This window comes from Orcinus orca, chromosome 17 (assembly GCF_937001465.1).
Source record: "Orcinus orca chromosome 17, mOrcOrc1.1, whole genome shotgun sequence".
NCBI classification, from domain to species: Eukaryota; Metazoa; Chordata; class Mammalia; order Artiodactyla; family Delphinidae; genus Orcinus; species Orcinus orca.
In genome coordinates, this window is record NC_064575.1 from 66960224 (window position 1) to 67989771 (window position 1029548).

The following is a 1029548-nucleotide window of genomic DNA, read 5'->3' on the forward strand; positions in this document are numbered from 1 at the left end:
TTTCAATAAATACTTAAGAGATAGTCATATCCACTTAGCAGAAAATGTCACATGTATGAGAGTGGGCTAAGGCTGGGTCAAATTGGGTAAGAGAGAGATTTAGGGAGCTCTTCTGAGTCACCGGCCTGCAGAGAAAAGCCCGTCTTTCATTGAAGTTCATTGCCTGTGCACCACTCACAACACAGAATCAGGACATGTGGGCTCTGGTCCTTGCTGTCACTAGGTAGCATATTGAGTCACCTCTCCAGTGCTCAAAGCTCCCTCCCTCCTTGCATGCTCTTTGAAAGTTCCTTTCTCACTTCCAGATGTCTATAAAACAAGGATGAGTTAAAGTCTCCTGGATTTACGGTTTCCACTGACCTAAGCCAGGCACTTGAACATAATTCTGTGATGAGACTTTCTTCTAACCCAAGGCTAGAAACACATTTATGAGATGCATGAGAGTTTAGGGGCAAAAAGAAAAAAAAAATTAAAGTGCTTCTTGTTTATTCCGCATAAGAGGACCCAATAATGTCTTTCTCTTCTTTATTCTCTCTTGCCTCTCCCAAGTAGAAGCAAGTGTCTAATCTCAGAAGTCTCCATCTTTTATAATGGAGTTAAGGGATATATATCTTTTTTCAGTTTGTAATTGCAATTTTATAATGATCAGAAGCTCAAAGCAGCATTTCCAGGGATAGAAATGTTCTTTTTAACAAGAAGCATGACTAAACTACAGATTCTACAGATATAAAAATTAAAATGAAAGAAAACAGTATTCACATTTGTTTCTGATTATTTTGTTTGCCAGATTCTCGTTCAAAACACTGTTTGGCTAAAAGTGGTATCAGGGTCCCAACGGTGAGATACACCCTCCGTTTACTTCTCAGCAATCCTCAAGTTCAATGGTGGGAATGTCAACATTATTACTTCTTCTTCAATAGAGAAGCTTCTGAAACGAGGTTTTCACAACCATGAAAAGAGCTTGTCTTGTGACTCCTGCCGAGCCAACGATATACTCATTCTTCCTTTGCCTTGAAACCAAAGCCTTTCCCCAGCCCTAAGCAGACGTGTGTCAGTGGTTGAATGTGTCATCTAACCCACCCCCGTGAAAAGCACTAGGTTACTATTGTGGGTCAATACTTCCATCTCACTAATATGCTGGTGGATTGCTTGCATGGTTCCTTGTGTAAACTGAACACTTCTTAAGTACACTAGCGTTTTCTTGGTACTAACTTCCCGCAAGCCCGCAATGAAAAAGATGATCATCTTTATCTCAAACATAAAGTTTTCAGTTAGAACTGTCTACCTGTAGGTCATTATACTTCTTCTCATGCAGCAACATTTTAGAGATAAAAGTTCAAGTGGATCTGCCAATTCAAAATGGAAAACAATTTGCTCTGGCAAAGCGGAGTCATGAACTTGTCTTAGTTATGCTTGGCTATTTCTTGACATGGGGTAGAGTGACTTATGGTTTTTTCCATGAAGTCCGAGCTTTTCGAAACTGCAGGGCACCCCGCGTGAGCGACGGCAATGCTGTCTGTGAAAGAGGAGCAGCAGCTTTGAAATATCCACAACCAACACAATTTTGATTAAAGAAAGAACTCTGGTTTTTAATAGTTTTGATCATTAAAAAAGTTTAAACCTGCATAGCAATCATTTCAAAAATAATTATTTAATGTTCCATAATTAAACTGTACACAACCTAGTCTTGGGACATAGAAGCCAGTGAGGTGAGTCTGGGGCAGTCCTGTGCAGTCCCACGAGTCAGGAGTAGAGTTTCCATTGGCCTTTTTATTTTCCTTTATATTCTTTTTTTGTCACTTTGATCATCTTAGTTTATTTGGATACTTGGCACAATCTAGCTCCGCTGCTGAGCGGATGTGCACGGGGAAGAGAGAGCCACTGACCCCATCCTCTGGCCCTTCTTGCTCCCCTCCCCCGACTCGGCCAGGTTCCTCAAAGTCGCTCGATGTCTCGGTATTTCTTCCGCAGAATAGAGACCTGGTCTTTAAAGAGGACGGGGTCGAGCCTCATCTGAGAGTGGATCAGCGGCATGTAGCCAAACCAGCTGGCAAACGTATTCATGCAGCTCTGTCGCTGGGCAAAGTGGTCAGGGTCAGCCCAGCGGGAAGCCCGAGAGGTCTGGGGAAAGGGAGAGAAAGAAGGAAGACGATGAGACAGGTGCCAGGTGAGATGGACACACGGCCGAAAACGAAGTCAGGCTTAACGGGCACGCAGTAGGGCTCAGGGTCTGGCCTGGCCACCACGCAGCCCCATCCACGTGCCTGGTGAAGACGCAAGCAAGGATCCGGATTTTCAGCCTCGCCAGAAGATTTTCCCGAGACCTGCCACGTTTCCCAACGCCCCAAACATACAAAGATCCATAGGGACTGACACATTCTCTGGTCCATGAAACTGCTGTGGTCACTGAACATAAAACTTTTCTTCGCACTTGGGAGCAAATGCGATGACTAATAATGTATTTATGGTTTCACAGATAATTTTCTGAAACCCCCCTGTTAATTTGGTTGATTCTGGGTAAGTAGAAAGATGGCTGCCGTCTCTTCAGCTCTCCATGTTGACCCTAAGGTTGGTTAAATATTTTTAGAACATTTAAATGACTGACATTGATTTAAAAGAATGCCTTAAGTGACTTGATTGCTGAAATTTAAATAGATCAACTAAGCATAATGTCTTTAAAATCGTGTTTTTATGAAACAAGGAAAAGGTGGGCTGCCCAATTATGTCGAAAAAAACCCACAAACTCATTTATGTCAATAGGCCACTGTTGAATGGTGTATATATATGTATGTGTGTGTGTAATGTGTTTGCATCCTCATGCATAGTTAGCAAATACTTTCATAGGAAGGTACATTTTGCTGTGAGAATCACTGAGTCACTTTAAAACCACAAGTGTCAACATGCTTGAAAGAAAGCATTGAAGGTAAATACAAATGTCAAGTTATCTCGGAGCAGCAGAACAACAAACAATACACTCTTTGTAAAGTGCTTTCATGAGCTCATTTGAGCTTCGCAGCAACCTGGTCGAGTTATCTACCCAGGTAATAACATCTCCGTCGTACAGATGAGGAAGCAGGTTCAAGGAAGTTAAAATTGTTTGTTCAGGGCTAGAGAGGGGCAGAACTCAGGTTTCATTCTTTACCTTTTGTACCAGAGGAACTCTGCTTGGTAAATCAGAGAGAGCATCAAATTAAGCTGACCAGTTGAGTCCATATCAGAGCCGGAAGTCCCAAAGGTACCTCCATTTTTCTCCTAATTTGGGATGAGCTTGCAGGCCATTTCTGATTGGTCCACTTATTCCCAAAGGGCTAGACCCACTACATCCCGGTGAGTGCTCACATCCTCAAAGGGCAACACTGTCAAGAGCCTAAGCTCATTCTTATTCTCTTACAAATGAAAAAAAAAAAAAAGAGTCCAAGTGAATCATTCAAGTCTCTTTTTTGCCTCTTGATTTTAACATTTATTTTGGGTCAACCAACATATTACAGAAGATATCTTTCCTGTGTTATAAAGGCATAATTTGAGAGCACGATATCCATTTACTTCACCAGTCACACAAACATTCAATAAACTAGTGTATAGGATGGGAAGAAGGGGGCAAATATAGCACATATCTAGCTAGATATGTCTAGTTAGACCTAAGCCTAAATTTAGAGTTGTTCCAAAAGATGTGTAAAGTCACTAGAAATATTGGTTTGGTAGAATTAGGCAAATCTATGAAAAGAGTAAAAAACCAACCCCTAAGAAACCATACGTTATGAGTTCCACCCCTAATTTGTGTATAACCTCAGGGGAGTCCAGAGGACTCTGAGTTAACAACATTAAAGGAATGGTGTATCTTTAAATGAGATAATAAATATGAATATGCATGGGTACTCAATACATTTTGCTTGAATTTGAAGTCTTTCAGTCTTAAAAATGACAAATTCTTGTAAATCCTCTCGCCTGTCCTTTTAGTAGTTAGAGGGAAATAGAATTTTCTACTAGATTCTTTGCTTTGTCCAGTACCTAGACCAATGCCTGATAACCTGTACATATTTGGTAAATATTAAATTATTAAATTTTATAAACTTAAAATCCTGTAAATTTTTTGCTTTTACTAAATTCAGTGAATGAAAAACCATCAATTGTGTTAACATGAGGCCTGGTTACATTTTCCTCTGCAAAAGCTGGATTTATATGTGATTTTCAATAACTGTTAGAACAAGGTACATGGAAAACCCCCCAAATTGAACTGATATAACTACATAAGTATGTCCTTTTAGGTTGACTCAAATCCTGCTGGATTCCCCATGATTTAACTTGGGTAGATCTAAATGGTCTAATGGTTTTTGATTTCGTACATAGAGTACTGGGCTCTGTCCAAGATGAATAAAAGGACCCTGAGGTGTAGAAGAATAAATAGTGGAAGAAACAGAGGCCGGGATTCAATTCCAAGTTGTCTCTAATCCTGGGTGACTTCTGGCAATATGCTTAAATTCTCTGGGTCCTAGTTTTCTTACTTGTAAAAAGAGAAAGATTATATTTTGCTGAAAGTATCTTTAGTAGTAATCATTTGTGACCCAACACTGTATTTTACTTTGGCAAATGCTTTCATACGTCTGACCTCAACACTGTGAGGCAGATTTCACCATTTCCATTTTAAAGACGAGACAATTGAGTTTTGGAAGGTAACTGACTTGCCTACAGCAATGACGTGCTGGCTCTAGAACTGAAAACCAAGTACTATGACTCCTCATCTGCCTCCACAATGTGCATCCGACTCAAGAGCAGCCATTAGGAGGCTGTGTTGAGAGCATTACTAGCCACTCAATAAAACACCTAAAATAAACTTGCATAAATTCTCTTTAGGTCTTTAACTCTGGAGAAGAGACGTCTTTCTTATGCCACCTGGTAGGTCACATGAGCACTTTTATTTCTTTATTCAACTTTTTTGAAGTAAAAATGTTGTGTTAGTTTCAGGTGTACAGCAAAGTGATTCAGTTATACAGATATATATTCTTTTTTAGATTCTTTTCCATTATAGGTTATTACAAGATACTGAGTATTGTTCACTGTGCTAGACAGCAGGTCCTTGTTATTTACCTATTTTATATATAGTAGTATGTATCTGTTAATCCTAAACTCCTAATTTATCTCTCCCCACACCCACTATCCCCTTTGGTAACCACAGTTTGTTTTCTATGTCTGTGAGTCTACTTCTGTTTTGTAAATAAGTTCATTTGTATCATTTTTTAAGATTCCACATATAAGCAATATTATATGATATTTGTCTTTCTCTGTCTGACTTACTTCACTTAGTATGATAATCCCTAGGTCCATCCATGTTGCTGCAAATGGCATTATTTCATTCATTTTCATGGCTAATATTCCATTGCATATATATATATATATATATATATATATATAAAATGTCACATCTTCTTTATCCATTCATCTGTCGATGGACACTTAGGTTGCTTGCATGTCTTGGCTTTTGTAAACAGTGCTGCTATGAACATTGGGGTACATGGGTATTTTCGATTTAGAGTTTTCTCTGGATGTATGCCCAGGAATGAGACTGCTGGATCATATGGTAACTCTATTTTTAGTTTTTTAAGGAACCTCCATACTTTTCTCCATAGTGGCTGCACCAATTTAGACAGCTTTTATACTCTTGACATAAAGATACTCTTGACTTACATCTTCCCAATTACCCACGCCCAAACATACACTCCCTCAGAGCTTTTGCATGTGGTTTGTTTCCTGATATCTTCTCATTATGCTTCCTAGAGGAACAGTGAGTCCTCATTACCTCAGACTGAGTCACCAGTGAGCAAAGCAAGGGGGGAGAGTTCTCCTTCTCTTACCTGTCCCATCATTGTCTCCTTATACTGTTTCTTCTGGGTCACTTTGATTGGAGGCAATTTTGTCACAGCAGACACCAGGAAATTCATGAGTATGTCCTCACAGTTGGCCAGCTGGTCCACCATGTTCTTCAGGCTGGCTGGCAGGTAATGGGTGTAAAGGTAGTGATAATATCTGTACAAACCAAAGACAGGTTTCAGCAGGGGCCATCATTATAAAATAACAGGTGGTCTTCTTTGTCAGAAACCACATACTCATTCTTTGAATCCCTAAACATATCATGGTTGATGATGATGATGACAATTGTCATTTATATGGTATATACTATATACCAGGTAATGTTCTAAAGTACTTTCCAAGAAATGCCTCATCTAATCCTTAGAAGAAACCTATGATGTAGGTACTACAGATAAGTAAACAAGGTACAGAGAAACACACAGAAGGAGCTATTGCTTGCCCAGGCTAACTCTAATATCAGGCTGGTTGGTTAGAAACCGAATACTTAGATGTCAGGAGAAGTTACTTACATGTGATCCACATATCATTACAAGTTGCTTTACAATTTTAATTATTGGTTTAATCAGAACTGTATTCAATACTATCCCATAACTCTGAGTTCAACAGTATAACCATTCCATTTTTTCTGGCCTGTAAGCCATGTGTTTCAACACTGTTAGAGCAAAACCCCAATCAATCTGGTGGTCAATCATTATGGAGAACCCACAATTTATTTGAATTATTTCTCACCCTAGTATTTTTTTTGGAGGAATATATAGCATATGTTTATTGGAAAAATCATTTGAATGAATTTGATTCACTGAATGGTGGTGGCGGGAAGAAAGAGGTGGAGTCTTGAGATCAAAATTCAGTCACCCTAAATGCTTATACCTTGTGCATTTCCAACTCCATCCTTGAGATGACAGGATTCTCTATTTTTTTACTAAAAAAGACCAGGTTAAGATTGGTGTGTTCACCTTACTAAGGAGGGGATTTCAATAATGATTGAGTCAGGACCATCAGCCTTCTACACTCATGAATTTGGCCATCTTACCTGAGTCTCCTAGCTTTAAAGACCAAATCTATGCAAACAGCTCCCAAATTTATATCTCCATCCCTGACTTTTTCAACACACTCTTTTAAATGTCCCTACATGCCCAAGACTGAACTCCTATATTTTCCCTAATACCTATTCCATCTACGCCTTTCCCCAACTCTGTTGATGGCTTACTAATCTATACTTCTAGCTCTTCAGGTCAAAAACCCTAAGAGTCATCAAACTCTGTACCCAATCTGTCAGGACATCATGCTGGAGCATCTTCAAAATATGCCCACAATCTGATCACTACCTTCCCACGTCTGTTGCTCACTTCCTGACCCAGGCTCCATCATCTCTTGCCTAGATAATGTCAGTCACCTCCTAATAAGTCTCCCTGCTTCTCCGCTGGCCCCCTTATAGTCTATCTTCACCACAGCCTTCACAGTAGATGCCTAAAACATAAGAAGGATTGCTCTGCTCACACCCCTGCACCGGCTCCCCACGTAACTTAGAAGACTGTCAAGTCCTCATGATGGAAAGTAGGGTCCTGCATCTGGGATCCCATGACCTCTCTCACCTGCTTGCCCCTCACTCCACTCTGGTCACATCGGTCTTCTGGATATTCCTCCAGCATCCTGTCTCAGGGCATCCTTTCACACTGTTCCCCACGCCAGAGCACTCCTCCTACAGGTGTTCTCCTGGCTGACTTCCTTTCTCCTTTCAAGTCTCCACTCAAATCTCATCCGTTCAGTGAGGATCACCCCCAACCTGCCCCTTCTCCACCTTTGCCCTGCTCTGCTTTGTCTTATCTCCTAAGAGATATATATTTTAATTTATTTATTTTTATTTTATTTATTTTTGGCTGTGTTGGGTCTTCGTTGCTGCACGCGGGCTTTCTCTAGTTGCAGCGAGCGGGGGCTACTCTTCATTGAGCAGCACGGGCTCTAGGCACGCACGCTTCAGTAGTTGTGGCACATGGGCTTCGGTAGTTGTGGTTCGTGGGCTCTAGAGCGCAGGCTCAGTAGTTGCAGCACACGGGCTTAGTTGCTCCACTCCATGTGGGATCTTCCCGGACCAGGGCTCAAACCTGTGTCCCCTGCATGGGCAGGCGGATTTTTTTTTTTTTTTCGGTACGCGGGCCTCTCACTGTTGTGGCCTCTCCCGTTGTGGAGCACAGGCTCCAGATGCGCAGGCTCAGCGGCCGTGGCTCACGGGCCCAGCCGCTCCGCGGCATGTGGGATCTTCCCGGACCGGGGCACGAACCTGCGTCCTCTGCGTCAGCAGGCGGACTCTCAACCACTGTGCCACCAGGGAAGCCCGGCAGGCGGATTCTTAACCACTGCGCCACCAGGGAAGCCTCTCTCTTAATATATTATAGAATTATTATGTATATTGCCTGTCCCCTTGTTAGAATACAAAACCTGTATGGGCAGAAAATTTTTTTCCTATTTTACTCAGCGGTAAATCCTAAGCACCTAGAACAGTGCTGGAGGTGCTCAGTTAAGCATTTACTTTGTTGTTCTTCTACACAGTCAGTTACTCAATACACCCTGAGCACGTCTCCACACCTCAGAGTCGCCGAAGATGCTGCTCTACCATAGTTTCTAAAGATGCCATAAGCCAAGAGGTTTTACTGATTTCAAAGATACACGTTGGCCACATCAACAGAATTGAAATGGGGATTTTCCAAACTAATTTCCATTAAGGTTGTTAACAAGATTTGGCCCAACTTCCCATCTCTGCAGCAGCCAGAAACTCATATAAAAAGCAATATAAGTCGTCCAAACTCCTCACTTGTGGTAAAGAGCAGCTCCCGTCAACACCATGGAGTAGTCGTTCGTCCACTTGGACGTGTAGCCCCACCGCTCTTTCGAGTTGTCCCAGAAATGGCTGCGTGCAGGGTACCCTACGATCCTCTCGGGGAAGCTCTGCCACACGGTGAACGCAAAATCCACCTGCAGGCAGAACACAAGCCAAACAAGCAATCAACGGTGTTAACAAATGTCAACAAAACATCCCCTTCCCCCTGCTAATTCGTAATGTGAAATCCCGGGACTGTTGCGAAACATTAATTCCATGTCTTCATCAGCAAATTAAACTGACTGCTTGACATTTGGCCCTGTAATTATGCACATTTTAATGTTTTCTGTTAAAGAAACTTCAGATTAGTGTGGAAATGGAAGAAGGAAAAAAAATACATTGGTGGATATGTCCTTTAGAAACCCAGTCTACTCAAGCTAAAAAGTCAAAAAATCAGTTGCTTCCCCCCCCAACCTCCAAAAGATAAGTGACCACTGATTGATGGCAGGCATAAATGCATCTGTTTTATAAACAGCAGATTTTCTATATACATCTACAGTATGAATATAGAGCATACATCATCACCAGCACACAGCAAAGCCAGAGTGACTAAAATCAAAGCATCCACTTAAAAGCCAGAGAAAAGATGTTTAAAAAGCACACGGGTTCTAACAGGAATACAAAGCAGATATCATCAAGAACAGTCATTCAGGCCTCTCAGGTGTGAAGATGCTCAGTGCGAGGAAATTTAGAAAACACATCCACATTGAAGAATCACTAGGAATAAGTGGGGACAGGCCAAGATTATTTTTAAAGGAAATGCAGTGAAATGACCTCCTAGTGCTCAAAATAACCCAAAGCAAGTACTTCTGAACCTGCTACAAACTAACATGTGTAATTAACAAATAGTCTGTTTTCAAATGTATAAACTCACTTTTGACTTTCTATGATTCTTTGATGAATGACACATAAAACAACATACAGAAAGTAAAAACAAAACAACCCCCCCCCAAAAAAAACCCAGTAACAGCAAACCATCATATAATGGTCATAATTGTGTAATGCTTATAATACAACAGGCATGGTTGTTAAGAACTTACATATTTTAACTCATTTCATCCTCACAGTAGCCCTGTGAAGTAGGTAATTTTAGAGTGTCCAGTTTACAGAGAGGGAAGCTAAGGCTATGGAGGTTCAAATAACTTTTCTGAGTTAGTAAGTGGCAGAGCTGAGATTTGAACCCAAGCCATCTGGTTTCAGATTTGGTGTGTACTGTTATCATCGCTTCCCTTCTAGCTCTGTGGCTACAGTGTTGAAAACAATTTATCTTATACAGGTTACACATGCACCCAACAACCTTTGCCCTATCTCTTCTTGATAAGCAATGCATACGGAATTTTCATTTATTCCACAGATATTTCAAGCCTTGGCACTGTGATGGTGGCTGGGTGGCTGAGTGATGTTGGCAAGTCCAGTTCCTGACCTCCCAGGGGTTCAAAAGCAGAGCAAATAACTGTGCACAATAGCCCAAAGGTGGAAACAACCCAAACGCCATCAACTCATCAATAAATAAACCAAACATGGTATATCCATTCAATGGAATATTATTCAGCTACAGAAAGGAATGAAACACTGACGCGTATGCATGCCGCGACATGGAGACCTTGAAAACATTATGCTGAGTGAAAGAAGCCACACACAAAAGGCCCCATATTGTATGATTCCACTTACAAGAAGTGTCCAGAATACACAAATCCACAGACGTGGAAAACAGAGTGGTGGTTCCAAAGGACAGGGACTGACTGATGAATGGATACAGGGTTTCCTTTTAGGGTAATGAAAATGTTTCAGAATGAAGTAGAGGCAATAAGCATACAACACTGCGAAGGTATTAAACGCCACTGAATCCTACATTTGAAGATGGTTCATTTTATGCTATGTGAATTTTACCTCAATTACAAGACAAAGCAAATAAGCCTAGATCAGTGTTTCCCAAGCTTTCACCATATGCATAACCATCATCGCTCCTTCTCCCACATTCCCACCACATATTCGATAACTTAGTTAATATTTTTCTTTAAACGGCATACTCTTTTTTTTTTTTTAAGCCTCATCCTAGGTAAACATGTCAGTGAAATCCCAGGTTTGGGAAACACTGGCCTGGGTGACCTGTAAGGGTCCTTTTATCTCTGAATTCTTGGGGCTTAGTTAGAAGACATGATTTTTGTAAATAGCCATGAATTTAAATTTTTATGGAGATTTAGTTTGGTGCCCTGACTCAAGATAAGAAAGCCTTAACAATATAGGTTTTTCCCCAAAGCTACAATACCTGGAGGGAAAAAAAGTAGGGTGTTGGGACACACATTAAGGAAGCGTGGTGGGGTAAGGGGCATCTCAAAGTTAAAAGATAGCAGGGGAGTGGACAGTATTTGCCAAAAAACTGAAAGCAGGTCATGATAACCTGCACATCATCACTGGCATTCAATACTAATGGTGCCAACTGATGGGACAGTACATTATGCAGCCCGGCGTCAAAGAATCAGCCTGGCTGTCAGCACTCTTTGGCGTTTTCCATTATCCTCTGAAAAGGAGACGCATACACCGATGGGGCGTTTTCATCACATGAATTCCTTACTATCTCAAAGCCATTTCAAGTCATTTCAAAGCAACTCAAAAGTAAATTCCAATAAAACTATGATTCTTGTGATAGTTCTGCTTTCACACAGCTCATTAACACATCAAAGGAGGCAAAGGTCAGCTTATGGCCTCTTAAAAACTAACATCGGTTTTCTTTTGAGAATTTGAAGCAACCCAGATAAATGTAAGTAACTATAAACCAACTCTATCTAATACCCTTTATAGGACACTTTAAAAATCTATCCTTAATACTACAGAGAGGCATTTAAACAAGCCAAGAATCCTTAGAGAGGAAATAAAATGAACCAACATCTATTCACCTAAAAAAAAGAGAAACCCTCGTCCTCCACGATGTCAGGCAACACGACTGCTCCACTGTTCAGCCGGAAAAGTAAACAAACCAGACGGCCAGCCTCTTAAATTTCCATCTCATGCTCAACCCATGCTGACTTCTAATTGCTCCACATACAGCACAAGTTCTTCCCAGCATGCACTGAGAGGCTGGAATTGCTATTCTTTGAAAAGAAATTCACCAGCACGTGGCTACATCACAGCAGCTGAAAGTTATTTCACCGTGGGACAGAGAGAAACAAATCCGAGTGTGAGATCAATTGCTCTGTGCCCAGCGGAAGATGAGAGAGCAGTCAATACTTCAGGTCATAGGGTAACGATTCAGGTATATGCTGCAGTCTTGACTATATGTTTCACGTGGCAACGTGCTGCCTTTCCTCTGTTTGCTCTCCGAGATCCACTCTCCGCTCTTCTTGCCATGCCCTACGCCTGAGACAATGGAACTCTGTGGACTGCATAACCTGGTCCTCCTTGCCAGCTGGTGGCTGATTGGGTTAGGTCAATGCGCGTTGCTGGCAGGAAAATGGAGGTGGGACAGAGAGAGGACAGTATTTCTCCCCTGCTTCCCACCCCAGCTTCAGCCCCAGAGTTCCGGTAGGCGCCACACCCCTCCACGGTCATAGCTCTTGTAGGGCAGCCTCTTCTCCCTAGTTCCCCCTCTCAAGGACACCAGAAACACTGTTTCCTTCCTTCACTTCTTTAGGCCTAGAAGTAGGAGCTGCTTCCAGCTCGTGCCACTCCCCAGGTGCCTCTCCCTCTCCTGTGTCGTCCTTTAACCCCACTCACCTCCCTAAGTCGTACTAAATCCCTTCATTTGAGTCACCTGATTTGAATTGTTTGCTGCCAGGACTCTGGCGGCTACAGGCAGGAACTGTGCAATCAAAGTACCTGGCAGAGACCAGAACAAAGACATCCCTCAATAAATACCTGTTGAATGAATTTGTTCCAGGGATGCCAGCCTCCCTTGCAGGAAGCAGGAGAAAAAACGCAGGCTGGAGCGACCCGTTCCTTGTATTCCATTGCAGTCATTCTCTTTGAACATTAAGCATCTCTCCCCTTCCCCCCACCGCTGCTTTCTCCTGCCGACTCACACATGACAAAACTGGCTGTGTGCTCACACTTTAATCTGCACAGCACGCATCCCTCCAACATCACTCATTCACCAAGTATTTATAGAGCTTTGGCTGCATAGAAAGCCTTTGACCAAGGTGAGGTGCAGGACATGTTGTCCTGGGGTGATTTTGGTTGCCCTTACACAGAACGTCTGCTGAACTCCATCTGATGGAGACTTGAAGCATCCATGGAATTTGAAGAGACACAGAGACTGCTAGCCCAAGTCACCATGAGTCCTGGCTATGTGGGCAGCGGGCCGTTAGAATCAGACTGCCAACCAGGAAAAACGCCTGCTGGTAAGTGTCGACATTTAAATTGAAAAGAAAATGATTACGAATAAAAAGGAATAAAAGAAGGGGAACAGGATAAGTAGCTAAGTCTCCAAGCTTTTTAGCAGCTACCATGAATAATGTATTTGCGATCTACTACATTTTTGTGTAACTGTCTTTGGTCCCCTCTACGGTTTGAAGTGCGGTTTCAGAGATCAATACTCATTCGAGTTGTAAAAATTGGTTTTCCAGCATAGCTATCTTTCCTCTTCTCTCCCTCTCCCTCACACATTGCTCTGTGCAATCTTATTTTGGGGCACAAATACCTGAACATCTGAAATAGCAGGGATCTCCATCTCAGCCTTCAAGTGAAACCGTTTGCTCTCGTGTGGGTTGAAGAAAATGCACACTTCCAACCCAGATGGAAAAGCTGCCTTTAGAACCCAGAATAGTGTGTTCCCCAACAGAGTCAACACACGCCTACACAGGCGTTAGAAGAATCAGGAAAGATGGGCTCCCGGAGCTGGTTTCAAGAAAATGCTAAACAGGTGCCCCTGCCCCCCTCCCCTGGGTCCCTCTGCACACCTGCCTGCACCTGCACTGTTTAAAAACAAACAAACAAACAAACAAAAGGAGGGAGGGGGTGAGGTGAGGTGCAGCCTCGCAAATGAGGAACCGATTAGCAGAGGAAACAAAGGGGAAAATGCCCTCATCAGGGTGCCAGGTGGCGGCAAGGTGCTCACAGGAACCGGGTGGATTCAAACCAACTCTGCAGGAAGTTTTGAAAAACGTTTTGGGCTTGGCCAAGGCAAGGGCAAAAGAGGCGCCGGCACCTTGGGGTTTGAGGCGACTGCCCGTAAGGCACTCCGCCCCTCCTTGGTGAGGCTGCTTACCTCCGTGGTTGAAAGCACAGTGTCCTCGTCAAGGCTGAGCACGGCGTCTGTGATGATGTTGTCATAGGGCAGAAAACGGCTGCTCATAACCTGGGAGGCGGGGGAAAGCAGGCAGGAGGGAAGGAATTGGGGAAAAGAGAGGTGAATGGACAGTCTTGTTTTCAGGAAAATTTCCCCCATCGTCAACTTCACAAAGGACGCTCCACCACCGTGTCACCTCTCAACATAGAAGCCTTCCACTTCCCATCTGTGGAGATTCATTTGGTTCCACCATTACTGGGCACCTACTGTGTACAGACACCTTGCTAGTCAAAGGGAGTACAGAGGTGAGTAAGATACATTCTCTGTCTTGGAGGAGTTCATAGTCTGCAGGGAGACCAAGATGACCAAGAGAACAAGACATGAATGATGGGTCCTCGCCTGATACAAGAGATGCCGGCAGACCAGAGGATGCAGCAACCAGCTGCTTGGAAGAGCAACGAAAGCCTCAGAGTCACACTGAATCAGGACCTTGATGGCCAGGAATCCACTGGGGATAAACAGAAATGAGGCCTAACAGAAAGAGGGCTCAGTAGATGCAAAGGCACAGAGGGGAGAGCCAGCACTCTGAGGCCAGGGAAGAGTGGATGGACGGAGCAGTGATTCCAAGTGTGGGACACACACCACTGGAAGGCCAGGTCCTTTTAGGAGGTGCAGAGGCAAACATTTAAAAATTCTACTCTTTATTAATTTTAGCTCAGAGAAGCAAAAATATGTACACATATATATTAGTAGCTATAGCAATAAAAGGTCCTAGTAGAATTATTCAAAAATAGTTTCATTAAAGTGAAAAGTAAGCTGATTTAAAGAAAAATACTAAACAATAGAACACGTGGTCCATGGATTTAGGAACATTGTGAAGGTAGTATGAAGTTTGGGCAACACCAGGATAAGGCATGGTGAGGTGAGTGTACGTGTGTGTGTGTGTGTGTGTGTGTGTGTGTGCGCGCGTGTGCGTGTGTGTGTGTGTGTGTGTGTGGTGAGGGTTTGGGGGGGTGAGGGGATCAGTTGAAAAACTGAGACCGAAGAGACTACCCTATGACAGTCCCAGCATGAACTTCTGTGTTGAAGTTTCTGTAGAATACCTAATAAGAATGATGATATAAGAATAACTAACATTTTTTAAAACATTTACTCTGTGTCAGGGAATGTTCCAAGTTCTTGTTTATTTATTTAGGCTGTGCCGGGTCTTAGTTGCAGCACGCAGGATCTTCATTTTGCGACATGCGGGATCTAGTTCCCCGACCAGGGATCGCACCTGGGCCCCCTGTATTGGGAGCGCGGAGTCCTACCCACTGGACCACCAGGGGAGTCCCGGACATGTTCCAAGTTCTTTATGTACATCATCTCATTTCATCTGTATAACAAACCCGTTTCATAGGTGAGAAAACTAAGGTACAGAAAGGTTGTGTCTTGCTTAGGATAGACCCACCATCGTACCATCCCAGATGGTGTGATTCTATAGAGCACCTCAGCCCTATGCTGTACCTGTCTCGGGGTTGAAAGGACCTCAAAAGTGAATGTGGGCACCCATGGCAATCTCACATTCACCACTTCCTCTGGAAGGTATGTTAACTGTTGTGCCTTCCTCTCTCAATTCCTAGGCGGAGACTGAGAGAGGAGACACTTGCCGTCAACTTTCAAGGCACAAAGGCCAGGGAATGAAGCAGTTGGATGCTAGAGACAAAGGGAAGAGGGAGGCACTTAGCCCGGCTGCCACGGCTCACAAATCTAAGGACCCCTCCCCACACCCCCCCAAAGAAGCCCAAGCTGTATTTCCATCGGGGAGCCAGCGCCTCTGCGAGCCTCAGCTCAGATTTGTTTTACATGCCGCAGAAGCTACTGGAGGGCTCACGTCATTAAAGGATGGAAAATGCCCACTAGAACCCATCTGTGGGAGCTCAAGGGATACACCTACACTCCAGGCTCTGCTCCTACACATCTGCCACCTGGGTCAAGTGTTTCTGTCTCTTTCTCAGTCTTCCAAAATAAAATGCAAAAGCGATCAGCAACCCCGCATACCCAGGGCTCAGAAATCTCAGCCTGAAGCAATTCTCCTGACACTGTTTACATGTCCACTAACTAAGGCAGAAGTTATTAGTTGCCAGCTTAGGGATGCCCTGACCTTTCCCTTGTTAAGCCTACAGGGGAGAGCTGCAGTGACAAGGCCTATAAATTCAAAATAGAATTTTCCAACCAAAGCAGCAAACACATCAATTTTAAACTCAAGGCTAGACATGGAAATTTAAAATGCGGGAGGAGGAGGATATATGACTTCTTTCGCCGTTATGGGCCCAACCACTGGGTTTAAAAGGATCCATTTCCTTTTTCTGAACTTGCTCCATCAATAAGAGTTAAGAGCCCATAAGTCAGCCACTTCTAAATCTAGTGTAGAAACCAGAGGCTCTCTTTCAAATACCCTGCCTCAGCTACGTTCCAAAAGTTCAGTGGATTAGCATGAAAGGAGCCAACGTCCTTACAAAGTCAATCCTGAGGGAGCTGGGTTTTCCTTGTTAGCTCATTTAAGAGCTACTTAGCTACCATGTAACAGCCCAAACCCTTCTAGAATGAACAAACACAACTAGGAAATGACCTAGGCTCAAGAAGTTCCCTGTCTAGTAGGGAAGATAAGAAAGGTTCATAAGTAATAATACAAAGCACCATGAGAGGTGACGTTTTTCAAGCACCTGCCACGTGCATCCACACTCCTAAGCAGCAATACATTTACATGGACAGGAGCAAACCCTTTGATCCTTTTAGCTGACCTGTTAGGTGTTATGATTTCTTCCGCTTACTGAAGGAGGGACTGAGGCACACAGAATTAAACAACTTGTCTTAGGTCACATAGAGGAAGTCTGACCCCAAAGCCCGTAATACAAACCATCACTTTACAATGCCCCCCGCCCAGAAGAGGAGCTGACATTTACGGAATCCTGAGTGTAGAACAGGTACAGTGCTGAGCACCTGTAATGCAGTATCTCATTCCATCATCAAAATGGGCCCAAGTCTTAGCCCAGGTGCCCTAGAATACAGTCTAAAGCAAGACTTAAGTGCAAATGCTTTACCAGGTGGCGCGGTCCCGACGAGGGAGAAGGAACCAAGTGACTGACTGGATTCAGTGGCCAAGGTGAAGTCTAGGACTCAACAAATGGCCCGAAGCCCAGACATACATACGGCTGCGAGAATGGGAGGTATCTTATAAGACACATCTGATAAAGCCTACAAGAAAGGTACTATGATTATCATCTTCATCTTAGAAATAAAGAAACTGGGACTACTAGCTGGGAGTGAGAGTATAAAATCACTCAATGAGTCTGTGCATAAAAATGCAATACTAACCATAGGAGTCAGAATGGCTCCCAGTCTGTCAGTCAGAATGGATCCTATTTCAATATCCTGACATATTCACAGAGAGACTTATCTACCAGAAGGAGATCTAGTCACCCATGGAAGCATAAAAAAACAAAGAATTTCCAAGTGCAAAGTGAAGAGAACCCATCTGAGGACTGTTCGGGGCTTCAGGCATTGGAACTGGGGAGACAGATATATGGGGTTATAGGCAGGAGATTTTTCTGTGCCAGTCCCTTTTGTGAAACCATACCTATTGGTGAGATGAATTCATAAGGGTAAGTAAGACCGATGCCAAGAGACATGTGATTATTCTCATTAAGTGCTTACCAATCAGCTCTCTGATAACCACACTGCTTGACTCCAGTCCTATGAAGGCTGTGACTGTATCTGTCACACTCACCACTGTGTTTCCTCATGTTGCCCAGCACACAGTAGGCAGCCTACACCGGAACTCAATAGATAACGCACGGATCACCTTGTCCACGCACGTGACAGTTACAATTCTCAGTGCATCCTGCTGAACTATATGAAATGGCCACTTGTAGCCACCCAAATGATGATTTCAAATCGTGCAACCTAATACCTTGGTCGTTCTTATTCCGGCTCAAAGAGGGTTTACTTAGTGTGAGACAATCTCTCATGATCTAACTCTCTGGGGACTGACGGAGGAAGTCTCTTAGATGACAATTGCAGTGTCATTTAATAGAGACTAATTTCCTCACAATGGATAAGATCTACAAGAAAGCCACAAGCAGAAGCTTGAGAAAAAAGAATTCACCTCTGGCAGCAAAGAGTGGAAGATACTTCAAAGAGGAGGGAGCATGTGAACCAGGGCTTAAAGAATATATGGGAATTTCAATAACAGAAATGAACAGCTGAGGAAGGATGGTCAAGACTTACAGCAAATGGGAAAGACAACACTTAGGGGTAGGAAGGGACACAGTGCTGTTAACTGTGACTGATGAAATCTGTAGAGGAAAAGCAATGAGAGAGAAGATTGGGAAGGCCAGCTGAGGCCAGATTATACACGGCCTCTGATGTTAATTGAAAGCATTAGCAAAAAGACTCCCTTAAGGGCCATGAGATGATTAAGAAGATCATTCCGTTCTAGGCAAAATGAACTGGAGAAGGGAAGCAGGGGCCAGCTAGGCAGCCAGCACCCCTGAGAGTCTCTGATGGACACCTCGAAACAAAAGTAAGGTGGAAATGTCCTTTTTAAGATAAATGTTACGAAGAACCACTACTCTCAAAGACACAACTAACTCAGATTAATCAGCTAAGCAAACCTCATGCACCACCACCACCATCAGCAACCTCATCTTCATCTTCATCACGTCCAGAAAGATCACCATTGCCAGGCCCTGAACTTATTTACTCCTCAGAGTACCCCATGTGGTATGTGTTATTATTCCCATTTTGTAGATGAGGAAACTGAGGCTCAGAGAAGGAAGGTATAGTCAGGGTCACACATCTCCTGAAGAGTTAGTATTAGGACCCAATTCAAAAGCCTACGGCTGTCACTATGGAAAACGGTATGGAGGTTCCTTAAAAAACTAAAAATACAGCTGCCACATGATCCAGCAATCCCACTCCTGGGCATATATCCAGACAAAGCTATAATTCAAAAAGATACATGCATCTCTACGTTCATAGCAGCACTATTCACAATAGCCAGGACATGGAAACAACCTAAATGTCCATCAACAGATGAATGGATAAAGATGTGATTCATGTGTGCACACGTGTGCGCGCACGCGCACACACACACACACACACACAATGGGATACTACTCAGCCATTAAAAAGAATGAAATAATGCCATTTGCAGCAATATGGATGGACCTAGAGATTATCATACTAAGTGAAGTCAGTTAGAAAGAGGAAAACAAATACCATATGATAACACTTACAAGTGGGATCTAAAATATGACACAGGGACTTCCCTGGTGGCGCAGTGTTAAGAATCCGCCTGCCAATGCAGGGGACACGGGTTTGATCCCTGGTCCCGGAAGATCCCACATGCCACAGAGCAACTAAGCCCGTGCGCCACAACTACTGAGCCTGCGCTCTAGAGCCCACGAGCCACAACTACGGAGCCTGTGTGCCACAACTACTGAAGCCTGAGCTCTAGAGCCCATGCTCCACAACAAGAGAGAAGCCACCGCAGTGAGAAGCCCGCACATTGCAACGAAGTGTAGCCCCCGCTCGCCGCAACTAGAGAAAGCCCACGCGCAGCAATGAAGACCCAACACAACCAAAAATAAATAAATAAATATCTTTTAAAAAGTTAAAAAAAAATGACACAAATGAACTTATCTACAAAACAGAAATAGACTCAGACATAGAGAACAGACTTGTAGTTGCCAAGAGGGAGGGGCGTAGAGGAGGGAAGGAATGGGAGTTTGGGATTAGCAGATGCAAACTACTATTTATAGGATGGATAAACAACAAGGTCCTACTGTATAGCACAGGGAACTATATTCAATATCCTGTGATAAACCATAATGGAAAAGAATATGAAAAAGAATATATTTATGTATAGTTGAGTCATGTTGCTGTACAGTAGTAATTAAAACAACATTGTAAATCAACTATACTTCAATAAAATTTAAAAAAAAAAGCCTATGGCTGTCAAAGCAGAGGACATTCAGAGACAGGTATGGTTTTGGAAAAACAGTCCAGGCCAGCACTTCCCAGGAGGAAGACGGCTAAGACCAACACCCATGGTGCCCCACTGAAGACACGAAGATTCCACACTGATTCCACAGTGAAGTCCCGTCTGGTCCTACCTTGCTTTCTCCTTCAATCACGATGACAGGCACGGCAGTGGCAGGCCAGCGGTGTTTGGCTGGGAGAGGCTTGTCACAATTCCATAGAACTATGATCTGAAAGGGACAGGGGGTCGTGAGATGGCTTGGTAGGGCTAGATTCACATAGGCCTCCAACCCAAAGTTTCTTCTTACAGACAGAGAGAGAGGAGATGGGGATATAAGCAAGGCAGGATGTCAGACCTCAAAACTGAATTTAAAGTGAGTCCACTCCCCTCTGTACACCCGAAACTAACACAACATTGTAAATCAACTATCCTCCAATAAAAATTAAAAAAATAAAAGTGAGTCCACTCCTACACAACCCTCAGAACCCGATCACTCTAACAACCAAAGAGAGGGGACAAAAAGAGTAACCTAGGGAAAACTGTGTCAAGGGGGTAGGACAAAGCTGGGGAGGAAAGAAGTCATTTCAGGGTTGCTGGTTTTTAACAAAGTGTTTTTCTGAATTCTGATGTCTTATGATGACGAGTAAGATAACGACGCCGATCCAATTGAATAAAAACGCACACTGAACGTCTGCGATGCATTCACGTTACACAAGGCAACATGGGAGAAAGAAGAGAATTCAAGATAGGACTGGCGTGAGCGCATGTTCTGGATTCTCCAGGATGGTTGCTGATTTCCTGTGATCCTGTTATTTCCAATAAAAACGTTTAGCTCCAAAATGCATACTTCCACGTGATTCCATTCTTTTGTCATGTGTAAACCTTCTTGTGTAATTTACAATTCAGAAAAACCACCGTTAAGAGTACGAGAGCGATACTAATTTGGAAAACATGATTACCATAGGTATCATCTTCCTTTCCCCATTTTATAATTAGTCACGGTGGCCGTGAAAGAAAAGTTGACGCCTCCTGACACCAACGAATTGGTTTCTGCTGTGGAATCTGAGTTTTCTGGGTCCTCTCAGTGGCCTTTCTGATGTTCCTTTATCACTCTGACACGTAAGAATGAAAGAATGTGCCTATGTATCCTTTAAAGAGTGTATTGGTATATATCAGGCTGGACAAAAAGTTCGCTCAGGTCTTTCCAAAAGATGTTAGAAGAACCCGAATGAACTTTTGGGCCAACCCAATATTTAACTTTACCCCAGGGCCAAGATCTCTTTGTAACCCACCCCTTACCTGTACCAGATTTCACTTCCAAGAACCTCTAAGCTGATGAAAAGGGCGTAACGAGGCGTGACAAAGGAAAGGGGAGTAACGGGGCCCGACGTGGGGAGCACAGTGTGTAGCCGGGAAGGCACAGGGAGGGCTGGGGGGCTCTGGTCCACTGAGAAGGAGGGCGCAGGCGCCGTGGTCAACACTGCCACTCACCTGAGCACAGTACTGGGATTTGGCGGCAGCCACGAGGAGTTTCAACACTGGCTGGGACTGAGAGACCAGGGGGGTCACCGCGTGGATGACTGCAGTGAATTTGGAGGGGGGCTTTAAACCTGAAACAGAAAGGGCAGAGAGGCCTAATGAAGCACTGAAAAACAAGACTTAGAAAATTCGTCCTCTCTGCTCTGCCTCGCCCTGGAGCTAATGTCCCTTCCAGTGTATTTTTCCTCTGCCTCTTGTGTCCTGACAGAACAAAAACAAGGTGAAAAGCTGCTAGTTAACTGCCGCCTGAGTCTAGGGACCTGGATGATTTACAGTTCAATGCCCATTTCCAGATTCTTCCTTTGATAGTCATTTCCTCCCTCCCTTGGGGAGGCATCTTTGATCTCCCTTCTGTTTTTTAGGCACCCAAAGCCTAATTATGCACACACACCACTACTCACCACTCTCTACCCAAGAAAGGATCTAACTCCAGTCACTTACGTCTTAGGATGGATTTTTGTAAACAGTGCTCTCTCTTCCAGGCTATGTGCATCTGTCTTACTCTTAATTATGTAGTTAAGGGGTTTTTGCCTGTTTGATACTATTTCAGATAATAACTAGCAAGTGGTAAAGGTTAAAAGAACAACGTCCAGAGCATGAGTGTCTATGTCTGAAGCTCAGTTCCACCACTGAGTGGTGGTGGGATCTTGGAAAAATTACTTAACCCTCTGTGCTTCCACAGCTGTGAAATGGGGCTGATAGCCACGGTATCAAAGTTACGGAGTTGTTATGAGAATTAAATTAAATGAGTTAATGCATACAGAGCACTTAGAACAGGACCTGCAGACAGCAAGTGCTCAGCATGAGCTTACCGCTACCATAATCACCATCATCACTATTTCAGAGTAGAAGCTGCTCTACTCCCAAGAATCTCTTCTTTGTGTACCAGTGACACAGCTGAGAGGAAAAGTATGTGGTCCAGACCTCTGCCAACTGTGCACTCTAAGGCCCGAGGTGGAAAGGTACTATAAATGTACAAAATAACAACTTCCACCAAAGAGAAAGCAGTGAGATGGCTTCTCCCGCAAAATGAGTTTTTCCATGAGAATCCACTAAGAAATTGGAGACAGGTTAAAAAGCCTCCTTAAGGGCTTCCCTGGTGGCACAGTGGTTGGGAGTCCGCCTGCCGATGCAGGGGACGCAGGTTCGTGCCCCGGTCCGGGAAGATCCCACATGCCGCGGAGCGGCTGGGCCCGTGAGCCATGGCCGCTGAGCCTGCGTGTCCGGAGCCTGTGCTCCGCAACGGAAGAGGCCACAACAGTGAGAGGCCCGCGTACCGCAAAAAAAAAAAAAAAAAAAAAAAAAAAAAAAAGGCTCCTAAAACTTCATTAGTTTAGAGCCACTAATTTCACATTTTAGTAGTTTAAATATGAACAAGACAGTGCAGGGACATTCAAGTTAAGCTTTGGTAGTGACTGGACAAAGGCAAGAATCAGACTATATATATCTCAAAGGATTATACGAACATTTTGCAGGGCAAATTATACCATCCGACTAGTACTTTAATTGCATGTTAGAAAGAAGCTAGCTTTCCCACTATCTAGATACACATTCAAGGCTTTGCCAAGTAAGAAGAATAAATATGATAGAGGGGGTTCCCTTTTTTAGCAGTGAGGACAAGTCAGTGCTTTAAGACTCTCCTCTAACAGTTTAAGAAGCATCAATTACACACTTCTAATGTGCTAACTCTGCTAACTCCACACAAAAATCTGGAGTCTTTTTGCCATATCGACTTGAAAGATGCTTTATTATCCCAGGGTTTCTCAAATTTGGAACTATGAATGAGGAGAAGTGTCCAAGATGTTACTAACACTAGAGCGAACGGGGCTCCAAAGACGTATATGTCTATGGCGGTAACGGCCTTTTGTAAAGCTTCGTCCCTCTGCCGGTTCCCTTTTCCCCGTTATGACTAGACTAAAAGCTGCTTGAGAACAGAGCTTGTATCTCCTTTGACTTTTTATTTCTACCACCTAGCACTGCATTAACATGGCAAAGAAGATGAGCACAATAAATGTTGAATGTGAATAAGTTTCTCCCCTATCATATATTCTTAAATCTATTTCCTTTCCGTTTATCAGTTTGGTTTTTCTTTGGTCTGAGATAGAGAAGTTGGGATTGTGGAGAAAAACAAAAAGTAGGGAGAGCTCTCCTAACTCCATTTTATATAAGATGAGACTTAAAATTATAGTGAACCCATTGTCATGTTCAAAATGATCTGTAATTTGGGAAGCCTATTTCTCAAAAAGAAATGACTCTGCTGAATGTAAAGTACAGCGGCTCAGGTAAGAAAGGAGTTTCTCACTTTGCAATGCTCTGCTGGATTTATAATTCTCGACCTTGATACACCGTTTAGGACAGGGCTCTAGAAAGCAGTCTCCAACACAGGATGTTGCAAAGACACCGCGGTGGAACCGAAAAATCAAGGGACTTTAGTTCTGAGTGACACCTGGCAGGTAAACCAGAATAACTCCCTGGAAGGCACTCACTTACCTAAATTAGCATAGTAGTAAGGGAAATCTCCCAGATAAGATGAATACTGTGGTAGGACGAACAATCCTCCAGGATGTTTGTTCCATATTAAACTGTTACGGGATATGTGCTTGAATATTCTGTCCTGAATAATCTAGAAAATGAAAACATGGCACATGGTGAGAGGAGACTGACGGTATCAGACGAGGAACACAGTCAATCCAAATTTGAGGGCTGATGGCACTCAAAGTAGTGAGTCTCCTCCCCCACCCCCAACCTGATTCTTCACTGATTCTCTGACACAGAGTGACAGAGCAATGGAAAAGAGTGAGAGAGAGAGAGAGAGAGAGAAGGAGATGAATAATGGCTAATCCAATTTCCTAATTAAACTGCAGTTTCACCATAAATTCTATCTTGTCTTTCTATAATAATAAGTCCACGCTCATGTCAAATTAGAGTGTGTAGAAGAGTTTCCCTGATGGCTGAGATCTAGCAGTGCTTCCAGATCCACATCAGGAAGATCTGTTCTCAGGGCACAGAGATGTCCATATAGAGACTGAGCTGGGAGCATATGGAATCCCGAAGCAGCTGAGGTTTTGATCTGTTCCTTTAATTCAGGAGGCAGATTTATTTGCTTGACATATCTCATTGTCCTTTCAAATTCAAGTATAGGACTTTGGGGTACTAGTTAGCTGAAGTTTTTCTACTTTTCATCTCAAAAAGTAGTGACTTAACAATTGCTCAAAACATCCTACATAACAGGACAAGAACCATGGCATACGGAGAATAATGATAGCCAAGCTAGTTCATTAGTTTCTTTAGACTTGAAGACCTTGCAGATCATTAAATTCTACATTTAGAGTCAAACATTCTCCCATCCCGAATCATTTGTCAGATGAATGTGATTAGTCCACTTTACAGTGGACTTTCAAACTCTTGTAATTATACCATCCACCCATTAAGATATGATTTGGCAAATAATTAACTTGATACAGAATTTCATGTTTTCAGCAATTTTTTTGTACTTAAAAAAAAAAAAAAAAAAGCCTGGCATATATCTTTAGAGATTTAAGACCTAAATCATCATTTTCCAGGTCCCCATTTAATGCAATGTGATTTTAAGTACAGACCATTTTAAACGGAGTTGTATTATTTGCTAAAGTTATTACCACCCTCATCTCATCCCACATGGTGACTACACAAGTAATAAAATCAGCTGCATTTATCTTTGCAAACCTGATTGTGTTTATATTTCTTAATGAGAGAGAAGGAAGCAAGGAGGAAATTTAGAAGAACTCAAATATCTTAGTTCAATGATTTCTGCATTTTCTCTTTTCCCCAGATCAAAACTGCTCATTTTATATGGATTGGCAGAGGTTTCTAATTTGGGGAAGATTTTAGGAACCTTGCTCAAGCGTTAATGTTTGCTCTTTGTGGTTCAACAGAGATGTGTTAAAATGCTATTGTCTACGCATTAATTGTAAGAAAATTGTCATGGTTGTGCAGGGTTTTTACATGGCTAGCAATTTCTTTGTACACCATTTATTCCAGTTTTTAATTATTTGTACCTTCCAATTCTACTGTCTACTTATTTTCCTTTATAGGTTTCCATTTAGATCCTCCCTTTTTTTGCTTTCCAAATTCATGTCCCTTCTAGCATGCGGCTGCTTAAATAAGTTTCGATATCAAGACACAGAAAACATTGACAATGGGTGGTGTCATAAATCCAACTTACATACAAGTGACATGGAAGTCAGAGATGTCACAAATTGGGTCCCTATTCACTTTGGGTCTCTGGGTGGTGTGATTCTCAATGTCATTGACTCTTTTTGATTCAGTATCACAACATTGTCATCTTTTTGAAGACAAGGATATAAATTATAGTATTCCTCGGAAGTTTCAAAAAGCATTTTATATTCTCTTCAAACAGGGTGATATCAGCAAAGGTATAAGAGCAATAGCAAATGTGGAAGTTAACTCAGGTTAAGCAATTTGCCACCTTTATGACTAACTAGCCTCATATGTAATAAGCAGTAATATATCACATTAATTATAACAATGTTTCAGAATCTATTAGGAAAAGTTGCCTAAATCTTCATACTTAAGACTTGAGTTTTTAAAAAAATCTCATTCCTGTGTTCATTTTCTAGGCATGGATTTTTCCATTTCTATTTTTACACAGCTATACTATCACAGATATTATACATTATAGATCTTTCCATATTATTCATAGCATTCATGGTTTACTTATCCTAAATGTCCAACAATAGTGCAATTATTTCCACGCAAAGCAATGAACATATTTATGAGTTAAAACTTTCCACATTTAGGACTGATGCTTTAGGATTTTGTCAAAGGGTATGAACACTTTAAAGGCTGTTCATACGTATTACCAAATGTCTTTCTGAAATGTTGATATCAACTTGCCTTACCAAAAGACTGACAGAGTATGGATCTCATTTCACCAAATAGAAAGGTCATTTTGTCCCTCTCCTAATGTCCAATTCTCCCTATTGCTACACTGGACAGCTCCCAGGAGCCTTTCAGGGCCCTTAGTACTCACTCTCAAACGCTGTGAATGAAGACATCATATTGAAACGTTGGACACTATAAAGAAAATCAACACATACATACACGCAAACACAGGCACAAAAAGTTTACACAGAATTTTTTTCCTTACAGCCCCAAATGGCACCCTCAATAAGGATGATATTTCTTATTAACATGAATTCAAAGGGAAGAATGACAGGCTCCTTATTTTTCATTTTTATGTGCCATCTATTTTTAAAATAATGGACAATTGATTATAGGTTCCAGTCATTCTAGGTGGCCTTGACTCTGTCTCTCTTTTTTTTTTTTTTTTGCAGTACGCAGGCCTCTCACTGTTGTGGCCTCTCCCTTTGCGGAACACAGGCTCCGGACACGCAGGCTCAGCGGCCATGGCTCACGGGCCCAGCCGCTCCGCGGCATGTGGGATCTTCCCGGACCGGGGCACGAACCCGTGTCCCCTGCATCGGCAGGCGGACTCTCAACCACTGCGCCACCAGGGAAGCCCTGACTCTGTCTTTTGACCAATACAATGTTGCCTAATACACGCAGTGCCACCATATGCCACCTCATTCCAAACCAAAGCAAAATCTCCTATTTCTATTCTCTCACTGATTTTAAACTTTCCTTATACAACGGCATCAATAATACTATGGTCTGAATGTGCATATGGTTAGATAAGTGAAGAGAGAAACAGACAACCCTTCATAAAACAGCACTTAAAATTGTGTTTCCAAGCTACTGTGAGCTGTTTTCATATGTCATTACCATTGCATGCCATTTTCTTTTGCTCACCCTGATTCTGACTGAGCTCCTAAGGTTCAATCCTTAGTGCCAGGTTACTGTTGTGCAGTATTCTGACAAATAATGGAATCCAAGAACACTGTCTTTGCAGTATTTGATCATTGTCTCTATCATTACTTCACAATTTGCACCAAAAAATGAGCTCCGAAGAGCCTAGCTCTTATTAAATAGCTCCTTAATTCCAAGGTGCAGAATTAGGAAGTTTCAAGCAGACTAGAAATACTAGGCAAATCCCAAGCAGGAGAGAGTGCAGCACAGCTGAACGTACTAACAACTTGACCCTGGCATTGGAAAGAAAGATGAGGTGTCCTGTTTCCAACGGTATCTAAGCACTACCTACAGCTCTAAGGCTCATAATCACCAAAGAGCAAGTAATTCCCTTCCCGCGACTCAGAATACAGCACATAAGGAAGAAAGAGTCTCCGGGTAGAGCATCCCCAAAGCAAGGGATCTTCAAATGTACGTTGTCCAAGGGTAATGCTGCATTACCCTGACCATAGGCACTCCAGCAGGAACTGAAGGACATATTATCTCAAGTAGGAATTTTTGATTTGTGATAGTTAAATCGTTCTTATGAACATATTGGTTGTTTATCTGGGTATGTGGATGGCATTTTCTGGTATTTTTCTCTGCTTTTCTGTTTACATTGGATCCTGGGGTAATCTAAGCTCTGGATTAAAAAGGGAAACTGGATGGTATCTCTCATGCAATTCAGCTGAGAGGTCAAATTGTTAAAATCCAATTTTGGAACTATATGAGGAGTTTTTGTCAGTTGCAATAAATTTGAATGAAGTATATGGTTAGAGTGTTCTAAAAACAACTGTGCTCCAGGCCGCATGGGTCCTTGGGGGCATAGGAGGGCGTTTGCCCCGCCCACTCAAGCCCAGGAAGCCTGCTGGGCTCCCAGGTGAGGTCCCCTGTCCTCTGAGACCAGGGTGGGGGGCACAGCTGGGTCCCTTCTGTTCCTTCAGCCTAAGCCCAACTTCCCACAGGCCCCAGGGCCTGTGGGTCCTGAGCATTGGCCCCGCCCACCACCCAAACCTCACCCTTGCTTAGGCCCCACCCTGCACAGCCACGGCCTCCCCCGACTTTTTTCCCCCTCCTCCGCTTTTTCACTATTATGGTACTGCTGTACCTTCCGGTTGTTGCTTCACCTATATTTTTATTTTCATATTCTTTCTAACATATCTGTTAGTTTCCTAGTCTAATTTTATTTTTTACTTTGTTATGTTCTCTCTCTCTCTTTTTTTTTTTTTTGCCACCCCACATGGCTTGCGGGATCTTGGTTCACAAGAAGGGGATTGGGCCGAAACTCCTGCAGTGGGAGCTCTGAGTCCGAACCACTGGACTAACAGAGAACCTCAGACCCCAGGGAGTATTCATCGGACTGAGGTCTCACAGAGGTCCTCATCTCAGCATCAAGACCCAGCTCTACCCAATAGCCTACAAACTCCAGTGTTGGAATCCACAGGCCAAACAACCAATAAGACAGGAACACAATCGCACTCAAAAAATAAAGAGAGAGAGAGAGAGGGCAAAAAATTATGTCACAGATGAAGGAGCAAGGTAAAAACCTACAAGACCAAATAAATGAAGAGGAAATAGGCAATCTACCTGAAAAAGACTCCAGAGTAATGATAGTAAAGATGATAAGGATCTCAGAAATAGAATGGAGGCATGGATTGAGAAAATACAAGAAATGTTTAACAAAGATATAGAAGAACTAAAGAACAAACAAACAGAGATGAACAACACCATAACTGAAATGAAAAATACACTAGAAGGAAACAATAACAGAATAACTGAGGCAGAACAAATAAGCGAGCTGGAAGACAAAATGGTGGAAATAACTGCCAAGGAGCAGAATAAAGAAAAAAGAATGAAAAGAATTGAAGAAAATCTCAGAGACATCTGGGACAATGCTAAAAGCACCAACATTCAAATTATAGGGGCCCCAGAAGAAGAAGAGAAAAAGAAAGGGTTTGAGAAAATATTTGAAGAGATTATAGTCAAAAACTTCCCTAACATGGGAAAGGCAATAGTCACCCAAGTCCAGGAAGCACAGAGAGTCCCATACAGGATAACCCTAGGAAAAATACACCAAGACACATATTAATCAAACTAACAAAAATTAAATTTAAAGAAAAAATATTAAAAGCAGCAAGGGAAAAACAAACAATGACATACAAAGGAATCCCCATAAGGTTATCAGCTGATTTTTCAGCAGAAACTCGGCAGGCCAGAAGGGAGTGGCAGGATATACTTAAAGTGATGAAAGGGAAGAAACTACAACCAAGATTACTCTACCCAGCAAGGATCTCATTCAGACTTGACAGAGAACTGAAAAGCTTTCCAGACAAGCAAAAGCTAAGAGAATTCAGCACCACTAAACCAGCTTTACAACAAATGCTAAAGACACTTCTCTAGGTGGGAAACACAAGAGAAGAAGACCCACAAAAACAAACCCAAAACAATTAAGAAAATGGTAATAGGAACATACATATCGATAATAACCTTAAATGTAAATAGATTAAATGCCCTAACCAAAAGACACAGACTGACTGAATGGATACAAAAACAAGACCCATATACATGCTGTCTACAAGAGACCCACTTCAGACCTAGGGACACACACAGACTGAAAGTGAGGGGATGGAAAAAGATAGTCCATGTAAATGAAAACCAAAAGAAAGCTGGAGTAGCAATTCTCGTATCAGATAAAATAGACTTTAAAATAAAGATTGTTACAAGAGATAAGGAGGAACACTACACAGCGATCAAGGGATCAATCCAAGAAGAAGATATAACAATTATAAATGTTTATGCACCCAACATAGGAGCACCTCAATACATAAGGCAAATGCTAACAACCATGAAAGGAGAAATCAACAGTAACACAGTAATAGTAGGGGACTTTAACACCCCACTTACACCAATAGACAGATCATCCAAACAGAAAATAAATACGGAAACACATACTTTAAATGACATAATAGAACAGATAAATTTAACTGATATTTACAGAATTTCCACCCAAAAGTGGCAGAATACACTTTCTTCTCAAATGCACACAGAACATTCTCCAGGATACATCACATCTTGGGTCACACATCAAGCCTCGGAAAATTTAAGAAAATTGAAATCATATCAAGCATCTTCTCTGACCACAACACTATGAGACTGGAAATCAATTACAGGAAAAAAAACTGTAAAAAACACAAATACATGGAGGCCAAACAGTGCACTACTAAATAATCAAGAGATCACTGAAGAAATCAAAGAAGAAATTTAAAAATACCTAGAAACAAATGAAAATACGATGACCCAAACCTATGGGACGCAGCAAAAGCAGTTCTAAGAGGGAAGTTTATAGCAATTCAATCTCACCTCAAGAAACAAAAAAAATCTCAAATAAACAATCTAATCCTACACTTAAAGCAACTAGAGAAAGAAGAACAAAGAAAACCCAAAGTCAGTATAAAGAAAGAAATTATAAAGCTCAGAGCAGAAATAAATGAAATAGAAATGAAGAAAACAATAGCAAAGATCAATAAAACTAAAAGCTGGTTCTCTGAGAAGATAAAAAAAATTGATAAACCCTTAGCCAGACTCATCAAGAAAAAAAGAGAGAGGATGCAAATCAATAAAGTTAGATATGAAAAAGGAGAAATTGCAACTGACACCACATAAATACAAAGGATTATAAGAGACTACAAACAACTATATGCCAATAAAATGGACAACCACGAAGAAACGGACAAATTCTTAGAAACGTACAATTTTCCAAGACTGAACCAGGAAGAATCAGAAAATATAAACAAAACTATCACAAGTAATGAAATTGAAACCGTAATTTAAAATCTTCCAACAAACAAAAGTCCAGGACCAGATGGCTTCACAGGAAAATTCTATCAAACATTTAGAGAAGAGCTAACACCGATCCTTCTCAAACTCTTCCAAAAAATTGCAGAGGGAGAAACACTCCCAAATTCATTCTATGAAGCCACCATCATCCTGATACCAAAACCAGAAAAAGATATAACAAAAAAAGAAAATTACAGACCAATATCACTGATTAACATAGATGCAAAAATCCTGAACAAAATACCAGCAAACAGAATCCAACAACACAGTAAAAGGATCATACAGCATGATCAAGTGGGATTTATCCCAAGGATTCTTCAATATACACAAATCAATCAATGTGATACACCACATTAATAAATTAAGGTATAAAAACCATATGATCATCTCAATAGATGCAGAGAAAGCTTCTGACAAAATTCACCACCCATTTATGATAAAAACTCTCCAGAAAACGGGCATATAGGGAACCTACCTCAACATAATAAAGGCCATATATGACAAACCCACAGCAAGCATCATACCCAATGGTGAAAAACTGAAAACATTTCTGCTAAGATCAGGAACAAGACAAGGATGACCACTCTCGCCACTATTATTCAACATAGTTTTGGAAGTCCTAGCCATGGCAATTAGAGAAGAAAAAGAAATAAAAGGAATACAAATTAGAAAAGAAGAAGTAAAACTGTCACTGTTTGCAGATGACATGATACTATACACAGAGAATCCTAAAGATGCCACCAGAAAAATACTAGAGCTAATCAATGAATTTGGTAAAGTTGCAGGATGTAAAATTAATGCACAGGAATCTCTTGCATTCCTATACACTAATGATGAAAAATCTGAAAAAGAAATTAAGGAAACACTCCCATTTACCATTGCAACAAAAAGAATAAAATACCTAGGAATAAACCTACCTAGGGAGACAAAAGACCTGTATGCAGAAAACTATAAGACACTGATGAAAGAAATTAAAGATGATACAAACAGATGGAGAGATATACCATGTTCTTGGATTGGAAGAATCAATATTGTGAAAATGATGATACTACCCAAAGCAATCGACAGATTCAATGCAATCCCTATCAAATTACCAATGGAATTTTTTACAGAACTAGAACAAAAAATCTTAAAATTTGTATGGAGACAAAAAAGACCCCGCATAGCCAAAGCAGTGTTGAGGAAAAAAAACGGAGCTGGAGGAATCAGACTCCCTGAGTTCAGACTATACTACAAAGCTACAGTAATCAAGACAATATGGTACTGGAACAAAAACAGAAATATAGATCAATGGAACAGGATAGAAAGCCCAGAGATAAACCCACACACCTATGGGCAACTAATCTATGACAAAGGAGGAAAGGATATACAATGGAAAAAAGACAGCCTCTTCAATAAATGCTGCTGGGAAAACTGGACAGCTACATGTAAAAGAATGAAATTAAAACACTCCCTAACACCATATACAAAAATAAACTCAAAATGGATTAGAGACGTAATGTAAGACTGGACACTATAAAACTCTTAGAGGAAAATATAGGAAGAACACTCTTTGACATAAATCACAGCAAGATCTTTTTTGATCCACCTCCTAGAGTAATGGAAATAAAAACAAAAATAAATAAATGGGACCTAATGAAACTTAAAAGCTTTTCCAAAGCAAAGGAAACTACAAACAAGACAAAAATACAACCCTCAGAATGGGAGAAAATATTTGCAAACGAATCAACGGACAAAGGATTAATCTGTAAAATATATAAGCAGCTCATGCAGCTCAATATTAAAAAAAAACAAACAACCCAATCATAAATGGGCTGAAGACCTAAATAGACATTTCTCCAAAGAAGACATGCAGATGGCCAAGAAGCACATGAAAGGCTGCTCAACATCACTCATTATCAGAGAAATGCAAATCAAAACTACAATGAGGTATCACCTCACACCAGTTAGAATGGGCATCATCAGAAAATCTAGAAACAACAAATGCTGGAGAGGGTGTGCAGAAAAGGGAACCCTCCTGCAGTGTTGGTGGGAATGTAAATTGATACACCCACTATGGAGAACAGTATGGAGGTTCCTTAAAAAACTAAAAATAGAATTACCATATGACCCAGCAATCCCACTCCTGGACATATACCCAGAGAAAACCATAATTCAAAAAGACACATGCACCCCAATGTTCATTGCAGCCCTATTCACAATAGCCAGGTCATGGAAGCAACTTAAATGTCCACTGACAGACGAGTGGATAAAGAAGATGTGGTACATATATACAATGGAATATTACTCGGCCATGAAAAGGAACGAAATTGGGTCATCTGTAGAGACGTGGATGGATCTAGAGACTGTCATACAGAGTGAAGTAAGTCAGAAAGAGAAAAACAAATATCGTATATTAACACATATATGTGGAACCTAGAAAAGTGGTACAGATGAACCAGTTTGCAGGGCAGAAATAGAGACACAGATGTAGAGAACAAACGTACGGACACCAAGGTGGGAAAGTGGCGGAGGGGTGTGGTGGGATAAATTGTGAGAGTGGGATTGACATATATACACTAATATGTATACAGTGGTTAACTAATAAGAACCTGTTGTATAAAAAAAATAAATAAAAATAAAATTCAAATATTAAAAAAAAAAAGAGAGAGAGACATGTACCACAATGTTCACTGCAGCACTATTTACAATAGCCAGGACATGGATGCAACCTAAGTGTCCGTTGACAGATGAATGGATAAAGAAGATGTGGCAGATGTATACAATGGAATATTACTCAGCCATAAAAAGAAACGAAATTGAGTTATTTGTAGTGAGGTGGATGGACCTAGAGTCTGTCATACAGAGTGAAGTAAGTCAGAAGGAGAAAAACAAATACTGTATGCTAACACGTATATATGGAATCTGAAAAAAAAAAAAAAGGTTATGAAGAATCTAGGGGCAGGAGAGGAATAAAGCCACAGATGTAGAGAATGGACTTGAGGACACAGGGAGGGGGAAGGGTAAGCTGGGACGAAGTGAGAGAGTGGCATGGACACATATACACTACCAAACGTAAAATAGCTAGCTAGTGGGAAGCAGCCGCATAGCACGGGGAGATCAGCTTGGTGCTTTGCAATGACCTAGAGGGGTGAGATAGGGAGGGTGGGAGGGAGGCTCAAGAGGGAGGGGATATGGGGACATACGTATGCATATGGCTGATTCACTTTGTTGTACAACAGAAACTAACACAGTATTGTGAAGCAATTATACTCCAATAAAGATCTATTAAGAAAAAAAACAAAAAACAAAAAAACTGTGTCTCTAAAGAACTGCATGGCTCAAATCGAAGGGGAAAACGGCTTTCCAGTCACAGAGATGAAAACAGCTTGACTTAAGATCCTATGCTGGTGAATATAACACATCCAACTGTTATTATAAGATAATTGAGTACTGCTAACTTAATAGGCAAGAGACCAGAGCTATGCAATAAATCATACTCAAAAGAAATGTAATTAATGAGATACCATCTTTCATCTGGCGAATTAACAAAGCTGTGTGTGTGTTTTAATTATGATTCTGAAGGCTGACAAGGATATAGTAAGAGAGGGTGTCCCCCAGATGGCCTGTGAGAATCTAGATTGCCTCAACGTCTTTGAAGAGTAATTTGGCAATACCTATCATGAGTCTTAGTCATGCCTGGACTCTTGGGTTGAGTAATCTCATTTCAAGGACTCCATCTAAAGAAATAAAGACATAGTCTAAGATACATGTAGAAGGGCATTGGTTGGATAAAGATATCTCTATCTCTAAAAAAGAAATAATTAGAAATAACATTAATAGTCAACAATAGCGAATTGGTTAAATAAATAGAGGTTCACTAAGGGATGGAATATAGGGTGAAAAAATGAAAACATGTGGTCTGGATGTATAGCCAAAGATGCATAAAAGTGGCATGTGAAAACATTGAGGAAAGAATAACTTAAGAAATATATCAGGGGAATTCCCTGGCAGTCCAGTGGTTAGGACTCTGTGCTCTCACTGCCGAGGGCCTGGATTCAATCCCTGGTCTGGGAACTAAGATCCCATAAGCTGTGTGGTATGGCAAAAAAAAAAAAAAAAAAAGGAAATGTATTGGAGCAACTGCAGAAAAATTTGTCAAAAAAAAAAAGTTTAGCTTTTTCAACACAGACCATATATAAAAGTAAATTGAATTAAATAGTTAAATGTAAAAAATTAACCATGAAAGTACTAGAAAATACTAATGTGTACGTGTGTTGCACATAAATAAAATTATGGGTCAAAAAGTCCTTTCTAAACAGTAGCAAATGGAAAAGCTGGAGATGAAAAGATTGCCCCATGATAAACAAAACAGAAAGCATACCACAAATTGGGGGGAAATATTTGCTACAAAAGAATCAGAGGTTAATCTTTTTAAACCTAATAAGCTCTTAAAAATTAATGAGAAAAGCGGGACAACATTGTGGCCATTTCTATTTCTTTCTCTGTGAGCTGCCTGAGCAAGAAACATACAAGAAATATTCATTCTTACTAAGATCTTAAGAAAATAATGACTTATCATTTTTAAGGATATAATGTCCAATATGGTGAAAGTGAAAAAAATAAATATAATTAAAATAGGTTCTCTCATATAAGCTGGAGGGAATATAAATTAGTTGAATTCTATTGCAGGAAAATTGACAGTTCATATTCGAAATCTTAGCATTTGGCATACTGTTTGAGCCAGGACTTTGAATTCAAGGAATTTATCCTAAGGAAGTCATCTTGAATCTGCACAACAACTTGGCACTGAGGCTATTAGCTTCAATGATGTATATAATAATTGAAAACCAGAAACAATTTTAATAGCCTCAAACTGGGGATTAATTAATGGAATTAAGTGACATCATGAATGGAATATTATATAGCCATTAAAATAATTGTAGTAAAATCTAATGAGATACTAGGAATAATTATTAAGCAGAAAAAACAGGTTATAAACTAAGTATAGAAAAACTCCTCTTCAAATTAAAAATGACAACATATTTATGCATTTGCATAGAAAAAAATGAATATGTTTATATGTGTGTATATATGTCAATAGTGATTTGTATGGATAGATTATTTTATTTTTGTGCTATAAGTATTTTCTATTATTTTCTAAAAGGAATATGCACTTCTTTGATAAAAAGCACTCATTCCAAAAAGCAAACAAACAAACAAAAAAAACCCAAAACAAGTGACATTCAACTTTCCTTAAGAAGGGCCTAGGAAGGGTCTTAGACGGAAGACAGGATCAAAGAAAAGATTCAAATTTATTAATATTCAAATCTGCTATGTACAGAAGTAAAAACCCAATCAATTTTCATTGAGGAGAGTGCTTTTGGAGGAATAAGAGAAATTTGCTTGTAATAAGGAAGCCCTTGGAAGGCATTCTACCCTATCCCCTTTCAGGGGGAAACCTGGGTCCTAAATAGCCCTTTTCACTTAGTTCCAGGATGAAAACGACACAACCCATTTACAAGAGGACACTGGGATAGAGCCTGGCCACGCAAAAGCAGGAGGCCCAGGCTAGGCTCAGGGTAGGTAAGCCCCACAGTGTGCCTGGGGTATGACCAGAGTTGGCTCTGGTACCCAGGACGGCAAGACAACAGCAATGGCACAAAACAGGATGACTTCAGTTTTCTTGGTGTTTTTCAGACTTAGCATAGTGTATACTCCCAATTACATTAGCTTTTGGAGCAGTAATAACTTTTCCAAAGAAAATATTTCAAAAGTGAGGCCACAAATGCCCCTACTTCTCGTGGTGGACACCTCAGAATCACCTTGATGCTGTGCTTCACCTGAGGACCTCTGCTCTCCTTCCTGTAATTCATGAGTGTGCAGATCCAGAAATCTTTTCTCAGCTCTTTGTGCTGCTTTGGTGTAGCCTCAGGCCATCGCTATCTGCTCTACTTCCAAAGGTTTTAATCATCTCCATGCTTCCCTTTCCTTTTTTCCTCCTGCCTTAAAAAAGGCAACTCGAAGATGGGCACCCATCTGTCTAGAATAGTTTCTGATCTCATAAAGTTTAACACTTTCTGTACCAGATGGGTGTAATCCTGATTTTCTTCTTAACACATCCTTGCAGCAATGATGCTAGCTGGGCTGCATATGTCTTGAGAATAAATTTGGCTGTATCCTAATGCCATTGGACTACAGTACCCAGTTAACTATTCATATTTTTAGAATGGGAGAAGATGTTCCCCTACTTGGTCACTATCTGTTTCCTAAGTGGGCTCCAGAAATATGCTTTCAAAGGATGCCATTGAGTGTGAATGACAGGAGGACAGTCATTAGCTACCTGTCTCTGAAATGATGTAAGACAGAGCCCATCTCTGTGTCAAGGAGTGTAATTTCTCCTATGTCAGCTTTCCTCATTGGAGTCTGTCAAGAATGGAGGTCTTTGCTTGGGCACGGCAGAGCAGGTAAAAAGGGGTTAACTGACACATTCAAGTACAGAAGGTTCGGTTTCGCCCCATTTGACCAATTACACATCACTAATAGCAAAAGAGAAGGCTGAGAGAAACATATAAAGGACCATTATTCAAGACCAAGAACCAAGTGGTCTCACTTACCTCTAGTGTAGTTAATACAATCTTCTCAACTGAAGAAAAATAAGCCTCCCACAAGAATTGTGTCTGCTGTCTAAGTGCTAGGATTTTATCCTGATGAATAGACCTGATTGTAGAAGGAATCTGTAACACAAAGTGAACACATAATAATTATAACCGGATAACAATAAGATGCCATTTGATCAAAATAACCCACTTGGGTTAGGCTTTTATTCTTCATAGCCTTCAGCTTCTAGCATACAGATCTACTAAAAATCACCAACCCCTAAATTGAAAGGCCCTTCAGAGGTGTCAGCTACAAACAGCACTTACTGGGAATCAGCTTTAAGGACCTTAAATGCACGAGAGTCAGAGCTCGCTTTTAAGATTTGGTAGCAGCTTATCAGTTGCTTAGGGTGTTCCTACAGTAGTCTTTGCTGTTTTCTCTTCTCAGATTCCCACACATCCTTGATCCTGCCCATGGACAACCAAGTACTACAGAGAAGGAGCTACAGCCTTGCAGCAAGGCTCAGAGACATCATCCCGCAAGCACTTCTAAGGCACACCACGCCAGGGACTACAAATGATCTACGGAAAGGCTTTTTAGGGAATGTCTCTGAGTCTCGCCATTTAATATGCAGCTGGGGTAGTCATTTCTATGTGCATGTATCTCCTGCCTCTCCCTGAGAGCTTTCTGCTCCCCAGGCTTCTCTTTGTGGCTGCAGCACTTACACCAAACTAACACAATCTGTCATACATGTTTAACCATCACTGCTCTCTACCAGGCTGCACAATTTTTAAGGGGGGATCTATGCCCTGTCCATCCTGCTACACATTTTATAGCTAGGAGAGTGGCTTTTATGTGTAGGTACACCTCAGAGACACTGTGTGTTCAGCTCTAGACCAACACAATAAAACAAATATCGCAATAAAGCGAGTCACACAAAACTTGTGTGGTTTCCCAGTGCATATAAAAGTTACGTTACACTACAGTCTATTAAGTGTGCAATAGCATAATGTCTAAAAACACAAGGTAACTACCTTAATTAAAAATACTTATTACTAGGGGCTTCCCTGGTGGCGCAGTGTTTGAGGGTCTGCCTGCCGATGCAGGGGACGCAGGTTCATGCCCTGGTCCGGGAAGATCCCACGTGCCGCGGAGCGGCTGGGCCCATGAGCAATGGCCGCTGAGCCTGCGCGTCTGGAGCCTGTTGCTCCATGACGGGTGAGGCTGCAGCGGTGAGAGGCCCGCGTACCGCAAAAAAAAAAACAAACTTATTACTAAAACGTCCCCACTAACCATCATCTGACAACATAGGGTTGACACAAACCTTCAATTTGTTGAAAAAAAAAAAAAAAAAGCATCTACGAAGCATAAAATAAGCGAGGTATGCCTGTTGTAGTTATTCAATAAACAGAAGTGGAATTGAACGTGGCCATCTGAAGCCACCAAAGGGATATCATTTTCGCTAGCAGTATAACTCAGTGGTTAAGCACAGGAACATGGGAGTTAGACCACAGTGGGAGTCTTGGCTCTGCCATTTACTAGCCCTGCTTCCCTGGACAAGTTACACGATCTCTCAAAGATTTCATTTCTTCACTTATAAAATGATATAGTACTAACGTCATAAGGATATAGTACTAACATCATAAGGTTGTTATGAAGATCACATAAGTGCTTTGCACAATGCCTAGCACATGGGAAGCTTTATTAACAAAGTAATTATTACCACTACTATTACTATTGACTTAAGGGTGATGATATTCAAAGACAGACCAATTGCTTAATGTCTGCATGTGAACTTGCTTGGGTCTGGAGCTCTGAAATGTACTTCCTGGGTGTCTGGTGAGTCTCCTTGGTTTGCTCCCTATCTTCACCTATAGCCCAAAGGCTATTTCATTTACGGAGTCTATACTTAGGGGAGATTCCTTGTGATTAGCAACTGTCCTTTTGTGCTCACCTCTTTCTGCATGCTTGCCTCCCTAATGTGTAATTAATCAGACAGGCATGGGAGCCTGGACTGAAGCAGGAATGCTCCGCTAGCTGCTTTAATAAGAAAGTTACCCATGGCATTGCGACTAAGACTACATCTGAATTTCCAGTGGTGGCGAAGGAAGTAGGAGCAGTTTTAAAAATTTTTTTTTTGCGGTACACGGGCCTCTCACTGCTGTGGCCTCTCCCGTTGCGGAGCACAGGCTCTGGACGCACAGGCTTAGCGGCCATGGCTCACGGGCCCAGCCGCTCCGCGGCATGTGGGATCTTCCTGGACCGGGACACGAACCCGTGTCCCCTGCATTGGCAGGCGGACTCCCAACCACTGCGCCACCAGGGAAGCCCTGGAGCATATTTTTTGATTCAAGACCACACTTACGGGAAGCCATAGAACTGCTTCACAGTATCTACATAAGGACAAGTTCACTTCCTTTGGCAATGTCCAGAAGCAGATACTAAATGTGCAGCCCCAAAGTGGGTATCTGGATTCCCAACACTGAAGCAGCATGGAGGCAACAGGTAAAGGAGAAACATTAGCCTGAAACCACAGCTTAAGGTCAAGTGGAAATAAAATATCCTTGAAGAAGGTAGAGAAACCATTCAGATCATAGATGCTTCATAAGCCAAAGAACATTTATTTTTATTTACTGAGAAAATTACTCAGATTGCCCAAGAAAGACTAGAAAAAAATTACCCTCCTCAATTTCCATAATCATGCCCTCTTCTGAATGTCAGTGGTATTTTCTAAGAGTCATACAGGTAGACTGTTTCATTATGATCATGAGGAACCAGTCCATTAGAAAAATGTCAAAAGCTATCATCACGATGTGCTCTCCAGAAAACTGAGTAGGCTGTGGTTATGAAGGCAGAAAGGGACAGCACAGATGAGCCTACCAATACAGCCCCTCTCTTCTATTAGCCACATCTTGATGTTACTACATCAAGTGAAATATATCCTACCCATTTGTGCATATGATACAAGTATCTGACAGCACTCTTCAAAGTGCTCTGGAAGATAATTCCAATTGATTAAAAAGACAGAGTTCCAAATTTTAATGGCATTTGGCTACTGGTTCTTAATCTGCTTGTCCCGAGAGACAGGTATGGGAAAGTGATAAATTAATTCCAATTTGGCCGGATTGTTCAAAGTTGCAGAACTCAGTGAAGTCTTAATAAAAGGTCATGCATGGTAACGGAACTAATGGAATCTACCAAGATAGATATAGGAGAGCAACAGTAAGCTCTCTTGGTGATATGACAACAAGAATATATGCAAATAAAAACACCTGAGCTGTTCTAAAACAGGAAATGAAAAATGGTAACATAACAAAAACATTTCCCAGGGCAGACATTTGGGCTGGGTGCCAGTTCTTTAAAACCATTGTCAATGACAGTGCAGTCATCATTCAATATGGAGGCAGCTGTGCAAAGACAGACGGCATATGAGAGAGGAAAATGCCAGCAAGTTTGAGTAGGTGCAGAATGAAAAACAAAATCCCCAGCATCAAGACAAAATGTTGCCTCAGAAGGTGAAATGCTTCTGGGGAATCAACTCTGCTGAAATGGTAGAGACCAGACAACCACAATTCAGTATCCTGGAACACGCTCCGCTCTCAAAGACAAACTCCCAACTCAGTCACATCAAATTCACGGGAGCACTGGTACATAAATGGAGAAATTATGGCTAGTATTTTTTATTCCCTTTCTTTCCTAAATTTCCTTTAATGAGCATGCATTATTTTTTAAAAATCATAAGAGAGGGCTTCCCTGGTGGCGCAGTGGTTGAGAGTCCGCCTGCCGATGCAGGGGACACGGGTTCGTGCCCCGGTCCGGGAAGATCCCACATGCCACGGAGCGGCGAGGCCCGTGAGCCATGGCCACTGAGCCTGCATGTCCGGAGCCTGTGCTCCGCAACGGGAGAGGCCACAACAGTGAGAGGCCCGCGTACCGCAAAAAGAAAAAAAAAAAAAACATAAGAGGAAGGAAAAAGGCAACATGGAAAAGAACCACATCTATCACTGTCATGAGTGAATGTTTTAGGCACACACCATCTCTGTGTGGGGAGAACTATACTAGATCACGTGTCCTCCTCTTGCTTCTGAGGTCCCAGGGGCCTTGGAAATCACAGATCTGAGTACCAGACACAAGGCATGTTTTAGGAGCTGCGTTCAGCTTGGCTTGCCTAATTCATGGCCCTCTTGGTTACAGATATTCCACTGTTACTTTAGGGAGAGTACTGAGTTATTTCACCAGCCAGTTAGCAGACTGGCCAGCAGCACAGAAGTAGAATTAATGAGAGTTAGAAACTGAATTTCCTGAATATTGAAAAAAGGACATTAAAAAATATCATTTTACAAATATTTGTGGTAGTTCAAGATAAAGTACAATGCCATGAAATAACAGCATTAAAATATCCCATCATATTAGAGAAAGGAGTATGGCAATTTATGTTGAAGCTAAAACATTATTGCACAAAGGGTCTTTAGAAATCCTCAGTGACTGAGTATTCCTGCCCCAGGATTTTTCTGTGAGTATCATATCCCCCTTCCCAGGCAGCTCTTGAGAAGTTTAAACTTTTATTAGGCAGCCTTGTGGAAGATTGGTTGATGTATATGTGTGGATTTATTTCTTAGCTCTGTATTCTGGTCCATTAGTCTATATATCTGTCTTTATGCCAGCACCATACTGTTTTGATGACTGGAGCTTTATAATATATTTTGAAATTAGGGACTATAATTCCTTGGTTTTGTTCTTTTTCCTCAAGATTGAATGGCTATTTGGGGTCTTTTCTGGCTCCATATGGATTTTAGAGCTGTTTTTCTATTTCTGTAAAAAACAAATGCCATTAGGATTTTGGCAGAAATTGCCTTGAATCTGTGGATCACGTTGGGTAATATGGACATTTTAATAATTAGTAAGTCTTAATTCTGCAATAGAAGACAACATGGATGAACCTTGAGGACATTATACTAAGTGAAATAAACCAGTCACAGAAAGACAAATAATTCATGAGTCCACTTATAAGAGATATCTAAAATAATCAAATTCATAGAATTAAAGAGTAGAATGGTGGTGACCAGGGGTTGGGGGATGGGAAGTGAGGAATTACTAGTAAGTGGGCATAAAGCTTCAGTTAAGCAAGCTGAATAAGCTTTAGAGACCTGCTGTAGCACACTGTACCTACACTCAACCATAATGAGTACACGTCAAAATTTGTTAAACGAGTAGATTTCATATTACATGTTCTTACAACAATAAAATTAAATGGAAAAAAATCTAAATGGCCAAAAATACATTTTAAAAAAAACATACATTTTCATTTGAGGCTGCTCTTTTAAATATACATCTTAAAGATAACACTCACTCATGTACTCAGACTAGATCATTTGAGCAATGATAACACTAAGTATAAGAATCAGCCCTAGAGACCTCTCTCTTTCTGAAAATTAATCTGAAGGCAGATACGGAATTGGGAAAGGAGTACAAAGTGGCAACAGGATGGTACAAAAACTCTCCGGTATAATTTCTAAACATTCTGAATATTAAGGGGGGTAGATACACACCTCTTCTCAGTATCAGAGTTCAGTGTGGTCTACCTGCAACTTCTCCTTCTCTGAATATATTCCCTGGACCTGAGCAGATTGTGTGTTGGGAAGTGAACGATGTCATGTTAAATGACTTCATATTCACCATGACACAGGCAATTTTCTCCTGATAAAATTTCTTTTACAGAGCTGATCTTTTGGATTCATCTTCTTTGAAAGTCTGGACGGGGGCAACAATAATCCACTGATCTGTTGAAGGCCACCACCACCCCTTCCTTACCTGTAGTAACAATCTCTCATCACCTATGACGGCAGCTTGGTTCCAATTAATCACTTCAGAGAATGGCAACTCCCATCCATTGCTGAGCATCACAGGGACACAGGCGGCCTGTGCAAAGAAGGGGACTTCGTGAGTGTGAGGAATATGGCAGCAGGAACCCTTCCAATCAGAGGTGAAATGGGTACAAATTCTGCATGAATCCTGGACTGCTGAGGTCAGAAGAAAAGTGGGCTTTTATGAATTATCAAGTCACATGAAGTCTGTCTGTATCCAGCTGAGATTTTGCTATTTGCAAGTCTTGACCTAGAATGCGAAAACCCCATTTCTATTCTTGTACATGGTTTGGCTGACCTTACCTCTATGCAGGCAACTGGCCTCCGTTGAAGAAGGTTTATTGACGTAACAAAATCGTTCACCAGTAAAATCCTAGCGTAAAAGCCACCTTGAACATGAACAGCCTTGTCAGTGTAACTGCCATAGCCCACTTGCAAAGTGGTTCACCCCAATGTCCTGAGCAACAAAGAACAGTTCGGCCTTCCTGATAAAGCATTTTGTGGACTAAACTGTTACAGGGTGCTCACCTTTCCCTAGCCATGTAAACATCTGAACTTTGTTCCCTTCAGTGTGGAGGGATCCCAACCACTGTCGTACCAATTTACTACCCACACAGCGACCTAAGAGCCAAGAAACACCACGCTAATGACAAAATTCTGGTTACAAATAACTCAGAATCCAAAGCAGAGAACAATTTGCTCCATGCAACATCCCAAGAGGCTAGGGGAATGTCAGGAATGGTATGGTTCATAGAACGTGCCAGAAAAGACTTTCAAGAGAAGGAAGCTCTCCTGTCAGAGGACACGACAGAATGATGGCAATTAAGAAGCACTGCGACAAAAGCACAGATTCAGCCGGGGCAGAGCACAGAGGAAGAAAGGACACAGTAGCAAGGCGTCCAGGAGCTGAGAGAGGTGGAGAGCGTGCTTTCTAGCCAACAAGCAAGGCTGGTTGCAACTTCCAGGTGGGAAGTGTGGAGAACTGTCTCAGCAGGTGAAGGCATTTCTGCAAAGTGAAGATTAATAGCAGAGACCCAGCAGCTCCAGGACCTCTGAACTTCAGAGCCTGGGAGGAGCTGGGCTGAGTGCGTGCCTCTACCTTGCAGGGTATCACGCTCAGCATTTAGAGGAACTGAGTGACGACTGAGATGGGGACAGAACCGACAATTTTGCTTTTGGGAAATACCACCCATCAGCCATTTTCATTGCTCTTGAGACTGGCTTCCAGGAGGAGGGCTGAGTCTCTGTGGAGCCCAGGTCGGCTGCCTGGTGGGCAAGCAGATCTGCCCTCTGTTTGTAAACACGTCTCTGAAGAACCCACCCTCCCTTGAGAGTCCCATCGGATCTCCTCATGTCCAAAGGCAGGGAGTAAATCCTCCCTCCGCCCGCCCCCCTCAACTCATAAAAATGTTGCAGATTTTCTTGGGAAAACAGATTTCAGGTGTTTAAGGCAAACCACACGTTCGGCTTAGACCCCAGGAGAAGTGCTACGGTTAAACTCCGCCCCAGTCTGACGTTGAGTCCTCAGCCCTATTCTGGGGAGGATCAGGGTCTCTTACCTGCAGAGCCTCCAGGAACCTGAAAGACCCAAGCCTGCGACCACGAGGAACCAGACAGAAAGTGGCATTGTGCAGCATTTCCCGATAATCATACCTAGAAAAAGAGGAAGAGCCATGAGCAAGTAAAGGCGCGTTAGGAATGGGGCAGGGGAGAGGGTCGGGGGAGGGGTGAGTCAGCACACCTGGGGTGGGTGCACACCTACCAGAGATTACCCAGAGCAACTCGGGCGATACACAGGCAAGCCTCACTTTTCCAGGGCGGGAGGTGGGCAGGGTTGTTGCATTAAGGAGAAGAAATGTGAACCATCACACTGGACAAAGCAATTAGGGCCTTTTGCAAACAGTACATAAAAGACAAGTCTGATGGTCCCAGCAAAATTTTGGCTTGCCCAGCCTTTGCTTCCCAAATCAGATTTTTGTCTCGGATGAAAATAGGTTGCCCCCATAAGCTTAAAAAATACTCACCGCTAGTTGTTCTTTTTTAATGCCATGTCATTCAATAAAACGAAGGCTGTTCTTGTTTCCTACCCCACAAACCCATGCTACTAAAACCTACTCAGGAAACCTCCATTCTAAGCACAAAACATTTAGTTTCTTCTTCAAGCTGGAGTTTCTACTTTTAACCAAGAACATTTTGTTACCCCAGACAAACACTCCTGTATAAGAATGGTTGGCATGGAGGTGAGAGAGAAGGAGCCAGCCCAAGAAATGGGGAAAGAGGAATAACAGGAAAAAAAAAACAAAAAACGGTGGGGCCTGTGGGAACCTGGGCAGCAGAAGAGATGATTTCTTCCTCAAACACCATTTAGTTTTATCACACTGTTTCTACACTTGAAAAAATGCAAAATGTAATATGAATGTCACCTGTCTCTTTATACCGGTGAAGTGCAGGAAAGGTCACAAGCCTCTCATTTTATTCAGGGCTAGCACTTTAAAAATGATTTCCAGGGACTTCCCTGGCAGTCCAGTGCTTAAGACTCTGCACTCCCAATGTAGGGTACACGAGTTCAATCCCTGGTCAGGGAACTAAGATCCCGCAGGCCACACAGCATGGCCAAATTAATTAATTAATTAAACTAGAAATCTTTTAAAAATAAATAAATAAAAATAAAAATGATTTCCACAAATACGTTCCTAAACACACAGCTGAAATTTCATTTGGAGCTTAAGAAAACTTGGAAAACTGGAGATGGCTCAGGTCCTGTGAAGGCCCAGTTTCTCAGAGCCAGGATGAAATCACTCTCCTTTTTCAAGAGCCTCCCAGGCTCAGCAGACAGGTGACTTTGACAGTAGCATATGTCACCAGCACTTTCTGACTCTAATAGTCTAATTTAATCATAGCCTGAAGGCATTGGATTCTTCCCTCCTCTTTTGGGGATACTGATATATACATTTATATTTTTCAAGTCCACATCTATTTTTATATTCTCACACAAACTAGGCATATGGGAATAAGCCAATTTTCGATTATAAGCCCATCATTAAGAAGAGACGTCATGCAAAGGACCATTTACTTAAACAAGCGTGTACAATTAATTTGCACAAGGAAAGGTCACTGTGAATGGATTATCTCCATTGAGAGTAAAATTTAAAAAAAAAAAAAGAAAAAGAAAAAAAAGAAAACCCTTGCTACATTAATTAAACTGCAAAATAGACCTCCAAGTAGAAAAGATTTTTAAGAGGGTTCAAATCTAGCTAGATGAAAATAATAATAAATTATGATAGCAATGGCTTCTCTTCCTTACCAAACATAGGGAAATAATTGACAAGTATCTTCAAGTTCAACTGTTGATAATGTCTGAATATCTACCTCATCAGTGGAGAAGAGTGAACTATGTACATACACACAATATATATGTATAAAGTTTAAACTGAAACTTTTTTTTAATATAAAAAGGTCAAATATACTTGAGGCTACAGCAAAGTTTAATAAATGCCCAGAATCGAAACCCCTGAGGGGCCAGAACAGAAGGCCCCACCTCCTTATCATCAGGCTGCTAAAATGTAAAACCCTATTAATGTGCTGGATTGTAACAAGTTTCAAAGTTGCCAGTTGCAAAATTTACCTCAGGGAAGGAGTGGGCAAGAGGAAAGGCAGAAAACTTGTAGGAAAAATTCAAATGACAGCTATTCAAGCTATTGATTTTTAAGGGGTTGTATAGGAAGATTTGCTGATGTAGTGAATAAAGCTTCATGATTGAAACTTGTGTTCATTCACGTAATAGGTAACAGAAGATGAGGGACAATCATTCCTGCTGGAATCAGGAACCCACTAGGTAAACTGTGAGATTAAGAACAAAACGATGGGCTCTCTGGGCCTCAGTTTCCTCATCTGCAAAATGAGTCAGTTGGGCAAGATGACTAAAGATGGTTTTGAACATTCCATTATTCTTTATGTTATCATTTTTAGGTAAGAAAGAAGAATGTCCCTTTGAGAGTATCCCACTGCTCCAAAAGTTTCCATAACCACTGTATGTATGTGTGTATATGTGTCTACAGAAATCTGCTCGTGTACACAATGTGTAATGTGTGTATTTATATTGACACACAAAGACATACAGAAACATAATCACTCATAACCTGAAACAATGATTTTTGGATTTCTAATCATGCTCAACCCATGGACCAGCCTCATTCTTGGGCTCTAGTGACAGTGAGCCTATGAATTACTGTGTACTACAATTGAAGAAGTAATGATGCCTGCAAAGGGGACAATCTTTCTAATTGGGCCACGTATGTATTTGGTACCCTCCCACTCAGCTCTCTGATGTTCTCCCATGCCCCATGTCTACCTCCTTCTAGGTGCTTAAACTTGTTCATTTATTCAATCATTCTTTTAAGAAATACTATGTTCCAGGCACTGTTCTAGTCTTGCAGATGTTGTGTAGAGAAAATGCTTCTTCAGCTGCTAGATCTCCCAAAGACTCATTGGATAACTAGAAAAGACTGATGAGGACTTCAGGTGTAACATCTCCTGAGGGCATTTGTATTAAGTACACTGTGGAAGCCTGGCCTTCCAGAATGACACACTAGGGAATTCTGAGGACACTCTTCCCACCAAAACAACAATTTAACTGGTACAAATTATAAGAGCATCATTGAAAGTTTCTGGAAATTGTCCTAAGGTCATGATGACAAATGGAAAAACATTCGTTCAAGAAAATCTACCAAATCTCAGCAAGAACTGAGAACGTCTGGAGCATCTGAGCCGAGATCTGCTCCATCACCAACCCCCAACAGCTCTACCTAATAGAAGTTCTAACGTAGGCGAGTACAGCTGAGAAGACCGGTCTCCCTCTACCCCCAGCTCCCATCGAGAAAGTGAAAATACAACCTATAGAAGAGAGAAAATATTTGCAAATCATAAATCTGACAAGGGACTTTTATCCAGAAAAGGTAAAGAACTCTTACAACCCAACAATCAAAAGACAAATAATCCAACTTAAAAACAGGCAAACGGGGGCTTCCCTGGTGGCACAGTGGTTAAGAATCCGCCTGCCAATGCAGGGAACACGGGTTCGAGCCCTGGTCCAGGAAGATCCCACATGCCGCGGAACAACTAAGCCCGTGCGCCACAATTACTGAACCTGTGCTCTAGAGCCCGCGAGCCACAACTACTGAGACCACGTGCCTAGAGCCCATGCTCCACAACAAGAGAAGCCACCACAATGAGAAGCCCGTGCACTGCAACCAAGAGTAGCCCCCGCTCACCGCGACTAGAGAAAAGTCTGCACACGGCAACAAAGACCCAATGCAGTCAAAATAAATAAATAAATAAATTTATAAAAACAGGCAAAGGATGTGAATAGACATTGTTCCGAAGAAAATATACAAAGTGCCAATAAGCACATGAAAAGATACTTAGGGAAATGCAAATCAAAACAAGGAAATATCACTTTACAGCGAGTAGGACGGCTATAATCAAGAGGACACATGACAACAGGTGCAGATGTGGCTGCAGAGACACTGGAACACTCGTGTACTGCTGGTGGGATGGTAAACTGGGGCGGCCGCGTTGGAAAATGCTTTGGCAGTTTCTTTTAGAACTAAAAATGGGCTTAGCACCCAGCAATTGCACTCTCGGGCATCTATCCCAGAGAAATGAAAACTTGTTTTCACGCAGAAACTTGTCCACGAATGTTCACAGCAGCTTTCTCCTTAATAGCCCCAAACTGGAAACCATCCAAATATCCTTCAGTGGGTGAATCATTCAGCCAACTGTGGTGCATGTATAGCTTAAAATACTTCTTAGCAATAAAAGGAAATGAACTACTGATACACACAACAACCTCAAGAAAATTATCCTAAGTGAAAAAGCCAATCCCAAAAGGACATATTCTGAATTAGTCCATTTATATAGTGTTCATGAAATGACATAATTACAGAGATGGAGAACAGGTTGGTGGCAACCAGTGGATAGGGACTGGGGAACAAGATGTGGAGACGACAGGTCAAGTGAGGGGGACAGTCTTTTTAGAGACTAATTCTTCCCTATGACTTAAGCTTAGAAATATAGATCACATCAAAATCATAAACTTCTTAAAAACAAGAAATAACGAACATATGAGATCTAAGCAAGAAGGTAAGTAGACGAGGGAGGCAACTAATCTCAGAGAACTTTCAGCTTTATTAATAACGGTTTTGGTACCCTTTTCAGATGGCCCTTAAGTCCCCTGCTGTATAGGTGATGACACAGAAGACAGAACAGTTTCCATAAACTGCTTCAATGAAAAATGCAATAAAAATAACATGACCCTGTATTTAACCTAGAAACCAAACCCGTTCTACGGCCGAAATAATTCACTACAACAACCTTAAAGTTGCAGTGAATAATGTATGGGATACACCCCATTTAAAATGGGCCATACAATAATGCATAATTGAAGCCCTTCCCCTTCATATGAAACTTTTTTTTTTGGGGGGCTGGGAGCAATTCAGTGCAACCAGCATATGGGTGGAGGGCGATGTGGCATTAGTGCTGGGGTCCTCAAAGTACACTCTTCCAACTAGTAGCATCATCTGGGAAATTGGTAGAAATGTACATTCTCAGCCTCACCCAGGCCTGCTGAATCAGAAACCCTGCGGGAAGGGCCCAGGATTCTGTTTTAACAAGCCCTCCAGATAATTAAGATGCGCCCTAAATTTTGAGAACCACTGGCACGGTGGTTAAGAGCCTAACGATTAAAAGCTTAGCTGTTAAGCAGCTTTAGACCCAGCCAAACCTGGGTTCCAATTTCACCTTGGCTATTCACAAGCTGAATGTTCTTGGGAAAGTTTTTTTTTTTTTTTTTTTTTTGCAGTACGCGGGCCTCTCACCACTGTGGTCTCTCCCGCTGCGGAGCACAGGCTCCGGACGCGCAGGCTCAGCGGCCATGGCTCACGGGCCCGGCCGCTCCACGGCATGTGGGATCTTCCCGGACCGGGGCACGAACCCGTGTCCCCTGCATCGGCAGGCGGACTCTCAACCACTGCGCCACCAGGGAAGCCCTTGGGAAAGTTTTTAATTTGTCTAGATCTTAGTTTCCTGGTTGGCAAAATGGGGATAATACTTCTACTGTGAGGATGAAATGATACATTTTAACTAAGCCTGGGCACATTATAAGCAATCCATAAATGGTAGCTATGATTGGAAGGGAGGTGACCGAATATAACGGAAAATACAGCCGGTTTACGTAGGAAAACCTGGGATGAAGAACTTGGCTTCTGGATCTACCACTTTCTGTGTGCCCCTGTGCAGACTGTTTAGCTTCTCTGGGCCTCAAAGATGTGAAGATTAAATGAGATCGCGTGCGTACAGCAGAAACTGCAAGGCACTGCGTGATCCTAAATTTTTGTATAAACTACAGCGGTTCAAGAGGAATACAAACATTTCAAAAACGTAACAAACAAACGGAAGAGGAACGGATTCCCGAGACAGAGCCAGGGAGCCGTGTAGAGCAGACCCTTGAAAATAAAATGAAAACAGAAGCTGTGAACCACAACAGCAGTTTCTAATTGAAAGGATTTTGCCTTATTATCAAACGCTCCATAGCCACGAATGATGCTGGTGCAGTGTGCCCACAGGTCCAGCTGTGCTTCCCACAATTCCCTGGTAGGCTCAGTTCCACGTGAGCCTGCTTTCTGCTAATCAAAGCGGATAGAGAAGACGTGAGCCAGGCCCTCCTCCCTGTAGCCACACAATTCTAGTGTCCCCCTGATGCCGCTACAGTGTGTCTCACGTATTGATTTATAAAGTGAACATCTACAGCTGATATGCTCCCTCTCAGCTCCCATCCTCATAAGTACTCAATCTTCTTTGCTTACCCCCAGGTTAGAATCACATCCCTGAAAAAAAAAAACAAAGAACGCAAAAACAACTTCTGACCATTGTAGCTGCACAAAGTGCTCTGGGATAAGGGAAATAAAATAGCTTCCTTGGCACCTCCTCTGTGCTTTCTTTCATTCATTCAACAAACATTAGTTGAATGCCTAATGCCTAGTAATGCCTAGTACCACGTGTCAAATACTGTTCAAGGAACTGATGGTCCAGGGAGAAGGCAGATGTGTTATCAAAGGATCGTCATTCGTTGAGGGAAATGGGAGGATGGAGGCAAGGGCTGGGAGTTATGTAGAGAAGAGAAAAAAGCAGGCACAGCTTGGCTTCGGTGGGGAACGTGAGAAGCAGGGATGCCTTTTGGAGGACGGGAGATTCTGAGCTAATATTAAAGGAAGAGCAAGAATCAGTCCGGCAAAGAGCTGAGAGGAGGCGACAGGCGTCTCTGGGGGTAGAGGTAGCAGAGCAGGAACAGAGACACCAAGGTGAGACACACTGCCCAGAGTCTGGGGTGCACCAGACGGGGAGGAGAGATGAGGCTGCTCGTACAGGCAGGGTCCCCCCTGGGAGGATCTCCTGGACCTCAGACATGACCCTGTGCGTGTGGTCGTGAGTCCCTGAAGGGCTCAAGCAGAAGAGTGACATGTCACCAAAGGAACGCTGAGGACTTGATATAAGCCAACTTCACAGGCAGATATGAAGTTTGCACAGCCCGATAGCCTTGCCAACGTAGGTCACAGCTGTGGAGCCACCGGGGCTCCAGCTCCAGGCTTTCTGGTTCTAAAGGGCCTTTGCTCTGTCCTACACGATACCGTCTCCTCGGCAGCTCACACGAATGGAGTGTCTGAAAGTTATGTTTCTTACACGGTGAAGTCCTAAACCTTTCACTTACTTTCAAGCATTGACAACAAAAGGCTACCATTTAAAAGGACTCTTTCTCCCCTACTCAAAACTCCACCCTGTGTCACACCAGGAGCTCAGTCCAAGATGGTGCTCTGTTATTTAATATCTATGTTGCCTTAGGCCCTTTCTTGGACTATCACAGATTAGATGCTTAAAAGTTCAATTATTTTTGAGAAAACCCCAAAATCCATAGCATGTAATAAAATGAAATTGGCCCAAGGCACAGATTTGAACTGAGAAAACCATGAGTGGGAGCCAATCTTTTAGCTGGAAAATGGGTCCATTGGCCACCATTCTATTTGTTGTCTACACAGAAAAGTACAGGCCCCAGTGGTCTCTGTGAATTCACGGGATTCACTGAGCCTCAGTTTCTTCACGCCACCTGCTCATACAGCGTCTGTGCCCATGAATGAGCTACTCTATGTTCCGGAGTCAGGGAAATGCAGATGGATTATCTAGTGTGTGGTGCTGGTGACCAGAGTGACTGCAGCCTCAGGGACTCAGTAGCTCCCAGCGGGAAGGCCCTCGCTATTTGGAGATGGTGAGATGCCTAACACAGGCCACTCTGCCCTGAGCACTGCCGGCTGCTCGAACCTCTGGAGCCGGTCAGGCCAAGGATTAGGAAATGATTTCTTTGTGGTACTCCTCTGAATGACCCTGCCGATCCCAAGCTGTCCACCCTTTCACACTTCCTGGCTTTCCACTTAAGACCATCTTCTTTTTATGCCCATTTAAAATCCATTTCAACATCGGGAAGGGAGGGAGGAAGAGTGTGTGGGCTCTGGCTGGGGCGGGAGGCCCCAGGGGAGGTACTGACTCTTTCGCACACATTATCTCATTTAAGCCTCACAGCCACCCCAGGAGGTGGATATGGTTATACCTGCTTTTCACAGGGAAGAAGAAAGAGTCGGCTGAATCCTTGGAATCAAACCCTGCATCTGAACACACTGGATCATAATCCCATATCAAGTCTAAACTCCCTCACCCCATCTCTACCCTAAACATCCACTGACAGCTAAGAACTGTAAACCTGGACCAGGTGGTAACCCTCCCCTGCACATATTAATGAACTGAACATGTACCAGGTACACCATAGAGAAGACCATGTCGGTTCCCGCCCATTACATAGCAACTCAATGGCTAATATGTAAAAGCAAGTGACAAAAATAGGACAGCCATTGATGATAACAATTATAATAATCATCCCCCCACTGATTACATGTTTCCCATGGGTGGGGCAACAATCCGTGTTCACTCCTGCCCTTTCTCTCTACAACCACACATGAAATGGCCCCATTTTACAGGTGATGAAGTCGAGTAGCAGAGTTGTACTTCGTGGGGCTTGTACAAGAAGGGCTCTGTTGTCTCCCAGAGCTGCCTCGAAGGAAGGAGTAACTTCCCCACAAAAGGGGAAAATGAAAGATTTTGAATATATTGTGCCAGGGGCCATGAACCTCAGGAAGCTATCGGAAGGAGGCGAGATTTTGGAGCACCGGCTTTTCTGCTCGGCAATACCAAATTTCAAAATGCTCTGAGATAAATGCAATTCCAGGACGTGTGGGTCTAAATTCTCTGGTTGGAAATAAAGCATTTCTGAAAGTGCTAAATAAGGGGCTCTCTGGGTACGGGGGGGAAAGGGAAGGGAGTGACAATTAAGGAGCCAGCAGCAGCTGTGACCTCAGATGGATAAATGGGTCCACAAGAGGCACACCAAGGTCCTGACTGCGGGAGCTAAATGTCTGGGACAGACCCAAGGGCAACTGGGAAGCTCAAGGTCATTATCTTACCATTAACCTTTCACCAGGCTCTGCGCCACAAAGACAAGCCAGCCAAGCGCAGCGGGGCCAGGAAGTGTGGACTGAGGCTGCGGGGCCAGAAGCGTGGGGTGTCAAGCCTCAATGGTGACTCCTCGGGGACAGGCCGAGTCCCAGGGAGCAGCCTGTGGACAGGGTACTTCCCCACACACCCTTCTTCCCTTCCACCCCGGAGGAAACCTTCCCCGATCCCTAAGTCTCACCCAGAGGCCCTCTTGCTGCTCACATGGCACCCAGGATTCCCTGTCTACTTCTCCCTCTGCATCCAGTTGCCCATTTTCTTGTTTCCCTTCCACTGGGCTCCAGGAGGGAGGACCACGGTCCTACTTTCTGTTGAACCAACACCTACCCCCAGGGCCTGGCCTGCAGGAGCCACTCAAAACATAGGTATGAAATAGATGAAAAGTACTCAGTATCCACTGGTTTGCAGGGGGGCGGGAGGGGCTGTAGAAACAACAGAGACACAAAGAAGAGACATGAGCCCTTCGTTACAACCACCTCTGCTTAGCTCATAACAATACGTCTGACTCTTGATTATGCCAGTCCTTCCTAGTATGATGTTCACTCCTGTGTTTAGGCTGAGCGCAACTGACTTAGAGAATGGAAAAGAGTGTCTTTTATATATAGTGTCTTCCTTTTGTACATTTTGTATCCCTTCTCTGTCTTTATTTCCAAAGGCCTGGCATCTTGTTAAAAGTTCTGTCCTCTCTGCACACTGATGAAGGGTGGGGGGGCGGGGAATGTGTGTTTCACCAGCCCTGCTAAACAGCATTATTTGCAAATCAAGTTAAATGTATGCACAGCGCTATTCAAACTGAACTGTCTCCTGGCTTTCCTCCACATCTGAGCCAAAGAAAATAAAACTGGAGAACCTCTTCCCGGCTTCTGCCATGATAAACACTGCATCGGTGCAAAGGCGAAGACTCCTCATTCCCCAAAGAAAACTGGGCTCACCCCAATGTTCTGACCCCTTCCCTTCTTGAGCCAAGACGTTCTTCCCTGCACAGCCAGCCTCCGTCAGCACTGGGATTAGGAGGATGTCTGGAATTCCTGCTGGGCTGTTCTCGTCACCAGAGTAGACACTGCGTAGGGGCCGTCCAGTGGCGAACCTCACATACCCTGCATTCTCGGTCAGTGCTGGAGCCCTTCATCTGCTCCTTGCACTTAAGTGATTATAAAATACCTTGAGAATCCAATTACACACAGCTAAGGAAATGATGCTGGTTTCAGCTACCCTCATTTCCCGTCTCCTTTCCCACCTTTACCATTCCTGGGCTCCACCTTCTGACTTGGACAGTCAGGGCCAGCTCACCGCTGGGGCTTCTGCACTGAACAAGCAAATGAGACCTCAGAAATTTGCATGGGCAGCGATGGCCCATCCTCAAAATTTACAGGACGCCAACATAATATGCAAGCTGCATGAAGCTAGTTGTCTACGGAAAGTTTCATCTCTCTCACCTGGGTATGTGGGAATATAATTGTACAGGTGCATATGTGCCTCCATGAGACATCAAAATCTGTTATGATGAGCAATCTGATGCCACACATGGCTTACTGACCACATCAGCCTCCATGAGGGGTCTGGGCACTGGAGGTTGGGAAAGCCCGTAAGTCTAGATTCTGCCATTTCCTTTGCAGAAGCACAACAGTGCCCTGGGAGAAAGAGTCTGTGACACTGAGTCACCTCTGCCTCTCCTCCAGCCAGCTCTGCTCAGCACTGTTCCCCTTGAGAAGCAGCTGCTGTGTTCCCAGCACTCACTGTCCCAATTCCCCATTTTGTCTCTGTCCTAGGATTTACCACTGTCTGAATTCATGCACATATTTGTCTTTCTGGCCAACTGTTCCTATTCACTGCTGTGACCCCAGCTGCTAGACTTGTGCTTGGACCATAGTCATTTTTTAAGAAATAGTTGTTGAATGAATGCCAGATCTCCTTATTCCTCAGCGAATAATGCCTGTGAGGTCATAAAGTGTCCAAAAACGCCGGCCACATTCACAAGGGTAAATCTGTAGGACAAGTTTCTAAAAGGATATAAGACAAGTTCTCTCTCATCTTTGCTTTATGCAATATCAGCCTGATGTCTCTGGTTAACATTAAGATTCATCAACTTCTCCAAATGCCATCTGCTATGAAAGCAAGATCCCATTAAAAATGTCTTTAGAAATTTTTTTTTTTTAAAAAGGAATGTCTTTAAGAGATGTTTATGTAGAGTGATAGGATGAAGCCTACATAAAGTAACACCTAGAAAATATAGGTTCTGGTCTTAACTTTGTCACTGTTTGATTTTAAGCAAGTTATACTCTGGTTCTGAATCCATGCTTATATATAAAATGGGACAAACATACTAGTCTTGCCTACCTAATAATGAAGTCTACTGAGGATGTAATGAAACAGTATAGATGAGAGTATTACACAAATTAAAGCACATATGAGTATCAATAAGGATTAAGCAAGCATATTTTTGGAATGGCCTTTGTACATACGAGGCATAATGTAGAGGATGTCAAAGGCCTGTTTCTTTTTCTTCTTTTTGAGTCTCAAATTGTTATGTCCTCTCTCCCAAATCCATTCAATTCTTCAGATGTGCAGATCATTTTCCAAAAGAAGCATCTGGAATAGCTAATTTGTTACCAAAGCCAGCGATGAAACACACATGATCCTGTGGGGCTGAAAGACCTGCCATGATTCCCAGTTTTCCACTGTGTTAGTTTTCAGCTATTAACCACTCTGTTTTCAGGTGATGAATTTGGAATGAAGATGGCTCAGAACTCTTGGCTACAGGGCCCTTAAAGAGAGAGCAATTCTGTCACATGGAACGTCTTGTTGCTTGGTTTCCATTAAGGAATCTTGGCTTTTAAATAAACTGTCAAGTAAAACTTGGCATCAAAACACAAAGTGGTAACCTCCTTTGCAGAGGAGCTGACAGCTCAGCTGTGTGTCAGATAGATAGCTGCTAAGAGTCAGCTCCAAAGGTGACTGCATCCGCTCTGGAAGGGAGAGGGTACCACAAACTGCCTTCCTCAGGATTAAGTCAAAGCAAAATTTAGGGATGATCTTAATGGAAAGTGGACTCAGTAACGCCGATTGACCATACCCCTCTCCACGAGTGCTGGTTTTGGAATTATAAAAGTTTTTGAGGTGCGAAAACATAATTGCAAAACTTTTTTTCCCTGCTTAAAGGGCTAATTGATTTCACAGGTGTTTAATTATCATTTGCTGTGAGATAATACCTTGTAGTGCCATAAAAAATGGATTTAATTTTCGAGTGCTTGCAAAACCATTGCCAAAGCCAAGTTAGACCTAAAGCTAGATAATTATTCTATAAATCAAACACAGTGCCTCCTTTCTTTGAAATTTTTAATACTTGGGGATAATGATATCTGACAACCTTGAAACTAACACGAAAAGGATTTTCCTGCCAAGTGCCAAAAGGCAACCACTGGAGCATGGCAGGCAGTTTGGTTCATTAATGGTGACTCAGGCAACCTCAGGACCCTGCCTGTGGGCTTCCGAAACATGCCAAGGGTTAAGGCATTGGTGTGTGTCAAGACACAGTATTCTCTACCAAGATCAAATGGCCAGACGTCCAAATAAGGTCTACAGAAAAACAGAAAAGAAATCCAAAACCACCCTTCTCACAAAAACTGCCTAAAAGCCACTGTAACTCTCTGAGCCCAAACTCAGAGCCCTGGAATGTGGAAAGTAGAGGATTTTCACCTTGATCAATAAATACTTTCCTATCTTAGGCTTAAGGCACAACACTTGTGCTTTCTGTAATAATAAGGGAGAGAAATCATGAAATCAAAAGAATGTTAACAGCTGGAAGGTACCACAAAGATCGGCCAGCACAAACACCCAAATGAAGAAAGCAAAGCCAGGAGAAGTCAAGTAACTCTCCCAACATGACACCACCAGGGTCAGAAGCAAGATAAGAAGGACTGTTCTGAGCAAGCAGAACAAGGAAGAAATAGCCTAAAAATTGATGTGGAGTCCCATTCTCATCCAAAATCTAAAAATAAGAGAAGGAAATTTTTTAAAAAGAAAAAAAAAAAAACAGTGAGGTTTCATTCTGTAAGAGGAGTGGCTATTTCTCCAACAGAGCCCAGTTTCCGTGGAAGTGCTTCAGCTGCCTTAAATAACTGTATGGGGATTTTAGTTGGTGCCACGTTTCAGATTTTTCTTTCCTCCAACTTTTATTCAGAAGCTGTTGAAGTCATAACACGTTCCATTAGATTAAGTGTGCCGGAATGATTTAAGAAAGCTGGGCAAGCTGGCTGGGTGCACACACACAGTCAGCATTATTTACTTTATTTAATGCCTGTGTATGGAGTGTGTGCACCGCCCAGATCACTCACTGCACAGCGTGGATTTTCAGGCAATTTGAGTTGGCCTTTACAGGTTAAGGTAATATAAGGCAAGATGCAGTATAACTGGTTCCATTCCTGGACACTGTACTTCGGTCCTCCTAGTAAAAACCTAAGCCAAAGGCGTGCTGGCAGAAAAGGCAGGGGAAAATGTGGGTCTCAGAATAGTGTGAAAGGGATAGGATGGAAAAGCCTTCATAGGGACTGGCTTGGGACTGCAATGGAAACTCCTGCAACCAAGAAAAATGGGGATAATAATTACAGCTAACATTTATTGGGCTTTATTGCACGCCCGACATTCTGCAAAGCACTTTACGTCTGTTTGGCCATTTGCTCTTCCAACAACCCTGTGAAGTAGGTAACATTATGTCTCCTACTTTATAGAAGAGGAAATTGAAGATTATACCTAATTTATCTAAACTTACTTAATTAGTGGGCAGGTGGGATTTGAACTCAGGCATTCTGACTGCAGGGCCCAAGTTATTATATATTATAGTATGCACACTGCCTCCTTTCTATAATGCTTCATGGAGATGCCCCAGGGACTAGCCAGTGAGCTCCGTCTTGAGGGGCACCATGAGAACCACTATGGAATCTACTGGACTGATTTATCATCTTCTAACCAGAGATATGCCTGGTATATCTCTGAGCCGGATCTTTTATCCAGCTGAGAATCAGAAAGGATAACCTTCCAGTGGTCAGCCCACATTCAAAGTATTACTCCCAGGTCCTAGGCAGTAGGTAGAACAGGTGAGAAACAAATCGCTGTTCATAAAATATTTGCAAATACCCTGAAAAATGCAAGAACATACAATGCTACACATATCTGGTCTGCAAGAAGGTACTTACTTATTTACTTACTTAGGGAACTAGATTGAAAGATGAAATTAGTAGCCCTCCATGCCATAAAAAAAAAAAAATTGCTGTTCATTTGCTATATTTTATCCCAGACAAGACCACTTTTGAACACAGAAACCTTAAGCCCTCTTTCTAAGAATTTATATAATTTTCACTTTCCCAGTCCATTGTGGGGCTTTGGCACCAAGAACTATATCATGCCTTTTAGTTATCTTAGAAGCTTGAGTGGAGCCTGTACTACATGTGTGGGTCCCTGAGGCCACATGAATAGGACAGGGAAGAGAGAAGTCCTGTCAGAGACACCGGCGTTTCATTCATTCACTGTGTACTCATCCAGCCAGCCATCCACCCATCTAACAATAATACTTATTGTGAACCTATCAGTACCAGGCATGCTACTGTCAGGAGTGGGGAATTCATTGGTGAGCAAAGATAAGAATAATAACTTTAATAAAGATGATGATGATGTTTCTTTACCTTATGGAATTGACAGTCTTTTTTGGGAGACTGATATTAAATAATTAACCATAATAAAATCAACAGCTGTGGTGAGTGTTCCAGGGAGAGACTAATTGTCCTATGGGAGCACATGAAAGAGGAATCTGACCTAGTCAGGAGAAGGGGACTAAGCTGAGGCCTAAAGGATAAGTATGCATCAAGCAGGACCGGGGTGGAGATGAATTACTGCAAGCGGTGTTGATGACAAACTGTCAAAGACCATCAAGAAACGGAAAATACCTTTGAGCCAGCAAAGTACACACAGCACAACTAATTGTTCCAACAGGTGCAACACAGACGAAATCCATTGGATGGTGCGTAAAACACAGGTTGGGGCTGCTGGCTGGCTGGAAAAAATGAGTATTCAAGCCTGGATGTCTGGACAGATACTCACTTCCTGTTGAGCACGTTGATCGTATTGTTAGCATCCCAGATTCCACATACCTGCCGAGCAGTAGCTGACTGCAGCAGACCTTAACCCACGTGCCAGGTAGGAAAGCTGCGGCAGAAGGGGCTTGACACCTTGCTTAGAGCTAAGCAAAGATACTCAGGATCATGCCAGTTCATTTTACCTGCTCTGCCCTCCACCCCCAGGACCTGCCAACTCACCTGTTTTAGACTTATTTATGAGCCCTTTTTCCTGTTGTCTCAACATCCTACAGGCTCAGTAGAGATGGTGCTGAATCCCTAAATGATCATATTTTCACAGTAATTAAAAGCCAAATTCCCCAACTCCCTAAATGCAGTGAGCAGCTTGAATGCCTGTGTTTTGCCCTAACACTGAACATCTCTAAGGTGAAGGAAAAGCCTGAGAGAGAGGAATGAAATGACTTAATTGCAGAAAGAGGCAGCCTTAGGATGCGGTAGAAGTGGCCCAAGAGGAAAGGAAGCTGGAGCTTCTGTCGAGACGACCTGCTCAGGAGCACCCAGGAGCTCTGGCTCCCGCCCGTCCTCAGGTGCCGACCACTGTGCTGGCCCGGGACCCACTGGCCCGGAGAGACCCTGACAGGGCATCTCTCTGCCACAATGATGAGTCCTTCCTGCTGAATTTAATAGTTTTTAAGGTGAGAGGGGCGAACGAGGCAATTTCAGTTATTAAGGCATTAGTTTGGATTGGAGCCCGGAACAAAAGAAAAGCCACAACTGGGTTCACCCAACAAAGACGCTGTTTCCATCCATCTGCCTCTTAGGCTAATTTAGGGATTACAGCGCTTGCCCACAACCTCCGACAAAGCAAACTGAAGATCGTATATTGAGGCCAGACCAGAGCAAACCACTGCCACCTGTATCTTGAAGGCTGCTAATTCCTCAGAAAATAAATTAGAAGAAAAAGTTGGAGGAAAAATATATATGTATATATATTTAAACATCACAAAACACATTTCCATTCTTTAAATCATAGTCTCTCCTAGAATAAGAAAGCTGACGTGAGAGTCCAAGGAAAGGCTCTTAGTAAAAAACATAAAATATATTTATAAAATAGTACCTTCACATGTAGAAATAATAATGATAACAACTGCCACAGTTTTTAGCACACTCATATGCTAAGCCCTGTGCTAAGCACTTCACATACAGTCTCACCATCTCAGGGTCACAATCTGAGGTTAATACTATCATCCCCATTTCACAACTGAGCACGGAAGCTGAAAGAGTTCCAATGATTTGCCCAGAGCCACAGAGCCAGCAGAGAAGGACGATTAAAATCCAAACATGGTCTGTCTGCACCTGAGGTATGAGAAGCTGCCGGGCTTCACTGGCATTGTGTAGTGGCAGCTCTTGATGTCTTAAGAAGAGGCATAGATGAGATCTTTCAAAGTACTGAGCACTGAAGACCTTTCGGTGCTCACTCCAATGGGTAATTCAAATAAAGTACCACTAGACCTTAACATACGGAACTGACATGTATGCAGACATTTAAATGGCTGACTTCTAGACTTTCCGGATTGTTATATTCCAGATAAGTTAATGCATTCATAGTCTGCCTTTCACTTCTGTTCTGAGAGGGTGCTAGGTACATGTGCTCAGTTGTCTGAAATCATCCTGAATGGAGAAAAGCCAAATTAAGCTGCAGGTCCATCCAGTTTACTTGTCACTGGGAAATCCTCTAGTTGTAAATAACTCAGTGATCAAACATACAGGCACAAAACCCAGCTACCTGTTCAAGGCCTTCCCCTTGGGAGGCTGAGTGGAAACTCTGTGGAATAATAAATTAGCAGCTACTTCATTTTTTCTAAAGAAAAAAACCCTGTTATTGAGAGTGATTGACCTTAAAATTTAAATCGAATTAAGATGGTTTCATCTTCTTCTCGCTACTTCTGATGTTGAAATCTGGAGGGGGTGGTGAGGGGAGATTCTTTTGGATGGAGATGTTAGATGAATCCTTGTAAAGCAGCACCTTACAGCTATACCCACCTGAATTTATGTTCAGACATCTGCATCCCCAACACAATAGCAGCGGAAAAGCAGCAGAATGAAAGAAGTGCTACCCACTTAGCGCTCAGCCCAGGGACCTGCTGGGCACCCTTTGCTAAATCTACTTACAAGTGAATTTATAATTCACACAAGGTATCCAGGCATGGAAGCTAAGACATAAATCGTTTATTGACAAAGGGACCATTTGTCATTTAAAAATAATTATGTTTCTTTAAGCAGAGTGACAAATTCCATCTTCCCCAATTTACTTATTGAGCCTTACAGGCAATGTAAGTCCCAAGTTGTGTGTGTGTGTGTGTGTGTGTGTGTGTGAGAGAGAGAGAGAGAGAGAGAGAGAGAGAGAGAGAGAGAGAGAGAGAGAGAGGACCACAAGGAGATTCTATTTTCTCCCTGAAACTTTTATCTTAAGAACCCACGATCCCTAAGGGCAGACTGAAAAATGGGTGCGGTGCCCACACCTCCTCCAGTTGTCTCGCAGAGAAGGTATTCTCTACATGCTGCAAATCTGGTCAATATAATATTCACAAGGAACAACTAAACAGTGAACACTGATGTTAAACTACAGATTTTAACCTTTGGACACAAGTGTGAAACCCTTCCCTTCAAACTTGCAAAACCCACACAACAGAATGTGTGTGATTCTGATGCAAATGTAGACACTAGAGATGCAAAATGTGTGCTCCACAAGCAAACAATGCTTTACCGTTAATGCCCTTGCCAGCAGGATAATAACGTGTGGTGGAAACCCCAGTCTCAGCTGCTTTTAAAGAGACTGGAGGCAAGTGTGCACTGCACAGGGCATCACCACCCATTAAGGATGTAGCCACCCGATTCAACCAGTAGATGGGGCACGTCCACATGCCAAGTGTCCCCACTCAACTCCCCTGATCAGGAAGAATAGGTCCCGGTTCCTCCTCCTTAGCTCCCAACCAGATGGTCAAAATGATACCAAAGAGGGAAAAGGAGGCCCTATCTCATCTCTAAAAGAGCCCTTTGATTATTTGCCTGACTCCTCTTTCACTTTTATTACAATATAAACAAAAGGGGTAGTGACTAGTGAGATGGGGCGCGGAGGGGAAGGGAGTTGGAGTTGGCCAGCTCAGAAGAAATGCACTGCCCACAGCACCTTGGATATAATCTGAAGAAGCTCATCAGTCGGCCAGTCACTTATTCTGGAGCAATATTTACTGAGTGCCTATCATGTGCTGGCCCTGCACTGGGTAGGCTGCTGGGTCTACAATGGTGACTCACTCAGAAATGAGATGTGCTCCGTGGAGTTCATCATCTACAGCGGGATACAGACCCTGAAGAAATGCAAATGGTCATGCTATAAACCCTGACGGGGGCTAAAGAACAGGGAGCATTAGAGTGACTACAGGTAGGAGGTCAAAACTGAGTCAAGGTTGGGTGGTCAGGGAAGCCCTCTCTGAAGAAGCAATATGGACATGGCCTGAGGGCTGAAGACAAGGCAGCTTCCTAAAGGGGGTGTGGGAAGAACAGTTCTGGAAGGGGGATGCATTTGTGCAGAGCTCCAATGTGGAACATTCCTGACACACTCAAGGAACAAGGGAAACCAAGCCAGTCTGGGTGGGGTGGAGTGGGGTGGAGGGGCAAGTGGTGGTAGAGGAAGGAAGGTAAATGACACAACCAAAGGCATTTTTCTGACAGGGCAGCGGGTGGTCCCGGTTGTGATCATACTCATATACTACACACACACACACACACACACACACACACACACACACACACACACAATTATATAGTGCTTCATTTTCCAGGTGCTATTTTAAATCCCTTACATATATAAACTCCATCTACTTCTCAAAATAACCCTAAAAAGTAAGCACTATTACTAACATCCCCTCTTTAGAGATGAGGAAACAGAAGCACAGAGAGGTTAAGTGACTTGCCCACAGTCACACAGCTACTTCTGTGCCAGAGCCTAGATTGGAACCCAAGTCACCTGACTCCAAAGTGCATACTCTTAGCTTCTATACTCTAATGATTCTCAGAAGCATCATTTTATTGTGATATTTCTGTATGACTACATATATTTTGCTATGAGTATGATAAGACTGGGCTTTTTTTTTCCTTTTGTATTTTTGGGATTTTTTGGTTTTGGTGGCAGGGAGGACTGACATGGCCCCAATAAGAAATCTACAATTTGGCAATGAATATAAGGCCAGACAGACTTATCATATCCTGATAATCCAGCACAATTGTGTACCCCGACTCCTGCCAGATGCCAGCTTCCTCTCGAGTCTGGGTTCTGTATACAGGCTCCCCAAAGGGCTGTAAATCAGCGGCGCTAGATATCTCCACAAAGTTTCAAACAGATGTTCACCCAGTGCTTACTCGCCCAGGCTCCAGATGGCTCCGGATTCTGGCTTCTTCCTCCCGCAGACCCTCAAATCACACTTCAGACATGTCAGTAAGGCAGGCTGAAGAAGGATGAAAGAAGTGGATCTAGCGGAGTTCTTTAAGAAGCCCCGTAGAACCCGGCGGTATTTCATGCATGCAGAGAAGGAGTCGTAACCTGAGGCAGCATAAATCACTGCCAGCCTTTACTACCTGGGTACGATCTTCCGAATGAAGTTGTCATAGGTGTTGCGGAAAAAGTTTCTGCGGCCAGTCAGCCTGGGTCTGTAACAATTTATTCCAACCTCTTCCATAGGCAACCAGTTGCAGAGAATTTTACTACACTGGCCTCATAGCAAGATGATTCCATACCTACCCATCCTCTCAAAAGGGAGAGGAGTAATGCTGAAAAATGTGTTCCACCAAAATGTTTAAAAAAACCCCAAAAATCCTTAAGAACATGTTTCAGCCCTACCGCAAAAACCAGGAAAAAATTTTTTTTAATTCCATTCTTTCTCAGTCCAAGGAACAGGTTACATGCTTTGCTTTCTCCCCAAATTAAAAGTATCCCTGACGTTATCTAGTAATTGATGCACATGGGTGATGAGAAAGCCCAGAGGACGGTGCTGGGTTGCCAAGCCTTGCAGGTCTTCTTAGGGCCGTCTGTAGAGATTCCCTACTTTCCTCTCACTTCTCCAGAGACAAGGACTTTTCAGAAGACTAGAAGCTGGGGCTTCTTTTACAGATTTCATGCCTCTAGCATTAATTATTCATCTGCATAGAAGCTGGATTACCATGATGGAAGCCCAAACGAACATCTGAGAGCCAGCATGAGTGCCTGAGATGGGCTGGTCCACCCCATGCAAACCTTTGTGGAGTCTGTGGGAATCCCTTGTAAATTTCACTTCCTATTTATGTGACTTTTCATGGAGGCCAAGAGGCTCAAATCAAATCTCCCTCTATCCTCAAGCAGTGGTAAACACAAGCCTATCAGATCATTTTCCTTGCAGTGGTGTCTAGGCTTTGTGATTACGAGCAAGAAAAACATCTAATGGGCTTACTCAGAAATGACTTCCTTCTGTCTTGTACTTTACGAAAACTTTTTTCATCCCTCTTGCCCCCTAGGAGGATGAGTATTTCATACCCATTGCTCCCTATCTACCACATTCTACAGACAGAGATAATTAAAGGTACGATTATTTACTTCCGACTGTCAAAACTCACAGCAAGGCTTACGAGGAACACATATTCGAAATTCATCCTATCTAGAAATGACGCACTAATGGTATAAATCATGTAAATAACCAGGTGTCTGCACACACTGAATGTCTATAAATGCATTTGGGCTGACAAATGTTTACACTGGGTTATACGCTTTAATTTACCTTCTGTTGCGGGGGATGAGGGGGTGGGCAATGTCACATTAATAAAGGAAGGGGTATTACGGGATTTCATTACATGGAAGTTTCCCTTCCTTATGTAAAATCCAAATGCACCAAAAGTTAAGTAATTTAAAACTGAAAGCTAAAAACATGTTATTTAAATATAAAATATACTTTTCATTTAAGCAGAGAGCCTAGGGTAAGGATGGTTGATTAAAAAACTGAGGCCCAGGAACGTTAAGTGATTACTCAAGGTCACACAGCTGGTGAGGTTCACATAACTGCTACCAGGTGCCCCTGCTTGCCCAGCTAGCCGACAGAACAAAACACTGACCAAATGGAGGGACTGCTATCAATCTTACTGCCCCTTAGAAATGCCCAGAAAATCAACTGAGCCCAGAGGTGGTCAGTGCTTGCTTGGTAAAGCCAACTTTCAGGTGTAAAGGGTAATTATTTATTCAAAACCCAGCTATCAATCGAAGTTGCATACACCCGTATTTTTATCCTTTTTGGGGGTTATTTCTCAATAGTACATGATTAGCCATTCTTGGAAATGATTCTGTGGGCTGGTAGAAGTTTTTGTGGGTCGGTAGATCTTTCTGAAACTATTTCTAGGCTGTATGAATCTTTGTCTGGGAATTTGTTTCCCTGGCCTTCCAAAACATGAATTGCATTTTTGTTTTGTCCACAGATAACTTTTTTTCTTACTACCCTTGGCAATGAAGCCTACTCTGAAAATACAAATGACGCTGAAAATGTCCCAAGGGCATTCAGTTTACTTTCCTTACCTCAAATCCACTCCTTCTTTAAAAAGAAAGCTTGGGGAAATTTAGAGCCCAGAAAAATGGGTAGACAAAATGATGTTATTTAAAAGCAAAATCATTCCAGTGCCGTGTGTGTGTGTGTGTGTGTGTGTGTGTGTGTGTGTGTGTGTGTGTGTGTGTGTGTGTGTGTGTGGTGGTGGTGGTGGTAGGAGAGAGGAGGGAGAGTTGAAATGGGGGGGGTGCTGGGTTGAGGGAAATGTCCATCTCCATGGGCAATTCAACTTGGGGCTCCATGAAGACAAACCAATTAGTATGGATTGTCAAGGTGTTTTGTATGAATTGGCTACCTGCCCATTATGAATTGGAATGGGATTAACTAGCTCATTCCAAACACTCCACCAAACAGCAAATGGTCATATGATAATGATTTCTAGTCACTAACACCCTGGCTGGATTGGAGACTTGGAGTTTTACCTGTAACAATCTTCAGAGAGACTCATTCCTTCAAACCTACCCACTTTCCCTAAACACATGTTTTTCTTTTTTTTTCCCTCTCCTAGCTTTTATTTTTTAAAAAGCCCTCTTGCTAATTGGGAGGCTGTATGTTCTTCTGCACATAAACATACCTATTAACCAACCAACCCAGTAATAAGCAATTTGCATGCTCTACTATATAAATTTGTCAGTCCCCTCTACTCGTGGTCTTCAAAGCCCCATGGTGAGACACATGACCACCCACTTTGCAAGTTTAATTCCACCTGAGGTTCTAGAACCAGTCTACCTCTTAGAGAGAAGGCCTGAGAAGCTTGGATTCAAGATTCAGGGATTCAGCACACGACCGATACCATTCGCCCTTTTAATTATTTGTCTCAACTGCTTATAACTGGACTTTTCCCTTGTTCCAGACACCAAGTCCATACTTTATCTTCCCGGCGGAGGTACCTGGCTCCAAGGACTATCACTAGCCAATAGCATCTCTGCCCACACTCTTCTCCAGGCAAATGGGGCCCTAGACTACAGTGAACAGCCTCATGGAAAAGAGCCCAAGGTGGATTTCAGCCCCAACATACGTGGCATCTCTGGGTTCCAACGCTGGGTAATTGTTGCATCCATTTCCCCTCTGGGGAGCTACCCACTCCCTTTGGCGTGGATGGGACTGATCCCCACTTGCAGCCTCAAGGCAGCATGTGATGTAAGTGTAAGCCACCAGCGGAAGCAGAGGAGCCCAGCGGGAATCACGGTAGTTCCCATGGTAGCGGGAACCAGTACAGCGGCAGCAGCTGGACTGACCATTGCTGCTGCAGGATTTGCAGGTCATTACGCTTTGCAAGCCATGAAGCATTATGAAGCCTCAAGTAAAACAAGTTTTTCGAAGTCTACCAAAATCTGCCTTCAGTGGTGGCTATTACAGAGGTGGGTTTGAACCCAAAATGACAAAACGGGAAGCAGCATTAATACTAGGTGTAAGCCCTACTGCCAATAAGGGAAAAATAAGAGATGCTCATCGACGAATTATGCTTTTAAATCACCCAGACAAGAGAGGATCTCCTTATATAGCAGCCAAAATCAATGAAGATAAAGATTTACTAGAAGGTCAAGCTAAAAAATGAAGTAAATATATGATGAATTTTAAGTTCTTACTCATTGATGTATATGAGTACCAGCTTTTTATAATAAAATGCCTCAAAGCTGCACATTTTAAAAATTAGCATAAGCTAAATCAAAGCCTAGGTATAAATTTGAGGATTTAAAATCGGATTATAGAATATTTGTAGGTTAATACTCAATAATTATGGATAAATGCGTGCCATTTGAAGTGTTGTTTATTACTCATTTGTCAAATAATTTGGTACCTATTTCAAGACAAAGTGAACAAGATAGTCTCTTCCTGAAGGAATCCCTAATCTGATGGGAGACTGATTAACTGACAGTTAAAATACAGTGTGATAAATATGATGGAATTAGCACAGGCTGTTATAGTAGGGGCTCATCTCATTAGGACAGAAGGCTGTTCAAGGTACAGAGGATGCCCCCAGCTACTTAGAACCTTGAACTTAAAAGTGAATTTAGCCACAACTTACCTAAGAAATTGATCTAGGTATGTATTTATCACTTTGTCAGTGATAAATCTGAACTGTTTCAGATTCCATACATTAAAAACTATAGCAGTATGATAAAAAAAAAAAGTGTAACACATCAGCACATTCCCCAGGCCACAGTTTTTTTACCTAAGGCCTGGGAACCACTTAAGCCAATATGGCTGCTTCCTCTGGCCACGTTCTTTTGATCAATGTGATAGTCTATGCGACGTAGGCAGTTAAAAACTATCTATCAAAAAAAAAAAAAACAACAAAAAAACTATCTATCGCCTTCCACACATCCTCACTACCAAGTGGTACGTTACAATAAAAACATGTTTCAGGGCAAATTCTAGAGTCCTGCCAAAATCCTAGCCCAAGAAGCAGGGCCTGATACCGGGGTCAGACGGCATTAAAGCTCTGCCGACAGGTGTGCTCCACGCACCTGCACCTGCCCCGGGGCCCTCAAGACCTCCCCAGGGCCAAGTACCTGCCAAAAAAGCTCACTTTTGCACAAGTCTGTGTTCCCTGCTGCGTGAGTTCTGCCTGGAGGGCTGGACTTCTTGCCAGCACTCGCAGGCTCCCGCCCAGCGTCTACCCCACTCCAGTGGGTAAGGCTTCCCTCCAGGCCCAGCTCCTTCCGTCTGCTCCGTGAACCCTGGTTAACCCATCTGTGCCTGCTTCCACACCCAGAATGGGGAAGAACTTGAGGAAAGGAACGCGGTCTGCCAATCCACAGTGTTTGTATAGAAATGCGAATAGGTGAAGAAGCTGGGTCTTGCCCATAAACAGCAGTTTGTCTCTTCAACTCAAAGGATTGGAAGGATGAGCTATAAGCTCACCTCCAAGTCAGGGCTGGCTGAAGGGCGGTTCAGGTCCTGGAGTAGAGGATGTATATGGGGATATTCTGGTCTCAAATGTTTGATGGAGTCAATTCCCAGAAACTTTTGAAATCCTTCAAAACATATACCTCCCACTCGTAAACCATGCCTGGAAACTAAAATAAAACAAACTTAGTAGATTTCTTTTTTTTTTTAATGGAAATATTGGCTCTTACTGAAGGGCAGCTTAGCAAGAACAAAGTCCATTTTCAAAATAACATTTCATTTTCTGGTATCTCTACCTCAGTGTTGAACATTAATACCCGTATATAGGTTTCTGATTTAAAAATAATCCTATTTGATTAAACTACATTTTAACGAATTCTGTTTGGAAAAGGAAGGTAGAGTTTAAATTATTTTGCCATAAAGATTCATTTTCCCTCACACTAAAAATACATGTATATATATATATTTCTTTTTTTTTCTCCTTGAAATAAGGTTATGGTAGGTGAATAGTGCTATTTTTTGTTTGTTTTTTTTGCGGTACGCGGGCCTCTCACTGTTGTGGCCTCTCCCATTGCAGAGCACAGGCTCCGGACGCGCAGGCTTAGCGGCCATGGCTCACGGGCCCAGCCGCTACGCGGCATGTGGGATCTTCTCGGACCGGGGCACGAACCCGCGTCCCCTGCATCGGCAGGCGGACTCTCAACCACTGCGCCACCAGGGAAGCCCAAATAGTGCTTTTAATAATGTTGTTCTGAGAAAATCAAATCAAATATAATAATCCTTTAGATTATGAACTAATTTCTTAAGATTTAGGAAAAACCCATTTACCATGGGATATAAAGCAAGGAAATGCTATCAAGTGATACTGCTGCCCCTATTACAAGAAGCAATGGACCCCAAGCTTGAGACAGTACTAATTTCGAATGAGAATATCATTTCTTATCATTTCTGTACTTTTAAGACTTTGTCTTTTAAAAAAAACACAACAGGTTTAGGACATGAAAAAACTTGGTTTAAAGATGACCCAACTATTCATAAGTTATTTCTGTGATGGTTCACTTTTCTTAACATGTAAGCAAAACTAAAAGGGAAGCAATTTGTTGTGATAATGCAACATATCTGTCAGATTCCAGGGTAAAATGGCACGAACAGTCTTATTAAACATCCATCTTGGGGGCTTCCCTGGTGGCGCAGTGGCTGAGAGTCCGCCTGCCGATGCAGGGGACGCGGGTTCGTGCCCCGGTCCAGGAAGATCCCACATGCCACGGAGCGGCTGGGCCCGTGAGCCATGGCCGCTGAGCCTGCGCGTCCAGAGCCCGTGCTCTGCAACGGGAGAGACCACGACAGTGAGAGGCCCGCATACCGAAAAAAAAATCCATCTTGGGGAATTCCCTGGCAGTTCAGTGGTTAACACTTGGTGCTTTCACTGCCATGGGTCTGGGTTCGATCCCTGGTTGGGGAACTAAGATCCCACAAGCAGCTTGGCATGGCCAAAAAAAAAAAAATCCATCTTGGACCCCTAATCTTCCGCTCTGATTTTCCAGGTGTCGCTCTTTTATTTGAACATCTGAGAACTGCTCCATTGGCGCATCTGCTCACATTCAACATTTGCTGTCAGTCTGTTCTTTGCAAGGGACTCTTCTAAGTATAGGAGACACAAAGGTGTCCTCTGGGAGCTGACAATCGATGCTAACAAGCGGGCATCAAACAGAAAGAGGGAGGAGAGACCTAATACTGGTATTTCCATCCTGAATACACCATTTGTTTCCAAATTCTAACACCTTGCCCAATGGTCGACACCGGCTCCCAGAGAGTGGCTCCTGCCGACAATGAGTTCATGTAACTATGAACACATGGCTCACCCATAACCAACCTTTAACGACATTTATTCTCCTGTCCTGCAAGTTGCTCCAGGGTGGGCTGCCTCTTCCCACTGCAAGTGCTAGGAAATACACAAGCCAAATTCACCGTTCCACAAAGCAGCAAGAGATCACTGAAAGCAGGGACAGTGTCATTCTCTTTTGTGAAGAGAAAAAGCATCCATCTTAGGACCCAGTGGGTCCCATAAAAGCTTCATTAAAAAAATGAACAGAGGAACAAAATGGAATCTACTCCAATGGTCCAATTAGAAACGTCACGTTAGTATTACGTGCAGTATTAACGGGAATGCCCACTGAGTTTCCATTCTACAAAAGGGTAAAGCAACGGAGGGAAAAAAAGGGAAGAGGACAAATATCGGCTGCTTTTGAATTCCAAGGCTTGAGCTCAAGCTCTGGCTTTTTTATGGTGTTTTCACAGGCACTGCCCGTGTCTTACAGAAGTATTTAGAAGTATTCCCTAATTTGTCCTCCTTTAGTTGTAACTGGATCCCCATATGGTTTCCTGACATAATCAAGAAAGCATCAATGCCAATAGTGCTTTATTTTATAGTACAGTTATTTGAACAGACGACCACTTCTGAGTACGCCCCTATCACAATTAACTCCAAGGCAGGAATGTAGTACTACTGCTTTCTGTGTAAATGCATATGTTGGAATACTCTGGATAGGACAGGATCAAGTGACAGGACTTTCCTTCAGAAAGCTCAGGAAGAAGCCCTCATCCTCAGGTCTGTGTGGGGCTTTTGCACAAACCTGTTTTGGATCAGTCCCTCAGAGATGTCTAAAATCTAATTAACCAATTAATTTGCAAATATATTCTAATTTATTCAAGGGAGATTTTCTTGGGTGTTAAATTATCTGACAGTGAACCATATGCAGTACACAAGAGCAGGACCTCCCTGAAATACCACAGGTTACCCCAATGCAAGAATGACTATGCATACTCTGTCTGGTCCACACAAATTTCTATCCCCTAATGAGAAAATGAGTTGGCATTTCCTCCATCCTGATTAGTTTGTGGACACTTTGGTGAAGCATTGCTAAATGTAATTGTGAGGCCAGAGGGGTGTCCTTCCACAGTCTCCACTGGGGTAAGGCTAGGGTGGGCATGGTTGCCTGGGGCTGAGAAATTGGAGAAAGAGGATAATATGGATAACGTGTTTATCTTAATCTGTTTTCCTGGGGTGGGTGAAGGGACGTTTAAGTTATAAGAAAAATACCCTCTGTCATACTGGGAATTACTAACTGTTGGTAATTTGCATGCAGAACTCTATTCTCTAGCAAAGCAGCCACAGCAGGTAACATGGTTTACTCAGACAATCAACTTGTAATTTACTGAACTTGTGGATTAAAAAAAAAAAAAAAAAAGATGTTCTTAATTGCTACCTTGTGACATTTTATTCAGCTCAATGACTGTATAGCTACAGATAAGAATTGAGAATAACACTATCAAATGTTACCAGGATTACCTAATTTACAAAATGAAGAGTATCTCGATGCACATATTGTTACCCAAAAATATGGAGTGTGGATTTTAATATGTTTACCATGAGATGTTTGGATAGCTGCTAATTGCGCAGCATTAAAAGAAAAGCTGGGTGGGTTTGTTGTTGTTGTTATTGGGATTTGATTCAAAAGATAATTATTTTTAATACTAGCAGTAAGGAAATGAAAGAAGTGGCAATATCATGCGACGCAGTCTGGTATCTAATTTATATACTAGAAATTCTTCTATGCACGCAATTTCTAAGATCTCTAAAAACCTGCAAATCAAATAATGGGCAAAGAGAGAAAAACTAAAAGGAAATGTATGTCCAGTTTAGGGATCAGGAAGCCAAGATAGAATTTTATATAATAGATTCTGAATATTCTACAAGAATTAGGGAGAAGTTAGAGGGAGGGCTTCAGAGTTCTTAGAAGAGACACTTCAGTTGGTGAGTTCAAAACAGTTCCCTACAAGAGTGATCTGTGAATGCAAAACTCTTTTTGAAGGGAAAACTATAATTTCCACTAAAATTGGGAGTTCAGGAACTGGAAAAAATAGCAAGCACAGTTAGGACCAATACTGATCTCTCTTCTCTCTCTCTCACTTGTAAGGAGAAAACTAACGGTATATTTACAGATGTGCCAATAGGATCAGAGTGATTCTTGACACTCATACAGAGAACAGCTCATCAATATTCAAAAGAGATTCATTTGGTATTTCTGGTTTGCATATCTGGTTTGTTTCTTTGTTTAGCATGCCACCAAAACTTAACACACCTAGACTATCTTCCTTCACCCTGAAAGACAGGTAGCACGGCACAGAGAAGGTTACAAGTGGCCTGGGAGAATTTCTCAGGTGTCTCCTCTGCTTGAGACACCTTAATCCTCTTCACCCTTGCCAACCTCAACCTCAGCATTAATTTAAGTGTAAGTCAGTAGGTGAGTAAATTTGGATATAAGGAGTCAGTCCAGCTTGTGAGAAATTCCTAAATTTTAAATAATTACTTCTTTTAAATAAGAAATGAGCAGAGAGGTACAAAATGGTTTTGATAGATTATTGAATAAGCATGATGTGAATGGATATATACTGTCGAGTTTGTTTGACAATTTCATTTTTCAATGCTGTTTCCACTACAGCCTTAAAAGGAGAACCCTATCCTTATTCCCCAATTATCCTGGGCAGTTAGCTAAATGAGCTCTCATATAGTCCCACCAACTGATCTGCTAACTTTCTTACTCATGTGTCCATAAAAATGTAAGCAGTTCTTCACTGACAACATGAACTTCAAAAAAGTCTCTCATCCCAAAAAGGGGACCCTCCTACACTGTTGGTGGAAATGTAAATTGGTGGAGCCACTATGGAGAACAGTATGAAGGTTCCTCAAAAAACTAAAAATAGAGCTACCATATGATCCAGCAATCCCACTCCTGGGCATATATCCGGAGAAAACTACAATTTGAAAAGATACATGGACCTCAATGTTCACAGCAGCACTATTTACAATAGGCAGGACATGAAAACAACCTAAATGTCCATTGACAGAAGAATGGATAAAGAAGATGTGGCACACATATAAAATGGAATATGACTCAGCCATAAAAAAGAATGAAATAATGCCATTTGCAACAACATGGATGGACCTAGAGATTGTCATACTGAGTGAAGTAAGTCAGACAGACTTACTAATAATACAAATACAAATATCACATGATACCGCTTTTATGTAGAATCTAAAATATGACTTAAAGAACTTATCTAAAAAGAACTTATCTATCAAGGATGTGGAGAAAAGGGAAAATTTGTGCACTCTTCGTGGGAATGTTTATTGGTGCAGCCAGTATGGAGAACAGTATGGGGGTTCCTCAAAAAAAAAAAAAAAAAAAGAACCTATCTATGAAACAGAAACAGACTCACAGACATAGAAAACAGGCTTGTGGTTGCCAAAGAGGAGGGCTGGACTGGGAGTTTGGGATTAGTAGATGCAAACTACTATATATAGAATGGGCAAACAACAAGGTCCTATTGTATAGCAGAGGGACCTATATGCAATATCCTGAAATAAACAATAATGGAACAGAAAAAAAAAAGGTCTCTCATCCAAATGGGTTCCAATACTGACGATCACAGAAACTAATAAATATCAATACATTCCTTCTCCATCGGTCCTGAGTGTCACATCACAGATTCAGGTGACTGCATATTAAAATTTACTTTACCCAGTTTTCAACATTGCTTTATTTCCTGAATTCCTTCTTTCCAATGGTCCAGTACAGATCTGACAGCAAGGTCAGCCAGCTGTTCTCTTTCCTACATATAGAAGCTACTAGAGGGAAAGATTTTTAAGCTGCAGCTTCGTGGAAAAAAGACTGTTAAGATGTTGGTCAGGTTTCTTAGGCATGAGACATCTGAAGACACTGTCAATAGGAATAGCTGTACTCTTCCCTATGCTTTGCTATTAAGGCTGGGAAGAATCAGCTGCCTTGGATGTTTAGCTAGGGTTAGGGAACAGAGGAGGAAGAAGCCTCAGTATCTGGCCCCTCCAGCCTCTCGCTTCTCAAGCAACAGCTGTGATTTCAGAGCCCTGATGGCTAATTCCACATGCATAACTGTTTTAGGCAATGCTCCAACTGTGTTCTAGTAACTTGCCAGGGTCATCCTTTTATTTGCTACATTTCCATGATGCTTAAGTGAGCAAAACAGTCAGTTGCCAAGTCCTGCCTTTAGGGGAGAGGAGTTGAAGGGAGCAGAAAAAAGGACAGGGAAGAATGTAATAGGACATTGAGAAAACACGGGATTCCAGAACCCGGGATTCCAGGATTCCTGCTCAACAAATGCCCTCTGGCCTTTCTTCCCACACAGAAGTGGGCAGTGGGCATGGGCTCTGCTACAGCAGGTTGAACCAGCCTTAAAGTCAAACCTCCCAGGCAGTGAGAAGGGCAACTGGCTTGTGTAAAAGATGTCAAAGACTGTAAGCACCTACCTGAAGCTTTCTTTAGAACAAAAACAATTAAATTCATGCAGTGAATATTCTGAGCACCTACTGGTGCCAGGCACTGTGCCGTCTCGGCCCACCAACAGAGAGGAATGATATTCCTGCCTTGTCCTAGAGGAGTTAAGAGTCCGACCATCTACCTGTTAATCAGATGGTAACAATAAAGGGTGATTAAGCACTATATGCCGGAAATGTGCTCAGGGCCCATCAGGTGCTTTGAAGGAGAAGCATCTAATTCATGGCAGTGGCGGGGGTGGGGGGCCGAGGGGGAATGTCCGTATCTGGCGGAAGTGACACTTGAACTTTAAAAAATGATAGGATTATTGGGACAGAGGCAGGAAGAATATGCACATGCAGGGAGACATGTGGAAGGAGAGTGCAAAAAGAGCACAAGAAAAGTGAGAACTTTGCAGCAGAAACAGGTAGAAGCAATGAGCAGTTTACCTCAGAAACATTCAAATTCATTTTAAGAGATTCTAGACCCTAGACCCCTAGGCTAGGGATGGATTCTTTAAAAATGCCCTACACAGATGGCACAATGGGAATTTTGAGAAATGCATTCCATTCCTTGTCTTGTTGCTAGAATTTAGATTGTTTGCCATTTTGTAACCGAGCAGGACCCTATGGGGCCTTCCCAGGACAGACCCTTCCCCCATATCCTCTGCTTTAGCTCCTCTCTGAAGGACCTAGATAATAGTATCAGATGTACATTTACTGAGTTTTTTTACAGATGCTAAACTCACCACCCAATGGAAGGAGTTAACTACTTGATGACCACCAGGTAGCCCCCAGACCTACTGGAGCCTAAGGATTGATCATGTTAACCCCTGTGACACCTCCCTGTTACCTCACCATCAACCAATCAGAGAACTGTGCACGAGCTGATCACACACCCTTCGACCCCACCCCCCCTCACCTGGCCTTTAAAAATGCCTCCCTGAAATCCATCAAGGAGTTCAGGTGTTTTGAGCACCAGCTGCCCTGGACTCCTCGCTCGGTGCCCTGGAATGAAGGCTGCATTTTCCTTCACCACGACCCGGTGTCAGTAGATTGGCTGTACTGTGCACAGGCGAGCAGACTCAAGTTTGGTCCAGTAACAATTTCTTAAAGAGAATTTTCTATCTGCTAGTAGAAGTAAGGGCATGGGTTAAATAATAATAATGAAAATAATAATGATGAACGTGGGTCATGTTCAATTGCAAAAAGATTTTAACATTTGGAACTTTCTCTCTGGGTCTTTTTCCCTGATATAGAACCCAATAGGCAGTAAAATACTAAACTCTGCCACAAAATTAAACAATTACTGGTCACCAGGTATACTGGAGATGCTCTTATCAGTCTGTCATTCATTCTTCATTCAACAACTATTTATTGAGCATGTATTAAGTCCCAGGCACTGTTCTAAGGTATCAGATCTATAGCAGTAAAGAATAGCAACAAAAACTGTAAAGGAATGTCACAAGCAAACATTCACAGAGAAGGGAGCTCCTAGGCTGTGGGAAAGAGGATAACATTGAAATAAGAAAACTATACGGCCAGTCAGTAGTCTACTTTGCTATATATAGACGCTCTGCGTGTGCCACAAACTAACCAAGGCCCTGGGCACGTCACAGAGGCTGGGTTTAACCAGCCCTAATGACCCAGTGAATAGAAGACCCTGGATCTTAATTACAGAGCCTCTCTTGTGGTTTGTTCTCCTTTTAGTCACTTCCCCTTTGCTCAGAGCAGACTTCACTGTTTGCAATCACCAGAGGCCAGTGTAGCTCAACCAGCTAGACCTTCCTGGCCTCCTAGGGGAAGGTCAGTGAATTAATGAGGAACTAGATGTAGAGGGGCGAAGTTGGACCCACTGTCCCAAACAAAGCCCCATGGGGGGGATGGGAGGGGAGGGGAGGAGAAGCAGGCCGTGGCCAAGTCGACACAGAACGTCTGCAGGATGTGGAGGGCTCACTGGCCACATTCTATAAAACCAAGGCTTGTTCTCACTATAGCGCAACTACGGCTAAGCTGAGGTGAGAAAAAATAATTAGGTCCCCAATCTGCATTAAAACATTTTTGCAGGATTCTGTTCTTGAAGTGGAAAACTGTTCCCACAAGGTCTATTTTTAACCGTTTTATTTTAAAGAGATCAGAAAACCTTTTCGTGTTGAAATTTCTCAGTGGGCAATTCTACAGTAATGCTACCTAAATCCGGCCTGACAACGACAGAGCAGAGGAAATGAGTGAATGTGCTAAGTGTGCGGAAACACCCTCACCCCGAAATGGGGACGGGCTCAGAGAGGCCATGAATACAACATGGTGATGTGTTTCGTTTCTGGTCCAGTTCAGTTATCGGAATACTGAAGTCAAGCAGAATCTCCTATTTTGGGAAGCTACTAGTTCATAACCAACTTTTTCATTTAAACTACAAGTTAACTTTTCCGCCCAAAGGAGGCAAAGGTAGTATTTCAAGTAATTGATGACACCTTGGTTACGATAAAGTGGGGTCATGACCCCTGGTGATTTAATCTTGTGGTATCAGTTAATTTACTAAGAGAAATATTCAACCTATTAACCAGAACCTGATTTTCTATGAGAGGCACAGAAACATAGTTCAGGAATGTGATTATCCTGACTACGTGCTTCACTAAAAAAATCAAAAGAGAAACCCACTGGAAAGAAATCATTATTGTTCATTCATTCACCAAATATTCGGTAAGCATCTACTGTGTGCCAGGCACTTGAGATACACCATTGAAAACAAACTCTGGCCCGCAAGGAGGCTTTATTCTAATTAATGATGGACAAGCTGCTTGTGATTCAGTTTAAAGACTCTCAAAGGGCAAATTTGAGGAGAATCAGGGAAGGGGAAAGAGGATTTTGAAAACAATGATAACTGTAGACAAAAAAATCCATCGTTCTGAAGGTAATTGGTCCAGAGCTCTCTGTTCCTCTCACAGTCACACAAGTGAAGGTTTACAATCTTTCAGTGAATCCATTTTAGAACCAGAGAAGTATGAACCGGCACTAGAGTATGGTAAGTGTGGGATACTAGTCAGCTTGGCTAAGCTATGCTGCAGTAACAAACGACCCCAGCACCTAGATCAATGGCTTTCAACAACATGGCCATGGGCCGTCAGCTCTTCACTAGGCGACCCAGGCAGCTTGCCTCTAGGATGCCGTTACTGCCTTCAGGTCAGAAGGAACAATGACAACGGTGGAATCATTCAATGGCTCTTAAAGCTTTTCCTCATAAGTGGCACAGGTGACTTGAGCTCACATTTCATTGGCCAAAACAGGTAATACAGCTAGAGGTCAACAGGGCAAGAATATTATCGCACAGGCAGGAGTGGCTAACAAAACAATCAGTGATGGGTTGGTTGTAGCATTCATTAGTGTCGCTGATGACTCAGAAAGACGTAGAAAATATTTGCAGCCCTTCAATTTTCCCAAACTTGTGATTACTACTAAATGGTGACCAAATCTTCTAAAGGGAAATAACTCCCTTGCACATCATAATTCCTCACCAGACCAGAGGCACACAGATTGTAGAATGAAACAAAAACAGACCCTGGAGAAGTTAGAGGAGACTAATTTTTCCTTCTTTGGTTAGATGTCAAACAATTTCTTTTCCCCCTCAATCATTCCTTTCCACATGAAGGAAAAGGAACTCGAGAAATTACAGCGTGGAAGACGGCATTTTACTCTGCAGCTAGTAAATTCTTCCTGAGACCCACGTGATACTTTACACTGACATGTGGAAGGAGACAGGGCTGGGGTAACACAGACCTCTTGAATTTTCATTCTGCAGCAATTAAATGGAATTCTAACACTAGAAAGACATACCTTAGCAATTCAAAAGGGCATCCTAGGCCCTCCAGTTTCTTAGCAACACAAGAAATAAACTTCAGTATTCGGTATTCAGCCACATTGGTTCATACTCAGCATTAAAATTTTTGATGCTGATTTCAATTCCTGTAAGGCTTGGCAATGGTGATTCTATGACACTAAAGAAATCTAAGGTTGTATTTAAAAAAAAAAAAAAACTCTTTGAAAGTGAGAACAAGCAAGTTCAAGAGCATGTACAACCTAGAGCTACAGGATATTTCATGGTTTTTCCTAAGAAACACAAAACAGAACTAGAAATGGTTCATTTCAGTCTCTGGTCACTCCTGAAAAGACGTGGTCCTAAATAAGATTTGAGCTGATATCCTTTTACTTACTTTGTAAACAGAGAGCCTATCACTTATTAAAAATTCATAAGCCATATAGGTGTTCATTGGACAATTCTTCCAACTTTTCTATGTGTTTGAAACTTTATAAATGTCAATTTATAAATAAAAGGTTAGGGGGAAACTTGTAAGTAGGCCTAGAACTGAATCAGCTTTTGAACTCCAAAAGCAACATTCTCTATATAGAATCATGAATGAAATCCCCTTGCTATGCAGGAATCTGAGAAGTTCTCTAACTTAAACAATTAAGACTATTCTACGAGCAAGTCTGACCATGCATGTATTCATAATGCATGCAGCCATCCATCCAAAGAGCATTTTGAGTCACAGCTTGTACCTAGAACCATGCTCACCTGTTCTAGGTTCCTTTGCCAAAAGTCAACATGCCTAGCTACCAAGTCAGTGAAGGGCCAATTCACCAAAGATAGCATACTCAGTGAACAACTTTCTGCATTCACCAGATTTCTAAACGACTTGTTTCTTTAAGCTATTTATGGAGCCTGCAGTAGTTCTGACGTGATGGAATGGGGTGATCTCCCAAACTTTAGATTTCTGAAGTTGGTGACAAATTTCCATCTTGTCTTCATAGCATTAAAGGAATGGTCAATTCATCAAAAGCTACAGATGATTTAGTTTTCTTGTGGATGTTTAATATCTAGGAATTATATTCCATAGTTACTAACCATTATTAATAATGAACTAGTAAAAAAAATGTGTTTTTTAAAATATTTTTAAAAAATATTTTAAAATAAGACATGATGAGTCTTTTTGTTTGCTGGTTGTATTGACATCTTAACCTTTTTAGGAGTCTTTTACCTAATGAACCTAAGCTTTCAAGTTTTGAATTTTTTGTTTTGAATTAGGTGAGGCCTTTAGGAACACATCTTCCGCATAAAATATAACTACCTAGTAGAAATTAAATGCAGATTATTAGAACGTACCCCCAACAAGGGCAAGAATATTATGGTCTAGTTTAGGGGTGGTGAACTATGGGTCACATGTTACCTGTTTTTATAAATCAAGTTTCATTAGAACGTAGCTAATAGTCATTTATATGCTGCTATGGCTACTACTGTGCAAAAATAAATAAATTTTTTTAAAAGGCATAGTTGAAGAGCTGTAATAGGAATAGTAAGGCAAAGCCTAAAATATTTGCTATCTGCACTTCAAAGAAAAAGTTTGCAACCGCGGGTCTAGTTCATTACTGTATCCATAGCTTCTGGAGCAATGCCTGGCTAATCTGGGGAATTCCATAAATACTAGTTGAATGAATGAATGAATGACTTGGGTTTTAATGCAGGCTGGCCAGTCTTTACCACTCATTTCAACGTTCACTGTCTCATAGCCTCATGGGCTGGTAAGAGAGGCTGGTTCTTCATGGTGATACGGAAGTTGAGCAGGATGAGTCAACCGGTAGAGCAAACCACTTCTGTGGTTCCAGGACAGAGGCCAACCCTAATGCAGAGGATTGGTTTGTAGCAACGTAGAAACCAACCCACATTTCTGCAAAGACTATATTGGGGAACTCCAAACACAACTCAGCTGTCTGGTCTCTAAAAACCCAAGTCACTGATTGTCATTAAAAAAAGAAAAGAAAATGTAGGTTGGCCAATATTTCTTTCCCCTTCTGAAGGTTGGCAGTGATTTTGTGGTTGAAGTGATGAGGAGCCCTAAAAAGAGGGAAACCACAAAACCCTGCCCAGTGCTTCTCCCAAACTGTAGCTGCTGCTGCAGGCAAAAAATACAGGTCTTCTTCCAGAGATTCCCTGGTATTGTCCTGGCATAAAGCAGCCTCCCCAAACATTATTCCGATGAGATATACTATTAAGAAATCAAACAGTGATAAATCTAATGGGAATTTTTTGCCAGGTAACACTTACCTCAAGACCTAAGCCTATAAAGGAAACTGTAACGAGACAAAACCAAGTGAGTTGGATTTACATTGTTGTTATTTAGCTTATTTTAAGTGGCTAGTGGCAGGTTTGTTTGTCTGTTTGTTTGTGGGGGCAGGGGGGAAGGCAATATCTAGCAGGCTGCTTTAATTTCCTATTGTCTTAATGTCACTGCTATTAAGACCTTCCACCCTAATCAATACCCAGTTCCACCAACTCCCAATTAGCCTCAGTAAAATCCCCAGAGTAGAAAAAAGGACATGGATCATTACTCTGCAGCTTCAGAGGTTCTGTAAGTCAACTCATTTCCTCTAAAGCAGGGTTACTCAATCAGTCCTTTGTGCCTATCAGTGTGCTAGGTGCTCTGGGTATAAAAATATGATATGGCATGACACATTATAATTTTTAAAGAGGTTTTGCCATCTGGGAAATATCAAGAAATAAAGCAATAAAGATAAAAACACTCAATATTCAGTGAAGGGTTCTAACCCAGTTAACCCACTCCAAACGCATGCATGTTGTCTTCAATCACTATATATATATATTTTAAGGGGTGTTTACTGATGTGATTTTGAATTTTCCTTTTAAGTACTAGAAACATTTAAAAGTGGTCCTGGGTACCCAGCATTTGGAAAAAAAAAAAAAAATCAACTCAAGGTTTCATTTGTTTGGCATCAGCTCATAGTCAACTTCTACTTCCTTTATAAACTTCTATGTGGCCTTTGTGCCACAACTCCTGAGATTACAACTCACTTACAGATAATCACAGGAATTGCTCTTCACCAGACAAGTGCTTATCCTCATTGCCCCTGGATGGTGCTGCCGGTGAAAGCAACAATAAAAGCTCATCAAAATCATCACAGCCGTGAAAGACCCATTGGCAATTCTGAATGGCTGGAGCTGATGCTTGAGTCAATTCAGTCCCTCTTCTTGTGATGACCTAAAGGGGTAGGATAGGGAGCGGGGGGAGGGAGGCTCAAGAGGGAGGGGATATGGGGAGATATGTATACATATGGCTGATTCACTTTGTTGTACAGCAGAAACTAACACCGTATTGTAAAGCAATTATACTCCAATAAAGATCTATTAAAAAAAATAATAAAGGCATTTCTATTGATACCACTTCTCTTTCTAGCTTTCTGAGATCCCTTGTTACCTTGACAGTACACAACTAGACAAACCCAAACTAGAGCTATCCTCAGGAAAGTCCCCTACCTAAGCAATGGTTTCAATGGAGCACACCCTGGAGAGGTCTTTTGAAGGGCAGGGAGCTATGTGAAGGGCTTTATGTGGTTGTCTTTTCAGAGACCACAGACCAGCTGGAGTCTGGGCCAGATGCTACTTTCACAGCATTAGCAGGTAAACTGCAGTCAGACTAGAATGTTAAAATTTTGAATTACACAGGGTAGTTTCTCTGTAAGATGACATCAAAGTTTTCATGCCATAAAGGTGCATATCTGCTTCTGTCTTCACAACTGTGAGCTTTACAGCCTCTCAGCCAGCTTAGGAGTAGCATTGGGGATTTTGAGAGGGTTGGAGGGAGGAAGGAAATCTTTGCTCTGTGTCTTCAGAGAGACTCAGGAGCTTCTGCTCATGGAAGTAGAGGTTAATAAGTGACTCTAATTGAAAAATGGCCATATACTTGAAACAAGATTCTGCTCTGAAAATTCCTTAAATCTGTTTAAGCATGAAATGAACAAAACTAAATATTAGCATATACCTCCCTCCCTCTTCTCCACCCCATTCCTCGGCATCACTCCTTGTTCCATAGCAGGTAACAGGAAGACAAAGAGGAGTCTCATATCCCCAAGAGCCCCCCGAGAAAAATGATGGGGGGAAGGGATCAGCAGTGCCTCTTTGGTGTCGTTGCTTGGTAAAGAATGAAATCAGCTGCAAGTCAAGTCTACCCCCAGCTTGCACAGTTGCTGGCATTTGTACCTACGTGGAGGCGGCAGAGGTAGATGAGTGTTTTTCTTAGATGCAGTCATCAACGCCAGATGTATTGATACAAGGCGCAGTCAGCTTCATACCACCTGTATTAAGCACATCTTTATGCTGGTACTTTTGGCATCTGGGACCTGGCGGACACTGGAGGGATTGCCCCTCCCAGGGCTAGCTAATTCCTAGAGACAGTAAAACAATCGGCCCAGAACCCACACCTCCAACGCCCTCCTCTATTAGGCTCTTATACCCTATGCCACTATTCCCGGGCCCTAATCACTCCAGGGCCAGGTACCAGACAACTAGAGATAGCCCATATGCTCTGGAGTTGGCTGAAATTATTCAAACTAGCCAATCCTAAGCCTGTTTACTCTGACTCACCCTTTCCTTCCCACCAAAACCACAACAAAAACCTCTTGTCCGGTTTCCCCCTTGTGCCCTCTCCCTCCTAACCAACCCGGGTGCTTCCCCACATGGCCCTGAGTGGCAAGGCATGGCCCCACCCCTTGGGAACTGTCAATAACAAATTATCTTTTCAACAGCAATCATCTCCTGACCTCTGGGCCTCACCGTACCTGAATCATAATAAAACCTACATCTGAAAACACCACCCAAAGATGAACAGCCGCTAATTACAGTAAACACACACAGCCAATTCACACCATGCTTCAAAATTACGATGTGTCATTAATGTACACCAGCCCGCGCACTTTCCTTTAATAGCACGCTGGACATGGCCCCGCCCCCAAATTCTCCTCTGTTCTCTCTACTGCACTGAACTGAAACGACCTGAATTCCACTAACACCTAAATATTCACCTGCCGGGTTGCTTTATTAAATAAGCACTCAGGAGCGGCGTTTGTTGGGGAAGGGGGTAGGTGTGGCACCAAGCTATACGCTGTATGATTAATAAAAAAGAAACTTGCCCTTACATCCATTCTTCTCTCCAGCTTTCCACAGTAACAACATGGCTCAATTTCCCTTGATTAGCACAAGGATTTAGATTCACTTTTCAAAAAGTGCTAATCAGGGGCTTCCCTGGTAGCACACTGGTTGAGAATCCACCTGCTAATGCAGGGGACACGGGTTTGGGCCCTGGTCTGGGAAGATCCCACATGCCGCGGAGCGACTAGGCCCGTGAGCCACAACTACTGAGCCTGCGCGTCTGGAGCCTGTGCTCCGCAACGAGAGAGGCCGCGATAGTGAGAGGTCCGCACACCGCAATGAGGAGTGGCCCCCGCTCGCCACAACTAGAGAAAGTCCCCGCACAGAAACGAAGACCCAACACAGCCCTAAATAAATAAATAAATAAATAAATAAATAAATAAATAAATTTAAGAATAAAAAAAAAAGTGCGAATCAGCTTCAGCTTAAACAGATCGAAATGCAACACAGAAGGGGCTTCCCAGTTAATGTGGGGTCTGCTGAGGGTTTTTTTTCCCTTGAGTGCTACATTAGAGATGAATCTAAAAACACAGCTACAAATAGGGGATTTTGAAAGCTACCCGAAGTTCAGAAAATGGTGTCAAGGAATAGACTACGCATCAACGTACTTTTCAGACTGAAGAGTTAGCTGATGTAATGACCCCCTTGGTCCTTAATCCAGTGCCGGGAATGGTAGAATGAACTTAAAATTTTGAGTCCATTGGACCTGGTTTCAAATACCAGTTGAAAGTTGTGTGACTACGTACACATTCAACTGTGTGACCTCTCTGAGTCTCAGTTTTTATGTTACATGATGGATCTAATATACACCTCATGAGGTTGTTATGAGAGGATTATATTTGTTAAATACTAGGCATTTAATAGAGATTTTTTTCTAAATGGCAACATTATATGTAAAATTATAACTTTCAAGTGAGCTGGCTTCAGAATAAACTTACTTTGATGTGTCAGCAGTTAAACCCTTTTGGCTATAGTACCAAATGGACCACCTTATACTGCACTGAATTCAGTTCGCTGGTGAATGCCAGTCACTCGAGTTTCAGTGTTAGTTTCTTTCCACCTCAGCGTGAGCTCTAGTAGAAATACCACCCAAGTGACTTGTCAGTCAATTTGATTCCACAAATATTTGGTGGCTACCAATCGTGTCCTCCATATAAGAATGAGTGGAAGCATTCCTACCCTCAAAGACAAAGCAGTTAGGCTGCTGACTTAGCACATTTACTAAGCCAGCGCCATGCCAACAGATGTGACGGATTCACCTGCAAACTGGCTGAGCACAAAAAAAAAGTCAAGGGCTTCCCTGGTGGCGCAGTGGTTGAGAGTCTGCCTGCCGATGCAGGGGACACGGGTTCGTGCCCCGGTCCGGGAGGATCCCACATGCCGCGGAGCGGCTGGGCCCGTGAGCCATGGCCGCTGGGCCTGCGCGTCCGGAGCCTGTGCTCTGCAGTGGGAGAGGCCGCAGCAGTGAGAGGCCCGCGTACCGCAAAAAAATAAAAAAAAATAAATAATAAAAAAAAAAAAAGTCAAATTCCGAAGGAAAGTTATCCCTTAGAGACAGAAACTAGATATTTATCCAGTCACTGGGCAAGACCCTGTAGATACACCTAGGTAACTGCCTTTTGCTGTGTCTTCTCATTCTGTGTTCAAGCTGACCAAGCCAATTATGTTCATCTCACTTCCCAGTTTCAGAAGGTGGGCTTCTTACATGCTCACCTGGATTAAATGGGCAAATTAACTCAAGGGTTTCAATATTTCTAGTTAGAAACACCATATGATATAGGATAGAGGTTAAAACTCTGACGGTTAAAAAAAAAAGCTTAGGATCTGAAGTTGCTTCACCAGAGTTTGAATCCCAGTTTTGCAACTTACTAGTTTGTGACTTTGAGTATGTTCATTAATCTCTGTGCCTCCACTACACACTTATAAAATAGGAATGAAATAAATCACTGGAAGCATGCTACTGAGAACACAAAAAATATAATCTTTGCTTAACTGTTCAACCAAGAAAGCTTCCTTTTCACGAAAAGTGATCAGCTTTGCCTTACCTTTGTAATGTATAAGAAATACTGATACGTTTATTTTCCAGGGCATACCTTAATTTTCTAAGACACCTATTGGCTAATAATTCTTTAGATAGAGCTACAGGCTCATTCAGAATGATATTTATACGACTCAGAGACGTTTCTTTATCTTGCCTCTACTAAGAAAGACCATGTTACATTCAATCTTCCAGAAATATTGTAAGGACTTACCACCAAGCAAAACATGTTTTCAGGGACATCTCCAATCCCTTTCTTATTCATTTCATTCAATAATTTCTTTCTCATTGCTCAACTGACTTCTCTTTTTGATTAGATATCCACAATTTGAAGGATAGTGTCAAAAAATTGATAACAATAAGACTATTCTACACAAATATAATGCCACTTCTCAGAATACTTATTTTTAAGAGTACTAAAAGCAAAAATTCTGCAGACTTGTGATACCTAAATAAACATATTAAGTTAGTAGAAATACATGTCATTTTCATGGAGGTTATCATTTTATGCTGTAATGAACTATCTCAAGATTACAGTGATAATAAAAATAGATGATATAATAATAGATTAAATAATACAATTACATTCATATAGATTCATGATCCTTGTAGATGGAGAGAGCATGAGTCTCAGAGTTTTTCGTTGCTTTAACAGCTTAGGAAACAGTTTGAATAAGGTTATATTGGGTTGGCCAAAAAGTTCGTTTGGGTTTTTCTGTAACATCTTCCGGAAAAACCCGAACGAACGTTTTGGCCAGCCCAATATAATATTTCTCATTCTGCAAAATCCTAAAGGCCATCACCACATATAGTCACACCACCATATTTATATATTCTAAAGGGCAATATGGGTTAGTTAAGGGTGCTGTAAATGGTCTAGAGAAAACTGAATGCTTGCTGGAACCCAAGGTACCCAGCCCTTCTTTGTTCTCAGGTCTTAGCTAAATGCCCTTGAACTATGGCTTCTAACGAAGACGGAAGCTGATGTCTCTCTTTACAGTGGACTCTGTTTGGTTTCCCTATTTCTCTGCTTATCCAAGCTCTGTCTTTCTATCAGGGCCTGCTCAAGTCCCAACTCTTCCTCTTTGCCTTCCTTGACTGCCTTGGACCCTGATATCATGCTTTGCTTAAATTCTGGTACCATCTGTTGTCACTTAGCACTTGCTTACCTTCTGTTCCCTAAACTACTAAGTAATGCAGGCTGCCTAAGCCCATTCTCTTTCCACTAGTAATGACCCAATCCATCTCCAGAAAAATGTATGCAAAGAATACTTTGCATTCAATGGTCCTGTATTATAGAAGGAATGCAATGTGCCAAAAATATGAAATCATCTTTAGGTCTAACTGCCTAAGAAAGTTCAAGCAACGTCACCGTGCTGCTTGAGAACATACAATGCCCAGACTCTTCAATTACTCTGCCAACTCGGAAAAAACCTACAGCTAGACTCTGTCACATAACGTACAATTTTTATGTAACAAAATAGCGATTTCTCTTCGAAGACTGTTTGAAATAACTTTCAAAGAATATATGATTTAAAATATGAATGAAAAACACTGTCTCACAAAATTTACTATGAAATTTGGGATGCATCTTTTACACTAACAGGTACTATATGCTGTTCACTAAAAGTATCTTATTTCAGTCTCTTCCGTGCTGACCTACACAGAGTAGAGACTCATAACATAGTTGTTAAGTATACACCAAAAGCCTGAGTTATTTGCCAGTGATAACGTAAAGTGTGAATCATCAAGAGTAGCTGATTTCGCCTTCCACAGGACCTTTGGTACCATCTAAACACATTTTTGGTTGTCACAACTGGGTGATGGGAGGGTGTTATTGGCATCCATGGGATAGAGGCCAGGGATGCTGCCAAACATCCTACAATGCACAGAGCAGCCCCCATAACAACAAATTATCCAACCCAATATGTCAATAGTGTCAAGGCTGAGAAACCCTGTCCTTACCTTTGCCTGAGGTTATGGATATTAAACTCTTGAGCTTAAGCTCATAGGAGGCCAGGTATTGTTGACTTTACAATTGACACGGTATCCTGAGAGCTCCATAATAATGAAGGGAGTGTGTAACTATCAGTGAGGACCAGAGAGTATAGTGAAGTTTAGAATAAGCTGGGTATACCCAAGGTTTAGGTCTTTCCATTATTCAGTTAATTACAACAGCCCCTCACGTCCACCAATGAAGCTGAAGGTGTGAACAAGTTCAAGGTAACAGGTCCTCCACTACCTTATCCTGTCCCATAAGATCCAAAGATTCTATCTAAGCATTAAACTTCTTTTTCTTTTTATACAGATTTTCCTTTTGTTTCACTGCAGGCACTACTACAGAAAAACGATCGCCCTTAGCTTGAAAGAGAACCAGACATCACAGAGGGCAGTTATTTTTTCCTCCTTACCCACAGCTCTCCTTCCTCCAAGCTCCTCCCAGCGCCATGCTGCACACACATCCTGACCTCACGCCCACAACCTCTTCTATTCCCAGACTCCATCAAGTTTCTCAGGAAGATTTAGCTACTTGGTGCTTATTTGCACACCAACCGAAGTAAAGAAATGTCCATCCTCACCATCTTTCTTGAGCTCTGTACACACCAAAAAGCCCTGCTTTCTTTTGAAAAGAGGTTGCTTCTCCTAATTAGAGTCAGCTTTGCTAATAAAAATGACGATAAGGCATTACCAGCAATGCTGAAAGAGGAGGCACTTAAGCAGGTCAGTAGAGGTTTTCCTAAACATTTTGATTACAACTTTAACTGCTCTAAGACACATGTAAAAGTCTTATCATTAAATTTAAATAGCCTGATGATATGCTGAACAAGATGATGAGAATGGCAAATAAATTGCTGTAATCTGCCACCCTGTCACTTACCCCGCTCTTCAGCAGCTGTAATTGACTAATAGGATAATAAGGTGGCAGTTTACAAATCTGAAAGCTATACTCCTTTGCTGGAAATGCCCTTGAGGGAAAAAAAAAATCCAAGTCAGGAAGACAGAGTGGGTGTGATCAACATCATGGCCCTGGATTCAATATTTAAAGATGCTTCTCATAGGAAGTCAAAAGAAGTCGCTGAGCACTCTTGTATGTAGCAGAAGCACCAAATGCCACAGTGTCTATTTTGCTTTCCACTAATCCAGAGATAGAAAAATATGCAGAAGGGCTTTCCCCTATCCTGGGGACCCTGGCTGAAGGCACTGTCCTGAGCAGGAGTGAGGGGCAGGGGAGGGCTTCTTGGCACGAGGTCACTGATGGCAGAGGCTGACCCCTGACAGTGCCTTCTGTTTCCAGTTTAATCATCTCCTGAGCTTTGGACACTCAGTGGAAGATCCCAGTAACCTCAAAACTGCACAGCCCACTACTAAGTGAGGCTCCAGGACATGTCAACAAGGTCTCAAATGCACCCACCTAGGAAAATGCCCAAAGTAAGTGATTTTTTTTTTTTTTTTTTTGTGGAGCAGAGAAAGTTTTATTGCAGGGCCAAGCAAGGAGTATGGGTAGCTCGTGGTCAAAAAACCATGAACCCAAAGTAAGTGATCTTATAAGGATACTTTTGATGGGAGGATCCTGGCCAGCAAAAGCCAGCTTAAGTCTGGTAAGAAAATTACTTCTACTACTACTCCCACTTCTACTACTGCTACTGCTGTTCGGAGAATACGTGTCAACTGGGAGATAAGTGAGGAAAAGAAGTGTTAGGAGATGACATCAGACATCATCTTGTAGGCCAGGGAGAGGATGTGGACACTACTGTGAGTGAGATGGGAAGCCATTAAGGATTGTGAGCAAAGGATGGGAAAGAGCAAACTTATCTTTTAAAAGGTTTCCTCTGGTGGCTGCTGGGTGGAGGAGAACTGGTAGTGGGCCAAAGGTGGTGGAAGGAGCAGGGAGGATAATCAGGCAGCTGCTGTGGTCTGAATGTCCGTGTCCCCCCAGAATTTTTGTTGAAATCCTAATGCTCAATGTGATGGTATTTGGAGGTGGGGTTTTTGAAAGTTGAATAAGGTCGAGAGGGCAGAGCCCTCATGAATGAGATGAATGCCTTTGTAAAGAGGCCCAAGAGCTCCCTTGCCCCTTCTGCCACGTGAGGACACAGCAAGGAGCCTGTGAGTCAGAAGAGGGCCCTCACCCAACCATGCTGGCACCCTGACCTCCAACTTTCAGCCCCTGGAACTGTGAGAAATAAATGTTTGTTGTTAAGAAGCCACCAAGTATGTGGTATTTTGCTCTGGCAGCCCAAACGCACTAAGAGGCCACTGCAAGGGTCATGTGGGAGGTGACCATAGCTGAGACGCAGAAGGAAGCCGTGGAGATAAGAAGTGGATGGATTCTGGATGTCTCCCAAAGCTACAACAAACAGGATGTTCTGGTGAGTTGGATGTGGTTTATGAGAGAAAGAAAGGAGTCAAGAACAAGATCAAGGTTTTTGGCCTGAGCAAATTAAAAGAGAGTTGACTTGCTTTTTTTACTGATGGGAAGACAGCAGAAGTAGCACATTTGGGAGGGTGAACAGGGGCTTGGCTGGAGCCGTGTTATTCCAAAATATAATCTTCTATGTTTATTAGTTAGTTATTTATTTGGCTACTATTCTTTTTCAAACTCTTTTCCCATTTATGTTATTACAGAGTATAGAGCAGAGTTCCCTGTGCTATACAGCAGGTCCTTGTTGGTTATCTATTTTAAATATAGCAGTACATGTACATGTCAATCCCAATCTATCCCTACCCCCGACCCTTCCTTACTGGTAAGCATAAGTTCGTTCTCTAAGTCTGTGAGTCTGTTTCTGTTGTTGTTGTTGTTTTTATTTGCTGTGCCACACAACTTGTGGGATCTTAGTTCCCCGACTAGGGATCAAACCCGGGCCCATGGCAGTGAAAGCGCCAAGTCTTAACCACTGGGCCACCAGGGAAGTCTCATAATCTTCTATGTTTGAAACTGTGTTCCCTGCTTCATTTCTGGACATTCCTGGAATAGTATCTGACACATTATTGCCACATTTATACACACACACATATGCATATATACATATGTGTAGATATTTATATGTATGTATATGTATTTGTCTGTCTATATTAAAAATGAGCATGGATTGATGGATGGTTGACATACTCTTCTTTCCTCTTTCGTTGAGGGGGTCATTTCTTTCAGAACAAAAATGTCTATGATATACCATCTTTCTTATCTATGTGAACTTTCTGCTAAATAAGTAAGAGCAGAAGTATGATGAAGTAAAAGGAAAAACATTAGCGTTTTCTAATCTTTCGAGAGAGGCCGCACAGAAAAGCCATTTGGACAGAAGCAAAGGTCTCTGAGAACGACCAAAGCCATGTTGTTAATACCACGGGGTTAGATCCACCTGTTCCATGCCAGGGCCATATGGGACGTTTACCGGGAGAACGGCACGAAGAAACAAAAGGTCTCTGGGATCCTCTGAGGGTTGCTGGGTGCAAATGGAATTTGGGCAGTGAGGCAAGAAGCTTCCAGGCTGACCTCCCTGGGGTACAGCAACATCAGTTCAAGAGACTGGCACTCATGTGGGCCGATCAATCCCTACGGTGCTGCCTAACATCTGAGCCTGTCCCTAATCCCTGGTGCCTTCTGCTCTCACCTCAGCATGGAACTAACCACACTTTGAAGCCGTAAAACTCTCGCCACGTTGCTGTACTTCTGGTTCACGTTTGCTGAGAGCAGACAGTGAGCAGTAAACGCCTCTCGGACTCCCTCCCTCCATGCGGGCGGGCTGGAGTTCTGGATGAGGCTGGCAGGAAGGAGAGCAAAGCAATCCATTGCAGCACAAGGTTACCAATTCTATCTCTTTTTCACAATGCTGTTAAAATTAACAGCCTCCAGCCAGAGGGACAAACACAAAGACGACAGCCCTATCTGTACTTACATTCCTAATACTGCCTGCTGCCTTCATTCCCGCCTCCAAGTCCTTTGTAAGTAATACAGGAGAAATATGTTCCTGTCTGGAATGAACGTAAAGTGACTCTGAATTAGTTATCCTTCCCACCATGACCAGGGCCCTGTTTCAAAGCACAGACCGGACACTGTATGTGTCTCCTCCCCAAGGCTGCCACTTCTGTCCCCGGTCGTTAAAGAGACCTCGGCTGATCCTGACTGGGGCACATTAAATGCATTATAAGAAAAACGCTCAAGTGATGCTGCCTCTTTTATCATGGCGTCCAGTTTAATCCCCGCACTGCGTCTGCGGAGGGGAGAGGGACGCCAAGGGAAACGACAGGAAGCGATGGAGAAGGGAGCTAAAAATAAACATGGAAGTGTGTAAATATGAAGGTTTAACCGAATCTAAACAGGAAGACTGGACCAAGCATCAACCAGTGAACGCAACGTCTAGAAGCTTTGAGGGCTTGCTGTATCAAACTGGCAAAACCTCTGGTGGGTGAACTAATCCTCTGTTGACGGGCAATCTGAGATGACATGATCAAAATGGTCGTAAACCAAGGAAGGCTGTGAAGTTACAGGGAGCGATTTGTTGGTGGTGGTGGTGTTGTTTTGGCCGCGCAACATGGCACGTGGGATCTTAGTTCCCCAACCAGGGATGGAACTCGTGCCCCCTGCAGTGGAAGCGTGGAGTCTTAACCACTGGACCACCAGGGAAGTCCCACAGGGAGCGATTTGATAACATCCTGGCTGGCGTGGCTCGGCTCTCATAGAGACCTATGTGGAGGTTTATCTGTGATTTGGGAAAAGCACCCCACAATCTCCCTAAATATCAGATGTTGCCTATGGACATAAACCAGTCATGACAACAAGAGTTACACAAAGGCTCCCATGTTTTGGTTAACGCACATTGTAATCACCGCTATCATTACTGAGTGCCTGCCCCCGGCCAGGCATTAGTCTAGGGCGGAAAGAATCAAGCCAATCTGACCGGCATGGCCAATGCAATCAGATTACAAAACGTAGTGGGCCCAGCAGAGTCCACTCACAGCCAGAGCGAACCAGAAGTGGTTTCCAGCACTCAACGATCAACCAGTAAACAACTTCACGCAAGACTGGAGGGATGTCCCTAAGACCCATTCAGGCCTGAGTGTTATACGAAAATGTCAGTGTCGTTAACTACCTTCCAATAATAACGCAAATTACAGCAAATAATGAGAATGTTTACCCACCACACTAATAGGGACTGGTATTCCAGAGTCCCCCGGAATAACCGAGGCAACAAGAAATCTCCCGCGTCTGGCTGCTTTGCCTTTCCTTCTTTTCCTGCTGACCCACTTCAAAGGTTTCATGCTGGAAACACTAATCAAGTTCTTGTTTGCTCGAGTCAGTCACGCTCCTTTTGCTTCCTGTCTGGCGCCTCCACTCGCACCCGAAGTAATGCTCATTGCCTCTACACTTACACCTGTAGGGGTTCACACGGACATGCCGAGACACGGCTGTTTACGCTACCCTGGGCTGCCTGTCTTACAGATCCCATGGGTTTCAGCCAGACATTAGATGGGCACTTGGGTAAAGCAGTAAGATTTTAAGGTATGAGGAGGGTCCTGCATTTATATTGTGTCTGGAACATCCACAAGAATTGGTAACATTTGTTGGGCTTTATTCTTACTTCCATAAGAAAATGCATATTCCAAGGGTTTAAATGGAAAGTCACATTCACACACATATATGCAGGAATGTACGTGCGTGTGAGCGTGCACAGAGAGCCACGCCAGTAACAGTCCACATTTTTAAAAATTTGCACTCCCCCAAAAAATCCCAGATCACTTTGTAATGCAAATAACCATCTCATATTATATGACAGTCTTCTCGTTAGGATATTAACATCTAAGCATCTTTGATGCGTATGATCACATGCCTACAACTCTCTCTTTGACACATATTTGATGGTAAAATTCAGATTCAGAGAAGGGGTTAAAAAATGGCGAAAAGAAAAAACAAACAAACAAAAACACCTCGGGATATGGGAGAGAGTATACTGGAGCAAAAGGAGAAAGCCATCTGGTTAGCTGGCCTTTTAAAAGGTATCAGGGAATTAGGCTCAAGGCCATCAATCCTACAGTTTTCACTCCTATGCCAACTCTCACCGCTTACATTACCAAGCCGTCATCCAGATTAAAAAAAGGTTTTCCACAAGGATTTCTGCTGCTCCAGGAACCCTCCTCTCTACCCTCCCCGCCTGCTGCTCCTTACACAGCAGCAGAGTGGAATCCAAAAGAAAAGTTTTTATGCCAAGGGAAAAGGATGAACTCTGTGCACTACTTCTTCCCTCCTCTGGTCTCAGCCCACTAGTTCCTGCCCCCGTCACCTTCGAGGACGATGTTCTGTCTCCTCCCTGCTCCAGGAGTGCCCTCACTTGCCAGCTGGGCTACCACATTATACTTTTTCGACGGGGAAGAGACTGTGTTTCTACGGCACCAAAGCAGCAGCCAGTTAAAAAAAGTTCAGCCGGGACTAGTTGTTCTCTCCACAGTAGACAAACCTAGCTGCAAGTGGCTTTTTCGCCTGTCACCCACAGCCTGTCAAAATCCCCCAACAGAGAAACGAGAAGATTAAACCGTATCCAGCAGGGCACAGGGCACACGCATCACCCACCTGAGGGCAGCTGATTTCAAAAGTAGCTGGCCACCAGGTAACAGGGTGTGGTGATCTTACGTGCTACACCCATCACATTCCAAGAGTGGCATCTTGGCCAGTCGCCTGGTATTCTTAAGCCTCAAGTTCGCTACTCTTTGAATGTAAGAAGCTACCTCCTAGGGTGGTTGTAAGAATAATATTGAGCGTGGGGCTTGGCACAAAGGAAATGGTCTCTGAGTGGCTACTGCTGTTGATATACCCATTTTATAGGTGAAAAGTAAAGTCATTTTACCCAGGAAGCTAAACCACGAATGGGCTCCCGAATTTGTCTCGACTCCAAAGCACAACACCCTATTGTCTCCCCACGAAGCCATATCGTGAGGAGAAAGACCAAGAGTGGAGGTATCTAGGTTTTACAACCAAAGTTTCAGATGAGCCAAGTACACGCAAGCGTACTTCCGTGATTCCATTCTGGCGTCTCTCCTCTGATTTCCTTCTCAGAAGCAATGTGTGGGGAGCCAGTTCTTGGGAGGAAGTGCCTCCCTAGGGGATGCCAGGCACACTGTCCCAGACAAAGCCATCTTGAGGATGTTCTCAACATCTGCTCTATTTTCTAGTTGCAGTCTTGCAAATGTGTTGGACAGAAGGGGTTAGGGACTTTAAAGCCACGGAAATACCGAATTCCATAGAGGTGGCCCGGAAGTGCAGTCTGTTTAGCAGAATCTTAGTGGCCTCACACTCGGAGGTGCGATTTTAATCACATCTTTTTTGATTCTGCCATTGTTAAATTATGCCTCTATGTCAAGTTGAATTCGAATTCCCTCCCTCTCTGCCAGCTTTGTGGGTTTCGTAAAACGTGTGAACGGCTGAAGGCCGCATGAAACTTTTTAAGTTAGAACATGCAACATCCTGAAAAACATGTTACAGGCCTTTCCAGACAGAGCTGGATTGAAGGGAGGAAAAAGAAAAAAAAAAAAAAAAAAACCCAGGCACATGTAAGCACGGATTCCAATTCTGTTTGTTATCTTGCAGCAATTTATTTATGGTAGATGGTTTCCACATTACCTACTACACTCAGTCTGTAGAAGTAAAATAAAAATGAATGAATACTGCTCTCCCAAGCTCAGAAAATGATACCAATCAGGTCGGTACATAGTCAGGAAACTACAGTGTCGCCAATTCCTGATTTGTTTTGATTCAAGAAACTGGCCCCCAAATGCTTTCTTTTCCTACCCTCCAGATCTGTAGGTGGAGAAAAATGAAGTGACTGATAAATAAAGCTTTTACTATTATTTAAAAAAAACCACACAATTTGAATAAAAGGCCATTTACTCTCCTATTTTTTTGGACTACATTTACTCCATACTGATAAGCACACGTTTACACTGGAGAGAAGATGGTCTTCAGAACAAGCACTTACTGGGATGAAAATTACATTCTCTGTCTAAACACACAACACACCCCCCATACACACACTTATTTTAAACTGACAGTGAGATATGTTGTGCTCACATTTGCAAACACGAAAAAGCGAGTTTTTGAAAGAACAGTTTTGCATCTGTAGAAGCTGGCAGAAATAGAATTTTCTAATGCCTGCTTTAAGATTTGGGGAAACATAATAGAAAATTGACCTATTTTAATAATAAAGCATTCATGGCATATCTTCCTGTATTTAAGAGTCAGCTCAGTCTCAGCCTATCACTGGAAAGGAGTGCGATCTGGGTGCATAAATAATTAGGCAATCTCAAAATGAGTCTGCAGCTGCTCTAAGACGAGCTTGCTGACGTGTTCACAGGGCATCAGTTTCTCTTAAAAGTTGCTTTCGAAAGGATCAGCTGGGGTTCCTACTGGGTTAAAACACAAGTGTTCTGAGGCAGCCTGTGTTCAATAGCTACATAAATCAATTAATCCAATCTAGACGGATGGGGGAGACCAAAGATGATGTCTCAGAGGTAACACAGGCCCGTGTTTTGAAGAAGCAGCGAGATACATGCAACCAACATAAAATCAAAGCTTATCAGCTGTTGGGATTTTGTGGTTGATGCCTCCTTTTGGGGTTAGAGAATCAGAAAAGCGTATGTCTGAGGAGAGTGGTCCCCTCTACGTGGCAATTTGAGCATAGAACACTCTATGTCAAAATATCTTACCTTGTACTCTGGGTGCACTCCCTAAGACACAGTCTAAATTCAAACTGGAGCTACAAGAAGAAGAAAGCCCTTAAATGCACTGGTGAAGTTCAGGTCAATCACAGCAAAATGGACCAAGTTTCCCGCTCCATGACAGGTGTTGGCATAGGAGACGGATGCACCGTGATGACTCCAGGAAGGTCCTCGCCTTCATGGGGCTCAAGTCTTATCAGGATAAGCCAACACAAAACCCATTCATTTCTACACAATGTGGCGGGCGCTTTGAGAGACGTGTTCTATAGGAGCATGAGGGGGAGGAAGTCCCACCTGGAGACGAAGAAAGATGGCCAGAGATGACACCTGAGTTAGGCGCTGGTTTTGAAGCACGCAGCTAGGCAGAACGATGTTTGCTAAGGCAACATCAGCACTGTCATTCTCCAAAGGCACAGGATTCGATAAATGGTGTATACTTCTCACACATAAAAAGCATATGAGGAAGCTCTTTGTTTTTAAAAGCAAGTTCAAAACACTTGCATTGTATTGTTATTGTCTGGCAGACAATACCTGGGCATGGCTGTTTACTGAGTTCATTCCAATTCAAGACACAGAATGGCTGGGATACAGGGCTGAGCGTTGTGGCTGATGCCATGAAATTCATTGCTGTAGGCTGGTCTTCCCCGCAAGTCTAATTCTGGGGTAGGAATCCATGCTACCCTGCAATCACTCCCATTGCTGACAAACAGGGAAAACCACCATATACTGCTGACTTGCAGCGGCCAAGGTGAATGACCTCAACAGCAGACGCCTAGGTTAGCTGGAGCGCCAACCTCCATGACACGGTCTGCTGTTTCCAAGCCCCCTGCTCTCACCATCCCTGTGTGATTCCTTTCCGCAACAGATTTGATGGCTCCTAGAGCGAGGGGTTAGGAAAAGCAGGAGAAAAGTAAACGTTTATATTAGTATGAACTAGTAGCTATTATTTATTGGTAGTTACTTTTCCTCAAGTCGTTGTTGCTTTAGGAAGTAGGTAATACCTTCCCCAGATTTACTGATGAGGTCCAGAGGTTAAGGAGCACATTCAGGACATATAGCCAATGAGCAGAATATCTACGGTTCCAGCACCAGTCCGTCTGACCCCAAAGCCTCCTATGCCATTGGCAGCATCCTCTGATTCCTACCGAGGCAGACGCTGTGTAAACTCTGCAACGACTCAGTCCTGTGTGGAAGCCCAGAGGGCCCAGTAAGAAGTCTCAGTGAAGCCAGAATTCTGATCTGCAATAAATGAGATCTAGCAGGGCTGGGTCCAGCATTCTCCAGGGCACTGCTTAGCAAGAGCAGAGCGTTGATTTTGAGTACCTGGCCATGTGCTGTTGTGATAACTTAGCTCCCCAGCAAAGGAAATGGCAAAACATATCGAGAAAACACTACAATAGCCTGCTACAGCCTCCAGTCAGCCTACGCAAAGAGGGTAGGGGGAGACCCCATGGGTGAAACAATGCATTTTGCATCTTCTCCCACTCATGTTTTCCTTTCTCCTCTATTACGGTCAAGAAGCCTCTCAGCTTCTTGATGTAGCACACAAATCTTTAAATAGAGTCCTTGTTATTGCCAGACAGGGAGAGGGACCTTACAGATACACTCCACAATCTGGGTGCAAGGGATCTCTTTCTTTAACCCCTTAGGTGTTCCTTGATTTTCCCATCAAATCACTAAACGTATAAAGGAAAGTCCATTTTTTAACTCTACAAACAAGACAGATGGATCCAGGATCAGTGTACATCACTACTGAGATACACAATCTTCACTGTCACAAATCATTCATTCATTCCATCCATATTTATTTAAGCTCTTAATATGAACATGACACTGTGTTTGTCTAGAAACCATGCCCTGCACAAAGAAAGCATCAAACCATGTATCTTTCCTTCCGATATTCACCTATTTGGGGAGTGTTTTATTACGTTCAGGTATATTTGAAGGCTCAAACTAAAGAGAAGAAGCAGCAGGAAGTTGTCAAGGCAAAAACTCCAGTATTCCTGAAGAGATTAAGGAATGGACCAGGGGAAGAGAGACGGTGTTAATTTAGCTCCAAGGATTCCCCAGATACCAACAGAACACACTCCCTTGATGAGCCCAAACTCCCCGATGAGTGATGGGACGAAAGCAAATACTCTCATTTTTCACTTTAAAAACTATGTTTATTATGAATATATTAGAGCATTTTAGAAATTTCCCAGATCACCCCCGAGTTAGAACTGACCCTCAGAAAACATGGAAACAAAGATTTATCACGGATTCAACTAAACATGAATCAATATGGCATTCTTGAAAGGAGTCATATAGTGCAAAAAATTATTTTCAATCTCCAACGACCTGTACTGAAACTCTCTTCTCCTCCCTGTTGGACACTTGCTTGCACAGAGAAGTCAGTCTTAACACACTTGACATAAGACACTCTTTGTCGAAATACCAAATTAAATGGCGCCTCTAATCAGTAATCTAAAGACAGGCTCAATCCCAACATGTAAGTATTCCTGGGTTTGGAAAGGCATGAGAAGGAACTAAAAATAATAAAGGAGACTCTCACCTCAAAAAAAGTCAAACTGTAAGAGTTGTTCTAATCACAGAAGTTGTAAACAAATTCTTAAATAATGCCCTTCTCTTGAACTGCATTTGTGTCATTCAAAGGGCATTTAAAATACTTCCTAGGGACATGGGTTACTCGAGGGACAGTAATTGACCTGAGGTTCTTAGAATTTGTTTTTTTGAACTAACTGATTTATCTTGTTCATATCTCTTCAGGAACTTCTGGTTCTAAGAAAACCAGGTGCATCAGCTTTAAGCCAACAGTATAACTAAACAAGCCTGCAGAGACAGGCTCTTACAGAGATCTGGAAACGTGAGAACAGCTTCTCAAAATATGAGACTGTCCTATTTCCAGGACTGCAATTATCTGGAATCAGAGTTCTTATTCTAAAAAAGAAAGGGAGGCAAAAAAGCAGTTTCTGTAACAAACCTGGTGTGTCTAGGCCCTTTTTCGCTAATTTAGTTTTATTTTTAGTCATGCGCACTTAGTTTAGCAAAGAGTGAAGGTAAAAGCAGGCAGCTATGAAGCATTTTAAAGAAAAATGGATGAGTGTAAAGAAATCTACCATTTACTAGGTTGTATGTAACTTTGCAGAAGTCACTTAACCTCTCTGAATTTTAGTGTCTTTGTATGCAAAATGGGTATATCTGTGAAGATTGGCATGGATATATTCTTTAAAATATCTCAGCACCTGGTACATTCTAGGTATATGAGAAAGTGGCTTGAACAGAATTAACTCAGCACTCGACACTGCTGCCACTTCTCATGGTCCTTCTCTATAGCTGATGTGATTCCCAAAAGACGGGCATCATCCCCTCCAACCCACCAGGTGGTTTCAAGGATGTCCTTTGGGACAAAGTTCTGTGATCAAGAAGTTCAAGGGAGCACTTCAGCCTGGAGGAAATGGGGGGGGAAAAGAGGCAGAGGAGAGGGGCCTAGGAGAAATGGGGAATAGAAGAGGAAGAAGGAGGGAGGGAGGGAGAAAGAGGAAACGTGCAAAAATGAATGATCTCATGGTCAATTTCCACTCACTTTAAATAAGTGAAACGCACTCAGTTCCTCTAGGTAGTGGTTATAAGGGGTTCACTCTGTGAAAACTAGTCAGGTTGAAGATTTATGATTTGTGGACTTTTTTGGTATGCATATTATGCTTCATTAAAAATGCTTACTTTAAATGTCTTTCAAAAAGAACTATAAGAACATGCTATCTCCTAGCTCTGGGCAAAGGAGAAATTAAATAAAAAGGCCCATAAATATAGCACTTGATCAAAGTGCACTTGTAAGAACTCTGGGGAACAGAAGCCAGAATTCACGTGCAAAAAAGACCGAGATGCTAATCCAGATCTGCTGGGTGACCTGAGGCAAATTAGCATTTCTGAGCCTCTGTCTTCTCTTCTGTACAATGGAGCGAACGATGAGTTCCTTAAAAAGGCCTGCAGGTATGAATTGGTAGACATTTCCTTCCCTATTCCTACTCCACTCCGAAAAATCCTCCAGGCCAGAGTCCAAACCAAGTCTTGTCATCTTAAGATGGTGCCTGACATATGGTGGACCGCTTAATAAATCACTGATGAAAAGGTGACTGATAACCAGTTGCTTATCTTCTAGGGACCTGTAGTCTAGAACAAAGTAGCAAGAAGAACAAAACCATGAAAACAATCCACTTCTAAGGCCCTCTACCAGCTGGTGGCTCCCATTTTCTCCAAATCACAATCTTTCCAAATAGGCTGGAGTCCTCACATTGCTCTGAAGAGGCTACACTCCGTGCTCGCTACCTTTGCTTTTATAAAACCACCTCTCCCTGCAGGGATGGCTTCCCCTTTGCCATTCTTTATTATCTCTGATGCTCCTGACTCTCTTCCTAATTCTTGCAGCGGTTATTATTATCTGACCCTTCCCCGCCATTCAGTGTCTTACCTTTCAATTTAACTTTGCGTATTTGTTTTCTTCACAGCATGTAGCACGTGGTAAGAGCTCAACAATGATTCAATTCTGATTGACTTAATTCTTGGACTTGATTTAATTTTGAAACGTTGGTTCAGAACCCATCTAAATAGTGGTTTATACTAAATCCCTGCTCAGTCTCATGTCAGAGGAGTATATAAACCAGGAATGGCAAAACAAATGACAAGACTGATGCCTGTGATGGACATAAGAAACAGACTTCTTTCCCACTGAATTCAAAAGTCCTCAGAATCCTTCTCAACACAGCGTTCAGTAAGCCACTACCAATTAACATGAGTTGCCATCCGTTGAAATCCATTAGTCATCCCCAGGGATAAATATCCTCCCAAACGACAGCTCTCCAAGATCTTATAACCTCAAAGCACATTTCCAAAATCTGTTCTATCACATGCACTATTTCCTATGTAATTCTTTAGAGCCCAGAACATTCATATTTTATGTGTTAAGCGTTATACATTTTATACATACAACTGGTATACCTCAAAACCAAAAAAAAAAGAAAAGGCAAAAAAACACATGAGCATCTGAAAAATTAATGAATGGCAAATATTTTACTGGGAAAACACTTGTCTCCTTGGGAAGGAACAGTGTACGTATGTTTTATATCTATTTTAAGGAGAATGATGGTGATGTTAGGTGTCAGATCTATTAGATCAGAAGGCAAAGGTCATGTCACACAGGTGTTACCCGAAGCCACAAACCCATCCCATATTATCTGGCTAATACAGAACTATTATTATCCAAAATTTGGAGAGTTCCACGTGCAGGAAACAGAGAAAGAAAGAGAGACTGCTTGTGTTAGCACATCTCCTTCATACCTCAGTCTGATGACAACCCAGACCATGCCTGACCCTGCACACTCCCCCATAACAGCCCTGAATTCTCTGTTAAAGGACATAGCATTCCTCACGGAATTCTTTCTTGACATCCTCCACCCCGCACACTCACTCTCAAACAATTCTCAGATCAAACAAGGCGGGCTTAGTGAAGCAAATGCTTTCCCATAGGCAAGTCTACCAACATCCAGATTCTTGCCCCAACACAAGCAGGTAACAGTGAACCGTTGGCATTTTAACAGCTAAAACAATCAGTCCATGTAAGGGTTTAGCAATTTTCACCGTCAACAAGTTTTTCAAGCTTTTGAACACCATAAAATGCTTGCTCTAGGTACCTGCATTAGAGTCGTGTGCAAATAGTTGGGGAACAATCCACAAAGCCTCTGTCTGTTTCAGGATGGTGCCCATATCTGATAATAAGAGTGTTTCCTGCCCATCCTCTGACTTTTGTTGTTACTGGGAACACCATTACCTTAAAATAACATTCTGTAATCGCCTACTGCTGAGCACACTGGCACTGTCAGTAGTGACACTTAAAAATGAAAAGCTCTATTAATTATTAATAATGGAAAATGAGATACTCTGAATGAGAAATATTCTCTCGCTTTGCTGTTTTCAGTAGCCACTCATTCTGCCATATTACATATGAATTAATAAAATGTGCTGTGAAGTTTACTGTCATACCACACTTCATTTGGTAAAAATCCATCCTAGGTCTTCTTGATGAAATTCACATTTTAAAAACACATGAACTGGGAAGTATTTCTCCACTATTAGGAAGCTCTCACTTTTTAAAGCAAACTGTAAAGCTTGCCGATCAACCTGTTAGTAAGTTCTGGTATTTATAAGCCTAGAAAATACACCAGTTGCCTATGGGTTCTTTACATTTGAACAGTAAGATAGCATTAGCTAGAAAACATTTTGGAAGAAGGTATATACCTACTTCCTCATCATCTGTAACATCAAGGGACAATCTTACCAACATGGATTACATTTCTTTTCCTGAAATATGGTCTAAACTTTAAAGAAATTACTTTTTGGTTAATATTAGCCAAACAATGTTTCCACTGATTTAGGCAGCATTTATATGGTATCCACTAAACACTGTGCACCGAAAAGTCTCTTTAAGCAAATAAATGTTATCAATAATAATGGCATTAAGGGGAATGATATTTGTTCTTTTAAGAGAACTGCTTTCCAAAACTAAAAAAAAAAAAAAAAAGATATTTAAAGCCACTGTACGTCTCTTACAAATCAGTTTCTTAAAAAATTCATTATATAGGGCTTCCCTGGTGGCGCAGTGGTTGAGTCCGCCTGCCGATGCAAGGGACGCGGGTTCGTGCCCCGGTCCGGGAAGATCCCACATGCCGTGAAGCGGCTGGGCCCGTGAGCCATGGCCGCTGAGCCTGCGCGTCCGGAGCCTGTGCTCCGCACAGAGACCACAACAGTGAGAGGCCCGCGTACCGCAAAAAAAAAAAAAAAAATTCATTATATAATAGGGTCAGACAAGAATAATAACTTTGAATTAGTTAGGCAAAGGAAACTGTGGCCTAAAGACCTATTTACTGCCCAAATTCACAAATAGCTTAGTTGGTGACAGCAAGGGGCGCAGGCAATGCCCAGGCTTCCTGGGTCCATATCTGGCCCTGCTTTTCAAGGAACTCTTGCTCAGCCTAAATTTGGTTGTTTGGTGAACTTGAAATAAATATAAAACCAAGTGGGAACAAAAGCCAAAAAGCCTTTTTTAGAACCTATTCATCACTCATCCAGTTCACTAAATGAAACTAGTACAGTGCCTGCTGCTCCACAAGCAGGATCAAATACCTTTACGTTTATAATTTCTTAAAGACGCCGGTTCACCTTTTATTGCCTACTACCTGATCTCCTTAAATTCCAGCGTTCTCATCAGTAAATGGATTGATACCATTGTGAGGATACTCTGCTAGAAGCCGTCGTTGCTGTTGCTTTTTGTTTTGTATTTCTAATGGCATCTGAATGGCCTGACTTGGCATTTCTTAATGTCCTACTCGGTGTAGGATAGGTCACGCTAACACGTTTTGTTCATTCCTAGTCACGACAGCAGGTTTATCTACAGCAGCCTCTGTAATTCGTACCAAATGAGTTGGGTAAGGAAACTTCATAAAAGCCAGAACACATTTTTAATAAAAGCCTGCCTGGCTCTCAAATCAAACAGGTCTCCATCTAGATCTAACAACATAAAGCGTAGCCACGGGTGCGGCACAGGTCTTAGAAAGGAAGCCGCCATCCTTTTGTTTCAGGCTGGTGAACCCAGAGGTACCAGTCAGCACTTCCGTTCTTTTGATCTGCTGGTAAAGGCCCTTTCACAGCCCCTCAGGGGCCCCTCCAAAGACAATAGAGTAATAACCGAGTTGTGAAAAGTAATAGAAATGTATTTAAACCTTGGTATTTTATTATCCTTTAAAGACTCTATAGTTCTACTCCAAATGTTTGGGAAAGAGGTATCTTATAACACCTTTATGGGAAGGGGTGGATTTCTCATTGAACGGGACCCACCAAAGGCCAAGTGGCAGAGCTGACTTTGATTTAAAGGTCTTTGAAATGCTCATCTTTTTTGCTCTCTGTCCCTTACACTATTCAAGTTAAACAGGGGGGAAAAAAAAAAAAGGAGGGGCAGATTTAACAAAGCCCTATTGTGCCGGCCAGGGAGAGCTCCAATAAATTCCTGTTGACCAGGTGACCCAGGAAAGATGCTTCTCACAGGCTCCAGAAGAAAGGGAAGAACAGATTTCTTCTTCCTGTAACCATAGCTCTCAGAAAATGTACTCACTCGGTCCACAGATACTTACTGAGCTATTTCTCAGATGCCAGGCACAGTTCTGGACCTAAGGGACACAGCTGTATCCTTACAGGATGAGGTCCAAGAAGCTCACATTCTACTGGGGACAGCAATTCAGGGAAGACTTACTAAAGCAAACTGAACATATCAAGGTCAGTTTATGATTAGGAGAGACAGCAATGCTTATTGTCTAGCTAATATTTTATCATTAAAATCACAGATTATCATGAGAAGCTTTTAGGAAAAATCAAAATGGAATCGATAATTTTCAAGAGCGGGCCCCTGACGTGGGAGGGAAGAAGGAGCTTGGAGTGTTTCAGGAAGAGGGACCCGTGTGGCTAGAAAATCATGAAGGTGGTGCAGGAAGAGTGGAGATGAGATGGGGAAGGCAGGCTGAGGTCAGGTCTCTGAGGGCCTTGTCGACACAGTAATGTGCCTAGATTTAATTCCAACTGCAAAGGGAAAACTTTGGAGATTTTAAGCAAGGTAACCACATGACAAGGTAAGACTGGGGTTCTCCCCTAACCATCTGTGTGTCCCTAGCACATCCCCTTACTCCTCTGCCCTCCGTTTCTTTATGGTCAAGACAAGAGTAGTTAGAGAAAACTATCAGAAGTCCCTTTGCTTGTTCATTCTGTGACCATTAAGCTTTTAAGAACTGAATCACTAGCCAAATCCTGAAGTTTACTGCAGAGAGAAATTCCAACCACTTAATATGCCATACATTGAAAATGTCTCATATCGGGATGCTAAATGCAAAATTTAACTACATTGGATAATGTTGACTATAAAACAAGTTAGTGATAATGACTGAAAAGCAGCATTAAAATGAATAACCACTGTCAATGTCACGAGCGATAAGGAAAGACTGAGGACAGTCACTGATTGGCGGAGACTAAAAATACATTAAGACTAAAGACAGTGTGGGATCTGGGATTGGATCCAGGAACAAAGAGAGAAGGAGGGGGAGGAGGCTGGAGCTGATGGAAGGACTTCCCTGGTGGTCCAGTGGTAAAGAATCCACCTTCCAGTGCAGGGGATGCAGGTTCGACCCCTGGTCGGGGAATTAAGATCCCACATGCCCCAGGGCAGCTAAGCCTGTGTGGTCACAACTACTGAGCTCACACGCCTCAACGACAGAGCCCGCGTGACGCAAACTGCAGAGCCCACACGCTCTGGAGCCCGGGCACCACAACTAGAGAGAAGCCCAAGTGCTGCAAGGAGGAGCCCGCATGCCTCAAGGAAGATCCTGCACGCCGCAGCTAAGACCCGATGCAGCCAAAAAAAGGAAAACAAAACAAAACAACAACAACAACAACAACAAAACTGATGGAATCCAAATAGTCTGTAGCTCAATTAATAGTATTGTACCAATGCTAATTTCTTTGAATAATTACACTACGGTTATATAATACGTTAACTTTAGGGAATGCTGGGTGAAGGATACACTATTTTTGGAACTGTTCTCTAAGTATAAAATTATTTCAAAATAAAAAGTTAAAAAAGGAAAGGCTGATCTGCAGTCCTATACTTGATGGTGACTTACGTCTCAAAAACTTATTTTTATTTCTTATGTTTATAACTTGAGTCTGTTAATCATTTAGAAAGAAAAAAAAATATCACAGTTGTATGCTCCATTCATTTGCCATCATTCGTACATTGTCACCATTTCTGAGATCATTTCCCTTTCCTGGAAAGTCCTCCTAGAGAAAGTGAAAAAATGGATTTATTTACGACCTAATATGGGTTTCCCATGATAAGCATAATGTGCATGCCATTTCCTCCAAGGAGGGTGTCTCCACAGTGGATTAAATGCCTTGCCAGACTCATGTCATTTTCACAAGCCCCAGAAAGACCTCACAAGTCAAGTCTTGGGAGGTCAAGATGAACTGCTGATGAAGATAAAATCACTCCCAGGAGAAAGAAATATCAGAACGAGAGTGTATTCCACTAGTTGGCCACCTCCTCCTGTGACCCATTTGTCTACTAACAGGCTCTCTTTCCTCTCCAGAACTCCAGGGAAGACGGTCCACCTGGTGTGGGATCTGACCACAGCTTCCAAAGACAACACACTCACTCTGAGAGCCTGAGATGGCGATAAACACATCCACTTCTGCTTTCTTGCTACTTGGAACTACAGCCCGGCAATAGATACGTTGAATGATTGTGCCAGCAAGGGAGAAAAATCAGGAAATACAGAGAGGGAGGAAGAGGAACTGGTGGAGGTCAAGAAAAGGAAATAAAATGAACGGAGAACCAACTACGTGAGAGCCCAGCCAGTCTCTGCTTCACGTCTGTTACACAGTTCCACTACCACAACCTTATCAAATGCCATTGTCCTCATTTTATTGATGAGATGTCTGGGGCTTAGAAAAGTCTAGCTACATGACCAAGTGTTTTGACTCTCCGTTGAGAACTCTTTCTGCAGGATCGTGGCAAGATTCACAAGACCCTGGACTAGTGAAACAATACAGTCCACGAGTGCTCTGGTGTGTGTTTGAGAAATAGCTTTGCTGTCAGGTGCACGTAATGCAACGACAACAGCCTCGTGAGGCTTACCTAAATCTGTGACAAGTCAGGCTACAGGGATGGAAGGTACTGGAAGGGACCGGGGAAGAGCTTGGACTCTGGAGTTCAACTGCCCAAGGCTGATTTCTGACTCCAAGACTCACTGGCTGAGTGACTGCGGCAGTCACTTGTCCTCTCTAAACTTCACCTTCCTTATCTCTACAATGGGCGTCATAGTAGTGCTTGTCTCTGGTTGCAAGAGGGTGCTCAGGCCACTGTGTAGCACACGGTAAGTTCTTTATAATTATTTAGTCCTTTCATGATTAAATTTCCCCCGTTGTGTAATCAAACCAACAGCAGGAAAAGATCAGAGAATAGATAAGCCTTAAATAAGCCTTAGACGCGGGCCAAGCCTTCGTATTCCCTGATATATGGTGGGGCAGTCAGGAAGCATGTTCCACTGACCATCAAAGAAAGCAGAGACTCTGACCCATGATCATCCACCCACAATAACATGAGAGATGAAACTTGCTCAGTCTGGGTGGCCTGTTCAGACTCCCCATTCAAGGAGTAATTGAGTCTAACGACCACAAATGAAGCACTTATGAGGACAAGTCTACAACTCTAAGAGGGAAGAGCTAAATCGGACTCCATGTTCGATCTGTTTCTTTGACTTTAATCTTTACTTTTCCGTTGCTTCTGTTATTATAATCATTCATAATGGCCTGCCTCAGGGTACCCTGCCCCTTGGCCTGAATGTTAAACTAAATGTCTCTGTTCAGCTCACAGGGAGACAATCTGACCCCACCCACCTGTGGAAGGCTGCAAGAAAGAAATTAACACATCCCCTCCCGGAAGCTGGCCATTCCAGGGGATATTTGCAAAACTTACAGCCTTTTTACTTTACTACCTCATCTCCTCCCCCTAGAACTAGTCTGCCATCTTCCCTGTCTGCTGGCTTTCCGAATAAAGTCGTATTCCTTGCCTCAACACCTCGTCTCCAATTCATTGGCCTGTCCTGCGGCGAGCAGAGTGAGCCTGGACTTGGTAACACAACTACCATCAACAGAAAGCAGTAAACACTCAACAGCCCGAAGCCAATCAAGAGACAAGAGCAAATAAAGAAGCTTCTTAGAAAACTGGCCTTGGGGAGAAGGCAAATGGTGGGTCCAAATTTTACATTTCTCATATACTTTTGGGGGGAGCTTGTACACAGCACCCTCTTTAACATCTCTTTCTTCTTCAGAACTCAGTAAAGAGTACCAGGATCTAGTCAGGTTCCAGGATACCCAGCATCCCTCAGATTGAATCCAAGTAGGACCCTGCAGAGCCTTCCTGGGTACAAGCCCCACTGTGTCCCCTGCTTCTGGTTTGGCCTTCCCTGGAATTCCAAAGAACAGACTAAAGCAGTTATTGATTAGAACAGTAGAGTCACAGGCCTCCTGGTTCTTCCTGAAGGGATATAGATACCAATCATGCATATCTTTGAGTTGTTCTATAGAAACTAAGACCCCCAGCCGGTGGAGGATAGTGACCACATACTGACCACAAGCAGGGAGACCCCAGCCCAGCTGGAATCAGAAGGTTGATGACTGAAATTCTGGAAACATCACCCTGTTACCTCACTACCCACCAATCAGAAAAATCCAGGGGCTGATGCTGCACCCTGTGACCCTCACCCCTAATGTACAACACGGCCACCAGAAAGTATATAAATATAGTGTCCCAAGTCAAGTCCCATCTTAAGAAAAATTCCTTCCCAGAATTTATATAAAGACCAAAGCTGGTATTTCTATTGCTAATAACCTAGTGAAAACTATGAGATAAGTTCCAGATAATTACAGCCACAGCAAAAGAACTAAGACAGATAAGAATAAGTGTGGGTGGTAGAGTCCAAGCTGGTAAACTCAGCATTTGTTAGAAGATGTCAGGTCATCCAAGGGACCGCCTGCCCACATAAGGGTCCTGGCCTCCCTTGCCTGCTTGTCCCCTCACCAGGAGTTAACACCAAACAGAGGGAATACCTCGGTAACTACAGCTTGGCCTCACTTCCAGTCCCAGGGGCCTCAGCACATGGTGGACATTCAGGATCTCTCTCTCAGATGTTTCTACCATGCAGGGACTCTGGGCAAAATCTCCGCTTCTTAAACCACATGGAGGATCCTTTTGGCTGTTGCCATGAGTTGAGTATAAAATCCATACTGGAGACCCTTTACCCAACACAGCCCCTTTTCTGAAGGACACCAAAGAAATCCCTACATAATCTGGCCCTAAACTGGTTCCCAGCCAATTGATATATCAAAGCCAACAGTATAGCAAATCACTATTTGAGATAAGGCCTGAAATATTCCGTTTTGGCTGAATGGAAAACCTAAAGCAGAGATGCTGTGGGCTGTTTCAAAGCCAGTTTTATAGCCAGAAACCACTGTCTTCCGTGGATTTCTTTGATAGAAACGGCTTTTTTTGGCATTTTACTTTTGTCATGGAAAAGATGTTATTCTGGACGGACTGAATGATACTACATCTTGACACAGGAAAGTTATTTATACATAAATTACAGTAACTTTACCCATGTTAACGAGGCTGTCATCCTCTTGTGTGATTTATGGCAATCTTGTAATAGAAAAGCTTCATTTCCTTGACACTTGGGTGGTAATGGGACCGATAATTCCATGCTGCAAATGTTTTCTCCTCTCTTCAACTGGAGATGTGTTAAAATCTAGAGTGCAGTTTTAGGTCAGAGTAATTCTGATACCAGTCTCCAGGGCCTGGAGCGTCAGCACACGTGCGCGTACACATACATACACACACACACACACACACACACACACACACACACACACAAAGACACAGAGGTACATCCATTACCCAGGAAACCCAGCTAGGCCTCTTCTTTCTTTTTCTTTAAGAGATTTATAATTCTCAGGATAGAAGCCTGCAACTTAGCTTTTGGAATGACGATATATACATAGTTAAAATGGCATGACAAGGTAGAGAGAAGTCTAAAATGACAGAACGGAAACTGGAAACGGCACTTTTAACAAAACTTCAGATTTCTGTCTTATTAACAATATTGTTTAAGAGAAAACTATTTCAGAGCATAATGGCTAAGAGGGAGTACAAATAATTCAAGAACATGTATTCAAGAACTTGTATTCAAATAATACAAGAACATCTATCAAAATCAAATCCTTTCTCTCTGGACATCACCAAAATAGTAATATTAGTAATTGTACTGATGGCAAGGAACTAAAAGGAGAAAAAGAGGATTTTCATAAGCTACCACGCTGTAAAGACATCTTTTCATAAGTAGCTTCCTACTGCTACCATCATTTTTTATCTTTATCCTAATACTCCTAGGAAAATCTAAAAGCCTACCTATGCTTCTTTAATATTTTCATTGTTAAGATGCTTTCGTAAAATTCTCACCCCAAATTTTGGAGGTGGATGGTCTAATACTCATTTAACAGAGCTAATGGGACAGCCTCAGAGACTCAAAGCTCTCCTTGGACCTGGCATGATTAACATATTTGCACATTCTCATGAGCATATAATACCAATGTCGCTTCTGTCTGTCCAGCAGAATGGGCTCTAGTAGGCAGAAAAGAGAGAACAGGCGATGAGGGTATGCCTGGACAAGCAATCATGCATTCCATCCCAGAGGTATTCTCTCGCGGGCACTGTAGGTGTACAGCACCTAAATTCCCTCATTTCTTTTCCTCACTCACTGTCACTCACTAACTTGGCAGGCAATGAGTGCCTAACGTGCTCTGAGCCCTTGCAGACATGCACAGACGACCACAGCTTGGTCAGCACAGTGTGAGGGTCCGGCAGCAAGGATCCTGCCCTAGTGAACGTTAGTGTGGGAGTCCTGAGCCCTTTCCAGGATGCTCCTTAAGCCACCAGTGAACACTGCTATCTGCCAAACGACTTCCTTTCTGAGCACCAGAACCTCCTGTAACATGGCTTTTAAACAGCCTGAGATGGTGGAACACAAGAGACTTCCCTATGCTAAATGTGAAGTTGGTATTTCCTATTTGCCAGCAAGGTTACTTCTTAGGATGTATATTATACTCAACTTTCTAAAATTTCACAGTGTGTTCTTTCATTCAACGATAGTGAGCGTCTGCCCTGCATCACACACAGTTCCAGGTCCTACAAGTAACATTAGGAACACTATCGGTTTCTGCCCCAAAATAGCTCCATCTATCTTCACCTAGAAATATGGTCCAGTGTATACAGTAATGACCATGCTGCACAGGTATAAGGAATGTGCTAGTCTCCAATGATGGCCTCCATCAATGCCTCCCTTCCCTGAATGCATATGCTGACTTTCCCTTCTGAAATAAAGTCTATTTCCCCTCCTGTTGAATCTGGGTGGCCTTGTGACTTGCTCTAACCAGCAGAACTGCTGCAAATATGACACCGTCTGTTTTGAGTGTAGCCCGTAGGGGGCCTGGCACTTCTGCTTTTGCTCTCTGGGAATCTGCCTCAGGGGATTCAGCTGCCATGTTGTAAGGGAGTCCAAGTTCTCCTGCGGGAGAGAAAGGCTGCGTGGAGGTGAACCAAGGTGCCCCAGCTGAGCTACCAGTTAAACACAGATGAGTGACCCCAGCTGACACCCCTTGAAGTAGGTAACAATCCAGTCCAATGCAGAGGATTCTGGGAAGTTATAAATTGTTGTTTCAAGCTACTACCTTTAGGAGCATCTTACTACTCATGTGAATAATCACCGACATAATACATTAGGTACACTGTGGAAGCAGAATATGAGAGTAACATCCATCCTTAAGTGAACCATCTAAAAATCTTGAGGGAAAAAAATCTGCAGGTTTGCTAAATTCAGTGCAGCTACTTCTATTGTGGAGAAGACCCTTGTTTTTGCCCTGCGTATGCTTGGAGAACCAAGAATTCAACTTCATAGAAAAATAATAAAATACGAGAACTTCTCTTGACTTTCATGCTCATTAAAGTGAAAATTAAGATGACACCTGACCTTTAGAGGAATAACCACTTAATATATATTTCAAATCCGAATTCCGAATCATGTTAAAATGACTCGCTCTATGTTATTTAGAAGGTCAGCTAATATGATCGTTTATAAACCATGAATGTAGGTTTTGCATATTTACTACGTGTCAAGAAGTGTTTTTAAATTCTGGTTTATTTCTCTCAGATTAATATGAGGCAAGATCACTCCACCTAATGCTGACAGTTAACATGGTGGGGGTGATGAGGGAGGAGAAGACACTGGGGCCCTGAGGTGAATGGGTGAAGGGGAGAGGGAGAGAAAACAGAAGAGGGAAAAATCTAATTTCTATTTTTTAACAGCATCAGTGAGATTTTAACAGCAGAATTAATCACCAATTACTAACACACTCCTAGATCCTAGAGTGTTCTTTCCCTGCATCATCTCCCAAGCACGGGCCAGCTTTTCACTTAACAAAGAAAACACTACGGAAAATCATCATCATACAAAATCTCCTGGGAGTAAGAGGGACTGCTGCTTTCTTGTTCCTTATTGCAGTTCGTGTTTCCAGCATGATTTCATATACTCCAAACGCCTTTACTTTACATTAGTCACTCTTTCCAAATGCCTGAGGAAGTAGGGTCAGCATTATTATCTTAGGGATTACTTGCCGGAGGAGGAAACAGACCTATGGCTGTTAAGACGACTTGCCCACGGCTGTCCTGGGGTACCAGAAGTGGCTGGTTCAGAATAGAGTCCACTTTGCCCCTCCACAAGATTAAGCAACCCCCCACCTCTAGCATGGCTCTATAGGGCCCCCCCTCCCACCATCCCTAAATCATATAAGATGTAACGTTTGGAACAAACATGTATCTTCTAATTTGTGGGACTCAGGATCACAGTAACAGTAAAGGTCATCCTTTAAAGTGTTACATCACAAAGGTGATTTCTATTTTCCTTTCTCTGTTCAAAAAATGCACTTACACCTAATGAAGTAACATCCTGGTTGAGGTACATTTCCTGATGGTAATGACCACTAAAGACAAAGCCCAGGAAGCAGCAACCCCCCTGGCCAGTGTCATTAACTACACAGGAGCAGCGACTCAAAAAGCCTTGCTCTTTCATAGTAAATACTAAGAGCTGTTCCTCTTATCCGAGGATTCTGGGGCACCTAACAGACACGACTCATTAAGTCTCACGAGGCTGCTCTATGAGACGCACAAAGGAGCATCCCATTCACAAAGAGAGAGAACAGCCACTCGTTGTTATATACTTGACAGAGTAACAACAATTTCACTGGAGGATGTCATTACGAACATTACCTAGAAATCTCGCATCTGGATGCCTTTGTCCGAGCATCACTCCCCTCATTGGTAAAATGAGAATAATAACGCCCATTTGGCCAACTTCATGGGCTCAGAGTGAAGATCAAATGAAAGGACAGACGTAAAGGTGCCGAGTGAACTCTGATGTTTGGACAAATCAAAGCATTATTTCTATCAGCTAAACCAAACCTAGATTTCAGGCAGAAAATGCCATCTCCAAACACCGTGCCCTAGACAGGAAGCCTTTCCTCCAAACAGCTTGGGCATTATTTATACCAATGCAAATCCTATTTCTAAGTCTGTGATCACATTCCTATAGGGTACAGCAGAAGATGAAGAAGAGAAAGCAAAATGAGAGTCAGAGCACACAGACACAACAATTAGCCTTGATTGGAATGTTTGCATATACTCAACATTCCAAAAAGTTTGTTCATCTGCCTGGAAAACATTCATGTTCAAAGAAACCGAACTATATGCTCAAACTCCGTATAGGATTATCTCCCTTTATTCAGATCTGTTTTCTTTTTTCTTTTCTTTTTTTTTTTAACCCCAGTTACAAAAATTGCAGCTTCAAGAGTTTCACTTAAATCCCTGTAAGAACTTCAAATGTTCAACTGTCAATTGGATTTGCTGCTGGAGGAGATAATCCATTTGGTTCAAAGGCAACAACTCCTGGAAAGGAGACATGCCTTCAGGAAGCTCACAGGTGACCTAAACCAGACAGCCCTTAGCACTTCCACGCCCAGCACCCCTACCTGCAATTCCCAAGGTCTCCCTTCCTAAAGAAAGGAGATGCCTTTCTAACATCAATTAATAGCAATTAAAAGAACAGAGGGCCATGATGCTGTTACTAGAGTTGGTAGGTCGCCAAGTTTCAGTTTCATTTGGAAACTTTTGCTAAGTAACTTTCCATGAGCATGAAAGTTATGGTGGACAGCTATCTCTTTGGCTGCTCCAATAACTGGATCCCCTTGTCTATGATCAAGGAATTCTCCACTGTGAGAATCTCTGGGATGGGGGCAAGGTTTGCATTTCATTATGGAAGCAGGAGAGGGCCAGCTTCTCTCTCCCCTTGCCTTCCTTGGCCAGGTAGGGCTAGAAACAGAACCTAAGGTGGCCAATCAGATGAAGCTTTCAGGATCCAGGGATGGCACTGCCTAGCACCCAGTGTGTCTCGGCTGTCTCTGAGAAGGACGCAGTCAAGGTTCCAACCAGTATTCCCAGCCGAGTCCTCACCACCCTGTCGATGTTGTGAACAGTCCAGTATTCCTCAATAATGTCTTTTTCTGGTGAATTCAGCCCCAGTCAGTTTCTATGGTTTGCTGCAAAGAATCTTCACTGGACTTATATCAGAGGATGGGCCTTTGGACGATCGATATGTTTAGCTGACTTAGAGAAGCAACAGGGAGTGTAAGGATGACCCCTTCTCTGCTCCCTCCCCCAAGTATGATCTGAAATAAAATTTGACTCAATTGGTAGTTCGGGCATGAAGCACCCCATTAGAAAGATTCTGATGTTGCATCTTGGGGGTTCAGAGGGAATGAGTTCGACAGTCAATCAGTTGTAGGGGCCACGTAAGAGGAAGAAGGAAAATTTGGGAGTTGCATTCGCCATCAGTGATGTCCCGGAAAGTACTCCCAGAGTGGGAGTTAAAACAGCTAGATTCTGGTCCCAGCACTGCCTAACTTGTACTCAAAGGAGGCTCTGGGATCAGAGGAACTGACATCCCATGGGAGCATGTTAGAAATGCAGAATTTTAGACTCTACCTTAAATCTACTGAACCACAACGTGCATTTTAAAAAAATAACGAGGCAATTCACATACAGACTGCTTTGGCCACAATTCTTTTCTCTATTTCTACTGTATTAGTGACATACTTATTGAATGCCCCCTCCGTGCATGGCACTGGGCTACAGCTACTTCAGGAAACTGACCGATCCGATCTATAGCTCACAGATAATTAAGAGATTTACTTTATATGTCATCAGCTACCCTCCAGTATGTTATACTGGGGCGGAGGGGTGGGAGGTATTTTTGGCTGCTATAAAAACCAACGGGAGGGCTTCCCTGGTGGCGCAGTGGTTGGGAGTCCCCCTGCCGATGCAGAGGACGCGGGTTCGTGCCCCGGTCTGGGAAGATCCCACATGCCGCGGAGCGGCTGGGCCCGTGAGCCGTGGCCACTGAGCCTATGCGTCCGGAGCCTGTGCTCCGCAACGGGAGAGGCCACAACAGTGAGAGAGGCCCGCGTACCGCAAAAAAACAAAAAAAACCAATGGGAGCAATGCTAAATGAGTGGAATCCCTTTAGGTTGTATTATTAACAGAAGCTAAAAGGAAATTATCTGCTTACACCTTTATGCAACATCTTTCCAAATCTTCTGAGCACATAGACAATCAGCAGCTGTCAGTAATTATGGTGCCACGTGGGTACTACTGACCTCACGTTGGCCTCCATGGTCACATCATGTGCTTCAGAGAAAAATCATTATCACTACAGGCCAAAACAGTAGAGTAAGTAGGAAATCCAGAGAAATACACTGTCTTCTACACAACAGACTTAGAGGGAAGAGAAACGGGGAGAAGGAAAAGTCTGGTCCCGTATGGTTCAGAAGGACACAAAACCTAACCCAAGTTTGATAAAGATTAGGCAAAAGTAACATCCCTTTATTCTGCATGTTGGAGTCTGCCAGTTCAAAGGGGATTTTAATATCAGAGATAGGAGTTATTAATAAAGTATATAAGTAAATGGCTCTTGAAATGTAACCAATTTTTGATATGTAATGGGCTCATTAAAGGATGCCTAAATCTCAGCAACCTATTTCCTTAATAAACTCACAAGTAGGTGTTCTGTTAGTTTTTGACTCTTAAATGATTTTCATTATAAATATAGAGACATGTTCCCATGGAAGAAAATATCCCAGAAGATAGATTTGAAATCCTTTAGGTAAGAAGGGACTATGTTAATGCCATCCCAATGCCATAGTGGATAGCTTTAGACTAGAAATGAGAATGCTTTTGAAATGTTTTACGATGTCCCCCCCTCCCCCCAAGCTATATTCTACAGATTTCCCCACATGACAGGAGAAGGCTCTAAGAGCTCCGAGGCCAGGAGCTATATCTGTCTTATTCGTCACTCTTTCCACGGCATTTAATATAATGCTTGGCACGTAAGTGTTGAAAGAATGAATGGATCAATGAACAAAACAAAACATAACAAACCCACAACTTATTATCGCAAGGGGAGACTTGATGGTGTATTTCAAAGCTGGAGCAGAAGTTTGCAGAGAAGGGTATCATTTCTCCAAAAGACAAATGGTACCATAACCTTGCAGCCTTTTCCAGTTACAGAAGGCACATGCCTCCAGGTCTATGAGAATACATCTGAGGTAGTTTTGTAGCTTAAAAACAAGACACTGCTTTCAGCCCTAGTATCCTGCAATAGCCACGTCACACGTTGTTTCTTTGAGCTTCTTCATTTCAAAGTTAAGGAACCTGAGACCCAGAAGGTTAAGTGATCTGCCTCAGGTCTTGGTCAAGTTCACAGAGGAGCCTGGACTAGACCCCATCCTGGCTGCTGCTGGTTCCGTCTTCTCTTCACTCCAGCATGTTGATGCCCTCACTCTAAGAGGCAACTGTGAGCCTCTTCATAGGAACAGAGTTTATAATCTTGATACAATCCCAATGCAACTGTCAGGGCAAACTTCGATCTCTTTCTTTAGATCACTTGCGTGGTAGAACTTCTCTTTCTCTATTTAAAGTATTTTAGGGACATTTTTTGGTCCCCAAATGGATCTAAACTGACCACTGCTTTATGGTTTGTGATCCTAGGGATGAGAAGTCAGGTGAGTTCTTCTGAAGATGGACCAGGTAAAACCCCAGACAGGGCCTCCACTTCAATGCCCACCTAACTGACTGCTCTTCAGACAAGTTTCCCCTACTTTCTTGTAGATGCCATTTCATCATTCAAGCTTCATCACTAATGCAGAGAGTCACGGCTAGGTGCAGGGATGGGGTGGTGGTGCCTGAGCATGGACTCCATAGAAAGTCATTAATTGCCAAACTTACCGAGTAAATTCAAACACCTAAATACGTCAGCTCACACATACAGCTGGCTAAATACGTCAGCTCATACATACAACTGGCCTCTACAAAAACTGGGGTGGGGGCAGGGGAGAGAATGGGGGGCCACTGAAGCCAAGGGGACCATATAGAAGGTCAAACAGAATGAGGAAAAGCAAGGGGGTGGACAGTCCAACTCCACGGATTTAGAAGATCTACACCCAACAAAAATACTTAGACTAGGCTTTGCCCATAAACATCTTTATTTACCTTCCATTTGGATGCATTTCTAAATTTTCCCAGAGTCCAGGTTATTGAAAACAACTGCACTGCTGATGTCTCTTGGTTAAAGACCTGCCAAAAATTCTAGAAGAACACAAGCAACTAAAGCCCTGAATGTCATAACGTATTTCATCAATCTCACCTCAGAGGCTCTACCAACACGCAAAATTCCAGCTGTTTACATGTGTAATTTATAACTCCTTCAATGAGCCCTCCTTTGGATTCTCTGCCATGTGGGAGATGTAATAAAGATATGATAGCCACCATCCCCTTCATAAGAACACATTTATAAAATCACACAGAAGAAGTGCAGAGTTACAAACACTGCAGGCCTGTGAATTTCACTCCCAGGTTTTCTCAGCTCTACCTCACCTGGCTGTTATCTTCCATGAAGTCCCAACTAGCGACAAAAGCACTGATGTGTGCTGCGTCCAAAAGGTTTCAAACAAAGCCAGAACAAATCCATCTCATTGTTTTAGGGGTCTTCTCTCTTCTACTGCTCGGTTTTCCTTCTGAGCAGCTCAGGGAAAGGTTCATCTTAATTCCCACGTTCACCATATTAAATGTGACTCTGAATTCTTTAAGCTGGATATTTAAAACCCATTTCTCTGGAAAAAGTGCTCTCTGAAAACACAAATCACCATTTCTTCTTACAAGTAAACATGGTATTCACTGCATTCAACAAACATATCATGCCAGGTATCCACCTGGGAGAAATCATACATTAAGTAAACTGTAATCCCTGTCTCAGGGAGTTAGTTTATCCTCTCACAAGGGAAGATGGGCCGAGGGAACAGTGTCATTTAAAATAATGATTATAGTCATAATAACAAAAAGAAGTTATACATTGTGAAACAGTGGAGTATCCTCTTCATCTGCTTACGGAAGGGGAAGATAATTCTGTCTGTCATCGGATTCATCTGCAGGGAGAGCTCGCTTCACGAGCATGTGGCCCGGGAGGTGACACGGGAAGCCCTGTGCTCTCAGAAGGGTCCCGGGCTTGGTTTAATGCTCTGCTGTGCCTTAAAACTCGTAAGAATTTTTGAACAAGGAGCCTGCATTTTCATTTTGTGCTAGACCCTGTACATTAGGTAGTTGGTCCCGCTTGCAGGCTGAGACCTGCAAACATTTGTCTCTCTCTCTTACGAACAGCTCCCTTTCACACGAGCTGCCGCGGTCAAATGACAGAAGGCGTGTCTGGGGCAGAAGAGGAAATGTTATTTGTACCGTGGAGCCTCCAGTGGAGAAGCCAACTTCCTCCTTATGGAACAGGCTTGATATGCATGATGCTGCTGGTCTGAACTGAGTGGGCCTAGCCCTTATCATAAATATCGTAGACCTCTGGAGTTGATAGAGAACCTCTAGGACAGCGGCCTCATTTTGGAGGTGAAGAGCCAGACGTTGGGGTGACTCACCAAAGAATGAACAGCTAGTTCCAGGAAGACAGGATAAAACCAAGACCGCTGGATGAGAACTGTTGAACTGCCTGGCACACTGTTGGCAAGTAGTAAATATCTGGTTGAACACATGTGTGTACGTATGCATGCATGAATGAAGGAGCAAACAAAAAAGACAAGAAAATCAATTATTTCTCAGGAGGCACAGAATCTAAAAATTCTGATGTTTCCTTTACTCAAACTTTCTTGAAAATCTTGTGTTGTTGTCTTTTTTTTTTTTTTTTTAATCTTTCAAGGAAGGAATGCCTCTCTGGAAGAATACCAAACAGGGACTGTAAAATAATAATGATGATCATAAGAGTAATAACATTTATTTAGAACATGACAATTGAGGGAGGCAGAGAGATCTCGCTGATAACTGGCTCTGATCTCACATCCAACAGAATTTAGTAGTAAGTCTCCTTGCCTGGTAACCCTCAAATACGTGAAACCTCAGGCCAGGGCCTGAGTGTCTGCCAGACGTGACAAGAGAAGCGTGTGTTGTTGACACATTGATTGATATTTCAAAAATAAAAAGATTAAACCAATGCATTACAGAGGAGGAATTTTTTTTTTAAGAGAAAAGTACAAGTGATACTATTTCTTTATGGAGCAAGTGCTTGTGACGTTGACTAAAATGAGCGTGAAAAGGCCAAGGACTTTGAGTTACGCTCCCATTAAAACAACCCAAAAAGCCCAAGGCCAATTCAAAAATTGAAATAGCTGAGCCCCAGGTCGATTAAAGAAGCTTCCTTCGTGGTGGGTCACTTGAGCAAAGTCTGAATCTTTCCTGTTCCTTGGCTTCATCAGTTGGGGTCCTCGTGGACACCTATACCTTGTACATCACCGGGAGGAGGAAATGAGCTCATACATATGCAGTGCATGGAAGAGCGCTGGGTATACAGTAAGTGCTCAATACATGTTGTTTGTTTATGGGGTAAGCCCGGCCAAGTAGTGTTCTGTATTGTAGTGCCTCTGATGCTGAGCTCAAGAGAGAGTTGCTTCAAAGAAGGTGGAGAAACACACACATAGTGGAGACATCAGACACAGGCTCAAAAAAGATGATCTACAGGCAGGTGACCTAAACCTAAGAAGCGTCCCTTTCTCTGAGCATCTCCCCCGATCACTCCACGCACAAAATAGGAATATGAGCATCGACTGCATGCTATGCAATGTGGGAGATGCCAGGGGGCACAGCAATAAACCATACACATTGTCCTCCCACTGTCATGCTCACCGACTAGCCAGTAAAGAAGTCAGTAGACATGGAGCGGGAGTATTTGCTTAGTATTTGCTGAATGAATGAACTGACGGAAAACAATGACCAAAACTAAAAGAAAAGACCAAAGAATTATAAGTAGGCTTAATGGATTTTTCTGGTAAGATTCATGCCAGATTCCTCAGAACTGCTCCTATCAGGGTCAGAGGGGGCGAGGTTGAAGCAAGTGCACCAGAGATGAAGATCTGCCCAGCAATTCCTAACTGCAAAGCTTGGACAGCTGTATGCTTCTTTTAAGATGGGGCTCTATCTGTAGCTACATGTTTGACAGGAGTGTGGAAAGCTGGCCAAATGGGGGATCTTATCCTTAATCCGGAAGTGCAAGACTGTCTGTCACTCATTGTCACCCCCACCAGTGGGCCAGTCAACATTTTTCTTGAGATGCTCACACACCCGGAGGAAGAGACGGAGCATCAAATGAAAGGTGGGGGGTAGGAGGGAACCAGGAGTGACAACCATCATTTCTCCCCAGGCTACGAAGACAGATTTGGGCAACTGAATGCAAATTAATTCTTTTACCCATATGTTCAAAAGAGTAGAACATTTATCCACACAATCAAGGTGTCAAAGACCACACAGACATCTTCATTTGGAAAATGGGTAGACTTATCTCTGAAGAGACACACCTGGTCCACCCCTCAACCAAAAATCACTTCCAAAAGTGGATTAGGGCTAGAAGATACGGGAGAAGAGAAGAGACGAGAATATGATGGCAAAAAGTCTATCAAGTTTTAAAGATATATTTCTATAAGCAAATGACAAGCTGACAAAGTGTTCTCCAACAATCAAGCAGACTGATATATGGATGCATTTCCTGGACACACAGCAGAGGAGACATGATTAGGAACTGGGTAGACTGAGATATTAGGAATTGATAAATCTTTAAAGCTACATTGAAATACATGGGTGGGGGGTGGCTGTTGTGTGCGTTGTGTAAGGGAGGGAAAGAGCCGGGGAGGGTGGGAAGGAGAGAGAGAAAAATCAAACGCCCAGGAGTGGTTATTAGCTACATATTACGATGAATTTTTACCAAGTTTACTGGTCTTTCAGAAACAAACAAACAAAGGTATGGAGAGGCTGAAGACATCTATTTTCAAAAATACGCTTCTAAAGGGGCCTGACCCCGGATATACCAGTGAAGAACGGCTACCTGCTGCAAAATCCCATCCCTTTGTCACACCTCTTCCTTTATTGGGACATCACAGCAATAATGAATAATAGTATTCATCCCTCAAGGTTTCCTTGGGGGTTGAAGTCAGGATCCCCAAGCTCTACATCACCCCATCTGGGCCCTAGATTTTTGACCACTTGAAATGCTCTGTAGCTAGTTTGTAAACCGGAGCATTGAATCTCAAACTTAAGTAATATGGACCACATTTGAAGAAGGCAATGCCCCCGTGGAAAATGCATTAAGTAAACGCGTTCCCTTAAATCCTTTTAATTGAAATGTTACTCCTTATGCACAAATACAAGATATTAAAAACCAAAGAAATTTTAATTATTTTCATTTGAAATCATGTTTTGCTAAAACGTGATTGGTCTATGGTGAGTTTTACAGTAGAAAGACAGCGCTCTGGTTGGGTTCTGTATTTAAGGCTTTTGGGGTGCTTTAACTTCCTTTTACATAAGCAGGTTGAACAAAACGTTTTTGTTGAAGACAAAACTTCAAAAGAACAAAAGGAACTTCAAAGTTTTGTTGGCAGGCTCAAGATAATCAGACGTCCACTTCCTCAAATGTAGACCAGAAATCATGCTGATTTTTCTGAGCAGTCACTTGGGTAAATCTGAAGAGGTGTTTTGTTCAGCTGAAGATAAGGCTAGTTTCGAGGCATTGGAAGATGCATTAAATGGTAGCTAATCCAATTACTGAGTCTGGGAGCAGAGGGAAAAAAGCTAGAGCAGACACCAGCTAAGACTGCTTCTAAGAAATGAGGCAAACTGCTACGTAAAAATGGGAATCCCACTCGTAACGCATACATGGTACTGACTGCCTGGATTCAACTGTACAAAACAAACATAGATAGTTATGAAATCCACAGCTTTGCTCAGTCCTAGGAGCATCATGATGACCCAGAAAATGCTTTTATGACCGTTCTCAGATTATGATCAAAATGAAAAAATGAAATAAAGGAACTTGGGATCACATATGTGGACACCCAAAATCCAGTATGTGAGACTGAGAGCTGGGGCAATAGCACAGAGAGGCTGAGGAGTTTGTTCAAGGACACTTTGCAGGGATACAAAACTAATACTCCTAACACTCTTCCCCTCCCCTTGCTCACTCAACCCCAACCACACTGGCCTTCCCGCTGTTCCCTGACTATACTACTCTCTTGTCTGCCTCAGGGCATTTGCACTGGCTGTCCTCCCTCAGTTGGTATGTTCTTCCTCAAACTTCACAAGAGTGGCACCATTCTACACTCATGTTCCACATCAAAAGCCCCCCTCAGAGAGGCCTCCTGGCCTTAGTAGATCTAATCACTTTCTAGCACATCATAAACCTATTTTAATTTTCTGTATAGCCTTCATTACTCAGGTATTTTTTTGAATTCTGGAATTTTATTTATTTATTTTATACAGCAGGTCATTACTCAGGTATATTTTAATCTAAGCATTGGCTAGTTTATTTATTCTCTGTCTACAGAATATAAGCCCCATGAGAGCTGGGCCCTTCTTGGTCTTATTTACAGCTGTGCCCCATGTGCCTAGACCAGGTGTGACCCATTGTAAGTAATCAATGAACACTTGTTAAATGAACAAATGAAGGAAGGACTGCATGGCACACGGCATAGAAAGATGATACACCTACATACACCTTCTATTCAACTCCGCCCACATCCCCATGCTAAACGTGTCACATCACACTTCTCATTTTGTTTTCAAATGACCAACTCCAGACTCCCGCTCAGAGGCTCGGTGGGGAGGGGTGTCCCCACCACCTGGCCTTGGCTGCCCCTGGAGCTGCCCTCTTCCCAGTGCCATGGACCCTCCCTTCCTGGCTCCAGCTCTGAGAACCTCTGCCACAATCCTGCCAGCAAATCTGCCTCCCCCAACTGGAATTCTGGACAAAGGTTATCTTTTCCATCCAGAACAGTCCGTGCTTTCTCCAACATGCATTGCTTCAGCACAGCATCTTGCAACCCCTTCAGTCTGGGACACACCTGTGCCCTTTCAGAGCCCTCTGCCCGCCCCCCGACACAGGAAGAGCAGGATCGTGGGGGCCTTGTTTTGTTTTCCTCCATCTGTTTGCCCAAAGCGCATAACATCTTTTAAAAAAAAAAAAAAAAGCTCTTCTACTTGCCTTCAGGGAAGAAGGGGTCCAGAGAAGCAGAGGGATAGGGTGGAACAATGCAGGGGATGCGGGCTCGTGCCCCGGTCCGGGAAGATCCCACATGCTGCGGAGCGGCTGGGCCCGTGAGTCATGGCCGCTGAGCCTGCGCGTCCGGAGCCTGAGCGGCTGGGCCCGTGAGTCATGGCCGCTGAGCCTGCGCGTCCGGAGCCTGAGCGGCTGGGCCCGTGAGCCATGGCCGCTGAGCCTGCGCCTCTGGAGCCTGTGCTCCGCAACGGGAGAGGCCACAACAGTGAGAGGCCCACGTACTGCAAAAAAAAAAAAAAAAGCTGGCTTTCTAAGAGAAGAAGGAGGCAGGCAAGCCCCAGCCGCTAATAAGGAGACATGGAAGAGCCTGGGGAGCTGCTCAGGTGCAGGAAGAGGTTCCCAGGGCTTCAGTGGAGACCAGGAAGCGATTGCCCCATAAGCTTCAGTGGGGAAGCTCTGGAAGCAGTGCTCACTTGGGAAATTCCCTCCAAGGAATGTCACACTCCACTTCCCTTCCGTCTCATCTTGATGACCCTCTTTGCTTTCGTCTATCTCTTCAAAGGGCTCATGCCTTTCAGCTTCTGGCTACAGAATGAAAGCTGGGAGGCAGTCAATTCCCAGCGAGTAAGCCAGCTGGGCGCTTAGAAAACCCAGAGCTCCAAAGGGGCAAGGCAGGTGTGGGGGGAGATAAACAACGAATTTGGGATTAACATATACACACTATTACATATAAAATAGATAAACAACAAGGACCTACTGTATAGCACAGGGAACTATATTCAATATCTTGTAATAACCTATAATGGAAAAGAATCTGAAAGAATATATATATGTATAACTGAATCACTTTGCTGTACACCTGAAACTAGCACAACATTGTAAATCAACTGTACTTGAAAGAAAGAAAAATAAAGAAAGAGACAGAAAGGCAGAAAAAGAGAGAGAAAGAAAGAAAAAGAGAGAAAGAAAGAAAGAAAGGAAGGAAGGAAGGAAGGAAGAAAACCCAGAGGTCTTCCCCACTACAGCTCCCTCTGCAAGTAAAAGGGTACTCGAATCAAGCACTGAGGGACGAGACAGTGGTCTGCATGCTTTTACTTATTTTGTTATTAATTTTTAAAACACATAACCTTTTCCTCCACAAAAATGTTAAAACTCAAGATATAAAACCGACTAAGAGCAGAGGCTGGGAGCTGCAAAGCCACTCCGGTCCTTTCCTCCTGACTTGATCCTACACATGCATCTAACCTGGAGATTCCTGAGGATTCAGCAGAACACAGCCTGCAGAGCATCGTTAGGGTGAAAGCCTAGGAGCTTTGTTATCAAAACAGATCTGGGCTTGAAAATCCACTTTGTTGCTTACTAACCTCTGGCTGCCTCAGTTTCTTCATCTCTAAAATGAAGACCTGCGAACCTCCTAGGATTGCGGTGAGAATTAGATGGTCCTGGGCGTTAGGGAGACCCACCCCCCAGGGCAGCTCTCAGGAAACAAGGCAGCAGTTGTAAGGGCAGGGGGCCAACACGTCACTGCCACCATTAGGCCCCCCCTTGGGTTTGTGAAAAAACACAAACCCAAGTGTTTTTTCTGCACAAAATCCTGTTTAGTCATCTATCACTCCTACAACCCCAGGGCACCCAAACTCTGTTTTCTTGAATATCTCAATGCAAATATGTATTTTGGTAACTCATAGCTTTATATTTTTTAATGTTTAGACCTCTGCAACAGTCTCTTAACACAGGAAATCACAGGTACAGAGAGAACCTGGGTTGTCAAAATACGAGGTTGTAAACTTTTAGGGCAGGTATTTAAATATTTAATGAAAACCAACCTCTACGTTTCAATGCTATGTTCAAAGCCCCATTTCCGGTTTACAGAACACCAGGCGGAGGGGAATGAATGAACCGCTGTTATCAACTCTTGCCTCAGACAACAGAAGGGCTAAGGAAAGAGAGGGCTAGTTCCTTCTTCAGTTCAGCCCATCACCCCACAAAAACCGTGTATTTGGAAAACTGTGCACCATATTTGTTCAAGTAGAATGGTAGTCTGACTCGGCAACATAATTCCACTGAGACTTGTGCGAAGGAAACGAAATGGATGGTTGGTTGATGCGGGGAGGGGATTACCTTCAGGACTGGAACTTCCCTGATTGCCTTCTGCTTGGAGTATCCTCTCAACTAATGCCTCCAGTGGAGATCCGGAATCTCCAAATCCCACTGCCATAGATGCCACACGGATTTACTTGGGATTCCTCACATCCCAGCCGCCTCGTTAGCCTAATAAACCTCCACTGATGAAGAAGAAACTCCAATGGAGAAACAAACCTCCATTTGGTCCACAATGACCAAATCTAGAGAAAACCAAGCTCATCCCCAAAAAGGCAACCCAGAGCCCTGACATCACGGTGATTTGCAAACAAGACACAACAACAAGAAACGCCACTTCGGAACTGTCTACCTTCTCAATTCTTTTTCTGTGAGATAGTCAATTTTCTTTATTGTTTAAACTGCTTGGAGTCGGACACTCTCTTGTGTGTGGCCCAAAGCGTTCCAATACACTCACTTGAGCCAGCGTCTGCCACATAGATCAATAAACAGCACCTTGACTGTAGTTATGACTACTATCTTCCTCCATCTCTTTCTGTGTCTCCTTCCCCCACCGCAGCTCCCTCACCCGACATCCCACCAGAAACACCCCGTTTAGCTAATTCAAAACCCTTTTTTAAAATTTATGCTTGTTTGGCGGTTTTTTTTCTAGAGCAGCTGCGTGTATTTAATATGATTAACAGCTTTTAGTCATTAAACAGCACTCTCTTTAAGAGGATTGCACGAGATTACCCTTAGGGTCTTGGGCTGCACAGACTCATACACAGCCAGGGTAATGGAAGTCCATCATAATGTAACAACTCCACTCAGTACTTAATACAGTCGACGACACAATCCATAAAAATATTCTTCCTAAACTAATCAAATCATTAAAATGTCAACTTCCACGGCAGACACTCCGTGGCGTGCAGGTCCCTGGCCCAGAGTCAATGCAAATGCAATCTTGCTGAATCGTCCTGATTTATGAAGCCTGTGTTTCTTCACGCTGCCCCCTCGCCGTGGCTCAAGTCTGCCTGCCTGAGTGTAGCCGTCCCAGCAAGCAAATCAATGGGCTGGAGGCCAGAAGCCCCCACCCTAAGCCAGCTCTTGTCATGCGGCTTCCTCACTAGCTGTTCCCGCACAAGAAAGGCTATAAGGTTTCCCCCCATACTCAACGGGCTTCAGAGCATTCTGCCATTTGTTTAAAATCTGAGGCTGCGACGAAAAATAACTCTCATGCACTCTGTGCCAGACTGAGCACTGCAGAGAGAGACAGAGAGAGACAGAGACAGAGACAGAGAGAGAAACACACATGGCTTGTGGTCTAGTTTATTAACAGAGCCTGATTAGGACAATTGCTTCCCAGGGGCTCGGTAATCAGCCTCGTATTTTCAAGGCTCTCTATTGCAGCACTGCTTACTCTAGTCAGAGACTGCCTATTTCAGAGACTGACTCTCTGAAACAGTACTGATCAAAAGAAACAGCTGGTTTAGTGGCCCTTCTCTTCTGGAATGACAGTACCAGAAACCTCCACAGGAAACATCTCCCTTGCTCCATGCCAATCCAAACCCAATGCTTGACATTTGCACGCTGCCTCTGTGGATATCCAAAATAATTTCTGGACTGTGGTGCCGCGCAGTCTGGTTGCCCTCGGCCACCTGGGGCTCCTTAAATTAAATTAATTAAAATTAAAGAAAATTAAAAACTCAGTTTCTTCATCAAACCAGCCATATATCAAGTGCTGGGTAGCCACATGTGACTTACAGCTGGTGCGCTGGAGATATTGGGAGCAGGCCAGTCTCTGGAAATCCTCTATCTGTTCAAGGAGGTATACTCAGAATTATTTTTATTTGTTTCTTTGTTGTTGTTTTTTTTGCGGTATGCGGGCCTCTCACTGTTGTGGCCTCTCCCATTGCGGAGCGCAGGCTCCGGACGTGCAGGCCCAGCAGCCATGGCTCACGGGCCCAGCCGCTCCGCGGCATGTGGGATCTTCCCGGACCGGGGCACGAACCCGTGTCCCCTGCATCAGCAGGCAGACTCTCAGCCACTGCGCCACCAGGGAAGCCCAGAATTATGTTTATTTCACAGTAAAATAAATTTGGACCCATTGTCCACTGGCATCCTTTAACCTAAATGAATGTTAACGCATGAGCACAAAAGAGTAATTCAAGATCTACAGATCAAAGAAATTTGGGAAATATTTATTGAGGTCTCATCATCTGCAAAGTCCTGGACTCTGCCAATCTTACAGCTTCAGCTCCCAGAGAAACCCATCAGGTATTCATCAGTACTACCCAAGTCCAAACTACTTGCTAATTCCCCAAAAAACTATCCCCTCATTTTTTTTTTCAGGCTGTTTCTTCCCATTGGAAGCCTCTCTTGCCTGTGAAAAGTCTAGGCCTCACTAAAACAAAACCTATTCTATGGACCGCTCCACAGGAATTAGCCCATCAATAATAATAGCCATAATAATATTGATAATATTTATCAATTCTGCCAGGCTATATACTTTACACGGATAATCTTATTTAATCCATACAAACTACCCTGTGAGGCGGGTACTATCGTTATTTCCATTTGACAGATGGAAAAAAGTGAAGCCAAGAAAATTAAACTACTTGCCCAAAGTCCCAACGCTAATAATAACGGAGCTGGGATATGACCTCCGGGCACTTGAACTTCAGAGACTAAATTCTTCACCAATACCCTAAACGCTTCCTTCCTTGTGGTACCTATCTCAAAATTCCTCTTATTATTGCAAGCTGTGTACATACCCGTCTCAGTCCCATCTCCTTCCCTGAATTATAAATTCCTCAAATGCAAAAACCACATCTTACTCATTGTTCCCCTACCCAGCGCACAAGAAACAGAACACAAGGAAGAAAAGATTGTGCAGTAAGTGAATGAAGGGAGGAACGTTTCCGTTTGACTACTGGATTGTGAATGCAACTTTCAGAATCTAGTTCTAAACTACGAAGTGGTATCCCTTTTCGATCGCCAGAAATGATTCTCGGGTCGGCCAAAGATGTCTCAGCTGTCCTCTGAACAATTTTCACGGTTGCACCAATGAGCCATGACGTTCAATGAATGACACGAGCCAGGATTTACCAACTGCCAGATTCTGGGTGCGAGCCCAAGACATGATGCTTGTTTCAACTTCATCTCCCTGGGGGCCCGGCCCAGGCAGGGAGCAGATGACAGCAGGCGACCTGCCTGGGCTGACTAGGGAGATGAAGTCGGGTGACATTCGGGGGGGCAGGAGGAAGAAAACACGAGCCCAGAAAGAAAACTTAGATCGGGTTGTAAAACCTCAATGGCTGTGGAATTTTGGGGAGAAAAGAACAGCAAGGGGCTTCCCTGGTGGTGCAGTGGTTGAGAGTCCGCCTGCCGATGCAGGGGACACGGGTTTGTGCCCCGGTCCGGGAAGATCCCATATGCCGCGGAGCGGCTGGGCCCGTGAGCCATGGCCGCTAAGCCTGCGCGTCCAGAGCCTGTGCTCCGCAACCACAACAGTGAGAGGCCCGCGTACCGCAAAAAAAAAAAAAAAAAAGAAAGAAAAGAACAGCAAGCCGAGCTAGCATTCCTGGAATGGAGAACTGGAGAAATAGTCCCTTGGGGTCAAAGCACAAGGCAGCCTGGAAGAATGTTCCAGGTCATTTCAATTCAGATGACCTTTACTAAACAGCTACGGAGGGACAGTCCCGGGGTCTGGGGAGCAGCCCTTTAAAGGTGAATTAAAACATACTGTGTCTTCAAGAAGAAACCCATTAGTCTAGCAGGGAGCCCCACAGTGATACAAGGTGGATCTTGATGAGGCTTCTAATAAGGCATAAAGAAAAAGCAGAGATGGTAGATAACATCATTAGTTCAGAATGAGGACTTCTGGGCTGGGGAACACTTCACGCAGGTAGCATCTGTCTGGGTCTTATCATCCTAGCTCCAGATGGGACAACTGAGGCTCACAGAAAGTAAATCGACTGTTCAGCGGGTCAGCACACAAACACAGGGCAAACTGCTCCACAGCCCATCAACTTTCCACCTCCTCACTGCTATGCCAACTTACTAATTTTAACATGGAGGACACATTGATCCCTTAAACCCCAAGGGCTCATCTCTTTAAAACTCAGCTCAAGGTTCACTCCTTCTATTAAGTCTTTAGCCCAAGTGAATCACACCTTTCTCTTCATCCTCCCTGTGCACTTGTGTCCAGACCATAATCGTACTACCTGTATACTTGAGGCATTTATTCATTTACTATAACTCTCCTGAGTCTCTTCCCTATGAGACTGTAATGGCACGGGTCAGACCCAGCCACGTCTTTTATATCCCCAGAGCCTAGCACAGTGGCTGATATGAGTAAATGATAAGAAGACTTCTACACTTAAAAATCCACCAAGTTCTGCTGATGTAACAAAATTTACATTTGCTAAAATGTCAGATGGCTTGGGGTCTACTCCTAGCCCTGGGCATATAGCAGTCAAGTGATCCTGGGAAAATATGCAACATCCCCAGATCCGCGGATCATTAGAAAATGAGTTTACTGGGTTAGAAACTCTCTGGTAGTTACAAAGATCCTTTCCAATCTATAGTCGATATACACATCTATGTTAAAACAAAACAGTCCATATGTAATTCTCTAGCAGCTCTCTTAAATGTGTGAAATATTCATGGAGTAAGGAAGCATTTATCCAGGCAATTTTAAAAAATGGTCTTGCTTAAACCTTTAATGCAAACATAATATTCTGCCCTGAACCATCCACATTTAAACTACGAATACCCCGACATGCCACTGTAACTGCTTTGCAGATATAGCTCTCTTACTCCATCTTTATTCAAAGGTAGAGGTAGAAAATTCTCCGTTGCTCTTAATGTTCTAATACTAAAGTAGAAACTGTCTTCTCTCAAGTTACATTGGTTGAATACAGGTAACGACAACATTGAAATATTCACTAGAAACGTACCTTCTTTATGGCAACCAATCCCTAAACAGCCCCCAAAGTAAGGCTTCCTATTTCTGAAGAACCAAGGGATCTGCTGTACTTGGGTTTTCTTTTTCTCCTGTTTCCAGAGTATCATCCTATGCCCAGAATATTCTCTTTCCTGGAAGATCACCTCCTTGTCATCCGAAAATTCTGCCAAGATTTATGACCAACAGGGAAAATAGACTGAATGTGTAGAAGAGTTCTTATAAAATAAGAAAGATAGAGCCACAATAATAGAAAATTAGGCAAAGGACATCAGGAGGTCCTTCGCAAAAGAAAAAAAATGCATATGGTCAATAAATATAGGAAAAGATTTGCAATTTCACTAGTAATCACAGACGTACAAATTAAAGCAAGGGAACTTTTTCAGTCTAACCAACAGGCAAGAAATTTTTTTGCTTAAGCTAAACTACCTGATACCAGCAAGGGTCGGGGTAAACAGAAATTTATAAACTGCTGGAAAGAAAGTGAATCGGGAGGTCATTTGTGGAGAAATAGCCAAGGAGGTGCATAAAAAAATGGCTCTGTTTATTATAATCCCAGCATCGATTACAGCAATGCACATCTCAAATAACCAAATGACCGACAATAAGTACTTTGATAAATTCTAGTTCATCTATGCCAAGGAATACTACATAGCCACATACCAAAAAACAGTTTATAGATGTATATTTAATAGAATGGAAAACTATCTATGGTAGACTGTTGGGTCAAAGAAGCTAGGAAGCAGTGACGAGATTCTTGCAAAAGAAAGTACTCGTGTGCACGAGCCCACGTACGGCGTATGTAACCGCATATGGGCACACGGATCACAATCAACAGGAATATCTGAGTGATAAAATGATGTGATTTTTATTTTTACCGTTGATATTTACTACATGTGTAATAACATATTTGGTTTCTAATTTGCCTTGTGAAATAACCTCTCATGGGCCAGTAACTGGATAGCTAGGGTGTGATATCCCCATCTCCTTGGACAGTCAGCTGGTTCTTCAGCCCTCATTTTCCCAGTGTCATTCCTGCTCTGGTTGCAGGGAAACCAATGCTGAAGCTCCAGCAGCTCCAGCCAGCAAACCTCACCAAGCTACATGGCCTCACCTCCACTGTCTGTTGCCTAGCTGATTGTCTCATTAAACTGGCTTTTTAGTTCCAATTGCACTTCTCAGAAACTGTCTTCATTTTTGTATAAGGGAGATGTAATAGATCTAAGAGAGATGGGGAGGGGGGGTTGTTTTTATTAGTTGATCTTCCCCCAATTCTACCTTTAACTATAGGAAATGAAATGGGTACAGGGAATAGAACGCCCCCAAGGCCATATGTGGTCCTGGCACTGAGTTACTTTTAACTGTTCTCTTTCTACTCTTCAGAGGTATTGATTTGGTATTTCTTCCCCACCTGATAAAGGTGAAGAAGTGAAAATTCAATAGATGACAGCTTTGCCTTGCTACAGCTACTGTGCACCTAAGACTCTACTTAGAAACGACACACAGGATAGGTTTTAAGACAGAACCGATCCACGACTTTTCAGTTGGAAAAATTGAGATCATGGTTGGAATGCCTCCCAAGGAAGAACGCACATATGAAAAGAACCGGCAATTTTTATTACTGATACTGTTTTTGTTTTTAAACCTGCTCTCCCAAATTCAAAGTACAACAATTATTATTGATTTTTTTAATGACAAAGATAACAAAACCAGCAATGATATCACCATTCTCTGGGCCAGGCCTATGGGCAGGGCTCTAAAACAGATTATCTCGTTTATTGTCCCCACTTGATTGATAAGGAAACCGAGGCGTGGAGAGGTCACGATGAGGCATGTTGGCAACGTGAGACATGGATGCCAGCAGTCCCAATCCCTGTATTTCACCTTTCCTCAATCAAATCATCACCCTCCCTCTGGGAGCCCCGATAGCCCTTAGAGACCCTGGAGATTTTCCCAAGCTGGACTCCATGGCTTCCCCTCAGAGGCCATTTGGACAGAGGGGGCCACGTTTAATGGATCTGGGGGACCCCATCCTCCTCTCTTAGATGTTGGACTTTCCCAGAGGATTCCAGCATCACAGAATATTTGGCAAGTGTCAGTCGATGTATAAGATTCCCATGTCATGTCTGATGAAACTGTAATCAAATATTAAAAAGTGTGACTGGGGTTTAGAGGGAGCCCAGTTTAATCTGGACCTGTTTGCGAGGCACATGTTTTTTGTGTGTTTTTTTTTTTTGTGGTACATGGGCCTCTCACTGCCGTGGCCTTTCCCGCCGCGGAGCACAGGCTCCGGACGCGCAGGCCCAGCAGCCATGGCTCACGGGCCCAACCGCTCCGCGGCATGTGGGATCTTCCCGGACCGGGGCACGAACCCACGTCCCCTGCATCGGCAGGCGGACTCTCAACCACTGCGCCACCAGGGAAGCCAGCGAGGCACATTTGAGTCGCCTCTCTCTGTTTCCCCTTTGGCATTAAAGTGCAAGTAATGATTTTTTTACTTGACATCAGTGCTCTGAGCAAGAACCAGTAAAAGGGAATGCAAAACACAAGAACACAGGAATGCCTTACAGAAGTGCTGTGCGGTGCTCAATCCCAGCACCCTCAGTGCCCCCTGGGGCCTGTGCCTGAAGCCGGTCACACAGGAGGTTGGTATAGACAGGCCAGGGCCTGCAGAGACACAACCAGGAACCCGAAGAACCCACAGGAGCCGGCATGTAACTTGGAATCATAAGGGAAGCAGACGAAAAGCTTCGTCAACAAAAACAGCCGAGCCCTGGCACGAGGACCAGAAGCAGGCCTGCAGCTTGTCTCAGCAAACAGGCATCGATCCAGGGGAGGATGGGAGGCCTAGGGCTTTTTAATTATTAATGTCTTGTGTTCCCATGTGGACTCCGCCATTGGCCCTTAGGCCACCTGGCATGGTCCTGAGGGAGTTTCCCGCCTCCTCTTTGGGGAAAGTGAAACTTATATTGGGGAATAAAAAAGAATTGACTCCTGGTCCCTCCTTGAGAATGCTTCCTTCTTCCACATTGCTTTTCACGGAGGACACAGTGGATGCCTCTGAAGCCAATTTCAGGACGTTTATGGGACGTATTTTTCAGAAGTACACACAAGCCAAGCACTGTTATAAAGGAACCTCCTAAGCTTTAAGCCGAGATCTGTTCTGTCTTGTTTAAAAGGACCATAATAAGTGATTAATTCCCCTTAGGATGTGCAGGAGAGGAAAAGGCAGACATGATTATACACACAATGCACATAAACTAGGAAATAAGCCACTGATAATGGGTAAATACACTTGCATGCCAGCGATAGAGGGGTAAAATGTTCTGCATTCAGTGGCCTAAAGATCTCGCAGTTAGTTCAGGGTTTAAACAGATAAATTATACTTGACGTTTTTCCAGAGTCACCCTTTTCTCTCATTCGATTTCTTGTGAGATAATGTTATAGGAAAAATACACAACTGCACCTTATAATTTTCAACAATCAGCTACTACGAGTTAAACTCCATCACCTCTATTTAGAAGGGAACGCTTCTCCCTTCAGTGCTGGCACAGTCAATTGTCTTAGGAAAGCACAAATCATTACTAAGTTCTGAAACTTTCTGGAAGGTGATGACACGTTTACCACAAACCTCCACATGATGTTTTCAGGATCCTCCATGAAGCAGTGTTAAGGTTCCCAGGTAGGTGTGTCCTGATCATTAACTTCAATTGCATGTTGCCTTCTATGTGAGAAGTACTGCCCAAAGATCATGATCAACAGAAAAGGAGTGAGCGTCCCCATTCTTAAGGAGCACAAAGTCCACTGGGAGAGACAAGATGAACCAGCAAGAACACAACCCCTACTGGAACCATAAAAGCAAGTAATTACGTCTGAGTAATTAGCCTAAGTTGTGCTAGGAAGGCAGAAATTATCTTAGTTTCACTTCGGAGGGTAACCAGAGTCCCCATTCCTCCCTTCCTGGGCCTCTCATTTGAAGAGGACTTTTCCCAGCTGCCCTCAATAGAACAAACAATTGGAGGCTGTTTCTCTGTCCCCCGTGATGTTTGAGGGAACACCTACACCCTCTGCTTCCCTGTAATCAATCAGCCAGCACTCTAAGATCCTGGGGAACCGTGTGTTTTATCAGATCCGACCTGCTGCCAAAAAGGATTTAAGGTAGCTTACGACAAAAACTCAGATGCCCAGGGCATTTTTTAAAAAAGAAAAGAATAAAAAGAGATATCTAAGTATGTATATGGTAAGAGGAGGAAGAAGAGAAAGATGCCCTGAACTAGTGACAAACGCGTTGGTCTTTCTGGGAAGCACCAAATTTGGTTGAAAGCATTCTGGCAGCCACAGTGGGGTGGGGAAAAAAAATCATTCCACTCTTCCTTGCCTAAAAAACAGAAGCTATAACAGTTTATGAGAGGCAACTTTGGTTAACCTTAAATGACAGAGAACAAAGTCAACAAATGTCCACGTCGCTCAAGCAGCAGCTTTGAATTCCTACCTTTTCAGATCGTGGACTCCAGTGAGAATCTAAGGAAAGTTCTAGACTCCTTCCCCACAGAAGCTCATAATCATATGATTTTTCATATACTCTCAGGGTTCCAGGGACATAGACTGAACACTTGCTATGGGAGTTCTCTAACACTTAAATTCACGTAAGAAATGCTCAATATTTATTCTTCACTGAATGCATAAAAGGGCCCTTGAAGCCAGACATGTTGAAGCAACCCAGTGATAAATGTTTTCTTCCACCTGCCATGTCTAGCCAACAATAGTTTATAACGATAAATCAGAATCGTTCTGCTTGAAAGGAGCCTTAGTAAAACCCGAATAATTGGTCTTGATCTTGTTTTTCCCCCTTCTTTATCTTGGGACCTGCTTGCACTCATATGCTGAGATGTTTTTCCTGTTTAATCTACTTATGTTTTTGAGTTGCTGGTTTTGAATTCTTGGCTCCCACATATTCTGCATCTTAAATTCTCCTAATTTACTGTGTAATTAAAACACCCATGCACATTTGTTCTCAATTAATAGAGACAAATTATTCCCCAGTGGAAGACAACACCACTACAACTTGGAACTGGAAGAGCAGATATGCCTGAATTTTAAACACTGTCTAACGACACTAATATACTTTGTTGAGTGTTTAAGAGATAGGTTAGTGTATCCTTGGGAGATAAAGATCCCAAACTCTCATTCTCACCCAGAACGAGATGATTCTGCAAATTCCCAATCAATTTCCCAATTCATATTATCTCAAATGTCAGCAATTTATATATAAGACCATCCTCAGAAGAAAGAGAAAATTAATCTGGATGAAAGAGAAGTTAGTCGGGCCTGGTTGAACAATATTTAGGTTGAATAACAAATATCCATTTGAAGTCAGCAGATCCATCATAAGTCTACATACTTATAGCTTTAGAAATATTTGAGAGCACCTGAAAAATCACAGTGACCCAAAGAGACAGCTGACATATTTATAACTTGAGGGTAAATCTAATGTCAGTACCTGTTTTTTTTAAAATTGTATATGTATTTTATACATATATATATACACATACATATATATACTTGGTATATATGCACTATATATATATATATATATATATATATATATGAATGACAGAATTATCAAGGTAGAAAAACCTGAATATTTGGAAATTATTCTCTTGGGCTTGCTTATGAGTCATTTGTGAAAAAAATTACAAAATAAATGGATTGAGATTAAACTATTTTATACATAAGTAATAACACCACAGAAAGTGCCCAATAATATAAAATTCATGCTAGGTTATATGGTAAAGATTTCAACCTGGTAAGAAAGAATTCTTTACTAATTAAGACTTTGGGGGGATTTTAGAAAAGAGAAGAAGTAGTAGTAACAGTCACTTATTCTTGAGGATCTGCTGATCTGAGAAACTGTGTTAAGTACTGTACTTAAAATACGTCTTTAAGTCCAACCAACATCACAGTCCCAATGGGAAATAAAATTATGTCCATTTTGTAGACAAGGTAACTGGGGTTCAGGGAAGGGAGACCAGATGGCACCTAAGTATCTTTCTAAAATTACTACCAAGGAAATCTCTAATAGGCTCGCCATACACTCTACATGTCCTTGGAGAGGCCACAGACCTTCCAACCAGCAGGTCATTCACATCCCTGATTCTAAGCCCACTGGTTGTAAAAGGCCAAATGGGGATTTACACCAAGCACTTTGTTCAGGGTTCAATACACTTTAATTACATCAGATAATGCCTGCTGTTCCCATTTTTCCCAGAAATGGGGGTATGAGTCCAATTCCTGTTTATTTAAGCTCCTGTCTCAATGAGCCTTCACTGTGTCAAAACATCACAACACAACAGCTAAACGCAAGTGGCCACAATAGGAACAAAACTGGCTGGTGCCAGCAGCACGTCTCAAGCCTGAATTGTCCCTTTGAAGCTTACATCAGCTTAACCTGATAGAACCAGGGATGAGCACACTGGAGTTAAGAAATGGTTTGAAAAGACAGACACGGAAAAAGGCAACAACAACAACAACAACAACAAATCAGTATATTGGAACATTAAATGGATGGCCTATGAATTGTGCTCAAAGATAACATACAAATTCACCTTGACTGTTTTAGTAGAAACCATCCCAGAGCTTTTAACGAGACAGGAGCACAGCCTTTCTCATATGTTTAATAGGAGAGTTTTACTGGCTCTTTCCACTGTATCCATGGAGAAACAAAAATGGAAGATGAAAAGATGTGGGTTTTTTTTAACTTTTAAACAAAGGGGGCAATTGTATTTTGGGGGACAAATCGAACTTTAGACCTTAATTAAGGGTCAATTAAATCAACATCAGAAATAATAGTATCAGTACACATAAAAAGATGACTCCTAGTTTAAAAAATCTAATCTTATTTGAAATTATTTCCCTATGGAAACCCTTCCTGAGGGTTAAGCAGTCCCTCTGTAAAGGCAAAAGGCAGAAGAGGTAACATTTTATAGTATCATTAATGACCGATCATTTTAAGGGAAGAACCGCAATGCCTTGGCAACCACGAGTCCACAGGAATGGAAATCTTTCTGAAATGATTTGCATGTTTCCCTCCTTACACAGCCCTCCCTCACAGTCACTCTTCCATATGTTACACAAAGCCAATTTAAAATGTTTGGTGTCTGTAGGCAAACTGATAACAGTGCCGTGGGCCTCTGGTTTCTGTGTTTTTCTCAAAAGAAATTTCATCCTTTGTGATTCAGTAACCTAGCACCTACTGTGACATGTACGTTGGATTGATTCTTTTATTCTTTTGTTCATTCATTCATAGGCACTAGACCCTTGGAATACAGAGAAGAATGGGCCAGGGCTCTGCCCTCACGGGGGATACCTACTGCCTATGGAAAAAAGACATGCAGCAAAAACCCGTGGAATGATGACTGTAAGAGACATGTGCAAATGGCAACCCGCAAGCCATTCTTCTGCCTACTCCTGATTTCTTTCAATTATGCTCTTTATATAGACCACTTCCTCTGCTGACAGTGCACTTAGTAGATGACTAGGGTCTACATCAGAGATCTCGCAATTACAGCCCAGGGCCTGTCTTGGAACAGCCTGCAAGCTAAGAATGATTTTCACGTTTTTTAAATGCTTGGGGGAAACAAAAATCAAAAGAAGGAGAATATACAAAATTCAGATTTCAGTGTTCAGAAATAGTTTTATTGGAACACAGCCATGCTCCTTCGTTTAAGTATTATCGGTGGCTATTTTCATGCAGCAAGGGCAGAATTGAAACAGTTATGACAGAAAACATTTGGCCCACAAGACCAAACATATTTACTACGTGGCTTATTAAAGAAAAAAGTTTGCTGACCCTGATTTGGATGGTTTGGACCTTATCTAAGATAAGAGTAAATCAATGTCAGAAATTATTAGTTTAATTATTAGAACTCATAAAAGTGGGACTCGTAGTGGCTTCCGATGGAGTGTATTTGGTAACCATCCTAGAACAAATATCCCCCATAAGTCAATCTTAAATAATGCTTTGAAAAAAAAATACCCATCACCACATTTTGTCTTGGTGAAGTAGCACGAGCATTAGTTGTATAGATTATAAAATATGAGATACTAAAATGTTATTTGAATACAAAATTAGTGTCATATTACCTTTACAATATAGTTGGTTCACACCTGCAGCACCTAATCAGCAAACATTTACAGAATAAGTACTTCATTCCAGATACTCCGCTAAAGAGTAAGGACAGAAGATGAGGTTGACACAGTTCCTTAAAGGAATTTATAGTTTATCAGGAAAACAAAGCCAATGCAAAAAAAATGTGGGTGAGAAGATGCTGTACAATAAAGCCTCAGGATCCTTTTCTCTCATTTCAATTCTGCATTGGCTGAGATCTTCCTTGGTGGTCCAGCGGTAAAGAGTCCGCCTTACGACGCAGGGGACGCGGGTTCGATCCCTGGTCAGGGAACTAAGGTCCCACCTGCTGCGGGTAACTAAGCCTGCACGCCACAACTACTAAGTTTGTGCGCCTCAACTAGAGCCCACGTGCCGCAAACGATGGAGCCCACATGCTCTAGGAACCCGCGGGCCACAACTACAGAGCCCATGTGCCTGGAGCCTGCACGCCACAACGAAAGACCCCACGTGCTCCAACTAAGACCCAACGCAGCCAAAAATAAAGAAAATAAATCAATCTTTAAAAAAAATTCTGCATTGGCTGAAATGAGGTAAGCCACCAAAGACAGGTCTGTCTGCACCAAAGAGGTTTATCAATTTTACAGTAATATAAAGGTTATCCCTCAGCTGACATATCACAAGCCATATTTAGTAAATGACTGAATAACACAGTTAGAAAACCAAGGATGTAATCGCTTTTAATTCTGGCAAGGATGTGTGTATTTTAATTAATTTGCCTTTCTTCCTGTCACTCACTTTTCCCACTGTGTCCCAAGTAACAATTCCTTCTTGTTTCCCAGGACATCCAAGGATTTGTAGACTATGATCTTATACTGAGTTGTAACCCAGCTGGCCCTACAGCCGTCACTTAGCCCAGCTCTACAAATATATGTACTGCTGCTTTACTCCACCATCATCAAACCATCCAACTAGCAAAACTGGGCCCGGGTCCCCAGATTATGGGGAGAAATGGTCATTCTGCTCCCATGATTCTGTGAAAGGTGTTTTCCAGTGCTGTGAACCCCCAAAAAACTTACAACCTAATCACTGCCCTGGGTTCCCAGCTGCCTGCTCTCTCTAGCTCCTCCTGGCTGAAATCCATCCGGTGGCCCATACATCTGGTGACAATGGATCCTGAAAGCCCCGAATGCTCACGGCTCAATGTGACAAATGACCAGCCCCAAACGATGCAGATGAAGGATGTCTTTGCTTCCAGTTCAGACTGTAGCTCGTTATGCAGCCACGTAGTGGGTCATTCCCTGCACTGGTTTATCACCATTTTTTAATTCAATATGTATCACAACACTGATGGACTGTAATGCTTTCATTATTGTAATAATAACAGCTACCACTCATTGTATGTTTATTTTGTGACTGGACCTCTCTTAGGTGCTTTATAGTATTAACTCATTTGAGTCTCATAATCATCCCATTAAGAACCACTGTTGTCCTCATTTTACAACTGAGGAAACTGAGGCTGAGGTTGGCATCTTCATTATCACCCCAACATCCATTTCGGGCCTCCATCCTCCTTTCTAGAAGAATTCCCACTGTGTGTCTACTCTTATCCCCAGGCCATTTGCTTTGGGGGAGACTAATCAGCTCCAGCTCTGATTCCCCTCAGAGTATGGCTCGCGGCTGGGTTAGCCTGTCACGACACTGCTCTTCTGCTCTCCAGTGACGGGAAGTCTTTTAAGGGGCTCCAGGAATGGTCTCCTTGCTCCTAAGAGGAGAACCAAGGAGGAAACTTCCAGAAGTTGCCACGTCCTGATGAGAATCAGCTTGTGACCAAAACAGGTGTGCTGAGATGGCAACATGGAAAAATGTAAAGTACCTAGAATCCTAGAACATGCCTGAGCCACAGAATGAACTGCACTTCCTGTTAGGGAGATTGATATCCATCCTCGCCAAATGATACAGACAATGACTAGACCAGAGGGTCAAACGCAGGACTGAATCTGGAGCCTTACTTTAAACCCCACCACAGTGCTCATCGGGGTTATAATTCAAAGCTCCATCACCATTCTGCACACTCCCTGCATCTGGGAACTACTGAAAACAAATGTGCTACCAATAGCATACCGCTGCTAATTCAGAAGCACATCATGATAATGTTAGAATATCTGCTGTTTACAGATATTCTGAACCCCCCTGCATCTCTTTTAAGTGTGGTTATTAATAGATAATGATGCTACAGAAAAAGGTCCCAAAATGACAAGCATGGATTTTTTTTAAATAGCAAAACAGAGAGTAAAAATAGTATTTCCTTACTACTGCTGAAAGACCCCAACTACCATCCCGTGAGCGGGCACAAGGGATTGCAAGGAAGTATTTTAAGACAGAGAAAAGGGTTACCTTTGCTTTCTCACCTTCAGATTCTAAAGTGGGAGGCAACTGCATTCCAAGCTAGGGTTCCTTACCAATGGGCATCAATATACACGTATACAGAGAAAGAGAAGAGAGAAAGAAGACGGTCAGGGGGCAGAAATACACTGAAGAGCTGGCTCACAATACCTGCCTCCCTGGGGTGGGCACCATTGGCTGAGAATCGGAAACTGTTGGCCAAATTTAACCCTACAACCAACACAATTTCCACCCCGGCGAATGAAGTGGCAAGTTTGAAGCACGCTGTTTCCCTTTTCCCAGGCTGTAACAACACAGTCATAATTTGCATTTTAACTTTCAACCACCTGACAGTTCTGGAAAAGCAGTTCTCCCTGCTTTGTGTCTCGGCGACAACACTGTGTTAACAGTCACAAAGACTTATACCCAGAGTACAGAGTACGAAAAGCAGAAGATCCCAGGCGTGCATGTCTTAAGAGTATTCTGCATCACCTCATTACTGCTAAGATGCCAGGATGAAAGCAGAGGAACTGGTTAAGTCCATTACTTCTGAAAAAATTACAAACTCTTCAACCAACAACATAGTGGCACTAAATTAAATCGACGCCAGGGCCTCCTGATAAAAAGCCAGTAACTCCTTCAATGACAATGAGTTCGCGCTGCCCCCTGCCCCCTGCCCAGAAGAGAAAGGCTGCTCTTCCTCAGCTGCAGGCCTTTCCCTGCAGGGGCCTCACACGGTAGACAGACCTTGAACCTTGAAATGGGAAACGAAGTACCCTTGGCACAAGCTTGGCCCTGCCCTGCGGAAGTCACTTCCACTCACTTGGCTTTAGTTTCCTCCCCCAGGAGATGAGGGATCCGGTTCACTCTTACCAATCTGTGACTCTGGTATGGACCATTACCAAAGTTGTGGAATGAAAAACCCAGACTTTTATTGAAAGGGTAAAGGGGACAATTCTTAACAGCCGCCACGCAATGTCTTAATCAGGACTGTGTCTTACTGTAAAATTGTGCCTGCAGGGTCCTACTCTTATCTGCAAAGGATGGGGGACTTGACCTAGACAGGTATGTGCATGTGTGTTTAGGAATGAGGGGTGAGGGTGTTACAGAAATGCAGATTCCTCAAGGTCCTCCCAGGTAAGTCTTTAAGACAGCAAAGCCCTGTTTTGCTTATATACTCACAGACATTTTAATGGCGCACTACAGAATTTCAGCAAATGTGAGAATATCTGTACTTCTTTTTAAAATTTTTAATGGAGGTTATGGGGTGGAGGGAGTGAAAAAAGTTCATTCTTTTCCTTCTCCTTTGCCCAGTCTTTAAAGAAGATAAAAATACTCATTTCCAGCTCAACATCAAAAGCATAACTGTGCAGTTCAAGATACTTAACTGTGTTTCTGTTGAAATGGGCTTCCTTAGAATAACACCTTTAGATACTGAAATGATCTTATCTTAACCGACTATTACAGTCAGCTCATTCTAAAAATAAGAACTAGTAAATGTGGAGCTCAGTGGTGATTTTGGAGAGCAGGCGAAGGAATTTTGTTAATTCCTTTAACAAAACCGACCACTACCTCAAGAGTTCCTGGTAACAAGTTTCTTAATAGATGCATTTCATATTCAAAAGTTTAGAGACATTAAAATGGGGACTAAGTTAAAGCAGAGGGGAGGCATCCCTCAAGCCTTTTCTCAAGTGAAAAGTTTTTTGTGAGCAATAGCCCAGGCTCATAGGAACACATCCAGATTTTCAAGTACGCAGGAGAAGGAGTGGAGGAAAGTGAGAAGCAGTACTGGGGTGTGTGGATAGGGCTCAGGAAATGAAATACAGAGAGATGTCTTCACAGTTCTCTACATGACCCTAAACCTCCTACAAAGAACCTGACTTCCAAAAGGAACCAAACCTGTGTCAAGTGTGTGTCTCACACTTGAATTAAACACAGATCACTGGGCTTCCCTGGTGGTGCAGTGGTTGGGAGTCCGCCTGCCGATGCAGGGGACACGGGGTCGTGCCCCGGTCCGGGAGGATCCCACATGCCGCGGAGCGGCTGGGCCCGTGAGCCATGGCCGCTGAGCCTGCGCGTCCGGAGCCTGTGCTCCGCAACGAGAGAGGCCACAACAGTGAGAGGCCCGCGTACAGCAAAAAAATTTAAAAAACAAACAAAAAACACAGATCACTGCCCATCATCCCCAAGAGTTAGATAGTGGAGAAACATCGATACCGAATCCACATAAGCCAAAACAAAACTCGGTCATCAAAATAGTTTCTGAATCAAATCTGGACTAACACTCATATTTCCTTGTATTTAAATCAGTAATTCTAATATAATTATCAGACTGCTTACCTGCTTTCCAAATTAAAACAATAAAAATAAACTCTAAAAATAATATATCAGAGCAACACAATAATCTTCGAGTTCCTTGGTCAGCAAATATTCACTGAGCATTTAACTATGTACCTACAGGCTCCAGCTTTAGTCCCTGCAAGTAGAACTGAACCCCTTTTTTAAATTTGACCAGTCAAAAATAAGTAATTTACTGGAGTTTAAATTATTCAGTTAAAAATAGATCCAAAGATCCACTTTTTTTCCTAAATACACCATTCATTTCCCTCCACAAGTCTTGCACTTACTATCTCTGGCTTCTCTATTAAACATCCTCATTTTAGTCCACGTGGAAGTCTCTTCTCTGAAGCCACCAAGAACCAGAAACAGGATGAGTTCATCTGAAGTCTTTTGTTCCCCCACTACTGCCTTTTATCCAAGGGTCTAGTTCTAACTATACTATCAGCTGGGGCCTATCAGCCACAAGGCCCCAGATGAATGCTGAGGACATCTAATGTTTGACACCTCCTCCAACTAGCACCTCTTTGCACCCGGGAAACAGATTGTGCCTGGAGTGAGGGCATGATGGCTGAAGAGGGGCTCATGCCTGGGAAAGTTGCTCTCACTGGGGAAAGCCATCAGGGGGCAGGCCATTTTCCTGGAGGAGATACAGAACTCTGGTGCCTGTACACAAGCCTGCCTGCTCCTGCCTCCTTCCCTGGCCTCATCTCTACCCATCACGGCGTTGGGCATGGAGCATCCATCACTCCGCTCTGCTTGAGGCTCCCACCAATAAAGATGTTGCATCCTCTGTGCTTTTGGGAGGCAGTTACCTACACCGTCCTCACATCTTCACTGCTGTCATCACCATCACCTGTGGATGCGATGCTGATTAAACACCTTCCATTATCTTCCTTAAACTCCCAACCACCCTCGTGGCAAAGATTCTTCATCTCCATTTCACAGGTGAGATGCTAGAGGTCATAGAGAGCAAGGGAAAGAATGAGGTTGAACTCCTATGCGTCTGATTCCAGAGCCCAAGCTCATAATGGATGAATCACAATGTTTCTTCATAATACAGTTGTCCAGACCACCCTGCATCAGGCCCCGGAGGCTGGTGTTAGAGGTTAGGAACCACACTGAGAAGGCTGAATGTCTAAGTTCCTCTCCCACCTCTGCCCCAGAAGCCCAGTTTCGCTACTTACTTTCTCTATAACCATGGTTAGGTTACTTAACCTCTCAAAGCTTCCACCTGACCTCACAGGGTTGTTAGGACCAGTCCGTTCGATAGAAGACTACATTTAGCACAATGAGTACACATAATAAATACCTGATAAAATACAAAACGTAACTTATGGATTAATTTGCAAATTGAATAAAACTGGCATTTTTCATGGTAAAACTTAAAGCTATTTTGTACAAGTAATCTAAACGCACCCACAAACATTTTACCCTCACTACGCCTTTACTTTCTTCAAAAACTTACAAAAAGCTCCAAACCTAATGGACTCTTCCGGCTTTTACTCACCTAGACCCAACACAAATTACTGACCACCATCACCATCTCATCTTAGAGGTACTCAGCTGACGTGAGATAGAAAAGGAAACGAGATGAAAGAGTGAACCTTAGGAAACGGTTCTGTGTCTTTCGTACACCATCATGAGTATGTGCATCTGTGCGGTGAGGAGTTTTCACCATGCATAATAACTGGAGAAAAATGAGAAGGCGGGTGTGTAAAACTAAAATCGTTTAATTACAATTTGATTTCGACTGAATGGACTGCCCGAGGCGGCCATCTTGGAGAAGCGATAATGGGCATCCCAGATGCCGCGCCTACAAAGGATGTCGAAGCAGTGAAATTAGACATTTAATTTTAGATACTGCTGCTTATGAGAGGCCTGGGGCAAACTATGCAAGTGTTAGTGCACCAAAGGGCTGCAACGAATTCTTTGCTTTTTCAAATAATAATGAAGAAGAATTCCACAGTGGTGAAATCTGCCTGGGATGTTCTACGCTCCGCCCTGGCCCTGGTGATTCTAGCAGTGAGAAAAACCAAAAAAAGGTGCAAGACTCTGCCTGACACTCACAAACTTTTTTTTTTAATGCGGAAGTAGTCTTTTCTGTGGTACTGAAGACGCTCTAATTCTGACCAAATTTCAGGGCGTTTACTTGTCCAAAGCATTTCTTGATTTTGAAGCAGATGTCAAGGAAGGAGCATATGGAGTTGAGGGGGAAAAAAAAAAAATCCTAGCATACAGGCCTGAGGATAAATAGTTATCTTTGATATTAATCACTGACTTCAATGTGCTTCGCAATTAAGATTTATAGTGAATTTAAGCAAACCCAGCACAGAGAAATCTGGATGTACCAAAAGAATCATTATGAGATGAGTTGACATGTTACGAGTCTACACCTGTGAATTCCTAAAAGCTTTTAAAATGAGTTTTTCAAACTGGATGCTACTTGCAAACATGCAACCTACATGCACTTATTGCAAAATATCCCATATAAAGAGATTCTTCAGCAATCTTCTGTTGGGAACAAATACTGTTGCAGAAAATAAGCGTCAGTCTTGCACCCGAAGGATGGCTAGAACTTTCTCAGGAGTGTATCCAAGAGAAGCTGCAGGTTCCCTACAGCAAGATGTACCTGGACTAGTACCTTGACGTGGTAGGCTGAGCTGCTACCTCAGCCTTAAAGGGGTCTTAGCGATCAATCTCCTAACTCTTTGTGTGAACTATGAATTTCCCACTATCATCCAGAAGTTAGGAAAATCTGTCTTGGCAAGATCTCAGGTATTCATTAGGAATGATCAGCGCAGAGGGGAAAAAAGCTAGCAAGGTAATCATTTCCTTCTTTCCGTTGCCTCGAAGTCTGTCCATTTATATAGTGTCACGTCAAAGTCCTTATTTGTCAGTTTTGGTCACTTCTTTCTCCCTCAATCAATTACCAGGTAATCTTGGTCAGAGGATCAGCTTCCTGAATTGAAAGAACTACCACCTCCTGGTAGAAGAAGGTACTGCAGGCCACACAGTGGCTATACTAAGCCATTATCCACTTGGAATACGCTTCTTTCTAGTAATCTATGCTATGAAAAGCAGAAACTGCTTGTGTTGCTTCTGTGAATGTGGCGAATCAAATTTAGCCACTGCTAACTACTTTATTCCCAAGAGTACGAGGTGTGTGGCTGTTTACCCCCAAATATAAATTCATTTTATTATATGCAACCCATCTCCCCTCCCCACCCCTGCGAAGTCAGGTTCATTCGATGAAAGTCTCAATAATTTTGACGAAATGGTTATGCTGATTAAAGCTGGTGAAAGCTATTAAACATGGAATATTAATTTTAAGTACAAACCACTGTTCATGCTCAAAGAACCTGCTGTGGGGAATTCAAGTGCTCTTTACCATTTGTTTACTTATATACTTTAAATATTTCCCCTCTATCCTTTTAATGTACATTATCTTTGAAGATAGCAATGTAAAGCAAAGATAAGCTTCCATCTAGACAACCCTCCCAGTTGATCAGGAATCCAGAATTAGTAGAATTCCAATGAAGTGCTTATAATTCTTGTCTGCTAAGTTTTTATAAGGATCCCCTAAGGACAGCTATCACACTGGCTTCTAAAGTACTGTACGTGAAAAAGAAAGAAAAAAATAACGACCGTAATCATACATTCTTGGAGAAGGTAGAACATTTGGTGCCAAGAAAGTTGAAGAACTGTCCAGTGGGGCAACAAGGAGATAGTCAAAGCTGATTCTATAAAATGCCAATTACTAAGACTGGGAGACTGAGTTATACAGACCTTTAGTATGATCATAACAAACACTGCCCTGTACAACAAATTCTATCTTGCTTTCCTTTCCTCCTCCCAGAAAGGTGTGTATGTGTGGTAGTTTGGGGGGCAGGGGGTAGAGGGTAAGGGAATAGATGTTAGTTCACCAAAACAGGATTTGTACTTTGCCTTCTGATTTAATTCTTCTTTCCAAATGTAATGAAAGGAGGCAAAGGACTCCTTAAAGAATCCCAAACCCCTCCATTCAGGCAGGGTGTGAATTTCACACAAATAGAAATCTTGGTTTTACTCACTGGTACATTCCAGGTGCCTAGGAGAATGTCTCCTGGCACATAGTGGACATTTAATAAGTATTTGTTGGATAAACAAATGAAGCAAAAGGAAGAACCAAAAATAAATGATTTCACGCTAACTAACTCTCAGTACCCTTCACGTCGGGCTTGAGATATGGGGTGTTTGACAGTTAACTAGACCACGGAGAGATCAACAGGCACATCCTCTGGACCTTGAGGATAAAGAAAAAACACGGTCCAAGTGATGTGTTGCTTTCTTCAGTCTTGAGTACAGAATGATTTCGTAGTGCATTACCTAATGTCTGATGTCCTAGGCATCAGTCAGCAGTGTCAGAACATTAAAGATCATGCAGGCTGATTGCTACTGTTCAATTAACAACCTGGAACCAAATGGTGAGGCCAATTTGAGGACTCCCTCGGCAGAAGAGCACTAAATATCTCCATTCAGTTCTTCAATGGATACATGAAAAACAAGGGGACATTCGCTCTACAGACCACCAAAAATGATGCTGGCATTTTGGGGTCAGAAGCCTCTGGTTACATAAATAGTCTCAAGGTCTTGCAGATTGATAATCATGCAATTCAGAAGCCCACATACAACCTTTGGAACTTAAAGGATAGTTTTCTAATACATACGGAGCAAGAATCTTTTTCTTCCTCTTCCCTTCCAGTTATTCTTAAGTTTGATAGAAACTGTGAAAGCGCTACCACATTGCCAGCTATGTAACTGGATCAATAAATATGAATCAGGGCTTCCCTGGTGGCGCAGTGGTTGAGAGTCCGCCTGCCGATGCAGGGGACACGGGTTCGTGCGCCGGTACGGGAAGATCCCACATGCCGCGGAGTGGCTGGGCCCGTGAGCCATGGCCGCTGAGCCTGCGCGTCCGGAGCCTGTGCTCCGCAACGGGAGAGGCCACAACAGTGAGAGGCCCGCGTACCGCAAAAAAAACACAACCAAAAAAAAAAAAAAAACCACAATAAATATTAGTGAATCTCTTGAACATTTTCTCTAATACCCCAAAAGAAGTTACTTTATTAGAATTAAAAAAAAAAAAAGGATTTTCTGTAACTAGTTAATTTTTAATCCTCAGTATGTGTTAACTGTTCACACAGATAGTTCAGATATACGGAGTAACTAGAAACTTCTTCAACCATGAACAAAAAGGGCAATGTCCAAATTTCCTACTGGAGGAATAACCAAGAAAATTATTTCTTTTTCCCCAAGGACAGGTCTGTGGCAGGAAAATCTTCACAGAAATCACCTATTTTGCTAGCCAAATCGTCATGAACAGGTCTATTTCATATTAATTCTCTCCAAAAGGTAAAAAGTAATGATCCAGTGGGTGACGCTGAGAATTCTCCACATCAGCACATTTGTCAACTTCATATCATCCTCACCATCATAGTTCCACAAAGCAGCATCCAATTCCAACATGGAATGAGATTTCTACCTTATATATACTACATGTGTTCAGAATTCCAAAGTTCAAAAATTTTCCCCTTGCTATTCAGACTATTTTCAATCAGTCATAGCCCCAACTGACATGATAATGACATCTAATGTTGATTTACCACTATTATACAATAAACATGTCTCGCTAAGGGCTTTACTTACATTATCTCATTTAATCTTTACCACAAGGTGTATTATATTAACAGCCTCATTTTGCCGATAAAGAAACTGAGGGTCAGAGAAGTGAAGTAACATGGCAGAAGCCATGCAGCTAGTAAGTATGCGGACTGTATTTCAACTTTGGCATCTGTCTGATTTCTGAAGTCAGGCTTTTGACTACTCTCATATACTAAGGCTAACATATGCCTTTCCCTTCTTACATAAGACATTTATTCTTTTCTGTATTTAATCAAATCTGAAATATACCAACTCCATTGCTATTTAAACACAAACAAATCATCCTCTATTTGGATCAAGGGAAAGACTAAAACAGTAACTTTTCTTTAAGACTGAGGATAATATCCACTGATGATTTTAATGATAAAATCTATTTTTCTTTTCCGTAACTCTTTTTCATTTTTGAACCTAATACAGTTCACTTTGTCCCCTTAAATAAGGTGTTCTACTGCTATTGGGAAACCAATTTTCTCTCAAGACTTTATTGCAATATTATCAGGAAACTGGCTACTTAAACAGCAGGTAATCTTTTATTTCATGCATAATTACCGTGCACTACATTTTGATTTCATCCTAATGGCCCTAAGTACATTTTAAACAAACCCTCAACCTGCCCAGATGAAAAACATTTTGCTTCCTCTGTTGCACTTGTGTGGCGATGATAATTAACACATCTTGGGAAATTCGAGCTACATCTGATTAAATCATAACACACCATAAAGGTCTTTACAAATAATCCTTTGAAGAAACCAGCTGAGAAAAATCATGAAAAGAAGAATTATGAGAAAGGAAGCTCATTACAGTTTTGTGCTTGGCACTTAAAGGTGACCCTGCCAAGGTGAGTGTTTTGAATTCAGTTAACTTTCCCAGAATGCACCTGAATGTCTGAGGGAGGAGGGCTGTCTGAGTGACCAACTCTTCACTCACAAACTCCACATTTCTGTTCAGGGACCAGCTCCTATTGTTACGTCTTTGGGCCAACAGCCAAGGAAATGCTGCCCTTTCCTCAGACCAAAAACTTAAGAAACATCAGTTATTAAATTAAAAACAAACAAACAAAAAAGGACCCTTTCAGAAAAGGAGACCTCTTCAGGCTTCCATGCTTAAAATTTCAACGTGGTTAACTTGGGGTAATATGATCAAAATGGAAACATCATAAAATACAGATAGGAACTGAAGAAACCTAATTTGGGGCGGCGGGGTGGGGAGCCTAACCCAGAAATTATGCCTAGATGTTCCTGCCAAAGTTCAAAAGTCAAGTAGGATGAACACTTAGATAATTCAATAACGGACTGACTACTATTGTTATGGTTCTTGCTAATTATAATAACAACAACAGCCATTGCACTTGTCAGTTACTGAGCGCCTACTCATGCAGTCTGCTATTTAATCTTCAAAACATCACTGAGAGTTACTATTAACTCAGAAGAGTGAACTAAGGCAGAGTGGTGGTAAGCAACCTCCCCAAGATGATACAAGGAGCAACAAGCATCAATGCTGGGGTTCAAATGCAACCTGCCTCATCCCAAAGCACATGCTCTTAATTAAACACTACCCGTTCTGCTTTATGTAAAGCAATAAATATTTGACTATACACTACCTACCGTATACAGCTGTGTTCAGTAATCTGGATGGAGCGTCATTATAATATTGAGCACAGAAGGTGCTCAATAATATTATGTGGAAAGAATAAGTATGTACTCCTTCTCGTGCCCAAAACTATTAAGCAAAAATAGGTTCTATGCCATGATGGTGTATAAAGAAAGAAGCAAAATGCAAAAAGCAGACCTGGTACAAAAATGTTTACCATCTTTCTCCGGCAGATACGACTCTTACAAATGAAACAATTAGGAAACAAAACAAAGCAGCCACATTTACTACGGAAGGCCTTGGAGCAGGGTCCAAGCCTTCTAGGAGAAGCCCCACGATTTGGGCTCCAAAGTAAAATGCAAACAAGCAGGATTTTGTTGCCAACAAGCAGGATTTTGTCTCCTCCCCACGGACCCCCAACCAAGAAGTATCTTTCGCACTATTCTATGAGAACTCATAAATAATAAACAAGTAAATTTTACTCAGGGATGTTTCTTAACTGAATTGAACAGTTTTCCAAAGCAATCTCTTCCACCTTTTGTTCGTCCAGAATTGTCTGGCAATCGGTATGTTCAGTCCTACAAACTCAAAATGTCAGCCATCGTGTGAGACCTTCCTCATGACATAAAGTGAAATGCGGGCTTCCCTGGTGGCGCAGTGGTTGAGAGTCCGCCTGCCGATGCAGGGGACACGGGTTCGTGTCCCAGTCCGGGAGGATCCCACATGCCGCGGAGCGGCTGGGCCCGTGAGCCATGGCCGCTGAGCCTGCGCTCCGCAACGGCAGAGGCCACAATAGCGAGAGGCCTGCGTACCGCAAAAAAAAAAAAAGTGAAATGCCTCATGTTAAAATATGCACATGAATCCCAGAAACACCAATTCTCTTCCTTTTGAGCCCACGGTGAAATTCCAGCTTAATCTTTATGGAAGTGTTTTAATATATAGTTTAAGAAATCACCTGCAAATACTGAAAAATCCATGAAAATCTTGCCTAAATTATGCATGCTTGCCAGTTCCCACCCTTCATATGTTGTGACAGACCCAGGCTGTATGGGGCGCTGTGTGTGTGTGTGTGTGTGTGTGTGTGTGTGTGTGTGTGTGTGTGTGTGATGGAAACCTTTTTAGCTAGCTTATTGAATCTTTCCACCTCCTACAGAGAACTCTGAAGAAATGCACAGTTTTTTTCAACATTCAAATGAGTGTGAATCAGAACGGTTGTTCTCCCAGGACTCATCTTTTATGTGGAGTGTAGGGTCACTGACAGGATTGAAATGGATCCAAGTTTCCTTGATTAGCTGATTTTTAAAAGGCTGGAAGCAGCGAGCTACAATGTGGAGAAAGAAGAACTGGTCCTAGTCTCTGCTTTACTGCAAACAAGCCAGGAGAATTTTAACCATTACTTAAACCCCCCAAACCACAATTTCCTTTTGTGTCAAATGAGGAGATAGAGCCAGATGTTCTTCAGGCAGAATTCACATACGAGTTGCCTGCAGACATAGTGGTTTAGCCATCCCTATCCCTAAGACCTTTTTATACTGCAGCGCTATAAAGAGGTCGTATCCCAGAGCTCTCAAATTTTGGGCACAACAGAAATTCCCAGAGTGCTTATACCTGGGCTCCACCCTCAGAACTTGGGATCCACTTGGTTGGAGGCAGGGCCCAGGAATCAGCATTTCAGCAAAGGCCCCACATGATTTCAAGGTGTGTGGTCCACGGACCACACTTTGGGGAAGAGTGGGTTAAAAGAGACGAAATTGAGTTATTTGTAGTGAGGTGGATGGACCTAGAGACGGTCATACACAGTGAAGTAAGTCAGAAAGAGAAAAACAAATACCATATGCTAACATATATTTATGGAATCTAAAAACAAACAAAAAAAATAGTTCTGAAGAACCTAGGGGCAGGACAGGAATAAAGACGCAGACGTAGAGAATGGACTTGAGGACACGGGAGGGGGAAGGGTAAGCTGGGACGAAGTGAGAGAGTAGCATTGACATATATACACTACCAAATGTAAAATAGATAGGTAGTGGGAAGCAGCCACATAGCACAGGGAGATCAGCTCGGTGCTCTGTGACCACCTAGAGGGGTGGGATACGGAGGGTGGGAGGGAGATGCAAGAAGGAGGAGACATGGGGATATATGTATATGTATAGCTGATTCACTTTGTTATAAAGCAGAAACTAACACACCATTGTAAAGCAATTATACTCCAATAGAGATGTTAAAAAAAAAAAAGGACTGGTTTAGTTCAAATTCTTCATGATCTGGGTGCATACATCATGATTTAGCAATTACAGACCTGGCTGAGATTGATCAAAAATTCCTTGCAAGTCAGATTTAAATGAAGTGAGAACACATACAAGAGAGGGTACACGCCGAGGATTATACTTGGAGAACAAGGGCTCCAATTCTGCCACTTTCTGTAACTTATAGGCAGTGTAATCCTGGGTTATCTCAGTTTTTCCAACTAAACAAAATAAAGGTGGTAAGGCTTCTCTCATAGGATTCTAGGAAGGAAGGATGAGGAAACTTGAGGGATTACCTAGTGTGGTTCTGGGTTAAGAGAAGCTCCTCAAATGCTGTTACGTCCTCTCCTGCCCCAACTCCCTCCAGAGGCACTGTGCTGCAGGGACCTGGCCTGTCTCAGCCCCCCAAGTGTTCGCCCAGCTTGCCCTCAGCTCCCAGAAACAGCAGAAGGATCTTAATTCATCTTGTTTCCAAAGTGAGTAGCCTGCAACTTACCTGCGCTTGTTTCAAACCAGACGACTTCACTCACTATAGAAATTCAAAGGGAAATGCATCTCTTCCACCCCTCCCACAAACACTACTCCAACTCCTCTGGCCCCAGAGCCTGAGTAACTGGGGCACATTCCTGGAGTGGAAATTACGTGATAAACTTTGGCCAACCCGTAAAACATAGCAGGGGTCCAAAGTCACAAAATAGTTCCTGAGGCATGTTTCCTGATCCAAATCATACCAGGGCTCCTCACCCTTCTCGGAGTTAAGGGAATCACAGAAACCTAAAGGGAGAAAGGCAGTTCTGAGGATACATTAGAGAAAAGGTCTACTTATATTCAAAGGATATCACTCTTTGAGTTTTATGTATCGATGAAGATTAAATCCAGAGTTTATAAGCTTTTCATGATTATTAATGGTTTAACTGCAAGGAAGTGAAGAAGCCATTCGATTACTATCAGTGATGAAGAGCTAAAGAAGGTGCAGCATCCTTCCTCCCCCTGCCCTCCACTCCAGAGAAGCCCACTGAATGAATGGCGGTCCTGTAGATTATAGATGCCTAATAATCACCTGGGTTTGACTCGTTTTGCAAATGCTACTCCCTTTCTTGATTTTTTTTTCCCCCAATAAGACATTCTTGAGGTCTGTGCCAACGTGTTCAGAATCACCAAGAGAACCATTCATAACTTATGACAACTTGAACAACAGAAAAATGAAATCAAGTTTGGCACTGGTAGAGGCTCCTGGATTTCCAGAGAGCAGCTGAAGAATCCACTGTGCCAGACGCACATTTTATAACCTCTGCCCGTTTATTTTGCAGAGCAATAAACATTTTAGAGGAATATTTACTGTTTGTTTTTTTTTTTAACACTTGAAAAGCAAATTTGTGGCAAGGGTGCCGGACACAAAATTAGTAAGTAATAGGTAGACACAGGAAAGGTCAATTGCTGGAAGAGAATATATGAAACCGCTCTCGCTCAGATGGTAGGAGGAGGTGAAGGCATGCCAGGAGAGCAAGCTCATTACAGTCTAAGTGCCTCTTTTCCATTCTGGGCTGGGAAGCACACTCCCACACAACACACACGTGTACACATATTATAGTGGCAAATGTACAATCAAATGCCGATAACTTTTCTTCAATAGTTTTCGTATGTTTCACCGGAAGCCAAAGAAAGATTCTGAAAACCAAGAACAGACCTTTTCCAATAACAGTTTTTTTTTTTTTTTTTTGCTGTACGCGGGCCTCTCACTGTTGTGGCCTCTCCCGCTGCGGAGCACAGGTTCCGGACGCGTGGCTCACGGGCTCAGCCGCTCCGCGGCCTGTGGGATCTTCCCGTACCGGGTCACGAACCTGTGTCCGCTGCATCGGCAGGCGGACTCTCAACCACTGCGCCACCAGGGAAGCCCTGAACAGTATTTTCAGACACAAACTATGTGGCAGCGTTTGGGGAACTCGTAGGGACACCGTAAAATATTTTCTTTCCATGAGAAATTAAGTGCTGGTGCTTCTGTACTGAAGTGTGAAATCTCTCTGGACACTTCTCCATGAGTCAGTGTGGACATCCTCAGGAAACCGATGCCCACGCAGGATACAAGATAAAACGACAGGGGAGTGAAAATCGCCAGTAAGCCCCTCCCTTTCCACTGCAACTGCCATATTGGAAACCCTCTTGGCCCGGAGGGCACTGGTTGATCCTAACGTGGTTCTAAGCCAAACTGTATGAGAATATGTAATGTGTGTGGATAAATAGGTGAAAACTATGGCATCTTTCAGGATTTCCATCCCCAAATGCGTTTATGGCTATCTGCAAATCAGTGGTGGTTATGCTAGTTTAATATGGGGCCTTTACACCCTGTCTACAAATACATCTGGAAAAAAAGATACAAGCAAAAACTCATTTTGGAACCTAATTACCCATAGGCACGTGGTATATGTGGTTTTATTTAAGCCACATTAAAGATAACTCACATGAACTACTGGAACAGTGGAAACAAATAAGTCACCCGACAGGACCCTAAGTAAGCTTTTAGACCAGTGTAGACCAGCTCCAGTTGTTTACTTCCTCATTAAATAAAGTCTTTACCTAAAGATAAAAAGCTGATCATTCTTCCTTTCCCCTCCCAACTCATTGGGCCACAAAACTATTCCCACCTTCAAAAACAACTGGCATTGATTAACTAAATACATGAGAGATAACAGATCAGATCTACATTGACACTAGGAAGGCTTTTGGTTTATTTTTGCTCACATGTCACAGGAGTCAATGAACTCAAAATATACAGCTGGAGGCAAGACATTTAACTGATGGTTGCCTGAGCTGGGCCAGCTACTTTGACTCTCTGGATGCCACCTCCTGCCTTCCCGAACCCTCTTCTCTGTCCTGCTATCCTCCCCCACCTTTCCCCATCTGCTCCATGGCTTCATGGATCTGCCTTTCTGTTACTCCAATTTGGCTGACATCACAGACAAACATCACCATGATGTGGCTTTCACTTCTCGATGCTATCTCCCAGATGACCCTTGATTCCATGGTCTACAAGCCAGTTTCACCAAATCCAGGGCTAGTTATAATGTTACAAGAATAGATTTCTTCTTCCAAAAGCACTTGGGCTTGTTATAAGGCACATCCACTAACTCTCATCATACAAAATGATCCAATTTTGACATAAAATCTCTAAAATAGAAACTTGGTTAAAAGCTGAAAGTGAACCTCAACCGTAGGAGGTTATAGATGTATCCCAATGATAAGTGCTTTTTACACACAACTGGCCTCTTGGTATTGATTTCTGAGTTCTGAGGCACACCCAGTGTTTGAATGTTCTCAATAGTGGTAAGTCTTAAACCTTCTGAAGACAGACTGTTTTGCTTTGGAATGAGCCAAAAGCATTCAGGAGACAAATCTGGTGAGTATCCAGCTGGGGAATACCATGTGGGTCAAAGCTATAAAAGTATCAAGAGTGATTTTCTGGTATGGTTTGAAAATTAGCTCTGAAAGTCATTCCAAAAGAGGCATTCCAGAAATGTATATTGCAATAGCATCATCAATGGAATAGAACATGTTTTATCCCCTAAATTGGCTACTAGATGGATAATACTATTTCATGCCTCCATTCCTTTAAACATGCTATTTGGTCCTTTTGCCTGGAATACAAGCCCTTGACTCCACCCTATTTCCCCAAAATATCTAAATTTTTCTCTTCCTTCAAAATCTACTCTAGGACGCCCTCTCCGAGTCTCAGTCCGACTCAGATGCCCTACATCCGTGCTCCCATGTTGCCACCCTCTCTGCCTCCATCCCCTCCCACCCTCCCATCCTCCCCTGTAACATGCAAAGCAATATTTAAAGGACATTAAAAGCACTGGTTTCCTTTTCTGCCCCCCACTACCTAACTGTCAGCTCCTTGCAAATAATGGCTATATTTTTGGGTACCTGACAGTGTGAGGGCTTCACATGGTGCTCCATAAATGCCTGCTGCCCAAATACATCCATTTGAAGACTTAACCTCCTCACTTTAGTTTTAGTTTCACCTCATGTAATTTGGGAAACTTGTCATCTGTAGTTCAATGTCAAGCCAGGAGTAATTTTACAAGAAAGACTCTGACAGTGTTGCCCCTGAACCCATATGTTACTATTTTTTCAAAAATAATCTGTATGCTAGAAAAGAGAAAATGGCTAATAAAGAAAATAATAACATGAGCTTAAAGCAGTGGGCTCGGGGTTAAACACACACACACACACACACACACACACACACACACACACACACACACACACACACACACCAAACCCGAATTCATTTTCAAAATGGCATTGGTAACTTGGAGAAATAGTTTCTGTAAGAGTATCAAGCAAAAAAATATTCAGACCTCTATCAGAGCTATTTTTCAACTCATGGAAAAAGATACCCCATAAGGCTTACTATGAAGCATAATTCTCAGTATCAAATTCAATCTCTCCCATTAAGAATCTCACGCGAATCACCTACTACTATTCCTCGTGTGGCCGTACAGCCAACAGAAATAACTGTTTGCGTCAAAAGATATGTGTAAGGATGCTTATACGAACTTTATTCATAAACAGCCTCAAACTGGAAACCACCAGAATGTTCATCCACAGTAGTCGTGGGCAGACACACTGTGGGACGTTCACACAGTGGAATACTGCTCGACAAGTACAAAGAATGAACCACAGTAAACACAACTTCATGGACGAATCCCCACAGACACAATGCTGAGTTACTGAAGTCAGACCGAAAAGGTATGAAGATACATACAGTAAGATTCCATCTGTGTGAAATGTAAAAAGTTAGGATTTGGCACTTGATGTAAGTTTATACTTCAGTGAAGGTTTACATAAGTATAAGTTTGTTTAACAAACTCAAATGGGAGACTTTACCCTAAAATAACGCAGTAGGAGAAGGGCTGGCAGGAAGAGGGAGTTGATAAGAGCTCCTGGTGGAGGTAAGGAGAGAAGGATAGCGAGCCTCTTGGATGAGCTGAGGATTGCCATCCGAAAAGGCGATGTCAGGGCATTGGTATCTCAGGCCTGATCTCTGAAGGAAGAGTGGCCCCAGATATTGAGGTTCTAGTGTCTGCATCCGTCGGCAGAATCTTTTGGAACTGGTCACTCATGGAACTCACCGTTACATGGTACATTAAGGTTTCAGAGGACCCTTCATCCTGAGATTTTTCATACAGATGATCATATATCCAAGTGCCCCTTCAGTATGGCAAAGAAGTAAAAGAAAGTGCTAGTGGGAAAAGAAATTACTTGACGCTGAGATGAAGTTCGAATGAGTTAGTTAATTTGAGAGGTAAAGATGATGTGGGGCTCACAGTAGACCACAAGCCATTTTAAGTCTGGAAACCTGATACAAAGAACACATAAAAAAGGGGCAAGGAATTGATGGTAGAAGGGACAGAATAGTCCTTGCCTGAAATGAAACACTCAGTTGGGTTTTGGGTCCTTTCAATCATTGACTGGCCTTGGTCATATGGAGGACCAAGTGAGAGGTCTGAGATCTATGTAAACACCTCTGTACTCAACATTCAAGACCAAAGGCCTGGTAGGTACATAACAAAGAAGACAAATTTAAGGACCCAAACAGTGAAGCTAGTCCCTAGGTTTTCTTTCTTCAGCAAACTTAGCTCCCCTTAAGCTATATATAACCCAGGCATTTAACTGAAGAGTTAATGAGGACATAGGCAGAGCTGATAGGGTTTCATTTCAAGGAAAAGAATTCCTGACATAATAATTAGTAATTAATAGTGAAGTTGCCTAAACTCAGTATCTAGGATCTTTAAAGGAGTATCTGTTTGGATGAAGCAGGCAGAACACATACCCAACATCCACTCTGTCCCATGATGTTAGGAGCCTCTCTGCCGATGAAGGGTGTAGGTACGTTGTACCTTACTTCACGGGGAATGTTGCCAGGTTTGATAACAATACAGGACGCCCAGTGAAGTGTGAATGTCTGGCAACCCCTTGCTTACCTATTTCTGAACGACCACATCTGGCTCCAACTAAAACCACATCATTATGCTGGCATTTTACATGTATACTTATTCTAAGTCGTTACAAAATAAAAACTGAGTAATGAGTTAATGACTTTTTCCCATCCCCTATCTATCAGCTTCCTTCAGCCAGTACCTCACCCCTTTGGAATTTTAATGCAAATGCTAGGACACAAGAAAGAATCTAGAGGTCACATTCCACTATGTAAAAGTACTTCTTATCTGGAAGTTTCTTCCTTAAAAAAAAGAGTCACAATTTATCTAAACGAATGAGGGAAGTAAACCAGACTGGGTTTCTGTATGAGGACGTGGTAGGCGGAGTGGGGAGAGATTTCCTCCTCTGGATGACATATACAGGAAGGATCAACTAAACATTCCCAGGACATCCCAGAAAGGTTCATCTGTCTTCAAATGTGTTGTAGCTGCATGGTTCACACTTTCAGTTTTGACCCACTGGTCCTTGTTTGAAAGCAGTGATTACCCCCTAGAAAAGAGAGATTCTGGAAAGGCTCGGTTTCGTTTGGGGTCTACCTAACAGAACCACGACTGGTCTAAAACTAACACTAACATCCACAGATGGTGACACCGTGCTGTGCAATCAACCAAGCCACTTCGGGTCTGATTATCCCCCTCCTTTGATTTTCACACCAATCTGTGATGGAGGCAGGATCAGTGTTGTTATTACCATTTTCCACACAAAGAAACAGAAGACCAGAGCTGACAGTTCTGCTGCGGGTAACCAGCAGACCTCGGCATGAACCCTGTGTTAATTACTCCAAGAGACATGACGCCCCCCCCCCCCCCCCCCCCCCCCCCCCCCGTCTCATGCAACCGTCCCCCAGGCCCTTAGGCCCAAGAGAAAGACATTATACTATGCTGGGTTAAAAACCAAATGGGATCATTTAGTCTCCAAGAGTCCCATCCACTATTTATTTGTCTTCATTATTGATAACAATGGCATATTATTATGATAACTGGGGGAGGGGGGTGGGGAACAGTCATGGTAAGGCAGGTAGCAAAAGTTCTAGAACTGAGTCTGCTTCTTGAAGAATATTTTAAAAAGCACAGGGACTTCCCGGGTGGCGCAGTGGTTAAGAATCCGCCAGCCAATGCAGGGAGCAGGGGTTCGAGCCCTGGTCCAGGAAGATCCCACATGCCCCGGAACAACTAAGCCTGTGCGCCACAACTACTGAGCCTGCCCTCTACAGCCACAACTACTGAGCCCACGCACTGCAACTACTGAAGCCCGTGCACCTAGAGCCCGTGCTCCGCAACAAGAGAAGCCACCGCAATGAGAAGCCTGCGCACCGCAACGAAGAGTAGCCCCCGGCTCGCCCCAACTAGAGAAAGCCCGCGCGCAGCAACGAAGACCCAACGCGGCCAAAAAAAAAAAAAAAGAAAGAAAAACGTACTCTAGCCAGTGGAAGCCCCCAGAGTATCCTGGTAGAAAGATACTGAAAAAAGGAATAACAAAAACATGACAAAGACAGCTCCCCTCCACAGTTTAATAACTAGACCAGGCAATGCACAGTGAACACTAAATGCATAATCTTCACCACAAAATGTTCCAGATTTGGATCCTAATCTCTATCTTTGAATGGATAAAGGGACTCTTTTCACCTTTCCAAAGCTCTGTAATAGAACAGTGCCATGGGGAAACATACATACAAAACAACATTTATTTGGACCATTGTACCTTTCTTTAGTGAGTGACATACAAAAGCTAGAAAATAAATTCCCATGTAACTAAATTGTTTCATTCTACATATGTCTATGTCCCAATATTCTCCCCACCCCTCCCCAAAGCCCCATGGGTTAATGCACGTGTTTTCAGTGGTGCATTGGGACAAAAGTCTTTAAGATACCAGGGACAAGGTAGCAAAGCTGTAAGGAAGAGACCCCCATGGTGTAAATGACTGGCTTCCCATCTAAGATAGCTTGGGTATGTTATTAATTCATGGCGAGCCACCACTCCGTACCAATGTCCAGAGGGCTCAAGATACTCCTCACAGAATTCCAGATTGCTAGATTCTGCCTTGACTGATGAAAGCAACTGTCTCACAAGCCTACTCTCATTTTTCCTGCGACGGTAAAAGAGGAAAAGGGCAGGGCAAAGGAGAAAAGGTGGAGGAGGGAAATGACCTGGGGTTCATCCTGGTCCTTCCCCCTTACCTCTCCCCATTCCCCACTCTCAGGATGCAATCCACTTACAACTCCTGCTGAGTCTTCCTCCAAAGTGCTACTCCAATCCATCCCCATCTGCCAGTGCTGTCACTTCCCACTTCCTGTCACCGTCATTGCTCTCCTGTCCTGCAGAAAGAGCCGTCAAACTGGCCTTCCCACCTGCTCCTTCCCTTCTACCGACCACTCTCCAAAAAAGCAAGCAGAGAGGGTTTTGTTTGATTGAATTAAATATTGAGGTTGTTTTGAATGTTTTTATTTTATTTTATTTATTTTTTATACAGCAGGTTCTTCTTAGTTATCTATTTTATACATATTAGTGTATACATGTCAATCCCCATCTCCCAGTTCATCCCACCACCACCACTCCCGCCACCTTCCCCCCTTGGCATCCATACGTTTGTTCGCAGAGAGATTTTTTTTTTTAGTATAAATTTATTTATTTATTTTTGCTGTGTTGGGTCTTCGTTTCTGTGCAAGGGCTTTCTCTAGTTGTGGCAAGGGGGGGCCACTCTTCATCGCGGTGCGCGGGCCTCTCACTGTCACGGCCTCTCCCGTTGCGGAGCACAGGCTCCAGACGCGCAGGCTCAGTAGTTGCGGTGCATGGGCCTAGTTGCTCTGCGGCATGTGGGATCTTCCTTGACCAGGGCTCAAACCCGTGTCCCCTGCATTGGCAGGCAGATTCTCAACCACTGCATCACCAGGGAAGCCCCTGAGAGATTTTTTTTAATGGACAACAGAGCATGGATACATCCCCTGTTGTATAACCTTCAATGGCTCCCATGCACCCTGACACTAAAGTAAAACTCCCTTGAAGATCCCATGCAAGAAAGCCCAGCTAACCTCCCCATCCCCGTCTGGTGACACCCTCTAATGATCACCATCCCAGCCACTCCACTGGAGGTCTCTGACTACCCCAAGCTCCTTCCTAACCCAGGCTTTGCACATGTTTTCCCCCACTGGGAATATTCTTCCCCTAACTCTTCATAGGTCGACTCATCCTGAATTCACAACTCTGCTTAAATACCACTCCTCTAAGAGGCACATTTTAGTGTCACTGTTCTTCCCCCACAGTGTCCGTTGCTAGCGCTTTTCGTATCACTACACCGGTGAGTTTCTTGGGTATCACAGCTGAATTTCTAATGAGAAGGTTAGAGTGTCCGATTACTACGTTTAAATTCCAATTTAAAATGATTGGTATTTTCTAGCTCCCCCAGGACAGCACGAGCTCCATGGAAGCTGAGACAGTGGCATTTTCCACCAGTGTTTCACTGCGAACCTAGCCTGGTTCCTGGGACATGGTGAAGCCCTTCCCAAATTTTAGGCCATACAAAGCCAGATACTGAGCGCCTATTTCACTTTGGGGAACACCTTCAGAGATGGGGGTTCTTTAACCAACACGCACATTGATCCCACCGCTGACATCTTCACTACAAACTGAACACACTGCTTTCCTGTTTCCTCTGTTTTCCACCATTGGGCCCTCTACCAACTTAATACATGGAAATCCCACTCGGAAACTTTGCTAAACAACAACTCTTCTCATTATGTTTTTCCTGTCATCTGGGTTCTGGCCCACTGGTCTGTGTTTTAACCCAGATGGTCTTTCATTAAGGAAGGTTGGTTTTTTCCAGGGTGAGTTCTTGAGTGGAAACTTCGCTCTGGTTTTCCAACACTGTTTTCACAGCAGTTGGAGGACAAAGGCTGCTCTCCTCTCTCTTGTAAACAAAAAGGCCAAACCGCAGTCCCCAGCCAGCAGGACAAACACACACTCCTGCCGGGAGGGCAGCCCCATGCGGCGTGTGCACCAGTGGCAGTAGTGGCCGAGGGAGCAGGCGGCCACTTTCCTATGACTGCGCTGTCATTCATGCAAAAGCCAAACAGCCCGCGAATGCCTTCAGGGCTTCCTTTCAAAAGGGTCACTCGTGTGAGTGTATTGACTGCACTAATACAGCTTCTCGCGTAAAGATGCTTCACTCACGTCTCAGGAAGGAGACCTCATTTATGCAAACCCACTTTAAAATCTGCCTTTATAGAAAAACATCTGTGGACATCACAGTCTTCAACCAAGGCTCTCTCTTTATATGAAACCAGCAGCACTGGGAATTTTAAGCACTTTATTTTTTTTAAGACTATGAATTCCAACTCTACTAATTCAGAAACTACAGTCTTCTGACAGGAGGAGGGCTGGAACTAATCTCTGTACTGTCTAGGAAGAAAGGATAATGCATGAATAAGGTTGTTCCAAGAATAAATAAAACACTTGGCAGAAACTATTTTAGGCCTCCTCTTGTACTTTGGAGCTACCCATTAATTTATAAACACTTGATTACTAATTACCAAAACTTTCAATCTATTCATTTAGCCAGGACCCAACAGAGCAAGGCAATCAACTCAGAGCTTGATCCCATCAGCTGTGCATGTTGGTGACTTGGACCTAAAAGAAGTACTTTCCTTCAGAAGGCAAACTGCATTTCATTTTTAAAAGTTTCGTTTCGTTTTTTTTTTTTTCAGACTTAATCTGAATGAGAGTTCCCTCTGCATTAGTTTTCTATTGCCACTGTAATAAATTACCATAAATGTGGTGGCTTAAAAGAACCAATCTATCAGCATGTAGTTCCGTAGGTCAGAAGTTCGGCCCTGGCCTGTGTTTTCTCTGCTGAGGGTCTCACCAGATGTCAGTTGGGCTACATTCTCATCTGGAGCCTGGGGTCTGCTTCCAAGCACAAATGGCTGTGGCAGAATTCACTTCCTTGGGGTTATAGGACTGAGGTCCCCCTTTCCTTGCTGGCCATCAGTCAGGGGACATTTTCAGCCACTAGCCACCAGGCCATCTGCATTTCTTGCCACACTGAGAGGGGCATTTCTTGTCCCCTACACCACCTACTCCCTATCTTCAAAGCCAGCAAAGAAGGAGCTCCCTCAGGTCGAATCCCTGTCATGGCATCAATCCTATCTTGAAGAAATGTCCAGTCCCTGTTTAAGAGCTCATCTGATTAGGTCAGATTCACTCCCGATAATTTCCCTGTCTTAAGGTCAACTCTTTAGGACCTTAATTGCGTCTGCACTTATCTTTTCAGAGCAGCACCTCCATTAATGTTTGATTAGATAACTAGGATGAGATATGTGTATACCAGGGTGTGGAAATCTTGGGGGCCATTTTAGAGTTCTGCCTAACCCCACTTATTCAAAAGTAATGATGCTTTTCACAAGATGAAAAACAAACTTAAATTTGCTCCCCAGTCAGCACCATTCTCCTGCTCTTGACTTAAATGTTCTTGACACTTCAACAAGGCCAATAAAATAGTTTTAAGACACCACTCCCACCCATCAACCCACCACAAACAAGATTTGTAGTCTCTTTGAAGGCAGCTGACAAAGCCTGTCTTTCTTTTCTCTTCTCCACATAAGTAACACCAGTCAGGATGGGGAAGAAGGAGTAATGACTATCAGCCTAAACTATCACAATAAAAAATACCAGAAAACTCCAAATGTCAACATGCAAACTCGGTAATAGCAGACCCCATGGTACATGCATGTTCTAAACATCTCCCAGCAGTTATAACAGCCTCCCTTCCCCTCAAAAAAACCAGAGACAGTCCTACTACAAAACAAGCTCAACATTATAGCCGTTAAAAAAAATCAACACCATTTTAATAAGACCTTTTAGAGGAATCTAATGATTTAATGTATGTGTTTACTGCAAAAGGCTACACAAATAGATATGTTATTTTTTTCAGAGCTAATAATATTTAAGCAGAGGTATTCTGAGTCATGATGATACATCCTGCCTCGTTCTCCATACTCTGAATTTATCTATCTTTATTCCATATATGGTGTCTGTCTGTCTTCTCTGGCTCCCCTCCTACCGTTATTTTCAGAGAGAATGTTATTGAGAAATGGAAAACTCACAAACCCACTAGTCACCATGCAATGACTGAGCCCCTATTATGTGCCAGGCCCTGGTCTCGGTGGTAGAGACAGATTAATTCACATAAGAGAGAACTACCCTACTTTTATGGAGCCCATGTTCTAAAGGGAAAGAAAAACAATAAGCAAGTAGTAATTAGGAAAAAGGCAGGGGTGGTGGCAGCAGGGGCTGGAGATGTTATTTTAGATGTGCTCTCCCCACGCTTCCCTTTTCCTGTGCACACAGGTGCCCTTTCTGTCTGCCTGCCCCATGGTACCAGGGAGAAGGCCTCTAGCAGGCACTGATCTTGCCTGTGAATGCCCTGTAATTCAGTGCCTCAATTAGGGAGACTTCCCCACATAGAGCACAGGCACAGGACAATATTCACAGATTTCTCTATTGGTGGAGATCTCTAGAAATAAGACCCCAGGAATAGAAAGTGTTTCTGGTGTGGCAAAATTGTCCAAAGAGAAAACACATTACAAGTTCATCTACGCATTCAGAATACTCCAAGGATACAGGGATCCTAGGCCTTCAGGGAAATGGGCGAATGGGGAAAAAACTGAGATCGTTTGAAGGAAAATATGAGAAGAACTTTAGCTGAAAAAATAAACAAACTCTGTTCACGAGCTACTTTTCCTAACTTTATAAACTACGTAAAGATGAAGCGATGGGGTGGTAGCCACATTGATTACATTTGTTTTTTGTAAGTCAAAATTTATGTCACATGAGATGACATCAGTTGTTGGTGCCTTGGCTAATTTGTCATTTTTATGATTGAAACAAATCTCTAATGTTCGAGTCGACTCACAAATCACTTTTCTATGATGTTGGAATAAGTTCTATTGGAATCAGCCTACTCTTCCTCAGCTTGAACAACAGAATTTGATGTCATGTCCTAATTTCAGTGATTCCGGACTGGGGATTTCTTTTCCAGAAACTACTGTAGGCTTGTCTTGTTGAAAAAGGATAGTGGTGGCTCCTGAGTTTAGGCTACTCCTTTCATGGTGGTACTAAACCCTTTAGGACTCTTCGTAACCCTAAGTATTCTAAGTGAAAATGAAAAAGGAACCAATCCATAGTTGAGTCAATATCCCACACCAGCTGCAGGAATAACAGGGTAGCAAGAACTTTCCGTGATGCGTAAAACGAACCCTACAAGTAGGTATGTACACGTGTACACACACACACACACACACACACACACACACACACACACACTTTTCTCAAAGCCTCTTCTTTCTGCCCTTTATACAAGGCCTAGAAATGGGTCTTTCTCTGTGCCCTGCGTGCCACTTTTCTACAAAGTGCAAACTTCCTGGTGTCCCTGGCTCACCTCAAAAATGTCTGTCTTTACCTCTTCTTTTATGGAGAATAACTTTAGGACTAAAAGCCAAAGTCCATGAATACAGGCCACACTGGAAGTATAGTCTCTACGTGGCCATGTCTCTCCGGTATTGTGCGATCGATACCCAATACTTCAGCGGAGAGGAAACTCTCATGAAAGATGAGACACTAGTTTCAGAGAAAGTTGTACATTGATCATAGGCTCGTCTTCTGAAAAACTGGACACAAATTTTTATTATCAACAGCTGGTAAAATGCATCCCAACAACATGGAAACATTTGGCAAACGGTTAATGGGACAATTAGTCATAAATCTTGAAATTGCCACAAACAAACCAAACTTGCAAATGTTTAGGATGCAAGACCACTATATTTTTAAAGTACTTTTTCATAAAGATTAGGCTTTGGATTTTCAATGTGATCACAACTCAAGTAAAGCTAAAACCAACAAAACTGCTTTCAGAAATGCAATTTTGAGCGGGTTTGGGGCACAAGGAACACTTTCTTTTTTTAAGGTTTCAGAACCTGAGATGCAAGGATAAAATGTTAGTCACAACCTCTCCCCACCTATCCTATTCTAAATAATAGTCTCTAATAAACTTAAAGTCTATACATATTGAAAATCTCTTTCCACCTTAAGTGATGTATGAGGTTGTTTTTTTAGCAAATTCCTCCCTGGAGTTGGAAGCAATAGGAATCTGAAGTAAGAAAGAACTATGAATGGAATGATTGATTTTTTTGTTTTTTTGTGGGGTTTTTTTGCGGTACGCGGGCCTCTCACTGTTGTGGTCTCTCCCGTTGCAGAGTACAGGCTCCGGATGCGCAGGCTCAGCGGCCATGGCTCATGGACCTAGCCGCTCCGTGGCATGTGGGATCTTCCCGGACCGGGGCACAAACCCGTGTCCCCTGCATCGGCAGGCGGACGGACTCTCAACCACTGCGCCACCAGGGAAGCCCCTGGAATGATTGATTTTTATCTTCAAGCCTCCTTGGGCTGGTCCTATTTTGATAGCCGACTTTTCTCAGACACTAACCTGAAACTACTAAGAGTTAAAAAGAAAAAAAATACTTTCAGTGACCTCCAGATGTGGGGAAAACCCCAACTTCTCCATCTCCTTACACAGCCTCCCAAGAAGCAGATCGGTGGTCAGGGGGGTGAGGGAGAACAGTGGTGTCAATCTGCACAGGTGCTAGCCCTTTAGCAGAAACTGTTCCAGGTGCTGGCTCAGGACAGCACAAGCATCTCGGGCACACGAAGAAGCACAGCAGGTAAAGTTTTACAAGGCAAGCAGGGCCACACCACAGGGTCTGATTTACCAAAGTGAACAAAAGGGAACCTTCCTTAAAATAAGTTCCTCAAGGGACTTCCTGGGTGGTCCAGTGGTTAATACTTCACATTCCAATGCAGGGGGTGAGGGTTCGATCCCTGGTCAGGGAGCTAAGATCCCATATGCCTCGTGGCCAAAAAACCAAAAACATAAAACAGAAGCAATATTGTAACAAACTCAATAAAGACTTTAAAAATGGTCCATATCAAAAAAAAAATGCCATTGAGGCATATTTGAAAATAATAACTTCCTCAGGGCAGACACTTAAGTCAAAATCTGAGCCAAATTCCAGGCTTTAATGTAAGTTAAAGCTCAATTTTAAAATATTTCATGTTTAACTTGTTACTTTTTATATAACAGGAGGTCACCTAGGACTTTTTTTTTTTTTTGCGGTACGCGGGCCTCTCACTGTCGTGGCCTCTCCCGTTGCAGAGCACAGGCTCCGGACGCGCAGGCTCAGCGGCCATGGCTCACGGGCCCAGCCGCTCCGCAGCATGTGGGATCTTCCCGGACCGGGGTACGAACCTGTGTCCCCTGCATCGGCAGGCGGACTCTCAACCACTGCGCCACCAGGGAAGCCCCAGGACTCATTTTAAATTGAGAAGTTTCATTGATGGAATAGCACTTACTTAAGGGAGACTGAAAAGAGCGGAAGGACAAGAGCTGGGGATCTGGGTTCAGATACTGGCTCTTTCATCAGTATCTGAGCAAACTGCTTAAATCCTCTACGCCTCAGTTTATTCACCAATAAGACAAGTATATAACTAGGATCTATCCGACATGGTTATTGCATGTAAAACACTGAGCAGCATCACATAATAAACCTACAACAAATAGTAGCTCCCACGATGACTCCAAAACCAAAATCAAATTTTCTGAATGAGAGATTCTCAAAGTTTAGAGTATACAAGGCAGGCGCGGAGGGGCCATCAGTAAGTGTGGATTCCTGGGCCCAGCCCCGGTGTGCTGACTCAGGAGATCGGGGCGGAGGAACAGGAGTCTGCAGGTCTAACAAGGATCCCAGGTGGTTCTGTCGCCAAAGATACTCAGACCACACAGAGACCGGCTGCTCTCCAGGGAGATGGCGGCAGCTGCCAGGAACTGGGAAAAGGCAGGACGACCAGACAGAGGGACACCAGTGCAGGCCTGAGGCTGCCCTCCTCCCCACTCCCCGTTGCTCACTTCCAGCCCCACCACAGAATCAGGAGCAGTCCTTCCAGAGGTGGCAGCAGGGACAAGCGGCCATCCGAGGGGCTCCCCCCTGAAAACCAACGTGAGGTGCTTGCTCGCATATAACTCCCTCAGTAACAATGAAAAAAAGACATGCATTTTTTTTAACATCCTTATTGGAGTATAATTGCTTTACAACGGTGTGTTAGTTTCTGCTGTATAACAAAGTGAATCAGCTATACATATACATATAATCCTATATCTCCTCCCTCTTGCGTCTCCCTCCCACCCTCCCTACCCCACCCCTCTAGGTGGTCACAGAGCACCGAGCTGATCTCCCTGTGCTATGTGGCTGCTTCCCACTAGCTATCTATTTTACATTTGGTAGTGTATATAAGACATGCATTTTTAACCACTACAACTCTGTGAAGTAAGTTTACCATGATCTCCCTTTTACAGAGGAGAAAAATGAAGGTTTTAAAGAGAAGTTAAATAACAAACCACAGCAAAGGCAAGACCTGGCAGGTTCCATTGGATCCACCACCCAACTATAGACAAAGAGCCCATCTCCCCTGCTCCCACCTAGCTCTAAGCAGCATTACTATGGTCCGGAGAACATCAAAAGCCTCCTAAGGGGTCCCCCCGCTTCCGCTCCCCTCTCCCGGTCTTATTTATTTATGTTGGTTCATTTTGGCTTCCATGTTTGTTGTCTATCTGCCCCCACTAGACTATACAATCCCAGAGAACAAAGAGCCGGCTCTATCCAGTTCATCCCTGTGGCCCCAGACCTCAGAACAGAGCCTGACACATCATTCAATAGTGCTTTTGAACTGGCCAACTCCAAAGCCCATTCTGTTTGGTGACCATTCCTCTTGTGTGGAAGAACCACTTAAAGAAGCCCTGTTGAGCATTACTTACAAACCGCCAAGTCACCCACTCAACCACTCGAAAGAGAAAAGCCCAAACAGGAAGTCAGCTACCAGCATCGAGTCATCAATCTGGGTGAGAGTTGCCCACTCACATTTGCAGTGCCCAAAACAAGAGACGCCAGGCCCTGCCAGAAGACGAACGATGTTTTCCCACCTCCACAGCTCACGTGACACCAATGATGTTACAAATCAAACACGTATGCACAAGGGAAAAATGGGCAAAAAAATCAAAGGGCCCCTTGGAAACCAGGTGGGGTCTCCCTCTCTTTCTGTAGAGGAAGTAATATTTTCCTGCCCTTGAAGACGGTAACAATTAAGAAGAGGAGAGCGCTTCTGTTTCAAGACAACAGATAAGAAACAACTGGCTTTATTTTAAACAAATTCCAGAGAACTGAGACCACCTGACAGCTGGACACAGCATCCGTCGAACCGGATTTAACCATAAAGGCTGGAGAAGGAAAGGAGACTCCTCAGCAGAGGAGACATCTTGACACATTCCAGCCTCCTAGAAAGTGAGTGTTTATACATATTCACCTAAATATATGCTTCCCCTGACAGCAAAATGCTCAGTAGCTGTTGTACCCATTCCAGCAGCTAGTTCTGCAATACTGAGATGGGGGAACTTGAGTTAGATCTACAGATCCAGCCCTGGAGGATGGAGGATCCATTTGTGTCTCTGCTGCCCACAGCCTGATTGCCTAGAGGTCTGGGGCACATTCACATGCTGCATCACCTCCCCTGCACCAGGCAGAACCTCCCCTTTTCTCATCTCTCATTTGCTGCATCACCTCCCCTGCACCAGGCAGAACCTCCCCTTTTCTCATCTCTCATTTTATGGGATAACGTGACTCCTGAGTGACTACCCAATTTGACTTGTTCGGACGCAATGAACTGCATGGAGAAAAAATTCTGGAAATCACTTCAGAGGCCATTTTTATCCAACCTGCAACGTGAAGGTGGCCCTCGGGTGTTGAAAGGCTCTAGAGGTGATGTCAGATTAATAACCACCACTCCAACACAAGGGTCCATCCTGGTCAGGAGCTAGACTCGCACTTTCTCTAAATGTCACTCCAAATATGTGTGAGTGATGTTTATTATGCCTCTTTTACAGATGGGAAAACCGAGGCACCAAGAAGTTAAATGATTGACCCAAGGTCCAAACACAGGATGGATGAAGGTTTCAAATTCAGTTCTTCCAGACCTCAGTGTCTTCAACGTACAGACAAGTGCTTCAAGCCTTCTCTTAGTAAGACTCACTAAATCTTGAGTCTAATAAAGACATGGTTTGGCCCATCACAGAGGAGGGACTGAGCCAGAAGACCACTATCAGGGTCAACAGCCCAGTCTGCCCCCCACCCACCCAACGTGACACTTAAGTCCCACTACGAGGAAGCAGTTGTAAGCTCTGACTTGCCTGTTATTCCTACTCAGAAAGAAAGGATGGTGGCTGGCACAAAACTTTTGGCAAAGACAAGGGTCTTACCTATAATACATGTTGGCAGCTGCCCAGAGCAACGCCTCCCTTCTCTAGAGTTTCATCTCCTCACTTCGCTCCAACAACAGCATCTAAGGTAAACCTGGCTGAGGTCTCTCAAGAAGGAAAGTCTTATAGAAGTGCAAAGAATTATTGCCCCAGCTTCAGAAGCCTCCCAAACACATTATAGACTTCTCCTTATGCTATTGTGGATATGAAGGTGTGCATTAAACATTCAGGAGAGCCGCTCTGGGTACATAATTAGGGAGAGCAAATATTTGTTCAAGTCAGCCTCAATGGGACCTTCTCTTTTTGAATAACTACAAAAAATTTGTTTTAAGTAGATAGATCTAGGATACAAAGGCTTGGCCCCAAATCTTCCCCTAGCCCTGATGACTCCACTCCTCAGAGACCCAGGAATCTTTTCAACAAAGAGGAGGCTTCCAGGACTCAGGCACTAGCCCTGCATTTTTTCCCCAGAACTTTGGATCATCCCGCTTCCTGCAGAGCCACTGTTGACACTCTTCACCGTCACCTACGCTGCAGACCCTTTGTCTCCTGACAAGATAATCGGTACTAGCCAGATAACCACTAATGCAGAGGAACTGGAGATGACGCTCATTCCAAGGTAGTGGGGCTGCCATGACAATGAGCCTGGATGGACGTGGGGACAGACAACTGTAGACCCAGTGCCTGCAAGTCTCTTCTTCCCGGAATTCTTTCTTATCGCACAATGGTGACATTGTCAAGCAGAAAAACACTTTTTGCTACTTGACTGTCATATCATAAAGCTCAATATTTCAACTTCACAACAGACAGCATCTTGCTGATTTCACTTCAGACGAGTGGTGAAAATTCTTCCCTCCAACCAGAGGGGGACATGCCAAGATCAGAAACCGAATTACTTGTATTCTTGGGGAGACAGATGTTTTCTACAGATAACTCGCTGGACAATTTTTAAAGAGAGAGGGAGGAAAAAGAGGAAGAGGAGGAAATATTTCTCTTTCATTTTCGTATTTCTTGCTTTTCCCTTCCTTTAGTAACTCACTTGATTAAATGAACAGGGTGCTGTGACCTGCTCGATTTGTCTCCTGCTGGCTGATTATTTAAAAAAAAAAAAAAAAAAAAAAAACTTGGAGAAAGAAGTATGCATGCACTCACATGCAAGTCTATACAAGGAGAGAGAAAAGAGAGAATAATCACTGATACAGGAAACACCAACATTTCTCCAACTACAAGAACTAATCCTGACCACTCAGAAAGTCAGTAGCAAAGGCACGGTACTGTGGAGGTATAAAGTCTCACCCTTTCCTAGGAGAGGAAAGAAAAAGCTACATTGAGGCCTTTGGTGCAGGTACCTGCTAGCTGTTACAGCCCTGGGCTCAAGCAGCTAAAACTGTCCAAAGCAGACACCTGTGCCTCTGGCCTGTAGGGCGTACCATCTAGCCAGGCCAGCCCAGGTATTTCTGGACTTGAAGAGTTAACGAACAATGCACACACAGAGAAGGAAAGACTGGACGATCAGACTCACAGCACAAAAGCAGATTTTCAACTCTGCAGAACTCCAGAAGATGGATAGCTTCACTGCCTATAATAGACCTTAAATTTATCAGCTATTGTGGCAGAAAGTGTCATGGCTTAAAGCAGTATTTCCCAAAGCATTTCACAGAATACATTAGAAAGAGAAACAGGGACCAAATATATTTGGCCCTGAAGCCTTATCTGGAGATTCAAAATCCATAATAGCATATTTAAGGCTGAGAAAACTTCAGAAAGAACCTGTGTAATTGCAATTAACCTGGCTTTCCCCAAACTTCTCTGGCTACTGAATCTACTACCAATACCCTGGTTATCTTGCAGAGAAGCTATAGGGAAAATGAGTGTCGTGACTGGCCTGGTGGCCCTATCCCTCCATTCCCATCCCAAGCCTTCAGTCTGCTAAAGGCACCCCATTAGCATTGCTTCTTTCCATGGATTGCTGCTAGAGGAAAGACCTGACTCCTAAGGTAAGATACTGTTCAAAAACTAGAAAGTTAGAAAGCTTTCTTGCTCACCTCATCAAATACCATTTTTAAAACAGATCCTATGACTGTGTTGCCCGTTGGGGTAGCCACTAGCCCTATGTGGCTATGTACATTAAATTAAATGAAAGTTAAAAATTGAGCTCCTCGGTTGCCCTAGCCACATTTCAAGTATTCCACATCCACCTGCAGCTAATGGTTACCATGCACATTTAGAACATTTTCATTGCAGAAAGTTCTATCAGAGAATGCTACTCGAGAAGGACAAGCGAATCACAGGTTTCAAAGTAACAGAGCAGGTTTCAAAAATCTTCAATTAAAAGACTCTAGATCAGACTTTATTTAAAAGAAATGATTGAACACAACCCAGCCTTATCCCTGGAGCAATAAGCTATTTTAGTCAATCTAGATCCACAGAGCTAGCTAGTCTAACTTGCTAAAGATAAACACTCCCTTTCCAGTATTTCATACATCTGGTAGTGACGGAGATATTTCTAACCCAGTCGACAGTCAGATGCAATCAGTTACAGCCAGAGCATTTTTCTACCAGTTTAAAAAGAATACCCAGCAAATGGTCTGAATCCTAAATCTGAACACTACTGAACATCAACTGTTTGGACATTCATATTCAATTAAGTGAATTTTGCACACAGCGTTAAGAAATAGTCACAGGTCCAGAAAAGCGCTATGCAGAACAGGAGATAGAGAAGGACAGTCTAAGACCTGTGGCCAAAGTAACAGAGGCCAGCTCGGAGAAAGTGCCGTAGCCCAGGCTTGGGTTCTAACCAGCCCTTTTGCCCTTCCACCCGCTTAAATATTTCACCCTCATTTTTGAGATCTTAAAAATAGATGGAGCTTTTATTCTGGTCAATCAGCACAGTTAATGGTTTTCCATACCCCAGCACTTTTTGACATCAGACTCTAACCCACTCTAGCTCGGCTCCCCAGCAGGGGCCAATCAATATTTCCTTTCAATGCTGACCATGTGTTCAGGCATCTTTGTTCCTCTCTCAGAGCCAGACCTTCTTTAGAAAAGCCTGCATGGTATGAGGATTCTCTAATCCAATCCATGTTTCCTGCTGACAGGCAACTTGTTGGTAATTCATCAATGATACCCCCTTGGGCTTATGGATTTTTCTGGACTGGTGACCTGCTGGGTGTGTGGCTGGTTCTCAATATGCAGGGTGTGGGTGGGGACACACACAAGGGAAATGAACGACGTGGCTGGCAGGGCGACTGTACAGTCTTCTTTCTTGATCAAGTACTGTAGAGTTGAGGCATCCCCAGGAAAAGCTTAGCTTTTCACCTTTCAGATTTTCAATATGCTTGTCCTTTTGCCTAAATGACTGGTCTCTCTCTGGGAAACTCCTTAGTCAGTCTAGCATGACTTTAAGACCCAGTTTCCATGTTGCTTCTTCAAGGAGACTCCTGTGTCTCAGCGAATCTTCTCTACTTCCTACATGTTATCATGGCACATTTCACACTGCCTTGGAAACATCTGTGAGTGCCTTCCCCACTCACCCCTTCTACTTTGTTATAAGCTTCATTACTTTCAACTGCCATCTCCCCTAAGAAACATAACGCAGGTACAGAGTAGGTACTCAATGTCTGCTGTATGAATAAATGAGTGAATGTACTGGGTACCTGGAACACCAGTGGCAGATTACATTTACGAGAAGTAACTATAGCAGTATTTCCAGTCCTAATGCTCTTCCAGAACCTTGCCACTTGTCATCAATAAATGAAGTCTACTGCCCCTCCTCTTGAACCTGGATGGGACTTTGTAAGCACCTTGATGACTACAGCATGGTGGAAGCAACACTGTCTACTCCACTGGTAGGTTCCTTGGCTCCTCTTACGAAGCTCAGCCTTGGAAACCAGCCACTGTGTGATGAGGAAGAGGAGAATACACGGAGAAATCATACAGAGCTATTCCAATGGAGACAACCCCACCCAACGAAATTCTCAACTACTGGCTAGTGGCTGCCATATTGGATAGTACATATCTATACCTAGCTACGTAAACAAGCCTTCAGATTTGTACTGTCCAATATGGTAGCCACAAGCCACCAGTGGCTATTTACATCTAAATTAACTAAATTAAAATTTTAGTTCCATAGTGCACTAGCCATATTTCAAGTGATCAATAGTCATGTGTGGCTAGTGGCTGCCACATTGGACAGGGCAGATATAGAATCTTTCTATCACTGCAGAGAGTTCTATGAGACAGCACTGTTTGAGATGATTCCAGCCCCAGCATTTAAGCTCTTCAGCTGAGGCCCCATATATCAAGGAACAGAGATAAGTCATCCCTGCTCTGCCTCGTCTTACTGTTTGACCCACAGAATCCGTCAACATAATAAACGGCTGTTTATGCCAGTACATTTTGGAGTAATTTGTGTTGCAGTCATAGTTACTGGAAAAACAGTCTTTCTTATTAGAACTTCTGAAACCCTTGGCAAAACTCCATTACTCCTGCATTTCTTAATGCAGGACTGAAAAGGGGAAAGAGAAAAGTAACAGGTAAGGAGCCAAGAGTCATTGTTGAAATGACTTATTGTAACATAACTGAACACTGAGTCTCTGTCACCGACCCTCAGCCTGTTCTGAGAAGAGCAGTTAACATTTTATACGAGAAGCAGCTAAAATTTCCAGCAACCTCTGCAACCTCTTCTGGCTGCAGACCTGCAGAACACCACTTGCACTCTGGCACACTTCTCTGTGGTCATATCCTGCTCTTGCACACGCCCAGAGATTAGGATGCTGACATGCCTTCAGTTGGCTCTCCACAGCCTGGATTTAGGCACTGGTCCTTCCCGGTGTGTATGGTGGTCATTTGCGGCTTTTTGGGTTTTTTTTTCAAATCAGCATAGCCCCATGGGATGGGATAATCCCCTTCCCAACATGACCAACTAGGATACACCGATAGATTATATGTAGATATCTACGCCCACCTTTGTTCAAGAAGGATTTGCAGTTTACCATAAATGCACAGATACAATAAAGCCATATTCATTAATATAGATCAAGGTCGATACACTTTTCCTGTTAAGGGCCTGAGCCATAGTCTGCCAACCCCTTATACCGACGAAAAGACAAAGGGTTAACGCCATTCCCTCAAACAGAAATTGCTTTGGGAAAGCGATCAAGAAAAATTAAAACAAACAAACTGGCTGAACTGACATACATGTTTTCCATCATTCAGTAGAGGCAGAGAATAGTAAACAGCCTATTCTGGCCTTTGAAAGCATTGGCTCAGATTAGATGGTTCTGATTATCATTTGTAAGTTAACAAGCACAATTCCTGTTCCATTAATATCCCAATGCAGATGAAGCCACAAAATTACAAAGCCCTTTCCCCTCAGGTTGTCAAGTCTATAAAAAGAAAAACTGTTTGGATGGTTACTAGGTTAATCAAATGTCCAGACTGTTTTTACCAGAGAAAGGGAAACCTTAGGGTCAGGTGAGAACTTTGACAAGTGATCTGGGGCCAACCCAATGTCCTCACTTTGAGCTCGTGGTCTTCTCCCAAAGGTACACACTGGCCAATCTGTGAATACAGCCATCCCAGCCTGATGCTGTTTCCGGGACATCCTAGTGGCCTGTGTGATCACACAGGATCCAAAGTCACAAAACAAAATGCACAGGAAGCACCGTTTAGCTCATAGTTCTGTACTCGTCCAGCTCTTTCCCACGGTAAAGCTTATGCCCTCCACCGATGGCTGTTCTCAAGACCCAAACTTAAAATTTTAAAAATTCAGTTACAGTGATTCTCCTCCTTCCATGCAAGGAACTCCCCAGAATGGAGACTCGCATCAGTGAGTCTTCCCAGGTTGCACAGAATCTCACCTCCCGCCTCGGTTTCCCTCACCAAGCCTTTCCCGGGCCATTTGGCACACTGTCAAGGTGGAATTATTCCAGAGGGCTGTTCAAATGACACACGCACACTGCCATCCTGAAATGCCCTGCTTGGTAAAGCCCACTCTTCATTACTGCTGAGTTTGGAGTCCACAAATAGCTCTTAAAAAGAGATAATAAGCTATTCCCTTAACAAGCTAATAAGCAACTGTCAGCCAGGATGGGTGTTTGTCACTCCCCATCTCCCACCCCCTTGCCCTGAACCCCCTGTGGTTTAATACAAAGCTCTGTTTCCCCAGGGCACACCTCTACTCCCCAAGGAGCTCCCAGGACCCCCCCATCCCCACTGATATCATCCTGCCTGTGCAGCCCTTCCCTGTAGCATCCTCTGTGATGGGCAGTCTTGTGTTTTTGCAAAGCACCTTCTTTGAGAGCGGAAACCCACTGCCATTCATGCAGATGGTAAATTCTGCATTTTTAGGAGGGAGTTTGTTCCCGTTGGTAGAATCATGCTGATCTCGCAAATAAGAACCATAAACACGAAAGCTGTGCCCTTCACACAGATACAAGACAGCTGAACATGGGTGAAGGCTCCTGGGCCTTTGTTACCAAAGGCTAACTGGTGAAACCCCAAATCAGTGCGAACGAGCCCATTTTCATGAAACCGAAGCAGAAAGATTACAGGCAGAGAAGTCAGCACTGCATTCCGATCCCAGCTCCACTCCTGCCTAACAGGGTGGCCTTGCCCATTATCAGCTAAACCTCTCTCTTCACTTGTTAAAAGGAAGGTAATATGACTAACACCCCAAGGGTTCTGAGAAAGCAGGGTACATCTGTCTTGCACAAAACAATGCCCGAGGGCTTCCCTGGTGGCGCAGTGGTTGAGAGTCCGCCTGCGGAGGCAGAGGACACGGGTTCGTGCCCCGGTCCGGGAGGATCCCACATGCCGCGGAGCGGCTGGGCCCGTGAGCCATGGCCGCTGAGCCTGCGCGTCCGGAGCCTGTGCTCCGCAACGGGAGAGGCCGCGGCAGTGAGAGGCCCGCGTACCGCAAAAAATATATAAAATAAAATAAAACAATGCCCGAGACATAGCACGTCCTAGGGAAATATTCATTCGCTTCCGCCTCATCCTTTCAGAAATTCCAGAAGGAGAGGCTGCCACACAGATTTTGAAGGAGAATGTGAAAAACCGACAGTAACCGAACAGTATCATCATTTATAAAGTTGGTTGTTCTACTTCAGCGTTTCACAGAATTATTCATAAATAACAGAGCGCCTAACTCTAGCGCTGAAAATAACCAGATTCTGCACAAAACGGTCCCCATAACCTGAAAGGATGAAAACGTAATCAAATTAGGCCCAACCAACAAACAAGTCAATATTTGATTCCCACTTTAAAGAGGGATGATGCTGGGTAAACTGATATGAGATGTCCCACAATTTAACCCCTACACGTGGACTGTGCAGGGACAGGAGCTGCAGACGGTACAGGTGGTCACAGAGCTGGGTAACCCCACCCTGGCACGCCTTCTTAACCCAGACTTACACTATTTATCGCTTTTGCACATTCATTAAACGTGATTAAACAGTAGAATCCAAAATATATCTGTGCTTTCGTTTTAGACCCTCTTTTGAACGCCTAACGCCATTCGGATCAACCCTCCCACACACAAAACATATCCTTCACTTGCTAAAAATTTCCACTCTAAGGCGAGTGGTTAGAAAAACACATGCATCTCAAACGTTGTGAGGCTCACACCAGCCTAATCCTCAATGCTATTTCAATTCAAAGAACCAAAGTGAAAGGATTATTTCATGGGGCGGTAGGCGGGGGCGGGGGGGGGGGGGGCGCCACTAGGTTTTACGCTTTCGGGCCTTTTCATCTGCATTCCTATTGTTTTCCTTGCTCCAGCCTTCCTGCCTCAGTCAATAGTTCACCCAAATAGTACTTCTGACATCTAGGAAGAAAAAGGAAAAGAAATGTTCTTTAAAAACTTCATAAAATTTTTTTATTTTTCACAGCCAGAACATAAACCTCAGAGCTGAGCTTCACAATACAACGTAAAGCTAAAAGGAGATTTTCACTACATATTTCTTTTATATATATATATATATATATATATATATACGTATATATACACATATATATACACACACATATATATACATATATATACGTATATATACATATATATACGTATATATATACATATATTTTTTTTTAACAGAGTTTTATTTTTTTCCTGAATAATGCACCTCTGCGGTTCTATACTCATCCAAGCACATGCAAACTGTGTTTGTATCTCATCAAATGTTATCTGAATCTCTCCTGTCCTTCCCTCATTCAATGCCAAATGATATTTTCAAAAGAGAGAAAATTATAAATAGGTTTGTGTGTGTAAAGATAGATGATAGAGAGAGAGATATTACAGAAGTGACAGAGAGAGATGTAGATAGATAGGTGATATATAGATGACTGATAGATAGGTGATAGATAGATGGATAGATGGATAGATAGATAGACAGACAGACAGAAAGAATAGGTAGATCAGCCTTGGAAACGTGAACCGTTACATCCCACCCAGCAAAACCTTGCTTGCAGTGAATTTGGATGTACCAACAGAGGCTTCAAAGTGAACAATTCCTGTCCGCCTTGAGGATGGCTGAGTCAAAAAACGCTCATCATCATGGACGTGTCCTTTCTCCCAGGACCAAACAAGCCGAAATTCTGGCAGACACACGGATGCCTAGAGCTGCTAGCATCGCGTCCGTCTGCACATCTGTCTGTGTAAACAGAAGTGGCCCGAGGTGATCTCTTGTCTTCCTGGCTCAGAGGCAATGTCTTAGCCGGTGTAGCCAGGCGCTGTTTAACTTCTGATTGGTCAATAACATGCCCCAGCAAGCAATAAATACGCCCTGACCCTGCAGCTGCCTTTCGCACGACATGCATCATTGGTCTTCCGGGGCCTTGGAAAACAGCCAATCTGAATAAAAGCTAGGCAGAGGCCAAGTGCCATTTTCCAACGCCTCCTTACAATTCCTTAGTAACTGTAACTAGAAATAGAGCACTTGGCAAGTCATCGTACCATGGATGTTTGAGTTAGGTTATTATCTTCAAGGAGGGGAAGGTTGGGGAGAGGAGAGAAGGAGACACTGACTGAGATTCTATACACACAAAGAAGGCGATCTGACCCACACACAGCAAAATCCCCCAGTCTACGGGCTAAAAACTGGGAGTTCAGCATATCCTAGAGAAGGGGATCAGAAAGGACGGGTTAAGGAAGAAGAAATAGAACACACAACCCCCCAGATAGCAGAGGCAAAAACAAAACAAAATGTGGAGAAACACACAACAGTCCCAAGAAGAACAAACTATATCTTTTACTAAACACTTTTAAAAAAAATGTTGTCTTCCTCAGCTAAAATGTAAACCCCACAAAGGGAGGGATTTGCGAGCACGTGTGTACATATGTGTGTGTGTGTGTACGCACACGCATGTATGTGTGCGCGTGTGTGTTTTACTGTTGCATCTCCAGGACCTGGTGCACAGTAGAAGTGAAATAACTATTTATTGAATGAATTGGCAAATACAGGCAAGAAAAGACAGGGTGGGAAGAATTAAAGCAAAAAATGAAACTGTTTTTGGCTGGGGGAAGAAGGAGCGCTGACCTCCAAATTTTTCAGCCATTAAAGGAAGGAAACTGAATGTGAAGCACAGTGTAGACAGCCAGCTAAACTCGGCCCATTGCTCAATCCCTCCACCACTTTTGCAATCACCATTCTTGGTCCTTGCATCTGGGGCTCCTTGTTCCTGGCTATTCTAACCACCACCATGGCTGTGAACTTCCCTTACATCACAAACCCAGGAAATTCCTTTTGATTTAATCTCAAGCAAGTCACCCCCTTGCCTGGATGCAATTAGTTCACCCACATTCTCCAAGTAATATGCAATCTACAGTATTTATTGCTCCAGAGATGCTGATGATTGTAGGCAACAATCTCGCCTAAGGAGTTAGGGTATTTTGATTTATGGGATCTGAGATCAGAATTTTTCATTCATCACAATACTGAGAGCTGCTGCCACTTCCTGAGCGCCTCCTAGGCCACCACACTCTGCAGGACCTTTACCAAACACTATCTATTTACTCCCCACACAGACCCTGAAAGACGATATTATTATCCCACTTTTAAACAGAGTGGAGGAGACAAAGCCCTAAAACAAATGTGATTTGCATAAGATCCTAGAGCTGGAGTGGTGGAGTCAAAGCTTAAGGTCAAAGCCTAAGGTCCCCCCCAAGGTCGGGGGGATGGCTGTCTTTTGAAAGCCAGGGGTTTGTGTACAAGTGGCTGTCCCAGCCTCACAGACCATCAAGCACTGAATAATACTTCTCGTGATGGAAGGGTATCCTGAAGACTCTTGGAGATTAGTCTAACGCCCTCACATGAAGGCTCAGGAAAGGGAGCCCCAGAGGGTGCTCATTCCCAGCATCTGTGCCCACCAGTTTTTTGGCTCTAGATCCCAAGCTCTTTCTGCTACAACAGAGCAACGCAGGAAAAAGCATCTCAAGAATGATAAAAGCAGCAGCCGCCAACACCTATGCTCTAATAAGCATGGGCCAGACTTGGTCCTAAGTATTTTTCACACATAAGCCTGACTTCACAGTAATTCCATGGCATATGAATTTTTTATTCTCTAGGTTTTACAGAGGAGAAAACCAAAGCAATAAGTGGCCAAATAAATGAATGATCTAAGGTCACACAAACTGGTAAATGATAGAACCAGGATATTTTTTGAGTGAAATTTTCTTGATTTTAACATATTTTATTTTTGTTTTTTTACAAACTCAGTCATTCTAAACAAAGCAAATAAAATTCACTGTCCAAGTTTTATCCTTTAGTATTTCATGTTCTGAGACAAACTAATACTTTAGGTCAGCCGTTCTCCCTCAGGGGATTTGTGAAGTCAAAGCTATTTTCACAATATTCCAGACCTTATTTTTGTTAAAATGTACTGTGTTCATCGTTGCTATCTAGAGGAATGGACAAATATGTACTTAATGACTTTTAAGATTCACATTTTCAACATGGTAAACACTGATGGTTATAACCCACATAAACAAAAGCTCTGCAGAGACTCCAGTAAGCCCAAAAGTATAAAGAAGGCTGGAGACCAAAGAAGGCTGAGATTCAATGGTGTAAAACAAACTGCTCTTATTTCCTTGTAAAAGAAAAGCATCTGCATAATCGTCTTCCTCTGTCACTACTGCTCCTAGTATAGATCCAACTACTCATATTAATTAACTTTAGCCAGGTTAACTAACTTCTATTTCACAGAGAAAACTGAGGAGTAGGGATGACAAACTGAGAACTGTCTGGTATACTCAAGCATTTGGCAGACGATTAAAGCTGTGAGCAAACGTAACCATCTCTACAGCTACACATCCCTTTTTCATCTTCTTAAAGTGACAGAGCCAGGATTTAAATCCAGCAGTCTGGTCCTGAGCCCAGGGTCTTCACCACTAGACCTACTGTCTTTGAAGATATTGGTCCTCTCTGCACCTTTTCTTCTATATTACGTGTAGGTGAAGATCGTAGGCTGAGTGCAAACTCGTCAATGGGTAAAGAAACATCCAGAAAAACAGCACACCCTACGTTTCTTTGTTCATGGCAGAGAACCTCCACCTTACAGATTTCGTGGCTAATACACAGCACAAATGAATATTCTCCAAATGATATCACCATACAATGGCCTACAACAGATCTCCCTCAAGCAGCCATCCCTAACTGACAGCATACAACATCACGTCCCTTTTACGTTGTAGGTAAGAGCACAGTTAAAATAATGTTAACAGGTACTTATTGAGGTGTAGCCTTTGTACAGGTGCTTTAAATCCTTTCAGGTGTGTACAGAGAGGTTCCCCATTAAAGATAGTAGGACTCTGGAAAGCAATTTGTTATCCCCCTTAACACCTCTCCTACTTTTTAGCCATGTGCTACAACTCCCAGACCAGTTTGTGTCTTGCAAGGAATGAGCCTTTTACAAGTTGTGGTCTGATTAACCCCAGGAACTTTCCACCAGTTCTGAAACAATGTCAACAATGGAGGGGGGGTCCCTCCACCTTTCCTGCTTCTGTTTGGAATCAAATATGTTAGAATCATTACCATCTCATCTCGGCTGCAGAGAACCTCAGAATTCATATAGACCTCTGTAGTCTGCAAGTACCTACAACTAAAACAACTAAAAGGGTGTAGTGTCTGGATTCAGAAAACCTGGGACCAGATGCCAGCTCTGCCCTTGTGGGATGTCACCTTCCTTTGTCAGAGCTGTGCCACGTTTTGGTAAAATGGATACGATACCTATTGCCAGAAGTGCTAGGGGGTCTCAAAAAATAATAATAATAATAATGGGAGACAATTGCGGTTCAATGGAAGAAGATACTAGAAAAGGGTCAAATGATCTGAGTTCAAATCTCATGTTCTCCTAACCCACATCAATGTGCAACATGCGGTGAGGCCATTTAACCTGAGTCTCAGTTTCATCCTCTGCAAAAAATGATGCACATTGTTTTAAGAGTTGCTTTGGGAAGAAGGAGACTAAAACCCACTTCTCTTCAGGTCAAGTCAATGCCATTTAGACTACAGCTGGCCTTGAAGTTTGCGGTCTGAGGCAAACTAGAGAGCACACGCCCCATTAAAGGAGCCCCACACAAACGAACTTATCTACAAAACAGAAACAGACTTACAGATGTAGAGAACAGACTTGTGGTTACCAAGGGCGGGCTGGGGAGGGGAGGGATGGATTGGGAGTTTGGGGGTTAGTAGATGCAAACTATTACATACAGAATGGATAAAAACAAGGTCCCACTGTATAGCACAGGGAATTATATCCAATATCCTGGGATAAACCATATGGAAAAGAATATGAAAAAGAATGTATATATGTGTATAACTGAGTCACTTTGCTAGACAGCAGAAATTAACAGAGCACTGTAAATCAACTATACTTCAATAAAAAATAAATTAAAAAAAATAGTAAAGGTGCCCCAGAAGACTACTGCCACAGCGAACTGCAAGCCCAGTGCTGGTAAGCCTTCCAATTTTTCTACCTAAGCACTGAATCCAGATTTTTATGTGAAATCTCCCAATTATTAGAGTTTGCAATTAATTCAATTTTTTAAAGTATTGAACAGACATAGAAAACTTGTCTGCAGGTTACAGAAGAATCACAGCACCCTCTGAGGATAACAGCCCCAAACAACCTCAGGAGAGCCTGAGCATCTTTGATAACTTAGATTAAAACTGCCCCCCCGACTCAAGGAAAACACCCCCCATGCAAATCAATACTCAGAAAAGTTTGCCCCCGGTTCCCTGGAGCTGCGTAAACCCCCCAAAGCCCATCCACATCCCCCCAGGTTAGGACAGCATTTTTCCAGTGTTCTGACTCTTGCCCAAACAATCTGGAGCAGAAAAGCCACACTAAAGGACTCCCTAGTCTTACTCTTAAAAATAAAGCCTCAAAGGACTAAAGACTAATTCCAGAGAAGCATTCATTTTAGAAAACACTAGCAAGAGAATCTCATAATTTAAGATTAAACACTTTAAAGCATCACTAACTCATCACTGAGCCCTCACATTAACCTGGTAAAGTGTATTTCTATAATTTGCTCCAATGAATTGAACTTCATTTGCCCAGGTTCCTTTTCTAATAATAGATGCAAAGGGTCCACAGAGACAGAATGAAAAAACCTTCAGTGGGCTTTAGAATCAACCAATCCGCATGTCAGAGCCGGGCCTTCAGGCAACAACTGTTTCTCATGAGCCTCAGTTTCTCACCCGTGAACGGTGCTAATAATAACTACCATGCAAGAGTTGGTAGAATTAAATCATGTATGGCAAGTAATTGGGTCAGAAAACATTTGTGGGGCTTCCCTGGTGGCGCAGTGGTTGAGAGTCCGCCTGCCGATGCAGGGGACACGGGTTCGTGCCCCGGTCCGGGAAGATCCCACGTGCCGCGGAGCGGCTGGGCCCGTGAGCCATGGCCACTGAGCCTGCGCGTCCCGAGCCTGTGCTCCGCAACGGGAGAGGCCACGGCAGAGAGAGGCCTGCGTACAAAAAATACAAAAACAAAAACGTTTGTGATGGTTGTCACTTTGCTGTTGTTTTAACTACAGACTGAGCTGGTTCATTTATGTTTCGCCCATAATAGTGCTGTTGAAATTCTTATTATTATTTTTACATTTATTTAGGTAATCATGAATAGAAAATATATTCACATGGTTCAAAACTATCCTAGTGGGAAAATAATTCCTTTCCAATTGTGTCTCTCATCTGCCAGTCTGGCCCTTCCCACCATGGAGAATCACCACCATTCGTCTCTTGGATATTAGAAAAAATATGTCATTTTCCCTCCAACCAATCCCATGACAATTATAGCATATTACACTCTAGATACAGACTTACTTGTTTTCACTTACTGTATCATGGAGATTTCTACAAATGAATACATGATGATATTCAATACCATTTTTCCATGACTACACAGTATTCCACAGTATAAATGAAGCACTTATATACTTACTGAGACACACATTGAATAGGTTGTTTCCAATCTTCTGTTGTTAAAAACAAAAGTATAGTAAAAGAAAAGTTGTTTTAGTCAAGTTACTTAATTTCTTCCTGCCTCCACTGTCTTGTTTAGAAACGGAAACACTATTAATCCCACCTCACAGAGTTGTTTTAAGAATGAAATGAGTTGAAAATATACAAAATCCTTCGTTCCTGAAATCAGGTAAGGGCTCAGCAAGTGTGGCTTTTCTTAATTACATAGGTCATCTCATACCTATGTAAGTATATCTGTAGGATAAATTCCAGTAGTGGAGCTACCAGGACATTTAAAAGGAAATGGGGAATGGATGTTAATGGTGAAAATCCCAGAAGATTGGGGAAATCAACATGAGAAATGAGGTGTCCGCTGACTTCGCTGGAGGAGAAAAAGGCCAGAGGTTACAACAGGGACTTCAGAAGTCTACAAGTCCTTTCTGGAGAAAGTGGCTCTTGAACTGCTTTGGGAAAATAACCTCACCTCTCAGATTCTAAACTCTTCTCCTTTCTTTGCATAAACCACCAAAGTGTCCTGGAAATGCCCGATTCTTGGCAGCCAAGCTACATTCCCCAGATTACCTCTCAATCCTAGAGGAAACATCAAAAACTTGGCCAAGATCACATGTCCCTATTTTCAGTACTGGAAAATGAGGCTGCAGGAGTTTGGTGGCTCTGGGCCACAGAGTTCGAGAAAAGGACATGGAGAAAGAGAGTCAAAGCAAGTAATGGCCAGACGCCGGCCAACATTTGCAAGCTCAGCAACTGCAAGGCATACTGTCTATGCCAACACTGGGTCCACAGCTGCCTACACCAAAAGCACATTTAGTCCAAAACAAAGGGAGGGACAGGCTGATGAGAATATCAAGTTCTAGAAGTTGCAAACAGGCTTCAGAACTACTGAAGGCAAACCCCTGAGCAAGAGAAGCTATACGAGAGTTAAGTTAGAACAATCTCTGCTCCATTGTGTTTTCATCTGCCTATCAAAAGATGGATGTCAGAGGCTTCCCTGGTGGCTCAGTGGTTGAGAGTCCGCCTGCCGATGCAGGGGACACGGGTTCGTGCCCTGGTCCGGGAGGATCCCACATGCTGCGGAGCGGCTGGGCCCGTGAGCCATGGCCACTGAGCCTGTGCGTCCGGAACCTGTGCTCTGCAACGGGAGAGGCCACAACAGTGAGAGGCCCGCTTACCGCAACAACAACAAAAAAGATGGCTGTCAGGGCTTCCAGTGGGCAGGATCCGTGTACATTTGCAGACTTGGCTTCCTTTACTCCACCTCCTGCCCGCCCTGCTCCTAACCTCTACTTCACCTCCCCCCAGATCTCAGCAAAATAACAAGGGAAAAACAGCACTTGGACCACCAGCTGGGAAGAATTCCAACTTCGGCTGCTGACAAAGAAAACCAACATAAATTCGCTTTAAATGTGTTACACAGACATCCTGAAATCCATCTCACCTAGTTAAAAGGAGGAGCTTTAGAGCAGTTACTCCTGACGTAGCACTGAGGACCTTCAGGAGGGTATTTGCAGAGCCCGTCAGCTTGCAAGGAGCCTTCCACTGCCTTGGGCTGAAGGCATCAATCCTCACGAACAACGGAGGGGCCTCCAAGTGTTCTCGCAGGCTCTATGGAACCTCATGAAAGCTTTAAGAACTCTCTCAGCTCACATCTCACTTTTTCTCACCCTGTCGCATCTCAGGCTTCAGTTCCTCTTGTTTCCAGAAGTTACTTCCACAGCCAACTCTCACGGTGCCAAGGCTTACAGTAACACCCCGATGGAAGAGCCACGTCGATGAAAGCTTTCTGTGGGGTAATTCAATTCTGCCCAGTAATATGATGCTGGGAGGACAAGGTAGAAGAAGGGAGAGAGGAGGGGTAAGGAAAAGAGAGAGCCATAAAGATGCACGAAAGAAAGTGTATGCACCGTGGGGGAGAGACTTACCCACCCAGTCATGGCTATGTGTCATTTCAGCATGGCAGCCACTCACCACAAGACAGTGTTATGATGCTCAAGTATCACCTCCTCAGAGAGGCCCTCACTGGCCACCACAGCCAAATACCCTCGGATTCCCTTCCCCGCCTGCTTTGTGTTCAACGTGCTACCTGACATTAAAAGTACACTCCACCTGACTTGCCTGTTCACCGTGGCCCTGCCTAGTGTGGAAGCTGCAAAGGGGCATGAATCGCGCCTGTCCCATTCATACTCTATCCCCAGCGGCTTGAAGAGTGCCAGGAACAGAGGAGGTGCCCAGAAACATTCATGAATGAACAGCTGAAATTAGACGACAGCTATTTTATTCATTTAAAAAACTGCCTATACAAGGAAACAGATTCTCCCCTGAAGCCTCCAGAAGGAAACAACCTTGCTGACACTTTGCATTTAGATTTCTGACCCCCAGAACTGTAAGAGAATATATTTGTATTGTTTTTTTTTGTTGCTGTTGTTGTTGTTGTTTTTGCGGTATGCGGGCCTCTCACTGCTGTGGCCTCTCCCGTTGCGGAGCACAGGCTCCGGACACGCTGGCTCAGCGGCCATGGCTCACGGGCCCAGCCGCTCCGCGGCATGTGGGATCTTCCCGGACCGGGGCATGAACCCACGTCCCCTGCATCGGCAGGCGGACTCTCAACCACTGCACCACCAGGGAAGCCCTATTTGTATTGTTTTTTAAAAAATTAAAAATTAAAATTATAAAGCTGCCTATAAAGTGAAATTTCTATAAATCAAAACCCATTTTCCCACTGCCATATTATGATGTGGAGAGGGGGAAAAAAAGCACTGAGCCAATACTGGGTCCAAGTCAGCCTGGCCTTTCATGTGAAATACTTCACGTAATTCCCAGGACTCTCTGAGATAAGCATTATTAACACTGTTGCAGATCAGGAAAACTGAGGTTCTGAGAAGCTAAGACAACTTATTACAAATGTGGAAGGTGACATTTCTTGTGTGATTCCAAAATTCCCTGTACCTCTTACCTCCCACTTCCCCCCTTTTCTGGCTCAGAAGGCTTTCGTTTGCATTTCAAAGGATCTGGTTTCCCTCTGCCATACTCCGGAGGCACACAATTAATATTCACTTAAGGATAAATTCCAAACTGCATCTATGATCTCACTATTTCAAGGAACCCTTTTAATCACTTCAGAAAATGGGAAGAGTCTGTTTTTATAAATGATTCTGGAAGGGAGGACACGTGTCGTCCTCAGAGTACCAGACAGGACAAGAGAACATCAGCCGCTGGTAGCCCTGGTGCAAAGGGAGATGCTCACGGACGCAGAAGCAGGAGCACAGGGGACCGCTTCAAAGACCCGCTCTCCGTCTCCACATTTCTCCTTCATACAACTGCCCCCACAAACATTATTTCTTGTCTTCAAAGCGCTTCGTTATCATTTACCAATAAAGGAAAACTCATAGATGTAAGTTTTCAACAACTCTGGCCTAAAAGCAGGGAACCATTATTGAAGTGCACGCCAGATGCTGGTTTTAATTCCAAAGCAACCCTGCAATCACCAAGCGTTATTAAGAAGGCTTGCTGGAAGCTTCTGCTGCACACAGAAGACATATGACAGTGTTTCTCCTGGGCTAAGGTCTAATTCCTGAAGAAGTCGTGACCTCCCAGTGTGCCACAGGTATCAAAAGGCACTTCGGGAGTGACCCTGCTCCTGGGGAGCTACTATGTCTAAAGCTAGAGGGAGTAAGCTGCCGGTGCCTGCATGTTCAGTCCTGAGTCCTCTGCTAGCACATCGGGCGGGGCCCACAGCATCCTTCAGGGCTGTGGGCTTCCCGAGCCCAGAGAACAGGTTCCTGCAAGGCCACTTGACAAGGCAGTCTGCAGTGGAAGAACTGTGCCCAGCTGGAAACTCTAGCATCAGTGGCAGCACAGGGCAATGAAGAACAGGGCCTGTAGGGTAGAGACAGCTGGCTGAAATCCCAGCTCTGTATGTCACCACTGTTACACCTGGGGCTTCGTACATCACTTCTCTATTGGCCTCCTCATCTGTAAAATGGGAAGATAACAATTACTACCTCACAGGGAAGCCTGTAAAAATGATGTATATAAACTGCCTGCCAAATAACAAGCACTCAATCTAACATTAACCAAAAAAATAATTATTTTTCTCACAAAAATTTTATCCCAGGAGCTATTTTTTTTTTAACTTACCCTTATTGCTCTGACTTCAATTATACCCCAAATAAAAGCCTTTTCCTAAATCTGATGTAGCAGGCTGGTGGCCTGATTCTTTCTATCATTGCTAAGAAGGCACCTGACCCTGGTTCTTACTCTTGTCTCTAAAATTAAGCAAATGAAGCTATCCATGCTGTGGGTGAAGAAAGTATAAGCCATCTCTTTGTGTTCACTGGTTTGAGACAGACCCTATTCTCACCTGAGCTAGGCCTTACTGACCTAGGAAGAGAGAACTAGGGTAGATAAGCCATTCGCTAGACCCAAAGAGAAAAGCAGAGAACATCTGATAGTAGGATAGGATATGGCACTTAGAAAGGAGGGAATGGACTTGGAGTCAGAAGTCAGGAGAGTGTGATCCTACAACCTAAAACCCACGAACCACATACAGGGTTGCCAGTTTAGCAAATAAAAATACCGGATGCCTAGTTAAATGTGAATCTCAGATAAACAACGTGTTTTTTAGTATAACAATACCCACTAATTCTTTTTTTTTTTTTTTTTTTTTTTTTTGCCGTACGTGGGCCTCTCACTGTTGTGGCCTCTCCTGTTGCGGAGCACAGGCTCCGGACGCACAGGCTTAGCGGCCATGGCTCATGGGCCCAGCCGCTCCGCGGCACGTGGGATCCTCCTGGACCGGGGCACGAACCCGCGTCCCCTGCATCAGCAGGTGGACTCTCAACCACTGCGCCACCAGGGAAGCGCCCCACTAATTTTTAAAGTATAAGTATATCCCATTAAATTTTTAGTATATCTCAAGGACTTTATGGGCCATACTAAAAATATTCATTGTTTATCTGAAATTCAGATTTAACTGGCCATCCTGTATTTTATCTAGCAATTCTAGCCACATGAAGATCTTGAATCTACCTGATGTAGTGAAAAGGTCATGGATTTTGGAGTTAAACAGAGCTGTGTGTGAATCCCAGCTCGACCACAAACTAAATGTGCAATTCCGGCAAGTTATTTGAACTACCCTACTCTCACATTCCATATCTGTAAATGGCAATGCTAACACCTCACAGGGCTGTTCTATAATGTACATGAAATAAAGATAATGATAATAACTACTAATATGGCTGCTGCTTCACTGATTAAGTGCTCAACCAATGTCAGTTTTCTTTGCTCTTTGAGCCTCAAGTCTTTCCCTCCATAAAATGGGCTTAAGGGTATTGATAATAGAATTCATATATATTTTCTGGTAAGAATGATCCTTTGCCTTCCTCCCACAGATCTCCAGAAATCTTAATAACTAATTTGGGGGCGCTTGACAAAATATCCCCTTTCCCACTCAAAAAAAGTAACTTTTGGTCCGCCTGGTTGTGATAAATGTTTGATGGGAAATTGTCTTGAGTTTCTTGTCAGAAGTTCCCGTATTCTCCCCCTCACATCCCCTAAACCAGTATTTCTTTAAAATGTGGTGTGAGAACGTCAGTAGAAGAACCACCAGTGGTTACGAAGGACTTTCCTGGGTCCCAACCACAGTCCTAACAAATCAGAGTTTCTGGGGTGGACCCAAAAAGCATCCTTCCTAACAGCCCTCTTGGGTGATTGTTAAACACACTGAAGTTTGGGCACCATCACCCCAAAACCTCAACCCTGAGCCTAGGAGCTCTACCAGCAGATTCATCTTTCCCAAAGTTTACATGCTCAAGGAAAATTAACAGGCCCTGAACATTCCATGAAGGAGGGCAATGGAACATTCTAGAATGACACAGGAATGGAAGTTTCAAAGCTTTTTTATGAGGAGCAGATCAGCTCATCCAAAACTCTGTTTTGGAGTATTTATGTCAAATTGACATTCCAATTTCAAAACCATACATAAAACTCTATTCAATTATTTAGCACTGTACGGATTTTACATAACTCCTGAAGTTACTGACTCCATTCATTTTCCTTCGGTCTACGAGACAGATGAATCTAAAATGAATTAAGACAGGCAACCAGAAGTAATGTTACCATGGCCAGTAAAGCGTCTTTAAACTGTTGGATCAGTAAGCTGCTTAGGGTCCTGGAGAGAATCAGAAGCCACATCTGCTCAGCAGTCGTAGGCTTTCAAGAAAAGGATTTAGAAACCGCGTTCGTCCACAATGACAAAAACTCAAGAGAAGGGGTGATGCTTAACCCAAGCTTTTGCTTTTAGCGCTTCCTCCCCCCAAAAGAGAGACGATGAGGACGACTAAGGTACCAATATTTCAAGTTATCTCAAAATGAATAAATGCTTCCACATTACTGTAATGTAACACTTCCAATAATGCAAAAACAAATAGTTCTAAAATACCCTAAATTATCCCCGACATCAGGTTGCTTAGGGTAGAGCAGAGGATGAAAATAAAGAAACAATTATAAGATATGCTAAGAAGTATTAAAACGAGGGAGCTGTGGTATCAAAAGGGACAGCAAAGCCGGACGCTGGAGAAAAGGAGCCTCACAGAAAATTTCCTGGGGGAGGTGATGTCTAAACCAAGAGGGAGGGAAAAGCAGGTGTTATGGGCTGAAGTGAGTCCCCCAGAAAGACGCTGAAGTCCTAACTCCAATACTTCAGAAGGTGATCTGTTCAGAAACAAGGCTGTTAGAGATATAATTCGTTAAAGTGAGATCATACTAGGGTAGGTTGGGCCCTTAATCCAATATGACTGGAGTCCTTTCAAGAAGAGGAAAAAGACAGAGAGAGGAGAATGCCATGTGAAGGCAAAGAGACACAAGACACGGTGGGAAGATATCCACGTGAAAATCATACAAACCAAGGACACCTGGAGATACCAGAAAGACACAAGAAAAGAAGCCTAGAGGCTTCAGAAGGAACATGGCCCTGCCAACACCGTAACTCTGGACTTCCAGCCTCCAGACCTATAGGAGAACAAATGTCTGTTGCTTAAAGTGTGTGATACTTTATTATGACAACCCTAGGAAACTAATAGAATAGGAGTGAGCCAAAGGGGATGGACGGGCTCCTGGCAGGGACAACAACAAAGGTAAGACATGGAGGTAAAGGAGAAGCTGGCCTTGGTTCCGAGGAACCACAGGAATTCAGCTTGGTGGGGGGAAGCAAAGGCAGGCAGTGGCTGGAGGACACTGCCTGGGGCAGTAAAGTCCGTCTTCTGCTCTGTGTCACACCCATCAGAAGGCTCCACTCTAAGGATTAAACCCAACCTCCAGGAGGGTGTACAAGAAGCATGAAAATGCTGCCAGTAAAGATTAACTGACAACTATAAAACAACACCAAGATGGAAGTGTGCTCTCAAAAATCATCAGTACTGGGGCTTCCCTGGTGGTGCAGTGGTTAAGAATCTGCCTGCCAGTGCAGGGGACACGGGTTCGAGCCCTGGTCCGGGAAGATCCCACATGCCGCAGAGCAACTAAGCCCACGTGCCACAACTACTGAGCCTGCACTCTAGAGCCCATGAGCCACAACTACTGAGCCCGTGTGCCACAACTACTGAAGCCCACACGCCTAGAGCCCATGCTCCACAACAAGAGAAGCCACCGCAATGAAAAGCCTGTGCACCTCAACAAAGAGTAGCCCCCGCTCGCCGCAACTAGAGGAAGCCCACGCGCAGCAATGAAGACCCAACGCAGCCAAAAATAAATAAATTTTTTTAATTAAAAAAAAATCATCAGTATTTACTGCTGGTAAAAACAAGTTTTCAACACAATCACAGAACCTGGAGTGAGTGACTGGAAGAGACACAGCAGCCTTTCCAGGGTTCTGTCTCTATCTGCGTGCTGGTTCCACAGATGAGTTCACTCCGTGAAAAATCATCAAGCTGAGTCCCTGTGACTTGTGAACTTCTCTGTATGCACAGTATGTTTATAAAATTTCCAATGAAAGAGGGAAAATGCAATACGTAGCACCCTGTTCCCCCAGATGGACTGGTATGATCCTATTTATAAGGACAAGATGTCCACCATCTTGAACTTAAGTTACTTCTATCCATTTGTCTCCTTGAATCCAAATCTCATCACCTTAGGATAAATTTTAAACCTCCAAGACATTACTAAGTAAAATGGCCTCCACTCTCCTTACACATTCTCCTCTCTTTTGTAGGCTAATTAAAGAGCATGTCTTGGCTGGCCTGGGTAAATAATAGAATATGACTTCATATTTAAACAACAGATCTCACTTTTGAAAGGTTTTGTCTCTTGCAAAACCTCAGGTTTTGGATGCAGTGGAAGAGTTATTTGATACTTGTTTTTACCTGGGTTGCTAAAGTAAACAGTAATAAAGCCAAAATTGGGTCCTCAAGAAAGCTGAGGTCAGGGCCAAAGATTCAGGATTCTGCCTCTATCCCCGCTCACCTGGATGGCAAGCAAACACCCTCACCATTGCTTTAGAAAGTAGATGAAAAATACTTGAACTGAGCCTGCAGTTTAACGAACAAAACAGGTAACAGCTAGAAAACCTCCTAATTGGAAGATTACATTTCTAGTTATAACCCCAAAACGTCTTTTGCAAATTACCAAAGCAACTCAAATCTGCACAATCTTAATTTAAAGCAACATAATTTGAGACCGCGAGGAACCTAATTGCCAGCTAAGCGACTGTTTCCAACCATAATTGGCTTCACACAACCCTGCACACAATAGTGTACACACATGCCTAAACCACCGGAGGTGGAGGCCTCTGGACTAAGCACAGGACTGCCAAAAGAATCTTTGGAAGAATGCAGCAGAAGGAATGATCACTCGCACGTGATTTTCCATGCATTGGCTTAGAGCAATTTCACCTTCCAGAACACTTCCCTGAAATGTCAAGAAGGAAATTAGTGCAGTTCATTGCACAAGGAATTTTTTTCTTCTTGCAACTCATGCCCACGCTTCCTGGAAATTCTCAACAACTTATAGCAGAACATTATGATATACACATATACCAATGAAGACAAATCAGTTGAATAATGTCCCCCGAAACACATACGCTTCAACCCCAGTACCTTAGAATGGGATCTTATTTGGAAATAGGGTCGTTGTAGATGTAATTAGTTAGGTTGGGATGAGGTCATACTGGAGCAGAGTGAGCCCTTAATTCGGTGTGACTACTGTCCTTATAAAGAAGAGGAAATTTGGACACGGACACACACACACACACACACACACACACACACACACAGAGAACACCATGTTAAGATTAAGGCAAAGATTGGGGCAAGGCTTCAATAAGCCAAGAAACACCAAAGATTGCCAGCAAACCACCAGAAGCTAAGTGAGACACATGAAACTGATTCTCTCTAACAGCCCGCAGAAGGAACCCTGCTAACACCTTGATCTTGGACATCTGGCCTCCAGAACGGTGAGGTCTATGTTGTTCACACCATCAAGTTTATGGATCCTGCTATGGCAGCCCTAACAAACTAATACAATGTACGTCTACCAAATTTTTAACTAAAAATCTTCGTGTGCCCCTGTGTCCCATTTGTCTGTGCACGTATATAGTTACTCACCAGTGAATAACCTTAAGATTACTAACCCCTTGGTTGTCTGATCTGCAATAGTTGTGGGTATATGAGGTTAATCACAGGACTGGGGAAGTTCTGACTCACAATTTCCAAAGGCTGAAGTTCCAAATTTTGTCATGCAGCCCTGAATTCACTTCAGCTCTGGGAAACCTCAAATCCCAAAGACAAACATGATCTGGTATTCTCTCACTTCTTTCCAATACAGGTGCAGGTATAATTTAATAACAGTGCCCTGCTTCCCAAGTGCAATTAAAAATGGCCTTCATTACTCCTCTGAATGTGTTTTATAATACTGCAATCTATGGTTCAATAAAAAAGCAAGTACTGCACCTATCATGGCAACGCTGTAAAAAGTGATCAATGTGCTTTTGGTAGCTCCAGAGGCCGAGGGGAAAAAAAAAGACTTAAAGAAATATACACAAAATAATCTAGTCCAATGTGAGTGGCTTTAGAAATCCATGTTTCTTCATTTCTGAAACCTATGATTTCCCTAACTTTAATTAATTCCTTTCTCTTTCACCTAGGAAGGAGTAAGGTCAGGCAGTAACGAAAAAGGGAGATGGAAATGGGAGAAATAGATTCAAATGTCTATACAGAGGGGGCCCCAAGTCTTGAGTACATGTAACTCCAAGGAGTTCTCTGAACTGCTATGCTCAAAAAAAAACAAGTGTGTGTGCATGTGCGTGTGTGTGTGTGTGTGTGTGTGTGTGTGTGTGTGTAGAAAGAGAGAGAGAGAGAGGAAGAAAAAGAATGTGAATCAGAGACATGCTGGTCAGAAGAGGAAAAATGATTAATACGAGTAACCCAGCATTAAATTGTTAGCAGAACCGCAAGTAAATGGTGGGTTCTACTGCAGGAAAGATTCATTTCCGTAATTATTCATCCTGCATCCCCTCGACCCAGAAAAGGACTCCCTACATCTTCATAGGGATGGAATGGTCATCTCCCAGGCCTTACGGTCCCCAGAGTCTTTATCTTTCTTTCCCCCATCCCCAACCATTCTTAACAAGGTGATCTGAACAGGCTGAAGGTTTCTGTGTGTCAGGCACTATTTTAAGTACTGGATATGAAATATTGTTAACATCCTCTTTTTAGATTTGCAAAGGTTAAACGACTGCCCCAAATTACTTACCCTGGTTAGTAAGCGGCACAGCCAGGACTGGAACCCAGGCATCCAGGTTCCAGGTTCTGGTCTCTTCACCACCACCAACACTGCTTTCTAGTAAACAGTGCTTAAATAACCAAAAGCCATACATCCAATGCTTGAGGAATGCTTTTTATAGTCTCGTGTTTCAGACCTCTGACTAGTCCAACATGGAAAAGATACTGCCGCAACGCCAGCTAGTCAACCCAGTTCATCAATTTGGGGGGTTATTCACAGTCTCCGATTCTCTTCCACCTCTATTGGCACTTATTATTTTAGTGTTCTCCCAACAGCTTCAGGAAAAAAAAAAAAAAAATTTTGTTTTTATAAAGGAAGAAAACCTAAAATCTCTATTTGGGGCTTTATTTGTCATCCTTATAAAACCGCTTGTCTGGAGAGAATCTTAACAAAATTTTATATGGAGATATTCAACAGATGCAATCATCTGGTCTCAGTTCCTACAGCCACAGAACATGGAAACATTTCGCTCTAACTTTTGAGTTTACTCTGACACTATTAGAGATTCTATTTACAAATCTTCCCCCTTGCTAGATTTAGAAAGAGACAGCTCGAGGTCTTTTCTCTATACACCTTTGCTTTTAACTTTTGCGCTACATTTTGATCCAGACCTAGTTATTGATGGAGGTGTCCAAGGTAGAGGTGGTTTTAAAAGCATCGACTGAAATCAGAGCTGTTTTAATTGTGTTATCTAAAACACACTGCAGATGCTATGATAATCCTCTATAAAACAATGCTTGGCATATTATCTGATCAAAGATACAAATATAGAGCATCTTCCAATTTTCAGCTACCCAGCATCATACAAAGGAACGAGGGCAAGCTAAGCCTGGCTCTCACAGTCTTCTTTGATTAAAACACAGCGTATGTCCTTCAGCATTAAGCACTGTCTGAGGTTATTTCGGGAGCATGCCTGATCGAATAGTATTATATTATGAGTTAGCATGGCTGAGGGGAAAGAGACCTGGATTCGTGAGTCACAGAATCTGTGTGTTCTTAGGTCCTCACTCTGCTGTCTCGGTGACCTTCCAAGCCACTTAGCCTCTCTGCACCATAGCTCCCTTGCCTATAAAACAGGGATGGTAATACCTACCCTCCTTCTGACTTGAGGGGGTAGTTCCACAGCTCAAATAAGGCGATATATGTAAAAAGTACTTTGCAAAATGTTCAGCCTCAAAGTTATTACTGAGCCATGTGGGGAAGAAAGAGTTAAATCAAATCTATACCCTTGAATGTAGCCTAACTTTTCAGTGATAAACATTTTACAGCTTCCAGGATATTTCTGTATGTTAGAACACTATTTATGAGTTCACTTCAAAGCTTCTAATTTCAGTTAGACTCGGCGGAAAGCTTACACATTAAAATTTCTCTATAAATCATTTATTGTGAAAATATGAACTTTTATTAAAACATTTTTTAAAAGAGGGAGGCTTTAATTGGTAAGGACTGCCTAACTATACACTTTGGGTTGCTTCTACGAACACATTTTTCATATGGCGGGCAGTTAATAATGTATCACAAAGGTTTTGTTCTGGCCACTAAAATATGAGATCTTTAGGTATCTCTCCCCGAAGTCTTATGAAAGTACTTCCAACCAGAAAATCCTCACTTGGGTTAAAGTCATTTGGTAGCTAAGGTATAAGATATATATATATAATCTCTCTTTTGGACTAAACATTTAGCTAATAATTGTCAGGAAGTTTTCGACATGAAAAATTTATGACTCAAAATTTCTCTGTTAGAAGTTCAGGTACTGAGATATGAGCACAGTCAAATGGACACTTCTGGAAGATGGCCAATTTTAAGAACATAAAAATTGTCACCCTGGGTCAGACCAAAAGTCTCGTTTCTATCAGGCTGTATGGCATCCAATGGCAGACAATGGCATCAAAACCTACTTGTACAACAGAATTGTTTGCCCGTGTGATGATGGACTCAGAGGCCGGGGTGCTGTCTGGATGTTGAGAAGCCATCAATGGGCTTTGCCTAAAGCATCCCTGAACACACGCCCTGGCATTGCAGACAGCACAGGCACTTGGGAGTAATGAGCTCGATATGCCTGCTACCCGGTGGGCAAAGCCATTCCATTTCCCTTTATTTGAACTAAAACGACCTCCTTCCAGCTTAAAGAGATGCCCTTTTGTTCCAGCATCCTGGGACTTGGTAAGAAAGTCCACATTCCACCTGTCCATACCCTACACATCTCCCTTTATCCTACCACTCTCCTCCTACCGCTCTCAAGTCCTCATCTTTTTGCTCTTTACTTTATCTGGAAACCACACCATCCTCTTGATCACTTTAGTTGCCCTGATCGACCCATTTTAATGAATGTAGAGAGAGATCTGGGTTTTCCACCTGAAATCAAATAGACACTTGGCTGAAAACCAAGAATTTCCATAAGCCTCCCAACTCATAAAATTCCAGGTAAACTGACCATCAGTGAAACCTCAGTCACGGCTTTCATATTAGGTACAGATTGTGTTACCTAAGGGCAATAACTTGTTTGGTATCTGTGAAGCTGATATATACGAATATATTGATACAATGGGGGAAACAGAAAGAAAGAAGAATGGGGGGAGGAATATAGAAAAAAGGATACATGCTTAATTTCCCTTAAGATTAGCTCCCAAGGTTAAGCCAATAGTGTCTGTAATTGTTGCTCATTATTTCAATAATTTCAGAGATTTATTACTTTCCGGAATGCAGCTGGGTAGATTAAAAGAAACAACTAATTACTTTTCATGGCTGAAAGAGTGTCCTATCATTTACGGAGGTAAACGCATGTGGGAAACAGTGAGGGTCAAATACTTTGAACCCTGGATCTTTCATAGCATGAGGCTGGGCACCCAGGCATATCTTGATATGTGAGAACTGTATCTAAAGTCAAAAGTCAAATGAATGAAGGGAAGGAAAGGAGGAACAGATGGGTAGGGGATTCAAGCCTGTCGCTTCCATCTGGTGTCATAAACCAAGTCATAAGCCACACGAAATTTCAGGGTAAGGTCCCATTATTTCCTGGAAAGTAACTGAATGTGACATAAGTGTTCGACATGTTTCATAAAAGAGCAAAATAGTTTTCGCTACTTAGGATGAGTTAAGGTTAGGTTGGCATTTGTGATTAGCTAAGGAAAAAGGAAGTTTGTGGGCAATAGGGTAAATAAGGAGAAATTTACTTAAGAGAGATTTTCAAGCACTTCAAATACGATAACAAACAAGCAATGGGCTAAATTATAAATAACTCAAGAACTCTTATTAAGAAGGAATGTTCCTGACCATTGGCGATTAAGTACGGTGCTGCCACAATCCACACAATGGGAGATAGCAACAAATAAGCCTTCTCTGGCTCTGGCGTAGAAGAAAGTTCAGTCAGCAGAAGGGGAGCTTCAGATAGGAATACCTTGACTCCCTTGGCCATCTGAGATGCAAGAAGTGGACTGATGTAAATGTAAACTGAATCCCAGCCTACGAGGAAAATAGGATGGTCAACCTTCAGAAATGAATGAGCACCAAATCCAGATGCAGAGCTGTACTTAAAAATTCATCACTCCATCTCTGCCCCAAACACTCCCTATATTTTCAGTCATTTTCAAGACAAAAGATTTAAAACTCAAGAGTTAGAGGAAAACACTAAAAAGGAAAAAAGTGATGGTAAATTTGAAAGAAAAAGTGGCTGTAGCATAAGTAATATAGATCTCCAGTAGCTTATTAGACTCAAGACTTTAGCAAAGAAACAGAGCGGCTCATTCATGATAATGTCAGCTCTGGAGTTCGCAGTGCCATTTCTTCCTTTCTGCCTGCATGTTTGTTCATCGTCCCACTGCGGCTCCATTTCAGGTACTAAGCACTTAACTTGTGCCAGATGTTAGGAACACAGGTATCTGACATGAGTCTCACCTTCAGTGGACCAGAGGTCCAGCATGGAAGTCACTCCTTTCCCTCCTCGTCTCTCTAATCTACCCTTATTTTCTAGATGCCTCATTAAGAAATGACCACGTAGGGGCTTCCCTGGTGGCGCAGTGGTTGAGAGTCCACCTGCCGATGCAGGGCACACGGGTTCGTGCCCCGGTCCGGGAAGATCCCACATACCGCGCAGCGGCTGGACCCGTGAGCCATGGCCGCTGAGCCTGCGCGTCCGGAGCCTGGTGCCCCGCAACGGGAGAGGCCACAGCAGTGAGAGGCCCGCGTACCGCAAAAAAAAAAAAAAATGACCACGTGGAAGAATTTTCCAAATAAAAACAGGGGTGTAGATACCCTATTTAACCACCATGGTTTTTCTTGACTGCTTTATGTCAACCTTTCTAGGATGGCTGACTTCTTAGGAATTGGTTAGAAACCAAAAAAAAAAAAAGAAAGTGCCCAGCGTCTACAGATAAAAAATGTGTTTGATAGTAAAGTGCAACTGTTTTCCGGAAGGCAGCATTTCCTTCCTACCCAAAGGAAGCTTCCACCTCACACATTCGTCCATCCAGTCAGCCATTTGTTTGTCATTCATTATGGATTCATGCAACCGTGATCTATGGTGATTCTATCACATATGTTTCAGGCAAAGCACAGGCTCTAGGGATAAAAGGACTTGAAAAAAAGGAAGGGAGGGAGGGAGGAAGGAAGGAGAGCAAAGCAAAGCTTCCCGTCTTCATGGAACTTGGAGTTTAGCAGAAGAGGAAAGATGTTATTCAAATAGTCATACAAATATAGAATTTTAAAATTCTGATGCATGCTATAAATGAACAGGCCAGGAAACTATGCAGCACAGAGCAGGGTAACTGGGCTAATGTGAGGGAGCAGGGAAGGCTTCTGTTTGAGGGACTAACAGAAGAACGGGGGTGTGTGTCTGGAGAACCGAGAAAGAGGAAGACTGGTGCTAATGAGCTGGAGAGTCAGAGGGGAACCAGGTCACACGGGGCATGTCCTTGCAGGACATGAGGAGGCTGTCTTTCATCTAAATAGCAGGAGGGAGACGACAGATATTAATGTGTTTTAAACAGTACCATGAGAGGTCCAGATTTATGAGTTCAAACTTTATCTTGACGTTTGTATATGTATGTGCGTTTCTATGTATGTGTATTAATGAATCCTTGTATGTCCGTGCAATATCTCTAAAAGGATACAAAAGAAACTGGCATTAGTGATTGCTTCTGGGGAAGGAAACAGAAACTATACGCTAGGGTAAAAGAAAGGCTTCTTTGTCATTGTACCCTGGGGACAGAGTGGGAAGGAAAAGAAGTCAGTTGCTATAAATATTTTTCACTGAATTAGAGGCACAGGACTGAGGTGGGCAAAAATAAAACAAAATAAAATGAAATAAAACAGAAAAGAAAAGAAAAGAAAAAATAACCAACAAAATCAACTCTATATACGAAGGGACCGGATCCATCACTGACCGGATCCATCAACGGCAAAGTGCAGAAGCAGATTTCTAGGCTGTGAAAGCAGCCAAGGACCTGAAGAGCTGACATTCCAGCCAAAGCATGTTGTGGAATAAAAACAAAAACAAAATAAACCAACACCAGGTTTAAGATAACGGAAAGAGCTTGATACTATCTATGCAAGCCTCACTCAGATGTGCCTTGAAAGACATCTGACGGAAAAGCTTAGAAACTTTCTCTGAGGTGTTACTTTCAACAGCTTTTACCCTCTGGACCAGAAAAGGCCCAAATAAGCAAAATACGAGGCACGGTAAATGCAGGCAGAAGACTGTAAAAGGAGAGCGAGGAGATGGGTTTGTAAGGTCAGCAAGTCACTGAGTGGCTAAATGATGGCGCCGTGAACCTCCAGCAGAGCAGTTTGGGGCTCAGAAAAAAAAACTGTGATAAAGGAGCCCTGCTTTTTTCTTTCTCCCATTGTTGCTGTTTTCCCAGAAACATGACTTCAATCAAAGTTTTGACAATTATGAAACATGTCAGCTGATAGTGAGAATTCATCAAATGTGCCATAAAGGACAAGAAATGAGAAGCCGAATCCTGAAATTGGACGGGCTTCAAAAGTCCCTGACAATCACTGCCATAAATCATCCAGGCACATCAATCTTTGGCTGCAGGAAGTTTTCAGAGAACAAAAAATGCAAGACAAAAGCACATGCCAAAAAGAGGTGCCACACTCTGGACGGGAAAGGATGACACGTTATGGTCAGGATCGTCTCGTGAATTGCAGAGGCTACAGTCATGCAGAGGCTAAGAGCTACCACTTGTCCCCATCACCGTAATGAAAATACACGCAGGTCTCCACCTGTGTGCAATAGGCACAGGGACCCCTCGTAGCCAAGCCCTACAATCTTCTCAGGATCCACGCTGGCTCTGCTAAGAGAATTCAGCCTCCAGCTCAGAGAGGATGCCCACTCCCCTGTCCAGGACACCCTCAGTGCTCAGTTGAAATGAGGGCTGGAGGAGAAAACAATACAGCCACAGTATTTATTTCATTAGCACCCCAAGATGAAAAGCTTGGGCTATCACCTTTTATTTACTCAGTCTATAGTATAATCTTGATAAAGACTTTCAAAGGTAACAATCTCTTCTAGACTCTTTCAACTCTGCTACTTTTATTTCTTTGAATGCAATTAAATATAACAAACCTGCCTCCTACTTATAGGTTTTTAAAGTATGCATTTAAACTGTCAAATTTTCAAAAGGGTAAAATAAACTTCTGAGATCTCTCCTTGAAGGACACGATACATTCATCTTACTCCTGATCTTGAGGGGTCTAACCCGTGTTAAGCCACTAGGGAAGAACGCCTCGAAGAGTAGCAGCATCTTGACTTTCATTTGATTTCCAGCTCTGCCATAAATGCCCTTACAGTCAACTTAATTGTTGGGGGGGGGGAGGGTCTTTTATCTTTGGGGGGAAAATGGTGAGAGCTACTAAAGACAACAGTTAGCCGTTGATTCATCGGATTCTTGGGCTACGTCTAACACCTTCAACAGCCCATTAGTCACACATTCTAGACAGTGCCTTTTCTAAGCCCAAGAGGGTTTATCTGGAACACAGAGAACGAGATCTTCTCAGGCATCAGATTGCCCAAAGTAATGACCCAACGCAAGCCACAGGAATCTGGGTTACCAAAAAAAGGCACTTCCAGCCCCAGACAGTAGGTCATAAACTGACTTTTTAATAATTTTTTTTAAAGAGAGAAACTACAAGCACTACTCAGGGGTGGTATTTTGAAAGAACCTCGAGTATAAAGAATAGATTTACAGTGATGCATCCCCTGGGTCCATTTGTCTCATCAGAAAATTAAGAAAGGGCAGGTATCTAGTTTCCTCACACTTAAAGAGTTTACAAAGTGGTGTTTCATATCCTACATTATCTCATGGAATGCTCATAACAGCCCTAACAAAGGAGCTACATTCTACAAATGTCAAAGAACTGAAGTTCAGTGAATTGAATGGCTCTGGTTCAGGGCATTCAGCTAAGGGACAGAGCCAGCCTCAAGCCCAAGTCTTCTGATTTATTCACATCCTCTTCTCCTTCTACAAGCGTTCGCTTTGAGTATCGGCTTACGTGAAATGTGGATCCAAAAGGCAAGCATACAAGGTTTGACCGTACAAGGTTTCTGCTGGGCTGCAACCTTCTGAGAAGCACTTGCCACGGCATTCTGAGCCCTTAGCAATTATCTGAAAAAAACATCTGCCCCATCGGCAGTCACCCTGTCCCCATACTGACACAGTCTCCAATCTCCAATCACCCTTACTTAGTCCAAAAAAACTTCCCAATGCATTATCAGCTCTCACATCAGTTCTCGCTCACTTAAACGTGGCCAAACGTGGCAAAACTTCAAGAGCCGAATCTGCAGTCATCCTCAGCTCCCTTCCTGGCTGTCTTGGGAATTATTACCTTTTATTAGTGCCATCTCAGAGTTTACAGTTACCAACAATATGCAATTAACAACACACATTAGCCAGGCTGTTGGATGCTGGAGCCTACTCTTCCATTAATAGAAACACTGCAGTTTCTAAATGAATTATAGTGGGAATTCGTGGTTGCCAAAGTGAGTTTCCACCTACAAGTGAAAGCTTTACAACTAATTATACAGCTGTAACAGGAGAATGAGAGGGAGAGTTGTGGCCCCAATCCTCAAAGGCCCTTGTGGCGAGGACAACATCTAAAGCACGAAAAGTCTACAAAAATGGACAGATGGTGGCTGCCCCAATGCTGGGGCCCTGAAGCAGCCGCTCTCTTCCCAGAGCTACCAATACTCCACTCATGGCCCAGAGCCGCTCAGACAAAGGGCAAGGTCGCATCTGGCCTCGAGGTAAAAGAAATCCTTAATAAAAGCACACTTCCAGGTTAACTGGGAGAGTACCAGGAAGTCACCAGAAAACTGATGCATGAGAGAAGTCTCAATGGAAAATCTAACATGCTCCATTCACCAGATGCTGTGCTTTTTACAGAACATAGGAATCTGCCTACTTTATTTAGGTGGGAGTCTGAAAACCTAGGGTCTTCCAATTTTCCTAAATGAGAGAAGAGCTTAAAATATTTATTTCCCTATATATATGGCTGGTTGGTGGATAAATCGACTACAAGAAGGAAAAAAGAAAAAGAAAGTGAAGGCGTAAAGCTATGTGTTATAAAGTAAGATGAACTCACCATAATATATACATCAATATTCATTAAAAATCAAAATACGTTCAGGCCATGTCAGATAGACTGTGTGTGCTAAGCAATATCTAAAAAGCTTTATGAAGCCAGTTTAAAATAGTAAACTTTTATAGAGATGCATTTGTAGATTCAACACGCATGAGTATAAAAAATACAACCTACAAGGAATCCTCTTCCAAGGGCAATGACGTATACAGATAATTTGTGATGGCAAAGGTGGACTCAGGTAAAGCTGCATTCAAGGCCTGGCACCCCTTCACACATGAGTTGCGAGACCACCACAGAGTAACTGATTCCTCTAAGGGTCAGTTTTTCCATCTCACAAGTGAGACTCTTGACGGTGCTAAATTCCTGTATTATACCATGTGGCACAAAGTAAACGCTGAATAAATCCCACTGATTATTCATCTGTGGATAAACTTGACTTGAACATCCTAAGACAAGGAGCCAGTAGCAGTGATCCTTAGCAAGTCAACATGCCCAACATCTCTCCCTGCTCTTGACAAATGCCACCCGGTACTACCTTTAGCTGAAAAGTAGAGCTCTCAGAGTGCAGGGCAACCTACTGCCTGTTCGTTATTGATTTTGAGCACAAATATTTTCCCACCAGTATTTGTTTACTCCCCCCTCCCAGGTTAAATTACAAGTTCAACCAAACTCTTGAAACATATCATTTAAATTTCACTGAACAATTTTGGACTCCGCACAATGTGGGTGGCCTAAATTCTGCACACTGTCAAAACTTAAGAATGATGTTTATCCAGAAAATTCCCAGGGATATTTCCTCACGAAAGTTGCCAAAGTATTTAGCTCTCAATCTGATAATGATCAGATATAAATCCGGGCTTTTCTGTCTGAGACCCTTAGAACATCTTCCTCACGCTATTACCCTCAAATAAAATAACTACAGTGTGGTTCAGGCAAGTCAAAGATTTTGTGAGAAGGATTTTCTTCTGCTCTGTGTTTTCCCATACTCACAGAAGCTAAGGATGGAAAAACCAACCTGGGCAGGGCAGATTCAAGATGCTGAGAGAAAATGGGAAAAGAAACACTGAAGTGACCAATAATTAGCAGGATTCAAAAAAGTGTTTATACCATATAAACAATAATTAAACCACGGAGGAGCAAGTATTCTCTTATCAGGAATATCGTCATCTAGATCCCAGGTCTATAGTTTAGAAAGAGAGATTAGAGGGTTCTCTGGGTCTTAGATTCTGTTTCTAGAAAGTATAACTCCGCTTTCCTCCTCTCCCGCTCCCCAACTAAAGGGACAGCGGGGGGATGAAAACACAGAAGAAGGAGCAAAAACGAGATACCTGACCACTTTCACTTTTCAATTTGTAAAGGTCCTTCAAGGTGACCAAACGCTCCCCTTCTGCCCACTGGCATTTGTACCCATGAAGGAGGATGTATATTCTCCTGGGTTTGCGTCTTCAATTTGTAAAGGTCCTTCAAGGTGACCAAACGCTCCCCTTCTCCCCACTGGCATTTGTACCCATGAAGGAGGATGTATATTCTCCTGGGTTTGCATCTTCAAGTGGTGCAGAGGGCATAACTAGCCAGCACTAGTCAGTATGAATGTCGATGGATGAGGAAGGTCCAAGGGTAGCATAGCTGAGAGCCTAGGGAAAGGATGGACTGGAAAGGTCCTGCCCAGTCTACATGGGGAACAGGCAGAGGAGGAAGCAGCAGCTAAGCAGCTCCAGCTAATGGCTGATGAGTAAGAATCTGGACCTGGAGTTGCCACAATTGCTAACTTTTCGTCCAATAAAAGATAGAAATTTAGATTTTTTTATATGCAAAATCTCAGTAAGTCAGCAAATAATTCAAAATTAAAAGGCTCTAGAGCCAATAAAACTCCTCTATGGACAGCCCGTCTATGACTTTTGAACTATAGTGCCTACCCCCCCCCCCGCCAACTAGAATCATCTTCATCGGACCACCCAGGGTGTAAATAAGAATTTATTTTTTATACCTCTCCATACCTGACCCTCAAAGAGATGTGAAAAGTCTGTCTCACGTAAGGTTAAATTAATTTTCTTCCTCCCTTCCTTCCTTTTCCTTTTTTCACGTATGAACCCTTTTTTGCTGGGGGCGGTAAGAAGAATTGGGATCTACTGTCTTCACAACTCTCAAGTATATGATACACTACTATTAACTATGGTCACCATGCTGCACATGAGATCCCCAGAACTTACTCATCTTATAACTGAAAGCTTCTACCTGTCGACCTGTATCTCTTCATTTCCCCCCAGCCAGCCCCTGATAACCTCAATTCTATGTACTGCTTCTGCGAGTATGACTTAGTTAGAGTCCGTGTATAATGATACCATACAGTATTTGTCTTTCTCCATCTAAATTATTTCACTTACCATAATACCCTCGAGGTTTATCTATGTTCTTGCAAATTACAGGATTTCTTTCCTTTTCATGGCTGAATGATATTCCATTGTAGATACATAGCACATTTTTACCATTCATCCGCTAATGGACACTAAGGTTGTCTCCATACCATGGCTATTATGAAAAATGCTGCCACGAACGTACGAGTGTAGACATCTCTTTCAGGAACTGATTTCATTTCCTTTGGGTATATACCCAGAACTGGGATTGCTGAGTCATAGGATAGTTCTAGTTTTCATTTTTGAGAAGCCTCCATACTGGCTGTTTTCCATTATGGCAGTACGAACTTATATCCCACCAATAGCGCACAAGGGTTCCCTTTCCTTAAGGTTAAATTTCAACGTGACCTTTGACACTTCCTTATGATTCAGGGCTGTGCTGAAGATGATTGTTAAATTTTCAGAAATTTTACACAAGATGATTGTTGTGATATTGGTAGCTTTAAACTGACCAAGATGGGAGTATTTGCACCACTCAAACTGGCAACAGTACAAATTAGGGCTGCTCCTCAACCTTAAAGCCAATTTTTCAACAAAGACCAGCCACCACTGCTTACGATGTTCTACCTAAGGGGCCACAGTCTTCAAGTGACTGGCTGAGCAAGTAGGTTGAGGATAAAATAAAAGTACCAAGTTAAATGGAATACTGATATTAAATAAAGTAAACCGTTGGGTTTCCTTTAATTCAGTGGTCCTCAAAGCACAGCTTCTGGGGCAGCATCAGCAACATCTCCTGCAAACTTGTTAGAAATGCAAAATCTCAGGCTCCACCCGATACCCAGTGAATCACAAATTTCAGAAATTTCAGGGCGAGGCCCAGCACCCTGTTGCAAGAAGCCCTCCAGGTGATTCTGGGGCCTGCTGCAGTTTGAGAACCACTGCTTTCGGACAATACAGATTTGTTTCAGGGTCTGTGCTCACTTTCGTGACTCTAAGAATATAAGTATCTTTAAAATCCCATCAAAGTTTCATAGTGTCTTTCATAGACAATGAGAATTGAACTTTTAAACTAAGATGAAATTGCATTCCCAGGTATATAATTTAATTAATAACGAGGCATCAGGCGTAAAAGTTGCTCTCAAGTGAAAGTTCTATGTACACTTCTTTCCACTTCAATGTCTTTAATTACTAAACATATCACTTCAGAAAAATACAGCACAAATTCAGTTTTCAGCTTATGATAAGAAAGTTTAAGGCAGGGGCTGCTACCCATCTGGCTGTCAAGAGTCCTTCCAGAGGTTAAGTAACTTTAGGTATTTGTACCCACTGCAATTTACCAAATACCTGCCCACTTCTTGTTCTTTTATAACAGACCAGTCTACGTATTTGTAAAGACTGCCTGGTTGCTATAACATGTGAGGTTGAGACTTTTGCATTCAGGACTATCCCAATCCTTCTGCTGTTTGTAAATTCAGTATTTTTTCCTGTTGTCCAGTACTCAGAAATCTTTTGTACCAAAAAGCAATGTTAAAATGGTATTGGTGATCATACTACATGATCTGTACCAATAATGCTCAGGTCTTTGTGTCAAGAACATTACCAAAATGTGTATATTCAGATTCAGGGCGTGGTTTCTGCCTCTAAGTAACTCTTCCTTGATTCAGTTTCTCATTTGTTGAAAGAAAAGTTTGTATCTGATTATCTTCTAAATCAACTCCAGTTTCCACTATTCTACACAAGATGCATGTATTAGCAAACTCCGTATGCAAGCTGGGTAGGTGCTGAACTGAACCAACACTCTATAATTTTAATCACTGACAGTTACAAAAGAGGTGGAGAGAATCTAAAGATTAATTGGGAATAAGAGGCAAACTAAGAAGAAGAATACAAATAATAAGGCATGAGCAGAGGAAAGTTTACTCCAGTAAGATTTATGCAATATCTGCTATAATGGATGTAAGACTCAGATTATTCCGATGCTAGAATATTACACCCACAATGTATTGGGTTGTTCTTCTAAACAGCGCATTTTTAAAGCAGCAGTTCTTCATGTACTTTGTTAATTCTTGATACAGTTTCTGGAAGTGACCTAGTTTAATTTCAAATCCCTTTGGAATCTTGCTGTGGGTGATTCTGAGACAATCCCCCAAAGGTACTATCGTTTTTTTTAAAGGAAGCTTTGCAACAGGGACATGTTTCCTTGGTTACCAGCATCACAAGCATATGTGCCATTTCAAACACTTCCTTCCAGCTATCTTAAGACAACATTTCTGGAACCTGAGCAGAGTCTATCTTCTCCTCAAAGAGAAGAGTTATAAAGGTCGACAGCATCCCTCAGAGTTCTAGATGGTGGGCTGTTTGGGGCTACGTTTTTAGGCACAGAACAAGAGCAGCCCTGACAATGATGGAAAAGCAAAAGGGCATTTAGATCACACAGATATGAATGTGAGAGTGCCTCGGCTTCACATACACTCCCAAAGTCACTGCAGTCCTGATGACATGCAGATTCACGGAGCAGAGTGGCACTGGACAGAATTCTCGCTGGGTTCCTGATGGGGTCTACGTTTCCAGGCTGCTGTGACATTCAGGATAACTACCAATTTGCATAGCGGACTGTGCCAGGGACCCCTGTGATTCTATCCTTGCCACGGGCCCCAGAGGCGGGAGAAATAATTGCACCAACGGCCAAAGCATGACACTCATCATGCTGTTTGAACACAGGGAACTCACTGCTGAGAGAGCAGAGATCCAGCTGCCACCAGAAAAGGAGAGATAGAAACCAGCCCCCGCCCCCCAGCCATAATCCTTAGCAGCAAAAAGTGAGTTTATAAAGCTAAAAAGCTTTCAAGTTTTAATGAAAAAGCTAAGTTAGAAATTATAAACTACACCATATGCTTTGGGAAACATGGTTTCTGGCAATATATTTAGTATCATGTTAAAATAGTGTTACAAAAGGAACTTAACTGAAACAGAGAATGAATTTTTTGGGGGGAAGGAGAGAATAGAAAGGGAAGGGACATTTTTTGAATACCAACGCTGGGCAGGTTAGAACTGGGCTTGGGTGTTCATGCAGAGTGTAACTTAATCCTCAAACCATTCCATGCAATGTGTGTTGCTATCCTCACTTGCAAACAGGAGGCTAGAGCCCAGAGGCCCTAAGTCACCTCCAAGAGTCTGTAAGTGGCAGCACTTGGAAGCAAACTGTGTCTGAAGCCATGAAAAGTCAGTGTATTTTCCAAAACCACACTATTGAGAATCTGCCACAAATCCACTGACAATACAGCTATTGTAAATTTTAAAAATAAATTTGCGTTTTTTTTAAGCTCCAACTTTGCAAACGATGATACAGTGCTTGTCATTTCTTCCTACTCTAGAATATTTAGAGGAATAAAGAGAAAAAAAATTTATTTCCAAATGGAAATGCCCTCCAGGAGACAAATGAATGATTTCGGATATAACTTCTATGAACTCAATTCAAACACACACACACACACACACACACACACACACACACACACACACACACACATACCCAGCAGCAAATCCAAAACTCATAATAGTCACAGTTTTTCAGTGCAACATTTAAAAATGTATCCTCATCAGAAACATGATTTCTTTCACCACATAGCTATGGGAATGACCATAGCTGGAATCTAAACTGAACATTTCTCTAAATTCGTAAATATTCTGTATTTAGATTTCGTTCAAGTTTAAAAACAAAAACAAGAAAGTTGACATGATAGCTCCTTTAGGAATTTTCTACTTTTTCAGCATGAGAAGTTAAATTTGATGAATTCATGAGAACAGATCCTATAACCTCTTTGTGACCTAGGGAGATAACTTATCCACCCCTCTCCACCACCGCAATCTGAGTGTGGCCCTTATCTCATAAAGCCTTACAAACAAAAGCACTTAAGCAGTTATGACCCATTTTACTATTGTTTCTCTTGCCTCCCTCACTCTGTATCTCTTTTTTTTTTTTTCATGTCTCGGTGGCTTCCAAATCCATATTCTTAAATCCCAACTCACTCCTAAATTCCACTTTCACAATTCCAGAAGGCTAATGGACATTTTCATCCCCACATCCCCCCTGGGCACTTTGAAGTTGACATGTCTCCAACCATATGATCCGCCACCAAATTCCTAAGTGTCCTTAATGACACCACGGCCCAGCCAGTTAACCCAGCCAGAAACCGCAGAGGCCCCTCTGATTCCCTCCACCTTTTTCACTCCTCCACGGCCTTTCCATTCCACTGTCTACATATCTCTTGGTGGCCTCCCCTTTTCTGCATCCTCCCATGCCTTAGTTTAGAGCCTCACTCATCTCCTGCCTGGGGTACTGAAATGGTATCACATCTTATCTCTAAGTTGGAGGCTTTCCCCACTGCATTCCATCCTATCTACCACCAGAGATATAACTCTAAATCACTCATCTGATTCACCAGACACTTTACAACAGTAATCATTGGAGTTGGACAGGGTAGAATTATGGGAACATTTCCTTTGAGGATCAATTTATTATATAATGTTTCCATTTTTAATGGACAAATATTACTTTTGTGATCATCAATAAGGACAAAAAATGTACACATTGAATAAGGGAGTGGGTCCACAATGAAGTTAAAACTCTTGAGCCTTACCACCCCACACCAGTCAGAATGGCCATCATCAAAAAATCTACAAACAATAAATGCTGGAGAGAGTGTGGAGAAAAGGGAACCCTCTTGCTCTGTTGGTGGGAATGTAAATTGATACAGCCACTATGGAGAACAGTATGGAGGTTCCTCAAAAAACTAAAAATAGAACTACCATATGACCCAGCAATCCCACTACTGGGCATATACCCTGAGAAAACCATAATTCAAAAAGAGTCATGTACCACAATGTTCACTGCAGCTCTATTTACAGTAGCCAGGACATGGAAGCAACCTAAGTGTCCATCGACAGATGAATGGATAAAGAAGATGTGACACATGTATACAATGGAATATTACTCAGCCATAAAAAGAAACAAAATTGAGTTATTTGTAGTGAGGTGGATGGACCTAGAGACTGTCATACAGAGTGAAGTAAGTCAGAAAGAGAAAAGCAAATAACATATGCTAACACATATACATGGAATCTAAAATAAATAAATTTTTAAAAATGGTCATGAAGAACATAGGGGTAGGACAGGAATAAAGCCGCAGACATTAGAGAATGGACTTGAGGACATGGGGAGGGGAAAGGGTAAGCTGGGACAAAGTGAGAGAGTGGCATGGACATATATACACTACCAAACGTAAGGTAGATAGCTAGTGGGAAGCAGCCACATAGCACAGGGAGATCAGCTCGGTGCTTTGTGACCACCTAGAGGGGTGGGATAGGGAGGGTGGGAGGGAAGAAGATGCAAGAGGGAAGAGATATGGGGACATATGTATATGTATAACTGATTCACTCTGTTATAAAGCAGAAACTAACACACCATTGTAAAGCAATCATACTCCAATAAAGATGTTAAAAAAAAACAACTCTTGAGCCTTGAACACAAGGCCCTTAACGATGTGTCTGTCAATTACCTACTGGGGTTCATCTTCCCCACCCCACCACCCACACCCCTGAGGCACACACCCGCTTCTCCAGGGCTCTTTTGAACCTGCAAGACTTTACCGACTCTGCTCCCTATTCCTGCAATACCTTTCAAGTGAACTTTTATGTTATTCCCCTCTTCCTAACTTCCTGTGTGTCCCAAATCTGCTTTATCATAGCCAGACCAAGTCAATCAGAATCTCTGGGGGAAAAACCTCGCAATCCAAATTTTGCTCCCCACGTGATGCTTATATTCAAGCAAGAGTAGGAAAAAATGGCCTCGAAAACTGCTCTCGAGAAATTGGGAAAGGGAATTTAAATTCCTTTCTCAGCATCACTTTACAGGTCAAATTTCCTAACTTTATGATCAGTGCAGATGGCTCTCTTCAGAATTTTCTCCAGAATTACCTGAGTTAAATGCCTGTGAGGAACAACCCCCGCGGACCTCAGGATGTACACGTGTGTGTTAGGTAAATGCATGAGAGGCGGCCATGAGCTTGCACAGGCACACACGTGAACACACACGTGCACACACATCTCAAGACCCAAAGGTCTGCCCTCAAGCACCTTACGATTTTCAGATGAAAAGGTGCTTACAAGCGTCCCCTCTTCCAACAAACCAGAAAAAGGAAATGTGTGTTTATTTTCTCTTACACACGCATACTTTAATGATATGACTGCTCCTAGGCAGCCTGCGCACGTTATTGAGTGTGCTCTACCCAATTTTACACATTAGTTAAAATCAAACATGAGTTCTCCACCGAAAACTGGAAGGTCCAAAATCTATTTTCTTCTCTGTAACCAACTGGCTAAATACCCTTGGATGAGTTCGTTTTTATTTAGTCTTTCAATTTTACTCCTTTGAAAGAATTCCAGATCTCTCATTACACTGAGAAGAGATTTTAAAGGAAGTAAAAAAAAAAAAAATAAGCTGAAAAGGAGAATTTGAGTTCTGGGTCCCAAAATCATTTTGTTTTAATGAAGAAGAAGGATAGATAAATCCTAACAGTATTTAAAACATATAATATGTAAAAAAAAGAAACAAACAGAAAAAAACCTTGCTGAATAACGACAAATTACAAAAAGAACAACTTACATTGGAGGCTTATTTGTTCCCTTAATGGATTAAATATGAATTCAGTTTAAACATATAACTAAATTCAGTTTAAAATAACAGATGTGGGAAACAAACTGATGGTTACCAAGGGTGGGAGTATAAATTGGGAGATAGAGACTGACATATTCACACTACTATGTATAAAAATAGATAACTAATAAGAACCTACTGTATAGCACAGGGAACTCTACTCAATACTCTGTAATGTCCTACATGGGAAAAGAATCTAAAAAAGAGTGGATATATGTATATGTATAACTGATTCACTTTGCTGTACAGCAGAAACACAACATGCAAATCAACTATAATCCAATAAAAATTAATTTTAAAAATTCAGTTTAATAAAAAGTCAACAGCTATCTGCATATTTGTGGAGTGCTTCGTCTGTGCCAGGGCCTGTGCATGATGCCCTAGAAGGGGCTGGACCAGCACGTCAGGCTGGGGGAGGGGCGGAACTCAGAGGTCACCACATCCAGCTGCCCTCTCTGTGTTTGACTCTCTTATTTCAACACAGCCTCCAGGACTTCCCCCTGCTCGCAGCTGAATTAAACCCGGTAGTTTGAGTTTTCATTTATGCTCAGCCACATCCCCTTCTTCCCAAGTTGTATTCATCGAGGACTTACCTATACGTAGGACACCTAACACTCATAAGAGCACTGACCTTTTACTGAGCATGGGCTGCACCCAGGGCCCTGTGCTTGTCTTTACTCCTTTTAACAACTCTGCAGGGCAGAGATTACTTCTCCTTACTGCTGAGAGGACATCTAAGAAGTAAAGCTGAGATTTGAAGTTAGCGTTGTCTCATTTTAAGCCATTACACTTTGTTTTGTCCACTTGGGCTGCTATATCAGAATGCCATAGAGTGGGTGGCTTATAACAGTGGACAGTTACCTCTCACAGTTCTGGAGAATGGGAAGTCCAAAATCGAAGTTCTAGCAGGGTTCAGTGTCTGGTGAGAACCCACTTTATAGTTCATATACAGCTGTGTTCTTGCTATGTCCTCACATGAGCAAAGAGGCAAGGGATCTCTCTGGGGTCTCTTTTATAAGTACACTAATCCCATTAACAAGTGATCCACCCTCGTGACCTAATCACCTTGCAAAGCCACACCTCCAAGTACTATCCCACTGGGAATTAGGTTTCAACATGAAATTTGGGGGGACACACGTTTATAGTACTCTTCTTTGAACTATACCAAAAAGATCCTAGCACATCTGCCCACTCACTGTCCCCATCCACTTCAGAAAAGGACCCTTTGAACACTGACCATGACCTGAACATGCAGTTCCCCCATCTTAGCCTCCTTCCTTTGAAAGGGACCATTTGTTCCTTGCATAGAACTTGCTATAGTCTGAAATGATCTTGCTAATTTATTAAATTATCTATCTTCTCTACACACACACACACACACAGCAAGAAGAATGCAGGCCCCTTTAGGGCAGTGATTTTGAATGCCTAGTTCACTCTCCTATATCTCACTATCTGGAACGCTGGGTTCAATAAATATTTGTAGAGATGAATAAATAACTCATCAGGCTTTGTGGCATTATCTCATTCCAAACGGTGGAAGTGTGTTTATACATATATTTTGTTTTTTAATGTACGTTGGGCTAGATATGCTCAGATAGTTTATGTGCTAATTCTTTCTTTCACTCTAAGGTTAAGCCTATATTCTGTTTTAACATTAAGGAAGTACAAAGAAAAGGCCACCAACTGGTAATATCAAGTCAAAATGCCAGAAAAAATGAGAATTTTTTAAAGAAAATGATGATGAACTGTTTTCACTGAACACCCAAGCAGGCGCCAGTAATTCACATGAATTCTGAGTGAAGGTGAAAGAGTTTGAAAGTTCCTTCAGTTGGGCTGGTGAGATGGGGCACTGACTAAGCAGGCTTGACGGTCTTTTTCCAAAAATAAATGAACACACCAAAACCACAAAACCCCTCAAGTAGAAAGGCAGATAATAGCACTTCTGCTACTGGTGTTTACTGTTAGCATTTTCATTTTGCATTTTCATCCTGAAGTGCGGTTACATTTCAAAAATCCTGCGAAAGCACAACAGCCCCCAAAACGCATAGTCTACTAACATTGAAACTGCTATTTGATGAAGAAGCTTTCTGGCTCATGAAAATCTCAAATGAGAAGTAGAAGGAGCCAATGTTTGACCTCTGAAACGTTCCTTCTCGTTATGGTGAGAAACCAGATTTTGGTTTGTGTGTGTGTGTGTGTGTTTTTATCATTATTTTTAACAAATTGCTCTATAGTCAAAAAAAACCTGCCGGCCTCATCACCAGTCCTCAAACCACAGATTCACACAAACCCTTATAGCAACTGTCTCTTCCTACAAATGTCTTCGTTGCCCAGAGATGGGAACCCCAAGTGTTATTAAAGTGATGGAGGGCTGTGGCAAACTATCTTTATGTATCTTTATGAAACTACCTGTTGGTTACCTACATCTTCCCTTCATCACCTCCTTCCCTTTGTCTATGTTTTGCTTTGTTTCCATAAATTGGATCACAAGCCTACTGGACCAGGGCCACGTTCAACTCTTATCAATGGAAGCTTCCTTTTGGGTTTCCCTCGAGATCACCCATATTATGTTGTTCTTTCAGATCCAGGGCCACAGAAGAGCCTGTGAGGCAGCCATCCAGAGTCCACCCCTTCTCTCCTCCAAGCTCTTGTAGCTTCAGTTAAAGTTCTTCCCACATTCTGCCCCATTTCCATGAGTTTCACCTCCTCCAGCAGACAAGAAGCTCCCTGGGGCAAAGAACTTTCTCATTTCTCACAGTCCACAGGACAAGGCCTGAGAAAACGTCTGTGGATGGAATGGCCTGTCCTTGCTCAATAAGGAGCAACAGCCAATGTTGACATGAGTTCTGGCGGCTGATCTCCTAAACTTCCAACTGTAGGGCCTGTCCAGACTCAGGCCTGACCCAGACTCCAGGACAGGTTCAGGCTCCAAGCCACAAGTTTCCCAATCTGTCAGCTTTGGAGTCAGGTTATTACAGGGAACCCCGTTCTTGTGCAGAAGCAAGCATTGTCAGTAGATGGAAACTAGGAAAAGTGCACACACACATGGTTGCAAATGTATAAAAAACAAAGCCATTTCTAAACAGTACCTGATTTATTCTAACTTCTTTATCCACATCAAATTAAAGAACGACCAAAAGTATCTGTGTGAGGCATTCCACAGCCAGAACATTAAAAAGGAGACCTCAAGTCTGAAAAACATTGCATTTCCTCCTTTAGGCAGAAGGGAGGTAGTATTGTGCAGGGTGAAGAATCCAGACTCTGAAGTAATTCAGTAACGGTCTTTAATTCCTACACAGAACCAGTATGACTTGGTCAAATTATGTCTGCCCTCAATTAATCTTTTCAAAATCCAGCATCTACTGTGTGCCAGGCACCTTTCTAGGCATGGGAGATACAGCAAGGAACAAAACAGATAAAGTTCCCGCCTCAAAACAATAGGGTAGGGATTAAAATAGCACCTATCTCATTGGACTATTATAAGAATTCCATACCAAGTGCTACAGGTGAAGCCCTTAGAACGGGGTCTGGCACATGAATCACCTCCCTCAGTGAATAGTAGCTGTTATTTCAAGCAGGAAATGTCAATTTCTACAAGCTGTAGGAAGTATGCTGGATGTATTAAAAAAAAAAAAAAAAAAAAAAAAGGATACATTGGCCAAATGTCACGTCTGGCACCACTGAACCAGGGTTGGGTGAGGAGATCTGGCCGGCTGCATGGATGAGGCCTGTCCACTCTCTTTCCCCAGTGTTTGCCCTGTTAAAAAACTCACTTTCCCCATTAAGGGTGGGGACACCCCCTACGGTCTTTGATACGTAGGGCACATGAAGGAATTCTGAGAAATTGTGGTCCCTGCATCAACCAACATTCAAAAGTCATCTGCAAAGGTGCTCCGGGTATGTGTATCAATGACCCTTCTCTTGAGCCTTTCACTCCAATCCCAGAGGGCTTGTAAGTGTCCTCCAAATCTGCCGTGTTCTTTAAAGCCACCATGGCTTTGCCCAGCTCTTCCTGTTATGAGGTATGTACTTCCCTGTTCTCCATGCCTTGATATACCTGGTTTAATTCCACCCATCCTTGAAGACCAAGTTCATACAAGCACATCTGAAGACTTCCTGAACCACAAGACGGACAGTTGGTTCTCTCACCTCTTCCCATCTGATAACTTAACACAGCCCCACCTACTGCATTATTCTCACTTGGTTCATGTCCATTCTGTCATTAGACTACTCTGCTCAAATGCCCAATATCAAATTTAGGGCAAAGGGCCCACCTCAAATATTTCTTTTGCTCACTTATTCAGAAAATATTTATTGAGCTCTGACTCTGTGGCACACTCGGTTCCAGTATGCCGGGTATATGGTAATATCCCCAAATGCCTGCCTGGCCTATGGAACTGCCATCCTAGTGGAGAAACTGTTCCTCACCCCTCTTTGCCATCACCCTTCTCACCAGATCACCCTGGCCACCCACAACAAGAATTCCAGGCATGAGTACCAGTTGTGTGTGGCATGTTTTCATGAATAAATAAATCACCCTCACTTTTAGGTTCTTTGAAGTGTGAAGCAAACCCAATGCCTAGGGCCATGACTGTTCCCCTGGGCTGTCACCATAAAGTCCCACCCTCTACATCACTGCCTTGGTGATTTGGTACCATTTTTCAAACGAGGGGACACTTTATCCAACAAAAATCAAACTCAATGCCTGTAGGGAACAGGGCAGAATTATTTCCTAGCAAAGAGATCTTCCCAGATGAGATGAGCTACACTCACAAGGGCCCCATCCAGATTTTTCTTCTCGAAGCTTCCACTGGTTAACACCATCGGATAGGACTTTGTTTCTCACACTGAATTCCCTTGGGACCTTTACGGGGGGGGGGGCTGCATCCCACAAGCCTTCACTTACTTATTTACTTATTTCACTTATTTACATACTGCCTCAGCATTGCGCCCGGCTCTTTCAAACATGGCTGTATGTCTCTTGCAACTCCACTGGGAGCTCCACGATTACAGAAACGCCCTCTGCAGTCACGACACCTCCCACAATGTGAACATACAGCAGGTGCTCAATAAGTGCTTGTCACATTTCATATTGAGAAATTATTCCTTACACCTCAGCTATCATGGGGGAGGGGAAGCCCAACTCTACACCCCCCAAAATAGGTAAAAGTCTCTAACTCACTTCCAAAAAGGGAATGACAAAATTTCCAAGAAGAAAAACCATCCAAAGAATAAACAACGTCGGCCACGTGGAGCTTTCCACGATCTCATCAACTTTTTCTAGTCTGTTAAAAGCCAACATATCACTAGTTTACATCTGTTCCTCGTGGAGTTGTGATCTCACATGGCCCTTCATTGTGCTTCGCTGGTCTCTCCTTCTTACCTTAAAATAATTGCAATCAAACCTCAGGATTACTGTATAATGCGGACTGAAATGGACTGTTTTTATTTCTCCCCCCCGCCTTTAGCTAACATTTTCTATGTCCTTACTATGTCTGGCAACTCTGCAAAACTACTTGTGTGATCTCATTTAACGTCAAAATAACCCCCATGAAGCGGTTTCTTCTACCGATCCCATTTTACAGTTGACAATATGGAGACGCAGAGAGGTTAAGTCACACAGCTGAGAACTGGCCAATCAAACCAAGAACTGCTGGCCCTACAGCTCACATACTATGCCAGGCATCAGAAAACTCTGGCCTGAGGACCACATCCAGCCTACCACATGTACTTGTAAACAAAGTTTTATTGGAACATGGCAAAGCTCATTTGTTTATATACTGTCTATGGCTGCTTTCATATACCAACAGCAGAGCTGAGCACTTACGACAGAGGCTCGATGGCCCACAAAGCCTAAAATATTTACTATCTGGCACTCTGCAGAACAAGTTTGCCAACCCCTGGTCCAGGCTACATTGGCAAAGATAAAATGTTTAAGTCATAGCAATCTCCTAAAAGTCTCAACACATAGTTCACAAAGTACAGAGCTTGCAATAAAAACGGAAGCTTTCCAATGACCTTAAAAATCTCGAGTGGGAACAGTCTTTGCAAGTCATCTGCCTTCTGTTTCTGAATGATAAGTTGAGCCTGGCATTAGTAAATGCCTTACGACTCCAACTCCCACTTAGAAATAAATATACTCGGAATATCAGAAGTATTTATTGCTTGCAGAACTGTCTGGTAACAAGGAAATTGCCCCGTCGGTCAAATAGCAACAGAAGATTTATCCATTCCCTATGCAAAGTAGTATACTTAGACCTACACAAACCACGATAAGAAAGCACAAGTTCAACATAAAGGACAGATGCGGTGCTAGTAGTGGGATGAACCTGTCTTCATGCAAGATCTTAAACCAGCAGAAGTTAGACAGAGAGAGAGTCTACATTATCCCCAAACATGCAATCACAGCACGAACAAAATAACGTGGAACGTGGCACTGCTTTGCTTGTGATGAAGGCTGTAATGTAACTCTGCCAGGAACCTCATTCACCATCCTCTTCCCCTTAACAATCAGCCTCTCATCCTGTGCTGTCCGTCTGTGAATGTCACCGTTGGGACTGGAAGCTCAGTCCCTCTCTCCCCATCCACCACATGTAATGCATATCTGAGTCCTTGTACCAAAAGCCACCCCTTCTTTCTATTTCTGCTGCCTTCTGGCTTGAATATCCTTTTATTTTTTATTTTTTAGCCAAGCCAGGTAAGACAGAGCTGGTAGCTCACACTGACCGAGCTTTCACCCTGGGCCGGTCAGCTGTGTGCACTCCACAGGCAGAAACTAACTCTTGCCTCCCATCAAAGGACTGGAATATCCACTGTGTCAACGAGGGCAGGGGGACTGAGGGTTCAGCAGGTAAGTGATGGGGCAGGAATTCAAACCAAGGCGACAGAGGGACTTCCCTGGCAGTCCAGTGGTTAGAACTCCACACTTCCAATGCAGGTGCACCAGTTCGAGCCCTGGTCAGGGAACTAAGATCACATGCTGCATGGCACGGCCAAAAAAAAAAAAAAACCCAAGGCAGCACACTACAAAGGTCACCCCTCACTCCACTGCCCCCTGCCTCTGCCACCTCTAAATTCCTTAATACTTTGTCCTCCTCCAAAGTGACTTTTAGAAAAATTAAACCTAGAATTACATTTATATACTTCCCTTCCAAAACTGAAAACTCCTGGAGGGTAGTGGTCTAGTTTTATTAATCTGTGGACCTCCTCACATACCCAGCCTGGTACCCAGCTGGAGCTAAATGCGGAACAAAGGGATATTCCCTCCTCTAGGAAGTCTAATGGGTGCATGAAAAAGAAAAGATCACTTAGAAAATCCATCAACAGAATACCCTCAAGAGGTCTTTGTGGTTTGTTTATAACCCCAACATATATTCACCAGGACTTCCTGAAAATAATTTTGAGGAAACAAAAAACCATGAAAAATTAGCTGCCAGATTTGGAATGGTGAGTTTCTGTGGAGGAGGAAAAACTAAAGGAACAGGCACACAGAGCGACTAGATGTCCTAAGGAGAGTAATTCATTTCACTCCAAAATGGGCTAAAGCCACTGCTCTCAACCCTGGTTGCACACTAGAATCGCCTGGGGAAGTTTTGAAAGTTCTGAGAGCTGGGCCAGTCTCAGACCATGCAAATCCAACTCTCTGGGGGTAGGCCCCGGTTATCTGTGGTTTTTAAAGCTCTCCAGGGAGGTCCAATGTGCAGCTGAAGTAAAAACTGCTGGAGTGAAGGGAGTTTCACGGGAATCCTGGCTCCATAATTACAAATTATGTGACCTGGAACAAAACATTCCCCACCCATCCTTCTTCTTCAACCCCAAACAATCCCTTAACTAGCTATAGGACCTCAGCTCAGATTCCCCCCTTGTAAAATGAGGGTTGGTACTTAACCCTCGTACGGTTATTGTCGGCACTGAATGAGGATACATCAAACTTCTCAGAACAGTGCCCAGAACATGGAAGGCATTTAATAAGTGTTAGCTATTTTAATCAGCAATGGTATAAAGGGTTTACAATACAGTCGGCCCTCCATAACCTCGGGTTCTGCATCCGTGGATTCAACCGAGGATCGAAAATATCTGAAAATTTAAAAATTCCAGAAAGTTCCAAAATGCAAACCTTGAATTTGCCATGCACCGGGCAACTATTTTCATAGCATTTACCTTGTATTTATAACTACTTACATAGTATTTATATTGTGTTCAGTATTTTAAGTAATCTAGAGATGATTTAAAGTATACAGGAAGACGTGCATAGGTTATATGCAAACACGACACCACTTTATATAAAGGACTCAAGCATCCGCAGATTTTGATATGCAAAGGAGTCCCACAGATACTGAGGGATGACTGTACCTATCTCACAAGCTGAGGACTAACTACAAAGGATTTGATATTTAAAAAATGCTTAATAAATGGCATTCTCTTTTCCCATTCTTAATTCCACTCACAATTATCTCTGAATACCTGATCTAACTCGGGGGCCCTCAGTATAGAGAAACCTAGCTCCCCAGCACTCACCTAGGGTTGCCAGATAAAAGACAGGGGCATATTCAATATGATCAAATATAATAAATACAGTATAATTTAAAAATCATTCGCTGTTTATCTGAAATTCAAATTTACCTAGCTACACTCTATTTTCATTCATTAAATACTACATTCACCTGTTATTGAAATTCAGGCTAAAAATGAGGTGCGGAAGCAGAGTCTAGTCCATGGGGACACACACACACACATGCAAAAAAAATCAGTACCTTGAACCTTTACTGCTTCGCTCCCTAGTAGCCAAAAGACACGTTACTACAATTTATGAGCAACAAGCTAGCTCCCCTACATCAGGCAAGTTAATGCATTGTTCAGATGAACAAAATGCAGGAGGAAACCATTCAAAGGCAAAGGACAGCCACAAGGGAGAAAGCTTTCCCAAACTGACCCCTCTGTTGTTTTTTCTTAATAATTTTTTATTTTTATTTTTATTTATTTTTGGCTGCATTGGGTCTTCGTTGCTGCGCGCAGGCTTTCTCTAGTTGCAGCAAGCAGGGGCTACTCTTCATTGTGGTGCGCGGGCTCCTCATTGCGGTGGCTTCTCGTTGCGGAGCACAGGCTCTAGGAGCGCAGGCTTCAGTAGTTGTGGCACACAGCCTCAGTAGTTGTGGCACACAGGCTCAGTAGTTGTGGCACGCAGGCTCTAGAGCGCAGACTCAGTAGTTGTGGTGCACGGGCTTACTTGCTCTGCGGCATGTGGGAGCTTCCCGGACCAGGGCTCGAACCCGTGTCCCCTGCATTGGCCTGCAGATTCTTAACCACTGAGCCACCAGGGAAGCCTTGACCCCCTCTATTTTGCAGTCACTTATCTTATCCATCAATCAAGTGAACTGCAGATTTGAAGAGAAACCCTAGCCTCCTGGTGGAACGCGCTGCAACCATCCCACAGGGCAAAAGCTTAATTATAAATTATTTAGCCTGTAAATGATGCAATATCAAAACCCAAAGCCACGTTATAGACTTTGAGAGTTCTGTGGAATACAGACCTCTAATGTGTTACATGTTTTGTTTCATGTTTTATTTGTTTTAACCCTCCCTTTTAAAAAAGCTAAGTTTATTTTACTTTTTCAAAGCACGTTTCTTCTATGAGAAAAAAAAAAACAGAAAAAACAGACCCATCAGAAAACAACGTTCTTGAAACCCATTTCACAGGTATTTATTTTGAATTCCCAGAGCAAAGTCTCTGCGGAAATGTTAAGTTCTGAACTGTGTCCACTATAATACTGGTGGATGTGGAAGAAACTATAAAGATTAAAATACTACAGAAGAAGCTAAGAAGCGTTAAGCGCCAATGAGTCAGCTAGTTCTGTAAGAAATGAATTAAATCAGCCACTAGATTGCTCATTGATGATCACAAATAGCGAAAGCTCTCCTGCAAAGGCATGGTTTCCAGTTCACTTGGCTAATCCCTTCTGAACAAGGATTCAAGGAATGAATATTATTTATCCAATGGCAAGCTGCACAAATTAATCACACCCAAGCACCACGCTGGCAGCCAAACACAATAACTTCAGACCATCATCATAAGCCAATAACAAGAACAAAAGCTCTGTTATCCACACCCCCCCAAAAATGGCAAGTATCAAAAGGTCTGAAATTATACCCCCTTAACCTCTTTACAGCCAACTAATTAGGATGGTAGGTCACATGAAAATAACTTTCAAAGAAGAGAAAGATAGAAGTTATTTTTTTTTTTAACAGTAAGAAAAGTAAAAGGTCAAATGGGCACATCAGTCACCAGTCCGGACAAAATTCACATGAAAAGCCAAACTGTAATGAGCACACAGCATCAGCTTCACACCCAGTTTACTTAGGTGAGTTACCACCTATCCTAATCACCTAAATGAGTTTGATACAATCTGATTCAATTTTTTTTTCCTACAAACAGTAGTAAAACTAACTTTTCCCTGGACAACCAGCAAGATTCAGACAGCGACCCACGGGATCCAGAAGCCAGTGGTTGGCAACGTTCTGACTTCACAAGGCGGCTGATAATAGATTGTACAGAGACAGCACAGAGGGCAAGAAGGCCAGGAGGACAAGAAATGCCCCATTAATGATGCCCTGCATCCCTGGCACAGCCGACTTGAATGCTGCTCTTATGAGGCTGCCAACTTTGAGAGTAAAAGAAAAGGGGGAGAAAATACGTGTAACTTAAGCCAGAAAGAAGGGAGTTCTCTGTTTGCTGTGCTCGCTAAGGGACAGAGGAAGACACTGCCAGAGAACCTTCATCTTCACATGGGGTTGCTCTGTATTTCCTTTTGGCCTATGGAGATACAGTTTATAAGGCAGCCACGTCGGCTTACCATGAAGTGTGTTAACTGGAAAAAAACAGAGCTGGTAGGTGGAGGAGGCCACGTGAGCGCGAAGGGGGCTCCCTGGCGTCCATAGGGGAGACACTGGGCTCCGGGCTCAGCATGTCACTGTCACATGCGAAACTCCCCTCTGGAAATCAATGCTCTAAGTTCCCCTATAACAGCGCTTCCCCTCAAGTTCCACCGACTGGAGGATGCCTGGCGTGCGTTCCTTTCATTCCAGGTCAAGACCAATTCTGTATACCTATTCACTTCAAGGTAAAATGCATTTCGCTGCCCTCAAGGGCTGAACGCCACCAGTTTTGTGGAGGAAAGAAAGACGCTGCGGAATAAAAGAAGGAGGAGGGTGAGAGTGAGAAATGCTGTTTCTAACTCTCCAGCTGCTGTCAGGCTCGGAAAAGGGTATTTTCGGCTACCGTTCTGTTAACAGGTGACTTGGGGTAAGAAAATGAGCTTGAGAAATTGGTAACACTGAAAGGGAAAGGCACAGGCACCAGACTGAGTATCTGCGAGGCATACATATATACACACAAAAATACTATATATATTATTATATGTAATATAGCTATATGTAGTTTATATATATTATACATAATATTATATCTATTATACTAATAGATGTAGATAAATAATATTACAGATTATTCCACTTCACCTATACATATATAGTATATTTACATAAAGTATTATATATGATATAGTTATATATATCACGTATGTATTATTTTATATCATATATATCATATATAATATATATTATTTTATATACACACACACACACTTTACACTCATTATCTCATTTCATCTTCACCAAAACCCTCTGAAGTAGAACAATCTGTAGTTTTATTGGGTTGGCCAAAAAGTTGGTTCGGGTTTTTCCATAAGATGTTACGGAAAACGCGAACGAACTTTTTGGCCAACCCAGTACCTTTGAGGAAAGCAAGGCATGGACTTCATCCTGCCTGCCGCTAAAGCTTGTGCTCTTTCTCTTACTGACGGTTCTCAATTTTCAATCTGCCTCCACACCAGGGGCAGGCACTCTTCCATGAAGAGACAGAGAGTAAACATTCTAGGCTGTGCTGACTGTGAAGTCTCTGTTGCAAGGACTCCTCTCTACCACTGTCAGGGGAGATCAGCCAGAGAAAACAAGTAAAGGAATGTGCACGCCTGGGTTCCAGTAAACCTTTATGTATGGACACCGCTATTGGAATTGCAGGTAACTTTCACATGTCACAAAACGTTTTTCTTCTCTTGATTATTTTAACCATTTAATAATGTGAAAGTCATTCTCAGGCCACAGGCCAGAGTTTGCCAGCTGTGCTCTACAGCATTCATAGATAACATCTGGATTCATTTCAGAGAAGGTAAAGAGAAAGTGAGATTATACTGCCCTAAGAATTAGATGAGAGAATCGGGGGAAGACGTCCTGTGTTGTTTAATACTGTTGAAAACCTCATTCCCACTTCAAGACATGTCAAGTGTCTTCTCCACCACACCACACAGAGAGAATGTAAAAAAACCCCAGCCGTTGACACTGGCAGAGAAAGGATAATCTATACATGCAGATTTGGTGATGTTTAATTAAAATGAACTCAGTTCATACACTAGCGTACAATTTCGAAATTCATCCTTTTTTTTTTTAATCTCTGAAGCATCCTATACATTCAGTTTGCTTCCTGGGCACAACTGCCTCTCCATCGTTATTCTGGTGGGAAAAGAAGACTGAATAAAACCAGCTGAAAATCACAAAAGTAAGAGATGATTTGGTTGAGCAGGGAAAACAAAGTAGAGAGAAGCTCATGTGACTGGGCAGGAAACCAAAGGCGACCCTGGCCAGAGATTAGCAAGCTCTATTACACTATGTCTAACAACTTTGCAAGTTAGCAAGGGCAGGCTGATTTCCTAATTTTAGAGTGTGGAGTTAACTTACCAACTAATCAATGTATTGTCTCCCATGATTTTTCGCAAAAACAGAGTTCTGCTGGCTAGTTGCTGCAGATAAGCCTAGTCAGCTATAAACACTACCCTAGCAGTATCCGTAAGATCAATCATGCGCTAAATTGCTCCTGAAAATATACTGTCTCCTCCGGCTTTATTTCTCCACGTGGCTGGCCTGCTGTTTTCTGCTATGCATTCCCAACATAAAGTGTAACCACGATTTGAAGTCAGACACGGCCCTGCCATTGGCCTTTGGAAAGGCGGTTACCATACCGCATGCTTCCTGAAACGTAAATGCATGCTAGCGGGTGGGAGCATTTCAAAGTGTCAGAAACAATTGTGAGGAGAATAGAGGAAATGAGACTTTGAAGCGAGGAGTCTTTGCACTCTCAGTGTCTTTCTAGAACAAGGTCATATGTGAATCATGTCCACTAACCCTTAGCATCGTCCAACCTTTAACAATGGGAACAATGGGAAAAGAGGGAAAAGAATCTAAAAAAGAGCAGATATACGGACATGTATAACTGATTCACTTTGCTGTACAGCAGAATCTAACACAACACTGTAAATCAACTAGACTTCAATAAAAAAATTTTTTAATAAAAAATAAAGAAACAAGGAGAAAAGGATTTGCAAGTGAACATGATTAAGGCTACTCCCCAGAACCCAGAGACTAAGGTACCACAAAATGTTAGCCAGTAGGGAATATGGTCAATTTTTATTCTTTGTCTATCAGATTGAAATGACTGGGAAAGACTGTCCAAGAAAAATCCTCAGGACATTCCCTCCTGATACTCGGATTCTGATTTTTTTAATTTTTGTACTTTTTACTTTTAATCAATAGGTCTGAACAACAAGACAGGGACAAAGATTTAGCTTTTATTTCAGTATCTGCTATTCAGATTTTTTCTTTTGGGGTTGCTTGTACTTCTACAGTTTTTCTCCTTCGATTCAGCCCTAACCCCAATAAACTCAACAAGCACGTCAAATGAACCTGAATTCTTGGGAGGATTTTGCATACTTTTAAGACAACTGGGCTCACGTAAGCATTGTACTCACAGAATGCTGTGTGTTAGGCCCCAGAACAAGCTTCAACTCTTTGAGTTTAAAAGAAAAAAATCTTTAAACCCCGTTTAACATTCACCTCTCCAAAGGAAGTACTGAGCCAAAAGATTCTCACTTTGTTTTGGAACGTTTTAAATGATGTCCCAAAGCAGTTTAGATTCATGAGATTAGGTGAGTAAAGAAAGTTAATAAGAAGCAGCAAATGTGATTAAATAGTCTCTATTTAGGACAGAGGAGGCCCGTCTGTCTGTAGTGAAGGCTACACAAGAGCTTAAAAATAATCTGCCTTCCCCCGGGGGGGACATTAGTCCAGGGCTAGGGTACCTCCTTTGTGTTTGGAATCTGAGGAATTTGGGAGAGAACCCTGGACTGCCGCAGTAGTGGGGGAGCCTTCTTTGAATGTGGGCTACAATGGGGCCAGCTGCCACTCATGACCTTGATAAGCCACTGCATCCGTCATCCTGCCAGGCTCTACGCTTCTCTCGCGTCGCTGGGATGGCGGGGAGGAAGTTCTCATTTGTTGAAGCCTGACACATCCCTAATAGCATTTCCTAAGCAGCCTCTAACACAAGAGTTATAAAAGCAGCAGAAAGCTCTGGCTGGGAAATGGTCCCAGGAGGCAATCTGGCCATCACACAGGGTCTCCACTGTCACTGAAAAGTTGGAATGGAGGCCCTTTCCGAGCCCTTTCATGATCTGCTTTTGTATCTGCAAAGGTCTTCCTTCAGTTCCGAGAAGGAGATTTCCCTGAGGCCAAGGCCACGCCCAGAAGTTCCTTTCCAGGGCACAGCCACTCACCTCAAGGACAACCATCATGCCCTAGACATCATTTTCTGCTCTGCGGAAGGACACCTGGCTCTTACAAAATAACACAAGGATCTCTCCATGGGTTCGGGGAGGAAGAATCAGCGTGGAGACAAAGTACCGTTTTCCACATTTATCTTGCAATGCCTTCTTTTCAGACTAATTTCTTAACTGGTCTTTTCAAGAGACGGACACTTTAAAAATCAGCTCAAGACGGCTAGAGACAGGAAGACGTCATTATCTTCCCATAGGTGGCTTTCACACTCTTTTGAAAAACAGAAGAAGTGCTAAGCTGTTTTCTTCAAGCAAATAATTCATGGTTTCAGTTACAATTTATTTATTCTCACAACCATCCGACTGGAAGGTACTATAATTGCCCCCATTTTACAGATAAGGGAACTGAGGCACAAATAGGTTCTTTGCCAAAGGCCGTGCAGCTTGTAAGTGATGGAGCCAGGATGTGAATCTGTTCTGACTCCTGATCAATGCTCTGAACCACTCTACTTCTGCTAAACCAGCTACAACGGTTTATTCTATTATTGTACAAGTTCCAATCCTTCCTCCCTTCCAACGTGAAAAAGAAAATATCATCTTCAATGAAGCCTGGTCTAACCACGAGCACAGTGGTCCTCAGTGGCCCCTGGGGATACCTGACAGCCTGGAGGTATTTGTGACTGTCATGACTGGGTAGGGGCCAGAGTGCTACTGGCAGCTAGTGGGTAGGGACGGCGGGTGGTGCTGCTAAACAGCCTACAGTGTGTAAGGCAGCTCCTACAACAACGAACTGCCCAGACCAAAATGCCAATAATTGCAACAGTCAGATTAGAACCCTTGTGACACACATCTTTCTTCCCCCCATTCTTTTCCTTCACCATAGCCTTTAAGTCTGTGTGCTATTTGCGCCCAAAACTATCTAGGAAAACATCTCTCTTAGCAAGCAGGCTTTCGTGCTCTTCCCACCCCAGCCCCCCAAAACTGATTCATCTAGGGCCATCTCTGCATTTTTTCTCCACTCATTCCACTGGTCTAACTCCTGTACAGGCTTCAAAAGCTACTTCTTTTCCATCCAGCTTGTGGGATCTTAGTTCCCTGACCAGGGATCAAACTCGGGGCCCCCTGCAGTGTATGCACGGAGTCCTAACCACTGGACCACCAGGGAATTTCCATCAAAAGCTATTTCAGGGCTTCCCTGGTGGCGCAGTGGTTGAGAGTCCGCCTGCCGATGCAGGGGACGCAGGTTCGTGCCCCGGTCCGGGAGGATCCCATGTGCCGTGGAGCAGCTGGGCCCGTGAGCCATGGCCGCTGAGCCTGCGCGTCCAGAGCCTGTGCCCCACGACAGGAGAGGCCACAACAGTGAGAGGCCTGCGTACCTCAAAAAAAAAAAAAAAAAAAAAGCTATTTCAAGTGAAGTTTTGCCTGAGAAGACAAGCCCACAGCAACTCTTTCCTTCCCCTAGATTTTGCACCTCCGGTTTCCAAGTTACAATGCACCACCAGCTCATAGGGTTGATAATAATGATCGTTGCCATTACACTCCTACCATGTGCCCCAGACTTTGAACAAACATTTGATATATATTTAGATACATATAAGATAACCCTGAGATAAAGATACTGTTATCTCCGTTTTCTCCACAACTGAAACTGAAGCTAAGAGAAGTTAAGGGAGTTCAAAGGCTTCATCCTAAAGAAGTAGAATGGGCTCTTCTACTGGAAGCGCAAGCAGGCTTTCGTGCTCTTTTGTGCTCTTTCGTGCTCTTTCGAGCTCTTTCGAGCTCCTTTGGGCTCTTCTTTCTTCTACTTCGCCGTTCTCTTTACTTTCCCCTATTGCATGTATTTTTAACAGCTTTATGGAGGTGTGATTGACATACCATAAACTGCACATATTTAAATTGTACACTTTGGAAAGTTTGACATATCTATCTGCTCAGGAAATCAACTCCAAAATCAAGTTAATGATCTATCCATCACCTCGAAAGTTTCTTCCCAATCCTCCCTTTACCATCACCCCCAGCCACTCCCAGGCAACTGCTGATCTACTTTTTGTCATTGTAACTTAATTTGCATTTCCCAGCATTTTATATAAATGGCATCACATGGCACACTCTTTTTTTTCCTCTGGCTTCTTTTATTCAGCATAATATTTTGAGACGCATCCATGTTAGTGGGTATCAATAATTCATTCTCTCCTGTTGCTGGACAGTATTCCCTTGTGTGGATTTGCCACAGTCTCCCCATCCAAATGTTGAGGGGCACTGTGCTGTGACTAGTTTAGGTCTACAACAAATAAAGTTGCCACAAACATCTGTGTACAAGTTGCCATTCTCTTTTAAATTCATCTGCATCCAGAGAAAAACTTGGCCAGATCATAAAATCGTATTAAATTTTGAACCCTTTTTCTAGCATAAAGAAATGGAGATGAGAAACAAAACTGTGCTCTCTTACTGAGTGCATGTTGCAGAAATAGCTAGGAACTTGTTCTTACAGGTAGATGGCCTTTCTTGTCATTTGGACCCATCGCTTAGTAATAATTTAACCTTATTTCTCTTTCCTGATGTATAAAATTGATATAAAAGGATTTCCTTCACAGGGCTGTTGTAAAGATTAAATGATGATGATAATTACATATAATCGTAATCCTGCACCCAATGTATGGTAAGTATTCGATAAATATGGGATAAGATTACTGTTAATATGAGTATCTATCGCAAAAAATGACTAAGCCTTATCACACCTTCAAACAGGAATTCCTATTATTTCTGCCAAATTTCTCTAGACTGGTTTTACCTTAAGTGATCACTCTACCACTTCCAAGGCAGACAGAAAATAAAAGATGATCTAACACAGTGCTTCGCAAACCTTTTATAAACCATGTCTCCTTTGGGGGAAAATATACATATTTAACAAAAATCTCAGAAGAATTGACACTTTGTGCCTAAAAACACATCCAATGGAAGCCTTTTTCCAAGGTCTAGTAGGACAGAACGAGTGAGAACATGTCGCAACCTTCAAACTAGTAGCTCTCTGTGAGTCACCTGATATTCACTCATCAGCGAGAAGGAAATGAATGCATTTAGCGAAACCCACCTAGCCCCTAGGAAGACTGTGATAAATGCTCCTTGCTACTTATTTACTTAGCCTGCCCCCCCTCCCCCGATCTACCCAGCCCCTACCATCCACCCCCCGTACCAGTACGTGTGCAGGCAAGTCTAAAAAAGGAGTGCTCAGAAGAGAGGCAGTTGGCCCCAGGTGAAGAAGAAACACGTTCTGTGATTTGAGCCTGGGTGTGTATCTGCCAGGAAGCCAGGAAGGGATCCTGTTCTGGGCGGTCTGGCCCAGACAGACAGTAAGCTTCCCACAAAGAGAGGACAGGCACCTAATTCAACATCGATGTCATCCGGAAAAATATGGTAGGATAGGGCAGATTGTCAAGGAGCTCTATTAGAGAAGAGGGCCTGGACGGGAACGTTGTGTGAGTTTCCAACCTCAGCTGGGAACGTAGCACCTGGTGGGCTTGGCAGGTGTAGCTGGAGAGCTCAGGAGGCCAACTCGGTCAGCCCGGAGGAGAACAGCTCCTTAGACCAAAAGTCAATTATGCCCTGTTACCAAACAGCCCTGGAGGTGCGACTTAAGTTTCCCCCAAACCAGCCCTGGGATTTGGAGTTAGAACATCTCCAAGGACACTCTTCTTTCTTTCTTTTTTTTTTTTTTTTGTCTTTTTTTTTTAAATTTTTATTGGAGTATAGATGATTTACAATGTTGTGTTAATTTCAGGTGTACAGCAAAGTGAATCAGTTATACGTATACATATATCCACTCTTTTTTAGATTCTTTTCCCATATAGGCCATTACAGCGTATTGAGTAGAGTTCCCTGTGCTCTACAATAGGTCCTTATTAGTTATCCATTTTATATATAGTAGTGTGTGTATGTCAATCCTAAGCTTTCAATTTATCCGTTCCCCCACCTTACCCCCTGGTAACCATAAGTTTGTTTTCTACATCTGTAACTCTATTTCTGTTTTGTAGGGTGCTCTTCTTTCTGATTACAGCGTGTAGAGGGCTACGGGAACCGCTTAATGCATATGCGGCAGACAGACTAGCCTCTTCTCCCAGTATATCTCCACCCCAAAGCCCTGCCTTCTCTAAACAACCTCTCCCCCGACACCATGCCTACGTTCCCAGTTCATGCTCCCATCGCAACATCTAAGGCCCCTCAGAGCATTTATCATAGCAATAAGTGTATATATTTATTTGTATAATATTTATTCGTATAATCATGTGATTACTGGCTGTTCCCCAGCTGCACTGTAAGCTTTGCTCACCACTAAACCTTTAGGACTCAGCTCAGTTCCTAAGGCATATAATAGATGCTCAATAAAAATGTGGTAAATTAATGAATGTAATGGGCTGAATTCACAACTTCCATTCTTTTTTTTTTCTGCGGTACGCGGGCCTCTCACTGTTGTGGCCTCTCCCGTTGCGGAGCACAGGCTCCGGACGCTCAGGCTCAGCGGCCATGGCCCACGGGCCCAGCCGCTCCGCGGCATGTTGGATCTTCCCGGACCAGGGCACGAACCCGCGTCCCCTGCATCGGCAGGCGGACTCTCAACCACTGTGCCACCAGGGAAGCCCCCACAACTTCCATTCTTTTGTTTTGCACCTGAGCCATGACAATTAGGCACTCTTCCCACTGAGTACCCAGGACGGCCAAGCACCCAGGTCAGTGCCCAGGACATGGAGGAGTTCACTACATCTCTGCTCTCTTGAAATAATCTAAAATGATCTGCCCCTGAGCAAACCACTACCTCTGCCCAGAATGTTCAGTGGCTTTGGGAGAATATTCCTTGAAGATAATCTCTCTCTCTACACTTCTACATCATATAACCCCCCCCCCCCACACACACACACACACACATACAGACATCAACACGCTCCAGAAACATCCAACAACAGGAGGAAAGATGGAGTTTGGTCATTTTTGCCGCAAGCAAAACTGACAAAAAAGCATCTACCAAATTGGAAGTAGGTGATAAAGGAAGAGTCGAGCTGCAGTTATAGGAAATAAGGAGGGAAAACTTGTTGCTGTGCACTAGGTAACTTCCAAATTAATGTTCGAAGGTTTGAAAGCAATTCATCTTATCTTGCTCAGCAGTCATCCTAACTACCAGTCGAGAAGTAGCCAACTTTGCAATAAGAAGCTGAAGTATCACCTAAGAGCAGCCCACACTTCGGCAAAAATCGCCAGCTTCAGCCATAAACTTACACACATGCTTCCCTTGACTGCAAAGATGTGAGTCTCTAACAACAACTCTGTAGTCAAACTGTGGACAAATCAGGTAGCAGGAGTTCTCATTTCTCCTCGCATCTCCTCATATGGAGAGAAACCAATTACCTCACTGAATGGTTGAAAAGAGGCTGCCATCTATGACTTTTGAGTTTATTTTGTGTGAGAATTTCTAGAACTAAAATTTCTCCCTAAAGAGGATTATTATAGCTACCGATACAGAATACTTTTAACAGAAGATGGTCAAAGACCCATAACAGTTTCCACTGAAAAGCTTTTGATATATGTGTTTATAGCAGGATATAGATTAGATAAATATACTGCATATACGTTCAGATAGATAAATATATAGATAAGTATATGGATATGGGCCAATATGAATAGATATTGATGGATGGATGAATGGATTGACTAACTGACTGACAGGCAGGTAGACAAAACTAAGAGGTAGGAAATTTATGTGTATTGGCCCAAGGCAAAAGTGAATTCAGCCTGCCTCAACCTAACCTCCAAAGTTTCTGTCTTTCTCCCCTCTGCTTCTCTGCATCATGGCCCCAAATACCCCTCTTTCCTCCAACCCACCAGACTAACATTTTCCAGGAAGAAAGATCAGATAAAACAACCTTCGTGTACACATAAGTGGCTCATAAAATGCTGGAAGGATCCTAAACAGAAACATACCTCCTTTGGCCTGGCCAAAGCGGGAATCCCTAAACCTGGTATTTCTGTCCCATGTTTCAGAGCCACAAGTCTTTTAAGGGCAGAGGAGAGAATTCAGCAGTTCTCAATAGCACAGTTCTAAGGATGTAGTCATTCTTAGTCATAGAGGATGATGATAGTACTGCGGTCAACTTGGTTGACTGGGAGCTCCAATTTGATAGAATACCCTTCCCCCTATGGTCCAGTTACAGCTGGCCGTATGAGGAGCTTGTGTGAGATTTGAAAAGTAGAAATGAAGTCCAGTCTATGACTCTCAGGAAGTCGATGGACAGATGGAAGGTGCCTGGTGGGGCCCGGCTTGTCCTTGCTTCTGCTCTCACACCCTTGTCTTCCCAGTTAATGGCCCTGCTGAGCAACAGTGGCCCCAGCCCACCACTAGGCACCTGACTGCAGACCACTGAGATGGCAACTACACGGACACAGAGGCAATGGCTTTTAGAGAACGCTCTTGGGCTTCCCTCTTTTGATCCCTTTTTGAGACCAGGTAGAACTTTCTCTAAACCCTCTGACTACCCACCACAAGGCCTTCACTGCCCCCCAGTTCCTCTCGTATTTGAGAAAGGGCCAGTTTCTATTAAAAAATTCCTTAATCCCCTAACACTTACCATGGTTCTGCTTCTTTGTCTGAAACTTGTTTGATAAATAGGATAATACAAAGAAGAGACCTCAGCCCACAGCCCCTGTGCCGACTACTGATCCACTTATGAAATCACATGCAATCTCATGCACCTGGGACACAGGGACCAAAAAACTATTCATTAAAAAACATGTTTCTACAGCCCCACACATATGACCCATCCAAACACTAGAACCACACTGAACCCCTGCAGATCTTCACAAAATAACATCATCATCCCCAATGGCTCTCTACCAGGCACCAAGTGCCCCAAGACCGCTAAGTTTCTAATATTTTGCACCTCAACAACTCTTGAGTAATAATGCATAAGTGACCTCCTTCTTATGAGTTATGTTCCTACCCAAAAGATAAATCTTTCTCACGTGCCATTTAGTCAAGTACCAATAAGTCCATTTATCAACATGCCTTAAACCAGTGGTCACAAAGTGGGTTCCTGCAAGCTGATTCTGGCCCACAGGCGCGTTTGGTTGGGCCCTCTGACTTTTTCAAATGGTTGAATTAGTTCCCATTTTTGGAACTTGGGAGATTCCCCCTAAAATTCCACATTTCCAACCTCTCCTTGAAAGACCTGATGATCCTGTCCCCCTCCTGCCCCAGCCCCACTTTCCTTCAGGGCTGCCATCTCACCTCCCACCCTGCACTCCACTCACAGCACCTGCTAGGGCCTTGAGAACATTCCAGATTGCAGCCACCGACCTGTATTCTTAAGAAGCCAGCACTCATGGGCCGCGGAGCTCAAAGAGGTACGATGTTTGAGTTTTCTCAGTTGTTTCACCCTAGGGTGTTTCTCAGTTGGTGACTTACGGTTTTGAGTAGTCGCTGCAGAAAGGGCCATGTACCTTTTGGGTTGCTGGAAAGGCCTACAGTTTCCAGGCCCTAGTATGGCATAGCCCTCATGTCAAAGGAGAGGTGATTAAGAGGTACATACCTTGAGCAATTAAGGGGCTGTATCAACACATCCAAGAACAAGATGTACCACCACCCAGCTCAGCTGTTCCAGGTGAAAATCACACTGTCAGAGCCTGTGAAGCATGTCTGCTATTCTTCACGGAGGAGAGCCACTTGAGGAAGATATATGTGTATCTGCTTGTTATTATTAAAAATACTGCCTAGTATCATTTTCTCTTTCTTTACGTCATGAGAGGGTGAAAGGAAAAGCAGAAATGGCTACACAACAGATGTTCTCAAGTGAAAGTGATTTGCAGGCAAGATGCCTGAGCCTGAAAGGAGAAAGCAGTGGTCCTGTAGACACACACAGAAACTCCACAAAAAGTCCGTTTCTGCAAACTGTGGCCGGCGAACTGGGAGTAATCTACCTCCCTCCTCGCTGCCCTGGCTGCCTCAGCTAAAATCAGTCATTATAAGAGCACTGTAGTGAGAATGAATTAAACCCTGCCGGCAAAGCACCTGTCAGAGGAGCTGGCACACACATTCAATAGAGGCTCAGATTACTGTTATTGTTTTATTATTATCAACAAAGACAACTCATGCCAAAATCAAAAGCACATTCAACCAAAGCAGGGGATTCCTTGGCAGCCACTCCAGTGAAACAGAGACATTTATAAATCAAGAATCTTTAAGCTGGGGGCTGTACGCGATGCAATTCGGAAATTGTTTGTGTTTGCTTTGGTTCATGAGTAACCAGCAGATACATCTCCTAGAAAATGTGCTAATAAAACTATCCATCTGTGTAGAATCATGGCGTGGCTCATTACACACCTAAACCCATTTCATAACCCACGAGGTTCAACACCCCAAGCTTTCTACCCAAATGTTCAAACGTAAAATAAGGTAAATTCTCCAGGACTGCCTCAACTCATTGTGGGGTGAGGGGTAGGATTGGCTAGGTCTCTGGGGTAGTGTGAAAAGCTAAGAGGGAGCAAGCTAAGTAAAATACTGATATGTTTATAGTTGATCAGCCGAATAACATTCCAAGGTTTTAAAAGCACAGGCTGGTTTCCAGCAAAAAGTCCAATAAACTGAGTTGTTCATCTACACAGACGATTTGGAGATCAAATAATATTTCCATTCTGTCTCCCTCAAGATAAATTAGTAATAGCAAGGACATTATCCCCATTTTACAGGACAAACATCTGATAAAATGCTGCGACTGGATTTTAAGATTTCAAAACTCCCAAGTGTTATTACCTTGATAATGAAAGAAAAAAAATTCCACAGGAAACAGAGAAGAAAAAAATAACTTGTAATGGTAGAGCTTTATTAAAAAAAAAAAAATTTTTTTTCATGTAAAAAACAACAACAACACAAAACAATTCTCAGGTAGCATTCATTCATTCTTAGAGGTTAACTGAAGAGACGTCTACACACATTCACTGAATTTTTTCTAGCTTCCTGGTCATGATGGTCTCTACATCCCCACAATCCTTCCGTGGTTGACACAGAGTAAACTTGGAGTTGCTAAACTACTCCACTGAAGGTCATTCACTGACATGCTCAGTATTTAGGCAGAGGTCTAATGTGGGTCAAGCCGTGGCAGGCCTACAGTTCCAACATTAGCTGTATTTGCAGGAGGGAGGCCAACTTGTAGACATAAACTTCCAACACAGAGCAAGTCACGCTTTACAAAACGCTCCCTCAAGAGCTCAGGAAGCAGAGGAGGAACTGACCAGGTCAGCCTTACCTGGGGCATGATCTCAACCAAAGTGAGGGCATTTGACCTAAGTCTACACGAATCATCAGAATGTTACCAGCTGGTAGAAGGAGGCGACTTTTCAGGGCATTCAAAGCAGAAAGAATAGCATGTTACCAGCCCAGGGATGTAGACATTCATGAGTAAGAGAAGTAAAGGTGACCTCGGGGACTTCCCTGGTGGCGCAGTGGTTGAGAGTCCGCCTGCCGATGCAGGGGACAGGGGTTCGTGCCCCAGTCTGGGAAGATCCCACATGCCATGGAGTGGCTGGGCCCGTGAGCCATGGCCGCTGAGCCTGCGCGTCCGGAGCCTGTGTTCCGCAACGGGAGAGGCCACGACAGTGAGAGGCTCGCGTATCGCAAAAAAAAAAAAAAAGATGACCTGGGAAGAATGGGGCCAATTTAGAAAGAACCATTCCTCAAAGTTTGATTTTTTTTTCCTACAGGAAAGGGCCAGGCACAGAAAGCTTTTAAATAAGAAGCTAGCCTAACTGGACCAGTGTTTTCAGGAAGGAAGTTACTATATGTGTATTGAAGAAAGCAGGGAAACTGTATGCTAGACTGTTAAAAATAAGAATGTACAATTTATGCTGCTTACCATTTTTCTGTTACTTACCCATCCCCTCCAGGCCTAACCACCCCATAGCTATTACTAGGTTATTATAAATTCATAAACTCAAAATAATACGGATGCCTAGCTTTCTGGAACATCAAGCGTGCACACAAATCTAGAAAACAGAAGCAGAAAATGTTTCATCTCTATCTTAAAGGAAAATTTTTCTTTTGCTTTTTTTTAATTTGAGTTACTTTTAAAACTTGCCATCACTGACAAGCACAGATTAGGTAGATTTTTTTTTTTCTCTGAAACAGACTAAAGATGGTAGAGATTAAGCAACTGGCAGTTATAGTAAAAAAAAAAAAAAATCAAGTTCCCTTTTAAAACAAAGAAGTGCTTATCTGCTTAGTAACTATAGTGCTAATGAAGGCAATCACACATCATTCAAAATGATCACAAACCGGTATTTTCCACTGCAGTTCATGGAGGGGTTTTGTATGGAAGGTATACACCTCAACAAGGCCTGCAATGTTCAATGAAAGCAGCTACTTAGTTATTTTTCTACCTCTCACAAAAGTGGATGAGGCATTTTCCTAAGCTGAAGTGCTAATCACCCCATCACAGTTTGGACAGATTTGAAACATGGCAACTGCTATGACCACCAAGTTCACTACATTTGCTGATGTTCCCACCACAGGCAGATAGATGTTTTGCTCTTCTGGGTCTTGAAAACAAATTGCTTGACTTCTCTGTGGGAATATGGAGGCGGCTGTTAACCAAGACAGACTAAAAACCCTCTTACAGATAACCCTGCAGTATTTGCTACAAATTCTGGCCTTCAGTTTCCAACTGGCCTCCCCTGTGAGACCACAAGCCCGATTCAGGAGACCGTTTTGCTGCAGGTTTTACTTGAAGGATTTACTTCTCAGTTCTTACGTTACTATTATTACATGGAGACAAACAGCATACCCTTAAAAAGACCGAGCTACACGCTTTTAAATATGATTTAAAATATGCCTGCAGACGGAGTCTTTGAAAAGACTCTCAATTCCCCAGGATTCCAGAGACTCTGTAAAGTGGACACAAGGAGCTAAATGGTAGCAACAAACAGACCAGAAAGACCAGGACCACCATGATTTCACAAAGTTGTGTCCATTCTCTATTTCTTCTCCAGCTTCAAGTCAGAATATTTTTAAGAGTCTGAATTCCCAGTCTTCACCAAATGAATCTGAGAATCTGGTACGTGTTATAAAACTGCATACTAAACGTAAGGTAGATAGCTAGTGGGAAGCAGCCGCATAGCACAGGGAGATCAGCTCGGTGCTTTGTGACCGCCTGGAGGGGTGGGATAGGGAGGGTGGGAGGGAGGGAGACGCAAGAGGGAAGAGACATGGGAACATATGTATATGTATAACTGATTCACTTTGTTATAAAGCAGAAACTAATACACCATTGTAAAGCAATTATACGCCAATAAAGATGTAAAAAATATATATATTAATTAAAAAAACAAAAAAACTTCACACTGTGTTAAGGCATTCAGTGGGGGAAAAAAAAAGAACCTTGACATTTGAACTTACTCCTTGGGGATTTGCTTAAAATAAAAAGGGTAGTTTTAAACACACATTTTGCAAACCAAGCACAGCCGAAGATAAGTTTTTAAGAATTCGAGCATATTGGTGTATAGAGAAAATTAGGAAGATAAAATTTGGTGGGTGGGCCTTTTTTTAATACTTCTCTTGTCCCAATTCTTCCAACTGGACGGTGGAGCTGCAGAAAGGGGCTGAAGCCCTTGCTCTGTCACTAAACATCCACCTGAACTTGGACATGGGACTGAAATCTCTCTAGGTCCCACCTGTCACACTGGGAGAGAAGGAAAGCTCATGAGAAGGAGGTGAGAAGAAACTGGACTGAAAGATTCTAAAGACCACACTAGGTCTACATCTAGTTCTAATAAGGTTACTGTCCTGAACTGTCTTGAAAGTTTTTCTCCACCACACCCGTTTGAAAATTAGATAATTTTATGGATGTGCTAATCACTTACTTGCAGATGGAGCTGAACTTTCTGAAAAAGTTTTAAAACTAAAACCTAATACCGTAGATGCTCTGCCATCTAATATTTGTTGGACAGTTGTCTGCTCATAAATGATGAAGCCACGTGGGGAAATAGTAACTACCACCTCTAAGTCTCTGGTAGCTTGTTTTGCGACACAGTCATGAGAATTCTCTCCCTCCGCGCGTGACCTTGAGAAATCTCCTCCTTCACTGACTCTGGGTTTAGCCAGGTGACTTGCTTGGACCCAAAGAATGTAGTGGAAATGACATCGTAAGACTCTCAAGCGTAAGCTGTGAGAAGCTTGCAGTTTCCACTCGTTGCGTTCCTGGGACATTCCTGCCACGTGGACCAGTCTGAGGCTTTCCTCCTGGAGTCTGTATACTCCTACCAGCATAATGTCTGGCTCACAGCAAGTGTTCATGAAATGGCAGTTCTGACTTAAGATGTAGCTTAGACTAGATGGAAGAAGCAAGGAACAAAAAGAGAATGAAACAGGCCACACAAGCAGGATGGAAGGAAGCTCTGTGGTCCTTACTGGCTGTTCCCTGTCCAGTGAACTGGCCAGTGTGGACCCAGCGCATCACTGAGCCTAGTTTTAAACTAAACTATGCCCATCGCAGCTAAGGAAATCGGACCGAGACAAAGGGGTTTCATCTCAGACTAAAGCAGCAATCCGATCAATACTAATTGGAAATTATGGGCATTATCCTCCCCCAATTACTAAAATTGCAAAGCAACTATCCAGAGATCTTATCTCAGCAGGGATAAGGCCAGTTACATGCTGGCTGGTTTTCAGAAATTGCACGTTAAATCAGAGACCTTATCCTGCCATGGGCTACTTCTGCTAAACTCTCTTTACCTTGCTAACATTTGTGTTGATCACAGTGTTATCATGAGCCCCATGCTGTAAGCATTGCAGGGCCGGATCAACCAAGTGACAACTAGGAAACGGAAGTAAATCATGTCTTTCCTCAGTGTGGAAGGTGAGCGTAAATCACCAGCTACAAGAAGTAGCCACCAGAGCGCTTTCCGTAACCATAACAATGGCGACTACAACTTTCTGACTACCTGAGATGCCCCCCCATGTATTCCCATCTGTAGAAACACACTCTTATTTCATCTTTATAGGGACTTTCATGGAGCTATCGATTTCATTTTGTAGCTAAGCAAATAGGTTCAGCAAAGTTGCACGGGGCTGGACCCCAGGTCTGGCTGACTCCAAAGTCTGGGTTCTTAAACAACGCGGTCAGCCTCTTCCTGGCATCTTGAAAGAAAGCTCAAAAAGGTAGATGTGCTTCTGAAATCGTACCTGTCTTAGAGAAAGATCATACTGGTTTTTATCCACATGTTATATAGTTTGGATAATGCAGTAACATTCAAGATAAACAGAAACTAGAAGTGATAAACTTGCATAACACCTGTATCTGAAAAAAATAGTGCCTCTTTTATAGGTGGCAGAATGTGTTCCAAAAACATGTTAATCCTAGTGCATTTGCCTGAAAACCAACAGACACTGCTTATAAAATGATTTTTTAAATAATCTTGAATGGTAAATATTTTTGATATTCCATGGACAAGAAAGAGATTTGTCTCAAATTTCCTAGAAGAGTTGTTTGCATTATTACTATTATTGTTTTGCTGTTGTTATTTGTTCAGTCCAAACCAAAACTACAAGAAGGCTTGCAGCTTCCACTCCTGCCCTCTTGGGACACTGCCACCATGTAAACAAGGCCAAATAGCCTGCTGGGAAGGACTGCCCCACGGATGCCCTCCGCCAGCACTGTATTTGGCTCCTAGCAAGTATCCACTAAATGGCAGCTCTTACTCAGAGAAACACAGGTTGGAGTAGCTGGAAGAAGCAAACAGTGTGATGAAACAAGAGAGAATGAGAAAGGACACACGAGTGGGATGGAAGTAAGCCACGGAGATCTCCCCATGGGAGAGCTTGCCCATGACTTGCCTTGGTCAGGATTTTGTAGCTGGGGTGAACTTCCCACGTGTAACACTTTACACAAAGTGAGGCAGCAACCCATCATCACTTTCAGCTTAAGGTTTCTTCAAACAGAACCAAAGGGCGGTCTCACACCTGTGACCACAGCATCAGTGCCTAACAGCTGCCTGCTAAAGTGATTTTCAGCCCAGTTCCCAGTCTGTTCCTGTTTTGTTATTCTGATTCCATTTCCTCCTCTCTGGACTGGCTATCTCAGAACTCCTGCTGGAGGCCAATCTCGCAAATCTAGCACCCTTTCCCACTTGCAAATCAAAATTTTCCTGTGTAGCTGAAAAGGGAGTGAAAATTACACTTCGGCAAAGTCCAGGTGGTAGAGTGAGAATTTGGAAGGACTACAGATTGGGAGTTAGTGGAGACAGACAGGAAAAGAGGTATGGCAGAAATCAAATGGACACCAAGAAAGGACAACCTATGGCCAAGTTCACTGTCAGGAAAAAACTTCACAGAAGGGTTGAAAGATTCTTCGTAGCGATGTCACAGGCATTTCTGAAAGGGTTATTTTAATCTACCTCTCTGTACCATGCACAGGACTTGGAAATGATTCATGATTAAGACCCAGGATGAAAGTCTACCTCTGGTGATAATGTAATAATTCAATGATCTTTCCCTACAGGTTAGCTATGATCCAGGCCCACTACAAAGGTTTGTACTATATTAGCTAATTTAATTCTCACAAGAACCTTATGAACTAGATGATAGCCTTACATATCTGTTATACCCATGAGAATGAGGCTTTAAAGGAAAAAATGATCATGTACATATTGTCACTTTTGTCAAAAGTAGATGTATCTGATTGCTCCTCAAGTTTCAAGTAATCATAAAAGCTTTGGATTGTTTTCAAATTTCAGTAAATTTGATTTATACAGAAACGTAACATTGAAGGTGCACTTTTACTCCAGGAATATTCTGAAATTTTTTATTTTATTTACTTGACTTTTTTCTGATAGTCCCAAGATTCGTAAAACACATCATAAATTTCTATATGTGTGTTTGTGTGTGCCATAAATGAACACATGTATATGTACACATACACACACACCTAGAGTAAGCATTACGGTTATTTCAAAAAATATCTACTAAGATATTGGAAGTTCTCTCTCTCCTTCTTAGGATTTTTGTTTATGTAATCAATCCCCTCAAATCAATCAGTGCATGGCATAAGGATATTTTACAGCAAATGTAACTTTAAAATTACTTTTCTTTTAGAAATCTTAGAAAGTGAGATTAACTGGGGATTACCCAAGAGTTTGAAAAATCAAAACTGAAAATAACTGATTTAAGAAAAATTGAAACTGATCTCTGAAGAAAGCCATACTTTCGGGGAAAGATTCCATTTTTGGATTCCAGTATCAATACAGATATAAATAATCTCTTAAACTTCAGGACTTAAGTCCAGACGAACTCTTTTATGGCTGCTAAGTGCAAACTCATTGGAATCGTATTTTATCATGTACAAATAATATACTGGAAGCATAAGAATGGTACCTATCAATGCAGTTAAGTGGAGAAAAAGACACAAAGGCTGGAACTTTCTGGTAATCTCCCTTGACGTAAATTAAACTGAAATTACTTACTGCAAATGGAGGCTAAGTGTAACTGTTCTCTCCAAACCAGCTAGAAAAGGGATCTCAAGAGGTCCAAGTGCTAAAAAGGGAAAAAAGACTTTACGTAAAATATCCAATCTAAATATAAAACCATATAAAATATTAAGCATGTGATTTGAATGTTCCTGAGGCTGTTTGAAAACCTCCATTTGCAATCTGACCCTTTCAGACTAAATGCTAATTTATTTGTTTTGAAGTAGCTTTTATAAACAAAACTGCCTCTCACGTCAGTCATCTAAGTGGGTGTTGCAAACATACTTAAGGTGCGAAATTCAAATACATAAAAGTAGTGTCAATTAAAAGCTACTTCAGTCTGCCAAAGATCCCGTCACTCAATTCCTATAAATTAGTAGGTAGTGCATTTTGCAGTATCCGTCAGCATTTCCATCTTTAGGATGGAATAAATAATTGAAGAATAAGTAACTGTGCCAGCGCTTGGTCTCAGGGGCCATGTTTATAGATTGCCATCTGATGATAGTACCTTCCTTGAGACAATGTATTAATATGGGGTAAAATTATATAGGTCTTTGTGTGCGTTGACACACTGTGATGGTACAACGTCCTTTACTATCATCTGGATTACAAGGCAGGAATTAATGATAAGGTGAGTTTTTACTGTTAAAATCTCCAAGACAAATCTCAAAGAGACAGCTTTGTTTGCTTGTGTTTTCCCAAGAAAAATAAGTCAGGTGGTGACGATTACCATCACAAATGGTGGAAGGTAAGGCTAAGAAAAGGACTGTTTTGATGAACAAATGATGAGAAAGACTAAGAATAACTCCATTGGAAAATGACACGGCCTCTGCCTGCTACAGGAACGCTTCTGATCCCTGTCCTATTCTGTCCTTCCATCCATCCATTCCACAAATATTCCACAAAGGACTAACATTGTACTTGGTACTGGGGATTAAAAACTTAGCAAGACAGACATGTTCCTTTTCTCTACAATTCTAACAGGTCTCTTTGGGTGGAGCGTGTGATAATGATATTCTTATCATTGCTCTTAATAAACAACAGTTCCCATTCCTTGAGCATCTATTGAATAGAAGGTATTTAAATCCGGAAAACAATCCTGCCCCATTTTACAACTAAGAAGCTCTGACAGGTGAAGCAACTTGCCCAAGGTCCTACCTACACAGTTAAGTAGGTAACTAATTAAAAATTCAGAGTCTCGGGCTTCCCTGGTGGCACAGTGGTTAAGAATCCGCCTGCCAATGCAGGGGACACGGGTGCGAGCCCTGGTCCGGGAAGATCCCACATGCCGCGGAGCAACTAAGCCCGTGCACCACAACTACTAAGCCTGCGCTCTACAGCCCATGAGCCACAACTACTGAGCCCAAGTGCTGCAACTACTGAAGCCTGCAAGCCTAGAGCCCGTGCTCCACAACGAGAAGCCACCGCAATGAGAAGCCCGCGCACCGCAATGAAGAGTAGCCCCCGCTCGCCGCAACTAGAGAAAACCTGCACAGCAACGAAGACCCAACGCTGCCAAAAATAAATAAATAAATAAATACTTTAAAATATATATATATATATATATATAAATTAAGACCCGCGCCCAGAATGCAACCCCACCTGTCACCACCTACCCTCCTAACAAAAAGGAGGAAGGAATTAATCAGAGCTCACTTTGGGCAGGTATGAGCCTCCCCGCCTTGGTTTCCTCAGCCATAAAATGAAGTCAAGAAGCATATCCACCTCAAAGGTGTGTGGAGAGGATCAAATTAGTTGAGATCCGTTAAGTTCTTAGACCAATCTCCTGACATAACAGTAAGTACTTAGAACACGTTAACCGTTATCATTGCTTTGAGAAAGCAGAAAAGTTTCAATGGCAGTGAACAGCCTCAGAATAGAGGACAGACCCTTGCATGAAACAGTTCTAAAATTCGTTCAAGACATCAGAAATTACATCCTATAATTTTTTTCCCATTCCATAATGCCTATAATCTGCTCTTCATAATTTAGCATTTATTCTATATTGCTTTATATTGTTACCTAATTGTCTGATCCAGCAAGACTCTCACTTACACCAAGGAAGAGACCCCTTTTGTTTCTCTCCCTCCTCCCTGGTCCCCGGTGACCAGACCCTCAGCACTTCTTGACATCACATTAATTATTATTTGCAGTGAAGAATCTTAATTACAGAAAACAGAACGGGAAGAGATCAAAACCATTGTGGAAATTGGTTTATTCTAGAGACGGATCTGGCTATACATGTTTTCTGTTCATCCAGCCTAATCATACCAACATCTGTTCACAAGTGTGTCAAGATTTCAGCAAGGCATTTGAAAAGATCTTTCCAGTCAGCCTCATAGCATGATAAAGGAACGGAGAGGAAAACACTTAATGGAACACTAACCCAAAGGGACCTACTAATGGGCCTATGTCAACTCAAGGCAAGAAGGGCTACAGAGATGAACTGAAGGGCTCTTACCTACCATTGCTCTGTCAACATCGCCATCAAAGACCTGAGTGGTATGTTGACTAAATTGGAGGGAAGTCTGATGCTGAGAAAGAGGAAACTGATAGATTTCAGGGGCAGAATCCAAAATTATCTCATCAGATGGAATTTGGGGGCTTATCTATTTAGAAGGAATTTAATCTAGAAATGTATGTAGTTAAGTCCACCAAACAGGAAAGAAGAGGATAATTAGTAGTCCTTGTAGAAATCTTTCAGAGATTTTAGTTGATTACAACTACACTATGAATTAGTGAGCTAAGGTTACCTGCAAGCTAACTGATTCAAATTTTAGGTTACCCGAAGAGAAAAGAAGCAATACTCCCATCAATTAAGCACAAGGTGGTAGGCGTTCATCAGAGATAGATAAGCACTTAAGATCCAAGATCTAGTAAAAATAATTCATTCAAGAGAGAGGGAGCCACTCATATCCAAGGCCTGTCATGTTTTTCTAGCTTTTGTAGATGAATAAGCTTCCAGAAGATTAATCTTACTAGAGTTCCCATTCAGTTCCTCCATGTGCATTCGTATGGTTTATGCACTGAACTCATCAGGTAACAATTACCACGAGTCTCCTCCCTGGAAGGCAAACAGAATGATTCTATAAGAGCCTAAGGGCAGCCTAGCACAGACTCCTAAAGCATTTGCTTGGTAACCTTCTCTAAACTGCAACAAATTTTTCTCACTCTGTAAGAAACAACCCCTGGATATCCTAAAATAAATTTGACTTACACACAGGCCTGGTTCCACTATGAGATTTACAAAAAGTTTCACTGGGGAAACTAAAAGATAAATTAGCTATCACTCGGAACTCTGTATTTGCTGTGATGTTACATCTTTTAATAGCGTCTGCAATTAAAATTACGAGGAGGCACAGTGAGTTTTTACTGTTAGACACAGAGGAAGTGGGAGAGGTATGATGACCAGCGAAGTACTCTGCCCTCTGGGCCAGGAAGAAAGATTACTTTTGTGGTTTTATAAAATGTGCTTAGTGTGTAAAATCACATCAAAAAGAACCAAGATTAAAGTCTGATCCAGCAGGTAGAAGGAAGGAGAGGAGAGGCCCAGGATACATGGAAAAAGTGCAAAAGAAAAAGTGAAAGTCTGAAGCCAATAAAGAAAACTCTACGTTCATACTCGTTAGCTTTTTAACCAATGCAAAAAAAAAAAAAAAAGCTATATTTGTACATGTAAAGGATAAATAGAATCTAGCTCAGTCCCTCTAACATTATTCCATTCTACTAAAATGAATTAAATGGTAAAGATTTAGAACCCATATAAATTTTTGAGACCACAAGGAGGAATTTCAGAAAAATGAGTATAATGACATTAATTATAACATATAGCTGATTTTTATTGAGCAACTACTATAGTCAAATACTACATTAAACATTTTGTATGGATTTCCTGGTCCAATCTTTCAAGCAACCCTTTAGGGCAGGTACCTGGAGATGGGGCATTCAGACAGGCCTGACTTCACTGGGAGGGAGAAGGGGCTCCAGTGCCCTTAACCTTCCCCTGCAGAGAAGGATTTAATTCTTCAGTTCCCTCCGACAGATCCTTGCCTTTATGAGCCTCTCATTCCCCGGGCCCAGGAGGAGATAAAGCATAAAGGAAAAAAGGGAAGGGAAGGAGGGTGGGATGGGGTGAGAACCAAATGGGGAAATTCCCTAAGTAAACGCTGGGATCAGGGGAGGAAGGGAAGGAGGGTAGAAGGATGAGAAATGATCTAAGCCACCAGTAGGAAAAGTGCATTTTTCTGAGATAACAACCACAAAGTTCAGAGGTTGCTCTAGACACGGTAAATCTTTTAGCGTCTTCAAAAGTCATTTTCTGTCCCAGACATTCATCCTTTTTGCTGTTGCAAAGAGAAAAAGACCAGCGACCCGTGCAAGTGTCAGGAATGCATCCAAGGGAGCCCCAGCGAAGTTGCAGGGCAGCTATTGTGCTTCAGTGAAGTTCAAAGGAAAAGACCGGCCGGGGGTACTAGGGGGCGGCTGGTCTGCAGCGGGAGAGGAGGACGCTGGAGGCCTGGCGGAAGCAGAGCCCTACGCACGCCGGTCCCCCGCGCCACCCAAGCCACCGAGAAACGGACAGCAATTCCAGCGGGGAGAGAGGAGAGGAGACCGAAAGAGAACAAGGAAGGGAGAACCGGTGCAGAAAAGGAAAAAGAGAAAAGCCAGTCATTGCCTTACGGAGTCAAGGCTTTGAATTGAGAGAGCCCAGTGCCACTTTGGGATCGGGCCAGGGGTGCGAGGCTGAGATATTTACATTGCTCCTGGCTGGCGAAAGAGACGGGCAAGTCGGGGCGGGGGGCTGGGAAAGAAAGAAAAAAAAACAAACAAACTGTACTCTCTATTAAATATTCATGACAGCAGCTTTGCTAAGACTAATGGAAAGCATATAAATCCCTTTACAACTTTGTTAAATGCAAAAAAGATGGATGAGGGCCACAGCATGCTCTGGGGCAAATTGGGAGGAATATGAAAATCTGGACCACAGGAGGTTGGGCTTCTCGGGGAGAGGAGAACTGGCTAGGCGTTTTATTTCGATCCATTCCAGTAGGTGTGTATACCAGTCCCATTCATTTCCAATGACTACAATAAAACACGACTGGGATGGTGCGGTTTCAATTTCCCCACACTCTTAAAGGGCATTTTTTTTTTCTCCTGAAAGTTTTTTTTTTTCCTCTCAAATATAATGGCATGGTTAACATTTGACAAATGTTACTATTTTAACCTTGACCAAGAAAATGGAGCTCCAATCATCTTTTATCTGCAACGTCTTTCCAGGGGCATCTGAAAAAGAATCTTTCACAAAGCACCCAAAGTCTTAGGCTCTGAGACACCAGGCTGTGCAGTGTTTGCATCTGACAAAGGAAAGAGCCAGGGAATTCTAACTTGAATCAAGACTTGGCTGGACCCAAGCGTCTGTACTTTTAGGAACCTCAGTTGTGTTGTGTCTCTACTCTCAGGTTTCCGCCATACGAAAGGAAAAGAAGCCAATCCATACATCTTAAGGAAGCCTCAGGAGTACATGGGAGGCATGGAAATGTTTATAATGAGGGGATGCTGTATACTAAGTAACGGTACTAAGGACCCCAGTTTCTCGTTATTTAAACAAAGTTCCTTTGAAGAAGGAGTTGGTATTTGTACTGTATGCGGCAGTTATTCTGTATTCTTTTATATTTTATACACTGAAAAGAGAAAATAAATACAACTAGCATTATGCTTTAGGTTGGGGGTAGATTTATATATCCCCACTATCATAATTCAGGGTCAAGGGAAGCATATTTCTGAAACAAAACATAAAATCATTCCAAAAGATTCTCGTAGAAAAGTCACCAGTTGATAATACAAGAATTGTAAGATCCCTAAATCCACGAAACACAAACTTGGTCGCTTTTAAATGTAAATGTTAGGTATCCTGCTTTCAAGAACAAATTTCACTTTCTCCTTTACATTCCCCTTCTAGAAGGGAAAGGAAATGGTGTCAATGGTGGAGTTTTGAACCTCATCCACTGTAATCACTTTGGACTTTCATGCCAGAGAAGGTAGAGATGATTGGCTGCTTTGGATGAATTTTAACAACAAATGTAAACATTAAAGAGTTCTCAGCGTGTCCCTCTCTTTCTCTGTTACTTTCAAAGGCTTTGTATGCACTTCCGTTATCACTCAGTAATTATTCCTCCTGTGAATGTGTCTGTCTCGACCCCTCTCCCCACAGCATACTCTCCATCTTTGAGCATTTGGAGGCCGAAAGCTGTGTTATTCACCCTCATGCCCAAGAGCAGTTTGAATGCCTTGTAGATCCTGCAGGAGGCCCAATCCCTGGCACAGAGTAAGTGCTCAAAAAACATGAGCTACTATTATTATAAAGAAGTGTCTTGATGAATGAAGGTCCGATAGAATTTTTAGGAGCTAGAGACACCTCTCTTTTAGAAAAATTAATTATTTCCTGAAATTATTTTTATCTTGCAATTAGATTACAAAAGTGTGCAACCAAAGGGAAATTATACTGTAGTTTTTTACTTCCTATAGGCAGGAAGTCAAAATTATTAATAGGATAATAAAAATAGAATAATAAAAATAATTAAAGACTTCATATAGATTTCACTCTGGGGACTGTTTCTATTAAAATGTTTGGAGAGCAATGTTCCAATTTTCCCCCTTTTAAAACTAGAGAGAAGGGAAGGGAGACGAAAAATCCGTTTCCAGACAGAATTTTCAATTAAAGAAACAACACCTAGAAAAGTCCAAGCCATCGCAGTTAAATAAACAGGTTCAGTTTTCTTCCAAAAACTGCATTTTCGATTGTATTTTGAAAAATAATATAAACAAGGGATTCCGATGATGTCCGGAATTCCTAAGAGGCAATAAACTGTCTTTCAAGGTCGTATGTTAGGAATGCCAAGGGTTGTGCCACACAAGAAAAAGGTCACCCGTGAGCAGTAAGCTTCCAGCTTCAGGCTTTCACAAGTCGTCCACAACTGCCACCAGGCTCTGCACAGTCCCCTAGGGCCCAGCTCAGAGGTTTCCCTGTTGAAGATTCAGCTGAGCCCACGCTGGGCAAAATCCCACCAAATGGGGACGAAATGCGTAAAGCCATAGACCCCAGTAATGCCGTTGTAGATGGAGCGCTATAAACTTTTAGAGCAAAAATAATGAATCCTTACTCATTGTTTTTACTTACTATTCCAGACTCTGTCCTGGGAGATCCTTAGAAGCAGGGCTACCTTGTTGTATTTAACCACTGTAGCCCTAGTGCAAGGCATGGCACTGTGAAGATGCTCAATAACACACAACTAATGACCAAAGCAAAAGAAATCACAAAATCAAGCAGGATTCAGCAGAAGACTTAGGTCTTAGTTATGCTGAAAAGCAATAAAATCAGAATTAACAGAGACTCTAGTAATAAATAGCAAACAAAGCGATAGTAAATTTACTTCACAATTTAAAAAAATAATAGGGTCACTTTTCTAGCTAGTATCTCTGTTAGGTCCATACCTCAGAAAATATGCCATATATTTTTGTTAAGAACTCAGCACTGTCACATTAGCAACAATTAAAATCTGTACCTATAGCCTATAATCTGATTTCACTTGTGTTTTCTTTAAAAATTAGAATACGAATGAATACCAAAATGTTTCTGTCATAACATGAGTGTTCATTCTATGCACTACTGGCAACATATTTATAGATTACTTTTAAGTCATCATATTTTGCATTTCTTTATAGTTTTATCACCCAAGGATGCTTCCCAAATCACCCAAGACATGAAGATTTTGTCTTGCCCATTTTTAAAAACAAAATTTGTCAATCTTTTAAGTCCTTTTGACTCTACAAGTTTCCCTTCAAACCCTTTCTGATCTTACTATTTATCTGTTGAAGGATGAGGGGCATTTGATTAAATTTTTAAATTTTCATAATAAGCCTTCCTAGGTCAAGACCATTTTAGAAAAAAAAAATCTCAGTCCCAAAGGTCATTATGGAAGGCATTTTACATAATAAATAAGTCATTTTTCTAAAAATGGAGGGTAAAGAAGAATGTAAAGTGAACAAATAGTGACCTCTGGTTACAATACACATCACATCAAACCATGCTGGAAAAATTTAAATCACTCTTTCTCATAAATAGGAAATGCTGAGTGATGGATGTGTTTAGCTTTTTTAAAAATTAAGAATAGGAAAGCCAAGCATGATACATTTCCCAATGCATAGAAAAAAACAACTCAGGAGTGAAGTGAAGGACACACTGAAACATGGCTTAGACGCTGAGAACATAAAGAATAGTCCAAATGTATTCAATTCAATGTTAAGAACCTACTATGTGCAAAAATTTGCTGCCAAAACGAGAGTTAAGATTTTAAATTCCATGACGAAAAGTTTTAGTTATGCTAAAAGCACACACACTTACTGATTCCTATTTTTGCTATAAAAGTTGTCATATGCTATAAAAATGCTACTAAAAACTTGTCCCTCGGAGTCAAGATTTTTCGTGAGTAGAATGAACACCATTAGATGTATTGAAGAATCAGGGGACTCAAGTCATTCCAAAAAAAAACCACTTTCATCAAATCCAATTTTACACAGGAAAAATAATTTTATGGGTATTAAAAGCAACATACTGAAAACCTAGGGAAATCTGACCTCTCCATCTTAAAAAACAAAAAACTATAATCCAAAGAAATTGAGCAAATGAAAGATACTAATTTTTCCATCATGTCCACAAGTCTGATGCTAATTTCCCTCTGTGCCTTAAGAGTATTAATTCCTTGAATAAAACTTTTTTTTGGTAAAGCGCAGAATTCCTTTTGATGTCAAAAAAGCAGAAAGTTCAAAGGTTACCCTGCCACTCAACATTATGACTCATCAAAACTCTGAACAGGAAACCCATTTCTGAACTTAGCCATACAAGGGATTGCAATCCCAAAGGGAGAGCCGCTGGTCATTGTTTGGCCCGCTGGTGTTTTTGTACTTTACTTAAGGATTTATTCAGAAGGGTGACAATCACCAAGGAGAAACATTCTTTCGGATACAAAGAATCGTAGCCATTTCTTCTAACACTTCCCCCCCCCACACACTCACTAATTACTTTCTCAACATTCTGGAAGGCTAAAAGGGTCTAGTCGAGTTGAATAGCCCTGGGATTTAGCCCACATTATATTCTCTCTTGTACTTTACACCCTTTCAAAAATTAAAAAGGTAAAATAAAGCACGAGCCACATTGGGTATGGGGTTGGGGGGCAGTCAGAGGGGAGTGGGCACAACAAGATTTACGTGGAAATAAAAAATTACTTCAGCAGACAGGAAGAAGAGAAATGGCTAATTATATAAAAATAGTTCCATTTACAAAAGGTTACTAGGGCCCATAAACTCAGTGAAGCCAGGTTTTGGCAGAAAGTGATTCATTCGTTTATTCAATGAACATTCACTACTGCCATCAGGCACCCCACAAGGCACTACGTAAAAAGGTAAAAGGGGTCTCTGTCCCCAAAGAGCTGGAGGATTAATAGGAAAAAGAGACGACTAAACAGATGATTTTAGTGTAATTATAATACTGCACGGTAAGGGCTAGAGAAGCAGCAAGAGTAAGGTGCTATGGAACCCCAAAGACAGGGGTCTCGAACCCAGTATGGATGGACAGAGGAAGGCAAGAAGCGCTTTCTCAGGGGTGCTGCTATAGCTGAGTCTTGAAAGAGATAAAGGTGAGAAAAAATTAGGTTGGGGTGAGGCGGGCGGCAGAGGCTACAGCAGGCCGTGGAAGGAAATAGCAAATGCTATGATCTGAATTGGAAACATGAATATCAGTGTCTATTCGGCAGAGACCTCAGATAGTCACCAAAGCAATGCAGAAAACTGTATGGAGGATGTCACCACTGGTTCAAATCATCTGTGCTTCCTCAGTTATTCAGCTGATGAATGTCACTCACCTGTCAATGCCATTTATCAATGAGAACTTCACGCCATTCTGAAACCTGATGAAATAGCTATTTCCCTGAAGTACTGGGTTGGCCAAAAAGTTTGTTCAGGTTATCCCGTAAGATGGTATGGCAAAACCATTTAAGCACTGGGACATCTATTATCTAACATCACTTTTTAGATACAATATATCAAGTCTGTAAGTTAACAGATGAATTTTTTAAATAATTGCCTTTTCTTTTACCTCCCCATAAACTGGATCTGGCCATCAGCGAAACACACTGAAGTTCCCTCGAGGAAGGCCTGATGGAGACTGAAACGTTAGTCTTTAAGGGGAGATTGGTTTTAATCAAATACTTGCCCTTTTTTTTTTTTTATCACTTGTTTAAATGGTGTTCTGCAGGCCTCGGGCATAATCAAAAAGGATGAATTTTTCTCTGAAGGTACTTCTTTTAAAACTCAATGATAATACCTTCAAAAGAGCAGGGATTTCTGCCCCCAAAAGAACCTGAGCAATGGAAAACTTAAAACTATATTCTTAAATATATAAAAATCATACCTCATATGTAATAATAGGGGCTGGAAAAGGGGTTGAGGCCAAATGGAGAAGTTCATACAATCCCTATGAGCTGTGTAATAGCCAGGAAAATAAGGCAGAATTCAATAGGGCACATACATCCTCCTTTACAAAATACAGAACAGCCTCATACTATGGGAGACGCTACTATAGTCCAATGGGAAGCCATAGATTTGGATTCATTTTTCTTTTTAATTTATTTATTTTTGGCTACATTGGGTCTTCGTTGCTGCATGCGGGCTTTCTCCAGTTGCCATGAGCACGGGCAACTCTTCTTTGTGGTGCACGGGCTTCTCATTGTGGTGGCTTTTCTTACTGAGAAGCCTGGGCTCTAAGTGCACGGACTTCAGTAGTTGTGGCACACGGGGTCAGTAGTTGTGGCACACAGGCTTAGTTGCTCCGCGGCATGTGGGATCTTTCCAGACCAGGGATCAAACCCATGTCCCCTGCATTGGCAGGCGGATTCTTAACCACTGCGCCACCAGGGAAGTCCATAGATTTGGATTCTAATTCTGGCTCTTCTACTAACTAATACATCATCTCTAGGTCTCAGCTTCCTCACAGTCTTACCCTTCAATAGGTAGATGAGACCACTTGTCTTTTTTTCGGGGGTGTGGGGTCCTAAAATTAAATTGATAATAATAGTAGTTGAGTTGGAGCAAGAGCCCATGACAGTGAGTGCATGGGAGGAGAGGAGCCTCAAGATGGCGGAAGAGTAAGACGTGATCACCTTCCTCCCCACAGATACATCAGAAATATATCTACACGTGGAACAACTCCTACAGAACACCTACTGAACGCTGGCAGAAGACCTCAGACTTCCCAAAAGGCCAGAAACTCCCCACTTACCCAGGTAGGGAAAAAGAAAAAACAGAGACAAAAGGATAGGGATGGGACCTGCACCAGTGGGAGGGAGCTGTGAAGGAGGAAAGGTTTCCACACACTAGAAGCCCCTTTGCGGGCGGAGACTGCAAGTGGCGCAGGAGGAAAGCTTCGGAGCCATGAAGGAGAGCGCAGCCACAGGGGTGCAGAGGACAAAGCAGAGAGATTCCCGCACAGAGGATCAGGGCCGACCGGCACTCACCAGCCTGAGAGGCTTGTCTGCTCACCCGCCGGGGCGGGTGGGGCGGGGAGTTGAGGCTCGGGCTTCGGTCGGAGCGCAGGGAGAGGACTGGGGTTGGCGGCGTGAACACAGCCTGAAAGGGGCTAGTGTGCCACGGCTAGCCGGGAAGGAGTCTGGGAAAAGGTCTGGAACTGCCGAAGAGGCAAGAGACGTTTTCTTCTCTCTTTGTTTCCTGGTGCGTGAGGAGAGGGATTAAGAGCGCTGCTTAAAGGAGCTCCAGAGACGGGCGCGAGCCGCGGCTATCAGCTCGGACACCAGAGACGGGCATGAGACACTAAAGCTGCCACTGCCGCCACCAAGAAGCCTGTGTGCGAGCACAGGTCACTGTCCACACCTCCCCTCCTGGGAGCCTGTGCAGCCCTCCACGGCCAGGGTCGCGGGATCCAGGGACAACTTCCTCGGGAGAACACACAGTGCGCCTCAGGCTGCTGCAACATCACGCTGACTTCTGCCCCCGCAGGCTCTCCCCGCACTCCGTACCCCTCCCTCCACCCGACCTGAGTGAGCCAGAGCCCCCAGATCAGCTGCTCCTTTAACCCCGTCCTGTCTGAGCAAAGAACAGGTGCCCTCAGGCGACCTACACGCAGAGGCGGGGCCAAATCCAAAGCTGAACCCCAGGAGATGTGCAAACAAAGAAGAGAAAGGGAAATCTCCCCCAGCAGGCTCAGGAGCAGTGGATTAAATCTCCACAATCAACTTGATGTACCCTGCATCTGTGGAATACCTGAATAGACAACGAATCATCCCAAATTGAGGAGGTGGACTTTGGGAGCAACGATGTATATATATTTTTCCTTTTTCTCTTTTTTGTGAGTGTGAACGTGTATGCTTCTGTGTGTGATTTTGTCTGTATAGCTTTGCTTTTACCATTTGTCCTACGGTTCTCTCTGTCCGGTTTTTTGTTTGTTTGTTTTACTATAGTTTTTAGCGCTTGTTATCGTTGGTGGATTTGTTTCTTGGTTTGGTTGCTCTCTTTTTTTTTATTACTTAAAAATTTTTTAAATTATTTTTTCTTTTAATAACTTTATTTTATTTTTTCTTCTTCTTTCTTTCTTTCTTTTTTTCTCCTTTTTATTCTGAGCCGTGTGGATGATACGCTGTTGGTACTCCAGCCAGCTGTCAGGGCTGTGCCTCTGAGGTGGGACAGCCAAGTTCAGGACATTGGTCCACAAGAGACCTCCCAGCTCCATGTAATATCAAACAGCAAAAATCTCCTAGAGATCTCCATCTCAACGCCAAGACCCAGCTCCACTCAATGACCAGCAAGGTGCTGGACACCCCATGCCAAACAATGAGCAAGACAGGAACACAACTCCATCCATTAGCAGAGGGGCTGCCTAAAATCATAATAAGTCCACAAACACCCCAAAACACACCACCAGACGTGGACCTGCCCACCAGAAAGACAAGATCCAGCCACATCCACCAGAACACAGGCGCTAGACCCCTCCACCAGGAAGCCTACACAACCCACTGAACCAACCTTAGCCACTGGGGACAGACAACAAAAAACAATGCGAACTACAAACCTGCAGCCTGCGAAAAGGAGACCCCAAACACAGTACGTTAAGCAAAATGAGAAGACAGAGAAACACTCAGCAGATGAAGGAGCAAGGTGAAAACCTATCAGACCAAACGAAGAGGAAATAGGTAGCCTACCTGAAAAAGAATTCAGAGTAATGATACTGAAGATGATCCAAAATCTTGGAAAGAGAATGGACAAAATGCAAGAAACATTTAACAAGGACCTAGAAGAACTAAAGATGAAACAAACAACGATGAACAACTCAATAAATGAAATTAAAAATACTCTAGAAGGGATCAATAGCAGAATAACTGAGGCAGAAGAACGGTAACTGACCTGTAAGATAAAATAGTGGAAATAATTACCACAGAGCAGAATAAAGAAAAAAAAAAATGAAAAGAATTGAGGACAGTCTCAGCGACATCTGGGACAACATTAAATGCACCAACATTCGAATTATAGGGGTCCCAGAAGAAAAAGAGAAAAAGAAAGGGACTGAGAAAATATTTGAACAGCTTATAGGTGAAAACTTCCCTAATATGGGAAAGGAAATAGTTAATCAAATCCGGGAAGCACAGAGAGCCCCATACAAGATAAATCCAAGGAGAAATACGCCAAGACACATATTAATCAAACTATCAAAAATTAAATACAAAGAAAAAATATTAAAAACAGCAAGGGAAAAACAACAAATAACATACAAGGGAATCCCCATAAGGTTAACAGCTGATCTTTTAGCAGAAACTCTGCAAGCCAGAAGGGACTGACAGGACAAACTTAAAGTGATGAAAGGGAAAACACCTACAACCAAGATTACCCTACCCAGCAAGGATCTCATTCAGATTTGACAGAGAAATTAAAACCTTTACAGACAAGCAAAAGCTAAGAGAATTCAGCACCACCAACCCAGCTTTACAAGAAATGATAAAGGAACTTCTCTAGGCAGGAAACACAAGAGAAGGAAAAGACCTACAATAACAAACCCAAAACAATTAAGAAAATGGTGAAAGGAACATACATATAGATAACTACCTTAAATTTAAATGGATAAATGATCCAACCAAAAGACACAGACTGGCTGAATGGATACAAAAACAAGACCCATATATAAGCTGTCTACAAGAGACCCACTTCAAACCTAGGGACACATACAGACTGAAAGTAAGGGGATGGAAAAAGATATTCCATGCAAATGGAAATCAAAAGAAAGCTAGAGTAGCAATTCTCATATCAGACAAAATGCACTTTAAAACAAAGACTATTACAAGAGACAAAGAAGGACACTACATAATGATGAAGGGATCAATCCCAAAAAAAAGATATAACAGTAGAAAACATTTATGCACCCAACATAAGAGCACCTCAATACATAAGGCAAATACTAACAGCCATAAAAGGGGAAATCGACAGTAACACAATCATAGTAGGGGACTTTAACACGCCACTTTCACCAATGGAGAGATCATCTAAAATGAAAATAAATAAGGAAACACAAGCTTTAAATGATACATTAAACAAGATGGACTTAATTAATATTTATAGGACATTCCATCCAAAAACAACAGAATACACTTTCTTCTCAAGTGCTCACGGAACATTCTCTAGGATAGATCATACCTTGGGTCACAAATCAAGCCTTGGTAAATTTAAGAAAATTAAATCGTATCAAGTATCTTTTCTGACAACAATGTTATGAGACTAGATATCAATTACAGGAAAAACTCTGTAAAAAATACAAACACATGGAGGCTAAACAATACACTACTTAATAACCAAGAGATCACTGAAGAAATCAAAGAGGAAATAAAAAAATACCTAAAAACAAATGACAATGGAAACACTATGGCCCAAAACCTATGGGATGCAGCAAAAGCAGTTCTAAGAGGGAAGTTTATAGCTATACAATCCTGCCTTGAGAAACAAGAAACATCTCAAATAAACAACCTAACCTTACACCTAAAGCAATTAGAGAAAGAAAAACAAAAATATCCCAAAGTTAGCAGAAGGAAAGAAATCATAAAGATCAGATCAGAAATAGATGAAAAAGAAATGAAGGAAACTACACCAAAGATCAATAAAACTAAAAGCTGGTTCTTTGAGAGAGAAACAAAATTGATAAACCATTAGCCAGACTCAAGAAAAAAAGGGAGAAGACTCAAATCCACAGAATTAAAAATGAAAAAGGAAAAGTAACAACTGACACTGCAGAAATACAAAGGATCATGAGAGATTACTACAAGCAACGATATGCCAAAGCAATGAATAACCTGGAAGAAATGGACAAATTCTTAGAAATGCACAACCTTCTGAGACTAAACCAGGAAGAAACAGAAAATATAAGCAGACCAATCACAAGCACTGAAATTGAAACTGTGATTAAAAATCTTCCAACAAACAAAAGCCCAGGACCAGATGGCTTCACAGGCGAATTCTATCAAACATTTAGAGAAGAGCTATCACCTATCCTTCTCAAACTCTTCCAAAATATAGCAGAGGGAGGAACACTGCCAAACTCATTCTACGAGGCCACCATCACCCTGATACCAAAACCAAAAATGTCACAAAGAAAGAAAACTACAGGCCAATATCACTGATGAACATAGATGCAAAAATCCTCAACAAAATACTAGCAAACACAATCCGACAGCACATTAAAAGGATCATACACCATGGTCAAGTGGGGTTTATCCCAGGAATGCAAGGATTCTTCAATATAGGCAAATCAATCAATGTGATACACCACATTAACAAACTGAAAGAGAAAAACCATATGATCATCTCAATAGATGCAGAGAAAGCTATCGACAAAATGCAACACCCATTTATGATAAAAACCCTCCAGAAAGTAGGCATAGAGGGAACTTTCCTCAACATAATAAAGGCCATATATGACAAACCCACAGCCAACATCATTCTCAACAGTGAAAAACTGAAACCATTTCCTCTAAGATCAGGAACAAGACAAGGTTGTCCACTCTAACCACTATTATTCAACATAGTTTTGGAATTTTTAGCCACAGCAATCAATCAGAGAAGAAAAAGTAATAAAAGGAATCCAAATCGGAAAAGAAGAAGTAAAGCTGTCACTGTTTGCAGATCACATGATACTATACATAGGGAATCCTAAAGATGCTACCAGAAAACTACTAGAGCTAATCAATGAATATGGTAAAGTAGCAGGAAACAAAATTAATGCACAGAAATCGCTTGCATTCCTGTACATTAATGATGAAAAATCTGAAAGTGAAATTAAGAAAATACTCCCATTTACCATCGCAACAAAAAGAATAAAATATCTAGGAATAAACCTACCTAAGGAGACAAAAGACCTGTATGCAGAAAATTATAAGACACTGATGAAAGAAATTAAAGATGATACAGATAGATGGAGAGATATACCATGTTCTTAGATTGGAAGAATCAACATTGTGAAAATGACTATACTACCCAAAGCAATCTACAGATTCAATGCAATCCCTATCAAACTACCAATGGCATTTTTCACGGAGCTAGAACAAAAAATTTCACAATTTGTATGGAAACACAAAAGAGCCTGAAAAGCCAAAGCAATCTTGAGAAACAAAAACAGAGCTGGAGGAATCAGGCTCCCTGACTTCAGACTATACTACAAAGCTACAGTAATCAAGACAGTATGGTACTGGCACAAAAACAGAAATATAGATCAATGGAACAGGATAGAAAGCCCAGAGATAAATATGGTCACCTTATCTTTGATAAAGGAGGCAAGAATATACAATGGAGAAAAGACAGCCTCCTCAATAAGTGGTGCTGGGAAAACTGGACAGCTACATTTAAAAGAATGAAATTAGAACACTTCCTAACACCATACACAAAAATCAACTCAAAATAGATTAAAGACCTAAATATAAGGCCAGATAGTATAAAACTCTTCGAGGATAACATAGGCAGAATACTCTATGATATAAATCACAGCCAGATCCCTTTTGACCCACCTCCTAGAGAAATGGAAATAAAAAACAAAAATAAACAAATGGGACCTAATGAAACTTAAAAGCTTTTGCACAACAAAGAAAACAATAAACAAGACGAAAAGACAACCCTCAGAATGTGAGAAAATATTTGCCAATGCAGCAACTGACAAAGGATTAATCTCCAAAATTTACATGCAGTTCATGCAGCTCAATATCAAAAAAACAAACAACCCAATCCAAAAATGGGCAGAAGACCTAAATAGACATTTTTCCAAAGAAGATATACAGATTGCCAACAAACACATGAAAGGATGTTCAACATCATTAATCATTAGAGAAATGCAAGTCAAAACTACAATGAGATATCATCTCACACTGGTCAGAATGGCCATCATCAAAAAAACTACAAACAATATATGCAGAGAGGGTGTGGAGAAAAGGGAACCCTCTTGCATTGTTGGTGGGAATGTAAATTGATACAGCCACTATAAAGAACAGTATGGACATTCCTTAAAAAACTAAAAATAGGGCTTCCCTGGTGGCGCAGTGGTTGAGAGTCCGCCTGCCGATGCAGGGGACACGGGTTCGTGCCCCGGTCCGGGAAGATCCCACATGCCACGGAGCTGCTAGGCCCGTGAGCCATGGCCGCTGAGCCTGTGTGTCCGGAGCTTGTGCTCCGCAGCAGGAGAGGCCACAACAGTGAGAGGCCCACGTACAGCAAAAGAAAAAAAAAACACTAAAAATAGAACTAGCATATGACCCAGCAATCCCACTACTGGGCATATACCCTGAGAAAACCATAATTCAAAAAAGTCATGTACCACAATGTTCGTTGCAGCTCTACTTACAATAGCCAGGACATGGAAGCAAACTAAGTGTCCATTGACAGATGAATGGATAAAGAAGATATGGCACATACATACAATGGAATATTACTCAGCCATAAAAAGAAACGAAACTGAGTTATTTGTATTGAGGTGGATGGACTTAGAGTCTGTCATACAGAGTGAAGTAAGTCAGAAAGAGAAAAACTAATACGTATGCTAACACATATATATGGAATCTAAAAAAAAAAAAAAATGGTCATGAAGAACCCAGGGGCAAGATGGGAATAAAGACGCAAACCTACTAGAGAATGGACTTGAGGATATGGGGACGGGGAAAGGTAAGCTGGGACAAAGTGAGAGAGTGGCATGGACGTATATACACTACCAATTGTAAAACAGATAGCTAGTGGGAAGCAGCCGCATAGCACAGGGAGATCAGCTCGGTGCTTTGTGAGCACCTAGAGGGGTGGGATAGGGAGGGAGGGAGATACAAGAGGGAAGAGATATGGGGATATATGTATATGTATAACTGATTCACTTTGTTATAAAGCAGAAACTAACACACCATTGTAAAGCAATTATACTCCAATAAAGATGTTTAAAAAAAAAAGTAGTTAATATTTAGGGGGCACTTATCCTGTGCCAGGCACTGTGCTAAACGCTTTCCATTCTGTATCTCATTTAATCTCACAAAGCAATGATAATAAGACATATACTATTATAGAATCCCATTTTACCCATAAGGAAACGGGGCGGGGGGTGGCGGTGGGAGGTGGGATATTCTTAGATAGTTAAGTGACATGAAAAAAAGATGCCAGGTCAGAATCTTTACTACGCCGTTTGATATCCAACACGCTTAACCACTAAACTCAAGCCTTAAAGTTCTAAGTGATACAGGTAATCAGATTCCAACTGATTTTTAAAACACATCATTTTCCTAAGAAAGAAACATTTTTGAAATTTTTTACGTAAGATTGACAAATACAAAATTCAGTGTTCTTTTGGAGTAAAAAGGTTCTAACCCAAAATTTCCCACAAAACTCACTTGGTTTTATCGCCAAGCAGATTTCTTCTACACAGGTATCTGCTTATAAAGCCTAGTGCACTTTGGAGCACACCAACAGATGGTCCCCTAGGATGCCCTACCTTCATCCCCATTGTCTACAGATGAAAATAGGTATGGGGGGGGGGGGGCTTTACCCTCATGAAGTGTTTTCATCAATCAGCCAAGGTAGGGAGTGAGGGAGCGAGCATCTGAGTGACTGTGGCTCTTCCCTGACAGTCTTTGCACTCCTGAGTCCCAGGAGGAGAAAAACGGAAAGGAGCTTACAAAGAAATCACAACTGTCATGTAATGAATTGACGCAGACGTGCTTTTAATAGCCCCCATTTAATTGTACAGTGGTATCTTCTGCACAAGCCCTCCCACCACTAATGTATTAACAAGCTCTTACTCTGTCCCTGGGGGATTCCAACTGCTCCATTTTCTCCTCTTTCAGCCCAACCTCTACACTACTTGCCTTCCTCTTAACACTGTCACAAAAGCTGAGAACAAAACAAAACATTACAGGATTCCAGCCAGGTATTACTTAGGTGTATTAAGTGATGTCATTAACTTCCAGGGGAGGGGGGTAGTTCTTGAAAAGAGGAGTGTGATTAGTAGCATAAAAATGATAGAGGGCTGCCATCATAATCCTGGGGACAAGAAATGTTAATTTTTAGTTATTTTAAAACCATAACATCATCAAGTCCGTTATAGAGAAATGAGGGCTATATCTGACCTCAGACTAAGGCAAGTGGGTGGCTTTTCTCATGCGAAAAGAACATGACAGGCCCAAAATAGCAAAATGCATTAAAAATAGTGAATGTCTTAACGGAATCCTGTTGTGTCCAGGGGTGTGTTTATTTCTAAACCTTCACATCATGCACCATAATACAAGGCAAAAAAGGACAATCTCATGTGGTACGTCTCACCACTGTCCTAAGAAGCATTGTTCTTCACACCTGGCAGAAAAATATCTGTTTCTAAAACTAGACACCATGAGAAGACGTCTTAAGATTACAACTAGAAATCTTCTGACTTTATTATTTGAAACATTCTCCATTTTTTCCCAATAAGACCTATCTGCTGTTTCTCAATTATACCAATGTGGATAAAACTCTCCAGAAAGAAAACCATTATAAAGTCATAGTAAGACTGAGTATGCTAAAACAGGGAGCTTTTGTCAGATGGCTTCTTTTAGCAAGAAAAAGATGGGCTAATTTTTTAAAATGTGGGTGTCAATATTCTCTTCAACCAAAAAGTTCCAAACTTACAGAAAATGCAGTGCAAGACCCCATTTGCAGCTAAATGTAATTACAATACTGCATAATGAGCTGACCACATTTTTAAAAATCCAGCTTCAAATAACTTTCTCACAAGTTGTCCCTATATCCACACCACCAGTGACATGTTTGCTGGTTCTCCCAACTTCATTTTAATTTCTCTCACACATTCCAAAGTTCTTCTGAAATTGAAAGCAGAGAACAAAGAATTAAGTTGGTGGTGAGGGAAGGAAACCTGAAATCTCAGAAGAGTGAGGGTAGCACTAATGATTAAACTTCTCTTCCAATCAGTGTTTTAACCTGTGTTACCAGGATATGCAATGGAGTACAGTACTTATGGCTCAAGAAATTTTTGTACCTCCTAGAGCTGATTGGCAAGACCAATCAGTAGTAGAACTGGTGGAATTCGGCAGATGGAGAGAAAGACTTCCCCCCTTACAGTAAGTATATCATTTGATAAAATTCCTTGTGGTATAAAACAATGCCTTTAGCTAAACTCTGAACTTGAGGCATCTAAGAACCAAGTTTGAAATTTAAAGACTTCTGAACGAGCCTGGCACATTGCAGGCTCCAAGCACCTTGCATCCATCTCCCTGACCTGACTATAGGCTCCAAGATCGTGGGGATCAGATCTTTGTTCAGCAGTTCAACAACCAAGCAAGAAACTAAACTGGGCATGTTAAACAGAATTCAGCCATTGTCAAGGCTGCCTGACAGAGCATCAGGGTCACTGGTGAAACCTTCAAGACACAGACGCCCAGAGTCCAGCTCCTTGAGATGCTGAATCCTTGCATATCAGTATTTTGCAAAGTCCCTGGATGACTCTGAAAGCACAGCCCAGGCTGAGACCTGGGGTGTGGTGTTAGTTACACGTCCAGGGTCCAGAGCCCAATCTGAGCTGGGGTCAAATGCTGACCCTGCCTTATTCTTTGAGTGACTCTGGGCAAATCATTTAACAAGTCTAAGCCTCACTGTCCTGTAAAATAGAGACTGGCCTAATATATACCACGCGGAGCCTTTGCAAGGATTAGATGAGACGGTGTGTGTTAAGCATAGTTCCCTCCCGATGATACACACTTAGTGTTTAATCCATGTCAGGTATTTAGGCTGGGGGCCCAAAGGAGGGCCTTCTACAATCCACACTGCACCACAATCGACATTAATTGAAAGGAACGGAGATGAGATTCTATCGCTAACAGTGTGGGTGTTTCAACCACTAGGCATTATGCATCACCCGCTAGCACTCCTCACGCAAAGATCTTGGAACAAACTGGTGAAGGGTTAGGAGAAAATGTTTTTTGAAAGAGGTGAGTATATCCAACTTACATCTTCAAGTTAACAAAACAACACTTGGAGGTCAAGTTTATACAGTACAGAGACACGGATGCTGAGGCTGTTAAAATAACCTATTAGCTTAAATCCTTGGTGATGGTTCTCTCTCCCAAGGGAACAATAGGAGGAAGGGTGAAGAAAAAGGGCAACACCTTCAGAATTGGGTTACTACTGTGTGTCACCATTTTATTATTAAAGTCATACACCATAGCTTAACTATGACACTATGACAGTCTATACTTTGAGCATCAGTCAGAAGCTTCATCGGAAAGTTCATGTTTCCTTTATATTTATGGTATTGAAAGGGTTTTTCTCTCTTCTCCCCTCCCCCCACCCCCCGCCTTTCTTTCTTTCTTCTTGGTATTCTTACCTGAGAACACATTACATTCACAGCTGAGTGGAAGACAACACCATTTCTACAACAGAAGTTACAGGGAAAAAGGATTTGCTTAATAGACATTCACTTTCCTGCAAACTTTAATGAAAGGCATCTATTATATAATTGGCAAATAAAAGACACATGCTCACACTTAGCTATACTGTGTTACTCAGGTGTGTATGTGACTTCACTAAGGCAAAAAGCAGTGTTTTTACTTAAATAAAATGAATCTTTTCCGTTGCAAAGCATTTAAAACGAAAAGGCTTATCTGTCCTGCATTTTCACCGCCAACAAATTTTGTGTCACTCTATATCTTCCCTGATGATCTATTTTAAAGGAACAGTTCAATCACCAGAGAAATAAAAGAATAATATCCCTTAGGTGAATCTGACTTGTAAATAAGGAAAGCTATTAAATGCTTAGTGTGTGTTTGGAGTCTATCATACACACTATAAATAATCTCAGCATGTACAGCTCATCTGGCTCTACCCAGTGAGACTGAATTATTTTGTAAGGAACAATACCATATCTGGCGAATTCTCTGGCACCTAACCCTTATCTCTTTAAAAATAAAATAAAAGGTGGGAGGAGTGAGGTTGTCAATCAGATAAAGCATCTAGGAACTTAAGCAACTCTTGTATAATGGTTGTATATTGTTCATTACATGGCTAGTTATGGCTATCAATTACCTAAAATTTTGTGAAAGCACAGAACCAAATTTTTTTTCACACCATCAGTAGTTTTACAGAGTTGGAAGCCTCTTTAGGTAAACCATTTGAAGAGCCAGAGTACAGAAATAATCCATCCTGAAAATGCCTTCTATTCTAAGCTCCTGGCATAAAGCTACTGTGTCCAGTGATTTCATATTATGGCCTTCCACACATAAAGGAAATGCTCTGAATCCTAAGGACTAATTGCACACCCGCAGACTTCCTCTTTCCACAGAGCTTTCTAATTGGGTACTTTAAGTTGCCAAGTATGTTCAAAAATGGTATTTCAAATAAGCACACAAAGTAACTGCCGATCTAGAATTGGAATATTCAGCCTCCCTCTGGATGAGGAACTGATGCTCTTATTTTAAGCTATTCATTCTCCAGTAGATGACAACAGAGAAACCAAGTATTAAGTCTTTTTAATTCACCTGCACTCACAATAATATGAATGTTTCAGTATAATTTCAGTGCCAAAAGGTAAGGTAAAAAAGGGTTAGAAGTCTAGAATTAGAAATCATTACTCAAGCTGGATATAAGTGTATGTACTATATAATAGATATATGTACTTTACTACTTCCTGTAAGCAATTAGTTTAATAATAGACAGAATGGGATAACTATTTAGGGGCTTAATTGTGTGGTAGACTCAGTTATTTCTGAAGCCTCCCTTCTCCAATAAAACCCTGGGCTTTGACTCAAAAGAAAAGGGTCGATATCACATACAATACTCTGCAGCATCACACAACCACATAAAACTGTCACTGTGAAATACTGCGCTGCATGATTTTGTTACTGCTTCTTTTTTTCTTGCAGCAATGGACACACAACCTCAGAGGATGAATTCACCACTTCAAGGCTCATGCCCAGCAGTGGATAGGAACAATAAAAACAGTCTTGGGAACAGGAGCCCCCAGGGATATACGCACTACCATCCAATGTGACAGCAAATCCACCTCTGAATTAATAATTTTTATACTTCCCAAAATCTGAGGGTTTTTTTTCTCAGACAGGAGTACTCCTCCATTCCTAGAAAGAAGCCCAACCCTGAAATTAAATCCAATGCTGCAAAACCATTGAGCAAATTCCCTTCATCAGATATTCATATACTGAAGGTAACACTTTAGCTTCAGATACTTTTTTTCTTGATGTGCACCATTTTTAAAGTCTTTATTTAATTTGTTACAATATTGCTTCTGTTTTATGTTTGGGTTTGTTTTTTTTTTGGCCACCAGGTATGTGGGATCTTAGCTCCCGACCAGGGACCGAACCTGCACCCCCTGCATTGGAAGGCAAAGTCTTAAAACACTGGACCACCAAGGGAAGTCCCTTAGCTTCAGATTATAACTACAGTTTTCAAAATAATTATCAGGCATTGGCAGGGGTCTTTACCCAAAGATCAGAAAATATGCAAACCCTATCAAAATGTATGCAAAAGTTTGACGTGCACTTATTTGAAAGGAAGGTTTTAGAATCTACAGAGTGGTCTGTGACCTGAAAAAAAAAATCAAAAACAAAACAAAACAAAAAAAAAACAAACCAATAAAACCCAGTTAACCAGAACACACACACACAAAAAATCAACACCTGATATAACATTGTTTCTTTAATGATGGGGAAAAAATAATAAATACAGCTATACCAATTGAACAGACTATCAAACAGGAAGTGAATATTTCCTAATATTCAGACCAACGTGTTTACCTACAGAGAAAACTAGGTAAACTAGGCAAACACATGACAAACTTTTGTCATCCACACTATAACAGAAAAAAAAAAATGTGTTTAATAAAAGATAAGTTGGATTCATGTGTTTAATTGGGAAGCTTTTATTGTTATTGTTGTTATGTATTAATGTACAAAGGGATTCTTTATTGTATGAGTAGAATTTAAAAAGCTGGTAGAAACAAGCCCATTCTCAGGCTTACAAAACAAGCCTTTACAGATCATTATGTTTCATTACTCTTCATTTTATGGGGATTGTATTATACAAAACAAATACCAGATGCCTATTTGTTTTATTCATTTCAGGGGAAAAAAAATCATACAAGTACCTCTGCGAATAGAACTGCTTTTAATTAAACACAATGCACAAGGAGCACATAAAAATTAATACTGTTTGAAGCCAGCAGGTAGAAAGTAAATGCATCGAAAAGCAACTGCAGAAGAGCCCCCTTCCCCTCTTTGCTGAGCTGAGAAAGAAAACATTCCCTGGCTTCTTACTTGGGAGTTGAAATCAGCAACAGACACTACAGCAAGGTCATTCATAGGCTTGTTTGGGGTAAATTAAAGCCAATGTTCACGGAAACATAAACCCTGGAGGTGAAGGGGGAAAAATGGCACCTGTATTAAACCAGACCCCACATTAGCCCTCCTTTTTGAAATCAGGCAGGTCTACTCTAAACCATTTGGGTAAAGCTGTTGAGATGGAATGAACCAGGTTCATTTCTGCTTCACCGGAAAAATGCCAAGTGATTTTTGGCACGGTTCTGACTTAATCTACAAACACCACAGAAGGACATGTCAAACAGTGGCTTCTATCTGATTAATACAGCCAAGCTTAAGGAAAAAAAAAAAAAAAAAAAGTGGGGAAGACAGAGAAAACGACAGTCAAACTAAAATTTGACAGTTTCTTCCTGACCCCTAAGACGTAAATCATATCTGTTTAACTGTCAGTTCTAATCAGAAAGTGAAAATTCAGCATGTAGCATTTTAGTCCCACAATGAGAAAATTTTAACTTTTTTTTCCATTTGCTTTTGCTTTGTTTGCTTTTGATCAAATCAGAGTAAGACCCACTCTCTACCCTGGTCCCAGACTTTGACATCATCTAACCAGTTATGATTTGTACTCACTTGTGCCAAGAGAGAAAATAAACAGACATTTTGAAAGCACTATGTGAAGCAGTGCTAGAAACCTTTTCCAAATCACACTTATTTAAGGGGTCACACCCCAAATTTCACTGTCTGCAATTCTGAATCACAGAGTGGTCCTCATTCTGCGAAAGCTTTCCTTTATTCCTTTACATGAGACTTACGTCTTTTCGGTTAATGGACTTTGGTCCTTTAGTTAAATTGACAAACTAAACTGTATATTATTTTTATATTTAAAAAAGCAATTAAAATCCTAAGGCTTTTTAACCTTTAAAATAGATTTTTAAACAGGTATGGACAACTGAGAAAACAGAACATTTAAACTAGTTATCCCCCCCAAAAAAACTCACTATGCTAAAAGTATACTTAGTATATTCCTTTTTCTCAGACCAAGAATGGAGGGTAAATATACAGAAAGACAGACTGTGATCAGGAGTCAAATGCCACATTTTATACTCTACTGTAACCTAATCAAAGAATTATTTTCACAACGGAATACCTTATAGCTGTTAAAATGAGGGAGATATTTATATGTACTGACATGGCACAATGCTGGATATATAATTCAGTGATTAAAAAAAGAAATTACAGGGCTTCCCTGGTGGCGCAGTGGTTGAGAGTCCGCCTGCCGATGCAGGGGACATGGGTTCGTGCCCCGGTCCGGGAAGATCCCACATGCAGCAGAGCGGCTGGGCACGTGAGCCATGGCCGCGGAGCCTGCGCATCCGGAGCCTGTGCTCTGCAACGGGAGAGGCCACGGCAGTGAGAGGCCCGCGTACCGCAAAAAAAAAAAAAAAAAAAAAAAAAAAGAAATTACAAAGGAGGAGATATGTGTGTGTGTATAAAATAATCCTATTTTCAAGAAAATAAATAATATGTCACCTGCCTAGAAAAAAAGAAATATACACTCAACCGTTCAAGATGATATATGAGTGTGTTACAGGTAAGTTTCACTTTCTATAACGTTTGCACTTTGAACAACGCTCAAATATTACTTCTGCAATCTGCAATCACAAAAAGAAAATTTCCCAAACGTTCACTGGAGTATGGTTTACGCTGTACCCTTGGGTGGCTCTCCCTTAAAAGTTAAATGTAAACTCGAGCTTCTGAGATAAGAACCCTTAAGAGCTAGAACAGCTTGATGTGAATGGCAGTAGGAGGGGTGACGTAGGGTTAGGGAATCAGGGAACAGGAAGAGAGAGTGTGTGCACGCGTGTGCACACATGTGAACACAGCCTTCACAGGAGGGAGGGAGGGTTACTGAAAAAAGACTGACTAAAAGGAAGCAGCAGAGAGTAGGGCGGGGTGTCTGAGACTGCAGGGAGGGCTTTTGTGGACAGCCACAAAGAAAGGCCTCTGATGGTCCCTTGTTAACAGCTAGAGAGTACCCAGGAAAAAGAGGTATGTAAAATCCATCCTCGTCAAGTGGGAGTGCGAGGTGCCAGGAGCTGCTCTGCAGAGACGTAAGTGGCAACAGAAGGCCTGTGAAAAAGAACGAAGTAGCCTAGGGATGAACCCTGGAAGCTGCAGCCCACCTGTGGGAAGCTGCAGCCCACCTGTGGGAAGCTGCAGCCCACCTGTGGGAAGCCGCCTCTGGTGGATGAGGCCGCAGAACTGTACCCCTGGGCCTCCTCTGTATGGTCCCTGCGATGGGATTAGATTCCAGGAAAGCTGATGGCACCATGAGCAGCTGGCTGAGCACAGCATGCAGTGTCCCATTCATCAACAGACAATGGGGACTGAGGTTCTGGTCCTGGTCCCAGGGACCAGGACAGTTGGTCCCTTTCTTGGAGGGGGCAGTCGAAACACCAAAGGAGTGATCAGAGGGTTCTTCTCTTGTGGAGTTGCCTGGAGGGTCCACCACAAGTCTCTACAAGGACTTCACTCTCTTGGCCTGCACTCCAGGAGGAAGTGAGCTTTGAAGCAATAGAAACTATACCTGGCCAAGAACTGAGGCCTTAGACAATAGAGTGCAGTTCAAGGTCCATAAAGCAGGCTTTTTGGGATATTACAGATTTATGACCGGGAACCTACTCATAGCTAAAGTGACAGTCAAAGGCACAAGTTATTTCAAAGCTGCAAATCGTCACCTGATTTTGGTGAATCTCTAACTTCATTCCTATTATATTGAACCTCAAGTGGTTGGCGGGGGAAGGAAATTCTTGTAAACTTATTTTTTCTATTCAACATCCCCTGTGGGTTGCTTATTCCAAACAAAAGGAAAGAAGTCTATTAAGTTCCAAAAGTCTTCCTTTCTGCACTTACAGGCCACGTGACCAAAAGACACTCATTCAACAAATATTTCTAGAGGGGCTACTGAATGCTCAGTGTTGTGCTAATACCAGGGAAACAGATTAAAAAACAAATACACAAGTCTTGAGATAAGACTTACGGATTTAAGTCCAAGTAGAACATAAAGTATGAAACATCCAAATAACTCTGTGATCAAAAGATGTTTGGAGTTGGGCTTCCCTGGTGGCGCAGTGGTTGAGAGTCCGCCTGCCGATGCAGGGGACACGGGTTCGTGCCCCGGTCCGGGAGGATCCCACATGCCGTGGAGTGGCTGGGCCCGTGAGCCATGGCCGCTGAGCCTGCGCGTCCGGAGCCTGTGCTCCACAACAGGAGAGGCCACAGCAGTGAGAGGCCCACGTACCGCAAAAAAAAAAAAAAAAAAAAAAAAAAACGGTTTTTGGAGTCAAATGGCAGAGAAAGCCTATCAGGTATTTTTCCACCATGAAACGAGGTGTTATGTACTTTGATCCCAGTAAATTTTTTGGTCTGGCCCCTTGATCTATATTTGAAAAAGACAGATACTAAAGGAAACTAAAACTAAAACACTAAAAACTAAAAAATTTTTTAAAAGATGAAAAATTCCAGAATATGCCATAGTCTTACCTCCATCTGTTTGGGTTCTGGAATTTCTAAACCAAAGAAAGAACTACAATGGGCTAACCAAATGCAGTAAGATTTAACTAAACACCTATCAATCCAACTACTGCAGTGGCGGGTGAGCTCTGGGGTACAGAGGAGAATGAACCAGCTATACCCAGGAATACACCTAGAGAGACAAAAACTAAATAATTATAATGCAAGATCTTAGAATGATCTACGATTTAAAACTGCCCCGATCTAAATTCCAGAATTTCCCCAGGCCCTGAATGACAGGACATAAGGAGGCCCCTCAAAGCTTGCAGACACCTAAAATTATACAGGGTGAGAGAATAGAGGGGGGGAAAGAAACTTCAGAGAGTCCATCCACACGTGATGGAAACAAGCCCTTAGATTACCATCTCATCTGCTGTGTGTGGACAGAGCAATGCTTAATCCAGTCTTCTGCTGGTGAGCCTGGTGATAACCAGGGAATGCCCTGGGCCTGCTGATTTATGCTCCACTATCTGAAAAATCACTAGGCCACTTTTATACCCCCAAGGGGAATTCAAATGACAGGCTTCAAATGACACGTCTTACACCAGTCCTGAATCAAGGAGCAAACTGAGAAAAGCTCCCAAGTCACAGTACCTGGGAATTCCAAGAGCAAATATTTTAGACTTTAATAAGAGACATGTCAAAAAATCCAATTAATTCACCTCATCTAATTAAATGAGTTAATTGGAAATACGATACGGTACTTCTATCTCAACTGCTACCTGAATCTGCAAGTCAGCTTACGGGGAGAAAGAAGGGCAATTTTTATTTTGTGAGGAAGAAATGAGACAACAAGGAGACGGGGACCAAAAAAAAGCATCTGATTCTTGGTAGAAAATATCCAACACTGACACAGTAATGTTCCCAGAAAAAAAAAAAATGGATTTTGAATATTTCCTCCACCTACAAATAAATACAGGCCTAGTGTCGCTATTGTACGTAAAATACACAACTGCTTGCTGTCTGCAGTCATGTTTGAAATTATGGTAGAAGGTCTCACTTGACTTATACTTAATGAACTGTTCCCTAGAGTCTCTTCTGCAAAAGCTGTTAGGGAACACTCTATATGATTCTGTGATTTACGACAAGGATATAATCCTGTTCTAACAGGCTTTTGGGTCGGGGGAATGTGGTAACGTGCCAAGGGACAGGATGCGACCTGCAGTGCATCTCCATCACAGCAAGGCTTGCTCCAGTGTGGAATCCAGTAGGAATCAGATCACATCTGGATGTGGTGGCAGAAACGGTTATTACAGAACAGCCCTTACAAGGTGTTTGTTCCTAACTGCAGCTGTGTCTCCCAAGAGCAAGAATGAAAATATAAACTACAGTGTGTCTGAAACCTCCCAGATCTTCAGAACACAGGCTAAAATCTCCTCCCTAACGTTAACCCAGACTGCTGTTAGAAGTTTATCCTCAAGGGTAGGTAACACACTGCTTCAACTTAGCATGCAGAAAGGGTCCAGAGGTCTGGGTCCCGCTGCAGCTGATAACGCCCGTCCTAAAACAAGCCATCAATCGTTAACAGCCACGCAAATTGCCGAAAGTAGAAAGTTATTCACTGTTATCGCTTCCCGATTTGCTAAGTACCCCATCATGATGGGATCGCTCTTTCGCCTCCTTGCATTGCGAGAGAAGAAAAAAATCGTATTATCTTCTCTGTCTCATGCAGGTTTAGCTCAGAAAGTCATTTCAGGTGATGCCACTGGCACATCTGCCACTGTTTTAATGTTTTTTCAAGAGGCAGGAACAAGAAGACCCACGTGACTGCTTCTCGGAACAGGTGGGAAACTTGATATGTGCTTTGGTAAAAAAAAATGTTTTAAAGACATAAAGTCATATTAATAATTTGCACCCTCGGTGGAACAACTTCTGGGAAATGAAAATCTATCGTATTTTGGCAACAGTTACAACAGGTGGTTGGAATTCTGGGCACTTGCCAAACCACCTTGAACTTTTATGTGACTAGCAAGCTAATGTATCACATTGCACACTATAGTTATAATGAGCTGTAAACAGATAGGTCCAATGGAAGAAATGAAATGAAAACAATGATAAACAGACACAAATGGTAAATCTGAAATTGGACAAGACTAACGTGGTTTAATGGAACAGGAAGGTTAATGACAGTAACAATGGTTATTGACTGAGTACTTACTATGGACCAAGCACCGTTCTAAGCATCTTACACGTAATATCATTCACTTAATCTTCACAGTAACAACCCTACGAAATAGGAGTTATTATTATCCCCATTTTATAAGTGAAGAAATGGAAGCAAAGAAGTAAGGTGCCCAGCTAGTGGCAGAGCCACCATCCACGTTCAAGCCCCTAGTTTCCAGAGCCTGGGTGCATGACCTCCATGCCATACCTGGCTGGAAGTCAAGAGATATGTGCTCCATTCCCTGTTCTGTCGCAACCAGCTACATGACCTTGGGCAAACTGCCCAACTTCCCTGGATCTCTACTTCCTTATCTATATAATACAAGAGTTACACTAGACCTTTAAGGTCACTTCCATGATCTTATTTCTCCTCCCTCCAGATAAAACTGACACCATGATAGCATGATTGAACACCAGGCTCCTTCTCAGACAAACAAAGGACAGATGCATAGACATACACATGTGTGCACAGACCTGACAGCCCCAAGTGGTGATGAACTCACAGGACTCTGTGCAGGAAAACCAGTTAAGAGAAACTGAGGCCCAGGGAGGCTCAAAGAGTCACCAACACCCCCTAGAATAGCTACTTCATACTTGGGATTTAAGGGTGCTCAATCTCTGAGCTTATTTTTATAGAAACTTAAGATTTATTCTGACAGCGTTATTTACAGTAGCCAAGACATGGCAACAACCTGAATATCCATCAATGGATGAACAGATAAAGGAACTGTGGGATATACGCAATGGAGTATTATTCGGCCTTAAGAAAGAAGGAAATCTTGCCATTTGGGACAACACAGATCTTAAGGGTATTATGCTAAGTGAAATAAGTCAGACAGAGAAAGACAAACACCATCTGAACACTGCTTACGAATCCAAAAAAGAACCCCCAAAGACACAGAGAAGAGACTGGTGGTTGCCAGAAGTGGGCTGGGGCTGTGTGTGTCGGGGGAGTCAACAGGTGAAGGTGGTCAAAAGGTACAAACTTCCAGTTATGAGATTAATAGTCCTAGAGATGTAATGGTGTCTATAATTAACAAGAGAGTAAGTTTTCAAAATTCTCATCACAAGAAAATAATTTGTAAAATTGTGTGGACATTAACTAAACTTATTGTGGTAATCATTTCACAACATATACATATTGCTAATATATATTTACATATCACTTGCAATATGTATATATATGTTACAATATATCTATATATAACATATTTGGCAATATATATGAGATATATATATATAAAATCATTATGATGTACACCTAAAACTAATACAATGTTATATATCAATTATATCTCAATTAAAAAAAAATTATTTTGATACTGAATCCTTTTTGCCCTCATTTATCCTACTTGGGTTACTCCTTAGACATAGCTAAGTCTAAAATAAGTGCAGGGGCTTCCCTGGTGGCGCAGTGGTTAAGAATCCGCCTGCCAATGCAGGGGACATGGGTTCGAGCCCTGGTCCAGGAAGATCCCACGTGCCGCGGAGCAACTAAGCCCGGGCACCACAACTACTGAGCCTGTGCTGCAGAGCCCGCGAGCCACACTACTTTAGCCTGCAGGCCTAGAGCCCGTGCTCTGCAACAAGAGAAGCCACCGCAATGAGAAGCCTACGCACCACAACGAAGAATAGCCTGGCTCCCCGCAACTAGAGAAAGCCCACGGGCAGCAACGAAGACCCAACGCAGCCAAAAATAAATAAATAAATAAATTTATAGAAAAATAAAATAAGTGCAGGAAAATACTACTCTTTCTTTGAACTGCAGTAAACATTGAGGTACTTAAATTTTATCTTCATATAAAATACTGTTCAATTATTTAAAAACATGTAATATAACTCTACAATCTAAATACAGAAAATATTATACATTTCCAGTCTCTGAATCAGTAAAAGACTGACTGCCCTCCATTTACAGGTTTGCAACATTACACTTGCATACTTAAAAATGCAGTTATTATAAAAGGTGTTGCTTAAAGACAGCTTTTTTAATGCAGTGTGAATTTCAAAGGAGCACATAGCATATAAGAAATGGTGTTTACAAGAAAAATTTATTCTCTGCCTCTCAGTAAAGCTAAAGTATTTCGGTATTAGATTCCCTCTGATTAGATTTTCAGATTGGTTCAGATATACAGACCTAGAAATCATTTTGGAAAATGACCTTACCAAGCTTTGTAAAAACATAAAACATAATTGATAGTTAATCAAGCGTCATACGATTGCCACCAAATCTGAATCCATGTTTAAGACCTACTAGGAAGTCACGTAATTGGGATCCAGTGCATTCTCCTTTTTAATCTATACACCTTGAATACGTTTATGTAATATCCATACAATTCCACAAGCTAAAGAGAGATTTTAAATGCAGAAAATGGGGGCCAATGGGAGAAACAACTGAACACCTTCCCTTTGCTTTTTTTTCCCTTTGCTTTTTAATTAAATGATAAATCTCAATATGAATTCATTAGAAGCCTGATAGCTCAATTAAGCTATGTTACTCTGTTACTATATATAATTAATATCAGTTAACAGAGTTGGGATGTAACCTGAGCAGGAAATGTAAGCCAGAAGTTATATTTGACCTACCATTTGGGAGAAAAATTGCAATTAAGGGGGCACAAAAAGTCCCAATATCTACAGACTGTTAAAATTAGATGACAAAAAGACCGTAATGGTTTCTCCTGTAGCAATAAATTCTTTAGATTCACACTATGCAGTAAAGCCCGTCAGTTCATTTTAATTAGGTTTTACCGATATCATATCCAACAGAACAGGGAAAAAAGAAAAAGAAAGAAAAGAAACTACCTTGGAAGAAAAGAAAAGAAAAAAAGGTTATTGGAAGAAACATCCCCTTTGAAAATGAAAAGAAACTCTGGGTAAATCATCAAAAGATGAACTTGGAGGAAACACAGGAAGGCCTGGGCTGTAAACCAAAGACAGTGACATCTGCAGAACCCATACTTTGTATGGTCAACAGTATTTCGATTGGTTAAATAAATGTAATTTTTTTTTCATTTATCCAGCAAATACTGAGTGCCCAGTATGGGTGGGTCAGGCATGGTGCTAGGCTGTGAAGACACAGCAGTGAGTGAGTTCAATGTCACTTTCCCCATAGAGCTTTCCTTCCTGCCATATTTAAACTGTAACCACCCCCCCCATTCCCATTCTCACATCACCTGGTGAGCTGTTTAAAAACCTGAACTTCATCCCCTGAGAGTCTGACTGGCCAGGAGTAGAGCCCATGCCCCATTTCCAGAAGCTCCCCGGGTTGAAACCCACTGCCTTCACCCCTTTCCATATACTGCTTTTCTTCCCAGCATCAAGCACCTTCTAACACAGGCCATAACTGACATGGTAAAAGCCTCCAGTCATTACACTGGGACCATCCTGGGGCAGGGATGTGTGTCTGTTTGGTTCACTGCTGAATCCCCAGTGCCTGGAAAGAGTAGGTGCTTCATAAGTATCTGTTGAGTAAATTTCATGAAAAACAACATGAATTCTCCCCTCAGGGCCCGTAAAATTACTGGGGAGAGAGAAAAACAGAGAGTTATATAAATGGAAAAAAATCACAGCCATGGGCTTCCCTGGTGGCGCAGTGGTTGAGAGTCCACCTGCCGATGAAGGGGACGCGGGTTCGTGCCCTGGTCCGGGAAGATCCCACATGCCGCGGAGCGGCTGGGCCCGTGAGCCATGGCCGCTGAGCCTGCGCGTCCGGAAAAACAAACAAAAAAATAAACAACCACAGCCGTGGCAAGTATTAACTGTTCTATAAGAGCCCATTAACAGGAGAATGTGACCAAGTCTGGGGCATCAAGGAAGTGACACTGGAAGAAATGAAATGAAGCTGGGGGACAGTTTTCTGAGAGAGAGAGAAGAGGGCATGTGGGGAAACGGAGGAGGAGGAGGAATGAGGCTTCGCCAAGGGGCTGGGGATGCAAAGGCAGGTAGAGCTGGACCAGCCCCACCTTCATAGCGTACGAATGAATTAGGAGAAGCCTCCAGGGTGAGTTCAACTAGGTTAGTGGCATGGTCCTATTTTTATCAGTGGTGCTGTGGGTGACTTCCACCAATCTGTCAGGGTGCTGGAATACATATAGGACATGCGAAATCCATTCCAGATCTCTACCCATCAGTTCCCATCCGGGGCATCCCTAGAAATGCAGAAAAAGCAGGACATGCGCCCCAACACACCTACCAGGGCAGCCTCCAAGCAACAGACTAGAGGCTCCTCCTCCCCTTAGGGACGCCTCCCCTGCTCTAATTCCCAGCCTCCATATTCCACACCTGCCGCCACTCTTTCCCGGAGCCCAGGGCCCAAGTCATTTGGAACACTAGTCGGTCAAGAATAACTAGCATCACAGGCCCACATGACAATACCAGAAAACTTTATATTTCTCATTAAAGTATTGATATGTATTATAAAACCCCAGAAGTCTGAGTTAGCAACAAATACCAGAACTCTGATGCAGACTCCAAGGATGCAACTACCCCTTGTATCCGGAGCCCTCGGGGAACTTGCTAAGCTTGGCAGATAAGCTTTCAAACGGACAGCTTATCTTAGGGGGCACCAAAATATTTTTATTTTAACCATAGGGTTCAAAAAAGTTATAAAGTTCATTATTTGTTCCTCTACTTTCTTAAACAAAGGCCAGCGTACACAAGAGATGGCTCACGGTCAGCGCTGTACCGTGGTACAGTTTATCAAATATTTACAGAAGCTCTGGTTGGTGACAGGCATGGTGTTAGGTGGCGGGACTCAAAGGCACGCTTCTGGGGAGTCCGTAGGACACACTTGGGCTCTGGGCCAGCTGCTCTTAAATTGCAGGGCTTCTTTACTTCTGGGTGTTACATTTTATCACTTTCTGGCCTGCTTCCTTCCCTTTGGGTTGCCAACTGTCCCTTCTTCCCAGCTCTGCCTGCAAGAATCCCTCTCTCTTTAAATTCACTGCTTTGAATCTACTGTGGGCTGAGAAACCAGATTACCACGCTGGTTAGAACTGTCTCTTCTCCAGTAAGATTAAATAAATTCTAGGTGAGAAACACAAGTGATCCCCTATAAATCAATCACACTGTTGTTTATGTGTGTGTGGCCTTCATGACATCAGTTCCAGCTGTGCAGAAGCAGTACGATGCCATGGTGAAGAACACAGGTCCAGAAGTCAGACGGCCCTCGGTTTGTGTCCCAGCTGTGTGCTCTTAGGCAAGTCACTTTTAAAGATTCTCTAAACTTCGTTCTGCATCTCAAATGAGTATCTTCCTGCTAGGGTGGACATACAGATTAAAGAAGATACTGCCCGTTACCCAGCACACAGTACACTCTCAAGAAATATTAGTTGCTATCACCATCATCATCAACCGGGCTCCAATATGTCAGTGCCAACAGGATATGGCTTCAACAGTGCCTGCCACAGACAACTTCCCCTAACCACAGTGCCGTTTCAGGAAGCAACTTTAGGCTGTTCCTTGCAAAAGGATGGCCACCAATTCAATCAAGAATGACAATGTGACAGGGCAGTCTTTCAACTGATGAGGTCACCACCAGACCCAGAGACGTGGCCTGATAGGAATGGCTGTCACCCGAAGGAGTAAGTATCCCCAGTAAAGCCAGTCAGGCTGGTTTCCTCCAGGGCCTGCAGGAGAGAATTCAGGAAAGACTGGCCAGTAGTTGGCAGACACTCCCCGCGACAGAAGTGCCAGTCTGGGGAGAGGTGAAGGTCCAGAGCGGGAAGAAAGGAGCAGACCCAAGTGACTGTGCTGGGTCCTGAGAACTTACTGGAGCAGTTCCAGTGCAGTTTTTGTTCCATGTCCCTTCACAATAAATCCTGTGACTTAAGGTGGCCTGAGTGATACTCTGCTCTTTGCAACCTAAGGGCCTGTCAAACCAGCCCATTCATACGAGGTAGCCTTCCAAAGATCACCCTCAAGCGATGCAGCACAGAAGTCACTTGCAGAAGCAATAACCTGCATTCCTAGAGCAGTCATCCAGGGAACCTGGGGGATGCAGAGTCAACGCAGTGCCTGAGCCCACCCTCCACCTGCTCCCACCTTTGCCCCAGGCCACCTGCAAGCTCCAAGGCCCCATCTAGGTCTCTCCACAGCCCACGGAAAAAATGGCTAGCCTTCCAGGGCAGCTACCACAATTTTCTGGGGATTAAGTATCAAGAAAGAGGTGAGCACTTATTTCTGTGGCTTAGTAAAGAGCCAAGTTATGAAACTAAGGAAACCTCTGTGGTTGATTAGAAAATGGCAGGGAGATGATTTTTAATAAACACCACCACCTGGTAGAGCACATGAGCGTTTACAAGGTTTTGCATTACAAGCAGTTACCCACTCTACCTCCTTTCAATCTTTCAACAACCCCGTGAGGTGTTATGATCCCCACTTACAGATGTGGACAATGAGGCTGAAAGGTTCAGCACCTAGTGCAGGAATGTGTGTGGGTCAGTGACTTCCCTAGTCCAGGGTCATCGCCCTCTCCTTTATAAAGGGCTTCACAGAAGACAAGAGGGTACACAAAACAAGGAAGTATTTCTCCACAAATCTCACTGCTGCTCAAAGCAATTACAATGGCAAAGCAAGTCTAACTAGGCGTAAACAGTTGGCTCACTCTGTTTTCTGTCTTGGTTTTTTGTTTATTTGGTTTTTTTTTCTTTTTTTTTTTTTTTTTTGGCCACTCAGCAAGGCTTGCAGGACTTTAGTTCCCAGACCAGGGATTGAACCCGGGCCCTTGGCAGTGAAGGCGCCAGGGAATTCCCTCTGTCTTGGTTTTTAAATCACTTAGAATAGTGCCTTATTTGCACTTAGAATCCCAGACCTGACCTGGATGGCCCAGAGGTAAAGCCACGTGTCTCAATTCACCTCCAAAGGACCGCAGACTCAACAGCCAAAAAGAGACCAGGGCTTTGAGCAGCTGACACAATTAACTTACAAAACTGACACCCACCCAGGTCAGGCCCACAGATTCTGAGATCCCAGGAGAGGCTGTAGAAGGCACGGAGGAAGCGTCTGCTCAGTAAGAGACACACGAAGGTTTCTGGCTCCAGCAAAAATGAAACTTCAAAGGGAACGGAGCTGTGGGAGCTTCAAAGACCCCCTCCCCCGCCCAGCCCCAGCCGCAGGACCAATTAACACCTACAGATGTTTATCTAAGCAGTCATTTCATGCCGGCTACTTTGCTAAATGGGTGCTCAGACTCACCTCAAAAATTGCTATTCCTCCAAAAGGGACTGGGGGGGTGGGTCAAGAGGGAGGAAGTGCTGTGTTTTCTGAGAGAGAGACCTTAGTCAAGAAGAAAACAAATCCTCAATACAGTGAAATTCATCACAGACTTATGTATAATAAAAGAAAAGATGGGAAACAAATCTCTAAGAAAATGCAAATCAACTATGGAACAGCCATGAGTTACTAAAAAGAACCGTGCAGCCATTAAAAATCCTACTTTAGGGTTTCCCTGGGGGCGCAGTGGTTGAGAGTCCGCCTGCCGACGCAGGAGACACGGGTTCGTGCCCCGGTCCGGGAAGATCCCACGTGCCGCAGAGCGGCTGGGCCCGTGAGCCATGGCCGCTGAGCCTGTGCGTCCAGAGCCTGTGCTCCGCAATGGGAGAGGCCACGGCAGTGAGAGGCCCACGTACCACAAAAAAAAAAAAAATCTTACTTTAGTATTTTAATAGGATTTTCCTTTTTTGTAGGAGAGGAAGAAGCTCTGAGATAATGTTAAGAAAAAAGCAACATGCAAAAATACATTTAAAGTCGGACTTTAACTTTATAAAACCAACAGACTAGAATGGCCAGGAGTTTGTTTTGTTCACTCCCGGCGGCCCCAGCCCCAACACCTGTGTGTCTGGCAGAAACAAGACACTTAAGGAAAATGTGTCAAATTCATTACTTACTATTAATTAAATAATAATTAACATATCTATACAAGGTACTTGGATATGCAGACACAGAATGACATAATCAATCGCAGAGGTGTATATGTGGGTTATAACAGGCCAACTACTGAAGTTTAGCTCTCATTGTCGGGACTAGAGAAGAAATTTCTTTTCATATTCATCTCTTTTGCATTTTCTGCAGAGGCTCTGTACAATTTTTATAATTTTTTAACCACTGTTTTTCTACAGGGAGCCTCAGGGCCTAGGAGCAGTGGTATGCTACACTCCAGAAACCTGGCCCGTTCTGTCAGAAATGGAATCTTCCAGTGCGTCTCCCATTTCTACCAGGTCACACCTTATACCTGGGGCAACGGTCATTCCTGCACCACCTCATGGGTTCACTGACATCTAGTACAGGGCAAACCCTGCAAGGTGCTATCAGGAGGGCAAAGGTCACACATGATTCACTTCCTCACTTTTCTGAGAAGAGCTCTAGGGGAAAATGAAAGGCAGAATCTACATGGTCAAAGTTATAAAGTTCCCTGAACGGACGAGATGAAGGAGTTCGATGTTTAAGTGTCAACTCAGGGCCGTCTTTATCACATCTCTTAGCCAAATTTTTTCCTTGGGAAGCATGTTTATAAAGGAAAGCAGTAGGGGGAAAAAAAAAAGATATGACTTACAAACACCCAAATCACACTAAACTCACTGATACAGAACTGTGAACAGGTAGAAATTCTGTTTGATTCTTTAAGGTGGTAACGTTTTTTAGAGGAAAGAGCATTGTCTTCGACATCCAAGATGCCTGGTTTGAACACCACCATTTCCTCACCAGATGTGACCGTGGCTCCTAACTTAACCCTCTCGGGGCCTGCACTCCTATCTGTAAAGTGGGGACTTTACACACTGCTGTCGAAAGGCTTAAATGAGCTAATTAAAGGCGACTTCAGATCAGACACTGGACAAATATCTTGCAGTTTTGAGGGAGTCCCTGTGCATTAAAGGAACTTGGGCACAGACGGAAGAGCTCTGAAGGAAAACCAGTCAGTCATTAAGCTCATGGTGTTCACATCCAAACACGAACACTCTCAGGAGACTGCAGTGTCTAGTGACCGCTGAGCCTGACGGGTTCCCTCCGAAGAGGCTGTGTGGAAACGTGACGGTCATGAGGGAGCAGCGGGCCTCAGAGAAAGGAGAGGAATGGGAACCAGAAAACCTGGACTGTAGCCTCCGTTCAGCTACTTACAAGCTGTGCAGCCTTGCCAATCCACCTCACCCGAGCTGGCCTCAGCTTACAAACCTCTAAAATGGCCTGACGAGACACCTGGGAAGGTGGCTGTGAGCAGAGCAGCCGGGTCCTATCAAGCACAACCTTTGGTGTGACCTTAGTGTGCTCAAGGTCATTGTCAGCAGGTGTTTCTAACAGCGGGTTCTGGGGAGGCACATCCACAGGCCTTTGGACAAAGAGAACAAGCACCACCTGAGGGCGTGACAGCTCCCCTTTTGGCCAAGTCGGTGCCACCCAAAGCTGCTGTCACAGTCAGGGGGACCAGTGGTGGCTTCCCACTGGTGGGGCCTGCCCAAGCCTTCATAGCAAGCCATCCTCTGAAGGACAAAATCCTACAGGCTCCCAGCTCAGGTCACAGATCCCACTTTCAACCGTCATTTTTTGAACTAGACTCAATCAACGTGCAAATGTCCCTAGAAGTAGTCCACGAAACCTCAACCTTTAGGGATTCCTTGTAAATGAGGCTCTCAGGAGCCCTCCAGAAAGCAAGATCAGAGAAGGTGAGAAACTTGGGGATGGGAGGGGCACAGAAAGAATTAGAACCTCAGTGCAAGAAGACACGATGCTAACTTCAAAATTCGTCTAGGTCTGGGCCTAGCTTTATTTTAAAACTGCGCTTGGGCTTCCCTGTTGGTGCAGTGGTTAAGAATCCGCCTGCCAGTGCAGGGGACATGGGTTCGAGCCCTGGTCCGGGAAGATCCCACATGCCGCGGAGCAACTAAGCCCGTGCTGCACAACTATTGAGCCTGCGCTCTAGAGCCTGCGAGCCACAACTACTGAAGCCTGCGTGCCACAACTACTGAAGCCCACGCGCCACAACTACTGAAGCCCGCGTGCCTAGAGTCTGTGCTGCACAACGAGAAGCCACCGCAATGAGAAGCCCGCGCACCGCAACGAAGAGTAGCCCCCGCTCGCCACAACTAGAGAAAGCCCATGCACAGCCACGAAGACCCAACGCAGCCAAAAATAAATAAATGAAAAAAAAAAAGCACACGTGTGTTAAAAAAAAAACTGTGCTTATGTGGCTTATTTTAGAAATGCTTTTGTGCTATCATACACCTGTGGGGGAAAAGGTGCTAATGTTTTACATTTAAAACCTGAGAAGCACAATTTCCAACTTTCATTCCTCCAAGGCTCCCTGTTGGATCACGAACTCGCTCAACGTGTCTGGGAATATAGTTCAGAAAAATGGGGAATCAATACATCATCATTTACTTGTGCACATTTTCTTTTTGCTATAAATACATTTGAATTCAGCTTATCATTCAGTGAATTCACAGCCTATTCCCAAAATTCACTGGAGCCAAACTGAAAAGTCCCCAAAACTCCTACTTAGACTAAACAGCACCGGGGACCTCCACCTTAGTTGGCAATGAACAGAAATGCAAGCCCTAGAGCAAAAGTTCTTAAGTCTGACGATGCCCTTAGTAGCGGCTGTGTGTCAACCCCTAAAACTAGATGACAGATTATGCATGTATGTGCTCTTTTTTCACAAAGTTGGTCCAAAGTCTTTATCAGCTTCCCAAATGATTCCAAGAGAAATCCCATAAGAAACACCATCAGGACCTTCCAGTGGCCGGAGAGCTTTCAGGTGTGTCTCTAATTAAAGATGGAATACCGTAGGTCAAGAAGAAAAAGTCAGAGGCCTGCTTTCTAGGGCTACCCCTGCTACTAAACAGTTTTCTGACCTTAAGCAAATCCCTGTAACAGTCTATCCCTCACTTTCCACATCTATAAAATGAGGATGTTTGGAAGTTGTAATGATCACTTACCTTCAAGACCCTTAAAAACACACAAGGATTGTGAGGTACAGCTTCAACAAACACAGGAGAAGGTGTCCAAAAGGCCTGCACAGAATCCTGCCTGTTCCCAGAAGAGCTGCTTAAAATATTCTCCACCGCTTTCCTCAAAGGCGTCCAAGTTAGAAGCCACCTCTCATTTCCCTCTTTTTCGTCTATTTCAGAAAGCCAAATTTGAAGTTTCACAATAATGCCCTTTGAAGGGATCTGCACTATGAAGTTCATGCAAAAATACAGTAATTCTGTAAGGGTGCGTAAGAAGCTCAAGAGATGTAAGACAGAATGTCTCTAAAGCCTCATTACACATCATGTAATCACTGCAGCAACTTAGTTTAGCCAGCGTCATCTACATCTGTTAATATATGTAACTGATGAAAATTAATTATGGGTGTCATAAAAATGGATGTTTTAATATAATCCTGGAAGTCTGGGTTGAAAATATTGCTCTTTACAAGAGAAAAGTCTGTTCCTTCATTCCATGCAGTTCTTCTGCACCTTTAGTAGTAAATGTCTGATTTTCACAAAAGTGAAGTGGAAACAGAAGTCCTCAACTAAAAACATTTATTGTCACATAAGGCTAAATTTCGCTAAAAGCAACTTTTTTTTTAGTTGATACCCTTGTACATATTCTATAGTATCCTAACTCGGCCATGATACCATAAATTTTCAATCTAATTGTCAGACCCCCTAAGTCCAAATCATAGGCACTTGCTAATAAAGAAAAGAAGTAGATGAAAACTGATCCTGTTTTTATAAGCCATTATCAAATGAACGCTTAGAGAACCCTAAAGCAGTCGAAAACCCATTCCACCAAAGGATAAACTAAGGTTCAAGGTGATGAATCAAAAGTCACACCATGAGACAGTATGAGAAGTCAGACTTAGATGACTTCTATAGACCTAACTGCAATATCCTCCTCTAAAACCCTGGGAAGAGATTAGCATTTGATTGGAGGAGTTCTGCGTCTGACACACGCACAGCTGACTTACAGGAAACATCAGTATAAGTAGCAAAGTACAACAGTTGTGCTTACTTCAGAGCACAAGACAGGTTGCCTGCTATGTGAGCATTCTCACCACATTTCAAAGCTCATTCATTCTTCATATCTTCCAAAGTCAACGGCAAAGGCAAACATGTTTGCAAGCACCATTTCTCAGAGATAAAGGGTTCAGATAACCCAGTGAGAGGAAGAAGTTAAAACTCCAGGTCAAGCAGGCCGATGAATATAAACGTTCTGCAACACCATCCCGTCCCACGAAACAAGGTTAGAGCTGGAAAGTATGCAAAAGAGGAATGAAGAAAATCCAGAAGTGTCTCTGAAAGAAATCCCTGCTCAGAAGAAAGAGGCAACTTGCTTTCCTCACTAAATGCCACTCTTCAGATGAGACTCAGTCCTGAGGGCCTGACCCCTTGTGGTCTTTAAACATAAACCAAAACAAGGGCGTGGGTGTCTGATTTCCTGATGCAACGACAAAGAGGTCAAAAATTAGTGAAATTTAATTAGCAAAAATTAAAGTTTCTTGGAAACCAACCCCTCCTTCCCTTATTGCCAAAAATCTCTAGAAAAACCTTCTGCAGAGAATGTAGACGATTTATTTTGGGACTAGGAGAGTAAAGCAGATATGACTGTTGTATCGGATTGAGGGTGTTTCCCAAATAAACGTATAATTCAAATTTCTTAAGATCTCCCCTCCAGCTCCTTTAGAGGAATGAAGACCGTCATGATCCTTCTACAGAATTCGGTGAGACTGCTTTAGAAGACACTGAAAGGTCAGACTTCATCTCGAGTTACTCCACCATAAACCAGACAAAGAAATTCCTCAAAGGCTAGGAGCATTTTTTTCTTACAAGCACCCACAGGAATAGGTCAATGTAAATGTCGTGTAAACAAAGCGCTCATTACTAACCACAGTTTGTTTCTTTTGTGAGAAAATTTTAATCCATGGCAACTGCACCCAACATTCACACATAACTGCCCCCAAAGCAGAGGAAAATTTAGATTCATAATTGACCCTACAGCCTCGGGCTCTGCTTGTACTCGAAAAGCAAGAGGTGTTGGGGTTTGGGGAATCCCAGTGTTTGATACTTTCTCCTTCACTGTCTACGATCAAGTACAGGAGGACTTGAATTTCCCTTCCAATCACTCCTACAGAGGCCCGAGTGTCTGAGGAAATCCACAGACAACAATCAAACCTTTCATTTCAGGGTCCTTTCCCCACCATGCCCCTTCCTGTTCCAATCAGTTCTGCAAAGCGTTTCCCCTATTCTGCATTTCATGAATCAATTGCAAACTCCGCCAACCTCTGCCAGTTCCTCTTGTACTCAGCTGAGAGGTTCCCCTTCCTGCCTGGGTAGCACAAGGCTGCTCTGGTTTTTAACTGGTGTAACGTGGAAATGCACTGTAGGAGCTCACTAACTCTTTCACAGCCAGACAGAAGTGAGAGAGTCTGGGGCTCCCGCCCCATCGACGAGGAAACGGACCCTCCAAGCTCAGGTTAAAGCCGATTCCTAGAAACCAGTTTTGACCCCAAGCCCAGAGTGTCAGTTACTGTCACTGGGAAGGAAAAGGAAGAGTGAGAAGGTCTACAAAGTCTCCAACTCAGTTACTTAGCAACTGGACAAAACTTGCTTCACTCCAGAGGGTAAAGAGGCATCTCACAGCGCATTCAGAGAGTAACAGTCTCCGATTTACATGCAAATTGATAAAGACAAAAGGGAAAGGGAAATCTAAATTAGCAACTGGAGTTTACAGCAGAGGGGCTAAGGCCCAGATTTTTTAAAATCAGCTTCTCCTAGGGAGGCAGGATATATACATGCCAACAAACACACATGAATGAATGCATGCAAGCAAGATCACAGGCCCTAACCGGTTTACAGTCTCCCTTCATAAAAGTCAATGCCATCTGGGAGCAGGGAAGAGGCAGGCACAGAAAGTTTAGTAGCTGAAACTAAAGGACTTCCACTGCTAACACAAATTTAAGGTTTGCGGAAAGATGACAATTGAAGGGTGGGAAAATTCCGGGGAGAGCTGCTCCCCCTGCTCGTGAGAAAAGCAAATAAAGCATCAACCTTGGGGTAAGGTCCCCGGACTGTGGGCGGATTCAGAGCCTCTCGAGTCCCTAGACCCTCACAAACACCCTCCTGGATCCACTGGTGAAGTGCAGTTTCCAAACTCGGATCAAACCCACACCCTTCATAGAACACACATCACCCTGAAGGTTTTCCAAGCAAGAGGGGAACATGGTCACCTGCTTGGCCCAGGAAAGTGCTCCAGCATTTTCCGTTAGCCCGAGGAGCTCAAACTCTGGGTCCTCAGCTCCAAGCTACACACCAGAAGCAGGCTGCTCAGTCCCAGGCTCAGAGCAAACGGAAGAGGACTCGAGGGGGTCCCCTGCCCCACCCCCATCTCCCAACTTCACACCTGGACCAGGTGGGCAGGGCCCAGGGCTGACCCGCTGAGGCCCATCGGCTAAGCCACTTACTTCTCATACTCAGTGTTGTCTCTGTCACAGCGAGAATCCTTGTGCTTTTGCCAGTCTTTGCCATGCTTGCAGGTGGTGAGAAGCACGACGTCTTCCCCGTTATGGACGTGATATAAGGCATTCCTGGTGTCTGACCCTATCCCTGTCAGGTACCTCTTCCCCTTGAAGACTAGCATGTACTTCCTGAGAGGAGGGATAGTGTTAAACTTCAAAAACCCCCTCTCCCCTCCTGTCCTGGGATGATCCTTAGAAAAGAGGGGAATAGAAACATCAAAGTTGGGTCGGAAGTTTTCAGTACTGATGCTGGCTTTGGCCAGCATCGCCTGGCCGATGTCAAACCCCACATCCTCGGTGTAGTCAGGCCAAGTGCCAGAATATAAATTAAAAATTAAATGATTCCTACCGCTGTTCCACAAGTGGAGACTCTGCACTTTGGATCTCAAGTTGTGCACATACTGAGGTGACAACTGGTCTCTGTCTAAAGTATCCAGACTCAGGACAAAGAGGCACGCCTGGCTGGGGTCCGAGGTGTAGAACCTGGAGCCCTCGATGGCCGCTAGAATGTTTTGGTAACTTTCGGCGATTTTCTCCCCTTTTTGCTGCGGGTATACGTAGACTTTGAAGCCGTTTTTCTTGCAAAGGGTGAAATCGAAGCAGGACTCCATGCGGCACTTCTTGCCTTTGTAGATGCTCGAGTTGGCGTCTCGCTTCTGCCGTGGGGAAATGTGCACACTGGAATCCTCATTTTCCAATTGATCCCAAGGAACGAAGGGGCGCAGAGCGTCCGGGAAGCGGGGCCAGAAATGATCCGGACTCGGGTGGTGCAAGCCATTCCGACGGCTGTGCTCTTCTCTCCGGCTGTGGCTTCTCGATGCCCTAAACTGCAAGCCTCCGAAATAAAACAAAAGGGCGAGACAAGAGCCAGCTGAGAGCAGGATGAAATAGCGTTTTTTGGCCTGCATGTGTCCTGCCTGGGTCAAGAGGATTGTAAATAAACACAAGAATCACCCAAGTTTCCCAATCAACACTTTCAGCTCCAGTCCGCCATCTTCCCGCCTGTAAAGACTTCAAACTCTCCGCTCCCACCTTCTCTGGATGCCTTTCCCCAAGCCGTGGACTGATCCAGCGCATGTGGGCGATTTCTTTAACTTTCTCCCCTTCGGTCTTTCATCTTTGGGTTGCACAATAGACGGGAGAGAGCGGGGCTGAATATTTCGCACCCAGGGCGGGCGAGCAGCGGACTGTAATTCTCTTGCATGCAACAAGACGGAGGAAAAGAAAGAGAGGGGGGAAAAAAAGCTCCCGATGCCCAATCAATGACAAGACGAAGTGATTTCCTTGCCTCTCGGATTCCTCTCGGCGCCGTGGAAAACGAGCCCCGGGAAAGCAACTTCAACTCATCCACACTCCGGGGCAGGCACTCCGGTTCCAACAAGTCAGCCGATCTCCGGGTTCAGCCGGCTAGTGCATCTTGCAGCTGGGGCGCCGTAACCTCACAAATCCCTGCATCTCTCTTTATTCCCTTCTGCAGCGGCTCCGAGACTCCGGCGGTGTTTACTCCTGCGCTCGCGGGGCCGGCCCCCAGGACGCGCGGCGGCCCGGCAGAAGGCGGCGGCGCTGGGTGACTGCGGCGGCGCGTCCTCCCCGCGGGCAGTGCCGGCCCCGAGCGGCGCTTCCCAGGCCCCCGCGCGGTTGCTGCCGACCGCCGCGTTCGGTCGCCGAATGTTACCCGGTTCTGAATGTTACACTTACACATTCCATTCCCGACACGACAGCGCTGACCTCATCCATCCACGCAGCCCGCGCTGCCATTGGCCGAGCGTCACGTCCGGGGGGGGCGGTGCTTCCGCTGCGCCCATTCATAACCCCCGGCCACCGGCAGAGGCGCCGGCGCGGCGCTGGGGGTGCGGGCGGCGCGCGGGGCCTGGGGCGCCTCTGCCGGGGCCCGGCGGGCGGAGCGGGAGGGGGCCCAGTGCGAGCCCCGTGGCCCCTCGGCTAGTCCCGGCCGGGACCCCGGCCTGCGCCGCACCGCCTCCTGCTGCTGCGCCGGAAACCAGCGCCTCCCAGAGACGCCCGCTGGCGCGCGGCGCCTGGGGAACCGGGGAACCGGGAAACTGGGGACTGGCTGGCGCTTCCAGGGCCCCGCTGCCCCGGGCGCCCTCGAGAATCCCGTCTCCTCGCCTGCCTGTCGGCAACGCCTCCCCGAGCGGGCGGCTGGGAGTGTTCGGGTTCCTGGAGAAGGATGCTAGAAAATTGGAGCAGTGGGGGGAGCCCAAGGGATGCGGGAGGAAAGAAATACTTCATAGAAAGCGACCGCGGACCTTACGGATGCCTCTCCCCGCCCTCCTTCGACTCTCTGAGGCCCCCAATTTTTCCTTTTTACAAAGCATCAAAACAGGTCCCCTATTCCCTACATAGCCCGTCCTTTTTTTCTCTCTCTCTTTCCCCAAGGAGACACCTAAAGCCCCAAGAATAAAGAGGAAATATCACAATCAAGAGGGATCATTACAATCCTTCATGGCTGTCGGTGCCCTAAGAGAAGACACGTATCCCAAATCCTCAATAACTTTCCGCGCATCCTGCCCTCGCTTCCCGAAGCCCCTTGTCTGTTCTGTAGAAAGCTTCCAAGAGATCAGTCACAGCGGAAGAAAAGAGATTTTCTAATAGCTGAGGAGAACCCTGTTAATTTAAGCTTTTCCCAGCACCTAGTGATGTTATTCTCTTTGGGGCGTGGTGGGGTGGTGGTTTTTAAGGAGCTGTCTCTTAGGGATGGATGACTAGTAGAACTGCCAGCTGTCCCAGCTGTAGATGAGAAACTTGAGGCAGGAAATGACCTTCTTTACATTACTACAAGATGGTTGGTCCGCCCTTCAACTGCCCTACCACACCCCAGCCCCAAGCTCCCCCCAGGGAGCCTCACTGGACAAGTCAGATAAGAGCTGGAGTCCCTCTAAAGGTCTTCCAAGACCACAAAGATGTGCTCACTCCCAAACAGTATTTCTGGTCCAAACCAAGCTCTCTGGCCTCAGAGCCTGAATTCTGCTCTACAGAGAACACCTCCCACCCTCTTCCCCAGCCTAAGTCACAGGGGCCTGGCCAAGTTGGACAAACAGTTGCCTAGGGCAGCAAGCTGTTTAGTGATTGTTTATTATGGGAGTGACTGAGAGCTAGGGACAGACACTTCCCAGCTCTCCCCAGGCTGCAAAAACCTCCAGTGGTGTGGACAAAGGGCATGGTTATAACAAGGCAGGGTGAAATGATCAAGCGGAAAATTTTAGGCATTTGTTGTGTCAGATTTGTTTTTAATAAAGGGGAGAAGGGGCCTGGGTGGGACATCACTGTACATTCCTGAAGTCTCTCCCTATCTCTGGCCTGCCAAAGATGAGGTAGCTTTTCCAGATTTGACTTGTACCCCCTGCACAATTTGGACAGGCCTGGGACAGAAATGAGATTTCAGTCATCTTCCAAATGCAATGACAGTGATGCAGATAAATGCAGTGATTGAAACCACATGTGACCCAGGGCTCCCCCACAGCCTGGGGTGCTGGGAGCAGCCATGCAAGGCAGGGATCCTTCCTTTGAGATCAGGGCACAGATTTTCTCTGCCCTATGGAATGGGGCTGTAGGGATTGCAGCCCCTCTACATCCTGACAGTTGTCCTGTGTGATCTTAGTGGGAGCCAGCTACTGCCCTTGGTCTTTTGCATCTCTTTCTGCTTTGACACATTTTTTCTTGTCTTGCCTAACCATTACTGATTCCCTCATCCCACGCCCCAGGGATACCCAGCCCTACTGTCACATTCCATAGTGGTATATACTGTGAGAAAAACTTTGATACTGAAAATGAGAGAAAATCTGGATTCAGACCCCAGATCTGTCATTTACTAGTGCCTTGGGCATGGGGTTTAATCTCACTGAATTTCAGTTTGTCGTTTAAAAGGTCATAATAATAATATTTTTCTGAATCTGGAAACTGTAAACTGCTCTACATGTGTAACCTTTTTTGCCTAAGTTCCACATTTCAAAAGCCAACTGGAATCTTAAGTAGCCCCTTACAGAAAAGAATCTTAAAAAAAAAAAAGTGGGTATACGTATATGGATAACTAATTAACTTTGCTGTACATCTGAAACTAACACAACATTGTAAATCAACTATACTCCAATAAAAATGTTTTTTAAAAATCATCTTATCCACAAATCCCCAACATGCCTCAACAAAATGAATGCCCCTTTTCTCTGTTACCCTGCCCATTTATTCATTCTTCTATTACTGCCCTTATTGCATTAGAATTATTATTTATATGTCTATCCCGCATCTAGACTAGGAACTCAACAGAAGTATGATCTGTATGTCTTATTCAGATTTTTGTCCCGAGCACCTAACCTGATGCCTGGAACAAAGTAGATGCTTCAATAAATGTGATTGCAAACGTTGGGGCGGGGGTGGGGGAAGTAGCCCCCTATGATGGCATCATATTGCATCTCCCTCAGTTTTATTTTCTCCCAAGCCCTTCTCATTAGCTGAAATCCTTTGTTTGTTTGTTTGCTGTCTATATTTCTTCACTGTAAAAGGAGCTCCCTGAGAACAGGAACCCTATCTGTCTTTCTCACTCCTGAATCCCCAAAGCCTACGGTAGTTCTGACACTTAGGTGGCGCTCAGTCACTGATTTGAATGATGAATGAATTACTAAAATTCTGCTTCACCTCAGCACCTGAACATGCTTGAAGAGAAAGGCCTCCATCGTAGTCTCTCAAAGCAGGACTGAGTCTCCTGTTCAAGGTAGAACTATTACAAACCAGGAATATCTTAACATAAGGCAAATCAGTCCATCGTAAATCCTTTAACAACGTATGTCAGATCATGTAATTCCTCTAGTCAAAGGCCTCAAGGGGTCCCTATCTCAGAATATGAGCCAAAGCCCTCACGAGGCCCTGTGAGGTCCTACAGGATCTTCCCTAACTGCCTCCACCTCTATTCACCAGACCCCTTTCACCTCATTTCCTGCCAATAACGCTCTCCCTCCATCCCAATCTACTCACTCTTCTCCAACTAGGCTGGTTTCCTTGCTGTTTCTTATACATGCCAAACATGCCCCTGCCTCAGGGCCTTTGCACATGCTCATCTCGGCTAGTATGCACTCCGGTATCCACACTACATACTCTCTTCCTTTTTTTAAGTCTCTTCTCAATACCACCTTACAGCTGAGGCCACCTTTGACCTTCCTAAATAAAGTAGCAAGTCCTCCCCAGTTTTCCTATCCCCTCAATTGCTTTATTTTTTATCCTTAACACTAATTGACACCTGTATACTATATATTGACTTGTCAATTTATCATTTACCTGTTGCATCTAGAATGTGAGCTCCATGAGGCAAGGACATGGATTTTTAGTTCACTGCTATATCCCCAGCACCTATGACAGGGCCCATCACTAAATAAGTATTTGTTGAGCTAATTAATTACTTGATCCCAATGTCTGTAGGGCAAATGGGGAATATTCAAGGCTAGAGTTCTAGTATCACAGACACACACACAGAGCTAAAGCTATCCCAGTGATTCAAGCCTTGCTTAATTTCCTCTTTCAGGAATAATTTTTCCCCAGGGCTGACTAAAGACCTGAAAGCAGCATGGCACACATGAAACCCAGAAGATGTGGATTCTCATCTTGGCTCTGCCACTTACGTTATAACCTTGAATGAGACACTTCTCCCTAAGTTTTGGATTCTTATTGGTAAAATCAATAGTAACTGTAATATAATGTATGTTGTGCTCAGTTCACTGGGTTACTGTGAGAATTAAATGAGTACAAACGGATAATGGATGAGAAAGCCCTTTGCAGTCCACAATGTATATGGCAAACGTAAGATTTGACTGTCACACTCTTGGACAATTATGGACACTGGTGCATGAGATCATGTTTGCAAGTCAACAGCATTACATACATGAAATATCACCTACCAAACACTCAGCAGTTTCCAGATGCTTTATAGACTCTGGAATGGTCATTGACTATTATAAGCAAACAGGAAAAGGGAAGAAAGGGAAACACTAATGGACAAAAAGTAAAGAAGACTTTTTTTGTAATGTATGAGGTACAAATGCTTTTCAAGGGTCTATAATTATATCTGCTGTAGGAAAAAACAATTGACTCCAAAATGTAAAAACAAACTAAAATATTGAAATTAAAAAATGCTTAAATTCTCTAAAATGTAACTTCAGGTTGACTGTCAAGGCAACCTAATTGTCATAAAGTTATACATAATTTTTATTTGACGTGGGCACATTTTAATGTTTTGGTGATGTGTGCTGGGTGGGGTCTCTAACAGTAAACATTCCAGGTTCCCAGAAAGGTTGGGAAGCTCTGCTGGGTATGTGCTGATTGGTTACAGGAGGTGGGAAAAGACAAGCAAGCCAAGGAAAATTAAGGCATCGTGGAGGAGTGGAGAGATTCCCAGCCAGGACGGGAGGCCGGGTTCCAGTTCCTTCTCTGCCTGGAACTCAAGGAAACCCAGAGCAGGTGGTTTCTGAATGCCAGGTCTTAAGTGTTTCATCTGAAAAACACAGAGCAGGACTTGGTGATACCTTTCCACTTGAAACAGTCAAGGCTGCCCTGTGTAGACCAAGGGGGTAGAAGAGAGAAGGGAGTCGCTTAGGAGGGAGGAATGGGGAACTCCACTGAGCAGGGAAGGAAAAATGGAGTGGAAGTGAGAGGCTTTTTCAGGCCTCCCACCGCCTGCCCGGTAGGGCAGCCAAGCAGGAAAACTAACCACGGGTGAAACAAGGGCAATTCTAGTGAGGATGTGTCAAATCCCGAGCCAGGTACTTTGTACACATTGTCTCTGCGACCCTCCCAAGGTTCCTAGGACACAAGTACTATCCCTATCTCCTATTGCAAATGAGGAAATGAAAACTCAATCCTGGGAAGGGGCTCCCTGCAATTCATTCATTCATTCATTCATTCCTTGAATAAATATTTATTAGGCAGCTACCCTGTGTAAGGTGTGGTGCCAGACACTGAGGGTATTTGTCTATAGTCCTTTGTCACTTACAAAGCGCTTTCATGAGAGGAATTTTGCTTGAGCATCATCAGAACCCTGTGAGTTAGGAAGAGGGTATGATCCCTATTTAGCTAGTGAGAACGTAAGGCTCTAGTTCGGGCTCTCTCACTTGGAGGACTGTTACTATTTTGCTGAGCATTAATTCTTTTTTTTTTTTGCGGTACGCGGGCCTCTCACCGTTGTGGCCCCTCCCGTTGCGGAGCACAGGCTCCGGACGCGCAGGCTCAGCGGCCATGGCCCATGGGCCCAGCCGCTCCGCGGCATGTGGGATCCTCCTGGACCGGGGCACGAACCCGCGTCCCCTGCATCGGCAGGCGGACTCTCAACCACTGCGCCACCACGGAAGCCCATGAGCATTAATTCTTTATTGCAGGGGCGTGGCCTGTGCATTGTGGGATATTTAGCCACATCCCTGGCCTCTACCCATTAGGTACTAACAGCACTCCCCACTCTCACCTGCATCGGCAGTTGACACTAAAATATCTCCAGGCATTGCTAAATGCCTCTCTGAGACAAAACCACCCCTTGTTGGGTGACCCATTATCCCAATTAAATGATTTACCCAAGTTCAGCTGATCTCCAAGTGGAGAACTTAGAATTTGAGCCTCATCTTCCGACTCCATGCCAAGGCTTGGACCCAATACTGCAGCTGCCTTTAGATAATCTAACTGATCTACCTTCTTCAAGACAAGCAGATCAAAAAATCTCATAGGCAGTCATTTAAGAAACTTTTATGAAGAACTTCATATGTGCAAGGCACTACGCTAGGCACTTGGAATCTGCAGTATAAAAAAATAGGTGGGTTGTCTGCTCTCATTCTACTGGGAGAGATAATAAAATAGCAAGTAGATAAATAAGCAAGATAATTTGAGCTAATTCTAAGGAGAACATAATGGATAATTTAATAGCATAGATTAAGATGAGGAAGAGCAAAGAGGCTCACTTTAAATGGGATGGTCGAGGGCTTCCCTGGTGGCGCAGTGGTTGAGAGTCCGCCTGCCGATGCAGGGGACGCGGGTTTGTGCACCAGTCCGGGAAGATCCCACATGCCGCGGAGCGGCTAGGCCCGTGAGCCATGGACGCTGAGCCTGCGCGTCCGGAGCCTGTGCTCCGCAACGGGAGAGGCCACAACAGTGAGAGGCCCATGTATCGCAAAGAAAAAAAAAAAAAAAAAAGGGATGGTCGAGAGGGGTAAATCAGGAGCTTGGGATGAACACACACACACTACTATATATGAGACAGATAACCAACAAGGACCTACTGTGTTATAGCACAGGGAACTCTACTCAATATTCTGTGATAACCTATATGAGCAAAGAATCTAAAAAAAAAATGAATATTTATATAACTGCATCACTTTGCTGTACACCTGAAACTAACACAACATTGTAAATCAACCATACTCCAATAAAATAAAAATGCTTTTAAATAGGACAGTAGGTGAGGAGCTAACATTTTGGCTGATTTCAGTTGATGAGGAAAGAGCCCTGGGAAGAGTATACCAAGCGAAGTGTCTGGCCAGTACCCAAGTCCTGAGGCAGAAGTGAGTCTATTTTCAGCAGGCTTTAGAATCACTAGATGGGTTGGTTCAAACACAGATTGTTGGGGCCCATCCCCAGAGTTTCTGATTCAGTAGAGTTAGGGTGTGGCCCAAGAGTTTGCATCTCTAACCACTTCCCAGAGGAGGCTGATGCTGCGGACCTAGGGACCACGCTTTGAGAACCGCTGAGTTAGTGCATCCGCGGAAAGGCTACTGTTTCTGGAGTGTGCTGAGTGCAGGAAGGAGGTCAGAGAAGTTGCAGGAACTTTAGCATGTCCTGGCACTGCAGGCCAGGCACAGTATTGGGATTTTATTTTCGGAGGGGTGGCTAAGCTTTGGAGGATTTTAAGCAGGGGAGTGATATGATCTGATTTCCATTTTTAACAGCTCCCTCTAGCTGATAGTAGGGCAAAAGTGGAAGCAGGGAGTCAAGTTTATATATCTATAACATACTTTTGAAAGTCTTTATTCCTTACGGTAACAACTGTTGTAAGCCAGGATAGCAAGCCAGGAGAGAAGGGGAACTTTACGTCCTGTTTTCATGATACAGAAACAATGACAATCAGAGTCAAGCCAATAAGCCTAATCGCTGGACAATTAGCCTGGGACTGCTAATTAGGCAAGATAGCCTGCCTTAGTATTTATCAAAACTGCACATTTAAATTGAAAATTTTCTCCGCGATCTTAACTCTAGTGCTTGATATAGTCCAAGTCATATATATTTATATTTAGCAGTTTCGTCCATGTGTGTTTCACAACTTGGAACTGACAGCTGTTTTCAGTGATAGGACATCCTCTTGCTGGTGTTTTCTGAGGAACAAATGGTGACAAAGGAGTTGCCCTTATCTCAGTCTGGATGCCATCCTAGGAGCCTTATAAGAGTTTTACCAACCCCTGGTGGAAGGCACAGATGCTCTACCTTGCTGGCTTGTCTTGGTAGCTTCTGTTTTCTCCCAAGACTTTCATTCCTTTAACAATTCATGTGCTGCACAGCCCAAACTCCAGGAGGAGAAACAGACACGGAAAGGAAGAATCACAATAAAAATGGCTCCATGGCATAATTTACTAGAGGAGGAAGTTGCTAAATTTGCGTGGGTCCCTATTAACATTTGTACATCCATTTATAGATGAGTAACTGAGAGAAAATGAGAAATGGAAATGTCAGCTATTGAAGGTGATGAAATCAGGACGACACCCACAATTCAAGCCAATTTTCCCCATTAGATTGTAACATTCTTTGTTATGCAATAGTCTGGCAACGTTCTCTTCACAACAGCAACAAAAAATTCAACTTCTGATAACCATTAGAATCAAGTTTGTCTTCTATCTAACCATTGAAAAATTTGTATCCTCTGACACTTCTGTGCTACTCATGGTGCATAATTATTGATGATTGCAGTGATGACCGAGAGAGACCCTGGAGGATCTTAAGGTAACTGCCAACTCACTCGAGGGAGGTTAAATTATGTCCAGTTCTATTTCAGTGATTTAAATGCATATCATGATGGTCAAAATCATTTAAAGCTGGTGGTCCATGTATAGTATATGGGGTAACTTGTAATTAGCATGGTCATCACATGGACTATAAAGCCAGCTATTTGATTGATGTTCCAAGGTCATTCTTTGGTCAAATTTCCTCTGTTTCTATGAATCCTGGATTCTTGAGGTCTTAAGAGGAAGTCTCCAAGCCAGTTTCAGGGAGTCTGTAGCCTTTCTAAATAGGTAAAAATATATACATACATCTAGCAAAGTCTGCATGGCTGGGGACTGCCCCCTGACCTAGATAAACCATCATCCTGAAAACTTGCTATCTAAACAAAGAAAATCATTCCTCAAATTATACACTGTACATAATGTTAGGTCCACCCCAGTATATCAACCTCCCAGCAATTCTACCTCTACTTCTGTCTCTTCAGACACTTTAATTCTTCATTTCCCAGAGACTGACCCCATTGTAGAAGTGCAGACAGCTCAAGAACGTTAAGAAAAAAGGTAAGAAGAAGACTCATATTTAAATATATTTCAATATATTTATATGTAAATTTCAGCATAGGCTTTGTCTCTTTGAAAATCTGAATATTTAAATGTCACAAAAGCAAAAGCAGACTAAAATATACATTCTGGCTTTAATTAAGCCTTGAGAAGGGAATTGCCCACAGAAGCATATTCTCACTTTCCCTAATTGTTCTCTTCTACTGGGAAGGAGCCTCCCCTTGCTGCTGGGCCAATAATTCCTCATCACACAGGAAAAACCCTGACTTTAGTCCCGTTTAAGGGTGGATAAGCCTGGTTCCTTTCTTGTTCTTTTAGGCCTGTGGAGGCTTGCTCTTGATGGGAACCCCCAGCCAAAGATTGCTCCAGGCGCAGGGCAGCCGGCCCTGCTGTTTTGTAAAACTGCCCCTCCCACCTAGTTACAGCCCCTCACCACCACCCCAACAGACAGCTTCTCCATCTAAGCTGCGATCTGACCTGTCACCCACTTCTTGGCTTTTCTGATCTTGGAATCCCTTGCAACAGGAACTGCCAATTGCTGTAAATTACAAGCTGCCTTGACGAAGAGAATGCTAATCCTTTGGGGGCTTAGGAAGAGACCACCAATCATGTTTCTGAGGGTGAGAACACTCACATCCATTGCAGGTGGTGGGACACGCCACTGCAGTCCTGACCGCCTTTCTTACGAACAACATGGGTAGGGGGAAGGGCCCCCATGAATGACCTACAGCTGGTCCATCGCCCAGCTCCCATTTCATGGACATCCTCTTTTAAGAAACCTTTCTGATATTTCCCTGTCTGGTCTAGTGTTGTCATGGTGTCATATAGCAGTTCAGCTGTGTACATTTCTATTTGTGCAGAATATTCACCTAATGAGCTGCATTCCATTGGGGACAGGAGAGTAAAGTGGTTAAACCCAGGAGCTTTGGAACCTGACCACCTGGGTTCAGTCATGATTCATCTGCACCACACTGCCTGTGACTTAAGGCAAGTTAATCAAGGGCTCTAAGACTCAGTTTCCGCATCTGCTCTCCCGGATGATAATAGCCACTTCAGATGTATATGAAATAACGTATATAAAACATTTAATAGAGTACCCAGGACCTAGGAGGAGGTACTTAGTACATGTTAACTGGTATAATGGCCTCCTACTCTCCATCCCTTCCCAGTTCTCCAGCAGCCCCTTAGAATTAAAGTGACTTGGTTTCACATTCTGTTTTTCAGCAGTTTTGTCTTCCAGAATTTGAATTAACGTCCTTTGTGATTAAGATTGGCATTTCAGCAAATCATCCTGAAGTGTTACAGTGGCTGTGAAGGGACATGTCCATTTACCCATTTATCCATCAATAACAAATATTTATTGAATGCCTACTATGTCCCAGGGAGGGCACGGGGAGTGTGCCATGTGAATACAACAGACCAACTGTCAGCCCGGAGAGACTGTGAAGGCTACCCAGGGAGACACACAGTAAATGAACTGATTAAGTACGTTCCAGAATCTAGTGCTGTCCAGGATATGAAAAGTGCATTGAAATGGAGATGCTATTTAAATAGAGTGACCAGGAAGACCCCCCTGGGGAGGCATGTGAGCAGAGACATGAAGGATAAGATGGAGCGTGTGCTGCCAGGAGGAGGTGGGGGAGGAAGCTTTCGGGCAGGAGGAAGAGCAGATGCCAGCGAACCAAGCTGCCTTACTAGGAGCAGAAAACAGGACCGAGTGGCTAGCGGCTTGAGAACAAGACACCAGCTCCTGTCTTAGGAGGCTGTTTGTGGTGATAGGTTTGCCAGTTTTCCACATAAAAACGAAGATACTGAGACTAAGAAAAAGTAAGATGAGGCATTGAGGGCAATCAAGCCCATATCCCTCCAACTACCCCATTTATTAAGCCTCTCCTTAATGCCTCCATGGTCAGGCTCCAGAAGCCAAGCTCAGCGTTTTAACCTTTTATCGTGTTTATTCTTTTCTATGCCCATCGCCTAGGACGACAGTCCCAGGAGAAGTGAACTACGTCTTACGCACCTTCGTAACTCCAGGATCTGGCACGATGCCCCATCCTTACTTAGCTGGTGCCTTATAAGTGTTTGTCAAATGAATGAATCGTCACTAAATGTATTGTACTCGATGTTGTCAGGCAATACACTAAGTGCTTTAAATATATTAACTCAACGAATCCTCTTTGCACTACCTAAAGGTATGTACTACTGTTAGTGACATTTTACAGAAGAAATGAAGGCACAGAGAGGTTAAGTAACCTGCTCAAGCTCTTACAGCTGGGATGTAGTTGAGCTAGGATTGGAACCCAGGCAGCCTGGCTCCAAAGCCTTCACTCTTAATTTAGTCACACGCAGTGCTTCTCAAACTACCTTGCATGAGCATCACCTGGAAAACATGCTAAAGTACACATTCCAGGACCCCACGAGCAGAGTTTCCAATTCAGTAGTTCTATTAGTTATCTATTGGTGTGTAACAAATTAACCCAAGATTAGAGGCTTAAAGCAGCAAACATTCATCATCTCCCAGTTTCTGTGAGTCAGTAACAATCAGGTTCTCTGGCTCAGAGTATTTCATAGGCTCCAATCAAGATGTGAGGGGCTGGTATTTCAAGGCTTAACTGGGGGAGACACAGTTCCCTGCTCACTCATGTGGTTGTTGGTGGACCTCAGGTCTTCATTGGCTACTGACCAGAGACATCAGTTTCTTGCCCCACGGGCCTCTCCAAAAGGGTGTTCACAATATGGCAGCTGGCTCCCCTCATAGCGAGTGAGTGAGTGACAGAGCTCATCCAAGACTGTAGCCAAGTCTTTCTGGAACCTCATCTAGGAAGTGACATCCTTTTGCCTAGTCTTAGAGATTGCCTACAGAGGGAGTATGGGGTGGGACCCAAGAATTTATATGTCTACCAAGTTCTCAAGTGATTTTGATGCTGCCAGTAGAGGACCACACTTTGAGTGGCACCAGTACACTATAGTGGAAGGAAGGGAGGGAGAGAAGGAGGGAGGAAGGAAAGAAGGAAGAAGGGAGGGAGGAAGGGAAGATGAAGGAAGGAAGGAAGGAAGGAAGAAGGGAGGGAGGGAGGGAGGGAGGGAGGGAGGGAGGAAGGAAGGAAGGAAGAAGGAAACAAAGGAACCAGTGAACACTATCTTTGACTGGATCATATATTACAGTTACACAGGGCCTTTTTCCACCCTGGGCCATCCTCACTGCCACCTGTATGCCCTAGGCGCCTGTCAAAAACTGTCAAGAAGGTAACTATGAACCCAGAAAACCAGATGTCCACTCTGTCACTCCTTGGAAAAGGATGGCTTGGCCCAAAGTGGATAAATCCTTTCTTCCACTTCCTGTAACTCTTACCTCCAGGAGATACAAAATATTTCCCTGATGGCCCCCAACCCTGCCTAGTGAGTTCCAGCCTCACAGAGCAAAGAGAGGTAACTTTGAGAAATTCTCTTTCCAGCTTCCTGCTTTTGAGGAGGTATAGTAAAGAGGAGTGAACTTCAAGTGCTCAGACGAAATTAAACAGGACCCTCCAGTTGGTCTTCCCTTGGAGCTACTTCTCTGCCCTTGCCTCCCCTTCCCAACCACTGGCTGTGCTGGACCCCCTGCTGCCTGGGAGGGGGGAGGGGGAGGGGCGGCTCCAGAATGCTGGCCCCAGCTCTCGCTCTCACTGGCAACTCCAGAAACTTCGTGCAGCACACTTCCCCTTCCCCGCCTGGAAGGAGGAGTATTTGCTAGCTGAACAGCTGCTCAGGGTACAGGGAGGCGAATGTTACTAAATATATGTTATCATTGTACATTGGTGTGTCAAGAAAAATTCTCTCTCCATGTTCTCCACTTGGGTGTTCTTTAAAAAAAAAACTCCTTAAGAGCACAGTGCACCCCTTAACTCCTGTCCCCGCCCCCTGACTGAAGAATCCAAGTGCTGCCTAATTCATTTTTCTCCCCACACCCTTAAAATAAATGCCCCCTTGTCACCTGCTGACAGCTTCTGGTACATTCTACCAGTCCCACTACACAAACCACTTGGGTCTCTGGGTCTCTTAGCCTTCCAGGCTTCTTTCCAACACCAGTCTTTTTCAGGGTGGAACTCAGGGTAACATGCTTGAGATTGCCAGGGAAGAAGTCTCTTTAAAATGGAGGCGGGGGCTTCCCTGGTGGCGCAGTGGTTGAGAGTCCGCCTGCCGATGCAGGGGACGCGGGGTCGTGCCCCGGTCTGGGAAGATCCCACATGCCGCGGAGCGGCTGGGCCCGTGAGCCATGGCCGCTGAGGCTGCGCGTCTGGAGCCTGTGCTCTGCAACGGGAGAGGCCACAGCAGTGAGAGGCCCGCCTACCGCAAAACAAAACAAAAAAAAACAAACAAAGAAACAAAAAATGGAGGCGGGTTATCCGTGGTGTTAGTGCCGTCCGTCCTTTCTGTCCAAATCATAAATCAATTTCCAGAAAACTATAAATGTATTGTATGTACTACACGTATGTGTGTGTAACATATGTGTGTGAGCAGAAGTAGGGCCTTGAACCAGATCATTAATATTAAGTTGATTGAGCTGCTTCTATGAGGAAGCCCAGTTACTGATTTGAATGCAGCACTGAGATCCTCCCCTTAATTGAAAAGAAAGTGACTTGCACCAGTCGGTCTTTTAAGCTGAGGTGGGAAATTGATTTTTAAATATGTGAGGCCCAGGCTCCTAAATATTCCCTTAGGCGCCAATATGGAGTTGACTTAGGCCCACAATTGTTCCCACTCTTCCCTTCAAACCAAACCTTACCTCTGCTTTCCTTTACTCACATTGGAAGCCAGAATTCCCCTGCATACCCAGCACGTACTTGAATGCAAAAAACTTTTGTTGAACGAATGGCTAACTGGATAAAGCCATATTCTCAAGAAAAACTAATTAAAATAAAATGGAGTAGATATATGGTTTATTGCTGTCTTGCTTTAAGACCAACTAATTTACTGAAATCTGACCAAAAATGGATCACTTCAGCAATGTTTACTAATGCTGTGGAAGGAATCTGTTTTGAACGAAAGGCTGTTTATTGAATCCCCTCCATGTGAAGTTGATCATTTCATCTGACATCACACATTCCTGTCCATGTCTCTGTAGTAATGCTGCTCTCATCTTATTTCAACTGTTGATTTAGACAGTAGAAGTCTCAGAAGGACTGTTAACTTCATAAGGACACGACTGATCTATTTTTTACCTGTTTCCTGGACACCTAGCACAGTACCTGACACACTGTTAAGTGCTCATAAAATTCATGTGGAATGAATGAAGGAAGGAGTGAGTGAATCCCTAATTCAATGTAATGTACATTTACCAAGAGGTTTGGGAAGAAAAAAGAAAAAATTTAAGTTAAAGGTTTGGAAACAAATACATCTTGAAAATCAAGTCAGCTTGATAAATCATCTTTGAAATGGTACAGGCCAATAGGAGAATGGGATTTTTGTTACAATAAGTTGATTTTCATTCACTTTTCAGTGCTGCTTATAATCAGGAAAAGGAGGCACACGTCTAGAATTGCTATCTTATTTCTGTAAGCCCATTTGCCTTATTCTCAATAGGTTTGCTACTGTCTAGGTCTCATTTTCAAGACTAAACCCTTCACCCAAGTATTCAATTTATTTGGCTCTAGGGAGAGGTCATTAACTATCCCAGAATGAGTGTCCCTACAGTGAAGAAGTAGCACCATGACCAAGCAGCCAACATCAAGTTCTGCAACTCAGGCATCTTTCTGGCCCTTTCCCAAGTCTCCTGAAGGGGTGGGGCTTGGAGGCAACCTGCCGAGGCACAAGGCTGTAGGTACACGTGTGCTTCTCCTGGCTTCACGGCCAATATCATCAATAAACTATTTCCCACTTTAAACCTCTTAAAGGTTTCTTTTGTTGGAGACATGACAAGATGAAATTTACTATAAAACGACACCGCCAAAGAAAACCAGTTTTACCCTTTAAAACCTGGTATGATTGTTTCCTCCAACAACTCTGAAGTCTGAGAGTGAGCAGCATTGATATCACCCAATAAAAGGGAGCCTTTATCTCCTCTTCCTCTTTCTCTTCCAACTACGGATATGTGTCTAGCCACCAACAATGTGAACATGACTTCACTGGCAGAAGGGATCTACATTTCTATATATTTCTTGTCCTCCTGCAGGGACTACTTCAGTGACCTACAGGCAAACAGTAAATGATATATCTTTTAAAGTTTCTAATTTTGTGGCTGAAATGATTATAAAGAGCAACCTTTAAAAAGCAGATTAACAAAATATGATAATAGCAGGGGAGGGATTATACTTTTTCTTTCTTTGGCTAGTTTCTGATGTAAGAGACAGCACACTCAAACTCAAAGTGGTTTAAGTAAAATGTCTTATCATTAGCTTCTCACTTAATGAGGGGTCTAGAAATTGGCTTTGGTTGGTGAAGCAGGTCGGCAATATCAATAAGAATCCAGGGGGAAGGGGGAGAAAAACAACTAATCACATACAAAGGAAACCCCATAGGAGTTTCAGCTGATTTTTCAGCAGAAACTTTACAGGCCAGAGGGAGTGGCAGCATATATTTAAAGTATTAAAAGGAAAAAACTTATAACCTACAATCCCCTATCAGGTAAGGTTATCATTCAGAATTGAAAGAGAGATCAAGAGTTTCCCAGAGAAGCAAAAACTAAAGGAGTTCATCACCACTAAACTGGCCTTATAAGAAATGTTAAAGAGTAGAAAAGAAAAGGCCACAACTAGAAATAAGGAAATATACAAAAGGGAAAAATCTCACTGGTAAAGGCAAATATATAGTGAAAGTAGTGGATCAGCTTCTTAAAAACCTAGTATGAAGGTTAAAAGACAAAAGTAATACAGTCAACTATAACTACAAGTAATTAAGGGATACACAAAATAAAAAATATAAAATGTGACATCTAAAACATGAAATATTGCAGGGGGTAGTAAAAATATAATGCTTTTAGAATGTCTTCAAACTTAAGCAAATACCAGCTTAAAATTGAAGACTATATATACAGTTGATATATATGAACCTCAAGGTAACCACAAACCAAAAACCTACAAAGGATACATAAAAAATGTATGTACAAAACTCAAGACTCCATCAAAAAACAAACTAATAAATTAACTCAGTAAAGTTGCAGGACACAAAATAAATATAAAGAAATCTTTTGCATTTCTGTATGCTAACTACAGACTATCAGAAAGAGAAATGAAGACAACAATCCCATCTACAATTTTATCAAAAAGGATAAGATGTCTAGGAATAAATTTAACCAAGGCAGTGAAAGACCTGTACTCTGAAAACTATAAGACTTTGAGGAAAGAAATTGAAGATGACACAAATATATGGAAAGATATATCATGCTCATGGGTTGGAATAATTGATATTGTTAAAACATCCATACTACTCAAAGCCATCTACATATTCAGTGCAATTCCTATCAAAATACCAATAGCATTTTTTTCACAAAAGCAGAACAAATAATCCTAAAATTTATATAGAACCACAAAAGGCCCCAGAGAGCCAATGCAATCTTGAGAAAGAAGAAAAAAAACTGGAGGTATCATGCTCACAGACTTGAAACTATACTACAAAGCTATAGTAATCAAAACAGTTTAGCACTGACACAAAAACAGACACATAGTTCAATGGAACAGAAGAGAGAGCCCTGAAATAAACCCATGCCCCTGTGGTCAGTTAATTTATGACAAAGGAGGCAAGAATATACTATGGGGAAAAGATAGTCCCTTCAATAAGTTGTGGTGGGAAAACTGGACAGGTACATACAAAAAAATGATATTGGGCCACTTTCTTACACCATATACAAAAATAACTTCAAGATGGATTCAAGACTTAAATGTAAGACGTGAAACCATAAAACCCCTGGAAGAATACAAAGGCAGTATGCTCTTTGACATCAGTGTTAACAATATTTTTTTTGAATATGTCTCCTACAGCAAGGGCAAAAGCAACAAAAACAAAAATAAGTAGGACTACTTCCAACTAAAAAGCTTTTGCCCAGTGAAGGAAACTATCAACAAAATGAAAAGGCAATGTACTGAATGGGAGAAAATATTTGCAAACGATATATCTGATAAGGTGTTGATATCCAAAATATGTTAAGAACTCATACAACTCAATATCAAAAACAAACAACTGGAGTAAAAAATAGGCAGAAGATCTGGAGACATTTTCCCAAGAAGACATACAAATGACCAACGGCACTTGAAAAAAAGGTGCTCAGCACCACTAATCATCAGGGAAACACAAATCAAAACCACAATGAAATATCACCTCACACTTGTCAGAACAGCTATCATCAAAAAGACAAGAAACTACAAGTGTTGGTGAGGATGTGGAGAAAAGGGAACACGTGTGCACTGTTGGTTGAAATGTAAACTGGTGCAGCCACTATGGAAAACAGTATAGAGGTTCCTCAAATATCTGAAAATAGAACTAACATATGACCCAGCAATTTCACTTCTTGGGTATTTATTTGAAGAAAATGAAAACACTAATTTGGAAAGATTTATGTACCCCTATGCTAACTGCAGCACTATTTACAATAGCCAAGTTATGGAAGAAATGCTTGTCTATTGATAGATGAATGGATAAAGAAGATGTGATATATATATATATGAGATATATATACACGTGAGGACCTGTAGGGTATTATGCTGAGCGAAAAACGTCAGAGAAAAGTAAATACCATATGATTTCACTTACATGTGGAATGTAAAAAACAAAACAAACAAACAAAACAAAACAGAAATAGAATCACACATACAGAGAACAAACTGGTAGTTGCCACAGGGGAGGGAGGTTGGGGGACAGATGAAAGAGGTGAAGGGGATTAAGAGGTACAGACTTCCAGTTAATAAAATAAATAAGTCATGGGGATGTAATGTACACATAGGGAATATAGTCAGTATTGTGGTGATCATTTCATAATGTATAAAAATATTAAGTCACTATGTTGTACACCTGAAACTAATAGAATCCTGTATGTTAGTTATAACTCAATTTTAAAAAAACAAAGCCAGGGTTTCTCCAGCTTCCCATTTTGCCATCTTTAATGTGTCGGTAAAGTCTGCAATAATGCCACAGTATGGCTACACCAGCCCTAGGCATTTTGTTCTCACATAACCCAACCAAAAGCAGAAAGAAAGAGGAGCCACAACAGCTTCTGTCTGTGCCACTCTCTCTCTTATTAAAGAGGAAAATTACACAGAACACCCCCTCCCCAGCATTCTCTTTACATTTCATTGACCAGAAGTGGGTCAATGCTACCAATCACCAGCAAAAGAGAATACAATGACCATGGCTGGCTGTATTAGTCTGGGTTCTCCAGAGAAACGGAATCAATAGAGAAAAAGAATATATATGTGTATATAATTATATATATTTTTATATATAAAGAGATTTATCGTAAGGAATTGGCTCACGTGGTTATGGAAGCTGACAAATCCCGAGTCTGCAGTCAGCAAGCTGGAGGCCCAGGAGAGCTAATGGCATAAGATCCAGTCTGAGTCCAAGTCTAAGTCTGAAGGCGGAAGACCAATGTCCCAGCTCTAAAATAGGCAGAGAGAGAGGATTTTCTTTTACTCCGCCCCTTTGATCTAGGCAGGCCATCACTGGATTGGATGAGGCCCAACCACACTGAGGAGGACAATCTACTTTACTAAATCAAGTGATTCAAGTGTTAAATCTCATTCAGAAACACCCTTATAGACATACCCAGTTTAACCAAATATCTGGGCACCCCATGGCCCAGTCAAGCTGACACAAAAGTAACCATCACAGCAGCTTAGACTAAGAATAATCCAACAGAGCTGAGCCTCCTTTTCCTAGCATGTCCCTGCTCAATAGACAAACAAAATTTGGATTGTGTTAACAAGAAAGAAAGGTGGGATATTGGATAGGCCACAGATAGTTTATTTTGCAGTCGTTTATGTGCTTATGAAAATTAAGCTTTTAAAAGTGGGTTAATGGACACCAAGGGGGGAAAGTGGCGGGGTGGGGGTGGGATGAACTGGGAGATTGGGACTGTCATGTATACACTAATATGTATAAAATGGATAACTAATAAGACCCTGCTGTATAAAAAATAAATACAATAAAATTCAAAAATAAATTAAAAAAAAAAGTGGGTTCACCACAAACCCCAAACAAGTTTGGATGACAGTCGTATGACTGACTCTCTGGGACATCATAAAACAAGATATATATTATTGTAGAAAATTCAGAAAGTGTGGATAAGCAAAAAGATGATAAAAATGAACTGATATTCCATTATCAAGTGACCATCAGTGTTAAAATTTCCTTACATACACTTCCAACATTTTTCCATTCATATTAACACTTTTTTTTTTTTTTTTTGCAGTACGCGGGCCTCTCACTGCTGTGGCCTCTCCCGTTGCGGAGCACAGGCTCCGGACACACAGGCTCAGCGGCCATGGCTCACGGGCCCAGCCGCTCCGCGGCATGCGGGATCTTCCCGGACCGGGGCACGAACCCACGTCCCCTGCATCGGCAGGCGGACCCTCAACCACTGCGCCACCAGGAAAGCCCCATATTAACACATTTTTAAAGAAAAGTGAGAACATATTGAAAAATACTATTTTGCAATTGAAATTCTCTCCTACACTGTACTTCACACATTTTTCCATATTGACCTATACAGCTGTACTGCATTTTTTTTTTCGCTTATATAGTTGTTCCACATTTTGCATAAGCAATCCCTTATTGGACATTTAACTTATGAAGATATTTCTACATAAAAAGGGACCCTGTCGCTCAGAACTTTGCAATATTCAGAGTTTCTCATACTCTGGTGAAGGCTCCGCATTTATAGCAGTGCCCCTGGTTCCAGCAACTGGGAATGCACAATTCTAGAGCGTTCTTTCGATTTCTTTGAATACTTTCTTCCATAGTGTGACATTATTAGTTGTGTGTGAACTGCTCCTATCCTCAACTAAAGTTTCCAGAGCATTAACAGGATTGAAGACCCATTCCCTACAACTGCTCCATACCAACTCTTGAGGGAATGGCAGAGGAACCTGGCAAAATGCAATACAGTTGGGCTTCCCTGGTGGCGCAGTGGTTGAGAGTCCGCCTGCCGATGCAGGGGACACGGGTTCGTGCCCCGGTCCGGGAGGATCCCACATGCCGAGGAGTGGCTAGGCCCGTGAGCCATGGCCTCTGAGCCTGCGCGTCTGGAGGCTGTGCTCCGCAACGCGAGAGGCCACAGCAGTGAGAGGCCTGCGTACAGCAAAAAAAAAAAAAAAAATGCAATACTGTTAGCAGGGCTCATAGTGAGTTTCTAGAACAGGTACTTCTAGAAACCTGGATGGCATCCTCTGAGCCCCAAATTACAAATGGCTAGTCCAACACTTGCTACATTCAACAGCTCTTCAGGGCTACTTTCTGGAACCGCCCTAAATTCTCCCCTTCTATCACAACCATTGGAGCCAAATGTAGTTTTTAATCCTAGGAGTTGTAGTGGATAGATTTACTTAGACATATTTTCATTACCAAGACTATAGTTAACGTTTGGGTGATTCCATAATGTGACCACCTATCAGGTCAGTATGTATTTATTATGTATTTTGGGGTGAGAGAGATTACCTGTCATGCATAGCATACATTACATTAATTAATTGGAACTGTACAATTTTATCTGAATAATTTCCACTTTGACAAAATTGGCATTTTCATCACCTATTTATTACATTCTCTCTTTTTTATGTTCTTACTTCTCTTTCTAAGATTTCTTATGACTATTAAAATAGGGTCATAGAAGTCAAGCACCTAGCTAAGTGCCCCATGTAGAAAGCACTCAGTAAAGAATATTTCCCTTTCCTTTGCTGCTTTTGTAAGATGTTATAGTTTACAAAGCATTTTGATGTACATCATTCGTTTGGTCTTCTTGACCCTGAGAGGGAGGTGACACTCTAAATCCATTCCATATATGAGAAAGTATTTAAATCTAGCTGCGACAGACCTACTTCCTTTTTTAGATCACAAATTATTTCAAGACAAATACCTGTATTTCTTTCTGTATTTCTTTCTTTCAAATAGCTCAACAAGTCAGGGTTCAAAGAATGACACATGGCAACAGTGAGAATGTTTTTTCCTATTGAAATCCACCTTAAAAGGGGGTGGTCGTTGCTTTTTGCCTCCAGAAATTTTGCTGCTGATAGAAAAAGACAAAGTACCCTTTCTAATGTGAATTTATGGAATGAATGTCTGCCCATAAAAAATTATTCTCCAGCTTGGAGCAATTAAAGTGGTCTCTCTCCTCTCCAAATTAATGTAATTAATACTACAGTCCTGGCTGTTTATCATGTCTTGATAATATCATAAGGGAATGAAAATATTGGCTCTTTTATCCCTTTAAATAGCTGAGATGAAACTGTTGGAGCTCTAATGTTACAACAGCTGTTTCTCATGTCCCAGAATATAATTGGTTGGTACTGAGGTTACTAAATTGTAAGAAATTGACTTTGGTTTTATGCTTGCCTACTTCTGGAGAAGGGAGAGATGGGAAATGTTAGCTTTCTCTTGTAATGAAAAGACAAAACCTTCCCCAATGAAACGGCAGCTTCTGGGTCTCATCTGTACAATTTTCTTTACTAACGTACTGTCTTTGGGTTTGCTGGGTAACACGGCTGGGAAAGCAGGACCATTCTAGCTTTCCTCGTAATTGGCTCGCAACCCAACACAGCTGGTCAAAATGCATCAGGGCTTTCCCACGAGGGCTTCTTTCTGGAAGTAACTGTAAAGTGGTCTGGTCTCCCATGGCAAACTCAGTGTGGGATTTGAGATCGTAATGATCCCAAATAATTTGTAGAAGGGTGATTATTTTATCTGAATATCTTTATTGCTTAGGGACGTGGTTCTCAAAGTGTTGTCCCTGGATCAGTACCACCAGCAACACCTAGGAATGTGCAGATTCCCAGGCCCACCCTTGACCTATTGAATCAGAAACTCTGGAAGGGGGTGGATCCAGCAATCTACGGTTTAACAAGCTTTCCAAGTGATTCTGATACACACTAAACTGAACCCACTGGCTTAGAGTATAACCAGGTTTTCCTAGTTTGTGACAGCCCACCACAGCTTATTTATTGCTTAACCTCCATCAGTGTCCCAAGGTGGAGCACATTCCTTTATACCAACGTCCTGAGAGCAAGCTCAGTCCCTCACTCACTGTCACTCTCATTTCCTTGTTAACTTCTGGAGTCGCAGGGCCCTGCCTCTCAATCTTTACCGGACACACGAATCATATGGAGATCTTGTTAAAGTGCAGATTCTGATTCAGCATGGTTAGAGTGGGGCCTGAGATCCTGCATTTCCAACAAGCCCCCCAGTGACGGTGCTGCTGGTCCAGAGACCACACAGAAACGACCGGCGAAGTGATTGGAGGAGCGGGCAGTCTAATTGTGAAATCAAGTATACACAGGAACAAACTACAAACAATCCTAAAGGACTTGCCAGCTGGTCCGTACAAAGTGAGAGATCTAAACAGTGAATATTATAAGAGTTTGTCAGGTTGGGCCTTGAAGGAGCTTGGACAAGGATCTTTCTTTCCATTGCAAGAAGGTTCTTCGTCTCTGCTTTCTTCCTCCATGTGTACCCGGGACCCTCCTTCCTCCTCCTTCCTTTCCCTCCCCCTCCCCACCCCCACTCTGTTCACCTGCCCAGTCCTTTCAATCTGAAGCTGGCTTCTCTGTTGATGCTCACATCGGTTCTCAGGAACTGAAGGGCCGGAACCAGTACCAAACCTATGGAACGGATCTAATGGGAAAGTCACAAGGTGAAATTTAAGGGGAAGACCGAACTTTACTACCGAGAGAACTTTTTCCGGTTGCAAATCCAGATGCTCACCATTGAGTTCTGATTTCCCTGGTGTTCTCCATCCAATGAGGTATAACTTCTCCATCCTTTAGGCTCTCCCCTTAGATTGGAAAGAAATCAAGTATGCGTTGGATTTTTCCAGCAGCTTCCAGACTGGCAAGTTTCCTTTAACCTTTGAAAGTTAATTTGAGGTTTCCCTTTGAGGAAACCTGGTGGTATGCACAGCTGATGTCTTTGCTCCTGAATCTGGCTCTGCTAGCCCATCTGCAGCTATGTAAATTGGGGGAGGGGGAGTCACTTTGATGCCTGCTGTGAAATAATGGCAGGAGACTTGAGGAGATGTGAAATGTAAAGTAAAAGTGTGATCAGTCAGCAAAGAAGAAAACCCAGGGCTTCCGGTTTGAACAAATTCCTCGACAAGTTTCTTTCTGCCTCCTCTTCTCCTCCATTTCTTTGGTAATAAGTGTTCTTCCTCCACCAGAACGTGCATTCCCACTTCTAGTAATGCTTGTCATTGCCCTATAGACATTGGGTTATGCAGGTGGTAGGAGAAGTATCAGCTTAAATTGAAGAACAGAGGTTCTCCCTCTGTGCTGTGTCCTTATGCTCTACAAGCTAGCATAGTGCCATCCAACAAATATTAAGAATACACATGAGGGAATCAAAACTACAATGAGGTACCACTTCACACTGGTCAGAGTGGTCATCATTAAAAAGTCTACAAATAACAAGTGCTGGAGAGAGTGTGGAGAAAAGGGAACCCCCTACACTGTTAGTGGGAATGTAAATAGGTACAGCCACTATGGAGAACAGTATGGAGATTCCTCAAAAAAACTAAAAGTAGAGTTGCCATATGATCCAGCAATCCCACTCCTGAGCATATATCCAGACAAAACTGTAATTCGAAAAGATACGTGCACCCCAGTGTTCATTGCAGCACTATTTACAATAGCCAAGACATGGAAACAACCTAAATGCCCAATGACAGATGAGTCAAGATGTGCTACATATATTCAATGGAATATTACTCAGCCATAAAAAGAATGAAATAATGCCATTTGCAGCAACATAGATGGAACTAGAGATTATCATACTGAGTGAAGTAAGTCAGACAGACAAAGACAAATACCATATGATATCACTTAAACGTGGAATCTAAAATTTGACACAAATGAACTTACTTAGGAAACAGAAACAGACTCACAGACATAGAGAACAGACTTGTTTCGAAGGGAGAGGAGAGGTGGAGGAGGGATGTATTGGGAGTTTGGGAATAGAAGATGCAAACTACTATATAGAGAATGGATAAACAAGGTCCTACTGTATAGCACAGGGAACTATGTCCAATATCCTGTGATAAACCATAATGGAGAAGAATATGAAAAAGAATGTATATATATATGTATAACATTTTTCTGTACAGCAGAAATTAACACAACATAATAAATCGACTATACTTCTATAAATTTTTTTTAAGTTAAAAAAAGAATACACATGGGGGTAGTTGCAGAAGTAGTAGAAAGCATTTCTCTTGCCCTTGGAGATAATTTTTTTTTTTCTTTTTGTGGAACGAAGATTAGAGAGGAAAGTTAAGTATCAACATTAGGCAAAATGAATCAACAAGAAGAGGTATGGGACAGACACCTCCTTGGAATGGAGGAATCAGAGACAGGGTGAGAATGGAGGTGAAAGTTGAGCCTTGAATGATAAGGAAGGAGGCAGCATGGAGTGGTGATAAGAACATGGGTCTTAGAAGGTGTTTCTTGACTACCCAATAGCAAATGAGTGACTTAGGCCGGCTATAGTCAATGAATATCCAAGTGAGATGGTGTATAGCAGTACCTCGTAGGTCAGGAAATAAGCGCAGGAAATAGAAACCACCCTAGGTATTTCAAGCAGAATAGGACTTAAAGTAGGGAAATAAGTGGGTACAAAATTGCAGGAAGGACAGCAGGAACTGAAAACAGGGGCCACCCCTAGGCTTCAAGGCTTCTCTTGCAGCTGCCACCTCCAGTTCAGGAAGCTGCAGGAGAGCACTTTCACCATCACAGCTGCTCCACAGCCTCAAATCTCATTCCCAGACCAGCTTCCCTGGTCCCTGCACGAACTCCCATTTGATGATCGTGTGTGCATTAGCCAGTGTCAGCCCTGAAGAGGACGGTACTTCTCCCTTCCACTTTCTAATCTCACGAGAGTACATCTCATTGACGGATCCTACATTGCAACTAGACTTAACAACAAGGAGAGACTGGGGAATGTCGTTTTTAGCTTTCTGCCCATGTGACAGAAGGTAAACTGGAGATAGAGGTGGTAGACAGGGATGCTAACAATATCTAGTGTAAGTGGTGCAGTGCAGAGAATCAACAAATGCTAGTCTGCATTAGAGGAACAAATCATGTTGGGTGAAGTCAGCCCAGAGATTGGTGTCAGGGTTTTGGTAGATAAAAAATATTTCCTTTAAGCTGAAGGGAACTCCAGTGATAGAAGGAAAGGACCGTCACAAGAAACTAGCAGAGAAGGAACATAATTGCATATTTCTCCCATTCATCCAATGAAAACTAACAATAGTTTTCCTTTCTCTCTGGCTAGGATAGTGAAAATAATATCACGGCTTGCTCATTCCCTGAAGCTGGACCCCATATCTTTCTCCTGCTTACCCACAGAAAGGCTGAAGCCCGTTTCCATTACCTCTCTTTCAGGCTCTATCAGCTGGGACCTTCCCCTTCCTGCTCAACCCCCTAGGGCGATAAGCACATTTTCCAGCAGCTCTGGAGTCATGGCTGCTTACAGAGACTGTGCCAATCTAAACAAGTCCAGCTGGAAGGCACTGCTTCCAAGCTTTCCTTCCCCCTTCCCTCCACCCAGCTGAAACCACAGGGGCTTTTGAACCTCATGACCAGCAGAAGCAAGAGAAGCAAGTCTCATTTCCCTAGGGAAGAGCACAGAGCTATCAGAATGGCCCTGGTTCTATTCTTTCAAAAACGTAGACACCCTTGAAAATCGCACAAGTAGAAGAATAAACAATAATTGAAGTGGAAGGATAGTATCAATACATGATACTGTAAAATGAGAGTGCAGCCAGAGTGTTTTCACTCTTTCACCTCAACCTACCCTCCGAAATCAGGGAATTTGTCTGTCTTACGTACTGCTGTTTCCTTGTGCCCAGAACAGTATCTGAAATGTAATGGGCAAGACTCTTGTTGAGATGGAGGGCATTGTTCTGCAGAGAGGTTAGCGCTCAGCAAATAATTTGGCACTTAGAATTTGCTCCCCTGAATTCCGTAGCCTCTTTTGCAGTTTGGTTGGTCTCTATGATTAGTTCTGGCCAATAGGCTGTGAGTGGAAATGACATCTGTCATGTCTAGGCCAGGCCAGTTAAACCCTCTGAGCTTTCTCCATCTTTCTTTTCCTTCCCTGCCGCAATCTTGGAAACCATGTTTTGATCCAATGCAGAAAAACTCTGACCCTCTGAGTCACTGGAGGCCTCCCCCTGCCTCACTGATCTGTATCAGATTTAACATGAGTGAGAAATAAAGTTTTACTGGGCTAACTTACTGAGGTTTCAGAGCTGATCTGTTATCGAAGCATGGCCTAGACTATTTTAACTAATAGACATTGAGTCATTCATACGTTAATTCGACAGATATAATTGAGCGCTCCAGAGTGTTAGTCACAGGGGCAAGAGGACATTTAGAGATTGGCATAAAAGATAAGAAGCTATAGAAGCAAATTCTGAGATTGTGAAATTCAAGAGACGTCATCAACACTTACCTGACTCAGGTTTTATGAAAGTCTTAGGATTTCAGTAGCTATCTGTACAATGGAATAGAAATACTTAGTAATGTGAGACCGCCATATACTGAGAGAAGACTCAAAAATGAAAACAACTTCTCTACATCTTTACGTACCTTACATTTTACAAAGGCTGTCCCATGCACGATCCCACTAGATTCTTCTCCATAATCCTGTGAGGATAGCAAGTTAAGTATTATTCTTCCTATTTTACCATGGTGAAAAAGGAAGCTTAGAAAAGGGAGGGCCAGATAGCTCATCTGTGACAGAATCTAGTCTCAAACAAAGGTCTTCAGCTTTGAAGTCAATGTTCTACAGACCAAACTGCATCCCTATAGACACTCTGATATTTAACTTTTCATTATGCAAATATACAAGTGCAGAAACTGAGATGTAGGTTAAGGGGACAGGAATGAGGTCCAAAGAACTCTGGTGATAGTTTCTTTTTTTTTTTTAAACAGCTTTATTGGAGTATGATTGTTTTACAGTGGTGTGTTAGTTTCTGCTTTATAACAAAGTGAATCAGTTATACATATACATATGTTCCCATATCTCTTCCCTCTTGCATCTCCCTCCCTCCCACCCTCCCTATCCCATCCCTCTAGGTGGTCACAGACCACCGAGCTGATCTCCCTGTGTTATGCGGCTGCTTCCCACTAGCTATCTATTTTACGTTTGGTAGTGTATGTATGTCCATGCCACTCTCTCACTTTGTCCCAGCTTACCCTTCCCCCTCCCCATATCCTCAAGTCCATTCTCTAGTAGGTCTGTGTCTTTATTCCCGTCTTACCACTAAACCATAATTCAAAAAGAGTCATGTACCAAAATGTTCATTGCAGCTCTATTTACAATAGCCAGGACATGGAAGCAACCTAAGTGTCCATCAACAGATGAATGGATAAAGAAGATGTGGCACATATATGCAATGGAATATTACTCAGCCACGAAAAGAAACGAAATTGAGTTATTTGTAGTGAGGTGGATGGACCTAGAGTCTGTCATACAGAGTGAAGTAAGTCACAAAGAGAAAAACAAATACTGTATGCTAACACATATATGTGGAATCTAAGAAAAAAAAAAAAGGTCTGGTGATAGTTTTGATGTAGAGTAAGAACGTTAGTTCTGATTCAGTGAGTAATAGAAACCATACGGATCGTAAATGGAGTATCTTCATAGTTAATTTGTCTTTGCTAAGCTACCTGACTCCATGAAAACTATTAAGGATGTGAGCAAGCAAGAAAGACCAGATTTGGACATTCAGATGTAGAGAACCAAGCCCAAGGAGCAGAATAAAGGAGGGCTAGGAAGAGTCATGGTCCTGAACATGGTCCTGGTCATCCTTTATGAAGTTTCTAGAAAATTTTGGACAATAGCCTCTCCCTGGGACAATTCTCAACGGCGTAAGTCGTAGGATGACAACTCCAGCTCCTTTTACCATGAAACAATACCTCTTTAGGCTAAGCAGCTGATAGCCACACTAATCTGGTACCCTCAACTAACGATTCCCACTACATATTTGAAAGTTTAAGAAACACATGAAAATGTTGGCACCCAATTAGGAAAGTCTTTTGCAGGTCAGCCGCAGAGGGAGGCCGTGCATCTCTTCCAGGTCCTTGAACCTCTTGTTCCCACTGTCAAAATTAACAAATGCTAGAAGCAGACTCTGACTATTCAACAACGGATAATCCATGAACTGAAAGGACATTAACCTTTTAAGAATCAACCTCAGCATTAATTTTGCATCTAAATCCTACTTTTATCTCTATGCGGAGTCTATTTTAGCAGCTTTGCTTATATTCCTCTAGAAGTTTCCTCTTGCCTTATATCATCTGATGCCTCTCAATCCTTTAAATCCTAACTCAAGTTTCTCTTCTAGAAACCTTCTCCTGAGCATCCCTGCCCACTAAAGACCATACATCTATCCATTCAATTAATATCTATTGAGTGCTTGCTTTATTGGATAAACTGTGCTAGGTGCTAGGATCCCTATGGTAAGTTGGATAGCTTACATCCATGGGCTGGATTCCAGACCAGAGTGTTTGCTTCCTACTCTCTGTTTCTACAACAAATTCAGTCACTCCTATATTGCCCCTTACTGCTGACATGAATTCTTGGCTACCTTTGCACAGGTAAGTTCTTCGATGACATGGACCATTCCTGTCTTGTACATTTCTGATTCCTACAGTGCCAGGCAAAGAAGTGGGCTGCTTGATGAATATACCTATTGATGTATATAAGTGACTAATATTATCCAGTGTCACATAGCTTGTAGGGCAGAGACAGAGAGAGAAGAGAGTGAGGGAAGAACAGGCATGTTTCAACTTGGTCTGCCTAGAGCACAGATCCAGAGATTTGTTAGAATGAAGAATAATCTATTACAGGCAACCAGCACCTGATTATTGCCAATCTTATTAAGGAAGTATGATGGGGAACCTCTTCTGGTTGAATAAATTACCTTATACTACTTGTTTAAGCTTACCCATAGACATGACACTATGAAACTCATGGCATTTTTAAAAAACGAATTCCCAAAGATTGACTTGAGTTGTATGTTTTGGGAGCATGCTGAAGACCTGTGATTACCTGTACATCTGATATGGGGAATTACCTGGGCTGGGCAAAACCAACAGACACACGGTACCTAAGGGTTGCAAATCCTCTTCCTTTTAGATAATGTTCTTTCAGAACTTCTTATCTACAGAATTAGTTATATAGGATCCCAAGTCAATTTGCATAAAATCTTTTTTTCCACAAAAGTAAAAAAACATTTGACTATGGGATGAAGATTATTTTTAAAGCCAGAAGAGAACTTTAGGGTTAAACTCATCCCAAACCCTCATTTCACACATAAGGAAACTGAAGCATAAATAACCTAAATGTCTCACCAAAGATCAATCGATTGGTATCAGAAGCTGAATAAAAATGTAGAACTTGGACTTCCCTGGAGGTCCAGTGGTTGGGACACTGTGCTTCCACTGCAGGGAGCACGGGTTCAATCCTGGTTGGGGAATTAGGATCCCGCATGCTGTGCGGTACGGCCAAAAAATAGAATAAAAAATAGAAACAAAAATGTGATGCTCACCTGTGCCCTTTATACGACATATCACAGTGTCCTATGTTAGGAAGTACTGCCTGCTGGCAAAGTGTGCCTTCTCTCTGTCAATGCCCAGGCTGATGGAGGTCAGTGGTGTACTTCTAGAAATGTGGAGTATAGACCTCAAAGAATCTATAGCAACGAGGGTCCAAATCAGACCTATAAGAATTCATCTCCAACTTCCCAGACAGGGGAAAGGTGAGAGTGGGCCAAACAGAGAGGAAAGGATGTAGAGTCTAGAAAACGAGACACTATCCTGCAGTGCTATAGGAGACAGAAGACAGGAAACATGGGGAGGACCAAGGTCTACGCACAGCCATTTCCCAGTTCCCCTGGTCTAGATTAGAGCCCCTTTTTTGTAATGAGGTGGATAGACCTAGAGTCTGTCATACAGAGTGAAGTAAGTCAGAAAGAGAAAGACAAATACCGTATGCTAACACATATATATGGAATTTAAGGAAAAAAAAGGTCATGAAGAACCTAGGGGTAAGACGGGAATAAAGACACAGACCTACTAGAGAACGGACTTGAGGACACGGGGAGGGGGAAGGGTGAGCTGTGACAAAGCGAGAGAGAGGCATGGACATATATACACTACCAAACGTAAGGTAGATAGCTAGTGGGAAGCAGCCGCATAGCACAGGGAGATCAGCTCGGTGCTTTGTGACCACCTAGAGAGGTGGGAGGGAGGGAGACGCAAGAGGGAAGAGATATGGGAACATATGTATATGTATAACTGATTCACTTTGTTATAAAGCAGAAACTAACACACCATTGTAAAGCAATTATACTCCAATAAAGATGTAAATAAAATAAAATAGATAATTAAAATAAATAAAAAATATCCCCTTGTGTTTGTTTCCTGTGACTGATATAAAAAATTGTCACAAACTTGCTGACTGAAAACAATAGAAATGTGTTCTCACAGTTCTGGAGGCCAGATGCCCAAACTGTTGGCAGCGTCCATTCAGGGCCCACCCAGATAACCCCGTGTTGTCTCTTCATTTCAAGATCCTCGGCCTAATCACATCCGCGAAGACCCTTTTTTTTCCAAATAAAGTCACATTCACAGACACCAGGGATTTGACATGGACATCTTTGGGGAGGGAGGCAGTTTGTGGACCACCACACCCCTTCGCTTGGTTAATTATTATTGTTTCTTTTTTATAAATTTATTTATTTTACTTTTTTATTTTTGTCTGCGTTGGGTCTTCGTTGCTGCACATGGGCTTTCTCTAGTTGCAGCAAGCGGGGGCTACTCCTCGTTGTGGTGAGCGGGCTTCCCATTGTGGTGGCTTCTCTTGTTGTGGAGCATGGGCTCTAGGCACACGGGCTCAGTAGTTGTGGCACATGGGCTTAGTTGCTCTGCGGCATGTGGGATCTTCCCGGACCAGGGCTCGAACTCGTGTCCCCGGTACTGGCAGGTGGATTCTTAACCACTGCGTCACCAGGGAAGTCCCTGGTTAATTATTTTTGATAACCTCCACCCCCACTGTGAGGGTCCAGGAGGACATAAGCCTTAAGCCTTCTCTGCTTTATTCACCACTGCTTCCAAAGCACCGGCATAGTAGATATTTAATAAGTGTTTGGGGAATAAAAGGAAGGAGGGAAGGAAGGAAGGAAGGAACGAAGGAAGGAAGGGAGGGAGGGAGGGAGGGAGGAAGGAAGGAAAAATCAGAAGAGGAAGGGGTGAGCAAAGAAGCGAAAGAGGAAAGAAGGAAGATGGGGGGCGGGGAAGGAGAGAGTGAGAGCAGAGAGAGAGAAAGGAGCAGAGAGGAAATATTATCTCCAAATCTCACTAATTCTTATGAGACGGAGTTAAAGGTCAGAAAAATAACGAAGAGTTTTAGAAGGTGAAGGTCAAAATTAGTAAGTGATGAAGCTTGCATTTCAATTGAGGTATTTGAAATCCATTGTTTTCCAGTACAAAGCAGCTCTAGTAGATGCTAGGGGTTAGGTTAGGGTGGGAGGGATTGGATACAAAGAAGTGCGCCGCAGGCTTGCCCAGAAGCAGTTCACAATCTACTGGGGGACTAGGTCCTTCATGCAGATGGTAGCGTGACAGGTGCCAAATAAAGAAGGCCCAGGTTTTGAAAAACTTTTAATGCCTTCGGATTTTATTTTATAGAGCAACCTTTAGACAAGGTTTCTAGGCATGAGCAGTAATATTTAAAATTTGCTATTTTGATAGTAAACAATAATTTTATAGCTATTGTGTAACTTCAAGTCCAAATATCTATTATGATTCATACTCAACTACATTAGCCCATGGGATTCTCTTAAGGGGTAAATTATATATTTGGCATAAATCCAACCACTGGAAAATACCCACCTCAAAATGCACAATTATGTCATTCCTACAATGCATTTCATGGATGAAACGGAGTCTTCAAATCAGAATGTTCTTGAATGTTGACTGGCATCTGTGAATTATATAAGATCAAGACATCATTCAATGTTAACCATTATCTTGAGCAATCATTCGTTCAGTCATTCATTCAATTATTCCATGATCATGTTTTTGAGATCCTATTGTGACTTGCCCTGGGAGCTAGAGATACAGTTTGCAAAGAATATGGTCCTTCCCTTTAAAAAGCTCATAGTCTGTGTTAGTCAGGTTCTCTAGAAAGCAGATGCAGTGCAAATTTAGGAGTGCGAGAGGTTTACTGGAGAGAAACACCATGAAAGTTAAAGGGTGAGGAAACAGGATTGGGAAGGGAAATCCTTCAGCCCAAAAAGCAGATATGACATCTGTGAAGGGAAAGAGGGAAGAAGTATGAGGAGGCAGAGAGCGCCTGAGACCACCCTGCAGATCTGACCAAGTTGGCCAACTGAAAGATTTCCCGCTAAAGGAGTTCCGAGTGGGCCCTAGTACTGCTATTATGCTCAGTCATTGGCTGGGGCTGCCAGAAAAGGTCGTGGTCTCAGCTTGAAAGCTGGGGCAGATCTTGAAGGCATTAACAGCTGGAGGCTGTCAGCTAACTGCACTCCTCCCAGTTAAACAGCAAGTTCTTTCTTGAAGGGAGATCAAAGTGACGCAACCTCATGGCTGCCACATAATGTGATTAGGGAGAAGGCAAATAAACAGGTAATTCAAATCCAGTAAGGGTAATGACAGGGTGCCATGGGAGCTTAAAGATGGAGCATGAAAGTTGGACTTGGGAACAGAAAAACTTCCAAGAAGATGTAGTGTTTGGGTTTTTTTTTTTTTAACATCTTTAATGCAGTATAACTGCTTTACAATGGTGTGTTAGCTTCTGCTTTATAACAAAGTGAATCAGCCATACATACACATATATCCCCATATCTCCTCCCTTTAGAGTCTCCCTCCCTCCCACCCTCCCTATCCCACCCCTCTAGGTGGTCACAAAGCACCGAGCTGATCTCCCTGTGCTATGCGGCTGCTTCCCACTAACTATCTATTTTGCATTTGGTAGTGTATATATGTCAATGCTACTCTCACTTTGTCCCAGCTTACCCTTCCCTGTCCCTGTGTCCTCAAGTCCATTCTCTAGTAGGTCTGCATCTTTATTGCCTTCCTGCCCCTAGGTTCATGACCACCTCAGTGGCTCAGGCCTGACACCCAGCCGGAGCATCAGGACCCTCTCAGCCACACAGCTCAGAAGAAAAGGGAGAAAAAGAAAGAAAGAAAGAAAGAAAGAAAAGAAAATACATAAAGTTGTTAAAATAAAAAAAAATTTTTAAATAAAAAAGTAATAAAAAAAAGAAAGAGAGCAACCAAACCTAAAAACAAATCCACCAATGGTAACAAGCGCTAAAAGCTACACTAAAAAAAATAAATAGACAGAACCCTAGGACAAATGGTAAAAACAAAGCTTTTGGGAAGTCTGAGGTCTTCTGCCAGCGTTCAGTAGGTGTTCAGTAGGAGTTGTTCCACGTGTCGATGTATTTTTGATGTATTTGTGGGGAGGAAGGTGATCTCCACGTCTTACTCCTCCGCCATCTTGAAGGTCTCTCGAAGATGTAGTTTTTAAGATGATGCCAGCATTATAAGTAGGAGTTAGTCAAATAAAGGGAGTAGGGATAGGTACAGAGGGTTCAAGGCAGGGACACATGATGTACAAAGCCTTGTGGGAGAGAAAGTGTGGCACATTGGGGGGAATGGCAAGACCTACATTATGATTTTAGTATCACATTGGAGGGAGAGTGAAGGAAGAGATGAAGCTGAAGAAATAAATAGTGGGTAAATAACTAAGGTCCTTGCACACCACACTAAGGAACTTGGGCAGGACAACCACATGCAAAGTGGTTTGTGATTTGAGCACTCAGTGACCAACAATTTTCCCCATCAACTGTACTAGAGAAACTTGAAGACCCCATGTTCCATCTCTAGATTTAGGCTCTAGTGATCCTTATGAAAAGGCAAGTATGTTACCTATGAGGAAGCATATAATTCATTGTCACCCATGGTCATTTTTGTTCAATATTTTTATCCAGGGCCACCTAGTCCATCCCCCACTAGGAGAGAAATCACGGGACTGATGGGTTGTGGTTGGAGAAATAAGAAACGTAGAGCCATAGAGCTGTCCATAGCATCAGAGCAAGAATCCAAAGAATCATTTTGGGTTCCCAGTATCATGAAGGGGGGCGGGAAAGAGCCAAGTATGGGTTTTCCTACTTCTAATCTAGAGAGCAGTGTTTTCTTAAAAAATGAGCCCTGAGATTTCACTGTTGTTATTCTATTCTGAGGAATAATCATAAATTTAAAGTTTTATAATGTTTGCTGATGGCAATAATGATGGCTAACATCTAGATGGCTTTTGTCGTTACCATGCTAAGTGTTTCACACTTGATTTTATATAATGCCCGGGATAGCTATATTGTCCTAAGAAATAGGAACTGTTAATTATGCCCTTTTTCCTATCAGAAAATTAAAGCTCAGAGAGGTTAACATGTCTGAGGTCACACAGTTACTGCGCACAAAGAGGTTAAACAAAACAGTATTTTCAAAAATCATAGACAATCTACAGGAAACTATTCAATAAATCTTGGGCAAGTGCATATAAAGAAATAGTAAGTAGTTATTAGAAAGATGTTTTCGAATTGTCTTTAATGACATTAACAAATATTTATGGTATGGTTTTTAGTGAAAAAAGTGGAATGCAAAATTGTACATACAATATGATCTTCCTAGGAAACCAAAAACAAAATGAAAATACAAACTACAGAATGGGAGAAAATATTTGCAAATGATGTGACCGACAAAGGCTTAATTTCCAAAATATACAAACAGCTCACATAACTCAACAACAACAAAAAAACAAACAACCCAGTCAAAAAATGGACAGAAGACCTAAATAAATATTTCTCCAAAAGAAATACACATGACCAATAGGCACATGAAAAGATGCTCAACATCACTAATTATTAGAAAAATGCAAATCAAAACTACAATGAGGTATCACCTCACACTGATCAGAATGGCCATGATTAAAAAGTCTACAAATAACAAATGCTGGAGAGGGTGTGGAGAAAAGGGAACCTTCCTACACTGTTGGTGGGAATGAAAGTTGATGTAGCCACTAGGGAAAACAGTATGGACATTCCTCAGAAAGCTAAAACCAGAATTACCATATGATCCAGGAATCCCAGTCCTGGGTATATACCCAGACAAAACTGTAAGTCAAAAAGGTATATGCACCCCTATGTTCATAGCAGCACCTTCACAATAGCCAAGACATGGAAAAACCTAAATGTCCATTGATAGATGAATGGATAAAGAAGATGTGGTACATTTTTACAGTGGAATACTACTCAGGCATAAAAAAGAATGAAATAATGCCATTTGCAGCACCTTGGGTGCAACTGGAGATTATCATACTAAGTGAAGTAAGTCAGAAAGAGAAAGACAAATGCCATATGATATCACTTATATGTGGAATCTAAAATATGACAAAAATGAACCTATCTATGAAACAGAAACAGAATCACAGACGTAGTGAACAGACTGGTGGTTGCCAAAGGGGAGGGGTTTGGGGGAGGAATGGAGTGGGAGGTTGATGTTAGCAGATGTAAGCTTTTATATATAGAATGTTTAATTAAGATCCTACTGTATAACACATAGAACTATATTCAATATCCTATGATAAACCATAATGGAAAAGAATATATAAATATGTACAACAGAATCATTTAGCTGTACAGCAGAAATTAACACAACATTGCAAATCAACTATACATGAAAAAATATATTAAGACAATATGGTCTTATTTTTAAAAAACAGCTTCACTGAGCCATAATTTACATGTCATAACATTTACCATTTTTAAGTGTGCAATTTAATGATTTGTAGAAAATCTTCAGAGTTATGCAACCATTACCACAATCCAGTTTTAGAATGTTTCCATCACTCTCCCCAAACTCCCACAAAAAAAAATCTCTTATGCCTATTTTCAGTTAATCCCTATTCCTACCCTCAGTCATAGTCAACTCTAATATATTTTCTTTCTTCATAGATTTACCTTTTGGGGGGTTTCATATAGATGGAATCATATAATACATGATCATTGTGTCTGGCTTCTTTTAATTAGCATAAAAATTTTGAGGTTTATCCATGTTGTAGCGTGAATCATAATTTCTTACTTTTATGTCCTGAATAGTATCCCATTGCATGGTTATAACACATTTTATTTCTCCACTCCACAGTTGGTGGACATTTAGATTGTTTCTACTCTTGGGCAATTATGAATAATGTTGCTATGAACATTTGTATACAAGTCTTTGTGTGGATATATGTTTTGTTTCTTTTCTTTCTTTTGTTTTTGTTTTTGTTTTGCGGTACACGGGCCTCTCACTGTTGTGGCCTCTCCCATTGCAGAGCACAGGCTCTGGACGCGCAGGCTCAGCGGCCATGGCTCACGGGCCCAGCCGCTCCGCGGCATGTGGGATCTTCCCGGACCGGGTCACGAACCCATGTCCCCTGCATCGGCAGGCGGACTCTCAACCACTGTGCCACCAGGGAAGCCCTTTGTTTTGGTTTTTAAGTAGATATCTCAGTATGGAATTGCTGGGTAATATGGTAAATATATATTTAACTTTTCAAGAAAGCACAAACTAGTTTTCAACGTGGGTGTTCCATTTTACATTCCCACCATCAGCTGAAGAGGATTCCATTTTCTCCACATCCTCACCAACACTTGTAATTGTCTGTATTTTTATTATAGCCATTCTAGTAGATTTGAAGTGATAGCTCTTTGTGGTTTTAATTTGCATTTACCAAAAGACTAACGATGTTAAACATTTTAACATAAGTATTTGCCATGTACGTATCTTCAAAACTCTCCCATTTTTATTGGGTTGTTTGCTTTCTTATAGTTGAATTTTGACTGTTCTGTATATCTTGTGGGTACAAGTCCTTTATCAGATTTGCAAATATTTTCTCAGTTTGTGGCTTGATTTTTCCTTAGGAAGTCTTTCAAAGGGCAGACATTCTTAATTTTGATAAAGTACAATGTAACAATTTATCCTTCTATGGATTATATTTTTTGTGATATCTAAGAAATCTCTGCCTAATCCATGGTTCCAAAGATTTTCTCTTATGTTTTCTTTTAGAAGTCTCATAGTTTTAAGTTTTGCACTTAGGCCCATGATCTATTTTTAGTTAATATATTTTTGTGTATAATGTGAGGTATGAACTGAAGTTCATTTTTTATTTATTTTTTACATATTGACTGCCAATTATTCCAGTGTCATTTGTTAAAAAGACTATCGTTCTCAATGGAATCACCTTTCCCCCTTCATTGCAAATCAATTGACCATATAGGTATATTTCTGGACTCTGTTGTATACCACTGGTCTATGTGTCCATTTTGCTACCAATACCACAGTGTTTTGGTGGCTTACCTTAGTCATTCTCAACTGGAAGTGACCTTGCTCCTCCAGGGGAAAATTGCATACCTGAAATTTCTTACTTGACTTCTTCCCTTTCCTGTCCTACTCTCTCCACTTCCTTCCTGGTTTGTCCTGGGAACACAAATTAATAAGTCATTCACACAAATTCCTTATCTCTGAGTCTTTTGGGGGGAGCCTAACCTAAGACATGAAAACAGTACAGCACCCAGAACATTGTTATTACTCAATAAACGTTAGCTATTATGAGTATTGTTAATTTTCCTCACCTCATTTTTTTGGGGGAACCCTTTTACAAAAGTGGGAAATTATGCCATTTTGCAGTTTTCCTTTGGGCAGGAAATACCAAATGGTATTACTAATAATAATACTTTATGGTATTATTTAACTATCTTTGCATAATATTTATACTTAGTAAGTCACTAAGTATTACTATCTTTGATTAGTATTACAAGAGTGGTGTGTCTTCATTCTAATTACCTAATGTGTCTGTCTTTTCTTTTTTTTTTTTAACATCTTTATTGGGGTATAATTGCTTTACAATGGTGTGTTAGTTTCTGCTTTATAACAAAGTGAATCAGTTATACATATACATATGTTCCCATATCTCTTCCCTCATGCGTCTCCCTCCCTCCCACCCTCCCTATCCCAACCCTCCAGGCGGTCACAAAGCACCGAGCTGATCTCCCTATGCTATGCGACTGCTTCCCACTAGCTATCTACCTTACGTTTGGTAGTGTATATATGTCCATGCTTCTCTCTCGCTTTGTCACAGCTCACCCTTACCCTAACTAATGTGTCTGTCTTTAACTTTTGAAATCTCAAATCTAGATTACACAAATCATGGTTTCGGCATAAGGACTACAAAAATAAACAAAGAACAGGCTTCCCTGGTGGCGCAGTGGTTGAGAGTCTGCCTGCCGATGCAGGGGACACGGGTTCGTGCCCTGGTCCGGGAAGATCCCACATGCCGCAGAGCGGCTGGGCCCGTGAGCCATGGCCGCTGAGCCTGCGCGTCCGGAGCCTGTGCTCCGCAATGGGAGAGGCCACAACAGTGAGAGGCCCGCATACCGCAAAAAAAAAATAAAATAAAATAAACAAAGAACAACCATTGACAACCTAGAGTGATCATGGCAAAGACAAAATACAGATTAAGACTTTGAAGTATCAAGAATCAATGCCAAAGATACAAGATGGGGAGTCCCATGTGTGGCTGGGAAATCCAACGAGAGCACAGACCCTCTCTAACTGTGCAATGGAAGCCAATCCAACCTTAAGCTGCCTGACCTGGCACGTTCTCAAAGACCCAAGAATAAAGGGATTATACTTAGCACCAGATCAGATGTAAAGATCGTTCCAATTTTGGTCTTTACAACCTAGAAGAGATATAACAAAGTAGAAAAGGGTTCTGAAAAGAGCAAAGAAACAGTCAGTAATTGGCAAATTGAACCTCTGAGGAAAGGTTAAATGAGTTTGGATTGTTTACCCAGAGAAAGAAAGGCCAAAGGTCTACTTAATACTTGTCTTGAAGAATTTCAAGTTGGTATCTGACCAGATAGTTTACATCTGCAGAAAAGAAAATGAACTCCCCCCAGCCTGCTGTGTAAATAATTTAAGAGTTAGGATGGAATAAGAAATTGAGATTCAAAATAGCAAGAACTTCTTGATTCGGGAGTAATTAAGGTTTGCAAAAATCCACTACTAGTAGTGGAATTTCTGTTCCTAGTGATCTGTGAAACACAAGCACATTGCCATTCATAAGCATAAATGGATGCTTTTCGAATGGTGGCTGAAAAGCCATGAAGGGTCCCATCACTAATGTGACTAGATCTGTTTAACCTCAACTGTGGTTGCACCCTCTGCTGTTCAGACCAGCATTTGATCAGCTGGGGGCTCTGCCAGCCTCCCTCAACCTTAGGAGGGCTGAAGAGAAGCTGAGAGGATCACCATCCTTAACCATATTTTTCACTTACTGGCTGTATCAGTTAGTTTTCACTGCATAACAAAATATACCAAAACCCAGTGGCGTAAAATAATTATTTATTTCCTCGTGTGGGTTTGGGTGGCTTGGCTCCAAGCTGTGGCTGCTGCATTGGCCCTGCTTCATAAATGTTCTCTGTAGAACCTGCGTGAAGGGCAAATAGCGACCCGGGGGAAAGCACTCCTGATGGTGATAGGTGAAGTACAAAAGGGCAAGCAAGCCCCACCGCACAAGCACATTTCAAACCCTTGCTTGCATCACATTTACTAACATGTCATTGGTCAAACTCAAAGCCAAGAGAAATGAAGGTACATTGTGTCTCTTGTGGGAGGCACTGCAAAGATACAAGATCAAGGGTATGGATATAGCAAGGAGTAAAGTATCAGAGCCACTAATCCTATCTACATCCTCCTTGCATTAGCTGAACTAAGCTTCATTCCTCATATTGGCAATAGAAATGACCTTGTCCCTTGATATTGCTTTAGAAGGCGGATGACTAGATGTCATGCCATGAGCTAAGGATTACTCTAGGCTAGAGTGGTATCTCTATCTTTCCCCGTCCTACAAATCCCCCCACAGCAGAAATTCATCCACCTCCTATATTTTTAATCTGGATTAATTAAATCACAATCTACCCAGTCATCCAATTCAGAAACCCAAACTTCAGCGTTGATCCTCCTTTTTCTTCATCCTTCATACAATTTGTTTTAAGTCCCTTTAATCTACATCTGAAATGAAATACTCTCCCACTCTCTCTGCTACCTTCCTCACTGAGATGTTCATAGTCTCTCATTTGGATTACTGCAGTGACCCTAATTGGTCCACCTGCCACTGTTCTTCACCATCTTGGTCCACCTACTCTACTGCAGTCAATTTCCTTTGGAAAAAGGAAATTAGATCATGTCAAAACCTGCTTAGGCAAAAGTCAAAGGACAGATTTTTTTTTTTAAAGGACAAATTCCAAAATCTCTACCATGACATTCAAGGACCTCGAAAATCTTGCTCCATCTCCAGCTTTATCTCCTCTCAATCTACCTGTACTCCAATCACACCCGGGGACCACACATTCTTTAACCATGCCACTCACTTCAACAAATCACTGTATTTGTCTCTGCTAGTCCCTATGTTTGGAATGCCCTTCCATACATCCTCTACCAGACCAAAATTTCTAACTATTATCATCAAACATCACTGTCGTTTCAGAAGTCATCGTTTTCTTCTCTGTGTTCCCATGGTGCTTTGTTCATCATGTCATCCCACTACAGACTTCACATAAACATGCATGTATCGATTACTCACAAAAACCCCAGGAAGAAAGAAGTGCATCAATAACTCCCGCACAATGCAGAAAACTTTTCAGAAAGCACTTAGCCTGGAAGCTGTTCTTTCCCTTCCTGAGACCTGGGGTGTTCTACAGAACCCCTCACATCACTAAATTTCAGTACTGACAAGGAATCTATGTGGCTGGAACAGACAGTAATGCAGAGTGGATGTTGGAGAATAGCGAGTATCCTACAGTCCAGCACAGCACACGTTTGGGCAACAGCAACTTAGGAACAACAAAAGCTTGGATTGTAGTGAAATATAATGAAATATAGTCAAGTCTTAAGTGAAGACTTAAGACTTGAACCTTGAGAGCAATGACAGAAAAAGAGAATAATTTTCTGTAACAGTATGTCAGCCTTGGAATAAAAAACTAAGCAAATGGTCTAGCATGGGACCAGTTTTAGACCCACTGAAGGGACTGAGCAGACAGATATAGAACCTGGAAATAAGCTGAAAAGAACTAGACCCCACCATGATGGTGACATCCCTTTGGGCGACACTGTTAGCAACACTGCTCATACTTTAATTAAATTTTAGTTAGCTGTGCATACTAGTTATGGCTTAGTTATTAAACTTTAATACTGCATATATATGTATAATCAACATGCATATATTTATTAGTACCTATTTAGTAAATTACATCGAATCTATTTTAAGTTGTGGGTCCAACCTGACTATTTAATCCTTTTCATTGATTTTTATTAAGTCCTGGGTAGAAAACTGTTGAATTTTACCAAAGTTAGAATGGACTCAACTCTAAATTAAAATAAGAACCTAATGGTCAGAGCACACAGGCCAGATACATCATTACAGGGGTGGCTGAACAACGTTTTTCTTGTTGGGGAGGCCACATGTAATGATAGTTCCTAATACAGTATCTTAAAGTTCTTTATAGTTCAACTTAGTTATGAGAGCTGCAAAACCAGGCATCACATTGTATCCACTGTAGACCCTAGTGCGGTGTCTGGCACACCATATGTACTCAGCCAGTGCTCACTGATCTAAATTGTATTGGTACCAGAAGGATGCCCACTGATGCTCCCTGGCCTGGAATGAAAATGGATGTGCTTCAAGGAGGGTGATGCTAGGCTCCTCCTTGGACCAAAGCCTTGGGGAGTTGCTATATTGCTACAGTGGAGCACGGTGTGGGGAGGGTGCATATGGCAGAGAATTCATTACTTTTTCATAACATACCTTAGCACAATTCTAGTCTGTCTAGCTTCTGGGAGGATGAATAATGAAAAGGATATGGTACGTGTCCGAATCAGCAATGTCCATGCACACAGAGCTGAATAAAGGGAAGAAGCCTGGAATACTTATTCTGGTTTTAGATATTTTTTTCCTTCGCATTCTTTAGTTAATCCACCCAGCTGAGCGACATTATGTGTCACAAGCATAGTAGTAAATCGAAGCATTTCTATACAGTGCCGAATACTTTTTGTGTCATATAGCATACTTTTTCCTCATAATATATAGCGCTAATACATGATTTATTTTCTGCCTTATGTAATGAATAATCTCAAAGTCACTATCCTGTTTTAGTGGAAAGCAGGGGGAGCTATAAAATGGGACTAAACTGGCATGGAATTAGCTGAGGAATCCGCTGTATCAGTCATTCCAGCTCAAGCAGGGTCGCTCTGCAGCTCAGTAACCATAAAAAGACCCATTGATAGCAACTCCGTTCATGGCAGTGGCACTTTATGTGGCAATAATAATAACATACAGTCACTTACACCAAGCCCAAGCAAAACGTTTGTGGTATAAGATAACATCGGATTGTATCAGTGTGAACATTTGGCCTAATATCACTTGCTTGGACCCAAAAGTCAGCCAACTTACTTTACGATGTGAATGCCATTTTCTGTGGGTGGAAGGACAGAGCTGAGATTTCCTTTTGTGTTTCGGGGGTTTGTTGGAGCAACACTGGCTAGCAAGGCTCCACATGGGCCAGAGCCCTGGATGCTTTGAAAAGGCTCTAGGGATGTACTAGAAAAAGAAACTCTTGTACTCAGTATTTTTTAAGTAGCTGAAAGTAAATTAAAAACAAATACTACTATACTTATCAGTTCCTACATTCCCCAGGATATCCAGATTTTGAGTGTATAATTCAATTTAAGAAGACTTTATTGGGCACCCATCATGTACAAAGGCACTGTGCTAGACATTCATGGAAATACAGAGATAAAATTACCATATAGAAGGGGGAGAGTATATATGCAAATTACAATAAAATATGGCAAAATGCTGGGGGAAGAGATGAAAAATGCTTTGCTAGAGAGTTCTGAGTAGAGTGGCAGAATACCCAGTGGAGAGAAGGAACAAAGATTCAAATAGCCATTGGTCATTTGCTCTTTACAGGCATCAATATTTGATATGAATAAATGAATGAATCAATGATATATTTTGTCAGATGAGCTATGAGATGTCAGTATGTTTTTTTTTGTTTTTTTGTTTTTTTTGCAGTAGGCAGGCTTCTCACTGTTGTGGCCTCTCCCGTTGCAGAGCACAGGCTCCGGACGTGCAGGCTCAGTGGCCATGGCTCACGGGCCCAGCCGCTCCGCGGCATGTGGGATCTTCCCGGACAGGGGCACGAACCCGTGTCCCCTGAATCAGCAGGCGGACTCTCAACCACTGCACCACCAGGGAAGCCCAAGATCAGTATGGTTTTTAATCTACAGGAAGGGGAAGAAGAGGACATTCCAGATGGAGGAAAAAATATAGGCAATGACACAGCAGCAAGAAAATTCACTTTAATACTGGGGAAAAACATGGTTTTGTATGATTGGAAGAGGTTTCACAGAGCAGGCAAGGCTAGGTACACTGAAGTCATGTTTCGTCAGGCCTACAAAGTCAGGATGAGAAACATATTTAATTAAGGAATAGCAATCAAAATTGGTAAAAGATGTGATTTGAACAGGACATTGGGAAGATGAATGTATTCTTGGAGTGAAGTACATGGCTTTGGACCAGAGAGACCTGGCCTCCAATATTAGTTCCACCAGTTATAAACTGAATGATTCTGTGCATGTTACTTAACCTCTCTAAGTCCCAGATCATTCATTAGTAAAATGGTGATAATAAGTCCACCTTGAATGTACAAATCCATGGACCTGAAGAACGCCAACTCCAGAGTAAAGCTACCTTAAGCAAGGGAAGGTTGGAAATTGGTCTGAAGAAGATACAAAGGGAACTGGTCTGAAGAAGATACAAAGGGAATTTTAGCTTTTGCTGAAGGAAATACGGCAAAAGATTAGCACTGTCAGTCCTAGGTGTTGAGAACATTTACATTACTATCAACTGTTCTAAATGCTGGAAATACTTCATAAGTAAATAAGCCCAACTTACAGCCATGGTTGCTGGACATAATATTCATCAAGTGTGTGACACAAGTCCTGGCATAGAGCAAGGTTTCATAAATGAAAGCTATTTTATTGTTGTTTTTACAATGTTATAATGAGGTCGGTGGAATAGAAAGTATAGAATGAAAGAGAAGAGAATAAAATCTGTAGAATAAAATCATGGGGCATGGAGGACTTCCACTTATAGCTAAGATGGAATAACAGGGACTAGACTTGTCTTCCTACTTAAAACAACTGAAAAAATGGACAAATATATGAAACAAAGTTTTTCAAGGCAGTGGACATCAGACACTGAAGGGCAGTGTTCTCAGAAAGATGGGAAACAAATGAGGTGAACCCTGTGATGGCTCCAGTATATTGGTTGGAGAGAGTTTCCAGGCTTTGGAACAGGAAAGGAAAAAGAACTCAGGAGGATCCCAGTGGTCTTCCTGAGTTGAGGAGACAAAGATGAGGGTACAGTGCAGTCAAGCCCCCAAGGCTCTAGAGTTTTCATGGGAGAATACATGAGAAGAGAGAACCCCGCGGGTCTGTAGAGGACATCTCTTGCATATTCAGCTGAGTAATGATCAGTACCCAAGGCTGAGAATAGAACAATCCAAGAGGATCAAAGGAAATGGTCCTGAGGATCTCTCACAGGGCCAGGAAGATTGCGTGCTCACACCAGCAAGAGCAGAGAATGTCATAATTCACAAGGCATAAAGCAGAGTACTCAGAAGGGCTTTACTTCTCTAATGGAGAAAAATTAATCCTGGATTAAGTGCTGCTCTGTTTTTCTGCCTAACAAAGCTTACAGCAAGACCCAAAAGAATCAAACCGTTTCCAATTTCCAGGTAACTTAACTGTATTCCAGAACAAAGCTCACAAATATTTATGGGAATATAAAAATAAACAGAACCCAACAAGGTAAAACTCACAATATTTAGAGATTAATCTAACAAAAGATGAATAATACCTGTATACTGAAAATGATAAAACGCTGCTGTGGTTCACTTAAGCAGACATGATAAATGAAGAGATATACTCTGCCCGTGGATCTGAAGGCTTGGCATTACAATACATCTATTTTCTCCAAGGTGGTCTTATAGATTCAATACAATCCCAGTCAAAATCCATAAAATTTGCATGGAAATTCAATGGACTGGATTAAGGCTTGTGCAGATGGGGAGAGGCAGCATGTGGAAAGGAGGGCCTCTGGACTGTGGAGTTCTGGAGTTTGGAGCCCTTTTTCCAGGATAGATTACTGGAAGTGGGATGGCAGGGTCAAAAGAGAACAATTAGGGCTTCCCTGGTGGTGCACTGGTTGAGAGTCCACCTGCTGATGCAGGGGACAGGGGTTCGTGCCCCGGTCCGGGAAGATCCCACATGCCACAGAGCGGCTGGGCCCGTGAGCCATGGCCGCTGAGCCTGCACGTCCGGAGCCTGTGCTCCGCAATGGGAGAGGCCACAACAGTGAGAGGCCCGTGTACCGCAAAAAAAAAAAAAAAAAAAAAAAAAAAAAAAAGAGAACAATTAAAACATGCCCTGAGCAGAAGCAAGAAGAACTACAATCCTGCAGCCTGTGGAACAAAAACCACATTCACAGAAAGAGAGACAAGATGAAAAGGCAGAAGTCTATGTACCAGATGAAGGAACAAGATAAAACCCCAGAAAAATGATTAAATGAAGTGGAGATAGGCAACCTTCCAGAAAAAGAATTCAGAATAGTGATAGTGAAGATGATCCAGGACCTCGGAAAAGAATGGAGGCAAAGATCAAGAAGATGCAAGAAATGTTTAACAAAGACCTAAAAGAATTAAAGAACAAACAGAGATAAACAATATAATAACTGAAATGAAAAATACACTAGAAGGAATCAATAGCAGAAAAACTGAGGCAGAAGGACAGATAAGTGACCTGGAAGACAGAATGGTGGAATTCATTGCTGCATAACAGAATAAAGAAAAAAGAATGAAAAGATATGAAGACAGCCTAAGAGACCTCTGGGACAACATTAAACACAACAACATTCGTATTATACGGGTCCCAGAAGGAGAAGAGAGAGAGAAAGGATCAGAGAAAATATTTGAAGAGATTATAGTCGAAAACTTCCCTAACATGGGAAAGGAAATAGCCACCCAAGTCCAGGAAGTGCACAGAGGCCCATACAGGATAAACCCAAGAAGAAACATGCTGAGGCACATAGTAATCAAATTGGCAAAAATTAAAGACAAAGAAAAATTATTGAAAGCAGCAAGGGAAAAATGACAAATAACATACAAGGGAACTCCCATAAGGTTCACAGATGATTTCTCAGCAGAAACTCTACAAGCCAGAAGGGAGTGGCATGATATACTTAAAGTGGTGAAAGGGAAGAACCTACAACCAAGATTACTCTACCAACAAGGATCTCATTCAGACTCAATGGAGAAATCAAAAGCTTTCCAGACAAGCAAAAGCTAAGGGAATTCAGCACCACCAAACCAGCTCTACAACAAATGCTAAAGGAACTTCTCTAAGTGGGAAACACAAGAGAAGAAGAGGACCTACAAAAACAAACCCAAAACAATTAAGAAAATGGTCATAGGAACATACATATCAATAATTACCTTAAACGGGAATGGATTAAACGCTCCAACCAAAAGACACAGGCTCACTGAATGGATACAAAACCAAGACCCATATATATACTGTCTACAAGAGACCCACTTCAGACCTAGGGACACATTCAGACTGAAAGTGAGGGGATGGAAAAAGATATTCCATGCAAATGGAAATCAAAAGAAAGCTTTGGTAGCAATACTCATATCAGATAAAATGCACTTTAAAATAAAGAATGTTACAAGAGACAAGGAGAGACACTATATAATGATCAACGAATCAATCCAAGAAGAAGATATAACAATTATAAATATAAATGCACCCAACATAGGAGCACCTCAATACATAAGGCAACTGCTAACAGCTATAAAAAAGGAAATTGACAGTAACACAATAATAGTGGGGGACTTTAACACCTCACTTACACCAATGGACAGATCATCCAAACAGAAAATAAATAAGGAAACAGAAGCTTTGAATGACACAGTAGACCAGACAGATTTAATTGATATTTATAGGACATTCCATCCAAAAACAGCAGATTACACTTTCTTCTCAAGTGCACGCGGAACATTCTCCAGGATAGATCACATCTTGGGTCACAAATCAAGCCTCAGTAAATTTAAGAAAACTGAAATCATATCAAGCGTCTTTTCTGACCACAACACTATGAGATTAGAAACGAATTACAGGGAAAAAAATGTAAAAAACACAAACACATGGAGGCAAACAATACGTTACTAAATAACCAAGAGATCACTGAAGAAATCAAGAGGAAATTAAAAAATACCTGGAGACAAATGACAATGAAAACACGACAAGCCAAAATCTATGGGATGCAGCAAAAGCAGTTCTAAGAGGGAAGTTTATAGCTATACAAGCCTACTTCAAGAAACAAGAAAAATCTCAAATAAACAATCTAACCTTACACCTAAAGCAATTAGAAAAAGAAGAACAAAAAACCCCCCAAAGTTAGCATAAGGAAAGAAATCATAAAGATCAGAAAAGAAATAAATGAAATAGAAACAAAGAAAACAATAGCAAAGATCAATAACACTAAAAGCTGGTTCTCTGAGAAGATAAACAAAATTGATAAACCATTAGCCAGACTCATCAAGAAAAAGAGGGAGAGGACTCAAGTCAATAAAAATAGAAATGAAAAAGGAGAAGTTACAAAAGACACTGCAGAAATACAAAGCATCCTAAGAGACTACTACAAGCAACTCTATGCCAATAAAATGGACAGCCTGGAAGAAATGGACAAATACTTAGAAAGGTAGAACCTTCCAAGACTGAACCAGGAAGTAATAGAAAAAGTGAACAGACCAATCACAAGTAATGAAATTGAAACTGTGATTAAAAATCTTCCAACAAACAAAAGCCCAGGACCAGATGGCTTCACAGGCAAATTCTATCAAACATTTAGAGAAGAGCTAACACCTATCCTTCTCAAACTCTTCCAAAAATTGCAGAGGAAGGAACACTCCCAAACTCATTCTATGAGGCCACCATCACCCTGATACCAAAACCAGACAAAGATACCACAAAAAAAGAAAATTACAGACCAATATCACTGATGAATATAGATGCAAAAATCCCAAACAAAATACTAGCAAACAGAATCCAACAACACATTAAAAGGATCATACACCATGATCAAGTGGGGTTTATCTCAGGGATGCAAGGATTCTTCAATATACACAAATCAATCAATGTGATACACCATATTAACAAACTGAAGAATAAAAACCATATGATCATCTCAATAGATGCAGAAAAAGCTTTCAACAAAATTCAACACCGATTTATGATAAAAACTCTCCAGAAAGTGGGCATAGAGGGAATCTACCTCAACATAATAAAGCCCATATGCGACAAACCCACAGCAAACATCATTCTCAATGGTGAAAACCTTAAAGCATTTCCTCTAAGATCAGGAACAAGACAAGGATGTCCACTCTCACCACTGTTATTCAACATAGTTTTGGAAGTCCTAGCCTCGGCAATCAGAGAAGAAAAATAAATAAAAGGAATCCAAATTGGAAAAGAAGAAGTAAAACTGTCACTGTTTGCAGATGACATGATACTATACATAGAGAATCCTAAAGATGCCACCAGAAAACTACTAGAGCTAATCAATGAATTTGGTAAAGTAGCAGTATACAAAATTAACGAACAGAAATCTCTTGCATTCCTATACACTAATGATGAAAAATCTGAAAGAGAAATTAAGGACAGACTCCCATTTACCACTGCAACAAAAAGAATAAAATACCTAGGAATAAACCTACTTAGGGAGACAAAAGACCTGCATGCAGAAAACTACAAGACACTGATGAAAGAAATTAAAGATAATACCAACAGATGGAGAGATATACCATATTCTTGAATTGGAAGAACTTGGATTGTCAATTAATCTATGACAAAGGAGGCAAGGATATACAATGGAGAAAAGACAGTCTCTTCAATAAGTGGTGCTGGGAAAACTGGACAGCTACATGTAAAAGAATGAAATTAGAACACTCCCTAACACGATACAAAAAAATAAACTCAAAATGGATTAGAGACCGAAATGTAAGACTGGACACTATAAAATTCTTAGAAGGGGCTTCCCTGGTGGCACAGTGGTTGAGAGTCCACTTGCTGATGCAGTGGACGCGGGTTTGTGCTCCGGTCTGGGAAGATCCCACATGCCGCGGAGCGGCTGGGCCCTTGAGCCATGGCCGCTGAGCCTGCGCGTACGGAGCCTGGGCTTCGCAACGGGAGAGGCCACAATAGTGAGAGGCCTGTGTACCACAAAAAAACAAACAAACAAACAAACAAAAAACTCTTAGAGGAAAATGTAGAAAGAACACTCTTTGATATAAATCACAGCAAGATCTTTTTTGATCCACCTCCTAGAGTAATGGAAATAAAAACAAAAATAAACAAATGGGACCGAATGAAACTTCAAAGCTTTTGCACAGCAAAGGAAACCATAAACAAGACAAAAAGACAACCCTCAGAATGGGAGAAAATATTTGCAAACAAATCAATGGACAAGGGATTAATCTCCAAAATATATAAACAGCTCATGCAGCTCAATATTAAAGAAAGAAACAACTGAATCGACAAATGAGCAGAAGACCTAAACAGACATTTCTCTGAAGAAGACATACAGATGGCCATGAGGCACATGAAAAGCTGCTCAACATCACTAATTATTAGAGAAATGCAAATCAAAACTACCTGAGGTATCACCTCACACCAGTTAGAATGGGCGTCATCAGAAAATCTACAAACAACAAATGCTGGAGAGGGTGTGGAGAAAAGGGCACCCTCTTGCACTGTTGGTGGGAATGTAAATTGATACAGCCACTATTGGTGGTACATTTATACAATGGGATATTACTCAGCCATAAAAAGGAATGATATTGGGTCATTTGTTGAGACGTGGATGGATCTAGAGACTGTCATACAGAGTGGAGTAAGTCAGAAAGAGAAAAACGAATATCGTATATTAACGCATATACGTGGAACCTAGAAAAATGGTACAGATGAACTGCTTTGCAGGGCGGAAATTGAGACACAGATGCAGAGAACAAACGTATGGACACCAAGGGGGGAAAGCAGCGGGGGGTGGGGCTGGTGGTGTGATGAATTGGGAGACTGGGATTGACATGTATACACTGACGTGTATAAAATGGATGACTAGGGCTTCCCTGGTGGCGCAATGGTTGAGAGTCTGCCTGCCGATGCAGGGGACACGGGTTCATGCCCCGGTCCGGGAGGATCCCACATGCCGCAGAGCGGCTGGGCCTGTGAGCCATGGCAGCTGGGCCTGCGTGTCCGGAGCCTGTGCTCTGCAACGGGAGAGGCCACAGTGGTGAGAGGCCCGCGTACCACAAAAAAAAAAAAAAAAAAAAAAGGATGACTAATAAGAACCTGCTGTATAAAAAATAAATAAAATAAAATTTTAAAAAATAATGAGGAATAAATGCCTCAAAAAAAGAAATTCAATAGACCTAGAATAACCAATTCTTTCAAAATGAACAAACTTTACACTTCCTGGTCTGAAGACTTATGAAGTTACAATAATCTAGATAGTGTCATATTGACATCCTTGTAGACAGATTGATCACTGGTACAAAATGAAGGGTCTAGAAACCAAAAAAGAAAGATCCACACATGTACGATGAATTGATTTCAATAAAGCAGAGAAAGAGTTTTGTTAGAGTTTCCAGCAAATGGTGTGGAACAATATACCATCCATATGCAAAAGAAAAAAAGGAATTTTGATCTATATCTCAAGCTATATACAAAAACTGACTGAGTATAGATCGTAGACTTAAATGTGAAGCCTGTAACTATATCACTTCAGGAAGGAAACACAGGAGAACATCTTTTCCACCTTGGATTAGGCAACAATTTCTTAGATACAATACCAAAAGCATGATCCATAAAAGAAAAAAGTAAATTGGATTTCATCAAAATTGTGAACTTCTCTTCAAAAGACACCGTGATGAGAATGAAAAGACAAGTCATAGACTGGGAGAAAATATTTGCAGATCATATAGCTCACAAAGGGCTTGTATTCAGAATATATATAAATGTAATAATAATAATAAATTTGTAATAATAATAATTATTATATGTAATAATGTAATAATATGTAATAATGTACATTATTACAAAATGTAATAATAATAATAAATTTGTTTAACAAATGTATAATGTAATAATAATATTATTATTACAAATAATATTAAATGTAATAATAATAAAATGTAATAATAATAATATGTAATGTAATAATGTAATATGTAATGTAATAATAATAAATGTAATAATGTAATAATACATTAAAATGTATTAATAATAATTAATTGTAATAATGTAATAATATTACATTATTAAAATGTAATAATAATAATATTATTATTATGACATGATACTATACATAGAGAATCCTCAAAATGTAATAATAATAATAAATTTGTTTAACAAATAAATTAACAATTTAGCCAAAGATTAAACAGATGCTTCACAAAAGAACACAATGGCAAATAATCACAGGAAAAGATCAATATCATTCTAAAATGTGCAAAATAACCTTTACTGATAGAAAGCAGATAGTTATCTGGCATGGGGAGGACAGAGACATTTGGGAAGGAGAGCCTGAGGCAATTTTTAAGGGTTATGGTTCTGTTCACTATCTTGTGTGTTTCATTGATATATACATATGTCAAAATTTATCAAATTAGACACTTTAGGTGTAGCTTATTGTACCTCAGTGAAGGCATTGCATAGTTATAGGGAATGTGCTCTTATTGGCAGGAAAAGAAAGGAAGAAAACAAAGATGACTCCCAGAAAATGTCAAGCTTTCAAACTTGGGTGACTCCATAAAAGAGAAGGGTGGGGAAGAAATAGATTGGTAGAGGATAATGATTTCATTTGGGACATGTTGACTTTGAAATCCTGATAGGGATATACAGGTGGACTATATAGGTGGAATCTAGGTCTAGACTTCTTCTTTTCTTTTTTTTTTTTTTTTTTTTACCAGTACGCAGGCCTCTTACCGTTGTGGCCTCTCCCGTTGCGGAGCACAGGCTCTGGACGCGCAGGCTCAGCGGCCATAGCTCACAGGCCCAGCCCCTCCGCGGCATGTGGGATCTTCCCGGACCGGGGCACGAACCCGTGTCCCCTGCATTGGCAGGCGGACTCTCAACCACTGCGTCACCAGGGAAGCCCCAAGGTCCAGACTTTTTGAGAGTCTTGGGCAGCAGATAAGGATGGCAGAGACCCTTTAAAAAAGTGATTATTGGATTCCTGAAAATGGATAAGATTTCTAAGGGAAAATGGAAATGCACGGAACTTTGAGGAATTTCTACAAATACAGGGTAGAGGATGAGAGAATAAAAGTGACATGAAAGCAATGGTTGGTAAGGTAGGAAATGTAGTAGGAAACGCAGTATTAAGCAAGGTCACAAATTCAAGGCCTGAGAGGGATTCAAAGGTTAAATGGTCTCTAGTATCAACCACATCATTAAAATTGAGGAAGATGAGGACTGAGAAAAAGTTGTAGGTTATCAGTATCTGAGTTTAAAAAACAAAACCAGAAGAAAACTAAAAAACCCTGCGTGGGTGGGATACTAGAGACCGAAGCCTGCTTTTGAGGGGTTAAATACTGAATGGGTCTAAATAAACAAGTATGTAAAACCTCCACTATTTTTAAGAATATAGATGGCAAGTAATTTGTGGAGATGCAGGGTCAACGTAAGTACTTTTTTCCTAGAGTTTGGATAAAGTGGGCATGTTTTAGAGGGGGGAGAAAGCAGCAGAAGGAGAGATTGTAGATACAAACCAAGACAAGATACTACACAGTGTTTCTCGTATTTGGCTACAATCAGAACCACCTGGGAGAGCTTTGAAGACACACTGATGCCTCGATGAGTCAAATCAGAATATCTGGGTGGAGCAAAACCCAAGTGGCTTGAGTCATCTCAGGCCAGGCAGCAAGAGTATGGCTAGGAGATACGGTGAAGGGAAAGGGTTACATGGCCACTCTTGGCCTGGGAAACCAAGGGCTCTTCTTCATGTAAGGAGGAGGGAGAGGAGACACTTTCTATAGCTCTTACCCTCTCAGCTTCCACATATAATTATTATCGGGGGTCAAGTTCAATGCAGGGAAATGTGAGCCCTTCAAAGAGAAAGTGTAATTTTAAGGCATCTCCTTTTGTCCTTTCTCTGGATGTTGAAGGTCATGCCGGCCAGTTTCTGCTTCAGCTGCAACAAAGTTAGAGCTAACAGGGAGGCCCGGCCATCCACCACTGTCAGGGGTCACCCCAAGCAATGAAACTGTGCGGCTCACACCCGTCCCTTCTCTCCAGCTTGCAGAGGGTCAGGCTGTCTTGTCTTGCCTTAAAACCCCCCGGCTACTGTGCATTTTTTGTTCTTTCCGGTTTTGATTGATTTTTAAGCTCTTCCAACACTGTAAGCTGGTATCTTTTTGTTGTTGGCAGGTGACTGCTGCCTCGCAGAGATGCAGAACAGTATGGGGAAGGGGTGTGGGCTTTAACTGAGACAGGCTAGAGTTCAAGCCTGTGTTCTACCTCTTACATGCTGTGGGCAAGTGTTTTAATTTCTCCAAGCCTAGTTCTAGATCTTTATCTATAAAATTAGAAATAGATAATGCCTATTTTTGTGTTTGTGCATATATGAAAATTAGAGACTTTCTATCATCTATTTATCTATCTAACATCTCTTTATCTATCATCTATCTATCCCCTAATGGAGGATTTGAAGCATAGTGACATCGTGGGTACATTAAATACTAGCTGTTTTTATTATCCTCTTTCGTGTTTTGAAATTTACTTAAAATCTTTGAGACCAGTAATTCTCAAAATGTGCTCCCCAAATCAGAAATATCACTATCACCTGGGAACACATTAGAACGGCAAATTACCTTACTCAGACCTACTGGGTCTGAAACTCTGGGTGAGACCCAGGGATCTGTGTCTAACCAAGTTCTCCAGGTGATTCTGATGCATACGCTAAAGTATGAGAACCACTCTTCTAGATTATCGGGTTTGCAAAAGTAAACGGGTAATGAAAGGGGTGGGGCTTGTCCTTGGGCTTTGGAATTCTCAGCTGTGCTTTAGACAGCTGAGGTCTCTGCCTTATAGAACCAGCAATAATACACACTATATAATTTTTAATTGTTAACCTGGCATTGACTGAGCACTTGCTTTAGGCCAGGCATAGGTTTTACCTAATGGATTTTAATGCCTTTTGTGATTCTCTGATTGTTTCACTTGCATTACCTGTATTTCCAAACTGACTTCCCTGCTCTCAGAGGGCAGGGTCTTACACAGCATTCGCATATGTCATTGTGCCAAGTACATTATTGCCACCTGCTAGCTAACTGATAGGGTCTGGGGGACTTTTTGTCTTTTTCAGAAATGGGAAAGTTTTGAATAATGAATCAATTACTTTTTCCTTTTATGTTTTGAAGCATGATAATAAGCGACACAGTCGAGTCCAGGTGTTTTTTTTTTTTTTTTGAACCTTTATCCTCTCCATCCTCCTCCTAAATCCTTGCTCTCTATTGACCTTTGGGTTTGTCCTTGAAAGATGTCCGCTGGTGTAGCATCTTGGTTTCTGGGTTGGTACGTTGGGTTTCTCAACTTCATCCGATTTCAGTTCCGTGCAATAAATAAGAGCCATTTTAGCTAGAGTTTTAGCTATGAATAGCTTCTCTCCTCATAACTTCATCTTATATTTATTGCTTAAAATGATAGATTGAAAGTCATTACCTAGCAACTGGCACATTTTTCTCTTGTGGTCTAGTTACTTGTAATGATTGACTATTGCGATTGCTTCACTGGCTCGTCCTGGTCAAAAATGGATATAACGGGTCTATAAATAGAGGTCCATTTACATACTCATAGGATTATCAGTGCAACTTACTGAAATGAGTTCATTTGTACAAAATACTTTGTCTCTCAATTTATTTCTCTCATCTTCAAAAGGAGTAGCCGACTCAAGCCTATGTAGGATTTTATACTTACAGTACTTTATTAGTTCTGTTATCTCAAACCCCAGATCTCTTGTTGGAGACTGGCTTTTGTGTCTCTGTGCAGAAAGCAACTAAAAACTGAAAGCAAGAAAGAAGACAAAAATTTTTATATCGCTTCATGTTCATTTCTCGTATAGCACTCTGTCACAAAAAATTAATGCTTTGTACTTTAAAAGAGCCTTTCATCCCCAAACCTCAAAGAACCTTATAAATAAGTAAGCGTATTATCTACACTTACAGGTTGGAAGTGATGCACAAAGCTGTTAAAAGTGCATTGTGCATCATAGCCAAACTGAGGAAGAAGCTCCTTTTAATTAAATGCATATAAAATTAGTTGATTTGGTGTTTTAAAATATTTATACTAGGTTCCACTATGCCTCAACAGACCGTGGATATTAACAAAGTTACAATAATGGTAAGCCCCAATTTCTCTGGTCCTTCCTTCCTTCTATATAATTCAAGATCTCAGCTTCCTGCAAATCCCCTTGTGTGTACCTGGGGGTCCCCAGGGGGAATCCCTTCTGTGCTCATGGACCAATGGCTTCCTCTGTTTCACCGAGCATCATTTTCCAATCAGGTGCCAGACTGCAGTTCTCCCTCATTGCCCTGCCAGAAACCTTCATAGAGTTAACTCTGCCTCCTAGGTGCCTGAGTTGCACAGTGTCCAGTGACCTTCAGTGACATGGGAAAGAAGGCCCTCTTCCCTTTGTGTCATATTCTGTTAGGAGGCAGCCCAAGGCAGGGCACTGGGAGCACTAGTGTTTTGTAAGTGGCTTTGCTTTTCAAGGGAAGCAGTTGTATCACTTCTTACTTTTCCCCATGCAGAGCTGGGCTCAGAGATGTGGCCTGATGACAAACATCACGTTGGACTCAGAACCTTGCATCTTCCGTGGTCTTGTCTCATGTTGAGGTTCTATAAAAATGTTATGTTCAGGGCTTCCCTGGTGGCGCAGTGGTTGAGAGTCCGCCTGCCGATGCAGGGGACACGGGTTCGTGCCCCGGTCCGGGAAGATCCCACATGCCACAGAGTAGCTGGGCCCGTGAGCCATGGCCGCTGAACCTGCGCATCCGGAGCCTGTGCTCCACAACGGGAGAGGCCACAACAGTGAGAGGCCTGCGTACCGCAAAAAAAAAAAAAAAAAAAAAAAAAAAAATGTTATGTTCAACCGTAGAGCCCAAAGGCCTGATTGAATCAGGCCAGGTCCTGGAGAATAGGAACTGCTTTTCTCTTGCCCACGGATCAGCCTCCCTGACTCCACAGTTGGGTGGATGTGGAGAGGCAGAGCTTTGAATCTAGCGTAGAACCTCAGCATCAGACAGGCTGGGCTGTGACCCGCAGGGATCAAGACAGCAAGAGCAATCTACACTCACATCGGAACACACAAAAATGTGAACGTCATCCGAGCCACAAACACGGCCACGAAGCATTTTAATTAGAGGAGGGGGATGCTATGAGGAAGTGTGGCAAGTCTATGATTGAGTATCTGAATAAATCTTATCTGGAATGAGGGAGCAAAGATGTGAGGCTGTAGATACAGAAGTTTTGCCTCACTTCCCGACAGCATCCAACGCAGAGCAAAGCCTCTCCCTTCTTCAATGCTTCCCCAAATTACCCACCACCAGCCCAAATTTTAGAAATAAATCCTTTCTGACATCCCCTTACTATGACTCCCCAAGGTTCTCTAGGGTGTGCATTCTTGTCCACTCCAATGAGCAATAAACCCAATTGATCAATTACAGCTGTGTTCCTGGAGGTCTTTGGCTGGAGGACATTGACACCCAAGTGGACACAACCGGTTCCCTTGCCCTTTGGCATTTGGTTGGGTTTGACCAATGGGAGGAACCAGTAGAAGATGGAAGTTAAGAGGAAAATGAGGTTAGGGTATTTATTCCCCCAATACCCTCCCTCTTCACCTGGAGTCCTCTCTTTCCATATTTCAGTGACCACACAGTCTCGCCCTGAGACATTGCACCAGATCTTGTTGGTTTCCCTAAGCTCTGGCCACACCCTTGTATAGAGCATCTGTATTAAAAACTCTTCAACTATTCAATTTGAGAGTGCTGTCAATGTTTTGCTGGATTCTCCTCTTTACACTCTGACCCTTTTCTCTTAGGATGTGTTCTTCCCGAGATACATTTTAGTTCTCTTGCAAATAGACCTCTGGCTTGTCTGCTTCACCAGTTTGCCTGGTACATCCCAGATAGGGCAGGATCATGCTCTGAGAAGTTATCCTTTTTGCTGCTCCATCATGCTCATTTAATAGGTTTAGGAAGGACCTTCAGAAATTATTAAATTTCCAGATCAGCAGACTGGCAGGTCTTTCCTTTCTTTTTCTGACTGCTAAGTCAGAAAACTGCACACCAGTTGTGAAAATCAAGTCCCAGAGGAAAAAACTTAGGATTATGAAGACATCCATATGTAGAATAAACCCATTTTCACTATGGAAAAAAATACAAAGAATATTAAGCAAACCCATCAATGGCTCCAACCATGGATTACCTAAGAGATCAACCTTAATTAACACATTCAAAAATGTTAAGCATTTTAACACTTTTTTTCCCTTTTTTTTTCTTAACATCTTTATTGGAGTATAATTGCTTTACAATGTTGTGTTAGATTCTGCTTTATAACAAAGTGAATCAGCTATACATATACATATATCCCCATATCCCCTCCCTCTTGTGTCTCCCTCCCACCCTCCCTATCCCACCCCTCTAGGTGATCACAAAGTACTGAGCTGATCTCCCTGTGCTATGCGGCTGCTTCCCACTAGCTATCTATTTCACATTTGGTAGTGTATATATGTCCATGCCACTCTCTCACTTCGTCCCAGCTTCTCCTTCCCCCTCCCCATATCCTTAAGTCCATTCTCTGTGTGTGTCTTTATTCCTGTCCTGCCCCTAGGTTCTTCAGAACCATTTTTTTTTTTTTAGATTCCATATATATGTGTTACCATACGGTATTTGTTTTTCACTTTCTGACTTACTTCACTGTATGGCAGTCTCTAGGTCCATCCACCTCACTACAAATAACTCAGTTTCATTTCTTTTTATGGCTGAGTAATATTCCATTGTATATATTTGCCACATCTTCTTTATCCATTCAACGGTCAATAGACACTTAGGTTGCTTCCATGTCCTGGCTATTGTAAATAGAGCTGCAATGAACATTGTTTCTCAGGGTATATGCCCAGTAGTGGGATTGCTGGGTCGTATGGTAGTTCTATTTTTAGTTTTTTAAGGAACCTCCATACTGTTCTCCATAGTGGCTGTATCAATTTACATTCTCACCAGCAGTGCAAGAGGGTTCCCTCTTCTCCACACCCTCTCCAGCATTTATTGCTTGTAGATTTTTTGATGATGGCCATTCTGACTGGTGTGAGGTGATACCGCATTGTAGTTTTGATTTGCATTTCTCTAATGATTAATGATGTTGAGCATCCTTTCATGTGTTTGTTGGCAATCTGTATATCTTCTTTGGAGAAGTGTCTGTTAAGGTCTTCTGCCCATTTTTGGACTGGGTTGTTTTTTCTTTTTGAAACCAGTAACAGACTGACTATAAAGCCCAGAGTATACAGTAGACAAATTTCCTTTCGAGGAAGCTACTCCAGGAGGAAATGCAGATCCTGGCACAGTCTTTTGAGTTTCAGCACGCTGTTTCTTCTCCTTGTGACTTAGTTTGGCTTTATAATTGTTTTATCAAAAATGATACACTTTCTTTTTAAATATGTGATTTTAAAAAGCTTTCCTGCAGATGCAGTTGTTTCCAAATTACATGTTGGGGCTACATTGCTTTGCTCCTGTGGGAATACATCTTCACTCCCATAATGTAAGTCAGTATGAAAATAAGATTTGCTTAAAGGAAATTGTTTTATAGCCATGCTTCAGGAACATGTGGAGTCCATTAGTCAGACACAGCAATGTTATCAGAAGAATCCTGTGACCCCAAGGGCTCTTTCAGGGAGACCTAGGGATAGTTCTCGATGGCTTTAGAAGAGGCAGTATGTACAGTTCTTGAAACATTTTAATTGTAATTTTAAAAGGATGAGGAAGACAATAAAAGGAATTCCCTACTTCTGTGTGTTACCTCCAGGACTCAGCTGCATTTTAAATAAACACATATATTATCTAGTTAAAATAAACATATATATTATAGAGATTAAAAGTTTTGCATGAATTTAAAGATTAAACATGGGGCCTTCAACGAAATTTCAGGTTTGTAGTGGGCTGGGCTGTTTGGCCATGCTCTCAGACCCTGAGGAAACATTTAGACTTTTATATCTGCTATTAGGTAATATCTACAAGTTATACCTGTTTTACAGAGTGTGATCAGTTCATCTGAGATTTGGAAATGGTCAAGTGACTTACTAGCTGTGTAAGGCAAGTTATTTAACCCCTCCAAGCCTCAGTTTTCTCATCTGGGGAAACAAGTATACACTGAGCTTAAAATCTTCTTGTGAAGATTAAATGTTACACGTGCTGAAAGAGTTTAGCACAGTTCCGGGCCCAATATATCCCACTATTACTTTTCTTATAATTATTGCAGGTATTATTAATCTAATATTTTGATTTGAAAACTAATATTCCTTACAAAACATGGAGGGGACTTAAAGTGATCTTTAGGATGTCATATTCTATGGGTTGATGTATACTTTGCAAATTCTCTTTTCTAGAAATACATCAGATATTTCCCAAACAATAAAACAGATCAATTTAATTAATTATAACTTTTGGAGGAGTATGTAAGGCATGCTAATGCAAAAATAAACCCAACCCTTACATTTCTGGTTAGTTGAGATACCACTTCGTACCCACTAGGATGACTATAATGAAAAACAATAACAAGTGTTGGTGAAGGCACGGAGAGACTGAAACTCTCACGTGTTGCTAATGGGAAGGTAAAATTGTTCAGCCACTTTGGAAAACAGTCTGGCAGATCCTCAAAAAGTTAAACATATAGTTACTATATGACCCAGCGATTTCGATCCTTGGTATATACCCAAGAGAAATAGAAACGTATATCCACCCAAAAACTTGTAGATGAATGTTTCAAACAGTGTTATTCATAATATCAAAAGTGGACACAACCTAAATGTCCACCAGCTGATGAGTGGTAAATAAAATGCTGTATATTCATACAATGAAATATTTGGCAATAAAAAATGGAGTACTGATACCTGCTACAACATGAACGAACTTTGAGAACATTATCCTATGTGAAAGAAGTCAGTTATAAAAGATCATATATTGCATAATATGAAAGGACAGGAAAATGAGTAGAGATAGAAAGTAGATTAGTAGTTGTAAGGGGCTGGGGGAAGAGGAGATTTGGAGTGAAAGGGGAGTGACTACCGATGGGTGCAGAGTTCCTTTTTCGGGTGACGAAAATGTTCTAAAATTAGGTTGTGGTAGATGGTTGCATAGCCCTGTGAATATATTTTAAGACATTGAATTGTATACTTAAAATAGGTAAATTATGGTATATCATTTGTATCTCAATAAGGCTTTTTAAAAAAGAAAGGAAAAAGCTCCCAAACAGATCTTGAATGTAGACTTTCTAGTCAGATTCCTCAACATAGGTTTCTAAAATATAAAATATATAAAAATATATATAAAAATATATATATAAAAAATATATATATATAAATTATATATAAATATATATAAATATATATATATAAATATATATAAATATATATAAATATATATTTATATATATATTTATAATAAATTTATAATATAATATTTATAATAAATAAATTTATATATAATAATATATATACAATTATATATATAATATATAATATATAATATATAATATATATATATTATATATTATATATAATATATATTTATTATATATTTATTATATATATTAATATATATATTATATATATAATATATATTATATATATATATATAAAATATATATATATATTATATATATAATATAATATATATTATATATATTAATATATATAATAATAATAATATATATAATATATATAATATATATAATATATATAATATATAAATTATAATAAATAAATTTATAATAAATATATATATATATTTATATATATAAATATAAATATATAAATATATTTATATATATATATATAAAAAATATATTTGATCATTGCATTGGTTTAGCATAGCATTATATTGTACAACCAAGTCTGCAAGCCTGTTTGAACAAGTTGGAGACCACTGAAAGTTTGGATGGGCACGTAATGACCTGAGTTGAACCTTGATCCAAAGGCATTCTAGTCTAACTAGTGGTACCATTGGATTTGGAACTTGAACTTCACTACATATTAATGTTATTGTATACGATTACAAGTTTTTGGTGGATATATGTTTCCATTTCTCTTGGGTATATACCAAGTGTCAGCTCTTAGGAGTTAGGCTTTCTGTTCCTTATTTAAGATAGAAATGATGCTTTTCAACCAGCTCCCTTTTCCTACCAGACAAGTGGTATAGTATTGACTCGTGGTTAAAAGTGCAACCTCCTTAAGTGAACAACACTACGCCTTGCACTGCTCGAAATTTTTTTTCCAGTTTTTGCTTGCTGTTCAAGTATTGACTGAAACAGGCCTCTGTGCAGCTTACAAGGTGTTAGGCATTGTCAGGGTGCAATGTTAGAGCTCTGGGCCACCCACTGTAACGGGTCGACTGTCTTTATGCAGGTGCAGGTGCAGAAGGGCAAGCTGGTGGATTAAGGAACAGAAGTACTTGCCTTAAAGGACCCAGAGGCTTAGCTCAAAACCAGTGCCCCTAGGACCTCCATCTCAACGACAAAATAAGTTGTCATTGTGCATTACAGATGCAGTTGCATCTTTCTCAATCACTGTTCCTCTCTGTCTTTTAGAGAAGTAATCTGTTTTCTGTGATAGACTATTTTGGGATGTGATATTGACATATATATGTGTATATGTCTACATATGAACATATAACTCATTTGGCAATTAAAAATGCTGCCTGTTAGTAACTGTAATATTTTTAGATGGTTTGATGTATAGTGAAAAGGGTAAATTATTTTGAGTCAGGGAAATGGAGTTCAAATCTTAGCTCTGCCAGTTAAAAGTGTTGGACCTCCTCTGTCGACAGGCTAATCATTTTGCCTGTCTTGTAGGATTTACCTGAGGGCTTCAATGGGGCAGTGTTTGCCAAAGTGACTTTATGAAATGGAAAGAGCCCTCACAGTCGTCTTGGTGGTGTGTGGACTGTCTAATGTCCCCACTGAGACTGAAATCTCCTTGTTTTTGTAGCTCCCCAGGGATGACTGTGGATACTCAAGTCAGATTTGCTGAGTTTTTGGCTCTTTGGGGCCCTTTGATGGTTGGGGGGTTGGAGGTGGTCAAGGCACCTGTGCCTGACTCATCCCTAAGGAGCCTGAGACACGGCATGGGTTGAGGGTATCTGAAAGGGTTGTTCATTTAACAGCTCTCAACTGAACGCTACTTTGGTCTAGGCGCTTGGGATAAAGTGGTTTACCAGACTGACAAAACTGCTCCCAGGAGCTTACATTCTAATGGAAAAAGAAGATCCAATAATCAGTTAAATAAATAAATACATAATTTCAGAGAATTGAGAAAATAAATATAAAAATGAAGATAAAATAAAGATAAAAAGATAGAAATTATGTATGGAGACTATATTCTCTTTTTATTTTGAACAATTTCAAATCTACAGAAAAGTTGAAAATGACTATTCAATTAACACCCATTTTCTCATTGCCTAAATGCAACAACTATTAACATTATGCCACACTTGCTCTCTCCCTCCTCCACGTGTGCACATCTTTGTATGTATGCATATACACGTACGTATATATGTGGTCCTTGGTGTTGAACCACTTAGGGTAAGTAACAGACATCACGAAACTATCTCTAAATAGTCCGGCAAATATTTCCCAAGAATAGGATACTACCTGTACCACCACAATGCCATCAGGACTCTCAAAAATTTTAATCGTATACAATAACATTAATACGGAGTGAAGTTCAAAACTTTCTCAATCACTGTTCCTCTCCGCCGGCACCCCCTAACTTTTTGTTTGTTTTCTCAACAAAACAGAAGGTTGAGAAATAGTTATGGGATGATCTGGTAGGTGAGCCTTCTAGGCATGGAGAACAGCAAGGCAAGAGGCCCTTTCAGAAGCCCAGGTGGCAGATATGCATACAGGTTTATATGCTGCCATCTGGTGTAACCACACTGCCATACACTTTTCTCAAGACCTCTCATCCACCTGTTCCTACACTGAATTCAAACTCTTATAAATGTGAAAACTTGAAACCATCACACGGAAGCACTTCCTGTCAATCTGCAGTCTAGGTTTGACCATCCAGGTGTGTTCAGGCAATTCCACGAATCTTTTCTTATTTTTTTATCTCCTTATTTTATAAAAACAAGTGGAAAATGAAGCAATCAATGTTCCGAGACTAGAGTTAAGACCTGTAATCTCCATCAGTATAATGCAGTTAAGACCTGAATTGATACTAATAATGTCAAAAATGGTCAATCTTATTTTAAGCCAAACAATTCCATGTTCCATTGAGAAGGAGGAGAAGAAAATTTAAGATCATATACACAATTATAGAACTGTTTCCTGAAAAAGTGAAGGGCAGTTAAGAATGACATACTACTTTTTCGCTCTTTTGGAAAGATGTACCATCTCATAGGGCCTACCACATGATTTTTCAAACAGTTAAGATTTGGCATTTATGATTGGCCACTCCACTTTATGATTTGGCATTTATGATTGGTAGTGCTTGGAACAGAAGAAAAGACATCAAAAGCATGGTCTTTTCTTAGCACTCCCTTCTGGAAAGCTGCCTTTTTTCCTTCCCCTCAGCCTCAGGTTTCCTCCTCTACCTTTTGAAGACCAACTCCTTGCTAGAGTCGCGCCAGGTGAAAGAGGCCTTCTGCCGATAGCTGAAGTCAAGTTCTGGTTTAAGCCAGAAGAGGCAAGAGAGGGTTTCGTTCACAGTCTGGCTCATGCAGATAGGGGTCAGGGAGGAACTTGGGATCAAAACCGTGGGTACAAAGAAGGTATGGATCGATGTGGGTGATTCCCAATGCTCTCAGATTCCTGCAACAGCGCAAAGTCACAAGGCAGCATTTGCCCAGTCCAGACCAGCATCTCCCATCACCACCTGCTGTCGTCCTTGAAGGTGAGAATACAAACCACGTGAAAAGCTAAATTCAGAAACACAATTCGTGGCGCAAAGCACAGCTGCATTGGAGGTTAAGGCCAGTGAGTGGCAGCCTGAAGGAGCCACCCTCAGCTGGACTCAGCTCTGAGCAGCCTTACAGCCTGGGCAGTAGCAACCCGCCTCTATGTCAGCCCCCTTCTCTGTGGCTCCTGTGGGGAGGCTGGGCGCTGAAATGGCCCTTTGGACAGGGTGTCAGCCAGCTCCGTCAGCCTGCTGTGCTCTGAATCTATTGCTCTTTCTCTTAGGATCAATTGAGGAACGGGAATACCCCTCCCCTTCTTACTCATGGCTGCTGGCAGGGAGAGGCTGGCTGGAAATTCTTACTACTCGCATGTGTTTTTGTGGCACTTGAGCTATACAAGGTGAGAGACAAAGGTTTTGAGTCACACAGACCTAACCGGCAGAGATAGTTAGTACTCACAAACACCCACGTGCATGTCCCATCCCCCCCGGGTCAGTCCCTATCCATGGGCAGAGCCAGGGGACTCATCCTGGTTAGTGAGCGATGGCTGTGAGCATTCCTCTTCCTTTTCTCTATAGGCCTGGAATCCAGGTCTTTCAGATACTAGAAACCTCACCGTCAGCCTGGGTCCCTGGGGACTGTGATGATTACTGCAGGAAGCAACCTGAGTTAGGCACGTAGGGTAAGTAAAAATTACTGTTTGGGTGCACTAAGCTGTTAGCATTTCAGATTTTACGACTAATGCAGGGCTTACAACCTCATCTTGGCTCTGCCATTTGTTATTTTTGGCCTCCATTTTCTCCTCTGTAAAGTGGGGATAATATTACCTACTGCAGAGACCGTCTGGTATACGTGTCCGCCCTGCATCCGTTCCATCTGGGCAATGTTCCTCCCACTCTGTGAGAGTCTTGTGGAACTGTCAATTCAGGCCAGCCAATTAGAGGGCTACATTCTCTTGGATACACAGACTGGGCCAAGGGGTAGGCAAGTGACCCCAAAATGAGTCTACTTTGAGGACAGGCTTGGATAAGACAGGGTCTCTTTCTGTGTGAGCCTGGAGCTGTGAGATGCCATTCTTCCCACTCAGAGAAGAAAGCAGATACTGAGTAGAAAGTGGATACTGAGAAAGTTCCGTCTAGCCCTGCACTTTTCAATACATCATCCAGTCAGTCAATCAATCAATCAATCAATCAATCTCTCTCTCCTCTTTTCCCTTAAGGTAGTTTGAGTTGAGCTTTAGTCACTTGCAACTGAAAAAGTCCTGATCAATGTCCCTACCTTGGACAGTTATCACAAGGATTAAATATACAGTACCTTAAAGAGCCTGCCATATTACAAGCGCTCCAAACATGATTGCTGTCATGACTGAGGTTGGTTGCTAGGGGGCTCCAGTCACGAGCACACTATCTTGCTTATTCCTTATTCTCGGTCCTCTAGGCAGCCTGCAGAACTGATGAACTCATGAACTGAGATCACATGAATTTGGGCCCCATAAAATTGTTTCCACCTGGTCACTCGTAGTTGCTGTGCCCTTTGCTGCCTTTGAGGGACATGATAAGCTGCTATGTGAAAACCTTTATTGCATATGTTATAGGGACATTTTCTATGGCTTCACTCAGGGTCCTACCTAAAAAGATGCTGTAAGAAATTTTTCTCAGACTCATGTGGGAAGGAAAACTTGACATCCCCCAAGGTTGTCCTTCTCCAGTTTTTTCACTCTTATCATCAGAGAAGACTGAACTCATACTCCCAGGGGTTGGAGACATAACCCTAAGCAAAGTGAGCACAATTTCTTTTGTTTTATGTTAAAAATTCATGTGACTTTTGTATTCTTCTCCACTAGACATCCATGTTTATCTTTATGGATAACTCGTAGCAGGTTACTGTGATTGCCTCCAATGTTGACATGAAATTTATGGCTCCTCTCTAATAATGATGGCCAAAGTAGATAGGCTACAACCTATATCCTTGTCTTAACCTTCTAACTGCTGTACAATTTCTCTGGTTCTGATTTTAGTTTATTTATAGCCTTCTATTTTATGGTATATTTTCTTGTGAATTGCCTCAACTACTTTGTGGATATAAATGGGTTATGAATAAGTAAAAGCATTAATATAAACATAAAAAAAGAACCGACAAGCTTGAAATGATACCATATGAGGACACAGGATGTATACTTGGTTTCCTACAAATAGACATCTTACCCCCAACCTCAGCTGAACTGAACAATACATTGAACAAAAAGAAGGTGTTTAAAATTTTAACAGAAACAGCACAAAACCCAGCATAGCTAATATTCTCGTTATCCACAGAAAATCGAAAGTCCTAATTTGAAGAGAATATATTAATACCGATTTTGGTGGACAGATGTTGGAATCAGCATTTGAAAGAGCGTGTCTATTTGCTTCCTCTTTTTACCAAAGGCAATAAAGAAAAATATTTTTAACAGAAGTGCTCATTGTATTTTCAACTTCACACAGTGGGACAGAAACTGTGCGATAGCCATATCTTTAGGACATAGATCCAAAACTAAGTTAGCCAGTCTTTTAGACACCCTTAGAAGAACTGAGAGCTCAAAAATGCAGCATGAGGGCTACAGATCTAATGCCTATTAATTTCCCTGTCTCCCCTCCTGAACAACAGTCTCCATGAGGACTGGACCTTGTCTGCACAATTTCCTGGCGGATTCCCAGGGCCTACAATGGCACTTCCCACAGGAGACACCCAGTAACTACTTGTGGAATGAGTCATGACTATCTCCCCTCTTCCTGTGAGAGGAAATTTGTGTACTGAAGGCCAAGCCATTGCTGGCTCCATTTCTTCTGCTATCATCTCTTCTTCACCAGTTAAATTCTGTATCATTACTTAAGGGAAGAGTTCTTAAAATGGGATGGGGTTCAGAAGGTCCTTGAACCCACTGAAAATGTATGTAAAGATTTGTATGTTGGGTACATGTTTGGACAAGAGCATCCTTAGTTTTCAGGAGAGTTTCAAAAGTACTTCTGACTTTGAAGATGTCAAGGACAGTTGATGTTAGGGATTAGTCATTTAGTACACGCTCAGTTAATGAGCATAGTACATGCTCAATCAATGTGTGTATAGTCTAATGGTTGAGATTTTGTGTTTCCCAGTCAGAAACAGCTGAGTCAGCTGTGCGATCTGACCTAAGAATTTAATCCCTTTAAATTCTCTTAATTTCTTCACCTGTGAAACGGGAATAATAATATCTAACAGAATATTGTGAGAATTAAATGAGGTAACATAAAGAATGCTAGACCCATGGCAAGCACTAAGTTATTAGAGCTATTGCTTTTGCTAGTCAATCAATTAAATTGTATTTCAGAGACTTATTATCACATACTCATGAGGACTGATTCTCATGATATCAATTTTTGTTCTCCAAAATGAAACAAAATATATAAACAACTTTAAAAATATTATTCTAGTTTCATGCACCATGGAATGATTTTGGAATGTCATGGAGACAAATACAAAGGGAAAACAAGGGCATGGATTCATCCGTCTTGCCCAGGTTGAGAGAGGAAGTCAAGGTGGCCAAAAGGGGAATCAGGGCTTTGTTAGAAACGTTTCCAGTTTCTTCTTCTTTCCCTCCCACCCTCATCTCTATCACTGTACACATGCACACGTACACACCAACACATTTTCAGAAATATCATCTCCTGGGAGTTAATGTACATCTTATGAGTCCTTCTTTAAAATATAGTTCTGGATTCAGCCTCTCTCTAACTCCCCTAATTTAATTTTTGAATAGAATGTCATCAAAGGAAGAATACCAAAAGCGTCAAGTTTGATACCACTTATTTTTTTTTTCAAATTCTTTGAATGACTGCTTTTTTCCCCTAGTTCCCATTGTGTCCAAGAATAATTTTTTAAAAGATTTCTGGCTTAACCAATAAAAATCAACACCTGTTCGTGTCAGTGACATTACCAACTGTGGTCTACGTGCTTGTGTGATTGCTCAAATCGTGGTCCAAGTTTTTGTTTCCTTTGAAAATCTCCCGTAACACTTGTGAGACAAAAACAAGTAAGATAAAAAGTCTTCTTTAGTCTTAAGAATGAAAATAAGGTACAGTGGAGTGAAGCTTCTAGATTTTTTAATGTGTGCATGTTTTTTTAAAAAGCGAAGTTGGAGATAAGGTGGTACAAAGTTATAATTGGACTTAAAATGTTGTGCTACAAAGCCATGTTTGGAGCCCATCTATTCCAAACCCTTAATATTTCAAAACAGAAAATTAAAATCCAGAGATAATGTGAGACTTGGTCAAACTCACATGACTGTTTCTCCCTCTCCCTTCATGGCTAGTGGCAGGCCTAGGATGTGATAGCCTCATAGGTTGACTATGTAGTGGTTGCTTCATAATTAATTAATAGAAATCAGCAAATTTGTTTTCAGCCATTTTCTGGCCCTTAGACCTTTATCACCTTCTAGGGGGCTCATCTTTTGCATCACTTATTTCCTGAGGGCCTTTATACTCACCTGGTTGAGACAACATATTATCACCAAGCTAATGATTGATTGAGAACAGCATTTCCAAAAGTGCTTGTTCTATGAGGCATTAGTTAGTATTCTCTGGGGGAAAATCGTTGACGCCTGAATGAAATTTGAAAATGCTGTACTGAATAAATATATATAACTATAACCTGCAAGCCTTTTCAGAAGTTTTAATACGCTAACGTGCATCACGTGTGTCTAGGAGTGGGGTAAATATATCATGTTTTCAGAGCTTACTTGACATGGAACATTCTTGCATCTCTCCTGAATCCCAGCATCGGAGAATGAGTGAGGCTTAAGTATTATCCTTCCAGAGATATTTAGACTTTCCTAAGGGACTCTTATCACTTATGTTTTGCTGAGCTCCTTATTTCTGTATCTTAGGATTTAAGATCTTTAAGGGAGGGAAAATGTCCTTCATCTCTAAGTCACCAACACTTAGCGCAATACCGTGCACAGATCCTGGTACATAGAACAAACAGCACGAGATCCATCTAATGATTGCTCAATGAATAAACGAAAACGATTTCAAGCCCCATACAGCTTACTTTCTGGAGGTAGAATTTGAGCCATCAATGACAAGCAACCACATCACCCATGTTACTCTTCATTTTTTTTGATCATCTATTCCACAGTTCTGGGGCAAGACTTATTAAGAAAAATTAATAAGGAAAATTATTAAGAAAAAACATTGTATTGCCACATCCTTTCCCCTCCTTTGCTCACTAAAGAAAAGCTAAAGTTTACTAGCTTTTGTGAGGTAGAATCAGGGCAATAGGCATAAAAAAACAGAGCTGCAAAAGCAAAAATGGGAAAATTACATGGAAATTTAGTAGAGAAGGATGGAAATGGAAGGAAAGAGGGTGTCACGTGAGATGAGAACCAGAAGAGTCTGGTGGCTGCGAGATTTCTTGGTTGGCGGCAGAAGGGAAAGATTTGGTCTAAGGAAGGGAAGCAGTTGTCTTTGGATGTATGATGAGGGTGGCATAAATGGGAAGAAGGACTTTTAAGATATTTTCTGTATAACACATACCCACACCCTGTCACACTTTCTGCTTTGGAAGTTTCATGAAGGGCAAAATAAAATCTGGAAATGTTTTTGTATATATTTTTATTCCCCTCTTGGACTTCCCTCTAGAGATTGGGCAATGGGAGACCTAATCATATTAGGGTTACACTAACAAAAGGACAGAGACATGAGAGAAAAACAGGAACCTATCAAGCTTTCCATTTCTCAGGAGACGGGGGACATCTTCACTTGTGAAACAACTATACACAGTTCTCTTTATCCACTCCCACTTTATATCTCCCCAGTTGCTTACAAAAACAGAAGAACGTGGTTGTCCTTATTAAATCTTATTCTTTTAGTTGGTTTTATCCATATACGTACAAAATCATGAAAGGTAATGGAAAGCTATTTTACAGTGTACATATATCTATACGCCATAAAAATAGATTTATGTGAAAGAGAAAGTATTAACAATCCTAATGATTTCATAATCACCGTAAGAAACCTCAACCGTGGACAGCTTTCTTTGGAACAAAAGATCTAGCACCACAGAGTACATTTACTAGGTCCCATGGAGGGATTTTATACAGTTCTGAATCATCTTAGGTCAACACATACTTTTGATGGTAAACTTCTCATGACATCACTGTCCTTGATCCAAATATGGCCACCACGTTTACCCAGGCAAGTATGAGTTCCCAAAGCACTGAGATGGCAAGAAAGCTTTCTCTGTACCTACTTCTGGCTTGGGTTACCTAAAGCTGCCTAGGTAACCTGCCACCGAGAGCTTTCACCCACCTCTGAAAACACATCTGGCTTTAGTCTTTATTACCATGAGTTCATTTGCTTAACAAAGAGTTCCTGGCGGTTGCTAGGCTCAGTAGGAAGAAGGGGAATAAGGTGGGAAGAACAAGGCACCAAGTTTAATTTGGTTCACCTAACATTTGTTGAGCAACTATTATGTACCAAGAGATGATGATACAAATACAAATAAGATGAGGGTCCTACCCTACAGAGAGGGAAAAGAAAGGAGAAGGGTAAAATGGGTTAAAAGAGAGAGACAAATGAGAAAAGGGAGAGAGGAGGAGATGAGATAGAGGCAGAGGAAGGTGAGGTAGAGAAAGATAAAGAGAAGCGCACAGAAAGGGAGTGCTAAGTTAAAGGCAGAGAAATGACAGAGGAAAAGGAAGGAAATGATGAAAAAGAGACAAAAAAAAAAAAAAGAAAAAATAGCCAGAAATGATCCAAGAAAAGTGAAGACAAAGAGAATGTGGGGTTCGTAGGGCTCTAGTCTTACATCTTCTAAAGAGGTTCACTGACAAAGAAACTTGCCCCGTTTTCCATGTTCTTAACTTGTATGAATAGAAAGTGGGAGAAAATTGTACTTTTAGAGTTACAGGGTGTGTAGACAGATTTAGAAGGTTTATACAGTGAGTCAGTAAACTAAACTAAAAGGTTCTCACAGGTTTTGCTTTTGGAAACCTTTTCTGGGGGAAAAAAACCCACCCCAAGTCCCCCAAAACTAGATTCACTGTAAACATGTAACAAAAAAGGGCAGTGGGTGTTTCCCTTCTTTTTCATGCAATTTACACGTGCCTTTTCCTCTCAGGGAAGGAAGCATTTCTCTGTTACCAGTTGAGGCAGTTCATCATATTCAGCAAAGTCACAGTGGTTGTAACTACTCATTACGATGTCTCCTTGAGACAAGGAAGGGTGAAAATGGTAGTTTAGAGCAGAAACAATGGTCTACTGTTTATATTTGCTGCATCATATTACTCAGTGGATTTTTTTTGTTTTTTAATTTGAGAAAAAAATGTTGGTGTGTTTCAAATACGTGGTTGAGAGTGGAGTATACCCAGATGTTTGCTGAACTAGACAGCGGCTCTCTAATCCTGAATCCCTTGGGCAGGTGTTACTCGAAAGCATCCCAATTGATAAAATACAGACAGCTGACACTTGGTCATCACCTGAGAGATGGAGATGGAGGTGATGGGAAATTCCATCAACCATGCTATGATAAGCACTTAAGACTCTCTTGGGGTGAGAGCAGATTGGCGGGCCAAGATCTGTCGTCCCATCTCTTTCCAGGGTGTTACCACATCTATGGAGGGAGAGAACTGTGTCTTTTGTCTAGCTGTGCTCAACACTAAAGCGTTCAATGGTACTAGCCGTCATGCTGGTGGGATTTGGTGTTGGGGGAATTCTGTGTGCTGGGAGCTGGAGAGAGGCCACCAATTCATTCCACATATATTATTTCTCCAGGAAACACAGCATAATTGAGGACAATTTTCTACCATGAATTGCATCATTAGCTAACACAGGGAAAGTGAAATGCTGTTAACTTTCTTTTTTCTTCTGACAAGCTGATGAGCTGAAGAAAATAGAAAAGTTTAATGTAATTTTTTCCCAAGGATATATGTTGAAAATCAGAATCAAAACACTTTTACACGGTAATAGAAATCCCGCATTTTAATACATTGCCATGCACGTAAGGAATCAAGTAATGCTGAATACAAAATAGTCAAATATACAAAATGATAAAGCAGATTTTCAAGACTGATAGAGATCATGCTCACAGATACAAGGGAGCAAAAATCTGTACAGTTTCATTTCTATCAATTTAAAAAGAAACATGCCCCTCCCCCGAAAGTCTTTTTGAGCACAACCCAAAACGCAAGGAAACATTAAAAGAAAATGTAAAGGAGACCTAAAGGGAATTGGCAAGTTGATAGCTGCTTAAGATATGGAAATTGGTAGTTCAAAATTGTGGTGTGCAATAATTCTTATGTTTAGAGAAAAAAGTTTCTAAACATTGTATGCCCTGGGGACACAGGGAACTAAAATGAACATCCAACAGAAAAGGCACCTTATTTTACTACATAACCAGCTTGTGTCCTCCTTAAGTCTAGTCTTGGGAATTCTTCTAGGGTGCATAGAGAAAAACCCCACAGTTGTGGGCAATATATAAGGAAAATACTTATTTAATTAACCACTATTAGGGGATTAAGAGATTTCAGACTGCTGGTTTAACTACTCACTTAAGGAAGCTATAAAAATGTCTACCCTCTACATAGGCTTTTGTGTTATGAAATGTGCTTTTATAGCCATGTTTGTTAGCATTTGTGAAACAGTGAACCATTCTTTTTCTTGGTCAGATTTTTTCCCCTCAAATGCAATCAAGAGCACTGGTTTTATATTCAATTCACATTGTGTGATTTTTCTTCCTCTTTCTTTCTAGCACAAAGACCAATGTACAGAAGCTCATAAAGGAAGTTCAATGTGGCTCTCTGCTTCCCGTGACCCTCAATTTGTCAACTTCATTGGTCTTCTTCAACCCGGGGATTGGCAATCTTCACCTGCACTAAGCCCAGCCCAAACCTCTCTCTCTCAGCTTGGTCACAGTGCTCTAAACCTTTGGAAGGTGGAGATAAATGGACACCCTAGCCATGGGCTCTTCAGACCAGCCCCCAGGTATTGTGTGTACATACAAAGTGTTTGAGTTACCTTCACCTTTTCTATAAGTTGTACAAAAACAACTACTTAAGTTCCTTCCTTAGCATCATTCCTTCAAATAAAGTAATTTTGTACCCCCCACAAAAGGTTGATTGATACTTTATCATTTTACTTTTTAAAATCCCAGAATGGACTTTCAGTAATAATAGCTATAGGGAAAGGCGTAAACTAAGGGGAAGGACTCACTGATAAAAGCCCATATCCCTGCTCACTATGATGAATACGCAGATACTGGTGGTACAGGACAGCTTCTCCGCTTAGCTCGTTTTGGCTTCCAAACAACCCTGTCTGCTAAGACGGAACAGGTAGCATCCCAAACGGATGAGCAGAGGCCCAGAGAGATGGGCAATTTCTCTTGAGTTCAAGTATTCTTGAATTCAAAACATCTTCCCCTTTATCAGAGCAGTGCCGGTCTCCACAGAGCCCTAAGAATAACTCAAGTACAGAAACCACAACAGATCAATATTTTCTTTTCTCAGGTATTTCTGACTGCTAATACGTAATTGTGTTACGATACTGATATTTTCTGAAATTTGGGTACAACTATTTAATTTGGTGACTAATGATATTAAATAGTCGGATTAACTGGACCTACAGCAAGTATGACGTAGTGACACGAGAGTTTTAGTGGAATTCGTTTCAAAACATTTGTGCTGGTTTGGCTTTTCAGCAGACTAGTTGCTTCTGTGCCAATCACAACTGAGACTTACAGGGCAAAGTCAAGAACCTGGCATTATTCAGCTCTCTGTAATGTGAACGTTCACTAGCTAAACAGAGGTCTCCTCAAACATGGCCTTGTAAGGATAGCATTTTTCTACTGGTGAAGGAAATGTAGTGTTGGAGGAATCATTCAGAGCCCCAGAGAGGCTTCCAGTTTCCTTTGAGTGAATTTAAGCAAGTGGAATCCTGACTACCCCAAGTGGGGGTCAGCACTCACTGAAGAGGCTACTGCTTCTAGAAAGAGAAGGGTAATGTGAGGTGAGAGTGGAATTATAATGAAAAAGACAAAGGTTCCAGTGTTCAAATATGAATTACTCCCCCTGCCCCCCCATTTCTCTTTAAATTTTCCACCTATAAACAGGGGCCTTTTGATGTGAAAGTGAACATGGTTATGTACTTCAAAACCTCTGCAGCTGGTATGCAGGGAAACATTTCTGGTCTCCTCTCAAATGCATCAAACGGGAACTAGGTATAGGCATTGTCAAAAGCTGCAACAGAGTTAGCGGGTAGCTCTCAATGCAAACACATAAATGTAGTTGACTGTGTTAACAAAAACATACTGAAAATACATATAAAGAATTAGAATTGATCTAGGGAATCATATCATCAAGGACCAAGGTGGTACTCAATTCAAATCACATTATTGGAATTATGCTTGAATAGGGAGTCTATTCAGAGCTTCAAAAGGTGTCTTTACGATGTTTGTGCTATTTGAGAGGGAGGCCAGGCTGACCTCTGGGGAGATGGGAGAAGACCAGCGGCAGCTTGTGGAATGGAACAGGGGCAACCACCAAGGCGTTTAATGGCCAGTGATTTTTCTTCAAGGTTATGTCACAAAATCAGTTCCCCCACCCTGAGAGAAGTAATGATCTAAATATTAAGGGTCTCATTTTAGGATTTTCTTGGAGTAAAGCATTTGAGTACATTTTCAGAGGAAATGGGGGTCGGTGGTGGTGAATAGATATGACCACACAGAACAGGTCTGCGTGCTCTGGCACGGCAGCCCAGCTTAGAGTTCCACGTGTAGCAGCTGCGTGTGTGCTGACATGCCAGGGCCACGTGAAAGCAGCCTGTTTATTTCCTTTGATCCAGATGATTGAAATTTAAAAGGCTATAAACGATGCAGAAGACAACCAGCAGGGTCTTCGGTGCCTTAAAGATTTCAGGTGTTAGTATCTCCTATGTTGGCTTAATTTAAGTCTCCTTGTTTATGTCAGACGGCTGTTTCTATCACTGCACTTCAGGCAAAAAGGCCTGGGTTTAAGAGCCTTTCTAAGGCTCTGTAAATGTCTGAGGTTTGGAAAACAACAACAACAAAACAAGCAATGAAACCCCTGAATCACCGGCTCCCAAATAGGAAAAGGATATTGTATAATCAGAATTAATGTTTAAGTATCTGTAACAATGTCAGGCAGTCACCTGCAACTCAATGCAAGTCGTACGGTTCCCTTGACATTTTATGAGGTGTATGTTGTTGGTGCCTTCGAGTGCCTGATATAATTGCGGAAGGAGGCTCTGAAGTAAGAATACTGGGAGCTCGGCAAGGTTTGAAGACAGCCCTACGTGGAATGGAAGCTTCAGATTTACAAGGCCTTCTATACCCCTTTTCTGCTGTGCTGTGGAAGTAATTTCTCAGTCAGTGCTGCCGACCAGGAGGCCTAAAACTAGCCCCATACTCAAAGGCACTTCTCCTCTATATTTGTCACGGGCCGATTTTCACTCTAAGAATGTTAGATCGTAGTTCTTGCCCCACTTTCCCAGAATCTTCCCTGCAGGGCCAAGATGATAGGCAGAAGAAAACCAGGATACCATCCTCCTAGTCATCCTCCCAAATGAGAATCTCCAGGGAAGGCTCTACTTTGTTCTTTTTGAGGGCTGGTGTAACCTCCCTGGGCACTTGGCTAATTTTTCCTCAAGCTTCCCACAGGTGGTTCGCCTTCAAAAGAAGGCTCCCTGTCTCCTTACTAGAGTTACGTCACCAGAGCAAAATAATGGAAACACAGCTCCCTGACCTTGAAGCTGTGCTGTGGAGCCAGGAATCATCCACAATGATTAAGGAGAATTCATAAGATAGTTCTCTGGCTACAGGATTAGATGTACATCTAAGGAGACCAAGGGGCAGGACCCACTTGTTTTTGAAACCGAGTCCCCAGCTGTGCCCTGAGCGGCTGCATCTCCTGGGCTGTCCTCCCTCCCGATCTCATGCCCCTTGTTTTGATTAGTGGCACTGACCGGCCACCCCCTGGAGATGAGAATCCCTGTCCCAGTGTTGTCTGGGCACCAAGCTTTCACCAAGATCAAACTTAAGAAGGAATTCTCAGTCAGTCCTGGGGAAAAAAGGTGATGACTATGTTTCGCTGTTTGAGTTCTTTATAGAATACTTGAAATCTACACCAGGAACTATGTGAAAAGAAGAACGAGGTTAAAAGAAAAAAGAATACGAAACAACGCAAGAAAGTAAAGTGGAAGGGGTTGTGGGAGAGGTCAATAAAAACAGCCTTTAAGGCAGAAAGGAACTGATGTCATTTTCAAAGGTTAGGTTTTTAAAAAGAGACTACGGCAGCTTTAGGTCTAGTTGTCAAGTAACAAAATTACTCTAAAGAACGTAGAGGAAAATATCACAAAGAATGAAGCTGCTAATGAACTGGAAGAGGAGGTTTTGGGAAAACGAAAGTGCTCAGGGGGTCTTGAAAACTTTTCTTCCGTGAGACTTTTATTGTTCCTATCCAAAATCAATTGTGTGACATTTGCAGACAAAGGAAGAATTTGCAAGTAACAAGGGGGTACATCCATTAGAGGTTTTAATCCTCTGTTTATATTCTCACATCAGGTTGATAATTCCTTTTCCCCTTGAAGTTTAAAAATGAGGCAGAATTACCTCAGAATGAAGGACTATTAGCCTCTGGGCAACTGAGAAGTGACCCTGGAGGGGACCCGGGTTATTTCCCCGTAATCGGGAGGTGGAATGGACGCTGCGGTTACACACCTCACAGAGCCTGAGTAGGGAATTGAAGACACCATTACCCACAAGAAAGCTGATAGGGTCTCCGTCCCCCTAGGTATGTCTTAAAACTACTCAAGTGATTTGATTTTTACCCTAGCAGAACCACCGATGCTCTGAGTATTTAAATTCACTTCTGGAGCTGGAACAAACTTATCCCCTTGGCAACCAAGAGAGTCTAATAATTATTCGTTTCTGTTCCTTCCCAAGACTGCCTTTCCTGTGCAAGTGAGGGGCCCAGCCTTTTAATAAAAAGATTCAGCACAGGTTCAAGTAAAAGGAAAAATAAATGCATCAACAGTTTACAGCCCTTAGACATCAAAGCATTTATCCCTTACCTCCCCATCTCCTGCTTCCTACTAAACAAAACTCACCACAGCCATCTCTGAGGTTCTGGGAGTAAAATGTCCTACACACATCTTGGCAAGAAGGTTCAGCACAGCAGGAAATAACCATGGGTCATTGTGGGTCAACACAGAACAAAGAATCCCAAGGCTGTGAAGGAAACTGTTTCTCCATTTTGCTGGTTTAGCTCATGACTGCTCAGATTTTATGCCACCACGTTTCCAAAACTATGCCCCCAGATGATTTCAAACAGAGGTCGACAGTTTGGAAAACAGTAGTTCATATGCAAATATGTGGTACGTGCCAGGAATTAAGGCATTTTTAGAGAAGCCATCTTCAATGGGGCTCTTTCATTGTCTCCATCTTTGCCCTTTCCTATCTCCATCTTTACCCACCATCTTTAAATAATTGTCCAGCACACTTTTGACTCAAAAAAAAAAAAAAAAAAGCTAGGAAACTCTACTTATTTAATGGTTTGTAACATATTTTGCAAAAGCCAAAGTCAGTAAGGATGAACCACCACCATTTCATGAACATCTGTCTGCACCACAAAGCATGTCCAGTTTTCCAAGGGTGTTAACAGTTGTTCTCAGAATGTCCCTGGCTAAACGAACTCATTCCCAGATAATATCTCAGCACCTGGCAGTAGTTCTTTCGAATTCATCAGGCCTGATTTTGTGTCCCTGGGACTAGTTATAGAATTGGGGCTTCAGAGAATCCAGCATGATGATGAATTGCTGTTTCTACATAAAGGATGGGAATATAGGTGACCAGGGTGGATATCAAGCAACTGTAAGTTGCTTTGGGTAGCTCCTACCAGCTAAATCTGGGTGCTGGGAGGGTTGGCTGTACATGATGGGCGCAAATACATGGCCTGACGCTGTCCACTACCTCTTTCTCTGCTGTCCACTTCCTCAGGCAAGGGAACTGTGCATGTCCATTTCTCCACGTTGCTCTGGCAGGGGATGAATGCTGTCTGAATTCAGTTTTCATTGTGGAAAAGGTGGGGTGGGGAAAGTGTTTGGGAGGAGGAGATATCATAAGGGCAGGGAGAGTCTACCTTGTACACTGTTGTTGCCCCAGCTCAATGCTTGGCACATAGCAGATGCTCAATAAACACTTGCTGAGTAAAGAAGGGAAGAAATGAAAGATTGGAGGGAGCTCTGGAATTGGAATTGAACCTCAGGAGATGGGCAGTGGAGACTGAGGTGTCCAGGGGTGTAGGCAGCCAGGGTTTGACTTCCTAATTCTGGATTTGTAAAGAATTACGGTCTGCTGGGGGCCTGATGGTGCCTATGCCGACCCATCAGAGAGCCAGATTTGGTGGCGACTGGAGCTTCTCTGAGTTCCCTCTTGGAAGCCCCCTTCTTTGGCACTACAGCCCACAGGCTTGTGGTGAGTCATCCTGCTGGGTGATGCACCCGAATCACATTGGGATCGCTCTTTCCTTCCCTGTCAAGTTTCCAAATCTCAGGTGGGGTAGTTTTCTAATGGGCTGTGCATTTCCTGATACCCCCAGGGGAGGCAAGATGTGGGGAGAACGGAGAATGAGTGTGTGTCTGGTGGCCCTCTAAAATGCCAAGCTTGCTTGGACTGGCAGGCTCCCAGGGTTGTTACATGTATTTAAAGAAAAGTCTCCGATGTCTGCTGGTCTCAGGCTGGGACTGTGGGCACACAGAACATACTTAGCCGGCTGAGTTTCTGATTCAGTCAACTTTACATTTCCAGGCAAAAAATAATGCTAAAGCATGATGTAGGGTCAATCAATATGGACATTTCTCTAATTCCTAAAGACAAGCAATAACTGGGTTGACTGGTTTCCCAGGACTGTGCTTTGCTGTAAAACATAGTACAAAAAAATTAGTTATGGGTATAATCCCAGAAAGGATTAAAAAGGACTAGTAGGTTCTCTTCTGAGGAAGAAACCTAGTGCGGGGTTGGAACCTCTTGCTTCTCTAGACATGCAGGGGGTCACTTGCTGTTTTTTTCTCTTCAAAGAATTGTGTTCAGAACTTGACCTAGAGAGGTTTCCAAAGTGATAAAGGCAGACCACACCCTGGGAAACTGCATTCTGCTGTCTTTACCATCAATGCACCTATGCTAAGATTAAAATATGGCCACACCCCCATTCTGGTTTTTTGGAAAGAACTGTTCTATAGAATGAGAGATTACATACATTGGCCAAGTAGAAGCCTCCTGTGTTTGAGTGTATGTGCTCGTGGTAAGTTGTGCCCAGGTAAGAGGAAACTAGAGCTAAATGACCACCATTCCCCAGGCCCACCTTTACTTCCCTTTGCTGCTGTAAGAAATCCAGTTGTTCAGTAAAGTGTCAAGAGGTTAAGTCTAACAGTACTGTGGCCATATTTACCAATCTACCACGAACGACCGAGTATATGCTAGGAGTGGAGCCTCGTCTTGGACAGTCTGAGCCAGAAATAGGACAAGATTTATAAGAAAGAAGAAAAGACTTGTTTTCTCACATGTACTGAACGTGCTGATTCGTTTCGGTATAGGGGGTTCTCATGTAAAGTGCTTAAGAGTTGGACAGAATACCTTTAGATGTCATAACTAACACAACCGAGACATGTTTACATTCTTACCCGGGCATAATATTGTGAACACTTCCACTGAGATTGCAGAACTGCTGTAATTTTTTTTCTACCGCATCATGCTGTCTGCACACATAATAAAATAATCCAGTAGTTGCCATGCTAAAACGGGACTTCTAGTGAAGGGCACAGACAGCTCCCCAGAGGGAGCTTGAGTTATGCACAGTGATGAAAACTGGAAGCAGTTTTCCAGCTAATGGTCTGCCAACGACCACTTGGAGCAAGCTGGCACTGTATATTATGCACCTCATTTAAAAATCCATAGCAAACTAAGATGTTCCAAAGCCCACGATCTTGACTGAATGGGTGGTTTTTCAGTTAATCTGGTTAATCTGTCAATGCTCCAAGGATATCTTCTGGCAGTGCCATGAGTTAGTCTTTCTGTGAGGAACAGGCCATGTTCATATCGACTGGCAGGACAGCAGCTTGGAAGGCTAACCGCGTTTATGGAGAACCCTCAGTTGAGGCTGCAAGAGGAAAAAGAAGAAAACATGATGAGCTATTTCTGCATATTTCCATATACTGGTATGTAGCAATAATCCGATTCAAACAAACCTTAACATCCTTAGGTCAAAGAGAAGGCGCTATTGGAGGTAACGGTGACTCAACTTCAAGATGAACTTATGGTGGCTTGTATTCTTGGAACGTCCTTCCTTTTTTTTTTTTTTTTTTTTGCAGAGCGTGGAAGATATCCATCTCAGGGATAGGAGAGGTTGCACGAAAGGAAGGGGAAAACTGGATCCCTGGAACTGGCATTCAGCCCTATGACGGGGCTGTGGTTTGGGAAACCATGTCATACATTATGGGGTTTTGTGCATTCACTTGATCTGGAACAAGATCAGACTGGGAATGGTGTGGAATCATTTTGGGGTGAGGGTATAGTGGGGGGTTTCATTCTTCATTAAGAAGCTTTCCCAGGATAAAACCTAGAAAAACATATTGGAAGCAGTATGGGTGGAGGTCCTGAGTTTGCTAGTTGAAAAGTCAGGTTGGCTGAGCAGGTTAGTGACTAGGTAGAGAAAGTCATTAAAATCTGAGCAGACTGAACTATTTGAATGGCAACCCTGCTTCTGACCTTGGGAATACTGGTACAGATATATTTGTCTAATTTTTCCAACTTTATTTTCTAATTTCCTTTTATTTTATCTCAGTATTCCCTACAGATCCTTATACACAGGTCCTCATTAATTAGTTAATAAAAGAGCACAACGATATTTTGCTCAGAAAGATTATCAAGATGAGCTTTATTTAATACACAGAACTATTGGGCAATGGAGAGTAAGCAAGAGTTCTTGATGTTAAAAAACAAAAAACTTAAGAGGGAAGACATATGGGAACATATGTATATGTATAACTGATTCACTTTGTTATAAAGCAGAAACTAACACACCATTGTAAAGCAATTATACCCCAATAAAGATGTTAAAAAAAAAAAAACTTACCTAGGTTTTAAAACTGGCTTTTTAAAACACGAGAGAATGCACAATTTATAAGCAAATGTTTCATTAAACTTACTATTTTTGAGACAATACAAAAACAAAAGTAAGGTGCTATTTAAGTGCATTCAATATACAATAATATACACTACTGATGAGGTTGTAATGAAAGTAGAATACTAATATATTGCTGATAGCATTGTAAACTGGGAAAATAATGTCTATTTATTTAAAAACTATTAAAAATTCACATTCATTGACTCAGTGTTCCCATTCTTGGAGTGCATCCTAAAGAAATATTCTAAAAAAATGAAAGAAGCTATATGCACAAATATGCAACCCAGAGGTTATTTATAATAGTGGAAAAATTAGAAGACAACCAGTTTCCTAGTGTTGAAAACTTAGGTTACGTAAATTATGGTGCATTAACCAGATGGATGATTACATGGCCATTAAAGTAATAATTATGATGATTATGTAGCAACATGGTGAACAGTTATGATATACTACAATACAAAACTTACACATATGTATAGAAAAGAAATGTAAGGGAAAGGTGAAGGCTTTAGGATTTTTATTATTGTTGTCATAATGTTTTACACAAGAACAACAAAAGTTAGGGTCACAGGGTGCAGCTTTGACCCATAAGCATTGACTAACTAAAGCATCCACAGTTATTTTCATTCACTAATACTACTAAGAAAATAAATATTTATAATTTCATTAAGAAATAACAGTCCAGTATTATTAAAGGGGCTTAGAAACTGACACAAGTAAAAATCTTTTATCCAAGCCGACCTGTAAAAGCGAAGTACAGCTGGAATAACAGATTTCTAGGAATCTGATACCGTATACTATTACCCAGACTTTGCTAAAATCAGCTCTGGAAAATGTGTGAAAAGAATTATTAAGAATAACCTAAATTTAAAAAGTAAAATTGAAAAGTGAATAATGATAATAAAGAGTAAACACAAATTAATTACTCTACTTTGGATCCTGAGTCAGGAGTTGATAACTAGGTTTATCACAGCTGCTATTTCTCCAAATAACCATGTCTTCCACATGAGCCTCTAAGGCTGATGGAAAGCAGATGTGTCTAACTTTAGCATACAATAAGATTTATAGCCATGGACATGAGCTGAGCCTATTAGACCTTAAAGGTCTTTCACCTGTGGCTCCCCAGTACGGTTCTTGGGAATAGGTAGAATATCCCCATTTTGTGGATGAGGAAATTGAGGCCCAGGAGTATTATTTGCCCAAGGTCACACTGCTAGTGAAGGTCAAATCTGTACTCAGACCTAGGTCTGTCCCATTCTAGTGACATATAGGAGTGACAGGGATAAATATATCAAGTATTCAGAGTATTTCTCATTCTCCTATCTTCTAACTAGGATTCCGTGCTTATCCACAAGCCCAGTCAGCACAACAAAGGGCCCTAGTGGGCAGGGAAAAAAACTGGTTGCTAAATTAATTTCTATTAGAAAGATGGAGATATTAGAAAGAACAGAGATACTCCTACAAGACTTGAATGCACGCAGGAGTAGAGGCCACAGAGAGACAACCTGGGGGTTTGTAGAGTGACATAGGAGATTTGGGGTGATGGCTGCCACATGTGTGGGCCCTTAGGAAGAGGGATGGCCAAAGAGAAGAGTGCGGATGGCATAATACTACCTTGACCCATGTTTCCACGGAATCAGTATTCATTGCTCTTTGATGCTTTTGCAGTTACTTATGTTTCCTTTGAATGCGTCACCAGGTTGAGTTGGGCTTTATGTGGGAGCAAGAGGCCCCTGTTTACTCAGGTCGTATGTGCAGGGATGTGCCTAGTATAAGGCTTGGACCATTGTCTTTCTGTCACGTGTACAGTGATGGCTCTGCCGTTATCGCTTGCCTAGAGATTTTTGTTATGTGTAACAAGAATCAGACCTTCAGGTGTGTAAAAGCTACATGAGGTCAAATGTAAGATGGCAGTTGGTATGAGATGGCTGTGGCTCTTTATAGTTTTGTTCTGTTTTTAGAATCGAGGTCTAGTTGATTTACAATACTGTGTTAATTTCAGGTGTACAGCAGAGTGATTCCATTTTGTTTTGCAGATAATATTCCATTATAGGTTACTACAAAATATTGAGTATAATACCCTGGCTCTATATAGTAAATCCTCATTGCTTACTTATTTTATGTACAGTAGTTTGTGTCTGTTAATTCCATACTCCTGACTTGTCCCTTCCCCCCTACTTCTCTCCCCTCCAGTAACCATAAATTTGTTTCCTATGTCTGTGAATCTGTTTGTTTTGTATATACACTCATTTGTATTATTTCTTAGATTTCACATATAAGTGATATCATATAGTATTTGTCTTTGTCTTATTTCACTAAACATTATATTCTCTGGGTCCATCCATGTTGCTGCAGATGGCAATATTTCATTCTTTTTTATGGCCGAGTAATATTACATTGTACATATATACCACATCTTCTTAAACCAACTGTCTGTTGACGGGTACTTGGGTTGCTTCCAAGTCTTGGCTATTATAAATAGTGCTGCTATGAACATTGGGGTGTATGTATCTTTTTGAATTAGAGTTTTCTTTTTTTCTGGATATATATATACCCAGGAGTGGGATTGCTGGATCATATGGTAGACCTCTTTTAATTTTTTTTAAAGGAACCTCCATGTTCTTTTCCATAGTGGCTGCACCAATTTACATTTCCACCCACAGTGTAAGAGGGTTCCCTTTTCTCCACACTCTCTCCAGCATTTAGTATTTATAGATATTTTGATGATAGCCATTCTGACAAATGTGAGGTGATACTTCATTGTAGTTTTGCATTTCTCCAATAATTAGCAATGTTGCGCATCTTTTCATGTGCCTGTTGGCCATCTGTATGAATTCTTTAGAGAAATGTTTATTTAGTCCTTCTATCCATTTTTTGATTGGGTTTTTTTTTTTGATATTGAGTTGTATGAGCTGTTTGTATATTTTGGATATTAACCCCTGTTGGTTGCATCATTTGCAAATATTTTCTGCCATTTCGTAGATTGTCTTTTGGTTTTGTTGATGGTTTCCTTTGCTGTGCAAAAGCTTTTAAGTTTGACAAGCTCCCATTTGTTTATTTCTGCTTTTATTTCTTTTGCCTTGGGAGACTGATCTAAGAAAATATTGCTACGATTTATGTCAAAGAATCTTTCACCTACGTTCTCCTCTAGGAGTTTTATGGTGTCATGTCTTACATTTAGGTCTTTAACTCAGTTTGAGTTTATTTTTGTATATGGTGTGAGGGAATGTTCTAATTTCATTTTTTTACATGTAGCTGTCCAGCTTTCCCAACACCACTTGTTAAAGAGACTCTCTTTTCTCCATTGTATATTCTTACCTCCTCTGTTGAAGATTAATTGACTGTATGAGCATGGGTTTATTTCTGGGCTCTCTATTCTGTTCTGTTGATCTATGTTTTTGTGTCAGTGCCATGAGGCTTTGATTACTATAGCTCTGTAGTATACAGCAAGGCTGTATACTGAAGCCTGAAAGGGTTATACTTCCAGCTTTGCTCTTTTTTGTCAGGATTGCTTTAGCAATTCTAGGTCTTTTGTGGTTCCATATAAATTTTAGGATTATTTGTTCTAGTTCTGTGAAAAATGGGGTGTTTTGATAGAATTTGCATTAAATTTGTAGATTGCTTTGGGTAGTATGGCCGTTTTAACAATATTAATTCTTCTAATCCAAGAGCATGGATATCTTTCCACTTCTTTGTATCATCTACGATTTCCTTCATCAATATTTTATAGTTTTCACCATATAGGTCTTTTGCCTCCTTGGTTAAGTTTATTCCTAGGTATTTTATTCTTTTTGATGTGATTTTAAATGGGATCAGTTTTTACTTTCTCTGGTATTTCATTATTAGTGTAGAGAAATGCAGCATTTTTGTATATTAATCTAGTAACCCAATACCTTGCTGAAATCATTTCTTAGTTCTAATAGTTTTTGTGTAGAGACTTTAGGGTTCTCTGTTTAGAGTATCAAGTCATCTGCAAATAGTGAGAGTTTAACCTCTTCCCTTACAATCTGGATACCTTTTCTTTCTTTCCTTCTTTCCTTCCTCCCTTCTTCCTTTCCTTCCTTCCTTCTTTCCTTCTTGTCTGACTGCTGTGCCTATGATTTCCAACATTATGTTAAATAGAAGTGGCAAGAGTGGGCATTCTTGTCTTGCTGCTGAATTCAGCAGGAAGTCTTTCAGGTGTTCACTGTTAGGTGTTATGTTGGCCATGGGTTTGTTGTAAATGGTAGACGGCTCTGGCCCTTTAAAGAGGGAAAAGTGTGATCTTTGAGATAGCACAATTTTTGGGTTCCATCCTCTGGGCTTCACCATCCCAGACTCCCTCTACCTCCTCATATGTACTAGGTTATTTGCAGTCTTTGCTCAACCTTTCCTCCTGCCTAGGATGCCTTCTTTGTACATCCTGGAACACTAGTGAACACCTACTCCTCTGTTTTTCAAGATTACTTCAAGCATCACATTCTTTATGAAGCCTTCTCTCTCTCTCAAAACAGCTGACAGCTTACCCTTGGATGCCAGCAAGGCATCATAAATGTTTACCACCAAACCCACCATGAACACTTTATTTTAATGTATCCATCTCTCCTCCTAAATTTTTTGAGGGTGGTACCATGTCTTGTCGTTGTATGTCTTCCTAATGCAAAGTGCAGTGCCATGTATACAGAAAGTGCTTAGTAAACAGTTGTGAAATAATGAAGAAAGCAGTGATGCTGAAGAAGGAGAGATTTTTCTCTTTTTCAGGGCTTAATTTAAGACGCAATTTTAGTTGAGATTTAATCCTGTAGTCAGGTCTGCATATAGAGAGAGGACTGCTCCTGTTTCTTTCTCTGCATCTAAGGACTACTCAAGGGACATGTGCATCCTGGAACTGGCCGTGTATGGATTTTCAGCTAACAGTAAAAAAAAAAAAAAAGCTCTTTCTCAAATCTTTTTTCAACATGACTAGTTTAGGCATTCTGGGAACCAATCACCTCTTTAGTCTAACAGCATCAGGGTCCGGGATGAGTAGGGCAACATTAGGGTCCAGTGATTAAAGATTGTGGGTTCTGGAATCAGGTGGATCTGGTTGCTATCCCAGGCTCACCACTTACCAGCTACATGTTGTTGAAAACATGAATTTCTTCAGACCTCAACATCTCCACCTTTAAAATGGTGATAATAATCCCCACCTCACTTGGTTGCTGTAATGATGAAATAGGCTCAGAGAAAAAATACTTTGCATGGTGTTTGGCAGGTAGTCACTATCCGCTAAGTGATGGCTTCTTATTTTTATTACTGCCCAGACGTCCCAAAATTCCCTAGAGAAACTAGATACAAAGAGGTCAATGTACTAATGCCACAGCTGGGGGCCAGGAAGCAGAAACAACACAGTCCCGAGGCCAAGCCTTTGCCCCCTCCAGCGATGGATAACACTCCTCTCGCCTGCCAAGGCCACAGCCAAGGCACGCTGGCTTCCACTCTCACCCAGGTTAGTGCAGACGCCAACAGGCAGTTCCGTGATAAGAAGAGTTCACACCAGACACTTCAAAGGCAGGAAGAAGCTGGCCCGGGAGGCAAAGGCCAGCTTGGTAGAGGATTCAAGAACAGACCTGGGACTGAGCGTGTCCAGTGCCACCTCCCCTCACTCCAGTCGCAAGGGTGTGTTTGGGAAAGAAGAAAAGATAGTGTGTGAAGGCAGCCCCGCCCCTCAGGGGTGAAGAGAAGAAAGAAGACCTCATCTCTTAGGAGGGTTGTTTAGTGTCTTCCATTCCAACAGAAGGGCCATATCTGCTGTCTGAAAGTGTCTTTCGCGTGACTTGTGGTTGAGGACTTCAGGGTAGGCCTGAATGCACTGTGACAGTTCATAGCAGGGGTGAGATGCACATTCCAAAGGAGTGAGGCCCACAGCCACCTCCACATAACAGTCGATGAGAAGCAGAACTAACATTTACTGAGCAGCTACGATGGCCAACTAAGGTTCTACAGGCATTCACTCACAGTCCTGACTGCCACCTTTGAGGCCTCAATTGCATTATCCTCATAACACACCTGGAAAACATGAGGCTAAGTTCATTAAATTGTCACAGCCATCCTGCTGGAATGCCCAGAGCTGAGACTGGAACACAGATCTCTTCTCACCACAGTGCTTTCCTGACTCAATACGAAACACGTGTTAGGAAAGCAAGTCCCTAAACTCCAACAGGAATGTGGCAGACAAAGCAAGTAGCTGTGTTTGTATAAAAGAATGCTCGTCAGGCGCGAGCCTATACACAAAGTGCCCTCAGTAAGAAGTCTGACCTAGAGAAAGCTAGTACATTTCTATCTAACAGTCTAAAAGCTGTTCTATGTCTAGAGCAGTGGTTCTCAACTGGGTGCAATTTTGCCCCCGTCTGGCAATGTCAGGAGACATTTCTGGTTGTCACAGCTCGGGGGTACTACTACTGGCATCTAGTGGGTAGAGGCCGGGGACCCTGCTAAACATCCTGGAATGCGTAGGACGGACCCGCACTTCAAAGAATTCACCAGCTCAAATGTCAATAATGCTGAGGTTGGTTTAGAGGGTAGAGGTCCTTGCTTATCTTCCATTCCTGGTTGTGAGCCAAATATATCACTCCCAAAATAGGCCAAGATAAAGACCAACTTAAGTGTGCCTCTTGTGTATACAGGAAATAAGGCTAATTTCAAACCTCACTCCCCTCTTCTCTTCATCATTTGCTCATTTTATTTGATTTTATATTCAATGTAATCAAAACCTCTAATACTAAATCATTTCTAACTTTTAGAACCCTCACAGGCATACCATTATACGAATCAAGATGGGATGATTTAAACAGGTATGCTCGATTAATTAATCAGTATGTATGGAAGAAGTTAGGAGACAAAAGAAGGACAAAGGAGGATTTATGTGGCGATAAAACTCAACTCTGCTAACCAGCCCTTTGGTGGGAGAAGTCACAGTGTTCTCAGTTGCACTGGTTTCATCTCTGCCACTACCGGCCCTCTTGACAGTTTGGCGGGGGCAGGGGGTGGGGGTGGGTGATGCTTTGAATGTGACTAAGAAATCAACGCTACCCCTGACCGCATGAAGATGGAAGTCAGAATCTCAGGCAAGATGGGTATCAGGGTGGCAGAGGACTTGGGTTAAGGGCAATAAAACAGATGACGCATACAAACTAGTCTGTAACGTCTCATAACCCCTAGTAAACTGGAAACCACAATGACTCTGTGATGGCTGATTTTATGTGTCAATGTGACTGGGCCATGGAGCGGCCAGACAGTTGACTGATCATTATTCTGGGTGTGTCGGGGAGGGTGTTTCTGGATGAGATGAACATTTGGATCAGTAGACTGAGTAAAGCAGACTGTCCTCCCTAATGTGGGTGGGCCCCATCTAGTCAGTTGAAGGCCTGAGTAGAATAAAGGCTGAGTAAGGGAGAATTCACTCTCTATGCCTGTCTTTGAGTTGCGACATCAGTCTTCTCCTGCCTTTGGATTCGGATTTGGACTTCAACTGGAATTTATACTATTAGCTCTCCTGGGCCTCCAGATTGCTGACTACAGATCTTTGGCCTTCTCAGCCTCCAAAACTGTGTGAGCCATTCCTTATAATTATCTATCTATCTATCTATCATCTCTCCTTAGATAGACAGACCTATAGATACATCTCCTATTGGAGACCAATATCTCCTATTGGTTCTGTTTCTCTGCATAACCAACTAACTCAGTCTATAGACCACAATGGCCATAACAATAAGCTCTATTACTAACCACGTACTGTGAGCTGAGCATCATGCTCAGAGCCTGTCCATTTCGCAGCAACCCAAGGACGTAGATCCCGCGGCCTCACTCTACAGGTGAAGAAAGTCAGGCTCGGGGAGATAAAGGACCTTAGACAGGCTGCAGCCTTCAGGCCAGGCTGTGACCCTCAATCTGGTTATGACATGTCAAGGGCCTGTTGATTCCACAAGTGCTAAGAAGACACAGGAGGTCCCAAGGCCCCATGGGAAGATTTTCAGGCAATCATTTATAACCAGGTTGGGTAGGAAGGCTTTGGCCTCCATCTCCCACCCTCTTGGCCCTGTATTTTATTGTTTCAATTAGAATGTAATGGGCTTCTGACACTCTAAGTGGAGTCTTTCTGGAGCTGGCTTTGCTGTCCTGATCGGCTCGGGTGGCTGCCTCTCTCTAGGGGATTTGTGGGTCCGTGAGATGAGTGAAACTGGACACACACACACACACACACACACACACCCCACACTGAGAGACAGAGAAAGAATGCACTTGTGTGCAAGCTGTCCCTCTCCTTTCCTCAGCCCTAGGGGAAAAAAAACCCCACGGACACTGTATTCGTCCCCTTCCTGTTCTACTACAAATAAAACTGCTAGTCTACAGTCTACACTATGAGGCTCAAAAACCTCTCAGAAATTGACTCGGTTCCTGTGGGTTGAGTCTCTGGATTCCAGAGTTTTAAGAACCTGGCCATTTCGGTCTGAGGTTCTCAAAACTGACTGCATCAGACTCATCTCAAGGAGTTTAAAATTCTTATTTTGCCCAGCCTCTCTCCTTTTCCACTGATTCAGAGTGTCCAGCGGGAGGTCTAGAAATCTCTGTGTTTAACAAGTGGCTCGGTGATTCTCACGAAGCCAGCTTGGCACAAATACGTGGGCACACCTACATCTTCTCCCCAGGACTTAAATAGTAGTTATCTGTCCTTCAGACAGAGAAAAGTGTGCAGACTGCAGGGGAAATTTGCTTTATCGTCTTGTTCACTTCATGAAATAAAATACCAAGAGTCCTGGATATGATATAGTGCAGTGGTCCAAATATTGGGTTTTAGAGTGAGGCTGACAGGAGTGGCAAGACCCGAGCAAGCCATCCAACCCATTCAAAGCCCTGGGGCCATCATCCCAATACTGTTTAGTTTCTATAGGCTGATTCATGCATCAATTAATCAAAGAGGTAAGCAATATTTATTCCATTGAGCATTTACTAAGATGCTCCCCATTGCCTTGGGGGCTGCAAGGCTTGGAGAGTTTCATGTCTGTCTCATTGTACTTATCATCTTGTATTAGAATCACCTGATGATGTGTCTGAGTCTAGAGGAAGCTCCTCCCACTTTGCTGTGCTTGGAAATTCCCTGGAGAGCATGGTAAAGCCCAGATTTGGAGCTCCATTCTTTCCAATGGGAAGAATCTGATTCAGTAGGTCTGGAGTGGGTTTGTAAATTTGCATTTTTTTTTTTTTTTCAGAATGCTTTATAATGTTTTTTATTGAGGTGAAATTAACATTAAATTAAACATTTTACTTCATTTTTTGTTTGTTTTTTGAATTTTATTTTATATTTTTTATACAGTGGGTTCTTATTAGTTATCTATTTTATACACATTAGTGTATATATGTCAATCCCAATCTCCCAATTCATTCCCCCCGGCTCCACCGCTTTCCCCCTTTGGTGTCCGTACGTTTGTTCTCTACATGTGTGTCTGCCTTGCAAACCGGTTCATCTGTACCATGTAAATTTGCATTTCTAACAAGCTTGCAGGGGACACCCATGTCGCTAGTCTGAGGACCACTCTTTAAGCATCACTGGTCCTAACCCCAAGCTTCTTCAGGCAAAGAGTATGGCTTATTCTTCTCTTTCTGTACTTGTGTGGTAAAATGCCCAGAATAGCAAAGGGGTTCTTGAAATCTTTGTTGAATGAATGAATGAATGTATGACAAACCTACATGCATGAGGTTAGCAGTTTATCTTAAAGTAAGGGCAGAATTTCTTTGGGGGCCATAGTACTGTTCTCGAACGAGAATGGATTTAGGAATTTCGGTGTATGCAAGCATCTGAACTCTATAAATTCTCTGTGATAATTCAAGACACCTATTGACCTCAGTCTCAGAGCATGATTTCCCCCAGGAAAATGGCAAAACCTCACCCAGCTTTAGGGTCAACTTGAACTAGAAGCCTGCTGACAACAGTGGCTGCCACCTTGCACCACATGAATATGAGATGATGCATTTCTGGGAGAAAGTATCGCAGGCCAGATGCTCTCAGCAGGGATGCGTTTGTATAGCCTATTAGTCAGAGGTAACCCCAGTGATTCCATTCTCTGCACTAGACAGAGGCAAGCTTCTCAAGTTATTAAATTCTAATAGCCACTCTAAAGGCTCACAGAGCCTTCCAGAAGAAAACTCTGTCCGCTGGCACAAATGACAATGAATCTCATGAGAGGGCATGAAAACCTTGAAGTTTAATTCAAGTTGCCGCTGAAATTCCCCTCCATGTCCACAGTGTCAGACCGGCTGGCAGATCGTATTCTGAGGAATGGTTTCCTAATTCCTCTCACTGCTTCTGTACCCCACCTGACTCAACTACAAAGCACGGCACCTTTCGTGTTTGTCGACTGAATGAATAAATCAAGTTCCTTTTCGTTTTTTATTTTAAAGCTCACCTATACCCCACTTTGTCTTTCTATTTAATCTTACTTTCATCTCAAGGGCCTCTCTGTTGACCAATCCAATAGCTTCTCCACTAGAAAAATGTTCTCTAAGATTCACTTCTTTAGAAAAAGTATGTTCAAAAAAATTCTCCAGATCCTGCAGCTTTTCCAAGAAAAAGAGAAAAGCCCACTTTTTAAGGCGTATACAAGATACACTTAGGTTTCTCCTTTTGCATGCGGAGTCTCAAGGGGCTAACGTGCCTCTTTCTGAAGTAAAGCTACACAAGCTCCATAAATATGAACAAATAATGCCGGGGATAACGATGGATTTCACCACACAGAGTCTTAAGAGGGGAAGGGTATTTTAGAATAGTGCTTCTCAAATTTTCATGTGCCTAGGAGTCACTTGGGTATCTTGTTAAAATGTAAATCACGCAGGCCTCACAAGCTCTCAGGTGATAACAGTGCTGCTGGCCTGTGCACCCCACTTTGAGGAGCAAGGCCGTAGAGTTCCTTCCTCTAGAGCAGCGCCGTCCAATGAGCTTTCTGCAATGATGGAAGTGTTCTAGATCTGCTTTGTCCAATATGGCAGCCATGAGCCACATGTGGCTATTTTGAGCACTTGACACGTGGCTAGTGTCTCCAGAAAATTAATTTTAAATTTTATTTAATTTTAATTCATTTAAATTTAAATGGTCGCATCTATGTAGTGGCTACCATACTAGACAGCTGCTTTGTAGCATTGGAAACTGAGACTGAAAGAGTTAGTTAAAAGAGTTTCAGAAAGAAGAAACCTGAAAAGCAAGGCAAAGCCACAATCCTTAAACCCATACTGTAAATTTATTCTGATTCCCACCCTCCTCCCTTTCAGCTCTCTGTAGGGAGGGTTCAAGGCTTCCCCTCTGTTCTCCATCATGTTCCCAGAATCTCTCTAAACAAAATAGTTAATTAGGAAAGGCTTTATAAATGTTCTAAAGTGCAGAAGATTATCTCGTTTACATAAACTCTTCTAAGTTGGCAAAAACAAGCAAGACGTCTTAGGAGAAATAGTTCTTCTGTTATGGGCCCTTTCACCCTGGGGTATGTCTAGCAGAATTCTGAAGACAGGCTCCAAGGTTATTTCTTTGCTGTGTTTTGGTCCTTTGGCCTGGAACGCAGGAACAAATGCAAACAGTCCCAGGCATTCTAGAAAAGTTGAAAAGGAAGGAGAGCTCAGTTCAAGTTGAGTTCCCTCAAATGAGAAAATGCTGAGGGTGGGGAAAGGGTAGGATTTCATTTTGTCTGAACTGGATTTGTCAGCTCTCAGCATGTTACAATCTCCATTAGAGTTAACGAGGTTTGAGGATCTTCCCTGGGCTGGTGAGTACTAATTTCCACTGAGGAAAAAGTTACGAGGCTTGGATATCTTAATGCTAACAGATAAGTTCTCTGTGCCGGCAGAGCTACAAAGCATGTCGCTATGAAACTGTATGGATTGGGCTATTTCTTTTGTGTATACAGTTTCCCCTTAAAGAATCCACTTGGCGTGAGTTGCAAACCTGCTTGGGGACCCTTGTGATTAATTGCTTGAACTGGCTAGTGGCCATCAGCAGAATCTCGCAATTTACCAAGTTCTACACAGAATTATGAAACTGAAGGTTTAATGGGATTTCAGGTAATAGAGCCCAGATGACCAAGACTATGATGTTTGAAATTATATGGCTCACAAGGCTCTAGGGCTTAAATCTTATTTATTTCTTGCTTAGTGAATTTCCCTCTTTCCATCTTTATGTCATCTTGGACCAGTCACATGCTAAAGTCCTCATCTTGACATATTGCATCTAGAGAAGACATTCACGTACCCACACCTGTAGCCAGTAGCCTGGAGACACGTGTGAGCCCCACTTTCCTGTCCAGGATCTTGGGATTACGTTTTAGTCAAGTATACAGTAATTAACAGCCCTAGCTCCACCTTGCCGCTATGCTAGAGCTTAACTTCCAAATTGCTTTCACGCATTCAATTGTATTTTATTCTATCAGGATCCAGGAGAAATGGGCTGGGACAGGTATTATTATCTCCATTTGGATGAGGAAACTAAGGTACACAGAAGAGAAGGGATAATAATAGTTAACATTTGTGGAACCCTTACGTGAAGTACTGTTCCCATGGGGTTTCTGTGCATCATTTCCTTTAAACCTTATAACACCTTTGAGGTTGATATGATTATCAACTCTACTTTGCAACCCAGAAAACTAAGGCACACAGCGATTGGGTCACACTGCTGACAACTGATGGAGCCAGGAGGAAAGCTGGTACTCTGGCTCAGTTACGATGTGCTACCTCCTCCCAAGGAAGTATCGTTAGCATCACAGATGAGACCTGGAGTCTGTTGGTGCTAATGGAGCATTCATTTAACATCGTTTGCAAGACAGAAGACAAATCCCAGGCACATTTTTCTAACAAGAAGCGCCCTATATCCTTCTTCCCTGTTCTCCTCCAGAGCAATGCCACCTCTTGAGTGTTCTGAGGCGAGAAGGGGGGTTCTGTTTAACGGCACCCATTCGAGAAGAACACTTGGCCTAATATTTCCCGCCCTTTGCCATCACACTTCAGCACATCCTTGCAGACCTATCCACCCTGCATTCCAGTCACAGTAACTGATGGAATTTGTCCTATCCTGCCTTTCCTTTGTTTATGTGGTCCCTACTTCCTTCCTCATCCTCCTGCCTCTATTCTCCCTTTCTCACCAGGCCAGCCACAGGCCACTTCAACAAGGCTTTATATATTCCCATAAAGCATCTCTCTCCCTGTTCAGAACCTCTGCAAGACTTTGTTGCATGAATGAACAAATGAAATGAACATCATTTTTTGATCACTGTACCAGGCATATGCAAAATACCAGGGATATAAAGATGAATGGCCCTTGTCACTGCCCTCAGGAAGCTTCCGGTCTACGGAGAGATCTGTACACAGGAAAACCACTATCACATAACGTCCTGCATGACATTACAGAAGGAAGGGTGCTCATCACTGTTTCCAGATATGGCTGGGAATCCTGCCCAAGCCTCACCCGCCCTCCTGGTTAGGGAAACTTCATGTGCGAACGGCTTGTATTTTATGCATCTTTGTTTAGGCCCAAGCATTCAGCACTCTCTAAACTAAGCAACTATATGATGCCTAATGAAGACCTGTCAGAGAAGTGATGGAGTCTCTCTCACTATGGTAGGAGGGGTCTAGAAACCTTCTCTCCTTCTGTCTTTTCAGTGGAAATGCAGAAGAGGGAAGCAGGCCCTTGCTGCCCCCCATGGCGGTCCCACAATGGTGCTGGCCCAGACAGGATGGGGGCAGAGGAAGCTCCCGGTGTGTCCTTAGGGTCAGTGAGCAGCAGTGGCCCAAGCCATAGCTCTCGTCTGTAAGGGGCCAAGGAATGTTTAACGTACTGCCTTAAAACTATCGTTTGGGCAAGTCTTCCTAAAACCTACTTCTGTCTTCAAGAGTTCGGAAATTGTTCTTTAAAAATCACTATTTCAGAGCAGTTATTCTGATTACTTATTATGGGACCTCTTATAAAACTCTTTGCACAAATAAGCTTTTTTATTAGTTACTCTTCTCAAAAGGACTGTGAGGGAATCCCGGGCAGGGGCCCAGCCCCTTGAAAATCTCTCTAGAAAGTTGGGGTTTGGTTTGGGGGTACTGCAGCAACACTGCATTCATATTTGTAACGTTTATTGGAGACAGGGTGGGTGGAATGGCTGTTATCACACAACATTTCATATCTTTCCAGAACCACCAACCTGTGCTGCCCTACAATTTTAAGGAATCACTATGGGATAATGAAAATAAGTGATTTTTCTACTCGCTAGTTTTAAGATGGGTCAAGTTATTTAACCTCTCTGAGCCACAGCTTTCTCATATGTAAAAGGATGGAATTCATGTGTGGTTTACAGATGTTTTTGTGAGAACTACTATATTTCATTGAATCCAAAATGCAATTTTTTTAAAGTACCACTGAGAAAGGAAAAAAAAAAAACACTGCTCATGGAACTATGAGACAATGCTTTTTTGGACAGTCCCGCACAAGGCATGATATTAGCCTTTAGTTTCTTTGAGATTTCTTTCATTGGCTCTGAAGAACCTGGCAATTTCTCTGACTTTAGGTACAAGCTTCATGTATGATGGGCAATCCTTTTGCATACATCCTAGTAATAAAATTAACACACCTTCATCTTCTTGTGGTATCTTCCTATAGGTAGTGTAAATCTCATGATTTACTGCTGCTTTTAAAAATATATGAAATTGAGGTCATTCTTCCAACGTCAAACATTTGCCTCGCTAATGGTGCTCTATTTCCATGACTGAGCATTAGGGATACATTTCTGCTTCAATGCCAAATGATCCTGTAATATTTCTGAAGACATTTTAAAATAGCAATTAAACTAAACAGGTGAAGTACTAATAGTATATATAACTTGAGTGAAGTGATGAAAATATGAACAGTCACGGCCAAATTCATGCACCCAAGACTGCCAGATGACTTCAGTGATTACAATGGAAAATGTTCAATTCAGAACTGTTAAAATATTAAAAAAAAGTACATCTCAGAAGCAGTGAAATACAGTAAATAAAAGAACATATATTAGGGGTCTTGTGCCTACTAGACGCTTAACAAATCTCAAGTACCTGTCCATTTAATAATGGAGAATGGTGAATCTCAAAAGAGTGCAGGGAAGTTGAACCCCATATGGTTGCAAAGAGATAAAATACTGGATTGAAATCTGACTCTTTTTGGATAAAATTTACATTTCAGAAACTACAAAACCATGAACGATCTCCATAGAAATCAAAGTACTTTTCCATGAACAATGTGAGAGATGGCTGCAAATTCTTGTCACGGCCCCTCTTCCTACCTCCCGTTGGGGTCTTTTTTCCTACTCCTTTGAATCTGGGCCAGGCCTGTGACTGCTTTGTCTAATAGCATACGGCAGAAATGGCACTGGACCAGTTCCGGGCCTAATCTTTAGGAGAATTGGGAACTTCTGCTTCTTCCTCCTTAGAACTCAGTTGCCATGCTATGAGTAGGCCAAGGAGCTACGTGGAGAGGCCCACGCGGAGGAGAATTGAGGCTCCCAGCTGAACCTCGGCTGAGCGACCAGCCAAGTGCCTTGGCTAACTTGCTAGCCATTTGAGTGTGCCATCTTGGACGTGGACCTCAGCCCCAGCTGATAGCATGTGGGGAGAAAGGACGAGCTCCCTGCTGAGTCTTGCCCAAATTGCAAAATCATAGCCAAGTAACGACTGTTCTTGCTTTGGGCCTCTAAAATATGGGGCAGTGTTTTATGCAGCAAGAGATCATCAAACTTCACTACCTTGTTAATTTTCACACATGCTCTGAGCAAGATCTATTCAAGAACTTTAAAGAGGCAGGACGTGGAAGTGAATCTAGATCTTCTGACTCTTGGGCTGAGGCCCTTGCATAATTATTCTATACACTGCGGTTACCAGGGCTCCGCAGGGCTTGTAGGGCTCTGACTGTCTTACTCGTTAGTTCTCATCTGACTATATGATGAGAGGGGTATAGGGCTTAAAATTCAATTCAACGTCTTTATTCTCGAAATTTGTAGATCATAAATGAAATTTTCTTTTGGCGGTACTAGGGCCCCTCAGTGCTGCGGCCTCTCCCGCCGCGGGGCACAGGCTCCGGATGCGCAGGCCCAGCGGCCACGGCTCACGGGCCCAGCCGCTCCGCGGCATGCGGGATACACCCGGACCGAGGCACGAACCCGCGTCCCCTGCAACGGCAGGCGGACTCTCAACCACTGCGCCACCAGGGAAGCCCCCATAAATGAAATTTTTAAGACAGTCCTTTCCCTTCACTCTCAAGGAGTTTTTTCCATCACTGGAAATCCTTAAAAGAGTTGAATTCTGGTGGGCTCCGGAAAAAAATAGAGAAGAATTAAGAAGCACTCAAGAGGGGGGAAGTTTCAGTATCTCCCCCCTCCCCACACAATCTAAAACCTTACTTGGAATTTGAGAATGGAGCTCGTGAATTAGGCACAAATGTGCTTGCGATATTCCCAAGCCTTTTTAGATATCCGGTGGTGGCCTCAAGGAGTAACATCCTAGTGGAAGCAAGCAAGAGTCATGGGGACTCATTCATCTCAGTCACGGATTATTCAGAATGGAATCCCAAGATGACACAGATTACCCTGTTGACAGACTAACACACACGGAGTAGAGTCAGTCAGTCCTTGTGTCAGAAAGGCTTCACGTTGAGATAGAAGTCTGGCTGACCACAATGTTACTTTAAACAGCAACCAAGTATATTTCACACTGCTGTTCACTTTCTACGCTAGGACATCAAGATCTTTTGTCTTAACATCTAGCAGCCTGTGTGCCGAGGCTGGCTATGGTGTCTGCAACATGTTAGAACTTATGGTAAGAGTGTGTGCCCTTAGGAGAGACATCTGTGTCTCAAGAGGCGACGCTGTCAAGCATTTCATCTTGCGGTGCAATGTTCAGCTAAAGAGGCTTAAGGAGACAGATCTTCTTTGTCTCAGGGAGACTCCAAATATCACTGAAGCAGGAAGCTTTTAATAGACATACATGAAGGATGCTACTACCACAGGATGTTAGAAATATGCTACTACCATATGGATGTTAGAAACTTGGTGTTTATTTTGGAAATCAAGAAGGGGAAGGAAAGTAAACTTAGGGTTGAATTCAATATAAACTGCTGGTGTTTATCTTTGCTTTAAAGCTATAGCACTCATGAAATTGTGATTCTCCCCCATGACTTGCTGGTTGACGACAAAGCTACCATTTCTTAATGAAATCAGTTGTGTAGGAGACAGTGCCTCACAGCATACGAACAGAATAAATTAGAGAAGTGTAGAAAGTGCAGTGGAACAATGGCTGGAGATGGAGGTGGAGGTTTGATAGGAACACCACTCAGGTGAGAGATCAAACAAGAGGTCTGGCTGTTACTGCAGTTGTTAGACGTAAGGAGAACTTATCTGAAGCACTAAAACAACCTGAATAAGAATGATCAAGCTAGAGAAGTATTACTGCTCTACACATGAAAACTCTTTCTGTTATTTTTTATATAAACCAAGTTATAGTCAAATTCCTGTATTTCAAAAGTTAGCATTTGGCAAGTTCAATAATCTAGAACAGGTGTTGGAAAGCTAGAGCACCCGCCCATAAGGCAAATCCAGCCCACTACCTGTTTTTATAAATCAAGTTTCATTGGAACATGGCTGTGCACATTCGTTTATGTATTGTCCACGGCTGCTTTTAAATTACAGTGGAAGAGCTGAGTTGTTGCTACAGAGATCGTATAACTCACCAAACCTAAAATATTCACTATGGTTCTTCACAGAAAAAAGTCTGCTGACTCCTGATGTAGAATACCAAAATAAATTTAGTATTAGTGAAAAGGCTTTAAGGAGATTATATACGGCAAGGAAAATAGCTGTTACCAAGTGGCCTCTACTGCATGGATATACATGAAATACCCTTGCATCCTCACTCAGACAAGTTCTATGAAGTAAGCAGGATAGAAAGCAGTGAGGACCCACAGATGGTACCATTTAGTGGGAGCTGGTAGAGGGCTGAAGAAACAAAAAGTACTGAATTGCAGCAGTTGGGGGCCATTTAGCATAGGGACACATGTACCGTAGCTTAATAAACTTATTAAGTGAGACATTTAAGAAATCTATTTAATGCTTAAAGGAGGAAGTTTCAATAATCTCCCCAAATTTTAAGTATTGGAGCTTATTCTGAATGTTTCTTGATAAATGCAAAATCAGCCATGTATGAATGTGGTGTGAGACTTCAGGAAACCAGTGATATGAGATTCTGTGCATAACGAGTAGTATGTGTAACTATTCCTTCACTGTCTACACCCCCTACATCAGTTTTTCCTTTCCAGTGCCTGTGCTCAGCATTCATCTCTTAGACCCTTGCGGTAGTTTTATTCTTCTGCTCTAACCTGTTCCAAATGCCCTTACCGCATGAGTCTCCCCTGCAGAACTACCTGCCTTGTTCATCAGCACACACCAAAGGAACATCCACTATGGGCAAGAGATTGCGCTAGATTCTGAAGGGGACTCAGAGCTGGGTAAGACAGTTTTTGCCTACAAAGCGCTTCAAATATTAGGGAGGAAGGACAATATACTTGTACAGTTGACCCTTGACCAACATGGGTTTGAACTTATATGTGGATTTCTTCAATAAATAATACAGTGAGCCCTCCACATCCACAGGTCCCTCATCTAAGGATATGGAGGGCCAACTATGCAACTTGAGCATCTGAGGATTTTGGTATCCGTGGCAGGTCCTGGAACCAACCCCCCAGAGATACCAAGGGATGGCTATGGAAAAATAAGAGTATAAGATATTAGTTGATGCAAAAAAAAAAAAAAAAAAAAAGTGATTGCTGTTGCATAAATTGGTCCTGAGAGGGTGGAATTTGAACCAGGCCTTGAAAGAAAGGAGAAAAGAGGGGAAAGGGCATTGTAGGATGTTAGCAATGCCCAATTGCATTCAAAGACTCTCTGGGGCTCCACTTTCCTCGCAATGTAAGTTCCAGGGTAGGAGGCTGTATCCGGAGTTCTCTGTAATCACTACACATCCCATCCGTGCCTTCCACAACGTCCCTCACAAATAAACTCTCCTCTGAGTTTTGGGCATGCTGTTCTAATATCTAGAAAAGTTTTCTGTCCCCTCATGCTTATCTGAACTCTATTTATGAGTTGAAGTCCAGCTTCTCCATGGGGCCTCACCATGGGGCTCTATTCCGTGGGGCTTGGTCACACATGGTTCTACTGTTCAGGACTAGCATACAGTTCACACCAAACACAGCTCACGGCCCACGTTCTGCAAGACCAAATGTGGTCTCTCTTCAACAGCACAAGTGTACCAATTAAAGGCTTGGGTGTCAAATTGCTATAGAGGGCGCTTAAGCACTTATCCTCAAGTTACTGACTTATTCCACTGTACATCAGTAATACACAATTCACAGCCTGGCCCTGGTCTGCAGCCCACACTTTAAATAGCACTGCTCTGGTGTAACTTCATCTCTTCTCATGAATCTTTAAAGCACTTATCATCCTTTTTAGGGTCTGAAAACTGGTGGCATGTAGGCCAAACTTCAGTTAATTGCCAACACGCAAACATGAAGAGATGATACTTCTTTGAAAAACCTGTAGTTGTGGCCTCATCGTCCCGTATTCTCTAATGACAATAATTGGCTGGAGCTGAGTGGAGCTGCCTCCTTAGGTGTGCCACGAACCCTCCAGTTTTCCAAAGTGCCCATCACACTTCTCACTCTTCTCAGGACACTGCACCTCTGTCTTTCCTGTGTTTGCCTGAGCCCTGTAGGAACCTGTGTGGGCCACACTGGTCTATGATGTGCCTTTTGCCACTTTAGTTATATCATTACATGCTCTAATTGCTTGCTGTGTGTTTGTCTTGTGTTCCCATCTAGATGCAAATTCCTGGAGGGGAGAGTCTGTGCCCTGTATCTCTTCTCAAGTCTCTCTCGGTAGACAGCACGGTGCTATGCACACAACGAGCATGTGCTTAATACTTTGAGAAGAACTGAATGAAGGCGTGATCTATTCTGCCTAGGTTATAAATCTAAAGTACAAATCCTAAATCAAATGTACAAGGTAATTTTGTTAACACTCTCTGGTGGAGTGAAGGCAGCCGCATACTCTTTGACACTCCCACTCAGTGAGAGATGGGCATCTATTTCCCCTTCTCTTGAATCTGGGTTGGCCTCTAGCTGCTCTGAACAGTGGAGAATGGGATGATGATGCTATGTCAGGTCTAGGACTGGCCCGTAAGAGGCGGGCAGCTTGGTCTGTTGAGAAGTCTCACCGCCCCACAGGAGAGACCACGTGGAAAAGTTCTGAGAATCTATGGAAAGGGAAAGGGCCCAGCTGAGCCAAGTCCTCCAGCCATCCCTGTCAAAGCACCCGGAAAGCGAGTAAATCTACCTTGGACCAGCCCTGCCACCAGATGAATGTCACATAGGAACCACATTCAATGCCATGTGAAGCTGAAAAGACACCTAGCTGAGCCTTGCTCCAATTCCCAACCCTCAGAAGTGTGAGATATAATGAAATGGTAGTTGTTTTAAGCCACTAAGTTTGGGTGTAGTTTGTTACATAGGAACAAAGAAATGAAACAGAACCATCCCCATTTCTACTGTTCATCTGACGGCATCCCAATATTCAGAATTCAAGTCCTTATCTTTTGAAAACTGTGGCATACATTAAAAGTGCTAATGCTTGTCTGGTCCTCTGAGTAAACGGTGGAGGCGACTCATGGCTGGAGGGAGTGGGCTGGGAGTCCTGCTGTTGAGAGAACCAGTGTTTCCTGATGCACACACCACTTGGAGTGGGTACTTGGTTATACGTAATTCCACCGTCACATCCTTCAGTAATGGACACAGTGAGTAATATCTTTTTCTCTGAAGCAATTCTGCTGAGCTATTAATTTTTTATTTTATAGTTTAGAAAGATATCTATCCATTATTTTGATCTACGTAAATAATCCGGCCATGATTTTGTATTTTACAACTTTGTCTAACAGTCTGTGACCATCAGATTGTGGAATGTGAAATTTGAGAGCCTCTAAGAAATGTTTCCTTTCAGCTGCCAGACCCTAGAAATCTAAAGGTCCTTAAGAAGTGTACATTTTAATTTATTTTTTAACTTTTTGGTCACGACATGCAGCATAAGGGATCTTCATTCCCCCACCAGGGACGGAACACACACCCCCTGCATTGGAATCATGGAGTCCTAACCACTGGACCACCAGGGAAGTCCCAAGAAGTGTACATTTTAAATAAAATCTTAACTCCTTCCCAAGAGCCCACGACATTTTTCTTCTACCATTCTTATCGTGTTGTAAAATCAGTTTCTCAAAGAACTCATTCTCAAGTATTCTCATGAGTTTCCCAATTTCCTGTTGCAAACCCTGGGAACCAATTGGCAATACTCATGATTCAAGCACAGAGAGACAAGATCTAGACTTGGCAGAGGTTGGAAAGGTAATGGAAACAGTTGACAGTTAATTCATCCATTCCTGGTAATTTACCCCCATTAAACAAACAGATCAAAGCCTTCCCAAAGAACACCTTTTCCATATTTTGATATGGTCACTTCACAATCATGTAAGCAGTGATTATGCAAACATGCAAAGGTCATTCTTATGCCAGAGGTTTAAAAAGCAGGAGGGGTAGGAACATATTGTACACAAAGAAGAGGTGACACATTGTAAATATGATGATATAAAGACCTCTGGAATTATTTGCATACGATTTCCGACAAAAACCCCAAACCAAGAGGGAAAACTTCCTGAAGTTAAATTGAGGGCAAAGGAGTGCTCATGAGAAATTAGAGACTCACAGTGAAAAGAAATAAACGAACGAAATATTTTTGTCTCCCTTACAATGTATCTACGGTCTGGCTTATGCAATGACAGAAACATCAGTTCAAACCTATACTAACTAAAACAATTTCTGCCCACAGTGGTTCACAGTCTGGTGGGGAGGGAGTTAGAGAAAGTAACTAACTATATTCCAATGGGAGACGTTATATGAGTGGTGTAGAAAACATGTTGGAAAACATAAGGAATAATTAATTGCATCCAGGGCGTGGGAAGAGGCATGTAAGCTGCGGCTGAAGCGTGAGGAGGCTATCTCCTTATGCAGCTAGAGGAACGGCATTACAGGAAGAGAGTTTTGCTTAAGCCAAGTTATGGAAGAATGAAAGAACAGAGCTGTTTCCAGCATGGCAAGATGTGAAAACGATATCAGATACAGCTTAGTCACAGGATGAGTTAATTGAGTGAGGGGTGGCTTGCAACCTCATCTCATGTTTGGAGCTGAATCATGAAGAGACATGTACGACTGGCTAATGTGTTCGGATTTTATCATGTAGGCAATGGGTAGTTACGTAGCTTTTTAAAGCAGAGGGTGTGCCATGACCACATTTATGGTTCAGAAACAGCATTCTTTACTGGCACTGCTGGCAGGACGATCACGCTTTTGCCTTTGTAGCAATTGTCATAGTTGCTCTTTTACATCTGTTGGAGTGACTATTTGGTTACAAATAATGAGAGAACAGAGCGCCATGAATACAAGGTCCATGTTTGCTTTTGCTCAGGACACTCTCCCCAGCACCAAGTGTAGTGCCTGGTACATAGCAGAGGTTCAGCGATGAGTTGTCGAATGAATCAAACTACTGAATATTAGTGCAGGCCAAGCAGAAGATGACAAAGGCCTGAATCAGGGCAGTACAAGTGACAACAGGTAAGAGAGGAGAGCTTTGACAGACATTTTAAAAACGAAAATCCTGGAGTAACTCTAAGAAATATGGCAGGAGAAAGGAGGGGAAATCAAGGGGGACTCCAAACTTACTAAGGCGCCTGACTGGGGTAGAACAGTTATTAAATAAGCAGGGGGAATCAGGACCTTCAAGATGGAGGAGTGAGATGTGAAGATCACCTTCCTCCCCACAAATACATGAAAAATACATCTACACGTGGAACAACTCCTACACAACACCTACTGAAGGCTGGCAGAAGACCTCAGACCTCCCCAAAGGCAAGAAACTCCCCACGTACCTGGGGAGGGCAAAAGAAAAAAGAATAAACAGAGACAAAAGGATAGGAACGGGACCTGCACCAGTGGGAGGGAGCTGTGAAGGAGGAAAGGTTTCCATACACTAGGAAGCCCCTTCGCGGGTGGAGACTGTGGGGGGCGGAGGGGGAAAGCTTCGGAGCCGCGGAGGAGAGCGCAGCAACAGGGGTGCGGAGGGCAAAGCGGAGAGATTCCCGCACAGAGGATCAGGGCCGACCGGCACTCACCAGCCCGAGAGGCTTGTCTGCTCACCCACCGGGGCAGGCGGGGCTGGGAGCTGAGGCTTGGGCTTCGGTCGGAGCGCTGGGAGAGGACTGGGGTTGGCGGCGTGAACACAGCCTGAAGGGGTTAGTGCACCACGGCTAGCCGGGAGGGAGTCCGGAGAAAAGTCTGGAGCTGCCGAAGAGGCAAGAAACCATTGTTTCAGGGTGCGCCAGGAGAGGGGATTCAGAACACCGCCTAAACGAGCTCCGGAGACAGGCGCGAGCCGCGGCTATCAGCTCGGACACCAGAGACGGGCATGAGACACTAAAGCTGCCGCTGCCGCCACCAAGAAGCCTGTGTGCGAGCACAGGTCACTGTCCACACCTCCCCTCCTGGGAGCCTGTGCAGCCCTCCACGGCCAGGGTCGCGGGATCCAGGGACAACTTCCTCGGGAGAACACACAGTGCGCCTCAGGCTGCTGCAACATCACGCTGACCTCTGCCCCCGCAGGCTCTCCCCGCATCCGTACCCCTCCCTCCCCCCGGCCTGAGTGAGCCAGAGCCCCCTAATCAGCCTCTCCTTTAACCCTGTCCTGTCTGGGCGGGGAACAGACGCCCTCAGGTGACCTACATGCAGAGGCGGGTCCAACTCCAAAGCTGAACCCCAAGAGCTGTGCGAACAAAGAAGAGAAAGAGAAGCTCTCCCAGCAGCCTCAGAAGCAGCAGATTAAATCTCCACAATCAACTTGATGTACCCTGCATCTGTGGGATACCTGAATAGACAATGAATTATCCCCAAATTGAGGTGGTGGACTTTGGGAGCAACTGTAGACTTGGGGTTTGCTGTATGCGACTGACTAGTTTCGATTTTTAGTCCAGGAAGTGCAGAGACTCCCATACAGGATAAATCCAAGGAGAAACAGGCCAAGACACATTAATCAAACTATCAAAAATTAAATACAAAGGAAAAATATTAAAAGCAGCAAGGGAAAGGCAGCAAATAACATACAAGGGGATCCCCATAAGGTTAACAGCAGATTTCTAGCAGAAAATCTGCAAGCCAGAAGGGTGTGGCAGGACATATTTAAAGTGATGAAAGGGAAAAAAACTACAACCAAGATGACTCTACCCAGCAAGGATCTCATTCAGATTCGACGGAGAAATGAAAACCTTTACACAGAAGCAAAAGCTAAGAGAATTCAGCACGACCAAACCAGCTTTACAGCAAATGCTAAAGAAATTTCTCTAGGCAGGAAACACAAGAGAAGGAAAAGACCTACAATAACAAACCCAAAACAATTAAGAAAATGGGAATAGGAACACACATATCTATAATTAACTTAAATGTAAATGGATTAAATGCTCCAACCAAAAGACATAGACTGGTGGAATGGATACAAAAACAAGACACGTATATATGCTGCCTACAAGAGACTCACTTCAGACCTAGGGACACATACAGACTGAAAGTGAGGGGATGGAAAAAGATATTCCATGCAAATGGAAATCACAAGAAAGCAGCAGTAGCAATTCTCATGAGACAAAACAGACTTTGAAATAAAGACTATTACAAGTGACACAGAAGAACACTACATAATGATCAAGGGATCAATCCAAGAAGAAGATATAACAATTGTAAATATTTATGCCAACATAGGACCATCCAATACATAAGGCAAATGCTAACAGCCATAAAAGGGGAAATCGACAGTAACACAATAATAGTACAGGATGTTAACACCCCACTTTCACCACTGGACAGATCATCCAAAATGAAATAAGGAAACACAAGCTTTAAATGACACATGAAACAGGATGGACTTAATTGATATTTATAGGACATTCCATTCAAAAACAACAGAGTACACTTTCTTCTCAAGTGCTTATGGAACATTCTCCAGGATAGATCATACCTTGGGTCACAAATCAAGCCTTGGTAAATGTGAGAAAATTGAGATAGTATCAAGTATCTTTTCCGACCACAACACTATGAGACTAGATATCAATTACAGGAAAAAAATCTGTAAAGAATAGAAACACAGGGAGGATAAACAATGCACTACTAAATAACGAAGAGATCACTGAAGAAATCAAAGAGGAAACCAAAAAATACCTAGAAACAAATGACGATGAAAACACGATGGCCCAAAACCTATGGGATGCAGCAAAAGCAGTTCTAAGAGGGAAGTTTGTAGTAATACAATCCTACCTTAGGAAACAAGAAACATATCAAATAAAAAACCTAACCTTACACCTAAAGAAATTAGAGAAAGAAGAACAAAAAAACCCCCAAAGTTAGCAGAAGGAAAGAAATCATAAAGATCAGATCAGAAATAAATGAAAAAGAAATGAAGGAAATGATAGCAAAGATCAATAAAACTAAAAGCTGGTTCTTTGAGAAGATAAACAAAATTGATAAAACACTGGTCAGACTCATCAAGAAAAAAAAGCAAAGACTCAAGTCAACAGAATTAGAAATGAAAAAGGAGGAATAACAACTGACACTGCAGAAATACAAAGGATCATGAGAGATTACTACAAGCAACGATATGCCAATAAAATGGACAACCTGGAAGAAATGGACAAACTCTTAGAAAAGCACAACCTTCTGAGACTGAACCAGGAAGAAATAGAAAATATAAACAGACCAATCACAAGCACTGAAATTGAAACTGTGATTAAAAATCTTCCAACAAACAAAAGCCCAGGACCAGATGGCTTCACAGGCAAATTCTATCAAACATTTAGAGAAGAGCTAACACCTATCCTTCTCAAACTCTTCCAAAATATAGCAGAGGGAGGAACACTCCCAAACTCATTCTACGAGGCCACCATCACCCTGATACCAAAACCAGACAAAGATGTCACAAAGGAAGAAAATTACAGGCCGATATCACTGAGGAACATAGATGCAACAGTCCTCAACAAAATACTAGCAAACAGAATCCAACAGCACACTAAAAGGATCATACACCATGATCAAGTGGGGTTTATCCCAAGAATGCAAGGATTCTCCAATATACGCAAATCAATCAGTGTGATACACCATATTAACAAACTGAAGGAAAAAAACAATATGATCATCTCAATAGATGCAGAGAAAGCTATCGACAAAATTCAACACCCATTTATGATAAAAACCCTCCAGAAAGTAGGCACAGAGGGAACTTACCTCAACATAATAAAGGCCATATATGACAAACCCACAGCCAACATCGTTCTCAGTGGGGAAAAATTGAAACCATTTCCACTAGGATCAGGAAAAGGACAAGGTTGCCCACTCTCACCACTACTATTCAACATAGTTTTGGAATTTTTAGCCACAGCAATCAGAGAAGAAAAAGAAATAAAATGAATCCAAATCAGAAAAAAAGAATAAAACTGTCACTGTTTGCAGATGATATGATACTATACATAGAGTCCTAAAGATGCTACCAGAACACTACTAGAGCTAATTGATGAATTTGGTAAAGTAGCAAGATACAAAATTAATGCACAGAAATTTCTTGCATTCCTATACACTAATGATGAAAAATCTGAAAGAGAAATTAAGGAAACACTCCCATTTACCACTGCAACAAAAAAAATAAAATATCTAGGAATAAACCTACCTAAGGAGACAAAAGACCTGTACGCAGAAAACTATAAGACACCAATGAAAGAAATTAAAGATGACACAAACAGATGGAGAGATATACCATGTTCTTGGATTGGAAGAATCAACATTGTGAAAATGACTATACTACCCAAAGCAATCTACAGATTCAATGCAATCCCTATCAAACTACCAATGGCATTTTTTACAGAACTAGAACAAAAAATTTCACAAGTTGCATGGAAACACAAACGACCCCGAATAGCCAAAGCAATCTTGAGAAAGAAAAACAGATCTGGAGGAATCAGGCTCCCTGACTTCAGACTTTACTACAAAGCTACAGTAATCAAGACAGTATGGTACTGGCACAAAAACAGAAATATAGATCAGTGGAACAGGATAGAGAGCCCAGAGATAAACCCACACACATATGGTCACCTTATCTTTGATAAAGGAGGCAAGAATATGCAATGGGGAAAAGACAGCCTGTTCAATAAGTGGTGATGGGAAAACTGGACAGCTACATGTAAAAGAATGAAATTAGAACACTCCCTAATGCCATACACAAAAATAAATTCAAAATGGATTAAAGCCCTAAATGTAAGGCTAGACACTATCAAACTCTTAGAGGAAAACATAGTCAGAACACTCTATAACATAAATCACAGCAAGATCCATTTTGACCCACCTCCTAGAGAAATGGAAATAAAAACAAAAATAAACAAATGGGACCTAATGAAACTTAAAAGCTTTTGCACAGCAAAGGAAACCATAAACAAGACGAAAAGAGAACCCTTAGAATGGGAGAAAATATTTGCAAATGAAGCAACTGACAAAGGATTATTCTCCAAATATACAAGCAGCTCATGCAGCTCAATATTAAAAAAAAAAAACAACCCAATCCATAAATGGGCAGAAGACCTAAATAGATGTTTCTCCAAAGAAGATATACAGACTGCCAACAAACACATGAAAGGATGCTCAAGACCACTAATCATTATAGAAATGCAAATCAAAATGACGATGAGGTATCACCTCACACCAGTCAGGATGGCCATCATCAAAAAATCTACAAACAATAAATGCTGGAGAGGGTGTGGAGAAAAGGGAACCCTCTTGTGCAGTTGGTGGGAATGTAAATTGATACAGCCACTATGGAGAGGTTCCTTAAAAAACTAAATATAGCACTATCATATGACCCAGAAATTCCACTAGTTGGCATACACCCTGAGAAAACCATAATTCAAAATGAGTCATGTACCACAATATTCCTTGCAGCTCTATTTACAACAGCCAGGACATAGAAGCAACCTAAGTGTCCATCAACAGATGAATGGATAAAGAAGATGTGGCAAATGTATACAATGGAATATTACTCAGCCATAAAAAAGAAATGAAATTCAGTTATTTTTGATGAGGTGGATGGACCTGGAGTCTGACATACAGAGTGAAGTATGTCAGGAAGAGAAAAACAAATACCATGTGCTAACACATATATATGGAATCTGAAAAAAAAAAAAGGTTCTGAAGAACCCAGGGGCAGGACAGGAATAAGGATGCAGACGTAGAGAATGGACTTGAGGACACAGGGAGGGGGAAGGGTAAGCTGGGATGAAGTGAGAGAGTGGCATGGACATATATACACCACCAAATGTAAAATAAATAGCTAGTGGGAAGCAGCCACATAGCACAGGGAGATCAGCTTGGTGCTTTGTGACCACCTAGAGGGGTGGGATAGGGAGGGTGGGAGGGAGACGCAAGAGGGAGGGGATATAGGGATATATGTATACGTATAGCTGATTCAGTTTGTTATACAGCAGAAACTAACATAACATTGTAAAGGTATTATACTCCAATAAAGATGTTAAAAGGAAATAAGCAGGGGGAAGAGGAATGGGCTTTTTTTTTTTTTTTTTTCTGTGAAGTGAAGATAATGAATTTGGTTCTCACCATGTATTTGAGAAGCCTCCAGGACATCCAGGTGGATATATCATGTGGGCAGGAGGCAGAATGTCATAATGGAAAATACTGAGAAGCCAGCGGATTTGGGCTTTGTCATTTACCAGCTATGTGACCTAGGGCATGTCATCAGCATCTCTTAACTCAGGTTTCTGGCTTATGAAATGGAGGTGGTAAGAATCTCTGCTATAACTAACTCAGGATGATTTTATACTAAGCTAAAATTTAAAAATGCATGAAAAAATGTATTTTAAAGAATGTATTTTTAAAGGATAGAGAGCTTTATGAGGACTCATTATTATTATCATTGCCCTGAAATACTGTAGTGCACCCCTTCATAGAGCTTGGTACTAGTCAATTCAACATCATAGCTTTAATGTCTATGGGCCACTTGAGTTGTTAAACTACAAATAAGTCCCTCTCTTTTGGCCAACAGCCTTGTGAATGGGTGTGACAGCAGAGTAGTCTAGGCACATTATCAGTAGTAGAAGAGCCTCTCTCCCTATGTCTTCTACTGAGAGTGACATATTCCACTTTAAAGTGGATGACGAGATGTTACTATGCGGATTAGCAGGTGTGTTCTGTTGCTGGTAATGAAAAAACAACTCATGCTCAAATAAATGGATTCTCCTGGTAGGCTCTGGATTCTTTAGTCTTTTTTCAGAAAGTCAAACACACATCTCTTATTTTTTTTGCGGTACGCAGGCCTCTCACTGTTGTGGCCTCTCCCGTTGCAGAGAGCACAGGCTCTGGATGCACAGGCTCAGCGGCCATGGTTCACGGGCACAGCCGCTCCGCGGCATGTGGGATCTTCCCGGACCGGGGGCACAAGCCCGTGTCCCCTGCATCGGCAGGCGGACTCTCAACCACTGCGCCACCAGGGGAGCCCCACATCTCTTATTTTAACACACTCTTACTTCTAAAGCTGCCACTTTGTTCTTCAGCCAGCATCCAGAACTTCACCCCTTCACATCCCAGGCCCATGGATTCAATACCTGGTTCAAGGAGGGGTGAGTCACTCCCATGCTACTTACCGTAGCTACTGGATTTCCCCTAGAAGACACTGACCCACTGAGTATCCAAGAGCTGAAAACATCTTAGCCTTTTGATTTTAGGTCAATTCTAAGGTTCTGTAAGAGTCTGGTGGAGAGGAACAGAAACAGTCCTCTGTTCAGAAGACTGACTTCAAGATTCCTAAAACCAGACACTCTTGCAACCCTGCCCTGATGTGGAGGTACGTTTGTTGGAGATGGTCTTCTATCTGGCTCCTGTCCCCAAAATGAACTTTAAGCATGGATTCCTTGTGGGATGGAAAAGTTGAGTCTCTGAGAACAATCAATAGGGCTATACCTTTTGCCTGTCTCAAGTCCTTTGATGTGATATAAAAGCAATAATGTGTCTGAGAATGAACTCATAAACAGTTATTCATTTTATAGCATAATAAAAGTACGGCAAGATTGAATTGGGATTTAGGCAAAGAATTGGGCTGGCAGTAAGGAGATCTGGTTTTTCTTGCCAACTTGCTCGCTGTGTCATCTTTAGTAAATCACCAGGTGGCTCCTGACCTCAGTTTTTCTGCCAGCAATACGTGAATAGGGTTGGCACGGTACAGTAGGTAAACAGGGAACAAGAACAATTGCAATATATAGTGAAGGCTTACTATGCACTAGGCTCTCTTCGTGAGCTTAGGATACAGCAACGAACAGGACAGAAAAAAAGAATTTTTGCATTCATGGAACTCATATTCTAGTGAGGACAAAGAAAACAGACAATACACATAATAGGTAAATTATTTTGTATGTGGAAAATTGATAGGGGCTTATATTAAAGGAAAACAGTGTGGTTAAGGTGGATTTGGAGCCAGAGAGTAGATGGGATGTTACAGGCTCTGGAAAGGTCTGGACTGTACCTTTGGCTACTGACTCCCCACATTCATAACACGTAAATAGTAACGTACTCAGATCACAGGTTGCCGTGATGATTCAGTGAAGTAAGGGAAGAAAAAGCACTTAGCATCCAAATGTTACTATTATTATCTTTAATTTCTAATCTCAAATACTTTGATTCTGGAATCGAGATTCTCAGAGAACAAGCGTTATAGGGACAAAGGGCAATATTTTAAAATTAAAAAGAAAACCAAAGATATAGTTTAGCCCAGGTGGTTTGCTTCAAGATATGGCCAATTATGGAAACAAAAGCGATGCTTGCTGAAACAGGAGTATCTCTAAGGTTCACACAGGACAGACATCTGCAGGCTACAGTTTTAGTTAGTTGCAGGAGTAAAAACAAAGCAAAATAAAACGAAACAATAAAAGGATTTATCCATTTTAAAACAAAGCTTTAAAAATTTTATAACAGGCCTAACGAGACTCCAGAGGCTCTTTGGAGAAAGACACACCTGAACAATAATCAGAAAAGGTAAAATTGCCTCCTCTGGGTATTGACATGAACAGATTTGCCTTTTTCTTTGTCTGCCAGGAACAGAGCGCTTCTGGCAGAGGTGTGAATTTCAGAGCATCATCCCAGAACTGCTGACCTCTGTGGGAAATGTTTCAGTCCTTTGATGTTATTTACTGTTGAGCAAACAGTAATTTCTGGCACTAAAACCATTTTGGGTTTATATCTGTTTCCATCAGTCTTTGTTCAACGGCATTATCATTGCTCACCTATTACACATATTTCTCAACTGAGACTTCCTGAAAGGGCAGAGGATTGGAGAGAGCACCTACTGAAATGACCAAAAGATTTTGTGGCTTCCCCCCTGCCCTTTGCTTATAGAGGTCACAAAATCACTCATGGGAGAAGACTTTTTTAAAATTAGAAAACAGTAAAAGTAGCTATCCTTGGTCTTCGTCCTGTATTAGGTAAATGCCACACATCTGGAGGCAAATACCACCAGAAACCAGGCCTCCCTCTCTCTCTCTCCCTCCTTCCTTCCTTCGTTCCTTCCCTCTCTCCATCCTTCCCCATACGTTAAGTGTTTGTTACGTTCCAGGTGCTACACAGGCACAGACGTAAAACCTAAGAGCTCATAATTCCAGGGAGAGCCCTCTACCTCTGAACATGAGGCTGGGTTGTCCAGAACCTAAAAGAAGGTCACTCCATTAACTTGACAGAGAACTTGGCCCAGCTTCCCAAATGCCGCCGGGAAAGTTGTGCTGCCAGGGCTTTTGTGGCTGCCAGAGAGGATCCCGGAGCAAACCTGGGAGGGAGTGGGCCTGGTGACCTGCTAGGGGGCAGCAGGATCATTAAGTTCAGTAACTGCTTGCAGGGGAATAGGGTTAATGGGCCAGAACCTTCCTGGAGCTCAACTAAGTCCCCCAAAGAGCATGTTAAGTGATTTAGGAAAGTTTATTTCCACTCAGCAAAACTTCCTATAGGAAGGGACTCCTGAGAAGCAAGTTGGGCCCAGATATGCAAGGAGTACATCTTCAGGAGCTCCTGTCTTCAATGAGCTTCCAGTTCAAGTCATACATGTCAAGTGCCAAGTGCGGGGGGCAGGTTACTCAGAGCTTGACCTCTAGCTCACTAAAACACTGAAGCAGGTCTGTAAGAAGAGATGATAAGATTGAACTCAGAGAAGTCTTGGCTAAGGATGCACTGAATTACAGCCTGTTTAGTCTCCAGAGTAACTCTGATCATTTCTTCAGACTTTCTTGGAACTGGGTCTCCAGATACAGACTTGACTTAGCCAAATTTCTGGGTCCCAGTAGTCATATGTGTGCAGTAAGAAGACAGAAGAGTTCATATATAAGGAATGCTTACTCTGGGTCCGGCGCTGTCCAAAGTGCTGGTGCGTACGAAGTACTTTGTATTTATTATCTCATTTAATCCTCACATACCATCTGTGTAGGAGGCACCATCATTGCCCTCATTTAACACGTGAAGAAATTGAGGAATAAGGAATTTCTAGAAGAATTCATACACTTAAGAACCTGATGAAACAGGATTCAAGTCTCGGCTATCTGAAGACTGTGCTATTGGTACTACACTGCCTGGGACAAGCCCTCTCCCTTTGGCGTATAATGATTGATACAAAATAAATACTTCAGCAATGAAAATGCTAGCAGAATATGGATAAGTAAGTATGGTAGAAGATCTAAACCAAAAGCGTCAGAAGAATTCTGTGTTTATAAGAAAGTAAAGAAAGCCCTCTGTTGACAGCAAGCTGGCTTCTTGTATGTTTCTTTAAATCTCAACCTTGAAAGACCCTCCATCCTTCCATCCATCCATCCATCCACCCACATATCCAACTATTCAATAAATATTTACGGAGGATCCACTTTATGCTTTGTACTGTGTAAGTTGCTGCGGATATAAAGTTAAGTATATCACAGTCCTTGTGCTCAAGAAAGTCATCATGGGGGTGGGGGGAGAAGTCTTATAAAAAAGTAATTAGAATCCAGTGATATCCATGTTGTAACTGAGGTAGAAGCAACATTCTATGGCCAGCTTGGGGAAGTCAAGAAATTCTAGAGGGGGTGACATATAAGCTGAGAATAAGAGCTGCTTAGAAGAATGTGATAGTTTTGAATGTGTGTGTGTGTGTGTGTGCACGTGTGTGTGTGTAAAAACTGAGGAATAGTGAGAGGGTAAATCAGTGGAACATTCCAGAACTGGTAGCATTAGGAGTGGAGGACAATGAACTAGGAATTAGAAGAACTTGGGTTTTCCTCCTGGGCCTGGTATACATGAAGTATGACACCGGGTAAGTCACTATGCCTTTCTGAGACTTATTTTCCTCATACATTAGACAAGAATACTGATGTATGGTTTACCTCACACTCACAGGGATATGACTGAACATTTATGAAGCTTTAAGAACATCTTATTAATACAAATTATTATCATAAATGAATTTATCCTCTCTATTCCTCAACTGTCCCTCACCATATAAGGACAGGTCTCAATCTTAAGTGAAAGAAGAGTGACCCATGACCAACAAATAAGACTTAAGAAAAATGTACCTCCTGTACCAGGAGATGTCCAGATTTTTTTCTCCTTGACTTCTTTATGTCTTCTCAAAATCTACACCATACCTTATCATTAACTAGGGGTCATTTTGCTTTTTACATTTGGCCTTTTCTCCCTTCCTAACTTCACATTGGACTTTTAGACCGGCCCTTCCTACTTCCCCAGGTACCATTTTCATTATTTTTGTTCCTATGGTGTTAACTATGACGACTAAAGGCTGAAAATCTACAACAAACTCCAGGAACTTAATGAGTTAACCTGGGGTGGGTTCAGACTCAACTGAGCTTATCAGGATGAAAGCATTCAGAAAATAAACTCCGTATCCTCTCTCTGGTTTCCCCTTCATTACAGACACTAGTACATCTAGGGTTGCCCTATGGGAAGACTTCCCTGGAATAAGAGAATATGCACAGCTGCCCTCCTATGACCAGTAATGACTGGCATCTGAAGTTCAGAGCCGCAGCTCAATTACCTACATTTATTCCATCAGATGCTTCTATCCCTACGAGTTACGGGGTACAGAAACACTACACCTCCTCCTGGGATGAAATCTGTCTGTGAGAGGAGAAATATGAATTTGCCAGGTAGGAAAGGAATTAGGGAAAAAAAAAAAAAAGAAAACTGAGAGTAACTGGTCTGGAAAAGAAGTGTTCTGTAATGGTTACACTGACATATCTGAAAAGCTGCTAAGGAGGCGGAGGATAACGATGCTGATGGTGGCCTCTGTCTAATGAGGGCCTTTGTGGGCCAGGCACTACGCTAAGCACTTTACTTGAAATAATCACTCAGTCCTCACAACAACCCTATGACATAGATACTATTCTTGTCACAGTTTTAGAGATGAGGAATAAAGAGGCGAAATGGCTTACCCAAGGGACTGCAGCTAGTAAGTGATGGAAGCAGGATTCTAACCCAGACAGAAGTGTCAGACACATGGGCTCCTAGACCAGCTACACATCAGGATCATCTGGGGGGAATCAGAATTTCTGGGGATGCCATCTGGGACTACATAGTTTCCTATAAGCGTCCCTGGCACTTCTGATGTACAGCTAGGTTTGAGCCCCTCTGGGAGACACATGCTTCGTATGACCTGAAGGGACAGATGCCAATACTGGGACAGTGCAAGGAGCCAGGTTTTGGCTCAACAGAAGACAGGAGTTTCTAACAGGGATGACCTGAAGATGGCAGGTGCCGCTTTGGGAGTGAGTGTGCTTCCTCTGTAGTGGGACTGAACGATCACTCCGCCACCACAATATAAACATGGTGGTATTTAAGTCATTTCCAACCTCAATAGTCTACGATTTCCAATCACTCATTCATTCAACTGATATTCATTGAACATAAACTACAATCCTCCCCTGGTATCCGTGTGGGATTGGTTCCAGGACCCCTGAAGACACAAAAATCCACGGATGCTCGAGTCCCTTAGAGAAAATGGTATAGTACAGTCAGCCCTCCATATCAGCAGCTGGTTGAATTCACAGATGTGGAACCAATGAATAAGGAGGGCCTACTGTCTATGTTGGGTACTGTGCCAGGCACTGTCATTCTACTAGTAAAATCTGAAGGCAATCTAGGTTTTCACCTGCCTCTCTGACCATTGGTAGTTTTTGTAGTTTTTTAATTTGAAGTAGCTGTGAGAAGGTGGTCCTGTACCACAGCTCAGAATACATTAAGGAGATGTCTTTTGCCCTCAGTTTTTTCACTCATGGATTCGTTTATTTGTTTAGCAACTACTTATTGATTGGCTACTTACCCACCCAAATTTGTGTTCTTCCTTCTATATACCTTTTATCGGGAGTAGCTGCCCAGCCAGAGACTACATGTCCGAGCGCCCCCTGCAATTCTCTGTGGTGAGGCGACTAAGTTCTTGCCAATAGACCGCGAACATCAATGATGTACACACCTCTAGACCAGGTCCATAAAAGCCTCCCATGAGGCACTCCACGCTCCTTTTCCTTTTGGTGGGTTGTATGGAGAAAACCTCCAGGGAGTCTTTGAAAGCCACTTATTGATGATGGCAGAATCTCTGTTGGCCTGGGTTGCTGAATGACTGCATGGATGAGGGCCATCCTGCCTACCTGACAAACCTGCCTAGGACCATTATCCATGCAAGAATGAAAGTTTACGGTGCTGGAGCTTCCATACATTTCTTTGGTTGATGTGTTATAGCAATTAGCCTACCTTTATACAGGTCTGTGAACATGACAGACTTAGTTCTGTGTCTCAGGATTTGCAGCTGTTTGGGGGAGACAAATTACAATCAAGGTGTGAAAGGTAAGCTCCCCACAGTAGCACATAACAAGGGCATCTAAGCCATCATCCTGGGGGATCAGAGAAATGCCACCCAAGTTGAGACTTGGAGGGTAAACCGAAGTTCATCAGAAGAGGAGAGAGGAAGGGTGTTCCCATCAGAGCAAAGCCTGGGGCAAGAAAGAGCATGGTGTGTTTGAGGAAATGGAACAGGTTCAGTAGGACTGAAGAGGGTCAGAGGACAAAGTTGGGGAGTGGAAAGGTATGTTGCTGGACGATTCAGGTCATCTGCCAGATCGGCAGAAGAAAAGAAGCGTGTCATGTCCCTTCTGAATACTGGGCTCAGAGGTCCCAACTCCATGGCAGGAATACCTTCCAAGGCAGTCTGTGCTGTAAAGTTCCCCCTTCTCATTCCTGCTCAGTGTGAAAGCAGGAAGGTGTCTGCATGAGTGCGTGTGCACGCACGTGCATGAATGTTGGCGGTGAGAAGGGGAGGCAAAGAGAAAGAAGAGGAATTCAGTTGATTCAGTCATTTTTGAACTGAGTCATATCAGAGACCCAACAGAGGGGAGGATGTTGCCTCTCAGGGTGTTGCCCCTGTTGCTGGATGAAGGCCACGGCACCGGGAGATGTGTGCGGTGGGATCACCAGCTATGGCAGGCTTAACAGAAATGGAGAGTACCAGCTCAAGTCCAGTTTAAACAGACAATATCGAAACCCTGCCAGGAAGAATCTGAGCAATATTTTGCAAACTTTAATAACACCTCAGAGAAACTGATCAGAGCATTTGCCTTGGTCATGCATTATTGCTTAGCAGGACCCATGGAATAGCAGAGAGGAATACATCTATTTTTTTTCCCATTCGCAAAGAATAATATTTTTTCTTCCTCCCAAACAGAGAGGAATTTGGTGAAGTCTAAATGTATTTGTTTTGTTCCTTATTTCAACTTCTCTATAAACCACCCATGGGGTTTTGGCACCTACCGTTAAGGTAGTCGGTTTATTGCCTGCAATATCATCTCTTATTGGAAACTGTATTCTAGAAACTGGAACTTTCTTTGGTTGGAACCTTAATTTGTAGCTTTGATGTCCACTTGCTAGGCACTGACCATGAGAATTAGGTGGAAGGTTTTCTGGCTATGCGAGTAGTGGGAGACTTCCATATGTTATTCCCTGGGGGGACAAGAGAAATTGACAGCTTTCTGGATCCATGTTGCAGAAAAGAGTACGAGATGGTGTTGGAATCTGAAATAAGGTCAAATCCCAGATCTACAACTCATGAACTGGGTGACTTTGAAGAAGTGGCTTAAGCACTCCAGGCCTCAGTTTTCCCTCACCTGCAGAATAAGGATGTCCCTAAGCTCCCGGGTAAATTAGAAAGATCAGATAAGGTAAAGTGTGTCAAATGCCTGGGATCGTACCTGCCTTTTAGGAGAATCCTATCAAATGGCATGTCCCATCCTCTTCTTCCTCCTCCAAAAGGCAGAGAGAAGAGCTTGTGAGGCCCTGGACGGCGCACAAAGGCTGTTTCCAGGTTACCATACGAAGCGGGTGGCGGGGAGGTGGGCTTGTTCAATGTTAAGGCGCTTCCCACAGGGAGACGGGTATCTCAAGAGTCCAAAGGACGAGGCAGACTCAAGTAAATAAGAGCCTTCCAGAGACTGCAAGCTAGTTTTTAACAGAACCAGATCCCTGGGCGGCGTTGCTTGAATTTGGCTCCACTTCAGGACAAATTTGGCCTCACTTTGGGAATAATATTAAAGAAAGATGGGCTGAGATCTTTTTATCCTAAATATATTTTATGAAGAAAACAGAACTAGGAAAAAAATGGTGGGGGAGGAGGTCAGAGAGAATTATTTTCCTTTAGGTGGGACTGGTGGTTCCCGATCGTTCTGGATGAGAAGTCTGTACATGAAGGGGATTGGAACGTTCTTTCACACTCATTAGTCCTTACTGGGATTCTGTTTCCTTAAAAGGGCTTCCCTGACTACCCCTCTACCCAAAGGAAGCACTGTCTACCTCCTTACCTTACTTTTGTTTGTCATAACATTTATCATCCTCTGAATTTACACATATTGATTTGGTTTTGTGCTCGTAACTTGTCTCCCCTAGTGAAATGGACCTGTGATGGCAGGTCCTGTACCTCACTTGTTAGAGTGCACGATGCCTGATACAGAAATATTTACTGAATGAAGACATGAACAATGTGATACATATTGTGTATCGTGATTGCTGCTTTTATTTTTCAAGGTTAGTAAAACAAAATTTAATTATTGCTATTAAATAAAACATTAAACATAGATAATTCCTCAGCAAATATAGTCCTTTTTTCTTGGTTTATAAGTACTTTAGAAGCAGAATTGATATTTACCCACTTTCTCTTACATTAGTATCCACAAAAAGTTCAGTGTTTGGCCAATGAATTCCGAGTGACGTTCAGATAAATCCACACACGTTGCAGATTCATCCCATTTCTTAGTAGTCAGAAGGTATTATCCAAATAAGCTGTCATTTCTACCATCATTTCCCAAAAATCTCCTCAACTGTCTCAGATATATAAACCTTACATTTTAGGGTCAGTAAGATGTCACTCTCAGCCTATTAACAAACAACGTATGTATTATAAACACTTTAAATAAACGTGATTACCACAAATCTACTTTTTCACATGTGTCCTGGTGTCCGTAGGGTTTAAACATTTTGATGAAGGAAGAATCGTTTCTCATCGGGCAATCAAATGTGAGTCTCACTACAAAATGAAAGGGATCTTAGCAGCGGGAACGATACAGCTTCATAAGATGCTTTACACTTCAGAGTAAAATTCATTCTACTCTCTGTTGTTGGGGTCATATCTGAGAGTGGATGGGGGAGGGGGAGGGCGCACAGGCACAAGGACAGCCGTGACTAGTAGTGAATGCCGTGACAGTCCACCTGGGAAACAGGCAAACAAACACCCAGAATTCACGACTCATCTGGGACCCTCTCCATCCCCTGTAAGGTGGGATGTGCTGTGCCCCACCTAAGACATTCCCTCCTTTATGCTCCACAAAAAGGACCAAGAGGAGTCTGTTCTGGGAAGACAATGTAACAGCAACTGCAGGCCTCTGACTCTGGAGGAGGCATCCTCTGCTGTGGACTACATGACCCACTACAGACGAATCCCTTCCAGCCTCTACAAACTCAGTAGCAACAGGACCTACCTTCCAGGGTTGCTGTGACAGGAAATAAGCTGATGATACAGTGCCAGGCACTTATTTAAGTCCTCAACCAAGGAATGTGAGCAGTTATGAAAAGCCCTGCGTGGTGACTATTTCATACCCTTAATCAATTCCTCCACAAATTCATCACTGCAACAAAACCTGTTTTATTAAAAAATTGAAGTAGAAAAGCCCCACTGAGCAGCAGTGTCCCATTTGCGTGAGAGTCCTAGCAAAGACGAGGGGAGGCGGCAGCCCCGCGCCTTCACAGCATTGCAGCAATTATACCCTGCATTATTAAACTCCGTGGTATCCAGCTCAACTGGCGAAATAGTAAGAATTAAATACACCCTAAATAGGAGCACTTTCCCTCATCCGTGAAAGAGCGGCACTCGACAACGAAGCTCTCTAGCTGAATCACCGAGTGCGAGGCCTAAATTTAGGAGGGGGCAATTCTGAAACAGTTGATCGCTGCATCTAAGATTATGTGTGTTCTTATGAACTGTTGAAACTGATGAAATAAATATAAAATGGTAGATTATTCCAGACACAATTATGGGAAAAACCTTGCCTGGGCTGCCTTAGAATGGTCCTGCATCGCTACATGGAAAGGTTATTGAGAAGGGATCACAACTCATGCCTACGAATGTCACCACAAACCGTATCTATCTTCTGTAAGAGATCTGGCATACTGAATAGAACGATTTCCTTCATTACCAGGTTTGATCCTTAAGACGAAAAGACAGATGTTAGGAGGCTGGGACCCTCCATTGTGCCTCAGTTGGATAAAAAACAAAAACAACAAGACAACAGTGGTTCACAGCACAGAGCCAATAGGGAGACCGTGCAAAGCGATAATGCAACAGTCAGAAATTTACCTTCTTGGTTTCTAATCAGTTTCTGAGAAGGTCAGAGGGCAGAGCAGATTAGCATTTGTGCTTTGACATAAGATAGACCCCAGAGCTATGCCACTTTTAACCTGTGTATTTTCAGACATTTTCTTGCCTACCCTAAGCCATGCTTTCCCCGTCAGTAAATTTAGGATGGTAGTCATAGAACCTTCTGCATAGGGTTGGTGTGAGCCTCTGGGTTAAACATTTAGATGAATTATTCCATTCAACCCTCGCGCTAACTCCACTATAAGTGCTCTGTAAATGGTAGCCACTTTCCGTAATTCCGTTCTGCCTCTGCAAGTTGAAAACTTTGTGGTCGTGGGCAAATCACTTAAGTCCTAGGTATAGCTATCTCTTCATATGGAAAAAGACGATGACTAATGCTTGTATCTACCTAACTGAATTGCTGGAAGAAATAAGTTACGTACAGTGTGCTTATCAGACATATGGTAAGCCTTCCACATGTTAGATGCTATCATTATTACTACTACGAATACTGCAATTATTTTAAGAATCAATGAAGCCCATAAAAGAGGGGTTGGGGGAGCAAACTTTCCTGGGTTGTGGTCCTAAGAGCTAGGTTGTGTCATACCGATGATCCGATGGGAACCCTGGACTTCCTGTTTGTCCCTCCAGCCCCAACTAGGGTCCATGGCTGTGCCAAGAGGAGCCAGCTGAGGTGACATCACAACAGCACTCAGAACCTCTCTCCTCTGGAGGAGCTGGAGGGTGGGAAGAAAGAGGCAGAGGCTGGACACTGTTCGCTCAGGCCTCCAGTTTTGTAGGACCTTGACTGGGACTTGTGATGTTATTGCTCAATAAAATATTTTTGTCATTATTAAAATCACACAAATATAACAATTAAATGTCAATATTTAAAAAAAAAAACGCAGCAGGGCTCCCCTGGTGGCTCAGTGGTTAAGAATCCGTCTGCCAATGCAGGGGTCACGGTTTCAAGCCCTGGTCCGGGAAGATCCCACATGCCCGGAGCAACTAAGCCCGTGCACTACAACTACTGAGCCTGTGCTCTAGAGCCTGCGAGCCACAACTACTGAGCCCGCGCGCCTAGAGCCCGTGCTCCGCAACAAGAGAGGCCACCCAATGAGAGGCCCGTGCAGCGCAGCGAAGAGTGGCCCCCGCTTGCCGCAACTCCAGAAAGCCCGCTCTCAGCAGCGAAGACCCAATGCAGCCAGAAATAAAAATGAATAAATTTATATAAAAAAAACCCAGCAAAATATTGGTAACTATGTCTTGGTTTTGTTTTGCTTTTTCTTCTCCCTGACTCTCTTCTTCCTTTCCTCCCTCTGTTCCAATATATTGGGAGCTTCAAAGAAAAGAAGTAGCCAAGGCCTTTCTCAAATTCTGATGGGGCTTGAGACCACCTTTTTTTGTTTAATCAAAGTTTTCCTTGGCCAGGATTTGAGCTGCCGGCATCTGTGATTTGGTGATTTGCGCCCCTCCCCACGATCAGAAAACTAAGTAGTAAACACACGAGCGCTCCAGTGAGACACATATTGGTTCAAACCCCAGCTCTGGAAACGCTAGCTTTGGCTGTTTCCTCACCTATAAAATGGGGGTAATAATAATACCCTGATCACAGGACCACTGAGAAAGTCACAGACGATTAAGCATCTGATATCTTAGCAGTGCTTGGCACACGGTAAAGGATCACACATGCTAGCCAGTATTATTTGTCTCAAGCTCTAGCATTCCAGTATCAGAACGTACTCTAGCCAGTTAGGATATTCCTTTCCTTTCTTTTCTTTTTTTTTGGTTGTTGTGGTAAAATATACATAACATAAAATTTATCATTTTGACTATTTTTAAATGTGTCCTTCAGTGGCATTAAGTATATGTACATTGTTGTGCAGCCATCAGTTCCTCTTATTTTGGGAGTAAGGCCCCTGAGACCCTGAATCACATCTGATGACTCTGCCCAAAGTCACACTGAGTCCTGGAACCTATTATCTTCCATCCCTTCAGAGTTCCCTAGATTTCAGAAGGATCTCTTCTTCCTCTCATGTGGAACCAAGTTTTAGAACGAACAGCAAAGTTGGGCATAGAATTAGAGCATTCATTCCATCAAAACATTTATTCCATAAATATTTATTTGAGCATCTACCATAGAAAGGACACATGCAAGAAATCTGGCAAGAGTTCTCAGTTCTAACAGAATCTCCCTATAACAGCCCTATTGGTATCTGGTTGGTAGTAAGTTTTCGTTCCATAAATGAGGCCATGGAAATCCAGAGAGTGTTGGTAACTTCCACAGGTCCACATAGTTGGTAAACAGTGAAGATGAAATCCAATACTAGGGGAATATAACTCCAAGATATTTTGGGTGAATCTGGTGACAGGGCTTGTTAAGTTTTTTTAGGGGTAAGAATTTTTTTCCTTGAGCCATAATAACACAATAGTAACATAGTGCGGTACATTTTTTGTTACCATGGGGTGAAGAAACAGACTCTCCTGTGAATTAAAGGTACCTGAAGTGAAAGAGGAATTAGGTCTCATGTTCACAGACTGAGAAGATTCTTGAACCATCACACCAGGGTATTCTCATGCCTTGAGGATGGGAATGTTGATGGTGGTGTCTAATTTGTTACACAGGAATGGATAACTCATACAAATTTTGAGAGCATAGAAATTCATCTTTGGAGTCAGATACTTCTAAGATTTGCCTTCCAGTTTGACCACTTAGCTTTGTAGCCTTGGGAAACTTATTCCACAACTCTAAGCTTCAATTTCCTCATCCACAAAATGGAGATAATAATAGTACTTATGCCTGAGTTTTCTTTTTTTTCTTCTCTTCCCAGAGTCGATAAAGTGATGCTTGTTAAACACAGTGCTTGGCACATGGTAAGCCATCAGTATTTAGGAGTTATAATTATTATTGCTATGATAATTTTTTGGAGCTCATTGGGCAAATATTTGACATACTGATTCTTCTTAAAATACCGACTCTAAGCCTTTGTCAATTGGATTATGCAAAGGAATCTTTTTAGGAGGAAGACAGGCTCAGAGGACACAGGCTTTGCCTGCTATTGCCTGTGGTGCTGAAGGACATGCCAAGATTAAAAAGCCCTAACCAACCAGCAGCCAACCGAGCTCTTCTCTCCTTGTCCACAAAATGCTGATGAACAGCATTTTGTAATGTCATTAAAATTACACTGAAGAGTGAGTCCTCCATCACCCCATCATTCAATCACTTTTCCCTTCGCCAGTGGGAGCCAAGTGCTCAGCTCTACCTTCCCCTATAAACAATCACCTGGCTTTCAGCTCCTGAGACCCAACCCTGGGATGGGTTATTCATTGATTTTAGGGGCCAGAATCCAATATTTCTCTCGAACTTGTCTCTTTATGGTCTGCACGGAGGTCAAAAGGAACTACACACTCATTTTCTAAAGATATTTTCTTTTTTTTTTTTTTGCGGTACGCGGGCCTCTCACTGTTGTGGCCTCTCCCATTGCGGAGCACAGGCTCCGGACATGCAGGCTCAGCGGCCATGGCTCACGGGCTCAGTCGCTCCGCGGCCTGTGGGATCCTCCCGGACCGGGGCACGAACCCGTGTCTCCTGCGTCGGCAGGCGGACTCTCAACCACTGTGCCACCAGGGAAGCCCTAAAAAGATATTTTCTGATGTGAGAATGGCTAGACACTTTTGCCTGCTTCCCATTCTTTATGTCCAAGTTTCTGTTCTTTTTGGCCCAATGGTTCATTCCATCGCTAACCTGAGGGCAGGTTTAGAAGATGACTCACCGTGAAAACCATTATTTGTCTGCAGTCACCACCTTCCGAACAGAACTCATTAAGGAAACTTATCTCCCACAGCAGTGTTCAAAGAGATGAGTGACCCCTGCCCACATTGATACCCCTGCCCTTTTTTTTTTTTTTTTTTGAGAAGAAGACCATTTGGCTCACTTCTTAGACAAAAATGATAGGTCACTCCAGACTTATGAAAACACACGTTCTGATGTGACCTTTCATCAGGTGGTGAACGACTTTCTCATGGAGAAGTTTAAGGTGACTGCGTTTTGTTGGAAACAATCTTGACTCTTAATAAGCCCTATGGGGAGCTATTACTAGGGAACAAGAGACGTGACTGTTGATCTTGGCTTGGCCACTGGTTAGCTATGTGAACTCGGGTGGATCGCTACATCTCTGTGAGTCAATTCAGTTTCTTCATTCATTAGATGGGGAGAATAAATACCTGTTTCACCTAGTTTTCACGGTTTTTATAAAGATCACATGATATATATATATATCAACATATGCCATATATATATGGCAACATGTAAAGATTCCAAAACAGTGTTAAATGAAGAAAAGAAACTATGGAGTTTATAACACTATCATTTGTATGAATTACAAATATTCACACTCAAAACAATAGTATATATTAATTATATGTCGAACGTGCTGCAATTTTTGCTTAAGTGGGTGGGGATAGAAAATGAAATTGAAAAAAAAAAAAGGAGAAGAAAACCCCACAAGTGTCCCTTGAAAGAACTGAAAAAATTGTGTGCCACGAGCTAAGCAGTACAGTTAACTCAACCCTGTGCAGCTGAGTCCAGAAAGAAAACCTGCAAGCCCAAACTCTGATTCAGTTTTGTAAAAACTATGTATCCAGACGTACATATATGCCTAAAAGATCAAAAGCATTTGCAATGAAATTTTATAGTGGTTATTGCTGGGTGCTGGAATGGGACATGACTTTTATTTTCTTCTTTTGCTTATCTGTATATTCTAGCCTTTCTAGACAATGGACATATACTCCTTTTGGACAAAGGAAAGCAACTTTACTGAAAAGTCCTAAAGACACGTGTCATGTTTGCCTAGCTTAGTAACCTGTACACATGCCCACGGTGTGGAGCTTTGAAGTCTTGTGTCCCTGAAAGATGACCTGCAGTTCTTGTTTCCGGTTGTGCTTCTCATGAAAACAGAGAGGGGTAAAACTTTAAAGAGCTGAGCACTTGGCAGTCGTATTTACCAAGAGAAAGAATTCTGCATGGAGACAGAGAGAGAACAGCACATTGGGCAGTGATTTTCTTTCACTGGCTCCCCAAGAAACTCAAGCATATACGGTTAAAAATATCGTCTCTAAGAGCTACTGGTTTTTTCCCCCTGTTAGAAATCCATCAGCAAGGAACACATAAAATATCTGCCCTCCTCCCATTCAGGTATCAAATGAAGCTACTGACTTTTTTTTTTTTTTTTTGCGGCACGCGGGCCTCTCACTGTTGTGGCCTCTCCCGTTGCGGAGCACAGGCTCCGGACGCGCAGGCTCAGCGGCCACGGCTCACGGGCCCAGCCGCTCCGCGGCATGTGGGATCTTCCCGGACTGGGGAATGAACCCGCGTCCCCTGCATCGGCAGGCGGACTCTCAACCACTGCGCCACCAGGGAAGCCCTGCCTTTTGTTTTTAATCACTGGGATTTGAGAACATTTGCAGTCCTTTCCATGGGGTGGCCCTTTCTGTACATTTTTCTGGGAAAAAATCCATTCACACTTATATATAAGATGAATGTGTTATTAATAATGATTATTGACAGCAGGCATTAGAATTCCTCTGAGGGAGGGAACAATTCTTGTTTGATAGAAATCGTTGATGAGCTCTACAGGGTAGAAGGAGACTAGTAGTTAAAACCACAAAAGTTGGTGATAAAATACCCTGAAGGAGATAGTGAGAGAAATTCTGTTTTGTTCCACAAACTGTAGCAAAAACTCAGAAAGGAGAAAAGAAAATATACAGAAAGGAGCCAAGAGGAGGTATAAAGGTCTGAAGAAATAACCAGATAATAGCCTGGCATGGGGTTTTATAAACAGGGACGTCCAATGATAAATCTGAAGCTGTCTGAGGTCTACGAAGAACTTCTCTTCCCTGCCTCACATTTTAGGTAAGGTTTACTTCTGGAAATAGGAGATGAGGCTGAGTTTTATATCAGGGAGGCCGCACGTGAGGAAGCATGAGCCCAAAGTTCGAAGCACCCCAAGGACACTTGAAACTCCTTAGGCTCCACAGCTGTCCCGACTTTCACACCCACCCGAGCTGGATCTTCAGAGTGACCACAGATGGCAAGCTGTTTATCTTCTGCTTCACCAGGAAAACAAACCCAGGGCATGCCAAAGTAGGAAGACAACTTCCTTTGGGGGGAACTGGACTAGTTACCAAAGATTACTAAGGAGTCTCAAGTTTCTGCTCTTAGACACTGTGAGGCCAGAGGAGCTTTCAGAAGAGCTTCTCCAGTAACAGTGAGCAGCTTTAATTGCCTGGATCCCCTGTAGATTATTATTATAGAGCTTAAAATACTAGGCACAGCAATAATGCACTCGGGATGCTAAGGGAGAGGGGGAAAATGACATCTACTGTCCCAGCCACGTTACATAGCTCATTTATTTAACACTTATTATGATCCTGGGAGGTGAGCAGTATTATTCCCTCACTTTACACAGGAGGGAGCTGAGCTCAGAGAGGTGAAATCACTTGCCCAACATTTCACAGAGTTGAGAAGTGATGGGACCAGGATTTGACCCCGACCTGTTTGCAAAGTCTAGTCTCTCTACTCTGTTATCCTTCTTCGGAAGGAATAATCAAAAGATATACAGCAGCTGCCTTCTGGGAATACTTAATAAAAAAGGACTGACTGACAAACCATTCTCTTTTGATGTTTCCATCATTTCTGGTGATATGTTCGTGCACTTATCACAGAATCTTCAACTTGTAAGGGAAGCCTCAGAGAGCCTCTAAACAGGGAGATCTTTTTGGGATTGGGGTGGGTGTGAGTGGGGTTTAAGCTGAATTTTGATTGAGAAAAAAATAACCCAGGCTAAGGGCAGTGGGAATCCACTTTAGGCAGAAGAATTCACACAGGGGAAGGGTGAGAAGTGGCTGGAGGAGGCAGTCAGTGTGGAGGAGGAATCTGCAGAGCTAAAGAAGGGAGCACGGACAAAGGTGGGCATGGCTATACATGTGTTTTCACTTCCAGGAAGGCTCAATTCCCTTCAGCTAAGCAAGTGTGTATTCCTCATCTGCTCTGCATGTATCAAGCACTGTGCTACATGCTGGGAACCCAAAGATGAATATGGTAAGGGGTGCATGACCAGTAGGAGCTTGGTCTAATCGGAAAGCAGAGTGGATATTGTTGGTGGCCTCCAGAGTATCCTTCATCCCTTCCCCCTTCCCACAAGGACATGAACTTTCCAGTCTTGGAGTCTCAGCCAGGTATCACATTCCCGTCTCCTCTGTACTCATGATTGGTTTAGGGATGGCACCAGCCTTTCACTGATTCAATCAGAGAAAGCTCAGAGCTTTTGTCTTCTCATGAGGGGAAGAGAAGTTCTTTCTTCCAATCTGGATATCAATGGGGAAACTTGTACTAGGAATTGTGGCAATCATTCTGATACCACGAGGGATTAGTCTGAAGGAAAAGCCAGGATGATATGGTCAAGAGAAACAGAAAAGTGAAGCCCAATGATCCCATGAACCTCTGGATCAAACTCTACCTGAAAGCTGTATACCTCTTTTCATTTATGTGAACCAATATAATCCAGTCTGAGTTGGATTTTCTGTAACATGCAGTAAAAACAATCATTTAAGGAGATATAAAAATAGATCATTCCAACATCAAATGGTGAGTGATATAATAAAAATATAAACGGAATGATGTGGGATTTTAGTGGAGAGGCAGTGACCCCAACTCTGGGATACAGGGAAGGATTTCTAAGGAAATGATAATTTAACTGAGCCTTGAAGGACAAACTAGAATTAGGTGGGGAAGGAGTTTCAGGTAGAGGGGACAGCATGAGAACAGGCACAAAGGTACAAATTACATGATGCTTGGGGGGAACTTCAAACAGTTTGGTATTACTAGATGATAAAGTGCAAAGCTTGGCTGGCTGGCAGTGTGACTGGGGAGAACTTTGGGTTTCACTCAGTAGGTGAAAAGGAGACAAAGTTTTAGGAAGGGGAGTGTTGTGTCCAGATTTACATGTGGCTATAAAGTGGAGGATACAATTTAAGGAGGCAGGGAACTCGGTTAGGGGGGATTAATTCATTCACATTCACTCACTATGCCAAATGGTAGTACGCACTCACATAAAATGAACAATAATCATGGAAAACATAGTCCCTGTCTTTCAGGAACTTACTGTTGGTTGAAATTATTACAGAAATTCAGGTAAGAGATGGCAGGAGGCAGAAGGGGACAGTGTTTCTGGAGATGGATATGGACATTTCACCAGCGGAAGACATGAAATTTATATCCAGTGGGAACTGTGCTTACCCTAAATATGGCCTAACTTCAAAGGATTAATTGTTTTCCTACACGGAAAGCTATTATTCCACTTTTGTTCATAATACAGGAATCACATGGTGTGAGTTCTACAGTAAATATTTCTATCTTGATTATTCCACATGGAATCCTGTTCTTACTCTTGGCTAATCTTGTATGAACCTTGGCTCCGACTATGAAGAAATGAAAGAACGTGTTAGCCCAGGATCAGACTGGCGGCCAATACTGATGGGCTGGTGGTTGCTGCCAGAGGGTGGTGTTGAGAAGAATGACGGCTCAGATTGATTTTTGATGTCTGCCCTGGGCATGGGCAGGATCTGATGGCAATCATGACTGTTTATTTGCTAATCTGGCCTTAGCACACTCTTTGTTTTGGCTACTATTTGATAAATGATTAGTGAGTAGGTGACTTTTTTTTTAAACATGAGAAGGTGTACACCCTCTTCTAAAAAGTTAAGTGCAGCACATGTAAGCCAATTAAAATATGATCGGTGCTAAATGACAAAAAGCCCCAGAAAGCTGTCTATTAAAACACTCTTTTAAATTAATATCTACTTCTCCTTAAAATACTCAGCTCACTAAAACAAATCCATTTTAAGATAAATACAGCTATGAGTACCTCTTTATTCATGAGAATCTCTTCATGCTCAAGGATCATCTGCTGAATGGAATTGCCCCTGTTGTCAAAATACTACTTGAACTGACAATTATTTCATTTTCTTAAATAAAAAGGAATAGATAGGTATATATGTATATACACACACACATAATTTCCTTCCGTTGCAGTTCCTATTCTCATAAATCACTTTAGATACTCTATACAATAGGACCTTGTGAAAGATTTTGTATTTTAGAAATTAAGAAAGATAATTCAAATAAGCGTAGCCTCTCCCTAACAAAAGACATGCAGTAATTCCAAGATTTTTTTTTTTTTGGTCACGTGGGGTCTTCGTTGCTGCGCGCGGGCTTTCTCTAGTTGCGGCGAGAGGGGCTACTCGTCGTTGCGAGGTGCGGGCTTCAGTAGTTGCAGCTCAGTAGTTGTGGTGCACGAGCTTAGTTGCTCCGTGGCATGTGGGATCTTCCTGGACCAGGATCGAACCCATGTCCCCTGCACTGGGAGGCGGATTCTTAACCGCTGCACCACCAGGGATTTCTGTGTATTGTCTGTAAGATACTAGGTTCCCTTTGCTCTTACCTTAAGCAGCAGCTTAGTCCCTCAGAATGATCTGAGATGAAGTGTAGACTTTCAATAGGATTATTTTTCAAGGATACCATGAACTTCTGATGGAGTCACGGGTAGAAGGCATTAGAGGCATGGCGTGCTGTGGGTCTCATCACTAACTGGGTGACTGGGGGCAGGCAGTGGCCTCTAGGTGATGAGGGTGATTCCACACTCCAGGTTTGGGGAGGAGGGGCTTGATGGAGGATAAGCTGAGCAAATCTCCTCCAGTCTCTTAACTGAGGCTGAGTTCCGGGCCTTTGGAACAGGAGGGACAGCCAGTCTGGCTGACTAGGAACTCCCTGGATCACACGAGGAGGGCGCTGTGTGTGGCTGGGCGGAGCACTCCAGAGCGAGCCAGCACACGACCCAACTGTCTGACCCCTGGGACTTAGAGTAAGGAGGCTGAGGGAAGGCGGAAATAGCATGGAGATGGCATGCACTGTGTTCGAATCCTGGATCATCAAATATTGCCTTAAGCAAGTTATTAAACTCTTCTGAGACTCACTTCCCTCACATTTAGAATGGGAAAAATCAGAGGGTTACATAAGGATGAAATAGAATATTTTATATCAAGTGCCTGAAACAGTATTTCCCATGCAGTGGGCACTCAATCAACGAGAACAAGCTAAGCTTGTTCAGTTTGGTGAATACCGCCCCCCCCCCCCGCCCCCCACCGCCAAATATCCCAAGGCTTAGAGCACATAAAACAAAGAGTTCAAAAGTCAATCAACTGTTTTTTCCTGCCAAGCTGGGCCAAGTTCTAGAGAGTCAAAGACAGGGTCTGTCCTCCCCAGCCCCATAATATTTACCATGTGCCAAGTACTGATTTAAGGACTTCTCACTCAATCCTCACAACCCTATTATTATGGCCACCGTTTAAAATGCATAAAACTTAAGATTCACAGAGGTTGAGTAACTTGTCTGAGATTGCAGAGCTTAACCCTATGGTAGAACTGCCTCTTCTTACAGTTGCTGTCACAGATAAATGCATAGGGTCTGACTGAGCCAGGTGCAGGCTGGAGTGGTCAGGTAGTGGTGGCTCAGTGGCAGAAATCAGGAAAGGCTTCATGGAGGATGTGATCTAGGATTATTCTTTAAATCCTTTGAGTTTGGTCTTAAAATTATACCCCATTCAGGTGCATTTTGCAGTAATGGTTAAGAAGCTGGGTAGCCACATATAACACAGAGAGGCACCAGGTGCTGTGAATGACAGCAGGGTCCCCGCTGCTGCAATCAGGGCATCAAAACTAGCCCTTCTTTGGTTATAAATAAGGTGATTATCTGACTTGAAACGAGGCGGCAGAAGTAATCTTGCACCTGAAGGCTTCTTGCCTGTCAAGTGTTTGCTAGATCATTGTACCCCCCGCCCCCCTTCTCTGTGAGCACTGAAAACCTTTTGCTTTTTGGTTACTCCTGCTTTAGAAGTTCTATCCCCAACTACTTTCTCGGAATGGAAATTTAATCTTCAAAACTGTTCTGCACTGCTGGCCCTGGAATTAAAAGCAAGCACCTTCAATGGAGAAATTAAATTTATTTGATATACCTGTACATGTATAAAATTGGATCCAGCATCCATTTGGTTTGCAGGCTCACAAAAAATGCTTTAGGCTATACTCTGAACTTAATACCTAATTCGCAGCTGAAAGGGGGCCGACCTCAAAGACCTTGTCTCCCACTGATCTCCAGCAAGGTGATCATTAGCTGAGAGCGGGCATCATTTTCTGGTAGGGCTTCTCCCTATGTGTGCGGTGTAATCGACAGCCAAGGAGCCTTCCTTGGGGAACTAAATATTCAGTTGACTGAATTTTCATTAAAAAAAAAAAAAAAAAGAAAGCGATACCTGGGGGAAAGATACTTCAATTATAATTATCTATATTTCATTTTACACTCTTCTTTCTGAAGCTTCTGGTCAGGCTCTGCCTGGGCGTGGCAGAGGGCAGACTGAGGTTTGCATTTCCATACATCTTGGCTTTAAGAGGAGGCTGAGTGCAATAAGGTTTGTCCTTTTCAATCCTCTCCATGTTCCGCAATTTAGCTGCTACGGAAACTGTCATTGTATTTTCCTCCCTAAGTTCATTGAGGACATGTATGTATCTACTAATGAAGACTGGGGGAAATGAACAGCGAACGGGGTCAGGGCTGGTGGCTGGGTGGTTTGTGCTGATTCTTGGAGGACCAGGATGGAGACAGGAGTTCCATCTGATGACCTGGTCTGATTCCCTCCTGTTACAAATACGGCCTCCCCCGACATTCCACAAAGGCTGGCTGGCTTGTGCAAGGTCCCACAGCTTGCTATGGGCAGAGCTAGGAGTCACCTGTCTTTTCTCTTTGCCCAGGGCCATGTTCCTCTACCTGGACCAGCCGTCATCCAATCTCCCTGTCCAGTCCAGCACCCTTCTCGCTGCCTCTGTTGGTTCTTTCTGCACCTTCTCTGTTTTCCTCTCTTGATTTTCTCATGTTTCTTTCTTCTTCCCTCCCTCCTTCCTTGAACTTTTTTTTTTCTTTCACTTTCCCCTCTTTTCTCTACCTTCCTCCTTCTTCAACACCCTCTCCCTCTCCCTCCCCCATCCTGCCCTTCCTTCCTTTCTTTTACCAAATGCTGACTGACTGCTTAAAGTGGGTTAGCGCGGGCTTCCCTGGTGGTGCAGTGGTTGAGCATCCGCCTGCCGATGCAGGGGACATGGGTTCGTGTCCCGGTCCGGGAGGATCCCACATGCCGTGGAGCGGCTGGGCCCGTGAGCCATGGCCGCTGAGCCTGTGCGTCCAGAGCCTGTGCTCCGCAGAGGGAGAGGCCACAACAGTGAGAGGCCCGCGTACCGCAAAAAAAAAAAAAAGGGTTAGCGACTGGACGGGGCACTGGGAACACACTGGTAGCTCAAGCTGCCCCATCCCCCATGGAGTTGGAATCTGAGCCTTCAGAGGCACAAGGCATGTCCTGGCTTTACCCTCTGTGGGACCCTGGCTGTTCTGCTCCCCATAGGAGTCCTGGGCCTGTGGGAATTCCTGCAGAATGTGGCAACGGGGTGAGGAGAGTGTGGCAGCAGCGCTGTTGAGAAGTGAAGAGGGATGCCATGCAGTGAGAAGCTGAGCACAGGCATGTCGTGGGCAACTTTGATGGGGGACAGCTGGCAGCCACTGGAGAGGTAAGAGAGCCCCTGGCCACTGTAGCTGCTTTGGTGAGAGATGGAACACTGCCTGGACATTTCTTTGTGAACCAACTACGGATTACACACATTCAAACATACCCAATCTTCTGTCCAAACTAAGTAGAGTTGGGTGTGGTTGGTATTTCAGTGAGAAACCTTGTGGAAAGGCAGAGAGCTATGAGCTCTCCCTCTCCATGGCTGTACAATCCCGGGCAAGCCACGTGTGACAGTTAACCTTATATGTCAATTTGATAGGGTCACACGAGGTACCCAGATACTTGATTAAACTCTATTTCTGGGTGTGTCGGGGAGGGCGTTTCTGGATGAGATGAATGTTTGAATCCGTGGGCTGAGGAAAGCAGACTGCCCTCCCCGGTGTGGGTGGGCCCCAGCTAATCTATCAAAGGCCTGAGTGAGAAAGAATCCTCTCTCTCTCTGACTGTCTTTGAGCTGGGACATCGGGCTTCTCCTGCTTTTGGACTCCAGCCTTGGACTGAATCAGCTCTCACGGTTCTCAGCCTTTTGGACTTAGACTGGAACTATACCATCGGCTCTCCTGTGCCTGCAGTTTGCAGACAACAGCTCTTGAACTTCTCAGCCTCCATAATTGTGTGGCTCAGTTCCTTACAGTTTGTAGGTTATGTATCCATCCACCCATGATCTGTTTTTCTCTCTCTTTTTTCCTATGGGTTCTGTTTCTCTGTTTTTCTGGAGAACCCAGACTAACACATCCTATTTCTAAGTTCTGAGTTACAGAGCTCAGTTTGCTCAATGCCAAAATGGGAACAGTGGCAAGACATATTTTGTACCACTTCTGTGCAAAAGGTTAAATACATTTTCTACAGTAAATTATAAACTATCATGTTCTGCATTATGATTTTTAAATAGAATGTCCTACTTGTTTTTGTATTTATGAAGACATATCTTTGTATCTAATGGCCTAGCAAGTTGCCTTGTAAACAGTTGGTCCCCAGTTTGTCTTTGGCAGCCTTGCTGGTGACAGCAGGTATTTGGGGAAGTTTATGTTCCTGATGTCACTGCTGCTGAGACGAGAACATGTAATAGTGACGTATTCTCTGTGCCTCACATAATCCCTGACATTTAGCATGTGTTCAGTTAGTTAATGAACAAATGAGTTAACCAACTAACCTAACCCACAACCAAGGCCAGGCCCCAGAAAAGGAAGATAAACTGACCAATGTATATAACACTAATAGGCAACAGAGAGGTGATTCACATGAAATCAAAACCCATTTATACTTAATTCCAAAATATTTGTCAAGTATCTGCTATGCACCAAGAATAAACTGCCCAGAATGGGAAATAAAATACTTGGGCTTATAGTTTATAACTATCCTTTCTGTTAAAAAGTTCTTACATTTCAATCCTGTTGAAAGGTTCTACTGTATCCAAGAAAATTGTCTCAAACACTTTTTAGAAATAGGTGAAGTTTAAACGACAATGACAGCCACCACCATCATAACAATAATAACGCTTAAACCATGGTCTCCTGCAAATGAAACAGATTCCATCTATGGGAAAACTGGCCACACCTGTTGTGGATAAACGATGAAAGATGTAGAGGAGGCTGGTGGGAATGGGGGCCAGAAACCACTCATTTGAGAATATAACTTAAGTTTTAAAAAATCTTTCTAGAGTCAATCCCCTATATGTCAAGTATTAGGTTGCTGTGAATATTTCCACCCCGGGGTCTTTCAGGCCAGGATTGACAGGATGGTGAAGAACAGTTGCAGAAATGGCAGTGATGTAACAATCAATCTTTCCAATAGCCATTATTAGTGCTAGTGCTATAGCCTCCTTGTTGGAAACAAGAAAGTTCCAGAGATTATGATTCATGCTGCATGGGAAGAGGCAGTGAGCTATGTTGGAAGGGATTTAAGTAATACCCCCTATGTCATCATCCGCCTTGCCACACCAGGCTCTTTGGAGACAATAATTAATAACACGTATCTAAACTGTTTCCATTCCCTCTGTCCTGAGGGCTTGCTCCTTCCTCCCTCTCCCCGCCCCATTTCTTCCCATGACAAATGAGTCACCAGAGTCCCTCTGCTTCCTACATGCTCACACCACATGACAAGCCTTTCAAACACACCGGTGCCCACTGCAGAGCCTTGCTGTTCCTCAAACTGTCCAGCACACAGCTCAGGACTTGTCTTTCCTTAGTCTCCTTGGCCTGTGTTTTTCCATCTTTCTAGGGCTCCTCTCATGCTCTGAGATCTGCCCTTTGTTCCTCTCCCAAATTGATTTCAGAGGCTGTCATTGACAATGGATGGCTAGTTTCCCCTGTACTTGCGCATCCCCTCCCCCAAACTGATATCTCCTGGGGATGGTCCTAGGGACCAGGTAGCTCTATGCCTTCCATTTGGTTTCTCAAATTTCTTCCCAATGCCTTTCCAAACATTTTCTCAATCCTAATTATCAGGATGTGGCTCAATCTGGTTGAGTCCAACGATGCCTTTGGAATCTTGACACCCGCAAAAAAACGTTAAATTAGTAAGCTCACAGAATCACCTTCAAATTGATCGCTTAAACTCATCATTGTGATGAAACCAATACAGATGGGGGAATAGGCTTCAGAAGGAGGAAAAACCAAATACACCTGAATCTTTAAAGAGACAGGTGTGTGCCATCTCCTTTATTTCTCATTTTCCTAAGAATTATAATTTGTGCTCCATTCCCATGGTTAAAAAAAAATTAAAAAAAGATTTCCAAAAAGAGAAAAAAATAATAAAATGAAGTTACCCTAAATCTTATCTTCCAGAAAAAGCTATTGTTAACCATTGAAGACCCATTCTTTCAGAATTTTTCTGGATATAGTAGATACAAGATAAATAAGTAACTGTACACATACACATATATTTACTTATTATATACAGAACTTATTCTTCATAACTAGTGTACACATATGTGGTTACAAGTTATAAATGAGTTATATTTTAACAACTTTTCACATTTGCTATGAGAAGATATTTCCTCAACGAAACTATTCCTGGTGTTCCGTTTTCTAGGCTAGACCTCAAAAGTTAATTTATCCTATGAGGCATAAGAACTTTAGAATAAAATGGACAAAACAGAAAACCTGTTTTCCAATTTTAGTTTTGCCACTCCCAAATAGGGTCTTGTGACAGGTCAAGTTTCAGGCCAAAGTGTGCAAGACTGATAGGTATGAAGCCCCCATTTCCCCATCTTTAAAATAAAGATAATAATTCAGATCTCAAAGGCTTGTAAAAATTCTCCTAAATCACCTATATGAAAATGGCCAGCCCCCCATTATCCCATCTTTAAAATAAAAATACGAATTCAATATCCCAAAGACTTGTAAAAATTCTCTTAAATCACATACATAGAAGTGACCCGCGCCTATCAAGTACTCAATAAATAATTACAAAATGTGCAGCAGGACCTCCTTAACTCAATATATTTGCATAAGAGATGCTCTTTTCAGCCCCAGAACCTACTGCCCAATGAATCTTTTAGGATGCTTTGGATTCAAGCAGAATGCAGGAATTCAACCCAGAATTCTGCAATGGCCTGGCTCCCACCTCTGTCTAAGTCCCTTCATCCCTCATTTCCTAACAGGTCACTAATGCTGAGCCCTGCCTGAGCTGAACTCATCTCACACCACCCTCCTGCTTGCTCAGACTCCAGACACACCGGCCTCAAGAAACGACTGCAGATTCTGTGCAATCACCTCATTCGAAAAGGCCCTTTGCTGCTCTTTGTTGTGAATGTAGCCACCATGTTCCAAAGTCACCCATGTAATGCCTGCTCTGTTCTGGGGAGGCTAAATGCCAGAGAAGTGATATCGTTCACCCAGAGCAGCCCATCACTTAACCAAGTGCCTTCTGCTAGAAATATGGCCAAAAGTCACCATAATAAAAAGAACCAGGGCTTCCCTGGTGGCACAGTGGTTAAGAATCCGTCTGCCAACGCAGGGACCTCAGGTTCAAGCCCTGGTGCTGGAAGATCCCACATGCTGTGGAGCAACTAAGCCCGTTCACCACAACTACCGAGCCTGTGCTCTAGAGCCCGCGAGCCACAACTACTGAGCCCATGTGCCACAACTACTGAGGCCCGCACGCCTAGAGCCCATGCTCTGCAACAAGAGAAGCCACCGCAATGAGAAGTCCGCGCACTGCAACGAAGAGGAGCCCCTGCTCCCTGCAACTAGAGAAAGCCCGTGTGCAGGAATGAAGACCCAACGCAGCCAAAAATAAATTTATTAAAAAAAAAAAAAAAGAACCATTAACCCAGCCCAATTAACCAGTGACCTTTCTGAAATACCGAGACTGCAGAACCCAAGAGATACACAGAGACCTTTTCTGACTAATGTTGCCTTTTTGAAAATACAAATAGGTTGTTACTGTGTTCTAAGTATCTATCTTTCAAGGACTGGCTATTTTCTTGTCTCTGGCCAGGTCGGATTGTCTTCACTTCTTCAACAGAACTCCTCACTGAAATGACCAGATGAAGTCTCCAAGTATAAATCACAGATCCCTGGATTCATTTGGTTCAGGGGACAATGCTCAGGGGTTAGCTCGGATTGTAGGCCGTGCCCTGAGGGTGATCTTGCTGTCAGCATGATCTCATGTTTCACAGTCCAGGGTGGATACTACTCAGTCTTGGCCTCCTTTCTCAAGGGTCTGGCTGGTCCAGAATCACCATCTGGAAACCTGTCACCCATGGGGAATGTCAAGACCTGACATGACCTTGAGAGAATGCAGCGAGTCAAATGTCAATTTTCTCCCAGTGTTCAGTCTTATTGGACACTGATCCCTTTTTTATTATGTACAGAGCCACTTCTAAATGAAATGCTTTCCTCTGACCTTGCCCACCATTCAGCTAAGAGTTCCCCGACAGGTTGCTTTATTCTGGTGTGAGGGATTTTTCCTTGCTACAGCGGACAGAAATAGCCTAACTACCTGGGCAAGCAGCTATTAGAGATCCCTGAAGCCTATCCACTGGGGCCAGGTGGACAGCAGAGGCTGAACCTTTCTTCCTGTCCAGTGAAACACACAAGCATTTGCAGCTGAGGAAAGAAAAGGAGGTGCATTCGCCCTGTGAGCTGGAATCAACTGGGCCATTCCCAGCCTGCAAACTTAAAAGAGAACCACGGCAGAACAGGAAACGGAATGCTGTTTAGTCATTTTATTTTCCCCCCTCTGGGACTACTGCACTTCTCTCTTTATCTGCGACATGAAAGATTAGCCTGTGCTTTCATTACAAACCACTTTCCTCATCTGGATTTTTTTTTTCTTTCTCTTTTTTTGAATTTTATTACTTTTTTTATACAGCAGGTTCTTATTAGTTGTCTACTTTATACATATTAGCGTAGGATTTTTGAAGTCTTTATCTTAAGCTTGTCACACCTTACGTGAGTTTTCGTCATACTGACAACTGGGAAGTGAGGTTATAGCCATGTGACTCATTGCTGTGTTTCCCTCCACAAACATTTTTTGAGCACCTACGACGTGGCTGGCACCATGTCAATATACTAGGTGCTAACTAACACAAGAGACTTATTTTATTTAAAATATCCAAGAACATTTTATTGGCTGACATTACACCAGGCTATGTGCAGCCTCGCAGATGACATAGATGATATGTGACCCCCTCATATCATTTCTAAATTGAAGCAAGAGTGAGGAGGGTGGTGAGAAAGGAAAAAACTAATTGTCCTCTGAAATGTTTGTACCCAGTTGGCAGGAATGTTTGAACTGCTATCAGACATTTCATCCTAAATCAGGATGTGGGAAAGATGATGTGGGCAATATCATGGCCATATTAATAACAGTCGTGATGACACCACGTGACCTGGCAGGTGTCCCTAAGGGGAGCAGCATTGAGAAGTGAGGAGTTAAGAAGGCCTCTGCAAGGCTCAAACAGACCAAGTCCATCTGCCAGGCTCCTGTACACCCAAACTCAGGGACTGAGTTGATTCTCATTTTAGATGCATTCTATGAAATCTAGCTGGCCACTTTTAAAATCCCAAGCAGATCAGAAATAGCAAATTAGTACACTTCAATGCTTACAGGAAAATGACAGCTGTCAGCCTCACAGGGAGAAAGGGAGGGAAAAGTAAAAGGATAAAAATGCAGACACAAGGTCTACAAAAATACAGCAGACTAGGGATGCGGGGACATAGTTCTACCATGTCTTAAAGATGCGATGATTGTGACAGCCAGTACTCTAGTGGAGCAACCCAGGAGCCCATGTTTAACAGGCCAGGGATGTAATCAATGTATTTGAGAAAGATTTCCATCTAGAATGGTTAAGATTGAAAAAAAAAAGCTTAATGCGGTGGTTCTTAACCAGGGGATGATTTGGCTCTCTGGGGGACACCTGGCAAAGTCTAGAGACATTTTTAGTTGTTGTAGTTGGCTGTGGCGGTGGGGTGGGGAGAGTGCCAGTGGCCAATAAGTAGAGGCCAGAGATGCTGTAAAAACATACTGTAATGCACAGGACGAGCACCCCGTCCGCATCACACACAGAGGGATATTCTGGCCCCAAATGTACGTAGTGCTGAGACTGAGAAACCCTTGTTTAATACAACAAATTTAATTATTTGAAAAATTCACTTATGTGGCCCATCTCAGTCGCTAGTGATGCAGGAGAAGGAGGCACCGCTGCATGTTGTCTGTCAAGTTCTTTAGACCTGTCAAGGCAGCTTTGATCTTCACAATAATCTTAGGAGATAGTTGAGGGAGCTGGTACAGCTTCCACTTTAGAGACAAGAGAACTGAGAAACAGAAGGATAAATGATGCTCCCGGTGAGGTGATGAACAGATGTCCTGACTCCTCCTCTCGTGCTTGCTGCACACAACCACTGTTCTTTAGATCTACTTATTTCTAAACAGAAAGGGAGAATCAAAGTAGTACCACTTGCTAATGTGTATCAAATTTAATTTTAATAAGTCAAAACAAAGTCACGGGACTTAGGAGGTTCACATACAACAGTTCTTCTGTTCCCTTGCTCATTCGTTCTCCAAAAGCTTGTTGAGTGAGGTACAGGTGTCAAGCACTGTTCTAGGGGCTGCACACACAGTGGTGAACAAAACAGACACCTCTCATGAAGCTGGCAGGTCACAAGTATCTTACACTTGCTCACTAAACATGTTGTGGTGAGTCTGGATAATATTCTCCAGCAATCGCAACCAAGCCTCACAAAATCCCAATTCTTCCCCTATGTCTTATACACCTTGTGCTAGTCACGCTGATGACTTCTAAACAAGCTTTGTATATCTATGCGCCTTTTCCTCTTCTGCCTCCTGCCCCTGTCGTCCAGCAAACTGGTACTCATTCTTTGAGACCCAGAATAAATGTTCCCTAATAGCAGAGCTAGTAGCTTTGTCCTCTGGGCTCTCATATTATGTTGTATGTTTCAGTATCATGTTAATTACTATGAGTACTGAAACTTACCTGTTTCTGTGTTAGCCTGCTACCATTAGACTGAGTACCTTGAGGGAGGTCATAGTCGTGCTGGATTCTTCCCTTTGCCCGTTCCAGTGCCTTCTCCACCCTGCTCTGTGACCTGGGAGACTGACCTTTGTGAACTACACCCGTGAGCTCCCTTTCCCTCTGGCTTCAGGAGGGATCTTCCAATGGGTAGCACCAGTAGGAGTTTCAGGGGGCAGGAGAGGAGTGACCTTGGAGTTTATCTTCTTCAGCTCCCTCCCCAGCAGGCCATTCTGAATCGGCTATAGCTCACTGCATCTCCCAGGGGAGGCCCAGTCATACTGGCCTCTCTCCAGGTTCCAGGATTCACCCTTGTTCACTGAGGCCAAGGGGTGGTAACGGCTCCCCACTGTCACGATGCCCCGGGTACTGCACCATCCCTTGCGACTTTACCTAAACCCAGTCCATACATTGCAATTAGCCCTTTTTCAAAGCTCTCCTAAAATTATAGAATTTAATCGAGCTATTTCTCCCCTTTTATAATAGTCTTACTCATCTTAGAATCCTAGAGTCTAACAGGTACCTGGCTCAAAGAAGATGCTCAATAGATGTTTGCTAAACGTGTAAATGAAGGAATACAGATGTTACCAAAAATTTACTGTCAGTCTTAGAATTTTTTATTTATCAGAAAAGCTGCTCTCATCAAAGGCTTCACTTTCTTCAGAAGTAGAGAATTATTTTTTGAACTTGACTAGGCACAGTACCACTTACTAGCACTGCTGTTCTTTGTCATTTTCAACTTTACAGGAAATAGAAATAAGGTGACGTCTATATTCTCCCTAGAGCATCCAACAATCCTTCCCCTGAATTCTTCATTACTAACCTCAAACACAAAACAAAATCAAAACATGAAACTTCTGTCCTAACCAACAAACCCTGGTCAGAAAGTTTCTACCTCTGGGGATACACATGATGACAGCTGAGTAGACAAGAGAGGGAAAAGTAAATAAATTCAATGAGCCTCTCACATTTCAGCAAAAGTTTTCACCCGAAGTGAATATGACACATTAAATGAGCATCAGCCTCAAAGACCTTCTTTTGGTGCCTCATTGGTGGCTGTGTTTTCTAAGTTAGCAAGTACCTGCTGTTAATGTGAAAATCGGTTTCAACTTTATTTGGATCCCAGAAAACACATTATTTTTCGTAGCTATTATCCATATTTAGCCTTTACCAGGCTGTCAGTGACTTGGAGAGTTAATGGTAATTATAGCTTTGACCATTTAAATATAAAGCTTTTGCAGTAAGTGAGAGGTCTCATACTGCAAACTTTTCAAAGGTTATCTTTATGACAATACTACAAGACAGGTATTATCCTGCCATTCTATGGACGGCAAAGCTGAGCCTGGGGCAGGCTGCCTGTAGAGGTGGGATCTGAATCCAAGCACATGGACTCAGAAGTCATGGGTAGAAACTGTCCTTCTCTGAACAAAAGCCACTCACCTCTAGTATCAAAGAGAGACATGTGGATAAAGGCACTTTTGAAGTTTCAATCAACCAGTCTGTTCAGGGAGACCAAGACCCTTAGTTCTGAGAATGGGTTTGGGACGATAAAAAGGAAGAGGTAAGGAGAAAAAGACTTTAAAAAATTTTTAATTTAAAAAGTCTACAAATAATAAATGCTGGAGAGGGTGTGGAGAAAAAAGAACCCTCCTGCACTGTTGGTGGGAATGTAAATTGGTGCAGCCACTATGGAAAACAGTATGGAGGTTTCTTAAAAAACTAAAAATAGAGCTACCATATGACCCAGCAATCCCACTCCTGGGCATATATCCAGAGAAAACTATAATTCAAAAAGACATATGTGCCCCAATGTTCATAGTAGCACTATTTACAATAGCCAAGACTTGGAAGCAACCTAAATGCCCACTGACAGATGAATGGATAAAGAAGATGTAGTATATATACAATAGAACATTACTCAGCCATAAAAAAGAACGAAATAATGCCATTTGCGGCAACTTGGATGGACCTAGAGATTATCATACTAAGTGAAGTCCGACGGAGACAAATATATGATACCACTTACATGTGGAATCTAAAAAAATGATACAAATGAACTTATCTACAAAACAGAAATAGACTCATAGACATAGAAAACAAACTTGTGGTTACCAAAGGGGATACCAGGGTGGGGGAGGGGAGAGATAAATTAGGAGTTTGGAATTACCATATACACTCTACTATATATAAAATAGATAAACAACAAGGACCTACTGTACAGCACAGGGGACTCTACTCAATATCTTGTAATAACCTATAATGGAAGAGAATCTAAAAAAGAATAAATATATATACGTATAGCTGAATCACTTTGTTGTACACTTGAAACTAACACAATATTGTAAATTATAATTCAAAAAAAATTTTTTTCTTTTACAAATTTCCAAAGGCAACATTTGTCCATGGCAGTAAAACCCCATTTATATTTCTGTTAATAGCCTAAGAATCTTCCCCTCCAAGGGAGAGGAAGCCTAAGGCCCACACTAACTTGACTGTCTCTAAATGTTACCCAGCACCTAATATATTACAAAGACACTACACTGCAGAACAGATGGAAGAGCATAAAGCAGATGCAGATCTGAAGTCTAAATAGAGATGAACAATTCTTTGGTTAACAACAAGAAAATGAGGTGGTGGCACAGACAACATGGAAAAGAAGCAGTTTACACCAGAGAGAAATTACTGGGAAACGCACACATTATCACAACTGAACAGAGGAAAAAGATGATATCTTAGCATTTGAAATGACATCCCCTTATGTCTTCCTGGTGTACAAAATAGGCTTCCATGGGATACTCAGGAGGAAAGCGGAAGGAAATCTTCCTCCAGATGCGCAGGCTCAGTAGTTGTGGCTCACGGGCCTAGTTGCTCCGCGGCATGTGGGATCTTCCCAGACCAGGGCTCGAACCTGTGTCCCCTGCATTAGCAGGCACATTCTCAACCACTGCACCACCAGGGGAGCCCTCCCCCGCCTTTTTTTTTTTGGCTGTGTTCCAATAAAACTTTAAAGCCATGGGTAGGTAAAATGGTTGTATACAAACTACCGGGGTTTCAAGGGACTTCTAGAATTGCGTTCAGTTATTATGAGTATTTTCCATACCAGAGGAAGACACCCAAATAATCTTAACCAAATATTAGATGAAGAAGAGACGTGATTTCTCCTGACCAGTTTTTAACTTAATTAGTTTCATTTCAATAATTTTAAAACGTTTACTGTATGGACATTTCCAAATGTATATAAAAGTAGTGAGAACAGTACTATGAACCTACATGAACTAAAACCCAGTTTCAATAAACATCAATGTCTGCCATTCTTGTTTCATCTCTTATTCCCTCTCCACTTATTTTTCTTGGTATTGTAAAGCAGTCTTGATAAAGTGCTTGCCTTTTAGTTTCCTTATGAAAGGTGCCTACTTCCTATATATAGTTGATTCTGGGAAGAACACTTGTCAATTCTTAAGCACACAATCCTTCAGAAGGAAAGTACTAGTCAACCAATGATCATTTTAATTCTTACATGTGGACACGTAAAAACAATGGCAGAGGGTGTGGAAAGATGAGACTCTTACTGTCAGTGCAAGAGCAGAACAAAACCGGACAGGAAAATTGGTGCTTTTATGCCTCTGGCATTGTTTTAAGTATTAGCTATTGGGAAATGTGAAACCCTTCAGATACGCATTTAACTGAAGTCACAGAATTCTGTTCTGAGGCACAGAGACATGTATCGCAGAAAAAAAAAATTAGTGAATCAATCCACAAGTTTCAGGGCTGGATTTTTATTGCAGTATTATCCTAAATGCAACCAAAAGATGCAGGGGGGCGGAGAAGATATGGCTGCTAGCTTCTAGGAAGTTAAGACTTCCAGGGTGCGGGCAGAGCAACTGCAGGAGAAAGACCCCAGCAACCATAAAGTGGAGCGCGTGTGAAAATGCAAGGCAAGAATTGTATATGCAAATGTTTAGGAGATGCAGAATAACTGGTCCCTCTCGGGGGCACCAGCGAGGTGGAGAGCTGAGACAGGGGAGATGGGAATGGAGCTGGTGCACTCAGTCAAGGCGCTGACAGTAAACGCATAAACAACCCTTAAAAGACTTGCGGGAAGTGAAAATGCACCGACCACTCCTTTTGTAAGCCCTGAGGAGATGGCTTTCATCATGTAATGTGAGACTTCCTGTACTTTGTGAAAGGTAAAGCCATCTTCTACTGCAATGGAAAGAGTCCTACTTTCTGCTGTTTCCTAACATAAGTTTCAATTTTATTTTCGGTTTAAGTACAACTTTCTTGCTTTGTTAAGAACACCTGCAAAAATCAACACTTTTTTTGTAAACATCTTTATTGGAGTATAATTGCTTTACAATGTTGTGTTAGTTTCTGCTTTGTAACAAAGTGAATCAGCTATACATATAATATGTTCCCATATCTCTTCCCTCTTGCGTCTCCCTCCCACCCTCCCTATCCCACCCCTCCAGGCGGTCACAAAGCACCGAGCTGATCTCCCTGTGCTATGCAGCTGCTTCCCACTAGCTGCCTACCTTACGTTTGGTAGTGTATATATGTCCATGCCTCTCTCTCGCTTTGTCCCAGCTTACCCTTCCCCCTCCCCGTATCCTCAAGACCATTCACTAGTAGGTCTGCATCTTTATTCCCGTCTTAACCCTAGGTTCTTCATGACCTTTTTTTTTTCTTCTTAGATTCCATATATATATATGTGTTCAACACGATCTTCTTATGTGTTAGAGTTAGCTCTCTATCCATAAGGCAAACGGTTCCTTGTTCCCACCCCTGTAGCTTCTGTTCTATTGGCGCCCTTTCCACCCTTTGAGGTGTCTCTAATACAGACACTGACACATCCTCCCCCACCTCCTGCTCCTCCCAAGTTCCACTAAAGGGCACGCTCAAATCCTGCACTTCTGGCCTTGTTTTACAAAAGTTTCCTCACGTTTCAATTTAGTGACATAAATAATCATATTGGAGTAGTCTTTTGGTTTCTAAAGCCAAAAAGGGGAGACAATTGTCTTTAGAGAAAATATTCTGCAAGCCCTGGTGACCCATCACAAAGTCTTCAAGACATTCCTAGCGGGTTGTTTTCTAGAGCTGGTTAACATCAGCCCTAGAGTGAAGAGAATATGTTGCCATATACGCAGGAGTGAAACAGGTGAAGGCAGAAGGCCAGGAGAAGACGGAAAATGAAGTAAAAGTATGAGAGTGAGAAAGGGAGTATCTGATACTGTGACACGGGCGTCCGCATTGCTTTACATGTGTCCTCAGAGAGGTTCTGGGACACACCAAAGCTTACCTTCCGCTCAGCTTTTCCCACCTGGCGGGAGAATTGCTGGAGAAGGGGATGATGGAGAAATTTTGTGGACCTGATGGCTTCACAAGTTGAGGACTTAAATTGAGACCTAACTGTCCTTTGTAGAAAAGAAAGGACCACCGACAGAATAAGGTTAATTCCGCAAGTACATCCCATGACTTCTCCTATACTGCTCCTCACACAGCCACTGTTTAAGTCTTATTACCCTGCTAAGGGCAGGGCTCAGGTAATGCAGCTCTGTTACTTCTCATGGTGACCACCCAAGGGAGTGGAAATGTCCTGCAAGGAGGCATGATCATAATAAGACCATCCTGAATTTAGTTATCCTGGCACTCTCATCACTACTAAACTTGCTAAGTATTCCCAACTCTCCTTCGGACTTGGCCATCTTCAAAATGTCCACAACATTGGCTCATTGATTAGGACCTGGCCAGAGAGCTCCCGGTGGCTAATTGGTAAAGCAATAGCTCAAAAAGGATTTGTCTTTAAATCATGGGCATTGGACATTTTTATGTAGGTTTTAAGAGATATTAAATACATTTTCACCAGACATCCATTGAAGCCATATGGCAGCCTTGAATAAGTAGAACAAATTGGGCATAACAGAGCATCATTTATTTAAGAATGGCAAGACATACTGTTAAGGGCACATTTTACAAGTTGGGTCTAGAAACTCAGGAGTCTAGGCAGTAGAGAAGAGTACTTCTACTCAGTCCCTTTAAGGAGGGGCTGAGGACAATACAAGGGCAGACAGAATCCAAAGAGCAGGGAGAGAGTTTTGAAACCATTCTCCAGATTCCAAGAGGAAAATCAAAGACATAAAAGAGTGTAATGGGGCTTCCCTCGTGGCGCAGTGGTTGAGAGTCCGCCTGTCGATGCAGGGGACACGGGTTCGTGCCCCGGTCTGGGAAGATCCCACATGCCGCAGAGCAGCTGGGCCCGTGAGCCATGGCCGCTGAGCCTGCGCGTCCGGAGCTTGTGCTCCGCAACGGGAGAGGTCACAACAGTGAGAGGCCCGCGTACCGCAAAAAAAAAAAAAAAAAAAAAAAAAAGAGTGTAATGATTGTGTGTCCCTGCTTTCACCCAGTACGTCAGCTGGAACTAGAGTCCCTCTCTTTGGGTCCTTTCAGTCATTTAATTCAACACTTACTTAGAATCTATTAATAGAGCAAGTCATACGGATCAGACCCATAATAGGTTCATGGACACTTAAGTGCTCCGTGAAGGGGCATCCGGGACTCTCTGCTTCTCCTAAAGTGTACGTAAAATCTGTACAGAGGAATTTTTCTTAAGAGCATGTTTCACAGCTATAATGAGATTAAAATCCTTGTGACCGAAAAAAGGTTCAGAACCATGGAGCTCCCTGTCCGAGACTGTAAGACATCATACAGTGCAAGACACTGAGGTGAGAGTGACTGCCCCGTCCCCTGCCACAGCCTTTTAAAGTAAAAGGCATAGACCCTGTTTATTCTGAAGAAGGTGGTTAAGGAGACTCCATAAACTCCAGAGAATTCTTCAAGTCTTACAATGCTTTGATTCTAAGAAAATAATTTTTACTATCTGTAAGATCAAAAAATGTCCTAAAGAAACACAACCAAAAGGGGAAGATAAATAAAAGCTGTTAGAAATGAGATGTTCCGAGAAGACTGAGGCCATCTGGTTCCTATTATTCCTAAGTGAGGATACATCATTTCATGAGCTTGAGACAGAGGTATCACTTCACCAGCACGTGGACAGAGTGGTTTGCTGGAAAGATGCAGAGATGGGGAGAAGAACGTTCTGTTCATCCTCACCTCTAGCTGTTGAGACAAAATTCTAATTTGGCTTTTCAGCACGTACTTCCATCCTATTTTTGTTAATGAGTTTGAAATCTATATGTAATGTATAGATATTAAATCAAAGTTATCTAGGCCTGCCGATGCAGGGGACATGGGTTCGTGCCCCGGTCCGGGAAGATCCCACATACTGTGGAGCAACTGGGCCCGTGAGCCATGGCCGCTGAGCCTGTGCGTCTGGAGCCTGTGCTCCGCAACGGGAGAGGCCACAACAGTGAGAGGCCCGTGTGCCGGGAAAAAAAAAAAAATTTTGTGTTCTGTCTTCTGTCATCTTCCCTTTGTTTTTCATGACTCGATCCATTTAAGCCCTTAACACTTTTCTTCACTGACGTTTTTGTTTTTTTGTTTGTTGTTTTTTGAGCAGGAAACAAATGTAGAAGTGTATATTCACTCTGCTTTCACTGTTTTTGAGAGTGTTTTAGAAATCAGTATTGATTTGCCTGAGAGCCCAGGCAAATATTTTAAGTAGGCATTTCATCAATAGCTATTTATAAGACAATAACCAACATATGCTTATCTGTAACTTATAGGTGAAGAAGATGAGGCCCCTCCTGCTTCTAGTAAGTCATTTGCTGGACTGATATAAATATTGAACACCTTATGCCCCAGTCCCCTTTTCACTTAACCTTCCTAATTTTAGGTTTCTGTAGAGCATTGCCTTCTTGACAGTCTATGGCTGCTGTCAGGTCTCAAATACCTGAGAATTGCGTCAGGCAATCAATATCTCTGTCATGCTCTATTACAGCTGATCAATATGGACAAGGATGCAATGAGGTGGAAGCGAGATGTTTTATTCAATCAAGTTTTGGGTCTCTTTCATCGACCCCAGTACTTTGGTAGTGTTTACAAAACTTTTATACTCTCATCTAGTTTATTTTAGCTAGCACATTTGTTTTCTTTGCATGAAACACCTGCACATCCTTCAGAGTTTCAGAGTCAGTTCATCAGCATGAATAGGTCTGGATCCTAGACTCATCTCTGCCCTTGTTTGTGTGATTTGAGGTAAATAGTACCACGATAGGCATCTCTCATCTATGTAACGGGAGCTATTAAGACTCACTGGTCAGCTGGGGCCAGCAGACATATTTAGCATGGTTGGCACAATAAAGAAATTTTTTTTTTTTGGAATGTGATTGTCTTTAGTGGTGGTTGACGGCGGGGGGAAAGAACGCCACAGTTTTCTGTAGTAATCACTACTTCTACTATGGTAACATCACCAGGCTGCTTCACAAATTCCTATGAATTTTCCACTCCCTAAATGTACTTGAGGTTTTTTTTTTTTTTTTTTTTTGCGGTACGCGGGCCTCTCACTGTTGCGGCCTCTCCCGTTGCGGAGCACAGGCTCCTGACGCGCAGGCTCAGCGGCCATGACTCACGGGCCCAGCCGCTCCACGGCACGTGGGATCTTCCCGGACCGGGGCACGAACCCATGTCCCCTGCATTGGCAGGCGGACTCTCAACCACTGCGCCACCAGGGAAGCCCTACTTGAGGTTTTTTACACCATGACTGTTCTCTCATATCCCCTTTAGCACTAACCTCCTTTGAGTTTATGGACACTGCAAATAACGTTAGCCAAAATACCCCAGAATCCTGGGGGCAGCAGAGGTAGGCTAGCTGTGGAGTACGTTAAGAAATAAAGCAACCTACCGTATGCTAACACATATATATGGAATTTAAGAAAAAAAAAAAGTCATGAAGAACCTAGGGGTAAGACAGGAATAAAGACACAGACCTACTAGAGAACGGACTTGAGGATATGGGGAGGGGGAAGGGTGAGCTGTGACAAAGCGAGAGAGAGGCATGGACATATATACACTACCAAATGTAAAATAGATAGCTAGTGGGAAGCAGCCGCATAGCACAGGGAGATCAGCTCGGTGCTTTGTGACCACCTAGAGGGGTGGGATAGGGAGGGTGGGAGGGAGGGAGTCGCAAGAGGGAAGAGATATGGGAACACATGTATATGTATAACTGATTCACTTTGTTATAAAGCAGAAACTAACACACCATTGTAAAGCAATTATACCCCAATAAAGATGTTAAAATAAAAATAAAGCAACCTTCCTCTCCTTCAATATGTTTGTGGGTTTTTCTTTGATCAATGCCCAAGAACTAGCTGGTTCCTCTTTCTATATATTTCCATTTCCTGAATGGACATTAGTGTCAGCGATATCATTACCACCCACTATCTCTTCTCCTATCTCACTCTATGTGTTTGCCATATTTAGATTATGAATTCCCAGAGGGTAGGATGTTCTCGTTTGAGTTTTTTCATCTTCCTTTTCTAAATGTTTATTTGGATTACAATTTTTTGCATTGTATACACAACACATTAAATGGAAACATTCCTCACTTTTATTTGGTCTCTTTTCAAGAGGTTAGGGAGTCACAGAACTCACTGTGTGCTGAATTAGTACTTTCTGGAGTCTGGCCATTAAAAGGAAAATTAATGACACATATGAGATAGTCTTTCTTAGCAGTCTCCTCTGCACATCCTTGACAATCTTCTAGATCATACACTTGATCTTATAATCCAAAAGACAACAACAGTGACGTATTTCTTGGATTAAAGAGGAAGAACACATTGCAAATGAACAGAGAACAAACAAGGATAAAGAAAAGATAAATTATACAATCAGCAGGCCAAGGGGTCATTGCATCAGCTGAATGTAATTATTAGGTAAATGGGGATCACAGGAGTTTAAAGTTCAAACCAAATGGAGCAGGGGTAAGTTAACACATCTCTAATTATCAGACTGAGAAACCATGATTCATTGGTTGGAATTCTGAGAGTTGGCCTGAATGCAAGGAAAAGAGTGTGAAAGAGTGCAATAAACATAATTTTTGAAGATCTCTTATGTCATTTGTGTAGTAGCAGCTTTTATATGTTTCCTCACTAAATTTTATTTCAGGGGAAGAACCTGTGATGACTGACTGGACAAAGAAGATGGTCAATTAATCAGCCTGAGTGATGAGGTTCCTCCAGCAAGGCCCTGTGATGAACTTTGATACCAGGTAATGGTCACTGTGAAACGGATGTTAACATATGGCCTTTAAAGGAATCCAGTAAACATTCAGGACCCCCCAACAACAAACTGTAGTAAGCAATGCAGATACACAGATGGGAAAATAGAGAACCTGCCTCAAGGAATGTGTCCTATTGAAATAGGGCTGAGCATCATGGAAATGGGTAGAGCCTTGTCTCCAGAAGGTCATCATCAAAGTGAAATGAACAAGGCCTGGATCCATGACACTAAGAGTGGCTGTGATGTATGCAATGCTTATATTGCGCCCAACATTTTCCTGGAACTCTCCATAAACTATTCCATTTCATAACAACAATCAATAATAGTTAATATTTATTTAGTACTTACTAAATTCCAGGCTGATATCATCTTGCTTAATTCTCACCCCCATGGTCTGAGGCAGGTATTATATTTTCTGCTTTGCAGATGAGGAAGTACCTTAGGGAAGTTAAGGAATTTGTAAATGACCGAGTGAGCATGTAGGTATGAATACTGCATGACATGGATCTATGGTTGTAAGAAATGAAAGTGTGGATTTAGGAGAATGTGAAGAAAAATAAAGTAAGAGAGTTTGGCCACAGACCAAATAAACACAAAGGACAATAGTTAAATGATTACTGTGTGAGGTTTCTTGTACATGAAGTTGGCACTCTTCCAGAATTGATGTCTTTGATGGGGTAACAGGACGCTATATCAAAGAAGAATGTGCATTCCACCCAAATTCATAAGGATTTTTTTGTTTTATACATTATGAAATATACTACAGACAATATAAAATGTAGAGTCTAATAATAACAAACACCTGTGTACCTCTTAGCAGCTTAAGATACAGAAAACTGTGCACAAACCCGTCCCTGAGCTCATCTCCTGTGCTCCCCTCAGATGTAACCAAGATTCTGAATTTTGTGTTATTTCCTTATTTTTCTTCATATATGTATTTTGTACACACTGCGATATTTAAAATAGATAACCAACAAGGACCTACTGTATAGCACAAGGAACTCTGCTCAATATTCTGTAATAACATAAATGGGAAAAGAATTTGAAAAAGAATAGATACATGTATATGTATAACTGAATCACTTTGCTGTATACCTGAAACTATCACAACATTGTTAATCAACTATGCTCCAATATAAAATAAAAATTTTTAAAAATTAACAAAAAAGAATAGTATTTAGCACATAAAAAAAACATAAAGTTTGCCCGTTTATAAACTTTATGGACACTTCGTATAAATGGAATGATACTATATACGTATTTTTCTGTGATTAGCCTTTTTGGTCAACACTATTCATCCACGTGGACACAAATAGATAATAAGATCCACTGGTTTTCCTGCTGTGATAGGAGGACATTATATGAAGACGCCAAGATTGGTTTATCCATTCTAAGTCAAAGGATAATTGGGTAATTTCCAGTTTTATGCTATTAAAATCAAAGCTCTTTTGAACATTCTGGTGCATGGCTCTTGGTATACAAATTATTCACTAGGCCACACTTCTCTAGACTAGAACCTCCAAAGCTATTTTGAATACGTATAGTGATAGCTAGCCTCATTTTGTTCCTGGTTTTAAAGGGGCTTCTGAAAGTATTTCACCATTGAATACGATGTTCGCCGTAAGTTTTTTGTAGATATACTTCATTAGGTTAAGAAAATTCCATTCGCTTCCTAGTTTGCTGAGAATTTTTATCATGAATGGTTGTAAAATTTTACTGAATGATTTTTTGATATGTATTGAGATGACATATGATTTTCTCCAGTCAGCTGATATGATGAATTATATTAATTTTCTAATAATGGACTAAGCTTGCTTCCAGGGGTAAACCAAATTTATGATACATCATTTTAAAATCCATTGCTTAATTTGGTTTGCTAATGTTCTTTTTACTTGTTAATGTTCTAGATATTTGAATTGTGAATAATTTTATTATCATACTGTCTGTGTCAAGTTTTGGATCCACGGTTAATATTGGCCTTGTAGAATAAGTTTGGGATTATTCCCTCTTTTACTATTGTCTAAAACAGTTCATGTATTTCGGAATTGAATATTTGGCATAACTCATATGTAAAACCTTCTGGTCTAGTGATTTCCAGTAGAAAAATAATTTAATTACTGATTTTATTTCTCTCATGATAGGATCAGATTTTCCATTTTTTCTCAAATGAGTCTTGATTATTTATATGTATTTTGAGATTGTCCATTTTACCTAAATTTTCAACTTTATCTGCATAAAGTAGTTTATAATTTTGCCTCATCTAATTAACTTCTTGTGCATTTGTAACTACAGACTTTATACCCATTATGTTGTTTATTCGTGCAATTTTTTGTGTGTGATCAATCTCATTAATTCATTATAATTTTCAAAAAGTAATGGTGTTTCTATTTGTGTTTTCAATTTCATTGGTTTTTGTTATCTTAGTTTTTCCCCCAGTATCTCTGGGTTTACTCTGCTGCTCTTTTTCAAATTTTTCAGTTGATGACTCAGTACATTTTTTCCTCTAATAGAAGCATTTGAGGCTATAAATTTCTCTTTAAGTATTGCTTTAGCTTCTTGTTACATATTTTCTGAAGTATTACTTATATTATCACCTAATTTACATAATTTCCATTATGATTTATTCTTTGATCCATAGGTAATTTATAAGTGGGTTTTAAAACTTCCATACATACATTTATCTTTTTATGACTGATTTGTTTATATTCTGTGTGATCAAATGGATTCTTTAACATTTGTTGAGACTTTCTTTATGCCCTAGAATTTGATTAATTTTTAGGAATTTTCTGTGTCTCCCTTAAAGGAATTTCTACTCTCCAGCTGTCAGAAGACTGTTCTATTGTTCTGTTGTTCTAGTTTTCTATATTCTAATATGGGACTTCCTGGTGGCACAGTGGTTAAGAATCTGCCTGCCAACGCAGGGGACATGAGTTCAATCCCTGGTCTGGGAAGATACCACATGCCGTGGAGCAACTAAGCCTGTGTGCCACAGCTACTGAGCCTACGCTCTAGAGCCCGTGAGCCACAACTAATGAGCCAGTGTGCCACAACTACTGAAGCCCGTGTGCCCTAGAGCGTACGTGCTGCAACTGATGAGCCCGCGTGCTGCAACTACTGAAGCCCACACACCTAGAGCCTGTGCTCCACAACAAGAGAAGCCACCGCGATGAGAAGCTCGCACACCACAACAAAGAGTAGCCCCCGCTCGCCGCAACTAGAGAAGGCCCACACGCAGCAATGAAGACCCAATGCAGCCAAAAAATAAATAAAATTTTTAAAAAAAGGTAAAAATTCCCTACTATGATGTGGAGTCGTGTATTTCTCACTATAATTCTATAGACTTGTCTTTACAATTTGAAGCTATACTATTTATTACATATAAATTCAACACTATTACAGTTTCCTGAAGAACGTTAACTTTTAAGAAAATTCAGTACACCTCCTTATCTCTAGCATAGTGTTTTTTGGCTTTAATTCTGTTTTTGTTTGATATTATTATTGTATTAATGAAAGCTTCCGTTAGGTTAATGTTTGCCTGGAATACCTTTTTCTCACCTTTACTTTCAACCATTCTATGTCTCTTCTAAACAACACATAGCTGGATTTTGTCTGATAGTGTGTGTACGTGTGTTAATCTAGTTTGACAATTACTGTCTTTTTAGTAGGGAAGGATAATACAATTGCATTGATTTTGGTTACTAAAATAACTGGATACATTTCCACAACTTTATTTTGTGGCATCTGTTCCACTGTTTCTATACTTCTATTATCACTTTTCCCTCTTGACTTCTTGAGGATTTTTGAAGTTCTTCTCTCTCTTTGCAGTTTTTCTTCCACAAGTTTAGAAATCAGACTACGTGCAACCTCCATCACTTGGAGTCATGGAAAGCAAGTCTTCCGTGGCGTGGGTTTTATTTTTCCTAATTCGCCTACTGAGAATGTCACCCTTTGGACTCCTGGGTTTTTGGTTTTTGTGAAGGACATCTGATTCAACCTCCAACCTGCTCAGAGTCCAGGTTTTAACTCCTGTCCATCTCTATTCACATGTGCAAAGCTCTAACACCTAGACCATAAATGCCAGCTCCAGGATTTGCTCACCCCTGTGAAGCAGAGCTTTCTGGATGTTCTTAACTTTGTATCTCTAGGTCTATCTGCCTATCTATTGATCTATGGATCTGTCAATCTGTCATCACCTAGCATGCTTAAGTGCAAACTGGGAGGGTTTTTCTCTAAATAGCTTGGTCATTCGTCTTGCTAGAAATGAAAGACCATGCTTTGGTTCTGATGCATTCATTTCCTTATGTTGTTTTGACAGGTTTATGCAGGCCTGGGACAATGGGGAAAAAGTAACATATTTGTTTTGTATGTCTCCTATAAAATGTGCAGAATTCTACTCTCAGATGATATTATTCAGAGATCAAGGAAACAAAAAGGATTAACCCTAATAAAATGCTTTCCCTTCTACTATGTATATTATTTTCCTATACTCACTTTATTTAATCTTTATAATGACTCCATGAAAGAGTTATTGTTACCCTCATTTTATACATGAGACCACATTTTGAGACTACTAAATTACTGAATTGGGATTCAAACTCTTGCTTATTGAATTCCAGAGTCCATGCCCTTTATCCTGACTCCTGCGGCTTTTCCTCAAGTAAAGAGCTCTGAGGGATTCTTTCCAGAGCTGGTAAAAACAATGCTGTTTAGTTCTTCACTGGTAATTTTCATAGGGAACAATGCAGCTATTTACCCAGCGTTGGTTAGAACTCTGCTAGTTGCTAGCACTCATTCTATTAGCAAACGTGGTATTTATTGACTCCAGAAAGAGACCAGATTGTGGGAAAACATAAACGGTGATAACATAAACAAATGCTTTCAAAGCAAACCTTTGTTTGGGTCCTAACGTCAAGCAACTTTTATTTTTAATTGCCATTTTTACTTTTGACCAAGTATCTCATATTTCATACTCTTCAAACCTCTGAAAGTAATTAAGCCTTGCGTGAAAACCTCCTGATGCTGGTTCACATTCTCATTCTCATTAAATACAACGTATTTGTTCATGCAAGAGCCCGTGTAGCCCTGCAAGCTAAGCCTAAAGTATTATTGGAAGCAAACTTGCCAAAATGGATGACCCAAGAATGCCATAGATAAGTTAATCTTATTTAATCTCTCTGCTTTATCACTTTGGAATTTACCACAGGCCAAGGGTTGAGGAAAAGGCTCTCTCTCCCTGTCTTTCCACAGGTCCCCCTTTCCCTAGCTGAACTTGAATGTCTAAAGTGGATCCAAGAGAACTCCAGCATGTGGGCAGCACAGAAAACAAACCATAAAGATGGTACATGGGCCCATTTTCATTGGTCACTGGCTGCCTTACCAGTGGAAGAGAACCATTTCTACTTAAAACCAGGTTGAAAGCAACATCTCCAGAAACAGCTTACTCTCAAGCCCTATGGGAAGGGGTTAAAGTTTGGATCACTATAATTTAGAGTCAGTGATCACAAATGCAAAACTAAGTCGGGCAAGTTTTCTATTCTGAGGCTTCATACATGACCAAAGAGACGAACATGGCAGGATAAAGTGAAGGGAAGCAAAGGTGCATTGTTTCCATTCTATGTAGCCACGTGTATTTGCAAAGTGGCTCATGAGATGTTGTCACACTCCAGGATATAAAAGGATCTAAATCCTTCCTCGTGCAAGGTTTGCCCCCAAATACAATTTAGAGAAAGCAAGGTACTAGCATGTTCTCCCAGTGCGTAGCTCCAGCTGTCTTATTAAAATGAAATGGGGTGGGCTTCCCTGGTGGCTCAGTGGTTTAGAGTCTGCCTGCCGATGCAGGGGACACGGGTTCGTGCCCCAGTCCGGGAAGATCCCATATACTGTGGAACAACTGGGCCCGTGAGCCATGGCCGCTGAGCCTGCGCGTCCGGAGCCTGTGCTCCGCAACGGGAGAGGCCACAACAGTGAGAGGCCAGCGTACCGCAAAAAAAAAAAAAAAAAAAAAGAAATGGGTGTGTTTACGTAATCTGGGCATTCAGGAAAATAATTAGGCAATTCTGTGTAATTTTCCCCAAAGAGTTGAAATTGAACGAAAATCAACTGCACATCTGGGTCTGGGCCTGCTTCGGCCTCCAATGCAAAAATGAATATGAATTCCAAGTGATCAAAAAGCTCAGAAGTGCTCACCCCTGACAATTTTTTCCCTCTTTGGGATGGAAAGCATAACAACTGTTTTTCTGAAACAAATTACAATCAGCTGGTGTTATTTTTATTATTTTAAGACCTTCTACGGATTAGACCAATAGCTCTTTATTACTAATTGAATACACATGAAAAGAAAAAATCCTAACACCTTCCCATGCTAAACTGGAACGGAAATCTAGATCTAACGGGGGTGTGCCCTTGTGTATTTTAATATTAGGCAATAACCATATATTAGCAGCTTCTCATTAATGCTTATGATTAACAGTAATAAGAAATGGTTACAGGAGAAGTGATGCAAACACTGTATCTTTTTAAATGATTTTAACCACTCATTTCTGGTTCACATTTGAAGTATGCTTTGAACTGTAGCCAAGACTAGAGCTGTCGTATACAAAACTGAAATGGTTAATCCTCCCACCCCTTCCTTGTTCTGACATTGTGGGGCGCACTGTCAGTGCTTTATATACCTAAGGGGGAATATGTAAAAAGTCTGTTTTAACACCGTAATCTGGACATGCGTATCTCATGCATTTTGCTGATTTCCATGCAGCAGAATTCTGTTTTCCTCGTGTGTCTGAGATTTCTGTGTCTTTTTGGGGGCAGCTAAGGGGAGGTGGGCAGTTTGGTGCTGTGGGATTCGCTTCACCAAAGAAGTGGTTGGTTAAGCAGACATGCTGACCACAGACAACCGCGTATGTAAACGCACAGACACACGTGACTTAACCTTGGCAAATTTCTTGTCTGCAAATGATTTCCTTCGAAATGACACTACTGAGATTCTGAGTTGACCTTTGTACGTTCTCTCCACGTGCACAGGGGACTGGGCCATCTTGTCATTTTCATGATGGCGATGGGAGGAGCAAAATAAATGCGTGTAGGCTTTATTCCGTCTCGAGTGCCCAGATCAACCACGAAATCAATAGCCACAACATTTTCTTTAGCTGAGCAAGGAATTCCAAAAGCGAATCCCTGTGTAAATGACAGCACAACGTCCTCACTCTTAGTCAAAATATACCTTTCAGTTCAGTTGTTAGGGTGTCATGGCAAATGCAAAGCATTTTCCTAGTGCCATTTTGTAGCCAAGCAACTCAAAGAGGAGCGCGGCCCCTCAAAGTGCACTGAGCTCATCTCTGATTAGCTGCACTGGCCACTCTATGCTAAACTTGAGTTTGGGATAGAATCAAGGACAAAATTATCATTCCTGTTGCCTCCCAGTGATTTCATATTACAGGCCTCAACAGAAATATGGCCAAGGTAGCCAGGATGCTGGGGGTGGTATTTAATGACCCAGAGGGGATTGTGACTCTGCACGACCAGACTTAGGAGAAAGAAAAAACTGTAGGTCTGCTCCCAAGAGCCAGCTCCAAGCAGCAGCAGAAGGGAAAGAAAAGGCTCACGCGTTCTTCAGAAACGAGAAGAAACCAGTTCGAACCTAGTTTCTAGGGAACACACATACATGGTGACAGGAGGTTATTTTCTCATTAGGCAACTGAGACTTATGTCGACTGTATTACTATATATGTATCGTGCCCCAAGCACTCTGGTGGGGAGGTTCTGTAGAAATAAGAGTTCTTAGTAATTGCCGGCTCTGTCAGCCAACCGCACAGCGGCAGGTAGCTCCACGCTTTCAGTTGAAGCAGCAGAGGTGCACATTCTGGGGCCCCAAGCAGAAACTGCAAGCCTGCCCTCCTTTGTCCTATGTTAGTGATCACACCCTAATCATAATCTTAGCAGCATCTTATGTTTACCTGGGCACCTTATATTGTTCAAACTCAACGTATTCTCTAAATTCAATTTCAGAAACAGGCAGTGGTGGTCGTAGGGCAAAAATCAGAATTTCTCTAACAAATGTGGAAACTGAGGCACAGATTTTTTTAAGGCCAAGGAAGCAGGTAATTCTAGAATTGAAAGGGTCCTAAGGGAACTCATTTCAGCCTCTAATTTCACAGATTAGGAAACTGAATGAGAAAGATCACATGGTAAGTTAGTAAGAGAGAGAGAGCTGAGATTCCACAAAGACTTGGAATCCAGTGCTCTTTTAAAATGCAGCATCACACGTGGCCAGAGGAGTGGTCTCCTTCCTTCATGGGCCTTCCCGTGTGCAGGGGCTGTGGAGCCAGGGATGCAAATGCTATGTGACAGTGACCCCATCTTGCTTGCCATTTTATTGTCAATTCCTAGCACAGAACCTACTCTGTGATAGGTACACAATACCTAATAGGTGAATGAATAAGTGTCTTCTAATAGACACTAGGCATTTTTAGGAATAGATTGCTGACGTTTGGCATACAGGCAGAGAGAGAAAAGGGGATATGTAATCTAGACCCGAGAGAAGCTCTAGACCAGAAAGAAAGGGGATATATAATCTACATGCCAGTCGTCTCTGTAAATACGATACACCTAGAAATAGTTTAGAAACCTGCGTTGGGTGGCCAGGGGTTCTGAATCAGGCCATGAAACAAGATGGCAGAGTTCTGAGTAGCTTCAATCATCTTAAATGTAGACTCCCTCAGGCTGACTCAGTAGACCCCTTACTGAGTATGATTCCAGGGATGGTTAAAAACCCTTCCCCAATTTCTAAACCCACGTCTCCTCTACCCTCCCCAAATGTGCTCACCATCCATTTTTTCTACATGAAAGGCTATGGTTCTCGCCGGGGGGTCATTTCAAACTACATCTCCTCTCTCACCATCTAGTAGAGAAAAGCCACTGTTACATACAGGAATTGTACCCTTCAGGTGCTTTTGGCAGAAACAAGGTCAATACCACTGAAGAAAGACTTTAATGACTCTGTTTTAAGGCACGTTATCTGGAGATGGGGGTAAGCAACTGGAGCTGAGTGATATTAGGATGGTAACAGCTTGATTTGCCTTGATTACAGTTCATCAGGTTCTTTCACTTCCATTTTCTTATCTGACCATCTTGACCCTATGGTATAAGTAAAAACAATTTTCTTTTTTTCAGAGTGGAAATCAAGGTTTGGAGTGGCTACATCACATGCTGAAGGTCAGACATCTAGGAGAAACTTGCACTCAGGGCTTCTAATACTAAGTCCACCGTTCTTCCCATTTTTCTAAGGACGTTTAGCCCAAGGCGGGCAAAGGCTCTCTCTCCCTTTGATCTCTCCTATGTAGGCTAGTGCAGGTTGTCTGCTGAGCAGGTTAAAAGCTGGGCCCCGGCAGCTGTCTCTTTCTTCTATCAGCTCAAGAACTTTCATCCAAAGAATGAGAAACTTCTGTGTAAACCCAACCTGTCAGTCTCCTACAATTTATTTCTCTTGTCTTTCACGCATACGATATTTTGCTCGAAGCCTACAGAAACTGTCGAAGTTGAAATTCCAATTAACCCTGGCAGTAAGTGCTGTAACGATAGGGGAGTGTTTATTCTTTATGAAATGGGAATGAACCTCAAATGTTATTGGAATCTGCCGCAACTAGAGAGGGGTCAGGATCTGGATGCTTTAGTCGACACCACCCAGTCGTTCCCTCTAGAAATTCAAGGAAGAGGTGCAGGTTTTCAAAGCAAATATGACTGTTTTTTATCATGCAGGTGATTTTCATTAGCTATGGTTCCCTGCAATATTTTCATTTCATTTTTACATCAGCCAGATACATATTTTTATTTTTTTCTTTTTCCTTTAGGCATATCACTTCAGGCCAAATTAGGCATCAGCTAGAAGGAGCTGGACAATTGCTCCATATTTAATTGGATGGATTAAATATACAAACAATAAAAATTTCACTGGGCGCAGACGTATCACAATTAAAATCTAGTTCTAAGTGTGGCTGCATGTGGAATTTCACTTTATCTTGATACTTGGCCAGGAGTCATGGAGAAAAATACACAGTACTCCTTCTCTGGTACTTTACTTTTAGAGATAATGTTATCTTTGGGTAAAGTCAGATATTGCTTTCCAGACTCATTTAGAACTCATTCCTGATATCAGAACCACACCAGGTGTGCAAAGGATACAAAATCCAAAGTAAAAGATCCTTATTCTCTAGGTGTTTATGAGCTGGTTAGGGAGGGGGAGATACACAGCCCGAGTGTTCTATTTCTATGTCCATACTCATGTTTATGAGCTAGTTAGGGAAGGGCAGATACATTGCCCGAGTGTTCTATTCCTATGTCCATACTCATGTTTATGAGCTGGTTAGGGAAGGGTAGATACACAGCCCGAGTGTTCTATTCCTATGTCCATACTCATGAAAGACGCTGCTAATTCATCACTGCATCCTCCTCGCAGACTCCACACGCAGCCTTGTAACCTCTGTCTAATCAGCCACACCCAGTCCGAACTGACATGTGAGATGAAGCCCACTGGCTAACCTGAACTAACTGGTGAGAGGGAGCTAAAGACAAGAGTAAGAACCACCAAGCACGGAACTCTAGGCAAGGGAGGTACATCTTAGACTCCAGTGATGAGCCTTCTGTAAAGAGAAAGGGTTTCCCCTGGGTCTCCTTAGTATGGCTAGAACTTGGAGAGATGGGGGGAAAGAGAATGAATAAAGACTTCAAATAGCCAACGTATAAATAGAGGAGATGAACGTGGAATACAGACATAAATATGGAATGGGGCTTGCCCTGGGGTTGGAGAGTAGGGTTCTATTCTCATTATCTGGGAGTTTCACTCAGAAAATTCCCCTATTCCTGAATGTTTCTGTTCATAAATTGTAAGCGTGGAGACACAGTGCTTTCTGGTCTGTAGATGCCTGCTGGCACCCTAAAGTAAAATGTATCACATTCTGGAAGATGTGGGAGCTCATTTTCAAAGAACAAAGGTGACTATGAGTCATAGATTTCATGTCAAGAAAATGGGTAGAATAAAGGTGACTTTAAAAGACTGCCAAATCTTCTATCCACCAAGCTTATAAAATGAAGCCTTTCCAAATATACTCCTTTAGATTCATTATGGTCAACACTGATGATCACTTTTTGCCCCCCTTTATGATAAAATGAAGAAGGCTCCAGGTTTCTTGCCCTTCTTAAGGACAGATGAAACAATAAGCCAATCTCTCTGTTTTACAGTTGCGGGGTGTACCTGGTTTGAGGCAGAACTGCCTAGGATGATCTCATAACTTCCCTTCAAGCAATATGATTCCATAAAATTTCACACTGAATTGGACAAGAAGCAGCATATCCTGTTTTGAACATCTGCACAATTAGATTGACAAGTGAGAGATTCTGATTGCCTGATGTATCCCTGTTCCCTCCAATCTTCATCCGTAAGGAATCCAAGATAGTCCCTCTTACTCTATCTAGACAAAAATGGAGGGGACTTCGCTGGTGGCGTAGGGATTAAGAATCCGCTTGCCAGTGCAGGGGACATAGGTTCGAGCCCCGGTCAGCAAGATCCCACATGCCACAGAGCAACTAAGCCCGTGTACCACAACTACTGAGCCTGTGCTCTAGAGCCTGTGTGCCACAACTACTGAAGCCCACAGGCTTAGAGCCCGTGCTCCACAAGAGAAGCCACTGCAATGAGAAGCCCGCGCACCGCACCGAAGAGCAGTCCCCTCTCTCCGCAACTAGAGAAAGCCCGCGCGCAGCAATGAAGACCCAACACAGCCAAAAATAAATAAATAAATAAGTATATAAAAAAATGGAACATCAAGGCTGACTGGAAATGATGGTATAAAATTCATTAAATTCTCTTACATTGCCAGAGGTGACATATGGATACTCACATCATTGTTTTCTAGAAAACAGGCTATAGGAGAATCTTGGAGAAGCAGTGGATAAAAATTCATCTGTTGTTGGGAACTACATGATCCCAGGCAGAGATAAATGATCCGGCCCAAGTTCCCTCTAACTGCCATCTGGGTGCAGAGTCTGTGTTACGTGGTATCATATCCTGTTATATTCAGGCAGGCTCCTCCTGATTTCCTATTCAGTTTCTCCGCTCTTAGCCATGTTTGTTCAGGAATGGTCACAAGAAAGAGCCTGGAATATGGGGTGCGTGGGTGGACTTCTGGACTGGATCTCCCAACTCAGAGCGGTTTGCAAATCCATTTTGTCCAAATTATGCTGTGGGCACTCATGAGTCTTGAATCAACCTTCCTTGAGAAATCTCCTAGTCCCCATGTTACAGCGGTCATACTAACTCTGGGGAGGACACAGATTTTTTAAAAAAGCAGTAGGTAAGCAGAAAAAGCCATAGAGCAGCTTGAAGGTTTGTTGTATTTAATGACCGCTGAATGTTGCCATTAAAAAAAAAAGGAGAAACCAATGCTATTTTCTCAGGTTACTGCGGCATCAACAGATTTTCCTAAAACACTTTTCCCTATTTTATGGCCATCCTTCCAAAAAAGACCCACGAATTTGGAATGGCATGCTTGAAAAGCTGTCCTGTCACTGACGATGTGGCATAGTGGAAACGGCCAGTCTTGGGAGACCACAGAGCTTAGTTTCGATACCAGATTTGCCCATTTCTAACTACATGTCAGTAAACAATCTGATTAAACTTGTTCAGCCTTGGCTTTCGTGTAAGCTGGTAATAAAAATTTACCAACGTCACAGAGTTACTGCAGAGACTGAATGGGACCTAGTCCCATACATGGCACAGAGTGGGTGTACAAATTGATAACTCTTACGATTACAAACATCTGATCCTGTGACAACCCTTGTCTGATACTTGGTGAAGGACACACCATGGCTGGTTGTATAAATGTAGTGCCTGAGTTCAGTGGGTGGGGCGGGGGGAAGCGTATGTTAGAAAGCTGTGTTGGACTCTTCTGAGTGAGATGCAGTTAGGGAGGGCAATTTTCTTGTCTCTTTTGGGGCCTTTTCATCTCTGAATGTGGTTTCCTGTTTCTCATCAATCCCTCCGCTGAAAACCATCCAACCTTTTCTTTTTCTTTCCAGTATCTTTAAGAAAAATAATAAAGGCTTACACTACCACGCCCTTCTTCCACTGAGATGAGAGCATGTTCTTCCATTGCCCCTGAGGTGATGTGTCCTAAGCTGGCAGGGTTCTCCTGCCCCTTTTACCTGGGAAGCCAGAGTGGTGGGACCAGGAAGCTGTGAGTAAGAAGAGGATGGATCCAAGGAGGAAGGAAGAAAGCAGGAGAGTCAGTTGGATTTGTGACTCTTGATCCACATCTATGCACTGAAGGAACTGGATAGATTCCGCTGAACTTCGGACAAGTCAGACCAAGGACCCACAGTCTAAGTGCCCTTCATAGCATCTACACTTAGAATCAAAATTTGCTTTTTCTGGTGGATATTCCATCAGGATATTCCAATCTGTACCCACCATGTTGAATATAGCTAGGAAGGTAGCCTTGTCTCATGTACTTGAAGGAGCTCACTCAAGCCCTTACTTGCTTACCTGGTACTTAGGATCTCTATGACCCGACATTTTTTTTTTCCTCAGCTGTAATACTGACTTGTTCTGAGGATTAATTAGGATAAGACATGTGAAGCATTTCAGTGCCTAGAATATAAGGAACGATCAGCAAACTTAGTACTTGGAAACCAGGAAACTAGGAAGAATGTTGTCTAAACCAACAATAAAATGAAAAATGAGAAGTCAGAGCAAAGAGCTAAGGTCAGTAAAAGGAAAGAGTTTACCGATGAAGACAGTTGGGATAGTGCTGGGAGTTAGAGGGAAACCCCGAAGGTGACATTCATCACCTCTCCTTCCTGACCAAACACCTGGCACCCCGGTTTTATTAACCTGTTTTACTCATGATATTAATTTGTAATAAAGAGTACAAGAAGAGAGAACTAGGGGAAAAGAGACACTTAGGAGGCACATCTGTAGCGGTTTTCCGTGTTTGATGATTCGGTTTTCTGTTACTGTTGTTTACCTCTTTTACTGTTTGCTTTCCTTATTGTCCGAGAGAGATATTCAGAAAGTGTAGGCCTGTGTGAAATTATGACTGGGTGGGCTTTCAAGAACTTGCTCGTTCATGGGAAAGCCCCTCATAAATCATACGGCCTGTACAGTCACATTCTTCCCAACATTCACCTGGCTTTGGCCCATAGGGTAGAAAAATAACATGGAAAACTGTCACTTTTCCAGATTAACTTAAATGCCGTGTTTTTGGTAGAAACAAGTTTGCCATTAAAAACAACACTGTCACAAGAAGCCAAGGACTGACTGTCCTGAAGACCAAGTTCGGGCCTCTGAGCAGTAGTACATTTTCTTATCATGGAAAAAATGGAAATGATGATAGGTGATGTTAATAATTATAGCTACTAAAATGATGTCAGCTCCTGTGCGAAAAATTTTACAGATGTTATCTTTAATCCTCAAAACAATGCTGCAAGGTAGATATTATTATCTCCCTTTAAAAATTCAAAAATTGAGGCTTAGAGACATTAATTAACATGCAAAGGTCACAGTTAGCTTCTAGTAGCGCTGGTCCACAAGACAGTTTTTTTTATGCCATCTGTCTGTGATGACCTTCAGAAAGTCAGATATTTTCAAAGTCATGAAAATTCAGGTTTTCATTGCTTTGGACCCTCTTCCCCATCAATGTTTTTTTTTTTTTTTTTTTTTTCCTTCCGGAATTGACACTTGCAACCACTGGGGACTAGAGCTCTAAGGCAGTGATTTCAGATTTCTTGAAGACCATCATAAACTAAAATTAGCTCATAATAATTAGCAAGAAACAAATGCTTCTTAAAAAAGCATCCATTCACTTAAAATGATTTTTAATTTTATAATGACTAGTATATAATGATAGCAGAACAGAGCTATTTAGTTAGAAAAAATAATTTCAAAGATGAGAGCCCATTTAGTGTTTATTTGCTCTAGGGTTCTAATTACTTTGAAAACTACCGAAACTTTGTATATGATCACTGATAGCATTCAATAGCAACTTTGAGGGAAACAGAACCAACCTTTTTTTTTTTTTTTCCCAAGCTCCATTAACATGGAGGAAATAAATAATAAATGATAAATACCAGAGGCACGTATTCACTATGTCATTATTATTTTCCTGCTCTGTTGCCGGTTCAGGTCTCTTATGCCAGGAAAATGAAAAATAACACTAAACTTGTCTTCCTGGTCATTTTCCAAATGAGGCCAACAAAATGGGACTTGAGGAACACTAAACGTGGTATTGTTTTTGTGTACTCTATCAGCAAATCCTGGTAGGTTCAATTTGGTTTCATTACATTTCCAATCTATGCGTGTGTCAATTCATCTTCTTTCTTGCCATAGTTAAGATTTATGCACTTTATTAATCACCTCGCGACAGTCATATCAGCAGTTTCATTTAGCAGAGTAAACCAGTCAAACCCCGGCAGACTTCTGTGGGCATCACATGGCAAAGTCTGGATACCTGGCAACTTGAATTACTCTTGCCAATATGAGATTTTTCAGAGCCATCCATCTTAAGGCCATTTAATATATCACATCTGCCTCTGCTCTTTTCCTAATTGATATGTTGAAAGAGAGACACCCGCTAGATCTTGCAAATGTCTCCACGAAGCAGCCTTGGGACAGGTTCCTCGGCAGCAGCACCTTAAAATGGTAGTTTGTTAAACGTTCTGTTTTCCAAATGTAATTTAAATGATATGAGGGGGACTTCCCTGGTGGCGCAGTGGTTAAGAATCTGCCTGCCAATGCAAGGGACACGGGTTCGAGCCCTGGTCTGGGAAGATCCCACATGCTGCAGAGCAACAAAGCCTGTGAGCCACAACTACTGAAGCCCGCGCACCTAGAGCCCGTGCTCCACAAGGAGAAGCCACTGCAATGAGAAGCCTGAGCACAGCAACGAAGAGTAGCCCCCGCTTGCCGCCAAGTAGAGAAAGCCTACGCACAGCAATGAAGACCCAACGCAGCCAAAAATAAATAAAAAGTTAAACGAGGGCTTCCCTGGTGGCGCAGTGGTTGAGAGTCCACCTGCCAATGCAGGCAACACGGGTTCGTGCCCTGATCCAGGAAGATCCCACATGGCGCGGAGCGGCTAGACCCGTGAGCCATGGCCGCTGAGCCTGCACGTCCGGAGCCTGTGCTCCGCAATGGGAGAGGCCACAACAGTGAGAGGCCCGCGTAACACACACACACACACACACACACACACACAAACACACACACACACACACACAACAAGTTAAATGATATGAGGGGCCTAGGTGGCATCCAGGGAGCCCACATTTTCCAAAGAGCTTCCATAAGCAACGGCAACCTTTCATGAATTCACTGCATGCTCAGGTGGTCTAAAAAGATGATAGTGCCAGGTGTGATGGTCCAGTCATGCACTATGGCTTCCTAGCTTACAGTAGTGCTAACCAGATTCAGGGGTTCCTAAGTGGCTGTCACCGATTGTAATTCTTAGCCACGCTGTATTTCTAATGTTATCACTTTTCTAATGCCAACTCCACTCTCCCTAAAGTTCTGAAAGGACACAGTTCTCAACATATTTAGTATGGACTCAAATCATATTCACACACTCTTGATTAAGTCCCAACAGCACATCCGGGTTGCTTATCAGCTTGCTTGGAGATACAGAGTATAGAGCTGGATTCCAAATGTAGATCTCAGCAGAAAGAAGCCATCTTAACATAATTAGTCATCGAAGAGAGGTGTCTTCTGAGTTTTTCTAGGTCTTACTGTTAATTTGATCACACAGAAGGGCTTGTGGGGGGCACGCCTCAAACTAAATGACTCAAATAAGGAAGATTCAATGACTTAAAAGTTCTTACAGTGGATCAGCTAAGTAGAAATTGTGGCCCTTATATTACAGCATGGCACATGGGACCAAAAATAAAAAAAACGACCAATTTGATATTAAGAAAATTTAATGAGAAGGCCAGAGAAGAAAATGGGTTACTACAGTGCAATTTCTACAGACTTTCCAAGGCAGTTGTGCTTCCAAAATCTTGGAATTAATAGCACTGAAAATTCCTCAGCCTCACAAGTTTATAAAGCGGCAGGGTGTTTAGCAAAGAGAGGGCTAGACTGCAAATCAAGAGACCTGTATTTTAGCTTTGACCTTGTACTAAACTGTACAGCTTAGGCTGAGCCATTAAACCTGCTCTACAACAAAGGGGCTGGAACAGATAGTGGGTGCCTACCAGTCACCCTCCAAAGTGGCAGTGGGCCTCCTTGCCCTATTTTTGCTTTTCAGAAAAATCCTAACAGAAATCATACATTTATCCATGATAAGATAACACAGGAAAATTTAAATGTTACATTTATCTGATTTTTCTATTATATTGGGTTGGCCAAACATCTTACTGAAAAACACGAACGAACTTGTTGGCCAACCCAGGATCAGCTGAAAGAGGGAACACTCGGTATTCCATGCTAATGCAATACCCTAATTGCAGGATCATGTTTTTACTTAGTGGGAAATCAAGTTAATTGCTACTTAATAAGTGCAAATTGTAAAGGGAATCTTTCAAAAAGTAAAACTCACAGGGAAAAATAAGTTTTAATAGAAACTTGATGGTGGCCAGTTTAGAAATGGTTTCACAAAAATCCCTTCCAGCTCAGGATTTCTATTACTACAAACCTGTAGAGATTAAAAAAAAAATTTTTTTTTTTTAGTTCTTTCCATGTCTTTCGACTTTCAGCACAGAACGTTTTTTATTTACTAAATCTGTGGCTTTATAACTCCTTTCCCATTCAGTTCTATACATACCTGCAGTGAGAGCATTTGAACCAAACCTCACAATTTCCTTGGCTTGCACACTCCTTGCTTCACTGGCCTAATTATTTTAATAAGCAGCTTAACTGAAATGCTGGCTTACATTTATATTTCAATTTAATTGTGTACAGTTCCTAGTACAATGAAAACCTTCACAGTCTTTCCTATTTGTGACAGCGTTTTACTGCGTCTAGCAGTTAGGGACACTAATAAAGTAAATTCATTTTATTTCTATGCATACATCTTTTCTTTCCTTTTTTGTTTCTTTTTCTTTTTCCGGATTAACAATGGAAAGGTCCCAAAGTTCTATCATTTTGGCTGTCTAGATGAAAAGAGAATCTCCATCCAGGCCTGCAGGAAAGCCTAGATCTGGCTGGCGAGAATAAAACAAAACTAGCAGCGTTCCTTGGGTCAGCCATATAGCTCGGGGTGCTTGGGTATTCGCACTCTTTCTGTTCCCGCCATTTAGCAATTTTCTCAAACAGGAACAAAACAGGAAGTGGAAAAAAGAATGACATGGAAAGTCATTTACTAATCCTACTCCCTGGGGAATGGAAAACAGAATTCCCCTCATGGTCTAATTATTCTTTGGTATCTTTAATGAAACCAAATCATGAGAGCTTCCAGCGTCTGGCTGATGTTTCAGAGGCCTGATTTCCACGTGTCCTTGGCTCTGAAAGGAAATATCTGCTAACTTCCTGAAGTCTCCTTATTATCATCTATTACCATTTAGTTCCCAGAAAAATCTTTGTCATTTTTCTAACAATGGAAGGAAAAATCTAGAGGAACAGAAATGCTCTCTGTAAACTGTCATGTGTTTTTGCTTGCTTGGAACCGAAATAGCGTGACTTCAGAATTCGGTTTTGGAGTCACTGGCTCTTTGGTGACAACTTGGTAGGCACATAGCAATCTTAAGCATGACCCTGCTTTACCAGGCACAAGTGAACATACGTGTCTCTTTTCATCCATGCTCCTGCATGTGGGTCTATAAAAGAAGAAAAATGCCATAGAGAGATGCTTTAGAAACTGAATTCTATTGACTACTATAAACTGCGGCATACCAGAATCAGGGGATTTTGGTAAATCTGTTAAAACACATTCTGAAATCCTTGGCTCGAAAGCCGTATTTACAGAGTCACAGAAAAAACAGCCAAGAACACCATAATAGCTACTTCTATTCTGCACTACTATTAGGCCAGGCTAGACTTCAATCTTCATTCCGTTGAAAAAACACAAAAAACCAAACCCTTGCAAATTGGGCATTATTTCATTTTACTTATGCAGGGTTTGAAACTCAGAAACATTAAGCACCTTCCCCAAGACCACACAGGTGCCAATGGCAGAGCCCAGCTGAACGTCTTCCAGGTACCTTAAGGATTTTGCAGACCCATTCCCCTCATTTTACACACGAGATGCTGAAATTTAGCCGTAAGGTATTTAGACACGGTAAAATAGTCTGAAATGTTAAGGATTTGTATACATCCAACTCTGATGATTCATGATAACTGAAGAGAATGTTACTTTGATGGTTAGCTTCTTGTGGGTCAGAAAAAAAGTCTGTTTTGCTCACCTTAGTGGTGGCACAGACTAGGCATTTAATCAATATTTGTGAATGAAAAGACAACGTATACAACCGAAAACAGAAAATACAGAAGTCAATTTATATTTGGTTTGGAAATAGATGTTTTTCTTAGCAGATTTATCCTCTTAGGAAATTATAACTTCTTCAGGATTACCACAGCCAGTTTGCTCTTTTTCCTTTCCTTTTCTTTTTTTTTTTAACACTTTGGTGAAAATCAGAGCCAGATGTGTGCTGCTAGAAGCCAGATGAAGATGTGAAATGCAAAACACCCCCATGCACAGTCAAATTATAGGTCCCAACTGTGATATTTTCTGGGGCCCTGGGGCTCCAAGCAATGCCAACTCCCTTCATAACCACTGTATCGGTCCACTCGGGTCTCCATGATGGACGGGATGTGGCAGGGAGAAGGGAAGGGGTGTCGGATGCCAGTGGGAGAAATGACGTGCCCCTCGCTACGTCTTCACACACAAGCCAGCTCTGTCAGACTCTTCTCCCGTTCGATTTCCTTGGCATTGAAGGCACATCTCAAATCTCAGCATAAACTCCCACTAAAGAAAGCTGCAGTGCAACCTACTCAGTTGAACAGAACTGGCCCCCAATTTGGGGATCCTGCCTGCTCAATCTGAGGGCAGCCTGCTTTCATGTCAGACACATCTGCCTGCCAGGTTAGGTGGGGAAGATGCTTGCTCAGCAGTGAGGCATGAGCTGACGTTCAGGGACTTGAGCAGAACCTGCTGTGCAACGTTGGAGAGAAAAGCTCTTCCTTCCAGACTGACAGCCAGCAATACCATTTTCTTGTTCGATGAATGCAAATCTTTTCATTTCTACCCCAAAGCGCGGGAGCCTGGCTATACATTTTGACTCTCCCCTGAGCTGAGCAGGCTGAAAAGACTGACATGGGTTTAACAGACAGGATCAACTTAGGTGGGCACCGTAGCTGGCAAATGGAACGTGAAGTTAATTGTTTCACTAGCGGAAGAAGATTCAGAGGCTTCCTTCGCTGCTAGAGCTGGGTGTGCTTCAGGCACACTGATGCCTGGCTGAAATTACCAGTAGTTCCGTGTCAGGAGGGCCTGGTTCTGAAAGGTTTTTTCCAATGTGACATTAATAATTTATAAATAGGCCAGTACACAAAACTGTATCTGTAAGAAGAACTGAGGGGTAAGATAAACAGGAACTTAACTTCTTAATAATAAGTGAAGGATGAAAGGGACCAAAAAAAAAAAGGACTTGTGGGTAATATGTAGAGTATAAATATTATCTTGTATCTACCATCAATAATCAGAAAAAAAGAAAAGATCATGTAGGATCATGCCATAAAAGGTGACACTTTGTGTGTTCCTTCTCCTCTGATCTGCTGTGAGCATCTGGTTGGATCTGAGTACATTAAATCTGATTAAAGTTTGCTTTTTACAATTGTTTAGACTCATCTAGTTAAGGAAGGCTGGGATGCATTCTATTCTATCTTGTGTATTGTCAACAGAATTGTCAGTGAAGTTTGGAATGTGGGAACTTTATTATGTAATTATGTGAGAGAGAAAGAGGGAGAACCCAGTTTTAGTTTGCAGTTTTGGCAGTTGGAAAAAATAAAACAGACTTTTTTTTTTTACTTGAAAATTGGGCAAACTAGGCATACACGACACAAAAGAAATGGAGTTTGTCTAGGCCAGTTTTTGGCATATTGATTCGCTTAGACTTCTCCATCAATTAGGTACAACACAACGTGAAATAAAGAGAGAATTGGATTCCTCTAATCAGCTGAATTACAAGGTTAGAGTTCTAAATTATTGCTTTGTTGTTGGAGCAGCAAATTATTGGTGAAAGGATATTTTTACTTCTATGCATTCATTTAATCTCTATATGCTTTTCTGATAGCTATCAGAAAAATGCTGATGCAAATATATGCTGCAATTAAATATATATAGATTACATTTTTTCATCATTCTAAATCTTAGAGATGCTTTGAAGCTCTGAGAGAACCAACACTCCACTTGCTGGAAAATAAAACCATGTCCAAACCACACAATCAAATCCCAAATCCCACATGGATAACAAAGGTGCAAAATTCCACATATGAAAGTATCAGATGTTAGAAACTCAATTTAGTATTATAAATCCACATCAATTTTTATTAAATAAAAACCTAAGTAAGAAAATAAATGTAAAATCCTAGTATACAACGGACTAATGGTTACTAATGGTAACCCCAGCTGTCATTTACTGAACATTTACCAAGCAGTTCACACCAGGATAGGCACTAAGGGGGACCCACTGAAATAGAAGACCAAGTTCTGGCTCTTAATGAACTCAAGATATAGGTAACAAAAGGAAAGAAAGAGGGAAAAAGTGACCATAACTGGGAATTTCTATGGGCCAGACATTAAGCAGTTACACATATACGTTTTATCCTCACAATAAACCTACCAGGTAGGTGTCACCAAGCCCTTATTGATGGTAAGGGTCAGTGTGTCTCTCCCTCATCACATGGCAAAGAGCTACAAAGACCTTATCTCCATCCGTCTCTGAGCTTCCTGGCTCTTGTTCTTTCTGTTTCTCCAATGCATTTTCATCTTTGAATTTGTGTTCAGAATGCCTCCTTTGCCATATGCGGTTGAAATACCCCTTCCTCAGAGAAGGAAGCCATCCTTGAACACCCAGGCCAGGTAAGCCTGTTATATGACTGGCACTTAAAATCTGTTAATTCCCTATTTATTTGTAGGAACATTTGATTAATGTCTCTCTCTCTCTCTCACTAGACTGTAAATTCCCTGAGGGCACAGAGCCAAAGTTTAGAAGTGAAGCTTGCCCTTTTTCTAATGCCATTCAGCCTCTATCGTGTATTTGTCACCTGCATTATTCAAAAGCATTTGCCGTCTTGTGCTGTATTTTACAAAAGGAGGTAAACAGAGCTTGGGTCTTGATGCCCAATTGTGAAGTGTTGGTTTGTTCATTCATTCATTTATATTTTCATCATGTATTCATTTAGTCAATAAATATTTGTTGACCACCTAGTCTGTGCTAGGAACTCTTCTAGCTGCCTGGAATACAACGATGAATAAAACAAAAAAATCCTTAGGATGAATGACATTTAGTCAAAAATATGCTTGGTCTACAATCTTGATCCAGTTTCTAAGTGTCTGCTACGTATAAGACTATGTGTATAAGGTTGCGTGACAGACTGACATGCAGACTAATGGACAACTTTTAATTAACATAAATACATTAAATATGAAGTCTGTAAAATGATGAGGTGGATGTAGTGAGAAGCCTTCCATAATAGATACAGTCAAACGACTGTGGTGGCTTTCAAGAGCCACGTATTTATTCTGTTCACGTTCTCGTGGCTCCACAGGTAACTGGAACGCCTATTTGACAGTTCCTGCCATGGATGGTTTAAAACCACAAAAGAAAACTGAGATTATCACCATGCAGTTGCTCTGCAATTTGTCCGTAACTTGATGATATAACTAACTGGTCCTAAGAATATCCAAGAAAAAATAACTCGGACTCTGATGGTCATTCCAAAAGAAGAATTACCCAAATGTTTAAGCCATGGCCATGTCACTGGTATAAGGAAACCACCTTCTAAAGGGACAGATGTCGCAGGGACAGCCAAAAGAAGAAATACAAATGGACTGTAAATCAGACAGGAAAGCAATTCAACCTTATCAGTAAGATAAATGCAGATAAAAGTTGCTTGTCATTTTAAAGCTAATTAGAAAATATTTAAAAGGAAAAAGAAATACCTAGTTTGTAGAGGCTTTTTCAGGAAGGTAAATGTTTTACATTTTTGAGGGGAGGGTAAATATTTATGAATTTTCAGAAGGGCAATTTGTTCATATGTGTATGTAATGTGAATTCTTTAAAGTGTTCCTACACCTTTTGGAGCGCATAACTTCACTTGGGAAAAAATAAAAATTTTTATAATATGCTTATTTTTAATTGTAATAATACACAAACAGAAAAAGTCAAATGCAGTGCTTATAACTGAAAAAAGCATTCTGCCCATTGCTGCCCATCTAGTGAACTTCCTGTCAGACACAACCACTTTTAATATTTTAGCTCTTTCTTGTAGTATTTACATCAATTGTTCATACACTTATACCAAGGGATTCCCTTGCAAAGAATCTAGAAATAGATTTTTGGTAGATCTAGAAATATTACCAGGTATGTGCAGCCTGTCATTATTTCTAATAATAAGAAAATCAGAAGCAACATTTGCTTGGATTATTTGAATAAATGATGGCCTAAATGTGCAACCGAATATTAAGTAGCCGGGTATATTTAACTGACATGGCAATAAAATAAACATAAAAGAAATTATCTTTAGATAGAGGCTGGTACTCTTCTGAATGTCCAAATTCTCTTCAATAAATGTATGATTACTTATCAACAGAACAATGAACACCATTTTAAAAGGTGAAACTTTTATATTCTGTAATCTAGAGGCTTTGATTTCATGTAAGGGTTGAGGGAAGTGCAGTTTTCATGAGGTATAATTGGGAAAAATCTTTGCTTTTGGTTCACTTCTGTGTGAAGGAGACATTAATAGGGGCAATGATATAACATTTGCATGAAAAACGAAGAGAGTTTGACTAGAGTCTACTTGAGTCATGGAGTGCGCTGTGTGTGGAGGTCTGGACAGGAGAACTGACAAATAAATGGGGTGTTAGAGCCTGGCAGATACCCAAGTAGGCAAGTGGTCAAATTCCTCAAGGTTGGTGGGACAGGAAGGGGTCATGCACATCCAGGTAGAGTCCAGAGATAAGGGTGGGTCAGATTCAGCAAGTATCACCAGCAATGGGGTAAAGCAACAGGGATCATCTGGGAGGGTCTCGAGGCTTATAACCACGATGAAAGATGTGGGTCACTCAGGGCCCATCAACCTTAACTGTGAAGATGCCTAAGGGTAAACTATGCCCCAGGCAAGTCAGTAAGCCAGAGAGAAAAAGACAAATATCATATGATATTGCTTATATGTGGAACCTATTTAAAACAATGACACAAATGAACTTATACAGAAAACAGAAATAGACCCACAGACATAGAAAACAAACTTATGGTTACCAAAGGGGAAAGCGGGGGAGGAAAAAATTAGAAGTTTGGGATTAACGTATACACACCACTATATATAAAATAACCAACAAGGACCTAATGTATAGCACAGGGAACTATACTCAATATTTTGTAATAACCTATAAGGGAAAAGAATCAAGAATATTGATTGAGTCCAAGGAGTTGGCAGTTGGAAAAGTTCAGATGAAAGATCATCACCCCAAAATGTACCAAAGTGGCTTTAGGAGATGTTCTGAAAGATTAGCAACAATCTCTTTGTAGCCTACAGACATGTGGCTCTAAGCTAAGTACATATAAGTCAATTTAAATAGATTTTTTTTTTTTTTTGGATGGGGAAGCGTAGATGGTAGATTGATTCAATCTCTCAAATTTGCATAGTAAAAGTTGCCTCAGAGCTGGGCAACTGGCTCACCTCATGACCACGTGAAAGTCATGTATATCAGGGTGAGTTAGGCAATGCTGCCCTGAAACTCAATGACTTGATATAAATAACAAATGATTATTCTTCTTTCATATGACAGCTTTACGTGAGTAAGGCAGCTTTCCTCCATCACAAACTCACAGATCTAGGGACCCTCCATCTCGGCAGGCCACCATCTTGAATACATAGTCTCCACTGTTGCCCAGGGAAGGGGCGAGAGAGAGTGGAGAACGACGCAGGGAGCTGTGTGGCCCAATTTGGAGGTGGCATACACATGCCACTGGGCCAGACCTAGTCATTTGGTCTTAACATAAGTATAAGCACAGCTGGGAAATGCAGTGTTTCTGTGTGCTCAGGAGGAGTACTGGGATAGCGATGGTTCTCAACATCTGGTCCCAGATCAACAGAATCAGAATCAACTAGGATTTTGTTAGAAAGGAAAATTCACAGGCTCCACTGAAGACCGACTGAATCAGCAGTTCAGCAATCAGTGTTTCGACCAGCTCCTCAGGTGATTCTGATGCACACTGAAGTTGGAGAATCACTGGGGGAGGGGATCTCTTTCATGCCTTATTTTTGACTACCTACTATGCATTTATTTTTCTAAAATTGGGGTATAGCTGGTCTACAATGCTGTGTTACTTTCTGCTGTATAACGAAGTGAATCAGCTTTAATGTATACATATATCCCCTCCCTCTTGGACCTCCGACACCCCCCATCCCACCCATGTAGGTCACCACAGAGCACTGAGTTGAGCTCCCTGTACTACACAGCAGGTTCCCACTAGCTATCTGTTTTACACCTGGTCGTGTATATATGTCAATCCCAGTCTCCCAGTTCATCCCACTTCCCCCGCCACCCTGTCTCCATACGTCCATTCTCTACGTCTGCGTCTCTATTCCTGCCCTGCATATAGGCTCACCTGTACCATTTTTCTAGATTCCACATACACGCGTTAGGAAAACTGGACAGCTACATGTAAAAGAATGAAGTTAGAACACTCCCTAACACCATACACAAAAATAAACTCAAAATGGGTTAAAGACCTAAATGTAAGACGGGACACTATAAAACTCTTAGAGGAAAACATAGGAAGAACCCTCTTTCAGCCGTTCTGGCTAATTTTTAAATGTTACAGATTACAGATAAACAGTGCATCTCCATAGAATCGTGTATGACTCTGAGCATTTATACACTTACTCTGCTGGGAATTAAACTTACAGTTTCTACAATGTGCAAATTTAAACATATCTTACCAATTATCACCTTAATACAGTAACACAGAATGCTTGTGAAGAACAGCATGTGTTTGTGAGTATTCTTTTATGGAGTCAAATAACTTTATGCACTTCTAGGCAGACATTTATTTACTTGAAGGTTAAAACATGCCTGACAATGGCTGAACTATTTACAGAAACTCAAAACAAACAAGCCAGAGTAGAAATGCTAATGACAAATTAGAGGCAGGATCAGATAGACTGACATGGGAATGAAACCCTGGGACCAAAATGACATGAAAACCTTGAAGAGAAAGTTTGGAAATGCAAAGAGTGAAATGTGGTGGGACCATGGGATGTGAAGAATTAGCAAAAAGCTGTAGTCGAGGTGGAGGACCCTTAGCATGTGAAACAGGTTCCAAATGTGAACACTGCCACGAGCGAAGAAAATGAACAAAAATACGGAAAGCTGTGATGGAAGTGGTTCTCTTGACCCACTGACGGAAACACTTCCTGTGTTATTAAAATGCTTACTGGGGGTGTGTCATTCAAAGCGGAAAGCTACAGATACAAAAGCAGCTCAGTCATCTTCCACCCATAAACGTACCCCAGTATGAATCACTGACCAGTATTTAATCTCAGATACCTATAAGATGCTTCAAAAGGTGGAATACTGGATTCATTACGTGTGGTATCTTAGAACAATGAGATTGTTCATTTGTTTAGAATAAACATATGCATAAACTAACTGCATTCATATTTCATTAAAACTTTAAGACCTGCTAGAATTGCCATGATGAGTATAGATATTTTATCTTTTAACCAGTTTATAAATTATAAAAGCAATGCACGCTCATGGACAAAAATTATTCAAACAGATGGTTACTGAATGAAAAGGAAACACTCTCCTCCACGTTTCTACACTGCCTAGACATAACCATTGTCACTAGTTCCTTATGTTATCCTTAGAGAGTTTTTCTACAGGTAGGGAGTCCTTGACCTGTATTTTAGGAGCATCTCATTTAAAATAGGTAACTTAGGGACTTCTCTGGTGTCGCAGAGGTTAAGAATCTGCCTGCCAATGCAGGGGACACGGGTTCGATCCCTGGTCCAGGAAGATCCCACATGCCGCGGAGCAACTAGGCCTGCGTGCCACAACTACTGAGCCTGAACTCTAGAGCCTGTGAGCCACAACTACTGAGCCGTTGTGCCACAACGACTGAAGCCCGCGTGCCTAGAGCCCTGCTCTGCAACAAGAGAAGCCACCACAATGAGAAGCACACGCACCACAACAAAGAGTAGACCCCACTCACCGCAACTAGAGAAAGCCCGCGGGCAGCAACGAAGACGCAACGCAGCCAAAAATAAATAAATAAAATTTATGAAAAAAACAAGGTACCTTAGCTGTCAAAAAGAAGGCAGAGGCAACACATGTAGAAAATGACAGTGGAAACTAAGAAAATTTTTAAAAGCTCAAACGAAGGCCAAGAATAAAATAAGTATATAAATACACAAATGTTGGAACGTGGTAAAGCTCTTCACAACATTTTCTAGTGCCATAGAGTTGAGCGTTTTTGCTGGGGTGGATTCAAAGGGCAAAGGACCAAAGGGGGAAAAATTAAACATCTATATTATTCATGGAAGCCAGAGGAGGGGAAAATGAATGACCTCCAAGGAAGAAGTGGGAGCATCTTCAGTTGTTAAATTTCCCAGGTCACATCTTGTGATGTAAATGGTGGCATCTTGAATCTGTAGCCATGTTCATCTAGCCCTTTGCTCCTTTATTGATTTATTTTAATTTTTATTTCTTTATTTTTGAGACCAACATTATTTATTAAAGAATCTAGCTGAAAAGACAGCAATTCACCAATTCCTTTATGATCCTCAGGTTATGCATAGGCATCACTCTTAAAACTTTCCAAATGGCAGATGCCCAGATCCCACTCTCCAAACTAAAGAAATCAAAATCTCAAGGAGGGACCCTGATGTGTTCACTTTTAGAAAGCTCCACAGATGCTTCTTTCTAAGGGGCAACCAGGATGGAGAGCTAGCATCTTAGATACTTGAAAATCTATCCATCCCTGGATTAAATCTGAATAATGAATATGTACATGTTACATGCTTACAACAAAAGCAGACAATATATATAGCTACACATAACACACCCACATCACAACTGGTTTTGGTGGGGCACAGGATGTCACGTTATAGGCCTGCATTGAGGGCATCTTAAAAAAAAACACCCTATGAAGTCCATTGCCATATTTAGTATGGATTCAGTAGGGATGTTAATTAAGAAGTTAACAAGTTATCCTGTGTCTCCTTATGAGAAATCAAAGGAGAATTTCTGAGGCCTCAGAACCAGTTGTACTTTCACAGAGAAAGTGATACATTTTTCTGTTTTAGACATCATGAATCAAGTTACTACTCCTATCCTCTCCTGTACTTTGGCTCCTACAACAAAGTTCAAACTCCACTTTGTGGCCCGGGGCTAGTCCATCTACAGGGTCTCATGCCACACATTTTGTGGACTAACCCCATTCCTTTTTCCACTGTATCTTTTAATTCTCGTCTTTCCTTTTCTTCTTTCATAAAAAAAAAAAAATGTTGTGGGAGACAGCGGAGCCTGCGGAAGGCGGCGCCGACGGCCCTGTGAGAGCGAAGCGGCCGTGGGGCCGCGCCGGCGGCCGCAAAGGTCGCGGCCTGCGGCCCTTCGCCTCGGCGGCACGGAGGCGGCTGTCGCTGAGCAAGCTTTGGTCGTGCTCCGCTTCGGAGCCACATGCCGCCGCGGCTCCATGTTCTATGCCGAGGACGGGGATATGGCTCACGAGCTCTATGAGGAGACAGTCGTCACCAAGAACGGGCAGAAGCAGGCCAAGCGGAGGCGGGTGCATGAGAACCTGATTCCTCAGGGCATCGGAAGCTGGATCTCCCCTCGCATCCACGTGGATTTCCCTGCGATCCTCTATGAAGTGTGAGTCTGGGGGGTGGCAGCTATAAACACACCCTGGCCCCATTAAGAACCCCCCCCAGGCTCCAGGTGTGGCTTCCATCGAGGAACCTAGGCTGGGCCCACAACCCTGAATAAACTCCCCTGGCCTGGAACCTTCAACGGTGAGCAGGGCCGCCCTACAGTGCTGGTTGGGTGTTGGTTTGTATGTGGACAGGAGTTGGCCGGTGGCCGGCAAGGGCTGACGGCGGAGTTCCCAGTCCCCCTTCCCCAGCAATCCCCCCGAGGAGCATGGCAGGGCATGTGCTGGTCAGGAATGCCTGGCTCCTGTGCCCTTGCCTGGCCTGCTTTCTTGCAAGCTTGCCCAGGGCCCAGCGCTGCTGGAGGCTACAGCACTTTACAAGCAAGGTCTGCCTTCTTCCAGCCCCAGGGTGTGGGAGCTGTACACAGTGGGAACTTCCTTTCCTTCTCGTTGGAGCATTTCAGCCGTTTGCTACCTCAATTCCTCCTGTGTTGGATCGAAGCTGGGGGCAGAACAAGCCTGATTCTTCCTGCCTACCTGCCCGTCTGTTCCCCCCCAACCCCCCAGATGGATGGACAGTTTGCTGGCTGTTAATAGGTGTGGGAGGCTTCTCCCTCTACCCCGGGCTGGGCTCATCCCTCCCCACTGCAACTAGCTGTTGGCCCCCACCCCAACTGAGAGGGCACAGGATGGTGACCAGGAAGGGCTCTGGATGCCTGTGCCTACGGGGGCGTTGCCGCATCCCACCTACCGTGTCCAACCCCCCTTGCCCTTACACATCTGCCACCCTGTGGTAGGGATAGCACCCTAGGGCTGCTGCCAGTAGCTCTCAGGAGCCCACCACCCCTTGCCCTACAGCATACCCATCCCTTCAGGATCAGTAAGAGAAAAGTACTGGAGCCCCTGGGTAGGGACAGAAAGGAGAGAACAATCATAAAGGAATACTTAAAATGTGAACGCTTGTAAATAGTCTAGTCTGTGATATTGGGGCAGAGTGTGATTTCTACAGAGAAATGACTTTGAAAAAGAATTCCTTACCGTGCAAACTCTGTGTTTTAAGCGTGTGAGAAATGGCTTGGGGAAGGGTAGCCCTCGATCGAGGAAGGCTGTTGTGTTATTTTTTCAATAAAATTACTTGTAGACCCTGGCCATGTAGCTCTCAGTATATGTTTTTCTTTTGCTTGCGAGCACACCTGAGGCAGGATTTCTAAATGGGTAATAACTCATGTCTTTTGAGGGCACTGTCTGATTTTGCATCACTGTCATGCAACCTCTGCACATGTCTTCCAGTTCGGAGTGGAGGGCCTAACTTGTCCATGTTACCTACGCGAGGGGCTGCTATCCCTTTATGGGAGGAAGACAAGGTCCGAAGTTTGTTTCCCAAAGAGCTGTTAACTGAAGACGCTTTACCCGAAGGAACACCTACAACCGTTTTGCTAGTGCCACTTGGCTGTGGTAATCGTGAAGATCCTGATGAGGCGGTTAGAGAACTGGACTTTTAAGTGCAGGTGCCTTATACTGTGTCCGAGAAGTCGAGTTTCCCTTGGTATCAGTAGAAAATTTGCCTGTATTACTAATATGCACTGCCTGTTCTTTACAGAAATTTATATGTCTATCAGCTGCATTTTCATGAAATCTCCTCTGGCAATATGGACACTGAATGTAATCAGGATCATAAAAAGGTGGAGGAGGGGAGGAAGTTTGCCACCCTCTTTAAGGGCCTGACCGAGGCCTTTAGCTGCTCTTATGGTGGCAATGAACTCTTCATGCTTTCTTCTCCAATTAGATGGCTCCTTTGGTGGTTCAGGCCTGGGTTTAAGAGGCTTTACTGTTGGAATATCCGTCCCTTCAGCTCTTTGTCTGTTTGAATCAAAAGTCTTCCGTTTTTTAGCGGCAGTTTTCTGGCAAATAGGTCCATGTTTTTTTTAATGCCACTGGAAAGGATGCCCTTCCACAAATCTTGCAAGGTAACAGTTCTCCAACTTGGACACTTCCATTCCAGTGACTCCATAGCGCCACCGCCTCGGGCTCCGCCAGACTCCTCCGGTAGCACCCAGCGCCGCCACCCAGCTCTGGCCGTAGCCTCCTTTATTTATTTATAATGTATTTATTGAGTCTCTACTGTGTAACATGAGCTCTGATCTCAAAGAGCTTATGAGAGAGCTGGAGAAAACACAACGAGCATAGATGAAACATTTGGAGAGTAAGTGGTGGTATATAAAGAGATAAATTGAATATAATCAAGTGATAGCCTGCAGAGTGCCCTGAGCAACACAATTACATTCAAGCCATAATCCATGTTGATTTTAAAAGTTTCCTACAATTTCTCACTTTCCACTGTAACTAATGCCTGGAGTTCAGTAATGTAATTTACCAATGACTATATATCCATCCTCAAAGAGAACTCTGTTGTTCTTGAAACGCGTATATGTGTATATGGATGCATACTTCAAAATACCTGTTTGGTTTTGGGGGAGGGAGGGTGGATTTGACTGCATCTAGTGAGTGACTCTTCAAATTTAATACCTCTGGGAACATATGCCACAGGATCGTAACATCTAGAGACAGAAGCCTGAGAAGTCAACGAGGTCAGTCCCTTGCCACCAGGTAGGATGGAACTTCTGACCAATTACCTAGCCCAAAAGTTACGGTATACGTAACCATACATCTTTTACATCTTTTCTTCCTGCATATATTGAATCAAAGAACAACCAGGCATCTGGTATGGGAGCGTTATAAAGCCATATGTGATGCTCACTAATACAAAATGCCTGGAAGGAAACTAAGTTAATACATATGGCATTAAATTTACAAATGAAGGCTCGTCCATCATCAAAGACCCAGAATGCGCACTGCCACGACATAACAAAGAACTTATGAGGAATATCTGTTTTCTTTTGTGCATCATCCCCCTCAACACAAGCAACTAAAAGAAAGACGTGTGTGCATTTCCTGGACTTGATCTGGGGCATGCAACACATTTTACGAAGGGATTAAAGGGCCCGAGGTCTTTTACACAAGACTATTATGCCAATTCCATGTCAGAGACAACTTATATTGTGAAGTCTTCAAAAGAAAACTACGTATGCATTATGCCAAAGCCATAAATATTATTGGAGATTCTTAAAAAGAAAGTTACATGTAAGGGACAAAATAGAAGACAGCTCTGGAATGGAATCTTGTGGCTCTACTCCAAACGCTGTATGGTTTCCTTTTCCAGGAGAGAGAACGTGCAGCTCATCCTCCATCACCCCATATATCTGATTCGAGGAGATACTGACAAGAGGGTTTTTACAAGAATTCTATGATTCACAAAGTCAACGAGGAAACAGAATCCTCTCATGTCTTTGACGTTGGCAGTACCTTCTTAGGATCTCAAAAAGAAAGTTTCTTTCCCTTCCAATTTTGACCTTTTCTATTTGGCAGATGTTAATTTTTTTTTTTTTTTTTCTGCCTGTGTTTCTAATGGAGCTTGAAATTTACACGGCTTTTTGTTTACCTCCTAATTTGTGTGCCGCCACCATCAATGTTATCAGCATAGTTCTGGGAATAGGGTTTATTTACTGCTTCTGTTGAGCCAGCAAATGGAGAAATGCAGAAAGGACTGTTCTGCTCATCCCATTTCAGTGTAGAGTCTCCTTCCATTCACAGAACAGCCTTTACTGAGCAGCCAATAACCTTCCTGGGTGCAAAAGTCAACAACCATCCTCAGCGCTTGTTCTTGATGACATTTCCGAGCTGTTTTAGACACAGTCGAGTATATCCTGACCACCCTGACCCCCCTCCTTGTTAACAGGTAACCCAGAAACTGAACTTTGTACCCATTGAACAATAGCTCTCCATTGTCCTCCAACTCCCAGCTCCAGGTAACATCTACTTTTTGTCACCGTGAATTTGCCTATTCTAGGTACCTCATATAAGTGGAATAAAACAGTATTTGTTCGTTTGTGTATGGCTTATGTCACTTGGTATAATGTTTTCAAGGTTCATCCAGGTTGTAGCATGTATCAGAAATTCATCCCTTTTTATGACTAAATAATATTCGGTTTTATGTATATACCACATTCTGTTTACCCATTCACCTGTTGTGGCACATTTAGGTTGTTTCCACTTTTTGGCAATTGTGAACAACGCTGTTGTGAACACCGATGTACTAAGATCTGTTTAAGTCCCTGCTTTCAACAGAAGGACACTTTTGTTTTGCAAAATTTTCATCCAGAAAAAATGTCTAGCCAGGTATCAATTATTAGTCATTTATCCTGGTCCACAACTTGGACTTGGTGCTGCTCTAGTCACCTGTTTGCTTTCAGATCCATACTTTCCTCTTCTTTGCCTACTCTGTTTGCATGAAACTACATTTCCCAGACGTCCCTGCCCTCTGGCTTCCAGGCAGTTCTAGCCAGTGTAAGGCACTAGAAAGAGACTAAGGGGCAGAAGAAGGGAAAGGCCAGCATATTTCTTCCTGGATCACTTTGCTACTGGTGGCATCTAGAGCAGGGACTGCATCTCCTGGCTCTAGCTCCCACTGGAATGGCCGACTGGGGTTCCAAGTTCTGCCAACCAACCCTGACTTCTAAACTCTGTCTCTTCGTTTATCCCTCCAGCCCCAGGGAAGGTAGAAGCTTCCCACTGCTGTTAACCTCTGGGTTGTCTCATTTTTGCACTTGTGCTGCAAATTGTCTTAAGTTTTCTCTTCAAAATATACCAGGAATGGTTTCTGGGTTTCTGTATGGAACCTGAACGATAACCATTCCATTGGGAAAAGAAGGTCCAAAGTTTCTCAGGATGCAGAACCGATGGCAGTGACTCTTAGCTGTCCTCAATGTATCATCCATTTGGTAGTATATTGTTTCCAAGCTAGACCTGTAGTTTGGTGCGGCCATGTGCATGAGTTCTGGCCAAACTGATGTCATCAGATGTGTTGTGTGGCAGATTCTAAACCTTCTTTAGAAGTCAGCTGCTCCATACTCTTTGTACCTTCTTCCTCCTTTCCTGCGGTTTGGAACATGGATGTGACAACTGGCATTCCATCCTGGAACGTGAGGACGTGGGCCACATTTGGGGGAGAGCAGGACCAAGAGCCATAGAAGCCCGAGTCCTCAAGAACTTTGTGCAGAAAAACTGCCATCCCAGGCCTGCTCTGCCCGTCTCCAGTTTTACATGAGAAGCAAATAAAATTCTCTCTTGTCTAAGCTCCTGCTCTTTCTAATCTATCCCAGCCAATCTGAGATCTAACCAATTCAAGACCCAAGCCATGAGCTCAGTGTCTGTCCCGGACTGCTGATTAATTTCCTTATACTTTTCCTTAACAAACTAAAGCAAGGTCCTAGATCCTCTGGTCTTATTCTGAGTTTTGGCCTCTTCCTGTTTATACCCAGAATTGACCTGTTCTCAACCACAAAGCTTTTTATTCCCTTTAACAGCTTCTGCTCTGCTTATTAAATTTTCTCTGAAAGGTAGGGGTCAGAGACAGCTACTAACCAAGCCCACATCCCACCTAGAAAATGATTAGAGTCTGGATGTTAGAGAATTTTTAATTAAAAACCTGGGAACATTGTTCCTCGGGTATTAATAAAGCCAGCAAAATGGAGAATCAGCATGGCCTACCACTGCAACACAGACCGTTAGTGTCCTGGTCTCAGAGCCCTCTTCCCAGAGCTGATGGGCTGGAACTATACCTAACGGCTGCCAGGTAGAGATAAATCTCACCTCTACTTCACCCAAGTGGGCGTCAGTTAGAAATATGGACTTCTAGGACGGTGGTTCCCAAACTTCACTGTGCATGAAAATCACTTGGGGAAACTTATCCGAAATGAAGATTCCCATCCTTCTGCTCATGATTCAGTTGGACTGGGGTGGGGGCCATGAACCTGCGTGATGAAAAGGACCCCAGGTGTCTCTAAAGCACATGGTCTAGGGACCACACTAGGAGAGACCATGCTCCTGGGAAATACATGAAGACTATAAAACAGCCACAGGTGCAGAGAACTGTCATCAGCTGGGGGTGGGGCTGGAGCACATTCAATGATGCCTACCACGTTCCAGGAGCTCTGCCAGGCATTTTCGAGACATCGTCTAGTTTATGCTCCGATAACCTGCATAACTATCATTATGACACTTGTTTTGCAGTGAGCAACCCGAGGTGTAGAGAAATTAAGCAACTTGCCTAAAGTTAAACAGTGGATTCAAAGCTGGGTGTGCGTGTGTGGGTTGGATCTAGTCTACTGATTCCTCTAGGTTTGCTCTGCACCCTTCCCCATCATGCTCCGTACTCCTAGACACTGACCTGCACGGACGGCATCACAGGGCCCTCTGCCCTCTGGCTTCCAGTTGGGTTGGGTCCTGCCAATGGGAAGTGCTGGGAGAAGACTAGGGGGAGGGAGGAGAGGAGTTCAGGGTATTGATTCCCCAGCTGCCCTCACTGCGGGTCTCCAGGGTTGCATCCTTTGACCAAAGGCCACAGCTCTTGTCAGTGGCTCTTGCCACATGACTGTCCCCATCTGAGTTCCTGTAACTATTCCATCTTCTTGCCTCTTCCAGCCTAAGGCTGATAACTGGTACCCTTCCTCTCTTTCTGTCTAATTAGGATGAGTGAGTTTGTTGAGGGCAGGGTCTGTATCTTTTTACCTTTGTACCCCCTGTGTCTAGAATAGTGCCTGTTTACATAGTAGAAAAATTTTACTGCATGTTGACATGAATAAGCGCTTTACTAGTCCAACAATGTGCTAAATATTCTCTAACTATTAACTCATTTAATTCTTGTTATTTATTTATTTTAATTTTTGAGAACCAATGTTCTTTTAAAAAAGAAAGCTACTGGATGTTTGTCCCAGAAAAATGAAAACGTTTATTCGTGCAGAAGTCTGTACACTAATGTTCATAGCAGCTTTATCGATATTTGCAATAGCCCAAGACTGGAAACAAGCCACATATCCTTCATTGACTATAAAGTTAAACGAATTGTGGGACATCCACCCAACTCACCCACGCTTTAATAAATCCTCACTTTTTTTTTTTTTTTTTTTTTTTTGCGGTACGCAGGCCTCTCACTGTTGTGGCCTCTCCCATTGCGGAGCACAGGCTCCGGACGCGCAGGCTCAGCGGCCATGGCTCACGGGCCCAGCCGCTCTGCGGCATGTGGGATCTTCCCGGACCGGGGCACGAACCCGTGTCCCCTGCATTGGCAGGCGGACTCTCAACCACTGCGCCACCAGGGAAACCCCTTCCTTTCTTTATATGTATACATACACACACACATGTGTGTAGTGTATTCATTCATATAGTAGTAAAAATTAAGCCACATTCCAAACCAAGAATACTAAATTAGTGTCAGGAGTGAAACTCTTTATGAATTTGAGCATTTGTTCTTTCCATCAAATCATATACACCAGGGGTAACTATTTCAGACTTAGCAAAAAAATGCAATAGATGAGGTTGCTAGAGATGTTCCTTAAAAAGGTAAGTTGATCCTTCTACTTCACCTCTACCCCCAGCCACTGCCTTCTGCCTGGAGGAGCCATGCTGCTCTTTGAAATCACTTATTATCCATCTTGTCTGCTATCCCAAATAGTTCCAATGTAACATCTTTTCTATTAAAAAAAGAGAATAAATTCATTAATTTCTTGATAAACATAAGGCACTTTCCAGGTGCCAACAGAGTCTCTGCAGGTCAGTACCTGCAGAAAAGGAGGAGAGAAGGGCTGGTCTCACATTTCCATCTTGGAGGAATTCCATAACCACCACCTCAGCTGCTGTTTTGTGCTTGGCCACGTGGAGAAATATAAGTGGTGTCAAGCCAGAATACCCTCTCTCAACTTGTAAATTAGCAGATTACCAGCAGATCATCTAATTTTCCTCCCTGCTGCTCTCTCACCCACATGCCAGTAGTGTTTTGAACTAATATGTCAATACAGGGGCATAAAGTGATTTATGTTCTACATAAATTTCTAGTTTCTGTTTATGACAGAAAATATCTCCCTTAAATCCACAGCAGACATGTAACAGGAAGGAAATCTCTTAAATTCCTCCATTAATGGTTTTGTACCGGTGGCTCTTGATAAAGGGCCAATTACAGTTTTGAGATCTGTGTGATATAATCTACTCTCTTTGGTTGCAAATTTTAACTTCTTTCTGTGGTTGTGTCCTACCAACTTGGTTCAGTCAAATCAAGAAAAGTTAAGATTCCTTAGTAGTAATATGGGAATATTATTACTTCATTTAATACCAAGCTAAGGTAACTAAGTTTCTCTGCACTAATTCTGTGTCCATCTGTGAATCCAGTTAAGGAAGAGCAGGAGTTTTGACATTAGCACAGCCTTTGAACCGAGCTCTGATTCTCACTGGGTGTGTCACCTCGGGAATTTGGATAAATGTTTTTAAATAGTTATTTTGCAATGAACCTCAATGTACGTTAAATGTCATCAGAAGGTTAGGAAAAGTCCTTCCAGAAGTCTCCCACTGGAGATGATGGTGCAAAAGCAAACGTGCACGGCCCAGCTATGGGAGAGGGCTTGAGGAAGGGAAAATTGCTGCAGCCCCAATTGAACAGCCACTGCTCTTGGGGCTGGAAGACATCTCCAGGTGAGTCAACATCCCCTGAGAGCTATTATTATCAGGGTTCACCCTGAGAGCTGCGGTCCCAACATCAGAATCAAGAGATCTAACTTCTTAGAGATTTCCGGTAACATCTCCTTTTTGGTGTGAGTTACTCTCAAAATGCTGGGGCAGGTGTGGGAGAGAGTCAAATTTCAAAAATTAAATGAAGGCACTGGCATTGCCAACTTACCTTTCTACCTAAGGATGTAAAAACAAGCAAGCAAAATTTCTAGATCTAGTTAACATGGTCTGAGAATGAAGTTTTCTGTGAGGATGACAGATGCCACATCCCAAAGGGAGATGCCATGAGCCTTGCACATGCAACACAAGTTTTGCAAAAGAGGTGCGAAGCCAGTTTCATTATCTTAACCCCTCAGTCATACCAAGAGCACATAAAGGTTGGGAGCATATGCCTAAAGATTTCTTTAAAACAAAATATCAAGTGTTGGTGAGGATATGGAACAACCAGAACTCTTATACACTCCTGGAAGGAGGGTTTATTATTAAAACCACTTTGAGACACTGGAAGAATCTACTAAGGCTGAACATATATGTACAGACTGAATTGTATTCCCCACCCCTAAATTCATACGCTGAAGTCCTAACCCTTAGTACGTCGGAATGTGACCATATTTGGAGATGGGATCTTAAAGAGGTAATTCAGTTAAAATGAGGTCATTAGGGTGGGCCCTAATCTATTATGACTGGTATCCTTATAAGGAGAGAAAATTTGGACAGCGACATACAAAAGGAAGCCCGTGAGAGAATACAGGGAAAAGACAGACATCTCCAAGCCATGAAGAAGGTCTCAGAAGAAACCAACACTACTGACACCTTGATCTCAGACTTCTAGCTTCCAGAACTATGAGAAAATAAGTGCTGTTGTTTAAGCCAGCCAGTATTTGGTACCTTGTTATGGTAGCCCTAGCAAACTAATACAGTCTACCCTACCCTACTCAGCAAATCCACTCCTAATACGTACCAATGGAAATGTATAGTTTTGTTCACCCGAATATGTCTGATATAATCTAGAACAGAACTTTTTACAGAGTAGCTGCAAACTGGAAACTACCCAAATAGTCATGAACTGCAGAATGCAGAAATAAATTGTGATATGTTCACATGTTGACCAATTGAGAGAAATGAGAATAAACCATCTAAAACTGCAGACAACAATATGGATGAATCATCCACACGTATAATGTTGAATGAAGGAGTCACACACACAGAGTACATAATGAATGATTCTATTTATATGATGAACAAAAACAGATGATGCTATTCTTTACCATTAGAATTGAGAATTGTGTTACTCCTTGGACGGGGGTAGCCACTGGAAGGGAGCATAGGGAAGGCTTCTGGGAATACAAGTCATGTTTTATTTCTTGATCTGGGTATTAGTTTCATGGGTGTGTTCAATTTTTGAAAATTCAGTGAGCTGTACACAGTTAATGTATATGGTCTTTTCTATATGTATACTTCAATCAAAAAGTTTTAGAAGGAGTTTTTCTATTAAAAAAAGATGGGCACGAGTCCCTGACATTCTAATTTGCCTCTCTTTGCTTGGGGGGAGAGAAAGGAGGGGCTGCTTTCTGATTCCAAGTCTAGAGAGGAGGCTTCAAGGAACTTTCAAACAACTTGACATATGTCTCTAGGAGCTTGTGGGACAAAGTGAGATAGGTAAAGAGCCAGAACCTTCGGCGTGCTAACTGCTCTGCTGGCAGACTAAACAAAAGATTTTAATGTTAGAGACAGTCTGCCCTCATTTGCCTGTGCAAGGACTGTATCAGCATTTCCCCTGGATCAGATCTGGGCCATCCTGAGCGAGAGAGCTGGTGTGGAGGAGCTAAGATCTCCTCCAAGAGGACACTTAAAAAGGGAAAACACAACTCAAGCCAAGAAGCTGATGTGCTGCTGAACTACTGTGGCGTGAAGAAACATAAACTCATCGAAGGACACAGATGCATTTGCTCTCATCGAAAGGAATGCAGATGAGTCACTTCCATCAGCGGGGGTGGTAGGGCGGTGTCCTCAGAAGAACCATCAAAGGGTAAACACTTGTCAACCCTCAAGAGCAAGGGTCGGCTTATGACAGTATTTGTCACGTAAGAACTTTCTCGACCACCATGCCTTCCTCATCCTGTTCTCATTGGAAAAAAGGTTACAAACCCCTAGCCAGCAAGGGAAGAAGTTGTATGTGACACTGGGCAGAGGAACGTGGCCTATTTCTTCAACACGTTCCACACTGGGAAAGAGAGGAGAACCATTAAAACTGGAATTTTAAGTCATAACTCAGCTATCAGACTCCTGGTAGAAGTTGTGGGCCCAGGAAAGATAGTTAAAAGTCACAAAGCAAATCCTGAAAGTTCTCATCACAAGAGAAGAAAATTGTAACTATGTGTGGTGATAGATGTTAACCAGACTTTGGTGATCATTTCACAATAGAGACATGTATTTATTCATGTTGTATACCTGAAACTAATGTAATCTTATATGTCAATTATATCTCAATAAAATAAAAACCACAGCATAATTTTCAAGGGGGTCATAAATTAATATACTCATAAAACTTATACCTAGAATATTTATTTATGTCCCAGTAGTACACATCATCCTTGGGCTATATCAACCCGACTTCCTCAATAATGGACCAATAGGAACTATTGGTTCAGTAGAAGTAGGAGTGAGTGAGGGGTAACAATTGAGGGAAACCCTAAGGGTTTTAGTTTGGGTGATCAGAAGGGACTGATGTCCATAAACAAAATGCAGATGCAGGAGAAAAAAGCAGGTTTGGTGGTGGAGGCAATAGAGGAGTTCATGTTTGATGTGCTGAGTTTGAGGTACCTCTGGGATATGGTGGTGAAACTTATCTTTGGACAGCTGGGAATTCAGAAATGAAGCTTAAAAGAAGCGGCTGGACTTGGAATCATCAGTGTACAGGGGCAGTTGATGTCTTAGGGGTAGATGTGGTTTCCCAAGAAGAACATTAGGAACATTATTTTCTGAGGAGCGATTAGCAGAGTAGTCAGTAAAGGCACTTGCAAAGTAGGCAGGGAAAAGAAAAGGGTGATTTTCCTGAAGCTGAAGCAAGAGAGTGTCCCCTGAAGAAAAATGAGATCAACAGTGGCAAAATTCTACAGATTTCAGGGAAAAGAGATACTGAAAAGTATCTGTTAAACCTCAGAGGACTCCAGTGATCTTAGAGTTACCATCTTGTGAAAAGAATTTGGGTGCGAAAGCCAGAAAACAGTGGACTGTGGAACAAATGAGACGTGAGAAAGTACAATCCGTATGGACTGTTCTAGAAATCTAGTTACGTAGGGAAGGAGGGCAAAAGTTTAAACACAGAAAGGGTCAGGGGAAGGGGTCCTTCCCTTTTTTGTGCCAAAGTCTCCTTTGGCAGTCTGGTGAAGCCTATGGTCCTTCTCAAGAATGTTTTTAAATGCAAAAGGGAAAATATGTAAGATTACAAAATAATCAAGTTATATTAAAAAACACATACCAAAAGTTCTTAAAATTTCATGATAGAAGTATACAGGTGTTTCTTTATCGATGCATTAAACGGTAGGATTTACTGGCAAGAATAATAACTATCATAATTTGAAAGTGGTGATGAGTGCAAATGATATTTCAAGGTATCTTCAACAAACTGTTATGTGATTAAAAATTACCTGTGATTCTAGTGACAAAGTCACAAGAACTGCTAAGAGTAGTGAGCTTTTGTACTTACAGTCATAGTAGAAAGAAATGTTACATTTCAGTAAAAATAAAATTAAGTGTAATTCGTATATTGAATTCAGCATAAAATTAAGTGTAATTTTGATTGAAATATATTTCATATATAATATTTATTCCACATAAAAATAATATATATTATATATCTCCAACTTCATCAGCACCGCTGAATTCTAGCCAAGGTTCCCTTGGAGGAGGGAGGGATCCAGAGACCTCAGGTTAAGAGCCTTTTACTAAGGGAAGAGAGGTATTTTTGTTTTAAAGGAGAAAAATGTTGTTTATGATAGAGTGGAAGGTTTTAAGTCTTGCTCTGGTGGTATGGCAGGATAATGCAGTGAAGTAGGGACAGGCTCTGGAACTAGACTCCTTGAGTTTAAATCCTGGCCCCCTGTTTATTAGCTGTGTGCCATTAGGCTAGTTATTTAACCATTTAACTTCTTTATACCTCAGTTTCCTTATCTGTAAAATGGGGATGATGAATAGTAACCCACCTCACAGGTTGTTGTGAGAGTTACGTAAGAACACTTTGGCCAGTATTACCTTGACCACCTTCCACTCACTCAGTACCCCTTGGCAAAAGAGACACCTTCAGTTCTCTGAACGTGTAACATTCTTCCTTGCTCAGAACAACTGCATATACTGGTCTTCTGTCTGGAAGGCTCTCCCCACTGTTCTCAGCATGACTGACTCCTTATCCTTTGGGATTCAGTTTGAATGTTACCTCCTTAGACATGCTTTTCCAGAAACCATCTCTGAAATAGAACTCCCACCATTTCTCTGTCTCTCAGCATCCTTTGTCCCAATTTGTAACCGTTTTGGTTAGCTGTTGTCTATAATGAGCTCCATAATGGCTGGAGTTGTGTCTCTCTTGATCCTCTCTCTAGCCCCTGTCCCTACCACATAATAAGCTCTCCATAAATACTCATTAAATGAGCCATCAGACAGGGAGCAACTGAAGATACAAAGGAGATCCCCAGCTATATTCATGCTTGTGGACTGTGCTTCAGTTTTCGATGTGGGCATGTATTTTTTTTAGTCTGTTCTCAGTCTTGTCCTGGAGCTGGTGGATAGCCAGACATATTGCTTGCATTAAAGTGTTTATAAGGCAGTATTTAGTCTTTCTTCCAACACTAGGAAGATCCCATCTCTGGTCAAGGCTGAACCAAATTAAACAAGAGAAGAATACCAAATTCTGCGCTGTGCTATGACATTTCATGTTCACAAAGTTGGTGCACAGGACAGCCATGAGCAATTCTTTCACCGAGCCGGTCTTTTGCTGTCACTCTAATTTTAGGCAATGTGAAGTGATGAAAGACATATTGATCTAGCATTGAGGAGCCAGATTGCTAGTTCTGTTAGTTCATGCTTAACTGGGTGATTTTAAGCCCATCAACCTCTTTGGCCCTTCGTTTTTTCATCTAACAAATGGCAATTTAAAAATATCTGCTGTGGCACAGACTGTTAGCTATGCCCCCAAATCCATTCTTCCCTTTACTCTGAGTACAAGACTAGATGACAATTCCAAACTACCCTTGAGGTTGGTGTGGTTATGTGATTAAGCTCTTGCCAACAGAATGTAAGCACAAGTGATATTTGTCATCTCTGTTTCTTGCTCAAGGCCCTTTACTTCCAGGTGGGAATGGAAAGGACTGGAGTGGTATCAAAAATGGTATCTTAAAGACAGCAGAACTGCTGCCAGCCTGGGCGCCTAAATGACTGTGTGGAACAGAAACACCTCCTGACTTGCAATCTTCAGCTAGGACTGTTAAGTAAGAGAGAACTAAGCCACTAACTCTTTGGAATATATTTGTTACAGCAACTAGTGTTTCTCTAACACACATGTCCTACCTACTTTATAGAACTGTGAAAGATAGTAGTTCTCACGTATAAGGAAGAGTTTAGGGAGGTAGAAAGTGCTATAAAAATCTGTTGTCATCAATATTTTCTTCCAGCTTTTTTGAAATACAGATGACACATAGCATTGTGTAAGTTCAAGGTATATGATGTGATGATTTGATACATGTATATACTGCAAATCATTTTACTAATACAGAGAAAACAAGTGCATATTAGAGTGCCTGACCTATAGTAGATATTTAATGTTTACCTGTTGAACAAGTAAACGAACATCTTGCTGATGAAAAGCCTGAGATTAAAAAAAAAAGTCTATACAACACAAAAGCATGGGAAAGATATTTGTTTGCTCAGGGAAAACTTTTAATTGATTCACTTGAGCTCACACAAATAAAGCAAAAACCTTCTGGATATGTACTTTTTTCAAGAAGATTGCTTTTCTTTTTAATACTTGTTCCATCAAAAATAATTATAAGATATTAAAGGACATTTTGCAACAAGGAAAATATACCCTTATTCACACCACCGAAACACACTCTTTCATTTTTATCCATTGGCTTAGAACTTTTATCTACATGCATGTCAATTTTTCATAGTTGTAAATCTGTTTCTTCTTATTATTTTTAAAATAAATTTTAATTTGTACTTGGTAAGGAAAGCACGGGTTTGGTAATTCTCCAGAAGTGATTCCAACAAAGAACCACCTAATATTTCTAACAGTTCCAATTTAATTTTGCCAAGGGGTTCCATTATTATTAAAAAGCATAACAGGGAGAGGAGGTGATTTTCGTAAGAAAGTACACAGAGGTGTTAATTCTCACTACAATTAGGGTGATAAGGTTACAAATGTCACAATCTTTCTACTTCCTTTTAAAAGCTTATCTTGTGGGTCTTACAAAAATTAAATGAAGGGCAAATGAGTATATATGGATCTTATTTAAGGATAAAAATGAATTCAGTGATTAATTCCACAAATGTTTCTTGAGCGCCCACTATGTGTCAGGGAGAATGTGGACCATACTGACACAGTCTCTACCATTGAAAAGGTTAAAGTATGGATGAAAGACAAGAAGACACATTTCAGTGAGCTCAGAGGAAGGGTGAGGCCATTTTCTGGAGGAAATGAGACCTGATGTTTGGCTGGAAGCTTGGCAGGCAAATGGGTAGAAGGAGGTCCAGGTTTGCTAGACACATGGACCATAATGAATGATGCTCACGAGACTGTAGGTTACTCTACCGTACTGGACATTAATAGAGCACACTGAGGGTGAATGGATGAGAAGGGAGAAGTAAGCAGAGGTCAGATCATGAAGAGGACAAAAGCTTCGTCATAGCAGTGATGGTGTTTGTTCATCACTGCCTAGGGCAGCACTTGGCACATACAAACATGCGTATACTCCATCTGTATTTGTGCAATGAATTAAGCCACATTATGCTATGCAGTTGACCATTACTGGTCATAGTCATTGGACTCTGGTTGCAAAGGAAGAGAGGTACACCCAGGTGGGAAGGGACAGCTAGTCTCAAGAGAGAGAGACTGCATCTATGATGGCCCTTATTGCCATGCTGGGTATGCCACAGGACCACTGCTCGCTTCTCAGTGCTGGGACACTGCTTCATTTTTGTTGGTCCTGAACTGTCTGATGCTAAACAGCAGGGGTCAGGCACACTGAACCCTAATCTGAGAAATGCCTCCTTATTTCACCTTCATTTCTCGATGGCAATGGGAATGCCACAACTGTAGCTTCTTAGGACATGCTTGCGAAGCAAATGTATAAATGCCATTTCCAACTCCTATTCCTAGAAGCAGGGAATAAGGGTGGGTGGGAGAGAGATGGGGAAGTCACAGAAGAAAGAAGGGAAGGTTGAGGAGAGAGACTGAAGACTTCTAATTGTTTCTTTTTTAAAATATCCTCAAGGTTTTAATTAATTAATTTACTTATTTTGGGCTGTGCTGGGTCTTTGTTGCTGCCTGCGGGCTTTCTCTAGTTGCAGCGAGCGGGGGCTACTCTTCATTGCAGTGCGCGGGCTTCTCATTGCAGTGGCTTCTCTTTGTTGCGGAGCATGGGCTCTAGGCGCATGGGCTTCAGTGGTTGTGGCTCGCAGGCTCTAGAGCGCAGGCACAGTAGTTGTGGCGCATGGACTTAGATGCTCCGCGGCACGTGGAATCTTCTCAGACTGGGGATGGACCCCGTGTCCCCTGAATTGGCAGGCGGATTCTTAACCACTGTGCCACCAGGGAAGTCCCCTAATTGTTTCTTTACCCTTGATTCTAGTCTTTAGGTTTTGAAACTCCTCTTAGTTGAAAATGAGCATTAATGATGAAAATTAACCAGAAATCTTAGTCTCTAGGGAGATGAATGGATTAATAAACCAGATCTAGCAATACTGAATAATTTGGAGACAAACACAGATTTGACGAGTGAGAGCCCAGCAGGGTGGCTGACTTTGGAAACATTTTGCTCCTGCTCTGCTGGGCATGCTAAGAATGCATGGCGCTGGCTGACTCCATGGGGGTAGCGCATGGATTCAGCTGCCGAAGAGCGAGGTGAAATTAAAGAGAGAATGAAATGTGTGATCTGATTTAATCACATCTGCTGCTTCAATTTCTCAATAACAGCACCCTGCTCCACTGTGTCAAGTTGGAGAATGAAAAGCAATATATATATATATGAATATATATATGAATCATAGCTAGAAGATGGATTAACTCTCTAATGCCTGCCAATCCATTTCAGGCATCTAAAATGAAAATGACAACTGAGTTTTTCTTATAAAGAATTTGGGAGCAATTATTCCTGGACCTGGATTGGCATAAAATTACCATAAACTGAGGAGTAAGCAATGAAATGTCACCTCCTAAAAGAGACCAAAACCTCAGGACCCAGGCTAGGGGATGGCTTGGGGAACATTATGTATTTCAATACCCAGGTCATCCTCTGCTTCTCTTCTGATGACTGAATGAATGCATGCTTCGTGTTGCTTCCGATTTCTAGTAGGATGACAGCCACCAAGTACAAGACCCAATTCAGCCTCTTTTAGGAATGCATGTTTGTGAGGAGTTTAAAAGTTACAAATCTGTACTGGAATTGATATTTAGTGGAAATCATCCTCCCATCCCCAACCTGCCCTCTCACAAAGGAGCTGCTGCTTTAGGGCCTCTGGGCTCTATACCGAGTATCAGACACAATACACAATGATACTGTGCAGGACCTGCATGCTTCCCTGGCTAGTCAGATACCTTATGGCAGCGAGGTCCTAAAGGTTAGTAAGGTGATTCATCTAATGTAAGATAGTTATTGTGGTTAAATGTTCCATTTTTCTGGGGTGGGGAGATGCCTTCTACGTGATTCCATTTAGCAGCAGAAGATAAATGCTTAGGTCTAATTAGCTTACCATAGGCAGTTTTACATCCCATTTACAGTGAAGCAAATCAAAGATGAAAACAACTAGACAACAGCTATTTTGGTCCCTTCCATAGAGTAAGCAGGCAGTGGCGTGCAAACATGCACACGGGTGATCCCCAAAGATGCACAGCTAGTTCAGAGAAGATTCACTTCAAAAGACAGACTCAGTGAAGGGCATTTTGTAGGGAATACATGAACGGACAGTCCAGAATTCTAATGTAATCAATTTTTCAGAAGCATGGACTTTCAATATATATTTTTTAAATGACCTCCTAAAAAATAATTTCTACTGCCAGAGATCTGAGTAACTGCAAGTTCTCCTCGTTCCTCTTTTGCTTCTGAAAACCCAGAGTGTGTTAGCCATCTTGGCAGCATGTATATCACAGTCTACTGCAATCCTCTGATCTCATCTCCTAAGACTGGAGGCCTCTCGAGGGCAGAAAGCCTGGCTTGCTCATCTTTGTCATCCATTTCCAAAGCATATGATGTAGCACCTCCACGGCCCAGGTATGCAACAAACAGGTGTGAACGGCCCCATTCGCCACTCCAGGTAGCCTCACTCTGGAGAGCAGTGAGTTATTTCCCAGTTTATGGAAGAACAACGGGTAAATGCCACTGGAAGGAGGGAGAGGTTGGCGGGCAATCAAGTGAAGTTATATTAAAATTAATTTTCTGATTTTTAAAAGATCTGCTGAATGGGCCCTTTACAGATCTTGAGTGAGGATTTATAAACACAAGATGTTGATTTAAAACAAAGGTCCATTCATTTTGCCACGTGGTACATTTCTTTAGCACCCTGAAGAGCTGAAGCAGTCTTGGGGGTTCCTGGCCCTGACCTTTTGTTGTCTGATTGGCGAGGGTGGGCTGTGGTGGAGTCCCTGGGCTGCTTCGAGATCCTGGCATCTCCTATTCAGAAGACGGATCTTCAGCTTGAAAAGCTGTGAATGCCAGAGATGTCTTTTAAGGTGCGCCAGATCTGCTTTCAATTTCCAATATGTAGAGTAGAGCGACATATTTTTATCCATTTAAAGAGCCTTATGGAAACTATATAGACTTACAAACAAGTCTATAATAATATAGGAGATAATTAGTATATGTTAATCATTCCCGATTATATTTTGGCTTAAAATAAGCTGGTTTGCTCTCTTTACCCTCTTTTTAGTAGACAAAGCAATGGATATGACGATGCCTCGCCTCTTCTTGAAACCTTGCGGAGACTTGTCCTTACTTTTAGAATAAAACCAAAATCCTGACCACGGCCCTGCGAAGTGTGTTGCTCTCCATCCTTGGCTACTGTCCGCCTGCCTCACTAGGCCCTTCTGCTAATTTCTTCAGTTTACCAAGTTCTTCCCAGACTCTGGGCTCTTCCTACAGGCTGTACCTCTATTGTGTTGCTCTTCTGCCCGCTTCTTTGCTTGATTCACTTGTTTATCATTTGGGGCTCAGATGACTGGCCACTCCCTTACGAAACCCTTTCCCTGACCCTGTAGTCTCAGTTCCCCTTTGTACACCATCACACAGGCACTTCTTCACAACTGTCATTTCATAGGTACGCCTTGTTCATTGTTGTGTCCTTCGCACCTGGTCCAGCACATAATAGGTGCTCAATAAATAATTACTGAATGGCAAAGTATCTTTCAACTAGAGCTGACTATAGACTTGAAGCATCAGGCATTGCAGTGGAGTGGATGGGGGTGGACTCTGGACTCTGAAATCAGCTTCAGCAAGAGGGACAAGTCATTTCAACTCCCTGAGCCTTGCTGTCCTCATCTGGAATCATAATGCCATGAACACTACCTCTGAAGAAAGTGAATACACGCAGTGCTGCTTGACAATGATGTTCCGCATTGTTCACAGTCACGCTACTGTTAATATCACTCTGTGTATGGCTCTAGCCATTCTTCCTATTTCTGGGGAAAAGTCTCACATAAAAGCAAGCTTCTGACCTTCCTCCTTTCAGAAATCTAAAGAGAAGCAGGAGTAGGGAAAAGCCTAGCTTTAGTGCTGAAGCAGGTCACCTAATAAAGCCATTTACACGCAGCCAGAAACCTCAGACTGAGGGAAGACATACAAATTCTCATTCTGAGAGTGGAGCACAGTTGTCTGGGGACAAGTAAGGGGAAGGCATTTTGGGAAAGTCAAATAACATCACTAAATCAGGAGGCCTGGCTCCATGGGTGGGGCAGGGGAAGGAACAGGGCACCACATGGAGTCCCCTTCCCCACTGTGGACACAGGGCCCTCTAGGACCACAGCTGGGGGAAAGCGAGGACAGTTGAATGGTTACCCTTCGCTATTTTTTCTCTTACATGGCTTATTTTTACTTTTAATTTTTTAAAATTGTGAAGTGTCATTTGTAAAAAGAAGTTATGAAAATTGTTGTGATTAGATTTAACATATCATTGAATTAAAACTTTAGATGTATTAAAACTTTAGATGTATAATTATTTAAAACCACTGTCATTAAAAATTAGTATTACTATTAAAAATAACAGTAAAGCAAATACCAATGCATCAGCTACTGATCTTAGCAAGTAGAATGTCAGCAGTGCCTTCGAATGTCTGGAGGGCTTTTTCCTGATTCCATCCCCTCCCCTCCACCTGTGGGCATCACTATCTGGTACTTGCGTTCATTGTTAACTTGCTTTTTAAAAAAACACCTCTACCACCTATGTGTATATCTCTAGTCTAAGTAACGTATTTTAGCGTTGCCTGTTTGGAAATGGATGTGAGTGGACCACACTGAAAGTCTTCCATTTGACTCTTACTCAACTTTGTTTCTGACATTTGTTCATACTGATGCATGTGGCTAATTAAGATTTACTTTCCATTGCACAAACGTACCGCAATTTATTAACCATAACCGCAGATGGAGTGTGGGCTTATTTCCAGTTTGGGGCTATTACTTGACTTTTTTGTGGACTTACTCTGACATCTAGGGGAGAGGTTCTGGAGGCAGGGCAGTCTGCTGGAAGTAGAGAGACTAATTTTTATGGAACAATGTGGAATATGCAGTGTGGGAAAATAATGCACATGGCCCAACCACACAGAACTCCTGTGAGGTGGGGATGTTCTCTGACCAAACTGTCACCAACGTGGTCATTCATTAAGAAATAGGACGAACATTCTGGAACTAGACAGGATACTGCTCCAACTCATGTAAATTCTGTCCAGCTCACAGGGATAGACAATTAATGTGAAATACGAGATGTAGCCACACGAAGTACACAGAATAGTGGGTAGAGTGAAGTGTACCCAAGATACGGAGAGGTGGCTCTTGACGCAGGAGTCCCCAGGCTGAGTCTACATGCTGAGAGTCCTCAGCATGCAGGAGATGCTGAGTAAGGCGAAGCTCTCCTGCTGGGTCTACTCAAGAAACTGGCTACTCTCCATTCTCCTGAGGCTACCGAATGACAAAGCTTATTATGTAAATGCATAGCACGCAGCCCTCAAATTAAGAGTGCCTGGGAATGCAGAGAAGTCACCCAAGGCACCAATGAAGAGTAAGTTATCAAATAGGCTCCCAACAAGGAATTAAAAGAAAAGGTTCTCCACCACAGACTATAAACATAATATAAACCCAAGGAAATACACGTATGAGGAAATAGTAGACTTTGGAAAAATTTGCCATAAGAGAAAGACAAAAGTTTAAGAAAGTAACTACTTTGTATTCTCAAGGTAATTACTCAAAATACAAACTTGCTTAAAAGAGAGGTCATGAGGCAACAAACGGAAATAAAAAGGGATTTTATGAAAAGAATACAAGGAAGCAAATAATTCCATTGCAGAATTTCAAACTGCTAAAAAGCAGTGAAGACGAGAATTGTTCCTGAATTAAATGGAATTAGACTAGTGAAATAGGACAGTGGTTCCAAACCTAGACGATCACAGAAATATGGTGGTGGTGGGGGAAGCGGATACTTAAAATATATATTTCTAGGGTTAAATATAAGAGATCTTGATTCAGTGGGCCTTGGGTGAAGCTAAGAAATCTATACTTCTAAAATTCCCTGAAGAGATTCAGAAAATCAATCTGCTTTAGAAACTATTAAGGTGAGTGCAAACTTGAGACACTCACCCAGAATTCAGAGAAAGAAAAAAAGCAAGTGAAAATGACTAAAGAGAAAAAGATGGACTGGAATCATGGACACAGTGTATGTAGCATATGCATAATGGGAGTAAATGAGGAAGGAATTGGAACCATTGCAAGAGAACCAATTTCAAAAACGTAAATTGCCCTAAACAGAGTGAAAAATACAGTCTACAGAATGGGAAAAAATATTTGTAAACCATGTATCTGATACGGGTTAACAGCCAAAACATAAACAACTCATACAACTCAGTAAGAAAAAGAGCAAATAACCCAAGTTAAAAATGGGCCAGGGATCTGAAAAGACATTTCTCCAAGGAAGACATATGAAAGGCTAAAAGGTACATGGGAAGCTGCTCAGCATCACTAGTCATTAGGGAAACGCAAATTAAAACCACAATGAGATACCACCTCACACCTGTTAGAGCGGCCACCATCAAGAAGACAAGAGAGAACAAATATTGGTGTGGATATGAAGAAAAGGGAATCCTCGTAAATAATGGGGGGGGGGGCTGTAAATTGAGACAGTTGCTATGTGGAAAACAGTATAAAGGATACTCAAAAAATTAAAAATAAAACTACCATATGATCCAGCAATTCCACTTCTGGGAAAATACTCAAAGGTAACAAAAACACTAACTAGAAAAGATATCTACACCTCCATGTTCACAGTAGCAAAATTTACAAAGGCCAAGACATGGAAATGACCTAAATATCCATCAATGGATGAAGGGATAAAGAAGTTGTGGTATATTTAAACAATGGAATATTATTCAGGCATAAAAAGCAAGGAAATCCTAACATTTGCAATAACAGAGATGGATCTTGAAGACATTATACAAAGTGAAATAGTCATACAGAGAAAGACAAATACTCTATGATCCTACTTATATGTAGAATCAACCCCCCCCCCAAAAAAAATCAGAGAAAGAGATCAGAACTGTGGTCACCAGAGGCAAAGGGGGGAAAGGGGGCGGGGAATTGGAGGAAGGTGGTCAAAAGGTACAAACTTGCAGTTATAAGATAAATAAGTACTAGGGATGGCATGTACAACATGATGATTATAGCTAACACTGCTGTGTGATATACAGGAAAGTTAAGAGAGTAAATGCTAAGCATTCTCATCACAAGGAGAAATTTTTTCTTCTTTTCTTCTTTATTTTTATCGTATCTATATGAGAAGGGGGATGTTTGCTGAACCAATTGTGGAAATCATTTACAATGTATGTACATCAAACCATCATGCTGTATGCCTTAAACTTATATAGTGATGTATGTCAATTGTTTCTCAATAAAAGTAAAAAAAGATAAGCTAGAAAAAGGATAATAAAATGGATAAATGCAAACCAAAAAAATGGATACTGAAGAAAAATCTCTCTGAAATGAGAGAAAAAAAATCACTAAAGTTTTACTGTGGACTTTGTGAAAACTGATAAATATTTAGATCCACTGAATATCAAGTCTAAAGAAAGAAACCTTCCCAAATCCAGGAAAAAGAAATAGATACTGCATAAAAGAAAAAAATATATCAGTCTAATTTGTCTATGTGGTTTTCAGGGAGAATGGTTACGCTATGCTTCCCAAATTCTATCATCAGTAATAAATGAAGGCAAGGAGAAGACATTTTCAGCTGGGAAAGGGCTTTAGAATGCTGATGTGCTCTGTATGGTAACTGAGATGAACCAACAATATGGGAGTTGAGGAATGCAAACATTGTTAAATAGCGTTGTTTCTAAGGAGAATGTAAACGCTATCTCATTCTTGAAACAAGAGGTCCGATTATGTGATAATCAACAATTTAACTATTGCAGGGACTTCCCTGGTGGTGCAGTAGTTAAGAATCTGCCTGCCAATGCAGGGGACACAGGTTCGAGCCCTGGCCCGGGAAGATCCCACATGCCGCGGAGCAACTAAGCCCGTGCGCCACAAATAGTGAGCCCACGCGTGTAGAGCCCGTGCTCCGCAACAAGAGAAGCCACCACAATGAGAAGCCCGTGCACTGCAACAAAGAGTAGCCCCGGCTTGCCGCAACTAGAGAAAACCCGCGCGCAGCAGTGAAGACCCAATGCAGCCAAAAATAAAAACAAAACAAAAAAACAAAAAAACCAATTTAACTATGGCAGACTGAGATAAAAACCTAAAGTAGAATAACAAAAACTGGGGGGAAGGGGTGGTGTGTGTCCAGAGCTGAAGGAAGGAAAGCGTGGGCACTTTTCATCTGTACGTGGGGTGAGTCAGTAGATATTGTTTCATTCTTGACATTAATAATTTGAGAAACAGAGGTTTAGAACATAGGTTTTAAACATGTGTCAATATTATTTAAAAATTTGATAGTAATGATCAGAAGAACTTTAAACAAGTACCATACCTTCCAAATTCCTGGAGTAGGATGCAGAGGGGGGAAGGAATCAACGATAAACTCATAACGTAGAGCAAAACTAGGCACATCCATTTAAAAAAGGAAAAAAGGAGGAACAAAAGGAACCCCCAGAATTGAAGTCAGATGGAAGCTAAGAGAACAGAACAAAATAATCGACTTTTATAATCATACATATTTATGAAAGTCTGAAAGTATATGCGCCAAAAGGTTAACATGGTGCATGGTGTTTTTAGAGTAACTTTAACTTTAAAATTTTTGACTGACTAAATTTAAAAAAAATTTTCTGGCAGCAATTACATCTATGTGATTAAAAATAAAACATACACTGAAAATTCCTCTTCAGTCATCTGAATGAACGCTGATCACGGAGGCCCTCATTAAAACTAGAAATGACCAGCCTAGCTGCCATGGCTGAGATTGGCATTTGCTGTGATTGTGTGACTTGTTTCACTAATCTGACTCATTTCCCCAAACAGGATGCACAGGTGGTGTGTTCATTTATTTAGTCACAACACTAATTACTCTTTACCATCGTGCTCTTCCCTGGTTTTCTCAACATAACCACTGCAACGGTAGGAAAGCACCCTTGGGTGGTGCTTGTGTGCGTGTGCAGAAGGTGTGGGACCTTGGCTTCTCAGCTGTGGGTCAGTCCCTGTGAGGATGTGAGGGCTCACTGGTGACCGTTCAGCCCCTTCGCACCACACACTTTTATCTGCCCTCCAGCTTCAGCTCTCGTAATTGCCCCACCACAAACCTCAAATTCCAGCCACACAGAGCAAGTCATTTCTTGAATCCTGCTGCCATGCCTGGACTGCTTTGCCACATTAGGGGAAAATGAAGGGCCACTCCTAAGGGTCCACGGCCCCTCCGCCTATCCCCCTGTTTACCTCGTGTACTGTGACTGCTTTAGAGTCATCTGCTGAGGAAATGTCTGTCTCGCCACGTGGATGCCTGCTGCAAGGGAAGTGCGGTGTTTGCCTTCCCGCATTAGCACGGTGCCTACAAAGTAGAAAGTGCTCAGCAGACACTGCTGCATGGAGACCTTCTCTGAGCTGCTTCCCTTCAGCTCCCAGCCCCCTCTTCCCCTGCTCACACCTGTCTTCTCTGTGGGAGAGATCCTGAAACCCAGTCCCTCTAAAACTGAGTGCCCTCCGTCTGAAACGTTATTCCTTTTCTTGTCCTGCCCCTGTTCCCCTCAGGACTGAGGAGTATTAAAGAAAAGGGGGACTGAAACCAAGCAGGACCCTGTTGGGGGCTTCCTGGGTACAAGCCCCTCCCTTTCCCACGCTTCTGGTTTGGCATTCTCTTGAGTTCCACAGAACAGACTCAAGCGGTTAATGATCAGAACAACAGAATCACAGGCCTCCTAGTTCCCCCTGAAGGGATAAAGATAACAATCCGATGCCTATCTCTGAGTTGTTCTACAAAAACTAAGACACCCACCCCTCAGCCAGGTGGGGGATGGTGACCACATGCTTACCACAAGCACAAAGACCCCAGGCTGGTTGGAACGACCAACCGACATTCCTGAAACATCACCCTGTTAGCTCACCACCAACCAATCAGAAAAACGTCCAGGGGCAGCAGGCCTCTCACTGTTGTGGCCTCTCCCGCTGCGGAGCACAGGCTCCGGACGCGCAGGCTCAGCGGCCATGGCTCACGGGCCCAGCCGCTCCGCGGCATGTGGGATCCTCCCGGACCGGGGCACGAACCCGTGTCCCCTGCATCGGCAGGCGGACCCCAACCGCTGCGCCACCAGGGAAGCCCACCTAATGTTGCCTTTAAAAACCCATGTCTGAAAGCCAGTGGGACTTTGGGTCTTTTGAGCATTAATTGCCCGATCTCCTTGCTTGGTAAATACATGCTGTACCTTCCTTCACCATAACCCAGGGTCGGGAGACTGGTGGATGAAGCCGAGTCCGGTTAGGTAACAATTTTAGGGTCTAAGAGGCAGCGTCCGGCAAACCTTGTTCTCTGAGCTTCTGAGCTCCACAGGGCCACTCTCTCCTGGAGGAGCACAGATGAGATTTTTATGCAACAAAATAAGCTGGCAAGAGTTCAACGGCATGGCTGCTGTGCTCTGTGGCCGGCTCCACCCTCACTGAAGAGCTTAGCTGCTTTGTACTTCCTTCTCATCCACCTCCTACCCAAAGTCCCACCACTCTCCGGAAGGAAGCTGACACCAGGCTTGTTCAGTTTTCTGTATCATGATCCCAAGTGGGTCTCCACTGAAAGAGAGGGGATGTTCGCAAAGACCTGATGTTGAAGTTGAATATTCCCAAGATGAAGAATTTCCTCTCTCAGCCCTACCTTTGACAATATGATCAAGCAATAATCCTTTTGTTTTACAAATTTACAAACAAAGGACACAAAAGAGTGTCTTATTTTCAGGCTGGGTCAGGAGAGTACTGAATACAGTAGGACCTCATTTGCAAAGTGTTAGAGTCACTAGGAGCCCAAGAGACCCTCTGAAGAACTGGGGTTTATGCATTTCGCCTTCCTCCCACTTCCTCTCTGATCACTGGTCCCCTCAATCTCCACTAGGTCACCTCTACTCCAGTCACACGGTACTCAGCGTCCAACTAGCCCATCACTGCGCGTCTTGTATGTGTGTGTCCCATCCCTTCATGACCACCCCGCAAAACAGCAGTCATCTTTCTAGATGTTGCCCAAATGCCAACTGTTCGGAAAAGCACTCTTGAATGACTTTGCCCAGTTAGACATATAAACACAGTACTGGGGCAGCTCTTAGTATTATGTCATTGCATGAGAAGTTATCTGTTTCTACATCTTCATTTATGTTTTTATTCAACTAGATATTGGGTAAGTGGCACGAGTGGGTGAGCTCTTTGAGGATGGAGCCTGTGTCTGTCATCCCTGGGACCTTAGATCTCAGCTCAGCACCTGCATAAGTTATGCGCACAGCAACTCTTTGGTGCATACAAAATGATGGCAAGATAAAGCCCAGCTCTTTGATATTCAGGAATGACTATGCTCATTTTACAACAGAGAGGTGCCCGCCTTTGCGCCTAAGATAGGTAAGGAAGATATCACAATTTCTCTATTTTTTTAATAGGTGGCTCTTACTATCAGGAAGTTCTTCTCATATCTAATCTGAATCGCACGTCCCATAATTCAAGCTTCCCCTTGATCCTCCCTTGCTTTGAAAATGACAAAATGTTGCTCTTCACCACTATTCTGATATTTGAAAATTATTCTAAAATTTTCTCAGCTAGTTCCAACTAACAAAAAAATGTGGTGTTGAGAATCTCAATTAACTATTCCTATGGAGGCCAGTTTCAAGGCTGTCTATCTTTTACGGTTATCTTCTCCTGGGGACCGTTGAAGGCCTTTGCATCACATGCCACAGTTGTAGGGCCAGAAGCTTCCTAGGCCTGGTAAAGGCACAGCCTTGGCTAGAGGAAGAGAGACTTCCTGGATCTAAGAAGAGTGTACATTCCCCCCATTCACTGTCTCAAAGACCCTTTACCTATCGTGTGACACTTTTTTTTTTTTCTTGTTAAGTTTTTATTGAATTTGTTACAATATTGCTTCTGTTTAATGTTTTGGTGTTTTGGCCCCGAGGCATGTGGGATCGTAGCTCCCTGACCAGGGATCGAACCCACACCCCCTGCGTTGGAAGGCGAAGTCTTAACCACGAGGGAAGTCCCTTGTGTGACATTCTTGATGTGGCTCAGCTACGACCTCTGTGGCTGTCTCGTCCACTTGCATCCAGGCTTTCCCTCCCCTTCCATTTGCGCACGTGACTCTCTACTGTGACACGTTTCCATACTCTCCTAATACCCAGGGGTTTGAGGTTGGTTTTCCAAGGAATTGTCTTTCGGCAATATCTGAGGGGCTGGCCACAAATTACTTTGTCCTGGGTCCCAAATATAACGTCAAATAGTACCTGGCAAAAGATTTTCAGGAACTACGAACTGTCCCACAACTTAGCGTATTAGGGGCTGAAATGTGTCTTCCCCAGATTCACATATCGAAGTCGTAATCCTCGTCAAGTCAGAGTGTGAGACCTGATTTGGTGGCATCGATGGAATGATGTAAGACGAGGTCAAATTGGAGTAGCATGGTCCCCTTACCCAGTACGACTGGCGTCCTTATAAAAGCGGAAGACTGGGCAGAGAGAGAAAGGCACGTGAAGACTAGAGTTATCCTGCCATACAAGAAACTACGAGAAGGTAGGAGAGAAGCCTAGAACAGGCCCTTCCCTAATGCCTTCACGTGGCGATTTCTGCTGTTCTAAGCTATCCAGTTTTGGGCACTTTGTTACTGCAGCCCTAGTAAACTAACACAAAATGCAATACACTACCTGATTTCTTAGTTTATCTGGCTGTTCTGAAGGGGGCAAGCATGTTTCCCTTTAAAGTTTGTGTCAAGTCTTCAAGTTACATCACACTAACTACTCCCCTAGGAAATGATTAGACATTTGACATTGTCCTCTGCACTGAGGCAGAGAACGCTAAGAATGCAGCAGCGTGAGAGATTACTACAAGCACCTATATGCCAATAAAATGGACAACCTGGAAGAAACGGACACATTCTTAGAAAAGCAAAACTTTCCAAGACAGAACCAGGAAGAAACAGAAAATATAAACAGACCAACCACAAGCACTGAAATTGATACTGTGATTAAAAATCTTCCAACAAACAAAAGCCCAGGACCAGATGACTTCACAGGTGAATTCTATCAAACATTTAGAGAAGAGCTATCACCTATCCTTCTCAAACTCTTCCAAAATATAGCAGAGGGAGGAACACTCCCAAACTCATTCTACGAGGCCACCATCACCCTGATACCTAAACCAGACAAAGACGTCACAAAAAAAGAAAACTACAGGCCAGTATCACTGATGAACATAGATGCAAAATTCCTCAACAAAATACTAGCAAACAGAATCCAACAGCACATTAAAAGGATCATACACCATGATCAAGTGGGGTTTATCCCAGGAATGCAAGGATTCTTCAATATATGCAAATCAATCAATGTGATACACCATATTAACAAATTGAAGGAGAAAAACCATACGATCATCTCAATAGATGCAGAAAAAGCTTTCGACAAGATTCAACACCGATTTATGATAAAAATCCTCCAGACGGTAGGCATAGAGGGAACTTACCTCAACATAATAAAGGCCATATATGACAAACCCACAGCCAACATCATTCTCAATGGTGAAAAACTGAAACCATTTCCACTAAGATCAGGAACAAGACAAGGGTGCCCACTCTCACCATTATTATTCAACTTAGTTTTGGAATTTTTAGCCACAGAAATCAGAGAAGAGAAAGAAATAAAGGGAATCCAAATCAGAAAAGAAGAAGTAAAACTGTCACTGTTTCCAGATGACATGATACTATACATAAAGAATCCTAAAGATGCTACCAGAAAACTACTAGAGCTAATCAATGAATTTGGTAAAGTTGCAGGATACAAAACTAATGCGCAGAAATCTCTTGCATTCCTATACACTAATGATGAAAAATCTGAAAGAGAAATTAAGGAAACACTCCCATTTACCATTGCAACAAAAGGAATAAAATATCTAGGAATAAACCTACCTAAGGAGACAAGAGACCTGTATGCAGAAAACTATAAGACACTGATGAAAGAAGATAAAGACGATACAAACAGATGGAGATCTTGGATTGGAAGAATCTTGGATTGGAAGAATCAACATTGTGAAAATGACTATAGTACCCAAAGCAACCTACAGATTCAGTGCAATCCCCACCATACTACCAAAGGCATTTTTCACAGAACTAGAATAAAAAAGTTCACAATTTGTATGGATTTTCCTTCTGGGGAAAGTAATTAAGCATCAGGATAAGTTAGCAAAGAAAGCTGGCTACCATCATTTTCTTGAAGGCTTAACAACGGACACACAGTTATCTTGTATGGGTAGGTTGTGCATCGTTTTTTCTTGAAGTCATGAGCGTGGGCAATACAATCTTTCAAAGTTCTTTTTGGGTCTATTATGTTTATGGTCATAGAACAGTCTTCATGAATGGAAGAAGAAGGAACCTTACGCTTCAGGAATTTTATCCATGTAGTCCTCATTTGAGAGTTCAGCTCTCTGGACTAAGGGACAAGACTATGCAACCAAGCGGGTCCCTAGTAATTGCTGGCTTGGGACCAGTAATCCATGTCACATGCCAGTTCTGTTTTTACACACCAGTGTCTCTTCCATGCTTTGAGTCCCAAGGTATTGAGTGATTTCAGACCCTGTTAGAGGCAGGGAGACCAAGCATGCTATCTTGACATGCTTTCTTTAACCTTATTTCACCTTCTAGTCACCTCCTGAAGATTAAGCGATAAAACTTCTTATTCACTTAAGAACACACTGCCCATCTAAAGACAGGAATCGTGGGCCATGAGATTCTAGATTTAAATGAAATCACCAGGGATAGTGGATAACACCAGAAACACTCATCACAGTTAAGAGCAGCGCAAAACTAATTTACAGATTATAGGGAGGTGGGAAAACTTAAAAGAATAGAAACAAAACTAGCAAGAAGGCTCGGCTTTCAGGATATATATAAAGTTCTTCCCCCTTTGAAAGTGGATCTCTTCAGCCAGAATTGGATGAGGTGCATAGTCGGTGATTAGTAATCACAAGCTAACCACCACTTACTAGCAACAGTTTCTGTAGCTGCTATTTAATTTAAAAAAAATCTTTATTTTTTATAGTTGTACCTTATTACCAAGACAGTGAGATTATGTTTACTTTGGATTCCAATGAAGGGATGATGAAAAAGCTACTCTTTAAAAAAGACAATGACCCTTGATAAAGGTGACATTTTCTCCTCAAAGCATTAAGACACTGACATTCTTAAATTGTGAGTAATGGGAGAGAAGTTGGGTTGCATTGTTGTTGCTTTTACCTTTCCTTATGGGATTTCTACTTGAAGGAGCTCAGAGTCTATTGCACACAGAAAGTTAACTACCGGTTAGGTATTTTACCAAGTTCTACCTGACAAACAGAAAGTCATTTCCACCTGTGGGGCTCGGCCTCCCCGGCTAGAACACAGCTCTGCTGCTTGGAAACTGACCAGACTGCCCCCCAACCCCACCACCACGTGGCTCCCCAGCAATTTCCTGACATCCTTGTGGTCTTGCTATTTAACACAAACAAAAAGAAATCTTTCAAAACCCCAAAGCATGGTAATCAACACTCTGTACAATGTTGATTGTATCAATATATCGACACTGAGTGAATAAAGAACGGGAAGCCACTTATCTTTAAGATGAAACAAAAGTGTTCACCTCCCCTCTCTTACTTCCCCAGAGTCCTCAATTATGAAGAAAGAAAAAGGAAAAAAAAAAAAAAGCACAAACGGACACTTTGCCGAACTTACTTGGGGTGGGAAAAAAAGATAATTCCTCAAAGCCCATAGGGGCCAGGCTGATGAAAATCAGGGACTTCCTCACCTCTCTTAAAAAGCAAACCAGAACTCTGGGGTTTGCCCTGAAACCTTTCAGCTCTGGCTGCAGCTTTGAGGGGTGGCGGCCATGGCGCGGCCTTGCAGCCGTCTCTGCAGTCCACGCAAGCTGAGGCTGATGGAACCATGCGTCAGTGGTTCTGTTCCTGCTTTTCTGATGGGTCCCTGAGGGGCTTCTGAGTAGCTGTGCCCGGCCTTCCACAGCTCTGATGGGACGTCCCTCCCCTTCCCCTCTTCATGCCAAGGTTAAGACCTGAGCCCGGGGAGGGCGCCTCTTCAGGGTGGGTGGTTTGCAGCCCCCTGCCCTATCCTGGGCTCCTCTGAAGCACGTTTCCCTGAAGCCTGTCGTTCCATCGTGTTATGGGTGTGAACAGCGGCTCGACACAGACAAAATGATGTTTCTGATAAAAAGAATGTGCTACCCGGGAGGCATAACCAGTATTTAATTTGCTGCCTGTGTTTGATAGACTGTGAGCTCCTCAAGGGCAGGGACCACATCTCATTTGTCTCTGTAGCCTTGGTGACTAACACACGTTCACTTGTTCATTCATTTACTCCACAACTATTTACTAGGAGCAAGAGGTACCAGACGAGAGAAAGGCACAGGCATCCACAAAGAATTATATGTTTCTTTTGCCCCACAGGTTGGACTGCCATGGAACCCATATACTTTCTAATATGTTACAAGCGACAAAAAGACACACTCCAAATAAATAATACAAGAGCAGAGCTGTCTTCCTCCTAGGCTCACAGAATGTCAAAGATGAATGGGACCTGCTTTTATAGATAAGGAAGGAGGAGCTGACCAATCCCTGATCTTACGCTCTTGTCACCTTGAGCAAGGTGGTCTGTGGAAGATAAAGCACTTCACGTAGACATTTCCATTGCTCCCTGCAGCCCTCCTGCCCTCAGAACCCAATTTTTCATATATATATATATATATATATATATATATTTATTTATTTATTTATTTATTTTTAGTATTCTAATTTTCAAAAGTTCACATAATTCAAGGGTCTCCAGACAGGCTTAAATATGGACTGTGAACCCACATACCTACAGGAGTCAAAATGTAAAACAATTTGAGAAAGTAAAGCCAGGGGAAAGAATGGAGGTCAGAACAGAGCAAACTAGAAACACATGCTCTTGTTTCAGTTCTCTAGACCGAATTGATGGCTTAAAGCAAGGATTTTTCTTTTGCTTATGCTTTTGTTGGATGGGAATTCATGAAGAGCTCAGCTGGGTGGCCCATCTTTGACCCATGGGATGTCCCGTCATGGGGATGGAGGATGCATTTCCAAGATGGCTTCCTCAGTCATGTGTCTGGCACCCAGGTGCTCCTTGACCTTTGTCTTTCTCCCCATGATGTCTCTTCTAGGGCGTCTTCTTGTGGCTTGGGCCTCTCACAGCATGGTGAGCTCAGGGCAGTTGCACTTGTTATATGGTGGTGCACCTCCTTGAACAAGTGTCTCAAGAGACAGGAAGTAGATGCTGCCAGTTTCTGCCACATTTACTGGTCAGAGCAGTCACTCAGCCTTCTAGGGGAGGATACCCAGACACCACCTCTCCATAGGAGGAATGTTAAAGAACTTACAAATGTCTTTAGTGTGCCTTAGTCTGTTTCAAAGACCAGCCACTGGATATCAGGTTGTTGCATTGGGGGACTGAGGTCCCATATGAAATATTTTTAAAAATTTAAGTAGAAGATGGAATAAATATTTTAAAATGTTGGCAATTAAGTCAAATTTTCTGAAAAACTCTGTGTGTCAAACACGCACATTTGCAGATTCTGGCCATGCCCACCAGTATGGCGGGCTTAATGCACTAAACAAAATTCTTAGAAAGGAGTTCTAGGAAAATACTGACATGTATTTTCTGCCTACAACTGAAAATGAAGATCTTAAGAGCGTTTTTCCATCTTTGACAACAGAATTTTACTGAAAACACACCAGTAGGTAAATGACGGATCTTTCTATATAACTCTATCATGACCCACAAGAGAAAACTGAATGTCTCCTATTCTGAGAATTCCCTTCTCCCATTTCTATCTTGGCCGAATCACAGTTTGATGAAATATATGGTGATTTCCATTTCCTGTTGAATTTGACTGAGAACTAGAAACACAAGATGGCGATACTGACTTCATGCCCCAAAGGAAAACAAAGAGAAGCCCAGAAACTAAATAAAAAGTCACTGACATAAACAGTCTCATCTCCACAATAGTACTTTTTAAACTTTAGTGACCGAATCACCTTCTGAGTCAGAAGAACTAGGGGATGTCCCGAGACTCAGCATTCTGAATCAAAACTCTAGATGATTCTGATGTAGGTGGCCCCTACACTACATTGCTGGTACTCCATAACAGGGGCAGGTTTTTGAGAGAGAGCAAAACTGGGCACAGCTAAAGTATGAATCATGCCTCCTTTTATGATTTGGTGGCCATGGTAGTAACGGAACTGGGCTCCATCTGCCGACTCAGTGAAGAAGATGTGCTAGGAGTAGCAGATCGGGTTTCTAAGCCTGGTTTTGCATTAGCTGGTTGACTGAGCTCAGGGAAGTCATCCCCCTTCCCATGGCCTCCATTTCCTGTCCTGTATGATGAGAAGGAGCGACCCGGGGAATAACAATGGCCAGCACAACTACCCACAGCCCAGGCCTGAGGTGAAGCCCAATCACACGGGCCACCTTGCTCTCCGCTCTGCCCTGGTCTCCCATGTACTCAGCCACGTCCAACAGAATGGAGCTGACACCTGGGGTGAGACCAGTTCTGTCACCCTGGCAGAGGATCCCTGTGGCCTCCTCCTGCTTGGGAGGCACATTACAGTTTGGGAGGGAAAATCAGGTGAAAAAGAAACCGTGAAAGGTAGTTTTGGAGGAATGAGAAGAGTTTTAGGGGCAGGAATTGTCCAGAAATAGAAACGTGCAATCTGAGAAAGGTGGAGGTGGGCGTGGGGAGCAAAGAGCCTGCCAGCCAGTCTTAGGCCCATCCTGGCTCTCACCGCGATGGAGGTCTAGGGGTAGCTGCCTTTAGCAAATCCCAGCAGCTATACTGCAGGGCAGCTGGCTTCAGGAAGGGCAGGGCTGGGATAAGGGTGAGCAAAATTGTGGGTCGACACAGACACGAACCTGGGAGTGAGGGTCTCCCTTACATTTTGCACCAGGCTCCTCATTTGCCTCTCCCTAGTCCCAGCCCTGAAGAGGCTGTATTAGGGCGCTGGAGTTACAAGCTTGCTGTGAAGTTGTCACCTCTACCACAGACCCCTGGGGCAGAGTGGGAGTGGGTCTTGTAGAAGGGGAAATGCAGACAGATCAGCCCAGACTCCGCCAGGACTTCCAAGGATTTGATTTACTGAAGGGCGTTTGGTGTTAAGGGGAAAGGCTTCGGGTCTGTGTTGGGTTAGCTGTGCAACTTTGGTCAAGTTACTTAACCTCTTTAAGTCTCAGTTTTAAAATCTTTCAAGGGGCTTCCCTGGTGGTGCAGTGGTTAAGAATCTGCCTGCCAATGCAGGCGACACGGGTTTGAGCCCTGGTCCAGGAAGATCCCACATGCTGCGGAGCAACTAAGCCCGTGTGCCACACCTACCAGGACTGAGCTCTAGAGCTTGTGAGTCACAACTACTGAGCCCACGTGCCACAACTACTGAAGCCCGTGCGCCTAGAGCCCATGCTCCACAACAAGAGAAGCCACCGCAATGAGAAGGCCCTGCTTGCTGCAACTGGAGAAAGCCCGTGCACAGCAACGAAGACCTAACACAGCCAAAAATAAATAAATAGACAAATTTATAAAAAAATAAAAATAAAATCTTTCAAATGAGAGTCAGATCACCTTCTCGGCAGGGATGCTGTGAAAATGGAGACTGCATACATGGCACCTGGCACACTGTATTCCGTCACAATGTGGAAAGTCTTCCCTTTTTTCCAGCCTCCATTCCACATTGAGTGACTGTCAGGAAACACAACAAACTAGGGACAGCAACCTTCATGCCAAAAATGGAGGTGGAAATGCACGTCCTTGGGCAGAGGAAGCCTGGCAGGTCTTGACACGCATTGTTGACTTTCTGAGTCTCTACTGCTTTCTCTTTTAACTCCTCCCATCTTGCTGAGGTTGGACCTGATGGAAGGTGGATGGTGCAATGCCAGGATCTTGCCCACCAGGAAAAATCTCCCAGTCCTGCTCTGAGGCCAAAGTTCCAGGAAAAACCACGACAAACTCTTGTGTCACAGGCCTGCTTAGTGAGAATTATAGCTAGTATGTACTTACAGGATTAGCATGTGCTTGGCCCTGTGCTAGGCTATGAACATTACCTACCTCAGCCCTTACAACTCGGTCGGACAGATATGACTATTCCCAGTTTACAGGTGAGGAAGTAGAGATGAATACGGCTCTTGACTGTAGGAATGGGCTAGGAACTGAGCCTTTTCCTGAGTTCTTAACCACTATTTACTATTGAAGATTCATCACTCTGGAAATGCAGAAAACCCAAGAAGAGTTCATTATTCTCAGACTGTCAAGAGATGCAGAGAGGAATTAGCACTCGCGTGTGAAAAACAGTATAACACTGAGAAGCAGCTCAGACAGTGAGCTCCTTGGGGGCAGGGACTCCTCTTAGTAGGAGCTCAACCACTGTGGGTTTGGATGTACAAGCAGATAAAATAATCATGTATGCTACAGACAGAGATACTGTTGGGAATTCAAGGTCCAGGGAAGTCCATAGTGGTGCAGTGGAGGAGGCCAGTTTCATGGAGGACAGAGTAAGACCTGAGCTGGGATTTGGAGAGGTCAAAAAGAGCAAAAAGGATACAAGCAACACATAAAGAAACACATAAACGGAGGCAGGATCCAGCATGAGCCTAGGGTATTGAGACCATGAGGATGACGAACTGTTTAGTCGACTTGGCAAGTAGCCAGCTAAACCAACTAATAACTGGCCGGTTCTTGGTATCAGACTGTATGTTATCTGGAAACAGGACAACCATGGCTGTGAGAACAAGGTCAAAGGCAAACAATGCAGGCTGGTCCAGACATACAATGTAGGGAAGTGAGCTGGAGCAGTCTGGGCTGCAGGAAGTACACCCATGGCAGAGGATATGCAAATATAACTTAGAGCAGCTGTGAAAAACACGAGGAGGACAAGTCAGCCATGAAGAATGTGCAGGAGGAAGACCAGGGAAGGGGCTGGAAGGAACACACACTGGGGCTGATCGCCCTCTTCATCTGGCTTTTCATGCACCATAGCAGCCTACCTGCTCTCAGGAGACGCTGGTGCCTCTGTTTATTCTCTACAGTGAACTTAAGGAAGTCGTATTTAATAAGGGGTAAGCCACAGGCTCGGCCGTGAGGCTCCAAAGCCTTTTAGTAGAGCTGTCTACCTAGATATATGAACAATCTCCTATGCACATATATCATTTTATATAATACATCTTCATACAAATGCTAATATAATGTAATATAAATTTATATAAATAATTTTATCCTGGGCTAAAGAGCTAAGTCTAAAAAAATGGAAGAACATGAAAGATGGTTCTATCTTGAAGCTACTGGTTCCATCCTTACCCTTGCCCCCCAACCGTGCCAAAAGTGTGATGAAATAGTACCAGCCAGTTCTGCTCTGTCACTGTTTAATTAATCTGTGTATTCCCACCAGGAAGGAAATGATTACTTGGTAATGACCTCCACATGGGCCTCAGGAACCCTAACATTTTCCACCAAGAAGCCCAGAGTGGTGATGTTGGGTGATCTCTGCCTCTAACTTGTGGGACTGAAGCTCATCCTTGCCCACACCGTACGCTGTAGAACCCCCGTGAGCCACATGACATTAAAAGGCATCACGAAGAAGAGGGTTTTCTGGTTGTGACAGGGGCCCTAAAGAACATCCCAGGTTTGCTGATTCACTGGGGGGACCAACAGGACTCAGCATATAGTTGTGCTCACAGCTAAGGTTTATCACATCACAGCAAAAGGAAGCAGAGCAAGATCTGCAAAGAGAAAGGCCCCTGGGGTGGAGTCTGGAGGAAATCAGGCACTAGCTTCCGAGCATCTTCTCCCCTTGGAGTCACACAGGATGCTTTCAATTCCTCCAGCCATGAATTGTGAACCATGTGTGAAATGCGCTCTACCAGGGAAGCTCATTAGAGGCTCACCGCCTAAGGTTTTTTATCAGGGGCTGGTCACACAGGCATCCTTGGCTCGGCAGGTACCAAATTTCTAGATTCCCGGAAAGAAAGCAAGTGTTGAACATAAATGATATTCTTTGGACACACGGTTTAGGCACGTGGGCCCTTCTGATCAGGGGGTGGTGGGAACTCTCCTGAAATCCAGTAGGGGCCAACCTCACAAGCAGGACCTCCTAAGAAAGAGAAGAGCAGTCTCAGTCCTGTTATGTTAATTTTTTCCCATACAACAGTCTATTAAGTCTAGAAAACTGTGTGCCATGGCCACCTTTGGGAGATTAATAATACACATTAGCACATGAAAGTGCTTGGAGAAGTACTATAGTGTAAAAGACTGTTTTAAAATTTTAACCAACATTTCCCAACCCTATTTGATCATTATCCTTAAAAAAAATACAGTACTTATCACATCCTTTTGGATACTAGCATTCTGCAGAATATGATTTGGGAAATCCTGGGCTAGGTGTGTGAACTTGCATTACTTCTCTGGCCTCAGCTTTCACCAGCTATTAAACACACTAATAACAACAGCCGGCACTTACACTGCTCTTACTGCGTGTAAAGAGTTTTTTACACAATAACTCAATCAAATAAGAGGTTGGACAAGGTAGCCTCTAAGCAGGGTAAAGCGGCACAGTTGGGGGAAACAGTGCAGACACTGAATTACTCAGTGAGATCTTTCCTGGCTTTGCCAGTTACCAGCTGTATGACAAGTTCCTTAACCTTGGTGTGCCTTGGTTTCTTTATCTGTGAAATGAGAAAGTGCTTAATACACAGGAAGTGCTACACATGGGCTTGTTGATATATATATTTGTTTAAGTAAATGAAGTTCTTTCCAGCTCAAGCAGTCTAGATCCTTTGCTCTATGCCACGAACCACGGACGGGCACAGACAACAGACTCTTGTGCCTTCAGAGACTAAGGGATGGGACAGTAGGATGAGGGTGGCCTGAGGAAACCAGAAGGGTCCCAGGTGGAGCTTGTTCCAGGTCCTAGGGAGCCGTGACACCCAAGGCCCGTCAAAGACAAGGCCCACGCCAGGGATTAGACACAGACCATCACCGGCCAAGAGGCACTATTTCCTTGGAGTCTAGGACTGAGGCCAGCGACTGTAAATAGAGCAAGACTCTGAACAGCCTTCAATTAAACCTGGTGATTTTATCCATATGGTTGAAGACAGGCACCTTGCAAGAAAATCCCCGCTGAATCAAGACTCAGACAGACCTACGTGGTAGAAAAAAGAACAGGGAAGGATGCTAAATTGAAAACTGACAAACTGTCACCAAGAAAAAGCCAATTTTTAATATGCCTCAACACTTCTTCTTTCTCCCTTCTCAAGCTATCTTCAGTTGAGGAATGCTCTATAGAACTGAATAATCCTTCATTGACATATATGGCGAGTTAGCTGTGTCACTCTGGAACGTGAAGGACAGTGATACATTTTGCAGTGAGTCGACAGACACAGGTGGGTATAGAGAGTGTGGGGGGAGAAGACCCCTCAGTGCACTTGGGTGTGCTAAAACTGTTGCCTAAATAAAGAACTGTGCAAGGCCTTGGTAAAGAAATCAGATTATTATCTCTCTGAGGCAATCCTAGGTCTGTCATACCCCTGATTGTTTTCACAGGTAATTCCTTGTGGCCCTTTTCCTAGGACTCATCTCTTTTTTGAAGTCAGAATCTAGAACATTCCATATACTTTCACTGTGCCATCCATGCCTCTCCATCCCTAACTAACACTGAGCTGAGTGCTTGCCTCACCATACAGGTTCAAGAAACATGTGTTGAATAAACGAAGCCATTCGTTCACAGATCCTTCTGTTTTAAATATCCAACGTCTGCCTCCTTACCTAGCAACACCTGATGTGTCAAAGCCTGTTTCTCTCTGTATCCTGCCTACCTCATTCGGGCAGGCAGTACCAATTCGGAGAGAACTAGCACTTTGTGGGTAATAATAAGAGTGACCACTGTAGGAGCCTTAACTTTGTTTCAGGTGCTACTCTAGCATTTTTATATATATCAACTCTTTATACAATCACCTATCAGGTAGGTCCTTTTATGCCCTTGCTTTTACAGGTGCAGGGCGATGAAGCCCAGAGGTGAAAGGAACGTGCCCACGCTTCCAGAGCGAGGATGTGCAGATGCCTCTTCTCCAGCTGCCTCAGTCACAGCCTCACAGTATTGAGTATTTAGCACCCTGTTGTGGCTTATGGTCTAACCATTCACGGGTCCACACCAGTGCTAGCCTGGGAGCTAGCCTGGGATGCAGCAGGGGTGTTCCTCACATAATTCCTCAAACAATCCATAGAACAGGTTGAAAAAACTACAACAACGCAACTCAAACACTGAAAAAATAAAGCCAAGGGTTTTGTGGCCAGACAGATCTGGGTTGAGTTCCAAATTCTAACCTTGTCACCTTGGCCATGTCATTTCTGTCTCTCAGAGTACCAGTTTTCTCTCCATAAAATGGGAATTGTGGAACCTATTTAATGGTGCTTGTGAGAATTAAATGAGTTAAAGAACGTGAAGTGTTTATTCGAGTGCCTAGCACAGAGCTTAATTAATACTGATACTCATCTAAAGGTTCATTTGATAAACATATAGCCTAAGATTTGCCTGAAGTCTAGTGGGTGTTCTGCATTATGTCTCCATTTGGGGATCCAATGCAATGGGACCCACACAGAAAGGCTAATTGTATTCTGTTTGCCTCAAAATGGATCTCCTTACTTCCAGGATGCAAGCTTTGTAAAATATGCGTAAGTTGGTGTCTAGATTCGTAAACGTGGTACCAAAATAGCCATATTCACTATGGGAAAGCCGCCAGCCTCTTAGGAGCTAGCCCTTCCGTGTTTTACTTTTCTTGCTGTCATTCCTAGTTCTGATATTTTAATCACATCCCATCATCTCCTTGACATCTCTCTGTGAAAATCTCTTATGTCAAGAACATAACCTGTTCTTTCCTGCCACATAGGAAAGAAGTCTTCAAAGCTCACTTTTCCCCCTCTGGCTTCATCTTCATGAGCTATATGCTTCTTCCTCTAAATATTAATACAAAAAAAGATTTTAATTTGGTAACTTTATATCCCTGTCATTGATTAAGTACAACGAAGGCATCAACCACATAACAACTGTGGTCAACACCTTTTAGGGTGTCTGTATGCCTCACAGTGACCCCAAGGGATATCTCTGGACAGTGAGGGAGAAACATTACAGCCCTGCTGCTGGCTGTTGTTCACTGGATCAAAGCCGGGCCAATCAGAGTTCCTGTCCAGAGAATAAGGAATTGGGTTGGGAAAGGGCAGAAAATAATTGGGAGCAGAAAGGTGAGAAACTGAGAGCACTTGGGAGAGTTCTGAGGGCTCTGGCCACAGTCAGTGAACTCAAAAGGGGTCAGACAACACCTGCCATTCTGTGGCTTGAGTTGTAGAGATACTGTACAGAAAATGAAGTAGCTAGAAAAGGAGAAACGAGAGGTCCTGCTGTCTTTTTGCTCTGAAGCCCTGTCAAAGACTTCTTCCCTATGCGTATCAGGAACACCTCACCAAGCCCTGTTGTTTTGAAGAAGCCAACTTCAGCTTTTTTTTTTTTTTTTTTTTGGTTGTGCCGGGTCTCAGTTGCTGCAGGCGGGCTCCTTACTTGCGGCTCCAAGGCTCCTTAGTTGTGGCTCTCCAGCTCCTTAGTTGTGGCACATGGGAACCTTAGTTGTGGCATGCATGTGGGATCTAGTTCCCTGACCAGGGATCGAACCTGGGCCCCCTGCGTTGGGAGTGCAAAGTCTTATCCACTGCACCACCAAGAAGTCCCCAGCTTTCTGTTCTTCGAAACCACAAGAATCCTAAATCACCTAATGGCAAAAGTGACTACAATTTGGGTTATGAACAATAATCCTTACGTGCATTCAACACTGTGTGCACATTTACGAACTGCTTCTTATTATCAACATCTACTACAAGCAAGTACTAGAGCAAAGCTGCTGAAGCAGCCATCCGAAGAACCAATAATTGGGTAGCAGCTGGAGGTTAGAAAGCAAGCCAGGGAGAGGGAGTGGATTTCCTGAAATGATGACTAATATGAGAAGCCATCAGATCACTGGCGATGATTCCATTTACAAGAGTCCATCAAGGTCGGATGATTATAGATCAGGAGGACAGTAGTGGGGAGTGTTTTCTTATCAGGAAAGAATAAAACAATGAAACAGATGAATTGCTGTTTTCAAGACGAAGATTACAAGAGCACAAAATACTGGCTCTGCTCAGGTGGTTCCGAAAAAGAAATGGCTACTGTCTCCGTGGTTCCTAAGAAACATGCTTCACTCTTACAGATGCCAATAAAGCATTATGCAACTGTCAATTTAATAAGGAAGTACCACCGAAGATTCCTATTTAACAGAGGCCAAATGTAATAGACAATGGGGAAAGTGGGGACCTGAACTAACTAACCATGTTTGAGGAAATAATTGAGGCAATAAAAAGATTAATAGGAAATCAGGCCATTCTCCAGGACCTAAGGGTTTCTCAGTGGCATGTTTTAAAAGAAGAGCATTTTCTTAACGCATCCCATTTTTAATACACTAAGAAATGTAACTGAGGTCCCTGTCATCACTGCAGAAATGGGTACTGTATATAGTGAGACTCAAGTTAACTGCAGAGCTAGTGAATGACTGATAAAAAAGACATGGTCACATACTGCTCTCTGCTCAGTGTAGCCCTGCAGATATCTCAAGAACAACAGAACATTGTTCCAGATCAGAAAAATGCAGTAATTAAGTTGCTTTAGAAAGTTTGGAAAACCGACGAGAGTGCAAAGAAGAAAATAAAAAGCACGCTCAAACCACCATCCAGAGATACCACTGTTAAAATATTGGTGTATTTCTTTCCAGTTTTCTTCTTTTTCCTGTAAGTATGAATAATACACATTTATATGTTTACTGAATATACACTAAAAATAACATTTTAAACTTCCTGTATATGCTATTTTCATATTCTTTGCTTAATGTCTAGTGAGAATTTTCTCTAGTCATTGCATATAATTTCAATGCTGTACCACATTCAACTGTATGGTTTTTTTCATTATTTAACCAACATATTATCTATATAGTTCCCACTTTACCATTTGCTATGGACTAAATATTTGTATTGTCCCCAAAGTCATATGCTGAAGCTCTAATCCCCAATGTGAAGGTATTAGGAAGTGGGGCCTTTGGGAGGAAATTAGGTCATGAGGGTGGAGCCCTCAGGAATGGGATTAGTTCCCTTATAACATGAAACATGAGAGAGCTTGCTTTCTCCTTCTTTCTCCCACCTATACTACTGCTACTCGCCACCCACCCCCCACCCCCCGCCAAATCATGCACGGACACAGCAAGGAAGCAACTGTCTGCAAACCAGGAGGAGAGTTCTCACCAGGAACGGAATCAGCTAGCACCTTGGTCTTGGACTTCCCAGCCTCCAGAATTGTGAGAAATAAATTTCTGTTGTTTTATGTCACCCAGCCTATGGTATTTTTGTTTTAGCAGCACTAACTAAGACACTACTTTTTTAAACGTTAAGAAAAAGAGAGTTGTTTATTTCTACCTCCTTTCCCTGCCCCTTCTCCATGATCCATTCTCGCCTTTTTCTGTCCAGCTCTGATGGGAGGCTGACTCCTGTGGACTGCGTTACCTGTGATCTCGTGCCATCTTGCTTCTGGCTGCCTTTCTCTAGTGAGAGGCACCAGCAGGAGGCAGCAGGCAAGAGGTTTCACTATTCTCTTGTTCTCTCCCTGCTTGGACTGGATGGTTCTGCACAGCCTACACCTCTCTGCTACTGTGTCTCCAGGCAGCTAACCCCTCTCCCATGGCTCTGGCTCTCCACAGACTCCGTGGATACAGTCCCTCACTTTGCTCCCTCTGGCTTCTGCTGTTGTTAGCCTCTGGGTGACTGAACAACCCTTGTGGGTTCCTTTAACCTCTGCTATGTAATCGCTTCTTAATTACCTTTAGATTCTCATCGGATTTGTATTGAAAGTTTCGATGAACACCTGGTACACTGTATGGTATAACTCTATGGAATTCATTTATTCATAAAAAGCATAACAAAATCAATACTATGCAACCCCATTCCAAACATGGGAGGTTTAATGCAGGTAAAATACTCATACCAAACTTGTGAAATAGAGGAATGGTCTAGACTCTAGAAACTTCTTCCCTGACACTTTCAGAAAGTCTCACTCATCTAATTACCCTCAGTGCTCTTCCCTCTGTAATGTTCACAAAGTGCACACTTTCCCCTTCCTCAAAGCCTCTGTTCATGCTGTTACCCTAGGTGGAGTTGTCCTCCAGTTTCCTCCCTACTTCTAAGATCAGGCTGCAGTCCTACCTCCTTCCTGAGTTCTTGGAGCCCACAGCCATCTCTCCTTAGAAATACTAGAGCTGCACTGTTCATTATGGTAGCCAGTAGCCACATATGGCTGATTAAATGTAAATCAAAATGAAATTATAAACTCAGCCCCTGAGTCACACTAACCACATTTCAAGCATTCAACAGCCACAGGTGGTCGGTGGCTACTGTACTGAGCCATGCAGAGCTAGAATATTTCCATCATTTCAGAAAGTCCTACTGGACAGAGCTGTTCTAGAGCACCTAATTATGTACGATTCCAATGAGTATCAAATCATAAATACTCCGGTATTGTTCTCCAGTTGCAGAGTCAATGAAAAACAAGGAAGAGTCTTCATTCTGAGTCCAAACGTGCTGGGCACACAGGAGATGCTTAGCAGATACACATGCTGACCTAGGTAATGACCATGACTATTTCTCAGTAGAACATGAAAACACAAAGAACATTAAAACACATTCCACTCCATTAATAATAGAAGCAAGGGTAAAACAATGGTAGAGAATGGACAATTTGCTGGTAGTTGTGGTAGGGATTCTTCTAGTCCCACAATAATACAGTAAGTCCCCTACATATGAACGAGTTCCGTTCTGAGAGCACGTTCGTAAGTCCAATTTGTTCCTAAGTCCAACAAAGTTAGCCTAGGTACCCAACTAACACAATTGGCTATATAGTACCACACTGTAATAGGTTTATAATACTTTTCACACAAATAATACATAAAAACAAAAAAAATAAAGAAAACATTTTTAATCTTACAGTACAGTACCTTGAAAAGTACAGTAGTACCAGCTACATCACCACTGCTTGTACACTTGCTTCTGGACATCCTGGGCTTGAAATAAAGATACTGTACTACCATACTCTATATAGTACTGTACAGTAAAGTACACAAAAGCACAACCACTTGTAGAGGATGCACGCACATGACAACGTATGCCAGACACGTGAACTAACTTACGTGACTGGACACGCGAACACACGTTCACATCTTTGAAAGTTTGCAACTTGAAGGTTCGTGTGTAGGGTACTTACTGTAAAGGCAAAAACTCTGTTTTATAAAATGTCCTCCTTATGTACTCATAAAGAACCTCGAAACATTAGGAATGATTCTTTAACAAGTTATATGTCCTGATCAAGTGAAATCATCAAAAGGACCCAAACGCACAGCTATCTATAGAAGCTTCTATACCATCCTCCAGACTTGTTCACAGACAATGAAAACCTGTCTTTAGGTGTTGGTACACTAATGACTGTCATTCTGGTTGACAAAGAAACTGGCCTCTGTCAGAAGCAATTTAATGGCAGCGATAAAGCTATATATCTTATACAACGCCCTCTCGCTCATCTCGCTGGCTTGAGATGACTACAGAATTTTTAACAGAAATTCAGTGTTTGGCTGATTGGAATAGCCTTATAAAACACATACTTCATCCTTTTACTAATCTCTGGAAAGAATGTGTTCTTAGGTGTGGATCCGCTTCCTGTCTACCATTTATTCAGATCCATGACAAATCTTTGCAAAAATCTCTCTCTGCATCCCATAGCCACTCTGTGAGCTAGATACTTTTGTTCTCATTTGATAGCAGAGAAAACTTACTTTCAGAGAGGATGTGACATTTGCCTCATAGGTGGGGAGGGACAGAGCTGGGATCACAACCTAGGCTCTTTGACTCTGAGGCTCATTCTTTGAGTCAGTTTGTGATAGTTTATCCTAATATCAACAAAAGTAATGCTGGGAGCGGGGAGCTGGCAGAGGACAGGGCGTGGTGTACAGCCTCACAATGTTGCTTTGTGATCTCTCTCCTCAGTACAGCCTCCTGTCCCTCTCAAAGCCTTTTCTGATCTTCATTTGAACAACCTTCATCAAAAGAGACCCGGGATGGGCTTCCCTGGTGGCGCAGTGGTTGAGAGTCCGCCTGCCGATGCAGGGGACACGGGTTTGTGCCCCAGTCCGGGAAGATCCCACATGCCGTGGAGCGGCTGGGCCCGTGAACCACGGCCGCTGAGCCTGCGCGTCCAGAGCCTGTGCTCCGCAACGGGAGAGGCCACAACAGTGAGAGGCCCACATACCACAAAAAAAAAAAAAAAAGAGACACGGGATGGGCGACCCAGTGAGGGAAGCACACCCAGGGCACTTGGAGCCTATCCCTGCAGCTCTCTCTCTTTTTTTAAAAAATAAATTTATTTATTTACTAATTTATTTTTGGCTGTATTGGGTCTTCATTGCTGCATGGGGGCTTGTTGTGGTGTGCAGGCTTCTTCTCATTGTGGTGGCTTCTCTTATTGCGGAGCACGGGCTCTAGGCGCGCGGGCTTCAGTAGCTGTGGCTTGCGGACTCTAGAGCAAAGGCTCCGTAGTTGTGGCCCATTGGCTTAGGTGCTCCGCGGCATGTGGGATCTTCCCGGACCAGGGCTCAGAACCCGTGTCCCCTGCATTGGCAGGCGGATTCTTAACTACTGCGCCACCAGGGAAGTCCCCTGCAGCTCTCTTATTTGACATAAGACAAGACTTACTGTAAGTAAAGGTCAGGACTGCTTCCTGGTCAGGCGACTGCACCGCACCGTGCCCCCCCCCCCGCCCCCAGCACCTTTGATACACATACTCTCATGATTCCTAAACCTGCACATTCTGTGCCGAGCCTTCACTGGAGCTCCATACTCAGACACCGGACCACTTTCTTCCATGTTTCAAAGGCACCTCAAACTTAACGTGTTCCAAACTGACCTCTTCACTTCCCAGTCCAGCCTCTGTCTCACACTCCCCCTTGCAGGCTCCTCCACCTGTGTTGCAGCTCAGGCCAGCAGCCTGGACTCACCCTGGATTTCCCCTTGGCCACACCCAATCCATCACCAAGGCCTGTTGATCCTACCTGCAAACAGAGCCACTCTGTTGTCCCTGTTCAGTGGCCACCACCCTAGTTGTAACCATCACCTGTTCTCACCAGGATTTCTGCAAGTCACTGACCTTCCCAGTTCCATCCCTGCCCTCGTCCAATCCATTTTCCACACAGCTGCCTGCATGATCTTTCAAAAATGTAAATGAGACCTCATCACTCCTCTGCTTAAAACCCTTTAATGGCTTCTCATTACACTTATTGAGACTCTATTCCAAATCCTGACTGTGGCTCTGAGGCCCTGCAAGATCTGGCCCTTGCTGTGTCCAGGCCACGTGACTTTCCCTTGAGGTCCAACCTGTGGCCTGTGTTCAGTTCCCAAGTATTGCTAACGTCTTGTGTGCTCCAGAGTTTAGCACACGCTTTTCCATCAGCCTGCTTGTTCTTCCCCTACTCCTTACCTAGCGACCCTGATTTCTCTTTCTTGTCACCACTTAAATGTCACTGTTACGCCCCAGTCTAACTTAGAGCCTCTCTTTGCATTTTCAACTTTTCCTTCATTACCCTTGACACAACTTTACAGTACACACACACACACACACACACACACACACACCTCATTTCCTGTGGAAAGGACCCCAGAGAGGGATGTGCTAACTGAACAATGCTGCAGGGGGCAGTGCAGTACAGCTCCTTTGGAGATGCCTCTCTGGCACTGGACAATGGCAGCCACTCTTCCAAATCCAACGAAGTCTCACGTAACTTTTGCCGTAGATTGTTTCCAACAACCAGTGGCCAACTTTGTGATATTCCTACTGGCTTTCATTAGGTCCAGATAATTCCTAATTTCCTGCTAATCTTTATCCTTTGCTTCTTTGAAAGCAAATTTGAGTCCCTACAGAAAGCAAATCTGAAACCTTGAAAACAAATGTGAGTCTCTATAGAACTTGAAGTTTTACACCTGTGATGATGTACTTTTTTGTTTTTGTTTTTTTTGCTTCAGTTCCAACACTCTCCCTTGCATGCCTTTTCTTTCTGCCATTATAGTCAAAACTGGTCACCAGATGATAATATAAATGGCAAGAAGAGAGGCCAAAGCAGGATAACTATAACGAAGGGAGCACAATTACCTTAGAATATGAAGAAAGGTTACTGATTGGTTGAAAATATTCCAGAGCAGTAGTCCCATGTTAACGGGCTGTGTGTACACACTAAGGTGTGCTGTAGCAGCCCACTGGATGACAGAGTGGGGAAGTGCTCAGAGAAGGGATAAAATACAGGTCAGTAATACTACATGGATAGTTATAGGTCTAAACAATCTTTTTAAAGGAAACATTTAAGAAAGAAGTAGTTATAATGAATCAGTGCCTTAGGGGGTGGCATTAAATGAGATGTGACTATATTTATATGCAGGCTTCTTTCTTTCCTCACATTTACTTCCCCCCCCCCCCCCAGGTTCTAAAAGTCACCTAGGGCAGGGACCATTTCTACTCTGTTCCCAACTGTAACTCTAGTACCTGGCATGGAACTTGGCACAAACGAATGACGAAATATATTCACAGGGTAGCCACAGTTATAGCTACACACGTAGCATGGTGTCTAAGAGCAGGGCTTTGGAGAGAGCCTGGGTTCAAACCCTCGCTCTGTCACTTCTTAAATTGTGTGACCTGGTTTAAGTGTCTTCAATTCTCTGTGCCTCAGCTATTTTATCTGCTGAACAGGGATAATAATAGCTCGCATCTCATACAGTTGTTGGAAGGATATAATGACACTGTAAATGGAGTGCTTAGAACAGAGCTGATACATAATAAACATAATGAATGATATATTTTGGAATATTCATTGGGCTGAAGGGTCCTTGAAGGCAGACACTGTCTTGGGCCTAGTACAGTACCTAGCATATACTAATGTGCTCAGTGAATGTATATCCAATCGAATACTCTATGAGCTGCCCTTATAAAGTCTGGGATGGAGTTCCTAAGCTGAAGCTATTCTCCTACCTTTGGAGACACCCAATCACCTTTTCCTCTCTAGCTGGGCAGTGGGATTTCCACCACGGTAAACACTTTCCACACCTGTATCAAGGGGCAAAGAAGTAAACTCTTTCCCAGGCTTTTCTTTCTAAGCCCAGGGCTTGAATAGGATATAGGCTCCCCAGAGTCTAAGTAATAATTATTTCAATTATCTTTACTGTCACGGCACTTTCTATCTACCAGGAACTATTTTAAGGATGAGGGAACTCAAGTACTGGCTGTTCTTAACCCCAGTGCTGGGTTAACTCAAGGGACCAGTTGGGTCCCACTGCAACTGTCTCTCACAGTAAAAACTGCCATGCCGTCATAATTTCAGCTCTTATTATGCTGCAGAGAAGAAAACAAAAGGATGACTTAAAGATTAAAATTGTGCCTATTCCATTATGGAGTAACTCGTTAAGCTGTTGGAAACTCAACGTTCAAGCCCTTTAAACCCAGTTTTGTCTCCAGACCATTTAAGATAAAAAGCAAAACCCCCAAAACCCCAGGTGGAGTCAAAGCCTGTTTGTACTACAGAAGTGCAAAAGGCAACCTGTGTTACGAGGGAACGGTGTTTTAGCACAGAGCATTTTGCCACAAAGGACGGGTGATTAAGGAGTTCATATCTGTGGTTGTGAGATCACCAGAAAGTCTAAATAGAAGTCTACGGAGGTCAGGTGGGCATCACCGTCTTTTTCTATCCTCTCAGTGAGGTGGAGAACTGCTTTAACTGCACTTGTTTCTTCCTGGAAGAATTCAAGGTGGCATTTACCCCTTTCAGGTGTTCTAGAAAAGCGGATTAGAACTCCTAAGAACCCGTGCGTCAGCCTTCTGGAAAGGGAACATGATTCGCTCATGCCAAAAAGACTCTGGTGAGTCTTCTGCAGCTGCCCTACTTGTCCAGTTCCAAGGATTGCGCTGTTTATCACTGAGTCCTAACACCTAGCCTGACACGTAGTAGGTACTCAACAAAAGTTGTTGAATGAGTGAATGAATAAGTATGTTCATTCCATTTTCATACCCTAGAGCACCTATTATAATGTTAGACACAGTCTGTACTCAGTAGGTAATCTGTCCAAAAATCTAATGGGAAAGATTGGGTAGCATTTACACCTTGCACCATCCATTAGCATTTTGAAAAGGCGAGTAAAGACACACAAGGTGGTTAAAACATTACCTCCGGCACTTTCTGAAGGTCTGAAGGGACTGTGGTGATGGGTATTCCTCACTTTCCTGCCCTAGCACACACAGACACATGTGTGTGCAAAGACATACTCAAATATGGATCCCTCGATGACCTCGACAAGAGAACACAACTATTTGCACATTTGCTAATCCTGGCTTTGTTTATACAAATTCTACGGGGAGGAGTAATTATTCGTGAGCCTTTTAAACAGACATAAGAGACATTTTTCAGTTCATTCTGTGAGCAAATGTGATGAGCCCAAGACCCTGCTAAGAAATTCCAGCCTGAAGAACGAGATAAATAAATATAAATGAATTCATTTGACTGAGTGACATGTTCATTTAATTAAACCAGAAAATCATCTCTAAAAATGATTGTCCCCGACAAACAAGCAGAAACTGGTCTTTAATTAATAAATTTCTAACAGTTCTTCTGTGGGCAGAGAGGAGTCTCCAGTGAAAAAGTAAGTGGGTAGTGGGGAGAAGTTGGGGAGAAAAAAAGAGGGAAAGGGAGAGAGGAAGCAGAAAAGCTAATGCACATCTAAAATTTCAGAACTAGAAAGAAAGTTACAGGCCATTTATTTATGCCTAAATATATGTCAAATCCTGCTAGATCAAAATTATTAGAGTAAAACTCTTTGTGTAACAAAACAAATATCCAAGCCTCAGGAGAGGATCAATTAATTTAAAAAAATACAAAATAATTTTAAGTCAATGAAATTTATTCTACTATTATTTCATCTCTTCCTCCCTTCCATGGTGTGGTCTGAATTTTAGAGACACAAATAACAAAAATCAAATTTCCCAATACTTACAGGAATAAACATCTACATATGTAGTTTATAGTAAACACGATTCATGACAACCAACCAACGTGATAGGAAAGGGATGAACTGAAAAGTATAGTCAACTGCTTCTCATATGTTTTCAGACTCTCCGTTTACTACCCTCATCAATGTTTAATGGTTTTCAGTGCTAAACATCTGTTTCACTTCTCTGGCGTAACTTGGAAAGGGTGAGCCTTCAGATGTGTAAATCAAAGCTCCATCACGTCTTACATAGCAGACACTTGAAACCTTTGAGATCACTGTTAATAATTTTCTGTGCACTCATTTATGCCAAATCAATTTCAATTAGATCAATTAAAATGGCAACTAGCGAAATTTCACGTCATTGATCTAACAAGATTAAGATTACTCAGGATATTTGGGGGCATCAGGAAATGCTGGGCTGGCATCTCTGCTTCATTATGATGTCAAGTTGGGAGATAAACAAATTTGATTTCTTAGTGCCCCCAGATCTCAGGTACTCAGGAGGCGGCCCAGCGGAACCACACACCTCCCATTCCTAGCAGCCCCAACTAATGGAAAATGCGGGATGGGCAGTGATAACCATGTGCCATGAGCAAGCTATTAAGAGAAATCTTTTATTTGAACAGTTTCAAGTGTTACCATTTAAAAATGCATCGGCATCAGGAGTTTTTTATACAAGAAAAAATTGCATCTTTGAAAGAAGAGATACTGCACAGCAGGTAGGTAGGCTGGAAAGAAAGCGCATTGGTTTTGAAGACAACTAGTTATCTTACCCACTGCGGTGATTAATTTTATGTGTCAACCTGACTGAGCCATGGGGTGCTCAGATATTTGGCAAATGTTACTTTCAGTGCGACTCTGAGGGTGTTTCTTGGATGAGATTAACATTTGAATAGGTAGACGAGTAAAGCAGACTGCCCTCCCCAGTGTGGGTGGGCCTCAACCAGTCAAAGGCTTGCACAGAACAAAAAGGCTGATCCTCCCTCAAGGAAAAGGGAACCTCTCCTGCCTGACTGCCTTGAGCTGGGACATTGGGTTTTTTCCCTGCTTTTGGACTTGAACAGAAACACTTGTTCTTGGGTGTTCAGCCTGCCAGTTTCTGGATTGGAACTGTATCATTGGCTCTCCTGGGTCTCCAGCTTGTTGGCTGCAAATCTTGGGACTTCTTAGCCCCCATAATCATGAGAGCCAATTCCTTATATTCAGTCAGTCAGTCAGTCAATCAATCGTCAATCCATCTCTCTCTCCCTCCCCGCCCCTGCTTATATATATACCTCCTATACAATATTATATATCTATCTCCTATGGGTTATGCTTCTCTGAAGAACCCTGTGCACCCACTTTTTAATTGTGTGGCACTGCAGCTCTCTGGGCCTCAGTTTCTTTTTCTGTAGAATGGGGTTCATGATCTTTACCTTGCAAAATTACTGTATGGACTAAATATGGAATTTAAAATGCCAAATGTGCAAATAGGTACACAATCAATATTAGCTCCAAGGTTCCCCTTTGTGATACCTGTGCCTCTGTACAGAAATAAAAACAGCATCTAACACTAATATTAGGTATTAATGATTTTGAAGATGGCTGCCAAACGATGAACCCTCCATGATTTCCAATATGAACACCTAAACTGTTCTTGGTGGAGCTGAAGCAAGTACTTTTCTGTCTCTCCTCCCCTCTTCTAGCTTTACTGGAGGTCCTGCCGTGACAGCTCTGCCCTGATACCTGCTACGTGCAGGAAATAGTGGAGGCTCTGAGTAAAGTACCTTCTTTGTGGCCCTGTGGGACTGACTGCCCAGGAGAACTTGTTTCATTTCACCTGGGGAATTGTAGATGCGGGATTTCAGTGGTGTTGTCTCCTGAGAACTGCAGATAAAGGGCCACGTGGGCTCCATTCCATTTTGGGCTTTAAGATGAGATACCCGCATGCACTCCAAGGGCTGAAGCCTCCGTCTGAGTTCACATGGTTACGACAAGCAAACTCATTAAGCCCAAAGGGAGTTTTACTCTGATGCTACAAGAGGGATGAGTACCTGGTGTACTGTGTGTGCTGAATCTACACAGTGCTGGGCCATGGCCCTCAAGCTTTCATAAGTGTAAGAGATGAAGCTGTTTAAAATACTGACGCCTGGGCTCGAGAGCCTAACTTGACAGTTCCAAGGTTAAGGTCCAGAAATCTACATTTTGAAGAAGCATGCCCCGAAAATTCTGCTGCAGGGGGGGTCATGGATTTGAGGGGGCAGACTGTGGTGCAGAGGAGGGAAGGTGCTACTTTACAACCTCTCATTCACTGGGTCTCGGTCTACCATCCCAGGTCGCCTGGGCTCTTGAGTTGACTTCTCTCCATCCCCAGCTGCCACCACCCTCACTCAGGTTGTCATCATCTTCTGCACAGATTAATGCAGCAACTTCCTGACTGGAGGTCTGGCCCCATTTTTCCTTCTCCAGTGCATCTTCTCTTCTTTTGATACAAAAATCTGATCAGGATAGTGTCTGGTCCCAAATTCTTCAGTATCTCCCCACTGTCTCTAAAGCCCTTAAGGAGAGCAAACAAACAAGGCATTCATATCACCACTGGGTCCCCTTCCAGCCTCACTTCCTGCTGGCTTGCTTCCCTTCTTACTCACTCCCCACCCTCTAATCATACCAGCCATCCTCGTGTTCCTGGAACGCACCAAGCTTCCTTCTCAACCTTGACCTGAGAACAGGTTGTTCCCTCCCACCGGGACATCTTCCCAAGCCCCACTTGCCCTAGTTAATGCCTCTTCCTCTTTTAGATCTCAGCTTCCTGAGGGAGGTTTTCCTGATCCCTCAGAATCAGGGAATTCCCTCTGCTTACTCACGCCCCAAAGTGTAATTAGCATCCCCTTTCACATCACTCATCATGTTACTATGATTCTTTCTTTGATGAGTGCCTTCCCCATTAAAACACAAAATCCATGTATGTGAGAACCAGGTCTGTCTTGCTTACTGAATTTCACAAACATCCGGTAAAGATGGACACATGGCAGGCACTCAGTAGTAAATCTATGATTTGTTAGTAAATATACTTTAATGGCATGGCATATCTCTCCAAATCTTTTATCATCTTGGCGATTTTATATTTGCTCTATGATTAAAGGGAAAATAAACACACCCTGCTAACTATAGCACCTAGCCTAGTTCAGAGGTCACTTACTCTTGGAAACTTTCCTGATACATTCCTTCGTTTTTTTTTTTTAAACATCTTTTTTGGAGTATCGTTGCTTTACAATGTTGCGTTAGTTTCTGCTGTCTAACAAAGTGAATCAGCTATACATGAAAGGATGCTCAACATCACTAATAATTAGAGAAATGCAAATCAAAACTACAATGAGGTATCACCTCACACCAGTCAGAATGGCCAGCAACAAAAAATCTACAAACAATAAATGCTGGAGAGGGTGTGGAGAAAAGGGAACCCTCTTGCACTGTTGGTGGGAATGTAAATTGATACCGCCACTATGGAGAACAGTATGGAGGTCCCTTAAAAAAACATTCCTTCTAAATCAGGTGACCTCCCTACATGATTCTAAAATTCTACATTTACCTCTGTTACTCCTCATGTCTCTTTCACTTGACTTCAAAGTCAAGGAATGTCACATTCATCCCTGTATCCCTAACACACAGCATATACTGCTGGGTACCTGGTAAAATCTCAGTAAACATTTTTTAGATGAGTTACTGAATGATTATTGCTACTATAGAGGGATAAAGAAACAAAAAAGGGATATGAAGAATGGAGGGGTTATTTCCGAGATGAACTGAAGATTTTAATTCTTGGCTGGGCCATTCATAGTACAGTGCCTTCTAGAATTGGCATGTAGAAACCTGGATGCAAGGAGGACCTTGAACATCTACACTATGTAGAACTTTACTCCAGGCACCGAGAATTAGTGGCTCCAAAGAAAAAAGCCACATAGAAAGTAGACCATGTACGATCTTAAGGACAGAAATTCTAAAGCACACAGATGGCACATTTCTCTATTTCTTCTTACAAAAGCCGAAACAGCTCACTGCATCCTTGAAAATGGCTTTGATTTTCTCTCATCAGGTCCACATGCCATTGCCTTACTACAACAGCCTTTCGAAAGGCCCATAGGAGATTTGAATACCACAGAGCCAAGATTTCAGGGTCTAAACATACCCCAAAGAAATGAACCAATGTCAGTTGTGGAAAACCCATATATCATCTTTCTTCAGTGCAATATCAGTCATTGAAGATTCTCCAAATCCACGGTCAAGCCACAAGGTGACATAACAATGCAATTTCATGGCCATCTTGAATTGTCCAAACAAGAAACATCAAATATATACATATTTTTTGGCTGTGCCACATGGCTTGTGGGATCTTTGTTCCTCAACCAGGGATTGAACCTAGGCCCTCGGCAGTGAAATTGTGGAGTCCTAACCACTGGACAGCCAGGGAATTCCCTCAAATATATTTTTAATTTCATTTACTACATTTAATGAAAGCACAACAATGGTAAAGAATTTCAAGGTTGGTGATTTCTGCAGAGGCAGACATGAAGCATTTGGAGTCTTTGTGGTGCCCTTACAGGAACTCTTCACCATGCAAAAGATGCCATAAAACATTGAGTTGTGAAGAAGTAATGACAAGGATAATTCCTGATAGAGCATGTCCAAACTAGAAAGATGTGTGAACACTTCCACCATACGCTAGTTAGAGGGACCATCGCGGTACTCGGAATAAGCAGACTATTTCTCAGCCATGAAGACTGCAACAGATTAAAGGCAAGGGTTCACTTCAAGCCTCATTTCAAACAAAACACCTTCTTGAATGAACTGGCCACAGTGGACTCCAGAATGAAAATGAAATAGGAATGGATGCTAGCTAGGGTGTACCTGTCACAATGCTAACTCCTACTAATGAACTGATGTGTGAGCTTAATACTCCCCCAAAGAAGTCTGTGTTTACGAGCTTTATATTTAAAGACCTAAGTCTTTAAATATAAAGCTCATACCAAGGAGAATTCTTCTGAAGGCTCAAAGACCTGATAAAACTAGAAATATTCCTAGCCGCAAAATCTGTGCAACAGGGTGTGAAGACTTGGAAATGTATTGTGGGTAAAGCCCAAGAAGGTAGCAGGTTGAAGAAATGCTGTCTTGGAGGCAACTGGGAAAGGACATAATCAAATAACGCTGAGTGAAAAAGTGTCAGTGAAAGACCCCAGTGACAGAAGAATAATTTGCACACAATCCTATAAAATTATGAATCCAACATCCTCACCCATCATGAACCCCTGGGCAATTAACTGGGTTTTAGGAGAAAAGGTTCATTCTACAGTCACTTGACAGTGTCACTCAGCAGAACACTGAAGACTTCAAAATATTAGGCCAAACAACTCAAGGTAGGTGGGGTGGCTTATATATTTAAGAGCCCTTGCCAAAGGTTTACACATTTAAGAGCCACTGCCATTGTTTTTACTAGTCAATACAAAAAGATCACAAAGGAATAAAAGATACTTTTGGCAATTCTGCTCATGGATAATGCAAAATGGCTTTGTAGTCTCTCTCGTATACTACAAATCCATTTAAAATTTATACTGCATGCACTGCTTTGAGAAGATGATGTTGAAAATGAAATAGAGCTGGTAAATAAGAGAAAAGGGCAACCATTACATTGAAATCAGCAAAATACATTTAAACAGAGGATCCACTCTCTGTGCGACACTGTACTAGGAGGTAGGAGAGCACAGCAAAATCAGAAGACAACTGTGGTTGCCCATGATCTGCAGGGGAGACAAAGAGACTGCATGCCCCCATACTCTTGGACAAGCTTCTCCTCCTGCCTCATGCCAGCTCATGTCCATCTGTCAAAACTTTTATCCCTCAAGATCTAGTTCATGAGCTACACCGTTGGCAAGTTTTCCTTCCCAGTCTCCCCCCATTCCCAGATGAGGTTAAGTTCCAGTTCTGTGCCACCACTCTACACCTACGCATCTCTACCACGGCGTTGATATCCTATCCCTACTGCTAGATTGGGTGTTCCTTTTTATCCCTAGTACCTACCACAGAGCCTGTTGCTCACTGGATGGAAGAACAAATAGATACTCAACAGACACTGTGTAATGAATAGACTATTAGTGTGAACAAAGTGCTTAGTGATGAACAAGAGGGAATGATTGGTTCTGCCTGAGAGGTAAGGTAAGGCTTCTCAGAAGAGGTTGTATCTCACCAAAGCTTGGTCCTTTCATGAGTTTTATTATACCATACTCATAACAGCTCCGTGAAATAGATCCTATCCCCATTTTTACAACTAAGGAAACTTAATCTCCGACAAGTCACTTGCCCAAAGTGAATACATCTATGAAATGCCTTAAAATGGATTTCTATGGAATGCTAAAGCATTTGGATTGTATTCCGTAGGCAACTGGGAGCCAGCAAATGCTTTTAGGAGGGAAATAACGTTGTCAGAAATATATTTAAATTAACTCTGGCGATAGAAGTGGGAAGTTAATTAAAGGAGAGTGAATGGGGCAGGGCAGAGACTGGAGATCAAATAATAACTAGTAGGTTATTCTAATGGCCTGGGAAGGAGCCAAAGAGGGATGATTTAACACAGTGGCAAGGATGGGGATGAGATGGGGAATGACTGGAAAGCCATTTTACAAGCAGAATTCAGAGGGTTTGGTCACTGATTACACATGAGTAGGTGGGGAAAGGGGTGACTCTAAGCCTTCTTCCTTTAGGTGATGGTGTGAGGAAGACATTAATAACCTTGAGAAGTAACACAGGGAGAAGAATTGGCTGGGGAGATGGTGAGAAAGACGATGGGGTTGACTTTGGATATTTTAAATTTGAGATGTCAGTGGAATATTCAGAGGTTCACATCTTTTAAGCTTCATAGAGGGCTAAGATGTATTTGAAAGTAACTTTGAAGTAGGGGATGGTTAAAGCGATGGGAGTGGGTGAGACTCTTCAGAGAGCATGCAAAATGAGAAGAGCTGAGAGGACTCATCCCCGGGGGCATCAACATGTGGGGAGTAGTAGAGGAAGGCGGCAAGCCACCTGCCCGAGGAGGAGCCACTAGAAACAGAAGGGGAGAACCAAGAGAGTCATGACCACGCTCATGGAAGAGATGAACACCAAGGAGGAAAAGCTTAAGGCTATCCAACGATGAAGCAGAAAAGCCAAGTATGAAGAGAACTGATATGTGAGCATCAGATTTGTAACACCAGTGGCACAGCTGAATAAAAGATGTGGAGAAGCCTGGAAATTAAATAGTGTAATTTGAGAGATACTAGAAAGGGCCATCAGACATACCTAATGAACGCGTAAGAGGGAATCTGACTGGCTCATGTTTTCTCTCCCAGGAGCTGCAAATATTATTAGATTTTCTTCCTCAGAAAAGAGACAAAGGAAGCATTTCTCATTGACAATTGGGGAAAACCATATCCTACTGCCTGTATACTGATGCCAGAATTTTTAAATTGAATTAATGAGTGAACTGTAAACACACTTGACCTAAACTTACCTTGAGACAATTTATTAGAAACTCCCAGGAAAGCAGGGCCCTCTTAAAATAATGGTGGCTCTAAGAAGTGCTAGGTAGGACAGCTGCAAAGATGCAGTGATTTTCAGAAAATCTCCATAATGCTGTTCTTCTATTTTTATCATCCTAAGAATACTGGCCTGGCAGTTTTTTATGAAGTTTAATGTATACTTATGATTCATCCCAGCAATCCCACTTCTAGGTACTTAGCTAATGAATGAAAACTGATGTTTATACAAAACCTGTATGTGAATGCTTCTAGTAGTGTTATTAGTAGTTGCCAAAATTGGAAACAACCCAGATGTCCTTCAACTGGGGAACGGATAAAGTGTGGTATATCAAACCAATTCAATACTAAACAGTGAGCATGAATGAACAAGTGACATACTCAGCTTTGGTAAGTCTCAATGCATCATAGCAAGTGAAAGCAGCCAGACTTCGTGATTCCCTTTATATGACATTCTGGAAAAGGCAAAACTAAAGGAACAGAAAATATATCAGTGGCTTCCAGAGGCTGGAGGTAATGAGGGGGGTTGACAACAAAGGGTACCAGGGAGAGTATTTTTTGGAGTTATGGAACTGTTATATCTTGACCGTGGTGGTGGTTATACAACTGTATGCATTTGTTAAAACTTGCAGAACTGTACACTAAAAATAACGAATTTTACTGTATGTAAATTATACCTTAATAAAAACAATGAGAAAAAAGAATACCAGCCTGGGAATTGAGAGACTGGGATCTAGCTTCAGTTATGCCACTGACTAGCTGTGTAACCACAGACTATACTCTAATCTTCTTTGGGTCTTGGTGCCCAAAACTGTAAAGTGAGATTGGAAACTTTCTCAAAGAGTCTATTGCTGTGTTCTACAAAGACTTCCTTCTTTAAGCAAGGTGGTGGACCAGATGGCCTATTTCAATTCAGATGGCCTACTTCAGTTGCTGAAGTATCATTGTGAGGGTGACTGGACTAAAATACTCAATCTGTACACATGGTTCTGAAAAGCCTTCTTGGATTAGAAAATAGTGTTTCTAATTTGTGTCGTGGAGCTTTGGAAAAGTCCATCTGGTCATGTAATTCTCAACTAAAATTTGACACATATATTTGGACAATGTGGAAACAGCCCTTCGGGAAACACTAATGTTTAATGAGCTATAACTGGCCTTGGTAAACAATCATACTCTTCTTTTTTTCATTTTGCAGGCACTAATTTAAAAAGGCCGGGCTTCCCTGGTGGCGCAGTGGTTGAGAGTCCGCCTGCCGATGCAGGGGACACGGGTTTGTGCCCTGGTCCGGGAAGATCCCACGTGCCGCGGAGCGGCTAGGCCCGTGAGCCATGGCCGCTGAGCCTGCACGTCCGGAGCCTGCGCTCCGCAACGGGAGAGGCCACAACAGTGAGAGGCCTGCGTACCACAAAAAAAAAAAAAAAAAAAAAAAAAAAAAAAGGCCTTTGAAGATGGCAGCCTTTACTATCTTTGTTTGCCTTACCCTCCAGTTGGAACATTGTTTTCTACTGCTTACATTTACCCAACCCTCAGAGTTACTATTACATTTTTACACTATCCATGCATTTGTAGCCAAGAAAGACACTGAAAACGATGCCCCAGGAGTGGTTCCATACTATAGTGTCCCTGGGGTTGAGGGAAAAGTATACAGCTCAAAAGGGAAGATACTAAGAATAAAACAATAATCTTGACGATGATGACAAGAAGTTTACATTTCTGACCCTGTGAAGCAAGAGTCCACAAACTATGGACTAGAAATTGTGTTTGTAAATAAAGTTTTATTGGTACACTACTATGCCAATTCATTTAAGATTGTCTGTGGTTGTTCTCCCATGATGTGGTGGTTACAACAGACACTCTACGGCCTACAAAGACTGAAATACTTACTATCTAGCTTTTTATAGAATAAGTCTGCCAACCCACTTCCACAGAGTATGCCATGAACTATGCTATACAGTTTCCACATAAAATCTCGTGTAATCATCACATCGTTGCTATGAAATAGGAATTACTCAGTTGACAGAGCAGAGGTGATGAAGTGTAATGGATAAAAGTTTGCTGTGAAGTCAGACAGACCTGTACTATGCTTTTTGACTAGTTGTCTGATATTGGGTCTGTTAATTAAATTCTCCATCCTCAGTTTCCCCATATGTAAATTGAGGCTAACAACAGTACTGATTATGGTAGGGTAAATGTCAGGAGTTGATGTGACAATTAGTGCACTGCTTTGCATACAGTAAACATTTTATTATACTCATTAGCTATGAGAAATAGCTTTCAGTATCCCTGGGTGTTTTTCTTCCTAGAAATATCCAGTATTAAAGAGGTAAGGATGCCCCGCATATGCTTGATTATGGATTAATTTGACAGACGCCAAAATAATTTGCACCACTTCTGTGTGTTACATAAGGCACCTTTCCCCCCTGTCTCTCATGGACTGAGCAGAAGGAAAGTATAATAATGACGTTTCCAGCTCTGTACTGCATTTCCCAAAAGACAGCTGAGTTTCCTGCAGGAATGTGCAAGCAAGTAAGACCACCAGATGGACACCCCGGCCACTCCACAGACAGGACACAGAAGACCAAAAGTCTGAATGAAGGAAGAACTGCCTCAAAGGCACCAAAGGGAACGACAGTAAAGCAGGGCTAAACACTGATTATGTTGCTTGCAAATGTCAGGTAGTTACAGGGCCACTGTGAATAAAGGCAGGGAAATCAGAGGCCAGCATTTTAGCTGAAGGAGAGTTCTGGCTTTAGATAATGAGCTGTTTCAGGAATTTTTGTCATGATTCATTGACAGTGCCTATAAACGGATGCATTTACTATGAATCCACCATATACATTTTTTTAAACACCTTATAGTTTTTGCCTTTGGTCGGTATCCAGAAGGAGGAGAGCAAGAAAAAGGAGGGCAGAGACTTCACCTTCCCTGTGTTCAGATAACCCATAGGGGCTGGCTAGAGCTCTCCTAGCCCATTTGTGACTACCTTGGCCGTATTACTGTCATTGGGCTCCTGGCAACTGAGTGACAATGACTGGTGTAGAATGAAAAGTTTAAGACAAGTTTTAAAACATCAATTAAAAGTTGGAAAATTACCCTTAATTATCTATTAGCTTATTTCTTCTAGAAACACAGTAGAATGAGCTTTCAGATGGGTGTAACTAATTTGGAGGTCTGGTTACAAACTGAGGTAACTGATTTGATGTGTGTATCATTTCTACAACCAAAAGAATGTTGTTTCCTTGAGAGGAGATCTTCAGAGTTCATTTGTTTCATTTTGGAGTTGATTTCCAAGTTTGTGGTAGGTTCTTCTGAACACCTCTAGTGGGGATAAATAAGACTTCATCCTTTGAGGATGGGGTTCCTCTTTGGAAATGGCAGCCTGATATTTAGCTTTAGATCTTATAAATAAAGTGGGTAATCAAGCACAGAGAAACACGGTGGGTCCAAGATAAAGATTGGAAAAAACGAATAACCCAATTAAAAAATGAGTAAAGGATCTGAACAGATGTTTACCCACAGAAGATACACAATGGTCAATAAGCACTTGAAAAGGTGTTAAACATCATTAGCCATCAGGGAAATGAAAATCAAAATCACAGCGACATACCACTTTACACATATTAGAATGGTTATAATAAAAAAGACAGACAATAACAAGTGTTGGCAAGGATGTGGAGAAATTGAGACCCTCATACACTGCTTGTGGGAATATAAAATGGTACAGCTGCCATGTAAAACTGTCTGGCAGCTCCTGTAACTTACACTGGGAGTTACCATATGACTCAGTAATTCCACGCCCAGGTATATAACCAAGAGAAATGAAAACAGGTCCACAGAAAAACGTACATTCAAAATAGCATTATGAATAATAACCAAGATCCAGAAACAATACAAATGTCCAACTGATGAATGGATAAGTAAAATGTGGTACATTCATATGATGAAATACAATTTGGCAATAAAAAGAAATGAAATACTGACACATGCTTACAACATGAGTAAACCTTAGAACCATTATTCTAAGTGAAAGTAGCCAATTGCAAAATACCACATATTGAATGATTCCATTCATAGGAAATGTCTAGAATAGGTGAACAGACAGAAAGTAGATTAGTGGTTTCTAAGGGCTGGTAGTTGGGGGGGCCTTGGGAGGAAATGGGGAATGACTGTTAATGGGTACCGGGTTTCTTTTTGGGGGTGATGCAAATGTTTTAAAATTAATTGTGGTGATGGTTGCACGACTCTGTGACAATACTAAAAATCATTGAATTTATACTTTGAGGAAACTGTATATTCTGTGAATTACTGCTCAATAAACGATATTATAAAAATAAAGTTTTCATATAAATTAATGAGGTTGATTTAATTTTGTGGCTTCTATTACTGATAGCTAACTATGTTCTGTACTTACTGTCACACTGCACTGAGTGATGTATATATTTGAGCTCGTTTAACTCTTACAGCATCCCTATGAGGTGAGTAGATTTGCTGATCTCACTTTTCAGAGAACAGGAAACTGGAACACAGACAGATTAAGTAATTTCCCTGAAATAACACAGCAGTAAGGGTTGGGGCCGAGATTTAAAATTCAGGCCTGTCTGATGCTAAAATTCATTCTTTCTCCTTATTTCTTTTAAAACATTTTACTCTTTTAAATAGTTAATGCACACTATTTCAAGACACAAAGTAACTTAAAAAGCAGATGTCCTCTATCCATCTTCTTCTCAGTCCCATAGGTAGAGTTTGTATTAGCTTCTTATGCATCAGCATTTTCTTATGTAAACAAAGAACATGCAGATACACATTACTATTTCTCCCTCTCTCATTTGCAAATGCAGTATACTCTCTACCTTGTTCTGCACCTTGTTTTTTCCACTTCACCTGGCATCTCAGAGATCCTTCCACATTACTATTCTTCATTCTTGCGTTTATAACTTCCAAGTATACTCCAGTGCCTGGATGTACCATAACTCATTTAGCTGGTCTCCTAACGATGGACACTTAGGTTCTTCCTAAACTTTTGCGATTCAGTTAAAGCTCTGAAATTGCCTCCAAAAGTAAGAAGGAAACACATAAGAAATACAATCATTTGTGAAATAAGTCCCTTTCCTCGAAAACTGGCTACTTTGAAGGCAACAACCCTCATTTAAATGTATTAGTTGGAAAACATTTCTTAAAAACAAAAAAAATTTAATTGCATTACACCAGAGTCACAGTCCTATGTGAGCTGGGAAAGAAAATGTATCTCTAGAGACTGGAGAGGTGAGTTACACTCTTTAAGGGGAAAGCTCATGGATTTCTGAAAACTAAGTAACATTCTAAGACACTTGTTTGCACTTATTTAGCATATTATTTCCACTGATTAATATTTTCTGAATTGAGGAATCAAATATTCAATACCAAATCACATATCACCCCCCTGGTACATTTCCATATGATATGTATGTTAAGCCATTCAGTTCACTTGGGTGGAATGGAGCTACAATTCTTATAATAGCAAACCTAGACCCCAAATATTTTAAGGCCACTCCAGCTGTCTTCAGAACTTCTATTATCAGTCACAACAACGACTCGTCAATTTTTGTTTCATTTTTTTTAAAAAGAAACCATCACTTCAATAAGGCAATAGATTTTCAAAAGCTGTCTGACATGAAATGAGTTTGAACATTAACATGGAAAGGACAAGCGATAAAAAAGGGTAGTATGAGTGCAGACAAAATATCCAAGAGCTAGAGAATGTGATCTCTTCTAAAGGGAATGGAATGAAAGAGTTCTAAAGCCACAGCTTTTCAAAGCTAAAGAAAATGACAACAACTGAATTGAAAAGGCTGAACTTAGCATTATCTTCCCAAAACACAAACATGTATTTAGCTTAATAGAGTTGAGTAGTATCGCAGGAAAAATCTTATATATTATGAATCTAGGGCAATGAAAGTTGTAGAAAATGATTTTGCAAAGCAAACACACTGCAGGCTGACAGTAGCAGAGGGAAAAAAAAAAAGTCCAAGGTGCACGGGATGAGTTCAGGTCTCATTCTACATATCACCACGGGAGGAAAACAAAAGAGCTGAGGAAACCCCAGACGTTAAATAGAACAGGGCAGAACGACGCTTGTGACTGAAGCTTACAAAATGTGAATGCATTTTCTGATTATAACCGTAATATGGATTTATAGTAGAAGATTTGGAAAATTTAGAAAAATATAAAGAAAACAGTTAAAATCACCCACAATCTCACCACCCAAAGAGAACCATTATCAAAATACTGGCAAAACCATTTGCATCCCCTTTTCTGTGTGCATATAAAAATATGTTCTTTTTACAAAATTGGGCTCATATTATAAATAACATTTTATACATGGCCTTTTCCCCCCTACTTCCTATTACTTCTTGAGTACTTTCCCATGTTGTCATATATTCCTCGAAGATATAATTCCAATGACTATATTATATTGTATCTTCTGAATTCAAATAGAATTATCTGATTCTCTCCATATTGCTGAACATCTAGGTTGTTTCTAATTTTTCAGTTTTATAAATAGCACCGCAATGGACATTCTTGTGATAAACCTTTGAATCTCTGTTTACTTCTTAAAAGAACTTAAAAGTGTATCAGTACGTCAGATTCACGTTTAAGTCACTCAGTGTACCTGTATCTGTAAATTTACCATTGGAAGTCTCTGGAGACCAATGCAAACAACGTATATCAAGTAAACAATATATTTCATATCACTCGAAGTCTATATTTATCCTTCTAGAACAGTCATCTTTCAGGCAGTACATTACTTCCCCCAGGCAAATAGACTATTAATTGGTTAATCTAAATGCAATAACATGAAATCTGGCTGATCCAGATTTCTCCAATATCAGTATGCATGCAATTAACAATAGTCTGCAGATTGAAAAATAACCAAGGCTCTCAAAAATATATATTTTATCATCCTTTCATTTAAAATGGTGTACAATGGACATTAAAATAAAACAAATAAAGGGTTATAGTTAATGGAGGTTGACAGCAACCAAATCTTACCTAGACATATAATTTATAGTGTAACTTAAGGTTTTCTTCAAGATCCAGCTTTATTCTGTCACTTCCAGTTATAGGGCTTTTAAGTGATTTCAACATATTGAAATTATTAATGATTCTTGTTTAGAACTATATGGTTGTAATACTGCAGTTTTAAATTCCCTATAGTCTATTTAAAAAACTATTCTATTTTTAAGATGATAAATAGGGTTCTCAAAATTTCTAGAGAGTGTGTGTAAACATATATATGTATTTATATATACATACATATATATATATACACACACACACACACAGACAGACACACACCTCTAAAATGTTTTTCTCTCAGTGAAAAGCGAAGTAAAGCAAAACGCAACAAAAAAATCCCACTTATACCATGGCCATATGAACTATGGAATCACTCAAATTCCAAGGCCCCCTCAAAACTGGTAGTCAGACTAAAATAGCTGGGGCTGCACTGTACAGTTGTGCAGGCTGCACACTGTACAACTCTAGGTGGTGCAATCGTATACTGATCTATGTAACTGGTACTCTGGGGGTTGTGCAGTGCACAACCTATATAGCTGTATGTGATGACCTTGAACTTAGCTCAGATAATTCTGTTTGCTTATCCATTACTTATCTGTACATCCTTCCCTCTAGTGAGCTAAGAAAAAGAGAAGTTTTAGTAGGGAAGTGGCCTTTAAATCTGTATACTTTTTTTTTTAATAAAAGAAAATTCTGCAAACAAAACAAAACAAGCCAGTTTTTCCCTGGCTCCCTTCTGTCACGACGGTAAGGGTTTCTTTCCTCCCATCTCCCCTTCCATCCACCCACTAGGCAGCAACAGGATACCTTGTGTGAGTAACTGTAGGTTTCTGACTTCTTCTCGCACCTTCAGCTGGAGCACCTGTTGTAAGATGTGCTGCCGGAGGTTCTCCTGGGCAATCCCCATTCGCTCAAGCTTTTTGTCTGTAAGTCTCAGCAGGGCTCGCCCTGCAGGGTTTCAAGAAATAAGAGGAAAAGCAAATGAACAATGGCTGGAAAAGGATTTCCATCTTCCTCTGGGCTGATCCTGCCATAACAGAAGTTTCCATCTAAACACAGACACTTTAGAATACAGGGTCCTCCATTATGCCTGCTGACGGAATGGATAGGCAGGATGGAAAAAAATCCACAACTTTAAAAAAAGAACTTCAATTTTTATCTAATATTGGCAATCCCCAATTGACTCACACATTGAGTTAAATAAATCAGCAACATTTTAACCTGGGTATTTGGGTCACAGATTGCATGTTTCCATAGAAACAATGCTCTCTGTTGGGTGATGGGCTCTGAGGCTCACCCATAAAAGCCCATGTCACTGATAAGCCAGCTGAAGACTTAGATGCTCTAACTGTGCTTATAGATAAACTCCGGCACTGTTTAACCAGGTTACGATAATGTTTCTGTGAAACATGCATTTGAAGGTCCAGTTTTATCGGCAGGCACCCACCTCCCCTGCTGCACCCCTGGTTGGTGGGAGCTACGCTGAACCCAATCACTGGCCTAAGGAAAAAATTCCAGCAGGGCTGAGCATGGGCAAAAACAAGGAGCCTCCGGTGTGAGTACCCTCAGAACAGACACCCTGGGCCCTGGGCAGCCTGGCATAGTTTCCTTTCAACCTCTTTCTTTTCCTGAGTGGTGGCGGGGGGTGGGGCAGTCTGCATGCTTCCCTTGCTACTGTGGTTTCCATCAAATTCCCCAATTCTCTCTACTCTGTGCTTGACCTGCACAAGAAATAAAGAGAATAGCACGGCCCTGTACTCTCCCTCCAACAACCCCAGGCACCAGACCTGCAGGTCTTTTTTCATTTTAATTGATGACGAAAAGACAGAGTCCACCAGTGATCAATGGTAAGTCTCAGGGTATACTACGATATATGCTTCAGGAACTAAATTCTCTACCTCCTCAAAAAATAAACTCAACAGCCAGAAGGTGAGGTTCATGGGCATTTTAATCTGAGGAACAGGGAAGCCTATGTGGCCTCTGAGTAGAGACAGGTGAACAGGGAGAACCAGTTAAGAGCAACCCATGCTGTGCATACTTCTCTTCTACCTCCCTTTCAGCTTTGCTAAATGCATCAGTCAGGATAAGTTAGGGTCCACGCTGCAGTAACAAGCAAGCCCAAAATATCAGTGGCTACGACAAAGTTTATTTCCTGCTTATTTTACATGTCGACTGCAAGTCCATCCATTTTGAACATTGTTGATCACTGTACCAGAGGGAAAAGAGAGGTGTTGGAAGGTCTCATAGTATCAATGAAATGCTCAGCCTGGAGTCATTTATAAATTTTTGGCCAGAACTAATCACATGAACTTTCCCACCCGCCAAGGGTCCACACTTGAACTGTGCTTCTATCACGTGCCAGGAAGGTGGTAGGGGGGAAGAGATATATTTGATGGGCAGCACTGATGAGCACCGCACCAATATCGACTTGGCTCTGGACCAGTGCCTGGCAAGGAAGTGAGTGCAGGGAGTTGTGGAGGTGGGTGGTAGTCTGAAGCTTCAGTAAAATTTGCATGTGGAAGAGGAAAAAGAGGTGGGGGAAGGGGAACCTGAGGTAGCTTGGCAACAGTGGGCAGATCATGATGGCCATGAGAGAGGAAGCACAGGACACACACAGACTCACGTAGTTCTGACTGTCTTCTGCGATAGGCAGAATGATGCTCTTTCTGCCAAAGACGTCCACATCATCTCAGGAACCTGTGAGTCTCTTACCTTATATGACAAAAGGGACACTGCTAATGTGATTTCGTTAAGGATCGTGAGATGGGAGAGTACTGGCGTTACTCAGGTGGGTCCAATCTAATCACACGGGTCCTTATAGGTGAAAGAGCAACACAGGAGAGCCAAAGAGGGGAGAGATGTGTCCATGGAAGCAGACACTGGAGAGGTGCAACCACAACCAAGGAAGGCAGGCTTCTACAAGGTGGAAAAGACAAGGAATTGATCCTCTCCCACACCCTCCGGAAGGAGTGCAGCTCTACCTTGATTTTTGCTGCACAGGGCCCACTTCGGACTTCTCACCCCTACAACTGTAAGAGAGTAAATTTGTGCTGTTTTAAGCCACTAAGTTTGTGGTAATTCGTTACAGCAGCAATTGGCCTTGCAACTGGAACTTAACATGTTTTTAAGAAGTCAACTGAGGGACTTCCCTGGTGATCCAGTGGTTAAGAATCCATCTTCCAATGCAGGGGATGTGGGTTCAATCCCTGGTCGGGGAACTGAGATCCCATATGCCGTGGGGCAACTAAGCCTGTGTGCTGCAACTACTGAGCCCACGCACCACAACTAGAGAGAAGCCCACGTGCAGCAATGAATGATGCCCCATCCGCAACGAAGATCCTGTGTGCTGCAACGAAGACCTGACGCAGCCAAACAAACAAACAAACAAACAAACATATATATATATAAAGTCAACTGATGACTTCAGATTTCCTTTGCTATCCCTTTCCTAATTTCTGGGCACTGGCATACTCAAAGGTGCAGAGCTAAGGAGTGTTGAGTCTGAGTCCCAGGCTTCCGGGACAGCCCTGCCTTCAAGTATTCTGCTGTCAGACCTTGATCCTGAAGTGATGTTCAGAAAACACTGAGTGGGACTTGGGTATCATTTACGTGGATAATTGGTCTCCAAATAGCAGATATTTAGCTCTTTATATAGGCCCTCAACTCAACAATAAATACTGCAAAAACCCATGAAATTCAGATGATCTAATTCTCTTCCTCCTCCCTTTTCTGGTCCTCACTATTTGGGCTGTGGTTTTACAAACTGGGACATTCAGCAGCCAGAGTTGCTGAGGTGTTGGTAAGATACTTGGGAGCTTTGGTCCCGAGAGGTTGGCTGGTCCATCATTAGTGCTCAAAGGGAGGTTTTATTCCAGTGTGCATGGTTCAGTTTCTTTGCAGACAAAGAAACAAAGATGTCGCCTTCCCCCAAGAACCTCCAGCTTCAACTGTTCCATGAATGCATCTGACTGATCAAAATGTGGATACATGAGCCCTATCAGAATTTTATCTCCTACTTGGGTTAAAAGCATCAGCTCTGAATGTACAAGTAACAAAACTCTACCAGTTAAAAAAGTTCGTGCATTTCACGTTGTGTGGTACAAACAACTGTACCTATCAACAATTCACCTCTTATAGGCTTGACTGTTCAAGTTGTTTCAGCCCTGAGACTAAAGATGTTCTTGCTGTTATTTTCATTATTTCCACTGATAGGAAAATTGAGAAAAGTTAAAGAATACTGAAAACATGAGAGCTTTTTCTAATTCTTACTACTTCACCTTTAGGTGTGCTCTATCTTCAGCAGTAAGAAAATAGAGTCTTAGGAGAAAGATTAAGGGAAATTATATAAAAGAGTTTCCTGATAAAACAACTTCTAGAAAAGATCATCATCTGTACACCGAGGAATTTATGAACAAAATTTGCTGCCTTTCTTGGATGGTTTCTACAGAGCCATTTAAGTCTGTGGTTCTGAAAACTCTTCAGAAACATTAGATCATTTACAGGAGGAACCGTCCTAGCAATCTCCTGACCGCCCCCCCCCGCTGACCACAAAATAAAGAGTGTCCAAACAAGTGTGGGTCAGGGTGGTGACAAGCAGTCAATCATCAATTGCATCTTTTTTTTTTCAATTTATATTGTAACTTTTTGTTGCTTATCATAAAAATCCAATTGTTAATTCAACAAACACTTTTTGAGCACTGTGTCTTGTCACTTTGTTATTCATGCTTGGATAATGAGGAACAAGACAGGGTCACTCCTGGAGCTTTCAGACTGATAAGAAAGGCAGCTAACGATCAATGTTTACAGGTATGTGATGGGTCAATCCTAAGAAAGAGCAAATACGGGAGCCCAGAACTGGGTGAGCTAAACTAGTCTGGGTATCAAGGAGCTGTCAGGGAGTAAAGGATATTTAACCTGGGACTTAGGGAGTAAGTAACAGTTAGACCAAGACTATGGGATAAAGCCAAGATTTTTTTTAGAGTCCAGTAACCATGTAGATGGAGGAGGCTGCTATGGTAGGCAGAAAATAGAGGAGTGCTATTATGGCGTTTACATTCCTATGTTTTCTCACACAAGTGTCTTGAATGACCACCTGCCTCTGCGGTCAGCTGCCTACACAGGGAGGGATCAAGGAGAGAAAAGTCAACCCAATCTCAAAAAAGAAGCACTGGGACTGGTGATCCAGTGGTTAAGACTCTGTGCTTCCACTGCAGAGGGCGCCGGTTCGGTCCCTGGTCAGGGAAGATCCCACATGCCTCGGGGTGCAGCCAAAAAAAGAAAAAAAAAAAAATCAAAAAAAAAAGAAGCAACAACTAAATTTCCTGATACTCCAAACTGGTTCTAAATGGCATTTCGGTGACCAGGCTGCTGGGCCCTTCACAGACTCATAGATTGTTGGAGTTGGAAGAGGCTTAAAGTCCTCCATATTGATCATAGCCGGGCCTTCTACTCCTTTCCTTTATTAAGTATTTACTGAGCACCATCATATGCCTGACCCTACTCTGGGTATTGCAGCGATAGAGATGAGTAGTATCTTCTGCCTTTGTGGAGCTTACCATTTGCGTGAGAGGCAGACAGCAAACAAATAAACCAATATATAGGGGTAGACAGGGACCCCTACTGGAAGGACGGTGCTGTTGTAGTTCGGGTGGTGAGAAAAGGCCTCTCTGAAGAGGTGACCCTGGAACACACAGAAGTGTCAAGGCAATGAGAGGAATGGCAGGAAGGCTAGTGTTGACTAGGGCAAAGTAGGCAAGATAAGTATGTAGGAAATGCGGCCCAAGAGAAGGCAGGGGCCACATCATACAGGGCCTCCTAGGCCTCGGTGAAGACTTTGGATTTTATTCTAAATGGGGAAAGTTTTGAACAAGGGATGACTTGGGCATAATCTCACGTATGAAAAGAATCCCTCTGGTCAGTATGTGGGGAACGAACTGGGGGTGGAGAGTAAGTGTAGCAGTGATGGGAAGAGTCAGAACACCGCCAGGGCAGTCAAAACAGGAAGCCAGGGTGCCCTGCACTAGGGTGGAGGTGAAGACATAGTGAGAAGTAGTAGAATTCTGAATTACAACACCTAGAAGTGGGGCATGAGAGAACGGCGGACATCAGAGATGACTCAGGCTTTCAACCTGGGCCACCAATGGCTGGGGGCACCCTTTCAGGGCAGGAAGCTGAGTCACTGCTCCCAGAGCGGGTGTACCAGAGGGAGGAAATCATGGTAGTATTAGTGCTATTCTTTTTTTTCTTTTGAGAGCGCCTGGGATGCAGAGAAGTAATGAAAAGTATGGAATTACACAAAGGAGGACAGTTACGACAGTCTTCTTTCCTCCCCACAGTGTTTTCATTCGTTCAATCCTCTCCTCAGATCCCAAAGCTCTGAGCTGACTGGGCTAAGGTGAGCACAGGCATGCCGTGATGGAACTTAGAGAAATCAGAGGGACCTCTTATGACCTAAGGTCTGTATTGCTTAACCCCAACAGTTGTCTTGGGTGCTAAAACTGTTTCCCAGGACTCCTTGTAGAAATCCAAGACAGGGAATATTCCAAAAGGAGGTTCACCCAGCAGAAACATGGATCTGACGCTCTGCTAGCAATCTTGGAAATAAGAATTTTGCTGCAATTGAAGCGTGAGCATATACACAAAAGCTTTATTGCATGTGGCCTAATACAATGCCAGCTCCATAAGAATAAGTACCTTTCCTGTCAGGTTCTCCACTGTCACAGGTTCCCTACTGCTGCCCACGTGCTGGTGCACAAGAAATATTTATTGAACGGATATACTTAGAACCACTAAATGAATGTTGTTTTCTTTACTCACTACTGATGATCTTAAGGTTGTTAAATTAGTGGCTTTTCTGCTTCAAGAGACTTGATTGGACACCGACTCTCAGACAGGAAAATACCGACAATGAGAAATTGAATGTAACGGGAAGGAGGTAGCATTTTGTTGGTGTCGAACATAGGAACAACTGCCAAGTTGAACGGAATAGAGAACTTGAGACTAAATGACCACTTCACTTTCCTACAGGCTTAAAGAAAGACAAGTGTCTTGTTCTGCTTTGGAACAAGCACCAAGTGAGACTATAAGCTTTGCTGAGCAGATGGGCAGCGAGAACAGGTAACTGACAACAGACTTAGAGAGCAGCGTATTAGTTTCTCACAGATGCCTTAACACGTTACAAATACAGGGGTTCCGAACAACAGAAATTTACCCCTCATAGTTCTAGAAGCCAGAGTTTAACATTGGTGTCACTGGGCTGAAATCAAGATGTCAGCAGGACCACGCCCCCTCTGGAGGCTGTAGGAGAGAATTCGTTCCTTGATACTTCTAGCTTCTGCTGGCTGCCAGCATTCCTTTGCTTGTGGCCACATCACTCTAATTTCTGCCTCTATCTTCACATCACCTTCTCCTCTTCTGTGTAGGAAATTTCATCCTGCCTCTCTCTTATGAGGACACGTGATGTGATTTAGGGCCCACTTAAATAATCCTGGAAAATCTCCTCCTGCGAAGATCTTTAATCACATCTACGAAGACTTTTTTCTTTATAAGGTAACATTTACAGGTTCCAGGGATTAGGACCTGTATCTCTGAATGGCCACTATTCAGTCTGTTACAAGTTGGAAGGAACCTGAGATTTCTGAGTATGGCTCAGGGTTCATTGTGTTCCACGGAGAAGTGAGGCTCAGAGAAAGTATAAAACCACACAGGAGATGGAAGGAAGACTTGGGTCTAGGCAGGTGCCTCTGACTTTCAGGCCCAATCTGGTTTGTGGTCTCTAGTTCAGATGACCTCCATAGTCTGTTCAGAGAATTGTAAGAGAAGCCCTGTCACAGCTTTCCAAGATGAATGACCACATGTCATAAGGCCCAACAGGAAATTTCAGGGTAAACTGGAGCGGGGGGCAAAGGATGTGACTTCAGCTCCTACCCTACTGGAAAGTCTTGGTGTCACTGCAAGTGCTTGGGGAATGCCACTTTCCCCAAAGAGTGCGAGTTACAGGGCCTCTTCTCTTCTGGAAATAGAGGTCACTGTACAGTTCCCCAGACAAACAGCCATTTGCGCACAGGTTAGCTCCAAATCTGATCCCAGGTAAAGGTCTGTGTCACACACCAGGTAGATGCCCCTGGCTCTACCCCAGTCCTGGCTGGGCCAGAGCAACAGAGTGAACAGAGTGACAGGTGCTGGGCATACCATCAGGGTACCACAGCCTGAACCCATGTTTCTTCAATCTCACCGTGACTCCAAAATCAGAATTTGTGGAACAGAGATATAAGGAGAGACGCATAATCACAGAAGCGTGGGATCATGAGATAAATGCCCAGGAAATCACACCTGAGTCTTAATCTCCTCAGGTCTACAATGGGAATGACAATGACACTGTTTCATAGGGTGACTGTGAGAATCAAATGACATAATACAAACACACACCCTTTGCAGACTGGAACCACCATGATGATGCAGTCGGGGCACTACCATTCTTGGCTGGCTGAGGCTGCTTCGTCCTCCTTCCTTCTACTCCCCTTCTTCCTCGTCATCACAATAATAATAGCAAACATTGATCGGGCCATTACTAAGTGTTAAACACTGTTCTAAGAGCTTTACACGGATTACCTCATTTTCAACAATTCTGTGAAGACACTTTTATTATCTCTAATGGATTAATAGCTACTAAACATAGCTAAAGGTCACATACCTAGTAAGCTGCAGATCTAGGAGACAAATATACATAGAAGCCATGCTCTTTAACCACCTCTCTAAACTGCTGCCCAGGAACCCTTCCCATAGCCTGACATGCCCCCCAAGCAGGCTTCTGCTGTTCTTGTGTAGGGAGCATGAGAGCCGGAAAAGGTCACCGTCTCCGAGGACTTAAAGGCAAGCAGTGCAAACACGGGCATAACTTCACGATGCACAAGGCTGTGATGGCCACCACCCTCCAGTCTTCCCACAGTGAAGAGTGACAGGGGACTGGGGGGTCTTTGAGAGGAGCTGTGGAACAGATTCATCCTTCCTTCATCACACAAGGTCTAGGTCTGTACCAGGGACTGAACACATTTCACGATGAAGAACCAGGAGGAGAAAGGTAACTTCCCCGCCAGTGGGACAAGTACGGATTCTTCCAGAGCCCACAGGAGGCGCACCTAACTTAGCTGAGGTCCTTGAATTAAATAAAACACAAGTCAGGAGAGTGAGTAGGAGGGGGAAGGGCCCTGGAGGCACAGGAAACAGCTTCGGCAGAGACGGAAATGACAACCCAATGGTCCACTTTGGGAACTCTGAGAAGCTTGACATGGCTGGGCATGGAGCACATCATGTGAGTCTCACATGCCATTTTGGGATGCCTACCTTATAGGGTAGCCAGTTTTAGTCTTCTTTTCCTTTTTCTGCCCAACCTGAAGCAGCACATCTGACACACAAGATGATGTTCACCGTCATAAAACACTCATTTGTAGATTATGAACGCCTCGTTTTTTGCCTACGTTGCATCCCTGCCTATTTCTGGTAAAAGGAGCCATGCTTTGCCTTTGGCAGGGAGGGCTGCCCTTCCCCAACTGGTGGGGCTTTTCCTACAGGACTTTTCATTTCTAAAGGACTACATAATTTTCTTATTATGTTTACCTTTTATTTTCGGATTCCCTCCCACCTCCTCCCACGATGTAAGGATGTTTCCAACCACCTAGCTAGAGCCTGACTCAGTGGAGGCACGGAACAAATTTCTTAATGCTGGGTGTGTGACCCAGACAGGGCAAATAAAATTTAGTAGAATTGCTATGGTTTCTAAGAGGGAAGAAGGTCTCTTTCTTTCTTACTTAGAGCATGTCCCAAGGGGCAATATAAGCTTAGACTGGCTGTCAGTGGCTGTCTCTGCCACCATATGGAGAGAATTTGCTAGAGAATTAAGCCAACAGAGAAAGCAGAGCTGAGAAAGAGAAAGGGGGGTGGTGAGAGGAGGGAGGTGGGGGGGGAGGGAGAGAGGAAGGTAAATATTATTTGATTTCCTAAAAACAGCCTTGCCTGAAGTCAGATACCCCTGGGTTTCTCATTTATATAAGTCAATATTAAGGGGGGGAGGGGCGGGGAGCAAGTTGAGCTCATTTGTACCACGTGTACTCAAGACAATCTTGACTTACAGAGCCAAGCTTATGTGGAATTCTCAGTTGAGCTGCTGTACTGTCCTGCTTATCATCATTTCAAGAAAGCCCATCAGGGTGTAGGCAAGTAAGAATAATGAGAACCCACGGTAACTTACTTTCAAAAAGTGAATCATTGGCAAATTTTGGTATTTTAATTATTATACGATGTGGAATACACCTTAAGTGCAACTGCATACTTCTGTATGTCCTGATGCACCTGGGCCACCTCCTTATCCAATTACACCTGAGGTTACAAACTCAAATGTTGCCAGGATAACATAACTGCGTGAAGAGGACCAATCTAAGGGACAACTGGGACTTGGTGGATGACAGTGGATGGGATATTTTGCTGTTGGTTTTTTCCTAAAATGTGCAATTCCAACCCATTTTTGCTATGCTAGAATACAGGCTGAGTGTTGCCACTGCTCCTATTTTTAAGTTAAGAACGGAAAATCTAGAAGTTTCACAAAACCTCCTAGTTTAAAATTTGCCCTTTCCCCCCATATTATGAGAGCTAAACAAAGCATATACATGGGTCATATTTGACTCACAAGTTGCCACTTTCAACATCTGACTTTTAACCTTTCCTCCCCCATGTCCCTCCCACTTGCAATGGAAAGGGATTCAGGCAACCTTGCCTTCAGGGTTTCAACTCACTTTTGGAATGGACCTCAGGTTCTGAGATTCCACCCTGTGCGGCCTGTTCCAGGTTAACAGCAAACGAGACCAAGGGTGGTTGATGACTAGTCTGAACAGGCCTTCTGTTTTTTATAACCTAACGTGCAGAGTAAAACTACCTTCTTAGGTAACCCCCAACCCAGTGCCTGATTTCCTAAGGGTGACTGCAGATCACCAGTACCACAGTGAACAGGACCCTGAGGTCAGCCAACCCATTGCTTTATTTCCTGGAGAGAATGTGCACAAAACCTTCCAGGACCAATGAGTCTCCTCTCACTTCTACCTGAGAAGGCAGCCCACTGCCAAGCCTGGTCACTTACTTGGCTACATTCAGAATGTTAGCAGTAAATTAAAGGCCCCTTCCCTGTGCTGAGGAAGAGAAGGGTTAACGGACATTTGCACTGCGATCACTGTAAGTAATTTACCATACTGATGGGAACTGTATATTGATTTTTTTAAACCAGTCTTGGGTAAAAAGACTTTTTAAATTTTTTAAATTTATTTTTTTTTACTGAAGTATAGTTGATTTACAATGTTGTGTTAATTTCTGCTGTCGAGCAAGGTGACTCAGTTATACACATACATACATTCTTTTTTATATTCTTTTCCATTATGGTTTATCCCAGGATAAAAAGACTGTTTTAGACAATCTAGGGTTTTGGTTGAATATATTCAGGTGCCAATGATGTTAATAGGAGGAAACTAAAATAATGCTAATTCTCACACGAAATATAAAGTCAGAAAGAAATTTTACAGTGGTTTTCAAACAGAGGGGAAATATGGCTGTGCACTATTTTTCAGCTCTCCAAGAAGGAATACATAGCTTCGAGGCAGTAAATTAAAGGCTAAAGCCTTGATGTTGTTGGTAGCACACAGAGTTACCAAATCCCCTCCAAAAATTAAAGAAAACCTTAAAACATTTTGTTTGGGGATTCTGTTTTAGTCCCTGGGGAGACTCAGTGATTACTTCCCTTGCACCTCAGAGCAGATTTTCCAAGCGAAGAAGTACAGTATCAACATATCAGAGACTACAGCCGAAGATTTATGATATCATAAGCCACCTTCAAGGTCTTTCTGGTTTTGATAGGCAAACCAGACCTCTTGGTACGTTTGCTTTTATTTGTCCGAATTTGTATGCATTGTCTTGGGGATTCTCTGTTAACTGAATGTCACTAGGTGAGCAGCCCACCGTGCATCAGGCATCTTTTAAAATTAATTACCAGGAAGCCCGTGAGATGTCTGCTGACAGCCTCCCCCTCCCCGTCGATATTGCACCCATGGCCATCACAGCCCGACATGTACAGTGCTCATCTGCTGAAGAGGCAGGCACTGGGCTTGCTGGCCTCTCCGCACGAATTCATCTGAGCCAGTGACCCAATGCCAAAGGGATGTTTAAAAAAGTTTCAAAGCTACTTCGACTTTCTCTTCCTGATACCTATAGATTAGTTTTTTTTCTTAAACTTTTCAATGTTGGACTTTATTAATACCAGGGATTTCTTTGGTAGAAAGATTAACACGTGAGTACTAGCCCAGCTCCAGAAACATTCAGCAGAAGAGATGGAAACAGTGCTCCTGTCTTTGGGGAGCTGAAGAGTTACCTGCAGATGTAAGATCAGAAGGTATTAAACATCCTAAAAGCAATTATGTGATAAAACCTATAACAATGACCATGAGGACCATACGATCTGTTAGGAAAGCTTTGGTGAAAAAGAAAGAGGTCTTGGGTTTGGAGTTGAAAGTCAGGGCTGGATTGACCATTGATTTGCTCCACGGTTACTGTTGCGATGATTCGCCTTTCTAGGCTTCAGTTTTTTCACTTGTAAACTGGGAATGAAATGATACCCTCTCCCCCATGTTGTGCTGATTAAGTACTCAATGAAGGCAGTAGAACAGAGAGTGTCATTGCCATTTTTAGGAAGCAGACCTGAAGAAAGCTGAGGGTCCCACCCAAAATGCTATAGGGAGTGCTGTAGTTCACTCCAAAACTATGATGGAAGCACCTGAAAGGATGGCATCCTGATGACGACAGTGGGTATCATTTCTCAGGAGGTAGTGGTCAAAAGGAAAAGAAAATTTGATTTAGTACATCCCAAATTTCAAAAGTCATCAATATGCCATGCAAGTAGAGTAGGTCTTACCTGCTTGACCTTGTCTATTTGGACGCTACTGACATCTGGGGCTGGCTAATTCCTTGTCGTGGGGAGCAGTCCTGGGCACTGTAGGATGTTTTGCAGCATCCCTGGCCTCTACCAACTAGATTCCAGTAGCACCTACTCCCAGCTGTGACAGTCAAAAATGTCTTCAGGGACTTCCCAGGTGGTCCAGTGGTTAAGATTCCACACTTCCACTGTAGGGGGCAAGGGTTCAGTCCCTGGTCAGGGAGCTAAGATCCCGCATGCCACGTGTGTGGCCAAAAAAAAAAAAAAAAAAATGTCTTCAGATTTTTTCCAAATGTCTGCTGGAGGGCAAATTCACCCTTGGTTGAGAACCAATGACGTAGATGTTTGCTTTCAACTAACTGATTCTCAAAATGCTAATCCAAGAGACATTCATGGGACTCAGGTAGATAAGGAAGCAAACCAACACAAAACGTACTTTTGAGAAAAGCACCTACTATGTGTTAGGCCAGTTCCCATCCATTACTCCATTTAATCCACAAATCACCCTGGGAAGCATTCTTTTCTCCATTTTAAGGATGAGGAAACACATTCATGGAGATAAAGTTCCAAAGCGTACAAGACGAACAAGGATCCCAATTCAGTTCTACAAGTAAACATTTCCATGCATTTGATCTTGAAATGCCTCAAAGCCCATAACCACAACACTTCCAATGAGGTTCAACTGAAGAGTCCTCATGAATAAAAGAGTAATGGTAGTGAAATAAGGTTCCCCTGTTTGATGTGACAAAATTTTGAGGAAACCAAGACGATAAAAATTGACACTGTCTGGCATTGCTTCAATGCTGAAGAGACAATAAAGGATGCACATCTACATAATGTTCCCTTTTGTCCTCCAAGAGGGAGTAAAAATCAGCTCACCGACAGGAATAAAGACGCAGACATAGAGAATGGACTTGAGGACACAGGGAGGGGGAAGGGTAAGATGGGACAAAGTGAGAGATTGGTATGGACATGTATACACGACCAAATGTAAAATAGATAGCTAGTGGGAAGCAGCCACATAGCACAGGGAGATCAGCTCGGTGCTCTGTGACCACCTAGAGGGGTGGGATAGGGAGGGTGGGAGGGAGACGCAAGAGGGAAGAGATATGGGGATATATGTATAGCTGATTCACGTTGTTATAGAGGGGAAACTCACACACCATTGTAAAGCAATTATATGCCAATAAAGATATTAAAAAAATAAGCTAATCGAACTTAAAGTCCAAGATTTGATGTCAACAGGTTACATCACTAAAAGTTATGCTGGAATAAGGTAAGCAGCATGATCAGACTCTCTCTGGTGTTTCCTTTATTCGTGTCTCCCTACATGTTCTGCCTTTTCATGTCTTCCCTCCCCACTTCTTGTCTGATGGGCTTCAAGGGTTGGCTCAGATCTTACTTTCTCCCTGGCTTCCCTCGGAACCTACAGGTAAAGTATAAGGTGCTGTTACAAGTGTCTCTTCCCCTACTTAAAGGTCCTTAAAGCGAGGGTGTATCTTTTCACTTTTCTATTGCCAACATTCAGAATACTGCTTAATAACCCAGTGAAATAAGATTTGGACAGTGTCAAAATGAACTTTGTCAAGGGAAACTCGAGTTAGAGGGTGTGGTAGACTCTGAAGGGAACAGTCCCATGTTGCAACTGCAGGTACATGTGATGCCATGTCTGTAGTGCCAGTACCCTGACTTTGCAAAAAGACTTTCAGGGTTGCAACAGCCCCCTGGTAGCCCAGGTGAGTGATGGTGCTAAGGACTGTGGAACTAGAGACACGCATGGATGACAGCTTTCTTCTCTCCCTTCTCTCATTCCAGGGATCACGATGCTGGAGCAGGAGGAAGGTGGCAAGAACAGAGTGAAAGGGGAAGGGAGAGAACTCTTGCTGTGATGAGTTACATCACCCCTGAAGACTGGCAGCACAGGGGAAGGGGGAACTGGATGACCCTGACAGCACAGACCAATGGCTTTATGATGGTCAAGGGCACACCTGTGGAGTCAGATGCTTGGGCGCAAAACACGTCTCCACCAATTACAGGTCATGCTACCTTACACAAGTTACTTAACCTGATGTAAGTCTTCATTTACTCACCTTACTAATGAGTATGATAACACTCTCTCTGTCCTAGGCATATTTATGAAGATTAAATGAGATGATACAAAGAAAGCACAGTGCCTGGCCCATAAGCTTTCAACAGAAGTTATCAATGGATGATGATGATGATGACCAGTCCTAAGACTGAGGATTTGCTACAGGTGAGTTTCTGATGAGCCATGGGTCCCTCTGTTCCCACAGGTGAAATGTACTATACATCCGCCTTACACAGTACAGCCAGTTTATAATTATACTGGTAGTATATACATATACTACATTGTACACTGCTTCCCTCACTGTTACTCTCAGCCACTGCTTGAGGGCTCAGGTCACTTAGCTGTCCTTACTTCCTTTTTTATAATTCCATTATTATAGGATGTATATCTCATATGTTTAATCTCTAATTGAGCTCTCCCTAAAGAACTGTAAGGTGCAACAAGACATTTCAAGAATTATTTGGAAAGAAAACAAAGCAATACCCACTTGGGTTTTCTCCAGTAACCACACACTAGGGTCAGTATTTGGGGACCAGAATGTCACATACTAGGGTTCTCTAACCTCAAAAAGTTTCAAATCATTGTTGTAGGAAACACTTTGTTTACTGTGGGTACAAATAAAGACACACTGTGGCTAATAATATACTCTTTCTATAATCAAGCATAAGTGATAATAAAAATGGACCCAGGGAAAGCTAGGAAAAAAGTGGAAGTGGAAGGAAAAGTGAGATTCTTTGGTACAACTTTCTCTTCTGACTTAGATTTGGCTATAAAATACTTCAGTTCAACATTAGTTAACTGATTCTTCTAGCAATAATATAATCACAACTTAGTTTAATTTTGTTTATTTGTTTGATTTTGGGAAAGCAACCTGAACTTGGAGTAGAAAGCTTGGGTTAGTGCTGTGAGCTGAAGCAGCTTACTTAAGGCCACTGAGTCACAGTTTCCTCATCTGTAAAATGAGAATACGGATTTTCAACGCTTTGAGCTTTCTATGTGAAAGTAAAATTAGGTAGGAAATTTGAAAGTGCCTAGCATAGTACCTGACTCAATACATTTCTTTCAAATTAAAGTAGAGATTTCATAAAGGTGTGCCTTGTTTCTAGCATTACATTTACTATATTATAATATAATCATGAATTTGTTCACATGACTCTCTTCCCTTCCAAATTCTAGGCTCTTTATAAAAGAGAATGTGGGTTTCATTTAACTGAGTAGCTCCAGTGCTCGGCACGTGGTAGATATTTGTTGAAGTTTTGCTGAATGAATGGCCCTGTGAGAAAGGGAGAAGAGATGGTATCATCCCCATTATGAAAGTAAAAAAATGGCCCAGAAAAGTGAAAGGACCTGCCCAAAGTCACATGCCTAGTAATTACCAGAGCAGAGACTAGAACCAAGACACCTGATTCAAATTCACACTGTGTCTAGAAAGGCTATGCCTGCTTTGGTTCAGCCTTCATTTAATAAACAATGATCTTGGGGCTTCCCTGGTGGCACAGAGGTTAAGAATCTGCCTGTCAATGCAGGGGACACAGGTTTGAAGCCCTGGTCTGGGAAGATCCCACATGCCGTGGAGCAACTAAGCCCGTGCACCACAACTATTGAGCCTGTGCTCTAGAGCCCGTGAGCCACAACACCTGAAGCCCGCGAGCCACAACTACTGAAGCGCACTTGCCTAGAGCTCATGCTCCACAGCAAGAGAAGCTACCGCAATGAGAAGCCTGCGCACCTCAACGAAGAGTAGCCCCCGCTTGCTGCAACTAGAGAAAGCTCGCGCACAGCAACGAAGACCCAACACAACCAAAAAAACCCCCAACAAAACAAACAAACAAACAAAACAATGGTCTTCTAATGCAGCCATTAGGCTAGGTGCTGGGTATAGCAGTGAATACAATCCATATGGTCTCTGTACTCACAGAGCTGTAGTTTAGTGAGGGAAGTACACTACTATCTGAAGGATGAGAAAGACTGGTGAAGAGTGAAGTGAAAGAGGGTGGAGGCGGAAGAAAAAAAATGCAAATGTTCTGTGTAGACTACTACTTTTAGTGAAGGCAAGAAGGCCAGCAAGGTGAGGTAGGGTTGTGGGACGGGTGGAGGCCGATGGCTTGAGGTGAGGATACAAGAGGTCAATGGCTTGAGATGAGGATAGAAGAGGCCAATGGCTTGAGACGAGGACAGAAGAAGTCAATGGCTTGAGATGAGGATAGAAGAGGCCAATGGCTTGAGACGAGGATAGAAGAGGCCAATGGCTTGAGACGAGGATAGAAGAGGTCAATGGCTTGAGATGAGGATAGAAGGGCAGGCAAGTGTAAGATCATTCTTGGTCTTGGAGGCAAGATCAAGGATCCCATTACTTATTCCAACTGTGATGTGAAGTCAAAATACAGTTTTAGGCAGGGCAGTGACAGGATACAATTTATATTTAAAAACTCTCTCTGGCTATAAAAACAATGTCCCAGATGAGGGTCTATGTGACATTTGGAAGGAGGGAAACTAGCTGGGAAACTGGAGCTGTTGTTGAGCCCACAGATGACGGTGGCTTCTACTAGAAGGTGGTGATAAAGATGTGAAGAGAGGACATATTTTGAATGTAGAATGAAAGGGTTTGGTGGTAGATTAGGTATTGAGTCAAGAAAGAAATGGAGAGCAAGAATCATCCCTGTGTTTCTCACTTGGTCAATAAAATAAAAGAAAGGGCCACTGCTGACATGGAGAACACTGAGTGAACAAGTCAGAAGGAAAAGATCAATACTTCTGGTCAGGACATGGAATAAATCTGAACTGCCCATGCCTATGAGATATTCAACAGAAATGCAAAATGGGCGTGGAGTACAAGCCTGGAGCTTCAAAGAGAAGTCAGGTCTGGAGTTTAGCTTGGGAACCACCATCATAGTGTTGACATAGAAACCCACTGTCAAAGAGAAGGGGGAATGGACAGAGGAGAGGCCCTAAGGCTGATCCTTTGAGGACCTCTCGCACTGAGTGGGTACATCAGTGAGACAGGCCAACTGGGACACACTGCTAATGAATGACTGGAGACAGGGAAAATATCAGGGAGGATGAGGTGTCAGCAGGAGCGTAGTTCAAGAAAGAGAAGAGACCATTTGCGCTGAACGCTGAGGAGTCCAGCCAGGAGTAGTCATTAGAGCATACCTTGCAATGGAAGGCCCTCGAGGCACAGAATCCCTAGTGTACAGAGTATGTGAAGGGTAGAGTCTAACACACCTGGTCATTCAATCCCTGAGCTTTTCTCCTAGGTGAGGTATCTTTTGTTTTACTCAGCAAAGGTAAAGGAGTTACATGGAAATGGATTCATAAACCTTTGACATCATTATTATCAATAATAAAAACATCAATAATTTATTGGACAATTATGATGGGCTGGGGATAAATGTGAATAATTTCTCATTCTTTAATTTATTCTTTGGAACAGTCCTCTGGATAGGTTTAACTGTTATCCCTATTTTAAAAATGAGGAAAATGTGGCTTGAGAATTTTGGTGACACAATCACATAGATGGTAAGAGACAGCAGAAGTTTGAATTACTATTTTTCCAACTCCATAGTTCATCGCTTCTGCCCATTTTGCTGCCTGGCTTGTCTCTGCATGTGAATAGAAGCTTTGGAAAGGGAAGAGAATCTCTTTTTGAAAATATTTTAATTTCTGGACCTCACTAGAGTGCCCGCGCTGCACAGCAGGCCAACGATAAGTGATTGATGGAAGGGTGGGCGAGAAGGAAAAAATCGAGGGAGAAAGACAAGAGAAAAGTAGAGACCGGATAACTTAGGCCAAATCAGTTTCTGACAATAATCGGTTCTACTGAATGGGAGACTCTGTGCCATGTCACTCAGATCCCCCGTGAGGCCTAAAGAACTCCCCAGCTGCTGGGAGTGATAGTTGCCTGCTGACCGCTCTCAGCTGTCGGCCCTTCTGGGCAATGCTCTGGGCTGAAAAGAGCCACTTTGCCCGAGGTCACGACTCTCTTCCTGAAAGCAGCCAGGACCCAATGACTGGTGGGGTGGCTGGGAGGAAGAAGGTGTAGAAGTCCAGCTCCCAGCTAGCCCAGCCCCCAGTGAACTCCAAAGGTCAACCCCAGCTCCAGAACTGGGGCTGGCTGAGATCTTGTCATGACTGAATCACAGCCTGAATTCTGCCTCTTTCCCTTTCCCAGCAGGTGGTGAACAGGAGGACACCACCCAACAAACTCCTAACCCCCAGATCTCCTTCTCTGAGCCTGCTTTCTGGGGAACCCAAACTCTGACAGGGATTTACTGGGAAAAGGGATGCCCGGTTGAGTCTCTGACATGAACACGACATGCTGCCTGTGATGATTTTAAAACAGCCCAGGTGGATTCACTGGCCCATCCAGTACGCCTCTAGGTCACCCACCTCCATAGTAAGTAAGTGTGTGTGCGGGGAATGAAAGTGAATAGTGGTCTCTGCAATACATAATTACTAAGATAAATCTGCTGCTAAAAATTGTATGTGTACATCATCTATTGATTTTATACGTGTGTCTCATTTTCCATTCAACACTGTAGCGCTATGTAATAATAGAACACTCTATGTAAATCATAAATACATATGTATATATGCAGATACACATAGATTTTCATACACACATAAGTATCTATATGCTTGACATGAATTATCGCATCAGATTCTTATATACAAGCACAATTACTTGTCTGATGTTTTCAGATGAGAAAATTAAGCCCAGGGAGGTTAAAGATCCTGACAAAAACCCCCCAGCAAGAAGAATTGATGCTTTGGGTCAGATCTGGCACTCCCAGACTTCAAGCCCTGTACCACACTGAATATTAATTTGGCACTATTGTAAAAAGTTATTGTCAAAGTTATTGTCAAAAGCTGTGACTTAACAAGAGAATAAGAAGGACAAATACAGACTCATGGATCCCTCATTTTACAAATTTAGATTTTGTATACTGGGTCTCCTTAAATCGGGAGACACCTGGATACACAAGTAAGTCAAATTCACAAACAACAAAGCCACAGGGAAATGTAGCATTGTCCTTTACCCCTTGCAGAAGCTACATCTTCTCAGTAACTAAGTGAGCTTGCTTTTTACATTCTAAATGTCTTCCTTTGCATGCAGAGTAATGGAGCATAGCAGAATACATGCCTTCAGCTACAAAAATCTGTAAATCAGCACACACACTCCATCATGTTGTGACCGTGAGAACATACACCCTCACAAGCCAGGAGACAGTCTCTGTCAAAGGAAGAGCTGAATACTGATCAGTCCATAAAAACAGAACTGAGATTGAAAAAACATAACTGATAAACTCATTGCTATCATAACATCAACAGCTTGGAGTCAACAAAAACTATATTGGTTAAATTAAGTCTTCTACATAAAGATGTCAAATGTTCCAACTTCACTATTACAGTAAAGAATAGCTTCAAAATGTGCCTAAACTGAAGAATAAGATGATACCATCCTTAGAAATGACTCTATAGAACTGTCGATTCTAAAATCATCAATCTCTACCCAAGCACCAAATTTCTATTGGTTTGGGCTGCATCTTCCAGGGCCATGTCATCCCAATCCTAGCCATCTGAACCATTTTCATATCTTGCTTCTAACATAAGGAACACAAGTGTCTGTAGTGACTATTCCTAGATTTCTCCCTTAATCATAGAGTGCTACGAAATCTGGACACAGTTGAAATTTGAATCTATAACAGTTCTTTCAGATTTTCTTTGACAGTAAAGCAGTAGTCTTCCAGGCTTCTTTTTGCCTCGAGTCCTGTATATTTTCTGGATTGGATTATCACAGCTCTAGGCTTTTTTTTTAAAGTACTGAGACGTTAAAAGCTCATAAGGACACAGAAGTTAGCCCCGATGAGAATTCACCTTTTAAATGAGCTAAGTCATGAGATTCATCGCTGGGAACACACACACACACACACGTGCACACACACACACACACAAACTTTTGAGGACATTGGGATCGCTCAAATATCCACTAAATGTGCCTCTACATTTAACCTTGACATTTCATTTTCAGAATGTCTTTTCATCACTTAGAAATGTAGCCACATGATTTTTCAATCCAACTTGTAAGATGAAAGTAAGCCTTTCTTTAGCATGATTTACATTTCCTGTATTCCTTATAAATTATATTTAAGCCGAATATTCTGATTTATGAAGCTCCACTTCCTTGTCTTTCCATAAGAAAAAAGGCACATGTGTCCAAGATTAGATTCTAAACAATCCACTGCCTTTAGTTATGAAAAACCTATGTAACACAGGGAAGTTTGAGGAGAAGAAAATCGTATGCCTACCAAAAGAAATAATTCAGTATAGCTAAATCGGTGTTGAAATTAGAAATGGAAGAGGCTTGTCAAATCAAAGCTTGCATTTGACACCCAGATTTAGCATGCCAGAGATGTGGGGTCACCAGAGGTGCCTCCAATCTTTTGATAAAGTGGAGAAACTGCAAGAGAACATTTAAGGAGCAAGGCCCTTAATCAAAGGCAAGTCCTCATAGATCAGAATATCAGACAGAAATATGTAAGATACAGGAGAGGCAAATGGAGAAGTAACACGGAAACATCAAGGAGATAAAACTTTATTTGAAAGTTTTCTTGACAGAGATGAAAGTCCTGTATGGTATCTAGGCTGACAGTGTCCAGGGATTAGGGTTTATAAGGGAACTGTTACAGCCAGAAGAGCCAGAGGGGTCAAAGGCTGAATGATATTATTGTGTGTAAAACCACAACCTTTCATCTATGGAATGTAACCTAATCCTTAGAAATCTCCTTCCCCGTTTCCCTCCTAGTAAAGAGCAATGGCTTGTAGTAAACTTTCTTCTGAGTGTGTGCGTGAGTTGGGGAGGGAGGAGATGTGGAAGTAGGGGCACTGGACTGATACAGCAGAAACAATGAGAAGCAGATGCTGGCATTTACCCAAATAATCAGAGCAGAACTATCTAAAAATTAGCTAAAAATTTTAAGCATCTTTAGATTTCACAATCTGACCTTTGATTAGACAAGTCTTTTGTAAGGCCTGGTCTTGTTTGTCTTTTATTGTTGTCCTTTGTTAAAAAAAAAAAATCTGATACTAGTAACTAGTTGCTACAAGCCATTTAAAAAGGAGAAGCCTACCAGAAAACAGTGAAATGGGGTAAAAGGAACTTGCTGGTAAGCAATCTCTAAAATTTATCAGAATCCCTTTCGAGAGTCCGCCCACACACCCTGCATTCTGAATTGCGTACACAGCCTCTTTCCTGATTTATTGCATCTCTCCACACATTGGAGAGATGAGGCTAGCATCTGCCAGTGTAGGAAATACTGTATCTTCATGCCAGCCTGCCAGTTCCTTCAATGCAACTCCAAGAGTTAAAGAGGATTTGTTCATTTCAAGCAGGTTGCTGTTGCAACAGGGTTAATGAAAACAAAGGTAAAGAGATAAAATGGGCTCTAACCTGTTGAGCAAATTGGGCTCTCTCAGTGGAAATGGGGAATAAAGTCTGCTACACATTTATGTTACACATAATATATGATCTTACGTGTGTGTGGGGGAGTGTGGTTTCTTTTTTTTAAATGAAGATGCGTACAGCAGAATGGTTAGGAGTAGAAGTTTTTTTCCCTCTCAATACATACCGATATCAAGACATCAAGTCAAACACCTTAAATATACATAATTTTTATTTGCCAGTTATACCTTAATAAAGATGGAAAGAAAACGAGTAGGAGTTCTGGAGTCAGTTTGCCTGGGTTTAAATTCTAGCTGTTTCACGTATTTGCTTGGGCAATTTGAACAATATTTTAAGTTCCTTTACCCTCAGTTTCTACACGTGTTTTGTTTGTTTGACTGATTGATTTTCGGTATTTGTCCTGTTTTGTGTTCTCTGAGCTCCTAGGATCTATGGTTTTGTGTCTGCACTAACTTTGGAAAATTCTCAGCCTCCTGAAGAAAATTCAGATATTTCCTTGGCCTCATTCTCTTTTCCCTGCAGAATTCCAATTACCCATATGTGAGATCTGTGGACATCAAGGGTGACTGAGATTTTCTGAGGCTGTCTTGATTTCAGAGTACCTCAATTGTTAGCCTCAAAATACAGTCAACATAGATTTAACCCAGTTTCTACATTGCCATTTGAGATCTCTGTCATTCAAATATGTATGTAGTGGTGTACATACCATACAATCTTTAATGTCTATAAGGGTTACTAAGGGAGTTTGGTACACATGTAGAATTCGAGGACAGGAATTCTGACTCAGTGGATCAGGGTTATGTATATAACCAGGAGTATGTATATTTACCAAGCATCCTGAATGAGGCTGAGGCAGGTGATCTGGGGGTTATATTTAAATAAACATCAACTCAACAAATCTACTATTTTCTAATTGTGGCGCTCCAATAAGCTCTGTAAGATTAATGGCCCTCTGCTTGAACCTATACTTTGATTCATTCATCTTAAAATTATCTTGGTTTTAATTCAAGAATAAACTTTTCTTACAACTCTCCTAGGATGGCTAAAATTGAAAGCACTGACAATACCAAGTGTTGACAAGGATGTGGGAAAACTTGAATTATCATGAACTGCTGGTCAAAGCGTAAACTAGAATAATCACTTTTGGAAACTTTGGAGTATCTATTCAGGCTAAAAGACCCAGGAACTCCATTCCTTGGTATGGAAGTGAGTGCTTCTTTCTATCAAAAGATATGTACAAGAATATTCTTAGTACCTTTAATCAAAAGAGCCCCAAACTGGAAATTATCTGATGTCCCTCAGCAGTGGAATAGAGAAACTAGGAGATATTCATACAATTAAATATCATTCAACAACGAAAAACCACAGGTTACAGTTATACTCAACAATGTGGAGAAACTGCACAGAGAAAATATTGAGTGAAAAAAGCCAGACATAAAAGAATTTTAAAAATATGTAGAACCAATCTATGATAGCAGAGGTAAGAACAATGGTTCACTCTGAAGATAGTCAGCTGGGAGGAGGCAGAAGGGACCCTGTTGGAATGATAGAAGGATTCTATGTTATGAGCTGAGTAAGGTTTACATGAGTGTATGCATATATGTAAAAATTTATTGAACTATACATTTAAGATCTGGGTGCTTTACTGTATGGAAGGAAGGGAGGGAGGAAGGGAGAAGGGGAGGAAAGGAAGGAAAGGGAGGAAAGGAAGGAAAGGAAAGGAGAGAGAAAGAAAGAAAAAGAAAGAAAGAGAAAGAGAGAGAAAGAAAGAAAAAGAGAAAGAAAGAAAGAGAGGAAGAAAGGAAGAAAGGAAGGAAGAAAGAAAGAAGTGAGAGAAGGAGGGAGGGAGGGAGAGAGGAAGAAAGAAAAGATAAACCACTTTGTCCTAGAATTTGAAAATTTGGAAAACAATTCTGAAAGCCCTTTGGTCCTTGCCACTAAAAGCCCTTTGGTCCTTGCCACTTCACAGATTTTATTAGGTTCTTTCTCAGCCATCATGTTCCAGACTATAAAGAAAGCTAGATGGAGTAAGTATTTCCTGTTAATAAATATTAACAATCGATGGAAATCGTTATGTGCAAAGAGATAACAAGTCTTACTGACATTTTTTTTTGTTTTGTCTCTATGGTTGGTCACGGAAAAGTATTTTCCATGGATAAATACTACAAGGTTCAATGACTTCAGCAGGCTGGGGAATGTTGATTTAACTAGGTTACATAAGCTGGATTAAACCAGATTTAAGTATTTCCCTCTGACCAGAAAAGAGTCTTAAGGAAGTAAAATATACAAAGCCTTCCCTGAAATGCCTGGCTCCAATATTTCCTATGAGGCAATTAGGTTAAAATAAACACTATGCATTCCTAAAGGAAAATAAATCATAAAATGATAAAATAAACTCAGGGAAAAACTCTGAAGGGAGAAAAGGGAGGTCAGCCCTGTATTTCTGCATTCATTAAACCAGGAAGGACAATGCATGGACAAAAACCTCAACTTTATTTTTAAATTTTTATTATTTTCTAAATAACCAACTAGGAATTCCTCCTTGCCTCACTGACAAATGTCACCAGAGGGACAGACAGGCGATCTGGGTGATTGCTGACAAGAGCTTCCTATGGCTACTTCCAGATTATTACTCTATTCTCATAAAAGAGATCCTTTTCCTTTGGTGTTTATGCCACCCTCCAATTTCATCCTTACCTCTCTTATCTTTATCCACCTTCTCAATCACACACATCCCTTGAGGAATATGACACCTGGATTTCCGACTCAATTTTACATCAAATCCTACTCTCTACTGTATAAATGAATCTACTATCCTACTATTACCCTACTTCAGCCACTCACCCTGATAGCCACACTCTGGACTTTATCACTGTGAATTATTCATGTTCTTCAAGTTCAAGCTTCATCACCAACCTCCTCTCTGCCCAGTTGTTCTCTAACTCTGGCTATTCTGTCCTTCAACCTTATGCACACTCAAGTGTCTTCTACTTTCCCTTTCCCCACATCTATAAATTACCATGTGAGTTCACTTTCTTACCCCAATCCTATACTCAACTGCATACAGACTCCCTTGACAATATCCTCAAATTCAGCATCCCTTGTATTTATGCTTCAAAAGACCAGCTAAACGCCAATCAAAGATCATACCAACCATCTGCCTTATCAACCTACACATTACTGGAGAGAAGTTGCACCAATGTGGACCACAGCCACTACAATCCAAGTCATAGTCTCCATCTTCACTTGGACCCTCAGACCTGCTCAACAGTTCTGTGAATCTGCACCACTGCTATTCCAAATTCTCCAGTATCCTAACGTTCCCTATCCAACCACTACCTACCATCACTGTTAGAAGTGTTCTGCTTCGCAGAGAAACCTGGGGGTTGATAGAAGAGAACTCCTTCAACTTTCTACTCTAACACCAACCAACAGACAGAGCAATCAAATATTCACCTTCCACCTTTCTAAAAAGGATTCGGAAGAACCATCGTTGTCTGCTGTCTTGTTTTTTCCAACTTAATAGGCTGTTTTGTAGCAACTCTATTCCATAAAATAGTAGTATTGAATTTTCTAGGCTAACTGCTTTTAGTTTTGAAAGTTCCATTATTTGCTTATTTAAAAGCAAGTCCACTTATTTAATCATCAAGAATTCTTTTATTTCAAGCAAAGATCAAATGGCCATAGTGGCTAAAGGAACACAGGTAAAGCCTGTAAGAAGTTTAAAAATTTAATCCCAGCACGGTTACCGATGCTCTAGGTGGACTTGAGCAAGAAATTTCAACTCAATATGCCTTAGTTCTTTCATTAAAAAGAACAAAAAAGATATTAATATTACAAACTCAACTCAGCTAATTGTTGAAGGGAATTAAATGATTTATGAGGCTGCTATGAAACGTAAAACCCAAGACATCAAGAAGAAATTACAAATGGGAAGGGTGTAGAAAGGAGGAAAAGTTGTTAATCTCCACTGATACAGAAAGTTAATTTTTTAAATCAGCCTCCAGTGGGAATGCACTTTATAGGAAAATAAGTTTCAATCTTCCACAATGTTTTGACTCCATCATTGAGGAGATGAGTTGTTGAGAACAACTGAGATTTCTGCAATTTAGTTTTTGTTGCTGATACAGCAATGTCCTTTTCATTCAACAAATACTGAGTCCCTACTTTGTGACAGACTCTTTCTCTTGTTAATGCAACAAATACTTATTTAATGTCCTCTATGTCAATTGCTTTCATTATGGTGTGTTTGTACCCTAGGGTGTGGTAAGAAAGACTCCACATTCATAATTTTTTTTTTAACCTAAAAAATAAGACTCCATTATTTGGAAGCTTATGGTGTATTTAAAGTATCCCCAAGAGAAAAGTGAGAATTCCATAGGCTTGGGGGATAGCAGTGTTGCCCACATCCCTGGATCCTGATCAGTGTACTAGGACATACCCTACGTGCATGTGCCAGGTAAATGGCTTTGTAGCTTGTAACATTTAGTTTTAACTAAATTGACTTAACACAAAATAGACAAGAAAGTTAAATGGCTCTTGAAATCCAAGAAAATGGTGAAACTGGTACTTTTTATTCCAATGAAAATTTTATTGGTAAAAGTAACAGTAATATACCATTCTGATAAGAATAGATGGGGGTTTCAGCTGCACCTGATTTAGATAAGAAGCTGGACCTTGTGCCTAAGCTTGATACCATGATGGGATGGGTCTTTGGATGGGTGGGTCTTACGAGGGGTTGAGTATAATTCACACACAGGGAAAACGTAAATAATTTGTTGTTTGTGGAATGACCATTGTGGTTTCAAAACACATCTGCAAATTCTTTTATACTCCTCCCATAAAGTCTGTGTCCCCATTTCTGGAATCTGGGAGGGCTTGTGTCTGCTCTGAACTTTGAGCAGAGCAGAGCTTACTGCATGGTCAGAAAAGGCCATGTGGTTTCTGCCTCGTTCTTTTGGGAGGCTGGCCCTGGGAAAAGCCTGTGCCACGTAAGGATTCTGAGTCTCCCTAAGACCTCATTAAGCTGGAATGAAGTACGGTCAAAAGTCCAGCTGAGCCCAGACTTCTAGCCAAGATATCAGACATATGAGTGAAGCTGCCTTGGATCATCCAGAACATTCTATTTACCAGATGAGTACCACTAAGGTCATGAGGATCAGAAGACTAGGTCAGCCAAGCCCTTCCTGAATTCTTAACCCACAGAACCTGTGAGGTATAATAAGTGGTGTTTTAAGTGACTAAGTTTTGGAATATTTCGTTAAGCAAAAATAGATAACTGGCACAGTTCACTGTGTATATCTAGGACACACTCCAGGGTGAGGTGGTCCTGTGAACCCCGCTATGTGACTTGCTTTGGTCAACGGAATGTTAGCAAATGTGACTCAAGCAGAAGATTGGATAGCACTTGTAAGACTGGGGTTCTCTTCTCTTGCACCTCCACCACTGCCATGAGAAGATAGCTGGGCCAGCCTGCTGGCAGGTGAGAGACATGGCAGCAGGGCAGAGGTCCCATTCATCCCTGTCATCCCAGTCAAGTCTGTTCCACACAAGCGAACAGCCACCTGGCTCACAGACAAGTGGATGAACCCAGCTAAAACCAGAAGGACTGCTCGTCAAATCTAGCCTAAATCACTAGGCTGTGAACTTGTGAGATAAATAAATATTTGTTTTAAGCCACTCTTTTGGAGGGTATGCATGTGCTATGTAATACCTTCAGTAACAACAGATAATCAGTACAACAAGAATTTTTATTTCAAGCAGTTTCCTAATAAAAACCACAGTTTCTAACCACATAGTTTTGTGTACTGTCTCTAAAACACTTGGGATATTCAAACCACTATTCTTTCTGGTGATGCCCTTTCATCCTCTTTCTGCCTTTCCTAATCCTACATATTCTTAACAGTCTAGCTTAAATTCTGTAACCCCAGAATCAATTTTGACCACTCCATCCCACAACAGCTTCACCTCCGGATTCCTGGAGAATTCACCTTTTGAACCATCTTCCTGACAACTAACTGTATGTGTATTGCTTTGCGATGCTACTTAACTCACAGGTGGGGAGAATGAAACACAAAAGTACTTTAGGAGCTCAGAAGGGTGGAAGGGTGGTATCTTATGCCATACTGCTTCTCACCCTTCTTCCCAGCCCTTACAGCACATAATCTAATATAGTGCATGTAACAGGTGTTAAATGAATATAGAAAGAAAGCAAAGAATGTGCCATAGCTGTTGAAAGGGTCTCAGACAGGTAGAGACAACATAATACACATTTTATAACATTGCTTACAGTCGTTTTTTATTGCTTCAAATTTGAAAGAATAATAGAATTTTTTATGGAAGATAACTGAGCAGTTTGGTGCAGGGTCGGGGGGGTGGGAGGGAAATCTTCTGAAATCTTGAATGTTTCCAGTGATTCAGAGGCTTTAAGGGTAAAAAGGTATTAAACAATTGCCGTCAGGCTTGACTATATGCCAAATGACTGTTCATAATGGCGTAGCTGTATTTCCCAACTTGGAGGTTTTGCAAGTCATTAATAAACTGTGCAACATTTACCAGGTGTTTGGTTAAAGCATGGTTACATAAAGGGTTTGCAAATATTTATATGCCACAGAAATCCTCCCACTGTATTCAGAGTTAAAATAGAAGAACCATTTCCCTCTAAATGGTTGTATTTCTTATGAAAGGGCATTATATTTCCAAGAATCATAAAGAGAAGTGCTACTCTGCATCTTTTCTTTGTCTCAACTTTCTCCCCCGGGAAATTACCTTGGAAGAAAAGGGGGAGGCTGAATTAGAGCAAATAATCACCCGTCAAATATCACTGTTTAGTGACGATGTATCATATCTGAATTTTTTTTCTTTAAAAAAAGGGAGCAATAGGAAACAACCTTTCAGCATCTGTTTGGAAGAAAATAAAGTCTTCTACATACCCCCATCTATTTCAATTTCAACTCCAAGTAGAGGTTAATCAAAGTTATTAATTTATCCTTCCTCTTATTTTTGAAAAAGGAGTCTGAGTAGGACTTACCCAGTCCTTATATCCAGACATTAAAAATGAGAATAAAATATGTAATCCACACTGAAATAGATTTGTGTTGAAGGGACATGGTTTGGAGGTGGGGTGAGCAATACCTCCTGAGATCTATTAAAGGATGAGAGTAATCCCTTTCATATTAACCATAAAAAAATGGCACGCTTACATGGCAGTATGAAATGGTAGGTTTGAATAACCCTACAGAGAATTTTCTAATTAAAAGTACATGTCTAAGGCCCAGTTGTCATTGCTTTCTTGACCCTGTGCAGGACACTGCCCAAACGGACCACATCTGTAATGTATATGTGTCCTACATATAGTAGGACACCTAGCAGTGAAGCTGATTAATTCACAACTAAAACAATTAATTTACAATTTGATAGAATTTTTAAAAAGATTATCATTGGCTGTCAGTGGCTGTCTGTCACTTCCCTCATGTCAATTAAAACAGTAAAACTTGCATATGGAGACTTCTACCAGGACTAAATGGATGGACAAGGAGGTACCCACCAAAAGCCCAAGTGGAACCTCAGAGGTGAGTTTATTACTACAGTTAGCTTGTGTGAAAGCTCCCCCTTGAGGAGCTCAAAACAACTGCACAATTCAACTGAAAAATTACATGGCCAACTGCAAAGTTCAACTGAAAAATTCCATCACCAGCTCTTGTCCTTCAGAAGAAAAGACTAAGCACTCTTTTAGAAAAAAATCCTTTACAAACATTTCTGAAAAAGACTATTTTACAAAAGGTTTTATTTTTTTTGGCCTCCATCTAAGATACTTTATTATTTAACTGGTATCTTTCATGTGAAATAAGACATATACAAAAAAACTGTACCTCCACGTGTGCCCTGTCACCAGCCAAGACCCATCTCCTTCAACAAACCCGAGGAAAAACCACTATAAAAATGAAGATACCCCTGTTCTAAGCTAGTACTTTTTTGTGTGTAGATAGTTACCATTAATTAGCTGCTTTGCGTCCCGAGAATGACGTGAGGGAGAAAATACACTTCTTGATAAAAGGTTGCAAGTAACTGGAAAACATTTTTTGTGCCTGAATGAGAATTTGGAGAGTGCGCTTTTTGTTCAATATGAGCACACCATAAACTTGACTCTTGTGAGGTTCTGAAAGAATTAGAAGGAATGAGGAAATTTTGTTGTAGCCTAGCATCTTCAGTACCTATTCTCCTCTAGGACTGACAGCCTCCTTTCCCAAGTATGCGTTAAGAATGCGCTAACCAATCTGCCCACGTAAGTCAAATAAGCAAACCTCTAGGGCACAATGCACACTCAGGAGTGGCAACTCACACGTCAGGATCTGCCCGTTTTGTGCTAGAACTGGAGAGGGTCTCATCAGACTAACAGTGCCTGAGGCCTCAGATGACTCAAAGGGATCTTCCATTAACACTATCTCAATATTCTCATTTATCTAGTGTGGTTTTCCCCTCTTCCCTTTAAAGTTTTTGGAGACATGAAAAAATGCAGCACAATGAAGAAAAGACATCAATGCTCAGTGTTATGAAAGGAGAATAGGGTTTTCTTTCTATTAGATCGGGGAAGTGCCAATCATAGTTTAATAGTTCCTCTTAAAGTGCAATCAGGGAGGCAGTTTGCAATATGCACTGTCCATCTAAGTCATAGTAGGATGGCATTAAATGTGGAATGTAGGGAAAGACAGAGAGAAAATGTATGAAGTGATGAGCTTCATAATTATATTATTATTAACAGCATCAACTATTCTTATTAGCCATAATTGTAATAAGCTAATCAGATCTGGGAAAGAGTTTAGGCCAAGAGGCATTAATATTTTATTCAGGGCGTGTTACTCAAATTCTGGCAAAGGATAATCAATGATGCTACACTTTTACTTAGTCTATCTCTAACATGCCCTAGGGAGTCAGCTGGAATCAAGGAGATCTTTAAACTCTGGCAGAATCAAATAACAAAAACTTGGTTTCATCTAAAATAACATTTACGCCGTTGAATTGAATGTTGCAGCTGCCAAAATTCCAGGTTGAAGAAACTGTCCTATGTGAAAAGTCGAACCATCTCGTGGTTTACAGTTTCATTCATCTGGGCTTGATTAGCCACACAAGGGAATCATGGGATAATCCTTCAACCTCATTTAACCCCATGAACTTTTCCATGTTTGTTTTTCCCTTCAATATCTCCACCCATCTCTTTTCTTTCATCCCTCAAACACAGTTAACTCCTATTTACTTGAAGAGTAATATATGTAAATCATCTGTGATTATATAGTACACAAATCTAACTTTGACGATTCCATCAACTTCATTTTGATTTTTCAGTCTTACGGATTATCAAAGGTGTTTTCCTTTGCCCAATCTTAGAAACAACTGTAGATGAAAGTTTCTAAATATCATACTTCTGGAGACTTTTTTAAACAGAGTTAAATGGAATTAGGTTAATGAAGAGATGTGAACATACACGGTTGCACTAAAGAAGATCCAGTTTCCCAGGAGCGACAGAGAATTCCTTCTTTAAAGGAACCCAACCTCCTTCCCACACGGGCTTGCATCTCCATTCTGCTAGAGCTGGCCATCTAGTAATTGCTCAGCAAATGTTTATTGAGTAAATTAATGAGCACTAATTTAAAGATAATTAAACAATTAGCAGGTAATGAATGAGTTGTAAATTAGCAATTTATAATAAATTACAAATAATTTAGTTAATCAGTAAATAATTAAACTTCAATAGAGATAATAAAATATTCAGTAAGTAAACAAACTGCTAGAATAAAAAAAGGAAGATTTCCCCTAAGGATTAAAGGTCCAAACTAGAGAATATGTGCAACAGAAATATTATTTTCAAACACTGTAAGATATAAATGGAAACTGAAACAAAATTAGATAAATTAGTGAGCAGTGCAATTCACCATGCCATCTTGCATAATAACCTGTTATTAACAAAGATTTAATATTCAACTGCTAAACACCCGATTTAGAATCTTATGGTTGAAACACACTTGAGAGGTTTTCTATTCAAACTCCATTGTTTTGCAGATGCGGAACTGGAGCTCCATTTCCATGTATGATCTACCCAAGTTTACTTGGCTAGCACATAGCTGGCCTTCTTTCTAGTCAGCTTTTCCTTTTCTTCTATCTTTTCTGCCTGCCATTAACTCAATCCCTGTTTCTTCAATCCCTACCATGTGTCATTTTGATGCGCTAGACCAGTTCTTGTGAATTAAGAGGTAGTGGGTCCCAAATAAATGAGGGTATAATTGTAACAGCTATCCTTTTAAGCTATGAAGTTTCAAAGATAGGAGCTATAGTATCCATTACCTTCTGAATCGGACCTGGTTTTACCCTTAGTGGTGCATACAACAATCATTTCTATTGATACTGCTTCCAAGCAGCAGAGTAGACCTGTTCATTTCCTAGCCTTTTTTTTTTTTTTAACATCTTTATTGGGGTATAATTGCTTTACAATGCCGTGTTAGTTTCTGCTGTATGACAAAGTGAATCAGCCATACGTATACACATATTCCCATATCTCCTCCTTCTTGAGTTTCCCTCCCACCCTCCCTATCCCACCCCTCTAGGTGGTCACAAAGCACCGAGCTGATCTCCCTGTGCTATGCAGCTGCTTCCCACTAGCTGTCTATTTTACATTTGGTAGTATATATATGTCCATGCCACTCTCTCACTTCATCCCAGCTTACCCTTCCCCCTCCCCATGTCCTCAAGTCCATTCTCTAGTAGGTTTGCGTCTTTATTCCCATCTTGCCCCTGGGTTCTTCATGACCATTTTTTTTTTTTTTTAGATTCCATATATATGTGTTAGCATATGTATTTGTTTTTCTCTTTCTGACTTACTTCACTCTGTATGTCAGACTCCAGGTCCATCCACCTCACTACAAATAACTCAATTTCGTTTCTTTTTATGGCTGAGTAATATTCCATTGTATATATGTGCCACATCTTCTTTATCTATTCATCTGTCGATAGACACTTAGGTTGCTTCCCTGTCTTGGCTATTGTAAATAGAGCTGCAATGAACATTGTGGTACATGACTCTTTTTGAATTAGGTTTTCTCAGGGTATATGCCCAGTAGTGGGATTGCTGGGTCATATGGTAGTTTAGTCTTTTATGGAACCTCCATACTGTTCTCCATAGTTAGCCTTTCTTTTTTAATGTGCTAAGAAAATCTAACTTAAATGTGCACAGCCAGAAGTGACAAAGAGGGAAGGACAGGGGGACTTTCCTGGCAGTCCAGTGGTTAAGATTCTGTGCTTCCCATGCGGGGAGGTGGGGGAGGGTGGGTTCGATCCCTGGTCAGGGAACTAAGATCCCACATGCCTCACGGTGTGGCCAAAATTAAAAATAAATAAATAAATAAATAAATAAGAGGGAAGGGCACAGACTACAAAAACTTCCAAAAGCAAGCCAGCCAATCTCTTCAATAAAAAGCAGAAAAAAATGACAAGTACAGTTTTCCAATCAGGAGACAAGTTTTCCCACTGTAGCATCCAAAACATGATCAGTAAAACATATGTTTTTCCATAGTTTCAAGTCCATCTGTCCCTGACATTTTACTAATTATCTCAAAAGAGTTTCATTGTTAATTTTCCTTTCTCTACTAGTTCTAGTTAAAGGTAACAATATCTTTTGGTGAATATATTGTAGCTTTGGTATTAAGTGATCTTGAACAGCCATGCTTGGGCTATAGAGATTATTCTAGAGTTCTCAATCTGCTAAAACAATCTTCTCCTTGGCTTCAAAAATTTTTCCCTATAGTTTGCATGTTCTGTAGCACAGAATAGCACAAAATGTTCTATAATAGACAAATATGACGGTGCCTAGCATTTAATTAACAAGGGCAGAATGAGGGCAGTAAGGAAGGTGGAATTGCCTTGCACTGGAGCAAAAAATGGAGTCTTAGGTGTCAGAGGAGCTGAGTACTGCCATCTACTGGCTATGTGGTCTGGGTCATTTTTCTTTTCTGAGTTTTACATTCCTCATCTGAAAAGAGATTCACACTAATATTATATCAACAGGGTTCCGAGGTTAGATAATATGTGTGAAATATCACTTTATAAATTTCAAGTGTGATATGAATATCAGTGGGAAATTTCTTATGAGTAACAAAATCTATAAGATTCTGGGGACATTCTCAGAATAGTTAACTGAACACATTCAAGTCACTGTTTAGAGAAACAAAGTGGTCTTCCTTTTATATTCTACAGGGGCACTTTTTGTCTGTACTCAGCTATAACCGCGTCTTTCACTCTGTAGCCTTCTACGCTTGCTGGGAGAGAGACTAATCTTTGACCTGAACTTAGTAGGAGCATATTTTGCAAAACCAGAAGTAACTATACCTTGTCCCCATTTTACTGTGTGCTCATCTGATCATCACTGTGAACTTACTACCCAATGGCAGGTTTGGAGTTAAGATCCTTCCCGAATGACTACAGCTGTCCCAATGAGCTCCTTCTAGAAATGTCTCGGCATCCCTTGAAAGACTGAAGGGCACTGTGGCAACATGGCGACCTTTTGAAACTCTCATGGTATATCCTTTTCCTGGAAGGAATTCTAAGGCCCTCCTGTCTTGTGTTACCTGCTGTGTACCGACCACTGGGGAAGGACACTGAAGATTTAATGAATTTAAGAAAAGCTGTGCAAGCTTCCCTTCTGGAGCAGCCTTGGGGAAGACTATTTTACCTCCGGGGCTGATTTCACTACTGTGCTGGCCCCAAGCGGGGCAACGGTGAAGGAATCTGATCAACATCAGAGGTACCAACGCTAGAGACAGAAAATTGTGACTCTCACAACTGCACAACTGAGGGCTACTGACATGGAGAGTAAGGGCTTGGAAGTGCAGTGTTTTGCACGTGCCTGTGTGTGTGTTAGAGTACGAGGAAGAATTCAGCACAGAACTAAGAATATAGGACAGGCAGAGGATGGGGTGTTGAAAGAGAAGCATATGGGAGCAGATAAACAATTTATTTGGAAAGTGGAAACATACACAACATCCAGAGAATAACCATTAACAGACAAATAAAATATCTTGCATTCAGCAACTGACATAGAAATGCATTTGCCGTATATTTTTAAGTGGAAAAGAGAAGGCTATTCCACTAAGGTAAAATGCCATTTCTTATAAATGTGTGTGCAGAGACAACAAACTGAAAGGACGCACATCAAAATGTTTGTACCAGTGATTATTTCTGGATGTTGGAGTTAAAAGGGAATTTTACATATTTTTCCTTTGTGTGTGTATTTTCTAATTTTTCTATATTGAATATACAAAAAGGAAAAAAGTAATACATGTTTTTGAAAACTATGGCTTCTACATTTCTTTTATAACCATCACTGAGAAAACATATTTGGGCAGAGGAAGGAAGGAAGGAAGAGGTTGGAATAGGGGTCTGCAGGCTATAGCCTGTGGGTCAGATCCGACCTGCTGCCTGTTTTTGTAAATAAAGTTTTATTGGAACACAGCCACCTCATTCATTTACATGCTACACAGGCAGTGTTCAGTACTTGTGAGAAGACCATATGGCCTGTAAAACCAAATGGCCCTGGGCTTCCCTGGTGGAGCAGTGGTTGAGAGTCTGCCTGCCGATGCAGGGTACACGGGTTCGTGCCCCGGTCCGGGAGGATCCCACATGCCGCGGAGCGGCTGGGCCCATGAGCCATGGCCGCTGAGCCTGTGCGTCCGGAGCCTGTGCTCCGCAACGGGAGAGGCCACGACAGTGAGAGGCTCGCGTACCGAAAAAAAAAAAAAACCAAAACCAAATGGCCCTATCTGGCCCTTTACAGAAAAAAGTTTGCCAACCCCCTGGGTCAGAAGAATCCTCCCCTTGATATTGGATTATCCATTGCACATTATTAGCCGTGTGAGCTTGAGGGAGTCAGAACCTCCCTGTCCACTTTCCCCATATATAAAGAGAAGGATAACTCTGCTTAGAGTCATTAATGCATAAGAAGCGTTTAACACTGTTCCTTGTATGTTAGGAAACTCTCAAAAATATTACTCTACCTATTATTAACTACTTCTTTTATAGAAGATACCTCATTCCACCATTATCTAACGCAACTGCCAATGTTGTTAGTCAAAATTGCTCCATATGAGCAACTTTAGCCACTCACTGTTCTCATTTCTCCTGTGTCAGTTATAATCTCTGAGATAGTACCAATGTCATTAAGGTAGTTTGGGGTTTGCTAATTTGCCATGAAGGGCTGGGATTCCATCTAGCACTGTTGCATCCAAGTCCAGACATTTGAACGACTGAAATCATAATGCTATATTTGCATTACGCTTTGTACTTGTGAAACACAGGCAAACTAGCACAAAATGTAGCTATGGTGTGACATTCTGTACTCCTGCCCTGCTACCCTAAACATAAGCTTCTCAGATAAAGAATATTCTTTCCACCCTACAAAATAACACCTGTCTGTTGAATTTCAGTGGGTCCAGCAAGCTTCCACGACATGGTGACAATCACTCTTGGCACTGAGCGGAGATCCAGACACAGCCTGCCAAAACATCTTTGGGAAGACCTGTCTGAAGGAAACATGGGACTCTGCATCCTGCAAAATTTTGAGAGTCTGTCATTCAAATACATTTAAAGATGGCATTTGGGGGCTTGGTACAAATTCAAAATTGGAATTTTTTTAAAAAGAGGGGGCTTCTCCAAGAATGAGACAAGAAGAGAGACTTGATTATCAATGGAATGTAATTAGTTGCAGATAGGAAAGGATAGGATGCAGATAGGAAAGGATAGGATGAAGATAGGAAAGGATAGGATGAGTTTCATGAAAAGCAGGCAAATCAGGAAACTGAAGGACTAATCAAAGTATACTTATCAATGGAAATGAAGAATGGCTTTAAATTCAGGGCTAAGTCTATCAAAGGAAGAACAAACTCAGTTTAATCCAATCAACACAATGTCTATTTTATGCCAGGCACTGGGTTAACACAGCTATAGGTGGTAAGATATATCAGATGCTCTTTCTACCCTAGAGGAGTTTCTGGGCTGGTGGATGGGAGATGAATGTGTAACCAAATGATGTCTTATAATATTAACAATAATAGCTGTCATTTGTTGTAAAAAAAAAAAAATGTAAAGAAAATTCAGAATGAGAAAAATGAATTCTGCTTGGAAAGGTCCAAGGAATGCAGGAAAGAGAGGAATAATTTGAGTTAGGCCTTGAAAATTAGTAAAAGTTCACTAGGTGAATATTGGGACAAGAACGAGAGTGGTCTGCTGCAGTTTTGGAATAGGATGGATACAAGGAATGGCTAAAATGAAGATGAGGAATGATTATGCCAAGCTTAAGAATCTGGGCTTCATCCAGTAGGTTTTACTTATATACATATATACGTGTACACATACATACATCTACATATACACACATATATACATATACACATATTTCATTTTTTTTTAAATGCAGGAAGTGACCCGGTTGAGTCTGGTTTAAAATGACAAAAGAATGATTTCCTAGAGAGCCATAAAGTTGGATCATGGGAGATTGTGTAGCAGAAAGATGGAAAACCTAGACCACAGAGATGCGAGTAAGAATCTTGAGGAGGGGATGTAGACAGAATACAGCATGTTTTCAAACTGAAATGCAAAAGTGGAGGCAAAAAGTCTAAACCCAGAAGAAAGGGAAAAACAAATGAATAAAATTCTGGTGTGGGAGGAGGAAGGGTAGGTGAGCAGGGAGAAGAGTATGGCTAGGGCACTGGATTTGGCACACAGATTTTTTTTCTCTCAGAGACATAAAGGAAACAGTGAAGGAAGGGTAAGAACACAGATAATATTGCAGGGAGGGATGTTGAGAAAATTCATCACTACTGACCTCTACTCTTAGAGTAATGAGAGGGATGGGGGCTTTTTGGAAAGGGAGTTAGGCATGGAACCACCTTTGGTGGCTGGGAAAGGGAAAACGCTTCAGAATCCACCTGGGCCAACAACTCATACATTGGCGATGTCTCATCCACACATTTGATTTTTTTCCAAGACTGCTTTGAGCTTATCATTTCACTCATCTAGAAAAATGCTTTATCACTGATGGGTGTTGAATGACACTCAAGAGAGGAAAATCTGATTTCCTCAACCTGACACTCAGGCCTTCTCCAATGGAACTCTCGATCTACCCCTCTGATCTATCTCCACCTCCTTCACTGTTCCCTCCTCTGGATTCAGAAACCCAAATGCTTTCAGGCTCAGGCAGGTCTAACACAGCGTAAAAAGAGGCATGGTCTGAGGCAACAGGGAGTGGTGAGGTTCGTGGCTCGGAAGCTGTTATATTTTCTTTTAAAATTCTATCAGGGACTTACCTGGTGGCTCAGTGGTTAAGAATCCACCTGCCAATGCAGGGGACACGGGTTCAAGCCCTGGTCCAGGAAGATCCCACATGCTGCGGAGCAACTACTACGCCTACGCACTACACCGTGCGCCACAACTACTGATGCTGAGTGCCACAACTATTGAAGCCCACGCGTCACAACTACTGAAGCCTGCGTGCCTAGAGCCTGTGCTCCGCAACAAAAGAAGCCACCGCAATGAGAAGCCTGCACACTGCAATGAACAGTAGCCCTGGCTCGCCACAACTAGAGAAAGCTCACGCGCAGCAATGAAGACCCAACGCAGCCAAAAATAATAAATAAATAAATAATTTAAAAAATTCTATCAGGATCAAACAAAATATGTAAATACAATTTGATATTTCAGGGACTTTCTCTTCTAAAATTGTACACGAATTCAGCCTCCTCCAAGCAGATTTCCTAATAAACCAGACTCATAGATAAGAGTTCCTTCTCAAGTCCCCTTTGGTATTTACCCCAACCTTCCTTTGTGTATCACTCACCTGTACTTGTATGATGCTATCTTTCATAGCACAGAGGTCAGAACATGAGCTCTGGATTCAGATGGCCCTGGAAAAATCCTTGACTTTGCCACTTTTAGCCTGATATGACGTAAGACAAGATACCTAAGTTTTCTGAGTCTCATATTTCTCATTTGTGAAATAGGAATAATATTACCTTATGGGGTTATTGTGAAGATAAAAATATATGCAAAATACTTACTGGAGTGCCTGGCATGAAAACACCGAAATATTTTTAATAATATATGGTTTTCCCTAACATCATGATAATTGTCTTAATGATCAAGAATCAAATCTTCTGAATTCTTTACACTCTGAGTTACTAGAGAAATGTCTTGGGAGTATTTGCTGCTAAGTACCTGTTTGGGAGATAAGTTGATATTTATTTGCAATAATTAGACTACTCAAAAAGGCATGGGGCAAAGCAAAATTTCGGTGGGCTGGGGAAACTGAAGTTGATAGTTTTTAGGGCCCTAATTAGAGAACTGAGATACCCTTAAACAGTGAAACAAGAACTACACATACACATGTATATACATGCATACACACACACACATATATACATTTGTATCGTTCTTTACCATTTGCAAAGTAATTTCTATACTCTGCTTCTTACAAACCTTTGTATGGAGTCCATACAGTTATAGATCACCACCAACAACAGTAACTGATACCAACTTTGTAAGGTATATTATCATAATTTTATTTTAGAGAAAGGGAAACTGAGGCTCAGAGAGGTTAGACTTGGCCAAGGGGACTCATCAGTGACTCATCAGCGGAGGGGACTCCATCACAGGTCTCCACATCCCTGCTTTCTCTAATCTTTCATAACTTTCCAAGATATGAAACTTGTCAGGAGCAATTAAACACTTAACAGCCACATCACCCTAACATAAATCTGGGAGCTGGAAAACATATCTAGTGGAACTCTGAATGAGGAACATGAGAGTCCACACACAAATGGCCTAGAATGACACTGGCCAAGACCTCTTGAGGACAATAGTATTTCATGCACACAGTGCCACAGGCTCTTAACTAGAATCAATCTCGTGTGTGGGCTTCAGTTCCCTCTGTTGACGCACAGCATCACGCTCACCACCATAAACAGTGCTGTCTGAAGGAGGAGAGTCATCGGTCCACTTAGCAGGTGGCCTCTAAAAGGGCTCATTGCCAAACCCCCAAAAGCACGCAGCAACAGAGGCTCTGCGCACACAGCCTGGGCTCTGTGCGGATGGATGGGAGATCTGACTCGCCGCGTAGGGAGTACACAGTACAGTAATTTTCAAACAGGGATTGGGAGCGAAACCAAGGGGAGGGGATCTCCCAATTTTACAATCTGACTTCAGCATGTTCTAAAAACACGGCAAAGTAAAAAGCAAAACAAAACAGAGTAATTAACAAAACCATCAGGAGAAAAGGAATCAAATTGATACAGAAGCTGAAAAGCAAACAGGGACTTCTCAGGACAGGTTGTGCTTCATTGACTTAATTCCTCTGACAGGGTCAAAAGCTCAGGAGCAAAGGAAGCTAGACCTTCGGTCATATTTGATTTATTATAATGTGACATTCTCATAGGGAACTGGAAAGGTGGCATAAAGAGGGGGAAGAGAAGGAAAAGCTGGATCTGGTTGAAAGTAAGGAAGTATGAGATCGAATTGGTGGCTATAAAACCTTCACTCTGCTCCTGGAATTGGGAGTGGAAAAACACGCTCACTAAGAGGGAGTCTTGTCTGTTTTGGGCCCCTACTCTGATTACTTCTAAGCCAAGCGACCTGCTGGACTGTCCCTAAGAATGGGTCTCCTGTTGTCCCATAACAATGTGACTTAGCTTTCAACAGTTCCTGGTAATCCAAGAACTTGTGTGCCCTTTGCACAGCTCAGTTTAGCCCCAGGCCTCTGTTTCCTCATGGGAATAACAGGAGACAGGAGGAGGTGCCTTCTAGTCCGACACCATGGAACCAGTGGTGTCTTGCTTTTCTATCTCACTGCGGTGAGCACGGTGCAGAGCCCATGGTGGTCCTCATTGAATGCTTCTCACTTACTAAACACAGACCACTAATGAGGATGACAGATAACATTTATTGAGCCCCTACAATGGACCTGGCACTGTTCTAAGTATGTTTTAACTCCTTTCACCTCCCAACAAGCCTGTGTGGTAGGTCCTGTTGACGTTAAGCGCTCAGCTTGAGTCTCCCACTGAAGTCTGGGCCTCGCTTCCTCACCTGTAACAGCTTGCAAGATTGAGAGCTACAATTTGCTAACACTGAATGGTTCCAGACAGTTCTAGGTACTCGACAGTGGACAGTTCTCAGCAGAGCCTCTTGCACATAGAAAACCTCCAAGAAACAACTGGCATTATTCAAGATGTCAGGGGTTTTCTAAAGCAGGACTGCTCCAGGGTTACAACTTTGGTAAGGCGATTCCTTCTGGCTGGCACTGGCATTTCTCAGGTCTCAGAAGCCTTTGGTGTGGGTCTGCTATCTGGTGCTGGCCGGGAAAAGGGTATCTTGTAAGTGAGAGAGGCACTGGGATAAGGGTTTAGAAAGCTAGCTCCTGACCCCAGCTCCCCATTTCCTGGCCGTGGGACCTAGGCAAGCCTTTTCCTTTAGTCTGTTTCCCACACTATAAAACCTATAGAGGTGATGACAGGAGGGGAGGGTCATCCAAGAGAAAACTGGTAACCATAGCAAACCCCCCCCCCCACCTGTGAGAGGAGCCTTGATTATAATAATTCTACAGAGAGCAGCCAGTAGGTGATACAAGAGCAGTGTATGAGGTGTATTTAAGTCTATGCTGCTGGTTAAGAAAAGTATATTCCTTCTGTTCTCGTTCTGATCTGTGAAACAACACATAGTTCATTTGGTGACAACTTCCATTCTTATCCTGCCACATACCATCTCTAATATTAAATAAATTATGTACTTAGAATATCAATAAACGTCCCCAAGAGCAGTAGTTTCCTTAACTAACTTAACAAAGCCGCGCTGATCTGTGATGAAAATGGGAGAAATAAAAACAATGTATGTTTTTCTTAAAGTGAAATGTACTCCATTTTTAAGCCATGAGGGTCTTTTTTTTTTGTTAAAATTCCTTTGGTTTATAAAATGGTGGTGAGAGTAGTTTTTAATTGAAAAAGCTATTAATGAGTAAAATATAAAAGGGCCAACTGTGTGCTATGGCAACGAATATTTTCTGAAATTTAACTCATCTGTGAAATACAAGTATCTTGGATGCACAGGTGTAGGCTCAGACAAGCAGAATCTCAATAAGACAAGAGAACTGTTCTCCTTTCGTCAGCAGTACATCTTCCAGCAACTGGCAGACTATACCTTTCTTTATAAGAATGTTCTGGTATCTGATTATTCTTCCAGTGAAAAATGCATAAAGTGGATTTTCAATCTCATTATCCATAACTATATATTATAGACAAATGAATAGAAAACTCTATCTATTCACCTAACTACCTTTAACCTAAATGATCCTACAGCTAGTATGGAAAGACGCAGGATGGCATTTTCATTTTTTCCTTTTAAAAACAGTATGTCCATTTTAGAAAATCTGGAAAGCACACAAGCTTGTAAAAACCAGCTTTGAGATATAACTTGTTTACAATAAATTTCACAGATTTGAGGTGCCAAATAGATAACTGTGACAAAGATACGAAGCATTTTCATCAGCACAGACAGTTCCGTTGCTCCTCTTCGTATCAATCTCCCTTCTAGTACCCCGCCACACACACTCCCGGAAGTAACCACCGATCTCACCGCCATCACTGTAAGTTAATTTTGTTGTTTTAGAATTTCATATGATTGGAATCACGCTGTGTGTGTTCTTTTCTTTCTAACTTCTTTCTCTGAGTACACCGTGACATTCATTCCTGTTGTCATATGCATCAGTAGTTGGTTCCTTTGTATTGTTCTGCATTGTTTCTGGTGTGAATACAGCACACTTTGTTTTACCCATTCGACTCTTGATGGACCTAAGGGTTGTTTAAAATTTTTGTCTGAGTAAAGCTCTTTTGGATATGAGTGGACTGGAATTTTTATGAACATATGTTTCCGATTCTCTTTAGTAAATATCTGAGAGCAGAACGGCAGACCATCTAATAAGTGTGTGATTAACTGTGTAAGAAATTTACTTTCTGCATCTGGTGGCACCATATTTACTCACAACAACAGTGTACAAGAGATCCAGTTGCTCTACATCTTCAGCAACACTTGGTATTGCCAATCCTTTGAACTTCAGCCATTCTACTGGGTGTAAAGTGATATCTCACTGGGTTGTATCTGCATTTTCCTGATGACTTAATATTGCTGGGCATATTTTCATGTGCTTATTGGCCATGCTTTTACCTTCTTTGTGAAGTGTCCAAATATTTTGTCCATTATTATTGGTCTGTCTCTGTTCCAGCTAAGCAGGTCTTTGGGGTTCTGTATCTCCTGCATGTGCCCTTCTCTCCAGATTTCAGGGGGGTGATTTGCATTATGACATCAGCTCTCTGACCCACTGTTTTTCAGTTTATCCAGCTTTTTTTTTTTTTTTTTTGCTGCATCGCGCAGCTTGTGGTATCTTAGTTCCCCAATCAGGGATTGAACCCCTCGGCAGCAAAAGTGTGGAGCCCTAACCACCAGACTACCAGTAAACTCACTGTGTCCAGCTTTGTCTTGTGGTAAGGATTAGAGTGATGACATCCAAGCTCTTTACATATCAGAGCTGAAATCAGAAGCCTTCTGCATCTAATGAGATGATCATATGACTTTCTTCATTTACTCTTAACATGACGAATCACATCGGTTTTCGAATATGGAATCAACTTTACATTCCTATGCACACATGACCATGATGTAATATCCTTTTTGTCTATTGTGAGATTCAACCCTTGTATTCTGTCAAGGTTTGTAGGTTTATGTTCATGAAGGATATTGGTCCGTACCATACCATTCTTGTAATATCTTTGTCAGCTTTTGGTATCAGGGTTAGTCTGGTCTCATAAAATGAGTTTGGAAGTGCTCCCCCTTTCTCTATTTTTGAAAGAATTTGTGAAAATTTGGTTGCTAATTCTCGACTGTTTTAATTTATTGGAAAAAGCCTTCTGTGCTTGAAACTTCCTTTATGGGAAGTTCTGATTAAAAGTTTAACTGATTAAGAGATCCATGGCTATTTAAATTTTCTAGCTTTCTTGAGTCAGATATTGTTAAGTTATCGTTTTTAAGGAATTAGTCCATTTCATCTCAGTTGTTAAGTATGTGGGCATAAACCTGTTCATAATATTTTCTGCTCTTTTAATGAATGTAGAAAACTTAGTGATATCCCCAACTTCTCACTTGATGCTGTCTTTTTTTCCCTCATTCAGGCTATCTAGACATTTATCAATTTTTGTTGATCTTTTCAAGGAATCAGGTTTACCTTTGTTAATTTTCTTTATTGCCTGTATGTTTTGTGTCTTACTGATTTCAGCTCTTTGAGATTAGTATTCTTCCTTCTCTAACTTCTTAAGGTAAAATTTTAATTAATCAAGTTCAACTCTTTCTTCTTTCTTTTCTAATACAGGCATTTCAGGCTATAATTTTCCTCTAAGTTCTGTAGCTGTACCACACAAACATTTGAAATATTAATGTTTCTACTATCATTCAGTTCAAAATATGTTTTAGTTTCTCTTGCGATTTTTTCCCCCTCTCCCATCTGGTTACATGGATGTGCATTAAGTTTCTAAATATTTAGGATCTTCTTGATTATCTTGGTAGTGATTTCTAATTTAATTCTGTTTCGGTCAGAGAATGCACCCTGTGCCACTTCAGGTTTTTCAAATTTACTGACACTGATTTGTGCCCTGGTGTATAGTACATCATGGTGAGTAAGTCCCCTGAACTGGAAAGTACATACATTCTGAAGCTGTTGGGTACAGTGTTCTGCCTGGCATCTGGTAGTGGTCACATAAATTCTATAAAACAAATGAATTAATTATGATTTAACAAATAAATGAAATGAATAGGAAGGGATTGGTCAAGGGGCTAAAATGAAGCCACAGTTGACCCGTGAACAACGAGGGGGTTAATCCGCCTGCAGTACTGTCAGCCCTCCGTATCCATGGCTCCCCTGCATCCGCGGATTCAATGAACCATGCAGTCCTATTGCATTTTCCATTGAAAAATATCTGCGTATAAGTGGACCTGTGTATGTGAAACCCACTTCGTTCAGGGGTCAACTGTATTTAGAGAGAAAGGAGGTAGCCAGTGTAGCTAGACTGAAGATGACAGGATGACTGTAACTGAGGAAGCAAATATCCAGAGGATATAGGGGACGTCTGGTTAAAGCAGAGGCAGAAAAGGTTGTTTGTAGAAGGGAATAAGAGCATGCCTTCTGAAACAAGAGGCAGGAGAAGACAGATGGGTAGAGGGTAAAAAGTTTTAGGGAAATCCCATCAAACAGCGTGTAAGTTTTCAGCGTAGCAGAAACCAGACCTTTACTAGCGATGAAGAAAGGAATTGGGAGAAAGCATGTTGGGAGAGCCACTTAACAGGCCACTGGGATGAAGAAAAGGCTGAGGGAAGGCATCATGGCTCCATGGAGGCCTGGCACGTGAATCTGTACTGGGGGGCAGTCATGAAGGGCTTTCTTCAGCAAAGGTTTCTATAACCCAGGAACCTAAACAGGATCTAGGGGTGGGTTTCAGTAAAACCTCAGCAGAACTGTCTAATCATTTATCAACTTCATGGGACAAGTTCTATCACAGGGCTTTTATCCTGGGAGCTACAGGATGGGTTACTTAATCCAGAAGAGGAGGAGTAAGAAAGGCTTTTGTAGGAGGTGGTATCTGAACTAAAGCCCGAAAGGAAGTTGGAATTATCCAGGTAAAAAGGTGGGTTTGAGGAGGGTAGAAGAAAGCATGGCATTTGAGAGCCCTGCAGCTCAGAGTGGGAGGGAGTAAGGAAAACCAAGCACTGTAACTGCCACCGTCATCCAAAATCTTGAACCAAAACAAACAAACAAAAAACAACAGTTTGCTTTTAAAAATTATGAAATGCTCATCCCTGCAGGTGTCTGAGCAAAGGCTGTCTGGCCATCTAGCAGGGATGTTGGAAAGGACATGTGGGGAGACATCTGATTGAAGTGGTAGGGGGACACTCGCTCCCCACCCTATTCCTTCATGGAAGAACTTCCCTAACACTCCTGGCCTCTCTCTCCTCCCCTCTGTTTGGTGCCCTTGGAAGCAGGAAACGGGTTTGCCCAGCCCAGCCTCATGTTCTGTCCTGTCTTGTGACCTGTGTGCCTGATGGCAGTCTGCTTTCTCCCAGGCGGTTAGAGGGGCACTTCCCAACTGTGCCAGTGACCAGAATACCTCATTTGGAGGGAAAATATTCTTAGCAAATCAATTCATCTGAAGACCTAAAGGATATTCTCCAAAAAAGCTTTATCAGGAATGAAGCTGATATTCTGATCTCCATTCATATTTCTCATTGCAAGGCGTAGTTTTAAACTGACCCCATAAAACCTCAGATGACATCTGAAGTCACTTCCAACATTCAGAAATCTATCATCCTGAATCATCAAGACAACCAAATTCAGCATCCTAGGTTTAAGAATGCGGAGGAGTATAGAGGTGATGTTAGTAAGCTTTCTATCAAAGGGCGTTAAAAATGAAGAATAAATGCTGTTATTGGAAAATTAATATGTGGAAACTCATGCCCCGATGATGTCCAAACTCTATTATGCAGATATAAAATGCTGCTCGAGATTCAATAAAAAACGTAGAGCAGTTCATACGAAAGAGAAATGTAACAAAACACAAAGATATACAAAAGTAGAACACACTATGCAGAGGGCAACCCAACAAAGACAAGAAAATGTGCAGACGAAGCACTGGGGTAGCTCAACAAGCCCACATTTCATTGGGCTACACTGGGTTCCACAAAGTAGTGTTCTCACAGGTATAGCACATAAAATAATTACTCTACTTCTTTGGACACTTGTTTACTACACACCCCACCGACCTCCATGGGTAATTCTAACCGTGATAAAAGACTAGGAAGGGGCTTCCCTGGTGGCGCAGTGGTTGGGAGTCCGCCTGCCGATGCAGGGGACACGGGTTCGTGCCCCGGTCCGGGGAAGATCCCACAGGCCGTGGAGCGGCTGGGCCCGTGAGCCATGGCCGCTGAGCCTGCGCGTCCGGAGCCTGTGCTCCGCAACGGGAGAGGTCACGACAGTGAGAGGCCCGCGTACTGCAAAAAAAAAAAAAAAAAGGACTAGGAAGACAATAGCAGAAGGGTAAATGTTAGCAAATGCACAGAGCCCACAATCCAAAGGTTTCAAAAAGATAAAGAGGTTTCCCCTTTATTTAATAGCATAAGCGGAACGGCCAAATTTCAGGGTGCTACATCCCAGAGGAATACTTTGAAAAGGGGAAAGAGGTACAAATGGGCAGTGTCTGAAGCACAGAAAGAACCCGAAGTATTCACTGATTTTGTAGGAGACCATTGAGAAATATGACAAGTCAATACTGACCACCTGCAGGGGACATTCACAGGGTAAGTATTTATTCCTGCAGACATCTAAAGGATTCCCACCCGTGTTCCACGAAGCAGGCCACGTGGAAACCTTTTACACATTCAAAATAGCTTCTAAAAATGCACTTTGTATTCTGGGGAGCTCTGAGCGCCTCACCCACGAAGATAAGTCTTTAAAGTTGGTGGGGGGAAGAACCCTTTACAGAGGAAAGGCTTGATGCGGAAGGAAATGAGTTGATTTTAGCAGCCACCGCAGGAAGAATACCAGGCACAGCCAGGGGCTGAAGCTGCCTCAAACCTGAAAAGATTCTTAACTGTGCATAAAAAAGAATCCGAACGTTGCCTGTGAGCTTACACCTGGCCCCAGTAGAGCTTCCTCATCAGCATTCCAAGCCCGGCCTCAGAAAGCTGGGGAAAGAATCTTGCAAGCACAGGAAAATAGTCAAATTTCTTTCCTTCAAGCCTAATCTGATGATTTAAATATATCTCTCCTAACGCCTCTCAGGTGTTCTAACCATCTCATGCCTGTTAAGAGCACTTCTGCAGGGAGTTACCACTAGTAGCGTCTCTTCTGATTTAACTCATCTGCCATAAAATAGTAGGTGCCTTCTGGACATAATGAAATTCTCAGAGATTCTAAGAGGAAATTTGCACAGTGTTTTGAATACTGGTGTGTTAAAACATACCTTAAGTTTCCTTAGACTTTGGAGAAACTGGATGGCGGAGGGGGGGGAGTTTGTTTATAGTTTAATGTATTTTAAACAAAGGCATCAGAAAGATGTTAATGTAGTGGAATCGTTGGTGGAAACCAATAAAAAAAAAAAGAAACAACTACCAAGGTTAAAGGGTCATTTTCAAAAAAGTTAAAATCCTGACTGTCATCATATACAAAAATAAACACATGTTTAAGATTTTGTGGAAACTGATAAGATGTTACAACCAACTCAAAGGAGAAACCAAAGAGCAGACACATGTTCAGATCAGGAGGAATGAAATGAATGTGTAAATGGGAGACAAAACTCACCTTTTTCACAGTGGATTGGGAAGTCAACTGAACCTCTGTGGGACAGAATTTACACATCTACAAACAAGAATTATTTCATACTGCTATCACTTACCTACAACTTACAGAGTTGTAGAACAGCTTCGTAGAGTCAGAATTAGATAACCCGAAATGATGTGCTACTGAGGGTGCACGGTTTTCTAAGGAGGCACAATGTTTTCCCTACACAGATCACTGGCTATTTTATTTATTGCTGTATTCCCCACACCTGGTACAGGGCAGATGCTCCATAAATACTTGCTAAACAAACGTCTACTATGTATCAGGCATAAAGCTAAACCCTTCGCATGCATCGTCCCCTTTAACCTTTCCAACAACGCTTTAAGATAAATATTACTCTCAGATCACTGACTTGAAACTAGCTTGTGTGATGCTGCACAGTTATTACTTGTCAGAGGTCGAGGGGTGGAGAACAGGGGCGGGGTGGGAGGAGTGGGATTTGCCTCAGGTCTGTAATCAGAAAGCCCATCTTTTTTTCTTCCTGATTCTTCTTTCCATTTAATATGTCTTTTTTATTTATCGTCATGGTCCCACACGCCTCTAAATTAAGGGATTGTTTATATGTTCCAGAGATATAACATGCTTCCCTGATGAGCATGATGTTGGAGACCCTTGCTTTAAGACACATAAATGAACAGCAGTACTCACGAGAATCTAAGCATAAATAAGAGACACATGGACATCTTTATTGTGGCCTCGCAGATAAGCACAGGATACTTACCAGCCCACATCCCAACCCCCATCCTTAGGTGCTCATTGTAATTTTCAGGATAACAAAGATGGATGAATTCATCAGTGTTTACGTGTGTGGTTTGTTCTCATAGAAAGTGCAGCAGCACTTAGGCAAGCAGCAGCAGCTAACATTCACCGCTTACTGTGACCGTGAACTACTTTCCCAGCGACACTCTGAGGCGGGTGCTATTATCACCTCCTCTTCACAGGTAAAGAAAGCGGGAATACACCAAGTCACCTTCACAGAATCACGGAGCTAAGCTGCAAGTCTGGGCTTTGACCTGGCACTTGTAACCCCCTCCCGGCCCTCACTCTGAGACACTCTACTGTCTGCATCGGCTGCTGAGGCTGTCTCTGCCGCCGTGTCTTGATTTTTCACAACGCTCTTTGCCCAGTTTATCAGCGCCTACAAGGGTACTAGGCTTCCTGCAGCCGCCAGCACCCCGGGGCTGGAACTGCAGGCTGGCTTCAGTCCTGAAAGCTATCTATCTTCGGGCCACTTGGCACCTGCGATCATTTGGGTAGTTTACATTCACCCCTGCAGAGGGACAGGACACAAAAGTGGTCTTCTGAGGCCTTGAATAGGTGAAGGTCAGAAAGATGTGTGTGTCAAGTGTTAATCTGAAATCATTCTCTCCTAAGTCCCCAAATAATCCCCTGCTTTCTTTTCTTGCCAGAAAACAGGCTGCCCTCAGAATGAAGTAACAGTATGATTTTAGACACCTCCAGATGAGTTTCGACATGAAGAACGGCACAATGCTAGTAGGTAGAAGGTGTCGATAAATGATTAACTTAGTGGTTTGTTTATATCATTTCATTTAATCTTCACAACGACTCTCATTGTTATTATTACCATCTCCATTTTGGAGATGAAGAAGTGAGGTTGAATAACCTGTCTAGGTTAAGCAGCTTGTCCAAGATCTCAAGAAGGTTGCAATTTACCAACACCAGAGGTGTTTGTGGAGACGAGGTATGCCACCAAAAGCAATATGACAGCTGTTTGCAACACAAGGCCACTTGGCAGAAAGCCTTAGGAAGTGGTACCATTTACTCCATAAGCATTGACGCATGAGACCTTTATTTCTGAGGGGGGTGTAATGCTCATCCTTTTCAAACCATTATAAACGCTTACCCTTCCCTCAAGGGTATCACAGAATTCCCACCCCTAACAAAAGATAACACTACTTTCTCATAAGATCATGAAAAAGGTTTTGCCATTACTATCACACAAGCATTAAGAAACAGACATTATCTGGTGAAGGTTCCCATAAGCAGCCAAATGGTTACTAACTGGTTGATAAATTCTAGGGGTGGAATAGCTGACCCTGTATGGGATTTTCTTATATCCTTAAGGGAGGGACTAAGAAAAAGAATCTAGACACTTGGAATCTAAGCTAAGTTCTGACACTGCCTTCAGGATTTCAGGAATTTCATCCAAATGGGCCATTACCTCCAGTTCGGAGGAGAAAAGAAGTACATTAAGGACCATTTCTAGGCTTAAGTTAGGAGGATTTCACTCTCTGTTAACTCACTTTGAGCTACACCTGTGTGTTCCTTACATATTTAAACATTACTAACTTGGTCATCAGGAATCTCTGATAATGTAGCTCAGCGTTATTTAGAGACTTCCCTGGTGGTGAAGTGGTTAAGAATCCGCCTGCCAGTGCAGGGGACATGGGTTCGATCTCTGGTCCAGGAAGATCCCACATGCCGCAGAGCAATTAAGTCCGTGCACCACAACTACTGAGCCTGCGCTCTAGAGCCCACGAGCCACAAGTACTGAGCCCACGAGCCACAACTACTGAAGCCTGTGCACCTAGAGCCGGAGCTCTGCAACAAGAGAAACCACTGCAATGAGAAGCCCGCGCACCACAACTAAGAGTAGCCCCTGCTCGATGCAACTGGAGAAAGCCTGTGTGCAGCAATGAAGACCCAATGCAACCAAATAAATAAATAAAAATAAAATTAAAAAAAAAGTTATTTAATATTAGAAGCCTTTTTTCTCCAAATCAAGTTTTCTGTGCAATTTGAATATGTGAAACAGACACACCTATCTCAACCCAAAGCATGTCCCTCTGGCAGCCTCTAGTGCAACCAAGGGCTCCAAGGAACGGCACTTTGAAAACCACCCATCTAGTCCTGTTCTAAGGAGGTACGATCTGCCCCAGATTTTGAAGCTACAGGGTAAGAACTGAACTGCAAAAATAAATGCTTTCTGCTTGACGTGACCCTTTTCAAAGTGACGGGAGTGAATATAGAGGTTAGCATTTCTGAAGATGCCAAGTATGAGTTTGGAAAGGGCTTGGCATCAGGTGTGCTGAGCTACTCGACAGCAAGTCCCTTTCCCACTAGAGGGTCAGTTTTCGCTTAGAAAAAAGAAGAATCTGGACTGGAATCAGGTCTTCTCAACACTTTTTCCCACCTTGAAGCACAGTTTTGGTGCACAGAGCATGTTCCTCCATCCTATCTTTCATTATAGGGTTTGCAGAAGAGGAGGGTGGGAGGAATGGTACCCACGATCAAGCAACATCTCAAGGCAGGTGGGCAGGCGAGGTCTGCAAAAGACCCCCTTACTCTGATGGGCTCCCACCGTGGACCTATCCGCTCCCTCCTACCCACTCCATTCTCCAATTGAGAGACACGATCCTACAGGCTTTTACAGTTCATTATGCTGTCATATTTCCTGCTGCCAAGTGCTTCTCAACTTCCACATATAATACTCGAAGCCCCTTGATTTAAAGGGAGTCTTAATTTGTGCTTTGAGGGTATTCATCTCAGGGGCAGTGAGTTAGTATTATTATATTCAGTCCAGAATTTTCCTATTTAGAAAACTTTTCTTCTTAAAACATCTACCTACGGACCCTGTAACCAAATTAATTTGAAGGATCTCCTCCCTTTCTTTACTCTAGGACTGCTACACTCTTATTTTCTCTAGGATCCCCCAACCCCTTACCCTGATTACCACATACTTTTATACTGGACATTCAAAATCCATGTTCCCACTTATGCTTGTTAAGTAGCATGGCGTGCCCGGATCTGGAATTTATCGTTCCTTTTAAAGTAAACCCATGCCAGACAATTTCAGCAGGGAGATGCTTTTTCATTTTAAGGGTGTGGGAAAGGCCATTGAGATGGGAAGAGGGAGAGGGAGTGAAATATTTCGGATACTGCATACTTTACCCGTTATGTCATGCTGTTTGAATGACTCACTGTAGATCTGATACTGATTCGGACAATGTTTCTTCAGCCACTTGCAGACATCCTGCTGAGTCCACAGAGCCACTGGTTTTGACAGCTTCACCGTAGCCGACTATAAATACAGAAGGAAAAGAAGATCTGTTAGTGCCAGCCTCATGCCTAGAAAGGCACTGCTGTTAGAAGTCCTCTAGTGTGGTAAAGGCTACAGGCTGGATTCCCTGAAGATAAACATCTGACTCTTGTCTTCCTCTGAGCCTCTGCAGAACTTCTCCATGCCCCTGAAAGCCAGAAAGAAAAGGTCCAGGTGGAGAAGGCCATGAAAACTACACCTATTCTCAGATTCTCTCTACTGGGAGAAGTCCCCAGGAAGTAGTGTTTTCTGATGACTCCTCTAACAACAAGACAATTAGGTTGCTAAGCAATTGACTGAATTTTAGGGGTGAAACAGCTGCCCCCAAGTGGCCTTTCTCTGTATCCCAAGAAAGTGTCCATTTCTCACTATCCTCTGATATCTCTAGGACCTAGGATAACTGGTCCCAGCAGGTGCTAATAATTATTTTAGGAACGAATGTTATAGGCTTTAGATACCTACATATGAATAGCTCCTGAGAGCTCTGGATTTAGGGTGGCCCTGTAAAGTCTAGGAATTAGTTATGCACAGTAGGTAAGGAAAAAGTCAATTCCACCAGCACGTGGGGAATGGTAATAAGATAATGAGTGTAGCTAGACTTCATGTAGAAGCCAACTAGCCGGAGTCATTTATTGCTCACTGGATATTTCAGGGAGGCTTATGAAACAAAACGGAACACGGAGGTGCAAAGGACCCAGCCTTTGACCAATGGCAGGTTAGAAATACATTCATTCATCGACAAGCATCAACTGTGCTAGACGCTGGTCTGCCTCATAGATCCCAGGGACTGGGCTGAGGCTAAGTGAAAGCTTACCTAGCTATAATCTTTATCATTCTGGATCAGTGTTTGCATTCTGGATCGGGATTTTAATACAAGTAGTTCTCTAAAGGATGTTGGACAGTACACAGACCTGGCCTTAAATATCACTGACCTCACTAGGGATCATTCTCTTTCACTTCTCTTTCAATCTCTCAGATTATGTGAAGGGGAGAGCCTTGATTTTGTATGTGTGATTTAACATCTTTCTAACACCTGCTAACATGATCTTTGACAAAGAGAGGGCTTCCTTCAGCCTCGGAACTGTCATTGGAAAGCAGAATTTTCATCTAGCATATAATAACTGCTGTGTTTTACTTTTTTTATATTTAAGGTTACCTTTATTTTATGGCAGATAAATTATGGCAAAAATACATTCCATTTTCTGTAGTAATACCTAGATTGCTTTTAAAACAAATTTGAGTTAATAAAAACCTGGGTCATTATTTACAACTGCCAAGATACAGAAGCAACTTAAATGTCCATCAATAGATGAATCGATAAAGAAGATGTGGTGTGTGTATATATATATGTAATGAAATGCTACTCAGCCATAAAAAAGAACGAAATTTCGCCATTTGCAGCAACATGGATAGACTTTGAGGGCGTTATGCTAAGTGAAATAAGTCAGAGACAGATACTGTATGGCGTCACTTACCCGTGGAATCTAAAAAACACAGCAAACTAGTGACTATAACAACAAAGAAGCAGACTTGCAGATATACAGAACAGACTAGTGGTTACCAGTGGGGAGACGGAAGAGGGGAGGGGCATGGTAGGAGGAGGGGACTACGAGGTACAAACTAATAGGTATAAAATAAGCTACAAGAATATACTGTACAAAACCGGAATACAGCCAATGTTTTATAATAACTATAAATGGAGTATAAGCTTTAAAAATCGTGTCTCACTATACTGTACACCTGTAACTTACAATATTGTACATCAACTATACTTCAATAAAAAGGGTCCATTTCAAGAAAAATTAAGGAAACAATAATACAGATGGTAATAGTAAAAATAGTGGAAGTGAAATGCAGGTGATTCAAGTTTAGAAAACAGTGTTCAGGTGTTATTTTTTATTAGTATATTTTGAATTGTATGATTCTTTGGGCCATCACTTATAAAATAATTACAAATAAAACATCGTTTTTTACTTTGTGCTGTGGTATTTTTTTTTCTTTCACTCTCAGGAGTGGCAGATTGTATTTTTCCAAAGATGATTTTATATATGCACAGATACATACATACACACATACATATCTCCTTTTCACTGATTGTGACTCTCATTCCTCCACCGATATTTGGGGTTGATGTTGTCTCTGTTTGAATTTTGACAGGGTTCATGGAGGGCCTGGCCAATGGAGTACAGCAGAATTGATGCTATCTGTGACTTCTGAGGCTACATCAGAAAAGAGACAGAGCTTCTGCCTGGCTCACCCTCTCTGGCACTCACCTTCAGAACCTGGCCACTATATTGTGAGGAAGCTCTGACCACATGAAGAGACCAGGTAGAGGAGTTTTGGCCAGCTTAAAGTCTCAGCTGACAGCTACCACCAACCCTATCAACTGTCAGACAAATGAGTAACCAAGCTTTAGATGATTCCAGCTACCAGGATTCAAATCTTCCAGCTCAGACTTCCAGACGCCATGATGCAGAGACACACATAATCCACTAGCAACATGTATAGTTGTCTTCCACCATTAAGTGTTGGGGTAATTTGTTTTGCAAACCTAGTAACTGGAACATTCAGAGAGGATACGATAGTTATGACTGCGCTCCCCGGAGTGCCTTGCACTTAACAGATGCTCTACAGAGCCACAATGAACAAGCGAAGAAATTAATGAAATGAAACCATTCTCACTGAGTCTGAGCTCACAGACCTGCCTTACTTTTAATCAGCAGCGAATTTCAAGTCTAGCCCTCGCTGCTCTACCCCGACTGTGTGCTGCTCAGGTGGCTCCTGATCAAACTTGTCCGTCTCTCCCTTCCACTCTGCATACTCTAGTCACAGACTGCCAGCCATCTTCCCTCTAATCGCTGCATACAACCATATCAATTGCTTTCCTAATTTTGATGAGAAAGAAGGGCCTCTGGCATGGATGGTGCAAATGAGTGCATGCTTTGTTGTTGTTTAGCTTTTTCCCTTTTGCTAGTCATCACTTTTCCCTCGCATGATTAGGAAACCAGAGTTTCAGCTCTTTTAGCTAGGAATGCACTTCCCACCATGTTTCACAAGTCAGCACCTCTGAATCTGCCTCCTTCCTCCTCTAAAAATTTTCCTTCAGATTAGCTGAATGAGTTCTTAGCTGACACATCATTGCCCTGAAACCCCTTGCAAGTTTCTCGCAAGTAAACCTAATCACATCTTTTGAAAACTCCTATAAACCAGTCACAGAAGGCTGTAAATTAGGAAGGGAAAGGCAAGAAGATAAATTGCTTATACCTCAATTTACCAAACTTCCTGGGAGGTCATTCTTTAACTTGCTCATTTCCTAGGAAATGGAACACCCTCAGCTCCAAGACAAGTCTCATCAACTGGAGATTCAGGGGAAGATTAATCCAAACACACCAAGTCAACTCAGAATACATCCTTACCAGCTTACCATGTACTCTTGTGTTATAAATTTCCTTTGATTATAAATCCAGGTGTTCCGAGGCTAACAATCCAGGTGTTGCTTTGCTTTGCCTTCACAATATACTCTTACTCAGCAGTAATTTGGTGTTACATGCTTGGACAGCAATAAACACAAAGCTTCAGGTACAGATTTTCAAGACCACACGAACCTATGGGGATCTGCCTCCATGTAAACAGGCATAACAAATACAGTGGGGAGGGATAGATTCCTACCATTAATAAGCCCTGTCTGTCTCTTACTCAGATAGTGATACATGTATCGGCCCCATTTATCAACTGATTCTTAGCTTTGGCTCTAATATGAACTTGTTATTAGTTTGCTACACATTAACTTTTTTTTTATCTGAATAATTATTTTCTTAACATCTTTATTGCAGTATAATTGCTTTACAATGGTGTGTTAGTTTCTGCTGTATAACAAAGTGAATCAGCCACACATATACATATATCCCCAGATCCCCTCCCTCTTGCGTCTCCCTCCCCCCCTCCCTATCCCACCCCTCTAGGTGGTCACAAAGCACCGAGCTGATCTCCCTGTGCTATGTGGCTGCTTCCCACTAGCTATCTATTTTACATTCGGTAGTGTATGTATGTCCATGCCACTCTCTCACTTCGTCCCGGCTTCCCCTTCCCCTTCCCCACATCCTCAAGTCCGTTCTCTACGTCTGCGTCTTTATTCCTGTCCTGCCCCTAGGTTCTTCAGAACCATGTTTTCTTTTTTTAGATTCCATACATATGCGTTAGCCTACGGTATGTGTTGTTCCTTCTGACTTACCCCACTCCGTATGACAGTCTCTGGGTCCACCCACCTCACTACCAGGACATGGAAGCCACCTGAGCGTCCATCGACAGACGATGGATAAAGAAGATGCGGCCCATGTATACAGTGGACTATTACTCAGCCATACACACTAACTTGTGAAGAGCCATCGTGGACTTCAGCTGCCTCAGTGCGCGCTGCCGAGATTCTCTATTCTCAGAGCAGACTTTTGTTTGTTCCGCCTCAGCTGCTCGCCTAGCAGCCCAGGTCAACCTGTGCTCCTCTCCCTTCTGTCACGATGCCCCCAACCCCAACAGCAACCAGGCTTGGGGGGTGAATGTCATAACCAGGCTCTTTTCTTTCTTTCTTTTTCGTTTTATAATCGAAGTAGAGTTGATCTACAATGGTGTGCCAATCTCTGCTGTGCAGCAAAGTGACTCAGTCAGCCATAAAAAAAGAACTAAATAACGCCATTTGCAGCAACATGGATGCAACTAGAGAGGATCATACTAAGTGAAGGAAGTCAGCAAGAGAGAGACACCTACCGTATGCTATCACTTATCCGTGGAATCTAAAAGATGGCACAAATGAACCTCTGTACAAAGCAGAAACATAACCTGATTTCTGATTTCCACAGGCCATTTGGAACAAGCACGTGTTAAACGCACATCAATCTCTTTATCACATTGTCCCGCTGGGAGGTGCAGAGTTGTCCAGTCTTCGTAGCTCCATAGTGTTACTTCAACTCTCCTCCTTTCCTCTGCCACCCAACACTCATGCCTCTCTCCGCACCCAACGTTAGGTAATTTTCTCGAATGTGCTGCATTTTATTTCTCCCCCACAGAAGGAGCCTAAACCGAAATAACAGTTTGTAAAGCAAAGAGATAGTATTTCATATTCAGTAGAAAATAATAAAAAAAAAATCTTGCCCAAGGCAAACATCAGAAAAAGCACTTGCCCTGTTTCTTTCTCTACACTCAGGCCTGCTACATCATTCTCTGGATTTCCATCCTTGGAGACACTTTTGGTTTGTTCTGCTGCCCCTGAAAGAGGCCGGAGGCAGTTCTTTACCTTCCCTATGCATTGTAACACCACGCGGAATTCTAGGCATTTTCTTTCTGAATTGGTCCTGGCCTTTCTATAGACATTCTGAATGTGTATTTCAGATGCCTTCACGTTCTGTTTTTTTTTTTTCTTTTAGCATCTTTATTGGAGTATAATTGCTTTACAATGGTGTGTCAGTTGCTGCTGTAAAACAAAGTGAATCAGCTATATGTATACATATATCCCATATCTCCTCCTTCTTGCATCTCCCTCCCACCCTCCCTATCCCACCCCTCTAGGTGGTCACAAAGCACCGAGCTGATCTCCCTGTGCTATGAGGCTGCTTCCCACTAGCTATCTGTTTTACATTTGGTAGTGTATAGGGGCAGGACAGGAATAAAGACACAGACATAGAGAATGGACTTGAGGACACAGGGAGGGGGAAGGGTAAGCTGGGGAGTGAGGGAGTAGCATTGACATATACACTTTCTGTTTTACAGAGACCTCACTTTATGCAAAAGATACATTACATTCCTGAGGGAAAAGTTGTTTGCAAATTGCTTTATTTTGCAAGTAATTCCTACTTTAATTTACCCTTATTCAATAATTTCAGCTACATTTTACAGTAACTTCTGATTTGTATTTAACTGGAAAGAGTTCTCAAGTTTTAAGTTCTCTAAGGTAAACCTGAAGCATTTCTGCTAAGTAATAAAAAGTGTTTTAAAGAAGTTTGATATTGAAAGAACATATCAATATTACAAAGTGCTTTTAAAGTTAAATTTTATCTTGTAATTCAATTATCCCTTATTTGTTTTGCAATATAAATTCTCTTTTAAATTACTGTGTTTTGATTTATAAGAGAATGCTGAAATTTTAAGTCCCCAGTAGTTGTACAAACTCTTAAGGAGCTAAGCTTACATGAAGCCCAGTGGTTGATTGCGAAAAAATAGAGAAAGCAAAGACTGTTGTTTATTTCCACTGGCAGGACAAAGCAAGCTTTATGGCCAAATATCAGGAAGTGGTAAACATACTTGCAGCATCTCATTATAAGCAAGCATTTGCAAACTCTAAAAATGCTTCTTCCTTCTCTTACCATCTTGCAATGTTTTTTCTTTAGTTCTAGGTCTTCTTTTTATTGGCTTCTATTGTGTCATCTTACTCAAGATTGGAAAAAGGAGGGAAGAGAGGGGAGAGGGGAGAGGAACACACACACACAAACAATAACCTATTAATGTATATTTTAGCAGCTTTTATGCTCATTTACCAAAAAAAAAGGGCCTCTAATTACCAAGAAGGATGGGCTAGTTCACAGAATACTTGGCATTTAATTAAATAATTCTTAAGTACTAATAATGCCCTCTTCTGCGACCTGAACTCTTTCATGCGAAAACTGGTTAGACAAATTTTAAAAGGTATCTCTTCTATTGTATTCTATCCCCAGGGTAGTTTATAACATCCACCTGGTCACTTTTGGGTTCAAACCAAAATATCTTATGATGAATGACACTCTTAAACCTCTTGTCTTCCCAAGAGAGGATATCTCACTGCTAGAAAGTTTCCAGGAAAAAGCTGAACACCTTTCCTCTTGGATGAATGAAAGATTCATTTCATTCACATTTTCTAACTTTGACCACTGCTTTAATATCACCTGGATCACTTTATTCTTCCTAATTTGTGATGCTGATCTCTTCTGAGCAGTATGACACCTCTAGGTAGCAGTAGTGGCTAAGCAACTTCAGTAATTTTTCCAAGTATACAGTGTGGCCCTGATTAGTTTCTTCAATTGTTTTCCATACAGCAACTGTTTTAGATCTTTGACTTTCCAGTCTCCTCCACAGGGCATTGTAGCTTGTTAATATTTCCTTCAAAAGGCAGGGTCTTAAATATGATGAATGAAATGTGTTATTAAGCCTAAACCTTCATTATTACTGAGTCATATCATCATTGACTATACAGGACTTAGGGGCAAGTTCTAAAACTTTGTGTTTTCTTTAAATGAATTTCTGTCAAGCTACAGCTCTCTTATCCTGAAGGTGGATTTCTGTGAACCTCAATTTTGCAGGTTTCAATTCATCATTTGAGATCCTTATTAAACAGGGTACTTGGTTATTCTCCCATATCTGCCCCACCCATGTGAAGAAAAGGTCTCTGAGGTCCTCAATAACTTTAAAGACTGTCACAGGGTCCTGGGATTAAAAGTTTGAGAACCACTGTTTTCAGGCATCATCATGGTGGTGTCATTAAAGGAAAAAAAGACATCTGGCTTGACATAATTGTTTTCCCTTAATTTGTCCATATTGAATTTTTGATGGCTTTTTTCCTTCCTAAATGCTCAGAATCACAGAAACTGAAAGTGTGAAGGAATCTAAATAGTCAGTATGTTCAAGTTTAAACCCAAGGCAAGAGTCCAATCCACTTTAAGACATCTATCAATAAAATGGTGACTAGTAAACCTGGGCCATGATGGATATATCAAGGGTGTGTGTGTGTAAACAACTTTACTTGAATACATAAAAAGCAAATGTCAATCCCTTAACTGAAAATAATGACTACATTTTTCTTTTCTCTTTTTTTTTGAAGCTGCACAAGATCTAAAGAAATCTAGATCTAGATCTGAGAAAATGATGATCTAGATTCAAGACCCTCCCTGAAAATTTACAGCATTAGAAAACGCATCCTGCGAAACACACCATTATTCCATTGCTATAAGCGTTAGTCGTTTAAAATGGTCCTTTGTGTCAAAGCCAAAGTCAGACTTCCATCATCTTTCTCACTGATTTTTGAGTCCTACTTCTGGAGCAATTCAAGACAAATCTCACTACCCACTGCACTGATTTCCAGTCCACACATCACACTGGTGCTGTCCGTGGGATCACGTCTTTTAATTGTATGTCTCTCTCTGTTGCCTCCCCAGAGTAAAGAATCAAATATACAACTGATCACTTCACAGTTCCATCTGCAAACCTAGGAAACTTTTCTAATTCAACTTGTCCAAAAATGAGCTCCTGTTCTTCCTCTCAAAACTGTCTTCTAGGGCTTCCCTGGTGGCGCAGTGGTTGAGAGTCCGCCTGCCGATTCAGGGGACACGGGTTCGTGCCCCGGTCCGGGAAGATCCCACATGCCGCGGAGCGGCTGGGCCCGTGACCCATGGCTGCTGAGCCTGCGCATCCGGAGCCTGTGCTCTGCAACGGGAGAGGCCACAACAGTGAGAGGCCCGCGTACAGCAAAAAAACCCAAAAAAAACGTTTAACACAGCCTTAAGCGATCTGAGCACGTAGTATCTTTGATGCCACCTTTACTACTACTCTTTCCTTAATACATGTGCTCCCACTATACCAGCCTTCTTGCTGTTGCTCACAAATGCCAACTATACTCCCTCCTCGTTTTGCCTGAAATGGTCTTCTCCCAGATACCCACACAGCTAATTCCCTCACTTCCTTCCAGCCTTTGTTCAAATACTACCTTTTCAATAAGTCCTATCTTAATCTCCCTAATTAAAAATGCAACATTCTTCCCTCGGGCTTCCAACACTCATTAATTACCTTGTTCCACTGCTTCCTTCTCCATAGTAAGTATTGGCTAACACACTACAGAGCTAACTTATTTTGTCTTTTGTTTATTATCTGTTTCTTTCCACTGGCTTGCAACCTCCACAAGGGCAAGGATCTTTTTTATTTCACAAAGAATCCCACACTTTAGAACAATGCCTGACACATAGCAACAATAATTTGCTGAAGGAATGAAACAACGGTCTGTCCATCATATATCACGGCTCCTATAGCCTTGAGTGTCAGAAAACTGGTTCAAGTCCCAGCTGTGCTTTTGACATTCACAGGTTGGGAGTAAAACAGGCTTTCCTCCAATTAGATTTCTCTCATATTGAGCCAAAAATGCAGCGACTTTCCAACACTATAATTCTTAGCAAGATAGCTCACATCTCTGATCCTCACTTTTTTTCTTTTTTGAATGACATGAAGAGTGATATAATGAAAGAACTTGGCATTTGGAATCTTGCAGACCTGGACTGAAGGCTGGCTCTGGAGTTCACTAGCACTGTGACCTTGGGAAGGTCACTAAACCTTTCTAAACATGCTCCTCAATATGCTGGAAATAATTCCTATCTTGTCCTTGGTAGAAGGCTTAGAAGTAGTTTATCTAAATGCTTAAAAGTGCCTGCCACATAGATGTGCTCAGGAAGAGTTATCTTCACATCCCTTGAATGGCATCAGTACACTCTCCTGCTGGATTCCGAAGCCTGATTTGGGGAAGCAATAGTGCAGTGAACACAGACAGTCCTCGGAGTCCAGCTGACTTGAGCTGAGTTACAGGCATTGTGAGATGGTGTTAGGTGTACTGAGCTAAGACCTGAAGAAAAATAGCTGATAGGAAAGGAGAAGGATGAAAAGGCACTAGTGGAAAAGGTAGGTATAGGAGCAGGGAGAGAGTGAGAACATGTAGAAAAAGGAAAGAAAAAAAGATGGAAAAACAAAGACACCAAATTAGGAGACACAAGGCAATGGTCCTCCTTATTCAGGCCGGCTTTGCTGCAACTACACAAATATCACCTCATGTCTTCCAACAATAGGTTGTACCAGTGGTTTTTCTCGGACTCGGAGTCAGCTCTTTCTTGTCTCCAGTACAGTCAGGCACAAAGTGTCCTAATTCCACACCAAAGATATGGCCCAGATCCCCCAGGCACCTAACTATTTATAAAGGTGCACATCTAGATGTGTGGACTCTACCACTTACAAGCTGTGAAGCAGATGCTCGCATGGAATGCTGGTTAGGATCTGCTGCATCCCAAATGTGCGCTACTGGGTATCAGGGCTTCTAACGATAAAACCTCATGGAGGGAATAAACAGACATGCGCAGGCAGTCAAGAGGAAACAAGATGCCTCTGGCATCCCAGATGGCTCTGGTTTCCAAGGCCTGCCTTTCTTATCAGCCCAGATTGTGGCACCTGTCAAGTGGAACACGAAGGGACAGGATCACACTGTACTGTGTGCCTGCTCATGGTACAGTGGGAAAACCCATCACTCATCCACCCAGATAAACACACCCTACAGGGGAGATGCTATGTCTGCGAGGCGCCAAGGCACATGTACACTCGGAGCACGTACCCCTGCGTGAGTGCTGAATGAACAAAAGCAAAACTGAAAGCAAACAGGAACGAGAAAATTGGTTGTTGATCATCATTTCATATGTTTACAAAAATTCCTTTGGAACAACAATGTGGTAGATTGATAACAAAAATGTCCTCAGTGCAAAAAAAAAAAGAAAAAGAAAAAAAAAAAATGACCCTTTGCAATATGACCTGAGGTCATTAGGTCACAAGGTAGCATCAATTTCTCCATCTCTTGAGTCTAGGGGAGGGAGAGAAAGGAGCTTGTGGCTTGCTTTGATCAAAAGAACAAGGCAGATGTAAACACTGCTATATTTAAAAAGGATAACCAACAAGGACCTACTGTAGAGCCCAGGGAACTCTGCTCGGTATTACGTGGCAGCCTGGATGGGAGGGGAGTCTGGACACATGTATACATACGGCTGAGTTGCTTTGCTGTGCACCTGAAACTATCACAACATTGTTAATCAGATATACTCCAATATAAAATAAAAAGTAAAAAAAAAAAATAACAAGGCAGAGGTGATGATGGGCCAGGTCCAGAGGCCCTCTGTGCTTGGACATTCTTGCTCCCCTGAAATTGCTAGGAGAACAGGCCTGGTGAAGTTGGAGCAAATCAGGCTTCGGAATGTGGCAGGGGAGGATTAATGCCATGCTAGACATAATATTAGGTACATTTCTGTAACAGCATATGGGAAGAATTGTTTTAAGTACTTTAGATAAATTGTCTTTAACCTTCCCAACAATCTACAATCCTCCCAACAATCTACAAAGTAGTTATTATTTTCAGTTTATAGAGAAACAGGCTTAGAGGGGTAAAGTAACTCATCCAAGGTCACACTGCTAGTGAACTCAAACTCCATGCTTACTCCATGCTATCACTCTGGCCTGATGGACACAGGGGAAAAACGTGGATCATGATATCACTTTGGCTTGATGGATGTAGGGAAAAAAAGATGTGACTTATCTTACTGAGGTTCTCAGTGCTAGACTTCTGTGATTGAATCAATGAAGGTAAATCTGATCAAAAACAACTTTGCCTTTGTCATAAGCTGGGTATGCCAAGCTTAGATCTGGGATCAGCCCCAGTCATGAGACCTCTAGTCCAGGGCTCTTTCCATTCTCCTTATTATGGAAGGAGGCACATATTTTACACTGTACAGTGGGGCAATGCTCATCTCTGCCTCTCAACTACATGACCAATAAAATGTGAATAAAAACATCTCTCCCCATCTTACAAAGTTGTTGTGAAGATCAAATAAAATAATCAAAAGGCTGAGTGTTCACTTTGGATGATTTTACAGAAAAAGAGAGGGCCGACAGGTCTTAGGGAAATTGAGGGTACCATGCTATTGGGACTCAGGAGAAAACAAAAGCACTAAGAAAATGCTGCTGCAACTGTTTTTAGCAGGGACAGGATGGGAACTTGGGATTGGAGAGCCTAAAAACTCTAGAATCTGGTAGGGTAGGGGCCAGTCTATGTAAAGCTTCTAATACTAGTGTTAATTGGCTTTAAAATTCAAGCCTACATAAAGGATAGTCATTCTCCAGGTCCACGACTTCTCGGCGGCAAAATAATTTGTCTGTATATTCAACTGAGCCACATGACAACTTAATTCAGTGGGGGCTGTTATGGACTAAGTGTTTGTGTCCCCCAAAATACCTATGCTAGGGTATTACTATACAATGTTATTATACAATGTTACTATACATTGTATATACAATGTATATATACAATGCTACTACAATGTTACTATAATGTTACATTGTATATACAATGTTACTATACAATGTTACTATATTTGGAGGCAGAGATTTTATGGAAGTAATTAAGGTTAAATGAGGTCATAAAGTAGGGTCCTGATCCCATAGGATTACTGTCCTTGTAGAACAAGAGACAACAGAGAGCTCTTTGTATCTCTCTCCACAGGATGTGGCCACAGCAAGAAGGTGGCTGTCTCCAAGCCAGGAAGAGAGCGCTCACCAGAATCTGCATGCTGGGACCCCGATCTTGAACTTCTAGCCCCCAGAACTGTGACAAAATAAATTTCTGTTATTTGAGCTACACAGTTTGATGGTTTTTTGTTATGGCAGTTCAAGCTGACTAATAGAGGGGCAAACTTTAGTTCAGATAAATGGGTCAGGTGGACAAAATAGTGTGACAATCGAAGATTGATAGAGCTTTGAAAATCTTACTATTTACATATAATAGGGAAGAGAATAAAATGGAGGTAAGATGCACTATATGATAAAAGCAAAAACATTTCCTTATATATTTACATATTCTTTTAAAAAACTTATTCATACAACTAAAGAAAATTTTACCAGGATTTATCTCATTAACACAATTACTTTTATCTTTATAAACTATTCTTCCAGAATCCATGTCCATGCACGTGTTTTTAAGGCCACATTTCCCTCTGAACAAAAAATTATGCACGTTTACTTGCTTACCAATTTAGGTCATTTTTATACTTCTATAGTCATACTGTCTATTTGTAACCTTCTTGTTGCTATCAAGGAAAGCATGCACATGTTTTTTTAAAAAGTTATACAAAAGAGCTTATAGTGAAAAATACAAGTTCCATCTCTTCTCACTGGAAACTATTATTTCTTCAAAGTTGAACACATACACAGTCTAACTCAAATACCTCCCTTCTCCAACCCCAGTTGCAATTTCCAGGGCCAACCTCTTAATGGTTCCTCTTTCAGTCTCTTTAATTCATCAGACTTAGAGAATTACCTGTGGACACCCCGATGAGAAAGATGAGGAATTAGCACACACAATGCTACCTTTCTCCTTCATTTTCCTTGGTTTGCTCTTTGTATTATTAACTTTATCTCTTAATTAGTTATCTTTGTAGCCTTAATATACTTAAATATAGGATTTCCCAAATAAGCTCCTTTTAATTTTTTTCTATGGCTGTTAATTTCCTTCTTACATTTTCAACTCTTGTTCATCCCCTTCCAAGTCCCCCTTTGTCATCTATAGGATTATTTTTATACTGTCATGCTTAACAGCACATATTTTGCCCTACAACCTCTATTTGATCTGCTATATTATGACTGCAGATTGATTCAAAGTTAAAAAAAAACACAGTAACCAGCATTTACCTTATTATGACTGTGTAAGTACTGTTCAAATGTTGAGCCAGTTAGTCTGGTATGAATTATTTTTTCTTGTATCATATTCTCAGCAGTCCAATGTCATATCTGCTGAAAATCTCAAAGAAGTTTCCCAACATGGAAACGAAACAGACTTTCTTCTCTTACGTGCCAGCAGTTGCTTAAGTTCATTCCACAATTTAGCACGCTGTTCCTACATACCATCTGTATTTTCATCAACATTGGGGTCAATAAACTATGGCCTCTTGGACAAACTCCAGCGCACTACCTACTTCTGTGTGGTCCACAATCTAATTAATCATGGTTTTTATATATAAATGGTTGAAAAAAACCCCCAAAGAATAGTACTATGTTACGATGGGTAAAAGTTAAGTAAAAATCAAACTTCAGTATTCATGAAATTATACTGGAACATGGCTACGCCCATCTGCCTCCGTGCTACAAAGTCGGAGAGAATGATTTTGACAGAGACCGAATGGCTTGCAAAGCTGAGAATATTTACTACCTGGTTCTTCATAAAAAAGTTTGCCAACCCTTGTTATAAATGGTGAGAGATTTTTCTTCAATTTCATCTGCACAATCATCTACTAAATTTTAAAATTTATTTCAAAAATTGCATTTTAATTCCAACGGGCTGCCTTATTCTCTAATCTGTTCTTTTTTCGAAGCTTCCAGGACTTTTTCTTTTTATTAATTTTATTTTTTTGGTGGTATGCGGCCCTCTCACTGCTGTGGCCTCTCCTGCCGCGGAGCACAGGCCCTGGACGCGCAGGCCCAGCAGCCATGGCCCACGGGCCCAGCTGCTCCGTGGCATGTGGGATCCTCCCGGACTGGGGCATGAACCCGCGTCCCCTGCACCAGCAGGCAGATTCTCAACCACTGCGCCACCAGGGAAGCCCTCAGGACATTTTTTATAAAAAACATCTTTACTGGAGTATAATTGCTTTACAATGGTGTGTTACTTTCTGCTGTATAACAAAGGAAATCAGCTATATGTATACATATATCCCCATATCCCCCCACTCTTGCATCTCCCTCCCACCCCTCTAGGTGGTCACAAAGCACCGAGCTGATCTCCCTGTGCTATGTCGCTGCTTCCCACTAGCTATCTATTTTACATTTGGTAATGTACATATGTCGCTCCTACTCTCTCACTTCGTCCCAGTTTACACTTCCCCCGCCCCGTGTCCTCAAGTCCATTCTCTAAGTCTGCGTCTTTATTCCTGTCCTGCCCCTAGGATCATCAGAACCATTTTTTTTTTAGATTCCATATATATGTGTTAGCATATGGTATTTCTTTTTCTCTTTCTAACTTACTTCACTCTGTATGACAGAATCTAGGTCCATCCACCTCACTAAAAATAGCACAATTTCGTTTCTTTTTATGGCTGAGGAATATTCCATTGTCTATATGTGCCACATCTTCTTTACCCATTCATCTCTCGATGGACACTTAGGTTGCTTCCCTGTCCTGGCTATTGTAAATAGAGCTGCAATGAATGTTGTGGTACGTGACACTTTTTGAATTATGGTCTTCTCAGGGTATATGCCCAGTAGTGAGATTGCTGGGTCACATGGTAGTTCTATTTTTAGTTTTTTAAGGAACCTCCATACTGTTCTCTATAGTGGCTGTATTAATTTACATTCCCACCAACAGCACAAGAGGGTTCCCTTTTCTCCACACCCTCTCCAGCATTTATTGTTTGCAGATTTTTTGATGATGGCCATTCTGACTGGTGTGAGGTGATACCTCATTGTAGTTTTGATTTGCATTTCTCTAATGATTAGTGATGTTGAGCATCCTTTCACTTGTTTGTTGGCAATCTGTATATGTTCTTTGGAGAAATGTCTACTTAGGTCTTCTGCCCATTTTTGGATTGGGTTGTTTGTTTTTTTGATATTGAACTGCATGAGCTGCTTGTATATTTGGAGAATAATCCTTTGTCAGTTGCTTCATTTGCAAATATTTTCTCCCATTCTGAGGGCTGTCTTTTCACCTTCTTTATGGTTTCCTTTGCTGTGCAAAAGCTTTTAAGCTTCATTAGGTCCCATTTGTTTATTTTTGTTTTTATTTCCATTTCTCTACAGGGTAGGTCAAAAAGGATCTTGCTGTGATTTATGTCATAGAGTGTTCTGCCTATGTTTTCCTCTAAGAGTTTGATAGTGTCTGGCCTTACATTAGGTCTTTAATCAATTTTGAGTTTATTTTTGTGTATGGTGTTAGGGAGTGTTCTAATTTCATTTCTACATGTAGCTGTCCAGTTTTCCAAGCACCACTTATTGAAGAGGCTGTCTTTTCTCCACCGTATATTCTTGCCTCCTTTATGAAAGATAAGGTGACCATATGTGCGTGGGTTAATCTCTGGGCTTGGTATCCTGTTCCACTGATCTATATTTCTGTTTTTGTGCCAGTACCATACTGTCTTGATTACTGTAGCTCGGTAATATAGCCTGAAGTCAAGGAGCCTGATTCTTCCAGCTCCATTTTTCTTTCTCAAGATTGCTTTGGCTATTTGGGGTCTTTTGTGTTTCCATACAAATTGTGAAATTTTTTGTTCTAGTTCTGTGAAAAATGCCATTGGTAGCTTGATAGGGATTGCACTGAATCTGTAGATTGCTTTGGGTAGTATAGTCATTTTCACAATGTTGATTCTTCCAATCCAAGAAAATGGTATATCTCTCCATTTGTTTGTATCATCTTTAATTTCTTTCATCAGTGTCTTATAGTTTTCTGCATACAGGTCTTTTGTCTCCTTAGGTAGGTTTATTCCTAGATATTTTATTCTTTTTATTTCAATGGTAAATGGGAGTGTTTCCTCAATTTCTCTTTCGAATTTTTCATCATTAGTGTACAGGAATGCAAGAGATTTCTGTGCATTAATTTTGTATCCTGCTACTTTACCAAATTCATTGATTAGCTCTAATAGTTTTCTGGTAGCATCTTTAGGATTCTCTGTGTATAGTATCATGTCATCTGCAAACAGTGACAGCTTTACTTCTTCTTTTCTGATTTGGATTCCGTTTATTTCTTTTCCTTCTCTGATTGCTGTGGCTAAAGCTTCCAAAACTATGTTGAATAATAGTGGTGTGAGTGAACATCCTTGTCTTGTGCTTGATTTAGAGGAGATGGTTTCAGTTTTTCACCATTGAGAACAATGTTGGCTGTGGGTTTGTCATATATGGCCATTATGTTCACGTAAGTTCCCTCGATGCCTCCTTTCTGGAGGGATTTTATCATAAATGGGTGTTGAATCTTGTCGAAAGCTTTTCTGCATCTATTGAGATTATCATATGGTTTTCCTCCTTCAGTTGGTTTATATGGTGTATCACATTTATTGATTTGCATATATTGAAGAATCCTTGCATTCCTGGGATAAAACCCACTTGATCATGGTGTATGATCCTTCCAATGTGCTGTTGTTTGCTAGTATTTTGTTGAGGATTTTTGCACCTATATTCATCAGTGATACTGGCCTGTAGTTTTCTTCCTTTGTGACATCTCTGTCTGGTTTTGGTATCAGGGTGATGGTGGCCTCGTAGAATGAGTTTGAGAGTGTTCCTCCCTCTGCTATATTTTGGAAGAGTTTGAGAAGGATAGGTGTTAGCTCTTCTCTAAATGTTTGATAGAATTCGCCTGTGAAGTCATCTGGTCCTGGGCTTTTGTTTGTTGGAAGATTTTAAATCACCATTTCAATTTCAGTGCTTCTGACTGACCTGTTTATATTTTCTATTTCTTCCCGCTTCAGTCTCGGAAGGTTGTGCTTTTCTAAGAATTTGTCCATTTCTTTCAGGTGGCCATTTCATTGGCATTTAGGTGCTTGTAGTCATCTCTCATCATCCTTTGTATTTCTGCAGTGTCAGTTGTTACTTCTTTTTCATTTCTAATTCTGTTGATTAGAGTCTTCTCCCTTTTTTTCTTGATGTGTCTGGCTAGGGATTTATCAATTTTGTTTATATTCTCAAAGAACCAGCTTTTAGTTTTATTGATCTTTGCTATTGTTTCCTTCATTTCTTTTTCATTTATTTCTGATATGACCTTTACGATTTCTTTCCTTTGGTTAACTTCGGGGTTTTCTTTTTTTGTTGTTGTTATTCTTCTTTTCTAATTGCTTTAGGTGTATAGTTAAGATTGTTTATTTGAGATATTTCTTGTTTCTTGAGGTAGGATTGTATTGCTATAAAATTCCCTCTTAGAACTGCTTTTGCTGCATACCATAGGTTTTGGGTAATTGTGTTTCCACTGTCATTTGTTTCTAGGTATTTTTTGATTTCCTCTTTGATTTCTTCAGTGATCTCTTGGTTATTTAGTAGCATATGGTTTTGCCTCCATTTGTTTGTATTTTTTTACAGGTTTTTTTTCCCCTGTAATTGATATCTAGTCTCATAGCGCTGTGGTCAGAAGAGATACTTGATACAATTTCAATTTTCTTAAATTTACCAAGGCTTGATTTGTGACCCAAGATGTGATCTATCATGAAAAATGTTCCATGAGCACTTGAGAAGAAAGTGTATTCTGTTGCTTTTGGATGGAATGTCCTAAAAATATCAATTAAATTCATTTTGTTTAATGTGTCATTTAAAGCTTGTGTTTCCTTATTTCTTTTCATTTTGGATGATCTGTCCATTGGTGAAAGTGGGGTGTTAAAGTACCCTACTATGACTGTGTTTCTGTCATTTCCCCTTTTATGGCTATTAGCATTTGCCTTATGTATCGAGGTGCTCCTATGTTGGGTGCATAAATATTTACAATTGTTATATCTTCTTCTTGGATTGATCCCTTGATCATTATGTAGTGTCCTTCTTTGTATCTTGTAATAGTCTTTATTTTAAAGTCTATTTTGTCTGATACGAGAATTGCTACTCCAGCTTTTTTGTTGTTGTTGTTGCGGTATGTGGGCCTCTCACTGTTGTGGCCTCTCCTGTTGTGGAGCACAGGCTCCGGACGTGCAGCCGTGCGGCTGTGGCTCACAGGCCCAGCCGCTCCGCAGCATGTGGGATCCTCCCGGACCGGGTCATGAACCCGTGTCCCCTGCATCGGCAGGTGGACTCTCAACCACTGTGCCACCAGGGAAGCCCCAGTTTTCTTCTGATTTCCATTGGCATGGAATACCTTTTTCATCCCCTCACATACATTCTGTATGAGTCCCTAGGTCTGAAGTGGGTCTCTTGTAGAAAGCATATATACGGGTCTTGTTTTTGTATCCATTCAGCCAGTCTATCTGGTTGGAACATTTAATCCATTTACATTTAAGGTAATTATCAATATGTATGTCCCTATTACCATTTTCTTAATTGTTTTGGGTTTGTTTTTGTAGGTCTTTTCCTTCTCTTGTGTTTCCTGCCTAGAGAAGTTCTTTTAGCGTTTGTTGTAAAGCTTGTTTGGTGGTGCTGAATTCTCTTAGCTTTTGCTTGTCTGTAAGTGTTTTAATTTCTCCTTCGAATCTGAATGAGATCCTGCTGGGTACAGTAATCTTGGCTGTAGGTTTTTCCCTTTCATCCCTTTAAATATGTCCTGCTACACCCTTCTGGCTTGCAGAGTTTCTGCTGAAAGATCAGCTGTTAACCTTATGGGGATTCCCTTGTATGTTATTTGTTGCTTTTCCCTTGCTTTTTTTTTTTTTTTTTTTTTTTTTTTGCGGTACGCAGGCTTCTCACTGTTGTGGCCTCTCCCATTGCTGAGCACAGGCTCCGGATGCGCAGGCTCAGCGGCCATGGCTTATAGGCCCAGCCACTCCGTGGCATGTGGGATCTTCCCGGACCGGGGCATGAACCCGTGTCCCCTGCATCGGCAGGCGGACTCTCAACCACTGTGCCAGCAGGGAAGCCCCCTTGCTGCTTTTAATATTTTTTCCTTGTAATTTTTGATAGTTTGATTAGTATGTGTCTTGGCATGTTTCTCCTTGGATTTATCCTGTATGGGACTCTCTGTGCTTCCTGGACTTGAGTGACTATTTCTTTACGCATGTTAGGGAAGTTTTTAACTACAATGTCTTCAAATATTTTCTCAGACCCTTTCTTTTTCTCTTCTTCTTCTGGCTACATTTAATGTTGTCCCAGAGGTCTCTGGGACTGTCCTCAATTGTTTTCATTCTTTATTCTGCTCTGCGGTAGTTATTTCCACTATTTTACCTTCCAGGTCACTTATCCATTCCTCTGCCTCAGTTATTCTGCTATTGATTCCTTCTAGAGAACTTTTAATCTCATTTATTGTGTTGTTCATCATTGTTTGTTTGCTCTTTAGTTCTTCTAGGTCTTTGTTAAACGTTTCTTGTATTTTCTCCATTCTATTTCTAAGATTTTGGATCATCTTTACTATCATTACTCTGAATTCGTTTTCAGGTAGACTGCCTATTTCCTCTTCATTTCTTTGGTCTGGTGGGTTTTTACCTTGCTCCTTCCTCTGCTGTGTATTTCTCTGTCTTCTCATTTTGCTTAACTTACTGTGTTTGGGGTCTCCTTTTCACAGGCTGCAGGTTCGTAGTTCCCGTTTTTTTTTTGGTGTCTCTCCCAGTGGGTAAGGTTGGTTCAGTGCCTTGTGTAGGCTTCCTAGTGGAGAGGGCTGATGCCTGTGTTCTGGTGGGTGGGGCTGGATCTTGTCTTTCTGGTGGGCAGGTCTGCATCTGGTGGTGTGTTTTGGAGTGTCTGTGAACTTAGTATGATTTTAGGCAGCCTCTCTGCTAATGGGTGGGGTTGTGTTCTTGTCTTGGTAGTTGTTTGCCATGGGGTGTCCAGCACTGGAGATTGCTGGACGTTGGGTAGAGCTGGGTCTTAGTGCTGAGATGGAGATGTATAGGAGACCTCTCACCAACTGATGTTATATGGGGCCAGGAGGTCTCTGGTAGTCCAATGTCCTCAACTTGGCTCTCCCACCTCAGAGGCTCAGGCTTGATACTAGGCCAGAGCACCAAGACCCTGTCAGCCACACGGCTGTTTTGGCATCAGTGGTCCTGGTCCTGCCCCTGCCCCTGCTCAGCCTCTGGGCCTGTGCCCGGTCCCGCAACACCGGGCCACGTGCCCCTGGGAACAGGCACCGCACAGTGACTCCTGAGTGGGGAAGTGGAGGGGGGATGAGCCATTGATGAGGATGGGGTTTCCTTGATAGGTGGTGCAAGCCAGACTCCTTGTGAACAAGTCTGGGACCAGAGGCCTCTGGCCTCCGCCACACCCCGGTCAGGACTTTTTAAAAAAATGAATGCATTTTTATAGGGATGCAATATGTTTTTGAATATCTTTGAAGACACTAAAAGAATTTTTTAAAAGGAGGGTTTTTATTATTCAAAAGTTTCTTTGTACATATTTGACTTTATCTGTAAATTTCCTGCAAATATCTGGTTTATATCTTTATCTCTTAATTAAAAAAAAAAATGAGGCAATGGAGACTAGGGAGGGATTTCTGTGCATGTGCACTGGGCTTGACGCCTGAGCAGTCTATTACTCAAAATGCTCCCCAAATGCCAAAACGAAGACGACCTCACTCTGGAGTGCTAATACCCACAAAATAAGCTCCAATTCATCCTAGACACATAAAAAATTAACTCTTAAGAGACAGACTATTTTTTTGGTTGAGGCATAAACACCTGGCCATTGGGCTTTCTTTCTGCAAGCAGGAATGGGCAAGGAAAAGACTGTTTGATGGAAACTGCTTTACTGATTCCCCATTTTATGTCCTGTTTTCCACTCCTGTCCCCCAGTCTAGAACCTCTTTGAGATTTTACAGTGAAACTCATTGGCCTCTCTTCTCCTTCCCTTTCTCATTGTTATTGCCATCTAATGTTTATATTCCCATACTATTATCTTTAAATGGTATTCAGCAGGAAGAGGACATAGACATCTGTGCTTAGTTTGTGATCAGTATGGACGATTGACAAATTTACTTATTTTAAAAAATTGTTATCATGATAATATTTTATATATACAAAAGAATATACATCCGCATATATGCACACACAGTAGTGTGCCACTGAAAATCTAATAATTTAATCATTCCTCCATTAATAGACAAGCTATATTGTTTGCCTTTTTTGCCACAACATATTTTGAAAACCCAACCTCCCCCTCCCCTACCTCCAGCTACTGCCCCATTTTTCCATTCTCTTCACAGAAACACATCTTGAAAGAATTGTCTGGGGTAACAATCTGTTTCAGCACCTTGTGCTGTCATTCTAGTCGGGTTTCACTCCCTCCTCTCCCAACTGAACATGCTCTTGTCATGTCCACTGAGGCATCCAGAGGCTAAGTCCAACATCACTTCTTCCAACATCGCACATCCCTTCATGTGGTCTCTTGGTTGCACCTGACACCATGAGACACACTGTGATGTTGAAATACTTCCTTCTTCTGGTTTCCATACATCTCGCTCTAATGGTTTTCTTTCTACTTCTCCAGTTATTTCCCTTTTTGCCAGCTGCTTCTCCTCTGATCCGCTCCTAAATGGTCTGTTTTGGGATTTGATCCTGTAACCCCTTCTACTTTCTACATGTACTTTCATCTGTGGTAATTTCAAGTCCTATTGGCTTTAAATATTGTTTATAAATCAGTGATGCTGAAGTTTTATACTTCTACCTCAATATCTCTAACTTCAACTTATTTAGACAAACTGCCTACACGATGTCTCACTTGGAGCTCCAATAGGCTTTCAATCTCAACATGTCCGAAACAGAATTCACGATTTCCCTCAAATCTGATATCCTGCCAGTGTTTCTATGTCTTGGGAGATACTGACCCAAAGTCCAGTAATCATCCTTTCATTCCTTGGCTTTCCCTTACCCCACCCCTAATACACAAATACGTACAACCCATACCAGGAATGTCGAGACTGCATGGAAAATGTGTCCAGGACCCACACACTCAAGTTTACTCCTTCCAACCCAAAAAGATAACCATTTGTCACCTAGACTCTGGCAATAATTTTTTATCTCATTTCCCAACTTCCACACTTGCCATCTATAAACTATTCTCCATAGCTCAATAAAGACAAACTCTTAAATGTGTAAATCTGATTGAGTTCTTCATTGCCTTTTCCTTCCACTTACAATAAAATCCAAACTCCATCCTCCAGCCTGCAAGGCCCTTTCCTAGAACATCTCCAACTCTTCTTTGCCTTGGTCTTGATGTTCCTAGACCAAGACCTTCTCATCTTTCCGCTCCTCCAACACACGGAGCCCATCCCTGTTCTAGGGCAAGTACTAAAGGCTAGCTATTCTCTCAGCTGTTCTCATCACTAGCACGGGTTTGTCATTCAGATCTCAGTTTAAATGTCATCTCCTCAGGGCTGACTTCCTTGACCATCAGATCATAACTAAACCCCAAAACATTTTTAATGCATTATAGCTCTTCTTGTTATCTAATAGTTTTCCATTTACTTGTTTACTACTATATTCCCTGCGCCTAGCACCCAGGCACAAAATAAATACTCTTTAGATGAATAAATCAAACACTAAATATAGAGCTATCTCCAGAGTCTGGACTGATTCTTGATTATGATGATGTATAAATTCTAGAAGTGAGATCACAGATTTATGCTTTATCTCCTTGTGTCTTTGCATAGATTAAAAAAATAGACTATCTTTTAACGCAGCTTTAAGGTCACAGCAAAGTTGAGTGGAAGGTACAGAGATTTCTCGTATACTTCTGCCCACACACATGCACGGTCTCCCCCATTATCAGTACTCCCCACTAGAGAGGTACATTTGTTACAACTGATGAACCTACATCAATACATCATTATTATCCAAAGTGTCCATAGTTTACATTAGGATTCACTCTACATGTTGCACGTTCTGTGTGTTTGGACAGATGGATAATGACAGGTATTCACCAGTATAGTACCATAAAGGGTAGTTTCACTGCCTTAAAAATCTTCTGTGCTCAGCCTGTTCATCCCTGCCTCTTCCCTAACCTGGCCACCACTGATCTTTTATACTATCTCCATAATTTTAACTTTCTCATAATACCATATAATGGAAATCATATAGAACGTAGCTTTTTCAGATTAGATTCTTTCACTGAGTAATATGCATTTAAGTGTCCTCCATGTCTTTTCATTGCTTGATAATTCATTCCTTTTTAATTTTTATTTATTTATTTTGTGGTACGCGGGCCTCTCACTGCTGTGACCTCTCCCATTGCAGAGCACAGGCTCCGGACACACAGGCTCAGCGGCCATGGCTCACGGGCCCGGCCGCTCCGCGGCATGTGGGATCTTCCCGGACCGGGGCACGAACCCGTGTCCCCTGCATCGGCAGGCGGACTCTCAATCACTGCGCCACCAGGGAAGCCCTCATTTCTTTTTTAAAGCTGAATAATATTCCATTGCTTGCATGTACCACAGTTTTGTTTTGTTTTGTTGTTTTAAATCCGTTTACCTACTGAAGGATATCTTGGTTCCTTCCAAGATTTCTGTTTCCAAGTTTTGGAAATCATGAATAAAGCTGCTATAAACATCCGTGTACAGGTTTTTGTATGGACATAAGTTTTCAACTTCTTTGGAAAAATGGCAAGGGTAGCAACTGCTGGATAATAACTGGTAAAAGTATCTTCAGCTTTGTAAGAAACCAGCACACCATCTTCCAAAGTGGCTATTCTATTTTGCATTTCCACCAGCAGTGAATGAGAGATCCTGCTGCTTCACATCCTTGTCAGCATCTGGTGTTGTCAGTACCCAGGATTTCGTCCATTCTGATAGGTATGTAATGGAATCTCACTGTTGTTTTAATTTTCATTTCTCTGATAACGTATGATATGGAGCATCTTTTCATATGCTTATTTGCCATATGGATATCCTCTTTACTGAGCTGTCTATAAAAGTCCTTGGCCCATTTTTAAATTGGGTTTTGTTTTCTTTTGGTTGACTTTTAAGAGTCTTTGTATATTTTGAATAACAGTCCTTTATTACATATGTCTTCTGCAAATATTTTCTCCCAGATGGTGGCTTGTCTTTTCATTCTACTGATAGTATCTTTCACAGGGCAGAAACGTTTAATTTTAATGAAATCCAGCTTATCAATTATTTTTCATACAGATCATGCCTTTGGTGTAGTATCTCAAAAGTCACCAGGAAACCCAAGACCATCTAGATTTTCTCCTAGCGTCTAGGAGTATTACAGCTTTGCATTTTACATATAGGTATGTGATTCATTTTGAGTTAATTTTTATGAATGGTGTTAAATCTGAGTCTATGAGTTCATGCTTTTCAATATGAATACCCAGTTGTTCTAGCACTATTTATTGAAGAGACTATCTCTGCTCCATCCTATTGCCTTTGCTCCTTTGTCAATCAGTGGACTATATTTGTGTGGACTATATTTGGGTCTATTTCTGGGTTCAGTATTCTGTCCCATTGATCTATATTTCTATTCTTCCACCAATACCACTGTGTTTTGATTACTGTAGCTTTACAGTAAGTCTTGAAAATGGTTAGGGTCAATCCTCCAACTCTCTTCTTCTACAACATTGCATTGGCTATTCTGGGTCTTTTGGCCTTTGATACAAACTTTAGATTCTATTTGTCAATATCTACTAAATAACATGCTGGGATTTTAATTGGGAATGCACTGAATCTATATAGCAAGGTGGAAAGAATTGGTATCTTACCAATACTGAGTCTTCCTCCATGAACATGGACTCTCTCTCCACTTATTTAGTTCCTCTTTGATTTCCTTCATCAGAGTTTTATAGTTTTCCTCATATAGATCGCATACATATTGTTAAATTTATACCTAAGTATTTCATTTTGGGGGGGGTGCTAAAGTAAATGATATAGTGTTTTTAATTTCACATTCCACTTGCTCACTGCTGGGATATAGGAAACTGACTGACTTTTGTATATGAACCTTGTATCCTGCAACCTTGTAGTCCTTTATCAGTTCCATGGTTTTTGTATTTGCTTTTTATTTTTGGTCAACTTTTAAAGATTTTCTACATAGACAGAAATGATACCTTCAAACAAAGACAGTTTTATTTCTTCTTCCTCCCCACCCCCCTTTATTTCCTTTTCTTGTCTTATCTCACTAGCCAGGACTTTCGGTAGGATTAGAGAAACAGCAGTGAGAGGGGCTTCCTTGCCTTCTTCGTGATCTCAGTGGAAAAGCTTGGAATTTCTCACTATTAAGTATGTTAGCTGTCGGGGTTTTGTAAATATTCTTTATCAGGCTGAGGAAGTTCCCTTTTATTGATAGGTTACTGAGAGTTCTTCTCATGAATGGGTGTTCAGTTTTGATATAATTGTGTGATTTTTCTTCTTTAGCCTATTGATGTGATAGGTTACATTAACTGATTTTTGAAGTTGAATCAGCATTGTATTGCTGAGATAAATCCCACTTGGTTGTAGTGTATAATTCTTTTCATCATTGTTGGATTAGATTTACTAATATTTTGTTGAGGATTTTTGCAACTGTGTGAGAGATATTGGTCTGTGGGTTTTGTTTTTTTTTTCTTGTAATGTCTTTGTCTGGTTTTGATATTAGGAAAAATGCTTGCCTCATGGAATGACTTAGGAAGTATTCTTTCTGCTTCTGTGCTCTGAAAGAGATTGCAGAGAATGGGTATAATTTTGTCCTTAAATGTTCAGTAGAATTCATAGTAAACTCATCTGGGCCTGGTGCTGTTTTGGAAGGTTATTAATTTATTGATTCAATTTTTAAATAGATATAGGCCTAATGAGGTTGTCTATTTCTTCTTGTATGAGTTTTGGCAGATTATGTCTTTCAAGAAATTAGTCTTTCATTTTTGTTATCAAATTTATATGGACAAAGAGTTGTTTATAGTATTGATAGTACAGTTTATAGTATTTTACAGTTTATAGTATTCCTTTATTAATGCTCATAGGATTTGTAGTGATGTCTCCTCTTTAATTTCTGATATTACAATTTGTGTCATGTCTTTTTTTCCCTAGTTAGCCTGGCTAAAGGCTTAGCAAATTTCTTTTAAAAAAGAATCAGGTTTTGGTTTCATTAATATTTTCTATTGATTTCCTGTTTATAATTTCATTGATTTCTGCTGTAATTTTAATGAATTCTCTTCTTCTGCTTACTTTGGATTTTATTTGCTCTTTTTCTAGTTTCCCCAAGGTGGAAGCTTAGATGACTGATTTTAGATCTTTCTTTTCTAATACCTGCATTCAATGCTATAGATTCCCCTCCAAGAACTGTTTTCATTTCATCCTACAAATTTTGATTAGTTGTGTTTTCATTTTCATTTAGTTCAAAATATTTAGTTTCTCTTGAGATTTCCTCTTTGACTAATGTGTTTAGAAGTGTGTCATTTAATCTCTAAGTATTTGGGGGATTTTCCAGCTTTCTTTCTGTTACTGATTTCTAGCTTAATTCTATTGTGGTCTCAGAGCAGACATTAAATTATTTCTATTCTTCGAAATTTGTTAAGGTGTGTTTTATGGCCCACAATGTGCTCTATCATGGTGAATGTTCCATGTGAGCTTGAGAAGAATGCATTCTGATGTTGTTGAATGAAGTAGTCTATAGATGTCCATTATATATAGTTGATTGATGGTGTTTGAATTCAACTATCACATTACTGATTTTTTTGCCTCCTTTTTCTGTCCATTTCTGATAGAGGGATGCTGAAGTCTCCTAATATAAGAGTGGATTTATCTATTTCTCCTTGTGGTTCTATCAGTTTTTCCTCACACATTTTGATGCTCTCTTGTTAGGTGTGTACACATTAAGAATTGTTAGGTTTTCTTGGAAAACTGATCCCTTTATCTTTATACAATGCCCCCTCTATCCCTGATAAATTTCTTTGCTCTGAAGTCCACTGTGTCTGAAATTAATATAGCTATTCCTGCTTTCTTTTGATTAGCACAGTGTATCTTTACTTTTAATATGTATGTATCTTTACAGTTAAAGTGAATTTCTTGTTGACAACATACAGTGGGTCTTATTTTTTCATCCACTCTGATAATCTGTCTTTTAATTGGGACATTTAGACCATTAGTATTCAAAGTGATTTTTCTATAGTTGGATTAATATGCACCATATCTGTTACTGTTTTCTATTTGTTGCACTTATTCTTTGTTCCTATTTGTCTTCCATTCTCGTGACACCTTTTTTGGTTTTAACTGAAAATTTTATATGATTTCATTTTCTCTCCTTTATTAGTATATCAGTTATACCCTTTTCAAAACATTTTTTAGTGATTCCCTTAGAGTTATCAATATACACTTAAAATGAATCCAAATCTACATTCAAGTAACGCTATACTACTTCATGGGTAGTGCAAGTACCTTATAGTAACAAAGTAACCTCAATTCCTCTCTCCCCTCCCTTGTATCGTCACTGTCATTTATTTCACTTACACAGAAGCATATATGTACATACATGTACATAACTGACTACATTGTTGCTGTTATTATTTTGAACATTTTAATCTGTTAGATCAATTAAGAATAAGAAAAATAAAAGTGTTTCTTTTACCTTAATTTATTCCTTCTCTGGTCCTTCCTTTCAAATGTAGATCTGAGTTTCTGACCTATATAATTTTTTCTCTCTCTAAAGTTCTTTAAATGTTTCTTGCAAGGCAGGTCTATGAGTAACAAATCTCAAATTTTTATTTGTCTGAGCAAGTCTATTTCTCCTTCACTTCTTTTTTTTTTTTTTTGCTGTACGCGGGCCTCTCACTGTTGTGGCCTCTCCCGCTGTGGAGCACAGGCTCCGGACGCGCAGGCTCAGCGGCCATGGCTCACGGGCCCAGCCACTCCGTGGCATGTGGGATCTTCCCGGACTGGGGCACGAACCTGTGTCCCCTGCATCGGCAGGCAGACTCTCAACCACTGCGCCACCAGGGAAGCCCCAGGATATTTTTTATCTTTGGTTTTCTGCAGTTTGAATATGATATACACAGGTTTAGTTTTTTTGGTGTTTATCCTGCTTAGTGTTTTCTGAACTTCCTGGATCTGTGGTTTGGTGTTTGACATTAACTTGGGGAAAATCTCAGCTATTATTTTTTCAAGTATTTATTTTTTCCTTTCTCTGTTTTTCTGGTATTACACATATGTTGAATTTTTTGTAGTTGTCCCACAGTTCTTAGATATTCTACTCTGGGTTCTTTTTTCTGTTTGCTTCTCAGTTTTGGAGGGTCCTATTGAGATATCCCCAAGCACAGATTCTTGCCTCAGCTGTGTCCAGTCTACTAATAAGCCCATCAAAGGCATTCTTCATTTTTGTTACAGTGTTTCTGACCTCTAACATTTCTTTTTGGTTGCTTGTTAGAATTCTCATCTATCCACTTACATTGCCCATCTGTTACTGCATGCTGTCTACTTTATGCATCAAAGCTCTTAGCGTACCAATCAAAATTGTTTTAAATTTCTGGTTTGATAATTCCAACATCTCTGCCATATCTGAGTCTTTTTCTGATGGTTTTTCAATCTCTTCAAACTGTGATTTTTTTTTTTTTTGCCTTTTAATATGTCTTGTTATTTTTCTTTGATAGCCAGACAAGATATACTGGGTAAAAGTTACTATAAATGGCCTTTAGTAATGTGGGTGGTAAGATGTGCAGAGAGGGGAAGCCTTCTACAGTCCTATAATTGGGGCTCAGTCTTTTAGTGAGCCTGTGCCTCTGTACTGTGAACTTCATACATTTGTCTCAGTTTTCCCCACCTTAGGTAGAGCAGGATGCTTAGAGTGGGCTGGAGCTGGGTATTTCCTTTCTCCCATATAGAAGGCTAATGGGGACTAGAGTTGGGTATTTCCCTTCCTCCAGGTCAGTTAGGCTCTGAAAATACCCCAGCAGGTTAGGATCCTGTTAAATAGTTTTTCCCGAGGGAAGAACTTGTTAAGAAGAACAGAATGTGCTCTTGTATTTCAAAATGGTTCCCTTCACCTTCCCTCTGCTCCATGCACAAGGGAATTTGTATCTGATATTCATCGTGAGAGCCTGGTAGACCTCCAGGAGGTAAAATTCACAAAAAGTATGGTACTCCCCAATGACTGGGTTCCCAAGGAGTTTTTATTTCAGATTTGTTCACACTGAGTTTTCAGCAATTCATCAATTACAGTCCAGGTTTCTTTACCCCAGCTCTGGTTCACATAGAGGTTTATGCTCTGGCTAGATGTGATTCTCTGTATTCACCTGTTGGTCTCTCTAATTAAGGGGGCAGTAGTTTGCTCTGTGACTTCACTTCTCTTGTGGATCTAAGAAGAGTTATTGATTTTTCAATTTGTTCAGGTTTTTCTTGTTATTAGGATGGAGTGGTGACTTGCAAGCTTCTTACATGCTGGATCAGAAACCAGAGTCTTCCTTGTGTCTTTTCCTGACCCAATTTGATGGTAGAGAAAGGCTTTGGTATAAGACAAAGGGGATCAATGAAGCAACACGCAAAGCCAAGAACAGTCTTGTGCATCTGAATTTGAAAACCATGAGGGCTCTGTCCTGATTCATTCATTCATTCATTTGAGTGGATTTACTGGATACTTAATTAGCACCTCACACTGTATAAGGTGTGGAGTGAGCACTGACTGACACAGAAGAGGCCTTTCATAGTACACTTTATATTCACAAGTATATTCACAAGTAAATGAGCTTGAAAGACCAAGAGATCTAAATAAGGGAGACTGGATAACATCACAAACAGGTACTCAGCCTGACTCTGTTCAAATGGAATTCCAGGGACCTAGATTTGCACCTAGGTTCTTCCATACAATAGCTATTTAATTGTAAGCAGGTGACAATTTCTTTATGCCTCTGCTTCACCATAAAGGAAAGGAGGATAATATGTTTATCTCATAGGTTTGCTATGATGATTTGATTAGAAAATAAACTCAAAACATGATATTTATTCTGTTACTTCTGACAATTATAATTAATAAATGATAGCACAATTATAATTAATAAATGACAGCCTCTGCCATTATTGTTATTTTCTTACTACTTCTACTGTCTCTATAGCTACTACTCCCACTAAGGCTACTACTTACCGTTATGGAAGTGTAGGTCAGGTGCAAATCAGGATTAAACATGTTTTTAGAAACATTCATTGACAGCTGCATAATAATCTAGATTTGTTATTTCTCAGTGGCATAATTTACCCAGATCTACAGGAAGGCAAAAATGCAAAGGATTTCATGGTTGCCATTCCATAACTCTCTTCCAGAAAACAGCACGACAAGTTAAGAAACATGGCATCATATCCTGTTGGTTTCTTAGATCCAGGCATGCAGCTGCCAGTTACTATTCACAAGAGACATCTTAGCCTTCTCTGTGATGGGCCACAAATACCCAATTCAACATGGATCCAAGCTCCCAATCAGTACACACAGGCCTCGGCCAAGAGAAGCATTTTCATTTGCTCAGTCTTTCTTCTAATCTTTCTTGTCTTTTTGGTCCATGTGGCTGTCAGACCTTCTCTAGGGAGGATCATTCAGGGCCATAAATAGAAATCCGGAATCTCACTGAGCAAGGCTTACTCGGCACATGAATATTATTTGTAAAAGTGAAATCTGGGATCTTATGGAAGTGCCTAACAAATCCAAAACAAGAAAAACTCTCCCACTCACCTAGCATCATCCAGAGTCTGCAGGAATCAGTAACAACACTAAAAGATACACCAAACACGCAGTTTCCTTACTTAACTAAAATCAAATTTCCCCACAAGTCATCGAAAATCCTCTTCCATGTTTTCACTTTTTCTATCTCCTGTTTATTCCCTTTTAATAAGCTCCCGTTTTCATTTTTTACTCCATTTCCAGTTCTCCCCTTGCATTTACACAGGTTGTTAAATTAAAAAACCTTTCATTCTCTGCCTTTGCGTGCTCATTATTTTCCATTTCTTTTCTGGGGCCTAATTCTGATCTTTTAGCCATTTGGCATTTTGAGCAGGTACAAAAAGAGGCTGGAGGTTCAAAGGTATCTTCTGCATTTCTTGACCTCTTTGATTTGAAAGCACGTTACCTTAATAATAAAAATGTCTGGGTTACACATTTGATATACAGACTAGAGAGAACTGAGTGCAGGACATTTTTTGAGCCTTTAAAGAAAAGCCCAGAAAAGGATCCTGAACTAATTTTCCACTGGTTCTCTGTTCCTCCATTATATTGTTTTTCTGTACCTTTTATACATCTGTGGAGCCCTTCAGAGTCATTTGGGATTACTGATTACGAAGCAGCAAAAATCTTTCATACTGCAAGCAGGGTGATTCCAGCCTCTCTCTCAGCTACCCTTTCAATCATATTATTTCTACTTATCAAATGTATTTTACTCCATAATTCTTTTTAGAGTCAAACTAGTTTTCAAGTTACTATCACTCACTGAAAAGTGACCATACAAAAGTTGAAAAAGATTTAATGTGCTCGACACTTAATTTCATGCTCTGTTTGTCCCATTGTTCAAAGCAAATAGTAGTTAAGTTTTCAGCTCTGTGTGTGTGTGTGTGTGTGTGTGTGTGTGTGTGTGTGTGTGTGTATTCAGTTCGTGGCTCCAGTATTTTACAATATTAATATATTGCTTTAAAAAAAGTCTGCTAGAATAGCACAGGGAGAACAGCTCAGTGCTTTGTGACCACCTAGAGGGGTGGGATAGGGAGGGTGGGAGGGAGGCGATATGGGGATATATGTATACATATGGCTGATTCACTTTGATGTACAACAGAAACTAACAGTATTGTGAAGCAATTATACTCCAAAAAGATCTATTAAAAATTAAAAAAAAAGTCTTCTACACAGGAAAGGTGTCAAATAATAATTGATAATTGTCACGTGATAACACTGGCTTTGTTGTTCCTATTTGCAAAGTGTTCTGATTTCCACAGTTAACATATTCAGTAGCACTTCTACATTTTTCTTTATTTTCTATTTTAAATAAGTCAACTGTACATCCAGATGACAGAGGACTGAACAGAAGGGCAGCACTAAAAGCAGGGAAAATGCCTCTGCATAATTCAAATGATTTAAAGCCACTTAAAACAAGCAAACAATTATTAATAACTTTGGATGACTATTTTCTGTCAGGTGCATACCAAGTTTTTAAATATGCTGCTAAGTGGCCCCTGCTAGCTCTCAGAGGTTTAAAAGAAGAAAACTTCAACATGGTGAATTTTTAATATCGGGCAGAAGGCAAATGGCTAGATAACTTTCTAAAGAATACTTGGAAGATTCATTCACTCATGAAATATTTGAGCAAGTATCCATGCACAGCGCTATGGAATGCGCTAGCGAGAAAGAACGAAAAGACCCCTGCCTGCAAATGGCTTACATTCTAGCATAAAGGACACACTCAACATGTCAACAGTGAATAGTGATGAGTGCCATGAGGACAATAAAGCTGGATGAGGAGAGAGCATGGGATTAGGACGGCGAGGAGCACTGTGAGAGATGTCTATTTCAGATGGGGGGGGGTCAGACGTATTTCCTATCACAATTAGTCACTAAAATAAAAACTGATATTTTGAAAAAAATTAACATAAATAAACCTCAGCGTGAGATTATGAAAATTAACAATGGTGTTACAACATTGGTTTTATTGAACAATTTCTACTTTTCAGTAGAAATGCGTTTTCCAGCAATAACATGGCCTCCCACCTGCTCTGAAGTCCCATGTGATGTTGACCCTCACAAATGCTACATCTCCATGAAGTATTATGATTGGCGGTGTCCTGTAACCACATAATTACACTGTCCAACAGGCACACAGGACATTGTGCTGTTTGATGGACCGGGTATAAAAACAGAAACTAACAATCAACAACTCATGAGGGGGGATTGGAGGGAATTCATTTACTCAATTCATTTATTCGACATTTATGAAGTGCTTACTACATGCCAGGCACTGTGCTATCTGCTGGGGACACAAAGATTAAAAATGATGGCTCGAAGCCAAGGGTTTCAGAAGAGTGAGAAACATAATTGGGTACAAGCAGTATATGGTAGAAGTGCAAGGAGAGAGAAGTGCAGTGGAGGATGTGGGCACCTATGGGAGTACATCCAGCCCGTGGCCCGCGTAAGCGAAGGTGACACGGAATCAGAGTGGAGGAGTAACAGCGGGTAGTTTTAGAACAGAGGCACATGAGGATATCGGTGTGATGAAAAGGAGAAATCAGAAGACTGAGAAAGTTGGAAGATCCTAGGAAAGGAACACTATTGATGAAGAAGTGTACAGGAGGATGGGAGAAGAGCTGGGGGAGACCACGAGTGATGAACTCAAGAACAGTGATGTAGTATGGTTCCCACGTATAGTAAGAACGCCTGTGTGCACACACTCAGGCATCCTCTCAAGCTGTGCTGGGCTGAGTGCTGGTGAAGCGAGAGTGAACAAGACCCATTTCTATGGTCCCAGCTGGCAAACCTGACCTGACTGGTACCCAACATAACATCCCAGGTTCATCACCCATCACTTCCCCAGAACTATTTCTCCAGCTACATAAACTATTTCTCCTGCCCCTTCTTTGCTTCTGTGCCCTGGTGCGTAATGGTTTACTTTGCTACGATGTCACTTTCACTTTCTTTACGTGAAAAATTCCTGCACACCTTTCCAAGCCCCAGGTCAAATGCAACCTCCTTTGCAGGATTTCCCCAATTCCCTCTCCTGCCTTGTTCCCATAGTTGTTGGTAACATTCTCCCACTAGAGTCCCTTTCCCAGTGGGGTTTAACTATCTGTCTACAGGTCTGCTCCCACACACAACCGTGAGCATTTCAAAGGTACTCACAGTGCTGTCCATCATTTCTACCCTTCATAGCTCCAACACAAGGTCTGCCATATAGTAGGTGTTGATTATTTAAATGTTGGCTTTTATATCATTTATTATTCCAGCAGGCATTTAACAAAGGCTCAGATACCTGAGACAGAAGACATTATACTATGGCTATTTCAATTTTAAAAAGTATACATGCTAATTCTTGAAAGCATTTTCACTGCAACAATTCAAACAGCACAGATGTATAAAGAGCCACACACTCTTTTCATACTATTTTCCCAATTCCATTCTTCTCAGCACAGTTAGCACCTATCATCACTTTGAGGTACAGCCTTGCACACGTTTTCTTTCCTATGTATTTTATGCCTGTATATATGCAAAACAGGAATATATGGTTTTCTGTGAGCCCTGCCCATCCCTATGAATGGGATAGCACCACGTGCACTGCTTTTCAATTTGTTTTTACTTAATAGATTTTAGAAATATTTTCCACCCTAAAACATATAGATTCACCTCATTATTTTCAACTGCTGTACAGCGTTCACTAGTAAACAGAGAACCATGATTGAGTTCTTACTCAAGAAATATGCAAGTATTGAGAAAATTGATAATATCCATCGAGGAAGTGTGCTCTCTCAGACTAGTTTTGTTTGTTTGAAGTGCACATTAGTGTGTTTCTAAATGTTTACAAGGTGCAATTCCACTTCAAGGTCTCTGTCTAGAAGAAGCAGAGATACGTATGTATAAAAGAATACATGTAGGTGTGCACATGTGTTGCTATGGTATTTGTAACAGTGAAAACTTGGAAGCATCCTAAATGTCCATAAGGATTTAATAAATTATGGAATACCCGCACATTGTTTTGTCAGTTTTGGGTATGTGGTATTGAAAGAATCTAACTTTACTCTGGTCCCATGTCTGTCCCTTCCTAAGGCTGCTTTAGTTCAAATCTCTCTCATTTCTAATATTTTCAAATACTGCAATTCAGGACTATGTGTGCATCTGATAATGGGATCCCTTTAGAGACATCACTTATTTCCAGAGATTTTAATAGCCTTGTCTTGTTTCTCTTCCTACACAAAATGAAGGATAAGGTTATTCTGGTAAACTAGTACAAGCCTCTCCTTCATTCTGACACCAAACCTGAATTTGACAAGATAATAGTTTTTGCCTTATTATTGATAACAGGCGTGTGTTGAATGTTAACTACATTTAAGGTATTGTGGAGGGGACAGTGATAAAACACAGAGATACACCAGTTTCACACACACCAGATACTCTTAACTGTGCCAATGAGGGATCATTAAAAAGGAAACAGGTAGAATGCTTGCATGCTTTTTTGTCTGTCCATCCATCCACCCCATTCATCCATCCATCCATCTTAGAATGATACAGTGAAAGACAGATTAAACAGAACCCTCCACAAAATCAAACAAGAGAGAGAGAAAAGACAGACACAAACCTGACACCATGGCTGAAAATAAGGGCAATGAGAAATGAGAACAATTTTCAAAATCAAAAGCAGAGGCCAAACCACCCCTTGGAAATACAGAAGAAAACTGCTGGTTACCTCCAAAGGCCAGGATAAAAGGTTAAGTTCTGTAAGAAATAAATTAAAAGGGGAGGAAAGTGCTGAGTCTAAAGAGAATCTTCAACTGGTATAGGGTATGGATGGCTCCTGTCCAGACCAAAAAACTGGAACTTTCACAGGTGGTGGCATAAAATTTGAACCTTGAACCTAGACAGACTCATAGAGCAGATGTAGCCCAGCCACAGGCAATGGGGAGAAGCCCGGGCAGGAAGGGCAGCAAGATGCTAGGTGTCAGTGACACAGTGGCCCAGGCAGGCATTAATAGGTCAGGAGGTGTAGAAGAACGAGCAATCTACCTGGGAATCACGGGGAGCAATGGCACATGTGAAAGCCAGCGACATGTGGGAAGGCGAGCAGGTGGTGAGTGGGCAGAAGGCAGGGCTTCCACCGCCTGGCAAGGGCTCAGAGAAAGAACACGGACTCTGGGAGGGCAGGCTAGTCACCAACGCTGGGTGCCCTAGCCTTGCAGGAACTGAAGGACAAAGGGGAAAATCCAACCAAGGAGAACAGAATAGTGATCCTATTTCTTACCCGTACCAGCGTACAGTATGGGGCTGTGTCATGGCCAGAAGGATTAAGCCCGGAAAAGCCCCAGTGGCAAGACCCCTGAGGACGAGTCCTTAAATTCCCCCTGATTAATGACCACTCATCATCCCAAGCCCTTGGCCTGGGGTAGAACCCAGAAGTGTGGTCAAATGGCTTCAGCTGTGGGCACGAGAGGGCTTCCAGGGCAAGGGGCCAGGCAAGTCATCATATTCAGTTAGCGTTTGGCAGGAACAGGAGGGAAAAGTGTGGTTCTGGCAACACTGCTGGATTTATGAGGCCTTAATTAGATTACTGGATCAACCTCTGCCCAGCAATGGATGTCCTTGGGGAGGTCATTTAATCTCTCTGTGAGACTATGTCTGAGTTTCCCCATTTAAAAAAATGAAAATCATATTTCAGAGGCAGCTTACAGGAGAAGCTTTAAAGTGCCATACTGTTGCTAAAAGGATTAGGATTTCAGCTGATCCTTCCATTACATACTGCCCTTCACACTCTGGCCTTGCAAGGAGGGCTGGGAAAAGTCCCCTCAAATAACCGTTGCTAAGGAACGCACTAGCTTCATGTCTCTGATAGGCGAAGAAGTTAACTTTGCCAAACCTAAATTGGTTGTGTTGTAAGACGCTTTGATACAACTGAGCTGTTTACCTTGAAGAAGCCTGCAAAAGAGAAACAGGGACAGAGATTTGGTATTTCCACCAGCCCATGAGAGCTGAATCAGAACCACTACCGAGAACACTTCATAGAAAGGATGGCTCCAGAAAAAAAAAAAAGGTATCAAAGGTTGACAACAGTTAGAACCAGGGAAATAATCAGATTAAGTAAAGAGAGCTATTCATATTTGGTAAAGTGGTATTAATTTGGAGTCTAACCAATGGAATGTTGACTAGTTAGCTAAGAATAAATGGTGTTTCCCCGAAGTTTCCGAAGGCAAGTCCGGAAGGAACAAAGAAAGTCTTTTGGAAGTGGAGTAAAGGATACACAGAAACAATTCTATTTGGTGTTATCTGGCTTCTTTATTTTGAGCGAATATGGTGCCTGTTAAAGTCTCCTAGTGGGCTGCCCTTCTAAGCCTTGGGGACAAAATTTGCAAATGGCATTGTCTAAAACTGGAGCTAATAAGAATCAATTACAAATAGAGGTTGCAGCACCATGGATGGACCTAGAGAATATCACACTAAGTGAAGTCAGACAGAGAAAGACAAACATCATGTAGTATCACTTATATTGATGTGGAATCTAAAAAGTAATACAAATTAATCTATTTACAAAGCAGAAACGGACTCACAGACATAGAAAACAAACTTATGGTTACCAGAGGGGAGAGGGGAGGGGAGGATAAATTAGGAATATGGGATTAACAGATACACACTACTATATATAAAATAGATAAGCAACAAGGATTTACTGTATAATACGGGGAACAATATTCAATGTCTTGTAATAACGTATAATGGAAAATAATCTGAAAAAATGTAACTGAATCACTCTGCCCTATACCTGAAACTAGCACAATAATGTAAATCAACTATACTTCAATTAAAAAATGAAATAAAATTAACAAACAAAAAACCAAAATAAATGGAGGATGTTAAACGCTCAAAGATTTATCCTACAATAAGAAATAGTTTGGGAACAACCCTAGGTTCTGTTAAGATCACCTGGAGTTTCCCGAGGAAATTATAAACAGAAAGTAATGGATGTTATGCTTTGCTGTACTGTCTTAACAGAATGGTGTGGTCTTTATGGAGGGAAAGCAGAGGTCAAGTCCATGGTTTTCAATGTGTCTGGTACTATCCAGTAGAGAGGGTTCTCAACATCCTTAGCTGCAACGCTGGACGAAAATTAGAATAATCTGGAGAATTTTACAAAGAGCAATGTCTGAGATCCACTCCAATCAAATTAAAGTGGAATCTCTGGGGGGCAGATCTAGGAAGCAATGATTAAACTTCTGGGTTGAGAACTGATACACACAGTTGACCCTTGAACAACACAGGTTTGAACTGTGTGGGTCCACTTACACACAGATGTTTTTCAATACACACTACAGTACTACATGATCAGCAGCTAGTTGAACCCACAGGTGTGAATATCAGATTTGGAGGGCCCACTGTAAAGTTTTCCTCTGATTTTTGGCTATGTGAAGGGTCGCACCCCTAACTCCCATATTGTTCAACGGTCAACTGTATACCTTCAGATGGGTGAGTGGAACTCATAAAACTCGATGGCTTTCTAATGACTCAATTTCCTTTGCTCTGGCACCATGATGAACAAGCAACCTTCTTGTGGTTATCGGATTTTCTAGGTTGACTCTTGTTCTAGAGGCTAAAATCAGGTGATCAGCTGACCTGCTAGCTAGTTAGTTGTTTTTAAATCAATAAAAGTGACTTATTTGTCAATTGTCTTGTTATTCTGAAAAGTCCTACAGCATCTCCAGAATCTGTTTAACTAGAGAGGAAGGGATATACATAGCTTCAGATACGTACAAAACAGAGGCTAAGACCTGGATCCTTCCTGACTCTTAGGTGCTGCCCTCAAGAGAGCATGTAGTAACCTCATCAATCTCACAGAACTTTAAAGGCAGTTATTATATTTCAAAAAGGAAGAATTAATTCTATTTTTTTTATTATGGCAAAATAACTACATACAAACAAGATGTGAGGTATGCTTTCTTGATTGTCTTGGTCTTCTGCATTTAGAGAGACCAACATCCCTGTTTGCCTGGGACCAGGGGTTCCTGGAAGCTGAGATGTTCAGCTTTAAAACAGACAGTCCTGGGGAAATGATCCCATAGGGGTTCCTGGATCTCAAGACTTTCAATGCTAAACCTGAGATGAGTTGGTCCCCATGCATATCCCTAGTTTTCTAAGATGGAGTTACTTTCTAAAAGAGGTGTCATTGATCCTTTAGTGATAACTAAAGGGGAAAGAGCAGATTAGAGGAGGAATTACAGATGTTCTCAATCTCACATCCTCACACCAACAATGAGAAACCAGCGAAGACTCTACTGCACAGCCTGAGTTAACACCTAGCACAGGGGGTCTTCAGTTGAAATCTAGATATAGGATTGAAAACAGTCACAGCTCAGGAGTTGCCAACATGGAAAGAGGAAACAGGAGTCGCAACACACGTCTGGGAGCTTGAAGAGCATGGGGAGGTCTCAGACCAGGGCAGCCAGCTGGTTCCATGTCCTACAGAATCAGAAGCCAAGACGACTTTGAAGCCATGTAGCCACAGCTAACATTTGTTGAGTACTTAGACTAAGACATTTACAAAGATTATATAATTTAATCACAACTCTATGAAAGAAATCCAATTACCAGCTTCATTTTATATATGAGAAAACTGAAGTTATTGGTATGAGTTTTATTCACCTTTGTGATTCTTCCATGCCCAGCCCAAAGTAGGCACACAATAAATCCCATAAAAATATTATTAACCACACAAAAAACTTCTCAGTGTGGGAAGTATGTTAAAGGACAATAAAAGTCTTTTGCTTTTTCGGGTATTCTGCAAAATGGCTGTCATCTGTTTAAGCACGTCTGTAACTGACCATCCTTTACAAATTACTTAAAATAAAGATAAGAAGGGAGAAGTATTCAGATTAATATTATTAACCCAACACTCAAGTGAAATGAAACTACAAATGATGTGTTCCAGCTATCAGTAATAGTGAGAGAGAGAGAGAAAGAAAAAAAAAATGGAGTGTCTGTGTTAGGAAGGAAAATTAAACTGAAAATTAGATTCCCTGCACACAAATTTTGACAAAACTTAAAGGAAATTAATCAACCACTTTACACTTGCTTTGCTGATCACAGAAGGACTCTGACTCCACTTGACATAAGCAAATAAAGATGGTAACACTTGACATGTAATTCTTGGCTCACTTAATTGGGCTGCTTCACAAACCATTTTTGGTAATCAATGGTTCCTAGTAGCAATCACAAAAGAAGATACCAGGATGTTGGAGAGAGAAAATGACAGGACTGCATTTTCTTGAGTTATGTATTCAGAGACAATGGGCCAATCATCAAATGCTTCTGACACCTGTCTATAGTTCCTCATTCCCCATGGCTACACCTGGGCCCCTCTGGACCCTTACAACCAATTACGGCCTGGGGATCCTAAGGTCAGACTGCCCAGGCTCAAATCAGCACTCGACAGCTGTATGACCCCGAGTGGATCATCTTAGCATGTCTCTGTCTCCTTGTCTGTAAAGTGGGAATAACTGTACCTACCTCACAGGGTCGTTGAAGGATATTAAGTGGCATAACCCATTTAGAGTGCCTGGAGTAATGTTTACTATATGGAAACATTTGTATGAAGATTTAATACTGTTATCATTTCAAAAACTGTGCTACATCTACTTCCAAGTTCGGATCTCTGACCTGGGAGATCCATACACCTCGTATGCTCCCCTGCAGAAGGACATGCGGCCATGATCTTCGCTACAATGTCAGCTCAGCGTAAAGTAGGTAACATCAAGCTATCTAGACTGCAGTCACTTACCTTACAGGCTTGTTGAACACCCGATCTAGGACAGCTCTGTGCTCAGCAGCTCCTGGCAGCTGCAAACCCATGGGAAGCGTGGCCCAGGCCAAACAAGCTAGTTGGTAAAGATCTGTTTGAATCCTGCCCCATCAATTATGGTCTGAGACAACAATGCAGAGTAGATGGTTCTCAATCTATTTATGACTCCGGGTTGCTAACTAGACTACACATTCCAATCACCCTGATGCTCTTCTAAGTCAAGAGCCCAAAAGGCCCCTCAACTTGTGGCTTTCTGAGGTTCGTAAGTACGGGGGTGTGGCACCGCACTACGGGACACTTTATCTACCCAGTGGGACGCTGAGACCTGCTTCAAGCCACCGCCTCTTTTTCCAATGATTCCACTCCTGTAAACCACAACTCCTACTTCGTGGCAACTAATATGATAGTGTGTCTGCAGTACAAACGTGGAAATGAACAATAACAAATAGCAGAGTACCCTAGCACAGGAAGTGGGTACACATACATACACACACACACACACACACACACACACACACACACACACCCGGGCCAGACTCCTAACAATATGAAATAATTGTAGATGGTGGGCAAAGAGCTGCAGTAATGAGACCAAAAAGTGTATCATCATGATTTTTGGCAGATTCTTCAGGCAGTAATATGAACTAGCAAAGAGGGCTGGGTCTTTGTCAACTGCCTCTGAAAACCTACCGTCTTCACATGCTCACAAAAACTCCACCCCTATTGGCAGCCTCATCCTCCTTAAAAATGCCAGAATGTCTTTTGACTATCCTGCTATTGTTTCCACCGCTCAGAAATGCCTTCGGAAAATAACTCACTGCAAAGGGAGATCCAAGGAGGCACGTGGCGCTTCCCAGGGCTTTGCTGATATGAAACAATAGTCTGTTTCTAATCTGAAAGCTTTTAGCGGGTTCAGAGTTGGTGTTATAACCTTCTCATCCCCTTCACTCTTCGCCTCAGAGGCACCTGGCAGAATGCCGGGTACAGAGCAGTCCAGGTGAGTTGAACTCAAATGTAGCTTCATTGCGGCAACAGACTAGATATTTTCCTCCAGTTCCAACTCTGTCACTGAACTTCTGATGAACACTCTTCCCTAACTAGAGGGATATGGAGGACTCTAGGTAGCCTATCCATGGGTGTATCAGTCTTGTCACTGTGCAGAGCAGCAAGGAGCAAAAAGCAATGACCAAGCTGACAGGCACAGCAAAGCGGCTGATCTTGCCGCAGGACTAAAGAGATGCAGAGTGAAAGTTGTAATCCAGGGAGAGGCTGCAGCTCCATTTCACCATATCAGATTCTGCTGGACTGCAGGTCTCCCATCATACTCATCTCTTCCCCGCCTTTATCCACACTATTCTTTCAGGAATATCGCGGCCTAATGCGTTTCTCCCCAGCCACCAGGCAGACCAGACTTACTCTTCTGCCCTCCTACCACACAGCAGGCAGAAGTTTGCATCTTCCTCTGACCTTTTCAAACTGCTGGCACCGTCCAGATGCCCTTGGAATTGACTGCCTTGTTGTGATCATTTTTGTGGCTCTGTCTGATCCACAAGAGAGGGGGAAGCTCTGCAGCATGGCTATCATTACTCTGCAAGATGGTCAGAAGAACGCTATTAGGTTTGTGTTATTTCCTCCCTTTTATAAATGAAAAAAAGTTCATGGAGATTCAGTTTGCTCACTCTGACACACTGTTGGTTCAGCTTCCTTTGTGGACAGGCAAAAACAGCTAAAACTTAAGTATGCCCGTCCTTTAACCCTGCAGACAGGGAACTAGCCCACAAGTGTACACCTTTGCCCAGACAGGCATGTGCTACAATTTTTATATTTTTATTTAGCATTAGTTGGAACTGAAATTGCATTTGGAAACAAGCCAAATGTCCAGTGACAGGGAACTGCCTTAATAAATTATGGTAAATGCATAGAATGGAATATTCTTTACTGGTTAAGAGATAAACCTACATATACTGACATGAGGCTTTCTCAGTGCTGAGAACAGTAAATATTTGTGAAATGAATAAATCTCTAAGATATATACAGCGAGAAAAGCAAATCACAAAACATATACATAGTAAGATTTATGCCAAAGAGCTGTTTACACATGTGTAAATACTAGAAAAGAAACAGTGGTGTGGACATACATCACTTTTTACTCCATTTTTACTTTTTTTTTTTAACAGTGGGTTTATGTTCATGTATTACTTATGCAATTAAAAAACATGGGAAAAGAGGTTTACCTAGATGTTAGAACATAAGAAAAAAGAATGCTGGATTGCAAAGCAGGAGTTGGACTTAAACTTTGGAAGCCCCAGCTCTAAAGAGTGAACTTGGAGTTGGGAGACTCAGGTTCTGGTTCTGTCAATACTGACCTGGATCACCTTAGCAGAGTCGCCCAACCTTCAGAAGGTTTGCACCTGTCTTTAGCCAGAAAGTGGGAAACTGATGTCTATCCTCCAAGTCAACTTTGAGAAGAAATAAGATGATGCATGTAGCAGCCCCTTAAAGACTACAAAGCACTACCCAAATGCGGAAAATACTATTTATCATTGTGATTATTACTCCCATAAAGTACTCACACAGATAAGCCATATGATATAAATTAGAAAAATGAATGACTATTAGAATATGTGAATTTAATCTTCTGCATTAGCTCTCTTCAAAGGGTTCTTTTGGTCTTTCAGGGATATCTCATCGGGAAAAAATACACAAAAGGGTCTGAATCCCTATTTCATCTGATCTAAGATGTCACTGATTTTATGACATGCATTTATTTTAGGTACCACTACGACAGAAAAAGAAAGATGATCAATAAACTACGTCACACAATGATGCCTGCTTTTTGGAAATGTGAAAATGTGAAAGGAGATGTGAAATACAGTATCTAAATGAAAGGCTTCGGGCAAATTAGCGGATCAATTATACACTGTGTTTCTCAAACGAAATGACTAATTTAATAATAAAGCACGGTTCTCCCATACCATTGCTGTGTTGCAGTGCCTTTTCCCCTATGGATGTGCTGGCCACAGCATTTTTTTCACGTTTTAAAAATTATAGAGAATAGATAATACTAGTGAATGCTGACCTTTTTCTTATTATGAGTAATCATACTATTAAAAGCATCATTTGGACCTGAATTTGGTATACAAATTATTCAATTACCTAGTCTGCAGTTGCAAGGACTTTTAGCAGCCACCATTTTGGGTGAGACCATTAGGACATACAGTCCTGGGTAATTTTATCTTGCACTACGTTGCAAAAATTTTAGTTGCATCCAAATAGTATTGAAGTAGTGGCTGACCTGGTACTTCCACTGAAATGTTTCACGGCACCAAATTATAACCAATATGTTACCACTGATAGCACCTGAGAGAAGAAACCTCATAAAAATACCTTTAGAAAGCCAAAATTGAAACTTGTCATTAAAAAATAAAACCAGAGGTTAAGCGAAAATAAGTCTTCCTTAAGATGTTCAGACCTGGTGTCCATAAAATTTGCCCCTCATCCTAAAGTATCTATCAATATTTGTTGCTTTTGTTTTGTTGTTGGTGGCGGTGACCATGATAGAGATGCTGGTAGAGAAAATGGTGGTGATGACAGTAGTGACCCAGGTACCCAGTATCTTTCTCAAAGCAGGGTGGTAGACTTACCTAAAGGAACTTTATTGCCTAAAGATAGTGGGGTATAGACAAAAACCCCAAACTGAATTTGAATCCCAGTTTTGTTACAGCTATAGAGTTACTGGAACACCACTGCCTCAATTTCCTTATACATAAAATGTGAATAATATTAAGCACGTTTCAGATTGTTTTAAGGATTGTGGTGATAAGTCTCAAGAGCCTGTCACACAGATGAGTTTCAATAAATGGAAAGAAGAGGAAGGGGAATTATTGTAATACTTATTCTGTGGTTTTCCATTAGGATGCCCTAATAGAAAAAAGTCGCTGATTATATAGTAAAATAGCCTGTATAGCTTTCTGACTCAGAACAGGAAGGTGATCTGAAATACTGCACAAATTCCAATCTTATCCACAGGTATCGTCTTAGAGTGGATTTTGACAGGTGCCAAAAAAAGAGGACTTAAAATAGCCTCAGAACAATCAGTCCCAAGAGGAGTTCAGGATATTTCCCATTTTTCCTATTCTCAGTCCTTCCCTGGACTCCAAGGAGAGGAACCTTACACACTCACCTCTTGCTTCCAGTCGGGGTCAGCCATGGGAGGCACCAGTAGAAGACAAGAGGGTGGGGAAGGGAGAGGACAAGATCCTCCCTGCATCTGAGCAGTCCTGGAAGTGGCTGGTCCTCACTCAGGTGGCCCTTGTCTACAGCTTCAGCTCACACCTCTGAAGAGCCTTTTCCTTAACATTTATTCTCAAAAGTCCTAGTCGAGTATGCCACCTGTTTTCTGCCTTATTGATGGAGAACCCAAAACCAGAACGTTTTGGCCATTCGTTCTGTACTTACAAGCACAGCAGAGACCCTAATACCGTGCAGTCCCAGAGGCCCTAATTTTATACATGAGGAAACTCAAAAAGCTGTAAGAGTCACTGATGTTTGAGTCTTTGATTCCCTGCCTCCCTGGCTCTGTCATTCCCATGCTTCAGACCTTCCCGGTAAAAACCCCACTCCGATTAAGGCATACGAGACCCTTTGTGATCTAGCTCCTACTTCTTTATCCAACTTATCCCTCACCCCTCCTTCACCTGCATCCTACATGTTAACTAACCGGGCCAAACTAACTGTGATTCTCAAACTTGTCACACACCTTCACACACACTGGTTCTTCTCCTTCACACTGGTTCCTCTGGAAGGCACTGCTCTCATCTCTTTTCCTCGCTAACGCCTGCTCATTGCTTGAGATACAGCTGGCACATCACAGCCTCTTGAGTTTTTCCCACCACCCCACACCAAATCTCCTCTATACTCATACACTACTGCACACTTCAAACACATCCAAAATCTGTGATGACACCGTTGACTGACTTGGCTGTATCCCCACCCAAGATGACTAGTCACTTGATAGAACTGTACTTTTTTATTCTCAGCCTAACAACAACGAAGTCATCAATGTCATCATCAACACTGTTGTCATAATCATAATCTGTTATCATCACCATCAGCCAACAGGCTCCTAAACAGTGTTTATGTGTCAAACATCGTTCTTTGTGTTTCTGAGATATTAATTCATTTATTGTTCCCTTCAACCCAATGACACAGATGATAATTTCACCTCCATTTTACAGATGTGGTAGCCAAGGCATAGAATGATTAAGTAAATTGACCAGATCATATAACTAGTAAGTTGCAAAGCCAGGACTGAAATATAGGTAGTCTATGTCTTAAGTCTCTACTCTTAATCCCCATCCTGTACTTCCTTTCAGGGGTACTTAATGAAGGTTTGTTGGATTATTTCATAAATTCTGGTGGGTTTACTAGATGTCAAATTGGATATTGAGAATATATGGCTAAGTCTGGTTAGAGAAGACTTTTGGGAAAATCCCATTTGAGGCTTGAGATCCACTAACAACATCACTATGTGATTTTCCTCCCTTCTCATGAGAAGCAGATGGGACTGAGTTAAAACCTATCCTTCTGAAACTATTCCAAAAAACTGCAGAAGAAGGAATACTTCCAAACTTATTCCATGAAACCACCATCACCCTGATACTAAAACCAGACAAAAATATCACAAAAAAGAAAATAACAGGCCAATATCCCCAATGAACATAGATGTAAAAATCCTTAACAAAATACTAGCAAACCAAATCCAGCATTAAAAGGACCATACACCATGATCAAGTGGGATTTACCCCAGAGATGCAAAGATTTTTCAATATCCACAAATCAATCAATGTGATACACCACATTAACAAATTGAAGAATAAAAACCATATGAGCAACTCAATAGATGCAGAAAAGGCTTTTGATAAAATTCAACATCCATTTATGATCAAAATTCTCCAGAAAATGGGAATAGAAGGAACATACCTCAATATGATAAAGGCCATATATGACAAACCCACAGGTAACATCATACTCAACAATGAAAAGCTGAAAGCATTCCCTCTAAGATCAGAAACAGGACAAGGATGTCCACTCTCACCACTTTTATTCAACATAGTTTTGGAAGTCCTAGCCACAGCAATCAGAGAAGAAAAGGAAATAAAAGGGATCCAAATTGGAAAGGAAGAAGTAAAATTGTCACTGTTTGCAGATAACATGATACTATACATAGAAAATCCTAAAGACGTCACTAGAAAACTACTAGAGCTCATCAAGGAATTCAGTAAAGTTTCAGGATACAAAATTAATATACAGAAATCTGTTGCATTTCTATACACTAACAACGTAATAGCAGAAAGAGAAATTAAGGAAACGATCCCATTTACTACTGCATCAAAAAAGAATAAAATACCTAGGAAAAGCCTACCTAAGGAGGCAAAGACCTGTACCCCAAAAAGTATAAGACACTAATGAAAGAAACTGAAGATTTCACAAACAGATGGAAAGATATACCATGTTCTTGGATTGTAACAATAAATAGTATTAAAATGACCATACTACCAAAGGCAAACTACAGATTCAATGCAATCTCTATCAAATTACCAATGGCATTTTTCACAGAACCAGAATAATTTTGCAAAGTGTATAGAAACACAAAAGACCCTGAACAGCCAAAAGAATCTTGAGAAGGAATAATAGAGTGGGAGGAATCATTCTCCCTGACTTCAGACTATACTAACAAAGCTCCAGATATCAAAACGGTATGGTACTGGCAGAAAAACAGACACATACCAATGGAACAGGATAGAACGCTCAGAAATAAACCCATGCACTTGTGGTCAATTAATCTATGACATAGGAGGCAAGAATATATAATGGAGAAATATGAGTCTCTTCAATAAGTTGTGCTGGGAAAACTGGGAAGCTACATGTAAAAGAATGAAATCAGAACATTTTCTAACACTGTATACAAAAAGTAAACTCAAAATGGATTAAAGGCCTACATATAAGACCAAATACTATAAAACTCCTAGAGGAAAACATAGGCAGAACACTCTTTCACATAAATTGCAGCAAAATGTTTTGGATCTGCCTCCTGGAGTAATGGAAACAAAAGCAAAAATAAACAAATGGGACCTAATTAAACTGAAAAGCTTTTGCAGAGTAAAGGAAACCATAAACAAAACAAAAAGACAACCTATGGAATGGGAGAAAATATTTTCAAATGATGCAACCAACATAGGATTAATTTCCAAAATATACAAACAGCTCAATATCAAAACAAACAAACAACCCAATCAAAAAATGGGCAGAAGACCTAAACGGACATTTCTTCAAAGAAGACATACTAAAAAAAAATAAAAATAAAAAAGACGACATACAGATGGCCAACAGACACATGAAAAGATGCTCAATGTCACTAATTATTAGAGAAATGCAAATCAAAACTACAATGAGGTATCATCTCACACTGGTCAGAATGGCCGTCATCAAAAAGTCTACAAACAATAAATACTGGAGAGGGTGTGGAGAAAAGGGAACCCTCCTACACTGTTGGTGGGAATGTAAATTGGTGTAGCCACAATGGAAAACAGTAATGAGGGTCCTTAAAAAACCAAAAATAGAGTTACCATATGATCCTGCTATCTCACTCCAGGGCATATATCCAGAAAAAACTATAATTCAAAAAGATACATGCACCCCAAAATTCATTGCAGCACTATTTACAATAGCCAACCAAGACATGGAAGCAACCTAAATGTCCATCAACAGATGAATGGATAACAAAGATGTGGTGTATGTATGTATGTGTATACACACACACACACACACACACACACACACACAATGGAATACTACTCAACCATAAAAAATAATGAAATAATGCCATTTGCAGCAACATAGATGGACCTAGAGTTTATCATACTAAGTGAAGTAAGTCAGACAAAGACAAGTATCATACAGTGTCACTTATAAGTGGAATCTAAAAAAAAAAAAATGATACAAATGAACTTATTTGCCAAACAGAAATAGGCTCACAGACACAGAAAACAAACTTATGGCTATCAAAGGGGAAAGGAGGGAAGGGAGGGATAAATTAGGAGTTTGAGACTAACAGATACACACTACTATGTATAAAATAGGTAAGCAACAAGAACCTATTGTATAGCACAGGGAACTATATTCAATATCTTGTCATAACCTATAATGGAAAAGAATCTGAAAAAGAATACATATATAAAACAATCACTTTGCTGCGCACCTGAAACTAACACAACACTGTAAATCAACTATACTTCAATTAAAAAAAACAGAAAAAAAAGGAAGCAGATGGGACTGTAAATTCACAAATTATTCAATGTTCTCCAGCAAGGCACTGCTAGGATCTTCCCTTCCTAGCAGTCAGTCCCTTCCCAGAAGACTAACTGGATCTGTAACAAGGTGATCAGGGTCAATGTAATGTTTGCAAATTTCCTGCAAAAATTCCTCTCCCTTTGTAGAAAACATTCCTTCCGTTAAGTAAAAAACATCTGCCACTCAGTATCCCAAATGCTGTGCAAAGGCTGTGTCTGGGTGTCATATTAAACCTGCTCCCAAAGCACAGAGAAAACTGACTTGTCATCAGCGGTCCATCATTCCTGACCTTAGGGAGAGTGAATGAAAAGAGGAGTCAAAGCACATTCCCACTAGTGGGAATGAACACCCACCAGGGATGGCACAGTCTCAGTTGCATGTTGCAGGGGTGCCCTCTGCTATCCGCCACGGACCATGCAAATAAGGGAAGATTCTCACCTTGATACAGAGGGCAGGAGCAGTGCGGGCAATTTCTGGGTTTTGTTCTGCACTCTACTCTTTTAGGGAACAAAGAGAGAATGCATAGATTTTGGATGTTTTCTGTCCCTTGGTGCCTGAAATTTTCATCTTACGGTGATAAAGAATCCAAGTTGAGCCTAGCCCAGAAAGGCAAGACATTTTTAATTCTACCAAACCTGGCAACAGTTCCAAAGCTCCGAGACTGCAGTTCAGTCCCCTACATGGTTGATTTTATCATCATGGGAGTATGTAAGAGCCAGACAGGAATCATGTGGAGGGCCTTAAAGTGGCAGGGAAGGAGACTAAAGATGCCTGGCGTTGCTTCCATCTCAATTCAACAAATCTGAAGAGATGGCTCTAGGAACAAGATAATACTAAGCACGTTCTTAAAAATTACTAAAAATAAATACTAAAATAATTTCATGTCTTCATTTGCATCTTTGCAGTTCCAAATAGCAAAGATTTCTGCCAAGAAACCTTAGTGCTTAGAAAATGTCATTTGTTTCTCTAGCTCAGCGGTTCTCTGCCAACTCTTGAGCAATGCTCAAAGCTTCTTCCCACTTGCTGGCAAGACTACAAACACAAGTCTTCTAGAGAACCTGCCACCACTGGTTCCCACCCAGACACATCCATTCCTGTGCCTGCACACTTCAGCAGCCCTCTCTCATCACTGGATGAGTTCTAGCCTCGAGGTGGAGCACGGTCTGATTTTATGGTCTGTTTGATGCCCAATTCATGATGGCTGCTCGATAATCCTCCAACAACAGCCCCTGCTTATTTTCTGAGACACAGTTAGCAGCGGATAAAGATCCTTTGCTGTAACACAACCCAGAGATATTTAACTCAAATTACTTACTTTTCTCACTTCCTTATTTTGAGCTAGTGTCTCTCATTTTTCTAGTCTTTCCCCTTTATATGAATGGTTAAGACAATCCTTTGGTTTAACAGTCGAAAGTCTGTAAGTCCCAATGAACATTAGGAACAGGATACACACAAGGATTTATTCCCAGGTCAATTCTACAATAGGTTGGTTCTAGGGATCCAAAATTCTGACAGGAAAGCATTACTATCACCTACTAGGAGAGAAGAGATCAAGTTCTTTGACTCATAATGCTCAGCAGTGACTGCCCCAAAGGAGACAGAGAGTGGAAAGAACGGGGTCTTGAGAAGCAGACGTAAAAGTTCTGAATATTGGGGCCACCGTTTGTAGCTGTATGGCCTCTTAGTGTCAAGTTTCCTCAGATTGTGAGTTAGAGGTGAAACTCTGTATACCTCACCAAGTGCTGATTAACTGAGATAGTTTTTAAAAAGCACGTGGTATAGAATAGTACTCAGTTCTTGGTTGAACTCTCCTCTCAATTATCATCTGATTCTAGAGTGAAAAAGAACCAGACCCTACTCTAAGCCTAGCATCACACAGATGCCAATTCCTCAAAAACCTAAGAACCTATGAAGAATTAATATATGTTGACCCTGTACCTCTAGTTCTCAGTATGCCTTCATTCTTATTCCAGTCATCATCCAATTACTTAGATATAAATCCTCTTCTACCACATTAATTTAATAAACATTTTTATTTAAAGACAGTAAGCTCAACGACTACCAGAAAATTAATTCCTTTGAGGCTTAGATAATTAGCATGATGGCTTGGCCAACATATTTTCTTTCCAACAGGGTGTTCCCCTTACAGGGAAGCTGCTGTCCCATTTTTCAGTCGGGACTGGAGGAGAGCCCTGAACTATCAGGCTTAACTGCAGAGTCATCAAAGACAGAGAGGAAAACACAGGGACCCAGGAAAGAGCCATCATGGCTTTGTTGAGAGCAATCTCATTTCCTCGGGCCACAAAGTAATGAACCTGGTGCATAAGCCAGAAAAAGGTAGGGAGTATATGTGGATTTTATTTAAAACATATAAGGCACTTTATAAGTAGTCACTAATCCTCACGGTAACACCAAGAGGTACCACAATGATTCCCATTTCATGGTGTGGCAACTGAGGCACAACAAAGTTAACTTCCCTAACATCACACAGCTTGCAAACGGCAGAACTGGATTCCAACCCAGGCGGTCTGGCCCCAGAATCTCTGCTGTAACCATTATGCTGGGCTGCCTCTCCACTTCAGTTGTGTGTGCGTCTCTTCCTAATGGCCAGCTGCTGGGGGCAGTGTCTGTCACCCTTGGTCTCTATCGCACAGATCTACTTTTCACAATCCTGTCTCTCTCTCTCCAGCACTGAGTAGGAGCTCTAAGACCTCATTAGGGAAGAGCTGACACTCCATTATTTGAAATTAAACTACTCCAGCAATGACAATATGTCACAGTTACTCAAGGCCAGTGTCAGCAACTTCCTACACCACACCTGGGACACCAATTTCAAGACAAATGGATTTGGAAGATTGTTTTCCCTGTCACTTAATGAGCAGTTCACAGTCAACCCACCTGTAATTCCTTTGGTCAACACTGTGCACTGGCTCCCCATTTCCCTCAAAGTAAAAGCCAAGTCCTCACAGTCGGCCACAGGACTATTCTCGTCTGTCTCAGCAACTTCATCTCACTGACCACACATCCTACCTGTCACCCTGAGCTCACTCCCCTCCAACCGCACTGGCCTCCCTGCCCTTCCTCTAACTTGCCAGGCGTGCAGTGCCTCAGTCTTTGCAGGAGCTGCTCTCCTCATGTGGGGCGCTCTTCCCTCGTGTCCTCACTTGAAGCTCACTCCTCAAATGTTGCCCTCTCAGTGAAGCCTTCTCTCAATCATGACCCCAACCTGCAGAACCCTTCCCTTACTCTTTTTCTTGCCCCCTAATACTCACCATCTTCTTGTATAACTGCTCCCAGAAAGTAATTTCTTGCAAAGGTAGATATTTTTATCATATGTGTTCACTGCTGTATCCCTACAGGTGATCACTGCTACACCCCTACACACTATCACAGCACCTCTTACTCTGCAGCTGTGCAAATTATCTCCTGAAAACAGTATAGAAGAGAATGAAGATAGAAGGGAGAGATGTATAAACCCCATAGCAGAGTCATATTTGGATTCAATAGCAAGGTCCTTAAAGAACATGAATAGTAGCACACACACAAATCTTAAAAAAAAAAAGAAAAAATTCAGCATATGCTTTGGGAAACTTCAACACCAGGTAATTTAATGATTCTCGAGGCAAGGAGAAGCAAGTGGTGCTCTCTCCCAGGCCTGCTTCTGTAGGCAGGGATGCTGTACTTGATTACTGTGCTATGGAGTTCGGCAGCATGCATGCCATGTGTCCTCGGTCAGGGACAGTGGCAGGTAATCATCATCGTGAGCAAATCAGAAGGTCACAGACAAAAGAAGTAATCCCCCTGGACAGCATTAAGGGTGGACTTTCATTCAGACATTCACCCTCTCAACACTTTCTGACACATCTCACTGTATGTCAGAAGTGTGTCAGGACTCACTGATGCCAGCATGAAGAGCCAAGTTAACCAATCATTAAATAATGCAACGTGTTCAATATGGTAACAGAGGGACGGACTGCTGCAATAGCCTCCAAGTTCCCTCACGCTGGCCTGGGCCCCCTCCAAAGCAATATCCACAGAAGCAACCAGGGTGACTTAAAAATGGAAATAAAAAAATGTAAGCCTTCAGCCATCTCACTGACTTCCATTACACTTCAGATCTAGACCCCCGACCTGGCCTGCAAGGCTCTGTGTGGTCACCCCCATGTACCACTTAGGTTCCATTCTCAGAGCTCTCCTCCAAGCCCATAGGGCTGCAATTGGGCTGGCCATCCCCACTTCCATGAGGGCCTCTATGCCTCCCTACATACAGTCCCCTCTACCTGTCCTGTCCTTCCTCACCTTCTTTCTCCCCTATCAATCTTGGCACGATGGTTTCTTCTCATCTTTCAAGCCCCAGTTTGAACACTGCTTCCTCAGGGCAGCCTTAACCACACAATTTAAAGTGAATTCCTGTTGTTATTCACTCTGAGCACTCTGTTCTTTTTAGCCTTTAAAGTAATCTGTAATTAAGTATTAAACCATTTTTTTTTTTACAGCACACTATAAGCTCCAGGAAAACAGGGGCTATCTGCACGTTGACCATTTGAATACGTAACACCTAGCACTGTTTATGGCACATAGCAAGAGGCTGAAAATGATTGTTGAATAGCTGGCTAGGTGGTTGGCTTGACTGGAAGGAAGGAAGGAAGGAAAGGAGGGAAAGGAGAAAGTAGAAAAGAAATAGGTTTTAAGGGATAAAGGAATGCTAACAACAAAACTAATTCTCCATAGGAATAGGAAGTAAGACCTTGACAGGCCTTGCAGAAGAGGGTCGTTTTGATCTGTTTTTACCAAAAAGCTGAAGTCGAAAACTTAGCCAGCCCTCTGCTACAGGGGGCACAGGGATTAAGTGGTACAAACTACAATGTATACAATAAGCTACAAGGATACACTGTACAGTACAGGGAATACAGCCAAAATTTTGAGTAGCTTTAAATGGAATATAATCTATAGAAATTCCGTACTATGCTGTACACCTGAAGCTAATATACTATTGTAAATCAGCTATACCTCCATTTAAAAAGTGTTTTTTGGGGCTCAAATTATATGGTTTATAGAAATTATACATCAGAATTGTATTTTTATTTCCACTTAGAACTTTACAAGCAAATTGTTAGGATTATATGGATTTGACATGAGTTTCACAATATTTAATAACATTTATTTTTAATCATCTCATGATGATCACTCTGATTGTTAACGTTATTATTACATAATTGGCTAGCAATCTCTAGTTAGCAAATGCATACCCTCTGCCATCATTAACAACACTTTTGCTCCAGTTTGTTGAGATCCTAAATGATCCTACAAATGCGTGAATGAGACTGACTTACATGAGTGGGGGAAAACAGAGGTATGATAAAGGGTTACATCAAATATGATAAAGCTCCAAAATATATAGCTCGGACAATAAATCAAATAGGCAGCCAGAAAGCAGAGAGATCCAAGGAGCTTCCACAGACAAAGCAGGATGTGCACTGTGCCTTGGAAGACACTTAGAGACCTGCTTACCTGGAGCCAGGCAACGTTCCAAGAGTTACGCATATTAACTTAATTAATTCCCCCAACAACTCCATGAGGTAGATTACAGTTATTGTCTCCATTACAAATGAGGGAAGATAAAATAGCTAATTACTGGACGAGCAGGGATTTAAGTCCAGACAGTCATACCCCTCCAAGAAGGATGCCCAATGACGTGTGTTAAATGACAATCCATTGTTTTCATTCCCCCAAATTATCATCAGTAGAGTATCCTCTTAATTCAATAGGTGCAGGATCCCATAGCTTCAAAGACATGAAATGAGCATTTTATGCAACAAAATGATACCCACGCTCCAAAAACAAGCATCGCCAGTCATTTCAATCTTCTCCCTAGAATAAAGATGACTTTCTGAGGCAAAGATCATTTTAACTCGTCACAACTCACTTCACTTCATACACTTTCAACTCCAACTTTTACTGAACAGCTACCAAACGGAAGATAAGGAACATTGCTATATGTTTCATTGCTTGCTTTAAAGCTGTCCAAGGATCAGTAATTCAGGACACCCATGGAGGTCACCTCACCCTGTAATAAAAGCATTCTGATACCTTTGCACGAAACTCTTGCAGAAGGGGTCTAAGAAGGACCTGCCTGAAAGTCTGCTCTGTGGTGAACAGGGCTCTCATTGGCTTTTTGAGTATTATTTGCAGGGAAACCGTAAGGAAGAAAAGGTAAACACATTTCACATTCAGTAAAACTGGCAATTAGAGAGCAGCGCAGCAAAGTAATTTTTTTTTTTTTAAAGAAGATGTTGGGGGTAGGAGTTTATTAATGAATTAATTTATTTTTGCTGTGTTGTGTCTTCGTTTCTGTGCGAGGGCTTTCTCTAGTTGTGGCAAGCGGGGGCCACTCTTCATCGCAGTGCGCGGGCCTCTCACTATCGCGGCCTCTCTTGTTGCGGAGCACAGGCTCCAGACGCGCAGGCTCAGTAGTTGTGGCTCACGGGCTTAGCCGCTCCGCGGCATTTTGGGATCCTCCCAGACCAGGGCTCGAACCCGTGTCTCCTGTATTAGCAGGCAGATTCTCAACCACTGCGCCACCAGGGAAGCCCGCAAAGTAATTTTAAAATATCCTATCTTTGCCATCCATCTCAATTTAAAAAAAATTCAGGTGCAAATATAATCATGTTACCTTTATGCAGAATATGATGAGCCTCATGAGTAAATTATTAGAGAGACATGGAAGAGATACAAGGGCATTAAACAACATTATTTAATAAAGTAATAATCATGTCAGAAAGCACATCTGCTATTTGTAACAATCAAGACAATAACTGGGAGTGTTTGAGGTTAAAACACAAACCATGAGCAACATCTTAGTAATTCACGGCACTTGACATTTTAAAGAGACACTATTTTGCATTACATTGTACTTTTTATGGAGAAACATACCACTTAGATTTATAAATCGAAAAGGACTGACATTATAAGAACCTAGTCTTAAATCACTTTCTACATTTATTGTTCTGCTTGTGTCATCTAATGTGGTCATCTACAATTTGCTTTAACAAATAAGAACTTCTGTCACTCAACTCCTGCCATACTGAGACCAAGATTGCCATCTAGTGAATTTCATTATAACATTTTATTTAATGGTCAGTGGCCAACTTTGATTTTCTGTCTTTGATGATGAGATCTGATTACTACAACTCACAACTAGATCATTAATATTAACACGTTTTCTAAATAGCTATAATAGCTACCCTTAACAAAGAAAAATTACATACACTCAAGAATATATACAATTAAAACAGACAACATTAAAGAAACTCTTATTTTTGAGGGCTTTCGAAAGCCCAGATGCTGTGCCAGGATCTTTTGAATACTATCTAATTCTTAAAATAACTCCACATTGTAATTCTTACCCCCATTTCATAGATGATAAAACTGAGGTGCGGCGAGATGGGCCTGCCGAAGGTCAGCAGATAGATTCAAAGCCAGATTCATTCATTCAGCAAATATTTCCTGAGTGCCAACTCTGGGTCAAGGATTGTTCTCAGTACTGAGGACACAACAGGAAACAAAACAGAGAGAGTGCCTAGCTGCATAGACGTTCATTCTGGGCATTATACAGTTATCATGTAATATAATACCATAGCATGTGCTATGACGGTAAGGGAAGAGGGTGGTACTGAGATTGGGAGACCATCTCTAGAGAGGAACACGTGAGCAGAGACTTCAGTGATATAAGTCATGAGGATGAAGTGGTCATGTGAATAGCAGAAGAATGTGTTGAAGTATGTTAGGCAAGTGGACTTCCCAATGATCTATGATATTATTTTTTATGATTGAGATACAGTTGACATATAATATTGTATAAGTTTAAGGTGCACAGTGTGTTGAGTTGATATATGTATATATTGATCTATGATATTCTATTACCAGTAAATTACATATGTATTACTGGTATAGCTTTATCGTTCAAACATCACTGTCCCCTTACAAAGGGAAACACATTAGTTGAAACAGCAGTTGAGATCCCCTTGCAACATCAACAGCTAATACCTCCTGGGGAGCTTTGCCTCTTTCTGGCTGTCAAGACACATCTGTCAACCCTTGAGTGTCCTACTCTAAGAGGGGCAAAGATGGCGAGAGAAAAACAGCCTTTGCCTTTGGAGGGGTGGTTACAAACCCTGAAATGTCACTTCTTTCTCTCCTTCCCCGCTCTCTCTGAGTCCTTCACTTGACAAATATCTATACAATATTTGCTCTGGGCTTGGGAATATGGAGACCAAGGAAACCAGACAACAAATCCCTGGTCCTGCAGGACGTTCATGCTAACGGATCTACTCAGTGATGCTTGGGGTGGCCCTGACCTCCCTGCTTGGACTCTGCTCCAGTTTGTCTCCAATTGCATTAGCACAATCTGTAGACCCCTGGCTTCTCAGTGGGACTGTTCCTCCGCCAAGCGCTCTCACCAGCATGATTTCTGTGTTGTTCTGGTTAGCCCAGCACCGAGGTCAGTGTGAGAACATGGAAGCCGTGGCTCCCTATCAGGTAGGACTACTAACGGTAAACAAGATGGCCCGGGGTTGTAAACACCACCTCCTCTTTCACCCCATCAACACTCCTGGGGGAGGTAACACATTAAACCAATTCACACCAAAGCTGCAATGACTTACTAGACACACAGAGATGGGGGTGGAATGGAGAAGGAGGAAGAAGAAACTAAGTTGCCTGATTGGATGAGGAGAGAAGCAGAGAGGTCAAAGGAACCAGAATAAAGCCTAACCTTCCGTATCCATAGTTCCTTTTTTAAACTTGATTCTGGGTTATGATCTTTGGGCTGTGGAAGTCGGTACGCAGTATACATACGTGCATGTATATCTGACGCATACATATTAAGAACCAAATAATTTTGCCTTGAGCTAGGCAATGTTTATGAAATTTTATGGGCAGTTCCAGCAGCTGGCAGGCATAAATAACTTCAGATTTTCCGATTTTTTTTTTAAACTATCCAAGATCATTAAATTTACCTAACAGTGGTATGGTAAATCCATATTTAGTTGACTGGTTTCTGTCTTCAATCTCCTCACCTGTGAAACAACACCTATATATCACACAGTCACTAGGGGATAGGATTAAAGAATACTTTATCAGTTTCCTGGCACGAAGCAGATGATACAAAGGGGTAAATAAAGAGAATTTAATGCAGGTAGTTTTGGTAGGCAGAATAAAGGCCATGAAAGATGCTAACATTCTAATCTCTGGAACCCTGGAACTGGTGAATATGTCACTTTACTGGGCAAAAGGAACTTTGCTGTTTTGATTCCTGTTAAGGACCTTGAGATGAAGAAATTATCCTAAACTACCTGAGTGGGCCCAACCTTAAAAGTGGAAGACAATGGCAGAAATGTGATGAGGATTCAACCTGCTGTTGCTGCCTTTGAAGATGGAGGAAGGGGCCACAAGCCAAGGAACACGGGTGGCCTCTAGAAGCTGGAAAAGATAAGGAAACAGATTCTTTCCTAGAGACTCCAGAAAGGAATGAAGCCCTACCCACAGCTTGATTTTTGTCCAGTGAGACCTATGACAGACTTCTAACAGACTATACATTGTTGTTTGTTTTTCTTTTGCGGTACACGGGCCTCTCACTGTTGTGGCCTCTCCCGTTGCGGAGCACAGCCTCTGGACGCGCAGGCTCAGCGGCCGTGGCTCACGGGCCCAGCCGCTCCGCAGCATGTGGGATCTTCCCAGACCGGGACATGAACCCATGTCCCCTGCATCGTCAGGCAGACTCTCAACCACTGCGCCACCAGGGAAGCCCGACTATACATGGTTTTAAGACACAGCGTCTGTGGTCATGTTATAGCAGCAAAAGAAAATGAACACAGTAAGAAGCATTAACAAAGGTACAGCAAGGCTTAATGGAACCAACAGGGGGAGGGGAAGCACCGCTGTGCCAGCAATGGTGGGAGGCAGATATCAGCTCTAGGCCTGAAGGGGAGAGAGCTGCAGCCAAAGGAGAGATGCTGCCCAACAGGAGCCCTGGCCTCAGACAGTGGAATGCAGCCACTGTCACATCAAAGCCTGGTATGGGGCAACGGGAGAAATAAACACTTCCACCTCATTCTCCTCCTGCCCTTGGGTCTCCTGCTGGTGTTTCCCAACTAGAAGTCAGAGGTCAAGGGAGCCTGGGTGATGTGGTCCTGCCAGGGTCTGAGTAGGGCAAAGATGGGTGAGAGTGGACTTCGAAGGCAAAGAGAATACCTAGCACAAATGTACATAAAGGACCTGGTATGTGGTAGGCTTTCCCACCTAGACAACCCATGCCACCACTCTGGGGTGTTAGTGGCTCTAGACTTTGGTTATTGCTGTGCTCCGGCTACTTGACACAACTGTGATGCAGCACATAATACGAGACTTGAGTGCTAGTATCCTCTGGGAAATGTATCCGATTCAAAAGACTATGAGTCTTGTGAAGGGGAGAGTTTAAGGGAAGGCACACTAAGTATAATGAATAAGCAGAGAATAAGGTCTAGAAGGGGCTGGAAGATAATCCAGGCCACAGCTCAGCATGCATCAAGGGTACCTTCCTCTAGTGGTAGTTCAGAGTTCACCTAGACGCACACGGTGTAAAGTAGTCTGGCTTCTGCTATTCAGGCTGGGAGTGGCCAGCAATGTGGTGGCTTAGCAGAAAGGAAGAACTCCAAGTCTAGATGCTTCATGTGGCTTCTGGGAGCACTGAAAGGAAGGAATGAAGCTTTACTGTGCTTTAAACTAATAGGTATTATGCATTATGCTAAGCGTTTTCACAAATATTATTTTATTCTACTTGCCCAAATGACCTTTTGAGGCAGGTATTACTGGTCCTCCTTCAGAGAAGAGGAAAATGAAACTCAAAAATGAAACATAAGTTGGTCAGAGGTAGTGTCTGATAGAACTGAGATTTGACAAGAGTCTTTTCTATTCTAAGTCCACTTTTCTGTACATTATAACACGGTCCAGCATGGCTTCAAATCATGGCTTCATGACTTGAGAGACAGACCTATCAAATGCAGCACAGTTTTCTGTTCCTGCAATTTGATTAATTTTACTACGTGGCTATACTTAATATAATCCATTAGTTACCCTGCAACACCAAGATATTGACTATGAAGTTCAACAAAGCAGCTGGTGATTTAAAATGAAAGTATGTTTACTTCTATAAGTAAGCATAGTACAAGGGGGTTTCTGGTATCAAAGGCATCAAGTCAGCGCATGAATAAAAAATATCAAGAATATCTAATGTGGGTTTATAACTATTATCAATAATCATGATCTTTACCCCAAACACATTTTATTCCACAAGATACAGTTAATAAGGGATGTATTATGTACGTGCTCCATCCATTCACTTTACTGTTATTTTTTTTAAATGACAGGATACATGATCTAAAGTGTTTGAAATTTACAATAATAAATACTTCGAAATAAAGTTAACCAAGAAGGTGAAAGAGCTCTACACTGAAACTACAAAACATTAATGGAAGAAACTGAAGACAACACTAATAAATAAAAAGGTATTCCATGTTCATGGATTGAAGAATTAATATTGTTAAGATTAATAATATTAAGAATAATAAAAAGAATTAATAACATTAAGAATTAATATTGTTAAGAAAGCCATCTATAGATTCAAGGCAATCTCTGTCAATAGTCCAATGACATTTTTAAAAGAAGTAAAAAAAAGACCCCAAATAGAAAAAGTAACCCTAAGAAAGAACAAAGAGGGAGGTATCACACTTCCTGATTTCAAGCTATATTATAAAGCTGTAGTAATCAAAACAGTATGGTATTGCCATAAAAACAGACACATAGACCAATGAAACAGAATCTAGAGACCAGAAATAAACCCATGCATGTATGGTCAACTAATACTTGACAAGTGGGCCAAGAATACTCAATGGAGAAGACATCCCCTTCAATAAATGGTGCTGGGAAAAACTGGATATTCACAGGTAGAAGAATGAAACTAGACCCTTATCTTACACCACCAGCAAAAATTAACTTAAAATGAATTAAAGACTTAAACATTAAGACCCAAAACCATAAAACTCCTAGAAGAAAACATTAAAGAAAAAATACTCCTTGATATGGGTCTTGGAAATTACTTTTCCGATATGACACCTAAAGCACAAGCAACAAGGTAAAAAATAAACAAGTGAGAGCACATCAAACTAAAAAGCTTATGCACAGCAAACAAACCAAAAAGACAACCTACCGAGTGGGAAAAATAGTTGCAAACCATGTAGCTGATAAGGGGCTAATATTCAAAATATGTAAAGAAGTCATACAACTTAATAGCAAAATCATCATCATCAGATTAAAAAATGGGCAAGGACCCAAACAGATAGTTTTCCAAAGAAGATACATTAATAGCTAAAATGTACATGAAAAGATGCTCTACATCAATAATCATTAGAGAAATGCAAATCAGAATCACAATGAGATACCAACCCACACCTGTTAGGATGTCTATTATCAGTAAGACAAGAAATAACAAATGCTGGCAAAGGTGTGGAGAAAAGGGAACCCTTCTGCACTGCTGGTGGGACTGTAAAGTGGTACAGCCATTTTGGAAGAGTATGGAAGCTCCTCAAAAAATGGAAAATTAAACTGCCATATGATCCAGCAATCTCACTCCTGGGAATATAGCCAAAGGAAAAGAAAACATGCAGACAAGATATCTGCACCTCCAAGTTCACAGCAGGATTATCTACAATAGCTAAAAAATGGAAACAACCTAAGTGTCCATCAACAGAGGAATGAATAAAGAAAACATGATACGTACAGACATCGAACATTATTCAACCATAAAAAGGAGGAAATCCTGCCATTTGTGACAAGCATGGATCTTGGGGGCATTGTGCTAAGTGACATAAGTCAGACAAAGAAAGACAAATACTCTATGATCTCACTTATATGTGGAATCTGAAAAAACAAGAACCCCCACCAAACCCATAGAAAAAGAGGTCAGATTTATGGTTATCATAGGTTGGGGGGGGGTGGGGGAAGGGAAACTGGATGACAGTGGTCAAAAGGTACGCAGTTCCAGTTATAAGATAAATAAGCACTAGGGATGTAATGTACAACATGATGGCTACTGTTAACACTGCTGTGTGGTGCACAGGAAACTAGTTAAGAGAGTAAATCCTAAAAGTTCTCATCACAGAGAAAAAAATTTTTGTTGTTTTTTGGGGTTTTTTTTGGGGGGGGGCGTGTATCTTACATGAGACGAGGCATGTTAACTACATTTATTATGGTAATCATTTCATGATATATGCAAGTGAAATCATTACGGTGTAAACCTTAAATTTATACAGTGCTGTGTGTCAATTACATCTCAATAAAACTGGAAACAAATTTTAAAACATAAGGTCTTTGCAGACATAGAGAATGGACTTGAGAACACAGGGAGGGGGAAGGGTAAGCTGGGACAAAGTGAGAGAGTGGCATGGACATATTTACACTACCAAATGTAAAATAGATAGCTAGTGGGAAGCAGCCACATAGCACAGGGACATCAGCTCGGTGCTTTGTGACCGCCCAGAGGGGTGGGATAGGGAGGGTGGGAGGGAGACACAAGAGGAAGGGGATATGGGAATATATGTATACGTATAGCTCATTCACTTTGTTATAAAGCAGAAACTAACCCACCATTGTAAAACAACTGTACTCCAATAAAGATGTTTAAAAAAAAAAAAAGTAGGTTTCTTGTAGAGGACATAATTGTGTCTTCCTTTTTTATTCCATGTGAAAAATCTATGTCTTTTAAGTGGTATATTTAGACAACTTGCACTTATTGTAATTATTGATATAGTTTGCTTGAAATGTACCATCATACTAGCTGTTTTCTATTTATTCAATTTCTTCTTTGACTTTAAAATTTTTACACTTTAAAAAAATAAGGTCTTTGAAGACAGATGCTTTATATAATGTACCTAATAAAAATACTGAACAATACTCCAACAGGACTCAGAATCACACTATAGAATACTGAAGTCTACAAACGGTAAAATACACTCACCTTAATTGTACAATGCAATAATTTTTTTTACATATGTGTACACCATGCAATCACAACCTAGATTAAGATGGTGGACATTTCCATCACCCCAGGAGGTTTCCTCTCATGTCCCTTGCTCAACCAGAACCTGTCACACATTTTCTTCCCCCCCCCACCCCCCCCCCCCCCCCCCCCCCCCCCGGTCCCTAGCCCCAGGGTAACTGCTATTCTGGTGCCTCCCTCCACCCTTAGTTTTGCCTTCTCCTGACCCACACACAACTGAGATAACAGAGCATGCACTCTGGCGCCTGGTTTCTTTCCTTCAGCACAGTCTGTGAGATTTATCCATATTGTTACATACATCAGTAGTTCACTCTTCTTTAATACTGTGTAGAAACTATACCATTGTTGGTTTTAGTTTTTTCTTCCCTTCTCTGATTGATGGACACCTAGGTTATTTTCAGTTTGTAGCTATTTTGAGTAAAGCTGCTATGACATTCTTATAGAAGTCTTTGGACACATTTCCATTTTCTTGGGCAAATACTTAAGAGTAGAGTTGCAGAGTCATGGTAGTTATTTAACTCTATTTTTTTTTTAAAAAAAAAAACAACCCTGCCTAACACTTTTCTGAAGAGGTTGTAGCCATTTACACATTCGCAACAATGTGTAAGAGATCAGTTACTCCACACTCAGGCCAAACGCTGGTATTGGCAGTTGCTTCAATTACAGAAATTCTGGTGAGAAGATCATAATATCTCGTTTTGTTTTTAATATGCTAGTAATGATGCTGAGCTTTTTCATATGTTCATTGCAATTTCAACGTCAAGTGCCTGTTCAACTTGTTTGACCATTTTAAAATAGGGGTATTTGTCTTTTTTCTCACTAATTTATAGAACTGCTTTATAAACTTGGATATAAGTCCTTTGCTGGATCTCTGTATTGCAAACATTTCAACAAATCTGTGGATTATCTTTTCATTCTACCCACTATGCTTTTTGATGATCAGTTCTTAGTTTTAACGACATCCAATTTACCATTTTTTCTTAGCAGTAGTGCTTTTTGCGTCTTGTTTCAGAAATCGTCTCCCACCCCAAGATTATGAAAACACTCCCTTTTCATAGAACTTTTACAGTACTCTAGTAGAAGAGACAGATGCTCAAAGGCCACAATTTCAACCGATTGTCTCCTACCAAGTTTCCTCTAAATCAACTACGAAAGATGAGCTTCTTCCCCTTTAAAGATCTCCAGAGAAACCACCTTGAAAAATTTCCTTCAGTAATCTGTTCCGGTGCTTTAAAACCCTTCCTATCAGGATGTTTTTTTCTTTATATCGACTGGAAATTACAATCCTGTTCATGTGATGGATTTATAATGCCTTTAATTTTCACATTAAAAACTAATTTAAAACACTCATAGCTCATAATGTCCTTCTGCTCTAAGTACAGTCGTAATGGCCTTTGTTTTATTGTGTTTTTTAAAATATTAGCTTCTTCTTTGGTTTGACACACTGAAAGGAAGTAACATGCTTTAATTGTTCAAAACACCAAGCAAATTGTTAGGTATTATTAGGATACTGAGGTCCTGGTGAACACTGGGGTAGGGGGATGGGAGGGAAAGGAGGCAGCTCTTCCCTCCAGAAATATCCTAGAGACTTCAGATTAATATAGGGGAGGAATGGCCCTTTTCCATACCATCACTATGCACAGATCCTGCCTATGTTTTCCTCCTTGCAGACAGAAAAAGGTTTTTTATGTTTTTGGTTTTTTTTGGAGTAAAATGTTTTAAGTCCTTACTGCATGGGCATCTTTAAAATAAGGGCTCTGATATTATTGATATAGTAAATCATTATCATATGTTAACATTTTGCAGCTACTCAGATATGAGAGTCATGTAACTTTCCTATTTAAGATGCTAATCACCTTTGCTCAATATGAACTGGGGAGGGGGAACCCATTTATTGAGATTTGGTCCCCGTGTTCTTGGTAATTAGTTTATAATTGTGGATCATGTCTATCATTTTCCTACAGCTTAAAGCAGCCACTTGCAGAAACTGAAAGTAAAAACCACAAAATGTTATTTGTGTTGATAAAAGATTGCTTCATTTTCATCATCTAACTCCCTAAAGGACAAGGAAACAAAAGAGAAAGCAAAATATCAAAGGAGAGAGGACAAAACTGTGTGTCCAGGAATCACAACGAGGCCAGGATGATCTTTTTTTTTTTTTTTTTTGCGGTACGCGGGCCTCTCGCTGTTGTGGCCTATCCCGCTGCGGAGCACAGGCTCCAGACGCGCAGGCTCAGCGGCCATGGCTCACGGGCCCAGCCGCTCCGCGGCATGTGGGATCTTCCCGGACCAGGGCATGAATCCGTGTCCCCTGCATCGGCAGGTGGACTCTCAACCACTGAGCCACCAGGGAAGCCCCAGGACGATCTTTTAAAAATGCAAATCTGAGTTAGGATTAGCTTCACCTAGCATTAACAAAAAATTCCAAAGACACTTTCTCTTCTCTCTTCCCTCTCTCCCTTTTCCTCTCCTCATAGAAGTCTGGAGGTTTGCCACTCAGGACCACTGTGTAAGCTCTTCTCCTTGATGTCCTCAGGATCTGACCCTGGGATCTGTGTGGCCAGGATCTTCAAGCATCCTCCAAGGCCACAGCCAAGTTCCTGGAAGCAGGGAGGAGCAGGAAATGAAGAAGGTGGGCATGCCCCAGCTGTCTCCTAGAGAAGTCTCCCAGGAACTTGCATCCCCTTTGCCAGAACTTTACCACATGGCCACAAAGTGCTGCAAGTTTGGCTAGGAAATGAAGCCTCTGCTTTGGGCAGCCATACCCAGCTGAAATTTTTAATATTAAGGAAAGGAAAAATGAATATGGGAGAAACCTGGCAGGCTCTGCTACACCAATAACATCATCCTACAAAGTAAAACCCACAAAGTAAAACCCACCACCACCTTCCCCTTGCCCCAAGCAACATATCAAAGCCCTTAATATGAACTACAAGATTTTTCACTGTCTGGCCCCTGACTGTCATCTTCTGTCACTCTCCCCATCCTTCTCCACCCTCCGGTCATACTGGACATCAGTTCCTTGAATAAGTGAGTTTTCTTTTTTCCACTTTCCAAGTTCTTAGGAAACTCTTCCCTCTTTGCCTTTTCAACTTCACTTGAGTCACTCTTCCTCATCCTTTAAGAGTCTGCTTAAATGTCAGGTCTCTGGGGATGCTAACCTTTCTTGAGTGTTTTCCCTTGCTTTATGCTACTGTAGCACCATATCATAAGGCTTATCCCTCATGCAATTTCTTATTTAATGTCTTTCTCACCCATCCAACTACAAAATCCATGAAGGTAGGGACCTCATCTATTCTGTTCATCAGTGCATCCCTGGTACCTAGCACAATATTTTCATTTTATAGGCAAAATTTACATATAATAAAATGCATACACCTTAAATATAAAGTTGATGAGTTTTAAGAAGTGTGTTCACCCATGTAACCAATACCCTAATCAAATATAGGACATTTCCATTCCCCCAGGAAATCCCCTCATGCCCTCTTCCAATTAATCCCTACCCCTTATAGCAGCTCTATTTTATTTTCTATCACCATAGATTGTTTTTGCCTGTTTTCATTTAAGGGGAATCATACAGTATGTATGCTTTTGGGCCTGGTTCCTTTCAACAAAATGTCTGTAAGATTCAATCATGTTGCCATGTGTACAAGTAATTTCCTCTCTTTTAAAGCTGCAGAGAACCACTGTGTATATATATATATACACCATAATTTGTTGATCCAATCTCTGGTTGATGGACATTTGAGTTGTTTACACTTTCGGAGTATTATGAATAAAACTGCTATGAATATTCATGTGCAAGTATTTACATGGCTCTATGTCAATTTTTCTTGGAAATACTGAGAGGAGTAGAATTTCTAAGTCACTGGACAAGTATGTATTTAACCCTATATTTACTATATATATATATATATATATATAATTTTTTTTTTTTTGCAGTACGCGGGCCTCTCACTGCTGTGGCCTCTCCCGTTGCGGAGCACAGGCTCCGGACGTGCAGGCTCAGCGGCCACGGCTCACGGGCCCAGCCGCTCCACGGCATGTGGGATCACCCCGGACCGGGGCACGAACCTGTGTCCCCTGCGTTGGCAGGCAGACTCTCAACCACTGCACCACTGGGGAAGCCCATATATTTAACTTTATATTTACTATATGTTTAAGTTTGAGATGCTGCCAACAGTCTTCCACATGTAGTTGCAACACTTTATATTCCCACTCACACTGAATGAGAGTTCTGATTGATTTGGTGTTGCTGATCTTTTTAAAGTTTTGACTATTCTAGGAGTATGACATTGTTTCTCACTGTGGTCCTAATTTATATTCTGCTAATGATGATGAATATATTTTCATGGGCTTATTGGCCATTTTGTTTTGGGTTTTTTTTTGGTGAAGTGTCTAAGTCTTAGCCACTTAAAAAAGTTGGGCTGTTTGTCCTTTTTAAAACTGATCTGAATGACTTCTTTATGTATTCTGAATACAAGTCACTTGTCAGATACATGCATTGTATATACTCTTCCCAGGCTATGCAAACACAGTGTTTAACAGTAAGAATTTAATAAATATATTTTGACTTTTGACAAATAAAAATTGTAAATTGTATATATTTAAAGTGTACAACATGTTTTGATATATGTATACACTGAAATGATTACCACAATCAAAATAATTAACATATTCATCACATCCCATAATTACCATTTTCTTTTTTGGTGTGTGGTGAGAACAGAGGAGAGCTATTTTCTTAGCAATTTTCAGGTATATAATACATTATACAGTCACTATATATAGTTACTAAGTATAGTCACCATGTTGTATATTTGAGTACAAGGACTTATTCATCATAAAACTGAAAGTTTGCATCCTTTGATCAATACCTCCCATTTCCCCCCACCCCTTAGCCTCTCGTAACCACCACTGTCTTCTCTGAGTTCAACATTTTTCTTTTCTTTTTTAGGTTCCACATATAGATGAGACGATGCAATATTTGTCTTTCTGTATCTGGCTTATTTCTTTTCACAAAATGTCCTCCAGGTTCATCCATATTGTCACAAATACCAAGATTTCCTTCTTTTATAAGGCTGAATGATACACACACACACACACAGACACACACACACACACAATGGAATATGTACACACACATTTTCTTTATCCGTTCCCATCTATCAACAGACACGTAGGTTGTTTCTGTATCTTTGCTACTGTGAATAATACTGCAATGAACATGGGAGTACAGATATCTCATTGAGATAGTGATTTTATTTCCTTTGGATATATAACCAGAAATGAGACTGCTAGATCAAGAATTACTTTCTTAAACATATTAGGAGACAAAAGCAAGATGGATGTGTGTCAAGCCTTATCATAACTTAAAAGCTTAAATCATAGGCTAGCATAAGATACTACACTAAAATGCAATGTAGTGCAGAAGACATCTGGGTATACCACCATATTAAATAGACGGGAGAAAAATATAAAAACAGAAGACCTGAGTAACTTCAACTGGAAGGCCTAACACCAGTGATTTGTTAGAAGTCAATGCAGCTAATGTACTGGCCTGAATATTTATGCTGACACTGGATAGTTCAGAAAGTATCATTTTAAGCAGAAAATTAAGAACATTTGCTTCCTAGCTGACCAAGGGAGAAACTTTGGGGTCATCTTGGAATTCTCCCTCTCCTTCATCCACTTACCCAGTTAATCACCAAGTGCTAAATGTACTCCTTTTCTCTCAAATCGCTTACTCTTTTCCACTCCCACTGATACTACCTTACTTCAGACCCTCATCAGCTCTTACCAGCAAAAACCTCTGAACATTTTCTTCTCTCCTATTTTTGCTGCTGCTCATCTCCCATGACTCTATTAAACAAAGCTCAGGTCCCAGGATGTCAAAAGAAGCTCTTCATCATCTGCCTCTCCTGCAGAATAAGAGGCCCCAGACGTGCCCACATCTTAATCCTTGAAATTTGTGACTGTGTTACCTTCCATGGCAGGCACTTTGTGATTTAAGTGGAGGGAAGAAGATCCTGCATTATCCAGCTGGGTTCCATGTAATAACAGGGGTCCTTTTAAGGAGGAGACAGGAGTGTCAGAGTAGAAGAGATCTGAAGGTGTTTTACTGCTGGCTTTGAAGATGGTGGAAGGGGCTGTGAGTCAGGGAATACAGGTGCCCTTTAGAAGCTGGAAAGGACAAAGAAATGGAGTCTTCCCTAGAGAAGGAACACAGCCATGAAAGCGCTTTGATTTTTAGCCCATGAGACTTATTTTGGACATATGACCCCCAGAACTGGAAGATAATAAGCTTGTGTTGTTTTAAGCCACTATTTCTGGTAATTTGTTGCAGCAGCAATACGAAACTAATCCAATAGTTTCTCCTGCCTTCACTTTATAAACACCAGCTGTAGCTATGTGCTAACTGTTCATGCACTTCCAAGAAATCCCATTCCATCTGTTGGATGTTTGGGGTATAAGGCCCATGAGGGCAGTCCGAAGTGTATGGGTTTTTTTTTGTTTTTGTCTTTTGCTTTTGTTTTTAAAAATTTTTATTGGAGTAGAGTTGATTTACAATGTTGTGTTAGTTTCAGGTGTACAGCAAAGTGAATCAGTTGTACATATACATATATCCACTCTTTTTTAGATTCTTTTCCCCTATAGGCCATTACAGAGTATTGAGTAGAGTTCCCTGTGCTCTACAGTAGATCCTTATTAGTTATCTATTTTATATATAGTAGTGTGTATATGTCAATCCTAATCTTCCAGTTTATCCCTCCGCCCCACCCTTACTCCCTGGTAAACATAAGCCAGTCATATTTGTTGAATGAATCAGTAAAGGACTTCAGGCCTGTACACACAGTATTCCCTTGGTCTTGAATGCCTTTCTCTTATTCACCTGGTTAATTCCTACTCAATCAAATGTACTGACTCTGTTCTCAGTTTTCCCCCAAGGAATTGGTCGGTCTTTTCTATGTGCTTCTTCAGCACTACTCATCTCTTTATCTCAATTATTTGTGTGCAAGGCTGACTAAAAGTTCATGAGGGCAAAAACCACCCCCTTCCTCTGAGTGTTCAGCACATCTCACACCAAGCAGGTTTAAGAAATGTCTGATGAATGGACGCCTTCCACACACCCCGAATCATGTATGGTGACAACAGGTGGTACCAGTGCTGCAATGTCCCATCTCTGTCCTCATAAGCAAATCACAGAACTTCCCTAGGCTGTTTATCTGTAGGTTGAGGATATGATAGTACATACGTTATGGAGTTGCTATAAGAATCAAATGAGAAATGTCCAGAAAGCTCATGGCACAAGTGCCTGACTGACAGTAATTGTTGGTTGTCAACATGCTTGTCACTAGCAGAAGATATTAAAGGATGTGAGGTGAGCTTAGGCAATGATGTATCAAATGGGAAGAGAGCCAAATGTGTCAGCAGATTGTCACGGGATGTGCCCCGGCGGATACAGGACGGACCTGGCTTTTGGGCACCAAGCAAGCCACACGGTGCAGGAGTCTCAGAACCCCAAATTCCAAAGCTTTGGCAAGTGTAACATAATGGCATTCGTGTTTGCTCCTGGTCTAATAAAACAGTTCCAAATATACTGACTCTGTGAAATATTTCTTCTCTTCCAGGTTCGGCTGGGTGTGACTTTTACATGATCACTTCAGCTAAGAAACAAATCTGTACATGATGACCAGCTGAAAACAGGTTAATAAATTTTGACACCAACAGGAAAATAATTAATCTTCAAAGACTTGTAGGTATTTCCAACCAGTTACTTACCAGATCCCTTTCTCTCGTTACAACTGTTAAGAGAATGGGACCTGGATCTGGCTGCCCGGCTCAATTCCATGTCACTGATACTTAACTTCTCTGTGAAACAGTTTCCTCATGTGTAAAATAGAGCTAATGCTGACCTCTCAGGATTTTAGTAAGAATTGAGTGAGATAATAAATACAAAACACTTAGGAAAATGCCTGACACATTTACGTGCTCATTAAAAGTTAACTACTGGGCTTCCCTGGTGGCGCAGTGGTTGAGAGTCCGCCTGCCGATGCAGAGGACACGGGTTCATGCCCCGGTCCGGGAAGGTCCCACATGCCGCGGAGCGGCTGGGCCCATGAGCCATGGCCGCTGAGCCTGCGCGTCCGGAGCCTGGGCTCCGCAACGGGAGAGGCCACAACAGTGAGAGGCCCGCGTACCGCCAAAAAAGAAAAAAAAAAATTAACTATTACCATCATTATTATGTTTTGAAATAATACAATGTGCTATATCAAGGGTATGATATAGGCCATCTGCTTTGGACTTAAGAGACTAGAAAAATGTTTATAAGAATCACAAGCATTTGGGAATATTTATTTCCTCAAAAAAAAAAAAAAAGGTGACTTTCTGAGCCTCAACATACTTAATCGAGAGTTTTAAAGTTTTTAGATATGTAAAAAAAATGGCTGAACTGAATGTGAGAAATCTGGTAAGAAATGCTAATGAACTACAAAATGTTAGAGCAGACATCAATTAAAGACCAGAATGAAATTTTCAAAGACAGAAACAGATGGAGACGATGAAAGAAAGGAATGAAGTCAGGAAGCAGGAAGACTGAAACAGAGGACTAATTAAAGAGAAGTGGAAGCAAATAATTAATGCACTGAAATAAGGGGGGGGGGCGGCCAGGGGCTGCAGGTGAATACAGTGCAGTGAACATGGACACCATCCTCGGGCCCAGCGGCCTCCGATTCCAGCAGAGACAAAGACTTTGCAGGCCATTTAGTGTTTCAATGACCACCGGTCCTGGACACCATCTCTGCTGAAGGACTCTGTTTACACAGCTATATGCTACTCCCTGGAATAGGGGCTCATTAGCATGGTACATGAATGGCGGAGAAGATAGTGTTTTCAAAGAAATATTAAAATGTATCACGTGTTACGTCACAACACTCCTAAAGGTACATAGGCAGCTGCAGGAAAATCACCAAACCAAGCTGGGGGATCCGCTGCTTTGAATTTCTAGTAACATCATAACTTCATCCTTTTTTTCGTCTGCCAAAACCTAGGATGCTAGCTGTTTAATGGTAATAAAGATAGCCTACCCAAACAATTCCTGGGAAAAGGTTGGTGTTTACACCTGGTATTCCCATGGCTAACGGTGTTTAACATGTGGAGATGATACTGCTAAAACATATCTTGATAGAAAGAACATAGCCCAAGGATTTACTTTAAACAGAAGTATGTTCATTCATTCATTCAACAAATATAGACAGGGAGCCAAAGAGGTGTGAGGGATAAGGTAGAAACGGTCGATTTAACTAGGAAAGAGGTAGACACAGCACCTTCCCTCTGAGAGTCAAGTTTATCACCCTGTCAAGTTGCTTTTACACCCCTTCACTCTCCAGTGAATACACACTGGCTCACGTACAAAAGGATTTGATGGAGGCTGGAGCATCAGGATAGGCTAGATTATATGGCAATGACTCCCAAATCCGAGTGACTTAACAATGAAAGTTTATTTCCTGACCATACTGCAAGTCAAGTACAGCAGCTCAGCTCATCAGAGTCGCTCAGGAACCCAGGCTGACAGAGGCCTCATCCTGATATGCTTTCCATGATGACCACACAGATGCAGGGACCACCTGGTCTAAAGCTGGTCATTAGATGCCCCGGTCTGAAAGTGGCATCCATCACCTCCACTCAGTCTTCCTGGGTAGAACTGCTCATCCGGTAAACAGCAGAGAGTTCACTCATCCACATGCCCGAAGGAGATGAGGATCAAATGTTGTTAACTAGACCTAGTGATCACCACAGTGGTTTACCATAAGGCACGAGAGGAAATGTGGAAGTATGGAGTGGACAATTAACTTGATCTATTCCCAGCTCCAAGACTGACCAGCCCCCTGCCCACAAACTCCCTAAGTAAAAATTAGATGGCAATACCCTCTCTCCTGCCTACCTCGGATGGTAGGTCTACAGCTGCAATGAAGCAGTGGGATATGAAAAACCTCTGAAAGCTACACATGCTCTAGAAATGTAAAATAGTGTTGAATATGAGTTTCATGTGTCCGGAGGCCATGGCTGGCTAGTGCTTGAGAAAAACTGATAAACACTGGAGGTTGCCAAGAGATCAGTGTGGATAAAAGCACAAATGACTTACAAGTCTTGGCCACAGACTCCAAGGACAAGAGCTTCAAGAATGTTTTCCTATTGGGTAATGGGAAAAAAAAAAAAAAAAAAGGGTGTTGACTTCCCTGACCTCTGAGCCTCCTTCAAACAATCAACAAGGTTGTAGCCAACATCCAGAGAAGACTGTCCTTAACATGGCTCCGTGGTCCCCACACTGGTACAACCAAGGGCCCTTTTATGCTGTCTCTCACCACACGCCTCCCCTTCACCCACAGCAGAACAGATGCTGATCTGGGCCCCAGGACGCCTTTCATGCCTCTGAGTTTTGCTCTATCTTCAAACACCTTCCTCCAGTTTTCCTTCCATATGGATCTTTCTCAAATGTGATAAGAACAATGCCTGGAAAACAGGGATGGCTCTTTTCGGGGAAGTCATTCCTGATTCTTTTAGCTAAAACCAATTACTCTTTCCTTTAGGGTGAGAATTATTTTACCTTGTTTTCATACTTATTTTGTTCTTACTTGGATCAGAGTTATTGATATTCTTGTTTCTCCCCCATTATTACAAAGCACTACAGGATAGAGTGTCTTGTTACTTAGCTCAGTGTCTATCACTGTCTAGCACGGTGATCTGTATCAAACAAATGTGGGATGGCACACCTCTCTAGCCACTTTTTCTGTCATTTCATTTTCTCTTGTCCTTCTCAAATGGTCCCTGACTGATGAGAATGTGGTACCTTAGAGCCAAGCTAGCATGATCACTTTTCTTGATGTGAACCTTCCCTTTACCATCCTCTCTCCATCCAAACTTTAAAAACCGTCAGTTTTCTATCCCATTCTCCAATATCTTGCTTTCTATAAAATTAGCCGTTCATCACAACTGCCTGGGAAACTTTCATCATCTTGTGGCTGTGCCTGGGAATCCATACAGCTTGGACACTGGCCCTCTGAGTGATGTTTGGGAAGCACCTTTGCAATGTGTCTTCATGGATGACAATGGTGCCTCCCACAGGCCACCAGTTTATTAGCCAAGACTTGTGCTGCTTAGTCTAGTGCGGTGCTTCTCAAACTAACATGCATATGAATCACCTGGGGAGTTGTTAAAATGCAGACTCTGACTCAGTAGGTCTGGCATGGGGTCCAAGCTTACGCATTTCTAACAAACGTCCAGGCTGCCTGTGTGGTCTGTAGACCACACTTTTTTTTTTTTTTTGCGGTACGTGGGCCTCTCACTGCTGTGGCCTCTCCCGTTGCGGAGCACAGGCTCCGGACGTGCAGGCTCAGCGGCCATGGCTCACGGGCCCAGCCGCTCCGCGGCCATGTGGGATCTTCCCAGACCGGGGCACGAACCCGTGTCCCCTGCATCGGCAGGCGGACTCTCAACCACTGCGCCACCAGGGAAGCCCTGTAGACCACACTTTTAATCGTTCTGTTAGTTTGCTTATTGGGAGGCTACTTTAAAACAGTATCTTCCAGGGACTGTTACAATAGACAAAAGCAATCTTCTATTAGCTTGAATATTTAAGTTCAAATTTGTAACATCTTTTATTATAAAGTCAGCCAATTCAAAAGGCCAGCGAGGCTGTTTTGAGGAATGCAAAATGTGAACTCCTGGATTATGTAAGACAAATGCGTAGTAGCATTTGTATTTAGTGTATTTTTGCATGTTTCCTGATGAATGTCCTGATTCATGGAGACAAAAATAATCATCAGCATTTACAACTATTTAGCAGCTTGACTTACGATCTTTGTTAGGTGTCAGTGAAACAGAAATGACAGGAAAAGCTTTTCTCTCTAATGTCTGCGTAAAAGTCAGGGCAAGTGAAAGCACTCATGGTGTGCCGTGTATTCAAATCTGGCATACACGGAAGGGCATATTTTCATTACAGTTTCCAGTGAGTAAAAATGTATGTAAAACTAAACTCAAAGCAAGTATCTGTTGAACTCCTCAGCCGCCTCTGCAATTTTGAGGAAGACAGCTTACAAAATCACACCTTGATCCTAATAAGTGGATTTTGTAGGCTTTTTCAGCATTGAGTTATGGCCTCTGCAGAGGATGATTTTGAAAATAGAGTAACTGCTAAGAATAGCAACACTTAAAGGTCTCTTAAATTAAAAACAGAGTAGCACCCTTGTCTGATTCTCTATGGCAGGCCAAGGATGGAGGTCTGGTTTCCGGGAAGTTTCAGGCTAAGGATCCCTCCCGCCCCTCACTTCTTTGGTGAAGTACACGCCAAAACAATACATCTGTCAGAAGAAACTACCAATGTGACAAGCACTATAAATAACCACGAAGAGCAGAGAACGTCTGTGTGTGAGGAAGAGATATTAAAAGCATCAAGGTAACAATTTTTTATGTTCAATGGATGGTTCTGCCTCAATATTAAAGAGCTCGGTGGCTTTTAATGATGAAAAAATTATGCAAACATTAAAAAACAATTTTATGTAATTATTTCGAGTTTGCTTTCATTTTACAAACAGCAATTTAAAATAAATCCATTAATGCTGTCAGTGGGGATTTCTCGCAAGTGAAAGGAAATGTATCAGTGTGCTGCCGTTTGGTTTAAAACTAGAAAATAAGCTCTTCTTCCAGTAGTGCATTATAAAAGGAAATTAAGAAACTTAAGTGACTATTTCTGTGGCTGGGACTGGGTTCTTTCATGGAAAGGTATTAGAGTCATCTATTCATTGGACAAACGTTTATGAAGAGGATAGCTGTGCTCAGGGCTCCCTTCCCACTAGCTAACAGCACCTGTAAGGCTCATCTTGTCAAGACCTCCTTATGACCCTCTAGAAAACTTCCAATAAGGTCAAACTTTATCCTCAAGGTGTGAAGAGTCCGTGGAGGGTTGGCTATTTGTTTCAAGATGATGTTGCCTTTCATCATTTGACAAAGTTGAGGAGACTAGACCATGTTCTAAGGTTAAAAAGTTCAGTCAGATATCAAGCGCCACCTGGCGGTGGGAGGGGGAATCACAACACTGCCGCCATCTCCCTCCACCTCTCATTCTCAAGTCAATCCTCCTCTGTAACCACCACCTCTTTTTCTGCCCCAGATAAAATCCAATTAAAATAATTGCTTAGAGCAGGACTAAAAGATAAAATCATCACAAAATGGTTGCCCAAGGTGATTCTGAAGAGTCTGAAAGGAGCAGTGACACTAACTTTGCAAGTTGGCCATACTGGGTGGAGGCAGTAGCCCAAACCTCCTTCTCTAACTTTATTTTCCGTGTGCCTCAAAGCCTAAATCCTCAAAGACGGTATCTCAGATTAACCATCCCATAGAAATAGCCCGTGTCACATGATTTTCTTGGCTTACCTCTATCCTCTTCCACCATTAAATCGGCCTTTCCCTAACCCCTCATTCTCCTTTTTCTGTTACCATATTATGAAGTTCATATTCACCATCCCTTCATCTATATTCTGAGGCCATAGCTGAGTGGGAAGGAAAGGTCATTACTTACAAGGCAGCTCTGCAGCAGCCTCTATAACGCACAGCAAAAAAAACACAGTCCTGTCTGTGATCTGCCCTTCCTAGACCAGGCATTCTAGAGAAGCCCAGATAGGAGCAACACAGTAATAATGGGTAGATTCTCTTTACTGAATATATACTTAGTACCAAGGCCATCTAATGCTCAAAACAACATTATACGGCCCACCCATTAATGAAAGGTGACCTGGCTGTTAAACATTCTGTTTATTCTCTCCAAATATACACAGCTGGTGAGACCATATGGTGGGTGTGCCTTTGACTTGCTATTTCTGAAAGGTTTAGGCTGATTTGGGAAAACTCATGGCTTATCAGAGGATGCAGTGGTTTGAATAGTGGCCACCCAAAAGCTATGTCCATGTCCCAAATCCCTGGAACCCGTGAATGTGACCTTACTTGGAAAAAGGATCTTTGTAGATCTAATTAAGTTAAGGATCTTGAGATGATGAGACCATCCTGGATTATCTGGGTGAGCTCCAAATCCAATGACAAGTTCCCTTATAGGAGAAAAGCACAGGGAGATTTGAGAGAGACAGAAATGGAGAAGACACAGACTCACAGAAGATAAGCCAATGTGAAGATGGAGCAGCGAGACATACGACCAAAGTCAAGGAAGGCTAACAGGTACCAGAAGCTAGAAGAAGGAACAGATTCTTCCCTAGACCTTTCAGAGGGAGTGCAGCCCTCTGCCTGTTCCTCTAAGATTTAGGGCTTCTGGCCTCCAGAAATGTGAGTACATTTGTTGTTTTAAGCTCCCCAAATTGTGGTGATTGGTTATAGTAGACACAGAACACAAATACAGAAGGTACACATGAGCTTCCTCTTTGTGAATGACTAGTTCCAGTTCCAACTCCTGCGCTACCTGGCACTAATTGGGATAGGGTGGCACAGAGATGGAATCTGAGCTTGGGTTTTGGTGAGCAGTAACAGAGGCTGGACTGGTCTCAGGGGCCACTTTACACAGAAGTTATTCAGAATATTGGTCATTCAATCTCTTCTCCACTCTTTTATGAACAGAACTCTGATTTTTTTTTCAGGGCAGCAATGTGCAAACTGCACTTCCCACGATCCTTTGCAACTAGACACATGACTGAGTTCTATTCTGAGAGAGAGAAGTGGAAGTCATTGGGTTGCCCTCCACGAAAACCATTTTTTTTTTTTTTTTTGCGGTACGTGGGCCTCTCACTGGTGTGGCCTCTCCTGTTGCAGAGCACAGGCTCCAGATGTGCAGCCTCAGCGGCCATGGCTCACGGGCCCAGCCGCTCCGCGGCATGTGGGATCTTCCCGGACCGGGGCACGAACCCGTGTCCCCTGCATCGGCAGGCGGACTCTCAACCACTGCGCCACCAGGGAAGCCCCCAGGAAAACCATTTTTAAAGGGACGGACTCTTCTGGCAGTCACACCTGCCTCTTGGGTCTTACCCCTCTTCTTTTCTGGCATGAAGATATGTTGAGTAGAACTAAAACTATGCAAACCAAAAAGCCTTATGCTAAGGAAGGCAGAAAAGACAGAAGGAGCCTGTCACATTGAAAATATTACACATCTGCGTGTCAGTCATGTACTGCATACTCTGGACTTCATAGCATATGAGAAAAGTCAATCACAAACTTGAGCTGCTGTTTAATTGGGTTTTCTGCAGCTCATACCCAGATCCTAATGTGTCCATCAGTTTAGAAAAACAATTTTCTTTGGGAACTCACTCAATTACTAGAGCTCCCTACATCAAGATTTGAGGTGAAGTCACAGCCAAAAATGAGGAATTACTTTGCCTCCCATTTTGCAGTTAGTGGACTATCTTCCTTGGGCCCCTGTACGGGATCTGAGTACTCCTCCGTGCTTTGGCCATAATATCGTCCATTAGCACTCCAATCTCATTACCATCCCTAAAAAGAACTTTTCACTGAAGTCAGCCCTCTTACTGCTCTAGTCGCTAATAGAGCTCAGTACCTATACCCATGGGCACACCTACGGTTTAGGTACAGAACACTGTCGAACAGAACACTGGTCCCTATATTCTAGCAGGATGGACCAGAGGAGGCACCAACATGGGAAAGAAAAAGCTCTGGCTTTGAAAGCTGACACCCTGTCTTTCCTAGAGATTTCCTGAACCCCTAACTCCTTATTTACTCCTGGTCATATCTACACACTAATCAGTGGCTTTGCTTTGTTATCTTCAGTTTTTTTAATATCTTGATTAGTCATGAAACTTAATAACTTACTCATTTTTCTATGGCCCCGAGTACATCAGAGCTTTGAATTCCTACTTTGGCTCTGGTCTCTAGTGAGTAAAACATCCCCTGAACCCCAATTCAGGCAAGACTACAGGCCTTCGTGGAGGGGCCCATTCCCTCCTGACATTCTGTGGCTTGCCTGCTGTTCTGTGTCTTCCATGTATCAGCAAAACTTCCCAATTTCCATGGGGAAAAAGGGAAACTGGGATAGACCAATCCTGCCACTATGTCAACAATGTTCACAAGAACTAGAAAAAGCTACACAATCTCTTAGTCTGGGTTTTTTCATCCCATAAACGCATGGGAAAAGCACTTGGTAATGAATTGAGGCATGAAATTATGTGTACTGGGTGGTACAACATTGTCGCCAATGTTGGCTGGTAGGTGCTAGGGTCCTGTTGCTCTGATAGTTCCCCAGGCAGACATTATTTACAAGAAAATCAGTCACCGCCAATTTAGAAAGTGTTAGCCTTTACCTTAGCCAACAAAAAAAAGCTTCTAATATCCGATGACTACATAGGTATGGTGGAAAATGTGCCCAGCAGGATAACAGGAAGTCCAGACCTGCTCAGGATGCTTCAGCCATTGGCTGCTGCTACGTATCACCTGCCACCAAGAAGCTGTATGGGCATGGTGCTCTCAGCTGGGTGTAGGTATGGTGGTTACAAATGAGCTGGCCATGCACTCCTCCAAATGTTCAGAATGAGAGTCCATTTTCTGTGGCTTAGAGATCCAACTTTTGAACACAAAGCATAAACAGTCTAGCTACAACCTACTTCCTTTTCCCCAGTCTTCACTTACACTGGCGGCATTTCAGGAATTCTGTGATGCAATCACACTGACCACCTCATCGGTACCTTGTACTTTCCCACCTTTCCAGATCTACTTGTGTAATTCAACCCCAGAAAGGCTTCCCTACCTTTTCTAATGGTATTCCTTTTATTCAAGGCTTAGGTCAAGTGACACGTTCTCCTCTCAGTCTTCTAGGTTAGAGGCGATCTTTCCCTCTTCTGAGCTCTACCTTGTATTAAATTATAACCACATAAATACATGTCCCATCTTAACTACTAGATGGTAGCCTCCTTAAAGGTGTATGTAAAACACAGACAGCTTCTACCAAAAAGCACATATTATTTTGGTGCCAAGCATGGTATGATCATCATCTCATTTACTCCCTATTATTCCTAATTTGTAGATGAAAAAACTGAGGCTTTGAAAGGCTAGGTGATTTGCTCAAGGTCCCAGAGCTAAGTAGGATGTGAACTACAATACCAACCGTAAGAGTTAATTATACACTAGCTGTTATATGGCATATAGACTTAGACCCCCAAAGAAGTGAAAAATCAACCTAAACTTCTAACTTATGAGAGAAGTATTCTCTAAGGCCAGATCTTACTTTCTCTCAAAAGGAAGGTGAAGCCTGCTTGGTTAAACTAACGCCCAGATTATACCATCTTCTTCCTTTTTTAAGAATTAATGAATGAAAGACTTAAGCAGCCTTCTCCCAAAGGTGAGATTTTTTTTTTTTTTTTGCCATCTATAAAGTCCCCATTTTCACAATTAATAATAAACTTTGACTTGTTAAGGACATTTCAATTTATCTAATATTTCTGCATGCCTAAAAAGAGAAAAGAAGGAAGATATCTTCATGTCATCATGTATTTTTGCTTTCATATGACTTGTACCATCATCACTTATTCATATTTTTCTTATTTTGGGTAGGAATTGCTTATTTGCATTACTGTTAAATATGGGGCACTTTTGGGCACACAGCAAGTGCCGAAACAATACATACTATTTTCAACTGAATTCCTGGGAGCAATCAACAAGGTAGGCAGAGCATGACTGAGGTGGAGATATGAATGAAAGGGATAAATGCATTTTCTCCAAACTCATTTTATTCTTCAATTTTGAACATAGTTCCAGGCCCAGGTAACATTAAAAATGGAACTCTAATGGTACAACATGATTGAAAGTCTGGTATCATACCATAGTGATGGATCAAATTTCTTACGAAATCTGCTCTGTAATAACATTTCATATTCTTAATAAAGCGCTGGTCTAAATATTGACAGTGAGTTGTCACTTGGGAAGCAAGTGGATGATAAAAAATATACCAAGAATATTAGCCCTCTTCCCTTTTCAATCATTGTCTGGTAAGAGAAAAGCATTACTTTCTTGGGTGATTCTGAACTGATCTTCAGCGAAGGTGCGAAAAGATCACAAACCTAGGGAAATGTGCATCTGTATGTGTCTGTATTTTATAAATGCCAAACAATTGCTTAAAACTTTAAAAGTTCTTGTGTGAATGGATTTGGCCAACTATCCAAAGTTTAATAATATTTAATCCACAGGGACTGACTCACAGCCAAAACAGTCATCTTGTCTATCATGATTAAAGCCACAGGCTAGACCAGGTAGTGGCTGGGATAACGGGGGAGTGGGCCTGGTAGGCTGGCACCTGAACTCCAGCAAAATAGCTTGAGGGTCTCAGAAATCACTTCCCAAGGAACAGAAATTGTATTGTGTCTTCACGAATCTAGCTTTGACCCTTGGAGGGCAAGAATGAATACAACTATACATGGTCTGTTTTTGAAATGGTTCTATTTCCAAAATGTAGAAATATATGATTTGGTCAAAATCCTAAGCATAACTGCTCCAAAACTCAAAACTGAACATTATACACACACACACACACACACACACACACACACACCCTTCTGACACTATTTCTATCAATAAAGTCCAGATTATGTTTATTATTTTTAACTAAAATGTAACATCATGAATAGCTTTAAATTAATTTACATGTAATTTAAATACTTAGATTCTTTGACTTCTGCCCTTAACATATGTCTTAAATATCCAACAGTGACTGCTGTCTTAGATTTTAAATCTTGATGGAAAGGTGATGTTTATATAATAATGCATTATCGTACCCTTAAGTAACATTCTATATAGTTCATGTGTAACTAATTATTTCAATATAATATTAAGGGTGAGAGTTATCTGTGCAAACAAAAGTAGTTACACATATACACACACACACAATATACAGCTGACCCTTGGACAACATGACTTTGAACTGTGCAGGTCTACTTATATGTGGATATTTTTCAAGAGTAAATAGAGTAAATACTACGCTACTATACAGGTGGTTGAATCCATGGACATGGAAGACTATATGCTATAGGCAGGTCAAACCCCAAGTTCAAGGGTCAACCGTACATGATTTCTTCCTTTTCATACCCCCTCATTTTAGTGGGAGAGCCACTCTCCTACACATGTGCGGGGCTATCACTTTACAATCAATAATCTTTTATAACAGTCATTCTCAATTTTTACTTTACATAAGAATCTCCTGGGAGGCTTGGTAATCAACACTCTTCCTACCAAAAAAAATTCTGCCCCAAGAAGGCTTAGGGTGAGGCCCAGGAACCTTCACTGATAAGCACGTCATGCGACTCTGGTTCAGATCGTACTCTAACAAGGAGGTAATTTCACTCAATTGTTTAGTATCACAATCATTTTTTAAAACGAGAAGGGCACCAATACATATTTCTGGAGGTTTACTTTTATAAAATTCCATTACTGCCTATGAAGTATATATAAAACCCAATCTTGAACTTTGAGGAAAAGGTTCCTCAAGACAATTCCAGGAAGAGTCATTCCTATGACAAACTGAAAGCACCCCTTCCGCCCATTATGCAGATTTGGTCACAGTCAGCAGATGAGGGGGCATCATATGTTGGAGAGTGGCACCTACTGGTCAAGTTTAGATATTACAGTCTAGTTCTAGGAGGCATTAAATGCCCAAAGCCTCTCTAACCACTCCCAAAACAAGCAAACAAACAAACCAAAAAACCCCAAAAACAAAACAAGAAACAAATGAACAAAAAAAAAAAACAAAACCAAAAGCAGCAGCTGGGGCAGGGGAGCACTATTTCTTCATTTAACAATTCTTCACAGAGTTCCTATCAAAAGCTTGGGTCAACAGTTAAAAATGCTAATAACTCAAAATATTCAGTAGATAGAATGCATTTCCTCCAGGCAAAGACAGTATGAATGTGGTTACTTTTCCATGGATTTTAAAACTATGAAAGCTTGAAATTCCTCTTAAAATTCAAGTTAAAAGGTATTAACAACACCGTTGTCATTTAAAAAATAAACTGACTGTGACAGCCTGTGATATTATATTTTTCTTCACAAAGAACCTACTGGAATTCAAATATTATCATTGACAACTCATCTAGAACAGCAGAAGGAAATTGAACTGTTAACGAAAGGGATGTTTTAGTGCAACAGTTTCACCAAACTAGAAAAGAATAAACAAATAAATACAAAAACTCAAAAGCTGCAGAGATAAATTTAATTTGGTTACCTCCCTGGAAAGCACTCAGAGTGATGGGAATAGGAAGGGGAAAAAAAAGATCGATTTTTATTTAGAGGACCTGACAGCAATTGAAATTGAAATGTTCATATGAAAGAGAAAACCATTAAAAACTGTAGGTGATTTGACAATTCCACCTTTTCCCTCCACAGTTTACGGTGCTATTTTAAGCAACATAATATGAAGTGTCTAACAGGTCAACTGACAAATTTAGAAATCTCTCAATGGTAAAATTCAAAAAAAGTGCTTGAATAGACGTTTCATGGATTGGAAAATCTGGGTAGATTTGATAATGCAAACTTCAGAGCAATGTTTGCTGAACCTCTGCTGTGTCAATTATCATGGCGGGGCCCTAGCAACTCTATAGTTCTGGTTGAGGAAGTACTTTTTTCTTAAAGCCCTACATTCCAGCTTTGATAGCAAGCTCTAAAGTAAAGGAAAAAAAAGACAATTCAAAATATTTCTCAACACAATGCAACACAAAACTTCACAACAGAATAAAAGTCTCCACTGGGCTTTACAACCTCATGAAGGTCAGTAGGAAATTAAACAGACACAATTTGGTTGTAGTTAAATCATTTACTATTGTGGTGTCTTCAAAATATCCATTTGTTTTATAAAAGCACACAACAGGGGCAAATCTACATCTGCGCTGAACAAAGCTTGTCTTTCTACAAACACTTGTTGCCACTTGTAGGACAAATCAAACAAATCATTGATATCACTTATCAATGATATCTGAGCCTCCAATTCTAAGTGAATAAGTAAATGAGTAAATAAATCAGTAGCTAAACCTTTCTAAGAGAATAGAGCATTGCAGTGGACTTTTTTTTTGCCTTCCAGCTCTGCATCCATTCCCCTTCATCTGGAAATAGGATCTATATTTTCCCTGGAGACACCTCTCTAACACTTCCAGGTCCACATTTCAATTGGACAAGTGAATACAATCAGAGTGGTTCCTTAACTCGGAAGACATCGGCAAGAACTTTCAGGAAAGACACATTTGTCACCTGGGCATGACCTGGGGATTGCCACATACAGAGAGATTACTGTAGAGACAAAACAGACAAAAGAGACCTAAAAGATGAGATTCATGACACTGTGAGCCCTGTCTCTGCCAGGCCTGAACTATAATCTTTTCCTTCCGTGTTGTAAGCCCATAAATATTTACCCCGTCATTTGACTGACTAATTGCATAAGAGAGTTTAACTGAACTATCAGTTATAACTGAACAAATCCCAGAGAATGCAAACATATCAGATTGCATTGAAACAGGGCCACATCAGATACTCAATAAACAATATTTTTATAAGATTATAATAAAGGGAGATAAAACCACCAGTCGGTTGGCAGAAACACTGAGTTTTTCAGTTCAGTGCTGAAATACTCAGCATGGCATTGAGTTCCTTATGATCTAGTCCCAGTCATTTTTTCCAATGAAATGACCCAGAACATTGTTCCCAGCTTCCTAAAATCCATCTATACTGATCTACTAGCCATATCTAAACATACCCTACCCTGTCATGCCTCTTTGATACTGCATATGTCATTCTCTTGTTTTGGAATGTATCCCCGTAACCTCTTCCCCACTGTTCAGGTTAGATTATCCTTAATATTATTGAGCAATTGTATCATTATTTTTCTTGCAGTTATACTGTATACATGTATCTCCTTCATGAAACTTTGAACCCCTTGAAGGCAGGAACCAGCTTTATTTCCCTGCCTTGTCAACTGTCTGGGCATAATAAATACTAAATAGTATTCATGGAGTTCAGACATGCACTAGTCATTTGATTATTTTCTCTTGCAAAACCAGGGCCCATGAAAATTTTTAAATCTGCCAATCCCAAATGCAGCTAGCCCAAGGAGAAGGACATTTAAATATTTTACAAATAAAGTATATAAATAATAAGGTAAAGATGAACAGAATTGAAAAATCTTAAAGGAAAAGGACTTTGAGGACATCTATTAAGAAATATTACAAGTCCGAGGATGCAGGAAAGGCTGGGTTTATAAATGGCCAACAGAGCTCACAGGGTACATGTGAAGCTGTAAAAGTATATCTACCCTGTTAAAGGGGACACTTCAAAAAACAGCCACCACCACCGATACACAAACCACAAAATACATATATATTCCTATATATGTATTACACTAAAGACCAGGTCAAACCCAGCAGTCAGCTATAGGAAGTATAGAACTTGGCTGCTCCGGAGAGAAGAGAAGAAAGTGCCTGTAAGGCAAATAACTCGGGCACAGAGAGTTGTGGGTTGCCGGACTTCAAATCTGTAGGCTCTCTGCTACAGAGCGCTTGAAGCCAGCCAGCTTCTGAAAGTCACATGGCATGTAAAGCTAGCTTTTAAGCCCCATATTACTTTCTAATTTTTGACCACGGAGGGCCCTAAAATGAGCCATGGGACCACAGTAGGAACTTTAAACACGTGTACAGTGCTGTATGTTTACCAAGTGCTTTTGTATTATCCATTTTCTCAATACCTCCTCAGAGCAAACGTGGAGAAAGGTATTATGATGCCCATTTTCAGACCAACTTTACCACAGGCTCTGGACAAGGCAGAAGGGAGTCCCATGTGTCATTCATTTCCTCACTGCCATTCATGCACAGCAAATGTTTACTGAGTACCATCTGTGAGCCAGTCATTCTCACTCCATCCCTCTCTTCAAGGCTTTAGGATGAGGAAGGTTAACAAATTGTCAAAGATGTCTTCATACTCCTTCTGTCTATAACATATTTAAAATGGATCACAAACTGTGCAGCTGACCATCTGAATCTGTCCTCTTTCTGCATATGAAATACTGATTTAGTCAATTTAAGGTAATTAACTACCTTAATTACAGACAACTGTGTGTTATGAGAACCTCTGGTAACCACTATTCTACTGTTACTATGACTTTGACTTTTAAAAAAAAATTCCATATGTAAGATCGTGTGATATTTATCTTTCTGTTACTGGTTTATCTCACTTAGCATAATGTCCTCCAGGTTCATTCACGTTATTTCATACGACGGGATTTCCTTCTTTTTTAAGATTGAATAATATTCCACTTGATGTATATCTTACCACTGACTTCTCCAACCCTTTCTTATCTCTATCATATAATTATTGGTTCTTGCCCCTTATCTTATAGGGATTACTTATACACTTTATACCCTAGTATTATGTATTGCTTTAAACACCACTTTACAACTGCTTTTGAGTTATTTCATTTACATTGGTTTTGGCTGTGGAGATGACATCTCAATTTTGTAAAAATGTTTTGGACAAAAGTTTTACGTTGTTTATAACATGCTGCTGACATGAAACATGTATAGTTTGCTCAGTGCAGGGAATCCTAGGAGTTCTGGGAATATAGAAAGCTGTCCTTGGTACAGAGGAAAGCTTAGCTCTTAAGAGCCCAAAGTTCCATTTCTCCTTCCTTGGACCATAAACGTTCTGGTTCAAAGTATCTTTTCATGTTGACTCATTTTTCCTTAAATCTTATCCGTGGCTCTTTGCTATTGCTGACATTTTTCTTTGCTTCACACAAACTGTTGGTATTTTAACAGGATTTGTGGAGAGGCTATAGGATTTTACAAGTTCCATATTCCAAGACAGTTTCAAGAAAATCTAGAGCCTTTTTAGGCTGACTCTTATTTTCTTTATATGGGTGAATATCCCTCTCCACAAATTATCAGTGGGGAAGAAAACAGTGTCATTTCTGAATGGTTCCTAGCTCAAAGGGGCTACTAGACACACTAGTCACCCAAAGGAAAAAAGGAGCTGGGAAGCAAAGGGCAAGATTGTCTGAAGTAAGTCCAAACACATATAAACCAAAACCACTTCAGGTGCACAGACAGATGCCATTACACAGTGGTTACATCAGTGCTCTGGAGTCAGGTTCAAGGGCCAATCAATCACAGGTCTAGCACTTACCTGATTGGGAAAATTACTTAACTGCTCTACATCTTAATTTCCTCATTTGTAAAACGGGGATGATAACAGTGCCATCCCCTTAGGGCTATAGGATTAAAGGTTATGATGATGATGTCTAACAATAGTTCTTGGTACATAGTGATTGAGAAACATTTAAAACAACAAATGGAAGGGAAGTATATCACACCCGTAAGGGCATCCTATAAAAATTCCAGATGATGTATCATCCAGGTGCTTACAGAGCACAGGATTATTAACAAACCACCAGGGACCATCGTGTCTGCTGGGTGCCTGCCCAACAGGATATGACATGTCATATAAAGTATCAGAATCAGTCACACACATACATTAGGTGGTTTCCAAAGGCGATACGGCTTAGACATTTGAGACTGTTATAAAATCGACCAGAATTTATTGGTAATGTCTTAGCTTTTGAATGGCTAAGTTTGTAAGAATTATTTTAGTTGCAACTCAATCGAATTTAAATTAGCTTATGTCTACCTATTCATCCTTGAGATGGGTCATAGGAGGGAGGTGATTAACACACACAAAACTGGGAAATATTATTTTCATTCATGATTGAATCTGGGGCATTAAACAATGCTATTCAGGTTCAGTTTCTCTTCTCCTTTCCAACAGGCAAAGATGGTGGTCAACAGCAGCCCCAGACTGACTTCCTACCAGCTTAGCAACCCCAAGGAAAAGGAGGCCATTGTCTCCAATAGCTTTGGCAAAAAAGTCTTACATGGATTTCCAATTGACCTAGTTTGGATCACATGCCCACATCTGAACTAATCATTGTGGCCAAAGAGATGGGGAACTACCAGGCGTAAGTCATAGGCCTACCACCATGGGTGGGGCACAGTTGGGTCCACCAAACCACATGGAACAGGTTCCCTATAGGATTGAAGGCCTGTCTTACTACAGAGAGATAAGCCTTTCAATGGGAAATACTGTCTTGTTAGCGCTGAGGCCAATACTTGTATCTTGATAAAGTAAAAATAGCCTTTTACCCCATTCCTCCTTCCAATATGTTCCCTATGCCTGAAAGGTTACAGAATGACAACACTTACTTAGCACTGTATTTCAAGCATTTAGCACAGTGCTCACCTGACACTCCCTAACTTATGAATAAACTTGTGCTAAACTGCGGGTAAAGGGAAATCACTCAGTGACACAAGAGCATGTCACCCTTCTCAGCCCTCACTAGATAACACATACAGAACATTCCTTGGAATGATGTGTTTTGTAACCTACTGCACCACCATCATTCTGAGCACCTCTGGCCTCTTGAAGAAAGGCTTCAGGAAGTGTGCTCCGAGCATCGTTCAATACTACCAGGTCTCCATAGGGCTTCTGAGCTGGGACACATGTTCCTGGAATGCACGGCTCTGTCTTTTTAGCTCAGTATCTCCAATGTCAGGCACAAGGGCCTGGTGCACAGCGTGTGTTCGATAAATGTTTGTGAAAGAAACAGGTGAGCTCTTAAAGAAAGAAAACGTGGAAACTGAAGGCTTATGATGGTGGCTCCCGGCAACAGAGCTAGATTTGAAAGGCAGGAGAGCTGGGAATGCATTAAACAGTCAGCAGAGGGGGACAAAAGTCAATGGTCTGGGACTGAGGTCCAGCCTGTTTATACCAACAGACAAGCAAGCCCATCATGTGGGAATGAAAGGAATCCAACTTCAGGATGGCACTGCTCTGTTCCCTCAGTTAGACTCTCAGTGGCTAAACAACTTTCCAGAGGTTTCCAGGCGTTCTCCACACCCTTAAGTTAACCTCTCCACCCCCTACTAACCTCCCCACCCCCTAGGAAACTCCTCCAGCACCACCCTGCACATAATATGATCTACCACTTACTGAGCACCTACTGTATGCCAGGCATTTTGCCAGGCACCGGACATCTTTAGATATATTAGCTACTAATAAAGAAGAGTCAAAATAGCTAAAGCTTAAGAATGAGCCTAAGTGATATCAGAATTTCAAAGCAAGTCTGGATGACATTCTTATATTCTTTCCCCTGCACAGAAATCTAAAAGTCCTCTGGGACTGTCTTCCTAATCAATGTAGTACAATATACTATGTCCATTCTAAAGTACACGGAGCACAGTTTTATTCTTTTTGATGATTTATAGAGGTGCAGTGGCTGCACCTTTGCTTTCAAGTGTCGTACATTATTCGATGACTGTGTGTGAGCTACGGGATCCTGATGCAGATTGGGTCTGCATCCCTATAATTACACGGTTCTGCCTAAAGATGGTCTGCTTTACGGTATGGCCTTAATGAACATGCTGCAGTTATAAACAGGAGAAAGAGGTCCACAGATTGTCTAAAGCTGTGTACTTGTAACATTAGGACTTGCATTCACTGGTCACAACTGAATAAAGTGACTTAACTTGTAGTCTGTGTATTCTAAATAATTTGACTAATAAAGTCACAGCAACATCATTTGTGCTCAAGCTATCAGTACCTTTAAGCTCACCGCATTGAAAACGTTGTAATAATTATGTTGGTACTTCTGTGAGTTATAATTGCCTCTTGTAAGATAACTGATAATCTCAGGTAATTGTCAGCAATATGAAAAAGCTTTTCTTTGGTCCCACAGGAGATATTCCTCTAGGGAAGGCATTAGAGAGCTGAGAGGGGAGTTGAGGAAGGGGAGGGTGAGCGTTCCTTGTATGATTTGCTTCGCTTAGTCTCTAAAATAAATGCATTGCTAGAATCTAATGATTTAATTACCTCATATGACAACCATATGCTAAAACACGGTACCAGCTTTCAGTAAAGAAAAAGTATATATAAAAATTCCTTTTCAGCTTCAAATTCCTGACTTTTCAGAAAATGTAGTCAATTTAAATCATTTGGAAGCCTACCTGAACGTTTTTACATCTGAAATATCTGAACTGGCAGGCGTGGTGAGAGATCACACTGCACGGGTGTGAGATACTTCAAAACATGGCCATCACTACTGTCAAGGAAAGAAAAAGCGCCCTAACACGTGCAAGCCAATTTTTCACCATACTGTTAGGATGAGGGAGTAAAAAAAAAAAAAAAAAAAAATGTCCAGTGGGATCTATACACTGACACATTTAGTCCAGGGAACTTACATGAATTACCTGTTCTGAAAACACAGAACCTATTTGTGAAGATTCAGGCTCTTGATGGTAAAATGTTAAGAGAGAAAGGACTAGGTATGCAGGAAAAGTAATCAGGAAGCCAGGTGGCTTATGTTTCTCTTCTGGAAGACTCATCAATAAGATGTCTGAAGACAATCACTTACGTTTTTGCTTTAACCAGATACCAAAAGGTCAGAGTGGCTCAATTTACTATTTCTTAGACAAAATTTTTTTCATTGATTTAGAAAGGAGAAGAGAAAAAAGAGAGTAAAACTCCAATCAGCCTGAGAGAAAGGTTAAAGCCATTCCTTTTTATATCCATTCTGGGTAGCGATCCATAAAAAATAATTAGGACAAGGATAAACCTATTAGGTAGCACAGATTCACCATTGGTCTCGTCAATCTGTATTTGCTCAGGCACTAAAGATTTGTTGGACTCCGTGTACACGTACACGTAAAATGTATATTAAGTGTATACGTATAAATTTCTCTTCCTTCACGTCCTCTAGTCTGCGTCTATGGGAATGCCTGCCTGATTCCTCCCTTTTTGTCTAAACTAGCGTCATTGTGCATGCTGATCTAAAAATTGTAGTTTTCCCCCCTCTCCATTTTATTTGTTGCATTGTCCAATTTTTCACACGTTTCTAAACATCCATCATGCAGCTGTTATCTCTACCCAGCACTCACTGTCTGTCACATTTCCCTTGATCCTCCCTTTGAGCTAAGCTCGTTTAACACCGGCTGCCAGGTCTACTCCCTTCATCCTTGTGCTGAGCAGAGGTGGCAGAGCACAGGGTCCCTAACTCTCAGAGGCTGGTTATGTTAGGCAAAGGATTTTGTATTAGAGACCTGTCAGAGCTGGCCTGAAGGAAGGTGCATTTGAAATCATTTCTCTTATTGAGAGATAAGTGTTCACTGTCATTTATTCTTCCATTCTCGCTTTTACCTTTCACTTGACTTCCATACTTATCCTCCAGCCGCCTGCATATTTGACAATGTTATTGCTGATAGTGTTATACAACCAGATACACACATGTATGGCTGGAGTGACTGATGCATGACCTTCAACACTTTCTATGCTTTAGACCCACATCTGGGCTCCATCCAACTGATGATCTGTATCCAGGGCCCTTATTCTCCTTAATGGTACTAAAAATGCTAAGTGATAAAACCAAGAATTTATTAGGCTTATTGGGCTTCCCTGTTGGCGCAGTGGTTAAGAATCCACCTGCCAACACAGGGGACACGGGTTCGATCCCTGGCCTGGGAAGATCCCACATGCCGCGCAGCAACTACGCCCGTGCGCTGCAACAAGAGAAGCCACCGCAATGAGAAGCCTGCGCACCGCAACAAACAGTAGCCCCCACTCGCTGCAACTAGAGAAAACCTACGCGCGGCAACGAAGACCCAGCGGAGCCATAAAAAATAAATGAGTAAATAAGTAAGTGAATAAAAATTAGCGGTTTTTAAAAAAAGAATTTAAGCTTCTTTCTTCCCCAGGTAATTAAATTCATATCCTTGTCACCGTCTACTTTTGTTGGCATTCAGCCAGACCCAGAAGCTATAGAGCAAACGAAGAGAAGCTGCCCCTTTCATTGTGTGCATGGGGGCAGGGGGACGGAGTGGAGGGTATTTTTGCCTAGTTTTTCAAACTCACTTTGGATTACGCAATAGGGAATCTTGTAGTGACTGACAGTACGTTATTTGTCAACAGAAAAGCATCATCCCAATGAAGTACTGGTTACCTAACAAGGTCTATAACCTATATGGTAACCAACCTAGCATAATTTGCCCAGTATTCCCCGAATTATGAACTCTCGGGGGTGAGAACTGTGTCCTCCCCTAAGTCTGGAGTGTTTACGGTGTCCAGCACTGTGGTGGGCACTCCGTACACGACTGTCTGAGTAAAAGAGGGAGGGAGAGGAGAAGAACTAGGGAGGACCCAGGCTCATCACCCAAATATTTCAGTTTCCATTTTAGCAGACACTCCTTACAGCTTGGTGGGCAGAGGGAGTTTTTCAGCAGTATTAGGGGAGACTTAAGCATCTCAATGTTAAGTTTTCAGTAACTTAAAAACTCATGCCTCAAACTAAATTACCACACCAGAAGACTGATACCAAGTTCAGCACTAAATAATCATCTCCCGTCAGCAAACGTGAGCTTTAATGGTTTCCGCCAAAGAGGAGGAGAAAGGAAGCATTTCAAGAGACACTTTTCCACAAAATTGTTGTGAATGTTTCATCTCTCTGTGACAACTGCAGATTAAGGAATTTCATATCCAGTTTAATTGTAAGCCTTGTCAGCAGGGCTTTCCCGAGTTGTTTTATTGAGAAACAAATTCGTTTCACCAGATATGAAACGAATCTGAACAAAATCAACACAGCTTAATGGAATAAATAATTTTTAAGGTTCTTAATTCATGTAAAGGCTTTTCTTTACATGAATAGTAATAATAAAAAAGACATGGAGTTGGTCCTGAGGATATATATAAAGTAGTCATGAGAAGGCCATCCCAAGATAGATGATTCTGGTGTAAACACATTTTATACATACCCACACAATGGATTTTGTTTAGCTCCCTCTACTTAATAAAATACACAGTGTTCCTGGATATTTTGGTCCTCGGAGGTCATTCTGATATTTGATATTTCTCTAGTTGAAAATGCAATTTTATCTGGCTTTACAAAATGTACTCTTTAGATAGATATCTAACTCACAGAATATATTTTGCACCTGAGAATAGCTGGCCCAGTTGAATCGAAAGAGTGGCACAACACGTGTGCTCTGCGATGCACCAACGTTTTCCAATTAGCTTGGGGAACCACAGACCTCTCAGAGCTTGCTGACTTGGCACATGGTTTATTGAAGACTGTGACGAGGGGGAATGGGGGTGGATGCTCCCTCAGCCTGCTGTGGAAATGGAAGTTATCATTCCCCTGTGGACAAAAGATACAAGTCTACTGAGAGGTCCAGACTTCCAATAGTCAATCAAACTGAGAGCAAGCACCAAGGTCAGGGTGGCTGAAACGAAAGCAATCAATATCAGCTCTTACCATCCACGGTGACGGTGTGCAGGTTTCCCCCTTGTCATGGCTATCACATTTATCCTCGTAAAACACACGTCATCATAGATGACCCCCAGTGCTTAGAGAATAAAGCTAAACTTCTTACACAGCATACTTTGCCTCTCTCTCGTTTGGTTGGATACATCTGCCTGGCAAAGCCCCAACCTTAGAAAAATTCAACTCTGTCTATGCAATAATGCCCAGCTGAATAAGGCTGGAGAATAAAACACGACCCTGGTGACCGGTTACCTCTGAAATTCAAGGCCAGTAACTTAAGAGGACCTTAGTGCTCCTGGGCATCTCCATTATGTGTCCCTGATCCCATCAGTCACCCACTCCCTTCCAATGTCCACTGTCCATCCTCACTGTTGAATGGAGTTCTAATTCTTACTTCTGAGAGCAGAGCAGCCAGAAGAACAGAGCTCCGCAATCCTTCCTTCTCATCCCCCACCCGCCCATCTTCTCTATGGGCCCACTTGCTTTGTCTTCTCTCTCGTAGCTCCAGGAGCTCCTACTTGAAACCGAGCCTTCCGTTCATACGCTAGACCCTCGCGCCTACTTCGAGTCGTCACTTGGCCCTCGTCTACTCTTTTCCCACTTCCCTCTTCTCTACCGGATCATTCCCATCAGCACAGAAATATCTTTTTATATCTCTACCCCAAGTCCCCGTATCCACCTCCTGTTCCCACTCATATCTCTTTCCCTCCTTTAGAATAAAAGGCCTCAAAATTGTTGTCCTTTCTCTTGTTCTCCAAATCCTCAGGGCCCATTCTCTCCAGAACCCACTCCTACCAGGCGTTTTATCCCCATCGCCCCACTGAGACAGCTCTTCTGGGTCACCAATGACTGATTCCACACGGTCAAATGCTATTGTCAATTCTCAATCATCAAACTCAACATATCAGGAACATTTGATTCCACCATCCCTCCTTCTAGAAGCACTTTGTTTTAGCATCTAGGACAAGTCTCACCCCCTTTCCTTCCTACCTCACCACCTGGTCCTTGCGACTCCTTCCTGTTTTTTCCTAGTCTCCCTGATTTCTAAATATTGGTTGTCCCAGCATCCGGTCCCTGCAGCTCTTTTTTCCTAAGAAAACTCACCCAATCTCAAGGCTTTAAATGCCACTTATACACTAATGCCTCCTGAATTTATACCTGCAGCTGGACTTCCCCCCTGAACTTCAGACTCTCTACCTAAGCTGCCTGTTCCACCATATCTAACTAAACATATCTAAAGGAGAATTCCTGATTTTCATTCTTACCCAACAACCCTATTCCTCCTGCAGTTCTGATGCAGCTAACAACTGTGACCTTCTAACTGCTCGGCTCAAAAACTTTGAGTCGATCTGAACTGCTCCTTCTCTTTCGTGCATGCACTCACGTGTGATCTATCATCAAAACATGAAGGTCTACCTTCAAAATACATCAAGTGGGCTTCCCTGGTGGCGCAGTGGTTGAGAGTCCGCCTGCTGATGCAGGGGACACGGGTTTGTGCCCCGGTCCAGGAAGATCCCACATGCCGCGGAGCAGCTGGGCCCGTAAGCCATGGCCGCTGAGCCTGCGCGTCCGGAGCCTGTGCTCCGCAACAGGAGAGGCCACAGCAGTGAGGGGCCCGCGTACCGCAAAAAAAAAAAAAAAAAAAAAAAATACATCAAGTGTCTGACCACTTCTCACCATCACCACTGCTGCCTGGCTGGTCCACCCCTACCTCTCCCCTGAGTTATTACAACAGCTTCCCAAGTGGTATCCCTGCTTCCCTCCTGCTCCCCCTACAATCTATTCTCAACACAGCAGCCGGTGTGACCCTTTGTAAACAAGTCAGATGCTATCAAAACCCAATGATGCTTTACTACCTCACTCAGAGTAAAAACAAAGATGCTCACCACTGCTACACAAGCTTTACATGAGCTACGACTCCCACCAGTCCTCAGATCTTATCTCTCATCACTCTTTTCATTTTCCTTCTGCTCAAGTCACCCAGGCTCCCTGCTGTTTCTCCAGGCCATCAAGCATGCTCTGTGTCAAGGTCTTTGTATTGTGTTCCCTCTGTTGGAAACTTTTTCCCCAGATATCCACTTGGCCAGCTCCTGCATGCCCCTCAGGTTAGCTTGTTAGAGAGGCCTTCCCTGGCTGCCCCATATTATCCCCCTACCCACCCTCCCTGGCCCACCATCCTTTTCCTTTTATCCTGCTTTATAATACTTTTCTATGGCAATTATCATTTCACATTATACATTTACTCATGTGTTAATTGACTAAAACGCTTATTAGAATGTAAGCTCCATCAGGACAGACAAGGACTATTTTGCACTGGTCTGTGTTCCCAACACCCAGAGCAGAGCCTGACCCATAGCAGAAATTCAATCAATATTAGCTGAATAAAAGAATGACCTCAGTTCACCAGCCGTTTCTAATATTGCGTCCCCGTCATACCAAACTGTGCCTTTCCCAATGATCCCACAGATGCACATTCCATGGACTCCGTGTGCTATTAGCTGTCAGTGAAACACTTGCCCTGACTCCTTGCCCAACGGATGGACAGCTTGAAGTGTCTACGACATGTCAAAAATGTCTCTGAAACCTGCGCTGCTTCAACCAGCCTCTCCTGCACTCCCAAAGTAGTTCATCACAAAACATCTCTATCCATAGTTAGGTTTGTAAATCCATTTGTTCATATGTTCAAAGCAACACTGTCCAAGCAACTGCTAACCCCACTCCATAGTACGGAGCTGACAAACATCTGCTCTGGGACACAGCTTTGTTGACATCAGTGAAAGTTCCTAAACTCAAATTAGAAGTTTATAAACATTGAAGAATATAATTGCATTTTACTGAAATGATCTTGCTTTTCTGTGTCCTTCACAAGACTGAATACAGGGACCAAACCTTATTTGCCCTAAAGCTGGTAAATTCTGAGTGTCTGGAGATTGGACACTATCAACAGATATTAACGAACACTGGAAGCTTAGGGTCATCCTGCTGTTTTACATGGGTTACCTCATTTAAGCCTCTCAATAACAATATGAGGAAGGAACTATGCTCCCTTTACATTTGTGGAACTCAAGGCTTAGACAAGTGAAATAATGTTGCACAAGGTCACACAAGGGCAATGGCAGAGGCTGGGATTGAACTGTTTGTTTAACCTCCAACAATTGGCTCATGATATTATGTTGTCTCAGAAGTGTCACCAGGAACACTAGGGAAAGTTCCCCAATCTGAATCACCTGATCAGAATCACCTGAGATACCGGAAACATTGCTGAGTCTTTGGTTTCATCCCTAGAAATTCTGTTTTGGTAACTATGGGATGAAGCCCAGAGAGCTGGATTTTAATAGGCACCCCAGCTGATTCTGATGCAGCCAATTCACTGACCAGATGATGTAGCAAACAGGAAACAGCATATCAAATGGGAAGATTAGGAGGAATTTAATGAAGGGACTAATTATAAAGGTGTGGGCAAGGATCAGGCAGAGAATACCAACAGAGAGTTGTTAAAACTTCCAGGCTGAAAGGGAACAGCTGCCAGAAGTTTCCAGAATTGCTGTAGCCACAAGAGAAGACAGCCTGGCAGGAGCACAAACTTTGGTCAAGGCCAAAGGTGGTCAGGAACCAGAGATCAAGAGAGTCCATACTGGACAGACTTCTGAGGTGTGGAGCAAAGTGGACAAAAAGGGAGGTATACAGGTCTGGAGGACTGAAAGGAAAACATTCTTTACGCCAGGCATTTGAAGATCAGTTTCCTGTGGAAAGAAACACTGGTCCAGTAATTGCACTGGGCATATCAGGCAAACCTGCTGATGACAGCCAAATGTCTCTTCCTCAGATGCATCCTTCGCTCTCGGCTCCAAACCCACGTAACCACCTGCCTGCTGAATACTCATATCCCACAGACACGACACGCCCAAAAGGAACATGTTCCCAACCCCCAACACGTGGCACGAGTGCATCCTCCCGTGTTCCTCCTCAGGGAACAGCAGCCCCTTCCGCCAGCATCCTGGCCAGGATCTAGGGATTCATCTCTAACTCTTCGCTCTCCCTTCCTTCCAATCAGCTGATGGCAAATCCTTTATTCCCTGCTTGATCTCTCAGATCCGTCCCTTTCTATTCTTTTCCGCTGCCACTGCCACTGCTTGAGGCCACATCGTCTTGGCCTGGATCACTGCAGGAGCCTCATAATTGGTCTCCCTGCTTCAAACTAGTCTCTTCAGAGCTGCCAAAGCCATTCTTTTCAAAATGCAAACCTGATCCTATTTCTCGCAGGCTTCGCATCCGGCAGTAGCTCCTCACAGCATACAGGTAAACTGCAGACACCAAGTGTGAACGCAATGTGTTTCCTTATTCCCATTTCTTGCATTTTTGCTAATTGAGAGGAAAATCTACTGACTTTTGTATTATTGTGGACAAAGCCTTTGTTAATTCTAATACTTTATCAGTCTATCATGCATTTTCTAGGCATACAATTTTATAATGAGCACAGATGATGTAACTATTCTTTTTCTATTAATATCAATTATTACATTTTCGTTCCTTACATTAGAATCTCCAAAACAATACTGAATACTAATGGTGACAGTAGCCACCCTTGTCTAGTTCCTGATTTTAACTGAAATGATTTGAATGTTTTGCCACTTAAGACATTAGCCACTGATTTTTTTCTTTGTAAACAGCCTTTATTTATGAAATTCCCACATATTCTTACTCAAACTTAAGTTTAATATCTGCTGAAGTTTAAGAACTGCCTTTGGAAGCATTTTAGTAGTTTTTTTCTTTGTTATAGAAATGAATTATACTGATAAATTTCCTGACACTGTATATCCTTCTGTTCTTGGAAAAAGCCTACCTAGTCATAGCATATTATTCATTGACACAATGCTAGATTGTTTGATATTTATAATCACATGATGTTGGTCTGTAGTTTTTGTTCTTTATACTTTTTTAAAATCATATTTTGCTATTAGTGTTAGACTGTCTTTCTTTATAGCCCACAATAGTGTAGTAATATCAGGATTAACTGCTTTTTTTAAATTATTATTTAAAAAATTTTTTTGGAAAAATTTTTATTAGTATAGTTGCTGTACAATATTATATAAGTTACAGGTATACAATATAGTGATTCACAATTTTTAAAGGTTATACTCCATTTACAGTTTTTGGAAAATATTGGCTATATTCTGTTGTACAATATGTCCTTATAGCTTATTTTATACCTAAAGTTTGTACCTATTAATTCTCTACCCCAATATTGCCCCTTCCTGCTTCCGTCTCCCCACTGGTAACCACCAGTTTGTTCCCTATATCTGAGTCTGCTTCTTTTTTGTTATATTCACTAGTTAAGTCAGACAGAGAAAGACAAACACTGTATGATACCACTTATATGCAGAAACTGCTTTCTGATATATAGAGAACTTAGTTGTATAGTGGCCTGATTCTTGTGACTTTTAAATAGGAGACCTTTTACCATGTTTCTAATATCTTCTACAAGAATTAATTTATGCAAACTGTCTTCTTCCCAAATGAATGTATAAGCTTTCTGGTTTAAATTTAAATTTTGAAGTTATATCCAGTTAAATTCATTCCTTTTGGTACACACGTCCCTAAGTTTGATGAATGCACAGTCACGTACTCACCATGACAGGTGTGAGTCTTCCCATCTCCTCTGGACAGACAGGTGGGGATGAGTCTTACACACCCCACTGCCCACACTTCTGTGCAACCAGGGCTGCCCTCCGGCAAAATGGTGAGAGACAAGGGAAGCAGTAACGGGGTGACCTCCCCCATCGCTCTTTGGACCGGGTTGGGCGGGGGTCCCTTTTTCTGATTCTTCTGGCTACAGACCATTTTCTCTCTAGGTTTTAGGTGCCTGCACCTCGCTGAGGCCCCACTTGGTGTCACAGTAAGGCCACCCTGGAGGTGAGGATGAGGCTGAGAGAGAAAGAGAAACAAGAAAAAAAGATTTCTCCCACACTCTTTGGTTTGTAGGAGGCCCCCTTTTCCTGGTCCTCTGACCAGAAACAGGGGGTTCCTCTCTTAACCTGTGGCGATGGACCCCCTCTGCACAGTCAGGTTTCAGCTGGGATGAAAGAGGAAAACCAGCAGCCTTACCACTGCACCAGCAGTTCAAGTGCTGACTCCCTCCCCATTGGTCTGTACTGTTTACTGTTCAGAGGCCTCAGGCAGTTCCTTTCGGTTTCTTGTCCAGAACTTCCAGCTGAAACCACTGGGAGAAATAAGCCTGGTGGGGCTTCTCTGACTAGGCCAGCCCCAGAAATGACCTCTAATTTGCATCCTAAACATTTCCTTTGGGATCTCAAATTTATTGTCCCAAGGGTTTACACTGTATCCTCCTACAAATCTTTTAATTTGTTCTCTATCTGTGGTTTTATCTCCTTTCCTAATTATACACATTTTTGCTGGCTCTCTCTTTTTCTCAACTACAATCATGAAGAGGTTATCGATTTTAACGGTCTTTTCAAAGAACCAGATTTTGGACTCGCTTAACTTTTCTACAAGTTATTATTTTCTACTTCAACAATTTCAGCCTTTATCTTATTACTTTTCTATAGGTTTTATTTTTATGTTCTTTTTCTAAATTCTTAAGACACATTTGAAGTTCTTTTATTTTACTTTGTAAATATTGATGTTTAAGGGAATACATTTCCCTGAGTTCAGCTTTTGGTATGTCCCATAATTTAACGGCTTTTGAGGTAGTTTGTAATTCAAATTTTGGCTTCTATTTTGATCCAAGGATAATTTAGAAGAATTTTATTAAAATAATTAAGATGGTTTGGGTCATCACTTTAGTATTGATTTCTTTTTTAAATTGTTTATAATTACTAGATTATGATTAGAGAACATGGGCTATGAAAATTTGGGGCTAAGAACATAATCAATTCTGGAAAGTATTCCACAGACGTAGAAAAATACACATACCTTTCCCCTTCACAAAATTCAAAGTTAAATATATTCAATTTTATTATAACACACAGTTTGCTGGGTCTGGGTCATGCTGAAAGATATATAGCAAGATTGTACCTAAAATTTTACTAATATCAAGTTCTTTTGCATTTTAATAAGTTCTGCTTTTATTTTTCAGTCTTGTTTGATGTCTCTATGCTTATGACTAATATATCTTCCTTTATATTGTGCCTATAATTAATGTCCGTATTTATCCCATTCAGTGCTTTTAACCTCAAATTCCCATGTTTGATTTTTTAAATTGTAATAGTTAATATTTATTGCCATTTAATATATGTCAGGCACTGTTTTAGGGTCTTTATTTAATGACTGTTGATCTTTAACACTGAATGATCTCAGCCCCAAAGAATTAAAATTGTAAATTTAGTGTTTTGCAGTTCTAAGACCTGTCAACTAGTGTGTCATTGGAGTTCTTCCTTCCTAGAAATTTCTCTTATATAGAAACTATTATATGATGCAGTTGACAAACACAGGGGAGTGTGGATACGAAAACTCTATGATCAGCCCCTAGACCATTAAAGATTCATCATTTTATAACATAAAACAAAATTGTGTTTGTTTCTGCTGTCTTTCATTAGTGTTTTGTTTAGGCACAGAGGGTCGGGCAACAACTCCTCCTACTCCAAAAGCTCCAGGCTTTACCTTCTAACACCTTATCTTTTTTTTCTTATTAGTTACTCCCATAAGTTTGATATTAAATTACAACCTCTATTTTTGTTGGTATCTCTTTGCACATTCCTGTAATTTAAACCAATTTTCAGCTCTGATTTAAAAGTGCTTCATGTTGCTGGGTTTTGTTAACTGAATCTGTATAAAATAAGGGAGCTCATCATGTTCATCGTAAGCAACTGATATACTTAATTTTATTCCTTGTATCTTCATTGTTTTCTTTTTACTTTGTTTCCTTTTTTTCTTTTCCTTGTTTTTCTTGGCTTGAACAAGTTAGCACTCATGGCCTCCTCCACACGCATGCCACTTCACTGAGAAGTTCTGCTTTTCTTGACACAATTAAGAAAAACTGAACATAGACTTCTTTTATAAACTTAAGGCAATTTTTCCGAATTTTGTGGCTATGCCTTTAAAAAAACAAAAAAACAGATGTCCTCATCTATTATAGAAACATCCTGGAATATTTTCCAGTGAAATGATAGGATGTCTGTTTACAATACCCCAATGTCCAGGGACAGAACAGTTGGAGCAACATGTAAAAACTAGGTGTGTGTTGAAACTAGGTGTTGGGTACCTGGGGTCCATTTTACTGCTCTTTTACTGTTTTGAGTATGTTTGAAAATTTCATGTTAAAAAAGCTAAAGTAAAATCTTTTTTATTTACACAAAGGCTTTGTATGTTATTACTGAACTTCCTAAATGTTTGTATCATTGTTTTCATTAATGTTACTGGCAATCTCCTCAACTTCCACAGCACTTGTTCAGGGGTGAGCAAACTTCTTCTCTAAAGGGCCTCAGGCTTTGCTGGCCAAGAGGAAAAATTGAGGATATTGTGTACAAGAGAGAGAGTCAATTTCCATAAATTCTTCATTGGCTTAATTCAAAATATAATAGTAATAACTGAGTATAATTTTTGTAACACAGGTCTGAAGTCTACTAATGAGAAGAACAGAGTTATTCTGGGGCGGGGGGCGTGGGTAACAATTTGTTTAATCAGGGTTCAAAGTTAGCATTCCCTATTATCATGGTAGAAATGGGGCCTCCTTTTCCTATGGAGACTTTCTTTGCTTCCCTGAAATACGGTGATCTTTCCTGGGAACTCACCAGAAGGCGCTGCCTGCATCTTTCTTTTGTCACTTCAATATTGCTCTCACAGTGTTGAAGAACTGTACGCTTAGGGAAGCAGATTGCTCTAGGGCACAACCTCCCGGGTTTGAGTTCCAGCTGAATGACTCATTAGCTAGACCCATCTACTTAACCTATCTAGAAGCTTCAGTGGCCTCTTCTACAAAATGACTACCAGGACCTCTTTTACAGGACTGTCGTAAAGATTAATTGAGCTGATAAATGTAAAGACTTAGAAGAATGTATGACACATTGTAAAGCCCTTGATATGTTATTTTTCTTTCGATTTTTTTCTCAACCCTTTACAGCTGTAAGATCATTTGTAGCTTGTGGCCACACAAAAACAAGCTGGTTGGGCCAGATTCGGTCCATGGGCTATAATTTGCTGACCCTTACAGGAGTTGCTACCTATTCTCAGTGTTCTGCATATCTTTCCTCTCTCTGGGTTCTGGGTCCCTTTTAGGTTATCTTCCTTTGCCCGTTCAAGGCTCTATTCACCCCTGAGGCTCAGTTCCAGCAACTGAGGTCCTTAAGCAGTAATCTGGTAGGAGGTAGGACCATGGACTTATGGACCAGCAATGGCTAGGCTGGCAGCTGCCATTCCCAAATGTGGCGGACATTTCCACTGTTTGCCAATACACAGTTCCTGCCATCTCTGGCACAGAAAGGACTGCACTCTCCTCAACCCCCCAAGTTACTTGTACCCATGTGACTTGTTCTGTCCAATGAATACGTGCATCACTTCTGAGTGAAGATATTTAAGGGTCAGTGTGCAATTATTCATCTTTCCCTCCTCCTACTATAGTAACTACTGACTTTCCAGACAGTGGCACCTCAATCAGCCCAGGTCCCTGATGTAGAGACCTCTGGTGATGGGCAACTGAATGTAATATGAAAAAGAAATTTGCTGCATTTTTGTCACTGACGTTTGGGGGATTTTTGTTACAGATTAAACCGAGACTACCGGACTAATACACCATGACAAGGAAGTACATTTCCTCCTTGTGTCTCTCAGTAGGAGAAGCTGGCGTTCTCCTGCTCACATGTAAAGGAAAGACTCAACCTATGCATTCTCATTTCTCAACACAGGTCCCTACGGGTCAGGAGGTCCTCCAGGAGACACTTTCAGGGATGGTGCCGCCCTTAATCCCAGAGTCCACAGCGTTCTGCAGATTCAGCTCTCTCCAGGAAGCAAGGTGTCCTGATATTCCCAAGGGCTTTCCGCCGCTACACTCCAGGCTTGACTTGGCTCCCGACTTGGCTCTCTGGTCCTGGACTCCAGCAAAGCTCCAGGGGCTCCTGCCTAGCCCATAACTCCACCACTCAGGACAGATGCAAGGCAATTAGGTTGCAACTAGGAAGCATGGTGGCAGAGAACCTGATTCTGTGCCATCATTTTCCCAGATAAACCCCGAGGTACAGTTTATAAAGTCCTTCTAATCTGGCTCTTGTCTTCACTCTATCATCTCTCTCAGCCTTCCATTCATTGCACTCCAAGCTTTTGCCATACAGTCTGCTATGCATTCTATCTCCCTTACTATTGCAATGCTGTTTGCTTACTCTTTCTGCCTAATCACCTCCAGACCCCCTCCCACAAATCTATCAGCATTATTCTCAGTTCCATGGTTCTTTCTAAATGCTCCCCTATTACTGTATGCCTCCAACACGAGAATGTTCATGCTATGCTGTAATCGACCATTTATTTTATAGCCTGCACTTGGCATTGTGTCTAGCCCGTGCATGAACATACACTATCTTTGATCTCTTTGGAACTCTAGAATCTAGTCATGAAGACACAGGTAAATAAGATATTCTAGCACAGACAATGCAGAAACAAAGAAAGAACACACATGAAAGGGTGGATTTGTTTTGCTTGGGGAGGGGGCAAAAAATGATCAGAAAAATGTAGCTAACTAAAGAAAATTAACAACTTAATTGTAACATGCGCAACATGAAGCGACGCAGTAATGATAGAAGTTTGTGGCAAGCATAGGTAATATACATTTATTTATTGTATGCCTGTCTTCTAAAAAAAGAAAAAGGCAGCTTAAAAAAGGTACAATAAAACTTTAATAGGGGTAAAAAGCCAAGAACCAACTCATAAGAGGGAGTGGGGAGACAGAAAGGACAAACTGTACCAGAAACCCTTGGGTAAGTTGTAAAATAGTGTGACAAAAGTAGGATAGATAAGAATATTAGGCTGCATCAAGCTGTGATATGACAATGGGAAAGGGATGCTCTGATTCTAGGACATGGTACAGAGTCTAGGAAAATTAATGATTTTGCATTCTGGTTTATGATCAGTCTCTTGTACGCTTGACTATTGTATGTCAATAACCCAGAACCTGTTCACCTCTGTTTAAACCAAGAATATATGGTTTCCAAAGCCTTGAAACATCAAGGCCACACTATGCCTTTATCATTTTAACCATGAAAGAAGCCACAAATGAAGTGAACAAAAGCAAATACATGCGTAAACTAGCATAAGCCGTGGGGCTGTGGCTGTGTCCTCAGCCCTGAACATCTTCTTCCTGAAGGTTTGCTATTCCCATCCCTACCACTGGGAATATCACACTGCTTCATCTCTTCTGACTCAAATTCTTCCTATTCCCTAATCATCAATCTAAATTACAACTCTCCCATGACTTTCTCTAAGACCCCAGCTCATACAGATCATCTACAACATCACCGCAGTGGCACAGAGTTAAGCAGACAAGCACCGCACAACTCTAGAAGATTTACTTCATAGGCTACAGTTGTGCAGTGCCCAACTTGCACAACCATACACAGCAGCCCTTCCAACTGCCCATGCGTTTTTTATTTGTACTTTTCATTTTACAGATTATAATTCCCTTTTGCAAATCCACATTTCAAGTGAATCTGTCTAATCGTCACAGGTAGGTTGGAAGGTCCTTACAGATAAGTTCTCCCCATGACATACAGAAGGCACTAACTGAATATTTCTTAATTTATACAATTATTTTCCATTCGAGCAAAGGGTTAAAAGAAGAAAAACGCTAATGCATATCAAGGACATCTTCTGCACCAAGCAAGTAAATTAAGCAAGTAATGTAAAACAATGAGCCCTTCATACACTGTTAATGGAACTATTCTTTGGTAAGGCTTCTGTTTAAGTTATTTTGGCATTAATTCCAAGTTATAAAATGTGTATACCCTTTGACCCCACAATTCCACTTCTAGGAACCCATCAAGAATTCAACTGTACACAATAACGCATGTACAAAGATTCTTCTTTTAGAATATTTTGTTGTAAGGGAAAAATTAGAAACAACCTCTATCAACAGGAGAGTAGTTAAATTATGGTATATCAAATGGAGTGAAAAACTGGAAATGCTTCACCTAAAATAGTTAAATAATTCAATGTACAAAAGTGTGGAGGAAGCTTTCATACAAAGCCTCTTAGATAGCCTCATCCACCAGAGGGCAGACAGCAGAAGCAAGAACTACAATCCTGCAGCCTATGGATAAAACCACATTCACAGAAAGACAGACAAGATGAAAAGGCAGAGGGCTATGTACCAGATGAAGGAACAAGATAAAACCCCAGAAAAACAACTAAATGAAGTGGAGATAGGCAAGCTTCCAGAAAAAGAATTCAGAATAATGATAGTGAAGATGATCCAGGACCTCAAAAAAAGAATGGAGGCAAAGATAGAGAAGATGCAAGAAATGTTTAAAAAAGATCTAGAAGAATTAAAGAACAAACAAACAGAGATGAACAATACAATAACTGAAATGAAAAATACACTAGAAGGAATCAATAGCAGAATAACTGAGGCAGAAGACGGATAAGTGACCTAGAAGACAGAATGGTGGAATTCACTGCTGCAGAACAAAATAAAGAAAAAAGAATGAAAAGAAATGAAGACAGCCTAAGAGACCTCTAGGACAATATTAAACGCAACAACATTCATATTATAGGGGTCCCAGAAGGAGAAGAGAGAGAAAAAGGACCGGAGGAAATGTCTGAAGAGATTACAGTCGAAAATTTCCCTAACATGGGGAAGGAAGTAGCCACTCAAGTCCAGGAAGTGCAGAGAGTCCCATACAGGATAAACCCAAAGAGAAACATAGGAAAGGAAACCATAAACAAGATGAAAAGACAACCCTCAGAATGGGAGAAAATATTTGCAAACGAATCAACGGACAAAGGATTAATCTCCAAAATATATAAACAGCTCATGCAGCTCAATATTAAAGAAACAAACAGCCCAATCCCAAAATGGGCAGAAGACCTAAATAGACATTTCTCCAAAGAAGACATACAGATGGCCAAAAAGCACATGAAAAGCTGCTCAACATCACAAATTATTAGAGAAATGCAAATCAAAACTACAGTGAGGTATCACCTCACACCAGTTAGAATGGGCACCATCAGCAAATCTACAAACAACAAATGCTGGAGAGGGTGTGGAGAAAAGGGAACCCTCTTGCACTGTTGGTGGGAATGTAAATTGATAGAGCCACTAGGGAGAACAATATGGAGGTTCCTTAAAAAACTAAAAATAGAATTATCATATGACCCAGCAATCCAACCACTGGGCATATACCCAGAGAAAACCATAATTCAAAAAGACACATGCACCCCAATGTTCATTGCAGCACTATTTACAATAGCCAGGTCATGAAAGCAACCTAAACGCCCATCAACAGACAAATGGATAAAGAAGATGTGGTACATATATACAATGGAATATTACTCAGTCATAAAAAGGAATGAAATTGGGTCATTTGTAGAGACGTGGATGGATCTAGAGACTGTCCTACAGAGTGAAGTCAGAAAGAGAAAAACAAACATCGTATATTAATGCATATATGTGGAACCTAGAAAGATGGTACAGATGAACCGGTTTGCAGGGCAGAAATTGAGACATAGATGTAGAGAAGAAATGTATGGACACCAAGCGGGGAAAGCGGCAGGAGGTGGGGGTGGTGGTGTGATGAATTGGGAGATTGGGATTCACATGTATACACTGATGTGTATAAAATAGATGAATAAGAACCTCTTGTATAAAAAAATAAAATTGAAAAATTCAAAAAAAAAAAAGAGTATGGGAAGGCAAAAAGGGACCCTAAGTAAGTACTTAGTATCATCCAAATCCACCTTCCCTTATCTCCCCCTTCCATCAATTTCACTCTTAAATTCACTCATTTGTAAGTGTTTAACAAATGTCTATTATATGTAGATGCATGATGAGTACTATCAAACATATAAAACTATCAGAGCATATAAAATAATCTATGACCTATATAATTTATACTATAGTGGGGCATAAAAAAAAAAAGAAAAGAAAGTGTGACTATCATCCTTTACCTGTACATGTGAACATTACACAAAGGCCCCTACTGTCAAACTGGTGTGATCCTTCTTGTCTCTCTTCTGTCTCTTTCCATAAATGTACACAAATATAAGTACATTTTATATAACTTGACCATACTGTATTTGTGATTCTATGATTCAATTTTCTTCATTTAACAATAGGTCTTGGAGAACTATTTCCATAATCTCATTTATGGATCTACCTCATTCTTTTAAATCTCTGCATAATATTCCACAGGATTATTGAATATACCATGATTGATTTGGCTACCCCCGTATTGATGAGCATTATTGTATTTCTAATTTTTCATTCTAATGATATACCATAATGTAACTACTCCTATTAATAAAGGTTGGCTCTAATTTTTCCATACAGCAAAACATTCTGCAATAAGAATATTGATGCATACATTATTGTGCAGAACTGAATTCCTGATGGATTCCGAGAGGTAGAATTGTTGAGTCGAAGGGTATACGCATTTTATATCTTGGACTTAATGCCAAAATGAAAAACAGAGACTTCACTAAAAAATACTTTCACTAATAGTGTATGAAAGTGGCCATTGTTCCTCATCACTTACTTTTTTAATGTTTGCTAATCCTATGCAAAGAAATCTCATTTAAAAAAATGAATTTTTTGATTAATGATGAAGTTGATTCTTTCTATAAGTTTATTGTGACATAAAATTTCTTCTCTGAATTGCCTATTTATTTGACTTATTTTACTGATTTGTTGTGGATATTTGTTTTACTGAACATGTTATGAATATTAACTCAATGTCTGCTTTATTGTTATAAATATCTTCTCCACCCTGTCACCTATGTTTACCTGTGTTCATAGTGACTTTTTCTGTATTTAGAAATATTTAATTTTATGATGCTTAAGAAAACCTTTCTTCTATACTGCCTTCTGAAATTATTAAAGCTTTATTATATTAGCCCTTTAATCCATCTGGAATTTTTTTTGGTTTATGCTATAAAGGCATCTATTTCTGATTTCTTTCTTTCTCCTGAAATGTTACTACCTCCATTTTGCAAACGACAAAACTAACTAACAAAGGTTAAGGAACTTGTCTGATATTTCAGAGGCAGCAAGCAGCCTTACTGGGATGTAAACCTGCTTGCCCCTTTCTACCAAACGAAGCCAACTCTCAGGACTAAAGCACAGGGATTGCACTGAATCTGTAGATTGCTTTGGGTACTAGAGTCATTTTCACAATGTTAATTCTTCCAATCCATATATCTCTCCATCTCTTTGTATCATCTTTAATTTCTTTCATCAGTGTCTTACAGTTTTCTGCATACAGGTCTTTTGTCTCCTTAGGTAAGTTTATTCCTAGGTACTTTATAATTTTTGTTGCAGTGGTAAATGGGAGTGTTTCCTTAATTTCTCTTTCAGATTTTTCATCATTAGTGTCTAGGAATGCAAGAGATTTCTGTGCGTTAATTTTGTATCCTGCACCTTTACCAAATTCATTGATTAGCTCTAGTAGTTTTCTGGTAGAGTCTTTAGAACTCTCTATGTATAGTATCATGTCATCTGCAAACAGTGACAGTTTTACTTCTTTTCCGATTTGGATTCCTTTTTCTTCTCTGATTGCTGTGGCTAAAACTTTCAAAATTATAATGAATAATAATGGTGAGAGTGGACAACCTTGTCTTGTCCTGATCTTAGAGGAAATGGTTCCAGTTTCTCACCATTGAGAACGATGTTGGCTGTGGGTTTGTCATACATGGCCTTTATTATGTTGAGGTAAGTTCCCTCTGTGCCTACGTTCTGGAGGATTTTTATCATAAATGGGTGTTGAATTTTGTCCAAAGCCTTTTCTGAATCTATTGAGATGATCATATGGTTTTTCTCCTTTAGTTTGTTAATGTTTTATCACATTGACTGATTTGCATATATCAAACTACCAATGGCATTTTTCACAGAACTAGAACAAAAAATTTCACAATTTGTTTGTAAACACAAAAGACTCCAAATAGCCAAAGCAATCTTGAGAAAGAAAAATGGAGCTGGAGGAATCAGGCTCCTGGATTTCAGACTATACTACAAAGCTACAGTAATCAAGACAGTATGGTACTGGCACAAAAATAGAAATATAGAACAATGGAACAGGATAGAAAGCCCAGAGATAAACCCACACACATATGGCCACCTTATTTTTGATACAGGAGGCAAGAATATACAATGGAGAAAAGACAGCCTCTTCAATAAATGGTGCTGGGAAAACTGGATAGCTACATGTAAAAGAATGAAATTAGAACACTCCCTCACACCATACACAAAAATAAACTCAAAATGGATTAAAGCCCTAAATGTAAGGCCAGACACTGTAAAACCCTTAGAGGAAAACACAGACAGAACACTGTATGACATAAATCACAGCAAGATCCTTTTTGACCCACTTCCTAGAGAAACGGAAATAAAAACAAAAATAAACAAATGGAAGAAAATATTTGCCAATGAAGCAACTGACAAAGGCTTAATCTCCAAAATTTACAAGCAGCTCCTGCAGCTCAGTATCAAAATATCAAACAACCCAATCCAAAAATGGGCAGAAGACCTAAATAGACATTTCTCCAAAGAAGATATACAGATTTCCAACAAACACATGAAAGGACGCTCAACATCACTAATCATTAGAGAAATGCAAATCAAAACTACCATCAGGTATCACTTAACACCAGTCAGAATGGCCATCATGAAGAAATCTACAAATAGGAAATGCTGGCGAGGGTGTGGAGAAAAGCTAACCCTCTTGCACTGTTGGTGGGAATGTAAATTGATACAGCCACTATGGAGAACAGTATGGAGGTTCCTTACAAAACTAAAAATAGAACTACCATACGACCCAGCAATCCCACTACTGGGCATATATCCTGATGAAACCATAATTCAAAAAGAGTCATGTACCACACTGTTCACTGCAGCTCTATTTACAATAGCCAGGACATGGGAGCAACCTAGGTGTCCATCGACAGATGAATGGATAAAGAAGATGTGGCACATATACATGATGGAATATTACTCAGCCATGAAAAGAAATGAAATTGAGTTATTTGTAGTGAGGTGGATGGACCTGGAGTCTATCATACAGAGTGAAGTAAGTCAGAAAGAGAAAAACAAATACCGTATGCTAACACATATATATGGAATTAAAAGAAAAAAAATGGTTCTGAAGAACCTAGGGGCAGGACAGGAGTAAAGACGCAGATGTAGAGAATGGACTTGAGGACATGGGGAGGGGTAAGGGTAAGCTGGGATGAAGTGAGAGAGTGGCATGTACATATATACACTACCAAATGTAAAATAGCTAGCTAGTGGGAAGCAGCCGCATAGCACGGGGAGATCAGCTCGGTGCTTTGTGACCACCTAGAGGGGTGGGATAGGGAGGGTGGGAGGGAGACACAAGAGAGAGGAGATATGGGGATATATGTATAGGTTTAGCTGATTTCACTTTGTTATACAGCAGAAACCAACACACCACTGTAAAGGAATTATACTCCAATAAAGATGTTTTTAAAAAAGAGTAAAGCATAATACATTCCACCTTAAAACATTATTACGCTCCACACAAACAGTCTAAAAATGCCACTCATGTCTGCTGTACTGCTTTAACAGCAAGAGGTGCCTTGGCATTGCTGATCATATATAGATATACCTGCCAAGACCTGCTTTGCATTTGCTCAGAGATGGAATCACGAAGTCCAGGAATAGAATTCCATTATTATTCAGCAGCAACTAGCTGCTATCACAAAAATGAGGATGCCTCAAATTGACACTTTCTCAAAGACAATTCTATGTTCTCTTGGCTGGCATGGAAGCCGAGTAGTAAACATAGAGAAGAGTAGGGTTGACGGTCTACCTAAGACCAGGGAGGCTGAACCATTCTGACTCCAGCTGCAATCATCCATCCCCAGAGAGTCCTGCCTTGCTGCAAACCACATGCAGAGTTGGCTTTAGCACTTTTCATCTCATCTATCCCACTGGGCCAAGAGTAGACACCCTGGACCAGCTTCTCAGCTACAATGAATTCCTTTGTGTCTGGGAATACTCCCCATATGCCCAACACAGAGCCAGAGGTCCCTAGGGAAGATGCTGCTGGCCACCAAGTCTGCATCACCACTGATTTGCCAGAGGTGCATTGCTAGCTCATACTGGGCCGGACTTTCTCTCTCCCAGAATTTAAAGTGAGAAATGAGGGAATTAAATCAGCCTCATCACATGGCTGAAACTGGACAGTATAAGCTCAGGAGCTGTGGGTGGCCATGGGCTGCCACGTGGACTGGGAAGCACAGAAACCAGCTGCAGGGGGGAAGAAAGGCAAACACAGAATTATATACAGAGAAGGAGAGAGGAGAGCTGGGTTTCTCATGACTTTCTGGCTGGGATCATGCATTCAACAAATATTTACTTTGCACGTAATATGTGCCAGATGTCATTTTAGAAGACGGAGGACTAGAAGATACACTTCCTTGTTGCAATAAATTCTGCTTTTTACTTAAGCTAACTGGCGGGGATTTCTGTTTCTCGTAACCAGAGACCTATAACTAACACAGGCTCATAAATGCAAGAATCCTCTATCTGTGGAATGTTTTATACTCTCAACTGTTCCAGATGCCGGCTCCACTTATTAGGTGCTCAACCCATCTACCTTGTCTCATATCTAATTTTATAAACCTCTTCTATCACCCTAAGGTGACTCCAAGTTCTTCCAGGAGAGTGGTCCTCAACCACCATGACACAGGTCCCCAGGGCATTATGATCAGTGATGAGGTAGGTCATTATTAATTTTAACGTTATAATGAAGTGCTAAAGTTGGTTAGTGCTTTATGATTGTCCCTACCCCTGCAGCAGATTCAAGGTCATCTGTAATAAAGTCCACTCCACTTGCCTTCCCACGTGCTTTCTTGTGGAAGAGAACTCTGATAAAGCCAGCATTCAGGGATTTGTGCATAACCCCAGGGATGTACACAGAGATCTGTTAGTTATGTGAAAATCATCCCTACTGTTTGTCAAGGTAGATGGAAAGAATCACAGACTGTCCCATTCACAGAATTCTAAACATATTATAGTTGCTCAATAAACCACTGTAGTTGCTATTGCTGGTGGTGCAGAAAGGAGCCTTTCTGTTCCTTAAGCCTGCACCACCGCAAATGGCCACACAGTCAATGTCCATGTGTGCACTAGGCCTTAGCTGTTGAAAATACTTATCTCAACCCAGAATACATGCAAAGGTTGGGTAAAGCCAAAGAATGAGATCTAACAAAGGTAATGCTGTTAATACGTTACTTTGGGTCTAACAAAGGTAATGCAGTTAATACGTTACTTTTCGGTTGCATTCCTTTCTCATGGGAAATGCTTCTCCCTCAGGCCATAGCACCCTGGTAGGCCAGTGACTGGTCCAGAGGTGGGCAAGTGACTAGAGAGGTTGAGATGATAGAACAGGGGTCTTCTTACATCTCAACTAACAGAATCCTGTAAGCCTGGAGCTACAAGAACCTGTCTTTCCCAGAGTAGGAAGCCAACCCAGAGAAACATGTGTATGTGTGTGATTTCATTAAATCCTATGACCCAGGGAAGGAGATGGCTATTACGCTCACTTTGCTGATGAACAAACTAGGACTCTAATTGTCCAAAGTCATCTCAGTTTATGTCTTCCTGGTTTGCCCTCTTCCAAGTAGGTATATAATGTTTTATATGAATCTGTAGCCAATCTGAAAATGCCTCTCCATGAGACCTTGCTTAGGCAAGTCTTTGGGCATCACTGACTTGTACTTAAGTGCTTTTAAGCTTGGGGTCAAGCGAACCTCAGCTGTAAAGGACCTGATAAGTATTTTAGGTTTTACAGGCCACAAAATCTGTCAAAACTACTCAAATCTGCTGTTGTAGTGTGAAAGCAATCACAGACAACATGTAAATGACCGTGTGTGGCTGTGTTCCAATAAAACTTTATTTAGAAAATAGGCAGTGCAACTGAAAAACAATACATACATGTATATGTATAACTGAATCACTTTGCCATTCGCCTGAAACTAACACAACATTGTTAATCAACTACAATCCAATATAAAATAAAAATTAAAAAAAGATAGGCAGTGGGAGAAGGCAGGATTTGGCCTGTGGGTAACAGTTTGCTGTTCTAAGCTATAAATCACCAGGCAACTAGATTGCCAATTTCTTTAGACAAATTCCATATGTTAAATATTTTATGTTGTTTTGTAATTTCCCCATGACTAAACACACACACATTTCAGTAACGGAAACTGCCAGACATATGCAAAATACACAAATGTACTAATTGACCAAGTTGATAAAGGTGTTAACTCATAATTTTGAGTTTTTTTTTTTTTCTTGAAGATGAGTGTGTCAAATATCTCATTTGCAATAAACCAAAGAAAGTGAAGGTGAGCAGGCAATGCTAGAGGGTGGGCATATGTCCACTGAAAAGGGGCAGTCCATTTTACCCCACGTAAGGATGAAAGAACTATTAAGTTAGTGAGAAATCGGTTACTCTGGCTGCATGGATAAAAGTGTTAGGGACTTCCAGACAATAGCAAGAAAATGCTCTACCAAAAGATATTTTCTTTGAGATCCGTAAAGACGATTAGATCATCTCATTCTCAGTAGGAAAACAGGTACATCTATTGCCATTAATTTTCCAAACAGTATTTGTTTTAAAAATTAAATTGCTTTATGAACAACTAAATGTTTTAAAATATCCCTGAAATGATAACATTTGCTACAAATATGAATTAATACTTAAAATATTGTACTGAAAAAAGAGTACACTTTTAGATACACCTTTTAAAGTTTTGGTTTCTAGGGAAGTATGGTTCGAAGGGCATTTGGAGGAGGAGTCAGCACTTTGATTTCAACTTCCAACATCACTGTATGGAAATATCGGGGAACGTCCCAAGTCTTCCAGAATTAGAAAACCAGAGAACAAAGAAAGGCAATTTTATGACAATCACTTTTATGAGGTTACTTAAAGATCCAAGTGCAAGTTAATTTCCAAGCCTATACACATTTATGTATGACAGGTTGCCTGTAATTCCCATTTAACAAAATGAATTTTATTTCTATTATGAGGAGTAATTTGCCCTTGAGGGACAAATTGAGTAGTCTTGTGCATAACATATAAAACAGAACCATGGCTTTCCCAAGGTTGTCTGTATTTTCCTTTCTGCCTATATTCCTCTCTTGCATCCAAGATTGTCCCTAGCCTACGTCTAAACACCCAGGCATCTTTGCACAAGGGTCGGGAAAAGGAAGACAAAGTAAAGAGAAAAAAAGGAATGGAAGAGGTGAAGGAGGGAGGGAGGGGAAAAGAGAGAGGTAGGGAAGAAAAGAGGGAAGGCAATGTACTGTACAGCATGGTGACTGTAGCTAGAAGGTAAGTAAGTTCTGGGGATCTAATGCACAGCTTGGTGATTAGAGGGAACGATGCTGTATTACATACTTGAAAGTTGCTATGAGAGTAGCTCTTAAATGTTCTCACCACACACACACACACACACACAAATAGTAATTATGGGGCGTGATGGAAGGTGTTAGCTAACCCTAAGGTGATAAGCATTTTACAACATATAAATGCACCAAATGAATATGTTGTACATCTTAAACTTACACAATATTATATGCCAATTATATCTCAATAAATCTGGGGAAAAGACATTGTATGATACACATGAAAGCTGTTAAGAGAATAGATCGTAAATGTTCCTACCACACACCAAAGGAAAAAACAAAGTTAACTATGTGAGGTGATGGATGTGTTAACTAATCTTATTGTAGTAATGATTTTATGTTATACACATACATATATCAAATCGTCACATGGTACACCTTAGACTTACACAATGCTATAGATCATATAAAACACATTTTACTTTTTAAAGAGGGAAGGCAGATGAAAGAAAGGAAAAGAGAAAAAAGAATTAACCAGTAAATTGGGCTCACTTTGATGGTGAGAATGCTTAAGTGTATACAGAAGTAAAAATATAACGCTGTATACATGAAACCTATGTTATAAATCGTTGTTACATAAATTAAAAAACAAACAGCCTAAGAATGAAGAAAAAAGAAAAAAAAAGGGACTCCCCTGGTGGCACAGTGGTTAAGAATCCTCGTGCCAATGCAGGGGACATGGGTTCAAGCCCTGGTCTGGGAAGATCCCACATGCCACGGAGCAACTAAGCCCATGTGCCACAACTACTGAAGCCCGTGCACCTACAGCCCATGCTCTGCAACAAGAGAAGCCACCACAACGAGAAGCCCGCGCACTGCAACGAAGAGTAGCCCCCCGCACGCCACAACTAGAGAAAGCCTGTGTGCAGCAATGAAGACCCAACGCAGCCATAAATAAATAAATAAATATTTTAAAAAATAAAAAAGGGCAGTCCTTGTAGGCCTAGCAAACACACACACACACAAAACAAAAAAACACCAAAAAAAAGCTTGTCCCCTGCTTTGGGCATTCCCAGAGTCTATGCATTTAGTCCTAAGCTCACTACTTCTTCACACTTATGACACCAACTATACCTCTATGTGCATAACTTCCAAATCTCTCATCTCTGTCACTGATCCCTCTCCTGGTCTTTCATTTCAAGCCTCTATCAGCTGAGCAGCTCCCTTTAGAAAAGTTACCTTCTTCCTTAAAAAACAAAAAAGAGAATTAACATATGAGCCAGCAATCAGAATTACCATATAACCCAGCAACCCACTACTGGGCATATACCCAGAGAAAACCATAATTCAAAAAGACACATGCACCCTAATGTTCACTGAAGTGCTATTTACAATAGCCAGGTCATGGAAGCAACCTAATTGTCCGTCGACAGACGAATGGATAAAGAAGATGTGGTACATATATACAATGGAATATTACTCAGCCATAAAAAGGAACGAAATTGGGTCATTTGTAGAGACATGGATGGACCTAGAGACTGTCATACAGAGTGAAGTAAGTCAGAAAGAGAAAAACAAATACCGTATATTAACACATATATGTGGAATCTAGAAAAACGGTACAGATGAACCAGTTTACAAGGCAGAAATAGAGACACAGATGTAGAGAACAAATGGAGGGGGGAAAGCGGTGGGGGTGGTAGTGGGATGAATTGGGAGATTGGGCTTGACATATGTACACTAATATGTATAAAATAGATAAGTAATAAGAACCTGTTGTATAAAAAAATAAAAATAAATAAAATGAGATGCCAAAAGAAAAAAAGAAGAGTTACCTTTATGTCAAACCCTAAAGGGAACAAACAATAACACCTTCTCCCTTGGCCAGCTTCCCTTTTCCATGCCCCGATTTCAGTTCATGGTGGAAACCTCAGGGATCTTGGTTCCATATCTCTCAACAATAAAGACTCTTCCCCACAGGATATTTTTGCATCCATTCCTCACTTTCCATCCCTTCTGACCATATTCTAAATTTGAGGCACTCATCAATTTCTAGAATGGTCTTCATAATCCTCTTTCATCACTTTACTGCCAGCATCTCCCCATTTCAAACCAATGGAGCTAAATGAATCTTTATTCCGTCAGTCTCCTGTTCAGAAAAATCCTTTGGGGCCCCATCTACCTACAAGCTCTTGGGTCTGACATCTGAGGTCTTTTACCATCTGTTTCCAACCCACCCTTCCCATCTCCCCAAGATGGAAACCTTCCACGACCCAAGGTAGTCCACTGGTTATTCTCCAAATGGCAATGCTCATCCCCACTTTTCCCCAGTCATATATTCACATTTAATCATCAGTTATGTGCTAGACATGTGGCGGCACAAAAACAGGTCACATTTCACCTTCATAGTTAGACAATATTTTAGGTGGGAGATATTAGCTACACAAAGTTTAAAGGTATGTTTGACCAGAGACAGATTAGTTCTAAGGGTGGGAGGACCTACGAGAAGCCAGAGATAAAGAGGCATCCTTTCCTCTCTTTGAGGCTTTGGTTAAGGAATGCAGTCTTCCACAAAAACCTTCAGGAAAGGGTGGTGAAGGATCAAAGGATGCACTGTAGAGCCAAAAGCAGCAGTAGCTTGGGCATGGGGGAGAGCACACCAGAGGCACCTGTCTCCAGGCTTTCTGGGTAAGAGTGACACTTACTTATAACTAAGAACAAGCAAATCACAAGGGCTTCCTCTACTTTGGGTTTTCCAAGCATATGATGTTACATTGGTCAGGACTGAAAGTCAGTCGAAGAGTGTAGAGAGTTGCTCTGGAGATTTCACCCCAGGCCACGCGCCATGAAAAATCACATTGAAATTCAAGTACTTGATGTCCACTGTAGAGTACCAAGGAGACAAGGACAGCATGACAGACAGCCAAGACCACACAAGCAGAGGTATTTGCCCTCCTCCCCAATCCTCCTTCCAGGCTAATAACATGGACAAAAGTCAGTCAGTAGCTTGCACCTGACTACTTCACTGCTTCCTCAACACATCCCACAACAGTGCCCCCTACACATTCTAGTCACTCACTCATTTTGGAAATATTAAGGAGAAAGGATGGGGAAAGAGGTTAGATTTACTGAGAACGTGCTTTGTGCCAGGTATTGTGCTAGATGCTTCCATATATAATGAAGAGAAGGAATGAAGAAAGAAAACAGAAAAAGGCCGAGTGGGGACCAGAAGTAGAATGAAAGCCAACTGGAGGTGAATGAGGGCCTTGGTTCTGAAATCGTTTCACGCTAGCCATGACAGACCTCCCTAGAGCAACTGATAAAATGTAGATGCCCCAAACCTAGTCAATATAGATATAAATTACTCAACTGGGATGAAGCTCTAAACCATATAAATACACACACACGTGCACACATATACAAATGGACACACATACACACTTGTAAATAAGCAGCCCAGACAATTCTAAATAACGCACAGGTATTGTGCATACCCTGGATTATGGTATCTACCACTTCCTCTATACCCCATACTCTCTGTCCTACAAATCTTGACACACCATTATTTTCATATTGAGCAGAACCCTGTGGGGCTCCTGGACACAAAAGCCTTCCTGTTTCCCCCAGTTCTTGATTACAGGAAGTAAGATTCATTCAACCTCCATGACCTTCCCTGAGTTCCAAAGGTCAGCTTCACACAGTTGCTAATTAGGGAAGGGAGGGCATGTGGAGAAAAGGGAGAAACAGTCAAAAGAAACAATAGTGCAGCCTTGGGGCAGGGTCCTGTCCCCCTCAAGGGATATACATAACAATATCTTTGAGCTGTTTTGCAGATACTGGAGACCCCACCAGGTGGAAGAAGTTAAAGGTATGGTGCCCACAGGCACGTAGACCCCAGACCAGCTGTAACCAGAAGGTTGATGATGCTGACTCCCTCACCACCAACCAATCAGACGACTGTCCACGAGCTGATCATACCCTCTTTGAACCATTACTATACAACTCCTCCCTACCCGCTCCAGGTCACGACACACAGTTTTGAGGGCATTAGCCCACTGGGGCCCACTTTGCTTGGCAAGTGTGATGAGATCAGAAGCACAGAGTGGGGTGAGAGCCGATGACAAAGGGACTCACCCATGCCTTTGGTGCTCAGGGAAGGCTCCTGGGCCAAGTAACGTTTAAGGTGAGACTTTAACAGTGATGAGTAGCACTGAGCTATCAAAGCAAGGGGTGGGAGGGGGAGAGGTTTCTGTAAATCCCATCCCCGACGGGAAAAATTCTCAACCAAAATAACAGTGCATCAAACAATTCTTCCCAGCAGCCCACACCTACTTTGTCCATATGATTCCCATCAGCTCCCAAGGTGTCCAGAGGAGGCCCACTGGGAGGGAAAGCAGACTTAAGTCAGCAGGCTGCCAAGGGAACAGATGAACTGATCTGCTTACGGGCCAGGCAGCAATGGAGCAATAAATTAGCCCTATAAAATGCTTCAAATTTAAATGTGTAATCTTTCCTATTTCTACAGAGGGCATTTTTTTCTTTTGTAAGAAGGCAAGTGAAATTATAATGTTGGACTAAGTGGCAAGCCCCTCTGCACCCCCAACCCAATCTCTCCATTTAGGCAGCTCAACTCATAACCCATTTGGGAATGGCTTTATCATCCAAGGTGATGTCATCAGCTTTAGCAGCTCTGCAATATGGGATGGGACAGAAGGAATGCATTACACAGACTCAGTGGGAACCCAGCCCAGCAAGCTCTTGGCGCCTGGAACAGAACAGAAGGCCACATCGGTTTGCTTTACAGTAGGCTCCCGGCAAACACAAAAGCAAACTCAGGCATTTTATTAGGGATACAAAGTTTTCCCTCATCCAAGATCACTGAAAATCATTTTTCTTCTCTTTGCCTTTTTGAAAATGGCAAAAGCCACATTGAAAAAAAATGTTTATAGGATATGCAGATTTTTACTTAGGACTCGTTCAGGAGTTTAAAAAAGAAAAAAAAAAAAGAAAAAAATAGAAGCCCTGAACCAGGTAACAGGAAAGTGTAGAGACGGCAAATATTCCAGAACGTATTTTCTCCCGGCACTTTCTATGTGAAAATATGTTTCGGAAAACACCCAAGAATCTGCTGAAAGCCTCTAGACCAGCGGTCCTCAACCTTTTTGGCATCAGGGACCAGTTTCATGGAAGACAATTTTCCACGGACAGGCCGGTGGGATGCTTCAGGCAGTCACTCGCTAGCCCGCTGCTCACCCCCTACTGGGTCCGGATCCTAACAGGCCGGGGGTTGGGGACCCCTGCTCTAGACAGCCTACTGCCTGTGCCTGAAATGCCCATCCCCAATTTGTCAGCCAGGTCGAGAATGACCGCAGTGAGGCTTTCCCTGGTGTTCCCATGGCAGAGGTGGTCTCTTTCCTCTATGTTATCCCAAACCTGGTCCCTGGTACCTACTTTCACTACTGCAGATATGATATGGGGTTACAATGACTCACTGACACTCCTGACATCCCACTAGATTATAAGCTACCAAGGGCCAAAGCCACATCCACTCACCAAGGATCCTTGCACCTGGCGCAGTACTCAGCAGGTTATACTCATGCAGGTGGAGCAAAGTGTTAAACAACCATCTACGCTGCTCTCTGCTATGAGAACTGTGGTCTTTCTGGGTCTTACGAAAAGCATCATCATGATAGCACATCAACTTAGATTCACAGATTAATATAGTATATTGTATATGGCCCAAGCCTGGAGCATTTCTAATGTTTTCCCATATAAGTCTAAAACATGTATTTTCTTAATATTTTTCACTGAAATGATTCCCTCTGTTAGTTTTCACCTTGTCCTAAGCAACGATAATCAGGAAACCATGATTTTGGGTGCAAATCCTATTTTGTTCAAACACACAATAAAATATTGAATTATTAAACTAAGCATTGTTCATCTGTACACCACCCCTAATCCTCTAGCATGCAGCAATAGAGTGTGTCACGTACCCCCCGCAAGAAATCCTGGATTAATAAAATATTCAAGCTGAAAATGTCACTAGAGATTCCAAGCCCAAACAATTCATAAACAGATAAGGAAGCAGGCTCAGGAGGATTTCTCTTTCTCAACTGATGAAGTTAGCGAGTGGCACAGGCTGGACAAACATCCAGGGCCCCAGGGCCTATTTTAGTCTTTCTGCTCCAATGACTGGGACAAATATGCGAAAGAGATAAGAGCTTTCAAACATCCAAAGTATTTTCACAAATATTTTCAAAATACTTTAAAACATACCCTTTTATTAAAAAGACTGAAAGAAAAGTTCTAGTGGGATAATGGATACAATATTTTTTTTCCTTCCTAGTATCCTAATAACTTACAATGTGGTCCCAGTACCTTAACAACGAAAAAAAAAAAAACCATATATAATGGTTAATTTCATGTGTCAAATTGACTGAGTCACGGGTGCCCAGATATTTGGTCAAATATTATTCCAGGTGTTTCTGTGAGGGCATTTATTTTTTTTATGTATGTATTTATTTTTGGCTGCGTTGAGTCTTTGTGGCTGTACATGGGCTTTCTCTAGTTGTGGCGAGCAGGGGCTACTCTTCGTTGTGGTGCACGGGCTTCTCATTGCGGTGGCTTCTCTTGTTGTGGAGCACGGGCTTCAGGTGCACGGGCTTCAGTAGTTGTGGCACACAAGCTCAGTAGTTGTGGCTCACGGGCTCTAGAGCACAGGCTCAGTAGTTGTGGCCCATGGACTTTGTTGCTCCGCAGCACGTGGGATCTTCCCGGACCAGGGCTCGAACCCGTGTTCCCTGCATTGGCAGGCGGATTCTTAACCACTGCGCCATCAGGGAAGCCCTGTGAGGGTGTTTTTGATGAGATTAACATTTGAGTCAGTAGACTTGAGTAAAGCAGATTGTCCTCCCTAATGTAAGCAATTAGTTCCATCAACTGAAGGCCTGAGTAGAACAATAAAGCTGACCCTCTCATGAGTAAAAAGGAACCTTTTCCACCTGACTGCTTTGAGCTGGGACATCAGTCTTTTCCTGCCTTTAGACTCAAACTGAAACACTGGCTCTTCTTGGGTGTTGAGCTCACCAGCTTTTGGACTGGAACTATACCATCAGCTCTCTTGGGTCTCCAGTTTGCCGACTACAGGTATTTGGTGACTTCTCACCCTCCATAATTGGTGAGCTGATTCCTTATATCAACCATATGAATACACACATATATGTATGTATATGTATACACACACACACAACCGACCTACCTGTTCTGTTTCTCTGGAGAACCCTAATATACCCTCCTTGATGTAGGTGGGCCTCATCCAATCGATTGAAGGCTCTAAGAGCAAAGACTGATGTTTCCCAAAGAAGAAGAAATACTGCCTCAAAACTGCAATACGTAAACCCTGCCTGAGTTTCCAGCCTGCCACCTGCCCTGTGGATTTTGAACTTGTCAGGCCCCACAATCATGAGTGATTTCCTTAACCAATCAGTCTCTAGATGTGTAGGTGGGTAGGCAGGCAGATGCCAAGATAGGTAGGAAGTAGAAGATGTGTGGGAGGATGGATCTGTAGCTATATAACCTATTGGTTCTGTCCAGAGAACTCTGAATAATACACCATATTTTTCCATGTCTATGCATTTGCAAGAGGAAGACTCAAACCTAAAGATGACCAATCAGGGATTTGGGTAAAAAAGTAATCACTAATTCAACAACTGCAAAGGAGCCAACAGTCATCTGTTGTTTGTTAACACGGCAAATGTGAGAATAAAGCAAAATAAGCAACCCACCAAGTACACAAATCAATTAATGATAAATTAGTTTCAATTACAACTTTCTCAGGGCACACACTGAAGAATTCCTTTCCTGATGTTATCTTTACACTTGATTTCCATTCTTTTGTTTAAATCACTAATGAAACAACTAAGACATTCTTACCCAAGTTTCAGTTTGCTTACAGTATTTCTCTCTCTTTGAGTGGGTGCCAGAAAACAAATAAACTAAATTCCCTAAAACATTTCCCTAAAACAACAGTATTCCCCCTCTTCATTCCTCCGCCCCAGTCCCAATGAAGCCAGCTGGGTTTCTTCTAGTGCATCTCTTTGCATTATAGACATACAACAGAAAACGTCTTCCTCCACACTACCACAGGGACACTAGATATAAAGTCTTTTCTTAATGAATCAAACAACTTAATGAATTCTACAACCAATATTCAAAAATATTAATATCATAAAATTTAAATAAGCTGTCTCTTCTACCCTGCAAATCAGCACACTGTACATCTCTCCTATCTGACTAAATAACATATTGTGCCAATGAAGTACAAACCAGCTCTGTTATATGCTTATCATTACATTTCCTGAACAGAGAAGCAAACCATAAGAAAATGTTTATTATATGGTAATTAGCTTGGCCACAACCAATGTAGCCCCCTTTTCACTGCAACATGAAATTGGGCAATGGGTATGACTGGATCCTTGAGCGTTGTGTCAACTCACTACGTATTAGAGTGATTTTTAAATGATTTTGGGGGCACAATTACCAATCCTTAATATTTAGTGATTTCTAGTGAGTACCTAGTCATTAGTTACGTTCTACTAATGTGGCTTAGAAAAAAAAAATGACGAAATCACATCCTGAGAATGAGGAACTAGAAAATGTCAGAGTAAAATAATTATGGACAGAGCACTGAGCCAAAGGTATAAAATTCAGATTTGGGGTCCTCACTCTTGGGCCTCATCAGTATTCTTATCTTTAAAATGGGGGAAATAGAAATCTACCTACCAATCACCTTATGAGGAAATGTTAAAGATTTAACGGGGAAACAATTCCATTGAGTATGATTTTTTTAATATTTTCAAAGATCCAACATTCCTCCCTTTGAAAATGTCACTCCCATACCCCTAAGCATAGTCTTCTAGAATTGGGTTTTTTTTTTTAGAATCGTTTTTAACAACAAAAACTTTCAAGGACAGTCCAATGCACCTTTGTGAAACCTGTTCCCCTCCCTTGCTTCCTCCAGTATGTATACATGTCATTTACCAATTGGCAATGATTTATGTACCCACAAATATATTTTTTACATTTTTAAGCTTAACATTTATGCCATCATGCTGCACATATTACTCTACAATTTGACTGCTACTCACCTTTATGAGACCTACGCATTTTGAGTCAGGTAACTCCAGTTCAATCATTTTAAATTATGTTTAGTATTCCTTGTATGAACAATTCATTTAGCTGGTCTTCTGATTATTTAGGTTCTTATTTTTTGCATTATAAATAATCCTGTAATTAACATTTATGTAAATGTCTTCTTTCACAGATCAGTTTCTATACAAGGATGTAAGACGTAATCTCTGTTATAGCATGTGCACCTTTAATTTTGTCAGCTGTAGCTTACTGGCTTGTATGTACAAATAGAATGTGTATTCCTAAGCTTCTAACTCTACTACATCAAGATTCTTTACTGGGTTGTTCATATTTTCTATATCCTTTCTAATACTGGTCCACCTAGGGTCTCAATTACTAAGAAAAGTTAAAACTTCCTTCTACGACTGTGAATTTGTCAATTTCTCCAATTTATTTATCTATTTTGAGGCTATTATATTAGGTACATGCAACTTCCATACTACTAGTGAATTGTTCCTTCTATCATTATATGGTGACAAGGATGACTGCTAGACCACATACAATCTTTGGGGAGATTGCTGTAAATGGTCTGTTCCATGTGGGTGATCAGCAATTGTGAAACTGAGCTAAGACTCGATGAAGAAGTTGATCAGATTTGAGAGTGATCAGATAGCAATCTCATACCGCACGCTATCCAACCAGATGTGTCAGGAATAGAGGTGAAATTCCAATTGACATCTGCCCGACTATAATTTAGTTGGGTCCCAACTAAATTATAGTTGGGAGGAGACTTATTTATTGATTCCCTAATATCTCAAAAACTCCCTCCAGAGTAGATTTTGGTTCTGGGACTTGTCCCAATGCTACTACTGGCACAAGACTAATTTGGGAATTAATTTCTCAGTTTTCAGCTCCTGGTACACATGGGAATTACAAATATAAAATTCCAAATTCACAGGAAGTCAGGTACATAAATTCAAGTTTTTTTAGGAAGACTTTTCTTTCCTTACCCAGAACCCAGCTGAAGACAGATACACTTCCTTTTGCTTTCTTGTACTGGTGGGAAGACTCCTGAGACCATTCTTGCTCGGAGAACACAGCCTTTTCAGTGTTTGTATTCTACGTAGGGGGAGCAGTTCCGACTCTCTCACTTCTTAACTCCACGAGTTTTAAAACCTAAGTGTCAACCTTCAACCAAGGGCATCACAGTGACACCCCCAGATTCTCACCTCCTGGTTTTTAGTCCCCTTCTTGTTTCTAGCATCTGGTGATTTCCTTTACCCTGCTTAGAAGCTCTGCCAGGCACTGATTAGGATTATTGTTATATTTCATCTAGCATTTCTTGATATTTGTAATGGGAGGGGTCTCAGAGTTTATCTACCGTGCAATTCTGCTAGAACTAGAAGTGGCGACACAAGAAAGGCACTTCAAGCAGCACCTGGCTCATGATAACTGCTATATAAGTGTCTGCTGTAATAAAAACATTCTCTCCTCTCCCTTTCTTTGCATCCAAGTAACGTAACACACATAGCGATTCTAGTGTGTCATGCTCACTGAATAAAGACACAAAACCATGCCTTTTAATATCAAGTAAATTTCTGTAAAGTAAATCTAGTGGGGTTTTTAAATTCCATTTTAAATTGGTTATGTGCTCTTTGTTGAGGGAGGGCTCCTATAAATAATACATTTTTATTTTAAAACACAAATTGAATAAAACGTCAAGTGATCATATAAACTAATGCCATGTCATCAACTGTGAATTAAACTAATACTATTCAGAAAGTTAGTGCTTTTTAACAATCCTCCTATGTATTTACGGTGAAATAGGGGTCAACACACTGTGCAACTCAAGCTGGGGAAGCATCCCCTCATTTGCTCAGGGCCTCACCTGTGGAATCACATGATCATATATTGTTAGAATTTTTGAAATTTGCTAGGGTAAAGTATCTCTTCCATAGTCACTTAAGATAACTGGCTCTTTCTACTCTCTCACTCCCCTCTGTCACATCTTCCTCATGTTTGGGCAGTGTTAGAAAATCCATAGACATTTTGGGGATCCAGCTAAGAAGAAGTTGAGGCAGAACGAACTTAAGTTTGGGTTTAGTAAGAGGTATTTATACAGTCTATACAGTATTACATGGTTAACGTGATTCCATGTACAGCTAAGTTATTACTAGCTGTCTCAGTGTAGAATGACTTCTAAGAATACTTCTACTACCCTCTCACTTGCATGGACTCAAGTCATCTGGAACCGGAAGTACACGAAGGAGAAGCAGCAAGCTTTGAAATGCAGTGAAGGGGTGCTGGTCCCCTTCCCAGCAGGATGCTAGTCTTCAGAAAATTCTTCCCCTTTTTAGACATGGAAAGCTGAAAGCTGAGAATCTAGCTCTCATAGACACCAAGTCAAAAGAGACCTAGCTAACAGACTTGACAATATGACATAATTAGATCTTATTTTTTTTCTTGTTTGGGGGAATCTTAGGAAATAGATTTTATCATGATTCCTGTCTTAGGGCTCAAACCTACAGTATTACTACAACCAGTAAGTATGTTTGTATGACAGGTCACATGATACCAATTTCCAATATCCGAAATACCAAGAAATGTTGGTCAAACATACTAGAGGAAATATTGAATTATTTTTCTACTCTTGCTATAGAAAATATTATAAAATCAATGTTTTAGGGAGAGGCAGTCAATGAACAAGCAGTCAAAATATAAAGGGAAAAAAAGTATTATATATCAGTTAATAAAAACTTATTTTTCTAGATTTTGTGATGTTTGTGATATCTGTCAGCTCTGTCAAATTTGTAGTTTCTGTGATTTACTATCCTAAAATGATAATCATACTCTATGAATTTTTATATTTGAAATTTTATAGCGAAAGTTCCAAAACTATCTAAGCATCAGACCCCACAAAACCTACCCCAGGGACAAAAATAGAAGCAACTAGACTAAAAGTGAAAATTTAAGAACACATTTGATGAAACAGTGAGATTTAAGGTCCAATTTTAAGAAAAGTTAAACTTTTGATAATGCATAGCAAATAAAACCTTTTATTCATCCATTTGGTAAGAACAAATTGTTAGAAAAAGCAAATTTCTATATTTTAAGTTATATCTACCTTGTTCCTCTGTAGGATTAATTTAAAATAGGAATTAAAACCATTTATAAATATCTCAAACTTTAACTCTGGGATTATAATAACCATCTTAAAACAGCCTTGTTTAATAAAAGAAGTCAAATGTTAAGTTACAACTCTCAACCTGACTGGAAGTAAAAATAAATTGGTGTATTAAAGTTTATGGTTCATGGGACTATCTGATTAATAAATTTTGTTCAGCAAGCTATAAAATATTAAAAAGCATAAATGAAAGCATAAATTCCTACTCAGTCTACAAATATAGAAATTGATACTCAGTACTCAAGTATAAAAGATGATTTAGAAAAGTAATGTTAAGTAACATAGGTATGCAGCATTTCTAAAAAGAAATACCTTCCTTAAAAATTACAAGACAGATGAGAAAGGGCTTGACTGCCATCTAATATAATATACATTAGATTTTTCCTCCTTGATTTTTATGTCAAAGGCTTACAAGTTGCCAAAGAAGGGATGCAGCCTTTCCTCTTTTATGTTCCTTTTGATGTAATTACAGTGGGTCCCAGGGGAACTGTCCACCAGGCATCTGGAAATGAAGGAAGCGGCCTCAGAAGAGAAGTCAGGCCTGCAGATCAGGACACTGCACAGACACTGCCAAGAGGGAAACTGTATGAAAACCAGAAAAGGGCTGATGACAACTTTGGAAATCACTATATTTGAGGGATAAAGTTAAAAAGTAAAAATAAAAAAGATTGGTGTAATCGTGGTTGTTTTATAGAGGACACTGCTATATATGATTAGTCAGTAATATTTTATAGAAGGTGAAAATACCAAAAAATAAAAATAGAAAAGGATATAGCTAAGGAAGCCAGTCACTTCCAGAGAACTCAAGGGTTTAAAAAAACTAAGTTTAAAAGTGAGCAGAGGGCTTCCCTGGTGGTGCAGTGGTTGAGAGTCCGCCTGCCGATGCAGGGGACACGGGTTTGTGCCCCGGTCTGGGAAGATCCCACATGCCGCGGAGTGGCTGGGCCCGTGAGCCAGGCCGCTGAGCCTGCGCGTCCGGAGCCTGTGCTCCGCAACGGGAGAGGCCACAACAGTGAGAAGCCAACGTACCGCAAAAAAAAAAAAAAAAAAAAAAAGTGAGCAGACTTTCATAAGTTTGGTGGTGGATTCACCAGTGCTAAATTTACTATTATTCACACATATATACTTTATATGCTATTGTATATTTATCAAATATTACATATATTTTTTAAAAGAGTGGAAATGCATGCCAGGTATCATTTTAAACAGCAGTAGAAGTTGCTATTCCCTTTTAAAAAATATTTTATTATTAAAAATTTTTAATGAGGCATAATTGATTTACAATATTACGTAAGTTTCAGGTGTACAACATAATGATTCACAATTTTTAAAGATTATACTCCATTTATGGTTATTATAAAGTACTGGCTCTATTCTCTGTGATGTACAATCTATGTTTGTAGTTCATTTTATACACAGTAGTTTGTACCTCTTAATCCCCTACCTCTATTTTGCCCCTCTCCTCACTGGTAACCATAGACTGTGGTTTCTAGGAGTCCTTTTCATTTCTGTTATATATATTCACTAGCTTGTTTTATTTTTTAGGTTCCACATATAAGTGATAACATACAGTATTTGTCTTTCTCTGTCTGCTTATTTCACTTAGCATAATACCCTCCAAGTGCACCCATGTTGCTGCAAATTTCATTCCATTCTCATTAGCAGCCATCACCATCCAAGCCCGGAGCATAAGGCTTGAAGGCAATTTGAAGGCAATTTCCCACCCTGCTCTAACCAAGGGATGGCTCCAAGGAGATCCTCTCCAGGAAGAAAGTGGAGAAACCCTTAAAATGATGAAAATAACCAACCCCTATAACAACTCGAACTTTCTCATATATTTCTTCCCTGAAATAAAATCTAAAAATGATCTGTGAACAAAGAAAGCTTCTTTCCCATAAACATTTGGATTAAACATTTTCTTCCTTGGGTGCAAAAGATCTGACTCCTACTTGCATCTTTATAACTTATTTTTTCCAGGCTTCTGCAAGTCATCCCTCTTTTTTTTAATTCATTTTTTATACAGCAGGTTCTTATTAGTTACCTACTTTATACATATTAGTGTATACATGTCAATCCCAATCTCCCAGTTCATCCCACCACCACCACTGCCACACACACACCGCCACCCCCTTTCCCCCCTTGGTGTCCGTATGTTTGTTCTCTACGTCTTTGTCTATTTCTGCCTTGCAAACCAGTTCATCTGTACCATTGTTCTAGATTCCATATATGTGCGTTAATATATGATATTTGCTTTTCTCTTTCTGACTTACTTCACTCTGTATGACAGACTCTAGGTCCATCCACGTCTCTACAAATGACCTAATTTCATTCCTTTTTTTATGGCTGAGTATTATTCCATTGTATATATGTACCACATCTTCTTTATCCATTCGTCTGTCAATGGGCATTTAGGTTGTTTCCATGACCTGGCTATTGTAAATAGAGCTGCAATGAACATTGGGGTGCATGTGTAATTTTGAATTATGGTTTTCTCAGCGTATATGCCCAGTAGTGGGATTGCTGGGTCGTATGGTAGTTCTATTTTTAGTTTTTTAAGGAACCTCCATACTGTTCTCCATAGTGGCTGTATCAATTTACATTCCCACCAAGGGAATGTAATGCAAGAGGCTTCCCTTTTCTCCACACGCTCTTCAGCATTTATTGTTTGTAGATTTTCTGATGATGCCCATTCTAACCGGTGTGAGGTGATACCTCATTGTAGTTTTGATTTGCATTTCTCTAATAATTAGTGATGCTGAGCAGCTTTTCATGTACCTCTTGGCCATCTGTATGTCTTCTTTGGAGCATCCCTCTTCTGTGCCTATTAATTTTCTCACCAGTAAAACGAGAACGCTGGATGATTCCTAACGTCCATGCTTATTATGACCACTCCTTTCCCCTATGTTTTCTGGATTTTCCATCAGGGCACACAAGCCTTCTGCTTCCTGAGAAAAAGCTGCAAATCTTGGGGTTCCACTGGGGAGCATCCTCAACAAAATGGCAGAGTTGGCTAGCAACTGCCATGACTCACAGAAGTGCACTAATATGCACTGCTGTAAATAACTTCACTGTGCTAAACCCCAGATGTTGCTGATAAGTATTAGCCAATAAGCCCAAGAGGGAAAGGAGTCATTGACGGAGAAGCACTTGTGTCTTAAAGTCGATGTGTAAGTGGTAAGAGACACAACCCATATTTGCATTCTGGAAGGAAGAAGAGGTCAGCGTCTCCAAAACTAAATAATTGCTTAAGCGGATTAAACCACACACACACACACACACAGGCCCACACACAAATAACAATGGAGAAAACAACCTTCGTCTCTAAATTAAACCCAATAATGTAGACTGGTTACAAGTACTGAGCACTTTGTGATACATTCTAGAAAAAAACATGAGCTAAAGGAAATCACAGCATCAAAATGAGATGGGATCAGAAGCTAACTGCTGTCAATTACAGACAAACACAAAATGGGGCACTATAATGTCCTGATATTGGTAACAATTGCTGGGACCCCAGGGGAAAAGCTTTAAAATCTTCAAACAGCTTAGTTCAGTAGTTCAGCATGAAAAGGGCACTGATAAGCTCCATCTGTTGAGAAGAAAAGTCATGATTGATACTGAGTATTAGTTAAGCACACCCGTCTTTGTCAGGGGTTGCACTTGGCTTGAAGTTCAACAAGATGCCTGCCTGTGAGGAGCTTAGGTTTTGGGCAAACATTACTGCATTGTTCCCAGATGCCACCTGGATTAAACTGATTAGGCTAAACTTATGCTGCAGTAACAAACATTCCTCACACTCTTCGGACATAATGAAAGTTTATTTCTTGCTTATACAAAGTCAGTGCCAAGTCAGATCCTGGGCAATTGTCCTCTACATTGTGACTTGGTGATCAAAGTTCTTTTGACTCTGTGCTCTGCCATCTGAGCATGTGGCCATCACACTCCCCAAAAAGGAAGAGGGAGTTGGAAGTTTTCACCAGGGTTTTTGCTGCCCCAGCCTGTCAGGGCAGCGTGTTTCTCTCACAGGCCACCATCTAGAACTAGGCATTCTGGGAGACTGGGAAGTGCAGTCTTCCAGGAGCCCAGGAGGAGAGAAGTGGATGCTGGTGAACACAAGGGACAACTATGATGACAGCACTAATAAACAGCAGAGACACCCTCATATCCCTACAGAAAATTAATAAGGCTTCAAAGCTTAAAAACTATCAGCTACTCATCCCAACAACCCTACTCCTTCCCTTTCCCAAATGGCCATGCAATGCACTGCCCTCTTTTCACCAAATGTGTAAAACAGTTAACAGTAGGCAAATATGATCGTCAGTTGCAGGGCGGGGAGGGGGGGGGTAAAAAAAAATTAGGCTGAAAAGAAAAAAGTTAAGATGAGCTATTTCTACCCAAGTGCTTTCATGCTATGTCATTACCCTCCAAACTGAACAGCCTAGTCCTTAGGTCAAAGTTCAATGATAACATGGCAAGGATAACCAAGTAGTAGCAGCAGCAGCAGAGGCAGGGAAACCAGAGATACAACCTCCTAGAGGTAAGGACCAATGAAAAAAATCCCTTGGTTTCTACATATTTTATACCCCCCCCCACCAACACACACACACACACACACACACACACACACACACACACACACAGGTACACACCACAGCGTGACAGATGTGACTGCTGATCTACAGCTGTAGCTGAGACCTCCCTTGGAAACCTGGATTCGAAAGTTTAATGGCTTACTTGACACTTTCTCTGGGATGTAACTCAGAAGTCATAAAATACGGTCAAAATGAAACTTCTGATTTCACCTCAAATCTTCCCCTTTCAACATCCTCCCCTCCTTGCCATTTTTCTCCATCTTACTAAATAACACCAATGTACAGGTATCTGCTCAAACCAGGGACTTCAGAGTCATCCTCGATTCCTCCCTTTGCCTCCTGGGTTACACCTAATCACATCTTACCACTTCTGCCTTCAAAATAAACTTCAGGTTTGCCCACTTCTCTCCACTTCTACTGGTATCACCCTGGCCCGAGACACCATCTCTCACCTCCATCAGCTCCAGTATCCACTTCCTAGTCTCCCTGTTTCTCCTCCTGCTTGCTTCTAACAAACCCTCTGAGAAGCAGCTAGGATCTTCTCTTTGTAAGCCCCTCCCCTGTGTGAAACCTTCCATGGATTTCTCCATTGAACTAAACAGAAAATTCAGGCAAAACCACAGGATCTCTCCAATATCATCTTGAGCCATTTGTACACTTGCAACATTGGTCTCTATCCATTCCTCAGCAGGAGATGTTCTTCCCTACCTCAGGGCCCTTGCACAAGCTGTCCCATCTTTTGGCAAGGCTGCTCCTTTCTAACATGGAGATTTCATTTCAGAAAGCAGCCTTCCCTCCCTTTTTACCTTCCCTCCCGAATCCTCTACTTCAATTTTATTTTCTACCTCAGTTTCTCAGGCTGTGGTAGGTTTCCTTCCAAATATATATTAGAACTTGTATCATAGCACATATTTGAGACCTAGTTTCTACTTCTGTTTTATTCAATATAGGTATCACCAGAGAAGGGCTCTAACAGATACTTTGAATGTTGAATGATATGTGCATTTTAAGGAGATAAAAGCCATTCTCACTAAATAAGACAGGGTTAACTATACTTTTTATACTATGTCAGCGTCCTGTACCCTGAAGGTCACAAACTGAACTCCCTATAGAAGCCTAGCAGGAAACATCATGAGTGAAGAGGGCCAGGCATAGACCGAACCTAAGTGGAGAGACTGCTCATCTAAAAGGGGCAGCTGCTGACAACTCCAGCTGGTACCAATTTAGGCTTATCATTTCCAGAGTTTTAAAAAATTTTCAAGTGAAGTGGGAAATCCGAAGCATTTAAATGAAGAACTTCAGGGGTTTTCCACTGCTGAAGAATTCATTTAAACCTTAAGTTCGTGTGGGCAAACAAAATGCGTTGGTAGACCCAATAGGGCTGCAGGCAGCCAATTCGAAACCTCTGCTGGAAAAAAAAAAAGCATTTTCTCTAATCCGTCTTGCCAAAATATTTTCTGACAGTAATGATGATATTAAGAACAATGATAGTAGCAAACTTAACCGCATGCTTACTATATGCCAGGAGTCTTTTTGAGCACTTAGTGTATAAATTCCAATGATACTAGCAACCACCCACTGAGGTACATACTATGATTACCCCTACAGATGAAGACACTGAGACAGAGGAAGGACAAGAAATTAGCCCCAGGTTATACAGCTAGCATGTAGCAGGGTAGAATAGGGACTACACCCTAGGTCCCAGAGTCTATGTTCTTTGCTGTTATGTAAAGAGCAATGAGAATAGTGAAAGTGCGTATCCTCTATAAAACGTCCTGCCTGATAACAAATCCAAGCTTTGATGCCTTTCTCTCTTCTGTTTGTTTGTTACAGTTCTGGCTACCTCCAAGAAGTCACTACTATCCAGGCATGTATAGCGTTAACCCTTTTTTGTCTATTTAGTACAACAGGAGAAAAGGCTGGTATCAGATTTCTCCCCAAAACCAGATTACACAATGGGCAAGTCAGACATGAAAGCATTTAGGAGCTAATCTGCTTAATTACATAAAGAACAGGGAGGCAATGAAGTTCAGCTTTGGTTGTGGCATTTGGCCAAAATTCCGTTAGGATTTGGCTTCAGCCTTGGTTTTTGGCAGGCCAAGTAGCCAAACGCCATTTCAGCTCTATTTTTGGCAACCTTGACCTTGTGCACAATTAATGATCATTCGATCACGTAGGTTACTTAAACATCTGATCATCATAGCACTGCTAGTAACACAGATAGGGATGTTTCTTTGGGCTTACTAGTGCTATGTGAAAATTCCCTTTCCAATAAAAGGAGGCGTTTTACATGTAACTTGGAAAACCTCCTGGTTTTTCTATTAAAAGTTTATCAGTCAGGTGAAAATTAAATGCACATTGATTACAAGAATTCATTTAAACAACAAATAATTGTGCCCCTATGAAGTGCCAAGCATGGTTAGTAGTCTTAGGGATCAAAAAACAAATCAGGTCCCTGCCCTCACACAGTTTACACTCAGATGGATGACATAAAATAATAATACACATAATAGATAAGGAGATCATACACTGTTTCAGAAAGCGATGGGTATGTTGAGTGGGAATAACAAAAGAGCCGGGGATCAGAGGCACTGGGAAAGAGGTCATTATTTAAATATTGATACAACAGCCCAGTAAACCTCCCTGAGGTTATGTGTGAGCAAAGATTTTAAGAAGATGAAGGAGTGAGCCTTGTGCATCCTGAGAAAAAGACATCGCAGGCAGAGGGAACAGGCAGCACAAGGGCTCTGAGGTGGGAAGATACCTGGTTTAATCCAGGAGCAGCCTAAACATGGAAGAGTATAGCAGCAGACATGAGTGACTTGCCAGGGAACAGCTCATGCTGGGTCCCAGAGGGCACCAAAGGACTTTGGCTTTTAATTTGAGGAAAATGGGGAGTGATGAGAGGAGTCTGAGCAAAGGAACAACATGATCTGACGGACACATTCACAAGATCATTCTGGCTGAATTGAAAATCATGTTTTACAATGAGTACTGTGAAAACATCTTTGAAGAAAGAAAACCACAGGGATGGCAACAAAATTCAGCTTGATCTTGAGAATTTTTAAAAAGCATCTTCTTCAAATACAGCCCAGGGATTTCACTGGTGGCGCAGTGGTTAAGAATCCGCCTGCCAATGCAGGGGACGCAGGTTCGAGCCCTGGTCTGGGAAGATCCCACATGCCACGGAGCAACTAAGCCCATGCTCCACAACTACTGAGCTTGTGTGCCACAACTACTGAAGCCTGCATACCTAGAGCCCGTGCTCCACAGCAAGAGAAGCCACCGCAATGAGAAGCCCCTGCACTGCAACAAAGAGTAGCCGCCACTTGCCACAACTAGAGAAAGCCCGTGAGCAGCAATGAAGACCCAATGCAGTCAAAAATAAATAAACTTATTAAAAAATACAGCCCGAAGCTTTAGTTCATGGGATTGTTTCAATGAAATTGCCTCATGAGCTTCAACTAAGATGGCAAGTCCAAGAGTTGAAGTCTTTATTTCAGTCAGTTATCATCGGAGAGGATGAAGGCTTAATGACTTGGGAATATCACCATTAGCACGACCCTGTAGTGGCAGAGCTGGACCAAGATGTATGTTGCTCCTTCACTGACCTCAGTTGAAAGGGTATATTTTCAGTATCATAAATGTGCAATATAAAAACCACAGAAGCCGACAGCTCTGAGGAATTATTACACTGCACTACAATGCCAATTTAAAAAAAAAAATCTGCTTGGTATAACTTTAAGTTGTAATAAATAGGTATTCTTACTAATATTTCAGGTTTATCCTTGTATGACAGACATTTCTTCTAGGATGATAATATTCCACTTCAGCCAAATAGTGACTGAACACTCTGCCATTTGGCCAAAATGCACATTTGGTATATATTCTGGACCAAATGTTTGTGGCCCCTCCCAAATTCGTATGTTGAAGCCCTAACCCTCAATGTGGTGATATTTGGAGATAGGGCCTTTGGGAGATGCTTAGATTTAGATAAGGTCATGAGGGTGCGGCCCCATGATAGGAGTAGTGTCCTTTTAAGAAGGGGAAGAGAGACTAGAGCTCACTTTCTCTCTACCATGTGAGGACACAGGCAGAAGGTTTCCATCAGCAAGTCAGGAAAAGGGCCCTTGCCAGGAACCACATTGGATGGTACCTTGATCTTGGACTCTCCAGCCTCCAGCACTGTAAGAAATACATGTCTATTATTGAAGCTACCTAATCTATGGAATTTTGTTACAGCAGCTCAAGCAGACTAATAGATATGTATGGTCACATGTGAAAGCAACATTTGAAAACTATTTCTAATTCATAAAAACCCTGGCAATAATGTTTTAGGTGTTGCTTGGTACCTGGTGGTCTGATTTTCAATTTAAGTCAGGAGTTCCTGATCATTTAAGCAGAAGCTGCTGCTTTCTATTACCTTCAAGTTTTGACTTCAAGGAAATGGGACAGAAATCAGGGTAGTCAGCTGATGCTTACACTGAGGATGGTGAATAGCTATGGGTGGGGGTGAAGGAACCTCGCCATCTGAAGTCTTGGCCAACCCTGGAGGTAGCAGAGAGATCACTGGTCCTCAACTGCAGGTTGAAGACTCTTGGCCTAAGTGAAGTTTGCCTACCACAGACTACAAATAGGTATTTGCCTAGTCTAAGGGACAACCTAGACTTTGAGGATGAAGGGTAATGGAGTAGCTATGGAAGTATCCCTTGCTCATCCTGTGGACAATGTTCCACTTGCACCCACTGTCCAGAAAAGCATTCCCTGCCACTGACAATTGTTACAGGATCCAGCAAGATGTATCCTCCTGCTTGCTTGTAGAGAGGTTAAAGATAAAGAAATAACTATGAGGCAAAAGAAAGGAAGACCCAGAGGCAAGGGACTTCTGGGTCACATCAGCTAATTTCATTTATCAAATCAAAAGTGTATTCTTTATGATGTGCTGCACCCTGTAGCAGGCACTGATGCTGTAGCAGTGAACAAGATAGTCAAGGTCACTGCTCTCAAGGAGTTTACATTTTACTGGAGACACAGAAAATAAATAGGATGATTTCAGACAGGAAGAAGCTCTACAGAGGACAAACAGTGATGTCAGAAAGTGTGACTGGAGCGGTCAGGCTTCTCTGCAGAGGGACATTTGACTGAGACCTACGTGATAAGGAACCAGTGGTGCAATGATCAAGGGGGCAAATACAGGCAGACTGGATGGCAAGTATGAATGTGCTCAAGAGAGCATGACCTTGGTGTATTCGAGAAACAGAAAGACAGGTATGTCTGGAGCTCAGACAGCCAGAGGAAAGCCTGATATGAGGTGGGATTAGGGAGGTCAAGCACGGCCGAAATATCTTGGGTTCTTACCATGGGAATGAGGTCTGGATTTTTACTTTAAGTGCTAGGAAAAACCATTAAGGATGCTAAGCTGGTGAGTGGTATCCTTTGATTCAAGACCACCGGGTGAAGAATGGATCACAGGAGGGCAAGAGTGAAGTGGAAGCCGGTTAAGAGATGATGAGGTCGACCCGGGTGATAGCAGTGGAGGTGGAACATGTGTGGATTTCAGAATACGCAGTGGGGGTAGAACGACTGAACACGATGTGCTGATGAATAATTGATCTCTAAACAACAGAACTGGCTGTGCAATTTGCATTTTTTTTTTTTTTACATAATGGAATACTCTATTTTTCTCAATGTATAAGTGATGCCAGGACAGTTTAAAATGCTGTATTACTTATTACCATGTTTTTTTCCCTTTACAGCTATTAACTTTTGGCAATTTATATCCAAACAGAACATAAGCAGTAGCCATTTGTATATTTATAGAGAAGAAAGAAGAGAAAGCAAGGTGTTTTTAAAAAATGATTCCAAGTACCCTGGCCACCTCTCACCCTCCCCCAACACTGCTCCAGAATGATGGGTGTGCAGTGTCTAAAGCTGAGCGGCCCAGCTCCTCCCATGGGCTGAGGCACAGCTGAGCCAATGTGGAGCAGTGAAGATGCGCATCTCAACCACAGGTCCCCCGTAAGCATCTCAGTGAAATGCATCCACTTCCTCAAAGTCACGTGGGGACTGCAACATCCACCATGCAGAGCCATTGGCCCTTGACAGCAAAAGTTTGTACACCCCTGTTCTCAATGGTCACCTGAGTGCAAGTATTCATAGTTCAACAGCAACTATGACATAGGATACCAGGGAAAGCAAAGATACACTTAAAGATCTTAATAATATGGATTTTATAAAACGTTTTAGCATCTGGTGTGTATGTAGAGAGAAAGAGGGTGACACTATATGCTCAGAGATGGTGCGTGTCTGTTGAACGACAGTGCCCCTCACCAGGAGCTAGAATCAGCCTTCTAGCTGTGTGTGCAAAGGCCCAACCCTGCTTTCTTCCACCACCTTCTGCTGTTCACCTTACTCGGCCTCAAGCTTCTCTCTCAAGTTCTACTTTATCTGCTTCTTGAGTTCTTCGCTCAGCTGAGTTGACCAGGGCTTTGAGATACGGCTTTTCCAGCATCACCCACCAAGGACTGGGAGTCTTTTCAACACAGCTACAGAAGAAGTTCACTGCTGTCCTGTGCGCCACCTACGTCTGTCTCTTTCTTAGGTATAAATTATACCCTTGCCTTTATACAGATACATACAATTCTGAAATCTCTCAATCAGTTCTGTTATGATTCTAACTGCTTCCATGGTTGAAAGGTTTACATATTATCTCCAGCATTTCAGGCTGGAAAAGAAACGCATTTGGGCAGAGTGCTACCAGACGAGCCACCCTTAGAACTCAAATGCCCTTTCTTCCAGAAGCCTATCTTTGCTGTGTCAAAACTGTCGATGGAATTGTAACTGGGCTCTGATCCACCCACTGATAGGGGTTCCACCTCCCCTGATGCAACTTTCCATTTTGCATCCTCAAACGGCATGTACTACAGTCTTGGTACACAAGAAAAGGAAGATTAACCAAATGGCTGCAGGCTCTTGTTGCTTTGTATAAGATTTGTCAGCACAACAGAGTGGAAAGCAGTGGCCATGGGTCAGAATTACTATGTTTTAGGCTAGGCTATGCCACTACTAGCTTCAAGATTTTGGAGAAGCCATATATTCTCATCCTCACCTATAAAATAAATCAGGTAGTCAGATGTTCCCTAAGGTTCCTTCTTGGTTGATTGTACCATGAAACGGTGGCTCAAATACATGCTCTATTGTTACACTTTTCAGAGCTCAACACTTTGGTAATAAATGCTTACCTTTTCAAATATGGGTTAACTGTAGTTTCTTTCTTTCCAAGTGCCCAGTGCATATATGGGGTGGGTTGGGGGGAGCTGGAACTCACATAGCATGAAGTCATTCTGGCTTGTCTCTCTTATTCTGACCCCTGACAATTCTTAGCTAAGGATGTGCTCATTATGTTTCCCATGCGTTATGTCCTTTCCTATCATTGGTGACATTATATTGGGTTGGCAGCTTCTTTTGGAGACACTCTTGATCCCCAAGCCAAGAAATACAGAGAGCCAAGAATTAGATCATTCTATCCCCAAATTGCTACAGACCTTCTCAGAGGCAGCTGAGCCATGTAATTTGATCAAGGTTAAGTACAATCCACCCTTCATCTTTAACCCAAGTCAAAATCCTTTGAACTTTCCATTTCAATCCCAGATTACTGCTTCCTGACCACTCTTACAAACGTCCACCAGCGGCTCTCCAGTCAACTCTCATTTATCCACCTGTGGCTCATCCAAAGCACCAGGCTTTCTCCTCCTCCTGCCTCCAGCACAAAATTCCAGGCCAGCTCCTTTAACTCAGTGCCAAAGAAACACAAACTGAATCTAATATTAGCCTAATGAGAAAAGGCTATCTGCTGCCAGAGATTCACAGAATGCGTCCCAAAGCCAAATGCACGCAATTATTCACTGTTTTGGGTGCTGGCGCTGCATCTCCCTTATGTAATACAGCAATAAAGATCTGCTGTGTTTCTATCCAAGAAAGGAAGGATACAGGCAGCGTTTTAACCTCTTCTTTCGCCTAGTTGGCCAGATTCTCAGTATATCAGGTTATATTTTCTTTTCAAATAAATAAATCATTTGTACATTTAATGTTAAAAGGAGTGAAAAAAAATCATGGTTTCAGGGTCATTATACTTAGATGTGAATTTTATCTTCCTCCAATTTTTAGCCAGAAACGAAGTTTTGGCAAGCCATTCAAATTCTTTGTTTTCTCAGCTGCAAAACAGATTTTATAAATAAAAAGGGGGCAGTGACACATATAAGAGCGACACACAAAAAGCCACCAAGACTCTTGATCATTACTCTGATTCACCACTTTACAGGCTCTGGTGAATTAGCATTGCTGTCAAGAAAAAATAAAGATTAACCTTATGAAAGCCTTCTTTCATAGGCATGAAAACACAGGGTAAGTTTCCTCATAAGCACCTAGAAAAGCAAGTCTAGAAGTGAAGAGTTTCTAGTTTCCCAATGCTGTATTTAGGCCACTTGTGAGGACACATTCCAGAGTTCCAAGGTGAACAGCCAGGATACTGTTTGCTGATGCGCTGATCTTATTCCAAAGCCCGAGTTGCCATGGAAACTCAAATTCCAACCATCAGAGCATTTAGGGATATCACTTTCAAAACAGACTCCCCTTTCCACATTTTTCTCATGATTGAAGCACATGTCCCCCCAGGCCCAAGGACAAGGGTCAGATCACACAATTCCATCTTTTCATCTTACTCACTCCTATACCCAGAAAACTTCAATGGCTTCCACAAACCAGAGCAGCCTGTCCAACAGAACTTTCTGTGATGTTCTATGTCTGTGCTATCCAAGACAGTAATCCCTAGACACATGGAGAACAGTTGAAATTTTGCTGGTGTGACCAAGGAAACAATTTTTCATTTTATTCTTTTTTTTTTGCTGTACGCGGGCCTCTCACTGTTGTGGCCTCTCCCGTTGCGGAGCACAGGCTCCGGACGCGCAGGCTCAGCGGCCATGGCTCATGGGCCTAGCCGCTCCGCAGCATGTGGGATCTTCCCGGACCGGGGCACGAACCCGCGTCCCCTGCATCGGCAGGCGGACTCTCAAGCACTGCGCCACCAGGGAAGCCCCATTTTATTCATTTTTAATGGATTTAATAGCCACACATGGCTAGTGGCTACCATAGTGGATGGTGCAGATAGAAAATAAATCTACGCTAACATTCAAATCCCATACGACTGGGCCCCAACCTACTGTTCCAACCTCATCTTCCGCAACACAAACCTGGACTCAAGGAGACTGTTGCCGAGAGCACCTGAGGATGTCTGTGGCTACACCACTGCTAAGGATGTCTTCCATCCTTACTACTGCATATCTGAATGTTACCCATATTTCACAGCATAGATGCATTTCTTCCTCTCCTGGAGTACCTACCCTCTGGCAGCCCCATGCCTACTGCTCTGGAAGGAAGGGTTCATTAACCTCAGGCCTGTCCGGGAAGGACCCCAGGGGCTCCCAGCGCTGCTTCCTTGAAAACTGCTATGTGGACCACACCTGGTCTACAGGACCTGTGAGATGGCCTTGGGCCCACATGACTCGAATGGTAAAATGAATGGTGGGAAAAAGAGGCTGTGCCTTCTGTGAGTCAAGGAAACTCATCCTCACCTCAGCTCTCATCTGTGGCAGTGGTAGGTGCCCCTGTGTGGGTGAAGGAACAGAAGCAGCTGTGTACCTTCATACCTTCTGGCCCTCCCGATGAGATGAAATGCTGTACATACTATCTCTTGCCTGGTATCCACCTGTAAAGCTAAGTCAACATAGTTTTTGCATTTTGAACTTATAACTGCAGCTGTGGTATGGCATGCATACTCTCTGAATTCCTAAATCCTCACTGGCATTTAGCACTCCCAATGGTAAATAGCTTTTGCAAATCCACAATTCAATTGAATCTGTTTCTTTTTTTTTTTTCCAACTAGACTCTATGCTACCTAATAATAAGGATTAAAAGTGAGCTTGGGGGTCCAGCTCCCTGGCGGTCCAGCGGTTAAGACTCTGTGCTTCCACTGCAGGGGGGGGCACGGGTTTGATCTCTGGTTGGGGAACTAAAATCCCTCATGCCATGCGGTGCAGCCAAAAAAAAAAAAACCACAAAAAAACAAAACAAAGTGAGCTTGGTTCTCTATTGATTTCTCTTTTGTCTATAAGAGCTGATGGCAACTCATAGGACCGATAACCTCTTTCTGGAATCAGGGCCCTAGTCTTTAGAGTGACTGGGGCCAAGGGTGCCAAATCACATTTAAGATAAAGAAACAAAAAGGATGATTGTTCCAAAGATATGTAGCGATAGAGATATTTTTTAATTATGAAAGCAATGTAAATTTCAGGGTCAAGACAGCAGATTAAACTTGTGCTATACAATCCCCTCTCAGGCTCTAAAAACTTAAAGATACTAGAAAATATATTTTTAAATTTATATAAGGCCAAAGAGACATCTCTAGGTGCCAGGAGCCCACAGCAATGAGGAGGACTGAAGCACAGTATGCCTGCTGGAGATCTGGAACAGGGATTGGTTTCAAAGTCCAACTTGGCCAGACCAAAAGTGGCAGAACCTACAGGCGTGATAGCACGCTAGAACCAGGTTCCTGTGTGAAGCCTGCAGATGGCACATCTGGGGGGACCTGATTCGTGTAGTGAGTCAGCAAAGAGAACATCAAATTGAAACATAATTAAACACCTGGTCAAAGCTGTTACATCCCAAAAAGTTCAGGAAGAGACAGACACAAAAGCACCTCATCAGTGCTTGCTTCAGCAGCACAAAGACTACAAAAGCACCTCATCAAATGGCCTCCACAGCCCAAGGCATGCTTAGTCCCCGAGATAACTCCCCCTTGGCAAATAACCAGCAAGAATTAGGAGCCACGGGAGGAAAGACAGCACCCTCAAAGGCAGAACACAGACTCAACAAACAGGAAAAGTCATGGATGAGCTGCTTAAGTTAATGGGGCAATCTGAAAAGGGCTTGAAAATAAATATGCTTGAAAGGGTACATATCTTTAAAAAAAACAAAAAAACTCAAGTGCAGAAAAAGAAAGTTTCCCCCATAATCTCAGCTCCAGATGTAAACTGCTGCTCAAACTGTGGAATGAACTCTTTCAGACTCGCTGATGCCTTTTTACAGAGAAAAGATATTTTTACGAAAACGGGAACGTTTTACAGTGTGCAGTAACTTGCCCTTCTCCCTCCTCTCCCCACTCTAAAATAGCAGCGTACTCATTTTCCCACATAAACACTGCTACAGACGAATGTCTGTGTCTCCCTAAAATTCACAGGCTGAAACCTAACCCCCAATGTGATAGTATTAGAAGGAGGGGCCTTTGGGAGGTGCTTAGGTGATGAGGGTGGAGCCCTCATGAATGGGATTAGTGCCCTTGTAAAAGAGACTCCAGAGAGATTCCTGGTCCCTTTCCACCATGTGAGGACAGTGTGATGACGACTGTCTATAAACCAGGAAGCAGGCTCTCATCAGACACTCAGTCTGGTGGCACCTTGATCCTGAGCTTCCCAGCCTTCATAACTGTGAGAAATAAATTTCTATTGTTTATAAGTCACCTAGTTTAAGGTATTTTTGTAGCAGCCTGAATAGACTAAGATAAATACACATAGGTCTCCCTCACCCTTATAAAGGGAGAACTCTATTCCATTCCACGAACACACAGTTTCTTCAGCCAATGTCCTATGAAAGGACATTGTTTTCATATTATAAACATTGCTAGAGTGACCATTCTCCTGCAGCCATCTTTGCACATCTGGATGATTATTTCCTTGGGACAAGTTCCTAGAGAGGGAATTACTGGCTCAAAACTTATACACATTTAAAATGTTGATAACTCTATCAGACTGTCCTCCAGAAAATCTGTACCAACTTACACTACTGAGTGGCTTTAAGTGCGTGCATTTCTAGCCAGAGGTTTTTTAGGGTAAGTTTAGAGTAGGTCAAGTTACCAGAGATTCAATTATTTACCCAAGGAAAAAGGATGACTCACAACTCCAATAACCCTCTAAGTGTACCAGGAGGGCACATTTCAATGTGTCTGTACATGCACAGAACATGTTCACATTGTCTGTGGCTCAGAATCTCCAGGGTATGTGACACCGCAGGTCTGCAGTAATCAAGCTCTTTTTATTTTCTCCCCCCAGCAACCACCATTGTCATCAAGTCCTGCATGAAAAAATAAATACTTTGTAACAAGAGCTCCTTGTCTGTTCCCTCCTAAACATGTCAATGTGAAGACATTCAGAATCCCCTCTCAACCCTGTTTGGGGGTTTCATTGTAGGTGATCTGGACAAACTCAGATGAGCGTGGTTTCCAGCTGTAGGCTATTCCTGAGGAAAGGTTCATTATGGACAACCACGTTCTCAAGTGAAGTAGGTTTTTAGCAAAGCAAACGTAAAATGATCTAGAGGCAAAGGCAGGTGCTACTGACATGAAAATTCAGGGTTTACTACAATTGCACACGTTCCAAATAATTCAGAAGTTATCAAATCCTGTCAGGTTTGAATCAAACTTCTTATATCACCAATCTGTTGTGCAAATAAAAGAGAATCTGGACATGTTGAAAGGTGAATTAAATCAGGCAAATGTCAATAACTTGTTTTCTTTTTCTCCACTCTCATTTTTAATATTTTAAGCATCTCTTTGAAAAGATCCCACTCAGACCATTATCTTCCTAGTTAAAGAAGACCCTCAAGACATTCTTTTCTCACTCTTTCAAGATGGCACCACTGGCTGATCGGATTTAGATGTCATAAGAGGGCTCACTTATTCCCAGCTCCTCTTACAGACCAAACCTCAATAATCAACCAGTTTCCTATAAGGTGCAATTTCTTTCAGCTACAATATCTAGTGCAAAATATCTGCAATATCTCCCTTGCTAATCATTCTCCACTCCCTACAACACAGACACACAGACACTCATTATGTCATCAGCTTTTAATTATCCACACTAAAGAAGGGAAGGAGCCATGGTAATTATTCAAAACTATAGATAAAGAAGAAAAATTCACATCTGATTTCAGAAGGCATTTTTTGGGGGAGTGGTGGTTATTGTATGACAGCCAAGTGACCTTTCTACTTAAGGTTTTCCTTGGATGATTGCAACGTTTGCTTTCCAAGGCGTGCACATATTCATCCACTCAACGAACATTTGAAAGGAAATTCCTTTGAAGGAAATGCACGAGGGAGAAATCAAATAACCACACGAAGATTAGTCCTCTCAATTTCCAAGGGGCAAACTAATATACACCACCAACAAGAGCATCTTCACTGACTGCAGACAAAAACCCATATAGTGCCAGTTCCATTGCAGAAAACCTTTGAAAGACGCTGCTCTTACTAAAGAAACATCCATCCTCCCAGTTTACCAAGGTGTGTTTTATACCAACATCTAGGCTAAAAGACTAAAAGAACAAAATATCCTGCAACAAAATAAAACAATTACACCTTTCATCAATTAGGGTCTTGTTTACTATTGTCTACCTCATAGAATTGTTACAGGGAGACAATAAGCCAGTATATCAAGAGTCCTTCAAACAGCACCTGGCATGTATGTATATATTTAATAAAATATTACTTGTTATTGTGGTTGTCAGCAAAAAGCCCCCTCATACTCATGCAGCCAACTGGGGCTTTTACAAAACACTTGCACATACATAATATTATTTCATCTGTTCAACCTAATGGAGGATGGAGTTTTTCTGATAACCCATTCTACAGGTGAAAAATCTGAGGCTTGAAAAGTCACAGGACTTGTCCAATATCATAAAATGATAAATCTGAGCCTGGCAAACAAATCTTTCAGCTTTAAGTCCAAGGCACTCTTCCCTGTAGCTCATTCTATACCATCCTCAGAGCCTCATGCGATGAAACTGACCACAAACGTGTTTCAATTTCACTCTAAAGGGTATGCGGTCAATATTTTCATTTCTCATTACCTGCAATCAAGGAGCAGTGTTTCTTTATCTGAAGATACAACGCTAATTAACGAAAGCACCATCAGTTCTTATCTGGGGCTGGACCACGAAATAGCAAAGCTGCAGCTTCAGAATCTCCTTAACTTACTGGATTATTACCTACCTTAGCCGTCTCGGCTTCTGCCTGCAGTCGCTTGGGGGTTCCTTTTTGGTCAAGCACCTTCTGGTAATTTTTGTTTTTAATAGAGTGAGAATCAACACCTTCACCTTCAATTTGCAGTTTAATACCTTCAGCACGGGCAGGGTGATCAATACCCCGTGGATTCAAACCGCAGTGGAGAGCTAGGAAAGAGGAAAAAATCTAAACTGAGAAAACAGATCCTATAAATAAAGGAGGTGTCCATGAAAGACAATATTTCATCTGGCCTATGTGGGAAGATACAAGGAATCTCCAAGTTGAGAGGTGGGGGTCATAATTATGGGAAATGATTTGGTGAAGAGGGAGCATGGTATGGTGGGAAATCCTGAGCTTTGAAGTCAGGAAGACTAGAGTACAAATCCAGGAACCATCAGTTCCAAGTTGTTTGACCTTGAGCAAGCAACTAATCCCCACATTACAGACGACAACACCAAATCAGGCAACTTGGGTACTGCCTTCCACACATGCAATCATTTCAACCCCTGCAGTTTAGTGTGTATCTCTGCTTCCATTTGGAAAACTGCTCATTCCCTCCCATTTCTGAATCTTCTCTATTCTTCAAGCATCCACTCAAATCCACCCTCTTGCAGTCATTCAGCAAATTTACTGAGCACTTACTGTGTGCTGTTCCTGGACCAGGTCCTGCAAGCACGGATTTATATACGACAGATGTTAGCTTCAAAGAACTCACAATCCAATAGAAGAGGCAGACAAGAAACAAAAGAACTAGTGGTTTTAAAACAGTTACTACTCCTCCATGAAAGAAGGAAAGGTCAGAGTGGAGGGTTTAAGGGAGCTCAGCCTAGTAGTTTCCTATTTTCACCTTAACTCTCCACATCCTTTAACGCAGATACCCTCACAAATAAAATCTAAAGCTCATACTGAGTATATTTATTCATTCTCATAGGAGTTCCTCCTGTGTACCCATGACTATCAAAGAAATAGCGGTTATAGGAAATGTTATAGGAAACATACATTCCCCCTGGATGACATCCATGAACCAACGGGTGTGTGTGAGTGAATGTGCACACACTTATGTACATATAGCTGGTATGTGTGTTTTGAGGTCTCTGGTGGAGAATTCTCTCATCTCCCTGTGACCCTCAAGCCTTCAAATGTAGCTAAACTTCCATCCTTATCCCCTTCCCCTTGGTCTCAGAGGATTTAAGGCCAGAACCTCCAATCCCCTCCCATCTCCCTCGAGACTCCACTTCATCAATAATCTCCTTTTACCCAGGATCTTCAGTCTCCCCCTTTCTCAGCATTCTTCCCCTTTAGAGGACATCTGCGATTCTAAAATTCTTCCCTTTACTTAGCACCCCAGGGTTTCCTTTTCTCTTGATCAGGCTTGTGAAAGAATATTTTACACCTGAGAGATGAGGGAAGGCTTCCCAGAAGTAGTCAGTCAGGTGTTCTTTTCCCCACTCTCCACTTCTCCCTTAACAGGTCCCATCCATTCCCAGCACTTCTGATGCAATTAACCTGACCATGACTCTCAAATTTTAAACCCAGCCCAGAGAGACCTCTCTCATGATGCTTCAGATGTAGGACTGTGACTCAACATCCCAATGTCACTGTATCACAGACCTCACACTTAACATGTTCATACTGAACCTTGGTTTTTCTACCAAAAAATATTCACTTTCTCCTGTCAGTTACTCACACAGAAACTGAAGAGTCCTCCTTGACACACTCTCTCCATAAGTCACCACATCCCTCGTATCTATCACCAGAGCCAGCAAGCACTGCATTCAAAATGCTTCTCCCATCCACCTACTTCACACCTCCACTGCCATCACCCTGGTCCAAGCTACTCATCTCTGTCCCCCAGAATGTGACCAGCCCAACTGCTCTTCCTCGCTGGACCCCCGCAATCCCATTTAAAAATGTATAGGTTGGTTCAAGAGACTTCTGCTACAAAACAGAAACAGACTCACAGACTTAGAGAACGAACTTATGGTTACCTGGAGGGGAGGCATAGTTAGGGAGTTTGGGATTGAAATATATACACTGCTTTATTTAAAATAAAGAGCCAACAAGGACCTACTGTAAAAAAAAATGGATGGGGGACAAGAGAATGATATAGATGAGATGAGATTGGCCATGTGTTGATAATTCTTGAAGCTAATTGGTGGATTCATGGGGATTTATTATACTACTCTTTCCACTTTTCTATGTTGAAATTTTCCTTAATAATAAAGTAAAAAAAAAAAAAACTTTCTAATGGCTTCATTTTACACCCAGATCATTCAAAAATCTTTAACGTGGCCAACAAGGCCATTCATAATCTGTCCCCTCTGGACTTTGTATATAATGTTTCTTTGCCTGAACTGCTCTTCCCCATTCTTCACCTAACCCCTACTTATCCTTCAGGTTTTGGTTTAAATACCAACTCTTCAGATTTGATCATGTGCCTGGAATGGCAAGTATTCAACATTGTATGAACGATCTTAAAAAACTTATTGTACAAAGATCCATATGCATGTGACCCTATTTCAACTATTTTATATCAAAATTATCTGAATTTCTCTTCTAGCCTTTAAGCTTCCTAAAACAAGGGCCAGTCTATTTCATGGGGCCTCGTAGGCACTCAGCATGTATTAGTTCATGCCTCTTCCCTCAGATTTGTGATGCGTCTCAAATAATCTCCATGAAGAACTCTGAGACATAATTATATTCATTTCACAGACAAGGGAAATGAGGCTCAAAGGGTTACAGTCATAAAAAGTCATACAGGTGTCTACTGAAGGTCACAAAGATCATGTATCATTTAGGTCACAGAGGATTTCAAGTTTCAGGTGAACAAACCCAAAATAGATTAAGCAGTAAGGAAAATAATTATCTTTCAGGAGAGGAAGCCCAGTAATGGGAAAAGTTCGGAGTTAGCTGATTTCCAAGTTCAGCGGTGCTATCAAGGACTCTTTTTCCTCTTCCTAGTTTCTGTCCATAACATCACCTTTATTCTAAGCCTGGGTCCCCACGTGGCACTAGAGCTACAGGCTTCTGGTTCTCAGCTAGCAATAGAGACAGCTTGATTGACCATCGTTTTCTTCCCCACATCCTCCTCCAAACTTGGATCTTTTCTCAGCGGCCCAAAGTGAATCACACACATCCGTTAGTGAACTAAAACCCTGGCAGTAGAGATAGGATTACCCTTAAACCAGCTGACCTTCACCTAAGGTCAAGTCCCCAAACCACATCGCTGTTACTCAACAAGGCAGGGGTGGAATAGATGCTGGAGAACCAACCGCAATGCCCAATTCAGGCAGTGGTAGAAAAAGAACAAAACCTATGAGAGCATGAGGCTAACTACTGTTAATATCAATCAGCTTCCCCATCTCCAAAGATCAGCCTACTTACAATGAATCTTCAATTAAACATATTAAAATTGTGATTATTAAAAAGAGGTGAGCCTGTGTCGGGAGGTGGCGGATGGGCATGGGACAGATTTAGAGATTAGTGAGGAAAAGAAAAAAGTGTGCATCTTTGATCTTACTCCAGCATGATTCCCAGCTGCTTCCTGCCTTGAAATTCATGGCCTAGGAATATCACTGAGCTGCTGATAGCTTCCAGCATCTCCTGTTCTCCTCTGCCATCACCTGCCCACCCATCAGACTCTCGTACTTCCCTCGCTTTTGCTCACGTTGGTCCCTCCTCCTAGAAAGTTCTACTCCACCTCAACCTTACTTCCTTCTTTGGGAAGTGAACTCCCACTCAGCCCACGTGTCTTTTCAGACTTCTTCAGCAAGCCTTCTAGGAGCTTCTGGCATCCTGGTGCTTCATCCCCTCACTCTCTGAGGATGTCTGTCTAATAGACCTGTCTGCTTCACCGACCACAGCTGCCAGCTCCACCTCCACTGCCCAGTCCAGAAACGGTCACATAATAGGCACCGGAGAAACATCTGTTCAGCTGCTGAACGAACCACCAATCTTCTGTCTTTACACAACTATGCCTTATATCAAAAGGTATCTTTTCTCTGCTAGTAAATACTAAGTGTACAAAATGTAAGATCTCTATAGACATGAGATGGGTTATGGCATTTTGACTTTCTATGCATGTCACGTTCTTCACACATATATTTTAATCCTCCACAGCTGTTTCCTCCTCGCCTGCAAATCCTGCAGTTGATGTAGGTTTTTGTGTTTGGGTTTATTTGTTTAAAACCATTTCTGACAGGCTTTGTTTTGTTTTCCCTGAAATTTCATGTCCCTGATGTTTACAAATCACGCGACTTTTAGATGGCCTCTTACACGCTGTGACCTCCATCTCTCTGTTCATCATGTAAAAGGCGCCCCCATTTGCTTTCTCTTTTCTATCCTCATCACTACCCTTTCTTGCTTTCACTGAAGTTATCTGTTCAATTTAATGGGCTCAGCAGCTCACAGGTCAGCTTTGAGATCTTCTTGTTTCCCTGACCTTCCCAACCAGACTTGTGCCCTATGGATTTCTAGTTATTGGACTGACACTGCAGGCTGCTTGTGGTCTTTACCTGAAGGGCTGCCACTGTCGCTTTAATGTTAAAGTTGCTAATGGTGAGCTCTTAAAATGAGGAGTTAAAGACCAGGTTTTACAAATGTTGCTCTTTTAAAAACCTAGAGAAAATTCCTCATGCAAATACACATGTTTTAGCATTGTTTTGAGATGCCAATTCGAAGGCAGCATCTTTTTTTCATATGCGAAAACCCACTCCCTCAGAAATTGAAAACCCTTGCACATTGCTGGTGGGAATGTAAAATGGGACAGCTTCTGTGGAAAACTGCATGGCAAATTCCTCAAAAAGAAGAATTAAAATAGAATTACCATTTGATACAGCAATTCAACCAAAGAATTTAAGTAGGGACTTGAACAGATATTTGTATATCCATGTTTATAGCAGCATTATTCACAATAGCCAAAAGGTGGAAAGAACCCAGGTGCCCATCGATGGATAAATGGATAAACAAAATGCTGTATGTATGTACTACGGAATATTATTCAGTATTAAAAAGGAATGAAATTCTGATACACGCTACACTAGGGATGAACCTTGAAGACATTATGCGGAGTGAAATAAGCCAGTTACAAAAGGACAAGTATTGTGTGATTCTACTTATGAGAGGTACTTAGAACAGTCAAATTCATAGAGACAAAGTGGAACAGTGGTTACCAGGGGCTGGAGGAGAGGAGATTGGGGACCTATTGCTTAGTATGGAGTTTCAGTTTGGGTTGATGAAAAAGTTCTGGAGATGGATAGTGGTGATGGTTGCACAACAATATAAATATATTTAATGCCACTGAATCACACACTCAAGAATGGTTACAGTGGGGCTTCCCTGGTGGCGCAGAGTGGTTGAGAGTCCGCCTGCCGATGCAGGGGACACGGGTTCGTGCCCCGGTCCGGGAAGATCCCACATGCCGCGGAGCGACTGGGCCCGTGAGCCATGGCCGCTGAGCCTGCGCGTCCGGAGCCTGTGCTCCGCAACGGGAGAGGCCGCAACAGTGAGAGGCCCGCGTATCGCAAAAAAAAAAAAAAAAAAAAAAAAAAAAGGATGGTTACAATGATCTATTTTGTTATATTCTACAATAAAATTTTAAAACAAAAAACCAAAATTGGACTCCCTCTCATTTCACCTCTCTATTGCCTGTTAAGTGGAAAGTTCCAAAAGTATTTTTATTCTTCTTTCCATCATCTTATTGTGATTTTCAGGTATAACACGTTTTTTGCTTTCTTTTTAAAAAAGTATAATAGATAATAATAGCTCCATGGTATCAGATTACATTAAAATGTTCTTGGAAAGGGCATGTTCTCCAAAATGGGCCCCAGCCTGACTGGCAGAAGACATGCTTCACTTGCTGGAAGCGAGCCTGGGCCTTCCTGGCCCTGACCTCTGAGGGGTCCCATTCCGATGGGACTTAGGTCACAGTAACAGACTGTGCCTAAGTGCCAGGCTTCATTTCATCTCCAGATGATTCAAGAAGAGCTGAGGGATGTGCTGGCATCACAACATTCATTTGTAAGAACAAGTGGATTGTACTTGCCAAGAAGTCATGCAGCTTGCCAGTCCTTTCAGTCCCCACCCACGCCACACTCTCCCTGTAGTGAGACAAGGGACAGAGCCTCATTCAAGTTGAATGGCCCTTTATTCCCCGCCTCACTGTGAACAGAGATGCTGTGCAAACACCCCCAGTGGTGCCGCTCTGGCTCCTGCCCCTATGTTTCTACCAACACACAGACGCTACATGCAGCTGCTGAGATGTCTTGTGCTTCTCTGCTTTGCCAGAATTGATCTTTTTCCATAATATACTCTTCCCTTCCCTTATTTGCATGGATAACCCTTCAGGAGATAAGAAATGCTCTTTCTTCTTTCCCCTGTGAAGCTTTAACTGATTCTGTATGCATTATAGCCTCCTAAGCAATGTTGACCACGTCTCTTTTTCTTATTAAATCTGGTGTGTGTGTGTATACACCATGAGTTGCAAGTATTTATTAACACGTCTGCCTACCCTATAACTAGGAGCCCCATGAAACAAGTGACTTCTTATTAAGCTTATTACAAGCCCAGTGCCTAGCCAAATGACTAACGTACAGTTACGCTGAATCATTGCTCACAGAATGAGCAGAGGTATCATGGAAAGATACTGATTCAATCCTACTGACTGCCATTCCCTTCTCATGAGTAGCTTAGATCTTTATTTTTCAAAAGAGCAAATAAGAGTTGCTTCCAACCTAATTGGATAATTCAAAGATATGGTAAATCATGGAACCACAGAGCTGTCCCGGAACTGCTGTTTCACTTGACTGCCTTCTGCAGAACAGACGCAGTGTTATTCATCTGTGTACCTGCAAAGGCTAAGTTGCACGTATTTGGCACCTCATATATGTTGCTAAATGAATACATGACCTTATGACACAAATATACTCCAATCCCCATCATTAGCTATTAGAATTGAGATAGATTGTTTATCATTTCATGTATATTGCTTGCTTCTAGCTAGAGAAAAAGTTCCTGGAGGACATGGCCCTTGTTTTGTACATCTCTCATATATAATATTCACATAGCAGACACTCTCCAAATATCTGTTTAAGTAAGGGAAGTGCCTTATTCATTAATATCCTGCATTCAAATCTGGCAGAACTCTACTCTCTAGAAGTAATCCGGGCATCACAAAAGGCCTCCCGCCCTTTGCAGGAGACACTTCTGGTGGCTAAACATTCCCAATCTCTCCTCCTTGCCGCCTCCCACAGCAGGTCTACAAAGTCAAAACTCAATTCTCCAGCCTCCCTTGCAGCTACAAGTGGCTGCTGACAGGTTCCTGCCAATGGGACCTAAACAGATGGATAAAAAGACAGTCCTGGAACTGACAAAAGAGAACAGATGTTGATACCGCCCTTCCTTCCCTCTCTCTGCCTTGAATGCTGATGTGTTATCTAGGGCTGCTATAGACCTTCTGTGACAACAGGGCTCCAAACATGAGTGAAAGCCAAGACGCTAACAGCCACACTGGCTCTGCCATCATTGGGCTACTCTATGTTCGTAATTGCCTCCCTCTGGACTTGGGGCTCTGGGAGAGAAATAATCCTAGTTGTTAAGCCACTTTGAATCAGGTGTTCTCTACCATTCAGATGAACCGTTCCAAACTAACATATGATTCCATTTTAACCAGTTAGCTCTTCCTCATGGAGAAAAATAAGAAAACTGAAATCCTCGCAAAATATTACAGTCTGGGTTTCGTAACTCCCATTATGACTTAGAAAGCTTACCTAAGTATAATAATACCTTAGCAAGGAAGATGTACATTAAGAATACATGTTGTTATCACGAAAATTATCATCAGAGGTAGACTCCATCCAGGTCTTCCACTGTGAAGACCTGAGGGCAAAAGTCTTAATTCATCTGGGGGCCTTTGGTGCCCAGAATACTCACAAAAACTTCTGCGCGAACGAATAAGGACGTGTTCATGAGTGTCAGGTCACTAATGTTTTAACATGAAAATAAAGCAATGTACCAGAAATGTCTCAGGAACATAAGCTTGGATTAAGCTAGTGGACAGGAAGCCCAATGTCTACTTGGGTAAAGGAACCTGTCCAGTGGACATCTTCTATGGCAGCCCATGGGCCAAATCCAGCCTACCACCTGTTTACATATGCCTTGTGAGCCAAGAATAAGTTTTACATTTTTAAATGGTTGGGAAAAAACCTAAAGGAATATTTTGTGACCTAAAAATATATGAAATTCAAATGTCAGTGTCCCTAAATAAAGTTTTATTGGAACACAGCCATGTTATTTATATATTGTCTATGACCACTCTTTTGCTACAATGGTGGAGGTGAGTAGTGGCGACAGAGACCACGTGGTCTGCAGAGACTAAAATATTTGCTAGCTGGCCCTTTACAGAAATAAGTCTGCTGAGTGAGCCCTGTCCTAGGGTAGAGTGGAACCATGTTCTGGAGGACCCTACGGTCCAAGAACCCCCTTCACTTTATCATCGAAGAAGAACTCATGGATCTTTGAGGAACTTGCCTCTGACTTATCCTGCACTCCCCCACTCCCAGGCAATTTAAATAAGCTAAATTATGTTTGATTTTATCATTTGGGTCAGGCTATGAGGAGACAGAATATGACCTCCAAACCTCTCCTTGGTCAGCTAAATGTGGTTCTGCAAATACATGTCGAAGCTTAACATTTGTAAATACAGGTTGACGTCTTTTTGTCACCATCAAAAAGAACATGGTAGCGGGTGTGGTGGTGGTGGGATGAACTGGGAGATTGGGACTGACATATATACACTAATATGTATAAAATGGATAACTAATAAGAACCTGTATAAAAAAATAAACAAAATAAATTTTTTAAAAAAAGTACTTGGCATACAGCAGACCAAAAAAAAAAAAAAAGACAGCTATTATTTATCCCAATGCCATCTTTTTTTAAACAAATGTATTTATTTACTTATTAAAAAAAAAAGAACATGGTAAAACACAAACTTCCAAACGGGCAACGCGGAGGCATTAAAAGAGGACATGCCCATTCCCAGCCAGTCTGGAAGGGACCAGTAATAGACGCATCCCTTATTGTAACAAGAGGAGGAAGACACTCTGCTGATGAGAGAGGGAGGGAAAAAATACAGAACGTGAACAGTTGGACCCCCAACACACACTCTACTATCCTCAAGATTCGGCCCGACGGCAGCCTTGACAGCTACCGTGTGGTCGCCAGAGCTGGGCCTGGATGACTCCATCTCAGCCAGGTGTTCAGACAATGCGTGGCTGTGTCGGGACACTGCCTGCTCCGAGCCACCTGAAGCACACTCACTCCAGCTCATGTGTCTACAGAGATGATGTCCTCTTCGTAAAATACTTTAAGGGAAACTTCAACTATTCCCAGAGACTACTTAAGGGTAACAACCACAGCAGATATTCACCCTTCCTACCCATGATACCTGGACTAGACAATCTAAACACAGAAGATGTTTAGATAATGCTTAACTTACACACTTCACCAGCAGTAGAGTAGGGGAAGGCTCTGGACAACCTCTAAGGCACACAGATATTAACTCTTCTCTTTCGTGAAGAGAATACAAAGGTAGATACACTCAGAAGTTCTATGAAGCTTTAGAGGATTCAGGTATCAGACTGATAAAGAAATAGGTGGTCTACAATGGTGACTAAAACATTTGTATCCATGATACTATAAGAAACAGATATCATATTATGAACCAGTGCCCAAGTACGTCTCTATCTATATGTATGAACTGAACCAAGTTTTCATAAAACACATGATCTACTCTGATTTTTTTCCTCATGAAAGGCTGAGTGAGTAGCCCAGACTCCCACTCTCCCCAGGCTATAATAAGGTACTCCAAAACCCACAACTGGGTGGCATCATAGAAGGCCAGGTAGAGAGCCCAGACTTTCATCTCTGTCAGCAGGTAAGGAGGCCACCTCCCCATCCCTGCAATGTCATTTGAGATACGGGGAGGCTAGACTTGCAGCCTCATCACAGCAGGCAGCCCCTCCTTCCTGGGCTGATGTTGAGGAAGACTGGTGGGAGTCAGGACTTTCACCACCTCCCAGTGATAACTAACTAACAGGCCCCACCTCCCAGGTATCAACTTCAGAGTGGGGAATGTGGATTTCAAATTCCACTTGGCCAGAGTGGCGTTAAAGAAAGCCGGCTAGGGCTTTCCCGGTGGTGCAGTAGTTAAGAATCCACCTGCCAATGCAGGGGACACGGGTTCGAGCCCTGGTCCGGGAAGATCCCACATGCCGTGGAGCAACTAAGCCCGTGCGCCACAACTACTGAGCCTGCGCTCTAGAGCCTGCGAGCTACAACTACTGAGCCCACGAGCCTAGAGCCCGTGCTCTGCAACAAGAGAAGCCACCGCAAGAAGCCCATGCACCGCAATGAAGAGCAGCCCCCGCTCGCCGCAACTAGAGAAAGCCTGCGCGCAGCAAGAAAGACACAACGCAGCCAAAAATAAATAAATTTATTACAAAAAAAAGAAAGCCGGCTAAAACAGAAGGTTTAATTAAGATTCAGCATTCCATAACATAAAATGAAAATGTCCAAGTTTTGATTAAACAAACAAAAAAATAACCAAGAACCAGGAGGTTCTCACACTGAATGAGAAAAGACAAATCAATAGATGCCAACACCAAGATGACAGATCTCAGAATTATTTGACCAAGATTTTAAAGCAGGCCATGTAAAAAATGCTTCAATGAGCAATTAATACACACATACACACACACACACACACACACCAGAAAGCGTCCGCCAAGAAAGTCTCAAAGAAATAAAAGACAAAGAGAAATGGAAATGTTAAAACTAAAAAATACCCAAAATAAAAAGCTCAGGGGACTGGTTCAAGAGCCGAATGGAGGAGACGAAGGAAGATTTCATTGGAAAGGGAAGAGGGAGCTTCCTTGGCAACGCAAGTGTTCTACGTCTTGCTTTGGTTACACAACACTATACAAGTATCAAAACTCTAACCGGAACACTTAAGATATTTGCTTTCTATTGGATATAAAATAATCTTAAAAATGTAACAAAATACAAACACTAGATATACGTTAAGAATTTACAAATGTTTTTGAACCCTGTGCTTTTAGTCGTATCCCTCTGCCCTACCCAACACACAGCTACACATTGATTCAAGCCCAAGCTCTATACTTACTTGCTATATATATATATATATATATAAGTAGGACAAGTTATATTACCTCTTTTCCATAAAATGGAAATACTAATATTACCTTATTACTCGCCACACATTGTTATTGTATTGACAATACAAAATTAAAGTGAGATAACACATGTGGGACACCTGACACCTGCCACATGCTCAGTGAGCATCCATTCTCCATGTACATCCTCTGCCCTCCTCCATCACAGTGGGGGAATATCTGGCACTAACAATTTCAACAATTGTTAAATAGGCAAAATGGTAGTCATGTAGCTTTAAAAGAACATAATACAGACTTGAAAAGTAGGAGTCCTAAGTGAAAAGGGAAAACGAAAGTGAAATTAAAAAAAAAAAAAAAGTGAAGAAAAGCCAGAAGGTAAAAAGGACAGTTTTTCAAATATATAAACAACCTTGGTGAGAGTTGAGAAATGAGGTTAGAAATAAAGATAAAAGCAAATAGCTGCACCTTGTAACATACTCTCTATGGGTGAGCTGATGGTATTCTCTGTCAAACCAAACTAATGAAAAAAAAGTGTCTCTAATTGTTTAGAAAGTCTTTACGTAATACAATCTGGTATTTTGGGAAGAGAGGAGGAAGTAGTACAGAATTAACATATGGAGGACATTGCATCGACTATCACTAAGGTATTAATTAGTAGAAAGAGGGAATTGGAAATTAGAAGGAGAAAAAGACTTAAGAGATACTAAGGCACTTGTTTAAGGCCACCATGAAAATGGCAAAGGGGAAATGAAAACAAGAACTCTTTCACATCACATACAATGCTGTTCCCACCACATCATGCTACTCTGGGGAATAAGGGGTTTTTTCTCTCTACATCTTCATTATTCTTTAGCCAGTAAAATCATGGGCTTTGGAGTCCAATAAATCTGGTTCTGCCACTGACTAGCTGTGTGGTCTTGGGCAACTTACTCAGCTTTAAGTTGGGGTTATCTTACCTATAAAATTGGGATAATCATAACTTTTTTACAATGCTTTAGAAAAATTAGATGAAAATGTATTTAAAGTTTTTAGTTAATGCCTGGCACCTTACTAAGTGCCCCACAAATGGGAACCACGGCAATATTACTTCCTTCACTCTTGTTAATATCTTCACAATATTGATTTCTTCAAAAGCAAATACCATGACCCTTGGATTACACATCTGCATGCACCAGCATGCACGACTCCACTAAAAAGAAAGGGGTAACGGGTCAGTGTTGTTAGGAAAGGGAGAAGAGGATAAAAGGTCAGAAAGGCTTCAGAGGAGAAAAAGCAGCTTTAAAATTCTCTTGCAAGGGTCATCCTGGCAACTAAGGAAAAAGAGAATATTTCAGGCAGAAACATGGGTTTTCTGTCAAATCAGGGAAACATGAAAAAGGTGTGATAGGTTCCAGTCTGACTTGATGAATGTGGGTGTTCTCCTTCCCCGAGGGGGCGGAGCAAGATCTTAACATGTAATTTGTTTGCTCATATTCTCTACTCATGGTAACGCTCAGACGAAAGGAACATTCGCGTTTTAACAAGACTCATCCCTCATTTCACCTGATCTTCACAAATTATATGCTATGTGTGTGTACATGTATGGACTTGAGTATGAATATATATACACATAAGTCAAAGATCGTATTATCTAAAAGATCAAAGAAGAGCTATAACAATGGGGGAAATGGACAGAATGCAATTTAAGGATTGAGAATTGGCATTTTAAAAACTTGTAGTGATCTGAGGACTAAAAGTAGCTCAAAAGTCAACAGAGCCTTTAACAGGCATACAATTTGCCAGAGAATGATTTAAAAATTTTTTCATTTTAAAGCATCTCAAATTTACTAAGAAAATTGATAAGATGCCATCCAAATCGGTATCACAAATTGCAGCTCAATACTCCTTGGTCAGTCCTTTGAAGGCACATTGTCCAATATGGGGGCCAACAGTTGCATGTGGCTATTTTAGTTTAATTATATTTAAGAACAGCTTGAAATTTAGTTCCTCCGTCACACCAGCCACGTTTCTATTGCTCAACAACTATGTGTGGCTATGGCTACCATATCGGACAGTGCAGATCACTGAACATTTCCATCATTACAGAAAGTTCTATTGGATAGCACAAATTTGAAAAAAAAAATCAGTGTCTTTCTTCCTAATGTTAAAATCAATTTGTTTTGTTCTGTAAATGTTACTCGAAAAAGAACTGAGAAAACAAGAATTTGAAAATGATTTCTGGCTTTTCTATATTTGTATTAGTGATTTAAATAACCATATCTACATTTTAGGAATAAGAAAAAGATTAAATATAATGCCATAATTAGGAATATTTTTTAAAACTTTGCTCTTTGAGAACGAAGATCCCTGTAACCTGTCTATTGCTCTGACTTTCACACACATTTCAGATACGCTTTTGTAGAACTGATGTTGTTTGGTTATTTTAGACAACTGTTAGATCTTTGAATAAACTATCCCCCAACTAGTTGCCTCTGTTGCTACAAATCAGGTTTTTTTCCCCTTTTTTAATAAGCTTTTAGAGACCCAAGATTATCTGAGAAAGACAAAGATAAATTAGGAATCAAAGATAAATCAGCTCCGGCAAAGCTCACAGTCTACTGAAATAGTGGCTCCCAAATGTCTACCCAGAGAAGAGAGAGAGATGAGATGAAAATTTCATTGGTCCTCAATGAAATGAAAACAGCCTCTTGTGAGTTTTCCACTGGCCACATGTTTTCAGTATAAAGGCACGTCCTTATTTTCATATTGTCTTCCCTGCATTTCCTGGTGTTGACTCCTTATCTTCTATGAAATTAGATGAGAGATGGTAAGTACCACAGCATCTGTGCACATAAGTTTTAATGTCTGTGCACATAAGTTTTAATGTCAGCAAAAAAGTTATAGAAACTGAGTGTCCCCATTTTAAAAAATTACTTGTCTATGAAAGTTAGAGGATTGGATATTTCTATGATAATGACCAAAAATAAGCAGGCCAATAGTTATCTGCAGATGATATGGGGATAGGAGAGGGTGGGAATAAACGCTGCTGAAAAAGTAATGACGAGAGGCTTCAAAAATGAGAAGGGGTGCTTCTCTTGTGGCGCAGTGGTTGAGTGTCTGCCTGCCGATGCAAGGGACACAGGTTCGTGCCCCGGTCCGGGAAGATCCCACATGCTGCGGAGTGGCTGGGCCCGAGAGCCATGGCCGCTGAGCCTGCGAGACAGGGTTGGAATAAGAGGTGAGGTTTGCACTCATAGATCAGGGGAAGGTGTCCAAGCAGAAGGGCCAATTTAAAAGAAAGTACAGGGACTTCTCTGGTGGCGCAGTGGTTAAGAATCTGCCTGCCAATGCAGGGGACACGGGCTCGATCCCTGGTCCGGGAAGATCCCACATGCCGTGGAGCAACTGAGCCCGTGCGCCACAACTACTGAGCCTGTGCTCTAGAGCCTGCGAGCCACAACTACTGAGCCCTTCTGCTGCAACTGCTGAAGCCCGTGCACCTAGAGCTCGTGCTCCGCAACAAGAGAAGCCACCGCAGTTAGAAGCCCAAGCACCGTAAAGAAGAGTAGCCCCTGATTGCTGCAAAGAGAGAAAGCCCATACGCGGCAACGAAGACTCGACGCAGCCAAAAATAAATAAATAAATACACTTATCAAAAAAAAAAAAGTACAGATTAGGGAATTTTGGAGCATTTACAAGCAGGAACAAATTTTTAAAATCTAAAGTACATGAAAAGAAATCTTGAAGATGAGACAGGATAATCTGAGAGCAGATTATAATGAGTTTGAGGTCTTGGGTATCAGGGCAAGAGGTCTAATGTTTTTTCACTAATCAGATGGAAAGTCAAGATTTTGAGCAGGGAGAAATTTAGCGAATGTTGTGTTTCAGTAACACGGATGACTATGAGATTATTTGCGTGTTGATATGCAAGCGACCTTTGAGATACAGTTTAAGTCTCATTAAAACCCTCTCCCCTATTCCAACACATACCTATATTGCTTCATCTGAACTTCCAAAGCTTTCTTTCGTTACCCAGGGCACTGTGCTACTACTTCTTCAAGTTACTACCCAAAAGTTAGGCATCAAATAGATCATGTTCTTGTTAATTATCAACATCATTACCTGTGTCCCTTTCAATACTGGGCTCATCGTAAGGGCTAAATAATGCCTGCTGCCACAAGTCAACACATACCCCCATAGCCCTTATGTCCCCACCTGTGAGTCCTAGAGCTGAACGCTGGTGGGTGTGCATGCTGTGGACATGTTAATCACATACATGCACACTGCCCTAGGAGACAATGAACACAAAACCACAGGAGAACGGCAGAGAGTGTGACTGCGTGTTAGAGAAGGGATTTATATTCCTACTTAGCTTTTCAAATCAGACTATGCTTCTAAAATATTTTAGCAGTGTCTTCATTGGTATAGATCTTCTTGGCCGGTATACAAATGAAAACAACGCTAAAGAATACACTCTGAAAGATTAGCAATTCATTTTATGGTGCTGTAAATTATTTCTAAAGATGCTTCTAGTCAGTTCTCAACATGACAGCCATTAAAACATTGTAAACACCAACTGTTACCATCTAAATCTCTCCTTAAGACTAGAGAGAAGCGGGCTGGATCAAATACATAAGGCTCAGATCAAAGAAAGTTATCAATCCAACCATTTGCCTCCCTGGCTGCTGCTATCCAAAGCCATGAGAAAGATGGTACCACTCCGATTTCATGTTTTCCAGTTTCAGCTGAATCCTCAAGCTGCCCTGTCTTCTGTCTTCTCCACACTCCTCCCATAAGCCTATTAACATGCTCAAGTCTTGCCCTGTATAATAATCCTCCCCCAACTCTGTCATTCACATATTAACCAACTTCTCCCTTTTTTTCCCTTTTCCGACAGTAAGACAGTTAAAAGTACACTACTGTTTATAGTTTAGGCAGACCTATAGGGGCACTGTTATAAGCACTAAACCTGCTAGGGTGGATCAGATTACCATCTGATAAACATTCACTCCCCTACCCTTGGAGAATATGTCTCTATACAATGACTTTCGTCTTGACCATGTAAGTTAATTTGGCCAATGGATGTGAGTGTAGGAGACGTGAGCAACAGAATTCAACATACTTATGAAGTTTTCTTTGCCCTCATATGTACTTGTTATAAGCAGAGAAAAAGCATGCCCAGAGGCTACTGCCCTTTCAATCTTGACCCTAGAATGAGACACACAGAGCAGAAGTGGCCCCGAACTTGGCAGAGCGGTAGAGAGAACCAGACCCACGGGAGTCTGCCAGCCACAGCAGGATCCTGCTCTTTATCCTAAGGCCAATGGGGGGCCTTTAAAGGATGCAGCTCCTAGGGAAAGTCATCTCCATCCCATCCAGATACTGTCTGGGGTCCCTTTAATTCCTCCAGCATGCAGCATACCGTTATAGAAGCATGCAGTACAACACAATAATTGTTTATGCATTTACCACACTACCAATGCCAACTTGTCCCCCTACAGTGGTAACTCTAATTCAGGCTAAAGACAATAGCGACTAAGCTCTGGTAATCAGTGAGAGCTTAGAGGAACAGATATTTGCAATGATGGGTCTCACCCCTTTGAACACATGACCTGAGTATTTCCGAGACAGGATAAGAAAAACACACGCAAAGCTAGGGGAGCAATCCACAACAGCCATGCCAATCTCAGGGCAGATCCTGACTGCTTGCTGTGCAGGCAGCAGAACTGAATCTGGGAAGCAGCTGGTGCTAGAGGAGGTGGCTCTGCCAGCTGCTACTAAAATAGACCAGAGAGTAGCAGGCATTTCATCAGCCATCAACCCTCTGCCCCCATGTGCATGGCTGACTCCTTGTTATTGAAGCCTCCACTTAAGCATCATCTCCTCAGTGAAGACATTCCTGACCACAAAATCTAAATAGCTTCTCATCATTCTGTTTCGATTCTCGACACACAGCACTTGGTGCTCTCTGATGCTGAATGGTGTATGTGTTTACTGTCTGACTCCATCAACGAAAAATTGTAAGTCGTGAGAAGAAGGGGCCTTGCCTATGTCACTGTTATAACCCTACCACAGGGCCTGGTACATGGGCAGCACTTGGTAAGTAACTGTTAAATGAATGAATGAGAACGGGATGTCCTCTTTTACACACATCCTTCCCTTTGGTATTTGTTTTCCTCTGCAAGGCTGCTGCAAATGTTCCTGTTTAACAGTCATCTTCGAAGTCCACAAACATATGCAAGGTTTAATGTGTATTGTGTCTCTGCATTTTTCTGAGTAAAGAAACCCTAGCTTTCATTAGACAATCAAAAGATCCATACCTGCTATGGGACTAAATTGTCCCCTCACAACCACCAAAATAAATCATATGTTGATATCTTAACCCCTGATGTGACTATATTTGGAGACAGGACCTTGAAACAGGTAATTAAGGTTAAATGAGACCATAAGGGTGGGCCTCAATCCAATATAACTGGCATCCTTATAAAAAGAGGAAAAGACTGGAGGGATGGGTATGTACACAAAAAAAGGCAATCTGCAAACCCAGGAGAAAGGTCTCGAGAGAGAAGCCAAACCTGCCGACAACCTTGACCTTGGGCTTCTAGCCTTCAGAACTGTGAGAAATTTCTGTTGTTTAAGATATCCGGTCTGTGGCATTTTGTGATGACAGCCCTAGGACTCTAATACGATATCCCTGTAAAGTTGAGAACATCAATAAGAAGCTCCCATTTATTTGAGCAACTAAGTAGTCTATATTCCTTTCATATATCGCCTCATTTCTTCATCCCCCTAATCCTGCTGAATGAATAGAATTGCTCCCATTCCACAGACCAGTAAATAAAGTCAGGACCTAAACCCAGTCAACAGTTCATCTTAGCTGCACACTAGAATCACCTGGAGAATGTGTAAAATCACTCTTACCTGGCCAACCAGGAGAGATCCCAAGTTAATTGGTTCTCAAAGAGCCCAGGCATCTGGTACTTCTAATGATTAGCCAGAATTAAGAACCACTGAGTAAGGCAATCAGAATCTCCAAAACCTTGTGATACTCTGGTTATGGGCCTCCCCAGGTTCTAACGGCAACGACTACTGCTGGACTGGCAAAGGGCTCCCGCTCGTGGTATGCTCCGTGCATCTTGGTTATTTTGTCTCAGTCCACCTCCAATCGCCCCGTTTCCACAACAGCCCACTATTTGCCTGGGGGTAATGCCCTCCCCCTCATACCATTCCTTATGGTTCAGGTGGGATTTTGCCAATTCCTGAGCATAAGCACAGGCACTGGTCCTAAACCCATCAGCACTTTCCATTATCCCTATCACATGACCTATGCTGTCCAGTCAGAGAGACCTCTGCACTTGTGTGGGAAAAGATGGGTCCCCAGGAGGCTATGAGGCGGGAACTGCTATGCAGTCCTGACCTCTCAAGATGAAAGCCTGCCTGTGAATAGGGCTAACACAGCAGCAGAGGAGCCAACAGAAAGAAATGGAGTTCAGGTGACACAACTGGAGACCTAGCCTTGGGAAAGGTTTCATCTATAGAGATCTACACCCAGGCTTCTTAGTTGGATGAGCCAACATATAGCCTCTTCGTACTCAAGATGGCTGAGTTGAGTTGGGTTTTCCCAGATTGCAATTCATATCGTGTGTGTCATGTCAAACAAACACCTAGCCTCATGACTAGAAGGGTCTTCAGATATCAGTGGAGTGGTTTTCTAACTTTGTGTGTTGGGTGAGGAATTTGGATTTTATCCTGAGTTCAGCAGGATGCTCCTCAAGGGTTTTAAGCCAGCAAACTGGTGTTTCAAGATTTTTCTAAAAAAATTATACCGTTTCTATATGCAACACATTTGGAAGGCTCAAAACTGGGGTCAAGAAAGTTAGACGACAGGCTCTTGGGCTCTCCTGGTGAGAAGAGATGAAGACCTAAGGTAGGACAACGTAGTGAAAATGAGAGGACATGGGTTTGTAAATCATTCAGATCAGGGGTTGACTAGATTTTTCTATCAGGGGCCAGATAGTAAGTATTTGCAGCTTTGCGAACCAGTGTTGCAACTGCCCAGCACGGCCACTGGAGTACGAAAGCAGCAATAAATACATAAACTAATGAGCATAACTCTGTCCTAATAAAAGTTTATCTAAGGAAATGGATGGTCGTTTGCCAAACCCTGACTTAGACGGTAAAAAGGGTCAAACTCAGTAATTGACTGGATGTGAGGAAGGAGGGAAAGGAAGAGTCAAGACACTGCAGCTACTGGGTTTGAGGATCTTTATGTTCTTAGTGTTTGGCCCCAGAATCATAAATTCATTGAGTCGTTGAGTGTCAGAGGATAGAAACTCATTAAAATTATACAGTTTAACCACCTCATTTTAGTGGTTATGATACTGAGGGCAGGTGCCTCTGATGTAGCAGCTAGTTAGCAGTGCAGGCAGGACCAGAATTTCTAACTGGTTTCAGTCATGCCTCAACTGTACTGCACTCCTCTCTTTTGTGCCTCTAGATAAAAAAATTTCCCTCTCTGCCTTGAGACCACCATGTTATATGTAATAAAAATTATCATCTAGTTAATAAGTAATACTAGACATCTATGATATGTCCCAGGTCCACTGAGAGACTGTCTCCCCTCTAGAAACCTTAAAATCTTATCTTTGTTATACATTTTCCCCAAGCCATTTTTATGCTTCTGATTTTTTTTTAGATCTTTTTTTTTAAGTGGTTGTTAAACATACGTCATACTGCTCTGCTCTAAGGATTATTCACTTTCTAATCTGAACAATGTTTTATGTTAAGAGCATATAAAGAATTTATTCAAGCCAAGAACTAAAGCACTGCTTATTCAGCCTCATGACAGGAAAAGAATAAATCACAGACATGCATTATCAGAATATAACCACAGTTGACTCCAATTGAAGACCAAAAAATCCTACTAAAAGCCAAGTAAAATGCCTTATGCCTGCCATGCAAAACCAAAAACCATACAAAGAAAAAGGCTAGAAGAAAATATGCCAAATACTAACAGTGGCTGTCTTTTGAAGTTGGGTCCATGGATAATTTTTTCTTTCTACTTTCCAAAGGGTATACATAATAGGTATGTAATTATTTTAAAAGGTTAATTTGAAAGGTAAGGAAATGTTGCTATGTTGCATTTTTTTAAATTCTTGAATTTCTAATAGTATCTTGCTCTAGGATAGTAACATAATGTGGTAAATTATGCAAAAAATTTTAAAAAGCTTTAGGCTTGCAACAAACTATGCTTTTAGGTCTAAAGAGCTGATAAAGCTTTATAACTGGATAAATTATTTTTTCCTTCATGCCTATTGAATGATTCTTCTTTTAGTATTTCCAGACACCATATTCTCCTATTATCCTATTTTCCTATACAGTTCCCTTTTTTTCTCATCTCCTGACAAACCCAGTGTGGTTGGCCAACTGAGTCTAATTTCAAGTTTTTCTGAACAATTATCTTTAAACACAATTGCTGGCTTCCCTGGTGGTGCAGTGGTTAAGAATCTGCCTGCCAATGCAGGGGACACGGGTTCGAGCCCTGGTCTGGGAAGATCCCACACGCCGTGGAGCAACTAAGCCCGTGCACCACAACTACTGAGCCTGCGCTCTAGAGCCCGCGAGCCACAACTACTGAGCCCGCACGCCTCGAGCCTGTGCTCCGCAACAAGAGAAGCCACCGCAGTGAGAAGCACTGCACCGCAACGAAGAGCAGCTCCCACTCGCCGCAACTAGAGAAAGCCCGCGTGCAGCAACGAAGACCCAACACAGCCAAAAATAAATAAATAAATAATTTTTTAAAAATATTAAAAAAATAAACACAATTGCCTATTCTCCTTGGGAGCGAGGTCTTGCTCCCTTCTTGCTTCTTTCAGGGACTCTTGATCCTACTGGTGGCTCCCTGAGACCAGGAACACAGATGTCAAAATGAAGGACAAAGGCATGATCAGAGAGCAAGTGGTCATGCCAATAGGTGAGTCCTTTTGGTTCAACAGTTGGCTCTTCATAAAGGCCAGCTCAGCATCATCCAGCTCTCCTCAATCTCCACCCCAGTGATGAAGAACTGGTGGGAAGATGCAGAGAGAAAGAGCGGAGAAAAAGCTAGTCAGGATAGCAAGAGGCAGCTGTGGGCGACCTGTGGGGACATCTCTCCACTCTAAGTTCAAAAAGACCCAGTCAGCAGAAAAGAGCAGATGGGAAAGTCTCTAGGAAGCAGTCAGCAGAATGTGTGCTTAAATCAAGTTCCAAAATGCCGCCATCTGAACACACAAGTATCAGCAAGGTCCTAAGAGGAGCAGCTCTGTTAACCCAGCCAGCACTTTTCCACCTGCCCTTTTTCAGGCCAATTTATGGTTGGTGCCACTTCAACACCAACTCCTATCTCAAATATAAAATATACTCTTGCCCCAAGAAGTTCCGTAAACAGGAAACCCTCTCTTTTGGAGTTGAATCTATGTTGGTTTGCGTGATTGCCTTGGTCAAATCTGAAGACTACACATGCACTACAACACTAGGATGAAAGTTAGGACATATAGGCTTTTTCCTACATCCTATCATACATTGTTCTAAAAGCCTGATGTGCTGAGCGAAATATGAATTCATCCAACAATTGTTTTCTGAGCACCTACTTTGCACCAGGTATTTTTCCAGGTGCTCAAATACATCCATGAAAAAACAAAGATGACAACCGTAGTGGAGGGAAATTTCTGGTTAAAAGAATCCTCTTCAGAGATGGAAATTACTAGAAAATCTACATTTAGATTGCTAGCTTTCTTAAAAATAATAAAATATAACCAGACATTGAACCTGATCTGGAAGTTAATGAGTATCAAGGCATATACCCAGCAATCATATATTGGAGTTTGAATATTGGGTCTTCTGAGTAATTAACCAGCACCCCCCCCAAAAAAAAAAAAGACTTAAAAATCCTGACATAAGACGACCCACTCCCTTGTCCTAAAAAATATCCAGCCAGTTCATCTTATAATGAAAACCATGAATGACAGGCCTAATTTATACACAGAGAACTTTCTAATTTTTTTTTTTAATGTGGGCTATGTGGGCAGAGAGCCTAATATCTACAAACATCTGACAACATCTAACCAAAAAAGACCAGAATGAATAGAAAGAAAAACATCCTGGAAGAAATACAGAGAGTGAGGTAAACCTCAATTGAAAAAAATAAAAATGTTAGCACTAACTAATATCTTTTCATATTTTATTGAGGATATTACATCCACAAAATAAGATTAGGATGCTGTAGAAACTTCAGGAAGCCAAAAAAATCTCTGGAAAAGTTAAAAATGATAGTAGAAACTGTAAATGCCACAGAAATTTGAAAGATAAAATTAATCTACCAGAAAACAGAACGAAAAGAACAGAGATGAGAAACAGAAAACATAGACTTCAAAAATAAGAACCAGTCCAGGAACTTCATCATCTCAAAAACAGCAGCCAGAGAAATAACGAACAGAATGAATTGAATAAAAGGAAATCCAACAAATAATTCAAAAACGTTCTCAGAAATGAATGGCATGTTTCCACCTTGAAAAACCACTAAATACACAATGCAATGGAAACACATAGACTCACACCAAAGCGCATTCTCATGAAATTTCTCAACACTAGGGATAAAAAGATTAAATAATTTCAAGAAAAAAATGCATATTTCATACCAATGATCAAGAATCAGAAGGCTTCAGATTTCTCAAAACCAAAACTGGAAACTAGAAGATATTAGAGGCTTCAAAATTGTGAGGAGGGCTTCCCTGGTGGCGCAGTGGTTGAGAGTCTGCCTGCCGATGCAGGGGACACGGGTTCGAGCCCCGGTCCGGGAAGATCCCACATGCCGCGGGGCGGCTGGGCCCGTGAGCCATGGCCGCTGAGCCTGCGCGTCTGGAGCCTGTGCTCCGCAAAGGGAGAGGCCACAGCGGTGAGAGGCCCGTGTACCGAAAAAATAAATAAATAAATAAAGAGCAACCCCAACTGCTAGTATTAGCAAGTGCCTAATAAACGTTGGCTACTGTTATTCTTAGTTTCTTATTTCTGTGCTTACGATTTTTTTTCTTTCTATGGTAAATAGGAAGAATTTTCATACCTGAAAAAAGTTTTTAAATATTACTTTAATGTAACTATTTAGAAGATAGAGAATCAACAAAATACTGGGAGAGAAAAAGAGGAACTTATCACTGGAGCCAGAGATTAGGTGCCTCCAGAGAACTACGTGACCTCAGGCCCTATTCTGGCTGCCTTCATCCATAACTGAAGAAAAATTCTGGATCCCTTTTAGATCATCCCACTTCAAATTAGGCGCTGCGCCACGCCTTCTAAATCATGGCAGCAATGACAGAAGCCATAATGAAAAAGACTTGAGACACCAAGCTCTAAATCTAAACTCTGCCGCTAATGAGTTGTGACCCTGGGTAAGGGAGCCTTCACATCCTTATTTATGAAATGGGAACAAAAGCGCCTGTTCCAGCTGCCAACGGGTCAGCTGTGGCTCAAATGAGAAGCTGTACTTTGGAAGGCACGGGGTGCTGTGTCAAGCCAGGGCAGTATGATTACGATGATGATGGCCTTGGGGTGAGCCCCAGCAAACGCACGGGTGCCAAAGCTATCAGCTATTGAGTTTCAATTAAGAAACCCTGGCCAGGCAAAGCAGTCAGAGGGAGGCAGGAGCTTCATGGGGTTGTAGAGAGGCACTTAGCAAGCAATAGAATGAACATCAGCAAGGCAAAATCACTCTCCCTTACCATTAGTCAGGGACAATGGGCTCAGCACCCTGGAAACCTAAATCTTATGGCCTTTAAAAGCAGAAAGGGGGCAGGAGATAGAAGGAAATGGAGATGACGTTCCCGTCTTGGCAAAACTGTGAAATTGGCCAAATTTATTTTCAGCATCTTTTCACCTTTCCTTTCTGACATCACTCCTACTTGCTGTTATTTTCCTGAAACCCCACACCCTGGCTGTAGGATCAGAGAGCCCTTGTGGTACCTGCTGGCTGGCCTATGCACCCAACCCCTGCTCCACAAGCAAGCACCCCCCCCCCCCGCCAAGGCCTAAACTCTCCAGAAGAGGACTCATGTTCCGAAAATTATACCCTCCCAACATTTGAGAATTAGGAGTCCTCTGATTCCATCCCTGTCCTACCTGGAGTTAGTTATTACAAAATAAACTCACATACAAGAAATTGTCAGTGACCCACATGTTCTTATAGATTATCCTTTAAAATTTTTATCAATATAACTGACATAACAGTTTATTAGTAGGCGACTGTTTAAGAGTCTCACTTTTAAAGAAAATTCTGAAGATGATAATGTCTTCATCCAGTATTCCCCAAAGTGTCCTAACGAGGAAACTGGATGAACATCTTTTGGTTTTAATCAAATTCCAGCTTTACCATGTACTAGTTGAGTGAGTTAACATCTCTGTGCCCGTTTTGTTATTTGTAAATAGGGATGATAATGGTACCTACCTCACAGGATTCATGTGAAGTTTAATGAGTTAATATATGATAAGTAGTTATACTATGTGATAGGCACTGTTCTAGGTATTAATTTTTTTTAATAGTCATGTTTTTATTTTAAAGTTACAACGCTCCTATCTGTATCACCCACCCTTTCCAGAAAGAACACCTTCTCCAAGAGATAATACATCTAAACTCCAGATGGCCCTCGCTCTAACAGTTACCTCTTTTATCCTTTGTATCTTCAAAACCTCCCTCTCTACTGGGTCAATGTACACACAGTCTAGAAACACTCTCAAATATTTCATAGCTTAAAAAATAAAGGCTTTCTTTGAACTGCTTCCCATCTAGGTTACAGCCCTTGTCTTCATTCTTCCAGTTTATCACCACATTTACAATTCCTTTGACCTTGATCTCTCCTTGCCATGACTATTTCTCCCTTCTTTCCCCTTCCATACATTTTCTTTCCATTTCTATACATTTGCATCAAGAGTTGCTTCCTTGACACCCTTGAAGTATTATGATGTGGATTTGCCTTCTCATTTCATCCGAATGCCAACCCCCTGGGCACTTCCCAGCACACATCTTGCTGGCTGTCCTAGTGCATCACGTGATGCTGAGACGCTCCACTCTGAAATGGTTCCCCTACCTCCACTGGCTGCTTCTTTCCCACCTCCTTCAGCCTCTTCTTCCTCATCCCATCCCTTAACACTGCAGGTGCCTGGTGGTCACGCTCTTCTCACAGGAGATCTCCCTCTCTCGCCCACCTATTCTCCTGCCTTAGATATGTATATAGAAGGATGTGAGAAGCACAACATGTGAACATGTGGAAGAAAGGCCTTCGAGGTAGGAAGACCAGCATAAACCACATGGGAGGGATTCAAGGTGTCCTGTGAGCCAGCAGACAGCTGATCGCTGGGCCCCTTAAATATTAGGGAAGTTTCCTAAGGGAAAAGGGGTGGGAGATCAGCCTGGAGCAGGAAGGCTGTGGCACTCTGGGAAGGTCCCTGACTGCTTTAGAGTTTGAGCTAGATTTTATTGGCAGTGGAGCACCCCTGAAGGGTTGGGAGCAATTACATGGCTGCCACACCCTATAACTACACGATCTCAAATCCTATGTTTTCTCCCCTATGAAATACTTCTCACATCTGCTCTTCTGTTCCTTTCTTTTCCGTTACTTTATTATCACTTCAGCTTGTTTTTTCAGTTTCTCCAGGCTGTGATCAAACTTTCCATAGCAGTTAAATGTTTTAAAAAAAAAAAAAAACCTATAAGAACTTCTCATGGGGAGTTCAGGGCAGTGGGAGGGCCATTGCTGTGGGCATGGTGGCTCCCCTGATTGAGAGCAGGGCCCTCTACACTGCCCACCCTGCCCATGTCCATACTGTTTTTACTTTTTCGCAACCTGAGCCTTGAATGTGAAGCAACTGTAAGCCCCATGAGGGGAAGGTTCGTGGCCTTACATTCTTTTATATCACTCGGTGGATCCCGTTCACAGAGCTGAGCTTGTCACAAGTGCACGATGAATATTTGTTATTCAAATAAAATAGAAATGCACACTAATTTGTGCTGGGCACATAAGTGAATGTGGAAAGTCTCATGGGAAAACAACAGCCACAGCAAAACCCCAAAGACCTCGGGCTCCTTACAAAGAGGGAAGCTAAAGTGTAGATAGCCAAGATCAAGATAAATGCCTTCTCAGGGATTTGATCTAAAAACCTGGAATAGTTTTCCCTATTGTAGAGCCCAAATAAGCAATGTTTTGTTTATTACACTGGTTTCTTTTCCCCCCTTCAATTACTAATGTTCCCGATAGACAGCTACTAAACCAGAACCAAACTACCAAATTAATACAAAACCAGAAAGCAACACAGGATGGTGAAAAAGCATGGACTCTAGAATATGGCAAAGTTGGCAACAAAGCCCTGTCCTACCAGGAATTAGCTGTGCAGCCTTGGAAAAATTATCAATACTTATCTTCTCTGGACCTAAAGTCTCTCAGCTATTGGCTGGGAAAAACCACCTATCCCATTGCATTATGAAAACTAATGTGTGGAGAATGGCCATCAAGTGGCTGGCTCAGAGTAGTCAGTAGTAACTAACAAAAAGATATTAGTTCTCTTGTTTACTCAACAAATAGTTGCGTGCTATGTGCCAGACATAGTTGTAGGCACTAGAGATTTATCAGAATAAAAACGTCAAATGGATGTTCTCATGGAGATCATGATGCTCATCCTTAGTCCCTGAAGAATAAAAGCCCCTGTCCCCTTTGCCATGAAAAATACACATAATGTCCATATGTATATTGTGCATATAGTTTAAGGGGGTCAAGCATCCCATGAGACCTTCAGTCCCCTCTTGTGATCTTAGATTAAGAATCCTGTCTGCATACCAGCATCTCCAAATATGCTTATTAAGAATGACTCAGGGGCTTCCCTGGTGGCGCAGTGGTTGAGAGTCCGCCTGCCGATGCAGGGGACACGGGTTCGTGCCCCGGTCAGGGAGGATCCCACATGCCGTGGAGCGGCTGGGCCCGTGAGCCATGGCCGCTGAGCCTGCGCGTCCGGAGCCTGTGCTCCGCAGCGGGAGAGGCCACAGCAGTGAGAGGCCCGCGTACCGCAAAAAAAAAAAAAAAAAAAAAAGAACGACTCAGGCCATGTGTTATATTCAAGGCCCCATTTCTGACTTATTAAAAGGTACCATCCAAGTGTCCCAGAAGAATCTTAAAGGAAACACTACGTAAGAAGATCTGTCTTCAGAACACCTGCTTTTCCTAAGCTTGTCCACGATATTATAGGACTATAAATCAAACCCTGCTAGAGACTGGCATATATTAGATGCTCGATAAATACCTGTGAATGTAAAATGAAGGACATTCTATTTCCAACCTACAGTAAGTCAGTGCTATACCTACCTAAATTTCCTAGATGACCCTTAACACCAAACTCCAGACAAAATCAAGTGCAAAGTACATCTACTGAAGCCTGGTTAGTATTATATTTTCACCTCCATGTAATGCACAGGCACCTTCTCAAACGAAAAACACGAAAACCCTGTATTGATATTTTACAACCTCAAACAGGGTAGCGTAGGGTTAAGGCAACCACGTATCACAGGAATTCTGTAGCTATCCTAAATTCAAATATCCCATCCCACGGTCCCAGAGACCAGTGGGAAATCCTAATGTGTCCATACCCAAATTATACCTCCAAGACCACGTTTTGCATTTGGAAGCAATTCTCTTATCAGGCCCTCTACCCAATTTGTGGCTGAGCAAAATGTGGTCTCTGGGAGCAGTGCTTGGTTTACCTGCAATGTACGAAGGGAGAGCTCAGGACCCAACTCTCAATCAGAATCACACACAGCTGCAAAACAAGCCTGGCCTCTGCCATACTCAACATTTAAATCACTCTAGAGACTGGGTCAACGAACCTTTTCTTAGGCTTCATAAAATGGAGTCCTTGGCTCCTGTGACCACGCCCCTTGGTGGGCGAGACCAATTCCTTCCAGGGACAGGTTAAGTGTTTCCTGCTCCAGTTAAACTCACTTTCTGTGGCCTCTCATACATGGTCTTCCCTTTCTTGTCATGTTCTTACCCAAATTTCCTCCAAAGGTAAGCCCTCCCTCATCTAGGCTGCTTTCCTTACCTGTTTTACTACAATAACCAAAAAAAAAAAAAATCAATATCCAGAACTTGATGGCAAATTCCCGTTACTGTGCATTATAAAAGGGAATTTAAACAGCTTTCTTTTGGATGCAACACCAGTGGTATTTCTAGGCTATATCCATCCTTGAAGTCTGGACTAACTGGAAACCAGGGTGTGTATTTGCCATTGCTATACTTGCGTGTTCTTCTGTAATATAGCTCAAGGAACCCACTTCTGGAAAACTGTTTCCTTCTAATCCCATCCAATCGCATACTTAGTCCCCGTTCTCTTATTCTTGTGAGGTCCTCATTATCAGCAGAGGAGTAGTAGAAAAAAAATCCAAATTGAGGAAAATACGTGTGAGACACAGTAACTTTAGAAAAGTTTGACAGTTTCTTATACGTTAAAACACACTATGACTCCAAAATTCCACTCCTAGCTATTTATACAAGAGAAATAAATATGTTCACACAAAAACCTGCATGCAACTGTTGACAGTGATTTCTTCATTATTACCCCAAACTGGAAACAATCCAAATGTATGACTGGTGAATAAACTGTGGTACATCCATCCAATGGAATACTACTCACCAATTAAAAGGACTGAATGATTGATACATGCAACAACATGGATGACTCCCAAATGCATTTCACTAAATGAAAGCACTCAGACTCAGATGACAACATAGTACATGATATCATTTGTATAACCTTCTGGAAAAGGCAAAAGTGTAAAGACAATTCAGTGCAGTGTGTGTCAGGGGTTGTGAATAGAGTAAAGGGTAACTAAAGGGCACAAGAAAACTTTTTGGGCTGTAGGAACTGAACTTGATTGTCTTGGTGGTTACAAGACTGAATACATTGTATACATTTGCCAAAACTCAACTTCAAAAGGTAAATTTTACTGAATGTAAATTATACCTAAATAATCTGATTTTTAAACTTTTTTACAGTACTAATATAGAACATGGAGAAAAATCTTGAAATAAGGACTCAAGTATCAAAACTTAATAGTGAAACAGTCTGAATGATACTTTATCTTGAAAGGAGAAATGGAGTTTATCTCCCATTTAACCAAACTTATAGTTGTAAATGTGTGTTAATTCTTAGAACAAAAACAAAAACAAAAATCAATTGTTTGTTATATAATTCCTGCAACAAGATTTATGTCAGCAGGACAAAACATTTTTCATTTCATGTTTGACTTTTCACAGCCCATTTATAAAGATCATTTTTTCCCCAAAGTATTACATTTCAGGGCATCACTTTTCACTGAAGACTTCTCCTAATCCTTAGGTGGTCTAATATTTTTCTTTGGTTCCTACCAAAACAGTGTCTTAGGTCAATTTTCTCTTCTTTAATGGTTACCTGGCCTAACTCAGCCAAATCTTAATTGGGTCACAGCTGTGTGATTCCATCAGTTTTCCAATGTCACTTTCATAAGAGTCCATGAATTTTTTTCCTCTTTTGCATGGCCTGAAATTTCTCTTTGCAGTCAATTTACCTACACATTGTATGACTGGGCAATTATCAGACCATCTAAGACAGCCCAGCCTACCAAACTGTGGGTGTTAAGTGGAAAGTAAATTTTTGGTGGGGAGAGATTATTTAAGTGTTGAGTCTCTAATGAATAAATACACTCATATTATGATCACTTTTACTTTTCGTTGCTACCTCATAACTTCAGGGAATTACATAATGAATACCATTCCTTTCTTAGCAACTACAATTATACCAGACACTGTACTACCACAGGGCTTTCTTAAACGTGGCAGGAAGACAAGGAAAGACAGCGGCATCACCATCATCTTGTCCAATATTTGCTTAGTGTTTATTGAGCAACTACCAAACCAGGTCCTAAGAGCTCTGATACTGATTGAACCCTCTCAACACGCCTACGAGGTCATCACTACTAATATCCCCATCTGACAGATGAGCAGAGAAGTCTCAGAGCTGCTCAGGCCCACAGCACAAGCCCTTGGCAGGGCTGGGGTTCACACCCAATCTGCCTGCAGAGCTCGTATACTTACAGATGGCACTGTGTGTGCTACAGCTCCCATGGCGGGGCACCAGCAGGCCTGAGGTCATTCTGTACCTATGGCCAATCCACAAACATCCAATCCCTGAAGACGTGGTATTTACTGGACAGAACAGCACCAAACACCTTCTAGAGTATCAAGGGCAGCTGAGAAGCAACGGAATTGAACTTGCCAGCTGGCTCCTCCCAGCCCCAGGTGCCCTTGGAAAAAGGCTGCAGAAAGAAGGCCGTGGGGCGGCCACCCCCGTCACCTGACAAATGCCACCCCTGTGTGCTCTTCCCTCGGGAGGCGAGCTGTAAGAGCAGCTTCTTGCACCCACGCGTTAGAAAAATCAGACTAAATATAGCCAAGTTTGCTCTCATGAGCCAGCTCTGAGCTGCTACATCCACATCAGAAAACTGGGGAAGAATCAGTTTGATTTACAGGAGAGCAGCTTTCCTTGCTTGCTCTTGTAGCTACAAAAGGACCATGGGCAAGCTCCAGCGGGGCTGCAGGGAGTGCTGGAGGTCTGGCCAAGCAGATAACCGAGCCCACAGGGAAAGGAACGTAGCAGACGTGAGAGGAGCATCCTCATTAATGTTCGTGCCCATGGAGGGCTAAACAACCACAACACCAGGACCTGGGGGGGTAGCACACATTCCACATACAGCCCTCTGTTCCACGCCCTTCCCCCATTCCCCACCCATCAGTATTATACTCAACAGCTCACTCAAATGCTATCCCCTTGGTTGGGCCATCCCATCCTGTCCAGATCAGAACCAAATGCTCCATTTGTTCTCCGACCGCCCACGTTATGCTGCTTGTACTTTTATTTAGCACTTATATCATGCAGCCTAATCTGAATCTCTGTCTCCAGCCAAGTGGAGGCGGGGGACGGCTAAACTTCCTTCTTAGTGGCCCCCCCCCAAATCTAGTAGAGTTCCTTGAACACAGGCAAGGAACTCTCCTGCTTATCAACAGCAAATGCAAAACCTGCCTGAATGCCAGGAAAAGGGAGTTTGCAATTTTCTTCATTAAACGCACAACGTCTGACTCTCAGTCCCCAGAGTTCAGGCACAGGTTTCAGATCCCAGGCTGTCCTTGCTGGGATGTGTCCCACAGCATTACGGATCACAGCTACACCGCCAGAGGTTCTACACCACCTCACCCTTGTTAGCACCAGCCCTAGTTCCTTCTGGCCAAAGAGCACAGCAAGACAGACAAGAAAGAAGGGTGGGTGCAAGGGCGCGGCCAGGTAACAGCAGGATTAGACTGAAGCCCTGTCTGAGCCAGTTAGAGGTCACGGAGAAGAGCTGGGAGTGGCAGGAACTCCTGCCGCAGCAAGTGCAGAAGCAGGGCTTGGGACCCCACCTCGCCCTCACGCACAGTCACTGGACGGAAGTTTTCAGCGAAGCCTTCATGTTCACCACTCTCACATCCTAAAATAGAGTGATGGATACAAGTTGCTGCCGCAGGACAGTCAGATCTCGTGGGCTAGGGAACAAAATAAATATTAGAAAAAAAGAATAAAAGACCCTTGGTGAAAAGTGAAATGAAAGAGAATCGAGTAGCAGGTAGTTGAACACTAACACCGGGATGCTGCACGGAGCTGAGAGGGAAGCGTGTTGACAGTCGCGCTGCTTTTACAAGCACTCTGCAAGTGAACGCAGCGGGGCGTTCTTCTTGGGGGGCGTGTATAGGGGCTACCACGGAAATCAGATGCACTCATTAGCCTACCCATCCATTCATTCAGTCTGCCATTCATTCACTGATTCGTTTGTTTAACAAACCTCACACGGAGTCTACCGTGGGCCAGGTGTAAGGCACCGTGCAGAACTGCACGTAAACCTTGTTCTCAACATGGAAACGCAGTTAGGAAAAACTGGAGGCAGGCTAGTACCAGGAGAGCCACCGTCCTCCTTACTTCCCGTGTCACAGGGGCAATCCAAGAGAATGGCACTGCTGGTCCCTCTCCGCCCTCTATGGTCTCTCCTCTGGCGAGGAGAAGACAAGTGGTGACGTGAAAGCCTGTGAAAGGGAACAATGCATCCGGAGTTGGGGGCTCTCTCCCTCTGGGTCCCAGATGCCTGCTGCAGGAGCCCATCTTCTCTCTGCCGTCCAGGCTGCCAGTGTTACAGAGGCAGGCGGTCCTGTGAGGGGTAAACTCGCTGCTGGGATGCAGTAGTAGCAAACCCACCTTACCATCCGGCCCAAAGTCAGGAAGAATAACCCCTGCACCCTTGTAATCAAGATGATGTCTTTATCCCCCTCTGTGATTGTAACTCAGTTCCGAATGCCAGCAGGGTACAAAGGCATCATTTGCGACTGCTGCTCTTTGCCACGAGGTTCCGAGGTATCTTGTTTTCCCTTTTTTCCCCAGCCGCTGCTATGATTACTTATCCTCACAATATTTTGGTGATGGGAAGTTTCGTTACTCTTTTACAGGAGAAAAACTATAGAACCTGAGCACTGAATGACTAATCAGAGGCCATCTGATGAGTCAGTTTGTTCACTTTGGATGTAAAATGTGGATCCCTTAGCCCAAAGTCATTCAGAGCACATAGCCTACAACTGGAAATCTTTTTGGAGGGAGGTGAATATTCGGACTCGTCTTTCTGCCTTGGAAGAGGAGCTATTATTCTATTAGATCTGGAATAGAAACACTACGTACAAAATGTATCCACTGCATTTTCTTATACAGCTGAGGATGAAGCAAGGAGGAGACGAAATGTGGCCCAGGAATAGGAAAAGCCTTCTCTTGCTCTGGGGCATTTATACTTCACTCATGAAACAATTACTGAGGTCCAAATAAGTGCCAGACACCAATCTTGGAATACAGAGGTGAATACGGTACTACGCCTGATGAATCCACACAGGTGAATACGGTACTATGCCTGATGAATCCACTTTTTTCCTCTCCCTTCAACCCATTAATATTAGAAAACAGTGCCTCAATGAAGACAACTGTCTACGCAATCTGTCCACGGAGAAGGGATTACTCTCGGTTTCTACAGGCTACCTCCTTTCTAGAGGTCCTAGTTCTCCAGCTATTTGCAGTAATTTCTTATAATCTTTTTTTAAGACAATGGATGCCAATACAATCCCAATCGGAATGCAGACCATAACGTGGTCTGTGGCTGGAAAGCACAGCTTTAAGCTGCCCATAAATGTAGGGCTTGGGTCACAACCAGATTAGGGAGTAGACATAGGATGCTGTAATTAATTCAAAGAAAGCCTAACCCAGGGTAGCCATAAAATAACTCCAAGTTACAAGTTTAGCAAAATGAATGAGCCCACTGCTTGCTCTTAACACTTTTACAAGTTCAAGCTTACTTAAGGAAACAGGTTACACATTGTAACAAAAAAACAAAACAAAAAAAACTTCTAACTTGCTACTAATTACGAAGACTGGCATGAATAAGTGAAAGTTCAGGATACAAAACAGGTTCCAAACAGTACCGCTTTTTTTTTATAGGAGAAGTATGGGAGGGAGTGCAAGTAATATTTACTGAGAATCCATGTCCTAGTCACTCTTAATAAACCCTTTCCTTTATTTAATCTTCACAACTTTAGTGGGACCTAAACAGTAGTGTGCCCATTTTTTCCAGATGCAGAAACTAAACCTCAGATGTTAAGCAACATGTATTATATGTCCTATTCCATTTCCTCTGGCAATATTCCTTATTCTCTAAATCAGTGTTTCTCAGTGAGCTTGGGGAAACTGGTTGTTCCTTGGTTTTGGGTTGGGAATTTTGTATGAGACAGCCATGCACTATAGGACACTTAGGACATCCTTGGCCCATGGGCATAAAATATCAATACCAGCCCCTGCATACCTCAAACATGCCCTAGGAGGACAATGTCCCTCCTCAGGTGAGAGCCACTGCCTTCAAACCTCTCAAAAGTTCCTTATTTTATGGCATTTGGGCTCCTAAGAAAGCCCCATGCACCCGTATGGAGTCAGTTACAAAAGCTCCATGGATTTATTTCCCATGCATTTCATGAGCATTTACTGAGTACCTATCATGGGTCAGGTAGTGTACTATTGCCTGGGAGTATAAATTCAAAGAGTCCATGGTCCCCACTCCCCAGGGGCTGTAGTCTTAGAGTCTAGTGAGAGACATTAAGTACGGCAAGTGTTAAATGTAAGCACAGGGGCTTCCCTGGTGGCGCAGTGGTTGAGAATCCGCCTGCCGATGCAGGGAACACGGGTTCGTGCCCCGGTCCGGGAAGATCCCACATGCCACAGAGCGGCTGGGCCCGTGAGCCATGGCCGCTGAGCCTGCGCGTCCGGAGCCTGTGCTCCGCAACGGGAGAGGCCACAACAGTGAGAGGCCTGCGTACCGCAAAAAAAAAAAAAAAAAAAAAAAAAAATGTAAGCACAGGTGCTGAGGAGACAATTCAGGAGGCACCTCCCACAGACTGGGCAGAGCACTCAGAAGGCAGAGGGTAGGGAGGGTTGAGACAGGTTCCCAGAGGAGGTGAAGTTTTCCCTGAGCCTTGAAAGACCAAACGAGAGTAGCTAGGAAGGGCCAAGTTCAAACCAAGAAAGCTGCCTTTGTAAAGACCAGAGATAGGAATATTTGCAGTCAAAGTTTAAAATATTCCCTTTATTCTTCAAGTTGAGGCCTCATTGTGATTCAAACTCAGGATCTCCTGTTTACTAGACAGGCACTTTAACCAAACAAGTCAATAGAAAATAAAATAAGCTCTCCACAGTCCAGGCATACTTCCTTTCAAAGCCTTTGTTTTCGTAAGGTCTGGCTTCGCTGGTATAATAACCCATCAGACAAGATATATGACTAATTCTATACTTCTTCCAGCGAGCAGGAAATTGCTTTCAAGTACATCATGGACTGGCACCCAGTGGGAGTGCCCTTCACTTGAGGACACAGAAGAGTGAGGAAGAGAAGAGATAATGTCATCTGAGGGGTGAGGTAGAGAGATGCCAGTAGGTCAACAACTTGCCCTTAGCCTCAAGCTCAGAATGAACTTTATCTGTGTTTTTTGTTTTTTTTCATCTAAAGTCTTGTCTCAGTTACCATCAACCGTAACAATGCAAAAAGCCAGATTCTCACCCTATTATTACATTTGCACAGAAAACTCTGGTTATTTGTTTTTTTCAAAGCCATATATATGAGATTTATATAGGTGTATATAGATTTATATATATATATGTATAAATTTAAAAGCCAAATATATAAGAACAGTAAAGGTAGGTAGATAGGTGGATAGAAGTGCCCAGCTTGGGATCTCTGAACCTGAGACAGTTTCCTGAGTTAATGGGTGCTGACCACAAGAGCTGGGTTATTGCCACTTCAAGTTGTTAAGTAATTACAAAGAGAGCAAGAGTCAGATTAGTTCAGTTGCTCTCACCTGGGGCAGGTAGGGGAGAGGGACGCCAGCAAACCCTTGTGGCTCCTTCTTGCTTTCAGCCTCCAAGGAACAGGCTCACTTCCCCTTGGCAAGGAGTCTGCTGCAGCTGGCAGGCATGCCCTCTTTTTCCAACACCAACTTCCCCTCTGACCTGAGCCACACTCAGAAGCCATAATTCTGTAAATGAACTTACACTCCCCTTTAGTCCCATGATCATTTCAATTTATCATTCAGGCACAGTGTGACTGCTCGTTTGACATCACAAACACGTCTGGCCCACATATTTTTCCCCAGAAACTACCCTCAACAAGAAAGCCAGTCTTCCAAGGTGAGAGCATCTGAAATGAAAACTTGGGATCCCACACAAACCGCCTGTCCCTGCTTTCAACCAGGCAGTTCAAAGGTGGCAACATCATAGAGCCCAAACTGCAAAGCCAAAGGCCAAAATTATAGGAGGAAAGCAGAAGGCGGGCTTCAAAGAAAAGGATTCCCCCCAATGGAAGAGGCTGGCTGTCCTTATTCCTGGCTGATTCCATTTCGTTTCTATAAACTTTGCTAACCTCGGGAGGATTGTATAAAGAGACAGGTGTAGGGACACCTCCACCCTCTGGGTACATCTGCTGCTATCGCTGCTGCGTACACACGACGAGGGGCCCTCGACCCAACAGCAGTCCATGCTTCCCGATGACGCCCCTGGCGAGGGTCCTCTCCCATGTGTGGAGGCCAAAGTGAGCATCCTCAACCTCGAGGTCACCGAGCCGGCCCTGACGGGATGCGGCAGCGAAAAGGGCGCCTCGGGGCTGAGACCTCCAAGCGCTCTCTCAGGCTTTCCCCCCATATCCAGCACATCATTTCGCATTAGGGACACTCTTCGCCTCCAACCCGAGAGTGCTGCGCATCTACCTGTCTTTCCAAAGTAACTGAATAAAGCACCTACTGGCTCTCCGTGGCTCAGGTGAGTGCCAAGAGGTGTAAGAGGAAAGGGCCCGCTTGCCACCACCCACTTTCCTCTCCTCCCCAAGCTTCCCCAAGCTTCATCGGGGATGTGTGTATCGGGGTGCGCGGGTTAAGAGGGGGCTTAAAATGCCCAAGCGTCCCTTACCTTCCACAGCCATTCTCTCAGAGCTTCCCTAACGCATGCATAATTTTCTGGGCCGAGATACTCCTCCTGCCCCGCGCTCCCCTCCCGCCTCGCGCTTTCGCCTAAATATTCTGCGCTCATCTGCTCCAGGACCAACCTGCCGCGGTCACGCAAAGCGAGGCTGGCGGCTCCCGGCTCGGCGCAGAGCAGCCTGGGAATTGTAGTTCCATCTCTTTCCTCAGACCCAGGAGAGCACCCCGAGTCCTGAGAAGGGCACGGCCCCGCCTCCACACTGGGATGGCATCGCCGGCTTCATCGGGCCCAGGCAGAGAAATCCCTCTTGGCGGGGCGGGGGGTCTCGTGAGTAGACCCGGGGACCCTGGGAGGTAGCGGGGACTACATTTCCCAAGATGCCGTGCGCTGGATTTCGTTCCGCGCCGGGAGCGGAGACCCGTGATTGAGCTCTTCCCTGTTGATTAGAAGTGGGTAAGCACCTGGCAGGGCTCGTGCGGGAGGCAGGAGGCGGCGGGGTTTGTGGTGTGACCTTCTGGGCTTGTCACTGGCCTCTTTGGCCACCCAGTTAGTGAGGGGAGCAGAGCCGCCGGCCGGCTCTGTTTTTCCGCCTGGGCCAGAGAGCCGCTGCACAGGGTGCGGTTGAAACTTGTTCCTCTGAGACCTGGGAAGTGGGTTAGGGAGAATCTTGCGAGGTGATACAGCTGTATTCTGATCCTCCAGGTGATTCAGGTGGCTAAACACTTCGCGTAGGCATGGGGGATGACCTAAAAACCCGAACAGGTATCACCCCTAAGGGGTTATTAGAAACAAAATCCGGGAACCAGGATTCCACCTGAGGATGTCAGATGATGGAAACCTGTGTGGCTTCCAAGACAGGAGGCTTTCAGCTTGACTGGTCTGGGAGCCCCTTGGCGGTCAGTGATAGGGCCTAATAATTAATCTGAGAGTGTTCTTTCAACTTACGAACTTCTGTCCTAACTCCAGGTTCTGGGAGTGCTATAAGCAGACAGGAAAAAGAATCACGCTGAAGGCAGTAGAATTCCAGAGCTGGTAAATACTGATAAGAATGAAGTTCCCAGACTTTTTTTCCCGCGTGTGGAAATACAGATGCAATTATCGCTGGTAGAGGTGAAGGAATGGCCTTGGGAACAGATCAGACTCAGGACTCCAGTAAGATTTTTAAAGGCCTGGAGCTCAGAATTTCATATGGCCCACCCAGCCCCCAGCTCTTTGCCCCTACCCCATATTTAATTTTTAAAGAAATTACTCTGGAAAATAACTCCAAGGAAATACAAGGATTCGATTCTTCCTGTCGTGATGACTACTTAGATTTTCTTTGTCCCTCTTGGTGATAATTTTTTTTTTTTAAACACTGAACAATTTTGTTTCTGAGCGCATATGTGCACACCTGTTTTTGTGGTCACTAGGTATGTGCTTAGTCCTCCTATTGGGTAACATGGCCGTGTCTGGGTACTTTTAAAAATACCTGTAACCAGTTAATGCCCTTGGTGATACTTTAACTCTGAGTTCATGGAGCTGTACGCAATTCAAACACAAGCCTTCCATCCTTGGTACAGTAGACAGAGTCCTGTTCAGTGAGACATGCTTGCCATGGGCAAAATAAGTTAAAATAATGATAATATTAATAATACCAACGCTGGCAAAGTGCATCAGAATCTCTGGAGGTAGGGCTCCCATCCCCAGCACTGCTTTTTCTTTTTTCAAGTACTTCAGGAGATTCTAATCTATAGCTTCTATTGCACAATCTTGTTAAAGGGATAGAGACCAAAATGCCTGGGTAAGAAGGAAAGAGGGGGCATATTGGGCATTCCTCTCTGTTTCCTGCTCTGTTAACCTGTCACTGAGTCTTGTTGCATCTTCCTGAGTGTGGGCTTCCTCTCTACTCTCTCTGCTGTATTTAAGTAATGTCAGTGCCTCCACTGGTTCCACGAGGTCAGGGATGGACTCTGGTACTGCTCACCTTTGATGTTCCAGCCACCAGCACTGTCTGGCACATAATAAATATTTAATACATATATTATGTGTTTATAAATAATGCCTGGCTGAAGGAGTGTGTGAATAAGCTACCTAATGATGATTAGGTCTCCATTTTCCCCCATGAAACTGCAAGTTCGTATTTCACGTTTGTTTGTTTTAATGTTTCATACTCTTCGAAGTAGATATTTTCATCAATTCAAAAATGACCTAGAGACAAGTTAATCTAAGCCCCCTCATTTCACAGTTAAGGCAGAAAAGTTGAAGGGTTTGCCCAGATCACACCGTGGCCAAACAGTGTCCACAACTGGTCCAGACCAAGGCTCTTTTGGCGAGGACAGGGGTGGGTTGGGGGAAGATTTCTGTTGCTCTAGACACAGCTCAGCTTGGTTTGATGGCTTAGCTTTAAGTCAAAGAGGCTGGGGCAGCTTTGTTCCTCACTGCTGGTTTGTGGGTAGGTTGGGGGAACTCTGCCCCAGGCTGAAGGAGGAAGCCATTCTCCTAGCAATGGCAGAGGAGCAAGAGGACAAAAGGAAGTGTGCAAGGCTTTTTAAGGCCTGGCTCTGAACTGGGGCACTGTCGCTTCTTCCCCCATGTCATTTGTCAAAGCAAGTCACATGGCCAACCTCAAAGTTGGGGTGTGAGGAAATATACTCTGGCCATGAAGAAGCCATGGCAAGGATGCGAATGCAGGGAAGGATGAAGAATTGGGTTAACTCCTCAGTCTCTACAATGACTGTGTATTAGCCTCCTGTGGCTGCTGTCGCGAAGTTCTGTAAGATGGGTGGCTGAAAACAATGGAAATCTACTCTTTCACAGTCCTAGAGGCTAGAATTCTGAAATCCAGGTGTTGGTAGGGCCATACTTCCTCTGAAGGCTGTAGGGAAGCATCCTCTTTTGCCTCTTCCTAGCTTCTAGTCTAAGTTGCTAGCAATCCTTGGGGTTCCTTGGCTTGCAGCTACATCGTTGGCATCTCTGCCAACATCATCACATGGTGGTCTTCCTCATGAGTATGTCTCTGTCTCTAAATCTCTCGTATGAGGACACCAGTCATTGGATTTAGGGCCAACCCTGATCCAGTATGATTTCACCTTAATTTGATTACATCTACTAAAACCCCATTTCCAAATAAGGTCACATTCACAAGTATCTGGGGTTAGGAATCCAACATATCTATCTGAGGGACACAATTCAACCCACAGCAGACTGGAACCTTCTACCATCTTTTATAAACTAGAGCAGTTGTTCTCAAGGGCTGGGTGCTGAACCCAGCACATGAGCATCACCTGGGAGCTGGTTAATTAAAATTCTTGGGCTTAAACCCAGACCTACTGAATCAGAAACTTAGAGGTTTAGGATCCAGCAATCTGTGGTGTCACAAGTCTGCCAAGTGATTTTAATTCATGCTAAAGTTTGAGAACCACTACCAAAGAAGACATTAGGACCCAGACTTTGCAAAGAGGTCAATTTAGCCATTGTTCTTAAAAAGGAGGGAGAAGTGGGACCCAATCCCGATTGGGTGCCGGCCGTTGTGTATCTGCATGTGTGTGTTTCTGAGTACAGAGGGGTGCTAGAATAAGCAATGGGGGCATTTTGCTGGTGGCAAAATGACAGGGGGAAGGTGCTAGAAATAGAGCAGGTTTAACCAATTCACTGAGTACTAAGGATATAATTTTAAGGAATCTAGGTCCTATTTGCCTCCTGGAATAGTGGAGTTGTATAAGCAGTGTTCTTATACTCCAGAGTCATCACAATGAATCTTCATTTTGTGTGGGTGTGAGAAAGATGGGAGGGGTCATCGGGGCTGGCTCCTGAGTCTGGCCTGAGCTATGCTGGGAAGAAAATGAGAAAATGTAGGCAAGGCTTTGAACAGTGTTCAGTACATTTGTGGAAATGATTATTACCAAAGACCTGTTGCTGACTCCACAGTTCTGTCTTCAGCCAGTTCTGGAAAAGTATGACCCTGGGAGCCCTGTGGCTGTGTGTGCCACAGGTGAATACAGCATTTCAGGCGTGGGGCACGGGAAGTTAATTTACCAGAGAGCCACATGTAACGTTCAGCTAAACTTGGCAAAGCGCTGTCAGAGCTTAGGTGGGGTTAGATTCTCCAGTAAAAATGGAGAGTAAAAATAAAAAATGGGCAACTTTGCCCTTGAAAATGGTTTACATTGCCTTTGAAATACAGGACATGTAATTTTTTTTTATTTTATTTTATTTTATTTTTTTTGTGGTACGCGGGCCTCTCACTGTTGTGGCCTCTCCCGTTGCAGAGCACAGGCTCCGGATGTGCAGGCTCAGCGGCCATGCCTCACGGGCCTAGCCGCTCCACGGCATGTGGGATCTTCCCGGACCGGGGCACGAACCCGTGTCCCCTGCATTGGCAGGCAGACTCTCAACCGCTGTGCCACCAGGGAAGCCCAGGACATGTAATTTTTTATATATACAGTACTGCAGAATAATTTCCTAGCACACCAAAATTGGAAAACATAAAGAAAACACTATTAGGAAAGTCTTTAAGCAAATGTCCGTATATTTAAAGTATTCTTCCTTTAAAATAACAATCAAATTCCTAATTGTGAATGGGGCAATGGATAGACAGTGCTGAACTCTAATATCTTAATATACTGTTTGGTTTTGTGGGGATTAAATGAGAGAACTAAAGCTCCATCTTAGAATAGAGGCAGTTTTCTAAAGAAATGGGAGTTTGTTCAATAGATTTAACCTACCTATATGAATCAAACACTAATGGAGTGGTTATGATTTGCCAGAAATCCGTCTAAGTGCTTTAAAAACACCCCAGCATTCTGGCTTTGCAGGCCATGTGCTTAACCACTATACAATCTCACCTTTCTAATTTTTCACATATTGTGTTTCCACCATATTCAGTTTTGCAGAGTGCGGACCAAGGTCAAAACTTGGAGCTGGATACACTGATATCAGGTGTGGACCCAAAGGAACCACTCCACGTGCCTCTTCTTGAACGGTGGGCAAGTAACATGGATAAAACTTCTGCAGCCTTTTCTTTGTATGCTTTTCTTATTTTCCCAGAGGCGGAAAATATAGCATATTGTGTTGTTGCAGGAGGAAAGAATGGGGTTGAGCCTTCGTGGTTAGAGATGAGAAAAGTTTATCCGTTGTCAGAAAGTAAGAGTCGGGGGAATTCATGCAGTCAGAGACCAATAAAAGGCACTGCAGGCGCTGATTACTGTCCTCATGAACCTGCAGGCATGATCTAGGGCTCAGCCTTAATGTCTGCCAAACTCAAAGAAGTTAAAGAAAAATGGGACATAGGGCGATGATTTAGATTGCACCTGGGAGAGAAAGAACGCAGGACCCAAGATGTGCCTTGTGAGATAAGGCCAGCATTAGCATAGTGCAGACTCAGGCTTTGCCTTCTACTTGCTTTTTCCAGCCCATGGTAACTGTTAGAGAAGAATTTGGTCTTTGAAACGTATTTCTGTGAGGTCTGGTTTCATTCAAGAATCCCCAAAGCTGAAAATGTGAATTTTACGGGAACGGGGGAAACTATCTGCAAACTTTTGCCCCACGGGTTTAAATACTAATGGAGTAGTATCTGTTAAGGTGTCTTAATTGATGCAGACTATATTTGTTAAGGCAATCTCTGCCTTCCTCATACAACCCTTTTATGGACCCTTGGGGGTCCTTGTTCTCATCCCCTGGGCTGGTCTCAGGCAAAAAAGCAAACCCAACCGCAAAGCCTCCCCAAGGCCCTGTTTCCTTATAGGGCTCCCTTATGTGTGCTGTATGTTTCATTGACTGTCTTTGGAGACACAGTGATGGAGTAGAAATACCCTGGACCCTAGAAACCTATAGATCTTAGTTGAAATCTGCCTCTCACCACAACCAGCTGGGTGAACTGAGCAAAGTAACATCTCCACCTTGGTTTCCTTATCTATGAAATGGATAACAATATATCCCTTTCAGGGCCTTTTGAGGAAAAGTTATCTATCTTTCTAATTTTCACCCCAAAGTTCGTGGCTTAAAGTAGTAAACATTATCTCACCCAATTTCTGTGGTTCAGAGAATCTGAGAGCAGCTTAGCCAGGTGATTCTAGCTCGAGGTCTCTCATGAGGTTGCAGTCCAGATGCTGGCCAGGGCTGCAATCATCTGAAGGCTTGACTGGGGCTGGAGGATCCACTGCTGTGGTGGCTCCTCACACACCTGGCAAGTTATTGCTGGCTGTTGGTAGGAGACCTCAGTACCTTGCAGCAAGCACCTCTTCATGGGACTACTGGATTGTCCTCACAAAGTGATGGTGGCTTCCCCCAGAGAGAGTGATCCAAGGAGGAAACCACATGTCTTCTGTGACCTCATCTCGGAAATCATACGTCATCACTTCTGCCTCACTGCTTGTTAGAAGTGAGCCACTTAGTCTAGAGCCACTTAGTCTAGCCAACGCTCAAGGGGAGGGGAATTAGACTCTGCGTTTTGAAGGGAGCATCTAAGAATTTGTGGACATATTTTAAATCACCATAAGAGACAGCATAAGTAAGATTCTTCGAATAAGTGTTTAGTGAATGCAAGGCTTGAATAGTATCTTGTTGTTCATCTCTCCAGTACCTACAACAGTGCTTGGCAAATAGCAAGCATCCTAAGTGGTGAGATAACATTTATTATATAATGAGCTAAAGTTACTGCTTGCCTTGTGTCAGGCTTTGTGCTAAGCATTTTCAACGGAATAGCTCATTTCATCTTCACAATAACCCTGGGAAATGGTTGCTACTCTATTATGATCCCAATTTTACAGTTGGGAAAACTGAAGTATGCACAGAGAAGTTAAGAAATTTCTTGGATGTTAACAGATGGAGGGGTGTGATAGAGCCAGGAATTGGTCTCAAATAGTCAACTTGAGGATGGAGCTTTTAACCGCAAAACTATGGGTCTTCCTACAATTCAAGGCCTGTAAAACCATTCATGTGAAATATTCCCCCCTTTGAAATTTATTTGTCCTGGACTACTTTGAGAGTGGGAGAAAATGATACTTGAATTGTGACGTCTATATCTTGGGGCACTGCTTCTCAGATCTAGAATGCCCTAAAAATTCCCAGCCAAGATTTCAGAATGTGAAGCCCAGGAGTTCCTCCCCTACACTCTTCCTTTCTCCACTGTTGGATAAAACACTTCCATGGCCCTCTCCTTTCTTCTGTCCTGCACTTTAAGTTTCTCTTTTTTTTTTTTAAGATTTTTTTGATGTGGACTATTTTTTTAAGTTTTTGTTGAATTTGTTACAATACTGCTTCTGTTTTATGTTTTTGGCTTTTTGGCCACGAAGCATGTGGGATCTTAGCTCCCTGACCAGGGATCGAACTCACACCCCCTGCATTGGAAGGCGAAGTCTCAACCACTGGACCGCCAGGGAAGTCCCTAGGTTTCTCCTTGAAACTTTGATGTTTGAAGGTCCTAAGGCTAAATATAAGTTTGAAAACTGCCCAACTAGAAGATGTTAAAGATCCCTTCCTACTCTACAGTTTTATGATGACTTGAGTCCTTCTTCTTCGTGCTTCCTTATCCTTAGAGAAATTAGTGACCAAGTCTGGTCAATTTGTCCTCAACAACTACTCTGTTGACTCATTTTCTCATCCCTTAGCCACCGTCTTCATTCTACACCAGATGAGAGCTGGAATTGAAACATTTAGCCATCCCAAACAGAGCTCTCATCTCCAGTCATTCTTACCTCCAAACTATCTTGTGTCCAGTGACCACATAAACCTCCAAGAATATCCTCTTTGGTTGTGAAAACCTGTAAATAAATCCCTTCACTTGGTTGTGTAGCAGTCCTTACACACGGTGCCACAGATATTAGTACATATCAGTAATTTTTGGAGAATGTTGTCTTAAAAGAAGTAGTTTTCTTTAGTGATACAATTTCCTGAAGATTTTGACATGCTAATATGCAATGTGCCTCTTCCTGAGAGAGAGAGAATGTGACCCAAGAGGTTTACTCTCCTGGGCTTGTTGTGGACTCAGGTCAGGAAACTCTCTTGGGTTGTCTATTTGAAAGCGGTTTCTTACTACCCGGCCTCTTAGCTGAGACTTCTTACTTAGTGATGAGCCCCTACTCACTGTACTACACCTTCACAGGTGATATTCCAGAAAGCCATTCCTTAATAACTGTTGCTCTATTTCTCCTTTACTGCCCAACCCTCAGCCTCCCCAGAGCCACCACTTCAGAATATCAATATGTGTGTGTGCACGTATACATATACATAACTTTCTTTACTGAAGGATGGGGTAATTTTATGAGGGAATTGCCCCATAGAGGATTTTTAGGGTAGAGAAACTACTCTGTATGATGCTATAATGATGGATACACATCATTATACATTTTTCCAAACTCATAGAATATACAACACCAAGAGCAAACCCTAATGTAAACGATGGACTTCGGTGATAATGATGTGTCAACACAGGTTCATCAATAATAACAAACGTACCACTCTGATAGGGAATGTTGATAATGTGGGAGGCTATGCGTGTACGGGGGCGGGGGGTATATGAGAATCCTCTGTACTTTCTGCTCAATTTTGCTGAAACCTAAGGAATTACTGTGCTTTATAGTGTGAAATTTTGGCTAGGAATGTGTGCAGCCTAAAACTGCACTAAAAAGTAAAATCTACTTAAAAAAAAGAAAAGAAAAAATTGAAAGCCAAGTACTAAATATAACTTCTTCAAGGTTCAAAAGTATGCATGTGTGTATGTGTGTATGTGTGCGTTAACTAAGAAGTCAACCCTTCACTAGATGGGTCCTCTTTGAACACACCCACAATTTCTAATCTGACTTCCCTATCCCTGGTTTTGCCCCTCTATCCAAGAGAGCCTTATCTTCTAGACGTCCCCATTGAAATTCCATTCATGTTCTGGAAAACCCCAACTCCTACCCATTGGGTCCTTCCAGGACCCATTGTGATTCCCCTCATTAAGACGTTCCCCCAAGTCCAAGTTATTAAGTCCAAAATAGCATCCTCGGGTTTTTATTTGGCCAATCAATGATTTCTTCTGACAACCCAACAAGTGGCAGAATGGTACAAGGGAAGGGTCTTGGTGCTCCCAGTTTTACAGCATCATTCAGGTCAGCATTTATCCTCCAAGGCGTATCCCCTTTGGGGTTTTCCTAAAGATACACTTAAAAAAAACTATCAGATCTGTTAGACAGCACATAGCTTACCCTACAGTTATTTTAATTCTCAAAGGGAACACAGTCCCTTTAAACCCTAATAAAAAAAATATTTTTTAACTGCTTTGTAATTTGCAGTATAACTTTTTCTTCCTTTGAAGGCAGCAAATTTCATTATTATGCAGAATAGTATTACACGCCTTTTATACTCCTTTTTAGCTTGTATCACTTTGGACTTGATGCATAAAGAAAGGAGCCGTGTGTCTCCAGAAGACTTCCCTCTTAGTCATATAAAGGGAACATTTGAAGGACCATTCAAGCAAGTAAGTAGTCAGGCACTGTGCTGGACTCTAGAAAAGGAAACATGAGTAATACAACTTTCCTGCTCTGAGTGTACGCCTTAAAAGGCATTTATTCATTCATTTGTTGAATGTCAAGTGCATTCTGAGCACCTAATATGTGCCAGGGACTATATTGGGTGGTGGAGAATGTTTTTGACTGGGTTCCGTGGAAACAGACCCTAAGACTGAGAATTGTGAATTGTGCGTGAAGATTTATTGGGGAGTATTCTTGGGTGATGCATGTGAAAGAATGTGAGGATGGCAGGATGGGTCATGGAGAAAAATGGATATTCAGTGAGGTTGCAAATGAGGCCTCTTCCTAACCTACTAGGAGCTCTGGAGCTGAGATAACCCTTTAGAGATTTCCTAAAGTGGCAAGGAGGCCGGGCCATTGTGTGCCATGTCAGCCAGTCATTGGTGGCCTAGTGTCTCTAAGAGGGTCTGTAACTATATAAAACAAGCCAGTTTTCTGCAGCCTAGGGCAGTGCCCAGCAAGGGACATGGCTTTGAGCCATCAATAATCTATATCCCCAGGAGCTGGGAGATGGGAAGAAATCTGTGTGAGAGCACAACATCCACTATTGGGTTATAGCAGGAACAAGGATCCATTCATGTCCTCAGGGAGTTGATAGTTTAATTGATGAGCCATAGCAGCAAATAGGTGAGTGCAAGTGCAGATAGATTAGTACAAGAGTAAAGTGCTATGAAGACACAGGACAAGAGCATCTAGCCCAGGCTTAGGCATCCTAAGCAGGATTCCCGAAAGGGGTTATGGCAGTGATGATGTAAGGAATTAGGCATGTGAAGGCAGTGAGTGTGGAAACTGTTAGAAAGAGTCTTCCTAGTAAAGAGGACAGTGTGTGCAAAAATGAGAACATGGCATGGGGGAACCTTACATAGTTAGGAATGGCTGGAGTGAAAAGTGCATTAGAAGTGGTGCACAGTGTGGCAAAGGAGCTGAGCAAGGGCTTGAACCTGAAGGTTGGACCTGAAGGAGCAAGGACGCCAGGTCCAGCAGTTGGGGACTTGATCATCTTGACAATTACAGTTTCCAGCAGGGAGTTACATGATAAAATGCGCAGTGCGGGAAGATCATTCTAGCTGCAGTGTGGAGAAAGGAATCGAGATAAAAGAGCAACACAGGGTCCCCTATGAGTGACCATGTGGACAGCTAATTTGTTAATTTCTGGTGAAAAATGATAGTGACTTAAAATAGAGACATGTCAGTTGCGATGGAGAGAAATGGTTGGATTTGAGAGATATTAAGAAGGCAGAATCCGTAAGACTTGACTGATTGGGTATGGGTCCTTAGGGGAAAAGAGGAGTCAACCTCAGATATGTCTTTGAGCCAGAGCAGTCTGGCAGTGGTGTGAAGGATGGGTCTGTGAGAGTGTCAGCCTGAAACAAGGGAGACAATTAGAGCCGTGATAAACAATGTATTTTTGTACAGGGGCCCACTCAGGAGAAAAAAGAAGTTTCTGTCCATACTCATTTCGTTCAAATGAAAATAACGTTATAAAATTCTGTGAAAATTATATTGTATTCTTATAATTTAAATTACCTTTGTTAGAAGAATATCAGTGAGAAAATTGGCCCTGCTTTTAGCCACTTAAATATTAATATCTGGGCCAAGTTTAGACATAGCACCACGGAGCTTGTCATTTTTTGGTTCCTTTTTGTGTGGTGCTTTGGACCTCACAGAAAACATTCTAGAGTGTGTTCTTTTTCTACCCTTGATGCCACCTGGCAGGTAGGAATTATTTCATTTCTAGTATATAGAAGCAGAAAAGGAGGCTCAGAGAAGTGAAATGGCTTCATTTCCCATGTGGCAGAGTTGGTTCTAGAATGTTCATTCATTCAGTGCAGAGTTTCCTGAGGTTGCAGTCACTTCTTGCCAGGCATCACACAAAGATGAAATCAGTGTGCCTGCTTCCTGCTCTTTTCAGCAACCTGAGTCTCTCTCTGCTGGCTACAGGATTGTCTGTCTGCTCAAGAGCAGAGAAACTGAGCCTGGCAGAGAGATATTGCCAGGGTGCCCCAACAGTGCCGCTTTTTCCTGAAGGTGCTGGCCACCTGAGCATTCTTGCTTCCTGACCACGTTCAGGCCACTTCTGGGTGTCCTGCCCTGGGTCATCCTATCAGACTTTTGGTTACTTGGAGCACAGAAGCTGGGAAAGACAGAGGTGGTTTCTACAGATGTAGATTCCTGGGTTGTATAGGGTCTAAAAACCTTCCAACCAAGTAGAACTCGGTTTCTGGGTTGCATTTTGTAGCCAAATGAACTAAATGTAGCCCAAAGAGCTCCACCCCCCAAATCAGTGATACTGTAACCTCCAGGTAAGATGACTCAGCCCTTAACTAGAGCAGAGGTGAGGAAAGGAGGAAAAGGGAAGGAGAGCAGGGGAGGAGAGGGGAGGGATCTGTTCTGAAACTGTCCCTCAGGCGGCACTCGCTGGCTACACAATAGCCTCCTTTTTGACAATCACTTGCAGTGTTAGGTTTTCAAATACAATGAGAAGGGAGCTTGTTTCTTAATCTGGCAATTTAGAAATTAAAGATGTAATTAAATATGATTACAGCTAAGCTTGAAATAGATTTACTGGATATAAACACACACCTACAGATGCATGCATTTCAGGTTTATTCGTTAGTCTCTTCACAAGCACTTTGTAGTCTTTTTTTTCCCCCCAGCTTTATTGACGTATAACTGATATATAACACTGTGTAAGTTCAAGGCATACAACATGTTGATTTGATACACTTATCTATTGCAAAATGATTACCACCATAGAGTTAGCTAACACCTTCATCACATCACATAGTTACCATTTCATTTTTGTGGTGAGAGCATTTAAGATCTACACTCTTAGCACCTTTTAAGTTTGTAAATACAGTATTATTACTATAATCACCATGCTATACATGGTGATTCCCAGAACTTATCTGTCCTATAACTGGAAGTTTACACCCTTTGACCAACATCTCCCCAATTTCCCCCAGTCCCCAGCCCCTGGTAATCACAGGGGCTCTCTCTACTCTCTGTTTCTATGAGTTTGACTTTTTTAGGTTCCATATATAAGTGATATTGTACAGTATTTCTCCGACTTATTTCATTTAGAATAATGCCTTCAAGGTCCATTCATGTTGTTACAAATGGCAGTATTTCCTTCTTTCTCATGGATGAATAGTATTTTTTATATTTATACAGTAAGTCCCCTACATATGAACCTTCAAGTTGTGAACTTTCAAAGATGTGAACGTGCGTTTCACATGTCCAGTCACTTAAGTTAATTAACACATCGGCGTATATTGTCACGTGTGTGCATCCTCTACAAGTGGTTGTGCTTTTGTGTACTTTACTGTACAGTACTGTATAGAGTACAGTAGTACAGTATCTTCATTTCAAGCCCAGGATGTCCGGAAGCAAGCATAAAAGCAGGCTGATGTAGCTGGTACTGCTAAGAACCTCCAAGCAATAACAATGGAAACAAAAGTGAAAATAATTGAGAGTGGAGCAAGGCCGTAACCCTGAATGGGGTTTGGAAGAACCTTTGCCCGCAGTTTGTTCACGATTTTCGTGGATTTGAGAAGGTGAATGAGGAGTTCAAAGTGGTCTTCAGCAACTTAGTGACCCTCAGTGAGAAGCTGGAACTAGAGCTGCAAGAGGACGACTTCATTGAACTCCTTGCTGTGCAACACAAGGAGCTTACTAATGACCTGATGGAATTGGAGGCCCAGAGAAAGGACGAAGAGAGACAAGAGGAAAAAGAAGTACCTGAAGAACTGAAGAGATTCTCAGTGCAGGAAATGGCAAGGGGATTTTCTTTATTTGAGGAGGCACTGTTAGTTTTTGAGGCACAGGACCTGAACGTAGAACGGTACACGAAGCTTGCAGCACCTGTTCAGAATGCAATCCAGTGCTACCATGTCATCTATGACAAGAAAAAAAAGAGCTACTACCCAGACATCACTGGATCGTATGTTCAAGAGGGTAGATAGAATTGAATCCAGTAAGGAACCAGAACCTGTGCCATCCGCGTCAGGCGTGAGTGAGATTGCAGCTTGCCCTCCGTCTCCTATTGCTGAGGATCCTTCAGCTCTACCATCTCCCACCTCCTCTCCCTCCTCCAGTCAGTAACTCTTCTTGCCTGTTCACTCGGTACCTGCCCCTGTATGCCAGCTATTGTACTGTACTACTGTACTTTTCAAGGTACTGTACTGTAAGATAAAAAATGTTTTCTTTATTTTTTGTGTTTGTTTGTTTTTTGTGTATTATTCTTGTGAAAAGTATTATAAATCTATTACAGTACAGTACTATAGAGCCGATTGTGTTAGTTGGGTAACTAGACTAACTTTGTTGGGCTTTCAAACAAATTGGATTTATGGACGTGCTCTTGGAATGGAACTTGTTCTTATGTAGGGGACTTACTGTATTTATATTTATATTTATATATTTGGAGAGAGAGAAATCATATCTTCTTTATCCATTTATATGTTGATGGACACTTAAGTTGTTTCCCTATCTTGGCTACTGTGAATAATGCCGTAATGGACATGGGAAAAGCACTTTGTGGTCTTGATTGTCATGCACGGTTAGTGCAAAGTTTTGGTTTTTGTCACCTTCCTTACTACCTTCTCTGAAGTCTGCCTCTATCCTGAGCAGCCTTAATTTACTTCTGGAGTCCCATGATATTGTCCCTGAAATGCACATCAAATTGAGAAGAGAGCTGCCTTTAGCATTATAAATACTGGTTGTACAGAATTGCAGAATGTCTCTAATTTTAGTTGCAAAAGTAATAATAATATAAACAGCTACCATTTATTGAACATTTACTATTAACCAACTCTGAGCTACGTGCTTTACACACACTAACTCAGTGACATGTTGGGATTCAATTCTATTACAGCATAAGGATTTTGCAAATTTTATAGCAACAATTCAGCCATTGTAAAACCTCTTTTTTCACTGCCTTTATCTAGTTCTTTGAATTCTACACTGTGCAGGACTCAAAATGCCAACTTTGTACCATTATCTATACCCTCTGTAAAGTAAGGAAGATGCCTCTTCTTACACTTTTACTTTTCACACGGAGGCATCAAAGTACATCGCCTTCCAGTTTGTTTTTCCCATGCAGCCCCTGCTCTTGAAGATTTCTTCTCTCTCCCTAAAATCTTCCTTAAGGACATATCTCAGGACAAGCAATCTTCCAAAGGCAGCAATTTCCAATAATTCCCCCTCCCCACCCCACACATTCTTATAGGTATAGGCATATTTTGACAAATCCCTCAACCAAACAGCTGTCTCATATGGCTGTAGAAGAGGTAAGACAGGCTGCAGATGCTGTGTGATCCCCAGCACGGCTCAGACACCTCTCGCACTCTGCTCTTCAGGCATATGCAGCACTATAATAGGAATAATCTTGAGTGCATTCTAATTTGTTCAGTTTAAAATCAGCCTGCTATGAATCTTATTCCACAGAAGTGTGCGTGCAAAAAGTGTCACACTGTATGTAAAAATCTCCTAAGGAAACCACCAGAAAAAGCGACGAAATAATAAGTGAGTTCATCAAGGTCACAGGATACAAGATTGATTTACAAAAATCAATTGTAATTTTATATACTGGCAATGAGCTATTTGAAAATGAAATTTAGAAAACAATTCCACCAAAAGAATAAAATACTTAGGAATAAATTTAACAAAAGAAATATAAGACTTATACACTGGAAATTGTAACACCAAAGAATAAAACCAAAAGAATAAAATACTTAGGAATAAATTTAACAAAAGAAATATAAGACTTATACACTGGAAATTGATGACAGAAATCAAAGAAGACCTAAATAAATGGAGGGACATTCCATGTTCCTGGATTGGAAGATGTTAATTCTCTACAATCACTATCTAAGTCCCAGCAGGTGTCCTTGCTGGAACCTCTGTTCTGCCTTCATGAGAAGCTCTATGCTCCCCCCTCTCCTGGGCCATCCCATTAACTAGAAGCTGGGCCAGCATTGGTTTTGTCCAGATGCAGATCTTTATGTTTTGTAAAGTTTGAAAAGCTTCAGTTGAAATTGACTCCCCGTGATTTGTTATGGTCAAATGAACTAAAAGTAGCTAAGTGAGGTCTCTGTACATCCTGAGTGAGCAGATATCATAACCATCCAGGGTCAGAATGGCTTGAAAAATACCATTAATCAAATGAAAGGACAACCACAGATTGGATTGAGAAAAAATTCTCAAGTCATATATCTCATAAGGGATTTTGAATAGACTTTTCACTAGAGAAGATATGTGAAGGGCTAATAAGTACATGAAAAGATGCTCCACGTCATCAGTCATTAGGGATATGCACATTAAAACCACAAAAGATACCACTTCCTATGCAGTCGAAAGGCTATAATAAAATGGAGACAAAAGCAAGTGTTGGGGAGAATGTGGAGAAACTGGAACTCTCACACATTGTGGTAGAGATGTAAACTGGTGCAACTGCTTCAGAACACAGGTTTTCAGTTTCTTACAAAACTACCATATATCCCAGTAATTCCACACCTATGTATCTACCCGGGAAAAATGAAAATATGTACACAAAAGGACTTTTAAATGAATGTTCATAGCATTTTTATAACACAAAACCCCAGCCTACATTCAAATATCCATCAATTTGTAAGTACATGAACAAAATGTGGTCTATCTATATACTGGAATACTCTTCAGTAATAAAAATAATTGAAGTACTTATATATGCTACAACACAGATGAACCTCAAAAATATTATGCTAAGTGGAAGAATCCAGAAACAAAAGATTACATATTGTATAATTCCCTATATATGAAACATGCAGAAGAGGCAAGTCTACGGAGATACAAAGCAGATCAGTGGTTGCCTGGAGCTCAGGTTGGGAGCAGGAATTGACTATAAACAGGCAATAGGAGTGGGGAGGAGGGGGTCCATGGGGACTTGTTGGGGTGATGAAAATGTTTTCAAACAGGATTATGGTAATTTTTGAACATCTGTTTAATTTACTAAAAATCATCAACTTGTACTCTTATAATGGGTGAATTCTATGACTCCTATACCTCAATAAAGCTGTGAAATAAAAATAGCACAGAATGGAAAGTGGGGTATAGATAAATCAAGTTTGGCAACATATTGATAATTTTGCCACTGGATGATGGGTAATGAGGGGTCATGATGCTTTTCCTTTTCATTCTTTGTGTACATTCAAAATTTTCAAATAAAAAATGAAAAAGAAAAGGTTAAAAAGGGAACGTCACACTTCTTGCTTCCTTTAAATGGAATGAAATCTGATTCACAGTCTTTATATCCCAAGGCTGGAGGAAAATTCCATCTGTCATCCTAGGTGCCCCTGGCCGGGGTTATTCATCAATCTGGGCTGCTCATGTGGGGCTCCAAAAAGTCTACAGGCTAGCAGGGGCTTGGTGGTAGCTTCACGTGCCCACATACTTGGTGGTATGACTGTTACCTGGTATGAATGTTTTTTAGAAAAAGTTAGCAATGTCACATTTAGGCCACAGCTGGAGCAGGCATCTTTTCTGAACTCTGTGGCATCCATGTAGAGGGCCAGCCTCCCGAGGTCCCCTGTAGACACCGGATACTGGTCATTCCCTGCTGAGTCCTGTGCATTCATCCCCAAGGAGGGGTGGGGCTTTTGGACATACCGGGGTGAACCACAAACCTGCATGTTCTTCTGGGTTGTGAGAGTAACTTCTCCAGGCTCACCCCGCTCTCTTGTCCTAACCTCTTCCCTGGATTTAGCCTTTCCTAATGTCCAGGAAGGGAGTTTATCTTGCAGTCACGTATTTAGGTTGTGCTAATGCATCTGAGGTATGCATTAGGTATGGACTAAAAAAATATTCTTTGATTTAAAAAAGTGTGTGTGTGCATGTGTGTGCAAAGTACAGAGACTGATACACAAGGAACTCTCATCTTTTCAAATGCATCTTCAGCATGCAAGCATTCACTCATTGAATCATTCATAAAACAAATGTTTATTGAGCCCCTCCAGGTAACACCAGGCACTGTTTGCTGCACCAGAAATGTAACACTGAACAAAGCCCACAAAGGCTCTGCTTTTATGCCGCTTAGATTTCAGAGCTTATGATTTCAAACTTTAATGTGCGTAAGAATCCCATGGTGATCTTGTCAAAGTGTAGATTCTGATTTTGTAGGTCTGGAGCTGCTTGAGATCAGCATTTCTAACAAACTCCCAGGCGTGGAGAATGCTGCTGGGCCACCAAACATGCTTTGAGTTGGAAGGTTCAAGGGTGGAAAGCAGGAAAATATGGGAAAACACTAAAGTTGATTTTTCATAAATTTCCATATTGAATTATTTGCAATGAGCTTCTTATCCCTGCTTAGGGATGGTCATTGCCATGCTCTGCCCTGAGGGACCCTACACTTGTCACTTGGACCCTAAGTGAATTATTTCTCTCTTTTGTCGTGGAGACCACCCCTGGCCAAGCAACCTACCCAGACCACACCCTCCAACTGTCCTGCACTGTCTGTTCACACCCAGTGGCTTCTCTGATTAATTCATAGGTCAGGACCTGTGTGTCAAAATTCCCTTACGGATCTGATCCTGTTTTGCACTTCAGAGGCCCATCTGGCAGGTATCAAAGATGTGTCTAGATCTTTGGAGCTGCACTTGAGCCTTTTCTGGTCTTATATTTTAACTCTTTCCTGCTCTCCACTTTTAGGTTATAGTGTTAACGAGGAGAGAATGGGGGAAAGAAAGGAAAAAAGTGCCTTTGTGTTCTGTTTATTTTTCATATGCCTTATTTCCCTTGAAAGCAATCTCTTGGTGTTTGTGTATTGTTGCACAAGACGGGTTAATTCTCTGCAGGCCACCGGTTCAGTGTGGAGCACCTATGTGAATAATTCAAACACTGGTTCTCCTGGTGTCTCTTGCAGCGGCAATAGGGGTTAGGGAGATTGTGAGACTGTCCATGCCGATAAAGATGTACCATGAAATCTGTGTGTAGAAGGAGGCTTCTAGGAAGACTCTTGCAAAGGGGACAGACTCTGTAGCTTATCTCCTTGGACTTCGACTTGTGCCCTTTCACCCCTCTCTTCTCTTTCTCTCTGGAACATGGAAAAGATCCTGGAGATTGTGTAGTGCCCTGCAACCTTGAAACTGAAAGCTTTAGACTGACAATTTTGGAGCAGGAAGATAAAGAGCATCTGGGACCTTGAGGGCATCTTCAGCTGTTACACCCATTCTGGAATACCCACCTTCAAATTCCTGTTTGATCTGGATACTCTAACCAGCGTTCCATGACATGAATTGGAATCCGCTCCCTAAATGATACATATAGTAAGAAATTTATATTTTGTTCTATGTGTAATTGAAAATCATCAGAGGGTTGTAAGCAGGAGAGCTATATGGTCTGATTTATATTTGTAACAAATGACCCTATGTACTATATGGGGACTAGACCATAGGTCCTACCGGGGACATCAATTAGATGGTCATTGCAGTAATTCAGGAGAGAGATGACCCTAGCTTAGACTAGGGTTATGAAGGTGGAGAGACAGAGTTTGAGTGTACTTTAGAAAGTTTTTTAAAAAAGGAAACAAAACTGAATATACAGTAAGATAATAGTGGCCAGAATTTATTGAGTATCATTACGTGCAAGACAAGATTCTGAGCATATTCCATAACTCACTCATTTAATCTTTACACTAGTCATGTGAAGCAGGAACTATTTTTACCTGCATTTTACAGGTAAGAAAACTAAGGAGTAAAAAGGTTAAGTCATTTTCTAGTAAGTGATGGAAGATGCCTTCCTCCCTATGTCTGTGTTGGGGAGGGGGAGTTCTGTGTATGGGTTTGGGGGTGTAGATATAGAAAGAGTCATACTAAAAAAAAAAGGCTAGAAGAAAATATACCAGATATTGTAGAAGTTTTATGTCTGAGCAAGAGGATTACACACAACTTCTTCTTTATACTTTTCTTATTTTCCTGTATTTCCATAGTGAACATCTGCTAGTTTTTTATATAGGAGGATAATTAATAAACAAAAGATATTCTGGTTTAGAATTGTGGTGTTTAGCAGTAGATTTACTATCATATCAGCTGTGTTTAAACAAAGAGAGAACGGGTCATTGTACAGTTATCATGGCCAAGACAGAAATGAAACCAAGCTGAGCTGTGGAAATTAAGTCGTGGAACAGGTTGAGTTTCTAGACTTCTAGGACATGATTATGACTTCCTCATCTTAGCCAGTCATCTGTCTACTAATTGATGATGTCTTCTGGAAATAGTCCTATTCAAATAACCAAACTTTTCAACTTTTCCAAACTGTGGCATTGTAGGGAAGCAGCTCTTTAGCACACAGTCTGCCTGTTTGTTCAAATGTGCTCCCCATGTCTGGATTCTATATGCCAAGTTGGCTTTCTTTGAAGAATTTCCCTTGTCTGACTTGACATCATTTAGTTTATTTATGTTGGAAAACCCTCAGGGAAATACTATACCTGTGTTATATATGTGTGTATGTGGGTATAAATTGCAGAACAACAAATCATTAGAAGGTGAATTTAAAGTCCTAGTCCTTGAGCTGTTCAAAGGTAAACTGTGCACCCTGTGCCAGAGTCAGCAAATGAGAAGAGAGCAGTCAAAATTCAGCTGAGGGGTAGGGAGCTCCAAAATAAGCTTTTAGACTCCAAATCCTAAAAGTGTCAGGAGCCATCTTTTAAAAAATCTAGATTCTAACCTCTCTGCAGGCATTGAACGTTTATTTCATTTCTTAGAATAGCCCAGTCTCTCTATCCTCAAGCTCCTTGACATGTCTACTGTTTGCCCAGTTTTTAGCACTAAACCTTGCACTTCAATACCCTGAATATATTAGAAGAAAAAAATGCAACCTAAATGTATCAAAAGTAGAAAACAAGAGATAGTAAAAAAAAAAAAAAGGACTCAAAACTCAGAGAGCAAACAACTGCTAATTGACCATTCATATGCATATATCTTTTTCTTAAGGATTTGAGAATGTTGGAGTATATGCTCCTTGTTTTTACATAGAAAATTTGAAGGACATAAAATCCATTATATACTAAGGAGCTCATATTAAAAATTTTAAAATAAAAGTCTAAATAAACCACATTTTATTTTTTTAAAAATAGCTCTCTGTTTCATTATATTTTCTGCCATCGCTAAGATTTGACCAATTGTTAAGTGAAGGCAGCCATCAGATTATGTAGTCAAATTAGACGGAATGTCAGTGAGGAAGAAAATGATGAAGAAAAAGTGTTCATTATACAATCAAGAAGCATGAAAAAGATTAGAATAAAGAGGCTTTAGGATAGAATTGACTGAGGACCAGAGAGGGTTTTTGTTTTTTATTTTTTAAAATTTTAAAATAGGTATGGGAACTTAGTTTAAGCTACATGACAATACCAGTGTTTGGATGAAACAAAGAGCACAGACCTCAGTTGAACAAGGCACTCCTTCCTAAATGGACTAATTCTGATAAATCACCAAGACATGGGGCTGCTAGATTCTAGACAATGAATTTATACAAACGGAAACAAAGCCTCATAGACATTTTTATTGTAGATGTTCCCACTATGTCATTACCAAGCTATAAAACAAGGGAAGAACTGAGCATAATTACAGCCTCTCTCAACAGAGCAAGGAGAATTGGTTTGAGAAAGGCCCCATTGTAACTCGTTGACTCCGGGGTTCCCCCAGGAGGACCATAAATCAGGTTCAAGAGCAGGAACCATATCCATGCTGTGCAAAGTCTTGGGTCTGATTTGTAGATAAGTCTTGGGTTATCTCATGTAGGCAATGGAAGAATGATCCTAAGTCCAGAGGCCAGTGGTTTGTGATTTGCTCTTTTTTCTCATGTGATGCAGGGTTGCCTTAGGAAAGGCCACTAGCTTCACTGAGCCAGTTTTCTTATTCATAAAATATGGTGTTGTAACTATGTGAACTATAGGGACCTTTTCAACGTGAGCATTCTTTCTTTCTCTTTCCTCTAAAACCTTAACTTGTATTCTTTACTCCAAATCCAGGGCAGTATTGTAATGTTTAATTGCTGACAAATGAAAAGTGAAAATCCAAACATTGGAAGAGAGCCTTGTAGCCTGCTGATCCCTGGTGTGATGAATTATATTACTCTTTGTCAAATATTTCACTTCCCCTCCTTGAAGAACCGCTACTTGGGTGAGGTTTATATGTCTCTGCCCTGTTGAACACAGGAGTGGCTATGTAAACTTCCTTTCTTTAATGGAGTACAGATGAAGGTAACACGTATCACTTCCAAGATGAACATTTTAGATTTATCATGTTTCTTCTGTCTGTATGATGACCATAGATTTACTGGAGCTAGAGGATGTTCTGTGACCCTGAGTCTGGAATGACCAATATTTGGAGCAGTAATGATCATGCATTGTAAGCAAGAAATAAACTTTGGTTTGTTTTTTTTTTCTTTTTTTGAATTTTATTTTATTTATTTTTTTATACAGCAGGTTCTTAATTGGTTATCTGTTTTATACATATTAGTGTATACATGTCAATCCCAGTCTCCCAATTCATCCTACCACCACCACCCCACCACTTCCCCCCTTGGTGTCCATACGTTTATTCTTTACATCTGTGTCTCTATTTCTGCCCTGCAAACCGGTTCATCTGTATCATTTTTCTAGGTTCCACATATATGCGTTAATGTACGATATTTGTTTTTCTCTTTCTGACTTACTTCACTCTGTATGACAGTCTCTGGATCTATCCACGTCTCTACAAATGACCCAATTTTGTTCCTTTTTATGGCTGAGTAATATTCCATTGTATATATGTACTACATCTTTATCCATTTGTCTGTTAATGGGCATTTAGATTGATTCCATGACCTGGCTATTGTAAGTACTACTACAATGAACATTAGGGTGCATGTGTCTTTTTGAATTATGGTTTTCTCTGGGTATATGCCCAGTAGTGGGATTGCTGGGGCATATGATAATTCTATTTTTAGTTTTTTAAGGAACCTCCATACTGTTCTCCATAGTGGCTGTATCAATTTACATTCCCACCAACAGTGCAAGAGGGTTCCCTTTTCTCCACACCCTCTCCAGCATTTATTGTTTGTAGATTTTCTGATGATGCCCATTCTGACTGGTGTGAAGTGATACCTCATGGAAGTTTTGATTTGCATTCCTCTAATAACTAGTGATGTTGAGCAGCTTTTCATGTGCCTCTTGGCCATCTGTATGTCTTCTTTGGAGAAATGTCTGTTTAGGTCTTCTGCCCATTTTTTCATTGGGTCGTTTGTTTTTTTAATATTAAGCTGCATGAGCTGTTTATATATTTTGGAGATTAATCCTTTGTCCGTTGATTCATTTGCAAATATTTTCTCCCATTCTGAGGGTTGTCGTTTCGTCTTGTTTGTAGGTTCCTTTGCTTTACAAAACCTTTTAACTTTCATTAGGTCCCATTTGTTTATTTTTGTTCTGTTTCCATTACTCTAGGAGGTGGATCAAAAAAGTTCTACCTGTGATTTATGTCAAAGTGTGTTCTTACTATGTTTTCCCCTAAGAATTTTATAGTGTCCAGTCTTACATTTAGGTCTCTAATCCATTTTGAGTTTATTTTTGTGTATGGTGTTAGGGAGTGTTTCATTCTTTTACATGTAGCTGTCCAGTTTTCCCAGCACCACTTATTGAAGAGACTGTCTTTTCTCCATTGTATAGCCTTGCCTCCTTTGTCATAGATTAGTTGACCGTAAGTGTGTAGGTTTATTTCTGGGCTTTCTATCCTGTTCCATTGATCTATATTTCTGTTTTTGTGCCAGTACCATATTATCTTGATAACTGTAGCTTTGTGCTATAGTCTGAAGTTAAGGAGTCTGATTCCTCCAGCTCTGTTTTTTTCCTTCAAGACTGGTTTGGCTATTCAGGGTCTTTTGTGTCTCCTTAAAAATTTTAAGATTTTTGGTTCTAGTTCTGTAAAAAATGCCATTGGTAATTTGATAGGGATTGCATTGAATCTGTAGATTGCTTTGGGTAGTATCGTCATTTTCACTATGTTGATTCTTCCAACCCAAGAACATGGTATAGCTCTCTATCTGTTTGTATCATGTTTCATTTCCTTCATGAGTGTTGTATTGTTCTTTGCATACAGGTCTTGTGTCTCCTTAGGAAGGTTTATTCCTAGGTATTTTATTCTTTTTGTTGCAATGGTAAAATGGGAGTGTTTTCTTAATTTCACTTTCAGATTTCTCATCATTAGTATATAGGAATGCAAGAGATTTCTGTGCATTAATTTTGTATCCTGCAAGTTTACCAAATTCATTGATTAGCTCTAGGAGATTTCTGGTAGCATCTTTAGGATTCTCTATGTATAGTATCATGTCATCTGCAAACAGTGACAGTTTTACTTCTTTTCCAGTTTGGATTCCTTTTATTTCTTTTTCTTCTCTGATTGCTGTGGCTAGCACTTCCAAAACTATGTTGAATAATAGTGGTGAGAGTGGACATCCTTGTCTTGTTCCTGATCTTAGAGGAAATGCTTTTAGTTTTTCACCATTGAGAATGACGTTTGCTGTGGGTTTCTCATACATGGCCTTTATTATTGTTGAGTTAGGTTCCCTCTGAGCCCATTTTCTGGAGAGTTTTTCTTATAAATGGGTGTTGAATTTTGTCAGAAGCTTTTTCTGCATGTATTGACATGATCATATGGTTTTTATTCTTCAGTTTGTTAGTATGCTGTATCACATTGATTGATTTGCATATATTGAAGAGTCCTTGCATCCCTGGGATAAATCCCACTTGATCATGGTGTATGATCCTTTTAATGTGTTGTTGGATTCTGTTTACTAGTATTTTGTTTAGGACTTTTGCATCTATATTCATCAGTGATATTGGTCTGTAATTTTCTTTTTTTGTAATATCTTTACCTGGGTTTCGTATCAGGGTGATGGTGGCCTTATAGAATGAATTTGGGAGCGTTCCTCCCTCTGCAGCTTTTTGGAAGAGTTTGAGAAAAATGGGTGTTAGCTCTTCTCTAAATGTTTGATATGATTCCCCTGTGAAGCCGTCTGGTCCTGGACTTTTGTTTGTTGGAAGATTTTTAATCACAGTTTCAATTTCATTACTTGTGATTGGTCTGTTTATATTTTCTATTTCTTACACTGATGTTAAATGGCCCCTAACTGACAAGAGTGGCTCACTGTGCCTAAACCGTTTGGACAAACAATATTATAGAGGCTGAACACCTGCTTTCCTTCTGGGATTCTGGAATTTTGGTACATGTCAGGCAGTGGGTACTTATATGCCCAGGTCCCAATAAATGCATTGGTTATTGAGCTTCCGCAGTGGACAATATTGTAACCACACATTGCTGGAGGACGTAAGCATGTCCTGTGTGGCTGCACTAGGACAGGCCCCTTGGGAGCTAGCATTTGGTTTCCTTCAGACTTTGTCCTATGCGCCCTTACCTTTGTTGATTTTGCTTTATATTCCTTTCACTGTAATAAATCTTAGCTGTGAGTACAACTATATACTGAGTCGTATAATTCCTCCTAGCAAATCACCAAACCTGGGGCTGACCTTGAGACTTCTTCTCTTCCTTAGGGGGGATGTACGTAGAGTCGCCTCTCGGTGTCCATGACGGATTGGTGCCAGGACCCCCATGGATACCCAAATCCGTGGATTCTCAAGTTCCTTTTATAAAATGGTGTAGTACAGTTGGCCCTCCCTATCCCTGGGTTCCTAATGTGTGGATTCAACCAAAGTTCAGGGAAAATTTGATCTGCCGTTGGTCAAATCCATGGATGTTGAACCCACAGATATGAAGCGTCAACTGTATTTTCTTTTCTTTTCTGAAAGGCCCCCCTATCACTACTAGAGCAGTAGGCTCTGACTTCAGGGAGCTCAAGAGCCAGTGTGAAGTATGACAATCCACTCTAAAATACGCACGTGTAATGTCATGTCTCTTTTATACCCATCATTTCCCTTTGGTTTGCTCATCTGCCCCCTCCACATCCTGTATTTTTTTCCCTTTCAGTTTTTTACTTTACTTTTTCTTTCCTTTTCTCCATTTTCTGTGGGTTCTGTCTGTATCATCTTACATCTTGGGCTGTGAATTTCATGATACCAGAGACAAAAAAAAAAACAAAAACAGGTTTAGCAAAAAAAAAAAAACCAAAAACAAAACCCAAAATATTAGTAATGGAGACCCCATTTTTTTGCATTTATTATTTGTCTTCTAATTAAAGGACATTGCTTAACATTTTTGTCATTCTGTCTTCTAATTTAACAAACAGGACTAATCTGACCTGTTTACCTTGCAACGTTACAGAGGGGATCAAATAATTTTTATGTAAGAATTTCCAAAATTTGAGGCACATAGAAATGTTGAGACTTGGTATTCTCCTGGAGCTCTGCCCAGGTGGATTGCATGAGAAGTACATGCTGTTGAGACGTGGGCCTTCTCTCTCTTTATTCATAAGATGGCAGAGAAGAGAATATAAAGATTCTCAATGAGGAAGGGCCATAGGAGTACCTAGTCCTGAGAAAAAGAAGAGTAAAAGAAGGTTTGATTATTGACTTCAAGTATTGGAAGGACAGCCATGAGGAAGAAACAATAGAATAATTCTGTATGACTCCACAGAATAAGAGTCAGGACTGTTGGGGAACAAACAGGAAGAAGAAGAGAGAGCTGGCTGAGGCACTGGGGAAGGATCACCAGGAGACACTAGTCGTTGGGGCTGTTCAAGATCAGGCTGAACCACAATGTCTTGGCATGTTGCACATGGGATTAAACATTGGATTCATGAATGAACTTCTTTAGTGAACCACCCTCCCAATTTTTGCTCTAGTGTTCTCTGTACTATTATTTATTAAATCTTTTTCTTAAAATTGATTTACTCAATTTTTCAGATAAATTTATTTCAAAATTTATTATTTATTTTAAAACTATATTTTGCACATTTGATGTCCTGGTTATTTTATTTAATGGACATTAAAATACAAAAATGACTATGAGAAAAACGTATCTGTCAGTGAATGCAAAACTAGATGCCTTCCAAGACTGATATTCTGTGGACATTCCTAAGCCAAATGAAAGGCAAGAGCAAAAATGAAACTGTAGCCCTGGGGCCCTGATTTCTATTCCTGTGAACCTTTTGGTCACTTGGCATCACACAGCCTTTCTCGAAAAGAAGGAAGGTGTTTGATTTGTGGAGCTGAGAGTATTACCATGCCTCTGCTCAAGGAGAACCACTTGCGCATTTGCTCATCATTCTCTCACAACCCACCAGGGATACAGGTGCAAACCAGGACTAAAGCAAGCTAGGATATATGGTAGTCCTACCTTTTCCTCACACTTGCCGCTGTGGTTTTGGACCTTCCAAGTTAAGCATCTGCACTGAACTCCTGTTCTAGGGATGCAGGTTTAGATCTCCCTTTGTCTCAAATGCACACTTGGTCTGCAGGAGTTATAATCCTGCCCCCATCACCATGGCTGATGAGAGCAGAGAAAGATGCTGGAATTTGGAATTTCAACCTAGGGACATACAGTTACTAGGGTTGTTGTAACAAAGTACCACAAACTGGGTGGCCCCTGAGGAGAAGCAGTGAATAATTTGTTACAGAGTCTGAGCAAAAAGCAAGCTGAAACTATATATTCAGTGAAGAATAAACAGTGGCTAAAATAGAGGAAGCCGTACTACTAACATCTCAAATATTATAGTCAGCCAGAGCACATGCCTGAAGCAAGGGACCTTTATCAATTGAGGCTGTAGACAGATGTAGAAATTTTGTAATACCTTTTGATATCTTGAGTGTACCTTAGGTAATTATATAATGAATGTTACTTATTAGAGAAGTGAAAGCCATGTTTAATGAGCAATGCTTCAAAATGGATTGATAAGACAGAAGTACTTCCTTAAATGCAGGGCCAAGTTAAGAACTTTGCAGAACTTAAGTTCTCTTACTTTTAAAGGTCCAAATTATATCGAATATTTTTAACAAGGGAAGTGGTACATTTTAACTGATATATACAACTGTCTTAAGATTTGTCATTGAATAGTTAACAAAAGGATGCCTTCTGTAGATATAATAATATCATTTATTAATTCCTACTTTGCAATTTTCTTTCTATTTTAAAGCCAGTACATTTTTGTTGCCTTTTTTTTTTTGGTAGGTTTTGAAATTTTTATAGGCTGAAGGCATGGTGCTCTTGGTGACTAGTGGAAAAAAATGGATGTCTTTGTATCTTAATCTTTTATAAAAATTTAACCATTCTATAATTACATTTTCCTTAACAACTACAAAACATAACTAAGAAGTAGTATAGGTATTTAAACTGCTGCAGTATTTGCTCTCAAGAAGTGTCTAGAAATAACCCTATATTTCCACAACATGAGTAGTTCTGTAATTTAAAGGCTACTGTTAATAGCTTCTGAAATACAAACTAATCTCTCATTTTAAAGAACATTTAAGTGCAACTAGACAACCATATTTCATAATCAGCTGACTTACATGGACATCAGTATATCTTATTCAAACTTGAAATGTGTTCAGAAGCACAGCATACAATCAGCCTGCTTATGTAGTTTCTACCTTTTGACATAAAATAACAAAACAAAACAAAACCAAATGAACGACTTTCGTGATTGTGAAATAAGAGGAAAATAACAGTTGTAGGTGTTATATTTCCTGCTTAAAAATAAAAGGCAATTTAAAATATTGCCCTTTGCAGACATTTCTACTTTTCCTAAATTAGGTTTCATCCAAAGATTCAGCTCACCATCGCTCAGAAGGACCTGCTCCATCAATCCAATACAATTACATTAGATAAATCTCACAGCATCTGTCAGGGCTCGGCTCAGGGCCTAGCCTTGTGGAGTTTTCTCCCCTCTCAGACCTACTATGACATTTGTGTTTCATTTAGCTCATGACTAGGTACCATCTTATATTATTTTCCAACTGCTTTCCATTGGAAAATACCTCCCATACCTTCACGAATGGTAAACTTCTTGAAGAGGCATCTGTTAGCTTGTTTCTGAGTTAGGAAAGGAGCCTCACTGGGCAGAACCATTAATGCTGTGAATTTTCCTACATACACTATCAGATATTTGCCTTGTCTTTAATAGTTCAGGTGGCCACACTATTCTTTCAAGTCTGCTAGTCTATATCCAAGTAAGTTGAATTAGTGCTTATTGATCTGATGTGAGTTAATTCTCCTCTTTTCTAGAGCCTTCAATTATTGGTTGAACTCCAACTACATTCAAAGTACTATTTTCTCAAAGAGAAAAAACATCTATAAAGTTTAGAATAAAGGAGCTGAATTGAATAAATGCAATTTGTTTCTTTAAAATAAATAAAGATATAAGTTTAAATCCCCAAGTTCCTTTCCCTCCTTAAATACCTCTTACTGCTTTTTTAAATTGAAGTATAGTTGATTTACAATGTTGTGCTAGTTTCAGGTGTACAGCTAAGTGATTCATAAATATATATATATATAAATATTCTGAATAATACAAATCTAAAATGTAAAATTTGGGGACAGACATTAAAAGCAATAGTATTCTGTGCTGGTGAATTTAAGATGATGGAAGTTGAAGTATGTACTCTCACACGTAGTTGCATATTGTATGATCTTTATAAACATTGACAGTATTTATCAGAAGTCTTGCAACTTTTCCCAAGAGGCAGCGTGGAACAATGGTTAATTCAAATGGTGAGTTCAAAGCCCGATTCTTCCACATACTCCCAGTGTGACTTTGGGAAATTACTTAATCTTGCTGCCTGTTTTCTTATCTGTAAAATAAGGATAACAACAGTATCGCCACCTTAAAAGGATAAAATAAATAAGCCAATATTATTAAAGTTAAGAACAATGCCTGACAAAGAGTATGTCCTATATGGTCTTCTAAAATATCTTTTGACACAGTATTTGCGCTTATAGAAACTTTGAGAAAAAACTCAGAGATGAGAGCAAGATTCTGGGATTACGTATGAATAATTAAATACATTTTAAATGTCAAACAAGATAGAAATGGTTAAATTCACTAGGGTACATACACATTAGAATATTACACAACCATTAAAAAATTAGATTTTCATCGAATGTGGAAATGGAAAAATTCTCAGATATAATGTTACATTTTAAAAGAAGTATGTAAAGCAGTCTATATGTATTTTGATCCTAATGCCATTAGAAGGCACATAGGAAAAGTTCTAGAAAGAGATATCGAATGTTAATGGTGATGAGCTCAAGGTACCAGAATTAGGAATGGTTTTTGAATATTGTTCTCCATCTTTTCTACAGCTTCAAAAATGTCTAAAAATATATACTTTATTCTTACGTTTAAAAATAGCAGGAAAAATATGTTTAAAAAATAACACAAAGAAAGGAAAAGACCAAAGATTTTTTTTCCCCATGAGCTGCTGGATAAATGTACAGAATGGGAGTCTTGAATACTTTCAAAGAATAGCCACTTTTAAAGAAAGAGAGAGTTTAAAGTTCTAATTAACTAGAGAGTATATAGATATATGTATATTTACTCTCTTCCCCTCGCCCCCTGCCCCCCAAAAAAAGAAGCTTAAGTGCTGATACTCCCTGGTCAGGAGGTGAAGCAAAAGCTCATGAGTTTTGGATAAACTCAAGTCAGTAGGCCAGCAGGAGCGAAAGCCAAGTTTCAGAGAAAAAAAGCAAACTACGGACTGATGATCTTGGGAGTTGGTAAAGTAATTTGCATAGGCTAAATGTTATTACAAATCCCACAACTGGAGGTACTGGCTGGTACCTGCCAGTCCAGTGACAGAGCTCCCTTGCAGGCCTGGGGAGTCACTTATTCCACCCAACAAACTCCCTTTCCCGGACATGTGAGTTATAAGCTCAAATCCCCAAGTGTGTTCATGAAAATGTAGCTTCAAATGCTTTGAAAAATTTTCTCCTCTCATTTCCTGGCTTGGAGGAAGAAATATGCCTTCATGGTGGGTGTCCAAGGAATATTTACTACCTACGCAATTCCTACCTGGATTTTCTTAAAATAATAAGAAAGAAAAAAAGGTGCTCTGAATGCTTATAAACCTGTCCACTGCATCAAAGAATATGTAGAAGCAACTGGGTAGTGAACATAGTAATTACTGATGTATATCAGTAAATACTGGTGTATTTCTCTCATTTTTACAGTAGTTTTGTGCCTATAATCCAGGGACCCTGGAGAAAGTTACATAGAAAAATGTTACAGTTAAGGACATATCCTTTATATAGGAGATAGGTACAAGATACATCCTCAGACACTTTTAAAAAGAAAGTGATAATTGATAATTCCTTTCATTTGAAAGAAAACATTCTTAATTTATAACCTTTAAAAGAAACGGTCTTTATTATAATGCAGAATATTCTAAGTGTATATCATGGCTAATATTTTATGCATACGTTTTTTCAGTTGCCATAATTCAGCTTTAACAGACTCTGTTCTCAGCTGTAACTCAGAGCATGACATATATCCGTTGTCCAACTATAAATCTGTGGTTGTTATTATACTTTTATGAATCTGATTCATACAGAAAGCATTATCCCTGCTCTTTAATTAAGGAGTTAGGAATTTCCCCCATTTGAACTCCCGGCATCTGTACACTTTATTGCATCTTTCCCCAAGAGCCCCAAACGAGATACTTGGATTACAGATCCTTAGAAGAATAAAATCCATAAGCTCTAAATCAGGGATGGATAAGTAGGTTTGATCTAGCTTCAGAACTGACTTTGATGGTTCAAATTGCATTGAGTCTCTTAGGATTGGATCAGTCATTAACATCTAAGTTTTTAAAGCTGTAATTTTTGGTATTTGCTGGTTTCAGGTTATTAAGATGCAGTCTCTTGTTGTTTGGCTTCTTATTTCTGGGAAGCCCTCCAGTCTCTTACTTGGGTTCTACTGAAGCCAAGATTCTGTTTGACTCAAGATTTCATAGGACAAATTCAGGTACGGAGCCAAGAGAAATCTATGTATGACATGTTACATTAAATGGTGTTACTTTTGATATAACGAGGTTGTAGATATTTATTTGTACATATGTGTAGGTGATTTTACACAAATACATAGAAATTACACAATTCTAATCGGCATTGTATCTTTAGTTTGGCTGCATATTTAGACACCATGCATCCCCACTTCAGTCCTGATTTTCCATTCTAATGCTACAAATACACACAGCATAATAATTACAATACTAGCTCTTAAATACCAGCCCTGGAATAAGGGTTTTACAAAAGGTCACCCACTGAATGCTCGTAACTAACCAGCAAGGTCATTGCTATGGTTATCCCCATTTACAGTTGAAAAAACTGAGGCAATGAGAGGTTATGCAACTTGCCCAAGATCACAGGGTCAGAAAATGAAAGAGCTCTGAATATGAGCCCAGGCAGATCTTGCTCTGGAATTCATGACCTTAAGCATTCTACTATGCTGCCTGAACTAATATAACAGTGTCAGCACACATTTATTGAGCATTTTAAACCAGCACTGCTCTGTCTTATCAGGGAAGAGAAAATGTTTAAGACTGCGTCCTTGACCCCAAAGAGCTTGCAGATGGGTCACGAAACAAGAAGTGCACACAGGGAAAACTTAGGGAGAAGTATGTGTCATGTTAATAACATTTATTAAATGATTGCTCTGTGTCAGCTGCCATACTAACAACTATGACCACGGGAGGGGCTAGTTTTTTTTTGTTTTTTATTTATTTTATTTATTTATTTTTGTCTGTGTTGGGTCTTCATTGCTGCACGCGGGCTTTCTCTAGTTGCAGCGAGCGGGGGCTACTCTTCGTTGCGGTGTGCGGGCTTCTCATTGCGGTGGCTTTTCTCGTTGTGGAGCACAGACTCTAGGTGTGCGGGCCTCAGTAGTTGCGGCACGCGGGCTCAGTAGTAGTGGTACGCGGGCTCAGTAGTTGTGGCTCACAGGCTCTAGAGCACAGGCTCAGTAGTTGTGGCACACGGGCTTAGTTGCTCCGCGGCATGTGGGATCTTCCCGGACCAGAGATCGAACCTGTGTCCCCTGCATTGGCAGGCAGATTCTAAACCACTGCGCCACCAGGGAAGCCCTTGGGGGATAGTTTTTAATCTCTGTTTTACAAAAGAGGAAACTGGAGATAAGTAACTGAAGTTCCACAGCCAGTAAGTGGTAGAGCTGAGATTTGAACCTGGAGAGTCTGAATGCAGAGCCCCTGCTCTTAACCACTCTTGTCTACACTGTAGTGTACTGGATGTGAACATGTCTTGAAATATATGCAATGCATAGCAGCAGAAAAGTGCTACCAGAGCTTAGTGAGGGTGGGAAAGGTAGAGAGTCCAGTTAATGAATTACTTAGTTAATTGATTAGTTCAATGTTTATTGGCTGTCTTCATTGTCTCAAGCCATACTGAAATGCTTTTGGCACTCTGAACCCAGTGGGGTCTCCTTTCTTTCCAGATCCCCGCACATTCCCTGCCAAGAATGCCCTTCAAGCCCTGCCTTCCTGTCCTTCAAGCCACACACCAACCTCATCACTTCTACCACCTCTACTACTCCGCCACCACCATTGTGTGGCTGATACCTATTCACGCTTATGGCTAGGCTTAAATCCCAAAGCCTCTGGGAAGCCTTTCTTCCCCTCCAAGACTTGGGTGGGTGCAGTCACCTGTCATCCCACCCCATTATACCATCTGCCACACTGTGGCATGCTTGCAGTTTTCCTTGTCTATCCACCCCCTTAATGCCCTGCTCTACTGCACCCTTCTCCCAGCCAGCACTCCCTCACCCATCCCAGTAACAGTCTCTGAGCTTGTTGAATGCAGGAACTGAGTCTTACTGCCTCTGTTGAATCTCAAGCTCCTAACACAATACTTGACACATCATAAATGTTTTATAAAAAATTTTGGATGAAAGACTGGGTTCTATGTGCCAGGCACTGTATACTTAAAACACATATTATGTGACAGTATTGACTAAACATTTATTTCCATGATCTCATTGAGTTCTCATAATAATCCTCTCAGATAAATATTATGATTTTGATTTTACAGAGGACGGTTCTGAGGCTCAAGGACAGTAAATAACATCCTCAAAGTCACATAGTAAATGGTTAGTTAGAATTAGACGTTAGGTCTATCTGACCCTAATCCTGTGTTACAGATGAGCCAGTAGTTGCAATAGAGGTTCTAAAAGGCATAATGCTGTTAGACACATAGATGATACAAAGGAGTAAGAAATCATCTCTACTTGTGATGGATGGGGAAGACAGCAGTATCTTCACAGGGAGGCGGTACACAGGCTTGATCCTGAAGGATAAGTCTGCCTTGGTTTGGATGGGAACAAAGAGTGGGATCAGCAGGTGCAAAGGTCATGAGTTTTGAGATCCCAGTTTCTTTCTTCAGGGAGTGGTGAGGAAGCTTCTTTAACAGGAGCAGGGGGAAAGCAGCCAGGTGTAAGAGTGGAGCCGACCTCGTACAGCGAGGAACTGGCAGTATTGGAGGAGGGACTGAAGAATGAACCCACCTTCATGCTAACAGGTTGAGCGTGAATTCCTAGGGAAGGGGCGGCGTTATCAAACCCTGGAAAGGATGTTAAGTTTAGTGTGAAGTCAGGTGGGAAATCAGATGGCAAATGGGCGGAATTAGTTCCCTCTCTCCTGCGTGAGAAACTGTAGTCCAAAGCCTTTCACCCTGTTAGCAGCTCTTCACATCACATGCCATAGACAGCTGAGTAGAGACCTGAAAGTGGGGGAGAGTAATCACAAGGTAGTTCAGATACGCCTCCTCTTTCTTCCCGTTCCATTTCTGCAATGCCTGCTATGTTATGTTGCTCGTATTGTATTTGTTATTATTATTTATTTGCTAGACGCTGCACTACCTACATTCTTCTATTTGCTTATTTTGTTTAGTCCTTCCCCTATGAAGGGTGTTATTCTCTCCACTTTCTAGATAAGAGAATGGAAGATCAGAGAGGCTAGGTGACTGGTCCAATCCCACAGGTAGTGAGTAGCAGCTAAGAATTAACCCTTGTATACCTGACATCCAAATCTATGATCTTAACCAATATTACAGAGGTTGAAAACAAAAGTACCAAATATTCAGTGCTTCCTCTGAGCCAATCACTTTATGTAGATCATGCATAACATAGGGGACAAGATATTTACTCTTTCTAATCATTTAGTCATTAATCCTGAAAAGCAGAAGATTTGTCTAAAATTCACACGCTGTGTTCTCTGCAGCAGTTCCTTCCCTCTGTTGTCTGCTACCTCATTTTCTAATTCCACATTTAGAAGGCATGGGATATTTTGATGATTTTTCTGTTATTAGAAGTTCTCTTTTAGAATCTTCAAGCCCACAGTTAGAGTCTATGAGAGCAACTTCATGTAAGAGCTTTAAAAATAAATGTGTGGTGCTAGCTGTATACTCAGCTTCCTTTTAATGAGAAATGGACAGGTTATTATGCTACTACGTGGTACATCCTATTCCTGGAAGCCATCGTAAGCTGTTCAGGATGATGTATGTCTACACTGCCTCGGCCTCTTTGTTCCATAGATGCTATTTTCTTGAGTTTTATGAACAGCAAATGGCTCCTTAGGAGAACATTTTAATCGCTCAATCTGGGTTTTCCAGCAGTCTTGGTATAAGGATGATAGAATGCCCATGGGGCAGTGCCAGTTTGAAAAGGATGATTAACTCCAGATTTCCCATCCTTAGGACATTGTGAATGGCTGGATCAAAGTCTGATGTGTTCCAGATGATGTATGAGTATGTACAAACATGCAGGCTTTTATTATGAGAAAGACTGGGAACAAAAGAGTACATTATTCATTCGTTTAACTAATATACAATGAGAACCTGTTCTGTATCAGGCACTGTTCGATGTGCTGAGGATATAAAAGTCTCTATCCTCAAGGAGTTTATATCTTCTGAAAGAAGGCACGCAGTAAGTAAATAGACATATTACATTCTAATCAGGAAAAATATAGCAAGATAAGAGAATAAGGAGTGATATGGGCAAGACATGCTGTTTTATGTAGATAGAGCAGACACAGGTCTCCCTAAGGTTGCACCTCAGCAGAGACCTTGAGGAGGTGGTGGAGTAAGACTTGCACATGTCAGGAGAAGAGTGTTTCAGGCAACATGGCAAAGTCCCTGGAATAGGCGTATGTTTAAGGTGTAGGAGTATGGATGCCCTTGTGGCTGGAACAAAATGAGTAAGGGAGAGTGTGATAGGAGATGTCATCAGGAGGAGGCAGAGGAAGAGAAATGTTAGGGTGCAGATCAGCAAGCCTCACGTAAGCCTTGATAAAGAATTTACATTTTATGCTTGTAGATTGAGAAACCACCGCAAGTGTCTGAGCAGAGGAGTGACATGATCTGACTCACCTTTTTAAAGTCTCCTTCTCCCTGTAAAATAGACATAGAGGGAAAAAGTAGAAGGAGGAAAGCTATAGGTAGGAGGCTGTGTTAGTCTAGACAAGAGAGATGCTGCTTGGACCAGGGTTGTTATGGTGGAGATGGTGAGTGGGGATCGAATTCTAGATATTTAAGGAGGAGAGTTAACTGAATTTGCTAATACGTTGAAAGTGAGAAAAAAAGAGGAATCAAGATTTTTATTCCTGCACACCTAGAAGAGTAGAGGTATTATTTAGTGAGATTCTAGGAGACACAGACTGGGGAGGTGGGAGAATTATCTCTGTTTGGGACATGCTCAGTGTGAGATGCTTGGTTAACATCCATGTGGAGTTGTGGAGGAGGCACTTAGGTAGTCATTTTGAAGGTCAGGGAACAGATTTGGGCTGAAGGGTTAAATTTGGGAGTCATGAGCTTGTAGTTGATCCATGAGACTAGATCAGATCATCTCAGCAAGTGTTGGCAGGAGAATAAGTTCTTGAGTGGTCTCTTTTTTTTTCTTTTTTTTTTTAAGATTTTTTGATGTGGACCATTTTTAAAGTCTTTATTGAATTTGTTACAATATTACTTCTGTTTTATGTTTCGGACATGACACATGTGGGATCTTAGGTCCCCAACCAGGGATCGAACCCATACCCCCTGCATTGGAAGGCGAAATCTTAACCACTTAACCAGGCAGGTCTCTTGAGTGGTCTCTTTAAAGGGTTCAGTTATATTATCAACTCGGTATAAAATCTCACACCTGTATTGCTTTTATCCCATCCCTTCAGAGGGCACAATGCTCCCAGGCTCTTCCTAAAGTGATTTAAGGTTAAGTACCACTTAAGCTAACTGTAAATTTTGTTTCTAAAGTTCTCAGAGATTTAACAGAGAACAACCAAACAGACAGTAGACCTTGTACATCAACAGAGCAATTCTGAGCCGCTTTCCTGCTCTATCTGTTCTGAAATAAGTCAGTGTGGCCTGATCGCATGGTGGTACATTCAGAATGCCCATTTCTCCCAAATATCTACCAGTGTTACAAATGTGTTTCTGGATTCTTTCAATGGTAATGGTAGCTACTGGTCAAGGTCCCAGTGCCATTTTGCCTTTTAGTGTATGGCTTCATCCCACATGTATATTTAGTAAAGCAGAGGCTTGAAAGGAGGAGAGCTGCGGATACTCCAGCTAGGGGTATCCGCTGATGTCCCATACTGGGGAAGGCAAAAAAGGGAATGCAGAGTAAACCACACTTCTGGAAGTGAATGGTGGATACATGCCTATTTCACATGAAGAAAAGATGTCGCAGTGATTGTAAAAAGGAGCATATGAACTATTTCTATACCAAGTCCCATATATGGAATCTATGTGACATGGATGAGATTCAGAGTGTTTGATTCAGTAGGATGAGGAGATACAGATATAGAGAAAACATATGTCCACTGGGCTGGAGAAGGCTACAGACCATGTAGGAGCTGCTAGAAGTTGGAGAAGGTCTAGCCAGGCAGGTATATAAGGGCAGGTGGACAAATGATGGTAGATGGTCATGCAGTTGATGGATGGCATCACATTATAGAGGTGCTCTGACTGCACCAAAGCCTGGCAAAGGAGGCATAAGAAGAACAAAACTGGCAAAAGTCAGAACTGGGAGGTCTAGCCGTTCATAGCATGTAAGTAACTAGCCACAGGCCTGGGCTAGAGCCAGGATTCCGGTTTCAGGACATGAGGAATGGAGACCCCCGGCCATCAGAACAAGCCCAGAAAGACCATTTGATTTTGGCCTTACATTTACTTAGAACCTCACATTTAGAATTTTGACTTTATCTCTCGTATCAGAGTTGCAGCAGGAAATAGATGATACTCTCAAACTGGATCTTTTGGGTGGAGCTTAATGAAGGGACTATTCCCAAAGTGTTGGCCACATGTAGGGAAACTCACGAGGGATAGTGCAGTGCCCTGGAGCTAATAGCAGTGGGGAGTGGTTACCATCCCGAGATCTGAAGGGGTGGAGGGGGAATTGTAAGCAAAACTTAGAGGCAGAGAAGCTGTGAGGGAATGTATTTCTAGCCCCATCTCATCATCCCTCCAACCCCCACTACCTCTACTCATTGGCAAACCCAACAGGAAGCCAAAGGCAAGGGAGCAGGTTGAGTTGTCCATACAAGCCAGCCTCAGCAGAGAGTAGGGTGGAGGAATGAAGAGTAAATTTGCAGGGACTAAGAGACATCATCCGTCACTTTTCCTGATGAGGACACGTACAGGTACCATGATCAGACTGTAGAGTCATTTGTTATATCATTTTATATCTGAGTCCCATTCCTGCTACATTTCTTATAATGTATTTTGAATTGATTTTAGAAATTAATTCTATAATTTGCTTGTGACTGACACAGTACTATTGTGTTGAACTTTTTGCAGGTAAAAGGACCAGTTTGTTCAAAGTAAACTTTTAAAGAATAACATAGCTTTAAAACTCTTTTCTGGAATTTAGTGTGTGTGCACATGTCTACACATGCATTTGCATGTCTGTGTTATTTTATAAATATGTGGGAGCCCCCATCTTTCTTAAGCATAAGGGCAATATTGGGTCCCAGCCTCAGAGAGACTGGCTTCCTGATCTGGCTTCCAAGCAGATGATCAGGTGCAGGAGAACAAGACAGGAATCATCTGTCAGGGCAGAGTTGAAAGATAGGGGTCAAAAGGCCGCATATCAGAAGTGGGGCAAAGGACCAAAACCAGGCTAGAGAAAGCTGACTCGAAGTTTATTCTTGAGTCCTGAAATGGGACTCTTTAAACACTCTCTGATGAGGGATCAAATTGTTCATTGGGCCTGGAGAACAGAGCTGAGTCTGCAGGAGGGCACTCAGTGGCTCCAAGTACAGGTGAGAGAAAGGATAGGGACTCAGAAAATGAAGCAAGTGCTTTGCAGAAGCAATTCATGTCACTACCCTTTTTCCCACAGGTAATTGCTTCCAGCTGATGCTCACCTGTGCATATGGTGCTACCCAGATAGGAGGAGAATCAGATTTTTCTTAATGGCACACTAGTTTACTTAGCCTGTCTCCAAAATTACAACCTTCTAGAACAGAGAAATAAATTACATACCGAGTGAGGCTGGTAGAATCGTTTTTATTTGAAAGCTGAGTTTTCTAATACAGTGATTTCCTGAAGTTTCAAATAATTTTCAAAGTATGGAACCTGAATTCCTTTTGAAGGCCTTATGTGATACCTTTAACTTTCAGTCATAGCATTTAAATGAAGGCAGCTATGATTTTATTTTATTTTGTTGTTGTTGTTATTGTTGTTTTTGCGGTACACGGGCCTCTCACTGTTGTGGCCTCTCCTGTTGCAGAGCAACAGGCTCCAGACGCGCAGGCTCAGTGGCCGTGATTCACGGGCACAGCCGCTCCGCAGCATGTGGGATCTTCCCGGACCGGGGCACGAACCCGTGTCCCCTGCATCGGCAGGCGGACTCTCAACCACTGCGCCACCAGGGAAGCCCTATGATTTTAAAATACAGTACATAATGATAGGTACACAGAAATATTATGAATTTTTTCATAAGTTATTTTGCATGATACTAGCAGGGAACAGCAGAATAAATTATATTTTTTTCCTTGAATTTGTACCATGTGGTTATTGCCTTAATTCTGACTACAATGTTATTGCTTGGTAAAATGCTTAATTTTACCAGAATTAAATATTGTTACTTTTTCTACCTCCATAGTTGGTATAGCTATTGAGATTATAACCCTAAATAATTTTCGACAGTGATGTAATTTTAAACTAAAATATTATAAAATTTAAAATACTCCTTGGTACACAATTATATTGTGAAACATATTAAGACAATGTTCTTGCACTTTCAGTAAAATATGTCCAGAATGCTAATTTTATTAATTTGTATGAGCTTTCAGATGATGGAATACGTAGGCTGTTTCTGCACTGAAAAAAATTTTTTTTTTTGCTTTTTATTTTATTTACTTTTTAAAACATCTTTATCGGAGTATAATTGCTTTACAATGGTGTGTTAGTTTCTGCTTTATAACAAAGTGAATCAGCTATACATATACATATATCCCCATATCCCCTCCCTCTTGCGTCTCCCGCCCACCCTCCCTATCCCACACCTCTAGGTGGTCACAAAGTACCGAGCTGATCTCCCTGTGCTATGCGGCTGCTTCCCACTAGCTATCTATTTTACATTTGGTGAAATATGTAAGTCCATGCCAATCTCTCACTTCGTCCCAGCTTACCCTTCCCCCTCCCTGTGTCCTCAAGTCCATTCCCTACATCTGCGTCTTTATTCCTGTTCTGCCCCTGGGTTCTTCAGAACCTTTTTCTTTTTTTAGATTCCATATATATGTGTTAGCATACGGTATTTGTTTTTCTCTTTCTGATTTACTTCACTCTGTATGACAGACTCTAGGTCCATCCACCTCACTACAAATAACTCAATTTCGTTTCTTTTTATGGCTGAGTAATATTCATTGTATATATGTGCCACATCTTTTTTATCCATTTATCTGTCGATGGACACTTAGGTTGCTTCCACATCTTGGCTATTGTAAATAGAGCTGCAGTGAACATTGTGGTACATGACTCTTTTTGAATTATGGTTTTCTCAGGGTATGTGCCCAGGAGTGGGATTGCTGGATCGTATGATAGTTCTATTTTTAGTTTTTTAAGGAACCTCCATACTGTTCTCCATAGTGGCTATATCAGTTTACATTCCCACCAACGTGCAGTGAAAAATGTAAAGGACAAATTTAGATAATTATAACTTAAGTACTTAAATTTTTTTTTTTTTACCATATCCAGACAATTGAGGTTAAAGGGGACTTTGATGAAAATTAAGTATCTCGGTTTTTAGCGTTATTCTGTGAATGTGGACAAAACATACTTTGAATATTTTACTAAAATTTATTTCTCAACCATTCCATTTTTAAGAAAAAAAATATGTTAATATAAGCAAAAAGAAGAAAATAAAAATCATTTATGACCTCAGAATCTAGGGATAACAACCAAAAGCATGTAGGTTTATAATAGTTTATAGTTTTTAATGTGAAATATAAAAAAGTCCATTCTTGTACAGCTTTTCAAGAAACATAAATTTATATAGAAAAAATATGACCATACTTGTATAGATTTTTAATAGAGAATGATTCAATTATGACCATTTGTGTGTCTCTCAGTGGCTGCACCTTGGATTAAAAGTTTTATTTTAGCTTGATTCTGATTTCTGATATTTCAATGACTTATTTAAACTAAAATGATTTATTTAAACTAAATTCCTTGATTTTTGATAATCTCCAATTAACTGTAATTAATTTCAGGATCTCAGGGTAGAAACAGACTTTAAAAGTAATCCAGTTGACTCCTGGTTCTGATGCCAGACCTCTTCTTCAATATTTCTGCTTGTGTTTATCAAGCCTGAACTTGATTTCTTTTCTTAATGAAAGACTCACTTCCTTTCAGGAATTTTCCATCTTGAAATAATTTCAACTGCTTGAAAATATTTCCTTATGTTGTTTTACAGCCTATCTCTATTTGGTCTCTAGCCCTCAGAAGCATCAGAGAAAGTCTAATCCCTCTTCTACATGACAGCAGCCCAACCACAAAATTAAACACAGCCATAAATTCCCCTCCTCTCGGCTTCTTTCGCTGTTTCCTCTTCTTTAGTGCTACACATTCCCTCAGGCCCTCTTTATATTTCAGTTTCAAAATACCTAACAAACTATGTTGGAAACAGCAGATAACTTTACTCCATTATTATAGAAGCTATCAGGTTCATGAAGGAATATCATTTAAGTTAGATACAATTTGTCGTGAAAAAGAATTATAATATTTTTTCCTAGAGAGATAAAATTCGATGAATTGCTATGTTGAAATTGGGCAATGTAACTTCCAATATTTATCTTTCAGTGATGTTTTATTGGGCTATTAAAACTCATACTTAATTCAATAAATTGGATTTTTTTAAAGGCCTACTTAGATTCATTTGGTATATTTATGGACCACCAGCCATTGAACATGGCATAATCCTGAAATTCTTAGCTCCTTAACTATCCCAGCATATTACTAATGGAATAAATAATTTCACAAATTATCTAGTAGCAAGATCTGGCTCTTTGAATACACTGAATTTAAAACCAGAAAGCTCCAGATCTATATACGTAATTATACTGCGTGATCATTTCTATCCCTAATTCCTTAATCAGAACAGTCATTAGCAATGAAATAATAAAGGAACTTGGATTGTGAAGGAAATAAAGATTAGTGATGCTAAGATCAGATAGGTGGTTTTAGCAAGTCAGGTTGAAATTGGTCTCTATTTTATTATTCAAACAAATAATGCAACTACCTTGTCATTAACCTTTTCAATTTTAAGGATAAAGCACTAGGTATTTGTTTTCTTTGATGCAAGTTTTGCAAGTGTTGAAATCCATTTGAGTAAATTTTAAAGATCTTGGCTTTATTCAATGATTCATGAATCAAACAGCATCTAATCTAGCAGACAGAAAGGAGCACCAAGGAGCTGTACATAATGAAAGACTTTTATAGGCAAAAGGGAGTGGGACCAAGGAGTTTATAGTGGACAAAAAAGTGGATTGGTTATTGCAAGGTCACTTTTCTTTAGGGGATGGCAGGTATCTATCAGGCAGATTACCTGACTAGTATTGATCAGGTGATTCCTGATTGGCTGGTTTAAGATTCCATTTCTGGGAGAGCCAAAACTGTAATGAAGCCTACATTTGGTGATATGGGGCTTAGCATAAGTGACTCCATTTGGGGACTGTTGTCTTGTTTTTAATACATGAAATCCATGGGTATCTAAGGGATTCGACTATTATGCATTTTAACAGAATGACCTATCGACTCATCCCGAGTCAGGAGCAATGCTTTTTGGGATGTCCTTGTGAAACTGGTTTTTGGTAGATTCAAAAAGGTATTTCTTTTTTGGTTTGTATGGCTGGAATCCCTGAAGTTCAAGAATTTTAATTTTAACTATTCAACTGAAAGCAGTGCTTTATGACCTCATATGGGTTCCCAGTAATTCATTGAGAAGAAGCAAAGCAGTGCTTGGGAGAACTATAAATAAATGTAATTAAGGTTCCTAGTAAGGCAAAGATTGGCAAAGAAGGCTATAGCAGCTCCCACCTCCAAGACCGTCTGTGCTCTGGAGGCTGGTTAGATTCACTGGGGCTACGTCTACGTAATGCAAAACGCATCCCTGCTATTTAGATTTCTGCATGGTACATATTAGGTATATAAATATTAATAAAAATTCCTGCCCTTAAATATTACATGTCGCAGTTAATATTCTGTATTCTCTGTCTAGATATCTGCTTCTCAATATCTGCTGTTAGAACTTTATTAATAAATTTGAAGCTTTGTTTTCCCTGTGTGTGAATTTTATCTGAAACACTAGGTTCAAACTAATAAGGGAAAAAAAATATGGGCCATTTATTTATCGATGGAAGATAGGAATGTAGCATGCACCCTCTTTTGCAATGTAAGATGTTACTGAGATAAATGTTATCTTAGATGCAATGTGCTTCATCTTCTGTTTAACATAGCAGAGGAATGTTTCACTGCCTCTTGGGGGTACAGAGGTTCCCCATTATTGAACAGCTAGTTCAACAAGATATCTAGGATGCCGAAGAGCCTCCTGCGTTGGAGGGCGACTCAGCAGCAGGGAGACTCAACAGCAGTGGCGTCAATGCGGCTGTCCATTGCAGTCCCCTTGGGAACTTTATAAAATACTGTTGCCCGGGTCCTAGCACCAGGGATTCTGAGTTGATTGATTTGGGGTAAGTCTTGGTCATTGGGAATTTTAAAAGTTTCTCAGGTGATTTTAATGGGCAGACACAACTGATAACAGCTGTTCTAAAATCACTTCTCACTGAGATTAGAGGTCACTTCTAATACGATTCTGTAACTTAAAAAACAAATCCAGTTCCATGAGTTTCAAACTATGCTCCCTACAAAAACCCTAGATCTGCAAAATAATCTGTACAAAGAGATTCTGTGGTCAAATAAACTTGGGAAGTGTTACATATCTTATCATGCTCTAGGAGAAATTAAATTTACCTTGCCACATTAAAGACCGTGGTAGAGACCCTTGTCTTATCTAGTGTTTCCCAGAATTTTTAATCAGGTTTCTCATTTTTTTTCCCAGAATTTTTAACCAGGTTTCTCATTTTTTATAATAGCTGTTATCATCCCCTGAAACTAGCATTCGTTGGTCTACACATTGGTTATGATGCTTTGAGTTTTGTTGATTTGTTTCTGAACTCTGTGTTTAAAAAAAGAAATTCCCACCCTAGCTGCTTATCTATGCTATACACCGCAGAATTCACTAAGCTATTTTTGGTCACACGATCTATATTGGTAATTACTGTATCTGTGTGGCGGTTGAATACAGCGCATATTGGTAAGACTGTCTCTGGAGAGACCTCTTCTCTGGGGCTATTCCCTTTAAACCTGGTGTTTGTTAGTGCCAAGGGCCTGGTAATAAGGCTATTCATCTTTAGTGCCCCTATGTGACAAGCAGGGGCAGGCTACTGGTCTTGTTTGAAAGTCACTATCTTACCAATGACTTAAATCTCCTTTGAATGGACTCCCTCTGCAGCTTGAGTCATGGATTCCTTGTCTTAAAATGCTTTCCTCTGTCTTAAAATGCCTTAAAATCTTGAAAGCATTATGGAATGTGTTTCCTTGGCAGAGGGGAGAGCTGGAGGACTTGGGATGTGGAAAGAGTAGGAAATGGAGTGATCAACGTTTTGTGGAGATAGAGCCAAGAAAGGGGAGTTTTAACTCACAAATGAGGGTTAGATTGAGGGGCCGGCAAATTGGCCTTGAGGCTGGAGAAGGCATCAGACATGTCATTTATCATTTCTCCTTGGGTAGAGATGAAGATGTGACTAGCATACACACCAAAGAGCAAGGCTGCCCGTGCTGCTTACTTCACATCTCAGGTGTTGTCTTATTTGCTTTCCTGGCAGAATGCCACCGTGACCTCCTCCTGCACTCATTTTCTTTCCCTGGCTTCTGGAACTCTGTATTCTCATTCCTTTGGCCTTATGGCTTTAACTTCTCCTTCTGGTCTCCCCCAGGTTGGTGAAGACTCTCTAGCTCTTTGCTCGTATGGTGACCTATGCCCACCCACTTCCATTATTATACTAGCTCCAGATAATGGAAAGCTTTCATTAGTTTTCTCTTAACCATATTATCTTTATATTAAATACCTAACTAAATAATATGGCTTTATATTTACTGTCACACCCTTAAGAGTAGGAAGTGTACTGCTTACGTGTGTCTCCCCAGATCATGGTAGACACTTAACAAGATGTCAACAGAAGTTTGTTAAACTAAGTTGATTGATTAATCCCATAAACACTCAGGAACTCCAATAGGGAAATGGAATCAAGGCTAGCAAGAAACATCACCAAAAGGAATAGTGATTTATGTTTCTAATGTATACATACCTTTTGTCACCTAGAAAGGTCACTCTTTTTGACTATGGAACTGATTAATATTTATTGTAGAAGACTTTTAAAATAAAGGAAGAAATAAAGAACATAAAAACAACGCACAGGCCCACCACCCAAAAGTAACAGTTGTAAATAATTCCGAGTGTTACCTTAAAGATCTTTTTCTATGCAGAGGTAGGGGTCTATCCGTGTAGCTATCTAAATTATACTTACAAGAGAATTTGGATCATGCTGAAAAAAGTGGTTTGTACCCTCTTTCATTCAATATTATAGTCTTTCATTTGACAAATATTTAGAGGACTGAGTATCACGTACCAGGTACTATTTTAAGTTCTAGGGATATATTAGTGAACAGTATCTTGAATGTTTTCCTGAAAACTTGATTTTAATGACTTACTATTATTTCATATTTTAGGTTAACTATAATCCATTTAACAAATTTCTGACTGTTGTTACCATTTCACTATTATTTTAATCTTGCAACAAGTACCCTTACTCATAAATCTTTGTGTTCTTCTCTGATCACTCACTTAAGATAGAAGAGTAGTTATCGGATTATAAGGCATGAACTTTTAAAAAAGTTGTTTAGAGGGGCTTCTGTGAAAGGTTGTAATAATTAATAAACCCTGCCCCCCAAACAATGTATGAGAGTGCCCATCCTGCCACCCTCACCGGTATTAACTTGTACTTTCACTGTTAATTATATTTATCTGCTTATACATTGCCTCATAATAGAACTTTTTTATTCTAGTACGTCTAACATTTATATTCTTATATGAATAAGTAATCTTTGTTTTTCCATTTTTTGTTGATTTTCACTGAATATGACCATTGACAAAATACAGATTTTAAAGGAAACCCCTAAAAACCTATTTTGAGGATTTTCTTTTAAGGATCTAAGTTATCCAGTTGTCCCTCAGTATCCACAGGGGATTTGTTCCAGGACCCGCCATGGATACCAAGATCCCTGGATGTTCAAGTCCCATAGCCCTCTGTTCTCTGGATCTGAGGTTCTGCCTCCCTGGATTCAAATGACCACAGTACAACTGTGTTGTACTGTATGCATTTCTTGAAAAAAATCTATATAAGTGGACCCTCACAGTTCAAATCCATGTTGTTCAAGGGTCAATTGTACTTTAGCCTCCTGGCAAAGGTCCTGGCGTTTTCCAAATGGTCTCTTCCTTGTTGCCTTCCACGGTTAAAATATTCAGTTCAGGTGCCCGCATTTAGTAGAGGTACATTAAGCAAAGCAGATGTTCATGAAAGTCAAGTGTCCTTCAAAGAGTCATAACAGCATCCCAGGGGCTCCCTTTGAGTGTGAAACCTTCTCTGAGACTCAGCATAATAATTTGTCGGGAGAATCCCGTCGCATCAATCTGCATGAAAAAGAAAAATCCAGCTTAACCTAGATGAACATATCTGACAGTACTGTACATTGTGGACTGCTGTCTCTGGTTTTAGAATGTTAATGGAAAAGGTCCAGGTGTTGTCAGAAAAAAAAATTTTAATCCTAGTCACTAATTAATAAAATGCTGCAATTTCTGAAGGGAAATTATCAACTTATTGAAAAGAAGACACATCCGAGGACAAGAAGTACCATTCATCAAGGATTTCTAAGTGAATACAAAGCAATCTAAATGGAGTGCTATTTAGTTTAATTAAAGGAAAATAAAAAATAGCTGTGTATGTTTTATCAATGAGGGTCACGATGTCAAGGATGCAATAGGAAATTAAAGGAAGTTCGGCTGGTCTCAAGAGCAAAGCATCTTTGCTTTTGGTACAAAAGTGGATGACTCCATACTTTGGCTGACTCTAACTTTACAGCTTCTTCTTTTTTAATTTTTTAAAAAATATATTTATTTATTTATTTGGCTGCATCGGGTCTTAGTTGTGGCGTGCGGGCTCTAAAGTGCGCAGGCTTAGTTGCCCCCTGGTATGTGGGATTCTAGTTCCCTGAACGGGGGTTGAACCCGCATCCCCCCTGCATTGGAAGGTGGATTCTTAACCACTGGACCACCAGGGAAGTCCCTACAGCTTCTCTTTATTTGTTCTTTTCTTTCCATAGTTTGCTTCTTTGCTTCCCATGAACACATACCCCTTAGAATTTATATGACTTGTTTTTGTTCCTGTTGCTTCTGTCATGCAATGCAGAAGTCAAAGAGCAGATCCGCATAGAGTAAATCAGGGTTTCTGAACCTCAGCACCACTGGATGGATAGCTCTTTGTTGAGAAGGGCTGTCCTGTAGGACTTGAAGCAGCACCCGTGGCCTCTGTTTACTAGATGCCAGCAGCACCCCCTCCCCTAGTTGTGATGGCCAAAAATGTCTGCAGATGTTGCCAAGTGTCCTTTGGGAGGAAAAACTGCCCCTGATTGAGAGCCATTAGAGTAAATGTAGCCCAGTCTTCCTAAAGCGTCCTCTGCTTCATCTCTTGGCAGGCCACCTTCCATTCTCTACCCAACAGCCATAGTGGTCTTTCTGAAGACTAAGATCCTGCCACTTTCCCCCTTATAACATTCCAGTTGTTTCTCATGGCACTGCAGTAAAATCTGAATTCCTTGCAACATCCATTCAGGCCCTCCTTGATCTTGCCCCAGCCCACTTTCTGCCCTCATAGGCCACCCCACGACCTTTCCTTACTCTTCTACGTTTATCCTGGTAAGTTACCACCTCAAGGAAGCCTTTCCTGCCCACCTACGAATGGAGCCCCTTCCTCCTTCCAGTCACTCTGTTATATCATCTGGTTTATTTTCTCTATAAAAACTATTTTTTTAAAAAATTTTATTTTATTTATTTAGGCTGCTTTGGGTCTTCTCTGCTGCGCGCGGGCTTTTCTCTGGTTGCGCCGAGCGGGGGCTGCTCTTCGTTGCGGTGCGTGGGCTTCTCACTGCGGTGGCTTCTCTTGTTGCGGAGCACGGGCTCTAGGCACATGGGCTTCAGTAGTTGTGGCATGCGGGCTCTAGAGTTCAGGCTCAGTAGTTGTGGCGCACGGGCTTAGTTGTTCCACAGCATCTGAGCACGGATCTTCCCAGACCAGGGCTCGAACCTGGCGGATTCTTAACCACTGCGCCACCAGGGAAGTCCCTATAAGCACTTACTGCAACCTGAGATTGCCTGGTATCTTTATTCATTTACTAATTTATTGTCTTTTCCCAAGCATAGTAGAATGTAAGTTCCAAGAGTGCAAAAGGAATTTGTTTTGTTCACTACTCCTTGCTCAATGCCTACGACAAACCTAGTACTTTATAGGCACTGAAAAAACATACTAAGAATGAATGAATAAATAAATGGGTACCAATAGGCAGAGCTAGTGACTAGGTATTTGTATTTTCTCTTCTTCCATATTCAAATTTAATAATTCAGTAATATTTCAAATAGTCCAACAGGCACAGAGAATAAAGTAATCATCCTAATGTATCTACTATCCAGACAATGTGATCTAGAGGCGCAAAGGGTGAAGTGTGCCATTATGTATTTGACAGAGTCCGTGTGCATATGTATACAATGTTTTACAAACAGTTTGAGACTTTTTCCATCTATGTAAATCCACACTTGCGGTTAACTCTTCATCGAGGGTGGAATGCTGAAAAGAGTAAGATTCATTTCCCACCATCAAGGGGCTCACAGTCTGGTGGATGGGCAGGCACGGACAAGGAGACCATTAGAATAGTCTGATAAGTGCTTCAACGTGAAATGAAGCATTAGGGGGTAGGGGAGCACTTAAGAGAAACTCTGGAACAGACAGGAGCTGGAGTGTTAAGTGTTGGAAATCACGGAACCCTGACTAGAGCCCCTAGAACCCTGACTAGGGCCCCTCAAAGAGCCCTCTGATATATTTCAGCAGAGAATCACTCCACGTGGTTAGTGAAAGTAGTGTGCTTACATAGCCTGCCTTACCCAGTGAAGAATAGCTGTTGGCAATTGGCTGTGTTCCATGGCCCTGGGAGCCTCCAGATTTGGAAAGGCTTCAGTTTCCTCACTTCTTTTGCTTTCCATTATTGCCTTGATATATGTGCAACTCCTAGAGTCCCCTACTTCCAAAAAACCTTCTGAGCCAATGGGGAGAAAAAGTTTGTTTTGTAGAACTTCCAAACATTTGTGGATTGCCATCGATTGCTTTTTCACCGCAACAGCTAGGCAAATGGGTACCATCTGATAGTAATATAATATTGATATTCTGCACTCAGTGATGGGTTCAGTACAAATATTGTGCCCAAGCATTTCCTTTCATTTTTGAGTATGGCACTATTTAAAGCGGGGGCAGTGGTATTTTCAGATATTTTTCATAATTCGAGAAAATGTGGCTAGGGTATTAAGGTATGGTTAAGTAAAGGGAATCCTATAAAGAGTACTTTAAAAAAAAAAATTGGGGGAGAGAGTTTATGACCTAGTAAGTTCAGCTCATTAGTTCTTCAGTTGAATAGTTGCTCAATGTGGTTTAAATCGATCGGGTATTTCATGGAACAGCAACCAGGACAGTCAAGATTCTCATAATTATTACATTGCAATTACCCAAAAGGCAAATATCTCTCAGATTAATTTACTATATGAGAGGCAGTTCACGCTCTTCTTGATTTGGGGGTAGGTAGAAGCCATGCACATTGATTTCAAATGTGTCAAAGCCATTGAGATGTTGTTAATTTGGGAAGACAGACACAGAAAGGAGCTCAGACAGAGGAGTTGAGAGTTTTCTATTTCTCTTCTGAAGATGACTGGATAATCATCCTGAGAATAAGTCTTTTTCCTCTCCTTCTGCTTCGAATTTTAGCTGTTCAAAGTAGAATATGAGAGTGATTTGGCTTATTATTCCTTGGTTCCCTGTCCCTTGCCCCAACTTTTTTTTTCTTTTTTTGACTTCTGTGTCTCTAGTAGTACACCAAGATGATTTTTCTTCTTTGTTTTTGTTAGTTAAATTTGTGCAGGGTTTCCTTAAACTGCCTTTATGATACCATACCTCCCCCGTGGGCAAAATAGCCACACTCTCTGCAAGGCTGGAGTAGGGAGTCATCAATAAGGAACTTCTTCCCCAAGGATTAAAGATATCCACTTTCTAGTCTGTTTCTACCCCTATAGACACAAATGTCAAAATCCGTATTGCTGGTAGCATTTAAAATGGTATATGCACAGATCAGGAAGCATAACTGTTTACGATTAATCACGCTGGGCCACCAGTCAAAATATTTTCTCTGCAAAAATGCCTTTCCTATTTTGTACCAATTAATACTGGATGGAACTCAAGAGTCACAGTTAATCTGTGGCAAAGCTTTTATTTCCTGTCGGGCATACAGACATGAAAAACGCTCAATGCAATATTTTAACTAATAAAAATATGCTGAGAAGTGTATTTTTCTGAAGTAGATTTTTACTACACTTCATTACATTTCCAAATTTAATGGACACATATATTATGCCCTATCACCATGGGAACTGCATAAAGACAGGCTTTTTATAGGCTGTTGGATGTAGTTATAAAACTCTCACAAAGACAAAATTGTTTCTAGTAAGTTTAAAAGAAGCTGTGCTCATTTACAGTATGTATAATTTACTGCAGAGCTTGAGGCAATAGAGAAAGTCTTTATTTGATTTAGAGACCAGCACTTCTTTTTATGAAGCTCTTAAGTTTTAATTATTTCAGGTCTATGTTCATGAAGATACAGCTTGGCTTATTAAGAAAGTAAATTAAAAAACACACAAACTTCGTATGACTTACAAAAGACAAAAACTTTCATAACTGTTGATAAAGCAAAAGACTTTCAAAAACAAAAGTTTCCAAACATACATAAAAGCAGGAACTACAATGAACCCCAATATGCAACTTCAATAACCATCAACATTATCTGTACTTATTTTATCTATACCCCTGCCACCACCACTTTTACGGTTGAAGTATTTTAAAGAAAATCTCAGACATTATATCATTTTACTCTCAAGTACTTTAATATGCATCTTAAAAAAGGAAAAGGGCAAGAAAAATGTCTACATAGCTAACAGCTTTCTACATGCAATGAAAAATATCATAAAACAATATGACAGAACAGATATCAAGCATATAGATCATATCAGGGTTACTTTGCTTATTACAAAATAGTAAAAAATGAAAAGATAAAGGATTTTCAGATTGCCCCAAAAGCAAAATCTGGCTCTCCACTGTTTAAAAGGGACATACCTAAAATTAAATAATTTCAAAGGTTATAAATAAAAAGCTAGGCAATTGCAATTCAAAAAGCATAGGACGATATAGGCAAGATAGAATTAAGACCAAAAATATTAAAATAGATTAAAAGGGATATTTTATAATACTAAAGGCTGAAAATCACAAAGAAGATGCAAAAGTTATTATTATTACCCAGTTCTCTGATAACACAGCAACAACATTTGAAAAGCAGAAACTACTAGAGATGAGAAATAGAGACACACTAGAAACAGGAGATTTTAACACACTTGTCTCAATCCTGGAGAAATGAGAGGAGAAAACACTAATAAGGATAGAGAAACCTCAACTAACATAATCGATAAGATGGAGCTAATAACTCTGTATTGAAGTTTGAACCCTGATAACAGAGGTTATGCCTTCCTTTCATGTCAGAGTCTTTGGAACTGAAATTAGTGAAAGCTGATGGGGGGAAAAAAGTCATAGAGTTTGAACCATGGCTTAACATTCTGCAGCACTTTCAAAGTTAGAAAACATGTTCACTTTTTCTACTCAAAGTTATTTATGCATTGTCCATGTTCCATTCACATGGTTCCATCCCAAACAAGGATTTATTCGCGCGATTTATGGTTTTCCTTATTAAGAGTCAGCATTGCTGCTGATTTTTACATCAGGCCGAGCTTGAAACGTTTTCCTCAAATGTTTCCAGCTTTAACCTGCAAGGAACTATCCAGTTTAGCCTCATAGGCGCTTTCTGCCTTTTTTAAATGCCGGGAGAGCACTGTGACATTTCACAAACAGGGAGATTGTTTCCCCTTCATTCACAGTCCATGCCTGACAAGTGCACGGGGCTTCGTAATTAGACAGGTAAATGCAGGTCTTTTTAAACAAAGTGAAGGATTAACCGGTTTCTTAGGGGCATTACTTTTCTTCTTTGTTCCAAGATTCTTCCACTCCGCAAGGGAAAAGATGTTTAGGATGGAGCTGTTATAGCCTCATTTTCCTAGGAATGCAGCACTTGTTTAAATGTACAGTTGATCCTCGACCAACGCGGGGGTTGGGGCACTGACCCTCTGAGCAGTCGAAGATTCTCGTATAATTTATAGTAGTTGGCCCTTGTATCCAAGATTCCTTCCTACCCGGGGTTCCTCTGTATCTGTGGTTCCATATCCACGGAGTCAACCAGCCCCGGATTAGGTAGTACTGTACTTACAGGTCTTATTCACTTATTTACTATAACTAGACTCGTGAAGTTCAAGCCTTGTTCAAGTTGCAACTGAACTACGTTTAGGATTTTTTCAGTCTCTAAGGTATAGCATTTTTTTTCCCCTTCCAGTTTTTATAAGGTGAATTGAATATGAGTGCATGATAGGGAGCACGGTTTACATCACAGCAGCCAACATTGGTTGTAATGGGATCACAGTGGGGACCAGTAATCTATAAAATGGTCAAAAGCTTGTGGGTGCGTTGTGAGAAATGCATAGGCATTCAGAGTCACTTTACTTAAGTGGCGGGCTGCTCTGCTGGCTTGGCATTTATTCATTTGTTTACTCTTATGGATTTTTTGTTTGTTTTGTTGTTTCAATACCGGGGAATTGTGACCTGCTGCAGGTGACATTTACAAATATAGCAAAGTAGCTATGAATGTGTATTTTTGTCGTCAGATTGTTTTGGAAATTAGAACCACTTACTAGCAATATGACCACAGCAATTTACTTAAGACTTCACATATACCACCTGTAACAGGGAAGCATAGTACAGTGGACCCTTGAACAACATGGGTTTGAACTGTGCAGGTGGGTTTTTTTTCCCACCAAATAGATACTACAAGATCTGCAGCTGGTTGACTCCAGGGATGTAGAACCAAGTATATTGAGGGCTGGCTGTGAAGTTATATGTGGGTTTTCAACTGTGTGGATGGTGGACGGTCGGTGCTCCAACTTCCACATTGTTCAAAGGTCAGCTGTAATGATACCCACCTGATGGAGTTGTTGTGAGGATTCAACTGAAGAATTTTTTTGAAATGCTTAGCATAGCTCATAAATACATTAAGCATTCTACTGATGCTAGAAGCTACACTAATAATAACTATAGTATTGTAATAATTAATATTTAATTAATTGAAGAGAATGAGAAACTCCTATGTTACTAAAAGTGAAAATGAGGCTTTAAAAATTTTGTTTACGTTTAATTGTGGTAAAAAGCACATACATAAAATTTACCATCTTAATCATTTTTAAGTGTACAATTCAGTAGTGTTAAGTATATTCACATTATTGTACAACAGAGCCCCAGAACTTTTTCATCTTGAAAAACTGAAACTCCCTATCCATTAAACAAGGCTTTAAAAAAAAACCAAAACTTTTTTTAAGAACAATTTTAGATTTACACAAAAATTGCAAAAATAGTACAGAGAATTCCCATATACCCCATACCCAGTTTCCCCTGTCCTTAACATGTAACATTAGTAGGGTACATTTGCTACAATTAATGATATTGATACACTGTTATTGACTAAAGTCCATATTTACTCAAATTTCCCTACTTTTTACCTACTGTTCCTCTTTGTGTCCCATCTAGGGTTCAACATTACATTGCATGTCTCTTTAGGTTCCTTTTGGCTGTGACAGTTTCTCAGACTTTCAGTGTTTTTGATTACCTTGACAGTTCTGAGGATTTTTGTATTTTATAGAATGCTCTTTATTTGGGAGTTGTCTGATGTTTTTCTCTTGATTAGACTCAGGGTAGAGGACATACTATCAATATGATATCCCTGTTAATATAGACTGCCTGGCTAAGATAGTATTTGCCATTCTCCTCTGTAAAGTTACAAATGTTTTCATTTGTAATTCCCTGATGACAAATGATGTTGAGAATCTTTTCATATGCTTTATTTTTTAATTTAATTTAATTTTATTGGAGTATAGTTGATTTACAATGTTTTGTTAGTTTCAGATGTACAGGAAAGTGATTCAGTTATACATATATATATATATATATATATATATATATATAGTCTTTTTTAGATTCTTTTCTCATATAGGTTTTTCATATGCTTACTTACATTCCATATATCTTCTTTGGTGAAGAGTCTGTTCATATCTTTTGTCCATTTTTTAATGTTGGGTTGTTTATTTTCCTAGTGTTGAATTTTAAGAATTCTTTGTATATTTTGGGTACAAGTCCTTTATCAGATGTGCATTTTCCAAATATTTTCTCCGAGACTGTAGCTTGCCTTTTCATTCTCTTAACAATGTCTTACACAGAGCAGAAAATGTTAACTTTTATAAACTCCAACTTACCAACTTTTTTCTTCATGGATCATGCTTTTAGTGTTGTATATAAAAACTCGCCACCAAACTCGCCACCAAACACAAGTTCACATAGATTTTCTGCTTTGCTCTTTTCTAGAAGTTTTATAGTTTTGCATTTTACATGTATGTAGGGCTACAGTCCATTTTGTGGTAATTTTTGTGAAAGGTGTAAGGTCTGTGTATATAGGATTTTTTGTTTGTTTGTTTTGTTTATTGCATATGGACATCCAATTGTTCTAGCACCACTTTTGAAAAGACTATCTTTTCTCCATTGCATTGTCTTTGTCCTTTAGTGGTGCTCATTTAGTTCAAAATACTTTTTCATTTCTCATGTAACTTCTTTGTTTTGTTTTGTTTTTCCCCAGGGGTAAGCATTCATTTCTTTGTTTTGAAATTAATTTTTATTAGAGTATAGTTGCTTTACAATGTTTTGTTAGTTTCTACTGTACAGCAAAGTGAATCAGCTACACGTATACATATATCCCCTCTTTTTTTGGATTTCCTTCCCTCTTAGGTCACCACAGAGCATTGAATAGAGTTCCCTGAGCTATACTGTAGGTTCTCATTAGTTATCTATTTTATATATAGTATCAGTAGTATATATAGGTCAATCCCAATCTCCCAATTCATCCCACTCCCCCCCGTTTCCCCTCTTGGTGTCCATATGTTTATTCTCTACCTCTGTGTATCTATTCTGCTTTGCAGATAAGATCATCTGTACCATTTTTCTAGATTCCACATATATGTTAGTATACAATATTTGTTTTGTAACTTCTTTGATCCATGTGTCATTTGAAAGTGTGTTGTTTAATCTTCAAATATTTGGGGAATTTTTCAGCTATCTTTCTGTTCCTGGACCTGTATTTTAATTCCACTGTGGGATGAGAACATACTTTATATGATTTCTAGTCTTTTATATTTGTTAAGGTATATTTTATGGCCTGGAATGTGGTATATCTTGATGAAAATGGAAGTTTTTAAGAAGATTTTATTTAACTACTTTATTATTTTTATCTCCCAATAGAAAAATACGCTTATAGAACACTTTCACTGTTGAAAGACTTGTTGGAAAAATTTTTTTATCACTCTGAAACCTTCTGTCCAGTGTCTCCTTTCTTCGATTGGAGCAGCTAGTTTTTTAATATGAGTGTCAATAGTGTTATTAGTAATTTTAGTAGAGGAAGCAGCTGTATTTATTGGACACCTTCTTTGTTCCAAGCCCTGTGCTTTCCATATATAATCTCAGTTGTCATAACAATCCTCTAGGATAGATGCCGTTAATATCTTCATGCTGCAGAGATGAGGAAATCAAGACTTAGGTGCCTAGTCACCTATGGGATAAGTGGCAGAAGCAGAATGTGGACCCTGGTCAGTCTGAGGCTTGGGTGTACTTGTTTCACTGTTATCCTGGCACTTTCTTTGACATTATCAGTGCTTAAAATATTTTCTTCATGATTGTAAATTTCTCTTTCTTTAATATCACCTCTTGAAACTTTCTTTATTGATTTATCAAATAATATTTGATCACTTAATACCTGCCAGACCCTAGAGCAAACCAGACATGGTCCTGCCGTAAAGAAGTTTACAGTACTGTAAGGCAAGAGAAATTCATCAATGTCCACAAAATAAATGTGGAATTATGGAATGCTGTAGCAGTGTATGAAACTGGTTGGACTTGATGTAATGTAAACAGGAAGTGACGCAGCTTTTTCTGTTTCTGCCTTTAAACACTTTTTGATAGATTCCTTCCTTACGCAAAGAAGGTGTCTTTGGCACGTCCCAGAAGTTTCTAATTGAAATTTTTACAGAGAGAGTTTGAGATTTAATAGAGTTGTAAGAAATAATACAGAGAGATCCCATGTACTCTTTTCCCAGTTTCCCCTTATGGTGACATCATATGAAAATACAGCACAATATCACAAATAGGATATTGACATTGATAAAACCCACTGACCTTATTCGCAGTTCTCCAGGTTTACTTGTGCTCGTGTGTGTGTGTGTGCGTGTTTGTGTATTTACTTCTGTATAAATTTATCACGTGTCTATGTTCATGTATTTACCGCCACAGTCAAGATGCTGAAGAGTTTTATCACTACAAGGATCCCTTATGCCCCCCTTTCATAACAGCATCAGCCTTTCTCCTGCCTTCCCCCTCTATTTCCAACTCCTTGCAACCACTAATCTCTTCTCCATTTCTAAAATTTTGTCGTTAAAAATGTTATATAAGTGGAATCATATAATATGTATGTAACCTTTCAGGATTGGCTCTTTTTCATTCATGGTAACTTTCTTGAGATTCTTCCAAGTTGTTGCATGTAACAATAGTTCATTCCTTTTTATTACTGAGTAGTGTTCCATGTTATGGATGTACCCAAATTTTGTTAACCGTTCGCCTATTGAAGACATGTAGCCTTTTTCCAGTTTGGGGATATTACGAATAAAACTGGAATAAACATTTGTATACTGGTTTTGGTGTAGAACATAGTTTTCGTTTCTCTGGGCTAAATGCTCAAGAGTGGAATGGTTGGATTGTATGGCAACTGCACATTTAGTTTTTGAGGAAACAGCATTATTGTTCCTAGAGTGGCTGTACCATTTTACATTCCTATCAGCAAAGAATGAGTGATCTAGTTTCTTTCCATTTTTGTCAGCATTTGGTGTTGTCACTATTTTTTATTTTAGCCATTTTGATAGGTGTGTAATGATATCTCCTTCTGGTCTTAATCTGCATGTTTCTGATATCTAATGATGTTGAATGTGACTAGAGTTCAGGAAGTCAGGGTGAGTCAAGAATGGTGATAGATCTGAGATTTTACTCTCTATGGACACAAAGAAGTTAGCCTGCCACCGTCTTATGCATACTGACAGAAGACAAAACATCCCAGGATCAGACACAAAAGTTCTATTACTCCTAACACAGCAAATAACAGGGGCTTCATGTTTGTATCCATTCTCTCCCACCCACCACCAGAGTCTCACAGAGGCAACCTGGAGAGGCCCAGGTGGAGCTGAACACAGAGTGGATTTGTGTCACCATTGAGGAATCCTGAGCTTTGGAACCTGAGCCTTTTAAAATGGGAAAGAGACCTGCCTGATCTTTGGTCTGGAGGGGGATGTTGTCTTTATTACACTAGACAGTAAGCAAACCTGCCTTCTGCTCCAGAGGGAGACACTGTCTCTGACTTCCAGGACAGTGCCCTATACCCTCACTCTTGAAAAGATAGTCTGGAACTAAATGGTAGTTAATACCTCTGCTTGCAAGAAATGCAGAAACTCGAGAGATTCATGGAGAATTGTCTCCCAACAGGATGCAACAGGGAAGCAGCAGAGTTAGACATGGGCCAGATCATGCAGGTCTTGTAGGCCCTAACAGGGATCCTATACACAATGGAGCTCTACTAAAGGTTTTAAGCCGTAGTGGCATGGCGAGAGTTGGGTGTATCATTAGTCTAATACCAGATGATCTTCAGCTGCTCTGAACCTCAGCGTGTACTTGCTTCTGTGTCTTTACATGTAAGGTTCTCTCTGCCTGGGACATTCTTTCCCCTGCTTTCTTTCCTAAATCCCAGATGATCTCCTGCTTATCTTTTAAGACTCAGTTCAAGCCTTCCTCTCTGCCACTTGGCTTATCCATTTCCATGGTTTCTTCTGCCCTGTGTATCAGATTAGGTGACCTAGTTTTTAGGCATCTTACAAAATCCCACTAGTTGTTCATTGCTTTTGTGTCCCAGTGAGCAAAAGGTCCCCATTCACACCCTGGGATACTGTAAGATAAAGTTTGTCTTTCACCATTTCTCACCTGCCAGATGAGAGAAGACCAACTCCTAGGCTCTAATTTTCTAATTTTCACCTGGTTTGTGAAACCAGAGCAGGGCTCTGACCTTAATTGTTGCACAAAGTACATCTTTGATTAGCTTCCTAACTCTTTTCCATTGACAAGGAAGATGATCAGGTGAGAGCATGAGAAGGTTAGCTGGGCAGTTAAAAAAAAAGGAGGGGAAATCATTCAAGGGTCAAGGTCTTAGTTAAACTTCAGTTGTTTTTAATCCAGAATGTGTACGGATGATAACTCAACCAAAGTAAAGGAAAAACTCAAATAAAACCCTACCTCCATTTGTTTACAAAGATATCACCAGAAACAGCCAGTATTTTGTACTTTATGCCTTTATCAGAAATATTGTTTTTTACTCTATTCCTTCATTTCCTTGTACATCTCTCTTCTACAAATGGATGCACTAATGTTTAGTTGGCTAAAAATATAAAATTAAATGGCTCCAAATGGGTAGTGCCTAAATCTGTAACTTTACCCTCATTTTCATCAAGGCCTTGAAAGGAAGAAGGAAAATCTAGGAGCATAAAAAATATAAATATTCATCCTTGTCAGAGCCTTCTAGGCATAGTCCTTCAACGAGGCAACCAATTTTCAGTCCAGGTGACTGTATTCGTCTCTAAGCCAATTCAAACGAATTTCACAGACAGAATTTTATGAGATTCTGTCCCAAGCTTCACCAAAGGCCAATTGTGAAACATCTACTTCATTTCCTTCAGTCACTGATTTTCTAATTTGTTGGCAAAAATCTATGACTTCAGTCTAACATGATATTTTCTTTGTAAGCCCATCTTATCTTTTGCTTATGATCCCCTTGTGTTCTAACTGTTTAAAGATATTTCATCTTTTTATATTTGTTTCATTATATTGCTAAGATAGAGTTTCTGAATTACAATAGCTGGCTCAGTCATTCTTACCTGTTCTGTGGAATGATACCACATCTGTTTTCCTCTAATCTTATGGTGTGTCTTGAGTGCTTTGTTTAAAGACAATTATAAGCAATTCAAATGATGTTTGCTCATTTTCTTGTTACATTAGGATGCGTATCATCCAGACCAAATGCTTATGTTCACATTGACTCTACTCGCCACCTGCATTTTGCCAATACTTATTTTGAAGTGTTTCCATTATTCTTATTGAACAAGTTTATTTTTCTAGTTTGACTTGGTAAACAGGAGTTGAAAAATGACAACAATCATTCAGCTAAATTTAGAGTCATAATAATTTAATGTTCTATCTTTTTACTAGCAGACCTGTCTAATGTAGAGTTTATATTTTTCCCTTGGTATATTTGTTCAGTGCTTTTTTATTCCACTTTCTTTTTTTTGCCTCTTAGTAGCATTAATTTTATTCTGGATTTTTACTCACATGATCAATTCTCACCGTATCCCCTAACAGAGCAGGTATTTTTCCTCTTTCTTTTGCTGTCCCTCTCTGTGGGACCATAAAGCAAATTATAGACATTAATTTTTATGACATGGAGACCAAAGTTAAAGAAAACTGTCAACAAAAATTACACAAATGACTATAATCATTTGCTTTGATAAAAATTTGAGCTTTTAAATCCTGGCAGTTTTAAATTCTGTCTGCAAGTATGAAAAATCTTCACTTGGCACAAGTTGGGCATTGTAGGAAAATACTATGCTTTTAATATGGTAAGTAATGGAATTCAGAGAAGAATGAAAGGGAGGAAACTCATCCACATGTAGATACCATGACTGACAGACCTTGTGATCTAAAAGTTTAAGGTACACTGCATGATGAGGGCCTTGAGAATTGCTTTTTAATAAAAACATGTAGTAATTAAGATACTCTCAATGTATAGAGTCTTTCTTTGAAAAATCTCACCAGTTGTACACATGATCTCTTGCTTCTCAGAATGAGGCAAATAAAGGTGGAGGTTTGCCCAAGGGGACCATACACGCTACCATACAAACAACAGGGTATGGCTAACAGGGCTGTGATTGGCCAGAGTCTTTCCTATGGTGGTTGGGCTTGGCCTTCTCCCCAGACCATTGTATTTTGGATATGAGAATATGGATATCTGGTCAGAGAGCTGCCAGCAGTTCAGCTGGGCTATGATACAGAGTATAAATGTAGGTTCAGGGGCCTTAAACACACAGGTACTTAATTGGGGGCCCATTGAGAATCATTAAACATATTGAATGAGAGTATCATATGGTCAGAGAAGCTAAACCTTTCTTGATGCATGTTCCCATCCCCCAAACAAGTAAGGTTGGGGTTTCTGTATCAGAGTTCAATCAGTGAAGCAGAATCACTACACACACACACACACACACACACACACACACACACACACACACATTTATTTTAGGGATTTGGCCATGTGCAATGGGGAGAGCTGGTTAAGTATTCTTCTAAGGTTGCTGTCTTTGCACCTGCTACTAGAGCTTGAAGTCCAAAGGCCAGGAAATCCTGAAGGGAAGATGGGTGTAAAGTGGAGTCAAGAAAGGTGAAGCTGGAACCCATAAGCATGAGCTAGAGCTCACAAGGATGGACTGAAGTCGGTATCCATTCTTGTTACCTTTGGTCTTGGTGGGCTGAATGCCCCTCTGATCTTGGCAGTGTGAATGCTCTATAGAAGGCAAGGCCCTTTGTCATGGGGAAAAACACACATCCCTGGCCCATTAGTCAAAGACGTTTCTAATAAAGAGATTGGCTCCATTTTTGTTGTTAGCTGACAGTTTCCAATCCCCATCAGGCTCCCTTCCCCTTTGCCCCACATCTGGGCAGGCTGATAAGAAAGCCTGGATACTTCCTCCTTTTGTATTTGTGGGAATTTCAAACCACAGAAGCCTCAGCCCGTGTGTGGGACCTATCACTCCAGCAAAGTTGGAGGATTCAGGGAAAGGTGGAGCAGTTGAAGACCCAGCCACTATCGCATGCCAACAAGGTGATCGGTAACAATGTGTATGGGCTAAGAAAGGACTACCCTCCAGATCTCTCGTGAGAATCTCCCTTGTGGTCCAGCCTAACCTGAAACATACAGGAGAAGTAATGTTGGGAAATGTTCAGCCCAGCCAGCTTAACACACTGCAAAGCCACTATAGCTCCTCTTTGATTTTCTCCTTTTTTCTGATACCTGCAATCATTTACTAACTGACATAATCCAATATACATGATGTACAGTTCTCAGCATCTCCTCTTTTTTCCCCTTAAATGAAATATTATTAAAACATTTAGCATAAAGTCTTACACATGCATAACACGTAAAAGTTAGCTATTATTATTCTATTATCACAGAAAATGACATGAATTTATTATCATTTTTCAGGACTGACCTTTCCCATCAAACTAGAGAAGGCTCTTGACTTCTTTGGCCTTGACATCCTCTGAGGGTAGAGCTCAGAAAATGTGGATGGAATTTGCACCCATCTGGTATCTTGCTGTGGTGCTGCCCCAGGGGAAAAAGATTCTGATTCCTAACAGAAGCAGATTTCCAGTGCAAGAAATCCATGGGCCCAGGTATCCACTGTCCATTTCAAGTGTGTTTTTCATTGAACCTGTAAATCTATGAGTTTATTACATTCTCCTTCATCCCTTTTTTTTCAGAGTTAAAACAGGTTTTATTACGTATACAGCTGTTCTACTTGTTTTTCTTAAGTCCTTCATCCCTTTTAACTCGGCCCTTGGTTCTCCTTTCTGCCCTCTCCCCTGGTTTTCTTGGTATAAGACTTAGTGTGCTTTGGGTTTTATTTTAAAGGATCTAGGTCTATTAATTTTCTCAAGTACATTTCAAGAGCAAAACTAGAAACTTGGAAAAGGGAAACTAATGTGCAGGGAGTTTAATGAAATACTGGCAGCAAAATAATCCCTTGGTTTAGCTGGTTTACAATAGCAGGCATGTTGAACAATATGGAGAAATACAAGTGTTATTTGTTAGAGGCTGTCTGTGATTCAGGTTGCATTTTAGGAAAGCAGCCTCTGAGATGCAGATCAGCAGTTAGGGCTTTTCCTAGGGAGTGCTCTTGGGATCAACCTATGGAAGGAGTGAGAAAGAAGCAGGATTGCACAGAGAGAGATGCCAAGCTGAGATGTAGTCTCACTGGGAGCCTGAGCCATCCCTAAGGGGTGTTCTGTTCTGAAGATGGCCTGGCCCTTCAGAACTGTCCCTACTTGGGGTAAGAGGGCTGACCCTTTATAGGCCTGTGTTAATCAGTCATTGGATGTGGGCTGTTCTGGGATTGGGAAGAGGTTCCTGACCTTGGGTGAGTGTCTCTCTTCAAGCTAAGGCGATCCCTGGAGGGTGCTGCAGTTAACTGTCTGCCAACACCATCCCTAGCAACTGGGGGACTAAGACCTTTATTCCTGATGAGGAATCTGAATGGTGCATCACCATATCCTATATACTTGGACAGGAGTGCTTATGGAAGGACAATTTTCTAGAAATGCTTTTTTTGCTATCCTATTTTGGAAAATTCTCCACTAACCCAATATCCCATACCTACACCATTAGGAGTTAAGGGAATAAAACCATAATAAAAGGTGCCTTTAATATTTTTTTTATGAGTCTCATTGTCAATGTCATATTTTTCTTATAATGTCTTTATATCATAGTGCTATAGCCGTGTCAGTATGTTATCCTTGAAAATTGTTGAAAAAACATGACTTTTATAGACTCTGCCCGGGGGAGAGACCATTTTCTGTTCTCTCTTAGTTATACTTCTGATCCTAGTCAGGTCTGGATGAGCTCAGTGGATCTCTAGAGCCTGAATAGAGGAGATAAAAATAACTGGAATAATCTTCCCTCTGCCCATCCACCTGCATCTTGTTCTGATCTCTGCTCTGTACCCTGTAAGGATGATCCATGAGGGTTACATTTCCCCACCACCCTTTCTGGCTTCTTCTCATTGGGTTCAGCCAAAGGGAGACAAGAAGAAGGAAATGAGCGTGTGAAACGGGAAGACACTGGGGAATTTCTTCCCCGTAGCCCCCATGTATCAGTGCACCTCTTCGGAAGGAGCCGTATCCTGTGATTGCAACCCAGCCAGGCGGTCCCTCCGCTAGGTTCGAAGCTCTCACTAGTTAAGCTCTAAACTTGGCCCACCACGTGCATGGCCAAAGTGGCAATTATTTTCTCCAATTTTTTAAAAACCATCACTAACTTTGTTACACATTTCCCAGGAGATCTGCCCCCAGAAACCTGGTCAATTAGATGTCGTTATCGCTTAGGATCAATACAACACCTGTGAGGGTTTTTTGTTTTTTGTTTTTTTTGTTACGCGGGCCTCTCACTGCTGTGGCCCCTCCCGTTGCGGAGCACAGGCTCCGGACGCGCAGGCTCAGCGGCCATGGCTCACGGGCCCAGCCGCTCCGCGGCATGTGGGATCCTCCCGGACCGGGGCACGAACCCATGTCCCCTGCATCGGCAGGCGGACTCTCAACCACTGCGCCAGCAGGGAAGCCCACCTGTGAGTTTTTATACTCTACCAGATACTCATATTTTCTAATTAGGATCTGTTGTTGGAGGATGATAGTAATAAACCCATAGGCAGCGTAGAGGGTTGGCTGTGGACCCTGAGGCAACAGCTTATCGTCATAGCAGACCTGAAAAGGCAGGTACCAAGAAAACCTGGAAAGCCTCCTGCAAAATGAGTGAGGATGCCTGCCAAGCTCAGGGACTCTGACTTCTGTACACCTTTCTCTAGGCTGCCTGCAGCCAATCCTCTCATAGTCTGAGCAGGTCGTACCCTCTCTCCCCCCACCTGCCAACTTTCTTCACCACTGTTTGTCTCCTGATAACAGCTGTTATTATTTAGTGACAGAGTGAATGATTGAGAAGAACACATATAACAGGGGATGTTAGTGACTCTTTTCTCCCCTTCTAGCCCACAGAAAGAGGAGCTGACACTATGTTGTTAAATTTCTGAATTCATTGATTGATCGATTGATTGATTGAAGGATAGTTGATTTACAATATTGTGTTTGTTTCAGGTGTACAGCACAGTGATTCAGTTTTTTTGCAGATTATATTCCATTATAGGTTATTACAAGATATTGGGTATAATGCCCTGTGCTATACAGTAAATCCTTGTTGCTCATCTGTTTTTTGTTTTTTGGGTTTTTTTTTTTTGCGGTACGCGGGCCTCTCACTGTTGTGGCCTCTCCCGTTGCGGAGCACAGGCTCCGGACGCGCAGGCTCAGCGGCCATGGCTCACGGGCCCAGCCGCTCCTAGGCATGTGGGATCTTCCCGGACCGGGGCACAAACCCATGTCCCCCGCATCGGCAGGTGGACTCTCAACCACTGCGCCACCAGGGAAGCCCTCATCTGTTTTATGTGTAGTAGTTTGTATCTGTTAATCCCATACTCCTAACTTTTCCCTCCCCACCTCCTCTCCCCTTCGGTAACCATCAGTTTGTTTTCTGTGTCTGTTTCTGTTTTGTATATGGATTCACGTGTATTATTTTTTAGATTCCCCTTGTAAGTGATATCTTATAGTATTTGTCTTTCTCTGCCTGGCTTATTTCACTAAGCATAATATTCTCTAGGGGATCTTAAGGTTTGGTTTTGTTTGGGAGGATTAACTGTGGGTTTCTCCGTGGAGGAGGGAGACAGGCCAGTGCTTGGTTGGGCAGAGCTTGAGTGACCTCTGAGACTAAGAACATGGTCAAGGACCTGCTGTGTCCCACTGGGAAGAGGGAGGATGTGGAATCAGAGTCTGGGGTGGATAACTCCTAGGAAATGCATCCCTGAGCTTGTCCAGGGCCGCCGTGCTTGGGAGGACAAACTGAAATACTGAGTAAGCCCAAAGTATCCCAACAGCGCTGGAGGATTTGAGAGAGCAGATGTTTATTTATTTATTTGTTTATTTATGTATTTATCTATTTAAATGCATAGAGGAAAAAATATACTTTGAATATTAAAACTGTGGTTTTATGGCTATGACTTTTTTATATTAAATAGGTTGATTTGAAGAACATCCCAAGGAAATAATAATATAGGTCGTCCCTAGATGTGTAAAAGCCTAAAGTGGGGAAATATTGAGTAGTTCAGGGCCACAGTTACAGAGGTAACGTCCACCAAGCCCTGGACCCTCTCCTACTATTCTTGCCCCAATTTCCGAAGATTCTTCTCTAATAGCAGGAGGTGAAGGGGGCCAAAGATTTACTGAAATTAAATTTCTCTCCAACCAGGTAGATGGAAACGTACAGCAGATATAATCTGATTTAGAAAAATAAAGCAGGTGTGCTGCATATTCTACATGTTTTCTATTAAATTGCTCTGTCCTCTCTCAGCCTTGCTCTGTGGCCTGCATGGCTGCATCAACAGGCAGAGTTGCTCTTTGGCTTTCATTGGGTCCATCCAGGGTCAGATTCAGGGTGAAAGGAGTGAGGTCCCCAGGGCGTGGTGATGGCCCCCTTAGATTTTGTGCCTAGTCTGGGCCTTGTATTCAGCTAGAAGAGTCAGGATGGAGGAGAGTGAAGCTGGCGCATTTATTCCCCCGCCCTCGCTGCTGCGTTGCTAAGGGCTGCTTGTATTCTTTCAGAGAGGCAGTCGTTCCTATCTGGCAGACCTCTCCACAAAGTTCTTCTTCCAGGTTCCCCTAAGCATGGCCCTCTTACTCCTTTAAGTGTATTTGTGGGATAGGCGTGGGGCCAGGGGGAAGGACCTGGGGGTAATAGCTGGCTCTCTGCTAGGGACCTGAGGTACTGTACCATTTTTTATTACCCTGGAGGACTCCACTCTTCCTCATTACAGTCCTATAGAACTGCATGCTTCCTTTTAGGGGACTGAATCCAGCCCACACCTTTAAAATAGTCCCTTTATTAAAGTCACCCATTTGCTTATGTAAGTGGGCCTCTGTTTCTTGCTGGGACCTGACGTGATACAGCATGTAACTTGTCTTGATCCTTAGAGCTGTGATCCAAAATTTAACTCCTTCACATTTAATAAATGAAATAGTTTCCTTAGTATTTGTCTTCCCTCCTAGTTTTCTGGCTCCCTTTGTAGGAAGGGCCACTGAGTTGTTACCAGTGTGTCTACAGAGCCTAGCAATGTGCTCAGCATATAATAGGTGCTCAATAAATGCTTGCGGACTAATCTACTATCTCGGCAAAATCTAGGTCATAATTTCTGCTTATAAGAAAAAAGTCAAGGCTTACTGGATACCTGTCTGTTTGAAGAAGAATCTTTCAATAGAGGAATAGACTGAGAAAGGAGAAGTGAATTTGTCCTCTGTCCCTGCCTCTACAATATATCATGGATCTCCCTGAGCCCTTTAATTTTTCCTCTGTCATTTCTTGGCTGTCAACACCCCTGTCTGGTGGATATGGCAAAACAGCTTCCAATAAGCAAACTTCAGGAAAAAAAATTAAAAAGCATGATAAGTACGGCACATGCTTATTTCTCCTTAATTGCTTGATCTTCCATCTGTTGGTCTGGGATAATATTGACAAAGGATTAAAGACACCACACTGTCTCCTGAATCAAATGAGAACAGTCATTCTCAAATTACAGAGCATGACATTTTTATGTTTTGCAACATCGAGAGGAAAGAGCATTTAATTTATTTTAATGTGGTTAATTTGAAGCTAGATTAGATCATCTAGTTAACTCATAGGTTCTTGACTTTTAAGACCAGACATTGTTTAGCATCTCATTTTCACAGTGGTAGTTGCTGCTGTCAATATTGGCTTATGTCTAATTAATGGGGAAGCTTACCTGGAATTCCAGACACAAAATCTATAAACTAAAAGGGAGAGCTAACATGATTTTAAGAGAATCACCCTTAAATAAGAAGCAGCTGCGTGTTGCTTCAAACTGAACACAACTTTGATGCTTGAATATTTCGATTCATTTTTATGTATGGAAAAATGTTATTTTAAAACCTACTTTCTCCTGGTGAAGACTAGATAGAGTGATGGAGATTTTCAAAAATGATAAAAGCAACACTAGTGGTCAGTACTTGAGATCATTTATATGGTGCCTGGGGAAAGGGAAAAGATACCTTTGATCTGATCTTAGTGATAAGACAAGATGACGTTTTCAGCTGGGCTTGGATGGATTCTCAGGTGGAAGTTCTTGCTTCTCCAGGGAGGGGATTCATTGAATTGCTAAACCAGATTTGGAGTTGATAATAAGCCATAACAAATTGCAATTGCAATTTTCCACCATAGTTTAGACTGCATGATCGGGAATGAGATTGGGTAGATAAAATATTTCAGTGGCTTAGACTTTTCAGACTCCTGAAGACTTCAATATTTGAAGGCTAGGGTAGTAAGATGTGAAGTTCAATTTTCTTCTTAAGTGATTTTGGAAGCTCTTAAAAATACTTCAGCCACTTGCTTAGTAGAAGTTTGATCTTCAATTGGCACCCAGCCACAATTCTGTTTACCAAACTCAGGTTTCATTTAAAGCTTAAGTATTGGGAGATAGTTTTCAGAAGGTCACCAGCTCCCCCAGAGGTCTAAATTCTCTCCCTGATTAATTTTCACCCCCTCTATCCTTCCACTCCCCACCATTGCCCTTAATCTTATTCTGGAATTATCTGTTTTTCTCTGATTAAAATGATAGAGTATCATTTAACTGAGTCCAGACAGATCATGAAATGAATATATAATATATTTTAGTTCACCTTGACTGTCCTCCAGGTATCTTCGGATGATTGTTCTAGATTATTCATGTTTCCTGAATGCTAGTTTTCCTGCAAGCTATGGTATTTTGATTATTGCCTATTATTACTGTATGCTTTAAAAATGCACTGAAATATGTCTGTCTTTAATTAGCTCATCTCTAATTCTTTATGGTTTTTTTCTAAAGAAATTATTTAACATGCTCTTCACTTCAAGCCCAATCATGTGAAGTTCTTTGTGATTCACCTTTTACAAATAGGAAAAAATGAGATGCTTAAGCTGGATCTGTAACCCTTCCATAATAGGATAGGAGATACTTAAAGGATTTAAGTGTGAAAAGCCTTTTCAGCTGAGCAGCAGAAATCTGAATGCAAGCATCAGTATTTGTGCTTTAAATATGGCAGGTTGTGTTGGTTACATGGTTCTGAGAGACAGGGAAAGGTTTTAAAAAGATAAACAAGATGAGATTATACAGGAAGACTTTTATTCTGTAGAAGAAGTATGTGTGTATTACACCTTGCCTAGAAGCTCTTCATTTTTGCTAAAAACATGGAAGCAAAGTCAATTGCGCAAATCAAAACTACAATGAGGTATCACCTCACACTGGTCAGAATGGCCATCATCAAAAAATCTACAAACAATAAATGCTGGAGAGGGTGTGGAGAAAAGGGAACCCTCTTGCACTGTTGGTGGGAATGTAAACTGATACAGCCACTATGGAGAACAGTATGGAGGTTCCTTAAAAAACTAAAAATAGAACTACCATATGACCCAGCAATCCCATTACTGGGCATATACCCTGAGAAAACCATAATTCAAAAAGAGTCATGTATCAAAATGTTCATTGCAGCTCTGTTTACAATAGCCAGGACATGGAAGCTCCTATATTGTTTTACTCTGAACTATCATGTTATACTTTTATAGTTGCAAAATAATTTTTAAATTATATTTTTATAATTAAACAAAGCAACATTAATCTCTTATATCAGAGATAACCAATGGTAACATTTTGTTATCTTCCGGCCTTTTTAAAAATAATTGGATCAAACGATAAAAAGATTATTGTTTCAACTTTTTTCGCTTAATATATCTTGAGTGCTTTTATATGTCATTAAATATTCCTTAAAAATATTATTTGAAATTTTTGGGGGGGGGTTTAAAACAATTTTTCCTGTATTTTGTTACTTTTAAAAGGTAAGAAAAGCTTTAATTTTTGTAGGAAAAATATATGTCTTTTTCATTGCTTTGATGCTTGGATATTTTGAGAAAAATCAGCTAATTTTACACTTATAAAAAACTTTAAAAAGTGTCCCAGATATACATTACTTTTCTTTTTTTTTTTAACATCTTTATTGGGGTATAATTGCTTTACAATGGTGTGTTAGGTTCTGCTTTATAACAAAGTGAATCAGTTATACATATACATATGTTCCCATATGTCTTCCCTCTTGCATCTCCCTCCCTCTCACCCTCCCTATCCCACCCCTCCAGGCGGTCACAAAGCACCGGGCCGATGTCCCTGTGCCATGCAGCTGCTTCCCACTAGCTATCTACCTTACATTTGTTAGTGTGTATATGTCCATGACTCTCTCTCGCCCTGTCACAGCTCACCCTTCCCCCTCCCCATATCCTCAAGTCCGTTCTCCAGTAGGTCTGTGTCTTTATTCCTGTCTTACCCCTAGGTTCTTCATGACATTTTTTTCTCTTCTTAAATTCCATATATATGTGTTAGCATACGGTATTTGTCTTTTTCTTTTTGACTTACTTCACTCTGTATGACAGACTCTAGGTCTATCCACCTCATTACAAATAGCTCAATTTTGTTTCTTTTTATGGCTGAGTAATATTCCATTGTATGTATGTGCCACATCTTCTTTATCCATTCATCTGATGATGGGCACTTAGATTGTTTCCATCTCTGGGCTATTGTAAATAGAGCTGCAATGAACATTTTGGTACATGACTCTTTTTGAATTTTGGTTTTCTCAGGGTATATGACCAGTAGTGGGATTGCTGGGGCATATGGTAGTTCTATTTGTAGTTTTTTAAGGAACCTCCATACTGTTCTCCATAGTGGCTGAACCAATTCACATTCCCACCAGCAGTGCAAGAGTGTTCCCTTTTCTCCACACCCTCTCCAGCATTTATTGTTTCTAGATTTCTTGATGATGGCCATTCTGACTGGTGTGAGATGATATCTCATTGTAGTTTTGATTTGCATTTCTCTAATGATTAATGATGTTGAGCATTCTTTCATGTGTCTGTTGGCAGTCTGTATATCTTCTTTGGAGAAATGTCTATTTAGGTCTTCGGCCCATTTTTGGATTGGGTTGTTTGTTTTTTTGTTATTGAGCTGCATGAGCTGCTTGTAAATTTTGGAGATTAATCCTTTGTCAGTTGCTTCATTTGCAAATATTTTCTCCCATTCTGAGGGTTGTCTTTTGGTCTTGTTTATGGTTTCCTTTGCTGTGCAAAAGCTTTGAAGTTTCATTAGGTCCCATTTGTTTACTTTTGTTTTTATTTCCGTTACTCCAGGAGGTGGGTCAGAAAGGATCTTGCTGTGATTTATATCATAGAGTGTTCTGCCTATGTTTTCCTCTAAGAGTTTCATAGTTTCTGGCCTTACATTTAGGTCTTTAATCCATTTTGAGCTTATTTTTGTGTATGGTGTTAGGGAGTGATCTAATTTCATTCTTTTACATGTATCTGTCCAGTTTTCCCAGCACCACTTATTGAAGAGGCTGTCCTTTCTCCACTGTACATTCCTGCCACCTTTATCAAAGATAAGGTGTCCATATGTGCGTGGGTTTATCTCTGGGCTTTCTATCCTGTTCCATTGATCTATCTTTCTGTTTTTGTGCCAGTACCATACTGTCTTGATTACTGTAGCTTTGTAGTATAGTCTGAAGTCAGGGAGCCTGATTCCTCCAGCTCCTTTTTTTGTTCTCAAGATTGCTTTGGCTATTCGGGATCTTTTGTGTTTCCATACAAATTGTGAAATTTTTTGTTCTAGTTCTGTGAAAAATGCCAGTGGTAGTTTGATAGGGATTGCATTGAATCTATAGATTGCTTTGGATAGTAGAGTCATTTTCACAATGTTGATTCTTCCAATCCAAGAACACGGTATATCTCTCCATCTATTTGTATCATCTTTAATTTCTTTCATCAGTGTCTTATAATTTTCTGCATACAGGTCTTTTGTCTCCTTAGGTAGGTTTATTCATAGATATTTTATTCTTTTTGTTGCAGTGGTAAATGGGAGTGTTTTCTTGATTTCAATATCAGATTTTTCATCATTAGTATATAGGAATGCCAGAGAATTCTGTGCATTAATTTTGTATCCTGCTACTTTACCAAATTCATTGATTAGCTCTAGTAGTTTTCTGGTAGTATCTTTAGGATTCTCTATGTATAGTATCATGTCATCTGCAAACAGTGACAGCTTTACTTCTTCTTTTCCGATTTGGATTCCTTTTATTTCCTTTTCTTCTCTGATTGCTGTGGCTAAAACTTCCAAAACTATGTTGAATAACAGTGGTGAGAGTGGGCAACCTTGTCTTGTTCCTGATCTTAGTGGAAATGCTTTCAGTTTTTCACCATTGAGGATGTTGTTGGTTGTGGGCTTGTCTTATATGACCTTTATTATGTTGAGGAAAGTTCCCTCTATGCCTACTTTCTTCAGGGTTTTTATCATAAATGGGTGTTGAATTTTGTCAAAAGCTTTCTCTGCATCTATTGAGATGATCATATGGTTTTTCTCCTTCAATTTGTTAATATGGTTTATCACATTGATAGATTTGCGTATATTGAAGAATCCTTGCATTCCTGGAATAACCCCCCCTGATCATGGTGTATGATCCTTTTAATGTGCTGTTGGATTCTGTTTGCTAGTATTTTGTTGAGGATTTTTGCATCTATGTTCATCAGTGATATTGGCCTGTAGTTTTCTTTCTTTGTGACATCCTTGTCTGGTTTTGGTATCAAGGTGATGGTGGCCTCGTAGAAGGAATTTGGGAGTGTTCCTCCCTCTGCTATATTTTGGAAGAGTTTGAGAAGGAGAGCTGTTAGCTCTTCTCTAAATGTTTGATAGCATTCGCCTGTGAAGCCATCTGGTGCTGGGGTTTTGTTTGTTGGCAGATTTTTAATCACAGTTTCAATTTCAGTGCTTGTGATTGGTCTGTTCATATTTTCTATTTCTTCCTGATTCAGTCTTGGCAGGTTGTGCATTTCTAAGAATTTGTCCATTTCTTCCAGATTGTCCATTTTATTGGCATAGAGTTGCTTGTAGTAATCTCTCATGATCTTTTTTATTTCTGCAGTGTCAGTTGTTACTTCTCCTTTTTCATTTCTAATTCTATTGATTTGAGTCTTCTCCCTTTTTTTCTTGATTAGTCTGGCTAGTGGTTTATCTATTTTGTTTATCTTCTCAGAGAACCAGCTTTTAGTTTTATTGATCTTTGCTATTGTTTCCTTCATTTCTTTTTCATTTATTTCTGATCTGATTTTTATGATTTCTTTCCTTCTGCTAGCTTTGGGGTTTTTTTGTTCTTCTTTCTCTAATTGCTTGAGGTGCAAGGTTAGGTTGTTTATTCGAGATGTTTCCTGCTTCTTAAGGTGGGCTTGTATTGCTATAAACTTCCCCCTTAGAACTGCTTTTGCTGCATCCCATAGGTTTTGGGTTGTTTTGTCTCCATTGTCATTTGTTTCTAGGTATTTTTTTATTTCCTCTTTGATTTCTTCAGTGATCACTTCATTATTAAGTAGTGTATTGTTTAGCCTCCATGTGTTTGTATTTTTTACAGATCTTTTCCTGTAATTGATATCTAGTCTCATGGCGTTGTGGTCGGAAAAGATACTTGATACAATTTCAATTTTCTTAAATTTACCAAGGCTTGATTTGTGACCCAAGATATGATCTATCCTGGAGAATGTTCCATGAGCACTTGAGAAAAATGTGTACTCTGTTGTTTTTGGATGGAGTGTCCTATAAATATCAATTAAGTCCATCTTGTTTAATGTATCATTTAAAGCTTGTGTTTCCTTATTTATTGTCATTTTGGATGATCTGTCCATGGCTGAAAGTGGGGTGTTAAAGTCCCCTACTATGAATGTGTTACTGTCGATTTCCCCTTTTATGACTGTTAGCATTTGCCTTATGTATTGAGGTGTTCCTATGTTGGGTGCATAAATATTTACAATTGTTATATCTTCTTCTTGGATCGATCCCTTGATCATTATGTAGTGTACTTCTTTGTGTCTTCTAATAGTCCTTATTTTAAAGTCCATTTTGTCTGATATGAGAATTGCTACTCCAGCTTTCTTTTGGCTTCCATTTGCATGGAATATCTTTTTCCATCCCCTTACTTTCAGTCTGTATGTGTCTCTAGGTCTGAAGTGGGTCTCTTGTAGACAGCATATATAAGGGTCTTGTTTTTGTATCCATTCAGTCAATCTGTGTCTTTTGGTGGGAGCATTTAGTCCATTTACATTTAAGGTAATTATCGATATGTATGTTCCTATTCCCATTTTCTAAATTGTTTTGGGTTCGTTATTATAGGTCTTTTCCTTCTCTTGTGTTTCTTGTCTAGAGAAGTTCCTTTAGCATTTGTTGTAAAGCTGGTTTGGTGGTGCTGAACTCTCTCAGCTTTTGCTTGTCTGTAAAGGTTTTAATTTCTCCATCAAATCTGAATGAGATCCTTGCTGGGTAGAGTAGTCTTGGTTGCAGGTTTTTCTCCTTCATCACTTTCAGTATGTCCTGCCCCTCCCTTCTGGCTTGTGGGGTTTCTGCTGAGAGATCAGCTGTTAACCTTATGGGGATTCCCTTGTGTGTTATTTGTTGTTTTTCCCTTGCTGCTTTTAATATGCTTTCTTTGTATTTAATTTTTGACAGTTTGATTAATATGTGCCTTGGCATATTTCTCCTTGGATTTATCCTGTATGGGACTCTCTGTGCTTCCTGGACTTGATTAACTATTTCCTTTCCCATATTAGGGAAGTTTTCAACTATAATCTCTTCAAATATTTTCTCAGTTCCTTTCTTTTTCTCTTCTTCTTCTGGAACCCCTATAATTCGAATGTTGGTGCATCTAATGTTGTCCCAGAGGTCTCTGAGACTGTCCTCAGTTCTTTTCATTCTTTTTTCTTTATTCTGCTCTGCAGTAGTTATTTCCACTATTTTATCTTCCAGGTCACTTATCCATTCTTCTGCCTCAGTTATTCTGCTATTGATCCCATCTAGAGTACTTTTAATTTCATTTATTGTGTTGTTCATCATTGCTTGTTTCATCTTTATTTCTTCTAGGTCCTTGTTAACTGCTTCTTGCATTTTGTCCATTCTATTTCCAAGATTTCGGATCATCTTTACTGTCATTATTCTGAATTCTTTTTCAGGTAGACTGCCTATTTCCTCTTCATTTGTTAGGTCTGGTGCATTTTTATCTTGCTCCTTTATCTGCTGTGTGTTTTTCTGTCTTTTCATTTTGCTTATCTTACTGTGTTTGGGGTCTCCTTTTTGCAGGCTGCAGGTTTGTAGTTCCCGCTGTTTTTGATGTCTGTCTCCAGTGGCTAAGGTTGGTTCAGTGGGTTGTGTAGGCTTCCTGGTGGAGGGGACTAGTGCCTGTGTTGTGGTGGATGAGGCTGGATCTTGTCTCTCTAGTGGACAGGTTCACATCTGGTGGTGTGTTTTGGGGTGTCTGTGGCTTTATTATGATTTTAGGCAGCCTTGAAATTATTTAGTGTTTCCTCATTTGAGTTTTTCGTAATTTAGCTATTCCTCAGGTATAGAACATTTAGATTGTTTCTAGGTTTTCTCAGAAATAAAAAGTGCTTCCATCAAAATCCTTGGACAGACTTCTTTTTTTGCATCTCTGTTTCATTAGGTCAGATTTCCAAAAATGGGATTACTGGGTCAAAGAATATGGAGACTTTTGATTGGCATTGCTGTGGACCTCCATGGCTGGGCATACCAAGCTTAGTGGCCTCAGAATTTGTATCATAGTAGGTGCATGAAACAGCGAGCCTGCAAACTGGACATTATTATATTCTTCCCATAGGACTGGGTGTGTGTGAGGTCCAACCATTGCTCCATGGTCTGACCTCAGGCAGTGAAGCTATGCTGGAGATGGAGGAATAATTCACATGAAAAACACAGAAGTATGTCCTTATAGCAGTGTGGTCATGATACTGGCATTTTTGGTGACTTGGTAGAGTGTACAAAAACAGAAAATCTCTACTTTGACCTTCCTATGACCTGGCAGGACCCATTTCTCTCAGTCCTCTAACTAGCCTTCTGTTAGACTATAAATTCTTCAATTTATTTTAAAAAGTTTCCTTAACCATTTACATCTTTTACTACCTGTTTTTCAAAACTTTATCAGCATGGAGCTTGTCATTTAAAAACAAGTTTGCAATTTGCTGAGAATATTATTTATTATTTGAATACTTCTTGGATTATATATGAGGTTGAAGTTTTGTTCATATGCTTATTAATAATTTGTATTTGTGAGATTTGAGTATTTAAGATCTTTACTTTCTTTTCCATTGGAGGTTTTTCTTATTGATTTATAAGAGCTAATTATATAATTAGCTTATATAATTATTATATAAATACTTATCTTTCATCTGTCTTAAACATTGCAAATATTTTCTGTTATTTATTATTGATTTTATTTATAATATTTCATGATATATGGACATTTAAATTCTTATGTAACAAATTCTACTAAAATGTTCCTTTGTGCTTTCTGCTTTTATGCTTCTAGTATCTTTCTCTACCAATATCTGCTACATAATCTATTTTCTCTGGGTCTTGCTTATTTTTTACATTTCACTCTTTAATCCACTTAGATTTCACTTTGATGTATGTGTGAGAAGAGTCTCTAACTTGACATATTTTCTCCCAAATAATCCATCTTCTTACTTCCATCCCCTACCAGGTTTGCCCAGGGACCTGAATCACAGGGTAGATAATTCACTGAAAAAGAAGAAGTAATTAAAAAAAGACCACCTCGCCTAATGCCCACCATGCTAGAGAAGAGATGCCTACCTTGCTTTTGTCATTCAGAGACTCACTGAATATGCCATTGAGTTTTCCAAAAAGAAAGCTTTTCAAGTTTCCCGAGTCCTCATTAATTCTAGACCATAAATAGTGGTACTTGATTCCTTTATGCAGCTGAATGTTATTTTTCCTGGTGTAAGATGTGATTTTTTGGTTTTGTTTTGTTTTAATTCCCATCATCACCCATGATACTGTTTTCAAAAGAGGTGGATAAAATTGACTTCCAGTTTCCCCTATGCTCTGGAATAGAAGCCACGCTTTTATGATAAATGGCGCACAAAAAAGGCAGCAAGAGTTGCTTGTACCGAAATGAGATTTGCTTCTGGCTCTGCTTTAGTGACTTTGTTCCACATTTCTTTCTGAACTCTCAGACAAAAGTGATAATGAGAGTTTAATCTCTAGACCTGTGCCATCAGCTGTGTACTTTCTTCAGACTATTTTGATTCCTACAGGGTCTCAATATCAGCTACTAGAAACAGCAATTTCACGGTACTTCTTCCCTAGGGTGGAAATAATCAGAGGGGAAAAAAATCCAAGGTATGCCATATTTTCCAGCTGTGATCCTGTGTATTTTTACCATTTTGAAAAGACTAAGGGTACAAGGAAAGCTTTGTAGGAGTGAAATGAAGGATGGAAAGAAGGTATTCAATTCACTGGAACTCGGCTATCCTTATGTTGTAGTATTCAATATCCTGTAGATGCTGCCTCTGATCTCTCCATTTTTCTGGATTTTCCTCCCTACTTCACTGTAGAAGCCTGCCAGGGGCATCATGGTACATGCTATTAGATTTATGCAAAGTTGTGTGTGTTACCCACAGGTGTAGAACTCAAAAGAACTAAGTGTTCCTTCAGTGGAATCCTTCTTTCATGTAGGTAAGGAGTAGTGTGGCCAGAGGGAGTAGTGAGGTCCAACAAAAGAGCTTTTCCAACTTTTTTTTTAGCAATTAAAACCATTTTTTCCAAGTCTTATGAAAATAATACTTTTTAATTACTACATGATGCTTGGGATTCAGATAATACCATATTAACATGTTGGTTTAAACCAAATTAAATCTGGCTCCCGGCCTCTTCTTGCCAAAATTGATGGAAGGGCCACTCTTTCCTCCTCTTTCTCTGTTGCTCTTACATTTGACAACCATTCTAATATGATTGTGGCCATCCTTCCACAGTGGCCACTGATGCCGTGGTTCCTTACCATAGTCCCGTGGTCCATCAGGAGAGAAAAGTGTCTGCCCCTTCCACTGTTTTTTTTCCATCTCAGCCAATATGTGTTCCTATAAAGAATGTCACCAAGTTGCAGAAGAGACCACCTAATGCATGGATGTGGGATGTTCATTTTTTGGGGAGGGCGTTGCATTTACCAATTTGAGAAACATGTTGATGTATGTTGTCTGTCTATTACTTGTTGGACTGTTACATAACTTCTTTCAGAACGAAAATACATACTTGTGAGGGTTAATATTTAACTATTAAGCATTTATGCTGCAAAAACTCATTCCCATGCATCTGTTGCTTATACAAGCTTTTTTTTATATGAAAATCAGAATATAATCATTCTCAAACTGTTTTAAAATGGACCAGCCAAAAGGCAGAATACTTCAAAGTGCAGACATCAATTAATATCTTTAATTTCTTTTAAAATAAGAATTGGACTCCCTGAGTCTAGTTAACCATTTTTGGAGCTATCCTATTCAAGAATATCAAAATACTTTAGAACATATTATCCTGCCCTTTGAAAATGTATCTGTTTAGGACAAAATTGTCATACTATGGGTCAATTTAAGCAAAGTGTAGGAACAGCCTTGGTGCTACTCCTGATAAGAGAATCTGACCTACCAATAGTTTTCCTCATACTAAAAAATATACATCACCTGCAGTGGCTTGAATTGTGGCCCCCCATGTATACCTGGAACTTGTGATTATGAACTTATTTTATTTTGAAAAAGGATGCTTGAAGATGTAATTAATCTTAGGGTCTTGAGATAAGATCACACTGGATTTAGGATGGCCCTAAATCCAATGACATGTGTCCTTATAAAAAGAAGGTATGACAGAGAAACAGAAGAAGTATGGCTTCCAGATGAAGAGAGAGTCAGAGATAGAAGTTATGCAGGCATAAGCCAAGGAACGCCAAGTTGCCAAGAGCTGCTAGAAGCAGAGGTTATGGATTCTTCTCCCTCAGAGCCTCCAAAAGGATCCAGCCCTTTTGGCTGCATTGGGTCTTCGTTGCTGCATGCAGGCTTTCTCTAGTTGCGGCGAGCGGGGGCTATTCTTTGTTGTGGTGCGTGGGCTTCTCATTGTGGTGGCTTCTCTTGTTGTGGAGCATGGGCTCTAGGTGCACGTGCTTCAGTAGTTGTGGCACGCAGGCTCAGTAGTTGTGGCTCATGGGTTCAGTTGCTCCACGGCATGTAGGATCTTCCCAGACCAGGGATTGAACCCGTGTCCCCTGTATTGGCAGGCAGATTCTTAACCACTGGGCCACCAGAGAAGTCCTCCTGCCAACATCTTGACTTTGGACTTCTGGTCTCCGAAACTGTCAGAGAATAACTTTCTGTTGTTTTCAAACACCAAGTTTGTGTAATTTGTTACAACAGGCTTAGGAAACCAGTGTCACTTATTCCTTCCTTTCCTCCCCCTTCCCTTCTTTTCTGCCTTCTTTCCTTATCTCATTTATTCACTCAACAAACTTTGTGTACCTACTATGTAATAGGATAGACCTACTATGTGGTCTAGAGAAATTGGGAATATAGCAATAATAAAAAGACACAGCAACATTGTCTTAAAAACATTCATTTTATTACACCGTTAACCATTTTTATTATACAAGGTCCTTTTTTTTTTTTTGCGGTACATGGGCCTCTCCCGTTGTGGAGCACAGGCTCCGGACGTGCAGGCCCAGCGGCCACGGCTCACGGGCCTAGCCGCTCCGCGGCATGTGGGATCCTCCCGGACCGGGGCATGAACCTGCGTCCCCTGCATCGGCAGGTGGAGTCTCAACCACTGCGCCACCAGGGAAGCCCCTATACAAGGTCTTTCTTAATTTTCTCTTACCGTGAGTCCTTGTGGCCTCTTCTACATTCACATCAGCAACTGAACATATTCCTGACAAATGTCACTTTAAATGTGAATGTTAACTTACTTGACTTTACGTGTGCCTGGCGTTGTTCTGGAAAAGTTGTACTGGTTCTCGGTACTGATCATACTCTCCAGTAAAGGCACTGGCTAGTCCTGGAAATGGGAGCCTTTGTCTGTACCCACCCTGGTGCTCTCCATGCTCTCCAGGCTCTGGTTGTCCAGCACCACCCACTGTGGTCCCTGGTCGGGGTTTCCCTTCTCCCACTCTGCCCATGTTAAAATTCCTTCCATCTCCCTTCCCCATCCTCACCCAAACTTCTATTCTCTCAGCGCTCGTGTTCATTGTATCTTCCATCTTACCCAAACTTCCTGTACAGCTTACAAGTACTACACGATCTGGGTTCCATCTCCTACCACGCCCGCCTTGCTCACTAGGCTTCAAATGCAACAGTTTCCTTGATGTTCCTCGAAGATTCCAGTTATGCTTCTGCCTCAATGCACAGTACTTGTGTCTTCTCTGCCAGGAAGGTTCTTTCTGAAATAATCACATGGTTCATTCTTTCACTTCATTCAAATCTCTCCTTTTAAACGTTACTTCTTCAGAGAGAACTCTGACCACCCTACTCCCTAGGCTACTTTAATTGTCCTCATTGCACCTACCATTACTGGGGGTTAGAACATATATTTACTAATGTGGTTTTTCCTGATGTAGAATGTGGGTTTCAGGACGTCATCTGCTGCATTTCCAATCCCTAGAGCTGCATCTGGCACATAGTAGGCATACATATTTGTGAGTGAGGGAATGAATGAAGTGAGAGCTGGCTAATGGGATGAAACAGTGAAATCCCAGGACAGCTGTTGCCCCTCCTTGTAACACAGTTGCATTGTGGTAGCATCTTCCTGGTGACTTGTTAAAAATCTGCATCATCACTAGCATTTACAGTAGGTAAGGCCCTTTCACAAGTCCAAGTACCATATTGCTCAAAACAACCTGCATTTTTATAGCTAAAGAAATTGAGATTCAGTGAGGCCAAGTGACTTAGCAGCTAAGGTCATACAACTTGTTAAGGACAAGCTGGAATTCAAACCTTGGGTTCTAGATTTCAAATCCAAGGCATTAAAAACAACTACCACCACCACCATAGCAAACAAGAAGAGTCTCTACCATGACAGCCTCTTTCTCAAAGTGGGAGATGTTTCTGTACTGTACAGATGGGGGTTGACAGTGGTATTTCATGTGATCGTGGTCTGATTATCACTAAGTCATCATACAAGGCGTCATTTATTTCTTCAACGCTTGAAGCATATTCCTAATGATTGAGCACAAGTCCTCATACCTTCCGGGGCTGATGACGTCACTGCATCTTCCATGGGCGTATCATCATTGTAGCACTGTCCTACTCATAGACAACAAGAGTGGCAACACTTGATAACAGCAGCTAACATCCACTTGCCATATGCCAGAGACTTTGCATCCATTGCTTTTAATCCTTACACCCACCCTGAGATATTACTTTGTGCATCTTATAATTGAGAAATCAGACCTGGAGGGATAAGGAAGCTCTTCCAAAGTCACAGGAGCAAAGCAGCATGGCTATTATTTTAATCCCAGGCTGACTCTAAGGATGCATTCCTAACCATTGTTTTAGTGTTTCAGACCTGTAGAAGCAGACTCAATACTGGTCACTGCAGATGCTGATGCAATACAAGTATCCGTACCAACAGCCCCTGACAACTACAACTTCATATTCAATGACAAAAATTTTCACAGTATATACCCAGACATGCATACTTCATGCTTAATGAGTATTTCTTAAAGTTCCTCTTGTAATTATAATCGGAGCTGGGCTGCAAAAATGTAAAGCATATATCAATTTGTAGATTAAAATTCTTCTATATTTTTCCACATTGCATAAAAAAGGAGTCATCCTATTGAGTATGGGCAAGTTTCAGAGAACGAATATATGTTGGCCTAAAATATATCAGGGTTCAATAAAACTTGCCCAGAGAAATGTTTTGATTTTTATTGTTGCTCAGACTCTGTCTGCTCAAATCAGATAAGGGACTTAAGCTGTTTATAATTAGATCCCCGGCCCTGTTATTAGATCTCTCGGCAAACTTTGATGAGGCAGAGAAAAATAAGCTTTCTTTCTGAGGTAACAGCCTTTGCATAAATGGGAAGAGATGCCTGAATAAACAGAAGCTGAGAGCATCGTAGTGGGGTTTGACAATGAAGAGTTGGGGTCTAGCAATATGCCAACATCTTGCTTATTTGGCAATTTTTTTGTGTTCCATTACAAAAACAAAGCAACAGGAAATAAATCCTTCCAGCTACCAAGTCATGTTCTCAGGGACCATGGTCATCATTTTGGTTGTCAGCCATACCCATCTTGAGGAACGATGCACAGATTATATGAGTATCACCTGAGGAAGAGCAAAATGGGGGCTTCTTCCATCATCTCCTCTTTGTCTTCACAACCCAAACTGATCCACCTCTTTCCTTATTTTTATTGAGTAGTATAAAATGTTCTTAATTTTATGGAAACATTTGAGTGAGTTACAGAGAATCAAAATAAATTATCATTTGTTACTTATGATTCCTGATCTAGACTTTCTGTAATATTTTCACACTAAAAAATATAGCTAACCTTACTGCAATTTCTCTTTAGGCTAAATTTTATCCTGGAGTTACAAAGTACAGGGTTAGTAGAAATAATTTGTACACGATTTCTGATGTTCTGCTTTCCTTTGCTAGCTTGAAAAACCTTGAATTTGAATTGTGTGTGTGTGTGTGTGTTAATGTAAGTACCCTCTGCAACTATGAGGCATGTCAAATCAATGTGATCAAAAAAGTCCAGCTATGTGTGTCCCAACCCCAGAGATGGACTGTTAGATTATTGTAGTTAGGACTTCCTGTTTCATTCCTTAAGATCTTAGAAATCCGGTTATTCTTCTGAAAGTATGGCTTTAGGAAATGGGTAACATTCAACTCTTTCCAGACACAAAAGTGAAAGATTTAGACCAGACCTGTCTAATAAAGCTTTCTCAGTGATGGGAATGTTCAATATCTGTGCTGTTCCTGTACAAGAACCACTAATTGCATGTGCTTATTGAGCACTTGAAGCGTGGCTGGTGTGACCGAGGAACTGAATTTTTAATTTAATATAATTTATTTCTAATTTATGTAAGTATAAATAGCTACATTTGTGGCTAGTAGTTACTCTTCGTGCTGATTTAGATTGTTATCATTCCCATGAGCATGTGTGTTCCAAGGCCAATAATTAGAACTCTCACGCCTAAATGAAGTGAATGGTCAAATCTAGTTTTTGCATTGAAGGTACATCATGGAGGCAGTTTGTTGAAAACTCTAGGTCTGGTTCTTTGCAGGACTCTTACATAGGTCAGTTACTCCAGGTTGTCTTCATTTTCATTCTCATCTTCCCTCAGGGAAGGGGGTGGGTATATGTCTCCACGTGAGTGTGATTTCTATGGCGATTTGCGGTTAGAAACTCTCCTAGACTGAAATTTACTTGCACCTGAGCTTTTTAATCAATATGCTTTACACTTATCTGATTTGGAATCCTTTCACATAACCTGTGACTCACCACCAAAAGTCTTCCACAGAAAATAAGTAAACAACCTTCTCAAGGTGACAGTTTTTCAAATAAAAGGAAGATATTGCTGTTTGGGATCAAATAGAAAGTTGGTGTGTTAGTCTTTAGGGCTTCCCGAGGTGTTTCTGGTTTACTCTCTTCTGGCTAAGTACTTCCAAGCTGTGCTCTGGTTGGATGGGGCTGTGTGATCATTCTGGCCAATGAGTTATGAGAAGAAGTTACGCATGCCACTTTGGGGTCAAGTATTTAATTGTTGATGCAAGATACTGCAGAACTCTTTTTCCTTCGACACAGCAACTGGCAATGTTCAAGATGGTGCCTGTTCCATCAACTTGGGGCTCTGAATGACTAAGATGAGCAGAGACTTCTTGGAAACTTGCAATGGATATATGATATGGAAAAGAAATAAATCTTTGGTATTTGCAATCAGCAGACTGATACATGTCTAAGTAAAGGTTGTGAATAGAAGATAGTTCAAAATAACAATGGAACTCGGAGAGGGATGAACTATCTGAAGTTGAAATCGACTGATCTCATGTCTGTCAAAACCTACTTGACACTGGATGAGGACATCAAGAAGGCTTGGAAACCTTTGGAATCAGGCAATTTGTGGAGCCTTGGATAAAATGCTTTCTAGACAAATATCAGTGAAGTTTTTATTTGTAGAGTGAAAAAGGTGCTTTTTGGGGGCCCAGCAGTTTCAGAATAAGTTGTTCCCATGTTAAAGGGCCAGGTAGAAAACCCCTTGAGCTGTGGCTAAGATCAGTTGAAGAAAGGATGTTGAGCAGGTAGAGTTATGTTTTGATCTGTGTTTCTTAGTTTTGAAGAGGAAACTGAATGATGGAAAGAAGATAAATAGCTAGAGGTAGGATGTTGGCATCCTACCATTAACATTAAGTATACAATATTAATTTTATACTTAATTTCATACAATTGCCATTTCTTGTCCTGGGACCTAGGCTTGAAATTTGTGTAACAGTTCTCATATTGGGAAATCTAATAGACTCTAAGTCATATGTTGATAATATCAGGCTCTTTTTATATTAAACCCCAGTTACCTTAATATGACCTCTTAAAGGAATCACATAAATTATTCTTTTCAATAAAAAAGTGTTAAAAATTATTTTGCACCACATTTGGTTCTTCAGGTCCAACACATTCTTAATGATTAATTACAATCAACAATACTAATTAATTATTAGTATTAATATAATGCCATTGTTAATAGTGCCAATTATAATAACAACAATAATAACGATAGTAACTAATGGCTTCTATTTTAATGCTCTTTCTATTCCCCTGGCACTGTAGTAAACTTTATGTATGAACTGTCTCATTTAATCCTAGCAACACACTAATTTATATTTTACAAAAAAAGGAAATAGTCTCTAAAGTTTGGGGAACTTGGTGCAGGCTCAGTAGCTGGCAAGTGGTAGAACTCCTATTTGAAACCGGAGTTGTATGAATCCAAAGACTGTTTCTTTATGTTATATAATACATCATTTTTTCAGGGCTAAGCTTTAGAATATCAACTTCAATATAATGTGTACCTTGATTGTATTTAGTTAAACCTTTTACTCAAAGGCATCACCAATTAAAAATAATTGAGAAAATAATCTTTAAAGAAAAAATTAAATGTCTGTACCTTGTCAGATGAATTCTCTCATGGCCCGTTATCATGAAAAGGTATAATGCTTAAAGAAAATGTGAAAGCCAAAATAACAGTTACAAACATAAGTTATGCAATAATTTTTTTTTAAATTTTTTTAATGAGAAGGAATGCCAAAGCCACAGCTTATCATATGTTACCCTATGCAGCCTTCAAAGGAGGCCCCGGATGAGTCAGACCAGGGATAGGCTTATCTGGGAGTTTCTATGCTTTGTATGCGATGTTCAATTCACATCTAATGGATAGCAGACAGGTAAACTGATTTCTTGCACTGCTTCTGGGCAGTTAAGAGAACTGGGCAAGTTTCTATACCTTACTGGATGTCATTTTATTCATCAATAAAGTACAGGTGTGGCCTGAGATGACTCTAAGCGCACTCTGGTGCTAATGGTCTCTTACATCACGAAACTTTTGTTTCTGATAGGTTCATGGACGGGTCAGCCAAGAATTTTCCCGGGGTACCAATTTATAAGGCATATGTGGTGGATTCATATTGTGTTAATTTGGCTAATCCAGAACTATAGTTCCCAGAATTCCCTTCGTGTATAGCTCTGGGCTAGGTGAGCCACAAAAGATCTTCTGCACAAGATTTGGAAGGTGGAAGTGAAGCAACAGCAATACTGTAAGTCTCCTACATACAAACCTTCAAGTTGCGAACTTTCAAAGATGCCGACGTACGTTCGCACATCCAGCCGCATAAGTTAATTCCCGTGTCCGGCGTACATTGTTACATGCGTGCATCCTCGACAAGTGGTTGTGTTTTTGTGTACTTTACTGTACAGTACTGTATAAAGTACAGTAGTACAGTATCTTTATTTTAAGCCCAGAATGTCATCTATGACGAGAAAAAAAGAGTTACTACCTAGACATCACTGGATCGTATTTTCAAGAGGGTAGATAGAATTGAATCGAGCAAGGAACCAGAACCTGTGCCATCAGTGTCAGACATGAGTGAGATTGCAGCTTGCCCTCCGTCTCCTATTACTGAGGATCCTTCAGCTCTACCATCTCCCACCTCCTCTCCCTCCTCCAGTCAGTAACTCTTCTTGCCTGTTCACTCAATGCCAGCCCCTGTATGCCAGCTATTGTACTGTACTACTGTACTTTTCAAGGTACTGTACTATAAGATTAAAAAGGTTTTCTTTATTTTTTGTGTTTTTTTAAATGTATTATTTGTGGGAAAAGTATTATAAACCTATTACTGTACAGTACTATATAGCCGATTGTGTTAGTTGGGTACCTAGGCTAACTTTGTTATACTTATAAACAAATTGGACTTACAAACGTGCTCTCAGAATGGGACTCGTTCTTATGTAGGGGACTTACTGTATTCAGTTTATGCTCAGGAGGTCGGCGCGTGGTCTGAAGCGCTGTTGCAGCCCGTGCGTGTTGCCTTCTATCTGCTGACACACCTTGCTGGTGTGTGGCAGCTCCAGCCAGACTCCCACTTTCAGTTTCTCTGACTCCTGGGTCAGGTGTAGATTTAGCTGCATGAAAGAGGGCACCAGCTTCTCCTTCAAATCATTCCCGTGATCCAGGTTGGAGGTTCAGTGGCAGTGCCAGTCTGATGCAGATTTGCGCGTCCATCCTCCTGGGTTCCAGCCCATTCCTGCAGGGATCCTTTTGAGCTTGCTTCCCTACTCACATCCTTCTTCCATCCCCAAATGCCAGACGGCTGACTTCCCTTGCTGCAGAAGCTGTAGCTCAATAGATTCTTAACCCACATTTGTCTAAGATTAAATCCCCTCAATAAGTCTCTTATTATATAAATCTCCTAGTGGTTCTACTTCTCTGATCTCGCCCTGACTAGCACAGACTGCAAAAAGAGTCAGGGAAGCTAATTGGATGGAGAAAAGAGAATCTAGCAGAATTCTTATCAGAGAAATAATGTATGTGATTGGAAGGAATTTTTGTTCAGCCGCTTGGGGGACTTTAATGGGAGAACTGGGATAACAGTCAGTATTTACTAAGTTGCCTTTGGAGAAGGGGAGTCTAGTTCAGTTCAGGACTTTTTCTTTTGAGTGGGTATGATGTTAGGGGGCCAGGATGAAATTGCTTGGAAGGCAACAGAGAATACGGGTGTTATTACTGGTGTTCCTGCTACCCTCTTTCCCCATGCAAAGCTCAGAATCACCCCTAAACACATATTAAAACCTATTTTAGAAATATCAACTTGAAGAGCTTCCAAGTTATTAGGCTACCTGAGGCAACGTCATGTCTTGATGTGGCTCTGAAAGCCATGTACTATTTCTACACTACAGATGCCCTAAGCCATGTGATGACTTTTCAAGAAAAGGCTGTACCTTCTGCAACCATCAACAGAGAGAATTTCCACCTTTTTTTGAGAGTTAGAATGAGCAGTCAGTGCTACTCCCCTCCCTAAATCAACTTATATGATTTCAAACAAATTATACATTTCTTTACTAGTTAAAGGCACATTAGGCACACTTGGGGCCTCACATACAAGGAACATTTTGCTTCTCGCCTCATAGGTTTCTAAGTCCTAAAAAACTAACGTAGGAATTGTGAGGTTCAGGCATCCCTAACTGCATGGTGCTAATTCATTCTGCAATTTACTGTTTGGTTCTGTCACAGACAGAATATAAAAGAAGCTTTGAAAGACTGTGGAGGAGGAAAATTCACGAATTTAATCTCAGTAACATACATTAAAAATAAACAGAATGATGGCAAATCATGATAGAGATGTGGGCACTCATTTTCTGTGTGATTGAAGGAGGATTCACAGTCAGGGGTGCATGGCAGTCATAGACACATAGGGGAATCTCGCAGCACTTGACAGGCATTATGGACCAGCAAGAATTGTTATGCCTGTAGAAATTGCAGTGGCCCCTGTTCTCTCTTTCTCGGCTTTTCTAGAATACCCCTTGTGAATAGGCTGAGTGAAACTTTCTAAGCATCTCCCTCAGCCCATTCATCAAATGTGGATGAAAATATAAAGGACTGGAAAAGCAAGCCATAGTGTGCTGGCATTCATTTTCCATGTTCTTTAATAATAATAACATTCTCTTTTTTACTAACATTTGGCACTTTTTCACATCATTTTTGCCTCTGGTGTCTCATGTGGTGGTGAGTATTTATGTCAGCTTGGCTAGGCTATGGTGCCCAATAGTTTGGCCAAACATCAATCAGTATTGCTCTAAAGATAGTTTTTATTTTATTTATTTATTGAATTATATTTATTTTTTTATATAGCAGGTTCTTATTAGTTATCCATTTTATACATATTACTGTATACATGTCAATCCCAATCTCCCAATTCATACCACCACTACCACCCCCGCCACTTTCTCCCCTTAGTGTCCATACGTTTGTTCTCAATATCTCTGTCTATTTGTCTCTTGTAACATTCTTTATTTTACCGTCCATTTTATCTGATATGAGTATTGCCACTCCAGCTTTCTGTTGACTTCCATTTGCATGGAATATCTTTTTCCATCCCCTCACTTTCAGTCTGTATGTGTCCCTAAGTCTGAAGTGGGTCTCTTGTAGACAGCATATAGATGGGTCTTGTTTTTGTATCCATTCAGAGAGCCTGTGTCTTCTGGTTGGAGCATTTAATCCATTCACGTTTAAGGTAATTATCGATGTATGTTTCTATTACCATTTTCTTAATTGTTTTGGGTTTGTTTTTATAGGTCCTTTTCTTCTCTTTTGTTTCCCAATTAGAGAAGTTCCTTTAGCATTTGCTGTAGAGCTGGTTTGATGGTGCTGAATTTGCTTAGCTTTTTCTTCTCTGTAAAGCTTTTGATTTCTCCTTCGAAACTGAATGAGATCCTTGCCAGGTAGAGTAATCTTGTTTGTAGTTTCTTCCCTTTCATCACTTTAAATATGTCATGCTACTCCCTTCTGGCTTGTAGAGTTTCTACTGAGAAATCAGCGTTAACCTCATGGGAGTTCCCGTGCATGTTATTTGTTGTTTTTCCCTTGTTGCTTTCAGTAATTTGTCTTTAATTTTTGCCTGTTTGGTTACTCTGTGTCTCAGCATGTTTCTCCTTGGGTTTATTCTGTATGGAACTCTCTGTGCTTCCTGGACTTGGGTAGCTATTTCCTTTCCCATGTTAGGGAAGTTTTTGACTATAATCTCTTCAAATATTTTCTCAGGTCCTTTCTCTCTCTCTTCTCCTTCTAGGACCCGTGTAATGGGAATGTTTTTGCGTTTAATGTTGTCCCAGAGGTCTTTATTTCTTTTCGTTCTTTTTTCTTTATTCTGTTCCGCAGCAGTGAATTCCACCATTCTCTCTTCCAGGTCACTTATCCGTTCTTCTGCCTCAGTTATTCTGCTATTGATTCCTTCTAGTGTATTTTTCATTTCAGTTATTGTATTGTTCATCTCTGTTTGTTTGTTCTGTAATTTTTCTAGATGTTTGTTCTTTAATTCTTCTAGGTCTTTGTTAAACATTTCTTGCATCTTCTTGATCTTTGCCTCCATTCTTTTTCCAAGGTCTTGGATCATCTTCACTATCATTATTCTGAATTCTTTTTCTGGAAGGTTGCCTATCTCCACTTCATTTAGTTGATTTTCTGGGGGTTCATCTTGTTCCTTCATCTGGTACATAGCCCTCTGCCTATTCATTTTGCCTATCTTTCTGTGAATGTGGTTTTTGTTTCACAGCCTGCAGGACTGTAGTTCTTTCTTCTGCTCTCTGCCCTCTTGTGGATAAGGCTATCTAAGAGGCTTGTGCAAGTTTCCTGATGGGAGGGACTGGTGGTGGGTACAGCTGGGTGTTGCTCTGGTGGACAGAGCTCAGTAAAACTTTAATCCACTTGTCTGCTGATGGGTGGGGCTGGGTTCCCTCCCTGTTGGTTGTTTGGCCTGAGGCGACCCAACACTGAAGCCTACCAGGCTCTTTGGTGGGGCTAATGGTGGACTCTAGGAGGGCTCACACCTAGGAGTACTTCCCAGAACTTCTGCTGCCAGTGTTCTTTTCCTCACTGTGAGCCACAGCCACCGCCGCCTCTGCAGGAGGCCCTCCAGCACTAGCAGGTAAGTCTGCTTCTCTCTCCTATGGGGTCACTGCTCATTCCCCTCGGTCCCGATGTGCACACTACTTTGTGTGTGCCCTCCAGAGTAGAGTCTCTGTTTCCCCCAGTCCTGTCAAAGTCCTGCAATCAAATCCTGCTAGCCTTCAAAGTCTGATTCTCTAGGAATTCCTCCTCCTATTGCTGGCCCCCCTGGTTGGGAAGCCTGACATGGGGCTCAGAACCTTCACTCCAGTGGGTGGACTTCTGTGGTATAAGTGTTCTCCAGTCTGTGAGTCACCACCCAGCAGTTATGGGATTTGATTTTATTGTGATTGTGCCCCTCCTACCGTCTCATTGTGCCTTCTCCTTTGTCTTGGATGTGGGGTATCTTTTTTGGTGAGTTCCACTGTCTTCCTTTCAAGGATTGTTCAGCAGTTAGTTGTGATTCCGGTGCTCTGGCAAGAGGGAGTGAGAGCACATCCTTCTACTCCGCCATCTTGAACGAATCTCTGCTCTAAAGGTAGTTTTTAAAAGATGTGATTAACATTTAAATCTGTAGAATTTAAGTAAAGCAAATGACACTCATAATTGAGGTGGGCTTTATCCAATCAGTTGAAGGCCATAAGAGCATTGATTGAGTTTCTGTGGAAGAAGGAATTCCACCTCCAGACTACTTGGGAATTAAAGACTGCAACGTCAACACTTGTCAGAATTTTCAGCCTGTCAGCCAGCCCCACAGATATTGGACTTGCCAGCCGCTACATTTTGTAAGCCAATTCCTTAAATAAATCTCTGTCTTTCTTTCTCTGTGTACATATATATATATATATATATATATATATATATATATGCACATTTATGTATGTACATCCATCTGTCTTTCTGTAGTTATCTATATGGATATGTACATCCTGTTGGTTCTGTTTCTCTGGAAAATGCTAATACATATAGCTCATTTTAAACGAATTTATCAGAAAGATGGGTAAGGACATGTTTTTTTTTTGTTGTTGTTGTTTTTGTTTTTTGCGGTACACGGGCCTCTCACTGTTGTGGCCTCTCCTGTTGCGGAGCACAGGCTCCAGACGCTCCGGCTCAGCAGCCATGGCTCACGGGCTGAGCCGCTCCGCGACATGTGGGATCTTCCCAGACCGGGGCACGATCCCATATCGCCTGCATCGGCAGGCGGACTCTCAACTACTGCGCCACCAGGGAAGCCCCAGAACATGAATTTTTGAGTCAAAAAGTTCTAGGGATCCAGACGTGGAGAATGGACTTGAGGATACGGGGAGCGGTAAGGGTAACCTGGGAGAAGTGAGAGAGTGGCATGGACATATATACACTACCAAATGTAAAATAGATAGCTTGTGGGAAGCATCCGCATAGCACAGGGAGACCAGCTCGGTGCTTTGTGACCACCTAGAGGGGTGGGATAGGGAGGGTGGAAGGGGAGACACAAGAGGGAGGAGATCTGGGGATATATGTATAGGTATAGCTGATTCACTTTGTTATACAGCAGAAAGTAACACACCATTGTAAAGCAATTATACTCCAATATAGATATTAAAAAAAAAGTTCTAGGGTTTGAATTCTAGCTTTGCAATTTGTTAACGTTCTCACCTTTGTGAATTTTTTTAAGCTTCTCTAATCCTCATTTTTTAACAGCCGTAAAATAGGAATAATAAAATTAATAACACATTGGAATTTGACTGTATGCCTGACGCTCTTTTAAATGTTTCACACACATTTGATATTCACAACAACCCTCTTAAGCAGGGCAGTGATATGGCCACATTTGCATCTTATCAAGTTTCTCTCTTCAGGAAAGAACGATGTGGCGGCTGGTGCATGCACACATGCAAAGAGAAGGTACGAGCCTGTGTGCTGCGAGAAACAGGCACCTGGCTGTCCGTGTGCTCTCCACTTCAGCAGTTTTGAACTTTGGTAGTTTCTCCTGAACTAACACTAGCACTTATTAAAAGATTTACCTGAGCTTATTAAATAGATCTCAGCATCACCAATGCAAAAATGGCAAATAAGCCTCACTCACTTTCCTCTGAAGCTGACACTTTGCAAAATCCCCTCAAATTTGCCCATAGACAGGCTCTGAACACATCTGGGATTGAAGATGCTTCAGCTGCTTTTCTCTGTAGGATCAATGAGATTTTTTGACAGTGCATGCTGATGAGTCCAGAATGCTGCCAATACCTCTTTGTAGTCTCTCTGAATGGAAACATAAATGTTTTAGATGACTGAGTCCATTTCTTTTCACTGTGGTAGTACCCATTTCTCTTATTCTCAGGGAGCTGAAAATTGTTGGGACTGTTCACCTCCTATATGTCCATGAATTTGTGCTTTCCTGCTACCAGTATTCCACGATCCTAAAGGACCTCAACAGAAATTTTGAAGGGATAGTGTTAAATGAAAAGTAAACTTCGTGTCTTCATATAAGTGCTCTGATGCTTGTTTTTTCTCTTAAACCTACTATCCAGTATTCCTCACTTCTACTTTTAATTTTTAATATATAGGGCTGGATGATATACCAGACGTATTGTTTAGTTTTTATTCTTAAGTAAGAAGTTAACTTCCTAGACATCTCTTCCAATCTCCATATTGCCTTAAAAACCAAATCTTAAGTAATAGCTGTTCTCCAAGTTCTCTCTGTGTTTCAGGTATTGGGGTAAATGCATTATCTCAATCAATTCCAAACAAATTTCAATTGAGAAAGTTATTCATATTGGAGTTCATTTAAACTCATGCTTAGAAATAGTACCCCACATCCCCCAGGTCAGGCTACCATGGAGTGGTGAAGCTGGGTGCTACTAGAGTTGCATTGCCCACGAGCTGGACAGCCAGCAGGGCCTTAAAGTTTGCATCTCCTCCGGTAGTCCTTAGCCAATGCCTGCTCAGGATGGATTATGAAACCCCAGCTCCCTTTCCTTGGGTTGGGGATGATTCTGAGACCTAAGTTCCACTCCAGAGGTCCTCTTTTATTGCCCGAGTTCACACCCATGCTCAGCTTCCATCCCTTCCCTGTCCTTTTTCTTTTGATTCCTTACAAGTCTTGCGTGGGAACCCATCCTTAAATGATCACTGGCACGTGTGTTTTTCCTCAGGGTCTGATACTGACCAAGCATTGTTAATATCAGAACTTTTTCCTTTCTCTGTCCAACTTGAGATTCAGTCTAAAAAGTGCCAGTTATTCTTCTTTATAAGAGAAAATTCTGATTATGAGCAAGGATAATTAGATACATAGTGTATACACATGCATTCATTCACCAAATATTTATGAAGTTCTTAATATGTGCAGTTTTTTAGTTTTTTGTTTTGTTTCATTTGTAGTTTATTTATTTTTAACATCTTTATTGGAGTATAATTGCTTTACAATGGTGTATTAGTTTCTGCTTTATAACAAAGGGAATCAGTTATACATATACACATGTTCCCATATCTCTTCCCTCTTGTGTCTCCCTACCTCCCACCATCCCTATCCCGCCCCTCTAGGTGGCCACAAAGCACTGAGCTGATCTCCCTGAGCTATGCGGCTGCTTCCCACTAGCTAATCTATTTTACGTTTGGTAGTGTATATATGTCCATGCCACTCTCTCACTTTGTCCCAGCTGACCCTTCCCCATCCCCATGTCCTCAAGTCCATTCTCTAGTAGGTCTCTGTCTTTATTCCCATCTTGCCCCTAGGTTCTTCAGGACCACTTTTTTTTTTTTTTTTTTTTTTTTTTAGATTCCATATATATGTGTGAGCATATGGTATTTGGTTTTCTCTTTCTGACTTACTTCACTCTGTATGACAGACTCTAGGTCATCCACCTCACTACAAATAACTCAATTTTGTTTCTATTTATGGCTGAGTAGTATTCCATTGTGTATATGTGCCACATCTTCTTTACCATTCATCTGTCGATGGACACTTACATTGCTTCCATATCCTGGCTATTATAAATAGAGCTGGAATGAACATTTTGGTACATGACTCTTTTTGAATTATGGTTTTCTCAGGGTATATGCCCAGTAATGGGACTGCTGGGTCGTATGGTAGTTTTATTTTTAGTTTTTGAAGCAACCTCCATACTGTTCTCCATAGTGGCTGTACCAATTTACATTCCCACCAACAGTGTATGAGGGTTCCCTTTTCTCCACACCCTCTCCAGCATTTATTGTTTGTAGATTATTTGATGATGGCCATTCTGACTGGTGTGAGATGATATCTCATTGTAGTTTTGATTTGCATTTCTCTAATGATTAATGATGTTGAGCATTCTTTCATGTGTTTGTTGGCAATCTGTATATCTTCTTTGGAGAAATGTCTGTTTAGGTCTTCTGCCCATTTTTGGATTGGACTGTTTGTGTTTTTGATATTGAGCTGCATGAGCTGCTTGTAAATTTTGGAGATTAATCCTTTGTCAATTGATTCATCTGCAAATATTTTCTCCCATTATAAGGGTTGTCTTTTTGTCTTCTTTATGGTTTCCTTTGCTGTGCAAAAGCTTTTAAGCTTCACTAGGTCCAATTTGTTTATTTTAGTTTTTATTTCCATTTCTCTAGGAGGTGGGTCAAAAAAGGATCTTGCTGTGATTTATGTCATAGAGCGTTCTGCCTATGTTTTCCTCTAAGAGTTTGATAGTGTCTCGCTTTACGTTTAGGTCTTTAATCCTTTTTTTTTTTTTTTTTTGGCGGTACGTGGGCCTCTCACTGTTGTGGCCTCTTCCGTTGTGGAGCACAGGCTCCAGACGCGCAGGCTCAGCGGCCATGGCTCACGGGCCCAGCTGCTCCGCGGCTTGTGGGATCTTCCCGGACTGGGGCACAAATCCGTGTCCTCTGCGTCGGCAGGTGGACTCTCAACCACTGCACCACCAGGGAAGCCGTTTAATCCATTTTGAGTTTATTTTTGTGTATGGTGTTAGGGAGTGTTCTAATTTCATACTTTTACATGTACCTGTCCAGTTTTCCCAGCACCACTTATTGAAGAGGCTGTCCTTTCTCCATTGTATATTCTTGCCTCCTTTATCAAAGATAAGGTGACCATATGTGTGTGGGTTTATCTCTGGGCTTTGTATCCTGTTCCGTTGATCTATATTTCTGTTTTTGTGCCTGTACCATACTGTCTTGATTACTGTAGCTTTGTAGTATAGTCTGAAGTCAGGGAGCCTGATTCCTCCAGCTCCATTTTTCTTTCTCAGGATTGCTTTGGCTATTCAGGGTCTTTTATGTTTCCATACAAATTGTGAAATTGTTTTTTCTAGTTCTGTGAAAAACGCCAGTGGTAGTTTGATAGGGATTGCATTGAATCTGTAGATTGCTTTCGATAGGGATTGCATTGAATCTGTAGATTGCTTTGGGTAGTAGAGTCATTTTCACAATATTGATTCTTCCAATCCAAGAACATGGAATATCTCTCCATCTATTTGTATCATCTTTAATTTCTTTCATCAGTGTATTATAATTTTCCGCATTCAGGTCTTTTGTCTCCTTAGGTAGGTTTTTTCCTAGATTTTTTATTCTTTTTGTTGCAGTGGTAAATGGGAGTGTTTTCTTAATTTCTCTTTCAGATTTTTCATCATTAGTGTATAGGAATGCAAGAGATTTCTATGCATTAATTTTGTATCCTGCTACTTTACCAATTTCATTGATTAGCTCTTGAATTTTTCTGGTAGCATCTTTAGGATTCTCTATAGTATCAAGTCATCTGCAAACAGTGACAGCTTTACTACTTCTTTAACGATTTGGATTCCTTTTATTTCTCTTTCTTCTCTGATTGCTGTGGCTAAAACTTCCAAAACTATGTTGAATAAGAGTGGTGAGAGTGGGCAACCTTGTCTTGTTCCTGATTTTCGTGGAAATGTTTTCAGTTTTTCACCATTGAGGACGATGTTGGCTGATGGTTTGTCATATATGGCCTTTATTATGTTGATGAAAGTTCCCTCTATACTTACTTTCTGGAGGGTTTTTATCATAAATGGTGTTGAATTTTGTCAAAAGCTTTCTCTGCATCTATTGAGCTGATCATATGGTTATTCTTCTTCAATTTGTTGATATGGTGTATCACATTGATTGATTTGCATATATTGAAGAATCCTTGCATTCTTGGGATAAACCCCACTTGCTCATGGTGTATGATCCTTTTAATGTGCTGTTGGATTCTGTTTGCTAGTATTTTGTTGAGGATTTTTGCATCTATGTTCATCAGTGATATTGGCCTGTAGTTTTCTTTCTTTGTGACATCTTTGTCTGGTTTTGGTATCAGGGTGATGGTGGCCTCATAGAATGAGTTTGGGAGTGTTCCTCCCTCTGCTATATTTTGGAAGAGTTTGAGAAGGAGAGCTGTTAGCTCTTCTCTAAATGTTTGATAGCATTCACCTGTGAAGCCATCTGGTGCTGGGGTTTTGTTTGTTGGCAGATTTTTAATCACAGTTTCAATTTCAGTGCTTGTGATTGGTCTGTTCATATTTTCTATTTCTTCCTGGTTCAGTCTTGGAAAGTTGTGCATTTCTATGAATTTGTCCGTTTCTTCCAGGTTGTCCATTTTATTGGCATAGAGTTGCTTGTATTAATCTCTCATGATCCTTTGTATTTCTGCAGTGTCAGTTGTTACTTCTTTTTCATTCCTAATTCTGTGGTTTGAGTCTTCTCCCTTTTTTTCTTGATGAGTCTGGCTAATGGTTTATCAACTTAGTTTATCTTCTCAAAGAACCAGCTTTTAGTTTTATTGATCTATGCTATCATTTCCTTCATTTGTTTTTCATTGATTTCTGATCTGATCTTTATGATTTCTTTCCTTCTGCTAACTTTGGGGTTTTTTTTTCTTCTTTCTCTAATTGCTTTAGGTGTAAAGTTAGGTTCTTTATTTGAGGTGTTTTCTGTTTCTTAAGGTAGGATTGTATTGCTATAAACTTCCCTCTTAGAACTGCTTTTGCTGCATCCCATTGTGTTTTTTCATTGTCATTTGTTTCTAGGTAGTTTTTGATTTCCTCTTTGATTTCTTCAGTGATCTCTTGGTTATTAAGTAGTGTATTGTTTAGCCTCCATGTGTTTGTATTTTTACAGATTTTTTCCTGTAATTGATATCTAGTCTCATAGGGCTGTGGTCAGAAAAGATACTTGATAAGATTTCAATTTTCTTAAATTTACCAAGGCTTGATTTTTGACCCAAGATATGATCTATCCTGGAGAATGTTCCATGAGCACTTGAGAAGAAAGTGTATTCTGTTGTTTTTGGATGGAATATCCTATAAATATCAATTAAGTCCATCTTGTTTAATGTATCATTTAAAGCTTGTGTTTCCTTATTTATTTTCATTTTGGATGATCTGTCCACTGGTGAAAGTGGGGTGTTATAGTCCCCTACTATGATTGTGTTACTGTCGATTTCCCCTTTTATGGCTGTTAGTATTTTCCTTATGTATTGAGGTGCTCCTATGTTGGGTGCATAAATATTTACAATTGTTATATCTTATTCTTGGATCGATCCCTTGATCATTATGTAGTGTTCTTCTTTGTCTCCTGTAATAGTCTTTATTTTAAAGTCTATTTTGTCTGATATGAGTATTGCTACTCCAGCTTTCTTTTGATTTCCATTTGCATGGAATATCATTTTCCATCCCCTCACTTTCAGTCTGTATGTGTCTCTAGGTCTGAAGTGGGTCTCTTGTAGGCAGCATATAGATGGGTTTTGTTTTTGTATCCATTCAGCAAGCCTGTGCTTTTGGTTGGAGCATTGAATCCATTCATGTTTAAGGTAATTATCGATATGTATGTTCCTATGACCATTTTCTTAATTCTTTTGCACTTGTTTTTGTAGGTCCTTTTCTACTTGTGTTTCCCACTTAGAGAAGTTCCTTTAGCAGTTGTTGTAGAGCTGGTTTGGTGGTGCTGAACTCTCTCAGCTTTTGCTTGTCTGTAAAGGTTTTAATTTCTCCATCAAATCTGAATGAGACCCTTGCTGGGTAGAGTAATCTTGTTTGTAGGTTTTTCTCCTTCATCACTTTAAATGTGTCCTGCCACTCCCTTCTGGCTTGCAGAGTTTCTGCTGAAAGATCAGCTGTTAACCTTATGGGGATTCCCTTGTGTGTTATTTGTTGTTTTTCCCTTGCTGCTTTTAATATTTTTTCTTTGTATTTAATTTTTGATAGTTTGATTAATATGTTTCTTGGTGTGTTTCTCCTTGATTTATGTATGGGACTCTCTGTGCTTCCTGGACTTGATTAACTATTTCCTTTCCCATATTAGGGAAGTTTTCAACTATTATCCCTTCAAATATTTTCTCAGTCCCTCTCTTTTTCTTCTGGAACCCCTATAAGTCGAATGTTGGTGAGTTTAATGTTGTCCCAGAGGTCTCTGAGACTGTCCTCAATTCTTTTCATTCTTTTTTCTTTATTCTGCTCTGCAGTAGTTATTTCCACTATTTTATCTTCCAGGTCACTTATCCGTTCTTCTGCCTCAGTTTTCTGCTGTTGATCCCTTCTAGAGAATTTTTAATTTCATTTATTGTGTTGTTCATCACTGTTTGTTTGCTCTTTAGTTCCTCTAGGTCCTTGTTAAACGTTTCTTGTATTTTCTCCATTCTATTTCTAAGATTGTGGATCATCTTTACTATCGTTGTTCTGAATTCTTTTTCAGGTAGACTGCCTATTTCCTCTTCATTTGTTAGGTCTGGTGGGTTTTTGCCTTGCTCCTTCATCTGCTGTGTGTTTCTCTGTCTTCTCATTTTGTTTAACTTACCGTGTTTGGAGTATCCTCTTCCCAGGCTGAAGGTTCGTAGTTCCCGTTGTTTTTGGTGTCTGTCCCCAGTGGCTAAGGTTGGTTCAGTGGGTTGTGTAGGCTTCCTGGTGGAGGGGACTAGTAGTGCCTGTGTTCTGGTGGATGAGGCTGGATCTTGTCTTTCTGGTTGGCAGGTCCACATCTGGTGGTGTGTTTTGGGGTGTCTGTGGCCTTATTCTGATTTTAGGCTTCCTGTGTGCTAATGGATCAGCTTGTGTTCCTGTCTTGCTAGTTCTTTGGCATAGGGCGTCCTGCACTGTAGCTTGCTGGTCATTGAATGGAGCTGGGTCTTGGCATTGAGATGGAGATCTCTGTGAGATTTTCGCAGTTTGATATTACGTGGAGCTGGGAGGTCTCTTGTGGATCAGTGTCCTGGACTTGGCTCTCGCACCTCAGAGGCACAGCCCTGACACCTGGCTGGAGCATCAAGAGCCTGTCATCCACACGGCTCAGAATAAAATGGGGAAAAAGAAGAAAGAAAGAAAGGAAGAAGATAAAGTAAAATAAAATAAAGTTATTAAAATAAAAGATAAAAAATAATTATTATGAAAATAAATTTTTTAAGTAATAAAAAAGAAAAAGAAACGGACAGACAGAACTCTAGGGCAAATGGTAAAAGCAAAGCTATGCAGACAAAATCACACACAGAAGCATACACATACACACTCACAAAAAGAGAAAAAGGGAAAACAATATATATATATATCTTTGCTCCCAAAGTCCACCTCCTCAATTTGGGATGATTGGTTGGGAGAGAAAGGGATTTCCCTTTCTCTTCTTTGTTGGCACAGCTCCCAGGTCTCAGCTTTGGATTTGGCCCCGCCTCTGCGTGTAGGTCGCCTGAGGGCGTCTGTTCTTCGCTCAGACAGGACGGGGTTAAAGGAGCTGCTGATTCGGGGGCTCTGGCTCACTCTGGCCGGGGGGAGGGAGGAGTACGGAGTGCAGGGCGAGCCTACGGCGGCAGAGGCTGGCATGACGTTGCACCAGCGTGAGGCGCCGGCCGGCGTGACGTTGCGCCGGCATGACGTTGCACATGCCTGCGGCGCGCCGTGCGTTCTTCCGGGGAAATTGTCCCTGGATCACGGGACCCTGGCAGTGGCGGGCTGCACAGGCTCCCGGGAGGGGAGGTGTCTCTTGCCTCTTCGGCAGGTCCAGACTTTTTCCTGGACTCCCTCGCAGCTAGCCGTGGTGATTAACCCCTTCAGGCTGTGTTCACGCTGCCAACCCCAGTCCTCTCCCGGCGCTCCGACCAACCGAAGCCCAAGCCTCAGCTCCCAGCCCCGCCCACCCTGGCGGGTGAGCAGACAAGCCTCTCGGGCTGGTGAGTGCTGGTCGCCACCGATCCTCTGTGCGAGAATCTCTTCGCTTTGTGCTGTGCACCCCTGTTGCTGTGCTCTCCTCCGCGGCTCCGAAGCTTCCCCCCTCCGCCACCCGCAGTCTCTGCCTGCGAAGGGGCTTCCTAGTGTTTGGAAACCTTTCCTCCTTCACGGCTCCCTCCCACTGGTGCAAGTACCGTCCCTATTCTTTTGTCTCTGTTTATTCATTTTTCTTTTGCCCTACCCAGGTACGTGGGGAGTTTCTTGCCTTTTGGGAAGTCTGAGGTCTTCTGCCAGCGTTCAGTAGGTGTTCTGTAGGAGCTGTTCCACATGTCGATGTATTTCTGATGTATTTGTGGGGAGGAAGGTGATCTCCGCTTCCTACTCTTCCTCCATCTTGAAGTTCCTCCCTGTGCAGGGTTGATCTAGGTACCAGGGGTTACCATGTCAAACACGGCAGCAAGGTCCCTGGTGTCATGGATTTACCTTCTAATAGCAGAATAGAGATAATAAGTTTTTTTTTTTTTAAGAGACAAGATAATTGTCAATAATGATAAGCGATATGAAGCAATAGAACAAAAGGAGGGACTGATTTCAACATGGTGGTCAGGGAAGGAGCATTGAGGTGAGGTAGCGATGTTCTCCATGAGCTGAATGAAAAGAAGTTGCTGATGCTGTGAGAATCTGACACCCTGCAGAGGAGTAAGCAGACCCACACTCCCAAGTGGGAGCAAGCTTTGGAGAGTTGGAAGAACAGAGAGAAGGCCAAAGTGGCTGGAGTATAAAGAGTGAGGGAAAGGGAGAAAAATGATGAGAATAAAGAATAGTTAGAAGCCGGATGATGGAAGGCTTGTAAGCTATGGTACAGAATTTGGTTTTTATTCTCTGGACCACTACTGGAAGTTTGTATTTTAGAGAGATCACTCCAGGTGAACTGCTGAGATTGAGGATGGAGGGGCAAGAGTGGAAACAAGGACCATTTAGCACATGATGGCTGTCGTTCACAAGGAAGATAATAGTGGACCAGACTAAGATGGTTCATGTGGATACGGAGAGATGTAAACAGATTTGGCTTTTGAGATCGGGCTGCCAAGACATAGAGATGGATTGGATGTGGTAAATAAGGGCATAGAAAGTGTAGGATGGCTCCGTGCAAGTGAGCAGATGTGTGGCCATTTGCTAAGAGGGGGAAGCTGGGACTTTGGGGATGGGATAAATCATATTCATATAAGTATAAAAATACAGTATTTATTGAATACCTTTAGTTTTATAAAAGTTGAAATTTGTTTTGGTTCCCATGACCTTTAATGAAGAAATTAATAGCAGACAGTGCCCTTGGCAGTGAATGTGTTGCTTCTACGGTGAATAAGGTCCTTGCAAGAAATTCAGTTTTGTTCCACTATCAGGGGCATTCTCCATGGGGAAGTCCTCCCCGCGGTTGTGAATTCTATTCCCAGTTACACAAGGTCCCATTCTTTGACATGGAAAGAAGTGGCAACGCCCACTGCAGTCACCCATAGGAATTTGGCTTTCATTGCCATGAATTGTGCACTTCCACGAATCCTGAAGATAAGAGTCGGAAAAAAAGAGTCAAAACTGAGAAGTGCCTGGCGTCTCGCTTCAAGGCTGAGCCTGTGTCTACATTTCTCAAGCATGATTCTTACTCTTAAACATTGGAGAATGGCTTTTATAATGAGAAAAAAATTACCCTGTACCCTCAATGTCAGTGTTTACGTTTCAGCCATTTGGGTTCTAAGAAACAATTTTTTTTTTCCTTTAAAGGGAAAGAAGTTATCATAACTGTCAGTATCTTAGGGAAGATCGAACATTTTACTGGTCTTAATGTCAGCCCATAACAGGCTTCACAAGGTAGGATCTCACTGTCTGAGTTGACGAGGTTTGGCCTTTAGGTTTTGGGTGATGGATTCTCCCTGGGTGAGAAGGTTAGGAGCCTAGAACCCCATTTTCTCACTGTATGTTCCTCACTTGGGAGTCTGCCATAAACAAATTTTGTATATTTCTTCAGCTTTTCCAGTGTAAAGATTTGTGTGTGTGTGTGTGTGTGTGTGTGTGTGTGTGTATGTTGAAGCTAGACAATGTTTATGAAGAAACTTTTTTTTCATTTGTTCAGAGAAAACTTGGTTTCAAACAAGTGTCCCCTGATGAGCGCACGGTGGTCCATCTTGCAATGTCAGCGTCACGCCAGCAGATGGCAGTCACACCACACTGAGCTTTGGCATTAGGCAAAACTTTAGAAGCCGGGGCGTTTGTCCGGTTCACAGAGGGAGGGTCTGATGCACTCTGTGCCTTGGCGGGAGGGGTAACATGTATGGAGACTAATTCCAGGCAATCCACTACATAAATCTATAAATTTGGCCTTGACGCTGAAGATATACTTAGTTGGAAAAGGAAACAAAACTGAGTAAAAACAAACTTAAATCTGTCAAAATGAGCTATGAGGTGAACATCCCAAGGTCTTGGGCTTATTCTGGGCTGTGTTTTACTGTGACATGGATCCGTATAATCATAGTCGAGGAGCTAGCATGAAAACATAATGGCCAAGAGAATAAGGCTGGGAACAACTGCAAAAATATTTTATTTTCAGGAGGATTAACTGAGCTCTGGGTGGCTAGACAGGGTAGGGAAAAACAAAAGAAACTTGGAAGTGAAATGAGAAATGTTAGAACTTTTCTTTCTTGCATAGAGAGGGTATTTCCAAAAGAATTCTTTATTGGAGGAATACTGCTTTTTCTCCAGCTAGAAGGGAGACGTTGCATCTTTTGCTGTCATACCAGCTTCAACTTCATCAAGCTTTCCTGAATTCCTGCCGCCACAACCCAGCTGGTTTGGGTCACTCTTCCTTTCCCACTGGTTAAGTGGTTGCCTTGTTTTTTGTATTAGGTGTGCTAGCTTTGGGACAGGTGTAGGGGTTACATGGCATTAAGAGGACACTCTTATTTCTCCACCTGCAGTGTGGTTTCTGTGTCTGCGGAAGAGGCACATTTTATCTCTGTTCATGTTTTTTTTCTGGAGTGTGTCTCACCTAGGATGGTGTGGGAACAGGGCTCTAAGGAAAATAGCCACATCCATGGTTAAGGAGAACCCTTGAATCTCATGGCAATGGACTACATAGGTCAGGAATTTCTGCAAAGGTTTCTTTTCCCAGAGAGCTACTGAAACCAGACTATTGTTTCTGATGCAGATTTTAAAGGAGATCCTAGAATAGACAGTAACAGAACTCTCCACAAATTGTGATTAAAAGTGTACAGGTTTAAGCCCAAAGGTATCAATAAGAGACAGCAGCCTTCTGGCTCTACTTTCAAAGTTGGTTGAGGGTTCGCTTATTTTCCATTTCAGTAAGTGGAGAGTTACATTATCATCCATCTGTATCTGATCAGGGATTTGGATACACCCTCCACTTGGGCTACAGACAGTTGGGGGTGTATTACCTGTTAAGAATTTAAAAACATAACCACACTAGCTCAAGTCAGTCAGCTTTTTAAATTACCACCATGCCCAGTAATTCCTAAGCACTGAGAGTGAAAAAAGAATCTTTTTCTGGTCTACTTTTCAAGCATTTGCCATGATCGCAGCCGAGTTTCAATAACATATATTTATGCTTCAAATTAGCACATTCAAATCACCTCTTTAATAAAACATTGGGTTGTATATGAAAGTTAATTCAGAGAACTCCCATCTCTGCACTTGGCCTCTGACACATGTGGACTCAGCTACCAAGTTCATTTCCAGAAGAAGTTCATAATGGTTTATAATCCTTGGAGCTTCCTCCCTGTGCAGTTTGTATTTCCATCTCCCATCATGCTGTATATTCCTGCATTTCAACAGTACATTTGAAATAAACAAAGATAGCAGTATGTGATTTGTCTTTCCTGAATTATATATTTTCTGGTGTGAAGAAACCAGACATAAAAATATTTGCAAGCAGCCAGAATCAGTTTAATGATGTACTGACAACAGGGAGTTTCAAGATTGTTCCCTGAAGCTTGCTGCACAGAAATGGTGGAAAAGGCTACTCACTATGCAAAATGTAAGGAATTTGGACATTTACACAGAAAAATGAATCAAATTCGACCAAAAATACCCACAGAAATAACAAAAGATGCTCATCTTACACTGCTGGAGAAATAACAAGGCAATGTTGAAATGTCCTAATCATTTTCACCAAGTTCTAGACATTAGTTCTAAAGCAGAAGAAAAATAGAAGTTTTTGCTAAATGTAATAGAAATGTAAGATGAATTTCTGATGAAAATATTTTAGTCAACACTTTAGTCAAAACTTTTTTGACTATGAAAAACTTTGGAATAATTCAAATTGATACCAAAGAAATAAAGACATGGACAGTATGCATTTTCTTACTTTTTTTTTAACATCTTTATTGGAGTATAATTGCTTTAAAATGGTGTGTTAGTTTCTGCTTTATAACAAAGTGAATCAGCTATACATATACATATATCCCCATATCTCCTCCCTCTTGCATCTCCCTCCCACACTTCCTATCCCACCCCTCTAGGTGGTCACAAAGCACCGAGCTGATCTCCCTGTGCTATGCAGCTGCTTCCCACTAGGTATGTTTTACATTTGGTAGTGGATATATGTCCATGCCACTCTCTCACTTCATCCCAGCTTACCCTTCCCCCTCCACGAGTCCTCAAAAACATTCTCTACGTCTGCATCTTTATTCCTGTCCTGCCCTTAGTTTCTTCAGAACCATAGTTTTTCTTTTTCTTTTCTTTTTTTTAGATTCCATATATATGTGTTAGCCTAAAGTATTTGTTTTTTTCTTTCTGACTTACTTCACTCTGTATGACAGACTCTAGGTCCATCCACCTCACTACAAATAGCTCAATTTCGTTTCTTTTTATGACTGAGTAATATTCCATTGTATATATGTGCCACATCTTCTTTATCCATTCATCTTGTTGATGGACACTTAGCTTGCTTCCATGTCCTGGCTATTGTAAATAGAGCTGGAATGAACATTTTGGTACATGACTCTTTTTGAATTATGGTTTTCTCATGGCATATGCCCAGGAGTGGGATTGCTGGGTCATATGGTAGTTCTATTTTTAGTTTTTTAAGAAACCTCCATACTGTTCTCCATAGTGGCTGTATCAATTTACATTCCCACCAACAGTGCAAGAGGGTTCCTTTTTCTCCACATGCTCTTCAGCATTTATTGTTTGTAGATTGTTTGATGATGGCCATTTTGACTGGTGTGAGGTGATACCTCTTTGTAGTTTTCATTTGCATTTCTCTAATGATTAGTGATGTTGAGCATCCTTTCATGTGGTGGCAATCTGTATATCTTCTTTGGAGAAATGTCTATTTAGGTCATCTGCCCATTTTTGGATTTTTTTTTTTTTGTTTTTTCCATATTGAGCTGTATGAGCTGCTTGTAAATTTTGGAGATTAATCCTTTGCCAGTTGCTTCATTTGCAAATATTTTCTCCCATTCTGAGGGTTGTCTTTTCGTCTTATGTTTTCCTTTGCTGTGCAAAAGCTTTTAAGTTTCATTAGGTCCCATTTGTTTATTATTGTTTTTATTTTCATTACTCTAGGAGGTGGGTCAGAAAAGATCTTGCTGTGGATTATGTCAAAGAGTGTTTTTCCTCTAAGAGTTGTATAGTGTCCGGTCTTACATTTAGGTCTTTAATCCATTTGGAGTTTTTTTTTGTGTATGGTCTTAGGTAGTATTCTAATTTCATTCTTTTACATGTAGCTGTCCAGTTTTCCCAGCACCACTTATTGAAGAGGCTGTCCTTTCTCCATTGTATATGCTTGCCTCCTTTATCAAAAATAAGGTGACCATATGTGCGTGGGTTTATCTCTGGGCTTTCTATCTTGTTCCATTGATCTTTGTTTCTGTTTTTGTGCCAGTACCATCTGTCTTGATTACTGTAGCTTTGTAATATAGTCTGAAGTCTGGGAGCTTGATTCCTCCAGCTCCATTTTTCTTTCTCAAGATTGCTCTGGCTATTCGCAATCTTTTGTGTTTCCATACATATTGTGAAATGTTTTGTTCTAGTTCTGTGAAAAGTGCCATTTGTAGTTTGATAGGGACTGCATTGAATCTGTAGATTGCTTTGAGTACTATAGTCATTTTCACAATGTTGATTCTTCCAATCCAAGAACATGGCACATCTCTCCATCTGTTTGTATCATCTTTAATTTCTTTCATCAGTGTCTTATAGTTTTCTGCATACAGGTCTTTTGTCTCCTTAGGTAGGTTTATTCCTAGATATTTTATTCTTTTTGTTGCAATGGTAAATGGGAGTGTTTCCTTAATTTCTCTTTCAGATTTTTCATCATTAGTGTATAGGAATGCTAGAGATTTCTGTGCATTAATTTTGTTGCTTGCTACTTTCCCAAATTCATTGATTAGCTCTTGTAGTTTTCTGGTAGCATCTTTAGGATTCTCTATGTATACTGTCATGTCATCTGCAAACAGTGACTGTTTACTTCTTCTTTTCCAATTTGTATTGCTTTTATTTCTTTTTCGTCTCTGACTGCTGTGTCTAGGACTTGCAAAACTATGTTGAATAATAGCGGTGAGAGTGGACATTTTTGTCTTGTTCCTGATCTTAGAGGAAATTCTTTCAGTTTTTCACCATTGAGAACGATGTTGGCTGTGGGTTTGTCATATATGGCCTTTATTATGTTGAGGTAAGTTCCCTCTATGCCTACTTTCTGGAAGGTTTTTTTCATATATGGGTATTGAATTTTGTCAAAAGCTTTTTCTGCATCTATTGAAATGATCATATGGTTTTTCTCCTTCAATTTGTTAATATGGTTTATCACATTGATTGATTTACAAATATTGAAGAATCCTTACATTCCTGGGATAAACCCCACTTAATCATGGTGTATGATCCGTTTTTTTTGTTGCTTGTTTGTTTTTTTTTTTTTGCGGTACGTGGCCTCTCACTGCTGTGGCCTCTCCCGTTGCAGAGCACAGGCTCCGGACGCGCAGGCTCAGCGGCCATGGCTCATGGGCCCAGCCGCTCCGCAGCATGTGGGATCTTCCCAGACCAGGGCACGAACCCATGTCCCCTGCATCGGCAGGCGGACTCTCAACCACTGCGCCACCAGGGAAGCCCGTATGATCCTTTTAATGTGCTGTTGGATTCTGTTTGCTAATCTTTGTTGAGGATTTTTGCATCTATGTTCATCAGTGATACTGGCCTGTAGTTTTCTTTCTTTGTGACATCTTTGTCTGGTTTTGGTATCGGTGATAGTGGCCTTCTTGAATGAGTTTCGGAATGTTCCTCCCTCTGCTATGTTTTGGAAGAGTTTGAGAAGGATAGGTGTTAGCTCTTCTCTAAATATTTGATAGAATTCCCGTGAAGCCATCTGGTCCTGGGCTTTTGTTTGTTGGAAGATTTTTAATCACAGTCTCAATTTCAGTGCTTGTGATTACTCTGTTTATATTTTCTATTTCTTCCTGGTTCATTCTTGGAATGTTGTACTTTTCTAAGAATTTGTCCATTTCTTCCAGGTTGTCTATTTTATTGGCATATAATTGCTTGTAGTAATCTCTTATGATCCTTTGTATCTCTGCAGTGTCAGTTGTTACTTCTCCTTTTTCATTTCTAATTCTATTGATTTGAGTCTTCTCCTTTTTTTCTTGATGAGTCTGGCTAATGGTTTATCAACTTAATTTATCTTCTCAAAGAACCAGCTTTTAGTTTTATTGATCTATGCTATCATTTCCTTCATTTGTTTTTCATTGATTTCTGGTCTGATCTTTATGATTTCTTTCCTTCTGCTCACTTTGGGGTTTTTTTGTTCTTCTTTCTCGAATTGCTTTAGGTATAAGATTAGTTTGTTTATTTGCGATGTTTCTTGTTTTTTGAGGTAGGATTGTATTGCTATAAACTTCCCTCTTAGAACTGCTTTTGCTGCATCCCATAGGTTTTGGGTCATCATGTTTTCCTTGTCATTTGTTTCTAGGTATTTTTTGATTTCCTCTTTGATTTCTTCAGTGGTCTCTTGGTTACTAAATAATGTATTGTTTTTCCTGTTATTGATATCTAGTCTCATAGTGCTGTGGTTGGAAAAGATACTTGATGTGATTTCAATTTTCTTAAATTTACCAAGGCTTGATTTGTGACCCAAGATATAATATCTATCCAGGACAAGGTTCCATGAGCACTTGAGAAGAAAGTGTATTCTGTTGTTTTTGGATGGAATGCCTATAAATATAATTAAGTCCATCTTGTTAAGGTATCATTTAAAGCTTGTGTTTCCTTATTTATTTTCATTTTGGATGATCTGTCCATTGGTGAAAGTGGGGTGTTAAAGTCCCCTACTATGATTGTGTTACTCTCGATTTCCCCTTTTATGACTGTTAGCATTTGCCTTATGTATTGAGGTGTTCCTATGTTGGGTGCATAAATATTTACAATTGTTATATCTTCTTCTTGGATTGATCCCTTGATCATTATGTAGTGTCCTTCTTTCTCTCTTGTAATAGTCTTTATTTTAAAGTCTATTTTGTCTGATATGAGTAGTGCTACTCCAGCTTTCTTTTGATTTCCATTTGCATGGAATATCTTTTTCCATTCCCTCACTTTCAGTCTGTATGTGTCCCTAGGTCTGAAGTAGGTCTCTTATAGACAGCATATATATGGGTTTTGTTTTTGTATCCATTCAGCCAGTCTATGTCTTTTGGTTGGAGCATTTAATCCATTTGCTTTAAAGGTAATTATCAATATGTATGTTCCTATTACCATTTTCTTAATTGTTTGGGGTTTGTTATTGCAGGTCTTTTCCTTCTCTTCTGTTTCCTGCCTAGAGAAGTTCCTTTAACATTTGTTGTAAAGCTGGTTTGGTGGTGCTGAATTCTCTTAGCTTTTGCTTGTCTGTAAAGGTTTTAATTTCTCCGTCGAATCTGAATTAAATCCTTGCTGGGTAGAGTCATATTAGTTGTAGGTTTTTCCCTTTCATCACTTTAAATATCTCCTGCCACTCCCTTCTGAGTTGCAGAGTTTCTGCTGAAAGATCAGCTGTTAACCTTATGGGGATTCCCTTGTATGTTATTTGCTGCTTTTCCCTTGCTGCTTTTAATATTTTTTCTTTGTATTTAATTTTTGATAGTTTGATTAATATGTGTCTTGGCGTGTTTCTCCTTGGATTTATCCTGTGTGGGACTCTGCACTTCCTGGATTTGATTGACTATTTCCTTTACCATATTAGGGAAGTTTTCAACTATAATTTCTTCAAATATTTTCTAAGTCCCTTTCTTTTTCTCTCTTTTTCTGAGACCCCTATAATTCGAATGTTGGTGCATTTAACGTTGTCCCAGAGGTCTCTGAGACTGTCCTCAATTCTTTTCATTCTTTTTTCTTTATTCTGCTCTGCGGTACTTATTTCCACTATTTTACCCTCTAGATCATTTATCCATTCTTCTGCCTCAGTTATTCTGCTATTGATTCCTTCTAGAGAATTTTTAATTTCAATTATTGTGTTGTTCATCCTTGTTTGTTTGCTTTTTAGTTCTTCTAGGTCCTTGTTAAATGTTTCTTGTATTTTCTCCATTCTATTTCCAAGATTTTGGATCTTTACTATCATTACTCTGAATTCTTTTTCACGTAGACTGCTTATTTCCTCTTCATTTATTTGGTCTGGTGAGTTTGTACCTTGCTCCTTCATCTGCTGAGTGTTCCTCTGTCTTCTCATTATGCTTAACTTACTGTGTTTGGGTTCTTTTCTCAGGCTGCAGGTTCGTAGATCTTCTTGTTTTTGGTGTCTGCCCCCACTGGCTGAGGTTGGTTCAGTGGGTTGTGTAGGCTTCCTGGTGGATGGGACTAGTGCCTGTGTTCTGGTGGATGAGGCTGGATCATGTCTTTCTGGTGGGCAGGACCATGTCCGGTGGTGTGTTTTGGGGTGTCTGTGGCCTTATTATGATTTTCGGCAGCCTCTGTGGTAATGGGTGGAGTTGTGTTCCTGTCTTGCTAGTTGTTTGGCATGGGGTGTCCAGCACTGTAACTTGCTGGTTGTTGAGTGAAGCTGGGTCTTAGCGTTGACATGGAGATCTCTGGGAGAGCTTTTGCTGTTTGATATTATGTGGAGCTGGGAGGTCTCTGGTGGACCAATGTCCTGAACTCGGCACTCCCACCTCAGAGGCACAGTCCTGACACCCAGCCGGAGCACCAAGACCCTGTCAGCCGCATGGCAGGCTCCTTTTTGCCCTCGTCTTCCAGTTCTGAAGCCACCACACGTCAGCCACTTCCCCACCCTCAGAGTTTCCAGTATGCATTTTCTGAAATCTATTTTGAAATGGGATTTTTATGAAACTTTGCCCAGTTTTAGACTAAGTTGTTTTTAATGTCTCTTGTTTCATGTGAAAGAAACTTTATGATATTAAAATTAATTTTAAAAAGTTGTTTTCCATCAACTGTCAGTGAACACAGATTGACCAAAAAAGTCTATATTGTCTTGAACATAAATATGTGAAAAAAGTAATTTTGACAAAATCATTGTCTAATTTGTAGAACATTAAAACCAGAAAAACAGGAACTCCAATTTATTGGTCCTATAATTCATTAATACAATGTTCAATATGTAAGTATACATTTTTTCCCTTTAAAAATACAGCAATGCAATTAAAATGATTAATTCATTACCTTTTTTCCTTATGTTGTTTCCTTATGTTTCATATTTATTTTGGTTTTTATTTTAAAAATTTAAGACATTATATATGTAGTGTAAGCCCTGATGGTTGGCTTTTCTTCTGGTAATGCAAGTGCCTAACTTAAGCTTTGATTGCTGAGGCATCCACTTCAAAGTTTGCTCTCTAGAATAAACACATTTCCAGCCATGCAGATGGATAAAGAGCCAGGCCACCTCCCCACACTGAAGCGCCTCTGTTTTAGAGACTTTGGTTGATCTCAATAATGGACCATTGGACCACTTGTTTTTTCTCTTCCTGTGCTTTAAATTCCAGCTCTTATATTTTAAATTCACCAGTAAAGAGTTGAGACCACAAAACCCTAGGCCCCCACCGTGTCCCCCCAATAAAAGCTAACCCCTAGGCCCTGTTTGCTCTTCTCTCTCTCCCTCTCTCCTTCCCTTTCCCCCTCCCCTCCACTTCCCTCCCTTCCTCCCCCACTCTCTCTCTCAATCCCCCACCCCCTGCCACAGCCTCACTGTGTAGCCCCAGGTATGCCATGTGCTTTCCAGGACCTGTGAGTAATAAACCTTTTTTCCAGTTTCCTGGTCATTATTGCTGAGGGCATCTTACCGTCTTAAAAAGAACCACAAGAATTGGTCCAACCACAATATTGTTTATTGATAGGCTGAGGGCATCACAAAACAATATAAAAAGTTCTGTAAAATAAAAAATTCATTTTGCTTCTATTTTCTGACCATTATTGTTTTTTCATCTTGTGCCATGTTACTCAAAATAATTTTCTCATGTCAAGGAAGAGGGTGTTCAAAAATGATCCTCTGGATGGCAAATATGCTAGGTAGAACATGCTGGCCTTTCGCCATATTTATTGGTTATTTATTGGCTGGGCTATAGTAGCAAAGAAACTCTGGAATCTCAATGGTTTAAGCCAATTAAAATTTGTGGCCTTCTCGCACAAAGTCAAATATGAAAGTTCCTGATTGGATAGCACTTCTTGGTGGTTCTCTGCCAGGAGAGACTCAGGGATGCACCATCTTGAGCCTTTACCCTAGGCCCTAGGCAACTTCAAAGTTGCCCTGGTCCTGTCCAGCTAGCTGGTGGGGAAGATGGGGAAGGAGAAATAGGGGTGAGAGAATGTTGAAGATTAGGCAAGATACTCTATGGACAGGTCTGGGAACAGCACACATCACTCTCATCTGCATTCATTTGCCCAAATCCTGCCATCTGGTACCAACCTAACTTCAAAGAAGCCTAGGAAATATAGTCTTCCTGTGTGACACAGAAGAGGGAACAGGATAGGTGGAGAGTCAGTTCTGTCACTCCATCTGTGTTCAAGCTGCTATTTCTGCATCTTTCTACCATTGCAGTAGCTTGTTAAATGGTGCCTCTGTGATCTCTCCCTGTTCCCAACCATGTAGATTACTAACAGTCAATGGTTTTCACAACAAGCAAGTGAACTGCTCTTTTTTAAATAAAGTATTCTATGCAAACCAGTATATTAAAAATAGTTAAATACATAACTGTTCTTGTTGGAGTACGAGTGGGCAGTCAAAAACATTATTTAATTGCCCTTTTTTTTTTTTTAACATCTTTATTGGGGTATAATTGCTTTACAATGGTGTGTTAGTTTCTGCTTTATAACAAAGTGAATCAGTTATACATATACATATGTTCCCATATGTCTTCCCTCTTGCATCTCCCTCCCTCCCACCCTCCCTATCCCACCCCTCCAGGCGGTCACAAAGCACCGAGCCAATATCCCTGTGCCATGCGGCTGCTTCCCACTAGCTATCTACCTTACTACGTTTGTTAGTGTGTATATGTCCATGACTCTCTCTCGCCCTGTCACAGCTCACCCTTCCCCCTCCCCATATCCTCAAGTCTGTTCTCCAGTAGGTCTGTGTCTTTATTCCTGTCTTACCCCTAGGTTCTCCATGACATTTTTTTTTCTTAAATTCCATATATATGTGTTAGTATACGGTATTTGTCTTTTTCTTTCTGACTTACTTCACTCTGTATGACAGACTCTAGGTCTATCCACCTCATTACAAATAGCTCAATTTCGTTTCTTTTTATGGCTGAGTAATATTCCATTGTATATATGTGCCACATCTTCTTTATCCATTCATCCGATGATGGGCACTTAGGTTGTTTCCATCTCCGGGCTATTGTAAATAGAGTTGCAATGAACATTTTGGTACATGACTCTTTTTGAATTTTGGTTTTCTCAGGGTATATGCCCAGTAGTGGGATTGCTGGGGCATATGGTAGTTCTATTTGTAGTTTTTTAAGGAACCTCCATACTGTTCTCCATAGTGGCTGAACCAATTCACATTCCCACCAGCAGTGCAAGAGTGTTCCCTTTTCTCCACACCCTCTCCAGCATTAATTGTTTCTAGATTTCTTGATGATGGCCATTCTGACTGGTGTGAGATGATATCTCATTGTAGTTTTGATTTGCATTTCTCTAATGATTAATGATGTTGAGCATTCTTTCATGTGTTTGTTGGCAGTCTGTATATCTTCTTTGGAGAAATGTCTGTTTAGGTTTTCTGCCCATTTTTGGACTGGGTTGTTTGTTTTTTTGATATTGAGCTGCATGAGCTGCTTGTAAATTCTGGAGATGAATCCTTTGTCAGTTGCTTCATTTGCAAATATTTTCTCCCATTCTGAGGGTTGTCTTTTGGTCTTGTTTATGGTTTCCTTTGCTGTGCAAAAGCTTTGAAGTTTCATTAGGTCCCATTTGTTTACTTTTGTTTTTATTTCCGTTACTCCAGGAGGTGGGTCAGAAAGGATCTTGCTGTGATTTATGTCATAGAGTGTTCTGCCTATGTTTTCCTCTAAGAGTTTGATAGTTTCTGGCCTTACATTTAGGTCTTTAATCCATTTTGAGTTTATTATTGTGTATGGTGTTAGGGAGTGATCTAATCTCATACTTTTACATGTACCTGTCCAGTTTTCCCAGCACCACTTATTGAAGAGGCTGTCCTTTCTCCACTGTACATTCCTGCCACCTTTATCAAAGATAAGGTGTCCATATGTGCGTGGGTTTATCTCTGGGCTTTCTATCCTGTTCCATTGATCTATCTTTCTGTTTTTGTGCCAGTACCATACTGTCTTGATTACTGTAGCTTTGTAGTATAGTCTGAAGTCAGGGAGCCTGATGCCTCCAGCTCCTTTTTTCGTTCTCAAGATTGCTTTGGCTATTCAGGGTCTTTTGTGTTTCCATACAAATAGCGAAATTTTTTGTTCTAGTTCTGTGAAATATGCCATTGGTAGTTTGATAGCGATTGCATTGAATCTGTAGATTGCTTTGGGTAGTATAGTCATTTTTACAATGTTGATTCTTCCAATCCAAGAGCATGGTGTATCTCTCCCTCTGTTTGTATCATCTTTAATTTATTTCATCAGTGTCTTATAGTTTTCTGCATACAGGTCTTTTGTCTCCTTAGGTAGGTTTATTCCCAGGTATTTTATTATTTTTGTTGTAGTGGTAAATGGGAGTGTTTCCTTAATTTCTCTTTCAGATGTTTCATCATTAGTGTATACGAATGCCAGAGATTTCTGTGCATTAATTTTGTATCCTGCAACTTTACCAAATTCATTGATTAGCTCTAGTAGTTTTCTGGTGGCATCTTTAGAATTCTCTATGTATAGTATCATGTCATCCGCAAACAGTGACTGCTTTACTTCTTTTCCGATTTGGATTCCTTTTATTTCTTTTTCTTCTCTGATTGCTGTGGCTAAAACTTCCCAAACTATGTTGAATAATAGTGATGAGAGTGGGCATCCTTCCCTTATTCCTGATCTTAGAGGAAATGCTTTCAGTTTTTCACCATGGAGAATGACATTTGCTGTTGGTTTGTCATATATGGCCTTTATTATGTTGAGGTAGGTTCCCGCCATGCCCACTTTCTGGAGAGTTTTTATCATAAATAGGTGTTGAATCTTGTCAAAAGCTTTTCTGCATTTATCGAGATGATCATATGGTTTTTATTCTTCAAGTTGTTAATATGCTCTATCAAATTGATTGATTTACATATATTGAAAAATCCTTGCATCCCTGTGATAAATCCCACTTGGTCATGGTATATGATCCTTTTAATGTGCTGTTGGATTCTGTTTGCTAGTATTTTGTTGAGGATTTTACATCTATATTCATCAGTGATATTGGTCTGTAATTTTCTTTTTTTGTAGTATCTTGTCTGGTTTTGGTATCAGGGTGATGGTGGCCTCATAGAATGAGGTTGGGAGTGTTCCTCCCTCTCCTATATTCTGTAAGAGTTTAAGAAGGATAGATATTAGCTCTTCTCTAATTGTTTGATGAATTCGCCTGTGAAGCCATCTGTCCTGGACTTTTGTTTGTTGGAAGACTTTTAATAACAGTTTCAATTACATTACTTGTGATTAGTCTGTTCATATTTTCTATTCCTGGTTCAGTCTTGGAAGGCTATACCTTTCTAAGAATTTGTCCATTTCTTCCAGGTTGTCCATTTTATTGGCATGGAGTTACCTGTAGTAGTCTCTTAGGATGCTTTGTATTTCTGCGGTATCTGTTGTAACTTCTCTTTCATTTCTAATTTTATTGATTTGAGTCCTCTCCCTCTTTTTCTTGATGAGTCTGGCTAATGGTTTATCAATTTTGTTTATCTTCTCAAAGAACTACATTTTACTTTTAATGATCTTTGCTATTTTTTCTTTGTTTCTATTTCATTTATTTCTGCTCTGATCTTTATGATTTGTTTCCTTCTGCTAACTTTGGGTTTTGTTTGTTCTTCTTTCTCTAGTTCCTTTAGGTGTAAGGTTAGATTGTTTATTTGAGATTTTCTTGTTTCTTGAGGTAGGCTTGTATTGGTATAAACTTCCCTCTTAGAACTGCTTTTGCTGCATCCCATAGGTTTTGGATCATCGTGTTTTCATTGTCATTTGTCTCTATGTATTTCTGATTTCCTCTTTGATTTCTTTACGGATCTCTTGGTTATTTAGTAACGTATTGTTTAGCCTCCATGTGTTTGTGGTTTTTATGTTTTTCTCCCTGTTATTGATTTCTAATCTCATAGTGTTGTGGTCAGATAAGATGCTTGATATAATTTCAGTTTTCTTAAATTTGCTGAGGCTTGATTTGTCTCCCAAGATGTGATCTATCCTGGAGAATGTTCCACGTGTGCTTGAGAAGAAAGTGTAATGTGCTGTTTTTCGATGAAATGTCCTATAAATATCGATTAAGTCTATCTGGTCTGTTGTGTCATTTAAAGCTTGTTTTTCCTATTAATTTTCTGTTTGGGTGATCTGTGCATTGGTGTGAGGTGTAAAGTTCCCCACTATTATTGTGTTACTGTCGATTTCCTCTTTTAGAGCTGTTAGCATTTGCCTTAAGTATTGAGGTGCTCCTATGTTTGGGTGCATATATATTTATAATTGTTATATCTTTTTCTTGGATTGATCCCTTGATCATTATGTAGTGTCCTTCTTTGTCTCTTGTAATAGTCTTTATTTTAAAGTGTATTTTGTCTGATATGAGAGTTGCTACTCCAGCTTTCTTTTGATTTACATTTGCATGGAATATCTTTTTCCATCCCCTCACTTTCAGTGTGTATGTGTCCCTAAGTCTCAAGTGGGTCTCTAGACAGCATATATATGGGTCTTGTTTTTGTATCCATTCAGCAAGCCTGTGTCTTTTGGTTGGAGCATTTAATCCATTTGCTTTAAAGGTAATTATCAATATGTATGTTCCTATTACCATTTTCTTAATTGTTATGGGTTTGTTTTTGTAGGTCCTTTTCTTCTCTTATGTTTCCCACTTAGAGAAGTTCCTTTAGCATATGTTGTAGAGCTGGTTTGGTGGTGCTGAATTCTCTTAGCTTTCGCTTGTCTGGAAAGCTTTTGATTTCTCCATCAAATCTGAATGTGATCCTTGCCAGGTAGAATAATCTTGGTTGTAATTTCTTCCCTCTCATCACTTTAAATATATCATGCCACTCCCTTTTGACTTGTAGAATTTCTGCTGAGAAATCAGCTTTTAGCCTTATGGGAGTTCCCTTGTATCTTATTTGTCATTTTTCCCTTGTTGCTTTCAATAATTTTTCTTTGACCTTAATTTTTGTCAACTTGATTACTATGTGTCTCGGCATGTTTCTCCTTGGGTTTATCCTGTCTGGGACTCTGCACTTACTGGACTTGGGTGGCTATTTCCTTTCCCATGTTAGGGAAGTTTTCAACTATAATCTCTTCAAATATTTTCTCAGTTCCTTTCTCTCTGTCTTCTCCTTTTGGGGTAACTATAATGCAAATGTTGTTGCGTTTAATGTTGTCCCAGAGACCTCTTATGCTGTCTTCATTTCTTTTCATTCTTTTATCTTTATTCTGTTCCATGGCAGTGAATTCCTCCATTCTGTCTTCCAGGTCACTTATCCAGTCTTCTGCCTCAGTTATTCTGCTATTGATTCCTTCTAGTGTATTTTTCATTTCAGTTATTGTATTGTTCATCTCTGTTTGTTTGTTCTTTAGTTCTTCCAGGTCTTTGTTAAACATTACTTGCCACTTCTCGATCTTTGCCTCCATTCTTTTTCCAAGGTCCTGGATCATCTTCACTTCATTATTCTGAATTGTTTTTCTGGAAGGTTGCCTATCTCCACTTCATTTAGTTGTTTTTCTGGGGTTTTATCTTGTTCCTTCATCTGGTACATAGCCCTCTGCCTTTTCATCTCGTCTATTTTTCTTTGAATGTGTTTTTTGTTCCACAGGCTGTAGGATTGTAGTTCTTCTTGCTTCTGTTGTCTGCCCTCTGGTGGATGAGGCTATCTAAGAGGCTTGAGCAAGTTTCCTGATGGGAAGGACTGGTGTTGGGTAGAGCTGGGTGTTGTTCTGGTGGGAAGAACTCATTAAAACTTTAATCCACTTGTCTGCTGATGGGTGGGGCTGGGTTCCCTCCCTGTTGGTTGTTTGGCCTGAGGTAACCCAACACTGGAGCCTACCCGGCTCTTTGGTGGGGCTAATAGTGGACTCTGGGAGGGCTCATGCCAAGAAGTACTTCCCAGAACTTCTGCTGCCTGTGTCCTTGTCCCCGAGGTGAGCCACAGCCACCCACTGCCTCTGCAGGAGACCCTCCAACACTAGCACATAGGTCTGTTCAGTCTTCTATGGGGTCACTGCTCCTTCCCGTGCGTCCTGATGTGCACACTACTTTGTGTGTGCCCTCCAAGAGTGGAGTCTCTGTTTCCCCCAATCCTGTCAAAGTCCTGCAATCAAATCCTGCTAGGCTTCAAAGTCTGATTCTCTAGGAATTCCTCCTCCCGTTGCCAGACACCCAGGTTGGGAAGCCTGACGTGGGGCTCAGGATCTTCACTCCAGTGTGTGGACTTCTGTGGTATAAGTGTTCTCCAGTTTATGAGTCACCCACCCAGCAGTTATGGGATCTGGTTTAATTGTGATTGCGCCCCTCCTACCGTCTGATTGTGGCTTCTCCTTTGCCTTTGGATGTGGGGTATCTTTTACGGTGAGTTCCAGTGTCTTCCTGTTGAGGATTGTTCATCAGTTTGTTGTGATTGCAGTGCTCTCACAAGAGGGAGTGAACGCATGTCCTTCTATTCTGAACCAATCTCCTGTGTGTATGATTTTAAATCAATTCACAGAGAGTCAACCTGAGGGACTTGGATTTTATTTTGCAGCAGATAAGGAGACACTAGTTTTATGCACAGGAATGACAACTTTATATTTGCTTTTTCTTTTTTTTTATTACATTTATTTATTTATTTTTGGCTGCATTGTGCCTTCGTTGCTGCATGTGGGCTTTGTCTAGTTGTGGCGAGTGGGGGCTGCTGTTCTTTGCGGTGCACAGCCTTCTCATTGCAGTGGCTTCTGTTGTTGCGGAGCATGGGCTCTAGGTGTGTGGGCTTCTGTAGTTGTGGCACACAGGATCAGTAGTTGTGGCTCGCAGGCTCTAGAGTGCAGGCTCAGTAGTTGTGGCACACGGGCTTAGTTGCTCTGAGGCATGTGAGATCTTTCCAGAGCAGGACTCGAACCCATGTCCCCTGCATTAGCAGATGGATTCTTAACCACTGCACCACCAGGGAAGTCCTAATATATTTGCTTTTTTCATGTGTGCCATTTGCTGTGTTTTGAAAGAGGTCATTCAGGGAAGCAGAGGACTGGAAGTGGAAGGACATATGGCTGAGGATAGTGTATTGAGAGGTTATCTTAAGGAATGGGGCAGTCAAAGGACACAGAATCACCATTATTAGAGAGAAGGGACAGCTGAGAAGAAGCCTCTGGTTCATCCTGGGTTACAGAGTTGAGGCCACAGAAACTAAGCAGAAGGAATTTCTCCAAGTTCCCCATTTTAGTCATATTTCTACTTAAGATTTCCCTCTAGATTCTGCCTATATATATATGCATGCCATATTAGAATATATAATGGACCTCTAATACAAAGAACACATTTACCCACCATTTTACACAGGGTTACACAGCACACCAGCACTTTGGCTTCCCAGACATAGCTATGCTCCACTTACAACCCTCAGGCCAAAAATTCTGTTGACCTGGACTCTCCAGGATAGAGCTTCAATATTGGCCATCCTGAAGTCTTCCTAGGTTGGCGCATCAGGGGAAGTCATGAACTTGAAGCCACTCCACCCCCTGGCCTATCGTTTTGTCTTTGTTTATCTGATTTAATTCGGTAAATGCTGTGCAAAATGTCTTTAGCAACTAGGTGAAAGTTAGCTTATAAGTAAATATCAGTTTTCACTATAGCTGTAGATGATAAAAGATAAAGTGCTTTACCTAATTTGAAAGAGAATAGTTACACTGAATGCAAAGCAAGTCAGATTCTGTATTTATTTTTTTCACTGAAAGAGAAAAAAATTGGCTAGGAATAAAACTTTAGTGGCTTGTTTGTGGATAAGGCACCCCATTTTTATCTGGAGTAGACTAAATTTTTTTTTTTGCACAAAGTGAATAATGGCTATATTTTTTTCGTTAATTTTTATTTTATTTTGCAGTATAGTTGATTTACAATGTTGTGTTAGTTTCAGGTGTACAGCAAAGTGATTCAGTTATACGTATACATATATCTTTTCTTTTTCAGACTCTTTTCCCATATAGGTTATTACAGAGTATTGGGTAGAGTTCTCTGGGTCGTTGTTGATGATCTGTTTTATATGTAGTAGTATGTATTTGTTAATCCCAAATTCCTAATTTATCCCTCCCCTTTGGTAACCATAAGTCTGTTTTCTAATTTTGTCAGTCTGTTTCTGTTTTGTAAATAAGTTCATTTTTATCATTTTTTAGATTCCACATATAAGTGATATCATGTGATATTTGTCTGACTTACTTCCCTTAGTATGACAATCTCTAGGTCCATCCATATTGCTGCAAATGGCATTATCTCATTCTTTTTTATGGCTGAGTAATATTCCATTGTATATATGTACCACATGTTCTTTATCCATTCCTCTGTCAGTGGACATTAAGGTTGCTTCCATGTCCTGGCTATTGTAAATAGTGCTGCAATGAACATTGGGGTGAATGTATTTTTTTGAATTATGGTTTTCTCTGTATATATGCCTGGGAGTGGGATTGCTAGATCATATGGTAGCTCTATTTTTAGTTTTTTTAAGGAACCTCCATACTGTTCTCCATAGTGGCTGTACCAATTTGTATTCTCACCAACAGTGTAGGAGTGTTCCCTTTTCTCCATACCCTCTCCAGCATTTATTTTTTGATGATGGCCATTCTAAGCTGTATGAGGTGATACCTCATTGTAGTTTTGATTTGCATTTCTCTAATAATTAGCAATGTTGAGCATCTTTTCATGTGCTTTTTGGCCATTTGTATGTCTTTTTTGGAGAAACGTCTATTTAGATCTGCCCACTTTTTACAATTGGGTTGTTTGTTTTTTTGATATTGAGCTGCATGAACTGTTTGTGTATTTTGGAGATTAATCCCTTGTCGGTTGCATCGTTTGCAAATATTTTCTCCCATTTTGTGGGTTGTCATTTCATTTCGTTTATGGTTTCCTTTGCTGTGAAAAAGCTTTTAAGTTTAATTAGGTCCCATTTGTTTATTTTTGTTTTTATTTTCATTACCCTAGGAGGTGAATACAGAAAGATATTGCTCTGATTTATGTCAGAGAGTGTTCTGTTTATGTTTTCCTCTAAGAGTTTTATAGTATCTGGTCTTACATTTAGGTCTTTAATCCATTTTGAGTTTATTTTTGTGTACGATGTTAAAGAGTGTTCTAATTTCACTCTTTTATATGTAGCTGTGCAGTTTTCCCTGCACCACTTATTGAAGAGACTGTCTTTCCTCCATTGTATATTCTTGCCTCCTTTGCCATAGATTACTTGTAGATGTATCTTTTTTGAATCGCCATCTTTAGAAACCATAAGATTTTGAGATAGCAAGGGAAGTAGAACCTAGTGAGTCTCCAAGAGAGAACTGAGAAGTATAAATGGGCCGTTGTCCTACCAAATTCCAGTGTCTAAAGTTCTCGCCACTGTCTCTTTCCTGGAACATTGGAAAGAAGCCTATGGTTTATTTCCTTTTTTTCCCATTGGTTCTTGAGACTACCATGTGCAGGGTTGCTCAGCTGACATGTGTGTGGGAAGGGGAAAAATGTCCTTTACAAAGGAATCAACTTTTGTGGTTACACATTTGGGGTTTGGGTAGACATTGGCCAATTCCTTCTGAAATCTGAAACTTCCTTGAAATTCTCACCATTATGTTAATTTGTAGAAAACTGAGATCTTTAAAAAGCTGTGCCCCCCTCAAAAAATAAATAAATAGCTTTTGAAGCCACACAACACCATCCTATGTATACATACTGTATGATAATCATACCAAATTTTAATGACAGGAAATAGCTTCTTTAGATTTAATGCTAAGATATGTGTTTGGGTGTGATTACGGGGTCAAGAAACAGATACTTTCCTTGTCCATAATCAATTGCAACTCTGTATTATGTTTAAAATCAACACAAACAAACCTGTGTTCCACTGACTACCCTTTTGTATTAATGGTAAAATCTCTTGACAAGAACTTAGTAGAGGAACTCAAAGAATAGGAGAGTTCTTAAGCTGCCTATAATGATTTCACTGTACTGATATGCTTCTTCATTTTTTATCAATCCATCTCTCTGTTCATGGATAGCTGGGGATGAAACTGTAAGGATTTATTCATGAATAATCTATCCTAGTGATGGGGGAGGATATACAACTGTCTGTGCATTTATCTAAAAGGTCTTGATGTTTAAGATGAAATATCTACCTTTACAATGGGAATAGAAAGGGAGGAGATAAATAGAACAGGGTGAAATAAAGAGGGTCTGGACCAGGATAGTAGCAATGATGATGAAGAGGGAGAGGCAGATTAAACTGCTTGCAGGAGAAGAAAATCACAGAAGGTAAGAGTTTGGTTTTGAGCCCTGGTATCCTGATACTTCTACTTTCTATGGTACTAGTTGTATAATTCGTGCAGTCCAAGTTTTTAAAATTCTCTGAATCTTAGTTTCCTTATTTGTAAAATGGGATAATAGTACCTACCTCTTAGAGTTTTTGTAATGGAGTAAATGAGATAGTTTGAAAAAAGTTATTAGCATCCAGCGCTTCAAGCATAGTAATTCAATACATGTTGGCTATTTTATTAGTCAGGATTCTCCAGAGGAACATAACCAATAGGACAGATATTATTCTATTTATTATAAGGAATTGGCTCACACAATATGGAGACTGAGAAGACCCATGATCCTCTGGAGACCCAGGAAAACTGGTGGTATAGTTCTAGTCTGAGTCTGAAGACTTGAAAACAAGGAGAACTGGTTGTGTAAGTTCCAGTCCAAGTGCAGGAGAGACCAGTGTTCTAGCTTGAAAACAGAGAGAGCAAATTCTCCCTTTGCCATCTTTTGTTCTATTCAGGTCTCCAGTAGGTTGGAGATGGCCCACCTGCGTTGGGGAGGGCAATCTACTTTACTCAGTCTCCCTCTTCAGATGTTCATCTCATCCAGAAACACCCCCACACATACACTTAGAATAGTGTTTAAACAAATATCTGGGCACTCCATGGCCCAGTCAAGTTGACACCTAGAATTAATCATCATAGCTATTATAAGTACTACAGTACTATAACTGGGTGAGAAGTCACCTAGTATAGTTGAATTTGTATGAGGTCTTAAGCCACATAGCCTTCCATTTAAATCCCATTACTGCCTTTTTCTATCTGTAAAACTTGGGTCAAGTTGCTTAATGTCTCTGGCTAAATTATTCATTGACATGTCAAATCAGAGCAGTTTTCTTGAGGGTTGCCTGGCAATAACACCATCCTTCCTCCTTCCACCCCTCTCCTTAAAGCTATATTCATCTTTTGTAAAATATCCACCTCCATCTTTACACTGCAAGAAAGGTCACTGGTGCTATTTCCAACAAGCTTTAACCTGTGTAAAAATGCTAGGATATGTATTGAAAGATGGCCCTTTTCCTTCTACCACAGACCCTACATTTTAGATGTCTCACTGTATTACATACAAGCCCACATAGACCTATTGTATGCTTGTAACTCATAATATTTTTATCAGTTTTTTTCTATCATAAGTCTGCTAAGGATACGGACACTCTCAGATGTTGTTAAGGAGAGTGTGAATTGCACTAACCAGTCTTTTCCACAAAATAATGTATGTATTCTTTGACCTAGGCAATCCCATTTGGGGAAATATATCCCACAGATAAAAGTAGCCTCTAAAATGCAAAGCTACAGTTAATGATATTTCCTGTATTGTTATTTGTAGTGGCAATAGAAATAACAGACTGAATATCTATCAATAGAAGTAAAATTGACTAAATTATAGTACTCCATAATACAGAATATAATGACCAGAGGGATGTCCATGACATATTATTAAGAAGAAAAGCACACAAGGAATCCATATGCATAAGGTGATCTGATGTTTGGAACATAATTAAAATATTTTATTTCTATATGTTTATATCTTTGTGTGAACATGTGTATTTATTTTGAATATAATTTTTTGGATCATAGAGAAAGGGGTGGAAGGATTCACACCAAACCATTAACATTTATTACTTCAGGGCTGAATGGAGTAGAAATGAGGTAGAGTGAGATTGTTAATCTTAGATTTGATTGTTCTAAGTATTCTTAGATTTGATTATTAGAACAAACTTGCATTACTTTTTCAATTGAAAAATAAACCCTGTAAATGAAAGAAAAAATAAAGCTTGCACTACTATCTCATGAAATTATAAACCATCTGCTTGGGAGCAAGCTGTAATAGACATAATGAAGAATGAAATGGTAATTAGCAGGACTCGGATAAATAATCTTAACTTTGGAGTCAGAGGATGCCGGCAGTGATTGGTCTCCATGACGAGATTTGAAAAACTGGGATTGATACCTGCCTTCAAATGTAGTCACTCCTAGAGGGTCTTCTGCACCCTCACTTGTGCTTTTGAACTCGATTACTATGTGGGGTGACACATTAGGGAGTTCACGCCTTGACAGGGGTTAGTTTATTGATTTTATTTAACCAACATTTATTTAATGAAATTCATAATAATAAATATTTTAATGAGATTTAAGTAACATTTAAATAATATTAATAAGTATGGGTGTCAATAATTTATTGATGTTATTAATTATTAACAATATTAATAGTGAAATTAATAAATTCATTAGCCACCTAAGAGAACAGGACATGCGGAAATGAGATTCAAACAGCTAAGTGTCGACCAGGTGGTAATCATGGAAAGAAGGTATTGGAAGGATCCCAAAATTACAGCAATGCCCCATTCTGGTGGAATTCTTCTGTAGGGAGTGGGTTGGAGGAGGTATTAGAAAGTCATAGGTGCTCTCAGAACATAGGGAAAGGGACAGGAAAAGCATGGAAAAGCATGATAGAGGCCCTCTAACCCTTGAGGGAAATCATCCAGCTTAGGGAATGAGAGCTGGGGGGAGGAAAGAAGAGAGAGTAACAGAGGTGAGAGAGAAGTTGGTACAGGGTAGGCTTGGGTAGCTAAATCAGTGAGATACTTTGGGCAGGTGAGAGATGAGCAGAGAAGAAGATAAATGCCAGGAGGTGTGGAAGGGCCAGAAGCACATGGGAGGTCATCCAAAACAAATATGCCTCATTTCAGGTTTGCCTAACGTTGGCCTTGCTTGTATTTAGTTTTATTCACCAGCCAAGTCAATTCCTAGGGGTAATTTGTAAAGTGAGAAAGTATGAATTAACATCTTCATTTACATAATTATTTTTCATAACCAAGATGTCTTAAGCATCCAGAAAGTTTAATGTATCTCTGTGTGTATAATAGCTTCAAATGATATATTTGGATTTCTCCTTCTAAGATGCTTCATTCTCCTCTGGCAAAACAGAGCTTCTTGAAGGAAGGAAAAGAAATCCTGCTCATCATAAAGTCATAGTAAAAATATAAGGGACTCAAGAAGTCAGTGTTGTAACAAGGATAAGAGACCTGCAGGAGGACAAGAAAACCTAGTTTTGACTTGAGATGTCATGAAGTAGCTTTGACATCTTACGTAAGCCATTTACATAATTTAGGTCTTTGTTATCTACATCTGTAAGATGGAAGGTGAGGAAATCTATGATTTCTGTGGTTTTGTGTGATACACAATTCCGTTAGGCAAGGGATTTTTTTTTTTTTTATTTTGAAACTGATGGACAGGATTGGAGGGAGCAATGGGAAATGAAGATACATGCTTCAAAGTTATGGAGAATTAGTAGCTAAGGTTAAAGTTTGGAGTCTCACTGACCCGGGTTCAAATTATGGCTCTACCATTTATTAGCAGGTGACCTTGGGGAAGTTTCTCTGAGCTTATTCCCCCATAAATAAAACCGAGGATAAGGACAGGTCTCTAGCTATCAACGTGGTGAGTGTTAAATGAAATAATACATGTTATGTGCTTCATGATACCCGATGACCTGGAAGTGTTCAGAATGTGGTAGAAAATAAAGTGAAACATTTCAGTTCATGTAAGAGACATGCTTTTCTTTTTTTTTTTTTTTAAGTAATGGTTTTTCCCTCCAGATGGAAAAAAAAAAAAGTGTTTTGAGCATCTTGGCCATAAAAACACAGTGATTTAGCAATACATAGTAAACATATCACTTCACAACAGGAAGGAAGGAAGGAAGGATCAAGAGTTGAGCAAACAAAAGAGGAGTATTACCCAGACAGGGAACTAACCAACTCAATGGCTAAAAATACTGCGGGATTGTCAAGGAAAGTGAGTTGTTCCTTGGGTCAGGAACCCTGTGATTTATAAAACCCAGCACATCCCCCTTCAGGAATGTTCTGTAGTGACCCTGTGGTCTCTCCATTTCCAGGACTTCCCTGCTTTTCTAGCCTCGTTAGGGCTACTGATTGAGCCCTGTGCAAGTTTTTCTGTGAGGGTGTTGAGTGAGAGAAATGACCCTCACCACCACCATCGCATGATGCCTCAGGTTCAAAATCCTGTTAAGTGCTAACAACACCTTCCTCATCATAACCCTATCATGGGCTGACGCCAAGAGAGTAAATCCTTCCGTCTGCAGTATTTAACTCATTGTGAGAAAATGAACGTTTCAGATACGGCAGCATTGTACATGAATACAAACTTTTGGGCATGGAAATATGTGACCAACCAATGTTTTGGCCAAATCAGACAAGCAACCAGTACTTACCCATTGTCTTCTCATTGTCTGATATACTGAAATAAGCCATGTTCCCTGCCCATTATGTGCTTACATTCCAGCAGTGGCACACAGGAAGTGGTGTTTGGAAGGAAAGAGTGACCTAACAGTGACAAGTTGAGATCATTGATATAAATTCCTATCCTCCAGAAGTCCACAAACTGACGAGAGGGACAGAAGTGGAAGGGGAATGATTCTATAATACATGAGTTATAAGTACTGATACAACTGGGCAGAACGGGGGAAGTGGATATACAGAAGAAACCTACTGGAAAGTCCTACTGTGTACCCACGGGAAGCAGGTGGAGAATGTCTAGGCAAGTTTGGAAATCTTATTGGAATACTGAGAGAAAAGATTGGGTACCAAGTTAGAATCGAATTTTTTTCTCCCATTTCAACGGCTTTTTTTTTTTTTTTTTGCAATTAAAAGAATAGGCTATTTTTTTTTCTGATTTTGCCTACTTACCCTGATAATGTTTTTAGTAAAAATTAACATGAGTGAAATTATGAAGCCATGGCACAAAAGCATCCAGAAATCGTCTGAGCTCAAAATATATCTCAGAAAAATTCTAATCAAAATGCTGGTTTTTATGGTGACATTATTCTATCATCATTAATGGTCTTGGACTAGCAGGTCTGGCCTTCCACCTTGACCTGGTGTCCTCAATCTACACAAAGGATCATAGGCCAAGAGTGGAGGCCGCTCCATGTCAGAGGCCCCAGGAGCGTCCCTGTATGAGCCGTCACATGTGGGTACACACGAAGGAGCAGGAAGGAGAGGAAAACCCTGCCTTTTCGGTAAAGGGCATATTTGATCTTTTCCAACCACAGCTGAGGACAAGGCAGGTTTCCTGGAAGAAGCTCAGGGGAGGGAAAAGGAAAATTAGAAGGCTTCATCTGAAAAGTTGGGGCTAACCTTGAATTCCTAATTGCCGCAGGTCTTAGAAGCATGTCTGTTTGTGGTGTACCAGCCTTCAGCTGGGTGGCTCCTGGATCATGTCTCCTTAGTCAATCCAGCCGATGGCAGCAGCACCATCAGCTTCCTTCCAGGAAGGCAGTGCCCGTCCTCTCTGGTTTTCTGTTGAGTTGGTCTGGCCCTACTTAAGAGGAAAATAATTGGTATTCTTTACTCCTATGTCGGGCAGTAATTTCCCTTTGAGCCACCCTTCACATCAGGGCCAGCCCTCTGCAAAATTATGCACTAGACTGTTTTTTAGCATTTCTTTTTCTCTCCTGGTGTCATCACTCACCCTACCCTTCTTCCTTCAGCCCCAATTTCTGGGACCCTCTGAGTTTCCTATTACTGTCAGATATAACTGCACCCTCATCACTGTGGTACCTGCACTTGGTCTGTGAACACTCCTTCCTTTTGGAAGTGTCAACTTGCTTTAGAAGTTACCAGTCCTTTGTCTCATTCTGCCATGTGCCAGACACCATGTCAGGTGCCATGGCTACAACAATAAACAAGACATGGTACTTATGCTTATGGAGTACACAGTTTCATGAGATAGGCAAGAATATCCAGTCTCACCGCAAAGATGCAAAGGCATGAGACAGCATAAAACATTGGAAGGAATGTCACTGCGGCAGAGCATGGAGGCCCCTAAATGCATTCTGGGATTTGTTCTGGACAGGCCACTAGACAAGTGAACTCTACACACAAGGATGAGTGTGAGCTTTTTTCTGAGAGCTGTGGGAAACCCAAGGGAAAGTTATGCAAGAAGGTGTCAAGATCAGATATGCAATGTAGAAGTGTCTCTTTTTTAGGTAGAGTCAGGGAATAGGGCTACCTAGTTTAAGTCAGAAATCCAGATGAGAGATGGGGTAGCTAGACTGAAGTAGTGGAAGTGTGGGTAGAGAAGAGGAGACAGATTTGAGAGATATTTAGGAAAGAGAAATTGTACATTTTAGGGATTGCTTATGCCATTGTTTGGGGAGAGGGAGGTGAGGCATCTAGAATGGCTCTAAGGATTCTGACAAAGGTTGGGATGCCTTCCCAAAGATGTGGAATGCACAAAGTGTTGTTGATTGAAGACTCTTCTTTTGATGGTAGTGGGTGTAGATGAGGCTTAACCCAAGCTCAAAAATGAATTAATCAGTTCATGTGTTATTTTCTTACCAAAGTGGCATCAGATTGGTTTTATTAAGTTAAAACAAATATATTTTTTTTATTACATCCTTAGAGAATTTTGTTAATGCTGGCAGTTTTAGAGACCATGGTAAAACGATTGAAGAAATGTCCTTCTTTCGGCTGGAGGGTGTGGTGGAGCGGGCAATGGAGCTGCCTGGAATCATTTTGTATAATCTGGGCCTCTGCTCACTGTGTTTCCATGTGATCCTGTACTCCCTGCACAGTTAATTTTTCTCTGACTTAGAAAAAAATCTCTAATTTCTATCCCCTCTATCCTTTAATTCATTCTTTTATCCCTTCCTGGGCCAGTATTGCCAAAAGCCTGCCCTCTGTACAAAGTGCACTAGCTACAGCACAAGAGACCTCCCAGTTATGTGTATCTGTTAATCTAAAAGGGAAAGAATGAAGATTTCTTTCCCATGGACTCAGGATTCAGATAATCTCACTGCTGCCCAGAAGACATTTTGGGAGAGAGGTGATAACTGAACCAAGTAAACATTCCCAAATCCTTGCTATTTCCGTGACACACAAGCTTAGTGGTGTTAATAAAGCTTAAGGAAGCGAGATACTTGGGAAATAAGAAAAATATTTTAATGATTAAAAGCTCCATGCCCCCCGGTTCCTTTGTTTCTATCAGTGCAACTCTTAAAAATATTCATTCTTTCTCTCCCCTATTTCTTGATCTATGGGTATCAAGTGAAAGCCTTAAATTCCCCATTCTCCTACTCCCACAATAATTATATTTCGTTAGGATGTGAGGAAGGAGAAAGAGCAACAGATTCTTCCCAGCAGTCAGAGAAGGAATAGCAATGGATGCGAATAGAAAAATGTTTCATAAACAATATGGAACCAGAAATCTTGCAATTTTTGTAGCTTAGATGTAATAGACAAATACTTCCACCATTCTTGTGATCAGGCATCAGCCTACCTAGCGCCCTTCATCTATCTTGTGGGAAAGAACACATCCACTTGTTATGCAATGTGGACCTGGGAAGTGGTTTTGGATTGGTTTTGGCTTCTTTGAGATGGTTTTGGATAAGATTTTGTTATGAAAGCTAAACACAAGTTGTGATTGCATGCTATAAGAATGCCCCGTATTCATTGGCTGTTCAGTCTCCTAAACCCACACTGAAATCCTGTAGAACAACTGATGTCAGAGGCAATTTAGAAAGAAAAGGTTAAGAGTTAGCTACTGAAAAATAAGGAAATGGATTTGGGACTTGATTCTCTGGATGAGCAGTGCAGTTGCTGAGATAATGCACCATATGCTCAGTTCCGCTCGGCGGAGGCATCTCCCTTGGATGTGTTTATCCAGGTGGCACGCCGGGACCCCTGCAAACTCAGTGACATAATCGGGGGTAAGCCTGGGAGGGAGAGGTCTCAAGACATTCCAATGGAGTTAAAGGTAGGGGAGAGATGTCACATTTGCTGACTCCCATTTTCCATCCTAAATAGAAAAACAGTGAATTGCTAGACTGTTATATAGAAATATGATATTCAGTAATCAATAATAGCTGAACATTGAGCGGGAGAAAGAGGAGGGCATATTCATTTGAAGGAGAATTTTGGAGAAATCTTTCATTTTTCTTAAATTCTACCAGAATTACCATGACACTAAAATAATAAGACTGTGGTTTTCTTGAGAGCAATGGTCATTTATTGTATCCTCAGCAACCAAGACATTTTCTGGTGTATAGTAGGTGTTCAATAAACGTTGACCGAATGAATATGTGATCAAATGCTTACATTTATAGACAGACATACACATAGCACATTCATAATATTTACATTATGACACCTACAACAATATAAATTTCTTCCGCCCATTATCTATAACAAAAAGGCAGCCACATTTTTCTATAAAGGGCCAGATAGCCAAACTTTTAACTTTTTCAGGCTGAGAGGTAAACTTGAGAATATTATGTAGGTGCTTCTGTAACACAAGGGAAAACAAATTTCCATTATATTTTACTGATGAAATTAAAAATATAATAATAATTGAGTATTCTTTTTTGTAATGGAATGAGAAAAATGGAATTTTCTTCAGGGGGAAGATTTCATTTAACTGATGTCCTCTATCATCAAAATATTTTGCAGATGTTCATCTGTTAATGTTGATGTGTCATGAGATTTTAATTATTTCATTCCGAGTTTGAATTTTGTATAATTTTTGCATGTCACTAAATATTATTTGTCTTTGATCACTTTTTTCCTACCATTTGAAAGTATAAAGGGCATTCTTAGCTCTCAGGCCACAGAAACACAAGGGGCCCGTGGGCTGCACTTTGCTGACCTCTGATATATACCTACTGGTTTTGAAAAGTGGTTTGTTTATTTATTTAAAAACCTGTCATAGACAAGAGGGAAGAGATATGGGAACATATGTATATGTATAACTGATTCACTTTGTTATAAAGCAGAAACTGACACACCATTGTAAAGCAATTATACCCCAATAAAGATGTTAAAAAAAAAAAAACCTGTCATAGAAAGCTGCGTTTGAAAATTTTCATCTAATTACATTATTTGCAAACTCTCACAGAGCAGGAAAGTCCCTTCATGTGACAGTTTTTTCTTTCTTTCTTTCTTTCTTTTAAATACTTTCATGTGAGTACTGGACTGAGAACCATACCAAAAATAATTCATTTTGATATCCTCTTGGTTAACCTGATAGCTTCACTCCTAAACTGAGTATGATTCTTGGCTAAGATGGGCTAGAGGACAAGGACTTCACAAGAACTTCCTCTCCTAGGATAAAAATACAGTGACAAGGACAGAACCCTCAGGAACTGCCAAGTCCTCTGGATGCCCAAATTTGGAGTTATTTTTTCATGTTGTCCTTTTGGTCGGAAATGCTTGAAATCCTTCTGTACCTTGTTAAGCCTTGCTCCCCACTGTTACTTCCAGGCTGTCTCTCCTCCTTCTCTCCTGTTACTTCCAGGCTGTCTCTCCTCCTTCTCTCTCAAAACCCCAGTTTCTTTGAAGTGGGTGTCTTTGACTTCATTATCTGTCACCCTTCCCTGTAGCTCTCATGTCTCTACCTCCAAATGTCTTCTCCTCCTTCACTGTGTCCTCACCTCCTGGCCTCAAGTATTTCTCCTTAAATCACCACATAGGACTGTGGTGAAGGGCAGAGAATCTAGAATCAGATTGACTTGGTTCAAAGCCTGGCCCTATCACTTACTAGCTGTTCTCCATCTCTCAAACTATGGGTATAAAAAATAGTACCTACCTTGTAAGGACATTGTGAGGAGTAAATGAGATTGAGAAAAATGACAAATACTTAGAACAGTGCCTGTCACAGAGTGAACACTCAATATATTCAGAACCTTCACCATCATTAGAAGGTATCTGGTTCTTGTCAGTGTTGTTGCCCCTCTGAATTAAGGACCCCTGGAACAGCCCAGGGTCTAGGCCTATTGATATCTGAGATAACTACTTCCAAATTGTTTAAAATAATCTCAAGTGGGTCTCTGTGAATTGCAGTAGAAAGAATAATGATCCAGACTTCTCTATCCTTATTTATTTGATCTCTTGAATTTGGTAGCATTTATCATTATTGACCTATTTCTCCTTCCTGAAACACATTTTTCTTTAGGCTTCTGTGACTCACAATCCCTCTCTTTTCCTGCCACCTAACATACTATACCTTGAACAACTTACAGTCTGCTTTTTCTTCACCAACACTTTAAATTTTGGTGTGACACAGGGCTCTATCTTTATCTTTCTTGGTTTGTTTATCTACAGTGTTTCCCTAGGGTATGAATTCAATGAAATGGTATCTGTAAACTGAAGACTCTTACTTTTATATCTCCAGTTCCAATCCCCTTCCTGACTTGCAAATTCATTTACTTAGCTGCCTATATGACTTTCCATTTGGATGTGTAATAGGCATACTAATCATAACATGGACAAAACCGAAGTATCCCTCCCCCTACCCACCTACTATATCTGTTCTCTCATAAGGTTTTGCTATCTCAGTAAATGTCATTACCATATACCCTGTCATACAGGCCAAAAATCTAAGATTTTGGGGTTTTGGTTGTTTTCTTCACACTCTACATACAACCTTGTATGTTTTTCCATCAAAATGTGTCCTGAGTCCGACCACTGTTCACAAATCTCACTGCTGGAACTTAAGTCTCCGTTGTCTCTGGTCTGTTCTTCTACAATGGCCTCCAGCCTCACTAATCTCCATGCCTTCAAGTGGGCCCTCCCCTCCCATAATTCTTCCTTCAGAGTCATCATTCTAAAATACAAATAAGATTTCATCACTTCCCAGATAAAACTATCCAATGACTGGTCCAGTAAGATCCCACATGCTGCGGAGCAACTAAGCCCTTTTGCCACAACTACTGAGCCTGAGCTCTAGAGCCCACGAGCCACAACTACTGAGACCGCATGCCACAACTAATGAAGCCTGTGCACCTAGAGCCTGTGTTCTGCAACAAGAGAAGCCACTGCAACAAAGAGTAGCCCCCGCTTGCCACAACTAGAGAAAGCCCATGTGCAGCAATGAAGATCCAATGCAGCCAAAAATAAAAAGATAAATAAATAAATAAATTTTTTTTAAAAAGTCAAACTCCTGGCTTTGCCTACTAAGCCCTACAGGATCCAGATGGTCCTCACCTCTCAAACCTCTTCTCATATTTCTCAACTCAACTACGGAGATCCAGCTACCCTTGCTTTCTTTTTGCCCTATGAACAGATCAGCCTTGTTCCCTTCTCAGAGTCTTTGCACGTGATCTTCTTTCTCTTTGGAACAACCTTCCCCGTCCTTCTCCCCACCTCTCACTTCCCACCCCACCCAGATCTCTGCGTGGCTGCCTGGGACTTGTAATTCAGGACTAAGTACACATCTCCTCCTAAGAGAGAGCTTCTCTGACGACACTAAATAACCCAGCATCCACATTCACTCACCGCTACTATTTTCCTATTTTAACTTCTTAATGGTATATAGTAAAACATAAGTTACCTGTTCGTTTGTTTTACATAAAATTTTAGTCTGTTTTCCCAATGAAGATGTAAGCTCCTCAGGTGGAAGACTCTCTTGTTTAACTGTATCCCTGGGTGTCAATTAATATTTGGAGTCTTGATATCAGATTCAAGCCCCTGCTCTTAGTTGCCAGGACTCCAGCTCTGCTGAGCGCATAAGTGTCTGTTGTTCCCTTTGCTTTCAGAGATCACTCATCCAGCTGAGATCAAGGCAAATACAGGTGCTACTGTTATTTACCATTTTTATCTGGAAGAATCTTTATACATCCTTTTCCACCTTCTTTTTGGAAGTAGAAGATATTTAGAAATCACACAAACTTTGAAGCTGGTTAGATATAGGTTTGAATATCAACCATGGCGTTAGGCAGATATTTTCACCTCAGTCTCAGTTTCCTCTTATGTGAAATGGTGATAATCTTTCCTATTTTTCAACGTTTTATTTTATGTAATGAATAAGCAAATTTCACTGCATAAAGATAGCAATCAATATCATTCCTCTCATTCTTTGTTAATTTGTTTGTCTCTAATTATCTGAAGAGTGTGGATGCCAGAGGGATTGGGCTTTGATCTGGTCTGTGGACTTCAAGTTCCTTTGGCATCAGCTTGGTCCTGTGAGATGCTGTGGATCAGCCTTCGCTCTAGCACTACCTTCCTCTGAGCCACCTTCTTTGCTTAGGGCTGGAAACAGATACAGACAAAAACACAGTGACCTTAGAGCTTAGCGCAGTCCCATACACTTATTTCTTGGGTTATGTTGAGCAACTTACACTTTAATTTCTTTGAATTAGTTAACTTTTATTTTCCTTACCTGTATAATGAGACCAATATTTGTAGGCCCCACGTCATGGTTTTTGTAGTGAACATCTCTGAGTTTGCCTTATGAGAATCGTCTCCAGTTCTCCTGGATCTTCTTTCCAATCCCACTCCCATTTCTTGTCATCCACATGGTTTCTTTAGGAAGAGAGAGAGTTAATTAACGCAGAGGGGTGGGCAAGATGAACAGAACTATTTTTGCCAGGATTTTTTGAATTGATAAGTGCAAAGAAAGTATCTCTCCAGGGACAGACATTTTAAGATAAAAATCTTTGGAGCTGTTTTCTCCCTGCCAAAGGGAGAAAACTTGTCTGCAATAAGAGGGAATAAGTGACACATGCAGAGAAGAGATACGGAAAAAGACGAGGGACTTTGAGTCGCTGGTTCTAATTATCCCTAAAGCCAGGCTGCATCTGTGACCTTCATTTGGTCTGTTTATTTAAACTTCTTTGTAAATTTTTAGGCAAACCTTATCCTTTTTTGCCTAAATGAGTTGGAGTCTTATGTCTTTTTTTTTTTTAATTGGAGTATAGTTGATTTACAATGTTGTGTTAGTTTCAGGTGTACAGCAAAGTAAATCAGTTATACATATACATATATCCACTCTTTTTTAGATTCTTTCCCCATATAGGTCATTACAGAGTATTGAGTAGAGTTCCCTGTGCTGTACAGTTGGGATTGACATATACACACTACTACATATAAGATAGGTAACTAATAAGGAGTCTTATTTCTGACACTTGCAAACAGAGGATCCAGAAAACCATCAGCCTTGTGGCCTTTGGTAAGTTATGTGCCTTTTCTGAGCCTTGGTTTCCTCAACTATAAAGGGCACAGTACTTACTTTGAACACCAAACATGGTGTCTGGCACATGGTTGGTGGTTCATGTTAGGTAGCTATTAGTATTATTAACAATGTACAGCTGTCAGTGATAGAATCTCTCTGACTCACCTTCACTCTCCCATTCTGTCTTATGAACAGGCCTTCAAAGGGAAAGCAGACTGAATGGTATGCAAGAAGTTCCATGAAGCAGAAAGTGTTTCTTACAGAGACTTCTGGAAAGTTTACACCATAGTCAGGCTAGGGAATTAATGGAATTTGGAATCAGTTAGTAATGAGAAGAGAGATTAGATTAGTGAGACGGATGTGGTCAGAATTTCTCAAGAGTTCTAACTACACTGTCTCCAGGGTACCAATTTAAATAATCTTGATCACTTTTTAAGAAAAACTTTTGATTGTTACCCTGAAAGCAGTTTTTTCCTTATTTAACAGTTGCCATTAACAGAACTAATAGGAGACAGAAAATGAGGGAAATGATAGAAAATGGAGTAAGAGTTGTGAGCCAGCTGTTACAGAGGTGAGGAATATAAATAGGGAACCACTTCCTCCTCACTTCTCACTAGGTAAGAGAAGAAGAAGTCAAGTTGTGATAAAATATTAGTTTCAATGTAACATAGGCAATCAATCCATGCTTTTTAAAAATTTAATACTTTATTTTTTGGAGCAGTTGTAGTTTCACAGCAAAATTGAACAGAAAGTACAGAGAGTTCTCATATTACATACAACCTCCCCCATTATCTACATCTGACATCAGATTGGTTTATTGGTTACAATCTTCCTTCACTTGGTAACATGCATTTAAGTTTCCTGCATGTCTTTTCATGGCTTGATAGCTCATTTCTTTTTAGCATTCCATTGTATGGATGGATATAGCACCATTTATCCATTTTCTGACTGAAGGGCATCTTGGTTGCTTCCCATTAGCAATGATTAATACAGCTACTATGAACATCCATGTGTGGGTTTGTGTGGACATAAATTTTAGATTCATTTGGGTTAATATCCAGAAACATGATTGCTGGATTGTATGGTAAGAAAGAGTATGTTTGGTTTTATAAGAAACTGTCAAACTATTTCCCAAGGGATTATATCAGTTTTCACCCCCATCAGCAGTGAATGAGCGTTTCTGTTGCTCCGTATCTGCTCCCTAGCATTTGCTGTTGTAGTTGTCATCAATTTTCTGAATTTTGGCCATTCTAACAGGTATGCAGTGGTATCTCGTTGTTTTTTTGTTTGTTTTTTGTTTGTTTGTTTTGCGGTACGCGGGCCTCTCACTATTGTGGCCTCTCCCGTTGCGGAGCACAGGCTCCGGACACTCAGGCTTAATGGCCATGGCTCACAGGCCCAGCTGCTCCGTGGCATGTGGGATCTTCCCGGACCGGGGCACGAACCCGCATCACCTGCATCGGCAGGCGGACTCTCAACCACTGCGCCACCAGGGAAGCCCTCACTGTTGTTTTTAATTTACATTTCCCTGATGACATATGGCGTGGAGCATCTTTCCATACACTTGTTTGCCATCGTATATCTTCTTTTATGAAATATCTTTTCAGGTCTTTGGCCCACTTTTTAAATCAGGTTGCTTGTTTTCTTATTATTGAGTCTTAAGAGTTCTTTGTATGTTTTGGATAACAGTCCTTTATCAGATGTGTCTTTTGCAAATATTTTCTCCTAGTCTTTGGCTTGTCGTCTCATTTTCTTGAGGTTATCTTTTTAATCCATGTTTCAAAATTGAAAATATAACTATTTATCTCAATGCACTTGCATTGGTGTGCCTTGGGTTTAAGAACATCTCAAGGCTGTATGTAATCTTCATCACTGCTCCACCATCCACCTCTGATTCTATGGACAGTTGTTTACGGGCCAACTCATGCAATCCAGACAGTCACCTCGACTATTACTGTCTCTCTCACTTAACATATTTGTCAGAATTAGAGTAGCCAGAAATATCTTCATCATGAAGAACAGTACAGCCTTAACTGATACCAAGCAGGACTAAGTTTTAGCACCTTTTTTTAAAAATCTTTATCAACATAGGACAAGTATGAAATGAATTGACTTTATCTCCTCCTGCTGCAATAAAGAGAAATACAAGCCTCCTTCTTTTTGCGGATAACCTTGTCGTATTCTCTAAGAGTGAACATAAGAAGCAGTGTAGGTCTATTGGCATCTTACTTCTATAAGGAACAACTCAGCATAAAATTATGCAAAACAAAAAATTCATTGTAATTGGTAGACATTCTATTTTAAGTATCCTCAGGCAAGAAGTCAATCTATTATGTCTTTTGTTAGGGATTCAGTCACTCTTGGCCCACAAGTGGATTTATTCTCTTATTCAGGCATGCATTTTGCTCCTGATTCATCCTGATGGCTCCTGAGAATCTAGTTCTTAAAATGAGATGTTTGCTAGTTTATGTATTGATGTTCTTTTATAGATGAGGCCAGCGGCTGGTCACACACACATACCACACACAGACACATACACACACACACACACACACACACACACACATTACTGTGAGCTAAAATGTAAGCAAGACTGAGCCTTTTTATTTCATGTTGCCTGGTGTTGAATTGTGGGGTTTCAAACAAATATGCATGCTTGAAAATATCAAACCTCTGCTTTGGGGAAAAAAATAACTTTATCTTTAGATAAAGTGCTGTTCTCTCTGCACTATTATAATTAAATTTTAATGCATGGCATATTTCCATTTTTACCTCAGCTGCCAGGAAACAGAATATCATTCACTGCCTGTGATAGAAATTGATTACTTAACTTGGCTGTAGCCTGACCAGCCTCAATTGCCTCAATTGCCTCTGTGTCCTTTGGATAATTTTTTAATTGCTATTTATTATCAGCAGCATGCTTAATGTTTCGTCAATTTAAATGATTTTTGAAGACATTACAATGCATTCAATATCTTCTTTCAACAGAAATGTATTGAGTACTGTGCAAGTTATTGAGCTGTCTCTCAGCTTCAAACCCACCCTTTAATACTCAGTTTTGTACTGCCGGCTGGGGCTGGGACTGTGCAAATCACATTTTGGGTGGGTTAGCTGGCTCCATGTTAGACTCCACCAATGGTGGTGTCAGAAGGAGACTGCAAGTCTCGAAGAGGAAGAAGGGATATCCTCATTCCTCCCAGCTTCCAAAGGGCTTCCTTTCTGCTCTCTGTTCCCAGTAGTATCACCCAAGCAATTCACCCCATAGCAGTTGTTCCTTCCCAAAGCAACAGCTGGATCCAATGTGCCGTTAGTTCTCTCAGTGTGAAAAGAGCCCGTTTCATCACACTTGCCATCTTGCCAGTCCCAGCCTCCAGTGGTCCCAAGCCCAGCAGGTCACTCCTCAGAGCTCATGCATTTGGCTCACCAGCCATGGGAGCCCCCTTCTCACAGCCCTGAGTTTCATCTCTGCAAGGACTCTCTCCTAGGTTTCTACATTTAACATTTCCAACATCTTCCTCATTCCCTGTGCCAGAGAGCTGGTATTTGTTTCCTGCCGTGGTTACTTCTAGGACACTTGAGAGTTCTCTTTGTACCTTTCAGGTACCTACTTAACAACTTAATAGTATTTAGCACCTCTTGATATTAAATTCCCTCTCATCAAATAACTGATGTAATTTCTGATTCCCAGTTGATTCCTCTAATGCAGGTACCTAGCATGGATCAAACATAGTTCTAAGTGCCAGGGAATGGTCATGACCCAAATAAATCTACTGCCTTCATAGAACTGATCTTCTTTTAGGGTTAGACAGGCAACACACATAAATAGGTATTATGATAAGTATTTTCCACTTTTTCACTATTATGAAACTGAATAAAACCAAGTAAGGGGAAAGAGAATAACCAGGGTGGCAGAAAGGGGCTGCTGTTGTGTGGGGTGGTAGAGAAAAGGCCTCTCTGGGCAGGTGACATTTGAGCAGATTTGAAGGAAGTGTAGGATCAAATTATACAGCTATGTGGAGCAATAGAGAGTAGGAAGTGCAAAGGTCCTGGGGGTGATGCATGCTTACAATAGTCAGGAAATGGAAAGACCAGTGTGTTTCTAGCAAAGGGAGCAAGTGGGAAAGTGGTAGGAGAAGAAAGCAGAGAGGAGGCAAGAGTCTGGAAGACCAGGTCCTGCAGGGCCCTGGAAGTCAGAGTAAGGATTCTGACTTTTCATCATCGTGAAATGGTAAGCCGCTGGAGGATTTTGAATATAGGAAGCACAGGCTAGTCCTCAATGATCAAAACCTTACTGAGCATCAACTTGGGGCCATACATTTTTCTAAAAGCAAGTAATAGGGTAGTGAGCAACAATGGTTTACTCCTGCCCTTCTGGTGGCAATATAGAATATGTCTGATAAGTGCTGTGCAGAAAAGTAGAGCAGGGTCGTGGTGTAGGGAGTACCCAGAGGAGAAGAACATGAAGGGAGCAAGGGCAGGTAGGAAGGCCAGGTAGAAGGCAATTGCAGTACTCTGGGCAGGAGTTGATAGTGGCTTGGACCATGATGGAGATGAAGATGTTTTAAAAGTGTGGTCAGATTCTGGATATATTTCTTATGTAGGGATGATAGAATTTTCTGATGATTTACATGGCTCCCCGTTGCTCTTAGAATAAAGTACAGGTCCCGATCATGGCCTACCAGATATAGTGTGGTCTTGTCTCTGCTTACGTTTCTAACCTCCTCTCTCCACTGGCTACCCCATTATACACTGCTCGTTCACTCTACAGAACCTGTACCAGGTCCTCCAAAGAGCCATGCTCCCACTGGCTGCTGGTCATTTGCACATGCCAGTCCCCCTCAAGACCTTATTTACCTGAATAACTCCTTCCCCTCCTCCTTCAATTCATGGCTTATATTTCCCCTATTCATAGAAGCCTTCTTGTTTTCTGGAGATGAGGTTAGGTGTCTCTCCTATGAGCAAAACCCCAAGGCTGACTGGATCTTCCACAGCTAATCAGACATCTAGAAAGCTGTGCACACTCTTTTTCTTTTTTGAAAAAAAAAATTTATTTATTTGGCTGTGTCAGGTCTTAAGTTGCGGCACGTGGGATCTTCGTTGCGGCATGCGGGATCTTTCTTTGCGGCACGCGGGCTTCTCTCTAGTTGTGGCACACGGGCTTCTCTCTAGCTGTGGCATGTGGGCTCAGTAGTTGCGGTGTGCAGCCTTAGTTGCCCCGTGGCATGTGGATCTTAGTTCCCTGACCAGGGATCGAACCTGCAGCCCCTGCATTGGAAGGTGGATTCTTAAGAACTGGAGCGCCAGGAAGTCCCTGTGCACACTCTTGTTGTAATCAAAACTCTGTTTGTTTAGCCACAGCATTAATTCTGTTTTGGCTTCAGAGCTCTTGGTTGGGGGAAGAGATGAGGAAAGATCTCTTTACACCACGAACACCAAATTATAGGACCCAAAGCAATAGAGGCGCTTGGCAGGCGTCATACCATCCAGTGGATACTTGACATAGACATTCCTCAAAGTGTTCATATTTAGAAACGAGCTTATAATAATGAAAAATAATTAGAATTGAATTTTTTGTTTGGAACCTAGTGCTTTGCCATTACGGCCTTAAAATGCCCTTATTTTCTCAAGATTTCAGTTTATTATATTCACTGTTTTCAAGGTCTTTTTACTCCTTGATTGTGACCATACAACAGCTTTTATTCACTAGCTCACAGCACCCTGTAGAAAGAGCTATTGCTTCTTCTATTAAAACAGCATGCAAAATATATCACATTCTCATTTCCCGAAATATGGAGTGAATTTATTTAAACCTCGGGAACACTTCATTTCCATGAAATAAATCTTCCCAGACTGGTAAATTCCCTGAGATTATCATAACAGACTTAAGTCAAACTGAGAAAGGGTTTCTATTTTGAGAGAATAGTGCTTTTGGCAGTCAGTAGAGCCTTCTGTAGACATCTTTTTGAGAACGGGATAACTCATCTGAATTCATCACAGCCAGAAATAAAGATTCTTGGTGTCTGATGTAGGTGCATTACCGGAAGGATGGTAAGTCTGGCTTAGTATTGCTTGCAAAAATTATTTATGGTTGGCACTCTCCATGTGTTTAAAAAAAACTTTTCACATTTGGTTAAATGTTTCTGTCTTGCTTTTCATTATTTATTCGAAGTCTGCCTTCAAAATGCTCAAAATAAGGTTGTTGTTGGACAGATCTCTATCTGAAATCCAGGAAGTAGTTTTCATTTTGGCCTCAGTTAGAACCCACCTCATGTATATTAATGCAATTTTTTTCATTTTAAACTATTTTTTGTTTCTCTGCTGCAGCCAGGCTTTTATTAACATGCTTAAACCAATAAATCCTCATCTGTACTGGAGTGAGCTAATTGTGTCCTTAATGAAGAGGGCTGAATCTCATCTGTCAAATTTATGTTTGCACACAGCCTGCCTCATTGAATGCAGACCAGCTTAAGGAAGAGGAGTATCTTTCCAAAGAACTTTGTTGAATGAGTACTTCCAAAAATATTTTTCCATGCTAATGACATTTTAAACAACTTAATTCTGTAAATTATATTTTTGTTGGAGGTATGCAAACTCTTCCTACTAGAATATTTACAAAGTTACTTCATGATATGCCATTTTCTGTTGGTTAGAATGCTCATCTTACCCACAAAACTCTTTCTTATATGAAAAAGATATCATCATTATCTGGTTTTATTACTTCCCCTTAGAATGACTTCTCTGTTCTTCTTTGCTTGTTCTTCTCTGTTCTTCTTTCCTGTGTCCCTTTCAATCCAGCTAAAATCTCACCTTGCACCCTTACCTAATTTGGGCAGAATACTGTGGGGATCATGGAGATTTCACTACTAAGTGTGTTGTGTGCTTAACTGGGGTCAATACAAGCAAATATTTCCTGGATGTCAAAGATTCCTCCACCTATAAGAATGACGTTAATTTATTGTTGTCTTAATGGAAATTATAGGGTACTAGAATAAGTTGTATTTGTTTGCTTCTACAATAATGCTGAGATTCACTGTAGAAGACATTGGTTGCTTTGGCCTTTCCAGAAGTCTTTTACCTTTATCCAGGTAATAGCACTCTGATGTACAATACCTTCCAGTGATGCCTCCAGCTCTGAACTTATAACTGATCAGAATAAATGACGTTCAGTTCGTAAACTCTTGTTACACCTGTTGGCCAAGAGAAGCCTTCATCGCGTTAGACTTGGGGCTATGAGGATATTACCCTTGAGTTCTGGGGACCATCATGATGGGAAAGCATACTTGAAAATTAAGCCATTTCAGAAGAAAGAAGGCATATGGGAGAGATCACTTCCTGGCAGTATTGAGTACCTGAATCCAAGTGTGCCAGAAGCTAGAGACTCCTAGGTTTTTTAGTTACATAGTCAATAAATTTCTTTTATTTCTTATTTATTTATGCTTTTGATTATACAAAAGTTGGGTTGTTTTGATAATTGCAGTTGAAAGAGCTCTGAAAAAATATTTCAGTCCCGATTTTATAAATGAAGAATTTAAGCTGAGAGAGATTTAGAAAGCTGCAGAACTAATAACAAGTAAAACTGGAATTGCTAGTCAGGTATATCTGCCTCTATGGTCCATTCTCTCTCTGCTCTACCATGTTGCATTACAATTTTCTGGTATGTTTTGGCTCCTGTGCTGATATGTTTTGGCTCTTCCAAAAATTTTCATCTATTTATTTTTTTGATGGATAAAGTCCATGACTTTCAGTTGTATCATTTTCTACTAGTATTTTGGAGGAAGAGAATATGAGGGACACAGAAACTTTCATGTTCTGAGTACTTATAATAAAAGCTCCATTAATACCATTGAGTTTTCCAGTGATTGACACTCATTATATGCAGTCTTTCTCTGGGTTCAAAGAACCGTGGTTGAAGTCAAAGCCATTTTTGTTCATAGAGCAACCTACTAGTCTCTGAGTCTGTGTTGCTTCACTGTCTATTGTTCACAATCCCTATCTCCATCAAGTTGCGTTATTTTCAGAAACACAAACAAGTTGAGTTGGCCCATCACAAGGACACCTACATTGGAAATATTGGGAAAATGACTATTCCTAGGCTGCATCAGAGACAATGTTGAAAGAAACATCTAAATTTTATTCCTGGAATTGTCACTGAATTTCAGGGTGGCCTTGGACAAAATTATTTTTCTAGGTTTCTCCAAAGGGAAGAGAATATAGGGGTGGGGGAGGAATAACCAAACAGTTCCCAAAGTATACATTTATTCTTTGCAGTGTTAAGTACTACATTCCCATTTTCCTGAAATTACTGTGAACTCAGAGGACAGATCTCAGAGAGAGCCTTTTGAAATTCTAAAAATAGTTTTTTTCTTCATTTACAGCTAGAAGAACAAAATCAAAACAAATAGAAAACAGGCTTGGTGCACAATTCTTGCCTGTAAATGTCCCCATTAGCTCAGTGTGTGTGTTTTTGTTGGCCTTTGGAGAAGACTCGAGGTCTGTTATGGTTTTGTTGATGGCTAACAGTGTTCTTGGCGGCGAGTGAGATATAGAAGAAGGTACCAGATCCGCCCAAAGGCGCTTGCAACCTAAGTTAGTAAAACACACAACTCACTATTAGTCTTGACCTTGCAGGAAATTAGGCTTAAATATCAGTAGTACTAAATTCCAGAATATTTCTATTTATGCCCCTCTGGGATGGGCAGGAATGACATTGTGGAGCAACTGTATTGCCTGGTATGCTTCCTTTCTTCCATTTTTAGCATCTCCATCTTTCTTCCATGCTCCAGGGCTTTTTCCATGGCTGAGTCAAACACGTGCATGGTCTCTCGGCATCCACTTGCTTGGATGTAACATTCACCTTCACTTTAGTTCATTATAGTCAACTCTCATTTTTCTCCACCTACTGCAAGTGGTAGGAAACAGTATTGGCCCAGATAGATCCTAAATAACTTTTTTATGTGGGAACAATTTTTCTTCTTATATATATTTGTGTGAACACCCATGACACTTCAAACAAAACAGTGAAGAGTGTGAAGACCCCATTAGACAGGGATTGAAAACTGTCCAACATCCTCTGCCCATGTAGGGTTTTTTTTTTCATATTGGTAGGGAAGGAAAATATTACACCTCAGACTCCCGGATGTTCATACCTTTGGGAAGGGTGGGTGAAGTAGGAGAGGTAGTGGGGGGAAGTGGAGAATCACTGGTGGGGCAGAGCCTGGAAAAAGGAGGCAGGAAATTCATAATTTGAAAGCTATTTTTTTCAAATGGCTGGTCTCAGGTTATTGCCAAGGAGAAGTCTGTATGAGAAAGAATAAATAAAAAGAACTGTTTAAGAGTTAAGCAGATTGTTGATCTTGCCTCTAGTCCATATATAACCCCTGCTTATAAGCGATCAGAAGTGTGCTGGGTTTGGTATGTAAAGCTAATTGAAATCTGCTGCTGAGGATTAATCTACATCAGTGAAACAAAGGGACTATGGCTGCATGCAATAGCATGGATGAATCTTTCTTTTTTTAAACTATTCCCATATTGTTATTTTCATCACAGTTAAATATATCTTTAATAATCATTTTAGAATGTAAATTCTCACCTATTTAAAAAAATTTTGGAATGGATTATTTGAGGTAGAATCATTGGATCAAGGGATATGAACATTTTTTTTTTTTTTTTTGGCGGTGCGCGGACCTCTCACTGTTTTGGCCTCTCCCGTTGCGGAGCACAGGCTCCGGACACGCGGTCTCAGCGGCCATGGCTCACGGGCCCAGCCGCTCCACGGCATGTGGGATTTTCCCGGACTGGGGCACGAACCCGTGTCCCCTGCATCGGCAGGCGAACTCCCAACCACTGCGCCACCAGGGAAGCCCTGGGATGTGAACATTTTAAGACTTGATATACTCTAAACTTTTGAGAATTATTAAAATTAATTTACATCTTCATCAGCTAAATTTGATGATACCTGAATTGCTTGGATGAATTTTTTTAAAAGATTTAATTTTATTTATTTTTGGCTGCGTTGGGTCTTTGTTGCTACTTGCAGGCTTTCTCTAGTTGTGGTGAGAGGGGGTTACTCTTCGTTGCGGTGCATGGGCTTCTTGCAGTGGCTTCTCTTGTTGTGGAGCACGGGCTCTAGGCACGTGGGCTTCAGTAGTTGCAGCACGTAGGCTCAGTAGTTGTGGCTTGTGGGCTCTAGAGCAAAAGCCCTGTAGTTGTGGTGCACGGGCTTAGTTGCTCTGTGGCATGTGGGATCTTCCTGAACCAGGGATTGAACTCGAGTCCTCTGCATTGGCAGGCGGATTCTTATCCACCGTGCCACCAGGGAAGCCCCTCATTTGGATGAATCTTATAACCATATGTTGAGCAGAAGAAGCCAGACACAAGAGACCAGAGACTGATTAATTCTATTTAAGAAAAGTTCAAGATCAGGCAATTAGTCTATGGTATTAAAACTCTTGGAGGGGTGGTGACTGAAAGAAGGGGTGATAAAGTACCCTGGGATGTTTGAAATGTTCTATTTCTTGGTCAGCGTGATGGTTGATTGGGTGTGCTCCCTTTGTGAAAATTTATCAGGCTTTAACCTTGTAATTTGTGTATTTTTCTGTCTATATTTTGTACTCACTTTTAAAAAGATTACTTAAAAATTGTTTGTGTCTACTAGAGAGATGTTTGCATGCATGTGTGTTGTTTGGAGCCAATTCTGCTAAATTGTTGAATCTGCTTGTTTTTCAAATTAGTAGCTGACTGACATTTGATTTCTGGGAAGTCTTTGTTAAGTAAATAATTTCCGCTTAAAGAAAGGAGCCAGTATGTCTTGGACAGTAGCCTGATGGTTACCTAAGTATTATGGGTTGGTATGTGCCCTTATCGCAATCGAAGGCAGTTAAGGCAAGAACCGAGTGAGCTTAGGGTGCTCTTATGAGCTCAGGAGCAGAGCAGTGAGGCTAGATTTTGGCAGCTTCATTGGAGATGAAAAATGATTTGTCCTCCATTGTTCCTCAGATCCTGAGGTGTGTGAGAGCTACTGTGACCCTCCTTCACTCCATGGCCAACTTCTGTCTCTCCCTCCCTCACTGGAGGGGAGTAGGCATTTAAAAGACTGTGGTTGACCTGGTATATAAGAGATCAGAGAGAGAAAAAATGACACAGGAATGAGAAGGGAGAGGAGGGAAACAAAAGAGAAAAGTGAAGTAAGCCAAGAGAGATGTGTCGAGCAAATCTGGAGGTTGTAAACTTTAAAGAAAGACCAACTAATAATGACAAAATAGTAAGGTCTTCACACTATCCTATTTTTAAAAAACATGTTCAAAGTATACTTACTATATGTTAGGAACTGCCTCCATGCTATATGCCCTATATAATTCCATTTAATTTTTTAATATAAATTTATTCATTTTATTTATTTATTTTTGGCTGCATTGGGTCTTCGTTGTGGTGCGTGGGCTTCTCATTGCGGTGGCGTCTCTTGTTGCTGAGCACGGACTCTAGGCACACGGGCTTCAGTAGTTGTGGCTCGTGGGCTCTAGAGAGCAGGCTCGGTAGTTGTGGCACACGGGCTTTGTTGCTCCGCGGCATGTGGGATCTTCCTGGACCAGGGCTCGAACCCGTGTCCCCTGCATTGGCAGGCGGATTCTTAACCACTGCACCACCAGGGAAGTCCCTAATTTTAATCTTATAAAATTGAGGCATCAGGAGGATTTTGAACACAGTATGTTAGACTCCAGTCTACACATGTTCTTATTCACTAAAGCAAACCCTCTTATTCAGAGCCCACTGAGTCAGAATAATGATGCAATGTATTAAGTACCTACAGCATCTCAAGGACCTTTATTTCATCTTTTATTTTATAAAATCTTATTGTAGTAAGAAACGTAACTTGAGATCTGCCCTCTTAACAAATTTTTGAGTGTGGAACACATTATTGTTGACTACAGGTGCAGTGTTGTACAGCAGGTCTCTAGAATCTATTCGTCTTGCTTAACCAAAACTTTATGCCCGCTGATTTGTCACTCCCCACTTCTCTCTTCCCCTGGCCACTGGTGACCACCATTCTGCTCTGTGATTCTATGAATTTGACTATTTTATTTTATTTATTTATTTATTTATTTATTTATTTTATTATTATTTTTTTTTTTTTGCGGTACACGGGCCTCTCACTGCTGTGGCCTCTCCCGTTGCGGAGCACAGGCTCAAGACGCGCAGGCTCAGCGGCCATGGCTCACGGGCCCAGCCGCTCCGCGGCATGTGGGATCTTCCCAGACCGGGGCATGAACCCACGTTCCCTGCATCGGCAGGCGGACTCTCAACCACTGCGCCACCAGGGACGCTCTATTTTATTTATTTTAAAAAAATTATTTATTTATTTACTTGACTGCGCCACGCATCATGTGGGATCTTATTTTCCCAACCAGGGATCGAACCTGCGCCCGCTGCCTTGGCAGCGTGAAGTCTTAACCACTGGACTACCAGGGAAGTCCCTGAATTTGGCTGTTTTAGATACCGCATATAAATGGAATCATGCAGTATTTATCTTTCTGTGACTGGCTTGTGTCATTTACCGTGGTATCCTCAAGGTTCATTCCTGTTGTCACATATTATAGAATTTCATTTTTTAAAGGCTGAATAGTAGTTCATGTGTATAAATACCACTTTTTCCTTATCCATTCATCTGTCAGTGGACATTTAGGTTGTTTCCTAAATGTTGTTTCCACATTTAGGTTGTTTTCCATAGTGGCTGCACCATTTTGCATCCCTACAACAGTGTACAAATGTTCCAGTTTCTTTTGTACCTATGCATTTGTTTCCACCAACATATTTCGTCTTAAATAATTTGTTTTTGTTCCTTCTGATCGATATGTGCATATGGCTACATGTGGTTCCCTGTGCCCATTTGTATCTGCTACTTGTTACTGGCTGTGACCTTATCATTTGGGATTCTAACCAATGGCAGGTCTCATGGAGCCACTCCAGGCCGCATGGAGCCTCTGGCCACTCTGCTCTGGGCTCATTCTTCCTCACCATCCCTCCTCCCCACCAGGGCTTGTCTGGAACTTTACCAGCTCCCAAGGGTAAAGATAGGTCACTGGGCAGATGACCATGTGCCTTTAACTGCTGACCCTGATTTGTGTGTACTGGCTTTGAGGGAGGATTCTTGTGGCTTCTTTTTACTCCAGGTTTATATTTAAGCAAAGATTAGATTTGCTGCACTCTTCTAACTGACACATGAAGGGTTGGGTGTGCATCATTGGATAGCATCCCACAAAACCAATGGGCTATAGAAGTCGATTGGCCCAAGTACACGTGATCAACTTGAGCATTCACATTTGAATGACTAAAAAATTTTTAAATGTGTATAAAAAATTTTTTTAAATGTGTAAAGGATCATCACAAGTATTTGAGTATCCATGACCTACAAGTATTATGCCAGGTAATTTTGGGGATACAGAAGTGTGATGTCAAAGGCTGGAACGAAAACAACTGAGATCAGGCTGTCAAATACTGTACTGAAAAGCAAACTGTACTGAACAGCAAACTGTGCTGAATGAGGTAGTTAGGAAAAGGAGCTACCGATGGGCACATGCTAAGATGGGAGACATAGTCACTTTAAAGTACAGGTAAAGTGATCTTTCCATATGCCTACACGAATGATCACTTCTATGTCTTTGCAAATCAGATACAATGATAACTGGTGGTTTGTGTAGAGTATGTCTTCACTGGCCAAATAAGTTAGGACATGCTAGTTTAAGCAAATGCACGCAGATTTTCTCTAAATAGGATCTTTCTGAGCTTTTTTAAAATGTTGCTTTCTAAACTCCAAGAGAGAGATGAATTTTCTAGTATCCCACATGTTTTGCACCTTGAAAACATTTTTATATGAGATATCTTCTGGAACTAGTTTTTAGAAAGTCTGGAGATAATGGTTTGACATTTTCCAAGTCATCTGCCTGTCATTTCATGTTCTTCTTTCTTTTAAGTCTGAAGGAGAAAATCTAGGTAGCATAATGTAGTGGAAAAGGGACCAGAGAGTAGCCCAAGATCTGGGCTCCTCACTCAAGGTTGTTTTGGTTTCACCTACGAGGAAGATAAATCCACCCCTGCTGTCCTTAAAAAAGTGAACCTACTTGATACTCATTGACCCAGAGACTGCACCATCCAAAGGTTTTCAGGTTTTCTAAACTAGGGAACAAATCCAGCTGTAAACCCTTTAGGTACGTTCCCAACATGCATTTTTCTTTTATTTGCTCAAAATGCTCAGCTCTGAGCACTTATCTTGTGGTTCATTTTGTGTTTGCCCAGAACAATGCCCCACAAATGGAATAGATCAGTGTTAGAAAGGTTCTAAAGGGATGTGTTAGTTCAAGTCTCCTATTTTACACGTGAAGAATCTAAACTTTCTTTGGAGTTTGACTTTCCCTTGGATTATAATAGTAGTTAGTGTGATAATGTCACCTGATTGAGAGTCTGTGCCACTTCCTATAGTGGCACACAGAGGCCCTAGGAGCTCTCTGAGGTTTGAATCCCTTGACACAAGGCTAACCTATGGGAAATGCCCAGGGGAAATTCCTCAGTTTCACCCAGATCCTCTTACTCTTCTCAGACATAGTGATTAAATATAGTTACTCTTATCTCTTGGGGAAAAATATTCAACACAACCAATTAAGCTTCAAAAACTCCATCGGTCTGTTAGGGATTTACCTAACTGTCCCAGAACTACAAACCTCCCTCCTAAACACAAAACAAAACAAAACCTATTAACGTATCTTGGATTCTATTATATCAAGGGTCCCAGGAAATGATTGAGTTTAACACTTGAGGGTTTCAGAATAAGCGCTGGGGAAAATGCATGGTGTCTCTAAACCTCAAGCAATTTAACTGTGGCTGCCAAGGCATCCACAGAAAGAGTTTTTCAATTGGTATATTTATACTTTCTTTACTTAGTATTGATTCTAAATAAGGATAAAACCCATCCTTGATGGGAAGCCTATGAGTAAGAACAGATGAATTAAAGTTTGTTTTATCTTCCCACTTTCCTTTTGCTGTAGCCAAAAAAAGCCTTCCTTTTAGAGGCAAACGGGATGTATTCTAGAGGCGCTGCCACTGCTTTCAGAACAACTAAATGATGAAGTGGTAGGACAGTCCAGGGCAACAATAGGAGTGCTGGGTTGTGGTGCAGGTCCAGGGCTCTGGAAACTTTTCATCTGTAAAACTGGGGGAAATAGACCATCTTGAAGGCCCACAGTTCTGTGAACTTCCTCCACGACATGCTGTATGTTGATGCCCACGCCTGCCATTTTCTAAACCCTATATTCCTCTGAAAACACCTGCTTTGGAGCCACTGATAAAGCATGTGCGCTCTCTCTCTCTCTCTCTCTCTCTCTCTCTCTCTCTCTCTCTCAGGTCTTGCAACAGACTGATTTCACCTTATATATTTGCTCATCAATTATTTGTAGGATTGAGAATAATCTCTGGGTAATTTCCCTTATGGCAGAAAATGAGTGGAGAGAATGAATGACCAAGGTATGATTGGTCAGACATCGTCCACTCGTAGTTGTATGTGTGTGTGTTATATACAAACACCATTAAGTCAGACCCGCTCAAATAGGAATTGTGATGATTCTCCAAAACTAAGGTAGGGTTCGAGTTCATCTGTGCTTCGGGTATGCAGTAACGTTTGTGAATATGCAGAGAGATCATGTCCGTACTTTAAAGAACAGTCTTTTCCAACACTCTGGCCATTCTGCCCTTACCTAGGTATAATCCGCCCCTACTTGCAGCCTGTTTTCTAAGTCGTGGCACACAGCTACTCTCCCCTGTGAGGTGACACTGCTGGGACTTGGCTGATATGTTTTTACTTCCTGGAGTTCCCTTCCTCTCCCTCTTTCCCCTCTGTAATCCCGCTTATTTTATATGGTTCATTTAAAATGCCCTGAATAAAGTCACCCCTCATTCTCCACCATCTGGATTGACTGTTCTCCTTCCAAGAGTTCCAGAGTTCAGGAGCTCCATGATATTCTATTCATATCTCCAATAGAGTACTTATTTCATTCTGCCTGATATCATAGTAAGATGTTGAAAGAGGGATAGTAAGAGAGTAGAAAAAGAACAGACTTTGGAAATACTGAGGAGATTTAACTCTGGAATACTCTAGCTGAAAACTGTCAGGCAAGTTATTGAGCTTGTTCAAATCTTAGTTTTCTTCTCTCTAAAATGGACATAATAACCACTTTGTCAGCATAAAATGAGCTAATATATATAATGAGCGTAACGCCATGCTCATTGTGTGGTGGGTGATAAATATAGGCTGTTATTATCAATAAAAATGATATAGGAATTTTATCTTTTTGTCATTTTCTTGGTGTTTTCACTTTTGGAAGACTGTATCTGTTTGAAAAGTGTTTGTTGAATAAAGAAACAACTCCCTTGACATATTTTAAATTCCTGTTATCCCTATAGAACTGCTACAAAATTTCATACAATCCTCCTAAATGAATAAAGAACAGAAATGTTTGATGAGGTACACAGTTTTTCCAAACTATTTAATTTATTCACCAATGTAGCAGTTCCATGAGGCAACACTTGGGATTGATTTATTAAATCGTCTTGAGACGATTGTCTTGAGAATTTTCTGTGCACTGGACTCTGTACTTGGAGGATAGCAGTGTTCAGCAATAGCAACTGATAATTGTTGATCATCAGTAATTATGCCTGGGCCCGGACATCGGGTTTTAGATGGATGAGTTAATACAAGCAATACCAACAATCATTTTATGAGGCAGATAGTAATATTGTCCTCATTTTACAAAAATGAAAGTGAAGCCCAAAGAGATGGAATAACTAGTCCAGGCTCATAGAGATAAAATGGCGGATACTGTATTCAAACCCAGGCACCTGACTCACCAAATCCACTGCTACTACTAATGCCAGGCGAGACTTTGTCCCCAGGCAGTTTCCACTCTAACTGAATAAAGGCAATCAGTGCAACATAATACGCTCTCCAATCCAAGGAACTCTTAGGTGATTTGGAGCACATAGGAGATGCCATCAGAAAAACAATGGATGTGCTAGGCATTCTGCCTTTTTTCCCCCCAGTTACTTCCTCAGTTAGACTAGAAAATTTCTTGACTAGTTATTGGTGGGTTTCCCCCTCACTTTCTCATAGAACTACTTTGATTCATTTAGCTGGAGGTTTCAACTGAGTGGGAAAATCAGCCTTTGGTCATGTTTACTCATTGGCTATGTATAGGAGTTACATTCGGTCATTCAGAGAAATCAAACATTTGATTGTATTCAGAACAATACTGCTTCTGGCCTCTGAACTAGATAACACTTCTGCTATCTCTAGTTCCTCTGATACAGCTCTGCAAACACTGCAGCAGCTATTCTCAGAATACTCTCTGCACGAACTTTGATTCATTTAAGTGTGGCTATGGAAAACCATAGCGAAAAGATAGAATTAGTATAGAAGCAGCAGGCTGGCCAGACTTAATTCAGATCCTACATGTACAACAACTTTTCTCAGAGCCACTTAAAGAAAGCATTAGGATTCCAAGGAGAAGGAATGATCAAATAAATAGGTGTCTTTAACCTGTCTGAGACAGAACTTGGTTCAGGTTCACAGTCTAGCAGTGGACACATGTGTGCACAACTAGGGCTGCAGAAAGCCTGGTTTTACAAAGTAGATGTGCACACAGTGGCATAGAACTGTGGAAATAATGTCCTTTTTATCTGGTTCTCCATAAAGTGAAATAGAAAATGGAGAGGCAGGCATGACTGGGAGTCTGGGTGGAACTCCTCCAGCTCACTTCCTGCTTGGTGGAATTGCCTTCAGTGCTGTGTACTTGCCCACAGCCTGGGGAAACCTGCAAGCGGTCCCTTGGCCTCGTGGGAGTTTGTGTAACCTGTTTTGCTAAGTCTGACTAAGGCACGGTGTGCAGGTAGATAATGAGAATCTAGCAATTAGAGCTAAGTTTTCTGTACCTTTTATGTTCCAGACACAATACTAGTCTATTGAATGATCTTGGCAACCCTATAAGTGCTTTTATTATTCCCATTTTACAGGTAAAGAAACTGATGATGAGGGAGATTCAATAATGTGCTCAAGGACATACAAGGTACATGGCAGAGCTGGGATTTCCTTCAGCAGTCCAACTTTATGTCCTAAGCCTTAATCATTACGTTCCTGGATATCCAGTACTTCATAACACAGGTAAGTGGAGCCTCTATTTGCAAGTAGCTCTAAGAGCATACAAGCATACTATGCCAGGGATCCAGAGGTGTCTGGGAGTGCTAACTGTTAGAAAGTGAAGCATGTACCGTCCTGGGATAGACATGGTCCTTTGGTTTTGGGGGATAGGAGAAGCCAGATATACAGACTTCAGCATCAGTAGTGGTTGGGAGCTGGGAGTGTGTGGTTAAAAAGACTTGGAATAGTGTGGTGATCCAAAAACTGAGTTTTGCAGCCTACTGATGAACTCATTTTGAAGAAAGACTGCGGTGATTTTCTTTGAGCCTAAAATTTCTTGCTCTCTGCTCAGACAGATAGGCATCTTTCATCATTTTAGTGCTCAAATCCAATATTGGTATCAATTGAATAGGAAAACGGTAGTTATTTTTCATTCAATGGATGAGTTTAAATAGATATTTTTGTTTTGTCTGTGGGAAACTATCATGAAATTGAACTAGCCTTCCAAATGCAGGTTGCACCATGTAATTAGGTGGATAAACATGGCTGTAGAAGTTAGAACTGCATGAACCTTTAACAAAAAGCAGAGAAAAGAATATTATAGACATTTATTGGTGAGGGTATAATTCTGACCGTGGCCAAAGGAACAATGTTTCCTTGATGATAGCTTTACCTCTAGCTTTAGTAAATATGTGACTTTGTTTACTGCCCTGAAAGAGTGTGTTTTCAGTTGAAGATAGTCATTATTCATTTTAACTTTTGACATCAGAACTAGAAAGCACTGATGTAAAACCTCTTATTAAGTTTTCTTAAGGAGTGCCTTGATTTCACGTGGAAAAGAAGCACAATTTAGGGTACAAAACAGAAGCCTGACTCTAGTGTTTTATATACGAGGTTTAGGTCTTTCTTTGAAATGAGAGTCTGAAAAAATGTGATGTCTTTCTATGCTGTATCTCCTCCAGCCATTTTTAGTGAATTGCGTTGGACAGTGTTTACTCAAGCCAGGTTTCTCCTGGGTATTTTCGTCCCTTTGAGCACTCTAGTCATCCTGTCAATCATTTTATGTGTTTTATGTAGTTGGCATGTGCTTCACAGGTAATTATGAAAATAACAGTGCAATAACACCCTTGCACAAATATCTTTAAGCATTAGTGAGTAGGCCTGTGGGAGGGAAACTGAAAGGGGAGACCACTGGGCCAAATTATAAATGCATTTGAATGTGATGAACATTATGAAGTTACATTGCAAAAAGGCTCTGTTTGCACCCTTGCATCGAGTGCATGAAAGTGTCCATTTTCCTGCACTTTTGTCATCACCAGATACTATTTTTCAATATTTGTACATCCAATGGGTGAAAAATGTCATCTTAGTGTTGTTTTAATTATTTCTAGTTCCTCGGTAACCACGAGGTTGAATATCTTTTAATATATATTGGTGATTTGCTCTCTTCTTGTTTTGAACTGTCTGTTCAAATCCTTTGTGTGTTTTCCTAGTGGTTTCAGTGCGTTATTCTTAGGCTTATAAGAGCTATTAATATTATGAGTATTGATATTTCTCGTAAATATTTTCCCCCGCTGTTCCTTGTTTTTTGAAGATCTTTATGATGTCTTTAAAGTATCTGATTTGAAAGATTTAGTAAAATCTACCAGTGTTTCTATATGTATTCTTTGACTTTTGTGTGCTACTTAGAAAGACTTTCATATCTCTCTATATAGATATATATATCGCCTATAGTTTTTTCTAGTGCTTTATGTTCATAATTCAAGCCATAATTTATTAACAGTCTTATTAGCATCTGTTTCCTTCTAATGCTTTTTGAAGCTTCTTTTATACATTTAAGGCTTTCATTTGTGTATTTAATGAAATATATAGCTTATTTTTTTTCAAATAGATATCTACTTTTTCCAACTGCCATTTAAGTTGAAGCATCCCCTTTATCACATAATACATTGTTATATATGTTCATTTCCAGACTTTTATATTCTGTTCCAATTTATTTGTCTATTCCGGACAGTCACCCCAATGTTTTAATAATTGTCACTTTATATTTTGACTTGGTACATTGAGTTTCGTTTCTTTTGATACAGAATTTTTTGGCTATTCTTGGAAGGTACTCTTTTTGTTAGCTTTGGGAACAACTAGTAAATATCCTGTTGAAAAATCTCAGTGGAGTTTTGGTTGAAACCACATAGTATATGTAGACCCGCTAGAGAAAAGAGAGTCATTTTTCCAAGCAAGGGTGTCTCCTTGCACAGGATGTCTGCCAGTATGTTATCAAGAACTGGTGCCTCTAAAATGTTTGCATTGCTCAACACTCCCAAAGTTAACACTGAAGAAAAATATTTCTCTTCTCTCCCTTAATGAATGTTAAGTCTAAACCCTGCCTCATTTCATCTGCAAAATGAAACCAAGATCCTAGGATGTCTGCCTGGGTGAGTTCTGGACATATCACTTGAGACGCTTTGCCATCTGGCTCTAAAGATGATTCACAGTGGGATTCCTGCAGGATGTCAAAATGTTGGAAAAATTATGAAAACCTGGGACTAGATTATTTAGATTAGATTCATCACATTTTCAATGAGGACCAGTTTTATTGGATTGTATAGCTTTTATCTAAGGCTGTGCACACATGACTCCGAGAGTGCCACCCAATTCAGTTAATTCTCATTCAGGAAAATTATTAGTAAGATTCAACAAGACAACCTACAAATACATTATTTGACATTATATACACCAAAATTATTAGATAAATTAATAAACTTTTCACTTTTCCTTTTCTTCCTTCCAACAATGCCTTATTTTCTTTCTAAAAGATTGGAGAAAATAGATCCAACCTCCAAAGTGTAGTTTTTACTTATTATAGTGTTGTGAATTTTATAAATTGCAAGCAAATCTGAATGTTGAAACAGCTTGAGTAAATAAATTTTTGTATCTCCGTGTAACACAGTTATTATACAGCATTTTGAAACAATGAGAGATGGTTTGTTGTGTGTAATGGCATGAAAGGTTGAAGCTATATTATTGAACAGAGGTGAATCAATCTGTTGGAAGCATATAGGATATGATCCATTTTTATTTAAAATAATTTGTAATAATTTCTATTAAACACCACAGACATATTTAAAGAAATATGAAAAACAAGCACTCATCTTGGAGTTGGGAAGTATAAAATTATAATTCTACCTTATACATATTTATATCATTTTAAAATTTTACAATGAGCATATATAAGTTCTATAATGAAAAACAATAAAAAGTTTCATTTTGGAAACCACAATTTTTAGATATCTATTAACGATCTTACTTCCTATAATAACCTTTTATTATAATCATAGATTATTGAGAGTTGACTGTGGTTCAGAAATCATGTTTTCTTCTGCTACAACACTATCTGTAGATCCAATTCAGAAGTATTAGCATTATTACAACTTCTTGAAAGATTACTAAGTGCCAGCCACAGAACTGTGTGTATTACATCGCATCATTTAATCTTCAGAACATTCCTTTGGGCTAGATATTGTCCGCATTTTAAAGTTAATCAAACCTGAATTTGAAAGTATAAGTCATTTGCCAAAGTCCTTCAACGAATTAATCAGCATAGCAGAGAATCAGACTTTAGCTTCTGATTCCAACTGTGGCTTCCCCCAATATCCCATAAAACAATTTCCATATGGAAATGCATAAACACAAACTAGAGAGACTTTTCAGAATTCAAGGCCACAACCTTTCTGTATTTCTTTTGTAGATTAACTTAGTAAGTTTGCCCAGCAATCAGAATGGGTAAAGTGCATAGTTGACACTGTGGAAAATAACTATTTGCTTAGGTCTGTAGCCTTCAGATCTGTTTTCTTGGTGAAAAAGTCTAAAGCCAAGCATCATCATCTTTCTGTTAGTTTGCTAGGACTGTGGTAGCAAAGTGCAACAAACTGGGTGTCTTAAAGAATAGAAATGTATTGTCTTACAGTTCTGAAGGATAGAAGGCCAAGATCAAGGACTCAGCAAAGTTGCTTCCTTCGGGGAACTGTGACAGACATTCAGTTTCATGCCTCTCTCCTAGCTTGTGGTGTTTTGCTGACATTCTTTGGGGTTCCTTGGCTTGTGTAAGCATCACCCCAGTCTCTACCTTCATTGTCACATGCCTCTGTCCCTGTGTGCCTGTCTGTGTCCAAATTTCCCCTTTTTATAAGGACAGCAGTTATATTGGATTAGGGCCCCACCCTGCTCCAGTATTGCCTCATCTTAACTAATTACATCTGCAATGACCCTATTTCAAAATAAAGTCACATTCCGAGATATGGGGGTTAGGACTTCAACATATAAATTTCAGGGGACACAATTATGCCAACGACAGAGAGTAACTTCCTTCTCCCTGGACCCGAGGAACATGCTGCAGGTTCCTTTCTTCACATTCATAAGCTAGATGTCCCTCTGCAGCCCATTGTCTGTGGGTGAGAGCATCACAGTTCTGTGCGAAAGTCCTTCAGTATTCTCTATTTTCCTTCACTGTTTAGACACTTTGAAGAAGACATTTGATTTGAGCTTCTTGTTTATACTGCAGTCTTCGCTTAGGCAACCTGATTCTAGCTTTGCATGGTTACTTGGGAGGTGCTGTACATTTTAGATTAGTTTGCCAGGCTTTGGGAGTAAGACTAACTTCATTTTTCAAAACCATCCCATTCATACTTCAGAAGAAATGCAGACCTCTTTATGCAAAGCATTATACTTACTGGGGCTTCATACATTTCTGAGGCAGGACCCTCATCTTAAAAACTTACAGTGTCAAACATATATTTTGTTTTTCTGAGTTGCAATGTCCTAGAGTAACATAGAAAATAACTAGAAGCTTTGAACTGGAATTAGCACTAGTCAGTAATTTCTTGTACCTAAATAAAAGACCCATGATCTTTGGATCAGGTTTTGTGCTTAGATGTAGCTATGAGGATGTTAAAAAAAAAAAAAAAAAAAAAAAACACTCATGGTGGCAGACACTGAGACACTGCTACTCTCCTGCATATTCCTTCTCTCTGCTCCCAGTTAATGCAACCCACTTTGTAGTAGAGCAGCAACACTCTCTATTTTCCTCGAAGGAATTCCTTGTAGCCAAACCTGTCCTCGCCATATGACCTGGTTTTGGCTAAGGAAATGTGAGCAGAGGTCTATTTGATAGAGCTTTTGGAGGAGCTGTCGTTTTTGTTTTTGTTTTTGAGGAGTTGTTTTTGGTTTTGGGTGGGTTTTTTTTTTTTGTTTTTTTGGTCTCAAACTGTGACACTATCATTCTTAGGTTGTAAGATGCTTGTTCTACCTTCATCTGAGCTGTAGTCAGAAAGATGAGGGAAACATAAAGGGCAACAGCTACATGCAGCTAAGAAAGCTGGAATGAGTTTTGGTGTTTGAGGACTTTCATGAGCAGCTGTGACAGCCCTGAACTTCCCTTCTCTGGACCTTGTTAACATGAGAAAAATAAACTCTTACTGGTTAATATGCTCTAACTGGATTTTTTTTTTTTTTTTTTGCGGTACATGGGCCTCTCACTGTTGTGGCCTCTCCCGTTGCAGAGCACAGGCTCCGGACGCGTAGGCTCAGCAGCCATGGCTCACGGGCCCAGCCGCTCCGCGGCATGTGGGATCTTCCCAGACCGGGGCACGAACCCGTGTGCCCTGCATCGGCAGGCGGACTCCCAACCACTGCGCCACCAGGGAAGCCCTATAGCTGGATTTTTGATACCTGCCGTTGAGTTCAATTCTGACTGATGCATCAGCCGTCTCACATTGTACAATATAGTGCCACCAGCTTGAAAATGCTTCTGCTATTTCCAGGAGGGGCTCCCATCAATGGGCTCTCACTGTAAGAGTGGCAGCTACTATGACTTCCAACTGATAGCAGTGGTGACAGCCTCCAGAAGTTTGGCCCTCCGCAGAAGCTCTGGGAAGCAATGGATCTTTGAATTCCTTGTCAAAGCTTTAGTGTCTCTCACATGTCTCCAGCAGGCTCCAGGCAGATGCTGAGTCCATGTTAAAAGGTCAGCCCAAGGTGTTTTTCCAAGAATCCTTGGAGAGCATGTACCTGTTGAGTTACCTCCTATATTAGTTGGACAGCACATAAGTCTTTCAAAGAAAAATTCTCGTAGGGAACTTGCTGAAAGCTCTCTGGAATTGGTCTGAGAAAATAAACTGGAATCCCACATGGTATCATAATTTTACTGTTTACCTACTTAATTTTGCATTTTCCTGAACCCAGCACATCTCCTAATGCATGTAAGTGGGAATTCATAGTCTTTAGTTGTTTGCCATTTTTCTGGAGCATCAGGAATTAAGTAATTAGTAGGCCTGACAAGAAACTCATTTTCTTCTTTCTAGTTATCCTTTGAGACATAAGGACATGGTTGGCAGGGGATGGGGGAAGGAGGAATTGGGTGTGACTACTGATGGTCCTGAGGTAGGAAGATTACTTTTTGGAGTGATGAGATTGTTCTGAAACTAGATAGTGGTGATGGTTGCACAGTTTTTTGAATCGACTAACAATCATTGAATTGTACACTTTAAAAGAGTGAATTATATGGTATATAAATTATATCACAACAAAGTTGTTATTTTAAAAACAAAGTCAAGAGTATCACCACAGAGCCACTGAATGAGAACTTTATAGTGTGACTTGGGTTCTTTATATGATTCTGATTCATATATGTCACACCATTCTACCCCCGAGGGATGGAACTCCACACACGTGCACATACACATGCACACACATATGCCTATATAAAACACCAGCTACTGTGCTAGGGTTCTTTTAAATGCCTTTGCTTTCTTGTCTGGTTTCAGCCTGTAGCCTCATGTCCTGCAAGTAGAATGTTGCAGAACATAGTCTAGGCGACATCGAACGCGACCATGAAATACTGCCCATGAAAGCTTTATTTCTACTTTTCCACCATTCAACTTCTTAATACACTGCTCATGAGAAGCTATTTTGCTTCATGGAATTTGAGTTGAAATTTAAGAAAAAAAAATTGAAATGCCCAAAGGGTAAAGTTTCTGTTACTGTCATGAGCTTTCTAAATTATGGGACACTCAGAGAAAGTGTAATAACCTCGCGAAATGGGCTATTAGACTACGTTTTATTCATCTTTGAATTCCAAATACTTGCCTGATGTGAACTTGATGATCAATAACTCTTTTGAAATGGACTATTTCTATTTGTCATCAGGGAAAACTTCAGATACTCTCGTAACTAACCTCCCTCCATCCTTTCCGCCTCCCCATAGGAAGTGACTTGAACAGGGTCTCTTGCCTCTTATAATCGGCAAGCTGTGGCTAGAACCAAGGTCTTGTGCCTCTGCAACTGGTGCCATTCTTTCATCTTCATTCCAGTCATCAAAACACAGCATTGTTAAACAATATTTCATTTAATGGTGAAAAAGTGCTGCAGGATTATGGACATCCTTGGTGACAAACCAGATCTTAAGTTTGGAGGATCCTGGGAATAAATGTTCAAGAATGGAATTATATTTCAGCAGTTTGTGGCTTAGAATTTAGTATTTTTATGTTGACTTCTTTATATTAACTGGATTTCCATGACTCTGTCCCCTTGGATTGCAGTTGTAATTATGTAGCAGTTAACATCTTCTCTGGGCCCAGCACATCCCATAATTAGCTGTGTTCTCTCCACAGCGTATGACTCAACCCTATGTGGTTCTTCTATATCAAAGGCAGGGTGGCCAGATTTTTTTTAACCACAATAGTTGAGCATGTAGTGGCAGATGGCTGCACAACCCAAGTGCATTGGGTCCTTTTGAAGAGTAACCTCACCAAAAACAAACAAACAAACAAACAAAACCAAACCCTGAGATTTATTTTTAAAAAAAGGAAAGAACCTTCTTGGGGATGTTTCCAAACACTGCATCATTTAAAAAGAAAAGCATCTCCCTCTCTCTCTCTCTCACTCTCTCTCTCTCGCTCTCTCTTTTTCTTTTTTTTTGGAAGAACTAAAATAGAAATAAATGAGTTAGAACTTTGAGGTCAGCCTTGATCAGGAAGAGGGCACTTCCTGGTCTCTAATCAGAGGTCTACAGAGGCTTACTCCTTTGAGCTAGGGCACTGGCCGTAATGTAGTTTGTAGTGGAAAGAACATAGGACTGCGGTCAGGAGACTCAGTTTCTTCTTTGTTCTGCTGCTAATGAGGTATCTGAAGCTTTCTGAGCTTTGGTGAATCCAACTACCTGAGATCATTTATGCAACACCACTATTGTAAATGCAAGATCTTATATTATTAGGCCAGTTGAAAACTAGAGCACCTCAAGCTCCCTCTGCACATACACATTAATCTACATCTCCTTGTGAAGAACCCTAGGGAAGGAAAAGACTCAGTAGCTGCCCTGGTAAACTTATTACAGGCTTAGTGAAACTCACCATCGGGGAGTTCCTTATTATATTAGTAATTACATATCAGAATGTAGGATGTTTTATTCACCAGAATTCCATAGGGAAAAACAACTATATTTGTGGGGAAAAGCACTTAGAGTGGAAGGCTGGACTCCATGGGCATAAGTATGAGCTTTCCTGCCCTGTACCACTTAAGGGAACAGATTTTCTTGCCACTCCTCAGAGGGAGGGTAGAGGAAGAGGGAAGAGGGTGATAAGGCTCGTACGATGATAGGGGTGCTGCATGATGTGCAAGGTGACACTGCCCATAACCCTCAGATACTGAATTTTCTCAAAAGTGCATAAATGCTGCTGTATGTGTGTGAAGATGGGAACAGGTAATTAGAGAAGTTGTGAAGGAACCCTATTTTACATTCACATTAATTCTGAATAATATCAAGCTTGGGTATAGGAAGGAAACAGAGAGAGATAAGCGCCAAACTTGGGGATTGGCCGGAATACTATGAGAGCTCTGAATTTCTAGTCTATGGAATTGGACTTCAGATCAAAGTCAATAGGTCTTTAAAAAGCGTTTATAACTTAAATATACCAGCTAACACCTGTGATTTGTGCACTTACCACATTCCAAATACTGGGCCAAATGCTGTAGTGCATTTCATACATGCATGCATGCAAAATGGAAAAATTATTCCTTTAAATCTTTACCTGAGCCCTGTGAAGCGGGTACTACTGTCTCAATTTCATACTTGGAGAAACTAAGACTCAGAAAGTTTACATAAATTGTCCAAGGACATACTTAGATTCCAAATATGTGTGAATATTCATTCATTAATTATTCATTACCATAAATATGTATTGAGCACTTTCTCTGCTAGACATCAAAGGGTATACAAAGATGATTCTAAAGTGAATCTTGCCACCGTGTCCTTTTTTTTTTTTTTTTGCGGTACGCGGGCCTCTCACTATTGTGGCCTCTCCCGTTGCGGAGCACAGGCTCCGGACGTGCAGGCTCAGTGGCCATGGCTCATGGGCCCAGACGCTCCGCAGCATGTGGGATCTTCCCGGACCGGGGCACGAACCCGTGTCCCCTGCATCGGCAGGCGGACTCTCAACCACTGCGCCACCAGGGAAGCCCCGGTGTACTTGTTTTTAATCATCTAATAGGAGCTATAGGATGAGGACAGGGCCATGTTATCGAGACAAATAAGGCATGGGCCATGTGCGAGGTTTAAATGCTGGCAATTTCAGAGGAATCAAAGGTCTAATTTGCCCCACCCCTTGGTGCAGTCTGAGTCCTTTTCTCTTGTGGTGCTGAAGAATAGCTAACTTATTTTCTAGATGTGACCCAAAGTTGTAGGTTCTCTTGTTCAGTTATCATCAGTCATGACAAGGATTCCACCTCTTCATTAGTTCCAATACCTTTATCAGTCTCTGTTGAAAATCCTTGAGGTCATGGGCTGTGATCCCCTCAGAAAGCATGCTGCATTTCACCCTGTACATTCCCCATCCAGCGTTCTTCCTCTCTTCCAGCTCCCACCCTCGGTTCTTGTTTTTCTCTCATCTTCCTCCTTATCTCTTGGGCAGCATCTCTCCTTCCTCGGGCTACCACCTCTATGCATTCCCTTTCCAATCCTGCCCCGAAGAGATATTAAGGACCTCTTTTCCCAGCAAAGTAGATCTCTTTAAGGTAGAGCTTCCTTGTTTGGGATTTCTTATTTTATTGCTAATAAGACAAACTTTTCTTCATGTAGATCTTTTTGGGGTTTTTTGTTTGTTTTTTGGCTGCACCATGCGGCATGTGGGATCTTAGTTCTCCGACCAGGGATCGAACCTGTGCCCCTTGCATTGGAAGCAAGGAGTATTAACCACTGGACCACGAGGGATGTCCGTAGAATTTTTTTTCATGAACTTCTAGACCCACCTGAGCCTTCTACTCCTCAATTGTCCCCTACCTTCTGAGGCTTCTCTGAGATTTCCTTTCCTCAACCCCCTTCCTTGATTTCAACCATCTTGATATTCTACTGCTTATTAGCTCATGATCTCTCCTAAATATTGGATAGGGGGTGTATGGATAGTATGGTAAACACAAACCAGCCAAATATTTCATGAGCAACTTTCATAAAAATTTGGAGGGAAAAGCTAGAGGTGGCCTGCAGATTGCTTTTTATTTAATTTTCCCTATATCATCAATTCTAAAGTAAAGTTCACTTTCCAGAAAAAAAGGGCCCTTTCTTAATACATCGGTGTGATATTATAAAAACCATTTTCTATGTTGGAGCTAGTACTGGCCCCGAAGTCAGAGAGACTGTATAAATCTCAGCTCTACCACTTCGTAGTTCTCTGACTGGACAAAATTATATTCAACCGCTCTGGGTCTCAGTTTTCTCATCTGTAAATTGGGATGATAAAACTGTATGTACTTCATAAAGTTATTGTGATGGTCAAATAAGATAAATATGTATTTAGAACACAGTAGGTGCTCAATAAATGGAGGCAGTTGGTTAGACTGGGAATCTAAAACCTGTTTACTAAGGAAAGCAACTTTTGCAAAAATATAAAAATTCTCGAATTCCCACATTCTCAATGACTTTTACACACCAATATTAAAAGGTAATGAATGGCTTGGCTACCCTTTGGTTTAATCCAGTTACAATTCTGTAGATATATAATAAGAGTGTTTATAATTGAGTTACAAACTTAGAGAAGCCTAGGGTTGGCATTCATAGCTGAAAAAAATATCCCACCCCTGAGTCTAGATTTCATATCTCTGCAATTCATTTCCTGAGAAGCCTTCCAACTATGTGATTTTCCATAGCTGTAGGCTTTGCTATTATTATTTAAGGACTCTGTTGGGCAGTTCTGGCAGCTGCTGGCACAAGTGACCGTACATGGTGAGGGCTGGGCTCAGTATGTAGGGCGGGGCTTTCCGATTCCAGGGGAGAAGATCCTTCGTAACAACAAGGTAGATATGTATCTTATCTGGGGTATAAGATCTATGTGAGAAAGTAAGTAAGGGTCCACAAAGAGAGTGTGCTCACAAGCTGAAGAGTAATGATTGAATTTAATAAAAATTTCCATGTACAGTAAAGCTCCATGTTCATGTTTGTCTTTTACATAAGAGACTACAAGGTAAAAACCTTTTGAACCAATTTTTCTAACTTTTATTGGCTTGACATACCTGGTATCTTACCAGAAAAGAGTAAGGTAAAGTGATCAGGGAATAATAAGTAACTTCCATCATTTATTAAGAAATTATTATATTCCTCCTATTTATATAAAGTAGATATTCTTAGTTTCCATTTTACAGATGAGGGTTGTGAGATTTACTGACAGTAAATGATTTGCCTAAGGTTCAAGAACTAAGAAGTTATTTACAAGAATCCATCCGTTCAACAATTTCCTTCCATTCAAAAATATACACCAAGAATTGTTTAATGATATCATTTGCCTTTATTTTGTCCTAATAGTTTCAAGAGACATTTTACCAGAGGCATATTTAGGAATGCTTGATATGGAAGAATCCAGTTTGAAAGGCGTGAAGATTTCTTAACTTTTTCTATACAACAGAGTAGCTGGTCAAGATAGCTTCTAAAATCCACTTCTATGGAAAAAAAACTCTTTTGATTCTACAAAGCCCAATACCTCTTAAAAGCACAAGAAGGTTAATAATGAAAGACACATATTCAGTCCCAGAATACTGGAAGTCTTCAACAGATTCAAGAGGAGATAATGCCATACAAAATGCAATCTGATTCTTTCTAGAATTTAGCTCCCTTGAGGGTGTGAAATCTTGTCTTTCTCTACTTCAAAGCGCTAATCACAGTTTTTGTGCTGTGCCCTTCAATTAAATTTTATTGAATGACTAGGACTTATACATATCAGACATCTCCAAAAGTCTTCTTTCCATGTCTCTTTATGATTAAAGCATTTTATCACAAAATAAACAAACAAACATGAAACAGAACAAGGGTAAACATTTCTCCAAACATACAGCCTAGACCAGTACATTAAGGAAAGTGAGATTATGATTATCTGAAATTTTACTGTATTAAAAGATGGGACCTCCCATTATTGACTGATGACTGCTTAGCGAGATTTTCTATAAGTCAACTCCTTTCCCACGATGGTTATTTCCGTTTTATTGGCAAAGAAGTGGAGGCTGATATATAATAGAGTGCCTGAAAACATACTGCAAGTTGATTAGATAGGCAAGATTTAAATCCTTCTACTTAACCAACTAGGTTGACTCTAAACTCTATTCCTTCTACTGCATTGTACTCTCTCCTAGAACTGAAAATCAGTCCTGAAGTTCAGGATAACTTCCTTATACAGAGATTGCTCAGAGGTAACGAATAATCCTCTAGAGGTATCTGGACCAGCAGAATCAGCCCACACAGGAGCGTTTTAGAAATTCAGACTCTTGCAACTCACTCCCTCCCTAGTATGTCAGAATCTACTTTTAACATCATCTCATGGTGATTTGTACGTAGACTAGTGTTTAGAAGCACTGCCCTAGAAGCGCGCAACACACACACACACACAGCATCTCGCAAGGTGTTTCTTGAGAGGATAAAACAAGATTGTGCCCTTTCAGATAAGCCTCTTTCCATTCTTGGTAGTGAAAAAGATTTGGACTGTTTTGAGTTCCGTCAGGAATATGGCAGAAGATCAAAAATTTGTGCTTTGGATTCATCCACTAATTTATTCTGCCAGATTGCTTTTACGTTATCGGTGCTGAGGAAATGAAGCCTTGCCGGGACAGTTTCTCACTGGAGGCACTGACGTTCACAGTCTTTCCTGTAGAAGGCGAAGCAAATAGGCCTGGATGGACATAGATATTATGCATTCTGATAGCAAAGCAACAATCTTTACTGAGCTGCCTTGGAGAAAAGTGGGAAGGGTTCTGTGTTAATTTTTTAATGTCTTTTTAATTAAAAGTGTCAAGCCATAGTCCCTGAGTTTCACTGAGAGAACTGGATTCTTCTCTGTTATCATCCTTGAAATGAAAGCCAATTGAACGAGCCATTTATTTATTTTTTTTTACTCTTTTTTTTTCCTGGTTTCCTCCTTTCTAGTTTTTCTATTTTTGGTGCATTTCAAGGTGAAACCCAGTCATCATTATTTGTTAACTTCGTTAACTTTGCATTTAAAGTCATCTTGGAACACAAAACAGATACCCACCTGTATCAGTCAACTGTGGCCACAGTAATACAGCATAATGGCACAAAACATCCCTGGCATTCAACAACAAACATTTGTTTCTCACATCATGTCTACAGAGGTGGGGGCTTGGCTCAGCTAGAAAGAGCTTGATAAGGGCAGCGACCTGCTGTGGCTCTGGTCCACGGGTCTCTCATCTTCCTCCTGGGACCAGCAGGCTGGGCATGCTCTTCTCACAGAGATGCTGAGGTCAAGGGAGCAAGCAGAACCGTACAAGATTTTTTATCGCCTCATATCAGAACTGAACACTACTGTCACCACTGCTTTGTTCTGTTGACCAGAGCAAGCCACATGGCCAAGCATGAAGTCAGAGGGCAAGGAGATTTATTCTACTTCATTTATGGGAATCACATGGTGAAAAGGGTATGGATGGAGGAAGAGGTCTAGAACAGGGGCCATTGCTCCAATCTATACCATCTACCACACTTCCTGTCTTGTTTTCCTGAGATTTTTGAAATTCGGAGATTCCCAGCCTCACATTTCTGATAGCAATAGGCATCCTGGTATATGTAACATGATAGGTATTGCATGATTTCTATGGCATATGCTGGAAAGGGATCTACTTCATGCTGTGAGCTCGATTTATTCCCAGTCCTCTGTTACGCTCATAGTTAATGTGACATTATAGAAAACCATGTCATACTACTTACAAAATCATTTCAGTTACCTGATATTACGGAGTTTTCTCCTTGCCTCATAATATAGCCTTTCCGAGATGATCATACCACACTGGGGAGAATTGCTGAGTGTGAATAGTGGTGAATAATTCAAATGCCGGCCATGAATCTGTTGAGAAATAAGCTCGAGATAGAAAATTCAAGGAATTCTTCTACGTATTAACAAGATTAAAATCCTACTTTTCAACAACTCTTTAGACTATAAAAAATCTTCTTTAATATTCTGCTCAAAGTACCATATGAAGAAAATGTTTTCCATATTTTGGGGAAAAGACTGGCTTTAAAGTAAAGCAGAATGATTGTCTTAGGTGCTATGATTTGAGGTCTCAATATCTCCCTCATTGTCCCCAGTGTCTAAAATTTCACCCTTAAAAAGTTACTCTTTGGGCTAAGATTTCATTGATTTTAAAGATCATCTATAAGTGACCAGCACCAGTGGATGAGATGGTTTCTTGGTGAAGACCATGGGATCCCCAGAACCTTTGAACATGTAGTGATAGGGGATTATAGATCGAAGGATGCTTCCTGTTCTCATGTACGCAGTACCCTAAGCTAGCATTAAGGAGTTAGTTAAGTCCTTTATACTGTAATTCAGGATAATGGAGTAGGAGGAAAAATTATAATGCAAGCTCTGTAGGGTAGGAGAGTATTATTTCTAAACTCAGGAACCATAGTTACCTTTGAAGATTTGAAGAAAGCTTATATAAATTGTATGAAAAATACTCCTATGAAATTTTAGAAACATGGATCTCTTAAAACCCATTCGTGAATTAAGAACCCATGGAATAAAGATGAGGATTTTGAGAGGCCCCTAATGCCTCATAGGTATTTCTCTATGAGCACACAAAGCTACTCTCATTCCTGATGCCCTGTATGGAAATAATTTATAGAGATATGACTTATTGCATTTATGAAGTCCAAGGAGATAAAAATGACCTGATTCAGGGACAAACACGATGGGCGGGGAACTGATGTTTCAGTTATGCTGCTGAATATATTAAAACAAGACAGGCTTCAGCTTATAATTATAATACTTATTCATAAATGGTATTGACTGGCACTTGGTCTTAGGAACACTTGTCTGCCTGAGTTATATTTCGAAGTTCTCCTGGTGGTGACACTTTGAATAGCTGGTTGAACATCATGCCTGCTTGATTTGGTTAATGGGCAATGATGGACCTGCTCATTGGAAGATGTGTCAAGACAAAATGGATATATGTCTGCAATTGCTACCAGTAAGGTGAGCCCTTCAGGGACTTCTGGGTGCATGCACCAGTTAATAGAAGAAAACAAAACATGACCTAGGAAGCAGTGTGGTAAAGTGAAAACGCTGTGGCTTCAGGGTCAGAAAGATCTGGGTTTGAATTCAGCTTCACCAGTTGTTAACTGTATGATCTTAGGTTGGTTATTTAATTACACTGGGCCTCAGATACTTCATCGGTAGGATGAGGCTGAGAATACCTGTTTTACAGTTCTGTTGTGACAGTGCATGTAAAGCACTTAGCTTCAGGCTTGGTACAAAGAAGATGCTCAACCTTTGTTCTCGCCCTCTTTAAACATAGGACACGTTCTAGATAAGTACTGTCCAATAACGGATTAGTTTCTTTGACTGAAAGATCATCAAGAGGGTCTGTATTGGACAGCCTCTGTACAGGGAGCATCTGGTGGGGAATACTGAGAATGTGAGATGCCAGGAAGAGGAAGCAGCAGGATTAAAGGAACTTGGGATCAGCCCAAGGGGACCTCCCTAGTGATTTTTTTCTTCAGAGCCAGTCCTGAGTTTTCCCTCTATCTCTTCAAGATCTGTCTATTCCCAACCTTTAACTATCCCAACTGGTTGGTTCACACTGGTTCAGAAGGAATGATGTTGAAACATGACTGATTTTCTCCCCACATTTTTCACTTTATCTGCAGAGGAGAGCTGTGTAACCCTCTCTCTGGAGGAGTTTTAGAGAATTAGGAATATAATTGTAGCAAGGAATTTTATATTTTCCCAGGCTAGGATTTCTCAACATCAGCAGTATTGACAGCATGGACTGCGTAATCCTTTGAGGTTGTCCTGTGCACCCTATGCAAGCGTGTTTAGCCGCATCGCTGTTCTCTACCCACTAGATGCCAGTAGTGCCCCCTGCTCCTGATTTGTGACAACCAAAACTGTCTCCGGACACTGCCAAATGTCCCTTGGGGAGAAAAATTGCCCCCAGTTGAGAACCACTGTTATAGCCCAGCATTTTATTCAATAAATGGCTATTCCTCTCATGGTTTTTCACTTTTAAATTAACCCATGGCTCCATATATATATATTTTTTCATCTTTATTTATGTTGCATAGATGTTTAACTAGAAACATGAGGGTGAGTAAATCCCACTTAAATTGTGGTCAACTGGACTTTTAGTAAAGGCAGACTTTGAGCTGGAAAATGTAGGAGAATCCAGTATTTTCTTTTCATGGTGGATTATAGAGTTAAAACTTGAATCATTAAGGGCATTTTTGATGCTCTATTTGCTAGAAACGTAAGAGGTTAGACAATGACTTTTAGATTCTCCTGCCCCTTTTAATTCGACCTTGGACAAGCTAACTTTTGGACTCTGAGAATGAGGACAGTCTGTGCAGAGGGATTATTGTCCTCTGAAAGGTACCTCCATGCTGCTCCATGGAGACCGAGGATAATATTGTTTTCTGAATCGTGCCTGCAGGAGCATTTCAGACAGGCAGGAAATGAGACAATGCATGTAGAGGATCTTGCACTATATCTAGCATGGTATTTGCTAATGAATATTGACTCTTTTATCATTATCATTATCACCATCACTGCCCTGGTTAAACTCTAGTCCACTTACAGTTAAACTGTAAGTGTTTGTTCACTTGTTTGTTTTAGCTTTTTTGTCTCTTGTCTCTTTGAACGATAAATTCACACCTTACATTAGATTACAATGGTGAATTTATTTTGAGTAATTTAATTAATAATGCAAATGTAGAAGCTTTATATGGTTCCATCCAGTTCACAAAAATTACAGGAGTACACTGAAAAAACACTTGGAAATTAAATAGTCAAGACCCAGAAGGTATTTCTTATGTCTTGTCAATGGCCTCCAAGGACAAGCAGGCAGTTTTAGCAGGAGCAAAGAGAGAAAAACATAAAAAGTCATCATTGCTAATTGCTAGAATAATCCCAGGTGTCTCTGTGAGCATCAGGGCAAAAATAGTTTCTTTTAAAGCAGCCCCGAGGGAAGCTCATGGGCTATGGTAGCTGGAATCTCCTCCAAACCTGTGTTTTGCTTCTTTAAAAGGGCTCTATCTTCTTTAAATCCCTGGATTAAACAGTTCCATGCTGAGGCACTGTGCTGGAAAATTACGGCACTGGATCAATGGTAGTAGAAACAGGTACTAAGAGATTGTTATAATTGGTACTTAAATGGGGTACAGACTATGAGGCCTCAGGCATTATTGCCAACTGAAGGGACCTGTGAGGAAATCTGGATGCTCAAGTCCTTTCCTCTGGACTTGAACAGGGAGGAAGGAAGTTGTGGCTGGGGAGAAGGGGCGGGGGGCGGGGACACAAAACTTGTTACATGTACTTCATCAGGACACAAAGAGGGTTTACCTGAAGCTATACCTGTTAGTGGATTAGCAGTTTAGCCCGGGCAGTGTGCGTGACAAAAATAATGATAATGATAAATAGTCAATATTCCTTAGCAAGTACCGTTCTAGACACAGTGCCAGGGGCTCTATGTACATTCTGTGATTTCAACCTCACAAAAGTCCTGTGAGGACTATTACTGACTGTCATTGTGCAGATGAAGAAACAGCAAGTTGGGAGCACGAAGAAACTTGTTCAAGTGGTAGAATTGAGTTTCAAATTTAAGAGTAAGTCCAGTGCTTTTAACCGCTTCTCTATTGCGTGTCTCAAGATGTAGACCATCGTGCAGATTGATCTAGAATCGGGGGGGCAGGGTTCAAAGGGCCAGAACAAGCCAAGATCAATACCAGCAAAACAGGTGTCATGGTAATGCTCACCAGAGGCCTTGTGGCGAGTTGTTTCTGAGGAAACCTGAGGCTGCTCTGTGAAATAACGTGGGGACTCTGTATTTTCAAGAGTGGAAGAATGGATGAAAGCATGTCCTGTTTTCCCCAGAAATACGTCTAGTGGCCTGATATTGTAAAATTTAGCCAGTCTGGTTTGTGTAGGATAATATTTAGGTCCAAACCCACTTTTGACTGAAATGCTCCATGACTCAGTTTCCTCCATACATAAACACATCTATTTTCCCTCATGTCTTCTCTCTGGAGCTGTGAGAATGGTTAGTGGGATCATATTTGTGAGAAATTCTTTGATTCACTTTGGGGAAATTATGCAAATACGTAATGTGATAATCTGATTTGTACTACCTAGAGAGAGTTAACTGAAGAGGAAACTTAAATGATTAGGGGCCTAAGTAGATGATTTATGAGTAAGGGCTATAAAAGTTCTAACAAAACAAAAATCCCTATAAAGGTTGTTATGGGAGGAAAATGATGTAGGTTGGGATAAAGGCTTCTAGGTAAGATTAACAGGCTGAAATTGGAAAGAAAATAATTTTGTCCCTTATGACAAGTATCAAGACATTCAGATTAATGGTATATTGAGTACTTTATAGAGAACCTTATACCGTCCAATCCTGGAGGGCCTGAAAACAAAATATGGCAACATACAACATATTTGGAGGTAAGGAGGGTGGAAGTGGTGGGATATAATGATTAATGCTTTGGGGACCTGGTGACACGAGGTCATTGACTGCTAAGGTTAATGGCAAATACAGTTTCTGTGACAGTGGTGCTCAGATTTAGAATATACTATAACATACATTAAGAGTTAGAATGGGGCTTTCCTGGTGGCGCAGTGGTTGAGAGTCCGCCTGCCGATGCAGGGGACACGGGTTTGTGCCCCGGTCCGGGAAGATCCCGCATGCCGCAGAGCGGCTGGGCCCGTGAGCCATGGCCGCTGAGCCTGCGCGTCCGGAGCCTGTGCTCCGCAACGGGAGAGGCCACAACCGTGAGAGGCCCACGTACCGCAAAAAAAAAAAAAAAAAAAAGAATTAGAATGCCTCTTTCAGACCATCTATGATTTATAGATGCACATGTTAGCAATATATAATCTTAGACAGGGTAGAGTATTTCCATAATGCAAACACTCATGAGTGTTGGGCAATTCTGTACTAGTGTTCAGAGAAAGCCTAAACTGTGTAACTCTCTTCAGGGAAATAGTAAAGCAATACTAGACAGGAACTTGTGAGCTGGGTCGTGTTATAGCAAGTGGACAAGGTGCCCTATGTCCTGACTAGTTCCTGCCGTACATGTGATTTGATGCTAAAATTTACAGGGAATTATGAGTTTAGGAAACAGGGGAGCATTGTATATGGGAGCAGTAGGTTGTCATTGTAGCAAGGTGAAAGAATGCTCATGAAATAAAGCAAGTATGAGCTCTCTTGGGATCAAGATCTGAGATGATTCATTTCATTGCAACAACTATCTATTGAGAAGCTACCCTATGCACAGTACTATTCTAGGAACAGAGAAGGGAGCGAAATGAATACTGGTGCTCATGGTCTGGTAAAAAAGATACAAATTGACATTAAAAATGATCCTTGAATAAAAGGCAGAGTAGAGCAGTGGTAGGAATGGGAGGTATAAATGGGAGGAGGGGATAAGAAGGAATTCATATGAAATGAGATAGTTTATGATTATTCTTCAACTCCCTCAGGAGGTGAGGATTAGCAAGCTAAAAGGGATTTTACAATGAAAATTTTTCCCAAATTAATTTGCAAGGTAAGTAAAGCTGCCTTGTTTTAGCAATTACCATGAAAAAAATACTCTCATTCTAACTTATTTTTGGTTGTATTTCAGCCAGGATACAAGACGTGAAATCACAAGTTTGTATGGATATATGCAATATTTTTCATACTAGAATAGTGACTGGTTTTAAGATGTTATTGTATAAACCATACACATATATGTGTAGACTTTGGAGTCAGAAAGACCTAAGTTTGAGCTTCAAATCTGCTGCTTTCTAGCTGTGTAACTTGGGACATTTAATATTTCTAAATATCACTTTTCTTATCTCTGAAATGGAGGCAACCATGAAGAGTGTGTGTGTGTGTGTGTGTGTGTGTGTGTGTGTGTGTGTGTGTGTGTGAACTACTCAGGCACAGTGCTAGAATAAAGCACTGTGTAAAAGGAATAAGTAAGATTTGGTAAGATTGGTAAGATTTGAGGTGATGCCACCAAGACTGGAGTGTCAGCAGTCCTGTGCTGGTAAAGGTTTAACATTTAGCTCTTTGGGGGAAAAAACCCATGATGTGTAATGTTTGCCAATTCCCATGGTGTAAATACTCCTACCATGGTCCATTTCAAACTAACAACATGATGTCACTGAATGCAGAGTTAGAAATTTATGTGCATAATTGACTCTTATTCACTGGTACAAACAGGTTCAGCAAAACACTGGATGTCAGAGTAATGGAATTTAAAACTAAATAAGCTTGATGGTAAAATAAACTGTCGACAATTGAGACTGTCTTGTCTGGATCATTGTACCAGAATATACCCTGAAGGAACTATCAACTCTCCTGGGAAGAGAGTTATTATTAATTCAGTAAGAGAAAATAAATTAGACCAGGTACCATGGAAAGAAAAAACTTAACTTCTCTCTGGGGCTGGTGAGTAGATAGGCTTGGCTCTAAATGGGGAAGCTGAATGGAGCCTTCCAGGTGTGGGTAAGCTCGTCTTTGCAATTGGAGGCAGGCTGGCACTCGGCAGGAAATTGTGCCAGTTTATCTTATGTCTCTAAGACTGGATTGTGCCCATGGGCTTTTAAGAGTAGAGATTTCCTGGAATCATCTTTAAGGTATGCTGTTATAGTTGTTTTCTGCTCTACAACATGGTAATCTAAAGTAATTGTTGTTATAGTTGTGAAATGAGTTAGAAAGACTAGGGTCCCCTTTCCATAGCAGGAGTAGTTTTGGCTCCTGGAAACTTCCAAACCAAATATAACACTCAATTACTGACTCCATCTTATTCTATGCTTCTCAAAGGGGCCCATAGCCCCAAAAGATTAAGAACCACTTATGTGTATACTACATATCTTGTGCTTTTTTACTGAATTAATTTTTAAAAATAACTATTGTATTGTACTTCTTTTCACTATGAACCATCTCAAATTCTCTTTGGCAAGAAGGTTATAAATCATGCATGAAAGTGGGCAAAGAGTGCTGAATGATGGTTATTTAATTGACTTAAAATTTCATGCTAGTTCCTCAAAAATTAAACAAGAATAATTAGGTGACCCAGAAATTCCACTCCTACGTATATACCCAAGAGAATTGAAAGCATATGTTCAATCAAAAACCTGCACAAAAATGTTCATGGCAGCATTATTCATGCTAGCTCAAAGGTGAAAATAACATGAATGTCCATCAGGGGCTGTGGTATATACATACAATAAAATATTATTCAGCCTTAAAAGGAGCCGAGTACTGATACATGCTAACATATGGATGAACCTAGAAAACGTTATGCTAAGTAAGTCAGACACAGAAGACCACTTAGTGTTTGCTTCCATTTATATAAAATGTCCAGAGTAGGCAAATTCATAGGCAAAATGTACATTAGTGGTTGCTAGGGGCTGGAGAAAGGAGGGATATTATCCTGTTACTAGGTATGCGATTTCTTTGGAGAGTGATGGAAATGTTCTAGAATGAGAAGAGGTGACACTTGCACAATAAAAACTACTCAAGTGTACATTTTTATTTATTTATTTTAGCCGTGTTGGGTCTTCGTTGCTGTGCGTGGGCTTTCTCTAGTTGTGACGAGCGGGGGCTACCTTTCGTTGCAGTGCGCGGGCTTCTTGTTGCGGTGGCTTCTTTTGTTGCGGAGCATGGGCTCTAGGCGCATGGGCTTCAGTAGTTGTGGCTTGTGGGCTCAGTAGTTGTGGCTCGTGGGCTCTAGAGCACAGGCTCAGTAGTGGCAGCGCACGGGCTTAGTTGCTCCGCGGCATGTGGGATCTTCCCGGACCAGGGCTCGAACCCGTGTCCCCTGCATCAGCAGGTGGATTCCTAACCACTGCACCACCAGGGAAGTCCCTCAAGTGTACATTTTTAAATGGTAAATTTTTGTTATGTGAATTATATCTCAATAAAAATGAATGTGCTAACTCAAGGAAGCAAAATAAAACAAACCTAAAAACCCACATCTATGGTGGTATTCCAGAGAAGCACAGTATCTCTCAATTTCTCCCTGGAAGGGGCATGACTTCATGCTTTCACAGCTGCTGCTTGAGAGTCTGGCTTTCAATCAGCCTGCATCAAAGGCTGAATGTGATCCTCCCCTTTAGGATACTGAAGGGTCTTGTCACACTCTCTCAACTACTGGGAATCACTAAAAACAATGAAGACAGCTTGGACAATCACAAAGTTTTGAGAGACAGCCAGGAGTTCAGCTGAGCTGATTGAAGTGTTTCATCTCCTACATGAGACCAGTCCGTCAAGACTGGGAGAGATGGCTGTTTTATCTAATACACAGAAATAAACACATTCAGTCCTGAGTTTCTTTCAGCTTAATCCCCCAGGAATTTAACCAGCCTATTAAGACCACAAGAGTTAGAAACAGAAATCTTTTCATGCTGTCAGTATCATCTGGGGATGTATCCTCGGTACTGATTTATGCAGACCTGAGCAATGGACACCGATAAATTAAAAGTATTCCATCGCGCTTCCATTGGGATGCAGCCTTAAACCAACCCAACCGCACTCCTGGACCAGACCCTTAGCTCTGGTAATACAGGAGCGATGTCTGTTTTGTTCAGTGTTATTGCTTTATCGTGCATTTCATCGCTGGCCACATAAGAGATGATCAAAATATTGGTCAAATGAAAGTGTGAACCAAATAAAGGAGGAAAAAGTGGCTCTATAATTCAGGATTCATCACAGCTTTTAAAACTTACAATTCCAACTTAATCATCACCTTAGTCTCTAATCAAGGCTTTTTAAATTTTATTTTTAGTTTTTAGTTTTCTTCAGTAATGTGATAAAGGGAAAACAGGAAAAACAAGGTAGGACTGAAGGAAATACGTATGGATTTCTCTCCCTGCTAACACAGAATAGTATTCCTCTTGCACTCCTAACAGATTAAAGTCTTCTTTGAGGAAATGAGGAAAGCCAAGATCATTTAACTTTAATTTGGTCAGTGGGGACTTTGGCAAGTGAAGACGTATACATTTGGTCCCTTAACCAATTGTTGAGCAGCTGGTGACATACCTGTTTATTCATTCTTCTTTCAAACAGGTGTTTGATATTTTTTTAGAGGCAATCTCAATAACAGATGCAGATAAGATACAAAAAATGTTTATCTTGCTGATTGAAGTATTTGTCTTTAAACATTGAAACTGAAGTTTTTCTATATCTGGAATGTTCTTTTTGAAAGCTCTATTTTGTTAAACTTCCACAAGGAAAAATATTGTCAATTTTTATCACGTCTGTCTTCTTAATTCGCTTAACTGTATGAAATCTGTATTTTTCACTACTAATCTGAGTGTTTATTTTTAAGATCTAATTTCAAGTTTTTTAAAATAATACATTTATAATTCTACTTCTTGACTTATCAACTTTAGGTACTATCTGTTGATTCCCTAGTGTGAAAGATGAGAATATAAATGCATGTAGTACTTGGATTTAAATTGTAGCTAAGTACAACATTTTAAAAACATAGCTGAAAAGGAAACTATAAACAAGATGAAAAGACAACCCTCAGAATGGGAGAAAATATTTGCAAACGAAGTAACTGACAAAGGATTAATCTCCAAAATATACAAGCAGCTCATGCAGCTCAATATCCAAAAAAAAAAACCCAATCCAAAAATGGGCAGAAGACCTAAATAGACATTTCTCCAAAGAAGATATACAGATTGCCAACAAACACGTGAAAGGATGCTCAACATCACTAACCATTAGAGAAATGCAAATCAAAACTACAATGAGGTATCTCCTCACACCAGTCAGAATGGCTGTCATCAGAGTTGAAAGGGGAATGGGATTGAAAAAGAGCATGAAAAATTATTTGCTGATCATAGAATTGTTCTGTTTCTTGATTGTGGAGATGGCTTCATGGGTGTATGTATATGTCAAAAATCACCAAAGTTTACTCTTTGATTGTGTGCAGTTCCTTGTATGTCACTATACGTTAATAAATTTGAAAAAAAGAAAAAAAATGGCCATCATCAAAAAATCTACAAACAATAAATGCTGGAGAGGGTGTGGAGAAAAGGGAACTCTCTTGCACTGTTGGTGGGAATGTAAATTGATACAGCCACTATGGAGAACAGTATGGAGGTTCCTTAAAAAACTAAAAATAGAACTACCATACGACCCAGCAATCCCACTACTGGGCATATACCCTGAGAAAACCATAATTCAAAAAGAGTCATGTACCAAAATATTCATTGCAACTCTATTTACAAGAGCCAGGACGTGGAAGCAACCTAAGTGTCCATCAACAGATGAATGGATAAAGAAGATGTGGCACATATATACAATGGAATATTACTCAGCCATAAAAAGAAACGAAATTGAGTTATTTGCAGTGAGGTGGATGGACCTAGAGACTGTCATACAGAGTGAAGTAAGTCAGAAAGAGAAAAACAAATACCGTATGCTAACACATATATATGGAGTCTAAAAAAACAAAAATGGTTCTGAAGAACCTAGGGGCAGGACAGGAATAAAGACGCAGATGTAGAGAATGGACTTGAGGACATGGGGAGAGGGAAGGGTAACCTGGGACGAAGTGAGAGAGTGGCATGGACATATATACACTACCAAGTGTAAAATAGATAGCTAGTGGGAAGCAGCTGCATAGCACAGGGAGATCAGCTCGGTGCTTTGTGACCACCTAGAGGGGTGGGATAGGGAGGGTGGGAGGGAGATGCAAGAGGGAGGAGAAATGGGGATAAATGTATATGTATAGCTGATTCACTTTGTTATACAGCAGAAACTAACACACCATTGTAAAGCAATTATACTCCAATAAAGATGTTAAAAAAAATAAAAAATAGCTGAAGATAAAATCTTTCTTTTAGCTTTATTGCTATTTTTCTGGTTATAGAAGTCACACACACTATACTAAACATTTTGGTTTCCTGCCCAGATGTCTTTTATTGGATCATTGCACCTATCCTCCAGCTGCTGCGAGTGCTGGCTGCTAATGACTGATGCCCTGATCACCTGGTTATCCCCACACCAAACACTCTGGCGGGTCTTCCATGCAATGACTGACATTGCCTCAGACCAAGGGACCAACTGTGTGGGAAAGTAGGTGTGACTATAGACACATAACCATGGGATCACTGGTCCTACCACATAACTCAGGATCCAGCTGCTGCTAGCCTGATTGAGTGGTGTTTAGACAATTGAAGCAGCAGCTGGGCTGCCAGCATGATGATAACACCATCCTTCCAGTAAATATATTAAAATAATGCATATTACAAGGTTTTGATAGGTAATAAAACATGGGAGCAGAGCTAGGAGGTAGAAATAGGAGAGATCTCATTCATTGTCATTCTCAGTGTCCCACCAGGGCAATCTGTGTTTCTGTCCTAGCAACTTTCGGCTCTGTGGATCTCAGAGAACAGACGGTTCCACAGGGGCACAGCAAGAGTCCCACTAAACATACAGCTATGGCTGCCACTGGTCACATTACAATTTTTAAGCCACCAGGAGTCACCATAAAGGCCAGGCTATTGACCCTGATCATTTTGGGGAAATAAGGCTGCTGCTTCATAGAAAGGGGCAGGAAGAAGTATGTTTGGCAGTTAGATGACCCACTGGGACATCAACAAGTACTCTCATGGTACTTTTAGCTGTGAGGAAGGAGAATAACTTTGGCCTGATAAGGACATTCCAAGGATGGAATCAGGCTCTTCGGGAATAGGTCAGACCACCAGGCAAGACACCTGTACCACCAGAAGAACTGTCAGAGGAAGAGGAGATCTAATATGGTTGGTGGATCAAGGAGATGATGAGTATGTTATGGTCTTGGAATCAACTGCACAGGGGGGCATGTAGTTCCCACTCTTGTGACCAATCAGAATTCTGGGGAAGCTGTGCCTCAGTAGACTGAATTTAGTATGAGAAAGCAAAAGGTTCTGAGCAGCGCCAAGTATAGACTGCAGAAGATATTGTTGGTGTCCCACTCAGATCTCCTTTTCATGATAGTACATTCGTGCCACAGTTGCCATGAGGGTTAACTCCTCATAGCTCACAGCTGCTCCCCTCTTCAGAGAAATGCCCTCAGTTCATGGGAGCTACCTTGCGCAGGAATTTATATACATTACTAGAAGGGGCTTCCAGCCAAGGGCTGACCCTCTGGGTATACAAAGGGCTGGGATCCTTACATCAAGGGAAGGCTTACTCTGGGTTGCTATTCATGCTCCAAAGCTCCCCATGGGATTAGAATGAGGACATTCTGGCTTGGCTTCTTTCTCTTTCCTATTCTGCTTCCTTCCAGAGTTCTTTCTAGGAGCTCTCTCTCAAAAGTATTTGCATAAAAATCCCTGTGACAAGACATGTATCAAAAGAAGATATATGTTCATTGCAAAAATTCAGCAATACAGAAAAATATTTTTAAGTAATCCATAATTCTGCCTTATAATATTTAGCACTGATGATGGTATATATGATATCATGCTTCTGTATTTATTGAAACTCATATAAAATGGAATCATATTGTGGTATATGTTTGTGTACATGCCTACATACATGTATGTAGTATGTGTTTTTGTGTGTTCATATACAGACATATCCTATGTGGTGGATGTCTTTTTAAATCAATAAATAAAACTACATTGGGCTTCCCTGGTGGCACAGCGGTTGAGAGTCTGCCTGCCGATGTAGGGGACGCGGGTTCGTGCCCCGGTCCGGGAAGATCCCACGTGCCGCGGAGCAGCTGGGCCCGTGAGCCATGGCCGCTGAGCCTGCATGTCCAGACCGCAACAGGAGAGGCCACAACAGTGAGAGGCCCGCGTACCGCAAAAAAAAAAAAAAAAAAAAAAAAAGAAACTACATCATCCTTTTGTACATATTCTCCGTATGTGTATACAATTATTGAACCAGTTCCCTGTTTGTCCTGATAATTAGCTGTATAAGTACTATGATAAAAAATATTTATACATATATGTTTGCACACATCCAGTTATTTTCCTGGGATACATTTTTGGAAGTGCAACTATTAGGTTAAAATGCACATAATTTAAGAATTTTATTTCCTCCTGGCAAATGCCTTCCAGTGAGACTGACAGTTCCCCCACAGCTTTGCCAACACCTGGGCAGTGACAATTTAGTGCTGGATAAGCCTATAGATTAGAACTGACAATTTAGAGCAGAAGTTTTAAAATGGCCAATTGAATAGACTATTGAAATTATTAATCAATATTTCAAATAAATGCTTCAAATACAAACAAAAACTGCACAAAACTATTAAGTGCTTACAGGTTTAGTGCTTAAAATAACTCCATTGAATTTTTATAACTTCAAGAGATACGTTTTTTACTATCCAGTATAACAATGAACAAACCATCTGTGAAACAGACTAACTTGCTTATAATATTTATACAACTAGTTAAAGACAATTTGGTCCGCCTGACCCATAATCTCTGGTTTTTCTATGTAGCCCACTATCTCCCACAGGTTATCTTGAGCCTCAAAATATTACAGTATAAAAATAAAGTCAACAAAGAAAAAGATTTGATGAATGTTAATTAGGAGGCTGCTAATATCAGAAATATTAAAGGAAAACATCCCTATGCGTTTCCCATATGACCTGTTAAACCTTTCCCCGTATTACCTGTTACCCTTTTCCCTAAAGGTAATCAATGCTTTAGTGGGTGCTCACAGGCAAGTATAAAAATGTAGACCCTAAATAGATAAGGTCAAAAGGATATCACTCCTAATGTGACTGTAGACGAGCACGGAGGGGCAGAGATTTCTTTTTCTTTCTTTTTTCTTTTTCTTTTTTTTCCCCCACCCCAGTGGGAATTAAAAGAGGCTTGCTGCATTTCCTTGACAGGTCTTTCCAAGACGGGGATTTGGGGAGGAGGAGACCATCCTTTTTATTTGCTGGAGTTTTCTGAGCCGCAGTCCTTGTGGTTGTGTCTGCTGAGGCTGGGGTGAGCAGCGTGGGAGCAGTGACACGGTGGCATGACACCTCCAGGCAGGAAAGGGAAGAGGTTGTCCTCTCTTCCTGTGGCCTTCACATGCCAGGGAAGAAATCCAGATGAGGGAGCTGAAAATTGATAACTAGGTTGACTGCAGGGTGTCAACAAAGAACAGAGTTTGGGGACCGTGGGGATTAGATCAGCCTAGCAGTGGGGTGGGCAGCCGAGAGGGGGGTCTACTCTATTGAGGAGAGGGGTCAACTACATGAAATCCAAAGAATCTATGTCAACATCAATATTTCTGAGACACTCACCTAAGTTGCCTTTTTCATCTTGTCCTGCTCCAGCCAATCAGAGGGGAGGGGATGAAGAACTGCCCTGTTAGCAGACTTAGAGCCTCGTCATGTTTCTAAATTGGCTGCTAAATCATTTGATGGCACTGAATTTGCTGAAAGCGATGTAGCTGTAGTTGCAGTAATGAGGAATATGTGTGAGTGGGTGCAGTAGAGTGGAACATGCCCAAGAACAAATTATTTCATGTATAGAAATAGTTTCACTACTAAACAGTAAGTCTTGTCTACTTCCCTAACTTTAAAATATCTGATCGGTTCCAGGGGCAGTACTAAATCTAGTAAAAGTGAAGTAATTTCATGTTATTTTATGCAGGACGTTGAAGTACAGGAGATGGGGGGAGGAGTAATTGAAGATGCACGTTGAATTTTGGTTATGCGACGTGAATTTTCTTTAAGAATTGGCTGTATGATTCAAATGCTAGCTGGAAAGTGTTCTTTTTGCAACATTTTAATCAGTGTAACAATTGCTCTATTGTAATAGACGCTTTGTGGGGGGATAACAGGGACCCCAGATCTTATAGCTGGGATTGAGACAGAACTTTATTGACCCATCACCTAAAGACCATAACTTTACCCACAATCCAATATTTGAAGAAAGACAGGAAGTTTCACAACCTCCCACTCCACAGCACACTCAAAATTTGATTCTATTCATAGATGAGGTAGAGAAATAGAGAGGAAGAGGTGTTATTTATGGAATCCTAACAAGGAGAGGATTCCTGCCTGAAGAGAAGCAGTTTAGTTTAGCAAATTTACAGACAAGTTGGAACATGTAATATTGTGGGTCATCTAAAGACTATGCAACTCGTCCAATTCATGTGATAAGTTATGAGAAAGTGTATTTATTTCCATGCATTTTTACAGGTGTGATTCACTATAACATTTGGATATGAGAGATGTTCATTTTTCTTTAATCAAATTAATTCTAGGCCCAAATTCTTATTCATCAGGGCAAAAAGAGATTCCATCTCATTATTTTGGAGGAGAGGAGGAACAGGTGAGAGAGGGGTAGAGGGTATTTTCTATCTTTGGATGATATAGTAATCTAAAAGAAGTACAGCTAGCTGAGAAATGGGTTAAAGGCCAGGTCTTTATTTCATGGGGCCTCGTATAAGGGGAAGTCATCATTGCTGACCTCCTACACAGTGGGCAGAATGAAGCAAACCCTCTGCTCTTGGTACTTAAGGGGCTTAATATTCCAATGAGGAAAATGAGACTTACATACATGTGACTAGATAATATAAAAGTAATTAATTGAATAACCCCAAATATAAGGGTATTGGGGGTACAAAAGGTAACTGCCTTCTAGATGGGCTGGTTCGATTGGCCTGGGCAAGACAGGTCTCTGGTATATGGTGGAAAGGTTAATGTTAGTTTTTAAGACAGAATGATGTGATATGTTATTTGTTCCCATGAAGCGAATGAGAGGCACTTTTCCCCTTGCCTAGCCCAAGAATGCAGACACACTTTCCTGTTCTAACAGAAGCTTTGACCTCAGTCCAAGGAAACAGAGCTTTCCAGACCTCCCGAAGCAGTTAACTCCCCTTTTCACTCTTGTATTCTTTTTTTTTTTAACATCTTTATTGGAGTATAATTGCTTTACAATGGTGTGTTAGTTTCTGCTTCATAACAAAGTGAATCAGCTATATGTATACATATATCCCCATATCCCCTCCCTCTTGCATCTCCTTCCCTCCCACCCTCCCTATCCCACCCCTCTAGGTGGTCACAAAGCACCGAGCTGATCTCCCTGTGCTATGTGGCTGCTTCCCACTAGCTATCTATTTTACATTTGGTAGTGTATATGTGTCCATGCCTCTCTCTCACTTCGTCCCAGCTTACCCTTCCCCCTCCCGTGTCCTCAAGTCCATTCTCTAGTAGGTCTGCATCTTTATTCCTGTCCTGCTCCTAGGTTCTTCATAACCATTTTTTTGGGGGGATTCCATATATATGTGTTAGCATACGGTATTTTTTTTTCTCTTTCTGACTTGCTTCAGTCTGTATGACAGACTCTAGGTCCATCCACCTCACTACAAATAACTCAATTTTGTTTCTTTTTATGGCTGAGTAATATTCCATCTTTTATTAGGGATGTGCAGGCTCATTGAAGGAGAGAGGAGGGAGGCTGGACTTGGAGGGCATTATGCTAAGTGAAATAAGTCAGACAGAGAAAGACAAATACTGTATGACGTCACTTATACGTGGAATCTAAAAAATACAGCAAACTAGCGGATATAACAAAAAAGAAGCAGACTCACAGATACGGAGAACAAACTAGTAGTCACCAATGGGGAGAGGGAAGGGGGAAGGGGCAATATAGGGTAGGGGATTAAGAGGTACAAACTATTAGGTATAAAATAAGCTACAAGGATATATTGTAGAACACAGGGAATATAGCCAATATAGTTTACAATAATGGCTATAAATGGAGTGTAACCTTTAAAACTTGTGAATCACCATATTGTACACCTGTAACTTATATAATATTGTACATCAACTATACTTCGATTTAAAAAAAAAAAAAAAAAAGGAAGGGCCCAGGGGCAGATGGAGTTAGCTCCTCAAGACCAGATAGCTATGGGGGTTTTGAACTGAAGGCCGTGAGCCTTGCTGCGTTTTGTGCAGTGTGCTAGACGAAGGACGCCTACAGATGCTGCGGAGGTGACTCTGAGTCCTTGAAGGCAGCAGTGAGGGTTGGTTAAGACAACTGTTAACGAAGAGCACCTCTGATCTTGTCTTCCTTCCCCAGTGCTAGTCCCTGCCCGGGCACGTGTCAGAAACAGCACATCTGAACTTGTACTTGAAACGTGACGTAGGGCTGGAAAATGGGAAGACCAGAGCCCCTCATCTCTTACGCCTTTCCAGGCAGCTTCTACAACGGGGAGTGGACTATTATTGCTGACAGAGAAGCAAGGAAAAAGTCCTGTGCACATCCTACTTAACCATAATTTTACTACTTTCTTCCCAGCCAATTTCAGAGGAACCCAGAAGAGTTGGGGCTCGGATTCATGACTCCTATGCTGCCAGTAGTGACATGGGCATAGCCAAACGAGGTAGATCTGGATTTGAAAAAGGAGGGAAAAACGTATGAACATTCTTAGAACGATAAAACAAGAGTCCATTTTAAATGGTGCCTCTGGGGATTAGTCATAAAAGGCTTCAGAAATCCAGAGGATTGTAGACACAAATGGAGATTTCGAGGAGAGGGCATCTGGTTTGTCCTCTTTCCATTTTCTTCCACAGCTGCCTCCATTTATAAATGGAAAACTGTAAAGAGGCAGACGTCAGTGAGATAGTCAGGCAATAACTAGCTTATTCGCAATTGCAAGGCTCCAAAGAGAACTGCTGAAACCTAAGCTCTCCATACGTTCAGGTAAAAAGTTTTAGAATGAAATGGAAAATCAAAACTCTATTTGAAGAAACTAGCTTTGAGGATTGAAAGTAAAAGTGGACTAGCTATTTCTCAGAGCTAAAAGGATGGCTTACGGTTATGATGCTGTGACTGAGGCCAGGGCAATAGAGAGGATTTGATCTGATAGCCACAGCCCCAAGGGCTGGTACCTCAGTTTCCACTTTTATGCATACTAACCTCATTGGGCTCTAAGCTGAGAGAAAACCTCAGTCAGGATGAAAGAAGCACCTTTAACTGCATCTAATCTTCCCCACTTCGTCTGAACATGTCTCTTTCTACTTGGTCCTAAATCTTGACACACTTAGAATCAACTGGATTCCTTCTAACTCTGTAGTCCAGACCAGTTAATCTCTGGCATTGGACCCAGGTATCAGGGCTGGGTAACTCCAAAGTGAGGCCACAGTTGAGACCAAATACTAACTCGTCCCATCTTTTGCCAATATCATCACTCATATCTTCTAGAATCCCAGCCCAGAATGTATACCAACTATTCAAATGATAATTTTTGCAGATTTCAGTATTATTTTTTTTTAAATAATAAGAAAACAAAAAGACATTGAAAGATACAACATATTGGGAGTGGGTAATGGGAACTTTGTACTTTCTGCTCAGTTTTGCTGCGAAACTAAAATTGCTCTAAAAAGTAAAGTCTATTAAATATATGTCTTAAAATCTTGAAAACTGTGGTTGTCAGTTTGGGCTGCTATAACAGAAATACCATAAACTGGGTAGCTTGTAAACAACAGAATTTATTTCTCACAATTCTGGAGGCTGGGAAGTCTAAAATCAAGGCATTGGCAGATCTGGTGTCTGGTGACGGCCTGCTTCCTAGACAGCCTTTTTTTTTTCATGTAACCTCACATGGCAGGAGTGAGGGATCTCTCTGGAGTCTCTTTCGTAAGGGCCATTCTTGAGGGCTCTGCCCTCATGACCTAATCACAGCGCCAACTTCCTAATACCATCACCTTGGCGATTAGGATTTCAACATAAAAAATTTGGGGGGATATTCAGCTCATTGCATTCCATCCCTGTCTCCCCCAAATTCATATCCTTCTCACATGCAAAATACATTCAACAGCCCCAGAAGTCTTAACTCCTTCCAGCATCATCTCGAAAGTTCAGAGTCTCATCTAAATATCATCGAAATCAGATGTGGATGAGACTTCAAGTGGATTCATCCTGAGACGGTTCCCCTCCAGCTGTGAGCCTGTGAAATCAAGTTATGTGCTTCCAGAGTACAGTGGTGGGACAGGCACAGGACAGACATACCCATTCTGAAAGGTCGGAATAGGACAAAAGAGAGGAATGACAGATCCCAGGCAAGTCTGAAGTCTTAAGCTGTGAGAATAACCTTCTTTGGCTTTATGTTCTGCTCAGCAGCTGCACTGGAGCAGAGGTCCTGCCTTCTGAACTGAGGTCTGGACCCCCCAGCTTTGCTCTGCAGGGCTTGGGCCCTCAAGGCTCCAAGTTGCCCTGCCCTCCCAGCTTTGGGAGGCCCCGTACCCCTGGCTTTGCTGATACACCCTCCCACACCGCAACTCTCAAGGGTTGGACGTATTCCTGTACCTGTGGCTTTCAGGGCCCGGAATCGCACACTGGTGGTGCTACTGCTCTGGGGTCTGGGAGATGACCCTGCCTCCAGGCTCTACTGGGCGTCGCCCTGGGTGGGGGTGCTCTCTGTGGTAGCCCCACCCCTACAGTGTTTTTCTGCCTGGATGGCACACCTGTGGCTCTGAGCAGCTCCATCCTTGCAAATCTAGGTTGAGGTAGCCCTGGCCCCTGCTCCCCAGGTAACTGCACTCTGTGCGCCCGTGAGAAGGCAGTGCCACCAGGGTCTGCTGCCTGCGCCCTCCAGAGGGGTCACTGCCATGCCCTGTGCTGACGTGGGAGCCGAGGAGGAACCCCTGGCTGGAGTGTAGGGAGTGGAGCCTGTGATGTGAGGTGACACCTTAACAGGTGTCGATGAAAAAATTAATCAGCCCATCTAAGAAAGAAATGGAGAATTTTATTTGAGCCAAATTGAGGATTTCGGGACGATCCCTCAGAAAGCTCCAAACACTGTTCTGCCTGTTAGAAGTCAAAGGACAGTTATGTAAGTTTTTTGAGACAGAGGGCTGTACATTAAATGACGTATTATTGACAGTTTACACAGTCCAGATCTAAGCGTCCTCATGGCCCCTTACAAGATCAAGAAGGAATATTATCTTTAAGGGGTTGTCTTGTTGGTGCTAAGAGAATGGTTATGGTTTATGGTTGAGCAGGTATTTCTGCTGATGGGGAAGTTTGGTCAATGCACAGTGCAGATACACGGTGCACAGTAGAGGGGAGAGAGGAGGCCAAACGGCAGAGAAAATTTTTATGTTTAAATTTTTATTGTCTTGCCATAAAATATTAATTTTATTTCACACAGGCCACAGAGCATGGAGGTCCTGCAGGCGCTGGTGGCCCTTCCTTTGAAATTGTTTTCACGAGCTTTGGATCACCTTGAGCAGAAGCGGGGGTCTTTCTTCCACTGAACCATAGCTCCTGGCTTCTCTTTAGAGGACTGACTGAATCGCCTTATCAGTTGGTCGTTTGGCCGCACCCTGAAAGTTGTCTCCCAAATAGACCTTCTCAGTTGTACAGTATGGCGAGGCTGAGAATTATCCGTACCTTTAAGTGTCTCTTCCATTCTGATAACAATTCCATCTTTAAGTCGTCTCTCTCTTCCCCCATTTTACTGTAAGCATTCAAGAGCAAACAGGCTGCTCCTTCCACATTTTCCTCAGATATTTCCTCAGCCCAATACCCAATTTTATTGCTCACTTGCTGCATTGTGGAAGTTCTGTGTTGCACAGAACACTGGGACACAAACACAATTCAGTCAAGATTTTGTATAACGAGTTCGGCTTCTCCTTCAGTTCCCAATAACATGTTTCTCATTTCCATCTGAGACCACATCAGAATAGCCTTTACCATCCATATTTCTACCAACGTTCTGTTCTTACTGAGAAGACTGAGGCTTCCTCTACAGCTCTCCTCTTTTCTTTCGGGACGCTTACCAGAATTGCCCTATTGTCTATTCACGACAATGTAGGCTTTTTCAAGCATGAATCTCAAAACTCTTCCAGCCTCTACTCATTACCCAGTCCCAAAACTGCTTCCACATTTGTAGGTATTTGTTATAGCAGCACCTCACTCTCACTACCAATTTCTGTCTTAGTTCAGGCTGCTCTAACAGGAAGAGCATGACTACCCCTGTGACCTACTCACCTCCCCAAGGCTCCACCTCCTAATACCATCGCATTCAGAGTTAGGATTCAAACTATGGATTTGGGGGCGGGGGGAAACATAACATTTAGTCCATTGCAAAAACCAAAACCAAACAAACAAAAGAAATAGAAATAGGTAGGTTTGCTAGTACTAATCTAACCTCAGTGTGTGTTAAAGGTGCACCTTAAAGGAAACCAGCCATGTCTGCCAGCTCAGCTCAGTGGCATCTGTCTGTCCTTCTTGTTTTACCGATAGCGTATTTACCAGCCAGCTCAGATTAGTTCCATGTACTAGATAAACTCAGCTTCCCCAGAGCCCAACTGATTGTAGACTGATCCTTCTAACATCTCTAAACAGGGTTCTTCTCTCTTTTTAACATCAGTAACCCTGTCATGGGTCACCCAATTAAGTCCCTCCTTGCTTTCTGAATCAGCTCCCAACCTTCATTTGCTGAGGCCAGATGACTTACTTTCTTCCAGGCCAAAGGGCCAGATTGCCTCACCTGGAGCAGGTTAATAGCTCCACCCACTTTGGGGTACAGAGGTGCTCCAAAAGAATTCATTTCTGTTGCCTAGCTGATCTTGGGTGGCCTCGGCCTGCAGCGGCTTGAAGCAGGATTTTGGTTCCTGGCCAGAAATTGAAATCAGGCCGTGGCATTGAGAGTGCTGAATCCTAGACACAAGACCACGAGGGCCAGTGGCCAGTGACAAGGCCTCTGGCCTGTCGGCTTTGTATAAAAGAATTTCCACGAAGAGAAGGAAAGTAGTGAAACAAATAAAGTGTTTATTAGGAGGAAAAAGAGTACGTGTGAATAGGCACACATGGGCAGACTCAGAGAGAGTCACGCCCTCCTGGCAGTTTGAATCACTTATATGGGGCATTTCTTCCAGGTTTCCTTTGGCCAATCATCTTGCTTTGCCTGGTTCTGAGTCCGCATTTGGCTTATCTCAGGGTCCTCCCCTGTATGCGCGTGCATCTCTGAGGCAAGATGGATTCTAGCAAAGAGGCCTATGGGTAGGTTGACATCACCTACCATGGGGTGGCACCCCTTCCCTTTTTGACCCCCAAGGAGCCTTTCTGTGCATGTGTAGTCGGGAAGGTCTCCTTGATGTCAAAAATGAAAAATATGTGGTCTCTTTATCTTTTATCTGGGCAGAACTCATCTCCTCTCTGCCCCACCATTACTGTTATTTTAAAGGAAAGATAACACCAGAGGAAAAGTCCAGCTGTTTACCCTGTTCCTGTTGTTATTTCTGTCTGGAAGTGTAAACAGGATGCTGGCTGTAAATGTCTAACCTGGAGCCCATCTATCTCCTGCCTTATAGCCACAACAGGTATGATATGTGACAATGACAGCTGCTCAGAAGGGAACACGGCCCAGGCTTGGGAAATCACTGGAAGCTGTTTATGGTATATGCTTTGCATATTAACTCTGTGGCTGCCCCTGAATGAGAGAATATCTCAATATGGAGACTTGACTTTTGCTTTTTTTTTCCTCTTTTGCTGCATTAGAAGGATGGAAAAAAAAAACTTATCCTTACCTTCAGGGAAAGTTTAAACTTTAAGCTCTTCCCACCCTTAAGGAAAAGAGGAACCCAGATTTTTCCGTTGCTAATGATCCTGGCTTTGGATTTAATGAGCCATAAAGGTTTAACGTGGAAAAAACAATAGCAACAGACGAGAACTGAAGACTGGGCAGGAAGAGAAGAGAGAAACTGCCTCTAGAGAAACTTGAAAAGAGAAAGGGCTTTTCCCCTGATTAAAATATGTCAAAGCATGGAAGGGAAGTAGACAAGGAATGGGCCAGGTTAGCTGACGGGTCCGTCCCTGAAGCTTCATGGCACCCAGGAGCCCCCACGATGAAGAGGGTTCACCATTAGGTGAGGGTGGTAGGGTTGGTAAATAAACTCCTGCTGCATCTATACCTTGCCAAGTGGTGATACAGCTGAATTAACCCCTGAGCTGGGCCCATGGTTTATGACACACAAGTTGGCATTTCACATTTATCAGTTCTTGGTAAACAGTAGTCTTTGGTGATTGGAAGTAAATGGAGGCCCAAGCCTTCTACCCTCCAACGCCCTCCAACTGCCCCCCAACCTCCCAACTCCCTCACCCCCTCCCACCTCTCCTACCCACTCCTACTTCCCCTGCCCACCCCCCTACCCCAGCACTGCCAACCTCTTTGCTCCCAAGTGTTTGTTATCATGAAAGCAAGACTTAAGAACAAGGCAGAAAAGTAATCACTTTGCGTGAGGGATTTAATCCAAGATGGAAAAACAAGATCCTGATGGTAAAATAAGCCCCATCTGCTGGTCCATATTTAGAGATAGGGTCTTTACTGAGGTAATTAAGTTAAAATGAGGCCTAACCCAAGGGCTCGAGTCCTTATAAGAAGAGATTAGGACAAACAAAGAGACTTGAGCACAGGAAGTGAGGGCACAGGGAGAAGGCAGCCATCTGCAAGCCAGGGAGAGAGGTCTCAGGAGAAACCAAACCTGACTTTCTCCAAGCTCTAGGACTGTAAGAAAATAAATTTCTGTTGCTAGCCTTCCTGTCTGTGGTATTTTGTTATGGCAGCCCTACCAAACTAATATAATTTCAAATTTCTATAGGTAGCTTTTTCAACTTACAGTGAGCTCTTTTTTCTTGAAGTGCATATGAAGTATGGGTCTTGTGGAAAGTACAGGATTACTCACAACAACCAGTCCTAATATTTGCTGGATACATCTTGCTGGGCCAGAATCCTTTTGTGGTATCTGGGACCCTTGAAGGGGAAATATTTCTTCTCTACCCATTCCTTTCCATGAGAAGGAATGTTCTGCTAAAAATTCCTTCTCTTAGGCTCCCTCATTCCCTTTATTTCTCCCCCAGTAGGAGAGTGAGTTATCTGACTGGTGAGTTTGGGAGGGGAAGTAGGTATAAGTATCCCAGCTCCTTCCTTCCTCATTGTCATGGAAGGCAGTCTGCCTTCAGAAAGCATGTGTTCTAGTCCATTATATTGGGGCACCCCTGCTTGGAGAGGCTATGATTATGCAGTGCTGTCTGTTACGGAGTGGGTAGCAGCAAGATCATTGTTATTGCACACCTTTCCCAGTTATTGCTGTGTGGCAAACTATCCTAAAACTTAGTGGTAGAAAACAACAATTGTTTTTATTAAGTTCACAAGTTTGTGGGTCAGAAATTTGGACAGGACATAGCGAGGGCGACCTATATCTGCTTTGTGATGACTAGAGCCTAAGGTTGGCTGAAATAGCTAGATTTGACTCAGCTGGCCTGACTGGAGCCATATATTTTGAACTTTGATTCTAGCCATCATCTAGATACTCAGCCATATGTCTTGGACTTTGATTCTAGCCATCATCTAAATACTCAGTTTTTCTCCACCAGGGCTAGAATGTTCACGATTTTCACTGACATATCTGCCTGGGCTGGGATGGCTGAAACAACTAGGGCTAGCTGGGCGTCTCTACCCCTCCACATGGACACTCTACAAGGTTAGCTTGGGCTGCCTTACATTATGGTTGTCTCAGAGTAGTGAATTTCTCTGAGACATTGTGGCTGGCTTTTCCCAGAGTGGGCCTTCTAAGAGACCAAAGTGGAAACTGCAAGGCTTCTTCTGATCTAGTCTTGAAAGTGACACAGCATCACTTCTGATGTATTCTGTTGGTTACAATTGAGTCACAGAGTCAGCCAAGATTTAATAGGTAAGGGATGGCTACATGCATTAATACCAGGAGGTGGTTCAAAGGTGGGAGGGAAGGGTGTCTTTTTTAGAAATTAGCTGCCACAGTGCTTAAGACGTGTTCTTAAATTGGTAATTAAGGTGCTACTGGCATCTCCATCTGTCTTATTCTTTTGTTATACTTTCCATTTGATTCAAAACTGAGGCCAGGAAAAGTGAAACGTTTTTTATTGATCTTCCCATACATCAGCAACAGCTATCATCTGTCCTTGCAATATGGCTTGTAACAGAAATATCCTACTTATAGGCAACATTCAAAAACGCTCTGCTTGCATGCAAATAAGAGGATGTAAATAGATGCTTGGGGGTTGGGATGTTGTCTAACACCATATGTTAGACACAGATTAGCATCACATCCTAGTTAAGGAATAAATTCTAAAGACAGAAAGGAATTCTGAAAATATGATTGCTAAAACATCCTTGTCATTCCCAAATTCAAATTTAGTCCTGCCTCCTTCTGAGCCCAATGGCTGTTAGGGCTAGAAGGCAGTTAGAGCCTGGAGGATGTGAATGAGAAGGCTTTTGCAGGGCTTTCCATGTTTTGGACATCATGAAAGCCCAGGTCCAACACAGACAAAGCACTGGGATGCAGATTTGAACCAGGTCCAGATCCTGGGAGGATGGGTCAGTGTTGGTCTATCACTTATGATCATCTGAGGAAAAATTGAGCAGATGAACTGAATCCACCCCACTCCTGAGGTTAAAAGGCTTGAAGAGACTAAGGAACAGCTAAGTTTCCTCATGTAATTAGATGGGAGTCAGAAAATCTGCTGCCACATCTACTCCCACGGGAGCAGAGTCCACTGTGCCACTTAGGAGAGTCCAGTGGCTGGTCCCAAATGAGTAAAGGAAAAAGACACACTAGAAGGTTCCCACTGCCCAGAGATGGAAAGAACAAGCAGAATAGGAGATGCACCCCCTGCCCACGCAAGAGCTGGTAGACGATGTGTATGCAACTTGAATAATAACAATTAAAAGCAGATAAGAAGATTCATTGCTGAAGAGGAGTGATTCTGGCAACTAAGTGACATTATTTTTGAAGTAAAATATCCGTGGCTAAATTGAAGGAGAAATAGTCCTTATGAGATTTAAATTAGAGGTTGGGAAGATCAAGTGGAGAAAATCTTGAGACTACCTAGTCAAACTTCAAAGAGATAGAATTAAAGAGAAAAAGAGGAGACTTATAGTCACAGGAGACTTACCATGTAAATAATAAGAGTTCCAGAAGGGAAAACAAGAAGATCATGCAGAAAGGCAATAATTAAACAAATAATAGAAGAAAAATGTCCTAAACTAAAGAAAGACCTGAATGGACAGTGAGATATATTGAGACAAGTCCTATTAAATTCCTAAAGTCCAAGGAAAAAGAAAAAAATGGATAGGCTTCCAGGTAGAAAGAACAAGTTATTTTGAAGACTAATTTTACAATTCAGGTTGGTATTGGACTTCTCATCTGCAGAACCAGGAGTTGCCAACCACAGAATGACATCTACAGATTACTTAGAAAAAAGAAGTGCAGCCATGGATTCTGTGAGCAGCCCAAATGCTCTTCCACTAACGTAATGAAATAAACACATTTTTAGGTGTGAAAGGATACAACGTGTACGTCCTCCAGGTATTCTATAGGAGGAACATTCTGGAGAATGGACCACAGCTAACAGCAAATAACTCATAACACAGATTAGAATGAGGTATTTGAGAGGTGGCGGGGGAGAGATTGAACCTGTGAGTGGAGGTGGGAAGAATGGGGCATCTAAAAGTCTCATCCTAAGAGGTGCACGGGAGATGGAGGGAAGTCGTAGAGGCATAGAGCGCTTGGCAATGGTTTTTGAGCTAAAATGAATATTAATAGAGAAATAATGGTCTTAAATGTAACTTCCAGGAAAGGGAAGGGAACCATTAGTACCTAAAGTATAGTAGAGATCCCAAATTAATAGGTAGTTCTACTTGTAAATAGGCTGCAAATATAAAAAGGAAGAAAAGAAAGATGTCAAAATAAAATTAATTAAATTAATTAACAGAGTAAGATGAAAGATATAAAAAAGTATATTATATATATTGTGGTGTTTCGTTTTGTTTTTTCTTGGCCATGCAACACGGCACGCAGGATCCTAGTTCCCCGACCAGGGATAGAACCCATGCCCTCTGCAGTGGAATTGCAGAGTCTTAACCACTGGACCGCCAGGGAAGTCCCCTATATATTGTGTTAATTATCTACAGCTGCATAAATAATTAACCCAAAACTTAATGGACTAAAGCAACAAAGATGTATTACGTCACAGTTTACGTGGGTCAGGAATTTTGGAGCAGCTTAGCTAGATGGTAATGGCCTGGGGTCTCTCATAATGTAAGGATATTGGCAGGACCTGATGTCATCTGAAGCCTTAAATGGGGCCAGAGGACTCACTTGCAAGATGGTTCATTCACATGGCTATTGGCTGGAATCTAGTTTTTCACCTAACATCTTCAAGGCAGCCCTCTATGTGTAGAATGCCATTTGAGCCTGTGTTCCTGTGATTTGACTAGAAGATTAGTGGATCCATCAGAATATTTGCTTTATTTGTGAAGGGGTGAACTTTCCAGACAAGGTATTCCTTGGAGTTCTTAGAGGTTGAAGAGAAGCTGGAGCTTCACTGAACTTAGAAATAGATTGTGTGACTATTTTGGTTCCTCATTGCTAATAAATGGTTGTGTGATTATTTTTATCTTAACATATAATGTGGTATGTATGAGGAGAAGTAAACATTTAGTTCTTATTCACCTTTAATTGTTGCAGATTATTAATATTAATTTTAAAAACCCAGATATTTATAAATGGTAAAAGTAGCTTAATGAATGTTAAATAATCATTTACTCTCAAACACCCTCAAAATTACAAATATCTTTCTAAATTGTCAAATATTAAAATTGTTTTAATTAAAACAAGCAAAATTTTGGAAAAGAAGTTATGAAAATGTTTCTTTTTACTGATGAAAAATTGTATAGCTAGAAAATCAACAAGTGCATTATCTGTAGTATAATAAGAGCTAATAGTAAAATTATGTAAAATGACTGGATATAAGATACATATATAATAGGCAGTGGATTTTCTCTATAATAATGTTAACCATAGATAAAAGTAGGAAAATATTCCATTTATAATGGTAACAAAAATGATAGAGTACTTAGGAATGAATTTAAGAAGAAAAGCATCAGAACTTAATAGGAAAGTTTCATAGAAAACTTATAGGAAAAAACTTACTGAGAGACATAAAAGGACGTATTCGTGCAATTAGAAAGACATATCATATATTTTAAAATTTTATTTATTTATTTTTGTTAACATCTTTATTGGGGCATAACTGCTTTACATTGTTGTGTTAGCTGCTGCTGTATAACAAAGTGAATCAGTTATACATATATCTCCATATCCCCTCTAGGTGGTCACAAAGCACAGAGCTGATCTCCCTGTGCTATGCAGCTGCTTCCCACTAGCTATCTATTTTACATTTGGTAGTATATATATCTGTCCATGCCACTCTCTCACTTCGTCCCAGCTTACCCTTCCCCCTCCCCATGTCCTCAAGTCCATCCTCTACGCCTGCATCTTTACTCCTGTCCAGACCCTAGGGTCTTCAGAACCCTTTTTTTTAATGGTAACATTAAATAAATAAAAATATCAATGCTTCCAAAATAATATGAATTCCAATTATAATTGTAAGAAGAGTTTTTGGTAATTTCATAAAGGATGTTCTTATGGAAGAATAAATAGCAAACACAGTTAAGAAAAGTATGAATAATAAATATCATGATAAGTATATTGCGTTGCCAGACATTAAAAGGTGCTGTAGAATTTTGGCATTTAAATAGGTAAATAGATCATTGTAACAAAATAGAGAATCAAAACATAAACTCTAATATTTACGAATTTTTAATATATAATAACGTTGGCACTCTATTTCATTGGGGGAAAAGATAATTTATTCAACACAGTTGACATTTAGTTCATTTGGAAGAAAATGCAATGGGAGCCTCATCTCATATCATATATGAGAAAAAATTCTAGCTGGATTAAAGACTTAAACATAAAAAATTGTTTTAAAGAAATAAATAAAAATTTTAGCAGAAAGTCTAGGGGCTTCCCTGATGGTACAGTGGTTAAGAATCTGCCTGCCAGTGCAGGGGACATGGGTTCGAGCCCTGGTCGGGGAAGATCCCACATGCTGTGGAGCAACTAAGCCCCTGCACCACAACTACTGAGCCTGTGCTCTAGAGCCCCTGCACCACAACTACTGAAGCCTGCATGCCTAGAGCCCGTGCTCCGCAAGAAGAGAAGCCACCCCAATGAGAAGCCTGCGCACCGCAACGAAGAGTAGCCCCTGCTCGCTGCAACTAGAAAAAGCCCGCGCGCAGCAACGAAGACCCAATGCAGACAAAAATAAATTAATTAATTAATTTTTAAAAAGAAGAAAATCTGGGAAGTTACCCATACTGCCTATGTGTGAGAGAGAATTTTTTTAACCAGGACCAGAAGTCCAGATAATATAAAAGACAGACACATTTAAACATATATAAATAAGGGAGGAGACACCGAAGTCAATGGATAGATAATAGATTTGTAAAATGTATTTGCAACACAAATGCAGATAACAGTTTAAAATCTATAGAACACAAAGAATATATAGGATTCAAATTGACATGAAAGCATAACTCAATAGAATTTTGAACAAAGGCTGTAAATAGGAAATCCTTAGAAACAGAAAACCATATGATAAAATCCTTAAATACACAATTAATGAATGAATCTGAAGATAGGAAAGGAGATGGGCGATGTAGAGAAATAAAAAATAAAATTCAGAGAAATAAGTACTGAACAAAAAATTTCCCAAAATGTTTGATATGAACCTCTGTGTCTGAAATTTTCAATGAATATAAATATATGTGTAAAGTCTTTAGACAGTAGATGAAGTTAGATCTGTATCTACTGGTACTAGGCATTTTTTTAATAGCTCTTTATTGGAGTATAATTGCTTCACAATACTGTATTAGTTTCTGTTTTACAACCAAGTGAATCAGCCATATGCATACGTATGTCCCCATATCTCCTCCCTCTTGAGCCTCCCTCCCACCCTCCCTATCTCACCCCTCTAGGTCATCGCAAAGCACGGAGCCAATCTCCCTGTGCTGTGCTTCTGCTTCCCACCAGCCAACTATTTTACATTCAGTGGTGTGTATATGTTGATGCTACTCGTTCTTCACCCCTGCTTCGCCCTCGCACCCCATGTCATCAAGTCCACTCTCTGTCTACCTCTTTATTCCTGCACTGCAACTAGGTTCCTCAGTACCTTTTTTTTTTTTCTTTAGGATTCCATATATACGTGTTAGCATACAGTATTTGTTTTTCTCTTTCTGACTTACTTCACTCTGTATGACAGACAACCCTCAGCATGGGAGAAACTATTTGCAAATGAAACAATAGACAAAGGATTAATCTCCAAAATATACAAACAGCTCATGGAGCTCAATATCAAAAAAACAAACAATCCAGTTAAAAAATGGGCGGAAGACCTAAATAGACACTTCACCAAGGAAGACATACAGATGGCCAAGAGGCACATGAAAAGATGCTCAACATCACTAATCATTAGAGAAGGCAAATCAAAACTACAATGAGGTATCACTTCACACTGGTCAGAATGGCCATTATCAAAAAAGCTAGAAACAATAAATGCTGGAAAGGGTGTGGTGAAAAGGGAACCTTCCTACACTGTTGGTGGGAAGGTAAATTAATACAACCACTATGGAAAACAGTATGGAGTTTCCTTAAAAAACTAAAAATAGGCATTTTACAAAAAGCCCACATTGCCTAGTAATATATATACTATAATTCTATTTTGTTAAAAACAATAACAGTAGAAGTCCTATGGATGTATATATATGCATGTATAAATTTGATGAAGAAAATGGTTTGAAAGGACACACATGAAGCTAGTTACTTTGCATGTGTTTGTGTGGAGGGGAGGGCAGGGGAGTGTAATTGAAAGTGGTGGCAGCCAGCATATGTGCTCATCTGTTCTTTTATAGTGTTGTTTTCACACGTTTTAAGAATGTATTACTCCGGATATTTGAAAAAATCAAATACTGAAAATATGTTTATATTTCAGCTTCCCATGCTATATTAAAATATTAGATAAACTGTTATTTAAAAGATGGTATTCTAAATCATTGTATAAGGTAAAAATTGGGTATTAACAGAATTATTCTAAAAATTTCTGATATCACTCACGAAATATCAATACCTAATACTTGATTTTCAGCATACAAACATAAAATACTTTGCACATTAAAGTTTACAAATGAAATATCTTAAGGGGGAACAAAGGAAAATCTCTTTGCCGCTGTCTGGGCATGTAACCACTCTGCCCTCACATAACCATCAGAACCCTGGGGGTAAGGAGGGATGAATATAGAATTCTCAAGTATTCTTTCTTGCTGTGGAGTTTACTCCATTCAGGCTTAATGTTAAGTTTCTAAACCATATTGCATACATTTATTGGGAAGATAAAAAAAAGTAGTCAAATTGCATTTTTAGAATAGTTCAGTTTCTAAGACTACTCCAAAAGTTATATGATCTTAATGATTTTATATAATTATATTAAGTGACAGCTCCAACCTAGCTAATCATCAAATTAAATCTGACTACATGTCAGGCTGTTGGATTCAAATCTCCATTTTACAAAAAGGAAACCAGTTCAGAGGTTTTAAGTAACTTATACAAAGACACATAGGTAATAAACAGCGAGAGGAATTTGAATCCATACCTGCCTGAAACCTAGGCTCAGCCTGTATAGTTCTCCACTTATACCAACCTGCAGTGGGAAGTCAAGAAAAAACTAGCAAAGCAACTCACAAATCCATCCATCCACGTCAAAGAACAGAATATTGAGAGGCAGGGAGTGCAAAAGGCTTACATTGATGTTTCTGGGGGGTGCATGTGGATTGGAGGTGGCGTGTTGATGCAGGATAAGTATATAGAAGAGGTGAGAGGAAATTGACTTGGCCCAGGGAGATCTAATTGGCTTGGGAATGAGAACTGTGGGTGACTTAAAAACTGGAGTGGCCTCCAACTAGTAATTTGCAATTCATCCTACCTTTAGTTCTTGTCCAAAGGGAGGGGTAAACAGGCCTTGAAGAACAGGAGTAGAAGGGAGAAGAAAGGAAGGGCTGGTGGGAGGTTTAGCCAAGGTTGGTTTCCTTCCTGACCTCACCCATGTTCTCCCACTCTTCCTGTCTGCACTCAAATCGCTGCCCAGGCAGAGGCTACTAAGAAGAGCTGGGTTTCAAGAAGGCTTTGTAGGAAACTGGAGGCTTAAGATGGAGCATGAGCTCCAGGGTGACTCTTAGGGAATTTGTGGCTGGGATTCCTGGGAAGCAGTTGTCTCCTCTTGCCATCCCATTGAGTTATAGAGGCAGCCACAAGAGCCTCCTAAGTGGTAGGTGTCCTTTAAATGGTAAGTGAATGGATGGGTAACAGTATGACCATAATCTTCTTATTTGCCCTGCAGGATGTGAATGTTTGTGACTTTGAAACCGCAGAAATGTGTCTTGGGGTCTCCGAGGAGCTCCAGTTCTTTATGCCTCAGTGCAGAAAGAATTCAGTGAGAGGCAAAGTGATAGATAAGTGATTTATTAGAAAAGGATGCTTGTGAGATTTATAGGCAGGCCGGCATGAGAGTGCTGCCCTGAGAACTTAGTGAGCTTCAGTTTTATAATCAAAGGAAAAGTGGCGAGGGGGAGAAGACCACCTCCTCCCTCATTCTTGAGTAGATATCAAGCTTCTGTCATCAGTTTCTCCTCCATGTTGGGCGGGGTAGTTTCTTGCCTCTGCATGGTCAAGCTGGGACTGTCGTGGCATAATGGAAATGAGCAAAGGCGGTAACACGTACTAAAATATGGTAAATCATTTCAGGTTTTAGTATAATGTCACCTTTTCCTTATAGTTTTGTTTTTAGTGTGCGCAGAGAAGCAGGTCCTAGGAATTATTAACTTACTGAGCTCACCGGGCAGGATGTGGGTCCCAGTTCACCTTGTTTTATTGTTTTGGGGCATGTCTCATGCTTCTGTTGCATGGTTTTGTTGATAAGCAAGCCTGCTTTCTTGAGTGATCATTAACTTACAGTGGTCTCCCATACTTTTTTTTTTAAATTTACGATCCCTTAGTTGGTTTAACTATTTAATCACCTGCTTTGTCTCTTTACTCTGTCCCTATCAACTTCGCAATTCTTTGATTCTCTGAACACCAACTGGGTGTCCGACAATTCAATTCTATTCTGACACTAATTACCTGGAGTTAACATCAGACTTCACAGATCTAAGGCCTCCGTCCCAAAGACTGTTCCTACTTCAGATGCCAGTTGCAAGTATCAGATCCCAGGTTACCCCCACTTATGTCTGACTTGGTTGCAAATTCAGGGGCTTCCCCCAAGAGCCTCCTCAGGTTCAACAATTCCCTAGGACAACTCATAGAACTCAGGTAATCATTTTACATACCATTACCCGTCTATTATAAAGGATGCAACTCAGGAAGAGCCCAGTGGAGGAGATGCACAGGACAGGGTATGGAGGAAGGGGCATGGAGCTTCCGTCCCTTTCTAGGCATGCTACCCGCCCCCAGCACCTTGACGTGTTAGTTCACCAACGTTGAAGCTCTCTGAATCCCATTGTTTAGGGGTTTTAATGGAGGTTTCATTATTTAAGGCATGATTGATTAAATAATTGGCCATTGGTGATTGAATGCCATTTCTATCTAGCGCATCTTCCTTCTCTGGAGGACAGGGCTGAAAGTTCTAATCCTCTAATTTGCCTTGGTCTTTTGGGGGAGCAGTCCCTATTGGGAAGCTGTCTAGGGACCCTGAAGAGTCACCTTATTACCATAAACTCAGCTGTGGTTTAAAGAGGCTTGTTTTGAATACCAAAAGGCACTCATCACTTAGGAAATTCCAAGGGTCTTAGGAGCTCTGTGCCAGGAACTGGAGACAAAAAACCAAGTAAATATTTCCCATTATCTACAGTGACATATTTTGATATTAAAAATAGAACTTTGGGAGGAGGGTGACTCTTCTTTGCGACATTTCTCTATAACCTATCTCCAAATAAGGTTACATTCTGATGTCCTGGGTGTTAGAACATATGAATTTGGGGGGAAACGCAATTCAACCCATAACACCCTCTTTGCTAGTGGTTTGGCTCTTAATGTGAGATGAACAATTTTTGAATCAGTCACTAAGGGCTATTATGGAGGATTTTGTGTGGAGACATAAATGAGACTTGATATGGACTAAATGTTTATGTCCACGGACAGTGTGGACACTCTAAGGAGAAAGCACCATAACTTACCTTTTTCACTGGAAAGTCCCTTCTTGGACACACCATTCTGCCTATATCTTTGTTATCCTGTTCTCGGCTCTGTGCCCCTTTCATCAACCAGCACGGTTTGAGACTTCATCCTCCCACGTCCCTTGTTATCTACAGACACTGACTTGGCCCTACTGTTTTTCATCAGTCCCATCCACATTTTCAGGATATATTGGAACAGAGTAATCCTCAGCGGTCTATTTCTCAAATACTGATATCTTCCAATCTAGAACACAGATTTGTTCTATTCTATTTCTCTGTTGTGTTTAAAAACAATAGTCTATTTTTATCAAATGCCCAAGCCACATTTTAGCACAGACAAATCAGAATTTCAGAGGGTGGGATCCTGATTTTTTTAAGCTCTCCAGGTGATTCTGTGACACAGAGTTAAGAACCACTGATCTAATACAAAAACATGAGGAATGGCAGGGCTGGGGGGCGGGGGCGCGGGGGGAATGGAAGTGGGAAGAGGAGTTGACTCCAAGTACAAGATGCGTATACATTTCCCAAAAGTAGATACTAAGTCTCAGAGACAGTATGGTCTAAATACACATTATGACGAACATTTGCTTAATTTCAGAATAATTTAAATAATTGTTCCTGCCCACAGTGGATGCAACATCTTAGCTCATTGTAAAATGAAGTTCTAATTTCTGTTCGTAATTGGATTCCTGATTACAGACTATATACCTTGATAGCTTTTGGTACATGAGAAGAAAACCAAGTTTGGAAGTAGTTACCCTTAACTGCACAAAAAGTTTACTGGGGTTTAAAAATTAAAATCTTTTCATTACTTTGTTTTTTGGCTGTTTGAAGTTTACTTTTGAATCAAAGTATACAGTTACATAATTTAAGGGGCCAAATCATTCTAGAATTATTTATTAAGAAAATAGCACCTTTGTTTGTTTTGTTTTTTAGATTCCACATGTAAGTTAAAAATATCTTCTTGTTTTTCTCCTAGTTTCTTTGTTTAGATCTTGGGTTGCTTCCTTTTAAAAAATAATATTGAGGTAAATTCACAGAACATGAATTTAACCACCTTGAAGTTTACATTTCCGTGACATTGACATTTAGTATATTCACGATGTTGTGTAGTCATTACCACCATCTAGTTCCAAAACATTTTTATGGTAGTGGGTAAAGGCAACCCCTTACCCACTAAGCAGTCTTATTACTTTTTGGTAAGAATAAATACTACATTAGTTCTATTGCCATGTAACAGATGACTCTGAAACATAGCAGCTTACATCAGTCTCACTTATTATCTCATAGTTTCTGGGGATCAGAAATCTAGACACAGCTTAGACTTCAGCCAGGGTTTCTCACAGGCTATAATCAGAGTGTCAGGGGCTGTAGTCATGTCAAAGCTTAACTGGAGGAGGGTGGATTTCCAAGCTCACTCACATGGCTGTTGGTAGGACTCAGTACTCTGCAAACTGTTGGATTGAAGGTCCTGGTTCCTTGCTGGTTATTGGCTGGAAGCCAACCTCAGTTCCTCACCACATGGGCCTCTCTACAGGGAAGCTCACGTCAGGACAGCTGGCTCCATCAGAGCTAGAAGTCGGAAAATAATAGAGGACTCTGAGAAAGAGAGAAGGAGAGAGAGAGGAAGGCAGAGAGAGAGAGAGAGAGTGAGAGAGAGAGAGAAGGAAACAGGGAAAGAAAAAAAAAAAAATTATCCTGGAGCTACCTGAATCTATTATGTGTGGTAAGATTCCACATTCCTTCCCACTTGTTTTTGTTGTTGTTGTTGTTGTTGTTGTTTTTGCGGTACGCGGGCCTCTCACCGTTGTGGCCTCTCCCGTTGCGGAGCACAGGCTCCTGACGCGCAGGCTCAGCGGCCATGGCTCACGAGCCCAGCCACTCCGTGGCATGCGGGATCTTCCCGGACCGGGGCACGAATCCGTGTGCCCCGCATCGGCAGGCGGACTCTCAACCACTGCGCCACCGGGGAAACCCCCCACTTGTTCTTGTACTTCTCCAAGAATTTGGCTTTTCTGCGTTTCTTTGTTACTCAGAAAAAAATCTGTGTCTCTCTGCCTTTATTTCTCTTATCTTAAAACTCATCAAGATGTAAAGAAATTGGGTACCACATGCACTAGGGATAACCATTAATTCTTCTAAAAAGGTGGATCTTCCAGGATCATCATGTGTACAACACTGAAAATTACCCCAATGCAAGGTGTGCACATAACAATTTTTCCTTTTTTATTTTTTATGACCAGGAGATGTGAATTTGGCTAAAGAACAGAGAAATCCTAGTTGGGGGTTAGGGTCATGGAGGGAGGTTGAGATGGAAGTGATTTTTAATTTTTGCAAGGGTTGGTGGTGAAAGTAAAGAGGGTAGAAGGCTGATGCTTCAGTGCATCATGATGGAGAGTTTTTCCATCAGTGACTGCAACCCTAGATGTTCTCCACAGGCTTGGAATAAACTAGTACCTGAGCAGTGAAGGTGGGTTGCACATGATCCCGAGTCAGCTAGTTAAACTCACTCTCCCCAAAGTTGAATCCTGGGAAGAGGCTGTCCTTTACTTCCCAGGGATCTCTAGGCTCTGTGTGGCAGAGCCAACTGGGCTCATGGTCTGCATGCTTTGACTTGAGGATGGGAAGAGCTTTGATCGACAGAACAAGCAAAACTATAGGAAACAAAGGAAGTACAAACAGATCGGATTTACCAAAGGAAAAGGGTATGCTGCACAGGCAAGAACTCACATAAGTCCTGAAGCAAGCATTGGTCACAATCGTTTGTTTTTACATTGCCTGTAAGGGATGGTGACATTCCTTTACAATTCAATGCAATGTCTTCTATGTGTCTCTGCCTTAAAAGAGATAATATCTGCTCATGGCAACCAGAAATATAATGTGAATAAAGATTATAAGCCAGTATATTCTCAAGTATTAAAATGTGTGTGAATTAATTGTGACTGAAGATTATGAGATGAGATCTGATTTGAGTAAAATATTGGCCTCAGCAATAGCTGGGATGAGATGCAGGTTTGCTACAGTGCGTTCTTCCAATTTCACCGTCTTTGCTTCTAATTCCACGTGTTCTATGGCCTTGCCTCGGAGTTACAATCCATTTACCAGACAGTTGGGCTGTCAATTTGCTTAAGGCGTCTCAAGGTGTCTTCTTCAATATCTTTTCTCTGTCTCTATCTAGCCTTCCTTTCTTTTTCCCAAGACCTCTTTGCTTTATTAATGTTTCTTCATCCACTAATAAAAGAAAACCTGGTATCACCTCTATTGAATTCCTCTCAGGCTGCTCAGTTTGGGACAATTGCATTCCTCCCAAACACTCCGTGCAAATATCTATCACTGCATTTACCATATGTTGTTATAATTTCCTATTTATATGTTTACGTCTTCTAACTACTCTGTGGCTTATTCTTCTCTGTGTAGGGAAAAATAAATGGTGTTGAAAGGCTACAGACTGAAGTAAGTCCCTTTTCTGAACAGGACTGGTTTCAGATAAATGAGCACAGGATCACGTAACTGACTCATGTTAAATCATCTAAGAGGCCAAACACAAAAGGCCATACATTGTATGACTGCATTTATACAAAATTTCCAGAATAGGCAAATCCCTGGAGATAAAAAACAGGTTAGTGGTTATGAAAGGATGGGGGAAGGAAGTGGTGAGTGACTTTTTAATAAGTATGGGGTTCCATTCAGGGTGATGAAAAGTCCTGTAACCAGATAGTGGTGATGGCTCCACCACATTGCAAATGCTCTTAATGCCACTGAATGGTACCCTTTAAAAGGGTTACAATGATAAATGTTACGTTATGTATTTTACCACAATTAGAAAAATAAAATTAAAAAGTAAAGAAAAATACAAATATCCAAAAAAAAAAAAAAAGCGGTAAGATCAATTCCCATATGTCCCTGTGTGTTTCTAAGACTTTTGATTAGAATGTCCTCACTTCCTTTGCCTCCCCAGATTCTGAATCCTTGACCTTTTAGGATGCTATGAGATGAATCCATAACCTTCAGACTCTACACTATAGCCTTATTCTATATTGAGGTCACCATGATGGGGGAAAAAAAAAGAGAGAGAGGATTTTCATACAAAGAAAATGCAATTAAATATTATCAGAACCCGGTAAAAGTACTTATCAGGCAAAACAGGTACTGTTTTTCTCCCTTTATGTACAAAACTGTTTTAATTTACAAAGTACAAATAGTTGTTTGCCAAAAAAAGTAATAATAAAATAATAGGACAAGTATATAAGGTAAAAAATAAAAATCATTTCAAAAAGTTTCCTCTGATGGAGACAAAGCTACATATAAACAAACTGCAATTTTGTTTTCCTTTTCTGGGCATGCAAACTGCATTCCCCAGACTCTCATGCAGTTGGGGAAAGACTGTGTAAGTGTGTTCTAGCCAGTGGGGTGTTAGTGGAAGTAACATAACCTTCTTCCAGGGCTGGCTATAAAATCCCCATGCAGTCATCATCATGTTCTCTTTCCTTTCTGCAATGATTTTGGAGGTGATATGTGTGAGATTAAGTGGAACCACAAGTTAGAAGAAACCCGGATCCTTATGTCACTGCTTGGAAGGTGAGATACCAAGGGAGCCAGGCAACTTGCATAAGAATGTGACATGAATGAAAGGAAACCTATATTGCTATTGCATTAAGCTTCTTGCGTTCAGGGCCTACTTGTTATCTTAACGTAACCTCTCCTATTCTGACTCATTTACCTCTCAATCTTACTCAACAGAGGTAACTAACTATATATCCAAATTTTCAGTCAAAGTATAGAGTATTTCTATGTCATGTCTTCTTCCTATTCCTTTAAGGTGGATCCCAGATGCAGTTTAGGTGACCCACTTACTGCTAGGAAGCCGTGTGTTTTTCTTAAACCAAGGAAGGGAATCCCATTCCTCTCACTAGGCATTTGCTTAGCAATGGATATGCGATATGATTCTGGTCAAGGGAAAAATGTGAAGAATTCTAACAGAAGGTTTCTTGGAAAGATGTTTCCATAGGTTATAAAAAGGTGGCTGTTCGTCTTTTGTTCAACATTGTTAAAAACCTTGATTTGTGGTACCATATGTTGGCAAGTAGGGTGATTGTGAGAACAAATTTTACATGCCAAGCAGAGGAAAAAGATGGGAGTAATCATTGTTATGACATCACTGAGCAAATAAATTAACCAACACTTGAGATATACATCTCATTAAATTTTTGGCATGTGAGATAATAAAACTTTATTTTTTAGCCACTTTGAAATGTTTTTCTGTTGCTTGCAACCAAAAGCATCCTAAGACATGTTGATATTTTTGTTTCCTATGATTTTAATATTTCAAATAATATTGCAGCAAATATCTTTGTACATTTATCATTGGTTAGGTAGTTGTATTTCTGGGTCAAAGAGTATAAGCATCTAAATCTTTCACAAATAATATCATCCTTTTCTCCAGAAATATTGCCTTCCCTTTGGCTTTTAATTTTTCCAATCTGGATATCATCAATCTATTTAATTTTGCTAATCTTATAAGCAAAATAATACCTCATTGTTTTACTTTGTATTTTTTTGTCATTAATTGAGTTGAACATGTTTTATGGGCTTAGTGACTCTTTCTACGGCTTTTGTAAGTTGTCTATTCAAATCTTTTGACCATTTTTTTCCATTGACATTCGTATTTTTCTTATTAATAGGAACTCTTAATTAAAATAGGACTATTAACCCTTGCATTGCAAATATTTTCTTCCAGTCTGTTGGTTATCTTTAACGTTGCTTAGAATATCTGTTCCCATATAGGAGTTTAACATCTTTATCTCATCATTTAAATCACTCTTAAATTGAACCTTCCAATTTTTTATATCTTAAAATCCCAGGTGTTGTTCTCAGTGGTTTTTTTAAAGGACCAAGAAATTTTAAAAGTGCAAAAACTCAAATTTTAAATTATTGACAAGATATTTAGAGGGCTAGGGCACCTGAAGGAAAGGGAATATATTTTTGTTGAGTGCTTACTGTGTGCAAGGCATTTTCCTAGAGGCTTTAAATGTGATTTTTTTTTCGATTTTAATCCTTATGACAATCCTATAAATCGGTTTTTATTATTACTATTTCAAGAGAACCTAGGTTAATAGCTTGCCGAAGGTCACATAGCCAATAAAGAGCAGGTCTGTGTTATGGGTCAAGGTCATATTAGTTTCTTAAAACTACCTTTAACCAAGGTGTATACTGTTGCTGAGAATTACAGATGCTGATAAACATGTAAAACAAAATTCGTATTTCCCACTTTCCACTTCTCCTTATGATACTCTTTCTTTTATCCAGAGCCAAGAATGAAAAGAACAGATCCGTGTGACTCAAAGACTAGTCTTTTTTCATTGTACTATGATGCCTTCCTTTGAGCTTAGAAGAAAAGAAAGTGGGATTTTTTTTTTTTTTAACCTGTTTGTATCAAGCACTATTCGTCTGCAAAATTGAATCAGTCACCAACATTAACAGGAAGAACTTTCATGGTGTTTGTGGGCTAGGTCCATATGTTTTTGGAGACACTGATAAACTGGGTGATGGCTTTGTTTCATTTATCACCAGGCCTTATTTTTTAGGGACTTACCTTGCTGAATCCCTCCCTGTTGAACAGTCACTTCCTCCTGTCTCAGCTGTCGATCTTTGATGTCTAGTACTGTCTGGTATTATTTTTAAGATGAGAGTGTGGGAAGAAAAGAGGAAATGTGTCTGCATATTGCACCCACCTCTGATCCAGGAGAGCATTTCTCCTTCTAATTTTGAGATGTACTCTGCCAGGGGTTTAAGCTTCTTTGCATACTAATCCCAACCTTAACCTTGTCTGGTAGCCTTTTCTTGAATAAACATTCAGCGTAGCCAAAATAAAATAACCTTTAATTCCAAGACTAAAAGCCTTGAAAATAGGATCTGGAAAATCCCTAACCAAAGCTGCTAATCTTGAAAGCACCACTTTAAAAAAAAAAAAAAATTATCAAAGCAGGCGGGGTATCATTGAATGGACTTGAGCAAGTCACTTAAATGCCCCAGGTAATGTTTTCTCTATACTTAAAGTGGAGGAATTGAAGCAGGGTATCTCCAAGTCGCTTCTGTTGTTCAGTCTCATTCTAGAACACCAGAGCAGCCCTAGACAAAATTAGAAAGTTGCCAGAGTTGGTCTTACGCGCTTTATCTTCTCTTCACGTTCCTTTTTCTCCTTTGAGCACTCTACCCAGTAGACACATGTCTTTATCTTGCCCCATGAAGGTTTTAGAGTTTCTGATTCTGGGTTCATTTGCCCCAGTTCTCTCAAACATTATCTCTTGTCCTCAAAACTTTCGTATTTACAGTCTCCTAAGGCCTTTCTTCTTGGCATGAAATGATATATTAACCCAGGCTAATCAGTTAATGAGTTACTTCTTGGTCACTTGCTTGAGTTCTAACAAGGACTTTCAATAAACAAAATATTCCAAAGAAGTGACCCCGAATTGGAAATCATAGGCACTTTGGTTGGGCCAGTGGGAAAGGTTGAGGGTGAGGGTGGACACAGGGTCTTCTCAGAAAACACTAGAAAACAACCACTTGATCTGTCTTGATGAACAGAACATAAATGCTTTATGTTCCTGACATCGTTGAAAAGACTAAATAACCGTGACATCCTTTTTCTATTTGTGAAGCTCAATATGATTTTTTTTTTAAACAAAGAGTTTATACACCTTTACGGGGGACATGAGGACCAAAGCTTCCTATTAATCCACAGAAGCCTAGAGCCCAGTCAGGTGTCAGCTGATTCCTACGACAGCTCCATTAGGGGCAAGGGACCTGGCAAAGTCACTGTGGCCTCTCTCTTAATTTGAAGATTCTTAAGTTTTAGTCATTGCTTATGGAGACACATTCTTTTCCTGAAGAGAATTTTGAGTTCTCTGTGGTCAGGGATGGGCAGTTTGCTTCTTTGTATGCTCCATGGTGTCCAGCACAGGCAAGGAACATAAAATTGCTTAAGGAATACTTGCTGACATATCATCTTTCTGGAGAAGAGACCGAAACAGCTGTATAGTTATTACTTCATTTTTCTAGGATAAAGTGCCCTCTGAAAATATCAATAGATATCAGTATCTTTGTTTTGCAGAGAGAGGAAAACAAAAGTTTAAATGGCTTGTCTTGTGTCACAACTAGAGACTGTGACAGAGTTGGGATTAGAACTAAATTTTGACAAGTAGCTAAAGCAGAAAATACCAGATCTTCTTCTGTGGTCGCTCTGCTGGCCCTTGTGTTATCATGAGCAGACTTTGAGCAAAAGGAAAGAATAGAGGAAGCCCTTAGAATGTGGACTGCTTTCTTAAGAGAGATGGAACCAGACAGGTTCTAGATATGCTGGATGCTGGTGTAGTAGAGGAGAAATTGATAAAATGATGGGCTTTAGTGTGGTACTTAACAATGCCATCCAGTGTCTTATCTGCTTTCCTAAGAAACACTTTTTATGTGCCACCATCCTAAATTTTGAAGTGAAAGAGGCAAAGTCATGCCCCAGATTTGCCACTTGCTAGTTGAGAGATCTTTGAAAAGGTACTGGGTAAAGAACGGTTCCTGAGCTATTCCTGTTGCCTATGAGGCTGTACACTGTGGGGCTCCTGGCTACCTCTGTTCCAGCCCCATGGTCCACCTTGCCATTTCTTCACCACACCAAGCGTGTTTCTGTCTCAGGGCCTACATGTGCTGCTCCCTGTCCCTGGAATGCTCTTTCTTCAGAGAGCTGCATGGCTGGTCCCTCACTTCACCTGTACTTCTGCACCTTCTCAATGGCATTGGGCTTTCCTAATAGCCTGATCTAAAGTATTGTCTCTGCCCACTTCAGACCTAGGGACACATACAGACTGAAAGTGAGGGGGTGGAAAAAGATATTATATGCAGATGAAAATCAAAAGAAAGCTGGAGTAGCAATTCTCATATCAGACAAAACAGACTTTTAAATAAAGACTATTATGAGAGACAAAGAAGGACACTACATAATGATCAAGGGCTTAACCCAAGAAGAAGATATAACAATTGTAAATATTTATGCACCCAACATAAGAGCACTTCAATACATAAGGCAAATACTAATGGCAATAAAAGGGGAAATAGACAGTAACACAGTCATAGTAGGGGACTTTAACACCCCACTTGTAACAATGGACAGATCATCCAAAATGAAAATAAATAAGGAAACACAAGCTTTAAATGACACATTAAACAAGATGGACTTAACTGATATTTATAGGACATTCCATCCAAAAACAACAGAATACACTTTCTTCTCAATTGCTCACGGAACATTCTCCAGGATAGATCATATCTTGGGTCAAAAATCAAGCCTTGATAAATTTAAGAAAATTGAAATTGTATCAGGTGTCTTTTCCAACCACAGCACTGTGAGACTATATGTCAATTACACGAAAAAAACTATAAAAAATACAAACACGTGGACGCTAGACAATAAACTACTAAATAACAAGAGGTCACTGAAGGATTCAAAGAGGAAATAAAAAAATACCTAGAAACAAATGACAATGAAAACATGACGACTGAAAGCCTATGGGATGCAGCAAAAGCAGTTCTAAGAGGGAAGTTTATAGCAATACAATCCTACCTCAAGAAACAAGAAAAATCTCAAATAACCTAACTTTACACCTAAAGCAATTAGAAAAAGAACAAAAAACCCCTCAATGTTAGCAGAAGGAAAGAATTCATAAAAATCAGATCAGAAATAAGTGAAAAACAAATGAAGGACACAGTAACAAAGATCAGTAAAACTAAAAGCTGGTTCTTTGAGAAGATAAACAAAATTGATAAACCATTAGCCAGACTCATCAAGAAAAAAAAGGGAAAAGACTCAAATCAACAGAATTAGAAATGAAAAAGGGGAAGTACAACTGACACAGCAGAAATACAAAGGATCATGAGAGATTTCTGCAAGCGACTATATACCAATAAAATGGACAGCCTGGAAGAAATGGACAAATTCTTAGAAAAGCACAACCTTCTGAGACTGAACCAGGAAGAAACAGAAAATATGAACAGACCAATAAAAAGCACTGAAATTGAGACTGTGATTAAAAATCTTCCAACAAACAAAAGTCCAGGACCAGATGGCTTTACAGGTGAATTCTACCAAACATTTAGAGAAGAGCTAACACCTTTCCTTCTCAAACTCTTCCAAAATATAGCAGAGGGTGGAACACTCCCAAACTCCTTCTACGAGGCCACCATTACCGTGATACCAAAACCAGACAAAGATGTCACAAAGACAGAAAACTACAGGCCAATATCACTGATGAACATAGATGCAAAAATCCTCAACAAATAGCAAACAGAATCCAACAGCACATTAAGAGGATCATACACCATGGTTAAGTGGGGTTTATCCCAGGAATATAAGGATTCTTCAAGATATACAAATCAATGTGATACACCATATTAACAAATTGAAGGAGAAAAACAATATGATCATCTCAATAGATGCAGAAAAAGCTTTTGACAAACTTCAACACCCATTTATGATAAAAACCCTGCAGAATGTACGCATAGAGGGAACTTACCTCAGCATAGTAAAGGCCATATATGACAAATGCACAGCCAACATCGTTCTCAGTGGTGAAAAACTGAAACCATTTCCTCTAAGTTCAGGAACAAGACAAGGTTGCCTATTCTCACCACTATTATTCAACATAGTTTTGGAAGTTGTAGCCATGGCAATCAGAGAAGAAAAAGAAATAAAAGGAGCCCAAACCAGAAAAGAAGAAGTAAAACTGTCACTGTTTGCAGATGACATGACACTATACACAGAGAATCCTAAAGATGCTACCAGAAAACTACTAGAGCTAACCAATGAATTTGGTAAAGTAGCAGTATACAAAATTAATGCAAAGAAATCTCTTGCATTCCTATGCACTAACGATGAAAAATCTGAAAGAGAAATTAAGGAAACACTCCCATTTACCATTGCAACAAAAAGAGTAAAATACCTAGGAATAAACCTTCCTAAGGAGACAAAAGAACTGTATGCAGAAAACTGTAAGACACTGATGAAAGGAATTAAAGGTGATACAAACAGATGGAGAGATATACCATGTTCTTGGATTGGAAGAATCAACATTGTGAAAATGACTATACTACCCAAAGCAATCTACAGATTCAGTGCAATCCCTATGAAACTACCAATGGCATTTTTCACAGAACTAGAACAAAAATTTCACAATTTGTATGGAAACACAAAAGACCTGGAATAGGGAAAGCAGTCTTGAGAAACGGAAACAGAGCCGGAGGAATCAAGCACCCTGACTTCAGACTCTACTACAAAGCTAGAATAATCAAGACAGTGTGGTACTGGCACAAAAACAGAAATATAGATCAATGAAACAGGATAGAAAGCCCAGAGATAAACCCACACACATATGGTCACCTTATCTTTGATAAAGGAGGCAAGAATATACAATAGAGAAAAGACAGCCTCTTCAATAAGTGGTGCTGGCAAAACTGGACACCTACATGTACAAGAATGATGTTAGAACACCATACACAAAAATAAACTCAAAATGGATTAAAGACCTAAATGTAAGTCCAGACACTTTCAAACTCTTAGAGGAAAACATGGGCAGAATACTCTATGGCATAAATCACAGCAAGATTCTTTTTGACCCACCTCCTAGCGAAATGGAAATAAAACCAGAAATAAACAAATGGGACCTAATGAAACTTAAAAACTTTTGCACAGCAAAGGAAACCATAAACAAGATGAAAAGACAACCCTCAGAATGGGAGAAAGTATTTGTAAATGAAGCAACTGACAAAGGATTAATCTCCAAAATATAGAAGCAGCTCAATATCAAAAAAACAAACAACCCAATCCAAAAATGGGCAGAAGACCTAAATAGACATTTCTCCAAAGAAGATATACAGATTCCTAACTAACACATGAAAGGTTGCTCAACATCACTAATCATTAGAGAAATGCAAATCAAAACTACAATGAGGTATCACCTCACGCCAGTCAGAATGGCCATCATCAAAATATCTACAAACGATAAATGGTGGAGAGGGTGTGGAGAAAAGGGAACCCTCTTGCACTGCTGGTGGGAATGTAAATTGATACAGCCACTATGGAGAACAGTATGGAGGTTCCTTAAAAAACTACAAATACAACTACCATATGCCCCAGCAATCCCACTACTGGGCATATACCCTGAGAAAACCATAATTCAAAAAGAGTCATGTACCACAATGTTCACTACAGCACTATTTACAATAGCCAGGACATGGAAGCAACCTAAGTGTCCATTGACAGACGAATGGATAAAGAAGATATGGCACATATATACAATGGAATATTACTCAGCCATAAAAAGAAACGAAACTGAGTTATTTGTAGTGAGGTGGATGGACCTAGAGTCTGTCATACAGAGTGAAGTAAATCAGAAAGAGAAAAACAAATACCGTATGCTAACTCATATATATGGAATCTAAAAAAAGAAAAAGGTTCTGAAGAACCTAGGGGCAGGATAGGAATAAAGACACAGACATAGAGAATGGACTTGAGGACAAGGGGAGTGGGAACGGTAAGGTGGGATGAAGTGAGAGAGTGACCTGGACATATATACACCACCAAATGTAAAATAGATAGCTAGTGGGAAGCAGCCACATAGCACAGCGAGATCAGCTCGGTGCTTTGTGACCACCTAGAGGGATGAGATAGGGAGAGTGGAAGGGAGACACAAGAGGGAGGGGATATGGGGATGTTTGTATATGTATAGCTGATTTACTTTGTTATACAGCAGAAACTAACACAATATTGTCAAGCAATTATACTCCCATAAAGATGTTAAGAAATAAATAAATAAATAAAACCATGCTCCCATCTACACTATAAAAAACATCCATGACTACTCCAAATTGTAATGCATTCCCATAGAATGAAAATTCATTGTAACCAACTGAGTACTTAATTCTCTGATTAAGGACAATTTGTCCTCCCAACTGTACCAAAACTTGCCATATGGCAGAGACACTGATATAACAAATCAAATGAATTTGTATTCTGTTAAAATACCGTTCATTTTCGGAATTTAAAAAAAGGAAAAATAGGGCTTCCCTGGTGGCGCAGCGGTTGAGAGTCCGCCTGCCGATGCAGGGGACACGGGTTCGTGCCCCAGTCCGGGAGGATCCCACATGCCGCGGAGCGGCTAGGCCCATGAGCCATGGCTGCTGAGCCTGCGCATCCGGAGCCTGTGCTCCGCAACGGGAGAGGCCACAACAGTAAGAGGCCCGCGTACCGCAAAAAAGAAAAAAAGAAGAAGAAGAATTAACAATCAATAAAAATATTAAAGGGAAATTTACAGAAAAAAATAGCTGCTAATCATATGCAATTATGTTCAACCTTACTAGAAGATAAATGCAAATAAAATTACGGAGAAATCATTTTCACTCATCACATTAGAAAATACTTTTAAAAATTGTTAATATATGAGTTGTCAAGAGTATAAGGAAACAGCCACTTTCCTACATTGCTGGTGGGAAAGTAAATGGTTAACATCTCTAGGGAGGACAATTTATCAGTAGCTATCAGAATTACAATTGCATATATTTTTGACACAGAAATACCACATCTACTATTTCCTCTACAAATACACTTGCACAAGTATATTCATTGCTGCCCTATTTGTAAGATCAAATGATTGAAAACGATACTCTTTCGGATTCTCCTGTGATTATTTTTCCTCTTCCATTATTGTCTTGGGCATCGTTACAATGCTTATTTTCAGGTTGGTCTTTGAATTTCTGGAACCCCCGTGGATATGTGTCTGTTTTCTATTGTTTGTATTAATTTTTCTTCAGGTGGTCATGTCTCCTTATGTGCCTGTTGTTTGGTTTGGTTGGCTTTGGTGGTTGGAACTTTGCACTCATAAAATTCTTTTTAAAAATAATGTGAACCCAAGTATGTTGTTATCGTCTCCAAAGAATTTACTTTTGCTTCCACCAAGAGCTATTAGCAATCTTGAATCATCTCAGTGCAATTTCAATTTCAAAAGCTAAGAGAATGTGTCAAGTCCCTTTTGAGTCATATCACTTTGGATTAATTCTTATTCCTAAGATTCATCCCTTTGGAGTCCCAGCCCAGAGCCAAGGGATTCACAAGGGTTCCCTTTCCTTGGATGGTCTATGACTCCTCTTAACCCCGTGAGGCTACAACTTCCTTCTCAAGCCTTCTCACAGCCCACATAAAAAGCAGCCTCGAATGCTGGGCTCATAGTCCTGGGTTTCCACTCCTCTCAGCTTCTGACCAAGTAATTCCTCACTCTCATTTTAACCCTCTACTCTCTTCAGGCAGCTATTTTTTCCCTTTAACCTTTATCTAGCTTTTCTGGTTGTCCTAATGGGAATATGATCCATATTGTCTTGTCCATCATGACCAGGAACAAAATTCCAAAGAAACTCAGTATTCCCATCAATCAATAAACTATGGTATATTTATACAAAGAACATTATTAGAGTGGATATTCTTTAGGTGCTGATATAGAAAAATCTTTAAGGTACATTGTTTTGTAAAAAAGCAAAGTACAGAACAGTGGACACAGTATGCTATATTTAAGCATAAAACACCTCTGGAAGGATTCAAAATAATATTTGGATTGTTTTCAGCTTGGGAAAGTATATGGCCAAGGCATAGAAGTGATAAGAAAATTCTTTACTGTTTATCAATTGTACATTTGAATTTTGAAACAAGTAATATATTACCTGTTCAATATAAAAGCAAGTGAAATAATAAATGATAAAAAATGGGTAAAGCTATGTACATGAACACGTTCATCACTGCAGCATTTATAATAGCAAACAATTAAAAGCAACCTAAATGTTCAACAGTGAAAACATGGTTATGTCAGGTGCAAATGTGGCATATTCTGTGATGATGTTAAAAACAAATATGAAAGTTATATAGAAACATGAATGTACTACTTTCCTATTACTATATAGTAAATTAACACAAACTTAGCAGTTTAAAACATCATTTGTTCCCCGACAGTGCTGTAGATCAGAAGTCCCACACGGTGTAGCTAGGTTCTCTGCTCAACTTCTCACAAGGCTGAAATCAAGTTGTCAACCAGGCTAAATTCTCATCTTAGAATTCTGCCTAATTCAATGTGAAATGTATATTGTTAAAGAAAGAAGATAACAATGGCTCTTAAACAAATGCAGAGATATTCAATCTTACTAGTACAAGAAATTACACTTTTCATCTGTCAGAAAAAGTTTTAAAAATTTGGTAATGCACTTGATTGTCAAGGGTGTATTTCCTACGTTACTCAAAATTACATTGAACTGTTGTATATAGCAATGCATATAAAAAGTGTGATAACAGACAGCTAAAAGTATGTGTATGTGAAAGAGATTAGAAGGGAGGGTACAAAAATGCTAATAGTCACATAAAAGAATTTGTGTCACTTAATTTTTCATTAATTTTGAGATTTTTAGGTGAGGTTACTATTTTCTTGTATCATTAAAATTATATTTGAAGAGTAAGTACAGTAACTTCTTCCACCTCTTTCCTCTTGTCTCAGTGTGGGTTTCTTTGGGTTCGTTTCGTTTGGGATCCGTTGAGTCTCAGGCTGGCTAGAGATTTTGATGGCCTTTCCAACCTTCATGACAGTCAAATGCCCTTTCTTTGTTCTTAGTGGTCCCCAGGCATCAAAAGCATGGCAAATCCCATCAGTGCTCCAAGACAAGTGCGACTGAAGCCAGTTCTTCAAGCAGCCTCCAAAAAAGTTATATCATTGGATGCTCTGTACAACTCTTTCCCTCCCCAAGGAGAGGCAGGGATCTGGGATTCTTTGCCCGTTTGCCCTGTGCTGAACTGGGTGGAGGGGCTATGGCAGCTGTTAGTTCTAATTGCCATATTTGTTCTCATTTGCTCCCAGACAAAAGGAGTATGCCAGGTCCTTTTAGTGCTCTAAGGCAGGCAAGACAGAAGTCAGTCCTTTCTGCTGTCTCCAGAAAAGTTGGGGCATTGGATGTGTGATCTTCTTTTCCACAGGGAGAAACTGGAAGCTGGTATTTTTCCTCTCCTCACTCTGTGCTGATCTGGGGGGAGGGCTATGATAATTGCTAGCCTAAATCACCATATCTGATCTCAATAGTCAGGAGGTAGCTGGAGTATTCCAGGTCCCATCAGCACTTGGAGACAAGCAATACAGAAGCCAGTCTTCTGGGAAAAGTTGGGTCATTAGATGTCAGGTTCAACTCTTTCCCTTCCCTGGGAGAGGCTACAATCCTGGGGATTTCCTCCTGATCATATAGTGCTGTTCTGGGGATAGGGATTATAGAGAGAGGGTGTCTCAAATTTCCTTATTGACCTCAATGTCCCTAGTTTCATGCTTGCCAAGGTTACAGGAGTCTTTGAACAGTTTCTGGATGTCTCACAAGGGAATTTGTCCACATGTCATGATTGAATTAGTATGTTGGGTAAATGAAGAGTCCAGAGCTTTCTATTCTGCCATCTTACTTACATCACTCAATAATATACTTTTTATTGTTTTTGTCTCAGAGATTCTTAGCACACAAATTAAGATTTATTTGATGATTGAAGTTGATGATGAATATAGAGCACTCAATGCAGTATGGACTTCAGCAGAGGTTAGCCATTTTTACTCCTACTATTTTCATTTTGTGAATAAAAACACTGAGGCTCAAAGGGGTTAAGTGCAAAATAATCAACAAAGTCCTCCCTCACGGATAACATTGGACAACCAAACTTCAATAGCTGACTTGGGACAAAAGACGATAGAGACTCTAGGAATAATTTTTATGTTCCCTTAGACTTGTGGCCATTTTTACTATTTATTGGTGTTCCCACAAAAGCAAAATAAAGATAAGGTAAAGTAAAACCTAAGTAGTTTATCAGTTAAGTTAGTGGTAGGGCTGATGAGAATTCAAAGGTTTGAGAATTATCTAATGGTATTAGTTATCTATTGCTGCATCACAAATTATCACAAATTTAGCAGCTTAAAAAAACACACATTTATCATCTCAGAGTTTCTGTGGGTCAGGAAATTCAGGCACAGCCTGGTTAAGTTGTCTGTTTCAGGGTCTTTCACAGGCTTCAGTCAAGGTATTTGTCCAGGGCTGTGGTCTCATCAGAAGGCTTGAATGAGAAAGGATCCACTTCCAAGGTCACATCCCAGCCTTGTTGGCAAAATCCAGTTTGTCAAGAGCAGTCGGACTGTGGACCTCTGTTCCTAGCTGGCTATTGGCTAGAAGTGTACCTCAGTTCCTTGCCACAGGTACTTTCCTAACAGGCAGTATGCAAATTGAGAAGGTACCAGAGAGGTTCTGCTAGCAAGATGGAAGTCATAATTTTATGCCACCTAATTTAAGAAGTGACAGCCCATCATCTTTTCCCTGTTCTCAGGGTTAGAAGAAAGTCACTAGGCAAGCCCACATTCATTGGGTAGGGACTGCAAGAGGATGTGAATACCAGGAGGCAAGGATCATTGAGAGACATCTCAGAATCTACCTGCCACACTAGTCAATTTTAAATCATACTGATAGGAATGAAAGAGCCTAGGTAAACAGAAAGCACTCCTGTTGGGCTGTTTGATATGCTCTTAGAATCTTAATAGATTTCCCTCATGAAATTAGCTTTTACTTATGCAGATATATTCTGAGAATGTAGTATGGCTCTGAAACTTTATGGGTAACAATAAGAAGACAAAAAGAAATAAAAGTTATCTATGACTAGTTAAGTTGTTTAACAGCATCAAATCGGGAGATCCTATTTAATGTTGGTGGGCCAATCTGCATAATGGATAGTGACACGCTTAATCCAACATATATGTATTGAGCATACTCTTTTGCATTTAATAGGGGCTAATACCTATTTGGAAAAAAATCAAATAGAATAGATTTAAATGTGTAGATTTCAATTACCCTTGCTGGTACTCTTGATACTTTAACTTTTACCAAGAGCCATTCTGCCTCCACTTACAAGTGGAATGAAAATAATTTGTTCCTTAAAGTAGAAATAAAATTGACTATAAAATATCAGACTCCATGCTGTTATTTCTCACTCCAAAAAGAGCTGTGCTTATTATAAACCGTCAAGGGCTGTCTTCTCTCTCATCTGAGGGGATGTTCCAGCCCAGCAAATGGAGACTAAAGCTATGTTCAGCAGCAGCCAAGGAGTTAAGAAGCTGGGTGTGAAGGTGTTATTACCAGTTGTTATTTCATTACCTGCAATGCATGGTTGGGAGCATTTGAAGTAATGCCGGGAAATCCTCTACTAAAACGATCACGAGGTGGGTTGGAAGTTCATGCCTTTTGACCAGGTCCACAGCCCACATCTGCCACAGTGAATTTTAATTAGATGTTATTCCAGAGAGGAGTTTCTATGCTAGTGTTAAATCAGAAAAAACAATTCCACAATGCATTATTCATCATTCTGGCATAAATGAAAATAGAGTGGACTTAGAGTAGGAAACTACTTTTCAGCAGGGAGAGGGCTTTTACATAACCAGCCTATCAGCCACAAGGTTTAGGCCCAATACTCCAAAAATATATATGATAAAGAGATAAAAATTTTATTTCTAAATTACTATTTCCGTAGTACAAATAAGGCAGTGGTTTTCCTTGAACCGTCTATAATTCCAATGCATTGCTTTTATTTTTGGTAAGATTAGAATAATATTAATGAAGTATAGATGTAGATCATCTTACCTAAAGTCTTGACTAGTTCCAGTATACATTATATGTCTTTGTGACCTGCCTCGTGCTTTGTCTTTAAGTTTCTATTGTGCCTTTCCAGGCAAAATGTAGAGTTATAATTGACCCTGAGCCAAGAATATAATTATTCAGATATGTGGAATTTTTTCTTCTTAGAATTTATCAGAGAAATACTTTTGCCAGTGAAGATAGAAAGCCATGTATATTTTTAAGACTGTAAGAGAAAAACCAGGAGAATTTGACACTTATTGAGCATCTATTATATGCCAACATTTTTTGACATGCATTCTCTCATTGATCAGTCTTGCAAGTAAGCTTTATCCTCCCAGTTTCATAAATGAGAAAAAGGAAACTGTGGGACCATGGAAAGAAAACTAGTATTTGTTGAGCAAGTGACTAGTAACATGAGGGGCACTTCATATGTATTAATTCCTTTCAACTTTATATACTCTTCCCCGTGTTATAGTTACAGAAAATAAGATTGGGAGATGTTAAATAATTTGCACAATATCATACAACTAGTCATCAATTGGACCTCATGTGCATCTAATTTCTTGTATTTTTCCCAAGTATATCACAGTATTTCAGCATAAAATCCTTTAAATGTAGCTTCTAGCAGAGGTACTGAAGAATTTAGATGGCTCCGTGCCACCTCAAGAAGGGAAGATTGCTATTTATAAAACTATTGTGTTCCCCAGCAAGGAAGGGCATCTTGGAACATTTCCAGAAGTAAATTTATCCATAATTAAATTAATTAAATTATTAAAAGTAAATATTGAAGTATCTTCCTTGGCTCAACTGTATGTTCCAAAATAGGACCAGTTACAAAATCTACTCTATTACACTTTCTCTTCTTTCTTTCTTCTTCTTTCTTTCTTTTTTCTAAAATTGTTGAACACTTACTGCTTCACTATAATTTCTTTTTAACTCATCTATTGCCTGCTGTAGCCTAGGAGTTCCTTGAAAGCAGATACCTTGGTATATTCTAGGCCTCTAATTCCTGGCGCTTAGCAGATGCTCAATAAAAAGTGAAAGGATGACTGACTGCATACAAAGAAATTAATTAATCAACAAACATATGAAGCAACGGGGCGCTAATTCCTGGCGCTTAGCAGATGCTCAATAAAAAGTGAAAGGATGACTGACTGCATACAAAGAAATTAATTAATCAACAAACATATGAAACAACGGGGTACCAAACCAGACTCATACTTAGTTCTAGCAAACCTCAGAATACTCTAGACTATGGCCCTCACACTGAAGGTGATGTGATGCCCCGAGGCTGCCTCGAGTTGTAGATGTAGCCTGGCAGGTACTCAGCCAGGATTCAGTTTAACTGAGTGTTACCCACCTCTGTCCCACCACCATTCAAGATGCTCAGATCTTGATCTCCAATAGCTGAAAGAATAAGGTCCCTCTGATTCTGTGATTATCATATATTTCCCCCACTTGTCCTTCATTCCCCTGTTCCAAACATGCATTTTATTTTGCAAAAATATAAAATGTAGGCTTTCTTTCAGCTCACTAGAATTTCTAGAGATAATGTGTAGTGGTTAAGAGCATGAATTTCAAGTCAGACTAAGTAGATTCAAGCCAGACTACCATTTATTTATTCACATGTGACCTTAGAAAGTCTAAGTTTCAGGTTCTCATGGGTAAATGGGGACAATAGAAGTACCTACCTCAGAGAGTTATTATGGAAATTATTTTAATGATGAACCAAATGTGAACATGGTTCCTGACACATTATTTTTTAATAATAGAATGAGACTGAGAAAATATCTTTTCATTTGGCTATTCAGTTTATAAGGACTTAGGAATTAAAACCAAAAGAGAAGCGAAATTCCCTTTATTCTCCTAAAAATGTGCAGTTGATCCTTGAACAATATGTGGGTTAGGGGTGCTGACCCTCTGCACAGTCGCAAGTCCGCATATAACTTACGGTCAGCCCTTCGCATCCACGATTCCTCCATACCTGCACTTTTGCACCATAGATTCAACCAGCTGCAGATCATGTAATACTATAGTATTTACTATTGAAAAAACCCACGTACAAGTGGACCCATGCAGTTCAAACCTGTGTTGTTCAAGGGTCAACTTTGTTAACTGAGTAGTCTAGTTGCAAGGACAAGAATATCTACAGTTTGTCCCAGCTTCAGATCTTGTGCCCATTCTGGCAATGAGGATGAGATGTTCTGGTCATTGGCCTGGGTCATATGACCTCCTTAAGGGCTGGGATGGATGAGGGGGTGAGAAAGGGAGTACTGCCTTACCCAAACCACATGGACTGAGAGTGAAAGAGGAGATAAAGGAAAATCAAGGTGCTGCTACCAGAAACAACTTTAAAAGGACTAAACCAACCATGGATGACTAATGTAGGATGATATTACTAACCAAGAGAAATGAAAGCATCTCTGAATGCTTGCTTGCTCCTAAATTAAAAAATGGAGATATAAAAGAGAAATAGGCAAATTCAAGGCCTATTCTGATTTAATTGGAACCACAAAGAAATTTTTGCTCAAGAGTCCACGAAGTTGAGTCTAAGCATTGCAAGTGAAATGGACATAAGTAGATATCCAAGTAGGTTAATCAGGGATTTCTTTAATAGCCAATTTGGCTAAGAGAATTTCTTTATAAAGATTCTTTCTACCCCTCTCATAAATTACTTAGATGCTTACTTTAAACTTTCCATTTTGCCTACAGAAACACTGCCTTGAAAGGCATAGCTCCCCACATTTAAACTATTCATGTACCCATAGGGGAATTATGCAATAAAAGACAGAAGGTATGCAAATAAAAAGATCAATTTTCCTATGCCTGTCTGTCCTGTTATATTTAAATAAAATCTCATGTATTCTCTTGTCTCAGGAAAGAATAAGCAAGAATAACAAAATTCAGAAAGACATAAATTGCCAATACTTCCTAATGTAGCTTTGTTCCAGACACTTTTGTAAAAGTCCTACTGATGGCAAGCTTCAAATATTACTTAAATCAGGACATTTTGTCCTAAAGTTGTTTACCCATGAGTGTGTATGTGTGTTTGAGTGTGTAAGTATTTATGTTTCCCTTTCTGTCTCCCCTCACATTTCTCTTCATAAGAAATTTCCTCTCTCTATAGTCATCTACCACCCAAGTCATGAAACATAGAGGAATGAACACAACACTTGGATGATGTAACTTTGTTTCTTAAGTAGAATGTCAGATATACCAGCAGTTGTTCAAAATATTCACACATACACAAAAAAATAAGTAAATGTAGAAGGTAATTATGGAGGTCACAGAAAATCTCTTTTCTTTTATCTTTTTGTTTTTAAATGAAACGTACATTTTTAGGTCATGAACCCAAATAAAATTGTGCAAAAATCTTGGGAAGACCATTAGAAAGGACATGAAATATGAAAATCTCCAGTTATAGCTAATGAACACAATTAAGTAAATGGTCTTCCAGTTTCTCAATCGCTAAGCCAAGCGCTATTTTCCAGGATTTAAAATGAATAAGAAAACCATAGAAACTGACACTTAGCCACACATGCAAAGAAATCTCACTTAATTCTATTGTGTTTTTAAAACATGGATATTTGAGAGGTCAGTGCATCAGATAAGTACACTGAAACATAGCTTTTCTTTGTGACCACTAGAACTAAATAAACTCTGGAGGAGTACAAGACAAGGAAAGAAAACCTGGATCCAATTAGAGATGTTCCCAGTTCTGGGTTAGGCCTGTTTTCCCTGGAGGTTCTACAAACCTACAGTCAACATTAATTCCAAAATGTATCAAGTCAAACAATGTATTAATAAATGAAAATATCACTGGATATTGCAGACTATCTTTGGAAAAATGTTTTATGAAAACACACCTTAATCATTTAGCTTGGCTAAGTCCATACTTAAACAAAAATGTATCTATATCTTTCAACAAATCTTGACTCAATTTGGTAACATTAGACTCACGTTGACAGCTTTCTTCCTAGTTGTAAAAAAAAAATACTATCACTATGAGCTTACTCTCTTACAAAAGCTTTTATCATTGGATTGTAAGTAACCAGCTTCCTTAAAACCCCATCTTATTCCTTTCTTAAAGTCTCATGTAATATAATGTATATAATATATTATAGTATTATCTAAATATAAATGCTTAATTATACCATTATGGAATAGAATAACAATAGGGTTGAAAAAGAGTTCCCACTGAGATTTAATTCAGGGTCACGGATTAGACATTGCACTCTTAATAATTCCCCATTCACCAGTATCACATTCTCAAAGCCTATTCCTTGTAAATCTACCTCAGTTATCACCTTCTCTGAAAAGACTTCCATGACCATACCCTTTACCACTAGAAAGATAAAGCTATTAAAAAAAAATACCTCCAGTATTTTGTGCAATGAGATAAAGTGCCAATGAACATGTAATCAGGTAATCACTCTCTCGTGCATGCCACCCTGTACAAACTCTTATGATTATACTTCTCACATTGTACTATAATTGTTTGTTTAATGCCAGTCTATAGAATGAAACTCTGACTTACTTTGATCTGAATCCATGTTGTATTCATTTTTTTAACATCTTTATTGGAGTATAATTGCTTTACAATGGTGTGTTAGTTTCTGCTTTATAACAAAGTGATCAGTTATACATATATATATGTTCCCATATCTCTTCCCTCTTGCGTCTCCTTCCCTCCCACCCTCCCTATCCCACCCCTCTAGGTGGTCACAAAGCACCAAGCTGATCTCCCTGTGCTATGTGGCTGATTCCCACTAGCTATCTATTTTACGTTTGGTAGTGTATATATGTCCATGCCACTCTCTCACTTTGTCACAGCTTACCCTTCCCCCTCCCCATATCCTCAAGTCCATTCTCTAGTAGGTCAGTGGCAGGTGCTGCCTTAACCTGGCTGTCTTTACTGAGCCAAGGCACTTGTCTCCCAGTTGCTGTGAGTCTTGGCTGCTAATGGCCCATAGGTACCTTTCTCCAGAGCATTGTCTTTGGCTAATAGGAACCCAGAAATGCCTACGAGGAGAGCCCTCATTAAATGACTGGATGATTCAAGGGTACACAGTCTCTTGACCCAAAGTTGGACAAGTCTGTAATGTTCTTCATACTCTAGAGCTCCCCTGGAGATCAGGCTGAGACTAGAAGGTAATTATGGAGGTCACAGAAAATCTCTTTTCTTTTCTCCTTTTGTTTTTAAATGAAGCATGCACTTTTAGGTTATGAATTGAAAGAAAATTGTGTGACTGTTCACAACAGCCAAAACATGGAAACAACCTAAATTCCATTAACAGATGAATGGATAAAGGAGATGTGGTACATATATACAATGGAATACTACTTAGCCACAAAAAAAGAATGAAATAATGCCATTTGCAGCAACATGGATGCAGCTAGAGATTATCATACTAAATGAAGCAAGTCAGAAAGAGAAAGACAAATACCATATGATATCACTTATATGTGGAATCTAAAATATGACATAAATGAACCTATCTATGAAACAGAAACAGAATCAGGGACATAGAGAATAGACTGCTGGTTGCCAAGCATGGAAGGGGGTGGAAGAGGGTTGGATTGGGAGTTTGGGATTAGCAGATGCAAACTGGCACATGTAGAATGGATAAACAACAAGGTCCTACTATATAGAACAGGGAAGTATATTCAATATTCTGTGATAATGGAAAAGAATATGAAAAAAGATATATATATATATATATATATATCAGTCACTTTGCTCTACAGCAGTAATTAATACAACATTGTAATTCAACTACTGTATGCTTCAATAAAAAATAAATTTTAAAAAAATTATGCAAAAATCTTTGGAACACCATTAAAAAGGATATGGAATATGAAAATCTCCAGTAATAAATAATGAACACAATTAAATAAATGATCTGCCAGTTTCACAATCTCTAAGCCAAGCAGCTAAGCACCCACATCTCTGCTTAGCTCTTCCCATCTCCTAATCTGCTTCACTTCCTTCCAGTTTTCTCCTAGAAACACTTCATCAGTAAATCACTTGCACAAAGACCCCCATATCAGGCTGTGCTTTTAGGAAATCTGACCTAAGACATAGCTCTAAGTGCACTGATTTCTATGATAAATTGAATTTTTCTCCTATTAAACTCATAACAGAAACAGAAATTATGACATTCGGCTCTTCATATCCAGTACTTAACTCAATGTGTGATGGATAATAAATACTTGAAAAGTTTGGATATTTGAATTAATATATGAGTATATTTACCTCACTCCTAATTCTCATCTTGTACTGAATAGATAAGTCCTAGGAAAAGAAAGAGATGGCCCTAAGGATTATCATTGCCATTATCATTTAATACCAATGTTTCTCTAAGACCAAATGAATATGAATTGTTGGTAGAAACGGTAAACTCTGAAGTAAGGGGGGATAAAAGAGCCCTTCCCCCAAATTCTATCCCTACAGTAATGCAGATAAACAGTGGGACCTCATCAACTGAATAGATTCATTAATGGTAGCTAATAACATATATCAAGACAAAATTTTCTTTTGTCTTATTTTTCAGCTTCCTCTGAGAATATTTTCCATTTCTCACTTTCATCCTACTCCCATATTATTTCAGCATTAGACTGGTAAATATCAAGCCAATTCTAAAAAATAAAGATGGGGCATTTTTCAGCTGTGGCACAGCATATCACCAGGGATTAAAACAAATGTGGTGCTCCAGTCTCTGCTGTATCCCTTGCAAATGATCCTTATTTCACTTAGGAAGTTAAGATTCCACCAAATGAATCAACAAGTCCATCTAGAAGGATAAGAACTCCCACATTAATCAAAAGTGTGTGAATATATCTAAATTAATCTGAAGGCACAGCTTCTTGATCCATGTTTCTGCTCCAGCGTACATCTTACTAACAAAGTAGCAGGATTTCCATGGGTAGAAAATGGAATGATACTCTCAATATTCTACTTTTAATTCCTGTTACTAACTGATCATCTCAAATTTTGGTCAAGACAGAATAAAAATAATCGACTCTTCACAAACACATTTTGTTTGGAGGTAGCAAGAGCCTTCTGTTGAGAAAAGGCTCATTGGGTTTCTATTACTCAAACTTGTGTCAAATAGGCAAGATCCGCCTCTCAGCACAACAACCCAAAATTACTCAAATGCTGTGTCTAAGTGAATTAACTGTCCAGGAACACGTGTGTTTGCTCAGCTCCTCTGGGAACCTCCAGCCATCAGCTGCCTCTCAATTACAGAGTTATGACCCAAACATATGAGGCAGGGAGGGAGCAGGGACAGGAATTCTAGAGAAAATTTGCCTTTAATATTGAATCAGTTGCCATTAAACCCAAGTAAGGTGCTGGATATGTTAGGTGTGTTATCTCATCTACTCTTTACAATAACCGTGATGGAATTGTATTTTATCTTCATTTTGCAAGTGATAAAACTTGTTTTTTTCAGATATTAAGTAGCTTTTACAAAAGACACATAGCTACTAAGTAGTAGAGCTAGAATCTAAACAAAGGACTTTTCTGTACCAAAGCCCATCGTCTTTTGACTACATCACTCTATGTCGGGTTAGCTAGTATACACTAAGGGTCTAGTGCTGAGCTCTTAAATCTTGGCATCTCTGTGACTTGGGAACTAAAAGGGAAGTTTCTGTGGACACTCCCTTTCTTAATGACACCACTATTTATAATCCCATCACTCTTCTGTTATATTACTTACTAACAACTGATAAAAGATTTTTTGTAAGAAGCAATTGTCTATGCTGAATAAGAGTGGGTACAGTCTTCTTTAAGGTTATCAGATGAGTTAGTCAAAGGCAGTAGATGCTTTGAGGGCATGCTAAAGCTTTGGAGTATGTCAGCAAATGAAGACATTCTTGGATTAAGCAAACTATTGGGTACCCTCAATGTTACAGACAAATGTCCATGGCACACTTAGGCATGTTCATAGCTCCATGGGTTCCCAATCCCTGGGGGAAGTTTCAAAATTATTGTCCAGTCTTCTGAGTCAGGAAGAAAGGGAATGAGGCTGGATTCTACTCTACAGGGAGGTGGAGGGGAAAATGCATTGCTATCTTCTGTTTCCTTTGTGAAGTGATGTACAGAGTTACCTACTAAGAGTGAAGGATATGAGACAAAGATGGGGAGACTTAGAGCTGTAAAGGCTAAATGGGTTTGGATTCACTATCTTGGAGAATGGGAGAAAAGACTGAAGGTGGCAAGGTTACTACAATGCAAGGTCCAAGAGGTCAGGAATTTTTCTCCCTTGTATCTCCTAAGTGTTTGCACATAGTAGGTACTCAATAAATATTTATGGAATGAGCAATCTCAGAAGAAATTCTTGCATTCGTTTTTTAAATGGCAGCATTCACAGTACAATTTTGGAAATAAATTCTATTAACAGTATTTCAATGAAATTGCTAGCATCTCACACCATATCATCTATCTCTCGTGTTCTTCATGATGTCAACCAAAGAGTATTTGTGCAGTCGAGATCTGGACAAAATGACTGTCAAGGGTGAATGAGAGGTGTAAAGATTAGCCTGGAGATTACTTGTATATGATGGGTCCAGGTTTTGCCTTGGTGATAGAGAAGTGGTTTGTGAGTGTTGTAAGATGATTATACATAGACAAGTCTGAGGTCCTTTGGAAACACTGCTGTCCACAGCCTCTTCCTTACCTCTCCTGTCTACAAATGCTGGCCTGCCCTTTACTTACCACCTCTGAGCACCAGAGTTTCCCAGATGCTACATCTGAATTCTTCCTTTTCCCCTTGTTCCAGAGTTTCTTGGTGCTCCCTCTGTCTTTTCTCCTCCTCCAAGAGGAGCTTCTGACAGGACTACAGAGGATTGGCCCATCCTTCTGCCAACAGCTGCCCATCAATTTTGGTGCTCTGTTTTGCAAGAAGTTCTAAACTTTTATAGGAAGTTACAGTACTCTCTTGGCCTAGAGATGTTGCATCATGATGGTTTTAGGTCTTGGGCTCTACATCCTCCTTGGTACCCCGTCTCATCAACTTTTCATGACCTCTGCTCCCTTAATTCACCAGTTCCTGTGTGTGTTCAGCTTCTATCATGTAGAAGTAGAAAGAAGCGGGGAACAGCAGTGTGGTGTATTAGTCAAGTTTAAGCTTTCAAACTGTATTTGCAAATACAGCGCTTTATAATCTCCATACAAAAGTCAAGTTTAAAGCAAAGACTTATTAAATCTGTATAAAATATACAAATGAGTAAATTATTGCTAATGGCATGATTTCCAAGTTCCTCTTCAAAGCTGGACCAGGAAAAATTACTTTCATTCTAAACAATAAATTCATTTTTTCAATGTTCAGGATACTTCACTAATCCATTTCAGGTTTTCAGTATAATACAGATCTGTCCACATTTGTAAAACAAAGACTTAGCTGCAAGAGAAATGAGGAAAAAAGCAAGGACTACATTTCCAAGTAACATGGAAAAAAACATTAAATCAGGATTCATTTTAAACAAGTTTCTGCTAGACGGTGTGGGTTGAGTGTGATTACCAGTTCTGGGAACCCATTATGAAACAAATAAAAGTTAAACATTGCACTGGAAAATTGATACAGTGAGTTGAATTCATTTATCTATTGAACAGCAAATAAAGCTCAGTTTTGGCAAGGAGAGTTAGGATATCTGGGGAGACGATTTTATCACAGGATGTAGGTAAGTACAAGTTAGGTTAAGAAAAATAAGAGGTACAGAGATGGAACTGTACACAAATATTCAGAAAGTGGTGGATTTATGTTATGTCAGTTTAGCGCAAGTGGAACTAAGTGTCTCAAAATTGCCTTCTCTGCATAGTTCCTGGTTATCATGAAGCATCAGCTACATTCTTTTTGTCTTCAGAAGGTCAAAGTACGCAATGAGGCTCCTTGCAGTCTATACACCTTGTTGCTTGTTGCTCACGCAGCGTCTTGGGGTAAAATCCCCTCCTATAGTTCCTGCAGCTCCTACCAGATCCTTATCTGGTTTCTCTGGCTCCTGTGCTAGGTGCAAATTTAGCTCCATATTGAAGGGCACTAGCTTCCCCTGCAGGATACCCCACCATCAACGTTGCTCATGTAAAGACCACCATGTTGATCATTCAGGAGAATGTCACAGATTTTAGCCTGTCTTCATGGGCCCCAGTCAGCTTCCCACTCGTGCTCACTTCCCTCACTTCACATCCATCTTCCTTTTTAACTGCCCACCCTGAGGATTTCTTCTCCACCATCAGACCTGGAAGAAATCACCTCACCTCATGGTTTAACCATGTCCCACAACTGTGCAAGGGGCCAAGCTACCATAATAAGCCCCTTATTGAGATATTAGTGTATATTTCAGAGAGGCTGTGCTTCTCTGATCAAACCCTGACTGAAATACAGGGTGAAGTTATTTGAGTGGGGAAAAACTGGGGAACATAATTACATAAAGCATCTTTCATTTCTCAAAAGAAAGAGGATGTCTTTCACTAAGCTACTGTCGCTGCTAAGTTCTCTGTGAAGCTCAACAAAAGTTAAATCTTTTCTATTTAAAACCTTCAGCTGTGTCCTGAGGATAAAACAATTTATTAGCAAACTATTTTCTTGATGTTCAGTGTGTTCATATAACCTTATCCATGTTATTGAAGTTACTAGTCACACACTTTTAAGTCATACACAATAGCTATATATTTATGTATATATTTTGTATGTTTTTATATTTATGGATAACATTTCAAATATATTCAGTGTTTGACATTAAGTGATATCACCATTCTTAGTAGCTGGTGTTCAATACTTAAGATTTTGCTTTGTATACCATTTTTGATGTGTATTTTTACCTACGACCTGATTTTTTTTCTCAAAACAATTCTGAGAAGTCAGAAAAGAGCCAGTAAGTAGTTGTGATTTGAGATATAAGGAGAGAACAAAAACCACTCTGTAACTAGATCTTGCTTTATTTGTCTCAAACCTTCAGCTGATGCCCCAGAATTATTAATTGAAAACCTGTCTTCTTATTCATTCAGTAAGTACTGAGGGCCCAATAAGGGCCAGACACAACATTAAAGATTAGAGTTAATGAATAATACATGGAATCTATCCACAATGACGTGATATTTCTAGTACAAGAGACAACCATGTAAAGTAAAATTTCAGCATGATACAGCACTACTATAATGTGAGAATGTACAAGGAAAGCAGAGATCAACTCAGCTAGGAGAATGAGGAAAGAAGCCTTCACAAAGGAAGTGCTGCTTGAGTTAACACTTGAAGGACAAGAAAGGTTTTTTCAAGGTGAACGTCTTACAGCCAGAGTTAACAGCATATGCAGAAAGTCTATGCACGCAGTAGAGTTACTCTTTTGGAATTATAATAGCTCAATGTATTGGAATATAGAGAAGGGGCAGTGAAGCTTGTGAAGAAGGCATAACTCAGTCAGTAAAGGCTTTGGGGGTCATGCTAAGGAATTTGGGCAATGGGAGTCATTAAAATGTTTAAACTGGGAAAGAGTATGATTAAATTTGCAGGTCTGACACTTGGAAGAAGTGGGGTGGCTTCTGGTTGCTCATCCTTAGTCTTCTAGTGCTGGGATCCTGAGCTAGCTCAGACCACCAGGACCCCACCCTCTCTACCTGCTCCTCCCTTCCCGGAAGACAGGACCCTACTGATTGGCCTTCCATCTATGGGACCCTCCATCAAATGGATATATTGCTCTACTGTCTATTAGGTTCTGTATCTTACATGCCCTGCCCGGTATTTGGGGCACAGCCTGCTTCCCCTCATCCTCCCCAAAATGTCACACATGCTAATGGTTGGGCCTCCATTATTGCCTGTGCTCTCCTGGTGGGTCTTTTTCATTTCTGAATACCAGCCATTCTCCATTTGTCCCATCCCAGCCCCTCAAAGTCCAAATCGTGGCATCTTGGGTTAGGCAGACATTTTCCTCCACTTACTTAGGATTCTTAGTAATCAGTTCTATCAGATAATCTTAACCCTGGCTGATTTCATACATATGTAAATGGGCAGTGGTTAACTTCTTATTCTGAATAGAGTACTCACCTTGTGACTTGGATCCTAGACATGACAATGAGAATAATAAAGAAATCATATCCAATTAAAGCTACATTTTAATACCCCATATATCAACTATTGTTGATTCTTTAAAGTTAAAAAACCTTTTGTTGACTACTATCTTGTGACTCTAGGTTCTTCCTTAAAAGTGAATAAAGCTATAATCATATCAATGAAAAAACTACAATAATCTTTAGAACCAGAAAATATATGTGTGTTATGCAATAAGAAAAGTAAGAGGTCACCAGAACCAAATGACAAAAATTCAGTGTCTGACAGCTGGCCAGCAGAAGCTAAAACAATGATAAAAAACATTCATTTCTTGAGAATAAAACTTTTCTCATAGTGAACTAATTACAGTATACTCAATACATCTGAAAGGTGTTACATTTTTAATATGTTAAAATGAATAAAATACAAAATAGCAAGAATCTAACACTAGACCACAAAACTTCCAAGTATCATCTAATCACCAGGGAGGAAGTATGATATTTTAATGAAAAAAAATCCCCAACGTATATTACCTAGAATTTTCATTTCAGCAATTGTCCCTTCAATATTGAGACCCTTTGTCTGTTCCAGAGGGGTAATGACAGGTAGGATTTTACCTGAAATCCCCTCAAGTTTCCAGTACTCTTGGTCGCTTCTTCCTCAAAATTCTTCCTGTTGCTTATCAGTGACACTTCCTCACAGTCTCAATGTAAGTTTGAACAAAAGGAGCCATTTCCCAATGGTTGTAAAAATGAATGAAACATGAAAGGAAATTATACTTTATACAGTAGTAAAGGCACAGAATTTTAGTGACTTTTAAGATTGATTTCCCACCTTTTACAAATGAGTTAAACTGAAAATTAGAGAAGTTAAGTTGTGTTAATTAGGATCAAAAGTGAGTCCAGGGGCTTCCCTGGTGGCGCAGTGGTTGAGAGTCCGCCTGCCGATGCAGGGGACGCGGGTTCGTGCCCCGGTCCAGGAAGATCGCACATGCCGCGGAGCGGCCGGGCCCGTGAGCCATGGCCGCTGAGCCTGCGCGTCCGGAGCCTGTGCTCCGCAACGGGAGAGGCCACGGCAGTGAGAGGCCCGCGTACCGCAAAAAAACAGTGAGAGGCCCGCGTACCGCAAAAAAAAATTTTTTAAAAAGTGAGCCCAGATTTATGGGGGCATTAAACTTAAACAATTTGGAGAGTCATCTTTTAAAAAATTAACATGACATTACAAATACAAAATTATATCCAGGACTTTGAACGTGGCTTATGAAAGTTGGGGGTTAATATTCCAAACAGAACTGAACGAGATAAAAATCCAACTTAAAAAGGCAAAAGCCAAGTAAGGGTTGAACAGCCCAGTCTCTGGAAGTGCAGAGAAGCAGAGAGGCCTCGGGGACAACTGGAACCAGAGACATGAACTTCACCAGGATTGTTTCTGCCCCTGTTCCTTTGTGCACGTTGGCTTTATTCCCTCTCACTGTAGACTGGCAGTCTTCAGAAGCAGGAAAACATGGCTACTGATAGTTAAGTTATGCATCATAGAGCTTCAGCCACTTCTGAGATGCTCTCTCTGGGCCAAGACAAATCCTAGGGAAGGACCTTAATTGGTGCAGTTGGGTCCAAGTCAGCTGTTGTCAGAGAAGAGTCATAAAAACATGGGGGCAACCACTGACACATGGTCAGCACAGGAAAGTATCTGAGCCAGTGAGAATGTGGGAAGGCAAAACACTCCATAAATGATGTACTCAACGCTGAACAGCTAGCAAGAGGTATATCAAGGATCATAATATAAAGGTCCATTTTCAGTACAATGTTTTTTCTCTAATTCATTATAGCAGATATTAAATTGAATTTTCCTGGCTCAGAAATTTGTTTTATTGTCAGAAAATTATCTGAATACCAAAACAAAACCAAATACAAAAATAACCGGGCTTCCCTGGTGGCGCAGTGGTTGAGAGTCCGCCTGCCGATGCAGGGGACACGGGTTCGTGCCCCGGTCCGGGAAGATCCCACATGCCGTGGAGCGGCCGGGCCCGTGAGCCATGGCCGCTGAGCCTGCGCGTCCGGAGCCTGTGGTCCGCCGCAACGGGAGAGGCCACAACAGTGAGAGGCCCGCGTACCGCAAAAAATAAATAAATAAATAACCTTAGTTTTTTCACTCAAAAGCCATTTAAAGTTCTTCTGAATGATAATTATATATGTCAGTTCTCATTAGAGATTTATTAATAGAAAATACGGGACATTTGGGTAAGCCATGTGTTATGTATTAACTCATACTAGAAACTGTCTTCTTTGTTCTTACTGCTGTTCTGATTTGATTTGTTTACTTTTCTATTGCCTCTTTATCATAGATACAGGATGCATGAAAAAGTGCTAGTTGGTTGTGCCCTGAGATAAATGAAATATTATTGTACAGTGCTTTGAGATGTAAGTAGCATCACTACAAGCTGTCACTTATTAAAGCCACATTTTTAGAACAAATAACATCTTGCTAAACATTTCAGACCAAAATGTACCTGTATAAAGAAGTCGCTATTGATCTGCATTTCCTAGTTAAGCTTTCTCTATCGATTTATATTTCTTTGCCCTAAACCAAGTGCTTCAATAGTTGGAAAAATTAAAATGAGGGGAATTTTGACAAAATACATCACAATAGAAAGAAAACCCTGGCCTTTCTTTTTCCTCCCTCAACTCAGTTTTAGCAGCATCTTTTCATTTTACTTTAATTCTTAAATTCATAAATTCCCATTGTTCTTGATTAGCTCTGGGAATTCCTCCCCGCTTGGATCTATGACATAAGTTGAAGGCATTGATGGAAAGGATTTACACAGTGCCTAAACTATACCACTTTACTTGAGATGAGAAAAGATGGAGCTTGGCAAATAATTAATGGATTTCAGTTTTCAGTTCTCTCCTACCAGGAAGGCTCAGCCTCATGGCCTGTTAGGGTATGACCAAGGCTGCATTTGTTTCACTATGCTAGGTTGGAGCAGAAAATATCCCAATTCAGAAGTGGATTTTGGGAGTTCAAAGGTAGAAAAATAAAATGAAGGGTTGCTGACACCACACTAAAATGACGACATATGAACCATCTTCTAAATGAGTAAGAGAAGAAAATCTGTTAGTACTCATATTTGATTTCCTTCACATGAATAAAATCCTGCCAAGCAGGCTCATGGCAGGGGTTCCCTACATGGAAGCACACAAGACAGGATACACGAGGAGAATGGATGACAGTGTACACATACTAAATCTTTCAATCCATCGCAACTATATAATGTTGTATATGATTATTTTCTCATTTTACAGAAAGAGCAATCAAGACCAAGATTATACTTGCCTATGGTCATATCTAGCAACGGGCAGGAGGGAAATTTAAACCCTGGATTCCAGGCTCTAATATCCATGTGCTAAAATACCCAGCTCTACTGTCTCACTGCCATTTTAACCCCAGTTTTTTGATGCCATGGGCCTCTGGGTTCCATTTTTATGAATGCAGACATTTTATTCAGAATTATAACACCACTGAAAAATTTTTGTCAAGCAAGCACTCTGCAGAGTAAATATCATTAGGCCAGTTTAATTTACTCTTGCAGTTTAATTTATTATTGAATTTTCTATTCAACACAGTTAAAACATTTTAACGTTTACTTTACTGAAATTATATTCATCAAGATCATGTTTCTGTAAACCGTACACTGAACATCTGATTTATTGGTCAGTCATTTTGTCCATATCAAATGTGACTGGTTATAGCTTCTACCCGTAGGACTTTTCTTTTACGGTTATTATAATGGGGCTTCAACAGACCTGCATTTAATTTACATGAATTCAGTCAGCTTAGCCAAAAGTTAAAATATATCTAAGAGTTTCAGTGATTTCTCAAATCCACCCGCAAGGGATTTCCAAACATTAAAAGTTTTTATACATGATGAGGATAGAATTGAGAAGTGATTCCTCCAAGAAGAAATTAAGGAATTAACGTGGGGTGTGGGCAAGGCAAATGCTGATAAGAAACAGGTTATCAACATGATCTCAAAATATCTCCCTACTGATTATAATTTACAAAACGTACAATTTACTATGCAGTGGACAAACAAAACAATATCTTAACCAAGTGATGGAAATTAACATTAGGAATAAAGGGCAACCAGACATGATGTGCCTACACATATGATAGCCTAAGAAGCACATGACATCACTTATTTAGCAATCACGCCACAAGAGTACATGCCCAGAATAATATTATGAGGAAATACTAGGCAAACCAAATCGAAGGACAGTCAGCAAAATAACTGGCCTGTAATCTTCAAAACTATCAAGGTCAGGAATGTCTAAAAGAAAGGCTAAGGAACCACCCCAAATTAAATAAGACCAAAAAAATGCGACAACTAAGTTCAATACACAATCCTGGACTAGATTCTGTACTGGAAAAAAATATTGCTTTGACTGATATTGAGATAACTGAAGAAACTGTAAACACACTGTACATTTTATAAAATCAGTGTAGCAATAAGAAATATCCTGAATTTGATAACTAGACTGTGGTTATGTAAAAAAAACACCCTTGCACCATTGTAAAGCAATTAAACTCCAATAAAGATGTGTAAAAAAAAAAAACAAAAACACCCTTGTTCTTGGGAAATACACACTGAAGTACTGAGTGATAAAAAATCATGATGGATGCAATCTTCTCTCAGATGGTTCAGCAAAAAGCTGTGTGTGTGTGTGTGTGTGTGTGTGTGTGTGTGTGTGTGTGTGTGTGTGTGTGTGTGTGTGTAGCACAGAGAATAAAAAAGCCAGTGTGGCAAAATATTCAAAATTAGTAAATCTGTGTAAGGCTATATAGTTGTACTTTGTAATTTCATAAAATTTTTCCTTAAATTGTAAATTATTTCAAAGTAAAGTTTTTCTTTTTTTTTTTAAAGAACTATTTGAAGGCTTTAGAGGAACACTGACCGAATTTGGGGAAATTGTTAAAATCTAATGTAGAAAATAATGATAATGCTAGAGCAAGCAATTTGAAATTTTCACAAAATTGTGGAAGTGTTGCAAAACATTCGAATTATTTACTTGCTGATTATGGTCCTTCTTTGGAGTTGCACGTTGCATATAGTATCCAGTTATACATACATATTACTGCACTGTACCAAGATTCTTTGTACTCTGTATTGATGGGCAATTTAGGGATTTTCCAGGGTAGCTTTCACTATATGTGATTTTCAACTTATTTTAGAACTTAAAACCAGTTTTTAAAACATTACTTCAGTGTATTTCTAGAAGGTCCAGTTTTTCTAGGTCAATTTTTGCAGATCTGATTATTTAAGGATGCAGTTTACACCATGTTGGGATTTGTGTTGATTTTTATTTCTGGTCACTGTGTGACGGATAGTCTCCTTTTTCTCTTCAGATCTGTGTTTTGCCCTTTGCTACCCTCCTCTGAATCTAGGAGCTGTGTCCAGAGCTGCTGTGCCCTCTGGTTCCCAGCTGGATGTGAAAAAGGGGTAGACACTAGCAGGAGACTGGAAGGTGAGAACCCAGTGACACTGGGTATTTATTCCCGGGTTTACCCCAACCTGGCCAATGAAACCTGCATCTCTCCACTGTAGAGGTCACAGCTCCTGTTGGGTGGCTAATCTTTTACAGTGACGCATTTGTCCTAGTTTCTAGTAATGGCCCTGTCAAATGCTGGCTGCCCCAAATGCTACCAAAATAATCTGTTGATAAAGCAAAGCTGAGTGTTTTGCTTATCGTAGGAAGACATATCACTCTGATAGAGTCCTAGCAACAACTTGCAAGAGAGAGAGAACAAAGTCAGATATATATGAGGTTTCAAAGGTCTGGTTTAAGGTGGAATTTTCAACGTGAGGACTTGGTCAGCATGGGGCAAAACTCATGATATGATAGTTTGGGGTTGGTGGATATATAGTAAGACAAGGTTTTCCAGGTGAGTTAAATAATAAACAACTGCTTGATAAGCTTAGTTGAACTGTTATCCTGAGAAGGGGATATTTACTCAAGTTGGGATAAGCTAAGTAGTATGGTAGTAAGATGAATGGACTTTCAGGAAGTTCCTAAAACAAACAATAAAGTTATTTGAAACTTCATCTTCCTGGGCATGAGTTGCCTGAAATAGCCAAGTCATGTTAATGTAGACTGTAAGCTGTATGGGTGTAGCTGGGTTCTCTTTTCAGCTCCCATCCTTTCAAGCCGTTCAAGGATGGTAACAGCTCCCCACTGGTCCCAGCCGCATCCAAGTGCTCCGTCATCCTGTGGTTGGGTTTCCTTCCCTGACTCCACCCTTGTCGATAATCTATCCGACTTTTTTCAATTACCCCATTTGACTGTGCCATCTGTTTCTTATTGGGACCCTAACTGATAAAGACCAATTATGACTTGGATAAACATTTGTTCATTTGTGTATATTTATTAACTCAGCAGCCCTCACAGATTTGCTCTGCTGCCCATTATTAATCAATCACCTTGCTAGTCCAAGTCAGTATGATCATGGTTTGTTCACTGAAGAGGCAATGAAATGCAAACCAGAGGAAGAGATGGTGCCTTGAATGGTAGTGACTGAATCTCTAACGGCACCTACAGAAGTGGTCTCACTGATCTTTTGGACCAATGCTGATGGAAGACAGGAGGCACTTAAACCACTCCAGCTAAATACTGAGAATTTAGCCTGCTCTCCTGCCCTGGTTTTGAAAACTGTCCTTTCTGCTTCTGTCTGGGTCTCATCTCCATCATGATATCGCTCCACCTAGCGATTCAAACTTCCTTTATTCTTGGCAGTCCTACCTGTCAAGAATTGGAGACTTAACCATAAATCCTAGCCAAGTACAAAGGTGGCTACCAGATGACTGTCTTGCCTATTGCTGCTGGCCTTTGAGGATTTCCAGCCCCACCTCCTCAAGTCTCTCTCTCCTCTAGCCACCTCCTGATGTGTATGTTTTGAACCCAGGGACACTGTCTAAACACACTACCTCCCCTGCTGCTAAACTCTTTGGTGTGGTATCTGTCCCCTGAATATCTAACAGAAACTAAAAGAAAGGTCGTATGTTGACTCCTCCTGTATTACACTCACAAAAGCTTGAAAGAAACTAAATCTTTAAAAGAAACAAAGCAAAGAATATAAATGGATGTCTAAACACATTTCCTGAATATGTACAAGCTCTCTGATCTTTCTCCCCTCTACAAAGATTACTGTCATCTTTAATATACATCCCTCCCAAACACCCACAAGTGCTGTATTGAATTATTTAGTATGATTTAGCATGCTATTTGTTCTGTGCTAGACCTGTTTGCAATGAAATGGAGAAAAGGACATAAGACAGACACAGAGGAGCACAATTAGAGGCAAATCACACTAGGTTTCATTCATCATTCTTTGCTTTCATGTGAGGAACTATTTCAGTTTAGTTATAATATGCATATTATATTTTTTTCAGAGAGGTACAAAACTCATATAATACATATTCCAGTACGTACAGAGATAAAAGTGACTCGACACAAAAGCCTGTGTCACATGCAGTTGCCCTGGCACTTTAAAGAAAGAGTGATAATCTTTTCCTAAAGGAGTGTATAAGTAGGAAATATGAAATCTTACTTTGGATATCATATTGGACTCTGCTCTGAGAGAGCCAAGTACAGGCATACCTTGGAGATACTGTGGGGTCCATTCCAGACCGCCACAATAAAGCGAATATCGCAATAAAAGCAAGTCACACGAATTTTTTGGTTTCCCAGTACATATAAAAGTTATGTTTAACTGTAGTTTATTAAGTGTGCAATTGCATTATGTCTAAGAGAACAATGTATATACCTTAATTAAAGAACACTTTATTGCTAAAATATGCTACCCATCATCTGTGCCTTTGGAGAGTTGTAGTAGTAAAGTCAAAGATCACTGATCACAGATCATTATAACAAATACAACAATAATAATAAAGTTTGAAATATTTCGAGAATTACTGAAATGTGACACAGAGACACAAAGTGAGCAAATACTGTTGGGAAAAAATGACACCTAGAGACTTGCTCAATGCAGGGTTTCCACAAACCCTCAATTTGTAAAAAAAATGCAATATCTGTGAAGCTTAGTAAAGGGAAGCGCAGTAAAACGAGGTCTGCCTGTAACTGGAAAACTGGAGTCATTTCAAGGAGTCACAGGCTCCTCATGTATTGCTGGGGGACAGCCTTCCTGCTGAGAATATGTTTTTAATTCTTACTGAATAAATTACACACTATACAGTCTAATACAGTGAATAAAATCTTTGGCTTTCAAGTTAGAAAACCTAGATTTGAATTCCAGCTCCTATTCTCACTAGCTCTGGGGCCTTTTGCAAATTAATTTCATTAAGCCTTGGTTACCTCAGTTAAAAATGGGGATAAAGGGGGCTTCCTTGGTGGCGCAGTGGCTGAGAGTCCGCCTGCCAATGCAGGGGACACGGGTTCGTGCCCCGGTCCGGGAGGATCCCACGTGCCGCGGAGCGGCTGGGCCCGTGAGCCATGGCCGCTAAGCCTGCGCGTCCGGAGCCTGTGCTCCGCAACGGGCGAGGCCACAACAGTGAGAGGCCCGCATACCAAAAAAAAAAAAAAAAAAAAGGGATAAAGTCAGCACCTATTCATACAGTTATTATAAAAATTAAATGAAACAGTGCATTAAAACCACAAAGCATGATACCAGCATCCAGTAAGCACTTGGCACTTCTTCATCATTCAAGGTGCTGTTTTAATATTGAACTTGCACTGGGGAATGGCCAGTTTTCACATTTAACCCTAGTTTCTCCATTCAGATGACACCCAATAAATAACTCTTGCTAACTTCTTCCTACTCCACTAGTTGCTAATATCTAACAACCCATTAGGGAGTTTCGTGTGGAAGTTACACCGGCACATCATAGCTACTGTATCTGAAGTGAAGCTTATCATCTTCCACCTAAAAAAGTTCTTCCTCCTGATTTACTGACTGTGTTAAAGTGGAAAAATTCCCTTGTTCTCAAAGACAGCTAGAGTCATGAATTTGAGTTCTGAGGACTAATGAAATTGGAAAACAGAAGCAATGAACAGATCATTGTGCTTCTCCAGATAGATCCAGATCTATCTGGAGAGGCACAAAGTTTATATACATATATATACACACACATATATATATATATACACACATATATACATATATATATATAAAATCTGATCATCACCATTAGTCATCATATACAGTCATTTCTCAGTATGCATGGGGGATTGGCTTCAGTACCCTGACAGATACCAAAATTCACGGATAGTCAAGTCCCTTATATAAGATGGTGTAGTATTTGTGTATAACCTACACACATCCTCCCATATACTTTAAATCACCTCTAGATTACTTATAATACCTAATACAATGTAAATGTTATGTAAATAGTTGCCAGCATGCGACAAATACAAGTTTTGGTTTTTGGAACTTTCTGGAATTTATATACATATATATTTTTTTTGCTCTGCTGTCCATTGAATCTGTGGTTGCAGAACCCACAGATACAGAGTGCTGACTGTATATATCATAACTGTAATCCCTAAAAAGGGAAGAAAAAAAATCAATTGAAAGTTTTTCAAAAGGACAATCCAACTTAGAAAAACAAATTGATCAATATATAAATTTAAAGCCCTGAGTAAATTTCTTGCAGGTGTCTCAGAGTTATTAAAAAAAACAACAACTCTTTATATTTATATGTTACTTTAAAGATTACCATGATCTTTCACTTATATTAACTCTTCCAGGATAGGAAAGTCTGATTAGTATTCTTGCATTGTGTATGATAACCCACAGACAATACTTCATTTGTTTATTTATTTATTTTAAAATATAGAACTGATCTTTTAGTTCAGCTGTGAAAAAAATACTTTGTAAATTTAACAATATGTGGTTCTTTAGATAAATTGTGTGTAGCATAATTAAATTAGTAGGTATTTTTTTAACATGTTTGTTGGAGTATAATTGCTTTACAATGGTGTGTTAGTTTCTGCTGTATAACAAAGTGAATCAGCTATACGTATACATATATCCCCATATCACCTCCCTCTTGTGTCTCCCTCCCTCCCTTCATATCCCACCCTCTAAGTGAACACAAAGCACCAAGCTGATCTCCCTGTGCTATGTGGCTGTTTCCCACTAGCTATCTATTTTACATTTGGTAGTGTATATATGTCCATGCCACTCTCTCACTTCGTCCCAGCTTACCCTTCTCCCTCCCCGTGTCCTTAAGTCCATTCTCTACCTCTGGGCTTTCTATCCTGTTCCACTGGTCTATATTTCTGTTTTTGTGCCAGTACCATACTGTCTTGATTACTGTAGCTTTGTAGTAGAGTCTGAAGTCAGGGCGCCTGATTCCTGCAGCTCTGTTTTTCTTTCTCAGGATTGGTTTGGCTATTCAGGGTCTTTTGTGTTTCCATACAAATTGTGAAATTTTTTGTTCTAATTCTGTGAAAAATGCCATTGGTAGTTTGATAGCGATTGCATTGAATTTGTAGATTGTTTTGGATAGTATAGTTATTTTTACAATGTTGATTCTTCCAGCCCAAGAACATGGTATATCTCTCCATCTGTTTGTATCATCTTTAATTTCTTTCATCAGTGTCTTATAGTTTTCTGCATACAGGTCTTTTATCTCCTTAGGTAGGTTTACTCCTAGATATTTTATTCTTTTTGTTGCAGTGGTAAATGGGAGTGTTTCCTTAATTTCTCTTTCAGATTTTTCATCATTAGTATATAGGAATGCAAGAGATTTCTGTTCATTAATTTTGTATCCTGCTACTTTGCCAAATTCATTGATTAGCTTTAGTATTTTTCTATTAGCATCTTCAGGATTGTCTATGTATAGTATCACGTCATCTGCAAACAGTGACAGTTTTACTTCTTTTCCAATTTGGATTCCTGTTATTTCTTTTTCTTCTCTGATTGCTGTGGCTAAAACTTCCAAAACTATGTTGAATAATAGTGGTGAGTGTGGGCAACCTTGTCTTGTTCCTGAACTTAATGGAAATGGTTTCAGTTCTTCACCATTGAGAATGATGTTGTCTGTGGGTTTGTCATATATGGCCTTTATTATGTTGAGGTAAGTTCCCTCTATGCCCACATTCTGGAGGGTTTTTATCATAAATGGGTGTTGAAGTTTGTCAAAAGCTTTCTCTGTATCTGTTGAGATGATCATATAGTTTTTCTCATTCAATTTGTTAATATGGTGTATCACATTGTTTGATTTGCATATATTGAGGAATCCTTGCATTCCTGCAAGAAACCCCACTTGATCATGGTGTATGATCCTTTTAATGTGCTGTTGGTTTCTGTTTGCTAGTATTTTGTTGAGGATTTTTGCATCTATGTTCCTCAGTGATATTGGCCTGTAGTTTTCTTTCTTTGTGACACCTTTGTCTGGTTTTGGTATCAGGGTGATGGTGGCCTCGTAGAATGAGTTTGGGAGTGTTCCACCCTCTGCTATATTTTGGAAGAGTTTGAAAAGGAAAGGTGTTAGCTCTTCTCTAAATGTTTGGTAGAATTAACCTGTAAAGCCATCTGGTCCTGGACTTTTGTTTGTTGGAAGATTTTTAATCACAGTCTCAATTTCAGTGCTTGTGATTGGTCTGTTTATATTTTCTATTTCTTCCTGGTTCAGTCTTGGAAGGTTGTACTTTTCTGAGAATTTGTCCATTTCTTCCAGGTTGTCCATTTTATTAGCATATAGTTGCTTGTAGAAATCTCTCACGATCCTTTGTATTTCTGCAGTGTTAGTTGTTACTACTTTTTCATTTCTAATTCTATTGATTTGAATCTTCTCCCTTTTTTTCTTGATGAGTCTGGCTAATGGTTTACCAATTTTGTTTATCTTCTCAAAGAACCAGCTTTTAGTTTTACTGATCTTTGCTGTTGTTTGCTTCAACACCCCACTTTCACCAATGGACAGATCATCCAAAATGAAAACACGTAAGGAAACACAAGCTTTAAAAGTCATATTAGACCAGGTAGACTTAATTGATATTTACAGGACATTCCATCCAAAAGCAACAGAATACACTTTCTTCTCAAGTGCTCATGGAACATTCTCCAGGATAGATCATAACTTGGGTCACAAATCAAGCCTTGGTAATTTTAAGAAAATTGAAATCGTATCAAGTATCTTTTCTGACCACAACGCTATGAGACTAGATATCAATTACAGGAAAAAAACTAAAAAATACAAACACATGGAGGCTAAATAAAACACTGCTAAATAACCAAGAGATCACTGAAGAAATCAAAAAAATACCGAGAAACAAACCAAGAGATCACTGAAGAAATGAAAAAATACCTAGAAACAAATGACAGTGAAAACACGATGACCCAATACCTGTGGGATGCAGCAAAAGCGGTTCTAAGAGGGAAGTTTATACCAATACAATTCTACCTCAAGAAACATAAAACATCTCAAATAAACAACCTAACCTTACACCTAAAGCAATTAGAGAAAGAACAGAAAACCCCAAAGTTAGCAGAAGGAAAGAAATCATAAACATCAGATCAGAAATAAATGAAAAAGAAATGAAGAAAACATAAATGGTTTTGTATCATGTATCTCATCGAGTACTATTTTTCCAAGGCTCATCGTATTGCTGTATGAAAATCTGATCTGTCACTTATATTGCCATACTAAATTTCCCGGGGTTCATGAATCATAGTTTGCCTATTCATGCTCTAGTTGATGGGCACTAAGGTTGCCTCTGATTACCTGCAAACTCTCTTACTTACTCCTATGGAGATTGTGTGAGAATTTCTTTCGATTATTCACTCAGAATCTTGGGTTATATGATATATTCATATGCAGTCAGTAATGCCAGATGGCTCCTCAGAATGGCATCACCAGTCTACACTCCTATCAACAGAGCATGAGAGCTCATATTCCCCCACAATCCCTACCACTGTTTCTGTGAAAGATTTTCTATATGCTGATTGTTTGCTCTTTAATTTCTCCTGCGTAATGATTGGTCACATATTTTTTCAAAGTCTTCATTCTTTAGTATATCATACATATTCCTTTTAAAAAATATCATACCAATCTCATATTATTGCTAAGTAGGATTCTTAATATATTATTTGCATTTGAGAGATCGATGAGATTCTTTCAAGCATTACAATTTTGTGATTTAAAAAAACGATTTTAAAAAGATTATATCAGGAGTCTTTACTTTTTGTAGAGAGGGATTTACTTTTAAATTTCCCACATGCTGCCTGTCTAAATACAACAGAGAAAGATCTAAAAATTCTAAAAAAATAACTAGGACAGGGATGAGCGGGAAGTCAAGGTAGGCACAGCTATCATTTCAGAAATATATTTACGCATTCGTTTAATAAACATCTACTAAACGTATTATGTGCTGGACACTATAATGAATGTTGATGATACAGAGATGAGTAAGACAGTCACCTCCCTTAAAAACACAGGTCCAGTGGAGGTGAGAGGCATGTAAAAACAAATGAATTGCAAATATAACTACAGAAACATTAGCAAAGCACAGAGGACAGAAGTTTCTTCCATTTTATGACTCATTTTCCGGCATTAAATTAATGTGTTTATTATAATGATGACACATTTTCAGAGTCATATTAGCGGAGAAAGAGAGAAAAAAATAGAGATGAATCCATTGATTGTTGGATTCAGTCAACAATATTTACCGAATGACTCTTTGTCGTTGTGCCAGGTGTCAGGGATACAAAAGTGAGCAAATGTTAAATGATAACCTTCACAGGACAAAATATTATTGTCTGATTTTAAAATTCCCAGGAGCAGAATTTCACTATGATTCTTATATCACAGTGGTCCAGAATGTTTAACACATTCCTTAATCATCTATGTTGAGAGATCATATGTGTGTATGTATGGAGTAAGCACTTTACTTTTGTAGGTGTGTCTATCTAATGCTAATTCCATCTTGTTTTATTAAGACTGAACAAAGATGCACTAAGAAGAATAAATGTTCCCATAGGTAGGTGGTTCTGCTTGCATGCATAGTGACCTGGACCTCTTCAGGATGTCCTTAGGCAGAGATGTAATGAATAAGGTCACTAGTCTTCAGTAATCTTCTACCACTATAAAAGGCTGAGGGGGCTTCCCTGGTGGCTGAGAGTCCGCCTGCCAATGCAGGGGACACGGGTTCGTGCCCTGGTACGGGAAGGTCCCACAGGCCACGGAGCGGCTGTGCCCGTGAGCCATGGCCGCTGAGCCTGCGCGTCCAGAGCCTGTGCTCCGCAACGGGAGAGGCCACAACAGTGAGAGGCCCGCGTACCAAAAAAAAAAAAAAAAAAAAAAGGCTGAGGGACTTCTTCCACGTGAGGGAGCTGGGTGCATGCAGATTTAATGGTATGTGACAGCAGAGGTTGGTTATGAAAAGCCTATGAAGAATTGTAAAAACTAAAGGTGATGTCAATTTTTAAATTAGATACAGTCATTTTATTTCTGAGGCAATAATAGGGTCTTTGAAGCCCAGAGTTTCTAGGGAAGAGCAATTTGGGAGCATTTTTACTTTAAATCCCCATGAAGAAATATATCGGACACTGAGGTTGCCTCCTGTCCTCCATTCTATTCTTCCTTCATTATGCAGCAGCCCAAGGTTTAGGTGGGACTGACTCCATCCCTAAATCAACTGGAATAATCCCATCCTCTTTACCATATTGATTGGTTCATTGGCAGACAGAGAGGCCTGCATGGATGAGCTGAACTTTGAAGACAGAGTAGAATTTTGATAAGTGGAGAGCAAAGCACAGGCAATAGTGAAGAAACAGGAATATGCAAGGTTTGTTCAGGAACTGAGAGCAAACCTTTTTAACTAGAACAACATGTTATACTGTCTTTATCTCCCAGGTACACCGAGGTGATTAAACTCTGTTCTAGGTGATTAAACTGTGTTCTTTCATTCAGTGAGCTATTACTGAATGGTGCATTGTACTGTATCAGACAGGCTTCAGAGGAAGTTGCCTTAAGATTGAGAATCTCCACTGTCAAGTTAAACACATTGATTTTAGAACTAAAAAGGCCTAAGACATAAGCTAGCACAGTCCATTCATTTTCAAGTGTAGAAACTAAGGCGCAGATAGCTTAAGTGAAAGGAAGCAGCAAAACATGCAGGGAAAAGTACAAATTGAAAAAGTCATTTAAATTCTCTTACTTTAATTTCCAGCACTGGAAAAGCTGCAGGAATGGCTCAAGAAGCTGATTCAGGGAGAGAGCATATGCAAAGCACCAGACACAAAATAAATACTAAATAAATGTTCTCTTTCATTTTCTTTATTCCCTTTGTTGATAGGAGTAGAGTAATTCTGAGGCAGAATTAGGAATAACTCTACCTGGACTCCCAAGAGAGCTTCCTCCTGCACTGTACAGCAGTCCATTGTTAGAAATCCCATGGCAAGGAACCACAGAGGGCTCTACCTTTCACCAAAAAGGTGCAGCTATCTTCACAAACTGTTATCTTGTGCATGCATCAAGCTCATTCTCTTTTCTAGACCTGTGAACAAATTGATTCCTAATTCCCACCCCTGCAAGAATGTTCTTCCTCCTTTCCATCTATCCAGATCCTCTCTTTCACTCATTTGTTCATTTAGACAATTAGTCTGAATGGAGTCAGTGAGTCATCAAACATTTATTGAGCACTTATTATGTGGCAGCCACTGGGAGATTTGAGATCACAGCACCAAAGAGAATAGCCCTGCCTTCAAGGAGTCTAGCTGGGGCACAGTCTAGTTGGAGCACAGATAAGCTCACTCCAGGAAAGTTAAGGGATAATGTTGCAGAGATATGGGCATGATGTCTTGGGAGCATTCTTCTCTGCCTCCTATTATTTATAGAGGTGGCCACACACAATTGAGCCCTATCATTGTATATACTGTGCTTCCTATCATTGTAGTGATGCCAGGATGTGGGGTAGGTGTAAGATATATTTAGCCAGAGAGGACCAAGGCAATCCAACCAAGCAGAATATGTCAAGGAGATACCTCAGGGTTATCTAGAAAAGGAATGGGTCATTCCCAGGGGTAGAGGATGAAAAATTCCTTCACTAACAAACTTTACAAAGGGCTTCCTGCAGTGTTTCTAAGTCTTGGTTGCACGTCAGAATTATCTGGGGAGCATTTGAAAAATATAGATGCTTGGACCCTATCCTAGACTTATGGAAGCAGGAATTGGGGGATGAAACATAGGCATATGGATTTCTGAGTGACATATGGTTGGTTCTGATGATTAGTTAGCAGGGGGTTGGGAAGCACTGGTCTTTTTTTTTTTTTCTTTTTTTTTTTTGCGGTATGCGGGCCTCTCACTGTTGTGGCCTCTCCCGTTGCGGAGCACAGGCTCTGGACGCGCAGGCTCAGCGGCCATGGCTCACGGGCCCAGCCGCTCCGCGGCATGTGGGATCTTCCCGGACCGGGGCACGAACCCGTGTCCCCTGCATCGGCAGGTGGACTCTCAACCACTGCGCCACCAGGGAAGCCCAGCACTGGTCTATTTTGTGCCAGATATTTGCAGAACACTGAGAATACAGACATGAATAAAACACAACCAGTTCTATTCCTGCCTTAGAAGACAAGTGTCAGTCCTAGAAAAGCTGATTGTAAGGTGGGAGCGGCAGGCAAAGATACACAATCAACCAGATAAGATCTTAGATAGAAATAGGCACAAAGTGACATAAGAACACAGAGATGGGAAAGTCCAACTCAGTCTTGGGAAGTGGGGGAGGCTTCCTAGAGGATGTCACATTTGTTTTTTGTTTTTTTTACTTTTTATTTTATATTGGAGCATAGTTGATTAACAATGTTCTGTTAGTTTCAGGTGTACAAAAAAGTGATTCAGTTATAGGTATACATGTATCTATTCTTTTTCAAATTATAGAACAGAAACAGACACACAGACTTAGTTATGGTTACCGGGGGGAAGGTTTGGGGTGGGGGGGAGGGATAGTTAGGGAGCTTGGGACTGACATGTACACACTGCTATATTTAAAATGGATAACCAGCAAGGACCTGCTGTATAGCACAGGGAACTCTGCTCAGTATTCTGTAATAACCTAGTTGGGAAAAGAATTTGAAAAAGGATGGCAGAACACTCTATGACATAAATCACAGCAAGATCCTTTTTGACCCACCTCCTAGAGAAATGGAAATAAAAACAAACATAAGCAAATGGGACCTTAAAAGCTTTTGTACAGCAAAAGGAAACCATAAACAAGACGAAAAGACAACTCTCATAATGGGAGAAAATATTTGCAAACGAACTGACAAAGGATTAATCTCCAAAATATACAAGCTGCTCATGCAGCTCGATATCAAAACAACAAACAACCCAGTCCAAAATTGGGCAGAAGACCTAAATAGACATTTCTCCAAAGAAGATATACAGATTGCCAACAAACACATGAAAGGATGCTCAACATCACTAATCATTAGAGAAATGCAAATCAAAACTACGATGAGGTATCACCTCACGCCAGTCAGAATGGCCATCATCAAAAAATCTACAAACAATAAATGCTGGAGAGAGTGTGGAGAAACCTCTTGCACTGTTGGTGGGAATGTAAATTGATACAGCCACTATGGAGAACAGTATGGAGGTTCCTTAAAAAACTACAAATAGAACTACCATATGACCCAGCAATCCCACTACTGGGCATATACCCTGAGAAAACCATAATTCAAAAAGAGTCATGTACCACAATGTTCATTGCAGCACTATTTACAATAGCCAGGACATGGAAGCAACCTAAGTGTCCATCAACAGATGGATAAAGAAGATGTGGCACATATATACAATGGAATATTACTCAGCCATAAAAAGAAACAAAACTGAGTTATTTGTAGTGAAGTGGATGGACCTAGAGTCTGTCATACAGAGTGAAGTAAGTCAGAAAGAGAAAAACAAATACCGTATGCTAACACATATATGTGGAATCTAAAAAAGAAAAAAAAGTTTCCAAAGAACCTAGGGTAGGACAGGAATAAAGGCACAGAAGCAGAGAATGGACTTGAGGACATGGGGAGGGGGAAGGGTAAGCTGGGACGAAGTGAGAGAGTAGCATGGACATATATACACTACCAAATGTAAAATAGATAGCCAGTAGGAAGCAGCCACATAGCACAGGGAGATCAGCTCGGTGCTTTTTGACCACCTAGAGGGGTGGGATAGGGAGGGTGGGAGGGAGACACGAAAGGGAGGAGATATGGGGATATATGTATATGTGTCGGTGATTCACTTTGTTATAAAGCAGAAACTAACACACCATTGTAAAGCAATTATACTCCAATAAAGATGTTAAAAAAAAAAGAAAATGGATGTCACATTTGAAGTGAAATATTGAAGTGAAACAATTTGAAGTGGAACATCTGTAAGATGGGATGGAAAAACCGGAACGAACTTCTTTGGCCAACCCAATATAAAGGATGTGTAGGTGTCTCCCAAGTGAAGGAGGTTTGGAAGGACTTCCAAGCAGAGAAATAGGCCTCCAGCACCCACAGGGCTTAGCAGGCAGGTCAGATGATTCCTGGGAGAATCCTGAGTGCAAAGGATTAGGGCACTTAAACGTGGAACAGGGTGTGTCTGAGGTGGAGGCTGTGATGCTGATCGATTGCATCATTGATTTATAGCTGTTTCCTATGCCATTTTAATTTCTTCCAACCAGACGTTTACTGGGTGTCTTTGTACGTACGAGACAGTCATAAACAGAATTTGTAATGGAAATATACTAGAGAGGCAGCATATTCCCTCAAACTTGAAGCCAAAGAAAAGCTTCCTGAGAAAGAAGATGAGAAAGTCTCAAGAATTAAATGCAGTTGTTATAAAAAGAGAGAAGGGGGCTTCCCTGGTGGCACAGTGGTTAAGAATCTGCCTGCTAATGCAGGGGACACGGGTTCGAGCCCTGGTCCGCGAAGATCCCACATGCCTCAGAGCAGCTAAGCTAGCGAGCCACAACAACTGAGCCTGCGTGCCTAGAGCCCGTGCTCCACAACAAGAGATGCCACTGCAATGGGAAGCCTGCGCACCGCAACGAAGAGTAGCCCCTGCTCACTGCAACTAGAGAAATCACGCGTGCAGCAATGAAGACCCAACGCAGCCAAAAATAAATTAATTAATTAATTTAAAAAAAAAGAGAGAGAGAAGGGCAGAGAGAGGCAGAGACATTCTGCAAGTGTAGGATGAGGAGATGAGCACCAGCTCTGCACATTCAAGGACCGTCAAGTTCAGTGTGATGGTAGCAAAGCACTCGGGGAGAGATGGTGGCCGTGGAAAAGGCTGGGGAGGAAGGTGTGTGCCAAGCTGTTAACAGAATTCTTATGCTCTACTGGAGTTTAGACTTCATCTAGTTGGCAATGGGGAACCCTGGTTATTGTATGCAGGGCTGTGACAGGGTCTGATTTACTTTTCTGAAAGGTCATCCTAAGCATATGCATGTTTTCTTTCTCCAACAGAACCGTAAGGATGCCTAACAGGTGTGTCTTGACTTTTCTTTGTTTTTGCTTTTGGGGATTTTTGTTTGTTTGTTTCACCAACAGTGCTTAGCAGAGTCAGGGACACATAAAGAGGTCAAGAGTTAATGGATTCATTAATTGGTTGAGAGGCACAAACTCATACTTGAGTTAATATTGTAACATGGACGCTATATCCTGTGTGGTGTCTGATATTTAAAGGTCTCGGCAATTTTAAGCCGTGCTTCCTAATTTTAACATGCACACAAATCACCTGGGGATCTTGTTAAAATAGAGATTCTGATTCATCATGTCTTGGGTGGGGTCTAAGACTCTGAATTTCTAATACGCTTCCATATGCTGCTGTTGTTGATGGTTTGGATCTCCACATTTTGAGTGGCGGGGGTCTTAATATTCAGTTGCCTTATGTGTAGACAGTCTAATGGTGGAACCGTCTATGAACAGTAGAAGTTTCTACAGGGACTGTGGAAAGGGAGAGGCTTCACCCTAAGAGAGTAAGACTCCTTGGCTAAGACCCCACACGTCTCCTTTGGGACTGGTTTGGAAAGCAGTGGCATGTCTATAAGGCCCCTTGGGTAGACATTGATGTTACTTGCCTTTAAGGGAATTTCTGATGCTGTTGCCAGTTTCTTCCTCGCACCTCCAAGTGTTGAGTTCCACGAGAATATCCGTTAGTAACAGTGGAGTTGATAATAGAACACCAGATACAGTCAGAGGGCTCTAAAAACAGCATGCTGTCGGCGTGTAATTTGTTTAGATCTATGTAGAAGTGAGCCTTTTTCTCGGGAATTTTCAAGTTTGAAATTTGATTATGGGCCAGTTCATAATTTCTTGATGTTTTCCTCTTTTTCTCTGTTCACTTTCACACACTCATTGTCATATTATGACAATCTGGATGTCCCTCGGGCCTCACCATCTCGTAGGCATAAAAGACAGCCACATAGGTCAGGCTGAAGTTTGCTGCCTGTATGTCGCTCATTACTATGAACAGGTGCTTGGCCTTCATTTTAAGGCCCCCTGACCTTTCTACTGGCTCTCAGAGAAGGCCCAGGCCTCCTCCCCACTCATCCCCAGTGTTTATGTGGGTCGTTGCCTGCACTTCCATCACTCTGCAATGGACCCCAATGGCTGCTCCATCTCAGAGAGCTCCCCAGGCTGCCGCCAGTCTCCTTCAGGTCCACTTCATGCTGGATGTGGCCATTGCGCCCTTGGACTGAAGCCTCCACTCCCCTTGTGAGCCTCAGCTGGGAGGTATCCAGGGTAGCAGCGAAGACAGTGTCTCTGGAGACAGAACCCCACATCTCAGATGTGTAATTTGGGCAAGTTATTTGACCACACTAAACCTCAGATTTCTTGCCTGTAAAATGAGAATAACTAGAGTTCTGTAATCTCAAGATTGTTGAGAAAATAAGGTAATCCACTTAAGCTCCTAACACTTCATTCTTGGCACATAGAAAATTCTCAATACATGTTAACCATTATTCTCGCTGCTTCTCTCTTTATCATTATAATCCCTGCCTGGACAAGCTTCATTTTTATTTCACCACAGCACAGCTGAGTTGATAAGGTTTCTGTGACATGGCTGATGTCTCAGGGATAACAGAAGGGGATTAAGATTAGGGGAAGTACAACTGCTATTTAATACAAAGACTCAGACATAATACATCTTCTTCTGGGCGTATTATGCATACTTCTTCTGGGGTCCCTACCAGGGGCTTCCTTGCATCCCTACTGGTGACAGAAGACATCCTCCCTGCACATCAAAAGAGTGTCATTGATCTTATCTAGACTCCTTTGAGTCCAGACTCAGAGATAAATTTTGCCATTCTGCGGTTCATTTTCTTTTCCACTCCCTTGAAAGGGAGCCTTTATCCTACTCAGTGTGTCACCTTACCTGTGGATGAAGACCAGTGTCTCTTTCCCTTCCCAGTCTTGCTCCAGGATTCACTCCGTTTCCTTTGTACAGAGGATAACTGAACTCTGGACCCAATCATTACTCAGTCTCTCTTTCAGGTTCATGTGGAGATAACCTCTTATAATAATAACACAACAACAATTAATTTTTCTCATGTTTTCCTTGCCCTTCTGCCTCTAAAATGCTGTTTTTAAAAGATGTTTCTTATTTCACTCTCTGCTTCAAAGTAGCTGTTGACCCCACTCCTGGCGCTCAGGAAGCCAAATTCATATTAGCATATAAGGCTCTTTATGTGCACGGGTCCTCTTCTGAAATGCCCTCTGCTCCTTCGTTTTCTCAGAAAATGTCCATTCAGCCTTCAT

The 1029548-nt window shown here is 41.4% G+C and overlaps 3 protein-coding genes, 3 long non-coding RNA genes and 2 pseudogenes across 7 annotated transcripts; 4 read left to right on the plus strand and 4 right to left on the minus strand.

Annotated features, from left to right (window-relative positions):
- Window positions 1-1562: 1562 nt before the first annotated feature.
- Window positions 1563-292899, minus strand: EXT1 (exostosin glycosyltransferase 1). The gene is made up of 11 exons (XM_004265369.2): window positions 291150-292899; window positions 45218-45311; window positions 43606-43713; window positions 37812-37931; window positions 24022-24154; window positions 21484-21602; window positions 20126-20221; window positions 13947-14036; window positions 8678-8838; window positions 5850-6021; window positions 1563-2121 (listed from the first exon to the last, which is right to left on the minus strand). Exons 1-11 carry the CDS (start codon window positions 292109-292111, stop codon window positions 1936-1938), a joined length of 2241 nt encoding a protein of 746 aa, XP_004265417.1. The 5' UTR covers window positions 292112-292899; the 3' UTR covers window positions 1563-1935.
- LOC105747762 (mitochondrial import inner membrane translocase subunit TIM14-like) lies at window positions 68041-68596 on the plus strand (annotated as a pseudogene).
- On the plus strand, window positions 132769-141814 carry LOC117199672 (uncharacterized). Its single transcript, XR_004480993.2, has 2 exons — window positions 132769-136153; window positions 139598-141814. It is a non-coding gene; the product is annotated as an uncharacterized LOC117199672 (long non-coding RNA).
- Window positions 292900-300972: 8073 nt separating the features above from the next.
- LOC117199670 (uncharacterized) lies at window positions 300973-302357 on the plus strand. The gene is made up of 3 exons (XR_004480992.2): window positions 300973-301178; window positions 301663-301738; window positions 302264-302357. It is a non-coding gene; the product is annotated as an uncharacterized LOC117199670 (long non-coding RNA).
- A 17005-nt stretch (window positions 302358-319362) lies between these two features.
- On the minus strand, window positions 319363-330457 carry LOC125961777 (uncharacterized). Its single transcript, XR_007472768.1, has 4 exons — window positions 330343-330457; window positions 324811-324901; window positions 319501-319557; window positions 319363-319405 (listed from the first exon to the last, which is right to left on the minus strand). It is a non-coding gene; the product is annotated as an uncharacterized LOC125961777 (long non-coding RNA).
- A 34848-nt stretch (window positions 330458-365305) lies between these two features.
- SAMD12 (sterile alpha motif domain containing 12) lies at window positions 365306-775659 on the minus strand. Of its 2 annotated transcripts, none has more exons than XM_033419918.2 (5): window positions 775500-775659; window positions 738709-738887; window positions 592466-592565; window positions 540352-540492; window positions 365306-373506 (listed from the first exon to the last, which is right to left on the minus strand). In XM_033419918.2, the coding sequence occupies exons 1-5, from the start codon at window positions 775510-775512 to the stop codon at window positions 373484-373486; spliced, it is 456 nt and encodes a 151-aa protein (XP_033275809.1). In that variant the 5' UTR covers window positions 775513-775659; the 3' UTR covers window positions 365306-373483. The 2 variants fall into 2 exon arrangements, with proteins under 2 accessions (XP_033275809.1, XP_004265416.1); XM_004265368.4 differs by having other exon boundaries at window positions 592436-592565.
- On the minus strand, window positions 471080-479164 carry LOC105747755 (zinc finger C2HC domain-containing protein 1A-like; annotated as a pseudogene).
- LOC125961775 (uncharacterized) lies at window positions 612170-878144 on the plus strand. Its single transcript, XM_049700677.1, has 2 exons — window positions 612170-612342; window positions 873657-878144. The coding sequence occupies exon 2, from the start codon at window positions 874496-874498 to the stop codon at window positions 875507-875509; it is 1014 nt and encodes a 337-aa protein (XP_049556634.1). The 5' UTR covers window positions 612170-612342; window positions 873657-874495; the 3' UTR covers window positions 875510-878144.
- The last annotated feature ends 151404 nt before the right edge of the window (window positions 878145-1029548 follow it).

Excerpts from the sequence above, each read along its gene's own strand:
- LOC125961775 (XM_049700677.1), top strand. The coding sequence starts at position 874,496 with ATGGTAAAAGCAAAGCTATGCAGACAAAATCACACACAGAAGCATACA.
- EXT1 (XM_004265369.2), bottom strand. The coding sequence starts at position 292,111 with ATGCAGGCCAAAAAACGCTATTTCATCCTGCTCTCAGCTGGCTCTTGT. Across the intron at positions 21,603-24,021 it reads TTACTACTATGCTAATTTAG|GTTTAAAGCCCCCCTCCAAA; the intron begins GTAAGTGAGTGC and ends TTTCTGTTTCAG. Across the intron at positions 20,222-21,483 it reads AATCCCAGTACTGTGCTCAG|ATCATAGTTCTATGGAATTG; the intron begins GTGAGTGGCAGT and ends TGTCCCTTTCAG.
- SAMD12 (XM_004265368.4), bottom strand. Across the intron at positions 592,566-738,708 it reads CAGAAGCCGAGACGGCTAAG|TCGGCTACGGTGAAGCTGTC; the intron begins GTAGGTAATAAT and ends CTGTATTTATAG. Across the intron at positions 373,507-540,351 it reads CCTACAGTTACTCACACAAG|CCTCAACTGAGGGTTCTCCA; the intron begins GTATCCTGTTGC and ends TTCCTCTTGCAG.